This window comes from Dendrobates tinctorius, unplaced genomic scaffold (genome assembly GCF_039654945.1).
Source record: "Dendrobates tinctorius isolate UK_male_01 unplaced genomic scaffold, ASM3965494v1 ptg000011l, whole genome shotgun sequence".
Taxonomy (NCBI): Eukaryota; Metazoa; Chordata; class Amphibia; order Anura; family Dendrobatidae; genus Dendrobates; species Dendrobates tinctorius.
Window position 1 is genome coordinate 50,180,550 of NW_027361679.1, and position 1,045,678 is coordinate 51,226,227.

At 43.7% G+C, this 1,045,678-nt stretch overlaps 2 protein-coding genes and 1 long non-coding RNA gene across 4 annotated transcripts; 2 read left to right on the forward strand and 1 right to left on the reverse strand.

Annotated features, from left to right (window-relative positions):
• The first annotated feature begins 75,996 nt into the window (after positions 1–75,996).
• FRAS1 (Fraser extracellular matrix complex subunit 1) lies at positions 75,997–768,620 on the forward strand. The gene is made up of 74 exons (XM_073542109.1): positions 75,997–76,791; positions 138,764–138,795; positions 337,038–337,145; positions 349,213–349,305; positions 386,703–386,862; positions 394,496–394,632; positions 395,283–395,366; positions 399,047–399,148; positions 400,052–400,243; positions 413,776–413,865; positions 417,200–417,238; positions 438,130–438,277; positions 438,401–438,544; positions 439,172–439,306; positions 455,616–455,759; positions 476,800–476,937; positions 479,921–480,061; positions 496,555–496,728; positions 507,825–507,965; positions 519,934–520,077; positions 532,759–532,911; positions 534,427–534,570; positions 541,713–541,859; positions 547,072–547,212; positions 561,847–561,987; positions 562,081–562,221; positions 571,572–571,842; positions 573,660–573,744; positions 576,649–576,969; positions 578,623–578,776; positions 581,151–581,332; positions 585,362–585,478; positions 596,211–596,325; positions 600,164–600,301; positions 600,417–600,449; positions 603,456–603,587; positions 607,276–607,401; positions 609,503–609,750; positions 619,453–619,604; positions 621,363–621,525; positions 622,213–622,345; positions 625,563–625,753; positions 632,720–632,873; positions 665,601–665,864; positions 669,602–669,790; positions 670,488–670,607; positions 670,747–670,926; positions 671,469–671,593; positions 674,012–674,152; positions 674,363–674,590; positions 684,258–684,371; positions 685,119–685,269; positions 686,781–686,940; positions 696,647–696,815; positions 697,938–698,184; positions 702,085–702,429; positions 703,409–703,569; positions 706,971–707,118; positions 708,306–708,511; positions 711,030–711,186; positions 711,323–711,523; positions 721,172–721,359; positions 735,781–736,056; positions 736,624–736,856; positions 738,120–738,280; positions 738,446–738,660; positions 739,609–739,759; positions 740,326–740,433; positions 758,830–758,989; positions 759,179–759,295; positions 760,214–760,380; positions 765,397–765,602; positions 767,669–767,815; positions 767,984–768,620. The coding sequence occupies exons 1-74, from the start codon at positions 76,722–76,724 to the stop codon at positions 768,569–768,571; spliced, it is 12,021 nt and encodes a 4,006-aa protein (XP_073398210.1). The 5' UTR covers positions 75,997–76,721; the 3' UTR covers positions 768,572–768,620.
• A 161,564-nt stretch (positions 768,621–930,184) lies between these two features.
• On the reverse strand, positions 930,185–938,576 carry LOC141047172 (uncharacterized). The gene is made up of 3 exons (XR_012219763.1): positions 938,452–938,576; positions 937,037–937,166; positions 930,185–930,500 (listed from the first exon to the last, which is right to left on the reverse strand). It is a non-coding gene; the product is annotated as an uncharacterized lncRNA (long non-coding RNA).
• On the forward strand, positions 938,554–1,038,300 carry ANXA3 (annexin A3). 2 transcript variants are annotated; one of them, XM_073542123.1, is made up of 13 exons: positions 938,554–938,705; positions 973,931–973,962; positions 988,745–988,832; positions 995,568–995,662; positions 998,370–998,483; positions 1,006,459–1,006,549; positions 1,010,321–1,010,400; positions 1,020,698–1,020,754; positions 1,031,381–1,031,474; positions 1,031,732–1,031,827; positions 1,033,104–1,033,162; positions 1,033,260–1,033,382; positions 1,037,934–1,038,300. In XM_073542123.1, the coding sequence occupies exons 2-13, from the start codon at positions 973,948–973,950 to the stop codon at positions 1,037,991–1,037,993; spliced, it is 972 nt and encodes a 323-aa protein (XP_073398224.1). In that variant the 5' UTR covers positions 938,554–938,705; positions 973,931–973,947; the 3' UTR covers positions 1,037,994–1,038,300. The 2 variants fall into 2 exon arrangements, with proteins under 2 accessions (XP_073398224.1, XP_073398220.1); XM_073542119.1 differs by lacking the exon at positions 938,554–938,705 and adding an exon at positions 938,712–938,876.
• The last annotated feature ends 7,378 nt before the right edge of the window (positions 1,038,301–1,045,678 follow it).

The following is a 1,045,678-nucleotide window of genomic DNA, read 5'->3' on the forward strand; positions in this document are numbered from 1 at the left end:
GGAGAGCCCCTGATGTACCTAAACTATTGAAACTCCCCACAAGTGACCCCATTTTGGACACTAGACCCCCCACGGAACTTATCTAGATGTGTGGTGAGCACTTTGAACCCCCAAGTGTTTCACAGAAGTTTATAACACTCGGACGTGAAAATAAAAAAATCATTTTTTTCCACAAAAATGATATTTTTGCCCCCAATTTTTTATTTTCCTAAGGGTAACAGGAGAAATTGGACCCCAAAAATTGTTTTGCAATTTGTCCTGAGTAGGCTGATACCCTACATGTGGGGGTAAAACACTGTTTGGGCGCATGGCAGAGCTTGGAAGGGAAGGCGCACCATTTGACTTTTTCAACTCAGAATTGGCTGGAATTGAGATCAGACGCCATGTTGCATTTGGAGAGCCCCTGATGTGCCCAAACAGTGGAAACCCCCAATTATAACTCCAACCCTAACCCCAACACACCCCTAACCCTAATCTGAGCCCTAACCCTAGCCCTAACCCTAGCCCTAACCCTAGCCCTAACCCTAGCCCTAACCCTAACCCTAGCCCTTACCCTAGCCCTAACGCTAAGGCTGTGTGCACACGCTGCGGATTTTGCTGCGGTTCCGCAGCAGTTTTGGCCGCTGCGGACCAGCAGCAGTTTTTGCTGCGGTGTACAGTACCATGATTCCCTATGGGAATCAAAAACCGCAGTGCAGACGGTGCGGAATTTTCCGCGCGGATTATCTGCGGTTTTCAATCCGCAGAAAGAATTGACATGTCAATTCTTTCTGCGGATTCTCCTGCGGTTTGCATCTCCTCTATTGAGGAGATGAAAAACCGCAGGACAAAACCGCAGAGCAATCCGCAGGTAAAACCGCAGGTCTTTTGACCTGTGGTTTCACCTGCGGATTTTACAAAATCCGCACCTAATCCGCAGCGTGTGCACACAGCCTTACCCTAACGGGAAAATGGAGATAAATACTTTTTTTTTAGTTTTATTATTTTTCCCTAACTAAGGGGGTGATATCGGGGGGTTTGATTTACTATTTATGGCGGTTTTTATGTTTGGCGGCTGTCAGACGCTAAAAGACGCTTTTTATTGTAAAATAGTTTTTGCATCACCACATATTGAGAGCTATAATTTTTCCGTATTTTGACCCACTGAGTCATGTGAGGTCTTATTTTTTGCGGGACGAGTTGACGTTTTTTATTGGTACCATTTTCGGGCACGTGACATTTTTTGATCGCTTTTTATTCCTATTTTTGGGACGCAGAATGAACAAAAACCAGCGTTTCATGAATTTCTTTTGGGGGGGTGCGTTTACACCGTTCCGCGTGCGGTAAAATTGATAAAGCGGTTTTATTCTTCGGGTCAGTACGGTTACAGCGATACCTCATTTAGGTCGTTTTTTTTTATGTTTTTGACGGTTTTATGCAATGAAAACTATTTATATAAAAAATAATTATTTTTGCATCGCTTTATTCTGTGAGCTATAACTTTTTTACTTTTTCGCTGATGATGCTGTATCATGGCTCGTTTTTTGCGGGACAAGATGACGTTTTCAGCGGTACCATGGATATTTATATGCGTCTTTTTGATCGCGCGTTATTACACTTTTTGTTTGGCGGTATGATAATAAATCATTATTTTTTGCTTCGTTTTTATTTTTATTTTTTAAGGGGTTCGCTAAAAGGGTTAACTAATGGGACAGTTTTATAGGGCTGGTCATTACGGACGCGGCGATACCTAATATGTGTACTTTTATTGTTTTTTTTTTTTATTATTTCCAAAAAATGGATTTATTGGGGGAATATTTTTTTTTTTTTTTCTAATTTATTTGGCGATTTTTTTTAATTTATTTTTACATTTTTTTTTAATTTTTTTTTTACTTTATTACATAGTCCCAGGTGGGACATCACTGTCCTGTGACAGATCGCTGATCTGTCACATCACAGATCACTGTGACAGATCAGCAATCTGTCACAGGCATTGAAGAAGACTTCCTCTTGCCTGCGCTTTGCAGGCACTGAGGAAGCCAGCTTCCTCAGGTCCCCGAAGGCCCCCGTCGCCATCTTGGATTCGGGGGCCTGGAGGATAGGAGCCCCCCGCAGCAGCGCTGCACATTGCGCTGCCGTGGGGGGCTCAGGGAAGCACGGAGGGAGCCCCCTCCCTCCCGATGCTTCCCTTTAACTCCCGGTACACCGCGATCATGTTTGATCGCGGTGTGCAAGGGGTTAACGTGTCGGGGGCGGTCCGTGACCGCCCCTGACACATTGTGCCGGGTGTCAGCTGTGATAATCAGCTGACACCCGGCCGCGATCAGCGGCGCTCACCACGTGGGCGCCGCTGATCGCGGTAGACGTACTATCCCGTCCACGGTCATACGGGCCCGGGTACCGTGGACGGGATAGTACGTCGGATGTCAGGAAGGGGTTAATATTGCGTTGATCCAGGGAGCTAGTCTGATTGGCGTATGTGGAGTCGGGAAGGAATTTTTTTCCCCAATGTGAAGCTTACTGTTTGCCACATGGGTTTTTTTTGCCTTCCTCTTGATAAACATGTTAGGGCAAGTTAGGATAGGATATGGGTTGAACTAGATGGACTTAAAGTCTTCCTTCAACCTTAATAACTATGTTACTATGTGTGTTACGGACTGCTGAGCCGTGTATCTAATCCTATCCTGTGTGATACCGTCTGCTGAGCCGTGTATCTCACCCTATCCTGTGTGATACTGACTGCTGAGCCGTGTACCTAATTCTATCGTGTGTTACTGACTGCTCAGCCGTGTATCTAATCCTATCCTGTGTGATACTGACTGCTGAGCCGTGTATCTAATCCTATTCTGTGTGATACTGACTGCTGAGCCGTGTATCTAATCCTATTCTGTGTTATACTGTCTGCTGAGCCGTGTATCTAATAGACGATAACACCATAGAAATGATAATAATAATAGGCCCCAGTTATTACAACTGTCTACAAAGAAAACTGTTGCTGATAGTAACCATTTCATTTTTTAAACAGCTCTGGGACAGCGTGGTGAGTTTTGAGTGGCGACTTTTGTGTTTCGACTTTTATGTGGCGAGGTTGGTGTATGTGTGGTGAAATGTGTGCTGAGGGTGGTATATGTGTTGAAGCACTAGTGTGTGGTGCATTTTGTGTGTGTGTTCATATCCCCATGTGTGGTGAGTATCCCAAGTCAGGGCCCCATCTTAGCAACTGTACGGTATATACTCTTTGGCACCATCGCTCTCATTCTTTAAGTCCCCCTTTTTCACATCTGGCAGCTGTCAATTTGCCTCCAACACTTTTCCTTTCACTTTTTCCCCATTATGTAGATAGGGGCAAAATTGTTTGGTGAATTGGGATGTGCGGGGTTAAAATTTCACCTCACAACATAGCCTATGATGCTCTCGGGGTCCAGACGTGTGACTGTGCAAAATTTTGTGGCTGTAGCTACGACGGTGCAGATGCCAATACATACATACACTTTTTCCCCATTATGTAGATAGGGGCAAAATTGTTTGGTGAATTGGAACGCCCGGGGTTAAAATTTTGCCTCACAACATAGTCTATGACGCTCTTGGGGTCCAGACGAGTGACTGTGCAAAATTTTGTGGCTGTAGCTGCGACGGTGCGGATGCCAATCCTGGACATACACTGTGATAAAACACTCCGGGATCACCTTTGCTGGGGTCACAGGCCACGTGGGTTTAGCATGAAACTCAGGTGCACAGCCGGGATTCGGTCATAACTGACGCTGGGTCAGGTTTATTTCAGGTGAAAGCAAAACATACAGGAAATAAAACATAAAACAAATCCTTGCCTGTCCGGCACTAACTAAACAAGGTCCGTACTAACTACCAACTGGAGGGCTTCTCCCAGCCAGCCAAACCAGCGTTACTGTAAGCACAGCTTTCACTCACAAGTGTCGCTCACACAGACAAGCTCTCTGTGTTCCCCAGGCTGAGCAACTAACACACCACCTGGCCTACTTTTATATCCGCTTCCCATTACTCATTAGTCACCAGGTGAGATACTGACCATACTAGGCCACATAGGAAAGGTATCTGGGCGAGATGTACCTGCCCTCATCCACTATTCCCCAATGATTCTCACATATCCCCCCCCTTCTGCTCAGACCACTCCAGTCGAGCAATGACATCCACCAAACAGTGCACTTGGGACAGGGCATCCGCATTCCCCATCTGTACCCCCGGGCGGTGCTCCACCGTAAAAGTGTAGGCCTGCAGGGCAAGGAACCACCGGGGTCACTCGGCTATTCCGTTCCTTGTGTAAGTGCATCCACTTGAGAGGGGCATGGTCAGTGATCAGCCTGAACTTTCTGCCCACCAGGTAATATTTGAGGGACTCTATAGCCCACTTAATGGCTAGGTACTCTTTTTCTACTACAGCATACTTTTGCTCATGTTTATTCAGCTTCCTGCTGAGATAGAGGACCGGGTGTTCCACTCCGTCCCTTTCTTGTGACAGTACGGCCCCAATACCGGTCTCAGAGGCATCAGTTTGTACCACAAACTCGCTGCAGAAATCCGGAGTCACCAGTACGGGCTAAAAGCAAAGTGCCCGCTTTAGGCTATGGCAGGCTACTTCAGTCGCTAAGTTCCATTTAACCATGGCGGAATCTTTCCCTTTGGTAAGATCCGTCAGGGAGGTAGCAATGGTTGCAAAATTGGGAATGAACCGGCGATAATAGATGGCGATCCCCAGAAAGGCTTGCACCTGCTTCTTGTTAACTGGTTGCAGCCAGTCCTGAACTGCTTGATCTTTATTGACCTGGGTTTAACCATACCCCTCCTAATTACATAACCCAAATATCGGACTTCTTCTAGCCTGATGTGACATTTCTTGGGATTCGAGGTTAGACCTGCCTCCCCCAGGTCCTCAATTACAGCTTGCACTTTCCCGAGGTGAGTCTCCCAGTCCAAGCTGTAAATGACAATGTCATCCAAATAGGCAGAAGCGTACTGCCTGTGTGGCCTCAGGACTCGATCCATCAGTCTCTGGAACGTCGCCGGCGCTCCGTGCAGTCCAAACGGCATATACACATACTGAAATAACCCTTCCGGTGTAGCAAATGCCGTCTTCTCTCTGGCCGCCTCTGCCAGAGGGATCTGCCAATATCCCTTTGGTAGATCTAGGGTCGTAATATACCGGGCTTTCCCTAACTGATCTATTAACTCGTCGACCCGGGGCATAGGGTAGGCATTAAATTTTGAGACCGCATTCAGTTTCCTGAAATCATTGCAGAACCGGATGGTGCCATCTGGTTTAGGAATTAACACAATCGGGCTGGCCCAAGCACTGTGCGACTCCTCAATGACCCCTAACTCTAACATTGCCTTGACTTCTCGGGAGACAGCCTCACAGCGCGCTTCCGGGATTCTGTAGGGTTTCACATGAACAGTGACCCCAGGTTCCGTTATGATGTCATGTTTCATTAGCATAGTCTGCCCGGGTTTTCCCGAGAAAAACTTTTGGTTGTGAAGTAAAAACTGCCTGACCCCAGTCTTTTGCCGCTCCGAGAGAGTCTCTGCAATCCTTACCGCCGGTACGGTATGCGAGCAGACGGGAAGGGCCAGATCCGCTGATAAGGCCGACCGTTCTTTCCATGGTTTTATCAGATTCACATGATAAATCTGTTCAGGTTTCCTTTTACCTGCCTGATACACTATGTAGTTTACTTCACCAACTTTTTCCTTAATCTCAAAGGGGCCCTGCCACTTTGCCAGGAACTTACTGTCGGCCGTGGGGACCAGGATCAACACCCTATCTCTGGGTGCAAACGTACGGATCTTGGCACCCCTGTCATAGATTCTTTTCTCGGCTCCCTGAACCTGCATCATGTGCTCTTTGATGATGGGCATAATGGCCGCAATACAGTCTTGCATTTGTGTTACATGATCTATCACCATTTTAAAGGGAGTGACCTGACCTTCCCAGGTTTCTTTTGCGACGTCTAACAGTCCGCGGGGACGTCGGGCGTACAATAGCTTGAAAGGCGAGAACGTGATGGAAGACTGGGGCACTTCCCTGATGGCAAAAAGCAAATACGGAAGTACATAGTCCCAGTTTTTCACATCCTTGTCTATCGCCTTTCTCAGGATCTGATTCAAAGTTTTATTGAACCGTTCGACTAGCCCGTCTGTTTGAGGGTGATATACAGACGTGCGTAACGGTTCAATTTGTAGAAACCTGCAGAGCTCCCTCATTACCCTTGACATAAAGGGAGTCCCCTGGTCGGTATGTATCTGTTTTGGAATACCGACCCGACTAAACACATGCACCAGTTCGATGGCAATAATCTGGGTAGCCGTGTTACGCAAAGGGATGGCCTCCTGGTAACGAGTGGCGTAATCCACGATTACCAGGATATGTTGGTGTCCACGTACAGACCAAAGGGGCCCCACTAAATCCATCCCAATCCTCTCAAACGGGACTTCAATAATAGGCAGGGGTACCATAGGGCTACCGAACCGGGGTTTAGGCGCAGAGGCTTGGCAGTCAGGACAAGACTCACAATATACACGAACATTATGATGTATGCCTGGCCAAACAAAACAGTGTAATATCCTTTCGGTGGTTTTCTGTACTCCCAAGTGACCTCCCATCACATGTCCGTGTGCCAGGTCCAGCACTTTCCGCCGGTAGGGTTTTGGCATGACTAATCGTTGCACCGTGTCTTCCCCCTTTTTCTCTATCTGATATAACAAATCATTCTCCAGGACCATGTAAGGATATGCCAGCCTAGTGCCAGGTTCTACGGGTACCCCATTTATCACTTTTACATTTGTCCTAGCCTGAGAAAGGGTAGGATCCTTTATTTGCTCACTTTGGAAGTCATCTTTCTGGACTTCCAAATCCGGCAAATGGGGAGGTGGACGGCTGCCTGCCCCCTCCTCCTCCCTGGTCTCCTCCGTATCCCCCACCATGACCGAAAGGTCATTTCCAGTAGACTCATCACTACAGTCATGGCCAAAAGTTTTGAGAATGACACAAATATTATATTTTCACATGATCTGCTGCCCTCTGGTTTTTATGTGTGTTTGTCAGATGTTTTTATCACATGCAGAAATATAATTGCAATCATATTATGAGTAGCAAAAGGTTATATTGACAGCTAGAATGAGTTAATGCAGCAAGTCAATATTTGCAGTGTTGACCCTTCTTCTTCAGGACCTCAGCAATTCTCCCTGGCATGCTCTCAATCAACTTCTGGATCAAATCCTGACTGATAGCAGTCCATTCTTGCAAAATCAATGCTTTTATTTTGTCTGAATTTGAAGGTTTTTGTTTGTCCACCCGTCTCTTGACGATTGACCACAAGTTCTCAATGGGATTAAGATCTGGGGAGTTTCCAGGCCATGGTCCCAAAATCTCTATGTTTTGTTCCCTGAGCCATTTAGTTATCACCTTTGCTTTATGGCAAGGTGCTCCATCATGTTGAAAAAGGCATTGTTGATCGCCAAACTGCTCTTGGAAGGTTGGGAGAAGTTGCTCTTGGAGGACATTCTGGTACCATTCTTTATTCATGGCTGTGTTTTTAGGCAAGACTGAGAGAGAGCCCATTCCCTTGGCTGAGAAGCAACCCCACACATGAATGGTTTCAGGATGCTTGACAGTTGGCATGAGACAAGACTGGTGGTAGCGCTCACCTGGTCTTCTCCAAATAAGCCGTTTTCCAGATGTCCCAAACAATCGAAAAGGGGATTCATCAGAGAAAATGACTTTACCCCAGTCCTCAGCAGTCCACTCCCTGTACCTCTTGCAGAATATCAGTCTGTCCATGATGTTTTTCCTGGAGAGAAGTGGCTTCTTTGCTGCCCTCCTTGAGACCAGGCCTTGCTCCAAGAGTCTCCGCCTCACAGCGCGTGCAGATGCACTCACACCTGCCTGCTGCCATTCCTGAGCAAGCTCTGCACTGCTAGTAGCCCGATCCCGCAGCTGAAACACTTTTAAGAGACGGTCCTGGCGCTTGCTGGTCTTTCTTGGGGGCCCTGGAGCCTTTTTGGCAACAAGGGAACCTCTCTCCTTGAAGTTCTTGATGATGCGATAGATTGTTGACTGAGGTGCAATCTTTCTAGCTGCGATACTCTTCCCTGTTAGGCCATTTTTGTGCAGTGCAATGATGACTGCACGTGTTTCTTTAGAGATAACCATGGTTAACAGAAGAGAAACAATGATGCCAAGCACCAGCCTCCTTTTAAAGTGTCCAGTGGTGTCATTCTTACTTAATCATGACAGATTGATCTCCAGCCCTGTCCTCATCAACACCCACACCTGTGTTAATGGAGCAATCACTGAAACGATGTTAGCTGGTCCTTTTAAGGCAGGGCTGCAATGATGTTGAAATGTGTTTTGGGGGATAAAGTTCATTTTCTAGGCAAATATTGAGTTTGCAAGTAATTGCTGTTAAGCTGATCACTCTTTATAACATTCTGGAGTATATGCAAATTGCCATTAGAAAAAATGAAGCAGTAGACTTTGTAAAAATTAATATTTGTGTCATTCTCAAAACTTTTGGCCATGACTGTAGAGTGTTCCTGGGGAACCTCCTCCAGGGGTTCGGGACCCACCCGCACCATGGGAGAGGAATCATGTACACTGTTACCCTGGGGCATCAATTGATTCTTCCACAATTGCCAGAAGTGGGGGAAATCCTGGCCCAAGATCACATCATGCAACAACACAGGGACGAGTCCCACTTTATGTTGCACCATCTCATAGGAAGTAGAAATGCATACAACCGTGGTGAGGTACGAACAGGTGTCTCCATGCACACATGTTACAGAAAATCTGTCTAATGGTCCAGTCGGGGCTGACACCAGACTGGCCTTCAACAGAGTCACCACACTTCCCGAATCCACCAATGCCACCACCTTTTCCCCATCCACCGATACATCACACAGGTGTTTTTCCGCCTTACTTTGACCGGCATTTACACTCACTATCTGGGCAACCATAGACATGCATTTTTTAGTGTCTGTGACATCGCAATGCATGGATTCAGTAGTGACCGGACAGTTCGCAGCGATGTGGCCCATCTCTTGGCAGCTAAAACACCTAACGGGCCCCTTGCCTACACCAAAGTTCATTACTCTTGGCCTCACCGTGCGAGCAGTCCCGTTTTGCTCCCCCACTGTCTTTGGGATTTTCCTTCTCCCCTACTCCCGTGAACAGTCTTACCGGCTCCACGTGGAGATGATGAAGACGGAGGTGGGGTAGCGTCGTCTCTGAGTCCTTCCGCCACTGAGTAACGCTCATCCATATCCACGAGTTGATCTGCCTTCGTAGGATTTCCATGGCTTACCCACTTCCTCAGGGCCAGCGGTAGAGCTCTCAGGTACTTGTCCAGGACGACTCTCTGGATGATCTCTGTCGCTGTCAGCACCTTGGGTTGTAGCCACTTTTTCGTCAGGTGAATCAGGTCTAACATCTGTGACCACGGTGGTTTATCCGGCTGATAAGTCCATTGATGCACTCTTTGTGCACGGATAGCGGTCATCACCCCCAGCCGGGCCAAGATCTCGACTTTCAGTTTGTCAAAGTCCTGCGCAGCTTCAGGTTCTAAGTCATAATAAGCCTTTTGGACCTCACCGGAAAGAAACGGGGCAATCAGGCCGGCCCAGCGGGCCTTCGGCCATTTTTCCTGCACCGCTGTCCGTTCAAACGTGGTCAGGTATGCCTCGACGTCATCTTCGGTCATCATCTTCTGCCAGTACCGACTCACGTGAATCACTCTCGACTCGGCTTCCGGGTTAACCACAGGTAAGGTCGCCAGGCGCTGCGCCACCTGCTGGAGAGGCGAACGATCTGTAGCTGTCATGTCCGCGAACTCCTTCAGCTGGGCCAACATCACCCGATTAGCTTCTTGCTGGACGGCGGTGAACTGTACCAGTGCTTTCAACACGCCCTCCATGTTCATGCTCTCAACGTGATGCCCGCGTTCTCCACCAATCTGTGATAAAATACTCTGGGATCACCTTTGCTGGGGTCAAAGGCCACGTGGGTTTAGCATGAAACTCAGGTGCACAGCCGGGATTCGGTCATAACTGACGCTGGGTCAGGTTTATTTCGGTGAAAGCAAAACATACAGGAAATAAAACATAAAACAAATCCTTGCCTGTCCGGCATTAACTAAACAGGGTTCGTACTAACTACCAACTGGAGGGCTTCTCCCAGCCAGCCAAACCAGCGTTACCGTAAGCACAGCTTTCACTCCCAAGTCTCGCTCACACAGACATGCTATCTGTTCCACAGGCTGAGCAACTAACACACCACCGGGCCTCCTTTTATATCCGCTTCCCATTACTCATTAGTCACCAGGTGAGATACTGACCAGACTAGGCCACATAGGAAAGGTATCTGGGCGAGATGTACCTGCCCTCATCCACTATTCCCCCATGATTCTCACAATACACACACATATATACACACACACACCCACACTGAGCTTTATATATTAGATTAAAAGGGGCACAATAACCATAGTAAAGTGACAGAATAATTATTATGATAGGAACATAATACAACTAACTGATCTTTTTTTTCACAAACAGGAAAGTGGAAAATGTAATCAAAATTATCCAAGATAATGTCAAAAGTTTCATGTTCCCACATGCTTTATGCATCTATTAGACTGTCCGACCAATGGAGGCAACTGTTACCACCCACCTTTCGTGTCTACTTTTTTTTTTTCCTCGTAGATTGTAAGCTTGCGAGCAAGGCCCTCATTCCTCTTGGTATCCGTTATGATCTATGTGGCTATTGTTATGCTGTAATGTCTATCATCTGTACAAGTCCTCCCTGAAATGTAAAGTGCTGCGGAATATGTCAGCACTTTAGAAATAAAATTATTATTATTATTTACTATAATAATGGCAAATATGCTACAAATCGGGGTGAACATAGCATAAGTATGCCCTGAGCAACCTCACAGGGGCCCAAAAGTTAAGGGGCCACTTCTACGTCCAAAGTAGCAAGCAGCTTCTGTCAAAGACACATAAAGGCTTACATAATTAAGTGCCACTAAACTGCAAAGGGCCCTTATACTGTTCTCACACAGGGGCCCTCTTTTGTCTGTGTCCATCCCTGCTACATACTGCCATTCTTCTAGTTCTGTGACTACAAAACAAGGTATTATTAGAGTATGAGATTTGTTACTTTCCGCTACTTTTAAATTGTTTTAGAATAATTGTGATAGAGTAACTTTATATTTCTATATTTATATTATGAATAGATGGAGATGGGGCAGTAATGTCACAATGGGGGCTTGTTTTGCAGCGTTTAGAATCTCTCCCCCCATGTGCTCACCCACCTATCCACTCTCTCTTTCCCCAAGTGTTGACTTCTCCTGTCTGTGCTGTCTTCTTTGACCTGTCTACCCCATGTGCTATCCTTCTTGTCTGTTGTCTCTTTCCTTCCTGTGCTGTGTTCTTGTGGCGCCCCTGAGGTTCAGTCGCCACAGAGATACTGCACCTTCTCCTAAGGTGTAGTGCCCCACCAACTAGGTAAGTTGGGAACTCCTTTCCACACTCCAACACCTGCACCCACACACAGGATAGTTCAGCAATGGACCAGATTGCGGCCATGCTTAGAGGGTAGCAGAGCACCTTTCGTGGGTCCTTGCTTCGTAACACGAGATGTGCTGGGAGGTGGGTGGAGTTAGATATAAAAGAGTGGGAAAGTTTAGAATTACAGATCAGTCTGGAGGTCAGTCAGTCAGGAGAGTCTGAGGACGGATCCCTGGAAGGAGAGATGGAGGAAGGAGTGCTGCAGCTGCCTCAGTGACCTGAGCCAGCTGGCACAGGAAAGGAACAGAAGGAGAAAGACGTAGAACTGCAACCTAAGCTTCCATAAGAGAAAGAAGGAACAGCGCAGAACGAAGGAGTAGGAGAACAGAGAGGAGTTGTGGGTTGGAAGAGGAGCCCTGCCTATAGGTTCTCAGCGCAAGGCCGGGGCCCAGTCCCCGAGGTTGTATGGACACTTATGGTTCTGCAGCAGACACCGGTGGAGTTTTTGGCTGTAAATGCACTACTCCCATCCAAGACTTGGGGCTCAACAGCAACTGAATAGAGAGCCAGGACTCTGGAGAAAGGAGTCCCTGAAAGAGGCTACAGCTGTCTGTCATACAAGTAGAGTTGTTAGGAACATCTGACAGGAGGAACTCCAGAGTACCACGGTACTGGAGCTCTTCACACTAAAGGCGCAATAGAGGAGTCGTTCAGGAAAGGTACATGTTGGCGGAGTGTTGGAGAGGAGAAGCCTGACTTGCCCGGGAGGTTGATTGAGTCTCTGCCCCGGAGGACACGGCAAGGAGGCAGGCACCAGTGTGTACCACGAACTGTGAGTAAAGCTTTGGAACTACAAGCTCTGGTGTCTTCCAGTCAATTGCGCGCCAACGCCGCCAGCACTGCTACATCTGGGTACCAATATTCCTCACACAGCCTGCGCCTGTACACTGCCCTGGGGTTACAGCTTCACCTGTGGGGAACTACACCATCTATGCTGCAACACACCATCAGCCCCAGAGGATCTGCACCCAGCGTTGGCTTAACATCTTGCTTGCCAAACACCACAGGAGGCATCACAAACTATTTCATTACGTATACTATATCTCATACCACCATTGATTTGGGCGCCCAGGGCCATGGACCGGGTCACTGCTGCTGTGACACATCCCACTGACACCGGCCCGGTACCGAGTACCTCACAGTCTTGGGAGGGCGACCCATTCTCCCCTCATGTGCTGTCCCATTTGAGCTGTCTCCCCCTGTGCTGTCTCTCTCACCCCAGTGTCTGACCGTGTACAGAACATACCACAGCTCCTTGGCAGGGGAGAAAGCAAAAGACAATACTCACATTACAGCAGGAAATCGCAGAGGATTCATTTTGTGAGGTAAAATATTGTTTAAAAACAGTCAGTGAAATATTTTACCTCACAAAATGAATCCTCTGTGATCTCCTGATGTAATATCAGCATGTCTTTTGCTTCCTCCCCTGCCCAGGAGATGTGGTATGCTCCACACACAGTCAGACACAGACAATTTTTAAAATGAACTTTCGTTCATGGGAAAACCCCTTTAATGAGACCAGCTTCCTCTGCCTGAAGACACGTTGCACATCTGCCACTGGGATCAGCTGAATGATTCACTGTGCCTGCGCGGAATTTGTGCAGGCGCAGTGCGACGGTGTTCCGCTGGTGGTAACACGCAAGAGGCTGCATGAGTGTGTGATTGTGAGTGTGTGAGTGTGGTGCGTAAGGCATATAGAGTGTGTCTGAGGTGCGAAGGTGTTCCGCTGGTGGTACCGCACAATAGGTTGGTACCAGCAGCAGTTTCCATATTGAGACACTCATCACTTGGGTGTCCCAATATGGTGGTCGGTGAACTTCCTCTGCTTGGAATTCTGGGATACGGTGACATCTGGACAGAACAGGAAATGAAAACATTACAAGGTAATTATAGAAATATATTAAAGGAGCACCATGGTGATAGAGGACGTTATCACATACATAAAGTAGGAGGGGGTGAGTTTAGTGTTGTAAAGAAGAATTTGTACTGTTTGCTAGTGATTTTCAAATATTGGGGCTAATTACTATACATAAACTGCTCAAGATTAAAACTGTAACACCAAGAAGGAAAAGTCAGATATATGGAAATATCAGAATCTAAGGAAATGTTAATAAATTGCATATGAGCAAAAAATAGAATCAAAATTTTCAAAATATATTGATTTATTTAGTATCAAGTATGAGAGCCACACCTAGAAATACATGCACTTACACACTTTGGCATAATATCAATTTGATTATTAGCAGTTGTCTGAGATATGTTCTGCCACGCTGAATGCACTTGGGCACACAAATCATCAAGATTCACAGCTGGCAGCTCCCTTTCAGGCTGAGTTCACATGTCGTGGTTTTTTCACGCTTTCGCGGTGGTTTTAAACGCGCGATTTTGCCAAGAAAAATAAGCATCCCATGCAATCCTATGGTATTCCGCAATGCTGGGCTAATGCTGCGCTTTTTTCCGCGGCGGAATCGCTTCTCGGTAAAAAACGCAGCATGCTCATTAATTTAGCGGAATCGCGGCAATTCCGCCCACATAGGAATGCATTGTTCTGCTTACTTTCCACATCTGGCTGTGCCCACCATGCGAAAAGTAAGCAGAACATTTGCGGATGGTACCCACGGTCCGGAGGAGAGGAGACTGTCCTCCGGGCTTTGGGTACCATATCCCTGTAAAAAATAGAATTAAAGTTAAAAATATTGTTATTCTCACCTTCTGGCGTCCCGCGCAGCCTTCCTGCTTCTCTCCATGCTCCCGCTCCCAGTAATCCTTTGCGAGAATGACCGCGATGACGTCGCCATCTCGCGGGAGTGCAACGTCTCGTGGTCATTCGCGCAAAGGATTACTGGGATCGGAAGATGCCGTGAGCGTGGAGAGAGGCGGGAAGGCTGCGCGGGACGCCAGAAGGTGAGAATAACAATATTTTTTATTTTTTTATTATTTTTTACATTTTATCTTTTACTACTGATGCTGCCATCAGTAGTAAAAAGTTGGTCACACTTGTCAAACACTATGTTTGACGAGTGTGACCAACCTGTCAATCAGTTCTCCAAGCGATGCTCCAGATCGCTTGGAAAACGCTAACATTCTGCAAGCTAATTATGCTTGCAAATCGCTAGTTTTTCCGTGGGAAAATCGCGGGAATTTAAAATGCGATTTTCCCGCAGAATAGAATTCCGGAATTCTCGCGGTAACTTCTGCGAGAGTTCCGCTACGTGTGAATGTAGCCTTACAATTGCCAACCAATGACTTCCCAGATGAGCTCAATGAGAGACGAGTATGGAGACTCTGCAGACCATGATAGTACATTTAAGCCACACAGGCTGCTCACAATGGCTCTAACAACATGTGGCATGGCACTGATATGTTGAAAAACAGCTCCTGGGACACTTAGGGAATGTGGCCATACCACTGATTCTATGATCAAATCAATCTAATGCTGAGCTGTTAGTGCACCTGGAATGCACACTACAAACACAAGCAAGTCTTATGCCAAATATTGAAAAAACAAGTATCTTTATTAAAAAAAAAATATATATACTGTATATATACAGAGAAATTATTAAAATGGGGGTGATTCAAAGGGTGTACTGTATACTGGTTCCATCAAATCGTTGAAAAAAAACTCAACCAGGGCTTATTGGCAGATATTAAGAGTCAAAGTTGCTCCTGTATTCAATTTCTATGTGTAGGGGGGATCTCCTATAGTAAAGGTCTGGTAGTATAATAGCTTAAATAATGCACTGATATATAAGGAAAATTTATTTCAATAGTTCAAGTATTAATTTATCTTAGAGAAAATGCTCACGAGATGTAATGAAGTGCTTTGGTGCATAAGTATAGCGCATAATTAAATATAGAAGTATACTGCTACAGTCAAAATTGATAAAGACAAATACTTTTAAACATATAGCAGCACAGCATGGTAAGATTTTAGCAGCACATCACATGGAATAGCAGCACAATTACATTGAGAATAACTCTGAAACGCTTTAGGCCTCTTTCACACTTCCGTTTTTGACAATCAGTCAAGATCCGCCAAATTTGAAAAAAAACGGATGCGCCATTTTTCTTTGCGGATCTGTTTTTTTCCCCATTGACTTTCATTATTGGCGGATCCTGACTGATTGCCGTCCGTTGCATCCATTTTTGTGAGGATCCGCCACAATGTTAGTGTCCGTCAACATCCTCAAAGATTTCCAAACGGAGCTTGCAACGTTTTTTTGACCGGCGGATCCTCCAGACACTGAATTAACCCCCAATTCTGTCTAGGTGCCGGACAAAAAAAATTAATTCTCTCTCTCTCTCCCTCTCTCTCTCTCTCTCTCTCTCTCTCTCTCCTTCCCGGCCAGCGGTTCCTTTAAATGTCCTCATTTTCAGGATCCGTCTAAAAACGGATCCTGTGCCATCAGTTGAGAACGGATCCGCTTGTCTGCCTTTTTGGTGGATTATAATTAACTGAAGTGTGAAAGAGGCCTTAACGGATCCTGGTGATTCTGAGACTGTTTTCTCGTGACGTATTGTACTTTATGATAGTGGTAAAATTTCTTCGATATGACTTGCGTTTATTTGTGAAAAATCGGAAATTTGGTGAAAATTTTGAAAATTTTGCAATTTTCAAACTTTTAGTCTTTATGCCCTTAAATTAGAGGGTCATATCACACAAAACAGTTAATAAATAACATTTCCCACATGTCTTCTTTACATCAGCACAATTTTGGAAACATAATTTTTTTTGTTAGTAAGTTATAAGGGTTAAAAGTTGACCAGCGATTTCTCATTTTTACAACAAAATTTGCAAAACCATTTTTTAGGGACCACCTCACACTTGATGTGACTTTGAGGGGCCTATATGACAGAAAATGCCAAAAAAGTGACACCATTCTAAAAACTGCACCCCTCAATGTACTCAAAACCACATTCAAGAAGTTTATTAACCCTTCAGGTGCTTCACAGGAATTTTTGGAATGTTTAAAAAAAATGAACTTTTTTCACAAAAAATTTAATTCAGATCCAATATGTTTTATTTTACTAATGGTACCAGGAGAAATTGGACCCCAAAAGTTGTTGTGCAATTTGTCCTGAGTATGCTGATACCCCATATGTGGGGGTAAACCACTGTTTGTGTGCATGGCAGAGCTCGGAAGGAAAGGAGCGCCATTTGACTTTTCAATGCAAAATTGGCTGGAATTGAGATCAGACGCCATGTCGTGTTTGGAGAGCCCCTGATGTGCCTAAACAGTGGAAACCCCCCACAAGTGACATCATTTTGGAAAGTAGACCATCTAAGGAACTTATCTATATGTGTGGTGAGCACTTTGAATCTCCAAGTGCTTCACAGAAGTTTATAATGTAGAGCTGTAAACATTTATTTACATAAATAAATGGATTTACTGGAAAAATATATTTTTTTTTCTTTATTTGGGGATTTTTTTAAATAAAATATTTTTACACATTCTAATTTTTTTTTTTAACTTTATAACATTGTCCCACATTGGGACATCACTATATCAAGTCAGATCGCTGATCTTACACTTTGCATAGCACAGTGTCAGATCAGTAATCTTACAGGCAGTGAAGGTGTCTAGTCGGTGCCTGTTCTCAGCAGGCACATGCACGCCACCTCCCTGAAGGACCCGGAAGGACTCTATGGCCATCTTGGAGCCGGGGACTCCATGGAGACCACCGGAACAACGCGATCGCATCGCGTTGTTCTGGTGGGAGAGAGCAGGTAGCCCCCTCCCTGCACGATTCTTCTCTATCCTGCTGTCAGTACTGACAGCGGCATCAGAGGGGTTAAATGCCCACAATCGGTGATCGTGGGCATTGCTGCAGGGTGCCAGCTGACACCTGCACGTGATCGTCAAGGCCCTCAGTGTGAGGCCGGGTGATTGTGCTGCAGTACTAGTACTGCTGTTTGCGGGAACAGAGTTTGACAATAAGTGGCTTCACTCAACCACTAACCATGAGTGGAGAAAAAGTTTTGGTGTTGTCATTCATATTCTCTGGAAAAAGGCCAAGAAAGTCAAAATTCTGCCGGGGTATGTAAACTTTTGAGCACAACTGTATGTGAAGCAACTCCTGGTTTGATTGTATGTCACAAGCACGTATGTCCAAGACAACCTCCTATAGCTGAGCAGCGGATGTGGTCTCTGTGACTCTTCGACCTACCAAAACGCAGAGGAAATGCTGCATTCAGTGAATTCATGAAGCTTAATGGACAAGATCCTTCAAGGAGACACGTACATCACTGCATCATCATCACTGTAGCAGGTTTTGTTTTATTTCAGCGCTGGAGTGGTACCACTAATGTAAGATTCCTGATCATAGTACTATACTAATCACCTGTCATCTTCAGCTGTTCCTGGCAATGCCCCGATCCTTCGCTGCCATCATGTGACCTCAACTTCTGACTGTCCAGAAGTGAGAAGTAAAGGCTACAAGCTCTCAATGGAAGACTATAATATTCTCATTCTGACCTCATTCTGGCTCTTATAGTGTCTCAGAGTTACCGCGACAGAACGGAGCCAGAAGGCCGCAGCGTCTGATGGCTCCTGCTTTGCCGCTGAGAAGAAGCACTTCTCCGGTGTATTAAGAGTAGTGTTGAGCATTCCGATACCGCAAGTATCGGGTATCGGCCGATATTAGTTGTATCGGAATTCCGATACTGACTTCCGATACTTTTTTCATATCGGATACCGGAATCGGAAGTTCCCATAATGCTATGAGCCCGCTCGCTTTGATTCAGCCAATGGGAATCCTCAGAAGTGTGGGCACATCCTGTTAGGCATGTAGGCATGTTAACTATTGGCATGGCTGTGATTGGCTGCTGAAATGATGTTATGATGCACTATAAAAAGCCGCCGCCGCCATTTCTGGTCACTCTGCTGTGAATTCAGTTAGGGACAGGCTGCTATTCAAGACTGTGAGGGACAGTTAGAAATAGCGATTCTACAAAACATATTGTGCTTTAACCAGGCTACATAAACCACCACTGTAGCTTTCTTTTCCCTAGCAGCAGTGTTCACAGCTGTCTGCAATGGCTGTGTGAGTGCAGCTCACGCTGTGGAGTGGGTCCTGCAGCCACGTCTGGTTGTAGGCTGCCCAGCGTGCCTCATTGCTGCCTCATACATATTTTTCTTTTTGAGCTGCTTATTTTTCAAAAATTATATCTAGTGTGCTTCCATCCATATCCATATACGTTGGTTGCAAACACTAGTAGTAGACAGCGGAGCCTTTTTGCAGCCTTTCAGTGCTAGTGCCCACTTAGCTGCACTGTTCACGGCTGTCTGAGAGGTCTCTGACTGTGTGTGAGTGCAGCTCACGCTGAGTAGTGTGTCCTGCAGCTACGTCTGGCTGTAGGCCGCTCAGCGTGCGTCACTACCTCACACATATTTTTCTTTAATTGCAGCTCATTTTTTCTTCTCCTATTAGTGTGCATCCATCCGTATCCATCTACATTGGTTGGTTGCAAACACTATATAGGAGTAGATAGAGGAGCCTTTTATCTGGCTTGTACCCTTCATCTGCAGCCAGATTAGTATTACCCAATTTTTCGGAGCCTCATCTTCTGCATTGTAGGTTACCTGCCTGCATTGTAATAGCTCCAAAAAGTTGGTTATACTATCACTTTCAAATCTTTGGTCACATCCTTTTAGTTTTTTTTTCACAAAAAAAAAACAATAAAGTTCACCAAACACTACATTTGAAAGTTGTGTAGGCCACATTAGCTCCTATTAAAGTGTAGTCCACACACACACTTCATAAAATTAGTGTTTCTTCTACCTGCAACCAGCTGTTCAGGAATAAGCACACTAAGCACCCCCTTTGTACTTTTCTGCCTATCTTTATCAGTCTAGCAAGATGAAGAAGGCAGGGAGTAAGGCACGTGGGCGTGGGCGTGGAGTTTCAGCAGGGAGAGGACGTGGGGATTCTGCAGGGAGAGGATGTGGGGATTCTGTGCCTGCTGTGGGCACCAGTGAGTCAGCAGCCCCGAGTTTTAGCAGGCAACAGTCATTTATGCGCAGCTTTGTAGGACCTCGCCGTACCCCATTGCTGCGGGAGGAACAAATTGAAGCCGTTGTTGGATGGATGGCAGCTAACGCATCGACTTCAATGACTTCCACATCCTCTCAGGGCCAGAGCACCGAAGAGCAACCATTTGTCTCTTCACCACCTGCCAAAGTGCCCAGGCAGTCAGAGAGCCCTGGACAGGAGCCATCACAGTCTCTACTTCTGTTATCTGAATCTGTTGGCTTGGAAAGAGGGGGCCAGCCAAGCAGCATTCCAGAATGTAAAGAAGAGGGATTATGCAGTGATGCGCAACTTCTTTATCCCTCTGAATCTGAAGAGGCGGGTGGGCCAGTGCCTATGGTCGGCACACCTCAGTACGCATCAGTGCGTACGGTGCTGGCGAGACAACCCAGGAGAAGCAGGTGTTTGAAGAGGGGAGTGTAGATGATGAGGTCCTTGACCCATCATGGCGTGAGGAACAAGAAGGTGGTGGGAGCAGCTCTGAGGAAGAGATTCCCCGAACGGCCAAAACAGGAAGGAGAGGGAGGGGGCAGACTTGGTTGCCTGTAGCCTCCACTTCGGCACCCGTTAGGAGCATTCCTCTTTCAAAAGGCAAAACGGGCGCTCCCAAGACTTGCAGTGAGTGGTCCTTTTTTGACACAGTTGCAGATGACATTTGCTTTGTCAAATGCAAGCTGTGTCATCAGAGAGTCAAAAGAGGGAAAAATGTCAGCAACCTCAATACCACTAATATGTGGAAACATGTGCGGACCAAGAACGAGGTGGAGTTACACAGACACACTGAAGACGTAGGCCAACGTACAGCCCCACCTACCACCTCTTCAGCTCGTGTTGGGGCCTCTTCCTCCAGCTCACACACAGCTGGTTCGGCTTCCTCACAGGATCGCCAAGGAAGAACCTCTGGCACTGTTGTCCGGATACCCTGTGACATTCCACCCACAGCACCACATTCCCAGTCATCCTCACACTCCCAGGCCACTCGACAGCCATCGGTAGCACAGGCATGGGATAAAAGGCGGCCATACTCGGCAAACCATCCCCGAGCACAGGCTCTGAATGCTGGCATTGCCAAACTACTGGCACTTGAAATGCTCTCATTCAGGCTGGTGGAGACTGACACCTTCCGGGACATCATGGCATTGGCAGTCTCACAATACACCGTGCCCAGCCGCTTTTATTTCAGCAGGCGAGCCGTCCCTGCCCTGCAGAAACATGTGGAGGGAAAAATAAAACATGCGCTACTAAATGCAGTTAGTAGCAAGGTCCACTTGACCACCGATGCGTGGACCAGTAACCATGCACAGAGACGATACCTTTCCCTCACTGCCCATTGGGTCAATGTTGTGGAGCCGGGTACAGATCTGGAGAGTGGCGCTGTATGTGTTCTGCCAACTCCACGGATTGCAGGAATCCAGTCTGTACACATAGACTCCTCCTACTCAAGTTCCTCAGAAACAGCGCAGCAGGAGCCTGTTACGACCGATATGAGCACAGCCGTGGCCAAACGTCAACAGGCCATACTCAAATTAATTTCTTTGGGGAATCGAAGCCACACAGCGCAGGAGCTCTGGAATGCCATCAAGCAGGAGAGCGACGTGTGGTTTGTGCCAGTTTGGTTTGGTAGTGTGTGACAATGGCCGAAATCTGGTGGCAGCTCTTGGCCTAGGCAACCTCACTCACATCCCATGTCTGGCACATGTGCTGAACTTGGTCATGCAGAGCTTTCTGAGGGACTATCCGGATCTTGATGCACTGCTGCACAAGGTCCGCATAGAGTGCACTCACTTGCGGCGTTCCAGCACGGCAAGATCGCGCCTTGCTGCTCTGCAGCGCCGATTACACCTTCCGGAACATCGCATCATATGTGACCTACCCATCAGGTGGAATTCAACGTTACATATGTTGGAGCGGTTGTGTGAGCAGCAGGCAGCAGTCATGGAGTACCAGCTGCATCAGGCGCAAACAAGTCGCACTGTGCGCCGGTCACACTTCAGCACCACTGATTGGGCCTCTATGAAGGACATCTGTCTCGTTTTGCGTGCCTTCGATGATTCCACACGGATGGCGAGTGCAGATGATGCACTAGTCAGCATGACTGTCCCCCTTATCTGCCTGCTTCAAAAAACACTGCAAGCACTAAGAGATGAGGTTTTGGAAGAGGTGGAGGATGAGGAGTCCCAAATGCCATCTGCTTCTGGACAGTCTGCGCTACGTGGTTCCTAGTAGTGGGAATGTGGACAGAGCAGGAGACCTTGCCGGACACACATCAGGGGATCCACTGACGTGACATAGCCCCTGTAACCCAGGAACAAGTGTGGATTGTGCAGACGCCACTTCAGAGCAGCAACTGGCGGAGTTGGAGGCCAGGGGAAATACTAGAGACAGTAGAGCCAGAGGCCTAAGTGGAGCACGGTTACAATCAGTTGTAGTGTACAACCGATCTAAAACTTGCTCCAAGTAGGCCTCAGCCTGCTCCGTGATTGATCCTGGGCTCCAACATCGCCAGTTGCTGTCTTTGGCACAGGTACTCCCTCCTGCCCAGCCTGGTTCCAGCGCGCCTGCTTTTTCCGGGTAGTGTCAACGTCACTTTGCCACCAATACGTTGTCCTGTCGTGTTGCCGTCGGGTTAGCCAAGCCTATGGTGCCCGCAGTTTAGGTGCTTCCTATGTGGGCTGCGGGTTCTGGTAATAAAGGCTGGTTCCGTAGTGCCAATAGGACAAGCACCCCCTGTAGGACTGTGGGTTTCGGTAACTGCGGCCGGCTCACGGCCTTGCAACTTTGTCTTTTTCATGGGTACCTTCTGCTACCCATCCGGGTTCCAGCACCGTCAGCTGGTTCTCGGCAGTGCCTTTGCCCTAGGTGCCTCCTTCTTGGTATCCGAGTTCCAGCAACGTCTGCTGGTCCTTGGTAGTGCTTTGTAGCACAGGTACCTCCTACTTAGTAACCGTGTTCCAGCACCGTCAGCTGTTCCACGGTTGTGCCATTGGCTGTTGTTCCTTCTGCTGCCACTCTGGGTTCCAGCACCGTCAGCTGGTTCTCGGTAGTTCCATTGACTCTTGTAGCTTCTGCTACCCATCCGGGTTCCAGCACCGTCAGCTGGTTCTCGGAAGTGTTTTTGGCACGGGCACTCCCTCCTGCCCAGCCTGGTTCCAGCACGCCTGCTGTTTCTGGGTAGTGTCAACGTCACTTTGCCACCAATACGTTGTCCTGTCATGTTGCGGTCGGGTTAGCCGAGTCTATGGTGCCTGCAGTTTCGGTGATTCCTATGTGGGCTGCGGGTTCTGGTACTAAAGGCTGGTTCCGTAGTGCCAATAGGACAAGCACCCCCTGTTGGACTGTGGGATTCGGTAACTGCGTCCTGCTCGCGGCCTTGCAACTTTGTTGATTATGGGTACCTTCTGCTACCCATCCGGGTTCCAGCACCGTCAGCTGGTTCTCGGCAGAGCCTTGGGCCTAGGTGCCTCCTTCTCGGTATCCAAGTTCCAGCAACATCTGCTGGTCCTTGGTAGTGCTTTGTAGCACCGGTACCTCCTGCTTAGTAACCGTGTTCCAGCACCGTCAGCTGGTCCACAGTTGTGCCATTGGCTCTTGTTCCTTCTGCTGCCCCTCCGGGTTCCAGCACCGTCAGCCGGTCCTCGCTAGTTCCATTTGCTATTGTTCCTTCTGCTACCCATCCGAGTTCCAGCACCGTCAGCTGGTTCGCGGCAGAGCCTTTGGCCTAGGTGCCTCCTTCTTGGTATCTGAGTTCCAGCAACGTCTGCTGGTCCTTGGTAGTGCTTTGTAGCACAGGTACCTCCTGCTTAGTAACCGTGTTCCAGCACCGTCAGCTTGTCCACAGTTGTGCCATTGGCTCTTGTTCCTTCTGCTGCCCCTCCGGGTTCCAGCACCGTCAGCTGGTCCTCGCTAGTTCCATTTGCTATTGTTCCTTCTGCTACCCATCCGGGTTCCAGCACCGTCAGCTGGTTCTCAGCAGAGCCTTTGGCTGAGGTGCCTCCTTCTCGGCGTCCGAGTTCCAGCAACGTCTGCTGGTCCTTGGTAGTGCTTTGTAGCACAGGTACCTCCTGCTTTGTAACCGTGTTCCAGCACCGTCAGCTGGTCCACAGTTGTACCATTGGCTCTTGTTCCTTCTGATGCCCCTCCGGGTTCCAGCACCGTCAGCTGGTCCTCGCTAGATCCATTTGCTATTGTTCCTTCTGCTACCCATCCGGGTTCCAGTACCGTCAGCTGGTTCTTGGCAGTTCCTCAGCCTTCTTGTACCTTCTGCTACTTTTCCAAGTTCAAGCTTGTGGAAATGGTTTTTGATTCTCACTCTGGATCTCCCTGACAATGACCCTGAAGACGACGACCCTGAAGACCACACAGAAGAATACCTAAAAGATGACCCTGAAGAAGATGACCAAGAGGACAAAGAAGATGAAGACAACCACCAAGATGCAGAACAACAAGAGACAGAAGAACAAGAAGCATAAAAACCAAAAGCAGAAGAACATTAAGCATAAGACTAAAAATCTGAGCAAATGATATTATCTAATTTATAAGCAGAAGAAGACGAAGCTGTGTATGTGGGTGAGTCCGTTCCTCCTCGTGGTGCCCCTGGAAAAGGCCTGCTGCTGCAGGCCAAAATGAGCGTGGACAAATCCTGTTGTAAATCTTTTGTGACAGGCTGAACGGAAGGTGTAATCTTCAAACTTTTATAGATTACAACTACAGGAATGCCTGACACAAATAAGAATATGATGAAGAAGAAGAATAGGAAGAAGATGAAGAAGTAGAATATGAAGAAGAATAATAGTTGAATAAGAAGAATATGAAGAATGTAAAAAAAAAAAAAATAGGAAGAAGGTGAAGAAGAAGAAGAAGAAGATGAATAAGGTGAAGAAGAAGTTGATGAAAAAGATGCTGCTGAGGATGATGAAGGAGAAAGTGTGGGAGAAGTAAAAAAGAAGGTGAAGAGCATGGAAGTAGTGAAACATACATATCTGACAAAATATTAAAGACTTTAACATAGTCAATATCTTTGTAACTACGAACGTCTTTAAAAAAAAACAAATTACTGCTATTACATTTGATTGGGCTAAACCTCTATGGCTTTAATGTCTCCTACACCTCCCACAATACATTCTACATTATTATTAGTTGTTTTTCTTCATGTAGAATTAACCTACAGGGAAGAAAAAGGTTTTTTTTTAATTCCGATATTTCTGTTCCATTGACTTCCGGGATCGGAATCGGCGATACCCGATACTTTTTTTAGATCGGCCGATCTATTCCGATCCGCTATTTTTCAGTATCGGGAGGTATCGCTCAACACTAATTAAGTGTTTGTTTTCTTTCAGCAAGACAGGGGTTAATCGGCCATGTGGAAATCCCTGCTTGCAGCTGTGCTTGGTTAACCACTCCTCTCTCCTATAAAAGCTAGGTCTGCAGGCCAGATCGTTGTCTGAGTTAGCATTTGCTACAAAGATCTGGAGAGGGAGAAGCTGGTGTTTGGAGTGCTGGAGGAGTTTATCGTGCGACGGTTGCTTGGTTTGTACGCTTGGAGATTCCTCATCCATTCCTGCTTTATTTTTCTCCCCCTGTCCTACACACCCTGGTGTATACCTCTGTTGTTTGTGAGAGTATTATTTGTGAGTGGAATTTTCTTTTACCCTTGTCTCATTCCCCTGTCTGTCGGGTTGGTGTACTTCGGTACACGGTAGTGCTTTCTTCCTCGGGTGGGGGGAAGGGGACAGACGCAGTGCTAAAGCTAGGAGAGAGGGCTAGGGTGGAGGCCCCGGCATCCTCGCCATCTGAGGTATCCCGGGGAACAGGGCGAGATAGGGTGCCCCGTAGTGTCAGGGCCAGGAAAGGTGCCCCTGGTCCCAGTTTACTCGCCAGCTAACCGTGATGTATAGATACATTGAATAGTGACTTCCTGATCACCCAGCAAACACTAAAGTGATCCTGTAGGTGACAAACTGTTAGAGACCGACTGGAGCTGTGTCGATAACAGATGAAGACGGCAGCTGGTGAGAATGAGACTGAGGGCAAGAATTCTTTATTAGTGGTACCATTTTAATAGCATCTGTGCTTGAATACTATTCTTTGAATGAAATAGACTGCAAAACTGAGCAGTAATTTCTACCCCCAATTCATCATAGTCTTTTCACCCTTTTTTTAAGCAAAAATGATTCTATTAGTGACTTTAATTTTTGTTCCTTACTCAAAATTTAATCTGTGCCTTTTTCAATATAACGTTGCCTTTTTTGTCTTGTATGTTTGCGGCTATGGTTTTACTTATCCAGACGATTTAGCCTAATTGTTTTGTTTAGTATATTTTTAGTTTGACCATGGCTTGCTTCGGACTATTCTTATGGATCCTGATTTTGTCCGTGACTTGACCTCTCGGTTCTGACCCTGCTTAGACCCTCTTTCCTACCTTTGTCATTCTATGGTTGCATTCCACTGGGTCCTATTGTAAAACCAGATCCCTGTACAAGGGTTAAAGGGTATTGGAAATTCTTTGGAGTCTGCCATACAGAGTGGCTTGTGCCAAGTCTGTTTGAGGCAGCCTTTTGAGCCTGTGGCCTCAGGCAGAAGGTACACAAAGTAACCACTTTAGAGTAAATGTTGATTACTCAGCCTACGTTTTACTAGTAAGTCATGCATTTTATACCATGTTCAATGTCTAATGATGAATTTAAGTACATTTATCTCACATAGCAGAGGAAAATGGATCTTTTCTAAAAAATAAAAAATGCACATAAAGATTATCTGAAATACAAGTAACCTATAAGAGTAAGTAACTAGTCAGGAAACCAGCACTATACACCATGACCAAAAGGATATCCCATTCACACATTTGCCCTGTGTGGGAAATCAGGATCCATTTTGTCTTTTAAGTCCCTATTTTATGCTCTAAATCTATCACGTATAACTTTTTACACAGAAACCTCCCCTTACACATTCCAAGTGCCTGAGAAACTAGATCAAACCAGACACATCTATCTCTAAATCCCATAAAACAGTTGCTTGTAATTTGGTATAAAGCCCTTTCTGCCAGGGGTGTATATAAACCCGCATTTAATTAAAGCGGAATCTCTTGTTGGACTCTACTTGTGTGTATGTGCTGTATTGATTGATGTAATCTGGCCTTGCACATCAACTCTGGTGGGCCTATTGTACCCACACCTGCAAAAGAAAGGCAGCAAATAATTACTTATAGCTATGTAAAACTGCTAAATGAATGCACAGTATATAGTGGGGAAAATAAGTTTTTGATACACTGTGTGACGGAGTCAGCTTACGCTGAGTCATTTTCTGTAGAGTGGACCCTCTGGGTCGTGGCACCTACCCACCTAGGGCGAGCTGACCATGTGAGGAACCACCCCCTATACAGGGAGTGTCAGGGGCAAGACCAAGGGGGTGAGCCACCACGACTGCTGGAACCAGACGGCCGGCTCAGGTAGACACTAAGTACGAGTGTCTGACGACAAAGGACGTGCAGGAAACAAGACAAGACGTGAATTCAAGGTATCTTCATTAAGGCAAACTCAGGGTAACATCAGGTGCAAGACGTGATAACAGGAAAACACAGCAAGGTGCATGCATGGCACGCCAAGGTCCATGGCATGGTACGTGCTAGATGGCACGCCTAGGTACAAGCAAGGCTTGATGGCATCGGACTCCGGACAGCTGGTAATGATCGACAGGATCAGGGCATCAGGCTGCGGACATCAGCTCCGGACATCAGGCCGCAGTCATCAGGCTTTCGATCTCTGGCAGCGATCAGCAGGTTCCGGGCATCCGGCAGGCAAATCAGGGTTCAGGCAAGGAGGCACGACAGATCTCCAGACATAGTGCGTGTTAGGGAACACGCCAAGATCCAAGGCAAGGTTCCAGGTAGGATGCGTGCTAAGGGCACCCCAGGATCCAGGGCAAGGTGCAAGGCAAGGTGCGTGTGTAGGGGACACGCCAGGTTCAAAGTACAAGACATGGTGCATGTGTAGTGACACGCCAGGGTTCAAGATCCAAGGCAAGGTCCTGCGCGTGCCAAGGGACACGCCAGGGTCAGGGTACAAGTCATAGTCCTGCGCGTGCAGAGTCAGGTTCAAGTCAGGGGCCTGCGCGTGCTAGGGGACACGCCAGGGTTCAGGCTAAGGCAAGGGCCTGCGTGTGCTAGGAGACACGCCAGGGTTCAGGCTAAGGCCTGTGCGTGCAAGAGGGCACGAAGGGTACAAGCTAGGGCCTGTGCGTGCAAGAGGGCATGACAAGGGTACAGGGCAAGACCTGCGCGTACTTTTACAGAAGCACGGGGAGGTATGCCAAGAAGCAGGCTATGGCCTGCGCGTGCTAAGAGGGCACGCAAAGCACAGTGCAGAGACAGCGTGGGCGTGGGTGCAAGGAAGCACAGAGAGCACAGCTGGGGCACTGGCTAGCTGGTCGGGCTGAAGCACAAACAGACGGGCAAGACTGAGGCGAACCCGGCTGAGGCATATAAGGCGACACAGCTGTCACTGGCCGACGAGCACGGCTGAGACACAAACAGGCGGGCATGGATAGGGCGGGCACGGCTGAGGCACAAAGAGGAGGCTAGGGAAGGCCAGGTGCATGCAAAGGGCACACGAAGAAACAAGGCAAGGCAAGAAACAAGGCAAGGCAAGGCTAGGAAAAGTACAGAACAAGGAGCGGAACATAGGCAGAAGCACACAGCGGCGTCAGAGAGAGTAAAGGGCTAGCAGAGGAGAGTAGGCCGAAGCCCAGAGCCGGGTCAAGGGAGAACCTTGAGACTAGCCAGGAAATGTGCTAGAGAGCACCATAGGATAGAGTCTAGCAGCGGAGCATAGGCCGAAGCCCAGAGCCGAGTCAAGGCAGAACCTTGAGACCAGACATGGAATGTGCTAGCGAGCACCAGAAGACAGAGTAAGGAAAACCAGGCAAAGACAGGAAACATGAGAAGTACCACAAGGCTCAGAATAGCAAAGACTAGATATGGTGAAACAGGCAAGGCAGAGAACATAGGAAGTACTACAAGTCAAAGCATAGCAAGACAAGACATGGTACAAAAGACAACACAAGACATGGCACGAGACAAGAGGCAGAATACAAGCACAGAGCGTGTGCAGAGAAGCACTAAAGGGCAGAGTGCAAGGGCACAGAATACAGAGAGTAACCGAGCAGACCTCAAGCAGCCATGCAGGGAAGCAACACAATACTCAGGCCCCGACCATAGAAAGGGGCGGTCTGATATAGGGCATTAGCACCTGCACTTCCAGGTCAGGACCAGGGGAGGACTTGCGGTTCAGATCCTCCAGGATCATAGAGAGGATCACATGGTCGAGTGTTGTGAGCTCATCTGTTCATTCACCTTTTGTGTCCGAGGATCTCCCTCTTCTGGTGAAGGAAGGTAGTGAGGCTGATTTGGATGAAAGAAACCAAACACCTGATCATGTGGATTGTGACTGGGTAACAGGAACTTCAGACTGGATATAAGGCAGCCGACGCCCTTCTGAGTGGAGTGGCCAGTCTGATTCCTGCTTCCCAAAGATAAGTTTTTGCTCTGCTATTGAACTTATTAGTTTTGGTTTTGTTTACCTTGTTTTTTTGAGTTCAGCCATCCCCAGCCGGGAGTGTGCTGGATTCTTATTGCTTGATCAGTGTTCTCTTTTGCTCTGCTTTCAGAATATTCTGAGTGCTAATATAGGGTTTGAAGTCTAGTGACTTCAGGGTCCTTTTTGCTTATCAGTTGTGTTGGTAATATTTTTAGCAGGGTTTTCTCGGATTGCAGACAGCAGCTTTTCTGTCCTGTCCTTTTTAGTTAGCTTGGGCCCCATCGTTTGCTCAACCTATCTTTCTATCTGTGTTAGTGTTTTCATCTTGTTTCACCGTCATTATATGTTGGGGTGTTGTGAGTTCATTTTCCCCTTCATTACTGAGGCCCGAGGAACTCCCTCTTCTGGTAAAGAAAGGTAGTGAGCCTGATTATCAAACACCTGAGGCTGATGATGATGACTGGCTGAGTGGAGTTACTGACTGGATATAAGGCTGCCGACGCCCTTCTGCCCTGCGGGTGATTTCTCTGTGGGATCCTTGGAGACCAGTCTGAATTCCTGCTCCTCTAAAGCTAAGTTTGCTGCTCGGCCTTTTGCTTTGGTGCTTTGACTTTGTTTTGCTTTGTTTTTCTGGATTTCTGCCATTCCCTGCTGGGTTGTGCTAAATTCATTTAGCTCTGTCTTCTGAAAATACCTGAGTGCTGATTTAGTTTTTGAAGCCTAGCTGCTTCAGGGCCTTTTTCATATCAGCTTGTTGGCTTATGTCTTTGATAGGGTTTTGGCAGATTGCAGACAGCAGCCTTCCTGTCCTTTCCTATCTAGGTAGTTTTGGGCCCCGTCTTTGCTCAGTCTATCTTTCTGACTGTATTAGTATTTTCATCTTGCTTCACCGTCATTATATGTTGGGGGCTGCCTATTGCTTTGGGGTCTGCTCTGGGGCAGTTTAGATTTCCCCTTTCTTTCTTTAGGCCTATGTAATTCTCCGGCTGTGATCGAGGGGTCTAGGGCATCGTAGGAACCCCCCACGGCTACTGCTAGTTGTGTTGATAGGTTCAGGGGTCTGCAATCTGATAGTTGCCAACTTCTCTGGTTTTCTGGACTTAGCTTGTATTTCTGCTTTTGCCTCCTACGGTGACTCATTCATAACATTGGGGGCTGCCTATTGCTTTGGGGTCTGCTCTGGGGCAGTCAGTTTTTCTCTTTTCTCTCTTTAGGCTTATTTAGATCTCCGGCTGTGACGAGGTGTCTAGGATCACCATAGGAACACTCCACAGCTACTGCTAGTTGTGTGATAGGATTAGGGGTCTGCAATCCGCTAGTTTCCAACCTCTCTGATTTTCTGGGCTGAGCTTGTGTTTTGTTTTTTCCTCCTCGGTGACTCAATCGTAACAGTCGAGTCCTCCAAGACCATAGAGAGGACCATAGGAAAGGTCACATGGTCAGGGTCTCCAGGATCACAGAGAGGATAGCTGGATCAGACTGTGCTGAAGCATAGGAAAGGTCACATGATCAGGGTCTCCAGGAACACAGAAAGGATTGCTGCAGGCAGAGCACACACGGCTGGTCACACAGCAACGGCGTGTAGCCATGAGGTAAAAACACACATGCGCACTGGCAATGGCAGGCAGCCATGAGATGAGGCGCGCGTGCACACTGCTCTAGGCATCTTGCAGCACAACAGTCACGAGGTGCGTGTGCACACTGCTTCCAGGGATCTTGCAGCATAAGACATAACGGGCATGATAGTTCAGTGCACGTGCACACTGCTCCAGGAGTCATGCGGCATACCGGACATGGCAGGCATGATAGTTTGGGGCGCGTGCACATTGCTCCAGGGGTCATGCGGCATAACAGACATGGCGGGCATGATAGTTCGGTGCTCGTGTACACTGCTCCAGGGTTCCTGCGGCATAACAGACGTGGCGGGCATGACACACTGCCGATTTTGCACGTTTTTCCAACTGCAAAGAATGTAATTTTTATCGTAGGTACACTTCAACTGGTAGAGACAGAATCTTTAAAAAAAAATCCAGAAAATCACATTGTATGACTTTTACATAATTAATTTGCATTTTATTGTATGAAATAGGTATTTGATACAATAGAAAAACAGAACTTAAGCCATTTATGACCTCTGACGTATTCATACGTCCAGGTCTCCTGGTGCTTAGCGACCTTGGACGCATGGATACATCATCTCACTTGCCCTGGCACAGGGGCTGTGTGTACAATCACCACTGGGTGTCAGCTGGATCAGACAGCTGACACTCGGCACTCAGTGCAGGAGCAGTGCCCACGCGGCTCCCGGCACTTTAACCCCCTAAATACTGCAATTGAAGTCGATCACAGTATTTAGCAGGCATGCAAAGGGATGGAGCCCTGTGCTCTCAAATCGGCACCCCTGCGACATCATCGCAATGGGGGCCGACCGTTACCATGGTGACTCGATGATGTCATGACAGGTATAGCAAGGCTGTCTGTTAGTGCAGCGCTGACAGTTTGTATAGCATAGGAATGCTCCTGCTTTAAAGCAATCAGACTGCAAAAAGTGAAAGTCCCATAGTGGGACAAAGTAAAAAAGTTTTGAAAAAATTGTAAAAATATTTTTAAAACATCACATAATAATCTACTATATAATCGTCTAATTCTGTCTGTCTGTAATGGAAATCCCGCATCACTGATTGGTCGCAGCCGGCCGGCTGCGACCAATCAGCGACAGGCGCAGTCCGGCCGTGAATTGGCACGTAATTAGAACTACGCACACCACCGCTACCGTCGGGAGATCTGCGGTACTAGCCGCTGATCTCCCGACGGTTCCCCGATGAATCATGAAAGAAAAGAAAAGAGTTAGATTATACTCACCCCGGCGTTTGGTCCGGTCCTTGTTGTTCTATTGCTGTTCTCATTATTGGAGGTTTTTCAAGTCCTCTTTTTGTACTGTGCTGTATTATTATTTAGTGTTAGGTACCCGTAAGCGTGGAGATCTTTGACGTAGGTTACGGGCTCACGTATTTTGGCCAAAATATTAACTAATACTCCACATTTTTAAAAAAAATATTTTTTTAAAATGTGTTTTTTGCACTTTTTATTCAGGGTGCAGTTGGGCCCATTTGGTCTTGTAAACTGTGGTGTCTGTATTCCACACGGCATGCATTTGTTAGCGCTGGGCCAGCCCGCCTGAACTAATAGAAGGGTGTTGGTACTAGGCTGGCCTGGACGCTGTGCATGGCCTTAGTGTGAACAGCGCCGCATACAAGTTGTTTTTGTGCATCAACATACCAGGCAATCGCCCCCTCCATGTATTGGTAGGCTGGAGCAGTTGCTTGATTGGTATTTTTGCACCTGTGTTGCCATCTTTATATGGGTCCACTGTATCCTGATAGTGCATTTGTTTGGAGGCCTGTACGGGTAAACCTTGTTGTTCTATTGCTGTTCTCATTATTGGAGGTTTTTCCAAGTCCTCTTTTTGTACTGTGCTGTATTATTAACATCTTATAGTTTCAGCAAAGTGGATGTGATTTACAGATATTTCATGCCCGCTGTACTTCCTTTTACTCAGAGTAAACTGACTAGCACTGTGATTTTCAAATCCACCGCATGTCAATTTCTCTTGTGGGTACGCTGAGTTTTCTATGCGGTATTTCCTCATAGACTTTCATTAGGTGCAAAAATTCCGCAGGTTAAAAATGAACATATGCATTTTCATTATTTCTTTGTGGCAGAAACGCATCAAAAACACATTGTGAGGTAGCGCTGTCATCTAAGTGGTGGATACTCGCTCAGCAGCCACAAAATCAGATCCAGCACAGATTTTCCATAAACTCATAACAGTCCATGCGGTTTATTTAGCAGCATAAACCCACAGAAGCAACACAAAGTTCATATACAGCACAGCGTCCATTATAGCTTCACTCTGGTTATCCTTATATCACACAGGTCAAGCAAATGTCCATTACACAGGCTCTTCAGCCTCAGTGTTATCTCACCCACGTCAGGGTCACTCATGGTTCCTTTAGCATACTGCGGCAGATGTCCATTCCCTCCAGGGAATTACCAAGCACGTGCAGCCATTAACACAGCGTTCACTTGCTGTCAGAAGGCAGCCCCATCTCACTCAGATGGGACCTTTCACACTGGACCAACCAGGTCCCAACATTCACCCCATGTGACCTACCCTGGCCACATTATATGGCCCATAGCCACGCCCACCGGGTCACATGACTATGACCTCATCACAGGTCCTTCAAGCATTTACACACTCTTTACAACAGTGTTCTTTAAACACACCCCCTGGGTGGGTTTGTAGGTAACCAGGCGCCCATCTCTCTAGTTACCTGGAGACTTCTCCCTGACACCTTGAAGCAACACCTCAGCAATGTCCTTGCTGATCAACAAACATACATAAGTTTCCATCTCAAGGCCACCCACCTTGAGATACATAACGGTCCTTCCAAATTCTGCCACTTATCCTCTCTCTTGGGACATCCACACAGCGCCCCCTAGTGGACACAGTGGTTACCACACCACAACATGAAATCCAAATCTAAGTATATCTAAAGTTTTGTCAAAACAAAAGAAAACAGAAAGTATCAAAAACAAAGCAGCTTTTTTTAACCCCTTTCCTACATTGGACGTAATATTCCATCCATGTGACCTGGGACCTAAGTCCCAAGGACGGAATATTACGTCACATGCGATCAGCAGCGCTCACGGGGGGAGCGCCGATGATCGCGGCTGGGTGTCAGCTGATTATCACAGCTGACACCCGGCACTATGTGTCAGGGGCAGTCACGGACCGCCCCCAGCACATTAACCTCTGGCACACTGCGATCAAACATGATCGCAGTGTACCGGGGAAATAGGAGAGAAACATGCAGGGATGGGGCTCCCTCCGTGTTTCCCTGCGACCCCTGGAGTGACGCGATGTGCTGCGTCACTCCGAGAGTCCTCCTCCCTGCAGGCCCCCGGATCCAATATGGCTGCGGAGGCCTTCGGGGTCCTGCAGGGAGGTGGCTTCCTCACTGCCTGCTGAAAGCAGGCATGAGGAAACCTACTGCAGCACCTGTCAGATCGCCGATCTGACACAGCACTGTTCTAAGTGTCAGATCGGCGATCTGACACAAGACTGTGATGTCCCCCCTGGGACAATATAATAAACTAAAAATAAAAAAAAACACTTGTAAAAATAATTTTAAAAAAATCCCAAAATAAATAATAACAAAAATATTCCCTAATAAATTCCTTTTTTTCTAAATAAAAAAAACAATAAAAGTACAAATATTTAGTATCGTCGCGTCTGTAACGACCTGCCCTATGAAACTGTCCCACTAGTTAACCCCTTTAGCGAACCCCTTAAAAAAAAGCAAAAAACAATGCTTTATCATCATACAGCCGAACAAAAAGTGCATTAACGCGCGATCAAAAAGACGTATATAAATAACCATGGTACCAGTGAAAACGTCATCTTGTCCAGCAAAAAACGAGCCACCACACAGCATCATCAGCGAAAAAATAAAAAAGTTATAGCTCGCAGAATAAAGCGATGCAAAAATAATTATTTTTTATATAAAATTGGTTTTATTGTATAAAAGCGCCAAAACATAAAAAACAACATAAATGAGGTATCGCTGTAATCATACTGACCTGAAGAATAAAACCGCTTTATCAATTTTACCACACACAGAACAGTGTAAACGCCCCCCCAAAAGAAATTCATGAAATGCTGTTTTTTGTTCATTCTGTGTCCCAAAAATCGGAATAAAAAGCTATAAAAAAAAGTCACGTGCCCGAAAATAGTACCAATAAAAATGTCAACTCGTCCCGCAAAAAATAAGACCTCATATGGCTCTGTGGGTCAAAATTCGGAAAAATTATAACTCTCAAAATGTGGTGATGCCAAAACTATTTTTACAATAAAAAGTATCTTTTAGCATATGACAGCTGCCAAACATAAAATCCCGTTATAAATAATAAATCAATCCCCCCCTTTATCAACCCCTTAGTTAGGGAAAAATAATAAAATTTAAAAAATGTATTTATTTCCATTTTCCCATTAGGGATAGGGTTAGGGCTAGGGTTAGGGTAAGAGTTAGGTCTAGGGCTGAGATTAGGGTTAGGGGTGTGTTGGGGTTAGGGTTGGAGTTAGAATTGGGAGGATTCCACTGTTTGGGCACATCAGGGGCTCTCCAAACGCAACATGGCGTCTGATCTCAACTCCAGCCAAAAAAGTCAAAGGGTGCTGCTTCCCTTCCGAGCTCTGCCATGCGCCTAAATAGTGGTTTACCCCCCCAAATGGGGTATCAGCGTACTCAGGACAAATTTCACAATAGCTTTTGATGTCCTGTTTCCCTTGGGAAAATAAAAATTGGGGGTGAAAAGGTCATTTTTTTGGAAAAAATGATTTTTTAATTGTACAGCTGTACATTATAAACTTCTGTGAAGTCTTTGGGGGTTCAAAGTTCTCACCACACAGCTAAATAAGTTCCTTGGGGGGTCTAGTTTCCAAAATGGGGTCATTTGTGGGGAGTTTCCACTATTTAGGCACATCAGGGGCTCTCCAAACGTGACATGGTGCCCGATCTCAATTCCAGCCTATTTTGCGTTGAAAAAGTCAAACTGCGCTCCTTCCCTTTCGAGCTCTGCCATGCGCCGTAACAGTGGTCCACCTCCACATATCAGGTATCAGCATACTCAGGACAAATTGCACAATAACTTTTGCAGTCCAATATCTCCTGTTACCCTTGGTAAAATAACAAAAATTGGACTTGAAGTAATTTTTGTTTGTGAAAAAAAGTTAAATCTTCATTTTCTTAAACATTCAAAAAATTCCCATGAAGCACCTGAAGGGTTAATAAGCTTCTTGAATGTGGTTTTGAGCACCTTGAGGGGTGTAGTTTTTAGAATGGTGTCACTTTTGGGTATTTTCTATCATATAGACCCCTCAAAGTGACTTCAAATGTGATGTGGTCTCTAAAAATAAAAAGTTTTGTAAAAATGAGGAATCGCTGGTCAACTTTTAACTTTTAATTTGGTTCCAAAATTGTGCTGATGTAAAGTAAACATGTGGGAAATGTTATTTATTAAGTTTTTTGTGTGCCATATCTCTGTGATTTAAGGGCATAAAAATTCAAAGTTGGAAAATTGCAAAATTTTCACCTAATTTCTGCTTTTTTCACAAATAAACGCAAGTTATATGAATGAAATTTTACCACTAACATCAAGAACAATATGTCACGAGAAAACAATGTCAGAATCGCCGGGATCCATGGAAGCATTCCAGAGTTATTACCTCATAAAGGGACAGTGGTCAGAACTGTAAAAATTGGCCTGGGCTTTAACGTGTAAACCACCCTTGGGAGTAAAGGGTTAAAGCCTGACACACCAAACAGAGGCAAAAACCTCAGTGTTAAAAATGCATGTGAAAAAAATGCATACAAAAACACAAGTAACCTAAGTTAAATAATAGGTCCAGAAATTCTGCAACATCAAAAACACAACAAAAACTCATAGTGGGAATGTAGCCTGAAGCTAGAAAAGGATCCAGTGCAAAGGATAAGTTTAAGAACCTTATAATCCACTTCTGGCTTTGGCTTAAAAAAGAAAGATTAAAATTGCAACAAAAACTGTGATTCCAGTCTAAAGTAGCCATAAAAATTAATAGCAGTCAAGCTCTATATTGATACCAACAATCTAAGGCCTAGTTTACATCTATCTTGTGCTCTCCGCTGCCACAAGGTGCCCAGCAGTGGCTTTCTCACCCCTCACCATTGAGAAACCATGCATGCTTGGACAAGTGTTCATGCGTAAGGGGAACAAGGAAGAATAAATGTTGGCTAATAATTTGTTTGGCCTACTGCTAGCTATGACATAAGATTGACCACCTTTTCATGTGCATCCCCTAAGTTGCAGCTAGCATCTCTTTCTTCACTAGTAAGGTGTGAATGGGTGACATAAGAACTTTTTTTCACTTACATACAGTTGCAATCAATTTTTTTATTCCCCATTGTACATTAGGTTTAATAATAAAATTTACACATTTTCTGATGTTTGCAATAAACAACTGAAGCAAAAGCTATTTAATTAGCTCAACACAACTAATATAACAAGTGATTTGTCCAAATTCAACACCAAATTTTCTTTTTACCGGCTACTGCAGTCTCAGAATTCTTCAAACCCTTCAGGACAAGCGACTTTAGTACTTCTTAGAGCATCCTTTGTGTGTTATCTTCTGCAAAAGTGATGCATAGCCAAAAAACAGCACTTGGCAGCGTTCCTGAGGAATCTTAGACCATTTCTCATAGGCAATAGACTCCACGGTTGTCAAGAGATATCTCAAAAAAATTTAAGAGATCATTTCCTAGCAAAAACATGGAAGAGGGTGCAAAATATATATCAAAGGCATTGAATGTTCCTAGAGAAACAGATGGAAGAGTAGGTTGCAAGTTCATAGTTAGAGGAATATTGGCTACAGTACCTGGACATAGCGGAATGAGAAAGCTATCACAAGATTCCTGAGTAGGGAGCATAAAGCCTTGAGTATCTGCAAAAAAAAACCTCAAAGGCAGCATTTGCTGGAAAAAAGGCTCTAAGATTTCAATTTGCACAATGAGGATACTAAATGCTAAAGATCTCGACGAGTAAACTTGAAAAAGCACACTTTTACTGACCCAAAGTAACTGCACAAGAAAAATCAGCTCCAATATGCCCAAAGCCATACACTGTAAATAAACAACACGAGTTTTGAGATTCTTTGCTGTGGAGCTATGAAACAGTATGAAAGAGGAAGCCTGAAGCAAATGGTAGAAAAACCCTGTTTATGGTGACCTGTCATGGTGAGTCGGTGATGCTCTGGGGCTGCCCTGCTTCCTCTGGCACTACAAACCTGAAGCGTGTGCAGATAAGATGAATCCAATCAAATATGAGGTTATCCTAGGAGAAAACATCAGGTGTTTTGTGCAAAAGCTGAAGCTTGGGCACCATTGTACTTTCCAAAGGTAAAATACATCAAAGTCCACGAGGACTTGGTTTCAGAAGAAGCGCTGGAAGATTCTGGAGTTGCATGACTTGAACCCTATAAAAATAATCTTTGGTATTTTTAAAAGAGAGGTTGCTGCACAAAAAACAAAGAAATTAGTGAACTGAAGGCCATTGCCCATGAAGAACAAGCTAACATTCCTCAGGAATGGTAAAAAATTGGCTAAATGGTGTCCTCCTAAGTACTAAAGACATATGCCATAAAGGGGTTTAATAATTCTGTGACAGCAGTATTCATTAAAGAGAACATGTCGCGTGAAAAACGCTATTAACCTGCAGGTTAAAAGCGTTCTGAACCTGCCCTGCGCCTACACTTAGGCCGGGGTCACACTAGCAATTAAATCGGACGAATGCAATGCGATAAAAAATCGCATTGCATTCGTCCCAATGTTATTCTATGGGGCAGCTCACATCATGCAATTTTTTTTTTTATCGGATCCGATCCTCTGACCGAGACAATCGCAGCATGCAGCGATTGTCACCGATTTTCCGATCTGATTCGACAATACAAGTCTATGGGGGCGAGAAAAAATTGGATTGCAAACGGACCCGATGTGTGAGTTGCGGTAAAATCGCACCAAAAGCCCAATCTTTTTTTTAAATACAGTAATATCACAGTGACCGCTTAAATAAAGAAACGAATTAATAGATCTAGACACATATATATATATATTTATATATATATTTTATACATGTCATAGAGACACATTTATATATATATTTCTAATTCATACAGTTCTTCATTGCAGAATAGCCGCTGAACCATTTGCCGGCTTTTGTATAATCATTCTTCTGCCCGACATGAAATGACACATGGTTTACATATAGTTAACCATTTCATTTCATGTTTTTTTTATGTCTATCACTATTATATGAGGGTTTGTGGGTAAAATTTTGGAGTTGTAAGGGTTCATGTAAGGGGTTAATTCGTTGTATTAAATTGCTGGGACTCCCGCTGACGTCACTGAGGCTGCAGGGAGTCCCAGCAATTTAATACAACGAATTAACCCCTTAAATGAACCCCTACAACTCCAAAATTTTACCCACAAACCCTCATATAATTAATAATGATAGACATAAAAAAAACATGAAATGAAATGGTTAACTATATGTAAACCATGTGTCATTTCATGTCGGGCAGAAGAATGATTATACAAAAGCCGGCAAATGTTTCTGCGGCTATTTTGCTTTGATGAACTGTATGAATTAGAAATATATATATAAATGTGTCTCTATGACATGTATAAAATATATATATATAAATATATATATATTTATTTAATGTGTCTAGATCTATTAATTTGTTTGTGTGGGGAAACCTGTCATTGGGCTCCATTATTTGTCCATTTTGCTATCATGTGAGATAATCTCGCCAGACGGATGTCAAACGGATCCTTACATGCGATTAAAATCGCATCAATGAAGAAAAATTGCATCAATAACGGATCACTCGTTAAGATACTTTTGTGCGATTTTGGATCGTTAAAAAGGGACCGATTTTTTTTATTCGTTGTGTGTGACTCCAGCCTTAGAGCCCAATTGTCGGGAGGAAATTAACTTTATTGCTCCCGGCAGCGTTTGGGTATCAGTCACGGGGGTGACTGAATTTGCGCATGCACTTACTACCGTGGCTGAAGTTCAAACGCTGCCGGGATGAATAAAGTTAATTTCCTCCCGGAACTGGGGCTCTAAATGGTAGTGCCTGGCAGGTACAGAACGCTATTAGGCTGAAGATTAACCCCATATCTGCAGGGTAGTAGCGTTTTATCACGTGACAGGTTCCCTTAAAAGTAGCATTTTGTGTTCAATTTGGAAAAAAATGTTTGATGCCAATATTTTCATACCCAAAGAAAAGACAAAAAGTATTCTAGGAATGATACCTTTTATAGGCTAACCAGAAAAATTACAGTATCTGAATAAAGGTAAAACTCCTAGAATACTTGTCTTTTTGGGGCATAAAAGCATTTACATGCATTCTTCTGGCTAAAACGGTACCACAATAGAATTTATTACTGTACATCGTTGAAAAACAGCCCACTTATTATATTGTTGTTTGTTGTGTTGAGCTATTTAAATTGTAATAAAACAATGAAGCAAGAACAAACAGCAGAAATCTTGAAAATTTTGTAATTTACAAAGGAGATTAAACAATTTTGATTACAAATGTAGTTGAATGAGGCTGAAGCTTAGTTTTGTTCCAAAATGTTTTTTTCTGATATTTTGAGACAAATATAGATTTGTGTATGATATGAGGAAAATTCCCCAGTTGTTGCTGCTTTACCATTGATATATATCGCCAGGTTCTGATCTTTATGTAAACGACTTCTTTAATGGTAAACCTGATGAAGATTCAATTGAATAGAGAGAAAAGTGCTGTATATGCAGTTAACCCCTTCATGATGGAGTCTTTTTTCATTTGTTTTTCGCTCCCCTTCTTCCCAGAGCTATAACTTTTTTTATTTTTCCTTCAATAAGGCCATGTGAGGGCTTGTTTTTTTTATGGGACGAGTTGTCCTCTTGAAAGACACTATTGGTTTTACTATATTGTGTACTCAAATATGGGAAAAAGAATTCCAAGTGTGGTGAAATTGCAAAAAAAGTGCATTTCTACAATTTTTTTTATGGATTTTTTTTTACCATGTTCACCAAATGCTAAAACTGACCTGCCATTATTATTTTCCAGGTCATTACGAGTTCATAGACATCAAACATATCTAGGTTCTTTTTTATTTAAGTTGTGAAAAAAAAATTCCAAAATTTGTTAAAAAAAAAGGTGTCTCCATTTTTCGTGATCTCAGGTCAGGTGACGGCTTATTTTTTGCGTGCCGAGCTGACGTTTTTAATGATACCATTTTGGTGCAGATACAATTTTTTGATCGCCCATTAATGCATTTTAATGCAATGTTGCGGCGACCAAAAAATGTAATTCTGGCGTTTTGACTTTTTTTCTCGTTACGCCGTTTAACAATCGGGTTAATTTTTTTTATATTGATAGATCAGGTGATTCTGAATGCAGCGATAACAAAGATGTGTATGTTTGATTTATTTTTTTAATTTTGAATGGGGCAAAAAGGGGAGTGATTTAAAATTTTTTTATTTTTTTAATATTTAAAAAAAAACATTATTTTTTTAACTTTTGTCATGCCTCAATAGTTTCCATGGGAGAAACTGCCACAACCCAATCGGCTCTGCTACATACAGGCAATGATCAAATCACCTGTGTGTAGCAGAATTGCTTACTTGCTATGAGTGTCGACCATCAGGTCTCCAGGAGACCTCTGGTTGTCATGCCAACCTGTAGGTGATTCACGATCATGTGACAGAGGTCACCGATGGGCGGATTTCAGGCGCAATTGTTGGAATCGCATGTTAAATTCCGCTGTCAGAGTTTGACAGCGGCATTTAACGGGTTAATAGCCGCGGGTGGATTGCGATTCCACGGCTGTTCCGGGCACATGTCAGCCGTTCAAAACAGCTAACATGTACCAGGAAAGATGTGGGCTCACCACCGGAGCCTACATCAAAGTGGGGACACGACATGCGCCGTACATGTACAGCGTATGTTGTGAAGGGGTAAAAGAATTCTTCTTAGCATAGAGATCAGAACCTGAAGATGTATACTAACAAAAAGCAGCAGCTGGGGAAATATAAGGAGAATCTTTGTGGCCCCTTTTCCGTGTATCTCTGTAATAGCTTTTGGATATTAGAGGGTCCTAGAGTAGGACTATCCATCCAGGAACATGGTGGCAAATTATTTTCTATTGCCACATTTTACTGTGCAATTAAAAGTTCTAACTTAGTAGAAAATGTTTACTCCAGTTTTACAGACTTGACATATAAACTGCCCCATCTTTGCCAGCAAGAGTCAGGAATAATATCATCAATACCATTTTTTAAACCTGAACCCAAAACCTTAGTGATGCAAGGCACAGTGTGAACCACTGAGCACCCACAACACATCTACAATATATATTTTTCAGTATTTTATGTTCCATCCTTTGATTTTTCCTTACAATATAGGTGCATTAAGTGATGACTCCAACCTCCCTCATCTCTTCGAGTTCTTTGCCACACACTTCAAAAATAAGACCGACCAAACAAGGCAAGTCTTCATTGTTCAACCACCACAACCCCTTTGTATACCAGACCAATGCCCAAACCACATAACCTCCCTCTCCAAATCACACCTCACAACCTGTGCATTCGACCTCATCCTATCCCACCTCCTCCCCAACCTCACCACCACTCTTATCTCTTCAACCTATCACTAACTTCTGGTACCTTCCCTTCTGCTTTCAAACATGCCACAATCACACGTATCCTTAAAAAGCCAACCCTCAACCCAACCGTTATGTCCAGCTATCGCCCAATATCACTGCTCCCATTCGCTTCCCAACTCCTGGAGCAGCACGTCTGCGCTGAACTCTCCTCCGATCTCTGATCTTAACTTGCTCTTTGACAATCTACAATCTGGTTTCCGCCCCCATCACTCCACAGAGAAAGCTGTGACCAAAATGACTAACGACCAATTTACAGCTAAAGCTAATGGACAATATTCTATACTCCTCCTTCTAGACCTGTCCTCAGCTTTCGACACTGTTGACCACTGTGTCCTAGTACAGAACCTTTCCTCCTTTGGCATCAAAGACCTAGCCCTATACTGGATCTCCTCATACCTTTCCAAGCACATATTCAGCGTCGCCCACTCCCACACTACCTCCTCATCCCACCCTCTCTCTGTTGGAGTCCCCTAAGACTCTGTTCTAGGACCCCTACTTTTCTCCAATCTATAAACTTGGCCTGGGGCAACTCATAAAGTCTCATGGATTCCAGTACCACCTTTATGCTGATGACACTCAGATCTACCTCTCTGGCCCAGACGTCACCTCTCAGTTGTCCAGAATGACGGCCTGTCTATCAGCCATATCCTCCTTCTTATCTCGCTTCCTCAAACTCAATGTGGACAAATCTGAACTCATCATCTTTCCTCCATCTCACAGATCTTCCTTACCTGACCTATTTATCACAATTAACGACATCACGCTTTCCACCATACCGGAAGTCCGCTGACTCAGAGTAACCCTTGACTCTGCACTGTCCTTCAAACCACACATCAAAGCTTTTTCCACCTCCTGTCGCCTCCAGCTCAAAATATTTCCAGAATCAGTCCTTTCCTCAACTCTCAATCTACTAAAATGCTTGTGCATGCCCTCATCATCTCCCGCCTCGACTACTGCAACATCCTTTTCTGTGGCCTTCCTGCTAATACCTTTGCTCCTCTCCAGTCCATCCAAACTCTGCTGCCCAACTAATTCATCTCTCTCCTCGCTACTCCTCCACTTCTCCCCTCTGCAAATCTCTTCACTGGCTCCCATTCCTTCAGCGTATCCAGTTCAAATTACTAATACTGACCTACAAGGCCATCTATAACCTGTCTCCTCCATATATCTCTGAACTAATCTCCCGATATCTTCCATCACGTAATCTCCGGTCCTCCCAAGACCTCCTTGTCTCCTCCACACTTATTCGCTCCTCACCAAACCACTTTCAAGACTTCTCCCGAATATACCCCATTCTCTGGAATTCTTTGCCTCAACATGTCCAACTATCAACCACATTCGGATCCATCAGACGGAACCTGAAAACCCACCTCTTCAGGAAAGCATACAACCTGCAATGGCCCTACTGCCTCTACACCACTACCGGAGCTACCGCCTCACCAACACCAGAGATGCTGCAACACCCCAACCTACTGTCTTCTTCCCCACCATCCTGTAGAATGTAAGCCTGCTAGGGCAGGGTCATCTCCCCTCTGTATCAGTCTGTCATTGTTAGTTTGTTTACAGTAAGTGATATCTGTAATTTGTATGTAACCCCTTCTCATGTACAGCACCATGGAATCAATGGTGCTATATAAATAAATAATAATAATAATTGAAACATTTTTACTGATTTTGAAGTCTGGGCTCCTTGAAGCAACATCTTGACTTTCACCAATTGGGTGTCTTTTGCTGAATAATTACTTCCTCAATCAAATGTTTTACCAGAGGGTATAGTATGATGTACTGTATGAAAATGTGTCTGCATCAGCATTCTTGATGCCTTAAGTCAAAACCAAATCATTAATCTTGATGTTGTTAAATATCTTATACTGATCTTGCAGCATGCTCCACTGACGACTGAAGACATTGCTTCAAGACAGTTTCATTTTTTTTTACTTCTGCACCTCAAATTTATGCAACATAGTTTAAGAACTGAAAGCCGAGATTTACTTGTTTATGAGTTATAAAGATACCTTTTTATAAATTTGCATGAATATATAAGAGAAACAGGGATGCCACACAACCTCGTAAGGCAAACCAAATACTCTCACTTATCAAAATGTGACACCAGATGCCAAAATTAAGCAAGATTCTGTCACATATTTTTTTGTGCAGATTAAACCAGTTTATAGGTGGGTGGGGGTGACAGTCATTTTTTGTCTTTCTTTACGAACTGCTGGATTGTGAGGCAATTTGAAGAATTGGAGCAAATTAAAGGATGCTTTTTATTTTATCATTAAAGTGTATTATGATTCCTTCAATAATAAAATGTTGCACATTAGTCGTCCACTGGGAAAAAAAGATTTTGTACGACGCTAGGGTACTGAAGTAAAAATGCACAAAAATGTTGCAATATTACAAGAAGTCACAAATGAGGAATTAGGCTAAAAAATCTGGATAATCAAATCCACACCTATCAGAACTGTATTTAAAGGGAACCTGTCAGCAGGATTGTGTACAGCAACCTACAGACACTGTCAGGTTGGCACCGTTATACTGAATAAAATGAAACTTGAGTTGATGAAATCCGTCTTATGGTTGTTGTTTACGGTAATCTTTATTTTCTGTTTGTGGTTAATGAGATTCTCATGCCCTAAGGCGGGGTTGGTGTATGTGGTGCTATGATTAGATATTCATAATGCAAACTGCTGACAGGTCACTGATGCCTCAGTGACCTGCCCCCTAGTTTACATAATGAATATCTGTACATACTAAAAAAAAACTTCTGCAGATAGGTGCCAGCCGTAGCACCAGCTCTACAGCAAAATTACATGTTTTATGTGCCAATAATACGTTATTCAGCTAGAGGAAACAAAAAAACCCTCAATTTGAAAATGGCACCCGTCACGCCTGCGCAGTATCTGCTATCGGAGTCTAGCTGATCCGATAGCTGCTACTGCGCAAACACCGGTGGTGCCGTCTTACTGGAGAAGAAAAAAAAATCCTCCTCCAAGATGGCGCCGCCCGTGCATGCGAAGTGGCTGCTCTTGGAGATAGGAGAGGTAGGATTGTGACGTCAGAGGACGTGTGACCGTGGCAACTTCGTGCTGGTCCACATCAGAAAGCGCACACCAAACGTGGGAGGAGTATAGAATTGAGGCTAGGTGTATTAATGTGGCATATAATACAAAGCATAGAAAGAGGTCCCAAATAGGGAAAACCAAGAGAATGATGGGGCAGAGGAGAAAAAAAACAATGAGAATAAATGTGGCAATGGTGAATCCAATGATAAATAGGACATCATAACAACAGAATTGTATTTACCACAGAAAAAAGGCAAAAACACAATGAGAAATCAGTCACTTAGGCTAGTTTCACATTTGCGCCGTTTTGCGCAGCATTTTGTGCACACATGAAACACAATGATAAGAAGCTTGCAAACGCATGTCAACGCAGGGATTTTTTTAAGCATCAGCGTGTGCATGATGACAAAAAAAGCGTTTGTATGCGTTTTCATGCGTTTTTGCATGCGTTTGCGTTTTTTATGCGCATACGTTGCCTAGGTGTCACATTTCACAGGATGAAAATCCTTGCAAAATTCTTGAAACAGACTCCACCAATGGAAAACCAGTGGGCGTGTGTCATGGGAATTCTTTATATATACCCTGCTTACAGCTGAATTCTTCAGATTTGCTTGCTATTTCCTGTGTAACCATAGATCTGCGCTGGAAGAGTTTTCACTTTAACTTGGATCTGGACATCAGGATGGCTCAGGCTATTGCATTTGCTTGCCAGCAACAAAGGGAAACCGAGAAACAGCGAAGACAGCAGTGGCGGCGTTTGTGGATACATCCGATTATTGAACTCCGGGAGAGCCGTGGAGTGTACCACACCCTCTACAGTGAGCTCCAGGCAAACCTGGAGAAATTTACTGACTATACCCGGAAGTCCCAAGAAAGCTTCAGGGATTTGCTTGCTCGTGTCCAAGAATCCATCCGGAGACAGGACACACAGCTCCATCGTGCGATTCCTCCAGAGGAACGGCTCCTGGTCACGTTACGGTACGTAATATTGCAAAACCAATGCCTGCATAATTTTCTTTGTTCTGCCATGTACTATTCCAAAGCATGCATAATTATTGTTCTGCCATGTAGTAAACAAAAGCCTGCAGAATGATTGTTATGCCATGTACTAATTTTTTTTTATTTTATTTTTTTTTAAAAACATATACATAAATATAAATTTTTGTTCTTTCTCGTTTTCACAGATTCCTGGCTACTGGAGAGACCCTCTCTTCACTCCACTTCCAGTACCGGATTGGAATCTCCACCTTGTCGGGAATAGTTGCAGACACTTGCTGGGCTTTGTGGGACGTTCTCTGTCCAGAATTTATGCCCCTGCCTACCGTGGAAAAGTGGATTGAAATTGCTGAAAAATTCTGGACAGTCTGCAATTTCCCCAACTGTTTGGGAGCAGTGGATGGGAAACATAATCCGGATAATCAAACCCAAAAGAAGTGGATCAGAGTACTACAACTACAAAAAGTACTTTTCTACAGTCAGGTGTGGATTAAGGGTAGCCAGGGCCCCAGGCTGTTCAGACTATGTGGGCCCCCCGGTCATGTGACGGGGTCGGGAAGTCACTAGTTTTCATGAGGCATACGGTGCGTCAAGGGGCAGGAAGGGGTTAAATACTGAGGTAAAAAAGTCTGCAAATACACGTGTGCACGAGGCCTTACAAATACTGAGGTAAAAAATACCAAATGCTCAGCGTGTCCATGAGGCCTTACAAACACTGAGGTAAAAACTCACCAAATACTCAGCGTGTGCACGAGGCCTTATAAATACTGAGGTAAAAACTCACCAAATACTCAGCGTGTGCACGAGGCCTTACAAATACTGGAAGGCTTCCACCAAACATCTAGTCCTGACTCACCTGTACCTAACATCGAAACCAGCTAATAGTCTGCACTCACCTGCTGACCTGGACCCATGACCTGTCAGACAAGTTACTCCAAATGAGTCACACAGAGACTTCTGCTTCATGAACTTCCCCAGATAGAAGCAGCCTCCGATGTGCAGCCTGTAGCTGAATACACAGGATGAGACGCTCCTCTTCACAGGCTGTGCCCAACATGTCAGCAGAGGGGTTAACGCCACAGACAAGTCGCCGTCTCCTCACACACTGGACACGACGCTGCATCTGACTTCCACTATGATGATTGGTTACCGGCTGCCCAAACACACCCATTCCACAACTAGTCACACCCATGTCCATGCCCCAACCACACCCATTTAGCACTGCTGATTACGCTGACTGGTACTGAAGGCACAGTGGCTGGTACTGTGGGCACACTGACCGATACTGAGGAAAAGAAAGAAAGAAAAGAGAGAGAAAAAAGAGAGAGAAAGAAAGAACAGAGAGAAAGAAAGAAAGAAGAAAGAGAGAAACAGAGAGAGAAAGGAAGAAAAAACAGAGAAAGAAAGAGGGGACAGAAAAAAAGAACAGAGAGAAAAAAAGAAAGAGAAAGAAAGAAAGAACAGAGAGGGAGAGAGAAAGAAAGAACAGAGAGAAAAAAAGAGGGGAAAGAATGAACAAAGAGAGAAAAAAGAAAGAAAGGGGAAATAAAGAACAGAGAGGGAGAGGGAAAGAAAGAGGAGAAAGAAAGAACGGAAAGTGAAAGAAAGAAAGAGCAGAGAGAGAAAGACAAGGAAAGAGGGGAAAGAAAGATTCTATAAAGATATACCAGCCCGGCTCACATTGTAGTGCCCACCTGAGCCTCCTGGTGCAGGACATATCATGATCCACTCACATGGCCGACATCCCCGAGTCCAAGGCGATCCCGCTGTCGGAGGACATAGGACATGGTGATGATCTGAAGCATTCACTGAAGTGCCTCCATGGTTCCATCACAATCTCCTCCGGTCAGCTTCCAGCACGTCACTTCCGATGGAATGTCATGTGCAAGTTTTCAACTGCTCCTTGGGGCTCCGCCGTATACTCCTGTGTCCGCGGGAAAAGTAAGCTCCCGGTCGGGGCAGTGGGGCAGACTCTCAAAATCTGGAATGGTTGGGAGGTATGAATGCTCCCCATCATACACCTTGTACACGCATGGCTCCGCACACCTCATGCACACACGGTTACGCTTTGTATGCCTCGTACACACGGCTTCACTCCGTAAACCTCGCACACACACGGCTCCACTCAGTACACACATGGCTCCACTCTGTAAACCTCGTACACATGCAGCTCTGCTCCGTACACCTTATACACACGTGACCATGCTCTGTACACCTTGTAAACACATGGCTCTGCTCCGTTACCCTTGTACACATGCGGCTTTGCTCCATACACCTCGTACACACGCGGCTCCGCTCCGTAAACGCACGGCTCAGCTCTGTACACTTTGTACACACAGGGCTCCATGCCATACACCTCGTACACACGCGGCTCCGCTTTGTACACACACATGGCTTCGCTCCATACACCTCGTACATACATGCGGCTTTGCTCCATACACCTCGTACACACACGCAGTTTCGCTCCGTACACCTTGTACACACACGCGGCTCCGCTCTATACACGCGTGTCTCCGCTCGGTACACCTCGCACATGCGCGGCTCCGCTCCATACACCTCGAACATGCGCGGCTCTGCTCCATACACCTCGCACGTGCGCGGCTCCGCTCCATACACCTCGCATGTGCGCGGCTCCGCTCCATACACCTCGCACACGTGCAGCTCCGCTCCACAAGCACGGCTCAGCTCTGTACACACAGGGCCCTGTTCTGTACACCTCGTACACATGCGGCTCCGCTCCATACACCTCGTACACACACGCGGTTTCGTTCCGTACACCTCGTACACACACGTGGCTCCGCTCCGTACACACGTGGCTCCTCTCCATACACTTCGCACGCACGCAGCTCCGCTCCGTACACCTCGCACACGTGCAGCTCCGCTCCGTACACCTCACACATTCAAGACTCTGCTCTGTACACCTCGTACATGCGCAGCTCCGCTCCATACACCTCGAACATTCGCGGCTCTGCTCCGTACTCCTCGCACACGCGCAGCTCCGCTCCGTACACCTCGCACATTCGCGGCTCTGCTCCGTACACCTCGCACACACACAGCTCCGCTCTGTACCTCGCACATGTGCGGCTCTGCTCTGTACATCTCGCAAACACACGCAGCTTCATCCACCCTGTAAACCCCTCCTGACCCCACACATAATTCCCTCATCCAGCACCATGGCAACCAGCACAGCAGAGTCCCACATACAATACATTAAGGGCTGTGTGCACAGGACCTGTGATGGGGTCACAGGAGAGGAGTCAGGTGTCACATGATCAGGGGCCTCCACTGAAGCCCCTGATCATGTAACCCCTGACTCCTCCCCTCCTCTGAAATCATCACAGGTCCTGTGCGCACAGAGGAGGGATTTATCAGTGAGGGGCTGGCGCTGCGGTGGCCGGTGGGTCTGGGAGGGGGAAGAAGGGGACGGTACATGGGGGTGTGGCGCTATGGTAGCGGATTATAATGGGGCAATTTTCCTTGGGCTGGTGGGCCCCCACACCACTGGGCCCTGGGCTACCGCCCAGATTGACCTCATTATAATCCGCCACTGTCTACAGTACTCATGGCCATTGCAGATCCAGACTGTATGTTTGTTGCAGTGGACATTGGGTCATTTTGCCGTGGGAATGACTCACAGGATTTTAAGAACTCGGACATGGGCCGGAGATTGTATGGCAACCATTTCAATTTCCCCATGCCACGGCCTCTTCCCCACACTGAAGGTTCACCACAGCCATTTGTAATGGTTGGGGATGAGGCATTTCAAATGTGCCAAAACCTGATGAAACCATACTCCAGCCGGGACTTGGACCACACCAAAAACTCTTTAATTACAGACTGACCAGGGCCCGAAGAACTGTAGAGTGTGCCTTTGGTATTCTTGTATTCAGATGGCACATTCTCGCCACAGCCATTAATCTGAAACTGGAAACAGTGGATGAGGTGGTGAAGGCATGTGTGGTTCTTCATAATTTTGTGATGGCTAAAGAGCACCCTAACTTTGAACTCGATGATGCAGCTCCAAACCCATTGCCTGAATTCACTTAGCACCCTCTCAGTTCATCCGTTGAAGTTGGCCAAATGAGGGACCAATTTGCGGCCTACTTTATCTCTAATGTAGGACGGGTGGAATGGCAAGATCAAATGGGGTAAAAATGTTTTCTTGTGTGTATGGTAATAAAAAACCTGTTTTGATACTTGTACCGAGTGCACTCTGTTTTTATACACTCAAATACAATAATCAACTGCCCAGGTGTACCGGTGAATTCATGATGATGTCACAGTCCAATTCTTGGATCTGTGTCAGATTCGGGATTCCCTCATTTAAACCTTTTTTTTCCTTTCAGGCCTGGGAGCTTAATATGGGTTTTTGCTCCCGGTGGCCATAGGTGTTATTGCATGTCTATTGGTTTCCCTGCTGATGTGACCACTCCCTTGGCTATATAAGGTCACATGGTGTATCAGCAGGTGTTGGTTATAGCAGGTCCTTTTTGGATTCCAACCACAGTGAAGTGAGCAGCTGGCTCTGAGGTGTTGAGCCACTGCTGAAACCTGGTGAAGTTAGCAGCGGTCTCTGAGGTGTTGAGCCACTGCTGAAACTGGTGCTGAACTCTGCCTGCCCGATGTCTGCAGCAGAGAAAGATGATGAAGGAAGCAGCTGGCTCTGAGGTGTCGAGCCACTGATGAAAGTTAATCCGGTGCTGCACTCTGCTGCCTGGTGACTGCAGCAGAGAAAGATGATGAAAGTAACAGCTGGCTCTGAGGTGTCGAGCCACTGCTGAAAGCTGATCTGGTGCTGCACTCTGCTGCCTGGTGACTGCAGCAGAGAAAGATAAGTGTTTTGGTGTTTTCCCCTTTTTCCTTCGTGTGTATTAGTGCAGTGGTGGGACTAGTGTCCGCACTATCCAGTTCCCTAGCAAGGGATAGGTGCAGGGATTGTGAGGGATTCAGGTATCCTGCTCGGCAACAGGTGAAGAGCCTGTATAGGGAACGTTAGGAGTGTTCAGGGACACTGCCTCAGGGGAGTGCAGGAGGTCTCCACGTCCCCGTTCCCTATTGTAGGGCCCACCGTTGTAACTGTTTCCCCGGTGTTCCCCTTTTGTCTTGTTTCAGTTACTGACCTGCGGGTCGTGTCACACAGGACAGGTACACGTGACACTTTGTCTTGTTGTTTTAGTTACCGATCTGTGGGTCGTGTCACACAGAACAGGTACATGTGACAGATGCTTTGTGCATCATGAATTTACTAGCACTCCTGATTAGGTGACTATACATGCACACAAGTTGTATGACCTTTATCATCTCTCCAGTTTGTGTTCAATTTACAGCGACGGTGGAGATAATACAACTAATATTTGTGTCATCTGGCCTGATGTTAAAAATAGTGATTTGGGGATGCAGTAGCATCCGTCACTTTTTATGACAACGGACCACGTGACTGTAAATATTATTTGTAGGATCACCACTGTGGCTTGAGAATGAACGCAGACTGGAGAGATAATAAAGTTTGTACTACTTCTACAATCCCCAGGCCTGGTGTCATGCTAAAGTGAGGATGCCCAAAATAATGTATCCTGACTTCAGAATGTTATCACACCTTGGCAGGTGAATACACATGAGTTAAACTGCAGCATCGCTCCAGTCTGCGTGAAATAGATAATGCAGACTGAAACGACGCTGCAGGTGAACTCATATGTGTATTCACCTGCCCAGGTGTGATAAATAGTTAGGATACAAGGCCAGGGTATTGTACATATGATGTGTATTTTCCCCATCATCTCCTCAGTTTATACACCGCATACTGAATAGAGGATGTGGTTAATTACAAGGTATATCGAGAATCCCCTGGCCTTGTGTCACAAATAGTTGATGGTAAAAACACACCATCCTCAAGTAACTTTTTATGATACCTGGCAAGGTAACAATAGCTATGCCTTGCAATCAACACCACCCTCTATTCAGTCTGTGCAATATTAGCAGACTGAAGACACTAATGGTGGTGGAAAATACAAGTCATATATTTGTGTTTTTTACTACACATATATCCAGGAATGACACAAGAAACATGTGTCAGTAATGGAGCTATGTGGTGGCAAAAACGCAAAGTGTACAGCGCAGTGTGTGTAGGCGGAGAAAGACACAATAACCAAACAGTATTATGGCAAACCAGAATTTTACATTTATTGTAAAATAATAAAAAAAAGGGTTATTGGGAACAACGTTTGGGGGAAGATGGTGGCACTTTGGGGGTGTGGAGAGACGAGGAACGGCTAGAAGGCGAAGAAGGGGTTCTAGGGGAAAGGGCAACGAAAGTAATGAGGGAAGGGAGCTCAGGGATGAAACTGGAGGCAGGTTGAGACACAGTAGGAGGAGAGGGGGGAGGGACAGACAAAGTTTTTGGGTTTTTTTTCTTTCTGTGTCCTGGAGTCTCTTGCCTGGACATTTTGGCACTGTGTGACCGCTTTAACCTTGGTGACCGTCTGGACCGGGTTGAACTTGGGTGGCTTTGCACAAAAAGGGAATGGGGATCACCCCTCTGCTGATGATGCTCGGTGGTGGCGGGGGTGGTGCTCCTACCAGGAGGAGCGCTGGCGGTGCTCCTAGAAGGAGTGGTGGCGGTGCTCCTGGAAGGAGGAGTGGTGGCGGTGCTCCTAGGAGGAGGAGCACTGGCGGTGCTCCTAGCAGGAGTGTTGGCGGTGGTCCAAGCTGGTGGGGCAGTGGCAGTGCTCCAAACAGGTGGAGCGGTGGCGATGGTTATGCTCCTAGGAGTGGTGGCGGTGCTCCTAGCAGGAGTGTTGGCGCTGGTCCAAGTAGGTGGATCGGTGGCGGTGGCAGTGCTCCAACCAGGTGGAGCGGTGGCGGTGGTGGTGCTCCAGACAGGAGCAGCGCTTACCATGGTGGTTGCGGGGGAGTGTACAGCAGCACTCGGACTTGGGGTGGTGTAGTGGTGTCCAGCTTGGCTTGGAATGCAGGTGGCCGTGCAGTGGTATGCAGCAGAAGTCGGTAGGGTGGTGAAGCGAGTCACTGGTGGCACAGTTGGAAATGACACCACTGACTGCTGCACGTACAGACTCTGCTGCATAGCCTGCAAGTAAGCAGTGTTGCAGGCCTGCATCACATTCAGCTGTTGATCAGGACTAAGGTGTTCCGCCATGGCCCGTTCAATTTTGCTGAAAAAATGGTGCGCTGGTCTGTTGAGATTGGCCTCCAGACGGTCAAGACGACTGTCGACAGAGTGGAAGAGGTGGTCCATGTGGTTAAAACCGTGTTCAATGAGGGCAAAACCGCTTTCCACTCTGTCAGACAGTGCCTTGAGGCTGTTCTGAAAGGCCGTGCTCAAGTGCATGAACTCAGGCATGATATTCCTGTTCAAGGCCCTCTGCCGCTGGCGGGAAGTGCCTGCAAAACCAGTGGCAGAGACCTGGGACATACCAGCGACCTGCAAGCTGCTTCCTGGCTGTCGAATGGCTGGGACGGGTGCAAGGTCGATCGATGAAGGACCGCTCCAGGGACGGGTTGTAGGGTGTAGGGTGCTGCTCCAGGTGCTGTGAAAAGAAAAGAAAAACATTAGTATCATGCATTTACAAGCACCAACTGCTGTGGAATAGAAAAGCACAGAGTAAAAAAAATACAATACAAAAAAATACTTACGCTCTCGTGGCAAGGACCCGTCTTAGGAACATCAACTCCCGATAATTGTGGTATTTTCTTCTGGTACTTGCCGCTGAACCACTGCGAACCTGGCCCTCACCACAAACATCCCTGTTGAAGCGGTCCTTCATCGAGCGCCAACGGATTCTGACTTTGTTCACTGTGGGAAAAACAAAGAAAAAAAATTAGACAATGCACTGATGGCAAAATCTCTATCATCACACACACCTGTGTCATCACGCCCAAGAGTCAATGCGGCATCACACAGCAATACAATAGTCAATGCACTCACCGTTGGCCATGATAACACAATTGTGTACCATGCTACAAAATACCTAGCATGACACACACCTGTGTCATCTCGCCCAAGAGTCAATGCGGCACCACACAGCAATACAATAGTCAACGCACTCACTGTTGGCCATGATAACACAATTGTGTACCATGCTAGAAAATATCTAGCATGACACACACCTGTGTCATCACGTTCAAGAGTCAATGCGGCATCACACAGCAATACAATAGTCAATGCACTCACTGTTGGCCATGATAACACAATTGTGTACCATGCTAGAAAATATCTAGCATGACACACCTGTGTCATCATGCCCAAGAGTCAATGCGGCATCACACAGCAATACAATAGTCAATGCACTCACTGTTGGCCATGATAACACAATTGTGTACCATGCTAGAAAATATCTAGCATGACACACACCTGTGTCATCACGCCCAAGAGTCAATGCGGCATCACAGAGCATTGAAATACTTACGAAAATTCTTGCAGACCCTTTGACATGCAGTGTCCCAGCCATCCATCAGCGCTGCAGCCACCTCATTCCAGAGCTGCCAGCTCACCATGGTGTTTGTGTGCTGCTGGTCATGGCTGTCCCACAACGGGACACGCTCCTGGACCAGGTTGATCAGGGCCTCATTGTCCAGAAAGATTTCTTCATCCCGTTGTGGAACCTAGAAAAAAAAAACATTATAATCTTGGAAATATTTGTGCTTGAAAAAGAGAAAAAGATACAGACAAGAAGAAAGATCGAAGATGAAAAACAGGACAGAAAAAAAGGCAGTGGAAAAAAAAAAAAAAAAAAAATACATTCAACGTCAGTCTATACTTACTTGCCGTCTCCCCGCCGGCACTTGGCTTGGCTGCTCCTGCAATTCGGCCTCTGAAAATGGGTCCAATGTTTGAAAAAGAGCAAAAATTAATTTTCCACATGTGTAGATGCAGCAGCTATACTTACCCAAAATGTAGGGAAGGAAGATACTCACATTCTGTAACACTCTGCTTGTGCCAGTTCACCACGGGACGGCCGATATTCATCCCCAGAAGAAATGCTGCAATAAAAAAGAATAAAAGGCATTAGTACATAATACATTTGAAAGGACAGGCAGACATTAGATTTTAGAATACTCACATTCTTGCTGCTGCAGCTTTGATCCAAATAATGGCTCTGGTCTGTTGCAGGCTGTCTGGTCTCTTGTAGGCTGTCTGTAGAGTATTGTTCTGCCATGATGATGGACGGATGGTGGGCGGCTGATACAGGGGGACACACCATACCTATGGGACACATTACAGGTGTGAGGAGCTATTTATAAAAGTCGATATTTCAGCATTACTAGGGGTCAGAAAAAGAAGAGCCACCTTCACAGAATGCAGCCTTAGTGCTGCTGAAGGTGGCTTTTTTACTTAAAAACGTCCTGGGAGGGTGACAGGTTCCCTTTAAACAATTTTAGTATGTCTGCCCCACTGTTGCACTCTGTCAAAGATCACAGCCAGGGGAATCGTAACTGAACCCACCACTCTTTTAGTCACAAACAGCTCTCTGCTGCCCTCTATCGTCAGGAGAATTAAGCAAATGACCAACAATTAAGGCCGGTTTCACATTTGCGGTTGAGTCCGTAGCGTTTGATGTGCATACATCCACATGCCTCCTGCGTACCTATCTTTAACATGGGATACGCAGGGACATGCGTTTGTATGTGTTCGGATGCGTTTGCGTACGGTTGATCGCTTCGCGTTATGCGGCGGGGCGCAGCGAACACATTGTGTTGTATTTTTTGCGGCGTCAAATATACGCAGCCATCCGCATTACTGGCTATGGTAACACAAGGGAACGCAACGACATGCCGAATAAAATCCTGTTTATTTTATGAAGTCAGCACTGCAATTTTCTTTATTCTTTATTCTCCTTTATTATATCCCACATGACTTGATTAAGGATTATGTTATTTACATTACCTCTTATTCGTCTAATTATCAGTGTCCCGGTGAATTTTTTAATTGTGACACACTCAATAATGCCTGCTATGCTATTTTGCATTGCAAGAAAAAAGTATGTGGCATACAGTAGTTGGAATGATTTGAAATTGTTAATTTCTGTCTTTACAAAATCTGTGTAATGTAAATATACCAAACTGATTTGAATGATCTGTTAATATCAAACATTTTTTGTCATCTGTGAGAACTATCTTGACATGAGCAAAGCTGGTTTAACGTGATGGTTCAAAGCCATTTTACCTAATATATAAAGTGCAGGCTTACATTTTCTTCTTGCCCTCTCCAGAATCTCACAGTGTACCCTAAAGCCTGGGTAGTTACTGCTTTTATTCCACCTAATAATTTACTTGTTAGGCAACATCTGTTTCAAAATCATTAAAAGAACACACACGGGTATTTATTTCTAAAATGTTCGCAACATGCAAGACTCTTATCTTCTGTTTGCATTGTCCCTGTGCACCATTAACTCTCACGAAAAACAAGGTTTTCTACTAAAATCCCAGGAATGAAACATTAAAATACCGTACTTACAAAAGGTAATTGTGAGAGAGCGTGAGGAAAAGAGGTTGACAACTTTTTGAGACTTAAAATCTAAACTTGTATTCACAGACAATAAGAAAATCATACTGAAGGATACAAATTCTCATCTGTAAAATGCTAATCTACTTCACAAGTAAAGCTAACAGCAGCAATTTTTTGCTGCTCAAATATTGATTTTTGCATCCTTAATTTCCAATTGCATTCTGTTGTTTGGTTACATTAGAAACAAAAACATAAAACAAATATATTGCTAGGGAACGGTGTTTTTTTCTGAAATAGTGTAAACCTACTTGATAAATGACTGGATAAATGATTTGAAGTTATTGATTGAAGCAATATAAATACTGAGGATATGGAACAGGCGTTTCCTGGCTTCTGTCCATTAAAATCCCTGCTAAGGGATACAATAGTACCAATGCATATGTGGCGCCCCTGAGGGTTCAGTCGCCACAGAGGTACTGCGCCTCCTCCTGAGGTGTGGTACCCCACTATCCAGGTAAGGTGGAGGCACCTGACCACACTCCAACACTCATATCCCACATGCACACCAGTAGTGTAGCAGAGCAATCTTGGTGGCTCCCTGCTTGGAACACGAAGAGTGCTGGGAGGTCGGTGGAGCTTAGACTGCGGGAGAATATTAGGAAAAGGTCAGCCTGTGAGAGAAGATCCCCTGAGAGGGATGGAGTGAAGGAGGTGCTGCAGCAGACTCCTGTGACCTGAGAGCTGCTGGCACAGGAAAGAGCCATAGAAAGCCTGATTCTTCAGAAGGAAGATAGCTTAGTACGAAACGTAAGGAGAAGAAGAGAACTAAGGACTAGGGTCAGAGCAGAGCCCTTCCTCAAGTTTGAAGCGCATGGCCGGGGTCCGGTCCCCGAGGTTGTATGGATACTGATGTTCCTGCAGCAGAAACCGGAGGAATAGAAGTCGTCACCACTTTATTCCCATCTAAGACTTGGGAGCACAACAGCAACGTGGGTGAGCCGGGACATGATAACAAGGAGTCCCCGAAGCGTGCTACAGCTGTCTGCCATACAAGTAGAGTTCTAAGTAACATCAAGAAGGAGGAACTTGAGTTTAATACGCAACTACAAGTACTTCAGATTTGGCGCTAGTGTGGAGGCGTTCAGAGAAGGCACATGTTGGAAGAGTGTTGGAAAGGTGTACTTTACCTTGCCTGGGAGTTGGCTGAGCCCCTGACCCTTGAGGACACGGCACCGAAGCAGGCATCTGTGTGCACCAGACTGTGAGTAAAGCCTTGGAACTACATGCCCTTGTGTCCTCCACTTATTCTTGCGCCTTACACCCGGCTCTGCTACATCCACTTCTTTACACCATCTCCCCTAATCCACACTGCCCTGGCACTACAGCTCCACCTGTGGGGACCTTCAACATCATTGCTGCACCACACCATCTGTCCCAGAGAAGCAACCCTGCAGCGCTGGTCAAACTGACCAGAAACCACAGGTGGCGTCACAAATCATCCACTTATAAACTTTAATCAGCCACACTTTACCCCCTTTTACATGGACGCCCAGGGCCACGGACCGGGTCACTGCTACTGTGACACTTCCCTCTGAGATACCGACCCGGTACCGAGTACCCCACGACCCTGGCGGGCGATCCACATTCATCTTTCATTGACCTACATGATCATATAAACAGTTTAAAGGGAATCTGTCACCTCATTTTTGGCTGCAGCCACCGCCATCAGGGCTTACCTACATCATTCTATAACGCTGTATAACACTTCTATAGCGCTGTATAACGCTTCTATAATACTTATGTTCTCCTTTTTTTATGTCCACAGCATCAGACTTTTTCATCCCATCTCCTGCAAGTGTTGGTAGCGTGCCAATATCCAACTCCACCAGGTTCTGAGATCACCCTGCAACCTGGCTTCTGCATTTTCTCTTGTGACATTCCCACTCTCATCACTGTCCCCATTCCATGCCACTCATCTCTAAACTCCTCTTTAGGCTTTTCACAGATAAAGAGAATTCACTGGAGCTAACCTTTTTCCAACTTTGTTAAGTGTATGAATTTACTAACTTGCCTCTCCCACTCTCTGACTACAACCTTCTTTACTTTTCTATCAAAATTTGTTGCTCCACTTGTGACAACCTCACATGACAATGATATTGTCAAAGTTTCACTTGTGGGGATAACTCTTAAAGGGGTTGTCCACTACTTTTTATTAACCCCCCCATTTTATCCCCCTGGGGCCCCTAATGAATATTGTCATTACCTTGTGCTGCCAATACTGCCTGTGAGTGGCGCTATGCAGGCAGCTGAGTCCGGGACACGTGACCCCAAGGCTGCAGCAGCCGCTCATATCCGCCGACGTCACGTCAAATTGCCGACTCTGAAAATTGACGTGACGTCAATAGCAGGCGTGCCCCAGCATCTGCACACTGCTGTCACTCATCAATAGTGACAGCAGTCTGTGGGCGGAGCTGCACCGCATGTCACAGGCAGCCCCGTCGCTCTGTCTGCACTCTGCAGCGTCTGTCTCCTCTCTGCATCCAGAGTGACGGGTCTGTGAGCAGGGGGCTGTTTGTCTGCAAGCAGGGCGGCTGTGTGTTTGCGGGCTGTTTGCGGGGGAGCTGTGCTGTCTGCGAGGGGGGGCTCTACTGGCTGTGTGGGCTGTCTGCTGGTGTGTGTGTGTCTGTATGCAGGCATCGTCCGATGGGACTACAAGTCCCATCCGGCTATGCCTGCTACCCTGACAGTGAGTGACACATTAGCCAATGAAGGGACAGTAGTAGTCCCGTCATCCGGCTAATGTGTTCAATGTAAAAAATAAAAACCACATACAGAACATATAACATACAACATAGAACATACAGATCATACAACAAATAACAAACAGAACATACAACATACAGAATATACATATAACATACAGAACATACACATAACATACAGAACATACATATAACATTTTAATCACAACAAAAAGTCCTCAATGTATTGAAACTCCTAATTTAATGGGGTGTATCCTCTTAAAATACAATATTTATCACAGAAATGCGTTCCTATATGATAGGCAACACTCGAAGGATACTGATAAAAATAATATTTTTATTGAAATAAGTAAAAAACAATTAAAAAAGTGGTACTGAAGATACAAAAAAATCAGGAACATAAAGCCATAGAGTACCCACAATGCAAGGACCAACTGCAATAAGCTGTGAAATACATAATCACAAGGAATGAATAGATTTGCTATAATAGTGGCACAATTCACATATATTGCAAAATAGAAGCAAAAATCAATAGAGCCAACACTACAAATGTAGGGTTTTGAAAACAAATACCCATATAAAGTGCTTATGTGTTTATAGTGTAAACTTCAAAAATGCAACTACCTATGAGGTCTATCATGAATAATGTGCTCCAAAAGGGACAACCTGGTCCCTATATAAAGTGCATAGCAATTAAAACATTCTAATAGCCTACAAGAGGCTGAAATTCATTACCGGTATAATGCACGTAGAAATCCTGGCGTCCCTGCTGCCCCGACGCGCGTTTTGCAATCCTTCTTCGGGAGGCGTGTCAGGGCAGTGGGCACGTCAGGTTTAAATACCTGTGTGATGTGTTGAGATAGGACAAACTACAATTAGTGACCACAATCAGCCAATAAATATCAATAACAAAAGTGAAACTAAAATGGCAGCTGCGGCCGGACGTAACATAATAAAACACTGCCGTGTGCATATAAGTGAATCAGCGCATGCGCTGTTTAAACCAAAAGTAAATCAACAACCACAGTTTAAATAACATATACATAAAAACAGCGCATGCGCCGGTGAAACAGAACCCAACATATCGTGAGAGGTTAGATCAGTAAGCTCTGGAGGACAAGGGCGCATGCGCCAGCTGATCAGACCCGTGCTGCCAATGGAGGGCAGATACTGCGGTCACGTGGGCAATGAAGAACGCCACTAAATGACGCACTTAAGAAACCACACTAACGACTGCAGATATCGCCCCAAACAGGTCTGCAGCCCACGAATGCGTACAAGTCCAAACAGCCAGTGAATCTACGCATGTTGGATCATATAATTACAACATATGTGACAAACAATATTATATACTGTATATATATATATATATATATATATATAAATGCCTATGATAATTATATTAAATACTAAATAGATATCACAATGAGGAATAGTATTTCATATATAAAGAAAATTAACATATAAAACAAATAACAAATATACCAAAGATATTAAATAGAAGAATATGGAATTTTGTTTTTCTATCTTTATCCTTATGATCCAGAAGTTCTCGTTATAATTCAGTCCATGATGAGTAACCCATAATCTGATATTTCAATAGATATCCGGATAGAAAAAATTGGTAGATGCCATCCAAGGTTCCCTCATAACCATAATAGTAACTGGAGACCGAATTCCACAATGGCAATACATATGGACTGAAGAAAACAAACAACACAATTAAAAAATATGCCCATCATAAAATGCAAATGTCAGTAATAGACTATTCACAAATAACTCCCTACCCCTATTACTGTAATGCTCAATTAATCAGAATATTTTTGTCATAATATTTGAAGACAAATGTCCCCATTTCTACAAAGAACCAGAATAAAACCTACTTAGATAATGAAAAATGTGGTTATAAAAAGGCTCTGAAACAAAGCTTTCATTCAAATCCTCTGGTACAAGGGTACCCAGTCTATAAATCCACTGGCATTCTTTCTATGCTAACCTATTAATGTCACCTCCTCTTATACCCAAGTTAACCATATCAATCCCTCTAACAACAAGTAAGTGTGGATTGCTATGGTGAAACTTCTTGAAATGGCGGTGGAATGTTTTTAACAATGTCAAGTCCTGAATAGTTTTAGATTTTTCGATATCGAGGCAATGTTCACGTACCCTGACTTTGAGCTCCCGACTCGTCAATCCTATGTAAATCTTTCTACACGGGCATTCGGCATAGTATATTACCCCTTTTGCTAGAACAAGTGATATGAGTTCTAATTTCAAAACTCTTGGTATTGTCGTGGTTATTGAAGGTATGACATCTTCTCATGTTAGCACAACCCTTACAAAGACCACACGGGAAAAAAACATTTTTGCTATGTAATCTTAGTTTACCCCTATTCCTTTTGGGTTCATATGTGCTATGGGTAAGGATATCACGAAGCTTGGGGCTCTTCTTGCTACCATTGAAGGTTGTGAAGGTAAGATACTTCTCAAAGAACAATCCATAAACAAGATTTGCCAATGCTTCTGGACTATGGCTTTAAGATCATACCAATGGTTGGAAAAATTAGTAATAAATCTTACCTGATTGTCCTCTAAAACACTTTGCCTAAAAGATTGATTTTTGTGCAGCAGTTGATTCCGAGAGGTATTTTTGGCTCGAATATAACCTTTATTGACACCACTACAGCTATAGCCCCTCTCTTTATACCGTTCTTTTAATTCCTTGGACTGAATTTCAAACTGGTGCTCATCTGAACAAATTCTTCGAACCTGCAGAAATTGGCCAATTGGTATGCCATTGATGGTGGACTTAAGACGGGAAGAAGACGCATGTAGAAGTGAATTGGTCGAGGTCGGTTTCCGATAGACTGTTGTACTTAGGTGGCCATTGGGTAGTACAAGAAATTCAGTACTTCTGCCTGCGTTATACGACAGAATAATATTTTGATTGTTGTTGTTAAGTCTTGTCATGAATAATTGGAGATCCCCCAATGATCCTTCCCAGATGAACATAATGTCATCTATGAATCTTATCCAATTGTGGACATGTTCAGTGCCAGGAATCTCCTCCTCTTGGAATATTGACCATTCCCATGCCCCCATGAATAGGTTGGCATATGAGGGGGCACATGCAGCCCCCTTAGCCATACCCTGTAATTGGAGGTAAATTTTTTCATTGAAGGTAAAAGCATTGTGGGTAAGGACAAATTCCAATTAAAAGACAATCAATTCAGACATCTCCTTATTAATGTTACTAGATGATAGATATCGAGACACAGCCCTCAAACCATCAGAATGTCTAATGGATGAGTACAGTGCCTCCACATCGGCTGTAACTAGAAGCATATTTTCTGTCAATTGAACACCTTCCAAGTGTCCCAAAGCAGCAGTAGTGTCCTTGATAAAGGAAGGGAGTTAAGTACGGTAACTATGGGATTTAGAAAATGTTCAATGATCTTACATATGACTTCACATAAACCCTCATTCGCGGCCATAATGGGTCTCCCTGGAGGATCCATGGAATCCTTATGTACTTTTGGGATCAAATACAAGGTGGCCAGTCTCGGATAAGCCTTCTGATGTAGATCAAGTAATTTTTTAGGGATGATACCATTCTCAAAAGCGACCGATAGAATATTTAGTAATTCAGTTTGGAATTTTGTCATGGGATTAAATGTAAGCATTTTGTAATCCCTAGAATTCTGTAAAAGTTTGTACGCCTGTGCCTCGTACATTTCATTGGGCCAGATAACAATATTACCGCCCTTGTTGGCCATTTTGAAAACTACATCATCCCAGGTGGTGAGCTCCTTTAATGCCTCCCTTTCTGCTAAGGAAAGATTATCTTGTCTTTTTAATTTCTTTTTAGTAAGATTTTCAATATCATTGGTCACCATTTTAGTGAATGTATCCACAGCAGGGACCAGAGATAGAGGAGGAAATTTAGTAGACTTATTAATCAAATTAAATGGAAACTTACTTTCTGGAGCAGTATTTTTATCTAAAAAAGATTCAAGAGTCTCAACCGCCTCTCTTTCTTCATTACTGAAATTAGTGTCAGGGTCTTTTCCTTTATGATGCAGCTTCCTTAAGACCAATTTTCTCGAGAATAGATGGAGGTCTTTTATCGCGGAAAAAGTGTCTACATTAGATGAGGGGAAAATGTAAGCCCTTTCTGTAAGACATTCATTTGTGGATTTGTAAGGACATGTGTCAATAAAAATATATTTAAAAAGTATTTAAAAAAGTATTTAAACCTGACATGCCCCCTGCCCTGACACGCCTCCCAAAGGATTGCGAAACACGCATCGGGGCAGCAGGGACACCAGGATTTCTACGTGCATTATACCGGTAATGAATTTCAGCCTCTTGTAGGCTATTAGAATGTTTTAATTGCTATGCACTTTATATAGGGACCAGGTTGTCCCTTTTGGAGCACATTATTCATGATAGACCTCATAGGTAGTTCCATTATTGAAGTTTACACTATAAGCACATAAGCACTTTATATGGGTATTTGTTTTCAAAACCCTGCATTTGTAGTGTTGGCTCTATTGATTTTTGCTTCTTTTAGCAATATATGTGAATTGTGCCACTATTATAGCAAATCTATTCATTCCTTGTGATTATATATTTTACAGCTTATTGCAGTTGGTCCTTGCATTGTGGGTACTCTATGGCATTGTGCTCCTGATTTTTTTGTATTTTCAGTACCACTTTACTTGTTTTTTATTTATTTCAATAAAAATATTATTTTTATCAGTATCCTTGGAGTGTTGCCTATTATATAGGAACCCATTTCTGTGATAAAAGAACATACAGAACATATAACATACAGAACATATACAGAACATACATATAACATACAGAACATACATATAACATACAGAACATACATAACATACAGAACATACATATAACATACAGAACATATACAGAACATACATATAACAAACAGAACATATACAGAACATACATATAACATACAGAACATACATATAACAAACAGAACATACATATAACATACAGAACATATACAGAACATACATATAACAAACAGAACATATACAGAACATACATATAACATACAGAACATACAACATACAGAACATATACAGAACATACATATAACATACAGAACATACAACATACAGAACATACATATAACATACAGAACATACATATAACATACAGAGCATACAATATACAGAACATACATATAACATACAGAACATACAGAACATATAACATACAGAACATACAACATACAGAACATACATATAACATACAGAACATACAACACATAACATAGAGTACATACTCACCGCACACACCTAATTCCCCGAAGCCATCGATCTCCTGTAATAAACATAAAATAATAAACCAACCTATATTTACCTTTCCGTCGTAGTTCAATCAATATCGATTAGTTGATGCGATCACTCTCCAGGGGCTCCAGCACTGAAATGACAGGAGAAAGTAATCCTCCACTGTGTATCCCTTGTTAGGTAGCGCTGTCATTTACTTAGGGGATTCTCGCTTGCAGCGAACAAAAACCAGTTCCGGCACGGATTTTCCATCAAATCATACAGTCCTTGCGGTTTATTCACGCCTCATAAACCACAGCAGCAACAGAAAGTTCACTTAATAGCATTACCAGCATAGCGTCCATTATAATGCTTCACTCTTATTATCAATGTCCAGTACGCAGGCTCACTTAGCCTCACAATTATCTCGCCCACGTCAGGGTTCCTCATGCGGCTGCAGCATTCCGCACACGTTCGTTCCCTCCAGGGAACTCTCAGGCACACATCGCCATTGCTCCCAGCCACTTCACACGTGCTGTCTGGGAGGAAGCTCCATCTCTGCAGGACCTTCCACACTGGACCAACCAGGTCCCAGCATTCACCACGTGACCTACCCTGGCCACATTATATGGTCTATAGCCACACCCACTGGGTCACGTGACTATGACCTGATCACAGGTCCTTCTCAACCTCACATAGTCTTTTACTACAGGCGTTTTCAGACACACCCCTGGGTGGATTTGTAGGTAACTGGCCCGCCCAACTCCCAAGTTACCTAGAGACTTCTCCCTTATACCTTGAAATAACACCTCAGCAATACCATTGCTGATCAATACGCATAACTAAGTCTCCATCTCAAAGCCACCCCCTTTGAGATACACAACCATCCTTCAGGATTCTGCCACTCATCCTCTCCCTTGGAACCTCCACACAGCGCCCCCCTAGCGGACATAGTGGTTACTACACCACATCCTCCACCGGGAAAGAGGTCCTGTAACCCTAACCCCCACCCTAATTCTCACGCAGCAGTGCTGTAAAGTGAGACTCTGAACTCAGGTAACCTCAGTGATGGACTGCACGAGGCATTGTCTATCGTCAGTTCATCAGTTTAACTATCCTTCTATATCTGTCTATCCTTCTATCTATCTATCATTCTATCCATCTATCCTTCTATCTAAATAGAAAAAAAAACAGGCAGCACTCCAGTTAAAGGGAAAATTGTGGACTTTAATCCAGCGCCAAGTGGTGCAACGTTTCGACCTCACATCACGGTCTTTGTCAAGCACAGGGTTATCGTAGAATAGTGTACTTTTTATACATGTCTCTTCAATTTACCAATATACAAAAATTAGCATAAATTAAATATAAATCATAATCAAAGTGTATGAAAATTACATTGTAGTAAATATGAGAACCATAATAGTGTTTACATATATAAGGTGCATGTTAGAGTGCAAAAAATTATATCCAACCATACCTACAATCATTGATACAGCTAGATTAACACTGATTAAAAGATGTGAAACACCTATGTGATGTTTAAAATGCATAAACATTATAAATCACCTGGAACACTCAGACCCATGTTGTAGTTCCACCATAACAGCATTCTCAGACCACAACTGAGCATGTCAGTAATCAGATACTCCCGATTGGGCACTCGACAGTGATGTCAGCGATGATATCAATGCACAAGCTCACTAGGCATTTCCACGTCCTGCTCCACCATTACAAGTGCTGGCAACTATGCCCACACAGTATTTCATAAGAAAAAACTGCATTTGTGCACAAAAGCGTTAAGTCTCAATACTTAAATGGAATGGAGCACTTGTAGTGATCGTATTAACTGATGAACTGGACACCCAAAACATTCAAACCAATGGCTGTGCATAAGCCACAAGCACTACGCCACATGCCCTGGAGTCGACAATTCGTTCCACCTCGTACTCCGACTGCCCGTCTACCAAAACCGGTGGCGGGGAAGCTGATGATCCCTCCCCACCGGACCTCACCGGTTTCAAAAGGGCCTTATGGAAAACATTTGGGATCCGCAGAGATGGCGGGAGACGCAACCGAAAAGCCACCGGGTTAACTGCTTCGGTAATTTCATAGGGACCTATAAACTTGGGTCCAAGCTTCGCAGAGGGGACCTTGAGTCTTATATTCTTGGTGGACAACCATACCTTATCCCCAATCTGAAACACCGGTCCCGCGGATCGTTTTTTGTCAGCAAAAAATTGAAATTTGTCCTGGGCCTTCGTAATGTTACTCTGGACCTCCCGCCATACCTCCCCCAACCGCTGGATAGTCTCATCCACCCCAGGACACCCAGAATTCAAACAGGAAAATTCACCGAAATGAGGATGAAACCCATAATTGCAGAAAAAGGGAGATGTACCCGAGGACTGGTTAATGCGGTTGTTAAATGCAAACTCGGCCAACGGTAACACAGAACACCAATCATCCTGTCGGGCTGAGGTCAAGCAACGCAGAATTTGTTCCAGAGACTGATTGGTCCGCTCGGTCTGCCCATTAGTCTCTGGATGATAAGCGGATGAAAAGGACAGACCAATACCTAACCTTTTACAAAAAGCTCTCCAAAATCTGGAAACGAATTGCACTCCCCTATCAGACACCACATTCAATGGTACCCCATGCAACCGCACCACATGCTCAACAAACAATCTGGACAATGTTTCCGCATTAGGTAGAGCTGGCAGTGGTACCAATTCCCCGGCCGGTTATGGGGGGTGTTTGCACGGGCACAAACATCACATGCAGACACATATTTCCCAACATCAGAGGCTAAAGAAGACCACCAGAATACTCTAGCAATGGCCTTCCGGGTAGCCGAGATCCCTGGATGTCCACCCAGAACTGAGTCATGGAACTCACGGAAGACCTTGAGACGAAACTGAGCTTGCACAAAAAGTGCAAGAGACTGGGCTTCCCGAATCTCCCGTTCCAACATATTAGAAATACCTGTCACCACCACCCCAGGCTGAAGGATGGAGGTTCCTGGGGGGACACCGGATCTAGACTGCGTGACAAGGCATCAGCTCTGACATTTTTGGATCCTGGCCGAAAAGTGATCGAGAAGTTGAATCAGCAAAAGAAAAGTGACCATCTAGCCTGTCTGGGAGTCAACCTTTTAGCTGACTCAATTTAAGCTAGGTTTTTGTGGTCCGTAATTACGGTTATAGGATGGACAGCCCCCTCCAAAAAATGCCTCCATTCTTCAAAGGCCAACTTTACGGTCAGAAGTTCTCGATTCCCCACATCATAGTTTCTCTCCGCAGGGGAGAATTTCTTGGAGAAAAAGGCGCAATGTCTCAAATTGGTCAAAGTGGCGGGTCCCTGGGACAATACCGCCCCCACCTCTGAGGCGTCTACCTCAACAATAAATGGTTCAGACGGGTCCGGTGGAATAAGAACCGGGGCAGACATGAAAGATTTTTTCAAAAACTGAAATGCCGCTACCGCTGCGGTTGACCAATTCTTGATATCGGCCCCCTTTTGAGTCATGTCTGTGAGGGGTTTAACCACCTGTGAGAACCCCCTTATAAATTTATGATAATTGGCGAATCCTAGGAAACGCTGCAGAGCCTTCAAATCACAAGGTTGAACCCACTCGACAATGGCCTGCACCTTATTAGGATCCATGCGATACCCTTCAGCAGACACGATGAACCCCAGGAAAGACAGTTCCTGAACAAAAAATAAACATTTTTCTAGTTTGGCAAAGAGACAGTTCTCCCGGAGCCTTTGGAGAACTGCCCGAACATGACCAATGTGAGCCTGTTTATCATGAGAGTAGATCAATATGTCATCCAAATATACCACCATAAAACGTCCAATAAAATCAGAAAACACGTGATTTATGAAATTTTGGAAAACCGCTGGAGCATTGGTCAGGCCGAAAGGCATGACCAAATTTTCAAACAACCCTTCAGTAGTGAGAAAAGCGGTTTTCCACTCATCTCCGTCCCGGACTCTGATAAGGTTATACGCCCCCATAGATCTAATTTCGAAAACCACTTAGCTCCGGATAACTGGTTGTATAAATCAGGAATAAGTGGAAGGGGATACGTATTCCTCACAGTTATCTTATTTAACTCACGAAAATCGAGGCATGGGCGTAAACCACGGTCTTTTTTCCTTACAAAAAAGAACCCTGCCGCCACGGGAGAAACAGAAGGACGAATGTGTCCCTTACGGAGACTCTCGGAAATATATTCCTTCATCGCAGCCTGTTCTGGACCCGAAAAGTTATACAAAGCGAGCTTTGGGCAATTTAGCATCGGGAACTAGGTCAATGGCACAATCAAATGGGCGGTGTGGTGGTAAAACCTCAGCCTCTTTCTCAGAGAAAACGTCCATATAGTCTTTCAGGCACCCCGGAATACCTTCCAGACCCAGGGACGACACAGACACAGTAACCAGACATTTTTCAGAACAATAGGGACCCCATTTAACAATGTCCCGAGATTCCCAATTGATCACAGGATTATGCAATTGTAACCAGGGATACCCCAACACCAGTTCCGCAGGCAGGTAGTCCATCACAAAACATGAAATATGTTCCTGGTGCAAGGAACTCACTTTAAGGAGAAACTCTTCAGTACAAAACATAACATCATTCTTAACCAGTGGTGTTTTGTCAATGGCAACAATGTGAATAGGAGTCTCCAACCTAACTGTCCCTAACTTACACCTGGACACCAAGTCAGAGTCAATAAAGTTCAAAGATGATCCGCAATCCACGAAGGCAGAAGTGGATGTGGAGACATTCCCACAACAAAGTTCCACTTGCAACAACATTTTAGAGAAGGCAGAAAAGGGTACCTGAGAGCCTGGGTGACCTTCACGACAATCACCCGGGCTCAGTCGCTTGTTGGTTAGTGTACGGGAGGGGCAATCCTTTTTCCAATGTCCAGAATCGCCACAGTGAAAGCAGCCTTTACCCACGCGCAGTTGTCTCCTTTCATTCTCTTTGGGGTCCATGGTCCCCATCTCCGTGATTTCCAATGTAGGATTGGCTCCCTTTCCTTGGGAGAATAAGTGTCTCAAGTTGCATCACTCCCGTCGCCCGTAGTCTGCGATACATTCGGACGGCCTGTGTCATAGCCTCCTCCAGGGAATCAGGTGGAGGGCCAAGGCATCTTTCAGATGTTCAGACAGGCCTCTACGGAACAAACCCCGGAGGGCGGCATCATTCCAGCAGACCTCAGCAGCCCATCGTCTGAACTCTGAGTAAAACCACTCGGTTGAGTGCTTCCCCTGGCACACACTCATCACCATGTCCTCAGCCATACGCATCCGATCAGGCTCATCATAAATATGCCCCAGGGCCTCAAAAAATACATCCACAGTCCTATGCTCAGGGGCCGTGGTCGGAAGGGAGAAAGCCCAAGCTTGGGGGGCTCCCCTTAACAGAGACATAATGACCCCCACTCTCTGACTTTCATCCCCAGAAGAGTGTGGTCTTAATGAAAAAAAAAAAAGCTTACAGCCCTCCTTAAAAACTCTGAATTCTTTCTTGTCTCCAGAAAAGGTATCCGGTTACTTAACCGGAGACTCAGGGGAAATTAATGTAACCTCCCGAGCCCCTGATGAAAAACCCCCTGCACAGTGTCAGCGATCAGCTGCTGAGACTGAGCCAGGACTCGTTGTTCTCCAAGGAGTTTCTGAGACATCTGAGTCAGGTGCTTTACCTGCTCAGAAAGAGCGTGCATAGGATCCATCACACACACAGGAGAAAGGTAGCAGAGAAAAAAAAAAAAAATGGTAACGTCAGTTAAAATATCAGGATCCTGACAGCGCCGGCGTACAGCCTCCGCTAAGCAGGGACTCACCCGCACTGTAGGGACCCCTGAGGACAAGAACAGCCGGAAAACACAGATGCACAGGACCTGAACGCTGAAGTTTAGCAAGCCGGCACAGGACCTATGGTCATGTGACTGCAAGGGGGTGGGGCTTAACGTCCTGCTTTCAGAGAAGGTAGAAAACTCAAAGTCGGGCAAAACGGAGTACAGGCAAACGAGGTACAGGAGGGATAAACAGACGGGAGGTCAGACAAAGCCAAAGGTCATACACAAGAGGGCGGTGAGGTACCAAAGGGATGAGCAGAGAGCAGTCGAGTCACAAGCAGAGAGTCATACATGAGAGCGGAGCGGTACAAGAGGGGCAGGCAGAACTCGTAACAAGGACAGAACCGGATCACAACCAAACAAGCAACAAGTAATCAGGCACAAGGCACACGTATACAAGAGGTCAACTAACTCAGCCGAGGGCAGGAGTATAACTGACACCGGACCTAGGTCCAGTGAGAATTAAATAGCCGCCCTCTGCCAGATAGAGGCAGAACAATTAACCCCCAGTCTGACCAGGACGGGCCAAAGCGAAACCCCGTCCTGGATCATGACAGAATGTATGTATGTGTGTATTGGCCATGCCCACTCCACATAGCCCCACCCAATCACTAAGCATTTCTCATTTCACCAGAGCTGTTTAAAAGAAGCTGACCTGTGATTGGTTGCTATGAGCAACAGTTTCCCCACTCCACAACACCTCAGCAGACACTGACCAGGTGGGAGAAATGTAGCATCCCCAGGAACACAAGCTCCCAGCCATTGTCTGCCCCCCAGAAAGGAGCAGAGAGCACATGACAGAAATGAATCCCCCCCAGCCCATATACCCATCACATATCCTCCATCCCATAGGCACATCTTCCCTCTTAAAGGACTCTCTGCTATGAAGTTAGGGCAAATCCCTCAGTGCTCTGATTCTGACCCCAGGCCTCTCTTAAAGTCATCCCCAGTATGGAAGTCAGGGCAATTCCATCAGCGCTCTGGTTCGGACCCCAGGCCTCTTTTAAAGGGATCCCCGGTATGGAAGTTACGACCGTTCCACTCAGTGCTGTGTTTCTGACCCCAGGTCTCTCTTAAAGGGATCCCTGATATGGTAGTTAGGACATTTCCACTCAGTGCTCTGGTTCTGACCCCAGGCTCTCTTAACGGGATCCCTGGTATGGAAGTTAGGGCAATTCCTCTCAGCATTCTGGTTCTGACCCCAGGCTCTCTTAAAGGTATCTCCAGTATGGAAGTTAGAGCAATTCCACTCAGCGCTCTGGTTCTGACCCCAGGCTCTCTTAAAGGGATCACTGGTATGGAAGTTAGGGCAATTCCAGTTAGCACTCTGGTTCTGACCCCAGGCCCCTCTTAAAGAGATCCCCGGTATGGAAGTGAGGGCAAATCCACTCTGCGCTCTGGTTCTGACTCCAGGCCTCTCTTAAAGGGATCTCCAGTATGGAAGTTAGGGTAAATCCCTCAGCGCTCTGATTCTGACCCCAGGCTTCTAGTAAAGGGATCATTGGTATGGAAGTCAGGGCAAATCCACTCAGCGCTCTGGTTCTGACGCCAGTCCTCCCTCAAAGGGAAACCATGTATGGAAGTTATGGCAATTCCTCTCAGCGCTCTGGTTCTGACCCCAGGCTGAAGGGATGATGTGGGATATTAGGGGTAGTAGTCCGGTGGCTCTGATGGGATGATATGGGATATTAGTGGTAGTAGTACGGTGGCTCTGGCTGACTGGATGATGTGGGATATTAGGGGTAGTAGTCCGGTAGCTCTGGCTGATGGGATGAAGTAGGATATTAGGAGTAGTAATCCGGTGGCTTTGATGGGATGTGAGATATTAGGGGTAGTAGTCTGGTGGCTCTGATGGGATGATGTGTGATATTAGGGGTAGTAGTCTGGTAGCTCTGGTTGATGGGATGATGTGGAATATTATGGGTAGTAATCTGGTGGCTCTGACGGGATGATGTGGGATATTAGGGGTAGTAGTCCGGTGGCTCTGGCTAATGTGGGATATTATGGGTAGTAGACTGGTGGCTCTGACGGGATGATGTGGGATATTAGTGGTAGTAGTCCGGTAGCTCTGCTGATGGGATGAAGTAGGATATGGGCTGTATACCATGGTGAGCTGTATACCATGCTGGGCTGTATACCATGGTGGGCTGTATACCATGGTTGGCTGGGCTGTAAACCATGGTGGGCTGTATACCATGCTGGGCTGTATACCATGGTGGGCTGTATACCATGGTGGGCTGGGCTGTAAACCATGGTGGGCTGTATACCATGTGGTACTGTGCTATATGACATGTGGGGCTGTGCTGTACACCATGTGGTGCTGTGCTGTATACCATGTGGGGCTGTGCTATATACCATGTGGGGCTGGGCTATATACTATGTGGCTGTGTTATATACCATGGGGAGTACTGTTATGATTGGGTCACCAAGGAGGAAAACAAGACCAAGCTAAACTACAGAAAACCAGAGAGGTTGGTAACTAAGCGGATTGCAGACCCCTGATCCTATCCACACAACTAGCAGTAGCCGTGGAGCATGCCTACGATGATTCTAGACACCTCGACACAACAGGAGAACTAAATAAGCCTAAAGCAAGAAAAGGGGAAATCTAAACTGCACCAGAGCAGACCCCAAAGGAATAGACAGCCCCCAAACATATATTATCGGTGAGACAAGATGAAAACACAAACACAGGTAGGAAAATAGGCTGAGCAAACGATGGGGCCCACACTAACTAGAAAGGACAGGAAAGGAAAGACACTGTCTGCAATGATGCAAAAAACCCTGCAAAAATGTCCAACACTTCTGATAGCAAAAACTCTGAAGTCACTAGACTTCTCCCACTATATCAGCACTCTGGCATATTCTGAAAGCAGAGCAAAAAGAGGCCAATCTAATAAGGGACAAAAACAAACTGACACAAACAGTAACATAAGGATGGAAAATCAGCACAGCCCCAGCCGGGGCTGGCTGACCACACAAAACTAGAGCTGAGCGACTTTGATCGGATGGGTTTCATGAAACAAAATTTGTTTCAAATGAAACTGGTCCGACTAGGGCAAAAAAAGTCGGAGTTTCGTCCGAAACCCGACCCCAATGCAAGTCAATGGGAAATAAAAGTCGGCATTGAGCGGATAACATTCATCCACTCAATGCCGACTTTTATTCCCCATTGACTTGCACTGTGGTCGGGTTTCGGACAAAACTCCGACTTTGTTTGCCCTAGTCGGGCCAGTTTCATCTGAAACAAATTTTGTTTCATGAAACCCGATCCGACCAAAGTAGCTCAACTCTAGACAAAACCAAATCAAATGTGAACAATAGCAAAGAACATTTATCTTGCTTGAGCATGCAGGGACTGAACTGGAAACTAAGACCTCAGGAGGCAGGAAAAATCACCAGCAGGGATAGAGGGAGTCGGCTGTCTTAAATCCAGTCAGAGACTCCAGATGTCCAATCGTCATCCTCATTATCAGGTGTCAGGCCTCTGTCAATTAGATCAGCTCCATTACCTCCTGTAACCACCAGAGGGAGCCCGGAAAGAGAACTTGTGACTCCTCTGTCAATACAACCAGCTCCACTACCTTCACTAGCAACCAGAGGCAGGCCAGAAAGTGAATTCACAACAGGGTACATTTTACATTATATTCTATGGGGGAGGCTGTGTCACATAATATGGGGGCTACATTATATTCTATGGTGGAGGTGGGCTGTATGATATTCTATTTGGGGCTACATTATATTCTATGGGGGGCTGTATTATATTTATTATATTCTATTGAATCATACTCTATGAGGGGGCTACATTATCTTATATGAAGAGGCTACATTGTATTCTATGGGGGGGCTGAATTATATTCTATGGGGGGCTACATTATTTTGTATGGGGGCTTCATTTTACTATGAAGGGGCTACATTTTATTCTATGGGGGCTGCATTATACTATATGGGGAGGGCTACATTGTATTCTATGGAGGGGCTACATTATACTACATAAGGGGCTGCATTATACTCTATGAGGGGGTTGCCATATATTCTATGGAGGGGCTGCATTATATTCTATGGGGGGTTACATTATATTCTGTGGAGTGGCTGCATTATTTTCTAAGGGGTGGCTGCACTATACTATAAGAGAAGGGCTCCATTATATTCTATGGGGGGTTACATTATATTGTATGGTGGGGCTGCATTATACTCTGTGGGGCGGCTGCATTATGCTCTATGAGGTGGCTGCATTATACTATATGTGGGCTGCATTAGACTGTATCGAGGATTATGGGGAATACATTATTTGAAGAACTATGGGGTGCATTATACTATATGGAGGACTATGAGGAGTGTATTATACTATATGGAGGGCTATGAGGAGTGTATTATACTATATGGAGGACTATGAGGAGTGTATTATATTATATGGAGGACTATGAGGAGTGTATTATACTATATGGAGGACTTTGGGGCAGATTAAATTATATGGAGGACTATGGGGTGTAATCTGTAGATGTGCTGCTGATAACATGATACTGTATGGTGATCTGTTAGTGATCGTACTATCCCCATCATTCGTTCTCAGACGGTGCAAAGAGGCCGGGAAACAAATGTTGAACGACTTCGATATTGTCGATCACACTCATTAAGGCTAGTTTCACACTAGCGTTAGGCGGTGCAGCGTACGGCCGCCGTGCTGCTCCGCTCCCCCTATGGGCGCATGACGCTGCATGCGACCTGCTTACCCTATCTTTAGCACTGGGTACGGCGGCCATGCGCTGCACCTCCTAACGCTAGTGTGAAACTATCCTTAACGGCATGAACTCAGCACATGTAAATACAACTGAAATGCTTCTGTGTGATGTGAATGTTAGCATTTGGGGCCCCATTTTAAACTTTGCCTAGGGCCGACCATGGGCTCTGGTCACATTTTTCAGTCACCAACTGACCCCCATCCACCTTTATTGGTATTCTTAAATGTGCCCCCTAATGTCTAGGGTCCGGGTGTGATAGCTTTACCTCAGGGTGCAGTCAGAGGCTAGTGGTGGAATGAGGGCACCAGTGAGTAGCCTAGGAGGGTGGGTAGGTCCAGTATTGGCGCCCACTCTCCATCACTGGCTGCGGTCACTCAGGACACAGGTGCCCCTCTGCACACCTGCCCGGCCTCATGTCTCCGAGCTTTGATCCTTGTTACAGACTGAACTCGGAGCATCAATCAGGGGATCGGGTTGCTCGTGTCACGTGACCTGCTGGAATCTCTGCCGTGTGCACCGGGGGCGTCCGGACTGAGGGACACGGACGCAGAGTAGTGAGCGCTGTCCCCCAGCGCGGCGTGCTGTGCTGCTGCCCCTCAGTGATACCCCGTGCACAGAGCTAGCGCCACTTCCCCGCAGAACGGGGCTCTCCCTCCCACTCGTGTAGCTGCAGGGCACGTCTCCCCTGACTCCCTCTAGTCAGGCACACGCCTCCATGGAGAGGAGGGCCGGCCGGTGGGTCTCCTGAGGCGACGAGTTCTCGTGTGTGGGGCAGGCAGTCCCTGGAGAGGAGGGCAGAGGAGTGCGGGGAAAGTTAGGAGGAGGAGTCCGGACAGTGCCGGCACCGGGCGTGCAGCTCCACCTGGCAGCAGCTCCACCTGACCACAGCGCAACTTTCCCCGGCACCTCTGCACAGCCTGGCTGCTGCGTCTGCATGGAGGCTCCGGGAAATGGGGCCACCTGCTGACACCATGGACACAGACCCCGAGGACCTGTGACCACGTGATCGAGCCTAGAACTGACCACACTCTGACCCTTGGATCGAGGCTGGAGGATTAACTGTTTCGAGAATGGACTGGAAGAGACATCAGATCATAGTGATCCTGCTGGGATTGACAGCCCTCATCTGGCAGTCAGAAGGTCAGTAGCCTTGGTGTGTATACTCAGTATACAGGAGATCGGTAGCCCCGGTGTGTCCGCTCAGTATACAGGAGATCGGTAGCCCCGGTGTGTACGCTCAGTATACAGGAGATCGGTAGCCCCGGTGTATACTCAGTATACAGGAGATCGGTAGCCCCGGTGTATACGCTCAGTATACAGGAGATCAGTCGCCCCGGTGTATACGCTCAGTATACAGGCGATCGGTAGCCCCGGTGTATACGCTCAGTATACAGAAGATCGGTAGCCTCGGTGTATACGCTCAGTATACAAGAGATCGGTAGCCCCTGTGTATATGCTCAGTATACAGGAGATCAGTCGCCCCGGTGTATACGCTCAGTATACAGGAGATCGGTAGCCTCGGTGTATACGCTCAGTATACAGAAGATCGGTAGCCTCGGTGTATACGCTCAGTATACAGGAGATCGGTAGCCCCGGTGTGTACGCTCAGTATACAGGAGATCGGTAGCCCCGGTGTGTACGCTCAGTATACAGGAGATCGGTAGCCCCGGTGTGTCCGCTCAGTATACAGGAGATCGGTAGCCCCGGTGTATACTCAGTATACAGGAGATCGGTAGCCCCGGTGTGTCCGCTCAGTATACAGGAGATCGGTAGCCCCGGTGTGTACGCTCAGTATACAGGAGATCGGTAGCCCCGGTGTATACTCAGTATACAGGAGATCGGTAGCCCCGGTGTATACGCTCAGTATACAGGAGATCAGTCGCCCCGGTGTATACGCTCAGTATACAGGCGATCGGTAGCCCTGGTGTATACGCTCAGTATACAGAAGATCGGTAGCCTCGGTGTATACGCTCAGTATACAAGAGATCGGTAGCCCCTGTGTATATGCTCAGTATACAGGAGATCGGTAGCCTCGGTGTATACGCTCAGTATACAGAAGATCGGTAGCCTCGGTGTATACGCTCAGTATACAGGAGATCGGTAGCCCCGGTGTGTACGCTCAGTATACAGGAGATCGGTAGCCCCGGTGTGTACGCTCAGTATACAGGAGATCGGTAGCCCCGGTGTGTACGCTCAGTATACAGGAGATCGGTAGCCCCGGTGTGTACGCTCAGTATACAGGAGATCGGTAGCCCCGGTGTATACTCAGTATACAGGAGATCGGTAGCCCCGGTGTATACGCTCAGTATACAGGAGATCGGTAGCCCCGGTGTATACGCTCAGTATACAGGAGATCAGTCGCCCCGGTGTATACGCTCAGTATACAGGCGATCGGTAGCCCCGGTGTATACGCTCAGTATACAGAAGATCGGTAGCCTCGGTGTATACGCTCAGTATACAAGAGATCGGTAGCCCCTGTGTATATGCTCAGTATACAGGAGATCAGTCGCCCCGGTGTATACGCTCAGTATACAGGAGATCGGTAGCCTCGGTGTATATGCTCAGTATACAGAAGATCGGTAGCCTCGGTGTATACTCAGTATACAGGAGATCTGTAGCCCCGGTGTGTACGCTCAGTATACAGGAGATCCGTAGCCCCGGTGTATACTCAGTATACAGGAGATCGGTAGCCCTGGTGTGTACGCTCAGTATACAGGAGATCAGTAGCCCCGGTGTATATACTTAGAGTTTACAGATTTCATGATCTGTCTGCAGGTAGCACAGAACTTCTTATGTAGGTGAGCACTTCCCACACCGCTTGCCCATTCCCCATAGACTTGTGTGGTTGTACAGTCAGATAATGTAGACTCAGCTTGTTACTGCATGTGGCCGGTAATTCATCATGTGCTGTATATTCACTGCCTGCGATGCAATACGTGCCGACTCTTCCAGATTTCTATCATTATGTATATATAATCTGTGTGTAATATTACAGGGAAAGTAAGGATAGTGGTGGTAAAGCCAATAACACATTTTCAGACGTTTTTGTAATTCTTGGGGAAAAAAAGACAATTGCTTTGAAGACTAAAGAGAAAAAAAGAATCAAGTTTTCCACCTGCCATCTTCAGTAGATATGCTTTGTATGTGGCACATGGTGGTATGCCAGTATTTATAAAGCAAAGTTGACACCACTTTCATTTTAGCACGGTTGAAAAGCGCCACTCAACGTATGTCTGCACCATGCACAACTATATTACCATGTCTACTATTCTGTATGGTATTCGTTTTTCATGCAGTTGGGGCTAAGGAGTGTAGTAAACCTAGGGGGTGCACAGACGCAGCGTCAGTGTGCAAGCCACAATTTATGGATGAAGCTTTACTTGACGTATACTGTAAGGTCGCAATGGGCGACTAATTCACCAGATTGAGGCTGAAAGTTTTATTTTTTTTCTCCTTCTTTTGCCTAAATCTGGCTTTTATGCCTCTGCATCAGCTGCAGAGCTGTGATTCGCAGTAACTGGAAGGTGCATGCCCCCAGAGAAAAGTCTGGAGAAACACCCAGTTGTACTGCAGCCACAGATTTCACATACTGCACCCCACATGAAACAAATGCATCTCTGCAATTGAGCGATGCAGGACGAAGCCGAAAAAAAAAGCACCTGCATCAGGGAGCTCAGAGATTTTTTACAAGGTATTAGTAAGTGACAGATTCTCTTTAAAGGGACTCTGTGAGCACAAAATGACTGTCCAAAGCAAGTACTGGCACTTGGGGCCAATCATATAAGTTCACCCTCCCGCCTGCTTGTTTTCCCTCTATCGCCACCCCTGTCATCTTTGAGTGACAGCTCTGGCTTGATAGGAAAAGAGATAAGATAGAAAATAAGCAGGTGGGAAGGTGTATATACTGTAAGTGATTGGCCCCGCCATGATGCATAGAGCGCCTTTACTTGGTTTGAACAGTTATACTGTGCTGACAGTCGTTAACTGTATAGGCGAGTGCAGCAGACTGCTCCTTACTATTACAGAGGGATGCTGCACAGAAACGTATACCATAGGATATATGTTTTTTCACAAGGTGTCCTTCATAAATGGATGCATGCATCCATCTTAATGGTGGCCTCTGTTGGGTGGATACCTCCTGAGCTTATGCTCCCGACAGTGGGCGCAGTTTCATTGTGGAACAAACTTTACCTATACTTACTCATTATTACAAACAACAAAAACATTTGTATTGCGCTTGTCTCATAATGGACAGTATAGCTTGGTGTGAGAGACCGATCCATGACATGGTGTCCACCAATGGTGTCCAAAGGCCTCCTCTGACTTATAATAATGTCCATCTGATATGATGTCCAAAGCGTATACCGAGGTAGAACAGCCACCTCTTTTGACATGCGTCTGAGTAAGGCTATGTGCACACGTTGCGGAATTGCCGCGGGAATTCCGTAATTCCATTCCGCAGGAAATATGTGAGAAAGCCGCATTTTAATTCCCGCCTATTTCCTGCGGAAAAACTAGCGATTTGCAAGCGTAATTAGCTTGCAGAATGCTAGCGTTTTCCAAGCGATCTGTAGCATTGCTTGGAAAACTGACTGACAGGTTGGTCACACTCGTCAAACATAGAGTTTGATAAGTGAGACCATCTTTTTACTATTTAGGCTGCCTATGCAACATCAGTAGTAAAAAGATATAAAGTTAAAAATAATAAAAAATGGTGATTTTCTCACCTTCCGGCATCCCGCTCACCGTTCCCAATCATCGTGATGCTCCCGGCAGGTCCCGTTCCCAGTGATGCATTGCGACAATGACCTTTGACGTCGCGGTCTCACAAGACCGCTATGGTATCGTGAGACCGCGACGTCATCAAAGGTCATTATCACAATGCATCACTGGGAACGGGACCTGCCGGGAGCATCACTGAGGCCTTGGGACGCTGCGCGGGACATCGGAAGGTGAGAATATGACAATTTTTTTAATTTTAATTCAATTTTTTACAGGGATTTGGTACCCAGAGCCAGGAGGACAGTCTCCTCTCCTCCACACCGTGGGTACCATCCGCAATTGTTCTGCTTACTTTTCACATGGTGGGCACAGCCACATGCGGAAAGTAAGCAGAACAATGCATTCCTATGTGTGCGTATTTTCCCGTGATTCTGCACAAAGAATGAACATGCTGCGTATTTTTCCGCGATGCAATTCCATCTCGGAAAAATCCGCAGCATTAGCACAGCATGTGCGGAATGCCATGGGGTGCCTTTTTTTTTTTTTGCATCTTCGCGGCAAAATCGCGCGTATAAAATCGCTGCGAAAATGCAAAAAAAACGCTATGTGTGAACACAGCCTAATAGAAGGCCATGGACGCACAGTGCCTGATTTATCATTACATTTCCACCAGTTCTTGGCATGAATACCTCTTAATGAGTGACTTTTTGATTTGCGACAAATTCATCAAAAGTTTTGTTCCTTTTTTTCCCAAGTTGCCTTTAGTGGTTTAGTTTTCCAGATATATTAGACAGATTTTTGAAAATGCAAATAAAAAAAGGCACAAAATTGATCACCACAAGTCAAAAAAGAAAAGTGACAATAACCCTCGCAAATGATGAATCAGGCCCACAGTGCCCAAACAGTGTAATTTTTGCCTAAATGAGCCCATTCATACCTCACATGGAAATGTTGCTAGTTATACCCTACAATGGTTTAGTAATCACAATGAAGAGTTGGGTAAGAAGTGCGGACTATGCGATGCCACATAGTAGGGGTGAAATTTCACCTGAAATCCCTTGCTGCTTTTGGAAAAAAAACCTTGTTATATGTATTATGAAGTGAAGAACTTTCTCTGCACTTCCGGAATATTGTGTGTTGGTAAGGTTTCTTCGTGAGGTCCTCACTGCAGAGCTGCTCTTGTACCTGCCATTTTGACATGAAAGAGACCCTCTAGTCTCGGATTTTCTTTCCTGACAATCTATTAGCTTTTAGGGGTTAATGATACAAAAATCAATATATTTTGACTACAGCTCTATGAGCAAATAATATTTCTTGGGTTCCTTGACGCATGGTTCCCGAAGGGCTTTGTTCACAATGAAGCGGTCATCAGTGTGGGATGTGGCCCAAGGACTTCCACGTCTATGCCTTGCTGTGACTTTTCCAGTCTCTCCGTATCTCCGTTGCACCTGCTGATGACACTCTGTGACGCTCTAAGCTCAGTGCAGTTTCCGTCTGACAACATTCTGCTTGAAGTCTCGCAATGGCGAGGTACTGCTGACCAATTGTTAGATGTCGTTTTGGTCTCATGATGTCAAAATGTGCACCACATGATGAGGAGTATTGTTTAGATACCAATTGTAATTGAATCCAGAAATTCATTGGGCGATTCATGGATCAAACATCTGTTGTGGATTTTGCCATTCATCTCCTTGTTAGAGAGCAGCAAGTTGTGCAAAGAGCACTGAAATGTTGACCAGCTGGACATGTGCATCCAGAAGGTCACATTACTTTCTCCTGAAAAGGTTAGAATACATTTTTGGATCAGCTGTAAATTTCACCCGAAAGCCATAAATATCCCTAACTTTTTGTGAGTAGTGTATATAAATAGTCATCTTACAAGTATATTACAGTGTCCAGGACCCTTGTAGGCCCAGCTTACTTGACTTTCTTTTGTTTGCCTTACTTTTAAAGGCAAAATCAAGATTATGTCCATAAAAAGTATAAAGCTCTGTTCACACTGTCATCATGGCTACTTTTTATAACAGAGCCATGAGCATTATAGCTGGTAGTCAATCATTTATATGACCAGACATCACTATAGGGGAAATACAATAGAAGGCTATGTTCACAGTTGCTTTTTTGCAGCGTTTTTCTTGCCAAATTAAAAGCTGCTTTATACAGTACCAGCAAAAGCTATGGGATTTCAGAAATGCCATGCACACGCTTTTTTTTTTTCAGAATGAAATTTGTAGCATATCACTTCTTTCAGTGTTTTTGTAGCTTTTTTTTCACCCATAGAATGTAATGAGAAAGTGTCTTAGAAGCAGGCTAGTATTGGTATTGTACATTAGTGTAGGCCATGCGACATCTCCACATGGCCGAGTCGGCCATTCACAGGTGGTACGGAGCAGTACTTGGGTTGTGTGCATGAGCCCTTATTCGGTAGAAATATATCATAAGACAAGCGCAGATGTGGGTCATATTCATGTCAGATTTTCGTTTCCTCACCCCTGCCCATTGTGACATTGTTGATGAATCTGTCTCGGTATACCGGCTGGATGAGGCTGAGCTGCTGTCTCTGCACCTGAAGCAATCCTGTGCATCCATCTGAATGGCCGCCTTCTGGAATTCCAGATTAATACATAATGCATAGGTTGACTTGTCAGGCTGGAGCATATGGGGGTGGATCTTCTCATATATACTCCTACAGCTCTTAACTTAGAGGAAGCAAAATGCTTCTCATGAACCCGAAAGTTACAAATCCAACTTGCTGTCTAGTGATTCATATTATTTTATATTGTAACTTGATATTTTGCCAGATGCAGATATTAATTTATATGCTATGTTTGGACAGAGAAACAATTGATTTATCCAGTTTGTGGTGAAATAAAGCTACATTAAAAATCATTTCCTCTATAGGTAAAGAAAAAAAATCATCTGTTCTACTAAGCAGCTCCTGAGACTGCTGTGTGACAAGCGATATGACAGTCATCATAACTCTCAGGGGATGTCACTCTGCTTTTCCAGAATGGTTTTGCATTAATACATTACTTGCTCCAGATTTGCTTTTCAGGAGAACCGATGTGGCAGCTGTAATGATTGCTTTATCTGTTGGAAATCACATATTTGTGGAGGTGCTCATACAACTTAGATGACTGTCAGTCATTAGGACAACAGAAACCTCTCCCAAACTCCATACACATGTATGCATGGCTCAGTATGTGGCCATCATTAGATTATTATGGTGAACTACCACCATAGTGGCTGTTACTGGGTCCACAGCCTCACTGTTATCTTGGGCATTAGCAATTAGCAGTTACTGCTGTCAGAGGCCCATCATTGATGACCTTTGCCTGCTGCACTCTAGCATTACCTTAAGGCCCCGTCACACATAGTGACTCACCAGCGATCCCGACAACGATATGAACTTGTCAGGATCGCCGGTGAGTCGCTACATGATCGCTGGTGAGCGCGCTGATGCAGGGAGCTGGTAACTAAGGTACACATCGGGTTTCTAAGCAGCGCGCGTCACTTTGAAACCCGATGTGTACCTTAGTTACCAGCTCCCTGCATCAGCGCGCTGGTAACTAATGTACACAGAGGGTTTCTAAGCACAGCGCAGTGCTTAGAAACCCTGCGTTTACCTTAGTTACCAGCTGATCGCTGGTCTCCCGCCTGTCACACGCAGCGATGCGTGCTGGCCAGCGGGAGACCAGCGACCAAAAAAATGTCCAGGGCTTTCCTACAGCAATACCGGCAGGGGGTCGGTCGCTGATCGCTGTCACACTCAGCGATCTCGCTGGTGAGATCGCTGTTACGTCACAAAACTTGTGACCTTAGACTCTAAAGGCCCTGTCACACTAAGCGAGATCGCTAGCGAGATCGCTGCTGAGTTACTAGAACTGTGACGTTATAGCGATCTTACCAGCGTGATCGCTGTGTGTGACAGTGACCAGCGACCAGCCCCGCTGGCGGGTATCGCTGATCGTGCCGGAAATGTCTGGACATTTCTTTGGTCGCTCATGTCCCGCTGAGTCGCTTGTATCGTGACGTTTGACACCTAGCCTAACGACCTCGTTATCGACTCAGAAGCAAGACAAGGCGGGGATTAGCGTTCCCGTTTCCACGCCTACCTCGGCTCCGATTGGTGGTCACTACAGCGTCTTGATTGGCGGGCTTCCTTTTAAAAGAAGCTAACAAAGTAGCCCTTCAGTTCTTTGTTCCTGACCCGGGTGTGTCCAAGTTGAGATCCTGTTTTTGTCCAACGGCTGCGACTCCATTTTGGATCATCTGCTTTTCCATCTTCGCTGCTTCTCTAGCCAGTTAATGGTAGGTATTTTTTGAATGAAATGGAGCGCTAGTACGTCACCTTCTTTTAAATGCACGGCCAATCAGGACACGGTAGAGTCCACCATTCAGAGCTGAGAGGGCGTGAGAAAGGGAGCGCAATCCACGCCTGTGTAAATACAGCGTCACACAGTACATCCCTCATCGAGGTGTGAATCGTCAATGGAACATGCAATGTGACAGGGTCCCAACGACCACCGACATCATTACAAAGGTCGCTATGACATGCTAGATCGTTGCTCCGTCGTTGGGTAGATTGGACTGTCTGACATCTCAATAGCGACCACATAGCGATGCGGCAACGATCCCTGTTGTGTCGTATTGCTGTCGGGATCGTCGTTATAGCGTCGCTAGGTGTGACGGGACCTTAAGGCAGATCTCACCAGCAATCAGGACCAGCGAGGACGCTGGTATCCAGGGTTAACAGCGGGTACCTAAGCGCACACGTCGCTTAGTTACCCGCTGTTTACCCTGGATACCAGCATGCTCACGCTGGGAGCTGGTATTCAGGGTAAACAGCAGGTAAGTAAGCGTGTACGTGCATGGAAACTCTCCAGATGGACACAGCCTAGTGAAAGGTCTGTTTGGGGTTCCCCTATCCTCAGGATCAGTGCTCCCCAAACGTAAGAGTCATACCTTTTCTAGGTAATCCCCTGTATGACCCATCATATCTGCTTTATAATATTTAATTAAAAGCCCAAGCCAATTAAATCTCTTATGTAGTCTATTTGGGCCGCCAGCCTGTAAGAAGGGTACCACCTGTTGTGTGGAGCCATGGTGGAATGTCCACAGTCTGGCACCACAGTCTAATGCTGGGCCCTGTAAGCTCCTCCACACACACAGAAGGGATTAATGTAGTTGAATATTAGGTACTAGCAGGACCTGCGCCTCCCTAAGCATGCTGTTTGTTTTACTAAGATTTCCATCCCCCAGACAAGAAAGAGGGGGAGGGGATGTTTGAGGTCAGGCCAGAAACTGTGTGCAAGGTTTTTGCTTCCCACCTTAATAACCAGGGAGTCTTTAGTTGTTTGTTTTGCCTGTGAATTGAAGGTAGATTAAGGAAGAGATTATGCCAGAATTCCAAAGCCTGCTAATATTTCATCCTGCCAGTACATTGTGCAAGTGAGCAGGCAGTGTCAGCAGTTAATAGGAGAAATAGACTTTTATTTTAATAGCTGTGCGGTCCCTTGGTATAATACATGGTTGTCTTGCATATTATTATGTACCACATTATTGAAAGATATAGAAAACCTCCAATTCTGTACAAGGCTTGGTTCATAATTATTTGCTGGTGGAAAAATCTTCAAATCAATTTTTGCACACTGATCCAAAAAAAAAAAACCAATGACCAATCATGTAAAAAAAAAAATATCTGGACTAAACTGGGGAAGGCAGATAACAAGTGTTGTGCAAAAAGATATGCAGGACGCTGGGTCCAGCAGTCACATCGGCCTTCTGTGGCTACTCTAGACCAGAGCGTTGAAAACCTCCTACTGACGTCCCCGACTCCTCTTCTGATCCGTGCGCACACGCAACATCAATTAAGACAACAAGATCACGTCACATTGAAGAGGTGCCTGATGGCGGAGGTAGTAGGAGATTCGTGTGGCTCGGTTCTGGGTGCCGCAGACTGATGGCTTGTTCTCCTTGTACAATCAATCCCATTCACTGACTAATCTGACCCAATTTTGTTTCAGTCAATATGTTAAGATTAGTAAGGAATAAAAAAAGGTGGATATCTAAAAGAATGAAGCAAGTATGAACAGGTGCAAACTGCTGTGACTGTATTATATACAAACCAAAGAGTGCAGCAGCATGTTGGGCTAAGATATATGCAGACCTTGAATATGGTCATTCGCTCCTCAACCTTGAAACTGCAACACCAAAAAACTAATGGAGTAATGAAACTCACAGGATTGACACGTTAATAATATGCAAATTATAAAAAAAAGGAAAAAAAAAAATTAAAGACATATTTATTGAGCATTGAGAAATAGATGCACTTACATACCTTGGCATGCAGCTGCCAACCAATGGTGGTTCAGATGTGTTTGATGGGAGACAAGTCTGCAGGTAGCACATTTAGGCCATGTAGGCTGCTCACAATATCAGGACCAACATGCCGCCTAGCAATGTCCAAAAAAAAACTGCTCCTGGGACACTTTGGAAAAATGATAGTACCACTGGTTCCTCAACCCAATTAATGCAACACCAAGCTTCTAGTGTACCTGGGATTAAGAATAGAGTGGTCTGGTACATTATGCCACCCTAAACCATAATCACTAATGTTACATAGTTAGCAAAGCCGAAATAAGACATTTGTCAATCCAGGTCAGTTTATATTCCGTCAGAATAAATCTCCAGATCTACGTCCTTCTAAAGAACTGTAACTGTAAGATACAATATTGTTACGCTCCAGACTGTTGGATTGGTGGATTGTCTCCTCGACAAGGCCTCTTTGAAGAATGGCACTTAGCGATCCATTCTGTACTGCAAATGAAATTAGACATCACATACTGAGCCTAACAACAAAACAATGTCTCACAAACCATCAGAAAGCATTTCAGATTTCACCGCCAGAGCTAGCCCCGCCCTCTGCACAATCATTGGCTGTTGGTATTTGCCCCATCACTGACCTGTCATTCATTTCAGCATTGGAAGTGATAGAGGAGCAATCCTGATCCTCTCATGTGTAGAAGTGCATCTCTAATTATATACCCTTCACATCACATCCAAAGTGGTGATAGAACTGTCACATGTCCCCCACATTACCCCTGACATAGGAATACTGTGAATTGAAAAGTGGGTGCAAGTGTGAGGGTGTATATATCTACATATATAGCTCATAATACACTTCAGCTGCTGCAGAACCCCATAATAAACACCTCAGCTGCAGCAAAACTTCACAATACACGCCTAATCTGCTGCAGAACATCAAAATACACACCTCAGCTACTGCAGAACAGCATAACACACACCCCATCTGTTTCAGAATAGCATAATACTTGCCACAGCTGCTGAAGAACATCATGATATACATATCATCTGCTGCAGAAAAGCATAATACACCTCAGCTACTGTAGAACCAGGGCTGTGGAGTCGGAGTCGTGGAGTCGGAGTTAGTATAAAATGGACCGACTCCGACTCCTAAAATATATAATAAATTGGGTACAGTAGTTCAGTGCTGAATATTTTTTCATAGGAAATTTGGGAAAGTTATGAAATGTCCTATAAATGGCTGTTCTATTCCTGACCTAAGGCTACATTCACACACAGCGTTTTTGCTGCGTTTTTTGAGGATACGTTTTTCAGCTGCAAAAGCAGATCAGATTTTTAAAAAACCGCATCACCTGAAAGGTTTTTGAGCTCATAGATAATGTTTTCAATAGCAAAAGCAGAATAGAAATCTGCTCTATCCAATTATCCATATCTGTCCATATCTTATCTGTACCAAAAACAATGAAAGCCGGATAGCACAGAGACTAACACTCTTTTTTTTTTTTTTTTTTTTAGCAGCGGTCAGGTACACCTCATAGCTGCCCAAAAGGACGCCCAGGACAGGCATTGCTCGTCTTCAGTAACACATCAACATCAATTGATAGTTGGAATAAATAGACTGGATTCACCACCACATCTTCTTAAGGTGCAGGCTTTATTTTCAAGTGTAGGGGTGTGCAGTATGAGGTTCGCAGCAGCTGAGGTGTCAGTGGTGAACTCTAGCACCAGTGAAGCTCCTCCTCTACAGACAAGGGTACAACACAGACAAGCAAACATATTCAGAAAGAAGGAAGGTACTTTTCTCAGAAGAATTGCTAGAGTGAACAGGATAGCAAGATTAAGGTAATTACTTCTTAAAGCATATTTAAACTTTCAATAAACTGTGCATAAATCAATAGTCCAGTATACTGTATGTTCTCTCTGTATGCTTGATGCTTGTTTGTTTTTTCTTTGAGCTCATATACGTTTGGGAAGCTAGCTTTTATACAATATACAGGGAAAATACAGCAACAGGATTGATGAGGACTTATATGAGGACTTGTATAGGTATAGAAGCCAAAACATCAAGTTATTAGCTCTGTTATCAGTTTCTTTGTTCCTGGAGTATGATACACAACAAACTTGCTCCCTCCCTCCTCCCCTCTTCATAGACTGTGAAGCATTTAGTGAGCTGTACCCTAATAAGAAAAGCCTTGGAAATTCAAAGTAAAGCTATCTAATAACATATTTTACAAACTTTATATTTGTCATCTGTACTATTGATTTATGCAAAGTTTGTTTTATTTCTATCTAAAATTATACAGTGGGGAAAGTATGTATTTGATACACTGTCGATTCCCACCTACAAAGAATGGAGAGGTCTGAAATTTTTAATCATAGGTACACTTCAACTGAGAGAAACAGAATCTACAGGAAATGTCTGACCTCTGTAATTGCAAACAAAGGTTTCTGTACCAAATATTAAGTTCTGTTTTTCTATTGTATCAAATACGTATTTCATTCAATAAAATGTATATTATTTAAATCATACAATGTGATTTTCTGGATTTTTTTAGTCTGTTTCTCACAGGTGAAGTGTACAATTGTAGACCTCTCCATTCTTTGTAGGTGGGAAAACATGCAAAATTGTCAGTGTATCAAATTGTTATTTTCCCCACTGTACATGGTTCCCTGTTCTTGCTGGAATTATAATATACATTATTTTTTATAGGACAAAATTATTTTGAGAGTGAATTTATATTATTACAAAATGTCTAAGAAGCTCCCCATGAAGTCAACTATATTTGAGCATTTCACAGTGACTCAAGATGAAAAATATTTTGTGTCAATGTATGACAAGTGACCCAGAGGAAAACAAATGCTGTGATGCCAAAATCAGCGCATACTCAGGCAGTGATAAAAATGCTCCTACAAGAGCTTCCAATCTAAAAAGACATTTTACAACGCTTCCACCCAGAAGTTTTCAAAGATGTGACTGAGAAAGATAACAGCAGCACCAAGAAACCCGCGCCCAGCACTTCCTGCCAGGCAAATGAGGAAAGAGCATCTCAAACATCATTAACAAGATATTTTGTAAGTGACAAAGTTACTGTAACAATGACAGCAGATATGTTTAAAAGACAGCTCCTACAGCTTGTTGTGAAGGACGGTGTACCATTATCACTATTTGCACAACCAGCTTTTACAGCTCTTAATGGAGAAATGGCCCGCAAACTTGGTGTTTCTCTGGAAAGAGAAAGTATTAGAAAATTAGTGATTGAAGAAGCCCTTAAACAAATTGAAGATCTTAAAAAGATTCTCAAAAGACGCTTCATGTTTCTTAAAATGGATGCCTGCACACGTCGGAGTGAACTATTTTGCCATCAATGTTCGATATGTTTGTGACAACAAAGAAATTGTTACCAAGACATTGGCAGTAAAAGATACTAAAGCTCATCACAGCAGCCAGTTTCTCCAGGCCTTAGTGGAAAAAGTTCTACAAGATTACGAACTCAAAAAAGAACAGGTTCTTGCTATTGTAACGGACAATGCTTCAAACATAAGTACAATTAAACTGATGAATAAGAGTAATGAACAAAAGCTAGAAGAACATTTAGGATTCAGTATGTTTGAGATGGAAGGCCACAGTTCTGTTCATGTAACTGAGGAACAAACATATTACAACAGAAGAACAGCAAAATTATACTTTAGAAATAGATGATCTTGTTGAAGCTGCTTCAAAACACTTTCATATTCATCGTATGAGCTGTGTTGTGCACACGCTGCAGCTGGCAATAAGAGATAGTCTGCAAGAGGGACATGCTGGAAATCTGATTGGAAAAGTGAGGAAATTGGCTATTGCCGTCAAAACCCCTAAAATTGATTCCATCTTGAAGAGACGTGCTGGGAAAGGGCAATTGTTGATCAAGCCACTCGGTGGGGCAGCACTTATTTATTGATTGAGCGATTGCTTGAACTAAAACTGTTTCTTACAGATATGGCGAACCCTCAGGTAACCCTAAATGAAGGTCAATGGACACATTTGGCTGAATTGAAGGAATTGCTTAACCACCCATTTACCGTGACTAAAAATTACAAGCTGAGGATTTATCTCCTGGCATTTTCATAAGGGAGTGGAAGAACTTGCCATTTTGCTTGTCCCAAAGAGGAGGTTTAATCGCAGATGGCATTTCTGCTTCGGAGAGAGACACAGCTATTAGAAAATAAAATTTTTCTGACAGCTGTTTATGTGGACCCAAGTCATCGTACACTGCTTGATGATCAACAGCTTACGCTAGTTTCACATTAGCTTATTTTCCACGCAGCGCTCGGTGCAGCTAAGCCCCGCCCCCTGCCGGCTCCCTGCCCGCCCCATCCGGTCATCGCCGCCTACTATCGCACACGGCTGCATGCGATCTGCGCACCCTATCTTTAGCATAGGGTGCCCAGACCGTGCGCTGGCCGTGCGATAGTAGGATTTTACTGTGCGCTGCGCACTTTGAAAGGTGCGCCGAACGCACCATGTTGCATTTTGGCGCGTTTGGCGCACCTTCAAAAGTGCGCAGCGCACGCTAAAATCCTACTAGCGCACGGCCAGTGCACGGTCTGCGCACTCTATGCTAAAGATAGGGTGCGCAGATCGCATGCAGCCGTGTACGATAGGTGGCGGCGATGACCGGATGGGGCGGGCAGGGAGCCGGCAGGGGGTGGGGCTTAGCGGCGCCGAGTGCTGCGTGGAAAATAAGCTAGTGTGAAACTAGCCTTACTAAAGGAAAAGAAGCTCTGACTGAGGTAGCAGTTAGGATGAGTGGCCTACAGGAGGACTGCCAGGTGCAAGAGGACTTGGGTCCTGACAGTGCTACTGCTGCCATATCTTCATCCTCATCAGATGAGGCTTTTGACTTTGACAAGTATTTGGATGACATGGAGCAGGCAAAGCGTTGCCGCAAGGAAAAAGACTTCACTCCGTCTCCTATAGCAAGCAGATTAACCATATTTCAGCAAAATTTTTCACTTGCTCTCAAAGAAATAGAAAAATTCAACCGTTCATCAAAACTGACTGTGCATGAGGCAATTCCTTTATACTTGGAAATTGTTAGAGATGTTGCCCATGTGGTTACGGCTTTGCCTCCAACCCAAGTTAGTGTAGAGAGGTTGTTCTCTGGCCTTAAAATTATTAGGTCAGATTTGAGGTCATCTATGAAGGAGGATCTGATGGAGGCAATTCTATTTCTTAGGACAAATTCATAGACTGCACAAATGTTATTTAGTATGTTTTTGTTGAAAACTGTTTTTGCCACTTACATAGTTTATTACACAGTGTTATATATGTAATCGATATTACATAGTGTATTAGATATTTACAATTTATTACAGTTTTTTCTGTTCTAAAGTTGTATTCCAATAAATATATATTATGTTCTATCTAAATATCTTGATTATTGTATCATAAAAATGATTAAGTGTCTGATGTTCACATTGTACTACAATAAATTTTTCACTTGAATATAAGCAATATATGTGGGAGTCGGAGTCGTGGGGTCGGTGTAAGGGAAATTGAGGAGTCGGAGTCGCAGGTTTGGCTTACCGACTCCACAGCCCTGTGTAGAACCTCATCAACGTCCCAATTTCTCATAATTTGCATATCATTAACATGCCTATTGATCCTATGATTTCCACAATTCCACAACTTTTCCTCCTTGATGTTACACTTGTCAACTTTGAAATTTCAAGTTATATGGAGTTGTAAATTTATTCTTCCTTATTATGGCACAAATCAGCTAGAAATGTGACTGTGTAATATTGGAAATGTTGTTCTTTAATCTAACACTGAAAAAAAAAAAAAAATATATATATATATCTATATATATATATATATATATATGTGTGTATATATATATATATATATCTATCTCATACGTTAAAAAATATTTTTTATCGTCTAATCAATTTTGGCTTGTTCTTCTTTATCAGCAGTCCCCTTGATGTTCTCTCTTTGCGTTCGGTAAATTTCCCAATTAATAAAAAATTATTGTCCATCACCAAGCTGGGAAGCTGCTGAGAATTTTTATTAAGCTCTATTAGTCTTTTTTTTTTTTTTTATGTCCTATTTTTTGGGTTTGCACAATGAAAACCCCAGGCATATACAAACTTATATTTATAGGGCACCATTTGTCTAGTGCCTGCCAACATAGTCATAATTTTGTCATGTACCATGCCGGTATGCAATATTGTGCAATATTTATCTCACTTTAACCCCTTAACGACCGCCGATACGCCTTTTAACGGGTACTAAAACCACAGCGCCGTTAATTCACGGCGCTGTGGAGAAAGTACATAGCGCCCCCCAGTGTCGGATTTTCTCCGGGGTCTCGGCTGCCAGGGGTAGCCGAGAACCCAGAGAACATGAATCTGTTGATTTTTACCGACCCCGCTTTTGCGATCGCCGTTATTAAACCTATAACGGCGTCCGCAAAAAAAAAAAGCGATTATGCATTAAATTTCTCTTTCCTCTGATGTGATTGCACATCAGAGGAGAGAGAAATAGGCTCCCCGATTCCCCCCCCCCCCCCGGTACCTCTCCGTGGTCCTCACTTCCCTCCCGGTGGTCCCGCGTCCTGCCGGCGTCCTCCGATGGGCGCCGCCATCTTGAAAATGGCGTTTATCACCTCCTTATATAGGCAAACATAATGAAATAAAGAAAATATTTTTTTTTCAGTTTTCCGTTAGCGTTAGGTTTGGGCTAGGGTTAGGGTTAGAATTAGGGTTAGGGCGAACTAGGATTAGGGTTAGAATTAGGATTAGGGTTGGGATTAGGGTTAGGGGTGTGTTGGGGTTAGGGTTGGAGCAAGAATTGAGGGGTTTCCACTATTTACCAACTTTGGGGGTCTAAAAATTGGGTTCTAAAAAATCACTTTTGTGGAAATAAAAAAGACTTTTTATTTTCACGCCTCTGCGTTTATAAACTTCTGTGAAGCGCTTGGGGGTTCAAAGTGCTTACCACACATCTAGATAAGTTCCTTAGGGGGTCTAATTTTCAAAATGGGGTCACTTGTGGGGGTTTCCACTGTTTAGGCCCATCAGGGGCTCTGCAAACGCAACATGATGCCCGCAGACCATTCCATCAAAGTCTGCATTCCAAAATGGCACTCCTTCCCTTCCAAGCTCTCCCATGGCCCAAACAGTGGTTCCCCCCACATATGGGGTATCAGCGTACTCAGGACAAATCGCACAATAACTGTGGTGGTATGATTTCTCCTGTTACCCTTTTAAAAATAAAAATTTGGGGGCAAAAAGATCATTTTTGTGGAAAAAAATGGATTTCTTATTTTCACGGCTCTACGTTATAGACTTCTGTGAAGCACTTGAAGGTTCAAAGTGCTCACCACACATCTAGATAAGTTCCTTAATGGGTCTAGTTTCCAAAATGGGGTCACTTGTTGGAGTTTTCCACTGTTTAGGCACATTAAGGGCTCTCCGAACGCAACATGGCATCCGATCTCAATTCCAGCCAATTCTGCGTTGAAAAAGTCAAACAGCGCTCCATCCCTTGCAAGCTCTGCCGTGTGCTGAAAAAGTGGTTTACCCCCACATGTGGGGTATCGGTGTATTCAGAAGAAATTATACAACAAATTTTGTGTTGATTTTCTCTTTTAACACTTGTGAAAATAAAAAAAATTGGTTTTGAAGTAAATTTTTTGCAAAAAAAAGTTAAATGTTAATTTTTTTCCTTCCACATTGCTTTAGTTCCTGTGAAGCACTTAAAGGGTTAATAAACTTCTTGAATGTGGTTTTGAGCACCTTGAGGGGTCTAATTTTTAGAATGGTGCCACTTTTGGGTATTTTCTGTCATGTACACCCCTCAAAATGACTTTAAATATGATGTGGTCCCTAAAAAAAGTGGTTTTGTAAATTTTGTTGTAAAAATGAAAAATCGCTGGTCAACTTTTAACCCTTATAACTTCCTAACAAAAAGAATTTTGCTTCCAAAATTGTGCTGATGTAAAGTAGACATGTGGGAAATGTTGTTTATTAAGAAATTTGTGTGACACATAAAGAGCATAAAAATTTAAAGTTTTAAAATTGCAAACTTTTCAAAATTTTCGCCATATTTCCGTTTTTTTCATAAATAAACACAAGACTTATCGAAGAAATTTTATCACTAACATGAAGTACAATATGTCACGAAAAAACAATCTCAGAATCAGCGGGATCCATTAAAGCGTTCCAGAGTTATAACCTCATAAAGGGACAGTGGTCAGAATTGTAAAAATTGGCCCGGTCATTAAGCTGCAAACTGGCTCTGTTGCTAATAATTTATGAAAACAAAAATACCAGGTAAATAGTGGTAAATATGTGATAGGCCATAATAGACCCTTATAAGGCTGAATGCAGACGGACTTTTTAGCCCTGCGTTTTTTTCCGCGCAGAATGGAAGAAATCCACAGGTCAAATGACCTGGATTTTTCCTGCAGATTTCTTCCATTTTTCCTGCGGTTTTATTGCGGCTTTTGTGCGGTTTTCCACTGCGGTTTTCCCCCTGCGGATTTGGTGACAGGGGAAAAGGAAAACCGCAGAAAAGAAGTAACATGCTGCGGATTTTGTACCGCAGGAAAACCGCGCGGAAAAATCCGCAGCGTCTGCACAGCGGTTTTTTTTTTCATGGATTTTAAGGCTACTGTACATCACAATGCGGATATGCAACGTTTCTGCGCGGTAAAATCCGCTGCGGATCCGCTGCAAATCTGCATCGTGTGCACACAGCCTAAGATGAAGCCACTGAGAAAAGAAGAAAAAATGGAGTTTTCAAAGGCTTAAAAACTTCTTTAGGCAATATATTACAAAAAATTAATAATAAAAGACAAACGTGGGTAATAGGAGAAAAAGGGAGTCAGTATCTTTATTAATATTTTACCCATGTGGACTCAAGTGCAAATTTTGAAAAGCATTTCCAAAATATCTATTATATAAAATTTTCAAAAAATACTCATGTGCCTCCTATGCTCCTAGCCACATCTGTTTCAAAATTCCATTTGGGATCATACTTTAACCCCTTAATCCCATATGACGTACTATCCCGTCCATGTGCCCTGGGACTTAATTCCCAAGGACAGGATAGTACGTCATAGCGATCAGCGGCGCCCACGTGGTGAGCGCCGCTGATCGCGGCCGGGTGTCAGCTGATTATCACAGCTGACACCCGGCACAATGTGTAAGGGGCGGTTACGGACCGCCCCCGCCACGTTAACCCCTTGCACACCGCGATCAAACACGATTGCGGTGTACCGGGGGTTAAAGGGAAGCATCGGCAGGGAGGGGGCTCCCTCTGTGCTTCCCTGATCCCCCCACGGCAGCGCAATGTGCAGCGCTGCCGCCGGGGGCTCCTTCCCTGCAGGCCCCCGAATCCAAGATGGCGACGGGGACCTTCGGGGGCCTGCAGGGAGCCGGCTTCCTCAGTGCCTGCAAAGCGCAGGCACGAGGAAGCCTGCTGCAGTGCCTGTGACAGATCGCTGATCTGTCACAGTGATCTGTGATGTGACAGATCAGCGATCTGTCACAGGACAGTGATGTCCCACCTGGGACAATGTAATAAAGTTAAAAAAAAAAAAAAAAAAAGTGTTAAAATAATTTTAAAAAATCGCCAAATAAATTAGAAAAAAACAATATATATATTCCACCAATAAATTCATTTTTTGGAAATAAAAAAACCAAAACAATAAAAGTACACATATTTGGTATCGCCGCATCCGTAACGACTTGCCCTATAAAATTGTCCCATTAGTTAACCCCTTTAGCGAACCCCTTAAAAAATAAAAATAAAAAACGAAGCAAAAAATAATGATTTATTATCATACCGCCGAACAAAAAGTGCAATAGTGCGCAATCAAAAAGACGCATATAAATATCCATGGTACCGCTGAAAACGTCATCTTGTCCCGCAAAAAACAAGCCGCCATACAGCATCATCAGCGGAAAAATAAAAGTTATAGCTCGCAGAATAAAGCGATGCAAAAATAATTATTTTTTATATAAAATAGTTTTCATTGCATAAAACCGACAAAATATAAAAAACGACCTAAATGAGGTATCGCTGTAACCATACCGACCCGAAGAATAAAACCGCTTTATCAATTTTATCGCACGCGGAACGGTGTAAACGCACCCCCCCAAAAGAAATTCATGATACGCTGGTTTTTGTTCATTCTGCGTCCCAAAAATCGGAATAAAAAGCGATCAAAAAATGTCACTTGTCCGAAAATGGTACCAATAAAAATGTCAACTAGTCCTGCAAAAAATAAGACCTCACATGACTCTGTGGGTCAAAATACGGAAAAATTATAGCTCTCCGTATGTGGTGAAGCAAAAACTATTTTTAAAATAAAAAGCGTCTTTTAGCGTGTGACAGCCGTCAAACATAAAAACCGCCATAAATAGTAAATCAAACCCCCCGTTATCACCCCCTTAGTTAGGGAAAAATAATAAAATTAAAAGAAAATGTATTTATTTCCATTTTCCCATTAGGGTTAGGGCTAGGGTTAGGGGTGTCTTGGGGTTAGGGTTGGAGTTAGAATTGGGGGTTTCCACTGTTTGGGCACATCAGGAGCTCTCCAAATGCAACATGGCATCTGATCTCAATTCCAGCCAATTCTGCATTGAAAAAGTCAAATGGTGCTCCTTCCCTTCCAAGCTCTGCCATGCGCCCAAACAGTGTTTTACCCCCACATATAGGGTATCAGCCTACTTAGGACAAAATGCAAAACAACTTTTGGGGTCCAATTTCTCCTGTTACCCTTAGGAAAAAAAAATGGGGGGCAAAAATATCATTTTTGTGGAAAAAAATGATTTTTTTATTTTCACGCCCGGGCGTTATAAACTTCTGTGAAGCACTTGGGGGTTCAAAGTGCTCACCACACATCTAAATAAGTTCCGTGGGGGGTCTAGTTTCCAAAATGGGGTCACTTGTGGGGCGTTTCAATCGTTTAGGTACATCAGGGGCTCTCCAAATGTACATGACACCCGCAGACCATTCCATCAAAGTCTGCATTCCAAAACGTCACTACCCTTCCGAGACCCGACGTGTGCCCATACAGTAGTTTTCTCACACATATGGGGTGTCAGCGTACTCAGGACAAATTGGACAACTTTTGGGGTCCAATTTCTCCTGGTACCCTTGGGAAAATAAAAAAGTCGGTGACTAAAAGATCATGTTTGTGGAAAAAATACGCTTTTCTTATTTTCACGCCCGGGCGTTATAAACTTCTATGAAGCACTGGAGGGGTCAAAGTGCTCGCCACACATCTAGATAAGTTCCTTGGGGGGTCTAGTTTCCAAAATGGTGTCATTTGTGGGGTGTTTCCACTGTTTTGGTACATCAGGGGCTCTCCAAACGCGACATGGTGTCCTATCTCAATTCCAGCCAAAAACGTCAAATGGCGCTGCTTCCCTTCCGAGCTCTGCCATGCGCCCAAATAGTGGTTTACCCCCACATGTGGGGTATCAGCGTACTCAGGACAAATTGCACAATAACTTTTAGGGTCCTGTTACCCTTGGGAAAATAAAAATTGGGGGTGAAAAGATCATTTTTGTGGAAAAAATGATTTTTTAATTGTACCACTGTACGTTATAAACTTCTGTGAAGCCCTTGTGGGTTCAAAGTTCTCACCACATATCTAGATAAGTTCCTTGGAAGGTCTAGTTTCCAAAATGGGGTCACTTGTGGGGGGTTTCCACTGTTTAGGTACATCAGGGGCTCTCCAAACGTGACATGGCGTCCGATCTGAATTCCAGCCAATTTTGCATTGAAAAAGTCAAACGGCGCTCCTTCCCTTCTGAGCTCAGCCATGCGCCGAAACAGTGGTTCCCCCCACATATCAGGTATCAGCGTACTCAGGACAAATCGCACAATAAATTTTGCAGTCCAATTTCTCCTGTTACCCTTGGTAAAATAAAAAAAATTGAACCTGAAGTATTTTTTTTGTGAAAAAAAGTTAAATGTTCATTTTTTTTTTTAAATATTCAAAAAATTCCTGTGACGCACCTAAAGGGTTAATAAACTTCTAGATTATGGTTTTGAGCACCTTAAGGGGTGCAGTTTTTAGAATGGTGTCACTTTTGGGTATTTTCTATCATATAGACCCCTCAAAGTGGCTTCAAATGTGATGTGGTCCGTAAAAATAAAATGGTGTTGCATAAATGAGAAATCGCTGGTCAATTTTTAACCCTTATAACTTCCTAACAAAATTAAATTTTGGTTCCAAAATTGTGCTGATGTAAAGTAAACATGTGGGAAATGTTACTTATCAAGTTTTTTGTGTGCCATATCTCTGTGATTTAAGGGCATAAAAATTTAAAGTTGGAAAATTGCGAAATTTTTGCCAAATTTCTGTTTGTTTCACAAATAAACACAAGTTATTTTAATGAAATTTTACCACTAACATGAAGTACAATATGTCACGAGAAAACAATGTCAGAATCACCAGGATCCATGGAAGCGTTTCAGAGTTATTACCTCATAAAGGGACAGTGGTCAGAATTGTAAAAATTGTCCCGGTCATGAACGTGCAAACCACCCTTGGGGCTTAAGGGGTTAAATTAACTAAATGAACAGTGTCAATTTGAATATCTCAGATTGGGATCTGAATGTGTAGGGTCTATGTTTTCCAAATAAAAAAAAAAATAAAAATTGCATGACTTGTCCTGATTTTAAACTATGCAAATCATTAGATAATTCTGAGGTAGATACAGTAAATACAGTGAAAGTTTTTTTACAATAGTGATAATAGCGAGCCAAATTATATCTGGCAAGAAAGACTGTGTTTCCATGAAAGTCAACGGTAAGAAAACTTGTCCAAAAGAGGCTGGTTCTTGACAATTTGAAAGAGAGCTATGAATTTATTTTTTTTATTCAACTTTTGCCAAAATAGGACTTTAAAAATTTTCTGTCCTGTGACCTAAGAATTGTGTTCCGACTGGTGGTAGTGATACACACTCAGTATGTGTATGTACAGCACACCAGATCACACTAAGCTTATGACTGAAGGAGGGAAGTTGAAAGATACTCAGATCGGTGAGTCCAACCTTGGTGATTACAAAGTATGTGTCTCAAATAATGTGTCCAGAAAAGAGTTCAATCTGTTACCTAAATATCTGCAAAAAATGGCCTCCAGTAATAGTTCTTTGAGAAAAAAAAATGAAATAATTTTGAAGAGGCTATGGTAGATAGTATAACTTATAAATAGTGAATGTGTGGCGATAGACTTTTAACATGGTTTCTAAAAGCACAGAAGACTTTGTAGAACTTTTTGTGATCAGCTGATGGCACTTAAAGGGTTAGTCCGAAACCCAAAAGCAAATTTCAATTAATAAATCTTTAAAAACTAATAAGTTTTGTACTTTGTGTCATAGTAAAATTCCCTACTATTCACTTTCAACTGCAACTCAGGGTTCTGTATATATTACCCACTTCCTATGACGATTCGTTTGAGAATCCCCAGTGCATGATAAGTTACTCTAAATGAATCATCATAGAATGGTAGAGTTGGAAGGGACCTCCTGGGCCATCTGGTCCAACCACCTGCTCAAAGCAGGATTCAATAAATCATCCCAGACAGATGTCTGTCCAGCCTCTGTTTGAAGACTTCTATTGAAGGAGAACTTACCATCTCTCGTGGCAGCCTGTGTTGATCACTCTCACTGTCAAAATTTTTTTCTAATATCTAATCTGTGTTTCCTTCCTTTCAGTTTCATCTCATTGCTTTTAGTCTTCCCTTGTGCAAATGAGAATAAAGAAGATCCTTTCCTTCTTCAATGTGCAGGTTGAAACTACTGTCTTCTCCCCTTTCTGCCCTTAATCGAACCTTCTGTTGTGAACTCTCTTGATCTGACTTCTGAGTCAGGGCTCCCTCTGGTGGTTACAGCGGGTAGTGGAGCTGGTCGTATTGACAACTTGAAGACGATGATTGGAAGTCAGGGGACTGACTGGGAGGATTTAAGTGAGCAAGCTTCCTACAGTTGCTGCTGGTGATTTGTTTGTCTTCCTGTGCATTGTGAAGTCTGCTTTTTCTCCTCCTTGGTCTTGCATCATCCAGATAAGTAGTTTGCTGAATCATTTGCATTTGATATAGTTTTGCCTTTCTCTGCTTTCTGCTTTGCTGTGTGGGTTTAGCATTATTCGCTGCTGGGATTTGTGCTGGACCCCGCTCATATGTCACAGCTTATGTCATTCTGTTCAGTATTGCTAATCCCGTTATATTAGTATTTTTTGCTTCCCCTTCACACCAGAATGCTGATGTAGCGAGGGAGAGGTCGTGTGGCCTCAGTGTTTTTGTATATCAGATGTGTTGGATGCTACCTCTCTGATTAATGCCCTCCTTGTCCGGTCTGAGAGTTTTGGTGGGTGGCCCTCACTTGTTGTGATACCATGTTCTTTCCATTTGATGAATTTGATGGTGCTCCGGGGATCATCAGAGTTTGGGATATTTTTTATAACCCATCCCTTACTTGTACTTCTCAACAACTTTGTCCCTGACTTGTGTGGATATCTCCTTGGTCTTCATGGTGTATGATTAGTGGTGCCTTTTGCTTCATGGTGTTGCAGCCTCTGACACCCTTCAGAAAATGTGTGTATATACTGACAGACCATGTGACACTTATATTGCACACGGGTGGACTTCTTTTCACTAAGCATGTGACTTATGAAGGTAATTGCTGGCACCAGAAATTTGTAGTCACTTCATAGCAAAACGGATGAATACTTATGCACATGCCAATGTTAATTATTTGATCCCTTAAATTTAATTTCTACCTATATTTTTCTCACTTCACCAGCTTACACTATTTAGTGCTGATGCATCATGCACAAATAAGATTACAAAAATATTTCCACACAGATTGTAATTTAAAAAAAATAGGTAAAAGGCCTAGGGGTGAATACTTTTGTATGGCACTGTATAACATGTTACCTCATGGAAGATGAGACATTTCTGACATGGCACAAAACAAAAGATTGAGAATCTTGAGAGTTAATTTTTGCAACATCTGGACTCCATACACCTCACTGTATTGTATGTCAGTGCTATCAGATACTCACTGCTGGATAATGTGTTTTATAATGGAAACATTTTTCAAATTACCAAGAAATAGCTAATATTTTAGGATATGATGTGTCATTGATGCCTAGTAGCAGTTTTCACCAGTGCCATATGATAGGCATGGTGTTGGTAAGTTGTGCCACAAATGCTTTTTCGATTATTACCGACCAACCATTTTTTTTAGAACTTTTCTGAAGCCACATGGAAAAATTTACCGTATATACTCGCTTATAAGCTGAGAATTTTCAGACCATTTTTTGGGGCTGAAAGTCCCCCTCTCTGCTTATACGCGAGTCATATACCGGGAGGTAGGCGGGGGAGCGGGGGTGTCAGAGACCATACTCACCCCTCCTGGCACGTCTCTGCAGCCCCTGCTTCTCCCTCGGTCGTCTTCTTCCTGCGTTCAGCGGTCACGTGGTACCACTCATTGAACTCATGAATATGCGCATATTCATGAGTTTAATGAGCGGTACCACGTGACCGCTGAACGCAGGAAGAAGACGATCGACGGAGAAGCAGGGGCTTCAGAGAAGACCGTGTGCTAGGAGGGGGTGAGTATGACGGGGGCAGAGCAATATTCACCTGTCCCCATTCGATCGCCGTGCACCGCTGTGTCTCCGGGTCCTCCTGCTGTGACGTTCAGCAGAAGGCGCAATGACGTAGTCAGTGCGCGTCCTCTGCTGAACGTCACTGCAGAGACCCGGGAGACAGAGCGATGGATGGCTATGGAACGGGGACTGGTAAATATCGCCAGTGCCGGGGGCTCAGGACACTGGCACCTGGCCCCCTGTGACAGAGGTGAGTATGTCATTTTTTTGTTTTTAATTGCAGCGGCAGCAGCATATGGGGGTTATTTATGGAGCATCTTATGGGGCAGCATTAACCCTTGTGCAGCAGCATATTATGGGGGCTATGTATGGGGCAGCATTAACCCTTGTGCAGCAGCATATGGGGGGTATTTATGGAGCATCTTCTTGGGCCAGCATTAACCCTTGTGCAGCACCATATGGGAGGTTTTTATCTATGGAGCATCTTCTTGGATTACCATTAACCCTCGGCTTATGTATAAGTCAATAAATTTTCCCAGTTTTTTGTGGCAAAATTAGGGGGGTCGGCTTATACGCGGGTCCGCTTTTACACGAGTATATATGGTATATTAGTGAAATGCTTATATATGAAAGCCTACATACAGTACATTGAACAGAGTTTATCTTGGCCATATAAACATTCAATCACAACTTTCTGTCCTAAAATGGGTGGTATAGTGAGTGGGAAAACACTGTATGTAAGACCTAAGGCCCAGATTAAATAGGCCAGTTTTTGGGAAACAAGCATTCCACATGCTGACAATCACCTGACGAACGAGAAAACTTGTTCGCCGGGTGAGATGACTTTTGAGCAAGCTTAAAAATCATTGTTCCTACCAGCCATGTGTAACAAGGACATGTACTACCGAAAACATGATGTTCTTTGCACATGGAAGTGTGATCAGATTATTAAACAAGTGCTGATCAGCTTGCATGCAGGTAACCCACGGTTTTACAACAGTTATGGATAGCCTATCTAAGTTTTTGCCCAGAAATAAATAAATGTTGTACTTCTCTCGCCAGACATCATCTGTTAGTGGAGAGTGAGGAGGCCCTTATGCACATTACATGGTTACCTGGTCCTGCCAATCTTGCTGATTTTGGCCAATGTTTGTCTAAGGTGTCCTAAGGTTAAATCGTTGTATGTGTCCTAAACTGTATTTAATTGTAAATACTCATAAATCAAACTTATTGCAAGTCCAGGAAGCTTTAGATTTACCGAACACAATTTTGTTTTGCTTATATAGAAATATTAAATGAAAGCGGGCAAATATATTTATTATTTAGTTTGTTTGTGCAATTCCCTCTGCCCATAACATCTATCATTTATTTGAGGTGCTCTATAAGCACAATATATTTAAGTTTAATATAATGCAAGTGCTAAAATTTGTAATAAGAACCTGAAAGTAGCAAACATGATGGAGTGGTAAAGTATAAAATGAATCAATATTTTCATTGTATCCTCAGTGGGCATGGTGTAAAAAGAAGCCCGCTTTTCATTGAATCGTTATTCTAGAAATAAAAATATTACTAGGTTATAGTTTCCAATATAGTTATAACAAAGTTGGGTTTGATTGATATTTTTATTAAGACGTTCATGGTTAGATTCTAATTAGCATACCACATTTTATTTTACTATTATTTTATTGCTCACAGTTGTTGAGAAGTTGTGAGACGACTATATTCCTGCATTTATGTTCTTTTGTCTTACTAAATGGATTAAAAAGTTAATAAATAAAATACCATATTTTTTGGAGTCCCAAGATCTCAGTGCCGAGATCTCAATCTGTGCATGCGTCGCCTCAGGCGGCGGTTTTCCTGGAGGCCACATCACTGCAGCATTGGACGTGCAGGGGCTTTGGGCTTTCACAAAATGTTGGCGGAGCCCCTGTACCACCGAGCGCTGCCGCACCAGTCTGGGATGGAGTCATATCATTGCCTGACCACCGAACACCCCTACAAACCCACTCCATCGAGCACCGCTGAATACTGCAGCACCAGTCTGTGACTGTGTCATATCCTCACTGGACCACCGAACACCCCATGTGACTCCACTCCGCAAGCGCTGCCGATGCCTCTTCCCCCATGGTAAACTGAAATTGGACTGTAAGACGGATCCCCATTTGATAAACTTTTTTTCCCCCTTTTTTGGGGTGCTTCTTATTACCGGTGAGTCTTATAGTCCGAAAAATATGGTAATCTGTAGATATAGTATATCTTGACTTCAGCAAAGCATTTAACAAAGTATCTCATACAATCCTTATTGAAAAAATGACTAAGTATGGAATGGACAAGGCAACTGTTAGGTGGATTCATAACTGGCTTAGTGATCGGACCAAAGAGTGGTCGTAAATGGCTGCACATCCAGTTGGAAGAATGTCTCAAGTGGGGTACCACAGGGCTCTGATCTGGGCCCTGTATTGTTCAACATCTTTATCAACGATTTAGATGAAGGAATTGAGGGTAAACTGATTAAATTTGCTGATGACACAAAGCTAGGAGGGATAGCTAATACTAGAAAAGAGAGAGAGAGGATTTAAAAAGATATAAATAAACTGGAGCAGTGGGCAGCAACTAACAGAATGGTTTTTAACAGGGAAAAATGCAAAGTACTACATCTGGGCAATAAAAATGAAAAAAGCATATACAGAATGGGAGGAATAGGCCTAAGCAACAGCACATGTGAAAAAGACTTGGGTATACTAATAGATCACAGACTGAACATGAGTCAACAGTGTGATGCAGCAGCAAAAAAGGCAAATGCAATTCTAGGATGTATTAACAGAAGCATACAGTCTAGATCACGTAAAGTCATTATTTCCCTCTACTCCTCTCTGGTCCAACCTCATCTGGAATATTGTGTCCAGTTTTGGGCACCACATTTTAAAAAAGACATCAACAAACTGGAGCAAGTTCAGAAAAGAGCAACCAGAATGGTGACCGGACTGCAAACCCTGTCTTATGAGGAAAGGTTGCAGGATTTGGGATTGTTTAGTTTGCAAAAGAGAAGACTGAGAGGAGACTTAATAGCTGTCTACAAATATCTAAAGGGCTGTCACATTGTAGAAGGATCAACTTTATTCTCATTTGCACAAGGAAAGACTAGAAGCAATGGGATGAAACTGAATGGGAGGAGACAGATTAGATATTAGAAAAAACTTTTTGACAGAGTGATCAATGAGTGGAACAAGTTGCCACGAGAAGTGGTGAGTTCTCCTTCAATGGAAGTCTTCAAACAGGCTGGACAGACATCTGACTGGGATGATTTAGCGAATCCTGCTTTGAGCAGGGGGTTGGACCTGATGGCCCAGGAGGTCCCTTCCAACTCTACGATTCTATGATTCTATGATCCATGAAATAGAGTTCACTGTGGTGGAAATGGATCACATTAACTAATAAATCTTTGTAAATTCCAAACTCCAGTAATTTACTTTTCAGATATTTTCTAGATTTTGGAAAGCAGTTAGGAAAATAAAATGATTTGTATGTTATGTACACTCACTGGCCACTTTATTAGGTACACCATGCTAGTAACGGGTTGGACCCCCTTTTGCCTTCAGAACTGCCTCAATTCTTCGTGGCAGAGATTCAACAAGGTGCTGGAAGCATTCCTCAGAGATTTTGGACCATATTGACATGATGGCATCACACAGTTGGCGCAGATTTGTCGGCTGCACATCCCTGATGCGAATCTCCCGTTCCACCACATCCCAAAGATGCTCTATTGGATTGAGATCTGGTGACTGAGGAGGCCATTTGAGTACAGTGAACTCATTGTCATGTTCAAGAAACCAATCTGAGATGATTCGAGCTTTATGACATGGCGCATTATCCTGCTGAAAGTAGCCATCAGATGCCTGTTCTTAGCTGAGAGGAGTGGTACCCAGTGTGGTCTTCTGCTGCTGTAGCCCATCTGCCTCAAATTTCGAAGCACTGTGCGTTCAGAGATGCTCTTCTGCCTACCTTGGTTGTAACGGGTGGCAATTTGAGTCACTGTTGCCTTTCTATCAGCTCGAACCAGTATGCCCATTCTCCTCTGACCTCTGGCATCAACAAGGCATTTCCGGCCACAGAACTGCCGCTCACTGGATTTTTTTTCTTTTTCGGACCATTCTCTGTAAACCCTAGAGATGGTTGTGCGTGAAAATCCCAGTAGATCAGCAGTTTCTGAAATACTCAGACCAGCCCTTCTGGCACCAACAATCATGCCACGTTCAAAGGCACTCAAATCACCTTTCTTCCCCATACTGATGCTCGGTTTGAACTGCAGGAGATTGTCTTGACCATGTCTACATGCCTAAATGCACTGAGTTGCCGCCATGTGATTGGCTGATTAGAAATTAAGTCTTAACACACAGTTGGACAGGTGTACCTAATAAAGTGGCCAGTGAGTGTATATCTATCCTATTTAGAGGAGGAAAAATTATTGTAACAATAAAGAGTAAATTAACTTTAACCAGGAGCCAGTAAGAATTTGAGTTGTCAGAAAATAAAAGCCTCTATCCACATTAGATTAAAGGAGTTTTCCACTTTCAGGACAGTGGACCCCAAAAGCTCTAAAGTAACTAACACATCAGTTACTCACTTTCCAGTGAGTGTTCCAGTGTCAACACCCTGCCGCTGCTTGGGTCTCAGTGTTTTGGCTCCAGCAGTGACATCACATCAGTACACATCAGCAGTGGTGTAGTCAGTCATTTTTCTCTGGCTCATGTTATCTACATTTACACAGTTAAAGGGGTTGTTAAAGTGTGTAGTCATTCTGTGTGACCTCAGACTTATGAATCCCCCAGCACACGCACTGTGCGCTACCGGGATTTACCGTGAGCAGGGACCTGAGGATATGTATGAGTTCTACATACTCATGGCCTGTTGGTGCGGCCTCTCTTCCATACACTTGGATGGATCGGCCTCGGCTCAATAAGTGTACAACAAGCATGGAGGGAGGCCATTCCCACTAGACATACCCTCCGGTCCCATCTCAGAAACTGGCGAATCCCCGAGGAGGGGCACAGTGCATGCACTAGGGGGATTCATGAGTCTGCAGTCAGAGAAAAAGTGACTGCAGACTTATCAATTTAGTCTGGAGAACCCCTTTAAGACTTTGTAGCATAAAAAATGCCGTCACTTTTGCTGAATTTAATGGACAGGTTTATACACTAGCCCTGTCCCACCTCTGCTCTTAAGCTTTGCCTACTTTTGCACTACTACTTGAAAATTTTCTAACTTTTTAGCAAAAAAAAAAAAATCATCTTTTCAAAGTGTTTTTACACCGATTTCTGGTGGAAACAGTTGAATGAATCAACCTCACTCATCTTATTTTGAAGAATATTGAGGAAAGAAAATTTCCCTCGGCAATCAGAGATGGAGTTAGCTGCATCATGGAATTGGGAGCGTTGTACATGGTAAGATGAAGCCAGAAGTCTACAACTCAAAATTGGTCAGATCATAAACGGATAAGTTGCTGTAATACATGAAAATTGGTAAAATATAGTTCAAACAAAGCCCAGAGACAGACAGTATGGACAGTCCAGTGAGGTTTTACTTTAACAACTGGATAGTAAATGTAAGGTTGCTTATGACATATTTTCAAATGGATTTGTCCAGGCCTATTTTTATGTACGGATACTTTTATGCAAATCAAAACATACAGCAGCATACTGTATGTACCAAGATATATGGAAGCAATGAATGTCAAAATTAAAGTGGTAGGCCAGACACAGTCTAGCAAATCCCTTACTTGCGGTCACTTGACAGCTTGCACCCGGTGCCGCCACCAGAGATTTTTCACAGCTCACGGTCTAAACATCCCATAAGAGACCTTGACCTGGAACATATACATCCCATTGGAGACGCTTGAGATGGAGCATATACATAACATAGAAGATGCTGGAACATGTACATCGCTGGACATACAGCACTGACTCAAAGTACGTCCTAACCCTGGCACTTGAACATGTTTCATTGAAACGTAGATGTTCAAAACTGTTAAATAGACTGCTGCATTTCCTATGTGTACATGAAACAGACAGTGGTGTACAAATCCTGCAGAGAATAGTTAATCTTTGGATGTGGGACGATTTTTTTTTGTCCTTCTCTACACAGAGAACAGCTGGGAGTTCTGCAGATGCATGGTGTCTTACTGTCACACAAACAGCAGTAAGTAGGGGGATCCTAAGATACAAAGATATTATATGTTTAATATATATATATATAGAGAGAGAGAGAGAAAAAAAGAATACATCAGCACATGTACATGAATCTAGGCCACAAATTGGCCAATTCATGTAAGCCCATCAACCATGGCAAGGTGACCTCTCCCTGATGGGTCCCTGCTCTTACCGTACATAAGCCACTTCTGGGCCACCAGCCTACAATCTTGGACAACAAACATGTCACTACCGGGCTAAGCCTACAATTTATGGGCAGGTAGAGCTGATTGCGGCCACTTGCAAGGCCAATGGGGGGGTGCAAGATCAGATTGGAGGCAGCTAGCATCCAGCAACTGAATAGACAAAAAAAAACAAAACGACCAGCAGCTCCTAGTGTGAACACGTGCAAGCTGCAAAAACTGCACAATATAGAGAAAAAGAATACAGCAGCACATGTACATGAATCTAGGCCATGTGAAAACACAGAAAACCATTGAATTTAGATAATCCTCAAAAATATTTTTTTTCAAAAACAGAACCCTGTTCTGGTGGCTTATGTACTGTAGAGCAGGGACCCATTAGGGTGAGGTCACCTTGCCGTGGTTGATGGGCTTACGTGGAATTGGCCAATTTGTGCACTAAGAACCTTCATTTTCATCTTACTGTAAGTAGAAAAATTTGTTATTGTTATCTAAATTGAATGGTTTTAATGTTTTTCTGTGTTTTCACATGGCCTAGATTCATGTACATGTGCTGCTGTATTCTTTTTCTCTATATTGTGCAGTTTTTGCAGATTGCACGTGTTCACACTAGGATGTACTGGTCGTTTTTTTTTTTTTTTTTTGTCATCAAACAGAACCCTGAGACTATCACAGAGCAGGTGCATTTATACGGAGACTTGATTACACACAGGTGGATTAAATTTATCATCATTAGTCATATAGGACAACATTGGATCATTCAGAGATCCACAATGAATTTCTGGAGTGGGTTTGCTGCACTGAAAGTAAAGGGGCCGAATAATATTACACACCCCACCTTTCAGTTTTTGAATTTCCACAAAAATTTAAAATAACCAATAAATTTCGTTCATCTTCACAAATGTGTTCCACTTGTTGATTCTTCACCAAAAATTTACATTTGGTATCTTTATGCTTGAAGCGTGATATGTGGGAAAAGGTTGAAAAGTTCCAGGGGGCCGAATACTTTCGCAAGGCACTGTAATATTTTTTTTTTCACAGGTTTAACTATTCTAGCAGACGTAAATAGGATAATGAAAGAAAATGACCATAATTTAATAGCTGCCGAGGACTGAGCCGCGCACTCAGGAGGGTTGCCGGTGGCTTATCTATATCTGTTCCCCTGGATTGGGGAATCTCTGCCTATATTCACACATACCAGAGACCTCAGTCCAGGGCAGTGGGTGGGAAGAAGCTTTTAATTATGTTTTCTCTCTGAAACACTGCATCGTTTCAGACTCAAACATACCTAGCGGAGTTCAACCAGCCAGTGCATGATACATGCTGCCTGTGGATCAAGCAGCATGTATCAGCTGTCAGGATCTCTTAAGAACACCATGCATATTATATTATGACTAGATGGGGGCTTGCTTTGCAGTGTTGAGAATCTCTCCCCCCATGTGCTCATCCACTTATCCACTCTCTCTTTCCCCTTGTGCTGACTTCTCCTGTCTGTTCTCTCTTCTTTGACCTGTCTACCCCTTGTGCTATCCTAACCTCATACTCTTTGAAGGTGTAAACTCGGTGGTGTGGTGTGCTGGTTCCAATGGGTCATCTTGTGAGCATTATATTGCTGTTAAGACTGCAGATTTCTGTTTTCGGTGCTGTTGTTCCCTAATGTCATCCTGTGATAATCTAATGACTTTTGCATCAGGGGACTCGTGCTTGACGCCTACGCTTATAGCATTGATTTTGTCCCAGCGATGCTGTTGCTCTTCAAGATACTTATTTGCCCGTTGTTGTCTTCGACGTTGTGCCTTTGCTTTCCTTTCATTGTCATTGGCGTACTTTGTAGGAGGAACCATGTTGGCGTTGATATTTGCTTTTTAAAGGGGTTCTCCCACAAACGAAAACTTTTTTTAAAAAATTCTGTGTCTGACTGTGTACAGAACATACCACAGCTTCTGGGCAGGGGAGGAAGCAAAAAACAATACTGACATTACAGCAGGAGATCGCAGAGGATACATTTTGTGTGGTAAAATACTGTTTAAAAACAGTCAGTGAAATATCTTACCTCACAAAATGAATCCTCTGTGATCCCCTGCTGTAATGTCAGTATTGTCTTTTGCTTCCTCCCCTGCCCAGGAGATTTGGTATGATCCGTACACAGTCAGACACTGACAGTTTTTAAAATGAACTTACTTTCGTGGGAAAACCCCTTTAATGTGAATGCGCATCTGCCGCTGGGATCAGCCGAATGATTCACTACGCTTGCGCGGAATTCACGCAGGTACAGTAAATCATCTTTGTACAGACAGCAGCGGTCACATTAAAATGGCGCATGCGCGCCTCCTCTACAAAGATGGCGGCGGTCAGTGAATCATTCGACTGATCGTGGCGTGTTCGCGACAGTGTTCCGCGTCGGTGTTCCGCTGGTGGTACGCACAAGAGGCTGCATACGGTGTATACAGTGTGTGTGGTGCGTACGGCGTATACAGTATGTGTTTGTGGTGCAACGGTGTTCCGCTGGTAGTACCGCGCAAGAGGCTGGTACCACCAGCAGTTTCCATATTGAGAACTTCCGCCACTTGGAATTCTGGGATCCAGACACATCTGGATGGAACAGAATGTGAAGACATTACAAGGTAATTTAAATATTAGATTATCTGATACCACTAATTTTAGTAGGAATGGCTGCCCATCTAATGTATAAAGTATGGGGCTCTCCCTACTCTTCCTGAATAGATGTCAGGGAGAAGAATCATGTATGATGTATTACAATGGTTTCCTTGGGAGATAAGACACCCACAGAGGTATCTTTCAGGAGCTTATTCATTTCTCCCCATTGTATATATATATTCAGTTATTCACTATCTAAAGTTTAAAGTATTTTCCTCAGTTATTTTGTTCCCAGGTTGACTGTTTACAATGAAATGCCTACTCTTTAATTAAACTAAATGTGAATACCGTATATTCCATGTAAAGGGTTGTATGTACAACATTTATGTAAGTTTACTATAGCAAAAAAAAAAAAAAGAAAAAATGTAAATTGTTTTGAGCATATATTTAGGATCAGAGGAGAAGATATGTATGCAGACTAATTTACTGTAAGTGCTACCTGGATCATCTGAACCTTCCTGGTACTGCTTTGATGTCTGTGGAATGTCTCCTTGTGATACAGTAGGAAAGAATGTAAATGAGAATCGGTGGTGGACCTCTGGTCTACAATATTATTCCCCATACGTTCACTTCTTCTTGTTGCTTGTGTCCTCGTTATTGTGTCCTCTTTGTTGGCCATCACATACATTATTTTATCTAGCTCAGGTTTGATAGGATTGGTGGAAAGTTTTTCCAAGGACGACTTGTAAGTTTTGAAATGAGCTAAAATATCTCAATAGTCCTAGTAGGATCTGGTGGGGTGGTGGTTATTAACTGTATAGGAAACAATTCTGGAGGTTCATGAAAGTGAAACTCATTTGATAACTAAAATATAATTATGGCAAACAAATGTCTGACACGGGCAGTGGGACTGTTTGCCTGATTGTCAGCCATTTATTAAAGTGTATCTGCAGGTTTTTGCTTTACGATCTGACAGGACCATGAAGTAGACACCGAGACCTTGCATCACTTAGTTTACTTGGGTGCAGCTGTTACGATAGTCCGTTTTCTTTGCTGTAGATATAGCAGAGCTCCGTTGTTGAGCTGTGTGTAGCCTAACCAACGCCACAGTTTTATGTGTACATTGTATAGTGACCTAGAGCTGCTAATCGGTGTTGAGACGAGATTGGACTAGCATGCACGAGATCAGTTGTCCTTTAGTGATAATCATATCGCTAACATATCTTTCCATTCTATGATTTCCATGATTCCACAACTTTTCCTCCTTGGTGTTGCAATTTCAATGTTGAGGAGTTTATAAATGGCCCAAATACTTAGTTCCCAGCATAGGTATCACACTGCCTAACTTGGGAACCAAGGTATTTATTTGGAACAAAAATAACTGTGTGCTGAGTAGACTGAGTAGACTATCTCATTTAATTTGAGTGCCCTTATAAATAGCAACTGAAACCTCGAAAGTTGACAAAGACCATGAAGTCCATCCAGTCTTCCCGAGTTTTCATTATTTTATAAATTGATTTCTTTCTCCTTGAATAGATTTGTATAGCACTCATTGGCATAACAGAAGTGTTTAGTCTTCTAGATTCTTATCAAATGAAGGTGATGTTGACATTGTCAAGAAAAATTGAATTTATTAAAGGGATCAACCATAAGGCACATGACATCTTATGAAATTGTACGGAATGATAAATGTATAGTTTCCTTTTAATGTGGTTTCTGTGGGTTGTATGTTGGCAGTCTCCCCTGTGAAGCTCAGTAGACTGATGGGTGAGAAATTTGGTTCTTAACATATAAAACATGGGTTAGTCAAAGAGATGCTAATGCAACTGATTCTTTCTTCTTCTGCCAAATGCAATCATTGTTTTGTTTACCATTATGTACTTTGGAAGGTCTTTTACACCTATTGTTTTAAGCTGAAAGAAAGCCAAATTAGTAATATTTTGTAGATCACGCAGAATAGGGAAACTGACAGCACGCTTTTACATATGGAAATAGTGGTATGATTATATGGCTTCTTGTCCCCTAATAAAAGGATACCTTTCTGAAGAGCTGCAATGTGCCAGTCATGAGAAATCTAGACTATAAGCATGTGCAAATCAGGCTGGAGGTGCACTGTGGTATGTCGATGCTGTGTAAAAAGGTTTAATTTTTATTTTGGGTAGAGCACCTATACAACCATACAACTCCAATAGGTACATCACTATTTTGCAGGAAAGATGATAGAATCCCAGAAAAAAATATATTAAAATATATTATAAGATACCTTTATGAAAATAGTTTTTTCCTGAGCATTTCCTTCCAATGAACAAGGGCTTTGGAGTCGTTAAGCCAAACTTCTGATTCCTAAAACAAAATTCTGATTAGCATAAACACTGCACTAAAGCCTTATGTTGTAGGTGCATGGTAAAGGGATTGTCCACAACTCTGATAACCCCTTCTCGATTGCTTTATTCTTCCAAATAAAGTAAAAAACTGTAATATTCACTACCAAAGTTGTTCCAGCAATGTCAGGGTTTGGTTTCCTGAGGCTCTGCAGCCAATCAGCGGCTGCTTTACTCTCCCTTCCTTTAGATGAAATTGACACCTAGAAGAAGTAAGAACTGCTGCTGATCTGTGAAATCCTCTGAATGTCAGTTACATCCAAGAAAAAAGAGGAGGGTAATATAACTACTGATTGGCTGCAGGGCTCACATGGCATAATTATGTCACACAAGCCCCAGGCATCTCTGTTGCTGGAATGGCGTTGGCACTGAAGATGAGTATATGTTGTTGTTATATAAGGAATATAGAAATTGAAATGGGGTAGTCTGAGTAGTTTTACAACCACTTTAGGAGAATTGTAGGTAGGCTGCAACATACATTTCTATATAGATAAACAGAGTACACCTCCAATATCCTGTTTTTGTAAGAAATGTACATAGAGTAGAAAGTTTTTACTGGATGCCTTTACATAGAATAGTGTAGTCTACTGCAAAATTCTATAGACCAGGAAAAATAGTTATGTTGATGCATGAAGGACACCTTGGCATTCACCAGTTGGAAAAAAGCTGCACAGCTGCAGAATTTATCTACTAGTCACATCCGCATGTGACTGGCTCCTTGTGTAGCTCTGTGTCCAGGAGCTATCTGGTTCATAAATCGGACCAGAGCATGCTGCAATTTTTTCACATGGGTATGACGTCTGTGGTCAGATTTTACAGTGGTCAGATTTTACAGCACTCAGATTGAGGACCTCGACTGTGATCCTATCTGCTGTGTCAGTAAATGAAATTGGTCAGGTTGTAATGTATGACATCTCATGGGGATAGGGATAGTAGACCCAGTGAAGCTGTCACCACAGGGGGTCTCACATTCAGTCCCAGGTGATGGATTCAGCCTGAGGACAATGCCTCCACCAATGCACAGTTAGCTTTGGGGGGAGGAATGTGTAAGCTATTTTGCCCATTCATGGGGAAGATCCTAGGGAGGGAGTACAATAAGCCACATATTTAGTGAGGGGATTGATGCTGTGACTCCGAGAGGCAAGGATCTGTTGGTGAGGTCCTGGTGCCACTGTATGGATGGCCTATGGAGATTGGAAATAGGTTGCCGGCTGGAGCTTGATACATGTGCTACGGTCTATTGTCTGGATGTGAGGAACTTAAGGACTGTTGCTAGCTGGAGTGAGACATGTGCTACGGTCGTGGTATGGAGCATGGACTGTGTCTACAGACTATACTGGTGGCGGGTACAAAAGCTATGTGCCAACCAAAAGTTGGGAGGCAGTGGGTATCGCCTGGTACGGGGGCAGTGGACCTACCAGCCTCGGGTTGGGATCTTTGCGACATTGCATTTGGCTATCTACTTGTACTCGTAAGTGCTGTAAGCCCCTAGATGTAAGGAATAAAAAATTGTTAACCTGCTTAGGTGATAATTACAACCAACCTCAGATCTTCACAAAGCTCTCCCTTTTTTTATCTAAATCTGTCTATATGTGTAAGTAATATATATGTATTAATATACTCTCCTACTGCCGTCTTTCTCGAGTTCCAGCTCCTTTCTTCTCCTCGCCTGGGTGACATCACTCCTCTTCAGACTCTCCAGGTCACACTGCGCTTTACGTGACCTGGAAGTGACTTTTAAGACTTTGTGAGCACGTTGCAGATTTCTTGTTTTTTTTGTCGCATTTTTTCTGCACGGAATTGTGACAAAAAACCTGATACCAGGAAATTGAATGAGAAATCTGACATATCATGTACATGTTAAGTATTTATGACTTGCATATTTGGTGCAGAAAATAATCTGCAGCAATGCAGTTCTTTGTGCATTTTTGCCCTGTGCTTTTCACCATTGACTTCACTCAAATGCGTAAAAATACGCTGGGCAAAAATGTGTTTTTGCAGCTGCGTTTTCTTGCCAAAAGCTGCAGAAATGGCAGTGCGTTTTTTTTCTTTGTGCGGATTTTTAATGTTTTTCACCCATTGACTTAAATTGAGTCTGTCAAATCCGCAGCAAAATTGCAGGTATAAAAATGTTTGCGGATTTGATTTTGCTTTGTTCTTTTACGGGCTTACTATGGTGTTTCCCAAACTGTTATCTATAGGACAGCGTGGGAAACACTGGCACGGCAGTTATAATCAGCGGTAACGCTACAGCCGGTTAGATTGTTACTACCGTCAAAGCACTGCGGGTTCATGTTAAGGCTGATCTGAGACTACTACTCAGATCAGGCTACGTCTGCTGTCACTAATAGTGATATCAGGCGCCACTGATGGGAGTAGTAGTCAGTCGGCGCCTGTTCTCAAACGTACCATATATACTCGTGCATAAGCCGAGATTTTCAGCCCATTTTTTGGGGCTGAAAGTCTCCCTCTCGGTTTATACGCCAGTCATATACCAGGGGGTCGGCGGGGGAGGGGGAACGGGGGTGTCAGGTCATACTTACCCCCTCCAGCGCGGTCTCTGCAGCCCCCCTGCTTCTCCAGGTCTCAGGCTCCTTCCTACAGCGGTAACATGGTACCGCTCATTAAAGTCATGAATATGCACATATTTATGACTTTAATGAGCGGTACCATGTGACCGCTGAATGAAGGAGCCTGAGACCGGGAGAAGGGGGGCTGCAGAGACCGTACCAGGAGGTGGTAAGTATAAGCTATATTCACCTGTCCCGGCTCCATCGCTGCAAGCTGCTGTCCTCTCCTCCGCATCCTCTGTCTGTGATGTTCAGGTCAGAGGGCGCGGTGACGTAGTTAGTGCGCACCGCGCCCTCTGCCTGTACGTCACTTACAGAGGGACCTGGAAGAGACAGAGCGACGCACAGACATGGAGCGGGGATCGGTAAATATCACCAGTGCCGGGGTCCTGAGCCAGCGGTGACATCAGAACCCGTTACTGCCTGCTCAGGACACCGGCACCGGGCCAGCGACGAGAGGTGAGTATGTCATTTTTTTTTATTTGCAGCGTCAGCAGCAGCAATATATGGGGGCATAATCAGTGGAGCAGCATATGGGGGCATAATCAGTGGAGCAGCATATGGGGGCATAATCTGTGGAGCTGCATATGGGGGCAAAATTATGGAGCAGCATATGGGAGCATAATTATGGAGCAGCATATGGGGGCATAATCTATGGAGTAGCATATGGGGGCATAATCTATGGAGCAGCATATGGGGGCATAAACATGGAGCAGCATATGGGGCATAATCTATGGAGCAGCATATGGGGCATAATCTATGGAGCAGCATTAGGGGCATAATCTATGGAGCAGCATATGGGGGCATAATCTATGGAGCAGCATATGGGGGCGTAATCTATGGAGCAGCAGATGGGGGTGTAATCTATGGGTCATAAACTATGGAGCATCTTATTTGGCAGCATATGGGGCATAATCTATGGAGCAGCATATGGGGGCATAATCTATGGAGCAGCATATGGGGGTGTAATTATGGAGCAGCATATGGGGGTGTAATCTATGGAGCAGTATATGGGGGCATAAACTATGGGGCATTTTATTGGGAATAATCTATGGAGCATTTTATGGGGGCAAAATCTATGGAGCATAATCTATGGAATATTTTATGGGGCCATAACCTTTATGGGGAAGCATATGGGGCATATTATTCTATGGAGCATCTTATGGGGGCATTATAAGGGCAGCACGGTGGCTCAGTGGTTAGCCTGGGTCCTGGGTTCGAATCCCACCAAGGGCAGCATCTGCAAGGAGTTTGTATGTTCTCCCCGTGTTTGCGTGGGTTTCCTCCGGGCACTCCGGTTTCCTCCCACATTCTAAAAGACATACTAATAGGGAATTTAGATTGTGAGCCCCATCAGGGACAGTGATGATCATGTGTGCAAAATGTAAAGCGCTGCAGAATATGTTAGCGCTATATAAAAATAAAGATTATTTTTATTATTATTATTTCAAATAAAGGACTTTATTCTGGGTGTGTGTTTTTTATAATATGATTATGGGGTTAGTAATGGAGAAGTGTCTTATAGACACCTCACCATTACTAACCTTTGGGCTTGATGTCACCTGACAATACAAAGGTAATGTCAACCCCCCAACTATCACCCCACCATTAGGGCAAGTGGGAAGAGTGAGGCTAAACGCCAGATTTGGTGCATCTTATTGATGTGCCATTTCTGGGGTGGCTGAGGTTCTTAATCTGGGAGGGGGCAAATAATAGCCTAGGAAGGGTCATGGTTAATATCAGCCTGCAGCTGTCTGCCTAGCCTTTGCTGGTAAGATTTTATAGGCAGACCCTACTTCAATTTTTTTCTGGGGTCCCCCTGTAAAATGGTAAAGGCGAAGCAAACAGCTGTGAGCTGATATTAATAGCCTGGGAACCCTTATGGCTATTGGCTCCTTTCCAGAATATGAACATCAGCCATTGGCTTTCCCTCTGCTGGTTATGATTTTTTTTTTTTTTTTTTTTTTTTTAATTTTTTGGTATTGCTGTGCACACTGATTTCTGCCATTTGCTGTTTGGTTACAGCCTATGTATTTTCATTCTGTTAACTCTCCTATATAGACTTGTGACAGTGTGTGTCTGTGTTTATTGAACTCTTTACTTACCGGTTTAGTAATGAGGGTGTTTGGCTGACACCAAACCCTAATCCCATTACCCTGATGCCACTGCATCATAATGAAAAAGAAAGTGTTGAACCAATAAATTACATCACAAAATATTTATTTTTTTAATATCTTTATTTAGGTCAAAAAAGCATTCATCGCTCTACAAAAACAAATGCAAAAAATGCCTACAAAACGGTGGCAAAAAAACATGGCAAACTGTGCGTGTTTGCCGCAGCATTTTTGCTGCCAACATATGCAGAAACCTTGCAGAAATTTTCTCAACATTCGCACATACATTAAGTGTATGAAGCTTGAGAACTAGCATCCATAGACTTGCATTGTAAAAGCAACTTCTCATAGAGAATAGAGTGAACCGGATAGTCTGAAGAACTGTGATGTCACTTAGAAAAGGAGGATGGTGCTGGATCCCGGAGAAGGGATTATCTCTTGTTAATAATCTCATGGGGTTAAATACAATTTAATTTGATGTCCGAGCAGAAGAAACACAGTTCCTCCTCTCTAAGGGCCCCGTCACGCATAGCGACGCACCAGCCATCCCGACAACGATATTACCTTGTCAAGATCGCTGGTGTGTCGCTACATGATCGCTGGTGAGCTGCCAAACAGGCAGCTTCACCAGCGATCAGCACCAGCGAGAGGAGGGTAACAAGCGACGCAAGTCGCTTAGTTACCCACTGTGTACCTTAGTTACCAGCGCGCTGATGCAGGGAGCTGGTAATTAAGCAGCGCGCAGCACTTAGAAACCCGATGTGTACCTTGGTTACCAGCGCGCTGGTAACTAAGGTACACATCGGGTTTCTAAGCGCTGCGCGCCGCTTAGAAACGCAACGTTTACCTTAGTTACCAGCGCGCTGATTGCTGGTCTCCCGCCTGTCACACGCAGCGATGCGTGCTGGCCAGCGGGAGACCAGCGATCAAAAAAATGTCCTGGCCATTCAGGACAATCAGCGATAACCGGCAGGTGGGCGGTCGCTGGTCAGTCTCACACACCGCGATCTCGCTGGTGAGATCGCTGTTGCGTCACAAAACTTGCGAGATCACTATGTGTGACAGGGGCTTAAGGCCAGGTTCACATTGCGTTATAGCATTAACACGATCGCGTTAATGCTGTACCGCTAGAGCAGATGCTTTATCTGTGCTAGCGGTGAAGGAGCCTCAGACGCTGTAGCCCGCGTTCGAGGCTCCGTCACTGAATGACGGCACATCGTGAATGCGTGCCGCTTTACGGCATGCGTCGCGATGTGCCTGACAATGGAGGGCAATGGCAGCGTTAACGGACTGCGTTACACCGCGTTATGCCGCGGTGTAGCGCAGTCCATCTAACGGACTGCCTAACTTAATGTGAACCCAGCCTAACAGAAGTGTGAAGGCAGTAGCTGATCATGGGTGCTGTTTGGCTGCATCGGTTTCATGACATTTTTTCAGAAGACTAGAGGAGGAGAACAGTTCTGGTGCCAGTCTAGTAGAGAAGCATAGCTCCGTTATATACTGCTCCAAAAAATAAAGGGAAGACTCAAATAACACATCCTAGATCTGAATGAATGAAATATTCTCATTGAATACATTGTTCTGTACAAATTTGAATGTGCTGACAACAAAATCACACAAAAATCATCAATGGAATCAAATTTATTAACCAATGGAGGCCTGGATTTGGAGTCACACAAAAAATTTAAGTGGAATGTAATGTCCTTAAAACAAGTCAAAATGATGCTGTGTATTGTGTGCGGCCTCCACGTGCCTGTATGGCGTCCCTACTGTTGTAATGTCTGGGCATGCTCCTGATGAGGCAGCAGATGGTCTCCTGAGGGATCTCCTCCCAGACCTGGACTAAGACTGCTTGTGGTGAAACGTGACGTTGGTGGATGGAGTGGGACATGATGTCCCAGATGTGCTCAGTTGGATTCAGGTCTGGCGAACGGGCGGGCCATTCTATAGCTTCAATGCCTTCATCTTGCAGGAACTGCTGACACACTCCAGCCACATGAGGTCTGGAATTGTCCTGCATTAGGAGGAATGCAGGGCCAACCGCTCCAGCATATGGTCTCACAAGGGGTCTGAGGATCTCATCTCGGTACATAATGGCAGTCAGGCTACCTCTGGCGAGCACATGGAGGGCTGTGCGGTCCTCCAAAGAAATGCCACCCTACACCATTACTGACCCACTGCCAAACCGGTCATGCTGAAGGATGTTGCAGGCAGCAGATCGCTCTCCACTGCGTCTCCAGACTCTGTCACGTCTGTCACATGTGCTCAGTGTGGATCTGTGAGGAGCATAGGGCGCCAGTAACCATTTTGCCAATCTCGGTGTTCTGTGGCAAATGCCAAGCGTCCTGCACGGTGTTGGGCTATGAGCACAACCCTCATCTGTGGACATCGGGCCCTCAGACCATCCTTATGGAGTCGGTTTCTAACCGTTTGTGCAGACACATACACATTTGTGGCCTGCACAATTTTATATTATATATATATATATATATATATATATATATATATATATATATATATATATATATAAAATAATTTTTTTTTTGCAGCTCCTTGGGCTATTAATAAGGGGTCTCTAAGGAAAGAAAATCAATACAAGCAATACCAAAAAGCAAGTCCTTACATATATGGTGTTACTAAGAGGTTGTGAACCAGAAGTCCTGCATTCCCTGTGTGAACACTGCCACGTGCGGATTATTTCTTCTGCACTGGTGTATCCCACTGCCAATCCCTGATTGTGGGCTGGCTGTTTCATTTGGTATTTATGCACCTGTGCAGCTGCCATTTACTTGGGTCCGCTGCACCCTGTATTAGTGCAGATGCATTTAGGCCTGTCTGGTTTGTATATAATAGATGCTGTACATCACTGTCTATAATGAGAGTAGCAACTTCTTAAGGACTGTATGAGGTGGAAGATGGAGGTTGTAGGATGACTGACAGCTGATCCCCAAAGCTGTAAGTCTGACTGACAGCTGATCCCCAAAGCAGAACCAGAGTCAGTCAGAGCCAGGGGGCATGGTTACAGCCGCCACTCTGTATTCTCAGAGCAGTGACTGAATCTGCTCCAGGGCCGCCCCCTTGACTGAAACTGCACACCTGGTCCTGATTGATTGCCGCCCCCAAAGCAGAGCCAGTGTGTCAGGGCTGGGGGTGCAGTTACAGTCATGAGGAGAGCGCTGGTGCGGGTTCAGTTACCGCTCTGAGAACGCTGTAACTACTCCCCTGGCATTGGAGCTGGCTGTCAGTCAGGCAGCGACTGCGCCGCCTAACCCCCCCCCTCCCCCCGTGACTGAAACCGGAGCGCTGCTGGGGAAAATAACGTTACATTTTCTCCCCTCAGCATTAAATAAGCGGTTTCACTCTTCTTTTGCTATGTTAAGTTGGGCGCGACAATGTCACAGGTATAATGTTCATTTATAGGCTTCATAATAAAAAGAATTGTTTGAATGAAATAGTTAACATATTCTTTTTATGAGGTGCTTATCACTTCCAGGCATTCACTGGTACGTCTAAAGTGGAACACTTATTCCTTTATGCAATTTGCACACTAATGACAACACAAATGAAAAAAAATAACAAAAAGCTTATTATATCCTCATATGAATATTTTTTCTGCACATTGTGAAAATCCCCCCCAGCACTTTACATTTATCAGCACCTTCATGCAGTGTTTCATCAAAGCATAACGTTTTGTGCAAAAGCAGAAAAAAAATCATGTTTGTAGCGGAAAGTTTCACCCATTTAAACCATGAGATGCACAAAGCCTACTAAATATAAATGTCCAGGATGCCGAGTTCATACTTGCCCCTTATGTCCATGGCTACACGTAAATTATCACATATTTAGCAGCTTTAAATAGTCAAAATTTCTCCACAATCCAGATGACGGCAAATAATTGACACATGTGAGGTATTGCACTAGTAGTGCAACCGCTAGTGATGAGCAAGCGTGCTCGAGATCCTCAGATATTAATGACTACCTGGGTGCTCGGATATGCTCGGCACTCATCAAGCATTGGCGGGTGCTCGGATATAGTGCCTGAATCCCTGCCCCGCATGTTTGGTGTCTGTTACACAACCAATATGCGGGAATTGCCTGGCAGTCAATGTAATGCTGTAGCCATATTGGTGGTTGCATTACTGTGATTGGCCGGCCGCATTACCTCATCAGAGGTTATAAGAGGACCTGCACCGCCACGCTTGGCACCCTGATGCCATTACACAGCTCTGGGACAGTTCTGTTTGGAGGGAGAGAGTAGTCCAGGCCTGGGTGCACAGTTTTAGGAATCAGAGTCCTTTACTAGTTATACTCTGCTGATCCATCATACTAAAAGTCCTTCCAAGGGCTTAGCTTGTTCCTTGCCATTTCTCTGTGATACATTCTGCATTTAGCATAGCGACATGCTTGTGCTACAGGGCGGGCCTCTGCGGGGAGTCTTCATGTGGGCTCTGCTTAGCTATTCACCAATATGGCTTCTGACAGGTCAGTGATCCCTCTGTGACCTGCCCCCCTATTTTACATAATGAATATTATAAATATTTGACAAAAAATAAGTCACCTGCAGCAGGCAATTACCTGCACTGCAGCATGATTGCATGTAATGTGTACTAAATTTTTTATTTGCTGTTTTAAGTAAATTCCTAAAAGAAAAAAAAATTGCCTCTTCCAAGATGCCGACTCTTATTGGATACCTTTTTATTTATTTTTTAACTTCAGCAAGATGTCAGAAGCCCTACAGATGAATAGCTAAACAGAGAACCACTTGAACCTCCCCTCAGACCCGCCCCGAAGCACGAGCATATCATAAACTCTAAACTGAAAATACAGACTAAACAGAAGACAGATTTAATCTACCATGGTATCTATACTGTCCTCATACATGTTAGCAGGGTGTGCAATGAGACGTAGCTAAACCCCCTGTCTTCTTTAAGAAAAAGAGGCTGTAAAATTGTAACCTCCTTTTATTGATTGCAGATGTGACAGGAAAGGGTGAAACTATAGGGTGCAATAACAGGAGCATTTCAGAATATATAACTGCACAGAGCATAAAATACAGATAGTCTGCAATATACAGTAACATGAGGTAATACATAGGTACCATGAGGTAATACATAGGTACCATGAGGTAATACATAGCTGATGATTACCTATTTAATACAACAAACGTTATAAACACAGGATTATAACACCTAGATAGTGCTTACCAACTATGCTTAGAGCAGGCTGTTGAAGAACACGAATGGTGTATTTTCTCCTAAGACACGTGGAGGAATAAAGGCTGCTGTTCCCCTCACAGTGTCATAAACAAGACTATGATGTAACAGGAACAATCCCACAATACATTGCAAATTAAACTAGAATCTATGCATTAAACGGCCCACAGGTGGTGCTGTTACCTTACAGTATGAAATACCTGAAGGATTAATACACACAAAAATACAATGTCTGTAATCGAAAACCTAAAAAATGACTAGACCTTCTAGACAGCAATTATATGGCTAGACAGAACAGTATCATTTTATTCAGTATAACGGTACCAACCTGATACTGTCTGTAGGTTACTCAGCACATTCCTTTTGTCAGGTTCCCTTTTAGTCATCAAATCAGGAGGACCTGGGTGTGGCCTAAGAAGACGAGGGGGTGGATGACTAAGTCACTGACCCAACCTTAGAAGCTGGCATCAACAACCATTTCCACAAGTCAGCTACAGCTGCTCCCGTTCTGGCAATGCTGCAGCAGTGCATGCAAGTGCCAGCTCACTGACTGGTGTGCAATGTGGTCACACACTGGAGCTCCACACAGCACTTCTGGCATGGTGTTATGAGCAGCGGAGGCCAGTTGTTGAATACCAGCTCTAACACGCTTGTTTGTATTCTGGTCAGCCTCTGCACAAAACAATTAAAGAGTGGACATGAATGTCTGACATTTATGCAGTTATCCAAGACTTGAGCACTCTGCAAAGATGGTGAGCGGCGATGACACCATAATTAATGCAACGATCCTGCTTCTGTGCCGACAATTAAACATGAAGCTTGCGAAACAGGTGGACAAGTAGGAAGAAATGAGACCGGGAGATACTACCCAGCCCAGGCTCATCTCATCTGCTCAGTGCAGATTGGGTACCAATGAGTAGGAACAGGAGCTAATTGCTAGTGCAACAGAGGTTAGTACCCACATAAGCCTCGTTCCAGCTTTCCTACGTGGATGGGCTGAGGAGGAAATGGAGCGTTGATGTCATAGTGGAGACAGGGAAATATTGACTGTAGGGAGCTTGGCACATATGACCGACTATATACCGCTGTCATTCCTGTGACTTTCGCGTTATATTCATCTTGCCAAAAAGTGTACTGGTTGTTCACCCTGCCTTGCATCTCTCCTTCCTGAGATGGAGATGTCTACTAAAATGGTGCTACAGTCCTGCTCATCTTTTTTGGCAGCCATGAAGTTTAAGTACATTATATGCAATATCTCCTGAAAAATATGCATCAAGTGAAACCGTTTTCTGTATAGAGCACTCGTATTAAATACAAATGAGAAAATATTAAACAATAATTGAAAATAAAAATCAATGGGAGGGAAAAATAGAAAAACCTAATGCTTGCTGTGACACTGGTATTGGCACCCTTTACATTTAATTAATAAGGAAACACATTTTGACTCTCCTGTGGGAAATCACAAATGAGGATTACCTGTGATTAATTTGGTGCCCATGTGACTTGAATTAGCTAATGAATGATGACTTCAGTGTTTTAAAAAGCCACATGGTAGGCCCTGTTCCTTTGTTACTATGGTGAAGACAAAGGAGCTTTCTGAGGACATCAGAACTCCTATTATTAGCAAACACTTCTAAAGGGTATAAGGCAATCTCAAAAGACCTTGGTATCCCAGTTTCAACAGTGCGCAATGTTATTAAGTAGTTTGCCAAGCATGGAACCATCAAGAACCTCCCAGAACATAGGTGAAAGTGTAAAATTGACAAGAGATGTATTCGAAGGTTTGTGCGAATGGTGGAATAAACATCATGTCAAACATCCAAAGACCTGAAAGCTAACCTGGAATAGAAACCATTGCTGAAGAAAATACATAACTAGGAATGACTGATCTTTGTCAAAGAGTAACTTGACAAACCACAATCCTTCTGGGAAAATGTATGTGGACAGATAAACAAAATAGTGCTTTTTGTCTTTGAAAAGAAACCATTTGATTACAGACGGTGAACTGAAGCTTATATGGAAAAGAGCACTACCAACAGTTATGCATGGTGGAGGATCCATAATGCTGTGGGGTTGCTTTGCTGCGTCTGGTACTGGAGTCCTTGACCGTATCACAGGAGTCATGAAATCATAGAATTATCCAGAGATTTTAGAGTGAAATGTCCTACCCAGTGTAAGGAAACTTGGGTTTAAGTCGAAGATCATATGTCCTCCTACAAGACATTGACCCAAAGCACACATCCAAAAGTACACTGGAATGGTTGCGAAAAATAATCAACTGTTCTAAAATGGCCATTAATGTGTCCTGACTTCAATCCCGTTGAAAATCTTTGAGGTGACCTGAAATCTGCCATAGGGGAAAGTAACCTGCAAACATTCAAGAGCTTGAACAAACTGCAAAGGAAGAGTGGGAGAAAATACCAGCTGAGAAGTTCAAGAAGCTTATAGATGGCTACAAGAAACGTTTGGAGGCTGTCATCAATGCCAAAGGGTGTGCAACCAAGTATTAATTAGGGGTGCCTTTATTGCTGCACATGCTGTTTTTTCTGTTTCTTATTTGAAATTGTAACATGTAAGTTGAAAAATAACAGGCACTTTCGCTTTTCAACAGAAAATGTCTACCGACTCACTCAGAATGAACAAAGCATAGATTAGTCCCCGCTTTTCCACACCACCAGATAAAAGCAGCATATAGTGTTTTTTATCTTCGATATTTGAATGAGGCCCTCCCGTTGTTGCCATCAAGGGTCTAAGGATGACCCTCCTTATAATTTTTTGTGGATTTGCACTGTGTGCAGAGCCTTTATGAATATAGGAGTACCACAACTACACAGTTTCTTAATATTTGAATGAGGCCATCCAATTGTTGCCTTCAAGGGTCTATGGATTACCCTACTTGCACGTTTTGGCAGGCTTTGCACTTAGTGCATAGCCTTTGAGTCTTGGAGTACCACTACATGACGATTTGAACAGAATATGTATGAGGCCCTCCTTTATCTCTAACACAGGGTGTATCTGAGTCCCTCTTACATCAAATTTTGGGCAGTTCTTGCCTTCATAAATTATACTGAAATTTTCAATTTAAAAAAAAAAAATTCTGGTTTACTTTAATTATTATTTTTTTTAATTCTTTTTTTTTAAAATGTTGTGTTATATACAGGTCATTAATACAGGAAAGAATGTTTGTTAACAATTTTTTTCCTGTAAACTCCAATTTAATTGTTTTATTATAACTGCTTTAAAATGGAGTAAAAGTGTGACACCATTGTTCTCAGTAGCTATCTGGGAGTCAAAGATGCTTCTTCAAGTTGTTGTCCTTCCATTCAGTACTTTCCCCATCCATTTCAACATTTTTAGCGCCCCCCGCCTCCTGTAGAGCCTGCCGGAAAACTGCTCGGATTTCCCATTGACTCCTATCGTACTTGTTACTCGAAACGAGGATTAGGAATTGCTCTGTTCTTTTAACGAGCATTCGAACATTTTAGTGCTTGCTCATCACTAGTAACCGCTCATCTCATCCCTTTAATTGAAGCCACTTTTCCCAATATGACCACAGAGCACATATACTCTGATAATAGGGGTGATAACATGTAGAAAGTTCCTGTATCCTCATTCTGAATCACTAAGGGTTGTGTAGGGTTACGAGATATGACAATAGCAAGCTGTAATCTTTCTTTCTGATGTTATTTACACCTTTCCATCTCTTAATCTTGCAACCACACAGAACCAAAGAGTAAAACCTCTTGCTGCTATGTAAATACTTCACTTAGAATTTTGAGGGTGTATTTCATTTGAAAGCCTAAGGTCCCAATTAATCAAAGCTTGTATGGCAGAAAACAGGTGTAAAATAGTAGCAAGGACATAGGAAGTATCCAACGCGTTTCCAGTCTGACCAGTTAATCGTAGATAAATTGCAATTAAAAGTAGGTCAGACTCGAATGAAACACGGCATTTTTCTATGCCCATGCTAAGTAGATGTTAAGTCATTAGAGAGATTTCTTTTTTTCTTTTAATTTGATTTGCTGGATTAAAAAACGTTATCATGTTTTTATACCAGTTTTGGTCAACTCCACCAAAATGAGAAGGTATGGGGAAAGGGTGGGGCGTGGCGACGCCTCCTAGTCTATTTCATGATGAGTTGTGACATGCCTTTCACTACAAATCCTACTCCAGTCTCTGACTGGAGTAAGATTTGTCTTTGCGTCACTTTTAAGACACTTATTGAATCGGGCGCCTCTGACTCCACGCCCCCTCATCAGGACCAGTGTGAACAATGCCGGTCTTGACAAATCATGATCTAAGACTAAGCTGATATTTAAAGCTTAAAGGCCTTGCATATGTCCTTGACAGAGGAAGGATTAACTGAGACTTAAAAAGCTATCTTGGGTAATTTTTTTCCTAAGGGTCTTGCATAAATTATCCTTCCTTTCTGCAGGTTGCATTTATAGGATAATCATGCCGAAACCTTCCCTACTTAAATGAGACTTAGATAATGAAAGCACATAAAATGTCACTAGGCTTCTTTCTAGCTGATCTGTCATTAAACCATTAAAGAAGGAAGGTTTGTGTCTGGCTACCTTCCACTTACTGGTTAGAGCGCAGTCTGAGCTGTAGCGTAAACTAGTCTATTGCCCCTAGACCATCAGTGACCTTTAGAGGCCAAGTAAATTTACTTGCCTGTGCCTGGGGCAGCATATAAGATCATGTCATTTAGGGTTGATGGGGAGGTTGGTGGTGACGTATCCTTAAGATGTAGCTAGGAGGAGATGAAACTGTTAGAAAAGGCCTGTCGATGCAGACATGCAGAATCGCAGACAGGAAGAGAAGTAAATAAAGTACGTAGGAAGTTCCAGCACATTGAGCTGCTTCAACACAAGGGTTGTGGAGTCTGTAAGCTAAACCGCCGACTCCTCAATTTCCCTGACTCCGACCCCACAGCCCTGGTCACTACTGATCATGTACATAAAGTGCAGCACAGATTCATCTCATCTCCGACTCCACAGCACTGGTCACTACTGAGCATGTGCATAAAGTGCAGCACAGATTCATCTCATCTCCGACTCCACAGCACTGGTCACTACTGAGCATGTGCATAAAGTGCAGCACAGATTCATCTCATCTCCAACTCCACAGCACTGGTCATTACTGAGCATGTACATAAAGTGCAGCACAGATTCATCTCATCTATGACTCCACAGCACTGGTCACTACTGAGCATGTACATAAAGTGCAGCACAGATTCATCTCATCTCCGACTCCAGAGCACTGGTCACTACTGAGCATGTACATAAAGTGCAGCACAGATTCATCTCATCTCCGACTCCAGAGCACTGGTCACTACTGAGCATGTACATAAAGTGCAGCACAGATTCATCTCATCTCCGACTCCACAGCACTGGTCACTATTATTATTATTATTATTATTATTTATTGTTATAGCGCCATTTATTCCATGGCGCTTTACATGTAGGGAGGGGTATACATAAAAGCAAGTACAATAATGTTGAACAATACAAGTCATAACTGGTACAGGAGGAGAGAGGACCCTGCCCACGAAGGCTCACAATCTACAAGGGATGGGTGAAAATACAGTAGGCGAGGGTAGAGCTGGTCATGCAGCGGTTTGGTCGATCGGTGGTTACTGCAGGTTATAGGCTTGTCGGAAGAGGTGGGTCTTCAGGCTCTTTTTGAAGGTTTCGATGGTAGGTGAGAGTCTGATATGTTGTGGTAGAGAGTTCCAGAGTAGGGGTGATGCGCGAGAGAAATCTTGTATGCGATTGTGGGAAGAGGAGATAAGAGGGGAGTAGAGAAGGAGATCTTGTGAGGATCGGAGATTGCGTGCAGGAAAGTACCGGGAGACAAGGTCACAGATGTATGGAGGAGACAGGTTGTGGATGGCTTTGTATGTCATGATTAGGGTTTTGTACTGGAGTCTCTGGGCAATGGGGAGCCAGTGAAGGGATTGACAGAGGGGAGAAGCTGGGGAATAGCGGAGGGACAGGTGTATTAGTCGTGCAGCGGAGTTTAGAATAGATTGGAGGGGTGCGAGAGTGTTCGAGGGGAGGCCACTGAGCAGGAGGTTGCAGTAGTCAAGGCGAGAGATAATGAGGGCAAGGACTAGGGTTTTTGCAGATTCTTGGTTGAGGAATGAACGAATTCGTGAAATATTTTTGAGTTGAAGTCGGCAGGAAGTGGAAAGGGCTTGGATATGTGGTTTGAAGGAGAGATCAGCATCAAGGATTACCCCGAGGCAGCGAGCTTGTGGGACTGGGGAGAGTGGGCAGCCATTTACTGTAATGGATTGGTTCGTTGGGGGGAGTCACGTGAGATGGGGGAAAGATGATGAATTCTGTTTTGTCCATGTTAAGTTTCAGAAATCTGGTAGAGAAGAAGGATGAAATAGTGGACAGACATTGAGGGATTCTGGTTAGCAGGGAGGTGATATCTGGTCCAGAGATGTAGATCTGTGTGTCATCAGCATAGAGATGATACTGGAAGCCATGAGATTCTATAAGCTGTCCCAGGCCAAAGGTGTAAATGGAGAAGAGCAGGGGTCCTAGGACTGAACCTTGTGGGACGCCGACAGATAGGGGGTGAGGTGAGGAGGTGGTGTGTGAGTGGGAGACGCTGAATGTCCGGTCTGTTAGGTATGATGAGATCCAGGACAAGGCCAAGTCTGTGATGCCAAGGCATGAGAGGGTCTGTAATAGTAGGGAATGGTCCACTGTGTCAAAGGCAGCCGACAGGTCCAGGAGGAGGAGGACAGAGTAGTGTCGCTTGCTCTTGGCGGTTAAGAGGTCATTGGTGACCTTAGTAAGGGCAGTTTCGGTGGAGTGGTGTGACCGGAAGCCAGATTGTAAGCGGTCGAAGAGGGAGCAAGAAGAGAGATGGGAGGACAGTTCAAGGTAGACGTGTTGTTCCAGTAGCTTGGAGGCATAGGGGAGAAGTGATATAGGGCGATAGCTAGATACAGAGGATGGGTCAAGAGAGGGCTTTTTGAGGATAGGTGTGATTGAGGCATGTTTAAAGCTTGAGGGGGAAAACACCAGTTGTTAGTGATAGGTTGAAGAGATGGGTTAGGGTTGGGATGAAGACTGTGGTGAGGTTTGGGATGAAGTGGGAAGGGATCGGGTCAAGTGCACAAGTGGTGAGATGTGATCTTGAGAGTAGAGTGGAGAGTCGATCTTCTGTAATGGTGGAGAAGTTGGTTTTGGAGGTGGAGGGCTGGGAAGTCGGGAGAAGGGGCTCTGGGGGTTGTTGACCAAAACTGTCTCTGATGTTATCAATCTTCTGCTTGAAAAATGAGGCAAAGTCTTCAGCTGAGATGAGTGGGGAGGGAGGAGGTGCTGAGGGACGGAGGAGAGAATTGAAGGTGTTGAATAACTGTTTAGGGTTGTGAGACAGGGCGGATATGAGCGATGAGAAGTAGGTTTGTTTAGCTGTGGCGAGTGTGGTCTTGAAAGTAGTGAGAGACTGTTTGAATGCAATGAAGTGCTCGTTGGAGTGGGATGTTTTCCATCTGCGCTCAGCAGCCCTGGAAGCTCACCTCAGTTCTTTGGTCAGGCTGGTGTGCCAGGGCTGTCTGTTGATTTTGCGAGCTTTGGTATGTGTAAGTGGGGCAGCAGATTCCAAAGCTACAGCTATTGTGGTGTTATATAGAGCAGCAGCGTCATCCGCATTGTGTAAGGAACTTATATCTGTGAGAGGGAGGAGGGATTCAGAGAATGAGTGTAGGTCAAGGTGTTTAAGATTTCTGCGAGGGTGTGAAAGTTTGTGGGGTGGGGATTGTAGACATGGAGTGGAGAGGGAAGAGAATGTGAGAAGGTTGTGGTCAGAGAGAGGAAGAGGTGAGTTAGAGAGGTTAGATAGGGAGCAGAGGCGGGTGAAGATGAGGTCCAGTGTGTGGCCATCTTTGTGGGTGGCTGTAGAAGACCATTGAGTGAGGCCGAAGGAGGAATTGAGAGATAGAAGTTTAGTGGAAGCTGAGAGGGAAGTGTCAATGGGGATGTTGAAGTTGCCCATGATGATAGTAGGGATGTCCGCGGAAAGGAAATGAAGTAGCCAGGTGGTGAAGTGGTCAAAGAAGGTGGTGGCAGGCCCTGGGGGCCGGTAGATGACAGCCAGTTGGAGGTTGGAGGGGGAGTAGATGCGCACAGAGTGCACCTCAAAGGGAGGGAGGGTAACAGAGGGTGGCAGTGGGATTGGGGTGAAGGAGCAGGTATCTGACAGGAGAAGACCAATTCCTCCGCCATGTTTGCTGGTGGGGCGGGGGGTGTGAGAAAGGTGGAAGCCACCATATGAGAGTGCAGCAGGAGAGGCTGTGTCAGAAGGGGTGAGCCAGGTTTCGGTGATGGCGAGGAAGGAAAGTTTGGTAGTAACAAAAAGATCATGGATGTAGGAAAGCTTGTTGCAGACAGAGCGAGCGTTCCACAGAGCTCCTGTTAGTGGGACTGGGGATGCGGGGGCTGGGTGAATGGGTATAAGGTTGGAGTGGTTACGGAAGGTTGTGATAGAGCGTGGATGGGAGGTAGAAATGACTGTGGGAATGTGGTGAGGAGGGCCAGGATTTGGAGAGATATCACCAGCAGTGAGAAGGAGCAGAGAAAGTGTTAGCAGGTGGGAACAGGAGAGGGCATGAGGGGGCTGTCTGTGTTTGGAGACAGAGGATTGTATGTTAAGGAACAGTTTTGAGGCGGAGGCGAGGTGGATGGGGAGGATGGAAGAAGAGATGAACAGTTCCTTACTAGGAGTAGGGATTAGGGGAATTAGCAGAAAGTGAAGGATTATTGGGGTGAAAGTGAAAACAAACAGAAACATTGTTTACAGTGACTGTGTACAGTTACCTTCAGTTCCCTTCTGGTTCAATTCTGGTTTTAATTCTAAAATTTATCTTCACACTTCTAGGACACGCTTATAGGAATCACTGCAGACTGAAGTCTATGCAGACTTGAGCTATGCAATATATGTACAACTAAGTGCAGTCAGGTGTGAAGCAGAGAGGAGTGGTCTCTGCTCATCTTGGTCGCACCATTAAGAGTGGACCAGATGCATATGATCAAGCCAGAGTAAACAAGGTCATAAATAACTCTGGGGTAAGCTGAAAGGCATACCATGTGAATGCTAGGTGCAGAGGCAAGTCTATGTGCAAAGCTGGGTGATGGACTATGTGCTCTTCATAGACAGACAGCAGGAGAGCAGGAGATCTGGGTGGATGAACATACCTGTCGGAAGAATAGAGATGCTTGTTAGAGTGCGATGGTGGCAGGTAGCAGGGCACAGTCTGTATACATCCTTCTGGTTTTAATTCTAAAATTTATCTTCACACTTCTAGGACACACTTATAGGAATCACTGCAGACTGAAGTCTATGCAGACTTGAGCTATGCAATATATGTACAACTAAGTGCAGTCAGGTGTGAAGCAGAGAGGAGTGGTCTCTGCTCATCTTGGTCGCACCATTAAGAGTGGACCAGATGCATATGATCAAGCCAGAGTAAACAAGGTCATAAATAACTCTGGGGTAAGCTGAAAGGCATACCATGTGAATGCTAGGTGCAGAGGCAAGTCTATGTGCAAAGCTGGGTGATGGACTATGTGCTCTTCATAGACAGACAGCAGGAGAGCTGGGTGGATGAACATACCTGTCGGAAGAATAGAGATGCTTGTTAGAGTGCGATGGTGGCAGGTAGCAGGGCACAGTCTGTATACATCCTTCTGGTTTTAATTCTAAAATTTATCTTCACACTTCTAGGACACACTTATAGGAATCACTGCAGACTGAAGTCTATGCAGACTTGAGCTATGCAATATATGTACAACTAAGTGCAGTCAGGTGTGAAGCAGAGAGGAGTGGTCTCTGCTCATCTTGGTTGCACCATTAAGAGTGGACCAGATGCATATGATCAAGCCAGAGTAAACAAGGTCATAAATAACTCTGGGGTAAGCTGAAAGGCATACCATGTGAATGCTAGGTGCAGAGGCAAGTCTATGTGCAAAGCTGGGTGATGGACTATGTGCTCTTCATAGACAGACAGCAAGAGAGCAGGAGAGCTGGGTGAATGAACATACCTGTCGGAAGAATAGAGATGCTTGTTAGAGTGCGATGGTGGCAGGTAGCAGGGCACAGTCTGTATACATCCTTCTGGTTTTAATTCTAAAATTTATCTTCACACTTCTAGGACACACTTATAGGAATCACTGCAGACTGAAGTCTATGCAGACTTGAGCTATGCAATATATGTACAACTAAGTGCAGTCAGGTGTGAAGCAGAGAGGAGTGGTCTCTGCTCATCTTGGTCGCACCATTAAGAGTGGACCAGATGCATATGATCAAGCCAGAGTAAACAAGGTCATAAATAACTCTGGGGTTAGCTGAAAGGCATACCATGTGAATGCTAGGTGCAGAGGCAAGTCTATGTGCAAAGCTGGGTGATGGACTATGTGCTCTTCATAGACAGACAGCAGGAGAGCAGGAGAGCTGGGTGGATGAACATACCATGTGAATGCTAGGTGCAGAGGCAAGTCTATGTGCAAAGCTGGGTGATGGACTATGTGCTCTTCATAGACAGACAGCAGGAGAGCTGGGTGGATGAACATACCTGTCGGAAGAATAGAGATGCTTGTTAGAGTGCGATGGTGGCAGGTAGCAGGGCACAGTCTGTATACATCCTTCTGGTTTTAATTCTAAAATTTATCTTCACACTTCTAGGACACACTTATAGGAATCACTGCAGACTGAGCATGTGCATAAAGTGCAGCACAGATTCATCTCAACTACGACCCCACAGCACTGGCTCACTACTGAGCATGTGCATAAAGTGCAGCACAGATTCATCTCATCTACGACTCCACAGCACTGGTCACTGAGCATGTGCATAAAGTGCAGCACAGATTCATCTCATCTATGACTCCACAGCATTAGTCACTACTGAGCATGTACATAAAGTGCAGCACAGATTCATCTCATCTACGACTCCACAGCACTGGTCACTACTGAGCATGTACATAAAGTGCAGCACAGATTCATCTCATCTACAACTCCACATCACTGGTGACTACTGAGCATGTACATAAAGTGCAGCACAGATTCATCTCAGATAAAAGAACAGATCCTCAGATCAGGAACAGAACAGACATTTATAGGACATTTCAGAACTTTCTCAAATTCTTATGGAAACATTTACAGCACATCCTGCATTGTACTACTGTAGCCAATTTATTATATATTTTAGGAGTCGGTCTGTTTTATGCTCCAACTTCACCAAAATGGGCTCCGAATCCACAATCCTGTTCAACGCATGCCCAGCAGGAAACCATTCCATTTTTTGCCATGTTTCCATATAGCTTAAATGCTGCTTTTTTTTTTTTTTTTTTGTCTGTCTCGAAAATTTGTGTCCACTGTTTATATGAAGACACAGTGGAAGATTCATTTAAACTCAGTTTCTTTTTTTAAATGCAGAATTGCAACATTTCTGCACTAAAAAAATGCATAAAAAACACTGTGTCAAACCCACACAAAAGGAAGGCGTATAAAAATGAGAACATATTTAATAAAGTAATGAAATTCAACAAACAGAGAAAATTAACGTTAATATTTTCATGTGGCCACTTGCTGATTAATCCAGTGAAAAAACATGTCTTTTATACATTTGTGAACATCACCTATGGCTGGTTGCACACATGGATGAAAGGTGAATTACATGTCTGGGTCTGAGATTTTGGAGGCTCCTGCCCCGTGCTGCACATTGTCACACTGTGGTATTTGATTTTGTGGACATGACTGGGTGTTCGATATTGTCATCACTAGGTTTATGAGGAATATATGAACAATTTATTCTGATTAACATTGTGTAACATTTTCTTGTACATTATATATTTTACACAGTGGATTTATAATATTTTTGTTGTTCACGTGACATGACTATGAATTAATCTATTTATCCATGCAAATTATACTCAATGCTATTTTATACAAGGTAGTAGCCTCCTTCCTCAATGAAAGGTCCTTATTGTTTTTAATGTGTTTGTGATGATTGTCTAAATGTCGTCAATCAGTCCATATATCAATAAAATTCTGTATCAATTACAGTTATAGTAATTACTAGCTGCTGGCCCGATTCTAAAGCATCGGGTACTCTAGAATATGGCCAGCGGCAGATTAAAATAAAAAATGTGATATACTTACCATCCGACGGCCCCCGGGATCTGTCCCTCCTCTCCACACTGCCGGCATCCTCCGTTCCCAGTAATGCTTTGCGCCAAAGACCGCTGCTGACGTCCTCTCGCGAGAGTGCGACGTCATCAGCGGTATTTCGCGCAAAGCAGTACTGGGAACGGAAGATGCCGGCAGCGTGGAGAGGAGGGACAGATTCCGGGGGCCGTCGGAAGGTGAGTAGATCACTATTTTTTATCTTAATTCTATTTTTTTACATGTTTATGGTACCGAAGGTCCAAAGGAGTCTCTTCACCTCCGGACCCTGGGTACCGGCTAGCGCCGGGTATCTCCGGCTGCGTCGCCGCTGATGCCCGTGCACCCAGAGATGACCCGCGGCAACCGATCTCCCGACGGCACGGTAGCGGTGGCGTGCGTCCTGCTAATTGCGGACTGCGCCTGTTGCTGATTGGGCGACCAATCGGCGCAGTGGGATTTCGGTTACAGACAGACATGATGAGGCGTATATATATATATATATATATATATATATATAATTAGCCTGAGAGGCTTTATAGCTTTGGTATCAAGACCAGATGGTAATTATCAACAACCTGTCTGTAAGTTCATCACCCCATAAGAAAAAACAAGTAATGTCCTGGATAACCCCTTTAACGGAGGACTGTCCACCACAAAACTAAATTTGACCTACTTTGTAAGTCCTATAAGGATCGTACCCGTTACAAAAATCATACCTGTAAAGATTTCAGTTCTAGTTTTTCAGACAAAAAAAAAACATTTAGGCTGTGTGCACACGCTGCGGATTTTGCTGCGGTTCCGCAGCGGTTTTGGCCGCTGCGGACCCGCAGCAGTTTTTGCTGCGGTGTACAGTACAATGATTCCCTATGGGAATCAAAAACCGCAGTGCAGACGGTGCGGAATTTTCCGCGCGGATTATCTGCGGTTTTCAATCCGCAGAAAGAATTGACATGTCAATTCTTTCTGCGGATTCTCCTGCGGTTTGCCATCTCCTCCATTGAGGAGATGAAAAACCGCAGGGCAAAACCGCAGAGCAATCCGCAGGAAAAACCGCAGGTCTTTTGACCTGCGGTTTCACCTGCGGATTGTACAAAATCCGCGCGGATGAATCCGCACCTTTTCCGCAGCGTGTGCACACAGCCTTAAAGAGGGGGCGCACAGTGCAACTTTGGCATGGCGAAAGCCTCCCTCCTCAAAGCCCAAGGCCTCTTCATGTTGAGCTGCTTTAACACATGCCTAGTATGAAATATGTTTCCATATAGCCTAAATGGTGTATTTTTATCTGCTGCACCCAAGAGTTCACACCAAGTGGATGAGATTTCTCAAAAGTTTGTGTCTACTGTTCGTATGAACAGTGGAACATTGAATTTTTTAGTGTTTTTTTTTCCCTATAGACTATTTATGGGGACCCTATAAGAAGCAAGTAAAATCACAGTAACATTTTTATATGGAGAATTGCACTAAAAAATGCTGTCCCCTCAATCAGCATGTCACACACCTCCATTTAGTTTGATTGACAGTGCATGTTTACTCAGCACAAGCTCTATCTGAATTGAGTCCCCGACACTGCACATACGCACTGACACTGCAGCAGCCCAGCAAGCGCTTACACAGTGTCAGCAGGGTGCTCTCTCATTCCTCTTTCTTACCTGCAGCGAGCGGCTACTGTGTGATCTTGTGCGGAGCAAGCCGCTATCCGAACTGACAGTGTGTAAGTTGGGTGTTTTAAAGAAGCACTCCTATCAAGAAGAATTAGCTGAATAAAGGCAAAATGAGCAACTGCCAGTACATTGTGCTGTATAATATGATGATCACAATATACAGTGTGTCCGTAAAGTCATGGTGCACTTTTGACCAGTGACTGGAAAGCAGAAAAAGGCGATAGAAATGTGCTCCTTAGGTAGCTGTCCCGGAAAGCCTCTGCAGACTCGTCACTGACTGATGGTCTACCAGAACGGAGTTTCTTCACCAAACTGCCGGTTTCCTTCAACTGCTTATCCCACCGAGTAATGTTATTCCTATGTGGTGGCGCTTCGTATTGCTCCGATATTCACGTAGCTCTTTCATCACGGATTCTGAAAACTGGGAGGGTTTTCCTTTTTTATGGAGCAGATTTCACATTTCTGTTGTATTTTGTTGCTTTCCTGTGACTGGTCAAAAGTGCACCATGACTTTACGGACACACTGGTATTAAGAGGAAGTCTTTGATGGGAGTGCGCCTGTGTTGCTAGTGCTAACTTGCAGGACCGGGGGTTCAGTTAAGGCAGCACTTGCTCTGGGAAAGTGAGCACTATCAATCTGAGGGGAGATGCACACTATGGTGACTGAGGGGGAGGACCTGTGCACAGAGAAGCCCCCATATTACAGCAGCTAAGTTCCCCATAAGACTGTAGTATAACTCGAGTTATGGGGTTGGCCACTATTTCTTTATTTTAACAAATGTCTTGCGGACCGAGAAGTATTAATGGGTTTCCTCCTCCTTATACCTGTGCAGTGTGTAAAGAATACTGCACAGGTGTGAGCATAATCCTGTCCACAACACCTTTTTTTAAAATAAAACTAATGAGGCCCACTCTGACAGCCTCTATGCTGTGTGACTTCAGGCAGTGGAGCTATCTGTCAATCAGTAGGAGGTGGTGCTGGGTGGGGAATAGAGCTGGGGTGACGGAGGCTTCAGATCTACCGCCTCACTGGCATATTTATTCAAGCGCTGATTTCTCAGTAATGGAAGATCAGACTGATTATAGAAAGGTATTGCAGGACTTGTATTTCAAAGACCCACCTGAACATATAAATAGTTTGGGGTGAAATCCTGCTGACAGATTCAGTTAAGGAATTTTTTTTTTTTTTCTCTTTTTAACAAAATTTATTATGATTGATTGCTAAACTTGTGTTGGTTTTTGCTAACAGCAAACATCATAGTGAGTGTTATAATTAGATTATATGAAATAATCAAAACCCATCTAATTGTTCTTTTTTTCCCTTTCCTAACAGGTGCCTGTGTATTCCAGGGTTCCTTGTTTGCGGTATGTCATTTTTTAGCATCTTGCAATTCTTTAGGTGTGCACTTCCATCTTTCATGCTGGAAAATTAGCAACCAGACTGTCTTCAGCTGAAAAAATGTGCTGTGTCATTCTTATCATGCAATGATGAATTGTTAGTTTTCGTTCGCTCACTGCATACTCATCTTTGTTGTCAGTACCTATGTCATCCTCAATAACTAGCAGCTAAGACGATTGAAACGAACGATACAAAAAAAAAAGAAATAGAACCTCAAATGTTCCAATATTTCATGGCATGACATGGTAAACAAGCAGCAAGCCAGCAGTTTTGATTTATCTTTTTTGTTATGTGGGTTGTTCGAACTTGGAACAAAAGTCTTCAGTTACATTTTATATGACTGATGAATTGTGACAGTTTGCGGTGCACAAGCTGACAAGACTCCTTGGTTAGGCAGTCAGTCACATGGCCACATATGTGATTTGCATACTTGAGGTCACATGCCGACTAGACATATCCAGGCTTTTTTCAATAGAAAAGAATTGAGAGACGCTGGATGAGTCTGGTTGACACGCAACCATAAATGTGGTCCGCTTGCCCTGGGAATATCGTGGAATTGTGACAATGTGTGCACTGCATGCTGTCAAGATTTACTAGTCTGTAGTCACATAGTGACACAATTTGGTTCCAAACCTAGACAACCCCTTTAAACATAGACTGAGAGGTGATGTCTGGGACTGAGATGTCAGATGCCTGCCACAAGTTTACAGTGTACAGTCGGAGCACCAAAGCTTCGCACTCTGTATAGTGACCATTCTGAAATACTGCAGCTACGTTCCCATTCACTTCAATGGGTGTTTAGCTACAATACTTGAGAAAGATCTCTAGACAGTGTATAAAACTGTAAGGCCGGGGTCACACTTGGGAATGTGATGCGAGAAACTCGCACAAGTCTCGAGCCTCAATACCCGGCACTGCCACCGGCACTCGGGACCGGAGTGTGCGGCTGCATAGAAATACATGATTGGTGTATGTGTCAAGTGTCGACCAATTTAATTTTGACGATAAGGATATGTCATCAATATTTTAGTATCAGACTACCTTTTAAAGTGCCAGGTTGGCCATTTCAGGTGCCAATCTAACTTTTTATTAGTCTAGAAATGTAAAATTTTCTGACACCACCCATAAAATCTGAAATTGTACATTTTTAGACCCCTTTGCTCCTAGGATAAGTCCAGTTCTGCTATGAACATTATTTAGAAAAAAAATGACCGTTCACAGTTGTGGTCATTGATAATGACAGTACACTAGATTTATAAGGTCCATCACAAAGAGCAATGTATTAAAATAACGGAATATATTGTATATTATGTAGATTATATCAAGATTTCACAGCTGTCATCCAAAGGAGTATTTAGCATTTTTATTTTATAGCTTCCAGCTCATAAATATATTTTTATCTGTTCTTTATACAATGCACAGATTGTTAGGTTAGATTTATTCGGTCGTCCATGACAGCACCACCTGAGAGAGGGGATCCGCCCTTCTTAGGAACAGGAAAACCTACAGATACAAAAGGGCGGCACCTCTCCCACGCATCAGTTGGTTTCCTGTTCCTAACAAGGACAGAACTCCCTACAGATCGTCCATCATGGATAACCGAATCCCAGGCCAGCGGACCGACTCAGGTAACGGGGGGTTCTCCTACCTCGGTCTCGCTGGGGGCCCTGGATGCGCCACGGTGGGTCCGGGTAGGATTTCCACGGCAGTGGTAAGAGCAGGCGGAGACAGGGTCCGGCGGTCGCCTTCTCCACGGGGCCGGTGAGGTAAGCGGGTCCCCCTGTGTCTCCTTCCCCCGGGGGTGCGGTCCGTTCGGGTGGGCGCCGCCGGCGGTGTCCCACAGAGGGAGCGGCGGTTCCGAGCCGGAGGCGCAGTGCTAGCCCCTTGCCGCGCGTCCCTGCGGCCTCTATCGCGCGGTGGAAGTGACGTGGCGAAGGGGGCGGGGCCTAGCGCCAAAATCGGAAGTCGGATGCCGGCGGCTTCCGGTTGTGGTGAACGCGCGCCGATGCGCGTCCGCCGCCTGAGGGGGCCGGGCACCTGAAGGGGAGGGGGAGGATCGCGGGGAGCGGTCCAATGGGGGGCCCGAACACCGGACAGAGTTCCTGCTAATCCGGAGGGGGAGCCTTCTTAAGACAGAAGGCATTGCTGCTGAGGTGCTTCTGGAGGCCCAGCGATGGACACAAAAGAAGCCCCCATGGACCCACAAGAGGTGCAGCCCGTGGCAAAGCGCCCCAGTGACCAACCTAAGAGGCGGAAGGAGGGACGTTCGAGTGGACAGAGCCACAGCAGTTCCTCTAGGTCAAAGGATCCTCCCGCAGCCCCCCATGATCCGGTACCTGTCCTCATCTGCAAGGGTAAGAGATCTGCGAGAATGTACCCTGATGCAGTGTCCCCTTATGTGTTTGATTCTCAGGGGAAGAAGGCCACAGGGAAGCAGAAGCACAAGGAATGTGCCCTCTGTAGTTGCCCCTTACCAGATGGCCACCCCAAGAGATTGTGTCAGTCTTGCGTGAGACAGACGGTAGGGACGGAGATGAGGGGTAGAACGTGAGTGGAGTATCAGACTCTTACACTCTTTCCTATTTATGCAGGTAGTGGAAGAAGCTCCAAGCTTCGCTACAGACCTGAGGCAATTAATCAGGACTGAAATAAAAGCCCTATCAAAAGAAGGTTCTTCTAAAAGAAGACGAGCTAGTGTTTCAGGCTCAGAGTCTTCAGTCGGCCCTAGGAAGGAAGATATCTCCTCAGAGTCCTCGGCCTCCTCTTCTTCTTCCGAAGAGGATTCCAGCCGGTTCTGCTTTCCCTTGGACCAAATGGATAAATTAATTAAAACCATAAGGTCAACCATGGGGGTAGAAGAAAAAAAGACAGAACTGTCTGCTCAGGACATTATGTTCGGGGGTCTAGACCCCAGAAAACAAAGGACTTTTCCACTAAACGAAAGAGTCCAGAGCCTGATAGACAGGGAGTGGAAAAAAACGGAAAAAAGGGGTTCTATGCCGCCTGCTTTCAAGCGTAGATACCCCTTTGAGGACCCAATAGTAAGTCGATGGGATAAGGCCCCCAAGCTGGATGCAGCGGTAGCTAAGGCCTCAAAAAAGTCATCTATACCCTTCGACGATATGACCTCCCTTAAAGACCCCCTAGATAAAAAGGCAGATTCCTTTTTAAAGGGCACATGGGAGATGTCAGCAGGCGCCCTAAGGCCAGCAATAGCAGCCACGTGCGCAGCCAGATCCATGATGGTCTGGCTGGATCAATTGGACTCTCAGCTAAAGGATGGAACCTCGCGAGCCTCCATCCGTAAGTCTCTTCCAATTATCCAGAATGCTGCTGCCTTTCTGGCAGATGCCTTGGCGGACTCAGTAAGAATGGGGGCTAGGTCTGCAAGTTTGTCTAATTCGGGCCGAAGAGCCCTCTGGTTAAAATGCTGGCCGGGAGATATCCAAGCCAGGTCCCGTCTCTGTTCTATCCCCTGTGAGGGTGAATACTTGTTCGGCCCCGTCCTAGACGAACTGTTAGAGAAGGCCGGGGATGAGAAAAAGAAATTTCCGAGTCTGCCGAATACATCCTGGAGACGTCCCTTTTCTAGGAAAGGGTATTCCCGCAGGAGACAGGCCAGAGATCAGAACAGATGGGACAACAAAAAAAACAGAGGTACGGGCTTCATGTATGGAGGAGGGGGGCGCCAAGAAGGTCCATCACGGGATAATAAGAAGCCGCCCCAATGACTAGTGGCTCCGGTAGGAGGAAGATTATCTGCCTTCTACCCGGCCTGGGCCAGAATCTCGAATAGCAGCTGGATACTGGGGGTGATAGCTACAGGACTGCACCTAGAGTTCTCCTGCATTCCCCAAGATCGGTTCAAGGTAACTCCACTCAAATCTTCCCCGCTAGAACAAGCTGCCCTGGAGACCGAGGTCCTCGAGCTACTGGACAAAAAAGTCCTGACGAGAGTTCCAGAGGAAGAGAGGGGGAAAGGCTTCTATTCCCCCCTGTTCTTGGTCTGTAAACCGGACGACTCATTTAGGGCTATATTTAACCTCAAAGCCCTCAATAAATTCCTGGTTGTACGTCCATTTAAAATGGAAACAATTAACACCGCAATAAAAATGCTGTTTCAAAACTGCTTCATGGTGGTCCTAGATCTGAAAGACGCTTACTACCATATACCAATTGGTCTAGCACACCAATCTTTCCTTAGACTGGCGGTTCAGTTGGATGGGTCAATCCAGCACTTCCAGTACGCGGCCCTACGCTTCGGGGTGGCGGTTGCGCCCCGAGTATTCACCAAAGTGATGGCAGAAGTGATGGCCCATCTGCGCGAGCTAAACATTCTAGTTGTCCCCTATTTAGATGACCTCCTTATAATAGGCAGTTCAGCCGAGCAGTGTTTAGAACAATTACAGAAAACAACGGCGGCTCTAGAGCGGTTGGGATGGCTACTTAATATCAAAAAATCCCGTTTGCAGCCATTAAAAATTCAACAATTTCTAGGCCTAACCCTAGATTCAAAAAAGCAGGAATGCCGTCTGCCCCCAGAGAAGCTGCTGCACCTGCATGGCCGGGTCCTGAACGCTTCCAACAACCCCTCCATGTCCCTCAGGAAAGCCATGTCCCTGTTGGGTTCCCTCTCATCCTGCATTCCCGCAGTCCAGTGGGCCCAAGTTCATACGAGAACTCTACAGGGCGAAGTTTTATGGTATCAGAGAATCCTGGGGGGTAACTTAGAAGGTCGACTGACCTTATCCAGAAACACAATAGAGTCCCTGGAGTGGTGGCTAGAAAGAAATAACTTGTCTAGAGGGGTCCCTTGGGAGTATAACATTACCCGCGTGGTCACCACGGATGCAAGTCCTTCCGGTTGGGGGGCGCATATGGAGGAAATTCTGGTCCAGGGCCTATGGGAACGAGATCAGATACAAATGTCTTCTAATTTGAAAGAATTAACAGCGGTAGTACTCGCAGCTAAAGAGCTCCTTATGTATCTACAGGGCCATCACGTACAGTGGGGAAAAAAAGTATTTAGTCAGTCAGCAATAGTGCAAGTTCCACCACTTAAAAAGATGAGAGGCGTCTGTAATTTACATCATAGGTAGACCTCAACTATGGGAGACAAACTGAGAAAAAAAAATCCAGAAAATCACATTGTCTGTTTTTTTTTCATTTTATTTGCATATTATGGTGGAAAATAAGTATTTGGTCAGAAACAAGCAATCAAGATTTCTGGCTCTCACAGACCTGTAACTTCTTCTTTAAGAGTCTCCTCTTTCCTCCACTCATTACCTGTAGTAATGGCACCTGTTTAAACTTGTTATCAGTATAAAAAGACACCTGTGCACACCCTCAAACAGTCTGACTCCAAACTCCACTATGGTGAAGACCAAAGAGCTGTCAAAGGACACCAGAAACAAAATTGTAGCCCTGCACCAGGCTGGGAAGACTGAATCTGCAATAGCCAACCAGCTTGGAGTGAAGAAATCAACTGTGGGAGCAATAATTAGAAAATGGAAGACATACAAGACCACTGATAATCTCCCTCGATCTGGTGCTCCACGCAAAATCCCACCCCGTGGGGTCAGAATGATCACAAGAACGGTGAGCAAAAATCCCAGAACCACACGGGGGGACCTAGTGAATGAACTGCAGAGAGCTGGGACCAATGTAACAAGGCCTACCATAAGTAACACACTACGCCACCATGGACTCAGATCCTGCAGTGCCAGACGTGTCCCACTGCTTAAGCCTGTACATGTCCGGGCCCGTCTGAAGTTTGCTAGAGAGCATTTGGATGATCCAGAGGAGTTTTGGGAGAATGTCCTATGGTCTGATGAAACCAAACTGGAACTGTTTGGTAGAAACACAACTTGTCGTGTTTGGAGGAAAAAGAATACTGAGTTGCATCCATCAAAACCATACCTACTGTAAAGCATGGTGGTGGAAACATCATGCTTTGGGGCTGTTTCTCTGCAAAGGGGCCAGGACGACTGATCCGGGTACATGAAAGAATGAATTGGGCCATGTATCGTGAGATTTTGAGTGCAAACCTCCTTCCATCAGCAAGGGCATTGAAGATGAAACGTGGCTGGGTCTTTCAACATGACAATGAACCAAAGCACACCGCCAGGGCAACGAAGGAGTGGCTTCGTAAGAAGCATTTCAAGGTCCTGGAGTGGCCTAGCCAGTCTCCAGATCTCAACCCTATAGAAAACCTTTGGAGGGAGTTGAAAGTCCGTGTTGCCAAGCGAAAAGCCAAAAACATCACTGCTCTAGAGGAGATCTGCATGGAGGAATGGGCCAACATACCAACAACAGTGTGTGGCAACCTTGTGAAGACTTACAGAAAACGTTTGACCTCTGTCATTGCCAATAAAGGATATATCACAAAGTATTGAGATGAAATTTTGTTTCTGACCAAATACTTATTCTCCACCATAATATGCAAATAAAATGAAAAAAAAACAGACAATGTGATTTTCTGGATTTTTTTTTCTCAGTTTGTCTCCCATAGTTGAGGTCTACCTATGATGTAAATTACAGACGCCTCTCATCTTTTTAAGTGGTGGAACTTGCACTATTGCTGACTGACTAAATACTTTTTTTCCCCACTGTATGAGTTCTATCGGACAATCGAGTAGCCGTGGCCTATATCAACCACCAAGGCGGAACTCGATCCAGAACTCTGATGAATGTGGCAGGACAGTTGTTCCAGTTAGCAGAGCGTCATTTTTTATCTCTCACGGCTCTTCACATAAGAGGGAAAGAGAACATCGCGGCAGATTTCCTAAGCCGCAATCTGTTAAAACAAGGAGAGTGGGCCATAAACACCTCCATTTTCGTTCAGATTGTGCAGAGATGGGGTCAGCCAGAGGTGGATCTATTCGCCACCAAGGAGAACTCGAAAACGACACAATTTTGCTCCCTAAATCCCAGGAAGACTCCTCTGGCAGTAGATGCGCTTCTGATAAAATGGGACTTCAGGCTAGCCTACGCCTTTCCTCCCCTATCTCTACTTCCTCTAGTGTTGAGGAAGATCAGGAAAGACAGGGCAAGGGTCATAGTCATCGCCCCGTTCTGGCCCAGAAGAGCATGGTTTTCGAACCTCAGGATCATGTCGATAGACGATCCTTGGGTTCTCCCGGACATCCCGGACCTTCTGTCCCAGGGCCCGGTCTTCCACCCTCAGGTGGCTGGCCTACATCTCACGGCGTGGAATTTGAGCGGTCACTGCTAGAAAGTAAAGGCTTCTCCCCAGACCTAATTGACACTCTACTAAAAAGTAGGAAAGTGGTGACAACTAAGATTTACCTCAGAATTTGGAAAAGGTTCCTCGAAAGCTCAAATGTAAATACTGGTGATTCCGTCCCCATAGGCCAGATCTTGGAATTTTTACAAAAAGGGCTGGACTTGGGTCTATCCACCAGTACCCTTAAAGTACAGGTATCCGCCTTAGGGGCCCTCTTTAGCTGCAACATCGCGGCTAATTATTGGGTAAAAAGATTTATCAAAGCAGCGAGCAGATCCAGACCAATAGTAAAGAATAGACTCACGCCATGGGATTTGAACCTAGTCCTCACAGCTATGACAGAAGCGCCATTTGAACCCATCTCGTCAGCCTCTATTAGGAACCTGTCCCTCAAAATAGCTTTCCTAATAGCCATAACGTCAGCCCGTAGGGTAAGCGACATTCAGGCATTGTCTAGGCGCCCACCTTTTCTTCAGGTAAAGGAGGATAGGGTAATACTTTGACCCGACCCAGCGTATTTACCAAAAGTAGCCTCCAGCTTTCATAGGTCGCAGGAAATAGTCCTTCCATCCTTCCTCCCTAAACCAACTAATGAGAAAGAGGAGAAGCTACACACTTTAGATGTTAGGAGATGCCTCTTGGAGTATCTAGCGGCTACCGATCCCTGGAAGAAAGACAATGCTCTCTTTGTCTCCTACCAAGGCCCTACGAAAGGTCTTAGGGTGACCAAAAGTACACTAGCCAGGTGGATTAGAGAAGCAATCTCGTTAGCTTATGCCTCAAAAGGTAGAGTAGCTCCGGAGAAATTGAAGGCGCATTCCACCAGAGCCGTGGCAACCTCGTGGGCCGAGAGGTCGGAAGTCTCCATCGACCAGATTTGTAAGGCGGCCACTTGGTCCTCTCCGAGCACTTTTTATAGTCATTATAGACTAGACTTGGGTGCCTCTGCAGACCTCTCCTTCGGTATCAGGGTTCTGCAGGCTGTAGTCCCCCCCTAAAGTAGTGATTACTCTCTGTAATTCTCTCAGGTGGTGCTGTCATGGACGACCGAATAAAGTCTTAGTTACTCACCGGTTATCGGTATTTTTCGGAGTCCATGACAGCACCCATAGATTCCCTTCCCTTAGTTTATTTGGGTGTGCACGTCTTCCCTTTGTACATATCCACGGGTGATAAAGATTTAAGTATTGATATTGTTGTACATATAATCATGCATTAACCTTGGAGGTCCTCTTTTTATACTCTGTAATCCAACTGATGCGTGGGAGAGGTGCCGCCCTTTTGTATCTGTAGGTTTTCCTGTTCCTAAGAAGGGCGGATCCCCTCTCTCAGGTGGTGCTGTCATGGACTCCGAAAAATACCGTTAACCGGTGAGTAACTAAGACTTTTTATACTGTTATATTTTTTATTTGGTTATTTATAGTGGATTGTAGCAATCCTCTCCTGATTTCTTCCAAATGTACTAATATTAATGGCATATAATTGGATAAAGGTGTGTTAATTTACATTGCCTCGCATTATGCTGTTTATTTGCTGAGCTTACAGTAGCTTCCTAACATTGCTGATCATACATATCCCTGCCTAAAAATGAATGGCTCTGAATATTGCTCAGATATGTTGATAAAGTTTGCCGAAATCTTTTATGGATCTCCCATCCTTGGGGAACAATAAATGGACACTCTAGATAACCTCATCAATAATTCTATGTGAAATCCATGTTTCAAGGACTTTTATCTTTTCACTTTACAATCCTGGGAAATGACAGCTGAACTAGATAAATATTTTAGATTTCTCTGCACCTTTCTTGACTATTTGCTTTTTAATACAGTTGAGATTCAGTATTTTGACTATATAAAATCACATTTAGTTTTAAACGCACAGATCAAGATTTGTGCATTTTTTGGGGGATTTACATTTTTTTTTTAAAAAAGGGAATCTCTTAGTAGGATCATCCCTCCTAAGTCATCTATATGGACATGTAGGTCATAGGAAGCTGATTAAAATGATTCCTTGTTATCTGCGATCTGATGTCCACGTTTTTCTTATATATAAATGAGCTGTTGAGGAATATGTGCTGGACACTGAAATGCATGAGAATCTGCCTCCAGAGATGATTATAAATGAAGGAGGCACATGTTATGGCTGCTCTCTGCTTTCCTGATCTCACTGCAGAGCTGTGTGTGATTATAACTGACAAATCTGCAGGTTCCTATCAGCTTCCATCTCACAGGCAGCCACTGCTGCAATATTATTGCAATGATAGAAACAAAAAAAGGCGAAATGGAGTAAACTGATAACACCCAAGAAACAATATGGAAAAATCATCTAAAAATTATATGATGAGATCTGTTCCCAGCCAAATTTAATACTCATTTGTGCCTTGTATTTTTCTTTTTGGTAATATTATTGCAATTTAGCTGTGCTGTACGAGCTGCAGCTGCTAATGTGTTTGTTATAAGACAAAGTTCAGTTCTCCTGTTCTGTGTTAGTTACATTTCTCACACTGGTAACACCTACTTTCATTTAAAATAAACCCTGGAGGCAGATTCATATACAGATCATTTTTCGGCTCATAGCCTGGAACAGCTCAATTACATATAAAAAAAAAACCTGGATTTTTCTGGTATAACATATTAGATTGCAGATATCAATGTACAGTGTCTTGCAAAAGTATTCGGCCCCCTGGAACTTTTCAGCCTTTTCCCACATATCATGCTTCAAACATAAAGATACCAAATGTAAATTTTTGGTGCAGAATCAACAACAAGTGGGACACAATTGTGAAGTTGAACGAAATTTATTGGTCATTTTAAGTTTTTGTGGAAATTCAAAAACTGAAAAGTGGGGCGTGCAATGTTATTCGGCTCCTTTAACTTAATATTTTGTTGCGCCACCTTTTGCTGCGATTACAGCTGCAAGTTGCTTGGGGTATGTCTCTATCAGTTTTGTACATCGAGAGACTGAAATTCTTGCCCATTCTTCCTTGGCAAACAGCTCAAGCTCAGTGAGGTTTGATGGAGATCGTTTGTGACCAGCAGTTTTCAGCTCTTTCCACAGATTCTCGATTGGATTCAGGTCTGGACTTTGACTTGGCCATTCTAACACCTGGATACGTTTAATTGTGAACAATTCCATTGTAGATTTTGCTTTATGTTTGGGATCATTGTCTTGTTGGACGACAAATCTCCGTCCCAGTCTCAGGTCTTTTGCAGACTCCAATAAGTTTTCTTCAAGAATGGTCCTGTATCTGGCTCCATCCTTCTTCCCATCAGTTTTAACCATCTTCCCTGTACCTGCTGAAGAAAAGCAGCCCCAAACCATGATGCTGCCACCACCATGTTTGACAGTGGGGATGGTGTGTTCAGGGTAATGAGCTGTGTAGCCTTTACGCCAAACATATGATATGTGGGACACATGATATGTGGGAAAAGGTTGAAAAGTTCCAGGGGGACGAATACTTTCGCAAGGCACTGTATCATTTTATTCAGCCTCCTGTGACCTAGATGGCCTATGACCTAGATGGCTTAGGAGGGTTGATCCTACTGACAGATTCCCTTTAAGAAAGCATGAAAAGGAGCAAAAAGTTGGACAGCCGTTTTGGCATAGCGCCTCCATATAGATACGAAGTACAACATTATCCTCTTAGAATAAGAACGGAAATGGCTACTTCATTTCCTTTCCACTGACATCCTCAGTATTGTCATTGGTGACTTCAACATCCCCGTTGATGCTTCCCATACCTTAATAAAGAATCTGCACAACCACTAGTGCTTGCTGCCATCTCCCGCCTTGACTACTGCAACCTCCTGCTTTGTGGCCTCCCCTCTAACACTCTCACAGCCCTCCAATCTATCCTGAAATCTGCTGCTCGACTAATTCTGCTGATGTGCGGGTCTTAGCAATCAGACCCCCACCATTCAACAAGTTATCACTTATCCTGTGGAATTTCCATTTAATTTTACATTTGACTTATAAAGGGACTAGCTGAAGAGCCCGACGCTGCCCGGGCATAGTAACTAACTATGGTTAGTTATAACAAATTATAATGATTATACTCCGCATAGCCACATTCACTATGATATCCCACATCATCCCGTCAGCCAGAGCTACCGGACAACAACCCCTAATATCCCACATCGTCCCATTAGCCAGAGCCACCGGACTACTACTTCTAATATCCCACATTGTCCCCTCAGCCCGAGCCACCGGACTACTACCCCTAATATCCCACATCATCCCGTCAGCCAGAGCCACCGGACTACTACTCGTAATATCCCACATCATCCCGTCAGCCAGAGCCACCGGACAACTACCACTAATATCCCACATCATCCCGTCAGCCAGGGCCACCGGACTACTACCTCTAATATCCCACATCGTCTTATCAGTCAGAGCCACCGGACTACTACTCCTAATATCCCACATCGTCCCGTCAGCCAGAGCCACCGGACTACTACCCCTAATATCACAGCTGAAACCCGGCACAAGGTGTCAGGGGCGGTCACGGACCGCCCCTGACACGTTAACCCCTTGCACACAGCGATAAAACACGATCGTGGTGTACCGGGAGTTAAAGGGAAGCATCGGCAGGGAGGGGGCTCCCTCCGTGCTTCCCTGAGCCCCCCACGGCAGCGCAATGTGCAGCGCTGCTGCGGGGGGCTCCTTTCCTCCAGGCCTCCGAATCCAAGATGGCGACGGGGGCCTTCGGGGGCCTGCAGGAAGCTGGCTTCCTCAGTGCCTGCAAAGCGCAGGCAAGAGGAAGTCTTTTTCAATGCCTGTGACAGATTGCTGATCTGTCACAGTGATCTGTGATGTGACAGATCAGCGATCTGTCACAGGACAGTGATGTCCCACCTGGGACTATGTAATAAAGTAAAAAAAAAATTAAAAAAAAGTGTAAAAATAATTTAAAAAAAATCGCCAAATAAATTAGTAAAAAAAAAAAAAATATTCCCCAATAAATTCATTTTTTGAAAATAAAAAAAAACCAAAACAATAAAAGTACACATATTAGGTATCGCCGCGTCCGTAACGACCCGCCCTATAAAACTGTCCCATTAGTTAACCCCTTTAGCGAACCCCTTAAAAAATAAAAATAAAAAACGATGCAAAAAATAATGATTTATTATCATACCGCCAAACAAAAAGTGTAATAACGCGCGATCAAAAAGACGCATATAAATATATATGGTACCGCTGAAAACGTCATCTTGTCCCGCAAAAAACGAGCCGCCACACAGCATCATCAGCGAAAAAATAAAAAAGTTATAGCTCGCAGAATAAAGCGATGCAAAAATAATTATTTTTTATATAAAATAGTTTTCATTGCATAAAACCGACAAAACATAAAAAAACGACCTAAATGAGGTATCGCTGTAACCGTACTGACCCGAAGAATAAAACTGCTTTATCAATTTTACCACCCGCGGAACGGTGTAAACGCACTCCCCCAAAAGAAATTCATGAAACGCTGGTTTTTGTTCATTCTGCGTCCCAAAAATCGGAATAAAAAGCGATCAAAAAATGTCACGTGCCCGAAAATGATACCAATAAAAACGTCAACTCGTCCCGCAAAAAATAAGACCTCACATGACTCGGTGGGTCAAAATACGGAAAAATTATAGCTCTCAATATGTGGTGATGCAAAAACTATTTTTACAATAAAAAGCGTCTTTTAGCGTGCGACAGCTGCCAAAAATAAAAACCACCATAAATAGTAAATCAAGCCCCCCGTTATCACCCCCTTAGTTAGGGAAAAATAATAAAATTAAAAAAAGTATTTATTTCCATTTTTCCATTAGGGTTAGGGTTAGGGCTAAGGTTAGGGTTAGGGCTAAGGTTAGGGCTGAGATTAGGGTTAGGGGTGTGTTGGGGTTCGGGTTGGAGTTAGAATTGGGGGTTTCCACTGTTTGGGCACATCAGGGGCTCTCCAAATGCAACATTGCGTCTTATCTCAATTCCAGCCAATTCTGAGTTGAAAAAGTCATATGGTGCTCCTTCCCTTTCAAGCTCTGCCATGCGCCCAAACAGTGTTTTACCCCCACATATAGGGTATCAGCCTACTCAGGACAAATTGCAAAACAATTTTTGGGGTCCAATTTCTCCTGTTACCCTTAGGAAAATAAAAAATTGGGGGCAAAAATATCATTTTTGTGGAAAAAAATGATTTTTTTATTTTCACGTCCGAGCGTTATAAACTTCTGTGAAGCACTTGGGGGTTCAAAGTGCTCACCACACATCTAGATAAGTTCCGTGGGGGGGTCTAGTGTCCAAAATGGGGTCACTTGTGGGGAGTTTCAATAGTTTAGGTACATCAGGGGCTCTCCAAACGCACATGACACCCGCAGACCATTCCATCAAAGTCTGCATTCCAAAATGGCACTGCTTCCCTTCCGAGCCCCGACGTGTGTCCATACAGTAGTTTTCTCCCACATATGGGGTGTCAGCGTACTCATGACAAATTGGACAACAACTTTTGGGGTTCAATTTCTCCTGTTACCCTTGGGAAAATAAAAAAATTGGGGACTAATTGATCATGTTTGTGGAAAAAATACGATTTTTTTATTTTCATGCCCTGGCATTATAAACTTCTGTGAAGCCCTTGGGGGTTCAAAGTGCTCACCACACATCTAGATAAGTTCCTTAGGGGGTCTAGTTTTCAAAATGGTGTCATTTGTTGGGGGTTTCCACTGTTTAGGTACATTAGGGGCTCTCCAAAGGCAACATGACACCCGCAGACCATTCCATCAATGTCTGCATTCCAAAACATCACTACTTCCCTTCCGATCCCCGACGTGTGCCCATACAGTAGTTTTCTCCCACATATGGGGTATCAGCATACTCAGGGCAAATTGGACAACAACTTTTGGGGTCCAATTTCTCCTGTTACCCTTGGGAAAATAAAAAAAATGGTGACTAAAAGATCATGTTTGTGGAAAAAATACGAATTTTTTATTTTCACGCCCGGGCGTTATAAACTTCTGTGAAGCACTTGGGGGTTCAAAGTGCTCACCACACATCTAGATAAGTTCCTTGGGGAGTCTAGTTTACAAAATGGTGTCATTTGTGGGGGTTTCCACTGTTTAGGTAAATCAGGGGTTTTCCAATCGCGACATGGTGTCCGATCTCAATTCCAGCCAAAAACGTCAAATGGCGCTGCTTCCCTTCTGAGCTCTGCCATGCGCCCAAATAGTGGTTTACCCCCACATGTGGGGTATCAGCGTACTCAGGACAAATTGCACAATAACTTTTAGGGTGATGTTACCCTTGGAAAAATAAGAATTGAGGGTGAAAAGATCATTTTTTGTGGAAAAAATATGATTTTTTAATTGTACGGCTTTATGTTATAAACTTCTGTGAAGCCCTTGGGGGTTCAAAGTTCTCACCACACATCTAGATAAGTTCCTTAGGGGGTCTAGTTTCCAAAATGGTGTCATTTGTGGGGGGTTTCCACTGTTTTGGTACATCAGGGGTTTTCCAATCGCGACATGATGTCCGATCTCACTTCCAGCCAAAAACGTCAAATGGCGCTGCTTCCCTTCCGAGCTCTGCCATGCGCCCAAATAGTGGTTTACCCCCACATGTGGGGTATCAGCGTACTCAGGACAAATTGCACAATAACTTTTAGGGTCCTGTTAACCTTGGGAAAATAAAAATTGGGGTGAAAAGATCATTTTTGTGGAAAAAATATGATTTTTTAATTGTACCGCTGTACGTTATAAACTTTTGTAAAGCCCTTGTGGGTTCAAAGTTCTCACCACATATCTATATAAGTTCCTTGGGGGGTCTAGTTTCCAAAATGGGGTCACTTGAAGGGGGTTTCCACTGTTTAGGTACATCAGGGACTCTCCAAACGTGACATGGCGTCCGATCTGAATTCCAGCCAATTTGGCATTGAAAAAGTCAAACGGCGCTCCTTCCATTCTGAGCTCTGCCATGCGCCGAAACAGTCGTTCCCACCCACAAATCAGGTATCAGCGTACTCAGGACAAATTGCACAATAACTTTTGCAGTCCAATTTCTCCTGTTACCCTTGGTAAAATAAAAAAAATTGAACCTGAAGTATTTTTTTTGTGAAAAAAAGTTAGATGTTCATTTTTTTTTAAATATTCAAAAAAATTCCTGTGACGCACCTAAAGGGTTAATAAACTTCTTGAATGTGGTTTTGAGCACCTTAAGGGGTGCAGTTTTTAGAATGGTGTCACTTTTGGGTATTTTCTATCATATAGACCCCTCAAAGTGGCTTCAAATGTGATGTGGTCCTAAAAATAAAATGGTGTTGTAAAAATGAGAAATCGCTGGTCAACTTTTAACCCTGATAACTTCCTAAGAAAAAAAAATTTTGGTTCCAAAATTGTGCTGATGTAAAGTAAACATGTGGGAAATGTTAGTTATCAAGTTTTTTGTGTGCCGTATCTCTGTGATTTAAGGGCATAAAAATTCAAAGTTGGAAAATTGCGAAATTTTCAAAATTTTTGCCAAATTTCCGTTTTTTTCACAAATAAACGCAAGTTATTTGAATGAAATTTTACCACTAACATGAAGTACAATATGTCACGAGAAAACATTGTCAGAATCACCGGGATCCATGGAAGCGTTCCAGAGTTATGACCTCATAAAGGTACAGTGGTCAGAATTGTAAAAATTGGCCCGGTCATGAACGTGCAAACCACGCTTGGGGATGAAGGGGTTAATAGAGGTCTGGGGTCAAAACCAAAGCGCTGGATGGATTTGATTTGACTTCCATACCAATGATCCCTTTAAGAGGGAAGATGTGCCTACGGGATGGAGGATGTGTGATGTGTATATGGACACAGAAGGGGGGTTCATTTCTGTCATGTGCTCTGTGCTCCTTTTTGGGGGGCAGACAATGGCTGGGAGCTTATGTTCCCAGAAATGCTAGATTTTCTTTCACCATGTCAGTGTCTGCTGAGGTGTTGTCAAGTGGGAAAACTTGCTCATAGCAACCAATCACAGCTCCGCTTTTTTTAACCAGCTCTGGTGAAATGAGAGATGCTTAGTGATTGGTTGCTATGAGCAACAGTTTTCCTTACAACCAATCATAGCTCAGCTTCTTTTGAACAGCTCTGTTGAAATGTAAGATGCTTCTTGATTGGTTGGTGATACTCACACACACACACACAATCAGTTTTATATATTGAGATGTGAATAGATGACATGGTGGTGCAATGTAGGTTGTCTGTAATTACATTACTAGGAAGATGTGAAGTTTTATAAGCAGACACAGCTTAGTTTAACACTTCCTTCTTGCCTAGAGGGATGGTATCGGCTGCATGCCTCAAACTGGTATTTGAAACTGGTCGTAAAATCCCAGTGGAAAATTCCACCTTCTATTTATTTAATTAGGTGGAGCATTTGCCTATGTATGGACATGCAGGGCAAGTGCCTCTGTTTCATGCCGCATTTCACCTACTCAGTCATATTGACCACCTATAGGTGCGATACATCTTTCTCTTTAGTGATTATAATCTAACTAGTCTGCAAGCATTACTGCAGGAAAAAGAAGAAATCGCTGGGGCTGGCTGGGAAACCATCTAAAATATGTCATATGTAAACTACCAGTAACTGCTTGTATACAAGCTCACCATGAAGGCAGTGCCCAAACTTAAAAGGACGGCCACTTTTTCTTGTTAGTGCAGCTTTACACACAGACTGACCGGCGCCTCAATGGTTGGCCATAACCAGACTAAGGCATCAGCGTTCTTCAATACAGAGCATCTTGAGCTGTTTTAATGGGATGAGGCTAATGGACTAGTCTGGTCACAGGCGCTTCCACCAGCAGCCACTGTATGGACAGGAGTGTGGGTCAGTTGTGCGGAAAGCTGCACTAACAAGATAAAATGTTCAACCCCTTTAAATGTGCCATGAAATAATTGTATACCTTTATAGATGTAATCTCCACTGCCTCTAGGAATGGGAATCTTTCCACTTAAAATACAGTATGATTAATTTTATGAGATTTCTGATATTCTTTAGACTTGCAGTACTTGTGACAGCAGATGATTAATGTCAAAATCTTGTGTATTAAATTACCAAAGTAGAAAATGTAAGCGCTGCGATAAAAGTGCGAAAAGGTAGTTCTTAATTTAAAACTTCAGCAGTGACAATGACATTGGCAAACTTATACCCCCTATATAGCATTAATGCTGAGGACCACTCATTTCTCTCAATGTGACGCGAAGTGAGAAAGATAGACATAAATTTAAATTTTTATGGACAAATAACTAAAAATTGTCATGTGCATATGTATTCACCCCTTTTGCTATAAAGCCCTTAAAAATTTCTGGTGCAAGTAATTGCCTATACAAGTCACATACTTTGTAAAAGGCAACCTCAACTGTGTTACATGGTCTGTCAGTATATACACACCTTTTCTGAAAGAGGCAGCACCATCCAAACACCACCATGAAGACCAAGGAGATTTCCATACAAGTTACAAGTCAGGGACAAAGATGTTGAGAAGTTCAAGTCAGGGTTGGGTTATTAAGAAAATAAAAAAGATATATCCCAATTCCTGTTGATCCCCCGGAGCACCATCAAATTCGTTATCATAAAATGGAAAGAACATGGTAACACAACAAACCAGCTAAGTGAGGGCCGCCCACCAGCAGTCTCAGCTAGGCAAGGAGGGCACTAGTCAGAGACCAAAGGCAATGCTTGAGGAACTTCAGAGTTTCCAAGCACAGACTGAAGTATCTGTCCTTACGACCATAATAAGCCTTATACTCTATAGAGGTGGCCTTTATATAAGGGTGGGCAGAAAAAAGCCTTTACTTACACAAAAAATTGTAAGGCTCATTTTCAGTTCATCTAAAGACACGTGGGAGACTATCCAAATGAATGGAGGAAGGTCAGGTGAGGCTAAAATTTAACTTTTTAGCCACCACGGTACCGTAAACCCTATGTCTGGCTCCAGTGTTCTGTTTATTAATGTTCACTCTTTTTTATGTATCAATAAAGGCTGCTGATTTAATTTAGTTGGAAATAAAGTTCTGGATTTTTTTCTCCTTCTTTATATGTGGATGTCATAAAGTTATTAGGGCATCATTCTTGTATGGTTGTTCTACACAATAGAGGGAATTTGGCCATACTCACTGATTTTAGATGAGCCCACTATCTAATGTGTATGGTGCCTCTACACAACACTCTTCTCACTGATGTCGGAGGAGATAGGTTGGGCCTTTCTGTTTTAAATGCTTGATCCTATTGATGCATATTCTCCTTCCTCCATCTAGAATACATGCACCCAAGTGTATGAGGGGTGGTGGTGGGGGGCGAGTCAAGAGACATAGAGCTTCTCCAAAGAATAGCTATAACTCTGAAGGCATTACATGGTGGCTGTTGTAGTGTGTAAGATTTTGTAATGTGCAAGATGTCCATTAAAATGTGCATGCCATGTAAATTTGATTGTAACTGATCATTGAGCCAGTAGACAAAATCCTCAAGATCAACCCACTGCTGAAGAGCTGCCATACTGTTTATAGAGTGATCTAATAATCATACAGCGCTATAGGGCAGCTCAGATCCTCTGTCTTAGTAATGTAGTTTATTTGATGCCTGTTCACACTGATAGTTATTGCTTTGGGTAGTCCATTGACAAATCATGTTTTGGGATTGGCAGTAAGGTTCTCAGTAACTTTCTTCTTACTAAGGGGCTGATTTCAGTAATAACATAACCTATGACGAAATTCCATAATACAAGCTTAAAGCTGCTCTTGGGTGGAGCGTGACTTTTTTTAGTTTATCTGAAGATGATGGCTCGAGTGCAATCTTTCTTTGCTCCTACTTGTAGAGGAGGAATGATCTCCTATTTGACGTGTTTAGCTTCAATTTTTACTTCTTTTATCTCCTGTCTTTTTCACATTTTGCGCTTCTGTCTCCTATTCTGACCATTAATCAATACAGATTTGCAGTTTCCATGTCATTCTGCAAAACAAAATTTTAACAGCAAAGAAAGCAAATACTAATATAATTCAAATGGTCATTGGGGAACATTTCCGAGAAAGTGATGTCTTCACATTTAGGGAGAATTATGCTAATATATCTCTCCATAGAATTTATCTAATAGAATAAGACATCTGGTTATATAATTGGAGCTTCTGGCTGCTCATACACTTTCTAATTCTTTTAAACAAATACTTTGTTCCATGTTACTCCTGGGCATTTGTTTCTTGACATAAAGACAAGGGTAGAGCATGAGTCTGTGATTGGATTTCTTCAACATATTTATTAACGATCTGGTAGAAAGTTTACATAGTAAAATATCGATATTTGCAGATGATACCAAACTATGTAAAGCAGTCAATACAAGAGAAGATAGTATTCTGCTACAGATGGATCTGGATAAGTTGGAAACTTGGGCCGAAAGGTGGCAGATGCAGTTTAACAATGATAAATGTAAGGTTATACACATGGGAAGAAGGAATCAATATCACCATTATACACTGAACGGTAAACCACTGGGTAAATCTGACATGGAGAAGGACATGGGTATCCCAGTTAATGATAAACTTACCTTGAGCAGCCAGTGCCAGGCAGCGGCTGCCAAGGCAAACAGGATCATGGGGTGCATTAAAAGAGGTCTGGATACACATGATGAGAGCATTATACTGCCTCTGTACAAATCTCTAGTTAGACCGCACATGGAGTACTGTGTACAGTTTTGGGCACCGGTGCTCAGGAAGGATATAATGGAACTAGGGCAAATACAAAGGAGGGCAACAAAATTAATAAAATGGATGGGGGAACTACAATACCTAGAGAGATTAGCAAAATTAGGGTTATTTAGTCTAGAAAAAAAGACAACTCAGGGGCGATCTAATAACCATGTATAAGTATATAAGGGGACAATACAAATATCTCTCCGAGGATGTGTTTATAGCAAGGAAGGTGATGGTCACAAGGGGGCATTCTCTGTGTCTGGAGGAGGGAAGCTTTTTCCACCAACATAGAAGAGGATTCTTTACTGTTAGGGCAGTGAGAATCTGGAATTCCTTGCCTGAGGAGGTGGTGATGGTGAACTCAGTCGAGGGGTTCAACAGAGACCTGGGTGTCTTCCTGGAGCGTAACAATATTGTATCTTACAGTTATTGTTAGGTTCTTTAGAAGGACGTAGATCTGGGGATTTATTCTGACGGACTATAGACTGAACTGGATTTATAAATGTCTTTTTTCGGCCTTGCTCTACTATTTGACATAAAAGCAGGCAGAAAAAATGATTTCCATAGCAAAATGACCATTAAGGCTATGTGCACACGGTGCGGATTCTGCTATGGATCCGCAGCGTTTCTGGCCCTGCGGGTCCGCAGCAGTTTCTGCTGCATTGTACAGTACCATTCTTTGCAATGGTCAAACCAAAAACGCTGTGCACATGGTGCGGATTTTTCCGTGGGTTACAATCCGCAGCATGTCAATTTTTGTGTGGAATCCGCTGCGGTTTCACACCTTATCCATTGTGAGGTGTGAAACCGCAGGGCTAAACCGCAGGCTAATCCGCAGGTAAACCGCAGGACTTTTGACCCGCGGATTTACCTGCGGATTTTTACAAATCCGCGGGGACAAATCCACAGCTCTCCAAACTACGTGTGCACATAGCCTTAACGCTAACTTTTCACTGTTTCCTGACACTTGCCCAACTCTTCTTAGTTATCTTACTTTCCTTTTACTTTACAGACAATTGTCTTTAAATAAAAAACGAAGACAGAAGCACAATAATTAAATACCCTGCAGGAAGTAAATAAATAGCGCAGTGCATGAAAATAATATAGGGTGCTTAGTTCACATAATTTTGATTAAAAAAAATGCAAAAGCCATCCCACCACATCACGGTGATCCTAATTGGAACGGTCCTAACTCCTGATACTAAAACTTTACCATTTGTTAAGTGACATGCATGTGGATAAAGAAGGACTGGGCCAAACTAGTGGATACACAGCCAAGGGAGACAATATCAATACAATGTCCAGCGCAAAGAAAAGGCAGACCACACCTTTATATACACATGGTGCAAACAGACTGAAAAAAAGCTAAAGAAATAAACTGGGATACAAAATGGTGTGCATGCAGCATGTAAGCACATGTTCACACTGGCCACTGCGCAGAAAAATAATTAAGACAAAAACAATAAGTAAATAACCTGCACTATTGTTGTTTATTTACTGCACGGTATTATTATGTTTCTATCTTAATTCTTGTCTGTTAAGTGGTTAAGGCTACGTCCACATGGTCAGTAACTGGCAGCGCTTTGGACGCAGCACATGTCCGCTCCGTCCAAATCGCTGCCGGCTTTTGTACACGCGGTGATTCCGCATGTGATCACTGAACCGTGCGGAATCACCGCATCCCATACATAGACTGTGATATTTATGTTGCGGAGACTGAGCGTCTCCACTAGATAAGTAGACATGCTGCGGTCTGGACAGACGCGCCACATGTCCGGTTACACAGGGAAGCCGGAGGCGTCCGTGCACCCATAGTGGGCATGGAATTTCTTGAAATCCCCTCCACAATGCTGTAACATCTGTCCGCTGCGGGTTGGACGCTGTGGATGTATGCAGCGTCCAACCCGTAGCGTTTACTGACCGTGGAAACATACCCTTACAGTCTTTTGTTTAGGTGCAATCTAGAGTGTTCAATAATCTGGAGTTATTGAAAGGAGTTGTTAGTTGAAAACAAATTATCACCCATCCTGATAACTTACTGATTGGTGGGAGTCAGACCAAGGGGACCTGCATCGATCGGTGGAAAGGATAAATTTTATCCCCTATGGCACTTTTATTCCTGTTATAAAATGGAGTAGCTGGTCCCATACCTGACCGCTGCTCTGCTCATTCTCTATGCAGGGTTCCCCAACTCCAGTCCTCAAGGCCCACCAACAGGTCATGTTTTCAGGATTTCCCTTGTATTGTACAGGTGATGCAATTATCACCTGGGCGATACTAAGGAAATCCTGAAAACATGATCTGTCGGTGGGCCTTGAGGACTGGCGTTGAGGAACCCTGCTCTATGGGACTGCCAGAAAAAGCAGAGTACAGCGCCATAGAGAATGAATGGAGCAGCAGTCTGGCATGTGGACTGCCAATCTTTTCTAACAGGGATAAAAGGTCCCTGTTATTCTGATCGGATCAGGTCCCAGCAGTCGGTTCCCCACCAATCTGTAACTTATCTATACTGTGGACAACCCCTTTCAGGCCAAGTTCACATGTCTAGCATTTGCGATGCAGATCCCGTACCACTAACACCATTTACAGTGCAAGTAAACGAGTTTTTCAAAATCCCATTTAAATATTGCAGAAAAAAAATCAGCTCAAAAATGAAACCATGATACTGATTTCAAATTTGCGACATGCTCATTCTTCTACAACTTTTTAGTGTGAATTTCTCCCTGTTCGATAATTTGTACACAGAATTGGGTGAAATCGGCTGTCAAATCAGTATTAAAATCTGCAAGTAACACGTGGATTCTATATGCGTATTTATTGCAGAAATATCTTGAATTTGAGACCAAATCTGCAGTGGAAATTTTCCGGAATGTGTGAACATAGTGTAAGACTTTATATCTGAAGAGTCCCATCCCTACACACGTGCCATAGCAATGGTGCCGTAATAAAATCCTCTGATGTCTTCATTGAAAAAGGGAGTCATACTGAGAAGTGTTGTAAGAGAATCGCTATAAAGACAAAAGAAGAAGAATGTATAATAGTATATACGGTATTTGGCTTATTTAAAGGAGTACTCTGGGGAGATAAACATGTATTCCTATCACTTTAACGTCCTAAACGGTAAAGGCTTACATCCATAGTAGTATTTTCATTCCTCACACTATGTAGCATTCAGCATTACTCACTATGGCTGAGTACTCCCTCTCCTGTCGGGGATGTTGCATCACAGATCAGGAGGTGAGGTCTGCCCCTGGCGTCTAACACTAGCCTGCCCACTGATATCAGGCAGTCACAGTTGAGGTCCACATCTTGTCCTGCCCATTATGGGCCATGCCCCCTAATACCAGCTCCTTCCATGCAGTCATAGGTCAAGGGGTAGAAGAAAATATGGTTGGTGCTTAACGCTAAAATTCGGTGCTTAGTGTTAGAAAAAGCTCAATTAGAGTAGAATACCATGGCACACTTATATTAGGGGTGTGACTTCTCATGATCCTAATTCTAGCCACACCCCTGAGCAAGTCTGATATCCTATGTCATCTCTGCTCTGCCTGCTGCTAAATCATAGTTGTGAAGTTAGAGCTTCCCTCGAAGTGTGAGGATGCTACGCAGAAGCAGCCTCTGTTTGTCCAAGCACAGACACAGACTGCTTCTTGGTGGAAAACCCTGACTTCACGGCTGCAAATTATCTGCGGGGGCAGGCAGTCAGAGCACAGCCCTCTCGGGGTGCATGGCTTGTATTAGCCCATGATAAGCCTCGCCTCCTTATGTGACCGCATAGAAGGTGCTGATATCAGGGGACGGCTTGTGCTGGAAATGACGTGCAGATTACACCTCCTACTCTCTGATGCAACGTTCCCGATGGGAGAGGGATCACTCACCAGCTGCATCTTCGGCACAGTGAGTAAGTGCTGAATACCAAATACTGTGGCCGTTGAAAACGGCTCAATGGATGTTTATGAAGTTATCGATAGGAATACATGTTTATCTCCCCGGAGGACCCCTTTAAAGTATAAGCCAAATATATACTATTATACATTCTTTTCTAAAAAGACATAAGGTCTGATTGATCAACGCTTTGACTTCAGAATCGTGGCGTAAAAAACTTTGAAACATTGCAAAATGTAGGTGCAACACGAGGCTGATCTAAAATGTTATAACTTTTGGTGTTCTCACACCATGTTTGCCAGCTCTGACAAAGCTGGTGGAGCTGGGATGTGACATGGTGTGGCAACCCCGATTCATGATGAGCATGGTGCGGCGCACCCTGCTTCATTCGAAGGTCCTGATTCTTAGATGTATAAATGTTAGTTCCCTATAATAGGAAGAATTCAGATCTTGATTTGCTGCTATTACGTCTTAGTGGAGATGACCTTTCCGCTGTCGCCTGCCCAGCCTATAAACGTACACTAGAACCTGCATTCCTAAAATGTCTTCATTGCAGAAAGGATTGAGTTTCATTATAACTTTATATTAAAACGACTATTTTCTTGTGGCTTTGCTGCTTAGATCTCTGAATGAAGCTTGGATGAAAGTTCTTACATTTAGATTCCCGTTATTCATATTTATGTGATAATGGAGCTCGTGTATTGATCCGTGGTAACTGTTGATGGTAGGCTTTTTCCATGGTTATTTTATCTTACACTTGCACGTGTACTGGCGATGATTCAACAAACCTATATATTAAAATGCTGCTCAGTTTGCAGTAATGGAGGCTCCGTTGTAGATCTGGTAAATGAGTGTAACGCAGACGTCTCTGTATATGAGCCTGGTGACATCAGTCCCGCACAGCTGGTTAAGGCTTGTGGTCAGGACAGATTTGTAGAATGCCGAACATCTTAAACCAGGCTTACTGTGCAGCAAGTATAACCAATGGGATTTTGTTACCTTATTTAAAGCGTAGCTATCTTTACAGCAGCGCTGTTCTTTTCTTAGTGGCCTATTTTCTTTTCATACAGATCCCAAGGGCTAAACATATGTTCGGGTATGCTATCTATGAGCCTCAGTTTCTCCTAGAATGTACACCTGTGGCAGATGGTTATTGATCATATATGACCATGCAACGCCTGCCTGTGCTGGGCTTTTTTATTATTTATGGTCTGTAATCACATACTACTTTGCTGGTATGTTTATCATGTTATTGCAAGTCATTTTTCTATTATTTTAGTTTCCAATACAAACACTCAATTGTAAAGTCATTACTACTCAGAAAAGAGATCAATACAGAAAAAATGTCACTTATGTGTTCACCATAGTATTACGTTCACTTTGACAAATAACGTGATATTTTATGAGCTCAGACCAGTCATATTAACGATCTGTCTGTGTGGGTAGAAGGTTTGCTGCCGTCTCACCAGGCCAGTAAATTACAGATGATCAGGTCATCTAAAAGAAGACGGAATCCAGACTGTTCTACTAAAAGATCAATGTTGTTGGAATAGATTAATTAACATATTTTATGTGTTGTGGAGTCATCTCAAAGGGAAACCATGTCACCAGTGTTATCACAACCCTTAGCAGGCTGTTAATTACAGGGGTATTCTCAAGTTTGGAAATTATTCCCAATCCATTGGATTGGTGATAATTTCCTGATCGCTGGGGGTCCGACTGCTGCTTGGACCTCACATTCTGAGACTTGGGGATCTGATGAGCCCCATGTGAATGGAACGGAAGTTGATAACTGGCTACCACTCTACCCCCCCCCCCATCGGTTAGACCCCAAGTGATCAGAAAGATATCCACCATCCTATAGGTAGGGGATAACTTTGAAACTTGAGAGTACCACTTTAATTTTACTTTGACTTTACATTCTAATTCTTGATTTTTTTTTTCGTTACTTAATTTTCTTTGTCCCCTAAAATGTACATGATCTGTATTTAACAATAAGGTAAAATGAAATTCTAATCTGGCTCTGTGTGTTATGGGAATTATGATAATAACATAGGATAACAGTAGTCTCATTATTATTGACCTAAAAGTTGTCAGCCTGGCTATCAGCCCATCTCTCCATGTCAATCTTCTCACGGTGCATTTAGATACGTCGCCTATGCACCATAGCATTGATCAACTATATAATAAGTCGTTTAACATCAGTTTATGGATCTGTTTACACTGGAAGACAAATACTAAAGGGAAGACGATGTTTAAAGCACTGCTCCAGTGGCGTGGCGTCACCTAGTATTATACTTACCAGCCTCTGTCTTCAGCTCTTCCCAGTGCCACTCCACTATGACCGCAACTTTTAACTGGCTGGAAGTTAGAGGTAATGGTCACAAGATTTAACAGTAAGTCTATGAAAGCCCCGTCCTGGCTCTCTCACAGACTTACATTGAGTTGTGACTTCTGGATTGCCCAGCAGACAGTGGAGCCAGCTGGCAGGTCACAACCTTAAGAAGAATGACCAGAGTGGTGCTGATAACTGAAGAAGACGGAAGCTGGTAAGTATATTACCGGGGGCAGGGAACGTAGATTAATGACACCACTCCAGCCAGATAATTAACAAAAAATAAAAACACCTTCTGAAGTGATGCTTTAAAACAATAATTTTCTTCCCATAAATCATGTTACTGACAGTGCATCCTCTGTATATGTGAGGTGATGTGGAACTATTGGGCTGAGGAATTTGTCTCATTGGTGAGAACCACATTGCACAAACTGCTGTGGATCTGCAGCTAGAACAGGTAACGGTAATTTAAAAAAGGACAACTTGGGCTAAAACCTTATGCTTTATAAAAGTTGACATGTATTTCTGCGATAGAAATCGAACACTGACAGGATTTTTGCTCCAGATTTGCTGATGGTGTGGGGCAGATTCCCTGTAGAGTTAATCATGCTGATTCAGTAGAGTGAGGCCATGTGCCCACTGTGCCGGCCATTTTTCCTTGGTGAGGCTGCATCAGGAAAACAGCAATGGTCACTTTCATGAGGCTGATTCACCGGTGGCTTTGCTGTCATTCTTGTGGCACCTCCACCACTAGCGTCTTTTACTCTATGCTGTGAAGTATAGAGAGCCTGGCGGCTTCCGAGCAGAAGCCACCCAAATATTGAGTGTACCTCTTCTGAACCCAGAAACGGTTACAAGAAGTAACATGAGGTTTAACACGTTACACAGCAATGTTGTTTTGACATTGCAGTGTATTATGTCCTTTCATGGGACGCTTTTTCAGGTGGATTCGGTGGAGAACCTGCCTGAAAGACGCCACGGGCCCTTACCTTTAGGCTGCAATCACATATTGTGGTCATGTTTGTCTTTTTTTCTTGCCGCATCACATTTTTAAAACTTATGTAAAAAATGCTGCTGTTATACCACAATTGGTGTAGAGTTAACAGGTTTCTTTTTGTGAAAAATCCACAAATATTTTTCACTGCATGTAATCGGGGTTTCAAAAACCCCATTGAGTTGCATGGGTTGAGCATCTCGCTCAGAATCCATGTTTTATTTTCTTTGTGTCCTATTTTTCCTCTCTATAGACATAATTACCGTATACCTATGTCTGACAACGCACAAGCTGACTAATAAGAAGTTCTTGCACGAAAACACTACACTTTCATGCGGGCAGGTTCTGAAACTAATTTTCACAAACCCTCAAAATTAATTTTCACATTTTCAGCAAAGATATTGAGTGCTACTGTGCTGTGATGGGAATCACAAACCTCATTTTCAATGGCAGAAGACATGATCTTACTCAGAAATTGTTTCCTACTTAACTCTTCTTTTTCATCATGACTCCATTTTTTTTGTTTGTCTTTTTACAGTAACTTTATAAACTTTTAAGTTTTATGGGGATGATGTTGATTTCTCTAAGGCTATGTTCACACTTTGAGTCTTTGCACCTTTTCTGCTGTGTTTTTTATGCAAATTTTCAGAAATTTCAAGCACACATTGGTTTTATTTCCTTGACTGATTTGGAAAACTTGAGCGTTTTTTGCAAACTGCGGCATGCCACTCCTTTCGGCGTTTTTTGTGTGCATATTTGCAGCGTTTTTTCACCCGTAGGGAACAATGGCTAAGTGCTAAAATGCAGGTATCCGTTTTTGCTGCGTTTTGGGTGTAAAAAAAAACCTAAAGAAGTTATATCAGGCCTTTTTTGGGCCGCTAAACTTTATCAATGTGCTCAAGAGGCAACAAAAACGCAGCAAAAACACAGCAAACCTGCTTTTTGTAAGCAGCTTCTTTACTGCCAAGAGAGCAGGTTTTGCTGCAGTGACTTTTTCACCTATTGTAGAACTGCAGCTATTATTATACCTTGGAGTTGTAGTTTAGCAACATCTGGAGAGTCACAGGTTGGAAATCACTGCTAAATAGCACAGCAACATCATCTAGTTCTTGTATGTAAACCTTATTAAAACTGATGCAATTATTAGGCTTTGGGAAGAACCCTAAAGAATAAGGATTTTATGGATTTCGACATATGGTTAGATAATGTTTTTGCCCGTGGATTTACAAGACTGCTGCATTGTTATTATCTTGATCTGTATTTTCTAATTAAATAATAGGGCTGTCCCTCTACTATCCCACTCTTAATAAGCCTCTGGTGTTCAAACCTTCCTTTGTAACAGTCTTCAAATATTTGGGTAATTAGCGGTTACTTGAGTGTGTGTGTGTGGGAATGTGTGCGGAGAGAACATACGTCTTCTATGTTACAGGAAGGATTAGGGATCATGGGTTATTTTTTTCGGAAGTGTATGTGTTTGATGTTCTCTTGAGTGCTACAGGCTTTGATCATAGGACTGATGAAGGGTTGGGATGTTCTGCAGGTGGAATCAGGACACGTCCTGACACAAATCTCTTATGTGTACCACGCACAATGAGAACGATCATCCAGACTGTGACAGCTGGAAAGTGACCTTAATGGGGGAATAAGAAAAGCTCCCAGCTAAGGGAAAGACAAAGAGATGGCTTCATGCTTGAGGATTCAGCCAGTAATTATGTCCTGATTATACCTTTAGATATAAAGTGCAGACAAGCTGCTATCAGGTTCTTAAGGAGAACATTAATGCACACATGAAAGAATTCAGTTTTGCTTTCAAGTATTGTAGGGTGGAATTATCTTTACCTCTCTAAATCATTCATCCTGAGATAAAACTACACAGGTGCCTTTGAAACCTGGAATACATGTGCCTGATGGCAACCAAGACATGATAATGAACTTCTAATGATTTCTCCTCCTATAGGAACTGTAGGAGATGGTTCATTATCCATAGTTCTCTATCACTAAACTTTTAAAATTCTCTAAACTTTCACTTGTGTGTGTATGTATGTGTATGTATATATATATATATATATATATATATATATATATATGTATATGTATGTATGTCCAGTTGAAGTCAAAACGTTACATACACTATATAAAGAGACACATATGCATGTTTTTCTCAATATCTGACATGGAATCAGAATAAACCTTTCCCATTTTAAGATGAGAAATATCAGTTTCAAAGTTAACAATGTACCCATCAAGTTATTGACTCTAGTGCTAATTTGTTTTAAAAAGGAGGATCTGAGTCATTATACGTAACAATTTAAAGATTTTATTGTTACAAAACGACAAAAGAAGCGACATCCACGCCAAACGTGCGTTGGGGTACATAGCCGCAGTCTTGGCAGGATCCCTTACTAAAAGGGCAATTTACCTTCTATTTTTCCTAATTAAGTTTATATGTACAGTGCAGATGAGAAAACATATGACAATCCGCCCTAACTTTTGCATAGCAGCATTTCTGTTTAGATTGTCCACTTGCCATGTTTAGATATAAAGTACTATATTAAACAATTAGATGTAGGAACCCTTTTGTGCTGTTATCTGCTGTGGAGCTCTTTGTTTTGATTCAACAAACTGGTGATTCGCATCTTAACTATGTAATTCTGACCATAACCTCCAGCCATAGCTTTTCCTTCACCTTTGGATCAAAACCTTGTGTACACACACAAAATTTTTGTACCAATGAAATCTGTAAATTGTTATGTATAAGACTCAGATCCTCCTTTTTAAGCCATTTTCCCATTATAGGTCAATTAGGATTACCATAATTATTAATATTTGCCAAATGCCAGAATAATGAGAGAGCGAATGTTCTAAGGCATTTTTATTACTGCAGTCAAAAGTTTACATGCACTAAGATTACTATGCCTTTAAACAATTCTGGACTGCCCATATGATGATGTCATGTATTTGGAAGCTTCTGACTAGAGACACACCTGTGGATTTATTTTAATGCACACCTGAAGCACACTGCTTCTTTGTGTAGCATCATGGGAAAGTTTCAAGAACTCAGCCAATATATCAGGAAAAATAATTGTGGACTTGCACAAGTCTGGCTCATCCTTGGGTACAATTTCAAGGTACCTGAAGGTGCCTCTTTCATCTGTACAAACAATTATAAGCAAGTACAAAAAGATGTCTAGCCATCATACTGCTCATAAATGAGACGGATTCTATGTCCCAGAGATGAATGTGCTTTGGTCTGACATGTGCTTGTCAACCCAAAGACAAAGGCAAAAGACCTTGTGAAGATGATGACAAAGCTGGTAAGATTGTGTAAATATCCACAGTGAAACGAGTACTGTATCAACATGGAGTGAAAGGCCACTCTGCCATGAAGAAGCCAAATACTCCAAAATAAACAAAAAAAAAAGACATTAATCTTTGCTAATGCACACAGGAACAAAGACCTTAATTTTGGAGACATGTCCTGTGGTCTGATGAAACTAAAATTGAACTTTTTGGGCACAATAACCATTGTTACGTTTGGAGGAAAAAGGAGAAGCTTGGAAGCCTAAGAACACAATCACATCTGTGAAACACGGGGGTGGCAGCATCATGTTGGGTTGTTTTGCTGCAGGAGGGACTGGTGCACTTCACAAAATAGATGACATCATGAGAAAAGAAAATTATGTGGCAATACTGAAGCAACATCTCAAGACATCAGCCAGGAAGTTAAAGCTTTGGCAGAAATTGGTCTTCCAAATAGACAATGACCCGAAGCATACTGCCAAAATGGTAACACAGTGGCTTAACCCCTTTACCCCCAACGGTGTTTTCATGTTAATGACTAGGCACATTTTTACAATTCTGACCACTGTCCCTTTATGAGGTAATAACTCTGGAACGCTTCCATGGATCCTGGTGATTCTGACATTGTTTTCTCTTGACATATTGTACTTCATGGTAGTGGTAAAATTTCATTGATATCACTTGCATTTATTTGTGAAAAAAAAATGGAAATTTGGTGAAAATTTTGAAAATTTTGCAATTTTCCAACTTTGAATTTTCATGCCCTTAAATCACAGAGATATGGCACCCAAAATACTTCAAAAGTAACATTTCCCACATGTTTACTTTACATCAGCACAATTTTGGAACAAAATTTTTTTTTGTTAGGAAGTTATAAGGGTTAAAACTTGACCAGCGAGTTCTCATTTTTACAACACCATTTTTTTTTAGGGACCACATCACATTTGAAGTCACTTTGAGGGGTCTATATGATAGAAAATACCCCAAAGTGACAACATTATAAAAACTGCACCCCTCAAAGTGCTCAAAACCACATTCAGGAAGTTTATTAACCCTTCAGGTGCTTCACAGGAACTTTTTGAATGTTTAAAAAAATAAATGAACATTTAACTTTTTTTTCACAAAAAAATTAATTCAGGTCCAATTTTTTTTATTTTACCAAGGGTAACAGGAGAAATTGGACCACAACGGTTATTGTGCAATTTGTCCTGAGTATGCTGATACCTGATATGTGGGGGGAACCACTGTTTGGGCGCATGGCAGAGCTCGGAAGGGAATGAGCGTCGTTTGACTTTTTCAACGCCGAATTGGCTGGACGCCATGTCGCATTTGGAGAGCCCCTGATGTGCCTAAACAGTGGAAACCCCCAAAAATGACACCATTTTGGAAACTAGACCCCCACCAAAGAACTTATCTAGATGTGTGGTGAGAACTTTGAACCCCCAAGGGCTTCACAGAAGTTTATAACGCACAGCCGTAAAATTAAAACATCATATTTTTTCCAAAAAAAGATCTTTTCACCCCCAATTTGTATTTTCCCAAGGGAAACAGGATCCTAAAAGTTATTGTGCAATTTGTCCTGAGTAGGCTGATACCCCATATGTGGGGGTAAACCACTGTTCGGGCGCATGACAGAGCATGGAAGGGAAGGAGCACCGTTTGACTTTTTCAATGCAGAATTGGCTGGAATTGAGATCAGACGCCAAATTGCGTTTGGAGAGCCCCGATGTGCCCAAACAGTGGAAACCCCCCCATAATAACTCCAACCCTAACCCCAACACACCCCTAACCCTAATGGGAAAATGGAAATAAATACATATTTTTTAAATGTTATTATTTTTCCCTAACTAAGGGGGTGATAAAGGGGGGTTTGATTTACTATTTATAGCTGGTTTTTATTTTTGGCAGCTGTCACACGCGAAAAGACGCTTTTTATTGCAAAAATTAGTTTTTGCATCACCGTATTTTGAGATGCTATAATTTTTCCATATTTTCGCCCACAGAATCATGTGGGGTCTTATTTTTTGCGGGACGAGTTGACGTTTTTATTGGTACCATTTTCGGGCACATGACATTTTTTGATCGCTTTTTATTCCGATTTTTGGGACGCAGAATGAACAAAAACCAGCAATTCATAAATCTCTTTGGAGGGTGCGTTTACACCGTTCCGCGTGCGGTAAAATTGATAAAGCGGTTTTATTTTCCGTGTCAGTACAATTACAGCGATACCTCATTTTATATTTTTTTTTATGTTTTGGCGCTTTTATACAATAAAAACAATTTTATATAAAAAATAACTATTTGCTTCGCTTTATTCTACGAGCTATACCTTTTTAATTTTTTCGCAGATGATGCTGTATGGCTCATTTTTTGCGGACAAGATGACGTTTTCAGCAGTACCATGTTTATTTATATCAGTCTTTTTGATCGTGTGTTATTCCACTTTTTGTTCGGCGGTATGATGGTAAAGCATTGTTTTTTGCCTTGTGTTTTATTTTTTTTTGAAGGGGTTCACTAAAGGGGTTAACTATTGGGACAATTTTATAGGGCGGGTCGTTACGGACGCGGCGATACTAAATATGTGTACTTTTATTGTTTTTTTTTAATTTACAAAAAAAGGGAATATTTTTTTAATTTAGTAATTTCTAAATTATTTTTACTTTTTTTTTTTTTTTTACTTTATTACATTGTTTATTACATTGTCGCTAATCTGACACTTTGCACTGCACTGTGTTAGATCAGCTATCTTTCAGGCAGTGAAGCCGGCTTCTCAGCGCCAGCTCTCAGCAGGCACTAAGAAGCAACCTCCCTGCAGGACCCGGAAGGCCCCTCTGGCCATCTTGGATCTGGGGGCAGCAGGGAGGAGGCCCTCGGAACAACTGGAGCCCCCTCCCTGCCCTATGCCCCCGGAACACTGTGATCATGTTTGATCGCAGTGTGCCGGCAGTTAATGTGCCGGGGGCAGTCCTGTGATAATCAGCTGACACCCAGCCGCGATCAGCTGCGTTCATGGACATATGGGCCTAGGGCACATGGACGGAATAGTACTTCAAATGTCAGAAAGGGGTTAAGGATAACAAAGTCAATGTTTTGGAGTGGCCATCACAAAGCCCTGATCTCAAGCCTATTGAAAATATATGGGCAAAGCTGAAAAGGCAGATGCGAGCAAGACGACCTACAAACCTGGATCAGTTACATCAGTTTTGTCAGGAGGAATGGGCCCAAATTCCGACTATCTATTGTGAGGAGCTTGTCGAAGGATATCCCAAACGTTTGACCCAAGTCATTCAGTTTAAGGGCAATGGTACCAAATACGAATGAAATGCATGTAAACTTTTAACTTTGCAGTAAGTAATAAAAATGCCTCAAACATTATCTCTCTCTCATTATTCTGGCATTTCAAATATTAATAATTATGGTAATCCTAATTGACCTAAAACAGTAATGGTTTATTTTGATTTCATGTCAAATATTGAGAAAAACATGCATATGTGTCTTTTTTTATACAGTGTATGTAAACTTCTGGTTTCTAATGTATGTATGTTTGTGTGTATATCATATAAAAAAACAACCTAACTAGCTAAATCTAGGGCATATAGAATAACTGGTTTACATGGAGCTTGATTAAGAGTATCTGCCCAGACACTGGCAGCAGAATACACATTAGGTACATTTTATAAGAGAGGTTAAATCCTAACATGTCAGTGAGCTTTCTCCAGCCCATTGATTTCTATACAGCAGGTAGCTGGTCACCTCCCTCTCAGCTCCCGATAGGACTTTTATCAGTCTTGTAAAATCGCAAACTTCTCCCCAGTATCCTGGCACCCGGCAGTATGGCTGTCACCTTCCCACGCTGTATGCGTGTTCAAATGCATGTTGTTGTCTCTATGTGTAAATATAGTGATAGTTGTGTAGACTTCAGAGCAAACAACTAATGGCTGAATGTATTATAGCAGAACATGTGCTGAGCTTTATAGTGTAGTTCTTCTTGTACAGCTCTGCTAGTCACTAGAACTGTCACTCAAGAAGGAGTGCGACCCCGCCATATACCAGGAAGTAAGAAGACTGCAGATTTGTGAACTGCTCAAAAGACAATCTGAGAACTACCCTTTATGATTACATACATGTATGTACATATATAAATATGTGTGTAATCCTTTAAACCGTCGCAGCTACAGCCACAAAATTTGGCACAGTCACACGTCTGGACCCCGAGAGCGTCCTAGGCTATGTTGTGAAGCAAAATTTTAACCCCGCGCGTTCCAATTCACCAAACAATTTTGCCCCTATCTACATAATGGGGAAAAAGTGTGTGTGTGTGTCAAGCCCCGCCCCTCATTATGATGTCATAATGGTTGCCATGGCGACGATGATGTCATCATAGGTTGCAAGCCCCGCCGCTCATTATGATGTCATAATGGTTGACTATGGGATGGAGGATGTGTGATGGGTATATGAGCACTGGACTATGGGATGGAGGATATGTATGATGGGTATATGGGCACAGGACTATGGGATGGAGGATATGTATGATGGGTATATGGGCACAGGACTATGGGATGGAGGATATGTATGATGGGTATATGGGCACGGGACTATGGGATGGAGGATGTGTGATGGGTATATGGGCACTGGACTATGGGATGGAGGATATGTATGACGGGTATATGGGCACGGGACTATGGGATGGCGGATATGTATGATGGGTATATGGGCACGGGACTATGGGATGGCGGATATGTATGATGGGTATATGGGCACGGGACTATGGGATGGCGGATATGTATTATGGGTATATGGGCATGGGGCTATGAGATGAAGGATGTGTGATTTGTATATGGACACTCGACTATGGGATGGTGAATATGACGGGTATATGGGCATGGGACTATGGGATGGAGGATGTGTGATGGGTATATGGGCACTCGACTATGGGATGGAGGATATGTATCATGGGTATATGGGCACGGGACTATGGGATGAATGAAATGTATGATGGGTATATGGGCACGGGACTATGGGATGGAGGATAATTATAATTTGCTATAACTAACCACAGTCAGTTACTATGCCCGGGCAGCGCCGGGCTCTTCAGCTAGTTTATATACTGTGTATACACTCACTGGCCACTTTATTAGGTACACCTGTCCAACTGTGTGTTAAGACTTAATTTCTAATCAGCCAATCACATGGCGGCAACTCACTGCATTTAGGCATGTAGACATGGTCAAGACAATCTCCTGCAGTTCAAACCGAGCATCAGTATGGGGAAGAAAGGTGATTTGAGTGCCTTTGAACGTGGCATGATTGTTGGTGCCAGAAGGGCTGGTCTGAGAATTTCAGAAACTGCTGATCTACTGGGATTTTCACGCACAACCATCTCTAGGGTTTACAGAGAATGGTCCGAAAAATAAAAAAAATCCAGGGAGCGGCAGTTCTGTGGCCGGAAATGCCATGTTGATGCCAGAGGTCAGAGGAGAATGGGCAGACTGGTTCGAGCTGATAGAAAGGCAACAGTGACTCAAATTGCCACCCGTTACAACCAAGGTGGCCAGAAGAGCATCTCTGAACGCACAGTGCGTCGAACTTTGAGGCAGATGGGCTACAGCAGCAGAAGACCACACTGGGTACCACTCCTCTCAGCTAAGAACAGGAAACTGAGGCTACAATTTGCACAAGCTCATCGAAATTGGACAGTAGAAGATTGGAAAAACGTTGCCTGGTCTGATGAGTCTCGATTTCTGCTGCGACATTCGGATGGTAGGGTCAGAATTTGGCGTAAACAACATGAAAGCATGGATCCATCCTGCCTTGTATCAACGGTTAAGGCTGGTGGTGGTGGTGTCATGGTGTGGGGAATTTTTTCTGGGCACTCTTTGGGCCCCTTGGTACCAATTGAGCATCGTTGCAACGCCACAGCCTACCTGAGTATTGTTGCTGACCATGTCCATCCCTTTATGACCACAATGTACCCAACATCTGATGGCTACTTTCAGCAGGATAATGTCCATGTCCTAAAGCTCGAATCATCTCAGATTGGTTTCTTGAACATGACAATGAGTTTACTGTACTCAAATGGCCTCCTCAGTCACCAGATCTCAATCCAATAGAGCATCTTTGGGATGTGGTGGAACGGGAGATTCGCATCAGGGATGTGCAGCCGACAAATCTGCGCCAACTGTGTGATGCCATCATGTCAATATGGTCCAAAATCTCTGAGGAATGCTTCCAGCACCTTGTTGAATCTCTGCCACGAAGAATTGAGGCAGTTCTGAAGGCAAAAGGGGGTCCAACCCCTTACTAGCATGGTGTACCTAATAAAGTGGCCAGTGAGTGTGTATATATATATATATATATATATATATATATATATATACAGTGTGTGTGTGTGTATGTGTATATATATATATATATATATATATATATATACTGTATATATGCAATATTGTGATATTTATTATAGAAGTATGTCATCCTTGATCTATGCGATAGCAACGTATTTGGTACTTTCACGTTTGCCTTTTGTTGCCTTTGACTACTAAGGAGACTTATTAAAGCCATATTTGATTATAGACATGTGGTAATTGGTTCATCAATTACAAGTACATATCAATAAATTATTGTTTATTGGATTTTCTATGGTACACTAGCTAGTGGACATTTGAGCAAACTACTGCATTGTACATTTTGCGGCACATGTTGTGTGTTGTTACATTGAATGCACAATTTAGTATATTTTTGCTTTTTTTATGATCTATGTTGTGAATATTTCACTCTGGATAGTTTTTCTCTCTGTGCAGACTTTTTTCCCCCCAGATTTTCATTAAGAATCACCTGACCTTTAAAGGAGATTGGCTTTAGACACCTTGCTGTGTGGAATTCATTATAATGTCCCGGCTTAGATTAATGCACACAGTTGGAGCAGTCAAAACATGTGTTCAGAATCTTAGAGATGAAATATTTGGAGATGTCTATTTGTTACAAGGCAAATCAAAGCTACACTGCTTTTTGTCACCTCGTGCTTGGCTTTCCATAATACCTAAAGATGGCTCACTGGATAAAAAGTAAAGGTGAGTTGTCAAAAATTAATTGACTTAACTTTAAGCGTAATTAGAAACTGGAATTGAATCGACCGTCCTTCTTGTTATTACGGTGGGTCAGCAAGTAGTAATTCATACTAACCACAGCAAAGCAATGACATTTACATTTTCTTTCTGTCTGCTCAGAATGCATTGGGTAACTATTATTTGCCCATGTGATTGAAAAATTAAATTGCAAGTCCCATTGGGGACTCGTACATATGTGAGCGCACAGTCTGTACTGTGCTGTGGAAGATGTCAGCACTTTATAAATAATTTATAATCATATATACATATTCAGATCAGAATTATTTCTATATTAATTTCTAAAAATATAACTCGGAAGGAGTGCTAATTTTTGAATGACTTTATAATGAGTACATCTAGACCAGTGACACCCATTATTATCATGGGGCAACCAATCAACCCCTTTCACAACATGCGCGCTATATATATGGTGCAAGTCGAATGCTGGTGTATGGCACTGTCTCAAACAGCGAGCCCGCCCCATACCCGGCAGGTGATGGATGTGTATTACCGTCAGGAACTGCCACTAACAATCGCAGGTGAAGCAGAGCTCCGCTCATAATTGTTAACCTATGCTGCAATCTGTGACAGCGGCATTTAACTCACGCCAGCGAGCATGCATGTTCTTACTTCTGCTTATCTGCGTGCCTGTGACCTGATCGTTTGTCACCGATGGGTTTTCATGACAGGCGGGGGTCAGCTGATGAACCTTGTGACTGTCATTACGGAACTCCTTTGAAACCCTGCCTGTGACGGGGCTTCAAAGGAGACTGTGATTTCTGCTATGTTCAGTGATGCCAAGGCATCACTGCATATAGCACAAGCCCCCTAATTTTGTTAGCCCCCTAAGGGGGATAACGAAGTCAGTAAAAAAAAGGGTTTAACAAAAATATGAAAAAAATAAAAGATCATATCACTCTCCTTCCCCCCAGTGAAAATAAAGATATTAAAAAATGTTAAAAAGCATACATATGTGGTATCAGAAACGTCCGATCTACCAAAATCTAAAAACAATTAGCATGATCAGTAAACCCCCTTAAACAGAAAAAAATCAAGAACGCCTAAATTATGTTTTTTTAGTCTCCACAATTCTACAAAAGATGCTGTAACAAGTGATCAAAAAGTCACATATATCTCAAAATGGTACTGTGGAGGAGAGACCGGTTTCTCCCACGTCACCAATGTGACGTAACTACACAGGCACAGCTCTCGGGCGCCCCCTTTGTCTCTCAGGTCAGTAAGGGAACTGCACCTAGAGAAAATGGCCACCGGGGAGGATGTCCTGTTACCCGCTGGGTATTCTAAGATCCGTAATCAGAGTAAAAGCATCAGCCCAAGATTAATTTTTTGGTTAATTGCCTTAAGGGCGCACTAGATAATTTCAGAAATATACAGGAAGCTATACAACGGAATTACAATGGATTTGCAGTCAGAGTAATATATAACAATAAGGGTACAAGACTTAGAGATATTAAGCTGGAGGTCAATTTACCAGGTTGTAGGTTGCATGTGGATGCCGGGAGCTCTGCAGTCCACAGGTATAAGAATCTTAGTTGCCGGTCAGACCCCAAAGCGTGGGCAGCTGCTCCCTTTGGCAGATCTGTCCCCAGTTCCTTCTTAGATTATCATCGTCTGGTTCTTCTGTGAGTGTGTCTCTCTGCCCTGTGCCCCCAGTTCTTAAGCATGCTGGGTTCCTCCCCCCTGTGTCAGAGGGTGAGCTAATAATCTCCACCCTTTAGCTCCCTGTAGAACTTATTCCCAATATCTAAGAAAGGGGGTAACTTTCTACAGGATGGTCGGATCCGGACACGAGAGGTACCAGTGAATGCGGTTTGTTTTGCCTGTCGTGTGGAGAGCAAACATGGCCCCCTTGGGTCGCTGTGGAGGGCCAATCTTTATATCTCAGGTCCCAGAGCCCTCAACGACTCAGGAGTCGCACTGCCAGATGCGCAATTTCATCAGGGTCACGCGGATATTTTTTATGAGTCTATAACTCGAAAGGTGTGCTCATAATCCATGATCCTAGGATGGAGTCGGAGCGGCTGGGAGAGACAATGGATGTGTATTTCTGTGTCCAGCTGACAGGTATATTCTAATTGAAGCCCCCAGGCACCTTCCTGCCCCATGCTGGAATGGCTCCTACTCAAGCTTTGAAGTTCTGCTTTGACCTTATCTCATTATCATACTAAAATGTCTTGCTATTCAACATTGGAGCACTAAATCCTACTTTCTTCATCACACCTCCCTGCTTTAGAGGGCGCTAGGGGGTATCACATTCCTGTGTTCCCCCATGCGCCCTTCCGCACCCTCTCCTTGCCAGGACAACCCATCAGCGTTACCATGGTCCCTGCCTCTTTTGTGGCGAATGGTGAAGTGATACTGCTGAAGAGAGAGAGGCTCCAGCATAGCAACCTCCCATTCGTCCCAGAGACCGTGTGTAGCCAGCTGAAGATAGCAACCTCCCATTCGTCCCAGAGACCGTGTGTAACCAGCTGAAGGGGTTGTAGTCTGTTTCCACGGTGAATTGGCGTCCGTACAGGTATGGCTGCAGGGCCCACACAATTGCCAGACATTCCTTCTCCATCGTGGAATAGGCCACTTCCCTCGGCAGGAGCTTCTGGCTCAGGTACAGAACGGGGTGTTCATGGCCCGTAGTGTCAACCAGGCTGAGCACAGCAGCGAGGCCGAAGTCGCTGACGTCGGTCTGCACTGCGAACGGCCGCATGAAGTCGGCTGCCTGTTGTACAGGAGAGCTAGAAAGGGCGGTCTTGAGTGCCTGGAAAGTTGTCTCGCAGGCGACTGTCCAGTCGACTGTGACGGGCAGCTTCTTCTTGGTGAGGTCCGTCAGGGGCTTGGCCAGGGCACTATAGTGTGGAACAAACCTCCTATAGTACCCGGCAGTCCCCAATAAGGACATCACCTGATTCTTGGTCCTGGGGGTAGGTCAGGATGCGATGGCATTCACCTTCCCAGGCTCTGGCTTCAGAGCTCCCCCACCTACCCGGTGTCCCAGGTAGTGGACCTCACTCATACCCAGCTGGCATTTTTCCGGCTTAATAGTCAAGCCTGCTCGCTGGATCCGCCCGAGCACCTGCGCCAGGTGCTCTAGGTGATCCTCCCTGGTGGGACTGAAGATGGTGATGCCATCCAGGTACGCGGTCGCATACTCTTCCAGTCCCTCGAGCAGCGTGTTGACCATCCACCCGCCTTGGCTTGGGTGAGCAGATCCAGGAGGGTTTCTACCTCTTCTTCCTCGGGAAGGTTGCACACTGGGTGGGCACAAGCCTCCCGCTCATGATGGGCCTTCATCATGTTCACGTGGAAGGCCTTCCTCCTTTCACGGGCGGCCGCTGGTGCACGAGGTATGGACCCTCCCAGGCCACGTGAAGATTGTTTTGAGGTACGGGGACCAGTACCCACACCTTTTGACCCACCTGGCAGGTCCGCTCACAAGCATTCTGGTTGTACCACCGCTTCTGGTCTGCCTGGGCTTGGGCCTTATTGTCATGCACCAGCCGTGTCAAGGCCATCATTCTGTCCCGGAAGCGCACGACATACTCAATGACCGACACTCCAGGGGTGGCCAAATCCCCTTCCCATGCTTCCTTCACCAGAGCAAAGGGCCCCCGTACACGTCGCCCGTACCGGAGCTCAAAGGGGGAGAACCCTGTTGAGGCCTGTGGGACCTCCCGGTAGGCAAACAGCAGGTGTGGGAGATACTGCTCCCAGTCTCTCCTGTGGGAGTCGACCAACATCTTCAGCATCTGCTTTAAGGTGCCATTGAACCACTCACACAATCCATTGGTCTGTGGGTGGTACGGGCTGGCTACCAGATGTTGCACCTGTATCTGCTTACAGAGAGACTCCATCAGCTGCGACATGAACTGGGTCCCTTGGTCGGTGAGCATTTCCTGGGGAAATCCCACTCTGGAGAAAATGTCCAGTAAGGCAGTGGCCACTTTGTCGGCCCGAATGGACAACAAAGCTACCGCCTCCGGGTACCGGATGGCATAGTCCACTACCGTTAGTATGAAGCATTTCCCGGAGCGGCTAGGAGTGGACAGAGGTCCAATGAGATCCACAGCCACCCTCGAGAAAGGCTCTTCGATGATGGGCAGAGTTACCAGTGGGGCTTTGGGGCGCCACCCCGCCTTCCGTACCCTCTGACAGATGTCACACAAACGGCAGTAGGCAATCACCTCGGTCCTCATTCCCGGCCAGTAGAAATGCGGAGCTAGCCTGGCCCTGGTTTTAGTGATCCCAAGTTGTCCGGCCATGGAAATCTCGTGTGCGATCTGCAACAATTCCTCCCTGAACGGATATTGTACCACTAACTGTCAGTCCCTGGGCCACGCCTCTGGTGAACCCTGCTGGACCGTTACCCAGTACAGCCATCCCTGGTCCCAGACCACTCGCTCGCGGTCGGACTCCAGGGGAGTCTGTGCTGCCTGCTCCTTGAGAGCTTTCAGGCTAGCGTCAGCTTCCAACGCTGGCTGAAATCCCTGACTCAATGTGGCAAGAATTGACGAAACTGCCACATCTTCTGTCAGCTCCCTGGGATCTGTCTTCTGGCCGCTGTCTGACTCGGCAGCCACTTGGTCGGAGAGGGGGAAACCGTCGGACCTCCGCGAGGCTCCTTGGGCTCTGGCGCTCCTACTCCTGTTAACAGCGGCCACAACTGCTGATACCACAGGTAGCGCCTGCTTCCCCTCAGCCCCCGACCAAGTCGCCGGGTCAGGCAGACTTCCCTGGCCTCGTGACATCCCGGATGCGGGGAACTCCTGCCCTGGGGTCTTACCTGCTGGCTCCTCTCCTGGGACGCCCCTTCCCCCCCATGGCCTGTTCCTCTTTTTGCAGAGGCCCTAGACTCAGCAGGCTGGATTCACTTAGGGACCCTACACTGCCCATAGCAGCCCCTCCCTCCACCTCTGAGCTCTCCCCTGCAGTCTTCTCACCTGTCCTCACTAGGATCCAGCCACGAGAGGTACCAGTGAATGCGGTTTGTTTTGCCTGTTGTGTGGAGAGCAAACATGGCCCCATTGGGTCGCTGTGGAGGGCCAGCCTCTATATCTCAGGTCCCAGAACCCTAAACTACTCAGGAGTCGCACTGCCAGATGCGCGATTTCATCAGGGTCACGCAGATATTTTTTATCAGTCTATAACTCGAAAGGTGTGCTCATAATCAGTGATCCTAGGATGGAGTCGGAGTGGCTGGGAGATACAATGGATGTGTATTTCTGTGTCCAGCTGACTGGTATATTCTAATTGAAGCCCCCAGACACCTTCCTGCCCCATGCTGGCGTGGCTCCTACTCAAGCTTTAAAGTTCTGCTTTGGCCTTATCTCATTATCATACTAAAAGACCTTGCTATTCAACATTGGGGCACTAAATCCTGCTTTCTTCATCACAGGTACTAATAAAAATATTCTTACTCTGCAAAAAATATTCTTACTCTGCAAAAAATAAGCTATCACAGCTCCATCGGACTAAAAATAAAAATGGAACGTGTCTTGGAAAATGGCAATACAACTCAAATTTTTTTTTTGCAAACTTCAGATTTGTTTTAGAGGCCTGACATAGATCTTCCTTAAGAATTTGCTTTCATAGCTTATTTTAAATGAAATTGGGTGTTACCAGTGTGAGACATGTAATGATTGAAAGTCCCAGGCCAAAAAGGAAAATATAGGTGGCATTCCATGATGCAGTAAAACAATCCTTTTTTTTATTTAATGCAAGTAGTACATGGATGCAGCAGAGCAGGTGCAGGTTACCTGGACCCGTTGAAGCGTCTGATTGACATGACAAAAAATAATTGTGGAATTGCACTTTTTTAAAAAATTTTTTTCCCATTCTCCAGTACACGATAAGGTAAAACCAAAGGTGCCATTCAAAAGTGCAACTCGTCCCTCAAAAAACAAGCCCTCACATGGCCATATTGATTGAAAAATAAAGAAGTTATGGCAGTGGGAAAAGGGAGTAAAAAATGGAAGTGCAAAAACGGATATACCCCTGGTCTTTAAGGGGTTAATATCCTGCTAAGAGGAGATAAGTGGTCTGATTGCAATGTGATGAAATTCCTGTTCCAGTGATAGTACAACAATGCAAATATTGTATATACTCAATTATATTTTTATTTTTTTAAGCTACTTTGGTTAAAGTTTCACATAGATCTGAAAAGAAAAACCACCGTGCTTTATGGAAAGAAAAGAGCTCAGCAAAAGTCAATTATTCAAGAATAGAAGTAATGTACCATAGCAATTTCCCTTCACTTATAATAAGTAATAGGCCAGAGTTAACAATTAACTGGTAATTTAGTAGTTTTAGGAATATAAATATTTAACTCTGAAGGTAATGTTAATTTCCCAATTTCAGGTTTTTTATTGTTTAAAGTCAATGCTACTTATGCTGTAGAGCCTTACGGTATTTTTATAAGTATACACTTTGGCGTGAGTGCTAATAAAATAAAGTCAAACAGACATTCAATATCCAGCAGTTGGTAAAGCTGTACAGGGGTTTTATGTTGAATAAGGCCAGAGCTCCACATGCTATAACATTGCACTTTGTGATGGTGATAGCAAAAATATCTACCACAATCTCTACAAGATGAGCACCTGAAGCTTTTTAGTTACTGTATACTTGCAATTTTGTGTCGCACCCACCCATTTGTTAGTATTACAGAGTAACAAATGCATACAGCTGCACTCCCGACCTTCTGTCTCTTCCCCGCTATCCCGTAGAATGTAAGTCCTGAAGGACTGGGTCCTCTCCCCTCTGTACCAGTCTGTCATTGTAAATTTGTTTACTGTCAACGATATCTATAACTTTGTATGTAGCCCCCCTTCTCATGTACAGCACCATGGAATTAATGGCGCTATATAAATAGTAATAATACAGTTCTTACACACTGTCATCTATGGCGATTGCTTGAGACAAGGTTAAAAAATTTCTACATGTCTCAAGTAGTTGTCATAAATTACTGTGTAAAAATGTTATAATATTACTGTAATGCGAACATATGCTGTATAAAACTGCATGTGTGCAGTTACCAAAAGCCTATAATTTCAGGTGCTTATCCTGTAGGAAGATGTTACAAAAAGATATGAGCAGATCACTTTACGCTACCCCAATCTACAGTGGCTTGCAAAATATTCACGTGCTGTGGCATTTTTTTTGTGTTTTTCTACCTCACAACTTGGAATTTCACAGTTTATTTTTTCTTTTTTTTTTAAGTCAGTACTTTTGTAGAGCTTCCTTTTGCATTAGTTACAGCTGTAAGTCTCTTTGGATAAGTCTCTATGAGCTTTCCACATCCTTACTCCTGGGATTTTTGCCCATTCCTCAAGGCGAAACTACTCCTTCAAGTTAGATGGTTTTTTTCTGGCAGACAGTAGTCTTCAAGTCTGACCACAGACTTTCTGGGCTTTGACTAGATCACTCCAAAACATATAAGCATTTCCCCTTAACCCCTTCAAGATTTTCTGGGCTTTGACTAGATCACTCCAAAACATACAAGCATTTCCCCTTAACCCCTTCACCATCAAGGGTGGTTTGCACGTTAACTCCTGGGCCAATTTTTACAATTCTGGCCACTGTCCCTTTATGAGGTAATAACTCTGAAATGCTTCCATGGATCCCGGTGATTCTGACATTGTTTTCTCGTGACATATTGTACTTCATGTTAGTGGTAAAATTTCATTCAAATAAATTTTTAAAATTTCGCAATTTTCTAACTTTGAATTTTTATGCCCTTTAATCACAGAGATACAGCACACAAAAAACTTAATAAATAACATTGCCCACATGGTTACTTTACATCAGCACAATTTTGGAACCAAAATTTTTTTTTGTTAGGAAGTTATAAGGGTTAAAAGTTGACCAGCGATTTCTCATTTTTGCAACACCATTTTATTTTTACGGACCACATCACATTTGAAGCCACTTTGAGGGGTCTATATGATAGAAAATACCCAATAGTGACACCATTCTAAAAACTCCACCCCTTAAGGTGCTCAAAACCACATTCAAGAAGTTTATTAACCCTTCAGGTGCATCACAGGAATTTTTTTCAATATTTAAAAAAAATAATGAACATTTCACTTTTTTTCACAAAAAAAATACTTCAGGTTCAATTTTTTTTTATTTTACCAAGGGTAACAGGAGAAATTGGACTGGAAAAGTTATTGTGCAGTTTGTCCTGAGTACGATGATACTTGATATGTGGGGGGGAACCATTGTTTCGGCGCATGGCAGAGCTCAGAATGGAAGGAGCGCCATTTGACTTTTTCAATGCAAAATTGGCTGGAATTCAGATCGGACGCCATGTCACGTTTGGAGAGCCCCTGATGTACCTAAACAGTGGAAACCCCCACAAGTGACCCCATTTTGGAAACTAGACCCCCCAAGGAACTTATCTAGATATGTGGTGAGAACTTTGAACCCACAAGGGCTTCACAGAAGTTTATAACGTTCAGCGGTACAATTAAAAAATCATATTTTTTCCACAAAAATGATCTTTTCACCCCCAATTTTTATTTTCCCAAGGGTAACAGGACCCTAAAAGTTATTGTGCAATTTGTCCTGAGTGCGCTGATACCCCATATGTGGGTGTAAACGACTATTTGGGCGCATGGCAGAGCTCAGAAGGGAAGCAGCGCCATTTGACTTTTTTTGCTGGAATTGAGATCGGACACCATGTCGCATTTGGAAAGCCCCCACAAATGACACCATTTTGGAAACTAGACCCCCCAAGGAACTTATCTAGATGTGTGGTAAGAACTTTGAACCCCCAAGGGCTTCACAGAAGGTTATAACGTACAGCCGTACAATTAAAAAATCATATTTTTTCAACAAAAATGATCTTTTCACCCTCAATTTTTATTTTCCCAAGGGTAACAGGACCCTAAAAGTTATTGTGCAATTTGTCCTGAGTACGCTTATACCCCACATGTGGGGGTAAACCACTATTTGGGCGCATGGCAGAGCTCGGAAGGGAAGCAGCACCATTTGACGTTTTTGGCTGGAATTGAGATCGGACACCATGTCGCATTTGGAAAGCCCCTGATGTACCAAAACGTTGAAAACTCCCCACAAATGACACCATTTTGGAAACTAGACCCCCCAAGGAACTTACCTAGATGTGTGGTGAACACTTTGAACCCCCCAGTGCTTCACAGAAGTTTATAACGCCGGGCGTGAAAATAAAAAAATCGTATTTTTTCCACAAACATGATCTTTTAGTCACCATTTTTTTTATTTTCCCAAGGGTACCAGGAGAAATTGGACCCCAAAAGTTGTTGTCCAATTTATCTTGAGTACGCTGATACCCCATATGTGGGAGAAAACTACTGTATGGGCACACATCGGGGCTCGGAAGGGAAGTAGTGACGTTTTGGAATGCAGACTTTGATGGAATGGTCTGCGGGTGTCATGTGCGTTTGGAGAGCCCCTGATGTACCTAAACTATTGAAACTCCCCACAAGTGACCCCATTTTGGAAACTAGACCCCCCACGGAACTTATCTAGATGTGTGGTGAGCACTTTGAACCCCCAAGTGCTTCACAGATATTTATATCGCCCGGGCGTGAAAATAAAAAATCATTTTTTTCCACAAAATGATATTTTTGCCCCCAATTTTTTATTTTCCTAAGGGTAACAGGAGAAATTGGACTCCAAAAGTTGTTTTGCAATTTGTCCTGAGTAGGCTGATACCCTATATGTGGGGGTAAAACCCTGTTTGGGCGCATGGCAGAGCTTGGAAGGGAAGGAGCACCATTTGACTTTTTCAACGCAGAATTGGCTGGAATTGAGATGAGACGCCATGCTGCAATTGGAGAGCACCTGATGTGCCCAAACAGTGGAAACCCCCCAATTATAACTCCAACCCTAACCCCAACACACCCCTAACCTTAATCTCAGCCCTAACTCTAGCCCTAACCCTAGCCCTAACCTTAATGGGAAAATGGAAATAAATACATTTTCTTTTAATTTTATTATTTTTCCCTAACTAAGGGGGTGATAACGGGGGCTTTGATTTACTATTTATGGCGGTTTTTATGTTTGGCAGCTGTCATACGCTAAAAGACGCTTTTTATTGTAAAAATAGTTTTTACATCACATATTGAGAGCTAGAATTTTTCCATATTTTGACCCACCGAGTCATGTGAGGTCTTATTTTTTGCGGGACGAGTTGACGCTTTTATTGTTATCATGTTCACGCACGTGACATCTTTTGATCGCTTTTTATTCTGATTTTTGGGACGCAGAATGAACAAAAACCAGCGTTTCATGAATTTCTTTTGGGGGGTGCGTTTACACCGTTCCGCCTGCGGTAAAATTGATAAAGCGCTTTTATTCTTCGGGTCAGTACGGTTACAGCGAAACCTCATTTAGGTCTTTTTTTATATTTTGGAGCTTTTATGCAATGAAAACAATTTTATATAAAAAATAATTATTCTTGCATTGCTTTATTCTGCGAGCTATAACTTTTTTATTTTTTTGCTGATGATGCTGTATGGCAGCTCATTTTTTGCGGGACAAGATGATGTTTTCAGCAGTACTATGCGTCTTTTTGATCGCGCGTTATTTCACTTTTTGTTCGGCGGTATGATAATAAATCATTATTTTTTGCTTCGTTTTTTATTTTTATTTTTTAAGGGGTTCGCTAATGGGGTTAACTAATGGCACAGTTTTATAGGGCGCGTCGTTACGGACGCGGCGATACCAAATATGTGTACTTTTATTGGGTTTTTTTTTTTTTTTTATTAGCGATTTTTTAAAAATTATTTTTAAACTTTTTTTTTAACTTTATTACATTGTCCCAGGGGGGACATAACTGTCCTGTGACAGATCGCTGGGGGCCTGTAGGGAAAGAGCCTCCTGCAGTAGCGCTGCACATTGCGCTGCTGTGGGGAGCTCAGGGAAGCACGGAGGGAGCCCCCTCCCTGCCGATGCTTCCCTTTAACCCCCGGTTCACCGCGATCGTGTTTGATCGCGGTGTGCAAGGGGTTACCGTGTCGGGGGTGGTCCGTGACCGCCCCTGACACATTGTACCGGGTGTCAGCTGTGATAATCAGCTGACACCCGACCGCGATCAGCGGCGCTCACCATGTGGGCGCCGCTGATCGCTATGACGTAATATTCCGTCCATGGGAATTAGGTCCAGGGTCACATGGACGGAATATTACGTCCATTGTAGGTAAGGGGTTAAACCACTCAAGTTTTGGTATAGCAGTATGCTTTGTGATATTAACTTGTTGGAGGGTAAACCTCCTTCCAAGTCTCAAATCACTGATGGAAAAAGCAAAACGGTCAGCATTCTGTATTATGGTGTGGTGCTCGTAGAGGCAGTATAAGTAGAAAGAATGTATGCAATTTAAGTCAATGCATTATAGAAAAAAGCTTTGGATGGTCTGAAACGTCTTTGGACTTGTGTTGATTGCAGTAAAACATCTATTTCTCAACATGTGAGTGCCTGGACTCTTTGTCTTTCTTCTTCAAATCACTGACAGAGATTTTGCTTGTGAATATGCCTGTATTTCGCACCATCCATCTTCCCCTTAACTTGGACCATTTTCCCTTTGCCTTCTGCTGAGAAATGTCGCCACAGCATGATTCTGCTACCACCATGTTTCACGGTGGGGATGGTGTTCTTGGGGTGATAAGTTGTGTTGGTTTGGCGCTAGACAGTGTTTGCCTTGGTTGGGCAACAAGTTCAATTTTGGTATCATCTGACCACAGCACCTACATTCATACAGAAGTCTCCCACATGTCTTTTGGCAAACTCAAAATGACCTTTACAATTTTTGGGTGTAAGTAAAGGCTTTCTTCTGCCCATTCTTCCTTAAAGGCCACCTCTCTGGAGTGTGTGGCTTATTGTTGTCGTATGAACAAATACTCTAGTCTCTGCTTGGGAACTCTGCAGTTCCTTCAGAGTCACCTTTGGTCTCTATGCTGCCTCTTTGATTAATGTCCTCCTTGCCTGAGCTGGGAGTCTTGGTGGACAGCCCTCTCTTGGCAAGATTGTTGTGGTATCATGTTTCCATTTGATGATAATGGATTTGATGGTGGTCCAGAGGATCAGCAGAGATTGGGATTTTTTTTTTTTATAACTCATCCCTGACTTGTACTTCTCAACAACTTTGTCCCTGACTTGTTTGGAGATTTTCTAGTTCTTTATGGTGGTGTTTGGTTAGTGGTGCCTCTTGCTTTTTGGTGTTGCTGCATCTGTGGCCTTTCAGAAAAGGCGTGTACGCACTCTGCACAGATGATGTCACGCCAGGACAGCAAATCAAATTACAACGCCAGGGAACCCAGAAGCTCAGGAAATTGACGCAAGCACCTGTCCATTTCCAGTGAGTTCTGATCTATGCTTGAGTTGTGCAAATTAATCTGCTCCTCTCTAATTGCAAGGCAAACTTCATCCCTACTGATTTTTATCAAAGGTACTTCATGCATGGAGTCAAAGAATACCTCAGATGGCTTATTGGATAATAAGTAATGGTGTTTTGTCATAAATTGAATGTCATAAATTAAGTGTAATTGTAACCTAGAATTGAGTTGACCATACTTCTTATTATACTGGTGGGTCAGTGAGCAGTAGTTGTTTTCTAACCACACTGAAGTAATGAAATTTGGATGTTACTTCGGTCTTCTCGAATGCGTAGATTAACTATTACCGGTCTGTGTGCTTGAAAACTTAGACCCATTGGAAATTGGGATTGATGTGAGCTCACTCACTGTACAGTGCTGTGTGAAAAGTCATCACTACACAAATGACTAGAAATCATAAATACATCTGTGAAATTAAGACTAAATTCGTCTATATCAGAATTCTATATGTAAAAACATATCTTTGATAAAAGCCCATTTTCTTAATTTCTCCAAGTAAAGGCCTACAGCCTCATTGTGACTTGGAACAAGTGCTGTCCATGTAATTCTTACCTTCCCCTCCAAATGTTCATATATAAGAGATTGATTGAATTTTTCCTGTTCCCATCTTCAGTATTTCTGTAAATGTTATTTGCTGTAGTGATATGTTTCTGATTTTCTGCTCAGATTTGCAGATGGAAAGTTAGCAGCATATTATGTTGTACTGTAACAGCAAATTGGATGTGATGTTAAATCTGCCGCATGTTAATTCTTTCTGCAGATTTTACCTTTTGCAACACATAGCTTGACATTCACGGCACATCTTTGATATAATCCACATGGGGTCTAAGGGGTATTGTTTCTCTGCTGAGAGTGACATGCCTGGTATTGGCTTTTATCCTAAGTCATGTGACAATGCTCGGTAAAGGGTTGATAGTGACGTTTAGGATTGCTACTTCCAATAGGTGGCACTAGAGTTCAAGTTCTCTTCCTCTCTGAAGAGGCAATTTGCATAATCCACATAAAACATGCAGCTTTTTAGTGTTTGTAGGAAAATTTTCAAGACCACTTTTAGTACATGTAACGTAAACTTAAATGGATAAACGGAATCTGTCACTCTTTTAAGCTTTTTGCGTTAATAATATGGGCATACAGGTAGTATACAGCTGAAATTAGTAATACCTGTATGCCTCCTGGATGATGCCTTGTTTAGTAAAAATCATCTTTAATAGCTTCAATCTTCCAGGCTATGGGGTGTAGGCTGCCCGGAAAATTGCTTTTGGTCTTCATTATACAAGAGTTCTCCTCCACTTCTCTTCAGACGTCCCTGAGACGTCATGTGCTCAGTCAGAAATCCTGCTCCTGTGCATTCCCCATTTTGATGGGGCATTGGTTGCCCCAGATTAGTTAGCACTCTTTCACTGTTATCACGCACCCTGTGAACATAATTACAGATGAGCAAATTTGTTCGGATTCGGTTCCGAATATGATCGGATTCGAATATTGTTTTTGCAATTTTTGTCGAACACAGCCGAACGTCTTTAGAGTCAATGGGAGTAAAAATTTCCGAATATGTTCAGAACCTATCATCACACATACATTCAGCATGAATAGTGTTTGAATATGGCTCGAATATGTCAAAATCAGATTCGGGGATAAAAAACGAACAAATTCGCTCATCTCTAGACATGACATAATTTGCATGAGCTGTCTTTGCCAGCTACTGTAAATCTCGCGCACACGTGCTGCACATTTCAGCGGTGACACTGCACCTCTACAGCTGCCCAGTGTATGCTTCCCGGCTTCAGAGGCGCACTGCACAAGACCAGAAGTTCGGAAGGGGCACAGGGGCATGATAACATGGAAAGTAAGACGGCTGACTAGTTTGGGGCATCTAACTCCCCATTGACTAGTCAAAGACTTAATTAGCGTAGGTAACAAGGACAATGTAAATGATTTTTTTAAATTTCATTTTTACAGAAAAACATTATGCAGGGCTGGTTAGAAAGGGAAGTTACTCATACTGTAATTAAGTGAAAGCTACTGGGTTGGAGGGGGGTATGGCAGGTTCCCTTTAGCTTCTATGTGCTTCCCAATAAATAATGAAAATCATCTGGATTTCCCTTATCTTTTTAGGCTGTGGTTCCACTTGCATTTTTAGGAGTTTTGCTACATTCTTTATAAAGAAGCTGTTTATACACATAAGATGGCAAGAGGCCAAATGTCCCCCATAGAGTATCTCTCCTGACTGCCCCTTTGAGCGCTCTGTTTATTTGGGATAGAGGAGGGAGGAGGACACTGCAAAACACATCTGGCAGCAACTTATCTTCACTGCGAAACAAAAAGAACTAGGCATTGATATTTCAGCTTGCCCGATCCTTATTTCTGATACCTGTTTCTATAATATCTGATGATTAGTCGGTTTTGCCAAAATCAATGGGTTCGGATGATTTTCATCTAATGTGTATGGGAAACCTTTTAGAAACCAATAAAAGGGTGATTTGAAGATTTCTCATTTCAAATTTTAATCGCGGAGATGTGAATAGCTCCCTCCAGCTCTAATTAATGAAGCTGGAGCTACAGAATCAGCGGTGTTACCCTGGTTCCATAAAGATTGGAACTGAATAACCAAGTATTGTTAGCTCACCGCTCCATGAGACAGGAGGACAGAAAGCTGAAAGGAGATTATTCAGCATCCAGGACACTCTTCATAAAAACATCCAGCTGTATTCAAACCATATTAAAATCGACTATTTGCATTGTTAGAAATGAATGGGAGTTATGGGAATAACTTTATAAAAGACTAGCTGAAGAGCCCGGCATGGCCCGGGCATAGTAACTAACTGTGGTTTGTTAGAACAAATTATAATGATTATCCTCCATCCCATAGCCCAGTGCTCATATACCCATCACACATCCTCCATCCCATAGTCCAGTGCCCATATACCCATCACACATCCTCCATCCCATAGTCCAGTGCCCATATACCCATCACACATCCTCCATACCATAGTCCAGTGCCCATATACCCATCACACATCCTCCATCACATAGTCCAGTGCCCATATACCCATCATGCATAACCTCCTTCCCATAGTAGTCCAGTGCCCATATACCCATCATACATATCCTCCATCCCATAGTCCAGTGCCCATATACCCATCACACATCCTCCATACCATAGCCCAGTGCTCATATACCCATCACACATCCTCCATCCCATAGTCCAGTGCCCATATACCCATCACACATCCTCCATACCATAGTCCAGTGCCCATATACCCATCACACATCCTCCATCACATAGTCCAGTGCCCATATACCCATCATGCATAACCTCCTTCCCATAGTAGTCCAGTGCCCATATACCCATCATACATAACCTCCTTCCCATAGTAGTCCAGTGCCCATATACCCATCATACATATCCTCCATCCCATAGTCCAGTGCCCATATACCCATCATACATATCCTCTATCCCATAGTCCAGTGCCCATATAGTAACATAGTAACATAGTTTTGAAGGCTGAAGGAAGACCTTATGTCCATCTAGTTCAGCCTATTTTTAGTGCAGCTGTTCTGCTTTGTTGATCCTGGGGAAGGCAAAAAACCAACAGAGTAGAAGCCAATTTTCTCCATAGGGAAAAAAATTCCTTCCCCTAAGCTGGGTCAACCATCTACCTATAATATTATGCTATTTGTAACCTTCTATACTGTTACTCACAAGAAAAGCATCCATTCCTTTCTTAAATTCATTCAGTGAAGAGGAAGAGAATTCCAGAGCCTCACTGCTCTTACCGTGAAGAACCCTCTTCTATGCTGGTGCAGAAATTGTCTTTCCTACAAATGAAGAGAATGCCCCCTTGTTCTTGTCACAGTCCTTGGTACAAACAGTTCATTGGAGAGATCTCTGTATTGCCCCCTGATATACTTGTAATATACAGTGGGGAAAAAAAGTATTTAGTCAGTCAGCAATAGTGCAAGTTCCACCACTTAAAAAGATGAGAGGCGTCTGTAATTTACATCATAGGTAGACCTCAACTATGGGAGACAAACTGAGAAAAAAAAATCCAGAAAATCACATTGTCTGTTTTTTTTTTCATTTTATTTGCATATTATGGTGGAAAATAAGTATTTGGTCAGAAACAAAATTTCATCTCAATACTTTGTGATATATCCTTTGTTGGCAATGACAGAGGTCAAACGTTTTCTGTAAGTCTTCACAAGGTTGCCACACACTGTTGTTGGTATGTTGGCCCATTCCTCCATGCAGATCTCCTCTAGAGCAGTGATGTTTTTGGCTTTTCGCTTGGCAACACGGACTTTCAACTCCCTCCAAAGGTTTTCTATAGGGTTGAGATCTGGAGACTGGCTAGGCCACTCCAGGACCTTGAAATGCTTCTTACGAAGCCACTCCTTCGTTGCCCTGGCGGTGTGCTTTGGATCATTGTCATGTTGAAAGACCCAGCCACGTTTCATCTTCAATGCCCTTGCTGTTGGAAGGAGGTTTGCACTCAAAATCTCACGATACATGGCCCCATTCATTCTTTCATGTACCCGGATCAGTCGTCCTGGCCCCTTTGCAGAGAAACAGCCCCAAAGCATGATGTTTCCACCACCATGCTTTACAGTAGGTATGGTGTTTGATGGATGCATCTCAGTATTCTTTTTCCTCCAAACACGACAAGTTGTGTTTCTACCAAACAGTTCCAGTTTGGTTTCATCAGACCATAGGACATTCTCCCAAAATTCCTCTGGATCATCCAAATGCTCTCTAGCAAACTTCAGACGGGCCCGGACATGTACAGGCTTAAGCAGTGGGACACGTCTGGCACTGCAGGATCTGAGTCCATGGTGGCGTAGTTTGTTACTTATGGTAGGCCTTGTTACATTGGTCCCAGCTCTCTGCAGTTCATTCACTAGGTCCCCCCGCGTGGTTCTGGGATTTTTGCTCACCGTTCTTGTGATCATTCTGACCCTACGGGGTGGGATTTTGCGTGGAGCACCAGATCGAGGGAGATTATCAGTGGTCTTGTATGTCTTCCATTTTCTAATTATTGCTCCCACAGTTGATTTCTTCACTCCAAGCTGGTTGGCTATTGCAGATTCAGTCTTCCCAGCCTGGTGCAGGGCTACAAGTTTGTTTCTGGTGTCCTTTGACAGCTCTTTGGTCTTCACCATAGTGGTGTTTGGAGTCAGACTGTTTGAGGGTGTGCACAGGTGTCTTTTTATACTGATAACAAGTTTAAACAGGTGCCATTACTACAGGCAATGAGTGGAGGAAAGAGGAGACTCTTAAAGAAGAAGTTACAGGTCTGTGAGAGCCAGAAATCTTGATTGCTTGTTTCTGACCAAATACTTATTTTCCACCATAATATGCAAATAAAATGAAAAAAAAACAGACAATGTGATTTTCTGGATTTTTTTTTCTCAGTTTGTCTCCCATAGTTGAGGTCTACCTATGATGCAAATTACAGACGCCTCTCATCTTTTTAAGTGGTGGAACTTGCACTATTGCTGACTGACTAAATTCTTTTTTCCCCACTGTATATAAGGTCTTCCCTAAGTCTTCTCTTTTCTAGAGTAAATAGACCTAATTTTGATAACCTTTCTGGGTATTGTAGTGAACCAACTCCATTATCATTTTAGTAGCCCACCTTTGAACCCTTTCAAGTTCAGTAATGTCTTTCTTGAGCACCGGCGTCCAAAATTGCATACAATACTCCAAGTGTGGTCTGACGAGTGATTTGTACAGAGGGAGAATTATGTTTTCATCTCGTGTCCCCAGACCTCTTCTAATGCAGCCCATATACCCATCATACATATCCTCCATCCCATAGTTCAGTGCCCATATACCCATCACACACCATCCCATAGTCCCGTGCCCATATACCCGTCATACATATCCTTCATCCCATAGTCCAGTGCCCATATACCCATCACACATCCTCCATCCCATAGTCCAGTGCACATATACCCATCATACATCCTCCATCCCATAATCCCGTGCCCATATACCCATCATACATATCCTCCATCCCATAGTCCAGTGCCCATATACCCATCACACACCATCCCATAGTCCCGTGCCCATATACCCGTCATACATATCCTTCATCCCATAGTCCAGTGCCCATATACCCATTACACACCCTCCATCCCATAGTCCCATGCCAATATACCCATCATACATATCCTTCGTCCCATAATTCAGTGCCCATATACCATCATACATATCCTCTATCCCATAATGCAGTGCCCATATGCCCATCACACATCCTCCATCACATAGTACAGTGCCCATATACCCATCATACATCACCTCCTTCTCATAGTCCAATGCCCATATACCTATCACACACCCTCCATCCCATATTCCAGTGCCCATATACCCATCACACATCCTCCATCCCATAGTCCAGTGCACATATACCCATCGCACATCCTCCATCCCATAGTCCAGTGCCCATATACCCATCATACTTATCCTCCATCCTATAATCCAGTGCCCATATACCCATCATACATAACCTCCTTCCCATAGTAGTCCAGTGCCCATATACCCATCATACATATCCTCCATCCCATAGTCCAGTGCCCATATACCCATCACACATCCTCCATCCCATAGTCCAGTGCCCATATACCCATCACACATCCTCCATCCCATAATCCCGTGCCCATATACCCATCATACATATCCTCCATCCCATAGTCCAGTGCCCATATACCCATCACACATCCTCCATCCCATAGTCCAGTGCACATATACCCATCATACATCCTCCATCCCAGTCCCTTGCCCATATACCCATCACACATCCTCCATCCCATAGTCCAGTGCCCATATACCCATCATACATATCCATCATCCCATAGTCCTATGCCCATATATCCATCATACATATCCTCCATCCCATAGTCCCATGCCCATATACCCATCATACATATCCTCCATCCCATAGTCCATTGCCCATATACCCATCACACTTTTCCTCCATCCCATAGTCCCATCCCCATATACCCATCATACATATCCATCATCCCATAGTCCTATGCCCATATATCCATCATACATATCCTCCATCCCATAGTCCCGTGCCCATATACCCATCATACGTATCCTCCATCCCATAGTCCAGTGCCCATATACCCATCACACATCCTCCATCCCATAGTCCAGTGAACATATACCCATTATACATCCTCCATCCCAGTCCCTTGCCCATATACCCATCACACATCCTCCATCCCATAGTCCAGTGCCCATATACCCATCATACATATCCTCCATCCCATAGTCCAGTGCCTTTATACCCATCACACATATCCTCCATCCCATAGTCCATTGTCCATATACCCATCACACATTTCCTCCATCCCATAGTCCCGTGCCCATATACCCATCATACATATCCATCATCCCATAGTCTTGTGCCCATATATCCATCATACATATCCTCATTCCATTGTCCAATGCCCATATACCCGTCATACATATCCTCCATCCCATAGTCCAGTGCACATATACCCATCACACATCCTCCATCCGGGTGGCGCTGAGCAGGAAGTTCCTGGAGATGTGCTGTTATGTAACCTGGTAGTGTGGCTCTGTGTGTGGCTGCTGATGATGTGATTTTCTATGCCAGTAACAATAGAGCGCGGCAGTAATAGAGGAGGGGGTGGTTCATTTCTGTCATGTGCTCTGTGCTCCTTTCTGGGGGGCAGACAATGGCTGGGAGCTTATGTTCCCGGGGATGCTAGATTTCTCTCACCTGGTCAGTGTCTGCTGAGGTATTGTGGAGCTGGAATACTGTTGCCCATAGCAACCAATCACAGCTCAGCTTTCATCTCTTAGGGTATGTGCACACGTTGCAGATTCTTCTGCGGTGTACAGTACCATTTTAACCAATGGAATATGAAAAACACTGTGCACATGCTGTGGAAAATTCCACGCAGATTTGCTGCGGTTTATTTTCTGCAGCTTGTCAATTCTTTGTGCGGAATCCGCAGCGTTTTTACACCTGCTCCATTATAGAAATTCGCAGGTGTAAAAACGCAGACAAAATCCGCACAGAATCTGCAGAAAATCCACATCAATCTGCACTAAAGCGCAAGGTAATTTTACCTGCGGATTTAGTAAAATCCACGCAGAAAAATCTGCACCAGAATCCACAACGTGTGCACATACCCCTTAAACAGCTGTGGTGAAATGAAAGATGCTTAGTGATTGGTTGCTATGGGCTATGTGGAGTGGGCGTGACTTGATACACACACACACATACATACACACATGCATTCATACATACAGTGCCTACAAGTAGTATTCAACCCCCTGCAGATTTAGCAGGTTTACACATTCGGAATTAACTTGGCATTGTGACATTTGGACTGGAGATCAGCCTGGAAGTGTGAAATGCACTGCAGCAAAAAAGAATGTTATTTCTTTGTTTAATTTTTTTTTAAATTGTGAAAAGTTTATTCAGAGGGTCATTTATTATTCAACCCCTCAAACCACCAGAATTCTGTTTGGTTCCCCTAAAGTATTAAGAAGTATTTCAGGCACAAAGAACAATGAGCTTCACATGTTTGGATTAATTATCTCTTTTTCCAGCCTTTTCTGACTATTTAAGACCCTCCCCAAACTTGTGAACAGCACTCATACATGGTCAGCATGGGAAAGACAAAGGAGCATTCCAAGGCCATCAGAGACAAGATCGTGGAGGGTCACAAGGCTGGCAAGGGGTACAAAACCCTTTCCAAGGAGTTGGGCCTACCTGTCTCCACTGTTGGGAGCATCATCCGGAAGTGGAAGGCTTATGGAACTACTGTTAGCCTTCCACGGCCTGGACAGCCTTTGAAAGTTTCCTCCCGTGCCGAGGCCAGGCTTGTCCGAAAAGTCAAGGCTAACCCAAGGACAACAAGGAAGGAGCTCCGGGAAGATCTCATGGCAGTGGGGACATTGGTTTCAGTCAATACCATAAGTAACGTACTCCACCGCAATGGTCTCCGTTCCAGACGAGCCCGTAAGGTACCTTTACTTTCAAAGCGTCATGTCAAGGCTCGTCTACAGTTTGCTCATGATCACTTGGAGGACTCTGAGACAGACTGGTTCAAGGTTCTCTGGTCTGATGAGACCAAGATCGAGATCTTTGGTGCCAACCACACACGTGACGTTTGGAGACTGGATGGCACTGCATACGACCCCAAGAATACCATCCCTACAGTCAAGCATGGTGGTGGCAGCATCATGCTGTGGGGCTGTTTCTCAGCCAAGGGGCCTTGCCATCTGGTCCGCATCCATGGGAAGATGGATAGCACGGCCTACCTGGAGATTTTGGCCAAGAACCTCCGCTCCTCCATCAAGGATCTTAAGATGGGCCGTCATTTCATCTTCCAACAAGACAACGACCCAAAGCACACAGCCAAGAAAACCAAGGCCTGGTTCAAGAGGCAAAAAATCAAGCTGTTGGAGTGGCCTAGTCAGTCTCCTGACCTTAACCCAATTGAAAACTTGTGGAAGGAGCTCAAGATTAAAGTCCACATGAGACACCCAAAGAACCTAGATAACTTGGAGAAGATCTGCATGGAGGAGTGGGCCAAGATAACTCCAGAGACCTGTGCCGGCCTGATCAGGTCTTATAAAAGACGATTATTAGCTGTAATTGCAAACAAGGGTTATTCCACAAAATATTAAACCTAGGGGTTGAATAATAATTGACCCACACTTTTATGTTTAAAATTTATTAAAATTTAACTGAGCAACATAACTTTTTGGTTTGTAAGATTTATGCATCTGTTAATAAATCCTGCTCTTGTGTGAAGTTTGAAGGCTCTAACTTATTTGCATCTTATCAAACCTGCTAAATCTGCAGGGGGTTGAATACTACTTGTAGGCACTGTACATACACTCCTTTTTATATAAATAGATAACTTGTGGACCCTGGAAATGGAATTTCCCACCAAACATTAATTTGTAAACTTCACCTTCAAATATAAAAATGTAACAAAAGCCAGAAACCCACTTTAAGGTGTAATGCACAATTAATTTATGAAAAAATAGTCATAAAACATTGCTAAATGGAGAATTTATAATGATATGGAAGTATATTTTTATGCAATTGCATTAGCATTTTTTAATTACTAATGGAAATAAGCATATTATACAGACCAGTGTAAGGTGTGATTGCTTGTAGGAATAAAATACATTTCTGTAATGAATTCATATCGAATATTCACAAAAACTTTTCTGAAATGGCACAAGGTCAGTGATTTATCACCTTGACAGATTCAGCCTATTTCAGCTCTACTTAATATGGTAGAAGCCCTTGTGTTCACCTCCTGGATGCAAAATGTACTACTGAAATAAGTATTGGAAACTGTTGTAACTTCTAAATGTTGGTAAAAGTTTTCTGGGCATTTTCAAATCACAGTAACAACATTTTATTGCTGTTCTCATATAATCTATTAATTTGGACAATATATTCTGCAAATTGCCTCTTCAGAGAGGAAGAGGACTTGAACTCTACAGCGCCACCTGTTGGTAGTAGCGATCCTACAAGTCACAATCAACCCTTTAACGAGTTTTGTAATATGACTTAGGATAAAAGCCAAATCAGAATCTCAATTTGCAGACACGGTGTTTCGGGCTATTGGCCCTCGTCAGTGCAAAGTATGAGAACTGATTTGGCTAGGTGAGAGGCTAGGTGAGAGGTGGCTAGGAGGAGCATTGCACGGCGAATAAGCCTCCTTACCTTGACAAGCCAGAGCTGGTATGTCACTCTCCACAAAGAGAAACCTTACCCCTTACAATATATTCTAAATTTTACTGAGTGCAATATTTTGGCATGGGCATACTAGAGACTATCTGCATTCACACATTCTGTTGTTTACTGCTGATGATAAAGTCTCCATCGGATCGCATTTTGGGAACTTGTCCTATTGTTCATTGCTTTGGTTAAAACCTTTCTCATCTTTATTCTTCAAGATGAAAGAGCTTTCTAAATTGTCAGTGTTATCTTTCCATACCTCAAGTGTAAAAACTAAATTGGTAAATTGTGTTCTACAAAATAAATGCTTGTACTTTTAATAAGTCGAAGGAAATTCTCTTCAGATTTTCAATCAAGTACGCTGGCTGAATATATCTTATGGATGCAAATGAAGCTTATTAGGTTCTAGTACCGTACTGCAGTATCAGAAGCACAAAATTATCTTTTTTTTGGAAACTCATTGAGAGAACTGGAAACAAAGCCATCATCAGGACACCACTGGTGGTACTGCCATCAGAAAACTTTACCAAATTAGTATGAAACGTAGCTTGAGGGCCTCAAACAGGGGCGTAACTACCACGGTCGCAGCGGTTGACACTGCTACCGGGCCCGGGGGGAGTCAGGGGCCCGCGGGTCAGACTATGTTATCTCCCAAAATTCTCGCCGGACAGTCCCGTTTTTGACCCCCCCCCCCCCCGTGTCCCGCACTGAGGCCTCTTTCACACATCAGTTTTTTTTTGTCAGTCAAAATCCGCTAAAATGGCGGATAGCGGATCCGTTCCTGTACTGACCACAACGTTTGGCACCGGACCGTTATTTTAACGGATCCGTCAAAGGAAGAATTTTAAAGGAACCGCTGCCTGGGGAAGGGGAGCGAGAGAGAGAATTTTTCAGCCGCCAGAATAGAGTTTAGGGTTAAATTTGCGGCTGAGTGAAGTCTTTCGGGCATGCGCAGTGAGAAGTGCGGATCCTGCTGCCCGAAAAACGTTGCATGGTCTGTTCGGGCATGTCGGCGGACGTCAAAATTTTGGCGGATCTGCAAAAAAACGGATCCAACGGATGGCCATCCGTCAAAATCCGCCAGTAATGCAACTCAATGGGGAAAAAAACGGCTCCGCCAAGAAAAATGGCGGATCCGTTTTTTTTTTTTTGCAAAACGGCGGATTTTAACTGATGGACACAAACGGATGTGTGAAACAGGCCTGAGCCGCCACGCCCCCCCCATGCCCCCCATTATCGCCCTCTCAGATAGACCCACCGTAGCCCCCCCTGCAGCCTGCAATGAAGTCCTTTTCTGTGCGCACAGGACCTGTGATGAGGTCACAGGAGGGGAGGAGTCAGGGGTCACATGATCAGGAGCCTCAGTGTATGCAGGACTCTGCTGTGGTGCTGGTTGTCATGATGCTGGATGAGGTAAAGTTTCTGTGTGGGGTTGGGAGGGGTTTACAGTGTGGATGTTGCAGAGCTGTGTGTGTACGAGGTGTGCGGAGCAAAGATGTGTGTATGGGGTGTGCAGAACGGAGCTGTGTGTGTACAGCGCGTAGCTGTGTGTGTGTGGGGTGTGCAGAGCGGAGCTGTGTGTGTACAGAGCGGAGCCGTGTGTGTATGGGATGTGCAGAGCGGAGCTGTGTGTGTACAGAGCGGAGCAGTGTGTGTATGGGGTGTGCAGAGCGGAGCCGTGTGTGTACAGAGCGGAGCCGTGTGTGTATGGGGTGTGCAGAGCGGAGCTGTGTGTGTACAGAGCGGAGCCGTGTGTGTATGGGGTGTGCAGAGCGGAGCTGTGTGTGTAGAGAGCTGAGCCGTGTGTGTATGGGGTGTGCAGAGCGGAGCTGTGTGTGTACAGAGCGGAGCCGTGTGTGTATGGGGTGTGCAGAGCGGAGCTGTGTGTGTACAGAGCGGAGCCGTGTGTGTATGGGGTGTGCAGAGCGGTGCTGTGTGTGTACAGAGCGGAGCCGTGTGTGTATGGGGTGTGCAGAGCGGAGCTGTGTGTACAGAACGGAGCCATGTGTGTGTGGGGTGTGCAGAGTGGAGCTGTGTGTGTACAGAGCGGAGCCGTGTGTGTATGGGGTGTGCAGAGCGGAGCTGTGTGTGTACAGAGCGGAGCCGTGTGTGTATGGGATGTGCAGAGCGGAGCTGTGTGTGTACAGAGCGGAGCCGTGTGTGTATGGGGTGTGCAGAGCGGAGCTGTGTGTGTACAGAGCGGAGCCGTGTGTGTATGGGGTGTGCAGAGCGGAGCTGTGTGTGTACAGAGCGGAGCCGTGTGTGTATGGGGTGTGCAGAGCGGAGCTGTGTGTACAGAGCGGAGCCGTGTGTGTATGGGGTGTGCGGAGCTGTGTGTGTACAGAGCGGAGCCGTGTGTGTATGGGGTGTGCAGAGTGGAGCTGTGTGTGTACAGAGCGGAGCCGTGTGTGTATGGGGTGTGCAGAGCAGAGCTGTGTGTGTACAGAGCAGAGCCGTGTGTGTATGGGGTGTGCAGAGCGGAGCTGTGTGTGTACAGAGCGGAGCCGTGTGTGTATGGGGTGTGCAGAGCGGAGCTGTGTGTGTACAGAGCGGAGCCGTGTGTGTATGGGGTGTGCAGAGCGGAGCCGTGTGTGTACAGAGCGGAGCCGTGTGTGTATGGGGTGTGCAGAGCGGAGCCGTGTGTGTACAGAGCGGAGCCGTGTGTGTATGGGGTGTGCAGAGCGGAGCCGTGTGTGTATGGGGTGTGCAGAGCGGAGCTGTGTGTGTACAGAGCGGAGCCGTGTGTGTATGGGGTGTGCAGAGCGGAGCTGTGTGTGTACAGAGCGGAGCCGTGTGTGTATGGGGTGTGCAGAGCGGAGCTGTGTGTGTACAGAGCGGAGCCGTGTGTGTATGGGGTGTGCAGAGCGGAGCTGTGTGTGTACAGAGCGGAGCCGTGTGTGTATGGGGTGTGCAGAGCGGAGCCGTGTGTGTATAGGGTGTGCAGAGCGGAGCTGTGTGTGTACAGAGCGGAGCCGTGTGTGTATGGGGTGTGCAGAGCGGAGCTGTGTGTGTACGACGTGTACGGAGTGGAGCTGCATGTGTACGAGGTGAACGGAGCGGAACCGTGTGTGTATGGAGCGGAGCTGTGTGTGTACAGAGCGGAGCCGTGTGTGTATGGGGTGTGCAGAGCGGAGCTGTGTGTGTACAGAGCGGAGCCGTGTGTGTATGGGGTGTGCAGAGCGGAGCCGTGTGTGTACGACGTGTACGGAGTGGAGCTGCATGTGTACGAGGTGTACGGAGCGGAGCCGTGTGTGTAAGGAGCGGTGCCATGTGTGTACGAGGTGTACGGAGCAGAGCTGTTTGTGTACTAGGTGGACGGAGCGAAGCCGCGTGTGTACGAGGTGTACGGAGCAGAGCTGTTTGTGTACGAGGTGGACGGAGCGAAGCCGCGTGTGTACGAGGTGGACGGAGGGGAGCCGCGTGTGTACGAGGTGGACGGAGGGGAGCCACGTGTGTATGGAGCGGTGCCATGTGTGTACGAGGTGTACGGAGCAGAGCTGTTTGTGTACGAGGTGGACGGAGCGAAGCCGCGTGTGTACGAGGTGTACGGAGCAGAGCTGTTTGTGTACGAGGTGGACGGAGCGAAGCCACGTGTGTACGAGGTGGACGGAGGGGAGCCGCGTGTGTACGAGGTGGACGGAGGGGAGCCGCGTGTGTACGAGGTGGACGGAGCGGAGCCGTGTGTGTACGAGGTGGACGAAGCAAAGATGTGCGTGTATTTTGGCATGGGGGGCCCATTTGAAAGTTCGCATCGGGGTCCATAACTTTGTAGTTACGCCACTGGCCCCAACTGTCTGTGAGTGATGCTCAATTATTCTTCTCCCATTACTATAGGACCCTATATCCTCCATAGTTTTAATTTTGTGGAAATATCAGGCTCAGTTTGGGCGGGCTTTTTCTTTTTAACAAAGTAAAGCATGAGGGCAAAGTCTGCCTGCAGTTTAGCAGTAACATGTCCAGCTAGCCTGCCCCCTTTCTTGTTTAATCTGCTACCTCACATTGCTTAACTTAAGTAGCCATTAGTGATGAGCGAGTATATTCTTTACTCGAAATTTCCCAAGCATGCTCCGGTGATCTCCTGAGTATTTGGCTGTGCTCGGAGATTTAGTTTCTGTCACCATAGCTGCATGATTTGCAGCTGCTGGACAGCCTGAATACATGTGGGGATTTTCTAACAAACAGGTATTCAGCCTGTTAAGGCTGTGTGCACACGCTGCGGATTTTGCTGCGGTTCCGCAGCGGTTTTGGCCGCTGCGGACCCGCAGCAGTTTTTGCTGCGGTGTACAGTACCATGATTCCCTATGGGAATCAAAAACCGCAATGCAGACGGTGCGGAATTTTCCGCGCGGATTATCTGCGGTTTTCAATCCGCAGAAAGAATTGACATGTCAATTCTTTCTGCGGATTCGACTGTGGTTTGCCATCTCCTCCATTGAGGAGATGAAAAACCGCAGGGCAAAACCGCAGAGCAATCCGTAGGTAAAACCGCAGGTATTTTGACCTGCGGTTTCACCTGCGGATTTTACAAAATCCGCGCGGATGAATCCGCACCTAATCCGCAGCGTGTGCACGTAGCCTTAGGAGCCGTAAATCATGCAGCAGCGGAGACAGAAACTACGGTAAATCTCTGAGCACATCCAGTTACTCGGAGATCACCTGAGCATGCTCGGGAAATCTCGAGTAACGAGTATACTCGCTGATCACTTGTAGCTGTGTGTACAATTTCCAAAATTCTGACAAGACTGAGTTTCATAGAATATTTTTTTAACCCATAACATGAAAGTAAGGTTACAAATAAAGCTTTTATTACAATTTTTTTTAATCGGATTACTTGATGCAAAAATGAATGAACCTCAAAACTACTGCTTCTAGTATTTTGTTTGACATCCATGATTTTTAAGGACAGTACCAAGTTTTCTCGGCAAGGAGTGAACAAGTTGGCAACGTGTTTCAAAATCTATCTTTTACTATTTTTCAAGAATGACTTCTTTTAGAGCCTGGATGCTGGATGGAGAGTGATGCTCATCTTGTCTGTTCAGAATATCTTGTTGGTGTTCAATTTGGTTTAGATCAGGAGACTTACTTGGCCACTATCACTTTCACCCTGTTCTTCAGAAATTCAACATATCTCTGTTTTTTGGATCATTGTCATGTTGGAAAAGTGCATGTCTACCAAGAGAGTGAGTGATGGTAGCATCTTCTGTTTCAATACAGAGCAGTACCTCTGTGAATTCATGATACCATCAATGAAATGTAGCTCACCAACACCAGGAACACTGATGCAGTCCCACATAAGGACACGATCACCACCATGTTTCACTGTAGGCACCATGCATTTAGAAAAAATAATTTAGAAAAATCCATGGTGCCTACAATGAAACATGGTGGCATAATGAACAATTGATGTGATGTAAGTAGCTTTCCAGTTGTATTCCAGATTAAAGTTATGCGTAACCTTTACTCCATCCCAACTTAAAGAAATAAAATTTCCGGCACATCCAAAAATATGTTGACTTTTCCTTTGCGTTTCAGACTAGAATTCTTGGATAATGCTGATGCATACAGAATTTTCCATGAATAAGGACTGAGTTTTATTCTGAAACTCAAAGGAAAATCAACATTAATCATAAATCAACTGTTCATAATTTCCTTAACCTTGACTAAAGCCCTAGTTCCAGCTTCCTAAAAACAGCCTAAAAATGTAAATCTGCATCCATTATGCTTCAGTGTGGGTAATATGTTCTTTAGGTGATGTGCTTTGCATCAAACATAGCTTTTGTAATTGTGACTAAAATGCTCAACATTTGTCTCATCAGACCATAGCATGTTTTCCCATAAGCTTTTGGCAGACTTTATGTAGGTTCTGGTAAAACATAGCAGGGCTTGGATGTTTCTCTTCATAAGAAAAGGCTTTCATCTTGTCACCCTACGCCACAGGCAGACATATGAAGAATAAATGAGATTGTTGTCACATGCAGTACACTACCAGTACTTGACAAATTCTTGCAGCTCCTCTAATGTTGCTGTAATCCTCTTGGCAGCATCCCAGACAAAATTTCTTCTTGTCTTTTTGATAAATTTTTGAGGGCTGTCCAGTGCTATGTAATGTCACTATTATGCAAAATTGAAGCAAAGCCATTTTTTGATTACCGTCTTCACAATGTTCCATGGCATATCTAATGGCTTAGAATTTATTTTTGTACCCTTTTCTTAACTGACAACTTTTAACAATAAGATCCCTTTGATTTGTTGTAAGCGGTTTATGGACAATGGCTTTTCCTGTAAAATGCAACTAATAAAATATCAGGATAATCCTAGTAGAACTAGTAAACTTTATATGGGGATAATCTGACTGTAAATTATGTCAACTGTGTGTACTGTCTACTATTTAACATGAGATTGGCTGATTGAGAATGCAACCACATCCCCACAGTGTTGACACTTATGCAACCATATTATTTTAGTTTTCTTATTTTTTTAGGTGATTACTTACATAACAATAATCTGGCTTTTTACCATGTAGTTGTAGACTATACTCACTGTAACTCCCTGAACCACAGGATTCAGATGGAACCCTTTACAAATGAATTCATTATTATTGGGACCACAAGAGTCACTTTAGATTCTCTTTAGCCTATGTTTCAGCAGTGTGCATCTTTTTAGGACACTAAGGCTGTGTGCCCACGTAGCGATTTTTAAGCGTTTTTGCCGTGATTTTCGGCGCGAAAACGTTTAAAAATTGTGTACAGAACGCCCCCATGCATTCCTATGGCATTCCGCACATGCTGTGCTAATGCTGCGCTTTTTTCCGCGGCGGAATCGCATCGCGGACAAAATCGCAGCATGCTCATTCTTTTGTGCGGAATCGCAAAGAATTGCCGCGATTCCGCACTCATAGGAATGCATGAGAATCGCTTACTTCCCGCATGTGGCTATGCCCACCATGCGGGAAGTTAAGCGTCTCATGTGCGGTTGGTACCCACGGTGTGGAGGAGAGGAGACTGTCCTCCAGGCCCTGGGTACCATACCCCTGTAAAAAAAAGAATAAAAAATAAAAAATCGGGGTATATTTACCTTCCGATGTCCCGAGCTGCATTCCCGGCCTAGCGTTCCCAGTAATGCCTTGCGGCAAGGCCCTGTAATGACGTAGTCTCGCGTGACTCCAGCGGTCTCGCGAGATCGCTATAGCAACGTGAGACTACGTCATCACAGGTCTCGCAAGGCATTACTGGGAACGCTGCGGCCCGGGATGGCATCGCGGGACGCCGGAAGGTAAATATACCCCGATTTTTTTTATTTTTTTTTAGCATTTTAACATCCTATCTTTTACTATTGATGCCGCATAGGCGGCCTCAATAATAAAAACATGGTCACACTTGTCAAACACTATGTTTGACGAGTATGACCAACCTGTCAATCACTTTCCAAGCGATGCTTCAAATCGCTTGGAAAGTGCTTGAATATCGCACGTGAAAATCGCGGCAAAATCGCAATCATAATCACGGTGAAATCGCACGGGAAAAAAACGCGCGATTTCTGGGAAGGAGTCCGGTTTTTAGTGAGCGTTTTAAAACGCTGCGTGGGCACATAGCCTAAAGCAGGGTGTAGCACGCTATTATGTCCTTAAATAGATGGATGTTGTAGAAATGAAGGCCAGAGTCCAGAGTGAATATACTGAATGGATCCATCGGGGTTCTGTTTGAATCTTGTTTTTGAGAGATTTAAACTGAAACCCTAACACATTTCTCAGCCGACAGCGCAGCAACACAGGATAAATGTAAACCTACAGTTGTAGCCAAAAGTATTGACACCCTTGCAATTCTGTCAGATAATACTCAGTTTCTTCCTGAAAATGATTGCAAACACAAATTCTTTGGTATTATTATCTTTATTTAATTTGTCTTAAATGAAAAAACACAAAAAGAATTGTCCTAAAGCCAATTTGGATATAATTCCACACCAAACATAAAAAAGAGGGTGGACAAAAGTATTGGCACTGTTCGAAAAATCATGTGATATTTCTCTAATTTGTGTAAATAACAGCACCTGTATCTTAACTGTGGCACCTAACAGGTGTTGGCAATAACTAAATCACACTTGCAGCCAGTTGACATGGATTAAAGTTGACTCAACCTCTGTCCTGTGTCCTTGTGTGTACCACATTGAGCATGGAGAAAAGAAAGAAGACCAAAGAACTGTCTGAGGGCTTGAGAAACCAAATTATGAGGAAGCATGAGCAATCTCAAGGCTACAAGTCCATCTCCAAAGACCTGAATGTTCCTGTGTCTACCGTGCGCAGTGTCATCAAGAAGTGTAAAGCCCATGGCACTGTGGCTAACCTCCCTAGATGTGGACGGAAAAGAAAAATTGACAAGAGATTTCAACGCAAGATTGTGCGGATGTTGGATAAAGAACCTCGACTAACATCCAAACAAGTTCAAGCTGCCCTGCAGTCCGAGGGTACAACAGTGTCAACCCGTACTATCCGTCGGCATCTGAATGAAAAGGGACTGTATGGTAGGAGACCCAGGAAAACCCCACTTCTTACCCCGAGACAAAAAAAGCCAGGATGGAGTTTGCCAAAACATACTTGAAAAAGCCTAAAACGTTTTGGAAGAATGTTCTCTGGTCAGATGAGACAAAAGTAGAGCTTTTTGGGCAAAGGCATCAACATAGAGTTTACAGGAGAAAAAAAAGAGGCATTCAAAGAAAAGAACACAGTCCCTACAGTCAAACATGGCGGAGGTTCCCTGATGTTTTGGGGTTGCTTTGCTGCCTCTGGCACTGGACTGCTTGACAGTGTGCATGGCATAATGAAGTCTGAAGACTACCAACAAATTTTGCAGCATAATGTAGGGCCCAGTGTGAGAAAGCTGGGTCTCCCTCAGAGGTCATGGGTCTTCCAGCAGGACAATGACCCAAAACACACTTCAAAAAGCACTAGAAAGTGGTTTGAGAGAAAGCACTGGAGACTTCTAAGGTGGCCAGCAATGAGTCCAGACCTGAATCCCATAGAACACCTGTGGAGAGATCTAAAAGTGGCAGTTTGGAGAAGGGACCCTTCAAATATCAGGGACCTGGAGCAGTTTGCCAAAGAAGAATGGTCTAAAATTCCAGAAGAGCATTGTAAGAAACTCATTGATGGTTACCGGACGCGGTTGGTCGCAGTTATTTTGGCTGAGGCCGGGGTCACACTGGCGAGCAATACGGACGAGTGAGAGGCGCTAATAGCACGCATTAGACACGGACCAATGATTCTCTATGGGGCAGCTCCCATCAGCCGTATATTTCTCGGGCGTATTCTACGGTCCGTGCCAATCGCAGCATGCTGCGATTTTCAGCGTACTACGGCCGTAATACGCCAATGCAAGTCTATGGGTGCGCAAAAAATACGCATTACACACGGACCACACATGTGACTTGCGAGAAATATGCACCCGGTGTCTTTTAGAAAAGCCGGCAATTCAGTGTGCTATACAGTAAACTCACACTGACAGGTTTAATAAAGAAACGAAAGAATAGATATATACACATAGAATACATATATATATATATATATATACATACATGTCATTGAGATAAACATATATATATTTATATTTCTTCATAGCAGAATAGCCGCTAATTGCCGGCTTCTATCAAATCCTTCCCCGACCCGACATGAAATGACCATTCGATTGTAAGGTGACATTAACCCTTTCTTAGATTAACCCATTCGCCACCGCTGCAGGGCAATGGGAAGCCCACGCATTTTTTAACAACGATTTAACCCCTTAAAATAACAACTACAACTCCCAAATTTTGCACACAAACCCTCATCTAATTATTAGTCAGGGACATATTAAAAAACATGAAATGAAATGTTTTACTGAATGTAAACCATGTGTCATTTCATGTCGGGTTGGGGAATGATTTGATAGAAGTCGGCAATTTAATTAGCGGCTATTCTGCTATGAAGAACTCTGTGAAATATAAATATATATATATATGTTTGTCACTATGACATGTATGTGTATAGATACCGTATATACTCGAATATAAGCCGAGATTTTCAGCCCGTTTTTTTGGGCTGAAAGTCCCCCTCTCGGCTTATATTCGAGTCATATACACCGGGGGGTCGGAGGGGGAGAGGGGGCGGGGGAGTCAGGTCATACTTACCCGTCATGACGCTGTCTCTTGAGCCCCCAGCTTCTCCGCGCTCTCTGTTCCTGCCTTCAGCGGTCACGTGGTACCGCTCATTAAAACTCATGAATATGCGCATATTCATGAGTTTTAATGAGCGGTATCACATGACCGCTGAACGCAGGAAGAGAGAGCGCGGAGAAGCTGGGGGCTCAAGCGACAGCGTCAGGACGGGTAAGTATAGCGATACTCACCTGTCCTGCGTCCATGGCTGCTTGCTGCTGTCTGTCATCGGTCAGTGACTTGAGACAGCAGAGGGCGCGGTGACGTGATTAGTGCGCGCCGCGCCCCCTGCAGTCTGAACGTCACTGTCTGATGACGTGGCAGATAGCGGTGAGCAGCCATGGACGCAGGACAGGTGAGTATCTGACACCCAGCGACGGAGAGGTGAGTATGTCATTTTTTTTATTTTTACATGCAGCAGCAGCGGCAGCACATGGGGGAATAATCTTTTGGAGCGTCTAATGGGGGCAGTATATGGGGGAACAATCTATGGAGCTTCTTATGGGGGCAGTATATGGGGGAATAGTCTATGGAGCTGCTTATGGGGGCAATATATGGGGGAACAATATGGAGCTTCTTATGGGGGCAGCATATGGGGGAATAATCTATGGAGCTTCTAATGGGGGCAGTATATGGGGGAACAATATGGAGCTTCTTATGGGGGCAGCATATGGGGGAACAATCTATGGAGCTGCTTATGGGGGCAGTATATGGGGGAACAATATGGAGCTTCTAATGGAGGCAGCATATGGGGGAATAATCTATGGAGCTTCTAATGGAGGCATCATATTGGGAACTATCTATGGAGCTTCTTATGGGGGCAGTATATGGGGGACAATCTATGGAGCTTCTTCTGGGGACACCATATGGGGGAATAATCTATGGAGCATTTCCCACCCTAGGCTTATACTCGAGTCAATAAGTTTTCCCAGTTTTTTTGTGGCAAAATTAGGGGGTCGGCTTATATTCGGGTCGGCTTATACTCGATTATATACGGTGTGTGTGTGTGTGTATGTATGTATATATATATATATATATATATATATATATATATATATATATATATATATATATATGCATTCTATGTGTCTATATCTATTATTTGGTTTCTGTTAGAAACCCTGTCATAGGGCTCCATTATATGTCCATTTTGCAAGGCGGCGAGAAAATCTCGCCATACGGATGGCATACGCATTACATACGGATGCTTACATGCGCAAAATACGCGACCACACCTTGCTTACGGATGACATACGGAGCACTATTTAGGGGTCATTCATCCGTATTACGCCTGTAAACTACGGACCGTATTTTGCGTCGGTTAGTGTGACCCCGGCCTAAAGGTTGTGCAACCAAGTATTAGGCTGAGGGTGCCAGTACTTTTGTCTGGCCCATTTTTGGAGTTTTGTGTGAAATGATCAATGTTTTGCTTTTTGCTTCATTCTCTTTTCTGTTTTTTCATTTAAGACAAATTAAATGAAGATAATAATACCAAAGAATTTGTGTTTGCAATCATTTTCAGGAAGAAACTGAGTATTATCTGACAGAATTGCAGGGGTGTCAATACTTTTGGCCACAACTGTAGATGGTTCACTAGCTCTATAGAGCTTGATGTAGTTGCATGTTAGCTTACTCCCACCCTCCTCCTGGAAGGTCAATGGATGGTCCAAGAATAAACCAGCTGTGTCATATGAAGGGTGTATTCATTCATAAAAAGTGAAGGTATCCTCACATGGATAAGATATGCAGCAGAAAAATCTGCACCAAATGTTAATTTGCTTGCAGAAATACTGCAGACTTGCCAGTTTCGGGCTCAGCATTGCAAAGGTTAGATCTGCATTTGAAAATTCACAGCATAAACTGATAGGCTGCAGATTTACTTGGTGGATTTTCTCTGCAATGTTTAGAGATTGTGTGTAAGATTTGGCAACCCCATACAATGATGCTGCAGATTATTCATTTGTGACCCTGAGGCCAGGTTCCCACTTAAACACTGCAGATTTTTTGTGCAGAAAATACGCTCCTTTTAACAGGTCAAGGGATCAAGCAAACCTGAAGACTCTGTAGAACTGTGCGGGTTTTATAGTGCGTTTCATTTCCTACAGGCTTCCAAGTGGAACCTGGAAAAATTCATGTGAAAAATGTAGTTGTGCTTTTAAGCACAGAATATTAGCGTTTCTCCACTAAGAATGCATGTAAAAAAAGTGTCAAACCTGCACCAAAAGCATCTGAAAAAGAGGAAAAAGCAGCTTAAAAATAAATTAAATAACAAGAGCAGGTTGCTGCTGCATAATTTGGTGCTAACACCTGGAAAGAAAATGAACACCCAGTTTTTGCACATGGGAACATGGCAAAGGATTATGATGTATATCCACTGGTGTAAGATGTGCCACATTTCTCCTTCTTTGTCTGTCTATGATGCGCAAACTGAATTCTAAGCTAGCTATTATCTGATATGTATTCTATGATTTATACCAATTTCCAATCAAAATCATAGTAATTTTTGTAAAGATCTGGGGTCTCACCCTCCTTCTAAATTTAAAAAAACTGACCGTCACATCTAAGCATAAACTAAGTGTGAACAGGTGCTTAACCTAGTGTCACCAACTCATATACACTCAAACAAAATAGGAAGCACACTGCAGCGCCATAACATGCAAACACGAAATATGAAAAATGAATTGCATTACCGCATTAGAAATATGAAAAATTGAGAAAGCTTAGCGCATAAAATGGCCAATTTATGTGTAGCTGGAAGCCACGGTAAGGCGTTTCTCGTTTTCCAGGACCCTAACCTTGCCAAACCTCACTTAGACTAAAGTGAGTAATTTGGTGCTAACACCTGGAAAGAACATGAACACCCAGTTTTTGCACGTGGGAACATGGCAAAGGATTATGATGCATATTCACTGGTGTAAGATGTGCCACATTTCTCATTCTTTGTCTATGATGTGCAAACTGAATTCTAAGCGCTAGCTATTATATGTTAATTCTATGATTTATACCAATTTCCAATCAAAATCATAGTAATTTTGTAAAGATCTGGGGTCCCACCATCCTTCTAAAACCTGGCCAGTTCGCCCATCACTTCTGAAAAGTGGTGGGTGAAAAAATGCTGAATTTTGCTTTGTAATAATAAAAAAAAGTCACAAAAATGTTTGCCAAAATGGAAGAAAAGCAAGGTAAATCCCCTTGATAATCCCTTCTCATTTCATTTAGGTGATTATTGAATTTCTGGTTTAAAAGTTTAAAAAAATAAATAAAAAAAACTTTAATCTTTGCTCCCTTGGCCTCTACTTTTATTCTTTTTTTCCTGTGTGTCCCCCTGCCCTCCTACAGAGTACCTCCCACCAGTAATCAGCAATTGTAGCCCAGATGATTTGCGTGTATAGTGCCATCAGGGCCGGTGTTAGGGGCAGACAGACCAGGTGGCTTCCTAGGGCCCCCACTCCCCCAGAGGCCCCCAGCTAGCGGCACATCATGAAGCCGCTATGGGGCCACTGTGAAGCAGGGGGGCGCGCCTGCCCCCAGCGCCGACTCCCCCCTCTGCCGCAATGATGGAGGAGAGAGCATCAGCTGACGCTCCCTCTCCCATCATTCCCCGCTCTACCTCTGACACAGCGGGTGCGTGATGACGTCATTGCGCTCTCACTGTGTGCCAGGCAGAGCAGGAAAGGAGACAGGAGCCGGGAGCAGCGCGGACACGAGGAGAAGGTGAGGAGAGTTTTTTTTTTTTTTTAATGCAACAGTGAGTACTGGACTGTGGGGCCATTCTGGGGGGGGGGCTGTCCTGTGCTATGCTGGGGGGGTGCATGCTGTATACCATGGGGCTGTGCTGGGGGGGCTGTCTTGTATATCATGGGGCCGTGCTGGGGGGGTGCTGTATACCATGGGGCTGTGCTGGGGGGTGCTGTATGCCATGTGGCTGTGCTGTATATCATGGTGCTGTGCTGGGGGGGCTGTGTTGTATACCATGGGGCTGTGTTGGGGAGGGGTGCTGTATACCATGGAGCTGTGCTGGGGGTGCTGTATATCATGGGGCTGTGCTGTATATCATGGTGCTGTGCTGTATACCATGGGGCTGTGCTGGGGGAGGGGTGCTGTATACCATGGGGCTGTGCTGGGGGGTGCTGTATACCATGGGGCTCTGCTGGAAGGGGGTGCTGTATACCATGGTGCTGTGCTGGGGGGGGCTCTGCTGGGGGAAGCTATGCTGTACATCATGGTGCTGTGCTGTATACCATGGGGCTGTGCTGGGGGGGTTGTGCTGTATACCATGGTGCTGTGCTGGGGGGCTCTGTTGGGGGAAGCTGTGCTGTATATCATGGTGCTGTGCTGGGAGGGGGTGCTGTATACCATGGTACTGTGCTGGGGAGCTGTGCTGTTTACCATGGTGCTGTGGGGCTGTGCTGTATACCATGGGGCTGTCCTGGGGGGCTGTGCTGTATATCATGGGGCTATGCAGGGGGGTTGTGTTGTATACCATAGGGCCGTGCTGGGGGGGTGCTGTATACCATGGGGCTGTGCTGGGGGGTGCTGTATGCCATGTGGCTGTGCTGTATATCATGGTGCTGTGCTGGCGGCTTGTGTTGTATACCATGGGGCTGTGCTGGGGAGGGGTGCTGTATACCATGGGGCTGTGCTGGGGGGTGCTGTGTATCATGGGGCTGTGCTGTATATCATGGTGCTGTGCTGGGGGGGCTGTGCTGTATACCATGGGGCTGTGCTGGGGGAGGGGTGCTGTATACCATGGGTCTGTGCTGGGGGGTGCTGTATACCATGGGGCTCTGCTGGAAGGGGGTGCTGTATACCATGGTGCTGTGCTGGGGGGGGCTTTGCTGGGGGAAGTTATGCTGTATATCATGGTGCTGTGCTGGTGGTGCTGTATACCATGGGGCTGTGCTGGGGGGGTTGTGCTGTATACCATGGTGCTGTGCTGGGGGCTCTTTTGGGGGAAGCTGTGCTGTATATCATGGTGATGTGCTGGGAGGGGGTGCTGTATACCATGGTACTGTGCTGGGGGGCTGTGCTGTTTACCATGGTGCTGTGGGGCTGTGTTGTATACCATGGGGCTGTCCTGGGGGGGCTGTGCTGTATATCATGGGGCTATGCAGGGGGGTTGTGTTGTATACCATGGGGCTGTGCTGGAAGGGGGTGCTGCATACCATGGGGCTGTGCTGGGAGGGGGTGCTGTATACCATGGGGCTGTGCTGTGGGGACTGTGCTGTATACCATGAGGCTTTGCTGGGGGGGCGCTGTATATCATGGGGCTGTGCTGGGGGGTGCTGCATACCATGGGGCTGTGCTGGGGGGTGCTGTATACCATGGTGCTCTGCTGGGAGAGGGTGCTGTATACCATGGTGCTGTGCTGGGGGGGCTCTGCTGGGGAAAGCTGTGCTGTATATCATCGGGCTGTGCTGGGCGGGTTGTGCTGTATACCATGGGGCTGTGCTGGGGGAGTTGTGCTGTATACCATGTGGGGCTGTGCTGTATGCCATGTGGGGCTGTGCTGTATGCCATGTGGGGCTGTGCTGTATGCCATGTGGGGCTGTGCTGTATGCCATGTGGGGCTGTGCTGTATACCATGTGGGACTGTGCTGTATACCATGTGGGGTTGTGCTGTATACCATGTGGGGCTGTGCTGTATGCCATGTGGGGCTGTGCTGTATGCCATGTGGGGCTGTGCTGTATGCCATGTGGGGCTGTGCTGTATGCCATGTGGGGCTGTGCTGTATACCATGTGGGACTGTGCTGTATACCATGTGGGGTTGTGCTGTATGCCATGTGGGGCTGTGCTGTATGCCATGTGGGGCTGTGCTGTATACCATGTGGGACTGTGCTGTATACCATGTGGGGTTGTGCTGTATACTATGTGGGGCTGTGCTGTATGCCATGTGGGGCTGTGCTGTATGCCATGTGGGGCTGTGCTGTATGCCATGTGGGGCTGTGCTGTATGCCATGTGGGGCTGTGCTGTATGCCATGTGGGGCTGTGCTGTATGCCATGTGGGGCTGTGCTGTATGCCATGTGGGGCTGTGCTGTATACCATGTGGGACTGTGCTGTATACCATGTGGGGTTGTGCTGTATACCATGTGGGGCTGTGCTGTATGCCATGTGGGGCTGTGCTGTATGCCATGTGGGGTTGTGCTGTATGCCATGTGGAGCTGTGCTGTATGCCATGTGGGGCTGTGCTGTATACCATGTGGGACTGTGCTGTATACCATGTGGGGTTGTGCTGTATGCCATGTGGGGCTGTGCTGTATGCCATGTGGGGCTGTGCTGTATACCATGTGGGACTGTGCTGTATACCATGTGGGGTTGTGCTGTATACCATGTGGGGCTGTGCTGTATGCCATGTGGGGCTGTGCTGTATGCCATGTGGGGCTGTGCTGTATGCCATGTGGGGCTGTGCTGTATGCCATGTGGGGCTGTGCTGTATACCATGTGGGACTGTGCTGTATACCATGTGGGGTTGTGCTGTATGCCATGTGGGGCTGTGCTGTATGCCATGTGGGGCTGTGCTGTATGCCATGTGGGGCTGTGCTGTATGCCATGTGGGGCTGTGCTGTATACCATGTGGGGTTGTGCTGTATACCATGTGGGGCTGTGCTGTATGCCATGTGGGGCTGTGCTGTATGCCATGTGGGGCTGTGCTGTATGCCATGTGGGGCTGTGCTGTATGCCATGTGGGGCTGTGCTGTATACCATGTGGGACTGTGCTGTATACCATGTGGGGTTGTGCTGTATGCCATGTGGGGCTGTGCAGTATGCCATGTGGGGCTGTACTGTATGCCATGTGGGCTGTGCTATATACCATGTGGTGCTGTGCTGTATACCATGTGGGGCTGTGCTATATACCATGTGAGGCTGTGTTATATACTATGCGGCTGTGCTATATATTATGTGGCTGTGTTATATACCATGGGGGTATGTTATACATTAAATTCTATGGGGGAGGCTGTGTTATATAATATGGGGGGCTGCATTATATTCTATGGAGATCTGTGCTGTATTATATTCTATTTGGGGCTACATTATATTCTATGGGGGGCTGTATTATATTATATTCTATGGGGGTGATTACATCATACTCTGAGGGGACTACATTATACTATATGAGGAGGCTACCTTGTATTCTTTGGGGGCTGCATTATATTCTATGGGGGGGGCTAGATTATATTGTATGGGGGCTGCATTATACAGTATTATATGAGGAGGGCTACATTGTATTCTATGGAGGGGCTACATTATACTATATAAGGGGCTGCATTATATTCTATGGAGGGGCTGCATTATATTCTATGGGGGGTTACATTAGATTCTGTGGGGTGGCCGCATTATGCTCTAAGGGGCGGGCTGCATTATATTCTACTGTATAGATGGTTACATTATATTGTATGGCGGGGCTGCATTATACTCTGTGGGGTGGCTGCATTATGCTCTATGGGGTGGCTGCATTATACTTTATGTGGGCTGCATTATACTGTATCGAGCACTATGGGGAATACATTATACTATGTGAAGAACTATGGGGTGCATTTTACTATGGGAAATGAATTGTACTACATGGTTGACTGGCGGTGTATTATACTACATGGAGCACTATGAGGAGTGTATTATACTATATGGAGGACTGAGCAGTGTATTTTGGAGGACTATGAGGAGTGTTATACTATGTGGAGGGCTATGAGGAGTGTATTATAGTATATGGAGGGCTATGAGGAGTGTATTATACTATATGGAGGACTATGGGTAGTGTATTATACTATATGGAGGACTGAGGAGTGTATTATTCTATATGGAGGACTATGGGGCGTAAACTGTAGATGTGCAGCTGATAACATGATACTATATGGTGATCTGTTAGTGATCTGTTAGTGATTGTTCTATCACCATCCTTCTTTCTCAGACAGTAGAAAGAGGCCGGGAAACCAGTTTTGAACGACATAAATTTTGTCGATCGCACTCATTTAACGGCCTGAACTCAGCACATGTAAATACAATTGAAATGCTTCTGTGTGATGTGCAATATGTTAGCATTTGGGGTCCCATTTTAAACTTTGCCTAGGGCCCCACTTTGCCTAAAACCGGCCCTGAGTGCCATGAAATTCCTAATGGTGGCTCTGAGTGGGAATATTACTTTTAGTTCTAGGATATTTTAGATGCTTTTATTGGGTTTTTCTGGAATAAATTTAAAAATTAGCTTGAGCGAAAGTGCTTAAACGCATCCCACTCGGCCCATCAACCAACATCCTTTCACTTTAGCAGAAGTAGGCCCCTTAGTGGGATTGTCCGGTCTAAAACGAGTAGTCTGCTGACTTGTGAATACGCACAGAGCATACACTGTGCGCTGTGAGGACTTCCTGATGTCAGAACTGGGAACGGACAACCCCTTTAAGCACACTCCACTCACAAACTCGTCTGAACCAGGTGGTCTATTTTCAGGTTATGTGACAAGGGAAAAGACTGGAGCGACACTGGCGATTGGGGAAGATGGGGATAGGTAAGTACTTTAATACACTTGCACTACATCACATACATAATTAGGAGAGTTTAATGAAAACATTTGCAATGAGACTTCTGCTTTAATGCATAATACAGTATCCAGCTAGAGCATATCATGAAATATATTATAACTTTAGGAAATTGAGCAGAAATACATAGCGAGTTTCTTTTACCTTCATTTGTTTTTATTTTTAGAATTCCCTTTTCTGCTAATTCAGAGGTTTTCCACATCCCTAAAAAACTAATAGTCTTTATGAGTCATGAGGCTTGATTAGCAAACGGTACAATATCCTTAACAAAAAAAAAGCTGTATTGTCCCCATCCTGTTGAAATATTTCTTAGAATAGCGTTCATATTTTATTCTGGCCCTAGAACATAAATATTTTATGTTGAAAATGTAATTACATACTGTGAGAGTATCTAAGACATTACATTCTCTCATACGCTTAAGGAGGAACTTGTAAAGCTCCCCCAGAACACAATTCAGCTTTAAATAATTTACAATGCTACGTGATCAAATATTGCATACTTCTTTTTGCCGATCTAGTTTAGCCTTCAAATTAACAAGCTAAAGACTTTTAAGATTTAACCTAAAGTGAAGGTATTCGCTAATAATAGGATGCAAATTTTCTACTGTTCAGTTAAAGGAATTTTCTGAGAATCCCTGCTTGTTAGCAGGGTCCCTTGATAGGAAAACCACAGAACAGAGGAAAAAATCCTCCAGTATTTAAGAAAAAAACAAAAACAGGCGGAGATGCTTACCTGTATAGACAGGCCTCAATACAAATGCACTATCAGGGTGCAGCGGACCCAAGTAAAATGGCAACTGCACAGGTGCAAAAATACCTAATGAAACAGCCAGCCTACAATCAGGGATTGGCCGTGTGGCACACCAGTGCAAAAAATAATCCATATGTGGCAGTGTTCACACAGGGAATGCAGAGCATATGGTTCACAGCCTTTCAGTAACACCATATAGGGGGGCTGCCCAGTGCCAACTATAATGCATCCCGTGTGAACAGAGGCCACAGTTTACAGAACCATTTGGGTCCGACTGCACCCTGAAAAGATAAAAAGTGCACAAAAAACATATCAATATATGTAAGGTATTGTTTAATATTATGGCCATATTAGGTAAGCTGGCAAACTACAGTCAAAGTTCCTTACACTTGCCAGTCCTACTCTAACATGAAAACCACAGAACAGAGGAAAAAATCCTCCAATATTTAAGAAAAAAACAAAAACAGGCAGAGATGCTTACCTGTATAGACAGGCCTCAATAAAAATGCACTATCAGGGTTCAGCGGACCCAAGTAAAATGGCAACTGCACAGGTGCAAAAATACCTAATGAAACATCTAGCCTACAATCAGGGATTGGCCGTGTGGCACACCAGTGCAAAAAATAATCCGTATGTGGCATATAGGGGGGCACCATATAGGGGGGCTGCCCATTGCCAACTAGAATGCATCCCGTGTGAACAGAGGCCACAGTTTACAGAACCATTTGGGCCCAACTGCACCCTGAAAAGATAAAAAGTGCACAAAAACATATCAATATATGTAAGGTATTGGTTAATATTATGGCCATAATACGTAAGCTGGCAAACTGTGGTTTCATGTTAGAGTAGGACTGGCAAGTGTAAGGAACTTTGATTGTAGTTTGCCAGCTTACGTATTATGTAAGCTGTGTGAACATTGTGACATACGGATTATTTTTTTGCACTGGTGTGCCACACGGCCAATCCCTGATTATAGGCTGGCTGTTTCATTAGGTATTTTTGCACCTGTGCAGTTGCCATTTTACTTGGGTCCGCTGCACCCTGATGGTGCATTTGTATTGAGGCCTGTCTATACAGGTAAGCATCTCTGCCTGTTTTTGTTTTTTTCCCTTGATAGGAAGCAGACCCCAAAGTGTCCTGCTGGGATCCCAATTATAAGGCTGTGTACACACGATGCGTTTTAGCGGTAGGCTCTCCACGCAGAATTTGCCCCAAAACGCTAGTGATTCTAACAGCCAGCAAAGTCAATAAGAATCATGAAGTGCTGTGTACATACCGTAAGTAATTTTCCTTTCAGGATTTGCTGTGTGTTCAAATCTGCTTCAGTATGTCAATTCTTTGTGCGTTTTTGCCGCGTTTTTCACCCATTGACTTAAATAGAGTCAGTGAAATACGCAGGAAAAATGCAGGTATAAAAATGTTTGCGGATTTGCTGAGTTTTTGCTTGCGTTTTTACGGACTTCCTATGGTGTTTCCAATTCTGTCATCTGTGTGACAGTGCGAGAAACCCTCTGCTTGGCATTAAGATAGTTAGCGCTGGTCAGAGAACTGTGTGTTCACGCTGTCAGATGTCATTAATGGAGTCTGTTATTTCAAATAAAGGACTTTATTCAGGGTGTTTATATTTTTTTATAATATCACTATGCGGTTAGTCGCCTCTCCATTACTCATCTCTGGACTAGGTGTCACCTGACAATACAAAAGTGACATAAAAAAAACTAACCCCCAGTTGTTGCCGCTTCAAGTGGGAAGAGCAAGGCTAAGTGTCAAAATTGGCACATCTTAGAGATGCACTTTTTATGGGGCAGCTGAGAGCTGATGTTTTTAGTTTGGGAGGGGCCAATAGCCATGGCCCTTTCATAGACTGTTAATATCAGCCCACAGCTGTCTGCCTAGCCTCTGCTGGTTATAATTTATAGGGGCACCCTATGACAATTTTTTTTCCAGGGTCCCTCCTGTAAAATAGCCAGTAAAGGCTAAGGAACAGCTGTCAGCTGATATTAATAGCCTGGAAACCTTTGACTTTTGGCTCCTTCCCTGAACATTAACATCATCCTTCAGCCATCGGCTTTCCCTCTGCTGGATATGAAAATTACACTGGAGACCACACCATTTTTTTAATAAATAAGAAAATAAATGTCAGCGTGGGAGCTCACCAATATGAACTGGAATAACCCCATGCGCGTCACCGCCACCAGGTATCGAGATGCCCGCCAAGTTCTGCCAGTTGGGGTATGTGCCCACGATCCGGAATCGCAGCAGTTTAGATGCAGTTGACCTTTATAGAAATTCACTGTGCTTCTATTTGATGCTGTATAAACTCACCCTCAGTGCTGGTTTACGAATCGCAGTAGGTCCATTTCTGTTATGCAACAGAAATTCCCACAATAGAATGTATTGGATGCGGTAAATCCGCGTGGTTCAGTGAACATATGCGGATTTAACTGCGTGATTGAATGCAGTGTTTTGCTCACTGCCAGATCAATCTGTGCAAGAGCTGCCAGCAGCCAGCATGGCACCAGCGAAAGATTTTATTGAGGTAGCGGAAGGACCGTGGCAGAGAAAAAGACCCTTCTCTCAATCCCGCCCCAATGCACGAAAAGATTAGGAATCTGAAAATTCTAATGATTTAACAAAAAACAAGGTGTAGATTTCTACACTGAAGGTATCAAATTATTATGAAGTTACCATTATGCCTATACCTTTAGTTTAACATGGATAATACCGATGACAGGCTCTTTAAATGATCCTTTATTCTTCATATAATGTAAGATTAAAATAAAACGCTTGTACTCAAAAATGTATTAGGCTTTTATTAATTAATTTTGTAATTGATAATGATCTCCATTGTTTTGTAAGCCACAGTGGATTTTATTTAATTATAAAACAGAAGATCAGATTATTATAAATGACAAGAAAAAGCTTCAAAGCATCAACATAAATATTTTGTTTAACTTGTTTCTTATTAAGTTAATTTTGGTTGCACTGTTTTGAATCATGTGAAAATATTCTAGCATCATCTTGTGTTTTTCTTTTTCTTTATTTTTAGTATAGCAAGTTACAAGAGGTCAGTTCTTGTACATATTTAATTATTGATTTAAATATTTAACTTATAAGAAAACATATCTTTTATGTCAGATATCTGTTTGGCGAAAACAAGAATTTATCGTGTTGAAATCCACAAAATATGCCAAAATATCTCAACTTCTGCCATCGATAGTCAGGACAACCCTAATTGTTGACCAATCCTTCCAAGATGGAGGGGGAGGATGGCTTTTTCTCCAATGTTTATGGCCCCCACTTAAAGTTGATTATAAAAGTGAAGTTAGATTAGAAAATTGCACAGCAATTAAAAGTTTTGTAATTCACCATCTTTAAAGGGGTGAGGAGGGACACTGAGGTCTACCTACACAGCTGTGCTCCATCTGACTACCCTGGTAACAAGTTTAATTGTTATGCCGTGATGACTCCGGGAGTGGACCCTCTGGGTCGTGGCACCCACCTTCCCTCGGTGAGCTGGCCTAGTGAGGACCACCTATATCCTATACAGGGAGTGTCAGTGGCAAGCCCAAGGAGGTAAGCTACCACAACTGCTGGAACCAGGTGGCCGGCTCACAGGAGACAGGTATGAGTATGTTTGCAGGATGCAACGGGAAGTGAGCTGGAGACAGGAGTGTGCAAAGCGTGGACACAGGAGTACGCAGGGTATAAGACCATACAGAGTATGTACACGGGAGTGCACTAGATACTGGACCATGCAAGGTGGGAGTGCGAGAGCACGAATGGCGCGTACGGGCGAGCACGCCCGGGAGCAGGCAAAGCAGGATGCATGCAGGGAAGCACATCAAGGTAAAAGATAGAGCGCAGAGCGTAGGTACAGAGCATGTGCCAGGGGGCACGGCAAGGCAGAGCACAAGGCAGAGGACCCGAGTACAGCGTGCAGCCAAGCAAGGACCGAACAGACTAAGCCAGGAAGCACAGGAATAATCAGGCACCTCCTATAGGACATGATCACTTGGACTTCCGGGTCAGGTCCTCCAGGACATAGAGAGGACAAGACTAGAGACAGAGCTGGGAAGAGTGCGCACAGGAGCACAGCACAACCATGAGACTAGGTGCGAGAGGTGCGCATCGAGACCCCCGGAGTCGCCGCGGTACTGGAAGAGGTGACGTCGGACCCGAGTCCCCTCCCCCAGGTGAGAACGGCGTGACATTAATTTGTAAGACTTATGCTATTTCAGCTATTGTTTCAGAGTAGTCTCCATGCGACTTGCATTTTTTCCTAGGAGGTCACAGACCTTGAGGTATACATTGTGTTTACCCTATTCCTATGGTTTATAGTGCAGCTTTTTCTGCACATGTGACTAAGGCTAGTTTCAGGCCCCGCCCCCTGCTGACTCCCTGCCTGCCCCATCCGGTCATCGCCGCCTACTATCGCACATGGACGCTTGCGATCTGCGCACCCTATCTTTAGCATAGGGTGCGCTGGCCGTGCGCTAGTAGGATTTTGGCGTGCGCTGCGCACTTCTGAAGGTGCGCCCGTGCGCGCCGAATGCAGCATGCGGCATTTCGGTGCGCACGGCGCACCTTCAAAAGTGCGCAGCGCCGTGCGCTGCGTCGAATAAACACTAGTGTGAAACTAGTCTTACAAGATAGCAGCACAGAACACTGCTTTTAACAGAATTTGCTAAAATGCAGCAGCGCAGCTAATCAACATGCTTTAAGACTTTGCGCTCTTCCGACTCCATCACAGACATGCCACAGCCTGTATAACCATGTTAAAGAAATTATTTTTAAAAACGTGTGTTGTGTAACCAGCCAAGGGAAAGCAGTCACCTGTTAGCTGATGTTATTAGACTGGGAAGGAGCCAATATACATGGACCTTCCCAGCCTATTAATATCAGCCCACAACTGTCTGCTAAGCCTTTACTGGCTATTAAAAATAGGTGAGATCCATAAAAAATGATGTGGTTTCCCCCCATTATGTAATAGCCAGCAAAGGCAAAGCAGACAGCTGTGGGCAGATATTGCTCATCTGGGAATATACATGGATATTTTCCCCTTCCCAGTCTATTAGGACCAGCCCTCAGCTTCCCCAGAAATGGCTCATCCATGAGATGCTGCAATTTTGGCTCTAAATCTCAGCTATTACCGATTACCCTGGTGTGTTGGCAATCGGGGTAATGGTTTTGGGGTTGATGTTAGCAGAGGTTAGTAATGAAGATGCACCCGTTTATCAAAAAAATAAGAAAAAATCATGCTGGACTGCTGTAGTACACATCAAGTTCCCACAAAAATGCGTTTTTCCATAGTCCAGTGTATGGATCCCCGTTCAGAGAACAAAGCTGCACAGACTGGAGCAGCAACCGCTTCCAGGTCTCATTCTGCACTTCGCGAGGCCCGGTGGATGTGACTTAAGGTGACGTCAGTAAGTAACCTCAGTTCACAGGCCTCGGCTCTCCCGAGAGCAGCAGTTATCTGGCTCTTCCCAGCCTAAAAATACCAGTTCGCAGCTGTCTGCTTTCCCTTATCTGGCTATTAAAACTAGGGGGGGGGACTCTACGTTGTTTTTTTAAAATGTATTTAATAGGCTAAAAACGCCCTTTAGTGCCACATGAAAGGCACTAAAGGGTTCTAGTTTTTTGTATAGGGGTTTGGGCTATTAAATATTTACATAACATTTATCCTGTCTATTCTATCCATCATTTTCCTATCCACATTTGTTTGTAGGGCAATTATCCTGCTCTTACCCCAATTTTGCTTCCTTTTGAAGCCACCTACCCCTTACTACCCCCTTTTTTACAACACCAAAGTTCGGGTACCCATGGGCTTCTATGTGGTTTGGGTTCGAGGTCAAGTTCAGGTACCCGAATTGAACCTTGGACTAAAGTTCGGCCGAACCCGAAATTCCATGGGTCTGCTCATCCCCACTACTGGTAAGCACTGAACAAGTTCATTCATGGTTTCCCTTTGGTAATAAGCCATAAAGAATAAAATAAAAATTACTTTATTCTTGAGAATGGAGAGCATTTTAAAGAAGTAAAATAAATTTGCAAAATTAATTGTAAATTTGAAATGTCACCACTATATGTGCAACACATGCACCATATGAACATATGAATACCGTTTTAGGATACTTTAGTACACAGCATTTTTAAGAAAAACATTTTCCAATAACACTACCAAATGATGCTATTTATAAGGAAATTATGAAAAGTGATACAAGAATTGGATTTCTTATTGGTAATTTTGATGTATAATTTTGTATTTAAAGTTTTGGACAAACTTGACCTTAGTCATTGCTGAAGGTATCCATAGGAAGCTATTTTTCTGGAGGTTCTGTGACTTTTTAATCTGCGGTGATGTCTGCCTACACTAGCACTAGGTGGACATTAAGGAGATGCATGCAGAACAACAATTTCAGTAATAAGTAACATCTGCTTTTTGGTAGATCAGTCAGAAAAGCAGACTTTGTCGTAATGTGATTGTGGGAAGACTGACTGCATTCTACTGTTCAGCCATTTATTTACAAGCCGGCAATAAAAAGATGCATTTAGTTTTTAAAGCTAAATAAAAAAGGGTTTTCGGTTCATTTTATATTGGGCTGAAAATTCCGATTTTCTCTAAATGTTTGTCTGCGGCAGCCAAGGAATTAGTAATAGAAACTGTGACGTTCATTTTTTATTACCATGTGTTTTAACATTGTAAATTTTTTTATTTTAGAATATTATGATTTTGTTGCTGTATAAACGATTCATCTACTTTAGGATATAGTATGAAAACACTATAAAACTGGTCCATTTATTTTAAGCTGCTGGGTGAATAATATATTGTACATTTTCCTTCTGTGGAGTCTGAACGTTGCCATTCTGGAAGCCCAGTTATTTAGATTTGTTTGGCGTCTCTTAGCAGTCTGATTGGCTGACCAGGCATTTTGCCATGGCTATAATAGAGGAACTGACCACTTAGATTTCCTCATCGGAGATAGATTAATCTTTTTTTTTGTGCCAGTGCTTTGGACTGAGAGATGGGTCTCCTTACGTTGGCTTCATAGCCTAAGTGAACTGTCACTTCAGATTTAATAGATTGCATGCTTGAATGCGAAGATCTTCAATCATGTTCTGATTTTCATCAAGGGAGTTATATTTTCTAATGCTCTAATGTCATTAATTTTCAACTACTTTCTACATAATAATTATCTTCACTTGGAAAAACAAGAAATCCTTGAAGGAGCACTAAACCCAAAATTTTCACTTTTCGATATGAACCATGAAGGGGAAAGATATTGTTCAAAGGTATCCTAATATTCTCTAGCAAATGTGTTCAAAAGTAAAATATGTCCTCTCTCAGAAAGCACCATGATGGGATCTGAAGCATAAGATAAGCTGAAGTAGCTTTGACTTGACAACCTAGAATCTTGTTAAAAAAAATGACTATTTCCAGTGTTTTTCTACAAAGCAGACACGCAAATCTGTCGGTCAGCCGGTTATACCACTAACAGAGAATCAGATATATTTATTGCCGGAACGGTCCTTCATTCTTTCCCCCAGTTCGTCCTGACACTGTAAATAGCCCCAAATACAAGCTTTATATATTAGCATCCAGCCCTGATACAACTATACATGGATAAATCTGCCCAATTGTGTAAAAAAAATTAAAAAAAAAGGGTTTTGTGATGGTTGTCAGTGTCGACAAGGAATCTGTACACATCTGTTGACCTAAAGAATATTGCGGTCAATATAACTATTCCTACTAAAAAAATGACTTCTAACAGAACGACAAGCCTGACAGACTCTTTATAAGCCAATGTGATACATCGGTATTCATTGTAGTGGCCCCAAAAAACAGATCTGTCGTCATTTTCATGGCATACATGATATGAAACCTCCACTAGACACCCCTGAAAATGACTTTTTAGGTCTGACACACGGTAAGATTAAGAATATTGGATTTTTTTCTCCAACTGCTGCTATTTTATCCTTATGTCTGCCATTATTTGGCTGAGGCAAGGCATAATCAACAGCATTGGTATCGTCATTTGTATCCCAAATTTGCTATCCCCTTAATTTTATTAACTTATAGAATAAAGGTAGCATGCTATTTATGCTGTATGGTGAGCAAAAAGGCATACAAGAAAAATAGAATTTAGTAAAAATTTAATTTGTCCCATAAAAGGCAAACCCTCATGTAGCTATATTGATGGAAAAGTAATAGTATGTAGGACTTTTGGAATGCAAAATTAAAAAAGTGTCCTTTTCTACATAACTAGGAAACACTCGTAACAAAAGATTAAAAGGTTTTTCTTACTAAACTCGTAACAAAAGATTAAATGGTTTTTCTTACTAAAAGAAGTGATGTTGGATGGAATCGAGGGAGCAGGTCCCAGAGCTCAGACACCCACCAATCACACTGTTATCCGCTATTATAGAAGCTCCTCCGTTAACTTTTTTTCCCTAAATCTGTGTATATGTGTATGTACTGTAGTGATCAGTGTGTTAATACACTCACTCACCTACTGCCATCTTCTCTGGGTTCCTGCGCCGTTCTGCTCCTTTTCTCAGTGATATCACCACTCTTCAAATGCTTCGCGTCACTCTGCATGACCTGGAAATGGCTTTTACAATGTAAGTCTAGAGCACATCAAAACGAGAATCCATAGACTTACATTGCAAGGGCAGTGTCACACGTCCAGATAATTCCGATACCGGAGCTGTCCATGTGGATACGTGGAATAACCGTGTGGCAACCATGTGCTGCACGTGTGCCGCATCAGGACCACACGGACGGCCGCCGGGGAAGAAGCGCTACTGTAAGCCGCTGTTCCCCGGCGGCTGGTGCTGAATGCGGCTGTCATTCTCTCCTGCTCTGCCGGCAACAGCGAGCAGGAGAGAGAGAATGAGTGAAAACCCGACGTGGGGGTCCCCCTCTGTGGACCAACCCGGCAAAACTCAGGTGGGGGCTGCTATTCTCAGGCTGGTAAGGGGCCATTGATCTTGGCTCCCCCAGCCTAAAAACTGCAGCACCCAGCTGCCCAGAATAGGTGCATCTATTAAATGCGCCTATTCTAGAGCTTTGTTGGCTTCTTCCCACTGCCCTGTAGTGGTGGCAAGTGGGGTCATAAGGGGTTAATTTCACCTTTCTATTGTAAGGTGACATTAAGCCCGGATTAGTAATGGAGAGGTGTCAATAGGACACCTCTCCATTACTAATCCTAGAGTTATTCATGGGTTAAATAAACACACAATAAGAACAAAGTCTTTTAATGAAAGAATACACTACACACAGTGTTTAAAGCTTTATTATACTCCTAATTCCATATCTGAAGAACTGTGACGTCACTGAGAAGAGGAGCAGAGCAGTACTGGATCACAGAGCAGGTGGTGTTAGATGAATATGTTAACACACTGACACTACAGTGCATGCACATATACACAGGTCTAGGGGAAAAGCGTTAATGGAATGGCTTCTTTAAATTACAAAAAAATCCCTTGGGCCATAGCACATATTTAGAACCGCTAGAATCTTCCATTTGGACATAAAGTATTGAGTGCTAACCACTAAGCTATAATTGCTGTACACATAATTCTTTATTGAATGGTAAAAATGTAATTGTTATACATATTTTAATGTAAAAATGCCATCATGCCACATGCTGCTTTATATAGTAATAGAGCTTTTGCAATATTGAAGGCTAATAACATTTATTCTAAGTCACCAATTTTACCAAGTGTACAAAATAGAAAGTGACAAGAATTCAAGCTACATTATGGAATGTCATATATTTTAAAATATATGTAATAACATTATCATTTGTTTGTGCATACCATTATAGCATCCTAAAATAGAAAACCTTTCTGCTTGTTTTGTTCAATTTTTTTCTTAAAGACAAGAAAAGCAATCAGATTTACACATGAATAATACAAAAGTAATGTCTTCAAGTTATTCATTTTATTTTTCTTGTTGTTGTCTATTTATTATTATTCTAAAGGGTGGTAATGAAAAAAAATATAGTAAAAAAATAATATTACTCCTAGGTAAGCTATCCAAAAAGACATAATGCTCTGTAACGTGACAAGATGTTTTGCTCTACTGGTCCAGACTTAGAACAACTTTTAATACCTGAAATTAGATTAAACCATGTAAATCATTTCAGTAAGGAAAAAAACACATTTAAAGGGAAATGTGTCGCGGTCCGGTCACGGTCCAGAGTACTGCAGTGCGCAGGCGCCAGGAAAGGTCAGAGAGGTCCGGGGCTTTCGCACTGCAGTACTTTACTCTGCCCTCAACAGGGCACATAAAGTACGCCTGCGCAGGAGCCGCGGCAGAAGTAAGAAGGAGGACGTCATCGCTAGAAGATGGGAGGCGCCGGACCCGGACCGCGACACCCACCGGACCGGACCGAGCCCCCCCGGTGAGTATAATCTAACTCGTTTTTCTTATCTTTCAAGTTACATCGGGAGCTTATCTACAGCATTATAGAATGCTGTACATAAGCCCCTGATGGCGGTGGCCGCACCTCAAAGGCCAAAAATGATGTGAGAGATTCCCTGTGCAGCATAAATGCAAATTGTCTCTTCAGAGAGGAAGAGGACTTGAACTCTACTGCCACCTATTGGAAGTAGCAGTCCTAAAAGTTAATGTCGACCCTTTAACGAGCCTTGTCACATGACTTAGGATAAAAGCCAAAATCAGAATCTCAGTTTGCAGGCACGGTGTTTCAGGGTGCTGCCCCTTGCATATTTCCCAGAGGAGAATTGCATCTTTAAGCCTCCTCATCACGGCATGTTTAACAGATTGCTCTCTGCAAGGAGAAACGTTACTGCTTGGATCCCAGTCAGACGCCTCTCACACAGCCAACCCAGATCTCACCAAATCAGGAACAGAGCAGACATTTTTAGGACATTTCAGAACTTTCCCAAATTCTTATGGAAACATTTACAGTACATCCTGCATTGTACTACTGTACCTAAATTATATATTGTTGGAGTCCGTCCATTTTATACACCACCAAAATAGACACCAACTCCAACTCCACATCCCTGTTTGTACTATAACAATCTGGTAGGCCTCTATTCAACAGAGGCCAGAAGTGTTTTTTTTCAGCCTCCGCCTGATATGTATGCAGCTACATTGCATATCGTTTGTTTACCTGTATAGAAAAGCACAGCAGACTGTGTGGTATACGTTTCTGTACAATGGATCATTATGATGGATGTCTAGGCATCCATCCTGACAGCGGCCACTGTTGGCAAATACCTCCTGAGTGTATACACTCAAGATTGGCCGCAAACATAGTGTGTACCTAAATACCAAAAAAACAGTAAATACTCGATCTTACCCAAAAGGAAAAATAATGGCACACAAGTAAAATAATAAAAAAAATAGATAATGAACTTATTCATTACATCATCATAAAAAATACATTCGCTTATATAAACAAACCATATTGGGGAGATCAAGCTAAAAAGTCAAATATCAGGGGAAGATAGAGTTCTAATAGTTCATAAGAGACAAAAGACAAATTCTCCCCTATTTGAGAAGCACCTTAATGTTGGGTATATTACTTGAATCCGTCCCCCCTGTGTCCAGTACTGATCCTGGTCCTCCTAACCCGAACCAGTGAGGCTATACTCACCTGCCCAGTCTGACTCCACACCTGTGTACCTGCAGCTGTGATCCCGTACCAGTGGCCGTCCCATGTCCCTATATTAGTCCAGCTTGAGGCATCACATTAACCAGTTCCTGGACAGTACTTCTTCCCTGTCACCTTGAGGTTCAGGTGCCCTGACTTGAGGGTCCATCCTGTAGTAGCACCTGTCATTGACCTGGAGTCAAGTCTAACCCAACCACCAGGGGCTCTACCAAAGAATCCAGTGCTTGCTTAATTATGCCCCTCCAAGCTCTCCCTGGACTGTGGCACAGTGGTTCCACAACCACATGCGTAACCCACAATGATAATAAATGGTAATAAATATAGCCAATAAGATACCACAGTCATGTTCAGGGAGAATAAAGATAAAGGACCCTCATATTTATTTATTTTACTCATTTATATAGCACCGTTAATTCCACAGCGCTTTACAGACATTATCATTGCTGTCCCCGATGGGGCTCACAAGCTAAATTCCCTATCAGTATGTCTTTGGAATCTGGGAGGAAACCGGAGAACCCGGAGGAAACCCACACAATCCCACGTAACAGAAAATCAAGCGGCAAATGAGACTATGTATAGTATATACTTTGAGGCATGATGTGCCGACAAACCAATAAGGAAAGAGTGGTAAAGGGCGCACTGGGTCCTTGATGAGAGTTTCACAAACACTGTGCTTTGTCAGAAGGTGTGTGGCTAGTGTTAAAACAAGTGTTTTTTTTCATATATGAAATGTCACCTGTATGCAGCAAATCGGTGTACACGGCGACATAATTGCTGGCACCTCCAGGATGGCTAGAACACTGTGGGCTGTGCATGATTGGCGAGATGATCATCGTCATTGCACATATCTCAAAGGCAATAAGCAAATACATTGCATCACCCGGATGAGTCCAGATGCGGCTATGCTATTTGTAGCAAGGTAAGACTACTTTCACACATCCGTTTGATGCAGCGAAAATTGTGAAAACCGGATCCGGAATTGGATCCGTTTTTTTCGCATAGAATATAATGATCGCCGCATCGTGCCGGATGGACCTGCGGCACCTCCGGGTTTTGCCGGATATGGCAAACATGCGCCGTCCGGCCTCTGCAAAAAACGTTCTCGTCTACGGTTTTTTTGCAGCGCCGGAACGGCTTTTCAAACTGCGCATGCCCGGGCACTCTGAGTTTTAACCCCACAAGTACCCGGCGCGCATCTCTCTCTCTCCCCCCCTCCCCTCTCCCCCCCCTCTCTCTCGCTCCCCCCCTCTCTCTCCATACGCTCCATACCTTTCTTTGGCTGGCTCTCTCGTCCCCCGCTCTGTCTGTCTGCTCTCTCGTCCCCCGCTTTCTCTCTCTGTCTGCTCTCTCGTCCCCCGCTCTCTCCGGCTGCGCTCTCGTCCCCCGCTCTCTCTCCGGCTGCTCTCTCATCCCCCGCTCTCTCTCCGGCTGGCTCTCTCGTCCCCCGGTGCTGCGGCTCCTTTAAATGTTATCCAAACCGCATCAGGCGCCGCATCTACATCCGGTGTCATCGCCGCAGGCCGGATCCGGCGGCCCGGCTTTTCACCGCACGCCGCCGGACCCCTAACATCGGATGTGTGAAAGAGGCCTAACTGTTGATGGGGGCAGAAAGCTGATGTGATAATTGCAGACATGGTTGTGATTAATAAAATATTTGAACAAAAAAAAACATAAAAAACAATGTGGCAAATATAAAAAAAGAAATTAAAATGTGAATACCATAAATCAATGATTAGAAATGTATAAGGGGGGAATAAATACAATATATATGAAGTACACAGTGATAATGAAAAAATAATGATAAATGCAAATAAAAAGCAGGACAAAAATGCACTGAAGTCTTCGATTTTTACTTATCTATTTCTTTACATACCAATATTTTTTCCTACAATTAATATAAAAACTATTACAGTGCAGGAGTTTGCAATCTTTATTTTCATACTTTCATTACCGATTCTGCTTCTAAATAGTTTCTGTTTTACATATTTATGTTGAGGTTTATGATCAATTAATCTGTGGCATTTCAGGGGACTGTGCTCGTACTGTAATTGTTCAGCTTGCATTAGTGTAATCCGATAAGTCCCTTGAACAAATACTATATTTTTGTTTACTTTCCTTGAGGTTTGCCCAATAACATTACAAAAATGATACATAGATGGATTATAGTGCCCGACTTTGTTAGTATAAATCACGATTTCATCACCTCTGTGTTTAGAGCTGCTAGTTAATTTTCTCTGCCAAGACCATATCTAGTAATTTATCTTTATCTTGTATCATCCCGAGGAAGAGAAATATAGAAGAAACACTTTGATGGTCCATTAATTCTGAAATTGTCTAGGTTTCATATGAGAATGCTCTCTCCTTGTAGCAGAAGAAAATGGTCACACAGTTAACATGGCAAATATTATTCAGAGCACACCGTGAAATGGACCATGCAGTGGCACAGAGTGATATATCTTCCAATAATAGGAGCCCTGCTGGAGAAGTGTCTACCAGAAAATGCATGAAGGTGTACATTTGTAGGTTACCAGCCCCGAATCAGTGAGGGCCTTATATGCAGAAAATAGTAGGTATTGTTTTTCCAAAGTTTAGTTAGACATTCTAAAGAAAACGGAATTAAAGTGTACTATTTATAGCAAAGTTAAATGGTTTATATGAAGAGCTTTGCTAGTGGAAAACTGGAGACCATGCTGGGTGACATCACTTGTGTGAATCGCCACATAAAGGTTTAGTTCAAGTATAATTTTGTATCTCTTCATATGTAAGTTTGAAATATGAAGTTTTAGGCTATGTGCACACACTGCGGATTCTGCTGCGGATTTGGCCTCTGCGGATCCTCAGCAGTTCCGCAGACAGTGTACAGTACCATGTAAGTCTATGGGATTTACAATCCGCCGTGCACATGCTGCGGTTTTGAATCCGCAGAAATAAATGACATGTCGATTATTTCTGCAGATTCCGTTTCAGTTTGCCACCTATTCATTTTCCAGGTGTCAAACCGCAGGGGAAAACCGCAGGCCAATCCACAGGTAAAACCGCAGGTCAATTTACGCACGGAAAAATCCGCAGGTGTATCCACAGCGTGCACACATAGCCTAATAGTCTTCAAGTACTCTTATTGTTACATGCTTGCTTTGTAACAATTTTTGTTTACTAATAAAGAACTAACAAAAGCTTCATAATGACAAGTTTATATCTTTTAATTTAAGAATTTGTGCCTTGGATTTATACGTGTATTTTTGTTTCATGCTTTATTGGTTAATTGAAATGGAGTACAGTATATCCCAATATTAGAATCATACAGTGAGAAAAGCAGGTCTATCATATCTCTTTGAGGGGGGTTGTACCAAAATTACAACTCCTGTCCATATACTTATTAGGGCATATAGATACCATCAAGGGGAGTCTCCAGCTTGGGAACTAGAATGAACTGTAAAGGAGACCTACCAACAAACATAGAAATGGTCACCATTTAGTACTTTTTTTTTTCCACCAGTATTTGTTGCAGGTGGCTAATAATCAGTCACGTAACTGTTCGTGGCACCGTGGGTACCCATCTCATGCTGTATGTGAATAGGGGGCACCGTTGACATTTCTTTCAAACAATCTATCTCAATCATGTACTATCCTGTGTCTCCAGCCCTTCATGGGTTATTCTCCCTATGAATTTAATGGAATTGAAGGCATTAAGGTTTTAAATGTCCATTCTCACCACAGAAAGTTCTTTACTTAAAGAGGTTGTCCACTACTTTAGCACTGATAATCTATCATACGCCCGCGATCAGCTGTTCTCAGTATTGGCGGCCGGATAGAAATACTCACTTGTGGAGCTGGCCGTCGTATGATAGTGTCCACCGCAGGGTACTGCACATCCTCCTCCTATTGATTTGAATAGGAGGCGGATGTGTAGTACCAAGCCCCGACCACCATCAGAAGACTGCCAGATCCACAAGTGAGTACTTCCGGCTTTTGACTGCCAACACAAATAACAGTTGATTGACGGGGGTGCCGGGTGTCGGACCGCGACCGATCAGACATTGATGACCTATCCCAAGGATTGGTCATCAATGCTAAAGTAGTGGACAATCTCTTTAAGAGTATACAGTGGGGCAAAAAAGTATTTAGTCAGTCAGCAATAGTGCAAGTTCCACCACTTAAAAAGATGAGAGGCGTCTGTAATTTACATCATAGGTAGACCTCAACTATGGGAGACAAACTGAGAAAAAAAAATCCAGAAAATCACATTGTCTGTTTTTTTTTCATTTTATTTGCATATTATGGTGGAAAATAAGTATTTGGTCAGAAACAAAATTTCATCTCAATACTTTGTGATATATCCTTTGTTGGCAATGACAGAGGTCAAACGTTTCCTGTAAGTCTTCACAAGGTTGCCACACACTGTTGTTGGTATGTTGGCCCATTCCTCCATGCAGATCTCCTCTAGAGCAGTGATGTTTTTGGCTTTTCGCTTGGCAACACGGACTTTCAACTCCCTCCAAAGGTTTTCTATAGGGTTGAGATCTGGAGACTGGCTAGGCCACTCCAGGACCTTGAAATGCTTCTTACGAAGCCACTCCTTCGTTGCCCTGGCGGTGTGCTTAGGATCATTGTCATGTTGAAAGACCCAGCCACGTTTCATATTCAATGCCCTTGCTGATGGAAGGAGGTTTGCACTCAAAATCTCACGATACATGGCCCCATTCATTCTTTCATGTACCCGGATCAGTCGTCCTGGCCCCTTTGCAGAGAAACAGCCCCAAAGCATGATGTTTCCACCACCATGCTTTACAGTAGGTATGGTGTTTGATGGATGCAACTCAGTATTCTTTTTCCTCCAAACACGACAAGTTGTGTTTCTACCAAACAGTTCCAGTTTGGTTTCATCAGACCATAGGACATTCTCCCAAAACTCCTCTGGATCATCCAAATGCTCTCTAGCAAACTTCAGACGGGCCCGGACATGTACAGGCTTAAGCAGTGGGACACGTCTGGCACTGCAGGATCTGAGTCCATGGTGGCGTAGTATGTTACTTATGGTAGGCCTTGTTACATTGGTCCCAGCTCTCTGCAGTTCATTCACTAGGTCCCCCCGCGTGGTTCTGGGATTTTTGCTCACCGTTCTTGTGATCATTCTGACCCCACGGGGTGGGATTTTGCGTGGAGCACCAGATCGAGGGAGATTATCAGTGGTCTTGTATGTCTTCCATTTTCTAATTATTGCTCCCACAGTTGATTTCTTCACTCCAAGCTGGTTGGCTATTGCAGATTCAGTCTTCCCAGCCTGGTGCAGGGCTACAATTTTGTTTCTGGTGTCCTTTGACAGCTCTTTGGTCTTCACCATAGTGGAGTTTGGAGTCAGACTGTTTGAGGGTGTGCACAGGTGTCTTTTTATACTGATAACAAGTTTAAACAGGTGCCATTACTACAGGTAATGAGTGGAGGAAAGAGGAGACTCTTAAAGAAGAAGTTACAGGTCTGTGAGAGCCAGAAATCTTGATTGCTTGTTTCTGACCAAATACTTATTTTCCACCATAATATGCAAATAAAATGAAAAAAAAAAACAGACAATGTGATTTTCTGGATTTTTTTTTCTCAGTTTGTCTCCCATAGTTGAGGTCTACCTATGATGTAAATTACAGGCGCCTCTCATCTTTTTAAGTGGTGGAACTTGCACTATTGCTGACTGACTAAATACTTTTTTGCCCCACTGTATGTAACCTCTACCCAGAGTTTACTCTTTGAATTTAGTTTACATGTTGAATTTGCTCTTTTGCCATTGGGAAACTCAGGAATTATGTTCACCTGTTGTGGAATTGGAGACCCAAAATTATATATTTCTTAATGCATGTTACGGTGCTCTTTGGACCAATCTGTCATTAACCATGATATTGTTCTTATAACTGTTTAAAAATCAGGCTTGAAGATATTTGTAATAAGTTAATGGCTCCAACAGTATTGGTCATGTATATAGTATATTGTTGCTTCTAGTCAATAATTTGTTTTTTTCCTTAACTAGTTTACAAATCTTACAGGATATTATGCAATACTGTGTTGTTGTTTTTTTTCCCCCAAGAAGCTTATTTTGGTCTTTTATGTATTTTTATTAATAGTTTAGTTTTACGTGAATCATTAAGTGAAGTTTTATTGAAAAAGTGTTTTTTTTCTATTATAAATCTAGTAACAGTACTATGTAAATCAACAGGGAATCTGTCTATAATGTGCCATATGCATTTATAGATCCTCTTCACCAGGGGACATCACATGACTACTGCAACCAATCCGTGGCCATTGATTAGCTGTAGCGGTCACATTTCTTCTGAGCCATAAGAAACAGTCCCATAGCTCATTATTTTGGCTTGGATGGATTGTGACAACTGCAATTGACCTGGATATGCGTTTTTATTTATTTATTTTTTTTTACATTTTATTTTACGACCCCCATAGCCCTCTTTTTCAACCATTAACAAATTGTTAACTCCCCTTTAAGACCAATACACCATTTTTTGCTAGGTTTATAGTAAAAATATCTGCAGTATACATATCTAATCTTTATATTTCCAAAGTGTTATTAAATCATATTAATACTCTTTGTAGCATTCCAAGATATTTTCTTGCCCACAGGAGACAACTTGCTGTGCGTCCTTAGACTCTTAATCAGGAAACCTCAGTTCATGGCAAGCTGAGAGTGACCTTAGGCAAATAATACTATGCCTCAAAACACATCATCAATTCCAAAACTTCATCAATCTTTCCAGAGTGCGCTGAGCTCCACAATTTATCGCTGATTTGCTGAGCTGTCCCAATTTCTCCCCGATACAAGGTAAACATAGTACTTGCACATCGCCTTTTTCCAACATGATGTTGTTTAATGCCTGCATTGAGGCTAATATCACTAGGATGTGCTATCATAAGGTTGAAGTACATTATGGGACCTTATCTAATAAATTGGCCAGTACTACAGTATATTTTAATAGTATTTTAATAAACTATATAGACTTAAATCATTCTGAGTAGAATTATTAGTCTCTGTGCCTGAAGGTGAGACTCTATTTTTTACCCATCATTTAGGAGATTTCAGGGAAAACATCAGTATGCAGGAAAAGCAGCAAATTCAGTTAAAGTGTAATAGCTGGCTATAGAACACAGGAGATTGAAACTTAACAGAGAATAATAAATGGGGATAGTCGGCACCTGTAAAGCGCCGCATCGTCTGGCACACGAATTACACTGTCGTGTGTATTAAGGCTAACTTACGTTCCGCAGCAGATTTGTTGCTGATATTTCTGTGACTTTCGCTTTCATCTCGATAGGGTTTTCAGAAATGTACATGCTTCCTGCAAAAAAAGAACTTCATTGTGATGTACATGGTCACAAACAAGTATGCCATGTGTAATTTTCATCCGAAGACGAGGTTCACATTAATACAGCACTCTCCGCCGAGCACGGCATTGGGATTTGTCAGAATACCTGAAAAGCTATATTCCAATGGAAATCCCGATAGAGCTCTTCATTTGAATCAACCGGACGGAGTCCTTGGGGATACTTTTCATTTTCCATCCTAGTAGAGTCGTTTGTTTCAGACATTCACAAAAAATGTGGCAAATAAATGTTTGTATTTGTTAGGGATGTTTTGTTTTGGGGTGGGGTTGGACATTGTTTAGCTCAAGAAACATTGACCGGCACTGACTGACAACAAGAAGAGATTTAGTGCCGACTGTCAGTCAGTGCAGGGGCGCGGTTACAGCTGCTACTCTCTATACAGAGCGGTGATTGAACCTGCTCCGTCCACACCCCGTGACTGATACCTGAACGCTGCCAGAAGGAATATAGATCCTTTCTTCCCAGTGGCGGGACTCTAAGGGCCCTGTCACACATAGCGACTCACCAGCAATCCCGACAACAATATGAACTTGTCAGGATCGCTGGTGTGTCGCTACATGATTGCTGGTAAGCTGTCAAACAGGCAGCTTCACCAGCGATCAGGACAGCGACACGCGGGTAACAAGCGACGCACGTCGCTTAGTTACCCACTGTGTACCTTAGTTACCAATGCGCTCGTGCAGGGAGCTGGTAACCAAGGTACACATCAGGTTTCTAAGTGGTGCGCGGCGCTTAGAAACCCGATGTGTACCTTGGTTACCAGCTCCCTGCACCAGCGCGCTGGTAACTAAGGTACACAGTGGGTAACTAAGCGACATGGATCTCTTGTTACCCTCCTGTTGCTGGTGCTGATCGCTGTGAAGCTGCCTGTTTGGCAGCTCACCAGCAATCATGTAGCAACACACCAGCGATCCTGACAAGTTCATATCGTTGTCGGGATCGCTGGTGATTCGCTATGTGTGACGGGGCCCTTAGTGTGGGAGCCTGACAGGTTCACAATGCTATTAACCCTATATCTGCAGATTAATAGCCTTTTTTCAGGTGACAATGCCAGTTTTTTTTGTTTGCTCCTCTACCTCATGGATTAATAATTTACTGGTATCCCAATAACTTAAACATTTCCCTAATTACGTTTCCAGCTCATAATATTGGTCATCTGTCATGATCCTGTAGGGAAGGTGACCTGACGGACGGACGGACTAGTCAGAGTGAAGAAAGATAGGTTTGCACAGTGTAGGTAGGAGTCAGTGATTACAGTGGGGAAACAACTAGGAAAGTGTAGTGGACGTGCAGTACCTTGGGATGACCATTAGATGGCAGGGTGGAGTGTGAGCAAAGGACTTTACAGCAGCTTAGGGCTTTAGAAACCGTTGGTCATGGGGGGCGTGGTGACAGTTAGTGACAGTTTCAAGGAACCGGGGGAGTTATAAATACTGAGGGAGGGTTCCAGAAGGTTCCAGTCCCCAGGGGGAGCTCAAGTGACAGGAGGACTACGACAGTCTGTGCACTCTGAGGAGAATCCAGACCAGGGGGACTGAGGAGAGAGGACGTCAGGGGGGTGGTCCTGACAGGAAAGGACCGCAGTTGAGACGAGGTACTGGGTGTAAGACACCGTATGTGACACGACGACTGAGCAGTAGAAGCGCTGTTGGTTAATGGGCCTAAGGCGGCCACAGTGACGGAACTGTCAGGAGCGTCGACAGTAAAGGAGGGGACGGTGTGTGCAGGCACGTCTCCAGTGTACGGTGTGAGAAGCGGCTCTGGAAACGGAGGGCCGCGAGGTGTGCCGTCAGTCGGACGGCAAGTGAAGAAATAAACTTGGACCTGTTGCACCCAGAATCTGCCTCCATCGTGTCTCTGTTGTCATCTCTGCGCGGTATAAAAGTAGGACCAACCCCCCAGCTCGGCACCCCACCACCGACACTACATTTGGCGTAGTCGGCAGGGTCGCCGCCGCTAATACCCCATCTTCTGCGGCAGACCTGCCTCAAAGAATGGAAAAGGACTTGGACTACTCTGTTTGGATTACAATTACCTGTGGATTACAAATGACCTACCTGTGGAATACAAATGGGAAGCGCTGTGGCGGATCTGTGTGGCCAGCAGAGGATCCGGGGTGGTACCAGGTACTGTGCAGTATGGCGGTGTTGCTTCAGCGCAGAGGAGAGGTCCGGGTGTTTGCAGTCGTGTTGAATGGACTGGGACCCCCTCCAACGTACCCCAAAAGGAAGCAGTATGTGCCTGGAAATCGACGCTTCCATATATTGGACCCTGACAGGATGGTGGAGAGGCCTGCCGACACCTCACCTCACAGAGGGAGTGGCACAGAAGAAAAACTTGGCTGCGGCTGTCTGATGCCATTCGAGTGCTGCCCAACGTACGGTACGAGACTCTGCAGGTGTCGGGGCATCGGCCGCCTAGAATGGCAGTGGCGGCAGGAGAACGAGCTGAGACAGAAGACGTCATCTTCGGGTCCATGGGCAAGAAGAGGAATCTGTGCGGAGCCCGTGCGGAACCAGAAGGAGCGGCCGCCATTGATACCGGCGGAGAGTCTCCCCGCGGAGCCCCTGAGTCTGGAAGCTAGGCCCGCTGAGCAGCGAGTTGGAGAGCGGAGGCTGCGGGATGAGCCGTGCGGTGGTGTGACGGAGGCCGTGGCGCCGGGGAAGGTGAGAGTTCCCCCGGCCCTGCCGGCGGCTTCACAAGCGGCCCCTATCATTTTGCCACAACACGCAGTCTCCAGTGTACCGGAAGGCCCGGCTGCGGAGGGCCCTATGCTATACGTAGAATTGAGCAAGGCCCTAGCTTCCGTTCCCGAATCTCCCCGCCCGGAGTCACCAGGGCGGAGCTTATTTACAGAAGGCGCGGTTGCGCTCCCTCGGCCGGTGTCAGTCTCATCACCCGAACCGGCCGTTACTCCGGCTTTGCTGGGAGTTGTTGATGCGGCCTACCCTGTGGCCGCGGTGAAGCCAGTATTGGAACCGGCTGGGGTCTGTTTATCGGTCCCTGTGGACCAGCCCTCCGGAGTCACGGCTGCTCCCATCCGCTACCCGGCCCCAGCGGCTGCCGGGCCACAGATATCATCGGCCGCCTCTACCCCACGCCCTTTCTCGGCAAGGTCCCGCCCACCGGACTCTGGGACTGGCGCGGTACCCTCCGTTTGGGTTGCGGAGGTGGTAAAACAAAAGAAGGTTCGAGAGCAGGAGGTATGGAGCCTGCTTCATTCAAAAGGGGAGGCTGGCATGGCGGTGGAAAGATCCCGGGTGGCGGCTGGTGTACACTAATGTGGCCCGGGGGTATGGCTTCATACGTGATCAGACTGGCCAGAAGGTATACGTGAACGTAGCCTCCATACGCCACGGCCGTGCCCTGGAAATAGGGGACTATGTCTCTTATTATAAGGAATACTGCCCCCGCGGGTATTATGCGGTGGCGGTACTGGCGGTACCCGAGGAACGCGAACCCCCGTAAAGAGGACTGTATTGGACACTCCCTTCACCCCAGGAGTTCCACGGCTGTGGGCCCCTTGCTACCGGCCATCAGGAGATGGCCTGGACTGTCAGAATTTCGGTGCACCGTTGTGCAGGTTAAAAAGGACAGTTGTGTTTAAAAAAAAAAAATGTGTTTTGTAGTTATCTGATGCAATTATTTTCTGTTTCTCTCTTTTCTTATGTTCCATGTATGGAAAGCAAACGTAAAGTTGATTGCCTGACAGAACGGGGATACGAAGACAAGAGGGAGTGTTCATGTCCAAGGAAGGGGGAGGGAAAAGGAGTACTGGCGATGTTTATTGTTGAACGTTGAGTTTTAAAGCAAAAGAAAATGTAAAAAAAAAAAAAAAAAAATTTGGGTATTTGTGCTATTATAAAGTTGTTTATTGTATAATATGCCAAAGTAAAATGCAACAGGTCCGGGTAAGGGAAGGTCTGCGGGACCAAAGGAAAGTGTGAGATCCGGTAGGGATCTAAGAGTTGAGGTCTGGGAGACCGGGACGCCGACCATGACATGTAATTGAAAGAAGTAAAATGAATGGGAAGACGTGAGAAAGACAGCCGTCCTAGGTCAGGTCCCCAACACCACGGACACCCCTGAAGAAGGAAAGGCGGGCGCCGGCAATGATCTGGTAGGTGAGTGGCCTCGATCATGGCGTACCGGATAGTGAAAGGTAACAGTAGGGGAGAGTAGGGGAAAGATACACGCCGTAGAGAGAATACGGGTGTACCTTGCCCAATTTGAAAGACGTTGTCATGTGGCGTGCGCGCTGGTGAGTAGCAGTAGGCTGCTCAGAGCATAGTGCTCCCAGTATAGTTCGGCCCCCGCAGATAGTGGGCTTGGCTCAACTTCTGGTCCGACAACAGAATGTAGGTGTAGATTCAGAATGACGAAGGCAGGGATGACGATTGTCGAGGACGACAATGGACAAAGGAAGGGGGAGTGTAGGGAAGGTGACCTGACGGACGGACGGACTAGTCAGAGTGAAGAAAGATAGGTTTGCACAGTGTAGGTAGGAGTCAGTGATTACAGTGGGGAAACAACTAGGAAAGTGTAGTGGACGTGCAGTACCTTGGGATGACCATTAGATGGCAGGGTGGAGTGTGAGCAAAGGACTTTACAGCAGCTTAGGGCTTTAGAAACCGTTGGTCATGGGGGGCGTGGTGACAGTTAGTGACAGTTTCAAGGAACCGGGGGAGTTATAAATACTGAGGGAGGGTTCCAGAAGGTTCCAGTCCCCAGGGGGAGCTCAAGTGACAGGAGGACTACGACAGTCTGTGCACTCTGAGGAGAATCCAGACCAGGGGGACTGAGGAGAGAGGACGTCAGGGGGGTGGTCCTGACAGGAAAGGACCGCAGTTGAGACGAGGTACTGGGTGTAAGACACCGTATGTGACACGACGACTGAGCAGTAGAAGCGCTGTTGGTTAATGGGCCTAAGGCGGCCACAGTGACGGAACTGTCAGGAGCGTCGACAGTAAAGGAGGGGACGGTGTGTGCAGGCACGTCTCCAGTGTACGGTGTGAGAAGCGGCTCTGGAAACGGAGGGCCGCGAGGTGTGCCGTCAGTCGGACGGCAAGTGAAGAAATAAACTTGGACCTGTTGCACCCAGAATCTGCCTCCATCGTGTCTCTGTTGTCATCTCTGCGCGGTATAAAAGTAGGACCACCCCCCCAGCTCGGCACCCCACCACCGACACTACAATCCAAGTGGTCATTTGTGCATATTAATATTCTGGTGGATACTGTGATAACTATAGCTAATATTTAGTTCGGCAACAAACATGGCTCCTCAAGGGCTTCTCCTTACAAGATGTAAAGGGGGTGTGAATGGTTAAGTGGAGAGTTGCACCTGACTTCTATGTTTGTATCCGGAGTTACATATTTGTCCGATGGTTGCAGATATTGTGAATGTAGTAAGCATATGGGCACACTAATGAACAAATGTCACAGTATTAAATATCCAAATTTCTGTAAGGGCAGGTTCACATAGCGTTATAGCAGTCCGTTTAACGGATGCGTTACAATGCGGCATTAACGCGATGTAACACATCCGTTAACGCACCCATAGACTGCCATAATGTAGCGCATCGCTAACGCATGTCAAAATCGGCATACGATAGTGAAGTGCCGTTATGCTGTGACGGACCCTTGGACGCGGTCTGCAGAAGGAGCAGCTGCGCTAACGTGATCGCACAAACGTGATCAAAAGTAGACTAGTGTTAGCGCAATCCGTTTAACGCATCCGTTAAACGGACTGCCATAACTCAATATGAACCTAACGTAAGCATACAATCCCTGAACATTAGTCGCTGATAATAATAAGCCCCCGAGGGTTTTTTTCTGTTGCTCCTGTATTTTACCAAAGTGACGTATGCTGATAGAAAGGTGCAGTTATGATGACTGACGTGCTATCTGTAACCTGATACACTGGAGAACCTTCTTTGAGGTGGAGAAAATCATGAAGGCATTCTTGAAACCTCTTTTAACAGCACTCCCATTGTATTGTTTGATAACACCATAATCCCTACATAAGGAGTAATTGGGTTTGCGGCAGTATAAATGGCATATTAACCCCTTGGTTCAGACAAGGCATACATTTCACCACCTTGCATGTGCTTTTGTTTTTTCGTCCCCTTCTTCCAAAAGCCATAACTTTTGTATTTTCTGTCGACACAGTGGGTGAGTTGTAGTTTTGAACGTTACTATTCATTTTATTACATAAGGTAGAGAAAAACTGGAGAAAAATGGTGCAGTGAAGAAAAAAAAAAGTCAATAGAAATGACTTGGCCACATGATTCTTCAGGTCAGTACTAATTAAAGCGATACAAAGGGTATGTTCACACTTTGCATTTTTGCTGCGTTCTTTCTGCAAAAAATGAAGCATTTTATTGTTCTAGCAAGGTGAATGAGATTTTTAAAAGCACATGATGTTTATTTTTTCCTTGCAGATTTGAAGTTTCTGCAGCATGTCAATTTGTTCAGTGCTTTTCACCCATTCAGATGAATGGGGAAAAAAAACAACAAAAATGCTTGTATTTTATGCAGCTTTTCTTCAGCCAAGAGACATGTTTTTGGTGAAGAAATAAATGCAGCAAATACTGTACTTAATGTGTGCATGTACCCTAAACTTCTATGTTTTTTTTTTGTTTTGTTTTTAAATATCTTTAATTTTAATGTAGGAAAAGTGTGGAGCCTCAGTCATACAATATTATTTAAATGGTTAAACGCCAAGCTCCGGTCCCTGCTATTACAGGCATATGAGACACAGCCTGGATCTGCTCCTGAGCCCCCTCCATACATGAAACCTGACAGGAGATGGACTATTACAGTCATATGTTAAAGTTTGGGCACCCCTATTAGTGTTAACCTTTTTTCTTTATAACAATTTTGTTTTTTGCAACAGCTATTTCAGTTTCATATATCTAATAACTGATGGACTCAGTTATATTTCTGGATTCAAATGAGGTTTATTGTACTAACAGAAAATGTGCAATCTGCATTTAAACAAAATTTGACCGGTGCAAAAGTATGGGCACCCTTATCATTTTCTTGATTTGAACACTCCTAACTACTTTTTACTGACTTCCTGAAGCACTAAATTGGTCTTGTAACCTCATTGAGCTTTGAACTTCATAGCCAGGTGTATCAAAACATGAGAAAAGGTATTTAAGGTGGCCACTTGCAAGTAGTTCTCCTATTTGAGTCTCCTATGAAGATTGGCATCATGGGCTCCTCAAAACAACTCTCAAATGATCTGAAAACAAAGATTATTCAACATAGCTTTTCAGGGGAAGGATACAAAAAGTTGTCTCAGAGATTTAACCTGTCAGTTTCCACTGTGAGGAACATAGTAAGGAAATGGAAGAACACAGGTACAGTTCTTGTTAGGTCCAGAAGTGGCAGGCCAAGAAAAATATCAGAAAGGCAGAGAAGACGAATGGTGAGAACAGTCAATGACAATCCACAGACCACCTCCAAAGACCTGCAGCATCATCTTGCTGCAGATGGTGTCACTGTGCATCGGTCAACAATACAGCGCACTTTGCACAAGGAGAAGCTGTATGGGAGAGTGATGCGAAAGAAGCCGTTTCTGCAAGCACGCCACAAACAGAGTCGCCTGAGGTATGCAAAAGCACATTTGGACAAGCCAGTTACATTTTGGAAGAAGGTCCTGTGGACTGATGAAACAAAGATTGAGTTGTTTGGTCATACAAAAAGGCGTTATGCATGGATGCTAAAAATCACAGCATTCCAAGAAAAACACTTGCTACCCACAGTAAAATTTGGTGGAGGTTCCATCATGCTTTGGGGCTGTGTGGCCAATGCCGGCACCGGAAATCTTGTTAAAGTTGAGGGTCGCATGGATTCAACTCAGTATCAGCAGATTCTTGACAATAATGTGCAAGAATCAGTGACGAAGTTTAAGTTACGCAGGGGATGGATATTTCAGCAAGACAATGATCCAAAACACCGCTCCAAATCTACTCAGGCATTCATGCAGAGGAACAATTACAATGTTCTGGAATGGCCATCCCAGTCCCCAGACCTGAATATCATTGAACATCTGTGGGATGATTTGAAGCGGGCTGTCCATGCTCGGCGACCATCAAACTTAACTGAACTGGAATTGTTTTGTAAACAGGAATGGTCACAAATACCTTCATCCAGGAACTCATTAATAGCTACAGGAAGCGACTAGAGGCTGTTATTTTTGCAAAAGGAGGATCTACGAAATATTAATGTCACTTTTATGTTAAGGTGCCGATACTTTTGCACCGGTCAAATTTTGTTTAAATGTAGATTGCACATTTTCTGTTAGTACAATAAACCTCATTTGAATCCAGAAATATAACTGAGTCCATCAGTTATTAGATATATGAAACTGAAATAGCTGTTGCAAAAACCAAAATTGTTATAAAGAAAAAAGATTAACATTAATACGGGTGCCCAAACTTTAACATATGACTGTATGTATGTTATCAAGAAAGAGTTACCGTACGTGTATTTGCAAACAGTGAACATATCTTTAGGACTCCATTCACCCTGGGTATGTGCCCTTGTGGCAGGGATTGCTCTTGTATGCGGCTCCATACCTTTTTTATGATAGGGATCAGCATAATTGTCTGTGCTATTCCATACAGATGAATACTGAAAAGGAAGATCTTTGTGTTTAGCCAAAATATTTTGGATAGTTCCATAGCTGCTGGAAAATGTATGAAGAGTTGCAGTTATTTTATATTTCCTACTCTTTCCCTACAGACTGACAGTTAACACTTTCACAGTTCAATGTCAACCATCGTGTGACCAATAAAGCAGAGTAGATCGAATCCGGACCGTTATACGGGGTCCGCACAAACCATGGCTATGCTCTCACTGCTGAGAATGTGACTCGGCATTTGTGTGCTGTGGTGGATAAGAAAGTGTCCAATCTAGTAATACTTAGAAAGCCCTTACATTCCTCAGTCCAGCTGAACACAACCATAAATCGCACTTCAGGTTACGTCCTTGGGCTGTAAAGTTTTACACTTCCTTTTCTTCTTTGAACAATATTTGCACCTCGCTCCCATGATGTTTCCTAATGGACGGCTGCACGTTCCTTTCTGATTTGCTCCTATAAATTACAATACGTCTTCACTATACAGCTCAGGACAGAAAGCTTTTCTTTTATTGTGCACATTAGCAAGAAAAAGAAGTGGAGCAGTGGACCCATATATTGCGCCTACGTCTGCCAACTCGTGTGTATTAAAATTCGACAGATCATGCAGGCTTAAAATCATTTCCCAAATCTGCATGTAATTATTCTAAAAGTAGCTGCCAAGTTACAGGTCAAATTATACTTTTATTCAAACAAAAAACAGTATATTTTATATTACCCTTCCAAGCTCAATTGAGGTGAATATGCTCTAAAGGAAATAATGTTGTTAGCCATAGTTAAAGACAGTTATTTTGTGGACTGTGACTGTCATTTCTAGGAAAGCAAGGTACTGTACTTCAGTCAAATTTAAAGTTTCATACTAGTAGGCATATTCAAAAATTAATGTGTACAGCAATGTTCTTACGTAGTCATCACTAGAAACCATGTGTACATATCAATGACTATACAGGGAGGAAGTGGGGAGAGCACCTTATGATTGCGCACACCGGAGGTCACTGGAGCGGAAGGCGCATGCACAGCAGAATACAGTGCCCATAGAAGGGAGGAAAAGGTACTTATTGTGGAGAGAGTGCAGGGATCAGCGCTGAAACCTCATCTTGGAGCCGAGATCTCCATCTGCGCATGCGCCGAATCCGGAATTCATTTTCCACCGCATAGGAAACCATGGAACTGAATATCGGCAAAGCCCCCCACAGCAGCACCGGACATCCGCAGCGGCGTGCCGCACGTCCGAACACCCCCTCATCCCAGCCTGCAGCAATGCTTCACTCTTGCCTCCTCCAGCAGCGACCCTAGGACACTGCTTCACCGCAGTCACCACCCCCAGTAAGCAATAAGACGCATGGATTACAAGAAGCACCAGCAAAAGTTTTTTTTCCCTATTTTTCTCCTCAAAATTTGGGGTGCGTCTTTTATAATCAGCAAAATACGTTAAGTACTTTGTGTGCAGTCATATTGGCATTTTTCATTGTTATGGAAGTTTTTCTTTTTAGCCAAAACAAGAGGCCTCTCTACTATGGTTGAAAACTGATGTTTGTAAGCAAGTTCAATCAATAACAAAAATGAATTTACAGCTATACTCTCCTGTGTGTGCGTCCTCATTTTTAAGCATATGTTTCCCTATTTACAGGTGTTAGAGCAATTTCCCAAAGGTGTCATTGAAATAATACCCTGCTGTAAACAATGTTGGTGATAAGGCACCCTGTCACTAGTCTCTTAGTAACTTCTCAATAAACGGAGCTTGTTATCACAGTGCTCAGTTCATTTGTTTAATGTGTGATGTATTTCACTGAGGAAATGTGATGTGTTAATAACAAATAATGGCATCTTGAGCTGTATGATAAATGACCTACTGTAGAGAAGCGGGAACTTCCATTCAAATCTGTTGTGTATTGCTGATGTGTGGGCGTGCAGTGTGTTTATTTTTTTTTTTTTGCCAGTCATATCTTCACATGTTGTGAGCTCATCTGTTCATTCACCTTTTGTGTCCGAGGATCTTCCTCTTCTGGTGAAGGAAGGTAGTGACCCTGATTTGGATGAAAGAAACCAAACACCTGATCAGGTAGATTGTGACTGGGTAACGGGAACTTCAGACTGGATATAAGGCAGCCGACGCCCTTTTGAGTGGCTGGTGATTTCTCTGCTGGATTCTTGGAGACCAGTCTGATTCCTGCTTCCAAAGATAAGTTTTTGCTCTGCTATTGAACTTATTAGTTTTGGTTTTGTTTACCTTGTTTTCTGAGTTCAGCCATCCCCGGCTGGGGGTGTGCTGGATTCTTTTTCCTTGATCAGTGTTCTCTTTTGCTCTGCTTTCAGAATATTCTGAGTACTGATATAGGGTTTGAAGTCTAGTGACTTCAGGGTCCTTTTTGCTTATCAGTTGTGTTGGTAATATTTTTAGCAGGGTTTTCTCGGATTGGAGACAGCAGCTTTTCTGTCCTGGCCTTTTTAGTTAGCATGGGCCCCATCGTTTGCTCAACCTATCTTTCTATCTGTGTTAGTGTTTTCATCTTGCTTCACCGTCATTATATGTTGGGGGCTGCCTATTGCTTTGGGGTCTGCTCTGGGGCAGTCAGTTTTTCCCTTTTCTCTCTTTAGGCTTATTTAGATCTCCGGTGTCTAGGATCACCGTAGGAACACTCCACGGCTACTGCTAGTTGTGTGATAGGATTAGGGGTCTGCAATCCGCTAGTTTCCAACCTCTCTGATTTTCTGGGCTGAGCTTGTGTTTTGTTTTTTTCCTCCTCGGTGACGCAATCATAGCATTGACATATCCGCGGCTTACAATAATAAATACTTGGAAAAACGCCGGTACATATATGCACCTTTCAATTCCTTCCAATTGTACAATATGTGACAAGTTCTCAACCATGGATCATGTATTAAATTTTGGAGCTCCCAAGTTTCTTGTGTAAAAATGTGGATGAAATCGTAATGCATTTTTAATAATGTATCTATACTCATTAAAGAGTTATTCTCAAAACTACCTACAGTATGGACTGATAATAATGTAGACAAACATGTATTACTTTGCTAATATAATCCTAGTTAAAATCTGCTCAGTTTTGCACATATCACTTCCTTAAGGGATAACCCCTTATGGAGAGAGGTGATATACTGCAAGATGTGGCCGTATACTGGTGGCTGAAAGGAGTGATATACTGCAAGAAAGGGTTGGGAGGAGTGTTGTACTGCAGGATGGCTCTATACAGTATATACCTTTACTCTTCAATTTGTAGAGAAAAACTACAAATGTTTCTACAGTGCAGGTAGTACATGACCATTTATCTATAATGTCCTTAAATGTGTTGGAGTACTGGGTAGAAAGAGGGCAAATGACAACATACTTCTACGCACACAGTAGCACTTTGTGCCTTCCCTAGTACATATATTGGTTGGTGACTGGTTCATGCAGCATTTTTTGAATGCCCTTATTTTTTATAGTGATGGCTACATCTTACCTGACAAGCACTTTATTTTTACCTTTAGTTACACCTATTTTCTCATAGATTGTAAGCTTGTAAGGTTTTTTTTTTGTACAAGTACTCTCTGAATTGTAGAATGCCGTGGGATATGTTGGTGCTGTAAAATGTAAATGATTATTATGTACTAGATGGAGGCCCGATGCTATCGCATCGGGAGGGCGGTAATGTCACAATGGGGGCTTGCTTTGCAATGTTGAGAATCCCCACATGTGCTTACCCATCTATCCACTTTCTCTTTCCCCATGTGCTGACTTCTCCCGTCTGTGCTGTCTTCTATGACCTGTCTACCCCATGTGCCATCCCCCTTGTCTGCTGTCTCTTTCCTTCCTGTGCTGTGTTCTCCCCTCATGTGCTGTCCCGTTTGAGCTGTCTCACCTCTGTGTGCTTTCTCTCTCCCCCATCTGCTGTCTTCTCCTCTCATGTCATCTCTTGTTTGACCTGTGTACCCCATCACTAAACAGTCAGTGCACAGCATGTCAGGAGGAATTTGTATTCAAAAGGGTTTTCCCAAGAATGAAAGTCCATTTTAAAAATGTGTCTGACCGTGTACAGAACATACACAGCTTCTGGGCAGGGGAGGAAGCAAAAGACAATACTGGCATTACAGCAGGAGATTGCAGAGGATACATTTTGTGAGGTAAAATATTGTTTCAAAACAGTCAGTGAAATATTTTACCTCAAAATGTATCCTCTGTGATACCCTGCTGTAATGTCAGTATTGTCTTTTGCTTCCTCCCCTGCCCAGGAGATTTGGTATGCTCCGTACACTGTCAGACACAGACAGTTTATAAAATGAACTTTCGTTCGTGGGAAAGCCCCTTAAATGTGACTGGCTTCCTCTGCCTGTAAACATGTTGCACATCTGCTGGCTGGATCAGCCGAATGATTCTATGCGCCGCCGCCTACATGGAATTTGCGCAGGCGCAGTGCGACAGTGTTCCGCTGGTGGTACCGCGCGAGAGGCTGTGTAAGTGTGTGTGGTGCGTACGGTGTATAGTGTGTTGTGCGACGGTGTTCCGTGGGGTGGTACCGCGCAATAGGTTGCTACCAGCAGCAGTTTCCATATTGAGACACCCATCACTTGGCTGTCCCGATATGGCGGTCGGTGAACTTCCTCCGCTTGGAATTCTGGGATACGGTGACATCTGGACAGAACAGGAAATGAAAACATTACAAGACAATTATATAAATAGATATTGGGGTGCTGTATTATTATTGTCCCTTCTGGAGTAAGCCGAATCAGCTGTACAGTCAGATCTCGAGTGTATTAAGTTAGATCTCTGCCATGACTCTCCTTTGCATGTTGCTTTGATCTATCTGTATACAAAAATGGCACATCCTGGATTTCTCTGTGCATGCTCTTAGACTTTTAATCTCCAAAAAGTGGAAATCATCGTTGTCCCTGTCTTTGCTAAAGTGAGTCTTCAAATTGCCATATATGTCACAGATGGAGGAGTTAATCAGAGGGGACCATGGTTTGGAGGAGACATTTTCTTCTACCTACTGGGGTTATATAATATATAAAGGGTTATTGAACTTCCATGGCAAACAGGGCAGAGAGCTTCAGGTTGTATTGCAGTTAAGGACAAGAAAGCATCTGAAAAAGCAAGTGAGCAGGCATGCAAGTGTTTTATTTTAAAGTGTGTGTATATTGAGACTTAAGGGCCTTTTACACATAGCGATATCGCTAAAGCATCACCGATTTTGTGACGCAACAGCGATATCGGTAGCGATATTGCTACATGTGACACCTCAGACCGACATTCCCGCTGGCTATTGTTGATCGCGCGAGATTGTCCTGGTCCATTTCTCATCGTCGGCTTCCTGCTGGCGCCGACCAGCGACTCCATGGACACAGGAGGAAGTCGTCACCAGAGCTGCCGTCTGACAGGTAAGTAACAACCACCGACCGCTGCTGCATCACTGGTGAGATCTGCCTGTGTGGCAGCTCACTAGCGACCATTTAGCGATGCACCAGCGATCCTGACCAGGTCGTATCGTTGTCGGGATCGCTGGTGCATCGCTAAATGTAACGGGACCTTTAGAATGGAGTGACTTGTGTTAATTCACTGATTGTACACAGGAGTACTGCTGCAAAACCCTCTCTGAAAGCCAAACTCTCAAAGGCCTGTATCATTGATAGGGGCGGTTTCTTTCTATTGCTTAAGTTCGAGATCTCGCGGATCACCGATAATTGGTAAGGGGCTGGTGAGGACCCAGCAAACATGGTGCACATTGGCACTATTGGCAAAGTTAGAAGTTGGTGGAAGATCTGTAAAAATGATTTTGAGTGATTTATGCCATAAGCATAAAGGGAATGTATCAACAGAAAAATGACCTATTACGTAATTCAGGTTGTTAAAAATTTTTGGGATTTTTTTTTTGTTCATATCACAATCAGTATTAAAAACAAAGATTAGAAATCTGGAAATTTTCACACTGGCCGGCTTTTTTGGACTCTAATTTCAGTGTGAAAATTGCTAGGTTGCTAAATATACAAAATAAAATGCATATAACCAACAGGATAAGAATGTCATGTTTTTGCATATAATAAAAAAAGTTCATAATTGTGGTGGATCCAGCTTTAATGAATTTTTAGTCATGTAAATTCCATTACATGTAGATTAGCCACAGTGGTCTCACCAGGACCCCATCTTTTGTATTGAAGCATCTGTTGAGCCCGTGTCAAGGTCATTGTGACGGGACGGGGAGCAGAGTCAGCTGTGATACGTCTTCTGTGATTGGTTGATCCTGTGTCAATAGCTGTTTCTAGAGGTGTTATACAAAAGAAAATACATGTATTCTCAGTGCTCTGTGTAAGCTAGAGGAAAAGAACAATAACAAAAAAGATCCATTTTTCATCAGTGTGGTGGATCCAGTTTTTGCATCCGTTTATCTCTTATCCAAAAAAAAAAATCTGAAGAAATGACTTCTCTTTTTCCATGTTTATCACAATGACTTTTTTTTCATATGTCATCTGTCTTCAGTCATAGCCTGGTTGCTTGTTTAGTTTGCCTGGTGAACATCACTATAATGGATTTAGCGTAAAAATACATCTCCACCAAGAGGCATTAATTATTAAATGATACAATGACCAGAAATGATAAAAATCTGCCTTTCACAACAGAAGTAAACTAAACGTTCTGCATCTGATGTTCTGCACATGATTGAAGATCGCAGATAGCTAAATTGTTGTTATGTTAGTTAACAAGACAACGCTGTTATTTCTATAAATGACCAAGTGTGGTGGATGAAATCACTGTGGGGTTTGAATGCGGATTTTTGAATCAAAGCCAGAAGTACATCCAGCAATAGGAAGACTTACACGGCCTTCCTTTGTTTCCCATTGCTTCAAAATCCTCTTCTACATTTGTCTAAAATAATGAGAAATCTGCTAATTCTAATGCAATTTTCTACTGTGTGAAACCACTTTTAATAAATTTCTGATTAATTATCTACTCTCCAATGTTCTGAGCTAAAAAAATGGTATTGTGTAAAATGTCATTTTTGTCATAAAACCTGCTCTATTTTGGTTTTGGACAATTTCTAATATGAACTGGGTTTATGTCTATCCATCTATCCTGTAATAGCATAGAGTTGCCATTGTAGTTGCTTCTACAAGATTTTGATTATACTTCCTCATTAAGAATAATTGGATATTTATGGATGAAATACCTATAACATACAGAATCGTAGCACTAGAAACAGTATAGATTTTGTTAAACATATGCATCTTTCTATTTGAATGTTCAGCTGCAGGAAGAAAATGATGTTATGTTCTCCCTGCAGCTGCTTGGTTTCAATCAAGTGGGCGGTGACGGGGCTGTGAACAGTTAATGTTCTCTACACTGAGCACACTGTAATCATACCCTCTTATCCTTTGCTGAAAACCTTCTTAGCCGACACATTGCGGACAGGGATGCAGGGATGTGATACAAAGAGCAATAGAGTGATTACAGGGCTTTCACATTACTGCTCACAGCCCCCTTGCACTGCCCACTTGTCTGATCTTGAGCAGCTGCAGGGAGAACAAAATTCCCATTTTCTCCATGCAGCTGAGCATTACGTTAGACAGCCACATATGTTTAAACACTGTTTTTTTTTTACTTTTTTCCCTCTAACTTGGTGACATACTATTTTTGTTAAAGTGAAAATGTTTAGTGTATTCCACAAATCGGAACAAACGGTTCAGGGCATGTGTCTCATGACAGGTGGTTAAACGGCTACTTTTTTATTTTTTTCCCAGTGTCTAACCTTTCTTTTTATTTCGCTACGTCTCAGGCTTCCAGTCATATTGATTGGTATTAAAATCTTAGTAGGGTGCAGTTACTTTCTCTTTCACTAATGCTACATCTTTTCTAGCATAGCATTCTCGCTGTTTACATTGGTTTAGAGGAGAAAAGGCACCAAAAATTTGTTACGCTATCGGTTATGTTAGCTGCTGTGGCGTCATTGACACACTATTAATGGTCACAGGGCTGTTTCACGCAGTAATAAGCAATACAAAGCAACTTTTTGGCAACAAATGTGGTAACTGTTATGTAACTTAACAGAGTCGGAAGGAAAAATCTGGGCCACAGAGATGACCAAATAAATTGTATATGTTAAAAATAAGTAACCCAAACTAACTAGCTGTCATAGGTGTCCACTGCTGTCCTTTAAAACAAAATTAAAGCAAATTAGAAGTCTGTTTCATTTCTTTGTTTTCATGTAGGCTACAATATACATTTATGGGAGTTTTCTTTAGACAATTTTTTTTATTAATATTATAAAAACTCAAAAAAATAAGATTATAACAAAGTATCTTGTGGCATGACATTTAGGGTATGTTCCCACTGTCAGTAAGCACATCGGGTTGGATGCTGCGTCCAGCCGCAGCATCCAGATGTTATAGCATAGTGGATGGGATTTCATGAAATCTCCACTATGTGTGCACCGATGCCCGTGGCTTCCCTGCGGAGACGGGCATGCGGCTCGTCTTTCCAGACCGCAGCATGTCAATTTATCTTGCGGAGACGCTCCGTCTCTGCAAGATAAATTTCACCCATACAACGTACTAGACGCAGTGATTCAATGAACAAATGCGGAATCACCTGCGTTCAATAGCTGGCAGCGCTTTGGACGGAGCGGACATGTGCTGTGTTCAAAGCGGTGCCAATTACTGACCATGGGGATGTAGCCTCAGTGATCAGCTGCAATCTGTGGAGTAACCTGGAAACTAGTGTTGAGCGATACCGTTCGATACCCAAAAATATCGTATCGGATGGTATCGCCCGATACGAAAAAAATATCGGGTATCGCCGATTCCGATACCGGAAGTCCCATTCAAGTCAATGGGACTTCCGGTATCGGAATTAAAAAAAGGCCTTTATTTCCTTGTTGGCTAATTCTACATAATTGAAAACAAATAAGAATCATGTAGAATGTATTGTGGGAGGTGGAGGAGACATTAAAAGCATAGTGGTTTATTCAAATCACATGGCATAGCATTAATTCCAATTTTTTTTTTCAAGACGTTCGGAGTTAAAAAGATATTGACTATGTTAGCTTTTTTATATTTAGTCAGATATGTATGTTTCACAACTTCCATGCTCTTCACCTTCTTTTGTACTTCTCCCACACTTTCTCCTTCATGATCCGCAGCAGTAGCATTTTTTTCATCAACTTTTTCTTCACCTTATTCATCTTCTTCTTCACCTTCTTCCCATTAATTTTTTTTTTCCATTCTTCATATTCTTCTTATTCAGCTATTATTAATTTTCATATGCTATTTCTTCATCTTCTTCCTATTCTTCTTTTTCTTCATTTTCTTATGGCGACAGGCATTCCTGTAGTACTTATCTATAAAAGTTATAAGATTACACCTTACGTTCTGCCTGTCACAAAAGATTTACAACAGGATTTGTCCGCGTTCAGTTTGGCCTGCAGCAGCAGGCATTTTCCAGGGGCACCACGAGAAGGAACGGACTCACTCCCATTTACTGCTTAGTCTTCTTCTGCTTATAATTTTGATTTCTTCTATGCTGATTTTTTGTCTTATGCTTAATGTTCTTCTGCTTTCTGTTCTTCTGCTTTTGCATCTTCTGCATCTTGTTCTTCTGTCTTTTGTTCTGTATCTTGGTGGTTGTCTTCATGCGAGAACCAGCTGACAGTACTGGAACCCGTAGTGGCAGCAGAAGGAACAATAGCCAATGGCACTACTGAGGAACAGCTGACGGTGCTGGACCCCGGTTACTATGCAGGAGGTACCTGTGCTAGAAAGCACTACCAAGGACCAGCTGACGGTGCTGGACCTCGGATACCGAGATGGAGGCACCTAGGCCAAAGGCTGTGGCGAGAACCAGCAGACAGCGCTGGCACCCGGATGGGTAGCAGAAGGAACAAGAGCCAATGGCACTACCGAGGACCAACTGACGGTGCTGGACCACGGTTACTAAGCAGAAGGTACCTTTGCTAAAAAGCACTACCAAGGACCAGCTGACGGTGCTGGACCTCGGATACCGAGATGGAGGCACCTAGGCCAAAGGCTGTGGCGAGAACCAGCAGACAGTGCTGGCTCCCGGATGGGTAGCAGAAGGAACAAGAGCCAATGGCACTACCGAGGACCAACTGACGGTGCTGGACCACGGTTACTAAGCAGAAGGTACCTGTGCTAAAAAGCACTACCAAGGACCAGCTGACGGTGCTGGACCTCGGCTACCGAGATGGAGGCACCTAGGCCAAAGGCTGTGGCGAGAACCAGCAGACAGTGCTGGCACCCGGATGGGTAGCAGAAGGAACAAGAGCCAATGGCACTACCGAGGACCAACTGACGGTGCTGGACCACGGTTACTAAGCAGAAGGTACCTGTGCTAAAAAGCACTACCAAGGACCAGCTGACGGTGCTGGACCTCGGATACCGAGATGGAGGCACCTAGGCCAAAGGCTGTGGCGAGAACCAGCAGACAGTGCTGGCACCCGGATGGGTAGCAGAAGGAACAAGAGCCAATGGCACTACCGAGGACCAACTGACGGTGCTGGACCACGGTTACTAAGCAGAAGGTACCTGTGCTAAAAAGCACTACCAAGGACCAGCTGACGGTGCTGGACCTCGGATACCGAGATGGAGGCACCTAGGCCAAAGGCTGTGGCGAGAACCAGCAGACAGTGCTGGCACCCGGATGGGTAGCAGAAGGAACAAGAGCCAATGGCACTACCGAGGACCAACTGACGGTGCTGGACCACGGTTACTAAGCAGAAGGTACCTGTGCTAAAAAGCACTACCAAGGACCAGCTGACGGTGCTGGACCTCGGATACCGAGATGGAGGGACCTAGGCCAAAGGCTGTGGCGAGAACCAGCAGACAGTGCTGGCACCCGGATGGGTAGCAGAAGGAACAAGAGCCAATGGCACTACCGAGGACCAACTGACGGTGCTGGACCACGGTTACTAAGCAGAAGGTACCTTTGCTAAAAAGCACTACCAAGGACCAGCTGACGGTGCTGGACCTCGGATACCGAGATGGAGGCACCTAGGCCAAAGGCTGTGGCGAGAACCAGCAGACAGTGCTGGCTCCCGGATGGGTAGCAGAAGGAACAAGAGCCAATGGCACTACCGAGGACCAACTGACGGTGCTGGACCACGGTTACTAAGCAGAAGGTACCTGTGCTAAAAAGCACTACCAAGGACCAGCTGACGGTGCTGGACCTCGGATACCGAGATGGAGGCACCTAGGCCAAAGGCTGTGGCGAGAACCAGCAGACAGTGCTGGCACCCGGATGGGTAGCAGAAGGAACAAGAGCCAATGGCACTACCGAGGACCAACTGATGGTGCTGGACCACGGTTACTAAGCAGAAGGTACCTGTGCTAAAAAGCACTACCAAGGACCAGCTGACGGTGCTGGACCTCGGATACCGAGATGGAGGCACCTAGGCCAAAGGCTGTGGCGAGAACCAGCAGACAGTGCTGGCACCCGGATGGGTAGCAGAAGGAACAAGAGCCAATGGCACTACCGAGGACCAACTGACGGTGCTGGACCACGGTTACTAAGCAGAAGGTACCTGTGCTAAAAAGCACTACCAAGGACCAGCTGACGGTGCTGGACCTCGGATACCGAGATGGAGGGACCTAGGCCAAAGGCTGTGGCGAGAACCAGCAGACAGTGCTGGCACCCGGATGGGTAGCAGAAGGAACAAGAGCCAATGGCACTACCGAGGACCAACTGACGGTGCTGGACCACGGTTACTAAGCAGAAGGTACCTGTGCTAAAAAGCACTACCAAGGACCAGCTGACGGTGCTGGACCTCGGATACCGAGATGGAGGCACCTAGGCCAAAGGCTGTGGCGAGAACCAGCAGACAGTGCTGGCACCCGGATGGGTAGCAGAAGGAACAAGAGCCAATGGCACTACCGAGGACCAACTGACGGTGCTGGACCACGGTTACTAAGCAGAAGGTACCTGTGCTAAAAAAGCACTACCAAGGACCAGCTGACGGTGCTGGACCTCGGATACCGAGATGGAGGCACCTAGGCCAAAGGCTCTGGCGAGAACCAGCAGACAGTGCTGGAACCCGGGTGGGTAGCAGAAGGTACCCATTGAAAGCAAAGTAGCCAGGCCGCAAGCCGGCCGCAGTTACCGAAACCCACAGTCCTACAGGGGGTCCATGTCCCATTGGCACTACGGATCCAGCCTTCAGTGCCAGTTCCCGCAGCCCACATAGGAGTCACCTAAACTGCAGGCACCGTAGAGTCGGCTAACCCGGCCGCAAGACGACAGGACAACGGATTGGTGGCATAGTGACCTTGACACTACCCGGAAACAGCAGGCGTCCTGGAAACAGGCTGGGCAACAGGGAGTCCCCGTGCCAAAGACACTGCCGAGAACCAGCTGACGGTGCTGGAACCCAGATGGGTATCAAAAGCTACAAGAGCCAATGGCACTACCGAGGAACAGCTGACGGTGCTGGACCACGGTTACTAGGCAGGAGGTACCTGTGCTAGAAAGCACTACCAAGGACCAGCTGACGGTGCTGGACCTCGGATACCGAGATGGAGGCACCTAGGCCAAAGGCTCTGGCGAGAACCAGCAGACAGTGCTGGAACCCGGGTGGGTAGCAGAAGGTACCCATTGAAAGCAAAGTAGCCAGGCCGCAAGCCGGACGCAGTTACCGAAACCCACAGTCCTACAGGGGGTCCTTGTCCCATTGGCACTACGGATCCAGCCTTCAGTGCCAGTTCCCGCAGCCCACATAGGAGTCACCTAAACTGCAGGCACCGTAGAGTCGGCTAACCCGGCCGCAAGACGACAGGACAACGGATTGGTGGCATAGTGACCTTGACACTACCTGGAAACAGCAGGCGTGCTGGAACCAGGCTGGGCAACAGGGAGTCCCCGTGCCAAAGACACTGCCGAGCACCAACTGGCGTTGTTGGAGCCCAGGGACAATCATGGTGTAGGCCGAGGCCTACTTGGTGGTAGTTTTAGATTGTTTGTAGGCTACAACAGACTGTCAACGTGCTCCAATTAGGCATCTGTCTCCACTCTGTTTCCAGGATTTCACGTGACCACCAACACCGCCAGTTAATGCGTACAGTAGCCGTCTGCCCAATCCACACGTGTTGCTGTGTTACTGGGATTCTGTAATGTCAGCAGATCCCCTGATGTGTGTCTGCCACTGTCTCCTGCTCTGTCCACCTTCCCACCGCTTGCAGTGGGAAGGTGGACAGCGCAGGAGACAGTGGCGGACACATATTGGGGGATCTGCTGATGTTACAGAACCCCAGTAACACAGGAACACGTGTGGAGTGCGTGGACGGCTACTGTGAGCAGGAACTGGCGGTGTTGGAGGTCAGGGGAAATACTAGAGACAGAGTGGAGACAGAGGCCAAATCAGAGAATGTTTAAATCTGAAGTAGTTACAATTTGGAGGCAGCAGCAGTTTGCCCTCCACACAGCAGGGGATCAGCTGACGTTACTGAACCCCACTTTCACATGAACGAGTGTGTTTTTCTGTGTGGACAGCACTTCTGAGCACCAACTAGCGTTGTTGGAACCCAGGGACAATCATGGTGCAGGCCGAGGCCTACTAGGAGCGAGGTGTAAAGCAGAGGTATTTTGACTTTGGAGGGAGCAGGACACTTTGCCCTCCACACAGCAGGGGATCAGCTGACGTTATTGACCCCCACTTTCACATGAACGAGTGTGTTTTTCTGTATGGACGGCACTTCCGAGCAACAACTGACGATGTTGGAGCCCAGGGATAGTCATTTTGTAGGCTGAGGCATACTTGGAGGCAGTTTAAGATAAGACGTTGTTTGAATTTGGAGGCAGTAGCAGTTTGCCCTCCACACAGCAGGGGATCAGCTGACGTTACTGAACCCCACTTTCACATGAACGAGTGTGTTTTTCTGTGTGGACAGCACTTCCGAGCACCAACTAGCGTTGTTGGAGCCCAGGGAGAACCAGGGTGCAGGCCGAGGCCTACTTGGTGGCAGTTTTAGATTGTTTGTAGGCTACAACAGACTGTCAACGTGCTCCAATTAGGCATCTGTCTCCACTCTGTTTCCAGGATTTCACGTGACCACCAACACCGCCAGTTTATGCGTACAGTAGCCGTCTGCCCAATCCACACATGTTGCTGTGTTACTGGGATTCTGTAATGTCAGCAGATCCCCTGATGTGTGTCTGCCACTGTCTCCTGCTCTGTCCACCTTCCCACCGCTTGCAGTGGTAAGGTGGACAGCGCAGGAGACAGTGGCGGACACATATTGGGGGATCTGCTGATGTTACAGAACCCCAGTAACACAGGAACACGTGTGGAATGCGTGGACGGCTACTGTGAGCAGGAACTGGCGGTGTTGGAGGTCAGGGGAAATACTAGAGACAGAGTGGAGACAGAGGCCAGATCAGAGAATGTTTAAATCTGAAGTAATTACAATTTGGAGGCAGCAGCAGTTTGCCCTCCACACAGCAGGGGATCAGCTGACGTTGCTGAACCCCACTTTCACATGAACGAGTGTGTTTTTCTGTGTGGACAGCACTTCTGAGCACCAACTAGCGTTGTTGGAACCCAGGGACAATCATGGTGCAGGCCGAGGCCTACTAGGAGCGAGGTGTAAAGCAGAGGTATTTTGACTTTGGAGGGAGCAGGACACTTTGCCCTCCACACAGCAGGGGATCAGCTGACGTTACTGACCCCCACTTTCACATGAACGAGTGTGTTTTTCTGTATGGACGGCACTTCCGAGCAACAACTGACGATGTTGGAGCCCAGGGATAGTCATTTTGTAGGCTGAGGCATACTTGGAGGCAGTTTAAGATAAGACGTTGTTTGAATTTGGAGGCAGTAGCAGTTTGCCCTCCACACAGCAGGGGATCAGCTGACGTTACTGAACCCCACTTTCACATGAACGAGTGTGTTTTTCTGTGTGGACAGCACTTCCGAGCACCAACTAGCATTGTTGGAATCCAGGGACAATCATGGTGCAGGCCGAGGCCTACTAGGAGCGAGGTGTAAAGCAGAGGTATTTTGACTTTGGAGGGAGCAGGACACTTTGCCCTCCACACAGCAGGGGATCAGCTGACGTTACTGACCCCCACTTTCACATGAACGAGTGTGTTTTTCTGTGTGGACAGCACTTCTGAGCACCAACTAGCGTTGTTGGAACCCAGGGACAATCATGGTGCAGGCCGAGGCCTACTAGGAGCGAGGTGTAAAGCAGAGGTATTTTGACTTTGGAGGGAGCAGGACACTTTGCCCTCCACACAGCAGGGGATCAGCTGACGTTACTGACCCCCACTTTCACATGAACGAGTGTGTTTTTCTGTGTGGACAGCACTTCCGAGCACCAACTAGCGTTGTTGGAGCCCAGGGAGAACCAGGGTGCAGGCCGAGGCCTACTTGGTGGCAGTTTTAGATTGTTTGTAGGCTACAACAGACTGTCAACGTGCTCCAATTAGGCATCTGTCTCCACTCTGTTTCCAGGATTTCACGTGACTACCAACACCGCCAGTTTATGCGTACAGTAGCCGTCTGCCCAATCCACACGTGTTCCTGTGTTACTGGTGTTCTGTAATGTCAGCAGAGCCCCTGATGTTTGTCTGCCAATGTCTCCTGCTCTGTCCACATTCCCACCACTTGCAGTGGGAAGGTGGACAGCGCAGGAGACCGTGGCGGACACACATTGGGGGATCTGCTGACGTAACAGAACCCCAGTAACACAGGAACACGTGTGGAATGCGTGGACGGCAACTGTGAGCAGGAACTGGCGGTGTTGGAGGTCAGGGGAAATACTAGAGACAGAGTGGAGACAGAGGCCAAATCAGAGAATGTTTAAATCTGAAGTAGTTACAATTTGGAGGCAGCAGCAGTTTGCCCTCCACACAGCAGGGGATCAGCTGACGTTACCGAACCCCACTTACACATGAGCGAGTGTTTTGTCTGTGCGGACAGCACTTCCGAGCACCAACTGGCGTTGTCGGAGCCCAGGGAAAATGAGGTAGTAGGCCGAGGCCTACTTGGAGCCAGGTGTAAATCTGAGGTTGTTTGACTGTGGAGGGAGCAGGACACTTTGCCCTCCACACAGCAGGGGATCAGCTGACGTTACCGAACCCCACTTACACATGAGCGAGTGTTTTGTCTGTGCGGACAGCACTTCCGAGCACCAACTGGCGTTGTCGGACCCCAGGGAAAATGAGGTAGTAGGCCGAGGCCTACTTGGAGCCAGGTGTAAATCTGAGGTTGTTTGACTGTGGAGGGAGCAGGACACTTTGCCATACACACAGCAGGGGATCAGCTGACGTTACCGAACCCCACTTACACATGAGCGAGTGTTTTGTCTGTGCGGACAGCACTTCTGAGCACCAACTGGCGGTGTCGGAGCCCAGGGAAAATCAGGTAGTAGGCCGAGGCCTACTTGGTGGCAGTTAGCGATTGTTTCTAGACTACTACTAACTGTCAACGTACTCCAATTAGGCCTCTGTCTTCACTCTGTTTCGAGTATTTCCGCTGGCTTCCAACCATGCCAGTTGCCGCTCTGAAATGCCATCTGCACAACCCACACTTGTTCCTGTGTTACTGGGGTTCTGTAACAGCAGCTTCTCCCTAGAGGTGAGTCAGGCAATGTCTCCTGCTCTGTCCACATTTCCACTACAAGTAGTGGGAATGTAGACAAAGCAGGAGACATTGCCGTGCTCAACTCTGGAGATGAGCAGATGTTACAGGACCCAGGTACCACAGGATCAAGTGTGGATTGTGCAGACAGCACTTGAGAGCAGAAACAGGCGGTGTTGTAGGCCGGAGGAAATACTCAAAACAGAGTGGAGACAGAGGGCAAATCAGAGAACATATTAAATCAGAGGTAGTCAGAAGTTGTAGGCAGCAGGAGAGTTTGCCGTACACACAGCAGGGGATCAGCTGACGTTACCGAACCCCACTTACACATGAGCGAGTGTTTTGTCTGTGCGGACAGCACTTCTGAGCAACAACGGGCATTGCTGTAGCCCAGGAAATAAAGTTCAGGTCATAGAAACATGAACACAACAGGAGACCTGGATCCTGTTGCCAGCCAATTATTTATTCTGGAAGAGGACTTGCAAATTCAGGTGAGATCCAGGCCTTGTTCATTTTCACAAAAGTAAGCCGGTCAACATTATCGGCGGATAGTCGCGTGCGACGGTCTGTTACCACACCACCTGCAGCACTAAAGACACGTTCCGATAATACACTGGCAGCAGGGCAAGCCAGCACCTCCAATGCATACTGGCTAAGCTCTGGCCATGTATCCAGCTTAGAGACCCAATACTTGAACGGGGAAGAGCCGTCTGGGAGAACACTAACAGGGCACGACAAGTAGTCTGTCACCATCTGACGGAAACGTTGCCTCCTGCTGACTGGAGCCGTCTGTGATGGTGTAGCCGTTTGTGGCGGTCCCACAAAACTTTTCCACATTTGGGCCATACTGGCCTTGCCTTGTCCTGCGGCACTGCCTCTGCTACCTCTTTGTGCAGAGCTTCCTCCACTGCCTCTACCCACATGGCTGCTTTGAAAAGCACTACCAGCAACACTTGTGGGGGGAATGGAGAACATGATGGCCTGCACAAGTGTTTCTTGGTACTCCCGCATTTTTCGCTCCCGGTTCAACTGTGGTATGAGGCTTTGTAAGTTGTCCCGGTAGCGAGGATCTAGGAGGGTGTACACCCAATAATCAGCCGTGTGGAGAATGTTGGCGATGCGGCGGTCATTTAACAAGCACTGCAGCATGAAATCAACCATGTGCTGCAGACTGCCAACTGGACCGGAAACGCTGTCCCCAGCTTGAGGCAGCATCTCTACCTGCTCAGCATCACCCCACCCTCGCTGTACACACTGACTACTAGAGCCTTGTGTACCTCCCTCCTCTGGAGAGATGTGTTCCTCCTCCTCCATTGACTCCTCGTCATCCTCCTCACTAAGTGTCCCCTGCCTGGGCCTTTGTGTGGAAGCACGTTGCGCAGACTTGCCAGAAACAGATGGCATTTCTGACTGCTCATCCTCGACCTCTTCAAAAACCTCCTCACTTAGTGCTTGTAAGGTTTTTTGAAGCAGACAGATGAGGGGGACAGTCATGCTGATTAGTGCATCATCTGCACTGGCCATCCGCGTGGAGTCATCGAAGGCACGCAAAACTTGGCAGATGTCCCTCATAGTGGCCCACTCAGTGGTGGTGAAGTGTGTCCGGCGCACAGTGCGACTTGTTTGCGCCTGATGCAGCTGGTACTCCATTACTGCTGCCTGCTGCTCACACAACCGCTCCAACATATGTAACGTTGAATTCCACCTGGTGGGGAGGTCACATATGATGCGATGTTCTGGCAGGCGGAATTGGCGTTGCAGAGATGCAATGCGCAATCTTGCCATGCTGGAACGCCGCAAGTGAGCACACTCTAGGCGAACCTTGTGCAGCAGTGCATCAAGATCCGGATAGTCCCTCAGAAAGCTCTGCACGACCAAATTGAGCACGTGTGCCAGACATGGTATGTGAGTGAGGTTGCCTAGGCCCAGAGCTGCCACTAGATTTCGGCCATTGTCACTCACTACCAAACCTGGCTGGAGATTCGCTGGCACAAACCACACATCGCTCTCCTGCTTGATGGCATTCCAGAGCTCCTGTGCTGTGTGGCTCCGATTCCCCAAAGAAATTAATTTAAGGACGGCCTGTTGACGTTTGGCCACACCTGTGCTCATATCTGGCCTAACAGGCTCACGCAGTGCTGATTCCGAGGAACTAGAGTAGGAGGAGGACTCAATATGTACAGACTGCATTCCTGCAATCCTTGGAGTTGGCAGAATATGTACAGAGCCACTCTCCAGATCTGTACCCGGCTCCACAACATTGACCCAATGGGCAGTGAGGGAAAGGTATCGTCCCTGTCCATGGCTACTGGTCCACGCATCGGTGGTCAGGTGGACCTTGCTACTGACGGCATTTAGTAGCGCATTTTTAATTTTTCCCTCCACATGCTTTTGCAGGGCAGGGACAGCTTGCCTGCTGAAATAAAAGCGGCTGGGCACATTGTATTGTGGAACTGCCAATGACATAAAGTTCCGGAATGTGTCAGTCTCCACCAGCCTGAATGACAGCATCTCAAGGGCCAGTAGTTTGGCAATGCCGGCATTCAGAGCCAGTGCTCGGGGATGGTTTGCCGAGTATGGCCGCTTTTTCTCCCATGCCTGTGCTACCGATTGCTGGTGAGTGGCCTGGGAGGGTGCTGATGACTGCGAACGTGGTTCAGTGGGTGGAATTTCACTGGGTCTCTGGACAACAGTGGCAGTGGTTCTTCCATGGCATTCCAGTGAGGAAGCCGAACCAGCTGTGTGTGAGCTGGAGGAAGAGGCCCCAACACGAGCTGAAGAGGTGGTAGGTGCTGCTGAAGGTTGGCCTACATCTTCAGTGTGTCTGTGTAACTCCACCTCGTGCTTGGTACGCACATGTTTCCACATATTTGTGGTATTGAGGTTGCTCACATTTTTCCCTCGTTTCACTTTCTGATGACACAGCTTGCATTTGACAAAGCAAATGTCATCTGCAACTGTGTCAAAAAAAGACCACGCACTGCAAGTCCTGGGAGCGCCCGTTTTGTGTTTTGGAAGAGGATTGCTCCTCACGGGTGCCAAAGTGGAGGCTACAGGCAACCAAGTCTGCCCCCGCCCTCTCCCTCCTCTTTTGGCCGTTCGGGGAATCTCTTCCTCAGAGCTGCTCCCACCACCTTCCTGTGGCTGACGCCATGATGGGTCAAGGACCTCATCATCTCCACTCCCCTCTTCAAGCACCGGCTGGTCCTGGGTTGTCTCGCCAGCACCGTACGCACCAGAAATTGGCAACTGAGACTCATCATCATCTGATGCATACTGAGGTGTGCTGACCATAGGCACTGGCCCACCCGCCTCTTCAGATTCAGAGGGACAAAGCAGTTGCGCATCACTGCATACTCCCTCTTCTTCACGCTCTAGAATGCTGCTTGGCTGGCCACCTCTTTCCAAGCCAACAGATTCTGAGAACAGAAGTAAAGATTGAGATGGCTCCTGTCCAGGGCTCTCAGACTGCCTGGGCAATTTGGCAGGTGGTGAAGAGACAGATGGTTGCTCTTCAGTGCTCTGGCCTTGGGAGGATGCGGAAGTCATTGAAGTGGATGCGTTAGCTGCCATCCATCCGACAACGGCTTCAATTTGTTCGTCACGCAGCAGTGGGGTACGGCGAGGTCCTACAAAGCTGCGCATGAAGGACTGTTGCCTGGTAAAAGTGGGGGATGCCGGGTCACTGGTGGCCGCAGCAGATACCGAATCCCCACGTCCTCTCCGTGCTGAATCCCCCCGTCCTCTCCCTGCTGAAACGCCACGACCACGTGCCTTACTCCCTGCCTTCTTCATCTTGGTAGACTGATAAAGATAGGCAGAAAAGTAAAAAAGGGGTGGCTTAGTGTTCTTATTCCTGAACACCTGCTAACCAGTATAAGAAACACTAATTTGGCTAAGAGTGTGTGTACTACACTTTAATATGATCTAATGTGGCCTAGACAACTGTAAAGTGGAGTGTTTGGTGAACTTTATTTTTTTTTTTTGGGTTTGGGGAAAGGAAAGGATGTGACCAAAGTTTGAAAGCTATAGTATCACAAACTTTTTGGAGCGATTACAATGCAGGAAGCTAACCTACAATGCAATTGATGAGGCTCCAAAAAATAGGGTGATACTAGCCTGGCTGGCCCTGAAGGGCACAAGCCAGCAAAAAGGCTCCTCTATCTAATCCTATATAGTGTTGGCAACCAACCAATGACAATGGATGCGGTTGGAAGCACACAAATATAGGAGCAAAAATCTGGCTAAATTTGCTGCAAAAAAAGTACTATGTATGAGGCAGTGACGCACGCTGAGCGGACTACAGCTAGCGGTGGCTGTAGACCACACTGCAACGTGAGCTACACTCACACACAGAGAGACCTATCAGACAGCCAAAAACAGTGCAGAGAAATGGGCTATAGCACTGAAAGGCTGCTGAAAGGCTCCGCTGTCCACTCCTTTAGTGTTTGCAACCAACGTATATGGATACGTATGGAAGCACACTATACAGGAGAAAAAAAAAGCAGCAATAAAAGAAAAATGTGTATGAGGCAGAGACACATGCTGGCCGACCTACAAGCAGACGTGCCTGCTGGACACACTACACAGCGTGGGTCTGCACTCACACAGCCCTTGCAGACAGCTGTGAAAACAGCGCTGCTAGGGAAAAGCAAGCTACAGTGGTGGTTTATGTAGCCTGGATAAAGCACAATATTGTTTTTAGAATCGCTATTTCTAACTGTCCCTCACAGTCTTCAACAGCAGCCTGTCCCTAACTGAATTCACAGCAGAGTGACCAGAAATGGCGGCTGCAGCGCTTTTTATAGTGCATCATGACATCATTTCAGCAGCCAATCACAGCCATGCCAGTAGTTAACATGCCTACATGCCTAACAGGATATGCCCACACTTCTGAGGATCCCCATTGGCTGAATCAAATCGAGCGGGCTCCTAGCATTATGGGAACTTCCAATTCCGGTATTCGATATGAAAAACGTATCGGAACTAAGTATCGGAATTCCGATACAGCTAATATCGGCCGATACCCGATACTTGCGGTATCGGAATGCTCAACACTACTGGAAACACATCAATACCACAAGTGAAAAAGTACTACATGATGCATACTAAAAAGTATTAATATGCTGGGATATCCTGACTTCTTTGCAACTTCTCTGACTAATTGATGAGGATTATTAATAAAGATGTGCCTTTAATTACGAATTTACAGGATATCTGTGTTTTCCCATAACATTTTAATCCTTATTGGAGGTTAAGACAGGTTATTAAGTCTGAATGGTAAAATAGTAGCTACATTTCTTCAAAGAAAGAAAGAAAGGAGCCTATATTAACTTTAAGCACTGGCGGCACATGCAGTCAAGTGATGCTTTCTTCAAATACCTCAAGAGATTGGAATGACCTCTTGACTACTCAGCGTCTTAAGAGATGAAAAGGCTGCTACTAATGAACTTAATATAGCTTCTTCTATAACTTCTTAATATAACTTCTTATACTTTTTCTTGATAGTAATAGACTGTAATCATTGAAATGTGAAGGCAGGCCATGTTTTGGGCCAATTTGTATAAAGAATAAAAATAATAACTTCCGCACACACTCTGTGGCAAGCCTGGACTGATGAACTGGCAAACCTGGAATTTGGCAGAAAGTTATTCATAACTAAATTGTAATCCGTAATATTTAAAGGGGTTTTCTCACAAACAAAGAACCATATTTTTCGCATTATAAGACGCATTGGACTGTAAGACGCACCCCAAATGTTTGGGTGGAAAATAGTAAACAAAAATATTTTAAATAAAATGGTGGTGCATATTCTAATCCATTTTAGTGGGGGTTGGCGGCTGTGGAGCGGAATCACAGGAGGCAGGGTTGCTGCTTCAAGAGGCTGACAGCGTCATAGTAACATAGTTAGCAAGGCCGAAAAAAAGACATTTGTTCATCCAGTTCAGTCTATATTCCGTCAGAATAAATCCCCAGATCTACGTCCTTCTAAAGAACCTAACAATAACTGTAAGATACAATATTGTTACGCTCCAGGAAGACATCCAGGCCTCTCTTGAACCCTCGACTGAGTTCGCCATCACCACCTCCTCAGGCAAAGAATTCCAGATTCTCACTGCCCTAACAATAAAGAATCCTATGTTGGTCGAAAAACCTTCTCCTCCAGACGCAGAGAATGCCCCCTTGTGACCATCACCTTCCTTGGTATAAACAGATCCTCGGAGAGATATTTATATTAAATCGCCCCTCAGTCATCTTTTTTCTAGGCTAAATAATCCTAATTTTGCTAATCTCTCTGGGTATTGTAGTTCCCCCTTTCCCTTTATTAATTTTGTTGCCCTCCTTTGTACTCCTTCTAGTTCCATTATATCCTTCCTGAGCAGTGCGGCAATGCTACAGTGACTGGGCGCTCATTAGATGTCTGTTTTCCATTCAGTTCCCTGCAGTGGGCTTCAGGAAAATGGTCGCTGGAGACGGTGCTTGCACCGATACCACATATGTGAGGGATAGCCACTGTTTCGGCACACGGCAGAACTTGGAAGGGAAAGAGTACCATTTGACTTTTTGAATGCATAATTTGCTATAATTAGCACTTTAGTGCCTAAAGAGTTGAAACCCCCACAAGTGACCCCATTTTGGAAACGAGACCCCTCAAGGAACTTATCTAGATGCATGGTAAGCATCTTGAATCCTTATGTGCTTCACAGAAGTTTATAACATTGAACCGTAAAAATAATAAAATCACATTTTTCCCACAAAAATGTTTTTAGCCCCAGTTTTCAGAAGGATACAATTTGTTATGCCATTTCTCCTGAGTATGCAGATACCCCATATGTGGTGGCAAACTACTGTTTGAATTCCCGGCAGGGCTCAAAAAGGAAGGAGCGACGTTTTGCAACAAAGATTTTGATGGAATGTTCTGCTGGTGTCATGTCGTGTTTGGAGAGCCCCCTAATATTCCTAAATGGTGGAAACCGCTCACAAGTGACCCCATTTTGGAAATTAGTCTCCTCATGAAATTTATCTAGATGTGTGGTGAGCACCTATAACCCACAAGTGCTGCACATAATTTTATAATGTTGATCTGTGAAAATAAAAAAAAATATATATTTTTTCCCATAAAAATGTTTTTAAACTCAATTTTTTTCATTTTCATAAGGATAGCTGGGGAAAATAGACCCCAAAATTTGTTGCACAATTTCTCCTGAGTACACTGATACCCCATATGTGGTCAAAAACTACTTTTGAGGCACAGTGCAAAGCTCAAAAGGGAAGAAGCGTCATATTAGAGTTCAGTTTTTGCTGGAATGGTTTGAGGATGCCATGTCACATTGGTAGAGCCCATGAGGTGCCAGAGCAGCAGAACCCCCCCATAAGTGACACATTTTTACAAAGTACATCTGGAGTTTATCTAGGGGTGCAGAGATTATATTGACACCAAAGCTGTATCACAGAATTCTATACCATTGGGCAGTGAAGAAAAAATTACATTTTTACCACCAAAATTTGTTTTAGCCCCAGTTTTATATTTTCACACTGGGAAATGGGTAGAAATGGCACGAAAATTTGTTCCACAAATTTCTGCTGAATGTAGAAATACCCTATATGTGGCTGTATAGTACTTCTTAGCTCATTCTCTCCCGAGTCTTGCCAAATGGCTATTTGCCTCCTGCAGCGCAGATTTTTCTAGAATAGATTGCAGACTCCATATATAGAGCCCCTAAGTGCTAGAAAAGCAGAATGCCCTGTCAAACTAACCCATTTTGGAAATTATACCCCTTTGGGAATTTATCTAAAGATGTAGTGACAATTTTGACTCCATGAATGTTTTCCAGAAATAAGCCGCAGTGGATGGAGACACGCACATGTAAATTAGGCGGGCTCTCCTCACAACAGAAATGCCAAACATGTGGACGCTAAATGTGGTTTAGGCACACTGTAGAGCTCACAAGGGAGTTGGGCATTTGCATTTGGGAGTGCAGAATTTGCTGAATTTCTTTTGGGGGTGAGGAGCTATATCACTTTTCCAGAACTTTTATACTACCAGTAGCGTGGAAGCCCCCTGTATTTCTTTTAACAGATGATGGACCTGAGTGGGAACTTGCTTTTTTGTGGACTGAGTTTAAGCTTTTATTGGGAACATTTTACATAACATTTGGGATCCCTTTTACAGCGGACCATACTCACCCCCTGGCACATCTCTGCACCGCCTGCTTCCCCTATGGTCTCGGTGCCCCAGCTGTTCCTGCATTCAGCGGTCACGTGGTACCACTCATTAAAGTCATGAATATGCGCATATTACATGAGCGGTACCACGTCACCGCTGAATGCAGGAACAGCTGTGGCGCCGAGACCATGGGGGAAGCAGGGGCTGAAGAGACCGTGCGCCAGGAGGAGGTGAGTATAACGGGGGAGGACAGGTAGCAGAGCAATATTTACCGATCCCCTCTCCATTGCTGTCTCCGGGTCTTCTGGCTGTGACATTCAGGTCAGAGGGCGCAATGACGTAGTCAGTGCGATCCCTCTGCTGAACATCACTGCAGAGGACTCGAGACAGCGATGGAGCGGGGACCGGTAAATATAGCCAGTGCCGGCGGCGACATCGGCAACTGGCCCCCAGCGAAGGAGAAGCGAGTATGTTTTATTGTTTTTTATTTTATAGCAGCAACATATGCAGGTTATTTATATATGGAGCATCTTGGGCTACCATTAACTCTTGTGCTACCATTAACTCTTGTGCAGCAATATATGGGGGGTATGTATATGGAGCATCTTGGGCCACCATTAACCCTTGTGCAGCAATATATGGGGGATATTTATGTATGGAGCATCTTCTTGACCACCATTAACCCTTGTGCAGCATATTATGGGGGGTAGTTATGTATGGAGCATCTTGTTAGGCCACCATTAACCCTTGTGCAGGATATTATGGGGGTAGTTATGTATGGAGCATTTTGTTGGGGCACCATTAACCCTTGTGCAGCAATATATGGGGGGGTTATGTATGGAGCATCTTCTTTGCCACCATTAACCCTTGTGCAGCATATTATGGGGGGTATTTTTGTATGGAGCATCTTCTTGGCCACCATTAACCCTTGTGCAGCATATTATGGGGGTATTTATGTATGGAGCATCTCCTTGGCCACCATTAACCCTTGTGCAGCAATATATGGGGGGTATTTATCCTTGGAGCATCTTCTTGGGCCACCATTAACCCTCGTGCAGCATTGTATGGGGGTATATATCTATGGAGCATCTTCTTGGGCCACCCTTAACCCTTGTGCAGCATTTTATGGGGGGTATATATCTATGGAGCATCTTTTTGGACCACCACTAACCCTTGTGCAGTATCACCCTCGGCTTATACATGAGTCAATAAGTTTTCCCAGTTTTTTTGTGGCAAAATTAGGGGGGTCGGCTTATACACAAGTATATACGGTGTGTGTGTATATATATATGTTGAAAAAGGGAAAAAGCAGCACAAAAATTGAACAGACAATGCGGCTCCAAGCCTTCCAGGCATATACCAAACCTCAAAAATAGTCCTCAAGGTGAAAGCAGCACACCAAAAGAAATCCAGTCAAAGTGCTATTTATTAGCCCATCTGGCTAGTTGCCCATACAGCGACTTGTATTCTATGTGTCTATGTCTATTCTTTCGTTTGTGTTTTAACCTGTCATTGGGATCCATTATATGTCCATTTTGCAAGCCGGCGAGAAAATCTCAGTATACGGATGCAATACGGATGCTTACATGCGCAAAAATCGCATCCTAGCCTTGCCAACGGATGACATACGGATCACTGTTCAGGGAACATTTCTGCGTATTTCGACCGTAAAATACGGACTGTATTTTTATACGTTGTGTCTGACTCCAGCCTTATGGTGAGGATGCAGGAGAGGTTTCTTCTAATGACACTTCCATGAAGACCATAATTGTGTAGGCGTCTCTGAACAGTAGAACAGTGTTCCACAACTCCAGAGTCTGCAAAATCTTTCTGAAGGTCTATTGCAGTCAATTGAGGTTCTGATTTGCCTCTCTCAATCTACAAGCAGCTTTCACTGAAATTTTGCTTGGTTTTCCAGAAGTCATCTTGACCCCTACTGTTCCTTTTAACTGCCAATTGCATTTCGAACTGAGGAAAGGGCAACTTGAAAATGCTTTGCTATCTTCTTATAGCCTTTTCCTGCTTCGTGGCCCTCCCCCTTTTTCATTTTCAAAGTGCTAGGGACGGGCGAGGCCTGAACAGGCGATGGTGTAACACGCACGGCTCAGGATCTCCGAGAAGGCATCTCCTAAAGCGACAAAGCAAAAGAAAATCGCTCTCTTCGATAACCCACGGAAGGATTGTTGTCTCGTTACTCAGAGGTACATTCTGATACCCCTTGTCTGAGCTTTGGACATTAAAAAAGACATTTTTGAAATCTGAGGCCTTTCCCCGCCATTTTACTGCAAGGTGACACCATTTTGAACCGTGAGTGAAAAAATCCTTTCCCTGCTCTCTTCATTACCCACCGGCTGTCCTTGTCCTCATAAAAAGTATCTCCACGCTTGTCTACCACATTTTAAAGATTTTTATTGTCTTTTGGAGATATTTTTTTACAAAAATCCTGTCATATACCAGCTGATTGGCAGAAGGATACGAAATAGTCCCTACCCTGTGCCTAATCTGACAGGATTTCTCTCGTTGCATAATTAAAAGACATTGACTTTTTTTTTGGAATCTCCTCTTGTCTGTTTTAGACCCTTTGGAAGTCCCAGGGTGTCCTAATTTAGCTATATTCCCCTGCTTTGTGCGAGGCTGCGGGAGCTAGAACGGCTGCGGAGGGATCTCTTTCATCTCAACGTCCTATCTCAAGTACGCCATTTTCCTGTCATAACAGATCTGTGAGGCGGAAGGACACAAAATAGTCCGTGATTTGTGCCTATTTCCTGTACGGCTCCACTGGGGTGATCTGCCTTTCTTCAGCGGTGCCGTGTATCCGCTGCCGGCTCCCCTGTTGCATATTTTATGAGCGGGGACTGACGTCACTGAGCCCTGTGTGAAGACTAGCCGCCTGTCACGGCTGCATTTAAAGTCACAGGGAGCGCGTCTATATCGGCACGCAGTTAATAAAGGATTTTACTGTATGCACCATACAATATTAAAAGTGCCATCTGATTCTGTGGTGTATCTCATTCCTCACGGTCCCTTTTATAAAAAGGCATAGGAAGACACAAGAATTTTCTACATTTTTAACATTTATTCAGTATAAACATCACCAATAATATCAATTCTATCTAATATAATCCCTGCAAGGCAGGATTCAAAAAAGGGCACAAGATGAGTCACAAGGCTACTCCAGTGTCCAAATCAACGAAAGTGTCTAATATGACTCCTCAAAAAGCAAAAAAATTTCAGGATTCTTACAATCCTCACTTTAAAGATCAAGTGGATATCATTAACCCATTTAAGGCCAGATCTCCTCATAAAGAGGTCATGGATACATCTCTCTCATCAAAAAGGAAAAATCCTGGTAAAACTTCTGAAAAATTCACATCGTCAGCCGACGCTCCAAGTCCTGAGTCTGGAGATAATTCACCAAACTTTTCGCCGGACAGGTCAAAATTTAAGATGGATAACACCAATCCTTCTCCTTCCCAAAATCTGGATGTTATATCCATACACTCTTACATGGATACTCTCGCCCAGAAAATCACATCCAGTATGTCTCAGTCATTTGAAAACCAAAATAAAATTTTACAGTCCACCTTGGATAAATTTAGCAGCAGGTTAGACAACCAAAAAGTTGCGGATATAGAAGACAGGAACAGACGAAACAACTTGAAAATAAGAGGAATACAAGAATCTATCTCACCAGATAAACTAGAAGACTTTGTCAAGACAATTTTCAAAAAATTACTACCGACACTTACAGACCAGGATCTCATCATAGATAGGATCCACAGACTTCCCAAACCACGGAATATCGATAAAGATCTACCTAGAGATACCATCTTAAGGGTCCACTTCTTCAAGATCAAGGAAAAAAATTCAAAAATCGGTTAAAGATCTAGGAGGTTTTCCAGAACCCTATGATCACCTTCAGCTATAAACGGATCTTTCAAAGGAAACGATTGAAGGAAGAAAGTCTTTTAAGCCAGTCACCTCCACCTTGAGGGAAAATAATATCCCCTATAAATGGGGCTTTCCACTTAAACTTTTGGTATTCTACAAAGGAAAGACGACCGTCCTATTCTCGCCTAAGGAAGGAAGAGATTTCCTGTCCTACTACAGGATACCCGATCGCCATAGAAACTCTAACTCTCAAGACCCCAGGCCCTCTTCAGAGATGGGATGATCCAACTGAAAGACCCTGCCTACATATTTTCTCTCCTGGTTAAAAGGCCTCTCTACACTTGATTATTTGTTCAGTGTATTACTCTGCTTATTATTCTTCTTTCCACAGGTTTTCTTATTTCTCTACTTCTTTATGGACTCATATATCAATAATGAGATTATTTTCCTTCTAGGGACAGTACAGTTATGATTGACAGCTAAAGGATGCCTCTAATGGGATCCTTACACAAACTTTCCCCACTAAGGAATTAGAGCCTATCGGCTAGGCTCTTTCTGAAGGACAATTTTGTTCTTACTGTTTTGAGTTATTTTGTTTTCGGTTTTAAACAGGTCTTCAGTTTTAGGTTTTTTTTTGTTAACTAAGTTCTTCAAAGGTAGATGCCCTCTGGTTTCCTTATCTCATCTACCCCACTTCATATGGTCCTTGCCACTCTTGTAACATGAAAATAAAAGTTGTGTCTTATAATGTCAGGGGGCTAAATAGCCCTTGGAAGAGATTTTCCATTGGTAAAGAAATTAACGGGTTACATCCTGAGGTTGTATGCCTCCAAGAAACTAAGTTAAAAAAAGACAACCACCCTTCTATAAATCTCAAAAATTTCCCATTTGTATTTGAGTCTTGCGGCCAACGAAAGAAAGCTGGGGTTTTAACCCTGATTGGTAATTCAATTTCCTTTGAATTTCTCTGAAGTCAAGGAAGTAAAAGGTCACTATCATATTCTCCTATGCAAATTGAACGGCCACACCTTCACAATAGTTAATACTTATGTTCCCACCATCAGACAACTTAGCTTCCTAAATAAGCTAATGAAAAAAATCGACACCTTACGCTCAGGAACTCTACTTTTATTAGATGACTTTAATATGGTGCCAGATAATATACTAGACTCCACCTCCCCAGCAGACAAAGATCGCAATCCTTGAACAGCTGGCTTTATAATCACGAGCTATTTGACTCATTCCGCTGTTTGAACACCACATCTAGAGAATTTACTCATTTTTCTGATATCCATGAGTTGTCTTCTAGAATAGACTTGATACTCACACATGTCTTCTCCTTGCCAAGATTCTCCTCCGTCGCCATAGTTAATAAATCTATTTCAAATCATTCTCCGGTAACTGCAGAATTGACAATAGGGCCTCCAACTCACCCCCAATTCATGTGAAAATTCAACTCCTCTTTGCTTCTTAACCCCTCCACCAAATCTGAAATCAGGTCAGCCTTATAGAATTATTTTAGTGAAAATGACTCCATCCTCCTAAATCCATTTTCCTTTTGGAACGCTCACAAGGCGGTATTGAGGGGAGTTTTGATCCAAATTTCCTCCAGACAAAAAAAAGTTAACAGAGATAAAATCCTTACCCTACAACAGTCAATTAAATCTACAGGAGAGGAATTTTGTCGATCCTCTGTTTCCTCTAGCAAACAAGCTGTATTATCAGAACTTACCGATCTTAGAATGCAATTAAGGAAACTCATATTCAATTTTTACGACTCAGCTATTAGATTGGCAAAATACATGCATTACTTATCTATAAATCGCCCTTCAAAATACATGTCAAACAGAATTAAGAATATACGGAAACGGATAGAATTGACACTATAACTTCCTCTAATGGTACATCTCTGGTCCACCCTAACGATATTGTAAAGGCTTTTGCCGATTATTACAAAAATCTGCATAATATTAATCAGGATAACCCTAATTTGCAGCCAACTACCTCAGAGATTGAATCATTCCTTTCCAGCATGAACCTTCCAAAACTCAACTCTGAAGACTTATCTTTTTTGTCTTCTCCCTTCACTGAACAAGAAGTCCTGGAAACTATAAAAAAAAACTTAAAACATTTAAATCAGACGGGTTTAGTAATGATTAAGCAGTGAAGCAGAACTATCAATATGGGAGAGGGAGAAACTCTCCCATATTGATAGTTCTGCTTCACGTCACTTGTCTTATCCATTGCATTTTTTCTGTGTTATATTGTGCATAAATATGTGACTCTTAAGATTTTATATTAGTGAGCCTGAAGAAGAGACCTGAGTAGTCTCGAAAGCTTGCAATGTGTTACCATCTTTTCAGTTAGCCATTAAAAGGTATCAACCACTGAGGACTTTCAATTCTGAATATTTTTCTATCTACAGGCTAACACGGTACAAAGATATACATCTTTCCTGTACCTTTGTAATAGTTCATTGTATAATATGCTTCTGCATTAGCATGTTACATTTTATGCATTCTTTACATTTGGACATTGTTGTCCTTCCTCTTTTCCATCTTTACCTTTACCTTGCCCCTATTGGTCAAACAATCAGTAGATTTGGTTTCCAGTACCATCTCTATGCTGATGACACCCAATTATACGCTTCTTCTCCTGACATCACGCCAGCCTTTCTAGAAAACACCGGCGATTGTCTAAACGCTGTGTCTAATATCATGTCCTCACTATATCTGAAACTGAACCTGTCAAAGACTGAACTCCTGGTGTTTCCTCCCTCTACTAATGTACCTATACCCGACATTGCCATTTCTGTGTGTGGTTCCACTATTACTCCCCAGCAACAGGCCCGCTGTCTTGGGGTCATACTTGATTCCGAGCTTTCCTTTGCCCCCCACATTCGATCACTGGCTCGCTCTTGTCATCTGCACCTCAAAAACATTTCTAGAATTCGACCTTTTCTTACCTTTGACTCTGCAAAAACTCTTACTGTTTCTCTTATTCATTCTCGTCTCGACTATTGTAACTCTCTTCTAATCGGTCTCCCTCTTACCAAACTCTCCCCTCTCCAATCTGTCTTGAATGCTGCAGCCAGGATCATATTCCTCACCAATCGTTACACCGATGCCTCTACTTTGTGCCAGTCATTACACTGGCTACCCATCCACTCCAGAATTCAGTATAAACTTATTACCCTCACTCACAAAGCCCTCCATGGCTCAGCACCACCCTACATCTCCTCCCTTGTTTCAGTATACCACCCTACCCGCGCCCTCCGTTCTGCTGATGACCTGAGGTTAGCGTCCTCAATAGTCAGAACCTCCCACTCCCGTCTCCAAGACTTTACACGTGCCGCGCCAATTCTTTGGAATGCACTTCCCAGGTCAATACGATTAGTCCCCAATCCCCACAATTTTAAGCGTGTCCTGAAAACGCATTTATTCAGACTGGCTTATCGCCTCAACACATTAACCTAATCTATCCCTGTGTGGCAGAGCCAAAAGCCTTACCATAACCAGGTTCCCCGCATCATTCTCCCACATGCTTTATGCATCCATTAGCCCTCTGTGTCCGTACTGTCACACACCTAACATTATGGCTGGTCCATACAATCAGGGCAACTGTTACCACCCACCTTTCGTATCTACCTCTTTCCTCATAGACTGTAAGCTTGCGAGCAGGGCCCTCTTTCCTCTTGGTATTTGCTATAATCTACTGTATGTGATTATTGTTATGCTGTAATCTCTATTGTCTGTACAAATCCCCTCTGAAATGTAAAGTGCTGCGGAATATGTCGGCGCTATAAAAATAAAATTTATTATTTATTATTATTATTTCATCTTTCCTTCCCTCCCCTACACCTTCTTCCCCACTTATTAAAACTCCAATAAAACGTTTGGAAAACAAAGTGCTAGGGACCTGCTTAGAAGAACCCATGGCTACAGTTTTTTTGGCATAAGGTTAGAGGAGACAGTTTTTTTTATAAAGCTGGGAAATTTGCATCACTTGGCCTGTCATAAAAGAAGCCATAACCCTAACAGGCTAATTAAGGTCTGAAACCTTGGGCAAAGTTATCTGAGCATACAAAGGGTGCCCAAACCTTTGCATCTTATCTTTAGGCCTATTAGAAATCACTTCATCATCTTCAACTTTACTGTTCATAATAGCAGTAATTTTGACAAGGAGTGCCCACATTTTTATATTCCACTGTATAGTTGCATAGTATCATAGGTTAAATGTATTTGTCTTTATAAAATACTTAAAACATAAGGATTTTTAGAATTTGCAGGAAGTTCTTGATTTGGTCAAAATGTCAAGAATTTGATGGAACAGAGCCTTGATTTGAGTGCAAGAAATTGATAGGAATTAATCAAAATATGCTGGCAACAGCTACTGTGAAGGATCATGAGAATAAGAGTGCCTTGTTCAAACATTTTGTCATTCTTATCAATCAGATTCAAGGTTAGGTCTCAGAATTCTAAGGGTGTGTGCACACGTTGCGTATTCTGCTGCGGATTTTTCCACGCAGATTTGTCAAAATCCGCAGGTAAATCCACAGGTCTAATTACCTGCGGTTTATCTGCAAATTTACTGCGTATTAGCCTGCGGTTTTCCCCTGCGTTTTGACGCCTGTCATGGAGCAGGTGCCAAACAGCTGCGGAATCCACGCAAATCCGCAGCAAATCCGCCCGGAAATTCCACAACGTCTACACTGCGTTTTCCATTTTAGATTGACTAGAATGGTACTGTACAACGCAGCAGAAACTGCTGCGGATCCGCAGGGCCAAATGCGCTGCGGATCCGCAGCAGAATCCGCAACGCGAGCACACACCCTAAGTCTCAGAACTAGGCTCAAAATTCCTTTTTTTTATTATGTAAAAGTATCCTATTGTGTGCAAAAGTAAAAGCTAGTTTTATCATGTTTGATATGTTTTTAAACATATTATTTTAAAAATGTTGAGCTTAATTCACCAAGGTAAAATTCTATAAAATCTCTTTTTGACAGATGTATTAAAATGGTGGACATCCCCTTTAATATTGGTTTTAAAGCAAACTTGGCAGCAGGATTGTGTTCAGTAAAGTACAGACATTGTCAGGTTGGCGCTGTTAAACTGTGTGCCCACGTTGCGTTTTCTATGCGTTTTTGCCGCAGCGGAAACGCTTAAAAAAACGCTTAAAAAGCGCTAATAAAACGCATCCCCATGCAATCCTATGGGATTCCGTAATTGCTGTGTCCATGCTGCGGATTTTACAGCTGTGGAATCGCATAGCACTAAAATCTGCAGCATGTCCATTATTTCTGCGGAATCGCGACGATTCCGCCGCCATAGGATTACATTGAAACGCTCACTTTACGCATGTGGCTATGCCCACAATGCATAAAGTGAGCGCTCCATGTGCGGATGGTACCCAGGGTATGAAGGAGAGGAGACTCCTCCATGCCCTGGGTACCATACTCCTGTAAAAAATAGAATTAAAATAAAAAATAGGGATTTGCTTACCCATTCCCAGGGATGCATTGCGCGAATGACCTCTGATGACTTAGCGGTCTTGCATGATGCTACGTCATGAGTGGTCATTGTCGCAAGTCATCCATGGGAACGGAAGATGCTGGCAGCGTGGCTGAGGGCCGTGAGGACTCCGGGTACCGACAGAGGGTAATGGCGCCAACACTTGCGCAGAAGCCTCTATTGCTGATTCATGCTACTGCGTCGGTGCGATTTTGTTGCAGTCAAATTTTTTTTCTCCAACAACATGGCACTGGTGCCAAGCAATAGATGCTACTGCAAAACCACTACTGCCAGCACAATTTTGTTGCAACCAGTTTTTTTTCCCTCCAACAACATGGTGGCGGTGCTTGCATGGTAGCATCTATCAGCAAGCCATTTTGCTGTAGTTAAAATTTTATCCACAAAGACCATAATATGTTCTGCGCAAGCGCAGTATTTGAAATAGAATCATAGAATCCTAGAGTTGGAAGGGACCTCCTGGGCCATCTGGTCCAACCCCCTGCTCAAAGCAGGATTCGCTAAATCATCCCAGTCAGATGTCTGTCCAGCCTCTGTTTGAAGACTTCCATTGAAGGAGAACTCACCACTTCTCGTGGCAGCTTGTTCCACTCATTGATCACTCTAACTGTCAAAAAGTTTTTTCTAATATCTAATCTGTGTCTCCTCCCATTCAGTTTCATCCCATTGCTTCTAGTCTTTCCTTGTGCAAATGAGAATAAAGTTGATCCTTCTACAGTGTGACAGCCCTTTAGATATTTGTAGACAGCTATTAAGTCTCCTCTCAGTCTTCTCTTTTGCAAACTAAACAATCCCAAATCCTGCAACCTTTCCTCATAAGACAGGGTTTGCAGACCGGTCACCATTCTGGTTGCTCTTTTCTGAATTTGCTCCAGTTTGTTGATGTCTTTTTTAAAATGTGGTGCCCAAAACTGGACACAATATTCCAGATGAGGTCTGACCAAAGAGGAGTAGAGGGAAATAATGACTTCACGTGATCTAGACTGTATGCTTCTGTTAACACATCCTAGAATTGCATTTGCCTTTTTTGCTGCTGCATCACACTGTTGACTCATATTCAGTCTGTGATCTATTAGTATACCCAAGTCTTTTTCACATGTGCTGTTGCTTAGCCCTATTCCTCCCATTCTGTATATGCTTTTTTCATTTTTATTGCCCAGATGTAGTACTTTGCATTTTTCCCTGTTAAAAACCATTCTGTTAGTTGCTGCCCACTTCTCCAGTTTATTTATATCTTTTTGAATCCTCTCTCTCTTCTCTAGTATTAGCTATCCCTCCTAGCTTTGTGTCATCAGCAAATTTAATCAGTTTACCCTCAATTCCTTCATCTAAATTGTTGATAAAGATGTTGAACAATACAGGGCCCAGGACAGAGCCCTGTGGTACCCCACTTGAGACATTCTTCCAACTGGATGTGCAGCCATTTACGACCACTCTTTGGGTCCGATCACTAAGCCAGTTATGAATCCACCTAACAGTTGCCTTGTCCATTCCATACTTAGTCATTTTTTCAATAAGGATTGTATGAGATATTTTGTCAAATGCTTTGCTGAAGTCAAGATATACTATATCTACGGCATTTCCTTGATCCACCCAATCAGTGATTCCATCATAGAAGGAAATTAAGTTAGTCTGACATGACGTATTAGTTACAAACCCATGCTGACTCTGTTTAATCACTTCATTCTTTTCCAGGTACTGACATACATGTTGTTTAATAATTTGTTCAAAGATCTTTCCTGGTATAGAAGTCAGACTCACTGGCCTATAGTTGCCTGGGTCCACCTTCTTCCCCTTTTTGAAGATAGGAACAACATTTGCTCTTCTCCAGTCTTCTGGGACTTCTCCTGTTCTCCAAGAATTTTCAGAGATTATGGAGAGGGGTTCAAAAATTTCTTCTGCTATCTCCTTCAGTACTCTGGGGTGTAATAGGGGGCAGGTCCTTAAGAGATCAGTGACCTGTCAGAAGCAATACAGATTAATTTGTAAGCAGAGCACCACATTAAACCCTGCCCACAGGCCGCTTCAGAGCACGAGAATATTAACTGAAAATAAAGATTAAACAACAACCACAAGACAGATTTCATCAACCAAGGTATCATTTTAATCAGTATAATGTCGCCAACCTGACATTGTCTGTAGTTTACTGAGAAAAATTCTGCTGACAGGTTCCCTTTAAGTAAGCTGCATAAATCTAACCGTTCTCTATTATTATTCATTTGTTGGTTGTCTCAGCTTTCCTTATTTAACCTACAGGTTTTAAGATCCCTTTCTCTGGAACTGGTATTTATCAATTTTGGTGAGAGTTTTTAGCTTTCAAATAGTTTCCAGAGATTTACATTTGTGTGCATAACTCCACGCTCAGCACATTATTTTCATCCTGCCCTCAGGTGACCTATATACACCTTCTTAGCCTCCCTAAAGCAGTTTATATCAAGCGTTGACTGGTCACATTTCTAATGATCCTGTCAGTGTGCTTGATACATTAATTGGATGCTGCCTGCTGCCAGCTTGTGACTTGGGAATCCCTTTTCCCGTGAGGCAGTATTTTAAGCTATTCACCTCTATAAGAGAATCTCATTTCTAAGTATTATTTGATGAATACTGTCTCTATCCTACTTTCTGAATCTACTCAAAGAATATTTATCATGCCTGGAAATTAATGTCTGTTCATGTGGCTACCCAGAAGACTACATTTCACTGGATAGAAGACATGCAGTGGTTATAAAAAGTCTACACACCTCTGTGAAAATGCCAGGTTTTAGTAATGTAAAAAAAATACCAAGAAGACTCATTTTACAATTTTCCACCTTTGATGTTACCTGTTACCTTTGTGTACAAATCCTTTGAGAAACAAAATGAAATTGTGGTGATGGGAAATAAAAGCAGAACTGAAATAATGTGGGATGTGGTCCTGTATAGAATTAGCCAGTTACATTTAAACGCATATTAACCCCTTCACGACCATTGCTGTACATTTACTTTAAAGGTCGTGTACCTGTCTTTTGATGTGGGGCTCAGTTTCACCCAGTCTGCCCCCCTCCCCCGCACATGATGGCTGATTTAATCCAGCCAGGGGTCTGTCATGCACTGCTTTGTATATTAAACTGGAGGAGACTATCGCAGCTTCAAGTTCCCTAACAGGACTATCCAATGCAGCAAAAAGTGGAGGAAAAAAAAGTTTTCAAAATATTAAAAAAACACAAGTTCAAATCACCCACCTTTTGCCCCATTAAAAGTAAAACAATATAAAATAATAATAATTTTTATTTATATAGTGCCAACATATTCCGCAGCACTTTACAATTAAGCAGGAACATGTACAGAGAATAAATTCAATACAAGTTAAGACAATTTAAACAGTGACATTAGGAGTGAGGTCCCTGCTCGCAAGCTTACAATCTACAAGGAAATGAGGGGGACACAGTAGGTGAACAGTGCTTGTTATTTCTGGTCTGGCAACTATAATAAATAGGGATTTTTGTATAAAGCTGCATGATCCGGTCATCAGCCCGTGTGTTTAAGTGCAATAGTCAAGTATCAAGTGCAGTTATCATGTGCATGGAGGATGTGGAGACAGATGAATAGTAGGGTGCAGATTCAGAATAATATTTGGAAGGAGGGAACAGGGCAAAGTTAGTTTACTGAGTAGTTGATGTGGTAGGCTTGTTTGAATAGGTCGGGGCTAGGTATCAGTCTGATCGTCTGGGGAAGTGCATTCCAGAGAGCTGGTGCAGCACGTGAGAAGTCTTGGAGACGAAGTGCGAGGTTCGGATTACGAGGGATGTTAGTCTTAGGTCATTTGTAGAACGGATGGCACGTGTAGGGTGATAGACAGAAATGAGAGAGGAGATATAAGGCGGTGCAGAACTGTGGAGAGCTTTGTGGGTGAGAGAGATGAGTTTATACTGGACCCTGTAGCGAATAGGTAGCCAGTGTAATGACTGTCACAAGATGGAGGCATCGGTGAAGCGGCTGGACAGAAATATGACCCTGGCTGCCGCATTCAAGATGGATTGGAGAGGAGAAAGTTTGGTAAGAGGGAGACCGATCAGAAGAGAGTTGCAGTAGTCCAGATGAGAATGAATAAGAGCGACAGTAAGAGTCTTAGTAGTTTCAAAGGTGAGAAAAGGTCTGATTCTGGAGATGTTTTTAAGATGCAGGTGACAATAGCGAGTGAGTGATTGGATATAGGGAGTAAAGGAAAGTTCAATGTCGAATATGACCCCAAGACAGCGGGCATGCTGCTTGGGAGTTATGGTTGAACCCTCCAGGGTTATTTCGATGTTAGGTAGAGTGAGGTTAGTAGAGGGGAGAAACACAGAAGTTCAGTTTTGGAGAGATTTAGTTTCAGATAGAGGGAGGACATGATGTTAGAGACAGCAGACAGACAATCCTTGGTATTTTGAATTGGGGTAGGGGTGATGTCAGGGAAAGAAGTGTATAATTGGGTGTCATCAGCATAGAGATGATACTGGAACCCAAATCTGCCGATTGTTTGTCCAATAGGGGCAGTGTATAGAGAGAAGAGGAGGGGGCCTAGGACTGAGCCCTGCGGGACCCCGATAGTAAGGGGACGAGGAGAGGAAGAGGAGCCGGCAAAATATACAATGAATACACATACTGTAGATACAGTGATACACATATTAAGTATGGCTGCTTTCGTTAAAATTCGAAGCTGTCAAATTATAAAATAAATTGATAAGATCAATAAGCAGAGTAATGAGATAAAAATCAAAATGCCAAAATTACCATACGTTTTTTTGGGAGCCGCAACATTTCAATAAAAATGCAGTAAGAACTGAGTAGAACATTGTATCTACCCCAAAATGGTATCCATAAAAACTTCACCTCAGGGCACAAAAAAATAAGCCATCATTCAATCCCATATCCAGAAAAATGAAAAATTTTACGGGTCTCAGGTAAAATGGGGACATGAGTACATTTTTCTAACAAATTTCTGCATTTTTTTTCACCACTTAAAAAAAAAAACTATGCATTTAGTATTTTTGTACTCATACTGACATGAAGAACCACATAGCCAGGTCAGTTTTACTATATTGTAAACATGGTACATAAAAAGAAAAAGAAAACAATTGTGAAGTAACACTGTTTTTGCAATTTAAACATTCTTACAATTTTTTCCCCCATTCTAGTGCATCATTTGATAAAATGAATAATGTCATTCAAAAGTACAACTCGTTCTGCAGGAAACAAACCCTTATACAGCTATGGGGACAGGAAAATAAAAATGTTATTGCTCTTGAAATAAAGGGTGGGAAAACCGAATGCGTAAGACACTGATGACGGCTTATATCCAATGAGAATAAAAAGATCAAGCATGTTGAAATTCCACTCTCCCGCCCTTTTATATAACTTATATGACTACCTTTTAGGTTATGAAATGGATGTTATTACCATTTGAGGCAGTAAAGTCCTTTTCTCATATACAAGGTCTTCCCTGGAGGAAAGTTCTAGGTTAAAAAATTTGTAATATTGAGAAATAAGACATAAATTTGTAAGGCAGCAGTTGTTTTCTTTTGGATGGCCATGTCCCAGAAGTCATCTAGATAATGCCCTTGAAAATTTCGGCATATGTATTTCTGCCTCATTGTTATGGCATACGCATTTTTGCCACTTGACAAGTCTGCTTGCTTAACATTATTTTACATACCCTTGGTTTAGTTGTACACATATTTTGTTTTTGAAGAATAAATGACGTGAACTTGCTTACAGGAGCTGTAAGCTGTTCTGTATTTGGAAGATATCCATCTACGAACTGTAGGCATATTGGATTTCACCAAGATGCTCTATCATCGTAACATAAAAACTCAAAATTCTGAATATCTACCAAGAGTCAGACTGAGGAATGTAGGGGACTGTGTCCATTTACAACCACTGGCACCTCTTCAATGGAAAACCTCTTTAGAAACTTTGAATGCAGTCAAAAGTCTGTAGGCTTTTATTCAGAATGTTGAATCTGGTGTGATATAGTGTCTTATGTAGGAAATAACAGGTACAGTGTAGCATCTGTGTTAGTTAGGGCTGTGGAGTCAGAGTCCTAGAGTCAGTCTGAGCCCATTTTGATGGAGACAGAGTCGGAATTGGTGTCATGGACATTGAGGAGTTGGAATCGGAGGTTTGGCTTACCGACTCCACATCTCTGGCAAGAGTACTGTTTCTTTTGATGCAATAAGACCACTGAAGTGGTGCTTCCGTTAGTCAATAACTTCACTTTTCTAATTCTCTACTATGCTGTATATTGTTATGGGGTCATCCTATAGTGTAACGCTCTGCCGGAAAAGTCTAATGCTGGCCATGTTTCTTAGGTTATTATTAGAATGCCATTTATTCCATGGCACTTGAGGCTGTGTGCCCACATAAGCGTTTTTTAAGTGTTTTTTCCATGCAAAAACGCTTTAAAACGCATACATTAAACATCCCATTCTTATAATGCATTCTGCAATTTTTGTGCACATGATGCTTTTTTTCTGCATAAAAAACGAAACACATCGTGGTAAACGCCGCATGTTCATTAATTTTGTGGTAAAAAGCGCATTTCCAACTAGATTCTATGAGACTAGGGATGCTCCTGGAAAAAACACAAAAAACGCGTTTTTCCTGGGCAGGAGTCCGGTTTTAATTCAGAATTTTCTGTATATGTGGATACATAGCCTTATGTTGTGATTGGGTCACCGAGGAGGAAACAAGACCAAGCTAAGCCACAGAAAACCAGAGATGTTGGTAACTAAGCAGATTGCAGACCCCTGATCCTATCCACACAACTAGCAGTAGCAGTGGAGCATACCTACGATGATTCTAGACACCTCAACACAGCTGGAGGACTAAATAAGCCTAAAGCAAGAAAAGGGGAAATCTAAACTGCACCAGAGCAGACCCCAAAGAAATAGATAGTCCCCAAACATATATTGTTGGTGAGACAAGATGAAAACACAAACACAGGTAGGAAAATAGACTGAGCAAACGATGGGCCCCACACTAACTAGAAAGGACAGGAAAGGAAAGATACTGTCTGCAATCACGCCAAAAAACCCTGCAAAAATGTCCAACACTTCTGATGGCAAAAAAACCCTGAAGTCACTAGACCTCACCCACTTTATCAGCACTCTGGCATATTCTGAAAACAGCAAAAAGAGGCCAATCTAATAAGGGACAAAAAACAAACTGACACAAACAGTAACATAAGGATGGAAATTCAGCACAGCCCCAGCCGGGGCTGGCTGACCACACAAAACTGAATAGACAAAAACAAATCAAATGTGAACAATAGCAAAGAACACTTAGCTTGAGAATGCAGGGACTGAACTGGAAACTAAGACCTCAGGAGACAGGAAAATAAATCAGAAATTAGGGGCAACAGGTACTGATATTTAACCGTAATTTTGTTAAGGGAACGATAGTCAGTACAAGGCCTTAATGAACCATCTTTCTTGCTTTTGACTTATTTAGTCCTCCAGCTGTGTAGAGGCGTCTAGAATCATAGTAGGTACGCTCCACTGCTACTGCTAGTTGTGTGGATAAGATCAGGGGTCTGCAATCCGCTTAGTTACCAACCTCTCTGGTTTTCTGTGGCTTAGCTTGGTCTTGTTTCCTCCTCGGTGACCCAATCACAACAGAATCACCAGCCCACTTGCCCTGAAGAAAATCGAGGTAGACCAGAAAGTGAATTCTTAACAACCTTACATGTGAGCAGGGGTATGCATAGTAAATGCAAATACACTAATCATGAACAATACAAGTCACCGACTGGTACAAGGAGAGAGACGACCCTGCCCAGAAGGGCTCAGTCTACAAAAGCTGGGTGAGGATACATTGACGGTAGAGTTGGTCGTGCAACAGTATAATGGAACGATGGTTACTGCATCTTGTTGGCTTGTTGGAAAAGGTAGGTCTTTATGTCCCTTTTGAAGGTGTCAATGATAGATGAAAGTCTGATATGTTGGGGTAGAGTTTTCCAGAGTATTGGTGATGCACAGGAAAAATCATGTATGAGATTTTGGGAAGAGGAGATGGGATGGATGTAGAGAAGGCGATCTTGTGAGAATCAGAGGATGAGTTGAATTCTTGATTGACTGACAGCTACCTCTCCTGTTCCCCCCAGTACCTATGCACGTTTAGCTTAGCTTAGAATGCATGTGTAGTAATAGACCATTAATATGTCCCAATTGACTATAAACAAATCGATCAGCAATAATCAGCTGACCTATTTATGTGGACTAAAGAAAATTGATGGCAATAGAACAATCATTAATACAATCGTTCTATCTCCATGCAGCATTATGTTGTCGGCAGCATATCTCTGTTTACAAAGGGCAATGTGCTGGTAATAGCAATCATTTTTTAATGCGGCATAGATGATCTGATCATTCAACAAATGAGCATTTGTCTCATTTATTGGGTTATGTTCAATACATAAAATTAGCTAATGTAAGTGCACCTTTAGGATTAGAGACAAAAAAATAAAATTGTGTATTCCAGGCACACCAGTGCCAAATTAGAAGGTCATTATCTACCCAAAAATGAGACTTGTCAAGCAGGATTTGCAAGTTTTTGTTCAATGAAGTACGAAATCAACAATTGTGTAAACTAATTTTATATTAGTGCCAAAGAATTTAGCTTTATAGGGGTTGTCCTCCCCTTGTGAAATCTTCAGCAAGCAGCACAGCTTTCGGAATCCTAACCGTGTGTGATGCACATACCATTATGACTAAGCTCCACTTGCCAGTTCCAGCAGTCGCCACGTGACTGCAAGTTTAGGATTTGTATACTGGCAATCATGTGCCAGCTTAGGCCTCAGCCGCTCTTCTCAATAAAACAATGAGAGACGCAGATGAGACTTTAGTCCGCAGACCACAAGTATGCAAATCGGAAACTCACGGTCACGTGATGGCATTGGAACCGGCAAGCAGCATGAAGGCCTGTTAGGATTTGGAAAGATGCTGCGCTTGTTGAGAATTATTTTTTAGGTTTTAATAACACCTGACTACAGAACAGTTGCCAAGAACCTCTGACAATATTTCCACTATTAGTTTAATATTATCAATCCTGTTATTTTATTCTTAAAAAACAAAAATCCTCCTTACTTCCTGACGATAAAACAGACCTAAGACTTTGGGCTGCAACAACATATAAAAGCCACTTACTCAACCTGACTTGTCAAAAATTGCCAAATGAGGGTAATAACATTAACATACACTGCATGAATCTATATGCATTTTCACACGTAAAGATGAGCTTTTGGAAACGACAGGCGACTCTGTATTTTCTTCTCCCTGTGAAAATGCAGCACTCTTTATCCATGAGAATAGATTCCCAGCTGTAACAGTCTGCAGCCATGACCTAGATGTATATGCCAGTTTGTTCTGCTCAAGTGCCTTGCTCAATGAACCGGAAGATAGACATGCTAAGCTCAAAGTATTTTACATTTTTCCAATTCATTGCAAAAACTTTGAAGGAAAAATTGAAACAATGTTAGCTTATATTCCCTTCTCCTAACCATTTTTTAATTCATTCTTTATATGAAATATTCAACCTGAACAATAATGGTAAAGCTCTAAAAGAATTACTTTGCTATTATTGAAGCGACCTATATTTAGTATAGTTTAGCTGCAAAGAAGGAAATGTCTTTAAAAACTGGGTAGCACTTGCTAACCACTGAGCCATCATTAGGAGCACTTGCAGCGCTGGGGTCCTGGGTTCAAATCCCACTAAGGACAACAGCTGCAAGGAGTTTGTATTTTCTCCCTACCAGAAACAATATACCTAAGAAATGTATAAAATTCTCAGTGTTAGGAAGATGAGGTCAGATCAATAGTAGGAATTACACAGGGTTTTTTTTTTTTTTAATTTTTCAATAAAGCTCTGCACCCCCTCTTACTGTACTCCTGTCTCATGTTATTGGTTTACATTTATGGTCTGTTTAATCACAAATTAAACCAAATATCACCACTTTGATCAGATGGCAAAAGACATTTTAAGCACAAAGTTGTTTGCAATAAGAGTCGAAAAAATGCTAGGTTCATGAAGGTGCATATCATATGTAACGTTGCAGCAAAGCTTTTCCTTAAGGTGGAACTATTTCCAATCCTATATCCATCTGCTGCAGTGTGACAATATACAGCTACGTCCATGCACAGTAAGCCTTGCACCTGCCTTCCATAAAATGAGTGACATTTTTCCCCTAATACTGCACAATAAAATATGATACTTTGCATCTGCTCCTTGTCTGACCACTTAATATATAAAGCTCACAAAGGTGGACGTGACCCTAGTGGAAAGGAACAATTACCTCCAAAAGTATTTCTTCCTTCTACGCTATATGGCACTGGGTGCACCAGGGAATTAAGGTTTAGGGGGCTAGGTCAGAGTTCAAGTCCTCATTTTTATTCCAAATAGTGATGTATAAACATTAGGAATATTTGCTGCCCCCTCCAAAACAATCTACCTCATCTCATATACACTTGTTCCAACATTCTTGACATATTTGGAGTAGAGAAGGAACTTGCTAACTCTAAGTTCTGCTTTCACATTGTTATCAATGGCTGGAATGCCACCCATCCCTTCCATTTAATCTTGCGTCTAGAATAGATCACATGTGGCCGAATTACCAAAATATTGGCGATTGGACAAATTAACTTTAACATAAAGTTTTCGTGTGTTGTTTTATTCTGATGAAGATGTCAGATGACTATGAAATGCGCTGAGAAGTCTGTCTTCTATCCTGGATTATTCTTTTGGATCTCTATAAGCAGGGCAGAGGACCCACCTAATTTGGGTAGGTGTCCAGTACATGTGCTCCTTCCCTCTCTGTTTTTCTGAATAGACATTGTATTTCAAAGGACCGGTGAGGGCCACTACTTTTTCTTCCTATATACACCTACCTAATTTGTTTCTCTTCTGGTTTTCTAATCCGTGAGACTGCATCATCTGAAATAATTAAGCTCGATCTATTTTGTGTGATACACAACTATACCAGGTGAGCCAATCCATGCACCTAATTGCCTTTTACCATCGGATAAGACCCTATTGTGCTTTTTGCTCCTCAGTTCTATAAATTGCCAAAACTTGTCTCACTGTCTAAATATTTTTGTACCTTTCTATACGTGGATATCTTTGTAAATGAAGGTGAAGTGTAATAATAAAGTGTCAGTGCTAAATTAATCCTTCATATATGAAAAAAGACCATGATGCTTGATATGTAAAGCATGATTATTTGATTGTTAAATACGACTTAAAACATTTAAAAAAGAATGCTGTAAAGTGCTCAGTGGTGTGTGCACGTGCATACCCCTGTTTTGTGTCTCCCTGCCTGTCCTTTGCTGTCACTATACTAATCGGGCATGCCTGGAGCATGGCAAGAGATCAGCCGCCCCTAGCATGCACAATAAAGCTTGACTAATGGAGCAGGGTATTGGGGGCCATAGACACGAATGTGCAGTCACCGCATACAGCACTGTGATAGTCTGAATTGCAATCGGGTATGATTGGATCGGCCAAACATATAAGGGATCAGGTGAATATTCAATCCACTCTTCCTGAGGAAGCTGCGCTCACGAAATGTGCTTTGGGGCCAGTGGTTGGCACACCACTAGGATCAAACATGGCTAACGGTTGCTATTTACTATGCATATTCTTGTCAGCTTTATAATGGGGAGTCTTATGCTGTACTCATACAATTGCTAGATGCACAGACACTTGACATAATGTAAATGTATTTTCTGGACATGGTTTACAAATGATGCAATGATCTTTTATTTGATATATGAAGGAGAAATTTAGCACTTGCAATCTTTTTTTTTTTTTTTTACAAACCACCACCTGTACAAATATATGAATGCATATACTACTTGAGACACATTTAAGCCCATGCATATGGTCTCTTTGTGGCCTTTTTAAAACCAATGACAAATAAAAATGAATTTTGGACAACCTGTTTTAAGGGGTCATCTAAAGTTTGGAAGTTGCCACCTCTCCATTGGGTAAGAGATGGGTTCCCAATCTCTTGGGATGAGATCACTGGGGCTCCCACTGATTCTGAGAATCGGGTGTTTGAAGAGCCTATGTGGATGGAGCTGTGGTCAGTCATCTGTACATCCACTTAATTCAGACAGACTTTTTAGAGCCCCTTTTCTTAAGATCGGTGGAGGTCCCAGTAGTCAGATCCCCAGGATTCTGGAAGTTATCCACTGCCCCACAAACTTGAGATAACTTCCAAACTTGAGACAACCCATTTAAAGGGAAACTGGCACTTATTTTTCCGTATAGAAGATGCGGCCACCACCATCAGGGGCTTATCTACAGCATTCTGTAATGCTGTAGATAAGCCCCCGATGTAACCTGAAAGATAAGAAAAACAAGTTATTTTATACTCACCCAGGGGCGGTCCAGGTCCGATGGGTGTCACGATCCGGTCCGGCGCCTCCCATCTTCTAGCGATGGCGTCCTCTTCTTTGCTTCCCGTCGTGGCTCAGGTGCAGGCGCCGGACCTCTGTGACCTTTCCCGGCGCATGCGCACTGCAGTACTCTGCTCTGCCCTCAACAGTGCAGATAAAGTACGCCTGCGCAAGAGCCACGGCAGAAGCCAAGAATGGGACGCAATTGCTAGAAGATGGGAGGCACCAGACCGCATCGGACCCGGACCGGACCCGGACCGCCCCCTGGGTGAGTATAATCTAACTTTTTTTTCTCATATTTCAGGTTACATCGGGGGCTTAGCTACAGCATTACAGAATGCTGTAGCTAAGCCCCTGATGGCGGTGGCCGCATCTTATATACGGAAAAATAGGTGACAGATTCCCTTTACGAGATTTGAGTAGGGGTATGACCAAGTTAAGCAAAACTTGCTTAACCTTTCATTGCTTTGATGGAGTATGCCAGCTGGTGGGTTTTTTGTGCCAGTGCTGCTTTTTTTTCTTTGTTGGTTTTTTTTAATACTAGATTAGCCCTGTTTCTGTGCTTAGATTTTCATAATCATGAAAAGGTAGTAATATAAATGCCTTAAAATAGAGGGAAAAGGGGGAAAGCATGGAAATGGTTTTGGTCAGTTCATTTTAAATGAGTTGGAGTATGTCCACAGTTGTTAAACACTGCTGCATATTACAATAGCAGCGTTATGGATGAGATTTACATAATATCAGCGGGCTGTGGTGAAATTCCATAGCATAAATTGAGCAGCATTTTGGATTTCACTTATGTAGTTGATATTCACATTTGATTTCCCCCTTTCTGGTGTAACGCAATGCCCGGTGTGCCTGCATGGTGTTCCCTTCTCACCTTACTCCCATTACTTCCCGCCCCCGCCCCACTGCAAAATCCACACCAAAAAATGCTATTGTGGCTTTGCTGCAGGTTTTCCACTGTGCAAAATCTGCAACATACAGTAGTGTGAAAAAGTTTTTCCCCCTTCTTTATTTCCTTTTTTTTTTTGGCTTGTTTGCCACATCTAAATATTAGACAAAGATAACACAAGTGAACACAAAATGCAGTTTTTAAATGAAGGGAGAAAGAAATTCAAACCTAAAGGATCCTGTGTGAAAAAGTGATTTCCCCCTAAATCTAATAACTGGTTGGGCTACCCTTAGCAGCAACAACTGCGCAGAATCAAGCGTTTGCAATAACTGGCAATGAGTGTTTTACAATGCTCTGGAGGAATTTTGGCCCACTCATCTTTGCAGAATTGTTGTAATTCATCCACATTGGGGGTGTCCGAGCATGAACCACTTTTTAAGGTCATACAACAGCATCTCAATTGGATTAAGGTCAGAACTTTGACTAGGCTACTCCAAAGTCTTAATTTTGTTTTTCTTAAACCATTCAGAGGTGGACTTGCTGTTGTGTTCTGGATCATTGTCCTACTGCATAACCCAAGTGCACTTCAGCTTGAGGTTACAAACAGATGGCAGGACATTCTCCTTCAGGATTTTTTGGTAAACAGCAGAAATCATAGTTCCATTTCCCACATCAAGTCTTCCAGGTCCTGTAGCAGCAAAACAGCCCCAGACCATCACACCACCACCACTATATTTTACTTTTGGTATGATGTTCCTTTCCTGAAATGTTGTGTTACTTCTACGCCAGATGTAATGGGACATACACCTTCCAAAAAGTTAAGCTTTTGTGTCACCAGCTCACAGAGTATACTCCCAAAAGTGTTAGGGATCATCAAGATATTCTAAGGCAACACTGAGACAAGCCTTTATGTTCTTATTGCTCAGCAGTGATTTTTGTCTTGGAACTCTGCCATGCAAGCCTTTTTTGCCCAGTCTCTTTCTTATGGTGGAGTCATGAACTCTGACCTTAACTGAGGCAAGTGAGGCCTGCAGTTCTTTCAATGTAGTTGTGGGGTCTTTTGTGACCTCTTGGATGAGTCATTGCTGCGCTCTTAGGTTAATTTTGGTCTGCCGGACACTCCTGGGAAGGTTCACCGCTGTTCCATGTTTTCGCCATTTGTGGAGAATGGCGCTCACTGTGGTCTGCTGGAGTGCCAAAGCTTTCGAAATTGCTTTATAACCTTTTCCAGACTGATAAATCTAAATTACTTTGTTTTTGAATTGTTCCAGAATTTCTTTGAATCGCTGCCTGATGTCTAGCTTTTGATGGACTTTTATGTATTGGCTCTGTTTAGACAAAGAATTAATGACTGCTTACTTTCATATTTCATAAAGATTTTAACACTTAAATATCAGTAATAATGAATTCTTGCCTATGCTGGGAAGAAGTGGAATAGGAGCACTTTGATCCGATAACAAGCCGAGTAGTAAACTTGTAGAGATCTGTACATTCTGCTATTTGAGTTGCGTTCTACTGAACAGCTAAGCACACACAGACAGGTTTCCTGTTCAGATCAGTGATGTTCAGACAGTTATGGTGAATGCACATTCCTCAGATTGTTCACACAAAAGCTTTTTTTTAGAAATCTCATCCCACCTGGTTGCTTTTAGTGATGCATCAGACGGGAATATCTGTGTGGTCCTTAATGTGTGTGCTGCTTTGCGATTCGGACCAGGAATTTGACACCTTACTAGAATACCTGTGTGTGTATATATATTAATTTTATGCATACTAAATGTAGAATGTCCACTAAATAGCCCAACTCAGTAAATACTGTATAACCCAATGGATTGTTCCTATTATTTGTTTGTTATACATTAATTCTTTAAAAAAAAAAAATCTGAAAATGGTGCCGGCAGCACCTGCGCACTAGCAGCTATCGACGATCCAGCGCCATCTTGCTAGAGAAAAAAAAAATTCTCCAACATTGCGCTGCTTGCACAGTAGCAGCTATTTGAGATTGCTGAGAGCTGCCGGCGGCATTTTCAGACGGTTTGTTTTGTCTGATGAATTAATGTATGCCATAAAAAATTATTAGTTGCACTTTACACGTGCAATCAAGGTGCAGAGCAGGCGCCGTCACCTGGCTGCAGAAGTGCTTTTTTTTTTTTCCAAAATACCGTATATACTCGAGTATACACAGAGTTTTTCAGCACATTATTTGTGCTGAAAAAGCTCCTCTTGGCTTATACTCGAGTGAGGGTCCCAGGAGACGGGGGGAGCAGCAGCAGAGGAGCCTGTGTTTGCTGCTAAAGAGAAATGAATATTCATTTCTTTTTAATGGCTGGCACAGTAGTCGCAGCTGACAGCCTCCACGCCCGTGGGTATGGAGTGCAATGCATATTCATTCCCTTTAGTAGCGGGCACACGTGATCGCCCAGTGGCTGCGACTACTATGCCCGCTATTGAAGAGAAATGAAAATTCATTTCTTTTTAGCAGCAGGCACACGTGATCGCTCTGCCGCTGCAACTGCTGGCATCTGAACAACATGCTGCGAGGGAGCGTAGGGACGGTAAGTAGGATGGTTTATTTTTTTTAAAATATTTTCCGGCTGAAGGCCATGCAGACCAGGATAGGGATGAGGGAGCCATGCTTACAAGGATAGGGATGAGAAGCCATGCAGACCAGGATAGGGATAAGAAGCCATGCAGACCAGGATATTGATGAGGAGCCATGCAGACCAGGATAGGGATGAGAGGGTCATGCATACTAGGATGGGGATGAGGAGCCATGCAGACCAGGATAGGGATAAGAAGCCATGCAGACCAGGATAGGGATGAGGAGCCATGCAAACCAGGATAGAGATGAGAGGGCCATGCATACTAGGATGAGGAGCCAGTGCATTCCAGGATGGAGATTATGGGACAATGCATACCAGGCTTATACTCGAGTCAATAAGTTTTCTCAGTTTTTGTGTGGTAAAATTAGGAGCCTTGGCTTATACTCAGGTCGGCTTATACTCGAGTATATGCAGTATGTATAATATTGATTATGTAAAATAGGCGGTAGGTGACTGAGGGATCAGTGACCTGTCAGAAGCCATACTGGTGAATACCTAATCAGAGCACCACATGAAGACCCACCCACAGGCCCACCCCGAAGCGCGAGCATCTCATTAACTCATTATCTTCATCAACCCAGGTATCATTTTAATCAGTATAACGGTGCCGACTTGACACTGTGGGTTACTATGCACAATCCTGCTGACAGGTTCCCTTTAAGCATTATATATGGCCTTCTACCATCTTGTCTGCTTACCTGTGGGAGGCTGTTTGCTTGTAGTTTCAATAACAAAAAACAAAGGGTGGCACAAAGTCATCTGTGTCGCCCATACATTTTTAGGAAAATGGAGTCCTTTGATGTATATGAGGTTTACAGCTGACCATCTGTGCTATCTATATTGACGTTTATGGTATTTGAGTTTATATTGAGTAGAGCCACATATGGGAAAGGAAACCCATATTGTTTCCATAGGTACAGGTTCCACTTTATCGTTTAATATTAGTCATTAATAGCATATAATTTTTATTAAGCCGGAAATGTCTCAGCTATTTATACCTCTATAAGTTGTATTTCGGCTTATCGGCGTTATTCAACATGACAAGTTGCCCGTTGGACCAGGAAAGGTTTGCACCCTGCTCTAAAAAGGTTCCATTACCTAAAAGAAGGGAGAAATACCAAAACTGAATGATTCAGGGAGGTGATTGCAGATGTTGCATTTATTGGTTATAGGACTGGAGGGCTGCTTCCATATTGAGAGAGCCTGGACAAAAAAAATGATTGATTTAGTGAAGGCCAACCATAGCCTCTATCACTAATAGAAAATGAGTCACAAAGGCTGTCTTCTAAAAGCGATGCCCACATATAGTATTTATACCACCTAGATAGTACTGGGTATCACAGCTACATACCGTATTATTTCTTGCTGCACTTCATAAAAAGATACAGGAGGTAGTAGAAATGTGAATAGTGGTTGGGTAACGTCCCCACCAGCAATGAGTCGGATTAACTTCTTAGCATAGTAGCATGATAAAAGTTTGTTCTGGAGCTGAACCAATCCATTAGGTATGAGACTAGGTGTCTGAGATGCATTTATATGGATCCTAATGATGCAGAGACATGAATGTACATGGACCATTACCGGAGCTTTTCGTGGTGTCTGCATGGTCTTTGCCGACGTTGTATGAAATGCAAATGTCAGCAATACTAAGATCCGGAAAGATGATATATTGAGGCTTGTCCTGACAGCTGCAAGCACATATTTATGGCAGAATAAACATATGCAAAGCTGGAATAATGGAATATTTTCAAGCATATTATCAAATTTTTATTCAGTATAGATTGTCCTTAAATCCAATCTGGATTCCGTACTAGTGCAGTGCTTAGATTATGTTCTCAGGCGTTTTGGCTTTCCACATACCGGGGGACTGATAGTATGATATATGGTTGTGTATGGTCTTTGCAGTCAATATGTTAATTGGCTAAAAGTAAATCTTTTGCTGGGAGAAAGGTCACAATATTTTCAAATAGTAAATTGCTGTCAGAGAACTTTATTAAAAGGCAATAAACCCAATTTATGTAAATGACATTAAAGTAATCTCTATAAGGCAGGCTACACTGTACTGGATTTATATCCATTCATGTGGCTAAATTAATCACAGCGGTAGCTTGGAATATCCAAAATACCAATGCTCACCATGATTATATTCTAAGGCTAGGTCAGGACTCCATGGAAAATATTCGTAATGCAACTTTCCAATATTATCAAGTGACAGCTGCAGTAGTTGGGAGCTCACGGTCTTGCATGCAACTCAAAGTACTGTTCCGACTTGCAGCTGCAGGTCAATAGTTAAACCAGAAAGTAGCACTACAAAAAAGTTTCCATATAGTCCAAGCCTAAAGCAATTTACCGTAAAACATTAAAAGCCTCCCATTAAATGCATGTAATATTTAACACCATCCTGATTATCTCATTGACACCAAAAAGGCATTCCTCATTTGTTTTGTTGTACGTTGAACAATACTTACCATAACGTTTTACATTGTGCAGCATTGTTCTCCATTGTTTGCCAACAGTTCGAAAGATGAATTATTAAAGCTCTCATGAGAAAATAAGCCATTGTTTAAATTAGATTTTATGCTACATATATTTAAAAAGAAAAAGAAACACATTTTGTTAAAGAAGCATCAACATTTTTGTCCTCTTAATATATTGCAATCATCATATAGCACTGTGTACTTACAATTGCTCATTTTACCTTTCTTCAGCTAATTCTTCTCCTTTCTCTGGTCTATGTAGAAACGGGAAGTCTCTTGTCCCTGAAAAAAATAATTCCCCTCTTCAACTTCTGACCTAGCTGCTCCAACCCTCCCTTCTGTCAGTGACTGTTGCAGTGAACTATGAGTCATACAGAGGAAATTGACCTCCTGTTTCTACATAGAGCTTAGAAGGATTCAGCTAGTCAGTTTTTGATCATGTGATGTCATAGACCTAATGGAAAAGAGAAGAATTAGCTGGGTAGAAAGAAAAAATTAGCAATTATAAGAACACAGTGCTATATAATATGATGACTACAATATATTGAGAGGATACAAATTTTGATGGGAGTGCTTCTTTAAAGTTTTTTTTTCACATTACAATCTGTATTTAAAAAGTAAATAAAATATTAATCTTGACATTTTCACAGTAACCATTGTGGCTATTTTAGACTCATGTTTCCTGTCTTTTCAGGAAGAGTTTTCAGTAGTCTCCTTATTAGAGACAGGCTTACAGTGAGTGATAACACTAGGGTCGCATTCTGCTTATTGTGGCTATGTACATGTGTTGTTTCCTGAAACAACAGAAAGTTGGAGTCTATAAAAGCCCCAGTGCACAGTGTGAAAATTGCAAGAGTTCTATTTTTTTATTTTAAAATCTATTATGATATGAAAATCAAACAATGACAAAACAAAAAATACATTTAACATAAAACTCCAAATTAAACTTTTGCTGATACTAGCTTTCCTTTCAGACAAGGTCTAATTAGAGGACAGGTCCCTTGTTTTGTTCCCACATGGTTTGATTGACAGGTCTCTCCCTGTTACCCTGTATGCTGGAGAAGCTTATTTCACTTTCTGCTCAGTGCTCATTTCAGCAGCTAAACCTGCCCCGTTATATATTCATCAAAATTTACAGCTTAAGCTAGTTTCACACTAGCGTTTATGAGCGCAGCGACGGCCTGCGCAAGGCCGCCGCTAAGCCCCGCCCCCTGCCGCGCCTCCGCCGGTAGCTCCGCCCACCGCCGCATGACGCTGCATGCGCCCTGCGTCCCCTATCTTTATCACAGGGGGCGCAGGCCGTGCGCAGTATGCGTTTGGCGGCGCATGCGTCCTTTTGACGGTGCGCCGACCTGCGCCAAACGCAACCTGCTGCAGTTTGGTTGCGTCGGCGCACCGTCAAAAAGGCGCATGCGCCGCCAAACGCATACTGCGCACGGCCTGCGCCCCCTGTGATAAAGATAGGGGACGCAGGGCGCATGCAGCGTCATGCGCCGGTGGGCGGAGCTACTGGCGGAGGCGCGGCAGGGGGCGGGGCTTAGCGGCGGCCATGCGCAGGCCGTCGCTGCGCTCATAAACGCTAGTGTGAAACTAGCCTTAGATATTGCCATTATCCAGTCGGATAGCTCGATTTACACTTAGTGTTGATTTTGTGTGAAAACAGGAAGTTTTCTCCAGTGTCAAACCCAAGCCAGAAATTTAGCTTCAGGGACCTATGCTGATATCTTGAGATTGGGATGCCTTTTCTTGTTTCAAATCCATTAGTAAATTGTATATACCGGTACATTAATTTCAAGCTAGTCAAAAGGTTCTTTTCATCTACACCACCAATTTAACGTATGGGTCCTATGCGATTTTCTACATCACTTAAAATTGTAGTTGCTCTCTTGCATCCGAATACAATGAGCCATTTAATACATATTAGCCATAAATGCTTGCTGACCATTTGTGGCATGTGCTGGTGAGCAACTTAATTTTAATATCATGTACTGAATTTCAACGAGATTGAAACTGGTCTGTATGCAGAGGTATAGTGCACAAAGGCACCGACCATGATAGGAGCACTGCTGCAACATATCTTCAATTGCTTCACTTAAAGGGGGTATCCGTGACTTTCCAAAAAAAAGCAAAAAATGTACCTAAGCACTAACAGGCAGATAATTGCAGCTTACCTGCCTGTTGGGCATGGCGCTGTTCTTACCGGGCACAGAATGATCCGCTCCTGCCGGGGATTCAGAAGCCTCTTCTGACATCATGTCTACAGAGCGGAGGCTTCTTTTCCGCTCCGCTCTGTAGATGGGCTGTGACTTCCAAGATCATTCTGATTGACAGCCGGGTCCCCACTGCCTAACTGGAGTAGCTGCCTGTCAATCAGAATGACCTTGGAAGTCCTAGCCCGTCGCATCAGCATGGGCTTCTGAACCGCCAGCAGCAGCAGTCTGTGACCGCTCTGTGTCGGGGAAGAATGGCGCCAGGAACAACAGGTAGGTAAGTTGCAATTACCTCCCTGTTAGTGCTTAGGTACGTTTTTTTTTTTTTTTTAATTCCGAATATCTCCTTTATTTTCACACTGAAAAATTCTACTTGCCCTGTTGCCTGTGAGCACAGGAGTAGTCAAGCTATCTTCATATAAGACACCTGATATCTGTGTTTTTTTTTCTTTTTGTGTCGTGATGTTTAGATGAGAATCGTGGTTTGAAACCAGTCCAAAAAAAAATTTGAGCTGCATTATGAAGCATTGCACTGACTGGTCCCTCTGCGTGTGCAGTTGAAGAGCGTACTTTGTCAATGTGTCATTCTTGAGGCAATTGGCAGCTAATTTCCGTGTGTGTTAGAAAAATACACATCCCCTCAGGGAAGAATAGACCGTTGGGTCATGTGCTATTTTGGACTGCATCCAGGAACGTCAGGGAAACAAAAGTAGTTATAATAAGACATAAACCAGAAAACATATTTAACAAGGCTACAAAAAAGCGTACTTCTGACAAAAAGACGAAGACAATTCACACCATTAACACTGATTGCTTGTGTGTTACAATGACAGCCAAGGGCAATCATTTCAGAAAGGCTCAAGTTTGTAAAAACCAAGCAAATGCAACCAAAATGAAGAATCCCATTTTACCAAGGCTAATTCTCACTTAAAGGAAAAATAGCTAAGGAAAATCTTTATTCTGTGTGTACATATTCTATGATTCTATAGCACCACATTAGTTTCTGAGATTATATCCTTATTTTCTCATTCTAATTTGCTTGCTTTAGATCAGGGTTCCCCAACTCCAGTCCTCAAGGCCCACCAACAGGTCATGTTTTCAGGATTTCCTTAGTATTGCCCAGGTGATAATTCCATCACCTGTACAATACAAGGGAAATCCTGAAAACATGACCTGTTGGTGGGCCTTCAGGACTGGAGTTGGGGAACCCTGCTTTAGATTAAAGGAGTTGTGTGTGTGTTTTTTTTTAAATAAAATAAAATGGTGGAATGGCAGGTAATGCTTGCAAAAAAAAAAATCATTACTTACGTGTTGAAGCCCTGGCCACTCCAGCGATGCCTCTCGTCTACAGCGATGACATCCCATCTCCAACACTAGCCTGCTATAGCCAGTCACTGGTCTCACAGGTCATTCTGATTTAGTACCTGAACGCAAATACGCATGATTAATTACCGCAGTTAAAGGTAACCTGTCGTATAAAAAAGCACTATTAACCTGCAGATATGGCCGACGCCACTCCCTATGCACTGAGTGGTGACTGAAGCCGCCATATTTCTATGACTGAAAGCCAGGAAGAATAAAGTTAATTTCTTCCTTGTAATGGGGCTCTCTGTGTGGGCATCGGGCAGGTTCAGAACACTATTAACATGCAGATTAACCCCATATCTGCAGATTAATAGCATTTTTTTACCTGACTGGTTCTCTTTAAGTGTTGTAGATAGGATGCCACCATGGCAACATGGCCAGCAAAGAACTCCAGGAAGTAGTGGAGACGTGGGACAGGTGGGGAATAGTTTGTTTACGCAGCGTGAAATGACCGCCACTGGCAGCATGTTTGTACGGTCGACATTTGTTTAAAGGGAATCTGTCACCCTTTTTTTGGCCTTTCACCTGCCTGCATAGACATCGGGGTCTTATCTACAGCATTCTGTAATGCTGTAGGGTGGGCGGTCCGGTCCGATGGGTGTCGCAGTCCCGTCCGGCGCCTCCCTTCTTCATGCGATGACGTCCTCTTCTCCCGTCCTGTATTGGCTTCGGCGCAGGCGCACTGCTCTGCCCTGTTGAGGGCAGAGCAGAGTCCTGCAGTTTCCAGGCGTCGGGAGAGGTCTGGCGCCTGCGCACTGCAGAATTCTGCTCTGCCTTCAACAGGGCAGAGCAATGTGCCTGTGCCGGAGCCATTTCAGGACGGGAGAAGAGGACGTCATCGCATGAAGAAGGGAGGCGGCGGACCGGACCGCCCACCTCACTGAGTATAATATAACGTGTTTTTCTTCTCTTTCAGGTTACATCGGAGGCTTATCTACAGCATTACAGAATGCTGTAGATAAGCCTCCGATGTCTATGCCGGCAGCTAATAGGGGAAAAAAAGGGTGACAGATACCCTTTAATGACTCTGCTTTCGATGCACACTAAACGATCTGTAATTGATTGCGCATAGGCTACCATTGTATTGTTTTTGGCAGCAAAGTCCGGTTAACAACAGGTGATGTGCTGCAAATGCTGATCTGAAGACTATTTCACCTGACGATCAAGCATTCTGCTCATTTATCAAGTGATTGGCAGCCTGAGAGAGACTACACAATTATAATAAGCCTAGCTTTCCCAGGCAAGCTCACTCATGATACTTCTGGAGGAGTGTAAACGGACATTTAGTATTACTTGTACTGTTAAAAAAAGCTTTTCTGTAGTAGCCAGAGCTCGGGAGGAGGGTCACCAACTTGCACTGTAGAATGCTCAGACTATCTTCATGTGGATTCTCCTTCTCTTTTGGGAGATTCTCTTTTCTCTGACTCGGGACATTGAAGTAAAGCCTCCCTCACCTACTTGAAAAAAGCCAAGCACGTGTAGTCAGAATGTTGCCGAAAGTATACAAATTGTATATTTGCAGTCAAGTGGCCACTAGTGATGAGTGAGTATAGTCGTTACTCGGATTTCCCCGAGCATGCTCGGGTGGTCTCTGAGTATTTTGGCATGGTCCGAGATTTCGTTTGTGTCACCTCAGCTGCATGATTTGCGGCTGCTAGACAGCCTAAATACATGTGTGGAATTCCCAACAAACAGGCAACCCCCACATTTATTCAGCCTGTCTAGCAGCCGCAAATCATGCAGCTGTGGCGACACAAACTAAATCTTCGACCATGCCAAAATACTCCCACCCGAGCATGCTCAGGGAAACCTGAGTAGTAAGTATACTCGCTCATCACTAGTGCTCACCTGCTCTCGACAGCCATACCGGACAATCCTGACAATGTAAGGATGCAGACTTATCAGTAGACCGGACAACGCCTTTAGTCTCCAAACCTAAGTGTACATCCCTTAATAATATAATTTCTCAGGATATCGGCTGCTTCATTAATAGAGAACACAATGTTGTCCATAATGAACGGTTCTCGTATCCACTGTTCTATATAAAAATTAAATGGGATAAATGCAGGTTAATTTGGTTAATTATCAGATGTTATACTGAATTAACTTCAATTACAGACAGCAAAAGAAGGAAAATGAATGGGATAATTATCCAGCATATAGGTCAGTAGCTGCCTATTTCTTACATGACTGGTGTATTAGTGTATCTCACGTCTCACCAAACTAAAGGATTGAATGACTTGTTGGCACCCCTCTCCAGCTTCTAACTCTTGTGGCACATGCAACACAGGTTCCTTGGTCTCTGATACTGCTCATTAGAGAATAGTCAAAGTGCACGTCTCAAGAATGTCTCTGTATGTATGTATTTCGGTCAGATGGAATGAAAGAATCTTGTCCAAGCCATGATACACTGCCACAGACTAATATCCCTGCTTTTACAACATTTACAATGGGCACTAGGGGTTTAGGCAGAAAGCTTGCCCTGGCATCACCAAGCTTTTGGGCTGCCAAGTAGTAGCGTGAGTAGCAAACTTGATAATAAGCAAGACCCAAGTCATCCAGACCATCAGTATGATGATTGCCAAACATCTTAGGGTAAGAATATGTTTACACAAATATGATTAGCTGAATACATTTCTGATACTGAAAATGTGTTCCATGTATCTAGATGGGGTCGTTTCTGCAGCCTATGTATGTGGATTTCTGCAAGACCCATTTAGAAATCTTTGCAGCCAATTAGCAATGCATGGACTTATGGTCACGTATGGAACAGAGAGAAATTAAAGTTCCCTTTATTATAAATTAGAGCTGGAAAGTGTTTTATTACAGAACTGAAACCTATAAGATAGGCTGTGTTTCACAAGATAATGGAATAATCATTTTGTTTCAGTTACTTCCAATTGGCTTTGTGGAATAAATATATGTTATACAAAAACTCAGGCGGGAACTTTATTACAACCGAAAACCAATGCGAAAAACTTGGAGATTATGGTGCACTCCATATTTGCCCAAGAATTTGCAGTGACACATGCCAATTTTTTTTTACAAATCAGTAGGGTTTAATGTGATGTCGGGGGTCTTCTAATAGATTTGGTGGTTCTTGCTCTGTTTTGGTTGTCCTCAAGACTGGCGTATGTTTCCAGTAATGTATTTTTATGAGACAGCTGTCCATTTCTCTTTTATAATTTTCTATCCAATCTCGATCACTAATCTTCCTTTGAACTTAACACATGCTACTTCATAGTGTAGCTTAAAAGCTAAGCAGTATCTTTATAACCCTGTGCTATTTCTCACTCTGTATGTTAGTGAGAAGCACAAGCAGCTGCCGCGAGCTTCAGTTCCCGGCCTTGTGCGCCAGTTATGTGCATTATTCCCAAGCATTTCACATCAAAGAAATCTAAGTCAATGTTTGGGTCTCTTCATCTTCACAAAAGAAATTGAGGATTAGCCGCTTCATGCACTGGAAAATCACCATTTTTTTAGTAATGCGGGGACTGATTCATATGCTGTGCGTTTTAGGATGGATCCAAAATGTAATAGAGCTACAGTAGCTTGATAGATTTCATGAATGTAAAGGGTATGGAATACCAAAAGTATTACCTTGGCAGAAAATTCTACAAAAGTGCAAACGTTGGGTTGCACAAAGGGTCAAATGGGTTGCTCCTGGGTCGTTGGTTGAAATCTGGCAAAGGGTAATATCTGCATGTGTGTCCTGCTGGTACTCATATTTTTGTAGAATGGACATATAAAATCAATTTGGTTAATTGACTACTTGAAACTCACTATGGTTTGTGTTTGGGTAAGGAATATTCCAATCTGCAAAATCTGAACATAAAAGCACATTCCATGGGACAAACTGAGGTGCCTTCAAAACAACAAACGTTCCCCATTTTTGGGCATGTTTTCTGAAGACCTACCGTTTTTCCACGATAAGCAATACAAAACAAATAAAGCAAAGGGTCTTTTTTTAACAGAGTGCATGATATTGTATGCAACAAGGTGGATCCATTTTATGGCAAAAAGAAGAGTAAGAGGCCCATTTTAATTTTTCCATGGTCCTTTCTAAAGGCTTATGTAAACAGGTTTATAATCTGGGCTGTGTGTTTGTAGGAACGCTAGTTCCCAATTATCAGGACACTTAAATAGACCTGCAATAATCGCCCAACATATGAGCAAAAGTTTCCTTCACGAAGTATGATGATTTATTAGCAGGCTTAAAAATAATTGATATTGGCAGCAGATAGTCCAGTGTAAACTGGACATGTACTGCTGATAATGCGATCATTCTGTGGGCAAAGAATTCTAGTCTCTCTAAATAGACCAATCAAATGACCGCTGTTCAACATGCATGTATTCGATTGGTGGTCATTTAACGTCCTGAATTGGCAGGTGTAAATGATGTCCCATGTTATCTTGACAGCTGCATATTGGTACAAATTGCAACCAGACTGAGAGTCAGGATAATCTTATCCTTCTGTTCTAGATAGTGATCACTTTGGAGAATTATCACTAGCATTTTGGCACCAGTCATCCCTGTTTGTAAGAGCAAACAAGCCAGCAGCCACATGTAAATTATCAGTGTACCCAATGCTTACCTGAATGTTATGGCCCCGTCTCGCATAACGAGATCGTTAGCGAGATCCCTGAAACGTCACCGATTTTGTGACGGAACAGCGACCTCGCCAGACACATAGCGGCGACCGGCCCCCCCGCTGGATATCGCTGATCGTGCTTGAATGTCCTGGGCCATTTTTTGATTGTTGGCATCACGCTGGCCAGCATGAATCGCTGTGTTTGATGCGGACGAGCGACCTTGTTGGCGACGCAGAACTTAGGGACGCAGGTGGGAGTTGTCAGAAAAGCTGCTGTGTGACAAGGTACCAATGACTGCTGAGGTCGTTATACTGATCGCTGTATCATTGCTGCGCCGTTGAAGAGATCTGTTTTTTTGGCAGCTTACTAGCGGCCATGTAGCGACGCACCAGCGATCTTTACCAGGTCGTATCGTTGTCGGGATTGCTAGTGCGTTGCTATGTGAAACGGGACCCTTAGATAGTTTGTCAATCCAAATACTTGTAGTAGTTTTATTTGCATGTGCCTGGCAATCTGCCAATCAGTGAGTGAGATGGCCCTTCAGATGTGGAGGCCAGAAAGAGCTTAGACTGAAATCGGTAAATAAAATATTTGACCCCTTAACAATCTGTGATTGTTCATCACAAATCAGTAAGAAATGTATGAAGCCAGCTTCATACCAGGCAGATACCGGCTTGAGAGAGCCGGCATCTGCCTCTAACTGCAGCGGTTGGAGTTAGCTCCTCTCCCTGCAGTTTTACAGTTTAAATGCAGCTTTCAATAACAGAGAGCAAGATTTAAATGTTGTCATTGCCGGTGCACTGCTTCCATCGTTCTCTGTTATCACTCAGTTTAAATTAAAAAAAATCCATTCCTGGTCCTTTTTAAAGGGAACCTGTTACTATGAAAATTCAGCCCACTCTGCAGGCACCATATAATAGTGCAGGGGTCTATTGACATATATTTCTGTGAGAAATGATTCAGTATCACCTGTGCTTTATACATTTAAACCTCTGCTCTTTGTGATTTTGGGTCCTATCAGTGACTGACGGCTTTCTTTGTATAATTGTGCATACAGAGGTAGCTGACAGTCACTGATAGGACCACCCAGTGGCCCCAAAATCCCAGAAAGGGCAGAGGATTAAATGTATAAAGCTCAGGTTATACTAAATCTTTTCTCACAACTGTATATGAATCTGCTCTATAAAATGTGGCCTGCAGATTGGACTTCATCTTCATGGTGACAGGTTTCCTCTTAACTAACCTCTAACTGCACAGTTTAAAAAAAAAAAGAAAGAAAAAAATCCAAACATTAGTAGAAAAAAAAAACAGGAAAAATACAGCAATTTTGTAAAGATATATGTGAAACCACCCACTTTGGTAACAGACACCTTTTAATAAGCGTTACCTTGTATATTGTGGATTTTTGTTGGTAATACTTTCTCCTTTGCTACTGACTATTTCTGTAAATGTTATGTGGTCTAGTTTACAGAGATTTTTATCTATGCTCTATTTTTTATATCTCATTTGCAGGATGATCACACTATAAATACAGATAAAGCTGAAAAAAATCCAAGATTTACTCTCGTCTTCCTTGTGTCACTTTGAAGGAAGATATGAAGGAACCCTGTATCTATGAGCTCAGGGGTTTAGGTTGATTCTACTGCAAGTTTTCCTGTTCTCATTCTAAAACTGCACCATTAATCTTCACCTCCAGCAGCTTCTGGGCTCACGTTACAATCTATAATAACTTCAAGGCTAACGTCGGTTCCCTGTCATTGTACCTGCTGTATGGCAAAGTAAGAGGAATCACTGCTACACTCATCTACATTTTGTACTGTCCAGGAGCTCTGATTTCTTTTGCCAAAAGTCAAACGCGATGAGTGCATGACTGTATTGATGTAGTCTTTAGTGGGATCCTTCTCGGCTTTTCAGTACTTTTACTGGTAGTTTTTTTTTCGTATATCATTAGTTAGAATTTATATCTGTTGCCCTGGGATACAGCTCTTTAAACTAGAAACCGTCTTCTCACTGTAGGCTTTCTTTTATATCCCAGCACATCAGAGGTAGAGTATGTCTGAAAAGAACAAAACAGCAGACAGGAAGGCTAGGTCCCAATGGTACTCCTTTTTTTTTTCCAGTGGGGGTAGGAGAACAGGCTAAGTCAATTTTACATTGGTCATTTTCTTTGATTTTTCAATAAATCTCAAATTTAAACCAAAATTACGGATACAAACATGGGTGACTGCTTAGTATTATTCTTACACATAGATATGGTTTCTATAGGTTTCTAGTCATGCTTTTTCGTTTGCTTCACAATATGCATTTTAAATGTAAACAACCTTAAACACTGCCAACAAAATTTTTATCCTGTTAATGTATAGCAATCATATTCTATAGCACTATGTACTTAAAATTGCTCATTTTGCCCTTCTACCCAACTAATTGTTCTCTTTTCCATTAGGTCTATGGTATGATATGATTAAAAACTGACTAGCTGAATCCTGCTAAGCTCTATGTAGAAACAGGAGTTCAATTTTCCCTGTATGAGTCATAAGTCACTGCAAAAGTCTCTGTCAGGGAGAAGCATGGAGGAGCTTGGTCAGGACTTGAAGAGGGGAACGATAAATGCAGGACAAGAGACTTCCTGTTTCTACATAGTGCAGAGAAGAGATAGCTGGGTAGAAGGACAAAATGAGCAATTGTAAGTACACAGTGATGTATAATATGATTACAATATATTAAGAGGATAAAAACTTTGATGGGATATCTTCTTTAAGTCCTTTAAAGTTTTTTTTTTAAGTTTGTTCTATTTATTATGCTTACTAATATAGTGCCATCATATTCTGCAGCACTTTACAGAATTCATCATCACTGGGGCTCACAATCTAAATTCTCTATCAGTATATCTTTGGAGGAGACTGGAGTACCCGCAGGAAACCCATGGAAAACATACAAACTCCTTTGCAGATGTTGTCCTTGGTGGGGTTTGAACCCAGATCCTCAGTCCTAACCACCAAGCCACTTGCTGCCCTTACTATTAATAACCTATCCTTCGAGTAGGCCATTGATTTTAGAACTTTGGAGGTTTGACAGCACCCTGTTTGAAGGACCCACAGACTCTCGATTGTTTACACTGCTTCATACATTTAAGACAATATATTATCTTGGGTTTTTGTGACTAAAATCAGATATTGAAACATATTTTTAAACATCTGTTTTTATTTTTTTGATTTAAGTTTTTTTTAGTATCTTCAGTAGTGACGAGCAACTTTGCCTTTTTTAGGGTCGAGTCGGGTTACATGAAACCTGACTTTCGCAAAAGTCGGGTCAAACGAAATCAGCCGACTATAGGGAAAAGTCGGAGGCCGACTGAAACACGAAACCCAATGCAAGTCAATGGGGAAGCAAAGTCGGCAGAGAGTGGAGGACAGTAAACACTCCTACAGTGCCCATTTCAATGCCAAAAACATCAATTCTTATTACTGAAGCTTGTCAACCTTAATTTACTTCATAATAGTTACGCATTGAAAACTGGGGGTTATTTGACTAAAGTTGTGGGGGGGGTAGGGCTGGCTCCAGGTTTTCGTGTGCCCAGGGCCAAAGAGTGTCAGTGCACCCCTTTAACACATACCACAACTCATGATGCTCCGATACGGCACAGAAATATAGGTATAGTACAAATTACAAATACTTCACTGCTTACATGACTTGACTGATTTATTTTAAATTGTACAATAGCTCAAAAAAAGGACAGTATATTACTCCATACAGTATTATGGCTACCACATTGTGCGCCATACAGAATAATGAGCCCCATATATTTCTCCATACAGAATAATTGGTCCCATATAATGTTCCATACAGTATATGATGAGCTCCACATAATGCTACAGTATATGATGGTCCCCATGGACGATGCTCCAGTGTGTTATGGGCCTAAATAATGCTCCATATATAATGGGCCCCATTTCTAATGCTCCAGTGTATAATGTGCCTCATAGATGCTGCTCCTGTGTCTGATCTGCCCCATTTAGAATGCTCCAGTATATGATGGGCCCCATTTTTAATGAACCCAGGCATGGTATGTGAAAAGAGCTCCATGGAGTAATCTGAAGTGTGTGCTGCCGCATCCTTCACTTTTGGTGTGGGTGAAGGACACAAGAAAAGGGGTTGCTCCTGACCAGAAGCCTGCACTGACGACTCAGTGCTTGCATTTTTTGAAACTTCAGAAGAGGAGGCGATAGAGCTGGAGGCTGTTTCAGCAATGTAAGCCAAAAACAGTTCCTGATGCTCCGTCTACCTACTCCCAGAAAAGGGAGCCTTACAGGCCTTCCGGAGCTACACCATGACGCAGGCTCAACATCTCCTGCTTTAGCTGCTATTGTGTTTTTGGCACTACCAGCAGATACACCACCACCACCATCAGTACCAGGTGCCCCCCCGCCCACATCCGCGTCCTCTTCCTCCATACTTCCTCATGTTTTGGAAAATGGACCCAAAATACCAGCAGATATATGGTCCAGTATCAGAAGCGTACAGCTCTATACAGTCTAGGGATAACAGTAAATCTCCGTATATATTTCATGAGTCATACACAGTCGCTCACAGGCTCAGTATGGATTACACAATAAAATAAAAAGTAGAAAAAGGGTACAGTATCACCAGATACAAGGTATCTATAGTATAGTATAAACATTCTGAATCTCCAGTATGGATTACACAAGAATATGAAAAGCTGTAAATGGGTAATGTTACACAAGCGTCCAGCTGTATACAATGTTGGGGTAATCTTAAATCTCCAAATATATTTCCGGAGTAACAGACAGACGTTCACAGGCTCATTATGGATTACACCAGATTCTAAATAGCAAAAATGGTTACTGTATCAGACGCGTACAGCTGTATACAGTGTTGGCCAAATTTGAAATCTCGGTATATATTTCCGGAGTCACCCTCAGACGTTCACTCATTCTGGGTTTGAACATAATAAAAAACGCTGTAAAAGTACTGGATAACAAGATAGCAAGTATATATATTATAGGGTACAATTGAAATCTCCGTATACATAGTCCCGTAGTCACTCTCAGACGCTTACTCGGTATGTATTTGACCGTAATACTAAATGTCGAACAAAGGTACTGTATAACAAGATACAAGCTATATCGAGTATAGGGTAAAAATTGGTATCTCCGATTCACCGTATACATAGAAGGTGTAAACCACACACGTTCACTCACTATGGATGATACCGTAATAAAAATTTTGAACAAAGATACTATATCAGCACATACCAGGTGTATCCAGTCTAGGGGTAATTGTAAATTTCCGTCTATACTTCCGGAGTCAGACACAGACACTCACAGGCTCAGTATGTATTACACCAGAATTTAAAAAGTAGAAAAAGGGAAAGGTATTCGAAGCGTATACCAGTATACAGTGTTGTGGTACTTTTAAATCTTCATATATATTTCATTCTCAGCCAGTCCAGACTCTCCGCTACTGGAAACTACATGGATACAAGTACAGACGGAAAGTCGAGTGTTAGCAGAAATTTGAGAATTACTCATCGCGGGAAAACCTCCCGGTAGCTGTTGAAAGGCGATGCAGACCCTCAATTACTGTGTCTGTGGAGACAGCGAAAACGGTTCTTTGTGAAGAAAGGATTGCTTTATCGCAGTAGCGTGGATCACATCACCGTTACTCGTCTCCATCAAATTGTGATCACAGGGAGAGATGTAGACATGGTCCTCACTGCCTATCATGATGTGTCTGGTCATTTTGGAGTGCAAAAGACAGAAGCCACAGGCCGTAGGCGATTCTATTGGATTGGCATGAGAGGAGACATTGAAAAATGGTGGCAGGAATGTCACACGTCTGTGACTATCACAACTGTGAAAGATGACCCTAAAGCACCACTGCATCCGCTTGTAAGTTGACGTCCATTACAAATGGTAGCCATTGATCATCTGAAGGTAGAGGCCAGCAGGACAGGCCATAGCTACATCTTAACTATCATCGATCAATAAACCAAATTTCTAGTGGCCGTCCCTGTGAAGGATTTAACTGCCCAGACTACACAGCTGTGGAGCAGGGAGAGGTAAGTATTCCAACTTGCAAGTGCTGTGGCCATGACCAAGCAGGGGGGGCACACTCGTGGGCGACGGTACTGGCACAGGGCCCCTCATAGTACGCTGGTTTGTCTGACGGCGAGTGGGCCCTCCCACCGTCAGAGACACTGTATTGTACTATGAGGGGCCCTGTGCCACTGCTGTCGGCCATCAGTGGGCCCATCCACCTGTTCAGAGCAACGGCACTTGCCCGGGTGCGCCAGGGGTTGACCCCAGCCCTCGGGGGGGGCAGCCCGGTTAGGGAGGTTTAAAAAATGGCATATGTTGATGTGTAGGCTGGACATCCAGCAGCTGCAAATGGCGGAATTGGGCAAGTCCGAGGAAGAGGACAAAAGCGAGGCAGTGTTCTGGCAACCTATGTGTCATCAGGGGAAGGTGGGACAAAATCTTTTGAAACCCATGCATGGTTCATTTTAATGAAGGTTAGATCATCAACATTTTGGGTCAGCAGACGGGTCCTTTTTTCTGTCAGGATTGATCCAGCAGCACTGAAGACTCTTTCAGATAACACACTAGCAGCAGGACAAGCGAGCTCCTATAAGGCATATTGTGCCAATTCAGGCCAGGTGTCTAGTTTAGAGGCCCAATAGTCAAAGGGGAATGATCTGTGAGGGAGAACATCGATATGGGAGGAGAAGTAGTTTGTAACCACAGTTGACAACTGCTGTCTCCTGTCACTTTTAATCGATGCAGTATTAGCAGTTGTGTGAGCGTTACTTGAGAAATCAGTCCACAACATGGTCATGAAACCCCTGTCTCCAACGCCACTTCGGCTGTGTGCACCATGAACACCTCTTCCATTGTGCCCACTACGGCTCGTGGGAGAACCAGCACCGCTGCTGTGTGCTGGGAAAGCCTCAAACAAACGGTTTACCAGAGTTGCTTGTTTGTTAGTCAGTATTATCTCTAGGTTCTCCTGTGGCATGATGTTCTGTAATTTGCCTTTGTAGCGTGGATCGAGGATGCTGGCCAGCCTGTAGTCATCATCCTTCATAATTTTGGCAATGCAGGGGTCCCTTTTTAGGATCCGCAAGGCATAATCGCACATATGCGCCAATGTTCCAGGTGTCAATAATGCACTGCCACTGCTGGGTGGAAAGGAGCACTTTCTGGCAAATCCACATCCCTACAGTCACGCACAAACCCTGTACCTTACCTTGGAACGCCAACATTTTCTCTTACCCCATCAGAAGCATCCTCCTGCCATCTTCCTCTTCTTCCTCCACCTCGTCCAGGACAGTTCCCTAACCAGACAATGGCTGACTGTCAGCAAGGCTTCCCTCCTCCTGTTCCTCCGCTGCAGACACCAGATCCTTAATGTGCATCAAACTTTGCATGAGCAGACGCATAAGTGGGATGCTCATGCTTATGATGGCGTTGTCTGCGCTTACCAGCCGTGTGCATTCCTCAAAACACTGAAGAACTTTACAGAGGTCTTTCAGCTTTGACCACTGCACACCTGACAATTCCATGTCTTCCCTCAAACTGCATGCCCGTGTATCCTCCCACAAATGCATTACAGCCTGCCTCTGTTCGCACAGTCTCAACCTTGTGCAGGGTGGAGTTCCACCTTGTTGCAACGTCTGATAAGGCGGTGCTTGGGGAGGTGGAGCAATCGCTGCAGCTTCTGCAGACGACTGGAGTGTACAGGCGAGCGACAGATGTGCGAGACGCTGGATAATTATTAAGGAAGCACTGCACCACCAGGTTCAAAGTGTGAGCCAGGCAAGGTATGTGTGTGAGTTTTGCAAGGGCTATGGCTACCACAAAATTACGGCCGTTATCACTGACTACCTTGCCTGGCTCAAGATGTCGACTGCTCAGCCACGACTCAGTTTGTTGCTGCAAGTAGTCGACCAGTACCTCCGCGGTGTGTCTGTTGTCGCCCAAAGACATCATCTTTAACACAGCCTGCTGACGCTTACCACTAGCTGTTCGATAGTGGGACACTGTTATGAATGAGTCACCGTAGGAGGCAAAAACTGAAATACTAGCTAAGTCCAGAAAACCAGAGAAGTTGGCAGCTATCGGATTGCAGACCCCTGAACCTATCAATAACAACTAGCAGTAGCCGTGGGGGGTTCCTGCGGTGCCCTAGACCCCTTGATCACAGCCGGAGGACTAAATAGCCTAAACACAGAAAGGGAAATCTAAACTGCCCCAGAGCAGACCCCAAAGCAATAGGCAGCCCCCAACATATAATGACGGTGAAGCAAGATGAAATAACACTCACACAGATAGAAAGATAGGCTGAGCAAATGATGGGGCCCAAGCTAACTAAATAGGACAGGATAGAAAAGCTGCTGTCTGCAATCCGCCAAAACCCTATCAAAACAAGTGCCAACAGACTGATAGGGAAAAAAGCCCTGAAGACGCTAGGCTTCAAAAAGACTATATCAGTACTCAGGTATTTTCTGAAGACAGAGCAAAAAGGAATTCAGCTCACCCCAGCAGGGGATGGCAGAAATCCAGAAAAACAAGGCAAAACAAAACCAAAACACAAATGCAAAAAGTAGAGCAGAAAACTTAGCTTTTGAGGAGCAGGAATCAGACTGGTCTCCTAGAATCCCTCTGAGAAATCACCAGCAAGGCAGAAGGGCGTCGGCTGCCTTATATCCAGTCAGCAATTCCAGTCACCCAGTCATCATCATCCTGCTCAGTTGCTTGGTAATAAGCCTCACTACCTTCCTTCACCAGAAGAGGGAGTTCATCAGACCTCAATGGTGAAGGGAAAAGTGAACTCACAACAGGACACCTCGTGTGCAACACTGCCAGCTGCAGATGGAGTGCTCGTGCGACTGCGCTCTGTGGACGAGCTTTCGCTTATGGAGGAGGAGGAGGGTCGAAAGCCTACAGCCAACTGTTTCCTATACCGTGGGCTAGGCAGCACTGTTCCCCCGCCGCTGTCCCCTGTGGAGCCTGCATCCACCACATTAACCCAGTGCGCAGTGATGGACACGTAACGGCCCTGGCCATGCCTACTGGACCATGCATCTGTTGTGAGGTGCACCTTTCCACTCACTGATTGCTTGAGTGCATGGACAATGCGGCCTTTCACATGCAGGTGGGGGGCTGGGATGGCTTTTCGAGAAAAGATGTGCCGACTGGGTAGGTCATAGCGTGAGGCTGCGTAGGCCATGAGCTTGTGGAAAGCTTCGCTTTCAACCAAACGGTAGGGCATCAACTCTAATGAGATTAGTTTGGCAATGTAGGCGTTCAAACACAGTGTACGCGGATGAGAGGATGAGTACTTTCTTGTCCTACTCATGGTGTTGCAAAACCATTGTGATTCCCTGAGTTCTTTGGCCTTGCGACGACACCTCAACATTTAGTGCTGGTGGTCTGCTTAACCATGGCGGTGGCCTTACAGTGGGGGAAGCGATGGAGCGTTGCTGGCTACCTTCAGTCGGAGCAGGTGCACATATGCCTCCTGAGGTTTTGTAGTCCGTTCACGCTTGCAAGTGCATGTTGATTAAATGTCTAAGCATGCAACTGGTATTCAAATTTCTGAGTTGTTTACCTCGGCTAAAGGTCCTTCCGCACTTCTTACAGGTAACCTGTACCTCATCAGTAGGATTTTGGACAAAGAAGTGCCACAGTGCACTCTTCCTACTATGGTATACATTTTCTGGCCTTGTACGCTGTGCTAAGTTGACTGTCTGGCCAAGCTGTCCTGCAACTCTTTTAGTTTTTGGTCCACGTTTTTGGACTGCTACGGGCCTGCCAGATAACCGCTGCTGTGATGTCAATGCCTGCTGCGGATCCTTCTCCTTATCTGAACTATTCCCAGTGCCACCCTCCCCCAATGGATGCCAATCCAGGTCAAGAACTGGGTCATCCATCACCTCCTCTTCAAAGTCATCTGCACCTTCCTCTTTATCTTCCTATGTGTCACCGTGTAAGGTGGTATAGTATGCAGGAAGGGGCACCTGAGTTTCATCAGGGTCAGATTCTGGCTCAGTAGACTGCGAGGGCAATGTAGTGCTCTGGGTCAATGTACCAGCAGAATAATCTAGCAGTGGCTGTGCATCAGTGCACTCCATGTCAGATTCATCTTGGACTGAGGAATTCAGGATTTAACTGGATAACCCAGGCATGGTATGTGAAAAGAGCTCCATAGAGTAATCTGAAGTGTGGACTGCCGCATCCTTAACTTTTGGTGGGGGTGAAGGATACAAGGAAAGATGTTTTTCCTGACCAGAACCCTGCACTAACGACTCCGTGCTTGCAGGTTTCGAACGTTCAGAAGAGGAGGCAATAAAGCTGGTGGCTGCTTTGGCAATATATGCCAAAATCTGTTCCTCATGCTCCGGCTTTAAAAGCGGTTTAACTACTCCAAGAAAAGGGAACCTTATAGGCCAGACGATGGCGCAGGCTCAACACCTCCTGCCTTAGCTGCTATTGTGCTTTTGCCAGAACCAGCCGATGCACCATCAGTATCAGCCGCGCCCCCCTGCCCATGTCCGCGGCCTTTTCCACCATATTTCCTCATGTTTGGGAAAATGTACCAAAAATACCAGCAGAGAGATTGTACTGTATGAGGAGCGTCCAGCTGTGTAAGGTGTATTAAAAAAATTAAATCTACGAATATATTTTCTTAGTCACAGACGCTCTCCCAGTATGTATTTGACCGTAATCCAACAAGCAGATATACGGTACTGTATCTGAAGTGCACAGCTGTATACGTTTTTTGTGTAACTAACAATTTCCGTATATGTATTTACGGAGTATCACACACACACGCTGACTCTGTATAGATGTGACTGTAATGTGAACAGCAGATATACAATACTGTTTGAGAATCGGACAGCTCAGTACAGTGTATGGAGAAATGGAAATGTCCGTATATGTATTTACGGAGTGCCACACACACACGCTGACTCTGTATAGATGTGACCGTAATGCGAATGGCAGATATACAATACTGTTTGAGAATCGGACAGCTCTATATGGTGTCTGTATGGAAAATTGTAAATCTCCGTCTAATTTTATATGGCGTGACACACGCCGTCTCTGTATAGTTTTGACCCTAATCAAACAGCAGATATGCGAAACTGTTTGAAAACCGGACAGCTCTATACGGTGTAGGCCTGGAAAATTGGAAAATCTCATCTGTTTGTCACACACAGATACCTTGTATTTGTCCGTGATACCAGCCGGTACACGGTAGTGTGTGAGGAGCTTACAACGCTTTACGGTGTGTGAAAAAATGAACGCTCGGTAACTGACCAGAACAAAATAATAAAAGTTGGAGTGCTTTGAAAAAAGCAGTTTGAACAGCAGTGTGCACACAGCAAAGGAGCTATCAGGTAGCCTTAAAAGGCTGGCTAATCACCACCAGCGCTGCTGCACACAACAAAAATCCTCCCCTTTCACTGCACACTAACTGTACAGTGAAAATCGCTATCACCAGAAGCTATTTTTTTTTCTTCTTCCCTGCCTAACGCTCTCCCTATTAAGAATCAGCAGCAGCACCTCTCCCTATTCTAAGATTCGCAGAAGTAAGATGGCGGTCACGGCCTTTTATAGCCACTGTGACGCCACACAAAGCCAACCTCACGCTATGGTCGGGTTTCGATCGTCGAAACCCGACTTTAGCTAAAGTCGGTGACTTTTGAATTTGACCAACCCGTTTCACTCAACTCTAATCTTCAGCTATTCAAGATCATGGTGGCAGTTGTATTGCCTAAGCTTTTCTTAGCTTCTTTAGTTATACACTACCGTTCAAAAGTTTGGGGTCACCCAGACAATTTTGTGTTTTCCATGAAAGCTCATACTTTTATTAATCAAATGAGTTGCCAAATGAATTTAAAATCTAGTCCAGACATTGACAAGGTTCGAAAAAAAGATTTTTATTTTTAAATAATTATTTTCTCCTTCAAATTTTGCTTTTGTCAAATAATGCTCCCTTTGTAGCAATTACAGCATTGCAGGCCTTTGGCATTCTAGCAAATAATTTGCTGAGGTAATCTGGAGAAATTTCACCCCATGCTTCCAGAATCCCCTCCCACAAGTTGGTTTGGCTTGATGGGCATTTTTTGCGTACCATATGGTCAAGCTGCTCCCACAACAGCTCAATGGGGTTGAGATCTGGTGACTGCGCTGGCTACTCCATTACAGATAGAATACCAGCTGCCTGCTTCTTCCCTAAATAGTTCTTGCATAATTTGGAGGTGTGCTTTGGGTTATTGTCCTGTTGTAGGATGAAATTGGCTCCAATTAAGCGCTGTCCACAGTGTATGACATGGCGTTACAACATGGAGTGATAGCCTTCCTTATTCGAAATGCCTTTTGCCTTGTACAAATCTCCCACTTTACTAGCACCAGACCATCACAATACCTCTACCATGCTTGACAGATGGCGTCAGGCACTCTTTCAGTATTTTTTCAGTTGTTCTGCGTCTCACAAATGTTCTTCTGTGTGATCCAAACACCTCAAACTTGGATTCGTCTATTCATAACACTTTTTTCCAATCTTCCTCTGCCCAATATCTGTGTTCTTTTGCCCATATTAATCTTTTCCTTTTATTAGCCAGTCTCAGATATGGGTTTTTCTTCGCCACTCTGCCCTGAAGGCCACCATCCCGGAGTCGATTCTTCACTGTAGACGTTGACACTGGCGTTTTGCGTGTACTATTTAATGAAGCTGCCAGTTGAGGACCTATGAGGCGTCAATTTCTCAAACTGCAGACTCTAATGTACTTGCCTTGTTGCTCAGTTGTGCAGCGGGGCCTCCCACTTCTTTTTCGAGCCTGTTTGTGCTCTCCTCTGAAGGGAGTAGTACACACCGTTGTAGGAACTCTTGAGTTTCTTGGCAGCTTTTCGCATGGAATAGCCTTCATTTCTAAGAACAAGAATAAACTGTCGAGTTCCACATGAAAGTTCTTTTATTCTGGTCATTTTGAGAGTTTAATAGAACCAACAAATGTAATTCTCCAGATTTTCAACTAGCTCAAAGGAAGGTCAGGTTTATAGCTTCTCTAATCAGCTGAACTGTTTTCAGCTGTGCTAACATACTTGCACAAGGGTTTTCAAGGGTATTGTAACCATCCATTAGCCTTCTTATACAGTTATCAAACACAAAGTACCATAAGAACTCAGGAGTGATGTCTATTGGAAATGGGCCTCTATATACCTGGGAAGATATTGCATTACAAACCAGATGTTTGCAGCTAGAATCGTCATTTACCACATTAACAACGTAGAGTGTATTTCTAGCTTCATTGGAAAAAACTGTGCTTTTCTTTCAAACATAAGGAAATTTCTAAGTGACCCTAAACTTTTGAACGGTAGTGTATATTTTACATCAGTCACAAGGACCATAGGAAACAGGAGACCGGAGATGTTTATTGACTATCATGGGAGCTTTTTCCAGGCATACTCTGTGATCTGTGGAGGGAGGGGGAGGGTCAGCTGTGACCATTGACTTTTGTGAATTTTGTGATCCTGTATTATCCTTCAGTGATGCACAAAACATGCTCGGATGGGGACTTGAACATATTATTAGAGCACACCGAAGTCATTTGGTTAGCACCAGAGCATGCTCAGATAACATCTTATCTGAGCACGTTCTCTTATCACTATTATCCTTCATTTCATTGTAATATTGTATGTGACAACTTTGAGGTCACTGAAATGAGATCTCTATAAAGCAGTGACAGCCTATAAAGGTCCCTATACAAATTTGATGCAATCATTCAGCTGACAGCTATCTCTCCCAGCTCCTCTGTACACCATCCTCGGTTGAGCACTCTTGAGTTCTTCATGAGAAAGCCATTGCCAGACTCTTCCTGTAGCGGCTTTTCTCCAGAGATTCCAAAAGGAGTATGTGCCAAAATTCAGCATGCTGGATACTTTTCTCCCTTAGTATCTTCTGTAAGGGGAGAGTTGTGAGATTCCTATACTTAAAAGACTATTGGCCGATCCCAATGAAATATCCACATTTGGCCAACTTTAATCTAACTTGTATGGAGGCCTTTAGACTTAGTGGCCAGAGTGGAAACTCAGCAATGAAAAAATATTTGTAATGTGGGAGAGAATAGGATTTTGAGAATTCACCATTATCCATTGTAGTCCTAAATCATGAAATTAAGGAGCATATGTGACCCATAGAAAACATTCTCAGAACTCAACACAATCAAACACTCAACAGAACCTCCTGATCTCCATGAAGACCATCTGGGCATTGCTGAAACCATTGAAAACCAGAGTTAGGCTGGTTTCACATTCGCGCTTTTTAAGCGCACGCACGGCCGGGGGTAGCTCCGCCCCCGAGCCGGCTCTCTGCCCGGCGTGCCCGCCCCTTCCTTGTAGCGCCGCCTCCTAGCGCACAGCGGCGCCTGCGATCGGCGCACCCTATCTTTAGCATAGGGTGCGCAGATCGTGCGCAGGCCGTGCGCTAGCTGCGCTTTGACCTGCGCTGCGCACTTTTGACGGTGCGCCGTGCGCGCCAAAATCCGAAAAGTTTGATTTTGGCGCGCACGGCGCACCGTCAAAAGTGCGCAGCGCAGGTCAAAGCGCAACTAGCGCACGGCCTGCGCACGATCTGCGCACCCTATGCTAAAGATAGGGTGCGCCGATCGCAGGCGCCGCTGTGCGCTAGGAGGCGGCGCTACAAGGAAGGGGCGGGCACGCCGGGCAGAGAGCCGGCTCGGGGGCGGAGCTACCCCCGGCCGTGCTTGCGCTTAAAAAGCGCGAATGTGAAACCAGCCTTAATGGATGTTTTTGTGACACCTCTCCGTAAATGTGTGATAGGACAGAGGGGAAAGGAATAGAGAGATAGGTGTAACCTATTAAGAATAAAAAGGGGCCAAGGTTATTTGAAAAAATGTACAGCAGCCCTTTTTGCTTCGCAAACCTGCATTGTCAGCTACAAAAGGTATACAAATAAGAAATAAAACTTTATAAATGGTTTGACTGAAGGTGTATTACAAGTTTATTCCACAGTTATACGAGAATCTTTTTTTTCTTTTTTAGTTATAGCTTACCACTGGCAGTAATTGGATCTACACTTAAAGTGCAGAATTCTGAGCATCATTTGAGAGATATTGTACACAACATAAAGTTTTAGAGCTGAAATGCCTTGGGGAGACATGTTCATGAAATTAGGTAGAATGTTAATATAATGACTTAATAAAGCTGCTGTTCTTTATATGTGTGGTTCTCCATATGTACTGTAGTCTTATATTGCTGACTCTCTAGGTGGTGGCACCCTATTCGACCCCAAACCTTCTGCTGTTTACAGAACCCCCACATAGACCTAAATATCATTTTACACTTAGAAAATCCATAACCTGCTCTTATTTCTTGAGATAAGTTTACTATATCCTACATACAATTGTTGCCAGTGTTCCCAGACTGACTCGGAATGTGTGTTCAGTGGCAGTATGATTTGTCGTTCCAGATTTATAATCTTACCTAAATTATTTATTGCTTTGTATCACGGGAAGATAATTGAAATGTAAGAAAAGGATTGCCATGTCTCTAGAAACAGGGGCATAATACATGTAAGATATCCAGAGTGTATGCATGTAATGAAAGTTCTAATCTTTTCTATTTAACACTGTATGTGGTGACACGTTGTGGCTTTCAGAATGAAGAATGTGAATTGTATCTATCAATCTGAACTTGTGCATACATATATGCTGGAATAGCATGTGCCAGTTGGCTTCTATGTCACTGATTGGCAGACGCTTAATGACCACAGTTCTTTAAAATAAATGCAGTCGCTACTCATCTGTATATTACAAAAAAAAAGTTGTTTTTTTTTAAGGAAATATATAGGATGAGCTAGTATGCAATTTACCAATCTGTACCTACGTGATATCACAACTTTTTATGGACATCTGTATTCCAAATAATGAATCATATTGTTCTGCCTTCCTCCACATATGTTGCTGTGTGGATTTCAACATACAGCTAAACCCCATCCACTTCCATGATGTGAACTTGGAAACAGTGAACGATGAAGGTGGACAATAATGGTGGACAATGTAAGATCACAGAGTGGACAGTAATGGAGTGGTAAAAACTACTGCAAGGGAATAAACAGTGTATCAGTACTGGCAGATAACAGAGACAACAGCATGATACAGGGTGCAATTAACATCAGTAACTGGGGCTTTACAGAAACTGCAGAGAAATGGCATAATACAGAAATGCTGCAACACTGTTCTACTCTATACAGAAGTGCAATCTATCTGTAAGCAGTGCAAAAGCATTATAATAAAGTGCAGGATACATTGCACAATATACCTAACTACACAGTACATTGTACGGTGGCTGCATATACAGATTCTTATATAACACACAGGTACTTTTGAACCTCACCGGAATTCGCTGTTCAGGAGCAGTGCTTTGTAGGGAGAGTCAGGAACACGTGTGTAAGACTCAAAGGTCTGGGAGAAAATGTCTGCAAGCCTTCTTACCCAGGAAACTAAGGGGGCGGTTCTAATCAGAACACACTGTTAAAGAAAAATGCTCACTTTATCCAGGAGCAGGACAAATGGGCAACTAATGGTTATAACTAATGGTTATAACTGGTACTACACTATGAATTAACTTGCTGCCCAATAATGGGCAGAACATACAGTCATATGTTAAAGTTTGGGCACCCCTATTAATGTTAACCTTTTTTCTTTATAACAATTTTGTTTTTTTGCAACAGCTATTTCAGTTTCATATATCTAATAACTGATGGACTCAGTTATATTTCTGGATTCAAATGAGGTTTATTGTACTAACAGAAAATGTGCAATCTGCATTTAAACAAAATTTGACCGGTGCAAAAGTATGGGCACCTCAACATAAAAGTGACATTAATATTTTGTAGATCCTCCTTTTGCAAACATAACAGCCTCTAGTCGCTTCCTGTAGCTATTAATGAGTTCCTGGATCCTGGATGAAGGTATTTGTGACCATTCCTGTTTACAAAACAATTCCAGTTCAGTTAAGTTTGATGGTCGCCGAGCATGGACAGCCCGCTTCAAATCATCCCACAGATGTTCAATGATATTCAGGTCTGGGGACTGGGATGGCCATTCCAGAACATTGTAATTGTTCCTCTGCATGAATGCCTGAGTAGATTTGGAGTGGTGTTTTGGATCATTGTCTTGCTCAAATATCCATCCCCTGCGTAACGTAAACTTCTGCTGATACTGAGTTGAATCCATGCGACCCTCAACTTTAACAAGATTCCCGGTGCTGGCATTGGCCACACAGCCCCAAAGCATGATGTAACCTCCACCAAATTTTACTGTGGGTAGCAAGTGTTTTTCTTGGAATGCTGTGTTTTTTAGCCTCCATGCATAACTCCTTTTTGTATGACCAAACAACTCAATCTTTGTTTCATCAGTCCACAGGACCTTCTTCCAAAATGTAACTGGCTTGTCCAAATGTGCTTTTGCATACCTCAGGCGACTCTGTTTGTGGCGTGCTTGCAGAAACGGCTTCTTTCGCATCACTCTCCCATACAGCTTCTCCTTGTGCAAAGTGCGCTGTATTGTTGACCGATGCTCAGTGACACCATCTGCAGCAAGATGATGCTGCAGGTCTTTGGAGGTGGTCTGTGGATTGTCCTTGACTGTTCTCACCATTCTTCTTCTCTGCCTTTCTGATATTTTTCTTGGCCTGCCACATCTGGCCTTAACAAGAACTGTACCTGTATTCTTCCATTTCCTTACTATGTTCCTCACAATGGAAACTGACAGGTTAAATCTCTGAGACAACTTTTTGTATCCTTCCCCTGAAAAGCTATGTTGAATAATCTTTGTTTTCAGATCATTTGAGAGTTGTTTTGAGGAGCCCATGATGCCACTCTTCATAGGAGACTCAAATAGGAGAACTACTTGCAAGTGGCCACCTTAAATACCTTTTCTCCTGATTTGATACACCTGGCTATGAAGTTCAAAGCTCAATGAGGTTATAAAACCAATTTAGTAAATCAGGAAGTCAGTAAAAAGTAGTTAGGAGTGTTCAAATCAAGAAAATGATAAGGGTGCCCATACTTTTGCACCGGTCAAATTTTGTTTAAATGCAGATTGCACATTTTCTGTTAGTACAATAAACCTCTTTTGAATCCAGAAATATAACTGAGTCCATCAGTTATTAGATATATGAAACTGAAATAGTTGTTGCAAAAACCAAAATTGTTATAAAGAAAAAAGGTTAACATTAATAGGGGTGCCCAAACTTTAACATATGACTATATATAGTACACTAGCAAAATGCTGCCACACAACTCAGAATTGCGAGATTTGGTCTAAATGCCTATTGGATGTGAGCAGCGATTTCATCATAGAATACAGAACAGATATTACTATGTCTTATGGTTCAACTAAAACTTTGATTGAGCACTTGTCCAACAAATTAAAGGAACAGGTTTTTTAGTATGTAACACAAAAGTGATGGGTTAAGTAGGCACATGACTATAGAATAACAAGCTAATCATTCAAAACATACATTAATAAATTTGCAGGAAAGATGAGATTTTTGTCCTAGAATCCCTTATTAATAAAATTCACAATAACTGTCAGAAATGTGGGAAGAATAGAAGAGAGGGAAGAAAATGTAAGTTTTAGGTTTGCATGATGACTGACCTTAATTTCCATCTAGCAACCTAATTCGGTCAGTGGTCAGCCAAATAGTAATTGCTGGAGAGACCCTAAATTAAGCCTAAGGCCACGATATGGTCAAGAATTATTGTTGCCTAATGCTTTAATCAACTTCAAATAGCGCTTCCCACCATAACAAACAAAATGAGTAGGTTAATGATCTCTACAGGTATGATAATTTGCCATCTAACCCTGCTTAAAGAAGCACTCATATGAATCGAGCGCCAGGCTCTGCATGTCAGCCAGAAGTCTTTTACAATGTAAGTCTATGGAGTCTTGTTTTGATACTCTATAGACTTACATTGTAGAAGCCACTTCGGGGTCACATAGAGCACAGTGTGACCCAGGGAGTCTGCAGAGTGGTGACATCATCCAAAAGAGGAGCAGAATGGCGCTGCAACCTGGAGAAGATGGCGGTAGGGGAGTATATTCACCCAGTGACACAACATTACAGACACACATGCACAGGTTTAGTTAAAAAGTAAAAAAAAAAAAAATAATGGGAGGATTTCTTTAATCTTCTAAATATGGCCTGGTAACATAAACATTAATGCAATTTTTGAAGAAACACCAATGTTCCACAGATGTAAATAAAGCCCTATAGAAATCATCAGGTCTAGCACTTTCTGCCATGCATTGACCTATATGATAATAGATGGAAGTGTTGTCTTACACCTTTTCTAATTGAGGAGGCCAATTCATGTCAAGAGAATCCAACTGACTTTAACTTGAGCTGAAAAGCCATGATATAGCATCATAATCGACTCTCATGTGGTCACCTCTGAAAATCCCCAATAGCCAATGGTATCTGTCAAAACTTAGAGCTAAAAAGCAAAGAGAATCTCCAGAGACCATGTACTGGAGAGCAAAGACATGGTCTCATCCCAGGACCCACCTGTTCTTTATGGATGACAGAGAGATTGAACTTCATTGTGGACCAAAGGCCTTGTTCACGCGGGTTTTGTAACTTTCATTATTTTCGTTATTGCTAGAGCCTTTCCAGTTTTCTTGGTTCTTTTACTTAATGAAGCCTAACTGATGTTGACAGATAACCCTGATTCTTATGGTTCTTTTACATGAGCAGATAATCATTTAGCCAATGAACGCGTGACTAGCAAGCGATGTTTGTCAAGTGTTTACACAGGATGAGAAACGTGAATGAGATGGTTAAATAGCGATTGATACATTGTGACATTGAACATGCACGGTTTTCACACGTAAAGATAAGTGTAGGTGTGTTCCAATGTTCAAATCCCATTAGTGATACTATTTATGTCAAATTCATAAATTATTGTACATCCATTTCCATTTATACTGTAGAAGGAATATGTAATCGAATGCTATAAAATGTTCGATAATCAAGTTCACAGTTATATGTTGTGAGTTCATTTTCCCCTTCATTACTGAGGCCCGAGGAACTCCCTCTTCTGGTAAAGAAAGGTAGTGAGCCTGATTATCAAACACCTGAGGCTGCTGATGATGACTGGCTGAGTGGAGTTACTGACTGGATATAAGGCTGCCGATGCCCTTCTGCCCTGCGGGTGATTTCTCTGTGGGATCCTTGGAGACCAGTCTGAATTCCTGCTCCTCTAAAGCTAAGTTTGCTGCTCGGCCTTTTGCATTTGTGCTTTGACTTTGTTTTTCTGGATTTCTGCCATTCCCTGCTGGGGTGTGCTGAATTCCTTTAGCTCTGTCTTCTGAAAATACCTGAGTGCTGATTTAGTTTTTGAAGCCTAGCTGCTTCAGGGCCTTTTTCATATCAGCTTGTTGGCTTATGTCTTTGATAGGGTTTTGGCAGATTGCAGACAGCAGCCTTCCTGTCCTTTCCTATCTAGGTAGTTTTGGGCCCCGTCTTTGCTCAGTCTATCTTTCTGTCTGTGTTAGTGTTTTCATCTTGCTTCACCGTCATTATATGTTGGGGGCTACCTATTGCTTTGGGGTCTGCTCTGGGGCAGTTTAGATTTCCCCTTTCTTTCTTTAGGCCTATTTAATTCTCCGGCTGTGATCGAGGGGTCTAGGGCATCGTAGGAACCCCCCACGGCTACTGCTAGTTGTGTTGATAGGTTCAGGGGTCTGCAATCTGATAGTTGCCAACTTCTCTGGTTTTCTGGACTTAGCTTGTATTTCTGTTTTTGCCTCCTACGGTGACTCATTCATAACAGAATCACCCGCCATACCGCGGATCCTAGGGTACTCAATAGCAGGAAGAATTGTAAAAAAAAAAAAAGTGTGTATATTTTTTTCTCTATATCTCTGAGGCCGTAGGGGGAATTTTTTTTCTCTCAATGGAGATAAAGCAATTGTCTGATCGTGTGGAGCAGCTCACTGCGGAAGTGCGGGGAATTTCCGCCTACCTTGCTCATTCACATGCTGCTGAACCAAAGATTCCTACACCTGATGTATTTTTTGGGGATCGGTCTAAATTTTTGAATTTCAAAAATAATTGTAAATTATTTTTTGCCTTGAAGCCTAACTCGTCAGGGAGCTCCGCGCAGCAGGTTAAAATTGTCATCTCTTTGCTGCGTGGCGATCCCCAGGATTGGGCGTTTTCTTTGAAACCAGGTGATCCTATTCTGACTAATGTGAACGCATTTTTCAGGCCTTGGGGTTGTTGTATGACGAACCTAATGCCATTGATCAGGCTGAAAAGACCCTGCTGGCATTGAACCAGGGTCGTGATTCTGCAGAATTGTACTGTCAAAAATTCCGAAAGTGGGCAGTACTTACTACCTGGAATGATAATGCCTTGGCTGCTCTCTTTCGGAAGGGGTTGTCAGAAGCCGTAAAAGATACTATGGTGGGATTTCCTGTTCCCTCTGGTCTTGACGATTCTATGTCATTAGCCATTCAGGTTGATCGGCGTTTGCGCGAACGCAAAGCTGCACGAGAGGTGTTGCCACCTGTTGAACAAATGTCTGAACCTATGCAATGTGATAGTTTTTTCCAGAGAGCAGCGTCAGGAGTTCAGAAGGCTTAATAGGTTGTGTTTTTTCTGTGGAGATGCCTCGCATATTATTTCAGTCTGTCCTAAGCGAGAGAAACGCTTTGCACACACGTTTTCTGTTGGGGGTGTTCAACCTAAGTTTCTTCTGGCTATTACTCTGATCTGCTCCCTGTCCACATTTTCCGCCAAGGCTTTTGTGGATTCGGGAGCAGCCCTAAACCTAATGGACTTGGATTTTGCTAAACGTTGTGGATTTCCGATGACACCTCTGCAGACGCCTATCCCTTTGAGGGGGATTGATGCTACTCCTTTGGCTAAAAATAAACCTCAGTTTTGGACCCAGGTGGTAATGCGGGTCGCCCCAGACCATCAAGAAAATTGCAGATTTTTGGTGTTGCATAATCTGCATGATACTATTGTTCTGGGGTTTCCCTGGTTACAAATTCATAATCCAGTTTTGGATTGGAAATCTGTGTCTGTGGTGAGTTGGGGTTGTCGATGTGCCTTTAGTGAGGCTCCGGTGTTTTCCACCTCTCCTCAGTTGGATGATGTTCTTGATTATTTGGCGGACTTTTATGATGTATTTAGTGAGAATGAGTCTGCGTCTCTGCCCCCTCATAGGAGTTATGTCTGTGCAATTGAACTGAGCCCGGGGTGTAAATTTCCCAAGGGTCGGCTCTTCAATTTTTCTTTACCCGAGCACGAGGCTATGCGATCCTATATTAAGGAGGCGTTGGAGAAGGGTCATATTAGACCATCCTCGTCACCCTTAGGTGCCGGTTTTTTTTTTTGTAGCCAAAAAGGATGGATCATTAAGACCTTGTATTGATTATCGTGCCCTCAACAAAATTACTGTTAAATATCAGTATCTGTTACCCCTGATTTCTGATCTATTCTCCAGAGTTAAAGGTGCTTGCTGGTTTACCAAGCTTGACCTCAGGGGGGCGTATAATCTTATTCGCATTAAGCATGGGGATGAATGGAAGACGGCGTTTAATACTCCGGAGGGACATTTTGAGTACCTGGTGATGCCTTTTGGGCTCACTAATGCCCCTTCTGTCTTCCAGTGCTTCATGAACGATATTTTCCGAGATTTTGTCGATAAGTTTTTGATTATCTATCTGGATGATATTTTGATCTTCTCCAAGGATTGGGATTCTCATGTGGAACAATTTTCGGACTGTGTTCCGGATCTTGAGGGAGAATTCCCTGTATGTCAAAGGATCTAAATGCCTTTTTGGAGTACAGAGGATTTCTTTTTTGGGATTTATTTTGTCCCCGTCAACTATTGAAATGGACCCGGCCAAGGTTCAGGCCATTTACGATTGGGTTCAGCCCACTTCTTTGAAGGCCCTCCAGAAGTTTTTGGGTTTTGCTAATTTTTATCGGAAATTTATAGCAAAATTTTCTAGTATTGCCAAGCCATTGACTGATTTGACTAAGAAGGGTGCTGATGTGTTAAATTGGTCTCCGGAGGCTGTTTCTTCCTTTCAGGAGCTGAAGCGAAGATTCACCTCCGCCCCGGTTTTGCGGCAACCTGATGTCTCACTTCCATTCCAGTTAGAGGTGGATGCTTCTGAGATTGGTGCAGGAGCTGTTTTGTCCCAAAAGGACCCTGTAACATCTAAAATGAATCCCTGTGCTTTCTTTTCCCGAAAGTTCTCTCCATCTGAACGTAACTATGATGTGGGGAATAGGGAACTGTTGGCCATGAAATGGGCATTTGAGGAGTGGAGACATTGGTTGGAGGGAGCTAAGCATCAAGTCGTGGTCCTCACTGACCACAAGAATTTGATTTACCTAGAGTCGGCTAAGCGCTTGAACCCTAGACAGGCTAGGTGGGCCTTGTTTTTTACACGTTTTGATTTTGTGGTTTCTTTTCTTCCTGGAACGAAGAATGTCAAGGCAGACGCCCTCTCTAGGAGCTTCTTTGCTGATTCTCCTGTGGTGACCAAGCCTGCTACCATCTTAGGCGAAGGGGTAGTTCTTTCTGCCATCTCGCCCGATTTGAGACGTGCTCTGGAAGAGTTCCAGGAGGACAAACCTGAGCGTTGTCCCAGTAGAAAGTTGTATGTTCCTGACCAGTGGAAGAAGAAAGTGATGTCTGAAGTTCATTGCTCTGCTTTGGCTGGTCATCCAGGTATTTTTGGTACTAGAGATCTGGTGAGTCGGTTTTTTTGGTGGCCCTCCTTGCCTCGTGATGTCAGGAATTTTGTGCAGTCCTGTGGGACGTGCTCCCGGTCTAAATAGTTTTCTCGCTCTAGTGGGTTGTTGATGCCTTTGCCTGTCCCCAAGAGGCCATGGACCCATATTTCAATGGATTTCATCTCTGATATGCCTGTCTCTCAAAGGATGACTGTTATTTGGGTGATTTGTGATAGGTTCTCTAAGATGGTTCATCTTGTACCACTCCCTAAGTTGCCGTCTTCCTCTGAGTTGGTGCCCCTGTTTTTACAACAGGTGGTTCATTTGCACGGGATTCCTGAGAACATTGTATCTGACAGAGGAGTCCTGTTTGTGTCTAGATTTTGGAGAACTTTCTGTTCCAGGCTGGGAATTCAGTTGTCCTTCTCCTCTGCTTTTCACCCTCAGACCAATGGGCAGACAGAGAGAACAAACCAGACCTTGGAGTGATATTTGAGATGTTTTATTTCTGCTGATCAGGATGATTGGGTTTCATTTTTGCCCTTGGCCGAATTTGCTTTAAATAATAGAGCTAGTTCTGCCACTTTGATGTCACCTTTTTTTTGGAACTTTGGGTTTCATCCTCGATTTTCTTCAGGGCAGGTGGAGCCCTCTGCCTGCCCAGGTGTTGACACTGTGGTGGAGAGAATGCACCAGATCTGGCACCAAGTGGTGGATAAGTTATCTCTCTCCCAGGAAAAGTCCCTGTGGTTTTCCAACCGACATAGGACCATTGGTCCCCAGTTTAAGGTTGGTGATATGGTGTGGTTATCATCAAAAAATATTGCTATGAAGGTGGCTTCTCCTAAGTTTAAGCCTAGATTTATTGGACCTTACAAGATTGTGGAGATTATTAATCCGGTCTCTTTTCGTTTGGCTCTTCCTGTCACATTTAAAATCCATAATGTGTTCCATAAATCTTTGTTGAAGAGGTTTGTTGAACCTGTTGTTCCGGGGGTGGCACCCCCAGACCCTGTATTGGTTGAAGGTAACATGGAATACGAGGTAGAGAAAGTACTGGATTCCCGTCTGGCTAGACGGAGACTCCAGTATTTGGTTAAGTGGAAGCGTTATGGTCAGGAGGATAATTCCTGGGTCTCTGCCTCTGATATTCATGCCAAAAGATTGGTGCGTGCCTTTCATCGGGCTCACCCTGATCGCCCTGGTGGCGTAGTTGAGGGTTCGGTGACCCCTCCTCAAGGGGGAGATACTGTTGTGAGTTCATTTTCCCCTTCATTACTGAGGCCCGAGGAACTCCCTCTTCTGGTAAAGAAAGGTAGTGAGCCTGATTATCAAACACCTGAGGCTGATGATGATGACTGGCTGAGTGGAGTTACTGACTGGATATAAGGCTGCCGATGCCCTTCTGCCCTGCGGGTGATTTCTCTGTGGGATCCTTGGAGACCAGTCTGAATTCCTGCTCCTCTAAAGCTAAGTTTGCTGCTCGGCCTTTTGCATTTGTGCTTTGACTTTGTTTTTCTGGATTTCTGCCATTCCCTGCTGGGGTGTGCTGAATTCCTTTAGCTCTGTCTTCTGAAAATACCTGAGTGCTGATTTAGTTTTTGAAGCCTAGCTGCTTCAGGGCCTTTTTCATAGCTTGTTGGCTTATGTCTTTGATAGGGTTTTGGCAGATTGCAGACAGCAGCCTTCCTGTCCTTTCCTATCTAGGTAGTTTTGGGCCCCGTCTTTGCTCAGTCTATCTTTCTGTCTGTGTTAGTGTTTTCATCTTGCTTCACCGTCATTATATGTTGGGGGCTGCCTATTGCTTTGGGGTCTGCTCTGGGGCAGTTTAGATGTCCCCTTTCTTTCTTTAGTCCTATTTAATTCTCCGGCTGTGATCGAGGGGTCTAGGGCATCGTAGGAACCCCCCACGGCTACTGCTAGTTGTGTTGATAGGTTCAGGGGTCTGCAATCTGATAGTTGCCAACTTCTCTGGTTTTCTGGACTTAGCTTGTATTTCTGTTTTTGCCTCCTACGGTGACTCATTCATAACAGTTATATATAAACTGTAGCATTTGTAATAATTATGAATAATATGATATGAATATGAACATCGACCCAATGCTCCAACTGCCACTGACCGTTCCCTTCTGAACACAACCAACCAATCACTGAAAGCCAAACCTATTTAGGTCTTGAATTTCCACTCCTACTTTTCACCGGTCTAATCGTTGAAGGAGTAAACAATCTCCATTTACGTTATGCAATTTTCAAAAATTGAATGTCCAAGCCATTTAGTAACAGATCACTCAGTCACTTAACCCATTAAACATTGCACAATTATCGTGAATCAAGGGTTGTTAACGTTCTAATCTGAATTGTGTAAATGCATCTTTAATTGGCCTATTAGGGTAAAGATTTTTAAAAGGAAGCCATAACAATGGGACCCTGACAGAGCAGTCTGTCGGAAGAGCCTGTTACCAATACAAATGTGGCTTTTGAAGTCAGTTTCTTTTTGCTCTTACTGAAAACTAGACCAACAATTTTATAGTGCAGCGAGAAGAATGAGATCTAACAACAATGTGATAGCCAACATAGAAAAAAACTACTGGAGACTGATTAAGGAACCAGGGGGCTAATCCTCAGATGAGCGGTACTAAACTTTAGCTTCACAGAGCGGTTTTATAGAACAGAATGAGAGGCCAAGGAGAACTGTTCTTGATCAAAGAGGAGATTATTTTGTTTATATTGTGATTAAAGCGAAAAAGATACGGTGAATTCTTCTATTGTTGTCCCAGGAGATCAGCCATTATCCCCCCTTTCTGATTTACCAAATTTACGGTGCTTGCACGTGATTGTGCAGTTGTTGAGGCATCTACAGATGAAAACCATTAAAGCCATATTCCGCTATGAAGCATAACAATGCTATATGTATGGCAACCTATGAAAACTGACTGCAGAAGATTTCTCCCCAATCTTTCTGTCTGTAATAGGAGAAAGAAGCAAATTAAAGGGAATCTGTCACCAGGTTTTTGCCACCTAACCTGAGTCCCTGATTTCAGCAATGTATCACTTACTTGGTTGTTTGCTGTAGTTTTGATAAAATCACTGTTTTATCAGCAGGATTTATCATAGTTTTTTTTAATAGTTTGTAAGGTTCAAGGTAGACATAAATCCATTAAGCTCAGTAGCCTAACATTTTGATCTAGAGGAAGGCACAAACCCCACGAAGCAGATTCTAATTGCTACATGTTAAGGGAAAAATTCCTTCCCGAATCCATATGCGGCAATCAGACTAGTTCCTTGGATCAATATCTCATCACATAATCTGCCCATAACCTGTAATTTTAGATTTTTCAAGAAACACATCCAGGCCATCCATGTACTTTTTTCAGTGAGTCAACTAATATAGCATCATGTGGCAGAGAGTTCCATTCTGTCACTGCTCTTACAGTAAAGAATTGTCATCTATGATGAATAAACCTTCCTAATGCCGTGACCCTTTAATACAGTTCCTCATGTTGTGGTGACCCCAAACCATAAAATTATTTTCATTGCTGCATCATAATTGTAATTTTGCTACTCTTATGAATCGTAGTGTAAATATCTGATATGCAGGATGTATTGTCAGTGAGTTCCCTGCAGAAATTCTCACGATGATCTGCAGGGAACTCAGCTGAATTCAGTGACTTTTTCCCACAGTGCTGAGTTCATCGTAATTCAGCCCAGCTGGGAACACAGCCTCACTGACTGGCGGTAAGCATGATGAAGTCACCGCTGGTCACTGATGCTGCGCACGCAGCAGCTCATTTACCAATGGTTCTCAGCCTGGTCGGTTGCATTTTACCACTGTCTGGGTTGAAAACTACAGTATTTATCCTGCCAAACATGTTTCATTACAGGAGACAATGGAATGGGCGTTAGGTGAGTATAACTGTGTTATTTTAAAATAAAAATGGAGGTGTGTTTTATTAAGGACTTTATTCTGGCTGTCTTTATTTACCATATAATTATAGGATTAGTAATGGAGAGGTTATAGACACCTCTCCATTACTAAGTTGTTGGCTTGATGTCATCAGACAATACAAAGGTGACATCAATCCTACAAATATGAACCACACTTGCCACCGCTACAGGGCAAGTGGGAAGAGCCGGGCAAAGCCCCAGAATTGGCACATCTGATAGATGTGCCTTTTCAATATACATGGCCCCTTACCAGCCTGAGAATACCAGCCCCCAGCTGTCAGCTTTATCTTGGCTGGTTGCCAAAAAATGGGGTGGACCCCATTACATTTTTTTTAAATAAATAATTTGAAGGAAAAACAACAGCGTGGTGACCCCTCTATTCTTGATAACCATCCTTGCTAATGCTGACAGCTGAGGGTTGCAGCACCTAGGTGTAAGTTTTGCCTGGCTGGTTATCAAAAATACAAGGGAACTCATACTGTTTTTTATTTATTATAGCACAGGCAGCGACTGATGAATACTTTAGCTGCCTCTTGCTCTCATTGTTATTAGCGGCAGCATGTGTAGGCTGATGGGAGTAACAGTCCGTCCCATCAGCCGCCACCTGCTCTCACTGTTGTCACTTGAATATAACTCTCATCATTCTCCCCTGCTCGCTTTGATTACCGGCAGAGCAGGGGAGAATGATGCGAGCGGTCATAGCCCCCTGGCGCCGGGGAACTTTACCGCTGCTTCCATGGTGCTGGTGCGTGTGGTACTCATGCGGCACATGGTTGCCACATCTGTGCCACAAGTATTACACACACGGACATATTGACAAGGATATCTCTGGTACCGGTTTTTCTATTAGCTTCTATTGAATAGAATAAAATGTGATCTTCAGTACCCGGCAGCAGTCACTGCACTGTGCATGGAGCTGTAGTATTCCACGTTTTTTATCCAGCCAGCCAAAGTGATTACAGCTGATCATACGAGGTACCAGGTGTTGGACTTTCACTGATCTTATATTAATTATTAATAAGTTTGCTGCTATGCCACTATTCCGTGGCTGCCTGACGGGAGCCTTGCCACCGGCTTCCTACCTGTTTGAGTTTGTAATATCTACAAATGGAAGGAGCAGCTTGTGTCAATACACACCAGAATATTCAGTACAGGGTCTGCCATCAAATGCTGTGATGTGCTGACAGTCATTATGTGAAGTAGAGGACATTGGAGGAATTAATAAGTGACTGCACTCTGGTATGACATATTCATGAAATCTATGGTGATATAATTGTTGTTACATCACATATCTGATGACTATTTATTCCACTCTCATGACCCCTTTTCATTATTGCCAAATATCCACTGAATCCTCATTAAACTCATTGAATTTTTAGGATTATAGACATTATATCTCTGCAGTTCAAAGAGGAACACAACAATGTATCATGATTTATTTCCAATTTGTACATGAAACATTGCTCGTGGGCTGCACATTGATGTTACGGAGCGCTGAATATACATAAAGCACTCAAGCCTCAAAGTTTATCGATCTAGAGGTAAAATATGTTGTTCAGGTTGCGGCAAGGCTTGAAGGCAGAAGCTTCAGCTGAAATAATGCCTCCATCATTCTAGGCTTTCCTGGCAGGAATCCATTGTTCATTATCACAGGCTTTGAACAAGGAATCCTGGGAGCCTTTACCAGGAGTACAGTACAGGATAGGGACCTGGTATTTACCTCTCCAAGAAGCACTGGTTATTTTTAATACTGCATTTTACTATTCTACAGATGCCGACCTGTCCTATTGTTATGAATTACAGTGTATTCATTTGTTAAAGCATATGAACGGGGAGGATTTATAAAAGGTTTACGTATTGTATATAGTCCATGTACTAACATCTTGTATGTTCTCTATTACAGAACAGTACTGAATGGAAGCCTGAATCCTGCCAGGATTGCACCTGCCATGATAATATTGTGTTGTGTGAAAAGACCCTTTGTCGAGACCCTCAGTGTGATTTTACAAAGGTATTGACATATTCCTCAAGCCATAGTCTCTTCCTTTATTTTGAGCTGCCATGCTTTGTTCATGTTTGAAGTTTCCCTGCAAATAGTTAGGTTATGTTCACACGTTGCATTTTCTGTGTTTTTTTAATGTGGTTTTTTCTGAAAATTTTCTGCTGGGTTTTACAGTACCAGGAACGTCTGAGATTTCAGAAATCTCATGCCTACAGCTTGTTTTTTTGTCCCCAGTATTTTGTGTAAAACTTTTTTTTTTATAGATTTTTGCAAAATGCAGCATGTCACGCCGCATTTTTCAACCGTTTCAGACAACTGTACCCTGTCAAAAACGCAGGAGAAAAACGCACTGAAAACGACAAAAAAAGGTTTCTGACATATGACGTACTATCCCGTCCATGTGCCTTGGGTCTTAATGCCCATGGACAAGATAGTCCGTCATACGCGATCAGCCGCGCTCACGGGGGGAGCACGGCTGATCGCGGCTGGGTGTCAGTTGATTATCACAGCTGACACTCGGCACTAAGTGCCAGGACCGGTCATGGACCACCCCCAGCACACTGCGAGCAAACATATTTAGTATCGCCGCATCCGTAACGACCCGACCTATGAAACTGTCCCACTACTTAACCCCTTCAGTGAGCACCGTAAAAAAATAAATAAAAAACAAGGCAAAAAGCAATGCTTTATCATCATACCGCCGAACAAAAAGTGGAATAACACGCGATCAAAAAGATGGATATAAAAAAAATGGTACCGCTGAAAACGTCATCTTGTCCCACAAAAAATGAGCTGCCATACAGCATCATCAGCAAAAAATTTTTAAAAAGTCATAGCTCTCAGAATAAAACTGCTTTATCAATTTTACCACTCGCGGAACAGTATAAACGCCCCACCCAAAAGAAATTTATGAATTGCTGGTTTTTGTTCATTCTGCCTACCAAAAATCAGAATAAAAAGTGATCAAAAAAGTCTTGTGCCCAAAAATGGTACCAATAAAAACGTCAACTCGTCCCGCAAAAAACAAGACCCTCACATGACTCTGTGGGCCAAATATGGCAAAAATTATAGCTCTCAAAATGTGGTGATGCAAAAACAATTTTTTGCAATAAAAAGCGTCTTTTAGCGTGTGACAGCTGCCAAACATAAAAACCCACTATAAATAGTAAATCAAACCCCCCTTTATCACCCCCTTAGTTAGGGAAAAATAATAAAATAAAAAAAATGTATTTTTTTTCGAAGTCTATAACTGCGACGCACACTGTGTGCCTCACTCTTAAGATTGATTACAAGCGTGTTTCGATACTCCAGCAAGTGTGCGTCCCTTTTCAGGGGGGAAACATCTGGTAAAATGTACTCTTGTACGGTGGCTCTAACAGAGCGACAACCCAATAGTCAGCACTATTTCTAATTCTAACAGCACGGGCATCATGTTGCAGATAGCACAGCAAGAAGGTGTTCATGTGTCGGGTCCTTCTGTAACAACCCTGCCGGCATGATTGCATGGCCTCCCATCCCCTACCAGCCTTAGGGTCCCGTTTCACTTAGCGATGCACCAACGATCCCGACAACGATACGACCTGGTAGGGATCGCTGGTGCGTCGCTAAATGATCGCTAGTAAGCTGCCAAACAGGCAGATCTCTTCAGCGACGCAGCAACGATCCAACGATCAAACACAGCGATGCATGCTGGCCAGCGGGACGCCGACAACGAAAAAATGGCCCAGGACATTCCTGCATGATCAGCGATATCCAGCAGGGGGGCCGGTCGCTGCTGCGTGTCACATGTAGTGAGATCGCAGGCGAGATCGCTGTTGCGTCACAAAATCGGTGACTCATTGGCGATCTCACTAGCGATCTCGCTATGTTAAACGGGGCCTTTACTCACTACTCCGGGTCATGCTGTGAGTTCTGTCTGCTGCAGGCTCCATGCTGTATGCCTCTTGCTTCCTGCTTGCTCTCTGCATACTTCCTGGCTGTCTGCATAGGGGAGCAGGGCTGGCACTCTGGTTCTTATAGAATCAGTGTGCACCTGCCTGTGGTGTTCACAGCCAATTACCAAGAGGCCTCTGGTATTTAAAGCGGCTCCACTTGGTGGAAGCGGCCTGAGCAACTATTTCCCTCAGTCAGTGCCTTGCTGCTGAGGTGCCAGGTCCTGTTCTGTTTCTGCCTTTTCTGGGGGCTGCATACCCAGATCTGTTTCCGTGCGCTTTGTGTCTTGTTTCTGCCTACCTGAGGGCTGCACACTCAGGCCAGTGTTCTTGTCCTGTAGTTGTCTCCGTCCTTGTATGTACTGTGTTCTATTCCTTCATCTTATCCTATCCCTGTACCTGACCTTGTCTGTATTCAGTCCTAACCTCTATCCTTGTGCCCTCTCTTTCTGCACCTGCTTCGCCTAAAAGCGGTTCTCTGCTCTGCAATTGCTCCGCATACCTGCGGTTCCATCCGCCTCCGCATACCTGCGGTTCCATCCGCCTCCGCATACCTGCGGTTCCGTCCTGCCCCGCACACCTGCAGTTCTGCCTTTTGCTCCACACTCCTGCAGTTCTGCCCTTTGCTCCGCGCTCCTGCAGTTCTGACTTTTGATCTGCGCTCCTGCGGTTCTGCCTTTTGCTCTGCGGTTCTGCCTTTTGTTCCGCACTCCTGCTGTTCTGCCTTTTGCTCCGCACTCCTGCTGTTCTGCCTTTTGCTCCGCACTCCTGCTGTTCTGCCTTTTGCTCCGCGCTCCTGCTGTTCTGCCTTTTGCTCCGTGCGCCTGCGGCTCTGCCTTTTAATCCACGCTTCTGCGACTCTGCCTTTTGCTCCGTGCTCCTGCAGCTCTGCCTTTTGCTCCTTGCGGTTCAGCTCGCTGCACTGCAACCAGCAATTCTGTTCTGCTCGCCGCTCCTCCAGTCTGAACAGATCCCCACCTGTTCCCACTACTCTTACTTGTCCGTGTTTCTGTCCTTCCCGAGTCCGTCCCCGCTTCTCCAGTCTGAACAGGTTCCTACCTGTTTCCATTAAGCTCTCATTCCAGTCCATGTCTCTGTCCTTCCCTATTCTGTCCCAGCTCCTCCCCTTCCTGTATCCCACTCATACCTGTCTATGTTCCTGTCCTACCCGTACTGGTTCCAGTCCCGCTAGCCGTGCCCGCCTGTCCTGCCCGAGTGTCAGCCGTGCCCGCCTGTCCTGCCCGAGTGTCAGCCGTGCCCGCCTGTCCTTCCAGAGTGTTGTCCTGCCAGAGTGTCAGCCGTGCCCGCCTGTCCCAGAGTGTCAGCCGTGCCCGCCTGTCCCAGAGTGTCAGCCGTGCCCGCCTGTCCTGCCAGAGTGTCAGCCGTGCCCGCCTGTCCTGCCAGAGTGTCAGCCGTGCCCGCCTGTCCTTCCAGAGTGTCAGCCGTGCCCGCCTGTCCTGCCAGAGTGTCAGCCGTGCCCGCCTGTCCTGCCAGAGTGTCAGCCGTGCCCGCCTGTCCTGCCAGAGTGTCAGCCGTGCCCGCCTGTCCTGCCAGAGTGTCAGCCGTGCCCGCCTATCCTGCCAGAGTGTCAGCCATGCCCGCCTGTCTCGCCGGAGTATCAGCCATGCCCACCTGCCTGCCAGAGTGTCAGCTGTGCCCGCCTGTCTGCCCATAGTACCAGCCGTGCCCGCCTTTGTATCAGCCATGCCTGTCTGTACTTGTCCGCACTACACATGGTGTTTTGTTCCCCAGTGGGATCAGCAGCCACAGCCTGACACCACCCTGGAGTGGTACCTGGCAGCTACCTGCCGCACAAGCCTGACCTCACCATCAGAGGCTCCAGTGAACACCAAGGTAGCTGCTTAGTCACGCCCCTTCCAGGGTAGTCTGGTTTGTGCACAGTGGGGTCACACCCGCACGCTCTCGCCACCCAGTCAGGGCACAAGCGTTACAGCTTCCATGAGGTCCAAGCCATGGTGTCTTGGTGGCGGGGTAACACACGCTTGCGTCCTCGTTCCCTCTCGTCAACCATCGACAATAGATAGGGCATCATTATCCTCTTCATCTCCTGACTGTTGCGTGCCCAATACCTCTTCCTCCTCATCTCCTGAATGTTGTGCACTCATCACTTTTTTCTCCTCCTCCTCCATTTGATCCTCTGCTTCTGCACCTTCATTAACAGTTTGTGTAGTATAATGAACCCCCCGTCAACTGCTGTAATCCACTCTCCAATGGCGGTTGCCTGTGCGACATTAGTCCGGGAACTTAGAGATATTGTTATCCCTTTTGCATTCACCTCTGCTTCCACCACTTCCTCTGGGACCAACACCTCCTGCCACAGACTATTAAAAGTGTGCTACAGCATGTAGATGACTGGAATAGTGATGCTGACGATGGCAGATCTAACCATCTTAGTAGCCATTTTGAAACTGTGCAGAAGGGTGCAGAGGTCTTTCATCTGTGCCCACTCCACAAATGTGATTTGCACCATGTCCGTACATCGTTGGCCCAGGCAATGCAAAAGGACATATTGCACCAGGGCTCGTCTCTTCTACCACAGTCGCTGCAACATGTGGAGAGTGGAATTCCGTCCCGTCGCATATCGATATCACACTGTTAACCGGCAGGCCGAAAGAGCTCTGTAGTGATGCAAGTTGTTGAGCTGTGGGGTGCGAACGGCAAAAGTGAGCACACAGCGAACATGCTTTCTGCAGCAGCGTATCCAAGCCAAGATAGTGGAGGACAATTGCTGTACCACCAGGTTAAGAGCGTTAGCCTTGCAAGGCACGTGTGTGAGATTGCCCCACGTAGGACCGCCACCAGTTTGCACAGTTATCGCCCACGGCCTTCCCTGTCTCCAAGTTCAGTAGAGACAGCCAATGCTCAACTCAAACTCGGCCTGCATAGCTGTCTACAACTCTTGAGCTGTGTGACTGCGATCGCCAAGGCATATTAATTTAAACCCTGCCTGATTGCGGTGAGCCCTGCCTGTGAAGTACCGAAGTGGAGAGGGATTCTCTATGTACAGTTGGATCGTGTCTCTCATGGAGGAAGAGGTTCAGGGCACAAGGTGAGGCCGTAGAGGAGGTGTAGGAGACAGAAACAGTGGAGGAAGTGTTAGATACAGAGGTTTATACTGCAAGCCTTTGGGATTCCAAGACTTGTAAAGCAGCCGCTTGCCTGCCTGCCCCCACAGCCACCAGAGTCACCCAGTGTCCAGTCAGCGAGATGTAATGCCCCTGGCCATGCTTGCTCGTCCTGGTGTCGGTGGTGAAATGCACACTGGCAGACATAGATTTTTTCAAGGAATGGATGATGTTGTCTGTGACAGGCTGGTGTATCGCAGGCACAGCTTTCTTACTGGGGTAATGCGACGGCCATCAGCTTTCGAAAACCATCTGTATCCATCAGGCGCAAAGGCAGCTTTTCCATGGCCATCAGATTGGAAATGATGGAGTAGAAGCTCTTAGCTTTGTCATGTGTAGGAGGAAACATTCTTTTACGTGACACAACTGCGATACCGAGGGCTGGCTGCTCTGCTGAGTGAGGGTGGAATAGGGTGAACATGACAAACTGCTGAAATGTGAGTGAAGTGCAGGCGGAGATGTTATGGTGGATTGAGAAAAATTTGGTGTGTTAAGTGAAAAAATAAAGCAAAACAAACCAGCAGGCATCTCCACTTCTGTTACAGCTGACAGGCTGTCACTAACCCCAAATGTAGTGGATCAACAAGTGGAGATTCTGTGGCTGGAGACCCGTGTGAGAACACTTAATGGTACACACACGGTAATGGAGGAGGAAGAAGCAGCAGATGCAGTTGATGGCACGGTCAGTGGTTGGGGAGGCCCACTAGACCGCATTTTAGCACAGTGAGTGAGATGTTACGGTGCATTGAGAAATATGGGGTGTGCTTGTTATCTAAGATCAGTCAAAAGCAGCAGGCATGTCCAATTCCGTAATAGCTGACGGGCTCTCACTCACCCCGACTGTAGCGAGTAAACAAGTGGAGGTTCTACGACCGGAGACCAGTGTGACAACACTTGCCACGGTGAGGGAGGAGGAGGAAGAAGCCGAAGATGCTGTTGATGGGGTGGACGGTGGTTGGTGTGAGGCCCGCTAGTCCACATTTTTGCATAGTAAGATTACCAGACTAAAGTATGTTGATCGTGCATGTGCCGGTTCATGCATGTAGAAGTCAAATTCTTGCAATTTTTGCTTCTGCTGAGTCGTTTTTTGCAAAGTTGACAGGTAATGGGAGTTGGGTCATCCTTTGCGGTCTCAAAAAAGGTTGCCAGAGTTGTGTTTGTGGATGCAGTGCTTGTTGTGCTTGCATCACTCTGTGTCTGTGCGGCAAGCCGCAGTGTAATCTCTTCGTCTTCCTCCACCTCCTCTGCTGAGCTAATTGGCTGCATGCCTCTGGGTTCACACCAAGTGGGAACTACAAACTCACTGTCATCCTCTTTGTTCTTCCACTCCTTGATGTGAGAGTAACACTCCTCTTCTTCCTGCCATGACAGCACAGTACAGTCTGCGCATGCAAGGAGGAAAGTAGAGCAAACGGGTGAGTAAAGTAAAAAAATCATCATTTTTATTCATTTGAGAAAGCGTGTCCTTACACACGCGAAACGCGCGTCGGGCTCGCCCCTACCTGGCCCCGGGCTTGTTCAGCTCCTGCCTCCATCCCCGGTAAGATACCGCTCTCTATATTTGGCGCACTTAGCGCCCTTGGTGTACCGCTATATTAACATATCGCGGTGCAGTGATTTCTAGGTGGATGTAGTAAGGTGGTATTTATCACTGGATTATACGCACTTGTATGCCACTTCATGCATGGTGGCTGTCTATTTGCCCGGGGGTCTCTGTTCTTCCATCCTGTGGTGGTGTTTTTTTCATGATTTTATCTATTACTACCTGTAATTATACCTGTATGCATTAAATTAATAAAAATGATGATTTTTTTTACTTTACTCACCCGTTTGCTCTACTTTCCTCCTTGCATGCATAGATTGACTCTGGAGTGGGTGCTTTGGGCTTTCTGCCTAAGGGGGGCTGTCTGTACAGCCTCACCTTTTTGTTGACATTTTGATAATGTCACTGAGGTTTGTGCGTTTAATTACAGTACAGTCTGCGTGCACCTCAGGTATCTGAGTCTCATCCTGATCCCCTCCATCCCCGGGGGTTAACGTTTGGTGACGAGGGTCTGGAGTCTGCTTAGACCCTACTTCGTCCTGCCCCGGATCCAACAGGGAAAAAATTTGGGCATCAGTGCAGATGCTTTGCTCCTCTGGATTTTGTCAATCTTTAGAGCAGATCTGTGATACCCATGGCATAGAATGTGTGAACAGTGCTGCAGACTCACCTATTTGTGGTTGAGACTCAGGGGATACAAGCGAGTGCCACATCTAAGGACTTTGCTGAGTGTGATATTAATGTGGAGGAAGAGGAGGAGAGGCCACTTGATGCATAGCTTACCATCCACTGGAGCACATACTCTTTCTGGCCCTAATCTACAAGGAATACCACTGTGCAGCTGCCAAAAAAATAGTCTAGTGGCCCGTCCAGTAACAGTTGTTGTCAGTTGTCTTTGGATAGGACGAGACGTTGTTTTTTCACTAGAGATATCACGACTCTGTTGTCTGGTGTGACCAAGGGCTCCTTCCATGTCCCTAACGCTAGGGGCACCCTAGCTTTCCCTGTTCCCTGGATTAGTTCTGATGGTGAAGATGCCGGGGCCACATACCTTGCCTTAGCTCCTGAATCTGACCTCAGTCTGTACACTTCCCCCATCTACGGAAGAGGGAAAGATGTATTTTACCGTAGTACACCAACCAGACTAACAAGGTAATACAAGCAGGGATAAATGAAAATACCAATCATACAAATATACTCACGCAAACAACAGGTAAACACTGGTGAGTAGATGATGGGGAAAAATCAAAGGAGAAGAAGGGGAAAAACACACACCCAAAACAACCCAATAGTCTCGGGTAAAATTCACCAAACGCCTTCTCAAACAACTACAACAAACCACCATCTCCTATGCATGCAGCATGAAGCTAGTTCTGCCAATGAGTGCTTACCAGTGCCCAGATTATATAGGAGATGGGATTGGCAGTGAACAGCTGAGAGCCTTAATGCAGGAAAGCTTCCAGGAGCTCTCAACTGAGCAAAATAACCCCATCACTGCTAAAAGAAATGTGCACTGTTTGATATGAAAGTGAAGTGCTTCTAATCAGTGCAGGAGTAGGACAAATCGGACGTTGCGGTCTCCTGGCTTCTCTCTGTCGTGGTAAACCCATGACAAGAGCTTTCAGTAACAATATCACCTAACCTGCATACACGTCAAACACCAAGCCTATTGCCCCTTTCTCCACAACCTCGCTTTTTCCCACTCATGTTGGATGTACCCTTCCCCTCTGGTATCCTGTTGTTTTACAACCCTATTCCCAGACCTGTCAGTCACCTGCAACTCAAGTAACAATCAGTATTTATTTGCTGAGATAGTGTGCCTGCACCCTAATATTAGCCCAAACGATTTTGATTAGGAAATGGAGTCTAGTCCCTGCACAACAATATTATCCCAAACAATTATGAAAAAAAAGATGACTGATCCCAAATATTCGCCCAAATGGTTTTAATTCGAAATTGTGAATTCCTCCGGACTGCAACTCAGTTTTAGCCCAAATGATTTTAAGTAAGGAAATGGAGCTGGTGCCTGCACCCCAATAATAGCCCAAATTATTTTAATTAGGAAATGGGGCCTGGTACCTGAACAACAATATTAGCTGTTATGATTCGGTCACCGAGGAGGATTACCGGGGAATTAGCTAAGCAACCAGGAAACCAGAAAGGTTGGTAACTGAGTGGATTGCAGACCCCCTAAACCTAACAACACAACTAGCATTAGCCGTGGGACGTGCCTACGATGCCCTAGACGCCTCGGCACAGCCAAAGAGTTAACTAAGCCTAAAGCAAGAAAGGGGAAAGCTAAACTGCTCCAGAGTAGAACCCCAAAGGAATAGATAGCCCCCCAAACATATATATTGTCGGTGAGACAAGATGAGGCACAAAACGCAGGCAGAAAATAGAGTGAGCAAATGATGGGGCCCAAACTGTCTAGATAGGACAGGACAGAAAAAATACTGTCTGCAATCACGCAAAAACCCTAAAAAATCCAACACGTCTGATATACGAAAACACTGAGGCCATACGACCTCTCCCCCACTAGATCAGCATTCTGGTGTGAACTGGAAGCAAAGCAAAAGAAACTAATAGAACAGGGAATTAGCAATACTGAACAGAATGACATAAGCTGTGACATATGAGCGGGGTCCAGCACAAATGCCAGCAGGGAATAATGCTGAACCCACTCAGCAAAGCAGAGAAAGGCAAAAACTATATCAAATCCAAAAGATTCCAGCAAACAAATAACTTATCTGACTGATGCAAGACCACGGAGGGGAAAAAGCAGGCTTCACAATGCACAGGAAGAGAAACCAAATCACCAGCAGCAACTGAAGGAAGAAGCTTGCTCACTTAAATCCTCCCAGTCTGTAACCCCTGACTTCCAATCATTGTCTTCAGGTGATAGACTTCCATCAACACGACCAGCTGCAACCACCAGAGGGAGCCCCGACTCAGAAGTCAGATCAAGAGAGTTCACAACAGTTAGCTCAAACGATTTTGCGTAGGAAATGTGAACTCCTCCTGACTGCAACACAGTATTAGCCCAAATGATTTTGATTAGGAAATGGGGGGAAATGGGGCCTGTTTCCTGCACAACATTATTAGTCACAAGAATTTTGAATAGGAAAAGGTGCCTGATCCCCAATATTAGCCCAAACGATTTTGATTAGAAAATGTGAACTCCTCCTGACTGCAACTCAGTATTAGTCCAAACAATTTTAATTAGGAAATGGGACCTGGCGCCTGCACCCCAATAATAGCCCAGACTGTTTTGATTAGGAAATGGGGCCTGTTATCTGCACAATATTAGCCCAAACTACTTTAAGTAATATGAACTCGTAACTGCAACATAGTATTAGCCAAAACGATTTTGATTAGGAAATCTGGACTCCTACCTGCATAACAATATTAGCACAAACTAGTTAGATGCTGGAATGTCGATTTCACACAGGATCCTATCAAACTATATGACAAGTTGCAGCAGGAGCAACCTATCTGCGCTGTTACACTGACAAAATTGTGCCAGCAAAACATATCCGCTTTTAAAATGGAGACGAACAAGTGACTTTGGCAGCTAATGACAGAAGCCCTTGTGGCTCGACGTTGTGGATGTTTTCTGTGCCCTGATTGGCTGCTGAAATGTACATACATTAAGGTAATTAAAAAAAATTACAGTCCGCCACTCCTCTGACCTATACTCCCCCATAAAACACTTTCACCACTCATCATACAGCACTACTATCCTAGCCAAATTCCTAATAAAAGCATTAGTGTAAATGTAAGTTTGAAGATAAATGCTCGGGAATCCGAATGAGCAACGTTCGTGCCCAATTTTAGATTGGCAAATGTTTTCCAAACAAGTTAGCTTATTTCTAGTTCTCATCCCTTTCTTGTTCATCTTGTTCATCTTGTTCTAATGCCACAGCTTGTCTTTGCAAACTTCTTCAGTCTTTTGCGGCACATCCTGACTCAGTGTCTTTAAATATAACAATGCTATTATAATCCTCCTAGATAAAAAATATCCGCCCATGCTGTGCCCTAAATAAGCCCCATGTTTTTACCCATCAGGAAATAATTGCATCTCACAAAGAATGCTTTCACAAAATATTTCTCCCTACTGTTCCTCTTATGATACTTAGCCTCTAAACTGTCCTCTTGTATAAAATACTGCCTCCACACCGTATCTCCGTATATACTACAACTGCACACTCTTTTTTTATGAACCATAGCCGCCCCTCTTGTGACTTATAACCGACACACTGCCTCCTTTATGAATTTTACCCTCTACACCTTCTCTCCCTTATGAATTATACCCAACACACCAACTCACCTTATGAATTATACCCACCACACCGTTCCCGCTCATGAATTATACCTACCATATCAACACCTATTATGAACTATAGCTGCCACATCATTCCCGTTTAGGAATTATACCCACCACATCATCGGCATTTATGCACTACGGCCACCACACCGTCCCCCATGAATCAAATAACTGCCGCCACACTTATCCTACGCTATGATCTATGGCCTTAACACTCTCCCCACACTTTGTGTCCCTTCACGCTGTCCCCTTTCTATAATGTACTTTTATACTGTCCCTCATTCTATGTACTGCCTGCCCACATGCTGTACCCTCACACTATCCACCACTCTCATACTATGCCCTCACTCATTTCTTCTGGAAAAGCATCTTCTATATCTGGCTCCACTACTGAGCATTTACCTTCACCCTCATCTTCGTCGTCTCTGCAGTGCTGAAGCAACGTCACCTGCTTGCATCATCACGCTAAGGCGACGTCAGAAGCTTGATCACGCCACTTCACATTGGCAAAGGGAGCTGATTAGTGCTTGTATCTTCATCTGGATTTGTGTTTTAAATATGTGAATATTCAAATCAATGCAGGGAGCATCCAACCCCCATCCCTCTGCAAAGACACTTGTTTTGCTATTTGGTCTAGTGGAGGAGGTGGGGGGATGAAAAATAAATAAAAATTACACTGGTGTTTCTTTTTGCAACCTGCTGCCCTACGCACTGGACCTCATGTGCCTAGTATTAAATTTTAAATTAGAATCTCCATATAAACTCTGCACTATTGACTTTATGCATCTAATGTGATATCAAAACTTCGTACCAGAGGGCTAGGTGGATTCTCCAAGGCACAAGTGCCCAGAAGCAATTTTACCTACTACATGTGACCGAGCCAATGGTCCTTTAGTGATTTCAGATGGGTAAAGTTAAAAAAAGACCTTCAAAATTTACTCATTTTCAAATATTGTATTGTGTCGGAACAGTATGTTCTATTTTCTTTGTGCTCTATAACATTACTATCATGGAACTTTTACAGTTCCATAATATATGTTATCCGAGGCTTTCTGCAGAAATAATACTAGATTGAAGGAAAATTATATATATTTTTTACTAGTCCAAATAACATACATTATTTATTATTTAGGGAGAAATTTTTCGAATAGATCCCAATAAGTGCTGCCCTGAATGTGCTTCAAGATCTGAAAGCTTTTGCCGACATGAAGGGAAAGAGCATGCTGTAAGTATTCTTTTATCATTTTTTCTCATCCATAGGAGATACTTTTATATTTGATACTTTCATGCGCTGAATATTTTTATATACTTCTCTCTGAACCTAGTAGTAGATATATTTTTATTGCTTCTTTGGCTTTATTGTGTGCCCTGATGATAGCTTCCCTTGTACATTGTTTTGCAGCATTGCAGTATGTAGAACTGTACTTTTGAACCTACTTAAAAAGTAGGAATCTATTTCCTATCCTAACATTATTAGCAGAAGTTTCACATTTATGCATTGAATTGTTCTGATAACAATGTTAACGAATTATATTGACCTCAAACTCCCCTTTCGTCGAATGCCATGATCAACATTCATAGAGTGGCAATGTAGACCTTGAAATAAGGCCAAAGTTGGATAAATATTTTGAAAAAAAAAAATCACATCCGGTACTATACAAGTCTGATTAGCGCCCAAGACAATTACCGACTATGTGGACACTATCTATATGACATCTGTTTTTCTCAGATTTGTTGCAGAAATGACACAGGAATATGAATTGGCTTTTTTGCTATGAATGTAAAAATTGGACATGCAGATTACATGCAGAAGTGATTTTAGCACATACAAATTGTCATACAATTGCAAAAATAGAATTTTATTTAAGGGTGCAAAGCAGGAGATTTTTTTATTTGCTTGTCTGAACTTAGACTTGGACTTCATTTCATGAAATATACTTATCAGTATTCGATTACAGAATTTATCATGTAGAAGAAAAATATTATTGGAAAAGAGTTTATAGAAGGAAACCGTGTGAAAAAGAGACAGTTTGATCAAGTTTTGTGATATTTTGATAGGTATGTCACACATCTTTTTCGTTACTTTAAGACCTGTGCTAAGACAGTAATTTGCAGTATGCTCCTAAGTGTCTAATGGACAAGTGTGGGGTTTTATAAGGTTCTGTTCAATCTGGCATCATGGCCTTCACTTTTAAATACATCTGTCATTTTACATAGGACCTCTATGAGAGGTTGCATTAACTATCTCAGCTGCATGCCTTGAAGGAATCTGCATGGTTTAGCCTGGTTTTCCAAAAGGCAACATGTGTCCACATTCGCAGTACTTTTACTTCCTAAGAGCATCATAGTCACGACTAGTGTTGAGCATTCCGATACCGCAAGTATCGGGTATCGGCCGATACTTGCTGTATCGGAATTCCGATACCGACGTCCGATATTTTTTCAATATCGGAATTCGGCATCGGAATCGGAAGTTCAGAGTTGATTGACGGCCTGACGTCATCATGATGCGCGGTGTGTGCGCATCATGATGCGCCGTCATTTCGGGCCTTCCGGGGGTCTCTGCCGGGGGGCTGTGTGGACTGCCCGGGGTCGGTACCGGCCTGCCGGGGGGCTGTGCCGGCCTGCCGGTGGTCTGTGCACCCTGTGGGGGTCTGTACCGGCCTGCCGGGGGGCTGTGCCGGCCTGCCGGTGGTCTGTGCACCCTGTGGGGGTCTGTACCGGCCTGCCGGGGGGCTGTGCCGGCCTGCCGGGGGGCTGTGCTGATGTCCGGGGGTCTGTGCAAGCATCGTCCGATGGGACTACAAGTCCCATCTGGCGATGCCTGCTACCATGACAGTGATTGACACATTAGCCAATGATGGGACAGTAGTAGTCCCATCATCCGGCTAATGTGTTAAATGTTAAAAAAAAAAAAAAAAAAATACTACATACATACTACATACATACTACATGCTACATACATACTACATATATACTACATGCATGCTACATACATACTACATGCTACATACATACTACATATATACTACATGCATACTACATGCTACATACATACTACATATATACTACATGCATGCTACATACATACTACATGCTACATACATACTACATATATACTACATGCATGCTACATACATACTACATGCTACATACATACTACATATATACTACATACATACTACATACATGCTACATACATGCTACATACATACTACATGCATGCTACATACATACTACATACATACTACATACATACTACATACATACTACATGCATGCTACATACATACTACATACATACATACTACATGCATGCTACATACATACTACATACATACTACATGCTACATACATACTACATATATACTACATGCATGCTACATACATACTACATGCATGCTACATGCATGCTACATACATACTACATGCTACATACATACCACATACATACTACATACATACTACATGCTACATACATACCACATACATACTACATACATGCTACATACATACTACATACATACTACATACATATTACATGCATGCTACATACATACTACATACATACTACATGCATGCTACATACATACTACATGCATGCTACATACATACTACATGCATGCTACATACATACTACATACATACTACATGCTACATACATACCACATACATACTACATACATACTACATACATGCTACATGCTACATACATACTACATATATACTACATGCATGCTACATACATACTACATATATACTACATGCATGCTACATACATACTGCATGCTACATGCATGCTACATACATACTACATACATACTACATGCTACATACATACCACATATATACTACATACATACAATACATTCATACAATACATACATAGACATACAGTACATATAACATAGAGTAACATACTTACCAATACTTGTCACATTGTTCCCCGAAGCCATTGTCTTTTCCGGAATAAATATTAACATAACAAACCACAAAAATACTCACCCACGATCCGAAGCAGTCCACGAGTGTGTCCCACGACGATCTTGGGTAGAGAACTGCAGCATCAGATGATGCTGCCGTTCTCTACGGGCTGCAGGAATCCAATGACGGAAGGTAGGTATCCTTCCGCACTGTATTCCTCCGCCACTTAAAAAAAAAAAAAAAGTCCCTAGTCTCACTTTATGCCATTGCTGCGTGGGAAATTCCCACACAGCAATGGCATAAAGTGAGACTAGGGACTTTTTTTTTTTAAGTGGCGGAGGAATACAGTGCGGAAGGATACCTACCTTCCGTCATTGGATTCCTGCAGCCCGTAGAGAACGGCAGCATCATCTGATGCTGCAGTTCTCTACCCAAGATCGTCGTGGGACACACTCGTGGACTGCTTCGGATCGTGGGTGAGTATTTTTGTGGTTTGTTATGTTAATATTTATTCCGGAAAAGACAATGGCTTCGGGGAACAATGTGACAAGTATTGGTAAGTATGTTACTCTATGTTATATGTACTGTATGTCTATGTATGTATTGTATGAATGTATTGTATGTATGTAGTATATATGTGGTATGTATGTAGTATGTATGTAGTATGTATGTAGCATGCATGTAGCATGCAGTATGTATGTAGCATGCATGTAGTATATATGTAGTATGTATGTAGCATGTAGTATGTATGTAGTATGTATGTGGTATGTATGTAGCATGTAGTATGTATGTAGCATGCATGTAGCATGCATGTAGTATGTATGTAGCATGCATGTAGTATGTATGTAGTATGTATGTAGTATGTATGTAGCATGCATGTAGTATGTATGTAGTATGTATGTAGTATGTATGTGGTATGTATGTAGCATGTAGTATGCATGTAGCATGTATGTAGCATGCATATAGCATGCATGTAGTATGTATGTAGTATGTATGTAGCATGCAGTATGTATGTAGCATGCAGTATGTATGTAGCATGCATGTAGTATGTATGTAGTATGTATGTAGTATGTATGTAGCATGCAGTATGTATGTAGCATGCAGTATGTATGTAGTATGTATGTAGCATGCAGTATGTATGTAGCATGTATGTAGTATGTATGTAGTATATATGTAGTATGTATGTAGCATGTAGTATGTATGTAGCATGCATGTAGTATATATGTAGCATGTAGTATGTATGTAGCATGTAGTATGTATGTAGCATGTAGTATGTATGTAGCATGCATGTAGTATGTATGTAGTATTTTTTTTTTTTTTTTTTTACATTTAACACATTAGCCGGATGATGGGACTACTACTGTCCCATCATTGGCTAATGTGTCAATCACTGTCATGGTAGCAGGCATCGCCCGATGGGACTTGTAGTCCCATCGGACGATGCCTGCACAGACCTCCGAAGCCTGCACAGACCACCGGCAGGCCGGCACAGCCCCCCGGCAGGCCGGCACAGCCCCCCGGAGCCTGCACAGACCACCGGCAGGCCGGCACAGCCCCCCGGCAGGCCGGCACAGCCCACCGGAGCCTGCACAGACCACCGGCAGGCCGGCACAGCCCCCCGGCAGGCCGGCACAGACCACCGGAGCCTGCACAGACCCCCCGAAAGGCCCGTACAGACCCCAGAGAGGCTGTACAAGGCAAAAACAGGGTTTTTCTTATTCCGATACCGGAAGTCCCATAGACTTGAATGGGACTTCCGGTATCGGAATCGGCGATACCGATACTTTTTTTAAAGATCGGCCGATCCATTCCGATCCGATACTTTGAAGTATCGGACGGTATCGCTCAACTCTAGTCACGACCATGTAATGCCTTAAACACTACAAACAAAGGTATGCAAATTATTATACAATCATTCTTGCTGTTGATGCATGAAGGTCCCTCACATCTTGGCAAAATATTGAAGGACCTGCAATTTTATTGTAATGAACATGTAACACACTTATTCTTTTTCTCTTTCTGAAGGCAGACTTACTAGACAGTGGGTATGGAAAGTATTCAGAACCCTGAGCTGCGGAATTAAATTTTTTTTTAAACCTGTTTACATTAATTTGCCGATAGGGATTATGATGAAGCATTTCAAATAAAACCATAACCGTTCTGTCTTACAGTGGGTATGGAAAGTATTCAGACCCCTTTAAATTTTTCACTCTTTGTTTCATTGCAGTCATTTGGTAAATTCAAAAAAGTTAATTTTTTTCTCATTAAAGTACATTCTGCACCCCATCTTGACTGAAAAAACAGAAATGTAGAAATTTTTGCAAATTTATTAAAAAAGAAAAACTGAAATATCACATGGCCATAAGTATTCAGACCCTTTGCTCAGTATTGAGCAGAAGCACCCTTTTGAGCTAGTACAGCCATGAGTCTTCTTGGGAATGATGCAACAAGGTTTTCACACATGGATTTGGGGATCCTCTGCCCTTTATTCTAAGTATTCATGGTTCTACTCCTTCACTGGAGTCCAGTTGTGTTGAACTAAACTGATAGGACTTGATTTGGAAAGGCACACACCTGTCTATATAAGACCTCACAGTACATGTCAGACCAAATAAGAATCATGAGGTCAAAGGAACTGGCCAAGGAGTTCAGAGACAGGATTGTGGCAAGGCACACATCTGGCCAAGATTACAAAAGAATTTCGGTAGTACTCAAGGTTCCTAAGAGCACAGTGGCCTCCATAATCCTTAAATGGAAGAAGTTTGGGACCACCACTATCAATAGAGTAACTCCTCTCTTACATTCATTGGAGTTCACCTATCTGCTAAATACTCTACTTTTTAATGACATGAATTTTCCAACTCTTTCTCACAAGCTTCATTTTTTTCTCCATAAATGTAAGTACCACCAGATTTATAATTTACGGTTCATCTCTACGGTTGAGATTACCATCCTTCCTAAATGATTGAGACCCTTCAGTCAGAGTTCCTTTATTAGAAATTAAAACACTAGCAACCGTCATATTACAATTTGTTTCTGGGCATAAAATACATAGCATAATAGATTTACAGTTTCTATCAAGGAGGGGCAGAAATAGCCCCTCTCCTTTTCCCCAATCATTGGAAAACTATACCGGATAGGACATCCAAATCATCTATGAAGGCCTTTTGCAAGTTATTAATGCTCTAATATTCCAACTCTGGCTTTATTTCATAAGTTAAATTCTTCTGTTCCATCAGTTTTTTTGAGATGTCAAAAGGAGGTGGGTTCTCTTTTCTCTGCCCAATTATATTTGTTTTTCGAGGAGCAGTCATTTCTGTTATGTATGAGTTATTTCAAGTTCATATTGCACTAGAACCGATCCTTTCTTATAAATACTGATTGTGTGCCTACTTGGAAAGGAGGTCTGCCTGGCTTTTCTTTACATCGGTACAGTGGTTAAGTATCCTATTGCCAAATCTTGGAAGCAATCGCCAAGGAAGCAATCTCTCTGTTGTCACATTCTTTATTCCAAAATCAGAAAACATGTTGTTTAGAATATTTGACAGCATCTCTTAATAGCATCTTGAATTTGTTTCTAACAATAAGGGGTCCCTGGATTATCTGACTTTTGAGTTCCCATTGAGTCTAATTGAACTCACCTCAAGGCTTGATATGCAATAGCTAGTTCCAGAGTCAGACTGGAGCACCTTGGGCCCACCAAAGAAAATCATTGTTAAGGCCCAGTATGTAGATACATAGAGATAAATACCACCAATTGTGCGATAAAACACGCTAATATTGGCATAATATAAGGTAATACACGTCTTAATGATATAGCAGGGGTTGGGGTAGCGCCCCATCATAGAATATAATGCAGCCCCACTCATAGAATATAATGTAGCCTCCTCATAGGGTATAATGCAGCCCCCCTCCCCCATAGAATATAATGTAGCCCACCCATAGACTATGATGTAGTCCCGCATAGAATGTAATGTAGCCCTCTCATAGGGTATAATGCAGCCCCCTCATAGGGTATAATGTAGCTTCCCAATATAGTATAAAGCAGCCCCCCCATAGAGTATAATGCAACCCCCCAATAGAATATAACGCAGCCCCCTCATAGGCTATAATATAGCCTCATCATAGGGTATAATGCTGCGCCCCTCATTTAGTGTGCAGCCTCCCATAGAATATAATGCAGCCTCTCATAGAGTATAATGCAGCCCCCCCTCCGTACAATATAATGTATCACCCTACACAGTATTATGGCCATCACTACTCACTGATTTTATATATATATATACAGTGGGGCAAAAAAGTATTTAGTCAGCAATAGTGCAAGTTCCACCACTTAAAAAGATGAGAGGCGTCTGTAATTTACATCATAGGTAGACCTCAACTATGGGAGACAAACTGAGAAAAAAAAATCCAGAAAATCACATTGTCTGTTTTTTTTTCATTTTATTTGCATATTATGGTGGAAAATAAGTATTTGGTCAGAAACAAGCAATCAAGATTTCTGGCTCTCACAGACCTGTAACTTCTTCTTTAAGAGTCTCCTCTTTCCTCCACTCATTACCTGTAGTAATGGCACCTGTTTAAACTTGTTATCAGTATAAAAAGACACCTGTGCACACCCTCAAACAGTCTGACTCCAAACTCCACTATGGTGAAGACCAAAGAGCTGTCAAAGGACACCAGAAACAAAATTGTAGCCCTGCACCAGGCTGGGAAGACTGAATCTTCAATAGCCAACCATCTTGGAGTGAAGAAATCAACTGTGGGAGCAATAATTAGAAAATGGAAGACATACAAGACCACTGATAATCTCCCTCGATCTGGTGCTCCACGCAAAATCCCACCCCGTGGGGTCAGAATGATCACAAGAACGGTGAGCAAAAATCCCAGAACCACGCGGGGGGACCTAGTGAATGAACTGCAGAGAGCTGGGACCAATGTAACAAGGCCTACCATAAGTAACACACTACGCCACCATGGACTCAGATCCTGCAGTGCCAGACGTGTCCCACTGCTTAAGCCTGTACATGTCCGGGCCCGTCTGAAGTTTGCTAGAGAGCATTTGGATGATCCAGAGGAGTTTTGGGAGAATGTCCTATGGTCTGATGAAACCAAACTGGAACTGTTTGGTAGAAACACAACTTGTCGTGTTTGGAGGAAAAAGAATACTGAGTTGTATCCATCAAACACCATACCTACTGTAAAGCATGGTGGTGGAAACATCATGCTTTGGGGCTGTTTCTCTGCAAAGGGGCCAGGACGACTGATCCGGGTACATGAAAGAATGAATGGGGCCATGTATCTTGAGATTTTGAGTGCAAACCTCCTTCCATCAGCAAGGGCATTGAAGATGAAACGTGGCTGGGTCTTTCAACATGATAATGATCCAAAGCACACCGCCAGGGCAACGAAGGAGTGGCTTCGTAAGAAGCATTTCAAGGTCCTGGAGTGGCCTAGCCAGTCTCCAGATCTCAACCCTATAGAAAACCTTTGGAGGGAGTTGAAAGTCCGTGTTGCCAAGCGAAAAGCCAAAAACATCACTGCTCTAGAGGAGATCTGCATGGAGGAATGGGCCAACATACCAACAACAGTGTGTGGCAACCTTGTGAAGACTTACAGAAAACGTTTGACCTCTGTCATTGCCAACAAAGGATATATCACAAAGTATTGAGATGAAATTTTGTTTCTGACCAAATACTTATTTTCCACCATAATATGCAAATAAAATGAAAAAAAAACAGACAATGTGATTTTCTGGATTTTTTTTTCTCAGTTTGTCTCCCATAGTTGAGGTCTACCTATGATGTAAATTACAGACGCCTCTCATCTTTTTAAGTGGTGGAACTTGCACTATTGCTGACTGACTAAATACTTTTTTTCCCCACTGTATATATATATATATGTATTTATTTATTTATGATGGGTGAGGGAGCGTCATTTGATGCCCTCTCCTACATTGTTGCTTTCAGCTGTATCTATGATGCCGATACAATTGAATGCGGTGTGCGCTGGGGGCTGCAGCGGTGGAGCAGTGGGTGACAGGGGGCAGGAGCCGGCTGCTGTGGCTAAAGCCTATGCCCGCTGCTAAAGAGAAATTAATATTCACTGCCTACCTTCTGTCACCCACTACTCCACCGCCGCTGCTCCACTGGTGCCGGGCGGGACCCCTGACTCACGGGCCTCAAAGCAGCTGCGGAGTGGGATGCTATTAGAGACATGCCGTTGGCTGAGGGCCCCTGTGCAGTGGGGGCCCTAGGCAGCTGCCGGCCCTGTATGCCAGCAGCTGTCAGTGCCTGGGCTCACCGAAGAATCCTCCGGTTCTCCGGTGGGCCAGTACAACCTGGCTGATTCTCCAGCCCTGTTCCTTACATCCCACCCCCCCTCCACTTCCTTTTTTTCCCTCCTTTTCTTCCTTTTGTGTCCTGTGTTTTGTGTCTTAGATTTAAAGCTCCTTGTACTTTATTGATCCTTATATTATTACTGTATATGAACAGTTTCAGCTGCCTATTGGTAGCCATTGTTTTAGTGCTCTACCGCAAGTACAGTCATGGCTGAAAGTGTTGGCACCCTTGAAATTGTTTCAGAAAATCTAGTATTTCCCCCAGAAAATTATTACAAATACATGTTTTGTTGTACACATCTTTATTTTCTTTGTGTATATTGTAACAACACACAAAAAAAAAAATTAGAGCGAGAAAAAAAGACAAACTGGACAGCATTTCACACAAAACCCCAAAAATAAGCTGAACAAAATTGTTGGCACCCTCAATTTAATGTTTGATTTCACACCCTTTGGAATAAATAACCGCAATCGCTTCCTATAACCATCAACACTCTTGCACCTCTCAACTCGAATTTTGAACCACTCTTCTGTTTCAGGTCTCTTATATTTAAAGGGTGCCTTCTCCCAACAGAAATGTTAAGATCTCTTTACAGGTGTGCAATTGGATTTAGAATTGGACTCATTGCTGGCCACTTGAGAAGTCCCCAGCGCTTTGTTTCCATCCATTTATCGGTGCTTGTTGAAATATGTTTGGGGTCATTGTCTTGCTGTAAGACCCATGACCTATGACGCAAGCCCTACTTTCTGACACTGGGCACTACATTGCGACCCCAAATCCTTTGGTAATGTTCAGATTTCATGATGCCTTGGATACAGTCACGGTATCCAGTGCCACAGGCATCAAAACAACCCCCCAAAACATTTTTGAACCTCCACCATATTTTACTGTAGGTACTGTGTTCTTTTCTTTGTGGGCCTCATTCTCTTTTCGGTAAACAGTAAAATAATGTGCTTTACCTAACAGCTCTATTGGTCTCATCTCTTTTATCAATTTTTCTCTGGCATCCACATCCAGGGAGATTAGCTACAGTGGCATGGGTTGTAAACTTCTTGACTATGTTCTGCTCTGCTCTGTGGACAAAGAAACATAAAAATCTCTGGAGCTGTACTTTGTAACCTTGCGATTGTTGATATTGTTCAACAATTTGGGTTCTCAAGTCCTCAGACAGTTCTCTTCTTTCTCCTCTGTGCTTAGTGTGTAACACACAGAAACACAATGCAAGTACTGAGTCAACTTCTCTCCTTTTTATCTGGTTTCAGGTGTGATTTTCATATTGCCCACACCTGTTACTTGCCACAGATGAGTTTTAACGAGCATCACATGCTTGAAACAAAGTTGTTTACCCAAAATTTTGAAAAAGTGTCTACAATTTAGTTCTGCCCATTTTGGGGGTTTTGTGTGAAATTATGTCCAATATGCCTTTTTTTTCCCCCTTTTTTTTGTGGTGTTCCAATACACACAAAGGAAATAATCATGTGTAATTGAAATAATTTTCTGGGAGAAATACTTCATGTTCTTTAACAATTTCACAAGTCCCAACACTCTTGGCCATGACTATATGTATTTTTGTTGAAGACATTTGCTTTCTTCTTTATTTGTGATAAATGTCCATAAAAATTACAATTGAAAAAAAATACGGTATGTAAAAAAAAGAAAACTTCATTCAATAAAAATGTTTTCGGATATATCGGTCTACTGTGGGTTCTCAAATCATCAAAATGTGCTTTGGATCTGCCATGGATTTCACCAAGAGCAATATATTTTATAATGCCCTCATTTAAAGATAGTATGTTTTTTGGGTTAACATCTGGTCTTAATGGATGTGTTAATAGGTTCCATTCATTATTTTGGGACAAAGCTCTGCTAAAGAGCATTAGTCTACAATGACCAAAACGTGGACGTGTTGTAACACATGCTGATTTTCCATGATCATAAATGACTGTGGTATGCGGAGCCATTTATTCAGCATCTTAAACTTTTAGCTGCTTTGTTATAAGAGTGACAAGATGCATGTGAGAAGTCAAGTGTTTCCTGGGCCTTATAATCACTGAAGCCTACGAGCGTTGGAAGCCGCTGAGCCAAAGCGCCATGAAGGATTCCTGATTGTTATTACCTGTGTATTATGTGGAGATAATATGTAGTTTGTGCGTACAATTCGTTACATGCTGTTTTTCTATTTTGATTCATGTTACCCATTGAATAGCGACATCTGTTATTTGCTCAGGATGAATGATTGTGAGATGCATGAATCAGCTGTAATAGCAGGACTTGTGAATTATACATAACCGCCTCAGGCAGGTGAGGAGCACAGACAGGATGAGGCAGTACGGATTGCAAGAGTAGGTAGTGAGCAAGGAGACCTTAGCAGAGACATGGCTCCTCATCCAGGCTCCTGTGATTGTCCCTGCTCTGTCAGTGGACCTTACTGATGTATTTGCTAACCGAGCAATGTTTTGTCTGCTCTTCTGTACATGGTGCCTGGAGAAAGCAAAAAAAATCCATAGCAAAGGTGACACAATAGTATCAACTTTGTTTTATGTTATTTTTATATAGCATATTCTGAATGTTTAGTTTTCCTATAAAACATATCCAGGGGAGTAGCAATATGTGACAGATGGGTGTCAGTCTGACTACTTACTTATCCTCTACACCTCACCATGGTTGAAAGGAGCGTTGGTCTAGCATGTGCTGATTCATTCAAAGTCCGTGGCACTGCCGAGGAAAGCTGAGTACAGTACTCCGCTATCTCCAGCAGACTCATCAACTTTGAATTAGGAGGTAGTTCACTTGATCAACAACCGCTTTATTCGAACTGGGGGCTAGGGACCCTGCTTTTGTCACCATTGGTTGACCCCTCACTGACCAGACAATTATTATCTTTCCTTTTGACTGTGGTAAAACCTTTTTAACACATATAAGCTGGTTAGAAAATAATTTTACTTCCTAAATAGACATTTAAAGAAGCACTCCCTTCAAAATTGTTATCCTCTTAATACGCCCCCTATTGAGGAAGCCAGTATGGCGAAACGGCGCTGTCGGGGTAACCAGACACGTGTATGAGAGAGCCGCAGAAGTTTTATACATGTAAGTTGTTGTATAATTGCAAACAGGATTGCATTGTTACATCATGCAGGAATAGCTTATTTCAAATTGAATCAGTATAGCTGGCATATTAAGCAGGACACATGATTAACCTGTAGTTCTCTGCACTAGGCATTGGATATATTCATATTAAGGAGAAGTTTTCTTTGCCGCACACATAGTTAGGTTGTTCCTTTGTTACAACAATTAGATACATATTTACACAATCAAGTAAGCTTATGCATTTTTGTTTATAAGTATTTGTAATTAATCAGAGAAACATTGAGAACAAAAGTCGCTACTATCTGAGCATTTATACATTGTGATTACTCCATTAAGGATTAGTTAGCCTTGTCTTTGATTATCATGGTATACACATAGTATAGGGAGCTAAACCCAATTGTTATTTACCTTCAGCAGTGTGTATTTCACACTATTTAATCAAAGATGTGTTTCTTCTGCTTTTAGAACTATTGGATCTTTCCCTAAAAATATTTAGACAGAAGTTTATATAAATATAGCTTATGAATTTATGCTTAAGAAATAAACACTATTTGGAGATTATTTGTATGTAAAAAATAAAAGAAAAAAACATTCTGTGATTATGTTGCATAAAGCTTAATTCTGTGAGCATCTATCATTACATTTGTACTCCCTTTTTTAGAAATTTCCTTGTAAAAAAAGAATTTTATGAAATGTATTAATAAATGATTGGTTTTATTGATTCATCTATTTTTTGCCTATTTGCCTTTGTTATGTCTGCACAAATTTGTGGCAGAAATTGAGATATAATATGCTGAATTGAGGTGGCTATTAGTTTTGGACTATTTTGTTATGTACCTCTTAATATACGGTATATCAATCATCATATTATATAGCTGTGTTTTTGCAATTGCTCATTTTGCGTTTCTACCCACCTAATTCGTTTCTTTTCCAATAGGTCTATGACCTTAGGTGATTAATAACTAACTAGCTGAATTCTTTTAAGCTCTATGTGGAAACAGGAGGTCAATTTCCTCTGTATGAGTCATAAGTAACTGCAAAAGTCTATGGCAGGGGGAGAGGCAAAGCCACTGTGTCAGGAGGTGAAGAGCGGAATGGTAAATGCAAAGACAAGTAACTTCCTGTTTCTATATACAGCAGAGAAAAGATGATAATTTGCTGGGTAGAAAGGCAAAATGAGCAATTGTAAGTACACAGTGCTATATAATATGGTGATTGCAATATATTAAGACGATAAAAACTTTGATGGTAGTGCTTCCCGAAAGAGGACCTGTCCCTAGGTTAGAAGTGACCAATGATTTCTCTTACTCTATTTCCAATTCTCCCCTTAGTGTATATATGTAATGTGTGTGTGTGTGTGTATATATATATACAGTGCCTACAAGTAGTATTCAACCCCCTGCAGATTTAGCAGGTTTGATAAGATGCAAATAAGTTAGAGCCTTCAAACTTCACACAAGAGCAGGATTTATTAACAGATGCATAAATCTTACAAACCAAAAAGTAATGTTGCTCAGTTAAATTTTAATAAATTTTAAACATACAAGTGTGGGTCAATTATTATTCAACCCCTAGGTTTAATATTTTGTGGAATAACCCTTGTTTGCAATTACAGCTAATAATCGTCTTTTATAAGACCTGATCAGGCCGGCACAGGTCTCTGGAGTTATCTTGGCCCACTCCTCCATGCAGATCTTCTCCAAGTTACCTAGGTTCTTTGGGTGTCTCATGTGGACTTTAATCTTGAGCTCCTTCCACAAGTTTTCAATTGGGTTAAGGTCAGGAGACTGACTAGGCCACTCCAACACCTTGATTTTTTGCCTCTTGAACCAGGCCTTGGTTTTCTTGGCTGTGTGCTTTGGGTCGTTGTCTTGTTGGAAGATGAAATGACGACCCATCTTAAGATCCTTGATGGAGGAGCGGAGGTTCTTGGCCAAAATCTCCAGGTTGGCCGTGCTATCCATCTTCCCATGGATGCGGACCAGATGGCCAGGCCACTTGGCTGAGAAACAGCCCCACAGCATGATGCTGCCACCACCATGCTTGACTGTAGGGATGGTATTCTTGGGGTCGTATGCAGTGCCATCCAGTCTCCAAACGTCACGTGTGTGGTTGGCACCAAAGATCTCGATCTTGGTCTCATCAGACCAGAGAACCTTGAACCAGTCTGTCTCAGAGTCCTCCAAGTGATCATGAGCAAACTGTAGACGAGCCTTGACATGACGCTTTGAAAGTAAAGGTACCTAACGGGCTCGTCTGGAACGGAGACCATTGCGGTGGAGTACGTTACTTATGGTATTGACTGAAACCAATGTCCCCACTGCCATGAGATCTTCCCGGAGCTCCTTCCTTGTTGTCCTTGGGTTAGCCTTGACTCTTCGGACAAGCCTGGCCTCGGCACGGGAGGAAACTTTCAAAGGCTGTCCAGGCCGTGGAAGGCTAACAGTAGTTCCATAAGCCTTCCACTTCCGGATGATGCTCCCATCAGTGGAGACAGGTAGGCCCAACTCCTTGGAAAGGGTTTTGTACCCCTTGCCAGCCTTGTGACCCTCAACGATCTTGTCTCTGATGGCCTTGGAATGCTCCTTTGTCTTTCCCATGTTGACCATGTATGAGTGCTGTTCACAAGTTTGGGGAGGGTCTTAAATAGTCAGAAAAGGCTGGAAAAAGAGATAATTAATCCAAACATATGAAGCTCATTGTTCTTTGTGCCTGAAATACTTCTTAATTCTTTAGGGGAACCAAACAGAATTCTGGTGGTTTGAGGGGTTGAATAATAAATGACCCTCTGAATAAACTTTACACAATTTAAAAAAAAATTAAACAAAGAAATAACATTCTTTTTTGCTGCAGTGCATTTCACACTTCCAGGCTGATCTACAGTCCTAATGTCACAATGCCAAGTTAATTCCTGTAAACCTGCTAAATCTGCAGGGGGTTGAATACTACTTGTAGGCACTGTATATATATATATATATATATATATATATATATATATATATATATTTCTCTCAACCATACAGTTACAGAGATCTGTGCCTTTTTCTTTAGTACTACATTTTATGGTCTTTATTAGAGTTGAGCAAATTTGTTTGGTTTCCCTCTTTTTGGGCAAGCTATAGCGCTTACCGAAAAAGCTGCAGAGGGAATCCAGCCTAAAAAATTTGCACTAAGGAGTGGTACTTACAGTATTCTCTGTAATCTGTCCTGCATAATTACTATGTCAGCATTGCCCCTTTGGTAAAGTAGAGTTGAGCCAATTTGTTTGGGTTCCCTCTTTTTCGGCAAGCTATAGCGCTTACCAAATAAGCTGTAGAGGGAATCTGGCTTCCTGGATCGCACCGGCCGATCAGCTGATCGGCACCGCAGCTGCATGTGTCGCAGCTGTGTGACAGTCACAGCACATGCATGGAGAGCCTGTGTGTTAGGCTCTCCATGCATGTGCTGTGACACAGCTGCGACACATGCATCTGTGGAGCCAATCAGCTGATTTGCCGGCGTGATCCACGAAGCCAGATTCCCTCTACAGCTTATTTGGTAAGCGCTATAGCTTGCCGAAAAAGAGGGAACCCAAACAAATTGGCTCAACTCTACTTTACCAAAGGGGCAATGCTGACATAGTAATTATGCAGGACAGATTACAGAGAATACTGTAAGTACCACTCCTTAGTGCAAATTTTTTAGGTCTTTACTAACTAAAAAGGCTTTTGTCTCTGGAAACGTATACTGGAATAAATTAAAAAAGAAAAGAAAAAAACCCAGAATACTCAAGGAAGCAGAGAGAATAAATAAGAGCAAAAACTGAACAATTTTCACCTGGTGACAAGTCTTCTTTAAAGCGGTTGTTAAGGTTCTAGTATATAAACTTTACAAGATACTTAGTAATGGGTATAAAATGTAATGTTATATTAAGAGGACAATACTAACGCAACACTAGTTACCCATTTAGACAATCCAAATGCTTGTTCCGGTTTATCGATCCACCTAAGCAGCCGGCAGTCACCCGATTAATGAGCAGAACACTAGTGCCAGCATAAAAATCATTGTTATCGGCAGCACATCGCCTAAAGTAAGCAGTACATTTGCTGTCAATGACCTATTATTCTGTGTGTACAGTGTGAACTTATTAGCCATCTTTCTGTGCGCATATATTGATTGTCAGCTTTTTTCAAACAGGCCAGCAAATGTCCACCTGAATCAGGCTGTCTATAGGGCCGTAAGAGGTGTATTATGCCATTTTATTCTAGGGTCCAGTAATATCAGTCGTGGAATACAGCACAGTAACTGAACAGCCATTTACAGCCCAATAAGAAACATTCATAGGTATCATAAACAGTGGTTTGGGAATTTTCTGAATTTGGAATTTGGCAGTAGACCATTCATTTTAATGTAATTATACTGAAATGTTGCATTTGCAAAGTATATATGATATGTCCTATTTTGCTTCAGTGGCGGGGGTTTAGTTTTAGGAGGTGTAGTGGTTGTAGTCACTCTGAAGCTCTGGTGTCTTAGGTGGTCCAAAGGCTATTCTGACACATGAAATATCAACAGTATGAAAATTCAATGCCAGGAACTAAAGTTACATCTGTTCAAATTACTCAGTTTAAATCTGGGCCTCCATGAGTAGATACGCAGTGGTTGAAGTCATGACTTGCGCTTGACTTAGATTAAAGTGAGGAAGAGTTGCGCATGTCGTCAACCTCACTCTCTCGCCCGTACCTATCAAACCCCAGTGGCAAGAACTACACGAGACAGCTGGAGATAGGTCAGGGTGCATGAGTAGATATTAACGATATGACTTTCTCGAATCACTATGAAATGTCCACAGTTTGTTGTGCATGCACAAAACCATCAGCATAATATTTCCACACACACAACAGTGATGAGGCGGGATTATACCGATCTCATAAATATGCATGACTACATGGTAGCAGGTTTACTAGTCCTGTAGTGATAATCCTCCTGCTAATATAGCAGCAATTTTTATCAAAACTACAGCAAGCAGCCCAGTAAGTGACATGTTGCTGGAATCAGGGACTCATTGCCTACATTATGCTTCTTTCAGATTAAGTGGCTACAGATTCTCTTTCATTTGTAGTTTGACCACGTTTTGCCATTAAAAGACATTTGTGGCTCCAAACTATATTTTATGAACTCATCATGGGGGCACAGTCATGACACAACTGAAAAGGCCTTCTTCAGACTGTTCCATCGCTTGTTCAGATACACAGTGGCTGGAGAGTAGCAGTTGTGATTATAGATGAGCGACTTTTCCTTTTTTCGGGTTTCACGAAACCCGACTTTCTTAAAAGTCGGGTCGAACGAAGTTGTCCGACTATAAGGAAAAGTCGGGGTCCGACTGAAACACGAAACCCAATGCAAGTCAATGGGGAAGCAAAGTCGGCAGGGAGTAAACACACCTGCAGTGCCCATTTCAATGCCAACAACATCAATTCTTATTACTTAAGCTTGGCAACCTTAATTTACTTTATAATAATAGTTACGCATTGAAAACTGGGGGTTATTTGGCTCAAGTTGTCGGGGGGTAGGGCTGGCGCCAGGTTTTCGTGTGCCCTGGGCCAAAGAGTGTCAGTGCGTCCCTTTTAACACATACCACAATTCATAATGCTCCAATACAGCACAGATATATAGGTATAGTACAATGAAAAATACTTCACTGCTTACATGACCTGGCTGATATCTATTTTAAATTCTACAATAGCTCAAAAAACGGACAGTATATTACTCCATACAGTATTATGGCCACCACCTAGTGCGCCATACAGAATAATGAGCCCCATATATTTCTCCATACAGAATAATTGGTCCCATATAATGTTCCATACAGTATATGATGAGCTCCACATAATGCTACAGTATATGTTGGTGCCCATGGATGATGCTCCAATGTCTTATGTGCCCAAATAATGCTCCATCGAGTCCATATATAATGGGCCCCATTTCTAAGGCTCCAGTGTATAATGGGCCCCGTAAATGCTGCTCCAGTGTCTGATGTCCCCCATTTGGAGTGCTCCAGTATATGATGGGCCAAATGGATGATGCTCCAGTGTATGATGGGCCCATATATCATTCTCCAGTGTATATTGCTCCCTAAAAAATGCTCCCAACATTTAAAAAAATTAAATACCTCTTCTCGTTGGGCACTGCTCTACTCTGGACTCCTCAGCATTGCCATTTTAAAGCTCTCTGCACTTGTACTGTTTCGGTAGAGGGCATACAGACGTGATGTCATCGCGCTCTGTAACCTGAATGTCACTGTCAGGAAAGGCGGAAGACGTCACGGCGGTGGAGCAGGGAGAGGTAAGTATTGCAAGTGTTGTGGCTCTGAGCATGCATGGGGGGCCCACTCGTGGGCGCCGGTACTGGCACAGGGCCCCTCATAGTACGCCAGTGTCTCTGACGGCGAGTGGGCCCCTCCACCGTCAGAGACACTTTATTGTACTATGAGAGGCCCTGTGCCAGTGCCGTCGCCCAAGAGTGGGCCCACACACCTGTTCAGGGCAACAGCACTTGCCCGGGTGCGGCAGGTGTTGACCCTGGGGTGGGGGGGCAGCCCATTTAGGGTGGTTTAAAAAATGGCAGATGTTGATGTGTAGGCTGGACTTTCAGCTGCTGCAAATGGAGAAATTGGAGAAGTCAGAGGAAGAGGAGGACAAAAGCGAGCCTTTTTACTGGTAACCTATGTGTTATCAGGGGAAGGTGGGACAAAATCTTTTGAAACCCATGCATGGTTCATTTTAATGAAGGTTAGATCATCAACATTTTGGGTCGACAGAGGGGTCCTTTTTTCTGTCAGGATTGATCCAGCAGCACTGAAGTCTCTTTCAAATAGCACACTACCAGCAGGGCAAGCGAGCTCCTGTAAGGCATATTGTGCCAATTCAGGCCATGTGTCCAGTTTTGAGGCCCAATAATCAAAGGGGAATGACCTGTGAGGGAGAACCTCGATATGGGGGAAGTAGTTTGTAACCATACTTGACAACTGCTGTCTCCTGTCACTTGCAATCGATTCTGTATTAGCTGTTGTGTGCGCGGGACTTGAGAAATCAGACCACAACATGGTCACGAAACCCCTGTCTCCAACGCCAGTTCGGCTGTGTGCACCACGAACACCTCTTCCATTGTGTGCTGGGAATGCCTCAAACAACCTGTTTACCAGAGTTGCTTGTTTGTTAGCCAATATTAGCTCTAGGTTCTCCTGTGGCATGATGTTGTGTAATTTGCCTTTATAGCGTGGATCGAGGATGCTGGCCAACCAGTAGTCGTCATCCCTCATCATTTTGGCAGTGCGGGGGACCCTTTTTAGGATCTGCAAGGCATAGATTAGTCACACATGTGGGCCAATGTTCCAGGTGTCAATGCTGCACTGCCAGTGGTGGGTGGAGGAGCACTTTCTGGCAAATCCACTGTCACGGCCCCCGGTCTTGCCATCACGGCCCCCGATCACCCTGTCATGCTCCCAGGCCGGCGTCCCCGTGCGCGCGGCTATACTTACCTCGCCCGGCAGCCGCGCTCCCTCCAGCCCCGCCGTCGGCGTTTCTCTCCGTCCGGCCCGCGGCTGGTGACGTCACCGCGGGCCTCGCGCATGCGCTGTAGGCCGCGGCCGGCTCTTCACCGCTGAGCTGGTCTCCGGCGGTGCCCTGCCCCGATTGCGCCACCGGACCAATGAGGGCACAGCGGCAGCCATATCAGGCCGCCCTCCCCTAGTGGAGGCGCCTGACCGTGTTTGTTTCTTGCAGCACCTTAGGCCCTGTGCTCTCGCCTGGTATCAGGCTCCCTGCTTAATCTCTGTGTTTGCTTCCAGCCCTGCTCCAAGTCCTGTGTCCGTACCTGCTCCAGGTTCTGTGTCCGTACCTGCTTCCAATCCTGTGTCCGTGCCTGCTCCAAGTCCGGTGTCCGTACCTGTTTCCAATCCTGTGTCCGTGCCTGCTCCAAGTCCGGTGTCCGTACCTGCTCCAGGTCCTGTGTCCGTACCTGCTTCCAATCCTGTGTCCGTACCTGCTCCAAGTCCTGTGTCCGTACCTGCTCCAGGTTCTGTGTCCGTACCTGCTTCCAATCCTGTGTCCGTGCCTGCTCCAAGTCCGGTGTCGGTGCCTGCTCCAAGTCGTGTGTCCGTACCTGCTCCAGTCCTGTGTCCGTGCCTGCTCCAGTTCCGTGTCCGTGCCTGTTCCAGTCCTGTCTCCGTACCTGCTCCAGCTCTGCCTACCCGAGTCCGTACCTGCCGTCAGCTTCAAGCCCTGCCTGCACGGGCCTCTACCTGCTGTCCTGATTCTATTCTAGGCTACCGGTGTCTGTTCCAGCCATCCTTACGCAGTCCTTCTTCCCGTCTACCGCTCTGTGATCCATTCCGAGCCGCCCCTCTTGGTTCCGGCTGCCGTGGCATTCGAGTCTCTGGACTTGCGCCAAACGGTCCCTGTATAGGGGTCGGTCACACCTGGTTGCTCGTCCGGGGCCCCTCGGTGCCACGGCCCAGAGGGTCCACTCCAGGGAATTCCGCCTTGCCGTGTGCGGTGCTAACAGTACGGTCAGGCCATGGATCCCGCCGGTGTTTCCGCTCCCGGTCAAAAGGAGTTCCTCTTTTTACGAGAGAACCAGGGGCGCATCATGTCGGTCATGAAGGCCATGGAGTCCCGCCTGTCCGCTCTTCAGGCGGCCGATCCGGGGAATGCCGCTCTGCTGGCCGGCCTCCAGCAGGAGTTGAGCCAGCAGCGGGACGCTCAGTCCCATATTTTGTCTTATATGGCCTCGGAAGACAGCCGTCTGGGAGATCTCCAGTCCGCCGTCGCGGTCTCGGCCGCCATCCCCAGTCCCGCTCCGTTTCCCTCTCCTCGCCTTGCCAAACCACCCCGATACGGTGGGGACCCCAAACAGTGTAGAGGGTTCCTAAACCAGTGTGGCTTGCATTTTGAGCTTCAGCCTCATCAGTATCCCTCCGATAGGGCCAAGGTGGCCTTTATCATGTCCCATCTGGAGGGAGAGGCCTTATCCTGGTTAAATCCGCTCTGGGAGAGGGACGATCCCATAGTCTCTAACATCCCGGTTTTCTTGGACAGCTTTCGTAAGGTGTTCGATGAGCCCGGACGGGTAGCCTCGCTTACTGAATCACTATTCAACCTCCACCAGGGCACCCTGACAGTTGGTCAATACGCCATTCGGTTCCGCACCATGTCCTCCGAATTGGGTTGGAACAATGCGGCATTGGTCGGGGCCTTTTGGCGTGGGTTGTCGTGCAGAATTAAGGATGAGTTGGCCGGGCGGGATACTCCCACCACCCTCGAGGACCTCATCTCCCTGGCCACTCGAATAGACCTCCGGTTCCAGGAGCGCGCCCGAGAATCGGCGAGGGACAGGAGACCCATTAGGCCTGCCCCGACCGCTAACCGGTCCTTTAATCCACGCTCGCCTGGTCCTGTACATACTCCGCCCCCTGAGCCCATGCAGGTGGATCGGGTCCGGATGGCTGAGAGACGTCAGAGAGAGAGACGGGAGCAAGGTCTTTGTCTTTATTGTGGGGGGGCATCCCACTTCATCCGCTCTTGTCCTGAGAGACCGGGAAACTCTTCCACCTAGGCCAGGTAAGAGAGGCCTTCCTAGGTGATTATGATTCCTCTCAGGCCCTCACACTTTCTGTTCTTCTACTTTCAGGGGAGAGGCGTGGGTCCGAGGTGGCCTATGTGGATTCGGGCTCAGCAGGCAACTTCATCCGGCGTGAAGTTGTGGACAAATATCGTATTCCCGTGGTCACCCTGAAGAACCCCCCGGATTATCGCTTCCGTTGATGGCCGACCGCTACTGGAATCCATCACCGCGGTCACAGAAGAGGTTGTCTTGCAAGTCGGCGCTCTCCACCGTGAAAAAGTAGCCTTCTATGTGTTGCCCGACTTGTCTCATGCCATTCTTTTTGGTCTCCCGTGGTTACGGACCCACCAGCCGGTACTCAACTGGTCGACCGGGGAGGTCTTGCGCTGGGGAGATCCGTGTCATGGTCGCTGTCTGAATCCCATTCATCCAGTGGTTCCCGTCCGCCCACCTCAGGAGCTCTCTGGGCTTCCTTCAGCCTATTGGGCTTATGCAGACGGTTTCGACAAGGAGTCGGAGGTCCTCCCACCTCATCGGTCCTTCGACTGCCCGATCGAGCTAATCCCAGGTTCTACTCCTCCCATGGGCAGGATCTACCCGCCGCCCCCTGCAGAATCCGCAGCCATGTCTGAATACGTCACGGAGAACCTCGCCAAGGGATTCATTCGGAAGTCTTCGTCGCCTGCAGGCGCCAGGTTCTTCTTTGTTAAAAAGAAAGACGGTTCGCTAAGCCCATGTATCGATTATAGAGGATTGAACAACATCACTATCAAAAACCGGTACCCACTCCCTCTTATCCCGGAGTTGTTTGACCATCTCAGAGGGGCACGCATCTTTTCCAAATTGGACCTCAGGGGGGCGTACAACCTCATCCGCATCCGTGCCGGCGATGAATGGAAGACCGCCTTTAACACCCGTGACGGTCATTATGAGTACTTAGTGATGCCATTCGGTCTGTGCAATGCCCCGGCGGTGTTCCAGGAGTTCGTCAATGAAATCTTTCGGGATCTCCTGTACTCCTGTGTCGTATTATGCCTGGATGACATCCTGGTCTTCGCCTCAGATCTTCCATCCCACAGGAGGACTGTCCACCTTGTTCTTCGGCGTCTTCGACAGAATCGTCTATATGCCAAGATGGAGAAGTGCCTGTTCGAGCAGACCTCACTGCCTTTTCTGGGCTACATCGTCTCCGATGCCGGGCTGCAGATGATCCCGAGAAACTGTCCGCCATTCTCAAGTGGCCTCGCCCCGTTGGCTTAAGAGCCATTCAACGTTTTTTGGGATTCGCCAACTACTATCGGCAGTTCATTCCGCACTTTTCCTCACTCTCCAAGCCGATCTCGGCCCTTACCCGAAAGGGGATCTCTGCTAACTCGTGGACACCCGAAGCCGAAGAGGCCTTCCAGTCGCCTACAAGTTGAGGTTGCCTGCTTCGCTCCGTATCCCGAACACCTTCCACGTCTCTCTCCTGAAACCTGTGGTCCTGAATCAGTTCCATCCTTCACCTACTCCAGCCCCTCAGCCGGTGGGCTCGGATGACACTTTCGAGGTAAGGGATATTCTCGCCATAAGGAGAGTTAGAGGGAGGACCTTTTTCCTTGTTGACTGGGAGGGTTTTGGTCCTGAGGAGAGATCCTGGGAGCCCCGGGAGAACATCAACGCCCCCCATATTCTCAGGAAATCTTTTGCCAACCGCAGCAGGGGGCGGCTTAAGGGGGAGGGTACTGTCACGGCCCCTGGTCTTGCCATCACGGCCCCCGATCCCCCTGTCACGCTCCCAGGCCGGCGTCCCCGTGCGCGCGGCTATACTTACCTCGCCCGGCAGCCACGCTCCCTCCAGCCCCGCCGTCGGCGTTTCTCTCCGTCCGGCCCGCGGCTGGTGACGTCACCGCGGGCCTCGCGCATGCGCTGTAGGCCGCGGCCGGCTCTTCACAGCTGAGCTGGTCTCCGGCGGTGCCCTGCCCCGATTGCGCCGCCGGACCAATGAGGGCACAGCGGCAGCCATATCAGGCCGCCCTCCCCTAGTGGAGGCGCCTGACCGTGTTTGTTTCTTGCAGCACCTTAGGCCCTGTGCTCTCGCCTGGTATCAGGCTCCCTGCCTAAACTCTGTGTTTGCTTCCAGCCCTGCTCCAAGTCCTGTGTCCGTACCTGCTCCAGGTTCTGTGTCCGTACCTGCTTCCAGTCCTGTGTCCGTGCCTGCTCCAAGTCCGGTGTCCGTACCTGTTTCCAATCCTGTGTCCGTGCCTGCTCCAAGTCCAGTGTCCGTACCTGCTCCAGGTCCTGTGTCCGTACCTGCTTCCAATCCTGTGTCCGTACCTGCTCCAAGTCCTGTGTCCATACCTGCTCCAGGTTCTGTGTCCGTACCTGCTTCCAATCCTGTGTCCGTACCTGCTTCCAATCCTGTGTCCGTGCCTGCTCCAAGTCCGGTGTCCGTGCCTGCTCCAAGTCCGGTGTCCGTGCCTGCTCCAAGTCCGGTGTCCGTGCCTGCTCCAAGTCCGGTGTCCGTGCCTGCTCCAAGTCCGGTGTCCGTGCCTGCTCCAAGTCCGGTGTCCGTGCCTGCTCCAAGTCCGGTGTCCGTGCCTGCTCCAAGTCCGGTGTCCGTGCCTGCTCCAAGTCCGGTGTCCGTGCCTGCTCCAAGTCCGGTGTCCGTGCCTGCTCCAAGTCCGGTGTCCGTGCCTGCTCCAAGTCCGGTGTCCGTGCCTGCTCCAAGTCCGGTGTCCGTGCCTGCTCCAAGTCCGGTGTCCGTGCCTGCTCCAAGTCCGGTGTCCGTGCCTGCTCCAAGTCCGGTGTCCGTGCCTGCTCCAAGTCCGGTGTCCGTGCCTGCTCCAAGTCCGGTGTCCGTGCCTGCTCCAAGTCCGGTGTCCGTGCCTGCTCCAAGTCCGGTGTCCGTGCCTGCTCCAAGTCCGGTGTCCGTGCCTGCTCCAAGTCCGGTGTCCGTGCCTGCTCCAAGTCCGGTGTCCGTGCCTGCTCCAAGTCCGGTGTCCGTACCTGCTCCAAGTCCTGTGTCCGTACCTGCTCCAAGTCCTGTGTCCGTACCTGCTCCAGTCCCGTGTCCGTGCCTGCTCCAGTCCTGTCTCCGTACCTGCTCCAGCTCTGCCTACCCGAGTCCGTACCTGCCGTCAGTTTCAAGCCCTGCCTGCACGGGCCTCTACCTGCTGTCCTGATTCTATTCTAGGCTACCGGTGTCTGTTCCAGCCGTCCTTACGCAGTCCTTCTTCCTGTCTACCGCTCTGTGATCCATTCCGAGCCGCCCCTCTTGGTTCCGGCTGCCGTGGCATTCGAGTCTCTGGACTTGCGCCAAACGGTCCCTGTATAGGGGTCGGTCACACCTGGTTGCTCGTTCGGGGCCCCTCGGTGCCACGGCCCAGAGGGTCCACTCCAGGGAATTCCGCCTTGCCGTGTGCGGTGCTAACATCCACATCCCTCCAGTCACGCATAAACCCTGAAAACCTGACCTTGGCATGCCCACATGTTCTCTTGCCCCCTGAAAAGCATCCTCTTCCCCAAAATAATCATCCCCCTCATCCTCCTCCTCATCTTCCTCTTCTTCCTCCACCTCGTCCACGCCAGTTCCCTGACCAGACAATGGCTGACTGTTATCAAGGCTTCCCTCCTCCTCCTCCTCCTCCTGTTGCTCCTCAGCTGCAGACGCCTGATCCTTAATGTGCGTCAAAGTTTGCATAAGTGGTATGCTCATGCTTATGATGGCGTCGTCTGCGCTTACTAGCCGTGAGCATTCCTCAAAACACTGAAGGACTTTACAGAGGTCTTTCAGCTTTGACCACTGCACACCCGACAATTCCATGTCTGCCCTCAAACTGCCTGCCCGTGTATCCTTCCACAAATGCATTATAGCCTGCCTCTGTTCAAAGAGCCTCTCTACCATGTGCATGGTGGAGTTCCATCTTGTAGCAACTTCTATGATTAGGCGGTGCTTGGGGAGGTTGAGTGATCGCTGCAGCTTCTGCATACGACTGGAGTGGACGTTCGAGTGACGGCTGTGCGAGCACAGTCTTCGCACCTTATGGAGCAGGGCTGTTAACTCCGGATAATTATTTAGGAAGCACTGCACCACCAGGTTCAAGGTGTCAGCCAGGCAAAGTATGTGTGTGAGTTTTGAAAGGGCTATGGCTCCCACAAAATTCCACCCATTATCACTGACTACCTTGCCTGGCTCAAGATGTAGACTGCCCAGCCATGATTCAGTTTGTCGATGCAAGTAGTCGGCCAGTACCTCCGCGGTGTCTACTGTCGCCCCAAAGACATCATTTTTAAAACAGCCTGCTGCTGCTTAGCACTAGCTGTTCGATAGTGAGACACCTTGTGTGCAACACTGACAGATGTGGATGGAGTGCTCATGCGACTGCGCTCTGTCGACGAGCTTTCGCTTCTGGAGGAGGAGGAGGGTCGAACACCTACAGCCAACTGTTTCCTATACCGTGGGCTAGGCAGCACTGTTCCACCGCCGCTGTCCCCTGTGGAGCCTGCATCCACCACACTAACCCAGTGCGCAGTGATGGACACGTAATGGCCGTGGCCATGCCTACTGGTCCATGCATCTGTTGTGAGGTGCACCTTTCCACTCACTGACTGTTTTAGTGCATGGACAATGCGGTCTTTCACATGCCGATGGAGGGCAGGGATGGCTTTTCGAGAAAAGAAGTGCCGACTGGATAGGTCATAGCATGGGACAGCGTAGGCCATGAGCTCTCGGAAAGCTTCGCTTTCTACCAAATGGAAGGGCATCATCTCTAATGAGATCAGTTTGGCAATATAGGCGTTCAAAGCCAATGTACGCGGATGAGAGGATGAGTACTTTCTTGTCCTACTTTAGAGTGTCTGGTAGGGTGAGCTGGACTTGAGAGCTGCATGTGGGGGAACTAGTATTTGACATGACGGATTGAGAAGGGGTTGGTGATGGTGAGGGTGTTGATGGCCTAGATTCAGTGTTTCCTCGCGTTATATGGAATGAAACACCCAGCAAGGCAACTAAAGAGGCACCAGGAGAGGAGATTTGACTGCTTTTACTTGTTTTATTTGACCCCCCAATCTGCAGAGGTACACTTTGGCACTAAAATCCTCACAATTTGGTGCGAATGTGCTCCTGCAGATGTCATTGTGGTTTTTGCTGGCAATGCAATTGAATCCAAATATGAACATTTGCGTCACACTGAAACTTGAACTTCGTGCACATGCATGACTGAGACTTGTTGAAGACGTGTTACAGTTAATTTCTCCGTATATGACTTTTTTTCAGGTAATAAAATAGACTTCTGTAAGCAGTTCAAACGGATGCAGTATGTAGGGATTCCAGAGCAGTACGTATAACAATATTATTTATTCTTTTAACAGCAAAAGTTAAAGTAATCTCCTCACAGGGAGTTGATAGGCAGTAGCAAAGAGCTATTGGAACAAGAGGGGTTTAATGAAATAAGCAAAACGAGTGCGACAGTCTAAGTTTCAAACAACACTTATCGTAGCCTCCTGTGAGGTCCTTAGTCCACAGTCCGATGGAAGTAGTAGTACTGGCAACGGCCGGTGTAGGATCCTCAGATGGGGTTCAAAGTTAACAATTCGTCTTTTGGCGGCAGCGGGCGGTCTTCGGTGTTACCCACTGAGCCCCTAGTCCATAAGCCCGCGCAATCAAAGCGGGAAAAGCTGCGGAGCAAAAGATTAAAGCTCTCTGCAAGGTTCCTCGTGGCATGTGTCTCTGAGCAGCTGCCGTCACCTGAATGGCTGCTCTGCACGGCTCTGCTCGGCGTGCGCTCCTCTATGTGCCAGCCGAAGTGAGGCTCGCTGCAGTAGTCTCTGTCCCACATGGGTGCCGCTGTGTGTCTGTCAGCAATGGGGGATGCACCTCAGGGTTCACTGGGCCCTTGCTCCTCCACGCAAGCGCTGCACTCTTTAGCCGGGCACTCAGCACTCTCACTGGCTCAGTGGCTCGTGCGCGAAAGCTCTGCTGCAGTTCTGCCCCGCTCTTTCTCTCATACTGCGGCGTGCGCCACACGCCTGCCTCTGCCCTCACTTCCGGCGGGAAACTCTGTTTTGTCGCGCGCATTCTTCTCACTTCCTGGCTTAGTCACGCCCCCCCCTCACGGGTCATGGAGCCTGTCCTGTTCCCTATTCTTTCCCCTAGGCAGCATGGGACACAGCCTTAGCAGTTCCGGACCCAGCATGATGCAGGCACCTGCAGCCTGGTCTTCCTCCTTACACTTCCATGAACTACTGATAATTCTATCAACATCCTTAATAAATGACTGCGTCATCCTATTATGTTAATATTTTAGAAGCGCACCGAAGCACCTTGTTTATGTGACACACACAGGCTGGATCTTTACATGTCAGGGTTATTATTTCCCATGACCTACCTTCCGATGAACATTTTGCTCCAGTAGCTGTGAGGCTGAGAACTTGGCTCTGCATTGTTCAGGTTGCCACACAGGTCATGGAGACAACCCTAATCACTGCTGTGAATGACATCCTCATGCTGGTGAGGTCTTCATACTGCAGCTTTGGGAAGGCGTAGCACAAGGGCCATTAATCCTACTGTCAGAGAAAATATATCCAATTTAATGAAAAGGTAAGGAGACCAAAAGCGTAACCTTCTCTCTTGTAATAGAAACATAACACAAATTGTGCTGGAAACTAAAGGCCACTGTTAATTACCACGGAGCATTACTACCCCATTTGTCTGATGCTCTTTTTAACACTTAGCTTGATTGGCACTTTTGCATTAAAAAGGTATGAAAGGTGTTATTTTTAAATTTTGAGAGGCCTATACATTCACACCAAAGGGACTCCTGCACAAACCAAATAGATAACTGCTTACCCCTGCAATTGTGTCATACCATTGCTGAAAAAATAATATTCACATGTGTGGAGGACACAACACAGGACCCGTTCCTCCCACGTCACCAATGTGAAATAACTACACAGGCACAGCCCTCCGGCGCCCCCTTGGTCTCTCAGGAAAGTAAGGGAACTGCACCTAGAGCAAATGGCCGCCGGGGAGGATGTCCTGTTACCCGCTGGGTATTCTAAGATTCGTGATCAGAATAAAAGCATCAACCCAAGATTAATTTTATAGTTTAATTGCCTTAAGGGCGCACTAGATAATTACAGAAATATACAGAAAGCTATACAATGGAATTACAGTGGATTTGCAGTCAGAGTAAAATATAACAATAAGGGTACAAGACTTAGAGATATTAAGCTGGAGGTCAATTTACCAGATTGTAGGGTGCATGTGGGTGCCGGGAGCTCTGCAGTCCACAGGTACAAGACTCTTAGTTGCCGGACAGACCCCCAAAGCACAGGCCACTGCTCCCCTTGGCAGGTCTGTCCCCAGTTCCTTCTTAGATCACCATCGTCTGGTTCTTCTGTGTGAGTGTCTGTCTCTGCCATGGGCTGCTAGTTCTTAAACACGCTAGGTACCTCCCTCTGTGTCAGAGGCAGGGCTAATAATCTCCACCCTTTAGCTCTCTGCAGAACTTATTCCCAATATCTAAGAAAGGGGGTAACTTTCAACAGCATGATTGAATCAGGACATGAGAGGTACCAGTGAATGCGGTTTGTTTTGCCTGTTGTGTGGAGAGCAAACATGGCCCCATTGGGTCTCTGTGGAGGGCCAATCTATGTATCTCAGGTCCCAGAACCCTCACCGACTCAGGAGTCACACTGCCAGATGCGCGATTTCCTCAGGGTCACTCGGATATTTTTCATGAGTCCATAACTCGAAAGATGTGCTCATAATCCTTGATCCTAGGATGGAGCCGGAGAGGCTCGGAGAGACAATGGATGTGTATTTCTGTGTCTAGCTGGCAGGTACCTTCTAATTGAAGCCCTCAGGCATCTTCCTGCCCCATGCTGGCATGGCTCCTTACCTAAGCTTTGAAGTTCTGTTTTGGGCCTTATCTCATTATCATACTAAAAGGCCTTGCTATTCAGCATTGGAACACTAAATCCTGCTTTCTTCAATATGCTTACAGGCCCTGGCAGTTAACTCCTTCATCACAACATGTGATGCAAGTGTAAAATAAAGTCCCTAAAGGATTGTCCTAAGAGATCTCAGAATCTTATTCTCTTTGTCAAATCAGTCACAGAGCTTCTCGTCCCCTAAAGGATAATACTTCTATACAGGGTTTAAAATATCTATGTATTATTTATTAGCGGCTTCTCTACATGAGAGGAGCATTGCTTGGGGGTCACATTGAGACTCATACTTCCTCATAGGGTTGTACAAAGCTCAAGAGCTTGGCTGTCAGTATACCTGAAAATTGGCTTCTAGGTTGTTTGCACATGATATCATAGAATGGTAGAGTTGGAAGGGACTTCCTGGGCCATCTGGTCCAGCCCCCTGCTCAATGCAGGATTCACTAAATCATCCCAGACAGATGTCTGTCCAGCCTCTGTTTGAAGACTTCCATTGAAGGAGAACTCACCAACTCTCATGGCAGCCTGCTCCACTCATTGATCACCTCACTGTCAAAAAGTTTTTTCATAATATCTAATCTGTGTCTCCTCCCATTCAGTTTCATCCCATTGCTTCTAGTCTTTCCTTGTGCAAATGAGGATAATGATGATCCTTCTACACTGTGACAGCCCTTCAGATATTTGTAGACAGCTATTAAAGTCTCCTCTCAGTCTTCTTTTTTGCAAGCTAAACATTCCCAGATCCTTTAACCGTTCCTCGTAGGACATGGTTTGCACTCAGCTCACCATCCTGATAGCTCTTCACTGAACTTGCTCCAGTTTTTCGATGTTTTAAAAAATGTGTTGCCCAGAACCACACAAAGTTTTCTGCGTGAATTCGTACATCTGATCTGTCACCAGATCCCACAATGTAAACTGAATACATAATTACATAATTACCTAGACCTAATGAGGCTAGTGTGCTTATTTTGATAATTCATGTCAGAATGGCTATATAATCATTTGAAAGTTTAAACTTCCTATCTGCCCACATAACTTGATAGACAACTCCTCGGTATCCCTTCTTTCTCCTGCAGCTGTCAGTCACGCTGGGTGGGCAGAGACTGAATACACTTGTACTCGTAAACTCTCTATCTCTACTTGTTTTAATAAAAGGATTGTACAGCCCTTTTGACATGGATCAGCTACTTGTTTACTGAGTTCTAATAACACAGGCAAACCATATAGTGTAATATAACCGATACTATGGGTAATCAACAATTTCCATAGTCCCCAAAGGGGATGGGCCACTCTAAACATACTACAGGATTCACACATGGGAAGAGCATACTGCCCAATGTAAATGAACATCAGAAAGAATTAGATTAAAAAAAATCCTTTTATTAAACATCACATAAAACCACAAAATCATAGTAATAGTAAATTAAGTAATCAGTGTTTGGGAAACAAAAACAGGTTCCCCAGAACTAATTCAAAGCCTAGGCACAAACAAAGTGCACCATGAGGGAAATTCCCAAAAAGAAGGAGGGCAGTAGAGTGCCCATATCATATCATCACCCTATGCATACAAACACAAATCTCTATGAATCACATAAATATCCGAGATATATATATATATATATATATATATATATATCCAAATACAGAGTAAAGAGACTACTAGTGAGACAGCACTTTGGCTAGTATGCATGGAGACGCCCACCTATGGGGCTATACATTCTTATCTGAATAAAGTGACGGTGCAAATCAAAGTGCCATATCGTGCTTACCCATATGGGTGAATATCTAAGTTCCAGGAACGTGCCCCGACGCACGTTTCGCCTATCTGGCTTCCTCGGGGGGCAGTGTGGATAGGTGTGCTAGCTACATATAAATATTCCTACCTACAGGTGCGCGATATCAGCCGCGAGGACGCGGCGCATGAGGGGCGGAGCTTACACAGACGACGCGTCACCGCCGGCCCTCCAATGGCGGCGCTGGTCAGGAGAAATCTCCAGTGACGTCAGTACCCAGCGCAGTCACACTAAGGAGGCCTTGGGCAACGCGAGACTGTGGAGTCGCCCGCGCATGCGCACCCCCGCGGCGGACATCTTGGTCTCTGGCAAACAGATGGGCAACATTGTCCGGTATGCGGCCAAATATGACCTTACTAGTGGAACACATAAATCAATAATAAGGTGTCGAGAGTGTGAGGCGATGCAAGGCAACAGAGGTGAAAAAGAAAAGAAAGGGAGCAAGAAACAAGAGAAAGAAAAAGCACGAAAGAAAAAAGGTGGAAGATCCTTTTCCCAAGGAATCATTCCTAAAAAAGTTTGCGATGGGTTGTTGGTGACTAGTCCGATGGTTCCCACCTTCTATTTATTACCCGAAATCCACAAAGATCCGATTGAGCCCCCGGGGCGTCCTATTGTCTCTGGCATGGGAGGGCTTTGTGATCCGATCTGTAAGTTTATCGAATATTATTTACAGTACATCCTATTGTTGAGACTTTGCCCTCCTATGTCAGGGACACTACGGACGTCCTGAGGAAAATAGATGGGTTAATATTGGAGCCAGATATGTTCTTGGTGACGGCCGATGTCGAGTCTCTGTATACCAGCATCAATCATATAGACGGACTGGAGGCTGTACACTTTTTTCTGGGTACGGGTGATTTGGATCCATCCCTGCGTTCCTTGGTCATGGAGCTGCTCGAATTTATCCTGTTACATAATTTCTTTACATTTATGGATAGGTACTATCTACAGAAGCGCGGCACAGCCATGGGGGCGGCATATGCGCCATCCTACGCCAATCTCTTTCTCGGTCACTGGGAGAGGGAGTTGTTCGGGGATAGCGTGTGTCCCGCTTCCAATGTGCTGTGCTGGTACAGATATATTGACGACATCTTGTTTGTATGGCAGGGTCCCGAGCATGCTCTTCATGAATTCATCAGTAATCTCAATAAGAATAACTTAAATATAAAATTAACATATAAATGTTCCAGGGAAATTATTGATTTCCTGGACATTAAAATTATAGTTTCCGAGGGTGGCTCAGTGCTTACCGACGTCTTCCGTAAGGAGACCTCGGTCAATGCAATTCTACATTCAACATCTGCACATACATCTTCTACGATTCATGCCATTCCAATTGGCCAATTTTTGAGATTAAAGCGCATTTGTGCTACTGATGTGATTTTTGAGGAGCAGGCTCGTGACCTTTCCCAGCGGTTCTGTGACCAGGGTTATAGCAGGAGATCGATCAAAAGGGGCTACCTGCAGGCCAAGCGAACCCCACGGAGTCAACTATTGGGGGTGAAACGTAAAGGGGCGAATGGTAATCAACCCATTAGATTTATATCTACCTTTAATAATCGTTGGTCCCAAATACGGGAAATCATGACTCGACATTGGCCGGTTTTAAGATCAGACCCGTTACTTAGAACAATCTTGCCAGAACGTCCCCTTTTAACAGCTAGAAGACCACAAAATCTGCGGGATATCCTTGTGAGAAGCCACTATGTGGCCAATCCTCCGGACCCTTTTGGTGCTTGTATGCAGAGACAAGGCTGTTACCCATGTGGCTCCTGTTTGGCCTGTAAGAATATCCTTCGGGCTACCTCTTTTTCTAATACTGAGGGAGGTGGGTGCCATCGGATTACCAGTTATATATCATGCAGTACATGTTACGTGATTTATCTCGCTACATGTCCATGTGGATTGAGATATGTGGGTTTGACTTCGCGGGAATTTCGGGTCCGTGTTAGGGAGCACATTAGAGATATCAGGGCAGCTGAAGAAATTATGGACCCTGTGATGCTCAAGACGGTCCCTCGACACTTCAAGCTGCGCCATAAGTGCAACCCCACAGGCCTCAAATTTATAGGCATTGACCGTGTACGTGGGGGTATCAGAGGTGGTGACCTCAAACGCACACTGGCGCAGCTTGAGTGTCGATGAATTGTCACCCTACAAACCATGGCGCCTAAGGGCCTTAATGAAAAATTATCCTTTGCATGTTTTTTGTAATTGGATTCCTGACACCTTTTTTCCTTTTTTCTTTTCCTCTGTTTCTTTTTCCTTTTTTATGTATGGTGTGCTGTTTTTAATTTCATTTCTTTTTATTTCACAATTGTCATAGTGACTGTTCATGATGATCGCATTCTGTCCATGAATGATTGATGACAGCAGCTGGTCTCGGCTCCGGTGGATTGGCTCTTTAATCTGAGGAGGACGAATCATACATTGGATGATCCACCTTGGACAAACTAATTCTCTTACCCGTCTGTGTGATTCTAGAGCTCTGGTTATATGTATAGTGTGACATTTAGATTCTATAATATATGTAATGTTCACATTGCATAATGGATAATTGTTTATTCGCCTTGTGGATCATCTTTTCATTTAATCTTTATGGGAAGGTTGAGGTTAATTATTCATATCATATGCAATGGGCGTTTTGTTTCTTTTTTTTCTTTCGCACCCTTTGGCAGCAATATCCAACTTTTTATACTGGTTCTTCTTTTCTTTCTCCCTGCCAACTATTAATATACTACTATACTACTATGGGACAATGTATATGCAGGTGGCGTCTATAATTTTTTTACATCTCTGTTTCAGAGATTCAGGTAGTATTGGGATGGATTTCTGAAATTGTTAGTTACCTCCCCTTCCTGGCCCCCCCCCTCTGTATCTTCCCCCTTTTTTCTCCTTTTTTTCTTTCGTGCTTTTTCTCTCATTTCTTGCTCCCTTTCTTTTCTTTTTCACATCTGTTGCCTTGCATCGCCTCACACTCTCGACACCTTATTATTGATTTATGTGTTCCACTAGTAAGGTCATATTTGGCCGCATACCGGACACTGTTGCCCATCTGTTTGCCAGAGACCAAGATGTCCGCCGCGGGGGTGCGCATGCGCGGGCGACCCCACAGTCTCGCGTTGCCCAAGGCCTCCTTAGTGTGACTGCGCTGGGTACTGACGTCACTGGAGATTTCTCCTGACCAGCGCCGCCATTGGAGGGCCGGCGGTGACGCGTCGTCTGTGTAAGCTCAGCCCCTCATGCCTCGCGGCTGATATCGCGCACCTGTAGGCAGGGATACTTATATGTGGCTAGCACACCTATCCACACTGCCCCCCGAGGAAGCCAGGTAGGCGAAACGTGCGTCGGGGAACGTTCCTGGAACTTAGATATTCACCCATATGGGTAAGCACGGTATGGCACTTTGGTTTGCACCGTCACTTTATTCAGATAAGAATGTATAGCCCCATAGGTGGGCGTCTCCATGCATACTAGCCAAAGTGCTGTCTCACTAGTAGTCTCTTTACTCTGTATTTGGATATATATATATATATATATATATATATATATCTTGGATATTTATGTGATTCATGGAGATTTGTGTTTGTATGCATAGGGTGATGATATGATATGGGCACTCTACTGCCCTCCTTCTTTTTGGGAATTTCCCTCATGGTGCACTTTGTTTGTGCCTAGGCTTTGAATTAGTTCTGGGGAATCTGTTTTTGTTTCCCAAACACTGATTACTTCATTTACTATTACTATGATTTTGTGGTTTTATGTGATGTTTAATAAAAGGATTTTTTTTAATCTAATTCTTTCTGATGTTCATTTACATTGGGCAGTATGCTCTTCCCATGTGTGAATCCTGTAAAACATATAGTGTGCCTGCCTGCCATTGTTCTTGAGCACAGGTCCTGTCTACAAAGGACGCTGACGAAAGCAATGATTTTTTTTTTTAAAGTAAACCAAAAAATAATTTCACCTGACGAACAAGCATTTTGCGCATTCATGTGCTGATCAGCATCCTGTTTAGGATTTCTTGTTTACGATAATCAAAAAAATATCTAGCAGGCATCCAAAAGGATCAAATGTGTCATGTATCACAGCCTATTATAATCTGTGGAATAGAAGGAGGGAGGTGCGAGGTAAGGAAGCAGGCAGAGGGGTAGCATAGAAAGATGGTATTTGTATTCAGACAGCTCAGCACTGCTAAATATTTTCCTCCATATTGCTGTTCCTTGTCTCTGTTTGCTAAAAGATGAATGAAGAGCAGGATTCCCTCCCTGTGTGCTGTTCTGTGCAAGTGGAAGATAACAGCAGTTAGTATCCTCCCCCATGGGCCTAGTGGATTGCAAATTTAAAAGATATAGCTTGCATGGGGTGGAAAACTGGTGAAAATGTAGGACACAAGACATATAAGGGCCAGAAATAGTCTTCTTCCTCATGTACAAACACTACAGCTTACTCTGAAAACTTACTCGAAAATACAATTACCCTTTGTGATGAATATAGGGGTATAATTTCATGCCAATCAACTGTATCATATCCGGTCTGCGATTATGGACCACCCCTCCCTTCTGTGTGAAGCTGAGACAGGACATCTGGCTTAGCAGGTGGTCCAGATTCAATAGCTCCAAGTGGAAAAGCTCAAACCTACAGCTGCTTAGCAGGTATCAAGACCTTCCTGGGAGGGATCCCTGCAGGGAGCCCAAGCTATTTAACTGCTTGAAAGAATTCAGCCAGACAGATGGGAGCTGTAGTTTGATAAGGAGGTATGGACTTATTGTTCTTCTTGGTTGTATAACGGTTACATTTTCAAGATACCAGGAATAGGCCGAATGTTTGCTGTGGTCCCAGTCTGTTCTAGCACACCAGGGAGGGGAGATGCGTAGAATGGCTAGTAGAAGCCAGGTAGCATAGCAGTGTTTGGTCTCCAAGAGTAGTAGAGGACTGGCAGAATCCGATGCGTCAAAACCGATGGCAAAACCGCGGTGGGATAGGTAGTGACCGACCAAGTGGTTAAGTGATTGTGTGAGGCCGTGTATCGTGTTGGAAGAAGCTGGAAACAGCTAGCACCCCCACACGTCCCCATGTAGTTGCCTGCACCAAGGCTGAAAATTAAGCTGGTATCTGACTTCTTTCATTTGCTTATGCTTATTTTGCTACCACCTGTATTTGCATATCGGGCCATTGTATATGTATATCCATTGTGTATATAATATTTTTTCCAGTGTGCCCTTAAGGCCATTAAATATCTAAATTAACCGTGGATTGCTCTTTTATCTCGATTCGTGAACCCACACGTCCGTGTTCTAAGTTTAACTTCACATGCTACCGAGGCTGGTTTGTGGCCTGATATAATCCAGTTAACGGACAGGCCTTATATCTAACGAGGAGCTGGTGGCAGTCATGCTCAGCTGGCAAGGCTCTGTTTCACTGATACTAGTGAAAGGGGTCTCTCAGCCTGTCAGGATTGTGAGCGAGTGTTGTGCCACACCAGGGGCTGCATGGGCCATCCTATCTCACTCCCCGTGGCATCCTGTGCCCGTGTGGACAGGGAAATGTCTGTTTAAAACTGTGCCTACTGACTTTGCGTTTCCCTAGGGGGAGCGTAACTTTACGGTGCAAGTGGGTAGACCGTTCCCCGTGACCCCTTGACATATTTAGTGATGTCAGATGAGGATGCGCGATACGGTTCTTTATCACATATTGGTGGCAGCGGCTGGATATATGTGAACTTTCCGGTGCCATCCTTCACATATTGGTGGCAATAGTGGGAAATATGTGTCATCCTTCACACTCTTTAACATTTTTTCCGAAACTATTAACAATTGTTTTTGCTTGTGCATAATAGGTTCCATTAGAATCTGAAGTGGGAAAAATAATGCTAGCAATTTAGTACAACTGGACAGTAATTATATTTTCACAAGTAAACCGCCTTATTTTTTTTAATTACAGCATAGTACACAATGGGCTCCATCCAAATGCATTATGTGCACCTGTATGCATGGAAAGGTGATGTGTGCCTCAAAGCCCTGTCCTAGGACAAGCTGCAGAGCAGGAGAAATAGAGACTGTAGCTCCTGGAGAATGCTGCCCAAAGTGTGTGGGAACAGGAGGTGAGTGCCAATGTGTTATTTCTGTATTTAGTAAGGTATATCCTTCTCCAAGGACATGGCAATCAGAGATGGTGTCTATCATTATATAAGGATGTTTTATTGGATAACACTGGGGTAATACTTCAAACAACTTGTTAACATAGTGGTGGATATGTACAGCTATGTACTATTACTGACAATGATTGGGTTAGTGCCTATAAGTGTTATTACCAACATAATATCGTATTGTCTGTTGTGTAGATGAGCTCGTTCCTGGTATCTCATGAAAGTGTGGATTGACTTTTCAAATTCTGTGTATAAAAAAAACGCAACAAAATTATACACAGACGTTTGTTTGGGCCAGACTCTGCCCTTATGTTCCTATTTTTGGTTGTTTCTCATTTTAAAGATTAAATCTGGGCTTTTCTCTATATTTTTCTTTTCTGAGTAAAGAAACACGCCTGGTCAGATATCTGAAGAGATGAGATTGATTTTCCCAGTAGTTCATAAAACACTGATTGTAGAATCGACAATAAGAAAAATATTGTAGCAGGTCTGATGATTTTTAAACCGTTCTTTGTGGTACAGCGAAGATACAAATTATAGTTGTGATTAACATTGTAATATTTGTCTTTAAAGTCCTGATCACTGACAGTAATTGTTCCATCTATGGCATTAAAATGGTAAACATTTCTTGTTTGCTTATCCTGAATGAAGAAACTAATTTGATAAATTATTGAAAAATCATAAAATAGTTGACAAATCAGTTTTCCAAGCTGGGGATTTTTATTTGTTCTACATATTGTAAAGGAACCTTCTAGTCAATTTATACTGACCAAAACCACTGGCAGCATTAATTAGAGTCTGGCTGCACAATTTCACCCAGATATGATTTTCTCTGATACACTCCGGTGATTCACAAAACATAGTTTAAACAGGGCTGTGGAGTTGGAGTCATGGAGTCAGAGTCGGTGTCATGGAAATTGAGGAGTTGGAGTCAGAGGTTTGGCTTACCGACTCCACAGCCCTGAATTTAAAGATCGCTTCTGTGTTCATCGCTCCAATTGATAGGTCTCTCCCTATGTACACACACTGGAGAGACATATCAGTCGATTAGAGTAGTGCGGAGAGATGTGATCTTAAACTTTGTTTTCTCTGAAACATCGGAGCGTTTGAGAGAAAAATATACCTGGCTGCAAACACTGATTCATGCTGCCCGAAGTTCCCGTTATAAAGGGGACCGGTCACTTACCAATAATTTGTAATGGTTTCATCTGCTCTTAATGCATGCTAGAGATGAGTGAATCTATCAAGATTTGAATTTGACAAATTGCTCAAATTTTATTGGATGCAAATCAAATGTTCCTTATTATGCTCTGACCCCAAAGCATAATAAATATGGTGGGAAGAAAAAAAAAGAATCCTCACCTCCCCGCTTACCTGTCCCGCCGCCGCGGCTCACCGCTTGTTGATCCATGCAGCCTCTCGCATATTCTTCACTAATTTTCAGTCAGCAACAGTTCCTCTGATGCCAAGTAGGCCTCAGACATCATTACACACATTTTGATATCACGACTTGTGCTCCCTGAGGAGCTGACTAGGCTTCTGGGGTCGTGTGTCAGAACATTTGAGGCCCAGTGTTCAGTGAAGATCACAGAAGAAGATTCGAGAGGAGGCGCTAAGCACCAGAAAACAGGCTGCGGCAGGACGGGTGATAAGGGTATATTTTTCATTCTTTTTTGCCATTTGGCCCACTACGTTTTGTCACATGGCGATAGTTTTCCCTAATTCCCATGAAGAAAATTTCCAAAAAAAATTGAATTCTCGAGAATTTGAATTTTTAGAAAATTCAAGGCAAATTCTATTCAAGCAGATTTGATTTATGTAACTAGCTCTTTTCTCCTGGATAAGACTTTTGTTACTGTGCCCTTTCCATTACAGTGATATGGCCCACTCTTCCCTATATATACTAAATCTAGTCTTGTTAGCTATGGGGTCTATGGTACTCATGAAGAGGCTACATAGAAGAGTTGAGGATCCCAACCCTTTGGGTAACAAGACTGGATTTCTATACATGGAATGTGAGAGCCATATCTCAGAGTTGTTGAGGTGCACGAGCAATAATAATAAAAAATAAAAATAACAGATTTAGGAGGATTGTGGCGTTTCCACCAGGTAAATGGCAAGTCCTCTGGTTAGACTCTCTGAACAGTAGTAACATGAAGTCAATATAAATTCTTTGCTGGATTACATTTAATGTACGTGTATAGTAATATCCTAGGCTGTCATTCAATACACATTTGTAATCCGCATCCTAGCTTGCTACATATTTTAATACGGTATGTGCTGGTAAATAATCTTTTTCTGTTGTTATACATGGTAACAAGTAGAACCTATTTTATGGTGTAGCTGCTGGGTATGATTTTGTGTTGTTGTCTGATATTTACTTGCCTGCCTAGAAAACTGCATATTGTAATAAAATAAAGCTGGATATCTGTGAAGCCTGGAGAGATGCTGAATGTTCCTGTTACGGTTCCTCCCCTGTGTGTCTGGGATGCAGTAGTGTTCAGCTCAGTTGTCCAGACTGGTGCAGGGGCGTGCTGAGATGTCAGTGTTTTAATTGACAGCTCGGCCGTCCAATCTGGGACTGGGAGGCGCTGGCTTTCTCCAGGCATTCATTATCCCATGTAATTGCCAGGCTACTTAACTGGGCTGTTACTCGGACTTCTGCCAGATGTACATTCAGCTACTGTATGGTTTGTCTCTCTGTGCCTTGCATTCTCTTTGTAGAACTTTTTGTTGCCTGACCTTGGACCTTATTCTGACCATCTGTCTGATTAACCCCTTCTGATCTGATCCGTTATCCTACTGGTATTGTGACCTCAGAACGTTACCTGACTACGCCTTTGTCTCTTCTTTCTGTTTATGATGTACCTTCCTGGCTTATGACCTTGGACCTCTTGACCCCTCTGCCTCACGGCTAGTCCATGAGTAGTGATTAGAGTCACAGTCCCCAAGGGGGATTTTACATTCCGTATTTTTCGGTATAAGACGCATCGGACCATAAGACACACCCCAAATTTTCAGAAGGAAAATGGGGGAAAAAATTAATGCGTCAAAAGGGGGTCTGTCTTACAGTCCCGAATTCAGCTTACCAGTAGGGGGGGATTGGCAGTGCTGGTGGCAGCAGGAGTCGGGCGATTCTTTCGGTGGTCCGACGCTACGGGGCGATGATCTCGCTCCCATCCCAGCATGGTGCGGCAGGTTCGGCGGTGCTCGGTGGTGTTGGGAGTTCCGGGGACATTTTCTGATGTCCGATGATGGTGAGGCAGTGCTCGGTAGTGCCAAGGGCTCCGGGGACATTTTCTGATGTCCGATGCTGCAGGGCGATGATGGTGCGGCTGAAAGCCTGGAGCCCCACACTTCTATTGCCTCGATGCTGTGGCCTCTGGGAAAACGGCTGCCGGAGACGGCGCATGCGTAGACTGAGATCTCTGTAACGAGATCTTAGAGCCGAGATCTCAATCTGTGCATGCGCCGCCTCCGACAGCCATTTTCTCGGAGGCCACAGCATCAAGGCAATGGAAGTGCAGGGCTTTGGGCTTTCAGAAAATGTCGCCGGAGCTCCCGGCACTACCGAGCACTGGCACCAATGAGCACCGCCGCACCAGCTGCACCATCATCGCCCTGCAGCATCGGACCAGGACCACTGGAAGAATCGCCCAACTCTTGCTGCAACCACGCTAAGTGTAAGTACTGTACATTCTGACTATAAGACGCACCTCCATTTTTCCCAAAAATTTTGGTGGAAAAAAGTGCGTCTTATAGTCCGAAAAATACCGTAATTTAAAATTCAGCTGACTCTTTCTATTAATTGAGTGTCAGTTTAGATACTGATCCATAAACCAGTTAGGTAATCCTACCATTATTCCTAATAAAACCAGCGACCGCCAAGTATACCCGCATAATTTCCATCCTCTGGTAACTGGCCAATTTTGTGGAGCCTGTAGGAATGGAAATCCTTATTGAAATCTTTATGTGGCTGAGATCCTTATATGTCCTGAGAATGCTAAGTAGCAAATACTAATTGAAATGTTTTATTTTTGTTCATTTATTTTGTCACCTCACTTATCTGATCATCTCTGCCATTTACATTGACAGCACTGTCTAATTAGTGACAAAGGAAAAGATCTCAATTGTTCAAATGAGACCTTGAATCCAATTAAGTACACTTAGTTTGATGCCATTTAGTGGCATTCACTATCAACAAGGAAGCACAGTATTAAATTGATGGGGCCTAACATGCTTTACTTCTGGTGTTTCTAATCAAAGCTTCATTACAGTATGGTGTACCTGTGGTGTATTGTTTGAGTGGATGTCAATTAGTCACAGTTGGAAAATAGTGCGAGAACCAGACCTATTAAGAGAGTGATTTAAACATAGGTTTGTCTTTATGGATCTTATTTGACTTTTTTATGAAGGAGGAGACTGAAGAATAAAATGTTTGTATAACTAGTCTAAAATCCCACAGCGGCTAATTATGTTTACAATTGGCTTTGGGTACTACGAGAGCGGGGCAAGCCTTCGCATTTCCTAATACAGTAAATGTGGGCACACCATCACGTCAAAATTTGTATATCATATTAAAGGGACCCTGTCAGCAAGATTTCACTCACCATTTATATGTGCATGGAGCTCTTTCAAAGACAAGTCCAGCAATACCTTTATATGGCAAGTCAGGTCTACCATTTTTGAGAAATCAGCATTTTAATTGGTATGCAAATTAGGCTGTAGATCTGAAGCCTCTGTCACTCCAGCTCTATTCCTTGATTAATGCCTCCTCCTCCTGCCTGAGCGACCGCTGCTATGCTTTGTAGCTTAAAGGGGCATTCCCGTCTCCAAGATCCTATCCTAATATATAGTAGGTGTAATAATATTAGCAAATACCTCCAATTAGATATGTAGCATAGTTTTTCTGATTTGCTATATCTCTTTCCTCATGTGCAGGCATTGCAGGACATTAAGGATCTATGGTTATGACCATTATCAACTAACTAACTGTCACTATATCAATTGTCGTAAGCATGGATATAACTAAGCTACTGCTATGCCTGCACATGAGGAAAGAGGCATAATGAATCAGAAGAACTACATTTCTAATTGGAGGTTTTTGCTAATATTATTATTACATGTACTATATATTGGGATAGGATCTTTGAGATGGGAATACCCCTTTTAAGTCAAAGGAGCCATCAGTCAAGCAGGAGGAGGTGGTGCTGCACGGGGAATAGACCTGGAGTGACAGAGGTGTCAGATCTACAGCCTCATTTGCATATGAATTTTAAATGCTGGTTTCTCAGTAGTGGGGGAATGGCCTGTCTATTTAAATGTTTTTGTTATTTCTTTGAAATAGCTACATGCACATGTACATTTGGGGTGTGAAATCCTGCTAACATTTTCTTTAAATTTCTGCAGTGTTGTTCTCTTACTGTTCATCAGTCCTCGTTGCCAATTGAATTCATTACCTGATGCCTGCATACACAGTTTTTTAGGGAACCAAAGAAATAGCCGTGAAATTGGAGCTATATGTCATAAGTGTTTCCCACTGTTACAGTATAGGTATATTTGCCACCTATAGGTTCCCATAGAAAAATTATATCCCACAGGATGACTCTTGATAGAATAGTGTAGTTAACAAGGCTGATCTTCTCAGCAAAATGAAAAGAATACCAATTCACACCAGCCTGATAAAGGCCAAAAATTACATTCGCTTGACCTCAGGTGTATAGCTGATGGATATATTGAAATCATGCAGGCAGTTATTAATATTTTTTTTTGTGCACAGTAACCTACACACAGTGTCAGGTCATCGCCGTAATACTGAATAAAATGATCCCTTGGTTGATGAAATCCGTCTTGTTGTTTCTTAATCTTTATTTTCAGTTTTGTGTTGATGAGATTCTCGTGCCCTAAGGCGGCATTGGTGTATGTGGTGCTCTGATTAGATATTCATAATGTAGACTGCTGACAGGTCGCTGATCCCTCACTGACCTGCCGCCTAGTTTGCATAATGAATATCTGTATATACTTTAAAAAAAAAAAATGCAGGCAGGTGCTGGCCGTGGCATCTGCTCTGCAGCAAAATTGCATGTTTTGTGTGCCAATAATACAGTTTATTCAGGTTATTCAGCTAGAGCGGAAAAAAAATCTATTTAAAAATGGCACTCGCCGCGCCTGCGCAATAGCTGCTATTGGTGTGTAGCTGTGATCCGATAGCTGCTACTGCGCAGCCAAGGGCGGCGCCATCTTGGAGGAGGAATTTTTTTCTTCTTTTCCAGTAAGATGGCGCATGCGCAGTAGCACCTATCGGATCATAGCTGCACACCAATAGCAGCTATTGTGCAGGCACAGCGGGCGCCATTTTCAAGTTGATTTTTTTTTCCCCCTATAGCTGAATAACCTGAATAAAATATATTATTAGCACACAAAACATGTGATTTTGCTGCAGAGCAGGTGTCACAGCCGGCACCTGCCTGCAGAAGGGTTTTTTTTTTGAGTATATATAGATATTCATTATGTAAATTAGGGGGCAGGTCAGTGAAGGATCAGTGACCTGTCAGCAGTCTGCATTATGAATATATAATCAGAGCACCACATACACCAACCCCGCCTTAGGGTGTGTGCACACGCTGCGGATTTTGCTGCCGTTCCGCAGCGGTTTTGGCCGCTGTGGGTCCGCAGCAGTTTTTGCTGCGGTGTACAGTACCATGATTCCCTATGGGAATCAAAAACCGCAGTGCAGATGGTGCGGAATTTTCCGCGCGGATTATCTGTGGTTTTCAATCCGCAGAAAGAATTGACATGTCAATTCTTTCTGCGGATTCCGCTGCGGTTTGCCATCTCCTCCATTGAGGAGATGAAAAACCGCAGGGCAAAACCGCAGAGCAATCCGCAGGTAAATCCGCACCTAAATCTGCAGCTTGTGCACACAGCCTTAGGGCACGAGAATCTCATCAACACAATATTGAAAATAAAGATTAAACAACAACCACAAGACGGATTTCATCAACCCAAGGTATCATTATAATCAGTTTAACGGCGCCGACCTGACAGTGTCTGTAAGTTACTGTGCACAATCCTGCTGACAGGTTCCCTTTAAAAGTTGCAAAATGTGTTAAAAACAAAATTAAAGAGCATTTTTTTTTCTCAAAATTCATGAACCATGCATGCCATTTTGAAGTAGGTGCAAATGCCATAAGACAAAAAAGAAATGTGGTTTAAAGAAGGAAAAAATAGCCAAAGAAAATGATGAATCGGGCTCAAAGTGTGTAGACTGAAGGATCATTAAGTCACTAGTAATGGACGGTTTGCCTGGTCCCGAATTCTTGAATGGCATTAAGCAATGAATGATAAACCATGCACCTTACAGCTGGGTTATATCACTATAACGTTTGTGTATTATGTATGGCTAGATGTGAGCAGAGATGTGTTCCACCTGTTTAGATATCGTTTATATTATGCTAGCCACATAAACCTGAACTGTGCTGTGTTATTTGCCTTTGTGTAACTATGGCACTGTGAAGTTGACAGCTCACTTTGGATTCATATGACCCAATAAAAATATCATATTACTGTATCTTTATATGTGTGCTAGAATCCTGCTCTCTGGATGATGGCCTTATTCTAAAGGATGGAGAGGAATGGAGGTTGGGACAGTGTTCAAGATGTACATGCAAGAATGGGGTGACGCAGTGCCTAACAGCTGATTGTCTTCCTTTACTATGTGATAAGGTAATAAGTCTGGCAGGAGAAAAGAAATCACTGACTGTTCAAGCCATGCTTCATGCATAATGCACGTTCCCATGTTCACATCGATGAGCTCCTCAGGCTATGGCTTGACAGCTAGCCTACGCCGTGTAAAACAGCGAGGCAGAGTTTTTTCACGCTTCAGTGGAGAAAGTTTTACCAGTTTGTAGGGATTATACAGTCTCTCTGCTGGGATCTTCCACAAACAGCCTTTCTCATCACTCTTGGGTTTTGTTGCCTCGTCATTGAAAGCGAGGTGTTACAGGGTATACCTTAAATTCATAAATTACTTTTAATGGATACCAGAGGTCCATCCCAGCTGAGAACGGCAGTATATTAGTAGTCCAAATTCTGCAATTGAATCATTTCAACTAACTTTCCACTACATTTTAGATGATATATATTGCAAACTCCAATGTATCATGTGTGTGTGTTGTATGTCTTCATTACAGCGGATGACAGGAGGTGTTTGGAATTTGCTAAGCCTCACAACAAGTGTATAGTAAAGGAAATATGTCACTCTAGACTTGTCGGCACAGGTCTGATAGTCACACACTCATTGAATAAAGTGTTTTTGTCTGCATTTCTTCCTTTTTATAATTGACAGGTAAATATTCAACATAATTATATTTTAGGATGAAATTTTGGCTGTCGTTCCTGGAAAGTGTTGTCCTGAGTGCCTTCCAAAGTCATGTGCTGTATCTGGAAAGACATATGAGGTAATTAATTTGTGCGTTACTTTTTCATTTTCTTATAGAGAAACCTGATATCTCTGTCAGCCCTTTTCCAAATTAAAATATTTTTTCTTATTATGCTATCATCTGTTTGTCTGAGAAGTAATGTAAAATTTGACTAAGACAGAGTCTGATCAACACTCAACTGCAAATTAAACGTGCTTGTGTGTTTGGTCAGCTTTATTTATGACTATAAGGAAATATTGAATGCCTGTGGATTATTTATTACAACAAGGCCAGGTAGGTGAGGGTTAAGTCTTAGCACTCCAGGTCTTGATTAGATATATCTGTAGGGTTTTGCTAAGAACCAGGTAGAGTGACATTCTCTTGAGGAACTGTCAGTCTGCTGGATGTTGAGCTGAGTTGAGTGTGCTACTGGTGATTGACCAGCCAAGATGTGAGCTGTAGTTGAGAGAGACGTGTCAGGGTCTCTCTCTGAATGAAATGACTGATGAGACAGTCATTATGCTGGATGTAGCAGAGGCAAATGTGTTTTGAGGTGAATGCACAGACCATGGCACCAAATTGAATGTGTCTAGCAGCTGGAAAGTGTTGGAAAGCCAGAATCCCTCCTCTCTGAGAAGAGTCTGCACAGGCTACGAGCAGAGAACCTCAAGTATCGCCGGTTGCTATGGACAATAGCTTTTTTGTGTGACCGAGCTGGGGGCTAGCTCAGTCGTGTATGAGTAGCCAGGGTCTGTTCTGTTGAGTTAGCACCTGGACAAGGTTAGAGATTTATGTTTGAGTTTAATTTGGTTCTGTGCTACCTGTGGAAAGTAATAAGAACTGCATGTGTTTGGACTAAAACTGCAATGGCTGTGTGAATACTACCTCAGTATTAATTACTACCAGAGAAGTGAACCCCTACAATATACAGTGTGTCCGTAAAGTCATGGTGCGCTTTTCACCAGTCACTGGAAAGCAACAAAAGACGATAGAAATGTGAAATCTGCTCCAAATAAAAGAAAAACTCTCTTCATACCAGTGCAGCTCGATGTGGGCTCCATTTGTTGCCCTACACACATCCAAATGATAGTGACGTTCTTGCCACAAACAGGTAAGGACGTCTGGTGTAACAGAGTGAATAACGTCTGTGATTCTCTGTTTTCGATGTTATGTCGTCATCATCTGCGTATGTGCACATGCTGCCACATCATCCTACAGAAAATGGGAGGGTTTTGCTTTTATTTGGAGCAGATTTCACATTTCTATCGTTCTTTGTTGCTTTCCTGTGACTGGTCAAAAGTGCACCATGACTTTACGGACACAATGTATATAACTCTATCCATTTATAGTGACTATTTAAATTGTATACTTCATCCCAAAAGAACCAAACTAAATACTAATCAGCTATTTTTTAACCAGAAAACTTTGAGTCCTTGTTTCCCCAAAGACAATATTTGAGTCTATTTTCAGCCCCTAATTGGATTTTGGCAGCTTCTGTGTTTGTGTGTGATTTATAGACCAATCAATTAAATTCATAACTGGGACAAAGCATTCCTATTCTGTCATCCTTAATTTACAAAAATAATGATTAGAAATATTGCTGTTTTGAGGTTAGCCAAGTGGGATAGCCCTTTGAAAAGCTGGCGCTTTCCCTGGCAAGCTGCAGTTATATAGTTAGGAATGCAGTGTGGGAGTGTGGTAATCATAGTGCCCTTACATCTTCAAAGGCTTGGGCCTAAATTGCTGATAAAGGTTATATGTCCTGCTGGTTCCTCCCCATGGAAAGTATTTAATATATTTTTGTTCTACATTCATGTGTACACTTTGCTGTTAGATACAGCTCACTGGAGCAAAGTTAAAAAAGTAAGACTAAATATTTTATTTTACGGCGGCATAATAACTAACCAAAATAAGTAAAAATGCTGTCTTTTAGTATTGTGGGGTTATTTTTTTAAAATTTATTTCAGGGACTCCAGTTTTGTTACTATACTGTATATTAAAAGGGTATTATCAATTGCTATTATAAAGTTTAACATTTATCACCTATCCATGGAACAGGATACATATTTCCGATCATTGGACGATAGATTACTGGTGCCCCCATTGATCCCTTGAATCGGGGCTCTGGAGAGCTCCATGTGAATGGAGCAGTGGTTGATTGTGCGCACTGCTGCTCCATTCATTCTTAATGCCAGAGATAGCCAAGCACTCCTATAAGAGTGACTGGAGCGGCAGTGCCCATGATCGACCTCTTCTCCATTCACTTTGCACTCTTCAGTTCTCTTGATCAGTGTGGGTCCTAGTGGTTGGAAAATATCTTATAGAGCATAACTTTAACATTTGGGAATATCCCTTTAACAAGAAATATTACTTTGGGGAGGTTTTGTATACATTTGGTTCTCAGAAACAGATTAATGTGTGTTTATATACACGCACGGACAAAATTGGTTCATATTCAGTTAATACTCAGTGTGGTACACCCCATGATACCAAACAGCACAATGACTACTTTTCAACCTTTATATAGGCAAACTAACTGACTACAAGTTTGTAGACACCTGTGATGCTAATTACAGAACACATCTCAGTTTAACAAGTCTTTAGGATCAAATTATTTTCATTCTTTTTTAGGGGTACCATAATTTTTGTCCAGGCCATTTTCATAAGCTTGTTTTGTATTTATTTTTTTTTCTATTGAACCAAAAATTCAAAAGCAATGTCTGACTCTCATTAGTTGATGTTATATAAATTAAAATTGAAAATTACTATTGTCATTTTTAAGTTCAGTCACCATTGTGAGTTTTTCTTAATTTAAGGCAGCAATTTTGTCTGTGTGTAATTATATATATACAGGGTGAGCCATTTAGATGGATACACTTAAATAAAATGGGAATGGTTGGTGACTCAGATCGGCGCTCTGAATTTGCAGAATGGGCAAAACAAAAATTGCAACTGGACCCTCGGTTTACACAAACTTTTTTGGGTGGGCCATTTATATGGATACACCTAAATAAAATGGGAATGGTGACAGTTTTCTTGCGATGGGTGTCTTGCATTGAAATCTGCTGCAATGACCCGGGTACTACGTTCACCAGACATCAACACAATTTCTATCCGCTCCTCACGTATTAACCTCTGCGACATGTCAATGGCTGTAAACAAAGAGAAACTTGTAAATAACTCATGAAAGAATAAAGTTAAGTTAAAGCCAAGCACACCATTGTTTTTCTTGTGAAATTCTCAATAAGCTTGATGTCACATGACCCTCTTCCCATTGGAAAAAATAAAGTTGGATCCAAAATGGCTGACTTCAAAATGGCCGCCATGATCACCACCCATCTTGAAAAGTTTTCCCCCTCCCATATACTAATGTGCCACAAACAGGAAGTTGATATCACCAACCATTCCCATTTTATTTAGGTGTATCCATATAAATGGCCCACCATGTGCACAGTAGGGCTTGTGGTATTTTAAAACAGTAGAAAATTAAGATAACATTTCTCTAAAATAGTTTTAATGGACTCACATTGTAGTTTCTTACAGAACACTTTCTAATATACATTACCGTACTTTTATTTTAGTTGGCAATCCATGACTGGTTAATTTAGTATTGTACGTTGGACTAGTCATTCTGTATTGTGTGTAGTTTGTTGGTGTCATTTGTGCAAAATAGAGGTACCATAATCACATAGTAATATATCCATCTTCTGTTCATTTAGCATGGTTCACAGTGGAAGAAAAATCCATGTACCTCCTGTATTTGTGAGAGAGGTGAAGTAAAGTGCCATACAAAGACTTGTCCATCACTGTCCTGTGACAAGGTAATGTTACATTTGTTGAGTAGTCCTAATCGGCTGTGTCGCTATTATATGGCACGTAGTACGACAATGGGAGCAAGATGACAGGTTAATGATCAGGATGGCATTTTCTTCAGATTCCGTACATTTTTTGGAAGTGAAGATTTGTGTATATTTGGTATTTTTTCTTGGAAAGAATACCTCTGTACATGGAAATAGTCCAATGTTTGGCTTTTGACAATTATGCATATAACCAAGAACTAGTACATCTCTGAATAAATCTTATTACGACTCCATACACAAAGGAGTTGTGGGAATGAACCTTAATAGGATCAGTTATGGAGGAAATATATTTCCAGCACCAGTTCCAATAGTCCTGTCCACAAAGTGCACACACCATTGGATCAGTGCAATTCTGTCAATGGAAAGCGTAAAAAATGTAAATCGACATTACAGTAACTCTTCTCAGATTTCTGGAGACAGAATACCGGTTTTGTGGGTCGCAATGCACTACTGATGTGACTGGAAAGTAGATATGGGTTATTTGATTTTCCTGATGTTGCTTCCACTAAAACTTTAGGAGAGATTCATCGTACCAGTACCCTCAACACCATCAACAACGCGTGCACTATTTACTGGACCTGGATTTGGCTTTATCAGTTATAGAGAACTTGTGCAAAGTCATAAGCAGACATAAAATTAAGGCGCAATTTGTATTTTTCTACCGGATGTCAGTCACTGTCTGTAGCTCTGTCATCTGCTGTCATGAGTATTAACATGAAACTTCTCACCATCAAGCATATCTGCATGAAACTAATTTAACCTAAAATACTTTGTTAAAAAATCAACCGAGAGAAATTTGCGTTGGAGAAATCAAAGAGATGGCAATGGTTACAATAATGACTGAACACTTTCTTTTGTTTGTAGGGTCAGAGCAAAATGAGGCGCTCTTCACAGTGTTGTGAAGAATGTGTGTCCACTAAAGGCAGCTGTATGGTCAATGGATCCATTAAGTACCATGGAGAGCTGTGGAATGGAAGTCATTGTGAATTCTGCTTGTGTGACAGAGGGAAAGTATTGTGCCATCCAACACAGTGTTCCCAAGTAGAGTGCTCATGGGTAAGATTTTGCTAATGGCGTTCACTAATTGGGGTGAAGAATCTCTACCCTTGCTTTATCAAAAAAAATCTCAATGTACCAGTTACAAAGCTGTATGTATAAATATAGTGCATATCTAGCATAGTTTCCTGACACTTGGTAAATGTTGTCTTAGTAACTTATGTAAGACTACTTAGCTGATCCCTAAAACTCCACTTAAATATGCAGCTAATGCTAACTCTTCATCTCACCATGCATAGCTTTCCTTATCTATCATTCTAAAGAAGAACACTGACCCTTGGAACAACCTTCCAAGATAGATTTTGTTCAAGGCCGAAAATACTGACTTCCGTCCAGCTGTCAAGAATGATCTGCTATTTATGACGATGGTCCGGGCAAGCTCCTGATAGTTATGGTTACATGTGTAAAGATACATGATATATTCATAGTCCACTTGGTTGTAAGTATTTTAGATTTTGCCTGGAGTCATTTGAATGTTCTGTTTAGAAGGTTATCAAGAACATGAATTAAAGACATATTTAGCACCCTTCTTTGGTGCTAGATGGGAGAAAGTTAGCACTTCCAAGGTAGATGTTGGTAATAATAGGAAATTTATTATGTAGATTACAAAAATAGCATTGTATTAAAATCTCACATAAGTTCATAGACTTTTAAGAACATCAGAATTATGTTAAGCGAAAGTGTGGCAGGGAGTATCATGGGAAGGAAGGATGTTGGATAATTAATAGAGATGAGAGAATGTGTTTGGAAAACCATTGCCTAACATACGTTCGGCATAAATTTGGTACCTTTGGATTCGAGATCGGAAACACGAGCATTTTTCTTAAAATCGTAAAAAGTTGGTAAAATTTGGTAAAAGTGCAGGAAAATAATTGCGTTGCCACTAAAGTATTGTAAAGTAGATGATAGAAGAAATGCCTGCAGTTCAGTAGCCATGTACTGTAAAATCACAGCAGGACCCGACAGAATAGAAGAGGTAGATTGCATACAGTATATACACATGGAATAGATAGATATATAGATGTTAGTGACATGTACAATTAGTACAATGTGTGTGCAGCTCACTGTACATGTATTTAATTATTAAAAGATTATTTTTATGAATAAAAGACGTGGGTTCCCGCATAATTTTCTTAAACAGCAGAGGCAAAACCGACAGCCGGGGGAAGATGTTTATAACCTGAACAGGAGGTAATACCCATGAAGCTTCCCAGTCTATTGATATCTGCTCACATCTGTATACTTAGTCTTTACTGGCTATTAAAATGGGGGACCACCAATAAAATGACGTAGGGTCCCCCTATAATCAATAATCAGCAAAGGCTAGGTAGACAGCTGCGGGCTGATGTTAATAACCTAGAAAGGGGCCATGGATACTGGCACCCCAGACTAAAACCATTAGGTCTCAGCCACCCCAGAAAATTTGTAAACATCTTGATTATGTTGCATACCATAAAAAAAGGAACATCAAGATCTCTGGAGATGGACTTGTAACATTCAGATTATTGATATTTTTTACCAACTTTGGTTCTCAAGTCCTCAGACGGTTCTCATCTCCTCTTTCTCTACTCCATGCTTAGTGTGGCACACACACAGACAAACTATGCAAAGATTGAGTCAATATCTCCCATTTTTATCTGGTTTCACGTGTGATTTTTATATTACACACACCTGTTACTTGCCACAGGTGAGTTTGAACGAGCATCACATTCTTGAAACCAAGTTGTTTACCCACAATGTTGGAAAGGTGCCAACAATTTTGTCCTGCTCATTTTGGGGGTTTTGTGTGAAGTGGCTTTGCCCAATTTGCCTTTTTTTCTGTGTTTTCTGTGTTGCTCTAATACACACAAAGAAAATAAACATATGTTTATGAAACGTGTATGTAATTGCTATAATGTTCTGGGAGCACTTTTGACCATAACTGTATGACAGGTGTGAACACACTATTAGTTCAGCCTGTACAGCCGCACTGGGGCCCAGGAAGTAAGGGAGCAACTTCTACCTCCCAAAGCGAGTGGCTTTTGTTAGTGATACATTATTGGACTGCAAATGCCCATATACTGTTCTTTCACAGTAGCCCTCTTCTGTTTGTCTCTGCCACTGATATATGATATGTATATGATAAGAGACTAAAAGTTGTTACAGATGGCTGGATTAAGAAGGTAGCCACTGTATACACAAAGTTTATTTTTACTTCCAATATAATGGGTTCTGCCAGGAACCAAGTAATGCATACACTTAGAGCTGTAAATTCTCAGTGTCTGGCTTGTAAGCTACACTTTGCATAATAAAGTCCTTCCTGGAAAACCTTTTGTAATGGCATGAATGTTTATATAGTAATGGGAGTGAGAAACATATGCAGAGTTATTTTCTCATATATTGTGTATAGTCAACTGCCATGGTAATGGGAAGATATGAGTATTTATGGTTGCAGAATTTTTTCTTATCATCCTACAAACATTCTTTTGGTGGAAAATAATGAAGGCATCTTGCATTCAAAGTCCATCTTACTGTCTTCCATTATCTAATTCTACATCCCACTCATATGCCACAGAGAGAGTTAATTGTAGCCTGCACATTAACATCTACTGTGTCTGTTCAATGTCCTCCTTCATAAAACGTTTAATCGCTTTAATCTTTTTTTTTTTACTAATCTATTTTCATTCCTTTTATAAAGCCTCATGAGTTGATGCTTACACGTTTGCATGACACATAGTCTATACTATACGTAAAAGTTTCTTAGTTAATTGGCCATTAGGTAGCAAACCTTTTGCATACAGTGGATTATAGCATCACAATGCAATAATGAGTTAGTGACTGTCTGGTTTTCCACTTGCCATCAATCCAGTTGACTCCTCTGACCATAAATTTGCCATTTCGATCACCTAAAGTAGGAATAAACTACTTACTTAGTACTTTTCATTTATATATGTCATTAATGCATCAAACTTCTAGTATGTACTTGACCAAACTTCCAAGAAATACTTCATGGATTATAACTACTAATTATGCTACTACACTAATCATAACTACTTTGTACCTATTGCTCTTCCAATCTTGAATTTGAAAACGGAGCTGTCACTGGTGTGCCCGATGCAGTGCCGGTGCTTTCGGCATAATAGTGGTCACAAACTGAAACACAATATTGGAAATTACAAATCCCAAGAACCTCGCAAATACAACTTGTGCATCTCTCATCTTTGCTTAACCTTCTGAGAGAGATTCTCACCGCTTCTGTACGATCACTGTAGGCTTACATATTCCATTGATGCCAGCCTACAGTTATGGCCAAAAGTTTTGAGACTGACACAAATGTTGGTGTTCATAAAGCTTCATTGCTTTAGTATTTTTATATCTTTTAAGTCAGATGTTTCTATGGAGCAAAGGAAGGAAGATCCAGCAATGGATGGTGGTGGCTAAAAAATAACTTATATTGAAAAGTTTAAAAAATAAATGACAGATACATATTGTCAGGCACTGGCACACAAGGGAAAGATCATCGTGTTTCAACCTAAGTCTTAGTCATGATCTGACTCAATAGAAGAAACACCAAGTCTATATAATGTGTTGGAAATAAATGATTGCTTAAACAACTAAAATAATTAGCATATACTAATAACATACAAATGTATAAAATACACATGAAACAAACATTATGACAGAGTGAAAATAATATAAATATATGACATGTGAGGTTTTTTTTGTTTTTATACAGAGACCCGGTGTGAGTATGGGTGCTAAATTCTCTCCATCATTAGCAAACATTATGATGTCAAGATAGAAGGAGCTTTATATTTACAATGGCAATAACATCCAGAGTAATCATATTGTTTGGTATGGTCGCTACATCGATGACCTCCTCCTGGTGTGGGGGAATACACGTGAGGAGGCCGTCGCATTTACCGACCATATCAATAATAGCAATTTTAATTTAAAATTCACTCATTCCGTTTAAAAATAATTCTATAAATTTTCTGGATTTATACACAGTTAATATTTCACCTTATAGAAAACCCTCTGCCAGTAATTTTATTTTGACCGCTAAATCATGTCACCCATCCCACATTATTAAAAATATCCCTTATGGGGAACTTATAAGAATTAATCAGAATAGCACGAACAGTAGTACTTTTTTGACCAAATCTGACAGTCTGTGAGAGACTATTAGGCTGGGGTCACACTAACCGACGAGAAATACGGTCCGTATTTTACATGCGTAATACGGAGAAATACTCCCTAAATAGTGCTCCATATGTCATCCGTAATCAAGATGTGGTCTCATATTTTGCACATGTAAGCTTCCGTATGCAATCCGTATGGCATCCGTATGCCGAGATTTTCTCGCAGGCTTGCAAAATGGACATATAATGGATCCCTATGACAGGTTAAAACCCAAACGAAAGAATAGATATATACACATAGAATATATATATATATATATATATATATATATATACACACACATGTCATTGAGACACATATATATATTTACATTTCATAGAGTTCTACATAGCAGAATGGCCGCAAAATCAATTGCCGTCTTCTGTGAAATCATTCCCCAACCCGACATGAAATGACACATGGTTTTAATACAGTAAACCATTTCATTTCATGTATTTTCTTTATATGTCCCTGACTAATAATTAAATTAGGGTTTGTGTGTAAAATTTGGTACGTCTAGGTGTTAAATTAAGGGGTTAACTATTTGGAAAAAAATGCGTGGGCTCCCGCGGCAAAATCGCAACCAGAGAGGCAAAGCAGGTGAGTGAGGTCAGATTTTAATAGCCTTGAGAGAGACCATTGTTTTTGCCCCCCCCCCCAGGCTACAAAAATCTGCCCCCAGACACCCCAGAAAAGGCGCATCTATAAGATGCACCTTTTCTGGCACTTATCCTCTCTATTCCCATTGCCCTGTAGCGGTGGCTAATGGGTTAATATTAATGGCTTAATGTCATCTTGCAATTGGAAGGTGACATTAAGCCGATTTAATAATGGATAGGTGTCAATTAAACACTTATCCATTATTAACCCTAGACTATTAAACAGTTAAAAAACACACACAGACATTAATGAAAAATTATTTTAATGAAATAAAGACACCTTGTTTTTGACAAGATTTATTGTTCTGGTAATCCAAAAATAAACCATCAACCTGTAGCAAAAAGAAAGCAAAAAGGCAACCATATCCTTACCTCTCCGCTGCTCAGTCACGTACCCCGCTGCAATCCATCAGAAAGGGTTAAGTGGTTTACAAAGGATCGGTGCTAATGCGACCAGCCCCATGTAAACCACTGCCAGAATTAATTATTTCATCTCTGCGCAGCCTCCCTGGGTGCCCGGAGATGAACTAATTACCGTGGGAAAGTTTCTGCATTTTTTTCTCACGCTCATCAGTTCACTTCTGACCTGACCTTGCTTTTTTGTTTTCTTTTTGTTACAGGTCGATGGTTTATTTTTGGATTACCAGAGCAATAAATCTTGTCAAAAACTAGGTGTCTTTATTTCATTAAAATAATTTTTCATTAATGTCTGTGTGTTTTTTATCCGTTTAATAGTCTAGGGTTAATAATGGATAAGTGTCTAATTGACACCTCTCCATTATTAATCGGGTTAATGTCACCTTCCAATTGCAAGATGACATTAAGCCATTAATATTAACCCATTAGCCACCGCTACAGGGCAATGGGAATAGAGAGGATAAGTGCCAGAAAAGGCACATCTTATAGATGCGCCTTTTCTGGGGTGTCTGGGGACAGATTTTTGTAGCCGGGGGGGCAAAAACAATGGTCTCTCTCAAGGTTATTAAAATCTTCCCTCACTCACCTGCTTTACCTCTCTGTTTGCGATTTTGCCGCGGGAGCCCACGCATTTTTTTCCAAATAACTAACCCCTTAATTTAACACCTAGACATCCCAAATTTTACACACAAACCCTAATTTATTTATTAGTCAGGGACATATAAAAAAAATACATGAAATGAAATGGTTTACTGTATGTAAACCATGTGTCATTTCATGTCGGGTTGGGGAATGATTTTACAGAAGCCGGCAAATGATTTTGCGGCTATTCTGCTATGTAGAACTGTATGAAATATAAATATATATACAGTACAGACCAAAAGTTTGGACATACCTTCTCATTCAAAGAGTTTTCTTTATTTTCATGACTATGAAAATTGTAGATTCACTCTGAAGGCATCAAAACTATGAATTAACACATGTGGAATTATATAATTAACAAAAAAGTGTGAAACAACTGAAAATATGTCTTATATTCCAGGTTCTTCAAAGTAGCCACCTTTTGCTTTGATTACTTCTTTGCACACTCTTGGCATTCTCTTGATGACCTTCAAGAGGTAGTCACCGTAAATGGTCTTTCAACAGTCTTGAAGGAGTTCCCAGAGATGCTTAGCACTTGTTGGCCCTTTTGCCTTCACTCTGCGGTCCAGCTCACCCCAAACCATCTCGATTGGGTTCAGGTCTGGTGACTGTGGAGGCCAGGTCATCTGGCGTAGCACCCCATCACTCTCCTTCTTGTTCAAATAGCCTATTACACAGCCTGGAGATGTGTTTGGGGTCATTGTCCTGTTGAAAAATAAACGATGGTCCAACTAAATGCAAACCGGATGGAATAGCATGCCGCTGCAAGATGCTGTGGTAGCCATGCTGGTTCAGTATGCCTTCAATTTTGAATAAATCCCCAACAGTGTCACCAGCAAAGCACCCCCAAACCGTCACACCTCCTTCATGCTTCACGATGGGAACCAGGCATGTAGAGTCCATCTGTTCACCTTTTCTGCATTGCAAAAAGACACGGTGGTTGGAACCAAAGATCTCAAATTTGGACTCATCAGACCAAAGCACAGATTTCCACTGGTCTAATGTTCATTCCTTGTGTTCTTTAGCCCAAACAAGTCTCTTCTGCTTGTTGCCTGTCCTTGGCAGTGGTTTCCTCGCAGCTATTTTACCATGAAGGCCTGCTGCACAAAGTCTCCTCTTAACAGTTGTTGTAGAGATGTGTCTGCTGCTAAAACTCTGTGTGGCATTGACCTGGTCTCTAATCTGAGCTGCTGTTAACCTGCGATTTCTGAGACTGGTGACTCGGATGAACTTATCCTCCGCAGCAGAGGTGACTCTTGGTCTTCCTTTCCTGGGGCAGGCCTCATGTGAGCCAGTTTCTTTGTAGCGCATGATGGTTTTTGCTACTGCACTTTGGGAAACTTTCAAAGTTTTCCCAATTTTTCTAACTGACTGACCTTCATTTCTTAAAGTAATGATGGCCACTCATTTTTCTTTACTTAGCTGCTTTTTTCTTGCCATAATACAAATTCTTACAGTCTATTCAGTGGGACTATCAGCTGTGTATCCAGCAGACTTCTGCACAACACAACTGATGGTCCCAACCACATTTATAAGGCAAGAAATCCCACTTATTAAACCTTACATGGCTCACCTGTGAAGTGAAAACCATTTCCGGTGACTACCTCTTGAAGCTCATCAAGAGAATGCCAAGAGTGTGCAAAGCAGTAATCAAAGCAAAAGGTGGCTACTTTGAAGAACCTAGAATATAAGACATACAGTATTTTCAGTTGTTTCACACTTTTTTGTTAATTATATAATTCCACAAGTGTAGATTCATAGTTTTGATGCCTTCAGCGTGAATCTACAATTTTCATAGTCATGAAAATAAACAAAACTCTTTGATCGAGGTGTGTCCAAACTTTTGGTCTGTACTGTATGTGTATATATATATATATATATATATATATATATATATATATATAATAATATTAGTGTGCGCTTGGAACACTCAAAGAAGAGGGAAATCTAAATTGGGTGGTTATAGACAAAAAAAAACAAAAAACCTCTTATAAGTGCTCTTTATGTAGCTGGATAATAGCGAGAAAATAGCAATTAGTAATAGTCAATTGTAAGACCTCAGAAGAAGTGCTTAAGGGAAAAAGAATATATATAGATGCTGGTGGCAATCTTAGTTCCAACCTGAACAATCACAAACTAAAAAGGCATGAGTGAGGGTAAAAACCTGAAATCACTGAACAGGTTATATACTGCAGGGTAATTCTCCCTGATAGTAGCTGAAAAGAAAAAAAAAAAAAAAAGTCAAAGTCAAATTGCAGCCTGGAATTACACTCATACACAAGCGCCACTGAATCTCCATTTGTATATATATATACAGTGGGGCAAAAAAGTATTTAGTCAGTCAGCAATAGTGCAAGTTCCACCACTTAAAAAGATGAGAGGCGTCTGTAATTTACATCATAGGTAGACCTCAACTATGGGAGACAAACTGAGAAAAAAAAATCCAGAAAATCACATTGTCTGTTTTTTTTTCATTTTATTTGCATATTATGGTGGAAAATAAGTATTTGGTCAGAAACAAGCAATCAAGATTTCTGGCTCTCACAGACCTGTAACTTCTTCTTTAAGAGTCTCCTCTTTCCTCCACTCATTACCTGTAGTAATGGCACCTGTTTAAACTTGTTATCAGTATAAAAAGACACCTGTGCACACCCTCAAACAGTCTGACTCCAAACTCCACTATGGTGAAGACCAAAGAGCTGTCAAAGGACACCAGAAACAAAATTGTAGCCCTGCACCAGGCTGGGAAGACTGAATCTGCAATAGCCAACCAGCTTGGAGTGAAGAAATCAACTGTGGGAGCAATAATTAGAAAATGGAAGACATACAAGACCACTGATAATCTCCCTCGATCTGGTGCTCCACGCAAAATACCACCCCGTGGGGTCAGAATGATCACAAGAACGGTGAGCAAAAATCCCAGAACCACGCGGGGAGACCTAGTGAATGAACTGCAGAGAGCTGGGACCAATGTAACAAGGCCTACCATAAGTAACACACTACGCCACCATGGACTCAGATCCTGCAGTGCCAGACGTGTCCCATTGCTTAAGCCTGTACATGTCCCGGCCCGTCTGAAGTTTGCTAGAGAGCATTTGGATGATCCAGAGGAGTTTTGGGAGAATGTCCTATGGTCTGATGAAACCAAACTGGAACTGTTTGGTAGAAACACAACTTGTCGTGTTTGGAGGAAAAAGAATACTGAGATGCATCCATCAAACACCATACCTACTGTAAAGCATGGTGGTGGAAACATCATGCTTTGGGGCTGTTTCTCTGCAAAGGGGCCAGGACGACTGATCCGGGTACATGAAAGAATGAATGGGGCCATGTATCGTGAGATTTTGAGTGCAAACCTCCTTCCATCAGCAAGGGCATTGAAGATGAAACGTGGCTGGGTCTTTCAACATGACAATGATCCAAAGCACACCGCCAGGGCAACGAAGGAGTGGCTTCGTAAGAAGCATTTCAAGGTCCTGGAGTGGCCTAGCCAGTCTCCAGATCTCAACCCTATAGAAAACCTTTGGAGGGAGTTGAAAGTCCATGTTGCCAAGCGAAAAGCCAAAAACATCACTGCTCTAGAGGAGATCTGCATGGAGGAATGGGCCAACATACCAACAACAGTGTGTGGCAACCTTGTGAAGACTTACAGAAAACGTTTGACCTCTGTCATTGCCAACAAAGGATATATCACAAAGTATTGAGATGAAATTTTGTTTCTGACCAAATACTTATTTTCCACCATAATATGCAAATAAAATGAAAAAAATACAGACAATGTGATTTTCTGGATTTTTTTTTCTCAGTTTGTCTCCCATAGTTGAGGTCTACCTATGATGTAAATTACAGACGCCTCTCATCATTTTAAGTGGTGGAACTTGCACTATTGCTGACTGACTAAATACTTTTTTGCCCCACTGTATATATATATATGTCTCAATGACATGTGTGTGTATGTGTGTATATATATGTGTATTCTATGTGTATATAGCTATTCTTTCCTTTCTTTATTAAATCTGTCAGTGTGATTTTACTGTATCGCACACTGAATTGCCGACTTTTCTAAAGGACACCAGGTGCGTATTTCTTGCAAGTCACACGTGTGGTCCGCGTGTAATGCGTTGTTTTTGCGCATCCATAGACTTGCATTGGCGTATTTCGGCCGGAATACGCTGACAATCGTAGCATGCTGCGATTGGCACGGACAGTAAAATACGCGCGAGAAATATACGGCTGATGGGAGCTACCCCATAGAGAATCATTGGTCCGTGTGCAATGCGTAGTTTTTACGCCTCTCACTCGTCCATATTTCTCTCTAGTGCGACCCCCGGCCTTACAAAGGGGTTATCCTAAAAGGAATCTAAAAATTGCATTAAATAGGGAGTCTGTAACTGATCGCAAAAAACTTTTGACAAATTGAGCCAAATCAAATGCCAGGACTGACTAGAACAAATTGGGTGTCACTTCAACAACACATTATAGCCCACAATTCCATGATATAGTGAATATTGTTAAAAAATATGTACTCAATACTTAATCAGTATGTTAAATTATAGGAAATATTATCAAAAAATAGCGTAAGGTTTGTGGCTAAGAGAGCTTCTCCATTGGGCTCAGTTTTATTCCCTAGCTTGTTTGATAGCAATCCACATAAAATGTCCAGTCGTGGCACATGGCTCAATGCCACAGGTTTTTTCAAACGTGTAGCAAACCGCTGTAAAGCGTGCAACTTTGCTTGAAAACTTAATACATTTCATTCATTGCATAATTCTTTAGAATTTCCCATACATGACTACATCAATTTTAATACCTCCTATGTCGATACTTGATAGAATGCATGGAATGCAAAGTTCAGTATGTGGGATGTACTACCTGTCCACCTAAAGTTAGCATCAGACAGTATTTATCCGATGTGGTCATTCCCACCTTCTGCGGTTTCTAAACATTTTGCGAACATACACAATGGCAATTTAACTCAGTTCAAATATAGTGGGATTGAGAAAGTGCACAAACCGCATAGAGGAGGGGACCATAAAGAGAATATATTGAACCTGGAATCTTATTGGATTTTCATGCTTGACACTCTTCTCCACATGGTCTCAATGCTAGACAAGACTAAGGCTATGTGCACACGTAGCGGAAATTACCGCGAGAATTCCGCATTCCATTCCGCTGGAAAATCGCATTTAAATTCTCGTAATTTTCCCACGGAAAAACTAGTGTTTTGCAAGCGTAATTAGCTTGCAGAATGCTAGCGTTTTCCAAGCGATCTGTAGCATCGCTTGGAGAACTGATTGACAGGTTGGTCACGCTCGTCAAACATAGTGTTTGATGAGTGTGACCAACTTTTTGCTACTAAGGCTGCCTATGCAGCATCAGTAGTAAAAGATAGGATGTAAAAAATAATTAAAAAAATAAAAAATATTGTTATTGTTACCTTACGGCGTCCCGCGCGGCCTTCCCGCCTCTCTCCACCTTTCTCCACGCTCCCGGTCCCAGTAATCCTTTGCGCTAATGACCGCAAGACTTTGCGCTCCCACGACATCATCGCGAATGACCGCGAGACGTCGTGCTCCCGCGAGATCGCGACATCATTGCGGTCATTCTCGCAAAGGATTGCTCGGACCGGGAGCGTGGAGCGAGGCGGGAAGGCTGCACGGGACGCCGGAAGATGAGAATAACAATATTTTTTATTTTTATTCTATTTTTTACAGGGATATGGTACCCTCAGCCCGGAGGACAGTCTCCTCTCCTCCGGATAGTGGGTAGCATCCGCAAATGTTCTGCTTACTTTTCGCATGGTGTGCACAGCTACATGCAGAAAGTAAGCAGAACAATGCATTCCTATGGGTGCAGGATCGCCGCGATTCCGCTAAATTAATGAGCATGCTGCGTTTTTTTACCGCAAAGTGATTTCGCCACGGAAAAAAACGCAGCATTAGCACAGCATTGTGGAATCCCATAGGAATGCATGGGATGCTTATTTTTCGCTGCAAAATCGCGCGTTTAAAACCGCCGCGACAACGCGAAAAAAGCACGACGTGTGAACATAGCCTTAATCAAGCAATATTGAAAAAAATTAAATATTTATATATTCAATTCATTTTTTCGTTCTAGTTTAATTTCTGAATTAAATCGTATTATATATTTATACTATTTTCACTCTGTCATAATGTTTTTTTCATGTGTATTTTATATATTTGTATGTTATTAGTATATGCTAATTATTTTAATTGTTTAACCAGTCATTTATTTCCAACACATTATATAGTCTTAGTGTTTCTTCTATTGGGTCAGATCATGACTAGACTTAGATCGAAACACGATGATCTTTCCCTTGTCTGCCAGTGCCTGACAATATGTGTCTGTCATTTATTTTTTAAACTTTTCATTAAAAAATATTTTTAGCTACCTCTGTCTATTGCTGGATTTTCCTTCCTTTGCTCCTTAGTTGTAGTTGAGGCTGCTCACCTTGATCTATGCAGGGCGTTGGTCGGCAGAGGGGAGGAATCATATACACACCGGTAAGCTGACAAAACTCGTTTTGTTTTCCAGATGTTTCTATGGTTACTGGAGTACATTTATAGGCATTTCTTAATTTTTAACTTTTTATTGACAAATACATCAAGACTCGACATTTACTGTGTTCTCCCATATTTTTAAGGCTTTTTCAATTTGTCCTGGCAGCTGGATATCATCTTCTGGGCAAGTCTTGACTGATGGCAACCCATTCTTGCCTAATCAGTGCTTTTGTAGTCCATCCACGTCTTGTAAGATTGACCACAGGTTCTCAATAGGACGTAATCGGAGAGTTTCCTGGTCATGCACCCTACACTTCAATATATTAGTGTCAAGTAAATATGAAGGTATATCTGAAGTAGTGGTCTCCAGTACCATTCCACATAGGTCCCATGACAAAACCACGTCCTGCCCTGATGTTTCTCCAAGGAGGATCTCACATAACCTTATGCACTTCTGGCAGGAAATACCAATTGGATTTAGATAAACTAACAAAAAATAAAGTCTCCGCTAATTTTTGGAGAGAATATTATTTCCATACCTTTGTGTAAAAGAGACTGTAATTGGTTCTGTACTTTTATCGTAGGACCTCTAGACAGTCTCACATATGTATCAGCATCATTCAGCTGTTGCATGGCTTCACCCTCATAATATTCCTTGTTTTTTCACTGAAGAGTATCACTAGGTCAGGTTTAGGCAATAAGAAATAAAAATGGTTTTAAATGTTGAACTGTGAGTGGCATTCTACTTCTCTTTTGGATGACCGACTTTCTGTTACATACCAGGTTTATGACATCCAAAAATAAACATTATTTTCTACAAATCTAGAAGTGCATTATTGTATCTAGGAGTTCGAGAAGTGTTTTTTTCTCAGTGGGATGTGTGCTCATTATCACACTAGCAGCTTGTATTAACCTTTGGTGTAGATATCCGGCTTAAGTGCAGAGAAGGAGCTTTCCAGTAATGTGCTGAGTTGGCTTTTCTTTATGGAGAGCCTCCAAACGCTACTACTTAAGATAAATAAAATCAGATCTTTAAATTCCACAATTTAGTCTGTTTACTAAAAAAAAAAAAAGAAAAGCGACATGACCTCAGCAACATTCACACTGCAGCAATCTGCCTTTTTTTTATCAGGGAGAAGAATTAGTACATTTTGAGGGGAAGTGTTGTGCGGAATGTGTGCTCAGCACCAGCTACTGTCTCCATAAAGAAGATGGCAAAGAGGTAAGATGGAAATGACATTTTCACTTAAATTTACAAACAATAATGTCATTTTTTTTGCATGAATCCATCTCAAACTTTGTCAAGTTTATAATAAATAGTGACCCTTCTCTAAATAGACAGGCGGAGATTACTCTAACAACCCAGACGATACGGTGCAGGGGCGCGGATTCTCTGCTCATGTAACTCCCTGCTTCTCCCTAACCTGCGAATACCAAGCTGGTGCAAAACTACAGGAACTCTAGGCAGGTGGCAGTTACTGGTCAGTAGCTGGACAGTCCCTGGATTTGGGGCCACTGCTCTACTCTACTCCTTGCATTTATTTTCACATTTTGTTGACATCACATTGCTTTCTTCCTGTCACTGGACTTAATACGCTGCTTATCACTATCTTTGTAGGCAATTTGTAACCTGATTAGATTGCCAGAGCTCTTCAAAACATGGACAGGACTTAATAAACTAAATTTCAAACATACATATGAAAAGAAAAAAATAAGACAAAATATAAAAAGAGAAAAAGAACAGGCACCGAGTCATAATAATTAGTGATAGGCGAACATGCTCGGATGATGTGTTATCTGAGCATGCTCGGGTGTTATCTGAGTATCTTGGGCGTGCTGGAATAATATGTCCCGAGTCCCTGCGGCTGCATGTTTTGCCGCTATTAGACAGTCGCAACACATGCGGAGATTCCCTAACAAACAGACAATCCGCGCATGTGTTGAGGCGAACAGCTGCGAATCATGCAGCCCAGCCGTGAGGACTCAGACATAATATTCGAACAGGCCCATGATGCTCTGATAACACCCAAGCATGCTCGGATAACACGTCATCTGAGCACGTTCGCTCGTCACTAATAATAATAAAACTTTATATCTTTAATCTATCCCAAAAAAATTAAGAACAAAAAAAAATCTTGCAACTAGGAAACCCAACTTACCCATCCAAATTATAAAAATCTGGGCAGATAAACTGAATTTTATCACAACACCTACATTAACATAAGGCCTACTTATTATTGCACTATATAGTTTAAAGGGGTTGACTATCTAATGGACATTTAACAGCAATTGATCTAGCAGTAATTTGGGCTGTTATTCCTTGACTCTCCTCATTAATTCACCTCCTTCTAAATGTGGTCAATAAAAAGGTTTAGCTAATGCTTATTGTAATTAACATGTGGAAAAACACATGTAATGTAAAAGCTCATCTTGTAATACGTTTACTATATATTGGTAATTTGCATTTGTTGCTGTTTCCATCCCATTATATACAATAGACATTAAGTGGCCAAACACTATAACCCGTTCATGACTTTTAACATACTTGTACAGTTGTGTCCCTGACTTTGATGTGGACTCGCATGTCGAGACTGCATCTTTCCCAGCAATGATGGCTGATTTAGTCAGCCTTCATGTGCCTTTTTAACAGCCTCGGGTGTAGCGGAGCTCCTCCCAAGGCTGTTAACTTGTTAAATCCCGCTTTCAATCTCTTGACAGTGGCGTTTAACATGCATCATCAGGGGGCAGAGCATTTAATGCTTCCATAGGCGCTAATGACGTGACCGCTGGGCACCGATGGGTTGTTATGATAAGCACAGGGGTCATCAGCAGACCCCCCCCTGGCTGTCTTTACTATCCTCCTATGAAAGCTAGCCCATGGTTGGTGTTCATAGGAGAGCTTGATTTTCAATATACATAACAGTGCCTTAGCACTGCTATGTATAGCACAAGCATTGGACAATCGCAGCTTCAGATCCCCTAAGGGGACTATTAAAGTAAAAAGTGACAAGTTTCTAAAACAGAGTATGGCGGCAGCGTCGGGGGACAGAGCGCGGTGACGGTAAGCACCGGACACCCGCAGTGGCAGCACAAATAAGGTATATCCGCATTGTAAGACGCACTCCTATTTTCCCCCCAAATTTGAGGGAAAAAAAGTGTGTCTTACAAAGCGAAAAATACTGTACTTTATGTAATTAGTGAGACTAAATATAGTGCACCATTCCAGTGTAACAATTGGTTTTCACTTGACCTGTAATACCCAATTTTTCTTTGTCAGATGGTCGTACTAGCCTTGAATGGATATGAATAAAAAGAATGTAACGTTCATCCACAAACATCCTCTTCATTGAGGACTATAATAGGGCAAGTGACAAAGGTAGAGAATAGTGATGAGCGAACGTGCTCGGATAAGGAATTGCCTGTTTGTTGAGCAATCCCTGCATGTGTTGCAGCTGTTGAGACATGTGGAGACCCGAACATGTTTTTCCTGCACTCCGAAGACTCTCGGTTAGCCCATGATCATGCTCGCATAACACTTTATCCGTGCTCGTTCGCTCATCACTAGATAACAGTCTAGTAGGCAGTCCATCCATGAAGCAGCTCATCATCAGTGCCATCTTATTACCCACCTTCTCTCTCTGTGTGACTTAAATAGTATGATCAGGTTGGGTTGCTAAGTGAGGGACATGAGGGACAAAATGACACAGTTTGACCTCCTCAGGAAGTGACTAATGAAAATGGTGTAGGAATTTAAAGGGAATCTGTCACCAAGTTTTTACTATTTAATCAGACAGCAGCATAATGTACGAGCTGAAACCCTGATTCCAGCAATGTGTCACTTACTAGGCTGTGTGCTGTAGTTATAACACAAACAATGTTTTATCAGCAGGAGGTTATCACTACAGGACTAGATCTCACATGACCTAATCTACATAAGCCTGCCTCCACTGTTTGGCAGCTTGCTGACCATTATCAGTGTGCACAGGAAGCTGACAGTCAGGGGTGTGGGCGGGGTTGTATACAAAACAGGAATTCTATAAAAACTATACCAAACAGCCTTGGAATCAGGCTCTATGTCTCTACAGTATTCTATTTTCAGATTCCATGATAGAAACCTGCAGATACCATTTAATTGTCATGTGTTGTACAGCCAATCACATGCATGAATGCTAACCCAGTACATTGATTAATAAATTCTAGCCCATTTATGTAGCCTAAACTGTATAGAAGAGGGCAGCGAGAAGTCTAACAACATGCCAGACTGGTTGGGTTCAGCTTGATTTTTTTTTTTTCATGAAATAGAAATTAGATACTGCATTTCATCTGATTGGCATTTTGGCAGATTGTGAGTTTGGGTACATCGTCTGAGAAATGATTTCTGTCTAAACATTAGTGGAGCAGGCCTTTAAATCCTGCCAGCAAGCACTCAGTGCTGGGTTTTGTAACCCTGGAGAATGAGCACTAGATAACGCAGGAATGTGCTTTATTGGAATGCTTGTGATACACCTGATAACTTTGCCTACTGAACACATAGAGGTATTTCTGTTTGTTTGCAGGATTCTCATTCAGATTTAAGTGGAGTCAAACATTTAATGGTGAGTGCAGATACTTCTTACACTTTTGCCTTTCACTCTAGCATTTCTCAAAGAAGATAATACAAAAGCAAGTGAAGCTAGAGTTTCCTCTCTGGTTACTTAAAAGGGTTGTCCACTACTAGGAACTAAATGTTCGGCCCTGATAAAATATGGTAATAAAGTCCATATTCACCGATGGTGCCGGCGCCATTCCCGCGGTGTCGGCACTCAAGGTCCCGGGGCTCTGGTTTTGTGTTGTGACATGTGACCCCGGCACCCATTCAGCGCTGGCGCCACTGTCCCCACCTACATACGGATTCAACATGAAGAGTAAAGGGCATGTCACACTAAGAGATGTCGCTAGCAATATCGCTATAACTTGTGACGTTATAGCGATATTGCTAGCGATATCGCTATGTCTGATACTTACCTACGACCCGCTCCCCCGCTGTTTATCGCTGATCGCGCGAGAACAGGCTGGACTGTTCAGGATCGCTGGTACATCGCTAAGTGGTCGCTAGTGAGCTGCCACACTAGGCGATCCTGCGTCCTCCCGCCCGGCTCCACGCGTCGCTCGTCGTCACAGCAGGAAGCGCCGCAGGAAGCTGACGACGAGCGACGCGTGGAGCCGGGCGGGAGGACGCAGGATCGCCTGGTGTGGCAGCTCACTAGCGACCACTTAGCGATGTACCAGCGATCCTGACCGCGTCATATCGCTGGTCGGGATCACTGGTACATCGCTAAGTGTGACAGTACCTTTAGTCCGGGCTGCAGCTGATCTCTGAATTTATCTTAAGCACTTCCATTAAACTTTTTTATGCCCTAAATCTATGTAAATGTTTATTTAGTGTTGTGTAAGTGCAGTAATATACTTATCAGTTGCTGTCTTCCCTGGTTTTCAATGCTGTTCTGATCCTCTTCTTACTCACGCGACTGCAGTTCTGACTGTCTGAATTACACTGGGATGTATGCTTTATAGAACTACATTGCAAATAATTATACGGCTCACACATAAATCTGTGTGATTTGATGAGTCGAGATTACAGCCACGTGAGTATGAAAAGAATCAAAACGCCGCAGAAAACCGGGGAAGACTGTGATAGTTGAGCATATTAACCCCTTAACGACTGCCGATACGCCTTTTAACGGCTGCAGTTAAGGATACTTATTCCTCAGCACCGCTTTTTTACAGTGCCAAGTAATAAGGGAATAGCGTTCCCCAGCATTGGAAAATCTTCCCCGGTAGCAGAGACCCTGGAGAACATGATCAGGGCAAGTTTTCACAGTCCCCTGACACGTGGTCGCTGTTATTCACCAAATAACTTTGATCACAAAAAAAGTGTGATTTTAAATTCATTTTTCTCTCCTCTGATATGGTCTAACATATCAGAGAAGAAAGAGAGAAATGGGGTCCCCCGAAACCCCCCCCCCCGGATACCTCCTCCTCCACAGGAGCTCCTACTCTGTCCCCTGACCCTCCACATCATCTTCTTGAAAAAAAAGAGGCCCGCTGAGATCTGCGTGGTGGTACCTGGCAGCAACAGGGAATTTTTCCTATTGGTTCCTTTTGATCACTGTGATAGGCCCTATCACAGTGTTCATAAGAAAAAAATAGTAAACCAAATCCCCTTTTTCATCCCCTTAGTTAGATAAAAATTTTAAAAAAATGTTTTTTCCATCTTTGCAGGTAGGGGTTGGGGTTGTGTTAGGGTTGTGGTTAAGGTTGGAGTTAGGGTTGTATTAGGATTTTGTTGGGGTTAGGGTTGGGGTATGAGTTAGAAATGTTTTTTTCTTCGAAATTAAGGAAAAAAATCATAGCAAATGTTCACTTTTCGAGTTTGTATCGGGTGCTCGGGTATGCACGGAGTATTGCGGATCTCAGCATTTTTTTTTTGGGTGTCTAACAGCCGCAAAACATGTGGGGCAGGTACTCAAGCATATCGCTCGAGCACCAGCGACATTCGGTGCATACCTGAGCACCCGACGCAAACTGGAGTAGCGAGCACTTGCGCTCAACACTAATGATGAAATAGTCAATATGACAAGCTATTGTTACCAAATTCTGTGTCGTACCTGTGGGTTTAAAATGTTCACTATACCCATGGATAAAATCCTTGAGGGGTGTGGTTTCCAAAATGGGGTCACTTGTGGGTTTTTTTCAGTGTTTAGGCACATCAAGAGATCGCCAAACGCGACATGGCTTCTGCTCTTGATTCCAGACAATTTTTCATTCTGAAAGTCAAGCGGTGCTCCTTACCTTCTGAGCCCTGCCGTTTGCCCAAACAGTAGATTTTCCACTCAAATGGGGTCCATTTTCTCTTGTTACTCTTGTGAAAATAAAAACTTTGGGTCTAAAATAAATTTTTTGTAAAAAAGGTTAAATGTTCATTTTTTCCTTCCACATTGCTTCAGTTCTCGTGAAGGGTCAATAAACTTCTTGAATGTGGTTTTGAACAGTTTGGTGGGTGCCGTTTTTACGATGGTGTCACATTTGGGTACTTTCTGTCATATAGGCACTTGAAAGTCACTTCAAGTGTGATGTAGTCCCCAAAAAATGTTTTTCTAAATTTTTTTGGTAAAAATGAGAAATCCCTGGTCAACTTTTACCCCTTCTTACTTTCTAACAAATTTTTTTTTTCCAAATGTGCTAACGTAAAGTGGACATGTAGGAAAGTTATTTATGAACTATTTTGTATGACATAACTCCCCTGATTTAATGGCACAAAAATTAAAAGTTTGAAAATTGAAATATTTTCAACATTTTTGCCAAATTTTAATTTTTTTCACAAATAAACGCAAGTTATATCAAATAAATTTTACCACCATCATGACGTACAATATGTCACGAAAAAACAATCTCAGAATTAGCGTGATTCGTTGAAGTGTTCCAGAGTTATTATCCACAAAGTGACAATGCGCAGAATTGTAAAATTTGGCTTGGTCATTAAGTTTAAAATTGGCTCGGTCACTAAGAACACATTTGAACTGCATATACATTTACACAGGTTAAGGGCATAAAAAGTTTCATGGGAGTGCTTCGCTAGCTAAAGTCAATACCTTTTTTTAAGGTTTAAAGATCTTTAGACACAGAGAGCACATTTGCCAATGTAGTTTTGCCATGTCTGTTTGAGACAATCCAGATTCACACATTTGTGTATGAATTGGGTGTATTTCGTAAGCATTAGATGTAAAGTGATTTTTCTGGTTCCAAAAAAAAAAAAAATAGTCCGAGCTTCATTAGTGTTTTGGATCAGATTTTCATGAACTTTGATCTATGACTATAATGAAAAACAGACTTGTCTCCGTGATTTCTTTGGGGTACACATGGTCCACAGAAAAACCCGGACAAGTCAAAACCCCCATAGATTATAATGAGTACGTGTTCTTTCTTTGAAAGAGACAAATAGAATACGTACATGAAAATCAGACGTTTGAATGAGGCCTTGTAATAAAGGACACATTTGCAATGCATGAAGTATGACAGATATGACTAAAAACTTTGAAAATAATTCTTAGAATAAGTTACATGTAGGATGCACTTGTTTGGCTCATAACTGAAGTGTATCATGATAAACTGAGTGTAGTACCTGTATGCTGCCAGTGTAGAAACTCCGTAATTTATAACAGGGCTAATCTGACCCACAGTTATTTGAGGATGGTAATCTCATATAAAATGACATCTTTATGTTTAGTACATATAGTACTTACTAAACATGTTTGCACATTATTATTTCCCAGACTTTTACTCCATAACGTTGACTCAACCAGATTTTAGAAATGACCTCTACCTTTTCTATAAACCATATTTCAGTGTGATAACACACTATACCAGGGGTCCCCAACCACCGGTTCGCGGCCCAGCACCGGGCCGTTGCAGTGCTCTTGCCGGTCCGCGGACACAAGGGGAGTCGGAGGCTGTGTAGCAGCTGATACTCACCCTGCATAGCGGCCCCTGTCGGCGCGGCGGCTTCATCCAGCGCTGAGCGGTCAAGTGTACCGCTCATTTAAGGTCATGAATATGGACGCCATTCTTCTCCCTTAGGCGTGGCGTCCATATTCATGGACCTTAATGAGCGGTAGCACGTGACCGCTCCGCACAGGAAGAAGCTGAACCGCCGCGAGATGCAGGGAGGGAAGTTCAGCGACGTGAGTGTAAGTATGATGGATGGGGGAGGATGGGGGGGAGCCATACTTACACGGGTGGGAGCGGAGCCATATATACAAGGGAGGGAGAGTGGGAGCAGAGCCATATATACAAGGGAGGGAGAGTGGAAGCAGAGCCATATATACAAGGGAGGGAGAGTGGGAGCGGAGCCATATATACAAGGGAGGGAGGGTGGGAGCGGAGCCATTTATACAAGGGAGGGAGAGTGGAAGCAGAGCCATATATACAAGGGAGGGAGAGTGGAAGCAGAGCCATATATACAAGGGAGGGAGAGTGGAAGCAGAGCCATATATACAAGGAGGGAGAGTGGAAGCAGAGCCATATATACAAGGGAGGGAGGGTGGAAACAGCCATATATACAAGGGAGGGAGGGTGGGAGCAGAGCCATATATACAAGGAAGGGATAGTGGAAGCAGAGCCATATATACAAGGGAGGGAGAGTGGAAGCAGAGCCATATATACAAGGGAGGGAGAGTGGAAGCAGAGCCATATATACAAGGAGGGAGAGTGGAAGCAGAGCCATATATACAAGGGAGGGAGGGTGGAAACAGAGCCATATATACAAGGGAGGGAGGGTGGGAGCAGAGCCATATATACAAGGGAGGGAGGGTGGGAGCAGAGCCATATATACAAGGGAGGGAGAGTGGGAGCGGAGCCATATATACAAGGAAGGGATAGTGGGAGCGGAGCCATGTATACAAGGGAGGGAGAGTGGAAGCGGAGCCATATATACAAGGGAGGGAGGGTGGAAGCAGAGCCATATATCTGTGTGAAACTGGATTTTCTGCAATGACAGCTGCAAAAACGAGATTACAAAGTAGACTGGACATAAGGAACACACTTCGGGTGTCGCTGTCTCCCATCACCCCTAGATGTGACCGTCTTGTTGGAGGAAAACAAGCCCAGTGCTCCCACTGATACAGGGAAACAAGCCCAGTGCTCCCACTCATTCAAAACCTATGGTTAGCTGAGTTACATTCACATTATAAATGTTATATTATGATAATTATGCACTGACTACTAAACTACATCCCTGTCCATAGCCCCGCCCCCTTATGACCAAAGCCACGCCCCTGACACACCTCCATCCTCGCCCTGCCGGGCCATGGAACAGTGGTCTTGCTTGAAGCCGATCCCTAGTGCAAAAAAGGTTGGGGACCCCTGCACTGTACAACCATGCCATTATGCAGTATTTCAGAATATGTATGAGGTTGGAAAAGAGAGCATTTCTTAATGCGCTGGATAAGATTTATATCTTAGGAACCCATAGGCACAGATTATTGTTGCTTTAAAGGAATTTTACACATGGCGATGATTGAACAAACGTTCAAACCCGTGCAGTATTCAAAGGACAAAACGGTCACTTGTCGTTGGTTATATTTTGGTATACAGGTATAAAAATGATCGTTGGTCATCAGCAAAATATTGAAATTTGAGAGTTCTTAGTGGTTGATACCTTTTTTTGGCTACTTAAAAAATGGTAACAAATAGAATGATTTCAAAACTAATTGAGTCTCTTCATCAGGCACAAAATCTAGAGTCACATATTTATACACAACACAACGTAGAATCGTGCAGTAATCAATCAATAATCAATCAATAATAATCAAATTTATTATCGCCAAGTACATATTACATATATACAAGGAATTCTTTGTGGCAAAGAGGCAACATAATATATAACAACAGATACAACAAGTAACATCTAACAAGACAGATACAGTATATAGTCTACACATGACGATTTAATTGTTGAACAGAGAGTGGATAGAAGCTGTTCATATGGCGGTTGGTGCTGCATTTGGGGACTCTGAAGCGACGTCCTGAAGGGAGTAGTTGGAATGAGGAGTGTCCCGGGTGAGAGGGATCGGATGAAATTTTCAATGCGTGGGATCGAATACTCTTATCATAAAGATCCTGGATTTTAGGCAGGGGGGAACCTATAATTCTCTCTGCTGTTCTGAAAGTCCTTTGTAAGCGGAGTTTGTCATGCGCAGTGGCTCCCCCATACCAGACTATCAGAGAGGAACAAATCACAGATCTGATGACAGCATTAAAGAATAAGATCAGCAGATTCTTAGACAAACCATATCTTTTCAGCTGACGCAGGAAGAACATCCTCTGTTGTGCTTTTCTTATAACAGCATCCACGTTTTTCCCCCATTTAAGATCATGAGAGATGATAACACCAAGGAATTTGGTCTCTGTGACCCTAAGAACCACTTCGTCATGGATGTAGATTGGAAGTATCTCATGTTGATCTTTCCTAAAATCCACAACCATCTCAGCAGTTTTTTTAATGTTGAGTACAAGATTATTGGCTTTACACCAGTCACATATTCTTTCCACCTCACTCCGATACAAGTCTTCAGCATTTCCCCTGATGAGACCAATCAGTGTCATATCATCGGCAAATTTCAAGATTTTTACTGAGTCTGCTGAAGAGATGCAATCATTCGAAATGATTAAATAAGACAAGTGACGTGAAGCAGAACTATTAATATGGGAAGGGGACCTGATTGAGGTCTGGTCCAAGGTTGTGATCCCCCCCCAAATGGTCTGAGGAGCACATTACTTAGTTGACGTAGAAAAACATAAATCTATGCAACACATTAATTCCTGTTCTGAGTGTTTCAAAGGTTGTCATTAGTGATGAGCGAGTATACTCGTTGCTCGGGTTTTCCCAGAGCATGCTCGGGTGTCCTCCGATTATTTTGGCGTGCTCGGAGATTTAGTTTTTGTCGTCTCATGTGCATGATTTGCAACTTGCAGACAGGCTGAATACATGTGGGAATTTCCTAACAAACAGGCATTCCACATATGTGTTCAGGCTGTCCAGCAGTCACAAATCATGCAGCTGAGACGACGAAAACTAAACGAGTATACTCGCTCATCACTAGTTGTCATACCTTTGTGCTACCAGACTCTTCCTTATCTCTGGGATGTGAAGTTACCTTTCAATACCAGCAATTTCATGTCCAGGATGCTGTAATCAGGGGTACAAAAATGTTTGGCCACAGGTAAATCTATCCTTTTTTTCTTTTATTGTGTGGCATCCTTGTTGTAAGCTTTTGTCCTTGTTTTCTACATACAGTCCCCAAGATGGATATTTGATACATATAATTAAGTGCACCACATTAGTAGTGGTGCAGTTGAAAGAACATGGGATCTTGTAGTCCTGATGTCAGTTGTGGATCTTTATTTTGTCCATGGTCACTATCAATGGACAGGTTTTACATTTTTTCTCCTTGCAGGGAAAGGTTCCTGTAGCTGTTGGAGAGAACAGGGAGGTTCTGTCAATGATGCTTCCTAGATTTGTGAACAGCTTAAAACACAGAAGTATAGGGTATGGAAATATAGATTTTAATTGGGCATCTTGTGAAAAAGCTTGTGGATTCCATACAGTTCCCCTTAGCACCACCAGATTTGGATTGTAGGTGACTACTATCAACCATAAAAAGAGGAGTGTGCGCATAGAATACTCATAAGAAAGAAAAAAGGTGGGAAGAGGGTGGGGGGTGGATTTAAGCACAGGTCATAAAATCCATGAAAGTAAAATACCATTGTACTTAAAATGCTGTTTCAAGCTATTATAGATCTAAAGGGCGCTATTCACACTACACACAATGCTCAAAAGATAAAATCTCAAGCACCAAAATACACAAACTAGACCTCCGAAAAAATATGCTTGTAAGGCTAGTTTCACACTTGCTTTTTTTTCCAGCGCGTTTTTCCCGCAAAAAAACGCATTGAAAAAACGCATACATAAGCATACAACTGCTGCGTTTTTTTCAAGCATTTTTATGAGCATGCATGAAAAAAACGCAGCGTTTTTATGCGTTTGTATGCGTTTTTAGCGCGTTTTTACCGCGTTTGCGTTTTTTTCCAACATTTTTAGGTGGCCCCTCACACTACCCAAACCATGACTTTACTAACCCTGACCCTAACCCTAACCCTGACCCTAACCCTAACCCTAACCCTGACCCTAACCCTTAACCAAATCATACTTAACCCTAACCCAAACCCTAAACCCTAACTAACCCTAACCCTAACCCTGACCCTAACCCTTAACAAAACCATACTTAACCCTGACCCTAACCCTGACCCTAACCCTAACCCTGACCCTAACCCTAACCCTAACCCTGACCCTAACCCTTAACCAAACCATACTTAACCCTAATCCTGACCCTAACCCTGACCCTAATCCTTAACAAAGCCATACTTAACCCTAACCCTGACCCTAACCCTAACCCTAACCCTGACCCTAACCCTTAACAAAACCATACTTAACCCTGACCCTAACCCTGACCCTAACCCTAACCCTAACCCTGACCCTAACCCTTAACCAAACCATACTTAACCCTAATCCTGACCCTAACCCTGACCCTAATCCTTAACAAAACCATACTTAACCCTAACCCTAACCCTGACCCTAACCCTTAACAAAACCATACTTAACCCTAATCCTGACCCTAACCCTGACCCTAACCCTTAACCAAACCATACTAAACCCTGACCCAAAACCCAACCCTAACCCTGACCCTAACCCTAACCCTAAACCCCCTTAACTAACCCTAACTCTAACTCAAACCCCTAAATTCCATGGTTAAAAAAAAAAACGCATATGCAAAAAAACGCTTACATGAGCATGCCAGTGCGCACATATGCGCATCCATAGGCTATAATGGCCATTTTTAGCGCAAAACGTGCGCATATGTGCGCATGCGCTTTTTTGCAGGGCCAAAAAATGCAACATGATGCGTCTGGAAAATCCAATCGCACACCCCAAAAAAACGCAGCGCATGAAAATCGCATACATGCGCTTACAAGCGCGCAGGTATGCGCACCCATGTTAAATATAGGGGAAAAAACGCATGCGCAGGTTAGCGTTTTTTTCCAGCGCTAAAAAACGCAAATGTGAAACCAGCCTAAGAACGGTTTTGTTAGTGCAAAAGACGCTGTTCGCCGTCAAATAGTCCGTTGACCACACTTCAGAAAATAAAACACCAAAAAACATAAGCTCAATAATTAGAGAGCAGTAACTGTGAAAGTGGTGCGGTTTTGTTAGTATACAAGGCACTGTTCACAATCAGATTGTCCAGTAGCCACATTAGAAAAAAAGGCACCAAAGCATAAGTTCAATGATAAGAGAACAGTATCTGTAGGAGTGGTGCGGTAATCCTCCTTCCAATAGGCGACGTAAATGTAAAAGTGCCAATGTGGATTGCAGCGTTTAGGCTGAAAAATTAGTCAGTTGCAAGGGCCGTGCTCCCGGCGTCTGTTAGCTGCTTCAGCCGTCCAGGACCTTAGTGACGTAAATCAGCACGTGACACCGCCGGCTCGCCAGCTAATGGTTGCGGCAGGGACCTGAATACTTCACTAAGGTCCTGGACGGCTGAAGCAGCTAACAGACGCCGGGAGCACGGGAGGCCGCTCACGGCCACATCTAAGCTGGAGGTATACTTACAAGAGGCTGTCACCGGCCGGGACAGCCCTTGCAATTGACTAAAAATTTTTGCGGATTTGATGAGTTTTTGCTTTGCATTTTACTGGCTTCCTATGAAGTTTCCCCACTTTGTCATCTGTGTGACAGCATAGGAAACACCGGAGCGGTAGTTCTTATTGGCGGTAACGCTACCACCAGTAAGACAGTCAGTCAGAGCGCTGCGGGGTCATGCTGTCAGATGTCAGCGTGATCCCGCAGCTGTGACTGTCACCCGCGGTAACACTACTGTCGGTCTCAGCACTGCGGGATCAACCTGGAAGATGTCAGCGTGACCCCACAGCTGTGACTGTGACCCGCGGAAACTCTACCGCAGACTGTCGGTCAGAGCTTTGCTGGATCATGCTGTCAGATGTCAGCGTGACCCTGCAGCTGTGACTGTGACCCGCAGGCGTGGGCCGATGACACTACTACTTCCATCAGGCTATGTTTGCTGTCACTGATTACAGTGACAGCAGGTGCTGCTGATAGGAGATGTAGTCTCATCTGCTGGCGTCTGTGCTCACAGTTAAAAAAATAAATAAAATAAATGTAAAATTACATACATATTCAAATAAAAATAAACTCTTTATACTCACCTAACACCAAATTCCCGATGTCTTCTTCTCCTAGAAATAATGTAAAATAATAAACCATCATATACTCACCGGTCCATCGTAGTCCACATAATCCCGAGTGTCCCACGACGATCTTACGTGTAGAACAGTCACATCGGGGTAGTGATGAGCGAGTATTCTTAACAAACAGCAATCCCCACATGTATTTAGGCTGGCTAGCAGCCACAAATCATGCAGCTATAGCAACAGAAACTAAATCTGCGTGCACAACCAAATACTCGGCAATCATACGAGCATGCTCACCCAACACCGTGCGGCTATCCAAAGAAATGCCACCTGTAAGGTAGCGCTCACTGAGTGCGTTGGGGAGCACTCACTTGGCTGCGATATTGATGCACACAGGAACACTTTCCACTTAAATAGTCCATATGGTTTATTATACAGCATAAACCATAAAAGGCAACAGTCTTACATCAGACAGGTCAATGTTCATCACAGGGCTTCGCTCTCTCAGTCCTGTAGCCACACAGGCTGTGCCATGTCCAGAAAACAGGCTCTATAGCCTCAACACACTTATTTCCCCCTGTCCGAGGTTACCTCTTAGGAACTCCTGCTCCAGACGCCGACTCTTGGTTAGTCCTTTCTCTCAGGGAAGTGGCCGCACTGGGATCACCGTTTCGGACAGTGCCATATTCACTAGGCCGCCTCACGGTTTCAGACCCACAGCCGGGCAGTGGCTTCCCCTAATGCAGGCCGTCACAGTCTCTGCTCAAACACGTGGCCTGTCCGGTTGCTGTTCAGGGATCCGACCCTACTCCCAGGGTCTCCCAACACACCGGCCTCACCAGGTCCAAAGTCTCGCCATGTGCTCCAGGGATCCGATCCTCCTCCCAGGATCTCCCAACACCGACTTAACAGGACCTTGCAGCCTGCCCCATTCAGGTACACACACTCTCCCCATGTGACCCACCCTGGTCACATTATATGGTCCGTAGCCACACCCACAGGTGAGGTATGGATCACATGGTTCATGACCTCATTGCAGGTCCTTTCAACACACCCAGCCATACACACATAGGCTTTACATTGGGCGTTCAGACACATTCCCCAGGGTGGGTTTGTAGGTGACTGGTCCCACCCATTTCACCAAGTCACCTGGAAGCTTCCCTAATACACAGCCAGCAACAAACCCTCAGCAGTATATCTCTGCTGATCAATACATATTCCAGCTTCCATCACAGGGCACCCACTCCTGTAATACATATCGGCCATTTATAATCCTGCCGCTCACCATTTTCTCATCATAACAAAGGGAGTGCCTGCATGCATGTCTGAGACAGCCCATACAGCACCCCCTAGCTGTCACAGGGGTCACTGCATCACACACCCCACTCCATTACTGACCCACTGCCAAAAGCGGTCATGCTGAAGGATGTTGCGGGCAGCAGATCGCTCTCCACGGCGTCTTCAGATTCTGTCACATCTGTCACATGTGCTCAGTGTGAACCTGCTTTCATCTGTGAAGAGCGCAAGGCGCCAGTGGCGTTCTGTGGCAAATGCCAAGCGTCCTGCACTGTTGGGCTGTGAGCACAGCCCCCATCTGTGGACGTTGGGCACTCAGACCATCCTTATGGAGTCGGTTTTTAACCGTTTGTGCAGACGCATGCACATTTGTGGCCTGCTGGAGGTTATTTTGCAGGGCTCTGGCAGTGCTTCTCCTGTTCCTCCTTGCACAAAGGCGAAGGTAGTGGTCCTGCTGCTGGGTTGTTGCCCTCCTACCACCCCTCCACGTCTCCTGGTGTACTGGCCTGTCTCCTGGTAGCACCTCCAGCCTCTGGACACTACGCTGACAGACACAGGAAACCTTCTTTCCACAGCTCGCATTGATGTGCCATCCTGGATGAGCTTCACTACCTGAGCCACATGTGTGGGTTGTAGAGTCCGTCTCATGCTACCACTAGTGTGAAAGCACCACCATCATTCAAAAGTGGCCAAAAAAACATTTGTTCTGAGATATGGTCTGTGGTCCCCACCTGCAAAACCACTCCTTTATTGAGTGTGTCTTGAGAATTGCCAATAATTTCCATCTGTTGTCTATTCCATTTGCACAACTGCATGTGTAATTGATTGTTGCTTCCTAAAGGTACTGTCACACTTAGCGATGTACCAGCGATCCCGACCAGCGATATGACGCGGTCAGGATCGCTGGTACATCGCTAAGTGGTCGCTAGTGAGCTGCTACACAGGCAGATCTCACCAGCGACATCGCTGGGGACGGGGGTCGCTACTTACGTGTCACACTAGGCGATCCTGCGTCCTCCCGCCCGCATCCACGCGTCGCTCGTCGTCACAGCAGGAAGCTGACGACGAGAAACAGTCCAGCCTGTTCTCGCGTGATCAGCGATAACCAGCGGGGGAGCTGGTCGTAGGTAAGTATCAGACACAGCGATATCGCTAGCAATATCGCTATAACGTCACAAGTTTTAGCGATATTGCTAGCGATATATCTTAGTGTGACAGGCCCTTAAGTGGACAGTTTGATTTCACAGAAGTTTGATTTACTTGGAGTTATATTCTGTTGTTTAAGTGTTCCCTTTATTTTTTTGAGCAGTGTATATAGAGATGAGTGTATGTATGTGTGTGTATCAAGCCACGCCCACTCCACATAACCACACTCATTCCACACACAAAACCCCATATAATAAATATCTAATATATACACATATTATATCTAATCTAATATATAAAATAAATATCTAACATGTCTATTTGCACTGGACTATGGGATGGAGGATGTATGATGGGTATATGGGCACTGTATTATAAGATGGAGGATATGTATGATGAGTATATGGGCACGGCACTATGGGATGAACGATGTGTGATGGGTATATGGGCACGGAACTGTGGGTTGGAGGATATGTATGATGGGAATATGGGCACAAGACTATGGGATGGAGGATAAGTATGATGGGTATATGTGCACTGGACAATGGGATGGAGGATTTGTGATGGGTATATGGGCACGGGACTATGGGATGGAGGATATGTATGATGGGTATATGGGCACGTGACTATGGGATGGAGGATATGTATGATGGGTATATAGGCACGGGCCTATGGGATGGAGAATATGTATGATGGGTATAGGGGTAGTGGACTATGGGATGGAGGATAATCATAATTTGTTATAGCTAACCACAGTTAGTTACTATGCCAGGGCAACGCCGGGCTCTTCAGCTAGTAAATAATAAAGTAGAGATTTTTTAGACTGAGTTAACCCCATTATGACCAGAGCTTTTTTTCGTTTTTGTTTTTCACTCCCCTTTTTCCCCAGAGCCATAACTTTTTTTATTTTTCCATCAATATGGCCATGTGAGGGCTTATTTTTTGCGGGACGAGTTGTACTTTTGAATGACACAATTGGTTTTACTATGAAGTGTACTCGAAAACTGGAAAAAAATTCCAAGTTCGGTGAAATTGCAAAAAAAGTGCAATCCCACACCACTTGTTTTTTATTTGGCTTTTTTGCTAGGTTCACTAAATGCTAAAACTGACCTGCCATTATGATTTTACAGGTCATTACGAGTTCATAGACACTAAACCTGTCTAGGTTCTCTTTTATGTGGTGAAAAAAAATTCCAAATTTTGCTAAACAAAAATGCGCCATTTTCCGAGACCCATAACATCTCCATTTTTCGTGATCTCGGTTTGGGTGAGGGCTTACTTTTTGCATGCTGAGCTGACATTTTAATGATACCACGCTTGTGCACATGCGTTCTTTTGATCGCCCGTTATTGCATTTTACCAAAAAAGTATTTCTGGCATTGGTTGTTTTTTTTCTCACTACGCCGTTTAGCGATCAGGTTAATCCTTTTTTTTGTGGATAGATCGGGCAATTGTGAACGCGGCGATACCAAATATGTGTAGGCTTGATTATTTTTTTTTTATTTTGAATGGGGCGAAAGGGGGGGGTTAAACTTTTAGGTTTTTTTTTATTTTTTTTTTAATTTTTAAGCACTTATTTTTTTTTACTTTTGGCATGCTTCAATAGCCTCCATAGGAGGCTAGAAGCTGCCATAGCGCGATCGCCTCTGCTACATAGAGATCATGCATAGATCACCTCTATGTAGCAGAATTACAGCATTAATATGAATGCCGACCACAGGGTGGCGCTCGTAGTTATCTGCCATCAGCAACCATAGAGATCTCAAGGAGACCTCAGGTTGTTATCGCTGACCCCCGATCATGTGACGGGTGTCGGCGATACGCGTATTTCCGGCCGCGTGCCAGAAGCTCTAGTTAAATGCCCGCTGTCAAACGCGTTTGACAGCGGGATTTAACCCCTTCATTACAGCCAATGCGTATATTTACTGACCTGAAATATAAGGGAATATCATCCCCATACAGGTGACAATACAGCAGCTGTCGGCTGTCCACTATAGCCGACAACTTGCTGTATCACAAATGATCGGTGTTGGCACCATCCATATCTGTTTAACCTCTTAGTTGCTGCTGTCAAAAGTGACTACATCAAATAAATGGCTAATAGATTGTGGGGGCTTGCACTTTAATCTAATTGACACATTGTGATCATGATTGTATGGTCCTGATGTTTGCCATAGCAGTTCATGGCCAAATAGTGGCCTTAGAGCCTGCCGGCTACAGCGGCCAGTTCAGAAGTTAGTGACATTTAGGTGGTAAACAAGCACTTTTCATTCCGGCTATACCATTTTGCATTAATTCATGAAAATCACCTGAAGGGTTAATAAACTACCTGACAGCAGTTTTCAATATGTCAGGGGGTGCTGTTTTTAAAATGGTATCATGTTTGGGGTTTTCCAATATATAGCACCCCCAAAGTCACTTCAAACCTTGATAGGTCCCTCAAAAAAATAAATTTTGTAAATTTCCTTGAAAAAATGAAAAATTACTGCTACATTTTTAAACCTCCTACAGAGGCTAACAAAATAAATTAGCTTTTTAAAAATGGTGCTGATGTAAAGCAGGCATGAGGGAAATGTTATTTATTAATGTTTGTCTGTGGTATGACTATCTGGATTAAAGGGATAATCATTCAAAGTTTGAAAATTGCAATTTTTTTTACATTTTTGTCAAGTTTCTGATATTTTTTTTTATAAATAAACACAAAATATACTGTATCAATCTAAATTTGCCACTATCATAAATTATAATGTGCCACGAAAAAACATTCTCAAAATCACTGGGATTTGTTGAAGCATTTCAGAGTTATGACCACATAAAGTGACATTGGTCAGAATTTTAAAAATTGGCCCGGTCATGAAGGGGTTAACTAGTTAATAGGTGCGGGCCGATCGCGATTCCGCTCGCGCCTATTGCGGGTGCATGTCAGCTGTATAAAACAGCTGATGTGTCACGGCTTTGAGGTCGGCTCACCGCCGGAGCCCACCTCAAAGCGGGGGATACTGCCAGATGACTGATGTACCATTCCGCCAGCCGGCAGTAAGGGGTTAAAGTCACCTAAGTTATGATCCCAACTGCAAGCTAAGTAAATTTCCTCTACTCCTTACTGTTATCGCTGTGAACAAGAACAGTGCATATTACTAACTACACCTATCTCAGGGTCACCTATTGACCTGTCCATGAGAACCAGGTAGTTTGCCACTAGGTTCTGCCACTTATGGGTTTGATAAGAAAATATCATTACAAGACATAACGGTTTATTTTGTACGTGTCAAAAAAAAGTTTTATGTTGCTCTGTAAATATATTCAAATCAGTTCTGATCTGAAAACCTGGTGTACTGCAGACAACATAAGTGTAAGGGAACCATATAGGCAACCCATTCCGTATGGTCAGCAGAAACACTGGAGCGTAATGCAACATTTAACCTTTTAAGCGATGGTAAACAAATCAGTTTGGATTAGATAGGTTAATTCTGTTATATTCTTTTTAAAACAATTATGTTGATAGGGATTTTCTCCTTTATTTAACAGACTCTTCTGCTTGCCTCTTGACAGTCACGGAGTGTTGTGGGCAGTCAGGGAAGGAGAGTTAATTAACATTTAGTTAAATAGCATAGAGCAAATGGGACCATGAGAAACACAGAAGTACACAGAGCCATTAGAGCTCTAATAGAGGTGTTTTTACTGTAATACTGGTTACAATTTTGTTTTCTAAACAACCGCATAAGAAAAATGCCACACTTTTTTTCTATTTTGTATATCAATGAGATTGTTAGTGGGAGTTAGAAGGGAAGATAATAATCTGTAAGGCTTTTTTACCCATTACAGAGTGAAGGGATTGAACTGTGCCCGTGATTGTCAAAAGACTTCATTCAATAAATATCAATTAATAAAATCGGGAAGTTTGTAATATTCTTGGAGATTTCTTGGCAATGTGATGTGTGACTAGATTGGCAACTGAGCTAGCCTTAATTAAAAACGTCTTTATTTATTTATTTTACTCATTTGTATAGCGCCATTAATTCCACAGAGCTTTACAGACATTATCATCACTGTCCCCGATGGGGCTCACAATCTAAATTCCCTATCAGTGTGTCTTTGGAATGTGGGAGGAAGCCACATAAACACGGGGAGAACATACAAACTCCTTGCAGATGTTGTCCTTGGTGGGATTTGAACCCAGGACTCCAGTGCTAACCACTGAGCCACCGTGCCACCCTGCTTTCCATCACATAATCTCCCCTTCCTCAATATAGCAACTCTCCAGATCTATGCACTTTACCTCTTTTCTTCTACTTCTTAGCAGTCTTCATAAAAGTTCATGTTCTCCTACTTCATCTTTGCTAACTATATACGGTACATTAAAAATTCTAGGCTAAACCCAGCTATTTTGACAGTACACAGTGACCATCTACGGTAGTGTTCATGGGAGCGTCCTAAATATTTCCTAAAGGATACTGATAAGTACAAGCGATTGGATTTCAACTGGGGATTATATTGTTCTAAGGGGAGATAATCCAACATTAGAGAGGAGTCTAACAGCATCTTTCTCCTATATTTATAGTGCGAATCTATGCAAACTTTGCCTACCCTAGTTTTCATGTGTATGGAAGAGGGTTTAGGAGAAATAGCTGTCATCCTTATCTAATACATATGATGAACTTTAGGCTTGTATAGGCTTGGAAATTAACCATTTGTAAGTCTTCTGGTTGCATAGTTACACACAAGTATTTATAGATATTTTGTCTCCCCTCGCTTCATTTTAAGCCCCAAATACCATGTAAACCATGTGTTTATAGCGGCTATTTTAAATAAAATATACAAATGCGCCACAAGATACATAACTGAAAGTATTCTTCAATATGATGGTTGCACACGGGTTTTGTCTAACCCTTTTCTTCGTAAAATTTTGCCAATAGAAAAATCACATTTCAATTAGTTATTAGTGAAATAAGAACGTTGTCAGAAACTTATAGTTCTACACAGAAATAAGATGCCTCAGAGGAGATCTCATTTATAAGTTAAATAACTCCAACGATTCCACCCTGTCAGTATATAAGAGGCCTTCCATTTCAAGTAATCTAGTTGTCGCCTTTGAACTGACTCTAACTTCCAAATATTCTTGTTAAAATGTGGAGACCAAAACTGGATCCCATATTCTAGATGTGGTCGTACATGTGATTTATAGACGGGTAATAATACATTGGTATTTTATCTTTTTATACACCTTAAAATCTTTTTGCCTTTGCAGCTGCTGCCTGACATTGGGTATTGCCGCTTAGCTTACTTGTAACCAGAATACCCAAGTCCTTCATCTGATTTGTAGTCCATACTATATTTTGATTCAGTGTATTTGCAGCAACAAGATTACTTGGTCCTAGGTGCATACTCTATATTTATCAACATTAAAGGGAACCTGTCAGCTGATACATGGTGCCCAAACCATGGGCGACATGTATCAACCACTGGCTGTTGGATGACAGCCATGTATGTTTATCTCTGAAATGCTGGGATCGAGCCGCATTATTAACTAGTTGTAAAGGCGGGTTCCCACTGGCTTCTCCCCACCCACTGACACTAACTGTCAAGCTTCTGCCTATATGCGCACATAGACAGAGGCTTGCAAGTTCCTGTCAGCAGATGAGGAAAAGTTGTTGGAGACCCGTCTGTACGACTAGTCAATTGCAGCTATTACACACGTGGTCAAAATTGTTGGTACCCCTCATTTAATGACAGAAAAACCCACAACGGTCGCAGAAATAACTTGAATCTGACAGAAGTAATAATAAATCAAAAATCTATGAAAATGAACAAATGAAAGTCAGACAATGCTTCTCAACCATGCTTCCACAGAATTTAAAAAAAAATAAAACTCATGAAATAGGCCTGGACAGAAATGGTGGTACCCTTAACTTAATATTTTGTTATTTTGTTGCACACTGGCCATTGAACAGACAAAATCTAAGATAAAAACAAAATGAGCAAATTACCTGCAGTAAGTAAATAAATAACAATAGTGCATGAAAATAACATGGGGTACTTAGTTAACATTGTTTTGATCAAAAAAGTAAAGCCCATCTAACCACTTTCAAGGTGACCCTACTAAGGGCGGTTCTATCCTTGAGTATTAAAACCTTGTGTGGTAGGGTATCAAATAACTTTGCAAAGTCCAGATATATCACATCAGTAGCATGACCAACCTTCAGATTTGCACGTCATCTCTTATAATGCCCTTAAAAATTTTGCATACTGCTGATGTCAGTCTTACCGGCCAGTAGTTGCTTGGATCCACCTTTATTATTATTATTATTATTATTTATTGTTATAGCGCCATTTATTCCATGGCGCTTTACATGTAAGGAGGGGTATACATAAAAGCAAGTACAATAATCTTAAACAATACAAGTCATAACTGGTACAGGAGGAGAGAGGACCCTGCCCGCGAGGGCTCACAATCTACAAGGGATGGGTGAGAATACAGTAGACGAGGGTAGAGCTGGTCGTGCAGCGGTTTGGTCGATCGGTGGTTACTGCAGTTTGTAGGCTTGTCGGAAGAGGTGGGTCTTCAGGCTCTTTTTGAAGGTTTCAATGGTAGGTGAGAGTCTGACATGTTCTTACCTTTAATATTGGTACCACACCATCCATCCTCCAATTTTGTGGCACAGACCCTGTTACTAGAGAGTCTAAAAAGATGAGATACATTAGTCTGTCAATTACTGAACTCGACTCTCTCAATGTCCGTGGATGAATGCCATCCAGCCCCGTGGGCTTTGTTAATATTTAATTTGCTCACTCAACCGTACTTATTGTGTTATGTTTTATTGGGCGGTAGACTTGTATTTCTGCCTTGCTGATTGATACTTGGCACAGGCTAGTTCATTGATGAACAAAAATAAAAGGTACAGTTAAGTATCTCATCCTTCTCTTTGTCCTCTCTAATTACATTGCTATATTCATGGACCCATGCCATCTGATGTTTTTTTTGGCATTATTCTATTTATAATACTTTTTCTAGTGCCTGATTTGCTTCTTAAATAACTGTGGAACCTATGTCTGAAAAGTCCCTAAAAAGGGTCTCGAAGCACATGTGCCTCTCAGTTTTTTGTCTTGTCTTAGGCTAGTTTCACACTAGCGTTTATTTCCTGCAGCGCACGGCGCTGCTAAGCCCCGACCCATCCGGTCATCGGCGCCTACTAGCGCACATGGACGCTTGCGATCTGCGCACCCTATCTTTAGCATTGGGTGCGAAGATCGTGCGCTGGCCGTGCGCTAGTAGGATTTTAGTGTGCGCTGCGCACTTTTGAAGGTGTGCCGTGCGCGCCAAAATGCACGCTAAAATCCTAGCGCACGGCCAGCGCACGATCTGCGCACCCTATGTTAAAGATAGGGTGCGCAAATTGCAAGCGTCCATGTGTGCTAGTAGGCGCCGATGACCGGATGCGGCGGGCAGGGAGCCGGGAGGGGGCGGGGCTTAGCGGCGCCGTGCGCTGCAGGAAATAAATGCTAGTGTGAAACTAGCCTTAATCATTTCTTATGTCTTATTATACTGTGTATAATTTTGCCAGATGACATGAAACAGTATGAAATAGAGTAGGAAATACTCTAAAATTTCCATCCTTTGTGCTGCTCAGTAAAAATTTAGATTCTGTGGAAGAATATTAAGATTTGAGAGTCCTCAGTGGTTGATACCTTTTAATGGCTAACTGAAAAGATGGTAACAAATTGCAAGCTTTCGAGACTACTCTGGTATCGTCATAAGGTATAGAATAACACAAAAGCTGAAGAGTCACATATAACACGGTACAAAGATATATTTCTTTTCCGATTTTGTGGACGGTCATTAGTTACTTGAGTTATAGGTGTAGAAGGCTGGAGGACTTACAACCTAGCAGACTACCTACAATAAATGACCTAGAGCCCAAGTAAAGGAGATAACGTGATTAAGGACAAACCCATGACACATCCTTCCTGGAAGCAATTGTATAATGTTTGAAAGCTGTTAAACTGATGTCAGTTGTCTTGATACATGGCACATCCGTGCAGTGCGTCAGTAGTTCTCTTGCCATTTTGTTCATTTTCCCATGAATCAAATGCACTTGGTTTTTTTTTTCTTTCTTGTCTAAAGCAATTCACTTGCCGTAAAAATGGTATCGATAATGAGTCTTCATAATATCTAGTTAGTATTCTAATTGTCAGCCTGTGTGTCTTTTTTTTTCTATCACCATATATTTACTTATTGAAGAATGGAGAAAAATGGAAAGAAGATGAATGTACCGAGTGTGAGTGTCAGAATGGTCACGTCACCTGCTTCTCTCCTTCCTGTTCATTGTGCCCGGTAGGAACCCTGACAGTAATTGAAGCTGGAGAATGCTGTCCTCAGTGCAAACTAGGTATTCTTATAACTTTTATTTCGAGTGCCTGAATTATGACATGTTTGAAGTATATTTTAGTATTTTTGCACAGTACAGAATATAAACATTTTATCTGTGCTTTCTACTCTATTTCAATCCTAGAGCAGTGTAACCCAGACTGCTTAACCTGCTCTCAGTCTATTGACCACTGTGACATCTGCCGTGATGAAGCTCGTGTGTTGCAGATGGGTCGCTGTGTGTACAGCTGCAACCCTGGATTCTATCTGGATGGGAGGACATGTTTAGGTAATTCATGTTGTGTCACGCTGAAAAGAACTTGGTCTTTTTATGTTTCCTATTACAGAAGCTGCGTGTGGCTGAGGTGTGAACCTTACCAGTATTATGTGCTGTACATTGTATATTGTATGAAGTTTCAGCACTTTAACACAAATTGTCCTCTTTTTGTATCATTTTACAATACTCATTATTTCTTCTTTAATAAGTTGTTTAAAAGGGTTGTCCGTGATTTATCAAACGAAAAACATAAAATATCCATTATTTTCCGATTTAATTCTTTGCTGCTCCAGTGCCGCCTTTTTTTTACACTGCCTGCCATTCTCCACCAGTATTACAGTAATAATATCACGTTCATCACTGACACTCTCACCGGTCTCTGTGGTTATGCGCCATACATGCCAACATCACTACTGTGACCAGTGATTGGTTTTAGCAGTCACGTGAATGTTGTATGTTTTGTCATCAATGTAGGACTATCTGGGTGAGCATAGCTAATCGGTGTTGTAATTACGATTAGATTTTTTTTTACTTAACTTGATACAAGGGCTCATATGTACAAAGATTTAAAGCAATAGCTGTTTTTAATTTAGTAATTTCTACATTATTTGCACTGCATTTGTGTTTCTTTTTGAACAGCTTGTAAAGAAGCCTGTGTCACTTGTAACAATGGGTTTGAGTGTACAACATGTGGTGGATCTCTCATGTTAAAAGAAGGACAGTGTGTGGAATCTTGTGGACCAGGATACTTCCAGAACCATGTAGTTTGTTCAGGTAAAGAATTCATCCTATTTATTCTGTAATTGTTGGCCTTAACTACTATCTATTCTATTATTTCTAAACACTATTTTTCGGTGATTACTTTGTATCTCCGTTCATACTGGACCTGTGGTGTAGTAACTACTGTGTCCACTAGGGGGCGCTGTGTGGATGTCCCAAGAGAAAGGATGAGTGACAGAATCCTGAAGGATGGTTATGTATCTCAAGGTGGGTGGCCTTGAGATGGAGACTTATGTATGTGTATTGATCAGCAATGATATTGCTGAGGTGTTGTTTCAAGGTGTAAGGGAGAAGTCTCCAGGTAACTAGAGAGATGGGCGGACTGGTTACCTACAAACCCACCCAGGGGGTGTGTTTAAGAACCCTATTGTAAAAGACTATATGAGTGTGTGAAGGACCTGTGATGAGGTCATAGTCATGTGACCCGGTGGGCTTGGCTATGGACCATATAATGTGGCCAGGGTAGGTCACATGAAGTGAATGCAGGGACCTGGTTGGTCCAGAGCGCAAGGTCCCGTGAGGAGAGTTGTCTCCTGGCTAACAGCCTGTGTGTGGCTGGGTGTAATGGCTGTCAGCGTCTGAGAGTCCCAGAGGAGAGAGTGGATGTCTGCAGCGTGGAGCAACAGCCATGAGAGAACCCTGAAGTGGGTGAGATAATTATGAGGCTGAAGAGCCTGTGTATGCTGGACATTGCTACCAGAGTGAAGCTATAATGGATGCTATGCTGTTATATGCCGTTTATGTTGCTTCTGTGGGTTTATGATGGAGGAATAAACCGCATGGACTATGTTATGACTTATGAAAACACGGTGCCGGATGTGTTTTGTTTGCTGCCTAGCGAGGATCCCCTAACTGAACAACAGCGCTACCTCACAATTGGTGGAGAAAACTATGGGCATTGTTGTAGCCTTGTTGCTAGGAGCAACGGAAGAGGACTGCAAAGTCAGTTGCTAAGGACAACGGTTTCCAAAAAGCGCATGTTGCAGTGCTGGCAACGCTGAGCCAGGAGGGCTGATGGTTGGGGAAGCCACTGCCCGGCTGTGGTTCTGGAACCGTGGGGCGGCCTAGTGAGTAAGGCACTGTCCGGATCGGTGAGCCCAGTGCGGCTGTTTCCCCAGGTGAAAGAGACTTATAGGATACCTCTGCGGTAGGGGGGTTCGAGAACCTGTGTGGCCAGCAGGTGACGGTCGTGAAAACCGTGTTGTACTATCCGGGGTCAGTGAGAAAGAGACTGTGGTGTGCTATAGGGTGCCTCTGTGGAGAAGAGGTATCCGAGGACCTGTGTGGCCGACACAGGTAACGGACAGGTGTTCGTGTTGTACTGACCTGGATCAGTGGGAAAGACTGTACCTGGAGGGTTCAGTGAGCAAGGTCCTGGAGGGTCAGTGTTGGGAGGTTCTGGGAGAAGAATCGGATCCCTGGAGCACGTGGTATGACCTTGGACCTTGTGAGGCGTGAGTGTTGGGCAGTCTCAGGAGGAGATGGATGTCCTGAAGAGCACCCGCTGAGCCCCTGGACCTGGTGAGGCCGGTGTGTTGGGAAACCCTGGGAGGAAGGCCGCTCCCTGAATAACACCCGGTGCGCCCTATGTGTTGGACGGTCTCAGGCAGAGACGGTACGTCCTGAATAGCACACAGACAGGACACGTGAGTTTTTTTGTGTGGTGTTTTTTTTTTTTCTTCTTTTCTCAACTCAGCCTGCGGTGGCTCAGTGGGAGTCAAGAAGGTGACAAGCGGCTTGCTGTAACTCGGCGGGGTTACAAAGGGGACAAGCGGCTTCCGGTAACTCGACGGGGTTACGAAGGGGACAAGCGGCTTCCGGTGGATCGGCGGGTCCACGAAGACAGCTGGTGTGGTGTTGGTGATCGGTGACAGCAGGAGCTGTGGTGGTGCCAGCAAGGACTTGTGTGGTATCGTTAAAAGAGACAAACTGTTGTGTGAATTGTGGTCTGAGGGTATAACGGACATGGGGAAATCTCGAAAGGAGGCTGTGGCCCAAATCGGGGTGGTAGCCCAAAAGGGGGTGGAGTCCAGAAAGGGGGCGGTAGCCCAAATCGGGGTGGTAACCCAAAAAGAAGTGGAGCCCCAGAAGGGGGCGGTGACCGAAATTGAGGTGGTAACCGAAAAAGGGGTGGTGTCCCGGGAGGGGGCGGTGACCCAAATTGGGGTGGTTCAGGAAATGGCAGCACTGGTTGCCTCAGTGGGTATGTCTGGGGAACCGTAGTGTGTCTGTATGAGTTTTGAGGAGTACGGCATGTATTTTCCGGATAATGACGGGCTACAGGTGTGTACCATGATGCTGCACCGGGAAGGAGTCTTTGGTAGACTGGACTCAGAGAGTCAGGTGACTCTGACAGGAGCTCCTCTCGTTTTATCTCTGACTGAGAAAAACGCCAGGGTTCGCTGTAAACATGGGGTCACAGTGAACTATGCAGTAGACAGAGTAATGTTCGAGGGGACCAAAGGTGGTGAGTGCCAAGGGGGTGGGATACCACGTGACTTAGTCTATGCCTTGGAGAGGGGCCGGGATTTTGTGTTGTTTGATGATGTATGGTTGGACGATGGAGACAGTTCGACTGTGGGGCCAGCAGACACTGAGACAGTGACGGCTCCTGATGTGGACAGGTCAGAGGTAGAACTGACCGGAAGAAGTACGTCTGCCCAACTTACAGACCTGACGTCTCGTGATATGACGGATGGTGGGCTGGGACATGAGACGACTGGGGTAAAAACACAGTTAAACGGTAACGGGACGGTTCACTCGACTGACGGGACTGACCCAATGGTACCCTTTGACAATATAATCAAAGAAGTAGTGGTGCGACACGTGCTGGCCAAAAGGGAACAAGATCATGAGATACAGTTAATAAAAGAGACAGTGGAAGAACATCTTGAACGAGAAAGAGTCCTGAGACAAATGGCCGAGCACAGGGTGGAGGGGATCGAGAAAGAAGTCTTGGAGCTCAGAGGTCACCTGTCCACCTGGCAAAGTGTGAACGACAACCTCAAGGAAGAGATGGAGGAACTCAGAGGAGTAGTAAAAAGTCTTCTGCGGGAGAAGTTGGACGAAGACTTACCGCGGGTGAGCGCGAGTGAAAATAAGACAGAACTGCCAGTAGCCATTGTGGCAAAGGGTCATGAAGTGATCAAATTGTGTGAAGTTGGTGAGTTAAGAACTGAAAAAGACAGTCACCCGGTCGGGTCAACGATAGTGAGGGAAGTGTCCGTGGTAAAGCTAGAGCCTTCGGTCCAGGAAGAGAGCAAGACCACGACCTTCCAGTCTGTGATTGATGTACCAGAGGACATGCAAGAAGCCTGTGCTGAGGAAGGTGTGCATGAGGCATTCAAAGAGGCGGTCAAAGCGTGTAAGGTGCACTGGGCACCTGAGACTCGGCAGTTGGTGATAGTATCAGCCAGAGAAGATACATCAAACCGAGTAGCTGTCCTGAAGGAGATGCATCTACAATGTCTCCACGCCAAACAGCTCGTCAGGCGGAGTAATGTGAAGGCTGCTCGACACCTAGAGTTAGCAAGGGAGGCTATGGATCGCCTGGGTTTGCGGAAAGATGTGGTTCCGGTACCCAAAGCTCTGATTGTGAGAATCATTGGAAGATCCGGGAAGGTAATGCAAGACCTTGTGAATATCTCCGGTGTGGTGAGGGTGAGGTGGGGTACCTGCAAGAAATTGAGCAGTTGAGGCTGGACCGCCGGCGAATTAATAAAGAAGTACGGAATACCAGGTGGCGGCCGCCTTCATCCCAAGATGTAAGGACCCGAAGGGTTCCGCTAAGAAGTGAGAGGGCAGATGACCGAAGAATGTCAGCAAGTGGCAGTTCAACGGGCCGTACGACGTTGAGAGACCGTAGTTCCTGTGAAACCCTGAATGAGTCAGACTCAGGCCAGACAGTAGGCCCGATTAAGACTGATGACTGTACCAACCGGGGGAGCTGGTTAGGGAACGGAACTATCAGGGAGAGGAATGTGGTGACTAGACAGTGTCTGATGACGCAGACAAACTGTAATTGGAGGGCCAAAGATCAGGGCCGATATTCTGACCGCTGGGGGTGGGGGAGGCCTAACGTAGAGATGAGACCGTATGACAGATGGAGACGGGTCTCTCGACCTGTGGGGCAAAGTGTAATGAGTGCCCGGTCTCGAGAGCCGGATGTGATGTGTGTTCAACGCCACAAGTTTGAACAGAGGGGGGAGGTATGTGGTGTAGTAACCATTGTGTCCACTAGGGGGCGCTGTGTGGATGACCCAAGAGAAAGGATGAGTGGCAGAATCCTGAAGGATGGTTATGTATCTCAAGGTGGGTGGCCTTGAGATGGAAACTTATGTATGTGTATTGATCAGCAATGATATTGCTGAGGTGTTGTTTCAAGGTGTAAGGGAGAAGTCTCCAGGTAACGGTGGCTCAGTGGTTAGCGCTGCAGCCTTGCAGCGCTGAGGTCCTGGGTTCGTATCCCACCAAGGACAACATCTGCAAGGAGTTTGTATGTTCTCCCCGTGTTTGCGTGGGTTTCCTCCAGGCACTCCGGTTTCCTCCCACATTCCAAAAGACATACTGATAGGGAATTTAGATTGTGAGCCCCATCGGGGACAGTGATGATGTGTGCAAAACTGTAAAGCGCTGCGGAATATGTTAGCGCTATATAAAAATAAAGATATATAAAAAATAAAGATATATATAACTAGAGAGATGGGCGGACTGGTTACCTACAAACCCACCCAGGGGGGTGTGTTTAAGAACCCTATTGTAAAAGACTATGTGAGTGTGTGAAGGACCTGTGATGAGGTCATAGTCTTGTGACCCAATCAATGTGGCTATGGACCATATAATGTGGCCAGGGTAGGTCACATGAAGTGAATGCAGGGACTTGGTTGGTCCAGAGCGGAAGGTCCCGTGAGGAGAGTTGTCTCCTGGCTAAAAGCCTGTGTGTGGCTGGGTGTAATGGCTGCCAGCGTCTGAGAGTCCCAGAGGAGAGAGTGGATGTCTGCAGCGTGGAGCAACAGCCATGAGAGAACCCTGACGTGGGTGAGATAATTATGAGGCTGAAGAGCCTGTGCATGCTGGACATTGCTACCAGAGTGAAGCTATAATGGATGCTATGCTGTTATATGCCGTTTATGTTGCTTCTGTGGCTTTATGATGGAGGAATAAACCGCATGGACTATGTTATGATTTATGAAAACATGGTGCCGGATGTGTTTTGTTTGCTGCCTAGTGAGGATCCCCTAACTGAACAACAGCGCAACCTCACAACCCACACACACATGATACACCATTTGAAAGGTAAACTTGCCTTCTTTAGCAAGAAAATAGCCAAACAAACCACACATCCACGATTTGATCACAAAATACAGTTTAAACATTAATTTTCATAAACCTGCAGTAAGGAAAAATGACCTGCAGGTGGCACCACAGCACCCCAAGCACACTACCACAAAGCTGCTTACAGACATCACAAACATATCCAAACTTTTGCCTTGGGGGCTTTCCAGCTTGCCAAACTCCTTACCGAGCCTATTTTAGCCAAATTGGAGGATTACACACTTCACTGAGGGTGAGGAACATATGCAAACACATTTGTAAACATGCACTTCCCATTGAATTGCACACTTGATCCGTTCATACTTCACCCACACAAACAAATGATACACCATTTAAAAGCCCAAATTACTTGCAGGTGGCAGCACACAACCCCAATCACACTACCACAAAGCTGCTTACAGACATCACAAACAAATCCAAACATTTGCCTTGGGGTCTTTCCAGCTTGCTCATGTGCTTGCCCAGCCTATTTCAGGCACATTGATTGCACACTTCACTGCAGGTGAGTCACATATGCAAACATCTGTATACATGCACTGCTTTTTCGGTGATTACTTCGCCCCACACGCATAAACGATATACAGTCTTATGTATAAGTTTGGGCACCCCTATTAATGTTAACCTTTTTTCTTTATAACAATTTTGGTTTTTGCAACAGCTATTTCAGCTTCATATATCTAATAACTGATGGACTCAGTTATATTTCTGGATTCAAATGAGGTTTATTGTACTAATAGAAAATGGGCAATCTGCATTTTAATAAAATTTGACTGGTGCAAAAGTATGGGCACCTCAACATAAAAGTGACATTAATATTTCGTAGATCCTCCTTTTGCAAAAATAACAGCTTCTAGTCGCTTCCTGTAGCTGTTAATGAGTTCCTGGATCCTGGATGAAGGTATTTGTGACCATTCCTGTTTACAAAACAATTCCAGTTCAGTTAAGTTTGATGGTCGCCGAGCATGACCAGCCCGCTTCAAATCATCCCACAGATGTTCAATGATATTCAGTTCTGGGGACTGGGATGGCCATTCCAGAACATTGTAATTGTTCCTCTGCATGAATGCCTGAGTAGATTTGGAGCGGTGTTTTGGATCATTGTCTTGCTGAGTTATCCATCCCCTGCGTAACTTCAACTTCGTCACTGATTCTTGCACATTATTGTCAAGAATCTGCTGATACTGAGTTGAATCCATGCGACCCTCAACTTTAACAAGATTCCCGGTGCTGGCATTGGCCACACAGCCCCAAAGCATGATGGAACCTCCACCAAATTTTACTGTGGATAGCAAGTGTTTTTCTTGGAATGCTGTGTTTTTTAGCCTCCATGCATAACGCCTTTTTGTATGACCAAACAACTCAATCTTTGTTTCATCAGTCCACAGGACCTTCTTCCAAAATGTAAGTGGCTTGTCCAAATGTGTTTTTGCATACCTCAGGCAACTCTGTTTGTGGCGTGCTTGCAGAAACGGCTTCTTTCGCATCACTCTCCCATACAGCTTCTCCTTGTGCAAAGTGCGCTGTATTGTTGACGATGCACAGTGACACCATCTGCAGCAAGATGATGCTGCAGGTCTTTGGAATGTAATCAAGAGGATGATGGATAGTCACAAGCCATCAAATAGAGAAGAAATGCTTAAATTTTTGCGCCAGAAGCCGTGTGAAAGACTGGTGGCAACCATGCCAAGACACATGAAAGCGGTTTTTAAAAATCATGGTTATTCCACAAAATATTGATTTCAGAACTCTTCCTGAGTTAAAACATTAGTATTGTTGTTTCTAAATGATTATGAACTTGTTTTCTTTGCATTATTTGAGGTCTGAAAGCACTTCTTTTTTTTATTTTGACCATTTTTCTTTGTCAGAAAAAAAATGCAAAATTTATTGCTTGGAAATGTGGAGACATGTTGTCAGAAGTTTATAGAATAAAAGAACAGTTTACATTTTACTCAGAAAATATACCTATAAAGAGAAAAATCAGACAAACTGAACATTTGAAAGTGCCCTCTTAATTTTTGCCACGCACCATATTTTTTGTATTATAAGATGCACTTTTTCCCCAAAAGTTTTTGGGGAAAATGGGGGTGCATCTTATAATGCGTATATACCTTACCGGTACCATAGCTGCAGGCTGGGACGAGGGGCTGCCTGGCGGTGCTACGGGGGTGTCTGGCACTGCTGCCCGGGTCTCCGGTGCTACTGAGGGCGTCTCTGATGCTGCCGGGGCTCTGCCGACATTTTGCAAAAAGCCAGAGCCCTGGCAGTTCCATGGTTTCTGTGCGGAGGACTCCGAAAAAATGGCCGCCAGGGGTGGCGCATGCACAGATGGAGATCTCGGCACCAATATCTCGGGAGATGAGATCTCAGCGCTGAAATCTCATCTCCCGAGATCTCCATCTGCGCACAGGAAACTGACGGGGCTCTGGCCTTTCACAAAATGTCGGTAGACCCCGCAGAAGCATTGGAGACCCCCGCAGCATTACCGGAGACCCCCGCAGCATCACCGGGCAGCAGCACTGGACACCTCGTAGCACTACCGAGCACCCGCAGCAGCGATGCGCAGCACATCGGAACACCCCCTTATCCCAGCCTGCAGCATCACCCCACTCCTGCCTCCTCCAGCAGCGACCCTGGGATCCCGCTTCACCGCAGCCACTACGCCCGGTAAGCAATAAGATGCATGGATTTTGCCTTGGCAGATTTTTATTCTTCCCTCATGGGATTTTAGCTTGAAACTGACCTGACTGTGCATTATTATAAGCTAAACTTCTGAGGAAAGAACTACTGCATTTCAAGATTACGAGCTTTTTCCATTATGTAACTTGCTTCTCCAATGTCAGAATGACTCTAGAAGGCACTATATACCGATATGGAGGCACTTTGACACAGATTTGTTGCACAACTGGGCGATGGTAAATTGTAAAGAAACCTGTTATATGTTTAACCGTTTTCATCTAATGCAACTGGTGGACCCTATACAAGTTGTATCCTTAATAAGTATCAATGTAACAAGCCTGTTCTGTTAGACAATTATATCTTCGCTGTCCAGTTAAAGTACTGAATCTTTACGATTGTACATGTTTGTGTAGGCAAATGCTCTTGTTACAGTAAGATTCTGGGAAATTTTCTTCATTGGTTCCCATGGGAATAAATCCAATTTGCTTTAGTTCCGCCTGGCTGCTCTGATTGTATAATATAGAGCTAGTGGAGAAAGCTTCAAATTTCACTGTGCCCATAATTCATTTCCAACAATCCTTGGGAAAAAAAGACCTCCGGCTAGTGTCTCATAGCAATCTGTACTGCAGCAATCGGTGTGCTTTTGTGGTATTATTTTTTACTGGCAAACTTCATCTCTATATTTCCCAAAAGACAAAATGCTATTTTATAATTTTCAGCGTGATAGCTATTGTCTCTAAATAATACTAACGAGCGTTGCTTGCTAAAAATAAATTTGGTCATATTAGTATATGTACCATGTCTGCTCATCCCTTATTTAAAAAAGTACACAGTCTATGATCAGCTTTAAAGAAAATGTGACGCTAGCAACTCACGGACAGGCCATGACACATAGAAGTCAGATGTTCAGGGGTCAGTACTAAGGGAGCACGTAGTAAACTAAGGAAAAATATGAAGGCGCAAGTCAGGTCACAGTCCAGGGTCAGAATACCAGAGAAATAGCGGATAAGCAAAGGGGCAATAACAAGCGACTAGTCAGAACATGATCCAAAGGTCAGCAGCAGAATATCAGTGGCAAAGGGGCAATAACAAATGGGTAGTCAGAACACGGTCCAAATTTCAGCCCGAAGTAGATCAGAATTCACAGCATGAGAATCAGGCAAACAAAGACCAGAGAGCATAAGCTTTTGACTGGCAGTGATCCAGGCCAGACAGTTCACCTAAATAGCAGGACAATTACTAAGAACAGGGAGCATCTGGTGAAATCTCTGCACCTCCTAGTTTCAGATAGTTTAAATGAGCTGTCAATCAAAGCACTGACAGCTCAGCATGCCCCAGCACAGGATAGGACACTCTGAATGGAGGAATTGAGACAGAAAATATGAAAGTTGTATGGTACCATGCAGTATTATTCTCTTTGGATCTTACATGAATTTGGGTATAGATTTTACATCCATTTCAAATTCAAGCAACATTCTGCATCAAAAGCATCTGAATTAAGTTTACACAAGCCATGCTAGCACATTCAGGCCACTTTGTTTGCTCAATGAAGCATGATCAATGTGTGATCTGACCTTGTTTTGTTGAAAAACAATTGTTGGGGTACTTTAGAGAAATGGCCTTACCACTGGTTCAACCACCAAATTAATGTAACGCCAAGCTGTTCTTGGAGTACGGAAGGGTCCTGCTAAAGTAAATTATGCCAACCCATGCTATAATCCTGGAAGTAGGATACATGTGACATTTCTTTGTGAAGACCTCTTCATAGTGTGCCCCATCTGCTATCCAGATGGGAAACAGAGGCTGGAATTGAGCAATGGAGGCTGTAATGTAGCTCTATCCTCTTAAGTGATGAATTCCTCTTTTTTTCTTGATACGATAGCTGGAGATTGGTCTGGAGACCATGGAACAAACTCCATAAAAAAGTCTTCATTTATGGAAATGTAACACAAGTCCTGCTTCCAGGATTATGGTGTAGTGTGGCATAATGTTCGTAGTCAGACCTCTCTGGTGTTCATTCTAGGTACAACAACAGTTCAGTGTTCTATTGATGTAGTATTAGAACCAGTGGTTTGGTAATTTCTTCAAAGTGTTCTATTGGGCAGTTTTTCAACACGACAACATTAGACTTGTTGCCCGTGTTACTGTGAGCAGATTGTATTACCTAAATGTGCTACTGTGGCCTGCAGTGTCTGTGGACTTTTCTCCCATTGAGCACATATAAGACATAATGGGTTAGCAATTGTAAAAGGAGCTGCCAGCAGCGGATCTTGATGATGATTTGTTTGCCCATGTTACCGTAATTAAACATGGAAGAACATTCCTTAGACCATTAATAACGTTATTGATAGCATGCCAAGGCATGTAAGTGCATGTTTTTCTACTAGTGGCACTCATACTGGATCGCTTTATTATATAATTTGCATATCATTATCATTGGCTATTGATCATGTGATTTCCATAATTGCATGACTTTTCCTTCTTGGTGATGCAATTTCAGTGTTGAGGAATGTATGTATTAGTTCTCTTCGCTTCCTTGTCAAATACTACTTTGCTGAATTTTCACGGCACTGAACTTATTGCCTCTGAATGCAACTAAATCCCAGCTAGAGCGATGAATTTATAAGTGCAGCATGTCACTGTAAATATAGCTGACATTTGGCTTTAGTATTGTCAGGCCGGGCATGGTATAAGCCTGCACTGAAAGCTTTCATTTTACAAACCTAAGCTGGCAGTCATCTCGTCAGATAGATCAATTATAGCCCAAATCTTCATGATTTATTTCTACATTCCTTACTTTAAGTTATCCTTATGTTTTTACAATAAATTGTACCACTTAGTAGATATCATAAGAAAATGTTACAATTGAGGTGGTTTGATAAAAAAGATGCATTCAAAGTATGAGTTTTACATTCATTTTTTTTTTATTTAAAGACGACCTATTACCTCCTGGGAAACTAAATGTAAACCTTTCTCAAGTATGTACAAGTTACATAATTTCCTCATTAATAAATGAAAAAAAAACTCGCCTTTTAAGGAAAGGAGACTGAAGTCGATGCCAGATGGGCTGTCCACTTTCTCACTGATTTGTACTTTTGGAGACAGAAAAGTGTGCTAGGATACTGGAATGGTGCAGCATGTATGCAACACCGGAGAGTCTCTTCATGATTAATTATTTTATTTGAGTGTCAATGTAAGATGCATCACTGTATATTATGGAGCAGCAAGAAGAGAGGATACAAGCAGCAGTGTAGCTAAATAAGAAGTGGTTTAGCTACTGCTGACCCTATTTAGTATGTAGTATAGAAAATTAAGATTAACTGTATAGAAGCAGTGGTGGTTTAGCATTAGATTAACCCTTTAGAAGTAACGATTTCCTCCTGCAAATTAATCCTTAAGGAGACCCTTTCAGCAGTTTTAGCATATTAAACAGCCTAGTAATATTGACTGCAGAGCTGAGTAAAACACAGCTTTTATCTTTCATTTTCTCCTCTCGGTTGTAGAGGTATTATTTTGTGAAGTTTGTTATAAATTATGTTACAGTTCAACTCTGTGCTTCCAGAGATTTGTCTCTAGGGGCTTGTACTTCTTCCCCTGCAAAACATTGACCAATCATAAGCAGGTAAAATCGTTCAAGGTAAAAAAAACCACACCCTCCTCTCCTTACCGATCTCTGCAGCAACTTTGCAGAGGTACAGCAGAGCTTTATGTATCACTCCAAACACTTGCAGATCTCATCTCGCACTGCTGTCAGCTCTAACTCTCCCCCACAGTGACTGTATGCAGTGAGATGAGATCTGGAAGTTTCACTCAAATCTGCAGTCACTGTTCTATAGTGTGGCCAGTTTAATATGCTTAAACTGGTGAAAGGTCATCTTTAAGAAGCAGTTATGTCCTCTTAGGGTGCTTTCACAAGGCGTTCATGCACCCATTCGGTGGCCCCTTCGGGGCTTACACCCGAATCCCCTGGAAAACTGAGTTCGGATGTATGTGCCGACGGGGCCAGAGGCTATAATGGTGCCAGTAGGCATACACACTCGAAAATTATGCATGGCAGTGCACATGTTTACTTTGTAACACCATTATAGTCTTTGGTCCCATCAGCGCATACGTCCAAATCCCGTTTTGCAGGAGGTTCGGACGTAAACCCCGACGGTTCCATCGAGCAGGTGCCTAAACGCAGTGTGAAAACACCCTTACTGTAGCTGGTGTGCAAAATACTCAGGAGACATAGAGTATAACAAGATGTCCCTAGGTAACATTATTTAGCATTTATTTAATTACTTGTTGTGCTCGCTTATATAGCGACAACGTATTCTGCAGCGTCTTACAGACATTGTCATGACGTTCCCCATTGGGTCGTTCTAAATTCCCTACTAGTATGTGTTTGTATGAAGTAAAGTTTGTGATTCTGGTTGAAGAGGAAGAACGTTCTCACCTTAATTGCAATTCACCGATTCACTGCTTATTGGGATGCTCTGATGATAATCATCATGTAAATTAATATTTTAAGTAAATTTATGAGACAAATAGGTTTATCAATTCTCCCACTGTATTCATTGGAATTGATAGAATGACTAGCCTCAGTTTATTTGTTTTCTCAAAATTGATAGATCCTCTTTAAATAAGTAAATAGTGGTAAATAGTGACTTTAAGGCTATATGCGCACGTTGCGGATTTGCTTGCGGAAATATCTGCGCGGATTCTGCATCTTTTGGCAGAAAACGCACTGTAAATTCCGCACTTTTTTTTGCGGATTTTGTGTTTTTGATACAGATTTACATGCAGATTTCTATGTGGCTTTGTTTGCAAATTTATTAGCTCAGTAAAGATATATTAATGTAAAAAAAATTGTCATTTCCTTGTCCAACCTGCATTGTTGATGTGCTTCAACCAAGGTAGGCTCTATTATACAGGGTGGGCCATTTATATGGGAATGGTTGGTGATATAAACTTCCTGGCACATTATTATATGGGGGAAAACTTTTCAAGATGGGTGGTGACCATGGCGTCCATTTTGAAGTCGGCCATTTTGGATCCATCTTTATTTTTTCAATGGGAAGAGGGTCATGTTACACGTCAGACTTATTGAGAATTTCACAAGAAAAACAATGGTGTGCTTGGTTTTAACGTAACTTTATTCTTTCATGAGTTATTTACAAGTTTATGATCACTTATAAAATGTGTTCCAAGTGCTGCCCATTGTGTTGGATTGTCAATGCAACCCTCTTCTCCCACTCTTGAAACACTGATAGCCACATCGCAGAAGAAATGCTAGCACAGGATTCCAGTATCCGTTGTTTCAGATGCTGCACATCTCGTATCTTCACAGGATAGACAATTGCCTTCAGATGACCCCAAAGATAAAAGTCTAAGGGGGTCAGATCGGGAGACCTTGGTGGCCATTCAACTGGCCCACAACGACCAATCCACTTTCCAGGAAGCTGTTCATGTAGGAATGCTCGGACCTGACACCAATAATTGATGGTATGGTGTGGTATATGGGGTACAAAGATACTGGGGCCATTCTTCATCTGTTGAAACCTCAATGCCACTGATATCTGAAATTGCTACATGATGATGTGTTGCCCTCTTTTTGCACTGAAGATGGCACATTCCCTAAGTTTTTCCAGCAAGTTGGTGCACCACCACATTATGGATGTCAGGTCTGAGCATTCCTACAAGGAATCTGACCCCCTTAGACTAGCATTTCTTCTGCAGTGTTGCTATCAGTGTGTCAAGAGTGGGAGAAGAGGGTTGCATTGACAATCCAACACAATGGGCAGCACTTTGAACACATTTTATAAGTGGTCATAAACTTGTAAATAACTCATGGAAGAATAAAGTTATGATAAAACCAAGCACACCATTGTTTTTCTTGTGAAATTCTCAGTAAGTTTGATGTGTCACATGACCCTTTTCCCATTGGGAAAAAATAAAGTTGGATCCAAAATGGCCAACTTCAAAATGGCCGCCATGGTCACCACCCATCTTGAAAAGTTTCCCCCCTCCCATATACTAATGTGCCACAAACAGGAAGTTGATATCACCAACCATTCCCATTTTATTTAGGTGTATCCGTATAAATGGCCCACCCTGTAGATTCTCCGCCCACACACTCTTCCTCCTTCCGGCATAATTTCCTTTTACAAATCTGCTGTGTTTTTGACTCCAAATCCGCAGCAAATCCGCTAACCTTTTTACACCTTTGTTTTTGCTGCAGATTTGAGTGACTCAATGGGTGAAAAACTCTGCAGATCCACAAAAAGAATTGACATATTGCCGAAAATAAAACGCTGCGATCAAGGACGAAATTTTCCTCATTATGTGCACAACAATTGTGGATTCTCATTGATTAACTTTGCTTTAGGAATCCTTTGTGTTTTTGGTGCAATTCCGCGCAGGAAATAACGCTGCGGATCTGCAACAAATCCACATTGTGTCCACATAGCCTAAGAATTGTAATGTACATAGGAAATGTAAACTTAGTAGTAAAAAGAAAACTTTGGTCAACATATGACCATAAAACCTACAGTAAAATACATCTCCCAGATATGGATACATCTATCAGAGAGCAGTATATGCACCCACTCAGAGTTTTCAACTTCCAAACAAGACTTAAAGAAACTCCAGTAATCAACTTACAGAACGTTATAGAGAAGGTGGTGTGAACAGGCACTGTTCTGTCACAACACCCTCAGCACAAAACTGTTTTTCAATTCTCACACTGTTTAGGTCAGTCCTCTCTAAGAGGTGTTTGGAAGGCACGTCTATAGCTCAGGTTCCTATTTGGGTTTATGAACATGATAGAAGGCTATTCCTTCTTTGGACCATCCTGAGCCAGAGCTGAATGTAGCGCTCCCTGTTAGACTTGACCTTGTCCATGTATTCCTTTGAATGTCATTCACCTGTGAACCGACCACTTTTCACATTACTAGAAAAAATGTGTGGGGATGGATCAAATAAAGAATTTCGCCATGATGTCTGAAGTACGTAAAATCAAGATCATATTGATTACTCTTAAACATGAATGCACAAGCATGCCACCCTGGCGTACTCGCTACGGTCATGACAAGAGTATGCATGCCTTGTACATAAAACTGAAAGAGTCAAATAAGGATAAGCTGGTTTCTGTACGGAAAAGTGAGTTCACCTCAAGCATACACTTTAGGCTCACCTCTGAATGAGGTGATATTTGCTATCAGAATTACTGCGTTTTCAAGTTACGGTATATCATTGAATAGATGTACTTCTGTGTTTGTCAAAGATTTTCCCTGCAGTACCCAGTATAACATTAGACACGATGGGCCCCATTTATTATTGCGTTTGCACCTTTTTCTTGTTTGGTTTCCAGAGGTTTTTTTGCCTGTTTTTCATTTGCTCCTAATTTTTTTTAATTTACACTTCGTTAAAAAAAATTTTTTAATACAGTATGTATTAGCTTGTTTGTTTTTGTTGTTTTGTTTTTATTCTTCGCCAATGTGCGTGGACTTTTGGGTTTCCACATGTTCTTAACTGATTTATCACTTGCAACTCTGTAAAACGTTGCACAGTTTGGTGGCAATGTATTCCAGTTAAACCCTGAAGTGATTTTATGTCCACCAGGTATTTTCCCACAAATCTTGGGCCTTTTACGAAAAATTGCAACTTTTTGCACTAAAAAGTCACAAAAAAGGATAAAGCCACAAAAAAAGACCATTTTTGCCTTTGGGCAAAATTCATGAACCATGTGCACCATTTTGAAGAAATTAGCTTAAAAAAACTGTTACAAATACCACAACACAATAAAGAAAAGTAACCTTAATAAAAATAAAAACGCATTAAATATTGTGTGTACTTCTTGATGTTGGGATTAGGAACAAATAGTCGCATCGAGTTTTAGACTTTTTTATTAATTGAGTTAAACAACTAGCTGCCGGTCACTCGGGAAGGAGTATTCCTTTGTGGTGAGGAGTGACTTAGCTGGAAAGGGAGCTAGACCTAAAATGGTAGAGCATATGCCAGAATTAAAGGGAACATGTCACGTGAAAAAAACGCTATTAATATGCAGGTTGATAGCTTTTTGACACTTTTTATATTCCTATAATTAAAAGATTCTATATGTGATGTGAGTTATACAGAGATCCGAATAATATTAGGGTAATTCTGTTTATGCCATTTTTTTACAATACTGGTGGTTTGGGAAAGTAGTGCGTACACTTTTACTTCTTTGACTGTCCATTTTTGCATTCATTGTTTGATTTATCCCAGCACTTTATATGATTTTTAACTTCTCATTACATTTTTTTTTTAGTTTGCCATGAATCCTGCTCAGAATGTCACGGATCTTTAGAAAGTGATTGCACAACATGCAAGGACCCATTACAAGTGAGACATGGAGGTCGCTGTGTAGACAGCTGTGGTCCAGGATTCTATGTGCAGAATGGAACCTGTGCAGGTAATCCTATTTATCAGTTACCTTATGTGACCCCGGTGAGATGAAATGTGTACGTCTGACTTAGAACTGATCTCATTTCCAAATAATAAAATACCTGCATTTGTAGAGCATGTTGCAACATATTAAAACTAAGCTAATGTGCCGGGAACAAGAAATATCTACTCATTTATTTTTAGTTGGCATTAATAGCGAATCCTTCATGTAGTGTAAAACAGTTTTGTTAATCACATTTGAAATCTGAAATACGAGATTGCAGTCTTGTGAGGAACAAGGCAGAGCTAGGATGACTACACTGGTTATTAGGTGGATGATTTATGAAGGCTGCGCCGGACAAAATCCAAAAATTAGTTAGAACATTATTGTGCAATTTAAATTATTATATATTATACTACAATTGCATTACATTTACAACTTTATCACTTGGACATTTTTAAGTACTATTTCATGGTAAAATATGTAATGAGTATTGCCTGTTGAATATGGCTAAAGAAAATGCTTTCAGAGAAGTTAAAAACACAAGGCAACAGCAATTAAACAGTTGAGTATAAAGACCTCTAAACATAGTAAATGGGTCGGCCGGCAGTCTGTGTATTGAGGCTCCTGACTTTTCCCCTACAGATGATGTTAGGGGAGATAAGGATCTAGCATGTCCAATTTTATGTTCTCTAAAGGCCCCTTTACATTTAGCGATGTACCAGCGATCCCGACCACGATACGACCCTGTCAGGATCGCTGGTGCATCGCTAAATGGTCGTTAGTGAGCTGCCAAACAGGCAGATCTCACCAGCGATGCAGCAGCGGTCGGCGGTCACACTTAGCTTTCAGACACGGCGAGTGTGACCGTCTTCCGCCCACGTCCATGGCTCGCTCGTCGGCGCCAGCAGGAAGCCGACGACGAGAAATGGACCAGGCCGATCTCGCGCGATCAGCGATAGCCAGCAGGGGAGCCGGTCGGAGGTAAGTATCACATGTAACGATATCGCTAGCAATATCGCTGCTGCGTCACAAAATCGGTGACACTTTAGCGATTTTGCTAGCAATATCGCTATGTGTAAAGCCCCCTTTAGTGAGCGTAATTGAAAGCTGAGCTCTGATTGATTGCAGTGGGAAATTAAGATTTTTTATATTTTAGACATTTTTGGTAAATGAACCCCAAAATGTAGCAGAAGCGAAGAGTGAATTTGATGGGCTGTACATTGCATCCTCTTATCAGCCAAACTTGAATGCTAGTCATACAGACTTGTCTGTCATAAGTTCTTGGCGAATTAGCTGAGACAAGAAATCTAAACTCCAGAATTGCAGATTTGTGGCCACCGCAAAAACTGCAATAAGAAGATGGGCAAAATGTTGCATCTACCCCAAATGCCCTGGTATCAATAAAAAAAAGTCAGCTCAGGGCATAAAAAACAAGCGATCAGGCAGATGCAGTAGCCAAAAATTGAAACCGAGGAAACCGTCATGGGTCTAGGAAATTGGCGACACAAGTGAAAACATTTTTCACAATTTTTTTTCACCACTTAAATAAATGAAAAAAGCTATGCATGTTTGGTATCGCTGTCATTATATTCACATGGAGAATCATACTGCCAGGTAATTTTTACCTTTTATAATGAAAGCTATAAAAACAAAACCCAAAAAACAATAGCAAAATCAAAATTGCGCTTTTTTCACAATTTCATTGCACTGTGAATTTTTTCCCCGCTTTCCATTCAATTGCATGATAAAATGTATGGCGTCATTCAAAAGCACAACTCATTCCGCAAAACAAAAGCCTTTATTGGCGGTGCCAACCGAAAAAGGAAAGGTATGGCTCTTGGAAAGAGGGGAGGAAAAACAAAAGCGCAGAAAAATGGAAAATTGGCCAGTCAGGAAGGGGATAATAATTCTTAATGAAACCGGGGAGCTTGGGTTGGGTTCTAGGTTTCACGATATTGGTGGTGTTCACATCCTGTTGCTACTGAGAAAACTTTGATCCTGGCCATAGCAGCAGTATTGGGCTACATTCCCACAATACGCTTTTGATTAGTTTTTGACTCTGCAGAGTATCTGTTGTACCATTTCTGCACCTATTATTTAAATTAGTTTACTTGTGGTTTTTCAGTGCATTTTTACCATGCATTTTTATCACTGTTTTGCTTTTTTGGTGTGTTATGCTATAAATAATGCTGCTTTGTTTTTGACACTTCCTGGTATTTGGCTTTCGACGAAACTGTATTCACATATTTAGGTGCGCACTTTGTGCGATTTTGATAGATTTCCGCCTCAGAAATGCACTAAAGATGCATGTGCGTTTGTTACCTGTGGAATTTCCGCACCTAATGCAAGGTGTTTGGGGAAAATTCACACAGAAAACTCTGCATACCCCAAGAGAAATTGACATGCTGCGGATTTGAAACCAGCATCACAGGTCAGTTTTCTCTGCGTTAAAAAGAAGCACAGTGGGCCTGAGATTTCTATGAATCCCATCCACTGTGCTGTAACTGTATTACACAGCAAAAATATTTACCATCAAAAATGCACCAAAGCTCATTGTAGGAACGTAGCCTCACAGTTCCAGCAAAGTGGATGGGATTTGTAGACATCTGATGACCACTGTGCCCTTTTTTCTCTGCACAAACTGACCTGCGGTGCGTGTTTCAGACCTGCAACATGTCTATTTCACTTGTAGGTACGCTCTGTGCGGATTTTCCCCATACACTTGCATTAGATACGGAAAGTCCGCAGGTAAAAAAAAAAAAAGGTTTTGCAGTGTCAAAAACTCACCAAAAGCTTAACGTGGGAAAGTAGCCTTAAGGGAGCTTTACAAATAGCGATATCGCTAGCAATATCGCTAAAGCGTCACCGATTTTGTGACGTAGCAGCGATATTGCTCGCGATATCGCTATGTGTGATACCTCCGACCGGCTCCCCCGCTGGCTATCGTTGATCGCGCGAGATCGTCCCGGTCCATTTCTTGTCGGCTGCTTCCTGCTGGCGCCGACGAGCGACGCGTGGACGCGTGCGGAGGACGTCATCATCGCCATGTCTGAAAGGTAAGTAACGACCGCTGCTGCGTCGCTACGTCGCTGGTGAGATCTGCCTGTTTGGCAGCTCACTAGCGACCATTTAGCGATGCACCAGCGATCCTGACCGGGTCATATCGTGGTCGGGAACGCTGGTGCATCGCTAAATGTAAAGGGGGCTTTAGACTACATTCCCACAATGAGCTTTTGGTGAGATTTTAATGCTACATAATTTCTGCAGCTATTACGTAATCTAGGTTTCTTGTGGTTTTTCAGGGCATTTTTGTGTTGTTGTTTTTTTTCATGCTTTTTTATCGTGTTTTTGGTCCTGTGTTCTTTGTCTTTTTTTGGTGTGTCATGCTTTAAATAAAGCGGTTTTGTTTTTTGAAACTTTCTGGCATTTGTCTTTGACAAAAATTTTTGATACACCTAGGTGTGGCTAACATTCGTTTTTGATATGTCTCCACCGCAGAAACTTACTAGAAACGTGTGCGTTTTAGACCTGCGATTTTCCACACCTAATGCAAGTCTAAAGGGAAAATCTGAACAAAAAAATCAATGCATCCGCAAGAGAAAATGACATGTTGTGGATTTGAACCACACACCGCAGGTCAGGTTATGCTGAGTTAAAAAAAAAAAAAAAAACACAGTGGGTATGAGATTTCTATAAATCACATCCACTTTGCTGGAACTGTTAGATGCTGCATTTTTGACACAGCAAAAACACGCAGCGTCAAAAACGCCCCAGAATCTCATTGTGGGAATGTAGGCTTACAACCAGAATCTGCTTATAATTGGGGCAGCTAAAGCTTCCGTGCCCATGCAATCTACTGCATTTATGGAGAAATTTATACATTACCACACCGACAAAAGCTAATAGATATCTTAATTTTTACTCTTAAAGAAGCACTCCTATCCATTCATATTTATTATCTAAACCTGTGTAGATATACATGTAATGTAGTATAAGTGTGTTAATATACTTACTGATTTGCCCTATTTGGTGTAGAAAGGTTGTATTCCCCAGATTCCAGCACTGCTCCGGTCCTCTTCTTACTGGCCATACTTGCTGGATCACACTGGGGTTTATGTGTGAGCTGGAAGTGGCTTTTACAATGTCAGTCTATGGAGCGTCAGAAAAAGACACCCTGCCTTAAGGGGGCTTTACACATAGCGATATCGCTAGCAATATCGCTAAAGCGTCACCGATTTTGTGACGCAGCAGCGATATTGCTAGCGATATCGCTATGTGTGATACTTACCTCCGACCAGCTCCCCCGCTGGCTATCTTTGATCGCGCGAGATCGTCCAGGTCCATTTATCGTCGGCTGCTTCCTGCTGGCGCCGACGAGCGACACGTGGACTCGGGCGGAGGACGTCATCATCGCCGCGTCTGAAAGGTAAGTAACGACCGCTGCTGCGTTGCTACGTCGCTGTGAGGTCTGCCTGTGTGGCAGCTCACTAGTGACCATTTAGCGATGCACCAGCGATCCTGACCGGGTCATATCGTGGTCGGGATCGCTGGTGCATCGCTAAATGTAAAGGGGGCTTTACATTACAAATGTGACTTCTGGCTCACTACTATACACCAATATGACCAGTTCAAAACAAAAATCATCATGAAATATATCATGAGGATTGACGAAGTGAAGACAGAGGGGAAAAAATATTTCTTTAAGAAACTACAACATTTTATTAATGATCAGTTTTAAAACAGTATAGATTTATGTTAAAAAGACAGAATAATGGGGTCTCCAACATGAGGGGGTAGGAATAACCAGCAAAAAATGATATATTTCATGATGATTTTTGTTTTGAAATGCTTATCGAAGTGACCATTGCCGTATTAATTTAGGATTATGGGTACAACCAATATGACCAGGTCAGTCAGAGTCAGAAGTTGTACCATTGAGAAGAGGACCTGAGTGGTGCTAGAAACCGGGGAAAGCAGCAATCAGTTAGTATGTTACACTACATTACATACATACATGTTTACACATCATCTTTAGCTAATAAAAAATTATTGAGAGGTGTTGCTTCGTCCAACTCATTTCTTCTTCCTGAAAATGGTGGCGTGACTTTTTTTTCCCATTTTTGCAAATGGTTTCATGCAGGGCAGATATTTTCGGATCTTTAAAACTCTTTCAGTTGCGGATATGTATAACAGTAATCAGACAATGCTGCAGGATTTTATTTCCCATTAACTCCCAATTTCTGTTTCTCACACATTTAGCCTTGCAAACCTTTAAGAAATAATGTATTTATAGGCTAAACAAGTGCAGCTGTTTCCTTGAAATATAGGTGTTATTTTTTTTCACACAAGAATATTATGCTCTCTGTTACCACAGTGCCTCCAACAGATGAAGCAATTACCGTACTAAAGTGCTTGATGGAGTATTTCATTCCCAGAAAACGTTTTTTTATTTATCCCTTCTGGGGAAGTAAGAAGTGTCTGATACATTACTTTACTAGATACTTAGGCAGTGTTAGTGATCCCCAATACCTCATCTCTTGATAACTTTTACTACCTGAACAGCTGAAAAGTCTTCACAGTGCAATTATGTCTAATGCAAATACCCCATACATCTAGGTTCAGTTATCTCTTGGCTTGGAACAAGCCAGGCTTAGCATTTCCAGCGTAATACTCAACACATCTGTTGAAATTAGACTTTTTTTCACTTGGATGTGCCATTTCCTTTAACCAATACACCTGTAGGGGGATGGCTGGTTAGTATGTTTGCTACGGATCTCCATTCCCCTGTTCTACCCCATTTTCTTGTTAAATATGGATGAGTCAATATTAGATACGTATGTAGAGCTCTAAATAAATACTGTAAAAGGGAATCTGTCAGCAGGATTGCACACCCCAAACTATTTATATGTGAATCTAACTCTTTCAATGACAAGTCCAGGAACACATGGTCAGCTCCTTACTCTTTTCTGGAGAAATCAGCATTTGAATTGATATGTTAAGGTGGGTGTAGATCTGAAGCCTCTGTCACTCCAGCTCTATTACCCACCCAGTATCTCCGCCGTTTCTTCCTTGACCGACTGCTCCTTTCTCTGAAGTCACACAGCATAAATATTGTCAGTCAAGCAGGAGGAAGTGGTGCTGAGTGTAGAATATAGCTAGTGTGACAGAGGTTTCATATATACAGTGCCTTGCAAAACTATTCGACCCCCTGGAACTTTTCAACCTTTTCCCACATATGCTTCAAACATAAAGATGCCAAAAGTAAATTTTTGGTGAAGAATCAACAAGTGGAACACAAATGTGAAGTTGAACGAAATGTATTGGTTATTTAAATTTTTTGTGGAAATTCAAAAACTGAAAAGTGGGGCGTGCAATATTATCTGGCCCCTTTACTTTCAGTGCAGCAAACTCACTCCAGAAGTTCATTGTGGATCTCTGAATGATCCAATGTTGTCCTAAATGACTAATGATGATAAATATAATCCACCTGTGTGTAATCAAGTCTCCGTATAAATGCACCTGCTCTGTGATAGTCTCAGGGTTCTGTTTGAAGCACAGAGAGCATCATGAAGACCAAGGAACACAACAGGCAGGTCTGTGATACTGTTGTGGAGAAGTTTAAAGCTGGATTTGGATACAAAATGATTTCCAAAACTAAACATCCCAAGGAGCTCTGTGCAAGCGATCATATTGAAATGGAAGAAGTATCATACAACTGCAAATCTATTAAGACCCGGCCGTCCCTCTAAACTTTCACCTCAAACAAGGAGAAGACTGATCAGAGATGCAGCCAAGAGGCCCATGAACACTCTGGATCAACTGCAGAGATCTACAGCTGAGGTGGGACAGTCTGTCCATAGGACAACAATCAGTCATACACTGCACAAATCTGGACTTTATGGAAGAGTGGCAAGAAGAAAGTAATTTCTCAAAGATATCCATAAAAAGTGTTGTTTAAAGTTTGCCACAAGCCACCTGGGAAACACACCAAACATGTGGAAGAAGGTGCTCTGGTCAGATGAAACCAAAATCGAACGAAGTTTTTGAATTTCCACAAAAATTTAAAATAACCAATAATTTTCGTGCAACTTCACAATTGTCTTCCACTTGTTGATTCTTCTCAAAAAATTTACATTTAGTATCTTTATGTTTGAAGCATGATATGTGGGAAAAGGTTGAAAAATTCCAGGGGGCCAAATACTTTCGCAAGGCACTGTACACTTTCATTTGCTTATTAATTCAAATGCTGATTTCTCAGTAATGGAGGCACAGACTGGCCATGTAAGGTATTCCTTGACTTGTGTATGTTGTCTTTCAAAAAGCTACATGAACATATATGTACAGTGGTGTGAAAAAGTGTTTGACCCCTTCCTGATTTCCTATTCTTTTGTATGTTTGTCACCCTTAAAATGTTTAAGATTTGCCCCAAAATTACAAATTTGGGGAGAAAACAACATTTTCCATGAAAAGAATGAAAATTTTCAGTACGACGACATAATGTTATCAAATTCTGTGACGTGCCTGTGGGTTCAAAATGTTCACTATACCCCTTGATAAAATCCTTGAGGGGATGTAGTTTCCAAAATGGGGTTACTTGTGGGTTCTTTTTCACTTTTTAGGCACATCAGGGGCTCTCCAAACGCGACATGACGCCCACAGACCATTCCATCAAAGTCTGTATTCTAAAACATCACTCCTTCCTTTCCGAGACCTGCCGCGCACACAAGCAGTAGTTTTCCTCCACATATGGGGTATCTGCGTACTCGGGAGATATTGCACAACAAATTTTGGGGTCCATTTTCTCCTGTTACCCTTGTGAAAATAAAAAATTGGGGCTAAAAGTACATTTTTGTGGGTAAAATGTGTTTTTTTATTTTCACAGCTCTACGTTATAAACTTCTGTGAAGCATCTGGGGTTCAAGGTGCTCACCACACATCTAGATACATGCCTGTGGTTTCCACTGTTTAGGCAAATCAGGGGCTCTCCAAACGCAACATGGCATCTGCTCTCAATTGCAGACATTGTTGTGTTCAAAAAGTCAAACTGTGCTTCTCTTCCAGACCATTCCATCAAAGTCTGCATTTTAAAACATCACCCCTTCCTTTCCGAGCCCTGCCGTGCACTCAAGCAGTAGTTTTCTTCCACATATGGGGTATCGGCGTACTCAGGAGAAATTTCAAAACAAATTTTAGGGTCCATTTTCTACTGTTACCCTTGCGAAAAATTGCAAATTTGGAATTAAAGTAATTTTTTTGTGAAAAAAGTTAAATGTTCATTATTTCCTTCTACAGGGGTGCGGGGGCTACATTATACCCTATGAGGGGGGCTGCATTATACCCTATGAGGGGGATGCATTATATTCTATGAGGGTGGCTGCATTATATCATATGAGGGGGCTGAATTATACCCTATGAGGGGACTACATTATATTCTATGAGGGGGGCTGCATTATACCCTATGAGGGGTAAGGGGTCTGCATTATACCCTGTGAGGGAGCAGCATTATAGCATATGAGGGGGGCTGTATTATACCATATGAGGGGGGATGCATTATACTCTATGGGGGCTGCATTATACCTTATGAGAAGACTGCATTATACCCCATGAGGGAGGCTGCATTATATTCTATGAGGGGAGCTGCATTAAACCCTGTTAGGGGGGGATGCATTATACCCTATGAGGCTGGCTGCATTATACCCTATAAGGGGGCTACATTATATTCTATGAGGGAGGCTGCATTATACCCTATGAGGGGGCTACATTATATTCTATGAGGGGAGCTGCATTATACCCTATGAGGGGAGCTGAATTAAACCCTATTAGGGGGGTTGCATTATACCTAATGAGGGGGGCTACATTATATTCTGTGGGGGGCTGCATTATACCCTATGAGGCTGGCTGCATTATACCCTATGAGGCTGGCTGCATTATACCCTATGAGGGGGCTACATTATATTATATGAAGGGGGCTGCATTATACCCTATGAGGGGTCTACATTATAATTTATGAGGGAGACTGCATTATATCCTATAAGGTGGTGCATTATACCCTATGGGGGGGTGCATTATATTCCATGAGGGATGCTGTATTATATCCTATGAGCGGGGTGCATTATACCCTATGAGGGGGCTACATTATATTCTATGAGGGGGTCTGCATTATACCCTATGAGGGGGCTACATTATACCCTACTAGGGGCTACATTATATTATATGAGGGGGCTGCATTATACCCTATAGGGGGTGCAATATACCCTATGAGGGAGGCTGCATTATATCCTATGATGGAGGCTGCATTATACTCTATGAGGTGGGCTGCATTTATACCCTATGAAGGGGTTACATTATATTCTGTTGAGGCACTGCATTATATTCTATGAGGGAGTTGCATTCTGCTTTATGAGGGCTGCAGTATATTCTATGAGGGTGCTACTTTATATTTTACAAGGGGGCTGCATTATGTTCTATGAGGGGGCTACCCCAACTCCTGCTGCATAATTAAGACTTGTACTACCTTATATTATACCTTGATATTAGCACGTTTTACCGCACAATTGGTGGTCTTGTACTTATTTCTATGTAGCTACATAGTGGGCCCCAAGAATGATTTTCTCTGGTGGGCCCAAGGTGCTCCAGTCCGACACTGGTCAGATTTGTAAAATTTGTTTTGGTCACAACGTCAAAATTGGCTCCGACACAAAGGGGTTAATTTACTTTAGCTTTTCTTTATTCATGTTACTTTTTTTAATTCAGAAAATAAACTCTTAACACTTCTCTTTTTGGAAGCATTCTTATTTTACAATGTTTTTTCACACCTGTCTAAAATTTTGCAAAGTCCTGTATATGTGTATACAATTGAAATGTAAAAATGTGTGTTCCCAAAAGACTCTAAAGGATTTTCAAAAGAATCTGAACATCAGGCATTTTTGTTCTATACATTTTGTATTTTGAATGTTTACTTAGGATTGTGTTTTATTTTGTTTTATCAAAACTTTCTTGTTGGAATTAGAATAGCAGCAAATTATCCCTTAGTAGTCATGTGTTATGATTACAGCTCATTGTATGGAGACAATTTATTCACTATTGAATTTTTTCCAGAATATGTGTTATTCCTTTGTTCCAATTTCTTGCCTTTTTTTCTAATCGTAAGCCAAATTTGAAAAAAAGCCAGAAAAATAACTCCAACCCCTGTCATGCATGTGATCATTGTGCCATATGTATGACACAATATTTTGCTCTCTAGTTGCAGAAAAGAAAACCATATAATGCACCTCAAAATTACTACCAGAAATGTTAAAAGGAGGAGCTGACCATAACTATTGGCTTCTACGTTATTAGTGGATGTATTATGCAAACACATAATACCATGTTGCATACAATTTTCTATGTTTCCCCATTCTCCACAGTAACACTGATATTCATTTTAGTGCCTTTCTATCTTTTTTTTTTTAACCAAGATCTTGGCTAAGACTGATTAGAGAGAAGGAGCCTTTTTTCTTCTTTATGATCATTATTTGGCCCAGTAAGCAGCACAATGTAAAAGATCCAGAGAACTGACACAGCCGCTTGTCTGCAGTAAAGGAGGTAGCGTGTGCCGGTTGATTGCTTAAAGCCGTGCTGTACTCCATCAGACAGGTGAATGAACCATGCTGCCAAAACAATAAGGTCTCATAGAAGTACTTCATTTTCTTCAATGTAACAAGAGCTGAAAAGGAAATCTCACCAAAGTTTACGGAGACAGAAAACATCTATAGGAATGTAATGCTTCAAATATTAAATATCCTGGCGGATTTTACAGCAACTGATGAAAATTGAAATATCCTTTATAAGTATAGAGTAAACAGTAGCCTTTACTTGGCTTCCGCTGCTAACTATATCTTATTCCTGATTACTTCCTGATAATTGTTGGATTAAAGCGTTCTTTATCCTCTCTTATAGGACATTGCGACTACCATTCCACTGACTCACGCTCGCATCAGGTGCCCAGTCACATAAGTGGGGTCTTCATGTATTATACATTTATGGCATCCTGTGTATATGCCGTGAATGTACATGTTATGGCCATTCAATATTACTTTGCACACAATTGGCCAAACATGCATCTTTCTTTATCGCCTTATTGGGGGACACAGATTACCATGGGGTGTATGCTGCTGCTGCTAGGAGGCTGACACTATGCAAAACAAGAAAATTAGCTCCTCCCCGGCAGTATACACCCACCGACAGGCACCAAGCACCTCACCTCAGTTTGTGCTTAGCGTCTGTAGGAGGCGGACCGGGATCTTCCCATATCCGCTCTTAATAATACCTTTTTTCTTTTAGGTTTTTAGTCGAACCTTTTAATCTTTTCTCTTTATTTTTCAGGTTCTCCGTCGGGAAACAGGGTGTAGCTATCACCCTGATTTCCCATATCAGGCGGCTGAGCGAGCAGTGTGGTGTCATCCACATCGCACCTCTCAGTACCGCAGGCAGGACGTTGGCCCTATCACCTTCTGGTGCTATGGGCTGTGGACAGGTGGCTGGTCCTTGCCAATCCCCCTCCTCACCCCTCTCTCTGGACAGGGCTGAGAGGAAGACGGCGGTCGCAGGAGGTCTACGCCTTCTTCTGCAAGATGTGGGCATAGAGGATTCTCTCCAGTGGCTTGCCTTATCTCCGTGGGCCCCTATGATCATCCTCTTCAAGGACGTCAGGTAAGTGCCTGTACGATCCCTCCAGCCCCGCATCATACCCAGAGATACATCGGCAGCATTTACTGGGCTCCCTGAGTTTAAATCTCCCGCCTCTTTTTCCCTGCCTGCCGCGCGCCGACCTCACTGCCGCGCGTCTCTCTCACTGCACTTTCAAGGGGACAGGTCATTGAGCATACTCAGCCAAAGCAAGTAACATACTGGCAATATCACTTATATCGCGCTTTCCTCTCTGCACAGGCAGTGCGGGGCTGCGGCGTCCTGGGTCCACTTTCACTTTCGTTCTGGCGCTCTCAGCGCGCTCCCTCCCCCATTCTGAGCGCGCCTTTTTGCTTTACTAGCCCATCACAGGGCTCCTTTCCTTTTGATATGCCAGCCTTCACCGCTTTTGTCCAATCGCGGCGCGGCCGCTAATCTCCGCCCCCCTTCCTTATCGGGTGTTTCCTGGATTTTCACTCCTCTTCCTGCGCTGCTTGGGGGACACTTCGGCGTTCGGCTGCTCGCCTGAATCTGGGTAGGCTCTACACTGAGGCTCAAATTAGCTCCCCTCTGCAGTTTCTTCACGATCTACTGCGGTCTCTCAGCGCAGTTTTACTTATGCCCAATCCTTCAAGGGATCTCTGCTTCAGGCCCACCGCTACTCATTACGTTTGTGCGCGCTGTATAAAGAAGTGGGCTTCGGGTCGGCCGTAGCCCTTCTGCCCGTCCTGCAGTCCTTCCACTATGTCTGCATCTCAGGAGCACGCCAAGTCCCGGGCTGAGGACACGCCACCCCCCCAGAGTGGGCCATTGTAATGTCTCAGTCAGTCTCGGACTTGACTAAGGTTTTTCAGTCTCTGGTCCAGGTCTTAGAACGACTTCCACAGCTATCTACTGCCACCTGTGCGCCGACCGCCTCTCAGGGTGAGTCGTCTGCTCCTGACCACGACCTTCCGAGAGACAGACAGGGCAGGAGCTCTAGGAAGCGGGCTCTGTCTACTTCGTCCTCTAGCTCGCAGGGTCCCTCTGAGTCTGCCAGGCTTCATTCTCCTTCCTCCGATGACGACCCTAAGTCTGGCGATGACTCTCAATCGGAATCGAGTTCAGAAGCAGACAATGTTTCTAAAACACGGGACATGGTCGATAGTCTCATTTCGGCTATCTTTCAAACCCTTAAAATTAAGCAAGATAAGGCTCCCCCTCAGGAATGCTCTGTGCTCCTTAAATGAGCAAGACCTCCATCTCAAACCTTTCCCAATCACAAAGAGTTCGATACTACCTTGGCCAAACACTGGGAGCGCCCTGAGCAACGTTTCTCAGGCCGCAAGTACTTAGACGTGCTGTACCCTTTTGAGGCAGACCTGCTCACAAAATGAACCAAGGCTCCCGAGGTGGATCCCCCAGTTTCCCGGATAGCCTCTAAAATTGTACTATCCCTACCAGATGGGGCATCGCTTAAAGATCCTACGGACAGGCAGATTGAATCTCTGGCTAAGTCAATTTTTGAGGCATCTGGTGCCTCCCTCTGTCCTATTTTCGCATCCGCCTGGGTAGCGAAAGTCATATCCGCTTGGGCAAAAATCCTTCGCAGGGGCATATTGGCAACAGCTCCTCAGGACGAGTTGGCAGATCTGGCAGATCAGATTAACCATGACGGCAAATACCTTTTGGCCGCCTCCTTGGACGCGGCCGGTTGCGTAGCAAGGGCTAATAGCAACATAGTAGCTATACGCCGAGTCCTTTGGCTAAAGTCATGGAATGCGGATACCACTTCAAAAAAGTCCCTTACTAATCTGCCATTCCACGGTTCTAGGCTCTTTGGAGCCAAGCTGGACCAGCTAATCTCCGATGCCACTGGTGGTAAAAGCACTTCTCTTCCCCAGTCTCGACCAAGACGTTTCTTTAATAGAAAGGGTTTTCGGCAGTTTAGGCCTGTTCGTCCCTTCTCGTCCACGGACAGATCTGCCCAGCAAGATCGCTCCTCTGCCACTAGAGAGCGAGAACAGAAAAAAACATCTTACAAGCCAGCTCCCCGCTGGAGATCTAGAGGACAATACTCCAGGTCTTCAGGCGCCAGTTCCGGCAGGTTTTCCTCCAAGTGACAGGTCACCCCCACCTGGAAGTTCTTCCAGAGTGGGAGGCAGACTTTCCTTTTGCTCAATCGCCACGTGAAGATTCTTCATTTCAAAATGGAGTCTCTTCGGTCGGTGATAGCCTCCATGGAACCCGGGGAATTCCTCTGCTCTGTGGACATTCGGGACGCCTATCTGCACATTCCGGTTTGTGTGCAACATCAGAAATATCTTCGATTTGCGATTCAGGGAGATCACTATCAGTTCACGGCTCTTCCCTTCGGCCTAGCTTCCGCTCCCCGTGTTTTCACGAAGGTGATGGCGACCGTCATGGCCATACTTCGCTCCAGAGGGATCCTCATCATCCCTTATCTGGACGATCTTTTGATCAAGGGCTCGTCCCGTCAAGACTGCCTTCAGAGTCTTCAGATAACCCTGGACACTCTCTGCCGCCTCGGTTGGCTAGTCAACAAGGAGAAGTCCATTCTGATCCCCACTCAGCATCTGAACTTTCTGGGCATGGAATTCGACATGAATCTAGCCCGGGTTTTTCTTCCGAGGGAAAAATTTGCGGCTCTTTCCAAGGGCATCAGAATTCTCAAACGGCCAACTCCCATTCCCATTCGGTCCTGCATGAAGGTTCTGGGGAAGATGGTGGCTTCCATGGAAGCAGTGCCCTTTGCACAATTTCATCTTCGCCCCCTCCAGCTGTCTCTGCTTTCAGCCTGGGACAAGACCACGATGTCCTTGGACCGTCCCATTCTCCTCCCTCTCAGAGTGAGGCAATCCCTCACTTGGTGGTCACTGCCAGCGTCAGTTCTCCAAGGGAGGTCCTTCCTTCCGCCTCAGTGGCAAGTCATCACCACCGATGCCAGCCTTCTAGGATGGGGAGCCGTGTTCCATCAGAAAGCGGCCCAAGGATGCTTGAATCCACAGGAGACTCTTCTCCCTATCAATCTTCTGGAGATCAGAGCAGTCTTCCTGGCCCTTCTTCACTGGCAGCCTCTCCTCTCCGGCAAGCCGGTCCGTATTCAGTCGGACAACACCACGGCTGTGGCGTACATAAACCACCAGGGGGCACGCGCAGCAAGCAAGTAATGTCAGAAGTGGCCAAGATACTCCGCTGGGCAGAACGTTACGTTCCGGCAATCTCTGCCGTTCACATTCCAGGGGTGGAAAATTGGGCAGCCGACTTTCTGAGTCGTCAAGGCCTAGCGTCAAGCGAATGGTCCCTTCACCCCACAGTCTTCAATCAGATATGCCACCGTTGGGGCACCCCGGACGTCGATCTCATGGCATCTCGGATGAATCACAAAGTTCCGCACTTCGTAGCCAGGTCCAGGGACTCTCTAGCCGTCGCATGCGACGCTCTAGTAATTCCGTGGTCCCAGTTCCAACTTCCTTATCTGTTCCCGCCTCTGGCCTTGATCCCACTAGTGGTCAAAAAGATAAAATCGGAAGGCGTACCAGTGATTCTAGTCGCTCCAGATTGGCCAAGACGGCCTTGGTACGCGGAACTGGTGAACATGCTCCCGGACGTTCCCTGCAGGCTTCCAGACCGTCCAGACCTTCTCTCGCAAGGCCCCCTTTACCATGAGAATTCTCAGTCTCTGAGGTTAACGGCATGGCCGTTGAGGCCACGATCCTGAAAGAATCAGGTCTGTCCAGCCAGGTTATTCAGACTATGATCAGAGCCAGAAAACCAGCCTCTTCCCGCATTTACCATAGGTACTGGAAGGCTTTTTTCCGTTGGTGCGATGATAAAAAAGTCTTTCCAATGTCCTTCTCCATTCCATCTATACTTGGTTTTCTCCAGTCTGGTTTAGATGCGGGTCTGTCCCTCAGTACCCTCAAGGGCCAGGTCTCCGCTCTTTCTATCCTCTTCCAAAGAGAGCTCGCTTCCTTACCGCAGGTCAAAACCTTTCTACAAGGGGTCGCCCATGTGGCTCCTCCTCATCATTCGCCGATAGACCCCTGGGATCTCAATCTCGTCCTTAGCGCTCTACAGAAGGCGCCGTTCGAGCCTATCCAGGACATTCCTTTGTCCCTTCTCTCGTGGAAGGTAACCTTTTTGATTGCCATTACATCCATCAGAAGAGTTTCTGAGTTGGCGGCCTTGTCATGTCGTTTCCCTTACCTGATTCTCCATCAGGATAAGGTCGTCCTCAGGCCCGTTCCTTCTTTTCTTCCAAAGGTGGTATCCTCTTTCCACATCAATGAGGATATCGTTCTCCCATCTTTTTCTCCGGCTCCTTCTCACCCACTTGAGAAGTCTCTCCACAAACTGGACGTAGTTAGAGCCCTGCATGTCTATCTCGCCAGGACCTCTTCCTTTCGTCAGTCCGATTCCTTGCTGGTCATCTCTGAAGGTCGCCGGAAAGGGCTTCCGGCATCCAAATCCACGATCGCTCGCTGGATTCATTCTACCATTCTGGAAGCGTACCGACTTCAGGAAAAACGCCCCCTCCGGGAGTAAGAGCTCACTCCACCCGGGCTGTGGCGGCTTCGTGGGCAGTTCGTCACCAGGCTTCGGCCTTGCAAATTTGCAGGGCCGCAACCTGGTCATCCTTGCACACCTTTGCGAGGTTCTACAGGGTTCATACCCAGGCCTCGTCTGATGCAGTTGTTGGTAGGAAGGTTCTGCAGGCGGCGGTGGCTCACCGGCCGACCTAAGCCTTTCCGGTTCTTTCGTTCCTTATTGCTGTTCCCGCCCTTGGGGCTGCTTTGGAACGTCCCATGGTAATCTGTGTCCCCCAATAAGGCGATAAAGAAAGATGGATTTTTTGGTTCTTACCGTAAAATCTCTTTCTTGGAGCCTTCATTGGGGGACACGGCACCCTCCCTGTTTAAGTTGTACCGTGTTGGGTCTTAGAGTCCCTTGTTGGGTTGGTACATATGTTTAGAGTTTTCTCGTTGCTTCTCCTACTGCTTTCTCACCAACTGAGGTGCTTGGTGCCTGTCGGTGGGTGTATACTGCCGGGGAGGAGCTAATTTTCTTGTTTTGCATAGTGTCAGCCTCCTAGCAGCAGCAGCAGCATACACCCCATGGTAATCTGTGTCCCCCAATGAAGGCTCCAAGAAAGAGATTTTACGGTAAGAACCAAAAATCCATCTTTCTGGGGCAATCGGGAGGCGTCAGCTATTATAGCTGGGATAAGTTATGCCTGCCAATACATTGCTTCAAAAAAATGTTTATTTACATGCCCGTCAACCATGTAATGTATGGGTTGGATTGGTATGCCCTTACAGATGGCCATGAGACCAAGCAAGACAACTCCTTCAAAGACAATGGGTGCGATTCATTAAAGCTTTTATGCCAGTATCGTGGTGTAAAAAGCCTTGAATAGCCGCAAAATTTTGCCCACTGTGAAGCTGCTTTAAAATTTTGCAATTTCTCACATATTCGCGTAGCCAGGGTAGGATGGGGCGTTCTTTACTGCACAAATCTTACTCCAGTTGCTGACTGGGCTAATGCCAATTTTCGGTCCTAATTCATTAAGAAGCTTACCTTTCTTAATAAACAAGGATTTTCTGACTCCAGCAGGCCTCCTCATCAAGACCGGCGTGAACAGTCTTAGTCTTGATGATCGAGGCCTTGGTTGCAGCTCTCCAATTGCAAGATAACGATCAAGTGAGCTTGATGTGACACAGTTATAGTAACTATGATTTGCACGCAACTTTGCGTCATTTCACATTTACTTTGTCATCAAAGATGTAGAGTCTCTTTGACTATGATAAGTTACTGGAGCTCTAAAACCATGTTAAACTAATTTTTTCATGTACTGGACAGAATCAGAATGTTTATTTCAATCCAGGCCATCTCTGCCACTGAGAATTCAGGTACAAGCTGTGAGAGGAATTGTAATGAATCTGACCATAATTGTGCTAATTCATCTTATAAGCACCCTCTCTATACCAAAATCTATATCCCTATTTACACGTGTGTCTATTTACTATATTGATCACACATACTATCATATTACTTTGTCGTTATATTTGTCTTTGCTCCATTTCTATCTCATCTCCTATATCTTTATATAAGTTGAAGCAACTGTCCACCCTAGGCGACTTTTTTTTTTTTTTAATTTCATGTAATTGTGTCTAAAAGTCATTTTTACTATTGGGTCACATTATTATCTGCTACTTTTATATTGATGGCCTATCCATAGGATAGTTAATATCAGATTGGTGGGGGAATGACAGCTGAATGAATAGGAGTGGATCTACAGTACCACGCTGCGGTCACTATACAGATGGGACGGCTATCCTGTGCAGCAGAATAAGTGACCATTTTTATGAGGAACAGTTTATTTGATATATGAAATAATCAAAATTTTAATTGGCAAAATGCACCATTGTTTATAAATGTTATTGGCTACATAAATCTGCTGTTTGCATGGGATTGTGGCCCTCAGGTGAAAGTCTACAAAAACACCCTTGAGATAACACACCTTGAGAGGGGGGGATGCATTATACAATAAAAGGGATCTATTTTGTCTTTTCCATCTACAAGCTAGCCAGGAATTTCTCTGCTTTGGGGGAAAATACTTATACCAACTGATTTGACCTTCAAAGATAAAGAGTAAAGTTGGGACTTAGTCATATTTTACAGCAACACAGTCTACTGTTAGTTTTAAAGCACCACTGTCATAATCCAGACCGGGTTTTGCCTCTCCTTTCCCGATCTGGTCATGTTAGGGGTTAACTTTCTCTGCCTCATTCTGGTGTCGGGTCTGCTATTTCACTGAGCTGCATCCTACAGGCAGTGCCAGTTATATTTCCTGCCTTCGAGGCGTGTAGCTGGCTCTGGTGAAACCCTGATTTGTCCTGCTGCGTTTAGCTGACTTTGTCCGTGTCTGTGTACTCCTCTCCTACCCGTCCCGACTCTGTGTGTCCCTGTGTGTTTGGATTCCCCGGTTCTCGACTCTGCTTTGGCTCTGACCTGATTCTGTCTCTTCCTTCTGGTACTTCTGCTACGGACCGGTACTGACCTTTTGGCGCTCCTCTGACTCTGTGTTTGGGATTCCCCTTGGTACTACGTTACTCTCTGGTATCGACCCGGCTTGTCTGCTGCCACCTTGTGGTAGCCTCGCTGCAGTTCTGCTGGTATGCTCTGAGCAGGATTTCAGCCCTCTCTCCAATCTGCTGCAATTTAGTGGAGTTTGCATTACTCTGCATTTACCTGCAGTGCCGCAGTGTGACAACCACTCCAGCATTTGTTGTTTTTTTTTTTTTAATCCCATTGTTTGGAATCTCATTTATGAAAGTGTAATGCACTTAGTCATACTCACTGGTCGGCATCTTCATCTGTTTTTAGCCCCACTCCAGTCACTGTGGCGTCATGTAACCCGCTGGATTACTGTGTGTTTCAGAAGTTGCTGTTCTCAATACAAGCCTATGGGACCCGGAACAAGGCTACAGAGCCTCTTTCGGAATTCCCATAGATTTGCATTGGGTTGTTTTAAAAAGTGCCACCACTTCAGACAGCAAGTGCTGTGTGATTTGGCCGGTCACAACTGCATAGCACCCAGAAAACACTTTACAAATAGCCATGTGTTGATAAAATGATTACATTTTATTAGAAAAAAATACGTGGCTAAGTGGGAACGCGAAACCACATGCACCACCTGCATGCATAACAGCCACCATATCCTATCATAGTTATGTAATGCATTCCTTTTTATATACCCGTTTCTAGACGTAAAATATTATTTATTTAGGTTATTTTAGTTCCCCAATAGTATGAGCAGAAGCGTCTAACCAGTGCTAGGCCAACAGCTTCCTGGCATAAAAATCAATATGAAAAAAAAAACTATTAAAGAGCCTAAACGTAGGAAATGTGTATTTGAAAAGCCTTTATTTGTGTACAAATAAGTATGTGGTGGCAAAGAAGAGGAGCGTATACACACATAAAATATATAATATTAAATTTGAACCAAAGAGGTTCTACTAAACAAAGGTAACCCATATATATATTAAAGGATGATGACTAAAAACATACTTCAATAATCATAGACATGGATAAAGAGTAAATGTTGTGATGTCAATAATTGCACATACCTGGATCTGGACATACCGGAGTGAGTGCCACACAAACTGCAGGACATCACATTATCCAGGTATTCCCCCATCCACTGTTTTGGACATAGCATCTCGGATACAAGATACTTAAAATGTATAGTGGTGATAGATCATGCACACCTGATACATAGGGCATGTGCAATATTTTATTTAGTCATTCACAGGTCCAAGGGCATGTGCACTTACTGACATCACAACATTCACTCTTTATCCATGTCTATGGTTATCATCCTACTGTATATATATATAATTTTTTTGGGGGGGCGGGTTATCTTTGTATGGTTTGACACCACACCAACACCAATCAATGCTGTTTCTTTTCCTAGTATCTGTCCTGGGGCTACATTTGTTCTGTAGAACCTCTTTGGTTCAAATTTTATATTTATATATCTTGTGTGTGTATATGCTCTTCTTCTTTGCCACCACATACCTATTTGCACACAAATAAAGGCTTTTTAATACACATTTCCTACGTTTAGGCTCTATAGTTTTTTCATATTTGTTTTCGTGTTCTTCTGATTGGTCTATCCAATTTGTCCAGATGTACATGTATCACAATGTGGGTGAAATCGTTTAAATATTTCTCATACAAGACAACATGTATTTATCAGCACGTTCTTTGGTATATTTGTTTAACCAGCTTCCTATCATAGAATAATATGCGCAGAATGCCCAGTACAATTGGGGAGTCCAGATCAGCTCTCTCCTCCTGGAAACCCAAAATGCTGACCTTGTGTTTCAGGTGTATTCGAGTCTTGTAGATTTGTTTAACTGACTCTAGAATCTCATTATGTGTGCCCATTTTTTCATACGTTGCACTACTGTATGTAACATGCATTTATTTGTAGCCTTGAGGTTAGCTCCTAATTGTTAGTTGAGTTCTTACATGGCTTTTGTTGTTGAATAGTCTTTCTCTTTATTATGACATTTTACTAACTGATTACTTTTTTCGAATTGTGCGATTACTTTTTAAAGTGAAAAGTATTTGCCAATTTGAAGACTCAGAAAATGAAGGGATTACAATTGTTACGACTGCATTTTATAGTGACCTGGCTCGCTCCCCCTATTCCTCAGAATGGCCATCTGCTTCACTGCTTCATTGTGCCAAGCTCAATCTGAGCTCCGGGTGCATACTGCCCCATATGTGGATACTGAATACTACAGCTATTTTATATGTAGATCCATCCAGCAGAGTTTGGTGTACGTTGCCATTTCTTAATGTCCTCTTTCTTTTTTCTTTTAAGATTGTGATACATCGTGCCAAACATGCTCTTCAGACAACAGATGCTTAAGCTGTGCCAAAGGCAGAATCTTTCACCATGGCAGATGTGTGGCACAGTGTCCAGCGGGTTATTATGCTGACTCTGAAGGAGTGTGTATAGGTAGGAATCATGGTTGTCTGTGTTGTGCAAATTGTCAAATAAAGTGGTTCTTTTTCTTAAAATATGTGAAAAGCATTAATACCAAAGAAAAAATATTGGAAATGTTGCATTATAAGTTAACATAACCAGACTTTCTAAGGATAACACACAATAAAGGGTAAATGAACTATAAGAGTGTTTAATAATTGAGGTTAATGATTTTACTAGCAGAAAGTAAACGGTCCACTGCTGGCTTTGTCTGCCTGAACCAAAAGACAGTGGAACGGCAGTATTCTCCAGTAAAGCTTTCATAGTTTGCTACAATGGAAACACAATAATTTCTAGACGTTTTAGCAGAATATACTGCGTTCAGTTTCCTTTCATCAGCAAACTGTAGGCCAAGATGAATGACCTTTGACCTTTTGATAATCTGTTCTTATTAAAGGGAACCTGACAGTTGATACACACTGGCCAATCGTCGGGCAGCACTAGCACTGTAGGTTTAAAAGCAGTCAAGGACCAAGCCACATGGGACACTAGTAAGAAAAAGCCTAGTCCCCAAAAATTTCACTCCACACCCTGCCCTTAAGTGACATGTCTTCTCCCATACACACAGGGATAGACCGGTCAGTCACTGGCAGTGGGCAGGAAGAAGCTGCTGGTGATCTTCCTGTCCAACTAGTCTCCCATGTGGCTTGGTCCATGATGGCTTTTAAACTATGTTTTTCTCTGAAAAGCCACAACGTTTCAGAGTTAATATGGCTGAAATCGTGCAGCCAGTGTCTTGATGCATGCTACCTATTGATCAGACCGCATGTATTTGTTGTGATGTTCCCTTTAATCCGTTTTTTTCTCTAATCAGCAAATAGTATTATTATACTGTTTCTTTTCTTTCCTTGATCTACACCAGTGTTCCCCCAACTCCAGTCCTCAAGAGCCACCAACAGGTCATGTTTTCAGGGTTTCATTAGTATTGCCCAGGTGATGGAATTATTGCCTGTGCAGGTACTGCAATTATCACCTGGGCCATACTAAGGAAATCCTGAAAACATGAACTGTTGGTGGCTCTTGAGGACTGGAGTTGGGAACACTGATCTACACCAGTATAACTGAACGATGCAAGTCAAGTAGAAAAATTAAATTAAATAAATCCCCTTGTTAAATCATAACATGCAAATGACACATTAAAAATGGGACACAATTCAAGTATGAAATCAAAGATGAGGAGACCTGGAAAAAGATAATAAGTACCCAGCATACCAACTGCATGACCAGACGATATACCACAAAAATTGCAAAATGTAATGGTTAATGGTACAGCTAGATGGCAAATAGATAAAGGGGAACTAAAGTAAGAGAAATCAGACATGGAACAAATCCCCAAAGCTAGTATTGTCGGAAGTATTGCGAGGAACAAATCCTTAACTTTATAGTGATGTAAACCAAATACACCACTCAGAAATGACATGAAATATGCAGCCATGATATCACACGCCAATTTGGGGAATGTCTGAAAGGTTAAAGATAAAGCATCATCGCACAGGGATCCCAGGATTCTCTGCTCCTGTCGTGCGTTTTGCAAGAAATGCTTCAACCGGATGATCTTTGTGTTCATTCAGCCTATTTTTATGATAATCCCCTCCTCCACATTTACCATTCAGGCTGGTTATTATGATGGACACCATGATTATATTTGCATTGTATCGTTTTGATGATTGTGTACAGTTTTTTTTTATACATAACTAAAGGGAAATAACAATGACAAATTGTCAAGACAAATAGTTTCCTTTCAACTGAGCTCTGAATAGTTAATAACTAAATTCTTAGGAACCCTTATATATTGTGGTGCTGTTTCCTAATTGTGTCCATTTGTAGACTTGTGTTTCAGGGAGAGTTTGGATTTTAATATGGCATCTAATTATACAAACAGGCTACAGGGAACCATCTAATAACATATTGTATAAATGTATAAATTAAGGTTCTCTATAAGTTTAGTGCAAGCACATTGATGTATTTCAGGCAGGCAGATAGCCCATATCGGGATTATATAGCAGTATTATTTATCCAGCCAAATTGCAGATTTTCGGCATCTCAATTACAGTCAGCTTGTTATATTTCTGGTGGAAAAGTGGCAAGAAGAAATCAAGTTGGTAGAGAGATATGATTGTGAATGACAAGCAATAAACAGAATCCATTACCACTAATGTAATGTCATCTATCACAATGTAAGTGACAATGTGCAGTTAGGAGAACGGCAAGAGTGACATGAAAAGATTTTCAGTGCAGAACTTAATGTTCCAGCCTTGTAAATGTGTACAGCGATATTCTTTAGGATACACAATGCAGGATGCTTATAAATGAGATTTGTGTCAATACACTGAGAATCCCGTATCTGATTAGTGGAATTCACGCCTGTTCCATTGGGTAATGCCCATATTGTAACTGGAGGTAGATGTGGCCACGTTAACAGAGCAGGTCAGTGTATGTGGCATTTCCAGTTGCCGAGCTCCTTGCAGGGGTATTAAAAGGAAGGTTTCCCATTAGTTACAGATCTATTCTCCTGCGAACTGGTCCTTTGTGTGTCCATTAGTGATGAGCGAGTATACTCGGGTGTCCTCCGAGTATTTTGGCGTGCTCGGAGATTTAGGTTTTGTCGCCTCAGCTGCATGATTTGTGGCTGCTGGACAGGCTGAATACATGTGAGGAAATCCCTAACAAACAGGCATTCCACACATGTATTCAAGCTGTCTCCGAGCATGCCAAAATACTCGGAGATCACCCGAGCATGCTCAGGAAATCTCGAGTAACGAGTATACTCGCTCATCACTAGTGTCCATATCTTGTACATGTTTTTCACATATTGGAATAATTCAAGTCTATGTCTTACTTTCACTTAGTTCTATAGCTTCCTATACTTACTTTCAGACGTGGGAATTGAATTGTGATGGACAGGAATGTTGTTTCATCCATGAAGCATCTGGTGTTTTATTCTTTGTTTCCTCAGCTTGTCACAAAGATTGTTCATCATGTTCCGGACCACTGGCCAACCAGTGCACATCCTGCTCACCTCCGCTGGCCCTGCTGAAAGGACAATGCATCAGTAACTGCGGCATAGGATATTATTTTGATGAAAATCACTGCAATGGTATTTAATTCTTTTTGGATGTACGGTATATGTTTATGCAGTAATTTAATAGGATATTTTTATACCCTATGAGCCCAGTGTCTAATTATTGACTTTTCAACGCACTAGGAATGACTTTTAAGTACACTATACGGTAGAATGATGTCTTTCAAAAGTACATCTCGTCCCACATAAAACAAGCCAACATACGGCTATATTGATGGAAAAATAAAAAAAAATTATGGCTCTTGGAAGAAGAGGAGGGAAAAATGAAAACAAAAAAAATGGAAAATGGCCCTGGGCTGAAGCAATTAAATTAAGTTTTGCTTTTTGTTACACATTGGGAGTTTTAAATAATTATTCATACCTACAGGATAGTAATGTCACTGAATATGTTTGCTTGACATTTCTGTGAGCTTTCTAATAATTATTGAAACATCACCAAAAAATTTCATGTAAAACTGCTCTTTATTTAAGGAATTAAGCCTCATTTATAACTGAATTAGTTTCTTTAAGTGCTTGATAAATTAATTTAATTTTTAAATTGCTAAGTAACATGAAGACAATTACATCGTGAAATATATAGAAGTTCATCTAACATATACGGTAATAATTGTCCTTAAATCTACATATTTCTTAATGCTAATTGTCATGCATAGATTGATTTTTTTTTTTTTTATTATACCTAATCCTTAGGTGAACTGACAGATTCGATTTAGTTTTACTGACCCATGGAACGGTCATAAAATGCCTCCGAGAATACCATTTATCAAAAGCACGCTGAGGTTGAGATACACAATGAAATTGCATATAGGTTTGCCCTTATTAATCATCTTCTAATAAGTGAGTTTGACTGAGAGTTAAAAAATAAAGTGGCTCCTATGGGCAACTTTAAATTTTGAGAAGTCTTTTTTTTTTGGATGGACACCTTACAATTCCTAATTTTTTTTTCACAAGCTACTTTGAAATCTAGCACGCAGACACATGGGAAAGAAAAGAGTAGAGAAGAATTAGCCCCATTTAAGCTACAGTTGTGCTCAAAACTTTACATATCCCAGCAGAATTTTTGCTTTCTTGGCCTTTTTCAGAGAATATGAATGATAACACCAAAACTTTTTCTCCACTCATGGTTAGTGGTTGGGTTTTCTCTTTTTAAATCATAATGACAACCCAAAAGATCCAAATGAACCTTATCAAACGTTCACATACCCCATTTCTTAATACCGTGTAATGCCCCTGCTAACATCAATGACAGCTTGAACTCTTTTGTGGTAGTTGTGGATGAGGTTCTTTATTATCTCATATGGTAAAGCTGCCCACTCTTCTTAGCAAAAAGCCTCCAGTTCCTGTAAATTCCTGGGCTGTCTAGCATGCAGAAAAGGATTTCCAGTTTGTCAAGGAGTGCTTCCGGCTGATTCATTAATTACTCCGAATATTTAAAGGAATTTCCAGTTTATTATTAGACATAAAAGCACAACGCGTTTCGGCTATACATAAAATTAGCCTTCATCAGGTAAAATAATATATATCTGTAAAAGACACATTTATATAGGGGAAAAAAAAAATTCCACCCTTCAATCAATTATCATCGATTAAAAACACATGCACACCTCTCCAAATTGTTGGGAGGCTAGTTGTAGGTGGAATCTATATTGCTTGGAATCTAAAAAAAAAAACAAAAAAAAACAAACATTTTCTATGTGTTTTTTTTCCCCTCCCTTTTTTCCCTTTTCCTCCCTCTTCCTTCCCTTTCCTTCTCCTTTTTCCTTTCTTTTCTCCCTTCTCTTCTCATTATACATATACTTCTTCCATGTTTAAAATTAATAAGGTTATTTATAGTTTAGCATCCATATTAAAGAATTTGTATATATCTCTGATGAGTCAAAACTATTTTTCCAACCCGTAGATAATTTCATTTTATTAGTTTCATCACTAGGGACCATCATATTAACTAGTATCTGTCAGGACTAGAACTCATGCATTCATATTCCCTATATCTTTATCGCACTTACATATTTACTCTACAGAGCCACCCACATGTATGGTCTCTGGGTGCTTAGTTTCTTTCAATGGGGTTTTTAGCCATTGATTTCTAGCCGGGGATATTTGTGTTCCACACAAATCATTATTATATACTAGAGGAAACATCTCATCAGAAATGGCATATGATCACATTCTTAAGGGGGATTCAAAGTGAACCAACAAGAAACCAGTAGTGAATATATCAAAGAATCTTTTTAGACTTAAGACAACAGTACTATATATTTTCTAGCTTATCATTGAGGCCATCTGGATACAGAGTCCTCAATCTGTATATCCAGAAGGCCTCTTTCTTATTTAACTGTTGTATCCTGTTCGAAACATCTCCAGGAATCTGTTCAACCGGTGTCAGGGTCACATTGAATTCTTTTTATGTGTTAGCAGGAGGTGTCTTGATAGGCTGTGAGTAAGGAGACCGACTTTGGCATTGTGCCTGTGGCCATTCAATTGGGTTCGGACCATTTGAGTGGTCATCCCCACATATTGGAGGCCACAGTCACAATTGATGACATATATTACAAAGTCGCTCGTACATGTCAGAAATTGTTCTATTTGAAATATTTCACCTGTACTCTAGGAGACTATCTGTTGTTGTTTATCTGCTATATTATAGCAACACTGACATTTTTTCTGTTTGCATTTATATACCCCAATTTTATTAACATTCTTTTGGTGTATGATTCCATGGATTTTTGTAAAGTTTTTTAAGGAATTTTGTTTTTTTGAAGAACTTTTCAGTCGGCTGGGAGCTACCATATTCCTTATTGTTTTTCCCCTTCTAAATGTAATGTTCAGGGCTTGTGGTAATTCATTTCGTAGCAGAGGGTCTTGTTTCAGGACATACCAGTGTTTTTTCAAAATTTCACGGATTTTTTTCGTTGTCTTTATTGTAGGCTGTAATAAAGTTAAACTGCCATTTTTCATTTTCAGGTTTCAGGTGAGGTGTAGTTGTATCTATATCAGCATTTTCCCTCACAGTTTTCTCAATGCTTTTTCCCATCGTGTTTTCAAGCATTTTTTTCAAACATTCTCCCTGGGTTTTTGCTAGATTAACCTTATAGGCTTGTTGTATTAGGCTACTTTCACACATCAGTTTTTTGCCGTCAGGCAGGATCCGGCTATTTTTAGAAAAAACGGATCCGGCATAAATTTTGGAGAACTGTAGAAACGGATCCGTTTTTCTGCCGGATCCGTCTAGCAGGTTATATCTGTTTCCTGGGGGCTGGCCAATTGGATCTGAGCATGCGCAGTCTTAAAAAAACCAATCCAGTGGCTGGATCCGTCTTTTTCTGGATCCGGCGCCCATAGACTTTCATTGTGGCAAAAAGACGGAAGCGTCGGATCCGGCGCGTCCGGCTTTTTCGCCGGAGACAAAAAACGTTACAGTAGCCGTTTTTTCCAGACGCCGGAATGAGACAAGTAGCCGGATCCGGCAAAAAACGGATGAAACGCAATGCCATCCGGCGCTAATGCAAGTCAATGGGGAAAAACTGGATCCGGCATTGAATTACAAAAAAAAGCCGGATCGCGCCTGACGGCGAAAAACTGATGTGTGAAAGAGGCCTTAGGGTTTTTGGATACTTTTTTTCCTGGAACCTATTGGTCAGAATTTTGCTTTGTGCTATACAATCCTGTTCTCTACTATTATTTTTCCTTATTCTTATATATTGACTAAATGGAATATTATTCTTACATTTAGTATAGTGTGCACTATTGTAATGTAAATATCCATTAACGTCTACTTTTTTAAAATGGGTTTTTGTAACAATTTTGTTTCCCATGTGTGAGATCTCTAAATCCAAGTAGACTATTTTTTCTGCACTGATTGTGGACGTGAAGGAAATCCCCCACGTGTTTTGATTCATTTCTCCTACCATCATATGGGCTTGTTCTATGTCACCCCTCCAGATGATTATTAAGTCATCTATAAAACGTTTATATATTATTATATTGTCTTTGTATTTTTCTGAACTGAGGAGGATAGGGACTCAAATAACCCAATAAAAAGATTTGCAAAACTTGGGGCTACCCGAGTCCCCATCGCGGTACCATGCTGCTGCAGGTACAGTTGTCCATCAAATTCAAAGACATTATGACTCAAAATGAATTCCAGACCAGCCAGAAGGAATTCCAGTTGTTCCTCTGGCATTTTTCCATTTTTCTCCAAGTAAAATCTGGTAGCTCTTATACCCAAATTATGTTCCATATTTGAATATAATGCCACTACATCTAGGGTTAGGAATAGAAAATTCTCCTGCCAACTTATTCCCTCCAGGAGGCTGATTAGATGGTTAGAGTCTTTCAAATATGAGGGTAGTGATTTGACATGCGTTTGTAGGTGTAAATCCAGATAGTGAGACAAATGGCTAGTGAGAGAGTTAATCCCTGATATAATGGGTCGTCCGGGTGGGTTCACGGGGTCTTTATGAATTTTGGGAAGATGGTAGAAGAAAGCCATGGCCGGTTCTTTATTAACTAGAAATGTAACTCTTTTTGTTATGATACCTTTCTCAGAAGCCTCATTCAGAAGTGAGTGATATTCTTTAGAGAAATCACTGGTGGGATCATTTTCCAATTTTTTATAGAATTTTCGATTAGATAGTATTTTGGCTGCCTCAGCAAGGTAATCCTTTCTATCTTGGATAACCGTGTCACCGCCTTTATCAGCCTCTCTGATTATTATTTCGGTGTTCTCTCTTAAATTTTTTAAGGCTTCTCTTTCTTTAAAGGGTGATGTTATATTTAATGTTTTTTAGCTCTCTCAATGGATTTTTACATTTTTTGTCTTTCTGGTGTCTTTTACTCATTGTTTTATGAATGGTTCCCAGTTTCCGGAAATCGTCACCTACTAAGGATAAAAATGTTTCAATATAGCTGCCCCTGTGATGTATAGAATTAAAGGCAGATCGTGGTTTCACTTCCATGTGCATGTATGGTGTCTCAGTTGTTACCTTTGCCCCTTGTTCAGATTCTTTCTTATTTTGATCAGTATTTTTATCACTTTTCCCTTTATTGCGATCTTGTATTATAAAGTGTCTTTTCAGTGTAAGACGCCTTATATAGTGATTAAGATCAACAAAAAGCTCAAAATTGTTACTGTGTTGTGTAGGGCAAAAGTTTAACCCTTTGTTTTAAACCTTTTCTTCATCTTGTATAAGTACACAAGAGGACAGATTAAAGATTTTTTTGAGTGGATTCTTGTTTGGGAAGTATTTTATTTTCAGATGAAAAATCTTTTCCTGAGTTGGTTGTAATAAACTCGGATTTTTTTTATCTTTTTTGAGTTGGACACTTCTGCCTCCCCTACAGCCCCTGGTGCTTCTTTTCTTTTTTGGGGGGCCGTAAGTGCAGGAAAAAAGCTGGTTATTTGTCTGAAGGGATATAGTGTCTGGATTCTGCAGCAAAGGTTGAGCTGTAGGTGTTAGGGAAGGGGCTTGCAGAGATTGTGCTACTATTGTGGGTACTAGCGTTTCTAAAAAAGTGGGAGTTTGAAGGGGACCTATTTCTAAAAAAGAAATTGGTGAATTCAGAGATGTTGAAGATGGACCAGTAAACTGTAATGAAGGGTGAATTGGTCTCATCAGTACTATGTGTAGTGAGGTTGCTGAGATAAAAAAAAAACCCTCCTCATTTGTCTCAGTACCAGAGGTTATTGTATTATTATCAGTATTGGATATCTCGCAATCAGGGATATTATTTGAGGAGGATGGTTCCAAATTAGTTTTTGAGATAGTTTGGATTTTGGTATTTCTATCATTTATATGCTTGGAAGGGGCCATAAAATTGGTGGAATTTTTGGTTGTTTTATAAGAAAAAAAAGTGGATTCTTTCCTATGTTGTCCTGGTTTATAAGAAAAATCAGGTGTAGATTGATTACAGGGTTTGTTTTTTGAAATAGCCCCCAGATTTTTATTAGGATGTGTATTCATTCTAGGGTCAGTATTTTTCTTATTGAAATTTGCTCCTGCTATTTTAGAGTTATAAAAGACACGTAAACTATCTACTGTATCCCTTTGTTTTTTCGATAAAGTTTCAGTATTCCCTAATGGTCGCGGGATATTCTCATTATTTACCATATCCATTTTAGGATTATTTTTATATTTAGTCAATATTTAAGAATTCTGACCAATAGGTTCCGGGAAAAAAACTATCCAAAAACCCTAATACAACAAGCCTATAAGGTTAATCTAGCAAAAACCCAGGGAGAATGTTTGAAAAAAATGCTTGAAAACACCATGGGAAAATGCGGTTATAGATACAAATAAACCTCACCTGAAACCTGATAATGAAAAATGGCAGTTTAACTTTATTACAGCCTACAATAAAGACAACGAAAAAATCCATGAAATTTTGAAAAAACACTGGTATGTCCTGAAACAAGACCCTCTGCTACAAAATGAATTACCACAAGCCCTGAACATTACATTTAGAAGGGGAAAAACAATAAGGAATATGGTAGCTCCCAGCCGACTGAAAAGCTCTTCAAAAAAACAAAATTCCTTAAAAAACTTTACAAAAATCCATGGAATCATACACCAAAAGAATGTTAATAAAATTGGGGTATATAAATGCAAACAGAAAAAATGTCAGTGTTGCTATAATATAGCAGATAAACAACAACAGATAGTCTCCTAGAGTACAGGTGAAATATTTCAAATAGAACAATTTCTGACATGTACGAGCGACTTTGTAATATATATCATCAATTGTGACTGTGGCCTCCAATATGTGGGGATGACCACTCAAATGGTCCGAACCCGATAGAATGGCCACAGGCACAATGCCAAAGTCGGTCTCCTTACTCACAGCCTATCAAGACACCTCCTGCTAACACATAAAAAGAATTCAATGTGACCCTGACACCAGTTGAACAGATTCCTGGAGATGTTTCGAACAGGATACATCAGTTAAATAAGAAAGAGGCCTTCTGGATATACAGATTGAGGACTCTGTATCCAGATGGCCTCAATGATAAGCTAGAAAATATATAGTACTGTTGTCTTAAGTCTAAGGGTACCGTTACACTTAGCGATGCACCAGCGATCCCGACAACGATATGGATATGGTACATCGCTAAGTGGTCGCTAGTGAGCTGCCACACAGGCAGATCTCATCAGCGACATAGCAGGGGTCGGGGGTCGTTACTTACCTGTCAGATGCGGCGATCTTGACGTCCTCCCGCCCGCGTCCACGCGTCGCTCGTCAGCGCCACAGGAAGCCCAGCAGGAAGCGCCCGACAAGAAATGGTCCAGGACGTTCTCGCGTGATCAGCGATGAGCAGCGGGGAAGCCGGTCGGAGGTAAGTATCAGACATAGCGATATCGCTAGCAATATCGCTGCTACGTCACAAAATCGGTGACGTTACAGCGATATTGCTAGCGATATCGCTATGTGTAACGGGGGCTTTAAAAGATTCTTTGATATATTCACTACTGGTTTCTCGTTGGTTCGCTTTGAATCCCCCTTAAGAATGCCATTTCTGATGAGATGTTTCCTCTAGTATATAATAATGATTTGTGTGGAACAGAAATATCCCTGGCTAGAAATCAATGGCTAAAAACCCCATTGAAAGAAACTAAGCACCCAGAGACCATACATGTGGGTGGCTCTGTAGAGTAAATATGTAAGTGCGATAAAGATATAGGGAATATGAATGCATGAGTTCTAGTCCCGACAGATACTAGTTAATATGATGGTCCCTAGTGATGAAACTAATAAAATGAAATTATCTACGGGTTGGAAAAATAGTTTTGACTCATCAGAGAGATATACAAATTCTTTAATATGGATGCTAAACTATAAATAACCTTATTAATTTTATTAATTTTAACCCCTTCCTAACATCCGACGGTATATCCCGTCCATGGTACCTGGGCCCCTATGCCCATGGACGGGATAGTACGTCGGACGCGATCAGCGGCGCCCACGTGGTGAGCGCCGCTGATCGCGGCCGGGTGTCAGCTGATTATCACAGCTGACACCCGGCACAATGTGTCAGGGGCGGTCACGGACCGCCCCCGACACGTTAACCCCTTGCACACCGCGATCAAACATGATCGCGGTGTACCGGGAGTTAAAGGGAAGCATCGGCAGGGAGGGGGCTCCCTCCGTGCTTCCCTGAGCCCCCACGGCAGCGCAATGTGCAGCGCTGCTGCGGGGGACTCCTTTCCTCCAGGCCCCCGAATCCAAGATGGCGACGGGGGCCTTCGGGGGCCTGAGGAAGCTGGCTTCCTCAGTGCCAGCAAAGCGCAGGCATGAGGAAGCCTTCTGCAGTGCCTGTGTCAGATCGCTGATCTGTCACAGTGATCTGTGATGTGACAGATCAGCGATCTGTCACAGGACAGTGATGTCCCACCTGGGACTATTTAATAAAGTAAAAAAAAAAATAAAAAAAGTGTAAAAATAATTTTAAAAAAATCGCCAAATAAATTAGAAAAAAAAAAAAAAAATATTACCCCAATAAATCCATTTTTTGGAAATAATAAAAAAAAAAAACAATAAAAGTACACCTATTAGGTATCGCCGCGTCCGTAACGACCCTCCCTATAAAACTGTCCCATTAGTTAACCCCTTTAGCGAACCCCTTAAAAAATAAAAATAAAAAACGAAGCAAAAAATAATGATTTATTATCATACTGCCAAACAAAAAGTGTAATAACGCGCGATCAAAAAGACGCATATAAATATCCATGGTATCGCTGAAAACGTCATCTTGTCCCGCAAAAAACGAGCCGCCACACAGCATCATCAGCGAAAAGATAAAAAAGTTATAGCTCGCAGAATAAAGCGATGCAAAAATAATTATTTTTTATATAAAATAGTTTTCATTGCATAAAACCGACAAAAACATAAAAAATCGACCTAAATGAGGTATCGCTGTAACCGTACTGACCCGAAGAATAAAACCACTTTATCAATTTTACCGCACGCGGAACGGTGTAAACGCACCCCCCCAAAAGAAATTCATGAAACGCTGGTTTTTCTTCATTCTGCGTCCCAAAAATCGGAATAAAAAGCGATCAAAAAATTTCACGTGCCCGAAAATGGTACCAATAAAAACGTCAACTCGTCCCGCAAAAAATAAGACCTCACATGACCCGGTGGGTCAAAATACGGAAAAATTATAGCTCTCAATATGTGGTGATGCAAAAACTATTTTTACAATAAAAAGCGTCTTTTAGCGTGCGACAGCTGCCAAAAATAAAAACCGCCATAAATAGTAAATTAAACCCCCCGTTATCACCCCCTTAGTTAGGGAAAAATAATAAAATAAAAAAAATGTATTTATTTCCATTTTTCCATTAGGGTTAGGGCTAGGGTTAGGGCTAGGGGTGTGTTGGGGTAGGGTTAGGGTAGGGTTAGGGCTAGGGTTAGGGTTAGGGCTAGGGGCATGTTGGGGTTCGGGTTGGAGTTAGAATTGGGGGTTTCCACTGTTTGGGCACATCAGGGGCTCTCCAAATGCAACATGGCGTCTGATCTCAATTCCAGCCAATTCTGAGTTGAAAAAGTCAAATGGTGCTCCTTCCCTTCCAAGCTCTGCCATGCGCCCAAACAGTGTTTTACCCCCACATGTAGGGTATCAGCCTACTCAGGACAAATTGCAAAACAATTTTTGGGGTCCAATTTCTCCTGTTACCCTTAGGAAAATAAAAAATTGGGGGCAAAATTATCATTTTTGTGGAAAAAAATGATTTTTTTATTTTTACGTCCGAGTGTTATAAACTTCTGTGAAGCACTTGGGGGTTCAAAGTGCTCACCACACATCTAGATAAGTTCCTTGGGGGGTCTAGTTTACAAAATGGTGTCATTTGTGGGGGGGTTTCCACTGTTTAGGTACATTAGGGGCTCTCCAAAGGCAACATGACACCCGCAGACCATTCCATCAAAGTCTGCATTCCAAAACGTCACTACTTCCCTTCCGAGCCCCGACGTGTACCCATACAGTAGTTTTCTCCCACATATGGGGTATCAGCATACTCAGGACAAATTGGACAACAACTTTTGGGGTCCAATTTCTCCTGGTACCCTTGGGAAAATAAAAAAATGGTGACTAAAAGATCATGTTTGTGGAAAAAATACAAATTTTTTATTTTCACGCCCGGGCGTTATAAACTTCTGTGAAGCACTGGGGGGGTCAAAGTGCTCACCACACATCTAGATAAGTTCCTTAGGGGGTCTAGTTTCCAAAATGGTGTCATTTGTGGGGGGTTTCCACTGTTTTGGTACATCAGGAGTTTTCCAAACGCGACATGGTGTCCGATCTCAATTCCAGCCAAAAACTTCAAATGGCGCTGCTTCCCTTCCGAGCTCTGCCATGCGCCCAAATAGTGGTTTACCCCCACATGTGGGGTATCAGCGTACTCAGGACAAATTGCACAATAAATTTTAGGGTCCTGTTACCCTTGGAAAAATAAGAATTGAGGGTGTAAAGATCATTTTTGTGGAAAAAATATGATTTTTTAATTGTATGGCTTTATGTTATAAACTTCTGTGAAGCCCATGGGGGTTCAAAGTTCTCACCACACATCTAGATAAGTTCCTTAGGGGGTCTAGTTTCCAAAATGGTGTCATTTGTGGGGGGTTTCCAATGTTTTGGTACATCAGGGGTTTTCCAAACGCGACATGGTGTCCGATCTCAATTCCAGCCAAAAACGTCAAATGGCGCTGCTTCCCTTCCGAGCTCTGCCATGCGCCCAAATAGTGGTTTACCCCCACATGTGGGGTATCAGCGTACTCAGGACAAATTGCACAATAACTTTTAGGGTCCTGTTACCCTTGGAAAAATAAGAATTGAGGGTGAAAAGATCATTTTTGTGGAAAAAATATGATTTTTTAATTGTGTGGCTTTATGTTATAAACTTCTGTGAAGCCCATGGGGGTTCAAAGTTCTCACCACACATCTAGATAAGTTCCTTAGGGGGTCTAGTTTCCAAAATGGTGTCATTTGTGGGGGGTTTCCACTGTTTTGGTACATCAGGGGTTTTCCAAACGCGACATGGTGTCTGATCTCAATTCCAGCCAAAAACGTCAAATGGCGCTGCTTCCCTTCCGAGCTCTGCCATGCTCCCAAATAGTGGTTTACCCCCACATGTGGGGTATCAGCGTACTCAGGACAAATTGCACAATAACTTTTAGGGTCCTGTTACCCTTGGGAAAATAAAAATTGGGGTGAAGAGATCATTTTTGTGGAAAAAATATGATTTTTTAATAGTACCGCTGTACGTTATAAACTTTTGTAAAGCCCTTGTGGGTTCAAAGTTCTCACCACATATCTAGATAAGTTCCTTGGGGGGTCTAGTTTCCAAAATGGGGTCACTTGTAGGGGGTTTCCACTGTTTAGGTACATCAGGGACTCTCCAAACGTGACATGGCGTCCAATCTGAATTCCAGCCAATTTTGCATTGAAAAAGTCAAACGGCGCTCCTTCCATTCTGAGCTCTGCCATGCGCCGAAACAGTCGTTCCCCCCCACATATCAGGTATCTGCGTACTCAGGACAAATTGCACAATAACTTTTGCAGTCCAATTTCTCCTGTTACCCTTGGTAAAATAAAAAAAATTGAACCTGAATTATTTTTTTTATGAAAAAAAGTTAGATGTTCATTTTTTTTTAAATATTCAAAAAAATTCCTGTGATGCACCTAAAGGGTTAATAAACTTCTTGAATGTGGTTTTGAGCACCTTAAGGGGTGCAGTTTTTAGAATGGTGTCACTTTTGGGTATTTTCTATCATATAGACCCCTCAAAGTGGCTTCAAATGTGATGTGGTCCTAAAAATAAAATGGTGTTGTAAAAATGAGAAATCGCTGGTCAACTTTTAACCCTTATAACTTCCTAACAAAAAAAAATTTTGGTTCCAAAATTGTGCTGATGTAAAGTAAACATGTGGGAAATGTTAGTTATCAAGTTTTTTGTGTGCCGTATCTCTGTGATTTAAGTGCATAAAAATTCAAAGTTGGAAAATTGCGAAATTTTCGCCAAATTTCCGTTTTTCTCACAAATAAACGCAAGTTATTTGAATGAAATTTTACCACTAACATGAAGTACAATATGTCACGAGAAAACAATGTCAGAATCACCGGGATCCATGGAAGTGTTCCAGAGTTATGACCTCATAAAGGTACAGTGGTCAGAATTGTAAAAATTGGCCCGGTCATGAACGTGCAAACCACCCTTGGGGGTGAAGGGGTTAAACATGGAAGAAGTACTGTATATGTATAATGAGAAGAGAAGGGAGAAAAGAAAGGAAAAAGGAGAAGGAAAGGGACAGAAGAGGGAGGAATAGGGAAAAAAGGGAGGGGAAAAAAAAACACATAGAAAATGTTTTTTTTGTTTTTTTTTAGATTCCAAGCAATATAGATTCCACCTACAACTAGCCTCCCAACAATTTGGAGAGGTGTGCATGTGTTTTTAATCGATCATAATTGATTGAAGGGTGCAACCTTTTTTTTTTTTTTCCCCCTATATAAATTTGTCTTTTAATTTATATATGATTTTACCTGATGAAAGCAAATTTTGTGTATAGCTGAAACGCGTTGAGTTTTTATGTCTAATAATAAACTGGATATTCCTTTAAATATTCGGAGTAATTAATGAATCAGCCGGAAGCGCTCCTTGACAAACTGGAAATCCTTTTCTGCATTCTCTGATGAATCTCCTCCTACAAGGTAGTTTGTTCCACCTTTTTTGAGCTGCAGGCCAGCAGATCCAGACGATTACTCCAGTACCCAAACACAGGGTTATACGCTGAGCAACAAGACACCAAAAAGGTGAGAATTTTTTATTTCTATCTGACATAATTAAAACTCTGCACTTAGATCTGCACCCGCCTTCTTTTTCTGGACATTCCCTGAAATACTCGGAGTAATTAATGAATCAGCCGGAAGCGCTCCTTGACAAACTGGAAATCTTTCTCTGGGCTGTCTAGCATGAACTGCGTGCTTCAGATCTCCATAGAGTGGCACAATGATATTGAGGTCAGAAGACTGAAATGGCCACTCCAGAACCTTCACTTTGTTATGCTGTAGCCAATGACAGGTCGACTTGGCCTTGTGTTTTGGATCATTGTCATGTTGTAACGTCCAAGTACGTCCCATGCGCAGCTTCCGGACTGATGATTGCAAATTTGCCTCCAGTATTTGCTGATAACGTGCTGCATTCATCTTTCCTTCAACTTTGACCAAGTTTCCTGTGCCTTTGTAGCTCACACATACCCAAAACATCAGCGAACCACCTTCGTGCTCTACAGTAGGAATGGTGTTCCTTTTATCATAGGTCTTGTTGACCTCTCTCCAAATGTAACGTTTATGGTTGTGGCCAAAAAGTTCAATTTTGGTCTCATCACTTCAAATTACCTTGTTCCATAAGTTTTGAGGCTTGTCTCTGTGCTGTTTTGCTTATTGTAGGCGAGATACTTTGTGGCATTTGCGCAGTAATGGTTTTCTTCTGGAGACTCGACCATGCAGCCCATTTTTCTTCAAGTACCTCCTTGTTGTGCATCTTGAAACAACCACACCGCCAGTTTTCAGAGAGTCCAGTATTTCAGCTGATGTTATTTATGGGTTTTTCTTTGCATCCCAAACAGTTTTCCTGGCAGCTGTGGACAAAATTTTTGTTGGTTTACCTGACCGTGGTTTTGTTTTTAGAGAGCCCCTGATTTTCCATTTGTTAATTACAGTTTGAACACTACTGACTGGCATTTGTTATGAATGAGTCACCGTAGGAGGCAAAAACAGAAATACTAGCTAAGTCCAGAAAACCAGAGAAGTTGGCAGCTATTGGATTGCAGACCCCTGAACCTAACAACAACAACTAGCAGTAGCCGTGGGGGGTTCCTACGGTGCCCTAGACCCCTCGATCACAGCCGGAGAACTACATAGCCTAAAGACAGAAAGGGAAATCTAAACTGCCCCAGAGCAGACCCCAAAGCAATAGGCAGCCCCCAACATATATTGACGGTGAAGCAAGATGAAAAAACACTCACACAGATAGAAAGATAGGCTGAGCAAATGATGGGGCCCAAGCTAACTAAATAGGACAGACTAGAAAAGCTGCTGTCTGCAATCCGCCAAAACCCTCTCAAAAACAAGAGCCAACAGACTGATAGGGAAAAAAGCCCTGAAGACGCTAGGCTTCAAAAAGACTATATCAGTACTCAGGTATTATCTGAAGACAGAGCAAAAAGGAATTCAGCTCACCCAACAGGGAAAGGCAGAAATCCAGAAAAACAAGGCAAAACAAAACCAAAACACAAATGCAAAAAGTAGAGCAGAAAACTTAGCTTTTGAGGAGCAGGAATCAGACTGGTCTCCAAGAATCCCTCAGAGTAATCACCCGCAAGGCAGAAGGGCGTCGGCTGCCTTATATCCAGTCAGCAATCCCAGTCACCCAGTCATCATCATTCTGCTCAGGTGCTTTGTAATCAGCCTCACTACCTTCCTTCACCAGAAGAGGGAGTTCATCAGACCTCAATGGTGAAGGGGAAAATGAACTCACAACAGGCATTATCAATTCCTTGGATATCTTTTTGTAACCCTTTCCTGTTTTATACAGTTCAACTACTTTTTCCCGCAGATCCGCTGACATTTCTTTTGCTTTCCCTGTGACTCACAATCCAGAAACGTCAGTGGCTAGATGAAAGATGTGAGAGTCTGTCTAGATCCCATAAACTCACTAAGCTTTTATGCACACACACTGATTACAAGCAAACAGGTCACAGGTGAGGATGTTACCTTTAGTAGCCATTCAAACCCATTTGTGTCAACTTCTGTGTATGTTATGAGGCGGCCAAAATCACCGGGCTATGTGAAATTTTGATCAGGGTCATTTGGATGTTTTGGGTTGTCATTATAATTTAAAAAGATAGAAAACAGTATTTTGACAATAAATGGCTTCACCCAACCACTAACCATGAGTGGAGAAAAAGTTTTGGTGTTATCATTCATATTTTCTGAAAAAATGCCAAGAAAGCCAAAATTCTGCCGGGGTATGTTAACTTTTGAGCACAACTATAAGTGAGTCTGAAGCCCTATGCGAATTGTGAGAAAGAATAATGACATTTGTTTTTACCTTGGGGTGGTGTGCGTATGGAAGCATCATGCCTTGCCACGTCATCGTGGTATACTTAAAGCAGTAACCCGTCAGCCAATGTGTAAATAAGAAACATAATTTGGCACTCGCAAGTGATTATCCATTTTGAGTAGAGATGTACAAAAATATGAAAGTCCCAACTATTTGACTTAATTTGCTTTATAGCCAAATGTTTTATTAACATTCAGGGTGAAAAAGGCTGCATTTTGAGCAGTCATATACAAAATTGGGAGTTATCAAATGTGTACGGCTTTTCACTCACAGCCTCACATAGCATAGAGGCTGTCGGTCAAACAGGAGCAGACGACGCTGGTCGGGGAATAGAGTTGGAGTGACTGAGGCTTCAGACCTGCAATAACTGTTCACCCTCATTTGCATATAAATTCACTGATTTCTGGCCATAGAATGGCAATACTGGGCTGTCTTTGAAAGAGCTACAAGCTCATACAAATACGATATATACTGTATATAAGTCTAAGGAGATCGTATACATTTTTTTTGTGAAGAGGAGTTTGAATCCTCCTGACAGATTCCTTTTAAAGATCTCCTTAGACTTCTCAGACTACCACCCTCAAAGTAATAGCCAAACTAAGAGAATCAATCTGTCTATGGAGCAATATCTTCACATTTTCTCCAACTCCCATCAAGATAGTTGGCCTGATTTGCTTCATTTTCCTGAATTTCTCACATAAATTCATTTGGAGTATTCTTGGAATTTGTTAAAGTGTATGATCAAGAGTTCTGTCTTCCAATTGCAACTAAATATCTACTTCCTGCTTCCTGAACAACATTTCTCAGTATATATATAACGTCTGGACGGAGGTGCTATCAATTTGTTGCTGTAGTTTGTCTTTGGAGTGAGGGAGGAAACCGGAGTATCAGGATGAAACTCGTGCTAAAACTGGGAGAACATAAAAGCTTCTTGCAGATGTTTGTCTTGTTGTCCACCATAGTCCTTTGTCAAGGTCTTCTATGTTGTGCATTGCATTGCTTTGGGTCCATGTGACCTTAGGCTTTTTGAATCCACCTCACCAGATGAGCAGTAACACATACAAACCAGCATATAGATACTGCTGGAAGACCCTAATCTAGTCAAAACAGAGAACTGCCACATAATTCTTTGAGGGACCTTGAACATCCTTGCATTATTTTAACAGCTAGTGCTTTGAATTACTTGTTATATAATGCTATATTTCCCTTGTCTACTACGCTTTCCATACTGTCCTGTGTTATTCTTGTTGAGTTTTACAATGTATCCATATATGAATCTATATATTTGCATTGTAGACACATATTGCAAAAGTTTTTTGAAAATGTGTTTGTGGTTTGAATGAAATCATCTGGAAACTTAGGCATTCTGCTCTCTGCTTCTCTTTACATCTTCAGCTTGCCATACATCTTGTCGTGTCTGCCTGGGCCCAGAAGACTCCCACTGCACACAATGCACAAATCCAGAGCACTCACTAGAGGCAGTTCAAGAGTATGGAGGGAAGCCTTACGGGAGTTGTGTACCTCACTGCCGGCATCATTTTTATGTGGACACCACAGAATTATGTCGAGGTACGCTAGACATTGTAAATATGAATCACAAATGTCTAATTGGAAATGAGTTTGGTAGGTGCTATAGGATATATCAATAACTGTATTGTTAACATTTACAAGCCATTTCATTTGAACACTACAGTTAGGTCCATATATATTTGGACAGACAACATTTTTCTAATTTTGGTTCTAGACATTGCCACAATGAATTTTAAACAAAACAATTCAGATGCAGTTGAAGTTCAGACTTTCAGCTTTCATTTGAAGGTATCCACATTAAAATTGGATGAAGGGTTTAGGAGTTTCAGCTCCTTAACATGTGCCAACCTGTTTTTAAAGGGACCAAAAGTAATTGGACAGATTAAATAATTGTAAATAAAATGTTCATTTCTAGTACTTAGTTGAAAACCCTTTGTTGGCAATGACTGCCTGAAGTCTTGAACTCATGGACATCACCAGATGCTGCGTTTCCTCCTTTTTGATGCTCTGCCAGGCCTTCACTGCGGTGGTTTTCAGTTGCTGTTTGTTTGTGGGCCTTTCTGTCTGAAGTTTAGTCTTTAACAAGTGAAATGCATGCTCAATTGGGTTGAGATCAGGTGACTGACTTGGCCATTCAAGAATATTCCACTTCTTTGCTTTAATAAACTCCTGGGTTGCTTTGTCTTTATGTTTTGGGTCATTGTCCATCTGTAGTATGAAATGACGACCAATCAGTTTGGCTGCATTTGGCTGGATCTGAGCACACAGTATGGCTCTGAATACCTCAGAATTCATTCGGCTGCTACTGTCCTGTGTCACATCATCAATAAACACTAGTGACCCAGTGCCACTGGCAGCCATGCATGCCCAAGCCATCACACTGCCTCCGCCGTGTTTTACAGATGATGTGGTATGCTTTGGATCATGAGCTGTACCACACCTTCGCCATACTTTTCTCTTTCCATCATTCTGGTAGAGGTTGATCTTGGTTTAATCTGTCCAAAGAATGTTCTTCCAGAACTGTGCTGGCTTTTTTAGATGTTTTTTAGCAAAGTCCAGTCTAGCCTTTTGATTCTTGATGCTTATGAGTGGCTTGCACCGTGCAGTGAACCCTCTGTCTTTACTTTCATGCAGTCTTCTCTTTATGGTAGATTTGGATATTGATACGCCTACCTCCTGGAGAGTGTTGTTCACTTGGTTGGCTGTTGTGAAGGGGTTTCTCTTCACCATGGAGATTATTCTGCGATCATTCACCACTGTTGTCTTCTGTGGGCGCCCAGGTCTTTTTGCATTGATGAGTTCACCAGTGCTTTCTTTCTTGTTCAGGTTGTACAAAACTGTAGATTTTGCCACTCCTAAAGTTGTAGCAATTTCTCGGATGGGTTTTTTCTGTTTTTGCAGCTTAAGGATGTCTTGTTTCACCTGCATGGAGAGCTCCTTTGACCCCAGCAAAACCTTCCAAATGCGAGCACCACACCTCAAATCAACTCCAGGCCTTTTATCTGCTTAATTGAGAATGACATAACGAAGGGATTGCCCACACCTGTCCATGAAATAGCCTTGGAGTCAATTGTCCAATTACTTTTGGTTCCTTTAAAAACAGGGTGGCACAAGTTAAGGAGCTGAAACTCCTAAACCTTTCATCCAATTTTAATGTGGATACCCTCAAATGAAAGCTGAAAGTCTGAACTTCAACTGCATCTGAATTGTTTTGTTTAAAATTCATTGTGGTAATGTCTAGAACCAAAATTAGAAAAATGTTGTCTCTGTCCAAATATATATGGACCTAACTGTTTTTTATTTTCTTGAAATGTTGATAGGGTGATGCAGTTTGTTAATACAGTTAAGCCAATAACACAAAATCACACTGTTTTTACTGCTACTAATCCAGGATATCTCTGAACATATGGAATTATAATAATAATATGCAACTAAAAGTTATATTCATAATGATATTACAGTATAGTTTTTCATTTAATATCATGGCCAATTTTAGTAGTCTACAACTAGGTTTATATCAGTGGAAGGAATATGCGGCACTTACCAGTTCGAAAAAAGTGTAATAGTCCTTTATTTGGTACCTCGGGACATGGACAAAATCGAGGCCTGCAGGTTACAGAAGCATGCGAGGAAAGACAGAACAGACAAGACTACAACTAGGTTTATGCCACCCTATTTGATTCCTCACATTTATGAGCTGTCGTTCCCTCCTTCTACCCCCGTCTTCATTCATCTGATTGACTGGTTTGTCGTCTGTAACTACTTTGTCCTCCTTAGGCCATTATGAACCTGTTGACAGATACCCGCTAGAAGGGTCGTCCAAACTGGACAACTGTAGTTGGAGTAGGGGAGGCTCAATGCTCTGGACGGGTCTGCAAGAGAACTTGAAAATATAAATGAATAATAGAAAGCAGACTAACATTAATAATACAATGAATAAACATTTATTTACATAAAACAAACAATTACATTCAGAACTAATTACAAATTTATTGCTGATTTAATTTTAATGTGCATTTTTCTCCCTTAGTTAGGAGACCAAGTGGAATCAAAGTTGAGGGTTACATGTAATGTCAGCAACTATCTTACTACAATATGTTAAACATGTTTAATTTCATATTCATCATTTAGTTTGCAAGTGAGATGTATGTCAGCCAAGATCAGTTTCTCTGGGATATTGTTTGACAGTTGCGCGAAGAACAGCCAAATTGTAGTCGGCAAACAATTTACAAATACTTAACACTCAGTGGGAACATTCACAGGGCCCTGGGCATGAGGTATAATGAGTGATGGCACAGTACTTATTAAAGTTTCCTTTGCAACTTTAAATTTTATTCAATTACTCAGATTTCCAAGTCGATGTATAAAGCAATAATTTCTGATGATTGGTTATATAAAATAAGGCAAAAGGAAATTACTATGAAAAACATAACTTTGTACTTTGATTTGTTTTTAATGATGTCCAATGGACTTTTTCCAACTAGTGTAAAATAGCAAAAGTATGTACATTATATGGTACCTTGAGGGAACGGGAGATATTGGGCAGATGTAGAGACAGAGGTAGAAAAGAAAACCCTTTAAGGGTTATTCCCATAATCATAAGTTATCCCCTTTCTGTAGGCTATCCCCTATCCCAACAGTTGGAACCCCCTTCTTGTCCATGGGACTGTGAGTAATAGCTGAGCACTGTCAGATTCCCAGCAATCAGTATGTTGTCTCTTATCCAATAGAGAAGAGATCACATACGATTTTGGGCGCAAACCTTTAATACAAAGTAGTCAACTGAGGCTTCTGGAAAACATGATTACATTTGTTTCTTCAAACAAAGTTTTATACAGGGGCATAAATAAAGGGGCTACAGAGGTAACAGTCACACGTGGGCCCTGCATCTTGCCCCATCCACAACATAAGGCCACACCAGGATTATAAATGACACATGGTAGATTGGGGCCTTTTTTCACATTTGACATGAGTCTCAGCCTTTGCATTAGCAGTAAGGTTAGAGATTATTTTTCAAATACTCTGTTAGGACCGATTGAATTAATATTTAATGTCCCTTATATGAATGTTTTATCCACCTAAACAGCTGAAGTGGAAAGCAATTACAGAGAGGGTCTGTAGGCTCTTGCACACCTGTGCATTAAACGAAGGCTCAAGTCATTCCAATGACCATTACTATAATGCTTCATTTCTCACATGGGAGATGAAATTGGACACTTATCGAGTTCCCCTTCAGATTAAAGCTGATCATCTTTAAAACTGGATTTCAAACCATTGACAAGCTGTCTTAAATTATGGATATAATTTATATGTAGCAAATACAATGGGGGAAATCAGTATTTGATATACTGCCAGTTTTGCAAGTTTTCCCACCCACAAAGAATGGAGAGGTCTGTAATTTTTATAAAAGGTACACTTCAACTGCGAGATACAGAATCTAAAAATAAAAACCAGAAAATCACATTGTATAATTTGTAAATAATTAAATTGCATTTTCTTTCATGAATTAAGTATCTGATCATCTACCAACCAATATGAAGCCTATCTCTCACAGACCTGTTAGTTTTTCTTTAAGAAGCCCTCATGCTCTGCGCTCATTACCTGTATTAATTGCACCTGTTTGAACTTGTTACCTGTATAAAAGACACTTGTCCACACACTCAATCAATCTCACTCCAACCTCTCCACCATGGCCAAGACCAAAGAGCTGTCTAAGGACACCAGGGACAAAATTCTAGACGTGCACAGGTTGGGATAGGCTACAGGACAATAGACAAGCGGCTTGGTTAGAAGGCAACAACTGTTGGCGCAATTATTAGAAAATGGAAGAAACACAAGATGACTGTCAATTTTCCTCGGTCTAGGGCTCCATGCAAGATCTCATCTCCTGGGGTAAGGATGATTCTGAGAAAGGTTAGGAATCAGTCCAGAACTACATGGGAGGACCTTGTCAATGACCTGAAGAGAGCTGGGACCACAGTCTCAAACATTACCGTTAGTAACACACTGCACATTCATGGATTAAAATACTGCAGGGCACACAAGGTCCCTCTGCTCAAGTCACCACATGTTCAGGCACTTTGAAGTTCGCCAGTGACCATCTGGATGATCCAGAGGAGTCATGGGAGAAGGTCATGTGGTCAGACTAACCTAAAATAGAACTTTTTGGTATCAACTTCACTCGCCGTGTTTGTAGGAAGAAGGATGGGTACAACTCCAAGAACACCGTCCCAACTGTGAAGCATGGTGGGGAAAATATCATATTTTGGGGGTGCATTTCTGCAAAGGAGACAGGACAACTGCTCCGTATTAAAGGGAGGATGAATGGAGTCATGTATCCCAAAATTTTGGCCAACAACATCCTTCCCTCAGTAAGAGCATTGAAGATGGGTCATGGCTGGGTCTTCCAGCATGACAATGACCCAAAACACACAACCAAGGCAACTAAGGCCTGTTTCACACTTGCTTTTTTTTGCAGCGCGTTTTTCCCGCAAAAAAACGCATTGAAAAACGCATACAAAAGCATACAACTGCTGCGTTTTTTTCAAGCATTTTTATGAGCATGCATGAAAAAAACGCAGCGTTTTTAAGCGTTTGTATGCGTTTTTAGTGTGTTTTTACCGCGTTTGCGTTTTTTTCCAACATTAGGTGGCCACTCACACTAACCCAAACCATGACTTTACTAACCCTAACCCTGACCCTAACCCTAACCCTGACCCTAACCCTAACCCTTAACCAAACCATACTTAACCATAACCCTGACCCTAACCCTTAACCAAACCATACTTAACCCTAACCCTGACCCTAACCCTTAACCAAACCATACTTAACCCTAACCCTGACCCTAACCCTGACCCTAACCCTTAACCAAACCATACTTAACCCTGACCCTAACCCTTAACCAAACCATACTTAACCTTAACCCTAACCCTAACCCTTAACCAAACCATACTTAACCCTAACCCTGACCCTAACCCTTAACCAAACCATACTTAACCTTGACCCTAACCCTAACCCTTAACCAAACCATACTTAACCCTAACCCTGACCCTAACCCTTAACCAAACCATACTTAACCCTAACCCTGACCCTAACCCTTAACCAAACCATACTTAACCCTGACCCTAACCCTGACCCTAACCCTTAACCAAACCATACTTAACCCTAACCCTGACCCTAACCCTGACCCTAACCCTTAACCAAACCATACTTAACCCTAACCCTGACCCTAACCCTAACCCTAAACCCCCTTAACTAACCCTAACTTTACCCAAACCCCTAAATTCCATTGTCTAAACTAATGGTAAAAAAAAAAACGCATGTGCAAAAAAACGCATACATAAGCATGCCAATGCGCACATATGCTCACCATAGACTTATAATGGGTGTCTTGCTGTAAAAAAACGCATTGCGCGCGCATGCGTTTTTTTGAGGCAAATCGGACGCACAAAAAATGCAACAAGTTGCATTTTGTGCGCCCGAGCGCATACCGCAAAAAAACGCATGCGCGGTAAAACGCGTACAAACGCATGTGTATGCGCACATAAGCGCATCCCATGCAAAGTATAGGAAAAAAAACCGCATGCGCTATTTAGCGCTAAATTACTGCGAAAAAAAACGCAAATGTGAAACCAGCCTAAGGAGTGGCTCTGTAAGAAGCATTTCAAGGAGTGGCCTAACCAGTCTCCAGACCTGAACCCAATAGAAAATTTTTTAAATGAGCTGAAACTTAATGTTGCCCAGCGACAACTCCCGAAACCTGAAAGATCTGTGTGGAGGAGTGGGCCAAAATCCCTGCTGCAGTGTGTGCAAACTTGGTCAAAAACTATAGGAAACGTCTGACCTCTGTAATTGCAAACAAAGGTTTCTGTACCAAATATTAAGTCCCGTTTTTCTCTTGTATCAAATACTTATTTGATGTAATAAAATGCAAATTAATTATGTAAAAATCATGCAATGGATTTTCTGTTTGTTTTTGTTTTTTTTTTAGTATTCTGTTTCTCAGAGTTGAAGTGTACCTACGATAAAAATTACAGCCCTCCTTTCTAGGTGGGAAAACTTGCAAAATCGGCAGTGTATCAAATACTTATTTTCCAACTGTATATCTTAAAATGTATAAAAAATACATTTCTTTGTTTTTTTAAATACTAAGAACAGCATTATTTATACTCTGTAGTTGATTTATCTAAAACGCTGGTCAGATAGGTAGAAGTTCCCTTTAATATACCCATGGTTTCTTCTAATTTTAACTGCATTCTGTAAATTCAAGATATATTGGGCTGCTATGTCTTGAAGAACAGCGTCAGATTCACTGCTAAGACATTCAAAGGTCAAACGTAATTTAAATCAAAGTATGGGGGATTGAAAATGTCGGTCAGCAATTTAAATAGATGTAGACTATTCCCTAAAGGATAAGACTGGTTAACTACGGTATATTGAATAATTTTCTTCATCAGATTTTTTTCATAAATACTCATAGAATTGTCTATTCATGTTATTTTATATCTAGGATGTTTGCTCAAGGGGAATTTTAATCGAATTTTGTCATAAATAGATGATGTGATATGTTTGTATTCTTTGTTCAATGCCTTAGGCAGTGTATAAGATACGATCATTTGATCTGGAAAGGGAACACCATCTTTTTTAGCCAGTTTGCCTGTATCGCTGAATGCTTCAGTCTAGGTTTTGATTTCCCCTTTGTATGTTACCAGCAAAATAAAAAGAATTGCCTTTTTTGTCCTAAAGTTTAGACTTGTGCAATAATTAACTTCGTTAAACCAATCTTGGGCATTTTTTCACTCATATAATCACATGTGAATTGACTACTGTTCTCTATGGGGGAAAAAGTTGGAAAATTTGGGAGACTTTCTATAGGAGATTTCACAGGTTATGATAAAAGTTAAGTTTCATTCTTGACTTTTATCAACAATATGGAAGAGATAGCAAGCAAGCAACAATTTATAATATTCGGTCTTGGTGAGTGGATTTTCAAATATAGCCCTGTAAAGTATCCAAAATGGGGCTGACTATGTTCTTGTCCTCTATTTCAGTTGGGGGCTGCTTTGAAGGACTAACTACTATTTTGCCAGAAATTGTAAGACTGTGTTATACCTGGTGCTGGGCCTAAAGTGGCAGGACATGACCTTAATCTGTTGTGCTCTCTTGTGCAATACACTGCCACCTGCCAGACCCTAGGCTTAACACAACATGTTAGTTTTTATTTCTGTTAACTTATGATGACCAAGTCTGGACATAGACATTACATAACTGAACTGTCTGACAAACACTCGTTAGGTGAACAGCTCTCTCCTATACACTTGTAAGCTCAGCCATATTTGTGTTCTCTGTAGACAGAAGGTAGTAAGCCACTGCCACCATATACATTGGTTTCCAAGTCTTGCCAGAATAGTCAGGTTTGCCCAAAATAATTGCATGGCCAGCTTTGGTCTACAAGTCACTAGTTTGGGCGTGAACATGCAAGGGCCAGCAAATTGTGGCCATATCGATTTTGTTTCAAACAAATAAAGCAGCACTCTGTAGCGCTTTATTATAGCAAGCAAACATGAAATATGAAAATTGAATTGTATTGCTGTACTAGAAATATGAAAAGTGAAAATGTTTAGCGCATAAATTGGTCACTTCATGTGTACCTGGCAGCCACATTAAGGTGATTTTTGTTACCAGGACCTAATGCCAATCCTCTCTTAGACAGTCTAATGTGAATCCTCTTCTAGTCTAGGAGAGGATTCACATTCGGTTCCCAGAGAAATGTAGACTGTCTAAGAGCGGATTGGCATTAGATCCTGGCAACGAGAATCGCCTTAACGTGGCTTCCAGGTACTCATGAATTGGCCAATTTATGCGCCAAGCATTCTCAATTTTTCATATTTCTAGGGCAGTAATGCAATTCAATTTTCATATTTCATGTTTTCTTGCTATAGCGCTACAGAGTGCTGCTTTATTTGTTTGATTATATATGAGTTGGCGACTCTAGGTAAGCACCAGTTCAGACCCAATTTATGTTTGGATGTGGCAGTCAGTTTATTCACATTATATAAATTTTCTTTGTCCTAATTTCTTACATCATATGTAAGTAGGCTTAACCTAATTTTTGTGCCATTCTAACCTGACTGTCTAGTGCTCTCAGATGATATCTTCAGTTTTAAGAACTTCTAGAAATTTACATATGATGTATATATGAGTGATATTAGCAGCTCCACTGCACTTTTATGAGCTGCGGACTTTAGTTTTAGTGGCTCTTTAATGAGTCATCTTTGATAAGAATGCTTTGTTTTGCACCAGACAGAGTTTTATGGATGTCATGCAGGCTGGTTCATGCCCTGGCGATTTAATGAATGCTCTATATGGATAGCACAAAAGAGCAACTCTCCAGATCTCTCAACCTTGACAAAATACAGATTTGGTGTACTGTAAAAGTGGTAGGATAGGAATGGCATGTCGATGACAACACATTATGCACCATAATTTTATATTAGGCGAGATAATTATACCCTGAACGCCTCATTTGACTTCAGTCCACAGGAATGAAAAGATGGTGAAAGCCATAAAACTCCTGAACCGTATATAGGGACACATCTGTGGATGTCTTTTCCAAAATGGGAAATGACTGAGTCTTTATGTATGTTTATAAAATTTGCATCTTTGATTAATTGCAATTTGTTTGCAGAGCAGAAAAATTATGCAACACAAAGGAACTTTTACAATTAAAATAGCTGCCTCTCATATTTCATAAATCTGTCTTTAGAACAGGCAAGGAATTATACATTAGTCTACGCTCAGCTGCCCAAGCGGTTAGGTATAAAACATTGATCTATTGGTAAGGATACAATATCCCGCATGTAATCTTATCTAGCCGGGATTCAGTGACTTTCATATATACATTTAAAAACCGGAGTATGATGGCCTGTAATTTTAGGAGTAAAATCATGAATTACAGCAAATGCATCTGAAGAACTGCTTTCTCAGCACTTCTTGCAATTTGTTTCGTACCGTCTTGAATCACAAGTTGCTTGCTTTTGTACCTCATAAGTTTGAAAGTCTGAGAAAATGGTTTTACTGCCAAGAATACAATCGATTTAAAGGGAACCTTACATTTCATTTTTTAATTTAAAGGAGTTGTCCAGTTAAAAAAAAAAAAAAAAGTTCTCACCTATCCGTAGAATAAAAACTAGCTGATGTTGGGCGTCCCACATCCATGATATGCACCAATCTGTAGATTGGGGAATTTTTATCCCTGTAACATGATGATGCGACAGATGATAGGCTTCACCGCCGCTGCATTCATTCATTATAAGGTTGCTAGTAAAAGCCGAGTACAATACTCGGCTTCCCCAAAAGGAATGAATGAAGCAGTAGGTCGGGCATGTGCACTGACAATCCATTCTAACAGGAATAGACGCTACCATTTGGCCATTCGGTGTGAGTCTCTGTGATCAACAAATAATCACCTATTCTGCAGATAAGTGATAACTCGTTTTAACCGTACAATCCCTCCTTCAAATGGTGCAGTTACACTGATTCTGGGACAGGTTTTTTTCTCTCTCTGCACCAATTGGATAAGGAACTCCGTTAAAATTAAAAAAAAAAAAATTCATTCAGTGAAAGGGGTTATCCCACAAACCAAGTACATTTTAATCATAAGATTTTGGAATAATAATAATTTCCACAAGTGGATGTGTTCCTGTGCTGAGATAATCTTATATATGTGCCCCTGCTTTGTGTTGTGTAATGGCTGATCTGGGTCATCCTCGTTGAGATGCTGCAGCACCTGGATTTTGTAAGGGTGCCATTTGTGAATAGCCAATATCCGCCGAAGGGATGTTCGACTGATGCCAGATCGGCGCTCTGAATTTGCAGAATGGGCAAAACAAAAATTGGAACTGGACCCTCACTTTACACAGAACATTATGTTCAGTGATCAGGCAAACTTTTTTGGGTGCGCCATTTATATGGATACACCTAAATAAAATGGGAATGGTGTCAGTTTTCTTGCGTAGGGTGTCTTGCATTGAAATCTGCTGCAATGACCCGGATACTGCATTCACCAGACATCAACACAATTTCTATCCGCTCCTCACGTGTTAACCTCTGCGACATGTCAATGGCTGTAAACAAAGAGAAACTTGTAAATAACTCATGAAAGAATAAAGGTACGTTAAAACCAAGCACACCACTGTTTTTCTTGTGAAATTCTCAATAAGTTTGATGTGTCATATGAACCTCTTCCCATTGGAAAAAATAAAGTTGGATCCAAAATGGCTGACTTCAAAATGGCCGCCATGGTCACCACCCATCTTGAAAAGTTTTCCCCCTCCCATATACTAATGTGCCACAAACAGGAAGTTGATATCACCAACCATTCCCATTTTATTTAGGTGTATCCATATACATGGCCCACCCTGTGCATTGATTAAAATGTACTTCGTTTTGTGGGGAATCACATTTAAGGAAAAGGAATGAAATATCTATCTCATCTGCCAGACTTTGCAGTAATGAGTAATTTATCAACTAATTTCAGCCGTTGATCAATACATGGAACTCTGCCGATGCTTCTGATCTTCCATGATTGTCTGTGCTATGCATATATGTTATTTAATGTATGCTCTCGATTCCAGAATGCCACTCCACATGTGGGAACTGCATTGGGAAGAACCATTTAAACTGCACAGACTGCAATGCTCCCAGTGTTCTGCACTATGGGGCGTGTTTGCCACAATGCCCTGAAGGATTTTTTGGCAAGGATGCAGCTTGTCATGGTGAGTAAACCTTGACGCTATAAATGTTAATGATATGCTCATTAGGATGTGAGCTATTAGATAATGCTCTCACAGTCAATAGTAATGTTCTTAGCTTAACCCCTTAAAGAGAATGTGTAATCATAAAATTAACTGTTGTTTAAATAAGGATTTTTTAAAGTAACGACTGGACCTCACGGTTGGCTGACATTTCCAGTTCTGTAGAGATCAGTTTTCTGTATTTATTCAATTATCATCAGACACAGAATAAAATGAAAAGTAGCACCTGAAAATACAGTGGCTAACACAGGAGCTATTAACAATAGGCGATGGTCACAGCTCACCTTCTCCTTCTGACTGCACAGTCACCTCTGCTAAGTGAACGGATTGTCAGTGATTTTCTAACTACAGGCAAGAAATAAAGTGAAATTAATAAAATAGACAGTGCCCATCTACTCAATCTACTGTTACTCTAGTGCTGCCAAGAACTAGAAGCAGAAATATCTACAGGTAACTATGACATAGTGGGAATAACCGAGACATGGTTAGATGAAAGCTATGACTGGGCAGTTAAGGCCTGTTTCACACATCAGTTTTTGCCATCAGTTAAAATCTGCTAAAATGGCGGACAACGGATCCGTTGTCCGCCATTTTAGCGGATTTTAACTGATGACAAAAACTGATGTCTGAGAGAGAGAATTTTTTTTTCAGCCGCCAGAACAGGGTTTAGGGTTAAATTTGTGGCCGAGGCAAATCCTCCAGGCATGCGCAATGTAAAATGCGGATCCGGCCACCCGAAAAAGCGTTGCATTGTCCGTCCAGGCATGTCGGCGGACGCCAAAATTTTGACGGATCCGCAACAAAACGAATCCAACGGATGGCCATCCGTCGAGATCCGCCGGTAATGCAACTCAATGGGAAAAAAACGGATCCGCCAAGCAAAATGGCGGATCCGTTTTTTTTTTTGCAAAACGGCGGATTTTGACTGATGGTAAAATACGGATGTGTGAAACAGGCCTAACTTACAGGGTTACAGTCTGTTTAGAAAGGACCGTAAAAATCGGAGTGGAGGAGGGGTTTGTCTTTATGTAAACTCTTGTCTAAAGTCCACTTTAAGGGAAGATATAAGCGAAGGGAATGAGGATGTCGAGTCCATATGGGTCGAAATACATGGAGGGAAAAATAGTAACAAAATTCTCTTTGGGGTCTGTTACAAACCCCCAAATATAGCAGAAATCATGGAATGTTAGGCGGGGCCTAGCTCTTGATGTGAGAAGTCGGGTGGCTGTGCTTCTCTGCCACCATTAGCCTCAATTATCCTGCACAGAGCCCGAACCAGCTAATTCCTTTACCAGGATCAGATGTCTGAAGGTCCCAGGAGTCAGGGGCGAGCTTCTGCCAGACTCAGAGAGACAGACATGGGCCGCAAAAGGCAGAAAGATGCCGGAGCCTGCAGCAGTGCCTCAGTCCAAGATGGTGCTGAGAGAGAGGAGGAGGCGGGAAGAAGAAACACAGCCTATGCACAGAGGCTGGAAGTCTCAGCCCGGCTGAACAGGTATGTGAGGGGCATAGAGACAGATGAAGAAGGAAATGGAGGGAGTGAGAAGCACAGAGATGAGGAGGAAGATGATGAGGAGATGCCTGTGCTGAATGCAGAGCTGGAGCAGGAGGAAGAGGGGGATGGTGACACTGTGCAGTTAGCTGAAAGTGCAGATGTAGCAGAGCCCACCCTACGGGATGTATTCCAAGCTGTCTTATACTGCAAGACTGCCTTAACTTCTCTAACAAAGCAGGTGAATTGCCTGAAAGAAGAAATGGGAGGCATAAAAACATCTATGCAGAAAGTTACAGCCAGATTAACTGAGGTGGAGGACAGAGTTGGTGTAACAGAAGATCACTTAACCTCAGTGCAAAAGACACAACAGCACACTCAGAGGATCATGGTAGTAGCCAATAAAAATGATGACCTGGAAAACCGGTCATGTAGGAACAATTTGCACATTGTGGGCATCCCTGAGAGAGCTGAGGGTGCTGACCCCACAGCCTTTATTGAAACCTGGCTGCTGGACAAGTTTGGTGCTGATAACTTGTCGAGAGTGTTTGCGGTGGAGCGTGCCCATCGCGTACCCATGAGACCCCCAGTGCCGGGAGATGGACCTCGCACGATGCTAGCCAGAATCCTGAATTGCAGAGACAGGGACACTATCTTACGAAAGGCTGGAAAGTTGACAGATCTTAACCTGGAGGGCAAACGAATCGAAATATACCCGAATTACTCAGCCGAGGTGCAAAGGTTGCGACTGCGGTATGGCGAAGTGAAGAAACAGCTCCGCTCTTTGCATTTGAAATACTCTACAATTTATCCTGCTAAATTAAGAGTGGAAGCTTTTGGAAAGGTCATTTTTTTTCCCGTCACCGGTTGAGGCTGCTTCGTGGTTGGAGCGCAACCGGAGCAAATTGAGAGAAGATAATGGCAATATGACCACATGACCCTGCTAGACTGATCACTGGACAGGGTTGTGGCGCTGCTTTACTCTGCGAAATAGGAGCGCAGAGGAGGGGGAGAACTCCCCACTGGGATCTACGTATTATGGTTAATTTTTTGACTAATGGTTCGGGACTATGCATACTGTTGACAATATGGCGGAGAGGCTGCCAATGATGGAGGAGGACATGACGCATGTTGAAGTGCGGAATACTGAGACGTCGCTCAGGTTCTTTGAGCTCCCACTCTCACGTTGGGGAGAGAGTGACAACTGCAAAAGGGGAAGGGTGGGGGGAGGGGAAGCGGAGAGGGATGGGGGAGGTGGGTGGGGCGGATTTGTACGGAGATGGGGGTTTTCATGCTGTTTGACCAGGTATGATTGGGACCACAATGTAATGATGTTACTTGATGATGATGGATTGTTCTTTCTAATGCACAATGAGTAACCGTACTGTTCGGATGTTAAGTTGGAATGTACGTGGTATATCTGATAAGGTTAAGAGGGCGGCTGTTCTGAATCATATCAAATCCTGTGAACGTATGATCGCGTGCTTGCAGGAGACACATCTCACTAGAGACACTATGCACTGGTTGTCAAGAGCCTGGATGCTAAAGACATATCATTCTACTTATTCCTCGTACTCCAGGGGGGTGTCAGTCCTAATACTCAAAAACACACATTATGAAGAGCTGGAAGTGCATGTAGACAGTGAAGGGCAGTATGTATGGATTGCTTGCAGATTGTTCGGACACAAAATGATTTTAGTGGCTTTATATATCCCTCCACCTTACTCTAAAAAGAAACTACAAGCAGTATGGAACTGACAGGCAGATGGGGGGAGACTCCGTTGTTGATTATGGGAGATGTTAACAACACTATGAATGATTATTGGGATAAAGTAAGACCGGCAGGTACGGAAGCTGGACAGGACAGGATGACTGCCTTTGGCAAGTATGTAGGGGAACTTGGGCTGGTAGATCTGTGGAGAGTACGAAATGAGGGTAAGAGGACTTTTTCATGTCATTCGGCAACACATGGAACACTGTCGAGGATAGACCTGGCTTTGGGGGATACCTCTATGGACGGGATGGTGGGGGAGGTGGAATACCTACAGAGGACTCTCTCGGATCATGGTCCTATGGTGGTCACGCTTCTGGTGAGATCTGCTCAGAGTCAGAGGGGAGGTTGGCGTCTTCACCCGACGTGGCTTAAAGTGGTGGACATGGGTGGCATAACCAAAGAGCTAGAGCACTTCTTCCAAATGAACGAAGGGAGTACTGAGGCCACAACGGTATGGGATGCCATGAAGGCGTTTACGAGGGGACTTTTTATAAGTGAGATTGCGAGGTGTAAGACCAAAACTAAATTGGCAGATCAACAAATAAAGGATGACCTGACAAGAGCGGAGGCAGACATGATTTTGGCACCAACGAGTGAAGCTCACAATAGACTAAAATTGGCTCAGGAGGCAGTTGATAAACTGCACATGATGCATGCTGAGAGGAAAAGGGCATTTCAGCAAGCCCAATTCTTTGAAGAAGGAGAGAGAGTAGGTCACTTGTTGGCGGTGATATCTGCGGCACAGAGGGAGTCTTCCAGGGTGTATAAACTGAGAGATCAAACAGGGGCGACTCTGACAGACACAAAGGACATACTGGAGGTCTTCAAGACATATTACATGGCACTGTACACTTCGAGAGCACGGGACACAGAGGGGGATGTGGAGAATTTTTTGGAAGGCATTTCACTACCTAAATTGTCTGAGGAAGATAGGTTGAGGTTGGAAGAACCTGTGAGTGTGGAGGAGGTGGAATGTGCAATACTGTCTATGCCCAATAACAAATCACCGGGAGCTGATGGTCTACCTGGGGAGGTGTACAGGGAGTTAGTGGAACTGCTGGCTCCGAAATTGAAATCTGTGTTTGATGAGGCTTTAGTGACGGGGGCACTGCCGAGATCAATGGAGGAAGTGGTGATAGTAGTTCTGCCGAAGGAGGGAAAAGATCCCATGGATGCGGAGTCATACAGGCCCATTTCGTTGTTGACAACGGATGTCAAAATACTAAGATCCTGGCCACCCGGCTCACCGGGGTTGCGCATACCATTATACACGAGGACCAGTCGGGCTTTATGCCTAACCGCTCCACGGCTGTTAACTTAAGAAGATTATTTCTTAATATGCAACTGCCTGCTGATAATGGTGGCAGGAGAATAGTGATGTCATTGGACGCTAGGAAAGCATTTGATAGCGTGGAATGGCAATACTTATGGAAAATCATGGAACTGATGGGATTCGGCCCCGCGTTCATGGCCTGGGTGAAGTTATTGTACTCATCCCCAAAGGCGGTAGTTAAGGTGAATGGAGAACAGTCCGGGATGTTTGACTTGCATAGGGGCACAAGGCAGGGGTGTCCGCTGTCCCCGCTATTGTTCGCGGTGGCAGTGGAGCCCCTGGCGGCCAAGATCAGAGCTGAGAGGGGAGTGGTCGGATTTAAATTTGGGAAGCTGGAAGAAAAAATATCATTGTATGCCGACGACATCCTGTTGTTTTTGGATAGTGCAGGAGTGCGCGATGGATGTAATTAAACAATTTGGGAGCATTTCGGGACTGGAGATAAATTGGCACAAGTCTTATGTCATGGCTGTGGATAGAGCAATAGAAGCGGAGGAGATAGATGAGAGGGGGAAACAACTCCAGCTTGTTTCACAGTTTAAATACCTAGGGATATGGGTAGCTCTTCCACTGTCCAGATTCACGGGTCTGAATTTGGTTCCTCTGCTAGAGAAATTTAAAGGGAAAATAGGTGCATGGTGCAAATTGGCTTTAACGGTAACGGGTAGAACTAACCTGATTAAGATGGTCCTTATGCCACAACTAATGTACGTTTTGCACAATTCGCCGATATGGCTACCAAAAAACCGGTTTAGGGGCGTTGATTCTATCTTCAGATCCTTGATATGGGGCAAGAAGCAGGCACGGATTAAATTTGGAACTCTGCAAAAACGAAAGGAAGAGGGAGGACTGGCCGCACCAAATCCATGGGTCTATTTCTTGGCAGTACAGGGCCAGCATGTCAGGGGATGGAGAGAGCTCGATTGTGGAGGAGCAGCTCACCGGGTGCTGGTACATGTGACGGGGAGACGCCCACTTATCCAGGGTCTAGAGGATGGTACCTTTAAGAAACTGGGAGCACCATATCCTACCATAGGCATGATTCAGAAGGTATGGGACACCATTAAAAGGATCAGAGGGGTGGATGAGCTGACTAGGTACTCAACGGTGTGGGACAATGAGCATCTGCCGGAACTTAATAAGCTGCGTCAAATGGGCAATTGGAAGGCGAAAGGAGTGAGATATGTGTGCCAGCTGCAGAGTGGAACGGACCTGAAGACCTTTGAGACATTGAGAGAGGAATTTGATTTGCCTTCGGTATGGGAGTTTCAATACTATATGCTTCGACATGCTTGGAGGGCACAGTGTAGATTGGGAGCCATGACGGTTCAGGGCGACATTGTACTAGACTTTGTGTGTATGAAGGGAGGGACGAGGGGAGTTATATCGAGCATATATCATGATCTACTACACTCCTATCTGGGGGACAATCACCTCACTGCAAAGAGTAAATGGGAAAGGGAGGTGGGTACCCTCACAACAGAACAATGGGAGGCTATTCTTGAATATGTCCCGAAGATCTCTCTAAGCGGGCAGGCACGGCTCTCCCAATTATATGTAATACATAGAACATACAAAACACCGCTAAAACGTCCTATTCAAGGCGGGCTTGAGGGGAGACTCTAGCTGCCCTAGATGTGGCACAGACCAGGCCGGACTGTTACACATGCTATGGTCGTGTCCGCGGCTGGTGGCATACTGGCTGGTCGTTAACAACAAAATTGGGAGAGCTTATGCATGTACGCTCGACAGGAATCCAGTGCTGTGTGTTTTGGGGGAGGTGGATGGGATACCTGTCTCAGAACATTACAAAGTGGCAATAGCGAGGTTGCTGTATGTGGCACGCAAACTAATAGCACAAAAATGGAAGGATTCGGAACCCCCCACTAGGAGGGAATTTATTGCTCAGACATGTACGGTAATGCATTTAGAGGAAAGCATTTACAGGCGAAGGCATGGTGAAAGAACTTTCGAAAAAATATGGTCCGCCTGGATGGCGGTGATATGATTGCTAAGACTCTCAAGTATAACCGGCACAAGGAGTATTGGGGGAGGGGGGGATGGCTTTGATTGTATTACTACAAGATATGTGAATTGTTACATGTATATTGATATCCACTGTTTATTGTTTAAAATCTTTTGAAACCTAAATAAAAATAACTGGTTTAAAAAAAAAAAAGAAATCATGGAATGTTTACTACTAAGGCAGATAGATGAAGCTGCAACCCATAATGAGGTCCTTGTTATGGGGGACTTTAACTACCCGGATATTAACTGGGAAACAGACCTGCGAAACCCATAAAGGCAACAGGTTTCTGCTAATAGCCAAGAATAATTATCTTTCACAATTGGTGCAGAATCCAACCAGAGGAGCAGCACTTTTAGACCTAATACTATCTAACAGACCTGACAGATTAACAAATCTGCAGGTCATCGGGCATCTAGGAAATAGCGACCACAATATTATATAGTTTCACTTGTCTTTCGCTAGGGGGACATGTCAGGGAGTCACAAAAACACTGAACTTTAGGAAGGCAAAGATTGACCAGCTTAGAGATGCCCTTAATCTGGTTGACTGGGACAATGTCCTCAGAAATAAGAATACAGAAAATAAATGGGAAATGTTTAAGAACATCCTTAATAGGCACTGTAAGCGGTTTATACCTTGTGGGAATAAAAGGACAAGAAATAGGAAAAACCCAATGTGGCTAAACAAAAAAGTAAGAGGGGCAATTAACAGTAAAAAGAAAGCATTTAAACTACTAAAGCAGGATGGCACCGTTGAAGCTCTAAAAAACTATAAGGAGAAAAATGCTTTATCTAAAAAAATAATTAAAGCTGCCAAAAAGGAAACAGAGAAGCACATTGCTAAGGAGAGTAAAACTAATCCCAAGCTGTTCTTCAACTATATCAATAGTAAAAGAATCAAAAGTGAAAGTGTAGGCCCATTAAAAAATCGTGAGGAAAGTATGGTTGTAGATGATGAGGAAAAAGCTAATATATTAAACACCTTCTTCTCCACGGTATTCACGGTGGAAAATTAAATGCTAGGTGAAATGCCGAGAGACAAAGAAAACCCTATATTAAGGGTCACCAATCTAACCCAAGAAGAGGTGCAAAATCGGCTAAAAAAGATTAAAATAGATAAATCTCCGGGTCCAGATGGCATACACCGACGAGTACTAAGAGAACTAAGTAATGTAATAGACAAACCATTATTTCTTATATTTAGAGATTCTATAGCGACGGGGTCTGTTCCACAGGACTGGCGCATAGCAAATGTGGTACCAATATTCAAAAAGGGCTCTAAAAGTGAACCTGGAAATTATAGGCCAGTAAGTCTAACCTCTATTGTTGGTAAAATATGTGAAGGGTTTCTGAGGGATGTTATTCTGGATTATCGCAATGAGAATAACTGTTTAACGCCATATCAGCATGGGTTTATGAGGAATCGCTCCTGTCAAACCAATCTAATCAGTTTTTATGAAGAGGTGACCTATAGACTGGACCAAGGTGAGTCCATTGGATGTGGTATATGTTGATTTTTCCAAAGCGTTTGATACCGTGCCACACAAGAGGTTGGTACACAAAATGAGAATGCTGGGTCTGGGGGAAAATGTGTGTAAATGGGTAAGTAAGTGGCTTAGTGATAGAAAGCAGAGGGTGGTTATAAATGGTATATTCTCTAACTGGGTCGCTGTGACCAGTGGGGTACCGCAGGGGTCGGTGTTGGGACCTATTCTCTTCAACATATTTATTAACGATCTGGTAGAAGGTTTGCACAGTAAGGACTCTTTCACACTTCCGTTTTTGACAATCAGTCAAAATCCGCCAGGTTTTGAAAAAAACGGATCCGCAATTTTTTTTTGCGGATCCGTTTTTTTCCCAATTGAGTTGCATCACTGGCGGATCTTGACTGATGGTCATCCGTTGGATCCGTTTTTGTGAGTATCCGCCAAATTTTTTTCATCCGCCGGCATGCCTGGACGGACTATGCAACTTTTTTTGTGGTTGGATCCGTATTTTCCAGTGCGCATGCCCGGAGAAAGGAAGTCAGGGAGAAAATTAACCCTGAAATCCTTTCTGGCGGAGGAAAAAAATATTCTCTCTCCCTCTCTCTCCCTCTCTCTCCCTTCCCGGCCAACGGTTCATTCTGCGGATCCGTCAAAAAACGGATCCTCTGGCATCCGTTCACATCAGTTAGGAACGGATCCGCTTGTCCGCCTTTTTGGCGGATTTTAACTGACACAAAAAACCGAAGTGTGAAAGAGGCCTAAAATATCGATATTTGCAGATGATACAAAACTATGTAAAGCAGTCAATACAGGAGAAGATGGTATTCTGCTACAGATGGATCTGGATAAGTTGGGAACTTGGGCCGAAAGGTGGCAGATGCAGTTTAACAATGATAAATGTAAGGTTATACACATGGGAAGAAAGAATCAATATCACCATTACACACTGAACGGTAAACCACTGGGTAAATCTGACATGGAGAAGTACTTGGGGATCCTAGTTAATGATAAACTTACCTGGAGCAGCCAGTGCCAGGCAGCGGCTGCCAAGGCAAACGGAATCATGGGGTGCATTAAGAGGTCTGGATACACATGATGAGAGCATTATACTGCCTCTGTACAAATCTCTGGTTAGACCGCACATGGAGTACTGTGTACAGTTTTGGGCACCGGTGCTCAGGAAGGACATAATGGAACTAGAGCGGGTACAAAGGAGGGCAACAAAATTAATAAAGAGGATGGGGGAACTACAATACCCAGAGAGATTAGCAAAATTAGGATTATTTAGTCTAGAAAAAAGACGACTGAGGGGCGATCTAATAACCATGTATAAGTATATAAGGGGACAATACAAATATCTCTCCGAGGATCTGTTTATACCAAGGAAGGTGACGGTCACAAGGGGGCATTCTCTGCGTCTGGAGGAGAAAAGGTTTTTCCACCAACATAGAACAGGATTCTTTACTGTTAGGGCAGTGAGAATCTGGAATTCCCTGCCTGAGGAGGTGGTGATGGCGAACTCAGTCGAAGGGTTCAAGAGAGGCCTGGATGCCTTCCTGGAGCGTAACAATATTGTATCTTACAGTTATTGTTAGGTTCTTTAGAAGGATGTAGATCTGGGGATTTATTCTGACAGAATTTTATAGGCTGAACTGGATGGACTAATGTCTTTTTTCGGCCTTACTAACTATGTTACTAATGTAGTGGTCCCAGCATGTCCTGGGGTGATGATGTCAGTACATCAATAAAGTAAATGCTGCAGTCAAGTACCGGCCTTAGGTGATGCTTGCATTAACAGCGTGTAACCACTGAGGCCAGTAATTGGCTTCAGCAGTTACGCGACTGATGTATGTGATGTTATTGCTATAGACCTTTTTTTTTTTTTTTTTTTTTTTAAAGGGAGTCTGTCACCCCATTTTTCCCCTATCAGCTGCCGGCTCCGCCATCATGGATTTATCTACAGCATTCTGTAGTGCTGTAGATAAGCCCCTGATATCACCTGAAAGATAAGAAAAAAGTTAGATTATACTCACCCCGGCGAGCGGTCCGGTCCGATGGGTGTCGCCGTCCGATCCGGCGCCTCCCATCTTCATACGATGATGTCCTCTTCCTTGCTTCTCCATCGGTTCCTGCGCAGGCGTACTTACTCTGCCCTATTGAGGGCAGAGCAGAGTACTGCAGTGCGCAGGCGCCGGAGCTCTCTAACCTTTCCAGGCGCCTGCGCACTGCAGTAATTTACTCTGCCCTCAACAGGGCAGAGAAAGTACGCATGCGCAGGAGCTGAGGGAGAAGCAAGGAGGGAGACGGCATCGTATGAAGATGGGAGGCGCCGGACCGCGACACCCACTGCACCCGCCCCCTGGTGAGTATAATCTAACATGTTTTTATCTTTCAGGTTTCATCGGGGGCTGTTCTACAGCATTACAGAATGCTGTAGATAAGCCCCTGATGGCTGTGGTCACCGAAAATTAGGTGACAGATTCCCTTTAAACATGGGTAGAAAACGTGCCCACATGGATCTAAAAGCTGGTCCCTGCCATTGGTATAATTGAGCCATTTTATTTAGAAATTTTGCTTTATTTTCCATTATTATGTCTTTATTGCTTCATGTTGTGTTTAGTTGTTTGTGTCTTTATGAAATAACTCTGTGATGTTTGCTATCTTTATACTATTTCGGGTCCATGTGGGAGCTGTTTGAGTCTACCAAATGTCATAGCTGGTTATTTCTGCACTTTATGGCCTTGTTTCATCAAGATATTTTTTTTTGCCACAATTCTGGCGTAAAACACAAACATTTTTGCATCCAAAATTTTAGACTTGTCATTTTTTCACCAGTCCCAACCAGCCCCTCCAAAGTGTGTGGATCTGGGACAGAATAGAGCATGGCAAAAACATAAATTACTGCTTTGAGTAGACCATGGCACTCAGATAAAGTAAGAAGACGGTGCCATGTTGATTTAAGATACCATAAGATACGAAAGGCATAAATTACACCATGTGATGACGGTGGGTGTCAGCCAGGGGAGCCAGGGCACAAGCATATCCCGGACGGTCCTACAGCCTTAGGATGCAGTTACCACCATTGGCCACCAATGATTGGCACTATTCTGACTATAAGGGTGCAGCAATATGTATATCTTACCATACCGGATATGAAAAATATTACACTCAAAAAGCAACGCCTTTTATTACACAGGACTCTACCGGGCCTCCATTTAAAGCCTCTTAAGGTTACCTCTAACCTTATCCTCCAAAGGTTACCATTTATTTACAGCCTACCATTACTCGCATGGAAGCTTATATACGGCTATTCCCTAACCCTAGCTCCCAATCCTCTTGAACCCAAGTAAACCCCATCATTAAGACCCGGGAGGGTCGAAACGTCGGGTGTTTCTATTTTACTGGATTTTGGACCAATTTTTGTAACTTGGCACTTATCTTTTTGTCTAAAATAAAATTCCACTGATGGTTGCAAATTATTCCATTAGAGTGCGCGGTGAATTTTTGCTACTTATTTCAGGGACCACCATGGTCCATTCTACCAGCACCTCGCTTCTACAGTGACCTTGAGTGCACACCAATGCCTACTCTACTAGGTTTAAAATCCTGACAGAGTGCAGTAGATAAAGAATACTAAATAAAGGTGTTTAGAAAAATGTTTAGTATTTAAATGTGTATTATTTATGTTATATATTTATTTTATTACATTTCTTTGAGAACTCCTTTAAGGGCACCGTTCCATCAGCACTGACTCTCACTCGGGGATCAGCATATTCCTTGCACACAGTACATTCTCCCTTGTTTTTCTGTTGCAGCCTGCCATCCGTCCTGCAAAGAGTGCAGTGGACCTTCTGATGCGAATTGTCTGACATGCCACCCTCATGCAACGCTTATTGCTGGAATCTGCAAGACTTCATGCCCTGATGGACAGTATCTCAATTTAGTGGGTTACTGTGTTGGTAAGTGGGTTTGTTTACCCTTATGGACATAAACTTACTATTTTTATGACATCGGACTTACCGTATATAAAAAGGAAATTCTAGCATTTCTATTCTTTATAGAGGTTTCAATGAATGCAAAAACTTGTACAGTCTTGCGCTATGGTACCGATATGAATCTAGGTATCAATAACACAAAACTGACAAAACTGAAATATGTGGCAAAGACTATCCTGCTCCACTCTGAAGATAAGATGTACTTTTATCCAGTAAAGTTCTTAAATTCAGTGGAGGTAGGTGGCGATCACTAGTTTATAACAGATGTCCAGGAGCACATGTTCAGCATTCTGCATACAATACCCCCCCAGCAAGGGAGGATTAATGAGTTGCTGTAGTTCTTATCCCACTAAGGGTACCGTTACACTAAGCGATGCACCAGCGATCCCGACAATGATATGGATCGCTGGTGCATCGCTAAGTGGTCGCTAGTGAGCTGCCACACAGGCAGATCTCACCAGAGACATAGCAGCGGTCGGGGGTCGCTACTTACCTGTCAGACGCGGCGATCCTGACGTCCTCCCGCCCGCGACTACGCGTTGCTCGTCGGCGCCACAGGAAGCCCAGCAGGAAGCGCCCGACGAGAAATGGTCCAGGACGTTCTCGCGCGATCAGCGATAACCAGCGGGGGAGCCGGTCGCAGGTAAGTATCAGACATAGCGATATCGCTAGCGATATCGCTGCTGCGTCACAAAACCTGTGACGTTTCAGCGATATTGCTAGTGATCTCGCTGTGTGTAACGGGGGCTTTAGTCAGAGATGCAACTTCATAAAATTCTGTTTCAGTCTATACATGGGGCAATCCCATGAGAGAGAGCATGAAGATTAAAAACTAGAAATCAGAATTATAGCCGTAGTTTACACCACACTACCTGTATTATTAAAAAAGCTCCAAGATCGAGGTGCCAGAGTAATCCAGGGTGTCGGCCGGTTAGGCTGATCCAGGCTGTCCACTAAGAAAACACTGCCCTATGCTGTAGTGATATCACTAGCTGTGTGCTTTCCAAAAAAAATACACTAGGTGTCTGCAATCCTACGCGTTTCAAAGGATAGCGTCCTCCTTCCTTGAGCTGGTGATATCACTAGAGCATTGGTCTTGTGTCTTTAGTCCATCCACGCCCCCACCACTGAATAGTAGCGGTTTGTTGAAGATGCCAATCAGTGATGGGGGCGGGGTTATGCACAGCTCCGCATTCTGAGCACTGCTAGATCTACAACAGAGAAGACAATGATTGTATCAAAATGACAGCAAGTAACACATCAGTGGAATCCGTGTCTGGAGTGTTCTCAGATTACATAAAGAAATGTGCTGTACATTTATGGTCCTAAATACAGTAATTGCACAATACCTCTTCACGATTATGGAGAAATAGTTCAGTTCTTATTTCTAATCACTCTACCTGTATTTATTTTCCCAGAAATAATACGAATAATGACACTTTCATTTTATTACTGGTACAGTTTTGGGGTGTTAGTGTGCTTCCTCAGGCATGTTTTATTACTTTTTGTTTTCTCCCATAATATAGAATTATTACCTACTACAACTTCCTTGTGGTTACAATAGGCTGAACACGTTCACCATTGTGATCATAGTGTTACTGAGCCTTTTACCTCTCACGCGGTCTCTAAAATTTCTAAGCTTTCAAAATTTCTAAAAAAAAAAAAACGGATTAAAACCAAAAATGAGTATGAACACTCTGTACATCGTGTTCACACACATGTGCTAATGTGTTAAAGCAGACTTCTCAGCCAGTATTGATTGTATTGTATTCCCCCAGCTCTCCAGAGGCATGCCATGTTACAGCTATTGCAGACCACTAATCCATTTCCATCCTTGTCGCAGCATGCACTTTATCAGAACGGACAACAGCCCGGAATTGCTACGCATCCGTCAATTTTAATGGCTTGCTAGGCATACATTTCGGAAATGAGTGTCATATGCAATCCTAATTTTTTTTTTCCCCGTTCCTAAAGGAAACGACTACATGGAGACTATCCTATTGTTTACCTTATTTTTCATTATTTTAACACAGTGTGAGTCTCTTTTTGGTATATCGCGCTTTTGCAATAAGTGACATAATTTTACATTTTGCATTGTGTGTGGATTCTGAAGCCGAAATCTGTCTATTCTGAGACAAATAGAAAAATGATGTAGTAACAGGATGAAAATAATGTAATGATTCTGGTCACTTATAGTCAGTAGGCGGCCATATACTAAGCTCATTTACTAGCCTGAGAAAAGGAACATAATGTTCTGTATGTTTTGAGTGTTATTATTTATTGTAATCGTTACCAAGATGACAATTATGATAAACTGTACTGTTCATACAAAAATGGCAAATAACAGATTCTATTTTATTTTCTAAATGCACACCTTATAATAATAATAATAATAATAAATTTTATTTCTATAGCGCCGACATATTCCGCAGCACTTTACATTTCAGAGGGGATTTGTGCAGACAATAGACATTACAGCATAACAATAATCACATAGATTATAATAGATACCAAGAGGAATGAGGGCCCTGCTCGCAAGCTTACAATCTATGAGGAAAAAGGTAGACATGAAAGGTGGGTGGTAACGGTTGCCCTGATTGTATGGACCAGCCATAATGTTAAGTGTGTAAGAGTACAGACACAGAGGGCTAATGGATGCATAAAGCATGTGGGAACATGATGCAGGAAATCTGGTTATGGTAAAACTTTTGGCTGTGCCACACAGGGATAGATTAGGTTAATGTGTTGAGGCGGTAGGCCAGTCTGAATAAATGCGTTTTCAGGGCACGCTTAAACTTGTGGGGATTGGGAACTATTCGTATTGACCTGGGAAGTGCATTCCAAAGAATTGGCACAGCACAGCACGTGTAAAGTCTTGGAGACGGGAGTGGGAGGTTCTGATTATTGAGGATGCTAACCTCCAGTCATCAGCAGAACGGAGGGCACGGGTAGGGTGGTATACTGAAACAAGGGAGGACTAGGGGACTTTCTTTTTCTTTAAGAAGAGGTTGTCTATTACTGCAGCCTTCCTCGCAGACTGCACAACTCTCCTGCTCTCATAATGGCCGCTGATGGGGGAGCATGTTGACCTGACCTGTCAAACAGTCTTTTCCAATTGAAAAACACTGCAAATGGAAAAGATGTATTGTTTTGGACAAGTCTGTTCACATGCCACTCATTCAGTCTATGAGGAAGATCACAGATTTTCACAAAGGTAGAGCCTTTGTAATATTTTTTTAGTGCCACAAAATCACATTTGTTAAAATATAGATATAGTAGCCAATCATTACAAGTGCTTTCCATCTCTCATGCAGTTAAATGACTAGATTCCTGCCTCCTGTAGAGAGCACTAATGGGAGCTTTCTACATATAATGTATTTAAAGTACATCCAAATCTGTTATCAGGTTTTGCAATATAAACTGCCTACAGTGATGGCCAAATATTGGTTTTCTCAAGGTTTACTTCTTCACTAATTTTAGATCTTTAAGTCAGATGTTTCTATGGTTAAAGGAGTGTACAGGCCCCTTTACATTTAGCGATGCACCAGCGATCCCGACAACGATACGACCCGATCAGGATCGCTGGTGCATCACTATATGGTCGCTAGTGAGCTGCCACACAGGGAGACCTCACAGCGATGCAGCAGCGATACAGCGGTCGTTACTTACCTTTCAGACGAGACGATCCTGACGTCCTCCCGTTCGCGTCCACGCGTCACTAGCAGGAAGCCCAGCAGGAAGCGCCCAACGAGAAATGGAGCTGCGCGATCAACGACAGGCAGCGGGGGTGCCGGTCGGAGGTAAGTATCACACAGCGATATCGCTGCTGCGTCACCAAATTGGTGACGCTTTAGCGATATTGCTAGCGATATCGCTATGTGTAAAACCCCCTTTACTATAAGCATTTTTAAACTTTGCTTGACACGTACTTAATTAAAAACACAAATCTCAATATTTACCGTGTTGACCCTTAATTTCAAGACTTCTGCATATTGGCCTGACATACTGGATATCAGCCTCTGGGCAAAATAGTGACTGATAGCAACCAGTTCTTGCCTAATTAGTGCTTGGAATTTAGCACAATTTCTATGTATTTTTTGTTCACCTGCTTATTGGGGATTTATTGGTGGTTAAAATGAAATTAAGGTCTGGGGAGTTTCTTGGCCATGGACCCAAATTTTCATTGTTTTGTTAACCAAGCTGCTAAGATGCCACTTTTGCTTTGTGATATGGTGCTCAATCATTCTGGGAAAAGCATTGCTCATCACCAGATTGCTCACAGATCATTGGAAGAAGATTGTTTTGATGGAGATTTAGATAATATTCTTTATTCATGGCAGTGATCTTAGGCAAAATTGTGAACTAGCCCACTACCTTGGATGAAAAGCAAAAACACCCATAAACGGTGTCAGGATGCTTTACTGTTAGCATGACACAGGACGCATGGTAGAGCTCACCTTTTCTTCTCTTGGCAATCTCTTCCAAATGTTCGCAACAGTCTGAAGGGGGCCTCATCAGAAAAAGGTAACTTTATCCCATTTAATTCCTGCTTCCTTGTTGCCCTTAACCCCAAGCCAGCCCCACCCATGCTGGGTTCATGGGTGGAGTTGTTTTTCATACAAGGGATTGGGTTTACTTACATTTTGCCTAAGGGTCCCTTCACACCAAACGATGCACCAGCGATCCCGACAATGATACGACCTGGTCAGGATCGCTGGTGCATCGCTACATGATCTCTGGTTTCCTGCCAAACAGGCAGACACACCAGCGATCAGGACCAGCGAGGATGCTGGTATCCAAGGTAAATATCGGGTAACTAAGTGCGCGTCGCTTAGTTACCCGCTGTGTACCTTGGATACCAGCGTGCTCGTGCTGAGAGCTGGAATCCAAGGTAAATATCGGGTAACTAAGCACGCGCCGCACTTAGCTACCCGTTGTTTACCTTGGATACCAGTTCCCGGCGTCTGATTACAGCGCCGTGAGCTCGCTGATCATTGGTCTCCCGCTGTCACACACGATGCATGCTGGCCAGCGGGAGATCAACGATCAAAAAATGGCCCAGGACATTCCTGCATGATCAGCGATACCCGGCGGGGGGGGGGGGGGGCGGTCGCTGATGCGTGCCACACACAGCGAGGTCGCTATGTGTGATGGGCCCCTAAGAACAATGCAATGAATAAAAAATGGTATCTAAACATCCTCCAAGAGCAACGTTTCCCAATGATCATGGAGCAATTTGGTCATGAGCAAAAGTGATAAATAAGTAGTTTGGTTTACATTAATATTTTGGGTGTATTGCAAGGATACTCCCCAGATCTCAATCCCATGAAGAACCTACAATCAAAGTTCAAAAAACAAATGGACAAACAAAACACAAAAATTGTGGTAAACTCCAAGCACTGATTAGCCAAAAATGGGTTGTAATCATTCAGGATTTTCGCTCAGAAGTTGATATTTAGCTGCCAGGACAAATTGCAGAAGTTTTGAAAAGTAACAGTTAACACTGTAAATATTGAGTCTTTGATGAAACTTTTGATGTATTTTTCAATGAATGGTTAAAAACATATAAAATCCTTCTAATTGTACTCCAATAAATATAGAAATGTTTAAGTAAAAGATCTAAAGACATTGAAGCATTTCATTCTCAAAACTTTTGGCCAAGACAAGGAAGTCAAGAAAAGTCAAATTCGCTTTTGGCCATGAAAGTCGTAGATCTGACAATGCTTGTGTTATTAAAAATCCATGTCTGAATGGGTGTAAAATCTTTTTGTGAATTCTCTTACCTAATAAAGTGATCATTTTATGAATCCAGTTCTAAAATGTTAAAATTGTGCAGTTTTCATAGTGGACAATGAGTCTCCTAATAGGTTCTGTAGAGATCACTTTTCAGCAGTCATCTGATTATTATCACAGGCAGGATTACACTGGAAGATAACACTTGTGTACAATAAAGGTACTGTCACACTTAGCAATGCACCAGCGATCCCGACCAGCGATATGACGCGGTCAGGATCGCTGGTGCATCGCTAAGTGGTCGCTAGTGACCTGCCACACAGACAGATCTCACCAGCGACATAGCAGCGGTAGGGGGTCGCTACTTATCTGTCAGACGAGGCGATCCTGACGTCCTCCCGCCCGCGTCCACGCGTCACTCGTCTCCACAGCAGGAAGCTGACGATGAGAAACGGTCCAGGACGTTCTTGCGCGATCAGCTATAACCAGCGGGGGAGCGGTCGGAGGTAAGTGTCAGACATAGCAATATCGCTGCTACGTCACAAAAACCAGTGACGTTATAGCGATATTGCTAGCGATATCACTTAGTGTGACAGGCCCTTAACACACCATTCATGATAGGCGATGAATCCCGTTCTCCTCCCTGCACAGTGACCTCTGCACAGATCACAGAGCATGTCTAGAACACTTTCCAACAGAAGTTAATGAACATGTTAGGGTGGTTTCACATTAGCGTTTTTGTGCGCAGCGTTTGCGACGCATCCATGCGCATGCGTCATGCGCCCCTATCTTTAACATGGGGGATGCATGGTCTTGCATTTGCACACGTCCGTATGCGTTTTCGTGTACATGTGTTTTTTAGTCGTGTGCGCCTTTGCACTCCAGACGTAACATGTTGCATTTTTGGGTGCGCCGAAATTTGTCAAAAAAACGCATACGCACGAAATGCGACAAAAAACGCATTACAGTCTATGGGAACGCAGGCGTGCGCATGGTAATGCGCACACCTGCGTTTTGATGAACATGCGTTTTTGATGTAAAAATGTGTAGACACTGGGTTTAACCCATAAAGAACGAATGCGCCTAAAAAACGCAAACGTATGCAAAAACGCATGATGCGATTTTTGCATGCGTTACTATTGCGCACGATGCGCTGTGCACAAAAGCGCTAATGTGAAACCACCCTTAGCAGGATCCATGTGGCCTCTGTGCAGCATTTCTCTAAATGATGTTAAAAGAAGAATGACGGTGCTCATAATCAGGTATAAAAAATGCAATAAAAACATCCGGTAACAAAAAGAAAACTAAACAGGTTAAATACAATTTGTATCACAGTCTTGCTTTAATTATTTAACTATAATATAGTTTACATTCTCTTTAAGAGGTAACCATGCAGTATATTTTGTCAGATATAAGCAGAAATTTCTATGGAGGAGCTTAGCGCTTGTGTGTATACCCAGAGAATTACATTTATTTATGCATTAATATTTTATGGCTTGGCTCCGCATTTTCACTTTAGATTTAGAGGTTTAATTTCTCTTCGAGGAAATAGCGTCCTGAATTCACTTCTCTAACTACTTTTAAGATTAGAGGATCATATATCTGGTAATAGGTCAATTACATGTTAAATATATGAATTAGATTGTTTAGATTCCTGAATTACATTTTGTGCGATTATTTTTAAGCTTTGGATCCCATCTGCACTTGGCAATTCGAGCTAAGTGCTATACTACAAATGAAGTGGATCTGTACACGCCAATATTGGTATTTCATTTCATTAATTTGGTGTAGCTGTCTGCAGAAGTATAAACCAACACATGTCAGTATGAGCAATCTGCTAATACACTGTACATTAAAACGGCTGCATATTGAATTCCATTTTATGGTCACACACTACAGGGCAGAAACTTGTCACTACTCCTCTAGTGATAAGCCGCATTACCGCTATGTGTGCCAGCTAAGAACTAAATGCAAGTGTGGGATTTCGGTTCCATTCTAGATTTATGAGACAGAAAAAAATTAAACCACAGTAATTGTGATCTGACAGATATGATTCAGACTTCATATGGGGTTTTTTAATTGAACTTTACGAACGCAAGCTTCTGTATAATTTTAACAGTCCTAAAGGCCCATTTCGAGAAGCCGTTTTTCAGGAATGTATTGACAATCACCCGACAAATGAGCAAAACACTCGTAATTCAGGTGGGTGAATAGCTAGCATAAAAATTATTGTTACCAGAAGCACAATATCCTGTGTAAATGGGACACGTGCTGTCGATAGCAATGATATTTTCTGTGCAGAGAACAATCATCTGTGCACATACAATTCTGGCTGCTCTATCTTAAAACAGCATTAATCAACCATGGCCTGGTTTTTACAGAGCTGATCAACAGTTACTTCAAAGGAAAGTGTGCATTCAATAAAGTTTGCATAGATAAATAGAGTAGGTGGATATAAGAAAGCTTTATAATATATCTTTTCAAATAAATTTGCTTTTTTTCTCCACTTATAAGCCACTTCTTCCTCTCCCCCCCCACTCCTGTCTCCTGAACTTACAGTACTATCCACTCGGAAAAATAGCTCAATATTGTCTTGCCCTTGTCACCTCACTGAGGTGTTAAGTTACCCAGCTTATTATGCTCTATGAAGGGGGGAAGTGAAAGAGGAGCAGAAAGAGGAAACAGGCAGAGGGAGAAACAGAAAAATTATGCTGAGCTTTGTAACATATATTTTACCTTACGTCAGAGCCTGGGTCACTTTCAGACAACTCAGGACTGCTGTTTAATTTTCTCCTTACTGCTGCATCTGTGTGTGTGTGCTTCCTAAGGAATGAAGAACAGGAATGTCACTTTGTTTGCTGCAATCTGTATTGGAGAGATCATGGCAGTTAGTCTCCTCCCACCAACTTGGAGTCAATTGCATTTTAGGAGATGGAGCCTGCAGAGGGGATAAATAGTTAAAATGGAGAATACAAGTCAAATGGTGATCTCTTATATACATACACAGGACAGCTTACTCAGAGGTATTTGAAAGTACTGTACATTTACAGTTAAATGGCTTCTGCATTCATGTGTTAATGCTTCTTAAAGGGGATGTCCGGTCTAAAACGAAAATTCTGTAGTGACTCTGGGTGACTGCAGACTTGTGAATCCTCACAGCGCATGCACTGGAAGAACTCATCATTGTCTGCCCCGTGAATGGCGGTCAAGTATGTGATATGCGTATACCCGGGCAGAACTCGTATAGTGCCTCTGACAGAAAAATTTTCTCCCAATCCCTTCATACCATGCACTGTCCTGCCTCCCCCACTGCATCTAGCTCACTCTCTGTATTTGAACCAGTCACATAATAAGAAGTGATCAGGCCCCTTGCATCTCCTCACCCCATTACTAGCACCAGTGACCCTATTCCTTCACATCTCCTCCAGTCCATTTCCCCAGCTATCGCCACTCGCCTAACAAAAATAGTCAACTTCTCTCTCTATTCCGGTATCTTTCCCTCCTCATTTAAACACGCCAGCATACAGTGGGTATGGAAAGTATTCAGACCCCTTTAAATTTTTCACTCTTTGTTTCATTGCAGCCATTTGGTAAATTCAAAACAGTTCATTTTTTTTCATTAATGTACACTCTGCACCCCATCATGACTGAAAAAAAAACAAATGTCGAAATTTTTGAAAATTTGTTAAAAAAGAAAAATGGAAATAACTCATGGTCATAAGTATTCAGACCCTTTACTCAGTGTTGAGTAGAAACACCCTTTTGAGCTATTACAGCCATGAGACTTCTTGGGAATGATGCAACAAGTTTTTCACACCTGGATTTGGGGATCCTCTGCCATTTTAACTTGCAGATCCTCTCCATTTCCTTCAGGTTGGATGGTGAACATTAGACTGCCATTTACAGGTCTCTGCAGAGATGCTCAATTGGGTTTAGGTCAGGGCTCTGGCTGGGCCAGTCAAGAATGGTCACAGAGTTGTTCTGAAGCCATTCCTTTGTTATTTTAGCTGTGTGCTTAGGGTCATTGTCTTGTTGGAAGGTGGACCTTCGACCAAGTCTGAGGTCCAGAGCACTCTGGAAGAGATTTTCATCCAGGATATCTCTGTACCTGGCCGCATTCATGTGTCCTTCAATTGCAACCAGTTGTCATGTCCCTGCAGCTGAAAAACACCCCCTTAGCATGATGCTACCACCACCATGTTTCACTATTAAGATTGTATTGGGCAGATGATGAGCAGTACCTGGTTTTCTCCACACATACCGCTTAGAATTATTACCAAAAAGTTCTATCTTTGTCTCATCAGACCAGAGAATCTTATTTCTCATAGTCTGGGAGTCCTTCAAGTGTTTTTTATTAAACTCTATGCAGACTTTCATCTGTCTGGCACTGAGGAGAGGCTTCCGTTGGGCCGCTCTGCCATAAAGGCCCGACTGGTGGAGGGCTGCAGTGATAGTTGACTTTGTGGAACTTTCTCCCATCTCCCTACTGCATCTGTGGAGCTCAGCCACAGTGATCTTGGGGTTCTTCTTTACCTCTCTCACCAAGGCTGTTGCTCAGTTTGGCTGGACGGCCAAGTCTAGGAAGACTTCTGGTGGTCCCAAACTTCTTCCATTTAAGGATTATGGAGGCCACTGAGCTCTTAGGAACCTTGAGTACTGCAGAAATTCTTTTGTAACCTTGGCCAGATGTGTGCCTTGCCACAATTCTGTCTCTGAGCTCCTTGGCCAGTTCCTTTGACCTCATGATTCTCATTTGGTCTGACATGCACTGTGAGCTGTGAGATCTTATATAGACAGGTGTGTGCCTTTACAAATCAAGTCCTATCAGTTTAATTAAACACAGCTGGATTCCAGTGAAGGAGTAGAACCATCTCAAGGAGGATCACAAGGAAATGGACAGCATGTGACTTAAATATGAGTGTCTGAGAAAAGAGTCTGAATACTTATGACCGTGCCATATAAAGTTTTCTTCAACACCAAAACCCTTGTATCATCTGTTCTCACACCCTTTATGCATTTAATAGTTGTCTGTGTCTGTTCTTTTACACATTCTGGCTGATAACCGGTTAAGGCAGCATTACATGAATTCCCAATTTCTTACATTATGGTCGTGCCTCCCCTATTTCCTCTTAGATTGTAAACTTGCGAGCAGGGTCCTAATTCCTCTTGGTATCTGTTGTTTTAAGTGATTATTGTTACTCTAATGTCTTTTATTGTCTCTACAAGTCCCCTCTAAAATGTAAAGTGCTGCGGAATATGTTGGCGCTATAGAAATAACATTATTATTATTATATTGTTTTCAAAATTGATATACTGTAGATTGCAAAATAAACTCTTAGGCACCAGAAAGAGTACAGTATTCAACCTGTTAATGAAAAGTGAGGAAAAAAAACCCTATAAATCAATCCTCCATGATAATGTGAGTGAGAGCATGCTATTATTAAATCAAGCACGATAATCCAAAAAAATGTATGTTCTCCCCGTGTTCGTGTGGTTCCTGTTACTTTGGTTTCCTCCCACAATCCATGGATGTACTAACAGGGAATTTAGATGGGGACAATGATGATGATGTATGTAAAACTTTGTGGAATTATTGGTTCTATATAAGTGAGTTAAATAAATAAAGTAATAAAACAAATTGTGTAATGAAAGTCTATGCACTGTAATCAGTATTACAAAAGCCACATATGTGCTAATATCTTATTGGCATCAAACATCTGATTGAAAGTGCAGAATATGTAGAAACTAGAATATAGCTCTAAGTGGTCAAGTTTCATTGTTTCATCAGGGGCATGTCAGTGCAGAGACATTGTTAGATAGAATACCCTTCACCAGCCTATACTATGGACAGCCGAAGATCACTTGGCTGTACTGACATAAAACACATATATGTATTAGATAATTGGAGTGAAGAGGCCAGGTGCAGGTATCTGCGCATGTGTTTGATATACTGCCTTGACAGCCACTTCTGAAGCACCACCACCACCAAGCCAACTGCCAGTCTTTGCTATAACTCTCTAGTGCTTATTTATTGCTATGATTACTATAATGGAGCACTGGGACTTGTGTATGATGGGTATCTAACTGATGTTTCTCTGTCGCACTCCATCACATAACGGCTACTCTGTTTTATATGTTTGTATGCTGCCGGGTGTTTTGAGCAGCCGGTACATGTTGTCCCTTGTAGAGCTGCCTTGTTGATATTTTATGTCATTTGAGCCTCTTAATTTAAATACAAACATATTTAAGTTAAAAGGCCAAAATTGACATAAAATATTAACAAAGCAGCTCTATAAGGGACAACACGTACTGCCTGCTCAAAACACCCGGCAGCATACAAACATAAAACAGGATGGAGTGCGAAAGAGAAACATCAGTTAGATAACCTGTCATACACAAGTCACATATGCAAATTGCCTCTTCAGAGAGGAAGAAGACTTGAACTGTAGTGCGCCCTCTTGGAAGTTGCAATCCTATAAGTCATTATTGACCGTTTAGCAAGCCTTGAAATATGACTAGGGATAAAAGCCATATCGGATTCTTAATTTGTAGACAGGGTTTTTTGGCGTATTACCCCTCAATAGGTGGCACTAGAGGTCAAGTCCTCTTCCTCTCTGAAGAGACAATTTGCATATTCAGTTTCCCAAAGAAGCATGCAAGGCATTAGAGTCTCCTCATACTGGCATGCCAGACTTGGCATGTCACTCTCCACAAGGAGAAACTTTACCCCTTATATAAACAAGTCACAGTAATCCATCTTTCTTCATTTCTATACACTCGTTTGTTTTCCCTTTTCTTGGGTTATGGTGTTTGATGTACCAATCAACCTATGTTGAAGACCGCTTAAAAAAAGCTGTAAATAAAGATGCGTACACCTTTAATTTTATTTATTTTTTCTTTTTGCCTTATTAGATTGTCATCCTCAGTGTCAGTATTGTGTAGCAAACCTTCATGACACAGGCAGTGTGTGCTTAAAGTGCCAATATGCCAGATACTTTTTTCTTGGAGATCGCTGTCTTCCAGAGTGTCCAGCAGGATTTTATGTCGAAGGCAGAATCTGTAAAGGTAAGGTTCATTTTTTGCTTTGTTAGGCTACTTTCACATTAGCGTTTTTTAGCGCAGCGCTTCGTTCGCAATAGAAACGCATGCAAAAAAAGCATCATGCATTTTGCATGTGTTTGCGTTTTCTAGGCGCATGCGTTTTAACCAGTTTCTAGCCATGTTAACTCTTAAAACGCTTGCGTTTTTTAACGCAGGCGTTCCCATAGACTGTAATGCGTTATTTTGTCGCATTCCGTGCGCAAGTGTGTGCATGCATTTTTTTTACGCCGTTGGACAGAACCAAAAACGCAATAGGTTGCGTCTGGCGCGCCTAGGCACACACCTTAAGAAAATGCATACGAACGCAAGACCATGCGCCCCCCATGTTAAACATAGGTACGCATGCGCATGGACGCGCATGATGCCCTGCGCAAAAAAACGCTAATGTGAAACCAACCTTAGAAAATCTAATAAATTAGGCCACTAAAGCCACACTCAAGATTGAATTAACAATCGGAAATTGCAAATTGAATTGGTGAATTGTATATATGTTTTTTAAAGGGGTTGTTTTAAGTTCTGTGTTCATGAATGCATTGCTCCTCAGCCTCCCGGCCTTCTACTTGCCGATGAGCTGTGTGCTCCTGAAGATTGACATCTGTGATCACTAAACTGCTGGCCCGAACTGTATGCTCTCCCATACTGCATGCAGACGCGGCTTTGGCTCTGAAGCATTGGTTTCCAGGGATGTGGCCGTTTCAGTGCGGTACTTTCATCTTATATATATAGCAAAGAGCTTGAATGAGACCGCCACTGCTGATAAACTGCAAACATGGCTGATAACCTAGGCAGCGCTCAGTAAACTATAGAATTAGAAAATACGGTAAATATTCTTAAGAACGGCGACTTTTAGTAAGAGGTAAATTAGAAAGTTGTTTGATCTTACGAGCACTTTGCAATTTTATCTATTTAACAAGGTGAGACAATTCCTTTAATTGTGTGCATTATATACAGTGTATATACTATATATATGTATGTGTGTGTGTATATATATATATATATATATCTCTACTATATAATCGTCTAATTCTGTCTGTCTCTCTGTAACGGAAATCTCGCGTCGCTGATTGGTCGCGACCGGCTGTGACCAATCAGTGACAGGTGCAGTCCGGCTGTAAATTGGCGCAGAATTCGAACGACCCACGCCACCGCTACCGTCGGGAGATCTGCGGCGCTAGCCGCTGATCTCCCGACGGTTGCCGCAGATCTCTAGAATACTCGATGCGTTAGAATCGGGCCACCATCTAGTATATATACAGTGTATGTATATATATATATATATATATATATATATATATATATATATATATATATATACAGTATACTGTGTGTGTGTATATATATATTAGAGAGAGAGAATGAATTTAAAGGGAAAACATAATAAGTCATTATGCTGGATAAACATTGTGGATTTATTTTAAATAGCTGTTTTGTCTTCCTTCATCTAGGATTCTTGTGGTTAAATCCTTATGTTTCCTACAGGTTGTCACCTGTCCTGTAAAACTTGCAGCGGCCCAGGCCTAAACTTATGCACATCCTGCGAGGATGGCCTTGTTTTGTCTCACAGTGGGATGTGTACACAGTCATGTGTCCAAGGATACTACCGTGATGGAAATGTATGCAAAGGTATGTGTGCGAGACAGCTTGAGTCTTGCCTGCAGATAGTGCCAATTCTTGGCGTTTTCATACAGTATCATTTGGCTTAGATTTATATAGAGCAATTACTCAAGTACATGGAAAGTTCATGAAATTTTAGTTAAATTAAACAGATTCCAATTGTGAAACATTTTTTAGTTCACACTGATGAGTAAGGGTTGCAGTTATTTTTTGCAAGTAATACTACTAATAAGTTATTTTGTGTTTGTGGAGTGATGTACAGTGAAGGAAATAAGTATTTGATCCCTTGCTGATTTTGTAAGTTTGCCCACTGACAAAGACATGAATAGTCTATAATTTAAGGGTAGGTTAATCTTAACATTGAGAGATAGAATATCAAAAATAAAATCCAGAAAATCACATTGTATAAATTATATAAATTTATTTACATTTTGCAGTGAGAAAGAAATATTTGATTCCTCTGGCAAACCCTTGTTGGCAAGCACAGCAGTAATGATGATGTTAGTTGATGATGAGGTTAGCGCACATGTCAGGAGGAATTTAAGTCCACTCCTCTTTGCAGGTCATCTCTAAATCATTAAGATTTTGAAGCTGTCGCTTGGCAACTTGGAGATTCAACTCCCTCCATAAATTTTCTATGGGATTAAGGTCTGGCGATTGGCTAGACCACTGCATGACCTTAATGTGCTTATTTTTGAGCCACTCCTTTGTAGCTTTGGCTGTATGTTTTGGGTCATTGTCTTGCTGGAAAACCCAGCCACAACCCATTTTTAATGTCCTGGCGGAGGGAAAGAGGTTGTCACTCAGGATTTTACGATACATGGCTTTATCCATTCTTCCATTGATGCGGTAAAGTAGTCCTGTGCCATTAGCAGAGAAACACCCCCAAAACATAATCTTTCCACCTTCATGCTTGACAGTGGGGATGGTGTTCTTGGGTCTTAGACAGCATTTCTCTTCCTCCAAACACGGCGAGTTGAGTTAATGCCAGAGAGCTCCATTTTTGTCTCATCTGACAACAGCACCTTCTCCCAATCACTCACAGAATTATCCAGGTTTTCATTGGCAAACTTCAGACGGGCCTGCACATGTGCCTTCTTGAGCAGGGGAACCTTGCGGGCACTGCAGGATTTTAAACCTTTACAGTGTAATGTGTTACCAATGCTTTTCATAGTAATTGTGGTTCCAGCTGCCTTGAGATCATTAACAAGTTCCCCCGTGTAGTTTTAGGCTGATCTCTCACTTTCCTCATGATCAAGGATACCCCACAAGGTGAGATTTTGCATGGTGCCCCAGACCGATATTGATTGACAGTCATTTTGTATTTCTTCCATTTTTTTACTATTGCATCAACAGTTGTCCCCTTCTCACCCAACGCCTCACATTTAGTTTTGTAGCCAATTCCAGCTCTGTGCAGGTCTATGATCTTGTTCCTGACATCCTTAGAAAGATCTTTAGTCTTGCCCATGTTGTAGAGGTTAGCAGAGGTGTATCTAGGCTTTCTGGCACCCGGGGAACGAATTCAGTTTGGTGCCCCCCATGTACATATGCTATATGCATACTTAGTCATGTACCGACGAGCTGTTCTACCTAATGCTCTCAATGTTTAGTAATGTTCAGTGAAAAACGGAGAGAAGCAGGAAGAGAAGCTCGTTGTCACTTGACCAAGTATGAAAGTTGTATATGAGTAAAGTGTCCATGTGATGATTACTGGAACCTGCAGAGCTGAATCCTTGCATTGCAGGCTTCTAAATTCTCACAACGAATTTGCGGCATACTTTTAGGATTCTCCCTTGCCAGTGGCAAGAGTGCACAAACGTGTCAGCACAAGCATATGTGATTTGTATTTTTCTGGCCACATTCCGACTAGACATGCCCGACCTCACGCCTTTCATTTTCATTGAGGGAGGCCACATGTCTAGTCAGCATGTGACTGCATGTATGTAACAACCACTTTTCTCCCCCCATACTGTCGCCTCACACTATTCCCCTCCCTCCTCATACTGTCTCCTCTCTCATCCCCCCTGTTCACCATACTGTCTCCTCATATATTTACACCCTCACTCTCTATACTGCCTGCTCATACATACCCCTGACTCCCCATACTGTGTCTGCACATATCTCATCACCCTCCCTCCCCATTCTGTGTCCACATACATTTTTCCCATCACTACTTATACTGTGTCCACATACAATCCTCCGTTCGTTCCCCATACTGTTTGCACCCATCCCCCCACTCACCATACTGTGTCTGCACCCATCCCCCATACTGTTTCCTCATACTGTTTCCTCATATATGCTCTGCATCTCCCCCTTTGCTCCTCATTTTTTGTCCTCAAATCTCCCCACACGCATTACATGCCCACATCCCCACTCCAAATCTCCCTACAAACATTACATGCCCCCATCCCCACTCCAAATCTCCCCACACGCATTACATGCCCCCATTCCCACTCCAAATCTCCCCACGTGCATTATATTCCCCCATCTCCACTCCAAATCTCCCCACACGCATTAAGTGCCCCATCCCCACTCCAAATCTCTCCACATGCAATCCATGCCCTATCCCCACTCCAAACCTCCCCACACACATTAAATGTCCCATCCCCACTCCAAATCTCCCCACACGCAATAAATGCCCCATCCCCACTCCAAACCTCCCCACGCGCATTACATGCCCCATCCCCACTCCAAATTTCCCCACATGCATTAAATTCCCCCATCCCCATTCCAAGCCTCCCCTCACACATTACATGCCCCATCCCCACTCCAAATCTCCCCACATGCATTAAATTCCCCCATCCCCACTCCAAGCCTCCCCTCACACATTACATGCCTCATCCCCACTCCAAATCTTCTCACACGCATTACTGCATGCCCCATCCCCACTCCAAATCTCCTCACATGCATTACATGCCCCCAGTCCCACTCCAAATCTCCCCACACGCATTACATGCCCCCATTCCCACTACAAATCTCCCCACACGCATTACTACATGACCCGTCCCCACTCCAGATCTCCTCATATGCATTACATTCCCCCAGTCCCACTACAAATCTCCCCACCCGCATTACATATCCCCATTCCAAATTCCCCCCCCCCCCCCGTGCACTTAATCTTTGGTGTCTTCAGCCCCACTGGTGCATTTACCACCAATGTGCGCCTCTACATGGCGGCTAGTGACGTTAGCAGAGTGATCTTATAACGCTGCTAGCGTTGGTCAGAGCTTCAATTCTACTCGTGTCTTCAGACGCAACTACAATTGATCCCTGGGAGCTGGCGCGCTGCAGCATCTCTGTGCCAGCTGTCAGCTTGACAGCCGGTAGAAAGAACGGCCGATTCACAGTCCGCGGGGCAGCAGAATGCAGCTGCCTGGGGAGGCACTGCGGACCACCGCATTAGGCGGCCCAATTGCGCCCCTCTGCCGGCTGTCCCCCCCCCTAGATACACCTCTGGAGGTTAGAGTCTGACTGATAAATTGAGTCTGTGGACAGGAGTCTTTTATAATGGTGACTGTGTAAGACAGCGGTCTTTAATGCAGGTAACGACTTGATTAGTAGCGTCTAACTGGTCTGTAGGAGCTAGAATTCTTAATGGTTGGTAGGGGATCAAATACTTATTTCTCGCTCAAAATGCAAATAAATGTATATAATTTATACAATGTAATTTTCTGGATTTTATTTGATATTCTATCTCTCAATGTTAAAATTAACCTCCCCTTAAAATTATAGACTGTTCATGTCTTTGTTAGTGGGCAAACTTACAAAATCTTCAAGAGATCAAATAATTATTTCCTTCACTGTATTTTATAAAAGGGAATATAGACAGCCATACATCCATTTTATATAAATTCAACCAATTTCAGTAGCATCGGCAAACCATCTGATTTTGATGGCCAAACAGTATTTCCTAGAATTTAATACTCGCAAGAAACAAGAATTTTGACTTGTAGCCTCCTTTAATTATTTGAAGGTCTCAATCGCATATATATATATTGCATAAAAACATTAGTATGTAGTTTGCATATTCAATCCACCCAATAACTTCTTTATATGACTTGTGATGTCCATAATTATTTAGTTTTCAGACACTATTCTACTGCTTCTTCTAATTTAAAACAAAAACTATTAGCTACAGGTTGTTACTTTAAATATTTTACATATAGCTGAGCCATTATACAGGGGGATATAGCATGGTTAATGTATTTACTTACTGTTGTGACGCAAGTCACTACTTACGGACACTCTATGAGGTGGTGGAAGTCAGGAAGTCCGAGGTCAAAAGCTAAAGAGGTGACACGAAGGCAAAGTCAGAATACAGTTCGGGGTCAGAATTCCAAGAAGATAGCGGATCAAGACTAAAGCCCCCGTCACATACAGCGAGATCGCTAACGAGATCGCTGCTGAGTCACAAGTTTTGTGATGCAACAGCGATCTCACCAGCGATATCACTGTGTGTGACACGTATCAGCGACCGGCCCCCCCGCCGGGTATCGCTGATTGTGCTCGAAAGCCCTGGATATTTTTTGCATCGCTGTGTGTGGCAGGCGGGATACCAGCGATCAGTGAGCTAGAGCTGGTATCCAAGGTAAACCGCGGGTAACTAAGCACGCGCGTCACTTAGTTACCCGCTGTGTACCTTAGATACCAGCGTGCTGGCGCTGGGAGCTGGTATCCAAGGTAAACAGTGGGTTTCTAAGCGCCGTGCGGTGCTTAGAAACCCACTGTTTACCTTGGATACCAGCTCCCTGCACCAGCACACTGGTATCTAAGGTACACAACGGGTAACTAAGCGGCGCGCACGCTTGTTACCCGCGTCGTCGCTGGTCCTGATCGCGGCTGAGATCTGTCTGTTTGGCAGCTCACCAGTGATCATGTAGCGACACACCAGCGATCCTGAAAAGGTCATATCGTTGTCGGGATTGCTGGTGTGTCGCTATGTGTGATGGGGGCCTAAGGGGCTAGGCAAACTGCTGGTCAAACTCAAATCCAAGGTCGGTCAGCAAAAGATCAAAATACAGAACTCGCAGCACAGCACAAACTCACACCAAGTAGATCTACAAGTGGCAGAGACAAGAGGCAGATAGCCAGCTAAATAGCCTGGGAATCATTCCAAACCGGAGACGCCTGTAGGAAGGTGCCCAGCACACTCTTTCCCTGAATTGTTGACTGGACTATCACTCACCATATTGACAGGTCAGCACGCCCAAGCCTCAGATTGGATGGCTGAGCTATCTATCATGATACTGACAGCTCCACATCCCCCTGCCCCAGGTTGGACAGCTGAGCTGACACTGACCACACTGATAGGAGGAATCGTGACAACTGTATGGATCTCCATGCAGTTTGGTGCATAGTGTAGCAATGTTTTGAAAGGATAATACTATATTATGTGGTATCTAATGGAGCATGCTACATTTTTGTGGGGGTTGGCTTCCTACAGATATCAACAGAGAAAATCCCTGGAATAATAAGGTACAGAAGGGCAGATGCATCTCTATTGAAGCCTTTTTATGCAGTTCATGATATCTTAGTGGGTTGTATGTGTTAGCGCTATAAGAGATGAGTAGACTGCTATACCATGAGTTTGGTAGTATAAGAATAAGCATATTACTATATATATTCTGCTCCCCTTATTTTCCTGTATATCAATAGAGATGGAGATAAGAAACCGCTTCTTAAACTTTTCCTTTGGGTGACTTCAATAAAGGACACAGTATTGTTAGCTTGAAGGTTATTTCAGCTACGAAGATTTTTTATTTTTTGTGCCTCTGAGAACAGTGCAATCTATTGTGAGAAATGAAGACTTCTATTTGTTACTGAGAAACCTTTTTTTAGATTTGTTCTTTAAACTGCAGTGTCCTTCTGTGAACCATGAGTTCTGAAACACCTCTAGATTGGCATTGAGAAATGTAGAGTATAAATACAAGGGGAACAGCCAAGTCTTACAGCAGTGAAAGACAAACTATGAATTTCATCACACATTTCAGCAAAGAATTAGATTGCCACTGGATGACTTATGAAAGGCTGCAATAATTGTATTTGCTATTTGACTGGAGATAATTGTTAAGTGTGTTTCTTGGCAACAGTAAAAAGAAAGTGATCATTCAGGTTATCTATTAGTTGAGTTTTCATAATAAAAAGTCCTAGTTCCGAGTGAAAAACATTCATTTAGAGGTGATGTAATAGTGTACTTAAGGCTAGATTATGAATTAAAAGCACCTAAATTGTGCTACCAAGCTGTGGCTGGAGGCCATCAAAATATTTTCGGATACAAATATGATATTCTAAATGCATAAATACCCTTTTTTTTATATATATTTTTGCATATACTCCCATTGTATTTACAACCACTAAATGGACTCTCTCCCTTCCAGAAATGCTGTTTACCTGGAGGTATGGGTTGTATCCCCAGGTAAGTTTGCCTTACTGGACCAGTGGCTACAGGGTTAAAATTAAGTTATAGCCTACTTGTACATGCTCTCTTCAAGTCATCGGAGTGGTGCAAAGAGTGGTTACTTTCACCGACTGTATGCAGTGAGCACACTACAGGGTGGGCCATTTATAAGGTTAGACCTGGGTGGGCCATTTATATGGATACTCCTATATAAAATGGGAATGGTTGGTGATATCCACTTCCTGTTTGTGGCACATTAGTATATGGCAGGAGGGAAACTTTTCAAGATGGGTGGTGACCTTGGCGGCCATTTTGGAGTTGGCCCACCCAGGTGTATCCATATAATTGGCCCACCCTGTATAATCACTCCCCATCACTTTGATTGACAGCCTGCACCACTCACACACTGCAGAGCAGTCAGTCAGTGTCGGGGAGTGAGTTACAGTCACATTCACTATGTTATGAGTGATGACTGTAACATCTCCCTGTTTGCCCCATTATCTGGATCGAGCAGCTTCAGGGAGGATATAACTTATTTTTCGCCATGTAGCTGCTGCTTCAATAAGGCAGCTTAATCTGATTTTAATGGAATTTACCTTCAGATTAACATTACATCTGCCGATAAATATAATTTCTGGACATTAGCAGTTTCCTTTAAATATTAGACATTTATATACAGGTTTAATTAATATATATTCCTAATGAATGTGTATGCTGTCCATCTTATGGCATTTGTATCTTTTCCTTTGTGCAGCGTGTAACAGCCAGTGTTTAACGTGTGGCTCAGCGGAGGGATGTACTGCATGTAAAGACCCAAAGAAGGTTCTCCTGTTTGGAGAGTGCCAATATGAAAGCTGTACACAGCAGTACTATCTTGATTACACCAGTGGTACATGTAAAGGTAAGAGAAAACATGTCCTAGTTCAGTAGCCTCACACATACCTGACCACAGAGGTTGACTATCTGCACCGGACCCTCTGTGTTCAAGTGACTCTGTGTCTCCCGTGACTATACACAGTAGATCACCTACTGAGCTGACATTTGAAGAAACTCACAGGTGGACGGTAGAAAGAACCACTTAAAAAGTATAGTCCATATTTTACAGAGATGCCGAGGGGCTTATAGAAAAGTCTGTCTGTCTATCGAATGTGTGTGATGGGATTAGTAATGATAAATACAAGTTTGAATGAAATAATGATTAAAGAGAACCTTTCACCAAATTTTTCATGTTGACCTGGATACACAATGTAATAGTGGCTTCAGAGCGGTAAAAAACTTTTATTTATTTATTTTATCTTGACTCTCTATTGCAGAGATATTAGTATTGGAACATAAGAAGTTAAATTTTAAGTCCAAGTGTCATCAGTTATCAACTCATACTGGAAGAAGTACATTCCCCCAGTGAAAAGCATCTAATAACACCCACTTAGACTGAAACAGGAAGTTTCTTTTCCTGGCAGACATCACCTCTTGACCCAGCTGCTCCCTCCTCCCCCTTACAGGGACTTTTGACAGTGACTTATGACTCACATAGGGAACACTGTCCTCCAGTTTCTACATAGAGCTTAGAAAGATTCAGCTGGTCGGTTTTTAATCACGTGATGTCATAGACCTATTGGAAAAGAGAAAAATTAGTTGGGTAGAAGGGCAAAATGAGCAACTTTAAGTAAGTACACCGTGGCATATAATATGGTGATTGCAATATAATAAGAGGATAGCAAATTTTCATGGGGCTCACACACAGCTACTTTAGTGGAAATGATAACTGCATATTGGTAAAAAATTTAGGATGCTAAAAATTGTAAGATCTGCAAAAATAAGGGTGTGTGCACACGCTGCGGATTCTGCTGCGGTTCCGCAGCGGATTTGGCCGCTGCGGATCCGCAGCAGTTTTTGCTGCGGTGTACAGTACCATAATATCCTATGGATATTAAAAACCGCAGTGCAGACGGTGCGGAATTTTCAGCACCGTTTTCCTGCGGTTTCTAAACCGCAGAAAGAATTGACATGTCAATTCTTTCTGCGGATTCCGCTGCGGTTTGCCATCTCCTCCATTGTGGAGATGAAAAACCGCAGGCTAATCCGCAGGTAAAACCGGAGGTCTTTTGACCTGCAGATTTACTTGCAGATTTTACAAAATCCGCGCAGCCAAATCCGCACCCCAATCCGCAGCATGTGCACATACCCTTACTCTGTATGCCATTGAAAGGGTGCTGTCCTGCTCCATGTTGACTTTTCCTTATAACCATTGTCATGTGACAACGATTTCAACTTTACCACAATATCAAGTAATTCACACATACACAGGAGACATATGTGATCAGTTGGTTGAGTCAATGAATCATATGCATAATCGAAGGATGTAGAACAGTACATGGTGAAGAAACCTTCACAAGAAGCCATAATCTTATATGCCTCTTTCCGGCTAATGGACGTTTTCTAGGAAAAGTCATCACTGCCTAAGGGTACCGTTACACTTACCGATGCACCAGCGATCCCGACAACGATACGACCCTGTCAGGATCGCTTGTGCATCGCTTAGTGGTCGCTAGTGAGCTGCCACACAGGCAGATCTCACCAGCGACATCACTGGGGTCGGGGGTCGCAACTTACCTGTCAGACGCGGCGATCCTGCGTCGCTCGTCGGCGCCACAGGAAGCCCAGCAGGAAGCGCCCGACGAGAAATGATCCAGGACCTTCTCGCGCGACCAGCGATAATCAGCGGGGGAGCCGGTCGGAGGTAAGTATCACATGTAGCAATATCGCTGCTACGTCACAAAATCGGTGACTTTACAGCGATATTGCTAGCGATATTGCAGTGTGTATCGGGGGCTTAACTGGTGGTGGTGAGGTGGGTAGTTGACTTACTCAGTGGACCCCCACTGATCCTCTGAATGACATCATTGATTTTCCTTGAGCTCCTGGCCACCTACTGTGCAGGAAAAGTGAATGGATGGCCTCTGTTTCATTTTTGGGAGTAATTGGTGTCCCTGAAATGTATTAACTTTTTATAAAATAAAGAAATGGTTCAATTGCTGTTGTGTTCCGCACATTGACATTACTGTTTATATGGATGGTTATGAAGCGTTTGCTGGTCAGGCTTACTCGTCTTTCAGCATTAGAAGTTTGTATTACAGCATTCTCATTCCTCCTATTATCACCTTTTGAGCACAGTTCACCAAACAAGAGGCCAAAATCCACTTTTATTCAGCACAAGGTGGGGATTACACTGAACTCAGACACACAGAATCGATCAGCATAGCCCAGGAGAACACATTTTGTTTCTTTAACTTTCATTTGATTTTCTTGTGAAGTAAAACCATGCTTAAGTTCATTTTTTGTCTTGTTAAAGAAAAGCAGTCCGTCTTAAATGCCTTAATTTTTTTTTCTACTTTCATGCACAATTGCTGCCTAGTTAAATCTTGCACCCAACAGTAGATTTATACATTAACTAATGAAGTGCTGGCGTCTACACCTACAGGTTGGTAATGGTAGATATAGATAATAGTGCCATCTTGGGGTGCAAGTTGGTACTACATTCCAGTGGAAAAAAAACTCATAAGGCTGTACCAAACTGACTCTTTTCTCAGTGTTTAATCTCTCAGTACTTTTCACAATACAAATTAGATCACTTGATGAGGATGGTGTACTTACTTTGACTATCAATGTAAGAACGGCTCTATAATCATTTTTGAAAGTTTTCTTGCCCAATAAGTACACCAGTTTTGTTTAATATTATATGCATTGTATATTGTAAAGCTGGTCACAGAACCACTTAAGGTAATTTCTGTTCCAACTTATACCAGCTCACTCACTACTGGCTGGTAGACTCTTTCATTATTAACTGTATATGGGAACCATTTGGGAATATTGTAACTTCAACACAGAAGGCGACAATCCTGGCACACCCTTCAAACACGTTTTCTCCAGCAGTGCTCCAGGTGTGCTGAACATCTGTGGAGAAAATCCAATCTTGCCAAAGATTTCATCCATTATAAGTTTATGCGTAAAACCTACAACTTGGCTATTACCTGTAACAGTGACCCTATTCCCTCACATCTCCTCCAGTCCATTTCCCCTGCTGTCACCCTCACCTAACAAAATATTTAATCTCTCCCTCTCATCTGGTATTTCTCCCTCCTCATTTAAACACGTCAGCATACATCCACTACTTAAAAAAACATCCCTCGACCAGAACTGCGCTGCTAACTACAGACCTGTCTTCTGGAATGCTTGGCCCACTCGCATCTAATCCGAAATCTCTCAGATAACTCTCTTCTCTACCCTTTACAATCTGGTTTCCGCTCTTTACACTCTACTGAAATTGCCCTCACTAAAGTCTCTAATGATCTCCTAACAGCTAAATCTAATAGCAACTAATCTCTGCTGATTCTCCTGGATCTCTCTGCAGTAATACACTGTGGATGACCAGCTCCTCCTCACTATGCTCCGTGCTATTGGGCTCAAGGACACTCTTCTCTCCTGTTTTTCCTCCTACCTCTCTGACAGCTCGTTCACTGTATCTTTTGCTTACTCCTCTTCCTTTCTTCTTCCCCTTTCTAGAATTTGTCCTTTTCTTACTTTTGATTCTGCAAAAAATCTTAGTGTAACTCTTATTCATTCTTGTCTGGACTATTGCAACTCTCTACTAATCTGTCTCCCCCTTCTCCAATCAGTCCTGAATGCAGCAGCCAAAATCATTCCTTTTCAACCGTTACACTAATGCCTCTCCCCTGTGACAGTCGCTGCACTAGTTGCCCATCTAATACAGAGTTCAATTTAAACTTATCACTCTAACCCACAAAGCGCTCCACAGTTCATCACCACACTACATCTCCTCTCTCATCTCAGTCTACCACCCTACCCTTTCCCTCCATTCTGATAACAACTTAAAACTAAAATCCTCAATAATCTGACCTTCCCATACAAGTGTTTTGTTGTGCATTAACATACCAGGCAACCGCCCCCTCCATATATTGGTAGGCTGCGAGCAGTTTTATCGGTATTCTTGCACCTGTGTTGTAATCTTAATTATATGGGTCCACTGCATCCTGATAGTGCATTTGTCTGGAGGCCTGTACGGGTAAACCTTTTTGCTATTTTTGCTGTGTTATATTATTGGTGGACTTTTAAGTCCTCTTTCTGTGCTGTATCACACATATTGGAAGTATCAGATTTCGGAATAAATTCTTGGACTTTTGTGCGCTACCAGATAAATTCACTAATCCAGTATTAGGAGAAAGAATATATATGTCATCCCCTGAAGAAGAAATGGTACACATTTCGAAACGCGTTGGGAAATAAATGGATTATTCTTTCTCCTAATACTGGATTAGTGAATTTATCTGGTAGCGCACAAAAGTCCAAGAATTTATTCCGAAATCTGATGTTTCAAGCGGTCGCAGAGCTGACCTTTGGACGTGCAGCAAGCAGATTACTGATCCCACATGCCTGAACCTCTCCTGAAAAGGGTGAGTAAATTCTAATCTATTTCTCCAGCAATAACCCGGATAAGACCCTATTGCGCTTTTTTGTTCCTTTAGTTTGAATACATATTGGAAGTAGAAGTTCTAAAAGTCAATACCAAAGCTTTACAAAGCCTTGCCTCATGAATTAGAATAAAAGTCAAACCAGAATCTCAATTAGCAGACACATTTCAGGGTGTTGCCCCTCCTCAGTGCAAAGCATGAGATCTGATTTGGCTATATGAGAGGCCTTGGGCATATCACTCTCCACAAGGAGAAACATTACTGCCTAAGCATGAGTCAGAGGTCTTTCATACAGCCAAGTCTTATCTCATGCTTTGCATTGAGGAAGGGCAATACCCCAAAACATGTTTCTGGAAATTGAGATTCTAGTTTGGCTTTTATTCTAAGGCATGTTGCAAGGCTCTTTAAAGGTTCAGTATTGACTTTTAGGATTGCTACTTCCAATAGGTAGCACTAGAGTTGCCTCTGATAAATCAATTTGCATTATGTGCCATACAGTTGTACATTTGGTCTGCACACAATTTGGATATAACTTTTGCCAGTCTATTGTACATTCTTGCCATTTGAGTATTTTATATCCAAGTTATTCACTTTTGTGTAATTCATATTTTTTTTCCTTTTCAGAATGTGACTGGAGCTGTAATGCATGCAAAGGCCCACTGAACACAGACTGCTTGCAGTGTATGGACCAGTACACTTTACATAACGGAGCCTGCCTCGAGCACTGCCCTCCCTCGTATTATAAGCACAGAGACACTTGCAGAGGTTGGTGTTTATCTTCGGTTTCTTGTTTTAACTCTTGAAAATAGTATTGATTTCTAACAATTTATTAGTGAACTGGCACGGTGCTCCTCTATATGTTTAATTCACTTTCTGTCGACTATATAGCTTTAACATATTCCTCAGCACTGTACTGAAGTAGTCATTATCTGCAATTTTGGGAAAGCCATTTATCCTAGGGCTTATGACTTAATGTAAAATGATGACATTACAGTGACTCAAGGGTGGCTTAAATATTTTTATGGAAAAAAGTTAAAGTTAAAAACAACTTTATACTCCTTGAGAAAGCCAGCTGGTGAAACATATGCTGGAGCTACTGGGCATTTACTGCATATATGGTAACTTATCATCCTTTTTTTTCATCTGTGGTCTTTCTGGGGGGATTCATGCTGAGTACCCTTATAACATCTTCTAATTGTCTACTTTTGTAGGACCTCTACTTTTATTTAAACATGTATGACTAATTTCCAAAGACCAGCCTGTTATCCCTCCACCACTTGTTGTCATTTGTAATTCATACCATATTATTACTAGACCTATTTTCTATATGTTTTTCCCTGTGATTTTTTTCTGGGCTATTTTTTATCTTCCCCTCTCTCTCTCTCTCTCTGTATATATATATATATATATATATATATATATATATATATTTATCTCTCTGCTTACACGCCGTTGTTTCTAATATTTGGTGTTAAAATTTTTTTATATTTTATTGATTATTTCAGTGTTTTTCACTTCTTTTGTTACTACTAACTTTTTACTGTGCAGCATTAGACTCACATACTGTATATACTGTAGTTGAATCCTGCCTTGCTTCCATTTTACAGCATGACTGTGAGTGATATGTAATCAATGATTTAGTCAGTGTGTCGATATATTCATGATAAAGATCTATGTTTTTCTTGTCATTTTTATTATCTCTGTGACCCACTAATGGGCTGTAGAACATGTGTTTTTATTTAGCAAGGTCCTTTTTTGCCATGCGAGTGTTTCAGCATTTTGTTTGCAGAAAATGAGCCTGGATTTTTATTCATATTCAGGGTATACAATGTGTATCGTGAATCAGCATTTACTGAGTTAACAGCGCCTCAGCTGGAATCCTCAGTACAGTGGTCTCTGTTAGTGAATCTATTTTAGAGTAGAGAATAGACTGCCCACGTTGCTTATTTTACCTATTGAAGAGAATTAGAGCAAAGAAGAAAAGTTAAGTTTAATTATCTGTAGATAATGTCTCAATATGTACATAAAATAGAGTAGAACAAAGCAGGGGAGGGAGTATTAGTGGGGGAGTTATCTGTGGAAAAAGGGGCGCAATATGTCATCGTATTGTAGAAGAATTTTCATTGTCAAATTTAATTGAATATTTAGAACATTTTGTTTTGTTTCATCTGTGTTTGCACATTATCCATCAGACACATACCTACTTTTCAAAGCATATAGCTGTAGTGAAGTTGAAAATAAAGCCTCCCTTCTTGTTAAAAAAGCATAATGAAAGGATGTCCACCACTCTTTCCTCACCAGCTCTCCTGCGTGCCTGTATGCTTTTCCATCAGCTCCTCTATATTCTACACCACTCTGCTCTCACTGCTTCTCCATGTGCCAAACATTACTTCTGTAGTTCTCCTGTGTGTGAGACCAGACAAATAGTTGTATTTCCAACACATTTGTAAATTTACGCCCCCATTCCAGGACCACTTTGAAACACTCCTGAAGTGATCAGGAACACCCCCAAAACGCTCCCTTTTGGTCATGACTTTGATTGACCCCTTTCCTTTTTGGGATCCAGTTAGAGGAGCGATCAAAATGAGGTCAGTAGGCAAGTGTGCAGTACACTTCCCTGTGTCTAATTTCAATACTTTTTGTTACCAGTTCTTTTACTTTACAGGCCGCTCATATTCTATTATTCTTATGTGCTGGATCAAACTTATCTCAAACTTAGACATTCCTCATGCGTACATACTTCTCACAGATTTGAGTTCTGTGCGTTCAGGTTGCTGTTTCCTCAGCAGTTTTCAGCACAGAAATTCCTATTATGATTTCCCCTCTTCAAGGATGATATATTTTCCTGTGTATCTGTCAGCCGGAGTTGCCCTTTTTTAATGCTTTCCCCCTCTCGACATTGTTCTTTGCCCTCCCCCATCCTTGCTGTTATTACTTTCTCTAACACTAAGAAAAGGGAAGAGAGGAGTAGAGTGAGGTGTTAGGAGTCAGATTACTACCTCTCCTATGTTGAAATCTAGACTCTTACATTCTGCAGTCTCCTGCACTTCGTCTGCTGCAGAGGAGATTGCAGAGGAGAGTGCCTTGCGGCAACTCTCTCCAGAGGCCAAGTCCTTTGTTCCCTCAACTGAGCATGCGCATAGGACAATCTCCCATTGGAGTTCGGGAGTCAGGTGCTCAGGTCCTGTGTCGAACCCTATTGGCTCCTCCTGGAGCCTTGGAGATTTCCGGAAGGTCCCGTTTGTTATAAAAAGTGCGCATTGCCGTTCCGCCATGCGCTAGTATTCTCATACTGCTGCTGTGTGTATGGTGATGGATGCTTGGACTGGTGACTGACTTATTAAGAAACCCCTTCCCTTTGATAATACGTCTGTGTGAGTGTTTGGGTATCAGCCAGTAGCAGCGCCAGCGCGCTCAAGCTCCATCTGTTCCAGCAGCTAGCGTCCTGCATCGTGCTTGCGAAATAGCGGTGCCATCTCTTAGGCACAAGTTTACGCCTCGCAGCGGTTGCAGTCCTGTCGGGCGTTCGCAGTTGCGACAACCCGCACATTATTATCACGGTAGGTCTAGACGGAGTAGTCCTGTCGTTTAAGGCTACTCCTGTGACCAGTAATACCGTGTCTGCATCGCTGGGGTCTGTGACCTTGAACAGACACAGCGTTTTCTGTATGCTTTAAGCCTGCAGCTCTGTGATTCTAACAGAGCTTGCTCCAGTGCACAGTTGGTGCAGTTAAACCCTGTGCACATTACCACCACAGTGCTCTGCCTCTTCTAGCAGCGGTTTTTCCATCCACCGCACGGTGGACCACGAGTGGCGAAGGCACTTTATTTATATTTTTATTTAGTGCCTTCCGCCACTCCTAACATGAGGTGTCAGATCCTGGAAGTGTGCTCTAATCAATTTTTGTCAGATTTTGCAGACCAAGTTGATAAACTGTGAACACAAAATAAGCAAAAAAGTGATCAAACAGGTCCAGGGGGCACTTGGAAATTCTATAAGAAAGCTATGAGAAAGGGAAGTTATACGCCAATTAAATTAATAACAGGTTTTCTTTATTAGTGCAAAAACATACATGAGTAACACAATTCAGGGAAAACGCATACAGAGACTACCACAGGTCTCAGGACCATAGCAAATGGCCATTCAGAGATAAGCTCAAACAGTGTTGAAAAAGTACTTATGGTACTAATAAATGCTGTCTGGACAAAAACAAGGAAAAAAGTCCTAAAAACCTAAATCAAACACATGTACTGACAGTGATCACAGTGATCAAACATTATAGGTACAATAGGAGTACGTATGATGAATAAATCTAATATGAAATCCAACAGAAATCCTATTTTACAAAGTCTTCCTGTATGCAGAAGATATATAAAGGTGCAGGAAAGATATGTATAAATATGTGATCCTTCAGATTTTGTATTAGTCGAGCCTGATGAAGAGACCTGAGTAGTCTCAAAAGCTTGCAATTTGTTACCATCTTTTCAGTTAAATGACAGAAAAAACTGACGGCACATCTAGAACTAGTCTGAATAGGTGCATACCAAAAAACAGCTTACATGTCAAATAAGGAAATGGATGCACTCAATTGCATTAAGGCATATGAAATATGTGAAATACGAATAGCATAATGGCTTTTGTAATCTAGATGTAACGGGGTCTTCCAAGCTGGGGTACCTCTTTCAGTACCACCCCGTGTTTTCGGAGGTCCGCTCTGCTTTGGCTGGAGTCTGAATGAATGACGCTGGCTGGAATTCCTCTGAGTGCATGGGCGCATATAAAAGATCACTGCTTCTCCATGTATTTCCAGTCTGACAACACTTTACTCACAGGACACAGAATATACCACACAGATCCAGAGGGCCGGCCAATAGACAAGCGTCAGGCCAGACATGCATTACAAAAGCCGCAGGTGGCCGGAGCCTGCGGATGTTTACTGTGGGAATTACAAAGGTGGGGGGAGGGTGGACACTGCTGATACATTAAGGACATGCATCTCACATGGAACCTATTATATATACATATAACTGCACAACATATTCTGGGTGCTGAGTGGTTCTGTAACATGGCTCCCCTTTTCAGCGACGCGATCGGCATACACAGTCTGATCCTCAACGGATCGGTTTGGGGATGACCGAAGTTTATGGGTTTGGTACAAGTTCCATTTGTCGACTTAGTCCATCGGAGTTACCGTTTTGTTTGCCGGGTCTGTAGTGGATGGTGAAGTCCAGAGGTTGTAGGGCTAAACTCCACCGCAGCAATCTGGCGTTGTCTCCAGAGACCCGATTAAGCCAGACTAGGGGATTATGGTCCGTTAGAAGGGAAAACTGTCGTCCATACAAATATGGTTGCAACTCTTTGAGTGCCCATACTACCGCCAGGCACTCCTTCTCGATGGCCGCATAGCTTACTTCACGGGGCAGTAGTTTCCGACTCAGGTAAGCTACCGGGTGTTCTTGGCCGTCCGGCCCGACTTGGCTCAGTACTGCCCCCAATCCCAACATAGAAGCGTCTGTATGAACAAGGAAACGTGTAGTTGGATCGGGTGCGGCCAATACAGGGGTATTGATGGGGGCGTCCTTTAGTTGGCGGAAGGCTTCCTCACACTCTGAGGTCCAGGTTACCTGGCGGGGTTGGTTCTTACGGGTCAAATCAGTGAGGGGCTTGGCTACGCTGCTGTAATTGGGAACGAATTTCCTGTAATACCCCGCTGTCCCTAGAAACGCCATGACCTGGGTTTTAGTGCGTGGCATGGGCCATTTGGCTATGGCCTCAATCTTGGCTGGTTCTGGTTGCTGCTTCCCACTTCCCACCCAATGCCCTAAATACTGAACCTCTGCTTTGCCCACGTGACACTTGTTTGGGTTCAGGGTGATTCCGGCCTGGTGGATCCTGTCCAATACTGTTTCTAGGTTTCTAGGTGATTTAGATGCTCTTCCCATGTCGCACTGTAGATGGCGATGTCGTCCAGGTAGGCACAAGCATAGTCCTGGAGACCATCCAGAAGCCGGTCAGCCAGCCTTTGGAAGGTCGCCGAGGCATTCTTCATCCCGAATGGCATAACTCGAAACTGGAATAAGCCGAACGGGGTGACAAATGCCGACTTGGGAATAGCGACAGGACTAAGGGGAATCTGCCAGTAGCCTTTGCATAGATAGATGGTGGTCAAATACTTTGCCCCCGCCAGCCGGTCTAACAACTCATCCACACGCGGCATGGGGTATGCATCCGTCACTGTTTTCTCATTGAGCTTCAATAGTCTACACAAAACCGTGTAGTCCCATCCTTCTTGGGCACTAACACTACGGGGGATGCCCAGGGACTATCTGACTCTTCAATGACCCCTAAACGCAACATCTCTTGTATCTCTTGTCGCATCCCCTCTCGTACAGACTCAGGGACGTGGAAGGGGTTTTGTCGCAGAGGGTTCTGATCCTGGGTCTCAACCTTATGTTGTGCCATGCGAGTGTACCCCGGTCTCTCTGAAAACATCCTCTGTCGCAGCCTCAACAACGCCTCTGCCTGCTGTCTCTCCCGGGGGCCTAGGTCTTCACCCAAGTGTACCTGGTCCCATGTTTTAGACTGAGTCCTTTCCCCTAAGACATCCGGCAAGGGAAGTCCGGCTAAATCCTCTGCTTCAAGTGCACAGATGGCCACTACCTCTTCAGGGCGCTCCCGGTAGGACTTCAGCATATTCACGTGGAACATGCGGATAACCCTGGGGTCATCACAATCGGCGACATTATAGGTTGTGTCGGCTATTTTCCCCACTACCTGGTAGGGCCCCTGCCATGCAGCTTGAAACTTATTCTGCTTAGTGGGCTCTAACACCAGGACCTCTTGTCCTATTTCCAAGGTGCGCTCTCTGGCCCTCCGATCGTACTATATGCGCTGGCGCTGCTGGGTCGCCTGCATGTTCTCACGTACAGCCTGAGTCAGCTCCTGTAGGCGGTCCCGGAATTCCAGCACATAGGGTACAATAGGTACCCCTTCTATGAGGCCCTCCCCTTCCCAGTGTTCCAGCACTAAGTCTAGGGGTCCCCTTACCCGTCTCCCGTATACCAGCTCGAACAGGGAGAACCCCGTGGATTCTTGGGGCACCTCCCGATAGGCAAACAGGAGGTGTGGCAAGAATTTCTCCCAGTCCCTGTAGGTCCTGGTAAAAGTCCCAATGAGCTGTTTTAATGTCCCGTTAAAGCGTTCACACAACCCATTGGTTTGCAGGTGGTACAGGGCGCTTCTAATGGACTTTACACCGCACAGCTTCCACAGTTGGTTGGTCACCTCTGCTGTAAACTGGGTACCCTGGTCCGAGATAATCTCCCGGGGAAATCCAGCCCGTGAGAAAACCTGGAGCAGGACGGCCGCCACCGTCTCTGCCAGTATGTTAGGTAATGCAACCGCCTTTGGATACCATGTGGCATAATCTACCACTGTCAATATATACTTTTTCCCGGACGGACTGGGTTTGGCTAACGGCCCTATCAAATCGACCGCTACTCGGCTAAATGGTTCCTCCACAATGGGGAGGGGGCGTAATTTGGCCTTGCATCGATCCCCCCTCTTGCCAATGCGCTGACAACTGTCACAGGTCTGGCAGTACTGACGAACATCATAGGTTACCCCCGGCCAAAAGAAGTTTTGTGTCAGACGATGCCTGGTGCGACTGACGCCGAAGTGCCCGGCCAAGGGTATATCATGAGAGATTCGCAGTAGCTCCTGCCTATACTTCTTGGGAACTACCAGCTGTTGTTTTATAGTGGGGCTCGTCCCTGTGTGGTGCTGCTCTGTGATCCGGTAGAGGAGTCCCTGCTTCCATACAAACTGTTCCCCTTCTAGTACTCCTCTCCCCTCCTGTGCCTTCCCACGATATCCCTCCAATTAAGGATCCTCAAGTAACTCCCTCTTAAATTCATCTGGGGTGGCCCAAGACATGTGTCTGGCTATGGGAATACGTGCATGGCTGGGATGTCTTACCTGGGCCTCCTCTGAGTGTGATTCTGCCTCCGCAGCTCGAGCTTGTCTCCGGGTGGTCACAGGATAGGTCTCAGCCAGAGGGGCCACCGAGAATGCAGACAACATGGGCCCCAAGTCATTTCCCAGCAAGACGTCTGCAGGCAAATCCTCCATCAAGCCGACCTCAACAAGGCCATCCCCGACTCCCCAGTTCAGGTGAATCCTGGCAGTGGGTAGTCGATGTATGGCTCCCCCTGCTACACGGACTGCCACTGTCCGGTCCGTCTTCTCTTGGTCCCAGACGAGATGAGGATTCACAAGGGTCAAAGTTGCTCCGGAATCTCTTAGTCCCTGCATACGTTTCCCATTAACCCACACGACCTGTCGATGCTGTTGTCGATTATCTGCCCGGGCTGGGTGCACGGGGTCTACTTCATGCAGCACTTCCTCCATCTCTTCCACCCCTTGGTTAGTCGTAGCCCCCAATACCGGGTCAGCTTCGCCTTGGTAGCAGTGTACAGCAGCCCGGCTGAAGGTAGCTGTTCCTGCCTTTGGCCACTGGGTATGCTGAGTCCGGTTGGGGCATTGTCTTTGCAGGTGGCCCAGCTGACGGCAGGTGTGGCATCGCGCCCCAGGGGGACTGTGGTAGGCCGGGTTTCTAGCTGATCCCCCTACAATCTTCGGTGGTTTGGGGCCCTCCAGGTCCATGGGCAGGCCCCTAGTGACCACCTTTGATCCGGAGAACTGCGGCCTCCTGGCATCATGATGTTCATCGGCCAGACGAGCGGCTTCCTCAAGAGTCGTTGGCCGCCTGTCCCGAAGCCATTCCTGTGTCTCGGGGTTTAGTCCATCAAAGAATCATTCTAACAGGAAGAGCTGGAGGACGTCCTCCTTAGTGGTTGCTTGGCTCCCTTGTACCCACTTGTGACCGCCGTAATTTACAGGCCCATTCAGCGTGGGTATCGGTTACGCGTGTTATAAGTCTGCGGAACTTTTGACGGTACGCCTCTGGTGCCAGCGCATACCGGGCCAAGATCACTTCTTTGATCCGCTCATAGTCCATACAGTCCTCATCAGGTACCGTGCGATAGGCGTCCGCTGCCCGGCATGTCAGCTTGCTGGCCAGAATCTGAACCCGTTCCTCCGGCTTTACTTGATGAAGGGCACACTGCCGCTCAAAGTCCTGCAGAAAGCCATCAATGTCTTCTTCTGCCTCCCCCAACTGTCGGAAGGCATTGTACTGGATCTTTTTGTGGCTTACTGTTGAAGGTACCTGGTCGAAGGCCAGAGCTCCCCCTGCTCGCTGACTCTCCTCTCTGCCATCTTCATCTTGGCCAGCTCCACTTTGGTCCGCTCTGCCATTTCCATCTTGGCTAGCTCTATCCTGGTCAGCTCGGCCATCTTTTCCTTCAGATCAGTACGCACATCAGCCATCATCTCTCATATGATCTCTACTGCAGGGTTTGGGCCATAGAACGCCAGTCTGTTCTTTACCTCCCTCTGGAATTCGGTCTCCTCCACGTTCACATTGGGGGGCGCTGCACTGTCGTGTTCCATGATGGCTGCTATCAAATCCGCTTTTGTTTTGTTGCTGGCGATCAACCCTCGGGCTTCCAACAGATCTTTTAATGTAGTCCTCTTTAACTTCTGGTAGTTATTTTCCATTCATTCCTTTCCTCCTGTAGATGGGGTATCAAATCCCGCTGTCTGTCACCAGTGTAACGGGGTCTTCCAAGCTGGGGTACCTCTTTCAGTACCACCCCGTGTTTTCGGAGGTCCGCTCTGCGTTGGCTGGAGTCTGAATGAATGACGCTGGCTGGAATTCCTCTGAGTGCATGGGCGCATATAAAAGATCACTGCTTCTCCATGTATTTCCAGTCTGACAACACTTTACTCACAGGACACAGAATATATCACACAGATACAGAGGGCTGGCCAATAGACAAGCGTCAGGCCAGACATGCATTACAAAAGCCGCAGGTGGCCGGAGTCTGCGGATGTTTACTGTGGGAATTACAAAGGTGGGGGGAGGGCAGACACTGCTGATACATTAGGGACATGCATCTCACATGGAACCTATTATATATACACTCACTGGCCACTTTATTAGGTACACCATGCTAGTAAGGGGTTGGACCCCCTTTTGCCTTCAGAACTGCCTCAATTCTTCGTGGCAGAGATTCAACAAGGTGCTGGAAGCATTCCTCAGAGATTTTGGACCATATTGACATGATGGCATCACACAGTTAGCGCAGATTTGTCGGCTGCACATCCCTGATGCGAATCTCCCGTTCCACCACATCCCAAAGATGCTCTATTGGATTGAGATCTGGTGACTGAGGAGGCCATTTGAGTACAGTAAACTCATTGTCATGTTCAAGAAACCAATCTGAGATGATTCGAGCTTTATGACATGGCGCATTATCCTGCTGAAAGTAGCCATCAGATGTTGGGTACATTGTGGTCATAAAGGGATGGACATGGTCAGCAACAATACTCAGGTAGGCTGTGGCGTTGCAACGATGCTCAATTGGTACCAAGGGGCCCAAAGAGTGCCCAGAAAAAATTCCCCACACCATGACACCACCACCACCAGCCTGAACCGTTGATACAAGGCAGGATGGATCCATGCTTTCATGTTGTTTACGCCAAATTCTGACCCTACCATCCGAATGTCGCAGCAGAAATCGAGACTCATCAGACCAGGCAACGTTTTTCCAATCTTCTACTGTCCAATTTCGATGAGCTTGTGCAAATTGTAGCCTCAGTTTCCTGTTCTTAGCTGAGAGGAGTGGTACCCAGTGTGGTCTTCTGCTGCTGTAGCCCATCTGCCTCAAAGTTCGACGCACTGTGCGTTCAGAGATGCTCTTCTGCCTACCTTGGTTGTAACGGGTGGCAATTTGAGTCACTGTTGCCTTTCTATCAGCTCGAACCAGTCTGCCCATTCTCCTCTGACCTCTGGCATCAACATGGCATTTCCGGCCACAGAACTGCCGCTCACTGGATTTTTTTTCTTTTTCGGACCATTCTCTGTAAACCCTAGAGATGGTTGTGCATGAAAATCCCAGTAGATCAGCAGTTTCTGAAATTCTCAGACCAGCCCTTCTGGCACCAACAATCATGCCACGTTCAAAGGCACTCAAATCACCTTTCTTCCCCATACTGATGCTCGGTTTGAACTGCAGGAGATTGTCTTGACCATGTCTACATGCCTAAATGCACTGAGTTGCCGCCATGTGATTGGCTGATTAGAAATTAAGTCTTAACACACAGTTGGACAGGTGTACCTAATAAAGTGGCCAGTGAGTGTACATATAACTGCACAACATATTCTGGGTGCTGAGTGGTTCTGTAACTCTAGATATCTTCCTATATATAGAGGCTTTACCATGTTATTAGCCAGAGGTTAGTTCACACTAGGCAGTTAGTATTGGGACCCGTTCAATGAGATCACCTTGACGTTGGTGAATGGGCTCACATCTTTTGCCCAAATTTTTGTGCTAAGTATCTCAGATGTTTTTCTAGATTACAAAAGCCATTATGCTATTCGTATTTCACATATTTCATATTTGATATGCCTTAATGCAATTAAGTGCAACCATTTCTTCATCTTTTCAGTTAGCCATTAAAAGGTATCAACCACTGAGGACTCTCAATTCTAAATATTTTTCTATATAAAGGTGACAATTCATTTTAAACGTATTCAAAATAAAACATAAAGTGCATAGTGCAAGATCCATCATGGGTTGCTGTGCAAAAAACTACACGGAAGTAGTGTGCAAAAGCAGCTCATTAAGGCAAAATACATAGAAAATCCATTAGCTAAAGAAGGTATAAATACAGGACTTGAGGATAATGTACAATAGCTTTGCATAGGCAATTTGGTACAACCTGAATAGTAGTAGTACTGGCCCCAACGCGTGTTTTGCATTTAGCTTCTTCCTTGGGGGATAGTGTCAAGATGTAGCCGGGTCTGGTCTTTTTATATGAGTGATCATGCAGTGGTGGTAGCGGTTGGATGCGGCGCTCCTGCTGTCTGGACTGGAAGTGCACAGGTCGGCTTCGCACATCGCAAGACCGCGTCCCCATCTGATGCATCAAGAATTCCAAAATGAAAAGCTTGGACAAAGTCACCGACCAACCTTGATATTTATTAAAAAAATGCTTACACTTGAGGAAGTTTTTCCTTATCAAATATAACAATGAACTTTTTCATATGGAAACAAACTTAAAGGGGTTGTTCCAGGAACAAAGTAAATTTTAATTGATAGATATTAAAATAAAATATTGGAATAATACAATATATTATATAAGAGCAGTAAGACACATGGCTCAATGGCCTAATTTAAGTATGTAATAACAAAGGATACAAAACCTTGAATAATACCGATAATAAAGTGTCATGAAAACATAAGTGCCCCCAAACACATACCCCCTCCGTACCCTCCACACGCACGCTATGATGACCCTAGTGTAGTCCATCTCAACCCCACCACGATAGTCTGGTGACCCCCTCACAGTATGATTCTCCAACTGTAATCCCCACACAGCTCTCCATACAGTATAATGGGCTCCTCATAGTCCCCCATACAGTATAATGGCCTCACATAGTGCTCCGTGCAGTATAATGGACCTCACATAGTGCTCCATACAGTGTAATGGTCCTAAATAGTGCTCCATACAGTGTAATGGCCCCACATAGTGCTCCATACAGTATAATAGCCCCACATAGTGCTACACATAATATAATGGGTCCCACCCTTATAGTGCTCCACAAAGTATAATGGCCTCATATAGTGCTCCATACAGTATAATGGCTTCACATAGTGCTTCATACAGTATAATGACCCCACATAGTGCTCAAAACAGTTTAATGGGCCCCTTATAGTGCTTCATATAGTATTATGGGTTCCATATAGTGTTACATACAGCATAGCAGGACCTATATAGTGCTCCATACAGTATAATAGACCTCATATAGTGCTCCACACATTATAAAGAGCCCAAAATTGTGCTCCATACAGTATCATGAGCCCCACATAGTGCTCCAAACAGTATAATGCACCCCACATATCATTTTATGATAAAATAATGTTGATGCATTATGTAAAAATATATACTATAGACGTGGATTAGAATAATTTCTGTTGATTTAATGGGTGTTAAGTTTCAGCAGTTTGCATCCGTATCATTTCATGGCCCTCTCCTTTTTGCTCGCTGTATATTTGACAACTAGAGCAACCTCTTCTATACAGCCAATGTACTTGAAATTCAATTTGCATACATATATTTACTGCACGGAGAAGTTATGGTTCTCCCTTTTTAGAAATAAACATGAAATAGTAGATTCATAGACATTTTTACCTCCTGCTGAAATAATTCAGGCTGACTGGCAATCTGTTATTTATTAACTCCTTACTGATGACCTTTTGCAGTGTACTTCTTCCTTCCCTGCTTCCTGCCTGGCCATGAGATAATCAGGTCATCACCATCCCCTATATAAATATTAATGCGTCCTACTGTCATCTAAATTCTCATTTCTTCACTTTATTATCTTCATTCATCTTAACATTCTCTGCATATGGCTGTAGCTGCTTTGTATATTTATCATTTTTTAATATGCTTTAGTTCTGCTTCGTTCTTGTCTCCTCCCCAAGTTGTTTTTCGTGTTGGTTGTGAATACATCCCTCGTGGGCTCTAATAATAATCATATGCTGTCGTCTTGTTATATGAGATCCATGTTAAAACTTGAGGTTGTTCCAGCAGTGTACAAGTCATAGATTCAGCAAGTGTCTAAAATGGCAAGAAATGTTCCAGGGCATGCTTCATTTTCTAAGCATTTAACTAAATAGTTTAAAAGACCCATTAAAGCTAGTCCTAATAAATATTGCACCCTAGTCCTAGTTCTCATATCATATTCTGCCTGTTTACTGTATCTGTTAAATGTATTCATAAGGCTCCACACATCAGACTGCCTCCTATGAGTAACATATGACTCTGAGCCTTCTGTCAGGAATTATTTGGGACTTACACCTCTAATGGCAGGTTAAGGTGCAGAGCTTTTCACTGGCTATATTCATTTTTCCAGATACTAATCTATTATTCCATTTCCTGTGAACACGTTGTGTGGTACAGGTGGACATGCTGCACAGATGTGGGTAAAAGCTTCTAAGGACTTTGTCAGCAGCAGTGTTGGGCGAACCCCTTGATGTTCGGGTACCAGGACAGTAGTCAAACCCAGATCCCATTCAGAATAATGGGGGGCCTGAACATCCATTGTTTGCCACTCTGTCATCTGCATGACAGCTCAGCAAACCAAACACTGCTTCTGATCAGCAGTAAGATTATTACCAGCGGTCCAAGAGCTGCGGTCAGATGACAGCGTGAGCCAGCAGGTGTGATGAGAGGTAAAAAGTTTACCTCCGGTCACAGGTGTCGGCTGATGGGAGTACTACTCCCATCAGTCTACGCCTGCTGCCACTGATAACAGGGAGGGTAGACAGCAGTTGATGGGAATACTCAACAGCAGGTGCCAGTGCTAAAAATAAATGTAAAAAATAGCTGCAACCCTCAGCTATCAGGTTTCTCATGGCTGATTATCAAGAATAGAGGGGTCCCCACGCCTGGGGTCTCGTATTCTCAGCCTGCTAAGGAGCCATGGAAATTGGCCCCACCGCCAGCCTAAAAATGGCAGCCCGCAGCCGCCCCAGAAAAGATGCATCTATAAGATGCGCCAATGCTGGCACTTTGCCCTGTGGCAGTGGCAAATGGGTTAATATTTGTGGGGTTGATGTTACCTTTGTATTGTCAGGTGACATCAATCTCATGGTATAGGTGGCTGGGGGGGCAATATCCATAACACCTTACCAGCCTGAGAATACCATCCCCCAGCTGTCTGCTTTAGCTTGGCTGGTTGTCAAAAAAACGGGGGGGACCCCATGCCAGTTTTTGAAATTATTTATTTAAATACATTTTTTTAAAAAACTGCTCAGAGATCCCTTTCAGAGGCACCAGTGTTTTTTGCAGATGACAGTGTGGGAAACGCCCAAGGTTCTGAGTGCCAAATTCAAAAACACTGACTTCCTGGAGAAGTCCATATTCGGGGTCCTTGCCCAAACAGTAGGTGTTCGGTATGAACTTCGAACTATACTGACAGCAGAATGGTATAGGGACAGAGACCCGCATTCAGCAATGTATTACTTACTTTACTGGATGCAGCAATTCTGATAGTATCACACTTTTCTCTGCTGCAGATCTAGCAAGACCTCAGTTGTTGTTCTGTGTATAAACTCACCCACACCACAGCAACACAGTGACAGGGAGCAGCTAATCAGTGCTGGTGGTGTATCTCTTTAATGTGATCCTCTTAATAGTCATATCATATATGTAATTTCCTTTCTTGTAGAGTGGACTTTATATAATAATGTCTTTCTATATTGCAGAGTGTGGACTACACTGTCACTTCTGTGTTGATCATAATCACTGTAGTCAGTGCAAGGCCCCATTTTATCTGTTAGATGGACACTGCGTCAAGGAGTGCGGTCAAAAGCACACGGTGTCCCACTCTAGCCGGACATGCCATTGTAAGTAGACCTAAGCCAATCGACATAATAATTCCTTAATCTTATTGATAAATACATTTTTTATATAATTATTTTAATGAATCACTTTTATAGCCTGCCATTCTGGATGTCTGGAATGTGAACATTCCCTGCATTGCAAAATATGTGACAATAAAACGTTTTTAAAGAATCATCACTGTGTGCAACATTGTGGACATGGATTCACAGGGAACACTAAAACAAGGAGATGTGAAGGTGAGCAACAAGAAAGGTATTTTATTTTTTTGTAAATGAGTGGTTTTGTCATTATCCGTTATTGGTCACCTACATCCACATTTATGTAGTACTGATTTATTGTGTGCCGCACAGCAGAATTATTTTCTATATTATTTATAATACTAATATGAAATGTTCCTCACTACATTTGCACTCCGCCAGTGGTTTTATGTGCAAAGCTCCACAACTATAAATAGTACTCATAAAAAGGTAGTATAGTCACTCACCTTAAAATCTTATAGGCAAATTTTAATGTCATTAACAATAACAAGGTCACTAATAATAAGAAAAACAAGTATTTGGTAGAGGGATGATCAACACTTTGTTTTAGGTTTACAATCAGTTGGGACAAATAATAGTTTTGCTATGGGAAAATAAGCTATTATTAAATAATTGAAAGGGAATGTATAGTCAGAAAATTACCTATTGTTTAAATCGGCTTTTTATGTTAAATGTATATCCTACAATTTTTTTTAACTTTCCATATCACTGTTTTATAAAAATAAAATAAGAAATCTTGCAATTTTTACACATTCTACTAGGTTTAATGGTAGACTCATACTTCATGTTCTGTATAGACGACCTTTCAGCAGTCTCATAATCATCATAGACCGTATTCCAATGAAAAGTATCACTTCTATATTCAGCAAATAACACAAGATTCACAATTCACACACAGCTCACTTCCCCCTCCCTTCACAATGACCTGCTTATACTTGTACTGTACAACTTAATAAAGTTAATCTGTTGTTGGTTCTGTTCATCTAAAAGTAAGAAGTAGTATGAGTCTAATAACAGGCTTAGTGGCCAATGTGAAAATTGCAGATATTTTTCTTTTTATTTAAATAGATCATGACATGAAGGCGTGAACGAGGCTTATAAAAAATGTATATAAATGCTTTTAGCAAAAAATAAACACACGGTAAGAATAAAGTTCTTTATTTGAAAAGAAGACACACAGTTTTACTTTTTTATTTAACAATAAAAAACAGTTATACTCACCTTACACCCATTCCATTGAAGGCCTCATGCCCTGTAAAAAAAAAAAAAAGAAAATAATAAACAACAATAATACTCACCTAATGCCCATTCCATTGAAGCCCTGGTCACCGGAAAAAAAAACTAAAACTAAAAAACAACCATTTCCCACACCTGTCTGATGTTCTTTCCCATGCCGTAATCCACTGGAGAATGAGCTGCTGCGAGCGTAACTTCAGTGACTGGTGGTGACGTCATCAAGGTTACCGCAGGTCACTGAGGCTGCGTTCCCAGCTGAGCCAATAAACTCACAGAGCTCAGCGCTGCACCATGAAACTTTTTCTCACGGTGTGAGTGGTGATCTCACTGAGGTCACCACAGTTTATTGGCTCGGCTGGGAAAGCAGCCTCAGTAACCTGCGATAACCTGTAAACAGCATGGGGACCCCTCTATTCTTGATAACCAACCATGCTAAAGCTGACACCTGTAGTTTGAAGCCCTCAGCTGTCAGTTTTGCCATGCTAGTTATTAAAAATACAGGGGAACCCATGTCATTTTTTTTTTCATTTTGACTTGTTTATCTTGCAGGTGCTAATGAATATTCCCATCAGCCGTCGCCTGCTTTTGCTGTTATCTTCGACAACAGGCATAGGCTGATGAGAGTAGTAGTCCCATCAGCCAACACCTGTGACCGGAGATAAGCTGCAGGCTCACATTGTCATCTTATAGAAAGAACACCGTGAGCACAACTCAAGATGGTGCTAAGGTTAGGTTCCCAAACCGCAACAAATATGAACCTAGCACTCAACTTAAAGGTATTTGTAAGGCGGTTTATTGTAGTACACGAAAAAAGACGTTTCAGTCAATGTGACCTTCTTCAGTTACGTGTGGTATATAGATTGTGTAGAGCTTATAGGCATCTATCAGAAAGGACGATGGTGCTTTAGGCATTGAGTGGACACCGCATCTGGAGGCACGGTTGCCCCTCTCCTATATACTGACAAGCTCATTACCTTACAGAGATCATTCTCCTCAATGCCTAAAGCACCATCGTCCTTTCTGATAGATGCCTATAAGCTCTACACAACCTATATACCACACGTAACTGAAGAAGGTCACATTGACCGAAACGTCTTTTTTCGTGTACTACAATAAACCGCCTTACAAATACCTTTAAGTTGAGTGCTAGGTTCATATTTGTCACATTGTCATCTTGACAGCATGGGAGCCGCAGAGCTCTGACCGGCGGTAATCCGAACCACAATGATAAGTTCAAACTCAAAAAGTGTGTGAATATAAAGAGAATGCATTAAAAAAAAGATGCCCAGCTACAAATCTTTGCGGTCATATGATACCACGTCACTGTAGCAGATACAAAGATTGTAAGCAGAATAAAAGAAAATATTTAACTGTAAAAATAAAATGTATGTATGTACTTTGTGACAAATTTTTAAAGATAAAACATTAAATATGTATGTAGCATTTTTCAGAAATAAATGTTGTCATGTTTTACACAAGTACAGGTGGGGAAAAAAAGTATTTAGTCAGCCACTTAAAAAGATGAGAGAGTCCTGTAATTGACACCATAGGTAGACCACAACTATGAGAGTCAAAATGAGAAAACAAATCCAGAAAATAACCTTGTCTGATTTAGCAAGATTTATTTTGCAAATTATGGTGGAAAATAAGTATTTGGTCACCTGAAAACATGCAAGATTTCTTGCTCTCACAGACCTGTAACTTCTTCTTTAAGAGGTTCCTCTGTCCTCCACTCATTACCTGTAGTAATGGCAGCTGTTTGAACTTGTTATCAGTATAAAAGACACTTGTCCACAACATCAAACAGTCACACTCCAAACTCCACTATGGTGAAGACCAAAGAGCTGTCGAAGGACACCAGAAACATAATTGCAGCCCTGCACCAGGCTGGGAAGACTGAATCTGCAATAGACAAGCAGCATGGTGTGATGAAATCAACTGTGGGAGCAATAATAATGGAAGACATACAACACCACGGATAATCTCCTCGATCTGGGTCTCCATGCAAGATCTCACCCCGTGGAATCAAAATGATCACAAGAACGGTGAGCAAAAATCCCAGATCCACACGGGGGGGACCTAGTGAATGACCTGCATAGAGCTGTAACAAAGGCTAGCATCAGTAACATACGTACTATGCCGCCAGAGACTCAGATCCTGCAGTGCCAGACGTGCCCCCCTGCTTAAGCCAGTGCATGTCCAGGCCCATCTGAAGTTTGCTAGAGAGTATTTGGATAATCCAGAAGAGCATTGTGAGAAGGTCATATGGCCTGATGAAACCGAAGTAGAACTGTTTGGTAGAAACAACACTCGTTATGTTTGGAGGAGACAGAATTCTGAGTTGCATCCAAAGAACACTATGCCTCCTGTGAAGCATGGGATGGCAATATCATTCTTTGGGGATGTTTCTCTGCAAAGGGACCAGAATGACTAATCTATGTACATGAAAGCATGAATGGGACCATGTATCGTGAGATTTTGAATGCAAACCTCCTTACATCAGCAAGGGCATTGAAGATGAAACTTGGATGGGTCTTTCAGCATGATAATGATCCCAAGCACACCACCAGGGCAATGAAAGAGTGGCTTTGTAAGAAGTATATGAAGGTCCTGGAGAGGCCTAGCCAGTCTCCAGATCTCTTCCCCAGAGAAAACCTTTGGAGGAATTTGAAAGTCTGTGTTGCCCAGTAACAGGCCCAAAACATCACTGCTCTAGAGGAGATCTGCATGGAGGAATGGGCCAACATACCACCAACAGTGTATGTCAACCTTGTGAAGACTTACAGAAAACATTTGACCTCTGTCATCGCCCACAAAGGATCTATAACAAAATATTGAGATGAACTTTTGTTAATGACCAAATACTTATTTTCCACCAAAATCTTGCTAAATCAGACAAGGTGATTTTCTGGATTTGTTTTCTCATTTTGACTTTCATAGTTGATGTTAATTACAGGCCTCTCTCATCTTTTTAAGTGGGAGAATTTGCACAATTGGTGGCTGACTAAATACTTTTTTCCCCCACTGTACATGCATACATTTTATTTTTCCAGTTATAAATTTTGTTTTTTACAAAAGTTTGTTGCTGCACACCTTTTTTTGAATATCTTGTCTTTATATTCCCGCACTTTTTGAGCTGTATGTTATCATTGTGGTTTGGTCCCGATGAATAGGTTTGTAAACCTTGAAATGTGTCGACAATAAACCGCATTCATGCTTCACCTTTTTGTGTGATCGTATCTTTGAACCTTGGGCAGCGCGGACTCTGAACCACCGTATTCTTCATTTATTGCAACTAATGCCCTCAAGCATCAAATGAGCATTTCGGTACCCTTCACATTCAAACGGCCAAGTTTGAACTCCACCTTCATAATTAGTTTTTTTTCCTGTTGGATACTCCTATGATCCATCATTCACTATGCTATTAATTATCCCAGCTACATCGCATTTGGAATTACCGTATATACTTGAGTATAAGCCGACCCGAGTATAAGCCGAGGCACGTAATTTTGCCACGAAAAACTGGGAAAACATATTGTCTCGAGTATGAGCCGGGTATGCATTGTCCCCTCATCTCCATCTTGGTATGCATGGTTCCTTATCCCTAAACTGGTGTGCATTGTCCTCATCACTATCCTGGTATGCATGGCCTCGTCATCCCCATCCTGGTATGCAACGCCTCCTCATCCCTATCCTAGTATGAATGGTTCCTCATCCCCATCCTGGTATGAATGGTCCACTCATCCTCATCCTGATATGCATGGCTCTTCATCCCTATCCTGGTATGCATAGCCTTTTCCCCATTCCTGGTATGCCTGGTCCCCTCATTCACATCCTGGTATGCATGGCTCCTTATCACTATCCTGGTATGTGTGGCTCCCATCAAAAAAGCATACAAAAAATAAACCTTCCTACTTACCCTTCCTGCACGCTCCCTCTCAGCGTCTTTTTCTGGTGCAAGCAGTTGCTTTATGCTTGTAAGCAGCGCATGGCTGGGACATCATTCGCTGCTTACAAGCAGAGCATAGCTGCTGGAATACTCACTGCTCTCCACACCGAGACTATGTTGCATGGAGGTCAGTGAGTACCATTGCTATTAAATAGCGCTCATAGTGTCAGTCGCAGACGCCGTGTGATCACGTGTCCCCACTACTTAAGGGAATGAATATTCACCTCTCTCCACTCCTGTTACTGTACTTAGAATCCATAAGTTGAACATTTTGGTTTTAAAGATCTGTCACCAGGTCCTATGGGAGTGGACAGAGGGGAATATTAATTTCTCTTAAGTAGCGGGGTTAGGTGGTCGCCCGGCTACTACTGGAAGTAGGCGGCTGACACTGTGCACGCTATTACAGAGAAATGAATATTCACTGCAAGCACAGTGAATATTTCTATTTAGCAGCCGGCACAGGAGTTAGCCACAGCAGCCAGCTCCTGCCTCCTGTAACCCGCTGCTCCGCCACTGCAGCTCCCTCTCCATCTTCTGGGACAATGACTCAAGTATAAGCCGAGGGGGGCGTTTCAAGCACAAAAAATTGTGCTGAAAAACTTGGCGAATACATGGTATATGTAAGCTGAACATGTAGTCAGGTGTATTGTATATTAAAATATGAGCTTTTCTTCTGAAATCATATATTTTACTTGTTTTTAATTACGGTAATATTTGTAAGTGGCAATTACTGTACTTAGAATCCATAAGATGAACATTTTGGTTTTAAAGAAGATCTGTCACCAGGTCAAAAGTACCCAGTTACTTTATTCCCGTTGCTTTTCTGATTCTTCTGCTTTTTTGTTATATTTAAATCTGCAATACCACCTTTTTATTCTGTACTAATTTTTGTAGTCGGTTTACTAGAGTTGAGCGAATATGTTCAGAATTGGTTGCTGAATCTGAATTTGACGTATTTGTGCCATTTTGGTATTCTATTCGTGACAAATTTATGTTTGACAGTCGATCCCGAACATATTCGTTCATTTCTCCTCCCATTGACTCCAATGATGTTTGGTTGTGTTCGGCGAATATTGCAAATACAATATTTGACGTCGATCATAATCGAAACTGAATTTTGAATAATTCGCTCAACTCTAGTCTTGACCAAGACTCTCAGGCTTCCCTGCGGTGTGTATTTAAAGTGCAACCCCCGCCGGGTAATGGGAAAACATGGAAATTAAATCCTTTCTGGCTGAAATTGATTGGGTCACCTGACAGAACAATTGACCAGTTACATGTTTTCGTGTCCTCTCACCCCAAACCCCGGAATGTTAATTTATTTTGGGACACCCTTAAGGCGTACTTGAGCGGCTGCCTATCTTCCACGATCTCCTACGTCAAACGGGTGACGTCGGGGGAGGATGATGAAATAGAGCAACGATTGAAAGAGCCAGAGGCCGCTTACATATCTGATCAAACTAGTGGTAATAGAGTGGAGTGGTTGACGGCCCAAAGATTATATACTCAACATATAGACTCCAAGTCTAAACGTAAATTAGTTTTTACTCGCCAATCCTACTTTGAACTAGGGAACCAGTCTAGTAAATTTGTGGCCTATTTGGTGCGGCAGCACAATACAACTAACACAATATTACAGATCCGCAGCTCAGATGGTACAGTGGTGTCCTCGACAGAAGAAATAATGGGATGTTTCCATGATTATTATAGCTCACTGTACAGTTCAAAAAATGACATTGAAAGCCAGGGGTGTCTAGACTATTTATCAGATATAACGTTTCCCACACTAAGTGCTTCTCAGCGGGCCTTTATGGACGCTGAGTTCACTCTGGAAGAGATAGAAGATGCCATGAGGGATATGGCCTCTGGGAAAGCCCCTGGGCCGGATGGGTTTCCTATTGAGCTGTACAGGAAATACCGGGAGATTTTAGCGCCACTTTTGTTGTCGGTATTCCGGGGGATTTGGGGGGGGGCATGCTGGAGTCCTTCTATGAAGCTAATATAATAGTGCTTAAGAAAGAAGGGAAGGACCCTCTGGACTGTGGATCTTATCGCCCCATATCTTTAGTAAATGTGGATTACAAAGTGCAACCCTCCTTGGTAAAGACCATAAAAATTATCACTAAAGGGCAAGACCCATATCTTTGAAACGGTTATGATGGATTTAAAGAATATAAGAAAAACACAATACTCAGGGGGAATAGCAGGAATAGAAAAAATCAATCCATTCACTTTTGACCTGGTGACAGGTCCTTTTTAATCATAAATTCTGCCATTATATTATGGTTTTATTTGCTATACATGTTTAACTTTAAGGTGATTGTAACTGTAAACAGAGGTTAGGAAATATGGTGAATTTAGTTATAAATCCTAGACACAGCAAGCCATGTCAAATGTCATTTATTAAAACTGTGCAGTGACCCCATTAATAAGGAAACTAGAGGTTAGCCAGTATAGTTTAACCTGTCCAGATAAGGTAATATAGGTTCATTCAATGTAATACTTTGTTCTTCCTGTTCATATAGAATTATTAGACAGGTCATTCTAATGAGCTGTTTTTCATTCTCATATGTAGTCCTATTGTATTGAGCCATAAGATCGGTGGTGGAAATTACACAGCATGAATATTGTGAAAAAGATAACATGGCAATATAGCACTCATACGAGGGGCGCCTGAAAACATCGGCTGCTGCAATTCACTCCTGTGGTTTCCAACTGCTTCAGCACCCACCCTATTCCCCTGATTTGGCTCCCTCGGACTATCACCTATTCCCACAGATGAAAAAGCACCTTGGTGGAAGGTGGAATTGCAGCCATTGCATCAGCAATGTGTGAACTTTGCCAACTTCTCCATTTCCATATTTCAGCTTTGCGACCCAACTTTAAAATGCTGTAACGGAAACAAAAAAAATCAAAATAAATTCAGATTGCTCATGAGACCATTCAACTAACTAAATAACATATTGCATTGCAAAACAAGACCATGCAAAAAAGATTTCATGGGTGGGCCTCGAAGTTTTCAGGCGCCCCTCGTATAATAATTATAGATGGATGCATTTGTTAAAAGTTAATGCAGAGTTATGTTAAAATGAATGGTAATCGATTATAGTTTAACTACAGTCACAATGGTCCTGTGTAGCTTTATATTATAGAGTAGCACAGAAAATACTGTACAAAGAAAAAGTACATAAAACAATGTCTTTATATCTTTCATTATAAGCCAGGTTAATTTATAACTTTGACGGACGCTGTTATAAATTCAAGCTCACATGCCTTCATGCCAAAACATGAGGGTTTCATAGCGAGTAAAACAAATGTTAAGCTGTGTCCTAGGAGCATGCCTCATAGATCAAATCATCATTTCTACTGTGGCTTAAGCTGGAGTCACACATAGCGACTCACCAGCGATCCCGACAACGATATCAACGTGTCAGGATCGCTGGTGAGTCGCTATGTGATCGCTGGTGAGCTGTCACACAGACAGCTTCACCAGCGATCAGCACAGCGACGCCGAGCGCAGCGATGCGTGCTGGCCAGCGGGAGACCAGCGACAAAAGAAATGTCCAGCGGTTTCCTACAGCGATCAGCGATACCGGCAGGGGGGCCGGTCGCTGATCGCTGTCACACACAGCGATATCGCTGGTGAGATCCAAGGCTAAATGTAGGATACGTTGATCGCATGCAGCCTCATGCGATCAGAGGAGGAACTGACCGGAGGGGGCGCGGCCGGGGGGCTTAGCGCTGCGCCCAAGAACGCTAGTGTGAAACTAGCCTAACACGCCATACAGATTAATTATAATCTACAAAGGGGCATAAAGTATAGCCATAGCGTACTCCAGTCATTTATATAGCACCATTAATTCCACAGTGCTTTACAGACATTATCATCACTGTCCTCGATGGGGCTAACAGTCTAAATTCCCTATCAGTAGGTCTTTGGAATGTGGGAGGAAACCGGAGAACCCGGATTCAAAAACCCACGCAAACACGGCGAAAACGTACAAACTCCTTACAGATGTTGTCCTTGGTGGAATTTGAACCCAGGACCGCAGCGCTGCAAGGCTGCAGTGCTAACCACTGAGCCACCATGCTGCCCTGATGAATTATCTCGTATTATTTTTTCAAAAAATTATACAGCCATTTTTTGATGCAGATTTTTTAACCATAGCCAAAAGTGGATTTAGCCAAACCGGGAAAAATAAAAAATAAAGTAAAGGCTTGTTCATGGTTTGACTACAGGAAAAGCCAACTTATTAAAATGTTATAATTGTTGTATGATACTTTTGTTTTAGGGAGTGTCATGCATTTACTACTACTTTGCATAACATTGTAGTTATACTTACATTGTTCTTTTCATTTTCAGCTAATGCACATCCCCCAGTTCTCCTGGTGAATGGCTCTTTCACTGTGGGCATTGGCACCGTAAGACCATTGGACCTTTCTTTTATGAATGTTCAAGATTCAGATACCGAAGAAATTAGTCTTATGTTTCATGTTGTGACCGCTCCGGTTAACGGTCGGCTTGTGAAAATAGCCAACGGCAAGGAAGTTCATCTGCATAAAGATACACACTTCAACTGGAAGGATCTAATGGAGCAAAGGGTGAGATTCAAGCACAGCAAGGAGAAATCAAGGTAATTAGCGTCTCATCAAGTATTACCCTGTCAATTCTGAAAACTCCTGATTATTCTTTGTTTGCTAGAAAAGTGTGAACCAGTTTATGATGTATGAATCACTAGAAGAAAAGAGCACAGACCATTAAAGCATGTGTCCTTTTAAACAAAACTTGTAGAAAATCATGGTGTTACTGCTCCCATCCCTCTCAGCCAGATGCACTTTGTTAATGGAATAAACAACAGGAAAACTTTACATTTTACTCTTTTTCCTGTAATTTGTATAGCACTCAAATTGGCATATTATATGTACGGTATGTGTATATGTGTACGTATATATGTATTTATGCACATATATATATATATATATATTTATATATATACGTGTGTGTATCTATATATGTGTGTGTGTGTGTGTGTGTATATATATATATATATATATATATGTGTGTATCCTATTATCTTCATCAAGAAAATAGCCAAACAAATCAGACATCCATGATTTGATCACAAAATACAGTTTAAACATTAATTTTCATAAACCTGCAGTAAGTAAAAATTACCTGCAGGTGGCACCACAGTACCCCAAAGCACACTACCAGCACATTTGTAAACATGCACTGCTTTTTCGCTGATTACTTCGCCCCACACACACACACGATACACTATTTCAAAGGTAAACTTGCTCCCTTCAGCAAGAAAAGAGCCAAACAAACCACACATCCATGATTTTATCACTAAATACAGTTTAAACATTCATTTTCATAAACGTGCAGAAAGACACAATGACCTGCAGGTGGCACCTCATCCGGAAAACGTTTTTTGGCTTCTACTTCTCAAAACAATTTATTGTATTACCAATCTACATATATAAATACCTGTCTGTGTTCATCAGCTCATTAAATACATTTACATTTGACCAGCTTGCTTTTTCTGAAATTGCCTGCGCCCTCAATGACCAATGTGCGAAAATGTCGCACGGGCTAAGCTAGTATATATATATACTCATATGCCAAATGTTTGTTAAAACTGCATGTACACAAAAACCTGATTTAAACATTAGGGAATTTTGTGATGATTGCTTCCTTTAAGTTCTCTAAGTTCAGCCAAGCAGAGTCACGCTGGAGTGCTTATTAGAAATTGCACTGTTCCTGACTGCTGCCTACGAGGGGGCATTTTGCTAAGTTGTAGAAAACTTCATTCATTAGCCTTTTGGTTTCCGGTAGGTGACTTCAACGAGACTCCAGTGAGATGTTGATTTTCTTTGGCAGGATTCAGATTGCACATGACTAATCATGTTATTGCATTTACTGTCAAATTTGCATTTACTCTGAAGCTTTTTACTTTTGCCATAATGTTACTCGAAAGTCACCAATAGTCTTAAGTAAGCATTTACAGTGCCCCGGTTTTTTGAAGCGTATAAAATGTATCTGCTGAAATTTAAATAAAAATGTTCTGTTCCTAAATAAGTTACTATACATTACGTTGTTTGTAGACTCGCCTGATCATTTTATATATGGCTTCTGATTAAATGTCCCCCTGCTGATCGTAGCATAATGGCTAAATAGGAAACAATCATCTGTTAGTATGAAAAATAAGCATTATTTTGAAATTATTGCATATCTTTTCCTAAAAATGTGCGTTTTTGAAGGAACACCCAATTTTTACCAAGAATAGATGATCTTTTACTCTACGCAATCATATTTCCACTTGATGAACAGAATACATATGATGATTTTTTCACGCACATAGTTGCATTATGAAGAGGTCCCTGTCACATACTTGCACTTTTGCTAATGTTTTAATGTGATTTACTTATACTTCTTATTGTCGTGCAGGAAAGGCTTCTTTTCACTAAAAGTCAGTGATGGGCATCTTTACTCCCAGCCACAGACAATCAACATACAAGCAGTGTCAACAAAGGTAATTATCATTTTATCAAAAGGAAGAAGAGATGGAGCAGTGTACAATAAAGTTACAGCCACATATACAAAAGTAGAATATTTGTTAATGACACATGATTAGATTGCAGACACGATAAAAACACTTCTTAAAAACAATTACAGCTTTGATACGTGAAACTCGAGATAAAGTTAGTTCACACAGCTATTAAATCTATCTTATATATATGATTGTTTTTTAGATGGTTTTAATCATTTCTGTTCGCTAATCATCTGTCATTAATGAAGACTATTTTCTTGTATATTTGGATGTCCTTGGTACACTCTCCTTTAGAATACAGCTCTGGCAAAAATTAAGAGACCACTGCAAAATGTTCAGTTTGTCTGACTTTTCTCTTTATAGGTATATTTTTGAGTAAAATGTAAATCGCTCTTTTATTCTATAAACTACTGACAACATGTCTTCGAATTTCCAAGCACCAAATTTTGTATTTATTTTCAGAAAAAGAGAAATGGTCAAAATAACAAAAAAATGCCTCCAATAATGCTAAGAAGCATAATGGCTTCAGCAGTCACGTGGTACCGCTCATTAAACTCATGAATATGTGCATATTCATGAGTGTAATGAGCGGTATCACGTGACCGCTGAAGGCAGGAAGGGAGACCGTGGAGAAGCGGGGCTGCAGAGACCGCGCCAGGAGGGGGGTAAGTATAGTGATATTCACCTGTCCCCGGGTCCATTGCTGCTCATCGCTGTCTTTCTGCGTCCTGTGTTAGTGACGTTTAGGCAGCAGGGGGCGCGGTGACGTGGTTAGTGCTGCTGCGCCCTCTGCTGGCTGAACAGTCACTGACACAGGAAGCAGCAGACAGCGGTGAGCAGCAATGGACTCTGGACAGGTGAATATCTCAGGTGCCGAGTCATGAGCAGGAGAGGTGATTATGGCTTTTTTGCAGCAGCATATGGGGACATAATATATGGAGCATCTTATGGGGGCAGCATATGGGGGCATATTCTATGAGGCAGCCTATGGGGGCATATTCTATGGGGCAGCATATGGGGGCATATTCTGTGGAGCAGCATATGGGAGCATATTCTATGGGGCAGCATATGGGGGCATATTCTATGGGGCAGCATATGGGGGCATAATATATGGTGCATAGTCTATGGAACAGCATATGGGGCATATTCTATGGAGCAGCATATGGGGCCTAATCTATGGAGCAGCATATGGGGGCATAATCTATGGAGCATCATAAGGGGCATAATCTATGGAGCATTTTATTGAGGCATAATCTATGAAGCATCTTATGTGGGCATAATCTATGGAGCATTTTATGGGGGCAGCATATGGGGGCATATTCTATGGGGCAGCCTATGGGGGCATATTCTATGGGGCAGCATATGGGGGCATATTCTGTGGAGCAGCATATGGGAGCATATTCTATGGGGCAGCATATGGGGGCATATTCTATGGGGCAGCATATGGGGGCATATTCTATGGGGCAGCATATGGGGCATAATATATGGTGCATAGTCTATGGAACAGCATATGGGGCATATTCTATGGAGCAGCATATGGGGCCTAATCTATGGAGCAGCATATGGGGGCATAATCTATGGAGCATCATAAGGGGCATAATCTATGGAGCATTTTATTGAGGCATAATCTATGAAGCATCTTATGTGGGCATAATCTATGGAGCATTTTATGGGGCATAATCTATAGCGCATTTTATGGGGCATAATCTATGTAGCATTTTATGTGGCATAATCTATGGAGCATTTTATGGGACATAATCTATGGAGCATTTTTTGGGGGAATAATCTATGGAGAATCTTATAGGGCATAATTTATGGAGCATCTTATGGGGCCATAACCTTTATGGGGCAGCATATGGGGCATATTATTCTATGGAGCATTGGAGGCATTATTAACCTTTGTGCAGCATTATGTGGGGTGTGTTTTGTATGGAGGATCTTATGGGGCCCATCATGAACTGTATGGAGCATTATATGGGGCTCCTGATTCAATATGGATATTCAAAAACATTTAAACTGCTGATGTCTCAATTAATTTTACTTTTATTGGAATCTATTTTTATTTTTGAAATTTACCTGTAGCTGCTGCATTTTCCACCCTAGGCTTATACGCGAGTCAATAAGTTTTCCCAATTTTTTGTGGCAAAAATAGGGGGGTCGGCTTACACGGGTCGGCTTATACATGAGTATATACGGTATGTTTTCATTCACTAATAATAATTTTAGATATTGAAAATAATGATAAAATTAAACATAAATGGGCAGACTACTCAAATTTTACACTGAAAAGTGAAAATGGAGTTGCTCAAAAAATGTTTTGACTTTTGGCATTGTCATGCCAGTATGAATCAGTTTTGCTAAAGTGAGAGGCGTTGAGAGGAATCGGGACAGGGTGTACCCCGCTTGCCAATCAAATTAATCGTTAGTGCATGCTTTCTGTACTCCAGAAATGCTATTCCAGTCTCTGATTGGAGTAGCAATTCTGGTGTGATCCTTGGAGGCGCACACGACTGAGGAGATGCACTCACCACTGAGGAGATGCACCGAATTCATTAAGCGGCATTGCGCCATGTTCTCCAGCAAGACTGGTTCAGTGCGAGCATCCAAGATGTCAGTCTTGGTGATTCACCGCAATGTATTTAATAAAGTTTCTGCTAAATAAGCTAAGCATTCTTTTGAATAATAAACAATCAGATAGTCTTAGAAAACCTTTGTCTGGTAGGATCCTTTTATGTACTGTTATCCAGGGCAGCCATGGAATAATTTTGATTATTATTAAATCAGATTAATAATTTGGTCTGTGGTGTATAGATGTGCTTTAGTTATTTTTTTTTTATTTGACTGATATTTGTTATATGATATTTTAATTCTTCCCTATCTCCTCAGGCACCATACATTCTAAGGAATGAAGAATTAATGGTTGGCAAAGGTGAAGTTGGATCTATTACTAGCTCTGTCCTTGATCTAAGAGATGATGATAATCCGCAGGATGTTACAGTTGTTGTTCTAACTGCTCCAAAATATGGACAGCTGGTGATACCCCCAGGGAACACCCCCATCCACAAATTCCGGCTTGATGACATTACAAATGGAGCTCTTCATTATATCCATGATGGCTCTGAAAGTCAGTCGGATGTAATTGTTTTCCAGGCAAATGATGGATACTACTTCCAAAACATTCTCTTTTATGTCAAAATTACTGAAAAGGTATTTATTCAAGATTTATCTATTTTTATTTGATACAATTATCACTAGTCTTAAATTTTTATAATGCTGGTAAATAAAAAAACTATACAAGTGTATGGCAAAAAGGCATATGGCGCTTCAGGCACAGATACCCGATCAGTAATATTTTAGACAGTTCACCTATACATGAAAACTGTGAAAGAAGGAAACCGAGTGCACTGGTCAGTATACTCCACACAAAACCTATAAATAATTTAGCAGCAGGAATATTGGCTCTTCAGACTTTTCCCTTCACAATTCATAACTGTGCAGGAATTTGACAGTTGATAGTTTGGGTTGTTTTAGTATAAAGCAATTCATTCTATTTATTCTATGAAGCTACATCACTTTTCTTCAGTTTAATCTCAGTTACTTTTCTGTTTCCCAAAATGTATGCTTTCTTCAAACACCATGATTAGAGACTTAATTCTAGCTGCCGAAAAACAGCCCCAAAACATAATGCTGCTTTCACCATGCTTCACTGTGTATATGGTGTTATTTTGGTGCGCATTTTTGTCTTCACACCAAACATACCTTTTGGAGTATTGTCCAAAAAGATCAACCTAGATCTCATCAGAATATAACACGTTTTTCCATTTGGATTTGGCAAAGCATAGACTGGCTTTGATGTTTTTCTTTGTAAGAAAAGACTTCTGTCTTGACAGAGTACCCTACAGGTCAGATATATAAAGAATATGGTTGATTGTTGTCACATGCAGTAGACACACAGTACTAGCCAGACATTCCTTAAGCTTCTTTAATGTTATAGGACTCTTGGCAGCCTACCGTACCTTTTTTTAATGTCTTTTTATTAATTTTTGAGGGACGTATAGTTCTAGGTAATGTAACAGTTGTGCCAAATTTAAGCCACTTCTTGATGATAATTTTCACAGTGTTTCATGGTACAGTTAGGCTCAAAAGTTTACATACCCCGGCAGAATTTTTTCTTTCTTGGCATTTTTTCAGAGAATATGAATGATAACATGATAACACCAAAACATTTTCTTCACTCATGGTTTAGTGGTTGGATGAAGTCATTTATTGACAAACTACTGTGTTTTCTCTTTTTAAATCATAATGACAACCCAAAACATCCAAATTACCCTGATCAAAAGTTCACATACCCTGGTGATTTTGGCCTGATAACATGCACAGAAGTTGACACAAATGGGTTTGAATGGCTACTAAAGGTAACATCTTCACCTGTGACCTGTTTACTTGTAATCAGTGTGTGCATAAAAGCTGAGTGAGTTTCTGGGATCCAGACAGACTCTGGATCTTTCATCCAGCCACTGACGTTTCTGGATTGCGAGCCATGGGGAAAACAAAAGAATTGTCAATATATGGGTTTCAGAAAATGTCAGCACAAACCAAATTTGTTTTTTTTTTGTTTTTTTTTATAAAGTTCAAGATTTGTTTAGCCTACCAAAATATTGTAATATTATGCATATGATTTTTTGTCTGTCAACATCATATGGCTATGTTGACAGACAAAAAAAAGTCATGTTTATTTGAAAAAGGAGAGGAGAAAAAATCAAATGTCAAAAACGAAAATTGGCTGCTTCCTTAAGGGGTTAATGCGATGTCCTGATTCCTAGTCTTAAATGCTTTACCCTTTTCTTCCCTTAACTGTAGATAAATGGCGGGATACAGCTTGTACTAAACTCAGCCGTATGGGTTCCAGAAGGAGGAATGCTTCAGATATCAAATAGACTCCTGCATGCTAGAGCCTTCGGTGTGGCTGACTCTGATATCCTGTACACCATTACCAGTGAACATCCACAATTTGGTGATTACTGAAAATTACACTTTCATCTTTCTCGTGTATCTAGCATGCTCTAGAAATATTTTTGAGGCTATGTGCCCACGGTGCGTGTTAAAACGCACACCAAAAACCGGACTCCTTCCCAGAAATCGCGCGATTTTACCGCGATTATGATCGCGATTTTGCCGCGATTTTCGTGTGCGATATTCAAGCACTTTCCAAGCGATTTGAAGCATCGCTTGGAAAGTGATTGACAGGTTGGTCACACTCGTCAAACATAGTGTTTGACAAGTGTGACCAGGTTTTTACTATTGAGGCCGCCTATGCGGCATCAATAGTAAAAGATAGAATGTTAAAATGCTTAAAAAAATAAAAAAATCGGTGTACCTTCCGGCGTCCCGCGCTGCATTCCCGGGCCACAGCGTTCGCAGTAATGCCTTGCGAGACCTGTGATGACGTAGTCTCGCGTTGCTATAGCATCTCGCGAGACCGCTAGAGTCACGCGAGACTACGTCATCACTGGACCGTGCCGCAAGGCATTACTGGGAACGCTTAGGTCGGGAATGCAGCGCGGGATGCCGGAAGGTAAATATACCCCAATTTTTTATTTTTTATTCTTTTTTTTACAGGGGTATGGTACCCAGGGCCTGGAGGACAGTCTCCTCTCCTCCACACCGTGGGTACCAACCGCACATGAGACGCTTAACTTCCCGCATGGTGGGCATAGCCACATGCTGGAAGAAAGCGATTCTCATGCATTCCTATGGGTGCGGAATCGCAGCAATTCTTTGCGATTCCGCACAAAAGAATGAGCATGCTGCGATTTTTTTCCGCGATGCGATTCCGCAGCGGAAAAAAGCGCAGCATTAGCACAGCATGTGCGGAATGCCATAGGAATGCATGGGGGGCGTTCTGTACACGATTTTTAAACATTTTCGCGCCGAAAATCGTGGCAAAAACGCTTAAAAATCGCTACGTGGGCACACAGCCTAAGGGCACTTTCTGGGAATATTGTCTTTTATTTATACAGTATAATGTAGTTCCGTGTAATTATAACTATATGGATGTTTTAGAGAATGTACACCAGGTGGATGCACTTATGATTTCCAGAGAAATTCCACAACATGATTTAGTAATAACCTACATATGGATACAAAATATCCATCGTTAACTCACAAAGAAAATATAAAATCAATCATATTTTATTAAATATATTTAAAAAGTCATATGCATCATACAAAAAGGAAGACACATGTATGATGATTCGACAAAGAGGGTAATACAGCTAAAGACACTCCCCTTGAAAAAGCATTTGTGCGAAACATGCGTTGGGGTGGTCATGATCTTCATGATTCTGTAATTACACTATGGGTAAGCAATGATTTTACTTGGCTTTATTCTAATAGACGATGTGGACTAAAAAGAGGTATATTTTAGACTACGCATATGTATTGTCTTTTGGCAGCCATTTTATTTAATCGTAAGCTGAGTAGACTTGGTATTATGTTTCAAATCACACCTGGTTTAGCGTCACCTCTTTTTCTTTACTTGAATTATCCACTTTGTCGAATCCGCATTCCTCATACATGTGTCTTTATTTTAGTATGATTCATGTCTTTTTAAATGTGCTTAATTAATAAAATATGATTTATTTTTTATTTTCTTTTGGAGTGGTTGATGGCTATTTTGTTTCCATATGTAGGTTATGATATGATTAATCCACTGCATGTAAAATTTCCTTAAACTATTTATGGAGAAACGAACATTGATATGTCTCTACCCAGGATTAACGTTAAATGCCTTTTGAATATTTGTATACCGTAATTTAAAATTGAAATCCCCAACATGTCAATTTGTTATAATTTGGTTGCAGATTTGTTGGGGTCTCCCCCACTTAGATTATTTCTTAAGTCAATCCACAATAACTCCTATTGGTTGCGGATTACAGGCTAAATTTACAACCCCTAAAAATGAAAAATAAACACTTTGCCCAGTCTTCTGCTGGTTTCTGTAAAACATGGTCTATTGTGATGATGTGTTATCCTTGGTCACTGCCATAATCAACCACAGATTGCAGTTTTCGTAAGAGACAAGGCTCAGAGGAGGACAGGATAAGTAGAGACAAAGAGAGCCAGGCAAGAGAGCCATCGAAGTGCCAAAGGTGGTGAATATACCGTTTATTTTTTTAATTTTGCTCTATTCAGGGTGTCAAATATATAGGCTGATCTGTACTAACATCCACACAGTTTGGTGTTAATTTGTCGCTGTGGACGTTCCTGTGGTTTCTAGTGTAATTCATGAAATTGCAGTATCTCCCCTCCTGTGAACCTACCCTTTCATGGAAACCTGTTTGGATCAGAAATAGACTTACAAAGACTTACTTAGTTACTTATTTTAGGTGATGTTGTCCTTCTGGTTCCCATGTCAGCTGATGGTCCAGCCAATAGCTGGCAGCGACTGCCTGATGGGCGATTTGCCACGCCAGCCACCTCTTTCACCCAACAGGACATCAATGAAGGCCTTCTTTGGTACAGACATTCAGGTGCCCATTCACAAGGAAGAGACTCTTTCAGTTTCCAGGTACAATGGTGTTTTTCATTTATAGTGTTCTGTTAGAACTGATAATTGTTGTTTGACATGTTTTTCTCGTTAGTTATGTTTCATAATTTTATACTATAGTACCTCTATATTATTTCTATACTTTTTTGCATATTTCTTAGGTTTCAAATAGGCATGAATGGAAGATTTGCAAATGAAAATTCCTACAGAAATTGTGCAAAAAAAAAAAAGACTTTGAATATATGCAGTATACAAAATTTAGTAGGTGTTTTTGACATGATAGCTGATCACATAAAGTTTTTGGCAGCCACCTGTCCTATGCTTCCTTTGACATACCAGTGATCATCATCATGAGGGTAACCATTCGCATAAATAGTCCAAAATGATCACCCTATTAAAAGTGTTGTCCAGTACTAGGACAACCCCTTCTTAACCCCTTTCCAACCTTAGATGTATAGTTGCATCTAAGGTAAGGTTGGCTCCCCCTGTCTTCTGGGCGCTCCAGTGAGTCTGCAGATTTTCCGGAACATAGCTGATTTGAACAGCTGACGTGTCTGTAACAGCTGCGGGTGTAATGTTTTTTGTCTCCGTCGAAAAATCGGACGGCGACTAATGCGTCGTCATCCGTCGTTTGCTGGAATGGAAGCCTATGGGTGCAGGATCTGTCGTAGTCCGTCAAATGATGGAATCCGGCGACAAATTCCTTTTATTTTTAACAGAGCATGCTCCGATACCGTAAAATCACACTGACATGTTTAATAAATCGAAAGAATAGATATATACGCATAGAATACACTATATATATATATATATATATATATATATATATACACACATACATATATATATGTGTGTGTGTGTATATATATATATATATATATATACACACGTCATTGAGACACGTATATATTTATAGTTCATAGAGTTCTACATAGCATAATAGCCGCTAAATCGATTGCCGTCTTCTGTAAAATCATTACAGAACTCAAAATGATATGACACATGGTTTACATATAGTAAACCATGGCATATCAAAACGATTTATATATGTCAGTGTTTAATAAATGTATTCGTTTGTGTTAGGAAAAATTTTGACTGCTAGGAAAAAAATTGCTTGGGCTCCCGGGCAATTTTCTCCACCAGAGAGGGTGAGTGAGGTCAGATATTAATAGTCTAGGAAGGGGTCATGGTTATTGCCCCCCCCCCGGCTACAAATATCTGCCCCAAGCCACCCCAGAAAAGGCGCATCTTACAGATGCGCCGTTTTTGGCACTTAGCCTCTCTATTCCCACTGCCATGTATCAGTGGCATATGGGTTCATAAGGGGTTAATGTCACCTTGCAATTGAAAGGTGACATTAAGCCAGGTTAGTAATGGAGAGGTGTCAATAATACACCTTATCCATTATTAATCCTATAGAAGTAGAGGGTTAAAAATGCACACACATTACACACATTAAAAATTATTTTAATGAAATAATGACACAAAGTTTTTGACCATATTTATTATTCTGCCAATCCAAATGAATCCCTTGTTCTATTGTAACAAAAAAAAAAAACAACAATATCCATACCTCTCCGCAGTTCAGTCAGGTCCCCCGTTGCAATCCATCACTAGGGGTTAACTAGTTTACAACAGGGACCGTTGCTAATGCTACCGGCCCCTCTGTAAGCCACTGCAGAATGAATGAAATCATGTCTGCGCAGCCTCCCCACCTGACTGGAGATGAACTGATTAGCGTGGGAAAGTTTCTGAACTTTTTCCCACGCTGTCAGTTCACCTCAGGTCAGCTGGGGACTCCGCGCAGCCTCAGTGACTACCGATGACTTCAGTGAGCCTGCGCAGACTCCCCGCAGTCAACTGACAGCGTGGGAAAAAGTTCAGAAACTTTCCCACGCTAATCAGTTCACCTCCGGTCAGCTTGCGATATAACCATAGATATATCCATAGATATATATAGATATATCCATAGATATATCTATAGATATATCCATATTATCTATCTATCCCATATCTATTTGTCTCTATCTATTTATAGATCTGTCTATCTGTGGGCGTTTTTAACGATCCGTCGTAAAACGGAAGAAACAAATGAAAAAACGGATCTGTTGCATCAGTTTTTCACAATCTGCGACGGATCATGACTAAAGGCAACAAACTGATGTGTGAAAGGGGCCTAAATGTTGTGCACCGATAACATAATAAAGCCTATACTTGCCTCCTGTACTGACTCTGTTCCAGTGGTGTCGGCACTCTCGGTCCTGGGGCTGTGATGCGGTAGAATGACACGTGACGCCCAGCGCCCTATCAGTGCTGGTGTCACTATCTCCACCAAACAAACTGAACATAAAGAGGAAATCAGGGATGCAGCTGTCCTACTTGTTGATTAAAACATATCCAGGAATTTCAGTCTGCTGACATTTCATATACGTTTACAGTAGATTAAAGCGGATTTCCATCTAAACTGCAACATGAGTCCTGTGGTAATAAATGAGAGCAGTTTGGTTAATACATAGTTATGCTTAGAGTATTTGGAACTTATCTGCTGAGTCACAGTTAGTAGGGACTGCACCTTTGACTCTTTAATTTAGCAGATCATAAAACAATCATTAAAGCTCTCTGTTTATTAATGACAGATTCTGGTACCAGTTTGACTATCTGTTTCTGGGATAAGCTGACTACTATTGTAGAGTCACGTTGCCCTGACTCTGTTGGAAAAAGCTTTCTATAGGTAAAAACGTACATAATGGCCAAGCTACGGCTACAAATTGTAATAGCAATATTACATTTTAGGCGGAAATCCTCTTTAATTATGCATGCAACTGAAATATGTTATTATACATATAAGCCAAGATGGCAAAAGATGATTTCACACACTGATATCCTTGGCCAGCTCCTCTGCCGAAGAGACAAGCATCTGTCTATTCCGGGAGTTTGAGCACGTAGAGTTCATCGGAGTCATTATTACAAGGACCTCTTGATGATTGTACCCTGGCAATCCATCAGTACAGGTGATTAAAGCAATTTACAGAGTAACTCACTAGATAACACAGACAGATAAGGAGTGAACTGGGAACATTTGATGCAGATGTAAGCAAATCTTTTTAACGCTCTCTTAAATTACTACCATCTTGTCTGGTAATGAACTCACTACCCACTACCCTCAAAGGAAAATTATATTTCTAGCTAGTAAGAACATAAAATCAACTTGTATTACACACCTGATAGACTGTTTGCTAAACAACACACGGATACAAAAATACTTATCACTGCATTTAAACCCAAAAATTTGCAGTATTTCCTTGTCATAAATGTGTGTGCCAAATATCTCAAATGTTTTAGACCATTTAAAACATTTTTAGTATGCGTGCCAAAACTTAAAAAATTAGAAAAAAGGTTGAGAATAACCGTTTTCATGAAGTATGACAAATTTATGAATGCATTTCTATACAAAACAAATCGTAAAAAAGGTTGAATTCTGTAGACAAGTCATTGTTTTACTTAAATGAATTTATGTTCCAACCATCATTTTTAACATGCTTAAAAATTCCAGTTTGTGCAAAATTCTGCACGAACATGCAACATTTGAGACATTGGTTTCACAGTAAAAATGCTTTCAAATCTAGAAATGTTAATAGTTACATTGTATCCATTAACAAAATGCAAAGTGAATAAATGAAAGAGAAATCTGAATCAAATACTCGTATGTGGTAGGATCTCTGTTTTAAAATTTCAAAACGGCATCACAGCATAATTTCTTCTAGGTACAGTTTTTGGGGTTGATCCAAACATCTTGGAGAACTAACCACAGATCTGTGGATGTAGGCTTGTGCAGATCCTTCTGTCTCTTTATGTAATCCCAGACAGACTTGATTATGTTGCGGGCTCTGTGGGGCCATATCATCACTTTCCAGGGCTCTATGTTCTTCTTTATGCTGAAGATAGTTCATCAGTGTGTTTGGGATATCCCTGCTACAGAATCACTTTTCAGCCAAGTTCTACTAATCTCACAGTATTTGTGTAATTGTTTTGCTGTTTTTTTCTTTACAGATTTCTAGTGCATCCACAAATCAGGCCCCCCAAGACAGACATATGTTCAGTATTGGCATTTTACCCAATCATCCAGAGGCACCGCAACTTTCCCCGGGATCTTCCCTCCACATGACAGTATGGATTTTATAAAATAATCACCATATTCCTATTGCATCTTTAGAATAATACTATATGCAAATAGGGGAGAGAAAGGGAGGCACTCCCTAATGAAATACCTTTAGGCAAGGTCAGGGTACTGTAGATATATCAGATGGATTCCAGTAGTAGAAGAATGAGGTTCTATTAGGTGTTTTCAACTTGTGTTAACAGAATATTGCTTATTTATTAGTTACAAAAAGTAAAACAAAATAATCCAATAAAATATAAAGTATTAAAAGAAAAGTGCTGAAATGAATGCGTTTTCTACTTTAAATTTAAAGTGAACCAGTCAGCAGGATTGTGCTGAGTAACCTACAGACAGTGTCAGGTCGGCGCCGTTATACTGATTAAAATACCTTTGTTGATGAAATCCGTCTTGTTGTTGTTGTTTAAGCTTTATTTGCAGTTTTCAATTAATGAAATTTCTCGTCGTCACCTCGTCTATGTTTGTTGAATTTGTGGGAGGAGGGGGTTGACCCGGACTCTGCAGTGGCCCTGGGAATAGCACGCATCCTGTATCAGGCAAGAAAGATACTTGCATATCATTGGTTGGATCCTATGCCACCAACATTGTCAGAGCTTAAAAATAAACTAAATAATGTCATCAGATTGGAAAGGGGGGCTTATTTAAAAAGAAATGCATTAAGAAAGTTTTACAAAATTTGGCAGCCATGGATGGAGTCACCGGGTCTCCCCTCGGGCGCACTGGTACGGGATGCGATGTTGGACCAGTTGCTGTTGTGCTTGCGATGAGGGGATGCTTGGGGGGTGAAAATAAAGTCTAGTGCCCTTTGTGGCGAAGTAGATTTTGAGTGGCGCGGTGGGAGGGAGCTGGGGTGGATTGGACCTGATATCCGTGGGGGGCGGGGGGGCGCGAAATATGATGCGGAGTGGCGCGGCTGGCGGGGATGGTTTTCCCGCTGAAATGAGGCACTGATGTATAATTTTGATTTTTGTTTATTTGTGGAGCCATGTTGTTTATAGGCTCAATTTTATGCAAATATCTGTGTTTTGAGATTTCTTCTTTTTATTTATTCTTACACAGGAAGAGTTTTACCCTTTAAATAATATTTGCTCTCAATGTAAATTTTACTTGCTATATAAGATGTCATATTCTTTCTGTATTGATTCCTGAATGTTTAATAAAAAAGATCTGATTCAAAAAATGAAATTTCTCGTGCTTTGTGGCGGCCTCTGGGGTTGGTGGTCTGTATGTGGTGCTCTGCTTAAATATTCATCCTTATTTCTTTTGACAGGTCACTGATCCCTCAGTGACCTGCCCCCTATTTTACATCATGCATAGAATATGCTTTGAAAAAAATAAAAAAATTCACATTCATCAGGCAGGCGGCGGCACCTGCGCTGTAGCATGATACGGTAGAAAATATGCCTGTTTTTGTTTTATTTAGACATATAGTTTTGTTTGAAAAAAAATGATCTTAATCAAAATGGCGCCTAATTTTTTTTCTGTACCAAAATGGCGGAGAGGCTTGCGCAGTAAAATGTAGGGGAACGCAATAGTTGCTACTTGCTCAGACTTGGCCACCGGTGCCATTTTAATTGATATTTTTTTTCAAACAAAACTATGTCTAATTAAAAGGAAAACAGGCATATTATCCACTGTATCATGCTACTGCGCAGGCGCCGCCGACGCCATTTTGCTAGAGGAAAAAAAAATAGTCTCCACCAAGATCCGATGGATGCTGCTGCGCAGGCACCGCCGACGCCATTTTGCTAGAGGAGAAAAAAAAAATAGTCTCCACCAAGATCCAATAGATGCTATTGCGCAGGCATTTTTTTTCCTCTAGCAAAATGGCACCGGTGGAGCCTGCGCAGTAACAACTATTGGCCGGCTCCATTTTGAGAGAGATTTTTTTTTCTGAATACATTTATATAACTACATGAAATAAATACATGTATATTATAGATGTGATCATGCTACAGCTGCCAGTACCTGCTGAATGTGAAATTTTTTTTTTTTAAAAACATATTATATTAGGTATGTAAAATAGTGGGCAGGTCAAAGGGATCAATGAACTGTCATAAGCCAATACAGATGAATATGTATGCAGAGCACCACATGAAGACCCCCTCGCCCCAGGCCGCCCCGGAGCACAAGCATATCATTATCTGAAAACTACAAATAAAGATTAAACAACAACCACAAGATGGATTTCATCACCCAGGTATCCTTTTAATCAGTATAACGGCGCCGACCTGACACTGTGTGTAGGTTACTCAGCACAATAATCCTGCTGACAGGTTCCCACTAAGTCTTCATCAGGTAAAAAATGTGTCAAGTGGTCCAAAGATGTAAGCACATTTGGTATTAGCATTTTTAGTACTTTTAATTATATTGAGTAAAAGAACAGATTAATCCAGCTCACCGCACTGCCTTGCTGGTAGGATCCAAATCCTGCGCACGGATTTGACTAGGCAGTCAATCAATAGTAGAAAAAAGGGAAGAAAGTTCCAGCGCTAGGAATGGAAAATTAAAAATCCATTTTATTGTGCCAATGCATATTAAAATTCCAGCAGGTACAGCATATCAGTCGGATGACTGCAGAACAACGCGTTTCGATGCCTCAGGTCTTAATCATGTTCTGACATTAAATGCAACCAACTTCCTTATGTTGGATTCTCCCACCTCCAATAATCAGAAACAGATGTGTGAACTGCTCCAAAGGAGCTCCTGATATGGTAATGGTAGGAGAGCCAAACAGAATGGAAGGAAAAACAGTCAGTGTAGACAAAATAATATAAATAACATGCATAATATACTTTATCTTTTTTTCTCTCTTTCTTTCCTTTCCCCTCTCTTTCTCCCTTTTCCTTTTTCCTTTTAAAAGGAGATATAAAAACTCCTAATGTAAAATAAAAAAGATGAATATGAACATCAATAATTTCAACCACATATTTTAAAGTACATATCACATATTCATGTCCCATAAATAATGTACCATAAATTATACTACAAAAGGATATGTACAAAAAAAAAAAAAAAAAAAAACACGCAATCAAATATATAGGTAAATTCAGTATCCACCAAGACATCATCCCATCATTATTAGGGACAATTCCTAAGAGAAATTTTTATCCACATTAAATAAGTATGATGTCTACTGGATACACAAAAATCACATAATCTGAACTGTATCAAAGAGCAGTCTTTTCTCTTCCCAATTTTTTTCCTCCTACACCTTCTTCCTTACCTCATTCCTTTCTTTATCATATTTTTATTTATCAGATTAATATAAAGGAGAAAAAAGAAAAAAAAACAAAAAAAAAAAAAAAACGAAATGAAAATATCTCCAAAAAAACTTTTAAAATTTTTTTTCTCTTTTCTCCTCCTTTCTCCCTTTCTTCTTTTCCCTCTCTCCCTTTCCTTCCTTTCTCCTTTCCCTTCTCTTTTCTCTTTCTTTCTTTTTATTTTATATAAAAATATTTGATAAATCTCCAAATGAGAAAACCCCAACCAATACACAACAAACGATCCATACAATATATTGCAACCCCTAAATGAGAGTCTGAGATAAACGTATTTAATAATGCAATATAAGATCCTGTCGGCTATTCATTCCATCTGGATATCTTGTGCCCAGGGTGAAGATCCAGAAGGACTCCCTGTTCAAGAGTTTCCTTCTGTGATCTCCACCCCGGATCGGTCTGTGCACCTGTTCTATTCCCATGAAGTAAAAGCCACTGACATCCCCCTTGTGAACTGTGGCAAAGTGCTTTGAAACTGCCGAAACCGCAACAGCATTATGATTAGACACATCTGAGAGATGCCTCCTGATTCTGACCTTCAGGGGTCCCGTGGTGCAACCAGTGTATTGGATGTTACAAATTCTGCATGATATTAAATATACAATGTAGGAGGAATTACAATTTATTAAGTTTTTAATGGTAAATGTTTTTTTATTTACCATAGAAAAAAATGTTTTTCCTTTTTGTGCAAAATTACAGGTTTTACATCTAGCTGCACCACATTTATAAAAACCCTTTAGTGTCATCCATGAGGATCCTTCTGTCTGGCCACTCTCACTAGTAAAAAGACTGGGGGAAAGAATAGTGCTAAGTGTAGGTGCCCGTTTGGCAACATACCTAATATTATTCTGAATCGCCTTTTTTTAGAATGGGATCCTCATTAAGGATTGGTAGGTATTTTCTCACAATGCTAGTAACCGTATTGTACTGGTTACTGTAATTGGTTGAAAAGACAATATTATTATTAGTTTTATTTTTCAGATAAGATGATTTATGTTTAAACAGTAAGTCTTCCCTGTTGATTTCACGTACAATTGATTTAGCTCTATTAAGAATCCAGGGACGATACCCCCTCTTGGAAAGCCTGCTGCAAACCTGACTTTCTTCCCTATTGTAATCACTGGATTGGGAGCAATTTCGTTTTATTCGAATCAATTCCCCCACCGGAATATTATTCTTGGTCTGTACCCCATGGCAGGAATCTGCCGTTAAGATGGAATTAGTGGCAGTAGGTTTGCGGTAAGGAGTGACTATGACCACATCCGAATCACTAATAGATAAAGTGACGTCCAAAAAATTCATTGTGGTCAAATGATGATAAGAGGTAAATTTTAGATTAAATTCATTAGTATTCAAATATGAAACAAACCCCTGTATACTATCTTCTGGACCACACCAAATCATCAGCAGGTCGTCCAAATATCTGCCATACCATAGCAGGCATTTGGAAAATGGATTCTCATCCGAATACAGGAAATCCTCCTCCCACCTCGCCATAACGATATTTGCAAGGGAGGGGGAGAAGCGAGCTCCCATACTAACTCCTCTGCACTGCAAATAAAAATTTTTGTCAAAAGAAAAATAATTATGCTTTAGGAGAAAATCAGTAGATGAGATTAAAAAATCTTTCAAACATGTGTCATAGTCACTAAATCTGTCTAAATGTTGGGATAGGCAGCGTAATGCAACGTTATGAGGTATGGATGGATATAAAGATATCACGTCGCATGAGAGCCAGGAATAATGAGATTTCCAACAAAAATTGTCCAGAGCCTTAACCACCTCCTTTGTATCCCTGATATAACCTGGTATATCAAGAATCAAAGGTTGTAGAAAATGATCTATCCAGCCTCCCAAATTCTCCCCCAATGAGCCAATGCCTGAAACTATTGGTCTCAGTGGGGGAGGAAAAATGTTTTTATGAACTTTTGGGAGACAATGGTAAATCGGAACCACAGGGTTTTTATTAAATAAAAAATCCTTAGTTTTCTCACTAATAGCACCTACACAGACTCCTTCCTCTAGATTTTTCAATAATAAATTATTATAATGTCTAGTGGGGTCCTGATCTAACTCTATATAGGTGTCTATATCCTGTAGGTCCTGAAGAATCAATTTTTTATATAAACCTGAATTCAACAGTACAATGGCACCCCCCTTATCAGCCTCCCTGATTATAAGATCAGGGTTAAGTTTTAACTCTTTCAGAGCCAATCTTTCCCTGTGTGTTAGATTATCCTTAGGGGGAACCATTGTATCATTCAATTCTATAAGTTCAGTGACAATTAGCTCCTGGAACAAATCCAGTATTGGGGGTCGTGATTGTACCGGATAATATTCCCGATTAGAAAGTGCAGGTTGAGCAAGCATGTTGGATTTAACCAAGGCAGTATCACAATTGGCAGAAAGGAGTCTAAGATCCATTACAGCTTTCTGTTCACAAAAGGAAAAAAAAGTGTTACTACAATTAGGAATAATCATATCAGTATTAATATTGACATCAACGTCCTGTGGGGGGATCCCATTGTTGTTGTCAAAAAAATGACGTTTTAATGTGATGTTACGTGCAAATTTATTCAAGTCCAATATAGTCTGGAAAATGTTGAAGTTTGTATTAGGGGCAAATCCCAAACCCCTGCTCAACAAAGAAATCTGCTCTTCAGATAGCACGTAACTAGACAAATTCCACACAGGAAGGGTTAATGTCTCTGATGTTGATGGTATACACGAGAGGCATTGTTTCTGGTGTTTCCTGCCCGCTCTTCTGGTACGTTTTTTGACTTATTTTTTTTTTGGAACACTTGTGCTGGATTCTTGTTAATATATTGTTTAGATCTAGTAGTGATGCCAGATATGTCCAATGAGGAATTGGAAAAATCAGTTACTCCATCTGAGGTGGAGGGCAGAGATGTATCACCTGTAGAGTCAAAGTTGTCAAAATTGACTCGATTAAAACTGGAGTGACGTCTCCTTCTAATAATCGATCTTGGTTTATAGTTCCAGGTGTAAATCTCATTTTTGGCATAATCCGTGGAGTCTCTCATAAACTTCTTCTTTTTAATCTCCATAATATTTGTATCCAATTTTGACATTTTTGTTTGTATTTTGTCATAGGAGATTTTATGAGTCCAAGTTTTTAAATTTCTTGAGAGAATCCTTTATATTAAGTATATTGGATTTTGTCTGCACCAATTCCAGTTCCTCCTGTTTAACAATTAAATGCATCAGTTTAATGGAACAGTCACTTAGTATATTATTCCAGTTTGTAGTGAACTCGGTGTTATATTTAGTAGTAGGAAATTTTCTTAAACGTAAACCTCTAGGTATCATACCTTTATCGATGTACGTCTTTAAAGAGGTAGAATCCCACCAAATCTTGAGTTCTTTGACCATGTTCCGTTCAAGATCCAGCATGTGTTCTGAGAATGAATCCTGTTCAGATGATGGTGATGCGTTTTCCGTTGCATTAAAAATTGATGCCAATTTGGAAAGTCTAGTAGTATATTCATCTTGATCCATAGGAGGATCTACACCAGGATCCGACATTTAGATGGTAAAAATATGCAATTCCAATATGGCAAAATCCTCAGTCGGGAGCACAAGATTCAAAGCCAAGGTAAATGGAGTAAAAGAACAGATTAATCCAGCTCACCGCACTGCCTTGCTGGTAGGATCCAAATCCTGCGCACGGATTTGACTAGGCAGTCAATCAATAGTAGAAAAAAGGGAAGAAAGTTCCAGCGCTAGGAATGGAAAATTAAAAATCCATTTTATTGTGCCAATGCATATTAAAATTCCAGCAGGTACAGCATATCAGTCGGATGACTGCAGAACAACGCGTTTCGACGCCTCAGGTCTTAATCATGTTCTTAATCATGTTCTAATTTATTATTGAAAAATCTAGAGGAAGGAGTCTGTGTAGGTGCTATTAGTGAGAAAACTAAGGATTTTTTATTTAATAAAAACCCTGTGGTTCCGATTTACCATTGTCTCCCAAAAGTTCATAAAAACATTTTTCCTCCCCCACTGAGACCAATAGTTTCAGGCATTGGCTCATTGGGGGAGAATTTGGGAGGCTGGATAGATCATTTTCTACAACCTTTGATTCTTGATATACCAGGTTATATCAGGGATACAAAGGAGGTGGTTAAGGCTCTGGACAATTTTTGTTGGAAATCTCATTATTCCTGGCTCTCATGCGACGTGATATCTTTATATCCATCCATACCTCATAACGTTGCATTACGCTGCCTATCCCAACATTTAGACAGATTTAGTGACTATGACACATGTTTGAAAGATTTTTTAATCTCATCTACTGATTTTCTCCTAAAGCATAATTATTTTTCTTTTGACAAAAATTTTTATTTGCAGTGCAGAGGAGTTAGTATGGGAGCTCGCTTCTCCCCCTCCCTTGCAAATATCGTTATGGCGAGGTGGGAGGAGGATTTCCTGTATTCGGATGAGAATCCATTTTCCAAATGCCTGCTATGGTATGGCAGATATTTGGACGACCTGCTGATGATTTGGTGTGGTCCAGAAGATAGTATACAGGGGTTTGTTTCATATTTGAATACTAATGAATTTAATCTAAAATTTACCTCTTATCATCATTTGACCACAATGAATTTTTTGGACGTCACTTTATCTATTAGTGATTCGGATGTGGTCATAGTCACTCCTTACCGCAAACCTACTGCCACTAATTCCATCTTAACGGCAGATTCCTGCCATGGGGTACAGACCAAGAATAATATTCCGGTGGGGGAATTGATTCGAATAAAACGAAATTGCTCCCAATCCAGTGATTACAATAGGGAAGAAAGTCAGGTTTGCAGCAGGCTTTCCAAGAGGGGGTATCGTCCCTGGATTCTTAATAGAGCTAAATCAATTGTACGTGAAATCAACAGGGAAGACTTACTGTTTAAACATAAATCATCTTATCTGAAAAATAAAACTAATAATAATATTGTCTTTTCAACCAATTACAGTAACCAGTACAATACGGTTACTAGCATTGTGAGAAAATACCTACCAATCCTTAATGAGGATCCCATTCTAAAACCGGTGATTCAGAATAATATTAGGTATGTTGCCAAACGGGCACCTACACTTAGCACTATTCTTTCCCCCAGTCTTTTTACTAGTGAGAGTGGCCAGACAGAAGGATCCTCATGGATGACACTAAAGGGTTTTTATAAATGTGGTGCAGCTAGATGTAAAACCTGTAATTTTGCACAAAAAGGAAAAACATTTTTTTCTATGGTAAATAAAAAAACATTTACCATTAAAAACTTAATAAATTGTAATTCCTCCTACATTGTATATTTAATATCATGCAGAATTTGTAACATCCAATACACTGGTTGCACCACGGGACCCCTGAAGGTCAGAATCAGGAGGCATCTCTCAGATGTGTCTAATCATAATGCTGTTGCGGTTTCGGCAGTTTCAAAGCACTTTGCCACAGTTCACAAGGGGGATGTCAGTGGCTTTTACTTCATGGGAATAGAACAGGTGCACAGACCGATCCGGGGTGGAGATCACAGAAGGAAACTCTTGAACAGGGAGTCCTTCTGGATCTTCACCCTGGGCACAAGATATCCAGATGGAATGAATAGCCGACAGGATCTTATATTGCATTATTAAATACGTTTATCCCAGACTCTCATTTAGGGGTTGCAATATATTGTATTTATCGTTTGTTGTGTATTGGTTGGGGTTTTCTCATTTGGAGATTTATCAAATATTTTTATATAAAATAAAAAGAAAGAAAGAGAAAAGAGAAGGGAAAGGAGAAAGGAAGGAAAGGGAGAGAGGGAAAAGAAGAAAGGGAGAAAGGAGGAGAAAAGAGAAAGGGGAAAAGAGAAAAAAAATTTTAAAAGTTTTTTTGGAGATATTTTCATTTCGTTTTTTTTTTTTTTGTTTTTGTTTTCTTTTTTCTCCTTTATATTAATCTGATAAATAAAAATATGATAAAGAAAGGAATGAGGAAAGGAAGAAGGGGTAGGAGGAGAGAAATAGGGAAGAGAAAAGACTGCTCTTTGATACAGTTCAGATTATGTGATTTTTGTGTATCCAGTAGACATCATACTTATTTAATGTGGATAAAAATTTCTCTTAGGAATTGTCCCTAATAATGATGGGATGATGTCTTGGTGGATACTGAATTTACCTATATATTTGATTGCGTGTTTTTTTTTTTTTTTTTTTTGTACATATCCTTTTGTAGTATAATTTATGGTACATTATTTATGGGACATGAATATGTGATATGTACTTTAAAATATGTGGTTGCAATTATTGATGTTCATATTCATCTTTTTTATTTTACATTAGGAGTTTTTATATCTCCTTTTAATAGGAAAAAGGAAAAGGGAGAAAGAGAGGGGAAAGGAAAGAAAGAGATAAAAAAAGATAAAGTATATTATGCATGTTATTTATGTTATGTTGTCTACACTGACTGTTTTTCCTTCCATTCTGTTTGGCTCTCCTACCATTACCATATCAGGAGCTCCTTTGGAGCAGTTCACACATCTGTTTCTGATTATTGGAGGTGGGAGAATCCAACATAAGGAAGTTGGTTGCATTTAATGTCAGAACATGATTAAGACCTGAGGCGTCGAAACGCGTTGTTCTGCAGTCATCCGACTGATATGCTGTACCTGCTGGAATTTTAATATGCATTGGCACAATAAAATGGATTTTTAATTTTCCATTCCTAGCGCTGGAACTTTCTTCCCTTTTTAATTTTATTGGGTTATTTTGTTTTACTTTCTGAAACTAATAAATAAGCTAACTCGAGAAAGAGAAGCTCTACGGATCTTGTTAATGACAGATGATAAAAGCTCATTCTTGTACTACTGCAATTCTATTACACCTATAGACCTGGTCCATTGAGGCTCATTAATACAGTACTAAGCTGTTACTAATTTAGGTATTATGTATGGTACTTATTACCAAGTATAAATCATGCCTTTTTTTGGTTTGTTTTAAAGATCCGATGTGCCGGCTATGAGAAATCTAGCTTAGAGGCCATATGTAAATCAGGCAAGATGTGCTTTGGGGTGTGCTTATACTGCTTCTTCCAAGCACATTGACATGCCCCATGTGCTCTTCCAGTCTGATTTGCTTATGGCTTCTGTCCCGAGATTTCTTGTGATTGGCACATCAGATCTCCACAAGAAAGGTCTAATTTTTGGATAATTTTTGGGGCAATGATTGCACATAGTTATTTTACTATTAACTCCTGTAAAAGCGTGCTGATAGATTCCCTTTAAATTTTAACAGTTATGCTCCTTTTCTTCAGTCATACACTGTGTGCATCTTTCATTACTGCACCCTAGAAATCACTGTTGGAGTTAAAACCCTGCCGTCTGACTGCAATGAAGTTAGTGCCATGAAATGACTTGTTCACCAAATGAATGCACATATTTTACAGGCTCTTGAAGACAGAATAACAGTGATTGGTTCCCATTATCTGTCATTTGTGGATTCTGAGAGCCCCAGTGAAAAAATAGTTTACAATGTGACTGTTCCCTTGAAAGCACATGAAGGTAAGAAGATAAACTGGGGGAAATGTGGCATTTCTCACCATTTATTTGATCACTGGGGAACCATTCCTTTATTGCCAGAAATCCTTGAAATGAGATTACTGCTGCAACCATAACAGGAAAAGCTGTGGGCAGGTGCCTCAAAAGAATACATTTTCTTCTGCTGTCACTATTTTACTGTTTCTACTACTTGCTCTTTGTCTGCACAACATTTTTTTTTCAATGTTTTAGAGCATTGTATAAGAATTTTAGCTTATAGGGGTGTTCTTTAGTTTTGAAGTTATTCCCTATCCATTAGACCTCCAATTGCTGGAGGTCTGACTGCTGGGATCTCCACGATCCTGAGAACCAAGGCTCTGGAGATCCCTGTGTGAATTGAGCTGTGGTTGATCATTCACCACACTGACGTGCATTTTCTTTTTTAGTTTCTCTATTGCATCATGACCAATGGGCATTTGAGAGTCCTAAAAGGTATGGAGATGTGAAATGTGTCCATGTAGTGAGTTACAAATGTATGAATCGCTACATAGATGCATTTCACTCCTCCACTTGACTGACTCCAGATCACTCAAATCCTAAGGCCTGTTTCACACATCCGTCTGTCACCATCAGTCAAAATCCGCCGTTTTGCAAAAAAAACAGATCCGCCATTTTTCTTGGCGGATCCGTTTTTTTCCCCATTGACCTTCATTATCGGCGGATCTTGACAGATGGGCATCCGTTGGATCCTTTTTTTACGGATCTGCCAAATTTTTGGCATCCGCTGACATGACAGGACGGACAATGCAACTTTTTTTGGCCGTCCGGATCCACATTTGTCACTGCGCATGCCCGGCAGCATTGCTTTTCCCGGACATTTAACCCTAAATCCCGTTCTGGCGGCTGGTAAAAAAAAATTCTCTCCCTCTCTCTCCCTCTCCCCTCCCGGGCTCCTTTAAATTTCTGCCTTCCGCGGATCCGTCACAGCAACGGTCCGGTAGCACACGTTGGTTTAAAAACAGTTGCGGATTGCAACTGATGCAAACAAACGTATGTGTGAAACAGGCCTAAGCCATCCCACTCCCACCACCTCTCCATTTGTAAGAAAGACCTTTAGAGGGTCATGGACTTCAGCTTTGGTTTGCTGAGAGATTTTGGTGGCATTATAGGGTAAGCTAAAATGGTTAAATACAGCACCTTTACCTATGAGCATCCCTACTCTCCTCAGGACATTTATTATTTGGGCTTGGTATGATGTATATTTTTGTCATTAAATTGTACCCTTTATGTAGGACATTAAAAAGTAAGATATGAACAGCAACCTTTTTAAATTTTTCAATGTTATCTTTCATATATACAGCTTCACACACAGTCATAGCTTTATTTTAATTAATATTTCTTAAAGATGATTTTTTTTCGATCACATACACAACATACACATACACAACACAATGCGCTTGCATGAAGGACAGTCTATTGACAGTAGTTAGATTGGCTGATTAGACATGTGCATTGATTTAGCAAGACTACAGTTATCTATAATAAAATAATCACTAATGTTATACCATAAAACCAAAAACATGAGCTTGAGCACATATTGGTATAAGTGTAATGCATAGGTGCGTATTCACGCTGTGGACATTTAACAGACAGAACCTAAGATAAAAACAAAATGAAGAAATACCCTGTAATACATAAATAAATAGTAATAGTACATGTAGTTAACACTGTTTTGATCAATAAGGTGTTAAGGCCATCCCCCACCACAACAAGGTGTACTCAATCAGGACCGTACCTAACTCTTGTAGTTCACCTCACTGTTTCAGCAGATGTAGGACTGGGTCCCGACTGTTAGACGCCTGCCCGTGGAAAACTATATAATGAAATGAACAGCCCAAAAAGAGGGAGCCATGCCCCTGTTTGTACAAAAAAGTAAAGCAAAGCAAAAATAATTGAACTGGAGCACATGTTGGTATAAGTGCGATGCATAGGTGCACATTCACACTGTGGAGATTTAACAGACCTAACCGAACATACAATCAGAATGAGCAAATACCATGTAGTAATACATTTTTATTTTTATATTCAGTTTTGTCTTATTTTATACCATAGCCAAGTCTCTTGATACCCCGAATCTTGCACTACTGTCTGAACTTCTCTTGCTGGGAACAATGGGTTGGGCATGGTAAAATACAAGCCACCTTTCCCTGATGGCCAAGGACTGGAAGAAGAAATCTGTGGGTTCAGGCTCTATTTTTTTATGTATATGACTAGTTTATATGGTTTGATAGTGTTCTGACTACTTGAGGCAGATTTCTGCAACAAAGTATATTTCTCAAGTCTTCATTGCAGTGGCGTAGAGCAATATAAATGTGGTGTAAGTACCATCTAATAACTTGAATTCATGGTAAATCATTCTTTATTGAAGTTAATTGACTAGCTCCCTAAAATGTGAGAGATTAATAAAGTTGCGGAGAATCACAGCGGGGAGCTCACTAGATAAGTCTCTGATGTGTCAGCTGAATTGAATTCTCCTCTCACATTACTGTCCGCATCAGCCTTAAACAAAGCAATATTACATTTAACTTGATGGATTTGTTGTGATGCTGCAGCTCTAAACGTCACATGAGGCGGGCTACGTCAGAAAAGCCAACTAAGTGTCGCATGCTAGAACAAACGGCGACCAAAATAATGCAGTCTTATTGGTCATCAATCATTGTTAACTTGTGTTCGTGCCTTAAGCGGTAATTGATCTTGGGTGATATAAACTCTAAACATAAGTACTGTATTTGATTGCTGCTCCACTATAATAATAATAATAATAATCCCTGTGAGATGTATTACTGCCAAATCTGCAGTATATTCATTATCTTGAAGATGTGCAATTGTATTTCCAACCAGGCTTGAGCATTGTTTTATATAGTATGAAATAGCTCGGCACAATTACGTTATGGGTAGATAAAACATTTTTCTTTCCTATTTCTATATGAGCCATGAATTTTAGCTAGAATCTGTCAGTTGGATCAGCCCTCCTAAGCCGTCTATATGAGCATATAGGTCATATGAAGCTGAATATAATGCTCCCTTGATATCTGTGATCCGATGTCTTTTCCAGAGATATCCTCATTTTTCTAATATGTAAATGAGATGTTCAGCACTATGGGCCGGACACTGATCTGTGTGAGAATCTACATGAAGGGGGCATTATAATCAGTGTGAGACATGTAATGACTGACTATTTGCTTTGCTGGTCTCACTATAGACCTATGTGTGAATTTAACTAGCAAGGTACAGCAGAGCTGAACTTTTTCTCACTGCAAACACATCTGCAGCTGCAGCTCTCCTTTTACAATAATGTCGGCTCGAAGCTACTCCCCTCCCCACACACTGGCTGCCTGTAATATGAAGGCTGAAGAATTGTTGTAATCAGACACAGCGCTACAGTGATATCAGGAGAAGAACATACTCTCCAGTGTGAGACATGTAATAGCAAACAGTCTGCTGTCCTCATTCAGCTCCCCATCACTGCTCCAGTCTCTGTTTTGGCTGTAGCGGTGATGTCCTATCTACAGCATGCACTGGGCTCAGCGGCAGGTGCCATCCACCTTGGCACAGCCACGGAGCTCAGTGATTGTCAAGTGTGGTGAAATGTGCTGTTGATGTGACTTACTGTCAAAACATTGAGACTGGAGATTTGGCAGGGAATTGGCGCTAGACTCAGTAAGGGAGAGTACATGTTTAGCTTTTTCAAGTATTTTACAACGTTTCAAGCCCACTTTCCTGAAGGTGGACCTCCCCTTTAACTACATAACGTGACATTTCCGATAAATAAGTATTGACAGATTTTATGTCCAATATGCAGGTAACTTAGAACACAAAGATAAGCCCAGGATCCCTGTGCGGTACTTTACACAAGCCGATATTAATGGTGGAAACATTCTCTACCGTCCACCAAGAGCAGCACCTCACTTGAGTGAGATCATGGACTTCTCTTTCACAGGTATGTGTTGCCTTTAGTTAAGCCCTTCACATGATTTACCGGTAAGTCATATCACAATATTGTATAGAAAACATTTGGCTGGTCCGTGCTAATGCAGATTTTATATTTATTCTAGGTCTTCCAGAATCGGTGGATTTCTTCTTTACAGGTAGTGTCAATTATTTTTTTGGTTAGTATTGAAATAAAAACATGTTGATACACTAAATAAGAGATTACTTGTTTCTAGCATCTCATCATTAAATGACTTCAAGTAATTCCAGATGGGACCCCCGCGGATTATAAGTCTCTGGAGTCCCCTTTCTATATATAACACTGGTTACACTGGAGTCCTACAATCAGATAGTGACAATAGTGTTTAGTGTAGATTGTAGCTGACTGACTATAAGGTCACTACCCAGTTCTTCAAGCAAGAATCCTCTTCTTTTCATGGAAAGAGTAACTAAACTTTCATTTTTTTTAATAATTTTGTCTTTTACGGAAAGTTTTTAAACTTTACAAATCTCTTCATTGGGAGATTTGTCTTCATTCCTGTAAAAAGAAAATTGCAAGTACCATAGGTGATGTGACAGGGTCACTGGCCCTGTATGTGAGGGGAGATATGTGTCAAGGAGATTGCTTTCTTCCGTGATCTAAAAACCCATAAGTTTCTCTCCTTCATGCTATGTGCTGAAGGGGTTAACCAGCCATGATAATTGATTGTTTGTTTGTTTTTGAGTAGAGATGGGTGGGATGCCTACTCACAATATCTCCACCTCAAGGGAGTGTTGTATGTTTGGAGAGTACGTGGCTCCAGGTGGAGCTGAAGACTTGTGGTGGTCCTTTGCGGGCGAGTCCAGCCAATACAAGGACTTTGCTATACTTTATCGTTTGTTAGGCCAGAAAGGCCATGTTTATTTTGTTATACCCTGCCATGGTTTATGCTGTGCCACAATAAACCAGCAGGTGACTTACACCAGAAGCGTTCCTGTGTCTACCTTCTCAAGCAGCCGAGTGAGTCAATCCCTCACTGTGACTTTCAAACCCCTGCTTTCCCCCAGTCTATTTGCCTACATTGCATTGATATCTGAACATACTCATTTGGAATACATATTAAGTTGAAAGGCTCAGCTCATCATCTGTAACTTAATAACTCTGGGGATGAGCCTGGTGCAGGAGATGGCTTAGATAAGCACAACACTCAGAGGAGCTATCACCTGCACTAAAAAGGAGTAAGTTCTGATATCAATGCAGCTCCATTCATTTGCTATGGGATGCCTAGTGCTGCGCTCTGCTTTTTTAGGGCAGCCCCATAGAGAGTGAATGGAGTGGCAGTCCTCCATTTTGTAATGGGGATACAATTTCCTGATCTATTGATTGGCCCAGTGATAGGACACGCTCCAATTAGCAAGTTATAACTCTTTTTTACTTTAAGGTTTAAAAGACCACTAAGGCTAATTTCACATCAGCGTTTTTTTCCGCAACACATCGTACGCAATAGAAATGCATGCAAAAAACGCATCATGCGTTTGCATTTTTTATGCGCATTCGCTCTCTAGGGGTTAAAACCAGTGTATAGACATTTTTATGCCGAAAACGCATGTCCATGCGCATGCCTGCGTTCCCATAGACTGTAATGCGTTATTTTGTAGCATTCCATGCGCAAGCGTGCGCATGCGTTTTTTTTAAACGCCTTTCGGCGGACCCAAAAATGCAACAGGTTATGTCTGGCGCTCCTAGGCGCACACCTTGAAAAAACGCATGCGCACGAAAACGCATACGAATGCGTGCAAACGCAAGACCATGCGCACGCCATGTTAAACATAGGTACGCATGCGCATGGACGCGCAAGATGCGCTGCGCAAAAAAATGCTAATGTGAAACCAGCCTAAGGCTGGTTTCACATTAGCGCATTTTCAGCGCGCGCACGGCCGGGGGTAGCTCCGCCCCCGAGCCGGCTCTCTGCCCGGCGTGCCCGCCCCTTGCTTGTAGCGCCGCCTACTAGCGGACAGCGGCGCCTGCGATCGGCGCACCCTATCTTTAGCATAGGGTGCGCAGATCGTGCGCAGGCCGTGCGCTAGTTGCGCTTTGACCTGTGCTGCGCACTTTTGACGGTGCGCCGTGCGCGCCAAAATCAAACTTTTCGGATTTTGGCGCGCACGGCGCACCGTCAAAAGTGCGCAGCGCAGGTCAAAGCGCAACTAGCGCACGGCCTGCGCACGATCTGCGCACCCTATGCTAAAGATAGGGTGCGCCGATCGCAGGCGCCGCTGTCCGCTAGTAGGCGGCGCTACAAGCAAGGGGCGGGCACGCCGGGCAGAGAGCCGGCTCGGGGGCGGAGCTACCCCCGGCCGTGCGCGCGCTGAAAATGCGCTAATGTGAAACCAGCCTAAGCGGTTAAAAAGTAAAAAAAAAAAAAAAAGGAATTGATAGAGTAAATAGACATTTAAAAACTGACCATAGTTTTGATGAAATTTTGAAAATAAGAAACTTTAAAATATATCTTATTACAGAAATCTGTTTTTTTTTCTCCTGTTTCTGGTTTATGCAGATTTTTCCTATTACAAATGGCACCATGAGTTATAAATAATCTAGCTATAGTGCTTGATGGACCTGTATCTTTTACAACCTATATACCTTGGTAATTTTAGTAATTATGAGATAAGAGGTGATAGTTGTGATCATAAACTTCTATGGAGAACAGTTGCCATCATTTCAGGAGAATGTTTGCTTTTGCCTCTAACTCCTCCTTCTTTCTCCTCCCCCTCTCCATAGAATGTTAAAAGCACCAAGAGTCATGTCTTATCTCAGTAATGGAAAAAATCTGTATTCAATGAATGATTTTATCCATGAATTAAGCTCGACTAATCAATAAAGGAAGTGAAAAAGCAGATTTCTCTGATAAAATATATTACAAATTGTTTATTTTCATGTGTACTGCTGACTCAAGAATTAAAAATGACTGTTATTCTTTAACAATAAGGGCTATAGGAAGGTTATATATGCCATGTGTGCTATATACAGTAAATTATTTATGCTATTAGTTTTTGAGATGTATTTAGGCCAAGAAATTATGCTTTACTGTGTTCTGATATCCCATAATATGTGAAATATAAGTGCAGTCCGGAGGTTGCATTGTAGAAACAATCTGACTGCTGCTCTCTGTTCTTTCTCATAGTCTCAGATGGGGAGTTCACCACAGCGGAGATGCCATTTACAATCCATTTACTTTCAAATGAGCAGCAACCTCCCATGTTCCAGATCACCGCGCCATTCCTAGAGGTCACTCAAGGTGGAAGAGTTCCTATTGGTTAGTGGCTAGCATTTACTTCTCTGACACTTTCATCTGTAAGATGGGAAATAAGTTGTCAAGCAGCAGGTAATATGAGTTACCGTAATTCAGACTATTACAGGTGTCACAGATTTCATCAGCAAATTATTTCTGGGAGATATATGTGGGATAGGTGTGTAGTCAGGGGATCAGGAACGAAGATACATTTGCAGCTGTACAAAGAATTTTACTGATTAGGCCTGTTTCACACATGATTTTTTTGGGTCAGTCAAAATCCGCTAAAATGGCGGATAACGGATCCGTTCCTGTACTGACCACAACGTTTGGCACTGGACCGTTATTTTAACGGATCCATCAAAGGAAGAATTTTAAAGGAACCGCTGCCTGGGGAAGGAGAGAGAGAGAGATTTCCGCAAAAAAACGGATCCAACGGATGGCCATCCGTCAAGATCCGCCGGTAATGCAACTCAATGGGGGAAAAAACGGATCCGCCAAGAAAAATGGCGGATCCGTTTTTTTTCCAAAATGGCGGATTTTGACTGATGGACACAAACGGATGTGTGAAACAGGCCTTACTAATACTGACAAAAATAGTTACCATAGTAACAGTCTACCCATAAATGAAATAAAAAGGGCGTCACTTATCTAATTAACTCATTTTAAATAATACCAGAGCCAGAAGTACAGATCATGTTGCCATAGGCACAAAGCATGAGTACATCCTCATTAACGGCTTATGTTCCCCATCATGATTTACATATTTTTAAGCATTTGTAACAATAAGTATCCAGTGTTAATAATTATTGCTATGGCAGACAGCATTTTTATTGGTGATAAATGTATAAAACGCTTAGTGGCACTTACACTTTACATTACTTACTAACGCACACTGGTCCTGGTCACTTTTTGTAGATTGTGCTCCCCAAGGCTTATGCTCTGTAGTGGAAATACAGGGTATCATATGTTGTATCAATGTCTAGAATCTGTGTATAGAAATCATTTAATCATATAATTATATATACTGTGACTAAATATTACTACCATACTATGGTTGTACAATACGGTTGTTCTGTTTATCAGGAGACCGCCATACGGTAACTACATAACTCCACCATACAGGCAATGGATAACACACTCATACCGCTGGTGAACAAAGAAATATGACAGGAACATCAAAGCGCCACATCCCTGAGACTGAATACAGGGATGACATAATGGTCAGATATATCACATAGGCATCTCACACATTTATAGAACGATTTGTGACTCTCAGTTGAGTGGAGTCATACACTTTCTCATCTTCTCAATCTAGGGCATATGGCTATGATGACATTTTCCAAAGTTACCAAACACTCAAGTTTCACTATTTCAGTTGTATCCCTTATATGCTGACGTCAATAGCAATATCTGTATGTAAAGGGCCCCATCCATAATAGCAGTCAGCTGAACGATGATTTCGCCAATAGCTTACTTTCCAAACTCCCCCATACACAGGAGTGCTCGCTACAAGGGAACCACTGCCAGACTCTGTCATTTTCCAGACTCCTGACAGCGGCTCATTTCTCCAAGAACAAAACTATCAATAGTCCAAATCAGACATGCTGGATCTCATGTGACATCATCTGTCAGGAGGGAGTCCGGAGAGCGCTAAATACGTTAGACTGTGGGCGTAGCCAACCAATATTGATAGGTTTGGCCGACTTAAGTCAATTGGAGTCCAGAGGTTTGACAGTGTGGGCCTCCTCTGTCAACCTCCCTAGTCATAGTGGCCTACAGAATCATATTGTCAGGTCATTTTTTTCTTCACAATAATAATTAGTGATTATAAGATGTTATCTGAGCATGCTCGGGTGCTAACCGAGTGACTTCAACATGCTCGAATAATATGTTCCGAGTCCTCGCGCCTGCATGTCTCGCGGCTGTTCAGCAGCCACAACACATGCATGGATTGCCTAACTAAAAGGCAAAACAAAAACAAAAGTTGTCTTATTTCATTCAAAACTTCTACTTGTAACACTAAAAAAATCTCTGACATGTCTATGCTGAAGGATATAAAAGGAGATGGAAAAGCAAAAAAAAAAGATAAAGACTAAACGTTTTGGGAAAGAGTTAAAGGGAACTTAGCATTACATATGCTCATCACATATAACCACCTGTTATAGTGTTACACAGGATAGTAACAAATTTGTAAACATGAGACCCTCTAAAATGTCACTTTCAGCATATACAGTATATGTGTGTACATACTACATAACTTTTTAATTGGGCACCTGCCAGAGAAACGGTTTCTTTATATGTATGTGTGTAAATGTAGATGAAGGGCAATAGAATAGATCTACATATTCAAATAGACAGATAAATATACATACATACAGTCAGTCTTGGCGAACGTATTGGCACTCTTGAAATTGTTCTAGAAAATTGAGTATTTCTCTCAGAAATTTCATGCAATTACACATGTTTTTTTATACACATGTTGGACATAATTTCACACAAAACCCCAAGAATAGGCCAGATATAATTGATTCCCCCTTTCCAAAATTGTGGGTAAACGACTTTGTTTCAAGCATTTGATGCTCATTCAAATTCACATGTTCACATGTGGCAAGAAGCAGGTGTGGGCCACATGAAAATCACAGCTGAAACCAGATAAAAATGGAAGAAGTTCACTCAATCTTTGCATTGTGTGTCTGTGTGTGCCACACTAAACATGGAGAACAGAATGGAGAAGAGAACTGTGTGAGGACTTGAGAACCAAAATTGTTGAACAATATCAACAGTCTCAAGGTTAGAAGTCCATATCCAGAGATTTTGATGTTCCTGTGTCTACTGTGCGCAACATAACCAAGAATTTTACAACCCTTGGCATTGTAGCTAAACTCACTGGATGTGGACGACAGAGAAAAATTGAGGATAGGTTGCAAGGCAGGATAGTCTGGATGGTGCATAAGCAGCCCCAATCAAGTTCCAAAGAAATTCAAGCTGTCCTGGAGGCTCCGGGTGCATCAGTGTCAGTGTAAACTATCTGTCCACATTTGAATGAAATGAAACACTATGGCTGGAGACCCAAGAGGACCCCACTGCTCACACTGATACATAAAAAGGCTAGACTACAGTTTGCCAAAATGTACATGAGTAAGCCAAAATCCTTTTGGGAAAGTGTCTAGTGGTCAAATGAGACCAAGATGGAGCTCTCTGGTTAAACACATCATTCTTCTGTTCACCAAAAACGGAATGAGGCCTACAAAGATATTCCATATGCATAAATAAATATTTTATCATACAATTATCACTTATTTCTTGTGTCCAAACAAGTATTTAAGTACCTTGATTAGAATAGACCACGCACGTAGAAATATGATTGCAGATGCTAGCTCATGTATCAACACCTATATATGTTGATAAGCAACTTGAATTGCCGCGACAGTCGACATGCAGCTAGTTGGAGCGTCTGACGAGTGGCGTACGTTTCCATGTGCCATGATGGAAATTTTATTCCAGTGATTTTGTTGGAGCTGGGAGAAACTGATGTGAAAACCCGCAAAAGTCACAAAATTTTGGCACAACTCAGAGTTGCATCTAACGCTTGCAAATTTTCAATGCTTTTACTCCAGAATTCTGGTGTGAAAGCTTTGGTGATTCAAACCCATAGAATATGTTGCCAAAGGTATCCTCGTAGATTGTCATTTTCATTTATAATTGGCAGGAATGCAGCTTACAGTAAGCGATACAGACACTGCTCCAGAAGATCTGTTATATGAAGTGGTGGAACCACCTCGTTTTGGTGTTCTTATGAAATCTGAAGATGGCATACAGACTCCTTTAACTTCAGGTAGATATGAAAAATGTATATTATTTGTTATACCTCCTCACATCTTATACAAACATTCTAACAGTTTTATCGCACAATCATCTTTTCTGTTCAATGCACGGCCACAGTAGTACCCCAATAGTAGCAATCCAGTCAAAAACTGGCACTCGCTTCTTCCATAAAAACTTAATTTATCAAAAATGGTTAAAAACAACGATGGTCAGACAGCAGCACAAAAAAAACGAATGCCAACAGCAGGAACACATACTCCAGGTAATACTTTTCTGACCCACATGGTCCTTAGTCTGAGCCAGACTAAGCATTATGTAGGTCAGAAAGGCATTGCTATTTATTATTATTATTATTATTATTATTTATTGTTATAGCGCCATTTATTCCATGGCGCTTTACATGTAAGGAGGGGTATACATAAAAACAAGTACAATAATCTTAAACAATACAAGTCATAACTGGTACAGGAGGAGAGAAGACCCTGCCCGCGAGGGCTCACAATCTACAAGGGATGGGTGATAATACAGTAGGCGAGGGTAGAGCTGGTCGTGCAGCGGTTTGGTCGATCGGTGGTTACTGCAGGTTGTAGGCTTGTCGGAAGAGGTGGGTCTTCAGGCTCTTTTTGAAGGTTTCAGTGGTAGGTAAGAGTCTGATATGTTGTGGTAGAGAGTTCCAGAGTAGGGGTGATGCGCGAGAGAAATCTTGTATGCGATTGTGGGAAGAGGAGATAAGAGGGGAGTAGAGAAGGAGATCTTGTGAGGATCGGAGGTTGCGTGCGGGAAAGTACCGGGAGACGAGGTCACAGATGTATGGAGGAGACAGGTTGTGGATGGCTTTGTATGTCATGGTTAGGGTTTTGTAATGGAGTCTCTGGGCAATTGGGAGCCAGTGAAGGGATTGACAGAGGGGAGAAGCTGGGGAATAGCGGGGGGACAGGTGGATTAGTCGGGCAGCAGAGTATAGAATAGATTGGAGGGGTGCAAGAGTGTTTGAGGGGAGGCCACAGAGCAGGAGGTTGCAGTAGTCAAGGCGAGAGATGATGAGGGCATGGACTAGGGTTTTTGCAGATTCTTGGGTGAGGAATGAACGGATTCGTGAAATATTTTTGAGTTGAAGTCGGCAGGAAGTGGAAAGGGCTTGGATATGTGGTTTGAAGGAGAGATCAGCGTCAAGGATTACTCCGAGACAGCGAGCTTGTGGGACTGGGGAGAGTGGGCAGTCATTTACTGTAATTGATAGGTTCGTAGGGGGGGCCACTATTACTATTACTATTTTTGCTATTACTTTTTTGTGACCATTGTTGCTGTTTTTATCCATTTTTGATAAAGTCCGTTTCTATGGAAGAAGTGAGTGCCAGCACTTGACTGGATTGCTAATGTGAAAAATTTGCTAAGCAAAATTGAAGAAAACTAGATAAAGCACTACAAGATAATATATATACCATATTATTGTTGTTTACAAATGTATATGGATTCAACTAGGGTTTCTGTCACTCTGAGCCAACAACTATGATGTCTTTTTTTTTTTTCTTCCCAACACTGATCTCTATAAACTACCACTTGCATATCTTATATTTCTGGAACAACTTGTTATCTTTCCTCTAATTTTATCTTTGTTGATACTATATCCATGAGACATGTCTATATTACGGTACTTTAGTTTCCTGTATCACTGGTAAAGGAGCATATAAATAATGATTGTACCTCCTCTACATTGTCCTTTGGATGAGAGGTGCTTTGCTGTACTTCCTTTTTATCTGTAATGTAATCACCCAGTTTTTATCCTGTATGTATCTTTTATGTCTTTATCTAATAAAAATTGATATTTTTGTACATGTGTGGTCACACTTGTAGGTTTTGTGTTGCAGTTCTGAATAGTATAGAAAGAGAAAAGGGCCTAGCCAAGTGGAACATGTACATGTGCACCAGACATGTAACAAAAATAATGTATATATTGTAAATATATTTTTTAACAACATTGTCTTTATTTTTGACGCTCCTTGATTCATGCATCTTTCAACACAATTGATAAAGGTTTACTGTATTGTCGGTGTACTCTTTCTGTAAGTAGAAATTCGAAGCAGATAACATTTGTTTAACATTTTTGGCAGATGATACATTTACATATGAAGATATCAACAGAAATGCCGTGCATTATGTACATGATGGCTCTGCAACCACAGAAGATAGCATGGAGATTGCAGTGACGGATGGAGTTACCTCCACCACAACCCTTCTGAAAGTAGTAGTCACTTTGGCAAACGGCAATGGTCCTCGTCTTGTCCCTGGTTCTCTGTTGTCCATAATGGTGCCTGGCAAAAGCTCTGTTGTCATAACCAGCTCAAATCTCGCTTACACAGTATGTGGTTTTAATATTAATATAGAAATATAAAAGTTTATTTTTTGTGATTTTTGGCGCCCAGTACGGCATAGCCATCTTTTTTTTCTATGGGGTTCGCTAAGAATTTCTGATGTTGTATCTTAAATGCTTAGAAAACTAATCAGAAGATATTCTAAGTCAAGCTAAGTGAAATTATCTAGCTGAATGAAGTCATCATCCTCATTTCATGTTACGATAGATGACCGTGCGTATCCATGGCACCCAAATCAAGGCAGTCTTCAATTCTGCGGTTGGCATCCTTGATCAAGCATCCCCGTGGTTACTAGGCCCCACAAAGTCATTATGTCGCAGGGCCAAGTAGAAGCCAGAGGAGCCAGACCTGGAGAGAGTCAGAATCAGGAGGATCAAGAAGATTTGTACAGTGAAGTGGTTTTACATTTCATAAAGATTGAAACATATTGTTCTGCAACTGGTCATCCCCTTTAAGTCTTAAGCTATTGCTGCATTAGTTTTATTTTAATAGCAGTAGGCTTAAAGAGGACCTGTCACCAGTGACACTTAACACGTCTGTTTTAGTAAATACTTGGGTTTCCCATAATATACCAGTTCTGGAGCACCTTTTCTTAGAACACTACTTTGTACCACTACTATGTTATTCTTTCCAGAATTGTATGAATAAATTGATAACTGGGTGTTGCCCTTTCTGTAGTCAAAGAGGTGTGTCTGTATTCTCTGGTGTGGTCTGCACTGAGTGGACAATTCCAGGCTGTGTAGGGCGACACCCCTAACTGGTAATGCCCACTTGTCAATTAATTAAAAAGCATACTTGAGAAGGAACAGAGGAAAAGCACGCCACAGGGTTATGACAAAAAGTGCTCTGGAATAGTAGTTTTGTAACAAACACAAGTATTTTATAGACAGGTCAGAAGAGTCGACATTTAAGCTAGTAGTGCTATAATAATCAGATACTGTTAAAGGGATATTGGCAAGATCATGAATAGGTTTCATGATAATCTACATCAATTTTTAATAAACTGGGCCATTATAAGTATAAGAAGTAATCACAACCCCAGGCTATATTTATGCCTTTGTTGCCACTGGAACTGTCCTTCTGTAGTTCAATAACCTAGGTCCATCGTGCACAGTGTAGGCATCCTGTCTTCTGCCTCATTCTGCAGCATGCTCACAGCAGAGTGGTTTGTGGTTTCTCGAAGCACTGTCAGGGTGTCATCAGCTCAACCATGCTATGGTGAGCTGTCTGTGTTTGGTGGAAGAAAACACCCATGCCCAGTTTCAGACAGTGCTTTCCTAGGAAGCTGCTGGCGCAGCACTGACATCAGCTGTGCTGCACTCGCCTTCTGCTCAGAGCACAGCACAGCAGTGCTTATGGAAGTGATTATGTTTGCGAAAATGTAAAATATAAATATATTTATAAATATATATATGACCATGTAATACCACCTCACTGGTACTTCTATTCATCTTACATGTCTTTCTAGTCATCTACATGTATTACATGTGTGCCAATCCTTCTGTCTCTTCATTTAATCCCAGACAGTCTCCATGATGTTGAGATAAGGGCTTTGTAGGGGCCATATTATCACTTACAGGACTCCTTGTTTCTTTTCACACTGAAAATGGTTCTTAGTGACACTGCGGTATGTTGTATGGGGTCATTTTAATATTGAAGAATAAATTGGACCAAATCTGACGCCTTCCTGATGCTATTGCATGTTGAATATGTATCTGCCTGTATTTCTCAGCCTTGAGGACACCATTAATCCTGCCCAAATCCCCAACATTTGCTGAAATGCGGCCTCGTACTTGCAAGGAACTCCACCATGTGTCACTGATGCCTGCAGATATTCATTATTTCCAGGACGTCCACCTGACAGCACCATGGAGGACGTCCTCCTCCTCCTTACAGGGACAGGAAAGCACACGAGAGGTTAAAAGGCCATGTCCCACCCCCTTTCCCTCAGTGTTTTTCCTGTCCCTGCACAGAGGGACACGCGAGAGCTTACCGGAGGGGCCCAGGGGATCGTGCGGCCGGTCCAATCCTTCCCCTGTCAAGAGGTCCCGGGGCCGAAACTGGAGGGAGCCGTTCCTCCCGGTGGGGGGGCTCTCGGCTCCAGGACGGGTCGGCTCCCCGCAGGCGGCTGGCCGTGCGGGCACCGACAGAAGTGGGCGCAATCGGCCGCGGCGGGCCGAGTACCGCAGGACGACGCCGACGGCTGGGCAGTGGAGGCCGGAGCGCCATAGCAGGCGGGGAGGCGGCTCCCTGCACGCGCCGAGCGCGGTCGCGCGCAGATGCCCGGCAGGAAGTGGAGGCGCGGCTTACCAGCGTCACATCCGGTGACGTCAGACGCCGGTTTCAAATCCAGGGCGCGCGCGCTCCTGGACCAAAGCGTTCTCCAGAGTCGTCACAGGTCGTTCCAGGCTGTGTGACTGCATCGGACGCCAGGGGATGGAAGGCAACACTGCATCTGGTGGAGGGGTAAGTGCGCATAGCGCAGACCACCCTCCCCACCCGTCCCCACAGCCCAGATCTGATGAGGTGCCCCTTATGTTATCAGGAAAAGGGAACCCCGGCAGAGTCCCCCTCGGGGAAGGACCCGGCGAAAGCCACCTCCAAATCAGTCAGATGTCCGGTGTGCAGAGTAAAGCTGCCAGACACCTATAGCAAGACCCTATGCGGTCCCTGTACCTCCAGGGTCATAGGCGAGGAACAGCCATCTCTACTTTCCGAAATGAGGTCGCTGATAAGGGAAGAGATTCAGGCCTCTACAACCCGGCGTCGATCCCCCAGCCCTGGGCCAGGTCGCAAGCGTCCGAGGTGGGAACCAGTCCCAGTATCAGAGGCGAGCCCTAGCGAGGAATCCGATTTCCGGGACTCAGATCAGGAGGAAGAAGGCGAGATCCTGGGGGATAGTCAGGAGCAGAACAGAAAGTACCTATTCAGACTGGAGGATACGGACGAGCTGGTACACACGGTCAGAAATACCGTGCAGATGGAAGAAGTCCCTAAGCCACAGTCCAGACAGGACTTAATGTTTGGAGGACTGGTGTCCCGCAAACAGGTGGTGTTCCCTGTAAGCGAGCACATCAAAGCAATGATCCTGGAGGAGTGGAAAGAAGCAGAGCGTCGGTTGACACTCTCCCGAAACTTTAAAAATAGACTGCCCTTCGATCCCGAGGAAACTCGGGCGTGGGAAGAAGTCCCTAAGATCGACGTCCCGGTCGCCAAGGTTACTAAGAAGTCGGCTATCCCAGCCGAGGACTCATCCGGTCTTCGAGACCCGATGGATAGAAAGGCGGACGTCTTGTTAAAAAGAGCATGGGAGACGTCGGCGGCCCTGATTAGAGCCAACATAGCAGCCACCTCGGTGGCTAGGTCTATGTTCCTGTGGTTGGGGCAGTTGGAGGAACACCTAACCAACAAGACCCCGAGGTCAGAGATACTAGCATCTCTTCCTCTCTTGAAATCAGCCACGGCGTTCCTGTCGGATACGTCGGCGGAATCAGTTAGGTTTGCGGCCAGAAACAGCTCCCTCTCTAATGCTGCCCGGAGAGCAGTCTGGCTTAGATCCTGGTCGGGGGATAACCCTTCTAAAGCAAAGTTATGTGCCATCCCTTTCTCGGGTCTGAGGGTGTTTGGTCCAGCCCTGGATAATATCCTTGAGCTGGTGTCCGATAAGAATAAGGGATTCCCGGAAGAAAAGCCCAGGCGGTCCCAGTCCTTTCGGAGAGGCTCCTTCTTCAGAGGACAGTCAGAGTTTAGGGGCCGGGCGAGGTCTAATAGAAGCTCCTACAAAGGCTCCTTCAGCCAAAGTGGGAGGAACAGAGGTCCCCCATTTGCATCGACATCTAGATCGAGGAGACAATGACGCCATAGGCGTTGGGGGGAGACTTCGCCACTTTGCAGCAAACTGGTCACGAGTCACCAACAATCAGTGGGTCCTCAGAACCATCAGGGAAGGTTACAGGATAGAGCTCTATTCTCCTCCCCCCGACAGATATATTGCCCCCACTGTCGTCCAGGAGGACTCCGCAATGTGGTCGGATCTTCAGGACATGTTAGACTCAGGGGTCATAATACCAGTTTCACCGTCAGAAAGAGGGAAAGGGCACTACTCTTCCCTGTTTGCAATCACAAAGAAATCCGGCGAGGCCCGCACCATCATAAACCTGAAGCCACTAAATGCTTGGGTCAGATACAGGAGGTTCCGGATGGAATCAATCCTATCCGCAATTCCTCTGATAGACAGGGACGCAGTTATGTGCACCCTAGACCTAAAAAAGGCATACTATCAGGTTCCTATTCATCCCTCATCCCAAGGCCTACTAAGGTTCGCGATCAGTTCACCAGCCCGGACCTGCCATTTCCAGTTCCAGGGTCTTCCATTCGGGCTGGCCTCAGCTCCCAGGATCTTTACAAAGCTGGTGGTAGAGGTGGTGGCCTACCTGAGAGATCAGGGTATTGTGATTGTGCCGTACCTGGACGACTTCTTACTGGTGGCAAGATCCAAAGAAGCGCTCATCCGAGACAGGATCCGAACAACTACTGTGATGGAGTTCCTGGGCTGGGTGATCAACTGGGAGAAGTCGGACCTCACACCAGACACCAGAAAGGTATTCCTGGGAGTCCTCCTAGACTCAGCCGACAGAATATCCTGGCTACCCGAGCAGAAGCAGAAGTCCATTCAGGCCAGAACCAGAGGCCTGTTGAAGCGTCAATGCTCCATAAGGGAAGCAATGGCGGCCTGCATCCAGTGTGTCCGTTGGGCTCAATTCCACTCGCGGTTGTTACAAAGAGAGATTCTCGCGAGGTGGGACAGGAGTCAGGCGTCGCTAGACAAACCCCTAAGGCTCTCAGGACGAGTAAAGGAGTCCCTTCGCTGGTGGTTACAGGCCAGGAACCTTCAGGTGGGCGTGCATTGGACAACCTCTCCATACGTGGTAGTCACCACAGACGCAAGTGCGTGGGGATGGGGAGCCCACACAGAAGGGAAGATCTTCCAGGGGAAGTGGCCAGCAAGCATCAAGGCCAGATCCTCCAATTTCAAGGAACTCTTCGCGGTCTGGGAAGCGTTGCGGAGAAACCGGTCGGTACTAAAGAGTCGTCATGTTCGCATTTTATCCGACAATACAACGACAGTGGCATTCCTGAAACACCAAGGAGGAACCAGACATCAACCACTACAGGCACTGGCGGAAAAGATATTCACGTGGGCAGAACGGACAGTTCGATCCGTGACCGCGGTACATCTAGAGGGTTCCCAAAACGAAGTGGCAGACTACCTGAGCAGACAACAGATCCACCCGACAGAGTGGGAATTGAACGTAGAGATCTTCGACCAGCTTTGTCAGCGCTGGGGGAACCCCAGTATAGATCTCTTCGCAAGCCGGAAGAACTCGAAGGTTCCCAGATTCTACTCCCTAAATCCGATGGACCATCCAGAGGGCGTAGACGCCCTGAGTCAGACTTGGGGAGAATCCCTCTCTTATGCGTTCCCACCACTGGCCCTCATACCGGCAGTGCTCAGAAAGATACGCGAGGACCACGCAAGAGTGATATTGATAGTGCCATACTGGCCGAGGAGAAGCTGGTTTTCCCTTCTGGGAGCCATGGCAGTAGAAGATCCAGTCGAGCTGCCCTTGTGGGAGAACATCATCCACCAGGGCCCGATCCACCACCCGGACCCAGCAAGACTCCATTTATCGGCTTGGATCCTGAGAGGGACATCCTGAAGGCAAAAGGATTGTCGGAGCAGGTCATATCCACCCTACAGGCCAGCAGGAAGCCGGTGACGTCGGCAATTTATCGGAAGATATGGAAAAGATTCTGTCTGGAGGGTGGCAGGTCCGAGCTCGTGGCAGGTACCCCTGATCTCCCTAACATACTAGGGTTCCTGCAGGCAGGTTTTAATAAAGGCCTCAAGCCCAGCACTCTAAAAGTCCAGGTTTCAGCTTTGAGCGCCTTCTTCGATTATCAGTTAGCTGCACATCCCTGGGTGATAAGGTTTATAAAAGCCACACAGCGCCTGCGCCCCACGATTAGGCAGCTCACCCCACCATGGGACCTGGGCCTGGTACTTCGGTTCCTCTGCTCGGACACTTTCGCCCTTAGTGAGAAGATAGCCATCCCTGCTCTCACTCGTAAAACGGCCTTTCTAGTAGCCATTACCACGGCCAAAAGAATAGGGGAGATCCAGGCCCTATCCACTAAGGATCCATACCTCCAGATAAGAGAGGATAGTATAATCCTAAGGTTAGACCCGGCATTTACCCCGAAGGTAGCCTCTACAAGAAATCTGAACCAGGAGGTAGTGTTACCCTCTTTCTGCGATAATCCCCGAAATGAGAAGGAGCGGCGGCTCCACTCGCTAGACGTGAGGCGCGCAGTTATAGAATACCTAGAGGCCACCAATAGTTGGCGTGTCGACCCGAACCTGTTCGTTCTCTTTGGAGGTAGGAATAAAGGGAAGAAGGCCTCTAAGGCGTCCATCGCGCTTTGGATTACCTCAGTAATCTCGGACGCCTACCAGGCTGAAGGCGCCAGCCCGCCTGATTCCTTAAAAGCCCACTCTACGAGGGCGGTATCGGCCTCATGGGCCGAGCGGGCGGGGGCGTCAGTTGATCAAATTTGTCGAGCGGCAACCTGGGCTAGTCTTAATACATTCTGCAAACACTACAAACTAGATGTGTTAGCTGGCCAACAAACCGCATTTGGGAGAAAAGTTCTCCAGGCAGTAATCCCACCCTGAGGAGGTGCTTTGGTACTCTCCATGGTGCTGTCAGGTGGACGTCCTGGAAAATAGGTATTAGACCTACCGGTAATGATGTTTCCAGGAGTCCATCCTGACAGCACGGGTAGTTCCCTCCCTGTTATGTTATACTATGTTGTATTATGTTATGTCATATGCTGTAATATGATTGTTTCATTAAACCGTTACTAGCATCATCCACCTTGTGGTACTTGTCAAATCACTGAGGGAAAGGGGGTGGGACATGGCCTTTTAACCTCTCGTGTGCTTTCCTGTCCCTGTAAGGAGGAGGAGGACGTCCTCCATGGTGCTGTCAGGATGGACTCCTGGAAACATCATTACCGGTAGGTCTAATACCTATTTTTTACTGCTTTCCAGCCCTTCAGTAAACAGTCTTCTATTACAACCAAATATTTCACCTTTTTTCTGTTGCTGACTTTGAGCAAGCGTGCTAAGAAGAACCGATGCTGTTTTGAAGGCAAAGAATAGTCACTTCAAATAATAATTTGATTTAAATGTATCTTTTGTTCATTTACTTTACATTCGATTAATTGATAAAAATAAACTATTGATACTTTTATTTTTTTTAAAGCATTCTTACTTTGTAGCTTTTTTCCACAGTAGTGTGTATTTATATATCAGCAAATTGCCTCTTCAGAGAAGATGATTTGAACTCTAGTACCACCTCTAGTACCTCTAGTGCCACCTATTGGAAGTCGCAATCCTAAAAGTCAATATCAACCCTTTAACAGGCCTTGGAATGTGACTTAGGATAAAAGCCAAATCAGAATCTCAAATTTGCAGACATGATGTTTCTGAATTTTGCCCCTCGTCAGTGCAAAGTATGAAATCTGATTTGGTTAAGTGACCAGCTTCTGACTGGGATCTAAAGGGTAACGTTTCTCCTTGTGGAGAGTGACAAGCCTGGCATGCCAGTGTAAGGAGGCTTACATATATAAGAGAGAAGAGGGAGGTGCACTGCAGCACTGATAATCTGTGTGGTTGGGAAATGAGTTTTTACCATATAAAGTAGGGCCAGCACCTGTAAGCCCTCATTTACAGCATTCTAGAATGCTGAGTATGTGTCCCCAAGGCGCTTTGCTTAGCACAAAAAAAGAGCTTTTATTATACTAACCTATGGTGCATTCCGGACCAATGGGAGTAGAAGGTTCTTGATCCTGTGTCTCCCGTACCAATGGGAGTAGAAGGTCTTGATCCTGTGTCTCCTCTCTTCTTGCGATCATTATATTCTTCTTGCTTTGTGTGGATGACGCATCCTACCTCATTCACACAGTGTCCCCCTTCACACTCCCGCGCAGGCATACTTCTCTGTGCCCTGCTTAGGACTGAGCAAGGTACTGTAGGGCGCATGCGTCGGCGCTCATTGACCTTTCCCTGTGCATGCCCATTACAGTACTGGGGCTGCCCAATAGGTGAGAATAATAAAAGCTCTTGTTTGTGTTATACAGAACACAATGGGAACATATACCTCATTCCTGAACATATAACTATATGGGCTTAGAGGTGCTGGTCCTACTTTATATGGGTGCTGTTGGAAGCAGAGAGGGGGTGAGCAGGTTGAATAAAACACTCAAGGAGGAAACCAAATGTTGGGATTAGTATGTATATTAAAATTATTTATGCTGGCACTGTACTTTGTGAAAAATAATCCAATTGTGCAAATAATCCTTTAATATGAGGATGATATGAAGTCAGAAGATTTCCAACAAGCACAAAGGAGAGGTCTTATTTTTGCGATGTGGCATCCTGTCCTTTATGTATATTTCCGGAAACACAAACGTATGGATTAGTGATTAGTTATAAATCCCCATAACCATCCTAGCAGGTGAAACAGTAAGGAATCATTAGCTCCATTTGTAGAATATCACTTGATGTCTACCATTTGTTTATTATCAAAGGAGACATTGCAGAGAAATTTTCCTGCTATGCCTGCTTAACTTGTGGCTCCATAATGAAAGTGATGGTGTTTAAGAGGCTGTGTCATTATTCATTCAGTGGCTTTGAAAAAAAGAAAGTCTTTGTTAATGTGATTTGAGGATGAAAGTTGCATATTTTCTTGCTAAGTAATGCAATCAAGTAATATTTTATGCAAATAATCCTCACAATTACAGCAGCTGTCACTTGTGAGATTGCCAATTACGTATTAATGAATGCATTACCTTTGGTTTTCATACTATAACAAAGGCAAGAGCACATAGTTCCATAGAAAAGCACACTGTTGTAGAAATCTGTTTTGGTTGTGGCATTTCTGCTCAGCTTCTAAAGCTCTATAAAGAGAATAAAAATCTGAATCTGCATTTTTGCTCCACTTAATGAATACTCAGTGGATAATGGACCAACTCAGATAACTTCTATCTCAGTGACGCAGGATGATTTCATTACTTTTTACAGTTCATACCTAACACTATCCATGACTGGTTCATTCATCATATAAATGAAATATAAGGCCGGGGTCACACTGCGTTAAGGCAGTCCATTTAACGGATTGCGTTACACCGTGGCATAACGCGGTGTAACGCAATCCATTAACGCTGCCATTAACCCCCATTATCGGGCACATTGCCAACACATGCCGTAAACGGCATGCGCTAGCGATGTGCCGTAATTCAGTGACGGACCCTCAGACGCGGGCTGCAGCGTCCGAGTGTCCGTCCCCTCTAGTCCAGATGAAGCATCTTCACTAGCAGTATAGCATAACGCGATCGCGTTATGCTATAGCGTTAAAGCAGCCCGTCATCACTATGCGTTGAACGGGCTGCTTTAACGCAGTATGAACCTAGCCTAAGGAACTGGTGACTTGTCGAAGCACATCATAAGCTTCAACTAAATTGTGATGCTTTGTAGATATTTCATATTGTATTTGGAGAGTTCATTACAATGTAAACGCTTCGTTGTATTACTCATCATAATGGACTTTATTTTTCCTAATCAGGATAATCATTCCCAGGACTCCAAAATCAGAATCCAGCTAGTCTCCCTGCCAATGTATGGCGTTCTAACCAAGACCAAGTCAGAACAAGCACCTGAGGAGCTATCAGAATTTTCTTTCTTCACAATGGAAGATATCAAAAATAGGAAGATTAAGTGAGTTGTTCTCTCGGAAAGCAGTAAAATGAAAATATCTTTACCATTTTACTGTAGATCCTCTCTAAAATACTGTGTTCTTTAGGTTTACGTCTAAATATATTGGAATAGTAGAGGAAAATTCTGGAAATGGTTGCCTCTTACAAAAACCATAATGCAAAACCAAAGGAAAAAACAATGTGTATATACCCTAATAAATAAGTAAAAAAGCAAGTGCATTAAATAACATAGGGTACTTGGTAAACACAGTTTTGATCAAAAAAGTATAAAGCTGTCCCATCACGGCAAGGTGTACCCATTTGAGACAGTAACTACATTTACGGTAAAACCTACCTAGTGTGAATAGTGGCAGAGTCTCTGGGTCCCAAACGGACACCCAGCTTAAGAGGGACTACAATGCGCTTATTAACCCCTTAATGACCGGAGCTTTTTTTGATTTTTCGTATTCGTTTTTCGCTCCCCTTCTTTACAGAGCCATAACTTTTTTATTTTTCCGTCTATATGGCCATGTGAGGGCTTTTTTTTTGCGGGACGAGTTGTACTTTTAAATGACACCATTGGTTTTACCATGTCGTGTACTCGAAAACGGGAAAAAAATTCCAAGTGTGGTGTTTTTTTGCTTGGCTTTTTTGCTAGGTTCACTAGATGCTAAATCTGACCTGCCATTATGATTCTCCAGGTCATTACAAGTTCATAGACACAAAACATGTCTATGTCCTCTTTTATCTAAGTGGTGAAAAAAAATTCCAAAGTTTGCTAAAAAAAAAAAAAAAAAAAATTGCGCAATTTTCCGAGACCCGTAGCTGACATTTTTAATGATGCCACTTTTGTGCAGATACATTCTTTTGATCGCCCGTTATTGCATTTTAATGCAATGTCTTGGCAACCAAAAAAATGTAATTCTGGCGTTTTTAATTTTTTTCTCGCTACGCCGTTTAGCGATCAGGTTAATGCTTTTTTTTATTGATAGATCAGGTGATTCTGAACGCGGCGATACCTAATATGTGTATGTGGGATTTTTATTTTACTGCTTTATTTTGATTGGGGCGAAAGGGGGGTGATTTGAACTTTGAACTTTTAGGTCTTTTTAATTTTTTTATTTTTAAACATTTTTTTTTTTTTTTTACTTTTGGCATGCTTCAATAGCCTCCATAGGAGGCTAGAAGCATGCGCAACCCGATCAGCTCTGCTAGATATGGGCGATGAGCAGATCGCACATATGTAGCAAATTTACTCCTGTGCTTTCAGCGCCGACCACCGGGTGGCGCTGAAAGCCATATGCCTGGAACAACCATAGAGGTCTCATAGAGACCTCTGGTTGTCCAGGCAACATGACGCCGACCCCCGATCACATGACGGGGGTCGGCAATGAGGTCATTTCCGGCCCGGCGGCCGGAAATGCTATTTAAATGCCCGCTGTCAACTTTGATAGCGGGATTTAACTAGTTAATAGGCGCGGGCGGACGGCGATTCTGCTCTCGCCTATTGCGGGCACATGTCAGCTGTTCATAACAGCTGACATGTCTCGGCTTTGATGCGGGCTCAGCGCCGGAGCCCTCATCAAAGCAGGGGATATGTCTAATGACGGACTGTGTCCGTCATTGGACATTAAGGGGTTAAAATGTTTGGACTTGAAGCATTTCATCCAGAATACCATGTTTTCTTTTTTGGTTAATGTACAAGAAATTCAGATAGGCATTTTATAGTATAGAAACTAGCTTAACCGTCAGTTTTTTGTTACGTACCTGTCGTTTGCAGGTATTCCACGATATCAGAGATGGACAACCAGCCACTCACTGATCTCTTCCACTTCACGGTGTACAATGAGGACAATGATCGTCTGGACAATCAGATATTCACCATCACCATTACACCAGCGAGTAGGAGTCTACCTGTAATTCAGTCTGGCGAACAAATAACTGTAAGTGTCCTTTGACTAGAGTAAAAAAAATCTAACTCCTCTTGATTTTTTTATTTTCCACTTATGAGCCACCATTTAAAGACTTATAAAATTGGAGGCCTATCCTCAGAATAGGTGAGAAATATTGGATCAGTCGGATTCCACTTCTCTACACTCTTGGCAATCAACTATCTGAAGGCGCCTCTGTGCTTGTGTCGGTGGTACAGAGTCTCTTCAATGTTAACATAGCTCTGGTTATCTGCTCACCGGACACATAGAGATGTCTGCTTTGTGCCAGTCACTTATTCTAAACCATTGCTACTAATTAGACAGGGTTTTGAGAAACGTAAAACAGTGAGAAACTACAACACTTGTGGCTAGCTGATAGATGGGGGTGTCAAGTGTTGGACCCCCACCAATTTAATATTGATAACCTATCCTAAGAATTTTAGAAGGTTGGATATCACCTTTAGAGTCAGGTGTCACGCATTTACCTGCCAAACCACATTGTTATAATCAATGAAAAAGTAAAAACAAAAACTCACTGTTTGCCTCTGGTTTAACCAACAGTTATAGAAAAATACTAACTCTTTATCTGATAAATGTTACGTGACTGACAAACTGTCCCACATCACTTGCTATACTATTAAGGACAAACAAAGTGGACCTTCTGCGGGAATACATTTAATGATTTTGCTAAATTCATAGGTGCAAGAAGGGGGGAGAATTCCGTTATCTGCACATGATATACTACCCCTGAAGTCTGTCGCGTTCGTACCTAGGCTACAAATGAATATTGTCAGAGAACCAAGGTTTGGTTACCTTGAGAACATAAAAAACGGTAAGTCTAGTATTTTCCCAATGCTTGGAATGAAATGTGAACAGTGAGTATTCTTTAATACTATCTGTTGTGTATTTTGATGTTAAATCAGTTTTGAGAAGCAAAACATATCTCTTCTGTGAGATTGCTTGAAACTTGCTGCTGGCTATACATTTCTTCCGTGACGTGCTAATGTTTAAATGAGCTGAGTAAAGATGAATGCGCTATCAGATGAAGAACTTTATATTGCTGCATAGGTGTTTCTGCAAGAAGTCAGCTGTATCCGACTTGGAAACTCCTTGGACTGCATTTCTCAAAATTAATGCTGTATGCTTGTGGGATACGCAAGTCTCATATACAGTTGTGGCCAAAAGTATTGACACCCCTGCAATTCTGTCAGATAATACTCAGTTTCTTCCTGAAAATGATTGCAGACACAAATTCTTTGGTATTATTATCTTCATTTAATTTGTCTTAAATGAAAAAAACACAAAAGAAAATGAAGCAAAAAGCAAAACATTGATCATTTCACACAAAACTCCAAAAATGGGCCAGACAAAAGTATTGGCACCCTCAGCCTAATACTTGGTTGCACAACCTTTAGCCAAAATAACTGCGACCAACCGCTTCCGGTAACCATCAATGAGTTTCTTACAATGCTCTGCTGGAATTTTAGACCATTCTTCTTTAGCAAACTGCTCCAGGTCCCTGATATTTGAAGGGTGCCTTCTCCAAACTGCCATTTTTAGATCTCTCCACAGGTGTTCTATGGGATTCAGGCCTGGACTCATTGCTGATCACCTTAGAAGTCTCCAGTGCTTTTTGAAGTGTGTTTTGGGTCATTGTCCTGCTGGAAGACCCATGACCTCTGAGGGAGTCCCAGCTTTCTCACACTGGGCCCTACATTATGCTGCAAAATTTGTTGGTCGTCTTCAGACTTCATAATGCCATGCACACGGTCAAGCAGTCCAGTGCCAGAGGCAGCAAAGCAACCACAAAACATCAGGGAACCTCTGCCATGTTTGACTATAGGGACCGTGTTTTTTTCTTTGAATGCCTCTTTTTTTCTCCTGTAAACTCTATGTTGATGCCTTTGCCCAAAAAGCTCTACTTTTGTCTCATCTGACCAGAGAACATTCTTCCAAAATGTTTTAGGCTTTTTCAGGTAAGTTTTGGCAAACTCCAGCCTGGCTTTTTTATGTCTCGGCGTAAGAAGTGGGGTCTTCCTGGGTCTCCTACCATACAGTCCCTTTTCATTCAGACGCCGACGGATAGTACGGGTTGACACTGTTTGTACCCTTGGACTGCAGGGCAGCTTGAACTTGTTTGGATGTTAGTTGAGGTTCTTTATCCAACATCCGCACAATTTTGCGTTGAAATCTCTTGTCAATTTTTCTTTTCCGTCCACATCTAGGGAGGTTAGCCACAGTGCCATGGGCTTTAAACTTCTTGATGACACTGCACACGGTAGACACAGGAACATTCAGGTCTTTGGAGATGGACTTGTAGCCTTGAGATTGCTCATGCTTCCTCACAATTTGGTTTCTCAAGTCCTCAGACAGTTCTTTGGTCTTCTTTCTTTTCTCCATGCTCAATGTGGTACACACAAGGACACAGGACAGAGGTTGAGTCAACTTTAATCCATGTCAACTGGCTGCAAGTGTGATTTAGTTATTGCCAACACCTGTTAGGTGTCACAGGTAAGTTACAGGTGCTGTTAATTACACAAATTAGAGAAGCATCACATGATTTTTCGAACAGTGCCAATACTTTTGTCCACCCTCTTTTTTATGTTTGGTGTGGAATTATATCCAATTTGGCTTTAGGACAATTCTTTTTGTGTTTTTTCATTTAAGACAAATTAAATGAAGATAATAATACCAAAGAATTTGTGTTTGCAATCATTTTCAGGAAGAAACTGAGTATTATCTGACAGAATTGCAGGGGTGTCAATACTTTTGGCCACAACTGTACATGCAATTCAAAGGGTTTTCCCATTATATTAAGCAATGACATATTGCTACCTATATAATTGACTCTGCACTCCACTATATGACGTAGATGAGACCATTTGAACATTTGTAATCCAAAACAGAACATGTGTGACGTTTCAGTCAACAATTGAGACTTGTGTCTGACCCAACATATTGTGGAAATCAGAGGAAGGGTGCACTATACGGCGGCAGAGGTCACTTTACCTGTACCACTGCAGGCTCTCTTCTCCAACTACCTGTTTATATCTTTGCCTGTTAACGGAGTGAAACCCTGCTTGTGCACCCAAGTGGCATACACTAATTTTCTAAGTAAATATAATTCTAAAGGTGCTATTGACATGAAAATTCTCATCAGATGTCAGTAACAACCCATCCAATCCACACGGGTAAAGAAATCGGTTAACCTTTAATTAATCTTAGTAATGTTTTCTTTTTCAGTGTGATCATTAACATTAGAACATTGGACTTGCACTTCTTGCATCTGTTTTCTTTGCATATACCTCTTTATGCTGTGATCATATTGCTGAGCTGTGTACATATTCTTCTGTATACATGAGATAGCACATGTATGGCAGTATCTGCAGATGTGGGTGTGTTAAGAATCTCACTGGGGTCCATAAAGAGCTCCAGAGCAGTACACAAAATTACAGTTTAGTCTTTTCAAAGTTCATTGAGATTTGTTAGTTGACTTTGTGTTGGGTTGACATTATGCACCATATTTCAGAAAGCTCATAGATCAATTTAGTAATACAAGTAGTTTGAGTGTACCATTTTCTTATAGTATGTGATATATTAGCCTGTGAAATGTACGACAAAGTCTCCTCCATTTCACATATATGTAACATGGCATACTAGACGATTACTGTTACAATACTGTCTTTTTAAATGTTTACATTTAAGGTGTCTATTTGGTGATCTTAGTTGGAGTGTATCTTTAAATTATGCTGTAAAAATAATGACTTATTGATGGTATATGATATCCTATATCATAAATGTCAACTGTGTTTTCTTGAGTTTTCTTTATATACCACAGATCTTCCCACACTACAAAAACCTACCGAAAGGTTAATTGACTTCCTATGAAATTGGCTTTAGTTTAAAATACATTAAAAAAAAAACTATTTTAAGCCCAATTGGGGGACAGTTCTGTAAAGTGCTGTAGAATTTGTTGGCACTCTGTGAATGTGTATAACTGCAATATACTTTTTATTTTTTTATTTTTGCTTTGTAACACATTGGAGCAGGAGGTCGAACTTCTCTGGGAGGTCAGGAGGGCTCAGAATCTTCATTTTTAATTCAGGATATAATAGAAAATTACATCTACTATGTGCAGAGTGTCCATGACAGCGTGGAGCCAAGTGTTGACTACTTTAGTTTCTTTATGACTGATGGATCGAGCCAGTCTGAAATTCACAATATCACTATCACTATAGAGGTGAGTGTTTTTATTCGACTGGTGCTCCGTTCTCAAAATATTTTGTGCAAGGAAGATATGTAACCAGGCCATTTGATTTGTTCTCTTAAGTATGCAAGCTCAGTCAAAACAGCTGATGGCCAAAGCAACCATTTGACGTGGTCAGTTTTATTGTGCCCAATGCAGCCTTCTTAAAGGGATTCTGTCACCCCATTGTAGTCCTATCAGCTGCCGGCACCACCATCAGGGGCTTATCTACAGCATTCTGTAATGCTGTAGATAAGCCCCCCGATGTAACCTGAAAGAGAAGAAAAACAAGTTAGATTATATTGGGTCCGATGGGTGTCGCGGTCCCGTCCGGCACCTCCCATCTTCATACGGTGCCATCCTTCTTCTTACTTCTGCTGCGGCTCCGACGCAGGCGTACTTTCTCTGCCCTGTTGAGGGCAGAGTAAAGTACTGCAGTGCGCAGGCTCCAGACTGCGCTGACCTTTCCCGGCGCCTGCGCACTGCAGTAATTTACTCTGCCCTCAACAGGGCAGAGAATAGCTTAGTTACTCACCAATAACGGTGTTTCTCGGAACCCATGACAGCACCACGGAGAGGGGATCCTCCCATCAAGGACAGGAACCTACAGATAAAAAGGCGGCACCTCTCCTCCGCCCCCAGTTGGTTACAGAGCATCAGAGGGTCTCCCGGTTAGTTAACAACAAAAGTATATACATAACATTATAATATTGCATATTATGGAGAAGCACTGTGTCTAAACAAAAACACTCTACACACATTAAACCTTGCTCACCGCACACGTGAAGGGGGGGAAATAAGCGGGTGCTGTCATGGGTTCCGAGAAACACCATTATCGGTGAGTAACTAAGCTATTCTCTCTCACCCATGACAGCACCACCGGAGAGAATTTCAGAGATTCGTAGCTTAGGGAGGGACCACCGCCTGAAGGACCCTTCTCCCGAAGGTCAGGTCAGACGTAGAGGCTAGATCTAAACGATAGTGTCTGAAAAAGGTGGAAGGTGTTGACCAGGTGGCCGCCTTACAGATCTGTTCTATCGATACCTCTGATCTTTCTGCCCATGAGGTCGCCATTGCCCTTGTAGAGTGAGCTTTTAAACCCTCCGGGATGGTATTCCCGCTGGATGAATACGCCAGGGCAATCGCATCCCTTATCCACCATGCTTAGGGTTCTCTTGGATGCCTTGAGTCCCTTCCGAGGTCCCTGGAAACATACAAAGAGAGACTCTTTCTTCCTACATCCCTTGGTGGCCTCTAAGTACTGAACTAGGCACCTCTTCACATCTAGGGTGTGAAATCTCTTCTCTCCCCTATTCCTAGGATTTGGGAAGAAGGAAGGAAGGACTACTTCTTGGGACCTATGGAAGTGTGTCGCTACCTTAGTTAGATATGCCAGGTCAGTTTTCAGTATGACTCTATCGTCTAGGATTTTAGTGAACGGTGGTATCGCTGACAGAGCTTGAATATTGCTCACCCTGCGAGCGGATGTTAGGGCCACTAGAAGTACAGTCTTTAATGACAGGGTTTTTAGGGGTGCTGACTGGATGGGCTTGAATGGGGGCCCTGTTAGTGCAGACAATACTAGGTTTAGATCCCATGATGGTAATTTCTGGGTAATTATTGGTCTAGACCTGGCTACGGCCCTAATAAACCGTGCTACCCAGGGGTTGCCTGCCATGTCCTGGTTATACAGGGAACCTAATGCCGCTATCTGTACCTTCAATGTGTTAGTCGCTAGCCCCTGTTCTAAACCCTTTTGCAGAAATTCGAGAATTTTGTCAATCTGGACGCAATCCTGAACCCTTGCCCCAGAGCTGGACAGAAATTTCCTTCAAGTTCTCCCATAGGCACTGGTTGTGATCGGTTTCCTACTCTTTTGTAGCGTAGAAACCAGGTTTTCAGAGAACCCCCTCCCCCTCAGCAGTGCCCTTTCAAATTCCATGCTGTTAAATAGAGGTTCACTGCCTGAGGGTGTAACACGGGTCCTTGGGACAGTAGGTCTGGGAGATCTGGTAGGACCCAAGGGTCTGTTATTGACAGTATTCTCAGCCAGGAGGAGAACCGGGTTCTTTTTGGCTAAAAGGGGGCTATTAGTATCATTCTTGTAAATAAAATGATAGCGGGATTATATCCAAAAAGTATATATAGAAAGCAATGGATAAAATTTAACTTTTAATAAAAATCATTAAAATGATTTGACGAACATCACCCTAGTGAATAGACTCAAAAAACACAGCAAAAACCACAAGAACATAAAGACAAAGATAAAAATACTTGCAGGTATTTTCCTGCTTCCAGTGTGAGTATAGGGCCTCTTGATAATAATGGGTTGTCTTAAAGGTAAATGAAGTCACAGAAAGCAGAATCTAGCTATGACTATGATTTCAGACAATACCTAATTATAGCTACCAACAACCATATCAGATCCTGTCTAAGTGGGAACTGAATACACCCTTTCAGTCAATTGGAGCAGTGGTGGTGTAACAATTGAGATAAATTTGTATGCTAACACTGGAAGCAGGAAAATACCTGCGAGTATTTTTATCTTTGTCTTTATGTTCTTGTGGTTTTTGCTGTGTTTTTTGAGTCTATTCACTAGGATAGTATCATTCTTGCTTTGTCTTCTCTGACTTTCCTTATGACTGCCGGAATGAGAATGGACGGCGAAAAGGCATACATTAGGCCCTGTGTCCACGGAAGCATAAACGCATCCAGGGTCCGGGGATTTCCCCTGGGGTTTAGGGAACAGAATGCTTCTACTTTTTTGTTTTTGTGGTCGGCAAACAGATCCATGTCCGGGGTTCCCCACATTTTTACAATCTGCCGAAAAATGGACTGTTTTAAGAACCCATTTTCCCTGGCGTAACTGGGTACGACTCAGAAAGTCTGCTCTCTGGTTTTCTGTTCCCCGTATATGTAGTGCAGAGAGTGATAGTAGATTTGTCTCGGCTAGGGTGAAGATTTCAGAGGATGTGTTCATTAGTGTTCGGGACCTGGTTCCCCCCTAATGATTTATTTAGGCCACCGTCACCCGATTGTCAGAAAATATGCGGAAGTGATGACCCCGTAGCACAGGTAGGAAGTGTGTTAGGGCATAACCTACTGCCAATAGTTCCTTTTGGTTCGAGGAGGCTTCTAGTTCCTGACCTCCCCATTCCCCCTGAGCCACCCTGTTGCTCATATGTGCCTTGGGACTGGCATCCGTGGTAATTATGTGTGTGATTTTTATTACCCAGGGAATCCCTTTGGATAGGTTGTCTCTGTTTCTCCACCAAGCTAGGGAATGAATAGTTTTTGAGTCTAGTGTAACGTGACCTTCCAAGTGACCTCCTAATGCTAACTGGTTGGCTAATACATCCCATTCGAGATCTCTCGTATGTAGCTGCGCCCACTGGACCACTGGCAGGCAGGCGGAGAGGGACCCTAGTAGTGATATTGCTTTTCTTAGCGTCATGAAAGGGTTCTGAATCGCTTTTGCTACCATCTGAGCAATCCTCTCTTTTTTGCGGTCTGGAAGGTAACACTCCTGGGTGTTTGAGTCCAGTATTAGTCCTAGGAACTCCTGAACTTTGCTGGGCTCCAACCTCGATTTTTTTAGGTTTAGAAGCCAGACGAGGTTCTGTAGAGTGTGCATCACTCTCCCTCTGTTCCTTGCATCTTTGGGCCGAGTTGCTTGCTATTAAAAAGTCGTCCAAATATGGGATTATTAAAATATCTTGTTCTCTTAGGTGAGCCATCATTTCTGCTACTTGTTTTGTGAAAACTCGCGGGGCTAGAGAAATTCCAAATGGCAGGGCCCTGTACTGAAACTCCCTTATTTTGCCTCCTATGTAGACCGCCAGTCTGAGGTATTTTCGGGAGTCTTTGTGGATGGGGACGTGATAGTACGCATCGCTGAGATCTAATACTGTAATGAAGCAATGTGGGAAGAGAATATTGGTGGTTGACTTGATTGACTCCATTTTGAATTTTTGGTTTTTGACGTAATCGTTTAGCCTCTTTAGATTTATAATTGTCCGGAAGGTACCGTCCGGTTTGGTCACTAGAAAAAGAGGGGAGTAGAACCCTCTGCCTCTCTCCTGCGGGGGAACCTCCTGGAGGACTCTTTTGCTCAACAAGCTTAGGACCTCTTTTTCGAGAGCTTTTTGTTCTCTTATTGAAGATCTTAGTGGGGTCACCACATATTTTTGAGGTGGGAGAGAAAGAAAGTCTATCCTTAGGCTGATCCTATGAGATTTAATAACCAAGGGTTGTTCGATATTTTCCTCCAGGCTGGGAGAAAAAAGCTTAGCCTCCCTCCCACCCTGGGCAAACAGTCACTTGGAGGGTTTTTTTGTCTCGGGACGAGTTACCGAAGAAGAACCCCTGTCCCATTTCTGTTCTCTCGGGGGTCTCCTCTGAAAAAACTTTTTGTTTCGAAAGGATCTTTTAAAACCTGCAGGACCCAGGTTTGGGAATCCCTTCTTTTTATCCCCTGCCTTTTGGAGGATGTCATCCAGCGTCTCTCCGAATAGGAATTTCCCTTCACAGGGGATGGAGCATAGCTTCATCTTAGTCTGTAAGTCCCTGGCCAACATTTGAGCCACAGTGTTCTTTGGGCTGCGTTTGACAGGGCTGCTGCTTTGGATGACAACCTTACTGAATCAGCTGATGAGTCGGCTAAGAAGGCCGCCTCTCCCTTTATTACTGGAATGGATTCCAGGATCTTCTCCCTGGGTGTACCTTCCCTTAACTGTTTCTCTAGTTGATCCACCCATACCATGAGGGCTCTGGAGGTACATGTTGCCGCTATCGCTGGCCTAAGATTTCCCCCAGCTGATTCCCAAGTGCCCTTGAGGAAAGTATCTGCCTTTTTATCTAAGGGGTCTTTTAGAGTACCCATATCCTCAAAGGGGAGTGCAAATTTTTTTGAGGCCTTGGCGACCACCACGTCTAGTTTCAGGGCTTTGTCCCAAGACGTGGACGCCTCCTCGTCGAATGGATATTTTCTCTTAAGGGAAGGGACCATGGAGTTCTTCCTATCCAGTCTTTCCCATTCTTTTTTTTTCAGGCCCTGTACATTCTCGTTTAGTGGAAACACTCTGCGTTTCTTTTGTCCCAGTCCCCCGAACATTATGTCCTGGACTGATCTATAAGGCCGAGGGTCTGCCACCCCCATGGTAGACCTTACTGCCCTCACTAACATGTCTACCTCCTCTAGGGGAAAAGAGTGACGGCCCCCCGTTTCTTTGTCTGAGGATGGCGAGTCGGTGTCTGAAGTCTGTGAGGTAGCTTCCCCTGACGTCGAGACTTCTGACTGGGAGCCTACTACTACATCCCTTCTTTTTGCTTTCCCTTTGTGTTTTAGGGATGAAAAGGCACTCTGAAACTCCGATCGGATTACGGCTCTTAGATCCGAGTCGTAATCCGGGGTTTCATCACAAAGAACTTCCTGTATGCAGGATTTGCAGAGCTTTTTATCCCAAGAAGCTGGTAGTGGTCTGCTACAGGTGGGGCATTCCCTGTTCTTTGTTTTCTCTTTCTTCTTTCCCTAATAAGGGAAAGAAGTCTATTACAATGGGGAACATTCACGTAGATCACTTACCCCAGTATGCGCGGTTGCAGGTACCAGTTCGGGAGGTGGATTCAGATCCCTCACGGATTGATCCAAGGAAGGTGACTTGCTCCTCGCAGTCGACTTGCCGCGCTGCGTGGAGTGGCTACTGGACCGGCCCTCGCACTTGTCCTTATCTTTTTGCCGGTGATGGTGGTGTTGCCTGTGCTTCTGCTGCTGCTTAGGCTGCTGCTCTGGCTGCTCCTCGTTCTGGTCGCTGTCCTCCATTCTTACAGGACGCTTCCAGCAAGGAGTAGTTCCAGCGTTCTCTTTTTAAATTTCCCAGCCATGACGTCACTTCCTCTCCCAGCCTGCTCCGCTCTGTGCCCCGGGGAGCGCGCAGTGCGCATGCGCCGACCGCGGCGACCCGGAAGTCATCACCTTCATTTCCGGGGCAGCGCCATATTGGTACACCTCTGTACCGCGGCGCTGCCCACGCGTGTGCCGGCCTCCCCCAGTTTCCTTTCCGGGGCGGCGGCTCGGTCCTCTCACCCTGTGAAGCCTGTTGGCTACAGCGGTGGCGGCTTCAGGAACCGACCCCGCCACGACAGGGGCCTCCCTGCTGCCAGCATTACGGACGGGACGGCCCTGAACTCCTCTTCAAGGTAAGCTGCTGCTGCTGGTTCCACGGGTCACCCGTCAAGGACAGGAACCCAACTGGGGGCGGAGGAGAGGTGCCGCCTTTTTATCTGTAGGTTCCTGTCCTTGATGGGCGGACCCCCTCTCCGTGGTGCTGTCATGGGTGAGAGAGAAAGTATGGTTGCGCCGGAGCCGCTGCAGAGTAAGAAGGAGGACGGCATCGTATGAAGATTGGAGGCACCGGACCGTGACACCCCCGCCCCCCAGTGAGTATAATATAACTTGTTTTTCTTATCTTTCAGGTTACATCGGGGGGAGGGGGCTTATCTACAGCATTACAGAATGCTATAGATAAGCCCCTGATGGCGGTGCCGGCAGCTGATAGGGCTAAAATGGAGTGACAGACTCCCTTTAAATATTCAATGGTATAATGGTGAATATGGCATTATGTGATACATGTAATTTCCTTCCACACTGCGGAACCAAAAGTAATCAGAATGTACTGGAACAAATGAAAGTTTAATGAGAACATCAGAGCAAAATAAGCTGAAGTGATTTGCTCAGTTGGCTTCAAGGAAAGCATAAAACACTAATATGCAATCATTTAGGCTCAGTCAAAACAGTGATATGAGCAGGCAATGTGATGAAAGGATTTTGTAAAACAAAGAAGTTGCCGTAGTCTTTAATGTCTTATGTCACAATGTTCCTCTGTGACCGATCTTATTTCAGCTGTAAAGTGCACATGCATGGATATAATAAACTCTCTTTCATACATTTTCTGTTTATAGGGCAAAAACGATGAACCACCCCAAATATTTTTATTGCCTGTAGTTGTTCATGATAGTGCAGGAGCAGTTATAAGGAATACCTGCTTAAGTGTCCAGGACATGGATACACCAGATAACGAGCTCATTTTTGTTGTCACAAAAACACCAGTCCATGGTAAGTGTTTCATATATTATGTCTATTGTCTTCATAAATGGAGTAATATTAGTTTTATTGAAATTCAATTATTTTTCTAATTTGTTATAAAGCTTTTTTTAACCTCTTCTCGTCATCTGCTGTTACATGTACTGTGCCATACCCAGTAGAATAACGGCTGTGTATCAGAGCTAGGATATTACTTGAATAGTCACGGGTGGAACGCAGCTCTTTCTGTGTTGTTAACCTGTTTAAATGCCGCTGTCAATCTCTGACCGCTGGTTACCAGTGCATCAATATGGGGGGCGTCATTCTATGTGCTGGGTGACAATGGGTTGCAATGACAGCCCAGGATCTGTTCAAGACCTCCATGCCTGCCATCAAAGAACTCTGTTGAACCCAGCCTGCGGCTCAGCTTCCAAGGAGACCGAGATTTTTGCTATATGCAGCCTTAATAAGGTATTGCTGTATATAGTACTGTAAGAGGAGTAACAAATACTGTAAAAAGTTTTAAAAAAATCAGCAGGATCCAAAGCAACCCCTTTCATACAAATTGTTTTTTGGAAAAACATGTCTCTGATGAAGGTGGACTGTGCGGAGGCATCTCTTCAAAATCAACATAGAGTTCAAGACAAGATTTCTTAGACATTTGGGAGAGTATTATGGAACGTTTATCTTACCACATTCGTAAATCCTTGCAAGATCGTTTTGGATCACATGTATTCAGCAAAGGCTGTTGTCCTTTGCTAATGCTGCAACAAGTTATGTCTGCGATATTGAGACACAAAGCCGCACATCATAAGGATGAGATCCACTAGCACTACTATGATTTTCCTTGATGGGAGAGAGGACAAAGCATGGGCAATTTTTGTTATTGTTAAGGCTTACTTCATTGTTTAGCAACCTATTGCACAACATTTATATTGCTACATTGGCTTATAACAAAAAGGTTATACATAGAAAGGTTTAATTAGTTTTTTTCGTCAAATCAAGCATTTATTGCTCCATTTCCATTGCTTGTATACCTTATGTATTTTTATAATCCTAATAATGGTAATAAAAGCATCCTTCAAAAAAAGAAAATGTTTAACCGCTTCCCGACGGCTGAAGAAAATAAATGGTTGGGACCCCCACACTCCTCCAAGTGCTGGCATTTCGATGCAGAATGCTAGCTGCTTTGCAGCGGCAATATCATCAGGACCGATTATGTTATACCTGTGTTATATTCTAGATGATTTAGAAGCTTGAGTGTGGGAGTGGGTTCTTTCTCTCACCCCTCCGGCACACCCATCCCGAGGCTTGTCATGGCTGCCGGCGGTCAATTGATCCATTATTATTATTATTACTTTCACTCAATAATAAAATCTGAAAAAAATATTATGCCAATAAATACACAAGTTTGTGTAAAGACAAAATTAAAAAAAAGAAAACAAATTTGGTACCGCCACCTCTGGAACAACCGGATCTATAAAACTTTCACATTAGTTAACCCCTTTTATTGTAATAAAAATTAATAAAAAAAAGTGACAGAAAACTATGCTTTTACATCATACTGCCAAAAAAAGTGGAATAAAATGCGATCAAAAAGTTGAATGTAAATAAAAATGTTACAGCTAAAAACGTTATCTTGTGTCAAACAAAAAAACAAACCACCATACAGCTCCTTCAGTTGAGAATTAAAATGATACGCAGCTCTGGCTAAAAAAGTAAGAGAGGCCACTTTCAAATTTTCAGTTTGTCTGATTTTTCCCTTTATAGGTATATTTTTGAGTAAAATGTAAATTGTTCTTTTAGTCTACAAACTTCTGACAACATGTCTTTGAATTTCCAAGCAATAAATTTAGTGTTTTCCCTTCACCCATGACAGCACCACCTGAGAGAGGGATCCGCCCCGCCAGGACAGGGACCTACTGAGACATATGGGGCGGCACCTCTCCCCCGCTTCAGTTGGGTTCCTGTCCTGGAAGGAATCCCACTGTGGCGGTGCCTGTTATGGGCGAAGAGAAAGATAAAGACCCAGGCCCGTCCCGGCGTGGGAAGAACAGGTAGCATACCTGTAGCGCCGGCCGTCGGGTCCTGGAAGCGCAGTCCCCGGGGTCCCTGGGGCTCCGGGTTCGTACGGGCGTGGATGGGATCCCGGTGGCTCCGGGAAGCCCCCACCGCGCCGCCCTCCCCTCGCGCACGCCGCATCTCGATCCCCGTGGTAGGGGAGAGACGCTGGCGTCTTCCGGCCGCTGACGTCAGCGGCGCTTGGAATGCTGGGTGCGCCGGCTGACGTCAGCAGAAGGCGACAGTGTAATGGCGGCGGGTGCGACGCCGGCCGGCTTTCTGAAGCGCTGGGCCGGCGGTCGCAGGGGGGAGGGGAGGAAGACGCTCACCAGGCGGAGGCATGCAATTTAAAAGGAGGAAGACAGCTGTAGATCGGCGGTGCAAAATGGAGTCCAAGCAGGAACGTTCAGCGTCCCTGACTCCCTCACAGCCCTCTGGCAGAAAGCATGGAAGCCATTCAAGCAGCAGTCGCCCCAGCCGCAGGTCGGGGCACTCCTTAAAGTCCAAAGAGCGCGGGTCACGTGCTCCGACGCAGCCTTCAAGTCTGGTACCCTTGATTACGGGTGGTGAGTGATCTTCGTGAATGTTAGCAGTATATTAATAGGGGTTTTCTATTGTATGCTTCACCCTGTAGGAAAGACCCAGAAAAGCGGGAAGCAAGAAGAACAATAGGGATTGTGCTATATGTAAATCTCCCCAAGCAAGAGACTGGCAAAAAGATCTCTGTGCTTCGTGCATTCAGCGGACTATGGCGGAGGAAGCGCCTAGTTTCGCAGCCAATCTAATATCTGCCCTCAGGTCAGAAATGGAAGGCTCAATTAAGTCCTTATTGAAAAAAGGGAAAAAAAGCAGGAAGGATTTCCCTAGTTCCCCCTCAGATTCCGCGTCAGTATCATCTCAGGCGGAAAAATCATCCTCCTCAGACTCCTCAGATAGTGACACAGGGGGTAAGCCATGTTTCCCTGTAGAAGATACAGATGCCCTCCTAAAGGCCATTAGAACCACAATGGGCCTACAGGAAGAAAGGGCGGCTAAAACCCTAGAGGACGTCATGTTTGGGGGGCTTCAGGAGAGGAAAAAACGAACCTTTCCAGTAAACGCGAAAATCCAGGCGCTTATTGAGAAAGAGTGGAAAAAGCCTGAAAAATCGGGGGCCCTTCCATCCGCCTCTAAGAGACGATACCCCTTTGAATACAAGGATACGGAGACATGGGACAAAGTCCCAAAAATAGATGCAGCGGTGTCCAGGTCTTCCAAAAGGTTGGCCCTGCCCTTGGAAGACGCAGGGGTTCTTAGGGACCCGCTGGACAAAAAAGCGGACTCATATTTTATGCACGCATGGGAAGCGACAGTAGGAGGTCTAAAGCCGGCGATAGCGGGCACCTGCACAGCACGCTCCCTCATGATCTGGCTGCAGCAATTAGAAGAGAAGCTGGCGTCAAGGGTCCCAAGAGAGAAGATCTTATCAGACATGTATCTCTTGCACGGGGCAGCGGCTTTTTTGGCAGATACCTCGGCGGACTCTATGCGATTGACAGCCAGAGCAGCGTCACTATCAAATGCTGCTAGACGCGCGTTATGGCTTAAGGGCTGTCCGGGTGACCTTCAGTCCAAGGCCAAATTGTGCTCTCTCCCCTGCGATGGTCGATTCCTGTTCGGCAAGAACTTGGACGATATTCTGGAGAAAGCAGGCGATAAGAAAAAAAGCTTCCCCAGATTCCCTATGGATCAGAGGAGACAGCCCTTTCGGAGGGGGAGATTCAATAGAGGGCGTCCTCCCGCTGACAGAAGAAGATGGGAGGATAAAAGGAAGAAAGAATCAGGGTTTATGTTTGGTGGAGGCAACTCCACCTCAAAAAAGTCACCACAATGACGCCAGTATTCCAGTAGGAGGGAGATTGGCACTCTTTTTTCAGGCCTGGGAAAAGATCTCCTCCAATACCTGGATTCTGAGCATCCTAAAAGAAGGCCTGAAAGTCCCCTATATTCGTCAGCCAAAACCCGTGGTCGTCATCACACCTATCAGGAAGATGACCGAGGAACAACTGGCCTTAGAAACAGAAATCCTGAGCCTGATAGACAAGCGGGTACTGTCCGTGGTGCCACGCTTACAGGAAGGAAAGGGGTTTTATTCACCCCTTTTTCTAATAAAAAAACCGGATCAGTCGTTCAGGACAATCATAAATCTCAGACGCCTCAATCTATGGATAAGGAACCCGACCTTCAAGATGGAATCAGTAACTACGGCAGTGAAGCTGCTACATCAAGATTGCTTCATGGCCGTAGTCGATTTAAAGGATGCGTATTATCACATCCCTATCCATCCAGATTACCAGAAATACCTGAGGGTAGCGCTTTATATTCAGGGCACACTAAGGCACTTTCAGTTCAGGGCTCTTCCGTTTGGCATATCCATAGCCCCGAGGGTCTTCACCAAGGTCATAGCGGAAGTGACAGCTTTTCTCCTGATTCATGATACGGTCATAATACCATACCTGGACGATTTTCTTATAGTGGGCAGTTCAGAGGACCACTGTACAGCACAGTTGACTCAGGTGATCAACACCTTGCAAGAGTTAGGGTGGATAGTCAATTTCAAAAAATCAAAATTACAACCCCTAAAGAAACAGACCTTCCTAGGATTTATACTGGACTCAGAAAGGCAAGAGTGTCTGCTCCCAGAGTCCAAGATAGAGAAGGTGCAAAATCTGGCCTTGGCGGGCCGAAACCAACCATGTATGACATTAAGAAAAGCAATGTCCCTACTAGGTACCCTAACATCCTGTATTCCGGCGGTCAGGTGGGCTCAGTTTCACACCCGGCAACTCCAGGGGGAGATACTAAGAGCACAAAGATCGCTAAGAGGGCGTTTGGAAGGAAAGCTGGAGCTTTCCTTAAAAACCAGAGACTCTCTCAACTGGTGGTTGAACGAGACAAATCTGACCGTAGGAATACCATGGGACAGACAGGCGACAGATATAATTATAACAGATGCAAGCTCCTCGGGGTGGGGGGCACACCTAAGGGGCCTCATAGGTCAGGGTTCCTGGACACCTCAAGAAAGGAAGGCATCCTCCAACCTGAGAGAACTGTGGGCAGTGGGCAAGGCCCTAAGCTACTTCATTCCGCTACTCCAGGGTCGAGATGTACGCATCATGTCAGACAACAAGGTAGCAGTGGCATACATCAACCACCAATGAAGGACAAGATCACACTCCTTAATGGAAGCAGCAACAGACATTCTGAGCAGTGCAGAGGAACACCTACACTCTGTGACAGCCCTACACATAAAAGGGGCAGAAAACATAGAGGCAGATTTCCTGAGTCGCAATACCCTGAGGCAAGGAGAATGGGCGCTAAACCGGTCCATTTTTCAAAAGATAATTCAGCTTTGGGGGGAACCGGTGATAGACCTCTTTGCAAACAAGCACAACAGGCAAACAGAAAGGTTCTGCTCTCTAAACCCGAGGGAAAATCCATGGGCAGTGGACTCGTTGCACATCCAGTGGAACTTCAGTCTGGCTTACGCGTTCCCCCCAGTAGCTCTGATCCCAACTGTGGTAAGAAAAATCAGAAACGATCAAGCCAGGGTGATTCTAATAGCTCCATTTTGGCCAAAAAGGCCCTGGTTCGCTCTGCTACGGAAGATGTCCCTCTCCGATCCATGGGTTCTGCCAGAAATCCCGGACCTACTAGCTCAGGGTCCAATATTGCATGCCCAGGTCAAAGGATTCCATCTGACGGCGTGGAATTTGAAAGGTCGCTTTTAATGGATAGGGGGTTCTCCCCTGGGCTGGTGGCCACTCTGCTAAAAAGCAGGAAACCGGGGCGTGGCCTAGCGCACGATGTGAGAGGACGTGCAGAGGAGCTCTCCTGCCACAGTATCCCTGATTATAGATATTTGCAGCGCCGCCGAACGCTGAAATTCCCCCACGGAGTGTGCAGAAACCTGGGGAGTAGCAGGGAGTAGAGTGCGGTCGGGTGGAGAAGAGCCACGCAGCAGGATGACGCGCAGGAGACAGAAGGAGCTGGCAGCGTCTGGAAATGCTCAGGCCCAAGATGGCGCCGAGGCTGCAGAGGAGGCGGCAAGGGCGAGCGCGGCATATCAGAGGAAGATGGAGGTGATCGCTCGGCTGGAACGCTTTGCAAGGTCAGAGGAGGCTGCTAATGAGCGGTCAGAGGCTGAAGGGGAGAGACCTGACCCAGAACATGTCCCTGGGACACAGCAGGAAGGAGGGGGCCAGCCACAGAGTGGTGGGGAGGAATGGAGATCCCCTGAGGTGGCTGCATGTGCTGGCCAGCCTGAGCAGCCAGACATACTGGATGTAGCAGAGCCGACGCTCAAAGACATATTCTCTGTGGTAATGTACAACAAATCTGCCCTTGCAGCTCTGAATGGTCGTGTGGATGATTTAAAGGGGGAGATGGCTGCGATTCACGCTGCAGTGCGCAAAGTTGAACAGAGAGTGGAGGTGGTGGAAGAACATGTGGGAAGTGCGGAGGACCAGGTTAATGAACTGTTGAAAAGGGAAAAGAAGTATATGCAACGTATAGCTGAGCTGGAATTTAAAACTGATGATTTGGAGAACCGCTCCCGCAGGAGTAACTTAAGGATTGTGGGGGTGCCAGAAAAAGCAGAGGGCAATAATCCCACTGAGTACATTGAGTCATGGTTGAAGAATATTGTGGGAGGGGACGGCCTTACCAAAATGTTTTCTGTTGAAAGAGCGCATCGGGTGCCCACCAGACCCCTGCCCCCAGGATCAGCTCCAAGAGTCATTTTGGCTAAAGTTTTGAATTATAGAGACAGAGACACTCTGCTGAGGAAAGCCAAGACCCATGCGGAACTTACCATAGATGGCAATCGCATCTCCATTTACCCAGATTATTCTGCAGCAGTCCAGAAGCTCCGGATGACGTTTGGAGAAGTTAAAAGAAGACTACGAGACATAGATGTGCGCTACTCGATGATCTACCCAGCTAAACTGAGAGTCGCAGCTTTGGACCGGGTGCACTTTTTTCAGAACCCAGAGGAGGCGACACTCTGGCTTGACTCTAATATACAAAATATCAGAGCGGGACGGACCCGTTGAAGCATACTCTGAGTGATGTTGAAACAGTGACTAACTGTGATTTAGTTTGAAATTACTAAGTTAATGGTCATCTTTGAGCTGAAGCAATGCCATGTTGGTTTAAGAAGGTTGTGTTCGGCGGCGCAACGCTTATTGCAGTTGGATTAATGTGGACGGGAGGGTAGTTGGAATACAGAGCTTGTATTGTTAGGCTGTTAAAACGCCCTACTGGTTCTCAAATAGAGAGGGAGAGAGAATTCTTATCAGCTTAAAGGCTGTGGGAGACAACTAATTTTTTTGGGAGGGGGAGGGGGAGGGAGGGGAGTTTATTCCAGTTGGGAAGTTGAGAAAGGGGGTAGAGGTGGGGAGGTGGGGGGGAGGATCGAGATTCTACCTATAACGTGTCTAATGTTTGGGATTGCAGCATATTATGGGGGATAGAATTAAGATTCTAAGCTGGAACGTTAGGGGTCTCGCTAACGCTTCAAAACGGGTTGCAATTTTACAATTTCTGCTGAAGCTGAGGCCCTCAGTGATTTGCCTCCAAGAGACACACCTGGTAGAGGATAAAGTCGCAATGCTACAAAAAAGATGGGTGAGGAAGGCTTATCACTCAACGTATTCGGCCTATGCAAGGGGAGTGTCGGTGTTAATCCATAATTCTACTCCATACGAAGAAGTGGAGGCTATAATAGATAGGGACGGGCAATACGTGTTTATTGTATGCAGAATTTTGAATAGATTATTATGTATTGTGTCCTTGTATATCCCTCCACCATTCTCTAGAAAAAAGATACAGGAAATTCTGGACTTATCTGGGAAATGGATGGGAGTCCCGCTGCTTGTAATCGGTGATGTAAATAATATTGCAAATGATCATTGGGATAAAGGTAAACATACGGGGGGGGGAAGGTGACACCTTTTGGAAACTACATGAGGGAGATTGGTTGGATAGATTTGTGGAGAGTTCGGAATATGGAGAAATATACTTATTCATGTTATTCGGCGACATACGGATCTTTATCTCGTATTGATGTGGCTTTAGGAAATGAGGGAATGGATGACTTGGTACAGGAAGTGGAATATCTGCCCAGGGTTCTATCGGATCATTGTCCACTGGAGGTGTCTCTACAATTGGGAGGGCAAGGGAGGTTGACAGGAATGGGATGGAAAATTCACCCCTTTTGGTTACGGTTGCTGGATATGGGAAAGGTGGGAGAAGAATTGGGAGAATTTTTTAGGATAAATGAAGGCAGTGCTGAGGGCCATATAGTCTGGGATACTATGAAGGCCTTTTTGAGAGGGATTTTATTCAGAGAAGTATCTCGATATAAGACTAAGTCTCAAAATCAAGACAAAGCAGTGATGGAGGAACTGAGGGCAGCAGAGGAGGCATTGGGTGCGCAGTGTAATACAGATACGCAGACCCGTATGAAAGTGGCCCAATTGGAAGTTAATAAACTTCATATCCGTAAGGCGGAGAGACGGCGGGCGTTTCAGAATGAGGCATTCTACGCGGAGGGTGAAAAAGTGGGGCACCTGCTCTCAGTGGTGGTGTCGGCACAACGGGAATCTTCCCATGTATATGCAATTAAAAATAAGGAAGGTACCGTGGTTTCACAGGGGGATCAAATTTTGGAAGTATTTAAACAGTTTTAGGCTAAGTGCACACGTACCGGAACTCTCGCGGAAATTACCACGAGAATTCCGGAATTCCAGTCTGCGGGAAAATCGCATTTTAAATTCCCGCGATTTTCCCGCGGAAAAACTAGCATTTTGCAAGCGTAATTAGCTTGCAAAATGCTAGCGTTCTCCAAGCGATCTGTAGCATCGCTTGGAGAACTGATTGACAGGTTGGTCACACTCGTCAAACATAGTGATTGACAAGTGTGACCAACTTTTTACTACTGAGGCCACCTATGCAGCATCAGTAGTAAAAGATAAAATGTAAAAAAAAAAATAAAAAACGGTGTTATTCTTACCCTCCGACGTCCCGCGCATCCGTTCCCAGTAATCCTTTGCGAAAATGCCCGCGATGACGTCAGTTCTCGCGGGATCGCGACGTCTCGCGGTCATTCGCGATGACGTCGCGCGAATGACCGCGAGACTTCGCGATCCCGCGAGATCGGACGCCATCGCGAGCATTTTCGCAAAGGACTACTGGGAACGGGAGCGTGAAGAGAAGCGGAAAGACTGCGCGTGACGCCGGAGGGTGAGAATAACAATATTTTTTATTTTTAAATTCTTTTTTTTACAGGGATATGGTACCCAAAGCCCGGAGGACAGTCTCCTCTGCTCCGGACCGTGGGTACCATCCGCAAATGTTCTGCTTACTTTCCGCATGTTGTGCACAGCCACATGCGGGAAGTAAGCGGAACAATGCATTCCTATGGGTGCGGGATCGCCGCGATTCCGCAAATTAATGAGCATGCTGCGGTTTTTACCGCGAAGCGATTCCGCCGCGGTAAAAACCGCAGAATTAGCACAGAATTGCGGAATCCCATAGGAATGCATGGGCTGCTTATTTTTCGCGTTTTCGCGGCAAAATCGCGCGGTTAAAACAGCCGCGGAAACGCGAAAAAAACGCCACGTGTGAACCCAGCCTTACAGTGAGTTATACTCCTCACAGACACATAAAGGTCAAGAGGAGATGGACAGTTATTTGGGGACGATTGAGCTTCCTAGATTGGGGGATGAAGATAGAGAGTGGATGGATAGGCCGCTTACGGCAGAGGAGTTGAAGGTGGCATTGGCGGACATGGCGGGTAATAAGGCCCCGGGGGCAGATGGTATTCCAACGGAGGTCTATAAAATACTAAATGAAGAAGTAATAACTAAATTGGTGAAGGTATTTGATGAGTCGTTGGAGAGGGGGCAGCTGCCTACTTCTATGAGAGAGGCCATTGTTGTGGTCATTCCTAAGGCCGATAGAGACCCTTTGGATCCGGAGTCCTACAGACCGATTTCACTTCTTATGACAGATATTAAGATATTGGCAAAGGCCTTGGCCAACAGGTTGACCCGTGTGGTGGCTAAAATAATTCACCCAGATCAATCGGGTTTTATGCCCAATAAATCTACAGCAATCAATCTAAGAAGATTATATTTAAATATGCAAATTCCGGCCGATAAGGCTGGAAAAAGAGTGGTAGTGTCTTTGGATGCCCATAAGGCTTTTGACTGTGTAGAATGGAAGTACTTGTGGTCGGTCCTGTTGGGCTTTGGGTTCGGGCCTAGGTTTATGTCTTGGGTGGGGTTGCTGTATTCCTCTCCAATGGCAAAAATCAGAGTAAACAATAAATTATCTGATAGTTTCTCACTATATAGGGGTACGAGACAGGGATGCCCATTATCTCCGTTGCTGTTTGCCCTCGCCGTGGAACCCCTAGCTATTAAAATAAGGGATACACAGGAGATAAAGGGATTTGTTTATGGAAGGAAGGAGGAGAAGGTGTCTCTGTACGCTGATGATATTCTGCTATACCTTGGGGACTCGGGGGAGAACTTGGATAATGCGATGGCATTAATTGAGGAATTCGGAGAATTTTCTGGACTCAAAACTAACTGGGATAAATCGTGCATCATGCCCATTGATACAGTAGATGGAGATATTGGGGAGGTTGGAATATTACCGAAATTGAGAGTAGTTTCGAGATTTAAATATCTGGGGATACAGATCGCCCTCCCTTTGAGTAGTTTTGAAGAACTTAATTTAAGCCCTCTGCTACAAAAAGTTCGTTCCAAGATTTCGGTGTGGAATAAATTACATCTTTCGGTGATTGGAAGGGTAAATCTTTTAAAAATGATTGTGATGCCGCAGCTGCTGTATGTACTGCATAATTCTCCAATTTGGATCCCACAGAGTAGGTTCTGTAAAATTAAATCGCTGTTCGGCGACCTAATATGGGGGGGGAAAGCCCACGGTTTAAACAAGAAACGTTGCAGAGGCTGAAAGAGGACGGGGGGTGGCGCTTCCTAATCCCTGGGTATATTTTTTTAGCAGCACAATGTCAACATATGGGAGGATGGGGGGAGGAGACGGGGCAGGAACAATCGCCCAGTAGTTTGAGAAAGCTGTTTAGGAAATGGCCTTTGGGAGAGAGCCTGGAAGGGGGGCAGTTTTTAAAATTTGGCTCTAGGTTTCCTACGGTTCTCCTTATTCATAAGGTATGGGAGAAAGTTAAACAGATTAGGGGTGTCACGGGCCTTACTAAATATTCTCCAGTGTGGGAAAACATAAATTTACAAGAATTCCAGCGAATGGAGGGATTTGGGCTTTGGAGAGAGGCAGGAATCAGACGGATGGGTCAGCTTGTGGGTCAGGGGAGACTTAAATCATTCATGGAGCTACAATCAGAGTTCCAGCTTCCACACTCAAATATGTATCATTATAAAAGAATTCAGCATGCGTATCGGTCGCAATGTCGGAGGAGGCCTGTTGAGGTCCAGATTGATGTCACGCTGGCCTCCATTTTGGGGAACAGCGAGACGAAGGGGGCAATCTCAGAAGTGTATAGAGATTTATTATTTACATTTCTAGTCAGTCATCCCATCAAGGCTAGAGTGAAATGGGAGGCTGAATTGGGAGAAATAAGTGATGATAGATGGGAATCTATTTTAGAATATGTGCCTAAGATTTCTATGAGCGAACCTGGGAGGATGTCTCAGCTGTACGTAATTCATAGAGCTTACAGAACTCCTGATAGATTGTTCAAGATGGGTTTGAGGTCTGATTCCGATTGTCCACGGTGTTCGCAGGAACGGGCAGATATGATGCACATGTTGTGGTGTTGCCCTAGATTGTCTACATACTGGACAGTTGTACTGAATCGGATCGAATGGATATACACTCACTGGCCACTTTATTAGGTACACCATGCTAGTAACGGGTTGGACCCCCTTTTGCCTTCAGAACTGCCTCAATTCTTCGTGGCAGAGATTCAACAAGGTGCAGGAAGCATTCCTCAGAGATTTTGGACCATATTGACATGATGGCATCACACAGTTGGCGCAGATTTGTCGGCTGCACATCCCTGATGCGAATCTCCCGTTCCACCACATCCCAAAGATGCTCTATTGGATTGAGATCTGGTGACTGAGGAGGCCATTTGAGTACAGTGAACTCATTGTCATGTTCAAGAAACCAATCTGAGATGATTCGAGCTTTATGACATGGCGCATTATCCTGCTGAAAGTAGCCATCAGATGTTGGGTACATTGTGGTCATAAAGGGATGGACATGGTCAGCAACAATACTCAGGTAGGCTGTGGCGTTGCAACGATGCTCAATTGGTACCAAGGGGCCCAAAGAGTGCCAAGAAAAAATTCCCCACACCATGACACCACCACCACCAGCCTGAACCGTTGATACAAGGCTGGATGGATCCATGCTTTCATGTTGTTTACGCCAAATTCTGACCCTACCATCCGAATGTCGCAGCAGAAATCGAGACTCATCAGACCAGGCAACGTTTTTCCAATCTTCTACTGTCCAATTTCGATGAGCTTGTGCAAATTGTAGCCTCAGTTTCCTGTTCTTAGCTGAGAGGAGTGGTACCCAGTGTGGTCTTCTGCTGCTGTAGCCCATCTGCCTCAAAGTTCGACGCACTGTGCGTTCAGAGATGCTCTTCTGCCTACCTTGGTTGTAACGGGTGGCAATTTGAGTCACTGTTGCCTTTCTATCAGCTCGAACCAGTATGCCCATTCTCCTCTGACCTCTGGCATCAACAAGGCATTTCCGGCCACAGAACTGCCGCTCACTGGATTTTTTTTCTTTTTCGGACCATTCTCTGTAAACCCTAGAGATGGTTGTGCGTGAAAATCCCAGTAGATCAGCAGTTTCTGAAATACTCAGACCAGCCCTTCTGGCACCAACAATCATGCCACGTTCAAAGGCACTCAAATCACCTTTCTTCCCCATACTGATGCTCGGTTTGAACTGCAGGAGATTGTCTTGACCATGTCTACATGCCTAAATGCACTGAGTTGCCGCCATGTGATTGGCTGATTAGAAATTAAGTCTTAACACACAGTTGGACAGGTGTACCTAATAAAGTGGCCAGTGAGTGTATAAATGTGTAATCCCCAGAGACCCTTTGATCTGTATTTTAGGCTTTGTGGAAGAATTGGCAGCGACGGCTATGGTCAAACTGGCGATTGCTAGACTGTTGTTCATAGCAAGGAAATTGATTGCCCGGTTTTGGATCAGAGAGGAGCCTCTGACTAGACGGGACTTTCTTGCGCAGGCGGAGCATATAATTTCATTGGAAAAAAGTATTTACACTAAAAGAAATAAACTTGAGGTGTTTCACAAGATATGGCAGCCATGGGTAGAATGAGAGGGGTGGGAGGGACGTATTGGGATATGGAAGATATTCACATTACATAACTATATATGGATGTTGGAAAGAGTACTGGACGAGGAACGGGGAAGGCACTGAAGGGATCTCGGAGGGGGGATAGGGGGGGAAAAGGGAGGGAGGAGTTTTGTTTTTGTTTATAAAAACATGTTTATATGTGAACAATTGCTTGATGTCATGTATATGATGTAATTGTTATCATAAATAAAAATTTATCTGATTAAAAAAAAAAAAAAGCAGGAAACCGGTGACTACTAACATCTACGGCAGAACATGGGTTAAGTTCCTACAGTTCTTGGGTAAGCCGTTAGGAAAAGAACCCCCGATTAGTGCCATCCTAGAGTTGTTACAATCTGGGTTGCAGATAGGGTTAGCAGTAAACACACTTAAGGTTCAGGTGTCGGCACTAGGGGCGCTCTACAATTGCAAACTGGCATCAGATAGGTGGATAGCCAGATTTATTAAATCCTGCCATAGAGCTAGGCCTATTCCAATACCCAGAATAGCCCCCTGGGATTTAAACCTGGTGTTAGAAGCCCTTACAAAAGATCCATATGAGCCATTACATCAGCTGCCCCTAAAGTTTTTGACCCTAAAAACGATCCTGCTAGTAGCCCTCACATCAGCCCGCAGGATAAGCGACTTACAGGCTCTCTCAGTAAATCCTCCTTATACGCAAGTCTTTCAGGATAGGGTAGTGTTAAGAACAGACCCCAGTTATCTGCCCAAGGTAGTATCAGATTTCCATCGGGGTCAGGAAATTGTCCTTCCATCCTTTTGCGAAAATCCAAAAAATCTGGGGGAGGAAAAATTCCATAATCTAGAGGTTAAGAGAGCTCTTGTAGAATACATATCTGCCACTAGCCAGTGGAGGAGGTCACAGTCCCTATTCATAGCTTTTCAGGGTGCCAGGAAAGGCTATGGGGTTTCAAAAGGGACTATTGCTAGATGGATTAGGGAAGCCATTAGTGTAGCCTATTCAGCTAGTGGTATCCCGATTCCTGACTGCATCAAGGCTCATTCCACCAGAGCCGTGGCGACCTCCTGGGCTGAAAAGGCAGAGGTATCAATCGAACAGATTTGTAAGGCCGCTACCTGGGCCTCACCTTCCACCTTCTTTAAGCACTATAGATTAAATCTATCCTCCTCTGCTGACTTAACCTTTGGTAGAAGGGTGCTGCAAGCGGTGGTCCCTCCCTAAGGTGTTTCGAAATCTCCAAAAATCTCTCAGGTGGTGCTGTCATGGGTGAAGGGAAAACCACCATGGTTACTTACCGGTAGCCGGTTTTTCCGGAACCCATGACAGCACCCGTACATTCCCCCCCCTTTTTTCACTGTATGGGTGTGCACAATTAGTAGGGTGTTTTGAGTGTTGTAGTGTTGGATTAAACATGTAACTAACCGGGAAGTCCTCTCAATGCTCTGTAACCCAACTGAAGCGGGGGAGAGGTGCCGCCCCTTATGTCTCAGTAGGTTCCTGTCCTGGCGGGGCGGATCCCTCTCTCAGGTGGTGCTGTCATGGGTTCCAGAAAAACCGGCTACCGGTAAGTAACCGTGGTGGTTTTTTTTCTGAAAAGGAGAAATGGTCAAAATTAAAAAAAAACCGCAAACAATCCATTTAGAAACAACAATACTAATATTTTAACTCAGGAAGAGTTCAGAAATCAAAATTTGTGGAATAACCATGATTTCTAAAAACAGCCTTCATGCGTCTTGGCATGCTTGCCACCAGTCTTTCACACTGCTCCTGGCGCAAAAATTTAAGCATTTCTTCTTTGTTTGATGGCTTGTGACTATCCATCATCCTCTTGATTACATTCCAGAGGTTTTCAATGGGGTTCAGATCTGGAGAATGGGCTGCCCATGACAGGGATTTGATGTGGTGGTCTCTTAATTTTTGCCAGAGCTGTAGCTCTCAGAATACAGCAATGCAAAAAACGATTTTTTTTTTCTATAAAACATAAAAAAATAAATGTGGTATCATTGTAATCATACTAACCCAAAGACTAAAACGGTCTTATCACTTTTACCCTATGGCTAAAAAAAATCCTGAATTGATTTGTTTTTGTTAATTTTGCCTACCAAAAATCAGAATAGAAAGCAACTAAAAAATGTCATTATATGCACACAAATTGCCATAGGCAAACAAAGATTCCTCATTAAAGACCCTAATAAAACGTAACTTTTATTAATTTCACTAAACGAAAAAAATTTTTTTTAAAAACACAGTGTTATGGGAGGGTATTATGTTCATGTGAATCCTATGGGTAAGCATATAACATACTTTGCTTACTCAATTATATATGCAAGGATATGCTCTCTCTATATCATTGAAAGTATAGGGAGGGGGGCACTAGTATTCCTCTCATCAATTGTACATTCGGGTAACCAACATGCACCAAAATCCTATTTCATTGGAGTCTCCTGTTGGCTATTCATATGTATCTATAAGGTACTTCATTTATTGCACACTATCTACAATTCAGCTTGTTATCGCTCATATATTAGCTTAACATAAATTTAAAAGTAGATGCATGTGTTGTGTATCCACTAGAATTAAATACCTAAAAACATGATATACAACCAAATCATATAAGGAATAAATTATTTATTGGTGGATAATATAATCAACAATTTGTAATAGCACTGAAAACTACCAGGTGGTGAAAAAGTGCAGTACAAAAAACGGGGTATATGTATACATAAAACATATATTAATGATGTTAGTACCATATTTTTTGGACAATAAGATTCACCAGACTATAAGACGCGCCTAGATTTTTGAGGAGGAAATTAGGAAAATAAAAAAAACTGAAGCAAAAAATGTGGTCAATTCTGTACTTAATGTCCCTATCCTGGTAAATATGGTCCCCTCATCCCTATCCTGGTATGCATGGCTCCCTCATTCCTATCCTGGTATGCATGGCTCCCTCATCCCTATCTTGGTATGCATGGCCCTTTTATCCCTATCCTGATATGCATGGCCCTCATCCCCATCCTGGTATGCATGCCTCCTCATCCCTAGCCTGGTATGCATGGCCCCCTCATCCTTGTCCTGGTAGGAATGGTCCCCCTCTTCTGTATCCTGGCAGGAATGATCGCTCTCATCCCTTTACTGGTATTCAGGGTCCCCATCTCCTCCAAGTATGCATGGCCCCATCCCTATCCTGGTATGCAGGGCCGCATCCTTGACCTGGTATGATTGGCCCCCATCCAAGGCCTGATATGCATGGTCCAATCCTTATCCTAGTATGATTGGCCCCATTCCAGTCCTGGTATGCATGGCCCCATCCTTATCCTGGTATGATTGGACCCATCCCGATCCTGGTATGCATGCCTCCATCCTTATCCTGGTATGATTGGCCCCGTCCCAGTTATGGTATGCATGGTCCCAGCAGAAAAAAATTAAAAAACCAAACCATTACACTTACCTTCCTCCGCTCCCTTGCAGTGACCTGCTCTGATGCCAGCAGCTGCTTAATGCTTGTAAGCAGCGCATGGCAGGGATGTCATGCGCTGCTCACAAGCAGATCAGAGCTACTGGGACAGGTCATCGCAGAGAGCAGTGAGTATTTATTGCTCTTCAGTAGCGCGCAGTGTCAGCCACCGGCTTCCTGCTGCTACCTGCTGTCAGGTGTGCCGATATTTAAAAGAAATAAATAATCAGAATATTCATTTCTCTTAAGTATCAGCACATGTGACTGCCAGCAGCAGCAGGAAGGCTCCGGCTGACAATGCACGCTACTGAAGAGCAATAAATACTCTCTGCGATGAACAGTCCCGGCGAGTGTTCCGGCAGCTGTGCTCTGCTTGTGAGCAGCGCATGATGTTCGTTCCATGCGCTGCTTACAAGCATTAATGGTTTATTTTTTAAAATCTTTTCTGATACGGCCATGCATACCAGGACCGGGATGGGGCCAATCATACCAGAATAATGATGGGACCAATCATACCAGGAACGGGATGGGGCCAATCATTCCAGAATAAGGATGAGACCAATCATACCAGGAACGGGATGGGGCCAATCATACCAGGATGCCAAAAAGAAATGAATATTCATTGCCCTCCTCGCCCATTGGTATGTAATGCAGTGAATATTCATTTATTCGGTCGTCCATGACAGCACCACCTGAGAGAGGGGATCCGCCCTCCAGGAACAGGAAATCCTACAGATACATAAGGGCGGTACCTCTCCCACGCATCAGTTGGTTTCCTGTTCCCTACAGATCATGCCATCATGGATGAGGAATCCCCAGGCCGGCTGTCCGACTCAGGTAGCGGGGGGGTCTCCTACGTCGGGCAGTGCGGAGTCCCCTGGAAGCGCCACGGTGGCCCGCGCAGTGTTCCACGTCAGTGTGCGGGGCAGGTGGGAGCAGGGTCCGGCAGATGCCCGTCTCCTGGGCCAGTGCCGGCAGGTAAGTATGGCCTCTCCTCCCCTGTTCCCGGTCCTCGTTCTGGCCGGTGCGGTCCCCCTCAGCCTGGGGGGGCGCTTTGTGTCGGGCGCCGCCATGGCGCTGGTGGCCTGCGCGTCCTCGCGCGCCCGTACCGGGGAGGATGCGGCGGGGCCGGTAGCGCTGGTGGTCTGCGCGTCCTCGCCAGCGTCCGGATTGTAAGTGACGCAGCGGGGGGCAGGGCCGGTGCCCTGCGCGTCCTTGCGCGCCCATACCGGAAGTAACGGGGCGGGGCCGGTGACGCTGGCGGCCTGCGCGTCCTCGCGCACCCGTACCGGAAGTGACGCTGCGGGGGGGCGGGGCCAGCGGCTCCGGACCAGAAGTCAGGTGCTGGCGGTTTTCTCCCTCCCCGTGCTCGCCAGGCGCGGCGGCGCGGGCGCCAGCAGAGCGGTAGGGGTGGGGGGGGGCATGGCACGCAGAGGGAGGGACGTCGGGGAAAATGGGGGAGGGGGGCAAAAATCAGCCCCTGGCCACGTCACCTGTGAACCCAGATTACCGGGGGGGAAAAAGGGCACAGAGGCACTGACGAGCGGCTTCAGCTCACCTGCAGGATGGACGAGCAGGAAGCTCCCATGCCCCAGCTGGACAAAGAGCAGGAACGTACCTCAGAGAGGTCCCAAACCAGCTCCCAGCAAAAGAAGAAACGAACTGGACAATCCGGCCACAGAAGTTCCTCCAAAAAGGGGGGGTGTAGTCCCAAAAAATTACAGGCATACTTCCTTACTCTGTCCCCCCTCCTGTAGGTGGCGGAAGAAACCCCTGACTTCGCTACAAGGCTAAGGGAAATAATCAGGACGGAGGTTAAAGCCCTAAAATCCGTACCCCAGCGGGAGTCATCTAGGAAGAGAAAGAGGGCGAGTTTTTCAGGGTCAGGCTCTTCATCTGACCCTAGAGGGAATGAAGAGTCCTCAGAGCCCTCCACCTCTGCGTCTGCGTCCTCTTCAGAGGAAGACACCAGTCGTTTCTGCCTAGGTCTGGAACAAGTGGACAAACTAGTCAAGGCAGTCAGAGCTACCATGGGGGTAACAGACACCAGACCTGAACGGTCTGCACAGAACCTAATGTTCGGGGGTTTAGACCCCAGGAAACGTAAGTCGTTCCCGTTAAACGACAAGGTCCAAAATTTGATTAACAGGGAATGGAGGAAACCTGAAAGAAAAGGCTCCCTACCACCAGCCTTTAAACAACGATATCCCTTTGAGGACCCTGTGTTGAATAAATGGGATAAAGCCCCGAAATTGGATGCAGCAGTGGCTAAGGCGTCCAAAAAATCTGCTATCCCCTTTGATGACATGGTCTCGTTAAAGGATCCGCTGGATAAAAAGGCGGACTCCTACTTGAAAGGCACATGGGAGATGTCGGCTGGCGCCCTGAGACCGGCGGTCGGAGCTACCTGCACGGCCAGATCTATGATGGTCTGGCTGGACCAGCTAGAAACGCAGTTAGAGGACAGAGCCTCGAGGGAATCTATCTTGAAAACCCTACCCACTATCCAGGATGCGGCAGCCTTTTTAGCCGACGCTTCGGCAGATTCTGCAAGAATGGCGGCCAAGGCCGCAGGGCTATCAAATGCAGCCCGACGGGCTATATGGCTAAAATGCTGGCCCGGGGATATCCAGGCCAGATCCCGGCTGTGCTCCATCCCGTGTGAGGGGGAATATCTATTTGGACCAGTCCTTGATGAACTCCTGGAGAAAGCTGGCGACGATAAAAAGAAATTCCCTTCCCTGCCCACCCCTTCCTAGAGACGTCCCTTTGCTAGGAAGAGATTTTTTCGGAGGAGTTCATCCAGGGACCGGGGCAGATGGGAAGATAAGAAGAGGAAAAGTACCGGCTTTATGTTTGGATGGGGACGCCAAGAAGCATCCCGTGAGACCAAGAAACCCCCCCAGTGACTAGAGGCCCCGGTGGGAGGTAGACTATCGGCCTTCTTCCAAGCCTGGTCGCGGATCTCGAACAGTAACTGGATCCTGGGGTTGGTAGGCTCAGACCTAAATCTCGAATTTGCATGTGTCCCCCAGAACAGTTTTAGGGTCACCCCGCTCAGGTCTTCCTTGGCGGAACAGACTGCCCTAGAAACCGAAGTTGTTGACCTATGTCAGAAGGGAGTATTGATAAAGGTACCAGAGGCGGAGAAGGGCGAAGGCTTCTACTCCCCCCTATTTTTAGTCCGTTGACCAGATAATTCCTACAGGACCATAATTAATCTGAAAGCACTCAACAGATACCTGGTCATTCGGCCTTTCAAAATGGAAACGATCAGTTCCACAATAAAGTTGCTGTTCGAAAATTGCTTTATTGTGGTTTTGGATTTAAAAGACGCTTATTACCATATACCCATCTATGCGTCTCATCAGAGTTTCCTTAGAGTGGCAGTTCATTTGGAGGGGTCGTTACAGCATTTTCAATATGTCGCCCTTCCCTTTGGTATAGCAGTGGCCCCTCGGTGTTCACTAAGGTTATAGCGGAAGTTATGGCCCATCTACGGGAGGCAGACATCCTAGTAATCCCCTACATGACTTCCTTTTTGTAGGCAAAACAGCAGTCCATTGTCTGGATCAATTGCAAAAAGCAAAATTGGCTTTGGAATGATTAGGGTGGCTATTAAACATTAAGAAGTCCCGTCTACAGCCCATGAAGGTCCAGCAGTTCTTGGGCCTAATCCTAGATTCGCAGAATCAGGAATGCCGTCTTCCACCTGGAAAATTAGATCGCCTACGTCAGCAGGTCTTGAACGCCTCCAATAACCCTACCATGTCTCTCAGGAAGGCAATGTCCCTCCTGGGTTCTCTCTCATCCTGCATCCCCGCGGTCCGATGGGCCCAGTTCCACACAAGGGGGCTACAGGGCAAGGTTTTACGCCATCAAAAGATCCTTGGCGGTTATCTAGAAGGCCAGTTGACTCTATCCCAACACACTTTGAGATCACATGAATGGTGGCTAGACGAGAACAATCTAGCCAGAGGGGTACCCTGGGAATATAACATAACCCGAGTAGTCACCACAGACGCAAGCCCTACGGGTTGGGGAGCCCACATGGGGGAAATCTTGATCCAGGACCTGTGGGAGGGCCATCAGTTGGGAATGTCCTCCAACCTGAAAGAGCTAACAGCCGTAGAGCAGGCAGTTAAAAACCTTCTTGTGTATCTACAGGGTCGCCATGTTCGAATATTCTCTGACAATCAGGTCACCGTGGCTTACATCAACCACCAAGGCGGCACTCGGTCCAGGCCCCTGATGGAGGTAGCAGAACGGCTGTTCCAGTGGGCAGAGCAACATCTCCTATTTTTAACAGCTCTGCACATAAAAGGAAGGGAAAACACCACAGCAGACTTCTTAAGCCGCAACCTTCTAAAGCAAGGGGAATGGTCCTTAAAAGCATCCATCTTCAACCAGATAGTACAAAAATGGGGGCAGCCAGAAGTGGACCTCTTCGCCACCAGTGACAACAGGAAAGTGCCTCAGTTCTGCTCTCTGAATCCCAGGGAGAACCCTCTGCCAGTAGATGCTCTTCTAATCAAATGGGACTTCGGCCTAGCATACGCCTTTCCTCCCCTGGCTTTACTACCCCTGGTGATGAGGAAAGTCAGGAAGGACAAAGCGAGGATTATAGTGATCGCCCCGTTTTGGCCCTGGAGGGCATGGTTCTCATGCCTCAGGGCCATGTCGGTATCTGACCCTTGGGTCCTACCAAACATCCCAGACCTCCTGTCCCAGGGCCCAGTTTGCCATCCTCAGGTAGCTGGCCTACATCTGACGGCGTGGATTTTGAGCGGGCACTTCTAAAAGAGAAAGGTTTTTACCCGGCCCTAATTAACACCCTGCTTAAAAGCAGAAAGCCGGTTACAACCAAAATCTATGTGAGGATCTGGAAGAAATTCCTTCAGAGCTCAGGAGTAGTAGCTGGACAGTCCACTCCCATAGCACAGATCTTAGAGTTCTTGCAAAAAGGTCTGGACATGGGACTCTCCACCAGCACCCTTAAGGTACAGGTGTCGGCTCTAGGGGCACTGTTCAACTGCAACATCGCCAGTAACCATTGGATCAATAGGTTTATTAAAGCAACAGGCAGATCCAGACCGATAGTGAGGAATAAATTTATGCCATGGGATCTAAGCCTAGTTCTTACGGCCATGACAGAGGCCCCGTTTGAACCTATCTCATCAGCTTCCACGAAAAACCTGTCCCTTAAAGTGGCTCTCCTGGTAGCGTTGACATCAGCCCGTAGAGTGAGTGACATCCAGGCACTATCTAGACTTCCTCCTTACATACAATTCAGGGATGACAGGGTAATTCTTACACCCGATCCAGCATACCTGCCTAAAGTAACCTCCAGTTTTCATAGAACTCAGGAGATAGTTCTTCCATCCTTCCTCCCTAATCCCAGGAACGATAAGGAAAGGAAATTACACACTCTAGACGTTAGGAGATGTCTCCTAGAGTACCTGACAGTTACTGACCCCTGGAAAAAAGATAATGCCTTATTTATTTCCTACCAGGGCACTAGAAAGGGCCTTAGGGCTTCAAAAAGTTTGCTAGCGAGATGGATTAGGGAGGCCATTTCTTTAGCATACACCTCTAAAGGCAAACCGGCCCCTGGCAAGCTGAGGGCGCATTCCACCAGGGCCATGGCAACCTCTTGGGCAGAGAGATCGGAGGTCTCGATCAACCAGATATGTAAGGCAGCTACTTGGTCCTCTCCGAGCACCTTCTACAACCATTATAGACTAGACCTGGGTGCTTCCTCAGACCTCTCCTTTGGTGTCAGGGTTCTGCAGGCTGTAGTCCCTCCCTAAAGTAATTATTTCTCTCTGTAATTCTCTCAGGTGGTGCTGTCATGGACGACCGAATAAAGTCGTAGTTACTCACCGGTTAACGGTATTTTTCGGAGTCCATGACAGCACCCGTATATTCCCTCCCTTTAGTTTAATTTGGGTGTGCACTTCTTCCTCTTATATGTACACGGGTAATTAATAGTCGTGTAGAGTATTGTATATAAATTATGCTATTAACCATTGTGGTCCTCTTGTGCTCTGTAAACCAACTGATGCGTGGGAGAGGTGCCGCCCTTATGTATCTGTAGGATTTCCTGTTCCTGGAGGGCGGATCCCCTCTCTCAGGTGGTGCTGTCATGGACTCCGAAAAATACCGTTAACCGGTGAGTAACTTCGGCGACTTTCTCTTTAGCAGTGGGCACAGGAGTTAGCTGTAGCTGCCGGCTCCTGCTTCTGTGACCCGCTGCTCTGCCAAACCTACTCCCCCACCTCCGCACAACAGCCAAAGCCGGTACATCCGGACTATAAGACGCACCCCCTATTTTCCTACACATTTTGGGAGGAAAAAGGTGCGTCTTATAGTCTGAAAAATACGGTAATTACAACACACATAAGAGTGTGTGTATATATATATATATATATATATATATATATATATATAGGGTACCACAGGGCTCTGTCCTGGGCCCTGTATTGTTCAACATCTTTATCAACGATATAGATGAAGGAATTGAGGGTAAACTGATTAAATTTGCTGATGACACAAAGCTAGGAGGGATAGCTAATCCTAGAGAAGAGAGAGAGAGGATTCAAAAAGATATAAATAAACTGGAGAAGTGGGCAGCAACTAACAGAATGGTTTTTAACAGGGAAAAATGCAAAGTACTACATCTGGGCAATAAAAATGAAAAGAGCATATACAGAATGGGAGGAATAGGCCTAAGCAACAGCACATGTGAAAAAGACTTGGGTATACTAATAGATCACAGACTGAATATGAGTCAACAGTGTGATGTAGCAGCAAAAAAGGCAAATGCAATTCTAGGATGTATTAACAGAAGCATACAGTCGAGATCACGTGAAGTCATTATTTCCCTCTACTCCTCTTTGGTCAGACCTCATCTGGAATCTGTGTCCAGTTTTGGGCACCACATTTTAAAAAAGACATCAACAAACTTGGAGCAAGTTCAGAAAAGGGCGACCAGAATGGTGACCGGTCTGCAAACCCTGTCTTATGAGGAAAGGTTGCAGGATTTGGGATTGTTTAGTTTGCAAAAGAGAAGACTGAGAGGAGACTTAATAGCTGTCTACAAATATCTAAAGGGCTGTCACATTGTAGAAGGATCAACTTTATTCTCATTTGCACAAGGAAAGACTAGAAGCAATGGGATGAAACTGAATAGGAGGAGACACAGATTAGATATTAGAAAAAACTCTTTGACAGTTAGAGTGATCAATGAGTGGAACAAGCTGCCACGAGAAGTGGTGAGTTCTCCTTCAATGGAAGTCTTCAAACAGAGGCTGGACAGACATCTGACTGGGATGATTTAGCAAATCCTGCTTTGAGCAGGGGGTTGGACCAGGAGGTCCCTTCCAACTCTACAATTCTATGATTCTATATATATATATATATATATATATATAGGCCAAAAAAGTAAAATGTACTAAGAGGAACATCATAAAATTAATTCACTGATGTAATACCTAATTTTTTTAAAAAATATATATAATACAAAAAATTTATATTTCGTGTCCTAATACAAATGTATAATATAGGTGTATCCCAATTGGAGTGTGCTATACTAGTATCATATGTTTGTCCTGTATATAATCTGGATGGCATGGTCAGCAGCTGGATTCATATGTAATGATGATTAACTGTTTCAAAGAGCAGTTGAATAATTATAGATACAGCGTATATTCAAACCTAAGTAGGGACTGCTACTATGGAACACAGGATTAGCAAAAGTAATCAGATATAAATATTACACATGATAAGAGTAGCCAGCATAATAAAGTGCTAATGAATACAAGGTGCCAGTGCATAAAAAGTGCTAATGCATGGAAAAATAACACAGTGTTTTTGAGTCATTACAAACCCCTTATCTGACCTGCACGTGCCCGACGCGTGTTTCGCCTTGGTTTTGATGAGGGACAAGGAAGCTCATACTAAACATATGTCCAAATTAAAAAAAATAATGCTTACTTAGTACAGCAAGGTTTAGCCAATCCCCTGAAATGGACGTTACTGATAATGTACCTGTCATGGGGATACCATGACAGAGAGGAGCCATAAGATTGCGGCATCTGGTTACACAAACTCCTGCACTGATTAGACCTGCTTCACCATTCTATTAAACAGTGCAGGTTTTCCTTGCTCTTGTCATTGCAAGGGTTAATCAGTTCAGGTGATCTCCTGGTGGAGGTCTCTATGCTGAGTTGTCTCAGCTGTTCTGTGTTGGCCACTCCCCTCTGGTATACACAGTTGGGAAAATAAGTATTTGATACACTGCCGAAGTTTTCCCACCTACAAAGAATGGAGAATTCTATAATTTTTATGGTAATCTCTTACTAATATCTTAATAGATGTGCCTTTTCTGGGCGGCTACGGGCTGCTATTTTTAGGCGGGGGGCCATATCCATGGCCCCTTACCAGCCTGAGAATACCAGCCCACAGCTGTCTGCTTTTGCAAGGTTGGTTGTCAAAAAAAGGGGGACCTCACGCCTTTTTTTAAAGTTATTTATTTAAATAATAAAAAGAAAAAAACAGCGTGGCAACCCCTCTATTCTTGATAACCAGCCTTGCTAAAGTTGACAGTTGAGTGTTGCAGGCGCTTGCCATCAATTTTGCCTATCTGGTTATAGAAAATACAGGGGATCCCATGTCGGATTATTTATTTATAGTGCAGGCAGCGGGTTCTGAATACTCCTATCAGCCGCTCCTGCTCTCACTGTTATTAGCGGCAGGAGGTGTAGGCTGATGGGAGTAATAGTCTCATCAGCCACCACCTACTGTCACTGTTATCAGTTGAATATAACTCTCACCAACAGAGCAAGGGAGAATGATGCGAGCGGTCTTCAGCACCCGGTGCTGGGGAACAACGCTAACTATACCGCTGCTTCCCTGGCACCAGTATATGTGGTACTGATGCAGTACACGGGCGGCAAACGGTTGCCACACATATGCCGCAAGTATTACACACACGGACACTGATGTCTACGATACCGTTTTTTCTGGTACCAGAAATATCAGGACGTATGAAACCAGCCTGAAATTATGAAAGCCAGAACAACGCTTTCATAGACTTACATTTACAGTTGTGACCGTTACCTGTGTCTTCCAGTCAGTCAGAAGATGCTGTCACAAGATTGCAGCGCAAGTGCTTTGACCCCTTAACGACCGCCGATATGCCTTTTAACAGCAGCAGTTAAGGGTACTTATTCCTCAGCGCCGCTTTTTAACGGCACTGAGAAATAAGTGTATAGCGCCCTCAAGTGTCAGAATAAAATATGCGAGGTCTCGACTACCGGGGGGAACTGAGACCCTGGAGAACATGATTCGGGTCGATTTTTGCCGTCCCCAGTGTTGTGATCGCCGTTATTTACTGAATAATGGTGACTGCAAAAAAAAAGTCAGATTTGCCATTTATTTCTCTCTTCTCTGATATGAGCTAGCATACCAGAGGAGAGAGAAATGGGGTCCCCCAAGTCCCCCTGGTACCTCCGGCTCTGTCCCCCGGCTCCCGACGTCTTCTTTCTGGAAGAAAATGGTGGGAGCATGCGCAGTGCGCCCGCCGAGATCTGCTTTCCGGCACGCTGCAATAATAGCAGATTTTTCCTATTGGTTAATTTTGTTCTCTGTGATAGATCCTATCATAGTGATCAACAAACACCCCCCCTTTGTCACTCAGTTAGGTAAAAATAATAAAATAGAAAAATGTATTTTTTTTCATTTTTCGTTTGGGGTTAGGTTGGGGTTGTGGTTATAGTTGGGATTACGGCTAGAGTTTGGATTAGGGTTAGGGGTGTGTTGGTGTTGGGATTGTGGTTAGAGTTGGGATTAGTGTTAGGTTTTTGATTAGAGTTAGGGGTGTGTTGGTGTTAGTGCTGTGTTAGAGTTAGAATTGGGGGTTCCACTGTTTAGGTACATCAGGGGTCTCCAAATGCGACATGGCGCCCACCATTGATTCCAGCCAATTTTGCGTTCAAAAAGTATAAGCCCTGCCATGCTCCCAAATAGTAGCTTTCTCCCACGTACGGGGTATCCGTGTACTCAGGAGAAGTTGCACAACAAATTTTGTGTTCTATTTTCTCCTGTTACCCTTGTGAAAATAAAAAAAAGTTTGGGTCAAAAGTAAATTTTTTGGCGGAAAAAGTTAAATGTTCATTTTTTCCTTCCACATTGCTTTAGTTCTTGTGAAGCACCTGAAAGGTTAATAAACTTCTTGAGTGTGGTTTTGAGCACCTTGAGGGGTGCAGTTTTTAGAATGGTGTCACGTTTGGGTATTTTCTGTCATATAGACCAGGGTTCCCCAACTCCAGTCCTCAAGGCACACCAACAGATCATGTTTTCAGGATTTACTTAGTATTGCTCAGGTCATAATTGCATCACCTGTGCAATACAAAGGAAATCCTGAAAACATGATGTGTTGGTGGGCCTTGAGGACTGGAGTTGGGGAACCCTGATATAGACCTCCCCAAACTCACTTCAAATGTGAGATGGTCCCTAAAAAATGGTTTTGTAAATTTTGTTGGAAAAATCAGAAATCGCTGGTCAACTTTTAACCCTTATAATGTCCTAACAAAAAAAACCATGTTTCCAAAATTGTGCTGGAGTAAAGTTGACATGTGGGAAATGTTATGTATTAACTATTTTGTGTGACACGAATTTCTGATTTAAGGGCGCAAAAATTAAAAGTTTGTAAATTGCAACATTTTCTAAATTTCTGCCAAATTTCTTTTTTTTTATAAATAAACGCAAGTCATATCAAATAAATTTTACCACTAACATGAAGTACAATTTGTCATGAAAAAACTATCTCAGAATCAGTGGGATCCGTTGAAGCGTTCCAGAGCTATAACCTCATAAAATGGCAGTGGTCAGAATTGTAAAAATTCGCTTGGTCATTAAGTACAAAATTGGCTCCGTCACTAAGGGGTTAAGCAAGTGACAAGTCCTCTTTAATTGTTAACAAAACACTTAATCTAATTGCCTTTTTTTTAAACTCTTTGGAGCAAAATTTTTGGCCATAAAAGGAAGCCATCATCAGAAAATGATATGTTAATTAAATCAGAATTTTTACATATTACAATCTGTCGTTAAAAAGCCCCCTGAACTCTTGTAATACTTTACGCACTGGCCATTGGGGCTTCTTTAGATTCTGACTTCCATTAGTTTCAGGAAGCAACACATGTACATAGGCACAATGATCAGACCCTTAAGCATATGTTTTGTATTGAAGTGTCTAATGAGCCTGTGCAAAGGTCATTGTCATGGGAGAAGAAAGAGAGCAAGGTCAATTATGACATTGCCTATTGTGACTGGTGAATCCTTTCCTATCAGCTATAGAGGTGTTACTGTAATACTACCTATATTGATTAAAAAACTATTGTTAGCTCTTCCTGAAAAGACAGGAAGTATTAGTCTAAAGGTGGTGAAATAAAAAAAAAACATTGCCATATAAGAGGTACTTATTGAAATATTCCCATTAAAGGCTCGTTCACATAACCACATTTTCAGGTCAAGTGCTGTCTGTTTAAAAAACTAACAGCTCTTGGACCAGTGTTTATAGTGCCATTCATAGTAACATAGTTAGCAAGGCTGAAAAAAGACTTTTGTCCATCCAGTTCAGCCTATATTCCGTCAGAAGAGATCCCCAGATCTACGTCCTTCTAAAGAACCTAATAACTGTAAGATACAATATTGCTAATCTTCAGGAAGACATCCAGACCTCTCTTGAACCCCTCGACTGAGATCACTATCACCACCTCCTCAGGCAAGGAATTCCAGATTCTCACCACCCTAACAGTAAAGAATGCTCTTCTATGTTGGTGGAAAAACCTTCTCTGCTCCAGACGCAGAGAATGCCCCCTTGTGACCGTCATCTTCCTTGGTATAAACAGATCCTCAGAGAGATACCGTATATTCTCGTGTATAAGCCGACCCCCCCCCCCCTAATTTTGCCACAAAAAACTGGGAAAACTTATTGACTCGCGTATAAGCCTAGGGTGGAAAACGCAGCAGCTACTGGTAAATTTCAAAAATAAAAATAGATACCAATAAAAGTAAAATTAATTGAGACATCAGTAGGTTAAATGTTTTTGAAAATCCATATTGAATCAGGAGCCCAATATAATGCTTCATACAGTTCATGATGGCCCCATAAGATGCTCCATACAAAATACATCCCATATAATGATGCCCAAAGGTTAATGGCCCCATAAGTTGATCCATAGAATATGCCCCATATGCTGCTCCATAAAATGCTCCATAGATTATTCCCCCATAAGATGCTCCATAGATTATGCCCCCATATGCTGCCCCATAAGATGCTCTATAGATTATGCCCCATATGCTCCTCCATTAATTATGCCCTCATAAAATACTCCATAGATTATGCCCCCTTAAGATGCGCCATAGATTATGCCCCCATAAAATGCCCCATATGCTGCTCCATAGATTATGCCCCCATATGCTGCCCCATAAGATGCTTCATAAGATGCTCCATAGATTATGCCCCATAAAATGCTCCATAGATTATGCCCCCATATGCTGCCCCATAAAATGTTCCATAGATTATGCCCCATATGCTGTTGCTGCAAATAAAAATAAAATTACATACTTACCTCTCCGTCGCTGGGGGCCAGGTGCCGGGCCCTGAGCAGGCGAGGACAGGTGCTGGTGTCACAGCTGGCTCAGGGCCCAGCACCTGCGATATTCACCTGTCCCCGCTCCATCGCTGCGCGCCGCATTGTCTCTTCCGGGTCTTCTGTCAGTGACTGTTCAGGCAGAGGGTGTGGCGCGCTCTAACTACGTCACCACGCCCTCTGACCTGAACATCACAGCCAGACGACGCAGAGGACAGAGTAGCACGCAGTGATGGACTGGGGACAGGTGAATATTGCATATACTTACCCCCTCCTGGCGCAGTCTCTGCAGCCCCGCTTCTCCCGGTCTCAGGCTCCAACCTTCAGCGGTCACGTGGTACCACTCATTAAAGTCATGAATATTTACATATTCATGACTTTAATGAGCGGTAACACGTGACCGTAGAAGGAAGGAGCCTGAGACTGGGAGAAGCAGGGGGGCTGCAGAGACTGTGCCAGGAGGGGGTAAGTATGATCTGACACCCCCACTCCCCCCACCGTCCTCCTGTGTGCTCCCCCACCCTCCTCTGTGCTCCCCCTGTCCTCTTTGCTTCCCCCATCCTTCTCTGTGCTCTCCTTGTCCTCTGTGCTCCCCCATCCTCCCCCGTCCCCCTTCCTGCTCCCCCCGTCCATACTCACCCTGCTGTGCCATAGCTGAACGTCCCTGCATCCTCCGTTGTCCTGGTGCAGCAGCTTCTTCCTGTGTTGAGTGGTCACATGGTACCGCTCATTAAGGTCATGAATATGGATGCCACGCCTTTGGGAGTGGGGTTGCGTCCATATTCATGACCTTAATGAGCGGTACTGTGTGACCGCTCAACACCGGAAGAGGCAAGCTAGCCCTGGGATAACGGAGGATGCAGGGGACGTTCAGCGATGGCACAGGAGGGTGAGTATGATGTCCCAGCTCCCCCTCCCCCGCTGGTCTGGTTTCTGCACAATGACTTGTGTATAAGCCGAGAGGGGGACTTTCTGCCCAAAAAAATGGTCTGAAAATCCCAGCTTATACGCAAGTTTATACGGTATTTGTAATGTCACCTTATATACTTATACATGGTAATTAGATTGCCCCTCAGTCATCTTTTTTCTAGACTAAATAATCCTAATTTTGCTAATCTTTCTGGGTATTGCAGTTCCCCCATCCCCTGTATTAATTTTGTTGCCCTCCTTTGTACTCGCTCTAGTTCCATTATATCCTTTCTGAGCAAAAACTGTACACAGTACACCATGTGCGGTCTAAAGCCGGTTTCACATTAGCGCTTTTGTGCACAGCGCATCGTGCGCACCCGTGCACTTGTGCACCTATGTTTAACATGACGTGCGCATGGTCTTGCGCACACTTGCGCATGCGTTTTTTTGTCTTTCGCGCCAGACGCAACATGTTGCATTTTTTGGTCTGCCCTATCTCGGCAAGAAAACGCATGCGCACGCTTGCGCACAGAATGCGCAGAAACAACACATTGAAGTCTATGGGAACGCATGCGTGCGCATGGTCTTGCGCACGCTTGCGTTTTTTTGTGCATGCGTTTTTGAGGTAAACGAGTCTGGAATGTGGTCTAGACAATGGAAAAAATGTCACACCTAAAAACGCATGCGCATAAAAACGCAAGCAACACTGCGTTTTTTTGACGCATCAGCGTACGCATGACGTTAAAAAAGCGCGCGTTTGTTTTGCGTTTTTCTTTGCGTTTTTTATGCGCACGATGCGCTGCGCAAAAAAACGCTAATGTGAAACTAGCCTTACTAGGGATTTGTACAGAGGCAGTGTAATGCTCTCATCATGTGTATCCAGACCTCTTTTAATGCACCCCATGATCCTGTTTGCCTTGGCAGCTGCTGCCCGGCAGTGGCTGCTTCGGGTAAGTTTATCATTAACTAGGATCCCCAAGTCCTTCTCCATGTCAGATTTACCCAGTAGTTTCCCGTTCAGTGTGTAATTGTGAAATTGATTCCTTCTTCCCATGTGTATAACCTTACATTCTGCCACCTTTTGGCCCAAGTTTTCAACTTATCCAGATCCATCTGTAGCAGAATACTATCTTCTATTGACTGCGTTACATATTTTTGTATCATCTGCAAATATCGATATCTTACAGTGTAAACCTTCTACCAGATGGTTAAGAAATATGTTGAAGAGAATAGGTCCCAACACCGACCCCTGCGGTACCCCACTGGTCACAGCGATCCAGTTAGAGAATATACCATTTATAACCACCCTCTGCTTTCTATCACTAAGCCAGTTACTTATCCATTTACACACATTTTCCCCCAGACCCAGCATTCTCATTTTGTGTACCAACCTCTTGTGTGGCACGGTATCAAACGCTTTGGAAAAATCAAGATATACCACGTCCAATGACTCACCTTGGTCCACTCTATAGCTTACCGCTTCATAAAAACTAATTAGATTGGTTTGACAGGAGCGATTCCTCATAAACCCATGCTGATATGGCATTAAACAGTTATTCTCATTGAAATAATCCAGACTAACATCCCTCAGAAACCCTTCAAATATTTTACCAACAGTAGAAGTTAGACTTACTGGCCTATAATTTCCAGGTTCACTTTTAGAACCCTTTTTGAATATTGGTACCACATTTGCTATATGCCAATACTGTGGAACAGACCCGGTCGCTATAGAGTTCCCTAAATATAAGAAATAATGGCTTGTCTATTACATTAGTTCTCTTAGTACTCGTGGGTGTATGCCATCTGGAGCCTGAGATTTATCTATTTTAATCAGCTGGTTTCGCACCTCTTCTTGGGTTAGATTGGTGACCCTTAATATAGGGTTTTCTTTGTCTCTCGGCATTTCACCTAGCATTTCATTTTCCATTCTACTAATCTCATGACTTTTCATGTTTCACGGCAACATGACTCTGTCACATCAAAGCTGTACGTTTCCTAACTACTTTTGTCTTTTGAATTCAATAAAGTCTATAATTAACTAAATGAAAAAATAAGATGTTGATCATTCCTCTGTTGGAATCTACTATTCTAATGTCATTTGAGCCTGATCCATACTTTCCAAACATTTTTTAACAAAAATATCAGTTTATTTTCATCATATTTGTGTAAAAAAGCTTTTATATAAACGTCCTGTTAATTTTTGCATGAATTGTCTTTTTAAATAAATATATGTACGCTATTTGATATTTCCTGTAAATTCCTCTAGGACATTTACGCCGGAGGCAATTCTACTCTGAGCCGTTGGATAATGGAAGGATCTTGTCCCAGAGCTCCTCTTTTACTTATCAGGATATATTAGATGAGTTGATTGTGTACATTCCAGAGACTGGAGCTACACATTCAGATGAATTCAGGTTCTCTCTGTCAGATGGTCGATACACTAATACTGGAAGATTACAGTTTATTATAGAGCCACAGAGAAAAGAACCACCAAGGTTGGCTGTAAACAGAGGCCTACAGATCTCAGCAGGTATGTCTAAAATGTAGAAGCCTTTACTAGGAAAGTCAGAAAACATAAGGAAAGGCCAGTACATCACATAAATGAGTACAACCCCTTTACACCATTGGAATTTGCCTACTCTGTCGGGAATCTGAAAGCTCTCTCTTTTCAGGAGTCTTCCAGTTGTCCTAGAAGAATTGACTAGTATGCGAGTTGATATTTTTTCTGGTTAGTTATTTGATCAGATTAGCAAATCACTGGTAGCAAAATGAATGCAGAAATTCTTGAAATGTTTAGTCCATCACTATTCGCCTTGTTATGAGTATAATGTGCTGAATAGAGTGAATGAGAAGAGCTTTTTGTGCATTCAGTTTGCATTCATACTAATTGGTTGACCATCATGATCAAAATACAGTGGGTCAGATTTACTATTCAAAATGCCCCACAATTCTGGCGTATATATGCCAGGCACCACATTTATTTAGTTTTGGACATCTTTTGTACTTGGTCCACCAACAATGCATGGCTATATAGCATCAAATGTTTGGTTTAAATTTGCCATGTCTGTTCTGACCCTAAACTGTCCACATTTGTGACAGTATTTATAAATCTGCCCCAATGTATTTTCCATAATCATTTTTGGTCACTAGGGATAGCAGTGACATTTCAGGGGATTTTCTCCTTTAATATAAAATGTGAGTAAAAGTATTTTCTTTTAGCAGCGAATCCATAAGAGCACTCTAATTTTAAAAATTTGTAAATTACTGGACGAACTATGGTAACACAAAACAAGTGTCAGACATAGACTATGTTGTGTATCATAGAGGCAGCTCCACACTATTGACACTCTTATTACAATGTTATGAACCAGCATTAGGAGTGGTCTTCTTACCCTAGATGTTATTATCAGGCAAAATGTGAGTCCACTCTGCAGCTTGTGAAGAATTTGAAACTGAATTTGTGTAATTAACTTGTTGCGGGGCGGCAGTCGTGGGCGAGTGGAACATCATCCATGCCCTGGCTAGGTGTGTCTGCTGATGTTACTTTGGCGATGCACCTCTGCAGACGGAATGTTGCCATTTGACTTGGCAGGCCAGTACTAGATGATGTAGAGATGAATGATGGAGACCAGAGTCCTAAAATAAGCTTTTTACTGAACAATAACTTGATGAGAAGTATATACAACAGATAGCAGGCACCACACTTCATGAATGATTCTTCTTCATTACATGTTACAACGGTCCAGCAAACTCTTTTGGGAAGTTCCATTTTCTCCTGTGAGGACAAAACGGGTCGAGGTGTAATGCTGCCGTCCATGACAGCTAGTCTGAAGTACCAGTTAATTTGTGAGGAGCCCACTGGCTGAGGTGCGTCGATACGATACGACTCACCACTAGTATTCTCAAAGTCCTTTTGATGAGGCCAACAAGCTCCTTGCTGTGCCACTGCATTTTCAACTCATGTACCAGTATGCAACACTCTAGCTTTCTCTCCAGAGTAGGTAGTTGTTTGCTTAAAGGGAATCTGTCAGTAGGATCAACCCTCTTAAGCCGTCTATATAGGCATGTAGGTCACAGGAAGCTGATAAGACGTTATCTTGAGATTTGTGATCTGATGTCCAGAGAAATCCACGTTTTCATATATATAAATGACTTCTTCCATACTCTGCCTCCAAAGCTTATTTTAAATAGAATGGGGGGGAGTACCAGTGTGAGGCAAGTAACTAACAGAACAGGCGAAATGAACTTTGTCTTCTTGCAAACACTTTTTTTGCAGCTTTCTGTGCTTTTCTGTATTGCAACCCTGTCTGCCTGTGTAATGGAAGCTGAAGCTAAAAGAAACCTGCAGGTGTGTCAGTTATAATCGCACATAGCTCTCCTGTGAGGTCAGGAGAGCAGAGAGCGGCCATCACACTGGTAACTCTTCATGTAAAGTAAGGTCTGGAGGCAGAGTTATTTTCCAGGCAACGTCCTCCCTAGAGCCTGGACAAGGTCATTTACATAAAGTGATAAAAGAAGATTTATTAACAAAGCATCTGATATAAGACATACGATATGACTTTTTTCAGCAGTCTATAAACTGTAAGGCCATATTAATAGTTTAGATAGGTCAAATGTGATGGCAGTTTCCCTTTAAGTCCTGTTCATCTAAGATAAGGAATCCTTCTTTCAGCTCACTCTCCTTTAATTGGGCCTCCTGCTCCATCTGGGCAAAGGTCAATACCTTTAAAGTAGGATTTGTGGCCTGAACTAATGACTTTGTCCAGCTTCTCACCTGAGTGATTTTCAAATAAGAAGGCCTCCTGACATGAGATAAGGGCATCATCCTGATGCTCACCTGATCATTGGTTTTCTTCAGAATGTACTATCTGACACATCATGGTCTTCTCTCTTAGGACACAATACAGTTACCATGCATGTCTGCAAGCAGATATAGCAAAATGTGACAGACGTGTAAATATGAAAGATATACATAAATGTCATGAATTAGAATTCTAACCCAATATGAACAAACAAATTGTTCACATGTACAAAATGGACATATAATGAAGATCAATTGTTAACTACATAGTATAAGGGGGGGAAGGAAAACCAACGAAAAACAATTGACACAGAAAATAAAAAAATGCAAAACTTTATTAGAATATGGAAAACAGATAAAAATGGTCACAAATTGCATGAGTCTTAATAAACCCTCACAGACAAGAGCAGACAAGGTCAACATGGAATTCAGATACAGGCAAATAATAGCCTGAAAAACTGCATACAAGAACCTCATGAAAATAGTAATACAAAGAGCATAATTGCCCATAGAGATGAATGAGGTGTGTGAATCACACTCATGAGGACAAAAGGTAAGTCATAGCTATACAAAATCCGGTAGATTTACCTGGAATGGAAGTAGTCAAAGTCTGACAACAGAGGACCTGCCTGTTTTGCATTTTTTTATTATCTGTATCAATTGTTTTTCGTTGGTTTTCCTTCCCCCCCTTATGTCTGCAAGCAGTTAGACCTTAGGTTTGTTACGTCTCAAATACTTACTGTAACGGGGTCTTCTGGGCTGTAACACCTGTTACATCACCACCCCGTGTTTCAGGAGGTCCACTCTGCTTTTCCTCGCTTCTGAATGAAGGGTGCTGGCTCAAAAGGCTTTGTAGCATGGGAACATATAAAAGACATTGCTACTCCATGTATTTCCAGTATGACATTTTACTCATCGGTCTCAGAATATATATACGTACATACAGAGGGCAGGACAATCAATGTGTGTCGTGCCAGTAGATAACAGGCTCCAATTAAGATGCCAGACATATATTACAATAGCCGTGGGATTTACAAAGGTGGCGGGAGATAAGAAGTGGGATATCTTGTTTACCTCTGCCCAGGGGGTCGCAAACGGTCGGTTGCTGCATTAAGGGCATACATCTCCTATTCGGTGTGCTGGGGGGTTCTGTAACACTTACTCTACCTGCCAACAAACAGGAAATTGCACACCGGTGTTCCCATGTAAAGCCTCCCATCCTGGGTTTTTCTTGAACCGTTACTCCTGACTGCTGCTTACTCACTCTTGCTGAGCAGAAAATAGATAAACAACATTTCAGAATATTGCAAAGCATTATATAACAATCAAATCCTCAAGGGGAGTGTGGGCAGCTTCTCCATTCCCTTACATAACCATTTGCCAATAATATTTATTGCATGAGTTCTTGTTGTGTGGACCTAAGCATAGCTTTTTTCTAATAACAGTTTATCATCTGTATTATCCAGGGTCAACAGCTACAATTACTGACCAACATTTAAAGGGAACTGACATAGATTCAGATGATGACAAGCTGAGATACATCATCAAGAGAGATCCAGCTGTAGGACAGCTACAGATATCAAAGAATAATAACCTGGTGCCAATTTCTGTTAGAGGCCTGGTTACCAGCTTCACTCAGATGGATGTTAATAAAGGTATTTATATTAACTATATTTTAGTCTTAGGCCGGATGCCCACGATTCGGAACTAGCAGCACTTTCGACAGGCCGTATGTTCGCTGCTTCCAAAGCGCTGTCGTCTATTGAACACAGGTAAATCCTCATGTGATCACTGAACCTTTCGGATTTATCGCATCCATTACATTCTGTTGATGTAATATGTTTTGTGGAGACTAGCGTCTCCACAAGAGAAATTGACATGCTGAGGTCTGGAAAGCCACACCGCATGTCTGTCTTAGCGGGTCATAGTGGACATGGTGGGTTTGACGCTACATAAATACGCAGTGTCAAAACCGCAGCAACTCCTGATCATGGGCACATACCCTTATGACGTTAATTGGCACAGTCTGGTAATAAGCCAGAATTGGCCAGTCATCCCATATTCTCTTTGATAATACTACCCTCCACTCTCTAGTTTTATTACAATATAATGACTTCTTAAAATTCTCTGATGTTTCATAAGACTTGATTTTGCTGAAAAATATTTCCCACATTCTGAACAGGAAAATGGCTTCTCCTCTGTGTGAGTTCTCTGGTAACTAACAAGGTGTGATTTCTGGTTACAACATTTCCCTTAGCTTACCACACTTTATTACTGTTAAAAAGTAAATTGATAAAAAAAGATAAAGCACTATTTTACATGATACTATTGCTTTGTGCTATCTGTTTGTAGGATACATTCTGTATAAGCACAGTAAAGGAGAATCAGGAGGAAGTTTCTCTTTTAAATTTGATGTAGTAGATTCGGAAGAGAATACGCTGATTGACCAATCTTTCCATATTAGTATATTAGGTAAGTATACCCATTAGTTTTCTACAGACTGAAATATATCTTATGGCAAAATCTATAGCTTTTACCATGTTGAAAAACAAAAGCCCGTTTTATAAATATGACCCATAAAGCAGTTTTGTTTTGCTTGCCTTGCTGTTAGAAGACAGACTGCCGCCATCAATTACTGCCAACAAGGGTCTCACCTTGGATGAGAATACTTGGAAAAAAATCACTACACAGCAACTGTCAGCTACAGATCAAGATAGCGAGCCCAGAGAACTACTGTTTCGCATCACTAGGCAGCCTAGCCTTGGGCATCTGGAGCACATAGGCTCCCCAGGTAATGGATCACTTGTAATCTCTCCAGGTTGTCTGTGACATTTTAAGGGATATTTGTTATAGAGATGTTTGTAATACAGAATAAATATTTTGTATAAACTAAATTCACTGTACAATCATAGGGATTCAAATTAAGCTGGAATCGAGCTTGGAGGAAATAGTCTACATGGACAAATAGTATCTTACTTAGTTTCAGTATTTAAATACTGTAAGGCTAAGTTCAGGCAAGCAATGAACTTTGTAGACTAGTCATGTCTTCAGATTACAGGTGTGCCTGGCCCGATGTGCTGCTCTGTGTGCACGTCCTGCATAATTGAAGCATAGTATTCGGGCACGCCGAAAATACTCTATTAGCATGCTCGAGTAACACCTTCTCCAAGCACACTCGCTCTTCACTAATTATAATACTTTCTTAGAACCAAGTTACATATTGATTTCTTATTTAAGGGTTAATGTGATGGTGTTTTTCCTTACATTGTTTCCTAATGAAAAAAAGATTGACAGCAGCTATTCATGGTTGATTTTTTTCCTCCTTGTTTGTAGGCATAAAAATTAGCAGCTTCACTCAGGCAGACCTGGAGTCCAGAAGTATCCAATACATTCACACTAGTGCTGATGAAAAACATGCCGATGACTTCACCTTCACCGTCTCAGATGGAGTCAATGAGGTAGAAGAATATTTTGTTTTGTTAGATTCTCAGTTTACAGGACATTTGTGGTTGTTTTGTGGTAGACAATAGGCCTGAAGCAGATTTCCCAAGGCGCACATATTATTTTCTTTACAGTTTCAATTTTGCTAGGTCTCATCATTGTTTATTTGGCTGCATCGGTTAATCTCATTCAATTCACATTCTCCTCTGATGCCTTCAGCCAAGAGTGGTTTACTTTTCAATATATAGAGAATATAAACTACATTTTAATGCGCCTTTATTCATGCAGATATTTCATTATTATTTCATTTTGAGCCTTTTCGTGTATTAAAAACCGTAACAAGTACAATGCCAGTCAGATATGTGAATACTTCTGCATGTCTGATACATTTTATTGTCTACAATAGGCAGGCACTATTATGGTCGTTATTTCTGGTTGTTTTTAATGCCAACAGCAGAGCTACTTTAAAAAGTGGTAAATATTAGTATTAGCAAGAAATTAATAAGGAAAAGCTTTCATGTCTTAGATTTGTCAATACTGCAGGAGAATTGGCTGTGTCTCTTGGGTTTAAGTCTGCAAAGTGATGTCCGTATTGGTAAGAATCCACTTTTATCTATGCAAATTAAAAATTGCCAAGGGCAAGTGGGAGAAGAGAATGACCACGATGAAAGCCGTCATCATCCCTGCTTGTAAATTACAAAAGACAAAGTTAGTCGGCATTTTATAAAACTTGAACGAAATGGGCTAGTTGCAATCCACTGCAATGCAAAAGCAAACAAATACAATGATGCAGTGGCCCCAGTTAAGTTATGCAGAATGTAGACATGTAATATGTGGCAGGTGGTCGCGGCCAATATGATCAAAATGCATTTTAAAGGGATTCTCCATTACAATAATATTGATGTGAAATGTATCAGATCGGTGGGCTTCCGACACCTGGTACCGGGGCAGGACTGGCTATCTGGCAATTTTAGCAAATGTCAGAAGGGCCTGTCTGGTCGTGGGCTGCCTTGTCTGCTACGTTGTTAGCAGAATCTGTGTTCTTAAGACACCCATACTGTTGTGACAAGCACAAAGTCGCTGACTCCATCACTTACCCCAGCAGGCCACAGGTATCATTAGAAACATTGGTCTTGTAGTAAATCTTGCTTCCACCATCCAGAGTAACATTAGTAATATATCCCATCTGGTGCTTGGGGATGAGGACAGCATGGGCACATGTGATTTCAAATGCCAGGGCTGAATTTTAGCCCTAGTCTGTACCTGCCTGGCACCGATTGGTGTAACCCGTATACAGATCATCACACCACAGCTTCACTGTTTATTGGCTGATCCTGGCTACTGCAACACAACTCCTGTTCAGTCCACCTTTCCAAAACAGCTTTTAATAAGCTTAAGGCCGGTTTCACATTTGCGCCTTATGGAGCTGCGACGGCATGCGCATGGCAGCCGCTAAGCCCCGCCCCCTGCCGACTCCCTGCCCGCCCCATCCGGTCATCGCCGCCTACTAGCGCACATGGACGCTTGCGATCTGCGCACCCTATCTTTAGCATAGGGTGCGCAGATCGTGCGCTGGCCGTGCGCTAGCAGGATTTTGCCGTGCGCTGCACACTTTTGAAGGTGCGCCGTGCACGCCAAAATGCAACATGCTGCATTCGGCGCACACGGGCGCACCTTCAAAAGTGCGCAGCGCACGACAAAATCCTGCTAGCGCACGGCCAGCGCACGATCTGCGCACCCTATGCTAAAGATAGGGTGCGCAGATCACAAGCGTCCATGTGCGCTAGTAGGCAGCGATGACCGGATGGGGCGGGCAGGGAGCCGGCAGGGGGCGGGGCTTAGTGGCGACCGTGCGCAGGCCGTCGCAGCGCCATAAAGCGCAAATGTGAAACCGGCCTAAGCTAAAGCTGTTGCTTACCTATCCCAAAAAGCTTTTTTCTAGCCCTCGGCCCAAGAGAGATTCTTCTGTTGTACCCATACATTGTGTAGTGTAGCGACCCATCTGAGTGAGGTGGCCTTCTTGTGGCAGGTGGTTACACACAATGTGATTCAAATGTGCTCCAAGAACTACAGACTTATATAGAAGATCTGGCAGTAGTGCAATTTAAAATAAGGAAAATATTCCTTGATTTGTGTGTATCTTGACCTTAGTTTACTTTTGCACTGACCTATTTATTATACTTCGTTAGGTGGTGCTGACTGTTGGGAAGTGTAGTTTTTGTACTGTCTAAAAGCACCCAGAGATTGTTACCCTCAACTTATATCATAATCTTTGTCATTTTATATAGAGAAAAAATGAATTTGGACAAAAAATAAGTTCACCAAAATCTTTCCTTCCATTAGTTGTGCTTAGTTTTCCTGCTTATAAACTTACTGTAATTAAGGTTGTCGCTGGCAGTGTGTATACTGTATCTATGATATCTTTTATATTTTAGGTATCCCAGACTTTTTACATCACTATTAATAAAGTAGATGACTCTATACCCGTGGTGCAGAATTTAGGAATGAGGGTGCAAGAAGGTGTTCGAAAGACTATTACCGAATTTGAGCTGAAGGCTGTTGATGCTGATACTGAGGTATGAGGGTCTTTAACGCTTCGGGTTGCTAGAATGTACCTTTTTCTTGAGAACTGGAGTCCTTATTACTTTTATGACTTTTTCACCATGTCCAAGTATCTTATTAATGTATGCTTGAAAAAAATTGATGGCTTTTGGCAATCACTAAATTAGACATACAGCATTACTATTCAGTCTAATATACTTAGCACGCTCTTATCTTTACAACAGGCAGAATCTGTTACTTTCACCATTGTCCAGCCACCTCGTTATGGAGTAATTGAACGCAGCACCAATGGTCAGAGCTACCGTCAGACATTTACCTTCACAATGGATGACATCTATCAAAATCGTATCAGCTACAATCATGATGGAAGTAATACTCTGAAGGACCGATTCTCCTTTACTGTCTCAGATGGAACCAACCCTTTCTTTATTGTGGATGATGGGGGGAAAGAGGTGATTTTAGCCTTGTTATAATATTAATGTTTTAGAATATTTTTATGATTATTGAAACATAAATCATTATAAAATAACTTCATATCTATCAGTGTGAAGATTTCAGTGGTCTAGTACTTATGGTGTCCTTTTTATTACAGTGGCTAGTAAAAGAAATATAGTGATGGATATTAAAGTTGATAGTGGAAAAGTCAACAATAAGATGGCATACTGCAAAAGTGCCACATGTGTGCTCAATAATGTGCACTCCAAATTTTAGCTGTGTTAGGTTCCTCATGTTAAAGAGAACCTGTCACTATGAAAATGCAATCCAATCTTTAGGCAAAATGTTATAGCACAGGAGAAGCAGAGCGGATTGATATATAGTTTTGTGAGAAAAGATTGTTTAACCTGAGTTTTCATCACTTAATCCTCTGCTCTTTCTGGGATTTTTGGTCCAGTTGGTAGTCCTATCAATGACTGACAAATTTCTATGTGTAAGTGTGTGCACAGAGATCAATGTCAATCATCCTCGGACCGCCCACTGGACCGAAAATCCCAGAAAGAGCAGAGGATTAAATCATGAAAACTCAGGTTATACTGATTCTTTTCTCACAAAGCTGTATATCAGTCTGCTCAGCTCCTCCTGCTCTATAACATGGGGCCTGCAGATTGGACTGCATCTTCATGGTGACAGGTTCCCTTTAAGCTTGACCATACACGAAAGAAAAGTCATCTAAGTCTACTGATTTCTGGCTGACCCCTGATGATGGATGTCCATGGTAATAGGGAACGGACATGTTGGGTTGTACATGCTGGATTTTTCTATTTTTCTTGATTTTTCTCTCTCCCCTAAAATAAACATCTGGTCTCCGCGAAGCCTGTATGTTTATGGTGAAGCTCACAAAATAGTAATAATAATGTGTGTGAGTATATGTATGTATATATCTAGATCAATATATCTGTATAGATATATAGATAGATGTGTGTGTACACTGTGTGCAGAGTTATAAGGTAAGTGAGTATTTTGACCATATCACCGTGTTTTTGCATATTTTCTAACTCTAAGCATTTTTCACACACAAATGTTATTTTAGCCCCAATTTTTTTTATTTTCACAAAGGTAAAAGGAGAAATTGCTCCATAACATTTGTTGTTCAATGTCTCCTGAGTACGTCGATTTCTCATATGTGGGGGAAAACTACTGTTTGGGCACACAACAGAGCTCAGAATAGAAGAATTGCCATTTGACTTTTAAACTAAATAAAATGACCTCATTCTACAAACTACACTCCCCAGTGAATTCATTTAGGGGTGCAGTGATGATATTGACATCACATGTGCCTCACAGAATTGTATTGTGTGACAGGGCCAAATTTTTTAAATCGGAGCAGTGTCCCTTTATGTAGTAATAACTCTGGAACACTTCAACAAATCCCAGTGATTTTGAGACTGTTTTTTTCGTGACACATTATACTTTATGATAATGGTACATTTAGGTCGATATGTTTTGTGTTTATTTTTAAAAATTATCCGAAATTTGACAAAACTGTAAAAAAAAAAAAAAAAAATAGCAATTTTCAAACTTTGAAATATTATCCCTTCAATACAGGTAGTCATAGCACACAAAAACAATAATAACATTTCCCACATGTCTGCTTTAAATTGGCACCATTTGTAAAATGTTATTTAATTTTGTTAGCATTTTAGGAGGTTTAAAAATGTAGCATTAATTTTTCCTTTTTCCAAGGAAATTTACAAAAAAAACTTAGGGACCTATCCAGGTTTGAAGTGACTTTGGGGGTCCTATATATTGGAAACCCCCAAATGTGAGACCATTTTCACCCCCTGACATATTGAAAACTGCTGTCAGGTAGTTTATTTACCCTTCAGGTGCTTCTCAGGAATTAAAGCAAAGTGACACAACAAGAATGAAAAAATGTATTTTTATGACCTACATGTCACTATCGTCTGAACATGTTACTATAGCCGGCAGACTCTAAGGCCACTATTTGGTCATGAATTGCCATGACAAACATCAAGACTACACAATCATGATCTCAGGGTGCTGGTGGAGACAAATAGGAAGTTCCCACACTCTTTTAACCATTTATAAGATGTAGTCACTATTGTCAGCAGCATCTAAGGGGTTAAACAGATATGGACGATGCAGCAAGTTGTCAGCTGTAGTGTACAGCCGACAGCTGCTGGATTGTCATTTGTATGGGGATGATATTCTCTTATGATATTCTCTTGTATCTCAGGTCAATTGAAAGGCGTATTGGCTGTCATTAAGAGGTTAAACCATTGGAAGATGGAGAAATAATAAGTACATTTTTTCCACTAAAATGTTGTTTTAGCCCCAAGTTTATAATTCTTCTTCCGGCACTCGGGAGCGGAGCGTGCGGTTGCATGTATCCCTATGCAGCCGCATGCTCCGCTCCCAAGTGCCGGCGGCAATGCCGGATATTAAGATGCGAGACTCCTCCGAGTTTCTCGCATGTGTGATCCCAGCCTAAGGGCTAAAATGGACCTCAGTTTGTTGTAAAAATTTCTCCTGAGTGTGCCAATACCGTACATGTAAACGGCAAATACTTTTCAGTCACAGTGCAAAGCTCAGAAGGGAAGGAGAGCTATATTATAGTACAGATTTTACTGTTATGATTTGCTGGTGTCATGACCCATTGTGAGAGCCCCTGAGGTGCCAGAACAGCAGAGCTCCTCATAAGTGACCTCATTTTATAAACTACACCTCTATGTGAATTAATTTAGCGGTGCAGTGATAATATTGACACCATGGGTGTGTCACAGAATTTTATACCATTGGGCAGTGAAGAAAAACAAATTAAATTTTTGCCACAAAAATTTTGTTTAAGCCCCAAATTTTACATTTTCACAGGGAGAAATAGGTAAAAATTGCACCAAAATTGTCCCAAAATTTCTGCTGAATGTAGAAAATACCCTATATGTAGTTGTACAAGTACTGATTAGACTTATAGCAAGACTCTGGAGGGAAGGAGCGTTACTTGACTCCTGGAGCGAATATTTTCCTAGAATATTTTGCAGACGCCTTATACAGGTCCTCTAAGTGCTAGAAGAGCAGAATCCCCCCTTCAAGTGACCCCATTTTGGAAATTATACCCCTTTGGGAACTTATCTACAGGGTTAGTAACAATTTTGACTCCATGGGTGTTTTCCAGAAATCAGCAGCAGTGGATGTTACTGAGTAAATTGCAAACTGTCGTTGTAGTGACCAGTACATTGTAATGCTCAGTACATTATGCCCAGCTAATGCTTCTGGAGACACACACCCGTAAATTAGGCGAGCTCTCGTCACTACAGAAATGCCAAACATGTGGACACTATATGTGGTTTAGATACACTGTGGGGCTCAAAAGGGAGAGGGGGGGGGCATTTGGATTTAGGAGTGCACAATTTGCTGGATTTATTTTTTGGGGGGCAAGGAGCCATAGTGCTTTTCCAGTACCTTTGTACTACCAGTAACGTGGAAGCCCCCTATACTTCCATTGACAGGTGATGGACCAAAGTGGTTATTTGCTATTTTTAGGGATTGAGTTGAAGCTTTTACTGGGAGCATTTTACTTAACGTTTGGGATCACATTTATCCTGTGCTCTACGCTGACCATTTACTTTAGGGTTTCCATATAAATCTCCAAGTAACATAATTCAGTTGAAACCCACAAGGGATCCATTCACTATAATGAGGCAGCAGAGTTGCTCAGGACTCCATCTGGCCTCTGTTCAGCGGTGTCCTTCTCTTCAGAACTGCACAAAACTGGTGGATTGCTTTTATGCATGCCTAAAAAGATGGACACCACTGGATCACAGGCCAGACAGTGTTCACAGTGCCTCCATCTGCCTATTTATAGGGAATCTTCCACCGGGGCTTCTGCCTGAATCACATATTTCAGATATTTACACAGAAACCCTGGTGTTAGCGCTCAGCGTAAAGCACTGCATAATTATGAGCCGAGCCTTAGGTCGGGGTCACACTAACCGACGCAAAATACGGTCCATAGTTTACATGCGTAATACGGATGAATAACCCCTAAATAGTTCTCCGTATGTCATCCGTAAGCAAGGTGTTGTTGCGTATTTTACGCATGTCTGCATCCGTATGTAATCCGTATGGCATCCGTATGGCGAGATTTTCTCGCAGCCTTGCAAAATGGACATTTAACGGTTTTGAGGCCTGCTAACTATTTAAATCATTAGCCTCCACCCTATTTATTGCCTCAGGAACAGGTGGCGGCCTCCATTCTGTCCATTTGTGACCTTGCCTTCACTAGGTGTGTTGCTGTTGTATGTGCAACATGGCAAACAGTCTGAGTTTCAACACAACTGAGCAGGTTCTCTTCAACTGGCTTTTGTGACGCCACTTTGGCCAACCATACCCAGTGATAGTGGATCCGCGGAGGAGGAGACGCATGTGGGTCCATCCACTTTTGAGGCAACGACTCACAAGAGGTCATTTTCACCGCCTCTATTCTTCTATGCGGGAGCATCCTGTAAAATTCTACCAATACTGTCGCATGAGCCTTGCAACATTTGATCTACTCTTGGAGACAGTGCGCCCTGGGATAACCTTTCAGGACACAAGTATGCGCAAAGCTATATCTGCAGAGGAGCGACTTCTACTCACAATACGGTATGTACTACACAACCACATTCTCTATGTTCATAATGTGTTGGCCAAAGTATGTATTTTTGGCTTATTGGACTAAGTTTAATGCCCTCATCTTAGTCCACATATGTTTCAACTTACAGACCAGAATGTTATATGTAATATGTACTGAATCTCACTTAGTAATTGTGCAACCAAATATGTGTGTGTTAGTCGCTCTAAATTCCTAACAAGTTTGGTATGTATGTACCTGCTTTTTTTGGAATGTGTGCATTCTAAAATCTTCCTTTTCTGTTGTTCTTCAGCTTCCTATCCACTGGCCTGACTTATGCCGCCCTCCACCGTGAGTTTCTCATTGGAAGATCTACCATTTCTGGCATAGTCAGGTCAACATGTATTGAAATCTGGACAAGACTACATCAAGTCGTCATGCCCAAGCCCAGGATGGAAGACTGGTTGAGGATATCAAGGGACTTTGAGGAGGAATGCCAGTTTCCAAATTGTATTGGGGCCCTTGATGGCAAACATATCCGGGTGCGTAAGCCGCCGAACTCTGGCTCCCAATTCTTCAATTATAAACAATACTTTTCTGTTGTATTGTTGGCTCTGGCTGACCCTCAATACAAGTTTGTAATTGTTGACATTGGGGCCTATGGAAGGACGGGAGACTCTCGAGTCTTCAATACTTCCATTATGGCTCGGCGGCTACACACCAACCAGTTGGATCTACCACCACCACGCCAGCTACCAGGCTCCACTCAAGAATCAGTCCCTTATGTCCTTGTGGCAGATGAGGCGTTTCAGTTAACACGCAATGTCATGAGGCCATATCCCCGGCGCAACCTTGACCACAGGCGCAGAATTTTTAACTTGCGCCTATCACGTGCTCGGCAACTGGTGGAGTGATCCTTTGGCATTCTTTGTGCCAAGTGGCGGGTACTCCAGTCTGCCATTCAGCTGAGTGAGCAAAATGTTAATGAAGTAGTTAAAGCCTGTGTGGTTCTTCATAACTTCACCAGGATACATGATTGTTCCTCCTCTGCTGGTGTTGTGCGTAGGCCGGACAATGTGCTTAGGGTGAGACCACCTATCAACCCTCAACGTAGACTGCTCTCTGGGCTCAAAGTGCGTGATATTTTCACTAATTACTTTGTCACCTGAGGGGGAAACTTCTTGGCAAGAGCATGCTGTCTCTATGTTATAATTTTTGGTTTTATGTGTGTCTAAATATATATATATTTCTCCCCCTTCTGATTCTATGACTGTTTAATTGCATTGGTAAGCGTATGTTAGTATGCTGACACGGTTTTTGAGAATTGAGACAGAGACGTAAACTGTAATAGACAAATTTTTACTTTTTACTTTTTTTTTTTCTTTTTTTAAAGGCAATCATATTATTGCCATATGATAACAGGGGCAATGTGCCAAATTGGCCTTTTTGCAGATGTGAACATTTTAGAAAAATACAATTTTCACACATATCCAAACAAAACAGAATGTAAGAACAAAATTGCTATATTAGACATTTTGAATCCAAAATCCATTTTGCATAATGGGCATCACGTTGGTCCCAGAGTTCTGACCGCTCCTGCACCAGTACAATGATAATCTCCACATTTAGGAAATATGGCGCTATAACGCTGCTGTACTCCGTGGAGGCATACTTCCCGGATGTCTGGAGCGCTTTTTGAGCTCATTTGCATGTCTAGGCTTCCTGATGATGGATTGGCCCATTTCCTGTCACCAGCCAAAAGACCTGCGTATTTCTCGCAAGTCACACGTGTGGTCCGGGTGTAAACCGTATTTTTTGCGCACCCATAGACTTTCATGGGCGTATTACGGGCGTAGTACGCTGACAATCGCAGCATGCTGCGATTGGCACGGACCGTAGAATACGGACGAGAAATATACGGCTGTTGGGAGCAAACCCATAGAGAATCATTAGTCTGTGTGTAATGCGTGCTTTTAACGCCTCTCACTCGTCCGTATTTCTCTCTAGTGTGACTCCGGCCTTACTGCAGAATTAAAAAATCAACAGCAGGTGAAGAATTGTTTTTTATTTATTTTTTTATGCCTTTCCTCATTCTGTGTGTCATTAGACAACTTTATTCTTCGGGTCGGCAATTACAGCGATACCAGATTTATATCTGGTTTTTATGTTTGGCTGCTGTCAAACACTAAAAAATGCTTTTTATTGCAAAAACGCATCACCGTATTTTGAGAGCTTTAATTTTTCCTTATTTCTGTCAACAGAGTCATGTGAGGGGTTTTTTTTTTGCGGGACTAGTTGACGTTTTTATTGGTACCCATTTTGGTCACATACCCTTTTTGTTCATTTTCTATTCTGATTTTTGGGAAGGCAGAATGAACAAAAATCAGCAGTTCCAGAATTGTTTTTTTTATGCCGTTCCGTGTGTGGTAAAATCGATAAGGATAGGTTTACTCTAGGCGGTTTTTCAGCATTTTTTTATCTGCAGCAAAGCCTGATCTCTTGGCAGGAAAGAAGCTGCAGAAAAAATGCATGTCTTGCTTGCGTTTTTTTGTGCTTTTTTTGTTGCGGTTTTGGCATGCTAGATTTGTCTCTTCTTCTGCTGATGAAGTTTAGTGATCAAAAAAGTCCCATTCTATAGAATCAGGTTTTGGCACAAAAACGCAGCAAAACCTGATATCTGCGTTTTTGGTGCATTTTTCAATGGTTGCAAAACGTCGAAAGAAGTGACATGCCTCGTTGTGCAAAAAATCCTGATGACAAAAATAACTACCTGTGTGCATGAGATTTCTGAAATCTCATAGACTTTGCTGGTACTGTAAACGCAGCTGAAAATTTGCATATAAAAAACCGCTGCAAAGACGCCTAGTGTGAACTTAGCCTAAGCCAGCTTTATTCTTTAAGTCAGTATGATTACAGCGATACCACATATCTATAGTTGTAAATATTTATATAGTTAGAATTATGCTTTGGCGCTTTTACACAGTAAAAACTATTTTATAGAAAAAATAATTATTTTTGCATTGCTTTATTCTGAGAGCTATAACTTTTTTATGTTTCTACTGATGGAGCTGTATGGTGGCATGTTTTTTGTGGGACAAGATGACTTTTTCAGTGATACATTTTTATTTACATTCGTCTTTCTTACCGTGTTTTATTCCACTTTTTTATGGTGTCCAGTGAACGGATTAGCTAGTGGGACAGTTCTATGGGGCAGTTTGTCCCAGTCACGGTTGTGCCTAACTTGTACTCTTTTTTGTTGTTTGTTTGTTTTTTTTGCATAAAAATAGAAATTTTTCTGTACATTATTAAACCCCTTCATGACCGAAGATATTTTCGTTTTTGTGTTTTCGTTTTTTACTCCCCTTCTTCCCAGAGGCATAACTTTTTTATTTTTCGTTCAAAATGGCCATGTGAGGGCTTGCTTTTTGCAGCACGAGTTGTACTTTTGAACGACACCATTGGTTGTAACATATCATGTACTGGAAAACAGCAAAAAAAATTCCAATTACGGTGAAATTGCAAAAAAAAGTACAATTCCAGTTGTTTTTTTGTTTTTTTTTGTTCACTAAATGCTAAAACTGACCTGCCATTATGATTCTCCAGATTATTACGAATTCATAGGCATTAAACATGTCTAGGTTCTTTTTTATTTAAGTGGTGGAAAAAAATCCAAACTTTAGTAGAAAAAAAATGGCGCCATTTCCCGAGAACCATAGCATCTCCATTTTTTTATGATCTGGGCCTGGGTGAGAGCTTATTTTTTGCGCGCCGAGCTGATGTTTTTATCGATGCCATTTTGGTGTAGATAAGATCTTTTGATAGTCCGTTATGGCATTTTATCGCAATGTAGTGGCTACCAAAGAAACTTAATTCTGGCGTTTTTAATTTTTTTTCTCGTTACTCTGTTTAGCGATTGGGTTAATTTTTTTTTATATTGATAGATCGGGCAATTCTGAACGTGGTGATACCAAATACATGAATATTTGGGGCGAAAGGGGGGGTAATATGAACTTTTATATTTTTTTAATTTTTTTAAACATTTTTAAAAACATTTTTCTTTACCTTTTGCATGCTTTAATGGTCTTCATGGGAGATTAGAGGCTGCAGTTCTCTGATCGCCTCTGCTAAACACAGACGATGATCAGATCGCCTGTGTGTAGCAGAAATGCTTACTTGCTATGAGCGCCGACCACCGGGCAGTGCTCATAGCAATCCGGCAATGACAACCATAGAGGTCTGCTGGAGACCTCTGGTTGTCATGCCAACCCATGGGTGACCAGTGATCACGTGACGGGATCATCGATGGGCGGGATTTCCCACGCCCTTCCAGTAAGCGTGAGTTAAATGCCTCTGTCAGAGATTGACAGCAGCATTTAACTGGTTAACAGCCGCAGATGGATTGCGATTCCACTCGCAGCTGTTAGAGGCACATGTCAGCTGTTCCTTAGACCGTGCGATGTTCATGGTCTAAGGGCCTTGCTGTTGCCTGGGGACCTGGTTATCGTCATGACGACATCAGCTTACCATGGCAGCGATTGGGCCCTGTGATGACGTTGTGGGAGCGCCAATCGGAGCGCAGAGGGAGCTGCTCCCCTCTGCCTTCTTTCTAAATGCTGCAATTGGTATCGCTCACAGCATTTAGGAGGTTAAACTGCCTTCCCTGCCCAGGAGCTGTGGTATGATCCAGACCACGTTCCTGCACGGTCAGACACAACCATTACACAGTACACAGCAGGGACACATTTATAAGATTATGTCAGTACACATCTAATTGTGGAATGTATTATTATTCCAAGATGTTTAAATTATAATGTACTATGTTTGTGGGGAAAACCCCTTTATCTGATAAAAGTAAGCTATTAGCATTATTACTTTGCAGCCTTTTTTTTCTACACGATACAGTGTGTGTTGGTGTGTGTAAAGCTTTTCTATCAACCCAATTAATGGATTCGAAATACCACATTTCAATTTATACAGAAATGTCAGAATGGTTATCTCTTCTTGCAATGTAGTATTGGCATTATACTAGTATATGTACCTTATTTTGTCAGATCGTAACTGCAGCTCCTCAGAGATTTAAAGTAGACATCATTCCAGTGGATGATGGAACACCAAGAATCATTACCAATTTAGGACTTCAGTGGTTGGAATACATGGATGGAAAGGTAATGGCAGCTAAACTGAATTATCATTTACAACCTGAATACATTTTATGAGTTATTAATATTTATTACCTAAGGCGCCCATGAAAAGTCAATGATTTGGCAACACATTTATATTTGGTTATTTATGGACGTTGGAAAAATGTAATTTACTGTCTGCAAACGGGTCAAATGTGTTAAAAACCTTACCACTTACCACTGATAATATTGTATGAGAAGATTGGACAGGAAGATATTCCCTAATATTCTCTTAAATTAAATTTTGGAGTTGAGCTACACTCAAAAGAAAACCAAACCTCTAAATGAAATAAGTGACCGGAAGAAACACTGCACAGTGTTGGCTGTTCAACCGAATTTCTACATGCTTTTGTTTCTGTAGAAAGTCTACACATGACACAGGGGTTAATTTCCTACTGATTTTGGGCTTACATTTTGGTTGAGGATGTAGGTTTTGGTTAGAGACTTGTCCTAACATATTAGTTTACTACTGCAATGGAGCATTATGGTAAATCTCTTACAGCCATAGATACACGGGTTTGTTAGGTGGCCAGAATTTGGCCATTCTGAATAGAAAACAAATACAAGAGAATTAAACATCATAAGGCGATGAAAAGGGCTGAGAATAAATAATAAATGGATGTTTTTTCTGTGTTTTCTATATTTGGTGTTCTATTAATTCTACTTTTTTTCTCATTTACATAACTTCACTTGGTGTTTCATGAAAATTTGCAATATCTGGATTATTTACAGGCTTCTAATTACATTACGAAGAAAGAACTAATGACCATGGACCCAGACACAGATGACAGGCAACTCACTTATGAAGTTTTAAGCAGGCCCACACATGGCTATTTGGAAAACAAGCTAAAACCTGGGGTGTTGCTCACTTCATTTACACAAGGTATGCTTTTTTTTTATATAAACTGTTTGATCACTCTGCTTAAAAAAACGTCCATTATACTTCAGTATGAATGGTGATATTGAAAATAGTAAAATTCTTAGACCACGTTCACACGTTCAGTATTTGGTCAGTATTTTACCTCAGTATCTGTAAGCCAAAACCAGGAGTGGGTGATAAATGCAGAAGTGGTGACGTGTTTCTATTATACTTTTCCTCTGATTGTTCCACTCCTGGTTTTGGCTTACACATACTGAGGTAATATACTGATCAAATGCTGAACGTGGGAACATGGCCTTAGACTTACTAAAACTAGATTATTTAAAAACCACAATTCACTTCTTTTTTTTTTTAAGAAGCTGTTATGAAAAATGCTTTCAGAAATGCTTCTATGTTGAGTATCTAGAATTGTCAATAATAGAGATGAGCGGATTGATTAGTGGGCTTCGCTCCAGCGTCCAGGTAAGTGGTACCTTGTGCTTAGAAGGGAGGACCTTCTGATGCCCTCAACTTGGCATTTGATTTATCAGAGCTGGCGCAACGTCAGCAGAGCTTCACATCTCACAGATGATGTTGCGCCATCCCTGGCTATTCAAAAGCTGCTCTGGGGACGCTACAAGGTAATTTATTGAAATGTTGTGACGGCCATAAAAACGTTATTCTGGCGTTTTGATTTTTTTTTTTCGTTACGCCTTTTACAATTGGATTCATTTATTTATTTTTTTTCTAGAATTGTTATTTCTGAACCAGCGATGCCAAATATGCTTATTTTTTATTGTTTTATTTTCAATGGGGCAAAAGGGGGATGATTTGAACTTTTGTGTTTTTGTTTTTTTTGAGGGACTTGAATCTGCGATCATCCTATCACTTGTGCTATACATAGCAGTGCATCACGGGCCAGCGTTCACAGAAGGATCGCAATAACAGGCATCTGTAGACCCCTAGCTGACATGGCCACCCATCGGTGCCCTGCAATAACATCACGATAAGAGAACTGATCGTTCCCTGCCGGCGCATGTTAAATGCGGCTTAACTGTGTTTAACAGGTTAACAGCAATGGGTGGAGCACCACTCCCCCAGCTGCTGTTAAAGGCACATTACGGTTCATTAAGTCAGCCGTCATGTGTGGGGAAAGATGTGGGCTCAGCATGTGAGCCTGCATCAAAGGCAGGGACCTGACATTCTGGGATAAAACTGCATGAAAAGACATAGGATTTCTTTCAAACAAGTAAATGTAATGTTTTCATTGTAGAGCCTGAGACACATTTCCTAGATAGATTTTTTTTTAAATTTAATAATTCTCTTGAAATATTCTTTAACTAGAAATCTCTTAATGTAAGAGATTTCTATTACTAGATTACTAGGTCACTTACTATTCTCCACTTTTGATTTGATCAATTCTTGTAGTTTGCAGTGTTTTTAATGAACATTAACACATTTACTGTGAGTTGATAAGTTTTATCTAAATTCATATACTTTGGGGTCTGCTATTGTGATTCTTTTTCTCTTTCCAGAGGACATAAACCTGGGTTTGATACGTTACAATTTGAATGAAGCCAAGTACATGGAAACCATGGATAACTTTAAATTTCTTGTGAAAGACAGTAAGCCCAATGTGGTCAGTGACAACATGTTCCACATCCAGTGGTCACTGATCAGCTTCACACATGTTAGGTAAGTCAGTGGCTATGAAAAAAGATTAAAGGGGTTTTCTGCTCCTTTCTTTCACTTTTCCTCTAGTCGCCGTGTGGTTAAAAAAATAGGAAATGGCATATGGTATATTGACCTTGATTCCCTTTCAGTACTCCCACTAGCTGTGTCTCCCGCCAGTCTTCTCCTTCGCTTTCAGCTTGGTTGGCACCTGGAAGCTACAGCTAATCATTTCGGCCCCCCGCCTTCCCTTCGCTCTCCCCGCCTTCCGATCGCCCCCCTCCCACCCCCCCCGGTAATAACCGAGTGCCGCTATGGCTCCCGGTGTCCCGCGGTCCCGGATCATGGGCGCCGCCATATTGGAAAATGGCGGGCGCATGCGCAGTGCGCCCACCGGCTGCAATTTCCTTTCATTCATTTTGATCACTGTGATAAACTGTCACAGTGATCAAAATAGAATGAAAAGTAAATAAACCCCCCGTTTATCACCCCCATAAGCAGGAACAACTAATAAAATAAAGAAATTATTTTTATTTTTATTTTTCCATTAGGGTTAGGGTTAGGGTTGGAACGAGGGTTAGGGTTGGAACGAGGGTTAGGGTTAGGGTTGGAAAGAGGGTTAGGGTTGGAAAGAGGGTTAGGATTGGAAATAGGGTTAGGGTTGGAATTAGGGTTAGGGTTGGAATTGGGGTTAGGGTGGAATTAGGGTTAGGGTTGGAATTAGGGTTGGAATTATAGCTAGAATTAGGGTTAGGGTTAGAATTAGGGTTATGCTTGTGGTTAGGGTTGAGATTAGGGTTAGGGGTGTGTTGGGGTTAGGGTTAGGGATGTGTTGGGGTTAGGGCTGTGGTTAGGGGTGTGTTGGGGTTAGGGTTGAAGTTAGAATTGAGGGGTTTCCACTGTTTAGGCACATCAGCGGGTCTCCAAACGCGACATGGTGCAACCATTGATTCCAGCCAATTTTGCGTTCAAAAAGTCAAACTGTGCTCCCTCCCTTCCAAGCCCCGACGTGTGCCCAAACAATCGTTTACCCCAACATATGGGGTATCAGCGTACTCAGGAAAAATTGCACAACAACTTTGGGGGTCTAATTTCTCCTGGTACCCTTGGGAAAATAAAAAATTGGGGGCTAAAAAATTATTTTTGTGGAAAAATTTTTATTTTTTTATTTTCACGTCTCTGCGTTATAAACTTCTGTAAAGCATTTGGGGGTTCAAAGTGCTCACCAGGCATCTAGATAAGTTCCTTGGGGGGTCTAGTTTCCAAAATGGGGTCACTTGTTGGGGGTTTCTATTGTTTAGGCACATCAGGGGCTCTGCAAACGTAACGACGACCGCAGAACAATTCCATAAAAGTCTGCATTTCAAAATGTCACTACTTCCATTCCGAGCCCTTACGTGTGCCCAAACAATGGTTCCCCCCATATATGGCATACCAGCGTACTCAGGACAAACTGGACAACAACTTTTGGGGTCCAATTTATCCTGGTACCCTTGTGAAAATAAAAAATTGCGCACTAAAAAAAAATTTTGTGAGGAAAAAAAATATTTTTTATTTTAACTGCTCTGCTTTATAAACTTTTGTGAAGCACTTGGGGGTTCAAAGTGCTCACTATGCATCTAGATAAGTTCCCTAGGGGGTCTAGTTTCCAAAATGGGGTCATTTGTGGGGGAACTCCAATGTTTAGGTACACAGGGGCTCTCCAAACGCGACATGGTGTCCGATAACGATTGGAGCTAATTTTCCATTCAAAAAGTCAAATGTTGCTCCTTCCCTTCCGGACCCTGCCGTACGCCCAAACAGTGGTTTAGGACCACATATGAGGTATCGGTGTACTCAGGAGAAATTGCTCAACAAATTTTAGGATCCATTTTATCCTGTTGCCCATGTGAAAATGAAAAAACTTGAGGCTAAAAGAAAATTTTTGTGAAAGAAAAAAAGTACTTTTTTTTTTCAGATCAATTTGTGAAGCACCTGGGGGTTCAAAGTGATCATTATGCATCTAGATAAGTTCCTTGGGGGGTCTAGTTTCCAAAACGGGGTCACTTGTGGGGGAGCTCCAATGTTTAGGCACACAGGGGCTCTCCTAACGCGACATGGCAACCGCTAAATATTCCAGCATATTTTCCATTCAAAAAGTCAAATGGCGCTCCTTCCCTTCTGAGCCCTGCCGTGCGCCCAAACAGTGGTTTATGACCACATATGAGGTATCGGTGTACTCAGGAGAAATTGCCCAACAAATTTTAGGATCAATTTTATCCTGTTGCCCACGTTAAAATGAAAAAAATTGATGCTAAAATAAAATTTTTGTTGGAAAAATTAAAATGTCCATTTTTTCTTTCCACGTTGCTTTAGTTCCTGTGAAACACCTGAAGAGTTAATAATCTTCTTGAATGTAGTTTTGAGTACCTTGAGGGGTGCAGTTTTTAGAATGGTGTCACTTTTGGGTATTTTCTGCCATATAGACCCCTCAAAGTGACTTCAAATGTGAGGTGATCCCTAAAAAAAATGGTTTTGTAAATTTTGTTGTAAAAATGAGAAATCGCTGGTCAACTTTTAACCCTTATAACTTCCTAACAAAAAAATATTGTTTCCAAAATTGTGCTGATGTAAAGTAGGCATGTGGGAAATGTTATTTAGTAACTATTTTGTGTAATATAACTCTCTGGTTTAACAGAATAAAAATTCAAAATTTGAAAATTGTGAAATTTTCTAAATTTTCCCCAAATTTCTGATTTTTTCACAAATAAACGCAAAAATTATCGACCTAAATTTACCACTAACATGAAGCCCAATATGTCACGAAGAAACAGTCTCAGAATCGCTAGGATCCGTTGAAGCGTTCCTGAGTTATTACCTCATAAAGGGACACTGGTCAGAATTGCAAAAAATGGCCTGGTCATTAAGGTCAAAATAGGCTTGGTCATGAAGGGGTTAAAGGAGGTGCCGAAAACCCTTTAATTTCATTGTTGGAAATATATGCAATATTGAAGTTATTCTCATCTTCATAGATGGATACTGTAAAAGCAAGCACTTCTGCTTATTAAAATCTTCTAATTTGCTGCTGTTTTTAAGGTATTAACAATTTTTTCTTGCCTAGAAGACTGACCACCTCTATTGGTCAGTATTAGGAGGTAAAATCGTACTCCAGTGATCCCAGTTTCAAAACACTGCTTGTGAGTTCTATAAAAAGAGCTTGTAAGCTCTGCACATGTTCTGTTGTCTAGTAGCAATGATCGGTCTCCAAGGCAACGAACTACAGTCATGGCCAAAAGTATTGACACCCCTGCAATTCTGTCAGATAATACTCAGTTTCTTCCTGAAAATGATTGCAAACACAAATTCTTTGGTATTATTATCATCATTTAATTTGTCTTAAATGAAAAAACACAAAAAGAATTGTCCTAAAGCCAAATTGGATATAATTCCACACCAAACATAACAAAGAGGGTGGACAAAAGTATTGGCACTGTTTGAAAAATCATGTGATGCTTCTCTAATTTATGTAATTAACAGCACCTGTAACTTACCTGTGGCACCTAACAGGTGTTGGCAATAACTAAATCACACTTGCAGCCAGTTAACATGGATTAAAGTTGACTCAACCTCTGTCCTGTGTCCTTGTGTGTACTACATATTGAGCATGGAGAAAAGAAAGAAGACCAAAGAACTGTCTGAGGACTTGAGAAACCAAATTGTGAGGAAGCATGAGCAATTTCAAGGCTACAAGTCCATCTCCAAAGACCTGAATGTTCCTGTGTCTACCGTGCACAGTGTCATCAAGAAGTTTAAAGCCCATGGCACTGTGGCTAACCTCCCTAGATGTGGCCGGAAAAGAAAAATTGACAAGAGATTTCAACGCAAGATTGTGCGGATGTTGGATAAAGAACCTCCACTAACATCCAAACAAGTTCAAGCTGCCCTGCAGTCCGAGGGTACAACGGTGTCAACCCGTACAATCCGTCGGCGTCTGAATGAAAAGGGACTGTATGGTAGGAGACCCAGGAAGACTCCACTTCTTACCCCGAGACATAAAAAAGCCAGGCTGGAGTTTGCCAAAACTTACCTGAAAAAGCCTAAAACATTTTGGAAGAATGTTCTCTGGTCAGATGAGACAAAAGTAGAGCTTTTAGGGCAAAAGCATCAACATAGAGTTTACAGGAGAAAAAAGAGGCATTCAAAGAAAAGTACATGGTCCCTACAGTCAAACATGGCGGAGGTTCCCTGATGTTTTGGGGTTGCTTTGCTGCCTCTGGCACTGGACTGCTTGACCGTGTGCATGGCATTATGAAGTCTGAAGACTACCAACAAATTTTGCAGCATAATGTAGGGTCCAGTGTGAGAAAGCTGGGTCCCCCTCAGAGGTCATGGGTCTTCCAGCAGGACAATGACCCAAAACACACTTCAAAAAGCACTAGAAAATGGTTTGAGAGAAAGCACTGGAGACATCTAAGGTGGCCAGCAATGAGTCCAGACCTGAATTCCATAGAACAGGGGTCCCCAACCGCCGGTCCGCGGCCCAGCACCGGGCCGCTGCAGTGCCCTTGCCGGTCCGCGGACACAAGGGGAGCCAGGGGCGGTCAGTGGCGTAGTGGGGGCTGGGGCGGCGTGTGTAGCGGCGGCAGGGAGCGATCCAAGCAGCTCCGCTGCCTGCAAGAGGGAATAGCAGGAGCGGAGCTGCAAGGACCCGTCCAGCTTCCTGCCCACCGCCCGCGCTTCCTGTCTCTGACACAGAGAGGAGCGCGGCTGCTGTGTCAGAGCGAGGAAGCGCGGGCGGCGGGCAGGTGAGAGGAGAGAGGTGGTGTCTGTGTGTGTGTATAATGTGTGTGTGTGTGTATAATATGTGTGTGTCTGTGTGTGTGTGTGTGTGTGTGTTGGTCTGTGTTTGTGTAGCCTGGCCCTGGAGGAGATGGGGACATGAGGAGAAGGCCATGAGGGAAGTGATGGAGAGACAGCAGTGATGGGGTGAAGGGAATGATGGGGAGAGGGGAGTGATGGGGAGAAGGGAGTGATGGGGTGAAGGCAATGATGGGGAGAAGGGAGTGATGGGGTGAAGGTAATGATGGGGAGAAGGGAGTGATGGGCTGAAGGCAATGATGGGGAGAGGGGAGTGATGGGGAGAAGGGAGTGATGGGGAGAAGGGAGTGATGGGGTGAGGGGAGTGATGGGGTGAAGGCAATGATGGGGAGAAGGGAGTGATGGGGTGAAAGCAATGATGGGGAGAAGGGAGTGATGGGCTGAAGGCAATGATGGGGAGAGGGGAGTGATGGGGTGAAGGCAATGATGGGGAGAGGGGAGTGATGGGGTGAAGGCAATGATGGGGAGAGGGGAGTGATGGGGTGAAGGCAATGATGGGGAGAAGGGAGTGATGGGGAGAGGGGAGTGATGGGGTGAAGGCAATGATGGGGAGAAGGGAGTGATGGGGTGAAGGCAATGATGGTGAGAAGGGAGTGATGGGGTGAAGGCAATGATGGGGAGAGGGGAGTGATGGGGTGAAGGCAATGATGGGGAGAAGGGAGTGATGGGGTGAAGGCAATGATGGGGAGAAGGGAGTGATGGGGTGAAGGCAATGATGGTGAGAAGGGAGTGATGGGGTGAAGGCAATGATGGGGAGAAGGGAGTGATGGGGTGAAGGCAATGATGGGGAGAGGGGAGTGATGGGGTGAAGGCAATGATGGGGAGAGGGGAGTGATGGGGTGAAGGCAATGATGGGGAGAGGGGAGTGATGGGGTGAAGGCAATGATGGGGAGAAGGGAGTGATGGGCTGAAGGCAATGATGGGGAGAGGGGAGTGATGGGGTGAAGGCAATGATGGGGAGAAGGGAGTGATGGGGTGAAGGCAATGATGGGGAGAAGGGAGTGATGGGGTGAAGGCAATGATGGTGAGAAGGGAGTGATGGGGTGAAGGCAATGATGGGGAGAAGGGAGTGATGGGGTGAAGGCAATGATGGGGAGAGGGGAGTGATGGGGTGAAGGCAATGATGGTGAGAAGGGAGTGATGGGGTGAAGGCAATGATGGGGAGAAGGGAGTGATGGGGTGAAGGCAATGATGGTGAGAAGGGAGTGATGGGGTGAAGGCAATGATGGGGAGAAGGGAGTGATGGGGTGAAGGCAATGATGGGGTGAAGGCAATGATGGGGAGAGGGGATGATGGGGTGAAGGCAATGATGGGGAGAGGGGAGTGATGGGGTGAAGGCAATGATGGGGAGAGGGGAGTGATGGGGTGAAGGCAATGATGGGGAGAGGGGAGTGATGGGGTGAAGGCAATGATGGGGAGAGGGGAGTGATGGGGTGAAGGCAATGATGGGGAGAAGGGGGTGATGGAGCACTCATTCAAAACCTATGGTGAGTTGAGTCACATTATAAATGTTATTTAATTATAAGTATGCACTGCTACACTACAACCGTGTCCATAGCCCCGCCCCCTTATGACCAAAGCCCCGCCCCTGCCACACCTCCATCCACGCCCTGCCGGGCCATGGAAGAATGGTCTTGCTTGAAACCGGTCCCTGGTGCAAAAAAGGTTGGGGACCACTGCCATAGAACACCTGTGGAGAGATCTAAAAATGGCAGTTTGGAGAAGGCACCCTTCAAATATCAGGGACCTGGAGCAGTTTGCCAAAGAAGAATGGTCTAAAATTCCAGCAGAGCATTGTAAGAAACTCATTGATGGTTACCGGAAGCGGTTGGTCGCAGTTATTTTGGCTAAAGGTTGTGCAACCAAGTATTAGGCTGAGGGTGCCAATACTTTTGTCTGGCCCATTTTTGGAGTTTTGTGTGAAATGATCAATGTTTTGCTTTTTGCTTCATTCTCTTTTGTGTTTTTTCATTTAAGACAAATTAAATGAAGATAATAATACCAAAGAATTTGTGTTTGCAATCATTTTCAGGAAGAAACTGAATATTATCTGACAGAATTGCAGGGGTGTCAATACTTTTGGCCATGACTGTATAAACAAAAAAGTGTTTTAATGGAACTTTACAACTTGATTAGTGGAATGATTAGTCCAGCGGAAAACAATGCCACCATGACTAGTCACTTACTAGCATGTCACTGTCAAATTATAAAAATGACTTTAGGGTCATTTATAAAGCAAGGAGCCTCCAAAGTGGCTTGTCTGAAACTATGAAGAGTGGAGTTAAGACATGGGGGTAGTTTGGGGGACAAGGGGAAGCTGTCAGATTCCATTTAATATCCAAAACAGGTGAAAATTTGAATAAGCTGTAAATTGCAAATGTGCTTGAAGTTACAAATAGTTTCCAACAGTACCCATTTATTATTTACAGATTGAGAATTTTGATATTGACTGATCAATTCTGAGAGAGAAAGAAGCAGATTTTTCTGATAAGATATATTACATAGTTGCTTATTTTCATGCGTACTATTGATTTATAACAAAAAATAAGTAATGACTGTTACGATTTAAGTATTTTGCAACATCATAACTCATAAATATAGGTTCTTGGATCACTAAACAGTTAACAATTCACATGCTACTGATATGGCAAACCATTACTTTTTTTTCTCCTTTATGTAACTCTCCAGAATGTCCTTTACTGTCTGATAAAAACCTTGCATCGTAAAACTCACAATGTGTTTTGAGACTTTCATCTGTCAGCTGTCAAATAGATAAGACAAGATGCAGAGAAGAAAATAGCAATTTAATAGAAATGTTTGTTTTATCCTTTAGTATGGCCTGTACTGTTTAGAGCTTGCTTCCTCGGATTGTACTATGAATTTATCAGAATGTGTTAGCCAGGGAGTTTTGTGGGCCTTTTTCCACTATGGAATACGTTCCATTCACTGTAAAGGAGTTGTGCCAAAAACAAAAGTACATGGTAATCAACAAATCATGGAATAAAAATAAACTCTACAATTGGATGTGTTAAAACAAATGTGTTCCTGTCCCGAAAAAATCTTATAAATGTGCCCCTGTGTAATGACTGTGTCCGACCATGCAGGAACATGGCCAGATGTACTACATTTCCTGGCCAGGGGAGTAAGCAAAGGAAAGGAGAGGATACAGACAGAACATCATGGGATCTCAGCTGATTCTTTCTTTGAAGACATTGCTTAACTCCTTAACGACCAGGGGTATTTTTGGTTTTGCATTTTCATTTTTCCCTCCCCTTCTTTCCAGAGCCATAACTTTTTTATTTTTCCGTCAATATGGCCATGTGGGGGCTTGATTTTGCGGAACAAGTTGTACTTTTGAACCACACCATTGGTTTTACCATGTCGTGTACTACAAAACGGGAAAAAAGTTCCAAGTGCAATGAAATTGCAAAAAAAGTGCAACCCCACACTTGTTTTCTGTTTGGCTTTTTTGCTAGGTTCATTAATTGCTAAAACTGACCTGGCATTATGATTCTTCAGGTCATTGCAAGTTCATAAACACCAAGCATGTCTAGGTTCTTTTTTATCTAAGTGGTGAAAAAAAATTCCAAAGTTTGTTAAAAAAAAATAAATTGCGCCATCTTCTGAGACCCGTAGCGTCTCCATTTTCCGTGATCTGGGGTTGGGTGAGGGCTTATTTTTTGCGCGCCGAGCTGACGTTTTTAATGATACCACATTTGTGCAGATACATTCTTTTGAATGCCAGTTACTGCATTTTAATGCAATGTCACGGCGACCAAAAAAACGTAATTCTGGCGCTTTGATTTTTTTTACTGCTACGCCGTTTAGCGGTCAGGTTAATCCTTTTTTTTATTGATCGGGCGATTCTGAACGCGGCGATACCTAATATGTGTTTGTTTGATTTTTTTATTGTTTTGAATGGGCAAAAGGGGGTGAGTTGAACTTAAATTTTTTTTTATTTTTTTATATTTTTAAAAACTTTTTTTCTACTTTTGGCATGCTTCAATATCCTCCATGGGAGGCTAGAAGCTGCCATAGCTCGTTCGGCTCTACTACATATAGGCGATGCTCAGATCGCCTATGTGTAGCAGAAATACAGCATTGCTATGAGCGCCGACCACCAGGTGGCACTCATAGCAATCAGGCATCAACAACCACAGGGGTCTCCAGGAGACCTGGTTGTTATGCCAACGCATCGTTGACCCCCGATCACATGACGGGTGTCAACGATGCGCACATTTCTGGCCGCATGGCCGGAAGTGCTGGCTTAATGCCGCTTGTCAGCGTTTGACAGCGGCGTTTAACTAGTTAATAGGCGCAGGTGGATCACGATTCAAAACAGCTGACATGTCACAGCTTTGATGCGGGCTCACCGCCAGAGCCCACATCAAAGCAGGGGAGACGTCCAGTGGCGAGCGATGTCCGTCATTGGACGTTAAGGGGTTAAAAACAGGACTTGTCTGTTTATTCACTTTTGCTTCCTCCTCTGCTCAGGAGATGTGGTATGCTCAGACCATGATCCTGCGCGGTCAGACACGGCCATTAAACAGTACACAGCAGGGACACATTTATAAGATTATCTCAGCACAGTAAAGAAATCTTTTACAATATAAAACGCATCCAATTGTGGAGTTTATTTTTTCTCCAAGTACTGTTAATTAAAATATACTGTTGTTCGTGGCACCCACGCCTTCACTGTAGTGTGTGCACTACGTACTAATAAATCATAGAATCATACAATGGTAGAGTGACCTCCTAGGTCATCTGGTCCAACCCCCTGCTCAAAGCAGGATTCACTAAATCTATCATTCACTAAATACTTCAATTTTTTTCTTCGAGTGTGTCAATATTGTTGATTATTTTTTATTCAAAGTTACAACGTAAGCGAAAAAGCAGGATCCATAAGTGTAACCGTAAAAAGGACAGGAAATCTTAATCAGTATGCAATAGTCTTATGCCGGACAGAACAGGGAACTGCCACATCAAGCTCAAGTGTGGGCTCCAGACCAGGACAGCAGGACTATGTGGAATATGCAGGCCAGGTAAATATATTCACAGCTTACTTTCATTTTAATTATCATGTAATTTATTTATGCTAATTTTTCACATTGTATTTCTGTATAAGTTTCACAACTCCCAATTTTATGATGCAGCATAGACATAGGGGCAGATGGAGTTAGCCAGCAGTTTATCATTTAAAGGTAACCTGCCATGGCAGCATGGCAACCGGGAAGAAATGAGCCGCTTGTTGTCACTCATAGGGGCATGCACAACGTGGTTGCAATCTTTGCGCCGTATATAGTGAGGGCTGGCTATAATCACTCGTCTGACACTTTAATCAAAGTGCTGGGGAGCAATTACAGCCACTGCTCGCAGTATAGTTGACAGCGACTATAACTGCTCTGAGCACGGCCCCTATGAAAGTGAGCTGCTCCAAATAGGCTGTAAGTTAATTTCCTCCCGGTAGCCAAACATTCAGTAAGGTGGCCAGGCAACATTTTAATGCTCTTTGTCTGCAGATAAACCCGATATCTGCAAGTAAATAGCTTTTTTGCACATGACAGGTTCTCTTTAAATCTATCCCTATGCAGGGGGATTAATGTTAGCATAGAGAAATACATTAAGCACAGACATTTGAATCTTTTACAAAACTAAAAATTGTTTTCAAGACTGGACACTCCTAATTTAAGCCATTATTATATAGTTTTGCTATTTCACAAATTACACTTTTGATTAAACTAGTCAAATAACGAATGAAGCAATGTAAGGTTTGTCCTCTGCCGTTCCCCAGTGTACTCCGTTATTGGTTTTGATCTCTTTGTGATGGCTAGAACACTTTTTACAGCAGACTTTACAGCATTTTACTCTGACATTTGACATGCAGTATACAGTTCTAACACAATGCACTTTTCTGCTTAGCGTGCAAAACATTAGTGTTTTATTCTATTCTGTTATTTTCTTTTCAGTAAACATCTAGTAAACTGACGAGAAAAGTAATAGATTTTGTGTGGGTGTAATTACAGTACTTAGCACTCCCAGAAAATTACTGTAACAGTTAATAAACTGGAATGAATGGCTTAAAATGACATTTCATTATTAAAACTTGAATTTTATGAGAAAGCTGTAGCATGTGTATAAACATATGCCCTATGTAAATGTATCAGGTGCAGTTTGATGAGCGAGAAGACAGTAAAGCCTGTACCATCATCATTAATGATGACCAGGTATACGAGAATATTGAACATTTCGTGGTGGAGCTAAGCATGCCAGCCTATGCCCTTCTGGGCCAGATCACCAAGGCCACGGTTAATATTAATGACACAGAAGATGAGCCCACTTTGCAGTTTGATAAGAAGATCTACCGTGCTAACGAGAGTGCCGATGTCCTGTCTGTCCCTATTGAAAGAAAAGGTATGTTACATCGTTTCATTATCCTAGGTGATGTGATAGTAAGGCCAAATGTAAAATTCTAGAACCACACATTCAATTTTATTTTGTTTACTTTCAAAACTGCTGTCAGTGAAGCCTTTTTTTTAGACCAGTTTCACAAAATTAAGCAGAACTGATACTAGTTTTAGGCACAAGGCCCTACACATTGAATAGGGATGTGCTCTTCAGCTGCATTCAATGTATTAACAGCTAATCGTCAGGGGTGCCTGGGGTTGGACCCATCTGATATTGATGGTCTATCGTAAGGATAGGTCATCATTATTATATGCCAAGACAGACCCCAGACCAGACCCCTAATATTAATTCAGACCCCAGACCAAAAAAAAAAGAATGCTTGAGTATAACTTCCATGTGCCATTGCATACGATGTCATGACATTGGTGTTGTGTGCTGATTTTCGATTGTAGCTATTCTAGATGGATTGCCCTCCATTACTGCATTTATAAATAATAAGCGTTTATCTATACAAGAACCTGGTCTCAAGCTATTTAGGAGCCAGGTGTCTGTTGTTTGGATTGGGAAGAAGTTTTGGCAGTGAACTGGCAAGAGGATAGAGAGACTTTTAAGGAACCAGTCTTTGATTGACTAGTTCAGATGCCTATGAGCTGGAATAGCAGAACTTGTGTAATGAAGTTTATAGGTTGATGGTTTTAAATGGGCATAGATTTATGGAGTCTGGTGTTTTTCGTATGCCAATTTTAATGAGAGATATGCTGGTGTAAGATACACTGAATTCATTAAGAGTCCCATGCCACTTAATAAATTAAGTGCAACTTATCAATGACGATAGCCTCTCCAGAAATATTACTCCACTGCGGGACTGGAGTAACATTTCCAGTGTAACAAACACTGCCAATTTGACGGGCAGGTGAAGCTATACTGTGGCGTCTTCTCAGGCCCCACCCATTTTGGCACATCTAATTGAATCTAGCTTGAAAATACCAAAGATTACCACATTTTGCAAAACTTTGCATTGCTAAAAAAAAATGTTGCAACTATGTAACATAGTTTTCTGGCATGGCCATTTTCATGTTTTGGCCCCTTTGTGTTATTTGGTGATCTTGCCCGGGATTTGTATGTAAGCTTAGACTCCGGGTGACAGTCAGGTCTACATGGCCTGGATAACTGGTACCTAACTATATGCTCATAACTGAATTCAGATTGCGGTCCACCAGCTAAATGTCATAGATTTATGGGGGGTAAGGAAGCATATGTTGCAAAGTCGACTTAGTTTTCATGTTACCAAGTTTGTAAACAGAGTAAATATATTTTTTAGGGACATAACATTGAAATATAGCAGGCATAGTTAATATCTCGTTTCGGTGTCAGCACATTATAAGAATATAGGCACGGATATACTGCCAGAAACTGATGATCCAGCATAACTGCAGTACATATTGGTCTATTACATCTTGAAATAGCTATATGATTTGAAATACCTTAAAAAAAAATGTATACTTGAGAAAGATAATTTCTTCCCCTCTCCTGTGCCAGCGGGCTCTGAAACGATCAGAATTCTGTGTCATGTCAATTATAGAAACCAATGATGCAGTCATATATTTTCCATAACGACCATATTACATTCATTATTACACACCTAAATGACTTAGAATTCCTAAATGAAGTTCTCTCACATTTACAATTTAATTACTGCTGCTTCACTTTGCTGCAAGAATGTGAAAAATATTATTAGGTCACCATCAGCACTTTCCACTGCTATAATGATATTTTTCATAGAGCGTTTTGTCCAAGTTATACTACGTAGCGGCAGGATCACCAGTGTCCTTACATAATTAGAGCTTAATTCAGTTCCGAATGCTCTCCTACTGACTGTGAACAATGGCAATTATCTACTTATCCCTCTAAAAATGATGCTAAAAAGTAGCATGTCATGGTAGATTTTTCTCAAGATTGCACTCAACACAAGAGCAATGCTTACTTCAAGGGAGTCTGTCATGTTGTACATGTAGCCAGACCTGTGGACAGCAGAAAGGAGAAATGGAGAAGAATGATACTTAGGTTTGTTGGAAATGACTCAGCATAGCTTATATTTTATTCATTGACATTCATGGTGTTTGTATACATAGGAGTTCAGTGGGCGGTCGTACGAGTGGTTGACAGCCATCTCTGCATGTACCGTCATAGTGAAGACTAGTAGGACCGCCCACCGGACTCCTATACATACAAACACCAGAGAATTCAATGAATAAAATACAAGGTATACCATAAAAATGGATACTAATCTGATAAGCTCCTCCTGCTCTATAACATCCTGCTTGAAGATATCATTTTCTACATGACAGGTTCCTTTTAAAGTTAAGAATTGCTTAGATTTAAAAAAAAAAAATCTTTTGTAGAGCCCTAAAACTTTATTTCTAAGTCCAAAAAATATTGACAAGTGTGTATGAGGGTGGCATGATAGGGTTTCTGCTGTAATAACCCCGAATTACTCTTTTTACACAATTGTAAGACTTCATAGTAGTCAGTCTGTACATCAAGTCAGTTTCTCTCTACACAGATCATATATGCATTGTAAATGCTATGTAGACAACTTGATATTACAGAATTCACCAAACAAAGCAGGAATGGTGTCACGTTCACAATTCTCTGGAACTTCCATTAAAGTTTGGAGACAATGGAGACTCCACAATTTCGCATTCTGTTGAACTCACATCAATAAACGACTTTGTGATTGCTTTGGCTGTGTTGCGTATTTGTCTGATTTTCTATTATCCGTATCGCAGGGACTGTCACATCTAATGGAAATACCTAAATAGAAGCAGCCCGATGCCGCGACCCATTACAGATATCTGCGCTGCTGCTAGCTGAGACCCTTTTAATTTAACAATGCGCTTTGGTCTTAGAAAGTAATATCCGGCGCTTGAAACACTACTTTATATTTTCGTCTTTCGCTTTTGTTATGATTTCTTTCTATGCAATTTCTTTTAGGTCCTTGTAGCTTCTTATCTGGACTTGCTTCTAAATTACTTTGGATTCTTGTGTTTTTCTTTTCTTCACATTTGTTTCCACCCATACAGGATGTATTGGGAAGGAGAAGTTTTAATTTAAAAGTTAGTTATATATCAGTATATTATGGGTCACTTTTAGGTGTTCGTCTGATAGGAAAATAATATTCACAACAGAATATTAAAGGAAACCAGTCACAAGGTTTGGCCGATATGAGATACGGTCACTGCCTTTCAGGTCTTATCTACAGCATTCTATAATGCTGTAGATAAGCCCCCGTTCCGACCTGCAAGAGAAGAAAAATAAGTTTTATTATACTCACCCGGGGGGGCGGTCCGGTCCTAGGGGTGTCTTAGGTTTTGGTCTGGTGCCTCCCATCTTCTTGCGATGCCGCCCTCCTGCTTGCTTCATAGCTCCCGGCATCGCGGTCCTACGCAGGCGTGCTTATCTGTCCTGTTGAGAGCAGAACAAAGTACTGCAGTGCGCAGGCGTTGGGCATCTCTCGCCTTTCCCAGCGCCTGCACACTGCAGGACTTTCCTCTGCCTTCAACAGGGCAGACAAGTACGCTTGCGCAGGAGCACCATCCTGGGGAGCTATGAAGCAAGCGGGAGGGCGGCATCTCAAGGAGATGGAAGGCGCCGGACCAGGACCTGCGACATCCATATTTTTCTTCTATTGCAGGTCGGATAGGAGGCTTATCTACAGCATTATAGAATGCTGTATATCAGCCCTGAAAGGCAGTGGCCATAACTTGTATCGGCCAAACCTGGTGACAGGTTCCCTTTAAATTGTCAATATGTGGGCAGATTTACATATTGGATGTAAACTCTGTAATATTGGAGTAGACTTAATAATTGCAATTAATAACATAAATTAAATTCCTTTTTTAACAGGTGATCCAGGTAGCATTGTTTCTACTATCTGCTACACAGTCCCCAAATCGGCTAAAGGCAGTAGTCTTTATGCATTGGAGTCAGGGTCTGACTTTAAGTCCAGGGGAATGACTAATGAAAATCGTGTCATTTTTGGACCTGGAATTACCATGTCCACATGTGACATTAAAGTAATAGATGACAGTGAATATGAAGATGAGGAAGAATTTGAGATCGCCCTTGCTGACACTTCAGAGAATGCTAGACTTGGAAGCATTGCAACTGCTAAGGTGGTTATTGAAGGACCCAATGATGCTTCAACAGTCTTCTTGGGCAATGGCACCTTCTCTGTCAGCGAAGATGCAGGTATTAATGAGCCATAATTCATAGTACGTGTTCTGAAAGTTTTGCTCATTTAGACGTTTCTAGTAATATAAGTAGTGTTGTTTTAGAAGTGTATTTTGAGACATGTTTATAATTTACATCTATCTTTCTTATCCTTCCATATGTGTTATGGTTTCTGAATTAGAAAAAAAAGGAATTAGTTAATACTACACCCATATATAGAGAAGATACCATGGCACGTTCAGAATGCAGAAAAAGGTTATATTTCATGTCAGCAAGTCTGTGCATGAAGGCAAACGTTAACATTTCGTTCAATAGAGATTGATTACGGCCAATAGATGAGACACATAGGTGCGTGCTGGAAACATGATTTGTATAGTAAAAGTACTGACGTAATACAAAAATATGCAGCAACTGAGCACATATGGAGTGGGGTCCATCCACAAGTTTGTTTTACAGTCGGTGATACTAAAGGGTACTTATCATTTGAAATTAATTTTGATATGTTTTATAGACTTAAATGTGCTGACAATCAGTGGATGTCTGCATCCTGAGAACCCCACCGATTGCTCAAAACACTACTCTCTTAATTTTGCAAGCAGCAGGGCTCAACTCCTGAATGATCAAGTGCATGCGTAGTGTATGAACCCACAGACTTGCTATTGATCCCATACACTACTTAGTCAGTGCCCCTCCCCCCATGATGGTTATCCTTTAAATGTAGCAGTTAATTTTTCATGAAATATTGTTAAGACCGGTCTATCCCCCATCTGGTTTATTAGATAACCATATAACCAAGTACACAACCTAGGCAGAGCTTAATTGTTTTTTAACATATTCTTACCTGCAAAGAAGAACAGATACATAGTTAATAATTATATATTGTATACTTTGATTACGCACATGTCTGTTACATTATTTGCTATGTTATTAGACCGCTATTCAGTCATATACTTGACGAGACTTTACGTATATCCTAATATATTCAACTGTCCAACAGGATCTGTAGAGATACCAGTGATGCGTAGCGGACCAGACCTCTCTGTACCAACATCTGTTTGGTGTGCCACACGCCCTTCAGATCCACCTTCTGCTACACCTGGAATTGACTACATACCAAGCTCCAAAAAAATAGAATTTAGACCTGGTAAAACCATAGAGGCAAGTTACGACATGATTGTTTTTTAGTACTAGACATTATGCTTTGTGTATTGTGATAGTGTAGTAGTCCTGACATGCCAGGGTAGAAAATAGCTCACTCGCTTTTCACCAAAGTTAGTGTGACCCTTAGAATTATTCCAATGGTAGACATCTGTCCTCACTTTGAAGAAATGGAAAGAGGTAGAAAAAGTGGTGAACGTTTTGTGTTGAGAATACTAGGACAAGCTGGTTTTATCTTTGCTTCTAATCTGCCATCCTCTGTTCATTCCCCGTATTCTTTGCTATAAGACATTTCCGAATTCTCTCCAAGCTGATAGGACAACAGCCCCAATATCCAACAGAAAGAATGCACCTGTATAGTGTGGTATATTGTAACCGTAAGTAAGGCTTTCATTAGCCGAAACGTATAGGTTAGCTACTTGGCTGCAGGATGATGTGAACAATCACACATTTTTAATGTGAATCAATAAACGTGGCTTTTACTTACCTTTCCTACACGGTCCCAATGGAATCATCTATTTCCACCTCTATATTGTAGGTGTCATTGATGGTGCTGCAACTTGACCTTGCTCTAGTCTAGGTAGTTGTGCCTAGCCCTTTGCAGACCGTTTTATAGTGAGATGTCCTATCTCACTCAATAGTTGGTTAACTAAGCTCTCTATATATAACTGTTTCACAAGTCTGTGCCTTTCTTTGTCTTAAATTTGTGTAGTACACCCATTACCACTACAAAACGCAGCTAATTCAGCTAATGTAAAGGAGTGAGCCTGGAGTTTGAGTATCCGCTACAAATCATTCGCCACCTAGCAAACCTTCATTTTATGGGAACATTTTTGCAGACCTCTAAAGGCTTTCTTCATTTTATAACTCTGTGCCATCCTTAATTAAACTGTCCATAATCCTCCTTATTATTCCAATTAAAATGCTGTAAATGTGGTCAAGAAAATACTGGGCCTCTTAGTGTAAAATTAGCAAATTTCAATTTAGCTTTACTACAGCTACATTTATATTTTTATCTATAAATATATATTTTACAGTGTAGTAGAAGAGCAGATAAATCCAATTTATTTCCTACTACTATGTAATGCAGGTTTACGATGTTATGAAACCTTGTTAATGACTGGAGTATCTTCTAAGTTGGTTAATATATAAAGTGCCTTTCCATCAGCTTATATCTATGTTCCAGCTAACCTAATCTAACACTGGTAACATTTTCTGCTTGCTCTGCATACATTATTAGTACTATGAGACCACCACCCCATTAAAGAAATATTGTGCCCCAGAAAAATATAAACTTTACCTTTATGTACTCATGAATTAGCAGTTTGTGCTTTTCCAGCTTTCAAATTTCATATAATGCAGGTTGTGTAGAACCAGGGGTGACCCAGTCGCCCTTCGTTTTCTGCACCTTCCTCCATCTCCTCTAGTTTCTTCCAAAATGATCCCTGTGTGTCTTCTATTTCTACATTGAATAGTACAGTTCCCATATGACAGACCACTTGCACTCTTTGATGTAGCAATACATGCCTTTCCTTTTTAATATTTTCATTAATTTCAACGGAAGACAATAGCTTTAAATTGTGAGGCCTATAGTGGGTTCGGAAAGTATTCCGACCTCTTTAAATTTTTCACTTTGTTTCATTGCAGCCATTTGGTAAATTCAAAAAAAGTTCATTTTTTTTCTCATTATTGTACACTCTGCACCTCATCTTGACTGAAAAAAAAAACAAAAATGTAGAATTTTTTGCAAATTTATTAAAAAAGAAAAACTGAAATATCACATGGTCATAAGTATTCAGACCCTTTGCTCAGTATTGAGTAGAAGCACCTTTTGAGCTAGAACAGCCATGAGTCGTCTTGTGAATCATGCAACAAGTTTTTCACACCTGGGTTTGGGGATCCTCTGCTTTTCTTCCTTGAAGATCCTCTCCAGTTCCGTCAGGTTGGATGGTGAACTTTGATGGACAGCTATTTTCAGGACTCTTTCTACATTTCTGGGGGGTTTTTTTCAGTCGAGATCAGGTGCAGAGTGTAGATTAATGAGAAAAAAATGAACTTTTTTGAATTTACCAAATGGCGGTAATGAAACAGTGAAACATTTAAGGGGTCTGAATACTTTACGCACCCACTGTAGGTCCCAGACGCAAATTCTAGATTTATCTTATAGTTTAAAAATCTAACTTTTACGATAAGTATACTTATATGATTGCTAGGGTTCATAAATTCCATATGTACTATTCTTAGTACATATTTTACCTTGGGTGAAATACAGTCATATGTAAAAGTTTGGGCACCCCTATTAATGTTAACCTTTTTTCTTTATAACAATTTTGGTTTTTGCAACAGGTATTTCAGTTTCATATATCTAATAACTGATGGACTCAGTTATATGGTGTCACTGTGCATCGGTCAACAATACAGCGCATGCATAACGCCTTTTTGTATGACCAAACAACTCAATCTTTGTTTCATCAGTTCACAGGACCTTCTTCCAAAATGTAACTGGCTTGTCCAAATGTGCTTTTGCATACCTCAGGCGACTCTGTTTGTGGCGTGCTTGCAGAAACGGCTTCTTTCGCATCACTCTCCCATACAGCTTCTCCTTGTGCAAAGTGCGCTGTATTGTTGACCGATGCACAGTGACACCATCTGCAGCAAGATGATGCTGCAGGTCTTTGGAGGTGGTCTGTGGATTGTCCTTGACTGTTCTCACCATTCTTCTTCTCTGCCTTTCTGATATTTTTCTTGGCCTGCCACTTCTGGGCTTAACAAGAACTGTACCTGTGTTCTTCCATTTCCTTACTATGTTCCTCACAGTGGAAACTGACTGGTTAAATCTCTGAGACAACTTTTTGTATCCTTCCCCTGAAAAGCTATGTTGAATAATCTTTGTTTTCAGATCATTTGAGAGTTGTTTTGAGGAGCCCATGATGCAACTCTTCATAGGAGAATCAAATAGGAGAACTACTTGCAAGTGGCCACTTTAAATACCTTTTCTCATGATTTGATACACCTGGCTATGAAGATCAAAGCTCAATGAGGTTACAAAACCAATTTAGTGCTTCAGGAAGTCAGTAAAAAGTAGTTAGGAGTGTTCAAATCAAGAAAATGATAAGGGTGCCCATACTTTTGCACCGGTCAAATTTTGTTTAAATGCAGATTGCACATTTTCTGTTAGTACAATAAACCTCATTTGAATCCAGAAATATAACTGAGTCCATCAGTTATTAGATATATGAAACTGAAATACCTGTTGCAAAAACCAAAATTGTTATAAAGAAAAAAGGTTAACACTAATAGGGGTGCCCAAACTTTTACATATGACTGTATATCTCAGGTTCAATTGATGTATGAAATAAACAAGATTTTTATCTAACGGGTTATTTGGTTGCATCTTACAGCTCTGTACCCTGTCCATACTTGATGATACGCAGCACCCAGTCATCGAGGGATTGGAGACCTTTGTGGTGTTCCTCAGCTCTGCACAAGGGGCTGAACTCACCAAACCTTTTCAAGCAACAGTGGCCATAAATGATACCTATCAAGATGGTGAGAGAACCTCTGCTGACCATACAAGGATATAGAAATAAGCCTTTCAGAAGGGACACTCATTTTATGTTACAGATGTGTCTAACCTTGACCTTTTTTGGATTGCAAAGTTATGCAATTTGCCTTGATATCAATCTAATCATTTGGCATCCAGTAAAAATAAATCTAAAAGTTACAAGAATTTTATTTTAATCAAGTTAACCTATCAGTGATGGATGACAAAAGGATGGGATCCTTCATAGCCATCCAGTAAAAAAAAAATAGATACATTAAATATATATATATAGATAATTTTTTTTTTGTTTTACATGGGAGCCTAAAGGTGATGGAAAGCTCACAGATGATATCCATCAGTTTTTATGAATGTTTACCGTCTTGGGATATGTTTCGTTTAGAGACAAGTTAAGGAAAGACACATCTGAATGAGACTGAATCTGGCATACTAAAACTATTGGGGCTAGTAATGAGCGAATGAATGTGCTCAGATAAGGTGTTACCCGAGCCTGTTCATGTGCTAACCCAGTGTCTTCGGTGTAGTCGAAAAATTTGTTCGAGGTCATGAGGCTGTTCGACAGCCACACACATGCAGGGATTGCTTAACAAACAGGCAGTCCCTGTATGTGTTGTAGATTTCGAACGCCCGAGAGACATGCAGGCGTGGTGTCATATTTTTCGGGCACTCTGAGGTTGCTCGGATAACACCTTATCTGAGCACGCTCGCTCATCACTAATTGGGACACACACCTATAAAATGCTCTTTGACACTTTTTGGCTTTGAAAATATTTGGTTTTGAAGAATAAAAAGCCATATGACTTTCTTTACATTTGTGAAGACATTATAAATACAAAATACACATGCACAACACCTAAATGAGTGCCCTGCTAGTGTAAAAAGCGCCATGCCGTATGCAAATGAGTACGTATTGACGCATTTTAGTCACGTGAAAAATTGGGCAGCTATTGGGTGGGTGTTTCTCTTATCTTCTATGGGCACAGATCTTCCTTTTTCCTTAAATCTTAATCTCTAACTGCCTTGCTCGCAGTAAAATAAAATTGGGAAAGAAAACACCATCTGTTCAGCGCAAACAAATACGTCTCAGATAAATCTGTGAAACATTTCATTTCATGTAATCTTCTGTTCTTTTGAAATATTGCACTGTTTAATATTTCCTTCGGTTTCCCTCTAGTTCCCAGCATGCAGTTTGGTAAAGACATATTCACAGTAAAGGAGAAGGATGGATTGCTCCATGTTCCTGTCATACGTACCGGAGATTTAAGTTATGAGTCTTCAGTACGTTGTTACACACAGTCTCAATCTGCTCAAGTGATGGATGACTTTGAAGAAAGAAGAAATTCTGATGATTCCCGTGTTATATTTTTGAAAGGGGAAAAAGTAGGTTTCTTTATTGGTTATGTTTATGTAAAGGATGTTACGAAAGGGAGAGGTAACTTTTGGGCAGCTGGTATAATGTATTTAAAAAAAAAAACTAGTAGAATTAAGACCAGTCCTATTGTCAGATACACAGCTTGCATTTTTCTAGGACAGTTAGAGTGAATGTTGGTGCAATATTCAGCAACAAAATTCATGAAAAATGGCTGAAAAAGCCTGAATTGCTGCTCATATGCCATGTTTTGTTTTTCTGTGATCAGCCTCATTCAGCCTGTGTGCAGACCCAATTCTGCAGAAATATCCTGAGATTCTGCTGCGGATTCTAGAAAAAAGATGCATCAAATTTAATCTGGGGATAAGCATTTCACAAATTCTCAACCAATACACGATTCCCAATGTATCTACTAGGGCTACTTTCACACTTCAGTTGTTCGACGTCAGTCACAATCCGTCGCAGTTTGTGAAAAACTGATTCGACGGATCCGTTTTTTTGCCGAATCCGACTGCCCTACCTGGCAGATTTATATACATTTGAGGTAATTGGATTGGAGCATGCTCAGTTTAAAAAAACGGAATCCGTCGCTGGATTCCGTCATTTCATGGACAGCGACGGATCCGGCGCCCATAGGCTTCCATTCTAGCTGCCTGACTTTTCGACGGAGACAAAAAAACGTTACAAACAATTACCGACAGATCCGGCGAACGACGAATGAAACGTGCAGCCATCAGTCGAAATCCGTCGCTAATACAAGTCTATGAGAAAAAAACAGATCCGGCGGCATCAGTCACCGGATCCGTTTTTTTCAAAATTTGACGGATTGCGACTGATGGCGAAAAACTGATGTGTGACAGAGGCCTAACAGTCAAACAATTCGATGTCCTACTCATACATATACATGATCTGTTAGGACCATACTGTCGTAGCTTGTTGTCCCATTTACAGAGATATTTCTGTTTAGAAGTGAAACGTACATGACAGGCCAATATTGTAGTATGATAGCTTTGTAATATTGCGTTGCCTCTTGGGAAGTACTAATTTTCAATAGAGGGACAGTTTTTTTCTTTTTGAAGGAGAAATATTTTGCATAGTGACATTGTACAGATCTGCAGTCATATGTTTGAGCAACTAAACATCTGAAGGCAGATTTCCAACCATTACAAGTATGACCAGCATATGCTTTGTTTCTTCTGGTGGGAAACATCCCCAGATCCATCTACAGGTTTTAGTCAGATAAAAGGATGTTCCATATATATCAACACACATTTTTGCACTAAAATCCTTGTGCAATTTTCTTAGTAAATCTCCCCCTTGTGATTCTGATTGATGGCTTGTGGTTGCTAACTCTAATGAATTGTCTCTCAGTGTGCCCAAAGAGACCTCATGGGAACTGGGGTAGAGATAGGTTTTAACTAAGAGCTAAGCTGGATCCTTTCTGTGAAATATCAATGGATCAAGGTGCTAGTCTACTACCCTTCCCCCCACCTCATAATGCATACTACTAAAAAAAAATAAATAAAAATAAAAGCTTGCACACCTTTAACGTAAAATTAATGTACAGATTATGCAAAATACGCTATGGTTTGATGGCTTTTAAATTTCTTGATCCAAAAATGTTAACAAAGTACCTTTTGTTTTTACATGTATAACAGCAATGGAGTTCATGTATTCATTAATCACAGTATGCTGATGCAAAGTGTATGCATCGGTCTGTGGTTGGTCACTAGCGAACCACAATGAAAAGCCATTATGGAAGACCTCTCCTATAATGAAATACTTGAAAAGTTGGGCCTGTTTAGCTTAAGAAAAGACGGCTCGGAGGCAATTTCATTTATATGTTTAAAATACACGTGGTCAATAGCAAAGACTGGTCCATTATTTATTCCATCCAAAGACTTTACAAAGGACCAGGGATCATTCATTACATGTGGAGGAAAGAATTCTGGCTTCTAGACAGGAAAGAGTTCTTTATAGTTAGATCAGTCAGACAGTGGAATGCTCTACTACAAGAAGTAGTAATGGCAGACACTATATATCAGTATTTAAAAAGGACTGGATGCTTTTCTCACAACAAATGGTATGTGGGTTAAGGTTAAAACACATATACTTTCCTCTCGTGCTGACACCATTCCAGCAGTGTCTACACTTGCGTTCCTGGCGTTTATATGAGGTTATGTCACTTGAGCTCTGCGCCCAATCAGTACTGGCATCACAGTCACCGCATTCAAGAATAATCAAGAGTAAGTGAGCGCCCAGCCACAGTTCTCACAACCTTTTGATTACTTATACGTCCGAAGGCGGGGACAGTGATGCCTGAGCTAATTGGATGCAGGTCACAGATGACGTGACCTCACGTGAGTCCCTTGAAGGCAAGTACCGACACTGCTGGAATGTGCCCGACACGAGAGGTGAATGTAAGTGTTTTAACACTGTTAAACATTCAGAGTGAGAAGGGGTTGTCCTAGAAGTGGATAACTCCTTTAACATACTTGACCTGTATCTACTCTTAATCTCCTATGACAGCTGAAAAACTGCACAGTCTTCATCATCGATGACTCTGTATTTGAACCAGAAGAACAGTTTAAGATCTACTTAAACAATCCTCTCGGCAATCACTGGAGTGGAGCAAGAACTGGGAAAATAGATATGGCTACCATTACCATTTCAAACGATGAGGATGGTAAGTGCTGCTCTTAACGGAGAACTATCACCAATTTCTATATATCAGAGTAATATACTGTATAGTTGATGAAAGTATAGTTTTGTTCTATTAAGCTGCTTAGTAAAAATTAGATTTCATATGCTTTCCCCCACAGCACCCACTATTGAATTTGAGGAGTCTACTTACCAAATTAAAGAACCCCAAGAAACAGATGGTGTAACCATTTTAAATATAAAAGTAATAAGGAGAGGAGACCAGAACAGGACATCAAAAGTCCGTTGTAGCACACGAGATGGATCTGCTCAGTCAGGAGTTGACTACTATCCAAAAAGCAGAGTTCTTAAATTTAGCCCGGGTAAGTAATTTTCATGTAAAAGTAAAGCACCAATGTGTGTGTTTAGTGTAGGGATTAACTCACTCTGGGAGTGTAACGCTGGTGTGTGTGGACTCAATGGACCACGGGCCAGGCTTACACTGGAGGGGCATGATTAAGTGTCTACTGGGTTTTCACTAGTGCTCCAGATGATGATGATGACAGACTACCTTTCCAGTAGACATCAGGTACATCATTCCAGGGCAGTCCTTCGGACTGCAACAGCAGACCGAAGGGTCAGAGACTCGGGTATGACATGGAAGGATAACCCAGGGTAAGGTCAGGCAGCACAGATTCAGTATACATAGCTGACGTCCAGAGTGGAGAGCTCAGGATAAACTGTAAATGAGCTGGTCTATGACAGGAGAGAAAAAACAAGCATACACCCACAGGATCCAGAAACAAACAACTGGGAACCAACGATCGGGCAACGAGTGGTGGAAGGAGCTGCCTTACAAACTACTGCCACCTTTGGATAGACTGGGGAAAGAAAATCCTGCAGGGCACAGTAGGGTTAAATTCCTGTTGGCTCCAAGACACATCCAGTCTGGTCAGCTTCCCTGACCTGACTGTCTAAGGAGACCAACTAGTCTGGTTATATGTAAGCCTGCCAGGTTTACAAACCAAAGCTTGCAGAGTTAGGATTTAATCCTATCCTACCTGACGTTATATAATATATACACAGTGGCTTTCAAAAGTATTCATTCCTCGTGGCTTTTTTTGTGTTTCGCTAATATTGCTGGAATTTCACGTTTTTTTGGGGTTTTTTTTGAGGGTTTACATTAGTTCATGTAAAAAACATACAGTTGAAACCAGAAGTTTACATGCACTATATAAAATGACACATATGTACTGTATGTTTTTCTCAATATCTGTCATGAAATCAGAATAAATCTTTCTGGCGTTTTAGATCAATTAGGATTACCATATTATTAATATGTGACAAATGCCAGAATAATGAGTGAGAGAGAAAATGTTTTAAGGCTTTTATAGTACTTGCTGCAAAGTCAAAAGTTTACACACATTTCATTAGTATTTGGTACCATTGCCCTTAAACTGAATGACTTTAGTCAAGCGTTTGGGTTATCCTTCCACAAGCTTCTCACAATAGTTGGTCTGAATTTGGGCCCATTACTCCTGACAAAACTAATGTAACTGATCTAGGTTTGTAGGTCGCCTTGCTCGCACCTGCCTTTTCAGCTTTGCACACAAATTTTCAATAGGATTGAGATTAGAGCTTTGTGATGGCCACTCCAAAACATTGACTTTGTTATCCTTAAGCTACTTTGTTACCATTTTGGCAGTATGCTTCGGTCATTGTTCATTTTGATGACCCATTTCCTCCCCAGCTTTAACTTCCTGGCTGATGTCTTGAGATGTTGCTTCAGTATTGCCACAATCTTCTTTTCTCATAATGCCATCTATTTTGTGAAGTGCACCAGTCCCTCCTGCAGCAAAATAACCCCACAACATGATGCTGCAACGCCCGTGTTTCACAGATGTGATGGTGTTCTTAGGCTTCCAAGCTTCTCCCCTTTTCCTCCAAAGGTAATGATGGTCATTATGCCCAAAAAAATCAATTTTAGTTTCATCAGACCACATGATATGTCTCCAAAATTAAGGTCTTTGTTCCTGTGTGCATTTGCAAACATGAATCTGGCTTTTTTATGTTTCTTTTGGAGTAATGGCTTCTTCCTGGCAGAGTGGCTTTTCAGACCATGTTGATACAATACTCGTTTCACTGTGGATATAGACACAATCTTATCAGTTTCCGCCATCATCTTCACAACGTATTTTGCGTTTGTCCTTGGATTGATATGGACATGTCGGACCAAAGCACGTTCATCTCTGGGACACAGAACCTATCTCCCTCCTGAGCGGTATGATGGCTGGACATTCCCATTTTGTTTGTACTTGCATATAATTGTTTGTACAGATGAACGATACACGTTCAGGTATCTTGAAATTTTACCCAAGGATGAGCCAGACTTGTGCAAGTTTACAATTCTCTTCCTGATATCTTGGCTGATTTCTTGAGACTTTCCCATGATGCTTCACAAAGAAGCAGTGTGTTTCAGGTGTGCATTCAAATACATCCACAGATGTGTCTCTTATTCACTCAGATGTTGCTTCCAAACACATGACATCATCATATGGGCAGTCCAGAATTGTTTAAAGGCATAGTAATCTTGGTGTATGTAAACTTGTGACTTTGCAGTAAGTAATAACAATGCCCTAAAACATTTTTTCTCTCTCTCTCTTTTTTTCTGGCATTTGCCAAATGATAATAATTATGGTAATCCTAACTGACCTAAAACAGGAAAGGTTTATTCTGATTTCATTTCATATATTGAGAAAAACATGCATATGTGTCTTTTTATATAGCGTATGTTAACTTCTGGTTTCAACTGTAGCTACAACTGTGAACATTTGGTTTTCTTTTTATTGTGAAGCAAAAAACAAATAGGACAAAATAACTGAAAACTTTAGTGTGCATAACTATTCAACCCCCTAAAGTCAGTACTTTGCAGAGCCTCCTTTTGCAGCAATTACAGCTGCAAGTCACTTTGGATAAGTCTATATGAGCTTTCCACATTTTACCCATTCCTCTAGGCAAAACTGATCCAGCTCTTTCAAGTTAGATGGTTTCTTCTGGTGAACAGCAATCTTCAAATCTGACCACAGATTGTCAATTGGATTAAGATCTGGGCTTTGACTAGGCCACTCCAAAACATTTGCACATTGCCCCTTAAACCACTCAAGTGTTGTTTTAGCAGTATGCTTTGGGTCATTGTCTTGTTGCTTGCTAAAGAATATCCCTGTATTTCGCACCATCCATCTTCCTCTCCACTCAGACCATTTTCCCTGTGTTTATGAGGCAATCCAAAAACTAAGGAAAAAAGCAGCACACTCCATTTACCGTATCATAAAAAACCTAAGTCCTTTATTTCAGAAAAGCATACATGGACAAGGTTTATGAGGGCAGGAAAAGTGCAGGTAAGAAACAGAACTACGGCCGTTTCACGTTAAACACGCTTCCATGGGTCCAGATGTTATTTTTCTGAAATAAAGGACTTAGGTTTTTTATGATACGGTAAACGGAGTGTGCTGCTTTTTTCCTTATTTTTTGGATTGCCTCATGTGTGCTTCTTCAAGCAAGCACCTTCATTACCGTGCTTTCACCCTGCAAAGTGTTGCTGACTCAGAGTCCACCCACTCCACCAGTAAGTAGACTGTTTCTTAGTGCCATTCTAATTTTTTCTTTTTTGATTTACCTCTTGCTGCCACTACTATGTTTCACTGTGGGGATGATGTTTTTTGAATGATGAGCTGTTTTGGTTTGGCGCCAGACACAGTGTTTACTGTGGTGGCCAAAAAGTTCAATTTTCTTCTCATCTGTCCCCAGCACCTTCCTCCATGCATTTGGTTGTCTCCCACATGTCTTTTGGAAAACTCAAAATGAGCATTAAATTTTTTGTGTGTAAGTGAAGCCTTTTTTTTCCCGTCTCCCATGACGGCACACATGAGAGGGGATCCGCCCAGTCAGGACAGGAACCCTACTGAAGATAAAAGGGCGGTACCTCTCCCTCGTTTCAGTTGGGTTTCCTGTCCTGACAGGGACCCGTGTGCTGAAGACAGCGGTCACACGTACCTGCCCCTCTCCCGTGCCGGCGTTGAAGATCAGGCTGGTTTTCCTGAGCGCTGCGCGTCGGGAGGGGGAAGCGCCGTCCACGGGTCCCCAGGGGGCTCAGCGTCCGAGCGGGCGCAGAAGCAGCACGGCTGGGGTCCTGGGGCTTTGCCGTGGCTGCCGCGCCGCCCTCTCCCCCTCTGCCAGGCCCAGATGCGGCGCAGGAGGCGGCCGCTTCCGGGTCGCGCCCTTCTGACGTCACGCGCAGGGCACGCTGGGAAGGGGCGTGCCCGCGTGACGTTGGGAGGTGGCACCGACGATCCAAGATGGTGGCGCCCATAGAGAACAACGCCGGCTTGCGAAAGGAGATCCCGTGGCATGGCAGGGGGGGGAGGGGCTGTGGGGTAACCGGAGGAGGCGGAGAGTGCAGTGGATCCCCCTTACATAAGGGGGATGACCACAGAAGACGCACTCATGCCCAAGGCTTCAGGATGGAAGTGGGGCAAGAAGAGCAGCAGCGTAAGCAGCAGCGACATCAGCGTCAGCAGCAGCAAGAGCTCTCGCCAGATGCCAGGCCGAGCCGCCAGCATACCAGGAGCAGTCGCTCGAGTGGTGGGAGCGGCAGTCGTAAAAGCGACCGGCGTGACTCTGAGATGTCCAGGAGGAACGTCACGAGTGCATCTGAGGAGCCTCCGAGATCGTTGCCCCTGATTGACAGCGGTGGTGAGTGATCTTCGTGAATGTCACCCTTATAGTAACTGGGTTCCCTTTTCTCTGATCACTACGGGTCGAGGAAGGCCAGCAGCAAAACCAAAAATAGAGAATGCGCCCTATGTAAAAACCCGCTGGCTAATCAGTGGCAGAAAGACCTCTGCGCTGACTGTATAAACAAAACTATACAGGAGGAGACCCCTGATTTGGTGGCTAGCCTGAAAGAGTTAATACAACAGGAGGAGTTCCTAGGGACGAAATTTTGTCTAATTTGACACTGGTGCACGGAGCAGTGGCTTTCCTAGCGGATTCCTCTGCAGACTCTGCAAGGTTGACAGCTAGAGCAGCAAGTCTGTCAAATGCGGCAAGACGAGCCCTGTGGCTTAAAAGGTGTCCCGGAGATTTACCATCGAAGCATAGGTTATGTTCCATTCCATGCGATGGCCAATTCCTCTTCGGGAAAAAACTAGAAGAGATTTTGGAACATGCGGGGGATAGGAAGAAGAGCTTTCCCCGATTTCCGGGAGAACCCAAAAAGCAGCCCTTTCGGAGGAGGAGATTTAACAGGGGTAGTCCCCCGGGAGATAGAAAAAGCTGGGACTTTAAAGAAAGAAGAGCATCGGGCTATATGTTTAAAGGGCCCTCCACTTCCTCCAAAATATCTCCCCAATGACGTTGGGCCGGAGGTAGGGGGAAGGCTTTCTCTCTTCCTTTCCGCCTGGGCAAATATCTCCCCCAGTACATGGGTCCTAAATATAATCAAGGACGGCTTAAAAATAAAATTCATCTGTCCGCCCAGGCATACCTTCATAATAACACCCAGAAGGAAAGCCCAAGAGCAACAACTGGCCCTGGAGACGGAAGTCTTGGGACTAGTGGAAAAACAAGTCCTACAGGAAGTCCCAGTGCAAGAACAAAGAAGGGGGTTCTACCCCCCCCTCTTCTTAATACAAAAACCAGACGGCTCTTGGAGAACCATTGTCAACCTGAGGAGACTCAATCAGTGGGTAGACAATTGCTCCTTCAAAATGGAGTCAATCAATACGGCCACAAAGATTCTGTTCCAGATTGCCTCATGGCAGTGATAGACTTAAAAGATGCCTGCTATCATATCCCAATTCATCGGGAATATCAAAAATATTTGAGAGTAGCGCTCCATGTCCAGGGGCAGGTGAAACACTACCAATACGCAGCCCTTCCATTTGGCCTGTCTACAGCCCCCAGAGTATTCACCAAAGTGATGGCCGAAGTAATGTCTTTTCTGCGTTCCAGGGACATAGTGATCGTCCCATACCTAGACGACTTTCTGGTAATAGGGAGGTCGGATTCCCACTGCACACATCAAGTGAAGGAAGTGATAGGAATTCTAGTAGGACTAGGATGGATAGTAAACATCCCCAAATCAAGGATAACCCCAGCAAAAGAGCAATCCTTCCTAGGGTTGATATTGGACTCCGAACAACAACGCTGCCTCCTACCAGAGAGCAAAGTGACCAAGATAAGAGGCCTAGCTCGCACAGCAATACAAAGACCAAATATGACACTGAGGAACGCAATGTCCCTTTTAGGCTCACTGACATAATGCATACCCGCAGTAGCATGGGCGCAGTACCACGTAAGGCAACTACAGTGGGAAGTTTTGTCAGCACAGAAACAATTAAAAGGGCATTTAGAAGGCAAACTATGTCTCTCAGTGGCTGTAAGAGATTCCCTGCTCTGGTGGACGGTAGAAAAGAATCTAACAGCCGGTGTCCCTTGGTAAAAACCAGTCGAGGACATCATTACAACAGACGCGAGTGCCACAGGATGGGGAGCACACCTGAGATCCCACTCAATACAGGGGACCTGGTCCTCGCTAGAAAGGGATCACGGTTCAAATGTAAAAGAACTATGGGCAGTGGAAAAAGCCGTGAAACATTTCCTTCCCTTACTTCGGGGCCGCCACACCCGGGTCATGACAGACAATCAAGCAATAGTAGCCTACATCATTCACCAGGGGGGAACGAGATCTCGGGGCCTCATGCAAATATCAGATCTACTCTTCCAGCTAGCAGAACAACATCTGTTATCCATCACAGCACTGCACATAAAGGGGGCAGTAAATATACAGGCAGACTTCCTGAGTCGCAGGCACCTAAAACAAGGGGAATGGTCCCTAAACCCCCCAAGTCTTCCAACAAATAGTTCAGGACTGGGGCAAACCAGAAATAGACCTGTTCGCTACCGCACAGAACCGGAAGGTCAGGAAGTTCTGCTCACTAAACCCAAGGGAAAACCCCTTCGCAGTAGATGCCCTACAAATACCCTGAAAGTTCATCCTGGCCTATGCATTTCCCCTGATAACAATGATCCCAGTAGTGGTCAGGAAAATCAGGGAGGATCGAGCGAGAATAATTCTTATAGCTCCATTCTGGCCGAGAAGGCCTTGGTTCTCCCTTCTGAGGCTCATGTCAGTGACAGATCCATGCTTTCCCAGGGACCAGTGGTCCACTCTCAGGTGAAGGGCTTCCATCTAGCAGCCTGGAATTTGATAGGGCGCTACTGAGTCACCAGGGATTCTCTCCAGGGTTAGTCTCCACCCTGTTGAAAAGCAGGAAACCTATAACATCCCAAATCTACGGTAGAACGTGGAAAAAGTTCCTAGACTTCCTGGGGGAACCCTTGGGGGATGTAGCGCCAGTGGGACCTATCCTAGAGTTCTTACAGTCGGGGCTACAACTGGGGTTAGCCACTAATACACTCAAAGTTCAAGTCTCAGCTTTGGGGGCCCTATATAACTGCAACTTAGCAGCCAATAGGTGGGTGTCCCGATTCATAAAGTCCTGTGGCAGGTCAAGGCCGGTCATTATCCCAAAGATACCACCCTGGGACCTCAACCTAGTCTTAGAGGCCTTAACCAAAGACCCCTTTGAACCACTACTAGAGCTGTCACCAAAGCTACTTACACTTAAAACTGTCTTACTGGTAGCCTTAACATCAGCCCGAAGAGTCAGCGACCTTCAAGCTCTGTCTATATGTTCTCCATATACACAGATATTGGAGGACCAAGTGGTTCTAAGACCAGACCCGGCATATCTCCCCAAGGTAGTCCAAAAGTTTCACAGGACTCAGGAGATCTCATTGCCATCGTTCTGTAACAATCCTAGAAACCCTGGGGAGCAAAAGTTCCATACATTAGATGTAAGAAGAGCCATATTACAATATATGTCAGTAACTAGTCAGTGGAGGAAAGATCAGTCCCTTTTTGTAGCCTTTCAGGGTAGTAGAAAAGGGCACAGGGTAGCTAAGAGTACCATTGCCAGATGGATTAGGGAGGCCATTATGTTATCCTATTCCGCAAGTGGCGCTCCGGTTCCAGAAGGCATCAAGGCTCACTCCACCAGAGCCGTGGCTACCTCCTGGGCAGAGAAGGCTGAGGTATCAATTGAACAAATTTGTAAAGCCGCTACTTGGTCCTCACCTTCGACCTTTTTTAAGCACTACCGACTTGATCTATCTTCCTCTACTGGCCTAGCCTTTGGTAGAAGGGTGCTGCAAGCGGTGGTCCCTCCCTAAGGTGTCTTATTCTACAAAAGTCTCTCATGTGTGCCGTCATGGGAGACGGGAAAACACCAAGGTTACTTACCGGTAGCCGGTTTTTCCGGAGCCCATGACGGCACCTGTATATTCCCCCCCTTTTCACTCCTTTGGTGTGCACTATAGTTTGGGTGTTTTTTTAGTTAGATATAATGTGGTGATAGTTTTACCATGTGTACTAACCCGGGGGGCCTCTAATGCTCTGTAAACCAACTGAAGCGAGGGAGAGGTACCGCCCTTTTATCTTCAGTAGGGTTCCTGTCCTGAGTGGGCGGATCCCCTCTCATGTGTGCCATCATGGGCTCCGGAAAAACCGGCTACCGGTAAGTAACCTTGGTGTTTCTACCCACTCTTCCGTAAAGTCCACTTCTATGGAGTGTACGATGTTGTGATTTCTCTTACTTCTGAGTCGGGGCTCCCTCTGGTGATTACTGTGGGTAGTGGAACTGGCCGGATTGACAGAAGTCTGCCACCTGATGACGATGATTGGAAATCTGGGGTTACTGACTGGGAGTATTTAAGTGAGCAGGCTTCCCTCAGTTGTTGCTGGTGATTGTTTCTTCCTGTGCATTTTGAGGTCTGCTGTCTCCTGCCTGATGCTGCATTTTTCAGCTAAGTTGTTCATTTGCTAATCCTTTGCATCTGATCTGGTTTTGCTTCTTTCTGCTTTACTGTGAGGGTTCAGCGTGCTTCCTGCTGGGGCTGTGCTGGACCCCACTCCATATGTTACGGCTTGTGTCAGTTTGTTCAGTCCCCTGTTATATTAGTCTCTTTTGCTTTGCTGCCAGTTCACACCAGAATGCTGATATAGTGGGGGAGAGGTTGTGAGACCTCAGTGTTTTTTGTACATCAGACGTGTTGGATTTTTTAGGGTTTTTGCGTGATTGCAGACAATGTCTTTCCTTTCGTGTCCTGTCTAGACAATTTGAGCCCCATCATTTGCTCAGTCTATTTTCTACGTGTGTTTGTGCCTCATCTTGTCTCTCTGACAATATATGTTTGGGGCTATCTATTCCTTTGGGGTTCTACTCTGGGGCAGTTTAGATTTCACCTTTCTTGCTTTAGGCTTAGTTAGCTCTCTGGCTGTGCCGAGGCATCTAAGGCATCGTAGGTACGCCCCACGGATACTGCTAGTTGTGTTGTTAGGATTAGGGGTCTGCAATCCGCTAAGTCACCAACCTTCCTGGTGGCCTAGCCTATTCCTGCCATCCTCCTCGGTGACCAGTTCAAAACCGTGTGGCTCTGAACCACTGCGGTGTTGCAGAAATAAACAGTTTGACTGAAGCTGTCTTGGGTCAGCTGCTCCCCGCACTGCTGCTCCCCGCACCACTGCAGGTGATTTGCATATCTCTCCATATGTACACATATGGGAAGGACCTGTGAATCAACTGAAGCAGGGCAGAAAGCAGACCGCTATGAACATCATCGGACTAGCCAAGTCTCTCCCTATAGTTCTGCAACGGCTTTTCTAACTATGCTTTCTCTGCAGTGTTACAGAGTAAAACATACTTGATGGCAATCATGCAGCCAGGCTCTGTTTCATGCTGCCTGTGATTTGGGCAGCATGAATTTACTGACAGGTGCCCAACATTAATTTATTGATTGGTGCCCTTTAATGTATGGGGGCCGATGTTTAGAACAACATTTTTTTGTACTTTTAGTTTTCTGCCATTTATGATACAGCAAATTCTGATAGTATCCCTTGCTATTTGCAGGTGTTGATCACATTTTTTTCAAGGTGGAAATCCTGGCAAATGAGGACAGAGAGTGGCATGAATCCTTTTCATTGGTTCTTGGACCTGATGACCCAGTTGAAGCTGTGCTTGGTGATATAACAACTGCAACAGTGACTATTCTTGACCAGGAGGCAGCAGGAAGTCTAATACTACCATCACCACCTGTAGTAAGTCATTAAGTCTTTACAGTATATGCTACAGAATACATTTCATTTGGATACTGGGAGAAGATATTGAGCTCACCACACTTTGTAGTCCAAAAGCTGAAGGTTGAAATCCATATGGAGGGTGCCGGTCCTCCTGGAGAACTTCAGTCAGAGTGAAATTGTGAGGAGGAAAAAGTCCATCCAACAATAAACAAAATTTATAAAAAATGTATTGGAAAATCTTTAAAAACATGGATTCCAAGAATATAAACCTGAGGTGTTTCTTATGACTAAGGGCACTTGGACGCCAGAAACACAGGTTTATATTCTTGGAATCCATGTTTTTAAAGATTTTCCCAATACTTTTTTTTATATATTTTATTATTTATTGTTGGATGGATGTGGCGACTTTTTCCTCCACTCAATTAGATACTATTGGGCTAAAGATTCATACATGTGTGATTACTTTGTGTCTGGATAACCATTTTATTTCATTTTGCTAGTATAATTTATTAAAAATGTACCGTATATACTCGTGTATAAGCCGAGATTTTCAGCCCATTTTTTGGGGCTGAAAGTCCCCCTCTCAGGTTATACGCGAGTCATATACGGGGGATGGCGGGGAGGGGGGGTGTCAGAGACCATACTCACCCCCTCCTGGCACGGTCTCTTCAGTCCCTGCTTCCCCCATGATCTCAGTGTCCCAGCTGTTCCTGCATTCAGTGGTCACGTGGTACCGCTCATTAAACTCATGAATATGCGCATATTTAATGAGCGGTACCACGTGACCGCTGAATGCAGGAACAGCTGGGACGCCGAGATCATGCGGGAAGCAGGGACTGAAGAGACCTGCACCAGGAGGGGGGTGAGTATGACAGGGGAGGACGCGGAGCAGAGCAATATTTACCTGTCCCCGTTCCATCGCTGTCTCCCGGGTCCTCTGGCTGTGACATTCAGAGGAGGGCGCAATGACGTAGTCAGTGCGCGCCCTCTGCTAACGTCACTGCACAGGACCCGAGAGACAGTGATGGAACGGGGAACGGTAAATATAGCCAGTGCCGGCACCTGTCCCCGCCTGCTCAGGGCCCCGGCACCTGGCCCCCAGAGATGGAGAGGTGAATATGTCATTTTTTTATTTGCAGCAGCAGCATATGGTGCATTATCTATGGAGCGGCATATGGGGGCATAATCTATGGAGCATTTTATGGGGCATCATATGGGGGCATAATCTATGGAACTTTTTATGTTGCAGCATATGGGGGCATTTTATGGGGGCTTAATCTATGGAGCAGCATATGGGGCATAGTCTATGGAGCATTTTATGGGGCATAATCTATGGAGCATCTTATGAAGCATCTTATGGGGCAGCGATGGAGAGGTGAGTATGTCTTTTTATTTTTTTCTTATATAGCAGCGGCAGCAGCAGCATATGGGGGGTATTTTATGTATGGAGCTTCTACTTGGGCCACCATTAACACTTGTGCAGCATATGGGGGGTATTTATGTATGAAGCATCTACTTGGGCCACCATTAACCCTTATGCCGCATATGGGGGGTATTTATGTATGGAGCATCTACTTGGTGTTGAGGGAGCTATTTAGGGAGGGCTAAATTAACCCTTCACGGTTGATCCAGTGATTTCCAAATTCATTCACAGGGCGTTGCTAGCAACTGGGAATGACCACACGGAGACGGGGGTCTCTGTACGGGAGGATCCAGGCAGATCACTAAGCCCCTTTATTTTAGTCACATCTTTTATAATCTTTTGCTTAATTATGCAAGGTTCTCAACTACCAATAGAATCGCAATATATTTAAGCCAATAGTATTGCAAGAAAATCGGAATATGTCCCTAGCTGCGTGACGTAGACTATAGAACAAAAGCACATTCTTTTAGGGTCTCGTCTCATATCTCGTACAAGCTGGAACAGTCTGGTTTCATAACAGCCGTGAACTTTCATCTAGCTAAGTTACAAAATTTAACTCGTAAACAACAAAATGGCGTCGCAAGCACAAAAATGGATCCTGGAGAACAAGATGTCCCGTACATCTGAATACTGTACTTCACAATTCCCCCCTAGATAAATTTGATAACACATATGCAGCATCAGAGGTGCTATCCCAAGCTAACAGCTTGAGGTGTACTGGTCTTCACATGACTGATGCCGTGTTACCAGTCATGGCTGTCGCGGCGCACCCGTCCCCCCTGTATACTGCAATTCACGAATAACAACTTTTTTTTAATGACAGTGGTGGAGATCTTTTGAAAGCAGCCATGCGCTTGGCTTCAACATCTTCATCAAGTAGCCTTTCGAGATCGGTGCAGAGAAGAGCAGGGGCAACGACGCCTTTGGTATCATCATTAGCTGGCTTAGTGCAGAATTTCCTAATACATACAGAAATACACCAAAGAACAAGTTTTAGTATCACATATACAACAAAGAAGGATACAGGCATCAATGTGTAACAAGCTCTGTAAGATCCCAGCTATCCAGCCCCCAATTCCCTTAAATCAATTGGCTGGATTGAGAAAGGAGAAGGTGTCTGACCATCATTGTGTTTATCGTATTAATCTGAGTCTTTGAATGTCTTCTAACTTTTAACTTCTACCAATAATAATATGGAAAATGTGAAAAACCAAAACATTATGCCCCCATTATTTGCTATTGGCTTGTTGGGTGATGAGGAGGACTTGATAGGGACCGTCAACAAGGGTTCTAGTCCGTGCCTCCTGACATGCCTCTTCACAATTACCAAATCACCAGGCTTCAGGTTATAACAGGTGTCGGTTTCTGCTGAATCTGGAAAAGAAAAGAAAACTAGAACATGGATGTTAGTAAAAAAATTTTGCTAAGCTGAATAACACATTGAACAGCACGGTCAGTTTCTTCTGATAACTACTGAGGCTGGAAATTTGCAACTGGGGGTAGTACCAAACAATATCTCATATGGGGACATGCCATGTTTTGCAATAGGGGTAATACGGATATGGTATAGTACAATGTGTAGGAGCTCTGGCCATGGAGCCGTAGTCTCCTGCATCATTTTGGTCAATTGTCCCTCAGTGTTCCGTTCAACCTCTCAACTTCCCCATTGGATTGTGGGTGGTACGGAGTATGTAGGGCTACAGTGGATCCAAGTATTGTCAGAACTTTTTGGTGCACATGAGAAGAAAAGACCGGACCTTGGTCACTTTCAACAACTTCTGGAACCCCATATCTGCATATAACTTCCATCACCAGTTTCTTCGCTGTGGTTTTTGCAGTCATGTTGGTAACAGGGAATGCTTCCGGCCAACTGGAGAACATGTCAACAACAGCCAAACAGTATTCATACCTTCCAGACTTAGGCAATGTGATATGGTGCACCTGGAACCTTTGGAAAGGATAGTCAGGCTTAGCAAGATGCTTCGGGGGTACACGTTGAAGTTGACTGGGATTACAAGTCTGACAGATATTGCAGGAACGGTTGAGCGCTGTCAAAACTGTGGAAATTCCCGGGGCCCAGTAGAATTTTTGCACCAGTGCGAGGGCCTGATTCTTTCCTCGATGTGTAGGTCCATGTGCCCATGTGGCAATAGCAGGGTACATCCGCTTAGGGAGACACACAAGTTGGTCCTTTTTCCAGAGACCATTATCCATACGTGCCCCATCAGTCTTCCATTGCTTCACCTCTTCCTTTGGAGACATGCTCTGCATCGTCATTAAGCGGTCTCGCTGGGTCCGACAGAAAACTTCAGTCTGTTGTAGATCATCAGGTTCTTGTAGGGTTAATGCTTCTTGTAACTGTTTACGCTGAGAGCGTGTGGTCACCATAGTTGGTATGGTTGGTTCAACGGGTAAAAGAGCTGCGGCTTTTGCTTGCATATCCGCAAATGCATTGCCAACAGTCTGTGGACTGTTCCTAGGACCGTGCACCTTAACTTTGATAATAGCCACCTGAGTAGGTAATTTGATCGAGTCCATGAGGCAGGGTCGGAATGGGGTGTGTAGGGCCCACCAAGGGAATGAATTTTAGGGGCCCACCTACAGTAATGTACAACTCAACATTTAGGCTTTGAGACCGCAGAATTACACCATGGGTTCTTTTGCCGTATATCCCACGCCAAATCTGCATCATTTCAGCATCCTAATTCTACTAAAAGCTGCACCGTTGTTCATATGCTGCAGATCTTTCCGCACTACGATTCATTTAATCCTTTAGGGCCGCAGGCCTGTTTTCACCTTAATGCCCAGGCCATTTTTTTGCAAATCTGACCTGTGTTACTTTGAAGTTAAAAAGTGACCCCGTTTTGGAATCTACACCCCCAAGGATTGACGTAGGGGGTATAGTGATCACTTTGTCCCAACAAGCGTTCCATGGTAGATGCTACACAGCCCAGCCAATCGAAGCGTTCGGATCTGCAGGTGGGGCTAAAATTCGCCCGGACCAGCCAGGCAGTGTTGCTGCCTGCCGGTCTTAGCGGCGAAAGCCTCCCGGTACCCGTGCGATTAGCTGCGGGGACCGACGGAACCCCTCGCCGTACATTAGTACAATAGTGGACATTTTAATTTAGAGACTTGGAGAAAAGATGTCTGAACACAAGGATGTCAGCGCCATCACCGCACATACAAGAACCAAACAGAAGAATCCAGAAGAGGGATCATTAATGGCAATAGCAGGCCTGGCATAGCATACAGTACACCACATATCCCTACATACAGTATTATGGGCACCGCATAGTCCTTCATACAGGATTATGTGCACCGCATAGTGCCCCATACAGAATTATGGGGCACCTCTATCTCTCCAAACAAAATTATGGGCACCACATAGTCCTCCATACATAATTATGGGACACCACGTATCTCTCCATACAAAATTATGGGCACCACCTAGTCCTCCATACAGATTTATGAGACACCATGTAGTCCTCCATACAGAATTATGGGCACCACATTGGCCTCCATACAGAAATATGGACACCACATAGTCCTCCATACAGTATTATGGGCACTACATACACTGTGTTCCAAATTATTATGCAAATGATATTTTTCTATGATTTTCCTAAATAGTCGGTACAAATGACAGTCAGTCTAATAAAAGTCATCACCTCTTAGAGTATACATCAAATTTTATTGAAGAAACCTCCCAATGATAACAGTATAATCTCCAAAATGAATAAAAACTCAAATTGCACTGTTCCAAATTATTAGGCACAGTAGAATTTCTAAACATTTGATGTGTTTTAAAGAACTGAAAATGTTCATTTGTGGAATTTGCAGCATTAGGAGGTCACATTCACTGAACAAAAAAGCTATTTAACTCCAAAACATCCTAACAGGCCAAGTTATATGTTAACATAGGAACCCTTCTTTGATATCACCTACACAATTCTTGCATTCATTGAACTTGTGAGTTTTTGGAGAGTTTCTGCTTGTATTTCTTTGCATGAAGTCAGAATAGCCTCCCAGAGCTGCTGTTTTGATGTGAACTGCCTCCCACCCTCATAGATCTTTTGCTTGATGATTCTCCAAAGGTTCTCTATAGGGTTGAGGTCAGGGGAAAGATGGTAGCCACACCATGAGTTTATCTCCTTTTATGCCTATAGCAGTCAATGACTCAGAGGTATTCTTTGCAGCATGAGATGGTGCATTGTCATGCATGAAAATGATTTTGCTCCTGAAGGCACATTTCTGCTTTTTATACCATGGAAGACAGCTGTCAGTCAGAAACTCGATATACTTTGCAGAGGTCATTTTCACACCTTCAGGAACCTTAAAGAGCCCTATCAGCTGTTTCCCCGTGATTCCGGCCCAAAACATGACTCTTCCACCTCCTTGCTGATGTCGCAGCCTTGTTGGGACATAGTGGCCATCCACCAACCATCCACTACTCCATCCATCTGGACCATCCAGGGTTGCTCAACACTCATCAGTAAACAAGACTGTATGAAAATTAGTCTTCATGTATGTCTGGGCCCACTGCTACCATTTCTGCTTGTGAACACTGTTTAGGGGTGGCTGAATAGTAGGTTTATGCACCACAGCAAGCCTTTGAAGGATCCTACACCTTGAGGTTCGAGGTACTCCAGAGGCACCAGCAGCTTTAAACATCTGTTTGCTGGTTTGTAATGGCTTTTTAGCAGCCACTATCTTAATCCGATGAACTTGCCTGGCAGAAACCTTCCTCATTCTTCCTTTATCAGCACAAACATGTCTGTGCTCAGAATCAACCACAAATCTCTTAACAGTACAATGATCACGTTTAAATTTTTGGGAAATATCTAATGTTTTCATCTCTTGACCAAGGCATTGCACTATTTGATGCTTTTCAGCAGCAGAGAGATCCTTTTTCTTTCCTATATTCCTTGAAACCTGTGCCCTGCTTAATAATGTGGAACATCATTCTTAAGTAGCTTTCCTTTAATTGGGCTCACCTGGTAAACTAATTATCACAGGCATTTGAGATTGATTTCAGTGATCCAAAGAGCCCTGATACACAATACCATCACCATCTATGAGTTTATTTGAAAAACAAAAAATTACACTTAAATCCAATTTGCATAATAATTTGGAACACAGTGTAGTCCTCCATGCAGTATTACGGGCACCACATAGTCCTCCATACAGAATTATGGGCACCAAATAGTCCTCCATACAGTATTATGGGCACCGCATAGTCCTCCATACAGTATTATGGGCACCGCATAGTCCTCCATACAGTATTATGGGCACCGCATAGTCCTCCATACAGTATTATGGGCACCGCATAGTCCTCTATACAGTATTACGGGCACCGCATAGTCCTCCTTACAGTATTACGGGCACCGCATAGTCTTCACCCTCCCACCCCCTGTAATTACTCAGCGCTCCCTCCTGTGCTCCTCCGGTTGGTGCACGGCTTGTAGGAATGATTGTATAATCCTGGGACCTTATAAGATGAGAATTTCACAACCCGACTAGCGCTCAGAAAACGCCCAGCGGAGATTCAGGCAGCGAAACCTTCATGCAGGATTATCCAGCCAACCAGACATGGATTTGCAGTCAGTTCACCAGCCTCATCAGGTCCGCTAATGCAGGCAGATTGGAATGTGAATTCTGCTGATAGATTTCCTTGAAGTTTTACTGACACTGACGGCCATTTCTTGTGTAAAGCGCAAAACATATTGTGGCCTGTACAAAACTCAGGTGCATGTAGAGCGTAGCGGCACAGAGAAGAGAGCGTGGGCACAGGCAGAGAAAGAGAAGTGAGCGTTGGCACAGGCAGAGGAAGGGTATGTGCACATGTTGCAGATTTGGCTGCGAATCCGCAGCAGTTTTCCATGCGGTGTACAGTACCATGTTATCCCATGGAAAACCAAATCCGCTGTGCACATACTGCGGAAAATTCTACGCAGATTTGTTGCGGTTTATTTTCTGCAGCATGTCACTTCTTTGTACGGAATCCGCAGCGTTTTTACACCCATTCCATTATAGGAATGCGCAGGTGTAAAAACGCAGGCGAAATCCGCACAAAATCTGCACTAAATCTGCAGGTAAAGCACAGGTCATTTTACCTGCGGATTCAGCCAAATCCGCAGCACAATCCACAACGTGTGCACATACCCAAAGAGAAGAGAGCGGCGGCAGGGAAAGGGCAGAGCGCAGCTGAGGGGACAGGCAGAGCGCAGTGACAGGGTAGAGCGCAGCTGAGGGGACAGGGCAGAGTCCAGTGACAGGGCAGAGCGCAGCTGAGGTGACAGGGCAGAGTGCAGTGACAGGGCAGAGCACAGCTGAGGGGACAGGGCAGAGTGCAGGGACAGGGCAGAGTGCAGCTGAGGGGACAGGGCAGAGCGCAGCTGAGGGGACAGGGCAGAGCGCAGTGACAGGGTAGAGCGCAGCTGAGGGGACAGGGCAGAGCGCAGGGACTGGGAAGAGCGCAGCTGAGGGGACAGGGCAGAGCGCAGTGGTAGGGCAGAGCGCAGCTGAGGGGACAGGGCAGAGTGCAGGGACAGGGCAGAGCACAGGGACAGGACTAGGTGCCGCCATATTTTGTAGGATATGTAAATTGAAACAGGCGGGGGATTAGTTATCAAAGGAGGGTGAAGCTAGGGTAAGAGGGCATGGATCCATATTGAATATTTGCCCATGGCAGCATAAATTGTGCTCAGCTTTCTCAGCTTTAGGTATTCTGAAAATGCTTATGTCTAATAAATGAGATGTGACAATAGGCGCTTATGTCGTGTACAGGAGTCTGTTATTCTGCAGCGTGTAAGTTGCAGGCACTGACAGAAAAGTTAGGCGGTGCTCACGTCTGTCCAGACCTTCCACATATCTGTACTGTTTTTGGAACAGACAAATGGGGTACCGTAAGTGATCATCAGTCATGCAAATGGAAACAGAGGGGACAGAGGCACTCACCACCTCTTCTAGCATGTCTCTTGCAGCCCCAGGCCGGTGCTTATTCCATCTTCAATCTCACCGCTGTTCTACTTCCTGCTTTCAGCGTCCACGTGGTTCAGCTGAGCCGCTCAATACATATGCGCATATGTAATGAGCCGCTCATTACTTATGCGCATAGGTAATGAGCGGCCGCTGAATACAGGAAGATAGAACATCGCTGAGATTGAAGATGGAATAAGCACAGTGGGCTGCAAGAGACATGCTAGGAGAGGTGACTGATTCACAGGTACCAGCAGCTGGGCCGCGAGCGGGCTTGTTCAGTGACATTCATGGGCGGGCGGGGGCGGGGCCCACCGAGGGATCCAACGGTACCTCGGTGGGCCAGTCCGAGCCTGCCATGAGGGTTTTAACAGCTTCAGCATTTTTCACTGGGGTTCCGGCAGTAGTAATAAACCCTCGATTGGCCCATAGAGCCCCAAAATCGTGAACAATACCAAATGCATACCGTGAGTCCATTTATATATTAGCCTGTCTGTTCTTGGCCAAAGTACATGCAGTAGACAGAGTCTGGAGTTCTGCTTTTTGTGCTGACTGTGAGGGTGGGAGTGCAGCTGCGTGCACTACAGTGTCCTCTGTGGTAACAGCACATCCCGTGTGGAATCTACCAAACTCGTCAGCATATCTTGAACCATCCGTGTATAACACCAGATTTGGATTTGGGAGTGGATTCTCACTACTGACATTTGGTGGAGTAGCTGTTTCTTCTATCAGAAGTTGGGAACAGTCATATTGGAGGTAATCCTCATCACTGCCATCTTTCCTTATAGTTCATTATACCATCTTTCAAGGCGTTGTAAAGGGGTTGCATTATGCGGGATGCATCCAGTATCCACTGACAACAATAAGTGCATAAGAAAACGCTGGAGTTCATTTTCATCTAGTTTCATCTTTTGGGAAAGGAAGGGAGTTGGCAGCTATTTTTCTTTCTTCTGCGAGGTGTCTGGCACCCTGAAGGAGACAGTGACCCAAGAACATCACTTGACCAAGGCAGAACTGAAGTCTCGAGGCCGAAACCCGACAGTTCAGTGCTGCCAGATACTTAAGGAGGCTAACAATGGCAGCAATGGCAAAAGACACCTGCCCATATTTTTTTGCAAACTGGTTGGGACTGTTTTGGGCCCCTAGTGGCATAACTGTCCATGTTAACTGTCGTCCCTGCTAAATGAATGCAAATAGAAACTGGCAGTCTGGGTGTAACGGAATGCTAAAAAAGGCATTGGTAAGATCAATAACTGTAAACCAAGCAGCATCCTGGGGTATTTGGGACAAAAGAGTATGTGGATTAGGCAGCAGGTTTGAGAAACACTTTTACTTGTTCTACAGGCATTTTCCCTATATCATTTGGCCCTTTTGATCAGAGTTTAGATAGTATCTCTGAGAGGTATGAGGTGAGTCATTGATCCTCAGGCAATATTGGGGGTGGATCTGAGCCTATCAGGGCCATCATAACAGTAGGAAAGGCATGCAAAATACAGATTTCGTCACTGTCTTCATCTACATAGGGATTATATAACGTAAGAGCCATCTGACCATTATCTTGGAATTGTATTCCGGAGCGGAACTGTGATAATAAATCTGCCCCTAGTAAATTTACAGGACATGTGGGAGAGATTACAAACTGAATAGTAACCTCGGGGAAGGGTTTTATGGGGTTTATAAAAGTATATTAATTGGGTCTGCCATCTACCCCGATTAAAACAGCAGGAGTATAACAATTTCTCTGAAAGTGTCCGAGTTTGGCACAGCGCCAGAATTAGCAGGGAGGTGCTGAGGAGCAGGGTTCCCAGTAGCTGAAGTCTGAAGGGGGCCAGAGTTTGCTGTGTGGGCTGAAGGGCACACTGATACTGATAAGGGACTGTGTACTCGCAGCCGCGCTGGGCACAATGGTGGGGGCTGGAGCAGCTGCTGGCTGCTAGCTTGCTTTTTTTTTCTCTCTCTTTGCTGAACAGATGGGTTAAATTCTTCTGAAAACTTTTTTTTTTCTCTGGATCGGGTGAACAGGGATTGAGGCTGGCGGCGGATGATAATAGGTGCGGTCAGCAAAGGTGGGGGCTGCGACTCTTGGTCTCCTTGTACAATTGTCATCTAGCAGGGAGACCTCTTCTTTCAAATCATCACTTTTAACTATTCGTCTGCCTAACACATTAGTCTCGATCTTAGTTCCTTCTTAACCAATCACTTCCTCACACCACAGTCACTTTCTTGAACCACAATACATCCCGTCCCTGTCATAATAGACAATTTTTCCTTCTTCAACATAGCAGTAACAGAAACAATCAGAATTCACTTCCACTGTTCTTCCAAACACCTTCGTCACACAATTCATGTGCCAAGCCACAAAATTCTTCTTTTCCTTCCACGGATTCTCTCATTTAGAGCTAAATATCCTTCAGTTGTGCACAATACTGGAGCGGCCGTCTCAGTTTGTTCCACCGGGTTAACCCCCTCTGGGAAGCCCAAAATTCACGGTACTCAGTGAAAGGAGGAGGGCGTCTCAGACTATCCCTCCAGACACCTCTGGTTATATATATATATATATATATATCTATGTATACCTGAGTTACGTATCCTGCCCAATTACTAATAATGATCGGGAATTTCAGGGTATTTTGACTATAAAGAGAGCCACAATCACTGGTTAATCCGGGGTGTCCGTCCCTTATGAGGTACGGTTCGAGCACTGGGCCCCCAACGGGACTGCACCTCTATATGATTCCACCCATGAATCACCCCACCACGGGGACAAACCTCAGATCCTCTTTGCAGCTACAAACACAGGAAAACCACACCAATGGTCAGTCTGAACAGTATAACTGCCAACTTACCGTGGTTGTCGTGGGGGGTGATCATTCCGAAATTTCCAGTACCTGTGTCCACTCCGAGGGTCCTTTGTCTTGTTGTCCTCCGGGGGCAGAGGCGTCCCTATTCGGGGGCCCCACGTTGGGCGCCAAGCTATTGAGGGAGCTATTTAGGGAGGGCTAAATTAACCCTTCACGGTTGATCCAGTGATTTCCAAATTAATTCACAGGGCGTTGCTAGCAACTGGGAATGACCACAAGGAGACGGGGGTCTCTGTACGGGAGGATCCAGGCAGATCACTAAGCCCCTTTATTTTAGTCACATCTTTTATAATCTTTTGCTTAATTATGCAAGGTTCTCAACTACCAATAGAATTGTAATACATTTAAGCCAATAGTATTGCAAGAAAATCGGAATATGTCCCTAGCTGTGTGACGTAGACTATAGAACAATAGCACATTCTTTTAGGGTCTCATCTCATATCTTGTACAAGCTGGAACAGTCTGGTTTCATAACAGCCGTGAACTTTCATCTAGTTAAGTTACAAAATTTAACTCGTAAACAACAAAATGACGTCGCAAGCACAAAAATGGATCCTGGAGAACAAGATGTCCCGTACATCTGAATACTGTACTTCACATTGGGACACCATTAACCCTTGCGCAGCAATATATGGGGGTTATTTATGTATGGAGCATCTACTTGGGACACCACTAACCCTTGTGCAGCAATATATGGGGGGTATTTATCTTTGGAGCATCTTGTTGGGCCACCATTAACCCTTGTGCAGCATTTTATGGGGATATTTATCTATGGAGCATCTTTTTGGACCACCATTAACCCTTGTGCAGCACCACCCTCGGCTTATACAGTAAATGAGTCAATAAGTTTTCCCAGTTTTTTTGTGGCAAAATTAGGGGGGTCGGCTTATACGTGGGTCAGCTTATACGTGGGTCGGCTTATACACGAGTATATACGGTATTAAAAATAGCCTCACACCACTTTATAATGAGTAATGGGCAAATATGCCCAACAATTGTATAGTCTCGGTACCTTAATCATAGTAAGCACAGACTAATACAACTATAGCATGCACCATATATTCAATGTTGGCATACTGTGTATCTTGGTGCACATAGTATGGTGCTGTACTTTTTTATATGCATATATTGCAGTCATAACATGTTGCACCTGTTCACACTTGCTTCATTCTGTTATGTGGGTGTGAGGTAGTTATGCTTTCATAATATATTTGGAGGTAATGTGTGCCTAAACAGTCGGCTGAGCACTCATACTGTCATTTGTAGGCTATGTGTACACACTATGTTTGTGACCAGTGTCAGGCCACAGACAGGATTGGTGTCTCTGTATCCATTCACTCCTTTCCTATACAGTTAACCAGTATATAGATGTATACCAGCTAGATGGAGGCCAAAAGAACACACTTTTGGCCTCAGTCTGGTGAATAGAGGCCTATGGCAATCTTACAGTATATGTTTGGAAAACCTCAGAGGAATTATTTTTGTAATACTGTGAGCACAGATTTACAGTGTGGGAAATATGTACATAAAGGGGTTGTCCCCTGTCGGAACATCTTGGTTTTGGGGTGCAGTTTGTTTTAAAAAATAAATCTGCTCTTTTTGCACCTTCTCCAGGTCCACTGCTGAGTCTCTGCCACTGCTCCTGGTATCTGATGTTGGCTGACATCACTTCGGCACTTGGGAAGAACGCCAGAGACTTAGCGGTGGACTCAGAGAGGATGAGTAAACCTTGTTTTTTTGTTTGTTGTTTAAACTAAACTGCGCCAGAGTGCAGGGATTTTCAGGGGATAACCTCTTTAGTTGTCTCTCTCTGCTCCTTTCTGATTCCTAGATTTTGTGTCCTTTATATACATTATTCACTATTGGCCTTTCTGCTTGAAACGAGCAAGGACCATTATTCTGAGTGGCGCAGGTCAAGCAGCAAAATAACTATGATCCATGTTCTGTTGCTGCCACTAAATTTGTACAAAAGAGGAAATTCGGGTTCAATCGTTACATTACAACTCCAGGATGTTTGCAGTCCTACTAGATATTTCTTAAAACCCGGTGTTTACATGTTAGTGTCTTTTGCATCGTGTCTAGTGGACGATAAATCTTGTGCCATTACAGAGTTGTGAATTGCTCATAAAAACCTGAATTCCCGGTGCAGTTAGATCAGAGTCATTACATGCACCAGAGCTAATTAAAATGAATGTACTTTCACCTCACTACATAAATCAGTTTGAGAAAAATTGCTAGTTTTAATATGTTGTCTGTTGCATTTATTGCCCATCTTAAGAATTCAGTACCATAATGAAATAATCACATGAAATGACTTTTAGGAATAATAATTAAGATGCCAGGCATTTTACTACTTGTCAAATTCTGGGGCCTGCGTGTTTATGCAGTTTTTATCTTCTTCATGCTCTTCCTCTATTATCACTATTTTTTTTTAAACTGGAAATGTTCTTTAAAGGGAATATGTCATCAGAAAAGGACCTATTGTTAAATTCAGATTTTTGTGTTATATGTATTTTTTTTTTTTTAAATGTTTTTTTCCATATCGCAATCTTTGTTAAAGATTAGAAATCTTGCAATTTTCACACTGACCAAAGGGGCTTTAACATTCTGCTTTTTTCAGTAAAGACCACATGGACATTGACTAAAATGAGCAGACCCTGACCCTACTCTTTGTATTGAATTATCTAACCAGCATGTGCAAAGGTCATTGTGAAGGAAAAGTTGTGACATTGCCTATTGTGATTGGTGTATCCTGCGTTATCAGCTGTGTATGGAGAGGTTACCCCTTATTGTTATCCTGTCTCTGATGATAAGGAAACTGCTGTAAACTCTTACTGAATGGTCAGGAAATATGAATTTAATGTAGCCCCACATACCAGTGTGAAAAATGCAAGATTACTAATTTTGTTGTTTAATGAAGATAATGATATGAATAAAAAAAGAACATTGCCAAAATTTAAAACAACTTTAATGTGACCTTTAACTGTAATTCTCAGATGACGTATTCCCTTTAGTCTCTGCAATGTTAAGAGCTACTAAGACTAAATGATATCATTCATTCTGAATTAATTGGCAGAATATCTTTATCTTATAAATCCGAGAGATACTGGTTAATTTTATTGTGTTTATTAGAAGCATTAAAAAATTAAGTTTTGGAATTTTTTGCTGTACTTCTAGGTTGTATCTCTGGCTGACTATGACCACGTGGAGGAGGTTACGAAGGAGGGCGCTAAAAAATCTGCATCTCCTGGGTACCCACTTATTTGTGTCACTCCATGTGATCCACACTTTCCAAAATACGTTGTAATGAAGGAACGATGTGAGGAGGCTGGCATTAACCAATCCACTATAATGTTCAGCTGGGAGGTGGCAGCACCAACTGATTCTAATGGGGCAAGATCTCCGTTTGAGACAATAACTGATACCACCCCTTTTACTAGTGTCAATCACATGGTGAGTACTTGCTGGGAATGTAATGGATTAAAGTGTAGTCAAATGTAGAAATGGTTATGCCTAATACTAAACCAGTGACTAAAGTTGGTGCGAAATAATTCACAGCACTCAGTCCAGCGGCCACGTTAGTAATCTGTGGCATTCAGATGGGAGCCCTGAGAACCACCTCCTTCCCAGAAATAGTTTTCTTTTGATTAGTCAGCCTGGCGCAATGTCATTCTTGTAGCACCATGCACATGTGACATCTTGCCAGGCCGGCTAATCAATAGAAAAATCGCGAATTCCGAGAGTCGGAGACGGTTTTCATGTCTCGGGTCAGACAGGCACAGATCACTGAACTTAACTACTAGACCAGGTCCTTGGAATCAATTTGCACAATTAGGCCAGTGACTCTACCAGTCTAAACTATATAACTGATTCAACAGGTAGACATCTATCTACTTTATAAATAAGAGCGTTAAAAGAAAGTATGTGTCATTAATATAGTTTTACATTTTTACTATCATTGAAAGATTAGTCAATAGAATTAATAATTCTCCATCTGTTTTCCCCTCCTGTATTGACTAGGTGCTGGATAGCATTTACTTTAGCAGACGTTTCCATGTACGTTGTGTCGCCAAAGCCGTGGATAAAGCTGGACACATGGGAACCCCACTGCGAAGCAATATTGTTACAATAGGAACGGACAGTGCCATATGCCACACTCCAGTGGTAGCGGGCACCGCAAGAGGCTTCCAAGCTCAATCTTTCATTGCAACTCTGAAGTATCTGGATGTTAAGCACAAAGAACATCCCAACAGGTAGGGCCTGTGTAGTTCTCTGTGCTTTATGTCCCATATCCAATAAGTAAATGTTCTACTAGTAATAGATTATTATGAGGTTCAGGAAACCCCAATATTTGCTATATCCAAGCTATGAGAAAAGAGCCACGTGGCAGGAATGTTCCAACTAAAATATTGTCTCCGCTGCCAGATCGGCAGTGTATTCCACCATCATTTACAATTATGGTCCTCTTTTTACTTCTCATTAAATCAACGCGGGTCCAGGATATTTTGGGACCAGACATAGTTACGCTGCTTGCAGAACACTTTGGTTAAATGGCAATACATTTTCTATTTATTGGCTATATAATGAAATGCATATTGCAGGTTCATTTTTTCACACAGACACAAATTTTGCTTTAGAATTTGCATGCTTATGGTATGAAAACGAAAAATGGAAAAAATGTTTTTGCATTCTAGTTCTAGAATATTTAATTCTAGTTCTAGAATGTTTAATTGTGCTTGCCATCTTCTAATGTTAATTTTAATACATTATGTATGTATTTGGGATAATTAAGTCATCCGTGATTTTAAGAAGGGGTGCCTTTTGGAATTATGTATATTCTTTATTTTTTGATGGTTTGCCCATCAAAGGTTAAAAAGCCAATTGCTTACTTTATTGTTTTCTATATTTTTTACACTATACTTTTACACTGTAATGACCCCAGGCAGGGAAAGTCGGCACTGTTATAGTGACTATTATCACTGTTAGGGCTGTCCAGGTTCTAGTTCGCTGCAGCCACAGGCTCCTTTTGCCACCATCCTGATCATCATGTAACAGTACCATGACCACTGGGACCAATAGAGGCAGAAGCACTTGCTGCCCCACAGCACTATGTATGAGAAAAAAGAGGACGTGAAAACTAGCGAATCTCTAGTATTGTGAATCACCTGCCATGCTTGGATTTACTACGTCGCAGACTAAAGGCACCTGGTAGCTTAAGTGGTTAAGATTTGATTATTTGAAGCAAGATATTTCAATATTACTGGCAAATTTTAATGTACTTTGAATAAATACATCTATGGTGTAAATTAAAGTGCAGATGTGCACACTGTCAACTATTCATCTATATATATTTTTTGTGGGAAAAAAAGGCAAAACCTGTTTTGTACTTAGACAAAAGATACATAAACCTAGTGTTCACACTTATGGCACAATTGTAACATGGAGCCTGTTATTGTCTTACCTGTGCGTTGTGCACCATAATTATCACTAAATACTATTTTTCTCTCTATTTTCAGGATTCATATCTCGGTGCAGATTCCACATCAGGATGGCATGCTGCCACTTATCTCTACAATGCCACTCCACAACCTTCACTTCTTGCTTTCCGAATCTGTTTATCGCCATCAACATGTTTGCTCCACTCTTGTCACCATCCGTGATTTAAAAGGCCTTTCAGGTACTTGGCTAGGAGATACTATCTATATGTGTGTATATTTAATTATCTTCTGTCTTCTCGGTTTTATCTTGCTTTGTACTTGCACATGTGCAATTTTTCAGTCCTTAATTCGGTAACTTTCAGGATGTATCCAAATTGTTTTCCTTTCATTGTGATTGTTTGCAGAAGCTGGATTCCTGGATGAGGTGACATATGACAGCATTGCGGTTGGTCCAGGATATGACCGTCCTTATCAATTTGATCCCAATGTCAGGGAACCAAAGACAGTTCAATTATACAAACACCTTAACCTGAAGAGTTGCATTTGGACTTTTGATGCATATTATGACATGACTGAACTCATTGACGTCTGTGGGGGTGCTGTGACAGCGGATTTTCAGGTGCTGGAGGATCTTTCATAGTTGTAGTGTAATAGTAGTACTAGCAGTAGTATTAGCAGAGTACAGATGCAATAAAAAGACTATAGCCTTTCCATTGGATCCATAATCTGCTCTGTGCGAGCACATAGGCAAGAACTGTGTTCTGAGCTCGCTTATGACCCCAACGATCACCAGGCAATCCAATATTTTTTTCACTGAAGTTTAGTTGCTTTCAAATAGTTGTTGTGAGTAATAATATGTACACAGTTCAATGTAAGACTATAATGGGGCCTATTAATCCAAACTAATTCTTACACAATGCAGACTAGACAGTCTTAAAATGCACCAGATTTATTAAAGCATTTCATGGTGTTTGATAAATCTGTCTAATTTATCAGGACCGGCGATTTTCTCGGGGACATGGTGGAGTTAGATGCTCCTGATTCATGAATCGGAACACCTCTTTATGAATCTGGAACATCTGGCGTGCCCCTTTCATGTGCCAACCAGGAAATACCACAGTTCATCATGATTCAGAGGAGCTGGCATCACGCCCCAGCTACGTCCAATTTGATGAAGCTGGGAGAAGCTGGTGTAAATAATCTGAGTAGAACCAGAATTTTCAACTTTTCAAAACTTTTATGCCACCTTTTGGGCCTACAAGCTATGTTAAATTGGGGCCTAAGATTGCACTGCCTTATAGGTGGCCTACTTTGTGCCAAAAGTGTGCGACAGTATTTTCCACCTTAAACCATTTCCTTTTCCGCCAAGGCATTTTCAGCCCTTTTTAGAGAGGCCACGCCCCAAAAGGCGTAAAAAGTATGTAAAACATATTATAAATATGATGCAAGTTTGGACACATTTTTGGAACAATTTCGCCATAATTCTGGCACATGTGTCTTGATTAGTATGCCACAATGTCTTACTAGCTCATGTAATTTGTGTTTCACAAATATTAATCCTTTACAGGTGCGAGACTCGGCCCAGTCTTTCTTGACAGTTCATGTTCCCCTGTACGTGTCCTACATTTATGTCACTGCACCAAGGGGGTGGGCTTCTCTGGAGCATCACACAGAGATGGAATTCTCCTTCTTCTATGATACTGTTCTGTGGAGAACTGGTAAGACGCCCTGCAGGTTTATGACACTGTAGAATATTTTATGAAGCAAATAATATATAGAATTTAGATGATGAATCTCTCAAAAATGGACCTGTCAGCTTTCTGGACATGTCTGTTTAAATACATTATTCTAATTCCCATAATAGATCGTAGATCATCATTGTTGTGTTGTGATTGTCCTTCTTCTATTCATTCATGAATGCAAAGAATAAATGATAAATGCTGAGTGTTACCAATCATATGGGGGTGTCCTTTAGGGCTCTTAAAAGGAAAAAAGAAAGCGCAACAGTGAGGGGGGGGGAAAGCCTGGTTATGAACGAGTTAATGGAAAATGCTATAATTTAGTTAAGCTGACATGTCCTATTTACATAACTTGGGTTTGAGTCTTTATACATACATAATTTATGGAATATAATTAAATGCTATAACTAAAAATGCCAGACTTGAAAGTAATGCCACGACATTTCCCACTTACATTTTAATGCTGCCTATAAATACCTTATTCAAGTCTATTCATATTATCAAATTAAATGAATTTTGGAATAAGTTTTTGTGTTTCAATCCAGGAATCCAGACAGACAGTGTCCTGTCCGCCAGACTGCAGATTATAAGAATATATATTCGGGAGGATGGTCGCCTGGTTATTGAATTTAAAACCCATGCTAAATTCAGAGGTAATTATCATTTTTTTTCTTGCCCAAACCCTGTAAATATACTTGTGGAAGTTGGGCTGTAAATTGTCAGCTTCCTAGTTGTTACCATAATGTGTCCTGAAAAATCGCATGAATTATTGAAGTCATTTGTAGCCATCTGACTTTACTTTATTAGTCAACAAATAACTAAAGATGGAATCGTAAGTTTACACTTACGGTAGGTTCAAATATATATTAATGTTCTGAAAAGCAGGAAAACAAATTCAAAGTGGAGTGACATGGTGAGGGGAAAAAAAGCAATCCTGCCATTTTTTTTTGGGCTTTGGTTTTAAGTTTTTACCATTGTTCAGTAAAAATGACTTGGCAATGTGATTCTTCAGGACACAATGATACAAACTTGTAAGGTTTTTATAGTTGATAAAAAAAAATGTACAGAGCTTTGCAAAAAAAAATTTTTGTGCTTCCACTTTCCCATGACCTTTTTCATTTTTCCATCAACGGACCTTCATGGCCTTGTGTTTTGTAGTTTTATATATTTATTAGATATATTTTTTACTTTACGTTAATGTTTACTTTTTTACTCCCTCTAGAGGACTTAAATCTTTGATCGTTTATACTATATACTGCAGCATTGCTGTATTTTGTGTAATTGACATTCTCCTATGAAGCCCAGTTATGATGTCAGCAATAGGGGCCTTCAACAGGGCCCCTGCTTCATTATCTTCAAACGATGGGAGCTTGTACACAAGTGCTCCAGAAAGCAAGACATTTAAATTCCACTTTCGAGGACGGACATCTTCATTTAAAGGGGAACCGTTTTTTCATCAGAATTTGCATAAATTAATAGTATATGCGGATATAAGGAACTTTGTAATCTTATCAGAGAATTCGGCATCTTTCTCCATTTATGAGACACTTCTTTCCCTTTCCCTCCCTGCGTTCTGAATTCACCGCCACTATTTCTCTGTAATTAACTCCATTCTGTTTCTGTCTGTGTGATAACTAAGGGATTCAATGCAATAAATCGGAAACCCACTCTGCGCTGTGTATGGGAGAGCTCATAGATGCTAGTCTCCCACCAGCTCAGAGTCAACTGACAAGGTAGAGATAGAGTTTGCAGAGGGCAAAACTGGTGAAAATGCAGAATACAAGTCATATACTGACCACAAATAATGCTATTCTTAATGTGTATGCTTACAGGACAGCTTATTTTGAATAGTTACTTAAAAGTATAGTTACTCTTTAAATGGATAAACAGTAGCAATTGGAGCTAGCCCTAGTCGCTGCTCTTTCTGTCAGATGCTGGTTGTGTAACACAGCTAGTGTGAGCTCCTGAGCCCCCTCCATACACTCAGCTCGTGAAATGTGCGCCACATGTCATTAAGGAGATAAAATGCCTACGTATCCCCTCCACAGATTTTTTTTCAAGAAACTATAGTTTAAAGAGGACCTTTCACCAGTTTGATCAAGAGTGTGATTACTTATACATTTCACACGTCAGTCACTGTACTGGGGAGGGGCAATACAGCAGCGCTGAGGTTTGTCTCCTTACAAACATATCTGCAGCTGAAGCTCTCTTCTTATAGTGCTGCCATCTCTGATGTTTACCCCTTCCTCCACACTGACTGCTATGAGATGAGAGGTGTATTTAATCACAGTCATTTGTACTCTACTTCAGGCACTTTGTAATCACACACCGCTCTGCACAGAGACCAGTGAGAAGAGCACACTGTCTGTCAATATATGTGTAACACATGAGAAATCCTGTGATAACTTATTGTCTAGGCATGCGCTTTTTTTCCCCACTGTTTGTTCCTGCCTGCTTATGATTGGTCAATGTGAAGAATCTCTGGTAATGTCTAGTAGGGCTTATCAGAAATGATAAACTAATCTTTATTAGCTAATATCTCCAAAACAGAAAGGAGATATTGAAAAAATAAAAACAATGCTTTATTCAGCTCTGCAGCTACTATTCCATGATTTGGCTAGATTGACCAAAGTAGATAGTTCATGATATATGGGCTGTGCTGCTGGAACAAAGGATCTTTTGTCCAATGATTATTCAAAGACACATTGCAGCGCCAGATGTGCACCTTTTTTAAGTTAAAAAAAAATGATTTCAATAACCATTGGAGAAGGATCCTTTATTCCAGCAGCGCAGCCTGCATACCGTGAACTATCCAGTTTGTGCAAACATCTCCCGGATGTTTGACTCCCCAGCTATATGGGGCTGCAAGGGAGTTGTGCGTTTCGCAACACCCACACTGCGACTGCAACCGACCACACCTTTACTGTCTTTCATTAGGTATCTCCCAATTTTGTGCTCTGTTTTCTTCAAGATTTGGCTAGTGTAACATACTAAATCTGGTTAAAAAGGTCCTCTTTCAGCAAGTTGTTTGGGTTATCTACTTTGTATTTAACACAATTAAATTTTTCCAACAAATAATTGCAAACAGATAATTTGATTTATAATTCACTATATCACAGCTCAAGTGGGTCAGAAGTTTACATACACTAAGTTGACTGTGCCTTTAGATAGTTTGGAAAATTCCAGAAATCAATGTCATGGCTTTAGAAGCTTTTGATAGCATAATTGGCACAATTTGAATTAAATTATTTTTTGTTCCTTAAACCTTAGTAAATATATATTTAGTGTAGTATACTCGCCTGTTGACATCTTCCCCTGCTTCCAGCAATGTAAGCATACGGATATTTACCTTGTAAAATCAGCAAATCAGTTTTGTTTGGGTACCAAAACTGTACCCGAACTTGATCCCAAACCACATTCAGATCAAAGGGGGCCCAAATATCTGAGGGTTCCCACGCTATCATTCATGTGACAGCATGGGAAACATTGGCTCTCACCGGCGGTAACCTTGTTGAAGTCATCGCTGGTCACAGCCGTTGGGTCTCGCGGTTCCCATGCTGTCACACAGAAGACAGCGTGTGAACCAGCAGCTGTGAACGGCAGTGACAAGGTTACCGCCTTTCAGGTGCTGTCTGAGATGACTACTGCTGTCATCTAATGCCAAGACTTTTCAAGTGCTGCGCCAATTCTTTGGAATGCACTACCCAGTGTGGTGTAGTGACCACTGTGTCCGCTAGGGGGCGCTGTGTGGGTGTCCCAGGACGGACGGATAGCCATGTCGAGTGGTAACAGGAGCAGGGTGCTAAAGGATCGTTATGTGTTGTGAGTTCATTTTCCCCTTCACTACTGAGGCCCGAGGAACTCCCTCTTCTGGTGAAGAAAGGTAGTGAGCCTGATTGTCAAACACCTGGGGCTGATGATGATGACTGGCTGAGTGGAGTTAATAACTGGATATAAGGCTGCCGACACCCTTCTGGCCTGCGGGTGATTTCTCTGTGGACTTCTAGGAAACCAGTCTGATTCCTGCTCATCTAAAGCTAAGATTTCTGCTTTGCCTTTTTGCATTAGTGTTTTGTTTTCCTTGCTTTTCTGGATTCTGCCATTCCCTGCTGGGGTGAGCTGAATCTCCTTTTGCCTGTTGCTCTGTCTTCAGAATATTCCTGAGTACTGACATAGCTTTTTTGAAGCCTAGCGTCTTCAGGGCCTTTTTACTGTCAGTTTGTTGGCTCTTATTTTCATGGGGTTTTTCACGGATTGCAGACAGCAGCCTTCCTGTCCTTTCCTATCTAAGCTAGCGTGGGCCCCATCTTTGCTCAGTCTATCTTTCTGTCTGTGTTTTGTTCTTTCTTCTTGCTTCACCGTCATTATATGTGGGGGGCTGCCTTTTGCTTTGGGGTCTGCTCTGGGGCAGTTTAGATTTCCCTTTCTGTCTTTAGGCTATGTAGTCCTCCGGCTGTGATCGAGGGGCCTAGGGCATCGTAGGAGCCCCCCACGGCTACTGCTAGTTGTGTTGATAGGTTCAGGGGTCTGCAATCCAATAGCTGCCAACTTCTCTGGTTTTCTGGACTTAGCTAGCATTTCTATTTTTGCCTCCTACGGTGACTCAATCATAACAGAAGCACCCGCCATACCGCAGATTCTAGGGTACTCAATAGCAGGAAAGAATTGTATATAAAAAAAAAAAAAAAAACCTGTGTGTATATTTTTTCCTCTATATCTCTGAGGCCGTAGGGGGAATTTTTTTTTTCTCTCAATGGAGATAAAGCAATTGTCTGATCGTGTGGAGCAGCTCGCTGCGGAAGTGCGGGGAATTTCCGCCTACCTTGCTCATTCACATGCTGCTGAACCAAAGATTCCTACACCTGATGTATTTTTTGGGGATCGGTCTAAATTTTTGAATTTCAAAAATAATTGTAAATTTTGCCTTGAAGCCTAACTCGTCAGGGAGCTCCGCGCAGCAGGTTAAAATTGTCATCTCTTTGCTACGTGGCGATCCCCAGGATTGGGCGTTTTCTTTGAAACCAGATGATCCTATTCTGACTAATGTGAACGCATTTTTTCAGGCCTTGGGGTTGTTGTATGACGAACCTAATGCCATTGATCAGGCTGAAAAGACCCTGCTGGCATTGAACCAGGGTCGTGATTCTGCAGAATTGTACTGTCAAAAATTCCGAAAGTGGGCAGTACTTACTACCTGGAATGATAATGCCTTGGCTGCTCTCTTTCGGAAGGGGTTGTCAGAAGCCATAAAAGATACTATGGTGGGATTTCCTGTTCCCTCTGGTCTTGACGATTCTATGTCTTTAGCCATTCAGGTTGATCGGCGTTTACGCGAACGCAGAGCTGCACGAGAGGTGTTGCCACCTGTTGAACAGATGTCTGAACCTATGCAATGTGATAGAGTTTTTTCCAGAGAGCAGCGTCAGGAGTTCAGAAGGCGTAATAAGTTGTGTTTTTTCTGTGGAGATGCCTCGCATATTATTTCTGTCTGTCCTAAACGCGAGAAACGCTTTGCACACACGTTTTCTGTTGGTGGTTTTCAACCTAAGTTTCTTCTGGCTATTACTCTGATCTGCTCCCTGTCCACATTTTCCGCCAAGGCTTTTGTGGATTCGGGAGCAGCTCTAAACCTAATGGACTTGGATTTTGCTAAACGTTGTGGATTTCCGATGACACCGCTGCAGACGCTTATCCCTTTGAGGGGGATTGATGCTACTCCTTTGGCTAAAAATAAACCTCAGTTTTGGACCCAGGTGGTAATGCGGGTCGCCCCAAACCATCAAGAAAATTGCAGGTTTTTTGTGTTACATAATCTGCATGATACTATTGTTCTGGGGTTTCCCTGGTTACAAATTCATAATCCAGTTTTGGATTGGAAATCTGTGTCTGTGGTGAGTTGGGGTGGTCGGTGTGCCTTTAGTGAGGCTCCGGTGTTTTCCACCTCTCCTCAGTCGCATGATGTTCCTGACTATTTGGCGGACTTTTATGATGTATTTAGTGAGAATGAGTCTGCGTCTCTGCCTCCTCATAGGAGTTATGACTGTGCAATTGAACTGAGCCCGGGGTGTAAATTTCCCAAGGGTCGGCTCTTCAATTTATCTGTACCCGAGCACGAGGCTATGCGATCCTATATTAAGGAGGTGTTGGAGAAGGGTCATATTAGACCATCCTCGTCACCCTTAGGTGCCGGGTTTTTTTTTGTAGCCAAAAAGGATGGATCATTAAGACCTTGTATTGATTATCGTGCTCTCAACAAAATTACTGTTAAATATCAGTATCCGTTACCCCTGATTTCTGATCTATTCTCCAGAGTTAAAGGTGCTTGCTGGTTTACCAAGCTTGACCTCAGGGGGGCGTATAATCTTATTCGCATTAAGCATGGGGATGAATGGAAGACGGCGTTTAATACTCCGGAGGGACATTTTGAGTACCTGGTGATGCCTTTTCGGCTCACTAATGCCCCTTCTGTCTTCCAGTGCTTCATGAACGATATTTTCCGAGATTTTGTCGATAAATTTTTGATTATCTATCTGGATGATATTTTGATCTTCTCCAAGGATTGGGATTCTCATGTGGAACATATTCGGACTGTGTTCCGGATCTTGAGGGAGAATTCCCTGTATGTCAAAGGATCTAAATGCCTTTTTGGAGTACAGAGGATTTCTTTTTTGGGATTTATTTTGTCCCCGTCAACTATTGAAATGGACCCGGCCAAGGTACAGGCCATTTACGATTGGGTTCAGCCCACTTCTTTGAAGGCCCTCCAGAAGTTTTTGGGTTTTGCTAATTTTTATCGGAAATTTATAGCAAAATTTTCTAGTATTGCCAAACCATTGACTGATTTGACTAAGAAGGGGGCTGATGTGTTAAATTGGTCTCCGGAGGCTGTTTCTTCCTTTCAGGAGCTGAAGCGAAGATTCACCTCCGCCCCGGTTTTGCGGCAACCTGATGTCTCACTTCCGTTCCAGGTAGAGGTGGATGCTTCTGAGATTGGTGCAGGAGCTGTTTTGTCCCAAAAGGATCCTGTAACATCTAAAATGAATCCCTGTGCTTTCTTTTCCCGAAAGTTCTCTCCATCTGAATGTAACTATGATGTGGGGAATCGGGAACTGTTAGCCATGAAATGGGCATTTGAGGAGTGGAGACATTGGTTGGAGGGAGCTAAGCATCAAGTCGTGGTCCTCACTGACCACAAGAATTTGATTTACCTAGAGTCGGCGAAGCGCTTGAACCCTAGACAGGCTAGGTGGGCCTTGTTTTTTTACACGTTTTGATTTTGTGGTTTCTTTTCTTCCTGGAACTAAGAATGTCAAGGCTGACGCCCTCTCTAGGAGCTTCTTTGCTGATTCTCCTGTGGTGACCAAGCCTGCTACCATCTTAGGCGAAGGGGTAGTTCTTTCTGCCAGCTCGCCCGATTTGAGACATGCTCTGGAAGAGTTCCAGGAGGACAAACCTGAGCGTTGTCCCAGTGGAAAGTTGTATGTTCCTGACCAGTGGAAGAAGAGAGTGATGTCTGAAGTTCATTGCTCTGCATTGGCTGGTCATCCAGGTATTTTTGGTACTAGAGATCTGGTGAGTCGGTCTTTTTGGTGGCCCTCCTTGTCTCGTGATGTCAGGAATTTTGTGCAGTCCTGTGGGACGTGCTCCCGGTCTAAATCGTGTTCTCGCTCTAGTGGGTTGTTGATGCCTTTGCCTGTCCCCAAGAGGACATGGACCCATATTTCAATGGATTTCATCTCTGATATGCCTGTCTCTCAAAGGATGACTGTTATTTGGGTGATTTGTGATAGGTTCTCTAAGATGGTTCATCTTGTACCACTCCCTAAGTTGCCGTCTTCCTCTGAATTGGTGCCCCTGTTTTTACAACAGGTGGTTCGCTTGCATGGGATTCCTGAGAACATTGTATCTGACAGAGGAGTCCAGTTTGTGTCTAGATTTTGGAGAACTTTCTGTTCCAAGCTGGGAATTCAGTTGTCCTTCTCCTCTGCTTTTCACCCTCAGACCAATGGGCAGAGAGAACAAACCAGACCTTGGAGTCATATTTGAGATGTTTTATTTCTGCTGATCAGGATGATTGGGTTTCATTTTTGCCCTTGGCCGAATTTGCTTTAAATAATAGAGCTAGTTCTGCCACCTTGATGTCTCCTTTTTTTTGTAACTTTGGGTTTCATCCTCGATTTTCTTCAGGGCAGGTGGAGCCCTCTGCCTGCCCAGGGGTTGACACTGTGGTGGAGAGAATGCACCAGATCTGGGACCAAGTGGTGGATAAGTTATCTCTCTCCCAGGAAAAGGCCCAGCGGTTTTCCAACCGACATAGGACCATTGGTCCCCAATTTAAGGTTGGTGATATGGTGTGGTTATCATCAAAAAATATTGCTATGAAGGTGGCTTCTCCTAAGTTTAAGCCTAGATTTATTGGACCTTACAAGATTTTGGAGATTATTAATCCGGTCTCCTTTCGTTTGGCTCTTCCTGTCACATTTAAAATCCATAATGTGTTTCATAAATCTTTGTTGAAGAGGTTTGTTGAACCAGTAGTTCCTGGGGTTGCACCTCCAGACCCTGTATTGGTTGAAGGTAACATGGAATATGAGGTAGAGAAAGTACTGGATTCCCGTCTGGCTAGACGGAGACTCCAGTATTTGGTTAAGTGGAAGGGTTATGGTCAGGAGGATAATTCCTGGGTCTCTGCCTCTGATATTCATGCCAAAAGATTGGTGCATGCCTTTCATCGGGCTCACCCTGATCGCCCTGGTGGCGTGGTTGAGGGTTCGGTGACCCCTCCTCAAGGGGGAGGTACTGTTGTGAGTTCATTTTCCCCTTCACTACTGAGGCCCGAGGAACTCCCTCTTCTGGTGAAGAAAGGTAGTGAGCCTGATTGTCAAACACCTGGGGCTGATGATGATGACTGGCTGAGTGGAGTTAATGACTGGATATAAGGCTGCCGACGCCCTTCTGGCCTGCGGGTGATTTCTCTGTGGACTTCTAGGAAACCAGTCTGATTCCTGCTCATCTAAAGCTAAGATTTCTGCTTTGCCTTTTTGCATTAGTGTTTTGTTTTCCTTGCTTTTCTGGATTCTGCCATTCCCTGCTGGGGTGAGCTGAATCTCCTTTTGCCTGTTGCTCTGTCTTCAGAATATTCCTGAGTACTGACATAGCTTTTTTGAAGCCTAGCATCTTCAGGGCCTTTTTACTGTCAGTTTGTTGGCTCTTATTTTCATGGGGTTTTTCACGGATTGCAGACAGCAGCCTTCCTGTCCTTTCCTATCTAAGCTAGCGTGGGCCCCATCTTTGCTCAGTCTATCTTTCTGTCTGTGTTTTGTTCTTTCTTCTTGCTTCACCGTCATTATATGTGGGGGGCTGCCTTTTGCTTTGGGGTCTGCTCTGGGGCAGTTTAGATTTCCCTTTCTGTCTTTAGGCTATGTAGTCCTCCGGCTGTGATCGAGGGGCCTAGGGCATCGTAGGAGCCCCCCACGGCTACTGCTAGTTGTGTTGATAGGTTCAGAGGTCTGCAATCCGATAGCTGCCAACTTCTCTGGTTTTCTGGACTTAGCTAGCATTTCTATTTTTGCCTCCTACGGTGACTCAATCATAACAGTTATGTATCCCAAGGTGGGTGGTCTTGGGATGAAGGCTTGATTATGTGCTGATCAGCAGAGCTGACCTTTCATTCCAATGTGTTAGGGAGAAGCCTTCAGGTGATTGATGAGACAGGTGGGATCAATCACCTACAAACCCACCTAGGGGCGGGTGTCTAGAACGCCATAGTAAAGTATATGTGTATGAATGCTTGAAGGACCTGTGATGAGGTCATAGCCATGTGATCTGGTGGGTGTGACTACGGACCATATAAGGTGGCCAGGGTAGGTCACATGAGTGAATGCTTGGACCCGGTTAGTCCGTATGGAAGGTCTCGTCTGGGCTGACGTGGCTGCCTTCCTGACAGCACGTAGAGAGACTGTGTATAATGGCTGCATATGTCTGATAGTTCCCTGAAGGGAATGAACGTCTGCACTGAGAAGCAGCTATGAGAAGGTAACCCGAACAAAGGGTATAACTGTGAGGCTAGAGAGTCTGTGTACCGGACATAGCAAAGCCTGTGTGTCCACGGGATTAACAGAGGGGAGCTCTGTCATGGACGTTATGCTGTTGATATGAACTTTCTGTTGCTGTTTGATGGTTTTTGCTGCATAATAAACCGAATGGACTGAGTTTATGTTGAGAAACCTGTGCCAGACCTGATTTATCGGCTGCCTAGCGAGTATCCCCTACCTGAATAACAAGCGCTACCTTACAATTGGTGGAGAATGCAAAGGGCAGTGTTGTAGCCTTGTTGCTAGGGGCAACGGACGAGGACTGCAAAACTCGGTTGCTAAGGGCAACGGTTTCTAAAAGCACATGTTGCAGTGCTGGCAACGCTGAGCCAGGAGGGCGGACGGTCTTGAAAACCATGTGATATGCTGACCGGGGTCAGTGAAAGAGACTTATAGGACACCTCTGCGGTAGAGGTTTCCGAGAACCTGCGTGGCCAGCAGGTGACGGTCGTGAAAACCGTGTGATGTGCTGACCGGGGTCAGAGAAAAAGACTGGTGATTGCTATAGGGTGCCTCTGTAGATAAGAGGTACCCGAGAACCTGTGTGGCCGACACAGGTAATGGACAGGTGTCCGTGTTGTACTGACTGGGGTCAGTGAGAAAGACTGTGTACCTGGAGGGTTCAGTGTGCAAGGTCCTGGGGGGGTCAGTGTTGGGAGGTTCTGGGAGAAGAGTCGGATCCCTGGAGCACGTGCTGTGACCTTGGACCTGGTGAGGCATGAGTGTTGGACAGTCTCAGGCGGAGACGGATGTCCTGAAGAGCACCCGCTGAGCCCCTGGACCTGGTGAGGCTGGTGTGTTGGGAAACCCTGGGAGAAGGGTCGGCTCCCTGAATAGCACCCGGTGCGCCCTGTGTATTGGATGGTCTCAGGAGGAGATGGACGTCCTGAATAGCACACAGACAGGACACGTGAGTTTTGTGTTGTGTTTTTTTTTCTTTCCCCTTTCAAGTCAGCTTGCGGTGGCTCAGTGGGGTCAAGAAGGTGACAAGCGGTTTGCTGTAATTCGGCGTCGTTACGAAGGTGACACCAGCAGCAGTGTGTGAGCAGCCGGAGGTGTCGGAGATCGGTGACAGCAGGAGCTGTGGTGGTGCCAGCAAGAACTTGTGTGGTATCGTACTTAAAGGGCCATTACTTAAAGGGCCATTACGGGCCCAAGAGACAAACTGTGTTATGTGAACTGTGGTCTAAGGAGACCTGTAGAAAGGACATGGGGAAATCCCGAAAGGGGGCGGTGACCCAAATCGGGGTGGTAACCCAAAAAGGGGTGGAGTCCCAGAGGGAGGCGGTGTCCCAAAGGGGGATAGTCGCCCAAAAGGGGGTGGAGTCCCGGGGAATGGGGCGGAGCATCTCGATGTAAAAAGGGTGGTACAGATGAACTGTTGCCAGGAGAAAATGTCCTATGTCTGTCCTATCTGCCTGGTGAACTACCCAGCCGGCACGATGCCAAGGGGGTGTGGCCTCCAGATTGATAATGAAGATATAGTTGGTCTGGTCGACCCTTGGAGCCCGGTGACTCTAGTGCGGGGTTGCTCCTGAGATATCTGGCAGAAAGGTGAGGGTTACTTGCAACCACGGGCGCACTGAGAGTTGCCCGGTCGCCAGGGTAGTCTTTGAGACAGGTTGGGACATCGAGGGACAGGATTTAGCAATAGTCCCGAATCTGTCCTGTACAGTGGTTATAGGCCGCGACTCTAGACTGTTCTCTGGCTTGTGGGAGAGGGGAGTTCCTCTACAGCAAGGGGTTGGAGACATTTCTACTGTTGGGCTAGAAGACAGTGACATGGTGACGCTTGCTAAAGTGGACAAGTCAGTTGTAGGAGTGACCGGAAGAAGGGGTACATCAGCCCGGCTTACGGACCTGACGTCTTGTGACATGATGGATGGTGGGCTGGGAGATGAGACGACTGGACCGGACACACGGTCAGAGGGTAACTGGAGGGTTCACTCGGATGATCGGCATGACTCAGACTCTGGGGGTGACTGTGGCTCTGAGAGAGAAAGGGAGCACAGACTAGAAAAGCTAGAGAAGGAAGTCTCCGAGCTCAAAGATCACCTGGCATCGTGGCAAGGTCTGAATAAGTCCCTCAGAGAAGAGGTAGGAGTACTAACAGAAATTGTAAGAGGTCTGCTGCGGGAGAAGAAGTGGGTCGAAGACTCACAGCGGCCACGCCCGAGTGAGGAACAGAGTGAATACAAGAAGAAACTGGAAAGTATGGAAGCAGAGATGATTCTTTTGCAGGAGGAGCTTGCTGCTGCAGAGTGTGCTAAAAGGCAAGCACAGCAGGAAAGAGATGAACTGGCCGATGTATTTGCCAACAACAGTGGTAAAGGTGCTCTGGCTTTGGAAAAAAAGAGGCGTTTAGAGTCTCGCATTGTAGAGCTTGAAGAAGAACTGGAGGAAGAACAAGGCAACGTTGAATTAGCCAATGACAGGCTGAGAAAAGCCACACTTCAGGTTGACCAGTTGAATGCTGATCTGAATGCGGAATGTAGTAATGCTCAGAAGAATTAGAATGCCCGTCAGCAATTAGATTGCCAGAATAAGGAGTTAAAAGCAAAGGTTGCACAACTGGAGGAACAACTTGATGCTGAAACTAAAAAGCGACAATCTGCAAGCAAACAAGTACAGCGTACAGAGAAAAAACTGAAGGATGTACTAATGCAAATGGATGATGAAAGGCGTAATTCTGATCAGTACAAAGACCTGGCGGAGGGAAATAATGTTTGCCTGAAATAGCTGAAGCGCCAGGTGGAAGAAGCAGAGAAAGAGGCTCAACGTGCCAATACATTACACTGTAGATTACAGCGTGAACTGGAGGATGCTACAGAGACAACAGGTGCAATGAACTGTGAGGTTAATGCACTGAAAAGCAAACTTAGACGGGGTGATGTGCCATTTGTTACAAGACGCATAGACAGAAAAGGAGGTGACGGAGCGCACTGGAGGAGTGTGATGACTAAACAGTGTCTGATGACGCAGACAGACTGTGACTGGATCAAGGCCGATATTCTGACCGCTGGGGGCGGGGGAGGCCCTAATGTAGAGATGAGGCCATATGACAGACAAAACAGACGGAGATGGTTCTCTCGACCTGTTGGGCAAGGTGACATGGGTGCCCGGTCTCGAGATCCCGGGGTGATGTTGTGTGTTCAACCCCACAAGCTTGAACAGAGGGGTGACCACTGTGTCCGCTAGGGGGCGCTGTGTGGTTGTCCCAGGACGGACAGATAGCAATGTCCAGAGTGGTAACAAGAGCAGGGTGCTAAAGGATCGTTATGTATCCCAAGATGGGTGGCCTTGGGATGAAGGCTTGATTATGTGCTGATTAGCAGAGTTGATCTTTCATTCCAATGTGTTAGGGAGAAGCCTTCAGGTGATTGATGAGACGGGTGGGATCAATCACCTACGAACCCACCTAGGGGCGGGTGTCTAGAACGCCATAGTAAAGTATATGTGTATGAATGCTTGAAGGACCTGTGATGAGGTCATAGCCATGTGATTCGGTGGGCGTGGCTACGGACCATATAAGGTGGCCAGGGTAGGTCACATGAGTGAATGCTTGGACCCGGTTGGTCCGTATGGAAGGTCTCGTCTGGGCTCACGTGGCTGCCTTCCTGACAGCACGTGGAGAGGCTGTGTATAATGGCTGCATATGTCTGATAGTTCCCTGGAGGAAATGAACGTCTGCACTGAGAAGCAGCTATGAGAAGGTAACCCGAACAAAGGGTATAACTGTGAGGCTAGAGAGCCTGTGTACCGGACATAGCAAAGCCTGTGTGTCCACGGGATTAACAGAGAGGAGCTCTGTCATGGACGTTATGCTGTTGATATGAACTTTCTGTTGCTGTTTGATGGTTCATGCTGCATAATAAACCGAATGGACTGAGTTTATGTTGAGAAACCTGTGCCAGACCTGATTTATCGGCTGCCTAGCGAGTATCCCCTACCTGAATAACAAGCGCTACCTTACACCGGGTTAATTCGATTAATCCCCACTCCCCACAGTTTTAAGTGTGTCCTAAAAACGCATTTGTTCAGACTGGCCTACCGCCTCAGCACATTAACCTATCTATCCCGGTGTTGCCATTCAAAATTTTTACCATAACTAGGTGTGGAGAAACGGGGTCAGTGGGTGCTCTAGTCCGGAACAGATCTGTGTCCTTCCAACCAGAGCCGATCACTCCTAGGTTGTTTTCCTTAGGATCATAGATCCGTGTCCCTCTTGATGGTGCCATGATGAATTGGCTGCAGTCCTCTCTCTCATCCGTTAAGTGTTGTACAGATTGGTAGCTCTCTGTGTGATGAGATGAGACGAGGCCTTGACTCTCCTCAGGATCTTTTTATACCCCAGGCAGGAAAGCTATTTTTAGAATTACCCAGTGTCCTTCAGTACACCCTCACATTCTGTTGCCTCTTTACTTTAGAAGTCAACAAACTAGTTTCATAAAACAATGCACAATTAGCATATCAGTACACATCAATAGACAAAGATAAACACACACTATGTACAGTCACTATTACAGACTTAAGGTACTGTCACACTTAGCGATGTACCAGCGATCCCAACCAGCGATATTACGCAGTCAGGATTGCTGGTACATCGCTAAGTGGTCGCTAGTGAGCTGCCACACAGGCAGATCTCGCCAGCGACATCGCAGGGGTCGGGGGTCGCTACTTACGTGTCACACTAGGCGATCCTGACGTTCTCCCGCCCGCATCCACTCTCGTCGCTCGTCTCTCCACAGGAAGCCCAGCAAGAAGCTGACGACGAGAAACAGTCCAGGACCTTGTCACGCGATCAGCGATAACCAGCGGGGGAGCGGTCGGAGGTAAGTATCAGACATAGCGATATCGCTAGCAATATCGCTATAACGTCACAAAAACCAGTGACGTTATAGCGATATTGCTAGAGATATCGCTTAGTGTGACAGGCCCTTTAAGGCCTCGTCACACACAGCGAGATCGCTGATTTTGTGATGCAAAAGCGATCTCGCCAGGGATCTCGCTGTGTGTGACATGCATCAGCGACCGGCCCCCTTGCCGGGTATCGCTGATCATGCTCTAATGTCCTGGGCCATTTTTTGATCGTTGGTCTCCCGCTGGCCAGCACGCATCACTGCTTGTGGCAGCGGGAGAGCAACGATCAGCGAGCTCCCAGCGCTGTAAGGTAGACAACGGGTAACTAAGTGACGCGCGTGCTTAGTTACCCGATATTTTACCTTGGATACCAGCTTCCAGGGCCAACACGCAGGTAACAAAGGTACACAGTGGGTGACTAAGCAAAGCGCGCGCTCTGTCCTGGGCCCTGTATTGTTCAACATCTTTATCAACGATTTAGATGAAGGAATTGAGGGTAAACTGATTAAATTTGCTGATGACACAAAGCTAGGAGGGATAGCTAATACTAGAGAAGAGAGAGAGGATTCAAAAAGATATAAATAAACTGGAGAAGTGGGCAGCAACTAACAGAATGTTTTTTAACAGGGAAAAATGCAAAGTACTACATCTGGGCAATAAAAATGAAAAAAGCATATACAGAATGGGAGGTATAGGCCTAAGCAACAGCACATGTGAAAAAGACTTGGGTATACTAATAGATCACAGACTGAATATGAGTCAACAGTGTGATGCAGCAGCAAAAAAGGCAAATGCAATTCTAGGATGTATTAACAGAAGCATACAGTCTAGATCACGTGAAGTCATTATTTCCCTCTACTCCTCTTTGGTCTCCTCATCTGGAATATTGTGTCCAGTTTTGGGTACCACATTTTAAAAAAGACATCAACAAACTGGAGCAAGTTCAGAAAAGAGCAACCAGAATTGTGACCGGACTGCAAACCCTGTCTTATGAGGAAAGGTTGCAGGATTTGGGATTGTTTAGTTTGCAAAAGAGAAGACTGAGAGGAGACTTAATAGCTGTCTACAAATAGCTAAAGGGCTGTCACATTGTAGAAGGATCAACTTTATTCTCATTTGCACAAGGAACGACTAGAAGCAATGGGATGAAACTGAATGGGAGGAGACACAGATTAGATATTAGAAAAAACTTTTTGACAGAGTGATCAATGAGTGGAACATGCTGCCACGAGAAGTGGTGAGTTCTCCTTCAGTGGAAGTCTTCAAACAGAGGCTGGACAGACACCTGACTGGGATGATTTAGCGAATCCTGCTTTGAGCAGGGGGTTGGACCAGATGGCCCAGGAGGTCCCTTCCAACTCTACGATTCTATAATTCTATGATTCTATATTTACCTTGGATACCAGCATCCTCGCTGGTCCTGATTGCTGGTGAAATCTGCCTGTTTGACAGCTCACCAGCAATCATGTAGCGAGGCACCAGCGATCCTAACAAGGTCGTATCGTTGTCGGGATCACTGGTGCATCGTTTAGTGTAACGAGACCCTTACACAGTATGTTAAATAGTATATCAGCTTGCAAGACTGTCTTTTTGACCAACCAGACAAAAACACTTAAATCCACAAGCCATTATACAGATAGAAAAACCAACTCCCCTTGGCCTGCAAAAACACAGTCATCTGGGTAATTAAGATATAATCTGGTTTCTTAACACCAGGTTCCTCGCACCACATTCTCACATGCTTTATGCATTTAATAGCCCTCTGTGTGTGTACTGTTACATACTTAGGGTACCGTTACACTTAGCGATGCACCAGCGATCCTGACAACGCTAAGTGGTCGCTAGTGAGCTGCCACACAGGCAGATCTCACCAGCGACATCGCTGGGGTCGGGGGTCGCTACTTATCTGTCAGACGCGGCGATCCTGACGTCCTCCCGCCCGCGTCCATGCGGCCAACGAGAAATGATCCAGGACCTTCTCGCGAGACCAGCGATAATCAGTGGGGGAGCCGGTCGGAGGCAAGTATCACATGTAGCGATATCGCTAGCAATATCGCTATAATGTCACAAAATCGGTGACTTTACAGCGATATTGCTAGCGATATCACAGTGTGTAACGTGGGCTTTAGGCTGATAACCGGCTCACGCAGCATTACATGAATACCCGATTTCTTACATTATGGCTGGTCCGAACAACGAAAGCAATTGTTACCATCCACCTTTAATGTCTCCCCTTTTCCTCATAGATTGTAAGCTTGCGAGCAGGGCCCTCATTCCTCTTGGTATCTATTTTGATCTGTTTTATTGTTATGCTGTAATGTCTGTTGTCTGTACAAGTCCCCTCTAAAATGTAAAGTGCTGCGGAATATGTTGGCACTATAGAAATAAAATTATTATCCTTGTTTCTTTGCTCTCGCTGATAGCACCGCGGTGCCTGTACATAATGGTAGCTTTACTGCTATCCACAGGCGCCGGAGACAAAGAAGAAGATGGGCGTGGATTACTGTTTGGAATCATTTTATTAATAAATAGGTGTACGAGGGCTAGTTGGGGAAGTCTTTAATGAAATAAAGTTGTTTTGGTTTTTTGTGTGTGTGTATGTTTATTTTCACTACTGGATTAGTAATGGGGGTGTCTGACTGAAACCTCTCCATTACTAACCTCAAAAACAATTACCCTGATTGCCACTGCACCAGGTCAAGTGGGAAGAGCTGAGGCTAGGCACCAGAATGGGCTCATCAAATATGGTGCGCCACTTCTGGGGCAGCTGCATGCTGATATTTGTAGGCTGGAAATGGCCAAACTACAAATTCGCAGCCTATTAATATCAGCCCACAGCTGTCTGATTTCCCTTAGCTGGTTATTAAATATATTGAGGTCACCATTCTATTTTTTCATTTATTTGTTACTAATAAGTGAATAATAATAAATTAAATAAATAAATGAAAAAACCATGTGGGGTCTCCCCTATATTTAATAACCAATCCAGGGAAAGCAGACATTGGTGAGTCAGCCTTATTATTCTGGGAAGAGCCAGGCAAAGCACCAGAATTGTCACATCTATTGGATGTTCCTTTTCTGGGGTTTTCTGCGGGCTGCTATTTTTAGGCTGGGGAGGGCCAAATAACCAAGGACATTCCCAAGTCTGAGAATTCCAGCCCCCAGCGGAGGCTTCAACTTGGCTGGTTATCAAAAAGTGCCCCCATGTCATGTTTTTTAAATTATTTAATTAATTTTAAAAAAAAGCATTGTGAAGGCCCCTCTATTTTTGATAATCAGCTAAGATAAAACAAACAACTGAGGGCTGCAGCTATCTGCTTACCTGCACTTGTTATAAAAAAAAATTAGGTAGGACAGCATTTTTTTTTATAACATGGTGCGCCAGCCATTCACAGTCATGCCAGTACACAGAAATTCTTGCCATGGCTGTGAGGGTATGTTTCCAAGGTCAGTAAACGCTGCGGGTTGGACGCTGCATATAGTGGAGGGTATTTTATGAAATCCCATCCTCCATTATGCGTGCAGGGACGCCTCCAGCTTCCCTGCGTATACGCACATGCGCACTATTATCTTGTGGAGACACTCCATCTCCGCAAGATAAAATCACCCATACAATGTATAGGATGCGGTGATTCCGCATGGTTCAATGAACACAAGCGGAATCACCGCGCGTACAAAAGCCTGCAGCGCTTTGGACAGAGCGGACATGAGCTGCGTCCAAAGAGCTGCCAATACTGATCGTGGAAACATACCCTGATGGTGCCAGAAATGCCCACACCAGAAAAGGTGCTGCAGCCTTTCAACAAGCTTTATTATTCTGCTGAACCCGAACAGTAAAAATTCCATGTTCGGAGAGTCTGGTAGGTGTCTGGTATGGACCCTGAACACATTTGGGTTCACTCATCTCTACTCATTTAGTCATCTGGTGCTGCAGTAGTGTCAAAACCCACTTGAGCCATTCTCACTTAGCTTTGGCGTTGCACGTCAGGTTACCCTTTAAGGATAGATTTTAAAAATTAGGTAATTTATTTGTAAATTGGACTTGGATAAAAAAAAAAAATGCATATATCCACTATTCATTAATCTACTCTACAGGTCAGTTTCTAATGGATCACCATACTCTTCCCGATATGAAGTCTTGTATTGTGGCACCTGATCACTTGGGTGGCATTGAGTTTGATCTTCAACCTTTGTGGAGTGCGCAGACATTTGACTCTCCATATCAACTCTGGAGAGCAACAAGCTCATACAGCAGGTAATATCTAAAGTAACTGTAAAATACTGGAGCCCCTACAGAAACCTCCTAATATCAGTCAGATTAGATATTGATGATTCGTTGGTGTTCATAGTCTGAATTCTCAGACTGTATAATTCTGTGGTGTGAAGTATGTAGTAGTATTTTCCTAAATAATATATAGTTTAATAATTGTATGTTTCCTTTCAGAAAAGACTATTCTGGAGAATATACAATCTACTTGATTCCATGCACTGTGCAACCAACACAGTCATGGGTAGACCCTGGAGATAGACCTCTGGCCTGCACAGCCCATGCTCCAGAAAGGTCAGTATGTCACTTTTGAGGCTGGTCTTGTAATGATATAGATAGTATAAGTGTCTTTACAAAGCCTAAATATATTTAAAGCATTTGCTAAGTATTTAGTTGCAAGCTGCCTTCATTTATACTGCACAAAGCTACATCTCTCCTCTGTCCTTCAGCAAAATTGAAAACGTTTACTAAGCATCTGATGGCCACCATCTAAATAAAATAAGGAAATGAGGGATACAATCTATCAAAGTTAGTCAGGAATGTCCCTGATGAAGCCGGCGCTGGGAGCAATGTTTCTTGGTGGACTCTTTATCAGCATGTGGTGTCTTTATCATTTTCTTTGTAATTTATTTTTGCTCTGGGGCGGAATGTACAGGAATGTTTTCCACATTTAATATTGGAGTAAGGGAGGTGGTTCCTCACATCCTTATTGTGCATGTTAATAGGTACAATATTATTATTTGGTTCTTACCATGAATAAAGATTGTTTCTGAATATATGACCCAAGAGGTCACTACTCAGACAACCCCTTCTCAATCCTCATGTTTCCCCCTTGTAAAATAATAACACTTATTCTGTGTGGCAGCTGTTACTTCCTCCGGATGTATGTGATTCGTCCGAAGGCAGAGAGAGGGAATCCAGCGCTGATTGGCCTTAGGGATCGTGTAACATAAAAATGTTACGCAATCCCTGGGAGAGCCAGTGCCGACGGTACCAGCACGGGGGGTGAGTATAAGTGTTATTATTTTACAAGTGGGCAACAGAGGGATTGGGAAGGGGTTGTCCGAGCAGTGGACAACAACCTCTTTAGGTGCCTTCTTTTCCAACACCCATTCTTTTCTCCTCTTGTAATGTTGGCCATGACCTGTTTTAAAATAGTAGCATATCCATTTTAAAGTGACAATACATCTTACAATTTACTTCCTTTCCTAGGTTTCTCATCCCTATTGCTTTTCAGCAGACTAACCGGCCAGTACCTGTTGTATATTCTTTAAACACTGAATTCCAGCTGTGTAACAATGAAAAGATTTTCTTGATGGACCCAACAAAGACTGAGATGTCACTGGCAGAGATGGATTATAAAGGTGCTTTCTCCAAAGGTAATGTCTTCTGTTTCCATTTGCCTTTTTACAGTTTGTATATTAACCCCTTTCTGACCGCTAACAGGATAGTACGTCAGCGTTCAGACTCCCCTGCTTTGAGGTGGGCTCCGGCGGTGAGCCCACCTCAAAGCCGCGACATATCAGCTGTTATAAACAGCTGACATATGCCCGCAATAGGTGCGAGCGGAATCGCCATCCGCCCGCTCCTATTAACTAGTTAAATCCCGCTGTCAAACACTGACAGCGGGCATTTAACTAGAGCTTCCGGCCGCCGGGCCGGAAGTGAGCTCATCGCCGACCCCCGTCAAGTGATCGGGGGTCAGCGACACATTGCCTGGACAACCAGAGGTCTCATAGAGTAGTAAATCTGCTACATATGAGCGATCTGCTCATCGCCCATATGTAGCAAAGCCGATCGGGTTGTGCATTCTTCAAGCCTCCTATGGAGGCTATTGAAGCATGCCAAAAGTAAAAACAAAAAAAAAATGTTTAAAAATAAAAAAAAAACCTAAAAGTTCAAATCACCCCCCTTTCGCCCTGATTAAAATAAAACTATTAAAAAAAAATCACACATACACATATTGGGTATTGCTGCGTTCAGAATCGCCCAATCTATCAATAAAAGAAAGCATTAACCCGATCGCTAAACGGCGTAGTGAGAAAAAGTTAAAAACCCCAGAATTACGTTTTTTTGGTCACCGCAACATTGCATTAAAATGCAATAACGGGCGATCAAAAGAACGTATCTGCACAAAAGTGGTATAATTAAAAACGTCACCTTGGCCCGCAAAAAATAAGCCCTCACTCGACCCCAGATCACGAAAAATGGAGACGCTACGGGTCTTGGAAAATTGAGCTTTTTTTTTTTAAAGTAAACTTTGGAATTTTTTTCCACCACTTAGATAAAAGATAACATAGACATGTTTGGTGTCTATGAACTCTTAATGGCCTGGAGAATCATAATGGCAGGTCAGTTTTTGCATTAATTGAACCAAGCAAAAAACAAGTGTGGGATTGCACTTTTTTTGCAATTTTACCACACTTGGAATTTTTTTCCTGTTTTCCATGCTAAAACCAATGGTGTCGTTCAAAAGTGCAACTCGTCTCGCTAAAAATAAGCCCTCACTTGGCCATATTGACGGAAAAATAAAAAGGTTATGGCTCTGGGAAGGAGGGGAGCGAAAAACGAAAAATCGAAAAAGGCTCTGGTCATGAAGGGGTTAAATATGTCTTCAGTTAGAATAAACATGGAAAAAGGAAATGGGAGAAAGAAGTGGGTGCGTTTATGCGGCGCTTTGCTTCTCTAAGCAGACTTATGCTTAGATTACGCCATGGAGAGGACAAATTGGTCCATCCTAGAGATAAAGATAATTATATGATCCTTTAAAAAAAAAAGCGGTAGCAATTTTGATAGAAGTCGACAGTCAAAAGTCCAAGTGTTTGAGTGACTGAGTTAGCAATCAGTGTGGTGGTGATGGCAGGAAGAGGCTTTCGTATGATAATACAGAACCTGCAGATATGGGTGTAGGTAGGAAAAAATATAGCTACGGTAAGCATGGAGTATTCTAAAAGTTGTGTTGTTGTGTTTATGCTTTTTGTATCCTGGTGATAGCTATCATTATAATCCAAGTGTAAAAAAAATTGTTTCTGAACACTTCAAGCTGATTCATTTGCATAGTATATGTTATGCAATATGTTAGTTTTTTTAAAAAATGAATTAATAGTGCATGAATGTTTTTACATGTAAAAAGTATAATTTCTGTGTATAAAATAGTACAGCTGCAGGATGTATTCCTCCCATAGTCCATTCCCTTCGCACCAGGACTACTCTCCCTCTCCCCCACACTCCCTCAATAGAATTCCTGTATGACATGTGCCTCTCTAGCCTGAGGACGAAGCATACTAAGGGTATGTGCACACGACGTCTTTTAGACGCATGCGTACCCGGCAAGATTTTTCAAGCCGAAGACTCTTCAGGAAAATGCCAACAGTATTTTTATTAAAGCTCTCTTTTTCCTGCTTTTTGCTGTAGCGTTTTTTTCCCATTCAACTGAATTTTTATTGAATTTTTCCAAAATAAAATTAGGGACCACAAAATGTTAGCAAACAATACTACATAGTTTAACTCAATAATCATTCAGCAACAATAAATGAACTCCCCACTAAAGAGTTCACATCATATAATTACATTTGAACATGAAAATTGACAAAACAATGACACATAATGATGTGTGGGGAAGGAATTAAAGATCATTTCTAATTCAATACCTACTACTACTGATAACCAAGTTCATTTATTGGGTACAAAGGGACTATTAAGTGTCCCAAAACACAGAGTCCCAAAAGCCTTGAATACCTCCTACACAGGGCCAGAATAAGTGAGGTAAAGTCCCCTCCTAACCCCCACACACCAATGTTACCACATCTCCAACAACAGATGGGAATATTAGGGTTAAGTTTATGTAATAGCGAAGGCGTATGATGACAAAACATATGTAGCTTATATTGATTTTCCTATAGGTGAATCATGTGAAAGTCTTAGCTGCAGTCCTCCAAACTCCTTGCCAAGTACTAGGCGAGAGGGATTCCCCTAGAAAACGTTCCCATTTACTCATGTTTGAGTGTTTCAGGTGATTGTCTATATAGGGGTTATGTGATAACCGATAAATATCCAATATAAGTCCCTTTAGCTGAGACACCAGATCTACATAAGTTTTCATAGTGGGTAGGATGGGAGACTGTGAAGGAAGAAAACCAGAGTATACATATAGTGCTGATTTGCATATACCAATAATGAGAGTTTAAGGATATGTTAAAGTGAGATTGTAATGTAGTAAAAGCCCAGAGTGTATATCAACGATATCTGCAAAACCACAAAGTTGCTTATTAAACCACGGTCTGGTGAAGCTGTTTTGAAGCCACCAGGTATTGCAGGATTAAATAGGAATTAGGTTATTGGGGAGTGCTCAGCATTTTCTTCCTTTTTGTTGGTTAGTTTTACTTCTATGTATAACATAGTAGTCTGGTCAGGGCATTTTTTGAGGAATGGAAATGATAAATGAAGCTAAAAAGACTGAACAATTGCACTGCAAGTTGTTTTGACATTACAGCGCAAAGGTTCATTCACTTTAGCATTTCTTAATCACTTTTTCATGCAGGTTACAAAGTGGATTTGGCTGAAAAAGACTTGTGCACATACCCGAAAACTGCTGGGGTGATATGTCACATATAAAGCTATGTAGAAGCAAGCATAGATCACGGGGGCTGTCACCTGAGCGCAAAGGAAAGAATGAAATGACATACCTACACACAGGCAGAAAGTGGTCAGGAGGGTGTGGCTTAATTTAGAAGCTAGTAGTAAGGCATGACATTTCAGGAGAGAGGAGGAGCACTCAGCAGCTAGGTCTCAGTCACAGTTATTAGTTCTGAATAGCACATGCTGTGACAATCGATACCACTACTGAATATACCCCTTTAAAACGCCAGAATAATGGGGGTAGCATTCAGATCCCTACTTCACAAACCAATGCTCATCTTAAACCTAGCAGAGAGTATATTAGGAGAGAAGGGAGCAGTCCCTGTAAGTGCCTTGATATTATTTGTGTCATTTTCTAATTACATTTAGTATGATTATACTACTGTAGGATTTAGGATCACTTTGGGAATGACTATCAGTTGGGAATATTGAAAGCATCTTTTAGTTTATAAGATTCAGTCTGGATTATGTAATGGTGTAAATTATACAGGTATAGCAAAAGAGAAAAGAGAAATTTCAGCTCACCCATTCTGAGGATCCTCTATGGCAACTTGTATATTTCAGAGCAGTCTGCTGGGAAACCAGATGATTTTATTTTAAAATTTCATCCATGAGTAAGGCTCTATGCCGCAGCGCGTAGGATCGTCTATGCTACATGCCGCTAACTAATGTTAGTTCTGGCTCTCTGTACACTATTTTTAAACAGCAGACAAAAAGGCAGCAACACTTACCTGCCCAGATCTTGAAACAAATGCACTACAGGGTGCAGCCAGCCCATATAGATGGGCCAAGATGTGAGCAACACAAGTGCAAAATACCAGATCATCAGCCACTCTCCACCTACCCAATCCTGGAGGGGGTGACTGCCCAGTATAAGATTGCACAATAAAGGCCCGCATAGGGCGTTGTTCACACAAAGGTACCGCACAGTTTCTGGTTCACAGCCTATTAGACACGCCCCTACTTTTCGATTAGGCGGGCTGGCCAGCACACCCTCAATGCATAGCCTTGTGAACACCCCTCATGCGAGACCAGACGTGTCTGGGCTTGGCTGCACCCTGAAAAATATAGTGCAAAAGATACAAAAATAGTGAGGTAAGTGTTTCTGCCTTTTTGTCTTCTTTAGTGGCTTTGCTATTTAGTTTAGTGTTAGGACTCGTAAGCGTGGGGACCTTAGGCGCAGGTTACGAGCTCACCTATTTTGGCCAAAATATCAACTAATACCTCACTATTTTTGTATTTTTTGCACTATATTTTTCGGGGTGCAGCCAAGCCCAGACACGTCTGGTCTCGCATGAGGGGTGTTCACAAGGCTATGCATTAGGAGTGTGCTGGCCAGCCCGCCTAATCGAAAAGTAGGGGCTGGCCAGCTGAATACAGATTTTAATGAATGATCAGTCCAGGAGGAAAAAGAAATAGATTTCTCCTGCAAGATATATTACAAAGTTGTTTCTGTTCAGGAGCACTATTGATTTATCGTATAGGAATTAAAATGATTGTTGCACCTGAAGATGGCACTGTCCAAGAAGTGAACAACACCTTTAATGAAATTACAAGGAAAAGGTGGAAACATAAAAAATCACTTGCGTATCTGTAGTTATCTGCTGTTCTGTATCTTCTGTATGTGTTATTAATTATTACTAGATCACTATGCAGATTATTAACATTTCCAGTTAGCTTTTAAATGTCAGTACAAGTTTATGATATTGTTAGTCACATGACTCCCACCATCTTCTAAGCATCCAATCTCTTCGTAGGCCAAACACTGTATGGAAGAGTACTTTGGAATCCCGACCAGAATCTGAATTCCGCATATAAGCTCCAACTGGAGAAAGTTTATCTTTGCACTGGAAAGGATGGATACGTTCCGTTTTTCGATCCCACTGGAACTATTTATAATGAGGGGCCACAATATGGTTGTATTCAGCCCAATAAGAACCTAAAGCATCGCTTTCTGCTTTTGGTAAGATTATTTCCGTGTCACGTGGTATTTTAGATTAGGCTATTAATTGACGCCAGTAGTTAATCTGCAATAATTCCGGACTCTCCAAAGATATGCCTCCTTTTCTATAGGGTTTGGGTAAGTGTTTGGTGAGGCGCCCAATCTTCTTTTCGCAGAAGACACCAGATTTCTGACACAAGTAAAATTAGTAAATGTTGGCCACTGTGCTGCTATAGTGGGTCATTTCCATAGGAACGTGAGGTATGTATGTATGGTAAAGGGAATGTGTCATCAAAAAATGACTTGCTGTTTACATATGGTTTTTACTTTAAATGTATGTTTTTTTAAAATATTTTTGGCATTGGTTTGTTTTCAAAAGGAATGGAAGAAAATATGGCATTCACCAAACTGTATAAAATATTCTTCACTTATTCCAAAAAGTGCATATCCATGAGATGGTGTCTATTTTTTTTTTACATCTGTGCATAACATAATGACTGGCTACCAATTGGAAGCCATGTGAAGAATGGGAAGCTTACTTCTTTTAATCACTCTTTGCTGTCAAATTCTGGCAAAAACCGTTTCGCATTCAAACACGCTTCCTCTGCCTTCTTCCGTGTCCGTTTTTGAATAAAGGAAGAATATTTCATATAGTTTTGTGAGTGCCATATTTTCGTAGATTTTTTTCTGGATTCTATTGTTTGTTTGAATAAGTTAGAGAACATGAGCATGACTGATAACTCCTCAGCCCCAACTTATCCTATGTCTGCTGAATGCTGTAGGGTGGGCTGCTGAGTGCTATATTATTTTTGATTTTTTTTTTTTAAATATATCACCGATGTTATTTTGAAAAAAAAAAAGTGTAGAAATTTGGAAATATTCACACTAGCCATTGGGGATATTTTATTTCTAGTTTTGTTTTATTTTTCAGGAAATACACATGTACATTAGCAGCAATAGACTAGCTCATATCCTATCTTTTTTATTGATGCATCTAATGAGCATGTAAAAAGGTCATTATGAAGAAAGTAGAATCGGTGAAACTGTGAAATCACCTATTGTGGATGATGGATTCTACTGTGTGCAGAGATGTTACCTGTCCTGTCATTGTACTCAGTCCTCTTGATGATGATGAGGATGCCGAAAAGTCTTCTGTAGAAAAAAAAAAAAACAAAACTAAGAAACTTTACTCTACAACTTTACTTATCCAGATGTTTTAGGGTGCTTCCACATTGCGTCTACGTCTAGTACACACTTGGTGGCCCTGTAGGGGCATATATCCAAACCCCCATCTACAAAACGGGATTCGGACATATGCGCCGACTGGGCCATAGGCTATAATGGTGCCAGCCGAATGAACGTGTGCTCGGTCGTGCATCATTGTTGAGCTTGTACACCTACTTGAGGCGAACACTCAGACGCAGTCTACTACAAATAAGAAGAAAAAAGGGACTTTAAATGAACCGGCCTCGTGAGTTTAATATAGTCCCATGGCCTAGTATGAAAATTGAAACATTTCTAATTTTTGTTATACAGGTTGTGGTGTGAAAAAAAAAAATGGCAACTTTTTTTTTTAAAATGCATTGAGCACAAAAAAAGTACAGCTAATTAACAATGCATGTTAAAGCTTCAAGAGGACTATGCTTGTTGTACCATATCTTCCAAAGAGGACAAAACTTTATTATCATATATTTTTGTGCATAAATCACTCGTCTTAGGAATACATTAATTTACATCTATTTTCTACAAAAAAACAAAATCCGTTATCTTTACCAATACAAAACCTCTGGAATTTTTTTACAGAATGTAATACTGCCACCTTCTGGTATATAGCAGACACTGTCGTAACAAAGCTCTGTGTGACTTGGATTTGTTCATAGCCCGTTTAAAAAAAAATAAAACAAACAAAAAATTAAACTTTTTTCCATTAATCATCCAGAACCTGTCAACTGCACTTCTGAAGGAAAACCTGATGATTTCCATGAGCAAACCCAATTACTGTATTATTATATCGGTTTATTTCCAGGTCTTGAGCAGGAGCTTGCATGTTCTAAACACATTCTCTTCCTTTTCTATGAACTTCACAGGACCGAAACCAACCAGAAGTAACTGATAAATTCTTCCATGATGTTCCATTTGATGCGGCCTTTGCAGCAGAGTCATCAGATTTTCATGCCATGAGCAGCCTGCCTGGAGTGGATGGCTTTACCATGAAGGTTGATGCCCTCTACAAGGTTGGCTTCCCCAGTTCAGCTACATGACCAATGCTGTACTTTATGATCACATTTTGTAATCTGTAGCATATTAGGACATTTTAATGTAAAATACTAAGCATTTAGGTTGACACTTAGCAAGAATTCTCTGATTCTCATATGTAATCTATTTCCCTTTGTCTCCTGAAGGTTGAAACTGGGCACCAGTGGTACCTTCAAGTTATTTACATCATTGGCCCAGAGACCATGGCAGGACCTAGAGTTCAGCGATCCCTGACCTACCAACTGAGGCGTGCCCGCAGGGACCTGGTTGACAAGAATGGCAGGCTTACTCTGGATGATTCTTTGATTTATGACAATGAAGGAGACCAGGTTAAGAATGGAACTAACATGAAGACTTTGAACTTGGAAATGGAAAGTGCTGCAACTGCAGCATCTCAGACTGGGGCTTCCATTGGAAGTGCCTTTGCAGCCATTATGCTACTGATGCTTGTTCTCCTATCTGTGTGCCTCATAGCACAGAAGTGCAGGAGAAATAAAAAGAAGAGGCCACCTAGAGATGCTGCTGAGGAATATCCACTGAACACCAAGGTGGACGCTTCAAGGAAAAACTTAGACAGAATGGAAAAGAACTGTAACAGGCAGCATTGCACTGTCCGAAACATCAACCTGCTCAATGACAGCACAGATGACTACGAGGTTAAAAGTGTTCGCATTAAGCAAATGAACCTTGAAGTCAAAGTTCATAATAACCTACATGATGGCACAGAAGTTTGATGACATGTTGGCACATACAAAGTATATTTTGATTAAAAAAACAAAAGGATTCTACCATTTTATAATTTGTAACAAAGAAAGGAGCACCAATATTTTTCTAAATAGAAAGAAAAGGGAACGAAAATGAATGATGGACAGTTGAGCAGTACTTACTGTGACTCACAACTGAGCTACCTCGCTGTGCCCACCGGTGTGAGACAAAAGGGGCTAAAACACATGGCAAATATTTGGTTTGTCCACTTGCCTGCAACAATGCACTGCACACACTGCAACCACTGCCACCAAAGGCGAAAGCTAGATGTTTTATTATACTTTATATTAGTGTTACATGCACTGTATTCGTGTTGGAACAATCAGTCAAATCACTGCAGATATTAGTTTATCATTGTTTAATTTCGTATCCTTATTTCTTTCCTTAAAATCACCTTTATGTATTTAAATTTTTATTTTAATCTACTGTATGTTAGACCCAAAAATCTTCAAGATTTTAGTGCTGCATCTACTGTTTGTATACCTGTGAAATGATTCCCACTTTGTGCACAATATTACTCACTGGAGGAACATTTACTGTATATACTGCATTAGGAGAAGACCCCATTTCCCGATAGAAACAAAAAAACCTTTTCCTATTGTATTCCACCACTATGAAACCTAAATATACATTAGGGCCTGTTCATACAAACTATGTTCAGGCCCAAGCGCTGTCCAAGTGTAAATCAGAAAACTGAACACTGACCCATTAATGTCACTGGGCCAAGACCATCTGTAACAAAACGGTAGCACGCACTACTTTGCTTTGATTCTCAGACGATTGTTCCCCTGGTCCATGTCAGTGGGTCGGGGACAGTTGGAACGCACCCAGTCACAACACTGATTCAGCTCAGATGGGAAATCAGAACCGTCCATTATTCACTATTTTACATAGTTTATCTGAATACAGCTTTTCTGTTATTTGTGTCTCTCACATAGAATATAAAGTCGAGCATTGATGAAAGTGTTAGAAGGTTTCAAATCTGGATGAGTTAAAGGAAGCCTGTCACCTGATTCATGTTGCATAAAGTGTGAGCAGCATGAATTGGAGCTAAAGACCCGGGGGAAAACAAGACTAGTCCGGCGGCACCCCAGGCTGGCTTCTCTAGGCGCTGGTGCTAGAGAGGTGTCTCCCACACATATATAAGGAGAGACATGTCAATCACCTGTAGCATCTCTTTGAAGAAGTCAGCCAGAGAAGAGACTCTTCTGGTGTAGCCCCCAACCGGCTCTTCCCAGCGCTGCTGCAGGATCTTTAATTGTGCATCCAGGTTCTGATTCATTCTTCTATGGTTTGGGCAACATGAATCCGTTGACAGCCTTATTCTTTAAAGGGAACCTATGGTCACATGTCGAGTAGTGATCAGTTAGAACGGATCCAGAAGCAATCCGTTGGCCAAAATGTGATACGGACACAACTTTTTAGTCCGTTTTTAAATAACTGATCTCCGTTGAATCATTTTTTTTTTTTTAACACTGAAGTCTATGAAAAACGGATCCATTACTGAGCCATCCATTTTTGTTTATTTGTAGCTAATCTGTTTATCTTACTGGATCCAGAAAGAAGAATGGAAGGCAGAATAAAAGATCCCTTTTCCATAGACTTCAATGTTAAAAAACGAATTCAGCAGAGATCAGTTATTTTAAACACTGAAAAGTTGTGTCTGCACCACCACATTTTGGCCAACGGATTGTTACTGGATCCATTCTAACTGATTACTACTCGACATGTGAACACAGCCTAAAATGAGATGGTCAATTTTAAAGAGATATAGAGTTGAGATTGCCTGTGATTCATAGCCTTTCTGTTGGTTTACAGTGTTAGCCTTTAAAGGAAATGATTTGTACCATCACAGTATGGGAAACATGTAAAGCAAAGGCTTAGGATCTCAAAATTCTTCAAATTATCAATGCAGTTCCCTGATATACAATTGTAAGCTGACTATGTGTAGCACAGTGAGAACTAGTATATAGCCAATCAGCAGTCTCAGAATGGCCTCTTTGCACTCATATGGCATTTATTATTCAAAATAATGGAATGAAGGGTGACAAGAGGACAGTTGTTATTTATGCCAGACAGCAAACTAAGTATTAGTTCCATTTACATGTAGTTATAGCTATTATCATTGAAGGGGGTTTAACTGTAATATGTACATGTAGAGCAAAACAAAGGACTTGAAGGAAGAAGTATAGGTAAGGTCTCTGGGATAAAATGTAGAGACACATGGGAGAACACATCACTGGTTAGGAATGAAATGTTCACATGTCCATGGTGTGAATAATCTGCTACTGTCCCTTGATGGTCAGATTGTAGTGAACCACTGGAAAACATATAAAAAGTAATTGCATGGAAACAAATTGTAGTAGTAAACCAGTTGCCTTGTAGTCTTCCATATTCATGAGCATAACCCCGCCACCACCACTGATTGGCAGCTTTCTGCCTATGCACAGTTTACACAGAAAGCTTTCACTCAATGGTGTGATTGAAGTTGAAAAGCTTCTCATTCAGAGAAATTTAACATCTGGAACAGATAAACAGTGATTATATCAAATCTAAAGCTAACAGTTCAGTAAGTGATATATTGCTGGAATCAGGGTCTCAGCCCCTACATCATGCTGCTCTCAGTTGAGGTAAAAGAAGCCTGGTAAGAGATACCCTTTAATAAATGTAGGTATAGAGCCCTGTATCCTCACAAAGCCACCAATGTCCTTAAAAATGTAGAGCTATTTTTTTATGATAAATGGATGTTGTTGACATTTATTTATATTTAAGACCACAGTTGAGGGGATATGAAAGTATTTTTGTATTTTTCCTATGCAATTTTGGCACCTTCTTATTGGAAACTATGTAACCCTATGTAATGGATTCAGGCTCATATACACTCACTGGCCACTTTATTAGGTACACCATGCTAGCAAGGGGTTGGACCCCCTTTTGCCTTCAGAACTGCCTCAATTCTTCGTGGCAGAGATTCAACAAGGTGCTGGAAGCATTCCTCAGAGATTTTGGACCATATTGACATGATGGCATCACACAGTTGGCGCAGATTTGTCGGCTGCACATCCCTGATGCGAATCTCCCGTTCCACCACATCCCAAAGATGCTCTATTGGATTGAGATCTGGTGACTGAGGAGGCCATTTGAGTACAGTGAACTCATTGTCATGTTCAAGAAACCAATCTGAGATGATTCGAGCTTTATGACATGGCGCATTATCCTGCTGAAAGTAGCCATCAGATGTTGGGTACATTGTGGTCATAAAGGGATGGACATGGTCAGCAACAATACTCAGGTAGGCTGTGGCGTTGCAACGATGCTCAATTGGTACCAAGGGGCCCAAAGAGTGCCCAGAAAAAATTCCCCACACCATGACACCACCACCACCAGCCTGAACCGTTGATACAAGGCAGGATGGATCCATGCTTTCATGTTGTTTACGCCAAATTCTGACCCTACCATCCGAATGTCGCAGCAGAAATCGAGACTCATCAGACCAGGCAACGTTTTTCCAATCTTCTACTGTCCAATTTCGATGAGCTTGTGCAAATTGTAGCCTCAGTTTCCTGTTCTTAGCTGAGAGGAGTGGTACCCAGTGTGGTCTTCTGCTGCTGTAGCCCATCTGCCTCAAAGTTCGACGCACTGTGCGTTCAGAGATGCTCTTCTGCCTACCTTGGTTGTAACGGGTGGCAATTTGAGTCACTGTTGCCTTTCTATCAGCTCGAACCAGTCTGCCCATTCTCCTCTGACCTCTGGCATCAACATGGCATTTCCGGCCACAGAACTGCCGCTCACTGGATTTTTTTTCTTTTTCGGACCATTCTCTGTAAACCCTAGAGATGGTTGTGCGTGAAAATCCCAGTAGATCAGCAGTTTCTGAAATTCTCAGACCAGCCCTTCTGGCACCAACAATCATGCCACGTTCAAAGGCACTCAAATCACCTTTCTTCCCCATACTGATGCTCGGTTTGAACTGCAGGAGATTGTCTTGACCATGTCTACATGCCTAAATGCACTGAGTTGCCGCCATGTGATTGGCTGATTAGAAATTAAGTCTTAACACACAGTTGGACAGGTGTACCTAATAAAGTGGCCAGTGAGTGTATATATATATATATATATATATATATATATATATATATATATAAATCCAACAATGTAGACCAGCTCACTCCTGTGAACCACCTGGAACCTCAGCTGACCTGGTTAACTCCGTTGTGCCCGGATCTGGATGTAGGAGTCCATCCATACAAATGTGAACAACGACAAAGCAAAGTCCAGCAATAACGTGAGCAATCCAGGATGCTGTTAAAAAAAATTTTCTTTTTATTCATAAATCCATTAAAATGCAATGGTCCAAGCAGTTCAAAACAGCAATAACGCAGGAAAGTCGTGCAGATAGGACTACGCGTTTCAGCGGTAGAACCCGCCTTCTTCACGGTCCAGAATCACTTTGCTTTGCTTTGTCGTTGTTCATATATATATATATATATATATATATATATACACTGTGTGTATGTATGTGTGTGTGTGTGTATATATACACACACATATATATATATATATAATATTATGGGTGGCAAAACATGGCGGCTCTTTAGAATGAATGTTATTTTTGCCGACTGTTCACTTTTAGGTGCTTTGAACATACAATTCAATTCTACTAATCTTTAGAAATCAGATACAGTATGTTCATGCTCCCTAAGTGTATTAGGACTGTGTGGACATGGCATCTTCTGGCTGCAGGAAAATGTGCAGTACTGAGACCACTGTAGATGTCCTAGTAGACATGCGTTGGCTGACACACATTTGTCATCGAATTTGCAATGGTGTCCAGAGCTTCAATTGACTTGCTGTGTCGTTCAAATACTAGACTGAAAATTTGCCTCCTAGACCGTGTTCTGTAAACGAGTTTCATGAGATCATAACTAAGCGTGAACTGCAATACCAGACACTGACCGTGAACAAGTAGCCAGTGTTCCTGGGGAGAAAAAATGTAATAATCTCATACTATCCATTTAAAACCACTCAGCTTGAAGATGGCCTCTGTAGTATCCAGGAGTTCTGAATAGATTTATATATTGTAAAAAGCACAAGTGAAGGAGAGCATGCTGGTATGGAATGCCATTATTAGGTGGGAGAGTGAGTTTAATTCTAAGTAGAATTTAAGGTTATGTTTCCACGGTCAGTAAACGCTGCGGATTGGACGCTGCGTACAGCATCCCATCTCCACTATGGGTGCACGGACGCCTCCATTTTCCCAGCATAACCGAAGAAGCGGCACGTCTTTCCAGACCGCAGCATGTCTATTTATCTTGCAGAGACGCTCAGGCTCCGCAAGATAAAGTCACCCATACAATCTTTAGGGCGCGTTGATTCTGCACGGTTCAATGAACACATGCGGAATCACCTGCGTTCAAAAGCCGTCAGCGCTGCGTCCAGAGCGCTGCCAATTACTTACCGTGAAAACATACCCTTAGACATGGTCCAAAAGATCCATTCAGTACAGATTTCCATATATTGTTATTTAGCAGAGATTATATTTCCATATTTTGTCATTCTGTGTAGTTAAAACCATTTTAATGCCTTATAATGTAAAACTACTAACACAACATGGAAACTGTATGTTGCCATTTGTAATGTAGTATCACATGCTCACATCTGCTACTGTGGATGTAATGTTGCCTTTACTTGTTGGGCAGGCTGCTGCTGTCAGTTGTGTTTTAGAGAGATAAAATGCTGGAATATTGTGTACTCCAGGGGTACATAGAGTTTCTCTTATTGTCCTGTGTACCAGACGGGTCTTTGTTTGAGATGACTCTATAGCCCTTTTATGGTGCTGTAAACCTAATAGGAAAACCAACGTTTACTATATACAACGTATATTGTTATTTTATATCCACATGTATTGTATCTGAGAGATATGTGCCATTGAATACATTTATATTAATAAAATGACTTTGGTTACTTGTTTTTGATTTCATATCATGTTGTTTTGTGAATGAAAGCAAGTCGACTTGAAAAACGCATATACCCACAATCGCATACATTCAAGACATTCCAGCAATTGTTAAAGGGGTGGTTCGGCATCTAAAATGACATTTCTAAATATCTATCTTTACACCCTAACCACACTTGTAATTAGTTTTATAATAGAATACTGTAAACTTTTACAGTGCACTCTCTTCCCTTCAGCGTCTATCGCCCTTCCTGGAGCAAGACGTCACTAGGCAGGCGGCGATGCACTTACTACAGTTTCTTTCATTGCCGCCCTTTGAAGATGTCCTGGATCCATGGTGATAGAATCTGTGGGAGAGGTGAGTCAGACAGCAGAGTTAGAGGCAGTGAGTGATACCAGCGCTACCCCACAGCTTCTATAACCGCCCTCAAACAAATTGTAATCAAGGGGCAGCGCTGCTGTGACTGACTGCTTCTATCACCACCTCCTGATGACGATTCGCTTAAGGGTGCTGCTAGAAGCTGTGGGTCGGCGCTGGAGTTGCTCACTGCTTCTATCTCCACCCTCTGACAACATCTGGTTTCACAGAAGCAGAATGCGGATGCTGCACTCACCTTTCCTACAGATTCTATCACCATTGATTCAGAACATCTTTAGAGGGCAACGATTCAAGAAAGTGTAGTAAGTTGCACTTGAGTAAGTTTCAGACTGGAGTAAGCTTTGTGGCAGGGCGCACAAGAGCACATGCCACTCTTCAAAGCTCCAGATTCATTAAGAGACTTGTGATTCTTTGCGAATCGGGAGCGTCAGACTCCAGTACGCCCCTTCATCAAGACCAGTGTGAACATTGACGGTCGTGAATGACTTTAGAACATCACATATTTCTCCTTTGCCTCATTGGGGGGCACAGACGATGGGTGTTATGCTGCTGCCACTAGGAGGCTGACACTAAGTTGAAACAAAAAATTAGCTCCTCCCCTGCAGTATACACCCTCATGCTGGCTCCAAGTGAACCAGTTCTTGCTTAGTGTCCGTAGGAGGCACACAGGTCTGGTCTTCAGACCAAAAATCCTTCTCTATTTTAATTTTTAACTTTTTAAGCTTTTGATTTTCACTTTTTCTGCGGATGAAGGGGTGACGGAACCTTTCAAGGCTCCGATCTCCCCGAACCAACAACAGGCGAGCACGTGGAGTGTCCCTCCCCATATCGTCTCCTGTGACGTGGGATGCCCATTGCCTGAGCTGATTTTTAGAGGCAACAGGTCCCTTAAAGGGCACCGATCTCCCCGCACCATCAACAGATGAGCACATGGAGTGTCGCCTCCATGTATCCTCTTCTGCAGCAAGGCCTAATGCCGGACAACCAGCCCTTTCCACCCGGAGGCTTGAACTCGGATGTGTAGAGGCACTTTTTTCCTTGGCATCCATGCAGCCCCCACTGCATCACCACTGATAAAGCGGATGATGCAAGGAGGCGGACGGTGTTGTGAGTTCATTTTCCCCTTCACCATTGAGGTCTGATGAACTCCCTCTTCTGGTGAAGGAAGGTAGTGAGGCTGATTACCAAGCACCTGGGTATGATAATGATGACTGGGTGACGGGAATTGCTGACTGGATATAAGGCAGCCGACGTCCTTCTGCCTTGCTGGTGATCTCTCTGAGGGATTCTAGGAGACCAGTCTGATTCCTGCTCCTCAAAAGCTAAGTTTTCTGCACTGCTTTTTGCATTTGTGTTTTGTTTTGCCTTGTTTTTCTGAATTTCTGCCATTCCCTGCTGGGGTGAGTTGAATTCCTTTTTGCTCTGTCTTCAGAAAATACCTGAGTGCTGATATAGTCTTTTTGAAGCCTAGCGTCTTCAGGGCCTTTTTCCCTATCAGCCTGTTGGCCCTTCTTTTGATAGGGTTTTTGGCGGATTGCAGACAGCAGCTTTCCTATCCTGTCCTATTTAGTTAGCTTGGGCCCCATCATTTGCTCAGCCTATCTTTCTATCTGTGTGAGTGTTTTTTCTTCTTGCTTCACCGTCATTATATGTTGGGGGATGCCTATTGCTTTGGGGTCTAGGGCACCGTAGGAACCCCCCACGGCTACTGCTAGTTGTTGTTGATAGGTTTAGGGGTCTGCAATCCGATAGCTGCCAACTTCTCTGGTTTTCTGGGCTTAGCTAGTATTTCTGTTTTTGCCTCCTACGGTGACTCATTCATAACAGAATCACCAGCCATACCGCAGATCCTAGGGTACTCAATAGCAGGAAAGAATTGTAAAAAAAAAAAAGTGTGTATATTCTTTCCTCTATATCTCTGAGGCCGTAAGGGGAATTTTTTTTTTCTCTCAATGGAGATAAAGCAATTGTCTGATCGCTGCGGAAGTGCGGGGAATTTCCGCCTACCTTGCTCATTCACATGCTGCTGAACCAAAGATCCCTACTCCTGATGTGTTTTTTGGGGATCGGTCTAAATTTTTGAATTTCAAAAGTAATTGTAAATTATTTTTTGCCTTGAAGCCTAACTCGTCAGGGAGCTCCGCGCAGCAGGTTAAAATTGTCATCTCTTTGCTGCGTGGTGATCCCCAGGATTGGGCGTTTTCTTTGAAACCAGATGATCCTATTCTGACTAATGTGAACGCATTTTTTCAAGCCTTGGGGTTGTTGTATGATGAACCTAATGCTATTGATCAGGCTGAAAAGACCCTGTTGGCATTGAGCCAGGGTCGAGATTCTGCAGAATTGTACTGTCAAAAATTCCGAAAGTGGGCGGTCCTTACTACCTGGAATGATAATGCCTTGGCAGCTCTCTTTCAAGAAGGGTTTGTCAGAAGCTGTAAAAGATACTATGGTGGGATTTCCTGTTCCCTCTGGTCTTGACGATTCTATGTAATTAGCCATTCAGGTTGATCAGCGTTTACGTGAACGCAGGACTGCACGAGAGGTGTTGCCACCTGTTGAACAAGTGTCTGAACCTATGCAATGTGATAGAGTTTTGTCCAGGGAGCAACGTCAGGAGTTCAGAAGGCGTAATAAGCTGTGTTTTTTTGTGGAGATGCCTCGCATATTATTTCTGTTTGTCCTAAACGAGAGAAATGTTTTGCACACACGTTTTCTGTGGGTGGTATTCAACCTAAGTTTCTTCTGGCTATTACTCTGATCTGCTCCCTGTCCACATTTTCCGCCAAGGCTTTTGTGGATTCGGGAGCAGCCCTGAACCTAATGGACTTGGATTTTGCTAAACGTTGTGGATTTCCGATGGCACCTCTGCGGACGCCTATCCCTTTGAGACGGATTGATGCCATCCTTTGGCGAAAAATAAACCTCAGTTTTGGACCCAGGTGGTAATGCGGGTTGCCCCAGACCATCAAGAAAATTGCAGATTTTTGGTGTTGCATAATTTGCATGATACCATTGTTCTGGGGTTTCCCTGGTTGCAAATTCATAATCCAGTATTGGATTGGAAATCTGTGTCTGTGGTGAGTTGGGATTGTCGGTGTGCCCTTAGTGAGGCTCCGTTTTTTTCCACCTCTCCTCAGTCGCATGATGTTCCTGACTATTTGGCGGACTTTTATGATGTATTTAGTGAGAATGAGTCTGCGTCTTTGCCTCCTCATAGGAGTTATGACTGTGCAATTGAACTGAGCCCGGGGTGTAAATTTCCCAAGGGTCGGCTCTTCAATTTATCTGTACCTGAGCACGAGGCTATGCGATCCTATATTAAGGAGGCATTGGAGAAGGGTCATATTAGACCATCCTCTTCACCCTTAGGTGCTGGGGTTTTTTTCGTGGCCAAAAAGGATGGTTCATTAAGGCCTTGTATTGATTATCGTGCCCTCAACAAAATTACTATTAAATATTAGTATCCGATACCCCTGATTTCGGATCTATTCTCCAGAGTTAAAGTTGCTTGCTGGTTTACCAAGCTTGACCTCAGGGGGCGTATAATCTTATCCGCATTAAGCATGGGGATGAGTGGAAGACGGCGTTTAATACTCCGGAGGGACATTTTGAGTACCTGGTGATGCCTTTTTGGCTCACTAATGCCCCTTCTGTCTTCCAGTGCTTCATGAACGACATTTTCCGAGACTTTGTGGATACATTTTTGATTATCTATCTGGATGATATTTTGATCTTCTCCAAGGATTGGGATTCTCATGTGGAACATGTTCGGACTGTGTTCCGGATCTTGAGGGAGAATTCCCTGTATGTCAAAGGATCGAAATGCCTTTTTGGGGTACAGAGGATTTCTTTTTTGGGATTTATTTTGTCTCCGTCAACTATTGAAATGGACCCGGCCAAGGTACAGGCCATTTATGATTGGGTTCAGCCCACTTCTTTGAAGGCCCTCCAGAAGTTTTTGGGTTTTGCTAATTTTTATCGGAAATTTATAGCAAAATTTTCTAGTATTGCCAAGCCATTGACTGATCTGACTAAGAAGGGTGCTGATGTGTTGAATTGGTCTCCAGAGGCTGTTTCTTCCTTTCAGGAGCTGAAGCGAAGATTCACTTCTGCCCCAGTTTTGCGGCAACCTGATGTCTCACTCCCGTTCCAGGTAGAGGTGGACGCTTCTGAGATTGGTGCAGGAGCTGTTTTGTCCCAAAAGGATCCTGTAACATCTAAAATAAATCCCTGTGCTTTCTTTTTCCAAAAGTTCTCTCCATCTGAATGTAACTATGATGTGGGGAATCGGGAACTGTTAGCCATGAAATGGGCATTTGAGGAGTGGAGATATTGGTTGGAGGGAGCTAAACATCAAGTCGTGGTCTTCACTGACCACAAGAATTTGATTTACCTGGAGTCGGCCAAACGCTTGAACCCTAGACAGGCTAGGTGGGCCTTGTTTTTTACACGTTTTGATTTTGTGGTCTCTTTTCTTTCTGGCACTAAGAATGTCAAGGCTGACGCTGTCTCTAGGAGCTTCTTTGCTGATTCTCCTGTGGTGACCAAGCCTGCTACCATCTTAGGCGAAGGGGTAGTTCTTTCTGCCATCTCGCCCGATTTGAGACGTGCTCTGGAAGAGTTCCAGGAGGACAAACCTGAGCGTTGTCCCAGGGGAAGTTGTATGTTCCTGACCAGTGGAAGAAGTGGGTGATGTCTGAAGTTCATTGCTCTGCATTGGCTGGTCATCCAGGTATTTTTGGTACTAGAGATCTGGTGAGTCGGTCTTTTTGGTGGCCCGCCTTGTCTCGTGATGTCAGGAATTTTGTGCAGTCCTGTGGGACTTGCTCCCGGTCTAAACCTTGTTCTCGCTCTAGTGGTTTGTTGATGCCTTTGCCGGTCCCCAGGAGGCCATGGACCCATATTTCAATGGATTTCATCTCTGATATGCCAGTCTCTCAGAGAATGACTGTTATTTGGGTGATTTGTGATAGGTTCTCTAAGATGGTTCATCTTGTACCACTCCCTAAGTTGCCATCTTCCTCTGAGTTGGTGCCCCTGTTTTTGCAACTGGTGGTTCGCTTGCACGGGATTCCTGAGAACATTGTATCTGACAGAGGAGTTCAGTTTGTGTCTAGATTTTGGAGGACTTTCTGTTCCAAGCTGGGAATTCAGTTGTCCTTCTCTGCTTTTCACCCTCAGAGCAATGGGCAGACGGAGAGAACAAACCAGACCTTGGAGTCGTATTTGAGATGTTTTATTTCCGCTGATCAGGATGATTGGGTTTCATTTTTGCCCTTGGCCGAATTTGCTTTAAATAATAGAGCTAGTTCTGCCACTTTGATGTCACCTTTTTTTTGTAACTTTGGGTTTCATCCTCGATTTTCTTCAGGGCAGGTGGAGCCTTCTGCCTGCCCAGATGTTGACACTGTGGTGGAGAGAATGCACCAGATCTGGGACCAAGTGGTGGATAAGTTATCTCTCTCTCTTGGTTGAAGGTAACATGGAATATGAGGTAGAGAAGATACTGGATTCCCGTCTGGCTAGACGGAGACTCCAGTATTTGGTTAAGTGGAAGGGTTATGGTCAGGAGGATAATTCCTGGGTCTCTGCCTCTGATATTCATGCCAAAAGATTGGTGCGTGCCTTTCATCGGGCTCACCCTGATCGCCCTGGTGGCGTGGATGAGGGTTCGGTGACCCCTCCTCAAGGGGGAGCTACTGTTGTGAGTTCATTTTCCCCTTCACCATTGAGGTCTGATGAACTCCCTCTTCTGGTGAAGGAAGGTAGTGAGGCTGATTACCAAGCATCTGGGTATGATGATGATGACTGGGTGACGGGAATTGCTGACTGGATATAAGGCAGCCGACGCCCTTCTGCCTTGCTGGTGATCTCTCTGAGGGATTCTAGGAGACCAGTCTGATTCCTGCTCCTCAAAAGCTAAGTTTTCTGCACTGCTTTTTGCATTTGTGTTTTGTTTTGCCTTGTTTTTCTGAATTTCAGCCATTCCCTGCTGGGGTGAGTTGAATTCCTTTTTGCTCTGTCTTCAGAAAATACCTGAGTGCTGATACAGTCTTTTTGAAGCCTAGCGTCTTCAGGGCCTTTTTCCCTATCAGCCTGTTGGCCCTTGTTTTGATAGGGTTTTTGGTGGATTGCAGACAGCAGCTTTCCCATCCTGTCCTATTTAGTTAGCTTGGGCCCCATCATTTGCTCAGCCTATCTTTCTATCTGTGTGAGTGTTTTTTCTTCTTGCTTCACCGTCATTATATGTTGGGGGCTGCCTATTGCTTTGGGGTCTAGGGCACCGTAGGAACCCCCCACAGCTACTGCTAGTTGTTGTTGATAGGTTCAGGGGTCTGCAATCCGATAGCTGCCAACTTCTCTGGTTTTCTGGACTTAGCTAGTATTTCTGTTTTTGCCTCCTACGGTGACTCATTCATAACAGGACGGTCTCTCTCCACCTCCCTAACAAAGGGAGGGTGGATCAAGGGTTCCTTGCACCGTCCAAAACATCAGCAGAGAATTTTTTATGACCTGCCGGACAGAGCTGCATATTCTGCTATCCAGCAGCTTCCGGGTAAATGCCAGGTCTGAAGCAGCTGGAGGGCTCTGCGCAGCGGTCTGGGTGGTGTAGAAGGTGGATGCACGTTTTTTCCTACAGGGAGGGGGTCTCTTACATACATCTTACCTGCTTGGCGCCAGACAGTGCCAAAAATTTAGTCCCCGACTTCGGTCTTGTGTAGGCTGCAACCCGGAGGCTCCGCCTGCGCTATGATGCGCTCCAGTGGCTCCGCCCACTTTATGGATGATTCTTGTCCAGGACGAGAAGCGCCTCTGCAAATCTCGGCAGCCAATTCTCATCCTCTTGCCGCTTCCAGACATGAACTGGCATCTAGAAGTGGCTGCTCAAATCTTCATCTCCTGCTGCTTCCAGACATGAGCTGGCATCGGGAAGCGGTGACTGCACGGGACCTGGCGATATATGGCGCTGAGGACAGCGCTATTCCAATGCGGACGCTGGGGATAACAGAAATGCAGGGTAAGAAGGTCCGCTCCCTTCCCCTTTCCTATATTCCCTTGCAGTCTTCCCTGGTCGAAGATGTCCCTATTAAATGCAGCATGGGTAGAAATCCCTATTTAAAGCACCACATAGGGGCCACAGTCCGAATAGGTCTATTGCACTCTTCATCAAAAAGCCCACGGCCCCAAGGGCTCAGGAGCCATCCCCCGCCACCGATCCCAGTGTACTTAGTCCCCCTGAGTGGGTTTCATCACTATTGCAATCCATGGCTTCTCTGGCCAAAGAGATTGAATCCCTCCGTGATCATCTGTGGATCAGATCGTTTGCAGGACTGATACAGATGGATCCTCTCCTACACAGGAGCCGTCGGATAGCAGGGGCCGCAAGCATTCTAGAAACGTACAGGCATCTAGAAATGGGATCCGTAGTTCGTTACCTGAGTAGTCATGTGCCTTGGCGTCCTTGAGCTCTGTTTCTTGCACTCCTCCACCAGAGATTTGCAGCAAACAAAACTCTGAGTCGGATGATTCTTTGGATCTGGACTCGCTAGAGTTCCAGAGTATGGTGGATTCGCTTATTGAGACCGTCAACCAGACTCTGAAGGTTGACAAGGATTCCGGCTCTGCCTGTATCTCACAGTGTCCTTCAAAGGACTAAACGTAACCGCCACACGGAGCGACCGGATAAACGCTTCACAGATCAGAAGCCTCTGGAATTGAGGTACCCCTTTTTCAGCCAATCTCCGGAAGGATTGGGCTGAGTATCCTGGGGTAAACCCACCAGTACCCTGCCTGGCATCCAGAACCTTTCTATCCTGGCCGGATGGCTCATTAATTAAATATCCCATGGCTCGTTCCATCTTCAAGGTCTCGGGGTCGTCTGGTACGGTGGCGTGCACCTGCAATCCCAGCTACTAAGGAGTAGTCTGGTGGATCGCTGGAGTCCAGAAGTTTTTAGGCTGCCCTGCACTATGTCAACTGGGTGTCCGCACTGGCGCCCTATCCATACTTTACACTAAAACAATGGTCTCCTGGACGCCTCCCTACATGCAGCTAGCTGCGCTACACTATCAGCAGCAAATACCATTACTGAAAGCGGACTCTGCATCCAAATAGTCTCTAACATTTCTCCCTTACCAGAGTTGTCCTTTATTTGGAGTGACGCTGGATCTGTTTATCCCTGATGCTACGGGAGAGATGAACAAATTTCTTCCCCAGTAAGGTTTTGGCGTCCAAGTCCGGTTTTGTACACGGATCAATCATCCTGGTCCCTTTGCGGAGAAACACCCCCAAAGCATGCTGTTGCCACCCCCATGCTTCACAGTAGGTATGGTGTTCTTTGGATGTAACTCAGCATTCTCTATCCTCCAAACACGACGAGTTTTGTTTCTACCAAACAGTTCTACTCTGTTTCATCAGACCATGACATTCTCTCAATACTGTTCTGGATAATACAAATTATTATTATTTATTTATATAGCACCATTGATTCCATGGTGCTGTACAGGAGAAGGGGTTACATACAAATTACTGATATAACTTACAGTAAACAAACTAACAATCACAGACTGATATAGAGGGGAGAGAGGACCCTGCCCTTTCGGGCTCACATTCTACAGGATGTTGGGGAAGGAGACAGTAGATTGGGGGGTTGCAGCAGCTCCAGTGATGGTGAGGCGGTAGCTCCAGTAGTGGTGAGGAGGCAGCGGGGATCATTGCAGGCTGTAAGCTTTCCTGAAGAGATGGGTTTTCAGGTTCTGTCTGAAGGATCCGATTGTGGTTGATAGTCGGACATGTTGGGGCAAAGAATTCCAGAGGATGGGGGCTATTCAGGAGAAGTCTTGGAGGCAGTTGGGTGAGGAGCAAATAAGTGTGGAGGAAAGAAGGAGGTCGTGGGAGGATCGGAGATTACGTGAGGGAAGGTATCGGGAGATTAGTTCAGAGACATATGGGGGAGACAGGTTATAGATGGCCTTGTAGGTCAGTATTAGTAATTTGAATTGGATACGCTGAGGGAATGGGAGCCAGTGAAGAGATTTGCAGAGGGGAGAAGCGGAGGAGTAGCGAGGAGAGAGATGAATTAGTCAGGCGGAAGAGTTAAGGATGGACTGGAGAGGTGCGAGGGTGTTAGCAGGGAGGCCACAGAAAAGGATGTTGCAATAGTCGAGGCGGGAGATGATGAGGGCATGTACAAGCATTTTAGTAGAGTGAGGGTTGAGGAAGGGACGGATTCTGGAAATATTTTTGAGCTGGAGGTGACAGGAGGTGGAGAGAGCTTGGATGTGCGGTTTGAAGGACAGGGCAGAGTCAAGGGTTACTCTGAGGCAGCGGACCTCCGGTACGGGGGAAAGCGTGATGTCCTCAATTGTTATAGATAAGTAGGGTAAGAAAGATCTGTGAGATGGGGGAAAGATGATCAGTTCATATTTGTCTACACTGAGTTTGAGGAAGCGAGAGGAGGAGCATATGGCTGATAGACAATCTGGGATTCTGGACAGCAGAGAGGTGACGTCTCGGCCAGAGGGGTAGATTTGAGTGTCATCGGCATAAAGGTGGTACTGGAATCCATGGGACTTTGAGTTGTCCCAGGCCAAGTGTTTAGATTGAGAAGAGTAGGGGTCCTAGAATTGAGCCTTGGGGGACTCCAACAGAGAGAGGGTGGGATGAGGAGGTAGTGTGGGAGTGGGAGACACTGAATGTGCAGTAGGAAAGGTATGAGGAGATCCAGGATAGGGTGAAGTCTTTGATGCCAAAGGAGGAGAGGATCTGTAGTAGGAGGCAGTGGTCAACTGTGTCGAAAGCAGAGGACAGGTCCAGAAGGAGGAGTATAGAGTATTGTCCATTAGCTTTGGCTGTAAGTAGGTCATTGGCAATTTTGTTCAGGGCTGTCTCAGTGGAATGATGGCGACGGAAACCAGATTGTAGATTGTCAAAGAGTTAGATGAGAGGTGGGAGGAAAGGTCAGCGTGGACATGCTGTTCCAGGAGTTTAGAAGTGAATGGGAACAGCGATATTGGGCTACAGTTGGACATGGCTGTTGGGTCGAGAGTTGACTTTTTAAGGATAGGCGTGATTGTGGCATGTTTGAAAGCAGAAGGGAAGGTACCGGAAGTGATAGGTTGAAGAGGTAGGTTAGGGATGGGATAAGAGTGGTGGCGAGGTTGGGGAGGAGGTGGGATGGTATGGGGTCGAGTGCACAAGTGGTGAGGTGTGATTTGGAGAGAAGATGAGTAAGCTCCCCTTCAGTGATGTTGGAGAAGGAGGTTATCGGGTTTGGGCATTGGTCTGGTATACAAAGGGGTTGTGGTGGTTGAATAATAAAGACTTGCCTTGTTTGGTCGATCTTATTTTTGAAGTGCACGGCGAAGTCCTCAGCAGAGATTAGGGAAGTTGGAGGAGGCAGTGGTGGGCGGAGGAGGGAGTTAAAAGTATTGAACAACTGTTTGGGGTTGTGGGCTAAGGAAGATACAAGGGATATAAAGTAGGCCTGTTTAGCAGAGGTGAGGGCAGATTTGAATTTAAGTGTTGTTTGTTTGAGTGCAGTGAAGTCATCTTGGGAATGCGTTTTCTTCCAGCGCTGATAAGCAATTCTGGATGCTTGACGAAGCTTTTTAGTGGTGTTATTGTGCCAGAGTTGTCTATTGATTTGTCGCACTCTGTTGTGCATGAGAGGGGCGACCGAGTCGATGGCTGATGAAAAAGTGGCATTGTAGAAACTAGTGGCAGTGTCTGTGTCGTGGAGTGAAGATATGGAGGACAGTGGTAGGATAGAGTCAGAGAGTATGTGAGTCTCTAGATGTGCAAGGTTTCTGCGGGGGTGCGCATGTTACTGGACATGGGTGACAGGTGAGGAGGACAGTGATGAGAGAGTAGATGGTGGTCAGATAGAGGGAGAGGGGAGGTTGTGAAGTTAGATTGGGAGCAGAGACGGGTGAAGACCAGGTCTAATGTGTGTCCGTCTGTGTGGGTGGCTGAGGAGGACCACTGAGTAAGTCCAAAAGATGAAGTGAGCGACAGGAGTTTTGAGGCTGCTGACTGGTGGGTGTCAATGGGGATGTTGAAGTCACCCATGATGATGGTGGGAATGTCAGCAGAGAGAAAGTGAAGGAGCCAGAGAATTGGTCAATGAAGGCAGTGGTTGAGCCTGGAGGTCAGTATATGACAGCCACTTGGAGCTTGTAGGGAGAGTAGATGCGGACAGAGTGGACTTCAAAAGAGGGGAGGACAAGGGAGGGTAGAGGTGGGATTGGGTTAAAGGTGCAATTGGAAGAAAGGAGAAGGCCCACTCCTCCACCATGTCTGTTGCCAGGGCGAGGAGTGTGGGTGAAGTGGAGGCCGCCATAGCATAGCGCAGCAGGGGAGGCAGTGTCGGCCAAGGAAGTAAAAATTGCGGGAGGTAAAGAGGTCGTGAATCACATGGAGTTTATTGCAGATGGAGCGGGCATTCCAAAGTGATCCAGAGAGAGGGAGCTGAGTGGTGGGCGTCAAGGGCAAGTATTTGAGGTGGGAAAGATTTCTGGTGTTTGTGTTGGTTTGGGAATGATAGAAGGGGGTAATAATGAGAGGTATGGGCTGTGGGGGTCGAGGGTTGGGAGATATGTCACCAGCAGTGAGAAGCAGAGAGAGGCAGAGCAGGTGGGAGGAGGAGGGTGGGCGATTTGTTTTGTGGGTTATTAGGAGAGATCTGAAGTTGAGCAGGTCAGCGGATGAGGTCAGGTGGGGGGGCAAGAGAGAAGGAGAGATTATTGCTTGGTTAGAGGGTGCCGGGGTCTGTGGATAGCGAAGGAGAGTCAGGAGTAATGGAGGCAAAACCATTAGAGCATATTTCAGCATGGTAAGAGTAAGTGTGGAGCTAACAGAAAGAAATGTTGTATATTTTAACAGAGATTAGGCGTACCTTCTGGCTCATTTCTGGCATATTTCTATAGTTATCCTTATAAAAGACATCCTTGCAAAATACACCCCAAGGTCTAGACAGTCCTATGTATTGATTCTGAATTTATGGCAACTTATCAGCACATGAAAAGGCCCAGGTGTGATCAGAAGGGAGGAGCAGCAGGAAGGCTGGACACAGGAGACGATTAATTAGGAGTCAGAAGAGAAAATGCAAAAGGAGATTGATTCACATGGACAGATAAGGCCAAATTGTGTGTTAGAATCAAGGAAATAAGGTGAGAAAGCAGTCAGAAAACATACCAGTAGTAGAGAGATACAGGGTGATTGGGATCAGGAAAGATGGATTGACAGGCCTGGACATGTACTGTCTTAAGCAGGGGGACATGTCTGACACTGAAAGATCTGAGTCCCTGGCGGCGTAGTGTGTTAATGGTGTTAGCCTTTGTTACGGTGTTCCCAGCTCTATGCAGGTCATTCACTAGGTCTTCCCCCCGTGTGATTTGGGGAATTTTGCTCACCGTTCTTATGATCATTTTGACCCCACGGGATGAGATCTTGAGTCCCAGATCGAGGGAGATTATCAGTGGTCTTGCATGTCTTCCAGTTTATTATTATTGCTCCCTCAGTTGACTTCATCACACCAAGCTGCTTGCCTATTGCAGATTCAGTCTTTCCAGCCTGGTGCAGGACTACAATTTTGTTTCTCGTGTCCTCCGACAGCTCTTTGGAGTGTGACTGTTTGAGGTTGTGGACCGGTGTCTTTTATACCGATAACAAGTTCAAACAGATGTCATTACTACAGGTAATAAGTGGAGGACAGAGGAGCCTCTTAAAGAAGAAGTTACAGGTCTGTGAAAGCCAGAAATCTTAAATTTTTTTAGGTGACCAGATACTTATTTTCCACCATAATTTGCAAAATAAATCTTGCCAAATCAGACAAAGTGATTTTCTGGAATTGTTTTCTCATTTTGACTCTCATAGTTGTGGTTTACCTATGATGTCAATTACAGGCCTCTCTGATCATTTTAAGTAGGAGAACTTTCACAATTGGTGGCTGACTAAATACTTTTTGTCCTCACTGTATCTGGCATTACCCAGTTTGTCAATTAATTAATCTACCCTGGGAATGAGGTACGTATCAAATTTAGAGATTTTGTTTAACTTTCGAAAGTCATTGCAAAACCTCCAGGTCCTGATTAGTTTGGGAATCAACAACACCTGGCTAGACCATTCCCTTCGGGACTCTTTGTTCACTCCCAGATCCAACATACGTTTGGCTTCAGTCGAGATTGCTTCTCGGCATTACTCTGGTATTCTATAGGATTTCAGGTTTATTTTCTTTCCCGGTTCTGTAACTATATCATGTTTTATTAGATGGGTATTCCCGGCTAGGTCAGAGAACTTTGTTTTATTCCTCTAGAGCAGGGGTGGGCAATTAATCTTCCCGAGGGGCCATATGAGAGACCATGACTGTTGTAGAGGGCCAAACTAACAGCTTGAAATTCTACTCAATATTAATTTATTAATATTAATTGCATCACTTAATATGGAGCAGAATTAAGTATGCTGACACCCCCTATATATCTTTGAAGCTCCCCACAGCCCCTTATATACAGCATGAGCCTCACACAACCTACTACATATGCGGCATGAACCCCACACAGCCACCCTATATATGGCATGAACCCCACACAGCACCCTATATACGGCATGAGCTCCACACAGCCTCTATATATACGGCATGAGCCCCACACAGCCTCCCCATGTACAGCATGAGCCCCACACAGCCTCCCCATGTACAGCATGAGCCCCACACAGCCTCCCCATGTACAGCATGGGCCCCACACAGCCTCCCCATGTACAGCATGAGCCCCAGTTTCCCCATATACTGCATGAGGCCCCACATAGCCTCCCCATATCCTGCATGAGCCCCACACAGCCTTCTTATATACAGCATGAGTCCTACATTCTCTCCATATACTGCATGAGGCCCCACACAGCCTCCCCATATATTGCATGAGCTGAGCCCCACACAGCCTCCCTATATACTGCATGAGCCCCACACAGCCTTCTTATATACAGCATGAGTCCTACATTCTCTCCATATACTGCATGAGGCCCCACACAGCCTCCCCATATATTGCATGAGCTGAGCCCCACACAGCCTCCCTATATACTGCATGAGCCCCACACAGCCTTCCCATACACTGCATGACAGTATACAGCCTTCCCATAGCCTCCCCATGTGCTGCATGTCACCCCATAGCCTTCCCATGTGCTGCATGTCACCCCAATAGAATCCCCATGTGCTGCACGACACCGTCACCCCCATAGAAACCCCATGTTCACCCCCATAGAAACCCCATGTTCACCCCCATAGAATCCCCATGTTCACTTCCATAGAATCCCCATATCCACCCCCACAGAATCCCCATGTTCACTTCCAAAGAATCCCCATGTTCTCCCCCATAGAATCCCCATGTCCACCCCCATAAAATCCCCATGTTCACCCCATAGAATTCCCATGTTCACTTCCTTAGAATCCCCATGTTCACCTCCATAGAATCCCCATGTTCACCTCCATAGAATCCCCATGTTCACCCCCACAGAATCCCCATGTCCACCCCCATAGAATCCCCATGTCCACCCCCATAGAATCCCCATGTTCACCCCCCCATAAACTCCCCATGTTCACCCCCATAGAATCCCCATGTTCATACACATGAAAAAAAACACCACATATTTACCTCGGTGCCATTTCCAGGAACCCTGCTTCTGTTGCTGCCTCCGATGCGCTGAATCTCCAGCAGTGCACAGCTGATGCGATGAAATGACAACATCGCGTCAGCTGTTTCACACGCTGATTGGTGGGACAGCGAGCGGGCGGGAATGGTGCTGCCGATGGACCTCAGGTTTCCAGCCCCATAGCGGTCTCGGTCCACGGGCCAGACAGACAGCCAGGGGGCTGGATGTGGCCCGCAGGCTACACTTTGCCCAGGTCTGCTCTACTGTATTTTTACTGTCCCATAAACACAAGAAGCAACAATATTTTGTGAAACCACCTTGCCATTCCCATTAACAGACCAATCACTTTCAAATCTCTATCATATATTCCATTGATGATGCTTATATTGTATAGCATCCAAAAGCAACTGACAGATTTTCATAACTTTCCTTTAGATGTCATGAGTGAGCAATAGGAATTGATGGTTTCATATTTCCATTGTGAAGCAACACTGCTTTCAAACTTCTCTGGGATGAGTCAATAAACTGCAACAAAATACTCTTGGTTCAGTTCTTCAAACAGGCCATTATCATTGTTACAGTACACCATTGGTCCATCAATTGTGAAAAATTGTGTTAAAGTGTTACTTCTGTTTCGGTAATACACTTTGACATCACCATGAAGAAGATTCTTCTGTTTCAACCTAGATGCAAGAAGTTCAGCTTTATCTTTTGACACTGAAGGGTCTCTGATGAGATCATTTTATTCATGTTGAGTTAAACGTTCTGGCTGCTCCATCAGGTACATACTCATCTTGACTTGAGGTCTCCATGTCTTCACCAGTAGCATCAGCTGCATAGTCTTCATATTTTACTTCATTTTCATCCAATCCAGACAACGGTGGTACAGGAACTGGCAAGGTACCATCATGTGAAACTGGCCTAATCGCAGATTCAAGTTCAGGGTAATTAATCTTATGTTTGTTCTTTGTAGAAAAACCCATCAGTTTGACAAAACAAAAGTAGCAGTCATCACTATGATTTTTGGGTTCTCTCCAAATCATGGGAACAGCAAATGGTGTAGCCACTTTCCTCATATTCAACCAGTCACGAAGAGCATTTGAACATCTTGAGCAAATCATATGAAGGGCCCAGCTTTTGTCTTGATCACCAAGTAGACACTTAAAATACATCTGGTACAACTTTTTAATATCATAAATGATTGAACATACTTGGCCTTTTGGTGTAAAAGATCCACACACATACTAGAATCTGTTTGGATGATTGATACACTGTCGGAGAATTTTTCTTCTTTAAATCAGATCAAACAGTAGAGTAAGTTCATTTCAATGTAGGTGACAAACTCAAAAAAAAAAAAATGTGAAGAGCCGACCGACTATATGTAGATATTTCCCCAGAGATGACAGAGGCAGCTTGATTTAGAACTGATTTTACTGGAAGTAATCTGGTAGATAACTATATACAGTTGTGATGTAAACGGGTCAGCCTATTCTTTACAGATGAACATTTGCAGACAGGCAGTTTCTCAGTGTGATATTGGCTGCTTTCAGATTCTGTCTGTGGAGACCCTCTCTCAGTTACACCTCAGTGGCTGAGCCGTTTACATAATTTTTGCCAGGGGTTGTAGTAAAAAGGTGGATTCACAACTGAAGTAAAACACATAATTTTGTTCTGCTTTTTAACTATGTAATACCCTATTCACTCTAACCAGTTATATCATATGGTAGGGAGACTTCATTTTCCCCCCTTCAGCTTGGCGTCAACTTCTGCAATGTGCAAGTGTTAAAAGAATCTCACCAGCATTCTTTGCATATTTAACAGAGTAGACTTATGGTTCTATAAAAAAAAAAAATTTAAAGACCTTTGTTAACTCACCTTTAGGTACTGATATTTGTTTATTTCCAAATTGTTGGATACTTTAAATAATACTCTATATAATGGAAGTGGTCTCCAGCTCATGTGATAGAGTAAATATAAAGCATCATTGATCTAAGATACTGCATTTTTGAGACTTGTCAGTTTCATACTGCCGTAGATAAGGTACATGAGGGAGAACAGTTTTAGCACTGCTTTTAGAGAATAGTTCTATACATATGACACTTTTTGGGACATGAGACAATGATACATAGTACCTGTAGCTCAGAGTTGCACAAGTTGTGCAGCTGCACAGCCTTCTGTATAGCATGTTTATGCCTCTTTGTAAGTAATATCTGGATGATGATTCACTCTCCATTTGATTTGATATGTGTAGATTTTGTAAAATTATTTCTGTCTGTACATCATAACAGCCTAGTGCGGATTTAGGGAACAATGTACTGTATGTCCATGGGTAAACAATTTCTTAGATATAATCCTTTATCTCCAAACACAGACAGCCACCTCCTCCCCTCATCCTCATAGTCACTTGTAGCTTCCATCCACGATCTATCACAAATTTTCACAACCTTTCTAAACTTTTACCCATTCACACAGCCCCTGTGTTCCCAGTCCCTCTAACAGGAGCTCTATGGAACGCTCGCTCTGTCTGCAACAAACTTTCATATATCCATGATCTTTTCATTACTAACAAACTCTCCTTCCTTGACATCTCTGAAACCTGGTTCACCCCCTCTGACACAACCTCTCCAGTTGCGCTTTCTTATGTTGCTTTCCATGTTTCTCATACCCTCTACCCCAGCAACAAGCATGGTGGAGGAGGAGTTATTTTTCTCTTGTCAGATAAATGCTCCTTCACCCCAATTCCACTGCCACCTTCTGTCAGTCTCCCTTCTTTTGAGGCGGACTCGGTGCGCATCTACTCTCCTCCAACTTGTTGTCATTTATCGCCCTCCAGGGCCAGCCACCAACTTTTTTGACCACTTCAACACCTGGTTACTTAATTTCCTTTCTGCGGACATCCCCATTATCAATATGGGTGACTTCAACATCCCTGTTGACATTTCCCACTCAGCTGTTTCTACGCTTCTATCTCTCACTTCAGCCTTCGGACTTGTTCAATGGTCTTTTGCAGCCACTCACAAAGATGGCCACACACTGGACCTCATCTTCATCTGCCTCTGTTCCCTATCAAGCCTCTCCAACACAACTCTCCCTGTGTCTGACCACAGCCTACTTACATTCTCTTCCTTCTCCCTCCAGTTGCACAATCCCCACTCCAAAAACTTGAACACCCTTGCAGAAATCTCAAACACCTTGATTTAACCTCACTTTCTAAGTCCCTTCTCCCTCTTGCAGATATAAGTTCCTTACAATGCAGATGCTGCTGCCGCGCAGAGTATATAACACAACAAGAGCTGCAGCTGTCGAATCAGTCGCCCTCCATACACACACCAGAGCTTGCACAATCATCAGGCAACCCTGGCACACCAGTTGACTAAAGAACTGATGCAGGCTTTCAGGGTTGCTGAATGGAGATGGAAAAGATCCCACTCCAATAAGCACTACATCACATTGAAACAGTCCCTCACTACTTTCATGTCCACACTTACTGCAGAAAAACAAACATACTTCTCATCTATCATATCCTCCTTGTCTCAAAACCATAAACAGTTATTCAACACATTCAATTCTCTCCCCTGTCCCCTAGCGTTTCCACCCTCTCCTCACATATGCAAACTTTCTCATTGTTCAAGCAGAAGATTGATAATATAAGACAATTATTTTGCCTAGAGTCCCCATAAGTCCTCCTTATTATGACTCAGCCCTCTTCCTCCAAAACCAGCTTCTCCGCCATTACGGAAAATGAACTTTCCTTTCTACTCTCCAGATCACATCTCACCACCTGCGAATTTGACCAGATCCCGTCCCACCTCATCCCAAATCTCAAAGTAGTCTTCATTCCAACACTAACCCATCTCTTCAACATGTCGCTAACAACTGGTGTCTTCCCCTCTTGGTTCAAACATGCCTCGATTACACTCATCCTCAAAAATCCCTCACTTGACCCATCCTCTGTGTCTAGCTAACACCCCATATCATTTCTCCCCTATGCCACAAAAGTATTGGAACAACACGTACATCTTCAACTGTCCTCCCACCTCTCCTCAAGAAACTGGCCTGACTAAAGTCACCAATGACCTACTGACAGCCAAATCCGAGAGACATTACTCTGTTCTCCTCCTCCTTGACCTGTCCTCTGCCTTTGACACATTGGACCATTTCCTCTTACTACATATTCCCTCATCTCTTGGCATCACACACCTGGCCCTATCCTGGATCTCTGCATACCTTACAGACCAGGCATTCAGGGTCTCCCACTCACACACAACCTCCTCATCTCGCCCCATAACTGTCCCCCAAGGTTCAGTTCTAGGACTCCTGCTATTCTCCATCTACATCTTCAGCCTGGGACAGCTCATAAACTCCCAAGGCTTTCAGTATCATCTCTATGCTGATAACACACAGATATGCCTCTCTGGAACCATATCACCTCCTTACTAACCAGAATCCCACACTGTCGGTCATTCAGGTTTTTGGAATATAAAGTAAAGCATGAGTTTCTGCTGATGGCTGAAAGCCAAATAGGACTGTAAAAAAAAAATCAGCAAGTGGGTAAGCTGGTATCTGCACATGGCCATGAAAAAAAATCTATTTTGCATAGTGATAAATATAAGGTAAGACACCTAGGCTGCAGTCATAGTATGGTTTTATATCTATTAAAGGGGTATTCCCATCTCTAGGATCCTATCCCAATATATAATAGGTGTAATAATAATAACAGCAAATATATACAATTAGAAATATACTATAGTTATTCTGATAAACTATGTTGCTTACCCCATGAGCAGGGCATTGCAATAGCTTAGGATCCATTATTATGACCATCCATACAGTGACAGTTAGTTGTTAGTGGTCATAACTAGTGATGGGCAAGCACTAAAATGCTTGGGTGCTCGGGTCAAGCAAATTGGAATGCTCGGGTGCTCAACCCAAGCAACGAGCCCAATGTAAGTCTATGGGAAACTCAATCATTTTTCCAGCAGCCCCACCGGTGGTCTGCAGAGGGACTCTAGAAACTGCGGAAATCGATGGGAACAGTGCTGAAACTACATGGGAATAGCATGGGGAAGACCCCTGGAATCATTTCTGACTCCCAAGTCACTGCTGTGCACAATGTTTGTCAGGGTCTTACGCCACTTTTACAGACTCACAATAAAACATACAAAAACTAAACCAAAATGGAATTTTCTGGGAAATATGTTAAGGAACATCCTTTCCAGGGTAATGACTTGTATATAAGGCAAAACAAATAACAAAAAGCAAAAATGCTCCTTCACACCTTGGACTATGTTCACGTGTAGCGTTTTTGATGCGTTTTTCAACTTTAGCATTGCTTTCAACCAAGACAAATGCATTCGCTGGGAAATGTCATTTTAACATTTTACAACCTTATCTGGCCATGTGGTGTTTGACACATCATCAGACACATCCTGTTTCATTTAGGAAGGAGGGACTCAAAGTCACAAAGTCTATTTTTATAGGGCCAATAGGCGGCCTTTACTATCCTTAAAGGGCCAGCAGTCGGCCCTCACTATTCTTAGAGAGTCATCAGCTGGCTATGCTTTTTTGTTGTCATTATTAAACAGTGGGTCTCCTATACTGTTATTGCGTATGCAGTGAGTGCCAGGGCTGCCCAAAATTTGAACGTACCCCAATATCCGATTGAAGAGATGTAGAAGAGGGCCTCATTTAAAAATATTCCCATTATTAGGAAGTGAGTCTCCCATAGTGTTTGTCTATGCAGTAAGTGGCAGTGCTGCCCAAAATTGGGATGCACCCCAATACCCCTTAGAAGAGACGTACAGGAGGGCCTCCTGAAAAAAATGTTCCCATGATTAGGAAGTGGGTCTCCCATAATATTTGTCTATACAGTGAATGCAAGGGCTGCCAAAAATTTGGAGGCACTCCAATGCCCCTTGGAAGAGACGTGGAGGAGGGCCTCATAAAAAAATGTTCCCATTAGAAAAGAGCGGGTCTCCTATACTTGTAATGCCCATGCAATAAGTGTATGGGCTGACAAACAGTTACCCCTGGGGGTATACATGAACACATTGTCTATCAAATTGCTTTTATGGGCATCAAACACCCTTTAAAAAAAATTATGTGGGTGTTCCATCACGGACCACGGTCACCCTGGTGATATGGTGGTGAAGGATGAGGATGAGAAGAAGGACAACAGCAAACAGCCAAAATCAGGAAGCATATACCCATGTGTGGGTGTGAAGATGTGCATGGGAACTAAGGCTATGTGCACACGTTGTGGATTTTGTTGCGGATCCGCAGCATTTTTGACGCACGGTTATACACCAAATCCGCAATGTAGTGCCCAACCAATGTTAATTGCAGAGTTCTATTTTCCGCATGTCAAATTTTTTTGCGGATCTGCAGCATTTCTGCACCTATTGACTTCCATTGAGTCAGTCAAATCTGCAGAAAAAACGCAGGTGTAAAAAGGTTTGCGGATTTGCTGCGGATGTGCATGCGAAAAACCCTGCAGAAAGGCAGGAGGAAGAGTGGGTGGGTGGAGACTATGTGTGAGTGGAGAATATATGTGTGTCTGCGGGTGTCTGTGTGTATCTGTGTGTGGGTCTGTGTGTGTGCGTGAGTGTCTATGTGTAGACAGGCATCGTCTGATAGGACTTCTACTCCCATCCAGCTATGTCTGCTGTCACATATACAGTGACAGCATGAGCCGATGATGGGATAGTAGTCCCATCATCCGACGACTGTATTGAATAGTAGAAAAAAAACATTCATACTCACCAAACAGCTAATCCCCAACGTCTCCTTTAATAAAAATAAAATAATAAACCAATCTATGCTTACCTTTCCGCCGTAGGCCATTTAATAGCGATTGTCCCACGGTGATCTCACGTGTAGAAGAGTCACATTGGGAGACTTCTCTACAGGACCTCCGGTGATATACTCCGGGAGGATTATCTCCCTTCACTGTATCACTCTACCGCCGTGAGTTCACCGGAGTTCATGCTGTCATTTGCGGCACCGCAGCGTGAGAAAATTTGTCATGCAGCGGTAGTGCCGTAAAGTGAGAGCACGGATTCTGATGAGCTCTGATACACTGCACGAGGATCACCTCCTGTCAGTGTGTCACCGGAGGCAATGTAGAACAGTCACATCTCCTTACTGTTCTACATGGGAGATCGCTGTGGGACAATCGTTATTAAATGGACTATGTTGGACAGGAAGTATTTGTGTAGGTTTATTATTTTATTTTTGTTGCAGGAGATCGAGGGCGTCGGGGAATTAAGCAAGGTAGTAAGTATGGTTTAATTAAGAATATAAAAGGAGTCTGTCTTTATTTCAATTAAAGGATTTTTTACTGGGTGTCTGTGTTTTCTTTACAATTTGACTAGAGGGCTAGTAATAGTGGCGTCTTATTGATGCCTTTCCAAAACTAACCTTGGGGCTTGACGTCACAAAGGTGACATCAACCCCACCAACTATTACCCCACTTGCCACCGGCACAGGAAGAGCAGGAAGTGGGAAGAGCAAGGCTAAGTGCCAGAATTGGCGCATCTATAAGATGCGCCATTTCTGGGGTGGCTGAAAGCTGATGTTTTTAGCCGGGGGGGCAATATCCATGGCCCCTTCCTAGGCTATTAATATCAGCCTGCAACTGTCTGCATAGCCTTTGCTGGTTATTATAGGTGGACCCCAAGTCATTTTTGGGGGGCTCCCCTATTTTAATAGCCAGTAAAGGCTACAGCTGTGAAGTGCTATTAATAGCCTGAGAATATCCATGGGTATTGCCCCCTTCCCAGGCTATAAACATCTGCCCCCAGTCGTCGGCTTTCCCTCTGCTGGTTAAGAAAATTATGCGGGAGGCCACAAAATTTTTTTTTTACAAATTTTTGAAAATTAAAAGATAGTGTTTCATGCATATTTCGTGTGTATGTCTTTATTTAAATCTTTATGTGCCAGTTTATTAGGTTCAAAAAACCCTTATCGACATCAGACCGATGTCAGTATCCCCCGCTTTGATGTGGGCTCCAGCGCTGACCCCACATCTTTCCCGAGACAGGTCAGATGTTTTGAACAGCTGACATGTGCCCATCATAGACGCAGGTGGAATCGCAACTCACCCGCGGCTATTAACTAGGTAAATGCCTCTGTCAAACGTTGACAGCAGCATTTAACAAGCAACAATAAGCACACTGGCGCTAGTCCACTTGAAAATGTGTAAAAGATCCCAGAAGCGGCTGGTGAAAAACAGGCTCTGTGCCAGTGCCTGTTAAAAAGAGCTGATTCAGAAATTGAAAAGGATTCATCGCGCTAATTGAGGAAAAAAAAAAAATTTGATTACACGGATACTCACTTAATGGTGTGAGAAGGCACCCAAGGTCAGAGGTGATACTTGATGTCAGGGATGCTTCACTCTGTTTGGTGATCCGTATATTGGAAAAGCTGCTGGATAAAGTAGTAAGAATTTTTAGGATTGTACTGACCAATAGAAAAGGTAGCAAGCTGATACCTGGACAGATGGTACTCACTTGAGTATGTCCAGGTCCAATGGTGAATGATACCGATGTCAGATTTAGGTGATTTTAGATCCAGAATAATCTGATTCTTAACTGGGGATATAGCAGTGACAGTAAGAAGTAACAATGACAAGTTTGGCCTGAGGTAGAGATAATAGTTAAGTAACTGGATGCAGCACTTACTGTGCAATGGTATAAATTGCAGTATTAATCCCTTCACCCCCAAGGGTGGTTTGCACGTTCATGACCGGGCCAATTTTTACAATTCTGACCACTGTACCTTTATGAGGTCATAACTCTGGAACGCTTCCATGGATCCCGGTGATTCTGACATTGTTTTCTCGTGACATATTGTACTTCATGTTAGTGGTAAAATTTCATTCAAATAACTTGCGTTTATTTGTGAAAAAAACGGAAATTTGGCAAAAATTTTGAAAATTTCGCAATTTTCCAACTTTGAATTTTTATGCCCTTAAATCACAGAGATACGGCACACAAAAAACTTGATAACTAACATTTCCCACATGTTTACTTTACATCAGCACAATTTTGGAACCAAATTTTTTTTTGTTAGGAAGTTATAAGGGTTAAAAGTTGACCAGCGATTTCTTATTTTTACAACACCATTTTATTTTTAGGACCACATCACATTTGAAGCCACTTTGAGGGGTCTATATGATAGAAAATACCCAAAAGTGACACCATTCTAAAAGCTGCACCCCTTAAGGTGCTCAAAACCACATTCAAGAAGTTTATTAACCCTTTAGGTGCGTCACAGGAATTTTTTTGAATATTTAAAAAAAAAATGAACATCTAACTTTTTTTCACAAAAAAAATACTTCAGGTTCAATTTTTTTTATTTTACCAAGGGTAACAGGAGAAATTGGACTGCAAAAGTTATTGTGCAATTTGTCCTGAGTATGCTGATACCTGATTTGTGGGGGGGAACGACTGTTTCGGCGCATGGCAGAGCTCAGAATGGAAGGAGCGCCGTTTGACTTTTTCAATGCAAAATTGGCTGGAATTCAGATCGGACGCCATGTCACGTTTGGAGAGTCCCTGATGTACCTAAACAGTGGAAACCCCCTACAAATGACACCATTTTGGAAACTAGACCCCCCAAGGAACTTATCTAGATATGTGGTGAGAACTTTGAACCCACAAGGGCTTTACAGAAGTTTATAACGTACAGCGGTACAATTAAAAAATCATATTTTTTCCACAAAAATGATCTTTTCACCCTCAATTCTTATTTTTCCAAGGGTAACAGCACCCTAAAAGTTATTTTGCAATTTGTACTGAGTATGCTGATACCCCACATGTGGGGGTAAACCATTATTTGGGCGCATGGCAGAGCTCGGAAGGGAAGCAGCGCCATTTGACGTTTTTGGCTGGAATTGAGATCGGACACCATGTCGCGATTGGAAAACCCCTGATGTACCTAAACAGTGGAAACCCCCCACAAATGACACCATTTTGGAAACGAGACCCCCTAAGGAACTTATCTAGATGTGTGGTGAGAACTTTGAACCCCCCAGTGCTTCACAGAAGTTTATAACGCCCGGGCGTGAAAATAAAAAATTTGTATTTTTTCCACAAACATGATCTTTTAGTCACCATTTTTTTTATTTTCCCAAGGGTAACAGGAGAAATTGGACCCCAAAAGTTGTTGTCCAATTTGTCCTGAGTATGCTGATACCCCATATGTGGGAGAAAACTACTGTATGGGCACACGTCGGGGATCGGAAGGGAAGTAGTGACGTTTTGGAATGCAGACATTGATGGAATGGTCTGCGGGTGTCATGTTGCCTTTGGAGAGCCCCTAATGTACCTAAACAGTGGAAACCCCCTACAAATGACCCCATTTTGAAAACTAGACCCCCTAAGGAACTTATCTAGATGTGAGGTGAGCACTTTGAACCCCCAAGGGCTTCACAGAAGTTTATAATGCCAGGGCATGAAAATAAAAAAATCGTATTTTTTCCACAAACATGATCAATTATTCCCCAATTTTTTTATTTTCACAAGGGTAACAGGAGAAATTGGACCACAAAAGTTGTTGTCCAATTTGTCATGAGTACGCTGACACCCCATATGTGGGAGAAAACTACTGAATGGACACACGTCGGGGCTCGGAAGGGAAGCAGTGCCATTTTGGAATGCAGACTTTGATGGAATGGTCTGCGGGTGTCATGTGCGTTTGGAGAGCCCCTGATGTACCTAAACTATTGAAACTCCCCACAAGTGACCCCATTTTGGACACTAGACCCCCCACGGAACTTATCTAGATGTGTGGTGAGCACTTTGAACCCCCAAGTGCTTCACAGAAGTTTATAACGCTCGGACGTGAAAATAAAAAAATCATTTTTTTCCACAAAAATGATATTTTTGCCCCCAATTTTTTATTTTTCTAAGGGTAACAGGAGAAATTGGACCCCCAAAATTGTTTTGCAATTTGTCCTGAGTAGGCTGATACCCTACATGTGGGGGTAAAACACTGTTTGGGCACATGGCGGAGCTTGGAAGGGAAGGAGTACCATATGACTTTTTCAACTCAGAATTGGCTAGAATTGAGATCAAACGCAATGTTGCATTTGGAGAGCCCCTGATGTGCCCAAACAGTGGAAACCCCCAATTCTAACTCCAACCCGAACCCCAACACACCCCTAACCCAAGCCCTAACCCTAGCCCTAACCCTAACCCTAGCCCTAACCCTAACCCTAGCCCTAATGGAAAAATGGAAATAAATACATTTTTTTAATTTTATTATTTTTCCCTAACTAAGGGGGTGATAACGGGGGGTTTGATTTACTATTTATGGCGGTTTTTATGTTTGGCGGCTGTCGCACGCTTAAAGACGCTTTTTATTGTAAAAATAGTTTTTGCATCACCACATATTGAGAGCTATAATTTTTCCGTATTTTGACCCACCGAGTCATGTGAGGTCTTATTTTTTGCGGGACGAGTTGATGTTTTTATTGGTACCATTTTCGGGCACGTGACATTTTTTAATCGCTTTTTATTACGATTTTTGGGACGCAGAATGAACAAAAACCAGCGTTTCATGAATTTCTTTTGGGGGAGTGCGTTTACACCGTTCCGCGTGCGGTAAAATTGATAAAGCGGTTTTATTCTTCGGGTCAGTAAGGTTATAGCGGTACCTCATTTAGGTCGTTTTTTTATGTTTTGTCGGTTTTATGCAATGAAATCTATTTTATATAAATAATTATTTTTGCATCGCTTTATTCTGCGAGCTATAACTTTTTTATTTTTTCGCTGATGATGCTGTGTGGCGGCTCGTTTTTTGCGGGACAAGATGACATTTTCAGCAGTGCCATGGATATTTATATGCGTCTTTTTTTTTTTTTAATCATAAAGGTTTTATTGAGTTTTCAGAAAAAATACAAACTTCTCATACAAAAACATCAAGAACAGGAGCAATGAGTAGCAAGAGGTGGAATAACCTCGAACCATTATTCGGATATCAATCTGGGACATTAAATACCCCTTCCAACAACAACTTGAACATAGGAGCGGGGAGAGGGGGGGGGGAGGGGGAAGGGAAGCAGCTCTACATGCATGGCATTCTTAGGCACAATCAATTTATTTATGGTGTAGGTGTCTGTATCTGGGGGAGGGCCGTTGCATAAAGGGAAGTGGCCCACGGATGCCATTGTTTAAGTCTCACCGTTCTCTTCTCTAGATTGGGGGTCAAGCTGGTTTCGTATAGCCAGTGTAGGTTGATCCTCTCAATTAGTTCTGTTTTTGAAGGGGGGCACACCGACCTCCACTTGTATGCCACACAGTACCTGCCGGCTATGAGAATGTGAGAAATGATGTTTTTTAAAAGATCCGGGATCCCATCTAGGCCAATGTGTAGCACCGCTAAGGTTGGGTTTGGGGAAAGACGGAGATTAGTAACCTCATGGATTAGATTGAACACCTCCTGCCAGAAGTTAGATAACTTAGGGCAAAACCACCACATATGACACAAGGTGCCCCTGTGGTTGCAGCCCCTCCAGCACAAAGGTGACATATGTGGGGAAAAAGAAGCCAGTTTAGTAGGGGAGTTGTACCACCGCAGATGAACCTTTTTTAATTGCTCTATGTGATTGAGACATGAAGAGAATTTGTGGATCCATTTTGAGGCCGCGAACCATTCTTGCGACGGAAGCTGAGAGGCTAGATCTTTTTCCCATTTGAGCATATACGGCAATTGTTTGTCCGATTCCGGGAAGTTTAGCAGGTTATGGATGTATGAAAGGCCTTTGATTTTGCTATTTTGAAAGAATTTTTTAATTGCGGCGTGGTCGGCTGTTGTGGGAACCGGTAGGTGAGGAGCGGACTGAAGGAAGTGACGTATTTGAAAAAACTGGAATAAACTGTGTCGGGGGAGGTTAAATTTAACACACATTTCTTAGTACGGGAGTAGGACGCCTTCTCTATAGAGATCTGCTCGGGTAATTGGACCTCCACGTGTCCAGGCTGCAAGATTCAAATTCGGAATGAAGGCTTCCAGCGATCTAAGGGGAAGGCTGGGACCTAGAGCCTGTGACACTGGCCTGCTCCATAAGGACCAAGCTTTCTTTAGAGCTGCTGTGGTGGGTAGAAGATCGCCGGGGGGCGAAGGGGTTAGGAGCAGGGAGTCTATGAATTGTTTAGGGGAGTGGGCCTGTGCCCAGGTGTACTCAATCTGTAACCATCTCAAGTCTGAATCATTCTTCCACCAATCTCGAGCCGGTTCCAGGATAGCAGCTCTGTGATATGTTAGAATATTAGGAATACCCATTCCTCCACCACTGAACGGGGCATGCATACATCTCAGGGCTATTCTAGGTTTTTTCCCAGCCCATATAAATTTACTCATTAGCGAATGAATTTTGGTGAGATACCGTTGCGGAATTGTTAGGGGCAGGCACCGAAGTAAGTAGATAATTTTTGGGAGACAGATCATTTTAAAAGTCTGCATTCTCGCCACCCAAGAGAGCGGGAGAAGAGAAAGGCGAGTAAGTTCTTTATCCAATGAGGTGTGCAGGGTCAGCAGATTTTTCCGGATCACGGAGTGTAGCGGGGCCAGTATAATACCCAGGTAGGGGATTCCCTCGTCTTCCCATTTGAAAGGGTAAAGATGAGAAAGAGTGGCTCTGGTAGAGGCTGGCAAGAAGAGCGGAAAAATTAAGGACTTGGTAATATTAAGCTTGTAATACGAGACTTGAGCGAAGGAGGACAGGATCTCCATTACGTGTTGTAGGGACACCTCTACATTAGTGCAAGATAAAATCACATCATCTGCATATAGACTGATCACATGATTTATACTCCCCACTCGAATCCCCGAGATCCGAGGGCATTCACGGATAGTCTGCGCCAGAGGCTCTATAGCAAGGGCATAGATGATAGGGGAGAGCGGACACCCCTGGCGTGTCCCATTGGTTAATTCAAAACTCCGAGATATAAATCCGGATGCCAGAACTTTGGCGTTAGGGTTAGAGTACAGCGCCATTATGGCATTAAGTATGGGGCCTTTGAAACCAAACTTGGCCAGAACAGATTTCAGATATCCCCAGTGCACCCTGTCGAACGCCTTCTCTGCGTCCAGGGACAGGAATACACTGGGGATTTTCCTCCCCTCAGCCACCGCAATCAGATCCAGCATACGTCTCGTCCCATCTTTCGCCTGCCTCCCCGCCACAAACCCGACTTGATCCGGGGAAATCAGTGATGGAAGAACTTTATGTATTCTAGCTGAGATTATTTTGGCGTACAATTTTAAGTCGCAGTTTAGGAGGGATATTGGCCTGAAGTTTCCTGGCGAAATAGGGGGTTTTCCTGGTTTTGGCAGGGTAGCTATAATGGCCTCTAGACTATTTGGTGAAATATCTGCAGGGGCTCGCCAAGAGGAGAAAAGTCTCAGGAGGAAAGGAGACAGGGTTTCAGTGAATTGCCTATAATAGGAGTTAGTGAGGCAGTCTGGGCCTGGAGCTGAATTTCTTTTGGCTGTGGTCACCGCCTGGCGAACCTCCTCCAGAGAAAAAGGGGAATTTAGTTGCTCCAGCTGTACTGCAGATAACCGAGGAAGATTAATATTGTTTAAGAAGGTATTAATTGCCGTTTGGGTAGGCTTTGGGGCAGTGGGGTCATTTTTAAGGTTGTAGAGAGACTGGTAAAAGTCAGCGAATGCGTTGGCTATTTCCGTTGGGTTGCGTATTGTGGCATTAGAACTCGTCACGAGGTATTCAATTTTATTTTGCATTTCTCGTTTTTTAACCCTCCTGGCTAGTAAGGCACCCGCCCTGTCACCCATCATATAGTACCGCTGTTTGAGGGATCTTAAGTTTTTCTCATAGTCTGCCATCAACACCTGGCGGAGCTGTGTTCTTAGTTTCCTGAGTTCGTCAGATGTCGACAAGTTTGGGGCAGATTTATTGTGGGCTTCCAAAAGTACTATGTGGGACAGTAGAGCTTTGAAAGTTGCCTGACGCCTCCTCTTCTCCCTAGTGGCAATTTTGATGAATGACCCCCTAATATAGGCCTTGTGTGCAGACCATAGCGTTTCCTCTGTCACCTCCTTGTTGTCATTAAAGTTAAAAAAACTCTGCGAGGTCAGCCTGCAACTCCTCAGAGATTTGTCTACAGGCTAGGAGGGAGTCATTCATGCGCCACCGGGTAAAAACAGGCGCGCGATTTTGCTCCTGAACTGTCAGGTATATGGGGGCGTGGTCTGACCAAGCTATAAGTCCAATTTTTGAATCTGAGCAATCCATAATAAGTGAGCTATCAACCAGAAAGTAGTCCAATCTGCTGTATGAGGTGAACCGAAGCGAGAAGAATGTGTAGTCCCTCTCATTTGCATGTTGGCATCTCCATATATCATGGAGATGCCTTTCTGAAATTATTGTGCTCATCTCCTTCCTCCTCACAGCAGTATTGGAGCAATCCAGAGTGCTGGACATTACCATGTTAAAATCCCCGCAGATTATTTGCTTACCCTCTTTAACGGATGAAAGCTTGGAAAGAAACCTCCGCAAAAAGCTGATCTGACCAGAGTTGGGGGCGTAAACGGTTGCGATAGTATACTTAGATCCATTTATGGAGCAATTAATAATGGCGTATCTACCGTCAGGGTGTAAATGTTGTGAATGTAGTGTGAACGCAACAGTATTTTTTACACAAATGAATACTCCAGCCTTTTTTTTTTCCCACAAGCCAGCAGTATGAAAGGAAATTTAGCATTATTTAACCTGTGCGAGTCCCCTTGGAGGAGATGAGACTCCTGACCACATATTACATCACATTTGGATTTAACCACTTCCCGCCAAAACATGGATCTCTTGGCTGGCGAGTTCAGACCCCTAACATTTATAGACATACAGTTCAGTACCATTGTACATGAAAAAAAAAAAGTCTCTTGCCTAGAGCTGCAGGGGGAAAAGGAAGGTTAGGCAGGAAAGAGATAACACTAACAATATTGACATCACTAACATTACTGATGTAGGGAGCATCAGTCCACAAAGAAAAAAGCCCAAAAAAGGGGCCTACGGTATGGTGGAAATTTACCGCCATGGGGGTTCAGGGTCCTGGTTGAACAGAACCAGCGGACCTTAAAAGTAGCAACTAAGTCTCAGCCGCGACTCAAACATATCACATAACTCACGCGACGGACCAATCTTCATTCACTTTATCCTGTTGGGATGATCCTGTAGCTCTTGGAGATCTGGCCGGGAGATTTGCCAAGTTCCATGAGGATAGGAGCTTTGCCAACTGCTGTGGGGAATGGCAGGCGTGGGTATTTCCTGCTCGGAAAAGCAGGATCTTTACAGGGAAACCCCATCTATAGGATATAGCTTCATCCCTGAGAATTTTGGTATAAGGAGCAAATTCCCTCCTTTTTGCCAGGGTTCCTGCAGACAGATCTGGAAAAATGGACAGGTGCTGGAATTGCTCAGACAGAGGGGGTCTCCTTCTCAGGGCTTGCAGCAGGGCTTCTTTGGTCTTGTAAAAGTGCAGGCGAGCTAAAGTGTCTCGAGGGACATCAGCACTGAGGGATTTAGGCTTAGGGACTCTGTGTATTCTGTCCACCAGGAAATCAGTTGCAGTCAGGTCTGGGAGCAGCTCCTACAGCAAGGAGCCTAGAAAACTCTGCAGCCCCTTGTCTGGTATGGCCTCTGGAATTCCTCTGATTCTTATATTATTTCGGCGGGACCTGTCCTCTAAATCCAAGACCTTGGTATGGAGCTTTTGCACATGTTCCTCCAGTGCTGCATTGGCATCAATGAGGCTATTGTGTGACTTTGTCAGCTCCCCCATTTTAGATTCAATTTCTGCTGTGCGGCTGCCTATGGCAATGATATCTCCCCTCAGCTCAGCCACCATATCTTTCCAATCCTGCTACAGTGATGAGCGGAGGGCACTGAGCAGTTTCTGCATTGTACCTTTGGTAAGCGGTATATCTGCAGCGTCTGTGTCCAAGTCTGGGCCCGCTGTGGATCCCCTCCTGGATGAGCGTGAGGAAGCTGCGGAGGAGGATGCCGCCGCCATTTTCCCTCGCCCCGTGCTGGAGAAGAAGTCTGTAACTTTCGCCGGGGACGGCTTCTTCTGGGATTTTCCCCTTGGCATGCCACGATCCTGGATACCTCCGCAGCACCCCCCCCGTGTGCAGAGAGACTGGTGCCGCCGGCGAGCCGCAGTGAGCCGGTTAGGAGTCGAAGTGGCTGGAGCTCAGCAGCTAAGTGACCGGTGCCATTAGCAAGCAGGCCACGCCCCCCTATATGCGTCTTTTTGATTGCGCGTTATTACACTTTTTGTTTGGCGGTATGATAATAAATCATTATTTTTTGCTTCGTTTTTTATTTTTATTTTTTAAGGAGTTCGCTAAAGGGGTTAACTAATGGGACAGTTTTATAGGGCGGGTCGTTACGGACGCGGCGATATCTAATATGTGTACTTTTATTGTTTTGGGGTTTTTATTTTCAAAAAATGAATTTATTGGGGAATTTTTTTTTTTTTTACTAACTTATTTGGCGATTTTTTTAAAACTATTTTTACACTTTTTTTTATTTTTTTTTCACTTTATTACATAGTCCCGGGTGGGACATCACTGTCCTGTGACAGATCGCTGATCTGTCACATCACAGATCACTGTGACAGATCAGCAATCTGTCACAGGCATTGAAGAAGACTTCCTCTTGCCTGCGCTTTGCAGGCACTGAGAAAGCCAGCTTCCTCCAGGCCCCCGAAGGCCCCCGTCGCCATCTTGGATTCGGGGGCCTGGAGGAAAGGAGCCCCCCGCAGCAGCGCTGCACATTGCGCTGCCGTGGGGGGGCTCAGGGAAGCACGGAGGGAGCCCCCTCCCTGCCGATGCTTCCCTTTAACTCCCGGTACACCGCGATCATGTTTGATCGCGGTGTGCAAGGGGTTAACGTGTCGGGGGCGGTCCGTGACTGACACCCGGCCGCGATCAGCGGTGCTCACCACGTGGGCGCCGCTGATCGCGGTAGACGTACTATCCCGTCCATGGGCATAGGGGCCCGGGGCCCATGGACGGGATAGTACGTCGGATGTCAGGAAGGGGTTAAATGATTGATTCCTTAAGAGCGCTGCTGGTAGTGAAGCACTGAATTAAGGTTATAGATGGGTAGCAGTCTGTGTCCGCTGATGGAACGAGGTGCTGGGCTAGGTGAAACTGCTAGTGACTGCTAGTTGATCCAGATGGAGAGCGGTTGGAGATCACGCCCTGTGTGATAGATGTGGGTGAATGACAAGCAAGGCCAGCTGTGGAAACGAAGTGCTGGGTTGGTGCACTTACTTGGGGTGGCTGGTGCACGGTGAGGTAGGCTGGGTGATGGTGCTCGGCTGGAGCGCTGATCCTGCAGTTGCTGCGGCTGCACGTGGAAGCCTGCACCTCGCGCGCTCCGGCCGGAAGCTACGCACAGGGGCACGGCGAGTGGTGGGGGCGGAGCTTGTGTGTCGTCACACTGGAAGCAAGGACGGGGGCTCAGAAGAGGCACAAAACCGACGCGTTTCAAGGGAATACTTCCCTCTTCATCAGGGTTGTGCCAATTGGTGTGCATACCGTCCTTTTGTAGCTGCGCTGGGTCAATTAGTTCCTCCATCACCTGAACCAAATGTCTAATTGGGCTCCTGAATTAAATCAATTAGATGTGGAATGTGTATCACCTAGATGAGTGTAGGACCCTGGGATTAGTCATTTGTAAGAGGGCAAAATTAGCCAAAGAAACATGAATTAACCCTTCTTTATCCAGGAGTTTTTAATTAGAAAAAAATCACTAAAAAGATAACTAGAAAGATGCCTGAAAATTTATCTTTACATGTAACATGCCTCCATAGGCTATTTAGTATACTGCAATTAGTATGCCCAAATGAGCTGAAAGAGTGAAAAAAAAAAAATGCAAAAAGCTTCTACATTCATAAATTGGCAAGAACTCTCCTACCTAAGAGGATTTTTTCATGGAAATATAAAACCTAACTTTTATTAGAAACCCTTCTTAAAAAAGAAAATTGACTGCTTGTAACAGATACATAAAAATATGAATTTTTTAAAATGAATTTTTTTTCTTTTTTTAAAAATATGTATTGTGATGAGCCAGAAAAATAATTAAATGAATAAAAACCATTTTATGGTATAGGCATAATAATGCCCCGCTTGGTTCGGGAACAGAGTGCAATTACCCGACCTTTAAAATGCAGTGTAGATACAATAAAAATGGCTCGAGGAAAAACGAAGTACCGTTAAAAGTCGAAAAGGAGCTCAAATGTCTTGAATTCCGAATTCCATTATAAAAAATCCTTTAAAAAATGAAAGTAAATAAGCCCTTTAACACTAGAACTACCGGAGGGGTCATTTTGACCCTTTTTGCTATTTCTTTTTCCTATAATTTCTAAAATTTTAACAAATGAGTTCTGACTTTTTGTGACTTTTATTTATTCATGGTAGTGTATATTTTAGGACACAAAAATGAATTGTAACTTTTTCAGGGGCCCGGATTTTACAATTCATACCTATAAGTACTGAAGGGGTCAATTTGACCCCATACATAAAAGTAGTAGTAGGCAAGTCACCTAATATTACAGAGTACAGAAAATCATAGTGCTCCCTAGTTGTAGAGTGTAATTGTATCTTTGCATATCAGGGATGATTCAGCATTTTGTTTTGTCTAAACTTGTCTGAACATGTTTGATCCATGTCTCTTGTAGCGATTTCTGTCTGCACTTCAGTAGTAAACATTACAGTTGAAGCTACAACTCTGCATGTTTGTACAGTGTCGTTTTATTACTTCTGCGATCTTACAAGTCCCCTTTTTGTGACGTATATTTGAAGCATGAGTAAGCAGAGGGGTCTGACAAGTGATGAAATTTTGAAATGTCTTCAGAATTTATCTGAAAATGAGTCAGAAGAAGTGGCCCATCATCCACAATGTCTGAACCACAAACAAAATGACAAGAAATCCGCAAGCGTCGAAAATGTGGAGTTGGAAGATGCAACGAAAACAAAACAACTAAAACTTGCGCAAGCTGTAACAAACCAGTTTGTGGAAAATGCACTGGGAAAGTGCAAGAAAGTACTGTTTGTGATAACTGTTGGACACCGCATGCTATGACCATGTAAAAGGAAAATGCGTGCTGTACTTGATCTTAACACTGTTCCTACCAAGTTAAAATAAATGTTCTTTAATTTGTTGGCAACCAAAAAGTTATTTTTACTCCAGAGTCAGTACTTTTGAATGGGGGTCAAAATGACCCCTAATGGTAGTTATAGGTATTATGAAACATGCGGTAGTTCTAGTGTTAAACGCATGGCAAATCATGTGGGAGGGTGAAAAGGCTGGGGGAAAAAAGGGTAAAGGTGAAAAAGGATATAATTAAAAGGCATATAGCTCTATTTCATGGTTCAGGCCCCTTGGGGCCAAGCTATCCAAAGTATAAATCCACCTTGATTCTACCCGTGACATTGTCTTTACATAATCCCCCTTCTGGGGTTAGACCGAACCACCTGAATTCCTAGAAAAGAAGACCCCCTTGCAGGATCGATTGTGAACATCCAGAAAATGTCAGGATAGTGGGTGTCCCTTGTACCCTTTCTTAATGTTATCCAGATGTTCTTTTATTCTGCCATGCAAGGGTCTCTTGGTTCTCCCTACGTAAATCTTTCCGCAGGGACATTTCAGAATATAAATGACACCCGATGTATTGCAAGTGATGCTATCCCTGATGCTGAATACATTGTTATTAATTGGATCAGTAAAGTCCTTATGCAATTGTCTGGGTGTTGCCGTCCTAGTGCAACATGAACACCTTCCACAAGATAGAAAACCCAAAGAATTTGGGTGAGAACGGTCTGATTGAGTAACCTGTTTAATGGAGTTGCGCATTTTTGTAGTTGGTGCTAACAAACGGCCTAGATTTTGGGCCTTAGTATACACGAATCTTGGTCTTTTTGGAAGCAGATCACCTACATATTTGTCACCTTGTAGAAGTGGCCAGTGTTTAAATATAATTTTATTAAATGATTTGTACCCTGAATGAAACTGTGTAATTATTGGTAACAGCTGAATTTGTTGCTGAATAGTAGGTGTAGTATTATCTTTAGGAACTTTATGGATTAAAGAGGATCTTGATATGGTTTGTACCTCTAGTTTAGTTTTGCTTAGTGACTCTGAATTATACCCTTTAGCTGCAAATTGTTCAGTCAAATATTGCGTTTCACTTTGATAGTCATTGATATTGAAGCAGTTCCATCTGATTCTCATGTACTGGCTCTTTGGAATGTTCACTAGCCATGCAGGTAGATGGCAGCTATTGATGTGGATGTAACTGTTTGAGTATACATCTTTATGATAACTCTTGGTAATTATTTTCCCTTGTTCTACATCAATGGTTAGATCCAGAAAACTCACATTCGACCTGCTCACAGTAGGAATGAACTCAAGACCAAAGGTATTGGTATTGAGACTAGAGATAAATGAGTGCAAATCAGATAGTGGGCCATCCCAGACGAACAAAACATCATCTATAAAGCGGCACCATAGTTTTAGATTTTTACGTAAGGTGCCATTGATATAGATGTTTTCATGCTCCCACATGCCTACATACAGATTTGCGAAACTGGGCACAAATCGTGTACCCATCGCGGTCCCGTGGGTTTGAATATAGAACTGTTTCTCATAAATGAAATAATTGTGTTTCATAATAAATTCAATACTGTCTATGATGAATTGGATCTGGGATGGTTTATATTTATTCAAGGCGTCAAAAAAGAATTTAGCTGCCTCTTGACCTTTAGAGGGGTCAATGACCATGTATAATGATTTTAAATCCAAAGTCACCAAAATATAACTGCTATTCCACTTAAGGGTTATGTCTGCTGTCACTAGAGTTTCAAAAGTTTTGAACGAGTTGGAATACTCAATAATGTGGTTGAATGATGAGGGTAGAGAGAGTCCTGTATGTATAAATTCTGAATCCATGGTGTATGTGGTCCTAACAAAGTGATCACCTTTTTTAAGAAAATACTTTTTTAGGGCTAAATTGCGCAAGTATTTCTAATGCTAATGTAGAGGTTGAATGGTTTTGGATTGACGGTTGGGGCGAATTTTAAGCCCTTTTGGAGGAGTGATTCCTCATTTGAATGGAGTTGATAACTGCTTAAATTAAATATTTTTTGTGTATGTTGCAACTGTATATCAGTGGGTGCTATTATTTTCTTTTTGGAGAGTGTCCCACCTCTTTTTACCTCTTTTCATTTTGTGTTTGGAGCACGGAAAAAATCCTTATTGATGGGGACCTGGGATCTAGGGTCCGCTGGCTTGCTTATAATTTTAGAAATGCTAGGCTTGAATTGCAAGCGGTTAGGTTTTTTAAGCTGTTTTGCGTAGGAATTAGGTTGCCTTAACAGATTGAAAGGGGCCATAGTTCGTTTTTTGGCGGTCTGTTTGTGAGGTTGCGTACTGGTTGAGGGAGTGGATTCCTCCCAGTCCCTGTTATTGGTTGGTTCCTCGACTAATGTTGAGAATTGCGAATAACTGTTTGAAGTGGAGATTGTTATTACCTCAGTAGGAACTGTTGGTGTGACTGAGGGAGTGTCTTCAGTACACTGAGAAGCATCAAGGGAATAGTCCTCTCTTGGGGGATTGTTGGCATGTGAGCATAAATAATTGCCTGTACTGGTGGAGACTGGCGTATATTGAGTAGAATTCGAATATGTATTAGCGCTCCAGCCGAGCACCATCACCCAGCCTACCTCACCGAGCACCAGCCACCCCAAGTAAGTGCACCAACCCAGCACTTCGTTTCCACAGCTGGCCTAGCCTGTCATTCACCCACATCTATCACACAAGGCGTGAGCTCCAACCGCTCTCCATCTGGATCAACTAGCAGTCACTAGCAGGTTCACCTAGCCCAGCACCTCGTTCCATCAGCGGACACAGACTGCTACTCAGCTACCCATCTATAACCTTAATTCAGTGCTTCACTTCCAGCAGCGCTCTTAAGGAATCAATCATTTAATACTGCAATTTATACCATTGCACAGTAAGTGCAGCTTCCAGTTACTTAACTATTATCTCTACCTCAGGCCAAACTTGTCATTGTTACTTCTTACTGTCACTGCTATATCCCCAGTTAAGAATCAGATTATTCTGGATCTAAAATCACCTAAATTTGACATCAGTATCATTCACCATTGGACCAGGACATACTCAAGTGAGTACCATCTATCCAAGTATCAGCTTGCTACCTTTTCTATTGGTCAGTACAATCCTAAAAATTCTTACTACTTTATCCAGCAGTTTTTCCTATATAAGGATCACCAAACAGAGTGAAGCATCCCTGACATCAAGTATCACCTCTGACCTTGGGTTCGTTCTTACACCATTAAGTGAGTATCCGTGTAATCAGATTTATTTATTTATTTTCTCAGTTAGGCTAGTTTCACACTAGCGTTTTTCTGCGCTGCGTTTGGTGCGCACATCAAACGTGTGGCAAAAACGCATACACGCATGTAAACGCTGCTTTTTTTTCGCATCATCGTGCGCGTTAAGGCAAAAAAACGCAGCGCTTGTATGCGTATGCAAGCGTTTTCCATGCGTTTGCTTTTTTTATGCGCATGATATCACAATCACAGGAGGAAAAATCCTTTACCACTTAGTGCAACAGACTCCACCAATTGGACAGCAGTGGGCGTGTGTTATGGGAATTTGTTATATAGACCCTGTTTTCAGCTTAATTCTTCACATTTTCTTGCTTTTTATATTGACGACATGGATCTGCGCTGGAAGAGTTTTCACTTCAACTTGGATCTGGACATCGCGCTGGCTCAGGCTTATGCAGTTGCTTGCCATGAACAAAGGGAGAGAGACAGCAAAGACGGCAGCAGCGCCGGCGTTTGTGGATACATCAGATTGTTGAACTCCGTGAGAGCCATGGAGCGTACCACACCCTCTACAGCGAGCTACCGGCAAACCCGGAGAAATTTATGGACTATACACGGATGTCCCAACAAAGCTTCATGTATTTGCTTGGTCATGTCCAAGATGTCATCCGGAGACAGGACACACAGCTCCGTCGTGCGATTCCTCCCGAGGAACGGCTCCTGGTCACATTACGGTACGTAGTATTTAAAAACCAATGCCTGCATAATTTTATCTGTTCTCAGGTGTACTATTCCAAAGCTTGCTGAATTCTTTATCTTCCATGTACTTAACCAAAGGCTGCAGCATTATTTTTATGCCAGTAAAGAAAAGGCTGAAGATTTATTTTTTAATGCCCTTTTTTTGTGTTAAAGTTTTTTGTTTATGGTGTGGTAAAAAACAATATGCACAGATATTAATTTTTGTTGTTTCTTTGTGTCGCATATTCCTGGCTACTGGAGAGACCCTCTCTTCACTGCACTTCCAGTACCGGCTTGGAATATTCACCTTGTTTGGAATAGTTGTGGACACCTGCCGGGCTTTGTGGGACGTTCTCTGTCCAGAATTTCTGCCCCTGCCCACCGTGGAAAAGTGGATTGAACATGCAGAAAGATTCTGGACAGTCTGCAATTTCCCCAACTGTTTAGGTGCGGTGGATGGGAAACACATCCGGATTATAAAACCCAAAAGAACAAGCTCGGAGCACTATAACTATAAAAAGTACTTCTCTACAGTTCTCATGGTGATTTCTGATGCAGACTGTATGTTTTTTGCAGTGGACATTGGTGCATTTGGCCGTGGGAATGACTCCCAGGCTTTTAAGAACTCTGACATGGGCCGGAGGTTGTATGGCAACCAGTTCAATTTTCCCATGCCACGGCCTCTTCCCAACACCGAAGGTCCGCCACAGCCCTTTGTAATGGTTGGTGATGAGGCATTCCAGATGTGCCAAAACCTCCTCAAGCCCTACTCCTGCCGTGACCTGGACCACACCAAAAGAATTTTTAATTACAGGCTGACCAGGGCAAGAAGAACTGTAGAGTGTGCCTTTGGAATACTTGTCTCCAGATGGCGCATTCTCAGCACAGCCATTAATCTTAAACTGGAAACAGTGGATGAGGTGGTGAAGGCCTGTGTGGTTCTACACAATTTTGTGATGGTTAGAGAGCACCTGAATTTTGAACTCGATGATGCCGCTCCTAACCCCTTGCCTAAATTTAATCAGCACCCTCTCAGGTCATCCGTTGAAGTAGGCCAAATGAGGGACCAATTTGCTGCCTACTTCAACTCAGATGTAGGACAGGTGGCCTGGCAAGAGCAAATGGTGTAACCAAGTTTACTTTCGTGTGTATGTTAATAAAAAACCTGTGTTGATACCTGTACTGAGTGCACTCTGTCCTTTTACACTTCAATACAATAATCAACTGGCCAGGTGTAAGAGTGAATTCACGATGCTGGGTTTTGTGCATCATGAATTTACTAGTACTCCTGACCAGGTGACTATACATACACACAAGTTGTATGATCTTTATTATCTTTACACTTTGAGTTCAATGTGATATGACGGTGGAGATAATACAATTAATATTTGTGTCACCTGTCAGGATTAAAAAAATCTTCATTTTGGAATGCAGTATCATCCCAAAGTATTAAAAACATATGTGACATGCACAAATGTGAACAAGTCGGTCAGACAGTGCTCACACGACCCACTGGCTGAAACACAAGAAAACACAAAATGACAAATTTGGAAAAATACTCTGCAGTAAAAAATGTGGCAGTAATCAGCAAGTGCTGGATAACAAATACAGGGTATTTAGTCGATACGTTTTTTTGCAAAAAGTGTATACCAAGCTGCTCCACCACGTCACGGTAACCCTTCACGGAGCAGTCCCTATCTAATGTATTTAAAACCTGAACATGTGAACAGTGTCTAAATGAACAGGACACAGACAGGCGCCTCCTAGTATGGGCACGTGGTGCAAGACTGCTCATTTATGTGCATGTCACACGAGAGGGGTGGGGTCTCCCAAACCATGCTAAGCAAAGAAAAAATGGATTAAAAACATATGTGACATGCACAAATGTGAACAAGTCGGTCAGACAGTGCTCACACCACCAAATGACTGAAACACAACAAGAAAACACAAAATGACAAATTTGCAAAAATACTCTGCAGTAAAAAATGTGGCAGTAGTCAGCAAGTGCTGGATAACAAATACACTATTGAACCTGAGGACACTTGTGTGTTTACTGCAAGTCTATATCTTGCACTAAACACACAAGTATCATCACGAACAAGAGTGTAGCATGAAATATACAGCATGACAATACACAAGGAATACACTACTGAACTTGAGGACACTTGTGTGTTTACTGCAAGTATGTATCTTGCACTGCACACACAAGTATCATCAGGAACAAGAGTGTAGCATGAAATATACCACATGACAATACACAAGGAATACACTATTGAACCTGAGGACACTTGTGTGTTTACTGCAAGTATATATCTTGCACTAAACACACAAGTATCATCACGAACAAGAGTGTAGCATGAAATATAACGCATGACAATACACAAGTCATACCCTATTGAACCTGAGGACACTGGTGTGTATACTGCAAGCATATATCTTGCACTACACACACAAGTATCATCAGGAACAAGAGTGTAGCATGAAATATACTGCATGACAATACACAAGGAATACACTACTGAACCTGAGGACACTTGTGTGTTTACTGCAAGTATGTATCTTGCACTACACACACAAGTATCATCAGGAACAAGAGTGTAGCATGAAATATATACTTGCAGTAAACACACAAGTGTCCTCAGGTTCAATAGTGAATTCCTTGTGTATTGTAATGCGGTATATTTCATGCTACACTCTTGTTCCTGATGATACTTATGTGTGTAGTGCAAGATATATACTTGCAGTAAACACACCAGTGTCCTCAGGTTCAATAGGGTATGATTTGTGTATTGTCATGCGTTAAATTTCATGCTACACTCTTGTTCGTGATGATACTTGTGTGTTCAGTGCAAGATATATACTTGCAGTAAACACACAAGTGTCCTCAGGTTCAAGAGTGTATTCCTTGTTTATTGTCATGCGGTGTATCTTGCACTAAACACACAAGTATCATCACGAATAAGAGTGTAGCATGAAATATACTGCATGACAATACACAAGGAATACACTACTGAACCTGAGGACACTTGTGTGTTTACTGCAAGTATGTATCTTGCACTACACACACAAGTATCATCAGGAACAAGAGTGTAGCATGAAATATATACTTGCAGTAAACACACAAGTGTCCTCAGGTTCAATAGTGTATTCCTTGTGTATTGTAATGCGGTATATTTCATGCTACCCTCTTGTTCCTGATGATACTTATGTGTGTAGTGCAAGATATATACTTGCAGTAAACACACCAGTGTCCTCAGGTTCAATAGGGTATGACTTGTGTTTTGTCATGCGGTATATCTTGCACTAAACACACAAGTATCATCACGTATAAGAGTTTAGCATGAAATATACCGCATGACAATACACAAGGAATACACTACTGAACCTGAGGACACTTGTCTGTTTACTGCAAGTATGTATCTTGCACTACACACACAAGTATCATCAGGAACAAGAGTGTAGCATGAAATATACCGCATGACAATACACAAGGAATACACTATTGAACCTGAGGACACTTGTGTGTTTACTGCAAGTATATATCTTGCACTAAACACACAAGTATCATCACGAACAAGAGTGTAGCATGAAATATAACGCATGACAATACACAAGTCATACACTATTGAACCTGAGGACAAGTGTGTGTTTTCTGCAAGTATATATCTTGCACTACACACACAAGTATCATCAGGAACAAGAGTGTAGCATGAAAAATACCGCATGACAATACACAAAGAATACACTATTGAACCTGAGGACACTGGTGTGTTTACTGCAAGTAAATATCTTGCACTGCACACACAAGTATCATCAGGAACAAGAGTCAATGCAGCATCACACAGCAGAGAAATACTTACTGAGCGCCTTTTTTAAAGTTGCAGAGTCGCTGTCCCAGCCCTCCATCAATGCTGCGGCCACTTCATTCCAGAGCTGCCGGGTCACCACAATGTCTTTGTACTGTTGGTCACAGCTGTCCCACAACGGGATACGCTCGTGGACAAGGCTGATCAGTTGCTCGTTGTCAATATACAGGTCTTCATCCCGTTGTGGAAGCTAGAAAACAAATACATTTAGAATCTTGGAAATTGTGGCGAATGATAGAGATAGGAAATAAAAAAAAAGAGAGAAAAGCAGGGCAGAAAAACAGGGATAGAAAAAATTATTGAACCAAAAAAACAGGTAGAATGTATCCTTATATGGCGTCTCCTCCCCGACGTGCCTTGTGTACGCTGCACCGGCTGTTCCCGCTAACTTGCCTGGTCCGATTCCGAGGTCTGCAAAAGAACAGAATTTAATAGCCATTTGTAGAGGCAGGTATACAAAGGCAGCAAAATACTGACCTCACGCTCTGCCTCTTCCAATTCTTCCTGTGGAGGAGCATATTCTGATCCAGAAGACATCCTCCGTCCTGTGTGTCCTGTCTCCGGATGACATCTTGGACACGACCAAGCAAATACATGAAGCTTTGTTGGGACATCTGTGTATAGTCCATAAATTTCTCCGGGTTTGCCTGTAGCTTTGCCGGGAGCGTGGAGAGAGGCGGGAAGGCTGCGCAGGATGCCGGAAGGTGAGTATAACAATATTTTTTATTTTAATTCTATTTTTTACAGGGATATGGTATCCACAGCCCGGAGGACAGTCTCCTCTCCTCCGGACCGTGGGTACCATCCGCAAATTTTCTGCTTACTTTTCACATGGTGTGCACAGCCACATGCGGAAAGTAAGCAGAACAATGTATTCCTATGTGGGCGGAATCGCCGCGATTCCACTAAATTAATGAGCATGCTGCGTTTTTTACCGCAAAGCGATTCCGCTGCGGTAAAAAACACAGCATTAGCACAGCATTGCGGAATTCCATAGGACTGCATGGGATGCTTATTTTTCGCGTTTTCACGGCAAAATCGCACGTTTAAATCCGCCGTGAAAAAACCGCGACGTGTGAACGCAGCCTCACTGTTACATTAGAAAAAAAACACTCTTCTCACCTCTTCTCCTGGTGCCTGCGCTGCTCCTGTCTCCTGTCTCCTGCTCTACCTGGTAACACAGTGAGTTTGCGATGACGTCATCGCGCACCCGCTGTGTCAGAGCGGGGAACTATGGGAGAGGGAGCATCAGCTGACGCTATCTCCTCGATCATTGCTGCGGTGGCAGGGAGAGTTAGCGCTAGGGGCAGGCAGGGGGGCCGGCGGCGAGGGGAGTCAGCGCTAGGGGCAGGCGGGCCCCCTGCCTCACAGGGGCCCCATAGCGGCTGCATGATGTGCCGCTAGCTTGGGGCCCCTGGGGGAAAGGGGGCCCTAGGCAGCTGCCTGGTCTGCCTGCCCCTAACGCCGGCCCTGTATATACATATTGTAGGGATTGTACTTGCTCAGGTGCAAACAGGAGTCAATCAGGCGGCGCGTTCCTTTAAAGTTCATAAGGTTTATTTCTTCAAAAACCACAAACAGCACATCACCAAAAGAACTAGCCTTCAGCTCAGGAGGGAAAAAAACATAACTGTCCATTCCTTCCGGCGAAGTCCTGGAGCCTCAGCACACACAGGAGGCTTGTCCCTCCCCACATACAGCCCCGTGTTTCAGGCGTAGTCTACATTATAAAGATATAGCCACACCCACAAACCCAGCAGCTGACTAGTCATGTGATTGTGACCTCACCACAGGTCCTTGCAATACATTAGACGTATACTGATATCCATTAGGGCTTATGTGTACTAAGGAAACACTCTGAGCTTACATTACAGAGACAAGCCATCTCTGAGACACATACCTCCTATCGACTATACAACCCTTAGCCACGCCACAATATATATATATATATATATATATATATATATATATATATATATATATATATATACACACATACAATGTATATATATATATATATATATATATATCTCTATCTACACACACTATATATACAGTATATATGTAGTCAATTATATTTGTTTTGTGTGTGTAAACATTATATTTAAACATGGTGTGTAATGATATTATGGTCTTCAATGGAGAATGTAAAAGAAGAGGTTGGATGAGGAAATTACATCACAACTCTTTTTTGTTTTTGTTAAATAATATATCTTTATTTAGCTTACAAATACGCATACAAATCCTCATGAAAATCGCATCAAATCCGTGCAGTTTTTCATCTGCATTTTCTGCCAAGAAAGGAAGAATCCGCGCAGATTTTTACAAAAGGAAATCCGCAATATGTGCACATACCCTTAAAACCCGCTCTGACAAAATGCTAGCGGCAGGGCAGGCCAGGACCTCCAGGGCATGGAGAAAAAGTTCATGCTACGTGTCCAGCTTGGATACCCAATAATTATAAGGCACAGAGGAATCAAGGAGGAGATTTGTATGGTCAGCAAGGTACTCCCTCAGCATATTCCAAACTTTCCATTCCTTGTAAGAGTACCCCGCGCCTCAGTGCCTGTGCGATGGGAGGGTCTGAGAAAACGCTCCCAGAACATTGAAAGTGTTCCCCTGTATCTGCTGGATTGGAGTTGTCTCTCTCGCCTGTACTCCTTGGTTGTCCAACGAACTGTGTCCTCTGCTGCCAGCGTTTTCAGATGGGAATTTTTTTTATATAATTCCGCAACAAGGGCCCTCTGATACGGCCCCATTTTAGTAGACCTGTCCGCCTCGGGAATAACAGATAGAAAGTTCTCTTGTAGCATGGGTCTAGAAGTGTCACCAATCAGTAATGACTGTCACCCAAAATTTTGAGAATGCGAGCGTCACGGGAAATGCAGTGTAACAAACACAGCCATGCGTGTCAGACTGTTAACAGGCAAGTTTTCCGTGTCCTGACCAAGAGCACGACTGACCATGCTCTCCTCCTCCCTGTCCGCACTCAGTGAACACACTGAACAGCCGGTATGACTGTTGTGCATGTAGTACCGTCTATAGTACATGAAACTAGCTCCTGTTCCTCCTCCTCATTGTCACCCAATCCACGTTAGGATGAGATGAGGCTGGGCCGTGTGTAATCACCCTGTATGGTTCCTTGCTCCATCTTATCGTGCTCCGCCTGCAATGCATCCTCTTTGATTGTGAGCAGAGAGCGTTTCAGAACACAGAGAAGCGAGATGGTGAAGGTAATTATGGCATCATCGCCGATCACCATCATGATCGAGTCCTCAAAGTTTTGGAGAATGGTACATATGTCTGACATCCATGTCCACTCCTGAGGTCTTATGTGTGGAGTCTGAACTCTATACTGACGACCTTGTTGACGCTGGTAGTCAACAATTGCCCTCTTCTGCTCACAAATCCTTTCCAACATCTGCAGTGTAGCGTTCCAATGTGTGGGGACAACACACACTAGTCGATGAGCCAGAAGCTGAAAATGCTGCTGAAGAACGGTAAGGGCGGCTTTCTAAAATGGGCACACAGGCAGCGTACCTGCACAAGCAGATTCGGCAGCTCCGGGTAGCTTTTGAGAAACCGCTAAACTACAAAGTTAAGCACATGGGCCAAGCATGGTACGTGTGTGAGCGCGCCTCTCCTCAGAGCCGCGACCAGGTTCCGGCCATTGTCACAGATGACCATGCCTGGCTGTAAGTTAAGCAGGGTAAGCCACAGATCTGCATGCTCTTTCAGAGTTGTCCACAACTCCTCATTGTGTGGCTTGTCACCTAAGCATATGAGCTTCTGCATAGCCTGTTGCCGCTTGGCAACTTCCATCATGTTTGTGTTACGGGGAATGGTTGCCTGCCTTCTGTGTGTGGCCACCACACTGCTTCTTCGTGCCTGTTGGGGTGCTACACCTGCCTCCCCCTGTGTGCTGCTGTCCTCACTCTGCATGTCCTCCTGTCAACTTGGGTCAGTTACTATATCATCCATCACCTCGTCTTCCACTTCCGCACCCTGGTCCTCCTCCTGACTTTCTGGCAATTGTGTCTCATCATCGCCCACCTCTTGTGACACTTTCTCACCGTCGTCTTCATGGCTGCTCAAATATTGGGGCATGGCTACATGCGATCTCCTCTTGCCCTGCTTCAAGTGGACCGGTGAGAGGCCCGAATCTATAAATGGAAAAGTGAACAGCTCTTCGGAGTGTCCAAGTGTGGGATCAGTTGTCTCTGGGCATTCGGCATGGTGGGAGGAAGGGGAATCAGGGTGAAGAATATGTGGTCCAGACTCACGGCTACTGCGACTTGATTGTGTTGAAGAAAGGGTGGTGGTGGTGGCAAAGTGACTGGAAGCATTATTCGCTATCCAACCAACAACCTTTTGATACGGCTCTGGGTTCAATGGTGGTGTGCTAGGAATTGGGACAGGAAGGTCGGGCGAGAAGATGTGGGTGTTGGTTGTGGCACAATTTCATCTTCCCCACAGCCACGGCCTCTGCATGCACCATCACGATAACCATCACATCCAGTTCCCAGTCCCTTGCCACGCGACTTGCCCATTTTAAATGGAGGACAATAATTTCCACGTTCACTGCAAATGGCTGAATTTGGAGCAAACTTGTATGTGATCCGTGTGAAGGACAAACCACAGTTTGAAATAGCTGGCCTGTAGGTAACTATTTTTTCCAGCAAACTGGTATCAATAACTTCGCTAACACACTGCAACAAAAATTAAATGGAGGGCAGAAATGGCAGAATTTTGAGCGCAGTTATATGTGATCCGTGTGCTGGACAAACCACAGTTTGAAATAGCTGGCCTGTAGGTTACTATTTTTACCAGCAAACTGGTGTCAATAACTTTGCTAACACACTGCCACAAAATTTAAAGGGAGGCCAGAAATGGCAGAATTTTTAGTGCACTTTTTATCTCTGATTTGTGTGACGTACAAACCACAGTTGTAAATAGCTGGCCTGTAAGTAATTATTTTTACCAACAAACTGGTATCAATAACTGCGCTAACACACTGCAACAAAATTCAAAAAGAGTTCAGAAATGGCAGAATTTTGAGCACAGTTATATGTGATCCGTGTGACGGACAAACCATTGATGTAAATAGCTGGCCTGTAGGTAACTATTTTTACCAGCAAACTGGTGTCAGTAATTTCGCTAACACACTGCAACAAAATTCAAAGGGAGTTCAGAAACGGCAGAATTTTGAGCAAAGTTATATGTGATCCGTGTGACGGACAAACCATTGATGTAAATAGCTGGCCTGTAGGTAACTATTTTTACCAGCAAACTGGTGTTAGTAATTTCGCTAACACACTGCAGCAAAATTTAAAGGGAGGCCAGAAATGGCAGAATTTTTAGTGCACTTTTTATCTCTTATCTGTGTGACAGACAATAATAATAATCTTTATTTTTATATAGCGCTAACATATTCCGCAGCGCTTTACAGTTTGCACACATTTTTTCATCACTGTCCCCGATGGGGCTCACAATCTAAATTCCCTATCAGTATGTCTTTGGAGTGTGGGAGGAAACCCACGCAAACACGGGGAGAACATACAAACTCCTGGCAGATGTCCTTGGTGGACAACATCTAACCACTGACCCACCGTGCTTGGTGGACAACATCTAACCACTGACCCACCGTGCTGCCTGACAAACCACAGTTGTAAATAGCTGGAGTGTATTAAAAAAAATATTCCTGGCCGCTGATATCTGGGGCTGTCTAGAAATATCTTTAATAGCAGCAGCAGACAGAACTGGAATGGACCCTCTTGCTATATGCACTGCAGTCTGCCACATACACTGAGTGCCTGCCTAGTACTGATATCTATGCAGCTTTATTAGTCCTCAGAAGGAATGTTAGTTGAGATGGATATGTGTATTATATATGGTATACCCACACTAAGTAAGAACCAAGCAAATCTCTTCCTAGCTCAGCAGCAACTCACCAACTCTCCCTACACTGCCTCATTCCGGAGCAGACTGTGATGAGCATGGCGTTGCCAGGTCTGATATAGACCTGATGGCGCTGTGCGGCCAGCCAATCACTGTAATGCCACAACCAACATAGCTGTGGCATTACAGTGTGTGCAGACAATCCCTGCATGTTCATTGGCTCTCTAAAGAGCACTAAACATGCAGGGCAGGGACCCGAGCTCCCACCAAGCAACCCCGGAAATACTCGGCGAGCTGAGAGCAACTACAGCAGTGAGATGCTCGGGCGAGCACCAAGTAGTTGCGAGCATGCTCACTCATCACTAGTCATAACCATGGAGATACCTAAGTTACTGCAATGCCCTACACATGGGTTAAGCAACATAGCTTATAAGAAAAACTATATTACATTTCGAATTGGATGTATTTGCTAATATTATTATATATTATATTATTACTACACTTACTATATAATGGGATAGGATCCTGGAGATGGAAATACCCTTTTAATTGAAATACAACTTGGTATAACAGAACAAGAGAATGACGTAATTATACTAGTTACCAATAAGCTAAGCAGCAGCTTCAATGTCAAGATGAAGATGCAAAATATAATGAATTAGATTTTACAATATACAAACTAAGGTGTAAAAACCTATGGTGGAGATATATAGAATCTCTATAAATCCCTTAAAAGTAATCTGTCACTCGATGTAAGATGCTCAAACCTTATTCATCATGAACAAGTACCTGGCAGCACGACTGGAGCCATTTATTTTATGTTTTTTTCTGAAATGCTCAGGTGTTCTCGAGAAAACATAGTTTGAAGAGGCGGCAGGGGACACCCTATTTAAACAAATGAGAAGAAACCTATCAAGCAACTAGAGTAATGCTGGGAAAAGCGGTCACAGATGGCACAGGACTAATCAGGTCTCTCCCTATATAATCCCCAACCAGCAATCCAAATTATGTTTTCTCCTAAATACCAGAATTCTTCAGACAAAAATATACCTGGTGCAATTGTGCTGCTAGGCTCTCGTGCATGCTGCCCATAGTTTGGCAGCATAAGTCTCTAAGTTTGAGATTCTGTTCACTGAACGCGCTATGATGTCATTACATCACACCTGCAGTCTCAGTACTCAAACTGCACAGACCGAAACATCTTAGTAGACCATAATCATCAGAGTCAGACAAGTGTGATTCACACATCACATTACACATTTACACAGATTTAATAACTGTAGGTGCCAGGAACCACAGAATTAGGTCACATTCACACTTTCAGTATTTGGTCAGCAATTTATAGTACATCTGTCAGGGCTCTAATGTCAAGACCCTGTCAGCGTCGGCAAACTGCCACGCAGAGCAGGGTGACTTACCCACACTATGGTAGAGCGCGGGGTCCAATACTGTAGTGATGGTTTTAGCAGACAGGACCTGCGGCACTGAAAATAGTAAGGTGTCCCAGGACCTACGATCATGTGACTGCAGGGGGCGGGGCTTAGCGTCCTACTGCTGCAGACGATGTAATGTACCTCATAGACCAAAAAAGAGGCATGTAAATTAAAGGGATCACCAGTAGAGTCTATTTAGATACAAAGTTATTAAACCTTTTATTGAAACATCCAAAACAAACAACACGCAGTGCAAATATAAAAACAATTAAAACCGCACAAATGCGTTCATTTTACATACCCAGAAAGGGTAAAAACCTCTGCACAGACCCCACATAATTCATGTATACTGCAAATGAAAAAAAATTTTTTTCCAAAACAACAGTTATGATAATGCACTCAATATCGAATGATAAAAGAACCCATACACAACACCTAATACGGTTATATATGCAAAATAACTAATGGATCTAACAAAGAACTAGAACCTACATGCATACAGGTAAAATAATGCATATGTCCTTGATGAAAGAATGCCCACAGCATATATAAGGTGCACAAGCCAAGGTATATGTGTGGAAGTTGATGAAAATGGTATGCTGCTGCAAAGTAGGCAAGCAGAGGATCTAGGGGCCCAGTAACAAATAGCCCCCAGCATACAACCTGTTAGAGGCACAATGATGCTGGCATGAGGAGACTAGGTCCAGCAAACAGTGTAGGTGGAATGGAGAGGGGTGAGGCAGAGGCACAAGGAACGCCCGACGCGTTACGCTAGAACAGCTGGCTTCATCAGGAGCAGTGACGTGTTGTGAGTGGATGGTGTATAAATACCCAAATCATGAACTCACAGTTCGGGAACAGGTGTGGATCAGAGGAGTCGTGCGGGGCCCAGACACAGAGCGGTGCTCGCACGCCGGAAATGAAGTACCCGGCTTTGCGCAGCCGCAGTGGACCGGGATGAGGTACAATTGATGGTGTACAAAGATGGCGTCAAAAGAACCCCATAGCGCATGCTCAAATCAGCGCAGCTTCTGGGGGCGTACTGCTGTGAAAATAAAGGGCATAATGCGTCGCCCACATCATATCAAGGAGTGGAAGCCATGAAAGTGTAGACACAGATTAGTACAAACTCAAATAATACAACTAAGACAATGTGGTGATCAAAGTATGTACAATGCATGCGCTAAGAAGGCTCCTTGCCCAAGAACACAATACTGTTCTAGTACCAATAGACACAGTGATCCACCCATATGTATGGCAAGAGAAGGGTAGAGTGAATAGCTGTGTCGTCACAGCAAAACCCCATGTGCGCCCTAAAGTGGTACAAACATAATGTAAAGCAAGTGGCCCATAGTATACAAAGTAGATAGCAGCTTCATGATATCGTCATTTATCCGATGGCTAGAACCCTGTAATGTGTATATTTGACAGACCAACAGGACTGTTCTTAATTTTTAAAAAAAACATGTTTTTTTTTATGCAGATCGAATGCAATTCTTCTGCAAGGTTAAAAATGACAAAAAAATATATATGCTCCTTATGTTTTATTTTGATTTTGCCATTATGGCTCTTTATAAACATACAATCGAAACAGTATACATGCACACTGGATATCAGTATAACCAGTGTCACAAAACACCGAAGAAGATCTAAACACAGAATAAATATGCTAATGTCATAAATTACTGACTACCGTAGAGTAGCCAATGAACCAGCAGACGTTGTAGATGGCAAGTGGGTCCATCGAAGAGCCAAGTACTTGATTGCAGTGGATATAATTCTCAGCCAGAAAAACGCCTGTAATCAGGTGTTTACCAGATTGTCAAGAAGTAGTTCCAACCAATTGTCGGTCAAATGCGTATACCAATTCCACACAGTAGGTTCACATGTCTCCATATGCCAGGAACAGCCACATAGGCCGAATAATGGGTGATAGAGATGTCGTAGTATCCAATTGAACCAAAAAGACGGGACAAAAACGGCTGTTGAAAGAAGATGAGAAAGCAATGAATGGCTGAAGCCTAAGAGACTATAGGGAGGTAACCCAAAAGAAACAAAGAGAGTCATAGTTGTTTATAAAACCCTGTGAAGAGTAATTCTTCATTGAGACCTTTTGGAGAGAGGCTGCCCAGATTATGAATCCATTTGGATTCACATCTGAGCAGCCTCGGGCCTACATCACCCCCTCTGATGTTTATAGGCACCTCTTCCAGACCCATTGCCCTTAGTCCCGTAGAGCGTCCATGATGTACCTCTAAAAAGTGCGCTGCCGCTGGAGTGATGTGTTTGCCTTTATCTCGATCCCTATTGGCAGTGGAGATATTAGATAGATGTTGCTGTAGTCTCCTTCTGAGTTCTTGAGTTGTTTGTTCCACATATATTTTTGGACAATTACAAACAAGAGCATAAACTACATTGCGTGACTTGCAATTAAAGTATGCCTTTTTGGGTACAATCTGAAAGGGATAAATAGACAGTGAAATACCATGTTGAGCAACCATATGCTGGCAAACATTGCAATCACCACAAGGGTAGGTTCCCAAAACCCTAACCCCCCTATTGAGTCTGACCGTGGGACGTACATAGTGGCTATGGCACAACTGATCCTTAAGGATACGGGCCCATCGTGCTACCAGACTGGGCGAGTTGGAAATATGTGGAACCAATTTGGCTTCACTTAGTAAGATACCCCAATTCTGGCCCAAGATTTTTCGTACATCATGCCACTGATTATTATAGGTAGTCACTATCCCTAAAGGTCTTGAAGACTCACGTGGCTTCCTCTGTAGCAGTACTGCACGTGTACTTGTCCTTGCTCTATGGTATGAGGAAGAGATGACTTTCTTGGGGTAGCCATGGCTCTTAAAGCGGTCTGTCAGTGTTCTTGCTTCAGATAAAAAATCCGATAGATTACTGCAATTCCTTTTGGCTCAAAAACTGACCAGTGGGGATACCGTTTTTTAAGTGTTGGGGGTGAAAGCTGGTGTAATGTAGGAGGCTGTTGGTGGCTGTTGGCTTACGGTATAGATTAGTAGAAATATGCAAACCTTCCAAAGAGAGACTGGGATCAAGAAATTCCACAGTAGTACAGGAGATATTAAACGTCAATTTAATATTGTAGGGGTTCTGGTTCAGCTCACTAATGACTGTTCTGCAACTTTCTTCTGTACGTGTCCAGAAAAGTATGACATCATCAATATATCGTAGCCATTTATAGCAGTGTAATTTAAATTTGTAATTCTTGATCTCAGTCTCTCTTTGGAAGATTCGCATATTTCTACTAATCTATACCATAAGCCAACAGCCACCAACAGCCTCCTACATTACACCAGCTTTCACCCCCAACACTTAAAAAACGGTATCCCCACTGGTCAGTTTTTGAGCCAAAAGGAATTGCAGTAATCTATCGGATTTTTTATCTGAAGCAAGAACACTGACAGACCGCTTTAAGAGCCGTGGCTACCCCAAGAAAGTCATCTCTGCCTCATACCAAAGAGCAAGGACAAGTACACGTGCAGAACTGCTACAGAGGAAGCCACGTGAGTCTTCAAGACCTTTAGGGATAGTGACTACCTATAATAATCAGTGGCATGATGTACGAAAAATCTTGGGCCAGAATTGGGGTATCTTACTAAGTGAAGCCAAATTGGTTCCACATATTTCCAACTCGCCCAGTCTGGTAGCACGACGGGCCCGTAACCTTAAGGATCGGTTATGCCATAGCCACTATGTACGTCCCACGGTCAGACTCAATAGGGGGGTTAGGGTTTTGGGAACCTACCCTTGTGGTGATTGCAATGTTTACCAGCATATGGTTGCTCAACATGGTATTTCACTGTCTATTTATCCCTTTCAGATTGTACCCAAAAAGGCATACTTTAATTGCAAGTCACGCAATGTAGTTTATGCTCTTGTTTGTAATTGTCCAAAAATATATGTGGAACAAACAACTCAAGAACTCAGAAGGAGACTACAGCAACATCTATCTAATATCTCCACTGCCAATAGGGATCGAGATAAAGGCAAACACATCACTCCAGTGGCAGCGCACTTTTTAGAGGTACATCATGGACGCTCTACGGGACTAAGGGCAATGGGTCTGGAAGAGGTGCCTATAAACATCAGAGGGGGTGATGTAGGCCCGAGGCTGCTCAGATGTGAATCCAAATGGATTCATAATCTGGGCAGCCTCTCTCCAAAAGGTCTCAATGAAGAATTACTCTTCACAGAGTTTTATAAACAACTATGACTCTCTTTGTTTCTTTTGGGTTACCTCCCTATAGTCTCTTAGGCTTCAGCCATTCATTGCTTTCTCATCTTCTTTCAACAGCCTTTTTTGTCCCGTCTTTTTGGTTCAATTGGATACTACGACATCTCTATCACCCATTATTCGGCCTATGTGGCTGTTCCTGGCATATGGAGACATGTGAACCTACTGTGTGGAATTGGTATACGCATTTGACCGACAATTGGTTGGAACTACTTCTTGACAATCTGGTAAACACCAGATTACAGGCGTTTTTCTGGCTGAGAATTATATCCACTGCAATCAAGTACTTGGCTCTTCGATGGACCCACTTGCCATCTACAACGTCTGCTGGTTCATTGGCTACTCTACGGTAGTCAGTAATTTATGACATTAGCATATTTATTCCGTGTTTAGATCTTCTTCGGTGTTTTGTGACACTGGTTATACTGATATCCAGTGTGCATGTATACTGTTTCGATTGTATGTTTATAAAGAGCCATAATGGCAAAATCAAAAAAAAATATAAGGAGCATATATTTTTTTGTCATTTTTAACCTTGCAGATGAATTACATTCGATCTGCATAAAAAAACCATGTTTTTTTTTTAAATTAAGAACAGTCCTGTTGGTCTGTCAAATATACATAGGACAGGGTTCTAGCCATCGGATAAATGACGATATCATGAAGCTGCTATCTACTTTGTATACTATGGGCCACTTGCTTTACATTATGTTTGTACCACTTTAGGGCGCACATGGGGTTTTGCTGTGACCACACAGCTATTCACTCTACCCTTCTCTTGCCATACATATGGGCAGATCACTGTGTCTATTGGTACTAGAACAGTATTGTGTTCTTGGGCAAGGAGCCTTCTTAGCGCATGCATTGTACATACTTTGATCACCACATTGTCTTAGTTGTATTATTTGAGTTTGTACTTTTCTGTGTCTACACTTTCATGGCTTCCACTCCTTGATATGATGTGGGCGACGCATTATGCCCTTTATTTTCACAGCAATATGCCCCTGGAAGCTGCGCTGATTTGAGCATGCGCTATGGGGTTCTTTTGAAGCCATCTTTGTACACCATCAATTGTACCTCATCCCGGTCCACTGCGGCTGCGCAAAGCCGGGTACTTCATTTCCGGCGTGCGAGCACCGCTCTGTGTCTGGGCTCCGCACGACTCCTCTGATCCACATTTGTTCCCGAACTTTGAGTTCATGATTTGGGTATTTATACACCATCCACTCACACCACGTCACTGCTCCTGATGAAGCCAGCTATTCTGGCGCAACGCGTCGGGCGTTCCTTGTGCCTCTGCCTCACCCCTCTCCATTCCACCTACACCGTTTGCTGGACCTAGTCTCCTCATGCCAGCATCATTGTGCCTCTAACAGGTTGTATGCTGGTGGCTATTTGTTACTGGGCCCCTAGATCCTCTGCTTGCCTACTTTGCAGCAGCAGTATACAATTTTCATCAACTTCCACACATATACCTTGGCTTGTGCACCTTATATATGCTGTGGGCATTCTGTCATCAAGGACATATGCATTATTTTACCTGTATGCATGTAGGTTCTAGTTCTTTGTTAGATCCATTAGTTATTTTGCATATATAACCGCATTAGGTGTTAGGTGTTGTGCATGGGTTCTTTTATAATTCGATATTGAATGCATTATCATAACTGTTGTTTTGGAAAAAAAATGTTTTTTCATTTGTAGTATACATGAATTATGTGGGGTCTGTGCAGAGGTTTTTACCCTTTCTGGGTATGTAAAATGAACGCATTTGTGCGGTTTTAATTGTTTTTATATTTGCACTGCGTGTTGTTTGTTTTGGATGTTTCAATAAAAGTTTTAATAACTTTGTATCTAAATAGACTCTACTGGTGATCCCTTTAATTTACATGCCTCTTTTTTGGTCTATGATGCAGTTCTTCAGCATGTAACTGGTGATCCCACACAGCGGTGCCCTCCACATTGTTTGAGGTTATAATTGTCTCCTGGGGTATTTTTCTTTGATCCCCCTTTTCTTGGAGGAGGCACGCTGTTGTCTGTTATACTATTGGTATTTTACCATTGAAATATGGATTTATCTGCTAGGGAAAAGGCTTGGAGTCAGAGGGCTCAGGGGATTTTTGACACAGGTAGCAGCAGTCCAGCTGGTACATCTAATAAAGATGAGAGCTTTACCTCCACTACTAATGAGTTGATTAATCTACATAAATCACTCACAAAAGTATGGTGGAACATAAGGAGTTTGGAGGAGTATAAGGTCACAGGTACCAAGGGGTTTGAGAGTACAAATTTTTCCAGCCTGGGAAGTTGATGAAACCTTTCAAAACACATGGGAGGCTGGCTTGGTTAAATGCTCCCTTACCCTGAATGACATGCTAATAGCACATGATCAGAGTTTGTTGGTTAAACTAAAGGATGATATTAAACTTATGGAGACTAAACTCCAGACCTTTGATCCCACCATGGTTACTTCGTTCAAGCAGCAACTTAAAACAGTTATTGATAAATTTGAAAAGGAGATCATAGAGGGGAAACGCCATAAATTCCAGCGGGATAAAATGGATTTTAATAATGGCCGAGCCTACAAATGGAGACATAGGGGTAACAAGCGGGCAACTTTCTCTCAACCAGCGACCCACAAAGAAACCAATTCTAGATATGATCAGTCTTCTAGCGATTTTTTTATCTTCGGATCACAGCGATCCGGAAGGAGCAGCAGGAGGGGCAGACGTAAGACTAGGCGGCACAAGGAAAAGAAACAGGGGCTACAAACAGACGTCTCCAGATTACAAAAGGTTAAACGAGGTACAACCACAGGAAATGGTGACCACCCTTTCCTCCTCGTCTGTAACAGGTGTAACACCCGGTACAGGTAATTTACAAATTATTAACTTGACGTTTCACAATCTTACCACGGCAGAGAAATCTGTTTTAGAACGGGGATTAACGTTTGCTCCTATGAACACCTTGGATAAATTTACTCTTGTAAAGGATGTGTATGTCTTTTGTCGTCAGCTGACTTTTAAACTGCTTTACCATCATCCTTCCCCAGCTGACAATTTTCCGAATGTTGATAGACAAGTCCTTAGAGACCTGATGGACCTGCTTCATGAGAATAACACTTCCAGAAGACCATTTACTGGCCGCCTGCCTTCCCAAAGTACACCTTCGCTGTCCCTTTTTCCAGCAGTCCACATCTTTTTTATGAATGAGTGTCGGGACATCCAAAATCTCCCTCTTGACACCAACAAGAACCAGAACCTAAGTAAGGATGAGTATAAAACACTCCTTGATCTACAACACAATAAGGACTTTTTGATACGGGAAGCTAATAAGGGGGGTAATATTGTGCTGTGGCCTAACTCTCTCTATTTACAGGAGGTGACGCGTCAATTGTAAGCCACTCCATATTATACCCGCCTTCCAGCAGATCCCACTGAAGTATTGAAAAAGAGGTTGGATGCATTGATTGGGCAAGCTTTGCGACAAGGGACCATCAATAAGAAGGAGGCTGATTTTTTGATTACCGATGATCCAGTAGTACCTACCTTTTATCTCCTTCCGAAGGTACACAAATCTCTGGAAAATCCACTTGGCAGGCCTATAGTTTCTGGCATCGGGGGCTTGTTTGAAAAACCCTGTATCTACCTTGACTTCTTTCTACAGCCCCTTGCTGTTAATCTGGGATCTTATATACGGGGCTCGACACATCTTATTCAAATCTTGAGCAACTTTTGTTTACCATCACAGACCTTGTTGGTCACTTTGGATGTCGAGTCCCTTTATACGAGCATTAATCATGATTTGGGGCTGGAGGCTACTGCCTTTCATCTAAACAACTATTCTATGGGCGACAGGGAACATAATCGCTTTCTTTTGGATCTGCTTTTCTTCATTCTCGATAAAAACTATTTCGTATTTGATAGGAATTTTTACAGACAGAGCATGGGGACCGCTATGGGAGCACGTTGCGCTCCCTCATATGCAAATCTGTTTTTGGGGTGGTGGGAGGAGTTGGTTGTGTACCCCCACGAAGGCTTTAAATTACACTGCTATAAATGGCTACGACATATGGATGATGTCATACTTTTCTGGACAGGTACAGAAGAAAGTTGCAGAACATTCATTTGTGAGCTGAACCAGAACCCCTACAATATTAAATTGACGTTTAATATCTCCTGTACTACGGTGGAATTTCTTGATCTCAGTCTCTCTTTGGAAGGTTCGCATATTTCTACTAATCTATACCGTAAGCCAACAGCCACCAACAGCCTCCTACATTACACCAGCTTTCACCCCCAACACTTAAAAAACGGTATCCCCACAGGTCAGTTTTTTCGAGCCTAAAGGAATTGCAGTAATCTATCAGATTTTTTATCTGAAGCAAGAACACTGACAGACCGCTTTAAGAGCCGTGGCTACCCCAAGAAAGTCATCTCTGCCTCATACCAAAGAGCAAGGACAAGTACACATGCAGAACTGCTACAGAGGAAGCCACGTGAGTCTTCAAGACCTTTAAGGATAGTGACTACCTATAATAATCAGTGGCATGATGTACGAAAAATCTTGGGCCAGAATTGGGGTATCTTACTAAGTGAAGCCAAATTGGTTCCACATATTTCCAACTCGCCCAGTCTGGTAGCACGACGGGCCCGTAACCTTAAGGATCGGTTATGCCATAGCCACTATGTACGTCCCACGGTCAGACTCAATAGGGGGTTAGGGTTTTGGGAACCTACCCTTGTGGTGATTGCAATGTTTACCAGCATATGGTTGCTCAACATGGTATTTCACTGTCTATTTATCCCTTTCAGATTGTACCCAAAAAGGCATACTTTAATTGCAAGTCACGCAATGTAGTTTATGCTCTTGTTTGTAATTGTCCAAAAATATATGTGGGACAAACAACTCAAGAACTCAGAAGGAGACTACAGCAACATCTATCTAATATCTCCACTGCCAATAGGGATCGAGATAAAGGCAAACACATCACTCCAGTGGCAGCGCACTTTTTAGAGGTACATCATGGACGCTCTACGGGACTAAGGGCAAAGGGTCTGGAAGAGGTGCCTATAAACATCAGAGGGGGTGATGTAGGCCCGAGGCTGCTCAGATGTGAATCCAATTACTCTTCACAGGGTTTTATAAACAACTATGACTCTCTTTGTTTCTTTTGGGTTACCTCCCTATAGTCTCTTAGGCTTCAGCCATTCATTGCTTTCTCATCTTCTTTCAACAGCCTTTTTTGTCCCGTCTTTTTTGGTTCAATTGGATACTACGACATCTCTATCACCCATTATTCGGCCTATGTGGCTGTTCCTGGCATATGGAGACATGTGAACCTACTGTGTGGAATTGGTATATGCATTTGACCGACAATTGGTTGGAACTACTTCTTGACAATCTGGTAAACACCTGATTACAGGCGTTTTTCTGGCTGAGAATTATATCCACTGCAATCAAGTACTTGGCTCTTCGATGGACCCACTTGCCATCTACAACGTCTGCTGGTTCATTGGCTACTCTACGGTAGTCAGTAATTTATGACATTAGTATATTTATTCCGTGTTTAGATCTTCTTCGGTGTTTTGTGACACTGGTTATACTGATATCCAGTGTGCATGTATACTGTTTCGATTGTATGTTTATAAAGAGCCATAATGGCAAAATCAAAATAAAATATAAGGAACATATATTTTTTTTGTCATTTTTAACCTTGCAGATGAATTGCATTCGATCTGCATAAAAAAACCATGTTTTTAAAAAAAATTAAGAACTGTCCTGTTGGTCTGTCAAATATACACAGGTCAGGGTTCTAGCCATCGGATAAATGACGATATCATGAAGCTGCTATCTACTTTGTATACTATGGGCCATTTGCTTTACATTATGTTTGTACCACTTTAGGGTGCACATGGGGTTTTGCTGTGACGACACAGCTATTCACTCTACCCTTCTCTTGCCATACATATGGGTGGATCACTGTGTCTATTGGTACTAGAACAGTATTGTGTTCTTGGGCAAGGAGCCTTCTTAGCGCATGCATTGTACATACTTTGATCACCACATTGTCTTAGTTGTATTATTTGAGTTTGTACTTTTCTGTGTCTACACTTTGATGGCTTCCACTCCTTGATATGATGTGGGCGACGCATTATGCCCTTTATTTTCACAGCAGTACGCCCCCGGAAGCTGCGCTGATTTGAGCATGCGCTATGGGGTTCTTTTGACGCCATCTTTGTACACCATCAATTGTACCTCATCCCGGTCCACTGCGGCTGCGCAAAGCCGGGTACTTCATTTCCGGCGTGCGAGCACCGCTCTGTGTCTGGGCCCCGCACGACTCCTCTGATCCACACCTGTTCCCGAACTGTGAGTTCATGATTTGGGTATTTATACACCATCCACTCACAACACGTCACTGCTCCTGATGAAGCCAGCTGTTTTGGCGTAACGCGTCGGGCGTTCCTTGTGCCTCTGCCTCACCCCTCTCCATTCCACCTACACCGTTTGCTGGACCTAGTCTCCTCATGCCAGCATCATTGTGCCTCTAACAGGTTGTATGCTGGGGGCTATATGTTACTGGGCCCCTATATCCTCTGCTTGCCTACTTTGCAGCAGCAGCATACCATTTTCATCAACTTCCACTCATATACCTTGGCTTGTGCACCTTATATATGCTGTGGGCATTCTTTCATCAAGGACATATGCATTATTTTACCTGTATGCATGTAGGTTCTAGTTCTTTGTTAGATCCATTAGTTATTTTGCATATATAACCGCATTAGGTGTTAGGTGTTGTGTATGGGTTCTTTTATCATTCGATATTGAGTGCATTATCATAACTGTTGTTTTGGAAAAAAAAAAAATTTTTCATTTGCAGTATACATGAATTATGTGGGGTCTGTGCAGAGGTTTTTACCCTTTCTGGGTATGTAAAATGAACGCATTTGTGCGGTTTTAATTGTTTTTATATTTGCACTGCGTGTTGTTTGTTTTGGATGTTTCAATAAAAGGTTTAATAACTTTGTATCTAAATAGACTCTACTGGTGATCCCTTTAATTTACATGCCTCTTTTTTGGTCTATGATGCAGTTCTTCAGCATGTAACTGGTGATCCCACACAGCGGTGCCCTCCACATTGTTTGACGATGTAATGTACCTACTGTAGGGAAACTGTAGCAGAGGAGAGGAAAACGCAGGTTAGACAAGCGAGGGTTCGTACACGGAGAGGGCTGTGCGGTACCAGAGGGACGAGCAAAGAATAGTCAGGTCGCAGGTGGAGGGTAATACACAGAGAGGTAGCGTAGTACAAGAGGGACAGGCAGAACTCGTAAACATGGACAGAACCGGATCAAAACCAAACAAGCCATCAGGCACAAGGCACACGTACGCATGAGGTCAACTAACTCGGCTGAGGGCAGGAGTATAACTGACACTGGACCTAGGTCAAGTGAGCATTAAATAGCCGCCCTCTGCCAGAGAGAGGCAGAAACAATTAACCCCTGTCTGACCAGGACGGGCCAAAGACAAAACCCCATCCTGGATCATGACAGTATCCTCCTCTCATTGGGGGGCCACTGGACCCCCAGGTCTCTCAGGATACTTGACGTGAAAGGCCCGAACCAACCGACCCGCATGAACCGATCGAGCAGGAACCCACGACCGGTCTTCAGGACCATAGCCTTTCCAATGTACAAGATATTGAAGGGCACGACGGACCAACCTAGAGTCAACAATTCGTTCCACCTCGTACACAGACTGCCCGTCTACCAAAACCTGTGACGAGCGTCAGCTTACGCTGAGTCGTTCTTCTTTGAAAGAGTGGACCCTCTGGGCCGTGGCACCCACCCACCTAGGGCGAGCTGACCTAATGAGAACCACCCCCTATAAAGGGAGTGTCAGGGGCAAGACCAAGGGGGTGAGCCACCACGGCAGCTGGACCAGACGGCCGGCTCAGGGAAACAAGACAAGGCAAGACGAGTCGTTAATTCAAAGAAACTTCATTAAGGAAGACTTCAGGTACAACAGGTGCAAAACGTGGACACACAGAACATAAGGCAAGGTGCATGCAAGAGCACGCCGAGGTCCAAGACTTGAGGAACTCTTCAGGGTGCAACAAGAGCAAACGTGAACACACACAATTCGTGGAACAGGGTGCGTGTAATGGCACGCCGAGGTCCAAGCATGGAACGTGCAGATGGTACGCGGACATCGGACTCCGGACAACAGTCCATGATCAACCAGGGCATCAGCGTCTGTAGCTCAGAGGATGATCAGCAGGATCCGGACATCCAGAAGTCAGCCAGGGTTCCATGCAAGGAAACAAGATAGAGTTAGTGACATGGTGCGTGTCAATGGACACGCCAGGATCAGGTTCATAGAACAGAGACCTGCGCATGCCAAGGGGCATGCCAGGGACGGGTCAGGTCCACAGGACGGTGGCCTGCGCATGCCAAGGGGCATGCCAGGGAGGGGTCAGGTTCACAGAACGGTGGCCTGCGCATGCCAAGGGGCATGCCAGGGAGAGGCACAGAGTACGGTGGCATCGGAATTCAAATGCTGGCATCGACCGACAGGGTCCAGGTATCTGGCTACGGACATCAGCTCCGGACATCAGGCCGCAGTTATCTAGGTCCGGACCTCTGGCAGCGGTCGGCAGGTTATGGAATCCGGCAGGCAAGCTAGGGGTCAGAGAAGAGCAAAAGAGACAAAGGCTTTGTGCAAGAGTAGCACGAAAAGGCACAGTGCGAGAACCAGCGTGAGTGCAAGGGAGCACAGAGACCACGGCTGGGAGCACCGGCAGGTGGTACCGACGATGGCAGTTGCAAGCGGGCACGACTAGAGGCAGCACCGCTGCGGGGCCACGCAGCCAGACCACTATAGCACTGGACGGGGCACGGCTGGGGCACACAGGTGAGCACAGCTAGAGGCGGCACGGCTGAGGCACACCAGGCAGGCACAGGCATCCAGGCACGTGCACAGAGGCACGGAGACAAAAGGCAGGGCTAGGCAAAGGGTACAGGACAGAGCCACATGCGAGACAGCATGGCAAAGCCTAGTACGAAATGTGCAAGAGTGCACGAAACAATAGGGACAAGAAAATGAACGAGGCAGAGACCTGCGCATGCGTAGAGCATGACAGGGACAGTCTAGCAGCGGAGCGTAGGCCGAAGCCCAGAGCTGGGCCAAGGAAGGACCTTGGGACTAGACAGGGTACAGAGCGAGGCCTGCACGTGTAGAGACACGCCAGGGAGAGGTTCAGAGCGGAGGCCTGCACGTGTAGAGACACGCCAGGGACAGAGACGAAGGCCTGCACGTATAGGGAGACACGTCAGGGCAGGGTACAGAGACGGAGGCCTGCACGTGTAAGGACACGCCAGGGACAGAGACAGAGGCAGGATACCTGAAGCCACAAAGCAGAGCGAGACATGACACGTGGACAGAAACACGGAACAGAATCAGAGCAAACAAGGACTACAAGGCAAAGCAGAGCCAAAACGTGGCACGAAGGACAAACACTAGACAAGACCAGAGACGGAATACGAGCACGGAGCGTGTGCAGAGACGCACTACAGAGCTAGGTGCAAGGGCACAGAATAGAGGGAGTGCCCCACAGACCAAGCAGCCATGCAGGGGCACGACACAATACTCAGGCCCTGAGCATAGGAAGGGGCGGCCTGATATAGGGCATAGCACCTCCTCTTCCAGGTCAGGACCAGGGGAGCACTTCCGGGTTCAGATCCACAGGATAACAGAGCGTAGTCACATGATCAGAGTTCCAGACATGACGAGACGACTGCAGAATCAGTGCTGAAACCTAGACAGGTCACATGATCAGAGTTCTAGACATGACGAGATGATTACCAAACCAGACAGTGCAGGATCCTAGGAAAGGTCACATGATCAGCGTTCCAGACATGACGAGATGATTGCAGAACCAGACAGTGCAGGATTCAGACAGGGACACCTGATCAGAGATTCTAGACATGATGAGAAGATCACAGAAGACAGAGCAGAAACGCAGGCATCCTGCAGCAACAACCAGTCCTACAGAGCTGGTCTGAGCAGAGCGTCTGGGATGCTGAGATTGCTGTGCAGGCTCCTGAGCGGTTGGTGGAGAATGGGAGACCACTGGATGCAAGGCTCTGGATTCCCGCTGTGCAGCTGCAGGAACCTGACGCCTAACAGTTAGGACCGTTCCACTCAGCTCTGTGGTTCTGACCCCAAGGTCTCTTAAAAGGATCATTGGTATGGAATTTAGGGCAAATCCACTCTGCACTTTAGTAATGACCCCAGGGCTTTCTTAAAGGGATCTCTGGTATGGAAGTCAGGGCAATTGGCTTCAAATGTTCTGGTACTGACCCCAGGCTCTCTTAAAGGAATCTCCTGTATGGAAGTTAGGGCAAATCCCTCAGCGCTCTGATTCTGACCCCAGGGTTCTATTAAAGGGATCATTGGTATGCAAGTCAGGTCAAGGCAAATCCACTCAGTGCTCTGGTTCTGACACCAGGCCTCTTTTAAAGGGATCCCCGGTATGGAAGTTAGGACCGTTCCACTTAGTGCTCTGGTTCTGACCCCAGGCTGATGAGATGATGTGGGTTATTAGGGGTAGTAGTCCGGTGGCTCTGGCTGATGGAATGATGTGGGATATTAGAGGTAGTAGTCCGGTGGCTGTGGCTGACGGGATGATGTGGGATATTAGTGGTAGTTGTCCGGTGGCTCTGGCTGACGGGATGATGTGGGATATTAGGGGTAGTAGTCCGGTTGCTCTGGCTGACCGGATGGTGTGGGATATTAGGGGTAGTAGTCCGGTGTGGGATATTAGGAGTAGTAGTCCAGTGGCTCTGGCTGATGGGACGATGTGGGATATTAGGGGTTGTTGTCCGGTAGCTCTGGCTGACAGGATTATAGTGAATGCGGCTATGTGGAGTGGGCAGGGCTCAACACTCAGCTATATATATATATATATATATATATATATATATATATATATAGAATCATTATAATTTGTCATAACTAACCGTAGTCAGTTACTATGGCCGGGCTCTTCAGCTAGTATATATATATATATACATATACTAACAGGCAGGTAATTGCAACTTCCCTGCCTGTTGTGTGCAGCGAAATTCTTTCCCAGCACAGAGTGGTCACAGGGATTGAGAAGTCTCTGCTCACTTCACGCTCTATTGACAGGGTGGGACTTCCGAGGTTGTTCTGATTGATCTCCGATGCCTAACTCCGGGAGACGGCTGTCAATCAGAATGACCTTGGAAGTCACGCCCCGTCGTTTCAGCAGAGGCAGCTGAATTCCCTGGCAGTAATGGTCTGTGACCGCTCTGTTCCAGGGAGGAACAGCGCAATTACCTGCCTGTTAGTGCTTAGATACATTTTTTGTTTTTAGTAAAGTCCCGAATACCCCCTTTAAGGAAGAGTTGAAGGCTAAGTGCACACGCTGCGGATTGACCTGCGTTTTTTTCCGTGCGGATCCGCAGGTAAAACCGCAGGTAAAGTGACCTGCGGTTTATCTGTGGATTTGCTTGCGGTTTTACACTGCGGTTTGACACCTGGACAATGGAACAGATGCCAAACCGCTGCGGAATCCGAAGAAAGAATTGACATGCTGCGGATTATAAATCGCAGCAAAACTGCACGGAAAAAACTGCAGTGTGGGCACTGCGGTTTTGAAATCACATTGGATAACATGGTACTGTACCAAGTCTGCGGAACTGCTGCAGATCCGCAGGACCAAAAACGCTGCGGAACCGCAGCAGAATCCGCAGCGTGTGCACATACCCGAAGAGTCTTGAATCTCCAGTTCTTCCACAGGCCTCAATGTCTATGATTACAAACCTGTAGTTGCTGTTAACCACAGATGACAGTACTACAGAAAAATATTGCTTGTAATTATAGTATTGGTACCCTGAGTTCATTGGCTTCTTTACACCGATACGTTTCCCATCGACTGCCCCAGTACAGTTTGGAAACTGGTCTTTTTCATAAATGCAAAGGGAAATGTGGACCCAGTCTAGTGTGGTTGGCTTGGGCATGAACGTTTCCTGAAGGCATTCTCATATTTGGTGGCCGGTTATGTGGACTATGTTGGAAATTGCAGATTTGCCAAGCAGAAATTCCAGAAGAAAAGCCACATATGATAACCCAGTAGCCAGAAATCTAAAGGGGGACAAACAAGGAATAAAATAAGCAATCAGGAATAACACACAGATGGTCAATGACACAGGTATAGATTTTGAATTTAGTAGGAGACACAGTAAGGACTAAGACTAGGTTCACATTTGCGGTTGAGTCCGCAGCGTATCGTCCGCAACCACAAATGCATGCAAAAATGCATGCAAATGCATATATGCATTTGCGGACGATAGGCAAATGCTATTTCCCGGCAAATTTTTGAATTTACACAAGCCATGCCCGGTGGGCGTATCTTATGTAAATTCTTGCGTACGCAAACGCAAAGCGTATGCATGTCGTTGCGTACGCTTGCGTTTCCATAGCCAGTAATGCGCTTTTTTTAAGCACGTCATCCGCATGCGGATGACTGTGGATATTTGACGCCGCAAAAAATGCAACAAGATGCGTTCAGTGTGCCCCGCCGCTTTCAGCGAAAAGACGCAACTGTACACAAATGCACCCGAACGCATTCAAACGCATGTCCCTGTGTACCCCATGTTAAAGATAGGTACGCATGACGTATGCGCATGTATGCGCATCAAACGCAGCAGACTAAACCGCAAATGTGAAACCGGCCTTGCACATTTTTATATTTGTGATTTGATTTAACAAATACACTTTTGTGGGTTATTAAAGCAGCACCAAAAACACTAACAATCATAGCACACCCACTCACAAAAGGATAAAAAATAATCAATAACACCTTATAGCACACATCTGGTGGTGTAACAAGTTTAGCTCATAGTAGTTGAACAATGGTACTACAGTTGTATGGTAAATAGTTGTAGAGGTAAAAACATAAAACCGCAAAGGATGTCATGCAGGCCCTCTAGCATGCTAACCAGAATATAATCAGTACATACAAATGATATCATCACATTTTTTACTGTCAGCTTTTCATAAATTCAATTACAAGTAAGTCCAGAATGATGTAACATAAATCATTTATTTAGAAATCGGCCTAAAGACCCCCAAGGATTGGTGGTGGTCATGGTTCAGAGGAAGCAACATTTTTTTGAACAGAGACAGGTGAAACACATTATGAATCCTAAAAGTAGGTGGCAGAGGCTGGTTTCACATTAGCTTTGTTTTGCGCAGCGCATCGTGTGCGTCCATGTGCATGCGTCATGCGTACCTATGTTTAACATGGTGTGCGCATGGTCTTGCATTTGCACGTGTTCGTATTCGTGCGCATGTGTTTTTTCAAGGTGCGCGCCTAGGCACGCCAGACACAACCTGTTGCATTTTCGGGTCTACCGAAAGGCGTAAAAAAATGCATGCGCACACAATGCGCCAAAATAACGCATTACAGTCTATGGAAAAGCAGGCATGCGCATGGACATGCGTTCGTCTGCATGCGTTTTTGGCGTAAACATGTGTAGACACTGGATTTAACCCCTAGAGAACGAATGCGCATAAAAAACGCAAATGCATGCAAAAACGCATGATGATGCGCAAAAAAAAAGCTAATGTGAAATTAGCCAGAGCAAGACAGAATGCTACAGGATTGACAACGGCCACAATCTTACAGGGATCGATGAACCTAGTACAGAGTTTCCAAGAAGGCACCTTTAGTTTTATGTTCCTGAAGAACAACCACACCAAATCACCAACACACAGGTCTGGACCCACCAAAAATGTCCCCAATCAGCCACACTCTTATGTTTGGACCCCTTCTTCTTCAAATTATTTAGAACCCCTTGCCACATAGACGTTATAGATGATCTAAACCATTCCTCTTCAGGTATTCCCAAGCAACGATTCCTATTAAGAGCTGAATAGAGGATGAAACCTGTAGGCTCCGAAGAACGGGGACTTACCAGTAGACTGATGACAATGGTTGTTCACTGCGAATTCAGCTAGAAGTAAGTAACCCAATCCTACTGATTCTCAAAAACAAAACAATTAACTTCACACTAGCGTTTGGCAGGGCTGTGGATGGCAGCCTACTTCCTTCTTTCTTCCTTCGTTAGGCCCGGCCCACTGCCGCACCTCTTCCTTAATCTCCGCCTACTTCTGCATGCGTCCTGCGCACCCTTATCTTTATCTTTGGGTACGCAGGCCATGTGGATGTATGCTGACACATCTGCATGCGTCATTTTGACACGGCCGCCGACCGCAACAAAATGCAACACGTTGCGTTCGGCGCAGCGTCAAAGAACGCATGCAGATGTGTCAGCCTACTGTACATCCGCATGGCCTGCGTACCCAATGTTAAAGATAGGGTAGGCAGGATGCCTGCCGATGTAGGCGGAGCTGAAGGAAGAGGTGCGGCAGTGGGCGAGGCTTAACTGAGGAACTACGCAGTCCTCCACAGCTCTGCCCTACGCAAATGTTAAACCAGCCTTAGATAAGTTCAAGATTCTGGTCAACGCGTTCAGTTTGACCATTAGACTGTGGATGAAAGGCTGAGGAAAACAACAGATGGATCCCAAATCGAGCGCAAAACGCTATCCAAAATTTGGAAATAAATTGCACCCCCAGTCAGAAACAATATAGGTAGGAATGCCATGCATGCAATTTCACGATTTCTTTGATGAAAATCTGCGCCAAAGTCTTGGCTTTGGGTAAGGCAGGAAGCGCAATGAAATGAGACATCTTGCTGAATCTGTCCACTACCACCAAAATAACTGTATTACCTGCAGATACTTGGAAATCAGTAATTTAATTTAATGGCAAATTAGTCAAAGGTCTACTGGGAATTGCCAATGGTTGGAGAGGCTCAGACAAGTATGAGGGGTCTTAGGCTAGTTTCACACTAGTGCATGGAGGAGCTGCAGATGGCTGCGGGCTTTCTCCATGAAGCTCCACCCCCGGGCCGCACCTCTGTTCAGCCCCGCCTCTGTCGGCATGCGGCCTGCGTACCCTATCTTTAGCATTAGGTATGCAGGCCATGCAGATGAATGCAGATGCCTCCGCATGCGTCTTTTTGACGGTGCAGTGACCTGCGCCAAATGCAACGTGTTGCTGTCATGATCACGTGTGTCAGGACGCAGGCGGACCCATAACACACGTGACCCCGGATACACCGCCTCCAGTGGGGCGAATTTAAATAATAAAACGTGCAGGTGGATACGCCGCCTCCACCTGGCGAATTTAGGTATTACACGTTATACATACAATATCTGGAAACACCGCCTCCAGTAAGGCGCATTTAAATAATAAAGGGGGGAACCTGGGTAACTTTAACAATGGTGGGCCCTTCAATAGGGAAAGGGAATTGGAGACCTCCTGAGCTCCCCTGAGCCAGTGTCCCCTGCACTCCTAACGTTCCCTATGCCGGTTTCGCACCGGGCGCCGCACGCGTACCTCAACGCCCTAGCTCGCCCTGACCCTAAACCCTCACTAGGGAATAGGTCGGTGCGGAAACTAATCCCACCACTGCACTAATAACACACATGAGGAAAGAGACAATACAGGGGAAACACCACTTAGCTTTGCTCTGTTGCGTGCGCTCCTAGCAACAGAGCCCTCCACCTGAGTGCATCTTCTCCTCCACCCGGATCCATCACCATAACAGGATCCTTCACCTTAGTGCAACCTTGGAGCAGAGTCCAACACCAGTTGCAGCTGCTTAGAACCAGAGTCCCAAGGATGAGTTCAGCTGCTGACACGAAGTCGAGCATGCTTGAGTCCAGCTCAGCGGCCAAGTCCCACATGGTGAGTGCCACTCTCCATAGTCGCCACTCCACCAGCCCATGCAGACACTTCCCGCTGACACCATCACTGCGACTCCACCACGCCATGCCAGCCCTTCGTCCAGACACCATAGCTGAAACACATCCCCCCTGGCTAAGCTGCGCAGGACTCCTCACCAGCTCCAACCAGGCTCTCCAAAAACAGAGTGAACACAAACTCACAATATCACAGGCAGTGACTGCACACCTCTAGCACACCTTTATAGGGTGTAACACCTGATACATGATTAAGTGCACAAAACCTAAAGTGCAATATCAAAACCACCACCGGGGACAGTCAAGACACCTTGGAACTTTCCAAAGTAAAAAAAGTTCACCCAGTGATTTAAAACTGTCAGATCACTTCAGATCATGACAGTACCCCCTCCTTAATGAGGGGCCTCTGGACCCTCAAGACCACCCCTCATTAGGGAAACACCTACAGCGGGGACGCCCAGACCCTGAGATCACCCCACCATTACCTGACACTTCAGGTTTATGACAAACGCACCGCTGGTATTGGCAATACATGTTCATTTTGGAGGCACCACTCATCTCCACAGCGCCGACCTGGGGAATGAGTTTATGTATGTGTATGTTTGTTTGTTTGTTATGAGCTGATCAGACTCCACAACACATTTCCAAGATGTTTTTTAGTGGCACACATACACGCTCGTTCACACACAGGTCCGGACCTGAACGTTTATTACACACATTCGTTTGTCATTTTTTGGTGAACTCACTCTGGACTTGACAACAGAGGCGTCCCCCTGTGTCACCACACTCACACCCCCACTATTCACCAAGGGACACCACCCTCCAACCCTTTCACCATGAGGACTGCGCCTCCTAGGGTTGGTTAATGGAGAGGGTAGAGATTTGTCCCTACTCCCCCGCAGCACACCTGCTGCACACACCAGGAGGAGAAGGAGACCGGGAAATGGAGGAAATATACTCTCGCTGGTCACCTCCACACGACCAGGAGGGCGGCTTCTTCGATGGAATGAAGATTTGGCGTAAAACCCCGCGGACTCTCACGCCAGTCAGTTCACCACAGGGGAGTACCCCTTCACCTCGGGGAATACCAGGCAGCTCCGTGGGGCACCATTCCTCCCACCTGCCTGGGTGCGTCCCCTGTAAGAGCAAGTCCCGCTCCCCAGCAGCGACTACACACCTAGTCTGCTCACCACAGGGATGTACCCCTTCACCTCGGGGAATACCAGGCAGCTCCGTGGGGCACCATTCCTCCCACCTGCCTGGGTACCTCCCCGTGCGAGAGCAAGTCCCGCTCCCCAGCAGCGACTCTAGGGGCTTTTGCCAGACCGCAGCCGCCATTTTTTTTTTTCCTCTGGTTATCTGAGCAGAGGCCCCAGACCGTGATAACTGCTGCTGCAGCGGCTCTAAACACCTTGCCGCTCCCCACTCACATCAGTGAGGCCCGGCAGCAATTACTCAGCGGTCTCCACATGGCCAAAGCTCACCAGAAAAAAAAAACTGTAGGGCCTGTGATAATGTCATGGTCACGTGTGTCGGGTCGCAGATGTTACCGCAAGGCAGACCCATAACACACGTGACCCTGGATACACCGCCTCCAGTGGAGCGAATTTAAATAATAAAACGTGCAGGTGGATACGCCGCCTCCACCTGGCGAATTTAGGTATTAAACGTTATACATACAATAATCAAATAATAAAGGGGAACCTGGGAAACTATAACAATGGTGGGCCCTGCAATAGGGAAAAGGGAATTGGAGACCTCCTGAGCTCCCCTGAACCAGTGTCCCTGCACTCCTAACGTTCCCTATGCCGGTTTCGCACCGGGCGCCGCACGCGTACCTCAACGCCCTAGCTCGCCCTGACCCTAAACCCTCACTAGGGAATGGGTCGGTGCGGAGACTAATCCCACCACTGCACTAATAACACACATGAGGAAAGAGACAATACAGGGGAAACACCACTTAGCTTTGCTCTGTTGCGTGCGCTCTAGCAACAGAGCCCTCCACCTGAGTGCATCTTCTCCTCCACCCGGATCCATCACCATAACAGGATCCTTCACCTTAGTGCAACCTTGGAGCAGAGTCCAACACCAGTTGCAGCTGCTTAGAACCAGAGTCCCAAGGATGAGTTCAGCTGCTGACACGAAGTCGAGCATGCTTGAGTCCAGCTCAGCGGCCAAGTCCCACATGGTGAGTGCCACTCTCCATAGTCGCCACTCCACCAGCCCATGCAGACACTTCCCGCTGACACCATCACTGCGACTCCACCACGCCATGCCAGCCCTTCGTCCAGACACCATAGCTGAAACACATCCCCCCTGGCTAAGCTGCGCAGGACTCCTCACCAGCTCCATCCTTCATCCAGGCTCTCCAACTCAAAGTGATCACAAACTCACAATATCACAGGCAGTGACTGCACACCTCTAGCACACCTTTATAGGGTGTAACACCTGATACATGATTAAGTGCACAAAACCTAAAGTGCAATATCAAAACCACCACCGGGGACAGTCAAGACACCTTGGAACTTTCCAAAGTAAAAAAAGTTCACCCAGTGATTTAAAACTGTCAGATCACTTCAGATCATGACAGTTGCATTTTGGTGCGCTTGCCGCACCATCAAAAAGACGCATATGCGGAGGCATCTGAATTCATCAGCACAGCCTGCGTACCTAATGCTAAAGATAGGGTACGCAGGCTGCTTGTTGACAGAGGCGGGGCTGAACGGAGGAGGTGCGGCCAGGGGCGGAGCTTCATGGAGGAAGCCTGCAGCCATCTGCAGCTACTCCATACGCTAGTGTGAAACTAGCCTTAGATAAAGCACACACATTACAGGCAGCTACATTGTTATAAACATCATGATGCACCCCAGACCACCAAAAATGTCGGTTAAGGAGATCAGTACCCCCTCTTCTACAAGGGACCTCCGTAACCTCAGGACCAGGCTTATCAGGGTGTGCCACATGAAAAGGCCGGATGAACATCAGATGCTGGTACCCACATCCTCTTCTCAGGACTGTACCCCCTCCAATGTACCATATGTTGAAGAGACCGACGAACAAGACGAGAATCCAAAATCTTCGCAATCTGAAACTCTAAATTACCATAGACAATGACAGGAGATAGTGAAAGAGGTGATGGTACAGAAGATGCAACATATTTTTTGAGGAGTGAATGATGAAATACATTATAGATCCTAAAGGTAGGTGGTAAAGCAAGACGAAATGCTGCATGATTAACGATGGCTATGATCTGAAAAGGACCGATAACTTGGGACCCAGTTTCCAAGACGGAACCTTCAGCTTAATGTTCCTAGAAGACAGCCAGACTAAGTCATCAACACATGGGTCCGGACCCACCAAATGTCTCCGATCAGCCACACTCTTATATTTGGATCCCATCTTCCTCAAATTATTCGTAACCACCTGCCATATGGTAGAAATGGAAGATGAAAACTGATCTTCCTCCAGTAATACAGAAGGGATATTACCATTAAAACAACTAAACTGAGGATAGAACCCATATGCCCAGAAAATCGGGGACTTACCGGTTGATTATTTGCAGCTAATTTGGTAAACAGAAACGGTAAATAGGTAACCCAGTACTCCTAATTTTCAGAACCAAAACACCTGATATGTTTCTAGATTCTGATTAACTTGTTCAGTCTGCCCATTAGACTGTGGGTGAAAAGCGAAAAAATTACAAATGGATCCTCAGACGGGTACCAAAATGCCCTTCAAAACTTGGAGACAAACTGCACCCCCCGATCAGAAACAATATCGGTCGGGATCCCATGTAACCTATTTGCCTGGTGAAAACTTGCGCCAAGGATTTGGCAAAGCTGGTAAAGCGATAAAATGAGACATTTTACTGAATCGATCTACCACCACAAGAATTACAGTATTCCCCGCCGACACGGATAGATCCATGATAAAATCAACCAACAAGTGAGTCCAAGGTCTGCTGGCAATCTCCAATGATTGGAGAGCCCCCAACGGACGAGTATGAGAGGTGCTAGAACACGTGCACACTGTAGTCAGCTACATACTCCCGGACATCGTGCTGAGCACCTGGCCACCAAAACGCAGAGTAAGCAGCTCAGCAGTGGCTTTATTCCCAGGATGTCCAGCCAACATTGAATTGTGATGTTCGCTGAGGACTCTAAGTTGCCATAACTACTCATTTTTGAAGAATATGTATCGATTCACACTTATTTCCTCACCCAGTAAAGCAATGGGATAAGGCATCTGCTTTAATGTTTTTGTTCCACGGCCTATATGTGACCAAAAAGTTAAACCTGGTAAAGAACAATGCCCAACTTGCCTGTCGAGGTGTTAGACGTTTCACCGATTCCAAGTATACCAGATAATTATGATATGTGATTACCATACTTCTTGGGTTTGACATACAATTTATTGTCTCAGAGTATATGTAAGGGTACCGTTACACGTAGCGATGTACCAGCGATCCCGACAACGATATGGATCGCTGGTGCATCACTAAGTGGTCGCTAGTGAGTTGCCACACAGGCAGATCTCACCAGCGACATAGCAGGGGTCGGGGGTCGCTACTTACCTGTCAGACGAGGCGATCCTGACGTCCTCCCGCCCGCGTCCACGCGTTGCTCGTCGGCGCCACAGGAAGCCCAGCAGGAATCGGCCGACGAGAAATCAGTGACGTTACAGCGATATTGCTAGTGATATCGCTAGCTGTAACGGGCCCTTTAGACCTGCCTGACATGTACCTGGTGTGACTCAAGGTCAGGTGAAGAAATTAGTATGTCATCCAGATAGATAACGAATCTACCTACCAGGTATCTAAAGATGTTATTTATAAAAAGTGTTGAAAGACGGCGGGCACGTTCGTCAACCCTATAGGCATCACCAGATTCTCATAGTGTCCTTCAGGCGTATTGAACGCAGTTTTCTTTAATGTGGAGATTATATGCCCCCCTGAGGTCCAACTTAGAGAACCATTTTGCCCCTACAATTTGATTAAAGAGGTCTGAAATGAGAGGGAACAGATAAGGATCACGGACAGTGATCGTATTGAGTTCACAGAAATCCAGGCACGGGCGTAACCCCCATCCTTTTTCCTTACAAAAAAGAACCCCGCGGCAATGGGGGATGAGGATAGTCTGATATGACCCTTAGCCAGGCTTTCCGTGATGTAGTCCTTCATGGCCTGTCTCTCTGGACCAGAGATATTATAGAGTCTGCTCTTGGGCAGCTTTGCACCAGGAACAAGATTAATGGCGCAATCATAAGGACAATGGGGAGGGAATTCTTGGCTCCCCTGCTCCAAGAACACATCCCCAAAATCCGACAGGTAACTAGGCACAGACTGGATATTCAACCTAGTCAACCGGAACTACTGGACCAGCGTATGACGAATGTGTTGACTGGCGGAGTCCAGTCTCTTGGTTTTCCCAAACGTAGTCTGACCCTTAACAGATGGTGTCCAGCACCCTGGTGGCGCAAACTTCCCGCTGTGGCCTGCTTGGACATCCCTGCTACGCACCTTCTTCTCTCTTGCTCTTGGCTTCAAATCTCCAGTGGTTTAGCGTGCAAAGCTTTTATCCCAGTGCTCACCTTGTGCGTCACCTGACCATGTCCTGCACATTAAGTTGCTCCCCTCAGAATCCTTCGGGTACAAATGGGCACCACATTACTGCGCCAGTCCAGTAGATGGAGGTCTTTCCTCACTATGATCACAGCCCGCAAGGACTCTTCAAATGCATCATTGCTTAGGCCTGTTTCACACATCAGTTTTTTCAAATCAGTCAAAATCCGCCGTTTTGCAAAAAAAACGGATACGCAATTTTGCTTGGCGGATCCGTTTTTTTTCCCATTGAGTTGCATTACCAGCGGATCTTGACGGATGGCCATCCGTTGTATCTATTTTTTTGCGGATCAGCCAAAATTTGGCGTCCGCCGACATGCCTGGACGGACAATGCAACGTTTTTTCGGGCGGCCGGATCCGCATTTTACATTGTGCATGCCCGGAGGATTTGTCTCGGCCGCAAATTTAACCCTAAACCCTGTTCTGGCAACTGAAAAAAATTCTCTCTCTCCCCCCCCAGGCAGCGGTTCCTTTAAAATTATTCCTTCGACGGATCCGTTAAAACAACGGTCCGGTGCCAAACGTTGTCGTCATTACAGGAACGGATCCGTTGTCTGCCATTTTAGCGGATTTTAACATACGAAAAAAACTGATGTGTGAAACAGGCCTTACTCTTTCATTTGGACCGATTTGCACAGATGTCTGCATGAGCCCTTTCATTGGGAAGTGAGCTCTGACTTGTCCAGCAAACATTAGAGCGATTCTGCAGGTCACAAACTGCAGAATACAACCTGAGCTGCATCGATAACAGCTGAAGACAGAAGCTGCTAAGTATAATACTACAGGCAGGGAACTTACATTAGTGACACCACTGCAGCTGAAAAAAAACAAACACTGGAGTGGTGCTTTAACAGGTTATGGAGTGTTTTTTATTCTGTACTATTTGTAAAATGTAAAGTAAATTTTTTGTTCATGGCTCAATTCTATCAAACGCATATCAAAACAGTCATGACGATCTGAGATGAATTTCCTGAGAGCTACCGTAATTTGAAAAATGCAGTCTTTTGGAAGATGTATTTAATGTTATGGCATATCAAGGCCTCTGCCAGGCTCGGTCTGACCTGGCGGGGTACTGGGTAAATGCACGGTGGGCCCCGAGGGTCTGGGGGGCCCTTTAAATTTCCTGCCCCCTTAAATGTTTTGGCCCTTTAAGAGCCGCAGGTCCGCGCCGCGTGCGTGCATGTACCTTTGCGCCGCGCACGGTTGGGCGGCGACCCCCTGGCTGGCTGGCTCCGGCGGCTCCTGAGAGTCTGATGAGAGCGATGAGTCACTCACCCGCTCTCATCCTGGCTGCCGCGTGACCTTGCTGCACCGGCTGTTCTTGATGAGCGGTGACAACCGCCCCGCGCTCTTATTTCCTCTTCTGTAGCTGGCTGCTGCCTGGCTAATAGCAGCGCCAGCATACAGACAAGAAGAGGACACCGCTGGCCCGCCGCGCTCTGCAGTGCTCACCCTGCTGCTCCCGCTCCCTCAGTGTTTGTGTACACAGGCAGTCCTGAGCCCTCCGGTCCGGTGAGTAGAAAATATCAGGGGAAGGGGAGAGTCAGGGTCTGTGCGTCCAGTGTCCTCAGCTGTGTGGTGGTGGGTGGTGGTGGACTCTCTGCCAGGCTCTCTGACTCCTGCAGCCCAGCGGCCTGCCCAGTGCGTCCAGTGTCCTCCTCTTCGGTCATGCAGCTCTGCCAGCTCCCGACTACTGCTGTCCCGCAGTGCCGGTCTGGCTGTGTGGTGGTGTTGTGTGCTCTCTGCCGGGCTCCCTGTCTGACTCCTGCAGCCCTGCGGCCTGCCCAGTGTCCTCCTCCTCGGTCATGCAGCTCTGCCGGCTCCCGACTACCGCTGTCCTGCAGTGCCGGCCCGGCTGTCTGGTGGTGGTGGTGGACTCTCTGCCGGGCTCCCTGTCTGACTCCTGCAGCCCTGAGGCCTGCCCAGTGCATCCAATGTCCTCCTTCTCGGTCATGCAGCCCTGCCGGCTCCCGACTACGCTGTCCTGCAGTGCCGGCCCGGCTGTGTGGTGGTGGTGGTGGACTCTCTGTCGGGCTCCCTGTCTGACTCCTGCAGCCCTGAGGCCTGCCCAGTGCATCCAGTGTCCTCCTCCTCGGTCATGCAGCTCCGCCGGCTCCCGACTACCGCTGTCCTGCAGTGCCGGCCCGGCTGTGTGCTGGTGGTGGTGTTGTGTGCTCTCTGCCGGGCTCCCTGTCTGACTCCTGCAGCCCGGTGGCCTGACCAGTGCGTCCAGTGTCCTCCTCCTCGGTCATGCAGCTCTGCCGGCTCCCGACTACTGCTGTCCTGCAGTGCCGGCCCGACTGTGTGGTGGTGGTGGTGGTATTGTGTGCTCTATGCCGGGCTCCATGTCTGACTCCTGCAGCCTGCCCAGTGCATCCAGTGTCCTCCTCCTTGGTCATGCAGCTCTGACGGCTCCCGACTACCGCTGTCCGGCAGTGCAGGCCCGGCTGTGTGGTGGAGGGTGGTGGTGGACTCTCTGCCGGGCTCCCTGTCTGACTCCTGCAGCCCTGAGGCCTGCCCAGTACGTCCAGTGTCCTCCTCCTCGGTCATGCAACTCTGCCAGCTCCAGGGAGGGTGGTGAGATATACTATTACACTGCGTAGGTGACCACCGTGGGGGCCCCCAGTCTGGGGGCCCCCACAGTGGTCGCCTATGCAGTGTGTAAAAGTATATATAATCTCAGCACCCACCCTGGAAGCTGTGCCGGCTACCTGATGGGGCCACAATGAGAGGAAAAATAGGTTTCTGGGGGGCCCCACGATTGTTGCCTACCCAGTTTAATAGTATATCATTCTCGTCACCATGCTCCCTGGAAGCTGTGCCAGAGCAGAGGAGGCCATAGTATGCTGCATGGAGGAGCAGGGGGGCCATAATGTGCTGCATGGATGAGCAGCGGGGCCATAATGTGCTGCATGGAGGAGCAGGGGAGGCCATAATGTGCTGCATGGAGGAGCAGGGAGGCCATAATGTGCTGCAATGAGGAGCAGAGGGGCCATAATGTGCTGCATGGAGGAGCAGGGGGCCCATAATACTGTATGAAGGAGCAGGTGCCCCATAATACTGTATGGAGGAGCATTATATGGGGTCTATAATACTGTATAGCGGACTATGAGGTGCCCATAATACTGTATGGCGGACTATGTGGTTGCCCATAATACTGTATGGCGGACTATGTGGTTGCCCATAATACTGTATGGCGGACTATGTGGTTGCCCATAATACTGTATGGCGGACTATGTGGTTGCCCATAATACTGTATGGCGGACTATGTGGTTGCCCATAATACTGTATGGCAGACTATGTGGTTGCCCATAATACTGTATGGCGGACTATGTGGTTGCCCATAATACTGTATGGCTATGGCGGACTATGAGGTGCCCATAATACTGTATGGAGGACTATGTGGTTGCCCATAATACTGTATGGCTGACTATGTGGTGCCATAATACTGTATGGCGAACTATGTGGGTGCTCATAATACTGTATGGCGGACTATGTGGGTGCTCAAAATACTATATGGCGGACTATGTGGGTACCCATAATATTGTTTGGCGGACTATGTGGAGCCAATCGGCAGAATGTGGAGCTTTTATCCCCATTAGACAGGAGTGGCATGTCTGACTTGATCGCTGATCCATTCATTCCCTCAGTGGCTGCATTTGTTTTTTTATAGAAGCCCCAAAGAGAATGAATGGAGCTGTGGTCAGACATCCCACCTGCCACACCATTTTAAAATGGGGATAAGTGTCCTATCAGGGTTAAAACTTCCTCATTCTTCCAATCGGTGCAGTTTCTAATGGTCGGACCTAAGCGATCACCTATCCTGTGGAGTCCTTCCATGGATCGGTGATAACTTGTTTTACCCAAAGAACCCCATTAATGTAAACTACCATAATTATACATCCCAGTTATGGGGGCGCACAGTAGATGTGCAGGAGCCAACTGTGTTTTACAGCTGATGCTCCACTATAATGGGGATAACGACTGACAGATATTTGCATATAACCGTAGGGTGGGCCCCTAGAGTCCATTCTCCTGGTGGGCCCCAAACACCCCAGTCCGACCCTGGCCTCTGCAATCTCAAAATGGTAGCTGGAAAATGAGTTTCTGAGGCCTGTGTATGAGCTCAAGTAGAACAACACAGTCTGAAAATACACAATAATAGAGTTTTACTTAACAGCAATAACGTGGATAAAAACTATGTGGTGAAAACATTTACGACAGTTGTTTTGGACAAAAATTGATGTCCAAAAAGACATTAAGCATAACTTCTCAATTTCACCCGCCAGGCTGTGCTGGAGTGAGAGGTATTCACCATTTAATCAATTTGGCACATATTTTAGTTGCCATGTGCGTTAATGCTGAGGTTAATAGTGACAATAAAATCTAAGCAGTTTAACATAACAATGGGCTCAGTGCTAAAGGGCTGTCATGGTGGACAGAATCCTAAGGTTCTATTCAGATGTCCAAGTTTTGTGCATGCATTCTATGATTGTTTTTCAATGATAGAACATACAGTGGTGAAAGTGCATATAGCCTCCTATATACAGTATGAGCACCCACATATAGCCTCCAGAATGCAGTGTTTACCTCCTATATACAGTATGAGCCTGCACATTGCTTCATATATACAGTATGAGCCTGCACATAGCCTCCTATATACAGTATGAGCCTGTACATTGCTTCCTATATACAGTATGAGGCTGCATATGGCATCCTATATACAGTATGAGCCCACATAGCCTCCTATATACAGTATGAGGCCGCATATAGCCTTCTATATGCAGTATGAGGCCGCATATAGTCTCCTATATACAGTATGAGCCTGCACATTACTTCCTATATACAATATGAGCCCACATAGCCTCCTATATACAGCATGAGCCTGCACATCGCTTCCTATATACAGTATGAAGTCACATATAGCCTCCTATGTACGGTATGAGCCTGGACATCGCTTCCTATATACAGTATGAGGCCGCATATAGCCTCCTATATACAGTATGAGCACCCACATATAGCCTCCTGAATACAGTTTTTGCCTCCTATATACAGTATGAGCCTGCACATTGCTTCCTATATACAGTATGAGCCTGCACATAGCCTCCTATATACAGTATGAGCCTGTACATCACTTCCTATATACAGTATGAGGCCGCATATAGCCTCCTATATATAGTATGAGCATCCACATATAGCCTCCTATGTACAGTATGAGCCTGCGCATTGCTTCCTATAAACAGTATGAGCATCCACATGGCCTCCTATGTACAGTATGAGCCTGCACATCGCTTCCTATATACAGTATGAGCCCACATATAGCCTCCTGAATAGTGTTTGCCTCCTATATATGCAGTGTGAGTCCCCATATAGCCTCCTATATACAGTATGAGCAATCACATATAGCCTCCTATATACAGTATGAGCACTCACATATAGCCTCCTGAATACATTGTTTGCCACCATATTGCCTCCTATATACAGTGTGAGCCCACATATAGCCTCCTGAATACATTGTTTGCCACCATATTGCCTCCTATATACAGTGTGAGTCCCCATATAGCTCTTATATACAGTATGAGCCCCTATATAGCATCCCATATCTAACTGCATTTACCTTGGTATCATTAATTTTCTATGAGACTGCTCTGTTCTCATATTGTGCATTTATGCATTTAGTAGGGCTTAATGGAATGATTGCGCTTGTTACACATCAACTCTAGATGCGCTCACTTATTAGACTTTGGTTGGGGCAACTTTAAAATATAATAATGATAATGGTCCTGTCTAGTGACAAGTTTATTTTACAGGCTTCTGGAGAAAGGCACAATACCAGTCATTCAAGGGTTAATTCTTTGGAACACTGAGAGGGACTTTCTAGCCAATGAAACCACAGTATAAAACACCTGTGATAACTATGGCAACTGCGCTGATGTCATAAACACATGCATCTATGATGCAGGAGAAGATTCCAGAACCACAAGTCATTCAGCCGTAGACGGAGCCATACTTGATGTGTCTGGAGACCTGGAGCTTCATCACTCCACAATGGGAGGAAGGGGACACTGCCTAGCCAGCCAGATCAGCCATAGCGCCTAGCCAGCCAGATCAGCCATAGCGCCTAGCCAGCCAGATCAGCCATACCGCCTAGCCAGCCAGATCAATGGGGTGACAGATGTTGCAGCCAGATCTCCCTCACGTCCGGTACTCGCCGCCTTCACTTTATGTGTACGGCCTGGAGAGGTCGCATTAGGCTTCTCCAAAACAAATATGACACAATGTACAAATTCAGGTACAATTTGCTGTTACATGTTGGCACTAACCTTCTAAGCCCAAGGGAAGGGCAGTCCTGCAGCCATGGTTCCCTAGAGGTTTCCACCACAGGGGGTTTTTCCTCTCCTGAGTGCTGAAGGACGATTCTTCGTGAGTCGGGGGTTCTGCCATTTTCAGTGTCTTTTTCATAGTCATTGGCTGATTCTAAATTTCAGACACTGAAAGAAATAATAATGATGAGATTTGGAATAAAATTCGGTCAATTTAACATCCAATAAAAGTGTTTTGTGTGTTTCTTTCACAATCTTCGGTTGGTGAGATTTTGTTGGGGATCAGGATCCAGCATCTATGATCAAGCCATGAAGCCAGATATGAAGTCAGAGCAATTTAACCCTGCGCTGGAAGACAGGACGGAGCAGAGATGACAAAGTGTGACTGCACAATTAGCACAAGTTCACACTCTTCCTCCCATTCAGATACACGAGGGGATTCAGGGCCGAGTTGGGACTAAAAAGCAGCCCTGGCACACAAAATTCATCAGCCCACATACAATAAGTGTCCTCAACCCAAATCGTAGAACACTGATAGGTCATGTAGGATTTTGCTTTATCCGTTACCAGGGCCGAAACAAAATATTTTGGGTGCCCAAGGCAGATGAAGCCGAAGGCGCCCATTTTGCATTTCTACCCAGCTAATTCTTCCCTTTTCCATTAGGTCTATGACATCATGTGATTAATAACTGATGAGCTGAATCCTTCTAAGTCAGGCCCATATACATTTGTATCTCATGAACCTACAACTCCCAGTATGTCCTTAACAATGGTAAGGAGATGCTGGGAGTTATCAGTCTTTATCAGACTGTGGACTATAAAGGAACCATAGTACTGATGAGACGCAGTCAGTACCAATAGCTAAAAATTTACATCCTGGTACCTTATAGGTGACCTCTTCTCTGATTGAGTCTTTTCTTTCTCTTAGGCCTGTTTCACACTTCAGTTTTCTGGCGTTAGTCAAAATCCGCCAGTGTGCAAAAACGGATCCGTTTCCGTTTTGTGGCAAACGGATGCAACTGGATCCGTTTTTTGTACGGATCCGCTTTAGACGCTAGTGCATGAAATTTAAAGTAAGGCCTGTTTCACGAGAGAGAGAGAGAGATTTAGCTGTCAGAATGGGATTTGGGGTTAAATATCATGAAAGGACATTCATTTGGGCATGCTCAGTATAAAAAGGAGGATCCGTTGGCGGATTCCGTCAATTATCGGTTGGCAACGGATCCACCGCCTTTTCTCATCCACATCTCACTTCTTAAGGCCCCTTTCACACTCCAGTCATTTGCAATCAGTCACACTCCGTCAAAGTGTTCAGATCCGTCAAGTGGACGGATCCTGCGTATATTGCAAAAAACTGATGCACTGGATCAGTTTTTATGACTGATCCGTTGTAGCAGCCTTGCTGTAGGAATTAAAGAAATAGAATTCTGGAGCGAGAGAGAGAGAGAGAGAGATTTTGTGCCAGAATAGAAAAAGCAGCCGCAGGTGTTAAAATAAAGGAAGAAAAATGATTCCGGGCATGCTCAGTTTGAATCCGTCGCTATCCGACTTTTCGACGTACACAAAAAACGTTCATCTGTCCGTTGTCTCCGGCCGACGGACAGAGATTTTCTGACGGATCCGTTGGACGACGGATGAAACGTGTGGCCATCCGTCACAATCTGTCACTAATACAAGTCTATGAGAAAAAAACGGATCCAGCATGAAAAAATGATGGAAAGCCAAAATTATAAATATATATATTGTATACCAAATTATAATGTGATGACATAAAAATCTGAATAATAAATATATCAATACATCTTGCCAAAATTAGTATAATATAAACACAAAAAATAGAATAAAAAATATATATCAAAAAGTGCTAAGTGCTAAAATATAAAATCTGAATACATACAATAAATAAATCAATAGATCTTGCCAAAATTGGTATAATATCAGCACCAGAAAAAAATAAATAAAAAATATGTAAAAATAATGCTAAGTGCTAAAAAAACATTTATATTAATAATGTGTAAGTTAAATAGTGTAGACAATAATATTGTGAAAAGTACTACCATAATAGTCTAAAAATTGCACTAAAAAGTGCTATAGTGCTGTAAAACAAAAAATGTGCAAAAGTGAAAAGTATTGCAAGATATAGAATTAAATCCACTGTAAATGATTCAGTACTATAAAGTGCTAGAGGACAAAACATACAATGCACATTGAAAATAAATGAATATACAAGTATAACCAAGAAATAATGTTCTACAAAAAGTACTGCAGTGCTATGGATGAATTGCAGAGTACTGCAAAATATGAGGGATAAATACAAATGAAAGTTTACGTATACTAAATTATGCCAAGATATAAATAACTATAATATGACCCAGTAATATAAGGTGCTATAGTGCTACACCGCCATGCACATTAAGTTTGGAGCTGTGACCAAGCTCACCCCAGCGAAGAGCGCTTTACACTGGACGCCAGAGTCCATGGCTGCACGGGTACAACAGTCCCAGCAGCCAAATCCGGAGGGCAGGAGACTGCAGGCCTCCTGACCCCATCACACACCTGAACGCACAGCAGCATACCAGAGCCAGAGCCACCACGAAGGAGTGACACCTGTGAAAGGCTCAAGCTGCCTGCCATACAGGCAAGGACTAAAGAACCGTAAGGAACAGAGGACTGAGCATAGCTTTAGACCTCATGGGACAGCGCAGAAAGGAGGCCTCCAACCCATCTGGCTTAGTGGATCCTAAATTGCTTCCAGGCTGGCTGGATCTCCATTACCATCTGTACTCAGTGCCCTGGTTTGCAACTCAAAATGTAAGTAAAAGCGTAAAGACTGCACCCCGCTGTGTTCTCCTGTTTATTTGCTGCGTCACCTCAGCCCTGCATTACATCCATCGTCACCATCTTTTATAATATAATTGCCCTGGGACTTAGCTCTACCTGTGGAGAGCTGTACCAACTCTGCTGCATCACCATCAGCCTCAGCGGTCTTTTTAAGCAGCGTCGGCTATCCCTTGCCGAATACCACAGGTGGCGTCACAAACTATATCTTATATAGGGTCCAGGATCCAGCAGGATGATGAGGAGCTCTCCGAGGCAGCGTCCTCTCCCGTTCACGGCATAGCCACGCCCCACCTTGAGATTGTTGATATCTTTCAACAATTTTGGTTCTCAAGTCCTCACAGTTCTCATCTTCTCTTTATGTCCTCCATGCTTAGTGTGGCACAGAGACATACATTGCAAAGATTGAGTCAACTTCTCCCCTTTTTATCTGGTGTCAGGTGTTATTTTCATATTGCCCCCAATTGGTTTTAAATTCTGCCTGGAATCTGCCTTAAAAAGAGCCTCAAAACCACTGCAAAAAGTGAATATAATCCACAGCAATCCTACACAATGATCCCCCACTTATCGCGGGCATTACATTCTAAACCTCCAACACAATAGTTGAAAATCCGCCAAGTAAGAAACTTACATTTATTTTAGCATTTATATATTTTAAGGATTTACAAACCCCTCCCACACACTTATTTACCATTACCAGTCCCTTATTAATTGGCCCCAGTTGCTTATTAACCTTTTGCACCTTTTTATAAACACTACTTATGTTCTTAAACAAATTCTACATGATGAAGATGATGAATTAGCTGTGTAGTACTGATGATTGAAGGTGATGAAAATGGGATGAATGTACAGTACTGTACTGCACAGCATGGAAGAGCATTACAGCTCTCCTATTGGCACCACTTCATCAGGAGCTTCTTCAGGTGTGGCAGTACTATCTTCAGCCTCATCCGTAACTTTTACTACCACTAAATGCGTAACCAACCTCTTGTTCGAGTGATGAACATAGTCATGGAGAGATGCTGGTTCTGCTTCTTATGAACCATACGGGGGTCCTATTTCTCAGCCAATCGATGAAGTACATTGCCCATTATGACCATGATTACAAGTCGATCAAGTGTTAGGCCAACCTCCTCCTCTTCTTAAACCCGTTGTTCAAACTGTTCCTCATCCTCTTCTTCACTTGCTGAAGGGTGTTTCCGTCTTCAGTAGTCATGTCACTGAAGCCCTCTCCTCCCGGTATTTTCACCAGCTTCACAGCCTAATCCACCGCAGAGTGATACATTTCATCAAGAGAAAGTCTGACACATCATTTTCTTTATGGTTTTTTTGAACATTTTTTCAATATATTTTTTGTTTTTAAATATTTGATAAAAAACAAGAAGTGGGAGAAAAGGTAGTCACTTATTAATGAGACAAATAGAAGAATATTTACCACATACCCTCGTGTATAAGCCGAGTTTTTCAGCACTTTTTTTGTGCTGAAAACACCCCCCTTGGCTTATACACGAGTCACGGTCCCAGAAAGCTGGCAGAGAAGGGGAGCAGTAGGTCACAGAGGCCACCAGCTTCCAGCACACCATACTCACATGCCTGCACGCCTCTCCGCTCCCTTAGGCGTGGAGCGCATATTCATTACCTTAATGAGCAGTACCACGTGATCACTCGACAGGAAGAGCTGCAGGCTCCGGCAGCCAGAACGATCTGCAAAGCCACCAGGGAGGTAAAAAGGATGGTTTTACCAGTTATAGGGCGTGCTGGGTCTGCTGGACAATTGTTTCTCCAAGGATTATTGTTGATACAGGGACCTCATTGCCTACTGATCAGGCACCAGGAAGCCCTGGATGAGATCTGGAGTTTCCGCTGTGGAGTCTCTGATACTTGCCTGGAGTTCATCCTGAGCCATCTGATTCATGAATACAATGCCAGTCCTGTAGTGAACATTGGCACTGATGTATAATGAAGCTCTGCAGATTCCCGAGGGCTGGTTAACTCTTCAGCCACTGCACAGGTCTCTGCTGATGTCAGGGGGTGGTCTCACGGGTCCCCTGACTATTGTGCTCAGTATTATAATTGTGTCCCCTTTATGATGAAGGCTGGTCCTGGCCTATGAATGGCTGATAACAGGGACCCATAGCTGCAGCACTGGAGTAGCGTGGGGAGGGGCGGTCCGCCCCAGGCGGCACGTGTGTGGGGGCGGCGCGGCAGCATGACAGCTCCTCAGCTGCTTTTAGGAAAGGGCCCAGCAGCCGCGTTGCTATGGTAACAATGTAGGACTACATTACCCGTTATGCCTCGGGCGTGCGTTCCTGGTATGACCCCGCTGCAGCGCTGTAGATTGGCAGTCACATGACCGTGGGATCTGCCGAGGCTCCGGCTGTCACATGCCCAAACAGCGAGCGGAGCGGCCGCACAGCACGGAGCATGGCCAATGTGGCCAACAGGGTGTCGTGGTCCGGCCGGGAGCAGCTGGAGGAGGCCGGGGAGAGCACGCCGCTGCTGAATGGAGCCGGCAACCGGCAGGTGAGGGCGGGAGGAGGGATACTGGGAATTGGGGGGCTGTGCAGATAGGTGACCATGGAGAGGCTGTGCAGGGGAGGACATGGGGGGGATCTGTAGGGGGAGGACGTGGGGGGCTGTGCAGGGGAGGACATGGGGGGCTCTGTAGGGAGAGGACACGGGGGGGCTCTGTAGGGAGAGGACACGGGGGGCTGTGCAGGGAGAGGACATGGGGGGGCTCTGTAGGGAGAGGACATGGGGGGGCTCTGTAGGGAGAGGACATAGGGGGGCTCTGTAGGGAGAGGACATGGGGGGCTCTGTAGTGGGAGGACATGGGGGGCTGTGCAGGGGAGGACATGGGGGGCTCTGTAGAGGGAGGACATGGGGGCTCTGTAGGGGAGGACATGGGGGGCTCTGTAGGGGAAAACATGGGGGGGCTCTGTAGGGGAGGACATGGGGGGCTCTGTAGGGGAGGACATGGGCTGTGCAGGGGAGGACATGGGGGGCTGTGCATGGGAGAACATGGGGGCTCTGTAGGAGGGACATGGGGGGGCTGTGCAGGGGGGTACATGGGGAGGCTGTGTAGGGGAGGACATGGGAGGCTGTGTCCGGGGGGGTACATGGGGAGGCTGTGTAGGGGAGGACATGGGGGGCTGTGCAGGGGGGTACACGGGGGGGGCTGTGCAAGGGGAGAACATGAGGGCTCTGTAGGGAGTGTACTGTGGGTCTGTGCAGGGGGAGGACACGTGGGTCTCCTTACACTGTTTTATGGTGCGGCTCTATGCAGGGCAGTGGTGGAGGTTCAGTAGGGTCATCAAGCTAATACATACATATATATATAGAGAACTGCAAGAAGATGAAAGTCTAGAAATTTAGAAATAATAACAGCAGAGTTAGTAGTAGACTAAAAATTAGATCTTTGAGTGTAGTGTGGGCTCTTCGGATGCTTCCGGAATATCAACGACCAAAGGGGTGGGAAATTTTTCGACCGCCCCGGGCGCCACAAACAGTTGCTACGCCACTGAGCTGCAGGAATGTATAATGTGTATAATGTGCACAGTAATGAATGTTCTAAATATTCATTGTCATTACCCAGAATTATCCGTGTTATATGGCCGGAACAAGATGCAGCGCCACCGACGGCGCGCAGGCAGGTAAACAGGATATTTTTTTTCTTAACAGGAATCACACATACAAAGATAGGGGATAAGGAGCCATGCATACAATGACAGGGACGGGGGAACCATGCATACCACGGTAGGGATGAGTGGTCAATGCACACCCGGCTTATACTCAAGTCAAAAAGTTTACCCAGTTTTTCGTGGCAAAAGTAGGTGCCTCGGCTTATACTCGGGTCGGCTTATACTCGAGTATATACAGTAATAGGTAAAACCTGACAAGAATAAACAATAATTTGCAGTTAGCCCAATCGTGGGGATAAATAGCTGAGAAATAAATAGTGATTAGTATATCTTAATAAATATATTGCAATTCGCCAAGTACAAAGCCGTGAAAAAAAATGGTAGTTACTATTTCCATTAAGTATTGCACTCAAACAGTTGATTAACCAAGAGAGATGGCATGTACCCGAATAGAATTCTCCTAGAGGCTGCAAATAAGAGCGGCAGGAAGTAAAGGGTTAATAGGTACATAGAACACACAATTGGGTGAAAATATTAAATGGTCATGAGCAATATGTCCCGGCATAAAGAGTGTGATTATATCCTTAGTCCATAGTTAATGCTTGGTATAAACCTGCATTCATAAAATAGTCCAATGTCTATAGCCGTGGGGAGAGCTGCCCCGGCCGATGACGGATACACCAAGTACTTTCTCCAATGAGTGGAGGGCTCGTGCCCTGTGAAACAGCGGGCTGAACAGTACAAGGTGATTTCACCATATATAGTTGTATGTGAGTGTTGCTACTCACAATACCTCCGATGGTCTGCGTAGAATCCGGTGACTGCGTTCTGGCTGGTGCAGTAAAGGTCGGACCTGGGAGATGCGGCGATATGCCGAGGTGTAGTGTGAGACCAGCGCTCCTGCGCTCCAGCTATCGGTAGGGATCCGGTCACTCTGGTCGATAGCTGCGTCCCGGCAGATGTGCAGTAGGAGCAGGGCCTGTGTGACGCGGTGGATCACGTGGTGCCGCGTAACTGCTGCTAGATGGACGTACGGGTGGCAAAAAGGGCCGAAACCAACGCGTTTCGGAAAACTCAGCTTCTTTCTTCAGGTCCGGGACATATTGCTTATGACCATTTAATATTTTCACCCAACTGTGATTGTGTTCTATGTATATGTTAACCTTTTACTTCTAGGAGAATTCTATTCGGGTACATGCCATCTCTCCTTGGTTAATCAACTGTTTGAGTGCAATACTTACTATTTCCATTAACTACCATTTTTTTCACAGCTTTCTACTGGGCGAATTGCAATATATTCATTAAGATATACTAATCACTATTTATTTCTCAGCTATTTATCCCCACGATTGGGCTAACTGCAGTTTATTGTTTATTCTTGTCAGGTTTTATCTATTAAATATTCTTCTATTTGTCTCATTAATAAGTGACTAGCTTTTCTCCCACATCTTGGTTTTTTCAGCGCGAGTCTATCACAAATATTTATAATCCTTTCGATTTCCTTGTGGTTGGTATCTAGAGTCGCAGCAGTTACAAAACCTTTTACACAGGCGCCACTTTATCGCTCTCCTTCATTTTTTGTTTTTAACAATTTTTCCCTGGATCTGTAGCTGGATATTTCCTGCTTTTGAATTGCCTCCTATATACAGAATGAGCCTGCACATTGCTTCCTATATACAGTATGAGTCTGCACATAGTCTCCTATATACAGTATGAGCCTGCACATTGCTTTCTATATACAGTATGAGCCTGCACATAGTCTCCTATATACAGTATGAGCCTGCACATTGCTTCCTATATACAGTATGAGCCTGCACATAGTCTCCTATATACAGTATGAGCCTGCACATTGCTTCCTATATACAGTATGAGGCCGCATATAGCCTCCTATATACAGTATGAGCCTGCACAGCGCTTCCTATACACAGTATGAGGCCGCATATAGCCTCCTACATACAGTATGAGGCCGCATATAGCCTCCTATATACAGTATGAGCCTGCACATCGCTTCCCATATACAGTGTGAGGCCACATATAGCCTCCTGAATACAGTATTTGCCTCCTATATACAGTATGAGGCTGCATATAGCCTTCTATATACAGTATGAGCCTGCACATTGCTTCCTATATACAGTATGAGCCTGCACATAGTCTCCTATATACAGTATGAGCCTGCACAGCGCTTCCTGTATACAGTATGAGTCTGCACATAGTCTCCTACATACAGTATGAGCCTGCACATTGCTTCCTATATACAGTATGAGGCCGCATATAGCCTCCTATATACAGTATGAGCCTGCACAGCGCTTCCTATACACAGTATGAGGCCGCATATAGCCTCCTACATACAGTATGAGGCCGCATATAGCCTCCTACATACAGTATGAGCCTGCACATCGCTTCCCATATACAGTATGAGGCCACATATAGCCTCCTGAATACAGTATTTGCCTCCTATATACAGTATGAGGCTGCATATAGCCTTCTATATACAGTATGAGCCTGCACATCGCTTCCTATATATAATATGAGGCCGCATATAGCCTCCTATATACAGTATGAGCCTGTACTTCGCTTCCTATATACAGTATGAGGCCGCATATAGCCTCCTATATACAGTATGAGCACCCACATATAGCCTCCTGAATACAGTGTTTTCCTCCTATATACAGTATGAGGCTGCACATCGCTTCCTATATACAGTATGAGCCTGCACATCGCTTCCTAAATAGCTCATTTATGAGATTTTTTTTGCTATTATATTTCCAGTGAGTTGACCCTTTGAAGAATTTTTTTTCCAGTATTTGGGATATATTTGTACTTTATCCTATATACAGTATGAGCCTGTACATCGCTTCCTATATACAGTATAAGGCTGCATATAGCTTCCTATATACAGTATGAGCCCACATAGCCTCCTGTATACAGTATGAGGCCGCATATAACCTTCTATATACAGTATGAGGCCGCATATAGTCTCCTATATACAGTATGAGCCTGTACATTGCTTCCTATATACAATATGAGCCCACATAGCCTCCTATATACAGTATGATCCTGCACATCGCTTCCTATATACAGTATGAGGCCACATATAACCTCCTATGTACGGTATGAGCCTGCACATCGCTTCCTATATACAGTATGAGGCCGCATATAGCCTCCTATATACAGTATGAGCACCCACATATAGCCTCCTGAATACAGTTTTTGCCTCCTATATACAGTATGAGCCTGCACATTGCTTCCTATATACAGTATGAGCCTGCACATAGCCTCCTATATACAGTATGAGCCTGTACATCACTACCTATATACAGTATGAGGCCGCATATAGCCTCCTATATACAGTATGAGCACCCACATATAGCCTTCTATGTAAAGTATGAGCCTGCGCATTGCTTCCTGTAAACAGTATGAGCATCCACATAGCCTCCTATGTACAGTATGAGCCTGCACATCGCTTCCTATAAACAGTATGAGCCTGCACATCGCTTCCTATAAACAGTATGAGCCTGCAAATCGCTTCCTATATACAGTATGAGCCCACATATAGCCTCCTGAATACAGTATTTGCCTCCTATATACAGTGTGAGTCCCCATATAGCCTTCTATATACAGTATGAGCCTGCACATCGCTTCCTATATACAGTATGAGGCCACATATAGCCTCCTATATACAGTATGAGCACCCACATATAGCCTCCTGTATACAGTATGATGCTGCATATAGCCTCCTACATACAGTATGAGGCCGCATATAGCCTCCTATATACAGTATGAGCCTGAACTTCGCTTCCTATATACAGTATTAGGCCGCAATATAGCCTCCTATATACAGTATGAGCACCCACATATAGCCTCCTGAATGCAGTGTTTACCTCCTATATACAGTATGAGCCTGCACATTGCTTCATATATACAGTATGAGCCTGCACACAGCCTCCTATATACAGTATGAGCCTCTACATCGCTTCCTATATACAGTATGAGGCTGCATATAGCCTCCTATATACAGTATGAGCCCACATAGCCTCCTGTATACAGTATGAGGCTGCATATAGCCTTCTATATACAGTATGAGGCCGCATATAGTCTCCTATATACAGTATGAACCTGCACATTGCTTCCTATATACAATATGAGCCCACATAGCCTCCTATACACAGTATGAGCCTGCACAACGTTTCCTATATACAGTATGAGGCCGCATATAGCCTCCTATATACAGTATGAGCACCCACATATAGCCTCCTGAATACAGTTTTTGCCTCCTATATACAGTATGAGCCTGCACATTGCTTACTATATACAGTATGAGCCTGCACATAGCCTCCTATATACAGTATGAGCCTGTACATCACTTCCTATATACAGTATGAGGCCGCATATAGCCTCCTATATACAGTATGAGGATCCCCATATAGCCTCCTATGTACAGTATGAGCCTGCGCATTGCTTCCTATAAACAGTATGAGCATCCACATAGCCTCCTATGTACAGTATGAGCCTGCACATCGCTTCCTATATACAGTATGAGCCTGCACATAGCCTCCTATATACAGTATGAGCCTGTACATCACTTCCTATATACAGTATGAGGCCGCATATAGCCTCCTATATACAGTATGAGGATCCCCATATAGCCTCCTATGTACAGTATGAGCCTGCGCATTGCTTCCTATAAACAGTATGAGCATCCACATAGCCTCTTATGTACAGTATGAGCCTGCACATTGCTTCCTATATACAGTATGAGCCTGCACATAGCCTCCTATATACAGTATGAGCCTGTACATCACTTCCTATATACAGTATGAGGCCGCATATAGCCTCCTATATACAGTATGAGGATCCCCATATAGCCTCCTATGTACAGTATGAGCCTGCGCATTGCTTCCTATAAACAGTATGAGCATCCACATAGCCTCCTATGTACAGTATGAGCCTGCACATCACTTCCTATAAACAGTATGAGCCTGCAAATCGCTTCCTATATACAGTATGAGCCCACATATAACCTCCTGAGTGTTTGCCTCCTATATACAGTGTGAGTCCCCATATAGCCTCCTATATACAGTATGAGCCCACATATAGCCTCCTGAATACAGTGTTTGCCTCCTATATACAGTGTGAGTCCCCATATTGCCTCCTATATACAGTATGAGCACTCACATATAGCCTCCTGAATACATTGTTTGCCACCATATTGCCTCCTATATACAGTGTGAGTCCCCATATAGCACCTATATACAGTATGAGCCCCTATATAGCATCCCATATCTAACTGCATTTACCTTGGTATCATTAATTTTCTATGAGACTGCTCTGTTCTCATATTGTGCATTTATGCATTTAGTAGGGCTTAATGGAATAATTGCGCTTGTTACACATCAACTCTAGATGCGCTCACTTATTAGACTTTGGTTGGGGCAACTTTAAAATATAATAATGATAATGGTCCTGTCTAGTGACAAGTTTATTTTACAGGCTTCTGGAGAAAGGCACAATACCAGTCATTCAAGGTTTAATTCTTTGGAACACTCATAAACACATGCATCTATGATGCAGGAGAAGATTCCAAAACCACAAGTCATTCAGCTGTAGACGGAGCCATACTTGATGTGTCTGGAGACCTGGAGCTTCATCACTCCACAATGGGAGGAAGGGGACACCGCCTAGCCAGCCAGATCAGCCATAGCGCCTAGCCAGCCAGATCAGCCATACCGCCTAGCCAGCCAGATCAATGGGGTGACAGATGTTGCAGCCAGATCTCCCTCACGTCCGGTACTCGCCGCCTTCACTTTATGTGTACGGCCTGGAGAGGTCGCATTAGGCTTCTCCAAAACAAATATGACACAATGTACAAATTCAGGTACAATTTGCTGTTACATGTTGGCACTAACCTTCTAAGCCCAAGGGAAGGGCAGTCCTGCAGCCATGGTTCCCTAGAGGTTTCCACCACTGGGGGTTTTTCCTCTACTGAGTGCTGAAGGACGATTCTTGGTGAGTCGGGGGTTCTGCCATTTTCAGTGTCTCTTTCATAGTAATTGGCTGATTCTAAATTTCAGACACTGAAAGAAATAATAATGATGAGATTTAGAATAAAATTCGGTCAATTTAACATCCAATAAAAGTGTTTTGTGTGTTTCTTTCACAATCTTCGGTTGGTGAGATTTTGTTGGGGATCAGGATCCAGCATCTATGATCAAGCCATGAAGCCAGATATGAAGTCAGAGCAATTTAACCCTGCGCTGGAAGACAGGACGGAGCAGAGATGACAAAGTGTGACTGCACAATTAGCACAAGTTCACACTCTTCCTCCCATTCAGATACACGAGGGGATTCAGGGCCGAGTTGGGACTAAAAAGCAGCCCTGGCACACAAAATTCACCAGCCCATATACAATAAGTGTCCTCAACCCAAATCGTAGAACACTAATAGGTCATGTAGGATTTTGCTCTATCCGTTACCAGGGCCGAAACAAAGTATTTTGGGTGCCCAAGGCAGATGAAGCCGAAGGCGCCCATTTTGCATTTCTACCCAGCTAATTCTTCCCTTCTCCATTAGGTCTATGACATCATGTGATTAATAACTGATGAGCTGAATCCTTCTAAGTCAGGCCCATATACATTTGTATCTCATGAACCTACAACTCCCAGTATGTCCTTAACAATGGTAAGGAGATGCTGGGAGTTATCAGTCTTTATCAGACTGTGGACTATACAGGAACCATAGTACTGATGAGACGCAGTCAGTACCAATAGCTAAAAATTTACATCCTGGTACCTTATAGGTGACCTCTTCTCTGTTTGAGTCTTTTCTTTCTCTTAGGCCTGTTTCACACTTCAGTTTTCTGGCGTTAGTCAAAATCCGCCAGTGTGCAAAAACGGATCCGTTTCCGTTTTGTGGCAAACGGATGCAACTGGATCCATTTTTTGTATGGATCCGCTTTAGAGGCTAGTGCATGAAATTTAAAGTAAGGCCTGTTTCACGAGAGAGAGAGATTTAGCTGCAAGAATGGGATTTGGGGTTAAATATCATGAAAGGACATTCATTCGGGCATGCTCAGTATAAAAAGGAGGATCCGTTGGCGGATTCCGTCAATTAACGGTTGGCAACGGATCCACCGCCTTTTCTCATCCACATCTGGCTTCTTAAGGCCCCTTGCACACTCCAGTCTTTTGCAATCAGTCACAATCCGTCAAAGTGTTCAGATCCGTCAAGTGGACGGATCCTGCGTATATTGCAAAAAGCTGATGCACTGGATCCGTTTTTATGACTGATCCATTGTAGCAGCCTTGCTGTAGGAATTAAAGAAACAGAATTCTGGAGCGAGAGAGAAAGAGAGAGGGATTTTGTGCCAGAATAGAAAAAGCAGCCGCAGGGGTTAAAATAAAGGAAGAAAAATGATTCCGGGCATGCTCAGTTTTAAAAGACGGAATCCGTCGCTATCCGACTTTTCGACGTACACAAAAAACGTTCATCTGTACGTTGTCTCCGGCCGACGGACAAAGATTTTCTGACGGATCCGTTGGACGACGGATGAAACGTGTGGCCATCCGTCACAATCTGTCACTAATACAAGTCTATGAGAAAAAAACGGATCCAGCATGAAAAAATGATGGAAAGCCAAAATTATAAATATATATATTGTATACCAAATTATAATGTGATGACATAAAAATCTGAATAATAAATATATCAATACATCTTGCCAAAATTAGTATAATATAAACACAAAAAATAGAATAAAAAATATATATCAAAAAGAGCTAAGTGCTAAAATATAAAATCTGAATACATACAATAAATAAATCAATACATCTTGCCAAAATTTGTATAATATTAGCACCAGAAAAAAATAAATAAAAAATATGTAAAAAAAAATGCTAAGTGCTAAAATATATCGCTCCAAAAACTTTTTTAAACATTTTTTTCGCTCAAAAAACTTTTTTCTATTAATAATGTGTAAGTTAAATATATAGTGTAGACAATAATATTGTGAAAAGTACTACCATAATATTCTAAACATTGCACTAAAAAGTGCTATAGTGCTGTAAAACGAAAATTGTGCAAAAGTGAAAGGTATTGCAAGATATAGAATTAAATCCACTGTAAATGATTCAGTACTATAAAGTGCTAAAGGACAAAACATACAATGCACATTGAAAATAAATGAATATACAAGTATAACCAAGAAATAATGTTCTACAAAAAGGACTGCACTGCTATGGATGAATTGCAGAGTACTGCAAAATATGAGGGATAAATACAAATGAAAGTTTGCGTATACTAAAATATGCCAAGATATAAATTACTATAATATGACCCAGTAATATAAGGTGCTATAGTGCTACACCGCCATACCCATTAAGTTTGGAGCTGTGACCAAGATCACCCCAGCGAAGAGTGCTTGACACTGGACGCACGGGTACAACAGTCCCAGCAGCCAAATCCGGAGGGCAGGAGACTGCAGGCCTCCTGACCCCATCACACACCTGAACGCACAGCAGCATACCAGAGCCAGAGCCACCACGAAGGAGTGACACCTGTGAAAGGCTCAAGCTGCCTGCCATAAAGGCAAGGACTAAAGAACCGTAAGGAACAGAGGACTGAGCATAGCTTTAGAGCTCATGGGACAGCGCAGAAAGGAGGCCTCCAACCCATCTGGCTTAGTGGATCCTAAATTGCTTCCAGGCTGGCTGGATCTCCATTACCATCTGTACTCAGTGCCCTGGTTTGCAACTCAAAATGTGAGTAAAAGCGTAAAGACTGCACCCCGCTGTGTTCTCCTGTTTATTTGCTGCGTCACCTCAGCCCTGCATTTCATCCATCATCACCATCTTTTATAATATAATTGCCCTGGGACTTAGCTCTACCTGTGGAGAGCTGTACCAACTCTGCTGCTTCACCATCAGCCTCAGCGGTCTTTTTAAGCAGCGTCGGCTATCCCTTGCCGAATACCACAGGTGGCGTCACAAACTATATCTTATATAGGGTCCAGGATCCAGCAGGATGATGAGGAGCTCACCTAGCCAGCGTCCTCTCCCGTTCAAGGCATAGCCACGCCCCACTTGAGATTGTTGATATCTTTCAACAATTTTGGTTCTCAAGTCCTCACAGTTCTCATCTTCTCTTTATGTCCTCCATGCTTAGTGTGGCACAGAGATATACATTGCAAAGATTGAGTCAACTTCTCCCCTTTTTATCTGGTGTCAGGTGTTATTTTCATATTGCCCCCAATTGGTTTTAAATTCTGCCTGGAATCTGCCTTAAAAAGAGCCTCAAAACCACTGCAAAAAGTGAATATAATCCACATCAACCCTACACAATGATCCCCCACTTATCGCGGGCATTACATTCTAAACCTCCAACACGATAGTTGAAAATCCGCCAAGTAAGAAACTTACATTTATTTTAGCATTTATATATTTTAAGGATTTACAAACCCCTCCCACACACTTATTTACCATTACCAGTCCCTTATTAATCGGCCCCAGTTCCTTATTAACCTTTTGCACCTTTTTATAAACACTACTTATGTACTTAAACAAATTCTACATGATGAAGATGATGAATTAGCTGTGTAGTACTGATGATTGAAGGTGATGAAAACGGGATGAATGTACAGTACTGTACTGCACAGCATGGAAGAGCATTACAGCTCTCCTATTGGCACCACTTCATCAGGAGCTTCTTCAGGTGTGGCAGTACTATCTTCAGCCTCATCCGTAACTTTTACTACCACTAAATGCGTAACCAACCTCTTGTTCGAGTGATGAACATAGTCATGGAGAGATGCTGGTTCTGCTTCTTATGAACCATACGGAGGTCCTATTCCTCAGCCAATCGATGAAGTACATTGCCCATTATGACCATGATTACAAGTCGATCAAGTGTTAGGCCAACCTCCTCCTCTTCTTAAACCCGTTGTTCAAACTCTTCACTTGCTGAAGGGTGTTTCCGTCTTCAGTAGTCATGTCACTGAAGCCCTCTCCTCCCGGTATTTTCACCAGCTTCACAGCCTAATCCACCGCAGAGTGATACATTTCATCAAGAGAAAGTCTGACACATCATTTTCTTTATGGTTTTTTGAACATTTTTTCAATATATTTTTTGTTTTTAAATATTTGATAAAAAACAAGAAGTGGGAGAAAAGGTAGTCACTTATTAATGAGACAAATAGAAGAATATTTACCGTATACACTCGTGTATAAGCCGAGTTTTTCAGCACTTTTTTTGTGCTGAAAACACCCCCCTTGGCTTATACAAGAGTCACGGTCCCAGAAAGCCGGCAGAGGAGGGGAGCAGCAGGTCACAGAGGCCACCAGCTTCCAGCACACCATACTCACATGCCTGCACGCCTCTCCGCTCCCTTAGGCGTGGAGCGCATATTCATTACCTTAATGAGCAGTACCACGTGATCACTCGACAGGAAGAGCTGCAGGCTCCGGCAGCCAGAACGATCTGCAAAGCCACCAGGGAGGTAAAAAGGATGGTTTTACCAGTTATAGGGCGTGCTGGGTCTGCTGGACAATTGTTTCTCCAAGGATCATTGTGAATACAGGGACCTCATTGCCTACTGATCAGGCACCAGGAAGCCCTGGATGAGATCTGGAGTTTCCGCTGTGGAGTCTCTGATACTTGCCTGGAGTTCATCCTGAGCCATCTGATTCATGAATACAATGCCAGTCCTGTAGTGAACATTGGCACTGATGTATAATGAAGCTCTGTAGATTCCCGAGGGCTGGTTAACTCTTCATCCACTGCACAGGTCTCTGCTGATGTCAGGGGGTGGTCTCACGGGCCCCCTGACTATTGTGCTCAGTGTTATAATTGTGTCCCCTTTATATTGAGGGCTGGCACTGGCCTATGAATGGCTGATAACAGGGACCCACAGCTGCAGCACTGGAGTAGCGTGGGGAGGGGAGGTCCGCCCCAGGCGACACGTGTGTGGGGGCAGCGCGGCAGCATGACAGCTCCTCAGCTGCTTTTAGGAAAGGCCCCAGCAGCCATGTTTCTATGGTAACACTGTAGGACTACATTACCCGTCATGCCTCGGGCGTGCTTTCCTGGTATGATCCCGCTGCAGCACTGTAGATTGGCAGTCACATGACCGTGGGATCTGCCGAGGCTCCGGCTGTCACATGCCCAAACAGCGAGCGGAGCGACCGCACAGCACGGAGCATGGCCAATGTGGCCAACAGGGTGTCGTGGTCCGGCCGGGAGCAGCTGGAGGAGGCCGGGGAGAGCACGCCGCTGCTGAACGGAGCCGGCAACCGGCAGGTGAGGGCGGGAGGAGGGATACTGGGAATTGGGGGCTGTGCAGATAGGTGACCATGGCGAGGCTGTGCAGGGGAGGACATGGGGGGGCTCTGTAGGGGGAGGACATGGGGGGCTGTGCAGGGGAGGACATGGGGGGCTCTGTAGGGAGAGGACATGGGGGGCTCTGTAGGGAGAGGACATGGGGGGGCTGTGCAGGGGAGGACATGGGGGGCTCTGTAGGGAGAGGACAAGGGGGGCTCTGTAGGGAGAGGACATGGGGGGGCTCTGTAGGGAGAGGACATGGGGGGCTCTGTAGGGAGAGGACATGGGGGGGCTCTGTAGGGGAGGACATGGGGGGGCTCTGTAGGGGGAGGACATCGAGGGGCTGTGCAGGGGAGGACAAGGGGGGGCTCTGTAGAGGGAGGACATGGGGGCTCTGTAGGGGAGGACATAGGGGGGGCTCTGTAGGGGAGGACATGGGCTGTGCAGGGGAGGACATGGGGGGCTGTGCATGGGAGGACATGGGGGCTGTGTATGGGAGAACATGGGGGCTCTGTAGGAGGGACATGGGGGGGCTGTGCAAGGGGGGTACATGGGGAGGCTGTGTAGGGGAGGACATGGGAGGCTGTGCTGGGGGGTACATGGGGAGGCTGTGTAGGGAAGGACATGGGGGGCTGTGCAAGGGGAGAACATGAGGGCTCTGTAGGGAGTGTACTGTGGGTCTGTGCAGGGGGAGGACACGTGGGTCTCCTTACACTGTTTTATGGTGCGGCTCTATGCAGGGCAGTGGTGGAGGTTCAGTAGGGTCATCAAGCTAATACATACATATATATATATATATAGAGAGAACTGCAAGAAGATGAAAGTCTAGAAATTTAGAAATAATAACAGCAGAGTTAGTAGTAGACTAAAAATTAGATCTTTGAGTGTAGTGTGGGCTCTTCGGATGCTTCCGGAATATCAACGACCAAAGGGGCGGCAAATTTTTCGACCGCCCCGGGCGCCACAAACAGTTGCTACGCCACTGAGCTGCAGGAATGTATAATGTGTATAATGTGCACAGTAATGAATGTTCTAAATATTCACTGTCATTACCAAGAATTATCCGTGTTATATGGCCGGAACAAGATGCAGTGCCACCGACGGCGCGCAGGCAGGTAAATAGGATAGTTTTTTCTAAACAGGAATCATACATACAAAGATAGGGGATAAGGAGCCATGCATACAATGACAGGGACGGGGGAACCATGCATACCACGGTAGGGATGAGTGGTCAATGCACACCCGGCTTATACTCAAGTCAATAAGTTTACCCAGTTTTTCGTGGCAAAAGCAGGTGCCTCGGCTTATACTCGGGTCGGCTTATACTCGAGTATATACGGTAATAGGTAAAACCTGACAAGAATAAACAATAATTTGCAGTTAGCCCAATCGTGGGGATAAATAGCTGAGAAATAAATAGTGATTAGTATATCTTAATAAATATATTGCAATTCGCCCAGTACAAAGCTGTGAAAAAAAATGGTAGTTACTATTTCCATTAAGTATTGCACTCAAACAGTTGATTAACCAAGAGAGATGGCATGTACCCGAATAGAATTCTCCTAGAGGCTGCAAATAAGAGCAGCAGGAAGTAAAGGGTTAATAGGTACATAAAACACACAATTGGGTGAAAATATTAAATGGTCATGAGCAATATGTCCCGGCATAAAGAGTGTGATTATATCCTTAGTCCATAGTTAATGCTTGGTATAAACCTGCATTCATAAAATAGTCCAATGTCTATAGCCGTGGGGAGAGCTGCCCCTGCCGATGATGGATACACCAAGTACTTTCTCCAATGAGTGGAGGGCTCGAGCCCTGTGAAATAGCGCGCTGAACAGTACAAGGTGATTTCACCATATATAGTTGTATGTGAGCGTTGCTACTCACAATACCTCCGATGGTCTGCGTAGAATCCGGTGACTGCGTTCTGGCTGCTGCAGTAAAGGTCGGACCTGGGAGATGCGGCGATATGTCGAGGTGTAGTGTGAGACCAGCGCTCCTGCGCTCCAGCTGTCGGCAGCGATCCGGTCACTTTGGTCGATAGCTGCGTCCCAGCAGATGTGCAGTAGGAGCAGGACCTGTGTGACGCGGTGGATCACGTGGTGCCGCGTAACTGCTGCTAGATGGAGGTACGGGTGGCAAAAAGGGCCGAAACCAACGCGTTTCGGAAAACTCAGCTTCTTTCTTCAGGTCCGGGACATATTGCTTATGACCATGTAATATTTTCACCCAATTGTGTTCTATGTACATATTAACCCTTTACTTCTAGGAGAATTCTATTCGGGTACATGCCATCTCTCCTTGGTTAATCAACTGTTTGAGTGCAATACTTACTATTTCCAATAACTAACATTTTTTTCACAGCTTTGTACTGGGCGAGTTGCAATATATTCATTAAGATATACTAATCACTATTTATTTCTCAGCTATTTATCCCCACGATTGGGCTAACTGCAGTTTATTGTTTATTCTTGTCAGGTTTTACCTATTGAATATTCTTCTATTTGTCTCATTAATAAGTGACTAGCTTTTCTCCCACATCTTGGTTTTTTCAGCGCGAGTCTATCACAAATATTTATAATCCTTTCGATTTCCTTGTGGTTGGTATCTAGAGTCGCAGCAGTTACAAAACCGTTTACACAGGCGCCACTTTATCGCTCTCCTTCATTTTTTGTTTTTAACAATTTTTCCCTGGATCTGTAGCTGGATATTTCCTGCTTTTGAATTGCCTCCTATATACAGTATGAGCCTGCACATTGCTTCCTATATACAGTATGAGGCCGCATATAGCCTCCTATATACAGTATGAGCCTGCACATTGCTTCCTATATACAGTATGAGTCTGCACATAGTATACAGTATGAGCCTGCACATTGCTTCCTATATACAGTATGAGGCCGCATATAGCCTCCTATATACAGTATGAGCCTGCACACTGCTTCCTATATACAGTATGAGCCTGCACATAGTCTCCTATATACAGTATGAGCCTGCACATTGCTTCCTATATACAGTATGAGGCCGCATATAGCCTCCTATATACAGTATGAGCCTGCACACTGCTTCCTATATACAGTATGAGCCTGCACATAGTCTCCTATATACAGTATGAGACTGCACATTGCTTCCTATATACAGTATGAGCCTGCACATCGCTTTCTATATACAGTATGAGCCTGCACAGCGCTTCCTATATACAGTATGAGGCCGCATATAGTCTCCTATATACAGTATGAGCCTGCACAGCGCTTCCTATATACAGTATGAGTCTGCACATTGCTTCCTATATACAGTATGAGGCCGCATATAGCCTCCTATATACAGAATGAGCCTGCACAGCGCTTCCTATATACAGTATGAGTCTGCACAGTCTCCTATATACAGTATGAGTCCGCACATAGTCTCCTATATACAGTATGAGCCTGCACATCGCTTCCTATATACAGTATGAGGCCGCATATAGCCTCCTATATACAGTATGAGCCTGCACATCGCTTCCCATATACAGTATGAGGCCACATATAGCCTCCTGAATACAGTATTTGCCTCCTATATACAGTATGAGGCCGCATATAGCCTCCTATATACAGTATGAGACTGTACTTCGCTTCCTATATACAGTATGAGGCTGCATATAGCCTCCTATATACAGTATAAGCACCCACATATAGCCTCCTGAATGCAGTGTTTACCTCCTATATACAGTATGAGCCTGCACATCGCTTCCTATATACAGTATGAGGCCGCATATAGCCTCCTATATACAGTATAAGCCTGTACTTCGCTTCCTATATACAGTATGAGGCCGCATATAGCCTCCTATATACAGTATGAGCACCCACATATAGCCTCCTGAATGCAGTGTTTACCTCCTATATACAGTATGAGCCTGCACATTGCTTCCTATATACAGCATGAGCCTGCACATAGCCTCCTATATACAGTATGAGCCTGCACATTGCTTCCTATATACAGTATGAGGCCGCATATAGCCTCCTATATACAGTATGAGCCTGTACACTGCTTCCTATATACAGTATGAGCCTGCACATAGTCTCCTATATACTGTATGAGCCTGCACATTGCTTCCTATATACAGTATGAGGCCGCATATAGCCTCCTATATACAGTATGAGCCTGCACATTGCTTCCTATATACAGTATGAGCCTGCACATCGCTTTCTATATACAGTATGAGCCTGCACAGCGCTTCCTATATACAGTATGAGGCCGCATATAGTCTCCTATATACAGTATGAGCCTGCACAGCGCTTCCTATATACAGTATGAGCCTGAACATTGCTTCCTATATACAGTATGAGGCCGCATATAGCCTCCTATATACAGAATGAGCCTGCACAGCGCTTCCTATATACAGTATGAGTCTGTACATAGTCTCCTATATACAATATGAGTCCGCACATAGTCTCCTATATACAGTATGAGCCTGCACATCGCTTCCTATATACAGCATGAGGCCGCATATAGCCTCCTATATACAGTATGAGCCTGCACATCGCTTCCCATATACAGTATGAGGCCACATATAGCCTCCTGAATACAGTATTTGCCTCCTATATACAGTATGAGGCCGCATATAGCCTCCTATATACAGTATGAGCCTGTACTTCGCTTCCTATATACAGTATGAGGCCACATATAGCCTCCTATATACAGTATGATCACCCACATATAGCCTCCTGAATGCAGTGTTGACCTCCTATTTACAGTATGAGCCTGCACATCGCTTCCTATATACAGTATGAGGCCGCATATAGCCTACTATATACAGTATAAGCCTGTACTTCGCTTCCTATATACAGTATGAGGCCGCATATAGCCTCCTATATACAGTATGAGCACCCACATATAGCCTCCTGAATGCAGTGTTTACCTCCTATATACAGTATGAGCCTGCACATTGCTTCCTATATACAGTATGAGCCTGCACATTGCTTCCTATATACAGTATGAGCCTGCACATAGCCTCCTATATACAGTAGCAAAAAACAAATGATTGAATGAGAGTAATGGTTTTGGGCCCTTTCTGTAAAAATCGTATGGGTATCTTTTTAGTCTTGGTTTTAGTTTTCTGTTTTTAATTATTTTTTCCTGTGCTTATACTCCAGTTCTCTATCTTCGCATCGCAAAATATGATCTGGCATGGAATTCATTGTTGAGGGCATTTCAAGATTTTATGAAGAAACCCTCCTCTCACAGGAAATCTACGGCTCTTTTCGAACCCATTGTGTCTTCAATATTTCATATTATTTGTTCACATTTTTATTCAATTTTTCTTTTTTTATTTGTTTATTTCATTTACATTTTTATTTGTTTTATTTTTATATATATTTTTTTCACTCATTTTTTATTTTTTTCACAATTTTCTTTGTGTATTTGTGCTATGTATTATGCATTATACATAATTGTGTGTATAATTACTTTATGACATATGACATTTGATGTATGTATTGAATGCCATGTGTTATTTTTATGTACATTTGTTTTTTAACAAAGACATGATATATAGTTGTTATAGTTATATGATGCACATACACTTTCATATAGCCTGCATACACATTATGCTAATTGTTAAAAAAAAATTGTATTTCTTGCATAGTGTGCTTATAATTGACACATATGTGTGCCTTTGCACTCTATGTCCGGCATATTCACTTTAATGGTTCATACACACCGCTATAATTATTTCAGCATCATTATGTTTTATCCCCTCATTTTCAACACTTGCTATCACTTTAAATAGTGATTATTATTCTTCATAATTATTTTATTTTCTTGTCCTCACTTGAGCGCATGCCCAGTTGTGTCCTCCCTAGGAGCCTTCTGACGTGCTCAGTCTGGTATGTAGCTGTCTCTGGCTGTTTTGCAGCTTGAGCCGCTTTCATGCTGATGAGAGCTGATGATAGACTCCCTGTTCATAGTGGGGACTCAACAGCGCATGCGCCAATAATGCTGTGGACGTTTAGAACTGGATACTATTGACGTCATTGTGGACACTACAGCGCAGGTCCTGAATTTTACAAGCTTTATTAGGGAAAGCGGTTTATTGGTTGACCGCACTATATAAACTAGATCCGGGGCACTTGTAAACCACGCCTCCTGAGGAAGCAGCGGCGTAACGCGTGTAGGGGCGGCAGGTTTTACAGTGACATACACAGCACATGTAAGTTATTACTTTCTAATGCAGTCCTTGTATCTTACTCTGGAATTTGTATAGACAGTTTTTACTCTGTGTACACTTAACGCCTACCAGGCTTATTTGATACAAGGCACTTATGCACTTTATATTCAGCAGTTTACTCTGGGCACTTATTGTATGCAAAACCTTATCTGGGCATACATATTATGTAAATGGGGAGTTTGCTGTTTACTATGCATTCTATTTGTGAAAGGAAAGCAAAGAAACAACATGTTTTATACAGATAAAAACTTTATTAACTGTCAAGGTGCTGGTTTAATTATATTGTGTTTATGTCTGCTGTAACTTGCATTTAGCATTTATGCTCTGTTAATTATTCTAAATAAATTATTTAGCTTGAAAAACTCCAATTTTGATCTCTTGTGATGCTTAATAGCTCATTTATGAGATTTTTTTTGCTATTATATTTCCTGTGAGTTGAGCCTTTCAAGAATTTTTTTTCCAGTATTTGGGATATATTTGTACTTCATCCTATATACAGTATGAGCCTGTACATTTCTTCCTATATACAGGATGAGGCTGCATATAGCCTCCTATATACAGTATGAGCCCACATAGCCTCCTGTATACAGTATGAGGCCGCATATAGCCTTCTATATACACTATGAGGCCGCATATAGTCTCTTATATACAGTATGAGCCTGCACATTGCTTCCTATATACAATATGAGCCCACATAGCCTCCTATATACAGTATGAGCCTGCACATAACCTCCTATATACAGTATGAGCCTGTACATCGCTTCCTATATACAGTATGAGGCTGCATATAGCCTCCTATATACAGTATGAGCCCACATAGCCTCCTGTATACAGTATGAGGCTGCATATAGCCTTCTATAAACAGTATGAGGCCGCATATAGTCTCCTATATACAGTATGAGCCTGCACATTGCTTCCTATCTACAATATGAGCCCACATAGCCTCCTATATACAGTATGAGCCTGCACATCGCTTCCTATATACAGTATGAGGCCGCATATAGACTCCTATATACAGTATGAGCACCCACATATAGCCTCCTGAATACAGTTTTTGCCTCCTATATCCAGTATGAGCGTGCATATTGCTTCCTATATACAGTATGAGCCTGCACATAGCCTCCTATATACAGTATGAGCCTGTACATCACTACCTATATACAGTATGAGGCCGCATATAGCCTCCTATATACAGTATGAGCACCCACATATAGCCTCCTATGTACAGTATGAGCCTGCGCATTGCTTCCTATAAACAGTATGAGCATCCATATAGCCTCCTATGTACAGTATGAGCCTGCACATCGCTTCCTATAAACAGTATGAGCTTGCACATCGCTTCCTATAAACAGTATGAGCCTGCAAATCGCTTCCTATATACAGTATGAGCCCACATATAGCCTCCTGAATACAGTATTTGCCTTCTATATACAGTGTGAGTCCCCATATAGCCTTCTATATACAGAATGAGCCTGCACATCGCTTCCTATATACAGTATGAGGCCACATATTGCCTCCTATATACAGTATGAGCACCCACATATAGCCTCCTGTATACAGTATGATGCTGCATATAGCCTCCTATATATAGTATGAGGCCGCATATAGCCTCCTATATACAGTATGAGCCTGTACTTCGCTTCCTATATACAGTATGAGGCTGCATATAGCCTCCTATATACAGTATAAGCACCCACATATAGAATCCTGAATGCAGTGTTTACCTCCTATATACAGTATGAGCCTGCACATTGCTTCCTATATACAGTATGAGCCAGCACATAACCTCCTATATACAGTATGAGCCTGTACATCACTTCCTATATACAGTATGAGGCTGCATATAGCCTCCTATATACAGTATGAGCCCACATAGCCTCCTGTATACAGTATGAGGCCGCATATAGCCTTCTATATACAGTATGAGCCTGCACATTGCTTCCTATATACAATATGAGCCCACATAGCCTCCTATATACGGTATGAGCCTGCACATCGCTTCCTATATACAGTATGAGGCCGCATATAGCCTCCTATATATAGTATGAGCACCCACATATAGCCTCCTGAATACAGTTTTTGCCTTCTATATACAGTATGCGCCTGCACATTTCTTCCTATATACAGTATGAGCCTGCACATAGCCTCCTATATACAGTATGAGCCTGTACATCACTTCCTATATACAGTATGAGGCTGCATATAGCCTCCTATATACAGTATGAGCCCACATAGCCTCCTGTATACAGTATGAGGCCGCATATAGCCTTCTATATACAGTATGAGCCTGCACATTGCTTCCTATATACAATATGAGCCCACATAGCCTCCTATATACGGTATGAGCCTGCACATCGCTTCCTATATACAGTATGAGGCCGCATATAGCCTCCTATATATAGTATGAGCACCCACATATAGCCTCCTGAATACAGTTTTTGCCTCCTATATACAGTATGCGCCTGCACATTTCTTCCTATATACAGTATGAGCCTGCACATAGCCTCCTATATACAGTATGAGCCTGTACATCACTTCCTATATACAGTATGAGGCTGCATATAGCCTCCTATATACAGTCTGAGCATCCACATATAGCCTCCTATGCACAGTATGAGCCTGCGCATTGCTTCCTATAAACAGTATGAGCATCAACATAGCCTCCTATGAACAGTATGAGCCTGCACATCGCTTCCTATAAACAGTATGAGCCTGCAAATCGCTTCCTATATACAGTATGAGCCCACATATAGCCTCCTGAATACAGTGTTTGCCTCCTATATACAGTGTGAGTCCCCATATAGCCTCCTATATATAGTATGAGCACCCACATATAGCCTCCTGAATACAGTTTTTGCCTCCTATATACAGTATGCGCCTGCACATTGCTTCCTATATACAGTATGAGCCTGCACATAGCCTCCTATATACAGTATGAGCCTGTACATCACTTCCTATATACAGTATGAGGCCGCATATAGCCTCCTATATACAGTCTGAGCATCCACATATAGCCTCCTATGCACAGTATGAGCCTGCGCATTGCTTCCTATAAACAGTATGAGCATCAACATAGCCTCCTATGAACAGTATGAGCCTGCACATCGCTTCCTATAAACAGTATGAGCCTGCAAATCGCTTCCTATATACAGTATGAGCCCACATATAGCCTCCTGAATACAGTGTTTGCCTCCTATATACAGTGTGAGTCCCCATATAGCCTCCTATATATAGTATGAGCACCCACATATAGCCTCCTGAATACAGTTTTTGCCTCCTATATACAGTATGCGCCTGCACATTGCTTCCTATATACAGTATGAGCCTGCACATAGCCTCCTATATACAGTATGAGCCTGTACATCACTTCCTATATACAGTATGAGGCCGCATATAGCCTCCTATATACAGTCTGAGCATCCACATATAGCCTCCTATGTACAGTATGAGCCTGCGCATTGCTTCCTATAAACAGTTTGAGCATCAACATAGCCTCCTATGAACAGTATGAGCCTGCACATCGCTTCCTATAAACAGTATGAGCCTGCAAATCGCTTCCTATATACAGTATGAGCCCACATATAGCCTCCTGAATAGTGTTTGCCTCCTATATACAGTGTGTCCCCATATAGCCTCCTATATACAGTATGAGCACTCACATATAGCCTCCTGAATACATTGTTTGCCACCATATTGCCTCCTATATACAGTGTGAGTCCCCATATAGCTCCTATATACAGTATGAGCCCCTATATAGCATCCCATATCTAACTGCTTTTACCTTGGTATCATTAATTTTCTATGAGACTGCTCTATTCTCATAATGTGCATTTATGCATTTAGTACGGCTTAATGGAATGATTGCGCTTGTTTCACATCAACTCTAGATGCGCTCACTTATTAGACTTTGGTTGGGGCAACTTTAAAATATAATAATGATAATGGTCCTGTCTAGTGACAAGTTTATTTTACAGGCTTCTGGAGAAGGACACAATACCAGTCATTCAAGGGTTAATTCTTTGGAACACTGAGAGGGACTTTCTAGCCAATGAAACCACAGTATAAAACACCTGTGATAACTATGGCAACTGCGCTGATGTCATAAACACATGCATCTATGATGCAGGAGAAGATTCCAGAACCACAAGTCATTCAGCCGTAGACGGAGCCATACTTGATGTGTCTGGAGACCTGGAGCTTCATCACTCCACAATGGGAGGAAGGGGACACCGCCTAAACAGCCAGATCAGCCATAGCGCCTAGCCAGCCAGATCAGCCATACCGCCTAGCCAGCCAGATCAATGGGGTGACAGATGTTGCAGCCAGATCTCCCTCACGTCCGGTACTCGCCGCCTTCACTTTATGTGTACGGCCTGGAGAGGTCGCATTAGGCTTCTCCAAAACAAATATGACACAATGTACAAATTCAGGTACAATTTGCTGTTACATGTTGGCACTAACCTTCTAAGCCCAAGGGAAGGGCAGTCCTGCAGCCATGGTTCCCTAGAGGTTTCCACCACAGGGGGTTTTTCCTCTCCTGAGTGCTGAAGGACGATTCTTCGTGAGTCGGGGGTTCTGCCATTTTCAGTGTCTCTTTCATAGTAATTGGCTGATTCTAAATTTCAGACACTGAAAGAAATAATAATGATGAGATTTGGAATAAAATTCGGTCAATTTAACATCCAATAAAAGTGTTTTGTGTGTTTCTTTCACAATCTTCGGTTGGTGAGATTTTGTTGGGGATCAGGATCCAGCATCTATGATCAAGCCATGAAGCCAGATATGAAGTCAGAGCAATTTAACCCTGCGCTGGAAGACAGGACGGAGCAGAGATGACAAAGTGTGACTGCACAATTAGCACAAGTTCACACTCTTCCTCCCATTCAGTTACACGAAGGGATTCAGGGCCGAGTTGGGACTAAAAAGCAGCCCTGGCACACAAAATTCACCAGCCCACATACAATATGTGTCCTCAACCCAAATCGTAGAACACTGATAGGTCATGTAGGATTTTGCTTTATCCGTTACCAGGGCCGAAACAAAGTATTTTGGGTGCCCAAGGCAGATGAAGCCGAAGGCGCCCATTTTGCATTTCTACCCAGCTAATTCTTCCCTTTTCCATTAGGTCTATGACATCATGTGATTAATAACTGATGAGCTGAATCCTTCTAAGTCAGGCCCATATACATTTGTATCTCATGAACCTACAACTCCCAGTATGTCCTTAACAATGGTAAGGAGATGCTGGGAGTTATCAGTCTTTATCAGACTGTGGACTATACAGGAACCATAGTACTGATGAGACGCAGTCAGTACCAATAGCTAAAAATTTACATCCTGGTACCTTATAGGTGACCTCTTCTCTGATTGAGTCTTTTCTTTCTCTTAGGCCTGTTTCACACTTCAGTTTTCTGGCGTTAGTCAAAATCCGCCAGTGTGCAAAAACGGATCCGTTTCCGTTTTGTGGCAAACGGATGCAACTGGATCCGTTTTTTGTTCGGATCCGCTTTAGACGCTATTGCATGAAATTTAAAGTAAGGCCTGTTTCACGAGAGAGAGCGAGATTTAGCTGCCAGAATGGGATTTGGGGTTAAATATCATGAAAGGACATTCATTCGGGCATGCTCAGTATAAAAAGGAGGATCCGTTGGCGGATTCCGTCAATTAACGGTTGGCAACGGATCCACCGCCTTTTCTCATCCACATCTCGCTTCTTAAGGCCCCTTTCACACTCTAGTCTTTTGCAATCAGTCACAATCTGTCAAAGTGTTCAGATCCGTCAAGTGGACGGATCCTGCGTATATTGCAAAAAACTGATGCACTGGATCCGTTTTTATGACTGATCCGTTGTAGCAGCCTTGCTGTAGGAATTAAAGAAACAGAATTCTGGAGCGAGAGAGAGAGGGATTTTGTGCCAGAATAGAAAAAGCAGCCGCAGGGGTTAAAATAAAGGAAGAAAAATGATTCCGGGCATGCTAAGTTTTGAAAGACGGAATCCGTCGCTATCCGACTTTTCGACGTACACAAAAAACGTTCATCTGTCCGTTGTCTCCGGCCGACGGACAGAGATTTTCTGACGGATCCGTTGGACGACGGATGAAATGTGTGGCCATCCGTCACAATCTGTCACTTATACAAGTCTATGAGAAACAACGGATCCAGCATGAAAAAATGATGGAAAGCCAAAATTATAAATATATATATTGTATACCAAATTATAATGTGGTGACATAAAAATCTGAATAAAAAATATATCAATACATCTTGCCAAAATTAGTATAATATAAACACAAAAAATAAAATAAAAAATATATATCAAAAAGTGCTAAGTGCTAAAATATAAAATCTGAATACATACAATAAATAAATCAATACATCTTGCCAAAATTTGTATAATATCAGCACCAGAAAAAAATAAATAAAAAATATGTAAAAAAAAATGCTAAGTGCTAAAATATATCGCTCAAAAAACTTTTTTAAACATTTTTTCGCTCAAAAAACTTTTTTCTATTAATAATGTGTAAGTTAAATATATAGTGTAGACAATAATATTGTGAAAAGTACTACCATAATATTCTAAAAATTGCACTAAAAAGTGCTATAGTGCTGTAAAACAAAAAATGTGCAAAAGTGAAAAGTATTGCAAGATATAGAATTAAATCCACTGTAAATGATTCAGTACTATAAAGTGCTAGAGGACAAAACATACAATGCACATTGAAAATACATGAATATACAAGTATAACCAAGAAATAATGTTCTACAAAAAGTACTGCAATGCTATAGATGAATTGCAGAGTACTGCAAAATATGAGGGATAAATACAAATGAAAGTTTACGTATACTAAAATATGCCAAGATATAAATTACTATAATATGACCCAGTAATATAAGGTGCTATAGTGCTACACCGCCATACACATTAAGTTTGGAGCTGTGACCAAGCTCACCCCAGCGAAGAGTGCTTGACACTGGACGCACGGGTACAACAGTCCCAGCAGCCAAATCCGGAGGGCAGGAGACTGCAGGCCTCCTGACCCCATCACACACCTGAACGCACAGCAGCATACCAGAGCCAGAGCCACCACGAAGGAGTGACACCTGTGAAAGGCTCAAGCTGCCTGCCATGTAGGCAAGGACTAAAGAACCGTAAGGAACAGAGGAGTGAGCATAGCTTTAGACCTCATGGGACAGCGCAGAAAGGAGGCCTCCAACCCATCTGGCTTAGTGGATCCTAAATTGCTTCCAGGCTGGCTGGATCTCCATTACCATCTGTACTCAGTGCCCTGGTTTGCAACTCAAAATGTGAGTAAAAGCGTGAAGACTGCACCCCGCTGTGTTCTCCTGTTTATTTGCTGCGTCACCTCAGCCCTGCATTACATCCATCATCACCATCTTTTATAATATAATTGCCCTGGGACTTAGCTCTACCTGTGGAGAGCTGTACCAACTCTGCTGCATCACCATCAGCCTCAGCGGTCTTTTTAAGCAGCGTCGGCTATCTCTTGCCGAATACCACAGGTGGCGTCACAAATCTTATATAGGGTCCAGGATCCAGCAGGATGATGAGGAGCTCTCCTAGCCAGCGTCCTCTCCCGTTCACGGCATAGCCACGCCCCACTTGAGATTGTTGATATCTTTCAACAATTTTGGTTCTCAAGTCCTCACAGTTCTCATCCTCTCTTTATGTCCTCCATGCTTAGTGTGGCACAGAGACATACATTGCAAAGATTGAGTCAACTTCTCCCCTTTTTATCTGGTGTCAGGTGTTATTTTCATATTGCCCCCAATTGGTTTTAAATTCTGCCTGGAATCTGCCTTAAAAAGAGCCTCAAAACCACTGCAATAAGTGAATATAATCCACAGCAATCCTACACAATGATCCCCCACTTATCGCAGGCATTACATTCTAAACCTCCAACACGATAGTTGAAAATCCGCCAAGTAAGAAACTTACATTTATTTTAGCATTTATATATTTTAAGGATTTACAAACCCCTCCCACACACTTATTTACCATTACCAGTCCCTTATTAATCCGCCCCAGTTCCTTATTAACCATTTGCACCTTTTTATAAACACTACTTATGTTCTTAAACAAATTCTACATGATGAAGATGATGAATTAGCTGTGTAGTACTGAAGGTTGAAGGTGATGAAAATGTGATGAATGTACAGTACTGTACTGCACAGCATGGAAGAGCATTACAGCTCTCCTATTGGCACCACTTCATCAGGAGCTTCTTCAGGTGTGGCAGTACTATCTTCAGCCTCATCCGTAACTTTTACTACCACTAAATGCGTAACCAACCTCTTGTTCGAGTGATGAACATAGTCATGGAGAGATGCTGGTTCTGCTTCTTATGAACCATACGGAGGTCCTATTCCTCAGCCAATCGATGAAGTACATTGCCCATTATGACCATGATTACAAGTCGATCAAGTGTTAGGCCAACCTCCTCCTCTTCTTAAACCCGTTGTTCAAACTGTTCCTCATCCTCTTCTTCACTTGCTGAAGGGTGTTTCCGTCTTCAGTAGTCATGTCACTGAAGCCCTCTCCTCCCGGTATTTTCACCAGCTTCACAGCCTAATCCACCGCAGAGTGATACATTTCATCAAGAGAAAGTCTGACACATCATTTTCTTTATGGTTTTTTGAACATTTTTTCAATATATTTTTTGTTTTTAAATATTTGATAGACTCGAAAAAAACAAGAAGTGGGAGAAAAGGTAGTCACTTATTAATGAGACAAATAGAAGAATATTTACCGTATACACTCGTGTATAAGCCGAGTTTTTCAGCACTTTTTTTGTGCTGAAAACACCCCCCTTGGCTTATACAAGAGTCACGGTCCCAGAAAGCCGGCAGAGGAGGGGAGTAGCAGGTCACAGAGGCCACCAGCTTCCAGCACAGCATACTCACATGCCTGCACGCCTCTCCGCTCCCTTAGGCGTGGAGTGCATATTCATTACCTTAATGAGCAGTACCACGTGATCACTCGACAGGAAGAGCTGCAGGCTCCGGCAGCCAGAACGATCTGCAAAGCCACCAGGGAGGTAAAAAGGATGGTTTTACCAGTTATAGGGCGTGCTGGTCTGCTGGACAATTGTTTCTCCAAGGATCATTGTGGATACAGGGACCTCATTGCCTACTGATCAGGCACCAGGAAGCCCTGGATGAGATCTGGAGTTTCCGCTGTGGAGTCTCTGATACTTGCCTGGAGTTCATCCTGAGCCATCTGATTCATGAATACAATGCCAGTCCTGTAGTGAACATTGGCACTGATGTATAATGAAGCTCTGCAGATTCCCGAGGGCTGGTTAACTCTTCAGCCACTGCACAGGTCTCTGCTGATGTCAGGGGGTGGTCTCACGGGCCCCCTGACTATTGTGCTCAGTGTTATAATTGTGTCCCCTTTATGTTGAGGGCTGGTCCTGGCCTATGAATGGCTGATAACAGGGACCCATAGCTGCAGCACTGGAGTAGCGTGGGGGGGGCGGTCCGCCCCAGGCAGCACGTGTGTGGCGGCGGCGCGGCAGCATGACAGCTCCTCAGCTGCTTTTAGGAAAGGCCCCAGCAGCCGTGTTGCTATAGTACCACTGCTGGACTACATTACCCGTCATGCCTCGGGCGTGCGTTCCTGGTATGACCCCGCTGCAGCGTTGTAGATTGGCAGTCACATGCCCAAACAGCGAGTGGAGCGGCCGCACAGCACGGAGCATGGCCAATGTGGCCAACAGGGTGTCGTGGTCCGGCCGGGAGCAGCTGGAGGAGGCTGGGGAGAGCATGCCGCTGCTGAACGGAGCCAGCAACCGGCAGGTGAGGGCGGGAGGAAGGATACTGGGAATTGGGGGGCTGTGCAGATAGGTGACCATGGCGAGGCTGTGCAGGGGAGGACATGGGGGGGCTCTGTAGGGGGAGGACGTGGGGGGCTGTGCAGGGGAGGACATGGGGGGCTCTGTAGGGAGAGGACATGGGGGCTCTGTAGGGAGAGGACATGGGGGGGCTGTGCAGGGGAGGACATGGGGCTCTGTAGGGAGAGGATATGGGGGGCTCTGTAGGGAGAGGACATGGGGGGCTCTGTAGGGAGAGGACATGGAGGGGCTCTGTAGGGAGAGGACATGGGGGGCTCTGTAGGGGGAGGACATGGGGGGGCTGTGCAGGGGAGGACATGGGGGGGCTGTGCAGGGGAGGACATGGGCGGCTCTGCAGGGGAGGACATGGGGGGCTCTGTAGGGGAGGACATGGGGGGCTCTGTAGGGGAGGACATGGGCTGTGCATGGGAGGACATGGGGGCTGTGTATGGGAGAACATGGGGGCTCTGTAGGAGGGACATGGGGGGGCTGTGCAGGGGGGGTACATGGGGAGGCTGTGTAGGGGAGGACATGGGAGGCTGTGCTGGGGGGTACATGGGGAGGCTGTGTAGGGGAGGACATGGGGGGCTGTGCAGGGGGGTACACGGGGGGGCTGTGCAAGGGGAGAACATGAGGGTTGTGTAGGGAGTGTACTGTGGGTCTGTGCAGGGGGAGGACACGTGGGTCTCCTTACACTGTTTTATGGTGCGGCTCTATGCAGGGCAGTGGTGGAGGTTCAGTAGGGTCATCAAGCTAATACATACATATATATAAATATAGAGAACTGCAAGAAGATGAAAGTCTAGAAATTTAGAAATAATAACAGCAGAGTTAGTAGTAGACTAAAAATTAGATCTTTGAGTGTAGTGTGGGCTCTTCGGATGCTTCCGGAATATCAACGACCAAAGGGGCGGCAAATTTTTCGACCGCCCCGGGCGCCACAAACAGTTGCTAAGCCACTGAGCTGCAGGAATGTATAATGTGCACAGTAATGAATGTTCTAAATATTCACTGTCATTACCAAGAATTATCCGTGTTATATGGCCGGAACAAGATGCAGTGCCACCGACGGCGCGCGGGCAGGTAAATAGGATGGTTTTTTTCTTAACAGGAATCATACATACAAAGATAGGGGATAAGGAGCCATGCATACAATGACAGGGACGGGGGAACCATGCATACCACGGTAGGGACGAGTGGTCAATGCACACCCGGCTTATACTCAAGTCAATAAGTTTACCCAGTTTTTCGTGGCAAAAGTAGGTGCCTCGGCTTATATTCGGGTCGGCTTATACTCGAGTATATACAGTAATAGGTAAAACCTGACAAGAATAAACAATAATTTGCAGTTAGCCCAATCGTGGGGATAAATAGCTGAGAAATAAATAGTGATTAGTGTATCTTAATAAATATAGTGCAATTCGCTAAGTACAAAGCTGTGAAAAAAAATGGTAGTTACTATTTCCATTAAGTATTGCACTCAAACAGTTGATTAACCAAGAGAGATGACATGTACCCGAATAGAATTCTCCTAGAGGCTGCAAATAAGAGCGGCAGGAAGTAAAGGGTTAATAGGTACATAGAACACACAATTGGGTGAAAATATTAAATGGTCATGAGCAATATGTCACGGCATAAAGAGTGTGATTATATCCTTAGTCCATAGTTAATGCTTGGTATAAACCTGCATTCATAAAATAGTCCAATGTTTATAGCCGTGGGGAGAGCTGCCCCGGCCGATGATGGATACACCAAGTACTTTCTCCAATGAGTGGAGGGCTCGTGCCCTGTGAAATAGCGCGCTGAACAGTACAAGGTGATTTCACCATATATAGTTGTATGTGAGTGTTACTACTCACAATACCTCCGATGGTCTGCGTAGAATCCGGTGACTGCTTTCTGGCTGGTGCAGTAAAGGTCGGACCTGGGAGATGCGGCGATATGCCGAGGTGTAGTGTGAGACCAGCGCTCCTGCGCTCCAGCTATCGGCAGGGATCCGGTCACTCTGGTCGATAGCTGCGCCCCGGCAGATGTGCAGTAGGAGCAGGACCTGTGTGACGTGGTGGATCACGTGGTGCCACGTAACTGCTGCTAGATGGAGGTACGGGTGGCAAAAAGGGCCGAAACCAACGCGTTTCGGAAAACTCAGCTTCTTTCTTCAGGTCCGGGACATATTGCTTATGACCATTTAATATTTTCACCCAATTGTGTTCTATGTACATATTAACCCTTTACTTCTAGGAGAATTCTATTCGGGTACATGCCATCTCTCCTTGGTTAATCAACTGTTTGAGTGCAATACTTACTATTTCCATTAACTACCTTTTTTTTCACAGCTTTTTACTGGGCGAGTTGCAATATATTCATTAAGATATACTAATCACTATTTATTTGTCAGCTATTTATCCCCACGATTGGGCTAACTGCAGTTTATTGTTTATTCTTGTCAGGTTTTACCTATTAAATATTCTTCTATTTGTCTCATTAATAAGTGACTAGCTTTTCTCCCACATCTTGGTGTTTTCAGCGCGAGTCTATCACAAATATTTATAATCCTTTCGATTTCCTTGTGGTTGGTATCTAGAGTCGCAGCAGTTACAAAACCTTTTACACAGGCGCCACTTTATCGCTCTCCTTCATTTTTTGTTTTTAACAATTTTTCCCTGGATCTGTAGCTGGATATTTCCTGCTTTTGAATTGCCTCCTATATACAGTATGAGCCTGCACATTGCTTCCTATATACAGTATGAGTCTCCACATAGTCTCCTATATACAGAATGAGCCTGCACATTGCTTCCTATATACAGTATGAGTCTGCACATAGTCTCCTATATACAGTATAAGCCTGCACATTGCTTCCTATATACAGTATGAGGCCGCATATAGCCTCCTATATACAGTATAAGCCTGCACATTGCTTCCTATATACAGTATGAGCCTTCACATCGCTTTCTATATACAGTATGAGCCTGCACAGCGCTTCCTATATACAGTATGAGGCCGCATATAGTCTCCTATATACAGTATGAGCCTGCACAGCGCTTCCTATATACAGTATGAGTCTGCACATTGCTTCCTATATACAGTATGAGGCCGCATATAGCCTCCTATATACAGAATGAGCCTGCACAGCGCTTCCTATATACAGTATGAGTCTGCACATAGTCTCCTATATACAGTATGAGTCCGCACATAGTCTCCTATATACAGTATAAGCCTGCACATCGCTTCCTATATACAGTATGAGGCCGCATATAGCCTCCTATATACAGTATGAGCCTGCACATCGCTTCCCATATACAGTATGAGGCCACATATAGCCTCCTGAATACAGTATTTGCCTCCTATATACAGTATGAGGCCGCATATAGCCTCCTATATACAGTATGAGCCTGTACTTCGCTTCCTATATACAGTATGAGGCCACATATAGCCTCCTATATACAGTATGAGCACCCACATATAGCCTCCTGAATGCAGTGTTTACCTCCTATTTACAGTATGAGCCTGCACATCGCTTCCTATATACAGTATGAGGCCGCATATAGCCTCCTATATACAGTATAAGCCTGTACTTCGCTTCCTATATACAGTATGAGGCCGCATATAGCCTCCTATATACAGTATGAGCACCCACATATAGCCTCCTGAATGCAGTGTTTACCTCCTATATACAGTATGAGCCTGCACATTGCTTCCTATATACAGTATGAGGCCGCATATAGCCTCTTATATACAGTATAAGCCTGCACACTGCTTCCTATATACAGTATGAGCCTGCACATAGTCTCCTATATACTGTATGAGCCTGCACATTGCTTCCTATATACAGTATGAGGCCGCATATAGCCTCCTATATACAGTATGAGCCTGCACACTGCTTCCTATATACAGTATGAGCCTGCACATAGTCTCCTATATACAGTATGAGGCCGCATATAGTCTCCTATATACAGTATGAGCCTGCACAGCGCTTCCTATATACAGTATGAGCCTGAACATTGCTTCCTATATACAGTATGAGGCCGCATATAGCCTCCTATATACAGAATGAGCCTGCACAGCGCTTCCTATATACAGTATGAGTCTGCACATAGTCTCCTATAAACAGTATGAGTCCGCACATAGTCTCCTATATACAGTATGAGCCTGCACATCGCTTCCTATATACAGTATGAGGCCGCATATAGCCTCCTATATACAGTATGAGCCTGCACATCGCTTCCCATATACAGTATGAGGCCACATATAGCCTCCTGAATACAGTATTTGCCTTCTATATACAGTATGAGGCCGCATATAGCCTCCTATATACAGTATGAGCCTGTACTTCGCTTCCTATATACAGTATGAGGCCACATATAGCCTCCTATATACAGTATGAGCACCCACATATAGCCTCCTGAATGCAGTGTTTACCTCCTATTTACAGTATGAGCCTGCACATCGCTTCCTATATACAGTATGAGGCCGCATATAGCCTCCTATATACAGTATAAGCCTGTACTTCGCTTCCTATATACAGTATGAGGCCGCATATAGCCTCCTATATACAGTATGAGCACCCACATATAGCCTCCTGAATGCAGTGTTTACCTCCTATATACAGTATGAGCCTGCACATTGCTTCCTATATACAGCATGAGCCTGCACATAGCCTCCTATATACAGTATGAGCCTGCACATTGCTTCCTATATACAGTATGAGGCCGCATATAGCCTCCTATATACAGTATAAGCCTGCACACTGCTTCCTATATACAGTATGAGCCTGCACATAGTCTCCTATATACTGTATGAGCCTGCACATTGCTTCCTATATACAGTATGAGGCCGCATATAGCCTCCTATATACAGTATGAGCCTGCACACTGCTTCCTATATACAGTATGAGCCTGCACATAGTCTCCTATATACAGTATGAGGCCGCATATAGTCTCCTATATACAGTATGAGCCTGCACAGCGCTTCCTATATACAGTATGAGCCTGAACATTGCTTCCTATATACAGTATGAGGCCGCATATAGCCTCCTATATACAGAATGAGCCTGCACAGCGCTTCCTATATACAGTATGAGTCTGCACATAGTCTCCTATAAACAGTATGAGTCCGCACATAGTCTCCTATATACAGTATGAGCCTGCACATCGCTTCCTATATACAGTATGAGGCCGCATATAGCCTCCTATATACAGTATGAGCCTGCACATCGCTTCCCATATACAGTATGAGGCCACATATAGCCTCCTGAATACAGTATTTGCCTTCTATATACAGTATGAGGCCGCATATAGCCTCCTATATACAGTATGAGCCTGTACTTCGCTTCCTATATACAGTATGAGGCCACATATAGCCTCCTATATACAGTATGAGCACCCACATATAGCCTCCTGAATGCAGTGTTTACCTCCTATTTACAGTATGAGCCTGCACATCGCTTCCTATATACAGTATGAGGCCGCATATAGCCTCCTATATACAGTATAAGCCTGTACTTCGCTTCCTATATACAGTATGAGGCCGCATATAGCCTCCTATATACAGTATGAGCACCCACATATAGCCTCCTGAATGCAGTGTTTACCTCCTATATACAGTATGAGCCTGCACATTGCTTCCTATATACAGCATGAGCCTGCACATAGCCTCCTATATACAGTATGAGCCTGCACATTGCTTCCTATATACAGTATGAGGCCGCATATAGCCTCCTATATACAGTATAAGCCTGCACACTGCTTCCTATATACAGTATGAGCCTGCACATAGTCTCCTATATACTGTATGAGCCTGCACATTGCTTCCTATATACAGTATGAGGCCGCATATAGCCTCCTATATACAGTATGAGCCTGCACACTGCTTCCTATATACAGTATGAGCCTGCACATAGTCTCCTATATACAGTATGAGGCCGCATATAGTCTCCTATATACAGTATGAGCCTGCACAGCGCTTCCTATATACAGTATGAGCCTGAACATTGCTTCCTATATACAGTATGAGGCCGCATATAGCCTCCTATATACAGAATGAGCCTGCACAGCGCTTCCTATATACAGTATGAGTCTGCACATAGTCTCCTATATACAGTATGAGTCCGCACATAGTCTCCTATATACAGTATGAGCCTGCACATCGCTTCCTATATACAGTATGAGGCCGCATATAGCCTCCTATATACAGTATGAGCCTGCACATCGCTTCCCATATACAGTATGAGGCCACATATAGCCTCCTGAATACAGTATTTGCCTCCTATATACAGTATGAGGCCGCATATAGCCTCCTATATACAGTATGAGCCTGTACTTCGCTTCCTATATTCAGTATGAGGCCACATATAGCCTCCTATATACAGTATGATCACCCACATATAGCCTCCTGAATGCAGTGTTTACCTCCTATTTACAGTATGAGCCTGCAAATCGCTTCCTATATACAGTATGAGGCCGCATATAGCCTCCTATATACAGTATAAGCCTGTACTTCGCTTCCTATATACAGTATGAGGCCGCATATAGCCTCCTATATACAGTATGAGCACCCACATATAGCCTCCTGAATGCAGTGTTTACCTCCTATATACAGTATGAGCCTGCACATTGCTTCCTATATACAGTATGAGCCTGCACATTGCTTCCTATATACAGTATGAGCCTGCACATAGCCTCCGATATACAGTAGCAAAAAACAAATGATTGAATGAGAGTAATGGTTTTGCTCCCTTTCTGTAAAAATCGTATGGGTATCTTTTTAGTCTTGGTTTTAGTTTTCTGTTTTTAATTATTTTTTCCTGTGCTTATACTCCAGTTCTCTATCTTCGCATCGCAAAATATGATCTGGCATGGAATTCATTGTTGAGGGCATTTCAAGATTTTATGAAGAAACCCTCCTCTCACAGGAAATCTACGGCTCTTTTCGAACCCATTGGGTCTTCAATATTTCATATTATTTGTTCACATTTTTATTCATTTTTTCTTTTTTTATTTGTTTATTTCATTTACATTTTTATTTGTTTTATTTTTATATATATTTTTTTCACTCATTTTTTATTTTTTTCACAATTTTCTTTGTGTATTTGTGCTATGTATTATGCATTATACATAATTGTGTGTATAATTACTTTATGATATATGACATTTGATGTATGTATTGAATGCCATGTGTTATTTTTATGTACATTTGTTTTTTAACAAAGACATGATATATAGTTGTTATAGTTATATGATGCACATACACTTTCATATAGCCTGCATACACATTATGCTAATTGTTAAAAAAAAATTGTATTGCTTGCATAGTGTGCTTATAATTGACACATATGTGTGTGCCTTTGCACTCTATGTCAGGCATATTCACTTTAATGGTTCATACACACCGCTATAATTATTTCAGCATTATTATGTTTTATCCCCTCATTTTCAACACTTGCTATCACTTTAAATAGTGATTATTATTCTTCATAATTATTTTATTTTCTTGTCCTCACTTGAGCGCATGCCCAGTTCTGTCCTCCCTAGGAGCCTTCTGACGTGCTCAGTCTGGTATTTGGCTGTCTCTGGCTGTTTTGCAGCTTGAGCCGCTTTCATGCTGATGAGAGCTGATGATAGACTCCCTGTTCATAGTGGGGACTCAACAGCGCATGCGCCAATAATGCTGTGGACGTTTAGAACTGGATACTATTGACGTCATTGTGGACACTACAGCGCAGGTCCTGAATTTTACAAGCTTTATTAGGGAAAGCGGTTTATTGGTTGACCGCACTATATAAACTAGATCCGGGGCACTTGTAAACCACGCCTCCTGAGGAAGCAGCGGCGTAACGCGCGTAGGGGCGGCAGGTTTTACAGTGACATACACAGCACATGTAAGTTGTTACTTTCTAATGCAGTCCTTGTATCTTACTCTGGAATTTGTATAGACAGTTTTTACTCTGTGTACACTTAACGCCTACCAGGCTTATTTGATACAAGACACTTATGCACTTTATATTCAGCAGTTTACTCTGGGCACTTATTGTATGCAAAACCTTATCTGGGCATACATATTATGTAAATGGGGAGTTTGCTGTTTACTATGCATTCTATTTGTGAAAGGAAAGCAAAGAAACAACATGTTTTATACAGATAAAAACTTTATTAACTGTCAAGGTGCTGGTTTAATTATATTATGTTTATGTCTGCTTTAACTTGCATTTAGCATTTATGCTCTGTTAATTATTCTAAATAAATTATTTAGCTTGAAAAACTCCAATTTTGATCTCTTGTGATTCTTAATAGCTCATTTATGAGATTTTTTTTGCTATTATATTTCCTGTGAGTTGAGCCTTTCAAGAATTTTTTTTCCAGTATTTGGAATATATTTGTACTTCATCCTATATACAGTATGAGCCTGTACATCGCTTCCTATATACAGTATGAGGCTGCATATAGCCTCCTATATACAGTATGAGCCCACATAGCCTCCTGTATACAGTATGAGGCCGCATATAGCCTTCTATATACACTATGAGGCCGCATATAGTCTCTTATATACAGTATGAGCCTGCACATTGCTTCCTATATACAATATGAGCCCACATAGCCTCCTATATACAGTATGAGCCTGCACATAACCTCCTATATACAGTATGAGCCTGTACATCGCTTCCTATATACAGTATGAGGCTCCATATAGCCTCCTATATACAGTATGAGCCCACATAGCCTCCTGTATACAGTATGAGGCTGCATATAGCCTTCTATATACAGTATGAGGCCACATATAGTCTCCTATATACAGTATGAGCCTGCACATTGCTTCCTATCTACAATATGAGCCCACATAGCCTCCTATATACAGTATGAGCCTGCACATCGCTTCCTATATACAGTATGAGGCCGCATATAGCCTCCTATATACAGTATGAGCACCCACATATAGCCTCCTGAATACAGTTTTTGCCTCCTATATCCAGTATGAGCGTGCATATTGCTTCCTATATACAGTATGAGCCTGTACATCACTACCTATATACAGTATGAGGCCGCATATAGCCTCCTATATACAGTATGAGCACCCACATATAGCCTCCTATGTACAGTAAGAGCCTGCGCATTGCTTCCTATAAACAGTATGAGCATCCATATAGCCTCCTATGTACAGTATGAGCCTGCACATCGCTTCCTATAAACAGTATGAGCCTGCAAATCGCTTCCTATATACAGTATGAGCCCACATATAGCCTCCTGAATACAGTATTTGCCTTCTATATACAGTGTGAGTCCCCATATAGCCTTCTATATACAGAATGAGCCTGCACATCGCTTCCTATATACAGTATGAGGCCACATATTGCCTCCTATATACAGTATGAGCACCCACATATAGCCTCCTGTATACAGTATGATGCTGCATATAGCCTCCTATATATAGTATGAGGCCGCATATAGCCTCCTATATACAGTATGAGCCTGTACTTCGCTTCCTATATACAGTATGAGGCTCCATATAGCCTCCTATATACAGTATAAGCACCCACATATAGCCTCCTGAATGCAGTGTTTACCTCCTATATACAGTATGAGCCTGCACATTGCTTCCTATATACAGTATGAGCCAGCACATAACCTCCTATATACAGTATGAGCCTGTACATCACTTCCTATATACAGTATGAGGCTGCATATAGCCTCCTATATACAGTATGAGCCCACATAGCCTCCTGTATACAGTATGAGGCCGCATATAGCCTTCTATATACAGTATGAGCCTGCACATTGCTTCCTATATACAATATGAGCCCACATAGCCTCCTATATACGGTATAAGCCTGCACATCGCTTCCTATATACAGTATGAGGCCGCATATAGCCTCCTATATATAGTATGAGCACCCACATATAGCCTCCTGAATACAGTTTTTGCCTCCTATATACAGTATGCGCCTGCACGTTTCTTCCTATATACAGTATGAGCCTGCACATAGCCTCCTATATACAGTATGAGCCTGTACATCACTTCCTATATACAGTATGAGGCCGCATATAGCCTCCTATATACAGTATGAGGATCCCCATATAGCCTCCTATGTACAGTATGAGCCTGCGCATTGCTTCCTATAAACAGTATGAGCATCCACATAGCCTCTTATGTACAGTATGAGCCTGCACATTGCTTCCTATATACAGTATGAGCCTGCACATAGCCTCCTATATACAGTATGAGCCTGTACATCACTTCCTATATACAGTATGAGGCCGCATATAGCCTCCTATATACAGTCTGAGCATCCACATATAGCCTCCTATGTACAGTATGAGCCTGCGCATTGCTTCCTATAAACAGAATGAGCATCAACATAGCCTCCTATGAACAGTATGAGCCTGCACATCGCTTCCTATAAACAGTATGAGCCTGCAAATCGCTTCCTATATACAGTATGAGCCCACATATAGCCTCCTGAATAGTGTTTGCCTCCTATATACAGTGTGTCCCCATATAGCCTCCTATATACAGTATGAGCACTCACATATAGCCTCCTGAATACATTGTTTGCCACCATATTGCCTCCTATACACAGTGTGAGTCCCCATATAGCTCCTATATACAGTATGAGCCCCTATATAGCATCCCATATCTAACTGCTTTTACCATGGTATCATTAATTTTCTATGAGACTGCTCTATTCTCATAATGTGCATTTATGCATTTAGTAGGGCTTAATGGAATGATTGCGCTTGTTTCACATCAACTCTAGATGCGCTCACTTATTAGACTTTGGTTGGGGCAACTTTAAAATATAATAATGATAATGGTCCTGTCTAGTGACAAGTTTATTTTACAGGCTTCTGGAGAAGGACACAATACCAGTCATTCAAGGGTTAATTCTTTGGAACACTGAGAGGGACTTTCTAGCCAATGAAACCACAGTATAAAACACCTGTGATAACTATGGCAACTGCGCTGATGTCATAAACACATGCATCTATGATGCGGGAGAAGATTCCAGAACCACAAGTCATTCAGCCGTAGACGGAGCCATACTTGTGTCTGGAGACCTGGAGCTTCATCACTCCACAATGGGAGGAAGGGGACACCGCCTAAACAGCCAGATCAGCCATAGCGCCTAGCCAGCCAGATCAGCCATACCGCCTAGCCAGCCAGATCAATGGGGTGACAGATGTTGCAGCCAGATCTCCCTCACGTCCGGTACTCGCCGCCTTCACTTTATGTGTACGGCCTGGAGAGGTCGCATTAGGCTTCTCCAAAACAAATATGACAAAATGTACAAATTCAGGTACAATTTGCTGTTACATGTTGGCACTAACCTTCTAAGCCCAAGGGAAGGGCAGTCCTGCAGCCATGGTTCCCTAGAGGTTTCCACCACAGGGGGTTTTTCCTCTCCTGAGTGCTGAAGGACGATTCTTTGTGAGCCGGGGGTTCTGCCATTTTCAGTGTCTCTTTCATAGTAATTGGCTGATTCTAAATTTCAGACACTGAAAGAAATAATAATGATGAGATTTGGAATAAAATTCGGTCAATTTAACATCCAATAAAAGTGTTTTGTGTGTTTCTTTCACAATCTTCGGTTGGTGAGATTTTGTTGGGGATCAGGATCCAGCATCTATGTTCAAGCCATGAAGCCAGATATGAAGTCAGAGCAATTTAACCCTGCACTGGAAGACAGGACGGAGCAGAGATGACAAAGTGTGACTGCACAATTAGCACAAGTTCACACTCTTCCTCCCATTCAGTTACACGAAGGGATTCAGGGCCGAGTTGGGACTAAAAAGCAGCCCTGGCACACAAAATTCACCAACCCACATACAATATGTGTCCTCAACCCAAATCGTAGAACACTGATAGGTCATGTAGGATTTTGCTTTATCCGTTACCAGGGCCGAAACAAAGTATTTTGGGTGCCCAAGGCAGATGAAGCCGAAGGCGCCCATTTTGCATTTCTACCCAGCTAATTCTTCCCTTTTCCATTAGGTCTATGACATCATGTGATTAATAACTGATGAGCTGAATCCTTCTAAGTCAGGCCCATATACATTTGTATCTCATGAACCTACAACTCCCAGTATGTCCTTAACAATGGTAAGGAGATGCTGGAAGTTATCAGTCTTTATCAGACTGTAGACTATACAGGAACCATAGTACTGATGAGACGCAGTCAGTACCAATAGCTAAAAATTTACATCCTGGTACCTTATAGGTGACCTCTTCTCAGATTGAGTCTTTTCTTTCTCTTAGGCCTGTTTCACACTTCAGTTTTCTGGCGTTAGTCAAAATCCGCCAGTGTGCAAAAACGGATCCGTTTCCGTTTTGTGGCGAACGGATGCAATTGGATCCGTTTTTTGTTCGGATCCGCTTTAGACGCTATTGCATGAAATTTAAAGTAAGGCCTGTTTCACGAGAGAGAGAGATTTAGCTGCCAGAATGGGATTTGGGGTTAAATATCATGAAAGGACATTCATTCGGGCATGCTCAGTATAAAAAGGAGGATCCGTTGGCGGATTCCGTCAATTAACGGTTGGCAACGGATCCACCGCCTTTTCTCATCGACATCTCGCTTCTTAAGGCCCCTTTCACACTCCAGTCTTTTGCAATCAGTCACAATCTGTCAAAGTGTTCAGATCCGTCAAGTGGACGGATCCTGCGTATATTGCAAAAACTGATGCACTGGATCCGTTTTTATGACTGATCCGTTGTAGCAGCCTTGCTGTAGGAATTAAAGAAACAGAATTCTGGAGCGAGAGAGAGAGGGATTTTGTGCCAGAATAGAAAAAGCAGCCGCAGGGGTTAAAATAAAGGAAGAAAAATGATTCCGGGCATGCTAAGTTTTGAAAGACGGAATCCGTCGCTATCCGACTTTTCGACGTACACAAAAAACGTTCATCTGTCCGTTGTCTCCGGCCGACGGACAGAGATTTTCTGACGGATCCGTTGGACGACGGATGAAATGTGTGGCCATCCGTCACAATCTGTCACTTATACAAGTCTATGAGAAACAACGGATCCAGCATGAAAAAATGATGGAAAGCCAAAATTATAAATATATATATTGTATACCAAATTATAATGTGGTGACATAAAAATCTGAATAAAAAATATATCAATACATCTTGCCAAAATTAGTATAATATAAACACAAAAAATAGAATAAAAAATATATATCAAAAAGTGCTAAGTGCTAAAATATAAAATCTGAATACATACAATAAATAAATCAATACATCTTGCCAAAATTTGTATAATATCAGCACCAGAAAAAAATAAATAAAAAATATGTAAAAAAAAATGCTAAGTGCTAAAATATATCGCTCAAAAAACTTTTTTAAACATTTTTTCGCTCAAAAAACTTTTTTCTATTAATAATGTGTAAGTTAAATATATAGTGTAGACAATAATATTGTGAAAAGTACTACCATAATATTCTAAAAATTGCACTAAAAAGTGCTATAGTGCTGTAAAACAAAAAATGTGCAAAAGTGAAAAGTATTGCAAGATATAGAATTAAATCCACTGTAAATGATTCAGTACTATAAAGTGCTAGAGGACAAAACATACAATGCACATTGAAAATACATGAATATACAAGTATAACCAAGAAATAATGTTCTACAAAAAGTACTGCAATGCTATAGATGAATTGCAGAGTACTGCAAAATATGAGGGATAAATACAAATGAAAGTTTACGTATACTAAAATATGCCAAGATATAAATTACTATAATATGACCCAGTAATATAAGGTGCTATAGTGCTACACCGCCATACACATTAAGTTTGGAGCTGTGACCAAGCTCACCCCAGCGAAGAGTGCTTGACACTGGACGCACGGGTACAACAGTCCCAGCAGCCAAATCCGGAGGGCAGGAGACTGCAGGCCTCCTGACCCCATCACACACCTGAACGCACAGCAGCATACCAGAGCCAGAGCCACCACGAAGGAGTGACACCTGTGAAAGGCTCAAGCTGCCTGCCATGTAGGCAAGGACTAAAGAACCGTAAGGAACAGAGGAGTGAGCATAGCTTTAGACCTCATGGGACAGCGCAGAAAGGAGGCCTCCAACCCATCTGGCTTAGTGGATCCTAAATTGCTTCCAGGCTGGCTGGATCTCCATTACCATCTGTACTCAGTGCCCTGGTTTGCAACTCAAAATGTGAGTAAAAGCGTGAAGACTGCACCCCGCTGTGTTCTCCTGTTTATTTGCTGCGTCACCTCAGCCCTGCATTACATCCATCATCACCATCTTTTATAATATAATTGCCCTGGGACTTAGCTCTACCTGTGGAGAGCTGTACCAACTCTGCTGCATCACCATCAGCCTCAGCGGTCTTTTTAAGCAGCGTCGGCTATCTCTTGCCGAATACCACAGGTGGCGTCACAAATCTTATATAGGGTCCAGGATCCAGCAGGATGATGAGGAGCTCTCCTAGCCAGCGTCCTCTCCCGTTCACGGCATAGCCACGCCCCACTTGAGATTGTAGATATCTTTCAACAATTTTGGTTCTCAAGTCCTCACAGTTCTCATCTTCTCTTTATGTCCTCCATGCTTAGTGTGGCACAGAGACATACATTGCAAAGATTGAGTCAACTTCTCCCCTTTTTATCTGGTGTCAGGTGTTATTTTCATATTGCCCCCAATTGGTTTTAAATTCTGCCTGGAATCTGCCTTAAAAAGAGCCTCAAAACCACTGCAATAAGTGAATATAATCCACAGCAATCCTACACAATGATCCCCCACTTATCGCAGGCATTACATTCTAAATCTCCAACACGATAGTTGAAAATCCGCCAAGTAAGAAACTTACATTTATTTTAGCATTTATATATTTTAAGGATTTACAAACCCCTCCCACACACTTATTTACCATTACCAGTCCCTTATTAATCCGCCCCAGTTCCTTATTAACCTTTTGCACCTTTTTATAAACACTACTTATGTTCTTAAACAAATTCTACATGATGAAGATGATGAATTAGCTGTGTAGTACTGAAGATTGAAGGTGATGAAAATGGGATGAATGTACAGTACTGTACTGCACAGCATGGAAGAGCATTACAGCTCTCCTATTGGCACCACTTCATCAGGAGCTTCTTCAGGTGTGGCAGTACTATCTTCAGCCTCATCCGTAACTTTTACTACCACTAAATGCGTAACCAACCTCTTGTTCGAGTGATGAACATAGTCATGGAGAGATGCTGGTTCTGCTTCTTATGAACCATACGGAGGTCCTATTCCTCAGCCAATCGATGAAGTACATTGCCCATTATGACCATGATTACAAGTCGATCAAGTGTTAGGCCAACCTCCTCCTCTTCTTAAACCCGTTGTTCAAACTGTTCCTCATCCTCTTCTTCACTTGCTGAAGGGTGTTTCCGTCTTCAGTAGTCATGTCACTGAAGCCCTCTCCTCCCGGTATTTTCACCAGCTTCACAGCCTAATCCACCGCAGAGTGATACATTTCATCAAGAGAAAGTCTGACACATCATTTTCTTTATGGTTTTTTGAACATTTTTTCAATATATTTTTTGTTTTTAAATATTTGATAGACTCGAAAAAAAGAAGAAGTGGGAGAAAAGGTAGTCACTTATTAATGAGACAAATAGAAGAATATTTACCGTATATACTCGTGTATAAGCCGAGTTTTTCAGCACTTTTTTTGTGCTGAAAACACCCCCCTTGGCTTATACAAGAGTCACGGTCCCAGAAAGCCGGCAGAGGAGGGGAGTAGCAGGTCACAGAGGCCACCAGCTTCCAGCACAGCATACTCACATGCCTGCACACCTCTCCGCTCCCTTAGGCGTGGAGCGCATATTCATTACCTTAATGAGCAGTACCACGTGATCACTCGACAGGAAAAGCTGCAGGCTCCGGCAGCCAGAACGATCTGCAAAGCCACCAGGGAGGTAAAAAGGATGGTTTTACCAGTTATAGGGCGTGCTGGTCTGCTGGACAATTGTTTCTCCAAGGATCATTGTGGATACAGGGACCTCATTGCCTACTGATCAGGCACCAGGAAGCCCTGGATGAGATCTGGAGTTTCCGCTGTGGAGTCTCTGATACTTGCCTGGAGTTCATCCTGAGCCATCTGATTCATAAATACAATGCCAGTCCTGTAGTGAACATTGGCACTGATGTATAATGAAGCTCTGCAGATTCCCGAGGGCTGGTTAACTCTTCAGCCACTGCACAGGTCTCTGCTGATGTCAGGGGGTGGTCTCACGGGCCCCCTGACTATTGTGCTCAGTGTTATAATTGTGTCCCCTTTATGTTGAGGGCTGGTCCTGGCCTATGAATGGCTGATAACAGGGACCCATAGCTGCAGCACTGGAGTAGCGTGGGGGGGGGCGGTCCGCCCCAGGCAGCACGTGTGTGGCGGCGGCGCGGCAGCATGACAGCTCCTCAGCTGCTTTTAGGAAAGGCCCCAGCAGCCGTGTTGCTATAGTACCACTGCAGGACTACATTACCCGTCATGCCTCGGGTGTGCGTTCCTGGTATGACCCCGCTGCAGCGTTGTAGATTGGCAGTCACATGCCCAAACAGCGAGTGGAGCGGCCGCACAGCACGGAGCATGGCCAATGTGGCCAACAGGGTGTCGTGGTCCGGCCGGGAGTAGCTGGAGGAGGCCGGGGAGAGCATGCCGCTGCTGAACGGAGCCGGCAACCGGCAGGTGAGGGCGGGAGGAGGGATACTGGGAATTGGGGGGCTGTGCAGATAGGTGACCATGGCGAGGCTGTGCAGGGGAGGACATGGGGGGGCTCTGTAGGGGGAGGACGTGGGGGGCTGTGCAGGGGAGGACATGGGGGGCTCTGTAGGGAGAGGACATGGGGGGCTCTGTAGGGAGAGGACATGGGGGGGCTGTGCAGGGGAGGACATGGGGGGGCTCTGTAGGGAGAGGATATGGGGGGCTCTGTAGGGAGAGGACATGGGGGGCTCTGTAGGGAGAGGACATGGGGGGGCTCTGTAGGGAGAGGACATGGGGGGGCTCTGTAGGGGAGGACATGGGGGGCTCTGTAGGGGGAGGACATGGGGGGGCTGTGCAGGGGAGTACATGGGGGGACTGTGCAGGGGAGGACATGGGCGGCTCTGCAGGGGAGGACATGGGGGGGCTCTGTAGGGGAGGACATGGGGGGCTCTGTAGGGGAGGACATGGGCTGTGCTGGGGAGGACATGGGGGGCTGTGCATGGGAGGACATGGGGGCTGTGTATGGGAGAACATGGGGGCTCTGTAGGAGGGACATGGGGGGCTGTGCAGGGGGGTACATGGGGAGGCTGTGTAGGGGAGGACATGGGAGGCTGTGCTGGGGGGTACATGGGGAGGCTGTGTAGGGGAGGACATGGGGGGCTGTGCAGGGGGGTACACGGGGGGGCTGTGCAAGGGGAGAACATGAGGGTTGTGTAGGGAGTGTACTGTGGGTCTGTGCAGGGGGAGGACACGTGGGTCTCCTTACACTGTTTTATGGTGCGGCTCTATGCAGGGCAGTGGTTGAGGTTCAGTAGGGTCATCAAGCTAATACATACATATATATATAGAGAGAGAACTGCAAGAAGATGAAAGTCTAGAAATTTAGAAATAATAACAGCAGAGTTAGTAGTAGACTAAAAATTAGATCTTTGAGTGTAGTGTGGGCTCTTCGGATGCTTCCGGAATATCAACGACCAAAGGGGCGGCAAATTTTTCGACCGCCCCGGGCGCCACAAACAGTTGCTACGCCACTGAGCTGCAGGAATGTATAATGTGCACAGTAATGAATGTTCTAAATATTCACTGTCATTACCAAGAATTATCCGTGTTATATGGCCGGAACAAGATGCAGTGCCACCGACGGCGCGCGGGCAGGTAAATAGGATGGTTTTTTTCTTAACAGGAATCATACATACAAAGATAGGGGATAAGGAGCCATGCATACAATGACAGGGACGGGGGAGCCATGCATACCACGGTAGGGATGAGTGGTCAATGCACACCCGGCTTATACTCAAGTCAACAAGTTTACCCAGTTTTTCGTGGCAAAAGTAGGTGCCTCGGCTTATATTCGGGTCGGCTTATACTCGAGTATATACAGTAATAGGTAAAACCTGACAAGAATAAACAATAATTTGCAGTTAGCCCAATCGTGGGGATAAATAGCTGAGAAATAAATAGTGATTAGTGTATCTTAATAAATATAGTGCAATTCGCCCAGTACAAAGCTGTGAAAAAAAATGGTAGTTACTATTTCCATTAAGTATTGCACTCAAACAGTTGATTAACCAAGAGAGATGACATGTACCCGAATAGAATTCTCCTAGAGGCTGCAAATAAGAGCGGCAGGAAGTAAAGGGTTAATAGGTACATAGAACACACAATTGGGTGAAAATATTAAATGGTCATGAGCAATATGTCCCGGCATAAAGAGTGTGATTATATCCTTAGTCCATAGTTAATGCTTGGTATAAACCTGCATTCATAAAATAGTCCAATGTCTATAGCCGTGGGGAGAGCTGCCCCGGCCGATGATGGATACACCAAGTACTTTCTCCAATGAGTGGAGGGCTCGTGCCCTGTGAAATAGCGCGCTGAACAGTACAAGGTGATTTCACCATATATAGTTGTATGTGAGTGTTGCTACTCACAATACCTCCGATGGTCTGCGTAGAATCCGGTGACTGCGTTCAGGCTGGTGCAGTAAAGGTCGGACCTGGGAGATGCGGCGATATGCCGAGGTGTAGTGTGAGACCAGCGCTCCTGCGCTCCAGCTATCGGCAGGGATCCGGTCACTCTGGTCGATAGCTGCGCCCCGGCAGATGTGCAGTAGGAGCAGGACCTGTGTGACGCGGTGGATCACATGGTGCCGCGTAACTGCTGCTAGATGGAGGTACGGGTGGCAAAAAGGGCCGAAACCAACGCGTTTCAGAAAACTCAGCTTCTTTCTTCAGGTCCGGGACATATTGCTTATGACCATTTAATATTTTCACCCAATTGTGTTCTATGTACATATTAACCCTTTACTTCTAGGAGAATTCTATTCGGGTACATGCCATCTCTCCTTGGTTAATCAACTGTTTGAGTGCAATACTTACTATTTCCATTAACTACCTTTTTTTTCACAGCTTTGTACTGGGCGAGTTGTAATCACTATTTATTTGTCAGCTATTTATCCCCACGATTGGGCTAACTGCAGTTTATTGTTTATTCTTGTCAGGTTTTACCTATTAAATATTCTTCTATTTGTCTCATTAATAAGTGACTAGCTTTTCTCCCACATCTTGGTGTTTTCAGCGCGAGTCTATCACAAATATTTATAATCTTTTCGATATCCTTGTGGTTGGTATCTAGAGTCGCAGCAGTTACAAAACCTTTTACACAGGCGCCACTTTATCGCTCTCCTTCATTTTTTGTTTTTAACAATTTTCCCTGGATCTGTAGCTGGATATTTCCTGCTTTTGAATTGCCTCCTATATACAGTATGAGCCTGCACATTGCTTCCTATATACAGTATGAGTCTGCACATAGTCTCCTATATACAGTATGAGCCTGCACATTGCTTCCTATATACAGTATGAGTCTGCACAGTCTCCTATATACAGTATGAGCCTGCACATTGCTTCCTATATACAGTATGAGGCCGCATATAGCCTCCTATATACAGTATGAGCCTGCACATCGCTTCCTATATACAGTATGAGGCCGCATAGAGCCTCCTATATACAGTATGAGTCTGCACATAGTCTCCTATATACAGTATGAGCCTGCACATTGCTTCCTATATACAGTATGAGTCTGCACATAGTCCCCTATATACAGTATGAGCCTGCACATTGCTTCCTATATACAGTATGAGTCTGCACATAGTCTCCTATATACAGTATGAGCCTGCACATCACTTCCTATATACAGTATGAGGCCGCATATAGCCTCCTATATACAGTATGAGTCTGCACATAGTCCCCTATATACAGTATGAGCCTGCACATTGCTTCCTATATACAGTATGAGGCCGCATATAGCCTCCTATATACAGTATGAGCCTGCACATCGCTTCCTATATACAGTATGAGGCCGCATATAGCCTCCTATATACAGTATGAGTCTGCACATAGTCTCCTATATACAGTATGAGCCTGCACATTGCTTCCTATATACAGTATGAGTCTGCACATAGTCCCCTATATACAGTATGAGCCTGCACATTGCTTCCTATAAACAGTATGAGGCCGCATAAAGCCTCCTATATACAGTATGAGCCTGCACATTGCTTCCTATATACAGTATGAGTCTGAACATAGTCTCCTATATACAGTATAAGCCTGCACAGCGCTTCCTATATACAGTATGAGGCCGCATATAGCCTCCTATATACAGTATGAGCCTGCACATTGCTTCCTATATACAGTATGAGTCTGCACATAGTCTCCTATATACAGTATGAGCCTGCACATTGCTTTCTATATACAGTATGATTCCGCATATAGTCTCCTATATACAGTATGAGCCTGCACAGCGCTTCCTATATACAGTATGAGGCCGTATATAGCCTCCTATATACAGTATGAGCCTGCGCAGTGATTCCTATATACAGTATGAATCTGCACATAGTCTCCTATATACAGTATGAGCCTGCACAGCGCTTCCTATATACAGTATGAGGCCGCATATAGTCTCCTATATACAGTATGAGTCTGCACAGCGCTTCCTATATACAGTATGAGTCTGCACATAGCCTCCTATATACAGTATGAGCCTGCACATCACTTCCTATATACAGTATGAGACCGCATATAGCCTCCTACATACAGTATGAGGCCGCATATAGCCTCCTATATACAGTATGAGCCTGCGCAGTGATTCCTATATACAGTATGAGTCTGCACATAGTCTCCTATATACAGTATGAGCCTGCACAGCGCTTCCTATATACAGTATGAGTCTGCACATAGTCTCCTATATACAGTATGAGCCTGCACATCGCTTCCTATATACAGTATGAGGCCGCATATAGCCCCCTACATACAGTATGAGGCCGCATATAGCCTCCTATATACAGTATGAGCCTGTGCAGTGATTCCTATATACAGTATGAGTCTGCACATAGTCTCCTATATACAGTATGAGCCTGCACAGCGCTTCCTATATACAGTATGAGTCTGCACATAGTCTCCTATATACAGTATGAGCCTGCACATTGCTTCCTTTATACAGTATGAGGCAGCATATAGCCTCCTATATACAGTATGAGCACCCACATATAGCCTCCTGAATGCAGAGTTTACCTCCTATATACAGTATGAGCCTGCACATTGCTTCCTATATACAGTATGAGCCTGCACATAGCCTCCTATATACAGTATGAGCCTGCACATTGCTTCCTATATACAGTATGAGCATGCACATAGCCTCCTATATACAGTATGGGGCCGCATATAGCCTCCTATATACAGTATGAGCCTGTACTTCGCTTCCTATATACAGTATGAGGCCGCATATAGCCTCCTATATACAGTATGAGCACCCACATATAGCCTCCTGAATGCAGAGTTTACCTCCTATATACAGTATGAGCCTGCACATTGCTTCCTATATACAGTATGAGCCGACACATAGCCTCCTATATACAGTATGGGGCCGCATATAGCCTCCTATATACAGTATGAGCCTGTACTTCGCTTCCTATATACAGTATGAGGCCGCATATAGCCTCCTATATACAGTATGAGCACCCACATATAGCCTCCTGAATGCAGTGTTTACCTCCTATATACAGTATGAGCCTGCACATTGCTTCCTATATACAGTATGAGCCTGCACATAGCCTCCTATATACAGTATGAGCCTGCACATTGCTTCCTATATACGGTATGAGCCTGCACATTGCTTCCTATATACAGTATGAGCCTGCACATAGCCTCCTATACACAGTAGCAAAAAAAAAAATGATTGAATGAGAGTAATGGTTTTGGGTCCTTTCTGTAAAAATCGTATGGGTATCTTTTTAGTCTTGGTTTTAGTTTTCTGTTTTTAATTATTTTTTCCTGTGCTTATACTCCAGTTCTCTATCTTCGCATTGCAATATATGATCTGGCATGGAATTCATTGTTGAGGGCTTTTCAAGATTTTATGAAGAAACACTCCTCTCACAAGAAATCTACGGCTCTTTTCGAACCCATTGGGTCTTCAATATTTCATATTATTTGTTCACATTTTTATTCATTTTTTCTTTTTTTATTTGTTTATTTCATTTACATTTTTATTTGTTTTATTTTTATATATTTTTTTTCACTCATTTTTTATTTTTTTCACAATTTTCTTTGTGTATTTGTGCTATGTATTATGCATTATACATAATTGTGTGTATAATTACTTTATGATATATGACATTTGATGTATATATTGAATGCCATGTGTTATTTTTATGTACATTTGTTTTTTAACAGAGACATGATATATAGTTGTTATAGTTATATGATGCACATACACTTTCATATAGCCTGCATACACATTATGCTAATTGTTAAAAAAAATGTTTATTGCTTGCATAGTGTGCTTATAATTGACACATATGTGTGTGCCTTTGCACTCTATGTCCGGCATATTCACTTTAATGGTTCATACACACCGCTATAATTATTTCAGCATCATTATGTTTTATCCCCTCACTTTCAACACTTGCTATCACTTTAAATAGTGATTATTATTCTTCAGAATTATTTTATTTTCTTGTCCTCACTTGAGCGCATGCCCAGTTGTGTCCTCCCTACGAGCCTTCTGACGTGCTCAGTCTGGTATGTGGCTGTCTCTGGCTGTTTTGCAGCTTGAGCCGCTTTCATGCTGATGAGCGCTGATGATAGACTCTCTGTCCATAGTGGGACTCAACAGCGCATGCGCCGATACTGCTGTGGACGTTTAGAACTGGATACTATTGACGTCATTGTGGACACTACAGCGCAGGTCCTGAATTTTACAAGCTTTATTAGGGAAAGCGGTTTATTGGTTGACCGCACTATATAAACTAGATCCGGGGCACTTGTAAACCACGCCTCCTGAGGAAGCAGTGGCGTAACATGCGTAGGGGCGGCAGGTTTTACAGCGACATACACAGCACATGTAAGTTGTTACTTTCTAATGCAGTCCTTGTATCTTACTCTGGAATTTGTATAGACAGTTTTTACTCTGTGTACACTTAATGCCTACCAGGCTTATTTATATTATTATTATTTGATACAAGGCACTTATGCACTTTATATTCAGCAGTTTACTCTGGGCACTTATTGTATGCAAAACCTTATCTGGGCATACATATTATGTAAATGGGGAGTTTGCTGTTTACTATGCATTCTATTTGTGAAAGGAAAGCAAAGAAACTACATGTTTTATACAGATAAAAACTTTATTAACTGTCAAGGTGCTGGTTTAATTATATTGTGTTTATGTCTGCTGTAATTTGCATTTAGCATTTATGCTCTGTTAATTATTCTAAATAAATTATTTAGCTTGAAAAACTCCAATTTTGATCTCTTGTGAAGCTTAATAGCTCATTTATGAGATTTTTTTTGCTATTATATTTCCAGTGAGTTGAGCCTTTGAAGAATTTTTTTTCCAGTATTTGGGATGTATTTGTACTTTATCCTACATACAGAATGAGCCTGTACATCGCTTCCTATATACAGTATGAGGCTGCATATAGCCTCCTGTATACAGTATGAGGCCACATATAGCCATCTATATACAGTATGAGGCCGCATATAGTCTCCTATATACAGTATGAGCCTGCACATTGTTTCCTATATACAATATGAGCCCACATAGCCTCCTATATACAGTATGAGCCTGCACATCGCTTCCTATATACAGTATGAGGCCACATATAGCCTCCTATGTACGGTATGAGCCTGCACATCGCTTCCTATATACAGTATGAGGCCGCATATAGCCTCCGATATACAGTATGAGCACCCACATATAGCTTCCTGAATACAGTTTTTGCCTCCTATATACAGTATGAGCCTGCACATTGCTTCCTATATACGGTATGAGCCTGCACATAGCCTCCTATATACAGTATGAGCACCCACATATACAGTGGGGCAAAAAAGTATTTAGTCAGTCAGCAATAGTGCAAGTTCCACCACTTAAAAAGATGAGAGGCGTCTGTAATTTACATCATAGGTAGACCTCAACTATGAGAGACAAACTGAGAATAAAAAATCCAGAAAATCACATTGTCTGTTTTTTTTTTCATTTTATTTGCATATTATGGTGGAAAATAAGTATTTGGTCAGAAACAAGCAATCAAGATTTCTGGCTCTCACAGACCTGTAACTTCTTCTTTAAGAGTCTCCTCTTTCCTCCACTCATTACCTGTAGTAATGGCACCTGTTTAAACTTGTTATCAGTATAAAAAGACACCTGTGCACACCCTCAAACAGTCTGACTCCAAACTCCACTATGGTGAAGACCAAAGAGCTGTCAAAGGACACCAGAAACAAAATTGTAGCCCTGCACCAGGCTGGGAAGACTGAATCTGCAATAGCCAACCAGCTTGGAGTGAAGAAATCAAGTGTGGGAGCAATAATTAGAAAATGGAAGACATACAAGACCACTGATAATCTCCCTCGATCTGGTGCTCCACGCAAAATCCCACCCCGTGGGGTCAGAATGATCACAAGAACGGTGAGCAAAAATCCCAGAACCACGCGGGGGGACCTAGTGAATGAACTGCAGAGAGCTGGGACCAATGTAACAAGGCCTACCATAAGTAACACACTACGCCACCATGGACTCAGATCCTGCAGTGCCATACGTGTCCCACTGCTTAAGCCTGTACATGTCCGGGCCCGTCTGAAGTTTGCTAGAGAGCATTTGGATGATCCAGAGGAGTTTTGGGAGAATGTCCTATGGTCTGATGAAACCAAACTGGAACTGTTTGGTAGAAACACAACTTGTCGTGTTTGGAGGAAAAAGAATACTGAGTTGCATCCATCAAACACCATACCTACTGTAAAGCATGGTGGTGGAAACATCATGCTTTGGGGCTGTTTCTCTGCAAAGGGGCCAGGACGACTGATCCGGGTACATGAAAGAATGAATGGGGCCATGTATCGTGAGATTTTGAGTGCAAACCTCCTTCCATCAGCAAGGGCATTGATGATGAAACGTGGCTGGGTCTTTCAACATGACAATGATCCAAAGCACACCGCCAGGGCAACGAAGGAGTGGCTTCGTAAGAAGCATTTCAAGGTCCTGGAGTGGCCTAGCCAGTCTCCAGATCTCAACCCTATAGAAAACCTTTGGAGGGAGTTGAAAGTCCGTGTTGCCAAGCGAAAAGCCAAAAACATCACTGCTCTAGAGGAGATCTGCATGGAGGAATGGGCCAACATACCAACAACAGTGTGTGGCAACCTTGTGAAGACTTACAGAAAACGTTTGACCTCTGTCATTGCCAACAAAGGATATATCACAAAGTATTGAGATGAAATTTTGTTTCTGACCAAATACTTATTTTCCACCATAATATGCAAATAAAATGAAAAAAAAAACAGACAATGTGATTTTCTGGATTTTTTTTTCTCAGTTTGTCTCCCATAGTTGAGGTCTACCTATGACGTAAATTACAGACGCCTCTCATCTTTTTAAGTGGTGGAACTTGCACTATTGCTGACTGACTAAATACTTTTTTGCCCCACTGTAGCCTCCTATGTACAGTATGAGCCTGCACATCGCTTCCTATAAACAGTATGAGTCTGCACATCGCTTCCTATAAACAGTATGAGCCTGCAAATCGCTTCCTATATACAGTATGAGCCCACATATAGCCTCCTGAATACAGTATTTGCCTCCTATATACAGTGTGAGGCCCCATATAGCCTTCTATATACAGTATGTGCCTGCACATCGCTTCCTATATACAGTATGAGGCCACGTAAAGCCTCCTATATACAGTATGAGCACTGACATATAGCCTCCTGTATACAGTATGATGCTGCATATAGCCTCCTATATACAGTATGAGGCCGCATATAGCCTCCAATATACAGTATGAGCCTGTACTTCGCTTCCTATATACAGTATGAGGCCGCATATAGTCTCCTATATACAGTATGAGCACCCACATATAGCCTCCTGAATGCAGTGTTTACCTCCTATATACAGTATGAGCCTGCACATTGCTTCCTATCTACAGTATGAGCCTGCACATAGCCTCCTCTATACAGTATGAACCTGTACATCACTTCCTATATACAGTATGAGGCCGCATATAGCCTCCTATATACAGTATGAGCACCGACATATAGCCTCCTGTATACAGTATGATGCTGCATATAGCCTCCTATATACAGTATGAGGCCGCATATAGCCTCCAATATACAGTATGAGCCTGTACTTCGCTTCCTATATACAGTATGAGGCCGCATATAGTCTCCTATATACAGTATGAGCACCCACATATAGCCTCCTGAATGCAGTGTTTACCTCCTATATACAGTATGAGCCTGCACATTGCTTCCTATATACAGTATGAGCCTGCACATAGCCTCCTCTATACAGTATGAACCTGTACATCACTTCCTATATACAGTATGAGGCCGCATATAGCCTCCTATATACAGTATGAGCATCCACATAAAGCCTCCTATGTACAGTATGAGCCTGCGCATTGCTTCCTATAAACAGTATGAGCATCAACATAGACTCCTATGTACAGTATGAGCCTGCACATCGCTTCCTATAAACAGTATGAGCCTGCAAATGGCTTCCTATATACAGTATGAGCCCACATATAGCCTCCTGAATACAGTGTTTGCCTCCTATATACAGTGTGAGTCCCCATAGAGCTCCTATATACAGTATGAGCCCCTATTTAGCATCCCATATCTAACTGCAATTACCATGGTATCATTAATTTTCTATGAGACTGCTCTATTCTCATATTGTGCATTTATGCATTTAGTAGGGCTTAATGGAATGATTACGCTTGTTACACATCAACTCTAGATGCGCTCACTTATTAGACTTTGGTTGCGGCACCTTTAAAATATAATAATGATAATGGTGCCGTCTAGTGACAAGTTTATTTTACAGGGTTCTGGAGAAAGGCACAATACCAGTCATTCAAGGGTTAATTCTTTGGAACACTGAGAGGGACTTTCTAGCCAATGAAACCACAGTATAAAACACCTGTGATAACTATGGCAACTGCGCTGATGTCATAAACACATGCATCTATGATGCAGGAGAAGATTCCAGAACCACAAGTCATTCAGCAGTAGACGGAGCCATACTTGATGTGTCTGGAGACCTGGAGCTTCATCACTCCACAATGGGAGGAAGGGGACACCGCCTAGCCAGCCAGATCAGCCATAGCGCCTAGCCAGCCAGATCAGCCATACCGCCTAGCCAGCCAGATCACTGGGGTGACAGATGTTGCAGCCAGATCTCCCTCACGTCCGGTACTCGCCGCCTTCACTTTATGTGTACGGCCTGGAGAGGTCGCATTAGGCTTCTCCAAAACAAATATGACACAATGTACAAATTCAGGTACAATTTGCTGTTACATGTTGGCTCTAACCTTCTAAGCCCAAGGGAAGGGCAGTCCTGCAGCCATGGTTCCCTAGAGGTTTCCACCACAGGGGGTTTTTCCTCTCCTGAGTGCTGAAGGACGATTCTTCGTGAGTCGGGGGTTCTGCCATTTTCAGTGTCTCTTTCATAGTAACTGGCTGATTCTAAATTTCAGACACTGAAAGAAATAATAATGATGAGATTTGGAATAAAATTCGGTCAATTTAACATCCAATAAAAGTGATTTGTGTGTTTCTTTCACAATCTTCGGTTGGTGAGATTTTGTTGGGGATCAGGATCCAGCATCTATGATCAAGCCATGAAGCCAGATATGAAGTCAGAGCAATTTAACCCTGCGCTGGAAGACAGGACGGAGCAGAGATGACAAAGTGTGACTGCACAATTAGCACAAGTTCACACTCTTCCTCCCATTCAGATACACGAGGGGATTCAGGGCCGAGTTGGGACTAAAAAGCAGCCCTGGCACACAAAATTCACCAGCCCACATACAATAAGTGTCCTCAACCCAAATCGTAGAACACTGATAGGTCATGTAGGATTTTGCTTTATCCGTTACCAGGGCCGAAACAAAGTATTTTGGGTGCCCAAGGTAGATGAAGCCGAAGGCGCCCATTTTGCATTTCTACCCAGCTAATTCTTCCCTTTTCCATTAGGTCTATGACATCATGTGATTAATAACTGATGAGCTGAATCCTTCTAAGTCAGGCCCATATACATTTGTATCTCATGAACCTACAACTCCCAGTATGTCCTTAACAATGGTAAGGAGATGCTGGGAGTTATCAGTCTTTATCAGACTGTGGACTATACAGGAACCATAGTACTGATGAGACGCAGTCAGTACCAATAGCTAAAAATTTACATCCTGGTACCTTATAGGTGACCTCTTCTCTGATTGAGTCTTTTCTTTCTCTTAGGCCTGTTTCACACTTCAGTTTTCTGGCGTTAGTCAAAATCCGCCAGTGTGCAAAAACGGATCCGTTTCCGTTTTGTGGCAAACGGATGCAACTGGATCCGTTTTTTGTACGGATCCGCTTTAGACGCTACTGCATGAAATTTAAAGTAAGGCCTGTTTCACGAGAGAGAGAGAGAGATTTAGCTGCCAGAATGGGATTTGGGGTTAAATATCATGAAAGGACATTCATTCGGGCATGCTCAGTATAAAAAGGAGGATCCGTTGGCGGATTCCGTCAATTAACGGTTGGCAACGGATCCACCGCCTTTTCTCATCCATATCTCGCTTCTTAAGGCCCCTTTCACACTCCAGTCTTTTGCAATCAGTCACACTCCGTCAAAGTGCTCAGATCCGTCAAGTGGACGGATCCTGCGTATATTGCAAAAAACTGATGCACTGGATCCGTTTTTATGACTGATCCGTTGTAGCAGCCTTGCTGTAGGAATAAAAGAAACAGAATTCTGGAGCGAGAGAGAAAGAGAGAAGGATTTTGTGCCAGAATAGAAAAAGCAGCCGCAGGGGTTAAAATAAAGGAAGAAAAATGATTCCGGGCATGCTAAGTTTTAAAAGACGGAATCCGTCGCTATCCGACTTTTCGACGTACACAAAAAACGTTCATCTGTCCGTTGTCTCCGGCCGACGGACATAGATTTTCTGATGGATGAAACGTGTGGCCATCCGTCACAATCTGTCACTAATACAAGTCTATGAGAAAAAAACGGATCCAGCATGAAAAAATGATGGAAAGCCAAAATTATAAATATATATATTGTATACCAAATTATAATGTGATGACATAAAAATCTGAATAATATATCAATACATCTTGCCAAAATTAGTATAATATAAACACAAAAAATAGAATAAAAAATATATATAAAAAAATGCTAAGTGCTAAAATATATCGCTCAAAAAACTTTTTTAAACATTTTTTTCGCTCAAAAAACTTTTTTCTAATAATAATGTGTAAGTTAAATATATAGTGTAGACAATAATATTGTGAAAAGTACTACCATAATATTCTAAAAATATTCTATAGTGCTGTAAAACAAAAATTGTGCAAAAGTGAAAAGTATTGCAAGATATAGAATTAAATCCACTGTAAATGATTCAGTACTATAAAGAGCTAGAGGACAAAACATACAATGCACATTGAAAATAAATGAATATACAAGTATAACCAAGAAATAATGTTCTACAAAAAGTACTGCAATGCTATAGATGAATTGCAGAGTACTGCAAAATATAAGGGATAAATACAAATGAAAGTTTACGTATACTAAAATATGCCAAGATATAAATTACTATAATATGACCCAGTAATATAAGGTGCTATAGTGCTACACCGCCATACACATTAAGTTTGGAGCTGTGACCAAGCTCACCCCAGCGAAGAGCGCTTGACACTGGACGCACGAGCACAACAGTCCCAGCAGCCAAATTCGGAGGGCAGGAGACTGCAGGTCTCCTGACCCCATCACACACCTGAACGCACAGCAGCATACCAGAGCCAGAGCCACCACGAAGGAGTGACACCTGTGAAAGGCTCAAGCTGCCTGCCATACAGGCAAGGACTAAAGAACCGTAAGGAACAGAGGACTGAGCATAGCTTTAGACCTCATGGGACAGCGCAGAAAGGAGGCCTCCAACCCATCTGGCTTAGTGGATCCTAAATTGCTTCCAGGCTGGCTGGATCTCCATTACCATCTGTACTCAGTGCCCTGGTTTGCAACTCAAAATGTGAGTAAAAGCGTAAAGACTGCACCCCGCTGTGTTCTCCTGTTTATTTGCTGCGTCACCTCAGCCCTGCATTACATCCATCATCACCATCTTTTATAATATAATTGCCCTGGGACTTAGCTCTACCTGTGAAGAGCTGTACCAACTCTGCTGCATCACCATCAGCCTCAGCGGTCTTTTTAAGCAGCGTTGGCTATCCCTTGCCGAATACCACAGGTGGCGTCACAAACTATATCTTATATAGGGTCCAGGATCCAGCAGGATGATGATGAGCTCTCCTAGCCAGCGTCCTCTCCCGTTCACGGCATAGCCACGCCCCACCTTGAGATTGTTGATATCTTTCAACAATTTTGGTTCTCAAGTCCTCACAGTTCTCATCTTTTCTTTATGTCCTCCATGCTTAGTGTGGCACAGAGACATACATTGCAAAGATTGAGTCAACTTCTCCCCTTTTTATCTGGTGTCAGGTGTTATTTTCATATTGCCCCCAATTGGTTTTATATTCTGCCTGGAATCTGCCTTAAAAAGAGCCTCAAAACCACTGCAAAAAGTGAATATAATCCACAGCAAACCTACACAATGATCCCCCACTTATCGCGGGCATTACATTCTAAACCTCCAACACGATAGTTGAAAATCCGCCAAGTAAGAAACTTACATTTATTTTAGCATTTATATATTTTAAGGATTTACAAACCCCTCCCACACACTTATTTACCATTACCAGTCCCTTAGTAATCGGCCCCAGATCTTTATTAACCTTTTGCACCTTTTTATAAACACTACTTATGTTCTTAAACAAATTCTCCATGATGAAGATGATGAATTAGCTATGTAGTACTGATGATTGAAGGTGATGAAAATGGGATGAATGTACAGTACTGTACTGCACAGCATGGAAGAGCATTACAGCTCTCCTATTGGCACCACTTCATCAGGAGCTTCTTCAGGTGGGCAGTAGTATCTTCAGCCTCATCCGTAACTTTTACTACCACTAAATGCGTAACCAACCTCTTGTTCGAGTGATGAACATAGTCATGGAGAGATGCTGGTTCTGCTTCTTATGAACCATAAGGAGGTCCTATTCCTCAGCCAATCGATGAAGTACATTGCCCATTATGACCATGATTACAAGTCGATCAAGTGTTAGGCCAACCTCCTCCTCTTCTTAAACCCGTTGTTCAAACTGTTCCTCACCCTCTTCTTCACTTGCTGAAGGGTGTTTCCGTCTTCAGTAGTCATGTCACTGAAGCCCTCTCCTCCCGGTATTTTCACCAGCTTCACAGCCTAATCCACCGCAGAGTGATACATTTCATCAAGAGAAAGTCTGACACATCATTTTCTTTATGGTTTTTTGAACATTTTTTCAATATATTTTTTGTTTTTAAATATTTGATAGACTCGAAAAAAACAAGAAGTGGGAGAAAAGGTAGTCACTTATTAATGAGACAAATAGAAGAATATTTACCGTACACACTCGTGTATAAGCCGAGTTTTTCAGCACTTTTTTTGTGCTGAAAACACCCCCCCTGGCTTTTACACGAGTCACGGTCCCAGAAAGCCGGCAGAGGAGGGGAGCAGCAGGTCACAGAGGCCACCAGCTTCCAGCACACCATACTCACATGCCTGCACGCCTCTCCGCTCCCTTAGGCGTGGAGTGCATATTCATTACCTTAATGAGCAGTACCACGTGATCACTCGACAGGAAGAGCTGCAGGCTCCGGCAGCCAGAACGAGCTGCAAAGCCACCAGGGAGGTAAAAAGGATGGTTTTACCAGTTTTAGGGCGTGCTGGGTCTGCTGGACAATTGTTTCTCCAAGGATCATTGTGGATACAGGGACCTCATTGCCTACTGATCAGGCACCAGGAGATCTGGAGTTTCCGCTGTGAAGTCTCTGATACTTGCCTGGAGTTCATTCTGAGCCATCTGATTCATGAATACAATGCCAGTCCTGTAGTGAACATTGGCACTGATGTATAATGAAGCTCTGCAGATTCCCGAGGGCTGGTTAACTCTTCAGCCACTGCACAGGTCTCTGCTGATGTCAGGGGGTGGTCTCACGGGCCCCCTGACTATTGTGCTCAGTGTTATAATTGTGTCCCCTTTATGTTGATGGCTGGTCCTGGCCTATGAATGGCTGATAGCAGGGACCCATAGCTGCAGCACTGGAGTAGCGTGGGGGGGGCGGTCCGCCCCAGGCGACACGTGTGTGGGGGCGGCGCGCAACATGACAGCTCCTCAGCTGCTTTTAGGAAAGGCCCCAGCAGCCGTGTTGCTATGGTAACACTGTAGGACTACATTACCCGTCATGCCTCGGGCGTGCGTTCCTGGTATGACCCCGCTGCAGCGCTGTAGATTGGCAGTCGCATGACCGTGGGATCTGCCGAGGCTCCGGCTGTCACATGTCCAAACAGCGAGCGGAGCGGCCGCACAGCACGGAGCATGGCCAATGTGGCCAACAGGGTGTCGTGGTCCGGCCGGGAGCAGCTGGAGGAGGCCGGGGAGAGCACGCCGCTGCTGAACGGAGCCGGCAACCGGCAGGTGAGGGCGGGAGGAGGGATACTGGGAATTGGGGGGCTGTGCAGATAGGTGACCATGGCGAGGCTGTGCAGGGGAGGACATGGGGGGGCTCTGTAGGGGGAGGACGTGTGGGGCTGTGCAGGGGAGGACATGGGGGGCTCTGTAGGGAGAGGACATGGGGGGGCTCTGTAGGGAGAGGACATGGGGGGCTCTGTAGGGGAGGACATGGGGGGCTCTGTAGGGGGAGAACATGGGGGGGCTGTGCAGGGGAGGACATGGGGGGGCTCTGTAGAGGGAGGACATGGGGGGCTTTGTAGGGGAGGACATGGGGGGATCTGTAGGGGAGGACATGGGCTGTGCAGGGGAGGACATGGGGGGCTGTGCATGGGAGGACATGGGGGCTGTGTATGGGAGAACATGGGGGCTCTGTAGGAGGGACATGGGGGGGCTGTGTAGGGGGGGTACATGGGGAGGCTGTGTAGGGGAGGACATGGGGGGCTGTGCAAGGGGAGAACATGAGGGCTCTGTAGGGAGTGTACTGTGGGTCTGTGCAGGTGAGGACACGTGGGTCTCCTTACACTGTTTTATGGTCCGGCTCTATGCAGGGCAGTGGTGGAGGTTCAGTAGGGTCATCAAGCTAATACATACATATATATATAGAGAACTGCAAGAAGATGAAAGTCTAGAAATTTAGAATTAATAACAGCAGAGTTAGTAGTAGACTAAAAATTAGATCTTTGAGTGTAGTGTGGGCTCTTCGGATGCTTCCGGAATATCAATGACCAAAGGGGCGGCATATTTTTCGACCGCCCCGGGCGCCACAAACAGTTGCTACGCCACTGAGCTGCAGGAATGTATAATGTGTATAATGTGCACAGTAATGAATGTTCTAAATATTCACTGTCATTACCAAGAATTATCCGTGTTATATGGCCGGAACAAGATGCAGTGCCACCGACGTCGCGCAGGCAGGTAATTAGGATGTTTTTTTTCTTAACAGGAATCATACATACAAAGAGAGGGGATAAGGAGCCATGCATACAATGACAGGGACGGGGGAACCATGCATACCATGGTAGGGATGAGTGGTCAATGCACACCCGGCTTATACTCAAGTCAATAAGTTTACCCAGTTTTTCGTGGCAAAAGTAGGTGCCTCGGCTTATACTCGGGTGGGCTTATACTCGAGTATATACGGTAATAGGTAAAACCTGACAAGAATAAACAATAATTTGCAGTTAGCCCAATCGTGGGGATAAATAGCTGAGAAATAAATAGTGATTAGTATATCTTAATAAATATATTGCAATTCGCCCAGTACAAAGCTGTGAAAAAAAATGGTAGTTATTATTTCCATTAAGTATTGCACTCAAACAGTTGATTAACCAAGAGAGATGGTATGTACCCAAATAGAATTCTCCTAGAGGCTGCAAATAAGAGCGGCAGGAAGTAAAGGGTTAATAGGTACATAGAACACACAATTGGGTGAAAATATTAAATGGTCATGAGCAATATGTCCCGGCATAAAGAGTGTGATTTTATCCTTAGTCCATAGTTAATGCTTGGTATAAACCTGCATTCATAAAATAGTCCAATGCGTTTTGGAAAACTCAGCTTCTTTCTTCAGGTTCGGGACATATTGCTTATGACCATTTATTATTTTCACCCAATTGTGTTCTATGTACATATTAACCCTTTACTTCTAGGAGAATTCTATTCGGGTACATGCCATCTCTCCTTGGTTAATCAACTGTTTGAGTGCAATACTTACTATTTCCATTAACTACCATTTTTTTCACAGCTTTGTACTGGGCGAGTTGCAATATATTCATTAAGATATACTAATCACTATTTATTTCTCAGCTATTTATCCCCACGATTGGGCTAACTGCAGTTTATTGTTTATTCTTGTCAGGTTTTACCTATTAAATATTCTTCTATTTGTCTCATTAATAAGTGACTAGCTTTTCTCCCACATCTTGGTTTTTTCAGCGTGAGTCTATCACAAATATTTATAATCCTTTCGATTTCCTTGTGGTTGGTATCTAGAGTCGCAGCAGTTACAAAACCTTTTACACAGGCGCCACTTTATCGCTCTCCTTCATTTTTTGTTTTTAACAATTTTTCCCTGGATCTGTAGCTGGATATTTCCTGCTTTTGAATAGCCTCCTATATACAGTATGAGCCTGCACATTGCTTCCTATATACAGTATGAGTCTCCACATAGTCTCCTATATACAGTATGAGCCTGCACAGCATTTCCTATATACAGTATGAGGCCGCATATAGCCTCCTATATACAGTATGAGCCTGCACATCGCTTCCTATATACAGTATGAGGCCGCATATAGCCTCCTATATACAGTATGAGCCTGCACATTGCTTCCTATATACAGTATGAGTCTCCACATAGTCTCCTATATACAGTATGAGCCTGTACAGCGTTTCCTATATACAGTATGAGGCCGCATAAAGCCTCCTATATACAGTATGAGCCTGCACATCGCTTCCTATATACAGTATGAGGCCGCATATAGCCTCCTATATACAGTATGAGCCTGCACAGCGTTTCCTATATACAGTATGAGTCTGCACAGTCTCCTATATGCAGTATGAGCCTGCACTTCGCTTCCTATATACAGTATGAGGCCGCATATAGCCTCCTATATACAGTATGAGCACCCACATATAGCCTCCTGAATGCAGTGTTTACCTCCTATATGCAGTATGAGCCTGCACATCGCTTCCTATATACAGTATGAGGCCGCATATAGCCTCCTATATACAGTATGAGTCTGCACATCGCTTCCCATATACAGTATGAGGCCGCATATAGCCTCCTATATACAGTATGAGCACCCACATATAGCCTCCTGAATGCAGTGTTTACCTCCTATATACAGTATGAGCCTGCACATTGCTTCCTATATACAGTATGAGCCTGCACATAGCCTCCTATATACAGTAGCAAAAAAAAATGATTGAATGAGAGTAATGGTTTTGGGTCCTTTCTGTAAAAATCGTATGGGTATCTTTTTAGTCTTGGTTTTAGTTTTCTGTTTTTAATTATTTTTTCCTGTGCTTATACTCCAGTTCTCTATCTTCGCATCGCAATATATGATCTGGCATGGAATTCATTGTTGAGGGCATTTCAAGATTTTATGAAGAAACACTCCTCTCACAAGAAATCTACGGCTCTTTTCGTACCCATTGTGTCTTCAATATTTCATATTATTTGTTCACATTTTTATTCATTTTTTCTTTTTATATTTGTTTATTTCATTTACATTTTTATTTGTTTTATTTTTATATAAATTTTTTTCACTCATCTTTTATTTTTTTCACAATTTTCTTTGTGTATTTGTGCTATGTATTATGCATTATACATAATTGTGTGTATAATTACTTTATGATATATGACATTTGATGTATGTATTGAATGCCATGTGTTATTTTTACGTACATTTGTTTTTTAACAGAGACATGATATATAGTTGTTATAGTTATATGATGCACATACACTTTCATATAGCCTGCATACACATTATGCTAATTGTTAAAAAAAATTTTTATTGCTTGCATAGTGTGCTTATAATTGACACATAGTGTGTGCCTTTGCACTCTATGTCAGGCATATTCACTTTAATGGTTCATACACACCGCTATAATTATTTCAGCATCATTATGTTTTATCCCCTCACTTTCAACACTTGCTATCACTTTAAATAGTGATTATTATTCTTCATAATTATTTTATTTTCTTGTCCTCACTTGAGCGCATGCCCAGTTCTGTCCTCCCTAGGAGCCTTCTGACGTGCTCAGTCTGGTATGTAGCTGTCTCTGGCTGTTTTGCAGCTTGAGCCGCTTTCATGCTGATGATAGACTCGCTGTTCATAATGGGGACTCAACAGCGCATGCGCCAATAATGCTGTGGACGTTTAGAACTGGATACTACTGACGTCATTGTGGACACTACAGCGCAGGTCCTGAATTTTACAAGCTTTATTAGGGAAAGCGGTTTATTGGTTGACCGCACTATATAAACTAGATCCGGGGCACTTGTAAACCACGCCTCCTGAGGAAGCTGTGGCGTAACGCGCGTAGGGGCGGCAGGTTTTACAGCGACATACACAGCACATGTAAGTTGTTACTTTCTAATGCAGTTCTTGTATCTTACTCTGGAATTTGTATAGACAGTTTTTACTCTGTGTACACTTAACGCCTACCAGGCTTATTTGATACAAGGCACTTATGCACTTTATATTCAGCAGTTTACTCTGGGCACTTATTGTATGCAAAACCTTATCTGGGCATACTGTACATATTATGTAAATGGGGAGTTTGCTGTTTACTATGCATTCTATTTGTGAAAGGAAAGCAAAGAAACTACATGTTTTATACAGATAAAAACTTTATTAACTGTCAATGAGCTGGTTTAATTATATTGTGTTTATGTCTGCTGTAATTTGCATTTAGCATTTATGCTCTGTTAATTATTCTAAATAAATTATTTAGCTTGAAAAACTCCAATTTTGATCTCTTGTGATGCTTAATAGCTCATTTATGAGATTTTTTTTGCTATTATATTTCCAGTGAGTTGAGCCTTTGAAGAATTTTTTCCAATATTTGGGATATATTTGTACTTTATCCTATATACAGTATTAGCCTGTACATCGCTTCCTATATACAGTATGAGGCTGCATATAGCCTCCTATATACAGTATGAGCCCACATAGCCTCCTGTATACAGTATGAGGCCGCATATAGCCTTCTATATACAGTATGAGGCTGCATATAGTCTCCTATATACAGTATGAGCCTGCACATTGCTTCCTATATACAATATGAGCCCACATAGCCTCCTATATACAGTATGAGCCTGCACATCGCTTCCTATATACAGTATGAGCCTGCACATAGCCTCCTATATACAGTATGAGCCTGTACATCACTTCCTATATACAGTATGAGGCCGCATATAGCCTCCTATATACAGTATGAGCACCCACATATAGCCTCCTATGTACAGTATGAGCCTGCGCATTGCTTCCTATAAACAGTATGAGCATCCACATAGCCTCCTATGTACAGTATGAGCCTGCACATCGCATCCTATAAACAGTATGAGCCTGCAAATCGCTTCCTATATACAGTAAGAGCCCACATATAGCCTCCTGAATACAGTATTTGCCTCCTATATAGTGTGAGTCCCCATATAGCCTTCTATATACAGTATGAGCCTGCACATCGCTTCCTATATACAGTATGAGGCCACATATAGCCTCCTATATACAGTGTGAGCACCCACATATAGCCTCCTGTATACAATATGATGCTGCATATAGCCTTTTATATACAGTATGAGACTGCATATAGCCTCCTATATACAGTATGAGCCTGTACTTCGCTTCCTATATACAGTATGAGGCAGGCCTTTTCCTTCAAGGCGGTGCGTGGCTCCAGGCAGGGGTTTTTGGTTCCAGGTTGGTGGCGTCAGCACTTGGAGAAGGGCCATCAAATCTGGGATTGAGTGCTTCTCCTTACGGACTTTTCCCACCCACACTCAGTCTCCTGACTTCAGGGCGTGCATACCAGGCACCGAATCTAGACCTGGCAATGAAGCAAAAACTTGAGAATGGACATTAGCATGATTCTTGATAAATTCAATTACACATGCAGACAAAGTATCACATTGCATATTCAACTGCTAAGTAAAGAATACCCCTAACCTGGGTTTTTGACCCAAATAAAGTTTCATATTGGTGACAGCTTTTTCTGAGCCTATGGGAGAGTCTAATGCCAGGGTTTGTCGGCACCCTTGAAATTGTTCCATAAAATTATTGCAATCACACATTTTGTTATACACATGTTTATTTCCTTTTTGGGCATTGGAATAACACAAAAAAACTGAGAAGGAAAAGACAAATTGGAAATAATTTCACACAAAATTCACACATCATTTCGGACAAAATTATTTTCACCCTCAACTTAAAGGGAATTTGTCAACCTATTTTGGGCCTATAAGCTGCGGCCACAGCCATCAGAGGCTTATCTACATCATTCTGTAATGCTGTAGATTAGCCCGCAGTGTAACTTGAAAGATAAGAAGAAAGAGTTATATTATACTCACTGGAGGGGCGGGGGCGGGTGTGGTGGGTGTCGCGGTCCGGTCCAGCGCCTCCCATCTTCTAGAGATGACGTCCTCCTTCTTTCTTCTACTGCGGCTCGTGCGCAGGCGTACTTTCTCGGCCCTGTTGAGGGCAGAGCAGAGTACTGCAGTGCGCAGGTGCCAGGAAAGGTCAAAGAGGTCCGGCGCCTGCGCACTGCAGTACTTTAATCTGCCCTCAACAGGGCAGATAAAGTATGCCTGCGTAGGAGCCACGGCAGAAGTAAGAAGGAGGACGTTATCTCTAGAAGATGGGAGGCGTCGGACTGGACGGCGACACCCATCGGACAGGACCGGACGCAGGGGTGAGTATAATCTAACTCTTTTTTATTATCTTTCAGGTTTCATCGGGGGCTTGTCTACAGCATTACAGAATGCCGTAAATAAGCCCCTGATGGCGGTGGCTGCAGCTTATAGGCCAAAAATGGGGTGACAGATTCCCTTTAATATTTGGTTGCACACTCTTTGAAATAAATAACTGCAATCAATCGCTTCCTATATCCATCAACAAGCTTCTTACAACTCTTAACTGGAATTTTTGACCACTCTTTTTTTGCAAACTGGTCCAGGTCTCTCATATTTGAAGGGTTTCTTCTCCCAACAGCAATTGTAAGATCTTTCCACAGGGATTTAGATTCGGACTCATTGCTGGCCACTTCAGAATTCACTTTGTTTCCATCCATCCATGCCTCTTGAAGTATGTTGGGGTCATTGTCCTGCTGGAAGACCAATGACCTAGGACAGAAACCCATCTTTCTTTTATTCCAAACTCTTTTTATTAGTTTAAAATAGTACATATCAAACTAATAACAGGTCATAAAATCCATGTCAAGTTGTCTTTTCCATTCTATTCAAAATGACGTTATTGTCAAATCAATAAACTTATCCAAACTCTACCTATTCTGTAATCCCTCCCACCTCTTTGCATGCATCCACAAAAATCTAGAGTTTATGGAATCGGGATATGTCCATCAATACATTTAAGGAGATACATTCTGGTGTCCTTCAACTGGGCTCTCAGTCTATCTTTGATAGCTAGTGATAATGTAGGAATAAGAAAAGACCAAGTCGTGAGAAACTTCCCTGTCTCTCTCTGTCAGTTAATGTTTCCAACCAATCCATTTTGAATAGGAACATTATTTTTGTCTGCAATAGTGATTGGGATTGTATATTAGGATTCAACCAATGGTGTAATGTGCTCTTCCTTACTGCCGAAGCCCATATTACCAAAATTGCTTTTATATGCTTGAGCATAGATTGCTGAGATTCCTCTAGCATATTGAAGATTGCCTACTGCGGTGTAAGTGGGAATGTGATATGAAAGGTAGTCTGTAGTTCTACAAGTATCCTATGCCACAGATCTTGTATTCTTGGACAACTTCACAGGTGATGAAGGATGTCTGTGTTGTGTGTTCCACATTTTGAGCATGTATACAATGTTGTAGGTGTCATTTTGGCCTGCATTGACACAGTGATGTATGCCCTATGGAGAATCAATAGACATGTCCGTGTAACTACTATAGGGGATAAATTTCTTCTGTGACATTGTAGCATCCAAAAAGTCCCCAACTTCAAACCCTGGAATATCTCTCACCCATCTAGAAGGCCCGGTGTCTCTCCCCTCCCAAGACCAACGCTGACGAAGTATGGAGTATATTTTGCTTGTTGAAGCATTCTGCAACCTCGAGGTTTTAAGAAAGACCTCCATGTTATTCATCTGAGCTGTGTCTTTCCTACCACTAATATATTTTTGGGCTAGATTATGTGCCTGAAGGAAGAGGAATGGCCTGTGTCTAAATAAAAGGAAAACGCTGTGTTATTGTTTCAAAAGATAGTAGGGAGAAATTTTGATCCAGCATGTCAGCCACCATGGTGCATCCCTGTTTTGTCAAGGTTACATAATGCACAGGTGGATAATTATTTATAAATTTAGGGTTGCCTAGAAATGGCTGAAAGAGAGCCAGATTGCCTGTCCCTCCTCAAATTTTTCTCCCACTACTCCATGTCAAAATAGTTTGCCACAAAACCGAGTGCTCCCTAATATCATCAGGGAGTTCATAGTTACCCAGATGGATCAGAGCGGTTAGTGACACCTGAGGGCTCAACTGTTGCTCCAAGTGTATGTTGGCAAAATGGGAGATCCCACAAATCCAATCCACAATGAACCTAAAGTTAGCTGCCAGGTTGTATCTTCCAATATCTGGAAAATTAATTCTTCCCTCTCTTCTGGGCAATTGTAGCTTAAGCATTCTTATATGCATTCTTCCCTTCTCGACCTATGTGAACCTCCTAAACGCTGCATTTAATTATTTAATATCTGGTTGTGACAAAAGCAGCTGAGGAGCTTGGAATAAGTATAGCAACTTTGGAAAGATGACCATTTTAATGAAATAGTATCTACCTCAAAAGGATAGAGCAAAATGTCTCCATGAGTTTAACCCCTTAGCGACCGCCGATACGCCTTTCAACGGCGGTAACTAAGTGTACATAAACCACAGCGCCGCTAATTCACGGCGCTGTGGAGAAAGTGAATAGCTCCCCCCAATGTGGGATTTTCTCCGGGGTCTCGGCAGCCGGGGGTAGCTGAGACCCCAGAGAACATGAATCGGTCGGTTTTTACCAACCCGGCTTTTGTGATCCCCCCCGGTACCTCTCCGTCGTCCAGGGTCCCCTCCCGATGGTCCCGCCGGCATCCTCCGGTGGTCGCCGCCATCTTGGATCCAGAAGAAAATGGCAGGCGCATGCGCAGTGCACCCGCCGGGAATCTGCCGGATCCGGCTGGCAGATTCCATTCATTCATTTTGATCACTATGATAAACTATCATAGTGATCAAAATAAAAAAATAGTACATAACCCCCCGCCGTTTATCACCCCCTTAGTTAGGCCAACATAACGAAATAAAGAAAATATTTTTTTTTTTTTCAGTTTTCCATTAGGGCTAGGGTTAGGGTTATGGCTAGGGCTAGGCTTAGAATTAGGGTTAGGGCAAACTAGGATTAGGGTTAGAATTATGATTAGGGATTATAGTTGGGATTAGGGTTAGGGTTGGGATTAGGGTTGGAGCAAGAATTGAGGGGTTTCCACTATTTACCAACTTTGGGGCGTCTAAAAATTGGGGTCTAAAAAAATCACTTTTGTGGAAATAAAAAAGACTTTATTTTCACGGCTCTGCGCTTATAAACTTCTGTGAAGCGCTTGGGGGTTCAAAGTGCTCAGCACACATCTAGATAAGCTCCTTGGGGGGTCTAATTTCCAAAATGGGGTCACTTGTGGGGGGGTTTCCACTGTTTAGGCCCATCAGGAGCTCTGCAAACGCAACATGACGCCCGCAGACCATTCCATCAAAGTCTGCATTACAAAATGGCACTCCTTCCTTTCCAAGCTCTCCCATGCACCCAAAAAGTGGTTCCCCCCCACATATGGGGTATCGGCGTAATCAGGACAAATCGCACAACAACTGTGGGGGTATGATTTCTCCTGTTACCCTTGTGAAAATAAAAATTTGGGGGCGAAAAGATCATTTTTGTGGAAAAAAAATGGATTTTTTATTTTCACGGCTCTACGTTATAAACTTCTGTGAAGCACTTGAAGGTTCAAAGTGCTCACCACACATCTACATAAGTTCCTTAATGGGTCTAGTTTCCAAAATAGGGTCACTTGTTGGGGGTTTCCACTGTTTAGGCCCATCAGGGGCTCTGCAAACACAACATGATGCCGGCAGACCATTCCATCAAAGTCTGCATTCCAAAATGGCACTCCTTCCCTTCCAAGCTCTCCCATGCGCCCAAACAGTGGTTCCCCCCCACATATGGGGTATCAGCATACTCAGGACAAATCGCACAACTGTGGGGGTATTATTTCTCCTGTTACCCTTGTAAAAATAAAAATTTGGGGGCGAAAAGATCATTTTTGTGGAAAAAAAATGATTTTTTATTTTCACGGCTCTACGTTATAAACTTCTGTGAAGCACTTGAAGGTTCAAAGTGCTCATCACACATCTAGATAAGTTCCTTAAGGGGTCTAGTTTCCAAAATAGGGTCACTTGTTGGAGGTTTCCACTGTTTAGGCACATTAAGGGCTCTCCGAACACAATATGGCATCCGATCTCAATTCCAGCCAATTATGCGTTGAAAAAGTCAAACGGTGCTCCATCCCTTGCGAGCTCTGCCGTGTGCTGAAAAAGTGGTTTACCCCCACATATGGGGTATCGGCGTATTCAGGAGAAATTGTACAGCAAATTTTGTGGTTGATTTTCTCTTTTAACACTTGTGAAAATAAAAAAAATTGGTTCTGAAGTAAATTTTTTGCAAAAAAAAGTTAAATGTTAATTTTTTCCTTCCACATTGTTTTAGTTCCTGTGAAGCATGTAAAGGGTTAATAAACTTCTTGAATGTGGTTTAGAGCACCTTGAGGGGTATAGTTTTTAGAATGGTGCCACCTTTGGGTATTTTCTTTCATGTACACCCCTCAAAATGACTTTAAATATGATGTGGTCCCTAAAAAAAAATGGTTTTGTAAATTTTGTTGTAAAAATGAGAAATCGCTGGTCAACTTTTAACCCTTATAACTTCCTAACAAAAAAAAATTTTGGTTCCAAAATTGTGCTGATGTAAAGTAGACATGTGGGAAATGTTATTTATTAAGAAATTTTGTGTGACAAATCTCTCTGATTTAAGGGCATAAAAATTTAAAGTTTTAAAATTGCAAAATTTTCGACATTTTCGCCATATTTCCATTTTTTTCATAAATAAACACAAGACTTATCGAAAAATGTTACCACTAACATATATTGTCAGTGAGACAAGATGAGACACAAACACAGGCAGAGAGCAGACTGAGCAAACGATGGGGCCCAAGCTGTCTAGACAGGACAGAAAAGATACTGTCTGCAATCACGCACAAAACCCTGAAAAAGTCCAACACTTCTGATATGCAAAAAACCTGAGATCACACGATCTCACCCCCGCTAGATCAGCACTCTGGTATTAACTGGCAGCAAAGCAAAAAGATATTAACATAACAGGGGACTGAACAAGCTGCAACATATGAAGTAGGGCCCAGCGCTACCCCCAGCAGGGAGCACGCTGAACCCTAGCAGCAAAACAGAAAGCCAAAAAGACACAACCAGATTAGATGCAAAGGATTAGCCAAAGAATCACTTAGCTGAACCATGCAGATCAGGCAGGGGACAAAAGAGCTCCAAATGCACACGGAGGAAATCACCAGCCACCTCCAAGAGCAGCCAGCTCAATTATATGCTCCCAGCCAGTAATCCCAGGTTGCAATTATCGTCGTCAGGTGGGGAACCTCCACTACTCTCAGCAACCACCAGAGGGAGCAGAGGGAGCTTCGGCTCAGAACTCCGAGCAAGAGAATTCACAACAGCACAGATACACAATGCAAGGATTAAGTTAACTTCTCCCCTTTTTATCTAGTTAATATTGCCCACACCTGTTACTTGCCACAGGTGAGTTTGAACGAGCATCACATGGTTGAAACAAAGTTGTTTACCCAGAATTTTGAAAAGGTGCCAACAATTTTGTCCTGGCCAGTTTGGTGTCTTTTTTTCTCTCTTTTCTGTGTTGTTCCAATACACACAAACGAAATAAACATATCGTGTAAATGCAACATCTTTCTGGAAAAAATACTTAATTTCCTGGAACAATTGCAAGGGTGCCAACACTTTTGGCCATGACTGTCTAAACATTTTAGTCTATGGACAGGTTCACATTTCCCTGTTTTTTTCTTGCACCATTTGTCTGCAATAGGAAACATGTCTGTTTTTTATGAGATTTGAGGAACAAAATCTCCTATTCAAATGAATATGTCAATGCAATGCATGCTTAAGCCAACACCTTGAAGACAAGTAATCCACTTTTGTCCATATGAGAAAAACAACTAATGTGTGAATAATGCCTTACTAATTGGATATCTAATATGGGAAAATTTTACATTTACACCTCATTCAGATGTTTGGTTCTTTACGTGTTTTAAACCATGTTTCAACAGTGTTTGGTCAGTGTTTTAGGTTTAAGCATTAATGTTTCATCAGTGATTTTACCCATCCTATTCATTACAAAGTGAATAATAGGCCCATAGACTTGTATTAGTACTTTTCATCCTTGATGTCTATAAAAAAAGGACATGTGAGCAGTCCCATAAGCTATAATGGGTACCTGATCTATCTGTGAAAATCAGTTAGAACACGTAGGTTACTTGAATGACACGATGAGGCCTTAGGCTATGTGCACACGTTGCGGATTCTGCTGCGGATCCGCAGCAGATTTGGCCCTGCGGACCCGCAGCGGTTTCCGCAGCGGAGTACAGTAACATTATAGCCTATGCAAAACAAAAAACGCTGTGCAGATGCTGCGGATTTTTTGCCGCTGCATGTCAATTGTTTGTGCAGATTCTGCAGCGGTTTCACACCTTATCATTATGAGGTGTGAAACTGCAGGGCAAAACCGCAGGCTAATCCGCAGATAATTTCACCAAATCCGCGCGGAAAAATCCGCAGTGCAATCCGCAACGTGTGCACATAGCCTTAGGGTACGTTCCCACAATCAGGAATTGCTGCAGATTTGACGCTGCGTATTTATACAGCGTCAAACCTGCCGCGGCCAGATGTTACAGCATAGTGGATGAGATTTCTAGAAATTCCAGGTCCACTATGCATGGCAAAGTCGCCTGCGGATCACCCATGGAGTGGATATTGACATGTAGTGCGGCTTTCAAGACAGCAGCAGTCTATTTCTCTTGTGGAGATGCTGGAATCCATGGCACAAATCTAGGATCTGCCTCATATTTCTCCCATGGATTCCAGAGCAATCAATATTCAGTCTACGCTTTGGTGGGTCTGTAAACCCATTCAATTAGCATAATTATCATGTGGATACCCGCTATGGCCTTAGGGTATAATTAACATGGAAGACAATTCAAATAGTAACATATCACTTACTGAAGCAATGGAAAAATCTGTGACCATAAAAATAGCAACATAGATCTCCCATTTAAAACAATAGAGGGTGGTTTGTAGGCAACATTCATGCAGATTTTGGTGCAGAATATGACTGGAAATCCACCTGGCAAACACGCTGTGTGACCGTACCCTGATCCCATTTAATGGCAACTTTTGTAGCAGCGGTGGTCTGACACCCGGGTAATTCTTTCCTTATTTTACTGCATATATGTTTAACTGTTATATGACTAAGGCTAGGTTCAGATGAGTGTAGTTCTTGATCTGTATATTGACCGCAATGTCTGAACTTACCATGGGTCTCACAGCAAGAACTTGCAGCCTTAAAACTGTCTATTTGGTTTGATCAGATGAATATATGATTAGTCTGTGGCTGCCATGAACCTGACATGGATCCATTATAGCCAGGATGCAGAATGATTGTCTGTGTAGGAAAAAAAAATTACATTATGCAATTTTTTGGGCAATTTTACAGACCATAATAATGATGAAAAATATTAAGGCAGCTTCTGCACCTGTCTGCACTGCGGATGAACTTACAGAGCCAGTCACCATCGCAATTAGTAGCTGTGACTGACTTGATTTTCAATATGACCATCAGAACCCAGCCTTAGGCCTTATACAGACGAATCAGTCTGGTCTCAGACCGCAATGCACGGGAATCAGTCCGGTCTCAGACGGCAATGCACAGACTGGCTGGCAGCTCTCCTGACTCAAGCCTGATAGACATATATGAAGCTGTCATGCTCCAATCGGTAGAATTGCGGCCAGTCCAGCACATTGCGGTCCAGGATCAGACAGAATTGCACTGACATCTGATTTAGGCCGGGATCACACATGCGAGAAACTCGGACGAGTCTCGCATCTTAATACCCGGCACTGCCGCCGTCACTCAGGAGTGGAGCGTGCGGCCACGTAGAAATACATGGAGCAGCACACTCCGCTCTCGAATGCCAGGTATTAAGATGCGAGACTCGTCCGAATTTCTTGCGAGTATGAGCCCTAAGGGTGTGTGCACACGTTAAGGATTCTGCTGCGGATCCGCAGCGGATTTGGCCCTGTGGATCCGCAGCAGTTTCTGTGCTGTGGTGTACAGTACCATTTAAGGCAATGCAAAATGAAAAACGCAGTGCCCATGGTGCGGAATTTTCCGCGGTTTTAAATCCGCAGCATGTCACTTGTGAGGATTCCGCAGCGGTTTGGCACCTGCTCCGTGACAGGTGTCAAACCGCAGGCTACTCTGCAGCAGATTCTGCAACGTGCAGTGTGTGCACACACCCTCAGGCTATTTGCACACACTGCGGAATCACCTGCGGGTTTTTCCCCGCGGAACCGCAGGTAAAGTGACATGCGGTTTTGCCCTGCGGTTTCACACCTCTACTATGTTAAAGGTGTGAAACTGCAGCGGAATCTGCGGAAACAACTGACATGCTGCGGTTTATAAACTGCAGCAAAACCGCGTGGAAAAAACCACAGCGTGAGCACTGCGGTTTCGAAAACCTATAGGGTTACATGGTACTGTACCATGTCTGCAGAACTGCTGCGGTGCCGCAGGGCCAAATCCGCAGCGTGTGCACATAGCCTTAGTCTCAGGCTGGGAATTTAGACTGGGAAAGCTGTGGTCACTGGTCAGTCAGGCATTAAGGGTCATATACAGATTGGGAACTATGCCCGTCTGAACATAAGGCTTTCTGGAACTCGGGTCTCACGTATAAGGAATGGTCCGCTGCGCGCTGCACTCGGTTGTATAGAAAAGTGGAGGGAAAATAGGTCAAAAACTTATGAGGCCAGTGCTGCTCTATCCCCTGCAGTGTCAGCAGCCTCCTGTCAGTGCACCTGCTGCCGACCATAGAAACTTTTTCTCCCTCATCCCATATCACCACCATCACACATCGCCTCAGGTTCGGTAACGTTCCCCTTCCTGAGGTAACGCGCGGTGCACGCCGGGAGGACAGCACATCGGGTAGGTGTGGAGCCGGCCGCTCGCTCGTCATCCCTCCTCCAGCAGGGGGGAAGTGGCTGCTCGGGTGCGGCTGTCTGGGTAATCTGACTGCCGCGCTCCAGTCTGAGCCCCCAGTCCTCGGCAGGCGGAGGAGAGAGCGGCCGCATCCTCGTCCTGTAGCTGCTGGCACCGGTGAGTCCTAGGGACACTGGTTTACCTTGTATCCGATACGTCATGTTTGCCATCCTTACAGGGGAGGAAAGTTGCAGAACTTGGGGATTATCTGGGAGTGGGACCTGACAACTGGCTGATGTCTGGGTATCAGCGATTCCACCCGGGGGTCCGGATATGAGGATCAGCAGGCTTTTAGGTTATTGAAATCAAAGTAACTATATGTAAAAGTGACCATGGTCTAAAGGCCCTTTTACATTTAGCGATGCACCAGCGATCCAACCAGCGATCCGACCCGGTCAGGATCGCTGGTGCATCGCTAAATGATCGCTAGTGAGCTTTCATACAGAAAGATCTCACAGCGATGCAGCAGCGACGCAGCGCACGATACTTACCATTCACACACAGCGATCCTGGCGTCCTCCCGCCCGCCTCCAGCGTCGCTCGTCGTCACAGCAGGAAGTCTCAGCAGGAAGCGCCCGACGAGAAATGGAGCCGGACATTCTCGCGCGATCAGCGATGGACAGCGGGGGAGCCGGTCGCTGGTAAGTATCACACATAGCGATATCTCTAGCAATATCACTATAACGTCACAAAACCAGTGACGTTTTAGCGATATTGCTAGCGATATCGCTTAGTGTAAAACCCCCTTAAGGGTACGTTCACATGCAGCGTTATTTACTGCACAAAAAGTAAAGTACTGGCAGGAACACCGCTGCGTACGCTTCATGCGTCTTTATGTGCATTTTTTTTTTACCCTATTCATTTGAATAGGTGAAAAATGCTGCATAAATCCTGGGAGAATACACTTGGGTGGATTTTAAAATGGCACTAGCTCAATAAAAATCATCAGCGTCTGAATTTGATATTCTAAAACTCCTTTAGTTTGCAGGTGCTGTACAGCACAGCAGCGTTTTGTCCACGCACAAACTCATTGGGAAAAACTGCTGCAAAAATGCCGTGTGTGAACCTACCCTGGAGCTGCACTAAGAATGGGCATGTGAAAAAGTCTGATTTTGATCCAGAAACAAAAAAAATTTTGTACACCAACATTTTTAAAACCAATATGTTCTCCTAGGTTAAAAAATGGCCATGGTATGAACTGCGATATTTTTTTTTTCCCACTTATAGAATTAGGTGAGTCTCATCTGAAATACAAAAGTGAATCATCATTCAGTCAATGCAAAAAAAAACACTGTTATTGAGCAGCCCTGTTCATTAACATTGGTCAGTGTGCTGCCCGGTATTAACAGTAACATACATACAACAGTACATATACGCTCATTTGAATGAACCCTTAGAACAATAAGTGAGATTTCCTAGGATGGTAATTGGGAATGAACAGGTATGTTTCCACGTTACGTTTAGGCAGCGCTTTGGATGCAGCTCTGCCCCCTTTTGTACACCCGGTGGTTCCACATGTGTTCATTGAACCATGTGGAATCACCGCGTCCTGTATATAGACACTGATGTTTATCCTAGAGACTGAGCGTCTCCGCAAGATAACTTAACATGCTGTGGTCTAGAAAGACGCGCGGCATGTGCGTATACGCAGGGGAGTCGGAGGCGTCCCTGCACGCATAGTGGAGATGGAGTTGGGATGAAAATTGAATTGCATTACTGCACTAGAAATATGAAGAAACATGTTTCCCTTTAGCGAACCCTTTAAAAAATAAAAAACGAAGCAAAAAATAATGGTTTATTATCATACCGCAGAACAAAAAGTGCAATAACGCGCGATCAAAAAGACGCATATAAATATCCATGGTACCTCTGAAAACGTCATCTTGTCCCGCAAAAAACGAGCCACCATACAGCATCATCAGCGAAAAAATAAAAAAGTTATAGCTCGCAGAATAAAGCGATGCAAAAATAATTATTTTTTATATAAAATTGTTTTCATTGCATAAAACCGACAAAACTTAAAAAAGCGACCTAAATGAGGTATCGCTGTAACCGTACTGACCCAAATAATAAAACCGCTTTATCAATTTTACCGCACGCGGAACGGTGTAAACACACCCCCCAAAAGAAATTCATGAAACGCTGGTTTTTGTTCATTCTGCGTCCCAAAAATCGGAATAAAAAGCAATCAAAAGATGTCACTTGCCCGACAATGGTACCAATAAAAACGTCAACTCGTCCCGCAAAAAATAAGACCTCACATGACTCGGTGGGTCAAAATACGGAAAAATTATAGCTCTCAAAATGTGGTGATGCAAAAACTATTTTTACAATAAAAAGCGTCTTTTAGCGTGTGACAGCTGCCAAATATAAAAACCACCATAAATAGTAAATCAAACCCCCCTTTATCACCCCCTTAGTTAGGGAAAAATAATAAAATTAAAAGAAAATGTATTTATTTCCATTTTCCGGTTAGGGCTGAGATTAGGGTTAGGGGTGTGTTGGGGATAGGGTTGGAGTTAGAATTGGAGGGTTTCCACTGTTTGGGCACATCAGGGGCTCTCCAAATGCAATATGGCGTCTGACCTCAATTCCAGCCAATTCTGTGTTGAAAAAGTCAAATGGTGCTCCTTCCCTTCCAAGCTCTGCCATGCGCCCAAACAGTGTTTTACCCCCACATATGGGGTATCAGCCTACTCAGGACAAATTGCAAAACAACTTTTGGGGTCCAATTTCTCCTGTTAGCCTTAGGAAAATAAAAAATTGGGGCAAAAATATCATTTTTGTGGAAAAAAATTATTTTTTTATTTTCATGCCCGGGCGTTATAAACTTCTGTGAAGCACTTGGGGGTTCAAAGTGCTCACCACACATCTAGATAAGTTCCTTAGGGGGTCTAGTTTCCGAAATGGGGTCACTTGTGGGGGGTTTCCACTGTTTAGGTACATCAGGGGCTCTCCAAAAGCAACATGACTCCCGCAGACCATTCCATCAAAGTCTGCATTCCAAAACGTCACTACTTCCCTTCCGAGCCCTGACGTGTGCCCATACAGTAGTTTTCTCCCACATATGGGGTATCAGCGTACTCAGGACAAATTGGACAACAACTTTTGGGGTCCAATTTCTCCTGTTACCCTTGGGAAAATAAAAAAATTGGTGACTAAAAGATCATGTTTGTGGAAAAAATACGATTTTTTTATTTTCACGCCAGGGCGTTATAAACCTCTGTGAAGCACGGGGGGGGGGTTCAAAGTGCTCACCACACATCTATATAAGTTACTTGGGGGGTCTAGTTTCCAAAATGGTGTCATTTGTGGGGGGTTTCCACTGTTTTGGTACTTCAGGGGTTTTCCAATCGCGACATGGTGTCTGATCTCAATTCCAGCCAAAAAAGTCAAATGGAGCTGCTTCCCTTCCGAGCTCTGCCATGCTCCCAAATAGTGGTTTACACCCACATATGGGGTATCAGCGCACTCAGGACAAATTGTACAATAACTTTTAGGGTCCTGTTACCCTTGGGAAAATAAAAATTGGGGGTGAAAAGATTATTTTTGTGGAAAAAAATGATTTTTTTAATTGTACCGCTGTACGTTATAAACTTCTGTGAAGCCCTTGGGGGTTCAAAGTTCTCACCACACATCTAGATAAGTTCCTTGGGGGGTCTAGTTTCCAAAATGGGGTCACTTGTGGGGGGTTTCCACTGTTTAGGTACATCAGGGGCTCTCCAAACGTGACATGGCGTCCGATCTGAATTCCAGCCAATTTTGCATTGAAAAAGTCAAACGGCGCTCCTTCCCTTCTGAGCTCTGCCATGTGCCGAAACAGTGGTTCCCCCCCCCCCACATATCAGGTAACAGCATACTCAGGAAAAACTGCACAATAACTTTTGCAGTCCAATTTCTCCTGTTACCCTTGGTAAAATAAAAAAAATTGAACCTGAAGTATTTTTTTTGTGAAAAAAAGTTAAATGTTCATTTTTTTTTAAATATTCAAAAAAATTCCTGTGGCGCACCTGAAGGGTTAATAAACTTCTTGAATGTGGTTTTGAGCACCTTAAGGGGTGCAGTTTTTAGAATGGTGTCACTTTTGGGTATTCTATCATATAGACCCCTCAATGTGGCTTCAAATGTGATGTGGTCCGTAAAAATAAAATGGTGTTGCAAAAATGAGAAATCGCTGGTCAACTTTTAACCCTTATAACTTCCTAACAAAAAAAAATTTTGGTTCCAAAATTGTGCTGATGTAAAGTAAACATATGTGAAATGTTACTTATCAAGTTTTTTGTGTGCTGTATCTCTGTGATTTAAGGGCATAAAAATTCAAAGTTGGAAAATTGCGAAATTTTAAAAATTTTCGCCAAATTTCCGTTTTTTTCACAAATAAACGCAAGTTATTTGAATGAAATTTTACCACTAACATGAAGTACAATATGTCACGAGAAAACAATGTCAGAATCACCGGGATCCATGGAAGCGTTCCAGAGTTATGACCTCATAAAGGGACAGTGGTCAGAATTGTAAAAATTGGCCTGAGAGTTAACGTGCAAACCACCGTTGGTAGTGAAGGGGTTAACCAGCTCTGGTGAAATGAGACGCTTAGTGATTGGTTGCTATGAGCAACAGTTTTCCTTGGAAACAATCACAGCTCAGCTTCTTTTGAACAGCTCTGGTGAAATGAAAGATGCTTCGAGATTGGTTGGACGGACACACACACACACACACACACACACACACACACACACACACACACACACACACACACACACACACACACACACACACACACACACACACACACACACACACACACACTTTTATATATAGAGATTGAAGTAAAAGAGAAGACCTGTACCATAACCCATATGAAAAACACACCCAAAGAAATGATCAAAAATTCATATAGAAAAATAATGGTATCTTTGAAAACTTAACCACTTAATGACAGTCAATACGTCTATTAACTGACCTGAGATATAAGAGAATAGCATCCCCATACAGGTGACAATCCAGCAGCTGTCGGCTGTCCACTATAGCTGACAACTTGCTGTATCACGAACGATCAGTGTTGGAATCGTCCATTACTAACCCTTGAGTTGCTGCTGTCAAAAGTGACTACATCAAATAAATAATAGATTGTGGGGGCTTCCGTTTAAATCTAGTTGACACACCGAGATCATGATTGTGTGGTCCTGATGTTTGCCTTGGCAATTCACAGCCAAATAGTGGCCTGAGTCTCCCGGTTATAGCGGTCGGTTCAGAAGTCAGCGACATTTAGGTGGTAAAAAAACATTTTTTCATTCCTGCTATAATACTTTGCATTAATTCCTCAAAATCACCTGAAGGGTTAATAACCTACCTGACAGCAGTTTTCAATATGTCAGGGGGCACTGTTATTAAAATATCACTTTTTGGGTTTTCCAATATATAGCACACCCAAAGTCAATTCAAACCTTGATGGGTCCATCAAAAAAATAAATTTTGGAACTTTCCTTGGAAAAAATGAAAAATTACTGCTACATTTTTAAACCTCCCTAAAAGGCTAACAAATTAAATTAGCATTTAAAAAATGGTGCTGATGTAAGGCAGACATGTGGGAAATGTTATTTATTAATGTTTTTCTGTGGTATGACTGTCTGGATTAAAGAGATAATCATTCAAAGTTTGAAAATTGGTTATTTTTTTCATTTTTGTAAAACTTCTGATATGTTTTGTGTTTATAAAAAAAAAAAATCAATTTACCATTATCATAAATTATAATGTGCCAAGAAAAAACAATCTGTTGAAGCGTTAGAGTTATCACCACATAAAGTGACATTGGTCAGAATTTAAAAAATTGGCCCCGTCACTAAGGGGTTAAACTTATTGTGCAACAGTTGAGTTTGAGACCCCTGGTTTACAGCCAGGCTACGTTGTATTTTTTTTTATGCTGTTATATTGTATCAATCTCGAGCTCAGTTTCTTTTTGAGAACTTGTATAAAAAAAATACAAAGTGAAGAATTGCATCTTGAATAAAGCCTAATCACTCTGGGTGTGTGCAGAATGTTTGGTTTACTGGAGTGTGGGAGAGTTGAAATTCTTGCATCACATCCTGAATGGATTGCTAACAGGATAGACAGGAATTTGTACTCCAAGGCGTAACACTGAAAATCATGGCCTCTAGTCAGATCAAAATTAATATTCCATGGAGGTCTGGATTTGAAATGATGCTCAAAATCAAAGTGGAAAATCAATTTATAGACCAACTTCAGTGGAAATGCCTCAAGACAAGGAAATGATGCTCAGTAGTGTGTTTTGCCTCCACGTGCCTGGATGACCTCCCTACAACGCCTAGGCATGGTCCTGATGAGGCGGCGGATGTTCTCCTGAGCAATATCCTCCCAGATCTGAATTAAAGCACCAGTCAACTCACGGACAGACTATGGTGCAATGTGGCGTTGGTGGATGTAGCGAGACATGATGTCCCAGATGTGCTGGATTGGATTCAGGTCTGGGGATTGGACTCACCAGTCCATAGCCTCAATGCCTTCATCATGCAGGAACTGCTGACATACTTCAGACACATGAGGCCTAGCATTGCCATGCATCAGAAGGGACCCAGGGCCAACTGCACCAGCATATGGTCTCACAATGAGAGGATCTCATCCTGTTACCTAATGACTGTCAGGGTAACTCTGGCTAGCACAGGGAGGGCTGTGCGGCCTTCCAAAGAAATGCCTCCCCACACCATTACTGATGCACTGCCAAACCAGTCATGTTGCAGACAGCAGAATGTTCCCGATGGCTTCTCCAGAGTCTGTTCACGTGTGCTCAGTGTGAATCTGCACTCATTCATGAAGAGCACAGGGCGCCAATGTCAAATCTGCCAATCTTGGTGTTCTCTGCAAATGCCAATCGCCTAGCACAATGTTAAGCTGAACACCCGCTTATGGACGGCGGGCTCTCATACCACCCTCATTGTTGTGAGTTCATTTTCCCCTTCGTCACTGAGGTCTGGTGAACTCCCTAGTCTGGTAAAGGAAGGTAATGAGCCTGATTATCAGGCACCTGAGCCTAATGATGATGACTGGCTGAGTGGAGTCACGGACTGGATATAAGGCTGCCGACGCCCTTCTGCCCTGCGGGTGATTTCTTTGTGGACTTCTTTGAGACCAGTCTGATTCCTGCTCCTCTAAAGCTAAGTTTTCTGCTTTGCATGTTAGCATTTGTGTTTTGTTTGCTTTGCTTTTCTGGATTCTGCCATTCCCTGCTGGGGTGAGCTGAATCTCCTTTTGCCTGTTGCTCTGTCTTCAGAATATTCCTGAGTACTGACATAGCTTTTTGAAGCTTAGCGTCTTCAGGGCCTTTTTTCACTGTCAGTTTGTTGGCTCTTATTTTCATAGGGTTTTTCACGGATTGCAGACAGCAACCTTCCTGTCCTTTCCTATCTAGTTAGCTTGGGCCCCGTCTTTGCTCAGTCTATCTTTCTGTCTGTGTTAGTGTTCTTTCTTCTTGCCTCACCGTCATTATATGTTGGGGGCTGCCTTTTGCTTTGGGGTCTGCTCTGGGGCAGTTTAGATTTCCCTTTCTGTCTTTAGGCTATATAGTCCTCCGGCTGTGATCGAGGGGTCTAGGGCATCGTAGGAACCCCCCATGGCTACTGCTAGTTGTGTTTATAGGTTCCGGGGTCTGCAATCCGATAGCTGCCAACTTCTCTGGTTTTCTGGACTTAGCTAGCATTTCTGTTTTTGCCTCCTACGGTGACTCATTCATAACACCTCATGGAATTTTTCTGACAGTTTGAGCATACACATGGATGCTAGTGGCCTGCTCGAGGTCATTTTGCAGGTCTCTGGCACTGCTCTTCCTGTTCCTCTTTGTACATAAAAGGTGATGGCAGTCCTGCTGCTGGATTGTTGCCCTCTTACGGCCCCATCCATGTCTCCTGTTGGACTGGCCTGTCTCCTGGTATCTGCTTCATGCTCTAAACACTGCTGATAGACACAGCTGTCCTTCTTGCCATGGCTCGCATTGATGTGATGAGCTGCACTACCTTGAGCAACTTCTGTGTTGTAGACATAACCTCATGCATCTGTACCTCTAGGGGGGAGAGCAATGACAAAATGCAAATGTGACCAAAACAGCAGACAAAAAGGATAAGAACTGGGAAATGGTCTAGAACCACTCCTTTATAGGGTTTGTCTTGCTAATTGCCCATAATTTCTACCTGTTCCATTTGCACAACAGCAGGAGGGATTGATTCACAATCAATGAGGCTTCATAACCAGACAGGTTGATTTCACAATAGTGTGATTGAATTGGAGTTGGGTGGGTTTCACACGTCCTGGTATTTCTGATCCCAGAGAGATGTCCTAATTTGTAATACTTGCGGCACACGTATGGCAACTGTGTGCCACATCAGTACCACACGTACCAGTGCCTGGGAAGCAGCAGTACAGTTCGCGCTGTTCCCCGTCGCTGGGGGCTGAAGACCGCTCTTGTCACTCTCCCTTGCTCGTGCTGTGATTACCGTGAGCAGGGGAAAATGTTGACTTGTATTCAACTGATAACAGCGAGAGCAGGTGGCGGTTGAGGGACCTACTACTCTAACCAGCCAGGCAAAACTGACAGCTGCTGGCTACAACTCTCAGCTGTCAACATTAGCAAGCCTGGTTATCAGGAATGCTGTTTTTATTCAATCGGCCTTGACAGCACCTAACGAGAGAGGGGATCCGCCCTTCGGAAACAGAAAACCTACAGATACAAAAGGGCGGCACCTCTCCCACGCATCAGTTGGTTTCTTGTTCCTGGAGGACAGTATTCCTACAGATACCTGTCAGGATTCGTCGGATCACAGGCCTGGCCAGTCGGTTAAGGTAGCAGGAGTCCCCTGCCTTGGCCTCTGTGGGGTCCTGGAAGCGCCACGGTGGGTCCGGGGATGATTCCACAGCAGTGTGCGGGCAGGTGGGAGTGGTGTCCGGGGGATTACCGACTCCAGAAGGCCAGCGCCGGAAGGTAAGTTTTCCCCTTTGTGGCCTTCAGCTCCTTTCTCGCCCTCCATCGTGCCTCAACGACTTTCGGTCTGGTTGTGTCTGAGCGGGCCGGGTAGCGTGGCGCGGCGGCCGGGACAGTCCGGTGTCCATCATGACGTTCTTTGGGCATGCTATTCTGGTCTCATTGGAGTCCCGGATGTGGCGGGGGCAGAGCCTGGGGGTTGGTCCGGGTGCCGGCTGTTTTTTTGCTTCCAGTGTCGCCGTGCCGAGTTCACGTGCTCTGCCTGGATGATGGCTGGGGATGCCGGGACCGGGGGTGAGTGGGGGGGGGGGGGGATCGTCCTGGGGGTCACCCCTAGCAAAAAACAAACCTGCAAACCTGGATGTCTGGGGGTGGGACTTATAAAAGGTCCTGAAGCTCCTATCTCAGTGCTTCCCAGCCATTGCCAGAATGGAGATTGCAGAAGCCCCATTTGAGGAGCAGGAGGACCGGCAGCAGCAGGCGAAGCACGTGTCTGAGAAGCCCCTTACGATCCGACCAAATACCTGGAAGGTGGGTAATAGCCGGGCCAGTGGTCAAGCCAGCTGCATAGGCTCCTCCAGAATGGAGAAATCAACATCAGCGGTGAGATGTCCCCCTCAGGATCCGGTACCTAATGCCTACATCCTGGGTAAGGAGAGCTTTGCGAATGTACATTTGGTGATGTAGTCTTCCCCTTATTTCTTTTTACACTAGGGGAAAGAAGTGTTCTGGGAAATCAAGGCACAGGAAGTGTGCCCTTTGTAAATGCCCCCTGCCTGACGCTTACCCTAAGAAGTTATGTCAGCCTTGTACGGCAGGTGATAGGATTCCAAAAAAAAGGGATAATTGGCCTCTAGTTCAGAGGGTAGTACCTTATATTTCCCCTCTGCAGGTAGTGGAAGAAACCCCTGACATCACCTCGAGCCTAAGGGAGATAATTAGGACCAAGGTGAAAGAATCCTTAAAATCCCTTTCTCAAGGGGAGTGTTCCAAAAGGAGTAGAGCAAGTTTCACAGACTCGGATTCTTCGGCTGATCTTAGGAGGGTTGAAGATTTCTCCGGGCCATCTTCTTCGGCATAATCTTCACAGGAGGACTCTAGCCGTTTGTTTCCCCTTGGACCGCATGTACAAGTTGGTAAAAGCGGTCGGGTCCACTATGAGGGTAGCAGATTCTAGGCCGGAGCATTCAGTACAGGACTTAAGCCCCTGTCACACATAGCGATCTCGCTAGCGTGATCGCTGCTGCGTCACAAGTTTTGTGATGCAACAGCGATCTCACCAGCGAGATCGCTGTGTATGACACTGACCAGCGACCGGCCCCCCTGCCGGTTATCGCTGATCGTCCTGGAATAGCCAGGACATTTTTTTTGATCGCTGGTAACTATGGTAAATGCAGGGTTACTAAGCACTGCACGGTGCTTAGAAACCCAATGTGTACCTTAGTTACCAGCGCGCTGATGCAGAGAGCTCATAACCAAGGTACACATCGGGTTTCTAAGTGACGCACGCCGCTTAGAAACCCGATGTGTACCTTAGTTACCAGATCCCTGCATCAGTGCGCTGGTAACTAACGTACACAGCGACGCCGCACGCTCGGCGTCGGTGCTGATCGCTGGTGAAGCTGCCTGTTTGACATCTCGTGAGTCGCTATGTGTGACGGGGCCCTTAATGTTTGGTGGATTGGATCCAAAGAAATGCAGGTCCTTCCTACTAAATAGTAAAATTCAGAGCCCGGTAGACAGGGAATGAAAAAAGGGGCTCTTTACCTCCGACATTCAAACGAAGATACCCCTTTGAGGAATCCGCCGTGGATAGATGGGATAAGGCCCTGAGGCTCGATGCAGCTGTGGCTAAAGCTTCTAAAAAGGCTTCCCTTCCCTGAAGGACCCGCTAGATAAGAAGGTGGACACCTTCCTTAAGGGGGCTTGTGAGATGTCCGCAGGCTCCCTGAGACCGGCGGTAGCTTCTACTTGTACAGCCAGATCCATGATAGTATGGTTGGATCAACTTGAGTCCCATTTAAAGGGCGTAGCACCTAGGGAGTCTATCGTAAAAGCCCTACCAATGATTCAGGGAGCTGCAGCCTTTCTAGCCGATGCCTCGGCAGACTCTGTAAGACTGGCAACTAAGGCAGCAGGGCTATCCAGTGCGGCCCGAAGGGCCTCGTGGTTATAGTGCTGGCCAGGTGACATTCAGGCCAGATCCTGTCTTTGCTCCATTCCATGTCAAGGAGAGTACCTTTTTGGTCCAGTCCTGGATGAAAGTTTAGAGAAAGCAGGGGATGATAAAAAGTAGTTCCCTAGTTTACTGACGCCTTTTCAGCAGAAGGAGGTTTAATCGTAGGAGGCATTCCAGGGAGCGAGTAAAGTGGGATGAAAGGAAGAAGAAAGGTACGGGATTTATGTTTTGAAGCTCCTTGCGAGACCATAAGAAGCCATCTCAATGACTAGCAATGCCCGTAGGGGGTAGACTGGCAGCTTACTACCCAGCCTGTTCCCTGATCTCCAACAATAACTTGATCCTAAGTCTAATATCATCAGGACTCCAACTGTAATTTTCCCGAGTTCCTCAGGAAAGGTTGAGTTACTCCCTTCTGGTCCTCTTCCTCGGAGCAGGCTGCCCTGGAAGCAGAAGTCCGTGACCTATGTCTTAAAAGGGTCTTGGTGGAAATCCTGGAATCAGAGAGGGGTGAAGGATTCTACTCTCCTCTGTTTTTGGTCTGGAAACCAGACGGTTCCTTCAGGACCATCCTAGGCCCTCAATAAGTTTCTGGTAATACGTCCCTTTAAAATGGTTTAAAATGGAAACTATCAGTTCAGCAATAAAGCTTTTGTTTGAAAACTGTTTTATGGTGGTATTAGATCTAATGGATGCATATTACCATGTTCCCATTCATGTAGCTGATCAGCATCTCCTTAGGTAGCGGTTTCCTTGGAGGGGTCAGGGGTCAGTCCAGCACTTTGTTTGGGGCCCTTCCCTTTGGTCTTTCGGTTGCCCCTCGGATATTCACTAAAATTGTAGCTGAAGTCATGGCCCACCTACGGGAATCTGACATCCTTATCATTCCCTACCTCGACAACTTCCTTATTGTAGGCAAAACAGCGGTCCATTGTGTAGAGCAGTTGAAAAGGACTATGTCCGTCCTGGAACAGTAAGGCCGGGGTCACACTGGCGAGGAATACGGCCGAGAGAGAGGCGCTAAAAACACGCATTAGACACGGACCAATGATTCTCTATGGGGTCCCTCGCACCAGCCGTATATTTCTCATCCGTATTCTACGGTCCGTGCCAATCGCAGCATGCTGCGATTGTCAGCGTACTACAGCCGTAATATGCCAATGCAAGTCTATGGGTGCGCAAAAAATACGGATTACACACGGACCACACATGTGACTTGTGAGAAATACGCACCAGGTGTCTTTTAGCAAAGCCGGCAATTCAGTGCGCTATACAGTAAACTCACACTGACAGGTTTAATAAAGAAAGAATAGATATAGACACATAGAATGCCTATATATATATATATATATATATATATATATATATATATATATGTATTCTATGTGTCTATATCTATTCTTTCATTTCTTTATTAAAACTGTCATAGGGCTCCATTATATGTCCATTTTGCAAGCCTGCGAGAAAATCTCACCATACGGATTACATACGGATGCTTACATGCGCAAAATACGCGACCACACCTTGATTACGGATGACATACGGAGCACTATTTAGGGGTCTGTCATCCGTATTACGCATGTAAAATACTGACCGTATTTTGCGCAGGTTAGTGTGACTCCAGCCTAAGGATGGCTACTAAATGTCAAAAAATCCAGTTTACAGCCCCTAAGAATACATCAGTTTTTGGGTCTAATTTTAGACACTGAGTCAGATGTCGTCTACCGCCCGACAAATTGATTCGCATGCGTTATCAGGTTCTAAATGCCTCTAGCAACCCCACCATGTCCCTCAGGAAGGCCATGTCCCTGTTGGGTTCTTTATCATCCTGCATCTCCTTGGTCCGGTGGGCAAAATTCCACACAAGGCCTTTACAAAAAGACATCTTGTTGAATGATTGGATCCTTGGGGGTTGTTTGGAGGGTCTGCTGACTTTATCTCCAACCTCGGTAAAATCTCTTGAATGGTGGCTTGATCAGGGTAACCTATCCAGAGGGGAACTCTGGGAATAAAATATAATTCGAGTAGTCACCACGGACGCTAGCCCTTCTGGTTGGGGGCTCATATGGGTGAGGTCATGATCCAGGGCCTATGGGATCACCATGAGACAGGAATGTCTTCTAAAGAGTTAACAGCAGTGGAACTGGCGGTTAAGATTCCTTGTATATCTGCAGGGTCATCACGTGTGGGTCCTTTCAGACAATCGGGTTACAGTGGCCTATATCAATCACCAGGGCGGTACTCGTTCCAGACCTTTGGAAGCAACAGACCGCCTATTCCAGCTAGCAGAGCAACATTTCCTATCTTTAACAGCACTGCATATAAGAGGAAAGGACAATACCACAGCAGACGCCACAAACTATGACTGGGTATAGTCTTTAAAAAACACCATCTTCAACCAGATTGTGCGAATGTGGGGTTGGCCGGATGTGGACCTCTTCGCGCCCAAGAAAAATAGAAAAGTAAGGCAGTTCTGTTCACTGGACCCCAGAAAGACCCACTCACAGTAGATGCCTTCCTGATTAAAAAGTGGGATTTCAGTATAGCTTACGCCTTTCCTCCCTTATCTCTGTTACCTCTAGTAGTGAGGAAAATCAAGAAGGACAGAGCAAGGGTAATAATGATTGCTTCCTTTTGGCCCAAGAGGGCATGGTTCTCATGTCTCAAGGTCATATCTATATCCGAACCTTGGGTATTACCGGACATTCCAGATCTCCTATCCCAGGGCCCAGTCTACCACCCTCAGGCTGCTGGCCTGCATCTGATGGCGTGGAATTTGAAAGGTCGTTACTAAGAGAGGTTTTTTTTGCCAAATTTGATAAATACCCTTCTTAAAAGTAGGAAAGAAATTATGACCAGGAATTATGCTAGGATCTGGAAAAAATTCTTGCATGACTGAGATTGTAGCCGGGGAAGGGGTTCCAATAGCTCAAACACTGGAGTTCCTTCAAAAGGGACTAGACATGGGACTTTCCACCAGTACTCTTAAGGTACAGGTATCAGCCCTAGGGGCCCTGTTTAGCTGTGACACCGCAGGTAACTACTGGATTAGTAGGTTTATTAAAACAGCGGGCAGGTCCTGACCCATAATTAGGGAAAGGTTTATGCCATGGGATTTAAATATAGTACTCACGTCTATGATGGAGGCCCCATTTGAACCCATTTCATCAGCCTCAGTTAAAATACTCTCCCTCAAAGTAGCCTTCTTGGTGGCATTAACGTAAGCATGGAGGGTGAGAGACATCCAGGCACTTTCTAGACTTCCTCCGTATACGCAGTTCTCTGACGATAAAGTAATACTTAGGCCTCATCCAGCTTACTTACCTAAGGTAGCTTCCAACTTTCATAGAACACAAAAAGTAGTCCTTCCATCTTTCCTCCCAAACCGGGCCAACCAGAAAGAGAGTAAGCTCCACACTCGAGATGTCTCCTTGAGTACCTATCGGTCACTGATTCCTGGAAAAAGGACAATGCCTTATTTGTCTCCTTTCAAGGCTCCAGGAAAGGTCTTGGGGTACTGTCGCACTTGGCAACGCACCAGCGATCCCGACAACGATATGACCTAGTAGGGATCACTGGTGCATCGCTATGTGGTCGCTGGTGAGATGTCAAACAGTCAGATTTCACCAGCGACGCAGCAACGATACGGAACTATACGACGGTCGTTGGAACCCTGTCTCTCAGACCTGTAGTATTGGGGTCGTTCGTCGTTGTCCCTGTCAAACTCAGCGATGCATGCTGGCCAGTGGGACACCAGCGATCAAAAAATGGCCCAGGACATTTGAGCACGATCAGCAACATCGCAGCAGGGGCCCGATCGCCACTGTGTGTCACACGTAGCGAGATCACTGTTGCGTCACAAAATCGGTGACGCAACAGCGATCTCGCTATGTGAGATGGGGGCTTTAGAGTATCAAAGATCACTTTGGCTAGGTGGATTAGTGTCATGTCGGACGCTATTCACACCACAGCGTCCGGCAGGCAGCGGTAGTTCCATCTCCGTCCACTGTAGCCTCAGTGGCGCCGGCTTGATTTTACTCAGGTTACCTGGGGTTAATCTAGCTGGAAATCAGGTGGGATGTTTGGTTACGCCCACGGTCTTCAAATAGTCGTGCTGGCCTGTGGGCGTCGCCGATTATAGCTTGTGTTTTAGGCCAAGTGGTTCCGGTCTGGAGAGGAGGTGTTGGAGAGAGAAATTCATATCTGGTGTCGTATGATCCGTTGTTACCTTTTCGCCTTCCTATATTTGTGCTTTGTTTTGCCCTGTTCACATTACAGTATTGTCCTGTGTGTTTGCGGCGCGGTGTGGTTTAAGTTCTCCCTGTCTGTCATTACTGTGTGGGGCTTTGGTGGTTTGACAACTCACTGGGTGGAGGGTGGAGGGTTCAGCTTAGGGCTGAGCAGGAGATAAGGAGAGGCTGGAGGCTCAGGCATTTGCACCATTAGCAAAAACCCTGGGTTGAGGGTCAGACAGGGTTTTCCCTAGTTTGAGGGACTCCGCAGGGGCCCCGGTTATGTCAGCCTCCTTTGACCTAAGCCCCGCATAACATTTAGGGAGGCTATTTCCCTAACGTACACTTCAAGTGGCAGACCGGCTCTGGAGAAGCTGAGGGTACATTTCACTCGCTAAATGGCAGCCTTATGGGCAGAAAGGTCGGAAGTCTCCGTTGACCAAATATGTAAGGCGGCCACTTGGTCCTCTCCGAGCATGTTTTACAATCACTATCGGTTAGATCTGGGTGCTTCCTCAGACCTCTCCATCGGTATAAGGGTGCTGCAGGCTGTAGTCCCTCCCTAAGTAATTACTCTCTGTAATTCTCTCGTTAGGTGCTGTCATGGGCAATTGAATAAAGTCTGTTACTTACCGTTAACGGTATTTTTCGGAGCCCATGACAGCACCCTTAGATTCTCTCCCTTTTCATGTTGGGTGTGCACTTTTTCCTCTCTTCACATATGTGAAATGGTTTTAGAATATTGTACATAGTTTTGCCATTAACCTTGGTGGTCCTCTCGAGCACTGTAATCCAACTGATGCGTGGGAGAGGTGCCGCCCTTTTGTATCTGTAGGTTTCCTCTCTCGTTAGGTGCTGTCATGGGCTCCGAAAAATACCGTTAACGGTAAGTAACGAAGACTTTTTAAATTACTTAAATAAATCCATTCAAAAAACGGTGTGGGGTTGCCCCCATTTTTGACAACCAACCTTGCTAAAGCAGACAGCTGGGGGCTGGTATTCTCAGGCTGTTAAGGGGCCATGGATATGTACACCAACCTGTTGTGAATTCCCTGGCTCAGATTTTTGAGCCGAAGCTCCCCCTGCTCCCTCTGGTGGTTACTGGAGGTAGTGGAGCTGGCCAGATTGACAGGCATCTGCCACCTGATAATGATGACGAATGGAGATCTGGGGTTATGGATTGGAGTATTTAAGTCTGCAGACTTCCTGCAATCCCTGCTGGTGATTGCTTCCTGTGCACTCAGAGGTCTGATGTCTCCTGCATTGTTCAGCTAAGTGATTCATTTGCTAATCTTTTGCATCTGATCTGGTTTTGTCTATCTCTGCTTGTTGTGCGGGTTCAGCTTGCTCCTGCTGGGGGCTGTGCTGGACCACCGCTCCATATGTTACTGCTTGTGTCAATTTGTTCAGTCCCCTGTTATATTGGTCTCCTTTGCTTTGCTTCCAGTTAATACCGGAGTGCTGATATAGTGGGGGCGAAGTCGTGTGACTTCAGTGTTTTTTGTACATCAGATGTGTTGGATTTTTCAGGGTTTTTGCGTGATTGCAGACAGTGTCTTTCCTTTCCTATCCTGTCTAGTCAATTTGGGCCCCATCATTTGCTCAGTCTATTTTTCTGCCTGTGTTTGTGTTTCGTCTTGTCTCACTGACAATATATGTTTTGGGGCTATCTATTCCTTTGGGGTCTGCTCTGGGGCAGTTTAGATTTCACCTTTCTTGCCTTAGGCTTAGTTAGCTCTCCGGCTGTGCCGAGGCGTCTAGGGCATTGTAGGTACGCTCCACGGCTACTGCTAGTTGTGGATAAGATCAGGGGTCTGCAATCCGCTTAGTTACCAACCTCTCTGGTTTTCTGGTGGCTTAGCCTGTTCCTGCCATCCTCGTCGGTGACCCATTCATAACACCACCCCCTCCATCCTAAACATAGACCACAGCCGCCCAGAAAAGGCACAACTATTGCGCCATTTATGGCGCTTTGCCCCGCTCTTCTCTCTTCCCCAGAAGCGGTGGCAAGTGGGGTTCATATTTGTGGGGTTGATGTCACCTTTGTATTGTCTGGTGACATCAAGCCCACGAGTTAATAATGGAGAGGCATCTATAAGGAGGCTATCCATTACTAGTCCTATAGTAGTAATGTAAATAGGCACAGCAAGTATAAAGTCATTTATTTGAAATAAAAAAAACACACTTTCATATTTCTATTTAAAAATCACAAACGCAGTTATGCTCACCTAATGCCCATTCCATTGAATCCCTCATCGCCTGTAAACTGCCAGAATTGTTCCTTTTTCTGGGTGGCTGTGGGCTGCTATTTTTAGGCTGAGGGGGTGTCAATATCCACTGCCCCTTACCAGCCTGAGAATACCAGCCCCCAGCTGTCTGCTTTAGGAAGGCTGGTTGTAAAAAAAAAAAAATGGGGGACCCCACACAATTTTTTTAAAATTATTTATTTAAATAATTTAGCAAATAATGTGGGGACCCGATTGTACTTGATAGCCAGCCTTGATAACGCTGACAGCTAAGGGATGCAGCTCTCAGTTTTGCCTCGCTGGTTATCAAAAATACAGGGGAACCTGCACCTTTTTTTTTTTTTTTTTATATATAGAGCAAGCGATGGCTGAATACTCCCGCCTATGCTCACTGTTAGGGCTCTTACATGCGAGAAACTCGGACGAGTCTCGCACGTCAATACCCGGCACTGCCACCGGCACTTGGATCGAAGCGTTCAGCTGCATAGAAATACATGTAGCTGAATGCTCCGATCCAAGTGACAGGTATTGACGTGTGAGACTCGTCAGAGTTTCTCGCATGTGAATATGAGCCCTTAGAATATAAGTTAACTCAAAACCTTTTCCCCCTGCTTTTGCTGATCACTGGCAGAGCAGGGGAGAATGATGAGGGCTGTCTTCAGCACTTGCTGCTTCACAGGCTCAGTTACATGTCACACTGATGACACACAGATGCCATTCATGTGTCCTCAGTGTGTACGGGACTCTTGCGGCCTGTGCTGCTGTGTAAAAAAAAAAAAAAAAAAAAAATGTCAGTGTATTTTGTCCATGGACACGGAGTCTGTGGAAACGCCTTAACATGTGCACAGACCGTTCACTTGGGCCAAAAATTTACAGTAAGGCTGTATTCATACAATGCTCCCCCTGTTTTTGTTTTTTCCTTGATTTTCTGAATATGAAGTAGAAATGTAGCAGTTTTATCACAATTTTGGAAAAGCACAGAAATGATGGATACAGTTGCACAGGGTCTAAAGTCCTTTTTTCGGTGCAGTTTTGTTGGACTTTTCCGCCTTGGATCGTTTAAGAAAAAAACCTGCATACTCCCCTCATTTAGCACTCTCATGGTAATACTAACCTGATCCCTCACTGATCTCTGTACAGTATCCTGGCCTCAAGAAATGACATTTCATCACATGTGACTACTGAACCATTCTTATATCTTGTCATTGCTGGAGGCGGTGTGCAGAGATTGGCCCACCAGTAATACTGAATTACTGTACCGGAGTTAGTCATACAAATTTTATTTTGATTCTTGAGGGATATTTTTTTTTTTTTTTTTTTGGGACAGGAATTTGACGTGGTTACATTTGTAATCCAATTTAAATTCTATTTTAATTAAATTGTCTGAAGTCCTTTTCATTGAACTCACTGAGAAAAACCCAAAACAAACCTACATCCTCTTTGAAAACTAGACTGGCATCCTGAGGATTTAAAAATTTGCAAGTGTGGCGCCCCTGAGGCTCAGTCGCCACAGAGGTACTACACCTCCTCCTGAGGTGTGGTGCCCCACCATCCAGGTAAGGTGGAGGCTCCTGACCACACTCCAACACCTGCACCCCACACCACAAAGTAGTGTAGCAAAGCACCCATTGGTGGCTCCCTGCTTGGAACATGAAACGTGGTGGGTGGAGCTTAGTTACATTTAAAGAGAGCGGGAAGAGTTTAGGTAGAGAGTCAGAGTTGTTGAGTTGGAGAGAGAAGAAGATCCCCAGAGAGAGGGATAGATGGATGGAAGTGCTGCAGCAGATCCCAGTGACAGTGACCTGGGACAGTGACCTGAGAGCGACATAGACTGAAAGCCTGATTTTCCGTAGAAAGAAAGATTAGTACGGAACGTGAGGCGTAAAAGAGAACAGAGGACTTGGGTTAGAAGAGAACCCTTCCTAGAAGTTCTAAGTGCAAGGAAGGGGCCCGGTCCCCGAGGTTGTATGGATACTAATGGTCCTACAGCACACACCGGAGGAATAGAAGTAGTGACCGCTTTATTCCCACACAAGACTTGGGGGCACAACAGCAACTGGATAGTGAGCTGGGACTTAGTAGCAAGGAGTCCCCGAAGCAGGCTACAGCTGTCTGCTGTACAAGTAGAGTTCATAAGAACATCGGACAGGAGGAACTCCAGTGTAACTCAGTACTAGGAGTACTTCATTTAATGGCGCTATAAGAGGAGACGTTCAGAAAGGCACATGTTGGCGGAGTGTTGGAAAGGAGTATTCCATCTGGCCTGGAGGTTGACTGAGTCCCTATCCTGGAGGACACGGCATGGAGGCAGGCACTTGTTTATACAACAGACTGTGAGTAAAGCTTTGGAACTACATGCCCTGGTGTCCTCCACTTATTCCTGCGCCAACCTGCCCAGCACTGATACCTCCCTCGCGCCTGACACTACACCATCTTCGTGTCACCTCACCTACACTGCCCTGGGACTACAGCCCTGCCTGTGGAGGGCTATAACATCACTGCTGCACCACACCATCGGTCCCAGAGGCTCTGTCTGCAGCATCGGCTTACATCTTTATTGCCGAACACCACAGGTGGCGTCATGAATCACTTATCATAAGCACACTGAACATTCTCCTTTTACAATGGGCGCCCAGGGTCACGGGCCGGGTCCCAGCTGCCGTGACATCTCCCATTAAAGCTCATCGGGCCCGGTACCGAGTACCCCACAGCCCTGGGTGTTAGGGCGTCCCACAAGGTATCCTAATATTTGAGCAGAAATTTTTTGGGGGATGAAATCTGTATCAATCTCATCCACTTTGTTGCTACTGTAATCTGTGATTCAGGGCGAGAAAACCAAAGACAGAATGATGTAATGACTAATTACCCTGCAGTAAATTAATGGCATAGTGCAATGTAAATAATAGACAGTACATAGTTACCGTACATGGTTTTTTGATCAAAAAAAGTGCGAAAGCCATCCCGGCTCGTGACAACGACCACAGTTGGGACAGTAACACGAATATTAAAAAATAAAATTATGTAAGGTTTTTATTATTTCGCCAACATATTCCGCAGCACTTTACATTTTAGAGGGGACTTGTACAGGCAATAAACATTACAGCAGAACAATAAACACATAGATCAAAACAGATACCAAGAGGAATGAGGGCCCTGCTTGCAAGCTTAGAATCTGAGGAAAAAGAGGAGACACGAAAGGTGGATAGTAACAATTGCTTTCGTTGTTCGGACCAGCCATAGTGTAAGCATCAGGTGTTCATGTAATGCTGCATGAACCGGTTATCAGCCTAAGTATGCAACAGTACAGACACAGGGATAATTAGGTTAATGCGCTGAGGCGGTAGGGCAGTCTGAACAAATGCGTTTTTAGGGCACGCTTAAAACTGTGGGGATTAATCTTATTAACCTCGGTAGTGCATTCCAATGAATTGGCGCAGCACATGAAAAGTCTTGGAGACGGGAGTGGGAGGTTCTGATTATTGAGGATGTTAACCTCAGGTCATTAGCAGAACGGAGGGCACGGGTAGGGTGGTAGGCTGAGACAAGGGAGGAGATGTAGGGTGGTGCTGAGCCACAGAATGCTTTGTGGGTGAGGGTAATAAGTTTGTACTGGATTCTGGAAGGTAACCAGTATAATGACTGGCACAAGGTGGAGTCATCGGTATAGCGATTGGTGAGGACTATGATCCTGGCTGCAGCATTCAAGACAAATTGGAGAGGGGAGAGTTTGGTAAGAGGGAGACTGATTAGTAGAGAGTTACAATAGTCCAGACGAGAATGAATAAGAGAAACAGTAATTTTTTGCAGAGCCGAAAGTAAGAAAGGGTCGAATTCTAGAAATGTTTTTGAGGTGCAGATAACAAGAGCGAGCAATAGGATGTGGGGGATGAATGCTGTCCCGGCCTCGGCCACTAGGAGGCGCCGGACTGTCACATCGCCGTCAGACTCGGGGCCTGCTGTTCCTGCCTCGGCCACTGGGAGGCGCCGTGGTTCACCCCCAAGTGATGGCGGTGACAGAGAAGGGGCTCCTGCGCAAGCATCTGATGGACGCAGGCTCCGCTCCTCTGTCAATCATGAAGGGGTTGGTGCATCACCATCTGGCCTGGTCCTGGGGGCGGTCCTGATGACATCAGTCCAGGAGCCTGTGAGGCATGACCTGATCCCTCAAATACCTTGGGACTGGTCTTGCAAGCCGCCGGATATATTCTTGGTTCCCCTATGTGCTACTGTGTGATTTGCTATTGTTTGACTCTGACCTCAGCCTGGATTTCTGACCCCTCTACTGCCTGACGACTTTGTACCTCTGCCATTCTCCCGGTTTGTGACCTTGGTCTGGATATTCGACTCTGCTACTGCCTGCCGTTTTTGTACCTTGCCGCTCTACTGTTTTGTGACCTTGGCCTGGACTGCCGACTCTGCCACTGCCTGGCGTTTCTGTACGTCCGCTGCACTCCCGGTTTCTGGCTACGTTTTTGGTTCCCCGCCTTCTTCCCTATTGGCGACCGTCCTGCTCTGGTGCACTGCTCCACCAGACAGCCACCCCCTGGGCCTTGCTACAATTCCAGATCCCTGTATAGGGGTTAAGGGTTTCGGGGTTTCTCGGGGTGCTGTCCCTACTGCAGTCCAGATCCGCGGACGGACGTCACACATGTAAAGAGCAGAAACCGGATTGTAGAGGGTCGAGAAGAGGGTTATCTGAGAGATAGCAGATAAGACCGGGAGTGGACCAGGCGTTCCAGGAGTTTAGAGATGAAGGAAGATTAGAGACAGGTCTATAGTTAGCGTCACAGTTTTGGTCTAGGGTTGGTTTAAGTAATGGATGTATCGTGGCATGCTTAAATAAGGAGGGAAAGATACCCAGAGAGAGTGAATATTTTTGTTAGGTGAGTGGTGACAGCATGGGAAAGGGACTGGAGGAGATGTAACGGAATGGGGTCACTGGTGCAAGTGGTAGGGCGAGAAGATGCAAGGAGCCTGCTTACTACTTCTGTGACTGGTTCATAATCAGAGAATGAGCTAGATGTAGTGGGGAGGACGGACAGTGCATGGTATGAGGTGATTGGGAGATAATTTCCTGTCGGATATGGTCAATTTTTTTCTTTGAAATAATTTGCCAGATTGTCAGCATGGAGATCCATGGTTGGGGCCTGCATTCTTGGGTTGAGTAAGGAATGAAAAATGTCAGAGATGTTTAGGGTTATTGGATAGTAAAGTGATGATGGTGTTGAAATATGTTAGTTTGGAGAGGTGAAGGGCAGTGTTATGTTTTAAACATAACGGTTGAAATCTTCAGGTAGATTTGGGTTTTCTCCACAGATGTTCGGCGCCCCTGGAGCACCGCTGAGGAGACATGTTTGCAGCGTGTGCCAGGGCTGTCGCTGTCTGTGCCGAGTAGTTGTTCTATGTTTTGGAGGTGCAGTTTCATCCAGGGCACTTTGCAGTGTTTCAATGTAATGCTTCAACGCAGAATCAGGACATGATGGAGGAGATGGGGGCAAGTGATGACTGCAAGTTCTTCATAAGTTTCTGGGTGTTAATGGCCTGTATATTTCTATAAGTGTGGATAGTGGGGGTGACCTGAGTGGGATGGCAGTTCTTGATAGACAATGAAAGAAGGTTGTGGTCTGAGAGCAGGTGAGTGAAGTTTGTAAAATCATCCACTGAGCAAAGCCAGCAGAAGACCAAATTGAGGGAGTTTCCGTTTTCATGCTTAGGAGAGTTGGTATGCTGCGGAAGGTCAAAAGAGGAGGTTAGAGATAAAAGGTGAGTGTCAGCTGGGGAAGAGGGGGAAAAGCCATGGAAATGTTGAAATCACCCATGATGAGGGTGGGGATGTCACAGGAGAGAAAATGTGGGAGCCAGGTGGCAAAGAGATCCAAGAACTGATGGAAGGGGCCCGGAGGACGATTCACCACTGCCACTCGCATGGAGAAGGGGATGTAGAGTCTGACAGCATGGACCTTTAAAAGAAGGAAAGACAAGTGAGGGTACTTGAGGGATAACCTGAAAGGTACATTTGGGTGGTAGGAGCAGATCAACGACTCCACCTGCACTGATGCCCGATCTTGGGGTATGAGAGAAGTGTAGTCCACCATATGAGAAGGCATCAGCAGCGGTGGTGTCTGACATCTGGATCCAGGTTTCAGTAAGAGCCAGAAGGTTAAGAGAATCTGAAAGGACGAAGAAGTCATGGATGAAGGAGAGTTATTACACACTGAGCGAGAATTCCAAAGGGCACAATTAAGAGACAGAAGTCATGCAGGGAATATTGATGATGATGAGACTTGAGGGGTTTGACTTACTATAGCATGGGGGGGGGGGTCGAGGTTGGGAGAGATCTCCTGCGACTAGGGGGAGGAGGATAGAGTAAGCAGATTAAGTGATTTGTGAGAGCGTTTCTTGTGTTGGCTGTTTGGTCTAAATGGATCTGTGCTGTTTAGCAATGTGAAAAGAGCATGAGTGCTTTACATAGGAGAGGAGAGAACTGAGGGGCTGATTTGTATGGAGTGTAGAGAGTTAATGCAAGAATGGATGAGTGCATGCAGCATCCAAAATATAAACGATACAAATACATATGGTAAATATTTGTTGTAATCCAAATGTACTGGGAATAGATGTGTTTAATTGTCTTGCCTGTCTCCTGCCCTTTCTAACTGCCATGATATAACTGTCAGGCACTTTGATAAATGTACTTAGATTAAATGTACATAAATGCTACCCCTGCATTTGTCAAGTGACATGCATGTAGATATAGGCTGAGAGGGATTGAGCCCAAATAGTGAACACACAGCCAAGGGAAACCACATCAATATAATGCTCAGCTTAAAAGAAAGGCAAGCCACACCTTTATATGCACATTATGCAATTAGACAGAAAAAAAACCCAAAGGTATAAACTGGGATGTAAACTGGTGTGCATGCAGCACGTAAGCACACGTTCACAGTAGCCCTAAACAGAGCCACTGTTTTGTTTTTTTTTCTTCTCCAGTTGCCAGAGTGAACGTGCGCTTACACGCTGCGTGCAAACCAGTTTCTATCCCAGTTCATACCTTTTTTTTTTTTTTCAGTCTGTATCATGTGCATGTAAATATGTGGCCTGCCTTTCCTTGAGTCTGTGCAATATATTGATGTGGTCTCCCATGGCGGTGTGTCCACTCGTTGGACTTGGTCTCTCTCAGCCCTCTACATGCATGTCACTTGACAAACGGTAAGGTTTTTAAAGCGAACCTGTCAGCAGTTTTGGCCAATATAAGATACGGCCAAAGCCTTTCAGGGCTTATCTACAGCATTCTATTATGCTGTAGATAAGCCCCCAATCCGACCTGAAAGATAAGAAAAATAAGTTTTATTATACTCACCCGAGGGGCGATCTGGTCTGTTGGGTGTCGCAGGTCTGGGTCCGGCACCTCCCATCATCTTATTATCCCTGCCCTCCTGCTTGCTTCATGGCTCCCCGGCATTGCTCTCCTGTGCAAAATCTGGCTTTAAACTTCTCCACAACAGTATCACGGACCTGCCTGTTGTGTTCCTTGGTCTTCATGATGCTCTCTGTGCATCAAACAGAACCCTGAGACTATCACAGAGCAGGTGCATTTATACGGAGTCTTGATTACACACAGGTGGATTATATTATCATCATTAGTAATTTTGGACAATAGATCATTCAGAGATCCACAATGAACTTCTGGAGTGAGTTTGCTACAGGGGCCATATAATATTGCACGCCGCACTTTTCAGTTTTTGAATTTCCACTAAAAATTAAAATAAGCAATAAATTTCGTTCAACTTCACAATTGTCCCACTTGTTGATTCTTCACCAAAAATTTACATATGGTATCTTTATGTTTGAAGCATGATATGTGGGAAAAGGTTGAAAAGTTCAAGGGTGCCGAATACTTTCGCAAGGCACTGTACTAGCTGCCACTGCCAGTCGTTTATATAGGCCAATTGGACACCTCTTACAGGTAGCGCATGTCTTCAGAGGGGATGTTTAGAGCAAGATGATGGAGCTATTCCATTTTATATATATTTAATCGAAAAGGTAGACAGTGTTTGTAACATCTGCATGTGTATATATTTTATAAACTGGGAACAAAACACTACAGAATATTCAATTACATAAAATAAAAAGGATAACAGAAAAGTGCTAAATCTTTGTCATGGAAATGGCTCAGATCTTAGCGGAGGGAGGAACTCCTTTGGAAAAAAGACAGAACTACAGCAAGCGGTAACATACCGGACTAACAAATGACAGAAACCCAAACTCATTTTTAGTAGATCAAGGTTACACCTACATACTTATCTTTGGTGAGCTCATATGGGGGCTGGTTGTGAGATGGGCTAGGTATTTTAGAAGTGGAAATCCCCAACCTTCATGATAACTGTCTCAGGCGGGAGAGATCATTGTCCTGTTTCATTCAGCCTGCAGCTCTAAGGGTATGTTTCCAGTCAGTAAACGCTGCAGGTTGGGAGCTGCTTACAACCGCAGCTGCCAGATGTTACAGCATACTGTAGTGGATGGGATTTCATAAAATCTCATCTCCACTATACATGCAGGGACGCCTCCGGCTTCCCTGTGTAACCGAACATGTGGCGCATCTTTCCAGACCGCAGTGTGTCTATTTACCTTGTGGAGATGCTCTCTGCAAGCTAGTCACCCATACAATGTATAGGATGCCGTGATTCCACATGTTTCAATGAACACATGCAGAATCACTGCGCTTACAAAAGTAGACAGCGCTTTGTATGGAGCGGACATGGGCTGCGTCCAAAGCGCTGCTAATACTGACCGTAGAAACGTACCCTTAGAGTATTGTGTTCAAATTGGTGGTGTTTTGGAGGTCATGGCCTGTGATCCTGGAAAAGTTTCACAGGGAATGCGGGCGAGAACAAACCATAGAAGCAGTACATGTTTCACAGAGGGCAATAATAAGTGACTTTCAGAGTGCTAAATAACATAATAATCCATTTCTTTGGGGAAATAACTGTAAAGTATTCATTGCTACCTAGCAGTACACTGATCTTGTAATGTTATAGGCTGCAGGATAGTTTCAACACATGCTAGAAGAAAGTGTGGACAGTTGTTGAACCATCATGAGACTACATAAAAGTCTCAGGATGGGTTCCTTTTTAGTAGTAGTGGGTAGGCTTTAAGGGTAAAATTTTTTGTGATCTGAGGAACAGATACTGCAAGAAGCCAGAGTGCACTGCCTCCTGAGAAATCTACTTTAGAAACAGAGAGCTAGCAGGAAATTTAAAATGTAAACGGGACACAGTCTTAGCTGAAGGCGATTTAAAAAGGATAACGGTTACATTACAGGGAAGGCCATTTTGTGTGTGTGTTTTTTTTTTTTTTTTTTTGTTTTTTTCCTCCCACAAAAACCCCTGTTGTGGATTTGTACCATTTTACCAGTCAGACAGACAGAAAATTTAAATGATATCTACACTTGTTATGATAAGGCATAATGTGTGGCTGGTTTTACTTTATATCAGACTTTAAGCCAAAAATAATAATTTTTCAAGGGATTCTGTCAGCAGGCATTTGCTATGTAATCCAATGACATTATGATGTATGGGTTAAAACACTCAATTTAACGATGTGTCACATCACGATGTGTGCTGTTTATTTACATTGAAGATTTTGTCTCCTGGTCATTGTCTGGACTACAGCAGCTTGTATATGCTAGTCTCACTGAGCCCCCTTCTGTGAGAAGCAGCTTAGTCTATAGACGATGAAAAATACAGAGCCTGGTGTGGGCAGGAGCAGCTTCTAAGTTCTGCTACATGCTAAGGCCTCTTTCGCACATCAGGTTTTCGCCGTCAGGCGCGATCCGGCGCTTTTGACAGAAACCGGATCAGGCGAAATGCAATGCCGGATCCGGTTTCCCCCCCATTGACTTGCATTTGCGCCGTATCGCGCCGGATGGCCATGCGTTTCATCCGGTTTTCGCCGGATCCGGCAATGTGTCGCAATGTGTCGCGATCCGGCGTCTGGAAAAAAACGTCTACTGTAATGTTTTTTGTCTCCGGCGAAAAAGCCGTACCCGCCGGATCCGGCGCGTCCGGCTTTTTCACACAATGAAAGCCTATGAGCGCCGCAATGCGCCGGATCCGGCTAAAGCCGGATCCGGTTTTTTGGTCTGAGCATGCTCAGTAGCTCTGCCCACAAGACATATATAAAAGCAAGACAGTGGGACCCACAGCCACACCCAACATGCCACCCAAGAAAGCAACCAAGCGAAGCAGGAGAAGGCAGGAGACCACTGCAGCACCATCAGCACCACCACCACCCCAAATGAAGCAGCAAATAGAACATGCTGAGGAGGGGAGGCCAGCAGCAGATGAGAGACGGTAATTATCAAATCCCCCATTCCTCCAAACTAGGGCCATGGAATATCAAGATATTCATTGGCCCTTTGTTTCTCTTTATTCAACAGCCGCCAAAGAGATGCAGCAGCAGCAGCAGCAGAAATGGCATCACTGGCAGCAGCAATACCCACAGCCATGGAGTCTGGCCATCAACAGGACAGCACATCTTCTTCTGGGAGCCCTCCCTCGCATCGTCAGCGTTTGTTTTTATTTCCAAAATCCATCATCTCTGTAATATATGTCTATTCATTGCCTTTTATTTCAAAACAGGAATCACAAGATGAAGAGGAGCTCCCAGAAGAAGAAGGAAGGGGTGGACAGACACCTGGAGTGGGCTCACAATTGGTAAGTTTTTTGCATCAAACGTAGAAACACAACATCACACTACACACAACACATAGAAAACAATGTTCTGCAGACCACACACAGCAAACAAATGCCTACATCCAAAGACATAACATTTTTTGTTTTCTTCTCTAGTCTTCCCAATCTGGTGCTCGGCCAAGAGGTCCTCGCAGTGCCTCCCAGGGTCGTCGGCGACAGCAACGCGGCGGTCACCAGCGTGTAAGTATAAATATTTTTGCTTTTTTTTTGCACTTTTTATTTCATTTCTTTTGTGGAGGCTAATTATGTTATTTTTGTCTTTTTCTTTAACAGCCTTCACAGCGTGCTCCCGACTCTGACGGTGAGGATGGAGGACTCGATGTGGACCACCTCATCGATCTCGTCAGAGAAAGGGAGCCGCTCTGGAATATGGCTGACCGCCGCCACGCTGACCTTATCGTTACCCGACGACTCTGGGAGGAGATCTGTTCTCTCCTTGTGGGCCGCTGGGAGGACCTCGAAGCTCGGGCCCAGATTAAAGAGCGTAAGTATATACAGTACCGGTTGCTTGATGTAAACCAGTGTTTCCCGAACTCCAGTCCTCGTGGTCCCCACGGATCATGTGTTCAGGATTTCTATTTACTATGGAAATCCTGAAAACATGACCCCTGGGGACCATGAGGACTGGAGTTTGTGAAACACTGATGTTGTATACTAACCACTCCTTTCTCGTTTCAGGGAACAGAATTGTGAATCGGTGGCGGTCTGTGATGGATCGTTTCAAGAAGGAGTTCAATAAAGAGATACGGGCCCCGAGTGGATCTGGAGGACGCAGGAGCAAGTACAAGTACGCAGAAGCCCTGTCGTTCCTCCGGGAAACAATGCTCACCAGAAGGTAAATATTACACACCACATGTGAAAAAAATGTTAGATGTAACTTTTTTTTTTCAGCCAGGGCCATACCATGTCAGTATTTTAATTGTTTTTTTTTCTCTTTATTCCACAGCACGGTGAGCAGCACTTGGGAGCCTGCACGATTGGACCCTTCTGAGGCGATCCCTGAGGAGACCGGCACCGAGGGACACTTCGACCGCCCCGGTACATCTGCACCTTCCCAGCCTTCCCACACATTCGACCCATCTGTCCCATCCACCAGCACAGGAGCATCGTGGCCGCCTACATTACATGAAGCTGCTGGTGAGGAGATCGATTTCCCTTTACCCCACCCTTCTGCCCCTGCCACCTCTAGTACACCTGCGGGTACTGGGCGGCTGCGGCAGAGGGGTCAGGAAAAGAGTTATGCGCAAGAGTTCTTGCATCTGAATGCATCTTTCCAGAACTGTCTAAAAGTCTTGTCAGAGCAAATCTCCGCAGGCTTTCAGCAGATCAACTCCAGCATTCTGGAGGTGAAGACACTTCTGCAAACCATGCATTCAGAAGCAAGATCTTCGCCAAACCACACCTTTTTCAGGTCTGTTGTGGAGCGCATGGCAACACTATCTCCTACCCAGCAGATGCATGTAATGCATTCGTGCCACGGTGCTCTACAGCAGGTTACCTCCCAACCTCCACCTCCCACCACTGTAGTTCCTCCACCTGCACCCCCTCCAGCCACTTTCCATCCTCCCCCTCCTATTACATCTGCACCCCCTCCAGCCACTTTCCATCCTCCCCCTCCTATTACATCTGCACCCCCTCCAGCCACTTTCCATCCTCCCCCTCCTATTACATCTGCACCCCCTCCAGGCACTTTCCATCCTCCCCCTCCTATTACATACCAGCAACCTCACCAGTACCAGACATCTCCCCACTTCCAGCAACCTGCCCCGTACCAAACTCCTTCCCCGTACCAAACTCCTTCCCCGTACCAAACTCCTTCCCCGTACCAAACTCCTTCCCCGTACCAAACTCCTTCCCCGTACCAAACTCCTTCCCCGTACCAAACTCCTTCCCCGTACCAAACTCCTTCCCCGTACCAAACTCCTTCCCCGTACCAAACTCCTTCCCCGTACCAAACTCCTTCCCCGTACCAAACTCCTTCCCCGTACCAAACTCCTTCCCCGTACCAAACTCCTTCCCCGTACCAAACTCCTTCCCCGTACCAAACTCCTTCCCCGTACCAAACTCCTTCCCCGTACCACTTTCCATCAACATCATCTGCTCCTACAGTCCCTGCCCAACCCTCCACTCCACCGCCCACCACCTCTTCTGCCTCCCACATGTCCACCCATTCTGTAGCTTTTTCCACACCTTCACCTCTAACTGTTCCTTCCCCACCACGATCCCAGTCCTCTCTCCACACACCCAGTGTCGAAGTGTCCCGCAGCCCCTCCAGCAGTATTTCCACCCCACAGTACACAGAGTTGTAATGTTTTTTTTTTGTAATAAAAATGCCCATTGGGTTTAAAACCTTTATTAAAAAAGTTTTTTGCACTTTAAAAACATAAAAAAAAAAAAAATTTAAATAAAAGTTAAATTATCGTTTCACAATGGTTGTCTGTCATTTCTTTCTGCGGCGAACTATGTTTTAAAAAAAGGTTAAATACAGGGTATTTCAAAGGTAAAAAGGTATTCAAAACCAGGTATATAACTGTGGGTAAATTTTAGCTTTTTGCCACAGTTGTGTTCCTGGTTGTGTTTGAAGCAAAGTATTTCACCTAAAAAGTTGTGTTTATTGTTGGTGATTTCCTACCAATGTACACAACTTTTGTTAAAAGGTGAAATACTTTGCATAAAACACAACCAGGTACACACCTGTGGCCTAAAGGTAAAAATAGTAAGACCATGACAAGATAGCCAACTTTGGTTGGCAAAGGTATATACTGTTGGTCCAGAAGGTACACAAGTTTAGGGCACAAATCTTTCACACTCTGTCATCCCAGTGTACTCTGCCTTGAGGTGACATAAAGTATAGTGGAAAATTGTCCCTGAAACCGTCACAGAACTTCTAGTGGTAATATTTCCAATGACAACATCCATCTTCGCCAGTAACTTGCTCTTCTCTCTAACCTGCACTTTCTTCTCTACAACCTGTCAAAGAAGGGCTGTAGGAACATGCTATATCTAGTTTTCCAGTAGCCAATCCCGTTCGGAAGGCCACAAGGGTCAATTTTAAAAACCAGATCCGGCGTAATCCGTCGAAAAACGGATAGAAAAACGGATGAACCGGATGAGACGGATCCGGTTTTGTCTGTCAAGAACAAGACGGATCCGGCAGAAAACCGGATCCGGCACTTCAGGTTTTACAAAACATTTGCCGGATCCGGCATTCCGGCACGACGCCGGATCGCGCCTGACGCCGAAAACCTGATGTGTGAAAGTAGCCTTAGTCTAACAACTTGGAGTCAGAACGGCTGTACCTAGAAACTAAGTGATACATAGTTGAATTCAGGGTCTCTTTAAATATATCAGGCTGTTCTCAAAAACCTGCTGACATATACCTTTTTAATGCGTAGCCACTTTCTTTTGTTTAGTTTACCTGTCCATAAAATGGCTGCTGGTAGAGAAGCATGTAACAAGAGAAAGTGCTTGAACTCTTTAAACTACTGTATATACTCGTGTATAACTGACCCGAGTATAAGCCGCCCCCCCTAATTTTGCCACAAAAAACTGGGAAAACTTATTGACTCTCGTATAAGCCTAGGGTGGGAAATGCAGCAGCTACTGGTAACTTTCAAAAATAAAAATAGATACCAATAAAAGTAAAATTGAGACATCAGTAGGTTAAATGTTTTTGAATATCCATATTGAATCAGGAGCCCCATATAATGCTCCAATACAGTTCATGATGGCCCCATAAGATGCTCCATACAAAATATACCCCATATAATGCTGCACAAAGGTTAATAATGGCCCCATAAGATGCTCCATAGAATAATATGCCCCATATGCTGTTCCATAGGTTATGCCCCCATATAATGCTCCATAGATTATGCCCCCATAAAATGCTCCATAGATTATGCCCCCATGAGATTCTCCATAAGATGCTCCATTGATTATGCGCCATAAGATGCACCATAGATTATGCCCCACAGACTATGACCCCATAAAATGCTCCATATATTATGCCCCATAAGATGCTCCATAGATTATGCCCCCATGAGATTCTCCATAAGATGCTCCATAGATTATGCACCATAAAATGCACCATAGATTATGCCCCACAGACTATGCCCCCATAAGATGCTCCATAGATTATGCCCCCATAAGATGCTCCATAGATTATGCCCCCATAAGATGCTCCATAGATTATGCCCCCATAAGATGCTCCATAGATTATGCCCCCATAAGATGCTCCATAGATTATGCCCCCATAAGATGCTCCATAGATTATGCCCCCATAAGATGCTCCATAGATTATGCCCCCATAAGATGCTCCATAGATTATGCCCCCAGAAGATGCTCCATAGATTATGCCCCTATAAGATGCTCCATAAAATGCTCCATAGATTAATAAAGTAAATTTTTCCAACTCAACTTGAGAATAAACAAAGGATTTTATTTGCAGTAAACATTTTGGTCAATACATCTTGCCTTCATCAATACACTGCAGAAACCAAAATATCACAGAAAAATAAATACAACTATGTAAGTTACATCCATGAGTATAACAAGAAGAATAGGCGACAAAATGTGTCAAATAGTGCACAAGTGATGAGGGATTGGAAAAACATGGGAATGGAGAGGAAAACACATGGTCCGTGAATATGGAGTCTAAAGGAATGTGGCAATAAGTATACGTCCCTAGAGGTATGTTGGTCATTTGTTCTATAAAATCACTAAGATATAGATACTCACAGTAAAATAACACTGAAATGGAGAGAATCATAGACTCCTATGGGGTTACAATACCCCTGCTGTGGAGGGACAGCGGCGAGCAGCGATGGACCGGGGTCAGATGAATATCGCATATACTTGCCCCTTCCTGGCGCTGTCTCTGCAACCCCTGCGTTTCCGGCAGCTCTTCCTTCAGCGGTCACGTAGTACCACTCATTAAAGTCATGAATGTGCGCATATTCGTGACTTTAATGAGCAGTACCACGTAACCGCTGGAGGAAGGAAAGGAGACTGTGGGAGAAGCGAGGGGGCTGCAGAGATACGCCGGGGGGGGGGGGGGGGGGGTCTGTATGATCTGACACCCCCCCTCCCCCGCCGACCCCCTAGCATATATGACTCGCCTATAAGCCGAGAGTGGGGGGGACTTTCAGCCCAAAAAATGGGCTGAAAAATCTCGGCTTATACGCCAGTATATACGGTATTTCTCCTCGACTAGACTGAAACTTTGCAGCAGGTTTCGTGCATGTTCTATTTACCTGCGTAAACTGCTAAGTAAATATGGTAGAAACGCTTCTGTTGTGACAACCTGGTTGGGTCCTATTTGTATAGCTAGAGTTTCTTCTAGGGCACTTTCACATGCACTTTTTTCTGCATTTTTTTTTTTTTTTTTTTAATCCCTTCTCACCAGAGACTTTTTCCCATTTTTGAGTCATATTTTTAATGACCCCATTCATTTTACTATATAATGTACTGGAAAAATGGCCATAGGGTGGTTTTTACGCTTTTTTTTTAAATTTTTTTTATTATAATCTAATCTTTCTGCCGATGTACAGTACCGTTCAAAAGTTTAGGGTCACTTAGAAATGTCCTTATTTTTTTTAAAGAAAAGCAGTTTTTTCCAATGACACTAACATTAAATGATTCCGAAATACACTCTATACATTGTTAATGTGGTAAATGACTATTCAAGCTGCAAACATATGGTTTGTAATGCAATATCTTCATAGGTATATAGAGGCCCATTTCCAACAACCATCACTCCAGTGATCTTATGGTACTTTGTGTTTGCTAACTGTGTAAGAAGGCTAATGGATGGTTAGAACACCCTTGAAAACCCTTGTGCAAGTATGTTAGCACAGCTGAAAACAGTTTGGCATAGTGGTAAAATCCGCAGCATGTTCATTATTTTTGCAGAATCGCGGCGATGCTGCCGCCGTAGGATTGCATTGAAACGCTCACTTTACGCATGTGGCTATGCCCACCATGCGTAAAGTGAGCGCTTCATGGGCGGTTGGTACCCAGGGTCTGGAGGAGAGGAGACTCTCCTCCATGCCATGGGTATCATAGTCCTGTAAAAAATAGAATTAAAATAGAAAATAGGGATATACTCACCTTCTGATGGCACACCCGGGATCTTCCTGCCTCTCAGCCATGCTGCCAGCGTCTTCTGTTCCCAGAGATGCATTGTGCGAATCACCTGAGATGACGTCGCGGTCTCGAGCGTGACGTCACAAAGGTCCTTCGCGCAAAGCATCCCTGGGAACGGAGATTGCCGGCAGCGTGGCTGAGAGGCGGGAAGATTCCGGGTGTGCCATCAGAAGGTGAGTATATCCTTTTTTTTTTTTTTTTTAACATCCTATCTTATACTATTGATGCTGCGTAGGCAGCATCATTAGTAAAAAGTTGGTCACACTTGTCGAGCACTATGCTTGACAAGTGTGACCAACCTGTCAATCACTTTTCCAAGCGATGCTTTAAATCGCTTGGAAAGCGCAAGCATTCTGCAAGCTAAAAACGCTTGCAAAACGCTTGTGTTTTACCCGCAGTAGGGAGTTGCGGAAATGCTGCGGACATTTCCGCAGCATTTTTGCAACGTGGGAACTTTGCCTAAGTATTTAATGCTACCTACACTACATCAAATATTTGGAAAGAATTGAAAATTGACGTTTTTGTTGAGGGTGTTTTTTTCATAATAAAAATTTATGGTCTCTAAATGTATTTGGATGATAAATATAAAATGTAAATTATTGTTTTAACTTGACTTTTAATTTTTTATAGGTTCTCTTCTAATCACCATGTCATCTGTGTGGGTAAGTATGGACTATAATCTTGCTGCTTACATCCTAAACCAAGCTGGAATGCCCCGTGCAGTGCTTCTCAATCTGTGAATCACCATCTTTTATGAGGTGCTGCTGGAGAGAAGGGTCTTTTCGGCTTTAGTAACATTATTGACTTTTTTTTTTTGCTTATTTTAATCTTGGTTCAAGAGACAAATGGTAAGGTAAACTGAGGCGATATTTTTCCATGTTTTGTCTTGGACTACAGACAATGGTGAGGTCCAAGTATAATCAGACTTGTAAAAAGATTTAGGAGCTGTGGTTTACTAAAACTGATAAATTCATAAAGATGTTTGACACTTGCAAAGTGTACCTGACATTTCAGTTAACGTTTCAAAATAAGTAGTCATGTTTGTTTGTGTAACATATGAGGAGTAATGCCATTTCAGACCAAAATGTCACTTGTATCTTGCATTTTTCACCATGTTTCTTCTTTGCAAATACCATAGCTAATTGGCAATTGTCTCTGAACTCTGATGCAGTGACTCTTCAGCTGTTCAGTGATTTGAAAAAAAAAGTGCATCCGAATTCTGGGTCAAGTAAAATAAAAAAAAAAATCTCTATTGCTTGACAAAAATCTTGACACACTATGCACAAGATTGAAAATTTCAGGCCTATGGCAAGAGTCAGCTAGTGAGGGCACTGCCATCACAGGGAGTGGTTGCCATCTTGAATTCTGAGCTCTATTGTGAACCTCCACACTGCTCTTGTTCAGCAGCTCACAGATAGTTGATGCAGAAGGACTGGCTCTTTACTTTCCCCTGTCTAGTCTTTGCACCAAAAATTTGGTGCATTTTTGGCACATGGTGTTGCCCCATTAGACTACGCCCCCTTTCTGACAAACCTCTCAATTTTTCAAACAAGCCACAAGCTTACAATCTACAATGAGGTGGGGTAGATACAGAGTACAGGTGTGTATTTACAATGATGATCCAGCCATCTTGAGGGAGTGAGGGATAGATGGAGATAGTGAATGGGCTACACATGCACACTTACACATAAAATGACTTTGATTAGTGAACGTGATAGGCCGCTCTGAACAGAGGCGTTTTGAGGGAGCGCCTAAAACTGCAAATTGTGGATAGTCATAATTTCTTGGGGTAGAGCATTCCAGAGGATTGGCACAGTGTGGGAGAGAAGTCTTTGAGTCGGGAGTGGGAAGTGCGGATTAGTGCAGAGGTTAGTCGAAAGTCGTTTGCAGAGTGCAGCGGTCGGTTAGGCCGATAGACAGAAATGAGGGAGGAGATGTAGGGGGGTGCCGCACTGTGGAGAGCTTTGTAGGTGAGAACAAGTACTTTGAATTGGATCCTGTAATGAATGGGCAGCCAGTGTAACAATTGGCGAAGAGCGGACTCGTCCGAATACCGATTAGCCAGATGGATGACCCTGGCTGCTGCATTAAGTATGGACTGGAGAGGGAAAAGTCGAGTAACGGGGAGGTAAATTAATAGTGTTGCAGTAGTCCAGGCGGGAGTGGATCAATGCAACAGCGAGGATTTTTGTTTCCATGGTGAGAAAAGGGAGGATTCTGGGGATGTTCTTTAGGTGTAAGCGGCAAGAGTGGGCAAGAGATTGTATATGGGATGTGAAGGAGAGATTGGTGTCAAACATTGCACCCAGACAGCATGCCTGCTGCCGGGGTGTTATTATGGTGCCACCCACGGAGAGGGAAATGTCAGATTTAGGGAGGTTAGTAGACGGCGGGAGTAGAATAAGTTCAGTTTTTGAGAGGTTAAGTTTCAGATAAAAAACGGACATGATGTTGGAGCTTGCATACAGACAGTCTTGCGCTCTGTAGTACAGTGGGGTAAGGTCAGGGACTGACGTTTATAGTTGTCATCAGCATAAAGATGGTACTGAACGCCAAATATGCCGATGGTCTGTCCAATTGGGGCCGTGCAGAGAGAAGAGAAGGGGGCCACGGACTGAGCCCTGAGGTACCCTGACAGCGAGAGGAAGAGGAGGTGACGTGGAGCCAGCAAACAAAACACTGAAGGAGCGGTCAGAAAGATGGGAAGAGAACCAGGAAAGAGCGGTGTCCTTAATGCCTAGTGACTGGAGTTTAGAGAATAGGAGACAGTGGTCAACAGTGTTGAAAGCTGCAGAAAGGTCGAGAAGAATGAGCAGAGCGTGTTCACCGTTACATTTTGCTGTCAGAAGGTCATTGGTGACTGAGTGCAGTTTCAGTCGAATGTAGGGGCGTGGAAGCCGGACTGTGAAGGGCCTAAGTGGGAGTGAGTGGAGAGGTAACGGGTAAGGGGTAGACTAGGCGCTTCAAAAGATTAGAGATGAAGGGGAGAATGGAGACTGGTCTGCAGTTGTTTGTGCAGGATGGGTCGAGAGCAGATTTCTTTAGTAATAGAGTAACGATAGAGTGTTTGAAGGAAGATGGGAAAATGCCCGAGGAGAGGGAGAGATTAAAGATTGTAGATAGGTGAGTTGTGACAACTGGAGGAGATGTGAGGGAATGGGGTCGGTAGTGCATGTAGTCGGACGAGAAGGAGTCTGGAGACTTCTTCTGTGATGGGATCAAATGTGGAAAGTGAGCCAGGGGAAATGCAGTTAGGGATGGGACGGATATGATCTATTTTCTCTATAAAGTGGGAAGCCAGGTCATCCTCACAAATGTCTGCGATAGGGGCTTGTGCTTTTGGCCTGAGGAGAAAGGTGTTAAAGAGTTTCTTGTGGGTTTTGGCTAGTGAGGAGATCAGCGTGGTGAAGTAGGTCTGTTTGGCAAGGTGAAGGGCAGAGTTATAGGTTCTTAACATAAATTGGAAGTGGATGAAGTCTTCTGGTGTGCGGGTTTTTCTCCATCGGCGTTCAGCACTCCTAGAGCATTGCTGGAGAAGCAGAGTTTGTGATGTTAGCCAGGGCTCTTTTACTCTGTGTTTGGAGGTTCTGAGGGTGAGGGGCGCTACATGGTCAAGGGTGCTTCGTCGTAGTGATGAACAGCCAGATCAGGACAGGAAAAAGAGGAGATTGGGGACAGGGAAGATTGTAGGGAGTCTGAAAGTGTCTGAGGGTTAATGGCTTGTAGATTTCTGAATGTGTGATAGGTAGGAGTGTGCTGGGGTGGATGAGGATTTGTGAGCGTGAAGGAGAGAATGATGTGGTCAGAGAAGGGAAGCGGTGAGTTATTTAGGTAGGAGATTGAGCAGAGCCGGACAAAGACCAGGTCAAGGGTGTTACCGTCTGTGTGTCTCGGAGGTTGAGAGCTGTGAGAGGCCAAGAGAAGTGGTTAGTGTTAGAAGCTGGGATGCAGATGTGGAAGTGGGGCTGTTAATGGGGATGTTGAAGTCTCCCAGGACAAGGGTTGGGAGTTCTGAGGACATGCAGTGCGGCAGCCAGGCTGAGAAGTGGTCAAGGAATTAGGTGGGTGAGCCTCCGGGCCGGTATATGACCGCTACTCTGAGAGGGAGGGGACGGAAGAGCCTGATGGTGTGGACCTCAAAAGAAGGGAGTGAGAGTGATGGAACTGGGGGGATGACCTGGAAGGTGCATTATGGGGACAGGCGTATGACGACTCCACCACCAGGTCTGTTTGTGAGTCTCGGGGAATGGGTGAATTGTAAGCCACCATGGGAAATGGCAGCAGGGGAGACAGTGTCAGAATCCTGAATCCAGGTTTCAGTGAGGGCCAACAGATTCAGAGAGTTGTTCAGAAAGTAATTTTGCAAGAAAGGAAGTTTGTTACATACAGACCGTGGATTCCAGAGGGCACAATTGAAAGAAGGAGATGAAGGAGTGCAAGTAATATTAATAAGATTATTATGGTTTTGATATGGGGTAGGGGTTGAGGTTGGGAGATGGTGGATCGGGGTTGGGGGAGATGTCCCCTGAACTCAGTAGGAACATAAAGAACAAGTAGTTCTTTGAATTGTTAGAAGTTTTGTGCAGTGTATTTGGGCAAGGTGGGCTGAGGTTTTTCAGGAAGGTGAGAAGTGCATGGGAGCTGTACATGGGAGAGGAAAGTATAGAGGGGCTGATATGTATGAGTGGTGATGGGGCGGTGAATGTGGATGGCAAGGGAACACAGGAGGATAGAAATAAAGCACATGATTAAAAAGGAGAGCAAAGTGTGGTTTACCTGACTCCTGCCCTGACTAACTGTCATGGAGTAACTGTCTTTTTTGTTGGTTGCTTAGCTAATGCGATGCTTTGCTAGATATGTGCGACCTCACACATGCGTGTTCCCCTAAGAATAATTCTAAATTTATACACTGATTCAACACTGTGTACTTCATATGCACCAAACTTGTGTTTTTTACCCTTCTCAAACCTACAAAAATCAGAAAGGTCATAAAATGCACTAAATTTATTTCTGACCTGCACAAAAATACATTTAGTAAATTACGTCAGTCATATGGTAGTGACTGTAAAAAAAATTCTCCATAGCTGTTCTTTACTGTGGAGAATTTGATACACAACGCTCTATTACCTCAGTATGTGAAAATTATTGATTTAAGGAGTAGACTCATGAAAGTGTTCCCGGATCTTGGCCTCCTCCTTTGATTATTTTGGCTCTTGCGTTCAGTGTGGTTTATATTATAAGATTAAACGGTGATATCAATTCCACACGTTTATTTTTCACTGTTAGCCATAGGAAATGCATAGATCTATAGAAAATTACTCTGTCGCCTAATTGGGGGACACAGAACCGTGGGTGTTATGCTGCTGTCCACTAGGAGGCGACACTATGCATAATCTGAAAAAGATTAACTTTGGCTCCTCCTCTGCAGTATACACCCCTGGACGGCGTCGGCCTTCTCCAGTTTTTGCTTAGTGTCGCAAGGAGGCACACCTTTTTTCTTCTGTTTTTTCCTTTTTTTGTCCGGAAATACAGATGAAGAAAATTGGGTCTCCAGCGAGACTCCCGGCATGGCTCCCTCCTCGGTCCCCTATTAGGGGTACCCGGTTGAGGTCGAGGTGGCTATTCCCCATGTCGCTCCCTCCCCAGTCCCTCGGGTCCTGGTTCGAGGTCGAGACCCCCCTCCTTCCCCAACCCCTTTAAGGGGTCTGGGTTGAGGTTGAGGCGAGGATGAAGACCCCCTGACGGTGACAGACGCACCCTCCCTAATCCCCCGCAGGGGGCATTAGGTTGAGACGCCTCAGGTAGGGTCGGAGATCAGGCAGCATTCCGCAGCTTCCAGGGACCCCAGGCCGGCTGAGGGATCCTGTTGGGGCCGGGGAAGGGTGCGGACTGGATGGCACAGCAGAGACAGGGCTTTTCTGCATCCCTGTCTCTGCAACAGCAGCAGCTCCATAGCTCTTCAGGGGCCCCCCATATAGAAACCGCTATCCCTGCTACCCCCACCGCTATCCAGTCGACCATTCTGGGGGGGTCTGGTACAAATCCGCCCCCCCCCCCCCGAACTACCGCGCCGCTCTGGAGCCCTCCTGGGCATCAGGCCTCTAATTTAGACCGCGGCTTCGGCCTAGCCGAAGCCGCCGCCTTTTCCCCGCCCCCCCGGCTCGCCCCCCGGATGACCAAAATGACACGCTGGAGGGTCATAGAAGGGGCGGATTGAGGCAGAAAGGGCGCGTTTTTACACAGCCCAGCGCGCCCTTTTCAGCTCTCCGCCCCCTCCTCCCTCTCCTCAGAGTCCCGGTGGCCATTTTTTCTGGATGAGATCCAGGAGAGGAGCATCACAGCGGTCTCCGGGGGGCACAGAACTGGGATCTGTCGGCGCTGGACCAGGGGCACACCGGTGGGGTAAGCTCACAGCTGGGTTCTCATACTCAGCTGTGAATCTATACTTCCTATAAGGCTCTCTGTGGGTTCCCTCTGCGTAGCCACCCCTGTACGATCCCTTATAGCCAGCCTTTGTGCACTATGCCGGGCTCAAGGAAGAGAACCAGGCAGGAATGTTTCTATGCATTCTGCACAGCCTGCAAAGCCACGCTCCCTAGTGGCAGCACGTATCCGCACTGCCGGGATTGCATCCAGAACTCTGGGTCAGAACCCCAGGGAGTCCCTACTGACGCTTCAGTGTCACAGGCCACGCCGGAATGGGCAACTCAGATGTCAGTCTATGACACAGTCCATAGACAACCTAACTGCTACATTGCTGCAAGCTCTGCAGAGTCGGGCCCCGGCTATGGACGGTACACAGCAAACGGACAGCTTGTCTCAGGAACATGCTGCTTCCGACTCTCACAGACGTAAGCGGACCCACAGGTCTCGATCACCTGAGTCGCACTATAGCACAAGGTCGTCCCCCTCCAGGGAGAGACAGCGTCATTCCAGGTCTCCTGGGCAGTCCCCTGCCACAGACAGACAATACAATTTACCACAGGGATCCCCCACCACAGAAGACCCCCGCCCCAGGTCGCCCTCCAGGGATCACCTTAGCGAGGCACAGGATTCGGAGGGCATCTGTGACTCCGACTCAGATAACGAAACGGACAGGTCCGTGGTACCTTCTCCCCCTAGCAATACAGCGCTAGTTGAGGACATAATTTCTGCCATTCATCGGGTACTAAAAATTCCAGAGTCGGCCCCGGAAGTCCCAGAACATAGGATTTGCTTCGAAAGCGTTCAGAAACCACCTAAGGTCTTCCCTAATCACCATGAGTTTGAGAAAATACTTACCAAACAGTTTGCGCAGCCTGAGAAAAAATTCGCTAATCGCAAATATTTGGAAGCGAAGTACCCCTTCCCACAGAAAGACACCAAACAATGGACAGATCCACCTGAAGTGGACCCTCCGGTTTCTAGGCTAGCAGCGCAGACTTTACTCTCTCTGCCGGATAGCTCAACCCTCAGGGACGCAGCAGACCGGCAAGTAGAACGCATGGCTCGTTCTATTTTCGAAGCGGCAGGCGCCTTTCTGGGCCCTGCGTTTGCTTCAGTTTGGGCAGCCAAGGCCATCCTGGCTTGGGCCAAAAAACTACAGGAGGGTCTTCAGGCTTCAAATCCTGAGCTCTCGGACCAAGCGGTCCAGATAGCAGTGGTAGCAGACTACATGATTCATGCAGCCCTGGATTCCGCCAGAGGTGTAGCGGGAATAGCATCAAACGCCATCACGATCCGACGCATCCTCTGGCTGCGAGAATGGAAAGCGGATGCGGCCTCAAAGAAGTCCCTCACGCGACTTCCGTATTTTACTGGAAGACTTTTCAGCGAAAAGTTGGACACCATGATTGCCAATGCCACTGGGGGTAAGAGTACCTCTCTCCCTCAACTAAAACCGAAATGCACGTTTAAACGAAGAAATCAGACGCGATTCCGATCCTTTCGGAATTCCTCGGGCTGGTCCGTTTCGCACCCAGTGCAAAACCGTAACCGTTCTCCACGCGGGGACAACCCACGGACGCAGCAGCGACCGGACAGGGCTTGGCAGTCGAAAGCAGGCCAAGCGAAACCCAAGGGAGGAAAACCTCAGAACTTCGCTTCATCATGACTCGCGACCTCCGGAAGACACCCCACCAGTAGGCGGCCGACTTTTACTCTTTCAGCAAGTCTGGCTGCCTATTACAGAAGACAGGTGGGTCAGGGAAATAGTGTCTTCCGGATACAAGATAGAGTTCACTTCCGTTCCACCGAACCGGTTCTTCCTTTCTATTCCTCCAACACCACCAGAAAAGGCTCGTGCTTTCCACCAAGCGGTTTCCTCTCTCCTTCAATCAGGAGTTGTGGTGCCGGTTCCCGCAAACGAGAGATTCCGAGGATTCTACTCAAATTTGTTCGTAGTCCCCAAGAAAGGAGGCGGCGTCCGACCCATTCTGGACCTAAAACAGCTCAACAATTACGTACGGGTCCGTCATTTCTGCATGGAGTCCCTCCGGTCCATCATTGCATCCATGGACCAGGGAGAATACCTTGCCTGCATAGACATACAGGATGCGTACCTCCACATACCAATTGCTCCCGCCCACCAAAGGTTTCTCAGGTTCGCGGTCAACCAAAATCACTACCAGTTTGTCGCCCTTCCGTTCGGACTCGCCACGGCTCCAAGAACGTTCACCAAAGTCATGGCGGCCACCATGGACGTCCTGCACTCAAGAGGCATCCTAGTCGTCCCGTACCTGGACGACCTCCTCATCAAGTCTCCCACTTTCAAAGACTGCGAGGTCAGTGTCTCAATTACACTAGACACTCTGAGTCGCCTGGGATGGCTAGTCAACCTACAGAAATCGTCGACTATCCCAACTCGGACTCTAACATTCCTGGGAATCGTATTCGACACCGCCAGGGGCCTGGTACTCCTTCCCAAGGACAAGACACTTGCCATCCGTCTGGGAGTTCGCACACTCCTTCGCAGTCCTCCTCGATCTCTCCGGTTTGCCATGAGAGTCCTAGGCCGGATGGCAGCAGCAATAGAGGCAGTGCCATTTGCCCAGTTTCACCTCAGGGTCCTTCAACTAGCCATACTCAGGTCTTGGGACAGGAACCCCTTCTCCCTCGACAGGGAGTTCAGGTTGACGTCATCAACCAGGAGGTCCCTGCATTGGTGGCTCAAACCAACCTCGCTTACACGAGGGAAGCCATTCCTCTCAGGACAATGGAAGATCCTGACTACCGATGCAAGCCTGACAGGCTGGGGGGCGGTGCACCTACATCACAGGGCACAGGGCAAGTGGTCACCGAGGGAAGTGACATTGCCCATCAATGTTCTGGAAATCAGGGCCATCCTCTTGGCACTGAGAGCCTTTCATCACTTGCTTGCAGCCTCACACATACGGATACAGTCGGACAATGCCACGGCTGTGGCATACGTGAACCACCAAGGCGGGACCCGCAGCGCCCAGGCGATGAGAGAAGTGGCTCATATCCTCCGCTGGGCGGAAGACACGAGGTCGGTACTTTCTGCGGTACACATTCCGGGTGTAGAAAACTGGGAAGCCGACTTCCTCAGCAGGCAAGGAATGGACTCGGGGGAGTGGTCTCTCCATCCCGAGATTTTTTACCAGATCTGTCAACGCTGGGGAACCCCGGAGGTGGACCTAATGGCATCCCATCTCAATACCAAGGTCCCCAATTTCATGGCCAGGACACACGACCCGCGGTCGCTCGGAGCGGATGCCCTGGTCCAGGACTGGTCCCAGTTCCGACTCCTGTACATTTTTCCACCCCTCCCCCTAATCGCCATGGTCGTGAGGAAGATCAAGCAAGAGGGAGTTCCGACCATCCTCATCGTGCCAGACTGGCCCAGACGTACATGGTACGCCGACATCGTCCAACTTACAGCAGACGCCCCCTGGCGTCTACCCGACCGTCACGACCTTCTGTCTCAAGGTCCGTTCTTCCACCAGAATTCAGGGGCTCTCAATTTGACGGCATGGTCCTTGAAACCTGGATTCTAACCCAGGCAGGTTTTTCACCGGCAGTCATTGCAACTATGATCAGGGCAAGGAAGCCTGCCTCCGCCAAGCTCTATTATCGTACCTGGAGAGCTTTCTTTTCTTGGTGCGAATCTCATGGACAAGTCCCACTCCCTTATTCCCTCCCGAAGGTACTAGGTTTTCTTCAATCGGGCTTAGATGCCAAGCTATCCTTAAGTTCGCTTAAGAGTCAGGTGTCGGCGCTTTCAGTCCTTTTTCAAAAGCGCATTGCTATTAAACCGCAAGTAAGGACTTTCATCCAGGGAGTTTCCCGATTGGTTCCTCCCTACAAACGTCCGCTGGATATGTGGGACCTCAATCTGGTCCTGACGGCATTGCAAGCTTCACCCTTCGAACCTCTTAGAGGAGTTCCACTCTCCATTCTGTCTCAGAAAGTGGTTTTTCTAGTGGCGATCACCTCGTTACGCAGAGTGTCGGAATTGTCAGCACTTTCCTGCAGACAGCCTTTCCTAGCCTTTCACCAGGACAAGGTGGTTCTCCGCACGGTACCATCCTTCCTTCCGAAGGTTGTGTCCAACTTTCACCTCAATGAGGAGATTTCACTGCCTTCCCTTTGCCCGGTTCCGGTTCATAGAGTGGAGAAGGCTCTGCATATGCTTGACCTCGTCAGAGCATTGTGGATTTACGTGTCCAGGACTGCACCTTTCCGGAAATCTGATTCCCTCTTCATTCTTCCGGAAGGTAGTCGCAAGGGGTTGCCGGCTTCCAAGGCTACCCTTGCCAGGTGGATCAAGTCCACCATACATGAGGCCTACCGACTTAACAGTTCCCCTCTTCCGGCCGGTATCACGGCACACTCTACACGGGCAGTAGGGGCCTCCTGGGCCATTCGGCATCAGGCTTCGGCACAACAAGTGTGTAAGGCGGTCACTTGGACTAGCCTACACACGTTTACGAAACACTACAGTGTTCATATCCAGTCCTCAGCGGATGCGAGCCTGGGTAGACTGGTTCTGCAGGCGGCAGTACCCCAAGTCTAGGGAACTGTCAACACAATATTCGTCCACTGCTTCCCATCCAGGGACTGCTTTGGGACGTCCCACGGTTCTGTGTCCCCCAATTAGGCGACAGAGTAAAGGAGATTTTTGTGTACTCACCGTAAAATCTCTTTCTCTTAGCCTTTAATTGGGGGACACAGCTCCCACCCTGTTGCCCTTACGGGCCGTTGTTTACTGTTGAGTTCTCATATTGTTCTTTGAGCTCGTACATAGTAGCCTTCTTACAGGCATGGTTATGTTATTTGGTTACGTTCCTCCTTATGCTTTGGCACAAAACTGGAGAAGGCTGACGCCGTCCAGGTGTGTATACTGCAGAGGAGGAGCCAAAGTTAATCTTTTTCAGATTATACATAGTGTCGCCTCCTAGTGGACAGCAGCATAACACCCACGGTTCTGTGTCCCCCAATTAAAGGCTAAGAGAAAGAGATTTTACGGTGAGTACACAAAAATCTCCTTTTTTGGCTGTGCTAGCATACATTGGTGCTTGAAAGTTTGTGAATCCTTAAGAGTATGTGCCCACGATCCGGAGTTAGGCAGCATCAAACCTGTGTCAACCAGCTGTGAGAGCATAGTGGGTGGAGTTTCAAGAGGAACAGACATGCGGCGCGTCTTTCCTGCTGGGGAACACCGGCATTAAGACCATTGTCTTGGCGTATAAGGATTAGAACAGCCCCTCATGAAATATTGCAAACCCTCTCCTGAAATACTAAATGGAGGCCCGATGTCATAATGGAGGCAGGCTTTGCAGCATTGGGAATTCCCCCCCCCCCACCATGTGCTCACCCACCTATTCAGTTTCTTTTCCCATGTGCTGACTTCTCCTGTCTGTGCTCTCTTCTTTGACCTGTCTATCCCATGTGCTCTCCCCCTTGTCTGCTGTCTCTCTCCTTCCTGTGATGTGTTCTCCGCTCATGTGCTATCCCATTTGTGCTGTCTCCCCCCTGTGCTCTCTCACCCCTGTGCGTTTTCTCTCCCCCATCTGCTGTCTTCTCCTCTCGTGTGAACTCTTCTTTGACCTGTGGACCCCATGTGATTTTCCCCCTTGTCTGCTCTCTCTCTCCACCACTGTGCTGTCTTCTTCCCTCATGTGTTCTCTCGTTTGAGCACAGACCGACACTCTGACCGCCCTGTGCAAATCCGCAGCTATAATGAGGAAGTACAGGGCAGTCATCACGGTGTCACAGCGCATCTGTGCTCTGGTGCAATAAATGTCGTCGTCTGTCACACCAGTCAGAGAGAGTCCTGGTGATGCCGACGTTGCTAGGCTCCAGCCTATGATTGGCGCAACCATCAAGTCGCGTACCGGATTGTAGCGAAGCACAGGAAATAAAGCGGAAACTGGTATATAAGTGCTAGAGAGAGAGCGAATCCTCGCTGGAGTGTAGCGCTGAGCTAATGTGTTGTAGACAGCATTGTAGTCACCTATGTAATGCTCGGGGATTATGTGCACTGACGTGTTGTGTGGGCACAAGCAAGGGTATGTGCACCCTTTAACATTACTTGACAAATGGTAAGGTTTTTAACATTCGAGTAAGAACTGTCCCAACTGTGATTGACGTGACGAGGCGAGATGGCTTTCGCATTTTTTTTTTTTTAATTAAACATGTTTACTAAGTACAGTATATTATTTTTCAAGCAGGGCATTTAATCATTGTTTCTGCCTGCTTTTATTTTTTGGCATCCACGTGTGTGTGTGTATATGTGTGTGTGTATATATATACAGTCATATGTAAAAGTTTGGGCACCCCTATTAATGTTAACCTTTTTTCTTTATAACAATTTTGGTTTTTGCAACAGGTATTTCAGTTTCATATATCTAATAACTGATGGACTCAGTTATATTTCTGGATTCAAATGAGGTTTATTGTACTAACAGAAAATGTGCAATCTGCATTTAAACAAAATTTGACTGGTGCAAAAGTATGGGAACCCCTATCATTTTCTTGATTTGAACACTCCTAACTACTTTTTACTGACTTCCTGAAGCACTAAATTGGTTTTGTAACCTCATTGAGCTTTGAACTTCATAGCCAGGTGTATCAAATCATGAGAAAAGGTATTTTAGGTGGCCACTTGCAAGTAGTTCTCCTATTTGATTCTCCTATGAAGAGTGGCATCATGGGCTCCACAAAACAACTCTCAAATGATCTGAAAACAAAGATTATTCAACATAGCTTTTCAGGGGAAGGATACAAAAAGTTGTCTCAGAGATTTAACCAGTCAGTTTCCACTGTGAGGAACATAGTAAGGAAATTGAAGAACACAGGTACAGTTCTTGTTAAGCCCAGAAGTGTCAGGCCAAGAAAAATATCAGAAAGGCAGAGAAGAAGAATGGTGAGAACAGTCAAGGACAATCCACAGACCACCTCCAAAGACCTGCAGCATCATCTTGCTGCAGATGGTGTCACTGTGCATCGGTCAACAATACAGCGCATGCATAACGCCTTTTTGTATGACCAAACAACTCAATCTTTGTTTCATCAGTTCACAGGACCTTCTTCCAAAATGTAACTGGCTTGTCCAAATGTGCTTTTGCATACCTCAGGCGACTCTGTTTGTGGCGTGCTTGCACAAACGGCTTCTTTCGCATCACTCTCCCATACAGCTTCTCCTTGTGCAAAGTGCGCTGTATTGTTGACCGATGCACAGTGACACCATCTGCAGCCAGATGATGCTGCAGGTCTTTGGAGGTGGTCTGTGGATTGTCCTTGACTGTTCTCACCATTCTTCTTCTCTGCCTTTCTGATATTTTTCTTGGCCTGTCACTTCTGGGCTTAACAAGAACTGTACCTGTGTTCTTCCATTTCCTTACTATGTTCCTCACAGTGGAAACTGACTGGTTAAATCTCTGAGACAACTTTTTGTATCCGTCCCCTGAAAAGCTATGTTGAATAATCTTTGTTTTCAGATCATTTGAGAGTTGTTTTGAGGAGCCCATGATGCCACTCTTCATAGGAGAATCAAATAGGAGAACTACTTGCAAGTGGCCACTTTAAATACCTTTTCTCATGATTTGATACACCTGGCTATGAAGTTCAAAGCTCAATGAGGTTACAAAACCAATTTAGTGCTTCAGGAAGTCAGTAAAAAGTAGTTAGGAGTGTTCAAATCAAGAAAATGATAAGGGTGCCCATACTTTTGCACCGGTCAAATTTTGTTTAAATGCAGATTGCACATTTTCTGTTAGTACAATAAACCTCATTTGAATCCAGAAATATAACTGAGTCCATCAGTTATTAGATATATGAAACTGAAATACCTGTTGCAAAAACCAAAATTGTTATAAAGAAAAAAGGTTAACATTAATAGGGGTGCCCAAACTTTTACATATGACTGTGTGTGTATATATATATATATATATATATATATATATATATATATATATATTTACTGTGACGGGAAATATGCACTAATATATTGCAGGGTGCACGTCTCCGGAAGTAGAAGCGGAGTGTACAATGTATTGGACAGTAAGCTGGTATAATTGCAATTTATCAGTCTCACACTTGTGTCTGATTTGCTCAGGCAATTTGTAATCCTTGTACAGCGAGATCAGTCTTCAGGTCTCGCATAGGAGTTTTCTGCCTGTTCTGGGCACAGCAGACATCTCTGGACGGGCAGTGGGGGTGGGGGTGTGGGGGTGGGGGGGGAGACAGTACAGCTGAAGTTGACAGTGTTATAAAAGGAGAATAGCTGATAGAATGATTTGTAATATGGCACAGCTTAACTCAGTTTAACTGCACCATCCCCCATACTGACTCATGTAGGAGGTGATATTGGGGCTCTATTATTACATCTCACACACTGAGGAATCGTCTCTAAACAATGGGGGAGTAACTTCCTTTTAAGTGGTGCTTCCTGCTTATGTTTGGTCCACATCATTCATTCAGAGAGAAGTACACGCTCCCATTGAAAACTATCTAACATTCACTTGGACTTGATGATGAATTAACTCATTATTAGGCGTTTAATACTTTGCTAATATCTGTCACTGAAACAAAATGGGTTTTTTTCATAGGGTACATCCCGTGTCCAGTTGAACATCAAACATTTGTGGTCTGCTTTAAGTTTGTGAAGTAGTATGACTGTTTTGTGCATAGATTTTACCAAATATTGCAGCAATGTTCTACTTTAGCACAGTGCAGATTATACAAATAATGCTTGGTCTGGCAGCCTTAGTGGGGGCGGTAGTCTGGAATGTGACAGCACTGGAAATCTTTTGTGAAAGCAGTGACGTGTATTTCCTGGTGCATGCTTATAGTTGTGATTTTCCATGCTATTGTTTTCGAACAGTAAACAATAAAACATTCAAAGTTTAGCAGTGGCTCGCTTAAAATTGTGCAGATTATATTCCATTGTAAAATGTCATCTGAAACTTCAAATAATGCAATTTACATGATATGTCTTTGCAGGTTGGCAACAGAGGAACTGTGAAGGACTTTCCAGGCTTCAGTGCAGGCAGAGATGCTGATGCAGTTAGGAAAGCAATTAAAGGCCTTGGTGAGTATACTTATGGCTTGTGTGTTGATAGGCAATGAGGCATATTTATCAATATTGGCTGATTCTTAGTGTTTTTTGCTGGTGACAGGTTCCCTTAAGGCTGTGTTCCCAGGTTGCGTTTTTTAAGCGTTTCCGCTGCGCTTTAGACGCGCGATTCTGCCGCGGAAACGCTTAAGAAAAGCATCCCATGTTATCATAATTGAATCCGCACATGTTGTGCTAATGGTGCATTTTTTTCCACTGTGGAAACGCTTAGCGGAAAAAAACGTAGCATGTTAATTAATTTTGCGGAAACGCGTGCGTTTCCGCATACATACAGTTATATTGCAAAAACGCATAGGAAAACGCATGCTAAAACGCTTACAAAAGCGCGTCATAAAACGCATGTTTTCCCGGGAGGAGGGTGTGCGTTTCTGCTCAGGGATATTCTGCATCAAAAAAGCAACGTGGGCGCATAGCCTTAAGATAGTGTAGTCTTTGTTTGCACTGTCTATTAACCTGCAGATATGGTGTTATTCTGCAGGTTAATAGCGTTATTAACCTGCCTGGCGCCTGCACATAGCTGAACGAAGCAGGGAGAAAATGAACTTTATTCTCCCTGGCAGCTTTTGGTTTCACGGGGGCGCACCAGCACTGGTCATTCGCCACTCGGAGAATACAGAATGGCCGCTGTAACAACGCTCCCTCATCAACTGACAGCTGGCCACGATGTAGAAGAGCTAGTGTCAGTCTGGGTCAGGGGCACAGTTGCAGCTGCTGCTCAGTGTACCTAGCGGTGACTGAACCTGCGCTGGCGTTGCCCCCCATGCCTGAAACTGAAGCTGTCAGGGAGAAGAAAGTTAATTTTCTCCTCGCTGCCTAGCACTGGTTGGTGCGATCAGACAATGACGTTGAATACACAAGAGTGCAGAGACTCGCTCTGACTGCTCTGCACTTCCTCGTTCCAACTTGGGGACGTTGCAGAGCAGTCATTGTGCTAATCTGCTGTGCTGTTCTGGGCCTTGTGGTGCCACAGACTTTTTGAAGCCCTTGCCATCACTACTGGTGTTGCTGCTGCGACTCCTAAAAGAAGACGTTCGGTATACCTGTTTTTTTTTTTTTTCCCCCCCCTAATCCATCCCCCATTCTGCCGCCGAGCGCTGATCAATATTTGATCACTTGTTTTTGGCAGTTTGTCTCTTGTGCGTCCTGAAGCCGCCGAGCGCTGATCAGTGACAAAAATTGCTGATTGGCACACATGCTTGCTCTTTTTTTTTTTTTTTTTTTTTTTTAAATAATCCTTGTCTATTTTATTTTATCCATTTTTTTTTTTTTTTTGCATAACAACACCAGTTAAAGACTGAGACTAACAGAGATAATAACTAAAAAACAGAAATACCCCTAAAATGTAAGTTTTAATTATACAGTTAAAATATCCATACATCTAACAATATATACGATCGAGAACATATCCACATAAGATTAATGAATATAGATGGAGAAGAGACGACTGGTGGGGGAAGTGTATTCACCATCACTTGCCCTACCGTATTGTCTGGATGCCCTACTGTATTGTCTGGATAGATGCTGTACCTTGTGAGCACCTATAGTACATAATGCTGATTAATATTTTATTATATATTTACAATTGGTTGGCATATTTCTGCTTTTACATTGTGTCCCTATTTGCTACACAAATTGCCCTTAGGCTATTGATTTATTGTGCTTTATTGGTACTTTATGTTACGGCTTTGTAATCATTGATTTGGGTTATCCAATATACTGCCATATCTTCTAAGGGTTCACTCTTATACAGACCAGTTTTTATTTTATATTTTTTTTCTGCATATTCCTGCAGGTCATGACCTTTTATTACCTTTGGGTCATTTGACCAGATATATCCTACAATTTTGCACTTTATTTTTTGGTAATGGTTGTGGCTTTTGGATAGTTAGTCCTTTATAGGGTAATTTATGGATAGCTTGTGTTGAGCGGGGGCACAATATCGAATTTAGGGTGCCAACCTCTGAAGCAAGTGAGGGTAAATACACTTCCCCACCCTTATAGATTGGGAACAGACAATCTAGGATCATTAATCTTATGTGGATATGTTCCTGAACCTATATATTGTTTGTATGAGTATTTTAACTATACAATTAAGTAATATTCTAGGAGTATTTTTTTTTTTTTTTTGTTATAATCCCATTTTTACATAACATCCATGCGTGCGTCCGACAGCCGTTGAGTGCTGGCCTGTGACTCACATCATTGATCAGCATCTGGTGTTTTTTGTGTGTGGGGTGAAAAAAATAAATAACTTATATTAGTTGATAGGTCTAGATCAGGGGTGGGGCCCGCCATATCATCTTGTCCGGCCCGCACTCCAGAGCCGCGAACCGGTACTTTGTTGCAGGAGGCAGAGGAGGACTCTTGCTCTGCTTCCTAGCCCCGTCCGCCGGATACCACACACCGATACGTGCACGCACTGACGGGGACTGAGCACACCCCGCCGGACCCCCGCGGCCCCTGCGCACTGATGCCTGCGGCAGTGCAGCTAATGGGTATCTGGAGGAGTCACCGCGCGGGCACTACCCAGTGTGAGCTGCCCTGGACTCTGTCTGCGGCCTGCCTTCTTCATCACCCTGGCCTGCCATCTTCATCACCCCGGTCACCAGTGCGGTGGTGACTGTGTGCTGCTGTGTGTGTGGTGCGGGGAATGGGAGCCATCCAGGAGGCCTGGTCAGAGGGACTTACTTCAGACGCAGCCGGTCACTGTGTACTCACTGGACCACTCCAACACCAGGTCAGCATGTGCTGCCTATTGGGGACAGTTGCCTGCCTATTGGGGACCTCGGAGATTTAGTTTTCGTCGCCTCAGCTGCATGATTTATGGCTGCTGGACAGCCTGAATACATGTGAGGAATGCCTGTTTGTTAAGGAATCCCCACATGTATTCAGGCTGTCCAGCAGCCATAAATCATGCAAATGCGTCGACAGAAACTAAATCTCTGAGCACGCCAAAATACTCAGAGGACACCAGAGCATGCTCGGGAAAAACCCGAGCAACGAGTATACTCGCCTCATCATTATTAATAATTTTATGCGGCCCCCGAACGCTGTTATAAAATTCCAAATGGCCCTCGGCAGAAAAAGGTTCCCCACCCCTGGTCTAGATTAAGGACGGTAAAAATAGTGATAATCTGCATCTACTACAGTACGTGTAAAATGTGTATGTGTGTGTATATATGTAATGTATATGTGTGTATGTATGTATGTGTGTGTGTATATATATATATATATATATATATATATATATATATATATATATATATATATATATATATATATATATATATATATACAGTGCCTACAAGTAGTATTCAACCCCCTGCAGATTTAGCAGGTTTGATAAGATGCAAATAAGTTAGAGCCTTCAAACTTCACACAAGAGCAGGATTTATTAACAGATGCATAAATCTTACAAACCAAAAAGTTATGTTGCTCAGTTAAATTTTAAGAAATTTTAAACATACAAGTGTGGGTCAATTATTATTCAACCCCTAGGTTTAATATTTTGTGGAATAACCCTTGTTTGCAATTACAGCTAATAATCGTCTTTTATAAGACCTGATCAGGCCGGCACAGGTCTCTGGAGTTATCTTGGCCCACTCCTCCATGCAGATCTTCTCCAAGTTATCTAGGTTCTTTGGGTGTCTCATGTGGACTTTAATCTTGAGCTCCTTCCACAAGTTTTCAGTTGGGTTAAGGTCAGGAGACTGACTAGGCCACTCCAACACCTTGATTTTTTCCCTCTTGAACCAGGCCTTGGTTTTCTTGGCTGTGTGCTTTGGGTCGTTGTCTTGTTGGAAGATGAAATGACGACCCATCTTAAGATCCTTGATGGAGGAGCGGAGGTTCTTGGCCAAAATCTCCAGGTAGGCCGTGCTATCCATCTTCCCATGGATGCGGACCAGATGGCCAGGCCCCTTGGCTGAGAAACAGCCCCACAGCATGATGCTGCCACCACCATGCTTGACTGTAGGGATGGTATTCTTGGGATCGCATGCAGTGCCATCCAGTCTCCAAACGTCACGTGTGTGGTTGGCAGCAAAGATCTCGATCTTGGTCTCATCAGACCAGAGAACCTTGAACCAGTCTGTCTCAGAGTCCTCCAAGTGATCATGAGCAAACTGTAGACGAGCCTTGACATGACGCTTTGAAAGTAAAGGTACTTTACGGGCTCGTCTGGAACGGAGACCATTGCGGTGGAGTACGTTACTTATGGTATTGACTGAAACCAATGTCCCCACTGCCATGAGATCTTCCCGGAGCTCCTTCCTTGTTGTCCTTGGGTTAGCCTTGACTCTTCGGACAAGCCTGGCCTCGGCACGGGAGGAAACTTTCAAAGGCTGTCCAGGCCGTGGAAGGCTAACAGTAGTTCCATAAGCCTTCCACTTCCGGATGATGCTCCCAACAGTGGAGACAGGTAGGCCCAACTCCTTGGAAAGGGTTTTGTACCCCTTGCCAGCCTTGTGACCCTCCACGATCTTGTCTCTGATGGCCTTGGAATGCTCCTTTGTCTTTCCCATGTTGACCATGTATGAGTGCTGTTCACAAGTTTGGGGAGGGTCTTAAATAGTCAGAAAAGGCTGGAAAAAGAGATAATTAATCCAAACATGTGAAGCTCATTGTTCTTTGTGCCTGAAATACTTCTTAATACTTTAGGGGAACGAAACAGAATTCTGGTGGTTTGAGGGGTTGAATAGTAAATGACCCTCTGAATAAACTTTTCACAATTTAAAAAAAAATTAAACAAAGAAATAACATTCTTTTTTGCTGCAGTGCATTTCACACTTCCAGGCTGATCTACAGTCCAAGTGTCACTATGCCAAGTTAATTCCGAATGTGTAAGGCCGGTTTCACACTAGCGCTTTTTCAGCGCGCGCACGGCCGGGGGTAGCTCCGCCCCGATCCGGCTCTCTGCCCGGCGTGCCCGCCCCTTGCCTGTAGCGCCGCCTCCTAGCGGACGGCGGCGCCTGCGATCGGCGCACCCTATCTTTAGCATAGGGTGCGCCGATCGTGCGCAGGTCGTGCGCTAGTTGCGCTTTGACCTGCGCTGCGCACTTTTGACGGTGCGCCGTGCGCGCCAAAATCGAACTTTTCGGATTTTGGCGCGCACGGCGCACCGTCATAAGTGCGCAGCGCAGGTCAAAGCGCAACTAGCGCACGACCTGCGCACGATCGGCGCACCCTATGCTAAAGATAGGGTGCGCCGATCGCAGGCGCCGCCGTCCGCTAGGAGGCGGCGCTACAGGCAAGGGGCGGGCACGCCGGGCAGAGAGCCGGATCGGGGGCGGAGCTACCCCCGGCCGTGCGCGCGCTGAAAAAGCGCTAGTGTGAAACCGGCCTAAACCTGCTAAATCTGCAGGGGGTTGAATACTACTTGTAGGCACTGTGTATGTATGTATATATATATATATATATATATATATATATATATATATATATATATATATATATATATATATAGTACTTTTTTTTTTTTTTTTCTTTTCGAAATTAAAAAGTTTACACCCCACACACACACAAATGCTGCATCTGTGAAGAAATGTCCGCAAAAATCGGGCCTTTTTAGGATGCTAATTAAACAGTTGCTCACAAAGCTTGAGGGCAGAGCCAAATGTAGCTACAACATGCTGGTGGTCAATTACAAGGACAAGAGGAATGTATTTTTATTGATCACCATACATGTGATGATAGCACCCCCACCGCTGTAAGAGGTTCCTCCTCCACAGGTCACCAAACCAGACTGTGTCCTGGGGTACATCAAGAAAAAGAAAATTGATCTTTCTGATCAAGTTTTCCAGCCGTCCAGTGCCATGATACAAGCCAAGGTGTGGTACAAGGAGCTGGCTGTGCACATCATACCGATGGCAGTGTATAACTTTCATGCTATCACAATGTACAGGCCAGACTAGCACCTTCCTTCAGTTCCAGGAGTGATTAAAGGCCCTAATATTTAGCAGTAAAGAGCAAGTGGGCCCCAGTACTTATGGAACTGAAAGAGCCCGTGTTGTACCAGGGCAACATTTCCCCGGTGAGGTCCCTCAAACTGCAAAGAAAGTAAAATCGCAAAAAAAGGTGAAGGGGGTTTACAAAAGGACACCATTTACCAATGTGACACCTGCCCTGACTAAACTGGTCTGCGTTTGAAAGACTGTTTTCAGTGTCTACCACTCATCCGTGGACTAATACATTTTTTTCTGACTTGTGCAACGCTCATAAGCCAACCTGATGCACTGTACACAACTCGCGTACTGCAACCTGATGCATTCTACACATCTCGGGTAAGCCAGCCTGATGCACTCTACACAATTCGCGTAAGCCACCACATTATAGAATTCACTTACCAGGAAAACACTAGATCAGTTCCAATGTAGAGTGACTCGTGGAGAATTTCCACTGTTTAGGCTCCTCAGGGCCTCTCCAAATTCGACATGACGCCACAGACCATGCCATCAAAGTCTGCATTCCAAAACATCACTCCTTCCCTTTTGAGCCCTGCCATGCGCTCAAACAGTAGTTTTCCCCCACATAATGAGGTATCTGCGTATTCTTCAAAAATCAAGTGTATCTCAATAAATCTCACCCAATATTTCAAAGCAAATGCATATATTTTGGAGTGGATGGCTTGTGTTCAGAATATTAAGTGGACTCCATAAGTGACCTCACTTTAAAAACTTTTGTTTTTACCAGGGACTGATGAAGATTCCTTAATCAATATCCTTACACAGAGGTCAAGTTCACAAAGACAGCTTATTGCAAAAGAATATTTGGCAGCATGTGGAAAGGTAATTATTTAAAAAAAAAAATGTATCCAAGGATAAAATACTTTCTTGGGACCGACATAAATAATCCTGCTTTTATTCAGGGTGACTAGCTGACCATCTAATGTGTGTTCTAATGTCTCACGACTCTTCCCCAAAAGTCAGAAGTTAGATGAAAAAAGAATAAGGCTGCCGTATTTCAACTTGTCAGAAACATGTACCGTCGACCGTCCAACATACCTTAAATGGGACAGTTTCCATCCAAAACACATAAAGAACTCTATTATCTATAGCCAAGCCATCAGATACAATCGTATATGTTCCAACCCCATGGATAGAGACAAACACCTTGGTCGCCTCAAAAAGACCTTTTTGAATCAGGGTTACCATCCAAGAACAATTGAAAACCAAATTACAAGAGCCACCAGATTGTCAAGGAATCACCTGCTACATTACAAAGCTAAAGAAGAAAATAACCGAGTGCCTCTAGTAGTCACCTACAACCCAAATCTGGAGGTGCTAAGGGGAGCTGCACGGAAATTACAACCTTTACTACAAAAAGATGCCCGATTAAAATCCATTTTTCCAGAACCCCTACTTCTGTGTTTTAGGCAGCCCCCAAATTTAAGAAGCATCATTGTCAGAAGCTCCCTGTCCTCTCCAACAGCTGGAGGAACCTTTCCTTGCAACCAGAAAAAATGTAAAACCTGTCCATTTATAATGACCACGGACAAGATAAAGATCCCCAATTCACATCAGGACTACAAGATCCCAGGTACTTTCACCTGCATTACATCTAATGTGGTGTACTTAATTATTTGTACTAAATGTCCAACTGGGGGTCTGTATGTGGGGGAGACAGGGCAAAAGCTTAGAACAAGGATGAATGCTCATCGTCACACAATAAGAGAAAAAAGAATGGATCTACCTGTGGCAAAACATTTCTGTATCCCTGATCACAGCAGCATGGATATGAAATTACTGGTATTGAAAGGTAACTTTACATCTCAGAGAGAGAGACGAGTTTGGGAGTACAAATTTATGACGAACTTTGACACTCTCAGTGCTGGAATGAATGTGTCGCATGGATTTATGTCTTTTTACATCAATTAAGGAATTTCCTTTTAAAACCTTGCGGGGCAACACAGAACTAGACCCCAATCAGAGGACCATAAAACATCCAGACTCCTTATCTATGAACTGGTCCAATGTTTATATTTATGTTTCTCCCTCTCCCATATTGATAGTTCTGCTTCACGTCACTTGTCTTATCTATTGCATTTTTTCTAGGCTGTATTGTGCATAAATATGTGACTTCAGATTTTGTATTAGTCTAGCCTGATGAAGAGACCTGAGTAGTCTCGAAAGCTTGCAATGTATTACCATCTTTTCAGTTAGCCATTAAAAGGTATCAACTACTGAGGACTCTCAATCCTGAATATTTTTCAGAAACATGTAGTGTCTGATTTCCCTTTTTCTGCTGAGGATAAAAACATGCATGTGTAGAGGTAATTGAGGGGGGGTGGATCAGGAGAAATAACTGTACATCATTTGTACAGCCGCCTTTAAAAAGCTCTCCCATCAAAATTTTTATCCTCCTAATATATTGCAGTCATCCTTTTATATAGCACTGTGTATTTACAATTGTTCATTTTGCCTTTCTACCAAGCTAATTCTTCCTGTTTCTACATAAACCAGAGAAAAGAGAAGTCTCTTGTCACTGCATTTATCATTCACCTCTTCAACTCCTGACTCAGCTCCTCCGCTCTTCTCCCCACCACCATTGACTTTTTTGCAGTGACCTATGAGTGTACGGTGAAAATTTACCTCTTTTTTTTCTACATAGAGATTAGAAGGATTCAGCTTTTAATCACTTGATGTCGTAGACCTAATGGAAAAGAGAAGAATTAAATGGGGAAAAAAGGCAAAAAGAGCAATTTTAAGTACATAGTGCTATATAATACTAGCTATTGAACACGTTCCATGTCCGGGTGGCAAGCATTTTTATTGGTACGTTTAATACAGTGTCGTCAATAAAATGGCGCAAGAGATCGCGGTATGCACAATTTTATTCATGTAATTTACTACATCGTCAACATAGCAGTGTGCACGTGCCAACAATAGGGATTCTGCAATTAAGTACAATTCTTCACTAAATTGGTGCCGGAGTCAACTCTTGCGCATCCCACTATATCAGCACCATTTTGTCAAAGACACACTGCGAATTTGCACACAGTGTCTTCAATAAAATGGCGCTGCTATGTGCATGCGCTGACTCCGGCATCACACTGAACAGGCGCCACCCATGTCTACTGTATTTTGTCAGTTATACTGTCCGCAGTGCAAGCAGGTTTTTCCAACATTAGTTGAGATATTGGGAAAATCCAAAGTTACTATTAAAAGGCAGTTCATTGAGAGAAGACTTCAAAATGTGCCCTAAGAAGGAAGAAAGTCTAGGAGAATCCTGAAAGCAGTCATAGTGGTTAGTTTCTACATTTTTGCGCAAAGCCTTGCAGGTGCAGGTTTTTCAGCTTTAAAAAAAAAAAAAAAAAAAAAAAGCAGCTAAAGAAATTCAGTGAGTTACTGCTGTTTTTTTAGTGGCAAGATATTAACACCTCATGCCTGTACAAAACAAGCAACCGAATATCCAGGTGCTGATCTCTCGATGTGTATAATTGTATAACTGATCTAAGCTTTGGTTAATAACTCGTGGAATTTGTTTCACAATTAGGATCTGAAGGATGACTTGAAAGGGGATCTTTCAGGAAACTTTGAACATCTTATGGTGTCTCTCATATTGCCTCCAGCTGTGTTTGATGCAAAACAGTTAAAGAAGTCAATGAAGGTAGGTACTGGAAAGTTGTATTTTATTGGAGAGGTGATTCTTTGTAACCCCATTAGTAAAGATTCCATGTGCTAGTTCCATATTACAGGATGCCATAGACTTAAAGGGGACCTGTTAACAGGAATAATGCAGTTAGCCTGCAGATATTAGCCCCTATGACTGAATACCGAATGCTGGTGGGGAGAATAAATAGAATTTTCTCCTTCGCCTCATTAGGGGACACAGGTTCTGTGGGTGTATGCTACTGCCGCCTGGAGGCTGGCAATAAGTGAAAAAAAGAGGTTAGCTCCTCCTCTGCCGTATACACCCTCGCCCCGATTGCGGGCGGAAACCAGTTTTTTGCTTCGTGTCTGTTGGAAGCACACTTCTGTGTTTCCAGACTGATTTTTTTTTTTTTTTTTCCCCTATGAAGATGAGACAGGGGCGACGGACCCTATTGAAAGGGTCCGATCTCCCAAAACCAACAACCGGGGAGCACGTGCGAGTGTCGCCTTCACGTATCCTCTCCCGCCCCGTGGGACATCATGTCGGACTTAGCCCTGACCACCCTAAGGTATTGAAACCCTAGGCTGTACAGAGGCACAAGTGTAGTCCGTGGGGCCCCCACTGCTCCACCAATGCTAAGACTGCGGTGCTGCAAGGCGGCGGACGGTCCCTCTCCTCACCCCTTGAAGGGGTTAGATGGAGCTAGGGTGCCTACACCGTCCTTTTCCATACGACCCCCCACTCCTCTACCTGAGCTGGAGCCAAAGCTCGGAGGAGGGTGGCCTGGGAGGGCTCCTGCAGCAGCGCAGAGCTGGAGCCCTTAGTTTCTTCCGGGCGAAGATAGCGCCACGACGAGCTCCCTGGCGTCTGTCAGCGGTGGCTCTGGAGCCCGGCGGTCTGCCCCCCCATGCACGGATATTGAAAATCCAGGCTGCTGCTTCGGCCGTCGCTAGGCCACGGCCGTAAGTCCCCGCCCCCCGGTGTCGCGTCACGGCGGCCCCACCCCCGTGGCCCTGGCAGATGCAGAAGAAATTTAGGCCCCGGCTTCGGGCCGAAGCAAGGCCGCAGACGGAAGTACCGCCCCCAGGATTCCTTTTTTCTTCCGGGGGCCTGCCCGCAGTTGTGGTGCGCACCTGTTCGAATGGAGCTCATTTCGGACTCCACAGGAGGGAAGAGCGGTTTTCTCCCTCAACAAAAGATTAAACCGCTGTTTCGTCACCAGTTTCAGGCACGGTTTCGGACCTTTTGCAACCCCGGTTGAAACCACAGCGGCCAATTCCGCCGCATCAGGTCGCCCCAACCAGGATTGGGATCGACAGGTCTCATATAGAGCCAACTCATTGGGGAGGATGCGTGCTAACCAGCCCAGGTCGAGGGGATCCAGGTCCCAAAGATCTTCAGCCAAATGACTCGGGGCATTTGCCAGGCGACACCAGCCAGGTAGGCGGCCGCCTACTCTGGTTTCTCAACGTCACACACGACACATGGGTGAGAGAGCTGGTGTCCTCGGGGTACAAGATAGAATTTGTCAGATACCTCCCAAGGCGCAACGGAGTCATTATTCCCGTACCGGAAAACGAGAAGACTTAGGGTTTCTATTCCAACCTGTTTGCAGTCCCCAAAAAGGACGGGACTGTCAGGCCCGTTTTTGACCTAAAGCTCTTGAGCAAATTCTTCAGTATCAGACATTTCTGGATGGAGTCTCTCCGTTCAGTCATATCGGCAATGGGGCAAGGAGAATACTTGGCCTCTATCGATATCCAGGATGCCTATCTACATATTCCCATTTTCCCTCTGCATCAAAGATTCCTACGCTTCGCCATCAATGGTCTACATTTCCAGTTCGCAGCGCTGCCCTTCGGGCTAGCCACCACCCCCAGAGTGTTCACAAAGGTCATGGCAGTCGTCACGGCCATCCCGCACTCTGAGGACATAGTCGTATTGCCCTACTTAGATGACCTCTTGGTCAAGGGCCCTTCAAGGCGGGCATGCAAGGAAAGTATCAGCATCACGCTAGATACTCTTGCCCGCTTAGGGTGGTTGGTCAACGTAAAAAAGTCATCCTTTGTCCCAGCCCAGAGGATTTCCTTTTTAGGGATGATCTTCGACACTTTCCGAGGGTTGGTAATTCTCCCTCGAGACAAGGCCCTAGCTCTCCAGCAGGGAGTTTGGATACTTTGCCAACCACTCCCTCACACCATCCGTTTCTGCATGAAGATTCTAGGAAAAATGGTGGCGGCAATGGAAGCGATCCCGTTCGCCCAGTTCCATCTTCGCCCCCTGCAGCACGCCCTCTTGTCATCCTGGGACAAGAACCCGTTCACGCTCTATCACCGATGTCAGTTGTCCTCTCAGGTCAGACAGTCACTCGAGTGGTGGACAATCAGTTCCTCCCTTCTCCAGGGGAAACCCTTTCCCCCGGACCAGTGGCTGGTGGTCACAGCCAACGCCAGGCTCCTCGGCTAGGGAGCGGTTTTTCACCACCACACGACACAGGGATGGTGGTAGCCTCAGGAGGCACGCCTCCCGATCAACTTGTTGGAGATATGGGCGATCCGGCTGACTCTGCAACATTTTCATCACCATCTAGCAGGCCGCCCGTTCGGATTCAGTCGGACAACGCCACGGCGGTGGCTTACATAAATCACCAAGGGGGCACCCGCAGCAGGGCAACTATGCGCGTGGTAGGGCATGTGCTTCACTGGGCCGAGAGGAACCGTACAGTGATATCTGTGGTTCACATCCCGGGAGTAGAGAACTGGGCGGCAGACTTCCTCAGCTGGCAGGGGCTTGCGTCCGGGGAATGGTCACTACACCCCGAGGTCTTTCGGCAGATTTGCCAACGGTGGGGAACACCGGATGTGTATCTTATGGCCTCCAGGGTGAACGCCAAAGTGTCCGTATTTGTCGCTCGGTTCCAGGACCTGCAGGCAATCGCCGTGGATGCGCTGGTTCTGCCATGGAACCAGTTTCGCCTCCCATACCCATTTTCCCCCGCTGCCACTACTTATGAGGGTCATCAAGAAGATCAAGGCAAAAGGGGTTCCAGTGATTCTGCTGGCCCCAGATTGGCTTCGTCGGGCGTGGAACGCAGATCTAGTGCAACTGCTCGCTGACGTCCCATGGTGACTGCCAGAGCGCCCAGATCTACTTTCTCAGGGGCCGATCTGCCACCCGAACTCAGGGGCCCTGTGTTTGACGGCTTGGCCGTTGAATCTTGGATTCTGACACAGGCAGGGCTTGGGCGCAATGTGATTGCTACAATGGTTAGCGCCCGGAAGCCTACCTTGGCACGAATTTACCACCACACCTGGAAAGTTTTCTTTTCATGGTGTCGAAGCTGCTGTTGTTCTCCACTGAGATTCTCTATCCCTAACATCTTTGCCTTTCTCCAGTCTGGCTTGGACTCAGGCTTGGCCCCCAGTTCTCTCAGGAGACAGATTTTGGCTTTATCCGTCCTTTTTTCAGTGCAGGATTGCTACCAATTTGCAGGTAAAGACTTTCATCCAGGGGGTCTCCCACTTGGTACCTCCCTATAAGACGCCTGGGTCCTTAACCTGGTCCTAAGTGTTCTGCAGGAAGCTCCATTTGAGCCGCTACAAGATCTTTGTCATACATTTCCTGGAAGGTGGTGTTCCTTGTGGCTATAACATCAATCAGGCAGGTCTCTGAGCTGGCAGCTCTATCTTGTCGAGCTCCGTTTCTGACTTTTCACAAAGATAGGGTGGTTCTTGGACCAGCTCCTCCCTTTTTGCCAAAGGTGGTTTCCTCGTTCCACATCAATGAGTATATTGTCTTGCCCTCTTTTTGTCCAGTACCGGTACACCGTGTGGAAAAGGCCCTTCATACATTGGACCTGGTGAGAGCACTCAGGAGGTGCGTGTCATGGACTGCACCTTTTCGTCAGTCAGACGCGCTGTTCGTGCTCCTTGAAGGTCACAGGAAGGGACTCGCTGCCTCAAAATCGACCATAGCCAGGTGGATTGGATTCGGTTGACTATTCAAGAGTCTTATCGCATCAGGGCCGCACCAGCTCCAGCAGGGGTCAGAGCACACTCTACTCGGGCGGTGGGCGCCTCTTGGGCTCTTCGGCACCAGGCATCGGCAGAACAGGTTTGCAAGGCAGCAACCTGGTCCAGCCTGCATACAGTACATTTGCCAAACATTACAATATCCATACTCCAGTTTCAGCGGATGTGAGTCTGGGTAGAAGGATTCTCCAAGCAGCGGTAGTGCACCATTAGACAGGAGGTGCATGTAGCTTGGATCGGTGAGTCAACTTCCCACCCAGGGACTGCTTTAGGACGTCCCATAGTACCTGTGTCCCCCAATGTGGCGAAGGAGAAACGTGGATTTTTGTGATAACTCACCGTAAAATCCTTTTCTCCGAGACGCTCATTGGGGGACACAGCACCCACCGTGATAGCCAAATTGGCTTCTGTTTGTTTAATTAATATGCTTTTTGTTTGATATTAGGTGGGTTTTTTTCTAGACATGTTACCTGCATTAAGGCTCATGTTGTCTGATTTTTGTTTGATCTCTTACTGCTTTTGGACCAAACTGGTTTCCGCCCGCAATCAGGTTGAGGGTGTATACGGCGGAGGGGCTAACCTCTTTTTTTCACTTAGTGTCAGCCTCCAGACGGCAGTAGCATACACCCACAGTACCTGTGTCCCCCAATGAGCGGCTCGGAGAAAAGGATTTTACGGTGAGTTATCACAAAAATCCATGTTTCTCCTCGTTGCATGCAGGTGCCGGGCAGCATCATATTGCTGTTAACTTGCAGATTAACCCCATATCTGCAGGTTGAGTGTTATTTCTGGTGATCGGTTCCCTTTCACATTTTTTTTTTTTTTTAACTGTGTATTTTATTAACATTTTTAAACAGATACAGAAAAAGTACATGAATGTATAGATATGTCTCTCAAGCTTGTTAGCAATAACTGTAAACCGGAAATCAGTATACATATCTTAATATCCACTAATACAATGAAAACAGGGAATATGACAAGACGAACAATACAATACTAGACAGGGAAATATAAGGAGGGGGGGGGAAGGAGCGGGGAAGGTGAATATTTCAGGCTTCCATCAAGGCCAAACTTCACTGTTATTCTTTATTGGCCCAATAAGTGTCCCAGAGTGACCAAACACTTTCAAAAAGATCTACCGTGTCATTTGACAAGGCAGATAGATACTCCATCCTTCTCACATCTTGGATCCGAGAATGGAGATCGGCAAGTGAGGGTGGGTGGGCTAACCTCCAGTTACAGGCAATTAGACACCTGGCGGCTGTGGTCATATGCAACAGTAACCGCTTCACTCTCTTCCCCAGCTGAACAAGTGGTATATTTAATATGTAGAATTTAGGATCCAGGGGAACCCGAAGGTTAGTTACTTTATAAATAAGAGATTGCACCAGCCTCCAGAAACTCTGGATATTGGGGCATACCCAGAATATGTGCGGTATGTCTCCTCCTGTAGCTCCACACCTCCAACAATTGTCAGGTATAGTTGGGTTTAGTTTATGTAGTAGTGATGGGGTGTGATACCAATACATAATTAATTTATACTGATTTTCCTTATAAACATAGCACGAAGATGTCTTTGAGGCAGTATCCCAGATCCGTTTCCACGTACACAAGGGAATGGTCTCACCAAGGAAATCTTCCCATTTCCTCATATAGGTGTGATTTGGCTTGTCTTCTGGGCATGGGGCAACTAAAATACGATATATATCTGAGATGAGGCCTTTAGTAGAAACCCCAGCTCTGCATAATCTTTCAAATAGTGTAGGGATAGAGACTTCTAAGGAGGCAAAAAGGGAATGCATCAGGTGTCTTACTTGTAAATACCGATACTGGAAATTGCCAGGGAGATTGAATTTAGCAGATATGTTGGCGTAGGGGAGAAGGAATCTGGAACTTGCGTCTACTATGTCAGCAAAGCAAAAGAGTTTCCTGTCAAACCAGGTTTTAGTCGCTATACCCTGCATACCGTCTGGCATTCTGGGATTAAAAAGAAAAGAAGTCAAGGGAGAACGTTCGGATTTAAGTGGAAACTTTTTGACACAACAGTCCCATATCCTCTTAGTGAAGGCTATAGGGCCCAGGGTATGTGGATCAAGCTTGTTAGATGAGGTGCCCCAGAGGTAGGAGTTGGGGTGTATTGGGGCAAGCCATAACTTCTCTATTTCCATCCATCTAGAGAAGGCACAGCGATTAGACCATGCAGGGATGTGACGTAAGTGTACTGCCCAGTAGTACCTAGTAATATCTGGGACCCCCAAGCCTCCTCTCAGTTTACTGTCAAATAAAGTGGTTTTCTTGATTCTATGTCTCTTGTGGGCCCAAACAAATTGAAGTATACTAGACTGAATGTTGCGCAACTCTTTGTATGGCACACACACCGGAAGGGTCTCAAATAGGTAAAGTAGCTTTGGCAGAACAGACATTTTGACTGCAGAGATTCTGCCAAACAGAGACAACGGGAGCCTGTTCCAATTGAGCAGGAGCTTTTTTATCTCAGTAAATAAACTAGGATAGTTCTGCTGGTATAATAGCTTATACTTAGATGTTAATTGTATCCCCAGGTATGTCAAGGATATATTTTTCCATTTATAGTTGTAGTTTTCCTGTAATGAGGAAACCCGCACCTGTGGAATATTAAGAGGCAGAGCTTCCGTTTTGTTCTGGTTGACCTTATACCCCGACAGCCTTCCAAATTGTAGCAATAAGGAATGCAAATTCGGGAGGGTGATATGTGGTTGGGACAAAATCAATAGGACATCATCCGCATATAGAGATAGCTTAAACTCCTTATCTCGTACCATTACTCCACGTATATTAGGGTCATTGCGAATAGCAGCAGCCAATGGTTTAATACACAAGACAAAAAGAAGGGGGGACAAAGGGCATCCCTGACGGGTGCCGTTGTGTATTTGAAAGGGTTGAGATGTGGCATAAGGAAGCCTGACCGAAGCTGAGGGGCATGAATATAGACTTTTCAGGGCAGTAATAAATGCACCCGAAATTCCAAAATGATGTAACGTTTCGAACATGAATGGCCACCCCAGTCGGTCAAATGCCTTCTCCGCATCCAAACTAAGAAGGAGTGCTTCACTCTCTGTCTTATTAACAACCTCTACTAAGTCAATGATCTTCCTGGTATTGTCTCCTCCCTGTCTACATGGGACAAAACCCACCTGGTCTTTGTGTATTAGGTGAGGGAGTAGCGCTGAAAGACGTAGAGCCAGTAGTTTAGTAAAGATTTTCATATCAGCATTAAGGAGTGCTATGGGCCTATAATTGGCACATTCCATAGCATCCTTCCCCGGTTTGGGTATAAGCGTAATGTAAGAATGTAGCATACTTGCGGGTATAGGGGAGCCCCCCTTTCACATTTTGATAACAATATGCTCAATCCATGTAAGATGTAAAGTTGTAATCAAATTGACACTACACTTTGCTAACCAACTACCTTCATTTTCAAAATGACATGAGTTGTAAGCTCTGTCTATTAAAGTTTTGAATCTACTCTACTTGACACTTGAGTAATTTACAATGCTTGTTTTCTTTTTCCAATGGCAAAATATTGTGTGTAAAATAAATTGAAAAGTGAAGTCAGTCACTTCAGTCAAGTGCAATTACTTAGAATATAGATGTATCTATCCTATTAGCAACTCGCTAGCTGTTTAGAGTCCTGTCTCATTGCTTTTTAACTGTGCTCCGTTTAGAGCAGGAGTGGGTCACCTTTTTTTCTGCTGGGGGCCATTTGGATATTTATGCCATCATTTGTGGGCCATCAAAAAATTAACAATTTGAAATGTGTTCTGTTATAATTGGTCAAACAATGAACTCTATCCCAAATGTGTTGTCTGTAGCTGCTTTTTTTTTGGTGTGCCATGTGAGGATAGGTGTGATGTTGCTACTCAAAACTGATTTTCCAGGTTTGCATTCATCTGGAGTCAACTCTTGTTTTTAATTTTAAGGGTATAGGAACAGCTGAGAACATCCTAATAGAAATTCTGGCATCGCGAACCAGCAAGCAGATGAAAGAAGTGGGGGATGCTTTCTACTCTGGTATATGACCTATAAAACAGTATTTTCACAGAATGATGTAAATTATTTGTCATTGGATTATTATTATAGCATATGTGTATGATTTTGATCACACAGATGCAAAATTGTTAGTGCCGGGGTTTCCTTTAAATGTTCCTTGATAAGCAGATTACAGAGATGCTCTCCAAGGTCATGGGTATTGGTGTATGAAGCAACAGGCTAACATTCCCTGTAGTAACTAATTTTAGACCCATTTCTGCATTTTCATGGAACCCAGTACAGCTATGACCATTGTGATAAACTGTATGAACCCGATTTTGAGACTTGTGATCTGTTCTACCAGAATTAAATGCAGTTTTTGGATGATTCTAATTGGGTGGCTAATTTTTACATTGGTTGTTCTCAAATGTTTTAAATGTTAAAAAAAAGGGAAAAATAGATATTTATTTCATGAGATCTATACACTATTTTCAAGCAGTCTGAGTACAGGCTTCCCGTTCTTGTACTTGTGAAATTTCCTACTGTGTATAGTGTACTGATCTTGCTGAGCAGCAGTTAAAAACAGGTTCTAAGGCTAGTTTCACACTAGCGCTTTTGAGCGCAGCGACGGCCTGCGCACGGCCGCCGCTAAGCCCCGCCCCCTGCCGCGTCTCTGTTGGTAGTTCCGCCTACCGGCGCATGACGCTGCATGCGTCCTGCGTCCCCTATCTTTATCACTGGGGGCGCAGGCCGTGCGCAGTATGCGTTTGGCGGCGCATGCGCCTTTTTGACGGTGCGCCGAGCACAACCAAACTGCAGCAGGTTGCGTTTGGCGCAGGTCGGCGCACCGTCAAAGGGACGCATGCGCCGCCAAACGCATACTTCGCACGGCCTGCGCCCCCAATGATAAAGATAGGGGACGCAGGACGCATGCAGCGTCATGCACCGGTAGGCGGAGATACCGGCGGAGGCGCGGCAGGGGGCGGGGCTTAGCGGCGGCCGTGTGCAGGCAGTCGCTGCGCTCAAAAGCGCTAGTGTGAAACTAGCCTAAAGGAGCATGAAATGGACATTGAAACAGTACTGCAGTGTAATGTTTGAGAGGGAATGTAAACAAATAAGGTAAAGTATCAAAAATGAATAATTTGGCAATGTCTATCATAGTCAATGGACGAGTGAATAAATTTGAACCAACTGTGATTGTTACCACCTCCGACCTCCTGATAGCTATATACAATGCTCCTTCAGCGATTTGTATACACAGTTTAGGTAGTGATGACGTTGCTTCCTCCTCGGGACCCATTAGTCAAATGCGGGTGCTGCTGGGTGCGAACAGACACACATCAGCTCTGTTATGCACTTAAGGACATGAATTAGCCTTATTATAAGCAAGTATGCCAGCCTCAGATACTCAGGAAATCGGATGTAAAAGAAACACATTATTTAGATTTTCAGATGCCTCCCAGAGGTCTTTTATGAGGCAAAAATTAAGAAATACACTTTAGGGCTCTTAACCCCTTAGCGACAGAGCCAGTTTGCAGCTTAATGACCAGGCCAATTTTTACAATTCTGACCACTGTCCCTTTATGAGGTTATAACTCTGGATCCCTTTAATGGATCCCGCTGATTGACTGTTTTTTCGTGACATATTGTACTTCATGTTAGTGGTAAAATTTCTTCGATAAGTCTTGTGTTTATTTATGAAAAAACCGGAAATATGGCGAAAAACTTGAGATGTGTCACACAAATTTCTTAATAAATAACATTTCCCACATGTCTACTTGACATCAGCACAATTTTGGAAGCAAAATTTTTTTTTGTTAGGAAGTTATAATGGTTAAAAGTTGACCAGCGATTTCTCATTTTTTACAACAAAATTTACAAAACCATTTTTTTTAGGGACCACATCATATTTAAAGTCATTTTGAGGGGTGTAGATGACAGAAAATACCAGAAAGTGGAACCATTCTAAAAACTAGACCCCTCAAGGTGGTCAAAACCACATTCAAGAAGTTTATTAACCTTTTAAGTGCTTCACAGGAACTAAAGCAATGTGGAAGGAAAAAATTAACATTTAACTTTTTTTTTGCAAAAAATTTACTTCAGAACCAACTTTTTTATTTTCACAAGTGATAAAAGAGAAAATCAACCCAAAATTTGTTGTACAATTTCTCCTGAATGCGCCGATACCCCATATGTGGGGGTAAACCACTTTTTCAGCATACGGCAGAGCTTGCAAGGGATGGAGCACCGTTTGACTTTTTCAACGCAGAATTGGCTGGAATTGAGATCAGATGCCATGTTGCATTCGGAGAGCCCTTAATGTGCCTAAACAGTGGAAACCTCCAACAAGTGACCCCATTTTGGAAACTAGACCCCCCAAGGAACTTATCTAGATGTGTGGTGAGCACTTTGAACCTTCAAGTGCTTCACAGAAATTTATAACATAGAGCCGTGAAAATAAAAAAACATTTTTTTTCCACAAAAATTATCTTTTCGCCCCCAAATTTTTATTTTTACAAGGGTAACAGGAGAAATCATACCCCCACAGTTGTTGTGCGATTTGTCCTGAGTACGCCGATACCCCATATGTGGGGGGGAACCACTGTTAGGGCGCATGGGAGAGCTCGGAAGGGAAGGAGTGCCATTTTGGAATGCAGACTTTGATGGAATGGTCTGCGGGCGTCATGTTGCGTTTGAAGAGCCCCTGATGGGCCTAAACAGTGGAAACCCCCCACAAGTGACCCCATTTTGGAAATTAGACCCCCTAAGGAACTTAACTAGATGTGTGGTGAGCACTTTGAACCCCCAAGCGCTTCACAGCAGTTTATAGACGCAGAGCCGTGAAAATAAAGTGTTTTTTATTTCCACAAAAGTGATATTTTTAGACCCAATTTTTAGACCCCCAAAGTTGGTAAATAGTGGAAACCCCTCAATTCTTGCTCCAACCCTAACCCCAACACACCCCTAACCCTAATCATAACCTTAATCCCAACCCTAATCCTAATTCTAACCCTAATCCTAGTTCGCCCTAACCCTAATTCCAACCCTAACCCTAGCCCTAACCTTAACCCTAATGGAAAAAAATTTTTTTTCTTTATTTTGTTATGTTGGCCTAACTAAGGGGGTGATAAACGGGGGATTATGTACTATTTTGTTTATTTTGATCACGATGATAGTTTATCATCGTGATCAAAATGAATGAATGGAATCTGCCAGCCAGAGCCGGCAGATTCCCGGTGGGCGCACTGCGCATGCGCCCGCCATTTTCCCCGGATCCAAGATGGCGGCGCCCACCGGATGACGTCGGCAGGACGTAGGACCACGGAGAGATACCGGGTGGGGGGGATCGGGGACCCTCTTTCTCTCTCCTCTGATGTGCGATCACATCAGAGGAAAGAGAAATTAAATGTAAATTCGCGTGTTTTTTTTTTTTTGCGGTCGCCGTTATAGAGTTAATAACGGCGATCACAAAAGCGGGGTCGGTAAAAACCGACCAATTCATGTTCTCTGGGGTCTCGGCTACCCCTGGCAGCCGAGACCCCGGAGAGAATCCGACACTGGGGGGCGCTATTCACTTTCTCCACAGTGCCGTGAATTAGCGGCGCTGTGGTTTTAGTACAGTTAAATACCGCCGTTAAAAGGCGTATCGGCGGTCGCTAAGGGGTTAAAAGTGCATGTATGGAAAAAACACAAATGTGCCTGGTCGAGCAGGGGAAAATGGCCCAGCCTCAAACTAGTTAATTATTTACTATTTTTACGGACTCTATTTTTAATATACATATACTTATATTTATATATATTTTGTTTTTGCAGTATATAGTAAAAGCCTTGGAGATAACATTAGCTCGGAGACGACAGGTGACTTCAGGAAAGCATTGTTGTTCTTGGCCAATGTAAGATTGTTACTCAACACTGTTTTTACTTTAAATGTTTTTCTTTCGTTTTTTTTTTTTCTTGTTAAAAGTAGGTTGAAATTTAACCCTTTTCAAGAGGGAATTGAATATTATTCCTTCATTTCTAGAAGTAAATATTAATATTGGCACTTCAGACATCATCATTATCACTTGCCATGCTATTAGCCGTGCAGTGACTCAAATGGTAAGAAGGGTAGCAATATACATAAGAATGTACAGTAAGTGCAGCACAAAGTATGTCTAGCTTTTTTTTTTTTTTTTTTTTTCCCCCTTGCCTTAAGGGGTCGTATCTCAGCCAACATTGTCTGCAGTGCTGCACTAAGATTTTCATCGCTTTATAGTCCCAGTGGGGGCAGGTATCAGTCCAAAAATTTGAACACACCGGTTTTAGTAATGGTTTTCCTGGTTATTGGACAATGTAAATTGTTGATTTAGACTGAAGGCAGCAAAACCACAAAGTAACACTTAAGGTGAATAGTTGCAACAGAAATTTCTGCACCGAAGTCATCTCTTGGCAGGAGAAACGTGGTGTAAAATACGTGGGTTTTTTCCTTTATTTGAAAGGGTGAAAAACATTGCAAAAATGCTGAAATGATTAAAATGCTGTAAATTTGAAACTGCTTCAAATCTGTAAGGAAAAAATAATCGAATATGCATGAGATTTCAGAAATCTCATCATTTTGCTGGTACTCTAAATCGCAGTGTTTTAGAGCAGTAATTTCTACTGTAAATAATTGTGTACACATGCCTTTATGGAGACAAGGAATAAATAAACATTTAAAAAAACACACCCCAGAATGTCTTAAACCTCAGATCGCCCATCATTAAGAAAACGCTGAGGGTGCGTAATACTGTTATTGGAGTCAAAGATGAGTACTTTGAAGAAACTAAGGTCCAATACAAATTCTGTTTTTTTTTTTTTCAATACTTTTTTTTTTTTAACTCCTGGTGTTCAGAACAAGGAAAACTGTTGCATGAACATATATGAAAACTTTGGACAGGTTAATTTGGAATTTATAGTACCAATCATCTGATTTTTGGAGTGAGGGAGAAGACTTTAAAGAAGCATGGGAAGCACATATAAACAGATACAGATATTTCCATTTTCTGGTTTCAAACCCAAGACTGTACTAGAGGGCAACAGCACTAACCACTTAGAAGATATCCTGCTGCTGATTCACTATCCTGAACTCATTCAAGTTCCAAGTTTAGTATTTAAATCTTGCAACTGCATGTAGTGAGTGACTGGGGCTTTAGTTGAGGGCTCTAATTCTAGCTTGCAATTATCACCAATCTAATGTATAGGTAATGATTTTTACTGCACCTCTGGAGTAATGCTTTAAATGTAAGTCCCCTGCCCCCTGTCTAATACCTACCTTCCAGCGTTAATCATCCATTTTCGTCACATCTCCCATCTGTCTTCTGTGAAAAGTGACCTGCCGGCTGCTCGTGTTTCTGGCTCTCAGACTTGCTATTGTGATGTACTTTCTGACTTCCAGCAAGTCAAAAGCTGTGCTCACAAGATGGTGCAAGGGGACCAGAGCGGCACCAAAAAAACTTAAGATGCCGAAGGGAGAGTATATGACTGGGGGATTTAAAGCACCACTCCAGTGCTGAGCAAAAACAAAACACTATGTAATGGTGCTTTAACCAATAACCTATCTAAGTTTATATGCAAGGCATATCTCTACAATGTTGAAGTTGCCTTTCAATACTGCTAATTTCATGTCCATGATGCTGTGATTAGGCATGCAAAAATGTTTGGCCACAAAAAAAGAATGGATCTACCTGTGGCCAAACATTCTTGTGTGCCTGATCACAGCACATGAAATTACTTGTGTTGAAAGGAAACTTCAAATCTCAAAGACAGGAGAGTCTGTGAGTATAAAATTATGACAGCCTTTGACACACTTAGTGCAGAAATGAATGTGTCGCATAGATTTGTCTTTTTACATCAAGTAAGACGTTGTTGGGGCATCACAACACAGGCCCCAATCAGAGGACAATAAAACTTTCATCTACAAACTGTTCCCATATTTATGGACACAACTGTTTATCACTCTCCCATAATGACAGTTCTGTGCTGTGTTGTGTAAAATGTGATTTTTCATATTTTGTCTATATGCCTGATGAAGAGACCTGAGTAGTCTCGAAAGTTTGCAATGTGTTACCTTTTAATGGCTAAGTGAAAAGATGGTATCAACCACTGAGGACGCTCAATTCCAAATATTTATCTATCTACTGGCTAACATGGTACAAACAAAGATATATTCTGAAAAATATGGTATAAGACGCATTTTTCCCCAAAAATTTTTGGGGAAAATGGGGGTGCGTCTTATAATGCGCATATACCTTACCGGTACCGTTCCTGCAGTCCGCAGGCTGGGATGAGGGGCTGCCCGGTGGTGCTGCTGGGGTCTCTGGTGCTGCCAGGGCTGTCAGGGTTTTGGGAATGTTGACCTTTGGCCGCACACGGCTATCACAAGTGCAGGGCGGCTTATCTTAGTTATCCCACTACTGTCACAATGTGACGAAAACAGCAAGCTAGTCTTGCCCTAGCAATTTACTGCAGGGGCTTATCTGAGTTATCCCACTCCTCTCCGCTATATGTCACGAACTGCAGGGATTTATGTAAATCCCACTTTTCAGTTCCACTTTGGAACTCTCAGCTCTCCGGCACCCCCCTTACCCTCAGTTCAGTCAAAGAACTGCACCTAGGATAATTAGTTGCCGGACGGGGCCACGTGGTGTGCACTGGCTATTAAGCACGCTGCAGTGAGGGAATTATAACTGCTTTGGCCGCAGCCGCATAATCAGCTTATAAAACCCCTTCCGTCACTACCAGCTAGCCCACCTAGCCAAAACACCCTTCGCTGCCACCAGCTTCCGATTTTCTCTATTAAAATTTAAAATTAATTAAGGGGTACAAAGTCAACTCAAATTAGTAGCGTAATTAGCTTATAGGCACATGAATTTTTGTGATAGAGCAAGGAGATATGAGACTAGTAGTTTTATATTTGACTCCCAAAAGACAGGCAGTGTTTACAGAGAGATAAAATGATTTTACAATAGGAGGCCATTAAAATTTGTACAATGTGAATACAAATAAAAGGGGGTTAAGAGAAGAAAAGAGGCACTCACTTGTTACTTAGATCATTTCAGGCAGAACCAGGCTGGTAGGAGGACCCAAACGTCACAATGCATTGAGGGGTCTGGATGCAGCAGTTTCCCAGGCTAGAATGAGGGCTGTCCTGTGTGAAAGTGACTCTGGGCTTGTGACATCACTAAAGGGGCTGGCTTGTGAGAGTCCTCCCCATCTCAGTATACAGATCCTGTTCTGAAAACTTATAACGATCATAACTGGGCTTGAGAACCTAGCAGAAGATCGGCAGAACCCTCATTCGTCTTATATTGAAATTGGCTTTCCAGTGATTCCCAACTCGGACTAGTTATTCCACTCGGTTCAGGAGAAATCCATTTCTCCGGATCGGTTAGCGCTGGAACTGTGAAAAACATGGGCTATGAAGCTTAGTCGACGCACGTTCTAGATATGTAGTTTTTATTTTTCTGTCACAACCTCACATCGCTTTATGACCAAATGATTAGATTCCCATTATTGTCTATAGGAAGTTCTCACATGGTGGAAAGACAGAGGCTCCCTGCTGTGAGGAAGGAAATCCCTCACTGGTGTCTCAGGTTACACTGAGTGTGTGTGCAGGCTGGGGGAAGGGGGAAGCAAAAGGGGGGTGGACAGTGTCAGGCTGTGAGTGAGCAGAAATTCACAGGCATGACAGGCAAAAAGGAAAAGAATAGGGGGTCAAACCCTCACCACTGGCATAGCAGAGCTCAATATGTGAATAGAAGATTCTGAAAATAGGGAAAAGTACATGATGCTTTACAGCATCTTATAATGCGTATATACCTTACCGGTACCGTTGCTGCAGTCCGCAGGCTGGGATGAGGGGCTGCCGGGGGTCTCCCGTGCTGCTGGGGCTCTGCCGACATTTTGTGAAAGGCCAGAGTCCCGGCAGTTCCATGGCTTCCTGTGCGGTGGACTCCAGGAAAATTGATGCCAGGGGCGGTGCATGCACGGATGGAGATCTCTGCACAAAGATCTTGGTGAGATCTCAATCTGTGCATGTGCCGCCCCTGGAGGCCTTATCCCAGTGCCCACTGCACAGGAAACCATGGGACTGCCGAGACTCTGGCCTTTCACAAAATGTTGGCAGAGCCTAGCAGCACCAGAGACACCCTCATCCCAGCCTGCGGCCTGCAACATCACCCCACTCCTGCCTACTCCAGCAGCAACCATGGGACCCCGCTTCACGCAACCACCACCTCCGGTGAGCATTAAGACACATGGATTATAAGAAGCACAACCATTTTATTAAAAAAAAATTAAATTTCCTGTTTCTTTCCGCAAAATGTGGGGGATAATAATATAATCCGGACCATCTTATAATCCGAAAAATATGGTATATCTCATGTTTGTAAGCATACAAGTTCTACTGAATCTTTTCCAACAAACCTATATCCGCTTCTCTACATCATGCTGTCTACAGATTGAACTACATGTACAACGTGATTGGTTCCTTTTTTAATATTTTTGTTTTTTTAGTATGGACTTCAGGAACTAGTTAAAGCCCAGCTGTTGCCATATTCTTGCTTAAGAGGCCAGGTTTAAACCAATCTTACAGAAAAATTAACATGCAAATAACTTAATTGAGAAAATTATTCCCACCACCACTGTTTATTTTTTATTTTTTTTGTGTTTATATCCACTGCTTGTTAAGTGTAATTCGTCTATATCAACAGTGACCTTGATTGCAGGAAGTAGTGGTGGGCTTAGTGTCTGACTCCACACAGAGAGAGGTGGTCTTTTTAGTTCATAATAGGCATGTCTGTGACCAGTGACCTGAGCAACGCATTTTGGAGAGCAAAGCTTAGGAAGGTCCAGTTAATAAAGTAATGGTAGAATGCTGATGAAGAGGCACTGCCCAATGAAAAGTGGATGCCATGATAAATGAGATTCAGTACATCTCTTAGGCCTCTTTCACACATCAGGTTTTCGCCGTCAGGCGCGATCCGGCGCTTTTGACAGAAACCGGATCCGGCGAAATGCAATGCCGGATCCGGTTTCCCCCCCATTGACTTGCATTTGCGCCGGATCGCGCCGGATGGCCATGCGTTTCATCCGGTTTTCGCCGGATCCGGCAATGTGTCGCGATCCGGCGTCTGGAAAAAACGGCTACTGTAACGTTTTTTGTCTCCGGCGAAAAAGCCGGACACGCCGGATCCGGCGCGTCCGGCTTTTTCACACAATGAAAGCCTATGAGCGCCGCAATGCGCCTGATCCGGCGAAAGCCGGATCCGGTTTTTTTGGTCTGTGCATGCTCAGTAGCTCTGCCCACAAGACATATATAAAAGCAAGACAGTGGGACCCACAGCCACACCCAACATGCCACCCAAGAAAGCAACCAAGCGCAGCAGGAGAAGGCAGGAGACCACTGCAGCACCATCAGCACCACCACCACCCCAAATGGAGCAGCAAATGGAACATGCTGAGGAGGGGAGGCCAGCAGCAGATGAGAGACGGTAATTATCAAATCCCCCATTCCTCCAAACTAGGGCTATTGAATATCAAGATATTCATTGGCCCTTTGTTTCTCTTTATTCAACAGCCGCCCAATAGATGCAGCAGCAGCAGCAATGGCAGCAGCTGGAACACCACCCACAGGCATGGAGTGTGGCCACCAGGAAGACAGCACATCATCTTCTGGGAGCCCTCCCTCGCATCGTCAGCGTTTGACGGTAAGTTTTTATTTCCAAAATCCATCATCTCTGTAATATATGTCTATTCATTGCCTTTTATTTCAAAACAGGATTCACAAGATGAAGAGGAGCTCCCAGAAGAAGGAAGGGGTGGACAGACACTTGGAGTGGGCTCACAATTGGTAAGTTTTTTGCATCAAACACAACATCACACTACACACAACACATAGAAAACAATGTTCTGCAGACCACACACAGCAAACAAATGCCTACATCCAAAGACATAACATTTTTTGTTTTCTTCTCTAGTCTTCCCAATCTGGTGCTCGGCCAAGAGGTCCTCGCAGTGCCTCCCAGGGTCGTCGGCGACAGCAACGCGGCGGTCACCAGCGTGTAAGTATAAATATTTTTGCTTTGTTTTTTTGCACTTTTTATTTCATTTCTTTTGTGGAGGCTAATTATGTTATTTTTGTCTTTTTCTTTAACAGCCTTCACAGTGTGCTCCCGACTCTGACGGTGAGGATGGAGGACTCGATGTGGACCACCTCATCGATCTCGTCAGAGAAAGGGAGCCGCTCTGGAATATGGCTGACCGCCGCCACGCTGACCTTATCGTTACCCGACGACTCTGGGAGGAAATCTGTTCGCTCCTTGTGGGCCGCTGGGAGGACCTCGATGTTCGGGCCCAGATTAAAGAGCGTAAGTATATACAGTACCGGTTGCTTGATGTAAACCAGTGTTTCCCGAACTCCAGTCCTCGTGGTCCCCACGGATCATGTGTTCAGGATTTCTATTTACTATGGAAATCCTGAAAACATGACCCCTGGGGACCATGAGGACTGGAGTTTGTGAAACACTGATGTTGTATACTAACCACTCCTTTCTCGTTTCAGGGAACAGAATTGTGAATCGGTGGCGGTCTGTGAGGGATCGTTTCAAGAAGGAGTTCAATAAAGAGATGCGGGCCCCGAGTGGATCTGGAGGACGCAGGAGCAAGTACAAGTACGCACAAGCCCTGTCGTTCCTCCGGGAAACAATGGTCACTAGAAGGTAAATATTACACACCACATGTGAAAAAAAATGTTAGATGTAACTTTTTTTTTTTCAGCCAGGGCCATACCATGTCAGTATTTTAATTGTTTTTTTTCTCTTTATTCCACAGCACGGTGAGCAGCACTCGGGAGCCTGCACGATTGGACCCTTCTGAGGCGATCCCTGAGGAGACCGGCACCGAGGGACACTTCGACCGCCCCGGTACATCTGCACCTTCCCAGCCTTCCCACACATTCGACCCATCTGTCCCATCCACCAGCACAGGAGCTTTGTGGCCGCCTACATTACATGAAGCTGCTGGTGAGGAGATCGCTTTCCCTTTACCCCACCCTTCTGCCCCTGCCACCTCTAGTACACCTGCGGGTACTGGGCGGCAGCGGCAGAGGGGTCAGGAAAAGAGTTATGCGCCAGAGTTCTTGCATCTGAATGCATCTTTCCAGAACTGTCTAAAAGTCTTGTCAGAGCAAATCTCCGCAGGCTTTCAGCAGATCAACTCCAGCATTCTGGAGGTGAAGACACTTCTGCAAACCATGCATTCAGAAGCAAGATCTTCGCCAAACCACACCTTTTTCAGGTCTGTTGTGGAGCGCATGGCAACACTATCTCCTACCCAGCAGATGCATGTAATGCATTCGTGCCACGGTGCTCTACAGCAGGTTACATCCCAACCTCCACCTCCCACCACTGTAGTTCCTCCACCTGCACCCCCTCCAGCCACTTTCCATCCTCCCCCTCCTATTACATCTGCACCCCCTCCAGCCACTTTCCATCCTCCCCCTCCTATTACATACCAGCAACCTCACCAGTACCAGCAACCTTCCCAGTACCAGCAACCTCCCCAGTACCAGACATCTCCCCACTTCCAGCAACCTGCCCCGTACCAAACTCCTTCCCCGTACCAAACTCCTTCCCCGTACCAAACTCCTTCCCCGTACCAAACTCCTTCCCCGTACCAAACTCCTTCCCCGTACCAAACTCCTTCCCCGTACCAAACTCCTTCCCCGTACCAAACTCCTTCCCCGTACCAAACTCCTTCCCCGTACCAAACTCCTTCCCCGTACCAAACTCCTTCCCCGTACCAAACTCCTTCCCCGTACCAAACTCCTTCCCCGTACCAAACTCCTTCCCCGTACCAAACTCCTTCCCCGTACCAAACTCCTTCCCCGTACCAAACTCCTTCCCCGTACCAAACTCCTTCCCCGTACCAAACTCCTTCCCCGTACCAAACTCCTTCCCCGTACCAAACTCCTTCCCCGTACCAAACTCCTTCCCCGTACCAAACTCCTTCCCCGTACCAAACTCCTTCCCCGTACCAAACTCCTTCCCCGTACCAAACTCCTTCCCCGTACCAAACTCCTTCCCCGTACCAAACTCCTTCCCCGTACCAAACTCCTTCCCCGTACCAAACTCCTTCCCCATACAACTTTCCATCAACATCATCTGCTCCTACAGTCCCTGCCCAACCCTCCACTCCACCGCCCACCACCTCTTCTGCCTCCCACATGTCCACCCATTCTGTAGCTTTTTCCACACCATCACCTCTAACTGTACCTTCCCCACCACGATCCCAGTCCTCTCTCCACACTCCCATTGTCGAAGTGTCCCGCAGCCCCTCCAGCAGTATTTCCACCCCACACTACACCGAGTTATAATGTTTTTTTTGTAATAAAAATGCCCATTTGGTTGGTTTCAAACCTTTATTAAAAAAGTTTTTTTAACTTTAAAAACAGTTTACACAAAAAACAATATTTTAAATAAAAGTTAAATTATTGTTTACACTGGTTGTCTGTCATTTCTTTCTGCGGCGAAATATGTTTAAAAAAAAGGTTAAATACAGGGTATTTAAAAGGTAAAAAGGTATTCAAAACCAGGTATATAACTGTGGGTAAATTTTAGCTTTTTGCCACAGTTGTGTTCCTGGTTGTGTTTGAAGCAAAGTATCTCACCTGAAAAGTTGTGTTTATTGTTGGTGATTTCCTAACAATGAACACAACTTTTGTTATAAGGTGAAATACTTTGCATAAAACACAACCAAGGAACACACCTGTGGCCTAAAGCTAAAAATAGTAAGACCATGACAAGATAGCCAACTTTGGTTGGCAAAGGTATATACTGTTGGTCCAGAAGGTACACAAGTTTGGTTAGGGCACAAATCTTTCACACTCTGTCATCCTGCCAGTGTACTCTGCCTTGAGGTGACATAAAGTATAGTGCAAAATTGTCCCTCATTACTGAAACCGTCACAGAACTTCTAGTGGTAATATTTCCAATGACAACATCCATCTTCGCCAGTAACTTGCTCTTCTCTCCAACCTGCACTTTCTCCTCTACAACCTGTCAAAGAAGGGCTGTAGGAACATGCTATATATAGTTTTCCAGTAGCCAATCCCGTTCGGAAGGCCGCAAGGGTCAATTTTAAAAACCAGATCCGGCGTAATCCGTCGAAAAACGGATAGAAAAACGGAGGAACCGGATTAGACGGATCCGGTTTTGTCTGTCAAGAACAAGACGGATCCGGCAGAAAACCGGATCCGGCACATCAGGTTTTACAAAACATTTGCCGGATCCGGCATTCCGGCACGACGCCGGATCGCGCCTGACGCCGAAAACCTGATGTGTGAAAGTAGCCTTAGGCCGGGATCACACATGCGAGAAACTCAGACGAGTCTCGCATGTTAATACTTTTTACTAGGCATTGCTCCTACCAGCCAGTTTTCTACTCCACACTGATGAGGGGCAATACCCCGAAACAGCTGTATGTGGATGGATACCATGTTTTGGCATAGGTGGTTTCCTTCATTGGAGACTGCCTTTCCCGTGGTTGTTCCTTCCCGGGCAAAGACCTGGCTGGTCATTGCTTGCGTTGAGAAACACGTGATGGTGTCTCCGCGGCTTCTGTTTTGCATGTTAATACCCGGCACAGCCGCCAACACTCGGATCGGGGCGTGCGGCCGCATAGCAATACATGCAGCTGCAGGCTCCGCTCCTGAGTGCCGGCGGCAGTGCCGGGTATTAATATGCGAGACTCGTCCGAGTTTCTAGCATGTGTGATCCTGGCCTTAGACACACTAGGCACTGGTATGTTACCAAAATCTGATTTATCTGACTGTTGCGCTTAATTATCAAATTAAATTCCATCATGTTGGGGAAAAAAAAAAAAAGTTTGCAACCTAAATTCTGGCAACTTTGCTACATGCAATAATTATCAGCCTTTTAAATGTATGAATTAAATAAAAAGTAGATATGAATTTAGAATTGTGTGGAACGTGTTTTTAAATGCCTAATGAAGATAGTGATGGGCATTCCCAGTCCATAAAGCCCAAAGCAGATGCTGCTTTAAATTTGCCAGAGTAGATGAATTGAGGTCTTTAGCTTTGCTTACAAAAACATAATCAATCTCCATATACTTACTCCATAAAATTGATTCTCTTTTCTTTTTTTTCCTCTCCAGGCCAGACGTGATGAAAGTTCAAAAGTGGATGAAAATCTTGCTAAAAAGGATGCGGAGGTAAATTAAGCTAGACATGCCTCCCCTGCAGCTCTGAGCCACTGCCATGTGATAGTGATGTATACTGCTTACTGACCTCACTTAGCATACTAATGACTGGTAATTTCTGCTTCTTAAACAGTCCTATTTATAAAGCAGACATTTTTCACTCCATGTCTGATCAGATGAAAGTGTGTTTTAGTACTTGATACTAAGAATGGTAGATGGGTAAATGGTTGCTCCACTGCTTTTATATTGATAACCTATCTTTGAGAGAATTCATCAATATCAGACTGACACCTGGCATCCCCACCAATCAACAGCTCACTGTTCCTGGATGTTGGCAGTGACGGACTTGAACATCACAACTTCCTCATCTTTGTACTGGCCAGGTACTGAAGATCTGACTTTTTTTTTGAGTAGGAGTGGCCATTTGCACAGTTGACGGAGCTATGCTATTCAACTTTGCCACTGCTGTCATCTAGCAGTGCAGAACAGCTTTTAGCCCGTTATATCACACTGAGTGCAGGTGTATGGGGCAGACTGGTCTATACAGGACATGTGCCCTCTGCCTGTAACAGCATCTATTGGAGCTGGCTCGAATTGCTTCTGTGTAACCATTTAAATGCCGCTGACTTTATATATTATATATATTAGTGAAGGAAATAGTTATTTGATCCCTTGCTGATTTTGTAAGTTTGCCCACTGACAAAGACATGAACAGTCTATAATTTTAAGGGTCCTGGGTCTCCTTAACCCATAGAAAACTTATGGAGGGAGTTGAAGCTCTGAGTTGCCAAGCGACAGCCTCAAAATCTTAATGAGGAGTGGACCAAAATTCCTCCTGACGTGCGCAAACCTCATCATCAACAACAAAAAACGTCTGACTGCTGTGCTTGCCAACAAAGGTTTTGCCACAAAGTATTAAGTCTTGTTTGCCAGAGGGATCAAAAACTTATTTCTCACTGCAAAATGCAAATAAATTATACAATGTGATTTTCTGGATTTTATTTTTGATATTCAGCCTCTTAATGTTAAATTTAACCTACCCTTAAAATTATAGACTGTTCAGGTCTTTTAGTGGGCAAAGTTACAAAATCAGCAAGAAATCAAATACTTATTTCCCGCACCGTATGCATGTAATGTAGAGTGAGTGTATTAATACACTCACCACCATCTTCTCCGGTATCGAGCACTGTTCTGCTCTGCTTCTCTTCTTTGACGTCACCACCAGACACTTCGGGTCACACTGCGTTGTGCATGACCTGGAAGTGGCTTTTTCCCTTCACCCATGACAGCACCACATGAGAGAGGGATCCGCCCCGCCAGGACAGGAACCTACTGAAACATAAGGGGCGGCACCTCTCCCCCGCTTCAGTTGGGTTCCTGTCCTGGAAAGGAATCCCTCTGACAGCGGCGGCGCCTGTCAGGATGAAAGACCCAGGGCCGTCCCGGCGTTTAAATTGCAGGGCTGACTTACCTGCGACGCCGGCCGTCGGCAGCTGGTAGCGCAGTCCCCGGGGTGTTGCCTGATCCGGGCCCCGGGTTCGTGCGGGCACGTCCCGATGTCCTCCCTTCGGAGGTTCCTCCACGTGCTGCCCTCCCCCTGCGCGCGCGCCCGTCCTTCGTCTGCTTGCAGGGGAAGCCGGGGGCGGAGACCGGCGTCCGACGTCAGCGGCGCAGAGGATTCTGGGAGCGCGACCGCTGACGTCATCAGGACGCGACGATCATGGCGCCGGGCGCGACGCCGGCCAGGAGAAGCGGCTGGCGGTCGCGGGGGGAGGGGTAATGAGGGGCACTCACTTTAAAGAAGGAGCAGAAGTGGCTGCAGGGGTGACAATGGCGTCTCAGGAGGATCGCTCACCGTCCCCATTGTCTCTGCCCCCATCACAAGCTTCTGGTCGCAAGAGCCGCTCGAGCGGCAAAAGCAGCAGCCGTCCAAGTCACCGATCGAGGGATTCCTCGAGGTCAAAAGATCGCAGAACGCACGCTCCTTCGCAGCCCCAGAGCCCGGTATCGGTCTTTCCTGGGTGGTGAGTGATCTCCGTGAAAGTAGACAATGTTGTAATAGGGCTTCCTATGTCTTTTCTTTTTTTAGGGAGGCAAAAAAGCTACATGCAAAAAGAAAAATAAAGTATGTGCCATATGCCACAGCCCTTTAGCAAAAGACTACCAAAAGGACTTATGTGTCAGCTGTATTCAGCGGACTATGGCTGAAGAGGCACCAAGCCTGGCAACAAACCTCAGATCAATAATTAAGTCGGAGGTACAGGGCTCACTTAAAAAATTATTAAAAAAGAAAAGTAAGAGTAGGAAAGCCTCCCCGAGTTCCTCGTCAGGCTCCTCCTCTTCGGAGTATCAAGTTGAGCACGGGTCATCTTCATCCTCAGACAGTGATACGGGGGGCAGACCTTGCTTTCCCGTAGAAGATACGGACGCCCTCCTTAAAGCCATCAGGTCCACTATGGGCCTACAGGAGGAGAAAGTAGAGAGATCACTGGAGGATGTGATGTTTGGCGGCCTACAAGAAAGGAAAAAGCGTACCTTTCCGGTCAATGTCAAGATTCAGGCCCTAATCGAGAGAGAGTGGAAGAAACCGGAGAAGTCAGGTAGTCTTCCCTCCTCTTCAAAGCGAAGATACCCCTTTGAGGCTAAGGACACGGACATCTGGGACAAAGTCCCAAAGATTGACGCCGCAGTGTCTAGGTCTTCCAAGAAGTCGGCCCTGCCCCTGGAGGATTCAGGGGTTTTGAGAGATCCCTTGGATAAAAAAGCGGACTCATACCTAAGGCACACTTGGGAGGCAGCGGCAGGCGGTCTAAAACCAGCAATAGCCGGCACCTGCACAGCCCGGTCATTAATGGTCTGGTTGCAACAACTGGAAGAAAAATTGGTCTCCAAAATGCCAAGGGAGAAAATTTTAGGTGAAATGTACCTACTACACGGAGCTGCCGCCTTCTTGGCAGACACCTCCGCCGACTCGATGAGGTTAACGGCAAGAGCAGCGGGGCTGTCGAACGCCGCAAGACGGGCGTTATGGCTCAAAGGCTGCCCTGGGGACATTCAATCTAAGGCAAAATTATGCTCGTTACCATGTGATGGGCAGTTCTTGTTTGGAAAAGACCTGGATGACATCCTGGAAAAAGCCGGTGATAAAAAGAAGGGCTTCCCCAGATTCATGGGTGATCAAAGGAGACCGCCCTTTCGGAGGGGAAGGTTCAATCGAGGCCGTCCCCCGGGAGAACGGAAAAGGTGGGACGACGAGGAAAAAAGAACCAGGGTTTATGTTTGGGGGAAATACCTCAACCGCCAAAAAATCCCCGCAATGACACCAGCCCTCCTGTGGGGGGAAGATTGAGGCTCTTTTCCCAAGAATGGGAGAAAATATCGGCCAACAATTGGATCCTGAAAATTATAAAGAATGGCCTAAAAATCCCCTTCTTCCAGTATCCAAGAGCTTCATTTGTGGTGACCCCCGTCAGGAAGGAACCAGGAGAGCAATCAGCCATAGAAACAGAAATCTTAGGACTATTGGAGAAACAAGTTCTGGTAGAGGTCCCAAAAGATCAAGAAAGAAGGGGGTTCTATTCTCCCCTCTTCCTAATAAAAAAACCCGACCTTTCCTTCAGAACGATAATAAATCTCAGGCGCCTCAATCAATGGATCAAGAACCAAACATTCAAAATGGAATCAGTGACTTCGGCCATAAAGCTGTTACACCACAACTGCTTCATGGCCGTAATCGATTTGAAGGATGCCTATTACCATATCCCGATGCACCAAGAGTACCAAAAATACCTGAGGGTAGCCCTATACATCCAGGGCGACCTCAGGCATTTTCAATTTACAGCTCTTCCGTTTGGCATCTCCATAGCGCCAAGGATTTTTACAAAAGTAATAGCGGAAATGACAGCTTTCCTTCGAATCCACAATGTGATTATGGTGCCTTACTTGGACGATTTTCTGGTCATTGGCAATTCAGAACATCACTGCGCACATCAGGTAGAGAAGATAACAGAGACCCTGCAAAGACTGGGTTGGATGGTAAACTTAAAAAAATCAAAACTTCAACCCCTAAGGAAACAAACGTTTCTAGGTTTCGTCTTGGACTCCGACCGTCAAGTTTGTCTCTTGCCAGAGAAAAAACTAGAGAAAGTGAGAGAAATGACCCTTACGGCAATACAGCATCCTCACATGACCCTAAGAAGGGCAATGTCCCTGTTGGGCACGCTAACAGCCTGTATCCCTGCGGTCAACTGGGCACAGTATCATACCCGACAACTGCAGGCAGAAATCTTGTCAGCCCAGAGACGATTGAAAGGGCGTTTGGAAGGGAAGCTGGAACTTTCCGAAAGGGGGAAAAACTCTCTCACTTGGTGGCTAGACGACACAAATTTAACAGGGGGAACTTTGTGGCACAGGCCTGTGTCCGATGTAATATTGACGGACGCAAGCTCCTCGGGATGGGGGGCACACCTGAGAGAACATATGGCCCAAGGGTCCTGGGGTCACATAGAGCAGAAGGCTTCCTCCAACTTAAGAGAGTTGAGAGCGATAAACAGGGCCCTAGAGGCATTCATTCCCAGGTTACGGGGTCAAAACGTCCGAATTATGTCAGACAACAGGGTGGCAGTGGCGTATGTCAACCACCAGGGAGGGACAAGGTCAAACTCCCTAATGGACGAAGCCAAAAGAATCTTCCTCAAAGCAGAGCAACATCTAACCTCCCTAACAGCCCTGCATATCAACGGGACAGAAAATGTTCAAGCCGACTTTCGAAGCCGCAACAAGTTAAAACAGGGAGAGTGGGCCTTAAATCCTGTAATATTCCAGAAGATAGTACAGTTATGGGGTCAGCCAGTAATCGACCTCTTTGCCACCAAAAGCAACCGGCAAGTGAGAAGGTTCTGCTCGTTAAACCCAGGGGAAAACCCGTGGGCAGTGGACGCTCTACAAATCCCGTGGCTGTTCAAACTGAGCTATGCCTTTCCCCCAGTAGCGTTAATCCCGGCAGTAGTAAAAAAGATAAGAGACGAGCAAGCCAGAGTAATCCTCATAGCCCCGTTCTGGCCAAAAAGACCGTGGTTTTCTCTACTACAAATGATGTCTCTCTCGGACCCGTGGGTACTCCCAGAGATTCCAGATTTGTTAGCTCAGGGGCCGATATTCCACAAACAAGTCAAGGGGCTCCATCTGACGGCGTGGAATTTGAGAGGTCACTTTTGAGAGATAAAGGGTTTTCCCCGGGGTTAGTGACTACTCTAATGAAAAGTAGAAAACCAATAACAACCAACATATATGGCAGAACGTGGAAAAAATTCCTACAATTCCTGGGAAAACCGTTAGGTCAAGAACCCCCAATCGAGTCCATCTTGGAGTTCTTGCAGGCAGGCCTACAGCTAGGCCTGGCGGTTAATACCCTCAAAGTACAGGTTTCAGCGCTGGGTGCATTATACAATTGCAATATAGCGGCAAACAGATGGGTAGCCAGGTTTATAAAATCTTGCCACAGATCTAGGCCAGTTTCCTTACCGAAAATAGCTCCATGGGATCTAAATCTGGTGCTGGAAGCCCTCACGAAAGAGCAGTTTGAACCCATACAGCAGATTTCAACTAAAAATCTCACTCTAAAAACCATCATTTTGGTAGCTCTAACGTCGGCAAGTAGAGTTAGTGACTTACAGGCCCTTTCAGTCAACCCACCATATACCCAGATATACCAGGATAGGGTGGTTATGAGAACAGACCCGGCTTACTTGCCGAAAGTAGTAACTAACTTTCACCCAAACCAAGAGATTGTCCTCCCTTCCTTTTGCGAGAATCTGAAAAACCCAGGGGAGGAAAAGTTTCATAGCCTAGATGTTAAAAGAACCCTAGTAGAGTATATGTCTATAACCAGCCAGTGGAGGAGGTCCCAGTCCCTATTTGTAGCCTTCCAGGGTGCTAGGAAAGGTTATGGAGTGTCAAAGGGGACTATTGCCCGATGGATTAGGGAGGCCATTAGTGTAGCCTATTCAGCTAGTGGCGTCCCGGTTCCTGACGGCATCAAGGCTCATTCCACCAGAGCCGTGGCGACCTCCTGGGCTGAGAAAGCTGAGGTATCAATAGAGCAAATTTGTAAGGCCGCTACCTGGGCCTCACCCTCAACTTTCTTTAGACACTATAGACTAAATCTGTCCTCCTCTGCTGACTTGACCTTTGGTAGAAGGGTGCTGCAAGCGGTGGTCCCTCCCTAAGGTGTTCGAAGTCTCCAGAATCTCTCATGTGGTGCTGTCATGGGTGAAGGGAAAACCACCATGGTTACTTACCGGTAGCCGGTTTTTCCGGAACCCATGACAGCACCCGTATATTTCCCCCCCTTTTTCACCGTTTGGGTGTGCACAATAGTCGGGTGTATTTGTGTGATGTGGTGTTGGATAAATATGTAACTAACCGGGAAGTCCTCTCAAATGCTCTGTAATCCAACTGAAGCGGGGGAGAGGTGCCGCCCCTTATGTTTCAGTAGGTTCCTGTCCTGGCGGGGCGGATCCCTCTCTCATGTGGTGCTGTCATGGGTTCCGGAAAAAACGGCTACCGGTAAGTAACCATGGTGGTTTTTCAGTGTAAGCCTATGGATCGTCCGAATGAGGCTTAAGTCAATGGACCTCAAATGTCATATGATCAAAAACACTTTCCAGTAAAAAATATATATATTATAGCTAGCTATAGCTCTGGCAAATTAAGAGACCGCTGCAAAATTTTCAGTTTGTCTGATTTTTCTCTTTATAGGTATATTTTTGCGTAAAATGTAAATTGCTATTTTATTCTATAAACTACTGACAACATGTCTTCGAATTTCCAAGCACTAAATTTTGTATTTATTTTCAGAAAATGAGAAATGGTCAAATTAACAAAAAAAATGCAGTGCTTGCAGACATAAAAAAATGCTAAGAAAACAAGTTCATAATCATTTAGAAACAACGATACTAATGTTTTAAATCAGGAAGAGTTCGGAAATCAATATTTTGTGGAATAACCATGATTTTTAATCACAGCTTTCATGCGTCTTGGCATGCTTTCCACCAGTCTTTCACACTGCTTTTGGGTGACCTTATGCCACTCCTGGTACAAAAATGTAAGCAGTTCTTCTTTGATGTCTTGTGACTATCCATCTTCTTCTTGATTACATTGAAGTGGTTTTCAATGGGGTTCAGGTCTGGATATTGGGCTGCCCATGACAGGAATTTGATGTGGTGGTCCTTCATCCACACATTGATTGACCTAGCTGTGTGGCATACCGCATTGTCCTGCTGGAAAAACCAGTCCGCAAAGTTGGGGAACATTGCCTGAGCTGAAGGAATCAACTGTTTTTCCAGGATAACCTTGTATGCGGCTTGATTCATATATCATTCGCAAAGATTAACCTGCCCAATTTCAGCCTTGCTCAAGCATCCCCAGATCATTACTGATCCTCCACCAAATTTCACAGTGGGTGCAAGACACTGTGGCTTGTATGCCTCTACAGGTCTCCCTTTAGATGACCTGGTGTTGGGCAAAGCTGAAGATTAGACTCATCAGAGAAGATTACCTTACTCCAGTCCTCTTTGGCCAATCCCTATGGTCTTTGGCAAACTTCAGCCTGGCTCTCCTTTGCTTCTCATTGATAAAAGGATTTTTTCTAGCTTTACATGACTTGAGCCCTGCCTCTAGGAGCCTGTTATGAACTGTTCTTGCCTTGCACTTCACTCCAGCTGCCATTTGCCATTCCTTTTGTAGGTCACTTGATGTCATCCTGCAGTTGCTAAGTGACATTCGAATAAGATGGTCATCCCAGTCAGTGGAGAGTTGTTTTCGCCCCCTGCCGGTCTGTAGCTTTCTTGTCCCCAATGTCTGCTGCTTGACCTTGTTGTAATGGACTGCCATCTTACGAATTTTAAGGATGGAGGCAACATGGCGCTCACTGAGAAACTAGGTCTGAGCTGAAAAAGTTAATTAATGTGTATGCAAAATGTAAATGCATATAAACATATGACCTTTACACAGAGAAGGCAAAAAGCAAATATCCTAAAATAAAGTAAAAAATAAATAGCAAAAATTGCATGAAGGTAGTAATAATAATAAGGGTATTTAGTAAACATAATTTTGATCAAAAGAATGTACAAGCCATCCCGCCATGTCACGGCAACCCTTGTGGGACAGTCCTAACTCTGTATTTAAAACCTTTCCACTTGTCAAGCAAGTGACGTAAATATGAACAAGGACCGAGGGACTGAACCGCCAGTAAAAGCATAGGCCAGACAGGATGGATTTCCCAACTCAGAAACAGGGCGTTCACACCCTTATATGCACAGAATTTTGAAGAAATAAAGAAAAGCATCATTTTACTCCAACCCTGGTTTGCCGAGTTCTTGCTGGTTTTCCTTTTTGCATATATATATGTGTGTGTGTATATGTGTGTGTGTGTGTATGTATGTATGTATGTATGTATGTATGTATATATATATATATATATATATATATATATATATATATTACATAGTCTCCTTTATTATGTATATTGCTGTCCTTTGTACAGTGCCCTCTCTTGCTATGTGCAGCACCGTCCCTTACATATTGGTTTATATATAGCCCTGTTTTTTATTACATACTGTCCTCTCTCTTGTTAGATATATAATGCAGTGATGGCTGATGGAGCATGGAAAAGCTTCTTTTCTAACGGAGGAGATGATGGACTGGTAGTCTGGTCACTGGCTCCACTATCAGCAGTCATTTTATATCTAACGAGAGCGAACTATGTAATAAGAGGGCGCTGTGAATAACAAGAATACACTATGTAAGAGTCAGCACTGTTCATAATAGCAGAGGAATCTACATGATAAAAGAGGAAACTGTTTAAGGATGTGTTATACATAAGTGAGTACACTTTATACTAAGGGACTGTGTTAGACATAAAAAGTGACTACACTGTATACTGAGGGATGGCACTATACATAATAAGCAAGTACTTTATATACAGAGGGACAGTGCTATACATAAGTGAGTACACTATATACTAAGGGACTGTGTTAAATATAATAAGCGGTAACGTCTTCCTCCACCTCCCCTGTTCATAAATCCATTATAAATCCCGCTTCCTCCCTTCCCAATTCCTGCACACCTCTCAATGTCCTCCTCCCACATCCCATTATTGTCCTCTCCCCACCCCCATCATTGCCTTCTCCCCCAGCACACCCATCATTGCCCTTTCCACCACCTCTATCATTGCTTTCTCTCCACCACCTCTTCATTGCTTATTCCACTATCTCAATCATTGCCTTCTCTCCAGCACCTCCATCATTGCCTCCTCCCCATCCCCCCATCATTGCCCTTTCCACTACCACCATCCTTGCCTTTTCCCCCACCACCCCTATCATTGCCCATTCCACCACCTCCATCATTTCCTCCTCCCCCCAGCACCCCCATTATTGCCCTTTCCACCATGACCATAATTTCCTTTTCCCCCTCCCCCCAATCATTGCCATCTCCTCCATCTACACACACAGCACCATTCACCTCTGCGCGTTCCCCCGCAGCGCTACACACAGAGCACCTCTCCCACAGCCACAGCATCACCATTGCCGGCAGCTTCTTCTCACTGTCACAGTGGCCGCGGCGCTGACTGCTGTCATCCAGCTGCGCCGCTGACTACTGTGTGAGACAGGAAGCGCGGGCAGGAAGCAGGATGGATTGCTGCAGCTCTGCTGCAATTTTCTCTTGCAGGCAGCGGAGCTGCAGGGATCTCTCCCTGCCCGCCGCACATGAGGACAATCTGGCACCCCCACCACTGGAGCCTCGGGGCTAGTTAAATAGGTCAGATTGACCTCATTATTAACCGCCCTGCAGGGGCCCCCCGGAGCCTCTGGGCCCCGCTGCAGCCACACCGGCTGCACATGCGGTATGTCCGCCCCTGGCACAGCCATTGCAGTCCGACTCCGGTGGGCCCCCTCGTGGCCCCATAGCAGTTATGTGGCCTGTCGCCATTGGCGGTACGGTACGCCACGGTTACTACCAGAGGACTAGTAAGCCGCTGCAAGGTAGTCGAACATGTTCATGAGTTCTGCATAACTCCGCCCCACAATTAAACTGTACATGGGTGGAAAGCTGCCAATCAGTAATTTGGGGGGTATACAGAGCTCACCATTCAAAGATCTGGTAGATCTGCAGCAGATAAAACTATGATATTATCAAAACTGCAGCAAGCAGCCCAATAAGTGATGATATGCTGGAAGCCGGATCTCTACCCATGCTTCAAACTGCTCTCAAAGGGAATCTGTTACCAGTCATTTGTTACCCCATGTATGGCCAAAATAGGCTTTCTCACAAAGGAATTAAACAATAGATCATTTTTTTTTTTTTCTTTTTCTCACGATACAACCCAATGGAAATACTGGTTGCAATAACAGCTGTAGAAATTTTGCTTGTAAAGTGTTTTTTTTTTTTTTCTTTTACCCTTTCTATAGCTGTGCAAAATGAAGCAGGAGATACTGTAGTGCATTATCAGAAAAAAAAATGCCTGTATTGTGAAATATTTTTTAAACAAAAATGGTGTTAATAAAAGGTAGTACAGCATGTTATTTCTTTGCAATACAATAGCAACCAAGTGAACTACGGTATTTTGTACTATTCTAGATCCTGTATAATGCTGGAGAGAAAAAGTGGGGGACAGATGAAGATAAATTTATCGAAGTACTGTGTTTGAGAAGCTTTTCACAGCTTAGGCTAAGTATGTCACTTTGCCTAGTCTGTTCTTTATGCAGACGCTATTCTCGCTTAACATTTATGTTCAGTTTTCTGTAAATCACTTATGATTTAGCGTTGCAACACTTTTTTATGTGGTACATGTAAAATTACAAGAATTACATTGTAACGCATAAATAATTATATGGCTAGTCAAAGTGATCTACTATTACTGTGTGTGTGTGTGTATATATAGAGGGATAATAAATGGAAGGGAGTAAACTGGACCTTATCTATCTACAGCATTTGATGCATTTAAGAACACCTGCAATAAAACCATTGAGGAGAGCATCAAGGGTGAGATGTCTGGGCACCTGGAAGATCTTCTGATTGCAATAGGTAGTACACCTAATATGCTGTCTACTGACTACAATGCATTTCTTCTACCCCCTTTTTTGAAGAGCCAGAATTTGTTTTTGTTGTTTTCTTGCCGATGTATCAATGCAAGGTCTTGTTGTTGTGTTTTTTTTTTTTTTTGTTTTATTGCACCATTCATTTTACTATGCGATTTACTGGAAAAAGGGAAGGGGGGAAAGTGTGCTGAAATTGCGGAGGAAATAAAAAAAAAAAAAAAATCCATTCCACAATTGTTTTTTTTTTTTTTTTTTTGTGTTATTGTGTTAATAGTGCAGTTAAAATGACCTGAAAATATGGTCTTTCAAGTCCATAGGGGTTGCTCGACCATGTGATCTTTGAGTCCCTACATCTGGCCTTGCCCTCATTCTGTCTTTGCTCATCCATGTTCCCAACTTGTCCACTGTTGACAAACACACAGAGCTCTAGCAGTTTGCTCAATCAGTTAAAGGGATTGTTCAGTCTAAAATGAAAAATCCGCAGCCACTCTGTGTGCTGCAGTCTTGTGAATTCTCCGAGTGTATGGACTGTGGGCTGCGAAGATTTTCCGTTGTCTACCCCAGGAAGGGTGGTTAAGTATTCAATATGCATACTTCTGGGAAGAACATGTCTAGTGGACGTGGCCTTGCTGAATAGACCTGTATTGAGCAAGGCAACACCCACTAAATGGCCTCAATCAATACACTTGTATTGAGCGAGGCTGCGCCCACTATACAGGTTCTGTCCGAGAATATGCATATCGTATACTTGACCGCCGTTACTGAGGCAGATGACAGTGAATCCTTGCAGTGCGCTGGGAGGAGTCACAAATCTGCAGTCTCCTATTTCAATTTGGACTGGACAACCCCTTTAAGAAGTTTGCAGTCGCTAGTGTTGCTGGTGACTGTGGACTTTATTCAGAAGACCGGACAACCCCAACTAATTTCAGCAGCTGCCCATAACAGTGGATTGCTGCAGTAGTAAACTGCTGCACTGCAGCACTTGAGGTAGTCACTTAAAAATTTGCTATGGGCCCTTGCCTTTTCTAATTCACAAACCTCTTGGTTTAGAAAATTTGCAACAAAATTTTGCTCCGTTAACCATTATATTTTGCTTTGGGCTCACTTCAAAACTTTGTTTAGGGGGTAAGTTGAGCAATCAGTAGTGAAGGAGGAATTGCCATGATGTGGATTTTAAAACCTGAAGAAAAATAATGCAGTGTCTATTAATCTATTCTCTTTTCTTGACATATCTAAACCGTGATTAATAATTTTTGTTACAGTGAAATGTGCGAGAAACACTGCTGCTTTCTTTGCTGAAAGGCTTCACAAAGCTATCAAGGTGAATATTTGAACAGAGTGTTCCAGGTTCTAGGAAAATGTTCTAATTTGGGTGTTTGTCATTATAACGTATCATTATTTGTGTATTTTTATTAAAGGGTGCTGGGACAGATGAATTCACTTTGACAAGAATAATGGTCTCTAGATCGGATATTGATCTTGTAGATATTCGTGCGGAATACAAGAAGCTTACTGGGGAGTCATTATACTCTGCTATTAAGGTATATGTCCACCAAGTTTGGATTTCTCATATGAACCCTATTCTTCAGGGACATCTGATGTCCAAAGCACCAGATATCATTCATTCCATCAGATTAAAAAAGAAGAATATTAGCAAAACGGTTTAGCAATATTTCGACCATATGGTATGAAATAAGACAAAATTGAAAGCAATAGATCTATTTCTACTAATTGTGATTTAATCTGCTGGATTGAATAAAAGATTAAGTTTATCTCTATCTCTGGTGCCTTGGATATTGTTTACAGCAATTTTAATAAATTTAGATAGACTTTTAATCATTGAGTTCTAAGTAATAGTAAGGCATATCTGAGTTGAGTGGCTGAGCAACAGTGAACATAATTGACTGCGTAAAAGGTTAATTTGTCCACCAAAGGATTTCATCATAGATTATAAATTTGCCCCAATGAGTCTAAGCAATTTCCCCAATACTGTCGAATTGTTGGAGAGTTTAAACATAGACTAGACACTCTGAAAAAGCTCCAGATTTATCATAGGTTTATCAAACTGCATGAACTGCTAACGTACGGTCTTACACCAACTATTAGTTGGCTTAAGCCACGTCGCTTTTGAGAGTGGTCACACCTTGTCGAACAAAGCGCAAAATGTCTTTCATGACCTGCACCATATTTATTGTGGGTTTTAGGCCATTTTTTTTTTTTTTTTTTTCAAGTAACACCAGATTTCTGTCACATTTAGTTTGATTAATCCTACTCAGTTATTTAATTCCCATTTTGACAGGGCAAGGGTGAACTATATTTTAACACTGTAATATAACATTGATTGCAACGCAAAACGGTAAATAAAACGTTCTTTCTGATGTATAATGAATTAACAGAGGCCAGAAAAGAGCTTGGCTGACTGGGGTATTTCTAAATTAAATGACATCTTTGATGGTCATAAATTTGTATCTTTTTCTCATCTTAAGAGTAAGTTTGGGGTTCCCTCCTCTGCTTTTCTACACTTTATTATGTTGAAAGAATTTTTGTCTCCACTGGTGACTCGTTGCCCTCCGCTATCGGAGACAGCGGTCAATATTTTATGCAACTCAGGCCATAATATTTTTTGGTCCACTCGTTATATCTACCAGTGGTTCAGCAACGATTCTGCATTTATAAAATCCCCATATATGAAAAAATGGGAATTGGTTTTGAATTTTTCTGTTACCCCAGATGTTTGGGAACTGACCATGTCCCTAACTTATTCTGCTACCATGTCTATGGCTCTCCATGAGTCTAACTTTAAAATCATATCGAGATGGTATTACTCGCCATCTCATCTAGCTTTTATCAATACTTCTACCTCCCCTCTCTGTTGGAGGGATTGCGGGCATCATGGTAGCCTTTCCCATTTATTTTGGTTTTGTCCATGTCTTCTGCATTTTTGGGACGACATCTCCTCTCTTATTTCTAATATTTTAAATCAATCAGATTTTTCACTGACTCCTCAGTTCGCCCTGCTCTCGTTGGATGCAAGTCGTTTGAATCCTTATGTTAGGAAATTGGTTTTTCATTTACTTTTGGTTTCTAAAAATGAAATTGCGTTTTATTGGAAATCCACTCAAGTGCCCTCTTCACTCGACATTATTGCAAAGCTGACTTTACATAAGTCATATGAGCAAAAATTGGCGTTGCTGAATGGCTGTCTTCCTTCCTTTTGTAAAGAAATGGTCTCGCTGGCTGGAAATGTTTCCATGAGTTCTTATTATTTATAGTCTGGTTGTGTTTTTTTATTTTTTCTTCCATGTGTCATGAATGCCTCATGATATTGCATTTATGTATGCTCTGTTATACAATTGTTTGGAAAAACAAAAGGGTGCTTCTACTCAACACTGAGCAAAGGGTCTGAATACTTATGACCATGTGACATTTCAGTTTTTTAAATTTTCAAAAATTTCTAAATTTTTTTTTTTCCGTCAAGATGGGTTGAAGAGTGTACGTTAAACACGAGGGAAAAAAATGAACTTTGTTTCATTGTAGGCATTTGATCAATTCAAAAAAGAGTGAAAAATTTAAAAGGGTCTAAATACTTTCCGTACCCACTGTGCAGTGGTCGGTTTTACAATATACTGCAATACTACAAAAAGGGTATGTGCACATGCTGCAGATTCTGCTGCGGATCCGCAGCGGATTTGGCCCCACGGATCCGCAGCAGTTCCGCAGACAGTGTACAGTACAATGTTAGCCAATGGGATTTCAAATCCGCAGTGCACATGCTGTGGATTTTTCCGCGCGGTTTTGCTGCGGTTTTAAATCCGCAGCATGTCAATTCTTTCTGCGGATTCCTCAGCGGTTTGACACCTGTTCCATTGTCCAGGTGTCAATCCACAGGGGAAAACTGCTGGAAAATCCGCAGATCACTTTACCTACGGTTTTACCTGCAAATCCGTGCAGAAAAATCCGAAGGTGAATCCGAAGCGTGTGCACTCAGCCTTATGCAGCATATTGTATAATAAACAAGTGTTCAATTGTTTATCTGATAATAGACTGTAATGCAGCATATTGTAACAGCGATCAAAAGATCTCAGGTTCCAGTCAAGAGGATGAAAAATAAAGTTTAACCCCATCACTCCCGGAACTTTTTTCGATTTTTCGCTGCTCTTCTTTCCAGAGCCATATCTTTTTTATTTTTCAGTCAATATGGCCATGTGAGGGCTTATTTTTTGTGGGACGAGTTGTACTTTTAAACGACACCATTGGTTTTACCATGACTTGTACTCAAAAATGGGAAAAAAATTCCAAGTGCGGTGAAATTGCAAAAAAAGCGCAATCCCACACTTGTTTTTTGTTTTGCTTGGTTCACTAAATGCTAAAACTGACCTGCCATTATGATTCTCCAGGTCATTACGAGTTCATAGACACCAAACATGTCTATGTCCTCTTTTATCTAAGTGGTGAAAAAAAAAATCCAAAGTTTGCTAAAACAAAAAAAAAAAAATTGTGCAATTTTCTGAGACCTGTAGACTCTCCATTTTTCGTGATCTGGGGTCTGTTGGGGGCTTAGTTTTTGCGTACCGGACTGACGTTTTTAATGATACTTTTGTGCAGATACGTTCTTTTGATTTTAATGCAATGTCACAGTGATCAAAAAAACGTAATTCTGGCGTTTTGAATTTTTTTCCCGCTACGCCGTTTAGCAAGCGGGTTAATGGTTTTTTTTTTATTGATCGGGCGATTCTGAACGCGCCGAAACCTAATATGTGTATGTCGGATTTTTTTTTTTTTTTACTGTTTTATTTTGATTGGGGCAAAAGGGGGATGATTTGAACTTTAAGGTTTTTTTTTTTTATTTTTTTTATTTTTAAACTTTTTTTTTTTTTTTTTTTTTTACTTTCAGCATGTTTCAATAGCCTCCACAGGAGGCTAGAAGCATGCACAACCTGATCGGCTCTGCTACATATGGGCGATGAGCAGATCAAAACAATCTGCCTGGAACAACCATAGAGGTCTCATAGAGAGCTGTGGTTGTCCAGGCAACATGACGCTGACCCCCGATCACGTGACGGGGGTCGGCGATGAGCTCATTTCCGGCTCATTTTCCGGCTAGTTAATAGGCGCGGGCGGACGGCGATTCCGCTCACGCCTATTGCGGGCACATGTCAGCTGTTCATAACAGCTGACATGTTGTGGCTTTGAGGTGCGGTCTCCGCCGGAGCCCACCTCAAAGCGGGGGACCTTACCGATGACGTACTATTCCGTCATCGGTAAGGAAGGGGTTAAAAAAGTATGAACTCCAGAATTGTGTAATTTTGGTTACCTTGCCTCCCCCAAAAATGTAATAAAGTTGTGTACCCCAAAATGGTACCAATGATAACAACCCTAATACTTGCAGAAACTACTAGTTTGCTTTTATGGCATTCTTTGTGTGTGAATATGAAGCTGGACTCTGAATTTTAAGATCAAGAAGGAAATCTCTTTATTTTGCATGTTTTTCTTAATGGATTTTAAAGTAATTACAGTAGTTTTGTCTGCTTTAACAAAATGTATACAATTGGGATTAAAGCGGTTTCTATACTTTCACTAAAGGGGCCTTTACACATAGCGATATCACTAGCAATATCTCTAAAGCATCACCAATTTTGTGACGCAGTAGCGATATTGCTTGCGATATCGCTATGTGTGAAACTTACCTCTGACCGGCCCCCCCGCTGTCTGTCGCTGATCGCGCAAGATCGTGCAGGTCCATTTCTCGTCGGGCGCTTCCTGCTGGGCTTCCTGCTGGCGCCGACGAGCGACGCGTGGACGCGGACGGAGGACGTCATGGTCGCCGCGTCTGAAAGGTAAGTAACGACCGCTGCTGCATCGCTGGTGAAATCTGCCTGTGTGGCAGCTCACTAGCGACCATTTAGCGATGTACCAGCGATCCTGACCGGGTCATATCGTGGTCGGGATCGCTGGTGCATCGCTAAGTGTAAAGGGGCCTTTAGGAACATATTTAGGGTGGAGAAAGTCAGATGGGTGTGTGCTATATAAAACACAATTAATGTTGTCTGCCTTCTGATTTCACATGTATGCTATTTTTCCATCTGTTGCAGTCTGACACCTCAGGGGATTATGGCGCTGCCCTGCTAAAGCTCTGTGGCGGTGATGACTGAAAGACGTAAATGATTACTGTGGTGAAGAAATAACAATTTTTCTACCATAGACACTCTTTAAGTATTGTGTTTCCTCTGCAAGTTGACACCTTAACTGCAAAACAGCTGCTGAATAAAATGCAGTATTCCTATATAAAGCAACACTTTAGCCAGACACTGTACTCTTAATTCTCTTCAGTACTCTTTTACTTGTTTGTTACTTTTGACCTTATTTTGTAAAGAAATGAGGAATAGAACACAGGTAACGGTATTTGATAACCTGTTATAAATTATACTTCGCCCTATTAAAAGACACGCTTCTCATAAATTTGTGCATGCTTGATTTATTTTATTCATTGCTTACAAGTTTGACATTCACTGTATTTAGAATAGCAACACTATTGATGCAATATATTTACTGTTGTGCTCAAAAGTTTACATACACCAGCAGAATTTTTGCTTTCTTGGCCTTTTTCCAGAGAATTTGAATAATGACACCACTCATGGTTTAGTCGTTGGGTGAAGATAACATGCACAGAAGTTGACACAAATGGGTTTGAATGGCTTCTAAAGGTAACATACAGTTGTGGCCAAAAGTATTGACACCCCTGCAATTTTGTCAGATAATACTTTCTTCCTGAAAATTATTGCAAACACAAATTCTTTGTTATTATTATCTTCATTTAATCTGTCTTAAATGAAAAAACACAAAAAGAATTGTCCTAAAGCCAAATTGGATATAATTCCCCACCAAACATAAAGAGGGTGGACAAAAGTATTGGCACTGTTCGAAAAATCATGTGATGCTTCTCTATTCTCTAATTTGTGTAATTAACAGCACCTGTAACTTACCTGTGGCACCTAACAGGTGTTGGCAATAACTAAATCACACTTGCAGCCAGTTGACATGGATTAAAGTTGACTCAACCTCTGTCCTGTGTCCTTGTGTGTACCACATTGAGCATGGAGAAAAGAAAGAAGACCAAAGAACTGTCTGAGGACTTGAGAAACCAAATTGTGAGGAAGCATGAGCAATCTCAAGGCTACAAGTCCATCTCCAAAGACCTGAATGTTCCTGTGTCTACCGTGCGCAGTGTCATCAAGAAGTTTAAAGCCCATGGCACTGTGGCTAACCTCCCTAGATGTGGACGGAAAGAAAAATTGACAAGAGATTTCAATGCAAAATTGTGCAGATGTTGGATAAAGAACCTCGACTAACATCCAAACAAGTTCAAGCTGCCCTGCAGTCCGAGGGTACGACAGTGTCAACCTCTACTATACGTCGGCGTCTGAATGAAAAGGGACTGTATGGTAGGAAACCCAGGAAGACCCCACTTCTTACCCTGAGACATAAAAAAGCCAGGCTGGAGTTTGCCAAAACTTACCTGAAAAAGCCTAAAACGTTTTGGAAGAATGTTCTCTGGTCAGATGAGACAAAAGTAGAGCTTTTTGGGCAAAGGCATCAACAGAGAGTTTACAGGAGAAAAAAAGAGGCATTCAAAGAAAAAAACAGTCCCTACAGTCAAACATGGCAGAGGTTCCCTTATGTTTTGGGGTTGCTTTGCTGCCTCTGGCACTGGACCTGGCACTGGACTGCTTGACCGTGTGCATGGCATTATGAAGTCTGAAAACTACCAACAAATTTTGCAGCATAATGTAGGGCCCAGTGTGAGAAAGCTGGGTCTCCCTCAGAGATCATGGGTCTTCCAGCAGGACAATGACCCAAAACACACTTCAAAAAGCACTAGAAAATGGTTTGAGAGAAAGCACTGGAGACTTCTAAGGTGGCCAACAATGAGTCCAGACCTGAATCCCATAGAACACCTGTGGAGAGATCTAAAAATGGCAGTTTGGAGAAGGCACCCTTCTAATATCAGGGACCTGGAGCAGTTTGCCAAAGAAGAATGGTCTAAAATTCCAGCAGAGCATTGTAAGAAACTCATTGATGGTTACCGGAAGCGGTTGGTCGCAGTTATTTTGGCTAAAGGTTGTGCAACCAAGTATTAGGCTGAGGGTGCCAGTACTTTTGTCTGGCCCATTTTTGGAGTTTTGTGTGAAATGATCAATGTTTTGTTTCATTCTCTTTTTTTGTTTTTTCATTTAAGACAAATTAAATGAAGATAATACCAAAGAATTTGTGTTTGCAATCATTTTCAGGAAGAAACTGAGTATTATCTGATAAAATTGCAGGGGTGTCAATACTTTTGGCCACAACTGTATCTTACTTCCCCAGCTCCTTCAGACCTTTCAGGGGGCGGCCGAGACTGGCTCTCTACCCCCATCAATGCAGGAGGCTCTAGTTGTAGTTATCCTTAAACCAGAAAAAGATCCTTTATTTCCTGATATCTGGCTGCGTTTGCCTTTATCGGTGGTGGGATGAACTAATCTAATCAAAATGATTTGGATGCCTCAATTACTATATATGCTACACACTTCACCACAATGGATTCCGCAGAGATTTTTCCATAAGATAAACTCATTATTTAGAGAGCTAATATGGGCTACAGGACGTCCATGGATCAGATTGGAAACTTTGCAAAGAGAAAAATGCAATTGGGGTTTGGCTGTCCCTAATCCATGGGTTTACTACATGGCAGCACAGCTACAACATATACGTGGTTGAGATGATCCAGGGGGGAGGGGGAGTCCAGTGATAACTCTTGCAGCAACACTTTGACTCAGACAGTCTGTACAAAGAATTAGAGTCCGGGGGGGGGGGGGGGGGGGTGGTTCAAAAACACATGGATTCTCTACTCTATTAATAGATAAATTATGGGAGAAAGTTAAAAAATGCAGGCTATCCATGGGGTGTCTCAGTATACTTCTGTTTGAAATACCCTTTTCCATTTCTAATCTTAGGCACTTGGAGGGTATTGAAAGTTGGGCCTGAAGAGGGATACGTAGATTTGAACATATATTGGAGGGAGACACAGAGATTTTACTTATTTACGAATGGAATTTGGGATTCAGAATTTTATAAGTATTTACAACTTAGATGTGTGTACCAAGCAGAAAGCCTCATTGCAGGAAGATCCATACAACAGAATAAGATTAGACAGCATATTGAAAAATCCACAGGAACAGCTGGGATGATTTCTCATTTATATTGGGACATACGGCATTTGGTGCTTCTGAATCATCCTGTACGTGCGAGGGAGAGGTGGGAGCGGGATATTGGTCCTATTGAGGACAATTTATGGTCAGAAATATTAGAAAGAGTTCCTGGACTTTCGCTGGGAGAAGCCCACCGTTTGTCACATTTATATGTAATTCATCAAGTCTATCGCACTCCCAAGTTTTTTTTCGATATTGGAGTTAGGCCCGTTCCTCTTTGTCCAAGGTGTCAAATAAACACCGCCACCCTACTGCACATGTTATGGTCGTGTCCAAATCTTGAAGCGTTCTGGAGAAGAGTAATAGGGATAATTAATAGAATATATTCGGTTGAGATGAGCAGAACCCCCTTTGTATGTATCCTAGGATATATAGAAGACTTACCAACAGAAGAGGTTGGGAAGTTAGCTGTATCTAGAATGCTTTTTATGGCTAGAAAATTGATAGCCCAGTACTGGATTTCCCACCAAACCCCCACAATTGCAGAATACGTAACCAAAATTTAACTGGCTAGTCAATTTATAAAAAGGTAGATATCGCAAGAGAAACTCCATTCTCAAATTTGAAAAAATAGGGGCATGTTGGATCGATCATTCTGGTCTTGCATCAAGAGAATTGACCGGTTTCCGTTTGGGTTTATCTTAATACGATGGCATGGGGGTGGTACAAGATTTGACTCTGACAGAGATTATTATATTGCGATTTGGTCTGGCACACAACAGGGGACTCCAGATATTTTGCTCTTTAACTGAGACTTAAGGGGGCTTTACACATAGCGATATCGCTAGCAATATCGCTAAAGCGTCACCGATTTTGAGACGCAGCAGCGATATTGCTAGCGATATCGCTACATGTGATACTTACCTCCGACCGGCTCCCCCGCTGGCTATCGCTGATCGCACGAGATCAGCCTGGTCCATTTCTCGCCGTCGACTTCCTACTGGCGCCGACGAGCGAGCCATGGACGCAGGCGGAAGAAGTCACCCTTGCCGCGTCTGAAAGGTAAGTGCGACTACCAACCGCTGCTGAATCGCTAGTGAGATCTGCCTGTTTGGCCGCTCACTAGCGACCATTTAGCGATGCACCAGCGATCCATGACTGGGTTGTATCACGGTTGGGATCGCTGGTGCATCGCTAAATGTAAAGGGGCCTTTACATTAACCTGCTTTTGTGATCTTCCATTGTACTATTGTAACAATTTTGGGAGCGGCACTATATGTAATCAGCTGTATCATTTTATCATATAAACATTGTTTGGGAATTGTAAACGGGGAAGGAGAGATGTACCTCTATTGTAGGTTTTTGTCTTCCTTTTTGTATTGAAAATCTTAATAAAAATTACTTTAAAAATCCATTTCCAATATGCTATTTAGTTTCAGACCAGTTGAGGGGACGTTTGTTTCCCCAGACTAGTATACCTACCAGTCATGCTTCTGTGCCTCTGTGGGCGTGATAACATGACGGGCAAGAGCCAGCATCAACACCAGCTTCCTGCAAGTCTTGCACATGCATGCGACTTTCAGCGTTTCATGTTGGTGCACAGGGAAGGTGTGGAACGTACATCTGCACTAAGCACTGACATGAAATGATGAATGTTGCACTCATACAGTGACATAAAAATAGTCTGGGTGAAATGGTGGATGAGGAAAAAGCCAATATGCTAAATGACTTTTTTTCAACAGTATTTACACAAGAAAATCCCATGACAGATAACATGATCAGGGATAAAAATTCTTCACTAAATGTCACCTGCTTAACCGAGCAGGAAGTATGGCGGCGTCTAAAAATCACTAAAATTGACAAATCCCGGGCCCGAATGGGATACACCCCTGAGTACTGCAGGAATTAAGCACAGTCATAGATAGACCATTATTTTTAATCTTTAAAGATTCCATAATAACAGGGTCTGTACCACAGGACGCGTATAGCAAATGTGGTGCCAATATTCAAAAAGGGGACAAAAACTGAACTTGGAAATTATAGGCCAGTAAGTTTAACCTCAACTGTGGGTAAAATCCTGAAGGGTTTTCTAAGAGATACTATACTGGAGTATCTGGAGAAGAATAACCTTATGACCCAATATCAACATGGGTTTACAAGGGACCGTTCCTGTCAGACTAATCTGATAAGCTTTTTATGAAGAGGTAAGTTCGGACTGGACCAAGGGAATGCAGTGGACGTGGTGTACATGGACTTTTCAAAAGCTTTTGATACGGTGTAGAGGTGTGGGTGGCCGAGCTGGGGGTGGTCCCTCTTCTTACGGCACAGAGATAAAAACAGACACGATGGAGGCAGATTCTGGGTGCAACAGGTCCAAGTTTATTCTCTGGCCGTCCACTTGACAGCCTTCACAGTATACCACACTTCCAAGCAATACACTTTCCCTTGTCGGCCCTCCGTTTCCAGAGCCGCTTCTCACACTGTACTTTATGCTGAGGACGTGCCTGCACACACCGTCCCCTCCTCGCTCGTCGACGCTCCTGACAGGTCCGTCACTGTGGCCGCCTTAGGCCTGTAAACCAACAGCGCTTCCACTAATCAGTCGTCGTGTCAAATACGGTGTCTCACACCCAGTGCCTCGTCCCTTCTGCGGTTCTTCCTGTCATGACCACCCCCCTGACGTTCTCTCTCCTCAGTCCCCCTGGTTTAGATTCTCCTCACAGCGCACAGACTGTCGCAGTCCTCCTGTCACTGAGGCTCCCCCTGGGGACTGGAACCTTCTGGAACCCTCCCTCAGTATTTATAGCTCTCCCGGTCCCCTATCACTGTAACCATGCCCCCCATGACCAACGGTTTCTAAAGCCCTAAGCTGATGTCAAGTCCTTTGCTCACACTCATACCTGCCATCTAATGGTCAACCCAAGGTACTGCACGTCCACTACACTTTCCTAGCTGTTTCCCCACTGTAATAACTGACACCTACCTACACTGTGCAAACCTTTCCTTCTTCACTCTGACTAGTCCGTCCGTCCATCAGGTCACCTTCCCTACACTCCCCCCCATTCCTTTATCCATTGTCGTCCTCGACAATCATCATCCCTGCCTTCGTCGTTCTGAAGCTACACCTACATTCTGTTGTTGGACCAGCTGTTGAGCCAAACCCACTATCTGTGGGGGCCGAACCATACTGGGAGCACTATGCTCTGAGCAGCCTACTGCTACTCACCAGCGCGCACGCCACATGACGTCTTTCAAATTAGGCTAGGTACACCCATATTCTCTCTATGGCGTGTACCTTCCCCTACTCTCCCCTACTGTCACCTTCCACTATTCGGTACGCCATGATCGAGGTCTCTTACCTTCCAGATCATTGCCAGCGCCCGCCTTCCTCCTTCAGGGGTGTCCGTGGTGTTGGGGACCCAACCTAGAACGGCTGTCTCTCACGTCTTCCAACTCATTTTCCCTTCTTTCAATTTCATGTCATGGTCGGCGTCCCGGTCTCCCAGACCTCCTTAACTCTTAGATCCCTACCGGATCTCACTCTTTCCTTTGGTCCCGCACACCTTCCCTTACCCGGACCTGTTGCATTTTACTTTGGCATATTATACATTAAACAACTTTATAATAGCACAAGTACCCATTTTTATATTTTTTTCATTTTCTTTTGCTTCTAAAACCAACATATAACACGAACATTGCATGTCTTCTCCCCCCCCCTTCCTTGGACATGGACACTCCCTCTCTTCTACGTATCCCCGCTCTGTCAGGTTTCAAATCAGCAAATAACATCCTGTAAGAGGAACATACTAAAAACAAACTTAGCACATAAATTTTTTTTTTTTTTTTTAAACTAGAACTGTTCTCCAGAACCTGCACTACAGTGCACCGAACTCTCAACAGTCTACTTCACTACGCAGTGGCTAGTAGTGAGGGACCCCACAGCTGTGGAGCCCCCGGGGATACTGAGGGTGTCCATTCAAGTCCTCTTCTTTTCCATGCCGGCCTCTCCTTGAGTGTGGAGCAGGTTCCACACTTCCTGCTCCCGGGCCTTCTTCCTGATCACCTCCGCTACCCACACGGAGGGAACAGCACGGGTCCTGGAGTACGGTGGGCGGGACTCCGCTGAAAAAGACCGCAAGACAGAAACGGCCAAAGATTTCTGTGGCCCAGCAGCTGCTAGGGTCAGGTGGCAAATGGGCACAACCAGGTCCTCGGGGGCTGGAATCACAGGGCCCGCTAAGTCGGCTGCAGGCGACTCCAGCAGCAGCATAACCACGGCCTCAGGACAGGCCGCATTCACTACTTCCAACGGAGCCGGAGTAACGGCCGATTTCAACGATGCCAAACACTCGGACCTCTCCCCTGCGCTGTAGTAATGCCATCTTGCGCAGCACCTGATGCCGCCCCGGATCTTCTGTCAGCACCACGGAGTCACCACAGTGCTCCCAATTTGTAATCCACAGGTATTTACAATCCAAGCAGCACAGTCCAAGTCCTTCTCCATCCTTTAAGGCAGGCCTGCCGCAGAAGATGATGTATTAGCGGCGGCGATCCTGCCGACTACGCCAAATGTAGAGGTGTGGGTGGCCGAGATGGGGGGTGGTCCCTCTTCTTACCGCGCAGAGATAAAAACAGACACGATGGAGGCAGAT

Coding starts and splice junctions, on each gene's coding strand:
- FRAS1 (XM_073542109.1), top strand. CDS start 76,722: ATGGACTGGAAGAGACATCAGATCATAGTGATCCTGCTGGGATTGACA. Junction 670,927..671,468: donor GGAGCACATAGGCTCCCCAG/GTAATGGATCAC, acceptor CCTTGTTTGTAG/GCATAAAAATTAGCAGCTTC. Junction 698,185..702,084: donor TGTCCCTATTGAAAGAAAAG/GTATGTTACATC, acceptor CTTTTTTAACAG/GTGATCCAGGTAGCATTGTT.
- ANXA3 (XM_073542123.1), top strand. Junction 995,663..998,369: donor ATTTGGCAGCATGTGGAAAG/GTAATTATTTAA, acceptor TTTCACAATTAG/GATCTGAAGGATGACTTGAA. Junction 1,006,550..1,010,320: donor GGGGGATGCTTTCTACTCTG/GTATATGACCTA, acceptor TTGTTTTTGCAG/TATATAGTAAAAGCCTTGGA.